This window comes from Serinus canaria, chromosome 27, assembly GCF_022539315.1.
Source record: "Serinus canaria isolate serCan28SL12 chromosome 27, serCan2020, whole genome shotgun sequence".
Classification (NCBI taxonomy): Eukaryota; Metazoa; Chordata; class Aves; order Passeriformes; family Fringillidae; genus Serinus; species Serinus canaria.
In genome coordinates, this window is record NC_066340.1 from 2,008,991 (window position 1) to 3,097,858 (window position 1,088,868).

Genomic DNA, 1,088,868 nt, shown 5'->3' on the forward strand with positions numbered 1-1,088,868 from the left:
ATTGAAATGATGGCTTGAGTTTGTATGGATTTTGCATTAGCTGTGGTCATGTCTCACATTTCATGGGGGAAGGCAGAGCAGTGGTGTGCTCAGATACTCCACAGCTGGGGCTGTGTGTTGGATAGAGCCTGAGGCTGTGGCTGCCGGTTGGCCTCGGACTGACTCAGTGCAAGGGCATTTCTCTGGGCTTGCAGAGCTGTTGTCTTGTTAAAATCAACATCCAAAGCAAGGGTGATGATCCTGGACAGTTCTGCTGCACCAATGTCTGTTTTCCCTTGGTACTTGTCGCTTTTAGGGTAAATGTTCTATTTTGAGAATTTCTCATTTTGACAGGGAAAGACTAAGCTGAAGGTGAAATGACAGGAGGAATTGCAGACTCACCACCTCTCCCTCGTTTTGCTGTTAGTGACAGCTCTGTTGCAAAGTCTCTCCACCCATGGGACACTGGCCAGCAGCCTTTGCTGCTGAAACAGGAGGAGACTTCTGGGTTTCCCCCTCGACTTCTCTGCAGTGTAGCAGGTCTTGCTCTGCCAGGAGTTCAGACTAGAGAAAATGTCCAAAACCATTTCAAGCTCCACCAAGCCGTGCCTGGAGCTGAGCTCACGGGGAGAAGGTGGTGGTTGTCTCTGTCTCCATGGCGAAGGAGCTCCTCTTGTTGTCCCGGCAGGAGGTGAGCTGCCAGAGGCGCTCCTGGCTCAGGCAGCCCAGCTCCTTCAGCAGCTTGAAGAGGTCGGTGCGGAATTTGACGCCGATGAAGGCGTAGAGGAATGGGTTGAGGCAGCATCGGAAGCAGGCCAGGGTGTAGGTCACATCATCTGCCACGTCCAGCTTCTTGCTCTCCTCACAGGAGCTGGTCTGGTTGAAGGCTGAGATGGTCTTGGCCAGCATGACGCCGTTGTAGGGCAGCTGGAAGACGACAAAGACGATGACCACGGCGATGATGACCTTGATGGCTTTGTTCTTCTCAAAGTTACGGGCCTGGAGTAAGGTTTTGATGATGATGAGGTAGCAGAAAGACATGACCAGGAGGGGAATTAAGAAGCCAAACACCATTTGGGACACTTTGATGCCAGTGTTGAAGGTCTGCAAGTCATCAGCAATGATGGAGCAACGGGGGCTGCTCTCTGAGTTGTTCACACCACTGTGAACCAGCTCAGGGATGGAGAGGATGAAGGCCAGGACCCAGATGAGGACGCAGGTCACCTTGCTGATGAAGATCATCCGGGGACGCAGGCGATGGGCTGAGGCTGCCTGGACGATGGCGAAGTACCTGTCGATGCTGATGGACAGGAGGAGCAGCATCCCACTGAAGAAACTCATTTTGCAGATGCAGTAGACAGCTTTGCAGGCAACACTCCCAAAAAGCCAATGTGTGGCCGCACTCGCCGCCCAGAAGGGAAGGGTCAGCAGGAAGAGGATGTCTGCCACAGCCAGGTTCAGCAAGTAGATGTCTGTCATGGTCTTCAGCCTCTTGAAGTAGATGTAGGTGAGCATGACCAGCCCGTTGCCCAGCAGCCCCATGAAGCAGATGAGGCTGTACATGGCCGGGAGGAAGGCAGCACGGAAGTTTCGGACCTCCTCCTTCTCACACAGGGACTCAAACATGCTGTAGTCAATGGTGCTGTTGGAGTCGTAGTAATCAGTGACATTGTCCCCAGCACAGAACTAGAACAGGAAAAAGAAGAAGAGTGTGTTGGGACAAGGGCTGTGCTGCCTATGTGGCCATGCAAGGAAAGGAGCCTGGAGAGAAGTCCCAGGGAGTTCCCGAGTGCTGTCTCATGCCAAAATCACAAACAGAGCTGACACAACCTCGTGGCTGAAAGTGTTTCCTATAAACGTGTGAGGTTTGGGGCTTTTTGGGGGGCTCCAAGTGGGAATTCCACCAGAAATGTTTTGTGCTCGGCCAAAGCAACATCTGCAAGCTCTCAGATGTGTGGCAGCTTTCCAGAGTGTTCCAGGACCCACCTCCAGCTGTGTGTGCACAGCTGGCTGTCAGATAAAATGTGAGAAATAAAAAACCATCCTTCAGCTAAATAAAAAACCAGCGAAGGTGCCTGTGAGAGCGTGAGGAAGTGCAGTGAGTGGAGCAGGAAGCTGCTTCCGTGTTGGGCCAGCATCTCATTCAGGGCCCCGATTTCAGTTCTGATTATTCTTGTTTCATCTTCCTACACTGCCACAACCTGTGGGGCAGACAGAGCCTGCGGTACCTGTGCCCTGCTTTTTGTGACTTATTAGTCTCCAGAACCTTCTCCCCATCTCACAGACATGAAAGGTTTCCTCTGGATACCCCCACCCTTTCTCGGAGAGCATCTCAATGCTCTCCATCTCAGCAGGTTTGGCTTTCACCACATCCTGCCAGGCTGCCAGCAGTGAAAGGGAAAAGCAGGGGCTGCTTGGCTGTGCCCCAGGCAGCCCCATGGGCTGGGGGGTGGCCACTGCAGCTGAGGGACCTCGGGCACCAGGACCAGGCCCTGGGTTTGGGAGCAGGTCATAGCACAGCTCTGTTTGTGGTCCACCTTGCTGGGCCAGGTCACTCTGAGCACCAGGCAGGGGAAGATGCTGAGCTCTTCCTCCTTGGGTGCATCCCTCTCCTGCTCTGGGCTTGGTTAGAGCTCAGCACCTTGACCAGGAATCTGTAGGGAGCAGGAACTGTCTGCTCCCAGCAATCAATGTGGTGCACTGGGAATGCTCATTTTGGGGCTAAGAGTGGACTCACACAGCCCAGACCATCTGCAAATCACTGCGTTTGCCACCATTTTTCTCTGCTTGGTTTTGTTTCTCTTGTTTGTTTTTCTGTAGCTGGGCTCTGCTCTCACCTCCCACCTCCCACAGCTGGATCCTGTGGTGAGCAGCTGTGTCCCCACACATTTCTGGGACTGTGGGTGGCTGCTCTGAGTTTTTGAGATCTCCCTTTACCCACAACACAAACCAGCTGGATTTCAACAATGTTGTTGAAAACATCTTACCTGAAAAACGATCGGCAGGCTGAAAACAAGGCTGACCTTTAGCTGCTTGCCTAGGGAAGAAGGAGATGCTGTGTTAGTGGCTGACTGGGGGTTTCCACGTGGTTCTTACTTTCAAATAGTGGGTAATGCTGTCCATGGCACTGTGAACCCTGCAGAACCTTCACCACTGAGGAAACCAGAACCTGGGGAAGATGCCAGCAAGATAACCCAGGGTCATGAGCGTTGCTGTCAGAGCCCTGGTGGAGCCTCAGGAGTCTGGCCCCCCTGGCTTCACAGATTCATGGAACAGTTTGGGTTGGAAGGGGTCTCTAGAGGTCATTCAGTCCAACCCTCTGCAGTGAGCAGGGATGTCTTCACCTAGACCAGGCTGCACAGGACCCCATGCAGTGAAGGCTGGAGCTGAGGACTCTAAACTCAGGCACAGTGCACCCATTTTGATTTTATCCATTATTTTCCCCTGCAGGCAGCCACCCTTGTTCCCTTGTGTCTGAGCAGTGAGGGTGCAGCTTAATCCATGTGAAAACACCCAGCTGTGAGGGCCATAAATCTGGCCCAGCTGTGCCCGTGTGGTGCCTGGGCTGTGCAGAGGAGAGCTCAGCTCCCCTGGGACAGATAGAACTGGAACTGGCTGAAATTTATTGCTTGTCTCTAAATGTCAAGAGTTGGCTTCTGCTGCCTTGGGATGTGAAAATATAGGATGCTGACAGCTGGGAGGAAAAACTGAATTTAGAGCCAGGTATGGTGGTGGTGAGAGCAATCTCAGCCGAGCAGCTCTTCCTGCTGTGGTTAGCAGGGCAGGGGCCAGGGAAAGCTTTCTCCTCACTGGTTTTACAGCTCCTACCAGCATCTATCTCAGGCAGCTGCCACTGAAAGTTGCTCAGCTGGAAGGTGGCAGTGAGACAGCCCTGAGCTCCACTCTGTGTGAGGAGAAGATGTGTCCCTCCCTGAGGGGTGCCTTGGCCCAGGATGTCCCTCCAGGCACTGGCTGGTCCCTGCAGCCCCTCATTCCCTGTGGGTTTTCTGCTCTGGGGGTGCTCAGCAAGGAGATACCTTTGGCTTTCAGCTGCCTGTTCCTCCTAGAACTCTGCCTTGCTCCTCATGGCCTGGTTGTTCATGAGTGTGATTGATTCCTGTGCTCAGTGTCTGCTGGACTCAGCTCTGCTTGGTTTCAGTTTTGTGCCAGGCTCCTGCCCGTGTTGCACTGCACCAGGATGATGAACTTCCACTACAGGCAACTGCACCAAGTCCCTGTGTTAAATCACATGCAACAGCTTCACTAATATCAGATAGATTTACCTGTGAGTGGGGATGTTTTTAATACCTGAGGGTGATGTGTGGGTCAGAGAGATCCTCAGCCACATGGGAAAACTCGTGGCTCATCCCCAAGCCTGTGTGAGCACCTCCCCTGAGGCCTCCTAGAAGCTCTGTCTCACCTTCCCCCCTTATTTTCATCTTTATGCTCATGCAGCTGTGTGCTCAGTTGTGTTCATCCTCCCCTCACCTTCTCCAAACCCTCCTGGGGGTATCTGAGGGGTTCCCACGGGAACCCAGGAGGAACCTGAGGGGACTCAGGAGTGGAGGAGTGCAAGGCAGGGACTGAGGGTGAAGAGAAGCTTCTGGCTGCTCTGTCCAGCCAGTGGCTTTCCCTCTGATCAGTCCCAGACTGCAGGAAGAGGTTTGGTGTCTGCTGTGGTTGTCACCCCTTCTATCTGCTGCCCTGCCTTTTGCATATGATACAGGAAATACACTAAAAGCCCCAAGGACTGAGACCCTTAAACTAGGTGGGTTTAATCAAGCTGTAACTGCCCTTCCTGCCTGGAACAGAGTCCCTGACTCTGCAAACACCACAGCAGCCTTTAGCTTCTGCTGCACCTTCTAAATAGCCTGGCTTCCCTGGGATCCTGGCTACCTGTGGATGGGTGATGAGTTCCTGTGCTGGTAGCTCAGCCCACCAGGAAATTACCCCTGGGGCTGCTGGATAAGAGGCAGAGAAGAACCACCCTCATTCCATGGAGGAAAAGCACCCATGCAAAGCAGACTCCAGCAGCTCTCTGTGCCTTGGTTTGCAAACTCCAGGTCCTGCCCTGACTTCACCTGACCAGCCCCAGCCCCAGCCCTGGTGAGAGCTCCTTTGCTCTGCTCTGTTTTCTTATCACCCTGTGAAGGTCTAGAAAAACAGGACTGAGAACGTGACTCAACCAACTCCTGAAACAGTTCAGCTGATATCATTCCTTTGAAGATCATCATAGGTTTCTTTTTTCTCCCCTTTCTCAGTTGCTGTTTTAACTGTCTTAAATGTCAAATGACTTTTCAATATGAAGAAAGCCCCGTGCTGTTTCTGCCCCTCTCCTGTGCCCCCACCTCGGATTACACATTAGCAAAAGCACAACCAGAGAGGCCCTGCTGCCTCCTGCTCCCTCTGTGCCAGTTTGAGCACGTTTGTGTCACTGGTTTCAGTCAGACTGGACAGGACTTGCATCTGCCCAACTTGTCTTGTGGTCTGGGGCAGTGGGCAGAAGCAATTATCATGACAGGAGTCTTGCTCTGAGGTTTATCAGGCACTTTAGGTACAATTTCTTTACTTTTTCTTTCCTTTTTACACCTCCTGGCAGTTGGCTGCTGTGGGTATTTTCTTAAAGTTTTTTTAAAGTTTTGTTCCTCAAAATATTGAGGGAAAAAAAAACCCTCTCAAAAGTCCCTGCAGCCAGTTGAACTTGAAACCTCAATTTTAAAAATACACCAGAACCCCACCACAGCCAGTGAGTCAGCCTGGCCCTAGAGCCCCGTGGCAGCCCCTGTGTCCCAGCTGCTTTGAGGCCATTCTTGTCCTGAAGGACCTGGAAATGGATGGAAAGGGGAATTGCTCCATGGGAGTGAAGGAAAGAAGGGATCTGTTCATGACAGGGGATGGGAACCCCTCAGTTTTACAATTTTCCTCCACAGACTAAGCCTGGTGGGGGGATTCCTCCTTTGAGAGCTGCTGAGCTGTTCAGGCTCCCTCAATAGCAAAGGTGTTTTTAATCCCCAGTTCAGGTGCCTGGGGTGGGCACCTGGGGCACAGCTCAGGCTGTGCTGTGGCAGAAGGGGGGTGAATTTGGACAGGCAGATCCCTCCCAGCTTATCTGGATCTCCCTCAGCAGCAGTTCCTAAACATCAGCAAGGGAAGAGCAGCTGCAGGAGCAGTGAATCCCACCAGGTGCACCCAGAAAGGCCTCTGGCAGTGGAAGTATTTGATGTCAGAACATCTGCCTGGAAGAGGAGAGAGACACAGCCCTGAGGGAGATTAATCAGATCACACAAATGACCAGGGCAGCTCGTGAGGCTCTGGCTGCTGCTACAGCTGAGGGATGCAGGGGAGCAAAGCAGGAGCTGGGAAAGCTTTAGGGGTCAGATGCAGGAGAGCAAAGCAGGAGCTGGGAAAGCTTTAGGGGTCAGATACAAGAGAGCAAAGCAGGAGCTGGGAAAGCTTTAGGGGTCAGATACAAGAGAGCAAAGCAGGAGCTGGGAAAGCTTTAGGGGTCAGATGCAGGAGAGCAAAGCAGGAGCTGGGAAAGCTTTAGGTGTCAGATGCAGGAGAGCAAAGCAGGAGCTGGGAAAGCTTTAGGTGTCAGATACAGGAGAGCAAAGCAGGAGCTGGGAAAGCTTTAGGGGTCAGATGCAGGAGAGCAAAGCAGGAGCTGGGAAAGCTTTAGGGGTCAGATGCAGGAGAGCAAAGCAGGAGCTAGGAATGCTTTAGGGGTCAGATGCAGGAGAGCAAAGCAGGAGCTAGGAATGCTTTAGGGGTCAGATGCAGGAGAGCAAAGCAGGAGCTGGGAATGCTTTAGGGGTCAGATGCAGGAGAGCAAAGCAGGAGCTGGGAATGCTTTAGCAAACCTGCTCTGGCCAAACCCTCGTGGTGAACGAAGGCTTTTTTGGCCACCTGGAATTGCAAAGCACAAGTTCTGGCTTCAGCACACGTGCAGGCAGTGATTAACCTGCTCTGTGTGTGTTTTACATGTACCAGCTTCTGGTGCCCCTTCTCCAGCAGTTCAGGAGGCTTTTGGGGGAGAACCAGATATTTCTGAGAAAAGTTAATCATACCTAAGTGATCTAATGACTACTGGCAGTTAGCAGGCTGTTCTCCCCCTTCCCCTCCTCACAACTGGCAGAGGAAAGACACTGTCATCTCAGGAGTGAGAGGAGCCAGTGAAACCCAGTCATGCTCTTATTTCATGTGTTCACTGCTCTATCACAGAAGAAAGTTAATAATTATCGACCTCCACTCCTTTCAGGAAACTGTGAATCAAAAGAGAAGATAAGCAGAGAGAAGCAAGTCAAAAATTTCCTGCAGAAGTGAGCCAGGTGTGTTTTAAAGAAAGCACCACGGTGGTGCATCTTCCAGGAAAATGAAATATTCACCTGAAATACAATAGTAGAACAAAACACCCAAAGCAGGAACATGATCATAATCTGGTCAGGTTCTCATTAACTCTTTCTTTTCCTGTCCTCATTAACCTTTCCCAGGAGCTGCCCCCAGATACTGGACCCCTTGGAACGAGCAGCCCACAAAGCACCCACAGGATGATGCAGAGGCCAAAAGTAGAAACAAGAAGAATGATGTGTGGTGGGCAGGTCCAGTTTGGTGTTTGTTTGGATGCAGGCATTCCAAAATTCAGGAATTTCCTAAGCCATTGATTGCCAGAGGCTCTGAGGAGAAAGAAAACTCCCTTGACTCATTCCCTGCTCCTGCCTGGAGGGTCCTGTGGGACCTGCCTCCTCTTTTCCCTGCATCCCCCAGGGCTTCCTGCATCCCTGGACCATCCCCAGAGCTTCCTTTATTCCCCAGAACTTCTTGCATCCATCTCCCTGACCATCTGCATCTCCAATGCATCCTGCTTCCCCCAGTGCTCCTGCAGATATTTTAAAATAGAAATAACTTGCAAAGGACTGGATGGACTTAGAGAACGATCTCAGCTCTTCTTCTCCTAATTCCTCGATTGATTCACTGAATTAAAACGTTGCCAGGGAGAGTGTTCTCTCTCTCTCTCTCTCTATTTTTTTTTTTAATTAAGAACACAGAAGAAAAGGTGTGAATTATGCAAGATTCCGTTTGCTTCGGAACAAAAAGGCCCCTTAAAATTGCCTCCTAACCTCTTTTTTGTGTTTGTTTCTGAAGTGATTTGAGGTTTCTGTGCTTCTAAAACAGAACCATGCTTTTTTTTTTTTTTTTTTTCTAACAGTAAAAATGAGGAAGATGAAAGTCTTTGATACTGTTTAAATACTCTAATAGAAGTCCTCCACTCCTGTGTCACAGGACAGGGACTGGGCATCATTAATAAAGCTGAAGACACAGCCCAGGGCTGCAGCCCAGGTACTCACCCCCATCCATGGTGTGGTTCCAGCAGGATCCAGTCACAGAGGTAACGAGAGCATCACCCACTCCAGCACTGCCTCCCCAGCTCCTGCCAGGGACCCTCCTCGGGGAACTCTGCTTTTATACTTCCTGCACCCCTGTGAGGATCTCACAGGCACCCTGATGTCACTGGCATTCAGTAGACCCTCCTCCTCCTCCTCCTTCTCATGTGTTCAGAGCTGAGCTGAGCTCTTGGGTGCTCAGGTGCTGCCTCGGAGTGCTCTGCACACCCAGAGCTGTCACTGACACTTGGGGAAGTGAAGAGGGCTCTGCTTTTGGACTGACACATGAGGAATGGTCTGTGGTGAAGCAAACAGGGGAAGGAGGCTCTTTCTTACCTCCCCACTCCAGCAAATCCTGCTTCATCTGTGGAGCCCTCAGTGCTGGAGGAAACAGGGGATCCCATCCCATCCCATCCCATCCCATCCCATCCCATCCCATCCCATCCCATCCCATCCCATCCCATCCCATCCCATCCCATCCCATCCCATCCCATCCCATCCCATCCCATCCCATCCCATCCCATCCCATCCCATCCCATCCCATCCCATCCCATCCCATCCCATCCCATCCCATCCCATCCCATCCCATCCCATCCCATCCCATCCCACCTACCAGACCTGTTTTGGGAAGGCTGTTCAGGATGGAAATCTCACTGCACAGAACTGCCCATGACCAATAACCCATTGTCCTTCTCCTTCCCTACACTGTCAGCAGCTCAGTGACTTCCCCCCTTCTCTTTCTGGGTATTTTTGTCTTCCCCAAAAGGCTCTGCTCTTTGTCAGTGTCATGCCTTCCCCCAAGGCAGAGCAGTGGATTTTGTTTGGCGTTTGCTTTTTGTTTGGATCTACCTGTCCAACCCACTTTTGTTTGGCTGGATGTCAAAGAGGGCTCTGCTCTTGGAACAGACCCCTCAGATGGAGGGGTTGTCTCTCAGACAGAAATGTCTCCAGCTCCTCACAAACTTGCTTTTCTCCTGAGCCAGGTTCCTCTAGAAGTGATGCCTTTGGCATTTGTCCTCTCTGACTTATGCTATGTCAGTGCTGGTACTGCAGCCAGGTGGAAAAATAGGGCACCACAGGATGGAATCCCAGCCCAAACTAAGCATAGCTGAAGCTGAAGGTAGTTTTGAGGGTTCTGTGGGTTGTCTTAGGTCCTTTTTGAAGACTCAGGTCCAGTTTCAGACCCTCCATCGATATGGTCCCAGCCCAACTCCAAATCCTTCCCAGTGCTGCTGTGGTTCTGAGCCCCTTCTGGGGTGCTGAGGGAACAGGCTGCTGGGGTACCCAGGGTCGGGATTTGGGGTTTTTCAGGGGCAGGGTGCTGGGGCAGGAGAGCTGTGACAGTTTTCCTCTGCTCACACAAGTTGACCCTCCCTCTCCTCAGCACTCTCTGAGTGCGTGGCACCGACTCCTCCGCACCTCGCCCGGAACTTATCTCAGGCAGCAGGCGCTGCTCTCATCTCTGCAGCTATTTATTGCTCTGTGTGCCTTCGCTCACCAGGTATCCAGGCAGGTACCCTGCCTCGAGAGCTTTATCTCATAACCACTTCCTCCAAGGAGGACCTGAGATGAAAGACTTCCCTTGGGTACCAGCAGAATACCCGGAATCAAGCGGTGTAACAGAGGCTTCACACGAGGTCACAGCTCTGCCTGGGAGGTGCAGGGTGGGGGCATGGGCCCCTCGGGGGGGCTCTGTGCTCACCCTGCTCCAGGGAGAGGCAGCAGGCAGAGTTCTGGTGGATCCATCCCCATGTCCATGCTGGCTGAAGCCAAAGTGAGAGAGGCAGGTGGTTTGCAGCTTGGTTTCTGCACATTTTGGTACATGCCAAATTCTGTGGTATTAGAGCCCATTCAAGCAAACTGTTTTTTCTTTAAAAGAATGAGAATATTTAAAATAGGAATATTTAAATGGGAATACTCAAGATGGGATTATTTAAAATAAACTGTTTGTCTGTGTATGACACCGAACTTCTTGTACAGTCACATTTTATACCCAGGGAGTTCTCAGAACATTTAATAAATCTTTGCTTAATTTGATTGGGTATGTTTGCAGCCTATTGCCTGAGTGATTCCATCTCTTTGACACATTGCCTGAACTTGAGCTGCTTCTCACAAAACTGTGATCCCCTGTGAGCAGACAGACTGAACTCAGACAGTGCCCATGGAAGCCATTGCACTGTGCTATTAGAACCTGTTTGTTATTCCAGAGTTAATTAACTGAATAAAAAGAATCAAATTACCAGGTATTCCAGTCTCTGGGTGCCTCTGCTCCCCTCCAGCACCCAGGAGAGTGATGTCAGTGATTTAAACCTGCTGCCCAGGCTGCAGCAGGAGCTGGGTGGCAGCTTTCATCCATAAACTCAAAGAAAATGCAGCTCCTGAGAAATTCCACAGGAAGTTGCTCAGAAAGATTTTGGTTCAGTTCTCATTGGTTCCACTTGAACTGAAATATTGAGTTGAACTGAACTGAACTGTGTAATCCTGAATTGCCCTCACATTAAATTGCAACTCACTCAGCAATGGAACATCACAAGGAAGTTAGCTCTGAGTTTCCCATCCCTGTGTGTAAAACTGGAACTCCTGAGGGATGTCCAGGAATTCAACACAGTCTCACAGAAATCTTGAGGTCGGAAACACCCCAGAGCTCCAGGAAAGGGTTTCCAGGCACCACATGCAGTCTGGGGGACCTTGGAAATCAGAACTCAGGGCTTTGCCTAAGGAGAAGGAATTTGGTCTGAGAGAAGGATTCAAAACATTTTCATATTTTCCACCAGTCTTGCTTTAACTGATTTGAGATGGGAACACCAGCTCTGTCCCCCTGTTCCACCTTTTGGCTGACATGAGCCAGGGGAAGGTTTGTCCCCGTGGCTGGGGGAAGCCAGGGGTGCCCAGACAGAAGCGTTGGTGAGTTCAGGGTGGCCCTTTCCCAGCTGTACTTCCCAGTCACATCCTTGCAGTGACCTCAGGAAGGGACCCTGACGTCTGTCCTGCTGCTCCCTCTGCCTGGCAATGCCAACCCGAGGTGCCTGGGATCTCCCAGCTCTGGCCTTGCCCCTCCTCTGACGTCCTGGGGACATCCAGGGGGGTTTGTGGTGGAAGTCAGCAGGGTCGTTCCAGGGGGCTGCTGACGTTGTTGTTCCTCAGGCAAATATAAAATAGCAGAAGTGAAATCATGAGTAAATTCCTGACCTTAAGAGTGGCACCAAGCTGGGATTCTTCACCCAGCAGAGTTCTTTGAGCAGGTGTAGGGGGTGCCCTGAGAAACGTCTCATGATTGTGATCTCACCACCAGGTTATTAACAGATCCTTATCTCCCAGAGGGAGGAAGCAATCTGTGCAGCACCAGGCTCTGATTGGGATGCACAGCTGCCCATGGTGTCAGCCACAGCAGAGAAAGGCACACCCAATGTCACTAGGAATTCACCTGCCTTGTGCCCACATCATGTCCTAGGTGATGGCCTGGCTCTCCAGTTCTGTTTTTGAGGAAAAATAAAAGATTTACCAAATTGGCACCTGCCCTGCACTAAACAGTTGGACATAGGGAGAATTTCTTCATGGGTTTGGGTGGTCAGGCTTGGAAGGAGCTGCCCAGGGAGGTGCTGGAATTCCCATCCCTGGAAATGTTCAGGGAATGACTGGATGTGGCATTCAGTGCTCTGGTCTGGTTGGTAAGGTGGGAATGGGTCACAGGTTGGACTTGGTGGCCTTGGAGGTCTTTTCCAACCTAAATAACTCTATGATTCTCTTCCATGAGAGCAGCTCCCTCATCCTGGAGCTCAGGAATTGAGGTGTGAGGACGGAAACACACCTGGAGACACCAGTGGGGAGGGGTCAGGCTGGCAGGGACAGTGACACTCCCCTTTCCAACCCCAGGGAGGGGTGATCAGCCACTGACCATGTGCACTGCTGGTCCCTGTGTCCCTCAGGGCAGGGCTGGGCAGCTTCCCATGGCATCTGCTCCCTCTTGTCTGCCCACATTGCCCTGTGTGCAGAGGGACTGTGATGAACAAACAGATCCTTTCTGGCCTGAACATGAAGGAAAAACAGTGGTCATCTCAAAATGATGGGTGGAAAAAGAGAGGTGATTGAAAATGGGAAGAAAAGCTCCTGGAATGTTACAGAAACTATGTCGGGGGGCATATGAGCACCAGCTGTGTCTAGAGAGGGTTTGTGCAAACTGCTGGGTAATTCCCACAGGATATCAAACACTAGTGAGCAGTGAATCATTTAGAGACATAACAAGATATGGTTTAGGGAGATACAGGGATATTGATTAAAGAGATAAAGCATAATGACCCTTAAAAATAATTGAGAGTTGAAGTGTCCCTGACCATCCAGCAAGTATCACTCCTATGAGGCGTGTTTCCTTGTTCAAAAGGTAGAAGGTTTAACACCAATCTGCTGCTGCCTTTGGATGAAAACTGGATCCAGAAATTGGAAATAATCCCATCAGTGTTTGCTCCAAGAAGAGCTCATCCAACCCTCTCTGTTACAGATCTGGAATTTCTTATCCCTGGGGTTAAAAAGACTGTAATAAATCCATGATAATGTGATTTTTTTTCACTTGGTTTCTGCTGTTGTTCCTGTCATTCTTTCTGGTTTGGCTTTCCCCACCCTGAAACTGGTGCCAGAACTAAAATGGCTTTTTCTTGACTTTTTAACAGAATTGGGTGATAAAAGCAAATTTAAAGTGGTTGTTGACAGAAATTACTGACTTCTGGAGTCACAAGTGAAGCTTTACGTGATGACTTACAACAAAATAGGACACCAGCCTGAAAAGCGCGAAACCACTTCAAAAAAACCCCTCGAAGATTGTGGAAAAAAACGTCAAAGTGAAAGAAGGGAACTGAGAGCACAAACAGCAAGACAGACCTGAAGCAGGATCTGGGCTTTCAGATTCAAGTGCCTGATCCCACTTGGTGATCAGGTCCTGCTGGGAGAGGTTTGCCAGTCACTGTCAGTAACACTCTGCATGCACAGGGGATTTCAAACCCAGAGATCCAAGCCCTGCTTTCAAACTCTTGAGCAGGTGCTGCAACTCCTTGGAGGCACAAATAATCTTGGCTGTAACAGTCCAGGATGAAACTGGAACTTGCTGGGTGCCTGCCTGGGAGAACATGTGGAATTCCAGCTTCTCTGAGTACCTGGCACGATTGAACCCCCACTTCTGCAATGCAGCACCTGCAGTTCATATCCAGGACCCTCAAAGCTGCAGGTGAGTGACCTGTGAGCATCTCACCCTGATTTGCCACATTGCTACAAATGCCTCACACTGTGAGTTGGCACAACTGCATCTCACTCTGAGCTGGTACAAGCAGCAGCTCTCAGGGTGAGGGGAGTTAAACCCTCTTATTTTGTTGTAAATCATCATGTAAAGCTTCACTCCAGAAGCCAGTAATTTCTGTCAAGCCCTGAGCATGAGCTGCCACAGCTGCTGCTGCTGGCTGGCACTGATGATCCTGTACAAGAAAAGCACCGCTCACCTTTACAGCCAAGGCTAGGGCTGTGTGTCCTTCGGGCAGGTTGATGGGGACTCCTGGTGGCAGTGCCTGCTGCAGCTCACACACCTCTGCCAGCACTTAACCTGCCCCAATTCCATCTCCCCTTGGCCATGAGGGGTGTTTTCCCCCAGTATTCCAGCACTTGGGACTGGTGGGAACACTTGTCAGTTAAGGGGATGAAGGGAGGTCACACAGGAGCAAGGACACCACATCACCATTTTGATGGTGGGGGGATTTGGGTTGGTGTCTGATCAAACATGCTTTGAGTAGCTTTTGATAAATTGAGGAAAAAAATCCAAAATAGCTTTTTAAAAAAGACTGAACAGCAAAGCCTGCCTGGCTGGAGGTTCAGGGCAAAACCTGGGACAAGACAAGGAGAAATAAACCATCTCTGGCTCCTTGGGACAGGGCAAGTACAGAGGCTGCACTTGGAGCTGGTGGGAAATGGAAAAGCACAACCTGGGATAGAGACCCCGGCAAAGGCCTGAGCAGAGCAAGGGTCTGACCCTGTTCCCTGTGTGCTGCCCTCTCACACCCCCCTTTCTCAGGACCCTCCTCACCCCCAGTTTATCACCACAGGTGTGGATGAGAGCTTCCCCAGCAGGGGCTCTGGACCTGCTCCGCCCGAGCCTCCCGAGGTCAGGGGTCAGGGTCTCTGCTCCTGCCCTGAGCTGCTGAGCACAAGGCTCTGAACAGGCTCTGCTTCCCTGACACACACGAGCTGCCCCAGCCACCCCTTTGTGCCAGGGCTTGGATTTGCTTTGATATTTTATTCCTGTAAAGCTCCTTTAATCTGTTTTATTTCTTTCTGTCACCAGCATAATCCTCTCTTGTGAGCAGTGTCTGCAGCTCGTTTGGCTCCAGGCAGAGCAACTTGGCAAGACTTGTCCAGGTTATACACAGGTGATTTCTTAAAATTTTTTTTTAAAAAAACCCCAATCTTGTTTATTTCTCTGTCAGTCTTTTTTTCCTTCTCTGAAAGTTCAGCTACTGCACAAACATGAGGCTTCTTTCTTTCTGGGAAGCCAAGCTCAGTCCTGGGTGTAGGTGAGGGGTTTGGAAGGGATTTGGGCACATGAAGATCTCGGAGGCCTGGGCTCTGGGCTCACTTTACCTGGTGAATCATTTATGAACAACCTCACAAGGTGCCTGGTTCATATTTTAACATCTAAATCCCTTTCAAAACTTACCCTTTGGGCCTGCTTTTTGCTATGTACCCGTTACTGTGTACCAGCTTTGTAGGTTAGAAGGTTTTTGAGGTGATAAAATCTAATAATTACATAAATGCAAAAAAAAAAACCCAAAAAAACCCAAAACCCAACAAACCCCCAAACCAACAAGAAAACTTTGAGATCAGTTCTTTTTTTAACCCAGGCTTCTAAATAACTTTTACTGAGTGTGTTTTTGTGGTGAGATAAAAGCATATTTTTGACAACAACCCAACACAGATGAGAACCTTTGCCTGCAGAGCAAACCAGAAGCAGCACGATGATGATGTCAGAGGTCACAATGCCTGAGTCAGACTTGAAAACCCCTGGTTTTTCTTGAAGAGAAAAACAAACCAAAAACAACTCCCTCGCATGATACAAGGCTTGGATTTGCCTTTTTGCTTCGGTCCCCTGGGGGTGTGAGGGACTCACCAGCTCTCAGCACCCCATGGGGGATGGCTGCACCTCAGACCCCCAGCCTGCACCCACCTCCTGCCAGACAGGGCACCCAGGAAACAGAGCAGCTCCAGCAGCAAAGCATGAGGGCTCTTCCTCATGGGAGGAAGGATTCCTGGCCCTGCTGGGGACCTGCAGGCCGCCACAGGGTCTGTCAAGAATATCCCACTGAGGACCTGTAGAACACAGAGCTCACCAGGAGCTCCAGGTTGCTCTGAGGAAGGGCTGCTGCAGGAGCCAGGTTTCTCCCAAGGCCCGTCCCTCTCCTTTGCTGGGTCCCTGATGCTCCTGTCCCTTGTAGGAATCTCTGCCAGGCCCCATGGGGCTGGTCAGTGCTCCAACGCTGCCCATGGGCATTCCTTCACGTTTGCATGTGCTTGGACAAGTTATTTCACTCGTGAAGACAACACCCACTCCTTCACATACACACCCTGAGCTGCACACACCCGTCTTTGCCAATAATTAGTTATTTACATACACCTTGAGAATTTAGAGCAGATGAAAAGCATCCCCGGTCTACAGAAGCCAGGGCTGCTGCAGATAAAAGCTGTTGCACAACAAGGGTTTGCAGCAGCTCAGGTGTGGAACCCCACCTGGGCCCCACAGGGCTGGGGGAGGGAGGGGGGCTCCAGTCCAGCCAGCAGCTGGTACCTTGTAACAAACAAAAGCCTGTGTGCTTATTTATCTCTGGCTTGAGATGGAGAACAGCTGATGAAAGATGTGAACCAAACACTGGAACTACTTTAAAAGACAAGAACAGACCACTGTGAGTTTAAAAAAAAACCAAACATGTTGGATTTTATTATTTTTAGACCATTTAAAAAAAAAGGATTTAAAAAACACCATCTGATAGACCCACTGCTCTGCAAATACACATCAGTTCATTGAAACATTATGTGTTCCCTCAGTTGTTAAGTCAAGAAGTGGCCCATGGCTGTTGCCACAATTCAATGTATTTATTTGTGGGGTTTTGCTTATATAGGGCAAATTATGGCCTTTTCAGTACATTTGTAGAGTCTCCAGAGGTTCTGAAAGCTCATGACAAGCAAAACTACTATTTTTTACCATTTGTGCCATATCAGTGACTGTCTGCTCAGAGAACATGTGCGTGTCTAAATGCTCTCCTGCTCTGTTCTGTGCCAGGGTTCTGGCTGAGGCCACACCGGGGTCTCTTGGTAGCAAATAAAGGAGTTAATTGGGAAAGAAAAGCAAAGGCTTGTTGAAAAGAATCCTGCACCACAGAAAAAAAAATCCCTCATGATGTGTCATTTCCTGCAAGACTACACTGAGCCCTTTGGAACTGGATCTCCTGACATGCCACACACAGACCATGAGCAAGTTTCCACCACAGCAGAGCAGCTACTCTAGAAAAACAAGTTACACCAAAAACCCCCAAAACCCCAGACTTTCAGACTCACTCTGGAGCTGTTCCTGAGGACTGAGAGCTTTCTTTAAAAGTATGGACTGCAGCAGAAATTGCCCTTGTTGACATGCAGCAGAGTAGCTGTGGGACACAGGGGACTTTGGAGCTGTTAGATAAGGAGAGGCTCCAGGGAACACCCTGGGCAGGCATCAGGTCTTTGCTCCATAGTAAGAAGAGGTCTGAATGCTTCAGCCACATTCCAGCCTCTCCAGAAAGCCAGTGCCCCTGCCAGAAGCAGGTCCCTTGTGCTGTCAGGCCAGGACTGCAGCACAGGTGAGACACCTGTGCCACAAAGGTGTTAGGAAGGGCCTTTGGGGAAAAGTGCCAGTGTGTCCATGGCACCAGAAGAAAGGGAGAAGGCCTGATTTCTCATACAGAAACCAAAATCAGTGGTTTCTAGTCTTTCTAGGTAAGAAATACAAGTGATATAAGCACCTCTCCAGACTGTAACAGCTGTGTTTAGACACATGAGGTTCCTTTTCTGCCTGCTGCAGGACACCCTGTACCTCTACAGGCCCCTTCACCTTGCTACGCTGATAACCTGGCGTGTCACTAAGCCCTGGCATCCTTTGGAGACAAGTGACAGAGGCAGGGAAGGTACAACAGCCGCAGAGCACGTTCTGAAATCAAACAGTACTTCATTACAGAGACACAGGAACTGAGCCACTGGTTATTCTTTCTTCTCGCCCTCCTCGGCAATGGGGTCTGCGGGCGGCTCCTCCACGGTGGCGCTGTTGCTCTCCGAGCCGGTGTTGCTGTCGCTGGTTCCCTCCTCAGCTGTGCTGTCCACCCCTTCCTGCCCACTCTCCTTGTCCTCTGGGGTGGAGGTTCCTTCTTCACCGTTCTGCTGGTTGTCTGTGCTCTCTTCCGGGTGAGGCTCTTCTGCAAAAATGTATTTCTAAGTGTCATTTACATGCCAATATTTATTTAGATTGTGCAATTAGGATTAAGGAAGAAACAGAAGCTATAATAAATCCGAGTATTCCATAGCAGTCACTTAGAACATGCAGGGACAGGCAGAACTCGGGGATCTTTCAGTGCTGAGGACATATATGGTCCTGCCACAGCATCCTGATGTCAGCCACAGCTCCCTGACCTCAGAATTCCAGCTGTAAGAAAGCCATGCTCCTTGTTAAAGCAGAAGCACTGGAATTCAAACTCCTTGGTCCCTCTTTCCTTATGCTCCTGCTGTTGCAGCAGTGACTCATTGATGCACTACTCACTGGACTCCTGAATCCAGCAGCATTTCTTATTGCAGCTGTCCAGAGCACAAAACAGCTGGAAAATTTGCCTGAATGCTGCATAGGAAGCATCGCTGTTGCATCATCCTGGCTGGACAGCAACACTGGGACAAGGAAACACTCCCAGTTGCTCCCAGTTAACCGAAGTTTAACTTCAGGTTTACTATTTTTTTCCCCTGGGTACATCACACACAAAGCAGGACATGGGGCTCTGTGGGATCTTATCTTCTCCTCTTTTAAAAATGAGTAATTTAATGAGAAGCAAGCAAATGCCTGTGTTCACCAAGACACAGCGAACTGCTCTCCTCAGAGACCCTTTAATGCTGATCCTTGGAGGATTCTGCAGATCTTCAGATGCAGTTACCTGTCTCCATTGGAGTGCTCTCCTCTTCCTTCTTCTCCTCCCCCTTGTTGGCTGCCTGCTCCTCCTCAGCTGCCAGGCTGTTCTGACTGCGCTCGGCTTGCTCAGCTGCTTCCTTTTCCCTTTCCTCCTGTCTCTTGCGAGCCTGTTCCTCAGCTTGAGCAATTTCAGCTGCAATTTTTTCCATATCCACTTCCACCTTCAAACTGCATAACTAGCAATTAAAACCAAAACAAAACAAAGGAAAACTTTAGCTCTTTTACTACCTCAGTTACCCTGAGAAAAAAATAATCAGTAAACCCCAATGATGACTTCATTATTTCTACACAGAGCACAGTCCTTTTAATTCTACAAAGTTTATATTCAAAGTAACTAGGGAGGGAGATACAGGCATATTAAGAAAAAAAAGGGGAGGGAATAAATAAACAACCTAAAACTTGTTATTTGAGTGCAGCCAAGGAGAGCAGTGTGCCCTCCACAGTGGCTTCAGGCCACCTTCCTCCAGCTGCTCTGAGTGAATTCACCCAGCCCAGCCTGGAGGCACTTCTAAACTGTACTGGCCCAATGTGCCCCTAAAGGTCACTGAAGGAGCAGGAAATAATTTACTGTGCTTTTTACCACCCACGCCAGGGCACTGCCCCAGCAGCTGGGCAATTGCTCAGAACTGTACAGAGAACTGAAGCCCTTGTAGCACTGTGGAACCAGCAGCTTCCTCAGAGTAAGTGAGAAAAATGAGCTGTACCCTTTTAAGCTCGTTGTTGAAAGATTCTGTGCTTTCCAAAAACTTCCTCTTCTTTTCCTGGTGACGCTCCTCAATTTGCAGCAGCTCAGCTTCGAGCTTACGCTGGAAGTGAAACAAACAGCAAGAACCTCACTGTGCAGTCACCTAAAAACTGGGCAAAGGTACAGCTAAGCATACAAATTTTCATATGGGTTTATTTTTAAATATAGGTCTAATATGTAAACATCCTTCTGCCTGCCTCTGATACCCATTAGCTCAGAAGTTCAGAGTGAAAAGTAGGAACAGTATGTGGGTCTGTGCAGCAGTTCAAGTATATTGTAAATGAAGCACTGTCTATCTGAGGTGAAGCTTCCAGCATCAAATCTGCACATTTTCTTTCCTATTTGCACCCCCAGGTCTGTGTATACATATCCCACAGGTCTGTATATACACAGCTCACAGGTATAGACATACTCTCCACATCAATTACAGTCTCTAACATGGAAAGACCACAATTCACAGGAATTGTGAATTCCACCACCCCCTCCACACTCTAAATCTTCTGTAATTAAAAAAAAAAAAAACCAGCAAATCTCTATCTAATTCTGGTCTCGCTTCACCCCTACACACACTGACCATGCTGAAATGGTTCTTTTGGTAACATGAGTGTTTGGAAAACACAAGCATGTGCTCAAAGCTGGGTGAAACATGAAAGTATGACTTCACCATGTATTTTGTATAAATTTAACTGTCAGTGAAAAAACGTCAGAATAGGGACAATTTACTTCAAAAGAAGAATCATTACAAACAAGATGAGCTGTCGGATACCTGAAATCACAACACTACCAGTACTTATTAACCAGCAGACTTATAAACTGCATACAGGGGGTTATGTGTAATAATGAAGAACTATGGAACTAACACTTAGGACAAAACACAAAGAACAAAACAGCACAGAAGGTGAAGTCTCATGTTCTTTAGCTCCCAAGAAATCCCAGGGATTAGCTCCTGGAGCACACAGAACATTGACACCCAGCAAGAACGGTCATGCTGGCGATCGAATGATCCAAAGACTTGGGAGTCCAGCCCAACCCCACCATGTTTTAGCTGCATCTGCATCCTTTCTTTTTACCTGATGAACCATCAAGGACTGAACCTGGCGTTTCAGGACTTGCATTCTGGCTGTGGTGACCACGGAGCGGACGTCGGGCACCACGCTCTCGCTCAGGATCTCGCTGATGAGCCGGTGGTTCCTCTGGAACCGCGCCGTGGCCGTGTGCTTCATGGAGAACCCATCGTCGTAATCTGCAACAGGAGTTGGAGGGGTAACTGCTTTGATCCCACAAAATGAGAGCTGAGTCCAATGATTCTGTACCCACATTACCACTCACAAAAAACCAAATATGAGCCCTAACAGCAGTAGTTGTCATGTCACAAAGTTCACAGTAACACACACAGAGTATCAGGGAATTTCAAAATGAGACCAAGTGTGGCCAGGGCAGCGTTTACCTGGCACAGCTCTAACAGCTGTTTTCACATGCATTTCCCACAGCTGAAATTGGGACTGACCTAGTTATTCACTCGGTTGCTTTCCACACTTCCACAGTAAGAGGGACTATTAATACACCAAATAAAAGACCCATTCCTGATTAATCATGTTTCCAGAAAATGCCACCAGGATAGTGACTCCTCTATAAATACCTTTGTAGCACAGATAAAAACCACTTATTTTTTTAAAACGCTGAGGACTGAAAGCATGAAGCAGTGAGACACATTTACTCATCACAGAAAATACAGTCATGTATTAGGAGAATTTGATTATTTATTAGTAAGTGCATTTCTCTAAAGGGAAACCAGTTAAACAACAAGTATGAATTATTTCCCAGAACAATGCCACGTAGAAAAGTCCAGAGGTCTAATTTTGTCTTACATTAAGCATTCCTACTGGAGATGACTATCCCAGCTATTCACAGAAATCTTAAGAAGCTGAAGACCATGCCAGGAGATACTACCAAAGAAGAGAACTAGTAAAATGAAAGTTTATTTCCAAGTGTTATATTGTATCTCATTTAGGTATCTGATTAAACAAAGCAAAAAAAGAGGTAATGGCTGGTTCTGTCCAAGTCTACTTTGTACAGGTAGCACAGAACAGAATCTCAAGTCCCCAGGTTCCAGTTATTCCAGCATGAAATGTATTTACATAAATGTTGCAATTACCTCACACGGGGGAAAGTGCTGTTTGCTATGAGATTTATCTCAGGGGCGTGCTTTCACAAGGGGGAAAGAAAAAAAAGGGTGTAACTGAGCACATTTTTCACCCTCAGGTTTCAACAAGTATTTGGTGATGCATTTAAAAGCAGCCATGAGGTGTGTGAGGCTGACTTTTCCCACTGGGTGGGGTGCATTTCCTTGCAGTCAAATAAACTTTCAGAATTTTCTCATCAACTTGTCAGCAGCAAGGGCACCTCACTCGCCAAACAATCTCAAATGACAGTTGTTGAACACATTCAAAGTTCAGGTGCTCTTAATCACACCAGAACTCTGCCTGTCAGATTTATGTGCTTCTGGTAATAAAGCACAACATTCCATCCAAGCTGGATTAAATCAGGCATCTAAGCCTTTTCTAAAGCATGTGCTAAAGCCATTATGGAGCAGTAAGCAGACTGATTTGGTTTGAACTATTGAGCATTACTTCACACTTAATTAAGAAGGGCTGGAATAACTTTTGCCACAGGTGCCACCTTACTTTTGGGAACAAAGTCAGCTGTATGGTAATGAAAATTGGCACGAAAGCACCAAAGCAGAAATGAAGCCACGTGAAGCGCTGCAGAAGGTGCACACGGGTGGTTTTCTGTATCTCCACGGCCTGTCCTGCCATGAGTGTCCCACTGGGAGTGCACACAAGCTCCTTACCATCGGGATCCTCTGCGGGCTGGATGCTCATGTAGGGCTCCCCCTTCTCCATGCGTGACTGCCGCTGCCGGCTCTCCTCTTCCAGTGCCGCCTCAGCGCGGCTCTTGGCGTTGATGTAGGCCAGGTAGGCAGGGGAGTTGTGGTAGGCCTTCATGGACTCGTTGTACTCGATCTGCAAGGTGACCAACACGGTTTGATTGCACCACTGGGTGATTCCCACCTGGCCTCAACTGCGCTCTGTGTAACGCACAGTGCGGTTACACAGACAAAGCTGAATCTGCATCGTCTGGCTGAGATACAAATGATCAGATTATCTCAGTCTTTCTTTTTTACAAATTAGAACTTCTGTAGTCATTTGTGTTTTAAAAACACAGCTGGTTCTTAGGTCCTTTTAATATTATGATAGCTTTGTTTTCTGAGATTTCAAATTCAAATACCTCAGAACATTTAAGACCAAGTTCTGGTGAGATGAAGTTAACAAACACAAAATATTCTCAGTAATTCTCTGGAGTTCTAACTAAATCTGTGATTCTGACTTCTTCTCTTTCCTTATGCCAGTATGTCATGAACCACTTTCCAAAATCATTTAAGATTTGTCCATCCTTTGACCCATCCCTGCTCTGGGATGGCACAGAAAGCTGCAGCCAGACTCCTGTCTCCTCCTGGCAGCCGGACAGCAGCATTATTTTCACTTTCCTTGAAATACCTTTTCTCTTTGAATTGCCTTCTTTAATCTAATTTTTAAGATTTTGTACAGTGGTTTGAGATATTTCCAATGAGAAAATGGATATTATCTATGATATTGTTAAAGGTACCTAAAACGCTTGTTTATGATCAGGACCAGAATCCTTCTGCCTTGGCACAACAGAAACCAGCTGGCCCCTGCCCCAAGGAGCTTACAATCTAAACATCATTACCAAGGTAAAAATAGAATTCCTGGATTTTTTTTCTCAGCTAAGAGCACTGAGTTTTGCAGTAGTTCTCTACTGCCTTGGAATAAAACCAGCTGAGATTTGACCAGGTAGCCAGAGCCTCAGGTGCCTGCCAGGTGTAAGCACAACACATCAGCTGGACAATTCTCCCTTTGTGCCTCAGAATGACAAGAACAGTCTTGTACAGGTGCTCAACACTTACCAACCTAGACACGAGGCAGCTGTCATCTCTTGTCATTAAGATCAATAAAACCAAAACAAAAGCACAAGAAAACCCTACAAGTGGTAGCATTTTCTATTAAGAAACAAAACATTAATGCCACAGCGTGGAGTTCCACCAGGAAAACCAAACCCCACATGACTAGAAGTCTCTTAGGAACATGTTCATGACAACAGCAGTAGTTGCAGAGCACCAGTTTTGAAAGAGGATTTTGGTGTTGAGACAATCTTTTCAATACTGATGTTGTACAATCAAATCCATTCATTACACAGTTAAAATTGACACTCAATTATAAATACTTCATTTTGAATTAGGTCTAAAAACTGACCAGTCACAGTTGATGCACAGTTATTTAAAAAAATCTAAGAGACGTGTCAGGACAAACTTCCATTTAAGTTACATACAGGGCTCTCGTGAATGCCTCAAACACCCCTGCATGGGGAAGATGAATTTTTCTTCTCAGACCAGTTCCTAGAAGAATCAGCTGTAATAAACATCCCAGATTTCTTCCATTTACCTTTTCAGCTTCATATTCATTCAAATACTCTTGCTTCTCTTCATCAGTGAGATCTCGCCACATTCCTCCAATAATCTTGCCAATTTCCCATAACTTCAAATCAGGATTGGACGCCTTCACTTGGTCCCAGACCTTAACAGAAACAGCTGGAGCTTTACTAATGATATCTAAATACTTCCAAATTAAACATTTTATATTGTCATCTCAGTGTTCTTTCTGGAATCACCATGAAAAACAGGATAAAGTTAAGAATGAGTCTGGCTAAACTATCTGGATTATTTTCTGGGGCAGGAAGTCAGTAGGAAGCCAGCTACTGAACCAGGCAATTGCTGAGTGGCTTTGGTCTCATGGGAATATTGCCTTTAACCCTCTCAATTCTCTTCTTAAATGAACATCGCTGCATCTCGGGGAAAAAAATGCTATTGAGTAAACACATCCAGCAGTAGATTATGACAAAGAGACTGAGCTTTTCAGATCAGAATGTAACATTTCACAATATTTCAGTCTTGCTGATCAATCTGAGTTCCAACAAGTTCTGACTCCACCAAAAAGGTTTCTAACTTTATAGGGAAAAAAAAAGGAGAGCTGCCAGTGTAATTTCTTGCTGCGCCACTTGACTTTTTTTTTTTTTTTTTTTTTTTTTTTGTGTGTGTGTTGATGTTTTTTGGCCTAAGACAGACATGCTGGTAAAGATACTTTACCAGAAGTGGAAGAAATTCCTTCTGGCTCACCTGCTTCAGCCAGGCTGCCATGCCCTCCCCATTCCCCATCAGATTCCAGACTCCACAAGAGTCTCTCTCCTACTTTCTGTCAAACAGTTCACAGAATAGCGAAGCAAACGTTGCCACGGGCTAGGGTGGTGAAGGAGAACATGCAAAGTCCACTCATTGCTACTCTTCAGTCCAGCTACAGCACTGCACCAAGCCCAGAAAACGCAAGGAATACTTCCTTTATATAAAAAAGTTCTGTCAGTAAGTCACAGGAACTTCTGAATGTGGCGGGGTGGATCCTTGTCAGCAGACAGTGGTAGGATTTAGCATTTTAGCAATTTTCCCCCCAGAAATTGGCAACTGTGTGACCAGACTACTGCTGCCTTTGTTCTGCAGGGCAGACTCTGTACTTTACATCCCCTTAAGAGAGCGCAGGCTGTTAGGAGTCAACGTTTAGAAGCTGAAACTAAGATCATAGCAATTAATTGTTAGCACAAACGAACACTGACTTTATTACTGATGGACACTGTAATACCCACCTTCCGGCTGTACCTCATGTAGGGCATCAGGGGCTTGTCTGGGGGTTTGGGGGGCTTTGGAATGGTAATACCAGAGGAAGCCTATAAAAGAACCGGATAAATCCATTCGTTAATGGGATCGCTGAACAGTTTCTACACGCACTAGTTTTGGAAAACACTTGTGCATTCACACACCCCCACCAAGAGAAGCAAGCAACATCACCAGAAAAATTACCCAGTCTGTAAGTGAACAAGCACTAGCTAGAGCTGGTCCTCACAGGAGTAATTTCCAATGTAAGTTTGTTCTTTTCTCTGAAAGTTTACAGAGCAGTAAATAGATAAATCCTCAAAAGGGCTCCATGTTCTTAAAAATGAACTACATAGCTTAGGAACTGACATGGAAACACTAATCCCAGTAGGATGGTTTTTCTCACTTCTGATGATTAATTTATCTGTTTTGACAAATTTAATGTGGCTATTATACAAGTTTAAGAAAATATGAAGAACGTTTAAAAACATTAAGTTAGAGACATTATCCAATAATTTTAGTAATTATTTTTCTGTAAAATTTGTCAGTGGTAATTTGGAGGCAATTAACAGACTCCTTATGAAAAGAAAACAACTCTAAGCAGCTAAAAGGTAAATATCTGCTCTACTTGTAGCCAAGCTCCAATGAATTGTCCCAACTAGCCTGGAACATGCTCCTGTGCTCTGTCTTCCTTTGGCTTTACACTGCCAGACACAGTGCTGGCACCACTGAAAAGGTCACTGAGCTTTAATGCTGCTGCTGGAAAGCTGCTGGCTCTCCTTGCATCCCTTCAACCCACAGAACATCTGACAGGGCTTGCTCCTAAAGCAGTGCAATGACATCACAGCCCCTGTCAACTGTAGGGTCTGAAACCCTCCACTCTTCCAGCACTTCCACATGCCAGGAGTTCTATTAGGTGGGAGTATTTACATGAAAATATAAAGCAGGTTCAAGATCTTTCAGAGCGGTGGCCTGTAGATCAATATTTGGGTGTAGCCCAGAAGGCTCACATTCAATACTGTTTTCCTCCTGATAGTTTTTTTTTTTGTTTGTTTGCTGAATTTATGGAGCTCTATGAACAATGCATACAGAACTGTGTATAAATAATGTGCATGAGGTATATGCATTACCAAAATGTATACATAGATACACATACAGATGGGTTGGAAAAACATTAACGGAAACTGTTTAATGCTTTTAAATTAAGAGGGGTTTAAAGACACCATCCATATACTGGGATATGCATGGCAGAGCAGGCTGTGTATGCTTGTGACATACAGAAACAATGGAAGTTCTCAGACAAAACCTGATTTAAGTCTTGTATAAGGAAAGTATCCATTTGAACAGTCAATTCCAGCTTGCAGGGGAAGGTCCTTTCTGTAAATGCTTCAAAAAATTGGATGAACTTCATATATTAAGTTTGAAAGAAGGTTTATATGAGAGGCATAAAAAAGACTACAGTCTTTAAAAAGCACCATGGTATTTGGTCCTTGAGAAATCTTTGTATCACCTTCCAAACTGATCAGAAGTTTTGAGGTACAAAGTTCTACATGGAAAAACCTTAAAGTTGTGAGATATTGAAGAAAATATCAGGGATTCAGTCTGTTTCTGCTGTGTTATCAAAGTGTTTTATTTCCACCGTCTATTTTTGTTTCCTAACTGCATACAATGCTAGGACTTGATTCATGTTTGAAAGAAGCTGTCACCTCCCTCATCACTTGTCTCCATCTCACTTTGTTTACTCCATGAAAAATGAATGTTACATCCATTTCCCACACATTGACACATATATGATCTGAAAGGATTCTATTTTATTATCAACATCACACTTTTGTTGAAAAAATAATGACTGAACTTGGGACTGTGCAGTTATTACCAGACTAAGACTACAAAGAAAAATAAAGGGCTGTACCTCTTGCATGGCTCAACAGGATGACGCAACGACTATCAACGATCTCCAGCTTGCAAAATGTTCTTCCTTATTTTTGTACCAATGAACCTCAGCAAAAAGAGCAGTTCCCTCCCTCCAAAAATTCATACCCAGCTACAGAAGCTTTTCCTATGCATGCAGTGGTCACTGAAGACCAAAGTCTGTCTTTTTGAATGTCTGCACCATATACAATTACCAGTTTTCCCTGTTGAGTAAAAACCCATTTTCCTGCAAAAGGTTTCAGAGAGAAGGGGAAGGGGGGAAAGGTGAGGAATAAGAATCAGAAGTTGGTTTTGGTTTTTTTATAAAGAAGTGGCAGCAGCCAAGACTCTGAAGAACCTAACCCTAAAGCCATTTCTGGTCAGCTCCTGGTGTTTGCTGGAGGATGTAATAGTTGATTCTCCTACCGTGACCCGGCTGTTGGTGCCCGGGTTCCCTCCCAGCCTGTAGTTGTTGTAGGCCAGATGGCTGTATGGATTGTATCCCACAAACCCTGGGGTGCTGGGCATTTGCTGATGGAAACAAATGAGACAAAAACACGAATGAGAAATGAGCTCAAACGAGGAGAACACAGAAATGAAAATGAACTGCAATATGGCATGCAAAAGCAACCAGAATTCAAACAAGCAATGAGGTGTAGCAGTTGGTGTCTTCCCAACACACACAACTTACTCCAGTATAAACCTAGTAAGGAAACAGGACTTTTAAGCAAATGTGTCTCTACAAATTTCTGTCTGAAAATTGGTGATTTCTATTAACTGTGTAACTCATTTAAACAAGTACTCTGTAAATTCAGGTCATGGCTAATAAGAGTTTTCCAACATCAGCCAACAAAGAATTCAGAAGACTCTTGTCTCCCAAGGGTGAAAGTTGGGCAACACAGCACCCGGTGATGGGGCAGAAATCCCCAGTACACACATTTATTACACCAATGAAAATCCCTGCCTGCTTTTCTTCCCAGAATTCTGCCTTCCCAACAAATAGAGCAGGGGAAGAAATCTCTCAAAGCACCATTTGTGCTCCACTGCCAGTGGCTGAAGACAATTCCCAGAGACATCCCTCTGTCACAAGGCAGGCTGTAGACTGACAGAGCTGAGGAACTCTAAATCTGCAGTAAGACCTGTAATTAAAAACTTTAAGCTAGTCTGAACAGATCACCAAATCCAAGATAATTCAGAAGTTAATCAAAACACCTTCATTAATTCATGTAAGTGGATTGATTTGTTCTCACCTCAGTCACACAGAAAAAAAAATCTTGTTTCTTTGCATTCCCTTCTCAAGGGAACACTCAAGTTTCATCAGGTTACCTGTATTCCCCTCCTCAAATAAATTTATTTTTTCCATTATCCCCCCCTCTCCCAGTCAGATTTTGTTGGAAAAAAAAAAAGATCAACTATTTAATGGTAATTGTGATAAAGTCCTGACTGCGGTGGTTCTATGATTCCATGAGGATTCACAATGCCTGGAATATTTCTGGACATTTAAATATCATTCCCACAGTGTCCCACTCTCCAGCAGCCCTAATAAAACATTCCAAGAAGTCTTTCACAGGGACTTGATGACTGGACCTGTTCCAGATTACAGTTATAAAAATTTGACAGGTAGGTTCAGGACTCTAAGAATCAAAGTATGACACGTACAAACACTGAACAGAAGTGTTTTAGAAGCTGACTAAAGTAACTAGGAAGGTTTCAAGTCAATGCAGACACACTGCAAGAGTTTATTTCTAAACACACAAGTGCAGAGGAAAATTATCCTTTAACAGTCAGTCTTCAACAGAGATTTTATTGCCAAGCTTTTTAACTCAGTCACAGCAGCTGATGTGCTCATCTGTATGCCTGGGCTCATGACATACACATTCACTACTTCATAAGGCACTGCTTTAGTACAGTTTTTTATATTACCATAACAACAGGCTTTGAATATGTTGAACTACACTTCTTCAATAAAACCAGGTGACAATTGTAATTTCCATCTGCTTAATTCTTTATTTCTGCAAGACAGGATTTAAATGTTACCAGGAACTACCTTGCATCACATGGAGAATTTTTATTTCAGGTACAGTACTGCAGTTTTGAGAACTACTGGGATTTTGTTGACTGCAGCACCTGGAACTGGCTGTGGAAGAACAAGCAAGGTTATTTGGCTACTTTGTGACTTGCATTAACAGAGCACAGACCATCACGTGAAGGACTGTATAAAATATAATACAAAATAAAAGATGCTTGTAAAACAGGCAATGCATGCCACTGGTTGCAGTCCTGGCATGTGCTTCATGTATCCTTCTGAAGGACTGTACCACATCAACATGAACCATTAAACATCTGTATCCATGCTATATCCCAAAGGAATCACATGTGTATGCACAGCTCTCGATGCAGGAATCCAGTGGTCAGAGTGGATCCATCATGTTCCTTCTAACAGATCTATTTTGCTGTGTGCAAAATGAAAACTCTGAGCAAACTATGAAATTCAAGTTTTATTTATGTAAACTTATAAAAACATAACTTGTATTTATGTATTATATAATTTTCAATGCTCTTCCTGTAAAAAAAAAATTTGAAGGATCACATTCCTTCTAACTCCCATCCTGCAGAGATCAAGGACACACTACTGGGTAAATTTTCCAATTCACTTTGGTAAAAAAAATTCACTTTAGAAGCTTTTCTCAATCCTGTACAAAGGATTTGTCCTAAAATCCAAACTATCCACAAATGTGACCAAAGATGTGCATTTACTTTCAAACAGTTCCTGCCCACAGCACACTGGTAGTGCAGCACCTTTGTACATCCAGGAATGTCACAGGGCAGGATTCAAAGCTCCTGTTCATGTTTTCCTCAGTGTCAGGGCATGTCACTTTCCTAGAAAGTAAAATATTTCCTAAGCCCTAGATTCCAAAATACCAGTGATTTCAAGGAATGCAAGACTGGCATCAGGAGCATTTCATTATTCTGACCCAATATAACAGGATGTTTCATAATCCTACATTCCACTCAAATGCAAAAGAAAAAAGCAGCTCAGTACAACTGAAACGTGGAAAAATGCCCCATGATTTGGGCACAGGCTGAGCAGGACATTTTACAATCAAATATATCAGTTAATTTTTAACTATTCCAGTACTGCTGCAACCCACTGTGAGTCATTTGAGACAAGTGACTGCTCACAGAAAATTCAGTGTCTGCGAGATGAAGCCTTAAAGGCAAAATAAGTTTCCTCAGCTTCTCTTTCCCAAACTTCCCAAAAAAGAATTATATTAATTTTAACAATTCATATGACATTAATATTGTGTTTCCCATATAGGAAGGTGATGCAACTCCGTAATTATTGTCTGGAAAGTTACTAAAGGCTCTGTGTTAATGAGAAAAATCACTATACTTACGGTTGCAGGAGCTGGGGTGGGAGGTGGGGCATAGGATGGCCTTTCTGTTAAGACAGAAATGTAAGCACATTTTTTTTTTCCTTGAAAATATGAATGAATTCTTAAGGCATCTGCTATGGCAAATATTTTTAAATGATTTTACAAAACCAAGAAAATTCTACTCTTAAAGACTTTGCGTTTTGCCCCTGAATGGCAAAAAGCAACACTAGAAAAAGAAAAGAAAGAAAAATTGAAATCCCCCCATTACTCTTGTCCCAGGCTTTTACTCAAGCACAAGACTGAAGAAAATGAAATTCATTTATATGAACACCAATTACATGGAGGGAAAGCAAAAATGCAGTCCAACAGGATTCAGAAGCTGTGATATGTGGATTTCCTACAAAAACAATATGCCAGGAATCAGCCACAGCAGGATTTAAGGCCAAGAGTTTAGTCACTACACTTGCTAATTTCTTTTAATGCCAGGAATAATGGCATCATCTCACAGATTCTGTGGAACCAGATCTGTAAAACACCAAAGTTAAAGAAAGAAAAATCTTTAAAAAAAACTTACTTGACATTTTGACAGTCAAATTTTCAGCCACCTGACATTATATTTGTACTTCTGCAAGACAAAAGAAGATCACGCTAGTAAGTGTTGTGCCTTTCCCCCCACCAGGTATTTGAACCTTCGATTGTTATGGATACCAGCGATTATCAAAGTTTGTCAATTTTGGAATACAGACAAAAGCATTTTCAGAAACCAAGGTGTTATCTCTTTGAAAAATTAATGGATTTTCCAAGGAATCTGGCCTTAAATAGCTGTGCAAGAGCACACAGGTTTAGGTCACGTTCATATGAAAGGGTCTAAATATATTTTGTGCTGTAAGGAATAAAAAGAACATACCCCATTATTTTACACTCATTGTTTCAGAAATCTGATATTAATACAGAAACGATCAAATGATATATTTCCTTTACAAGGTACATAAAACGACCACCGAGCCTCATAGCTGCGGTCTGACAGGAAATGCTTAACCTTTTAGCGCCGAGCTCGGGAGCGCGACACACAGCGCTCTAACAAAGTGGTTTTTCGGCGTTTCTCTTCAAATCACGCCACGGCAGCTGCGAGCTCCTTCAGAATCCCTACTAACGACGTGCTCCGGGCTCGCACACGGGGCTGGCTCGGGGAGATCAAGCAGAGCCTGAGCGGGCCCAAGGCGGCCACCGGGGGGGGTCCCTCGGCCCCACCGCTCCCTCCCCGGGCCCGAGGGCCCTCCCGAGCCCCACAGTGCTGCCGGAGAGGGGCCGGGGCCACCCTGAGCCCCCCGGTCAGCGTCGCCGGGCCCCCCAGACTTACCCGCTCGGCGCGGCCGCGCTCCCTTTGTTCCCACGGGCCGGGGCGGCGGCTACGGCGCCTGCGCACTCCGCTCCGCACTTTCGATACACCGGCTTCGGCCCGCCGGTGAGTCCCTACTCACTATGGAGGGGCCTGTTCGGCTGCCCCGCGCCCCACCGAGGGGCCAGGGGCGTCCCCGCACCCTCCGGGACGGCGGAGATTCCAGGGGACGTGGCGAATCTGCGGGATACATCCCGTGCGCCGCGCGAGGGGCGGCCCCGCCCGCCATTAGCGGCAGGGAAGCGCTGCCTCGCGGGGTGTCCCAGGGACTCCCGAGGCTCCCCAGACCCGCAGTGCTCAACACTACGCTCGTCCCCTTCCCCCGCGCCGGCAGCTCCTGTCACGGTGCCCCGAATGCTGGCTGCCGGTGGCGAATCTGCGGCGCAGAGCGGGCGCCCACGGAGGGCCTGCGGACGCTTCGTGCCCGCTGTGCTTTAGCGCCTTTCCCCCTCACGGGCTGCGCGCGGCCCCTCAGGGAGTTTGGCGCCTTTTTCCCCTCACGGGCTGCGCGCGGCCCCTGAGGGACGTTTGGCGCCTTTTTCCCCTCACGGGCAGTGGGCGGTCCCTAAAGCGCCCCGGTCCCCGGGCTGCTGTGAGGCCACGGAAAACGCTGCGGGGTCATGTCCGAGCCCGAATAATATCCCATAAAAAGCAGCGATGGAGTTAGGTGAACCGTCCGTCAGTGCTGCGGGGTCCTGGTCTGTGCAGAGTGTGGTGCCGAAAGGGCTGTTTGGAATGGTAGCGCTTCCAGAGGCGGTTGAGTGGAGCAGGATGAGCTCTGAGGGCAGCGGGAAGGTGCCGGTGTGTGGAAGAATGTCAGAGGAAGGGGATGGCGTTAGAGATGGCTGTGAAGGCAGCGAGCTGGACCCCGGGTAATAAATATGATAATATATGATAATTGTTAATTAAATCAGCCTGACCAACTCAAAACACCCTGCTGCTGAAACAGACAGGATTATAAATTACAGAGTAGTCTGGGAGCAGTAGAATTGTCCACAGTTCCTGGCAGAAATCAGCAAAGTTATCACACATGGGTAAAACCCTCAGAAACACCAAACAAGGTGAAGGGTATGGCTCTGAGGGTGTGAGGAGGATGGAGAGTTCTAGACCTCAGCATTCAGCTTTAAGACCTTTTTACACTGCAAATTATCAAAGTGACTGAATTAAATATGAAAACTTTGGCAGTGAAACTTGAAATTGAAAGGTTGATGTTGAATGACGTTGAAATAGAATGTTTGGCATTGAAATGCTCTCCCATGGCCAATAAGACGTGTTTCTAGACATTCATGAGGGAGAATTTGGGTGGATCTGAAGGAAAGCCAAGGGGGATGGTACCTGCCTAACCCAAAAGGATGGTAGAAGGTGAAAAGAAGAAAAATTAACTGAACATGCGTTGCTGCAAGTTGGGTCCATTTTTCTTAATGCCTGCAGTTCCACTGGCTCAGTTTGTTTTCATGCTTAAATACACTTATTTTTATGAACAAATAAAGAGACAAGAGCTCTGCCCTCATCTGCTTAGATTATGCTGACTGTACCCACAATGGACATTTGTTGCCATGCAGCAGAATAATCTGTGTCTTCAATTTGATATTAAAGCAAGAGTTGAAGAGATTCCTCAGCAGCAAAAGACATCATACTAATTCGCCAGCTTCACTGGGGCAGGAAAAGGTAAAGAAATGGTGAGAAAATACTTGAAAGAGGTGAAAAGTAACCTGTTTTCTCCCCTGCTTTTGACTAGGCTCCCCTTAGTTTCATACATTCACTTCTAGTTTAATAATAACATGGTTTTGTTGATAGTGTTAATTGCATTTAATGTTAAATTGAAAATTGAAATACTGAAGTATTTATTAATTATTTTTAAATTTAACTTTAATTTTAAAATTTGAATTATTTCAAAGGTATTTATTTTTAAAACTGAATTGTTTATTGTGGTGTTCAAGTACATTTATGGAAACTCACATTCCATACTAATAGTTCTAAATCATTTTAAGTTTTCAAAGCCATCAGTGTATTTCCTACTTTGTTTTGTTCCCTTTTTTTTTCTTACTATGCTTTTTGCCTCAATTCCCTCTTGTGATAGTGAAAGGTTTTGCCAGTGTACACTTTTTAATATCCTGTACAATATATAAGTAGTTTTACTGATTTAACGGAATTGTTTATACTGCACCGTGCTCACCAGGGGGGATATAAAAACTAATTCTTACCCAACTGTTTTAATTACCAGCAGTTTCATAAGCTCTGGAATGAGGACAGACATTCACTGGGAAGTAGATTGAGACAATAAAACTCGTTTTTACATCAGCCATTTGCAGGTGCTGGTTGGCAGAGGCTCAGCTGGTCTGGGTTTAATTAGAACCACAGAAATGAAGCATTCTCTGCCATAGTAGTAAGCTTCAGTGTTAATTTTTTTATAATTCAGCTTTAAAGTGACCTAAGAATGAGGGTGAGATGTTATTAGTTTGATGCCCATGTGGAGTTCACACTGATACTGTGGAATTTCACAATTACGTGAACAAAAGAAAGTTCTTTACATTTTGAGAGATGGAATTTGTGAATAATGCTAAAATAGATATTTACTGAAAGAGGTGAAAATCTTAGTTAAAACCAGAATGCCCACTTGAACCAGGCCTAGAGTAACAGAAGCTACTGAAGTCACTATCAGGAAGTCACATGTGAACAAAATAGCCAGGGTGACTGGATTTACCAGGAAAAAAAAGAGTAAGTTTTGTAGCAGAAAGACATTCACATGTTATGGTAAAGATTCTGAGGGAATTTGTGTCTTTCTAATTGCAGAGAGGATCTTAGAAAACACTTGTTACAGTGCTACAGATTTTCCTATCTGCAACTTGTATTTTGCATTTCTTTTACTCCTTTCTACTTAAGAAGACATTGACACACACAAAATATGCATGGACAAACTCCATTTTAATACTCTTTTTATTGTAGTACTATCATTTACTTTGGTAAATTTGTATCCCTGTTTAAAGTGCCTTAAAGCAATTAAAACTTAGTTTAAATTCAAGTATTGTAAAATGTACAGAGTCTAAGCACAAAAAAAAAGCTGCATAGTGAAAATACTGGAGCAGGCCGATACATTCAGGATGCCAAGTACTCAAGTGGTAACAACATCAGCTCATGATTCAGGTTAAGGATAATTAGCGAGTTTGATACAGTACAGACAGGACAGGGCAATATCAATGCATTGTTCTTACCATGAACAAAGGATGGAAGCATAAATTAACTCTGAAAGAATCTGCAGTATCACTTCTGTACACGTGCCATAAGTAATAAGGCAGATACTGACACTGAAATAAATCCTTTACATGCTGCTGTAATCCAGCAAATCCTGTGTGTGGATTCTGAGCCCCAGCAATTCCAGTGGAACTGTGACATCCATCCTCTTCAGAATCCTCAGAAACAATCATTCCTGTTTTCATACAACCTTGTTTGAGTCTTTGTTTGAAATTTGTCCTGTAAGGTTTTAGAGAAGGATGGCTGTTCCTCTGTGTACGGTGCAGGGTTTCAGTTGGGGTTTGTATTTGCCCACAGCTACTTTGGGTAGGAGTGGGGGGTACTAAAGGGGCCTGGTTGAATTGTATGTTGAATTTGTAGCCCTTATATTGCCCGGTCAATTTGAAGTAGTAACAGTTGTACCCTGGTGTAACAGTGACTTGTCACATGGACTAGATCAACAGCATCACTTACCTGTAGTGTTTGTCAGAAGAGGAATTTGTTGAAGATATTTTAATGCACATTGTTATTATAAACAAAATTAATGGAATGCCAGCATTCACATGGTTGTTTGACTCCTCCCATTTGAATAATTAGAGAGTAATTTCATTTGCCTTGGCTAAGAGACTTGTAGTACAAGGGTGTGTGTGGACACATAAGAAAATTATTGATTTTTCAGGGGAAATTACTGCTTCAAAATCAGTTGAACAATATGGCTAAAATGTTACTGCATTGTAACAACACTTTTAAAATGGATGTATAAGGATGTAAAGACATTTTTGCTCAGTTGTTGCCTGAAAAAAAGAATTTAAATACTAGCCACTTTTAAAAGAAAACTCTTTGTTAATAGTTTATGTATTTTAAGAGTATTTTTGTATGTAATTTTTGCTGTTAGAAAGTATTATTTTAAAATATATTTCTAGAAGTATGACAGCTGTGATATAAATTATTGCAAGGATTCACCAGTCATTATATGAATGAAATACTGAATAATTAAGAGAAGCAAATAGGCATTTCTCATTTTTGGAAAGAGAAAACAAGTTCTCTTTTACAAAGGCAGAATATGTCGAACTATAAAGTTCTAGTTTAATTTTTGTAATATTTGGTGAAATTCTACAAAACAACAACAATGAGAATATGAAAGGGCTGCACCCAGAGTATAAAACCAGTAGAAGTTGGGTTTCTTGGAATTGGAACCCCCTTTCTTTTCAAGGACTTAAATGGTTTTATTGTATTGATCCAAGTGCTTGGTAAGATGTTGTGGTTGTAGCAGACAGCAGCCGTGGGAGTCCATCTACTGCTTATTTCCGGAGCCTGGTGTGGATGCACTTTGAGGGAATTGGCTGAGGTTAAGGTTTGATGGATGGGATGCTGCAGGATCTCCTCATCACCAGCCTGACTTCAATGTCGGGGAGGGTTTTCTTTTTTGTGTGCAAACACCCTTCCTCTGTCGCTGCCAGGTGGAGATCAAAACGCAAGGAGACAGACTTTTTCCTTAAGCGAGGGTTGTCCTTAAAGAAAGAACCTTCCCATTCCTTAATAACTTCATCCACTTTTTCTGTCCTGAAACAATAAAGAAAATATATTTATGATTTTTTAGGCTATATTAGTTACCTATCTTCAGAACTGCTTTTGAAGCAGAGAGAGAAATGGCATCATAAAGAGTCGAGTTGTTTTATATGGCACTGAGATAGCAGTGGTGTCTTTTTTTCCAGGTTCATTCTCCAGAGAAGCTAAATAAAGGGTGAGGGTTCGTTATGTTCTTGTTTTTGTACTTCTAGGTAGACATGGCTACAAAACCACTGCTCCAAATACTTTAGGCAGTTTGTTTCCAAGGAGAAAGTTTGGAATCCAAGCTCAAAAATTTTGCAAGAAACCTCAGTACTGTAGTGGGCAGGACAGAATTCCTGCATCTGAAAACCTTCAGAATAGGGAGGAGAAAATCTAGTTTAGACTCAGACCTCAGAATGTGGAGCTATATCACGTTAAAGAGAAAAAAAGACAGAAGTAAAATAGGATGATCCAGGAATATTGAGGCACCCAAATCCTTTCGATTCAATTCTCTGTGTGTGTGTCAGAATTCAGATCTGAAAGTCAGAATCTGGGGCCTCACCCAGCTGAGTACACTGCACCCAGCAGAGTAGCTCTGTGCAGATCTGAGTGTGTGATGAACAAAGCTCCTGCACAAAAATAAACATCACCTGTGGGGTGGGGCTGGTGGACCTTATGATGACGTTATTTTTGTTCAGCAGCTGATTATGGTTCAGTGCTGGGAATGGCCCACTACAGTGTGTTTAAATGTAACATTAAATTAGTCTACAAAAAAGCTTAAAGAGCAGGAGGGAAAAAAAAATTGATGCAATCCAATACTATTAAAGTAATTTCAGGTGAATAACACATCCTTACAGACTTTCACATGCCTGCTTAGGAGCCAGGCTCTCCCTCCCCTGTTTGGGGAAATGTAGGAGTTTCCAAGGAGCAAGTTGGAGCAGCTGAGCCTGAATTTATGTGCATAAATATGCCCCAGAGGGACTTCCCAAATGTGGTCTGGGCTCTTTGCTTTCAGCCTTAGTGAGATGAATTATTCATGGTTTCATTCTTAACAGAAATAGAAATTACAAATCAGAAGCACCAGCATGGTATTGTTTGCTTATGAAGCCAATGCTAATAAAAAGAACTTTTAAATGTGATGTATTGTTAAACACTGCCATTCAGTGCACCTTCAGGAGCTCTCACTGTGCTTCTGAATCTCCTGGGCTATGTGAGCACAATATAACAGATACCAAATAATGGAAAATTCAAAGCTGCTGAAACGTAATCTCCACCCTTTCCTTCCAATTGTTATTTTGTGAAATTCCTGTTTATCTTACTGTACAGTGCCATGAGCTTCAGCACTTTCCTTCATGATATTTCCATCTAGGATTGCTTGTTTTGTCATCAGTTCCACCTTCTTTGGTTTGTGCTTCTTTACACCCTCTGTAAAAGAATATGCAGATATACAGTGAGCATGCAGAAGGGCAAGGGCAGTACAAAGGACCTGGAGGTATTTCCCATGCATTGGAAAAGGTCCTTTTTTAATATTCAGGAGTTTGTCAGTAATTGTAAACAGTTAGGGCCAAAATCTCTTAAGGAGAAGGTGCCTGAAACTCACCTGAAGGCAGCATAAAGGTGATCTTGCTAGTGCTGGGTTTTTTGTCATCCTTCTGGGCAGGTATTGAGCAACGGAACCTACCAAAATAAAAAGATTACAGGCATCTAGTAGTATTGGATTACTTAAATTCCTAACTTCATATGAACAGCTGTGAGAAATTTAAAAGTGTGAGAATTATGAGAAGTTCTGTTTGATATGGTAGCTATTTGTTGGGATTTCTCAATCTGAGCCCAGAACTGGCAGAAGTTTCTGACAATATCTGTGCAGTTTCCTGCAGGGGTCTGTCCTGGTCTGAGACATGGACTCCCTTCCCAGCCCTTCACGTGTGTGGACTGGCCCCATGTGCTGTGACACCTGGGGGACACGGGGCCCTAGTGACCCAGAGTGCCTCAAGTGAGGCTGCAGTGACTGAGCTGCTCTCTGCCATGTGTATGAGACACTGAGCACCAGACACTCCTCACTCAGTGAAGCTACCTTATAATGAAACCTTTTTTAAGATTTTATACTGAAATTTTTTAATGTTTAGTTCATGTATTTACAATTCCAATTATTTGAGACCTTCAGAAATGGAAGACAAATATGAGATCTTTTTCTCTAAGCAGCGAGTACCTGCTCTCTTCTTGCTCCAACAGACTGCGATATGTCGCTATCTCCTCCTCCAGCTTCATCCTCGTGTTCAGGAGAATTTCATGCTCTCGAAGCTGTTTCTCAATTCCTCTTCTCACTTCCAACAACTCTTTCTCCAAGCATTCAATCTCACCTTCCAAATTTTGTAGCTGCATGTGGTACTGCTGCTCCGTGGCCCGCAGTGAACGTTCCAAACCCTTTTCCTGTGAAATTTAAGTCATGTTTTAAGATTTGGAAAGTTTCTGTGCAAAGATGTTACAGACATACATGGTTTCATTAACAAACTGTAATTTTACATCAGTTCTTGTAATATTCTTTAAGAACAGGAGTAAAAGTATTTCAAGGTAATACTTTGGCTGAGAAATTTTCTAGTAAAATCTGTGGTAATTTAAAATCAGATGAAAGTGTAGCCATGTCTTGCACAGCAATCCACTACTTTGAGTTTACAGATCTCTGATTTTACAGTTAAATAATGTCCAGCTCAGTGCTGTATGAAGTGTCTGTGTGCTCTTGGAGCTTTTCTGTGCTGCTGAATTGAGCAAAACGCTGCCATTTTATCACAAATGAATTGATAAATCTGGTCCACACATTAAAGAAAGGTCATAAACATGCTGTGAATTGGTAAGGCAGAATGACCAGGAGCTTGGTGGAAGACTATCATGCAAAAATGTGCTTGGGAGGTGTGAAAACAGGACACCATGTGTGTCTGGAGTGGCAGATCCTGCTCCAGAACATGTGCTGGGTCAGTGTGTGTGAGCGAGGGCCCTGTGAGGAGCTGGAGCCCCCCAAATGAGTGTTCCTGTGATGGATTTCTGCAGTATGGTGGCTGTGACTGTCACAGAAATTGACTGTGGGATAGTTTACATCAAGGACAAAACTTCTCTTTATGTGAGATTTCAAGTTTCATTTCTGACTCTTACCACAGCGTGGAGAGACTCGATTTCCACCTGCATGTGGTGCCACTGCCGCCGGGCCTCGCACAGTTCTGCTCTGGCTGCCTTTAGTGCTTCTGCATCTTTGTCCATTCTTTTACTTGTACCTTCTTCTAACTACAGGGGACATACAAAAGATAACAATATGAAACATATTCAAATAGCAATAATAAATTGGCACATAAAAATGGTTGGAATTCTTGTTACAGTTGTATAAATGTGCGAAAGAGCACAGTGAGGAGTTAGTATTTTCTGTACTGTGTAGAGGGAAAGACCTTATCCCACTGTGTTTGGTAGGAAGTGGTTGGCCACATCTCTGTCCCTGGCACCTTTGTCCTAGAGGAATTCTCATACAAATGATCCAATTGTATTGAGACCTTACTCACCTCTGGAGTAAAGGGGCTTAGAAGAAGTGCAGATGGTTCAAGCTTCCAAGTTTGAATAAGGTGCTTTGATTTTAATGCATTTTTGATTTCAGGGTTTTTTTCCTTTCATCCTTTTATAGGTAGTTTTTAAAACAACTCCTGATCATGTGTGGGGTCATTTTAGATTTAGACTTATCTTTGATTTTGATAGTATGTTCCTGCATTTACCTTCCAGAGTGTTTATTTGGCTTACAGAAGTCATTTTCGTTTTTGATTCTGAGTTTCCCTGCAAGTGGTGAAGATGACCTAAGCCCTTGAAACAGCACTTATTCTTTTGCATATTTTACTGCTTTATGCAGGTTCTTATGATAACATTGACTCTTAAGAAAATAATCTCTTTAATTCAAGTCTTATGAACTAAGGAAGATAAGGGTTTTGTTCCCCCGTACATACTGATCTATTGCAACTTTACCAGATGATAATTTTTTTGAAAAATCTAGATTTGTCTCATCTACAAGTGATCCCCCAATGTTCTTTGCTTCCCCTTTCATGACTGGGGACTGCAGAATTTATGTGACAGGAAGAAACCAATGTGCATTGGCTGCTTTATGCCAACACAAAGATAAACTTGGCTTCCCTGTCGGGTGTGCAGCTGCCGTGTGTCTGGCACTGCTGGTGGATCAGCCAGGCTGCAGCAGCGTCTGGCCTGTCCTTAAAACAAACCTCTGGGATTCCTGCAATACATGACTACAAGGTGACAGAATACCTGATTCTCCCCTATTTTCTTTACATTTGGTGGCTCAAAATTGTTTTGCCATTTGATTTCAGCTGGGTTTAGAGCTGTTTATATGTAAATCCCTAACAGTAGCATTGTGTGTTGGTAACATTTAATCAAGCTGTATGAGAGAACTGATATTTGCTGAAGAGCAAAACATAGTTTTTACTGTGAGCAATAGAAAATAGTTCCTGCAAAGGTACAGTGTACTTTACTAAAGGGCTAAAAATGGCAAAGATTGCTGTATATGAAAGGATTCTCTTCAGGATTCTTTTTTCCTCTGAGATAACTACATGGAGCTAGAGGTTACCCTGTTACAGCCTATGTCATCATCCCTTAAATCCCAGCAATAGCCCGGCTGCAGGGACAGAAAGCATCCTTATGAATTACACAGCATTCGTTCAGCGTGAATCCATACCCTTGACAAAATCTATTTCCGATTTTTCTAGTTCACATCTTACTGCGGTAAAATCCACGTCCCTTCCCCGAAAATCTGCTGCATTGAAAGGAATTACTGTACCTCATAGAGGCTGCGGGAGGAACTGTACGGCCAGGGAATGGTTCCGTACTCTGCAAGGTGTGTGGCTGTGAGGAGGCATTACCTGCGTCCTTGCTGAGCTGACGGTCTTTATCTGATTTCGGGTGATGAGCGATTCATACTTTGCCCTGATCTCTCGGCGGAGCCGAGCCGGCTCCATCCTCCTCCTCCTTCTCCTCCCATCCTCCCCGGCTCCCGGCTCCGCTGCCGGCGGCGCGGGGCTGCGGCCGCGGGGCCGTTAAAGCGGCAGCGGCCCATTTCGGGGAGCGCGGGGGGCTCGGAGCCTGTCAGCCCGTGCTGGCAGCAGGTTAATGCAGCAAAGGATAGCACTAAAATAACTATCCCTTAGTCATGCGCAGAAATGAATATATCAATGTTTTAATGGTTTTGTTACGCTGTAACTGTGGGGTTTTGTAACCTCAGAAATGGGAGGGTAGCAGAGAGAAAGCAAAGGATAAAGTTGCAGCTGCCCGGCACGAAGTGCTCTGGCAAGAGGACATGGAAAGACAGAGCTTTCCAGCAGCATGGCTGGGTTGCTGGCAGTGTCTCAATGTCACTGGCAGGTGCCTCCACCATTGTTAGGGATGTGGCAGAATTTCCATTCCTGAAGGTATTTGAGACTCAGTGAGATGGAGCCTCGGGTGTCTGACCTGACCCACTGTTGAGGACTGTCCCGTTTCAGAAACTGGGCTCCTGGGCATCCTCTTTTATGGGCAGAAACACAACAAGGAGTGAGAGGAACCAGCACTACTGGTGGTGAATAGTGCTGGCGCAACTTGTGGTAAGGGCTTTGGCTCCTCTTCCTCAGAGGGCAAATTCTGGTGAATGTACCCTTCAGACACATCACTGCTGTCAGGAAAAGGGTCTGGGTTGTCTCTGATGGTGTTTCAGAACCTGTGCCAGGTGTTGGTGTGCTCAACACACACAACACACAATGTATGTGGGGTTCTTCCCTCTTTCCTGACAGCTCCCAGGCAGGTCCAGCACAGGTTGTCTGGTGTGCTGTGCTTCTTCTTTTCCTGCTCACTGGAGCACTGAGTGATCCCAGTGATCTTGTCTGCTAAGAGTGGCTCTTACCTATTTCCTTTTACCTCTTGTTTATTTATTTTTTTTTCAGTAGGGCACAATACCAGATATGCAGTAAAAAAAAATTCCAATTTCAATAGAAATTTAAAATTTAGCAAAGAGAGAAATACATTTTTGGCTCTAAATGAGAATATACGATAAAACAGGCAGTAAATTTTCACAAGACACACATCTTTTTAGAAGTCAAAGTATTGTACCACTTAAAAGTCTCCTGATGTAAAAAGGCTTCCCTGTTTTTGGCTGTGTCTGTTGGCACATGTGAAAGGATCCTGTGTTTGGATTTTCTTCTCCTTAGCTGTCTGTCTTCCAGTTGTTGTCCACTCTCTTTTCTACAAGTGTCTTAGTTGTCCTTGTTCTGTGTAGTTCTAAACCCGAAATATTGTCAGTGTTTGTCGCTGATGGGATGAGAACAGTTACATAAGAAAACAGTTAGGAATCCATCAGACAAACAAAGGTATTGCACTTGGGATGGTATAATCTAATGCTTTCTTTTTCTATCTTTTTTTTTTTTCAGGTGTAAAGGGAACACCTGGCTATGAGATTTCTGAAGGCTGAAGGTAGGTAGGTGTAAGCAGTTGCATCTTTCCTAGGACTTATGGAACTTTGAATTCTAGCTGCTTTCAATGTTCATATTTTATTGCTGGCTCACCACACAGCTGGAGGGGGTCGTGGAGAAAAAAGGGACACTAATACATTAAAGCTTGTGGAGTCCTTTTTATTAGGGATGAAAACTGGAAAATGAGATTAGAACAGCAAAATTATTTTATTTGTAGGTTACTAAAGATTATAAAAAGGCAAATCTGCTTACATGTTTGCTTCATATTTCTGGTTATTGAACAGAGGTTTGATGATATTTTTAAAGAACACCATGGAAATCATACAGGTAAGGCTGATAGAGTGAAGCAGGAAATGTATTTATGTCTGCAAGGAATGAAACTGCCAACTTTGTCTTATCTAAAAGATTCTGAGTACAAAGCCAAATGTTTTATCACTTCATACGAAAGAATAAAGTTATTTTGGCTTGGAGCAAATGGATCTTTTGCCACATCAGATTGTGCCTCATATCTTCTCTTCAACTTCCTTAACGTGGGATGCAACAACTTTTCCATCTACCACTTCTTCGACAATTGTCTTGATCTTTCTAGTTTTGGTTGGATCTAAACATCATGAACAAAACAAAGAATATTTATCAATGTGTTAAAAATTATAAACCAAAGCTGCACATGACCAGATACCCCCTTTTCCTTTCCAATTGGCTTCTGATTTTAATGAACTCTCTGTTCTAGTTTAACAGGATAACGTGTATTATTTGATTTGTAAGAATGACTTTAGAAACAAAATTTTATTCAAGTTCTACCTACCTTGAGAAGAGTCCAGTGATTGTGTTTGAGATTTGGACCCTGTCAGGGATGAGCTTTCAAGTGTAACTGCCTGTCCAGCACCCCTAAAAGGGAATCAGAGACATGCACTATTGCAGGATGTGTGATAGGATCAGGATAAATTCCCTTTTCATGGCGACATTGATAGGTTATTTAAATAGTGAGCAGAATGGCTCACTCTCCTCAGTCACAGTGATATTTCAGATCACTGTATGTGCCTTACTGTCACTTGGAGTATGTTCCACTTATTTCACCTCTTTTTTTCCTGGCAAGGATTTTGCTACAGAAAATAAACCCAAGGAGATATTTTGTGTCAACCAGTTCCTTACACAAACTCTCCATCCAGCAGGCGCCGGTAGGTTTCAATCTCCATTTCCAGACGAGTCTTGATGTCCAGGAGCTGTTGGTACTCCGCGTTCTGGCGCTCCATGTCAGCCCTGACCTGGAAAAGCTGGGACTCCAGGTTCCCAATCTGCATTTGGATCTGTGACAGCTGAGCGCAGTAACCACCTTCTGTTTCTGCTAAAGTGTCTTCCAGGGATTTTTTCTGTGTAAGGATATTAAATAAACTCTGGTTAAGGAAAAAAAAATCTCTTAACAAAACCAACTGAAGTAGTTTTAAGGGAGTGGGCACAGCTGCGTTACTCAGAAGGTTTTATTTTCTTTTTGAAAACACTGGTTTGAAAACTGTCACTTGTCACTTCCCTAAAGGTGATGTAAAAACTCATCTCCTTTGTGACATGCTCTATGCAATCCAGTTAGATATATTACTGCTATTTAGGAATATAAAAGAAAATAGGATTTAATCAGAAAGAAATGCAAATCCTCAATTGTATGGAATAGGATTAGGTCTAAAAAGACTTTTGAAGTTGCCGAATTGGCTCTGAGCAGTCAGCAGCTTCCCAGAACGTACCATGGCAAGCTGAGACTGCAGCTCTATTTCCAAGCTCTGGAGAGTCCTTTTTAAATCTGTGATCTCGCTCTTTCCTGACTGGAGCTGCTCAGTATGGGTAGAGATTTCCCTTTTCAGCTCTCCGCTCTGAAATGACAAGGAAGAATGGGGTGTAATTTTACTGTTCCAAGTATTGAACTAATTTTCTCATGCAGTTTGCTGAGTTTGCTCTCTCTGGTTGTTACCTTTTCATTGAACCACGCCTCGGCCTCTTTACGGTTTTGCTCGGCAATAACTTCGTACTGTCCCCTCATATCATTCAGAAGCTTGGTCAGATCAGTCCCTGGAGCAGCGTCCATTTCCACACTGACTTGGCCATATTCACTGCTTTGGATGCCCTGAAGCTCCTGGAGACGTTGAAAATAAAGAGAAAATTCTCTTAGACAAAATAGTTATACCAAAATATATGTTAAAAAAAAGATGTGATATAAATTCTGTTTCAACAAGGATCTGTAGATTGTTTGTCATACTCTTTCAGCAAACTCAAAAAATAACAGCAAACAGAACCTATAATGAAACCCAGGAACTCCTGCTGGCTTAAATAAGGGAGTAATTTGATGTTTCACAATTTCATGTATCTTGTTATGAATTCACAAAAGAAAAAAAATTACCTCTTCATGATTCTTCTTGAGATAAGCCAGTTCTTCATTCAGGCTTTCAATCTGCATCTCCAGATCTGCCCTGGTCATGGTCAGCTCATCCAGGACTCTGCGCAGACCATTGATGTCAGCCTCCACACTCTGCCGAAGAGCCACTTCATTCTCATATCTATGCATAAAGGCATTAAATATTATTTTTTACATGGCCAGTGGGATCCAATGCAAACTATTAATGTGGTTTTTTTAGTATTAATTTGAAAACTTAATACACGTAATTATCGAAATACTGTTTAACAATTATACTACAAGTATTCTATGAGGAAAGAGATTTTTAGTACAACAGAATTTTTTCCTTAAGGAGTTTTTATAACATTAAGATATCCTTACTTCAGTCTGAAGTCATCAGCAGCCAGTCTGGCATTATCAACCTGCAGAATGATCCTCGCATTGTCGATGGTTGCATTGATGATCTAGAGTACAAACAGTGTTCAGAGAATGGTGCTACAGCCCAAAGGCTTCATGGCTTTGTAATGGCTTTAAACTTTATGTTCTACAAGGGTTTGTAGAACTGCATTCCATCACTGCCTTCTCCTTTATTCACATTAGACAAATCACTGTGTGACACAGCTACAGAATTGCTTTAATGTACAGGAATAATTCACCACATGTCACCAGTGCAAAGTGACAGAGGTCACTTTAAATGTCAGTACCAAAGGATAAATGTGCTCTTGGTTTCCAAAAGAAATTTGTTGTTTTCACTAATACCATAAAGTGAGTTACAATTATAAAGATACATTAAATACAGATTAAATACATTGCTTTGCTACCTTGTTTCGAAGATCTTCAATGAGGGGGTAGAATTTACTGTAGTCATTCCCAGATCCAGGGGTGCCAGTGCCAGGGCCGTTTTTCTCATACCATTCACGGATTTTGCGCTCCAGCTCGGTGTTGCCATCCTCCAGAGATCTCACTTTGTCCAGATACGCAGCCAGACGGTCATTGAGGTTTTGCATAGTCTCTTTTTTTGAGCCAGAAAGAAGGCCACCATCCCCAGGACCAGCAGGGCCAAACCCACCTCCAAAACCAGTCCCTAAGCCACCACCAAAGCCACTACCAAAAGCAGCACCTGAACTGCTGCCAAAACCACTTCCCAAACCTCCCCCAAACCCACTGCCTAAGCCACTTCCATAGCTACCACCCAAACCACCTCCAAAGCTTCCACCAAAGCCACTGCTTAAGCTGCTCCCAAGTCCTGCACCTGAGCTGCCCCCAAAGCCCCCACCAAAGCCAGAGCTTGAACCCAACAGAGAAGCTGCACCAAACCCTCCACCAGACCCTCCACCAAAACCAAGCCCACTGCCACCAAAGCCTCCTCCACCACTGGAACTGGACATCCTCAGAGATCCCCCTCCAAATCCGCTCCGAGAGGAGAATTGCCGGGACCCGCCGCTTGTGCGCACAGAAAGGGCCATGGTGCTCAAGGTGCCTGGATCTGCCCCGTGGAGGATACAACAGAGAGCAGGGCAGAGCAGGAGCAGGGGCAGCTTTATAGGGACAGCAGTGGGTGTTTCAGGAGGAGTCCCCACCTCCTGGTGAGAGCTTTCACTCTCTTTCTCCCTCCTGTTTGGAGGGGATGTCAGTTTAGTGTGTTCTGACCAACCGAAATGATATGTGCCAACCAAAATTGCCAATGGGAGTGGAAATCTGTTGCCCTCCAGGTATTTGTATCAGGGGAAATGGGTGGAGTGGAGCTGAGACATCACGATTGTGTTCTGCCATGTGCAACAAAGCATAAAGAATTCTTTTCGCATTTAAATCCCTCCTAAATAATTGTTTTGTCATTGCAAATTCAGTACTTCCTGCATTTGGGGCTGTTCTTACAGGAGTTTGCTAAGTCAGCAGAGTGATCCCTTTGATCCCTGCTTCTCAGCCTGTGTGACAGGAATGTCTTTTCATAATGCTCTTCAGCCAGGAGCCTTTGCTGGATTAGTGCTCCTGGATGCTTAAGAATTAAGAAAAGTGACCATCAGGTGTCCAAGGGCACATGGATATTCAGTGAACTGCAGGGTGATCATTAATATGAAAATATAAATATACTTATACCAAATAGGATTTGGAATTGGGTTTATGCCCTAAGCCTTTCATCACTGAAATACCTCAGAGTGAAATGCTTATAGTCTATAGCATATAACCTACAGCATTTGAGAGTTTGTACTTGGGAGCTGGGAACTGACCATTCTGTCTGCTAAATAGTTTGGTGTTATCTCAAAATAAGAAATCTGATTTCTGTATTTGGTGCTTTCTATAATACAAATCTGAAGATCAAACGTAGCGCTTCTGGGTGCAGGTTTGGGCATGGGAACCCTCCCAAGCCAGTATATTTTTCTTTTGAAGTCATTTTCATAAATGAAAAATAATTTTTCCTTTGTCCTGGCTTAATTATATCATTGGATTTGTCAACTGAAATGTGTTAATTTTTGATTTATCCGCACTCAGGAGCATGGGGTGCTTTTGGGGCAGAAAAGAGCGGAAGATCAAAGCTGTAAGTAAAGCATTTGTGTGGAAATGAGCTGATAGCCTGGTCTCAGTGACTCGGGGCAGTGAAAGCAGAGGATTAGTTCTTTGGCAGCTGTTTATGTACACTACATAGCTCTGGACAGGTGAGGTTTCATAGGGAAGAGCTTTGTGTGTTTATGTTCTCAAGAGGAAAATGTAAACTCCTGGGACTGAGAATCCAGGTGTGGCACAGGGGCCTCCCTATGGGACCCCGAACATTATTGGCACAGAAGGGTTTGAGAGAGAGGGAGATAATTTCAATTATATTTTTATCCATAAAATATCTTGGCTTGCCACAGTCTCTGGTGACATAATCATTCACAGAATGTGAAAAACATCAAATAGGCTTCTTCAGTTTTTTTTATGTTGATATATTATGAAAACCAAATTGACACTTCTTATGTATTTGAAAATCATGTTTTAATGAAGTGAAGCTGCTTTGTGTTTGAGTGGGAGTTCATATTCAGAAAAGGCATGCTGAACTGATGCTTTAATGCATTTTAAAAACCTAATGCTTCCATTTTTATCTGTGTTGGAAGCAATTATACATTCATACCAGGCTGATTTGATTTTTTTCCATCAAGGTACTAGTCACTGTATAAGTAAACCTAAAGTCTTTTATGTTGTGACTTACAGATTTTTATTAATGCTCCCCCACAAAAACAACAACAACAACAGATTTGAGATTTTGGCATTTTTTAATCCTTGTGGGGTTTAGAGTAAATTAGATCAGATTCTTTTTAAACCTTTTCATTTTGGCATCAGCTCCAGGGAACTCAGAGGCATCTTTTGTGCTGGTGACATTTACATCTTCTCTTCAACCTCTCTGACCTCAGAGGAGACAATCTTGCCATCAACCACCTCCTCAACTATTGTCTTGATCTTCTTAAACTTACTTGATTCTGTTAAGGAAATTGAAAAGAGAAGTAATTTAATGCAATGTACACTGACAGAGTCATATTGCTGCTACATGAGGAAATATCAAAAAGCATCTTCAATCCACAGGTTCTTGAGGTAAACTTTTGCAGTGTGTGGGGTGTGGCTTCTCTTTTGGATATTGAGTATGTTGCCCATAGACTGGAGTGCATACTGGATTCAATAACTCTCTAGCACTCTTGATAGTTTTGCTTCAGTTTAGCACAGACTTGTAGACCTAAAACCTTGGAATAGACTTACACCAAACTGGAAATTTTTGCTATGAAACTGGATATGTTGCTTGGAAGTTTCAGTGCAGCTAGCAGGGAAAAGCAGATGCTTCTGCAGTTCTCCAGAGGTGAATTCAGTAACTCTCTGTTGTTCTCTTGGGTCTCTGAGGACTCACAGAATCACAGAATGGGTAAGGTGAGTCTGTGATTTTATACTGGGTACCTGAATTGTATATATAAACCCAGGTTTGTATAGTCCTCATAGGGTAACCAAACAGTTGATAGCTTTCTTGATGTGAGATTCCACTGCTGATTATTTGCTCTGAAGCTGTTGTTTTATATCAGGCTGTTTCATTCCATAGCATTTCAACAGGTCACCATCAAAACAGAAAGAAGTTGGTGGGACATACCTTTTTCAGGCACTTCTGCTATTGGCATTTCTTCTAAATACCTGTTCAAATTGTAAATTAGAAAATGTAAATATATGCCAGCTCATGTATTGAACATCCTTGTGCATTTCCTACGTGTTTGATCAGGACAGCTAATCCCCTTTCATCAAGACATTGAATCAGAAGATAACTCAGTAAAACGAGTTCTCTCAGTTGAAGTGAAACTTGCTAAGCATAAGCTGTAGGTACAGTTAATCTGCAGACTGATTTCTGCAATGCCAGGACTTCAGATCACGCAGGTACACCCAATCTAGTTCCTGAGCCAGAACAGCTGAACAGGTAGAATCCAGGGGGAATTTCCACTTTCTGCTTAACCCACAAAGACAAGCTGATCAAAAACTGCATTACAGGTGTTCCTGGCATGTGAACATCTACCCAACCACCCAGCTCACAGACTGACAGTCTGTAGGCTGGGAGAGCCACCTCAAAATTCCACAGCAGCTTCAGTAGCCCAGCCTGAATGGCTACCTGCTCTGAGAACTCTGAGAGTTCTCTGTGGCTGAGAACTGGACAATGGGCTTCCCCACCCCAAAGCAGTTGGAGAGAGGCAGACTTGACACAAAACCCAAACCAACACACAAAGCCATGTGTGTGCTCACCCGGTTTCTCCCTCCAGCAGCCGGCGGTACGTGGCGATCTCCATCTCCAAGCGAGTCTTGACATCCAGCAGGATGCTGTACTCATTGTTCTGAGCCTCCATGTCAGCTCGGAGCTGCCTCAGCTGAGCCTCCAGACTGGAAATTGCTCCCTGTATCTGGTCTAGCTGGTGACTGTACCGTGCTTCTGTTTCAGCCAGAGAGCCTTCCAGGGCCTGTTTCTATAGTGCATGGGAAGAACAGTGACATATTATTCAGATGATAATTTTTCTGTAAAAATAACCTTTTGATTGTAAAGCCCCTCATTCCTCTTTTTATCTTTTTATCCTCTATTTATTACACCTGTGAGTAACTCTCTGCTATCCACAGTCCTTATTTTGCTTTTTGTTATTTACCATGGTCAACAGGGACTGTAATTCCAGCTCCAGGTTCTGGAAGACCTGTCTCCGTTCTGTGATCTCTTTCCTTTGGACCTCCAGCCGCTCAACATTGAGGGCAACTTCCTGGTTCAGTTCTGCTGTCTGGAATGGAGAATGGAGGGACTGTGAACTGCAGCCAGGCATGACTGACATTCTTGCTGGTGTTTAAAGTAGTTGACTTTACCCTCTTTTCAAAATTTTCTTTGGCTTCTTGGCGGTTCTTCTCTGCCATTTCTTCGTATTGCTTTCTCATGTTTTCCATGACTGCCGCGAGATCAACGCCGGGAGCAGCATCCAGTGCCACGTTCACAGAGCCGCCTGCCTCTTTGCGCAGCCTGTCACAGTCCTGCAGCAACGGGGACTCTGTTAGCACCAGCTGCAGGGAGCTGTCACTCCTGGGCAGGGGACACAAACTCAACAGCTACACACACTTGACTAATCCTCAATAGTACCTTGGGGCAAGACAACTTAATCACCTTATAAATACTGTTTAGTGCACTTCATCTTAGAACAGTTCACCTACTTGATAGCAATAAATGTTAAATCATAGATAAATGTATCATAAAAATTATTTCCTCAGAACTGGATCTGTGGAATGAGGGCAGAAGTCATGACTCCCATTTGTGTACTTTTTGGGATAGCAATTCCTGAACCATAAATTTATCTTAGAGAAAACCTTTACTCCTTCATTCCTGGAATGGAGGAGTGTTCAGCCTTTGATCCCTGACAGCTTGAATGTCCCTTAGGGTCACACATGGTTATGCTGCTTCCAGGAAAGATAGAAGTCCTTCCTAGTGAGGTTGTTTGCCACTCAAAACCCCCCTCCCTGGCAGTGGTCAGCTGTTCTCACCTCCTCGTGGTTCTTCCTAAGGAAAACAAGTTCCTCAGTTATATTCTCAATCTGGGACTCCAGGTCAGCTTTGGTCAGGGTGAGGTCGTCACGGACACGGAGCAGTCCGGTGATGTCGCTCTCCACACTCTGCCTGAGCAGGTGTTCATTCTCAAACCTGGAAAATACAGTGCCTTTTGTCATCATTGGAATGCAACAGTTTGGAGTAAATGTTAGAATCAGTAACTACCACAGTAATTGTGAAATTTTCATTAAACTTACAGTCGGAAAATGTTCACTTGGCACTGATTCCAGTAAGTGGAAGCTTTCCTAAATAAGAGGAGCATGAAAGAATTGATATAAAATCATGGAACTTACTTCAGCCTAAAGTCATCAGCAGCCAGCTTGGCATTGTCGATCTGCAGGACAAGTCTGGAATTTTCCATCTGGGCAGCAGAAATCTAAAGGGAATGGTGGACAAGCAATGAAACTTTGCACAGAAATTCACACTTGATTCTTTCCTGGGAATGAGTACTCTAAGTGGGCTTCATCCTCCTTCACTTCAGATGTCTGTTGGTCAGCTGGCTTTAACCTAAGTTCCATCTGAAGTGCATGAAAGGAATTAGGGATGTCCAAAAGACAAGTTGTCCTGCCATAAAATAACTGTGTCGAATACTTGGGATGAACTGTTCTCTGAAGGGATCTGCTCTTAAATGTTGGGAAGTAGAACTGATAAAAAATAAAAGGGAAAAGACTGAAGGAAGTTCTGGAAACATGATTTGACAAACCTGTCAGTTGATTGTTGGAAATATTTCATTGTTTCCAGTGGTAATTTACTATCTTAAGCAGTGGTCTTTAATTTTTTCTGAGTGCTTGCGTTTCTTTTCTAATAAACCACTTTGAAATACTGTTGCTAAACTGTATTTAAATATGTAGATTATCATTAGTACTTTCTCTAATTAAAGTGACCTAAGGCAAATATAGAACTAGCTAATTTTGAGTCACAGAATTTTCAGGTATGAGATTACTCCCAACTGCAGGCATATATCTGGTATTACAAATGATCTGAAATTTGTCACTAGTAGCTGATCAAAAATGAAGTTTTTCTTCCCAGCTAGGCCAATTACAATTTGGAAAAGTTCATTTTCTACAACAGCTTATTCTCCATCTCACTTATAATTGCAACTCCTATATTTATGGAGGGCTCTATGATCTCTTACCTTATTTCGGAGTTCATCAATTGTTTTGAAGTAGGAGCTGTAGTCCTGCCCTACACTTACGGTGTTCTTTTCATACCATTCCCTGATCTGCTTCTCAATCAGGGAGTTTGACTTCTCCAGTGAGCGCACCCTCTCCAGGTAGGCAGCCAAGCGATCGTTCAGGTTCTGCATCGTTGATTTTTCGTTGCCAGCGAGCAGCACATCGCTCCCAGTGATGCTGAGCTGGAGGCTCCCTCCGAGGCCTTGGCCAGAGCTGGTGCTGGTGGATATGCGGGTGCCATAGCCCCCAGCCCCTCCATAGACACTGGGTGCCTGGATCTTCTGGATGGACATTTTCCTGGAGGTCAGACTACTGACACTGGGTGCAGAGGGCTGGACATGGCTGCTCGTACTCCACTGGGTGCTGCGGGTGGAGAATGCCATTTCTGCTCTTTGTCTTCTGGGCTGAAGCAGATAAATCAGCACAGATAGAGACGCCAGTGAGGAGCTGAGTGTGCACTGTGCACCTTTATACCTTTATACAGGTCCAAGAGGAAGCACAGTGGCTGGAAACCCCACCTATATTGACGCAGAGTGTCGCTGGTATCAGCACAAAGAGCACACAGGATATTGCCCCCCCCCCCCATAATTTGAAGGGGTTCTCATCTGTTTGTCTGTGTTTGAGGAACACTCCCTGGGTAGTTTGCTTGCTTTGTTATTTTGTATAACAGATAAACAAAAAATGATCTGTTGAATCATTTATAACCATGTACCTGCAGCCAACCCTCTCCATAGCCTTTTAGAACAAATGAGCAGGTTCTTAGCCCCCTGTGCAGCTCATGAATTTAAAATGAGAGTTGCCTTTATGTGACAAGAGACTTAAAATATTTATATTTCTGTTGAGTAAGCAATAACTTGGGCCTCAGGACAGTCTAGAACAGTGTATAAATTATTAGAAAGGAGGCAGCTGTACTACCCTGTGAATTCATTTCATAGTAAGCACAAACCAACATCTGTACTGCCAGTGAGGAGGCTGTTGCCATCAGCTTGGATTGAATATGCATTCATCTGGTATTAGAAAATCCTTGCAAGTGGAATTTGAGCTTTCAGTACATCTGAGATTGAGTGGAAAGGGTATTTCTTTGTCTTTAAGTAAGGCAGGAGGAGTGAGAATATTGGAAACCTTCACAGCCCTCTGTGTTTCACATGTGAGATGCTGAGGTCCATAGAGTGGCAGGAAGTGTTGAGTTCCAGCTTCCAGCAGAATGAGCCTCCAGCCCTCCAGTGTGGCTGAAGTTGAAGCAAAACAAGTTTCCCTCCTGCCTCATCAGAGTCCATCAGCTAACAAGTGCCATACTGGGGAGGTCTGTCCCCAGCCCAGGGGCTGTGCTCATTAACAGGAAACCAGCTGCCTTTCCATGGCATGAAGAGACTCAACCATCCTACTGCTGATCGTGTAGAGGAGGCTCCTGGGCTGACTGTGCTTTTCACTTGATACAGAAAGTGCATGGAGAATTTGTAAAGCAAGGGAAGAACCTGATTGCTGAGGGGTTGTTAGTGCTGCAGGAGGTGGGGTGGCAGGTGTGTATTGGGACAGTGTGGAGGTGCAGCTCCTGGGGCATTGCACTGGCACTGCTTCTGTGTGTTATTGATGTTGTCAGGTAAAACAATGAGCACACATGGCTTGTGTTAGTGAGAGCAGCTGCTGTATGTACTCATCTCCCAGCTTGGGGCAAGTAAATTGGTGAGACATGGAGCTTTGGAGGCACTGAACTATGTATTGGAAGCACCTTCAGCTTTCTGAGAGCACCCAACTCAGAATAGCTGGGTACTAGGGAATACCCAATGTATTAGGGAATCAGTACTTCCAAGTCTTTGGGTTACTGTGCTAGGGATTAGTCTAACTGGTTTTGGCTCAAGGCAGAGAGTTAAACTCTTGTACTTGGCTGTTCTGGAAACACAGCTTCCAAACCAAAGCAATCAGTGTGCAGGGCAGGATTTTTCTTTCTAAGAGGATGCTGTGGAGTGTCTTTGGACCTTGAACTTCCTTGGGTGTAACTTGTAATAAAAAAGCCTTTATGAGATGTGAAACCAAAGTACACTGGCGCCATGACATTTAGTGTGTCTCTGCAGAGATTCAGGGTGGGTTGTCTTTTGTCCATTGAAATTATTAAGGCTGAGTAAGAATTGCTCATTTTAGTAGAACAGAGTTACACCTTTAGACTTTAGGAGGAGTAAAGAAGAGATCATGCTGGTCTTACATCCCTTGGCTCTGTTTCTCACTGCCTCGATCTCTGCAGGATTGTGTGGCAGTCTATTTAAGAGCAAACATTCTGCTTTGTCTTCTCTGTATTAAAATTAGTTTCCATATTACCTGGGTGATATTTTTTCTAAACATCATTTGGAGGTTCTATTCTTTTTTTATTTAGTGAACAAATGAAAAAAGAAGTCAGTGATCTGAATTAAGGTGAGCATCAGGCTTAGGTCAGATTTTTGCCTTGTGTTATGGCTCTGCTGCTTTTGTTCAGGCTGAACCTCCAGCAATTATTTTCCTCTAGACTATTCAGCTGAAGCATCCAAGATGTATGCAAGAGGAAGCAAGGAGCAATGGCATCATGCAAACATGACATTAAAAGATACAAGGCTGAATTTTCTTAGTGTTCTTTTTATTCTCCTCCCTCATTTGTTTACTGACAATTTCTCTGGTCTTATCGTTTTATATATACTTCTGTCCTCCCCAAAAGCTAGAGTACTTGCTAGGATCAAGATGGATTCATATCAGAGGTGGGGTTTGCTCCTGGTTCAAGACACTTTTTTCCATGTAACATATCTTGACTGGTTGTATCAATCAGTGGAAACTGCCAGAGGGAGCCCTGAAACTGCAGCCATGGCAGTGAGGGGAGGGTGAGGCCCCAGCCGGGCTGGAGAGCCAGGGGCTCCTCAAGGCACCAGCTGGGAGTGGCCTCAGCGTTCTCCACCCCTGGACTATGCCCAGGAATTATCTGCAAGGACATGGGCTGTCTCATTATTTATTTATTTATTTTTTTATTGCTTGTAAGAGTAAGTTACCTAAATAGATGTTAGGCAGCCTAAAAATCCATTGTTCAGTACTGCAGTTCTGGTCAGCATTGAGGAAGTGCTGTAACAGTTTGCTGGTGCTTAGCTCAGCAGAGCAGTTCCAGCTCCAGACTCAGTTGTGGGAGCTGTAGAGGACAGTCTGTGGGTTTACAGGTAGCACTTCCCTTCAGTGACATGCTTGGTCAGAGTGGATTGCCTTTAGACACAATAAAACATTTATAGCAACACTAATGATTTGTTTGATTTCACAAAGAAATGTCACCTGTGTGACAGAAGTTTAATGTGCATTAGAGGGCCATGGAGATAAGTTCTGCAGGGGTCTGATAATGTGGATGCCATTCCATCTGACTCACCTGTGCTAACCAGCCATGGGCAACCAGTCTGGAGAGTTCAAGGAAAAAAGACACACCCAGCTGTGGGTCTGAGTTTTTGCTGCCTTTAGGTGGAACAGATGCTTTTCTTTTGGCTGACATAGAGACTGAAATAAAGCAAAGTCTTCTAGTTCAATCTGTAGAGATGATCCATTCTAGGAGTGAAATCCAACACCCTTTTGTTGGTCCCTGTTGATCCCTGTGTTTGGGTTTAGTATCATAAGAGTTTGATTCTGAGAGATCTATACTACAGTCCTGAAAGGACATTGCTGTGCAAAGTGCATTCAAGAGAGAGGCATTTTCTTTTCAGTGTTCCAGCCTTATTTCAGTATTCAATATTTCTGGGTCTGAAATATTCCCCTCCTTCTTTTCTCAATTACCTTTGCATCTCCTGTTAATGCCAATGCCTGTGAAGCCTGCTCTCTCCAAAGAGCAAAGCAAGGTATTTTGTGCTTTGCTGAATGGGATCAGAGGAGAGAAAGTTCTGGATGATGTCACCAACTCAGCTGGATTCACCTAAGCCCTGAACATTTGCAGCTCGAGATCTTACACTGTCTGCCTCACGTATTTTTTCCCCCTCATTTCCCTCTCCTTTTTATCTTTTGTCCAATGAAAATATCTCAATCATCAAACCACTGCATCTTATTTCTTTCTGCTTGGAGCTTTGACCAGAGGGGTGAGTTAAAACATTACATATTTATGGTACTTAGAGAGGTGTTCCAGCTCCTGGAGTGGTGCGTGAGGCAGTGTGTGGGTTCCATTCCTCCCCAGCCACAGGTGGAAAATGAAAGTTAGGAGCTGCCTTTCCTGTCTCAGCTGCTCTCCTCGAACAGAATCAGATCTCAGTGCCAACAAAAACAGCTCCAGGCCACACAAACGAACCTTCTCTTTTTTCTTCCCCAAAAGTGCCATTAAGATCATCTCCAACACAGGACTGCTGGCAGATCTCTCTCCCTTGGAAAAACCCAGTGCAACTGAACTGTCAAGGGAATGAGAAAACCAGTGAACTGGAGAGAATTTCAGCCTACTGACTCTCTCAGTTCCCTAATGCTGGAGTAGTTCAGTACCCATGAAAAATGTTGCATATTTCTGTGATTCAGGAGGCAAATACGATTTTCATGTCCCTGTGCAAATATAGGTGTACACTGAATGTACACTGCAAAATATACATACAAACACACTATATTGCATATCTGTGTAGACATTTTTGCTAACTTTAAAAAAACTTCCTATGGTTCTGGGGATCTCTTTTGTGTCACACCTGGAGCCCCCAATTCAGAAGAAAACCCCTCAATTTTCCCCCAGGGTAAAATTGCACTCATAATGCCAGGAGGTGCCTGGGCAGAGGCACAGCTGCAGCTTCTTGTTTGGGGGCTGCTCTGGAATATCCTTTCATTGCATCCCAGAGATCCCACGGCATCCCCACTCCCGGGGTTTGTACAACCAGGAGCAATCTGTGGGCTGCTTGGAACCCAAATACCCTCCCAGCATCAACATCCGTGTCAGGAAAGCAGATATCAAAAATGCAAAATAAAGGAAACAGGCCGAAAATCCGTCTCCATACTCTCCTGGAGGAAGTCTGGCACTGTTAGTAATGTTCATTGCACAAATATTGCAGCAGAAATTTCCAGGTAGTTGTTCCCCAGCCGCAGGAGCCCCGGAGGAGCGGCAGGAGCAGGGACAGGCACCGGGCTCCGTGCGGATCTACCTGGTTGTCACTAGAGGCCACCACCGGCCTTCGGAACGGAGCCGCCTCCAGCCCTCCCCGTGCTGAGCACCGCGGGAGAATCCGTGCGGGACTTGAACGAGAGAATAAAACTTACGGATTACAAAAGAAAATTTCTCGTATTATCCACGTTCCTGGCTCTATACCACAGGAAATTTAGTTGCATCGCTCTTATGGCCAAACGTTTAGAGGAATATTTTTCTTCAGAGCCATCATAATTACGGAGTTCAGTACTGTGTATGGAGTGGGTTTGGAAGCAGTGGCAAGAAGAACGGACTATCTTTCTAAATTCTGACATGTGAGTCTTGGAGGACAGGGAGTGTTCATTATCCCTTTTATATGACTGATGCTTGAGTATCTCAATTTTTAAGCAGTGATAGGCTGTAGGCATTAAAGAAAAGGTTTCTTTGCATGTGTTTTTAAGGTTTTTATTCTCTACAGTAACAGAGGATACAGTCTCAGAATGTCTTGAAACTGTCTCTTGTGAGATTAACCTGGAAGCAGAGCCTGGGTGCTGGAATGGCTTAAAAAAATTACTCATTTTTCTCATTAATAGTACATAAGAATGTGTTCTCTTTCCTGCACAGGTAACTTTACAATCACAATTTCTGTCTGCTTGCAGCAACATTACAGATTTCCTGCTTTGAAATTGTTCTGGCAAGAGTCACTCCCAGTTTTTTTGTTTGATGCATTTGATCTTTTATTTTCTCATACATTGTTTTAGGGGTGCAGAGCTGAGCCAAAGCTGGTACTTCTCTAAAGGCAGCACACCTTTAACTTCTGTTCTAAGGAAGAACTGCAGTTTGTAGCTACTTCATAATGTTTGTTTCTCCATTTCCCTGCCTGCTCCAGCTAATTATGCCTCTTAATTGAAACACATTTTTCCAAATTATATTCCTCATTTTTTGTTGCTTTCTATAGAGCCTAATTACAGCCTGTGACATCGACTCTTTTGGACTTGTCCTTAGGACATTGGAAAGCCAAAAAATTTACCCCCGAAGTCTATATAGTTATTGAAAGTGTCTTTACCACAGCTGGTGTTATGATTTTATGCCTTTAAGCTTCTGATGCATATTCAGACATTCAAAAAGCAAATTAACATGTCCAGAAGAAGCAGCCCTGCACCTGCCTCATCATTAGGTCATGTCTCACACTGAGAACTCCTGCCATAGGGACACTCCAAACTGTCCAACATTGGCACTTCTGTGCCATGGAATATTTCTGCAGACAATTGGTTTGTGGTAGTCCTAGGCCAGGGGCTCAAGTAGGTCATTTCCACATAGTCACACAATTAAGGATATCATAAAAGTACAGCTTGAAAAGAATAAAAATTTTTACAGAGGGAGGAATGGTGAGGAAACAACAGATGGTAAAACTTAAGTTGGGATTTCACCAAGTCAAACGTTAAGCTAGAGTCAATAATTAACATGCTTTTGTGGTATAATGCAGGACATGGGGGGACAGGGGGTGCAGCCTCTCCAGCATTATTCTTTCCTTACTTCCCTGTTGATAGATTCGTCCTTTTTCGAAATGATTCATACACAGGAGCAGGCATCTCCTAGCAAAACTTTAGAAACCTTTATAGGTCAGGGTGTGGACATTGTGAAATGTTTTACCGGCTCTTCTACCTATTCTCTCTGCTTCAATAATCCATAGAACCCGTGGGTTTAGCTGTGCTACAAAGGCGAGATTTCTTTTCTTCTCTTTCTGGAATGACTTTGTTAATTTTGCATCCGCATTAACCAGGAAGGCAGAAAGCAAAAATTTTCATTGTACAGATGTGGCTGTTGATAAATAAGGCTGAACCCCAGCAGTGTGGGGCCAGCTCCCCAGAAGAATGTGTGATTAATAGCACAAACCATGACTGCATTACCTCATCGCACACTTCTTCCAGGGGATCAACACTTCACTTACCAAAGCTGCCTATTGTAATACACCTTAATAAGTTTTAACATTTCTACAAGTGAAATGAGCTGTGACTCATGCCCAGGCTGGAGTGCAGTCAAGGCTCTTGGAAATCATGCTGAGGATTATTCTGTGCAGGACTGCCTTAAATGGCAGGTGAAACTGCAAGGAGCCAGCTGTGAACGCTGATGGTTTCAGCCTCCTTTTATAGGCTGAGTTCCTGTATCTTGTTGGTTTGCAGAAGTACTGTTGCATCATTCACTTAGACTGAGAAATGCTGTTCTCTCCTGCTCATGTTTCTTTGCTGTCCTTTTCCATTTATGGGAAATAGAATTTATTCACTTGGAGGGTGGTTTTTTTAATAATACTTCATATTTTTCAAATTGCACTTTCTTTGTGCCTGGGTCTGTCACTTTCTTGGTGTAGAAATGGCACTTCTTTGTGTAAGGAATACTGAAGGAGAACAAATATGAGCTGCCAGAGTTCAAGCAGTTTCAATACAATGAATTAACAAAGTCATTTTTCAAGCCATCCATCATCACAGTCCTGAATATTTCCTTCCCTTCAAGCCACTGCTCTGAAATCAGAAGCAGCACTACCAGTGCTCCTAAAGTCTCCCAAATACTACAAAGCTGCCAGAGCTGCCAGCACAGGGTTCTCTACAGGACTCATTTCAGTCAGGCTGTTGGCACAGGTGCAGTGAAGAACATCATCAGAGTATGTGCAGGGTCCTGACCAGCCATAAACACTTGGAATGAATGAAGGGCCTTATCTCTTCTGAGCCATCAGACACTGACAGGATTGCTGTGAGTGGGGAATGGCTCTTCAGGAAGTTGTATTATCTAATGGCTGGGCTAAGTAGAAGCTGTGAAGTGATGGATTCTAATTTAGTGGCTCTCAGTGACTTTCTTTGCAGCCTTGAGCGAGTTGTGTCATCTCTTTTTCCAATTTCTCAGGCAATAAAATGGGAATGATAATGCTGCCCCCATTCATTATCTCCCTGACTTCATCTCTCAGCGTGGTGTGAGAATGTGATGTTAACAGTGCATGCAAGTGGTAAATATTAGCATCATTATTTATTATTTAGGGTGCAGACCCACCCTAAATACATTTAGGAATGCATAGCTTATCTACCAGAGCACAAATTCAGAGGTAATGAGTAACCACCAGATACAGGGCACATGTCTGGTGACACTGTGTCACAAGCTGTTCACTAGAAAAGAGATCTGCAGTTCTACAGAGCATTCTGAAGCTGTGAAAAATTCTCCAGAAATCAGCAATTTTTTTCAGAAACAAACAGAATGTGGTGTAACATCTATTTGTATGTTTAAAGACTAATAGATTTACTCCACTTAGTAAAAGTCTTGGAGCCATCCGTGCATGATGGTGTCAATAACAGAGTGAGCTGTGAGGATGGTGCTGTGAGCTGTACTGCTCTGACCTGTGCAGAGTGCAGCAGCACAGGTGTAAGAGAAGGTTAAAATCATCAGAGTGGTGGAGTGGTGTGGGAATTCTGCTGCCTCTCAGCAGAGGAGAACAGGAATTCTGCTGCCTCTTAGCAGGAATTCTGCTGCCTCATAGCAGGAATTCTGCTGCCTCTTCTCCAGCACTGCTTGGACCACAGCTGAGTGTGACACAGGACATGGGGAGCACATCTCACCTCTGCATGAGGGGACACCAGGGCAGAGTAAAGCCAGAGCATTGCTCAGGAATGTGAAATAAAAGACAGGCGTGTTCCACAAGGCACTTCAATTATTGGCTTTTCCTTCTTCTTTCTTTCTTTCTTGTAGTTCAGCACAATAACCCAGCACAAAGCACATACTTTCCTTTGATGTAGAAATAAGGGGCTACTTAGAAGTTTTTATAATTATTTGTGTCACAGCGATGTGGCCCTGCTATGTAAATCTGATAAATGAACATATCTTTAAATAACACAGAAAATTGTTCAAGAAGACCTGGGCACATTTTGTCCAGATGCTGCAAACACCAGGTCTGGCTTGTTAGATCTGGTAAGCCATAAGGAAGGACACTCTTAATTAGCCAGGAGTTACTAATCCTGTATTACAAGTTTTACCCAGTTTAAAGAAACCATTAGGTAATCCATCCAATGCTGTGGGGATCTCTTTGTGCAACAAGGGTGGAGAGCTGGGGTGCGGGGGGCAAAGGGGGATCAGGATCTGGTTGGAACATGCCAGAAGCAGAACATCATACCACAGAAGTGGACTTTGTTCAGATTAATTTGCATTTCCTTTGAGATTTCCCCTTTCCTTAGTGAGCTTTCAAAGCAAGACAGGGAACAGGAGCCCTTTTGTGACAGTCCATGACGGGATATGATGACAATGTCACTGATGAATGCGAGACTGCCCTGGACATGCAGACTTTGGAATGCAAATCCCTGACACACTCATTATGTTCCATTTGGTCTCTCTTCCTTCTGCCTTACGCTCTTCCTCATCTAAACATCCTAATGGTATTTCTCTTTTCCTTGCCCAGATTTTATCTTTGCCTAGCTCTGTTGCTGTCAGGGTCTGCTGCTGACTCGGGCATTGGGCTGAGCTGAGAAAGGGAGGAAGCCTGAGTTTGGCTAAGGCCAGCAGCTCTCCCTGATGTTAACATGCACTGTAAACACCAGTCTGGCCTGACTGTGGAACCCTTGGACAGAGACAGTGAACATTAATTTGAGACCAAATAACTGAAATGATTTTTTAAATTACCTGGGCCATCAAGAAAGAATGAGTGTCTGGAAAAGTAGTTACAGTCTCTGAGGGAAAGTGTCTAAAGACAGTGCTAGAAAATTTCTCTCAAACTGAAGAATAAAGAAATGTTTCTGGGGGACTATTTTTAGTGAAGTTTGCAACACTCCTACTCAAAATGCTGTTTCAAATGGTGACATTGATAAGTTGTGTATAGGGAAGCTGAGTAGCTTTGCTCATGTAAATGTCACCTGTAACTTGTGTCTCCTCTTTTCTTTTTTGTGTTCTTCCCATATTGTCCCACCTGAAACAATGAGGCTTTGGCCATCCTGAGCCATGTCAGTGACACTGCCACAGTGGACTGGGCATATGTAAAGGAAAGCAAAATGAGATATTCCAAGGTTCAGAACAAATAATGCATAAAAATTTATTGGCTGCAGTGAGGTATATGATGAGAGGCATAAGACCAGGAAAAAGTTGAGAGATTATTCCCCTTAAATTATAGCTAATTTGCAGAGCGATAACTGAATCCCAGATGGATATTCCTGCCCTGGGGAGATGTGCACAATACATCTGCCACTAGCTCAGCCAGTCACTTTAATTCAACAGCTTTTTTCCAGCATTTTGGTGACTAAAAGCTCCTTAAACTACCAAAGTCAGCTTTACCCAGCTCTGTGTGGCACTTTGCAGTGTTAGGCTGCAGATCATTTGAGAAGCACGTTCACTACAGGCTCCCTGTTTGACACAGGGGATCCAGCCCACAGCACACTGTTCCAGAGGGGGCATGGGATCTGCTGCTGGGAAAGCTGCTGGTTGGCAGAGCTTTCCTTCAGGCTTGTGGGGGGAGCTCGTTGATGGTGGAGGACACCACCTCCCCGTTCACGCTGTCGTGGACAATCGCTTTGAGCTTTCGGTTGCTCAGCCCAGAGTGTTCTGAAAGAAAGGAAAGTTTAATTAGCCAAGGAGCAATGCTGAGACAAGGTGATGCAGGGAAAGCCTCATTTACAGTCATTTGCCTGCTGCCTTCTCAACGAAATTTTCTCTACATGTTTTCCTTAAAGTCAATATTTGTTACTGCTCTGTGTGAAATGTGCTGCCAGAAAGTCACCCTGGGTCTGGTCCAGGTCAGAGCAAATGAATAACACAGGGAGAGCCCAGCCAATGCAAATCCAGCAGATTATCCTGGATGTCTGCAGGTCATGCCCATGCCAGAATACGAGTTTCCAGACATGCAGATTTTCGGTTTGCTCTCAAGCCCTAACGCTGTTTTAGTCACCCAGTGGAGTCTCCTTGCCTCCTCATATCCCAGGAAAGCTTTAGTCTGGAGCCTGAGCTGTGGCCACTGTGTGACTGACAGGGCTGGGGCTCAGGCAGCCCATGGGCAGGCACAGCCCAGTAGGCTCTGCAGTGAGCCCTTCACAGCAGCCAGGAACTGCTGAAATGCTTCTCAAAAGCCTGTGTGAGCCTGCTATGCACACCTTCCACACTTCACTCAGGTGAGGTTAAAATTGCCCTGAATAAAATTTGATTGGAAATGACAGTAATCAAGAGTCACTACAGAGAACAAAGTAAGGAACTTTTACCTTTAGTTTCAGATTTTCTTGCTGTCCTGTGAAGATAATGAAATAGAAAAAAATGTTACACTAATTTCAAGAAGTTATTTGTCTCCTTCTCACTAAGGAGACAAAGGAGACCTCATCCCACTATGAGATAAAATTTTTAAAAAAGGTGGAAAAAGAATGATGCTTTTATACCATGTGAGCTTTCCCTTTGGTAAATACTCTCACTGGAAACATCCCCAGGCACATTCACTACTGCTCCCAGGGACAAGTGCATTGGTTCTTGTGTATTTGGAGTTGCTCAGCTTAATCCCACTTTGGTTTCTGACAAATACCCTCACACTTGGGGCCCCTCTGTCCTGCCTGTCTGAGAGTTGCAGTTCTAAAGGCTGCTGATCTTCCTTTTTTGACTTCATACAAATCAGATGAGAGAAGAAAAATGAGGCCAGCATTCTCCTATGCTGAGATGGCCATGCTGCGGGAGTGGAGAATTTTATTCTTTTTTTAATGAAAAGTTATATTAATTTAGGTAATCCAAATTACATGGGTACCAGTGTCTCTGTACTCTAAGTAGCTCTGGCTTTTTATTACGATCCGTCACATTAAAATACCAACCCTTGATGTAGTATGGGACTCACAAGCTTTGATTAAGCATAAACAAACAAACAAATAAATAATCCAAATATACTCTTCATCTGTTCCAGTCGGGGCAGCTCTGCCTTACCCGTCAGCATTCCCTTCCAGCAGCAGGCGGTATGTGGAAATTTCCTTTTCCAGGCGTGTTTTGATCCCAAGAAGAACTTTATATTGGTTATTTTGCTGCTTCATGTCGTGACGAACCTGGCTCAGCTCCTCCTCACACCTGGAGATGATCTGCTGCATGTTTTGAAGTGCAGCAGCGTAATAATTCCGAGTGTCAGCCAAGGTGTCTTCCAGCATGTGTTTCTGATGGGGCAGATAATACCAAGACCATGATTATTATTTATGTGGTAGATACAACACAGAAATACCAGCAAATTTGGTCTCTAGCTAGAAGATTGCAAAATTAAGGCTGTGGTAATTTAAACACTTATGCATTTGCATAACTATTCTTATGAAGGCAGCAGAACCACAAAGCTGTGCCGTGTGTGCACGAAAGGCAAAACTGAGTCATTTATCCCTGCCATATCCGTTCTGCTCAAAGCTCTGCTCCTGACACTGCTGTCTGTCCTGTCCATTCTGCATGAGCTGTCCAGAATTTCTCCAAAGTCTCCAGGTCTCTGGGATGTGAGCTTTAACCTGTGTAAGGCTATGTAATATTTGTGGAAGCTCCCCACCAATATTTTTCACACTTTGTGTAATTCATGCCTGATAACAGGGCTTGTAAATATGAACTTTGCATTCTTTGTGTTACTGTCTGTCTTCTGAATGCATTTTATTTCTAGACCTGGAGTCAGTTATCCCTTCTTCTTGAGAAGGGATTCATTTTGTTGTGAGAAGAGACATACATTTTTCACTTCCTGGTGATGGTTGCTGAATCTATTTTGCATATTTTGGAAAAGTCAAGCATGATCTGAATTCCACTTTCTCTCATACTTTAACAGCTGCACCAAAGTTATGCTAGGCTAAGGATTTAAATGGAGAATTGGTCCATGACAACTTCTGAGATTACATGGAGTGAGTGAGCAGCCCAAGATGTCTGCAGCAGATACCTTACTAATCTGTGCCTGCAGCTCGATGTCCAGGGATTGCAAAGTTCTCCTTAGCTCCTTGATCTCGTTCTCATTGCGCTGGATCTGCTCGGGATTAGGGGTTGCTGCCAGGGACGTTGCTGCACTCTGTGGAGCAGAAGCAAGAGAAAAGCTCATACTCTGGTCAGTCAGGTCCAGCCACAGGGGGCTTGGAAGTGAGCAGGGACTAGCTGTTACCTGTTCTTTGTACCAGTTGTCCAGGCTTTGGCGATTCTTTTCAATTATGGCCTCATAATCTTCTCTTATTTCTGCCAGAATCTTGCCTAAGTCTGCAGGAGGGGCTGCGTTTACTTTTACATTGACTTTGAAGTTTTGTGAGGAGCGATTGGCTTCCATATCCTGGTCATGTGTCAGAAGGAGCAAGCAAACTCGTTAATGGAGGTAGAAAGTTTTCAGAGAGCCACTGAATCCCAGAGAGGTTTGGGGGTTAATTACTATATATACATTAACTTAACATTATTTGAAAAATTTATATATTGATAGTACTGTGATGTGACTTAAACCAATGGCATAGATGCTTCTGTGGCAGACTCAATAAAAAACATGAAAGAAGATCTTTTCATAGAACGTTTCTGGAAAAAATGGACTCAGTGAAGAAGCACTGCCATTTTTTATTTATTTATCTATTAGAAACCTAAAACCTTGATGAAAATCTAACAGTAATTTCATCTTTCTTACCCTTTATGTTAATATTTATGGAACTATAACTAAGTTTACAGGAGAGTAATGTAAAAGTTCTATGTAATTGTTAAAGGAATAATTGGATTAAAGCATATAATTACTGTGTAAACAACATAATTACGGGACCAGTCGGGCAGGTAGGGTAACATTCCTTTCGGTGTAGCACAACCTTCTGTGCCTGGTACCATTTTCAAAGCGCCCAGGCAAAGGAGCCTTTCGGGGTATGACATCATGGAATGCAGATCAGCTGGACACAGGGATGGCTCTGCTGGTCCCCTGTGTCCAAGAACTCTCCTGGGCTGGAAGGGGGTCAGCCAAAGGCAGCTGCACCTACCACTGTGCACCTACCCTGTGTTTTATTCTCTGCTTTAAAAACCCACAGACACTGAGCAGGATGTTTGGTCCGGTGTTGGGTAATAACTGCAAACAACACCAGATCAAGCGAAACCGGCATGTTTCAAGCAGTGGAATTATAAATGTGGGAATAACAGAGAGCACTGAGTATAGCTTTGGAGAATTCAGAGTAGTGTGGCTTTTGAGAATTATCTAATTACTGTGTTTAGGATTATGCAAGAATGAGTAATTTTACCTGACTTCACCAACCATTATTTTTAATTTTGATCCTTTAAGAATTTGAGCTGTATTCTGCTCAGGTCAGCCTGTTCTGGGTTACCCTGCTTCACTTTAGGGAAGTGGACAAGGAGCCCTGAAGAGATCCCTTCCAACCCTCAACCCCTCCATGCTTCTGTGAATATGGGAAATGATATATTCAGAACTGAGGAAAAAGTCTGTGATGACTAAAACCCGGCAGCACTCTGTGTATTTATATCTAAGTCTTTCTGAGAACATTTCTGTCCAATATGTCAGTTATTATTAGCTGTGTATGACAGATGGGTGGGATAGACTCCAGCAATCTGTTCTCTCTGAAACCCTAGTGTAATTGGTAAAGCAGACACAGGCTTTTTGCTTCACCTGACTCTCATTGGTGCCTCAGAAACAGGATTAGGTCCTGAATCATCAATCCCACTTACAGATTGTGGGTCTTACTCAGTTAATTACATGGTAGTAAAGATTTGTGCAATAAGATTTTACCAAGTGGAACTTTTTCTACCTCCTCATGGTCTTTCCTCCTGAGGATGTGCTCTTCTCTCAAGCCTTCAATTTCCATTTCCAGATCTGTGGTAATAATGGTCATGCCGTCGAGCTCCTTCCGCAGGTTCTCCACATCCAGCTGCACCCCCTGCCTGCGACACTTCTCGGCTTCGTATCTTTGTGAGGAAAGAGAAGACACAACGTGCATGTTGAGAACTGCCCAGTTCAGGCTCTTGTATAAGGAGAAGTAGACTTGCTCAGTCTTTGTAGGGAACTAGAGAGGACAAACAACCAAAGAAACCAATTCTGTTTCTAGCATATGTTATTTAAATATTTTGAATAGTCTTAACAATAAAATGAGTGTTATTATTTGGCATTTTATTTCCTCTCTCTCTCTTAACTTCTCCTCTATGGTAGGAAATAAAATTTCTTTTTTTCACATCCGTTTTTGCATGTTAACATTCACCCAGTTGTGGGAGCTTTGAGAATACAATTCTCTGAAAATACTATCAGCAAGCAGCGATTGCTTTAGTTTTCCAAAACTGTAACCTCTGAGTCCTTCAGAAAAACAAGAAAAATGTGATGGAAGCCAGTTACTAACATTCCTCTCTAACCTCTTGCAGTGTCTGTAGTGAGCCAAAGGAAGGGAGATGCTGCTGTGTCTTCCCTTGGGCATGGGAAGCAATTTCACACCTCAGCATCTCTTCCTTTACTCTGTGTTTTGTGGGCTCTATTGGGGTTTCTCCATTCACCCAAAGAACTCAGTCTGAGTTCCATCCCTCAAAGTAGTTCCACTGGTTCCTTTTGTGACACCACTGACTGATAATGAAAGGCTGGCAGTGCTCAGGGTATCTGAGTTTGTCACAATATTACCAAAAGCTGAGAAATTTTTTATAGCTAACCACCAACTGCTCAAAATAAGGCAAATCTTCCTGGTTCCTAAGTCTTACTTACAGAAGTGTCAAATCCTTTCCTTTGGAAAGACCTGCCTGAAAGTGTTCTGTACAAACTTGTTGTCTTTTTAGATGATCTGAGAACTCTCTTTCAATGTACTGAAAATCAGACTGTGCTGGGAGCCAGTGATGCACCAGCTCAGTCACTGTACTCAACTCACGGGACTCCAAAGCAGAAGCCACACGAGGACAGGTGTTCCCTGCAGAGCTGGACAGAAGAGGTGATAAGTCCAGGAAATAGATTTGGGCTGGACGGGGAAGTGCAGTGCTTAGAGGGGATAATTTGTAATCCTAGATGACAGTTTTAAGTGCCTTTTGTCACAAGTATCAAGTGCCTGCTGTCAAACCTGCTCGTCAGGACCTGGACTAAGTATCATAAACAGGGTGACTCAAGGTTCTTCAGCAATCATTTGTGGGTTTTACATGCTTTTGGGGTTTTTTCCCCTGTTCTATGTTGTTTTTATTCATCCAGTATCAACAGAAAACTCAGTAAAATTGCTTCCCTGTTGGATTAGCAAGAAGAAGTAATGTTTAGTTTAATCCTCTTTCAAATCTAATGAGGAAACCAAAGAAGAGCTTACTTGAGCCTGAAGTCTTCAGTTGCCATGTTAGCGTTATCAATTTGTAAAAGGATGCTGGCATTGGTGATCTTGCTATCCTCAATCTGGAAAACAGAGAATCCAACAGGAGAGTTGGTGTTGCCATGGGATGACAGTAAATAATCTGTGCTGGTTTAGCCTCTTTGCTGCTCAAAGGAAGCATCTAAATAGTGGAATTCCCATGCTAAGGAGACCATAGCATTTCAGTTTCCTTATTCACCTAGGTGTTTTGCAATTTTCCTCTGTAGTCTTACTTTACCCTTTTTCTTACTTTTTTTTGAGGGAATGAACTAGGAGGTATCATTTTATTCCTGATCAGGTAGAGGAAATGAATTTCATTACACAGACTTCATGGTCTATTACAGAGTAACAGTCACTGCCTTCCTCTGGTTTTGAGACTGGATTCTGATCCTGTTCAGCATTGCTGAGAAAGCTGCCTTGGGCATCTTTAGGGCAAATTTCAGTAAGAACCATAAAGCTGTGTCTGAGTACAATCAAAATACTGGAGTTAATGTTATGCTGAAAAGTAGCCTGTGCATGAACACCCTGCTGAGCTGGTGATGGTGGCACCCCCTCACTGGCAGGACCTTCAGCTCACCACAGGCTTCAGCCTGGAGTTGCATGCACAATACCACTGGCATCTGGTTGTTGTGATCCATTCAGTTATGCACCTACAGCTGCTCTGAATCGACCAGCAGCATGCAGTGATTGATTCAAGTGTCTAATTTAGCTTTGGGATTTGAAAATTGCCCGAAAAGGTGCAGGATGAAGCACGATCTCATTCCTTTGGTGCACTCAGCACTCACTGGAAAGGCTCATGTGTCCCTGATAACATGGAATAGCTTTTAACTACAGATCTGAATGCGAAAAGTTCAGTATTCCATGCCAAATCTTTGAAAAAACTCCAGCAGGAACTCATACATAATTATCAGGAAGTCATAAATGCAGGGTATCGTGTCCTTTTCTAACACAGAAGAAAGAGAAGCATGGTGGCCATCCCACGAGCTACCTTCCCTCAGCATCCGCAGAGCAAACCAAGGGGCACTGTGGCCATACAGAAGTCATTTACAGAGCTCTCAACACCTTGGAGTAAATTTCCCACACTTCAATGAATCACAAAGAAACAAGGAAACGACAAAATTCTCCTCAAGTGTCAAAGGTTCACCTCTGTAGTGAAGAAGAAGGTGCTGTGGAATGTTTAACTAATCTGCTAACAGACTGTGCATTCCTGTGCAATTATCCACACCTCGCATACTGCCCTGGGACACCATCAAGGCCAGCTCAAGAACTATAACAATACCCTGAATGCATGGCTGCCTGGAATTTGGTGACAAAGAAGAGGCAATTCTTGAATCCAGCCTTGAAAACAACGTGAGTTCCTTAGCTTTGTGCTGTGTACAGAATTGCTGTGTGACTCTGTGCAATCCGAGCACTGGTCAGTGCTTTGCCCACTGCCGTGTGGCCCCCGTGGCTCTGCAGCCAGCAGGGGATCTCACATGTGCCAGATATCTCTTAACAGTCACATGGAATTCCTTGCAGCATCCATCAGGAACGTGGCTATGTCTCTAGTACCAGTCTGCAAACTGTCAGCTTCACTAAGAACTCACAGATTATTGTATAGAAAATATGCTCCAATTCCTTCTCAAAACAGGGATTTCCCAAGAAGGCTTCCTGCACTGACTTTACCTCTCATGTCTCCTGTCCTTTGTCCCATCTCCTGGAATGCTCTGTCGATCACTTTGCTTATTTAGCAGCACTAGGTGTTTGAATGAGACAGTTACTTGAAGAACAGGTGCTATTTCATCAAGTATCTGGTCTAGGATGGAGTCAGGCTGGAGCAAGGCTTTTCCCAAAACTTTTTGCTCCATCAGGCATTAATCCTGAATTCAGGTATCCAGGAGAGTGTGGTTAAAAATGTAGAACCCAAATGATTATATGCCTCCAAGTTCAGACAGGCAGCATATCACAGACATTCGGGATTATTGGATATAGGACCCTAAATTTAGTCTACATTTTATTTTAGGTGCTAAACTAGTTTCACCATTTAAATTAGCATTTAATTAATTTAATTATGGTTAATAATTAGATGCTATATTTTCACTCATTTTACTGGCAGACTTGCTGCTAATTGCAATATTTTATAGAGAAAGTAAAAATTCTGGATTCAATCACTGAATTGTCACCTGTAAATAATCCTTTCCTGGCGTTTCATTCCACATCCAGGACAGCCACCAGCCTCCAGGTGTCTGTGGCCAGGGACAGCTGTTTAAGGGGTGAGTGTTGAAAATAAGTGGTTTGGGTACAACCTACTCAAAAGTGAGAGCTTCACCCCAGTCAACACCATGGTTTTATTCTTACTGTCTTCCTAAATCTTTCTGATTTACTAATTCCAAATCAACCTGAACACATGTTCTTGATGAACATATTTTTATTTCTCTTTCTGTTAAAAAGAAAAGTGCCCAAGTGCCAGCTCTGGGGTTGGTGACCTTTCTTTATCCTTAAAACAGAAATGGGTGATGACAGTTCTGGCTCTCCATACACAGGCTGTGGTCCGAGCACCTCACCTACTGCCTGGAGGCAACACTTTTAGCTGTGAGCATGGAGTTTGATTAAGTCCTTGGCCCCAGTTAGCAAAGATGTGAATTAATACAATTTCCAAGCCTTTTAAAAAGAATTTCTCAGGATCTTGAGAATGCCAAGTAATTGTTTTATAAAAAGTGGAGAGCAAGTGACAACATTGCTTTTGGAAGAGCTTTGGGTTTTGCCCCATATGGGTATGTAAAGTTAATTACACTGATTAGTCACACAGATGGTTACAGTGCTAAGGATGTTCATTATGAATACAGATTAATATTATGCTCAAATTTGAAGACACGTGAGTTTGGGAGATTGAAAGAGTTACTGTTGAACATTAATATTAACTACTGGCAGGAACCAGAAATTCTCCTTTTAATTATAGTGAAAACATCCACAAGGAATTTGTCACTGCTATTTTCTTAATTACAATGAAGTATTTTTCCATCTGATTACATAAGCTCATTGGTCCCAAAACTCCTGTAGTTTCATTGTCTGCTACCGCAGGAATCAAAGAGCTGGAATGCCCCAGTCTGTCTGGAGACAGCGGCAGGAGAGGGGCAGGCTCTGCACTCCTCCTGCTTTGTAATTTGCTCAAGATCTGTGCAGTCAAAAAGACCAAGTTCTGCCAGCAGCAGTTACTCAAACCCCAGTTTCAGTACAGAAAGGAACACTTGGCAGCACATGGATCCCTTTATTCTGCCAGTCTCTGCAGAAACCCCCTTGCCCCCTTCGAGCCTTTCTTGTGCCCAGTCTCTTCCTTGTGCACACAAAGAATGTTTATGCCCAGGTCCTGGAACTACCTTCCTGAGGATTTCTAACATTTCAAAGGTTTTATTTAACTTCTTTAAAGGAAAGCCATCAGCATAAAGGAGAACCCCAGTTCCTTAGAAGAGCACAGAATGACACAGTCCCAGCTCTGACTTACCTGTCTTTGCATGTCAGTGACGTTTTGCTCGTACTGGTTGAAGTCATGCCTCTTTCCATGAGACTTTGTCCTGTGCCACTCTAGGATGCAGCTCTCCAGCTGAGCGTTGGCTGCTTCTAAGGCACGGACCTTGTCCAGGTAGGCAGCCAAGCGCTCATTCAGGTTCTGCATAGTCTGTTTCTCATTCCCACCCAGGAAGATGCTTTCCCCATAGTGCTCGCCGAAGCCTCCCCAGGGTGCCCCTCCTGCAGCCAGCCAGAAGGGTCTGGCAGAGAAGGAGGGATGTGTGCTGCTGGCACCACCATCTGCACTGGATGCTCTGTAAGAAGTTCCTTGCTGGGCCAAACCACACCCTGTACTACCCCTGAGGGACCCAGAAAAAAACTGGAAATGGCCTTGGCTGGTGCTCATGCTTAGCTCTGTGTGAATCGAACCCCAGGTTTGGCTGCCTAGCACTGAGCAGCCTCTTCGCCTTCCCTGAGCAGCTTTATGCCTTTTCCTGTGGGAGTTTCCCTTCGATGAATGACTACAGCAACAAGATTGTGTCATCACGAAACGTGCTTCCTCTTGGTCAATTCTGAAGCATTTATGAGCCTGCACGCTGTTGTTGTTTGGAATCAGCTACATCCCGGGTTGCTTTCCTTTCGCTTGTTTGGGTTTTTTTTTCTTTTTCTTTTCATATGATAATAGTGAGGTGTGGCCAAAATCCGTAGGTGTGGAACAGGATCAGCTCTGCCTCAGACTTCTCTCTAACCCTGTAGTTAGTATGTTATGTTTTCCTGCTCATGAAGGGAATAAATGGGAAGCCAGGGCAGGGATGGGGCTATGTAGATACTTTCTGTGGTAATTCTCAGGCTGTAGAATTACAGCAGCCCATGGATCCTCAAACCTGTGGATTCTCAAGTGCAGTGTATCCTATCAGCTGTCAAAGAGCTTAGTGACCAAACAGCTTCAGCCTGTGGGAGATGTGAGGCTTTCATGAAGTTATCCAGCTTCTAAATAAAAAAAAAAACCTGCAGTCCAGAGTCAGTAATGCCCAGCTGTTCCCTTCAGCTGCTCATTTCCAGGGGAAATTCATGAGAATTAGATACTTTTATACTGATTTTCTCATGATTTGAGGTGCGGTCCTATTTCAGTGGTCTTGTCTCAATAGGCAGCAGCGCAAAGATTTCTTGCTGTTCCCAGCATCAATACTATTAAGATATTTATCTTAGCTTTAGAACATATTTACACTATGAGTTTGTAACAACACTCAAAAAATTCAAACGATTATATAAAGCTACCAGCCCTAAAAATTGACCTGGCAATCATGCAGGGATAGTCTTTCCAAAAGTCTCAGTAACCTTCTGCCAAAATGTATCATCCAACAGGGAGAGGTGCAGTGTGGCTGTTGCAGATTGTCCTATTCCTCGTGCTGGTAAGGGGTGTAGATGTGGTCCCGTGGCAACTGCTGGGGGTAGTGGGTTTGCTTTGTCTTGTTCTAGTCCATGACTGAGGGATGAGATAGTGGAGGAAGATTTGGGAAGAGGCATGAAGCTGAGTGGGCACAGGCTCTCCCAGAAATGCTGCAGCTGTTTTCCTTACTTAGGTGAAGGCTAAACCCCTTCCCCAGGGTCTGCCCTGGCTCTGCTGCTCATCCTGACTGCTGAGGTCAGGGAGACTGCATGGAGCAGAGTTAAACTGTCCTGGGAGAAACAGGAGGGGATGTGTTTTTCCCTATTTGTTTCATTTGGAAGGCTGCAGCAATAAGGAAATGTTGCACTCCAGCTTCCCTGGTACCTCCCGGCCTCATTCCTGTCGGAGCAGGATTCGGGCTCCTCCTTGTGGCTCGGGCTGGGCTCTGCTCAGCACCTGCTCCTTTCGTTTTCCCCAGCTCTCAGTGCATTGAGCACACACTCCTCTTCCATCCTCAGACACTTCCTTCTGTAGAAATCCTGTCATTTCTAACTATTTGGGGAAAGAAATCACTGAAAATCGGGTTTTACAGTGAGCACTAGATTTGGCTCTCCCCAAATATTCTGATTACAGCCCCTATCTATAGCTGCAATCTGGGGTCAGCCCTGCTGCTGGGGAGGGGGATGAACTTAAAGCATCAGACAAAAACTGAGGCCCCAACTTGAAAAAATCCCAAAATTTTAATAGCGCTGATGGCATCCTGGAGCTCTCACCAGAGATCAATTTCAGATTGAATTTTCAGTTTAGCAAGCTGGTGTCTGTGAACTATCACACCTATATGGAATTACACAGGGATGTACAGAATAGAATGTGAAATAAAATGAATCCTCTGTTTCACCTGAAATTACTCCATGTCATTCCCACCCTGCCTGGCAGTGGGGCTGGCAATGTGGGAGGCCACAGAGCTTCAGTCCTGAAAATATAATGGAATTAACACATCATGAAAACCAGAATTGTATTTTCTCTTGCAATTAATCCAAAGTACAGGTGATCTGGGACATGGGAAGTGCTTCCCCTGAGGCACAGCCTTTCCAAACTGGAAAAGATGCCACACAGTTTTGATCCACACATGCTGAGGATTGATGAAAAAGACCAAACAACTTACTTCAAAATCTGACATGACTCTTTGTCAGGCTGCTGTGCTGAATTTGGGTTTAGTCACCTCTTTAATCCAGAACAGAGAATGGAAGTGACACCCGGAGTAAGGAAATCAACTGTTGTCAGCAGGTGGCACCCTTGCATGGGGACTGCTCTGCTGCCTGGGAGATGGGTGCTGCTCTGCAGTCCCAGCTTGCTTCCTCTGGGAATTGTGGGTGTTTTGCTGAATTGGAACATGGGAAGAAAACTGAGCTGAATTTCGAGGTTGCAGTTTAAATACAGGCAGAATAGTTTGACAACTACATTGTACAGGTCAATGTCCTGCAATAATCACTGATTATTCAACTCCTCCATCTGGAATACAAATAGATGGAGAGCTGCCTGTGGCTGTAGGAATTCCCTTTCTTGCTGTTTGAGTGATACAATCAATAGTTACCTAGGTTTTGGATCAGGAAAAAAATACCATTTATACAATTCAGTTTTCCTCTCTAGTGGACTGTCAGGTCACTTTGCTGCAGTTTGCCAGAACCTCTTCTGAGCTCCTTCCAGTGGGAATGCAAAGGGGATGTGCATTTCTTACCAGCAGCACCCATGATCTCATGGCCAAACTGGTGATGCCAGCAGTGTATATTTCTTTTTCTTAAATGTCAGAAAATAGAAGACATAAAAATAGTGTCTCTAAGGAGCTTGGAAGGAAAATAAAATATATAATTTTAGAAATTATATCATTTTTCCAGGTACTATAATGTGGATTGAATGTCCAGTGATGGGGCTAAGGATGCCTTTTTCAAACATATTTATGTGAGCAAAGTACAGTGCTTAGGTAACTGCTTTGTGTGCTTCTGGGATTCACCAGGCTCTTAAAGTTCTATCAGCATCTCTTCAGTTCCACTGGTGGGGGATTTGGAGCTGGGAGAAGGTGGTGTAGCTAAAACCACAGGCACAGCAGTGACATGGGCTGGGGATGTTCTTCTTGATGGATGAAAACCAAAACAGTTGCAGCAAACTCTGAGCAATTTGTTTCATCATTCCCTCAGCTTCCATAGGAGCTGAGGGAATTTGCCTTGGTGCTGCAGGCAGTGCAGGAACACAAATATATGCAGTTTTTTCAGAGATGCATTTTATTTGTGCATTTTATTTGTGCATTGTAGCTCTGTTGTGCCCTTGGAATTGAGAACAAAGATCCTATGGATTTTTTAATGCTATCTGCTCTGTTTTTAACTCATACCAGCTCCAGATGGCTGGCAGAATCTAATGACACTTTATCTGTCAATTCATCACCATCTTTATTATTATTTTTAAGGTTATTATTGTTATTGCTGTTGTTATTCCCAGAGTATCCCCTGGTCAGCTTCCAGCAGCCCATGCTGGGAGGGCCTGTGGGCTGTGTGTGGCACAATGGCTTCAAAAAACACCATTAGACTGGATTCACTTGCAGAAGCAGAACAGAAACTTTATTGTTAGGACACAATAGAACACCAGCAGAAAACAGGGCTTTGGCATCTCTGACCCAGCGAGCCAATGCTCATGTACAAAGGCAGAGCAAATCTAAGGAAAGACATTCTTGGATACATTCTTGTGCTTTGGGGAAGTGAAAGGCTCTTTATCTCAGCATTAGCCAGTGTGAGGCTGCACTGGGTCCACGTGGAGATTTGGTATTTCTTTACTAGAATCTCCTGTCACGGGTGGAAACAGGTTTTCCATCATCATCTGTGCCAGAGCGACGTCCTGCACTGCTCCCAAATGCTGTTGTAGGGGGAATAAAATAATTAAATAGGGAACAAAAAAACCACTAAGGCACTGCCAAGACCCTGAGGAGCTGAACCATGAGGTTGTGTTTGTTTGTTTCCTCACAAGATCTTTCACATATCAAAGGCAGAACTGCCTTTACATCTTATCTACTTTCCCTCCTGGTCCTCATCCAGAAAACCTTAGGAGTGCACATCAGATATGGATTTGGAAGCATCTTGAATGTTACGTGAATCAGCAGAGGAATGAATCTTTGGGAGATCTGGGTATTTTAGAATCCCATGAGCAGTTCATGCAATCATTTTGGAAATCTACTGGTTTCAAAAATGCACATAAGATAAAGTATTATATTTTTGTCTCTACATGATACAGAACATGCTCATTGTGGGGAGAATGGAATCTGTGGTAGTAGGAAGAAATCCAAGGCTAAAAGGTTTATTTAATCCTATTTTGCCTGTCCATTTCAGCCCCTCATTAAATGAAAATGTTTCTTACCATCCTTGGGGTTCAGTCCTGACAACCTGTAGAAAAGAAATATTTGATTAATTACCATTCCTGACCTTGTTCCCCTCAAACCATTGAACCATTTAGGAATTTGTGTGGATAGCCAGGATTTCACACAGCTGCTCTTAATGGCTGGTTCTGAGGTGTGTTGTTACTAGAGGTGGTGTTAAGGTGCTTTCTTCAGCTTTGAAATCCACCCCTATGTACTTGAAAGGGAATGGGAGCAGTGGTCAGACCAGTTCCTTGTCCTGAGGTGTCTCCTTATACTGCTCCTCTCCTCAAAATGCCTCTTCTGGAAACTATGTAAGGAGCTGATTCCTCCTCAGAAATCAAAAGTAGTTCCATGTGTACATCAGATATGAGAAGTGAACATGAAAATGCAGATTTTACTGAAGTAAGCTGGAGCCTGTTCCAGGCTCTTTTCTTACTGGGGATACTGGTGTGTGAGGATGAGTATTTCACCTCTGTACACAAATGGAGAAAACCAGGAGCTAAAGAAATACTGGGAGCAGGTTTTTATAGGTTGCCTCAGGCTGAAGGCTCTAATTCCAGTGCAGCCAGAGGATTGAGACATATATATGGGGCCTGATGCCTTTTGTAATTCATTATGGTCAAAGTGGTGGCATTTATATTTTCAAATCCTCCACAACACCGATGTGCAGATTTATGGCAGTAGCCGTAAATCTTGAGTTATGGCAGTACCACGGACTCTGCCAGGCACCTGCCTGCCAGTGCTCCAAAGGCTGCGTGTGCAGGGAGCGTGACTGAGCACTCCAGAGTCAGCCTGGCAGCCCCAGCTCCCTCTGCACAGTGTTGTTACCCTTATCTGCTCATCAGGACCGGGACAGAGTGACATACTGTGCGTCCTGGCCCTCCAGCAGACGGCGGTACGTGGCGATCTCCTGCTCCAGGCGACTCTTGATGTCCATGAGCATTTTGTACTCTTGGTTCTGGCGCTCCATGTCGCAGCGCAGCTCGCTCAGCTGCTCCTCCACGCTGGTGATGAGGGCCTGGATCTGAGCCAGCTGTGCGCAGTATCGGCCTTCCGTGTCCCGCAGGTTGGCCTCCAGCCCGGCTTTCTAAAGTGCAGCAATGTCAGAACAGGTTAGAAGGAAGTTTGTCCCACGGAGGGGGAGTTGAGGAGAGGTGAGAGAGAGAGGGAGGAAGGGGACAGTGTGAGGCAGTGCCTCGTGGTGTGCTCGGGGCAGCTCTGTACCATGCTGAGCTGAGACTGGAGGTCGATCTCCAGGCTCTGCAGGGTGCGGCGCAGTTCTGTGATCTCTGACTTGCTGGTCTGTATCTGCTGGGTGTGGGTGGCAACTTCACGGTTCAGCTCCTCAGTCTGAAAGGAAAAATAATGTAAAATCACATACAAATATATAAAAATCAATCATTTTGAGAAAGGGTGGTAGGGACCTGCCAGGCGGTAATGCTGAGGCAGTGCACTGCTGTGCTGTTTATTGGTGTGACCGTACCTGAGTGAAGAACCAGGCCTCAGCATCCTTACGGTTCTTCTCAGCCAGAGCTTCATACTGCTCCCTCATCTCAGCGAGGACTCTGGTCAGGTCAATGCCAGGAGCTGCATCCATTTCCACATTGACTGTTCCACTCAGCTGGTTCGAGTACTCTTTCATTTCCTGCATGGGCAGCAGACAGAGGACACAAAAAGATCAGGCTCTCTCCTCTCGCACTGCTCCTGCCCCCAGCAATCCCTGCTGTGGTACATAGTACCTGTGCTATCAAGTATCACAGATGGAACACACATAAAACATTTATCACATTTTCTTTCTCATTGCAACAGCTTCTCTATCTCTGTGAACTCACACAAAGACACATGTTATCTACATGTAATTTATGTGTATGTTTCATTTACAAGAGATAAATTCCAAAGGGGAGTGATCTCCCTGCACTGCCAGGACTCTCACCTCTTCATGATTCTTCTTCAGATAAGCCAGCTCCTCCTTCAGGTTCTCAATCTGCATCTCCAGGTCGGCTCTGGACAGGGTCAGCTCATCCAGGACCCGGCGCAGGCCGTTGATGTCGGACTCCACGCTCTGGCGCAGGTACAGCTCGTTCTCATACCTGCAGTTCAAAAAAGAAACAGGCACTGGAACATATCCCAGTTTGTATTCAGCAGAGCTATAAAATGATCACATATGGGTGGAACAGTGGATTGTAAATGAAAACATACAGATTTAGAGGCGTAAAAGCAATAAAGCTGCTTTTTCCCAATATCCAGCATAAGGAAGCACCAACAATGCTGTATGATTTTGTTCCTCAGGAGAATATGACATTTCACCTTGCAGAACCTAATACTGATTGTCAATAGAAACATTGTCACACAGGACAGAAATTTTGCAGAGTCCTCCCAGATTTGTGTAGGAAAGCACTGGTGGGCCAGGACTGCCTGAGATACAGGATAGAAAACGGAAACCTGCAGGTACATTGCTGCAGGGAAGGCAGCTGCATATGGACCTTTGTCACCTGATGTACTGCTGAGCCTGGGAGCTGGAAAAGCCGCACCTTACTTTAAATTCAGACTCCAGCAGAGAAATGCTGAAGCTCCACAGCAATCTTTTCCTGCCACTAAGTTCCTTCTAAGTGAAAATCTCACCTATTCCTGCCTTCTTTCCCCTGTGATTCAGGCTAGTAAAAATATTTGAGTGTCACAAAAAAATGAAGACATGGGCTATAACTGATCATGCAAACAATCCAGTGATCTGAATGCTGTGTTCTGTCAGGCTTATACTCTGAATTGGTCCTTCATCAATGGATTCTGCTTGCCAGGATGTTTTGTATCTGAAGTTACTAAAGAAAAAACTGCTCTGAGAGAGTGAAGACAAGTAGAGTAAAGACAAATGAGCTCCAGGTGAACTTACTTCAGTCTGAAGTCATCAGCAGCCAGCCTGGCGTTGTCAATCTCCAGAATGACCCGGGAATTGTCAATGGTAGCAGCAAGGATCTGCAATTAGGAAACATGGAGAAAAGTTCCTGTGAATAAGGGTAAAATATCTGATCCACATTCCATGAGCAAACCAGAGGGCTGTGATACTCTGTGCAACATGGATTAGAACCATAGTAGGGAAATGTGTTTGTACAACACCTGATCTTATCTGTAGCCAGGTGAATTATCTTTCCAGCCTTTGAGGCCTACCTGTCCTATTCTTTACTATTTGATTCCTGAAAAAATATACTGATAATTCTAAACACATTCTGCTAACTTCTACTGCAATCATTTTAATTTCAACAAACATCACATTGTCAGGATAAAATATTTGGTGTTTAAATTGAGAAGAGGCTACTCTTTTCTGCTAGAATGCTCAGGACCTCAATGTATTTGGAATGAGGAATTCACTACTTCTTTTGCAGTTATTTTAAAGACATGGAACATGCAGTTCCATAATTCTCTTACCTTCTGATAACTCATCTATATATGAATGTCATACCTTGTCTCGGAGATCTTCAATTATCTTGTAATAATTGCTGTAGTCACGAGCAGGGCTGGTGGGAGCTTGTTTCTGGTACCAGTCTCGGATTTTCACTTCTAAGTCAGAATTGGCCTCTTCCAGGGCTCGTACTTTGTCCAGGTACGAAGCCAGCCGGTCATTCAGGTTCTGCATGGTTATCTTCTCATTGCCAGAGAGGAGGCCATCGCCGCCACCAAAGCCACCACCAAAGTCAAATCCTCCACCAAAGCCAGCGCCTCCTCCAAAGCCAGCACCCCCTCCAAAGCCAGAGCCCCCTCCAAAGCCGCAGGCTGCTCCCCCTCCAAAGCCTCCTCCATAGCCCCCCCCAAAGCCATAGCCTCCTCCTGAAGAGGAAGCATACCTGGCTGAGGAGATGCAGACGCCGCGGCCGCCGGAGCCACCGTGGATGCTCGGGGCCCGGCAGGCGCCTCCACCACGCACTGAGGACACGCGGCAGCTGCTGCCCCCGGCGCCCCCAAAGCCACCCCCGTAGGTGGAGGAAGAGCTCATGTAGGAAGTGGCCATGGCTGAAGCAAGAGAAGGAGCAAAGGTCAGTTATGCAGCCTTGCAAGAGAAGACAGCTTGTGCCTTCACTGCCCTGGTGCGTCTTTTATATCCTCAAGATTGGGTGTTGGGAGACAAACCCCACTGCAGCCCTCCCTCCAAAATTCCTCCTCCCTAGAGGTGAGGCCAACTGTGATGACATTCCTGACAAGCAGTGCTGGCAGCACATCGCAGGGGCTTGGGCTTGGGGTTTCTTTTTTTAATTAAACAAAAGGGATGAATCAGATGATGTTTTTTCTTCAGGCTATAGTTCTGAAACTTGGAGTTTACTTCTCTGACATTTAAGAATGGAAAAACAAAGTGAGTTCAGCCCCACCCACTTGCCTATTTACAATGCTCACCATGGCTACCTTAAGAAAATCAACTTTTTCTAAAAATAAGGCTTAAGTAAAATTCTCCTTTCGTTGAAAAATGTACAATCGTCTCTTCATCTCACCGTTATTCCTTCTTCTCTATCTGGATTTTTTTCCTTTTAACATTTTGGAATTTAATTTGAGATGTTCTTATTCTTCATTTTTTCTTGGAACTAATATTTGGATTTTGGAGTCTGAATTTTTATTACAAAAAGCATTTATTCATGGCGCTGTGTGAGGAACAATCAGCATCCATTGGTGTGCAAGGGAGAGTGGAAACAGTAAATTTATTAATCATTGTGAGATTGTCCAGAAAGGGAACACAGATTGAAACAACTCAGTTTAAAGAGTAAATGTGGGAGGACTAAGATCCTGTTACTTTGGAAAATGTAAAGAGAATGGGTTGAAGATAACACAATTCTGATAGCAATACATGTATTTAATGCCAAGGTGCACGAGGAAATGGAGTAGTATTTGAAAATAAGGCTTGAGAAACACTCAGAAGAGGCACCTTAATCCTTCATTTAAAACAGGAGTCTGAAACAGAAATACATAACTGAGCTCATAAATTGCCAGTGAAATGCAGGAATTCAGTCATGCAGCCCTGCTCGCCCTCCAGGGAAGGCAGATTTGGGCAGTGTGTGAGGAAGCAGGAGCTGCCCGTGTGCCCTGCTGGGGACGGGCTGTGGGCAGTGTGGAGTTTGCAGAGCACCCCATCCTCTGCACAACACAGGGACCTCAAATAAAGCTTAAAGAAGAAAACTGATATGTTTGCTAAAAATATCATAAGAAGAGCATTGTTTTTAGCAGTCTTTGGCAGTACAGAAACTGAGCTTAGAACTCAGGATGGGGATTTCAGATAAGCCAAGGCTCACAGGAGTTGTTGGAATAAACAAGGGGGTTTCTGACATTTCCAGCTGAGATGTTAATGCAGGCACAGGGAATACACAGCATTTTCACTTGGAGATGAGCACTTAGGAGGGATAGAAATGGCAGAGTCCAGCTGTGATGAGACCCTGCAGGCTGGCTCTGGGCACGGCCACTCGCTGCAGGCTGAGCAGAGCACACGGGTGGGTGTTCACTGCTCTGGAAACGTGTTTCAAACTGAACCTGGCCCTTTGCCACAGCCCTTCAGTTTTGCTGCTGGGCAGATTAATGGTGTGTGTACCTTGCCAGATCCCTGTGTCTCCAAGGGTTGGTGGCTCATGAAACAAGTTCAGACAAGCCCACCTGAAGATAAAAAATTGTCTTAAAGATTCCTGTAATCAATGCCCTGAAGTGTGTGCACTGCCAGGGGCTGTTCAACCGAGAGAGCCCACAATAAGCAAATCATATTCCATTAAAAAAACCCAAGCAACAAAACACCACAAAATTTAGTAGGAAAGTTTGGGGAGTTTTCATTGAGTCTTCTTTCACTCAGGTGTGATAACTCCTTTGGAAAGTCAATGGTGAAACACACTCTGCTGCTTTTTAGTATGCCCCAGGCATCATGCTGGATCAGTATCAGATGAACGCTTACAAAAACCACGTAGAAGATAAAAGCTGTTCCTTTCTGTTAAATATTTACCATTGGGAAACAAAATAAATCAATGGCCCATAACATAATTGAGACAATAATTTCTACAGCATTTTCTCCTCACAGGCCGTACAGGGAAATAGAAGCCAATCACTTGCTGTAAATAAAAAAATTAAAAAAAAAAAAATAAAGGCTCTTCCAAGCTTATGCCTTTATTTTGGTTTCACTACATTTGCTCAGAGATCCCTTATCCAATGTCTTGACATGAGGACTCATCCTTTGCACAGTCTCAGAATTGTACCTGTGGTACCTCAACTCCTTGGTTTGTCATCTTCCACAGGGATTTCCTGGAAGACATTCTCTGACATGTCTGTGCTGCACAAACTCTTTTGTTACCTCTGCTGTGGGATTAATGGGGCTGACACACTCCAGCCCCTCCTCTCAGGACAGCAAGTTCCAGTCAAGCAGCAGCTTGTTTGTCATCTCAGTGATCACTCTGTGAGTGATAAAACCATCACTCAGAGGAGACATGACATGCCTTTAGAAAACACTTTTTTTCCCCTCAACCAGACACTAAAATTGTAGTGCCTGAGTGATTTATATCAAGCATTTTACCAGAAATCCTTCACTGCCTTACAGATACAGGAAAAAAAATTATAAAATAAAATTAGAACTAAGCTGTAAAGACAAGAATTCAGGATTCAGGATTTTTATAGCTTGCATTCTTGGAGCATGAGAATTTCTTGTCAGACTTGCACATTTGCAGCTGGACAATACCAGAAATCTGCAACAGTGAGCTCCCTCCCTGACTGGTTTTGTCACAAGAAATTTCTCTCAGGGAATGGGATTTGTTAAGATTAAAAAACAAACCTGGAGCTGTTTATTCTTTCATGTAGGGAGGTTTCCAGGTCTTGGTGTTGTAGGGAATAAGTTTGGTACAAAGCATGTGTTAATGTGTCTGCACTCAGCAACTGCCTGTACTGAATGCACAAGATCTTCTCCTGGCTCTTCCAGAAGTGACCCCACAGAAATGAGTGAGCTCCTGATGGATCCCCTGCACCCTGTGTGCCTCTCAGACCACTGTTCCCTTTGATTCTGCCCATCTTTCCCCCCATTCTCCCCATCTTGTCCCTTTCTCTGGGTCTTTTTGACTGTTCTTCTCTCCTGTCACCGTTTTCCCTTGTCAAAGTGAAGCCACTGCTTAATGCCAACATACTTAATTCCAGAGGCTGAGCTGGGATTGTCAGTGTCAGTGACAGCTGATGTTGACAGGTCACCTGAGTCACTGCTCAACCAAACCCAAGCACCAGCACCTTTGTATTGAGGAGGATTGCCCCACCTTGAGAGAGGAGGTCCAGAGCTTGGGTGCTCTGAGCCATGGGTACACTCCATTAATCTGCTGTGAACAAGGGATCATGGACGTTCCCCAGGGCCAAGGAGAGAAGTGCTGAAGGATTTTATGATGTCTCCCTGAATCACAGACTGCAAACTGATCCACTCTGGGGGAGAGCAGTGTTGGGATACTTTCAGTCTGGGAATATCCCTGTTTTCAATCCCCCCCAGCTGCAGAGCAAACTGTGCCTCTGGTAACAGCAGGAGCTTGGAAGGGGCTGGTTGGGCTGGAGCCGTGGTTTGCTTTTAGCACAATCCCTGAAGTTTCCTTGGCTGTCAGTTCAGTAGCAAATAAAATCAGTGATTTCTGGGTGTTGGAACTAAAAGTGATTCCACTTGGAATTTCAGCTAGGATAATATCCTTGCAATGGCATGGGAGGTATGTGGGCTGAAATTGGTTCTAATGGTTTGTAAGCTCTGTGTGAAAGGGCAATGGAAGCAAATTCTCCCAACTGCAGCTCACCCCTGTGTGCTCCTGCAGGAATTATCTACGAGCCAGTATTTTACTTTGTATTTTACTCTATGAAACATGTCCCAGCTCTTGCTGCTCTCCAGAAGCACTTCCCATCCCACTGCCCCTGCTCTGCAGAGTGCACAGCATTGTAGTGAGAAACCCAGGTGACTCTTGTGTCCCCCTCTGAGGAGCTGGGGATGCCACTGCCTCTCTATTCCAAGCTGCTGCCAGCAAGAGGAGCCAGCAGAATCAGGATGGAGCCCAAGCTCCCCACACTGTGAGCACTCTTGAGGCTGTCTGGTTAATTCCTGCCTGAGTAAAGCCAGTCTTCAGTGAAATATCACAGTAACTCCAAAGAAGCAAAAATTGCAAGAATATCATTTTTATTTGAGTAGATGCAGCAATTCAATACGTGCAAAACCTAGAAATAATTGCAAAGCTGACCCAATTTGCATCTCAATCATCACTAAGTGAAGGAATCTGGCTAAACGTTCTGTGGCCAAGAACCTTCCGTGCTTCAAGACTCATTTTCAGCAGTTCAGAGTGACTTCTCCATCTCAATCCACAGGTGTTGTCTGCTTTTGCTCAGTTTGCAGATGACCTTTGAAGGACCTTCATTGCTTGTCTCTTTTGCCTGCAGTAACATGGAGAGAAAGAACAGCAATAATTTAAGCCCAGCTCACACAGACCACTCTGTGATGGGCGCTGAGCTTGGCTGGGGCCTCATCTCTCATTCCCTTCTCCCAGAACTTTTCCTCTCCATCACCTGGATTTGACTCATCCCTTTTATGACACTGCTGACCTTTAACAGCTCAATGCAGGTTTTACTGGCATGTTCCTGCAATTCCCCCAAGCTGGCCAAGCTTCAATTCCTGTGTCCTTTCAGCTGGGGAAATGATTGTGTTTTGTGCTTTACTTTATCAGAGTCTGAGATGTTTTTCTGATATCTGACATACTTTAATTGCTGAAATTTGTTCCATTCTAACCAAAGACATCTTTTTTATTTTCTGTGACAAATTATGCAGACCCCAGTCTCTAGAACAGACACAACTACCAGTTATGTATTTTTAGAAAATAAAACTTCTCCTGAAAGAGAAAGGATTCTTACCAGCAGTTCCTGAAAGGGAGCCAAACATCCTGTGGAACAAAGAGAACAATTGAAAGGAGAGTTAATACATCAAATGCTGCATGAGATGAGGATTGATGAAAGCAAATTGGCTATCAATCAGGTACACTGTGTGCAGTCAGGGAAGAGATGCCCATCTCCCTGTGCTCCTTCTCAGCAAAGAACAGGGAGTTGTGGTAGGAAATACATTTTTAAACTGAATTAGGAAAAAACATTATGGAAAAGAAGTAACAGAGCAAATCAAAACCCTTCAACCTCATTTTTTTCCTCCTTTTTCCTCCTTTTCCTGTGTGAGATGAGATTGAGCTGTGCTGCCATGTTGGAGTCACTCAGTGACTGCCTTCATTTCTCTTCCCAGTATTTCCTCCCACACTGATTCCCTTTGGGTAAAAGTTCTCTACCTGGTAACAGGGAGTTTATGGGAATTTGGTATTAATTTTTATATACTGTAAAACATTATTAACTGCACTTTGCTGACTGTGATACAGCTGAACAACTGTTAGCTGCAATTAATCTACTGTGCTGCATGTCAGTTCCCCTTCCTGTAGGGGAAGAGAGGCCTTTGAGGTCTCACTTCATGTAAACAGCAACTGTAACATTTCTAGCTCCAGAAAATTTGGTTTGTTAAAAACTTAAGAACTTCAGGAGTACTGTGTTAACCAAGGTGCTGTGGCAAACATGCACCATGATGTGGTCAGACTCATGAGGCTGAGCAAAAGGTTCTTACTGGGACTCCTGGCCTTCCAGGAGCTGTCGGTACGTAGAGATCTCTTGCTCCAGCCGAGTCTTGATGTCCATGAGGATCTTGTACTCGGTGTTCTGGCGCTCCATGTCAGCCCGGAGCTCAGCCAGCTGTGCCTCGATGCTGCCAACCAGCCCCTGGATCTGTGCCAGCTGTGCCCCATAACGCGCTTCTGTGTCAGCCAAGGTGCCCTCCAGCGCCGCTTTCTGTCAGGGCAAACCACAGGCACGAGAGGTTACTGCCAGTGCAGGACTTTGTGTGGGGAGGGAAATGTGGGCCCTTTTCAGTGGGGGGTTGTCAGGCAGTGCCAATTCTGACGTACCATGCTGAGCTGGGACTGCAGCTCGATCTCCAGCCCTTGCAGGGTGCGTCTGAGGTCAGTGACCTCGGACTTGCTGCTCTGCAGTTGTTCGGTGTTAACAGCGACCTCACGGTTCAGCTCTTCAGTCTGAGACAGGGAAAACACATGTGAGAAATGTGGGGGGCATAAGGCTGTCACAGCATTTTTCTGTGGGTTTTAATAGTTGTTTCTTTCGTGGATTTTTTTTGTTAGTGTTTGTACACTATGGAGGTGTTTTACCTTGCTGTGGAACCAGGCCTCAGCATCCTTCCTGTTCTTCTCAGCCATCTGTTCATACTGGTCCCTCATATCTGCCAGGATCTTGGACAGGTCAATGCCTGGAGCAGAGTCCAGCTCAACACTGACTTGACCAGCTACTTGCCCTCTCAGGGCACTCAGCTCCTGTGGGGAAAGGCAGAGGAGACAAAAGAGGGTACAATTGTAAACTGAAAACGTTATGAACCTTCTGTCCTTTCTTCAAGGGCTAAGGCTGACTGACTCCCCTGAGATACTGGCAGGAGGGATCCCAGTCTACACAGGAATCTTTCCCTCACTGTTGGAGAGCCCAAGGCAATCCTGTGGGACTTCACATCTCCACAGGCTGTTTTTCTAGTGCCACTTTCAAACGTGTTTCTTGGGGTTTACCTCTTCATGGTTTTTCTTTAGGTAGGCCAGTTCCTCCTTTAATCCCTCAATCTGCAGCTCCAGGTCAGCTCTGGACAGGGTCAGCTCATCCAGGACCCGGCGCAGGCCGTTGATGTCGGCCTCCACGCCCATGCGCAGACCTTGCTCAGTCTCAAACCTTAAAAATGCAAACCAAACCCATTCAGGTTCAGTGATCACCAGCCCACAAGAAGCATAGTGTGAATGTATCTGGGTTTGGAGGATTTATGGTGTAGCAAATGTCATCAAGCATTAAACCTTTCTCCACATATCCCATATTATGAAAAATTTTTAGTGGTGCTTTTAGCAAAGACCTGAAGGGTTGAACTGCATGCACAGGATCAAACAAATATTCATACAGGGGTTTTAGGGGCATTCCATTCCTGTTTCACTGCCCTTTGGCTCAACAAGGATTTTTGCCTATTCATGAGATCTTTTCCCTCTCAGAAATTACTCACTTGGTTTTGAAGTCATCAGCAGCCAGCCTGGCATTGTCAATCTGCAGCACAATCCTGGCGTTATCAATGGTGGCATCAAGGATCTGCAAACAATGAGAGCTCATTACTGAGGCTGAAACAACTGTTATCAGCTTCCCTGCTGTGCAGATAAGAGTGAAGAGTCTATTTCACCTGTAGCTACAGCAAATAGAGGTGGAAGGAAGGATCAATGATCTACAGTAACAGATGTCACACAGATTTATCACATACTTCTGCCAGGATTCTGTTTTGGACACATCCTCGTGTCCAGTGTATGAAGTGAAAGCCAATTTAGGTAGAAGCTCCACAGTAAGACAAAACTACGTGCTGGCTGAGAGGGAGATGATTTTGAGAGACCATCTTTGATCACATTTTTATTTCCTAGAATACCCAGGATAGTGTTTATTGATTATTTTAATGCATCATTAAAGCCTCTGAAGGAAATTTTGTTTAAAGAAATCTCTGTTCAGTTTTACCTGGAAAGCATGTCTTCTACGCCTGGCACTTCTAAAACTCAAAAGGTCATCCACAGACCAGCTGTATGGTTTTCCACCCCTAACTAAGGGGAGCAAAAGAAAGGAGGGAAAATAATACTAAGAGGAGGAAATCCCATTGCCAGTTCTGCCATCAGCAGAGCTCAGATTCTAAATCAGGAGCGAATGTGGATGGGTTGCAGCAAGGAGAAGCAACCTGCGTGGGAGCGGTCATGAACTCCAGGCTGAACTCAGAAAACTAAACCTCAAGTTTTCTTTCTTTTATTTACATAGTTAATCAGCTACTCCCTGTGTTATGCAGGGTGTGTATCACCTCAGCAATCTGTTATCAGGTACCCATGGGCTCTTGGGGCAAATCCTGCATTTATATATAGGATTGATTACTTCATGTCTGCTGTTGCCTTTCTTCCTACGCCAAATGTTTCAGTTCACTTAATTCCAAGGTTAAGTATGGGAAATGTGAAAAAGAAATTACTCTAAACCTGTTTTTATTTTCATTGTTAAAGCAGTGTGTCTGGGTTTCTGAGGGTGTTCAAGCTCTGTGGCAGGTGAGAGATTGCAGAGACAGGCGGGTTGCTGTCACAGCTTGGCTTTCATTACGTCTCAGTTTATATATGGTCATACATACATTAACTGGACATATGTGTGTGCATAACCAGCATGTGTAAAAAACATATGCTTTGTTAAAAGCAAACATCAAACTTCAGTACTTGGGCATCCCCCACTGACTGGTTTGTACCTCCTTTTGGCTAGCATTAAAAAAAGTAGATAATTCCATATTGACATTTAATTTAACTGCCCCACCCATTCCTTGCATTTACATCTCATCTCCCTCTTCCTCCCATGACCTTTAATGCTTTCTAGGGGTTCCCTAAGGATATTTTTGGGTTTTCATGCTTCCTTTGTAAGTAAGACTTTTGATAAATATTAACACCTACCTTGTCTCGAAGGTCTTCAATAGTCTTGAAATAAGGACTGTAGTCCCGAGCTGGGCTTGGTCCTTGTTTTTGGTACCAGTTTCGGATTTTGGTTTCGAGGTCAGAGTTTGCCTCTTCGAGCGCTCGCACTTTCTCCAGGTAGGAGGCCAGGCGGTCGTTCAGGCTTTGCATGGTCGCCTTTTCATTTCCCGAGAGGAGCCCATCACCCCCCAGGCCACCCCCATAGCTAAAGCTGCTGCTGAAGCTGCCTCCGCCATAGCCCCCCCCCAGGCCGCTTCCCAGGCCAGAGGAGACAAACCTGGCAGAGGACACGGACACACCTCTGCCACCAGATCCCCCGTGGATGCTGGGGGCCCTGAAGCTGCCACCGAAGCGGAGGGAGGAGGCGCCGGGTCCCCCCACCACGGAGGAGCTGGTTTGCCTGAAGCTGTAACTGGCCATGGGGAGGAAGAGCAAGGACCCAACCTAAGCTGCACCTCAGCGATTCGTGATCCCGAGGCAGGAGAGTGCCAGGCTCCCCCACCGCACCGCTTTTATGCCGGTGACAATGGGAGTTGTCTCCAGAATGTGTTATCTGAGACCCATGGAATTTATCAGCCCTAAGCCTTCTGCCAACACGGCAGTTCCCCTTATTGGTCAGTGGCTGTGGAGTGGGCTGTTTCCTCCCCAGTACCTCCACTCGCGGGAGGCGATCCCCTCCCCCGGACCTCTGCCGCTTGAAGCAAAAGGTGGGATTTGGAGGAGGCGTCTCCCTTCCGAGGGGAGCGTTCCTAAACCTGGTTTGAGTTTACCTACGTGGAAACAAAGGGGTTAGGAGCGCACCCACTGCGGCCAACGCCGCGGTCAGAGCGGAGTCACACAAAGCCTTGTTTTAACAGTGATTCAGCCTGATAACAGAGCTTGTAAGGAGCTCAAATGGTGAACAATGTGTGTGGACCTTCACGTTTCCACCCCTCTGTTTTCCTCATTCCCCTTGAGAAAATGTCTTCTTTCAGAAAGGAAGTTTTCACTTTTTTTGTCTTTACTCTTGGTTCGTTTTGGGCTAACAGAAAACGTACTGTGTCTGAGAGTCTGGTTTTCTACAGACACAAGAATCCTCCTGAAGCTGCCATGGCTGTACCTGTTGCAGAGAAAAGCAGTGACATCCCTGAGTACCTGGGGAGTGAGCAGAAACAAGTGTCTGATTACACACTGAGTCCTTTGATTGCTACTGAAAGAGAGAAGCAAAGAGAAGAAAGACAATCACTTAGTCTTCTGGTCTTTGAGAGTCATGAAAATGTTATTTCTAAAATTTTCAGGTCCTCTATTATCCAAGACGGATTTTCAGAAACTTTTGTTACTTCCTTCCTCCAAAACACTTCTGAGGAGTTCCACAGAATTTGGAGGGAATGAGAAATAAAGAGAATGGAAGGAAAGCTCTGGCCTGGCAGCACTTGCAGCTCTTGGGAGCAGCCAGGCCTTTCTACACCCATAAAAAATGCTCCAGGTGTTCCAGGCTGCACAATGAGCTGCACTCCCTGTGTACAGAAGTGTCAAACTGCGGGGCAAATTCAGGGAGGGAAAGAGCAAACAGCAAATGGGAGGCCAGCCAAGGCACCTGTATCACCAGGTAATGAGGAGGCCGTATCAGGAGGAATTCTGCAGTGACTCAGGTCTGGAATATATCACTGGATATACACATGTACCACACTTCAGCCCCAGGACACCACAGCAGGGCTCTTTCCTCTCTGCACAGACTTTGCCTCCCACAGCTCTCCATCCTGCACTGCAGTGCTGTGCAGCCTTTCCTCACAGGCCCAGGGATGCTCCTGCTGCCAGAGACACACCAGTTCCTTCTGGAGACCTGAATGTCCTGTTCAGCCCTGGGTGGGACAAACCTGCCCAGCCAGTAACTGCTCCAAGGGCTGGGAACAGATGAAATAGTGGTGTCAGGAGGTGACTGAGAGAAAACAACTGGGGAACAGTTATTTTTTTGTTAAATATTAAAGCCCATAGTTAGGGCTTAAAGAGCACCAGTGCATGTGCTTTTCTTCACTGAACAGAAAAGCAAGAAGCTGAATGGGGAATAAATACCAGCATGTTCTTTTTGAGATCTATCACCTGGTGCAAGGAGAGATGAACATCTGTCCCTCCAGGTGTTCCTTCAGCATTCCCTGGACTCCCATATCAGCACCTCAATGCAGTGTATTTTTGGGTTTTGCAAAATGAAAAGCTCATCTGTGATGCTGCATAATATTTTATGATCCAGCTCATGAAAATTGGCATCTGGATTGCTTCTGGAATATCTTGAGTAAAAGCAGCAATCCCCATATATTGCACTGTCAGAATATTGATCTGCAGGCAGGTTGGGTTTGCATGAGCTTATAGGGGAGAATCTCCCAAAGAATGAACTGCAATTCTTAGTGGCAGTTTGGAATTACAGCTGGAAGTGTCAGGAGAAGAAAGGATTGGGGGACACAGTCAAAGGATTAATCTGATTTATAACACCAAACACAGCATAAGCCTTTAGTACTAAATCAGTCCCTCACACAGCATTTTTGCTAAAACTTAATTCTAAATCTTTTGACTTTCAATTTCTGTTTCACCTTAATGGTTGCATGTGTTTGTTTTGGTAAGGCTCCCTTAAGGTGAGAATGTGTATTTAAATGCTTGGAAAAGCCTTCAGTATAGCAAGCTGAAGAAGTTGCTGTTATCATCCAGTGTAAGTCTCCTTTTCTGCCAGTACTATAAACCTAATTTATGGTAGGGTCAGCTTTTTCCCAATAAGGAATGGTCAGCACAGGGAATTTCCCTTATCTGCACCTTATCACAGGGGAAGGGAGACACATTTTTTTCAAGCAGAGTCATCCAGACACACCCAAGCTCCTAGCTAAGACCTGGTTCTGCTTTACTTTTATCTTCTCTGCTTTGCAGTCACTGCTGCTTTATACAACTATTCCTGTTGTTTCAGGGTAGTTTTATTAATTGTCCTGTAAACCCTTTTTTTCTTGCCCTTGAGGACACTGGTATATCCTTCTCTCTTTTCACATCCTGCTGAATTTGCTTCCAGGGATAGATAATGCAATTACACTTTAATGAACTTACTGAACATTTTAATCAACTTTGTTGGTGCCTGCAGTTCCATGGATGAATCTATGAATGAATGAGCAAAGCCAATTTATTATTCTGGATTTATCTTTTCAATTTTTAACTGTTTGTCCCTTCTGGTAATTTTTCATTTCTGCCTTTGCTTCCATCAATGAAAATATGCTGCTTTTTCATGTGCACATTTCGAGTCTCCATCTCTTCTCTTGCTCATATGAGCTTTTTCCACCCTCCCCACTGATCATGTCACAGGCCCTCTTAAGATCACAGCTTGGGATGTTTTTCTTCCCTTTTGAAGATCAGAGGCATGAAGTATTTGCAGCTTTTTAATTCAAGCACAAAATTTTCTATTTTTTCTTTTAAACTTCCTTGTGGGAAGAACCAGTGACAACAAGCTCTGATCTGCAGCTGGTACCAAGGTAACTGTATTTATGGCTTGCCCAAGATACAATTCTCAGCTGTCTGGCTTTTACAGCCCATCATAAATCTTTTTTTTTTTTTTTTTTTTTTGATCCTCAAAACCTGGCATTGCCATATATTCCCTGAATATGCCAATAGAGTGTGAGACAAGAATGCTGCTGTGCTGAAGAGGCAGGTCCCAGCACATGCACCACCACAGCTGTGAGTGGCTGGAGAAGAGGGATGGGAAGAGCAGAGCAACTCTGGGAATTTGCTCAAAATGATTATTTTTGTGAAGCAGAGGGATTGTGGTGAAGGGAGTGCATAATTTCTGCACTGAAAGAGGTGAGAAACAAAGCTGTGTAAGGGTTCTGTGTTAACAGAAATTAAGAGAGTAAGACACAGGACAAGACATTTCTGTCCAGGGCTCTGGTTTGTTCATGGCAGGACAGAAATGATGGATCAATGATTTGAGCTGACCTGGAATGATTCCAGCCCAAGCTGCTGCAGTGCTATCAGGGCACAGAATTTAATTTCTCAATGATTGCCATTTATAGAACATTTAAACAGATTGGTGTGGGGAAAATAAATAGAAGATCTTCCTGAAGAGCTCAAGCACTTCAACTGTGAGCAGTGTAAATATTTCACAAATTCTTGAAACAGGCTGTGGTGTGGAAATGCTTCATTATTGTCCCTGTTTCCCTAGAAACATAACTAACTTTAAACTCCTGACTCCTCCATCATTCCAGAACTCTAATGATAAAGCAAATCACAGAGTAAAGTACCTGAGACAGGAAAATAAATCAAATTTTCTTATCATGTGATTAAAGATTGTGTGGGAAGGAAGGCTCAGTTGGGGCACCAAGCCCTGGGGAGTGCAAGTCAACTCACTGGATGTACTTTCACACTTCCTTTAACCTGTTATCTGGCTGGTAAATCTCAGCAAGGTATGATTGGGCTGGAAACTATTATTTGAGAGTCAAACATCCAACTGACAGGAGGATGTGTTCCAAAAGTCAGGTTTCTGCAGGCAGCAGCAAAGGCAGTGCAGGGGCCTCTGCCAAAGCCCAGGGGACTGAAGCTGTCCCAGGCTGGGGAGCTGTGGCTGTTGGACTCTTGCCATGGCCTCTGCATGCTGCACTGAGGGAGGAGCCCTGGGGCTATCCACAGGGATCTTCCCATACACCACATGGAAAATTCCTGCTCAAAAATAAATCCTAGACTTGGGAGGGACACAGAGTAGATGAGGCTCATAGCCCAGAGCTGAGCTGTTTTATTCTGTTCCCATCAGGAAAGCATTTGTGTGACTATTATTTATATCTACGTGCTCATATATATTTACATGCATATACTTGTATTTATAGACTTGTATGTTATTATTTCTCTTGTTAATTTTGTAAGAATTTTGTATTCTGATCATGGGGGTAAGCCACAGCTTCCAGTAAGGGCAGAGATTTGACGGTGCAAGCCTTAAATATTAGTTTAAACATTAGTTCTGGATCTAATTAGAAAACATGGACCTCTCTTAGTACCCTCCTGGTAGATCCTTGTATTTGAGCTTTCCTGATCCTACTGGTGGTTTTATACTGAGTTTTTCTTGACAGGAATTCTCAGAGTCTGAAGATCTCTGGTTGGGTTCAGTGAGAAAATCCAACTGTTGCTTTCTGAGGGCAAATCCTGCAGCCTCTGGTTTGTGGAGCTGCTGCCAGGGAGGTGCTTTTAACACTTGGTCCTCATAGCAACTCTCAGCCCATGGAAACCCCTTTGGAGCACTGCTCCTGCCTGCCCTGGCCACTCACACAACTTTAAGGGAACAAAAGGGGATTTCTCACTACTTTTGACAGTTTATGCCACTTTCATAAAGGACTGTGTTACTCAGGTCTGTGTGTACCAGGAAAATCCCCTCCTGGGCAGTCCTGGCTGTTACCTTAACTAAGAGCCATGGTTTTCCATCAGACTCTGACACCCATATTCAGCTTTAAATCTTCCTTTAATTAAAAACTGAGGTTTGTGCCAACTGTCTGTGTTTTGGGCAACCCACCGCCAGCAAAACAAGTGACTGAAGTGCTTTCAGAGTGCTTTTTCATGCTTTCCTAATGGATTCAGCTTTAATAACTGATAAAAATCTGGTGACATGATTTCTATCAGCATTTTCCACAGAAAGGAGTTGTTGGAATTTATTTTAAATTTTTGTGTGTGTGTAAGTGCTGTGAACTTTTAGGTACAGCTGTGATTTTCAATAGTCTGACATCAGGCTGTGGGAAAGAACTGAACTTAGATTGGGAATGTTGTCAGAAAATGTTGATTGCTGAGGCTGTGGTAGCTTTGATGCCAGCCCTGCATGGGTTGGGAATGCAGGTGTGTGCAGGGAAAGGTGTTCCCTGGAGCCAGGCTTGGCAGAGCCACGGGAGCGTGGGCTCCCAACTGCTCCATTAGGAATAATTGCAGTGTGCAGAAACCTCTCTTAAGGCACTGCTAAAAGAGCTCTGAGAGTCAGCTCTGGTGGTATTTTTGGGGCTCCCCATGGCAGGAAGGAAATGATAAATCTGACTCCATGTTCTTAGAAGGCTAGTTTATTATTTTATTATATTATATTACATAAAAGAATGCTATACTAAAATTATACTAAAGAGCAGAGAAAGGATACTTACAGAAGGCTGAACAAGAATGGTAATGAAAACCTGTGACTCCTTCCAGAGTCCCAACACAGCTGGACAGTGATTGGTCATTAAGTCAAAACAATTAACATGTTGGATAAACAATCTCCAACTCCAACACAGGAGAAGCAAATCAGATAATTATTTTCTTTTTTCTCTGAGGCTTCTCAGCTTCCCAGGAGAAGAATCTTGGGCAAAGAGTATTTTTCAGAAAATATGACAGTGACAAGCTCCGATATGCCTGGGACTACGTGTTTGCTGTCACTTGTCCTTTATCATGGGATCATGGAATGCTTTGGGTGGGAAGGGACCTCAGAGCTCATCCAGTCCCACCCTCTGCCACAGGCAGGGACACCTTCCACTAGAACAGGTTGATCCAGGCCATGAACACCTCCAGGGATACAGCAGCTACAATGTGGAAACACTTAAAGAAATTCCAAGGTTTGTTGGGATCAGCAATCCACAGTGTTTTATATGATGTGAAACCTAACAGAAATTGTTACAGAGAGAAAGGGTTTTCCTGCATGAATTCTCATACTTACTTAACTTGGCTGCTGCTATTTTTCATGGTTATGGTGGGCTGCTAAATGTCAGAAATATCACAGGAGTAGCTTCCTTTCCTCTTGCTTTGTTGTTACTGGCACAGTGAGTCAGAGTTTCTTTTCTCATTCCTTGAGTCGGTGGTGGGCCGAGAGGGAAATCTGTCTTGTCACCTCTGTGGTTCCATTTCCTTGTAGCCAGGAGTGCCAGAGCCTGGCAGGACTGTGCACAAAGTCACCAGGAGTAGTAGTGGGCTGCTGTCCCTGTCCATACCTGACAGCTGCCCTTGCAATCAGAAGCATTGCTGTGGGTCTAAATTCACAGGTGTGTCAGAATCCTGATCCAGAATGAAGCCCCTTGGAAGAACCCAGTCCACTCAGTTCTGGTTCTTTTCTTGAATTTCTGCCCATACAGCCATGTCACTCTCATATCTTCTGAAACCTCCTGAAAATGTAGGATTATCCATCTGGAGATGAATAATTCCCAGAACTGAGTCACCAGCCGTGGGATCTGGGGCCTTGGGAAGCGGGAGCAGCACAGAGCGCCCCCTGCAGGCCCGGCTGTTAAGCACAGCCACCGAATCCAAGGCATGAAATAAAAATAAAAACGTGCCGATGTTCGTATTAATGAATCTGTTCTTTCCTTGTACGAACCATGTCCCAGCCCTGAGGCTTTAATTTAATTTTAAGAGTGTTTCGAGCAGTTTGTGTCACAAAACCTACTTGTTGTTTCATTAACTGCCATCAGAGGATGCCAGGGAGCCGACCCGAATGGATGGACACACTGTCTGTCACTCACAGATAAATCCTCACCCTGGTACGGTGCTGTGGGACATGCCACTGGGGCAGGATAAGGCTCAACCACAGCATTCCCTCGTGCTGCCGCTGCAAACGTGTCCCACCTAAAAGAGAGCAGAAGGGAAGCAGGAGATTCGGGAATGTTCCCAACAGGGGGCCTAGAGCACAAGTAGCTTCTTTCTGGGATTACAGACATTCTTGCTAGTTAAACTGTGCCTAAAGAAGGTACTTGATCCCAAAGTCCATTACAGCTAGCTAGTGCTGAGGGGTTTTGGGATAGTCAGCACTGCTTGATAAGAGAGAGGAGTAAAAGGGATCATAAGAATCTCTGTTACTTGCACAGAGCAGGAGAGTCCTGCTGTGACTCCAAGGAGTGGCAGACTTGCTTTGACTTTACAAACCTTTGTTTCCCATGGAAATAGTTTCTCTGACTCATCCCTTTCCTGTTGTGCTGAGAATTCAGCCTGGATTGTAACATGGAACAGTTTGATGTATTTTAAAATAATACCTTGTTATCCAAAATGATGATGTTTTACCTGTCCTGACTCTTTGCAAACCAAAGTGTAAGTGTAAAGCTGCATGACAGGATAAGAAATGTCGGTGATTTAGGAGCTGTTCAGGGAACAATGAAGCCTCTGAGACCCACCCAGGGTCTGGGGCAGGGCAGCAGTGGAGTCACTCCCCTGCTATGTGGCTGACCCTGTTCAGCAGCTTCCTTAGCCCTGCAAGCCAAACACAGAATTGCAGATTTCTCCGTTTGAAATGACTGAGATATTTCATCCGTTTTATTCCTCTGTTGAGCCCAAATAAGCTGAGTGTGGTTCCCAAAGTGGGGCAGGTTTAGTAACAAAGCTTGAACCTTGCCTGCACCATGCCACTCTCCACCCAGAGTTCCACACAGCATGGATCTGGGAATGACCCTATGGAATATAGGAACACACTCCTTCATGTGGAACTTCCAAGTAAAACACCTGAGCTCAGATTTTTCAACATGCCAGGAGGAATAATCCTAACAACTGAATGTTGGGTTAGTAGAACTTTCGTACTGCTCACTCATTTCCTATCTAACCCTTTCTTAATTGAACAAGATTAGACAGAGCTCTCACCCAGAGCTGGGAAAGGGCTGCCTGAATAGGACTGATTTCTTGTTCAGTGACTAAGGAAAAGTGGGTTTGATTTGACAAAATTTTAATGAAATTTTGGGGTTAATTAATCCTGATTTTTCACTTCAGCTGCTGAATTGGCAAATCAGCTACTTGCATACCCCTTGCAACATATGCTATGAAAAAGGGGTTCCCCCACCCCTTTCTGTTCCCCGTAGGTGTCACCCTTGAGTTTAATGTGGATGTGTTTATTCATCTCCAGGATTTTACCCAGTCATCATATGATTTAGAATTCACATATTTCTTTGGAGCCATATTACATAATTCACACAACACTAATTTCTTTGCATACCTGACTTGTTCCACCTAAATGTAAATAGAATATTAATATACCAAATAGACTGCTGGACACAGAGTTTTCTTTGCATTGCAGAAAGATAAAGCTTTATTCGAGGAATTGTTGTTCAGTTCAGAACCAAGGGCACTGGGGAGACCTGTGTGTGAGCACACTGATCACAGTGCTGGACAGGATCAAAAGGGAGGGGTAGATAGTTTTAGGAAAAGCCTAGTAATTATTAATTTTGATTTCATTTGGAGAGCATTTGGAGAGCAGTCTGTGCATGGGGTAGGTCACACCATGCTGAGGGCTGGCTGCTCCCACGGCACTGACTGGATCAGGGAAGCCCAACACATCACTGGTATCTTAACACACTCTTGACTGCCCTGTGGAAAGAAAGAAGAATTCATTGCTCTGATAGGGAAACCAAGAGTCTCTAAGCAGCACTGACATTTCAGACCCATCCACTATTTAAATATCCATTTGTTAGCAAAAGCATGGGAAAGGAGCTTAGCCTGTCTCTGGAATTGGAGCCAAACCACTTTGAAATTAAGAGCTTTGATTGTGAATGGTTTAATCCCTGCTGCAATTGCAGATGTGGAAACCATAGTACAAGGCTGGTATTAACAGGAAAAGGGGTGAAACACAAAATGTGAAAGCCATAAGTTTGGATGCTCTTTGAAAGATGTTTCTTACCTGCCTTATCACTAGATTGACCATGACAGTAAGAACTAGAAGAGTAAGAGTGAGAGGACATACCTCCTCCTTGGAGAGCTCCTTGACACGATCTGTAAAAGGAAAGGAGTTTTATTAAGGGAGCAACAAATACATACTGACATCATGTACAGTGCATGAGACAACTCAGCTTTTCCTGGATCTTGCAAACATTTTTTTTTTTTTTTTTTTTATTTCATTCCATTCAGCTGTATTTTCCTGGAAAATTGTAAAAGCAGATACAGCAAGAGACCATTGCAGTAAAACTTTTGTACTCTCACAGTTCAGCTGTGCTTGTTTGTCTGCTGACAGAAGGAACTTCATTACAATTTGGTTTGGCACGGTGATTCCTTTCATGGAATTCACTCTGTGCAAACAGGTCAAGAGGAACTGATTAACTCAAAACCTGGCAGTAATAATCTGCTCTGTGTTTCCCTTGATGTTTGATCTGCTTATGAGGTTTTTGATAGACACATTTCAATGCAGATGCCATGAATAAAAGTTGCTGAACTTAGATTTCAGCTAGAGACAAGTAAAATATTCTGTTCTATCTTCTGTGAATGCCAAGAGAGAAAAGCTTGTGATAAAATTTGTGCCCTTATTTGCAATCAGAGAACATACACAAGATCCTGCTGCCCCTCCTGCAGCAGCGACCGGTACTGCTGGATCTCCTGCTCCAGGCGCATCTTGATGCCCAGGAGCATCTTGTACTCCTGGCTCTGAGCCTCCATCTCACAGCGGATGCTGCCCAGCTCCTCCTCCACGGAGTTGATCTGCATCTGGATTTGTTGGAGCATGCGGCCATAGCGAGACTCGGTTTCTGCCACGGAGTTTTCCAGAGAGCTTTTCTGGAAAGGCAAACAGAGGAGTTGAGGAGCAGAGTTCTAGAGCTGCCTGCCCATGCCAAGGAGGGAAGGGCCCGTAGCTGCTGCCCACGTACCGTGCTGAGCTGTGCCTGCAGTTCGATCTCCAGGTTCTGCATCTCACGCCTCAGCTCGGTCAGCTGGTGGCTGCTGGTCTGGATGTCCTGGCTGCTGGAAGTGACCTGCTGATTGACTTCTTGGATCTGCAGAGTCAAACCCCAGAGACACTTTCTGAGCTACAAGGGAGCAGATTTGCTGAATGACAGCTCACATCTCCAGGCAGCCTCTCTGTTTCAGCCAGTCCCAGTATCAGGGTGTCTGGGCTGTGCCACCAAAGGAGACTCCACTCTGGGCATTGCTACATACCTTGACTTCATACCACTGCTCCACCTCCCTGCGGTTCTTCTCAATGATTTGCTCATATTCATCTCTCAGTTCATTCAGGATCTTTGTCAGGTCTTGTCCAGGGGCAGCATTGACCTCCACGCTCACGTCGCCACCAGTTTGAGACTGGAGCTGCCTCATTTCCTGCAGGGGGTGCAGAGAGAGAGACAAGAGCACACACAGGTCATTTGTTGTGCTGGGGCAAAGCACTGCCAAGGTACAAAGGAATGACAATGCCATGGCATAAGGGGAAATGGACTTGATATGTGATGGTGGGAGCCATGAAGAATCAATGGATTGTGTCTTTGGCTGTGCTATTTATCACTGGATCATACCTCCTCATGGTTTCTCTTGAGAGCAATCAACTCATCCTTCAAGGACTCCAGCTCAGATTCCAGTGAAGACCGAGTGGTAGTGAGACCATCCAGCATGTTTCTCAGGCCATTGATGTCAGCCTCCACGGTCTGACGGATGACCAGCTCATTCTCATACCTGTACCAAAGGAAAGCAAAGCATTGCACGCTCATTTCATTACGATGTGTAGGCTTGATCACACCACTTTAGACAGGACTTCATCCACCTCCATTCATGAGTCTCATAAAATTTGTGACATAAAAGAGGCAAGGTTCACAGGGAGCTACTCACTTCATTCTGAAGTCATCAGCAGTCATCTTGCTGTTGTCAATATCCAGAATCATCCTGTTGTTGTCCACAGTGGCAGAAATAATCTGCAGAAGGGGAAGGAGGACAGGTATCTTTCTGTGTTCCAGATTTCCAGAATCTAGAACAGGTAGAACACTCTACCAAAGAACACCTTGGTAGAAGCAAAGTGAAAAGAAGAAAAAAGACACAAAGCTCTGGTAGAGTGTTATTGCTTGTTTTATGGAGTAGTGCAGGGGTCACAGAAGGTTCCTGAATTGCCATAGCACAGGGACTGGTGTGTGCAAGGTTTTGGCTTTCCAGAGGTTTTGATGAAAGAGTATATTGATGGGGGAAAGAACAGAAGAACATTTATTTTGGGAAATGGCCAAGCCCCATGGGGTTCTGCACTCTGGGTGTAGGAGGCAGTGTGGGCTTTGCCCGATGCTGAAGTCATCTCATTATGAAAAAAGTTGATTGCGATGGAAGACCTCAGTCCTCCCACCTGGTCCCTGTAGGAGTGTGAAGGGACAAAGGGAGCTCAGATCCTGCCATCCAGGTGATTTGGCTTTGCACTCCATCCAGCTGATCTGGCTGGGAGAAAAGGTAAGCACTGCAAACAACACATGGCTGGTTGGAGCCACCTGCACAAGGTGGGATGTTCATGGCGTGAGCCAGCGTGTCTGTGGCTGGGGGAGCTGCTGGTGCCTCGGGCTGTGCCCTGCTGCCTGTGGGCTGCTCTGAGGGTTTGCTCAGCCAGGGGATGGGAGGTGCAGCTCAGCAGGTTTGTGCCTGCGGTACCACCAGCACGGCCATCCCACTAGTGGTAGAACCCAGTGCTGGGGATGGAGGGAGGAGGAAGAAGCAAAGAAGAAGGAGGAAGGCCTTAGAGGAGAGAGGAGCATGTAGGAGATGGAGCCACGTGTGCCGGGATGATCTTACCTGACTCTGGAGTTGTTCAATGGTCTGGTAGTAGGAGCTGTAGTCCTTGGAAACGCTGGGAGCTTGTTTCCTGTACCACTCTCGGATGTGGTGCTCAAGCTGAGCGTTCTCTTCCTCCAGCATCCGCACCTTGTCCAGGTAAGAGGCCAGGCGGTCGTTGAGGTTCTGCATGGTGACCTTCTCATTGCCGCTGAGCAGCAGATCCCCGCCGGGGCCGCAGCTCCCCGCGAAGCCCCCGCCAAAGCCCCCGGCGAGGCTGCCCATGCTCAGGCCGCCGCCGTAGCCCCCGCAGGCTGCCCCGCCGTAGCTGCCCCCGCCGATGACGGAGGAGGCGTAGCGCCGGCAGGACACGGAGGAGCTGCGGCCGCTGCTGCCTCCGCAGGCACCGCCACCTCCCCCTCCGCTCCTGTACGAGGTGCTGGACGTTCTCTTGATGCTGCAGCTCATGGTGAAGGGATCAGCTGGTGAGCCCCAAAGGTGCAAAGCTGTGCACAGCGAGATTCAGGAAAGCAAAGTGCAGCGGGCTGTCCTTGCTGGTGGCTATTTATACCTGCCCAGGTGGGTGTCACCTGCCAGGCAGTCCAGCTTCCCATGGGATTTGCCAGCCATAGTGCTCATGCAGAAAGTGATGTGCTAAGGGGAATTTCTTTTGGGGCTTGGGACAGCCCTCCCCCCAGGTACTGGGTTTGCATGCTGATTCACACCAAGCCTCCACTGCAATTTCGGGTGGGTGGCTGTGAGTTAGATTTTGTTGGAGATAGTTCGTTGCTGGCTACTTAGTGAGTGAGACTCATTTTAATAGTTGTTCTTTGTTCTTTGGAGTAATTTTCTTTTGTCCTGAAAACAGGTGGTGAAAGCACCACCTAATCACTCTGCTTTAATTTCAGATTTGGAGAAATATGAACTCAAGCACCCTTCGTGTGAGGCTGGTTCAAATTCGCCTCGGAACTGCCACTTCTGGAAACAGAATCTCTTAAGAATTTAGGTTTTATGACAGAATCTAGAGTTCAGGTTTAGAATTTCTTTTCCCTAGAAAAGAAAGCTCACTGTGGGCAGTGTCTCTCAGAGTACTTAGTGGTAAATCACCATTACCAGCAGCTGTGTTTTCTGTTCTCACCAAACTCTGGTGGTATCAGTTACAAGAAATCCTCCTGTCTTATGCTCTGGTATGCATGCAGTAATGCCATTTCAAAGTTGTGAGTTTTTAAACATTTTTTTGCATATTTCCAATCACTCAGAGGTTATCTTAAACTGAAATATGTATGTGAAATCTATATGGCTGCATTGGCTGTACCCTGGGAGAGGAAAGAGGATTTGGCTTGGCCAGATAGAGGCTGAGATTGTTATCAGCTGGTTCTTGAGGAAGGGTGTACCAGGGCTGTTTGAAATACAGAACAATTCTGTTGTCCATCTAGGAAAGGGCACAGTCTGGTTTTGAGTGTGTTTGGGCTGGAAACTAAGGGGAAGTTTTTAACTATGGGAGGCAGAAGGGTCTTGAAGAGTTTCTATTGCAGGAGCTGTGGATGGAAGTGAGAGTTTCAAATCTGATCTCAGTCAATTGATGTTGGGGATTTTATCCTTGTATAACAGTCAGCTGTGGTGACCCTCTAGATCCCCCTTACCTTCAGTCTTTTGTCCCTTGGTGCTGCACCACTGCACCATGTTGGTAAGGGGGCAGATTGTGATAAGCCCTTCTTTGGAAAGGAAATTTTCCCTTTAAGTAATTTTTGGAAAATGTGAATTTTAAATCTGAAAGACAAGTGGTCTCATTATGTGAGGTTTGAACTTTGATGGAAATCCATCTCTACTTGGAAGTTCTAATTTACTCTTTTTTTTTGGTGGTTTCTCCATTTATGCTGTTACTTACACAAACCCTGCAGTTGTGGCTCAAGCAGGAATTTTTTTCTTAGCCATAGTGATTATGAGATCCATAAAGTTACTAATGTGTGTTATGGCTGACTGAAGGATCATGGAAAACCATTCACCCTGTTTCTTGACACACCACCACCCCCATATCACAGATCCTTTGATCTACATAATTGTGATTGTTGTTTTATTGGTAGCTCTCTAATTATCCACACGTCAGAACCAGGTGCTTTGCATATGTTATTGAGACTGAGTCATCTTTATTAAAAAATAAAAATTATTTTCTCACAGGGTGTGATTCCTTAGTCATATTTTCCTCATTAGATTGTTGAAATGCACTTTTATTCTCCCCTATGAGAAGTTTATTGCTAGTGCCAGAGGTGTTGATTTTATATCTCCTTCTCAGCATGGTTGCATCACAACACCCGGCCCAACAATTTCTGACATTTCCCAATGCTGTAATTTCATACTGTCACCAGGTGCCTTTTCTCTGTCTCTCTGTTCCTCTCTTCTTTTTTGAATAGGTGATCTAACCATCCTTACTGCCATAACTGTATCCCAAACATTTCATCTCTGGACTGTTCTGTAACTTGGGGGTAGTTCCTTGTCTCCATGTGCATTTCTGGCCACTGTCCTGTGGACATGGCTCTTGGGCCGAGTTGGCTGCTGTGAGTGAGTTTGGACCTGCTGATTTACTTCACAAGCCAGAAGAGCCAGGGCTGTTCACAGCCATCATCTTTCACAATGACAGAAGCAGGTCAGACATGTTCTGCTGTAGAAGATGTTGAGGCTCCTCAGCCATTCAAGGTGCTGTAAGAGCTTTGAAATCACATTCTCCCCTGGCAGACCTTTTGCTCCAGTGAGCACCAGGGACCTCTGCAAGTCAGAAGTTTTTTGAAGTAGGAGTGCTGTGAATCCTTTCCAGTGCTGTTTACTCATTGGTGAAGTTGGATGCTCCAAATTGGCAGAAGAACCAAAAGCAGCCTGTGGTTTCCACAGAGGCTGTGATGCCATTACAGATGTATGATGTATGTCTTCAGTCACACTAGAGGGAGAGGACAATCCTAGATACAATTACTGGTAATTAATTGTTTTACAGTAAATGAGTCAAATGTGGTCTTGGTAAGAAGAGTGCTACTCCCAAGAGTTTCGTCAGGAGCTCCATTTGTGCATTCCTTATCCATTGTCCTGCAGCATCACTCAACCTTTGCATTTGTTCAGTTCATTCAGAGCTGTAGGATTTCCACAACCCCTCATTCTGGGCTCATCCTCTTAATGTTACTCCATGGGGTGGGCTCATAAACTTGCATTATGTATAGACCTACAGAAAATCCTATTAAGTGTGAGCTATTTTAATTCCACAGCTCATCTAAATCATTACTCATAGTCCTTCCTACCACTGAAAAAGGACAAATTTAGAGATGTTCCCCAAGGGAAATTAAGCTCTTCCAGCAGAGGGATCCTTTCCTGTTTCTCCTTCTCTTTACCTGCTTCCATGTGCTCCTGTTATCGATGATGGCAACTAATTGAATTCTAAATTCCTCCCTGCCAAAGCCTTTTTTTACCTATCCTGTAGATATTTTCAGAACACTAAGCAAGTGTTAAGAACACGGATGAGTGAAGTGAGCACCCGCAGCAGGCAGTGGTGTCAGGATACCTGATCACAGAAATAGCACAAGGTTTCTGGAGCGCCTGCCAGCCCTAGATGGAGGCTGTGGGTCTTGCTGTGTCTTTGGCACACCTGTGGTGTGTGTTGTCCCCAGGACAGGCCTCAGCCCATCCCTGGGTGGGGGTTAATGCCCTGTGGACCAGCAGGAATGTGTGGAGGGTTGTGCTGTCAGCAGCAGGACTCCACTGTGAGCTGATCCTGCTGTAGAGACTCCTGAGGACTCTTCCCAGTGCAACTCACTGCACCAAGACCTCACACTCCTAAATCAGCTCAGAAATGGGGACAGACACTGCAGCTCTGGAGTTCCCAGGAGTTGTCTGGGTGAGGACTGCATTTTTGATCATTCTGATGCTTTTCTGTGCCTCTGGAACATCAGAAAGAAGCAAAATAACCTTTCAGTTCTTTAGTTAAAGACAGTCTCTGTAGTTTAAGGTTACAGAATCTGGATTTAAAAGATGTCTACTTCAGCTGCTTTGGCTACAGTAAATACAGCTGAGACCTGAGCGAGCTCTGGCAGCCTCTAGAGACAAAAGTCATGTTTGCATTTGTTTTACATCACTTTCTATACAGTTAAAACCTGAAACGAACTTTTTATTCATTGCAGACAGGCTTTTATTCACACAAATTCCTGGTGCTGGACTTATAAAAGTCAGTTTTTCAGCAGGAGTAGAAAGTGTATTCTTTGTATACACACTGCAGGCTGCAGTCAGGTTGCTGTGCTGGCACAGCCAAGGCTTGTGGTCACTGAGAGAAGACCTAAACAAAATCAAACTCTTCTAAGTTGGTTGTGATGAGAAAATGTTTAATTGCATTACCCTAACAGATCAATCCTTCAGTGTGAAATGAAATGGGAATTACTAGAAACCAGGTTTAATCAGTGGGGAAGGGACAAACAGGCACCTGTAAGGGATATATGGCTGATTTAGTGTATCTGGTGCACAACAGGCAGAGACTGAAAAGGGGCTTCACTGTGATCTTCAGCAAGCAACATATATATAAAGGAGCTGCCCTAATTAATTAATGCTGTTTCATCTCTAATTTTGTTGCATATTTTATGTTCTTAAGCTGTAAAATATAGAAAATACCCTCAGTGAAAGGAATGTGTCTCTCATTTCTCTTAAGGCAGAGTATCAGCCAGCTCTGTGTACTAACAGAATTTGGGTTCTTGGTGTTATATCAGTATTTAAATTGAAATTTCTATCATCAAACACTGGAATGTTTTTGGTCCATGACACTGAAGGGAACAGATCCATTTTCTTGCTGTCTGTTTCTCCCAACAGAAGTCAGCAATACGTCATTGTCTGTGCAATAGAAGGTGTAGAAATACTTGCAAGGAAGCCCCTTCATACTGGAACAACCTCTCCTGAGTCACACCTTCCTTCCCACAGTACTCTGGCTGTGATGAGATTAATGGACTCAGATAACTCACAGTAGTACCATTGGGCACAGTTTAGTAAATTAGCAGGTAATCTCCTGATAGTTACCTATCATTTGTATTTTCTTTGTCCTTTCACTCACATAATTCATTCTCTTTAGTACAAGTGGCAAGACAAGGGGCCAGAAAGCAATCCCTTAGTGACCATTAAGAAACAAAATGGTAAAGGGTTTTTAACATCTCAGGGAGGAGAAAAATTGTGTCAAGAACTGACAACAAGATTTTTATTTTCAACCTTATACCTCTTGCTTGTGAAGAGAGAATTCTACCAGCCTCACCTGGCAGTTCCCCTAGGCAGAGGCTGGCTGTGTCTCACCCCACACAGCCATGGTCACAATTCCTGATATTTCCTTTCACTCAGTGGTTGTATCCCAGCACTGTGTCCATTTTCCTAGTGCAGAATGGACTGTCCTGAGATCATGTACCCCATACAAGTCCACAGTCTGTATTTACTGGATGATTTGGATAAGTACCCGCATGAGGTTGGTTCAATTTATTTTCTCAGACATGTTGTGATTTGAATTGCAGACATAAAGATTTATTAGAGCAGAGTTACCAGCAGAGTGTGAACCCTTTAACAAAGAATGAGTTGCCAAAGACAAGTTGAGTAAGCCAAGCATTGCAGGGAGGAGGAGGGGGTGCTGGGGCAGGTGACCAGGCTCTTCCAACCCCTTCCCTCGGCCGTGCTGCAGAAACTCTCGGGTGTCTCTTGCTGCCCACGGTTGGTGCATTGCAGCTGGACGGTGCCAGGGTCTCTCCTGCTGCTCTAGCACACTCTTGACTGCCCTGTGTGAGCACAGAGCAAATCACTGCCTTGAGGGGAAGTCTGAGCATTCCTGCTGAGTGGAATTCTTACACCTGACAATGTTAGGAGCAGAGGCTCCATTCCCAGAAGCACTGGGCGCTTTCTCAGAACTGTATTTTTTAATTATTCCAGTAAGCAAAGAAGTATTTCCCATGCCATAAAGTTTAAAACTGTATTTTATATTTAGGCAGAGGGAAGAGCAGCACTTGCTGTATTTTAACCCTTGATTCTGCTGCCACAGAGTAATGAGGTTTCTCACTCTTGGGCTAATGGACCTCGGAATCTTTCCCAGCCCAAACTACAAACCTTTTTCTGACCAAATATACTGTAGCCATTGGGGCAGATGTAACCCACTAATAATAATATGCTTACAAAGTATTGACTTACCTGACATTTCTCCACACTGGGAATGAGAGTAGGAAGCAGAATATGACTGGGAGGATTTTCCACCTCCTTGGAAAGCTCCTTGGGAGGCTCTGTAAAAAAAAAGAACAACAGAGAATTAATCAAAACCCACTAAAACTGGATATTCAGTTGAAAGATATGTTGATGTAGCTTCAGGGGCAAAAAGTCTCTATTGGCAAATAAACACATGAGGATTTCTTTTTACTCCCTTGCTATAATATGAAATACATACACAAGATCCTGCTGCCCCTCCTGCAGCAGTGCCCGGTACTGCTGGATCTCCTGCTCCAGACGGGTTTTTATCCCCAGGAGCATCTTGTACTCTTGGCTCTGAGCCTCCATCTCACAGCGGATGCTGCTCAGCTCCTCCTCCACGGAGTTGACCTGCACTTGGATTTGCTGCAGCAGGAAGCTGTAGCGAGAATCAGTTTCTGCCAGGGAGTTTTCCAGAGAGCTTTTCTGGAAAGGCAAACAGAGGAGTTGAGGAGCAGAGTTCTAGAGCTGCCTGCCCATGCCAAGGAGGGAAGGGCCCGCAGCTGCTGCCCACGTACCGTGCTGAGCTGTGCCTGCAGTTCGATCTCCAGGTTCTGCATCTCACGCCTCAGCTCGGTCAGCTGGTGGCTGCTGGTCTGGATGTCCTGGCTGCTGGAAGTGACCTGCTGATTGACTTCTTGGATCTGCAGAGTCAAACCCCAGAGACACGTTCTGAGCCACAAGGAAGCAGATTTGCTGAATGACAGCTCACATCTCCAGGCAGCCTCTCTGTTTCAGCCAGTCCCAGTATCAGGGTGTCTGGGCTGTGCCACCAAAGGAGACTCCACTCTGGGCATTGCTACATACCTTGACTTCATACCACTGCTCCACCTCCCTGCGGTTCTTCTCAATGATCTGCTCATATTCATCTCTCAGTTCATTCAGGATCTTTGTCAGGTCTTGTCCAGGGGCAGCATTGACCTCCACGCTCACGTCACCACCAGTTTGAGACTGGAGCTGCCTCATTTCCTGCAGGGGGTGCAGAGAGAGAGACAAGAGCACACACAGGTCATTTGTTGTGCTGGGGCAAAGCACTGCCAAGGTACAAAGGAATGACAATGCCATGGCATAAGGGGAAATGGACTTGATATGTGATGGTGGGAGCCATGAAGAATCAATGGATTGTGTCTTTGGCTGTGCTATTTATCATTGGATCATACCTCCTCATGGTTTCTCTTGAGAGCAATCAACTCATCCTTCAAGGACTCCAGCTCAGATTCCAGTGAAGATCTAACCAGAGTCAGGTCATCCATGAGATTTCTCAGGCCATTGATGTCGGCCTCCACGGTCTGACGGATGACCAGCTCATTCTCATACCTGTGTCACACACAGAGACAAAGAAATGGGGAAATGAGATGCTACAGTCAATAGCATACATCCTTCTAAGATCAATATTCCAATAAAACAGGATGACTCAGTAATACCACTCAGGGCAGTCCTCCCTTGTCTTCTTGGATGATGATGAGAGGGATTTGACAGACATGCAAGGTTCATGGGGAGCTACTCACTTCATTCTGAAGTCTTCAGCAGTCATCTTGCTGTTATCAATGTCCAAAAGCATTTTGTTGTTGTCCACAGTGGCAGAAATAATCTGTAAAAGGAGAAGGTGGACAGGAGTCTTTCTATGTTCTCTATTTCCAGGACAAGCAGAAAGAAGGCTCTAAGCTTTGGTAGGGTGTTACTGAGGGTCTTAGAATTATTTCTTGCAGCAGTGGAAGGGTCATATGGAAGGGTAAGGATCCAGATTTACTTTTCAGGGAAGCTTGTGCTATCACAGACCATCCTGTCAAGTCCATGCTCTTCCTTTTCTCAAGGTAGGGACAGCTCTCATGAGTCCCAAAGAGTGTTTGCAGCCCTTTTTATATAAAAGTGCTTCTTCATGGTGGCTGTTTAATCTGGTTTTTTAGTATCGTGTGACCTGATTTTAATGGAAGACCTTAGGCCTCTCTGCAAGAGTGTGAAGAGACAAAGAAAGCCCTGATCTACTTTGGCTTTGCACTCCATCCAGCTGATCTGGCTGGGGGAAAAGGTAAGCACTGCAAAGAACACGTGGCTGGTTGGAGCCACCTGCACAAGGTGGGATGTTCATGGCGTGAGCCAGCGTGTCTGTGGCTGGGGGAGCTGCTGGTGCCTCGGGCTGTGCCCTGCTGCCTGTGGGCTGCTCTGAGGGTTTGCTCAGCCAGGGGATGGGAGGTGCAGCTCAGCAGGTTTGTGCCTGCGGTACCACCAGCACGGCCATCCCACTAGTGGTAGAACCCAGTGCTGGGGATGGAGGGAGGAGGAAGAAGCAAAGAAGAAGGAGGAAGGCCTTAGAGGAGAGAGGAGCATGTAGGAGATGGAGCCACGTGTGCCGGGATGATCTTACCTGACTCTGGAGTTGTTCAATGGTCTGGTAGTAGGAGCTGTAGTCCTTGGAAACGCTGGGAGCTTGTTTCCTGTACCACTCTCGGATGTGGTGCTCAAGCTGAGCGTTCTCTTCCTCCAGCATCCGCACCTTGTCCAGGTAAGAGGCCAGGCGGTCGTTGAGGTTCTGCATGGTGACCTTCTCATTGCCGCTGAGCAGCAGATCCCCGCCGGGGCCGCAGCTCCCCGCGAAGCCCCCGCCAAAGCCCCCGGCGAGGCTGCCCATGCTCAGGCCGCCGCCGTAGCCCCCGCAGGCTGCCCCGCCGTAGCTGCCCCCGCCGATGACGGAGGAGGCGTAGCGCCGGCAGGACACGGAGGAGCTGCGGCCGCTGCTGCCTCCGCAGGCACCGCCACCTCCCCCTCCGCTCCTGTACGAGGTGCTGGACGTTCTCTTGATGCTGCAGCTCATGGTGAAGGGATCAGCTGGTGAGCCCCAAAGGTGCAAAGCTGTGCACAGCGAGATTCAGGAAAGCAAAGTGCAGCGGGCTGTCCTTGCTGGTGGCTATTTATACCTGCCCAGGTGGGTGTCACCTGCCAGGCAGTCCAGCTTCCCATGGGATTTGCCAGCCATAGTGCTCATGCCAAAAATGATGTGCTAAGAGGATTTTTGTCTGAGGTAAGTAAAAGGCATTACCATTCAGTGCAAATATGTCTTAGTTGATTCACACCTAGCTGCACTGTAATTTAATGTGGGTGGCTCCTTGTTGGATACTTTGTTGAACAATGTCCTATGTCTCAGTTTCTGTTAATCTGGCAATATCCTGCTGCTAACGGCAGCTAATGAAGCTTCTGCTTCATTGTCTCTGGCCATCATTTTTTATGCTTTGAAACTCAGTAACTCAGCTTAGTCTTCCACCTGTGATGGCAGACATGATTAGTAACATCAGCAGCCTCCAAGGGACTCTTCATTCATTGATTTGTTTCAAATTACATCAGCTTTATAGAAATCTACTTCAATGCACTGAAATTAAAATTTTGAAGACTGCATTCCCATGTCTGTTACAGAAGAAGACTTGATTCCAAATTTTTCACTTTGTGTTGAATAAGGTCCTGCTGGCATTCAGCTTTCTCTGAACATGCAACATGTGGATCACAGTCTTTTTTCTTTTTGAAAAAAACTCTGTGTAACAGCCGCAAAAGTTACACTGTGCAAGGGAAAAGATATTAAATCTTTTCCTATCAAAGAGCTCCTAATTTTATTGTAATGGTTTTAAATGTACTCAGAGGAAATTGAGAGGACAAATATTTTATTTTGCACATTTTCATCACTCTATTTAAATAGTAATTTTTCAGAATACATCCTTGAATTATATAACACAATGAAAAAATAAGTTTGATTAAACCAGCCAAAGATTAGATCTGAAAAAATATCATCATTACCTGAGCTCATTACAGTGACGAGTGTTTTGCAACCACGACAGAACACCTTGCACCACCCAACAGAGTCAGAAATCCTTGTCTACTTTTTTCCACTTCCCATGCAATAGGGAATGGCAGTGAGCTGCTTTTTCCATCTTTACTAATCAAGCTCCTGTGAAACTGAGAAAAGACTTGAACAGAAACATATTTTTGTGTTTCCAACTGTGCATTGAATATCAGCATTGCAGCTCCTACAGAAGACTCACTAGGCTGTGTGGAGGAAGCACAAGGAGCTGGTGGGACCTGCTGTGAATTCCCACATCAAAATCAGCTTATCCACAGAGAGGGAGGATGGATTCAACCAGGAAAAGGTTTCAAGAAGAGCTTCCATATTACAGAAGAAGAAATAAGCCCACTCCTCTCTCTGGCTGCAGTTGTACAGGTTTGTTCACCCTTGGTAGCTCTGTTACCCTGAGGTGCTGCCTCCATTGCTGAGGGGCCCTGCCCTGGCTGGCACTGGGGCTGTCCTGGGCTGTCTGGGGCTGTGCTGGGCTGGCACTGCCTCCCATCAGACACAGGGGAAGCTTCTGGCAGATTCTCACCAGATTTCTTCTCAGAAATCCCCCTATATTCCCTGCTACCCAAACCTTGCCACACAAACCCAATACTGTGCCTTATGGATGTAGAATGATCTTGGAAATCCTTCCTTCCCTCCACCTGGGTCTCTCAGTAGCTGCTGCCTGCATTCTGTTTTAACTCCTTCTGGACTTCACTGTATGGTGTGTAGCACTTAGTGCCTGTTGGGCAGCAAAGTAATGAGGAGTCAGGGAAATAAATACTCTTCCTGCATGGACTGACATCATGGACTGACATCAGTGGAGGTCCCTGTCCCTCTCCCTGCACCTGTAGGAGGTGACAATGCAATTCCCTCTCTTAGAGGGCTCTGGAATTCACACAATTCTTATAATCCTCAGACCATCTATCGTGAACACCATGGCTCTTTCTGGATGGTGTATGTAGTCCAAGTTTCTAAACCAAAGAAAGAGAAATGAACATTACTGTTCCTGCTGCGTGTCCTTGGCAGCATTTATGCAGCACAAACTCTGTTTAACAAGCCTGCAAAGGCTCATTCATGCCAGCACACTTTGGCTTGGTGTAAGTCAAGTGTTTCTGTTTCCCTGAATGCTTTCCAAGTGCTGAGATGGCAGTGTGACGTGCATCTCTGGAAATCAATTTTGTATCTGTTCTCTCAAGCCATACTTATGTGCATCTGTTGTGTTACTCAGCAGTGCTGCTCCTCTTCTGTGGAACTCACATTTTGTTTCACTCTCAACTCAGCCCCAGAGGCCTCTCCCTTGTGTTCAGCCCTGCACCTGCAGCTCAGCCTGCAAGGCTGTGTGGGGTGAGATGTACCCTCCCCTTGGGCAGCCTCACTGGAATTTTGGCCCCTCAGTTGCTGGGATACACTGGTAGCTATGACAGAAGTGAACATTCCAGGCCCTTTTACATGTACTAAATTGCTCAGAGGTCAAAGGCAATTGCTGTCAATATTAACATTTTATGGAAATGAACTTTGTAAAGTTCCCATAAATTATATTTCCCTTTCGCTTATCACTTCAAAGCAAGATCCCTAATCTGTGCATTTCCAGGTTAAACCAAGGAGTACCCATCAAGGTTTTGTGAATTGAAACATTGGTTTCATTTTACAACCACAGCTCTGTAATCATTAGTGTTCCTTTGTGGACACTCACGTGCTGCCAGAACCATTAGAGTCATTGAGCACTGAGGTTCTGCAGTCCCTTTAAGGTTAATATTCATCTGTTGTGTCTCAGAGCTCAGCTCCCAAGAATATCTGACACATTATTTAAAAAAAGGCACGGCCCAAGAAGATTCTGATCTACCCCTACTGCTCAGAAATTGTGTTTTAACTCTAAATTTTATCAACTACTGAAATGTATAATTAACTTCTCTACCTGGAGGTGTGTCTTGGCATGACTTTGTGTTTTCCAAGTGTTTACACCTACAGAAGGAAAGAAAAACCCCATACAGGATTCTGGTTGCATCAGACAGAAATGAAATTTTATTAGAGACATTTTCCTGATTCAGAGCAACCTGAGTCAAAACAGGCTGGATCTGTAAAGCAGCAGTTTGAGTGCTAAGGACCAAAGCTGCAGAGCTTTGTGGGCAGAAGCAGCACAGAGCATGCAGGGCAGGGGGAGAGGTGGCATCTGCATCTCCCAGGAACTGTTCAGAGCATCATCTTTCCTTGGGAGTGTGGGGGATGCAGTGGATTTGGGCCGGTTTCTTTTTGAATGGTATTGTGCTGGAGGATCCTTGATGTAAATTCTTAGTCAAAAGATTTTCTTCCATAACCTGTTTAGAGACAAAACAAGCATAAACTTCATCAGTCCTGGTACTAAATATCCAAGATACCAAGTATCCCCCAGACATTAGGATTATGTGGGAGAGGCCAAAAGCATTCCAAAGCAAAAAGGAAAACTCCAGCATGGCACAAAGTCTGCAGGATTTATGAGATTCTGCAAAGAATGAGTCAGATGGGAAAAGCCAGCTGAGGTTAAACTACAAGATCAGCTGGTATCACCTACAGAATGGAATAGAATGGACTGTGTGCTCTGGAAGTGGAGTTGACCCTTTGCACACAAAGAGGAAAGAATTGTTAGTAATGGTAAATCTAATACTTCCCAGAAATTTTAGTTTATCCTTAGTACTGTTTGCCTCTGGAAGAGTATGTTGGTATAAATTAGTGCATAAATTAGTCAGGATGTGACTGAGAGAGCACTGTGCCCATACCAGAGTTCTCACCTTGGCTTTCACCTCCACTCCTGCAGGACTGGGACTGGGAAGAAGAAGAGTAGGAGTGGGAGCTGCTGATGCCTCCTGAGGTTCTTCCTCCTCCTCCTCCAATGCATCCGCCACCGCTTCCCCCTCCCATTCCTCCACTTCCTCCTCCCATTCCTCCACCACCACTTCCTCCTCCCATTCCTCCTCCACAACTTCCTCCTCCCATTCCTCCTCCCATTCCGCTGCCACCACCTCCATATCCACCACTCATGCCACCACCACCACCTCCTCTTCCTCCTCCAGAATAACCACCACCGCCAATTCTACCACCTCCCATGCCTCCTCCCATTCCTCCTGCTGGGATTCTGCAAAGAGAGAAAAAGAAGGGGAAAAAAAAAGTTAATCAACAGCACTTTGCCATCCAAAAGCCATTCAGCTACAGCTGCTGCCCAGGAGCCAGCACCTCCCTGGGCTGTACTGCTGGTTAGAACCCAGCACTGCACAGCAAAACAACTGAGGCAGTGCCAAAAATTATCCCCTCTTTCAACTACAACTTGAATGCAAGAGCTTTTGCTTTTCCCACATTCTGCCTAGGGATTCCTTGCAATATTTAGCACATACATCACTGTATGGCTCAAAATCAGAAGGAAGAAACTTCAGCTGCTGTTTCAGGCGCCATTTCCAAGAACAAGCTGGCACACTGCATAAGTGAGGCTGAAGTAACTTGAACTTTCAGAAACTTTTATAAAGGTTTGGAAAACTTTGTTTTTTTTTTTTTTTTTTTTTTCTTCTTACAGACTTTTCCTGCCTTTCTACTTCCTGAATTTCCTGGAACCATGTAGGAAAGACATTTTTGTGCTATTCATGTGAACCAGTGAAGGCTTCCTGAAGATCAGGAAAGCCCTGTATCTCTCTCAAGGAAGGTACCAAGCCTGTCACCATGACAATGTGAAGAAAGAGAGAAAGTTAAAAGATATGAACTTTAGTTGGCTCACAGAGTGACATGGCTCCTTTTCACCTATTGAGAGTTTTGTTTGTTTTTCATGACCAATGGGCAGTGTATGTGTCTGTTAAGCAAATGTAAATATTCTGTAAAACTATAAAGGTAACATGTTGCCTTTATAGTTTTACGGAATATTTACATTTGCTTAACAAACAGAACCAGGCTCTCTCACATGAGTTTCCTTGTCCAGTGCCAAACTGGTAGTTCAGAATTAATGTCACAGACATATTTTATGAAGAATCCTTTTGCTAGGATCTTTTTCTCCTGAGAAGCTGAGAGGCCTCAGAAACAAAATGTAAACAATAATTATCTGCTGCTGTGGAATGCAACAGGAGCATCTTTGATTGGTCTCATGTGGGTGTTTTTAATTAATGGCCAATCCCAGTCCAGCTGTCTTGGACTCACTGGTCAGTCACAAGATTTTATTATCATCTCATTTCCTTTCTGTTCCTTGCTAGCCTTCTGATGAAATCCTTTCTTCTATTCTTTCAGTATAGTTTTAGTATATAATTTTCTTTTAATATAATATATATCATAAAATAATAAATCAGCCTTCTGAAACGTGGAGTCAACATTCTCATCTCTTCCCTTGTTGGGGTTGCCTGCAAATTCAATGAATTTCTGCATTAATTTTTCTTCACTTGAGTTACATTCTGAACAGAATGAACTATCTCACACCTGGGAGGCCATTGGCCAAGACAGCTGCATCAGCCTCATTTCAGCACAAAATCTCTTTTGTAAATCCCCACTGTTACATTTCCTGCTGGTGACTGACCAGCAGTTGGGTGTCACACAGTGCTGTGCCCTGTCACTACGTACACAAGGTCCTGCTGCCCCTCCTCCAGGAGTGCCCTGTACTGCTGGATCTCCTGCTCCAGGCGGGTCTTGATGCCCAGGAGCATCTTGTACTCCTCGTTCTGGCTCTCCATCTCACAGCGGATGCTGGCCAGCTCCTCCTCCAGGGGCCCAATCATGCCCTGGATCTGCTGCAGCTGCATGTTGTAACGACGTTCTGTGTCATCCAGGTTGGACTGCAGAGAGTCTATCTGCAAAGGGAAAACAAAGTGCAGGGGTTATGGGAATGTGGTGGTTTCAATTTATTTTTGTGGGAAAACCAGGAGATCTTCACGAATCCTCAGAAAAAAGTGTATCATTGAAGGTAAGTAATGCAATATCCCATTCTCCTTGGATGGATTATTTGCTGGCTGTAGCTCTTCTTCTCACTGTGTCATGGGTGAAGCAAATGCCTTTCCTTACCATGCTGATCTGTGACTGCAGCTCAATTTCCAGACTCTGATATTCACGCCTCAGCTCAGAGATCTGCTGGTTGCTTGATTGTATCTCCTGGCCACTGGTGTGGACTTGTTGATTAACTTCTTCCATCTGAAAAATAACATCCAAAATTGAGGCATTTTTTATGATTAGAAAGCATTGTGGGGTTATCATAAAAATATCAGGAAATTGATTAATAATAATAAAGATTCCATGCAAACTGTTTATTTCTCTCAAACCACTCTGCCAACATCCTGGCTGCTGGAACACAGAGGCTCTACTTGTTTTACCACATAACTGATACTCCAGGACCGACCTGTTGTCAGAAATGGCTTAAAGTAATTGAAAGTTATTGTTTAAATAACACATGATAAGTTGCCTTTCACCAGCTGTAAATAGGTCCAGTACTTTGTCAAGGGTTTAATTAGCAAAGCCTGCCTGTGCTTTACCTTGGTTTCATACCAGCTCTCCACCTCCTTCCGGTTGTTCTCAATGAGCCTCTCGTACTCGCTGCGCATTTCATTCAATTTTTCCATTAAGTTAATGCCAGGAGTAGCATTGACCTCCACATTGACATCTCCACCAGACTGGCCTTGCAGTCCTCTCATTTCCTGAAAAAAAAAAAAATCACAAAAACCTCATGAGGTTCTCAAAGGGTGAAGGTAAGGAGGAATGGCATCAGTTCAAATAAAGGGAAGGAAAAGGATATGTATCCTCACACAGCTCCTGACATCAGCAAAGGGGCCTTCCCTGCCCTGGCCATGGAACAATTCTGGTATTCCCAAGGCTCCAGTGCTCACAGCCAGGCACTGTATGCACTGTGACCCTGGCACTGCCTCCACACGGTTGTAAGGAATTCTATGCAGTGTATACTTTGTGGGAATCTTTTCTTCTCAGTGAGAAATCTCATTGGAGAGACTAAAAATGCTTTCTTTTGACTCCTCCATATAGTCTATCCAATTTTCCTTCCATGAGTTCAGCAAGCAAACTGTAGTTCGTGCTGAAAGCCATTCATCCCTCTGATTTCATGTGTTGACCTGGTGTCTCATGACACCAGCTGTGAGCAGCTATAGCCTCTGCACATCCTCAACATCAAAGCTGGCTTGTGTCAAGTTGGGTGATCAAAACCAGTGGCCAAAACCTGGTTGCTGCTGGTGGAAAAAGTGAGGGGAAATTCATTGAGTTGCCTTTAATCATTGAAGTGTGAAGAAACTTACCTCTTCATGGTTCTTCTTCAGGAAGATCAATTCCTCTTTCAGGGACTCAAACTGTGTCTCCAAGTCAGATCTGGACAGAGTCAGTTGATCCAAAAGTGGACGTAATCCATTGATATCACTTGCCACGCTCTGGTGGAGGGTGTATTCAGTCTCATACCTGAATGACAGACAAGAAAGAGAGTAAAAGTGCTGCCAGACCTCTTTGTTTGGTATCTCAGTTATGGACAGTTCCCATCTTAAATCTCTGGTCAATTCTTGGAAGAAAGAACCCCATTCTCTTTCTGTCTCCAATAGCTGTTTTTGATTTCAATCCAGTTTCTCTCTGTGAGATTTATACCATGATGATTAGGCTTATAAATCTACATGCAAGGATGGAGAAACTTAGAATGGAGTCCCTTAAATGTGTTTCTTTAAGAACTTGTCTGGAGAAAAATAATAATGAAACCCAAAGCAATCCTTCTCAGAATGCTTTTCCCAACAATTCTCTATTCTGTGATTGTAGCCAAAAGTCTCCAGTTTCTACAAAGATTAATTGACAATGGAAACTCATGGGGATAAAGGGAGGCAAAGTGGATGGAACCAGGAAGAGAGTGACTCACTTCAGTCTGAAGTCATCCACAGTCATCCTGGTGTTGTCCATGTCAAGAAGCATCCTGTTAAGATCCACATTGGCACCAACGATCTGAAAGGGAGAGGGCAGGTGTTATTCAGTCAGTTGTCTTTTCAGTCTGATAACAGAGACAAGAAACACCTGTGCGCAAACACCTTGCAGAAGGGATTTATGGCAATGTCAAGCCTTCAAGCCTGACCAGAGCTGCAGGAGCTATTGAGAGAGATGAGTTTATTGCTTCAAGATAAAAGGAAGTGCCTTTACTGTTAAATATCCATTAAAAATACCTTGTTGGAAGGAATAACTAAATTAACTCCTCATGTTCAATACAGAAAAACAAACAAACAACCTCAACCCAACCAACAAAAAACAGTGGGAAAGCAGAATTTCCATTACTTTTGAGAACAGCCATGTTCACACAAGAGATACATGATTGTAAAATGGCTGAGGGCTGGAATGAGACTAACTGCACGTGCTGGCTCATCCTGTATATTCACAAAAACATCCAAGTCATTTGAAATAATAGCATGACACAAGCAAGGATGGAGTCTGCTGTTCAAGAGTGAAAAACGAGCGAGCAGCAGCCCAGCATTGAAGGGAGCATGGCACAGGCCATGTGATGGGGCACTGGTGCTGGTCTGCCAGTGCCCCCAGCAATGCCTCCTGCACCAAATACACATGTGGCAGAGCACACCAACAGCAGCTGGTCCCCATACCACTCTGCTTCTGGCTAAAGCCCAGGAAGGGCGATATCACCCTAAACAGGGGCCTTGTGCTGCATGAGGAAAGCACCATTCCAATAAGAACCTAAGTACATCATACCTGGTTTTGCAGCTCTTCAATTGTCCTGTAATATTGGCTGTAATCCTTGCTCTGAGAGGGAGCTTGGCTTTTGTACCACTCCCTGATCAGCTGCTCAAGTTGAGAATTTTCTTCCTCCAAGCGTCGCACTTTATCCATGTAGGATGCCAGGCGATCGTTGAGATTCTGCATGGTCAGCTTCTCGTTTGTAGAGAGCAAGCCAGAATCCTCCCCAAAGCCCATGCCACCAAAACTGCCTCCTCCATAGCTGCCACCACCACCAAAGCCACCACTACCCCCAAAACCACTAAATCCACCTCCACTGTATCCACCACCTCCATAACCACCTCCCATTCCCCCAAATCCACCCCCTCCTGATCCAAGTCCTCCTCCCATACTTCCACAGCTCATTCCTCCTCCATAACTACCACCACTCATTCTCCCCCCATAGCTACTGCGGCTGATCCTGCCACAGCTGCCGCTGCTAAAGCCCCCCCCATAGCTGCTCCTGGAGCCTCCTCCACCAAAGCTTCTCCCAGAAAAGCCCCCGCTGCCTCCAGAAGAGGTGTATTTTCTTGAGGACACTGAGGAGTATCCACCAGACCTACCCCCTCCACCACCTCCACCACTGCATCTTCCACCACCACCACCACCTCCTCCCCCTCCACTGGTAATTCTGGTGGTGCTGGTCGAAGATTTGGCGCCACAGCTCATGGTGACAGCAGGCAAGAGTCAAACCGCAACCCCAAATTTAGCTGCAGAGCCTGATAAGCTTCAGGACTGCAAGTGTTCATCCCCAGCTCTCTGTATTTATGCATTTGACGCTGGGTGTCACCATCAGGGTGTTTCCTCCTCCCAGGGCATTTACCAAACTTCTTGTTTGTGCCAAGAATAATTTGCTGAACAGTATTTTTGTGCAGCTATCTCAGGCAATCCAGCCCACAGCTGGTCTTCTGAAGCTTGGTTAAGGTTGAACATCTCACTTCTTCTGGGTGACATATTCTTTTCATTTAGTGGTTTCTGGAATAGGTAATTCCTCTGCTAAGGTTTTGTAGCTGCTATTGCTAAAGATTGTTGTTTGTTCTCTTTTGTTCTTTTCAACTTTGTGAATTTCAGATTTTCTACACAGCTTATGTTCCTTTTCTCCCATATGTGGTAGTGCAAGAGTTTTATTAATAGGATTGTGTGACTTGTCTCTGAAGATTGGACTCTTGTATCCCTGCCATCACTTAGAGAACATCTTATTTAATATGAACAGACTATTTCAAACAATGCAGAGAGATTCTTTTTTAAAAATCAAAATCCCTCCTTTGTGAAGAAAGTGCTAGGGCAGCTCACAACCAGCCAAGTCCTAGAATTCAAAAAGAAAAATAATACTGAACTCTTTTCATCAAAGCACTGTTGATCTAAAATGAATGAAGATCAAGGAGGTGTTAATTGTATTATAAAGTCAATTGTGTCCCAATTATAAGTTGTTTTATTTCAGACAATGATTTAAAAACTAGTGTGTGGGAAGACTTTTTATCATTTAATATAAAGCAGCTCGCTCTCTCTATTGTTAATGTGTCATATATTGTAGGTGATAAAGTAATTATATCTACTGTTCTTAAAGCAAAGATCCTTGAGATTAAAATAGCATCCTGAGAGAAAAGCTGAAAGACTTTTTACACAAATTAGTAGAAATCAGACAGTTGAGACCACAAAAGAAATGACCCCACACTTTGGTGTTGCCCAAAGCTGACCCTGGATGGAAGGGTTTCCATCCTGACTAGGTGGGTTGGATGCCAAAGCCGAGTGTCTGAAGGCAGATGTGCAAACAGCACAACACCAGCATTTGTGTCTTGCTATAGATGGACCCAAACTGTCCCCAGTTTGCCCAGGAGAACGTGCACAATTTCCCAGTGACAGTTCTGTTTTGTCTGAAATGTCTTCATTGCCTGCCCTCCTCTCTGTGGGGTTATGGAGCCTTTAATGACTGTAGGCAGTTATGAAATGCAGCAATCTCCCCAAACCTCAGGTGCAGGAGCACAGGGCTCACCCAAGGAACTGCCATTTGTGCTCTGTTGTCCTTCTCCCAGCCAAGACCTCTTGGAGATGACAATGCAGCACAGTCCTTGCTTTCCAAAGGCTGCCTTGGTGGGGTGTTGATTGTAAATTCAGGATTGTTTAACATTTCCTGACCACAACCTTTGTCCTGCCATGTCTGTGCCAGCATTGCTCTATTGCTGCTTATGCAATTGCTTTCAAAACCTCCCGATTTTATCTTGCTATTTGATCTCTCAATGGCTGAAAGATGATGAAAGATTCCGAGCACTTTGGTGATGGAATAATTTCTCCTGATTCTCAGCTGTAGGCTGGTAGTGACACCTCAGCAGCATAAACAGTTTCTGGGCTTTAGCACAGTCTGTTATTGGTGCAGAAAGAGGGAGTTTACTACAGGCAAAATGGTTTTTCTTTTTTTGTGCTGTTTTGCCTCTGGGTCTGGGTAATGCTGCTTTGCTCAGTGGGACCCTTTGTCACAAACTCTGCTCTGGTGAGTAAAATTGATTATTGTGTTCAAATTCCCATCAGTGATTCCAGGGATATTCCTTAGACATGCTTTTCACAGTCAAGACAGAAGATCTGTGGGTTTGTTAGTGACAGCAAATGGAAAATTCCCCAGAATTATTAAAGAAAGAGTAAAAAAAGAGCAAAAAAAATTGCCAAAATCATATCTTAATCTGTTCATTTATCTTCTGACAACCACATTATTTCCTATTTTATTTACTGATGTCTTTTTCCATATGTAACTATTCATAGCAGGGATTTATCCATATGGAAGAGTTCTTCTGATAAGGGCAAGTTTTATTTCTTGGAAAATACTTTAAGGCTTGGAAAATACTTTAAAAAATAACAACAGTGAATGGAAAGAAATATTCAAACCACTAAGGGTGGAGAACTTTCACTCACCTTGATATTTCATTTTAGCTTTTTATTGTTACCACTCTTTGTATGTAAAGGAGGATCATAAATCACAGATTTTGCCTATAGATCTAAGGTAACTTTTAAGTCACAAGCTCAAAGGATTTTTGTCTTTAGCATTGTTGCTATTTCATTTTTGTTAGTACACCTTGGTTTATAGGAACCCTGCTGGCCATGAGGCTGGGCCATATTCCTGTGTATTCCTGGAGCTGAGAACTGCCCTTGGCATGTTTGGTTTCTGTCACAGTCAGGTGAACTATGAATCCTTCATCCTCCTCTAAATTTCCACACACTGAATTCCCTCCTGGCTGATTTTTAAACACTTTTTGATTATTAAATATTTGGCTGTGCAAATACTTGTAAACCAGAGAAGATCTGTTCTGTGGACAGAATGAATTAGAAGAGCCTTTAAAGATTTTTGTTCCCTGATGCTTTTCTCTAATATATTATATGGATGATGTACATGTATGGATTACCCAAAAAGGAACCATCAGGTTTAGGACCATCTCTGATCTCTTTCCCATATGTGATGGACACATTCCACAGCACAGTGGAATGTTCTGAATGCACAGCCTCTGCTCAGGCTCAGCCCAGCCATGTTCCTTCACTCTTACTCTCTTATTGTTCTCCTTTTAATCAGGCCTCTCTGATCCATATCAAAGAACTGACTTCCAATCACCAGAGTGATGACAAACCCTGGGAGCAGCCCATGCTGCAGAGCTGGGACACTTTTCCAACAGGCTGGAGCTGCTGCATTCCAAACAGACCTGGAGAAAATGTGTTCTCTCTTTTGTACCTGTGTGCTGAAAAATGGAAACATTTCCCCTTAATTCAATGTCATTCTGCTGCCTCAGGCAACTACCAGAGTTTCTTTTCATCTATTTCATGACCTCTTCCTATCATTCTTCACAGAAATTTTTAGAAGAAGAGAGGTGCTGTTTTCACCTCAGAGATGGTGCTCGCTCCTCCTTCCTGCTTCAGCTCAGAATGTTCTAGTGAAATCACTGTTGTTTCTGAAGAAATTTAGATTAGACCAAGTAAAGCAAACAAGAACCCCTGAGGCAGCAGTGGGTTTGCCTGTGAAGTTTAAAACTTCCAGCACTCTCTCAGCACAACCTTTTGTGCAGGATAACCTGGACCCTCCATGCAAGGAGGCTGATGGGAAGAACAGCTGTTCCTCAGATCCTAAAAATGCACACGTGGGCTTTGCCATGTAGCTGTGAGAGCTGTGGGTCAGGGTGTGTGTGCCCCACACCTTGGGACACTTTGCAGACTGCTAATTCCCTCCTGGCAGCTGTCAGTGTTTCTAGCAGTTTCTGAGCCACAATCAGAGTGGTCCCACTGTCATTTCCCCAGTCTCCTACAGGGTGAAGGCAGTTAGATTGGAATAATTCCTTTTGTTGGTAGCAAAACAGAACAGCTGGAGGGCATGGTCAGAATACCAAGGTTCCTGCCTCTCTCTGAGGTTCAGATCTCTCAGTCCATTTGAGCTGTGCAGCCTCAGAGCTGTGGGCACCCACACCTGGCTGGCTCTACTCAGTGCAGGGTCCTGTGAGATGGCACACGGAGAGTGGCACTGCTGTGGCACTTTCTGCTCATATGGGGTGGGGAAGGAGGACATCCATGGCATCAGCTCTCCTTGCAGCATAGCAAGGGAGGAAGGCCCTGCTGGGCTGAGCTCTGCAGAGGATTTACACACTCAGGGAGAGCCCAGGTGGGCTCTGCCTTCCCCCACAGCACAGTGACATGAGGTACCTGCTGTACTCATTCTGCAGCCCATGAAGATGACCTGGGTAGCATTTGGCAATTAGCAGGGCTGGCAATGAATGCTCAACAAAAGAGACATCAGGCAATTTGGAAATGACATCTGTGCTTTCAAATGGACACATGGATTGCTTGGGAGCTCTGAAGCCAAACACAGGAGTGTGTGCACATTGCTTTTTGCCTAAGGTTGCTCTGAAGGTCTTGTCCCAACAGGTACCACAATTATCTTCTCAGAGCACTAATAGGAGCACCAGATAAGTATCCGAATTGCAACACTTTGTGCTCATAAAATTAAAGCCTATTATGCTGATTAATGACTAATGAGATGCATGCAAATAAAAAGAGCCAAGTTCTCTTCACTCCTCAGTATTGCTGCTGCCCCACTTTGAGCCTGCCTGAAGCTTTGACACCTGACACTACAATGTTTGTATTTTTTACTCCTGCTTTGCAGTGGTTTGAGTTTTCCAGCTCTGTTCCTCCATGTAAGCTTGTTTTCTCAGTAAGCAAGTGGCAGTGATAACCCAGATGCAGATTTTGTAATCCAGAATATAAAAAGGAAAGAGTCCTTAAAACTGGCTTTTTCTTCTGGGGTCTGGTAGGAAACCATCTCATTTTAGTCTGCTTTTTGTCTGTAATGAGTGCTAATGCCATGATTAAGTAGGGATTTTTGAGAGTTTCTTGGTGGTTTGTATTTATTTTGTCACATACCATAGCATGCAATAAACCATATTAGGAAGCTGATTTACATTGTAGAAGATGCAAATTCATTAAATGTATAAACATTATAAAAACATATTGTTAAGAAAGCCACAGATTTTAGATAAGGAAAAGACAGTTCAATCAATGCTGAGTAGCAAAAGCAGTAGTAGTAGTATATTATTTATCCCTGTGGCTCAGAAATTGTTACTGATTGTAACATAGCAAAATAAGCATTTAAATCAGCAGCAGAAGTGCACTGAGTATTGCAACATGCTGCACCCTGGTACGTGTCTGTGCTCAGCACTGGGTTCTCAGCCCCTGAGCTGCCTCACTGCCCTTCCCACACTCCAAATTCCAGTTTCTGCTTTGCTCCTCCAGGGGTCAGTTCAGGAGAATTTCTTCTGCAGGGTTAAATTCAGAGATGCCTGATAAACAGCAGTAAAATACTAAAAGTAAGTTATATTTTTGGAAAGAAGGACAGGAGCAAGAGTTGTCAGTGGTACCACAGTGGCAGAGAGCAGTGAAGTCCAGCATGGACAGGCTGCTCCTCTGAGTAAATCATGTCCAACCACCCCAACAGCCTCCTGGGTGTGAGGCCAGAGGCCAGGGGATGGCCTGTAAATCACCATGGGACAGCCAGCGAGCAGGCACTGAGCAGCAACGTTTTTGAGGTTAACCTGGCAGGCTCTTAGGGGAGGTATGAGAAGCAGGGCTCCTGGATTGGGAGAATTCCTTAATTTGGGCTGCAAATTGAGTACCCTGAACAGACAGGTCTGAGAAATAGCTGTCACCACCTGCCAGAGGTGGAAAACGAGCAGAGCAAGTGGAGAAAGTAGGCTCAGGGGACAGGTAGCAAAACAGGGACAAGTGTGATGTGATGCTGCAAGGGGTTAAAAATGATGAAGGTGATTTTAGGGTGGGAGTTGGGGGTATCCTGGCAAACAATCCCCACCATTGCTGTGGTGTCAGGCCAGGTGCATCAGCACGTGCTTGTGTGTGCAGGAGTCCTTCATGCAGGTGAGCTGGTTCCTCCAGTCCCCAGAGGGACACTGGTCAGGAAAAAAATTCAGATTTTTTTTTGTTTTCCAATAATAATTCATGGCTGAGAGCCCAGCACAAGGCAACACTGTGAATCACTGGCACAGATCTGCCTGGAACTCAGGAGTTTAGGATTCCTGTTCCCACGGTCTCCCACTCAATCTGGGTTTCCCAACATTCTCCCGTGAGTGTTGCCTTCCTCAGAGGGAAAAAAACAAACCTCTTGGTTGTAAAACTGAGAGAGAAGGACTCTTAGAGTGATTGTTCTGTTTGGGCTGAAGCAGGGGAGGGGAGAAGTGCACAAGGGAAAGGATGTATCTGTGAGCAGGTGTTGTGTAAAATACAACATAATATACAAATATACCTAATATACAAATAACCCTCTGAGATATTTTCAAGTGAAATTCCCAACAGAGCTCATATTTTAAAGAGGTTTTATAGAGAATAGTCAGTTCCTTAAACCCACCCTCTTGTCCCTGATAGAAGTCAATAGCAGAAGGGTTTTTACTGATTTTTCCCTCAACAGAGCATTGTTCCTGGCAGTGCAGACTGCAAAGTTTTGCCCGGTGAGTCTTAAGTGGTGAATATGTTCCTGAAGACTTTGGGTCTTATGGGTAACCTGATACATCATTGTGTATTCCACAGGTAGGTCCTGATATTTATAACTGATTCAAACAAAAATCTCTGCTAGAGGAACTTGGACTAGACACAGCTTTCTGGTTGCATCAGAGAGAAACAAAGATTTATTAGCATTTATTCCACAGGAGCACCAATCACAGTAGAGATTGACTCAGGTAACAGTGATTTGGGGCAGAAACACAGATGGAAGAAGCAGACAGGACATGCAGAGAGCTCTGAAGAGCCCCTGGAGTGAGCAGAGTTGAGTTAGTTGGACAAGTGTTCACTCCTGCTTGTGGCAGGGGATGTATCAGCCTTGCTCAGTAGAGTCTTGCTTGGTCCAAAGGCCTCACTGGGAGGTTGTGCAGTGGAAGATGCTGGTCTTGCTCATCACTCCTCAACCTTTCTAAAACTCCCTGTTGAAAGATGGAGGAAAGCAAGATTTTTTTTTAAAGAATTCAGCATTTTTAACCTTATGTTGCTTCCTAAGTATCACCTGTGCAGTTCTCAATGCACCAGGGTTGTTCCCAGACTTCTGGAAAGGTCTAGACAGTGCCAGACCTGAGTTTGTACAGTGTGTGTGCAGATTTAGCAATTAACTACCTGGATCTGCTTCTGTTCTCAGCCATGGCAGTGCAAATCACTTTAATTTAGTGTGGCTGCAGCACTACAAACCAAATACAGGTGAACTTAGAACCTGCATTTGTGTGTGTACAGATATTTACAGCAGATTTGTATAAGTTAAAGAGAGATGGCACATAATATGCTTTAATCTTGCCTACCAAATATTAATATATGTTGAAGTGTTGCAGGGGCAGAAGGGATGTTTGATCAGAGGAATAAATTTTTGCAGAGGAGTTTGCAAAGCCTGTATAGGAATTTTTTAAAAACTACAGCTCATCTACACCAAATCTTACCAAATAATCTAATCTTACCAAATAATCTTCCTCATGACACAATTCCTTTTGTCCTGAATTCAGGACAAAATCCTCCTGAATTCACTGCCTTGTTTTCAGCATCAGAAGTGTCTGTGCAGTGTTCCTACTGCCTGCACTGATGGCTTCAGGCCCTTTGGGTGAGAGCCAGCTCTCATGTCATGACTGTCAGTCTGCAATGGAAACTGTTTTGGGACAGAGCCTGACTGAACCTGGTCATTATAAGGAGTAAATGCAAACCTCAAAGTAGGACTATTTTCCATCGTTTCATAGAAAATCAAAAGTAGAATTGAATCTTTCTAAAAATTTCATCTTCCTGCTCATTTTCACTGCTTTCAGGCTTTTGCCTGAGGTGCTGCCTGGACCTGGACCCTTACCCCGTCTCATGTGTTTTATGGCTTCCGACACTTCCTCCATGGTTGCTCCTCTCTCCAAAGTTTTATTTCCTTCCAGGCAGAGCTTCATGTTTTCAACACTTCCTGGAACCAGAGCCAGGAAGTCAGATATGGATCAGACCCTTTGGTCACTCTCCATCTTTTGCTGCTTCAGTATTTTGCAGCCAATGCCCCTTGTATTTTAAATGTCTTGAGTGTTCCAATTATTCTACCCTGATTTAAATAACCCCTGCTTAATGCCAGTCACATTTCTAACTTCTGACTTTCCTAATTCCCTGCATACTTTGGATTTGGCACCATTGTCCCTTTTCCCCCTCCATTTCCTCTTTTCACCCATCCTCTGACACAACTCTTCGTGCCATCCTTCATGTGCTCATGTTGATTTGTCGCTGTCTAAGAACCAATGTCAGAGTGGCCTTAAAACAAGACTGGGAAAAAATAGCAAAAATATTTCCAGGAAGGAAACTGTTAAATCCTTTCCTGCTATTCAGAGAGAATTGTGGATTGCAGGATGTATTTTTTAATTCCATTTTTACCTGGGCTTTCACAAGAGTCGCCAGGCTGGGACTGGGAAGATGAAGAGCGGGAGAGGCAGGATTTACCCCCTCCTCCTCCTCCACTGCCACTTCCTCCACCTGAAGTTTTACCACAGGTTCCTCCTCCTGTTCTTCCTCCACTCCCTCCTCCTCCACTTTCAGAAGAGGAAGATCTTCCATAGGATCCTCCGGTTTTTCCTCCACCTGAGGACCAACAGCTTCCTCCTCCACTACTTCCTCCATGACCTCCTCCTCCTGAAGATCCACTACTTCCTCCATGACCTCCTCCTCCTGAAGATCCACCACCAGCTCCTCCCTGTGAAGTGCTGTAAGGAGGAAGGGGTGTGTTATTTCTTTCTTACCTTTCATTTTCCCAAATAATGGCACTTCCTGATGTGCCATCACTTCCTGATGGTACTTAGGGGAAGAAATGGCAAATTACAATTCTAAACACTTTTGTACAAGTACAGCTTTGCATGCTGCCAGCCAAGATTTAGATTCCATATGAATTCTTGTGCTTCTAGATATGTTGATGATTAATCCCTTGCACCAGTTCCTAATACAAATATTACTGATTCCTCTTTCCCTGATGGCATTGACAGAAAGGTAATTAATTGATGTCTGTACCTAATGCCCTGCTGCCCCTCCTGCAGCAGTGCCCTGTACTGCTGGATCTCCTGCTCCAGGCGGGTCTTGATGCCCAGGAGCATCTTGTACTCCTCGTTCTGGCTCTCCATCTCACAGCGGATGCTGGCCAGCTCCTCCTCCAGGGGCCCGATCATGCCCTGGATCTGCTGCAGCTGCATGTTGTAACGACGTTCTGTGTCATCCAGGCTGGACTGCAGAGAGTCTATCTGCAAAGGGAAAACAAAGTGCAGGGGTTATGGGAATGGGGCAGGATTAGATCATTCTCATGCCCAACATGAGAGAAGTCCCACATGGTGTCATATAGAATTTGCAGGCAAGCCCGAAGAGGGGAGAGAAATGATGCATCTGACTCCATCTTATCAGAAGACTAACTTTTATATTTATTATATTATTCCACACTATATTTTATAACATAGCATAGAATAATATAATAAATAAAACAATATAACATAATTCTATAATATATTTTATAATATAATATTTATCATATTATTCTCTACTATATTACATTATATTACATTACATCTAAACTGAACCTGCCAAGCACTCAACTCTGCACACGCTGCACAGAATCTCATGACTATCAGTGACAGTCCTGACACACACACACGCACACCTGGCCCTGATAGGCAAAGGAAACAAAATTCTATCATTTTGGGTAAACAAAAATGCATATTGCATATTGCATGGATGCATATTGCATCCATATTGCATCTACTTTTGCACAAACACAGGCACTGCAAATGATAAGAATTGTTCTTCCTTTCTCTGAGGTTCAGGGAAAGTGAAACCCAGAAATACTCTTGGGAAGAATTGTGCCTTGCTTTTCTCTGTGAAGAGAAATGTGGCCACAGTGTCAGATGTGCCAAGGATCCTCACTGGCTCTCACAGCTGCCATCCTGGCATTCCAGCAGCTCCTGGGTTCTTTGCATGTCAGGGGATGAGGAGCAGTTGTTACCTACCGTGCTGATCTGTGACTGCAGCTCAATTTCCAGGCTCTGAAATTCACGTCTCAGCACAGAGATCTGTTGGTTGCTTGATTCTATTTCCTGGCCACTTGAGTGGACTTGTTGACTCACTTCTTCCATCTGAAAAATGAATGTAGGGAATTGCAGTTTCTGAGTTTTCCTTACAGTGCTGACATGGCAGTTTATAATGGGACCATCTGGAACACTACAATTTGCAGAAGGGCCACTGGTAGAATGGGGCTGTTAAACTTGCTTGTGTGGCTCTGCCAGAGCAATCCAAGCCCACTTGTGATTTACTTCATTTTGACCAAAGGGACTCTACTGTTATTTTGTAAAATCAATGGATGTTGTGTTATTCCTTTACAGGAAGTTCTTACCAAGAGCTGTCAGCATTTACCTTGCTTTCGTACCACTTCTCAACCTCTGCACGGTTTTTCTGAATAATAGCTTCGTATTCTTGCCTCATCTCATTCAGTTTTTTCAGCAGATCCTCTCCTGGAGCAGTGTTTATCTGCACATTCACATCCCCATTGGACTGGGATTGCAGCTGTTTCATTTCCTGCAGAGAAAACCCAGGCCCAAGGACAATGAACACAAATGGAGCCTTTCAACAACATATATATATATTTATAGATATATGACAGTAATTCCTACCCAACAATTCATAATTGTTCACTCTGTAGTGAGGGTAGAATGTGTTTGGAATCTTTTGTCCCCCCCCAACACAGCTGTGGGTGCAGCAGTTCCATCCAGAACTCCCATATATATATTTATATTTGTATGTATACATATTTTTTTAATATGTATATATTTGGAAGGTTTGTGTTGCAGTTATTTAGCCTTGACTTTCCAGTCATTGCTTGTTGAGGGGGCTGAGCTCAGGGGCACCCTGGAGCAGCCTGGCCGTGCCCCTTGGTCAGTGCTGGATGTCAGCATCCCCCATCTCCAGTGTGCATTTCAAGGAGATGGCTCTTACCTCCTCGTGGTTCTTCTTGAGGTCGATGATCTCCTCCTTCAGAGACTCAAACTGCATTTCCAGGTCTGTCTTGGCCAGGGTCAGGTTGTCCAGCAGGGGTCTCAGGCTGTTGAGGTCTCCCTCCACGTTCTGCCGGAGCCCGGTCTCCATCTCGTACCTGTGCCAGGGGCAGGCAGAGAGGTCAGCCCTGCTCCTGGCACCCCAGCCCTGCTCCTCACTGACATTGTTTATGGAAAATTCACCTAGTCCAGAGTCAGTGGCTGCTTTCTGCGTCTGTGCTTTGGAGCTTGCAGCATCTCTCAGCCATCAGAATTAGGAGATCATCAGCCAATACTTAATAATATTACTTAATAACATAAAATTATTATTCTTTATACTAAATAAATACAAAGTTTAATATTACTATCAAACTTTAGTATTAAAATGTGTTCTGTGGTCTCTTTCATCCTCTCTTCTTAGTACAACTCTGTGCAGATTTCATCTCTCTGGTTAACCTGACCTTCAGTGACAGAAAATCCCAATTTTTATTTTCTTTAAAATAAAACTTTTTGTACACTCTGGCTCTGCAGCCATAGGCAGCATTCCCATCAAAGATCATTCTAGGAATACTGAAAAATTTGAAGTTTCACAAATTATTTCAGTTGTGCTGCCATGGAAACAGGAGAAAGCCAAGTCCCTGTGGATTGATATTTGTTTATGGAATGAATCTGTGAAACTAAGTTCAGGAAAGCAGGAGGAAGGAAGTCAGTGCCTGTAAAAGAGCAATATATATTTACTTTATTCTAAAGTCTTCTGCAGTCATCTTTGTATTATCCAGGTCCAAAAGTACCTTGTGGGTTTCCACAGCTGCAGCCACAATCTAGAAGAGACACAAAATGTTAGGAAAACATTTCCTGTGAATCTCTCAGTCTGTCAGTGCTTCAACTTCTCCTGCAAAGAACATCCTACCTGCTTCTGAAGATCTTCAATTTGTCCATAATAGTGGCTGTAGTCCTTTGGGCCAATGGGACCTTGCTTCTGGTACCACTCCCTAATTAACTGTTCAAGGTGAGCATTTTCCTTTTCCAAATTCCTGACTGTGTCCATGTAGGAAGCCAGGCGTTCATTAAGGCTCTGCATGGTCAGCTTCTCATCGTAGGAGAGAATTCCCACATTCCCTCCAGGAAAGCCACCACTGCCAAAGCTGCCACCACTGAAAGCAGCCCCACCTCCCCCAAAGCCCCCAAAGCCACTCCCAGACCTGAAGCCCGTTCCCATGCTGCTGTGGCCCATTCCCCCTCCATAACATGCACCCCCCAGTCTCCCTCCACAGCTGCTGCTGCTCATTCCTCCTCCATAGCTACTGCGCCTGCCATAACCACTTCCTCCACCACAGCTGCTCCTGGAGCTTCCTCCACCACAACTGCTGCCAGAAAACCTGCCACCACCACTGGTCCTGGAGGTGACTGTCCTCGAGGAGGCCAAGGAATGAGAGCTGCCCCCTCCACCCCCTCCACCGCTGCTCCCCCGCAGGCAGCTCTTCAGGGGCTGCTTGGAGCCACAGCTCATAGTGGCAGCAGCAAATAACTCAGGTGAAAAGTCAAAGCTGGTCCTACAGTTGTTCTGGAATCATAGCTCCAAGTTCCAGCCAGCCTCCTCTGCATTTATACCTGAGACAGTGGGTGTCACCGTGGAAGGGAGTACCCGCTTTCCATGTGTGGTTGCAAGCTCTAATTTGCCAAAGGAGATGCTTGGCAGTGGCAGGAAGCTTAACCCTTCCTCTAAGTGTTTGTGACCATTTGTTTATTAGCACAAAACATGTAATTTCTGTTGGGTGGCTCTGAATTAAGGAGATCTCTGTTGAGATTTAGTGCACTGGCTGACAGTCATCCCAAACAAACTCATCCCACTCACCTCGTCCTGGTCACAGCCCTCTCAGCACAACACCACACTGCCACAGTCCACTACAGCAGTGGATGCTCCCATCTCTCTTCCAATGCTCAGATATTTGTCAAGCAATTCTGTCAGATTTTTTTATAACTAGCTGAGATTTTCATAGCTTTATCATTATCCTATGCTGTATACTCCTAATTTGCAATCCTTTATTACCTTTGGAAAGCCCACTGCAGGATGCATGTTGTAGGTACACAGAACCACTCTGGCTTATTTGTAATACCTCATAAAAACTCAGTGAATAATGGCAAATATCACATGGCAGCAATTATTTCAATCATACCTCTATAATTGGGTTTTATAAATAACAAATTAATTATGAAAAATGGTATCACACCAACTGCAGAACTGCTCTGTGTCAGGCTGAGGGAAGGAAATGTGGCAAGTTGTTGCAGGGAAAAACCCTTGCTTGGACCAAGTGCAGGTACAGGATGGTTGAGAGACCTGGGAAAGCTTTGAGGTTTTGGGCTGGTCTCTCCTGACGTGGCTGGGAGTGTCATTGGTCATGTTCCTGAAGGGGATTCAGAATTTTATCAGGATGTTTTCCCTATGCAGCATAAATACGATACTTGGAGGAGAAAGGTGAAATTCCTGGTTTGGGGATTAAGTCAATAAACTACATCAAAGCAGCATTTTTCCTTCAGATTTGGTTTCCATTCACAGACACAGCATGACCAAATGTAGGAAATATTTGCTATCTTCAATTTTCTTCTTTTAAGATTGTATCTTTGCCCAATGCAGTGGATAGTTCAGCTGTACATCTGCCCTGTGAGCTCTTACAGCACCCTGAGCCTCAGACTGTGACATTTTTCCCCTGGGTACCTCTCACCCCTCTCCTCCTGCCCAGGTACCTCATCCTTGGCAAATCCCAGTCTGTTACCTTGTAGGTGGAACTGTGATACCCAATTTCCTGTATTGATTTGGGATATTACTGTTTTCTCACTCAGCCTTTGTGGTGGTGCTTGTTGCTGATTAAGTTTTGTTTGTTACAGCAACTGTTTATGGAAACAGCTTTTGGTAGAGGCCCCTCCCAGCACACCCTGGCCCACGCAGAGGACATGCCTCACGTTCCACCTGCTGCTCCACTTCATCTCTGAAACATCTGAGGGAGCAAAGCCTCCCCTGCATTGTAGAAATTTAAATGGCTCACCTCAATACTCAGTGGAGTCTGGGGGATCATTTTCTGCAGTGAGAAATCCTTTTCTCCCAAAGGGAATGAAATTCTCTTGTATACTTGCAGCTACTTTGGCTCAAGAAGCACTTGGATTATGTCCCATTTAACTGATGGAGAGACATGGGAACAAATCCATGTTGTTCTGTATAATCCTGCAGAAAGGGTTTGGTTTGTTTTTTAAACCTGGAAGGATGTTTATTCCATCTTCTGTATCAGTAGTTCCTTTTAGGAAAACCAACCTTCCTGTCTTCCCTTAACAAAATAACATTTTTGGATGGTTTGAAAATCAGAGAGGATGCTTGTGTGCAATTTCATAGCTTCATTTTTAACACATGAAAGGAAGATTTCTTGCCATTTTCCCCCTAGAACTTGTGCTGGCAATGTACTCCAAGAGTGAAACTTAGCTCCTTAAAACTGAAGAAGCCTGACAGTTCCATCATGTCTGGAAATCCTGGCCAGGATCAGAGATAGAAGTTACAGAACAAATGGTTCCTGAAAGGAATGTTTTATTTCAGAGCTGCTATAAGGTGGAAGCTGGTTTATGAGGTGGTAATTTTCTCTGCAGTTCTGTCTCAGAGTATTGTCTAGGCCCTTGCAACACACTGAGCTTCCTGGGTGATCTTAGATAATGTTTCCAGCAAAATCCAGAGATGCTGCTGAAGTGCATCTGGAGGGCTGGGAAACCTTCACATAAAAGTGATTGCAATAAACTTCAGGAACTGGAAGGATCCCTGGCAGTACCTGTGAAATGGGACAGTGAAATGTTACAGAATCTGTGGGGCTGGTGCTGCTCACTGCAGCAGAGCCAAAAACTGGGATGGAGAGATGGGGGTTTGGGGGATGTGGAGGAGGAGAAGGAGGTGGAGGCAGGTGGCTCCACAGTTGTTTGCAATGAGGCCTCTCCCTTTTCCTGTGATGAAACAGTTATGAGCTCTGCCCAAAGAGGAGGATGGACTATTTAAGCCTGAGCTCCTGGCAAAGGGGAGGATGGACTATTTAAGCCTGAGCAGCTCACCCAGTGCCGGCAGGAATCCTCCTGGGATGGGCAGGAATTCACTCAGCATTTCAATGGCTGCATTCCCCTGTGCTCTGCAGATTGGCTGAAGCAGAGACTGAATTTTTTCCTTTGGGAGTGTGGCAGCAGGAAGGGGCTGGGGCTGTGGGTGAGCACACACCAGCTCCTTTCAGCCCCCAGGACGACCTTCCCCAGCTCCACACTCTCCCCACACTGTTGTGTTTGGGAGAAACCACCAAGGCTGCTGAGCACAGTTGTGGGATCACAGCTGGACTGTTGTCCCCCTTTCTGGTGCTTCACTGGTGTCCTTTTCCATCCTTCCTGCTTCTGGTCAGGTCTTGTTAGAAAATTCAATTTTTATATGCTGCTACACAGAGAAAACCTATGAAATATTTACCTGGGGAATATGACTCATTCTCATAATTATATGTTATAAAATAACTCCCTTTATATGATCATCAGGCAGTTTTATTATCACCAGGTAATCCCATAGGATTTCTCCAGAGTAGAAAAGAAAGCCAGGCTGTGCAGTGTGACTGTGTTGAAGGATGAACATCATTCTTATTTGTACTCAGCTCTTCATTCCAGTGAGCTTCAGCTGCCTGACACTTAGCATTAAGCTGTACTCTTCCCCATTAAAATTTAAATGATGAGGATCTTTTTCTTATCCAATAAAAAACTAGATGTTTGAAAATGGAAAAATCTGATTTAGATCAGTTGTAATGCATTAGAGCTCATTCACGTTTGTTTCATTAGTGGATTAACTGAGACTTCTAAGCAAAAAGTAATTCCTCCCCAAAAATTCATAATTGTTCACTCTGTAGTGAGGGTACAATGTGTTTGGAATCTTTTGTCCCCCCACTAACACAGCTGTGGGTGCCTGGCAGCAGTTCCCTCCTAAAATATTTGAGGTTGAAAATGCTCAGTTCCAACAATTTCCCACAAAAAGTGTGATTTTCTAGAAATGTGATTTTGTAATTAGAAATAATTCTGTCAAAAGATGGTGCCTCATCATTCTCCAGGCGTGGGGTTCCTAACCACTGTGCTTGGGTTTGTTCCCACAACCCAAAACACACAGCATTGTTTTAGATCTCAATGATATTCTGTGAAAATCATCTGCAAGTGGTGGCCTTGGCAGGGCTGGACTCGAGGATCTTAGAGGGATTTTCCAACCTTAATGATTCTGTGAATTCCTTATGCCAAAAACTATTTAGGCTCTTTTTAAGCAAAGGGGTTTAAAATATCTGTTTTGAAGTGATAAAGTCCCCACCTCTCCTGAACTATTCTGCAAGACAGGGTGTAATCTTGGTGTCCACCCACACCCCAAGGTGTGTGGTCACAGGGAATATCCCTGGAATCTGTCCTGGTGTGTCCAATGGGCCTAATGCAGCACGTCCAGCCACTGGCCAGTTAAAGCTGGACTTGGCATGGACAGGTGACCTGCTGCCCTCTGGGAAGGGCAGTCAGGAGAGTCCAGTCGTGCAAAAATCCCTCCTTTAGCAAAAGCATAATTCCTGCCTACATTCTACCTGATCTGTTACTCATTCACTATTGCAGAGCCGAGCAGTGATGAAACATTAAAGAGCACCTTCAAAAGCTCCACCACCCAACAGAGCGATGGTGGTTGTGATAAGAGCAGTAATTAGGTGAGTCAGAGCTGTAAGAGACTTTCAGAGCACAAACCCTTTGGTTTGGAGCTGCTTCATTGTGGGTCTAAACTGCCCCCGGCCCAGCTCTCTCTCTGGGGTCTCAGCTGCTGCTCCGTAGGCAAGACCCTCATTAGCAAAGGGTCATTACAGCACATTTACAACCCCTGAGGAGACCCTGACTTTCACTGTGCTCCCACCTAACGACACAATGCAAAATACTGCGGTGCTGTTTGGAAAACAAACAGCTATTAACAAACTGGTGAGCGAGTTTCAGTCTGGCGCCCATCCCACGCACCCGACACGGGAGAACACCTGGGATGTGCGGGAGGCAGGGGGACCTGCAGCATCCCTGCAGTCACCTGCAAAACCGGGTCACAGCAGCCTCACTGAGAGTGTGACCACTAAATTCCGGCGGAGCTGGAGCAGGATGCCAGGGCTGGCAGCGCGTTCCGTGGTCTGGGCACTGGGGTGTCCCCAGCACATCCCGCAGTCACCGCTTCACACGCCTGGAAGGGTCCGAGCCGAGCCCCCGGCGCTGCCTCTGCCGCGGGCAGCTCGGTGGGAGCCGAGTGCCCTCTAGAGAGCACCTGCAGCACAGGGCCGGCATCATTCACCTGCATCTCCAAAAATCTCCAAATATCCCGTGTGCTGACACGTACAATGTCGGGATCCCTCGGCATGGTGCGCTCGGTGGCACAGAGGGAGCGCTGCCCACCCGGGGGGCTGGACAGGGCTGAAATTGCTGCAGATCGTGGATCAATGCGGTTTTATATAATTTTAATTACATATTATTGTACTTCTGTTGGATAGGCTAACAGCAACTACTTCTATTTAGCCACAGTCGGGATTAGCTCTCCATTGATAAGCGTCTCTGGCCCCCTCAGGAAAATGTAAGCTCGGTTTTAAGCAGTCTCAGACCTTGCTCTCAGGTTACACCGTGTTTACACACCTGGGGCAGAGCAGGGACGGACAGGCTGGGGACAGGGCAGGGCTCGGCACCAGGACACTGACAAGTCAGTGTTTCCTTGGGATCTGCCAGCTGGGAACAGCTGACACCTGATGGGGAGAGCTGGGAAGTGCCAGGATTTCCCAGGCACTTTCTCCATTTCCTTGTTTTTCAGCACAAGAAGCATTTGCAGTCAGTCAGGATTACTAATTATTCCAGCTTCTCTTAAATTTTAAGTGATTTTAAATACAGAAATACAGTGTTAACGGCAAACCTCTGCTTCCAAAAACTGGACAGTTTTTGGATTGGCCAATTTGCCCTGTATTCTCAGGCATGCTCAATGTCTCTGGGGAAAACAAATAAAATAAAATCAACCCAATCTAGGTATTTTAAATTTCTCTTTCCTCTGGGAAAAACAACCAAACCCAACCCAGTGTAAATATTTTCACAGGTTCTTCAGGTTGGTATTTCATCCTGTGGTACAAGAGGGGCAGTGCCGATGGAGCAGAAGGTGAAAAGTCAGATGCCAAATTCCCAGGATTTTAGTTTCGATGAGCATCTGCCTCTCGCTCACGGAGGATCTGATTCACGCTGTTCTGCTGGGAGGAACGAGCAGCAGCTCCGGGGCGTTGTTCAAGGGTTTGGGCAGCTGCAGGGAGAAATTCCAGTTTGGGAAGAGCAGGGGGAGACCCTGACCCTGGCCCGGCCCCACGGAGGTGCAGCGCTGCCGGCAGGAACCCCGGTTCCTCCCCTGTCGAGATGAGCATCTGAGCATCTCCGGTCGGGAGCGCCCGTCCCCGCCGCCTCCCGGCCGCCAGGGATCACTCTTGTCCCTTCTCCGCTTCCTCACAGCCAAAATTTCCTCCCTCCCTTTGCCGCTTCTCTGCTCCCGGCTTGTTGCAGCGCAGGAACCGGCCAGAGCAGACGCTGAAATGCTCCTTTGCACGCGTGTGGCACCGTCAGGAGCGGGACTTTGGGAAATATATTTGCCTTTATGTTTCAAATGTTTTTTAATTTCTAAACAAAGGAGTCCTAAATATTCCATAGGTGTTTAGGTGTGAGAAATCTTTGTACTATGTCACATAAGGTACAAAACCGGCTTCCAGGCCATCACCTCTTTCCGTCCTGTGGGTGTCTCTGCACAGCTGTGGATGTCCAACCACCCCTTGGCTGTCTGAAGAGCAGAGGAGCTGAGAACGTCTCCCATCTCAGCACCCTGCTGACAGGGGCACTGTCCCCACAGGGTCCCCTCCCCGGGCCGTGGTTTGACACAGAGGTGGCGCTGCTCTGCCGAGGGACAGCCCCCTACTCGGACATCCTCACACTGCACAAGTCCGGGAGACAGGCGGGGCCAGGAGACACCTGCTGAGATGTGTGTGACAGACATCAGGCTCCCCAGCACCAGCACATCTCCCAGTTGGACACCTGACACATCTGGAGAGCAGCTGGAGGTGTGCACCAGAGATGGCTGCTCAGGTGGTACCTGTGTGTGGATACACATCTGCCTGAGCCTTGGAAATTTCTGTCACTGTTCTGTCACTGATGAGCTTCAGCTCTGCTGGCCTGTCTGACTCCTCCTGTGCCACACAGGAATGAACAACATCTGCCTCAGGCTGTGATAGTAGGGAGGAGCTGGTCAGCACCAGCCACTCAGGTCAGCAAGGCCACTCTCTCCTGCTGGCAAAGCAGCTTTGTTCCCAGTTCAGGATGATCCTGACCAGTTTAGGTGCCCCTTGCTCATGGATCAGCACCTGGTGTTTAAAAGGAACTCAGTTTCAGACACAGATTCTTGATTGCATTAGGCAGAAGCAAAGTTTTATTAGAAACATTTTTCACCAGCAGATACATAAGTGACCTGACTAACTCAGGTAACTTCTAGAGGTTATAGCATTGCAGAACAGAAGAGCAGAACAGAGGAGGTGGCTCCTGACACCCCCTTTTGCTACGTGGCCAAGCATCGTTGAGTTACTTCTACTTTCCCTGCACAGAGGGTGCAGTGAACAGGGACTGTTCTTGGGTTGTCTCTGGGTTCCCCTGTCACCTTCCAGTCCGTTTCTCCTTAATCACAAATTCTCCTGCAGGTCACTGGAGAGAAAACACAGCAGTGTTATTTGGAACACGGGTAAAATCCTTCACAAAACAGATATCAGATCCTGGTGGTGCCCTTGTTTCTGGAATGTACTGCTAAGCTGGTGCAGCTGGCAGCAACCCACAGAAATTCCCTAAATAATTGGCTTTAATGGGAATTTTCACTTGTAAAGTTATAGGTTTACTCTTCTTTTCACTCTTTCCAGACTCTTTTGCTAAGCTTTGGCTGTTGTCTTCTTCTTCCAAATCTTCCCATCATGCTTCATTTCCCTGGCCTTCTCCTCTGCATTCTACTGCTCCTTTTGGTCTCCCCTTTGCCTCCTCTACCCCTTGTTCAGTCCAAGCTCTCTAAACCCATTTCTCAGTGACACCACCACTGTATCAGCTCCCCCCTGTAGCACAGTGACTCTGAGTGGATGCCTATGACACATCCAGGAATGTGCTGTCTCTTGGCCTCAGTACACCAGGAAATGAACAAAGCCAGTTTTCCTTTTGTGAAAATGAAGCCCTTACCTTGTATGTCTCCAGTCTTGCAGGGTGGGACCTGGGCCTGGCAGTGGGCAGCTGAAGTTGTTGTGTAGCTGTGGCTCGTCCTGATGACCCCTCCACCAGTTCCAATTCCTCCTCCGTGACTAGTGGGATAAATTTGGTGAGAGAAGTAGGGAATTTTAGAACTTTACAAGCCACTGCTGACTGACTACATGACACAAAGTCTCAAACTATGGCCTTTATAGGCATTACAGTATTTTACATTACATTTTCATTCACTTTCAGAGTTGCTTTACATTTGTGCTTCCCCTTGGCATGGACAGTTCTCACCCATCTCACTATAAAAATGGCACTGTCACAAATGCTGATATAATGCCAGGAGTGACAGTGTTGTCACCAGCAGTTAACAGATTTGGAGCTCTACTTTGCAGATCCCAAGGACTGACATTTAGTTCTGATCGGAATGTTCATCACAAGGAAGTTATTCATGAGGCAACTTTTTCATCTCAGAGAAAGCCTTAAGGACTGAAGATCAGGTTGGATAGATACCCAATCTGTAATGCAGATCCCTGACATTTTCAGTTATTCTCTAGTGGATCTGGAGAGGTACTTACATGAGGTCCTGCTGTCCTCCTTCCAACAAGCACCGGTAGGTCTGGATCTCCTGCTCCAGGCGGCACTTGACGTCCAGTAAGGTCTTGTACTCTTGGTTCTGGCACTCTATTTCTGCTCTTATTTCAGCCAACTGCTGCTCCACACACGTGATCTGGTTCTGTAGCTCACTGAGGAGAGAGTTGTACTGGCACTCAGTTTCAGCCAGAGATGATTCCAAGTTGTTTCTCTGATAAGATAAGCAAAAAACAACAAATCATTTTAGCGTCACCCTCCAGCCCAAAAATGAACGAGCCATTCACCACCATTGTGCTGGTTAGAGGGTCTGGCTGTTCATGCTGAGAAACCCAGCAGTGACCAGTTGGAGCTGAGTCAGCTCATCACCCACCTGACTGAGCTGAGCTTGGAGATCGATTTCCAGGGTCTGCAATTGGCGTCTCAGTTCAGTCACTTGGTTGTTGCACGTCTCCACCTCCTGACCACTTGTAATAACCTCCCGATTCACCTCTTCAATCTGAAATCACCAATCCAGGATAAAGAGCTTTAGGCATATCTGGGTATGCTGGATTTGCTTTGACAGGAGCAGAACACTGAGTGAGTGTTCAGCAAAAGGCAACAGGGAGCAGGGCAGGGTCTCTGTGCACAGGGTGTTCCCTACCAGCTCCACTTCTTGTTCTTTTTACAAATCCTATTAACCTTGTGGATATTAAATCAATTTAATCCAAATGTGGAATATCTCTGTTCCAACAACACACCACAAGGCCTTGTGGCAAATGCTGCTGTTCCAGATGGGACATAACAAACTGGTCAGACAGGCCTGTGGCTCCTGTGGAACACAGGGAATAATGAGTGCTGCTCTCGGGCTTCACTGGGAAGGAAGAGCTGCTTATTGTCTCCATGTCTGGTCTCTGAAAGGCTCCTGGGCCCGGGGCTGTGTGTGTCAGTCTGGTTTGCAGCACAGGTTTGGTTTGTTGCTTACCTTGCACTCGTACCAATCCTCGACTTCCTTGCGGTTGCGCGCTATCAGTGTTTCATACTGGCATCTCAAATCCTCCAAGATTTGCCTGAGATCTGGTCCCGGGCAGGCATTGACCTCCACACTCACATCTCCAGTTGATTGTTTCCTCAGGCAACTCATCTCCTGGAAATAAACCCCAGATCAGATCATACTGGTTTTTGGAAGGCAGCACAGAAGAGCAAAGCTCAGTGGCCAAGAACTGCCCTCCCTGCAAGACCTTCCTCCCTTCTGTGGCTGTGAAAAGCACAGGAGAATGGTGCAAATGTTTTCCCAAGGGTTCTGCTGGCTAATTTGTTTCTTCATCCACTGGAGTCAGCAGCAGCTTTGCCCCCTCTGGCACTCCCAGTGTGAGCACAAGCCCCAGGAGCAGCACTGCCCATGCCAGAGCTCCCTTCCCTTCTGAGGCAGAGTGCTCTGAGCCCCGGAAAGTTTGGTGGGAAAGCTGTGGCTTGAAAGTGGATCATTTAAATCCCAAGCACAGTGGCAAAGCTTTCTACCAGGGCTATGATGCAGGGCTGGACAGGACCTACCTCCTCATGATTCTTCTTCAGGCAGCAGAGCTCCTCCCGCAGCGACTCCAGCTGTGCCTCCAGGTCAGACCTGCACAGCGTCAGCTGGTCCAGCACCTGGCGCAGCCCGTTGATGTCTGCCTCCACGCTCTGGCGCAGGGCCAGCTCCGTCTCGTACCTGGGTTGAGTCAGAAAGCACAGATTCAGCATGGGGACGTCCCACATGGCTTCTGTTTGTGCCGGGATCTCCTTCCCCAGCTCCATGCTTTGACCTGCAAAAATCCATTTTACTGGATTTCTGTATGCCTTGGATTTCTGCACCACTTCGTGTCTGTTACATGAAAGCTTCTCTTCCTCATGTTTTTTTTCCCTGCTCTTGCTCACTGTATATTTGGTGTCACTTACTCAGCTGCATTTCTGCTTTGTTGATCCCATCTGTGCTGGTCTATGGTGAAAATGAGCCACTCCCTGAGTTGCCTGTCCCCAGCCTCACCACAAACGCCGTTGCTAAATGTTTTACCCAAGAACACTAATTAAGGGAGGGCTAGTGACCAGGAGCAAAATGCCTTTCATCATCCTGCCCTACCAAAGTGGCGTGGGGAGACGTGTCTGGAGCCTCTGTAATTAGTGCTCTGAGCCTCCCAGGGAGGTGAAAAGGAGCAGGGGGGAGGCAGCAGGTTCATGGTGGGGCACTCACTTCACACGGAAGTCATCAGCAGCCATCCTGCTGTTATCAATGTCCAGGATGATCTTGTTGTTATCAATGGTTGCGCAGACAATCTGGAAAACAGCAAACCATGAGAGATGTCTCCTCCCTCCTGTTCTGCTCTCTAGGTTTTCCTGCCTTGCAATTAGGTAGGAACTCTTCACATTTCCCTTTTTCTGTTACCCTCTTACATAAGTAACCTTATCCCTTAAGCAGAGAAGTTGAAGGAGGTGGCTTTGCCTCCTTTACTCAAAGAAGAAAGGAGATCAACCACATAGAATTAAAGACTTGTGGGATGGGACTTCCCAGTTTCAAGATCTGAAGGCAAGTTCCAAAGATGCTTCAGAAAATAAACCTAAAGAACCTTCCTTATGATAGTAAATCTCAACTGACATTCAAGCTGGCATGTTCTGGGCTTCAGACTTAAGGACCTTCAGGGAACATGGAGGGAAGGTGTCTGTAAGTCTTAGGATCAGCCATAACTTTCATTGTGGACTTATTAATATCAGGTTGTTTGTGTCACTGTAACAATCAGTTTCAATTCTCAGCTTTTCTCACCTAGAGATTTATAATGTTTCATTTGATAAAGCATCCAAAGTGTATGTTTTTGATTGTCCCATAGTTTGCTTTGCTCTCCCTGTAGGGCTGACACCACTACATTTCCTCAGAGTACATTGGTAATACTACATTTACAATTGTTTAGTCAAATACAATGTACCAAAGCATCCTTTTCCTCTTTCAGAGCATTCTCCCACCCATACCACCTTGCAGCACCCACACACAGCAATGTCATTCGGGAATTTGCAAAAATTTCTGTTTGCAGAGACATCCACAAGCACCAGAGCTCCCTCCAACAACTGCAGTAAGTTCTAAACAAAAACTCAGGAATAAGCTTTCAAAAGGGGAGGAACAACCCGAGGGGGGATTACCTGGTTCTGAAGATCTTCAATCTCTTTGTAGTAGCAGCTGTAGTCACGGGGCTCGCAGGAGAGGCCCTGTGTTGCATACCACTCTCTGATCCTGCACTCCAGCTCAGCATTCTCCTTCTCCAAGCACTTCACCTTGTCCAGGTAGGAAGCCAGGCGGTCATTGAGGTTTTGCATGGTGACCTTCTCATCGCAGGATGAAAGCAAGCAGTCTCCAAGACCCCCAACAACCACACCACCTCCGAGGCCAAACCCGAGGCCATTGCCATAGCAGTTGCCACCTCCATAGCTCCCACCAGCCAAGCTACCAACACTCAGTCCCCCTCCATAATTCATTCCACCGCAGTAACTCCTTCCAGAAAAACCTCTGCCACTGCCTATGCCAAAGGAAGAAATCCGTGCTCCACCACCACCACCACCAATGATGCAGCTGCCACCGCTGCTCCTGCCTTTGCTAGACACAGTAATAGTCTCCTTAATGTTGCAACTCATGGCGACAGCGGTGGGAAATGCAAGCAGAAGCCCAAAGCAAGATGCACAGCTTGATACGGAATCAGACTGCGAGCTGGCCCTGGCCGCCCATCCCTATTTATACCTTCCACAGTGGGTGTCACCTCTGCTTCTTCTTCCCATAAGGCTGGCTACTCCAGCCATTGGTGCCAAGAATAATTTCTCAAAGGGAAGTTTCCTTTCAAGAAGCCTGGTAGACAAGGAAGATACTTTACATGTCTCTTGCTAATTTCAAAAATACATTAGCAATAATGTTTTATGAATCATCAGCTTTTTGTTTATGATGCAAACTTACAGCATTAAGCCAGGAAAAACACTGTCCTAAATTATATACCAGGAAGAAATCATTAAAGGTTATTGCATCAAAGAGGTCTTTATCTCTCATTAATTTATTTTCATTTTATTTTGAATTGAATAAGCAGTTTTCATGCAAGGTGCTGAGGTTGGAATATGTAAGATGAAAAAGAAGAAACACTAAGTTTGCTTTTTGAGTGATGTACGAAGAATGATGTAAGAACTCTGGAAAGATCAGAGACACAGAGATTAATCTTTAAATCTCTCCACTGACAAAATGACAAATCTGAAACACTCTGCTGTGAGACAAGTGAGACCAAGGAGGGATCTTGTAATGGGCACGGATGAAAGGCTCTTCATACATGATTGTGGCTCTCCAGTAATCCACAAAGGATTTGTTTCATTATGTGGAGAGTGTAAAGGTAAAAGTGCTTTAAGTATTTCCTGTTGTTCAGTGAAAGATAATTTCTGCACTTCTCCTCATTATGGATTGTAATTGTTGCTGGGAAAGGGTGGGTTTGGAGCACTGGATGGGGGTGGAAACATCCTATGGCCAATTTCTCTGTCAATACATGCTGCATTTTAATCAGAGCTTTGGGATTGCTGTGCTGGGACATATAAAGACAGAGCTGCTGATAGAGCTGCAGAGCAGTCACTGCCCTGTGCAGTTCTACTTGGGCTGGAGAAGCTGGATTTGGTACAAACTAGAGGGACTCTATCAGTAATGTTTCCAACTCTTAATTAAGCAAAGAAAATAAAAAGTAAGAATCCTTTCACAGTCTTGTAATCAAAATTGAGGCTAAGCTTCTTTTCATGAGATGTTTTGCTGAGGCTCCAGAGGACTGGCCTTCTCTCTAGGGACCCCCTTTCCAGTGGCCATGGAGCAAGGGGCAGGCATTCCATGGCTTTCTGAACCCAACTCTTCCTTGTAAGAAATTCTCCATATCTCCTTCACCAGGAAAAAATTCAAATTCTTGCTGAAATCCTCACTCAGTCAGGATTGTGCATTGGAATAGCTATTGTTTTGGCAGGTAAATTATCCCTTTACCTAAGGGCTGACTTACCCCAATATTCATGGATTTACCCATCATTTTATTGCTCTTATTTCTGTTGAAAAGATGTCTCCCCTTTTCTTTGCCTCCTTGGATGTTCCTTATCCATGCCGTGAAAGGCAGAAGCATTCCAGTGATCAGGCTGGAGACAGGTGAGGAGAGGAGAGGCTTCCCAAAGTGATTTACTCCAAGCTGGCCGAGCTGCAGCTGGACCCAGACACAGTGCCTGCATGTCAGCCTGCCCTGCCTTACACACTGGGCCTCCCTCTGGCCCAAACCACACAGAAATAAAGCTCAGAATAGGTAAAAGCTCAAATAAAGTTATTGTGTATAGTAAGGAATCACTGGATTTCATTCCTAGGACTGGAGAACATAATTGGGAGTCAGGGTGTGGTGGCAGGAGCAAACCGAAACTGCTGTAAGCTGCGTCGCTGGAAGCTTCGCCTGCTCTGCAGATGATTCCTCAGGAATTTCCCAACAGCTGCGTGCAGCCAGCATCTCCTGAGTGAGCACACATTCCTTCCCCAGCCCCGCAGTTATCACCCGGGCACATCAGTGTAGCGCAGGCAGAAACACGGGATGACTTGTGCTCTGTGGGAGTGGAGGGTGTCTGCAGGCTGGGGACGCTCCTGCTCCTCCCAGACACCTCGGTCCCCTCTGCCCCTCGCAGCTCTGGGTGCCTGCAGCAACCCCCTCTGCCCAGAGCTTCTCCTGCACACCCTTCCCTATCCTTCCCTATGTCTTGTTATCTTTCCTGTTTGTCTCCAGGAAATGAGGGCACTAGGTAAACTAAGACAAAACTAAGTAATTGTTCCTAGACCTTAAAAAATTAAATTAAGCTTTCCCTCATGTTTTCATTCAGTTATTTGAACTCATGAGCTTCCTGGGTCTGTCTCATCAGCACAAAGAAATAGGGAAATCTTATGGAAATGTAGCTTCCAACGTTTGCAGCTCCATAATTTTCAGCTCTTTAATAAATGAAGTGTTTCCAGGGTGTTTTCTACTGGGGAACTGTTAATCACAACCTGCCTATCCTGAGCTGCCTTCCAGACTCAACCCAACTTGTAGGTCCACAAACAACATCACAGCGTCCCTGGAGCTGAGGCTGTATCCCCCAGGGGCTTTCCAGAGGCATATTCATAATTTCTGGATTATTAGAGTCTCTTTCTGGCTGTGTCATTAGTTCTCTTTCACCTCTCAGGAATTCAGGACAGCTCCTTTATGAAAGTTCATGCTTTGGACCTGCTGGATGTGGTGGAAAGGGTGGGAAGGTCTTTGATATGAGCCCAGGGAATCTGGAGGAGCAGCTAGATGTCAGTAGCAGTTCGCAAGAGGAGGAACCAGCCCACAGCTGGTGGGAATCAGCTGGGGCTGCCAGGAGAGACTGGGAAGCTTTTACATACCATAGGTAGCCAAGAGTTTCCAGAAGGCTGGAAACTGGAAGGGTCTCAATGCAGTGTCTTTGTATTTCTAGAAACAAGAGTGTGAGGACTCAGATTGGGAAGGATTGAGGCCAAAAAGTGCAGCAGTGGGTTATCTCGCTGTCTGTCTTTGCACTGAACAAGGCAGGAGGAGACAATGGGAATGGAAAGGGAAAGATTTGCTTTTCAACTTGGCAGCCAGAGCTCTGAGAACAACAGGGATACCCACTGGAGTCCAACATCAGGAAATTTGCCATTATAGCCACAATTTGTATCTCTTTTGATCTCTTGTGAAGCACTGGTCATACATGTCAATTGAAAGAATTCTGCATAAAGTCTGGGACTTCATGCAGGGCTGGAACTGAACTTTAAATAAAGTTTAATTTAGTCTTAGTTTAAAAACTTCTACCTTTGGCCACTCCTCTGAGTCATTGCAGATGTTCCAGTGCTGTATTATCTTGTCTTGCCCATGGATACTATTAGTGTCTGGTAGATTAAATAAAGAAATATCACTGAGACATCTTCTCTCTGTGGCCTCTCACAAGGAGAAGGGCACCTTTCACCTGCTCCCTGAGACATTAGTGGTTGAACTTCTTCAGGCACTTGCTCCCATGTTAAGTCTATTTCTGTTTCATCAGAGAAGTTGGTGTCTTTATAAAAGAACTGGCAATACAAAAGTGTTCCAGACTATACTGTATGTCCAGTCCTGAAGTGGTTTTGTCTTTGTACCTGCTCTCCTCGTGTCCTGAGTCTGGCTGTTCCATAACTCCAGCCTTTGATGGAAAAAGAATAACCAGGAGTTTTGCTTAACTGGGTCATCTCACAGGTGAATGTGACTCTGTAACAGCCACACCACTACCAAAACCAACCACTGCTTGGCTTTCTGGATCAACAATTTAATCCTCAAAACACCCTCAAAATACTTTGAACTGCCAGTTCTCCAAACTCAGAGTGACTCTGCCAGCTCACCGTGGCCCACGGCTGCTCTGGCAGGTCAGGGCCAGGACAAAACCAGCTCAGCACCAGCTACTGGTCAAGGCCAGGGAAAACTGACCTGCCTGGTCTGGGTGTCCAAAGGCCTTACCTGGCTTTTTTCTCAATTCTATTCTCTGATTAGCTGCACTTTTTCAGTTCCCACCCTGCCCTCTGCAGCTTTCCAAACAAGGTGTGCTTAACGCAAAGATGATCTTTCAAACATTCTTGATGTTCAGGTTGAAACTCTTGGCAATCAGAGGATGACCAGTAAATGACTCAGTCACTGTGTGAAAAGAGAGGAGATAAACCTTTTGCCCGCAGTCTTTTCCCAGTGTGAAGATTCCCATAGAATGAAAGGGATAGGTTTGAAAAAAAGCCATGTCAGCAGAAATTGAATCAGTTGTGGAGACCAAGATTTCATCCTCAACAGTCCCTGGCTGGGAGATGGAGCATGAGAGTGCTCAGCCCAGATCTGTCAGCACTAGACTGGGACCAAGGCAAACTGTCTCTGGATGTTCCATCACTGACTTTCAAAATCTTTCTAAAAACTGTGTTTCAGCCCAATGCTGTGTGGGAAGGACACAGGCCTCTGCCTGACCTGCCTGTCCATGGGGGTCAGGGCAGGTGTCACACAGGAATGGGCAACATCTGTCTCAAGCTGTGACAACAGGAGGAGCTGGACAAGACCTGCCAGGTCAGCAAGGCCACTCTCTCCTGCTGGCAAAGCAGCTTTGTCCCCAGTGCAGGATGATCCTGACCAGTTTAGGTGCCCCTTGCTCATGGATCAGCACCTGGTGTTTAAAAGGAACTCAGTTTCAGACACAGGTTCTTGATTGCATTAGGCAGAAGCAAAGTTTTATTAGAGACATTTTTCACCAGCAGATACATAAGTGATCATAGCCCTGGCTGACTACAGCAATAATTTTGGTGCTGGGCCACACACAGCAACACAGACTGAAAAGCAAATAGCAAAATAAAGCAGAATGTGGCTCAATGCTCTGCTCATTCCTCTGACACATTGCTTAGCATGGCTGAGCAACAGACGAGCACGCTCTGTGCTCGCTGCAGACATATGCACTAAATATTCTCTCTCTTCATCTGTAGCTCTGCTTCAGGCTTCTCTTGTTGGATATTCTCGTTTCTCTGCTTAATCACAAATCCTTCGGCAAGGCACTGGAGAGATCAAAGGAAACATTACTGTGTTTATAGCAAAAATAGATTCTTTCCCACACTGTCATTCTCTACACGTGATTGTTTCACAAGCCAATTCAATTAGAATTTCAGATAAATACTGCCCCTTCCTGGGAAGATCTTATGGCTCCTGCCAGCCTGGCAGATGGATCTGTCACTGGCTGCAGCACTGGCTGCATCAAAATGCCAAAAGGTGGAAGCTGCAGACACTTCTCCAGCAGTGATCTGGATGAGGGAATGGCATTGGGGTCCATGCTAGATCAACGCCCCTGCTCACATCATTCTCCTGACCCAACTGTCACTATACTTCATTCTTTCCTTTTCAGTTTGGCTGGAAGTTTTGCTTTGAATTAGGGCTAGTAGTTACCTGCCAGTATTCCCATGATTCCTGCCCATTTTTTTGCCCACCTGATTTCTGAGTACCTTTCTTTCTCCTCCTCTTTCCTTTATCCCACATTTCACGTCAGTCCTTTCTCCATGTTCTCCATGGCTTGCCTGCCTGCTGGCTCTGTCCTTCTCCCTTCTATCCCTCTTCCCTCTGGCAATTCTCATGCATCCTGACAGAGTCCCAGCTCCCAAAAGCTCTCCTCTCAGCCACTCCTCTGTGGCTCCTGTCCTGTATTTCCCAGGGGCCCCACAATAAAACTTTCAAGTAGCACCTGTAAGCTACGTGGGAAGGATCTGTCTTCCAGCCCATCAGTGTTGCATTAGAGCAGAGAAGACTGGAAATGTTTAGAGTGGAACAGTTCTTACCTTGGATCTCCGCAGCTGCACAGGATGGGATCTGGGCAGACGAAGTGTAAGTGTGGCTTGTCCTAATGATGCCTCCTCCTCCTATCCCACTGCTTCTTGCAACTCCTCCTCCTAGACTTGAAGACTGACCAATTCCTCCTTGCTGACTGAGGAGACAGGAGAATAACATTTTAGTGATGGAAATGACAGATAAGCTGGAGTTACAGATTGTCAGCATCCCTGCTGCTCTCAGTCTCCTTCAATTTTCAGCAGAAAAATGTTGCAATTCTCTTTGTGGCACCAATAGCACAGGAGAGGAAGATCACCACCCTGACACCAGGCAGGCTAAATAGGTCAGTAAGGGAGAATGAGCTCAGCAGGTCCTTCACTTTGCTCTTATGTTGAAATAACCATTACACAGGTATTTTATTGTATTTTTTTGGTGTGTCTCAAGCCCACTTACATAAGGTCCTGCTGGCCGCCCTCCAGCAGGCAGCGGTATGTGTGGATCTCCTGCTCTAGGCGGCACTTGACGTCCAGCAGGATCTTGTACTCTTGGTTCTGGCACTCCATCTCTGCCCGCAGGTCAGCCAGCTGCTGCTCCACGCAAGTGATCTGGCTCTGCAGCTCACCAAGGTGGTTGTTGTAGCGACACTCTGTCTCCGCCAGTGAGGACTCCAGATTGTCCCTCTGAGGAGTGACATGGGACATAAGACAAATACAGGCAGGAGAAACACTGCATTTTAGCTATGAGTTCTGTGAGATGGATTAGGTTTGCACCAGCTCATCACCCACCTGGCTGAGCTGAGCTTGGAGATCGATTTCCAGGGCTTGCAATTGGCGTCTCAGTTCAGTCACTTGGTTGTTGCACGTCTCTACCTCCTGACCACTTGTAATAACCTCCCGATTCACCTCCTCAATCTGAAATCACCAATCCAGGATAAAGAGCTTTAGGGAATGTGCAGTATAAGTTGGATCAAGAATTAAGGAAAGAGCAAAGAAGTTAGCAAAGACATGAAATGAGAAAGGTTTGGGTGAAAACTCTCATGCTAATGGTAGTGTAAACCTGGCTGGTCATTCCTCTTGTTCTTCTAATAGTGCTGCTTCCAGTTCTTCTCACCACTTACTGCTTTGTAGAGAATTCATACCTCAAGTCCCACCAACATGCAGCACTTCCTTCAGCCCATGACAAGGACACAGGGGGGCAGTGTCCCTCCCTTATGTCACTTGGTCAGTGTCAACAAATGCTAAATGTTCTTACAGTCTTTTGTGTGGTTTTTACATGAAACAAATCCCTGTGGGATGATTGCTTGGGAGTTAGCCAGGGAAAGTCAGAGCTGTGGGAATTATTTACTCACCTTGCACTCGTACCAATCCTCAACTTCTTTGCGGTTGCGTTCAATCAGCGTCTCATACTGGCACCTCATCTCCTCCAGGATCTTCCTCAGGTCTGGGCCAGGGCAGGCATTGACCTCCACGCTCACATCTCCAGTCGATTGCTTCCTCAGACAGCACATTTCCTGCAAACACCATCCAGATCAGGTCAGGTTTAAAACAAAAGAAAGAACTGAGGGAGCCAAGTTCAGAGTCCCTCTCTGATGGACCTTCACAGCTCCTGGGTCACACAATGGTCTCCATCAACCACTGACCTCTGCAGCAGCACCCCAGGGTGATGGATCCCACAGGGATGAGTGCTTTGTACAGGAGAGGGCAGGGCCTACCTCCTCATGATTCTTCTTCAGGCAGCAGAGCTCCTCCCGCAGCGACTCCAGCTGTGCCTCCAGGTCAGACCTGCACAGCGTCAGCTGGTCCAGCACCTGGCGCAGCCCGTTGATGTCGGCCTCCACGCTCTGGCGCAGGGCCAGCTCCGTCTCGTACCTGCCAGGGAGGAAGCAAGCAAGAAAGAGCACTCAGTGTCTGACACCACCAGCACTTCTGAGCTCTGACAGGAAAAACCAAAACTTTCCCCTCTGAAAGATGGTATGTGCTGGAACAGCAGCGTGGCTGAACCCTCACTGCTCCCAGTCTTCAGATTCCTTCTGCTTCCTTTAATCTCTAAACCAGCTTGGCATCCCAAACTCCCCCTCCTGGAACTGCCCCTAATTAGACAATGAATGAGAGAATTCTTCTGAACAGCCTCCAGCCTGTCCTGGGTGACAGGAGAGCAGCTGAGAGCCCTGAGGGTGGTGACAGGAGGGGACAGCCCCAGGTACTCACTTCACTCGGAAGTCATCAGCTGTCATCCTGCTGTTATCGATGTTCAGAATGATCTTGTTGTTGTCTATGGTTGCACAGACAATCTGGAAAAAGAACATTTGTTCCTGGTCTCTGCTCCATGTCCCTGGGCTCAAGGCACCCATTGCCTGGTGCAACCACACCCTCTTTCTCCCCCTGTGTTTTTTTAAATCCTGGGTATTAGGGATGGGGACTTGAGGGGTGCAGCACTCACAGGGATGTTCAGGGAAGGGCAGTGAAATCATTAAAATGGTAAAATTAATGGTTCAGGTGCAGAGAGTCCAGGAGGTGTAGTTACTGTCCAGCACCTGCTACAATCCACCTCAGCCTCTTAAATCTAAATCTTATGAGATTTAAAGTTTTTATTTCAAGAATTAATGATGAGCCTTTCTTATTCAGTCTCTTTCCTGGATTCTTTTAATTTTTTGTGCATTGACATCTTAAATCTTTGACAAACACTTTGCAAAGGTTTTGAATTTTAAATTGCCCATTCTAAATGTGTTATGGCAATGTTCTCTTTTTTCTTAGTTTTAATTAGATGTCGTATATTTCCCACTTCTACAGGAACGAGTGAATTAATAAGGAAAAGGAAATAAAGTTTAACTGAAATTCTGCAAGACTGATGACAATAACATAAATTCAGGCAAACTAATGTGATCCATTATTTATTTATCTTTTAGTTCTTTTCTTGCCATCAATCTATTTGACCACCTTGGCACAAACTAAATTCAAAAAGACTACTGAGCCCATCCAGATGCATTCCATGAAGTAACATTTTCCCTTTCAATGATGAATGGGAATGGTCTGATGAATAACAGCAACAGAGATAGCCCAAACTCTCCAGTTTTATCTCTGAGCTCTGGACTTGTAATAGCTGTTTGCAAAAGGCATTTTGCAACAATGATTTGTTACTCCTGATAATGGAGTGAGTTATGAACCAGCACCAGAGAGAGCCTTGCAAGGGAGAAAGCTGGGAGAGGTGTTACCTGGTTCTGAAGATCTTCTATCTCTTTGTAATAGCAGCTGTAGTCCCGTGGCTCACAAAAAGGGCCCTGCTTGGCATACCACTCCCTGATCCTGCACTCCAGGTCAGCATTCTCTTGTTCCAGGCACCTCACCTTGTCCAGGTAAGAAGCCAGGCGGTCATTCAGATTTTGCATGGTGACCTTCTCGTCACCAGAAAGAAGAATGCCATCACCAGCAAAACCACCTCCACCAAGACCCATCCCCATGCCACCTCCCATGCCACCGCCAAAGCGAGCACTGCCACCACTGAACCCCATGCCTGGACATCCTCCGAGGACAGTGGCTCCTAAGCCACCTCCATAATTTCCACCGACCAAGCTGCCGGTGCTCAGTCCTCCTCCATAATTCACACCACCACAGTAGCTTCTCCCAGAAAAGCCTCGGCTCCCGCCTATCCCGCAGGTCGTGTATCTTCCAGAGGAGACCGAGGAGATCCGCGCTGTGCCACCACCGCCACCACCGATCACACAGCTGCCACCGCTGGTCCTGCCCCTGAGAGAGCCAGTTGTCTGCTTAACACTACAGCTCATGGCGAGGCCCAGCTGCAGCACCAACCCACAGCCCAAAGCAAGATGCAGAGCGTGATACTGAGTCTGACTGCAGGCTGGCGGCTGCTGCAGGTCTCCATTTATACCTTCCAAAGGGGGTGTCACCTGTGGGGTGTTTCTTCTTCCCACGGGGCTGGCTAGTCTGGCTGTTTATGCCAAGATTAAATAGCCCATAGGCAGTTTCCCTCTAGAAATCCCAGTTCACAAGGAAGATACTTTACATGTCAGCAGCTTATTCCAAAAAGTAAAATAGTGTTTTATGAGTCATCAGCTTTTTGTATGATGCAAACTTTGCAACAAGTCAAGAAAAAAAGTTGCCCTAGATTATGTACAAAGAAGAGCCATTGGTATTTATAACATCAAAGTGCCTTTTATCTTTTATTAATTTGTATTTATTCTTAGTCCAATAAGCATTTTTATATCACATGCTATGGTAGAGCTTGTGAAACAAAAAATGGAAAAATAATAGAATTTCTCACTTCTGAAAAGTGTGAACGGTTGTGACTGTAGTAGAGAACAGACCAGGGACACTGTGGTGTGGCTATTGGTCACCTGGCACAGCTCTAATACCTGCTCTATTGAGAGATTTCCAAAATCACTGAGGTAAATCCCCCATGGATTTAGTTCCCTGTTTATGGCTTAAATGTCTTTAGTTATTTGAACACAAGAAGTCAAGTTGCTCACACTGCAAAGCTCAGGCCTGCTCAGTGTCCCCTGTGCATGAGTGACACAAGGGTTGATGTCAACTGCATGAAGGACCTTGCTGAAGTTATTTTTCAATTGCTTTAATTGCTGTCCATGCTTTCTCAGTTTGTGGTGATGGTAGATAAAGACAGAGATGACAGGAAAGGGAGGATCCACAGGGGATATAACCAGATCCCTGGATACGAAGATTGCCATTACAGAGATTGTGCTGCACACCAAATAAGAAGGAGAAAAGCTTTCTGCATTTCTTATGGAGGTTTTCCAAGCAGTAGCAGGCATCAGCACAGCTTGGCTGGTCAGAGGAGCACAACCTCCCAACCAGGCAAGGAACAGCCAAGGGAGAATTCAGAGAACTGGCTCCACCAGTGCCAGTGTCCTTCTCCAGCCATCTCTGTAATGAGAGGATATTCCGCTCTCCAGGGGACGACAGCTTCTGTTCCCTTCAGCATGGAATTTCCACTCAGCTCTTACTCACAAAGCAGCCTTTGACTGGAGGATGCCCATATGTACAGGAGCAGTTGTGATAGATCCCTGTTGGCAGTGAGGGTGACACTGAAGGAGCTCTGAGAGCAGCGTCACCTCTGGGAGGAAGAGCAGAGAAAACCAACGCTCGCACCCTCAGCCACTTTTACTGGTGGGAAGTTGGTGATTGCTGTTACCATGGTAGGAGAGTGTCCCCGAGCGCATTTAGATAGGATCGTCTTCACACCAGCATGAGTTAAAGCCTTCCACTCTCCAGTGGGATAATTTATTTCTTTACTTAGATCAAAAATGATAAAAAGCCGCCTACCCAAGGCTGGCGGCATCCAGGAATATTCATTATTCATATGGTGCAGGGAAATAACTTGCTTAAGGACAGAGCTGAAGTCTGTCGGAGCTTGGATTCCTCGCTGAGACTGCAGTGCCTGAAATACAAGTCCATCCTCCCCCAAGACACAGCCCCTGTGCTCCCCACACAGCCTAGACTCACAGTCGGGAAAATCATGAACAAAAAGGAGGAGAGGGAGCAAATCTGGCTTTCATCCGTCATTTTGAGGAATATAATTGAAGACAGGGTGTGGCTGTTGGAGCCAAGAGAAATTAATATAATGCTTGCTTGGAGCTTCGCTTCTGCTGGGGAGGTTTTCAGGAGTTAACCAAGAGCAACCTGCAGAGATGGGGCTGGGGGTGCCTTTCTTACCCTTGCAGAGTGTTGGGTTCAGGAGGAGACACTGCAGATGGTGGGCATTTCTCTACAGATGGGCATGGAGCACCCACCGCTGCTTCCTTCAGCAGTTCTCTGATGGGAGGAAGGAACAGGTCTTGCTCCACAAAACAAGCAGCAGCAGCACTGTACAACCTTTCACTCATGTCTTGGTGGAATGGTCCACAGACTCTCAAATCCCAATTTACCAGTGAAGATTAGACATGACCATACAATTCTTCTCAAGAATGCAATTGCATTCTTTGGAGTTTTTCTGGGCTCCTGCCAATTTCACTGGGGCATGGAACATGTGTTTGATACAGCAAATGCACCCAGAAGCTGATCCCAGGCTAACCTGGTTGTATCTTAAAAACAAACTGTGGTGTTGTCTCTGTCCTCATGACTGTGTCAGGGCTCCAGGGCTCAGCACCAAGACAGGCACAGGCTGTGTTCCCTCAGTGCTGGCTTTTCCCCCCACTAAACTGATTTCTTTACCTCCACTTTTGTTATTACTGTATTCCTGTAGCCTTGGGACACAGCCTTGGGGCAGAACACAGGGAAGGGACTGTGTGTGTCTAAGACATAAACGTGTCCCTAAAGGATTTACCAGCTCAGTGTAGGACTGGAGGGAACAATTGGTTTCAGGTGCAGGAAGCCACAAGAGGCCCTCGGCCAGGACAATCAGCAGTGGTCGCACACAACATCAGTGCCAGTGCTGCTGAGTCTTGTTTGCTTGATGGATGAGAAGTGAAAGAGGGGATAAGGGTGAATATTGGTGCCCAGGCATGGAGGAGGCAGAAGGATGCCACATTCCCAAGGGGTGCTGTGGGCAGGACAGTCTGGTCCTGTGGGAGCTGTGGCTGTCGCTGTGCCCAGCCCGGCTCCACACGCTCACCTCGCTTTGCTTATCAAAACTGATAATGTTTTCTTGTGTCAACTACAAGAAAGGTGTGTCTGGTTCAACAGAACTTTGCTTTCATAAGCATTGCCTCAGTGATGTTTGTGCAACCACACTGGAATATGATTTTATCTTGTCACTTGTAATTACCATTAATAATTTGCATAATGGCCATTAGGCATCACTTATTAAACTCTTTGATGTGATACTGAGCCGGCTCCAGGCCCCATACTCCCATCTTTCAAATGCAGACCACGACTTTTTCCTGGCTAGTGACTCATTGGTTTATACCACCATGTTTAGCCAAATCCTGTAAGGCAACTGAAATAATTACCACAGTGTGTTTGGTAACAGCACGGGCTTAAATACACCTTGGAGACCGACTGTTTCAGCTTCTTTCTTGCTGAGTGTTCACATCTGCAGACTCTGAGCATTTGCAGTGCTGAAGGAAAAGTTCTGCAGGACATGGAGATGGACACAACCAGGTTTCTTCCTACCAAAGTTCAGTCTCTCCTGATTCACTTGATGAAGACTATTAGACCCTTCCAGAACCTGCCAGGTGCTGACAGTGCAGTCAGGACTCCAGCAGATGCATCTCTGGTGGCACTGTAGGTTATCACAGCAGAGGAGAGGCTGGAGAATTTCTTAGGATATATGGGAATAGTGATGGGTGATGAAACTGCAGCAATTCCACTCTTCATGGAGAACTGAGCATAGTGCAGGACAGGAGGGAAACCAAGGCTTCAGCCTGTTGTCTCTGCTGCAGAGCCACAGGATCAGGTCATAGCCTGACAACCTGGAGTGTCCAGGTGCTTCCTGCACTCAGAACTTGTCCAGAGGTGCAACAGAGCCAGACAGGCAAAGGTGAAGGGCAGCCAGAACTCCCCAGACTGTCTTCTTTTATCTTCAGATCATACTTGTGCTAAAAACTCTATTAATTTCAATACACTTTCAATATGTGGCTCATAGTGGCAGTTTAGATTATATTATTCAGTGTACTGAACTGAGAAATCTCCTGTTGGGTTACAGTAGCAGTTTGCTCATCTCTTGTAATTCTTTACAAATGTTACATAGCCAATAGACAAAAATCTAAACCCCACAAATAGTTACTGTGGGTGTTACTCTGTACCTGTCTGCATACTGTATGAAACAGACTTTTGTAGAGAAATTACAGTTTATGCATCACACCAGAATATGGCCTGCTTTTCCAAGTGCACTGTGCCTGTAATCAGAGATAATTGTCTGTGCCACGCAGTCTGGAACTCGTGGCTGATTTCCAGCATTAGCAATTTACAAAACTATTTGTTTTCTTCCCATTTCTTCACTGATCCCTTAAAACTCTGGTGTGTTAATTCCTCAGGGGTTTTTCCTGATGGTGGTGTAATTCCCATGTTCCTGCTCTCTTACAACACAGACACATCTGCTGGAGCTGACACAGTGCATTTCACTGTCTGCTCACCAGCCTGAGTGCTGCTATCACCCCTGCCTCTCTCAGGGGCATCCACCCTTGCTCTTTGTATCCTTGGGTTCCTCTCTCTGCCCTGTACCTTCAGCCCAAGCCTCTCTGTCTTGGAGTTACTCATTTGTTCTTGCTTTGCAAGATTTGCATGTTACAAGAGGACAGAACGAGCTGCTATGAGCTGCAGAACCCGTGAGCTGCTGTGCAGTGCAGGTCCCAGGTCACTCCTGTTCTGCTGTTCCATGCACTGTGTCCTCCCCATTTCATTTATTTTCCCTTCCCTGTCTCTTCCTGTGCTGTTTCCACAGCTGTCACCATTTCCCATGGCTGTCCAGGTTATAAACACTGGGCAGGGAAGGCAGAGTTGTATTTCTGCACAGATGCAATGCAGTGACCTCAGAGGTGCTGTGTCAGCAGTGAGGTGGGTTAAATCACCCCAAAATGCTCAGCGTAATTAGTGCTGCAGGAATGGGAGATGCAGAACTGAGCAGGGAAAGTAACACAGAGCTTGTCCAGGAGCTCATTAACACAATTACTCCACAGGGCTAACAAATGTCCTGGACAGAGCCCAGGAAGAGCCCATTCCAGAGCTGGCTGAGCTGTTTCTCTCTTTAGAAACACAGGCACCAATTCAGACTCATTCTATCCCCCAAAGCCTTCTTGTTAGAAACCTTCATGTCAGGCCCCTGTCTAAGGTCACTCATCAAACCCCATCCAACATTTCATGAGAGGAAGGCTGCCAGAGCCTCACAGAGAGGAGCAAGGGTTGTGCCACCACTCCCAGCCCATCCAACACATGGCTGGGACGCTGCTGCCAGCAAGGAGGGACAGGCTGGATCCTGAGCCTTGGCTTGCACACACAGCAAAATGCAGTCATGTTCCTAAATGTGTTTGCCATTCCTTTCTCTGGGCTAATAAAATGCCAGCAGCTTTTTTTTTTTCTGTCTGTTTATTGTGTCTCACTTTTAAAAAAATTCTCTCCCACATATTAATTTGTCTCACCCTTTTATCTTCCTACATGTTGCCAGCTGGTTCTTCCTGTTTGCCTTTTTTACAAATCCATTTAGAGGTTCTTTATTTAGTGTTTTCTCTGGGAATTATTTTTCTCCTTCAGAATGGTGTGGAGAGTCCAGCAGAGCCTGGCTTTCAAAGTTCCTGCTTTGGTTTTATTTGAGAAAACTTGTTGTTCCTGATTTTATCCTGTTAGTGTGCATCTGTAATAACTCAAAGGTGTTGTGTATAACATTATACTATGTGATATTCTGTATTATGTTACATTATATTATAATAGCATATGCCTGCTTAAGTGAAGACTCCCTTTTCTTTGAGAGGTCTCTCTCAGTAGCAGACTGTCAGTCAGACAGCCCTGAGATTACCTCCCTGCCCTCTGCCCAGCCTCCCTGGGTGTTTCTTTCCTTACCACCTTCTGCTTCATGTCTTGGCTCCTGCTTCCTCCTCTGGTAGCAAATATCCCTTTCCACAACATTGTCTGGTCTTTCTCCTCCACCCTCCATCCCCATCCTCAGCCTCTGAGTTCAGCTGGAGCACTTATGGCTTGTTTTCCTTTTTTCCTGTAGTGATTGCTCTGTGGTTGGAGACTGAATGTGGATTCATAATATATTATTTTAAAATACTTGTATATTGATTTCCTTGTAGAAATTATTTCTCAGGTTCAAGGCTGTATCATCAGGAGCAAAATTTTATTGGAGACAAGCCTTGGTCTGTGTTAGAGAATGGCCACAACCCAGGGGAGCCTGAGTGAGGGGCAGTGGTGGGATCAGAGTGGGGTAGCCTGGAGGTGCTGTCCTGCAGAGTCCTTTGACTGCTGCTGGAGCACACCTGAGAACTCCCAGGTTATTTTTGCCTTGTTTTTCCAAAAGACTTTTTCTTCACAGAGCTCCTCAGGGGATGTGCAGTGGGGCTGGCAGGGACTCTCTGGTCTGCAGTGACCTGAAGGAGAGTGGGAAGAATAATTTTTTCAGCATCCTGTGCCTTTCTCTTACACCCCTTTGCCTTTGTACTGACTTTTCTCTTTCCCTCTACTCCCAGCTTTGCTAAATTTTTCCTTCTTGAAAGACTTGTGACCGATTCCCCTGCCAGTTCCTCCTTCCCATGTTGTGCTGAAAGCCTTGTTTAAACACACATTTACTGCTGGGCACCCCCACAGTGTCAAACACAATTTCTGTGCAGAGGTTTATAAATAAATATCCCATAGCTGCATCCCTTATCACGGCTTCCCAGCACAGCCCAGTTAATCCCAGTGCCCTACCACCAACAGTCACAGCTGTGATCCTGAGTGTCTGACTCCAGCCCAGTTTCTCTCCAGGGAAAAGCCCCTCCAGGCTCTCTTCATCACCCAGAAAAGCCTGGAGGCCTCTCATCCTCCTGTTCTGCAGGTACCCAGCACTAAAGAAGTTGTTCATGGTCCCATTTCCCTGGAGGCCCCCTCACCTGACAGACCCTGGGCCACGCAGGGCTCAGGGCAGGCAGGGCTGGCACAGGCTGGCTTTCAGCCCCGTGCTTCTTCCAGCTGCTGTGGCACCAACTCCTCTTCCTGCCGACCCTCTGTGGAAAAAGACAGCTCTGGACACCCAGACCCCAGCACTGCCACCCTGGAGATCTCTCCCTGCCCTCCTCACTGCTTTAGCTCTGTCTCTTCAGTCACAGCTGCAGTTCTCCCCCCACCACCCAGCCCCGAAGTCAGCTGCAGCCACCTCTGTCCCCCCTGTCTTCTGGCAGATGATGCTTTTCCATCTGGCACTCAGGATTACCCTGGGCAAGCACTGACATTGCCACTTCAGCTCTTGCATTAGGCATTTTGGAACAAAAACTGACTTTTCTTGTAAATAATTTAGGACTGGAGAGTCCAGAGGAGCCCACATCAGGACACCACCATTCCAAAGGCTCCTCTCCCAACAAAACAAAAGGAGTAGGTGGGTGCTCAGGGCAGTTTGTGTGCAGCCATGTCTGGAATTAACAGCCTGGCTGTTTCAAAACCTCAGTCAATGGAAGGCAGGGCAGAGCCAACTACTTTGCATACAAATTAAACTTCCAAAACTTTAATTAAACTTGTTGTGCGAAACTGAAAATGTTTAGATAATTCATCGTTTCAGTTAATTTAGCTGCTAGTCCCTAATCCTGTCTCATTCTGGCAAGCCAATAAAACTCAGTTACATGACTGTCTGTCCAGCTGCTGGTGAAGCTGCCCTTAAAGAGCTGCTCAACTGTGCCAGGGGCTTGGACAGCTCTGGGGGCTCTCCCAGCCCATTCCCTGGCCCAAGAATGGTCTTTGGTGTGCTCCCTGGACATTTATCAGAGCCAAATCCTCAGATGCCTCATGGTTTTCTAATCAGCCCTGTATGGAAACAGGTCAGCACTGGTTCCTCACCACAGCATTGCTTTTCCTACCAGGATCACAAATTTTCATATCCCTGTGAGGCAAAGCACAGAGATTTTAGGGTGCCCAGCTCTGTTTGCATACATGATGTCGTGTTGGCCACCCTCCAGCAGGCAGTGGTAGGTCTGGATCTCCTGCTCCAAGCGACACTTGACATCCAGAAGGGTCTTGTACTCCTGGTTCTGGCACTCCATTTCTGCTCGAATCTCAGCCAGCCGCTGCTCCACGCAGGAGATCTGGTTCTGCAGCTCAGCCAGGTATTTGTTGTAGCGACATTCGGTCTCCGTCAAAGAGGATTCCAGGTTTTCTTTCTGAGAATAGAACAAACACACAGGTACCAGGGTTTGACACAGGAACAGCTCTGCTCGTGAGAGATGGAGCTGTGAATCCTTGTGGCATCACCTACCATAGTGAGCTGGGCTTGTACATTGATTTCCAGGGCCTGCAGCTGACGTCTCAGCTCAGTGACCTGCTTGTTGCTCGACTCGATCTCCTGGCTGCTTGTGACAACCTCCAGATTCACCTCCTCCACCTGCAAGGTCAGAAAAAAACAACCCTTTCCTCACCTCCCCACTGCATCTCCTGGTGTCCAGGACCTCCCCACATGCCTCAGTGCCCTGAGCACATCCAAGGCTGACACTGTGTTTATTCCATTCTGACCCAGTGACACCATGTGGTGGCCCTTTTGCCATGGATGGAACACAGAAATCGGGCAGTACAGCTAGATCTGAGCACATCTGTGACACTTGCTGTTATTAGGACACCTCCTAATCCCTCATTTCTCCCTCTCCCCCTTGGGGCAGAGCTGGCTGCAGCTCTGAGGACACGAGGTACCTTGCAGGCGTACCACTGCTCTGTCTCTTTGCGGTTGCGCTCCATCAGCGTCTCGTACTGGCACCGCAGATCCTCCAGGATCTTCCTCAGGTCTGGGCCAGGGCAGGCATTGACCTCCACACTCACATCCCCAGTTGCCTGTTTCCTCAGACAGCTCATTTCCTGCAGGAAATACATGGCTGTATCAGTAATATCCATTCACCCTTGGGGAGACTTTCCTTCTTCTCAGTTCCCTGAGAGAGCTGACCTCCTCGTGGTTGGTCTTTAGGCAGCACATCTCCTCTGTCAGAGCCTCACACTGCAGCTGCAGGTCGGTCTTGCAGCTGGCCAGCTGGTCCAGGACGGGCCGGAGGTTGCAAATGTCGGCATCCACGTTCTGCCGGAGACCACACTCGGTCTCGTACCTTAAACCACAGGCAGCAAACAAAGGTCAGCATGGCAGCAAAGCAGGGCAAGGCTTTCAGCTGAGGTTGGGGGAAAAAAATAAGGATCAAGTTCTTTCCCTTCAGACATGCAGTGCTATGAACATTGCCAGTGGTATCAGAGATCTGTTTTACTATGCAGTGTGACAGGCAGAGGGTTGGGATCTCTCCATCACCACCCTTCACCTGCCCTTCCATGGGCCAGCAGGGGACTGTACTCACTTCACTCTGAAGTCATCAGCAGTCATCCTGTTGTTATCAATGTTCAGAAGGATTTTGTTAGTCTCCATGGCTGCACACAGGATCTGGAAAAGAAATAGTAAGAGGAATTAGGGGGCTTGCAACTTCCTTTGCCTCCAGAAGATGCTGGAGGAAACACCTACCTGGAATATTTCATAGTGATTCCATATATTTGGGTTATTAATCAGGTTTGTGGCATCACAGCAGGGAAACCCATGTGCCAGCTGGGTGGTCCCAGCCTTGCTGAACCATCAATGCTCAGTAAGTGCAGAATCCCCCTCCCACAGACCATCATTTCATATAAACCATTGCTTCAGCTGCCTCTCCAGAGCCATCGCCTCTGCCCTTTGACAGGGCTCTGTGCACATATGAAAGCAAAGCCCAAAGAAATAGCAGGATTTTCTTGACAAACAAGGGTTTACCTGGTTCTGAAGGTCTTCAATTTCTTTGTGGTAGCAGCTGTAGTCCCGTGGCTCACAGATGGGCCCCACCTTGGCATACCACTCCCTGATCTTGCACTCCAGGTCGGCGTTGTCCCCCTCCAGGAGCCGCACCTTGTCCAGGTACGAGGCCAAGCGGTCGTTGAGGTTCTGCATGGTCGCCTTCTCGTTGTTAGCAAAGAGGATCCCATCCCCACAGCCAGCCCCAGCCCTGGGGAAGCCACCTCGAGTGCAGACGCCTCCTGTGCTGAATCCCAGGGCAGAACAAGCCCTCTGGGTGGCTCCGAAGCTCCCACCAGCCGCGCTGCCGGCGCTCAGCTGCTTCCCGAGCAATCCCTCGCTCACGCTGCCACCGGAGAAGCTGCCAACCACAGCACCCAAGTCATAGGCAGCGTGTCTCCCCGAGGAGGCAGAGGAGACCCTCCTGGCAGTGCCAGCTGCGTTGCTGCCTGTGCTGCCCCTGCCCTGGGTGCAGGTGGTGACGACCTGCCTGACAGTGCAGCTCATGGTGTGGGTGTGGAGCCAACAGAGCCCAAGGCAAGTGCTCAGGTGGCTGCAGGATCCAACTGTGATACCTCTGTCCCCTGGTCCTCTATTTATACCAGTCCCTGTGGATCGTGCCGCTGCAGAAGGGCTGTTTATTCTTCCTCCTTGTGACCTGGCTAGGAGGTGTTTTCTTTTTTTTTTCAGCCGGAAATAATTCCCCAAAGGCGTTTGTCTCCAGAAATCCCACAACAGAAAGATGCTTTGGTTAACAGAAGCGTGTTTCAAAACTACATCAAAAATGTTACTTCCTGAATCATCAGGTCTGACTTGTGATGACAACTCAACAAGAGTGACACAAAAACCCGACGATACCCAAGAGTGCCCGGGGAATGAAGCACCACAGCAATTATCCATCCCCAGCGTGGGCGAGTCTACCCAGAAAGTGAAAGCTGTGGGAAAGGCATCCTATCTGACAGAGCCTGTTGACCCCTTTGTGACCAGAAACGAGGGTGTCCCCTCACTCAGCTGGCCTCAGTCCCTGGGACAGGGCCAGGAGACCACCCTGGGCCTGCAGCGAGGGTCTGTTCCATTCCACGTCACTGTTGGTGGAGTCTTGGTCTGGGTCTTTAGACCTCAAGTGCTCCAGGAGAGCACAGAGGAATATTGCACTGGAATGTACCAGGGCTGGTTTATCCCTTCTCTTTATTCTACATCCATCAAAACATCCCCTTGAAGAGGTCTGGGTTGCTTTGCTGCTTTTAAGGGTAGACAAAATAGTCAAGTATTTATCTAAAATATGAAAGGATATTTCCTGGACACCAAACATGCAGTCCACTGAATATTCACCACCACACAGGATGTTTCATAAGATTTCTGAAACAGTAATGTGGAGAATTTCAGGAAATGCATGACTCTACAGAAGTCTCATCCAGTTCCAACCTGCACCATGAAAACTCTCTAATACAATCTAGGTGTTAAATTTAGAAAGGGCAATAGAAAAGATCTTTAAAAAAGTTTATTAAACTAATATTTTAGTTCTGGAATGGTAAATTGAGGAAGGAGGGAAATAATTAAAATGTTTTGTCATCTGAATCTTTCATTTTATTAATAACATTAATATAGCAATGCTAATATTGGCTGGCTCTCACCCACGTGTGGTTCAGCTTTGGGTTTGGCATCCAGGTCACCTGGACACGTGGCATAAAGAATGTGTCAGGTGCAGCCTGGCTCACAAAGTTTGCTTCTGCCATTTGGGCAAGTTCATTAAGCTCAATTTTATCTTGACACAGCAAATGCAGCACTCCTGAACTCTGGGGTGGTTCTGTGGGTGCCCCTCCTTTGTTAGAGCCATCATCAGGAAGTGAAGCCAGGGTGCTCTGGTGCCACAGTGATGGCCAGACCCTGCCTGGAGCCAGGAATCAGGGTCAGCCAGGGCTGCCTGGAGCCCACCTGCAGCCTGGTCATGACTGGTCTTTTTTCTGCCAAAAAATTATAAAATGAATGCTGAGTAAACACTTAATTTCATTTAATCGAGATTTATCTGGTCCTTCATTTTTCAAGGCCAGGTTGGATGGGGCTTGGAGCAACCTGGTCCAGAGGGAGGTGGTAAGGGGTAGATTGAGATGGTCTTTAAGGTCCCTCCCAGCCCAAACCATCCTGTGGCTGTGTGATTTCTTCAAGAGGAAAACACCCACAATGAGTAGAGGGTTTTTTTACAATTACTACAAACTAATCAGAGATGTCTGCATTCTTTTCTTTTTTCTTCTTCTTTCTTTTCTTTCTTTCTTCTTTCTTCTTCTTTCTTTCTTTCTTTCTTTCTTTCTTTTCTTTCTTTCTTTTCTTTCTTTCTTTCTTTCTTTCTTTCTTCTTTCTTTCTTTCTTTCTTTCTTTTTCTCTTTCTCTCTTTCGTCTCCTCTCTCTTTAATTCTCTAATTCTCTCTTTCCTTCAGGCTTTACTAAAGGTGATTAGAATTCCTACAGCTTTTGTAAAGGAGAACAGTAATTTATTATTATTTTCTTGGAATTGTGCATTCTTCATGGCAGCTTTATTCCTTTCCAAAATTCAAAATTTTCTTTAAAACCAGCTCTTGCTTTTACATGAGAACAAACCCCAAGCCCTGCCAGCAGTCACAGCCCTCATTTTATTAAAGCCATTTTCACTTTGTGATGAGGAGATCTGCTAATGATGGCATCTCCATGCCTAATGGAAGGCTCCTTCCAGAATTAGCTTTGATTGACTTCCTGGCTGGAGTCTGCAGACGGAAATTTGCTCCCCACATCCCTGCAGGCAGCCAGGGGCAATGCTCTGATGAGCTGTCCTTGGCTGACTTGGGAGCCCCTTGCAGGCAGTGCTGCACCCCAGGGGAGGAAGAGGAGCAGAGGAATGACAGGGGAGCAGAGGAATGACAGGGAAGCAGAGGAATGACAGGGGAGCAGAGGAATGATGGCTCATGAGGATCCCCTGTGGGCATTTCAGGAACAGCAGCACAGGTCTGACCAGGAAAAATTACTACTTCAAGTAACAAATGAGCAGAAGAGCCTCCCCCAGGCAAAGGTGCTGCTCCCACGTAATGAGCTTTGTAAAAAACAAAAAGGAAGGGATTAGATTTCAGGTTTCCATTGGCGTCCTGGGCTGTGTGACAAAGAGTGGGGTGGTGGCAGAGGATGGACAGGCTGGAGTTATTCCCAAGAGTCCCTTACAGCAGAATTATCAGACTCAACAGGCAATGGAAATGGGAAAGATTCCCCCCTGGAGGGAAATGCTTTGGGAGTCTCAGGATATCTTTTAAGGCTTAAGACTGTTTCTTAGGCTAATGCAGATGAAGTTTAATGTGCCCCCAAGAAGGAGATCCAGCATTTCATGTTACTACAAATACTCCCTGAATCACCAGGTGTTTTCCCATCCAAGAGGACTTCCTTGGGGACTCAATGACTCAGACACAGCCCCAAACCCCAAGTCCCTGCTGGTGCCCAGGCACAGGAGGGCCAGGAGAGGAGCTGGAGCCAGGCATTGCCAGCACTCGCCAGCCCAGCCAGGGAGAGGCTCACCCAGAGGCACCCTGAGTTCCTCTCTGCTCACTTTTAGCTGAATTTCCATGTTAACCTATGGAAAATGCTGGTGTTCTCAATTTACAAAGTATTTACAAAGTATTTGCTTATCTGGCTGGTGATCTACCTGTCATGCCACTTTCTGTCGGCCTGTTATTGGCTCTACTGAGGCTGATCTCCATCTTGCTGGTGACACCAGCTGCTCCAGGGTCTGATCCCAGCTTTGCAAGTCACTCCAGGCAAATCATTCAGCTCCTCCAAGTCTCAATTTCAGGCTTTGTAGGATGGAAACAACAACAACAACTATCCTCCTCCTTGAGGGCATTGTAAAAACAACTGTCTGAGGAGCACATGGGGCTTTAGAGATTGGAAAGATGACATTTAATTCAGTATTATTCATTGTCAGTGTTCTTGCTATTTTATATTACTCTTGACACAGGCACATCCCATCGATTTCTCCCTATGTCTCCATAATGAAATACCTTTAAAGGATGTTTCCATTTCTTTTCCATTTTAAAGCTTCCATGTTTTGTTTTGTTGCCCATAAAGTTTCACCATCATTCACTGAGATCTGTAATTCCCAACTGAATCCTAAAAAGACTTTTCTTCTTGTACTTGGAACTTGCAGCAAATCTGTAAAATGCTCTCCAAAACCAATGTTTGTCCATCTCTTGGACAATTTGTCCCTGTTTCACAGACAAAAATGTGTGTAGCAAAGAGTAAATGACAAGCAATAAGTTACCTTATAGGTCTGTGGTACTTTCCTGCTTCAGAGCACTATAATGTCACACAGAGATCATTTGTGCTGAGCTTGGACTTTGCTCTTGCCTGTGATAACAAGGTTACACTGAGCTGCATGCAGAATTAAAGCCTTTTTCATTGATGCAAATATATGTTGATGAATATCCCCTGATAAGGTCCTCCCAGGGGAACTGAATCCACTGATTACAAACCAGGCTCTTCCATCAGCTCTCCCAGCTGTTTCTCCCAGCTCTCCTCAGGATTTCATCTCTAGCTGCTGCTGCTGACTGATGTAAATATTCAGCACAGGCTGACAGATCCCAGAGATGACTGAGTGTTCTGCTGGATCAATCTCTCCCCTGTGCCCTTTTGGCTGCAGAAGGGGCCACATCTCTCTGTGCTGCCAGCACAGAAATTACTCTTGGACTGACGTCTTCTTTTAGCCTCCTACTTTTATTTATTCAGTTATATTTGTGGTTTGCAGAAAGCTTTTTTGTGTTCATACACTTGGGGCATTCTGCAGATGGTTCAAAACTTAAAAAGCCATTTACAGCTAAAAGATAACAACTCTCTTCTGATGCCAAAAAAAAAAAAAAAAAAAAAAATAGCAGCAAACATTCAGTTTGCTCAGAATTTCCAGCCTGCAGCTTTGCCCGCTGCCAGAGAGTCTGAGACAGCTTGAGGCTCAGGTAGATTTTTCCTTGATCTGGTTTTCATTTTTGAGATAGCTCTGGTTTGCTTGGTCTGGAAGACTTTCCCCAAGGAAGCTCTGTCATTCCAGCTAAGGGAGAAGCACAATACAGTCCATGAACTCTGCACTCTGCTGCGTCTCGTTTCCTGCCCTTTGCTGTAATTGCTGAATGATGATACAGAATGATAAAATCTCACACTCCCTTCTCTGGAAAGACCTGGCAGGCTCCCCACTTCTTCGATCTCCTTTGCCTGTCCTGTCATGCCCAGCGTGACATCATCAGCTCTTTCCAAACCTGCTGGGGCCAGGGAGCACCCTGGGGACTGTAATGCTGTGGGGAGACTCAGGGAGGATGAATGAACCACTGATCACCCAAGGGATGAGCAAGCTGAGCCTCAGCTGCAGGAGCTTCTTGTCCATTGTTATAAGGGAAGCTGATTTCATGCAAACTGTTCCCTCTCACTTTGGTCTGAGCCCAGATCTGTATCCTTGAGGTGTGGGATGGACATAAACTGGTGCTCAGGGCTCCCAGCTACCACAGACTAGAGAGCATGAAGTTGGATCAAAGTGATTCTATCAGACTTTTGGCTCTAAAACAATTTCCTCTCCTCTCTGGCCCTCCCTTGGTCGCTCTCCAGCAGGCGAGTGGGCACAGGCACAGCCAGAACCTGCTGCTGCCCAGCTGAGTCACTAATCCTGAGCAGCAGCTCAGCCTCAGGCATCATTTCTACCTCTCAGGTAGTTTCAGGAAGGGTTTTAGCAGTGATCTGTTACACACGACAGTGATAGAAATTATTGCTACTCATCCCTGTGCAGATTAAGCAATGGTTACTTTAGTTCCTCAAGTGCAGCCCTGGGGCAGCATGAATTGCCCTGTAAAAGTTTTTGTGCCTGACAGTGTGATTTAAAGACAGTCAAAAGAGACAGCAGGCCTGTAGGGATGAGGTTTGCCAACCAGCTGGATGCTGGGCTCATGTCTCAGAGAGAACACCTGACAGCAGCAGTCTTGCTGAAGCCATCTAAGTTCTGCTCACAGGAGAAAGTGACTTTTTATGATCCTAAGAGTTTGAGAATTGAGCTTTATTTTGTTGGTTATAATTATCAGCCTGGCACACTGACCTCAAACCTCATTGTTCCATAACTGACATCATTTTGTATCACTTCCACAGTTTATGTCTTAGCCAGTCCCATGTATTTACAAGCACTGAATTCATTAGAAAACAGCTGTCCCAGGCAGAGGCCCTGTCCCTCTAGGTGGAAGCCATGTCCCTACATTCCCCTCCTCTCACTGGCTTCTTGTGGTTTCTTAGGACTTTCCCTGGCATGAACACAGAACCCAGAGGCTTTGAGGGATCACGTGTCGGCGATCAGACAAGTTTACAGTTGCACGAGCGAGAAGAAAAAGCTTTATTAAGTGTGTCCAGAGACACCTGCATGGAATGAGGGCAACACATGAGGAAGAGCAGGTGAAGGGTGCACACAACCAGGCCACGCATGGCCTCAGGCACTTCTTGGCTCAGTCTGATGCTCTCCTGAGCCAGGGGCTGTCCTAGCGAGTGGTGAGTGCCACCTGCTCCCGGGAGGAGACCACCTTCCCATCCTGCACCTCCTCCACGATCGTGCGCACCTGGCGGGACGATGTCATGACTGCAAAGGAAAGGGTGCAATTATTCACAGCAGGGAGGAGAGAAATTTCTTAAAACATTATTAGACTGTGCACATTCTTCAAGAGCTGGTGGAAATTCAACAAGGGAGTGGAAAATGCTGCTTTAAACAGCCCTGCTTTGACTAAGAAGGGGAAAGAACCAGGTTGAGTAGAAAGCTGGGTTCTTACCATCTCTGCCAGAGTGTGAGGACATGGCCGAGGAGTACTGGGAGGAGATGCTACAAGAGAAGCAGAAAACCAAAGAGATGTTAGGAACAAATATTGGTTGTTGCTGCTACACAGGCTCTGTGTTCAGGCACAAGAAAAACAGAGAAGGCTCATGGAGATAAAAGTGTTTCTCCACTTGGCCTCTCCTGTGGGACAAAGGAACTGCAGCAACATCCCACTGCAGCCAAAGACCAGGGACAGAGCACTGGGCATCCACAGCTGGTGTGAACAGAGAAACCAGCCCTGAAAGCTATGACTGGCCTGACACCCTGGGCACTTTGTGTCTATGACCCATCTCCTCCCAGCCGCCCTCCCAGCAGAGCCCCTCACGCACTGGGCGTCCTCTCCCTCCAGGAGCCGGCGGTACGTGGCGATCTCCTGCTCCAGGCGGCACTTGACGTCCAGCAGGACCCTGTACTCGTGGTTCTGGCGCTCCATGTCGCAGCGCAGCTCGGCCAGCTGCTCCTCCACGCCCGTGATCAGCATCTGCAGCTGGCCCAGCTGGGTGCCGTAGCGCGCCTCGGTGTCGGCCAGGGTGCCCTCCAGTGCCGCTTTCTGCGGGACGGGCACGGGGATGGGCTCAGGGGGGCGGCCAGGGTGGGCACAGCCCTGCATCCCCCTCCCTCAATGCCCGGCCCCGGTACCGTGCTGAGCTGCGACTGCAGGTCGATCTCCAGGCTCTGGATCGTGCGCCGCAGCTCCGTGATCTCCGTCTTGCCGCTCTGCAGCTGCTCCGTGTTGATGGCCACCTCCCGGTTCAGCTCTTCTGTCTGCAGCGAGGCAAAGCCGTGCCCTCAGAGCCCTGGCAGCAGCCCCAGCCCCAGCCCCAGCCCCAGCCCCGTGTTCAGCACCAGCTCCTCACCTTGCTGAAGAACCACTGCTCGGCGTCCCTGCGGTTCTTCTCCGCCAGGCTCTCGTACTGCTCCCGCATCTCCGCCAGGATCTTGGTGAGGTCGATGCCAGGAGCAGCGTCCATCTCCACGCTGATCTCCCCACCCACCTGCCCACGCAGGGCAGTCATTTCCTGACACAAAAAGACATGGCACATGTCAGAGTGATATGGCATCTTCCCATGGTGAGAAATTTCTTTTTTGCACCCAGCACAGGAACCCCACAGACTTCCTAGAGGTCCTGCCTGAAGGGATTATTTCTCTGCCCTTTCCCGCTCAAGTGTCTCCTGACAGCCCTAATTCCAGAGACTCCCGTGTGTTTGGCCTGACTGCTTCCCTGGTGCACAAGGAAGGTTTGTAGGTCCCAATCTGAGCCCAACTCTGTGCTCACCTCCTCGTGGTTCTTCTTCAGATAAGCCAGCTCCTCCTTCAGGTTCTCAATCTGCATCTCCAGGTCGGCTCTGGACAGGGTCAGCTCATCCAGGACCCGGCGCAGGCCGTTGATGTCGGCCTCCACGCTCATGCGCAGAGCCTGCTCCGACTCAAACCTGGGGACAACACACAGCTGCATACACCACCTGACAAAGCGTTTTTATTGTCTTTTCCTTCCCCACCTCAGTGTATTTTTGCCAAGAATCTTTAATTCAATGTGTGTGTGCAGCTCTCACAGTGAAGAAATAGCAGTGCTGTGCCCAAAAGGAGATGAACTATTCCCAAATGTCCCACTCTAGTAGAGCAACCCTGGGTGCAAGTAAAAAGCACCTTGAACAGCCAGGCTTTCCCCCCTTTTTTACAAAAGCTCTTGGAGGTGTTGGACTCACTTGGTTCGGAAGTCGTCTGCTGCCAGCCTGGCATTGTCGATTTGCAGGACGATGTTGGCATTTTCAACAGTTGCAGAAAGAATCTGATGTGGGATAAGTGAAAGAGTTAAAAAGTCATTTCAAACACTGAGTGATCCCATCCAGAGAAGGACTGCAGCAGCGCTGGGCCATGGGGCTGGACTTCCATGGGGGCTCTGAAAAGAGGGAGATGGGTGCTTGTTTCCATCTCCCATCAGCACAGGCTTGGTCCCCTGGGAACACTGCCATGGGCATGTCACCCTGCCCAGGTGGCACCTCCAGATGCTCACACCATGCTGAGCCCTGGCAGCACTCCAGGCTTTGGGAATGGGAGCAGCCCAGCTAAGAAGGAAAAAAGGGTTGAGGAAGGAAGGAGTGCCTTGTGCCTACCTCATTTGGCTTTCATAATTACACCTGAGGTGCAAGTATTTGCTCTGACATTATGAAAATGATTGGCCATTTAGTGAGCAGGAATTTCTGTAGCCACAAGCTAATGAAGAGTTGTAAATTCTCCTGCTTCAGGGGATATCCAAGGAATAATCCAGGAATATTGATGTGGTCATTTCCCAGCTGAGGGAGCAGAGGGAGGCAAGGATCTGCCTTCCCTTGGATCAGGAGCAGAAAGTTTTTGTGAGACCCAGCATTTCATCACTCAAATCCAGAGACAGCTCCTGCCTCCAGATGTTTCTGTGCTTCATCAGAGTACACTGACATGCTGGAATGTGCAGAGGAGCTTCCTGCATCAAGGCAAGCCCTTTCCCCCAGGGTGAAGCCCAAGAAATTTTAGGAATGTGAGTTCCCCCCAGGGGCTGACCCTGCCCCCTTTCCCAGGAATTTATTCTTACAGACCAGGTATGACATTGCCCAACCGCCCACACCTCATTCCCTCAGTGAGCCTGAGCTCACTCAGGATGAGTGATAAGGGCTGAGGGGGGCAAGCAATGGCAGGCCAGGAGGGATGGGCAGATCCTGGTGTTTTGGCCGAAGGACTTTTGTTTAAAATCAGCCAGGGAGCTGCTAAGAATAAAGAAATCACCTTGGCTACAACTTCATCTGCTGCATTTTACAGCAGGGCACACACCTGGTTTCAGCACCTACCACAGCCCAGTGTGTTCCAACCAGGGCTTGGACTCTGTGTCTGCAACTCCCAAAGAACAACCATCCCATAGGACAGTTTCTTTCTATTTTAACCTCTTTCTTTACCCTCCTCAAAGGATAGGGGGAAAAGATTCTGAAATGTAGGATATTGGTGAGAATGACTATTCATCTGCATCTGCATATCACTCAGCAGTGAACAGGGCCAGGAGATAACAAATCCCTGCCTGCTGAGAGCTCCATCAGGAGCCTAACAGGGAGCAACTATGGGGCACAAGTTGTTAGTAAAAAGGAAGGCAGGAGGTGACAGTGTGGCAGCAAGTATCATCAGGTAACCTGAATCTATCTGACTCCCTTCCTGCCCCATCCTTCTCCCTACCCCAGCACAGTCAACAGAAAGCCCATTCTGGAGCCTGGTGATCTGCTGTTGATAGTGACTGTTATTCCAAAGCTCTGCTTTTCATTTCACAATAATTACCTGCTACTTGATAAGCCTCTCCCCTCCAGCTGTTACGAACAAGGTCATCTCTTCACAAGTGACTCTGATGAAGATGTCACTTTAATCCCGGCATCCTACCTTGTTCCTGAGCTCCTCGATAGTCCTGTAGTAGGGGCTGTAGTCACGGTCAGGACCAGGTGCCTGCTTCTTGTACCACTCCCTGATCTTCACCTCCAGGTCGGTGTTGGCCTCCTCCAGGGCTCGCACCTTGTCCAGGTAGTTGGCCAGGCGGTCGTTGAGGTTCTGCATGGTCTCCTTCTCCCCCGCCGGCAGGATGCCATCGCCGCCTCCAAAGCCTCCAAAGCCGGCCCCAAAGCCGGCCCCATAGCTGCCCCCAAAGCCCCCGCCCAGGGCCCCTCCTGCGCTGCTGCAGTAGCTGCCCCCAAAGCCGCTGCCGAGCCCCGAGACCACGCGGGAAGAGACGGAGTAGCTGCCGGAGCCGCCGTGCACGCTGGGGGCCCGGTACCCTCCTCCCCCAACACGCACGGACGAGAGCCTGCTGGAGCCTCCCCCCAGGCTCCCGAAGCCCTTGAGCGAGGTGGACGAGGAGTATTGCCTGACAGTGGTGCTCATGCTGGAGGCTGGAGGGGCACAGAGAGGCGGCTCGGCAGCGCAGCAGCAGCAGCAGCAGCGAGTGCTCGCTCCCCTGCCTCGGGGCCCTTTATAGCCCGGCCAGGAGGCGTTGCCACACTTTTTTTCTTCTTTTTTTTTTCCTTCTTTTTTTTTTTTTTTTTTGTTGCATTCCCGACGATTTTCATCACTCATAAAACCTGAGCCAACTTCCAGAATCGTCATTTTTGCCTTTGTTCTAGTTATGCTTCTTGTCATATTCCACTTGAAGCTTTTTCTCTTACAAAGGGCATCTTTATGCTTCTTCCGTTTCCAAGTAAATTGTCAGGTGCGATTAAAAGGAGGAGGCTCCTTGCTCAGGGCTATGATTTAATTCCCTCTGCACTGTAAGCTTTGAAACAGAGCGGTGCAGGCAGCATTTGATGGAATAGCTCAGCATCTCCTTTACTGTGGCTTTTTGTCCCAGTACATTTTCCTGTCCCTGCTTGGGCTGCACACACACATCTGCAGGGACAGCAGCCGTGTTGTGAGACCCTGAATGCACCTCCAAAGCCCCCTGAGTTCAATGGTGCTGGAAGGAACTTGGCTCCCAATCCTGGAAATACAAGTCCTCTCTTTTATCCACAGGGAGAGGGATGAGCAGTCGTGAAAAAGCAATGAAAAGGGAATTTGTGCTCCAGGGCTCACTGGAGTCTTTACTTCAGAGACCACCCAAGAGTGGGGGACTGTGGAAAGGTGATAGGATGGTTTGTTCTCTTTGTAAAGGAGCACTAACAAACCATCCCAAAAGGACAGGGTATGGTGGCTAGCTAGAAACTATGAGATCTCCAGGAAAAATGTGGGATAGCAGAAAGCAGATGAAGGACATAAGGAAAAAGCTTGTGGTGAGTAAGCCCTGTGAGCAGGGGCACAAAGGTGACAGGATCACAGCTCAGCAGCTGATGCCAGCAGTGTTTGCTGTGATGTTTTTCTGTCAGTTGTGAGCAGGCAGGGCAGCTTCACTGTGAGTTTGGAGTTTACAGCTCCCACCTAAACAGAGCTTCAGGAGAGACAGAGATCATCTCTGGCAAGCAAAAAGGCTCCAGAACTGAGCTCAGTGGTGTAGCCAGGCCCTGCTGACCCACAGCACAGGCAGAACCCACCAATCCCAGTGTGCCTGGCTCATCCTGCAGGGTGTGGAGGGGAAGGGATTGCTCATGTGTGCACACGGTGGATTGCTGGGCTGTCTCTGCAGACAGGCCCCAACAGCCCCTTCCCAACAGCCAAGTTCTTCCTTAGATCATTTGCCAAAGGAGGGGAGAAAGGGGATGGAAGGAAGAACAAAGGTACGTTGCTGAGGAGCTCAAAGGGCACAACTCCCTCCCCTCCATCTGCAGAAAGCTGGAGACAGTACAGGAGTGGGATGTGTCCTTGGAATATCAGGAGTTGGCTGCTATGGAGAAGTGGTTCCCTATCTTCACTGGCGGATGGAGACAAGTCCGTGCAGCTCGGAGAGCTGGAGGATGGGAGTCGCTGGAGGATCGGAGTCTCCCCGTGCTGGCTCTGGCCCCCGGAGTCAGCGTGTTCCTGTCGTGTGAGCGCCGGGCACAGCGCCAGGGGCCGCCCACTCGCTGCTCGTCCTGCCCAGGTGCGGATGGAAAAGGTGCAGCAGCGCGGGGGCGGCCGGGCCGAGGCGCTGCCAGGAATGTGCTTCGTCCCCATCTTCACTTCCTCACCTCTGCCCGGGCAATGCCGTGGTTTGTCCTCTCTGATTGCAGCGGTGATGTGGGGAAAGGGGAATGGCAGAGACAAAACCGGTACAGAGCCCCTGTGCGAGTCCAAATGCTCAGCCTTGCCCTGAGCAAAGCCCCTCAGAGTGGCACAGTGTCACACTGTCACGCAGTCACCTGTGTGTCACACAGGTGATTCACGGTTCTTCCTCTATGGGGAATTGCCTTTTCTTTCATCTTTTGTTTGCCATTGATCTGCTATGTCATAAAAGCACACATTGCCCAGAATATCTGTGATACCCTGGTAATGCCACAGGGCAGCAATTAAAATCATGAGCATTAATTAAGAGTTAAAACTACATTAACCACTCAAGAACGTTATTTCCATGACCTCCCATTGAATACAACCACAAGGACTGCATGTTGTTTCTATCACACCCTTTGAAGCAAAAGGCTGAGTATGAAAGCAGGTCCTGCATCTCTTCTCGAGCACGTGCACACTGTGAGCCCATTTTTAATGTTATTCAAAATCAGAATTCCAGTCCCATGGCATAACAGCCACTCCATGGTAGCACAATGGTGTTCAAACATACAATTGATCTTACTATGGGGGAAAATGGAGGTGAAGTTCTGGCTCCAAAATTACATATCAGTAGATGCAGGTACTACCTGGATAAAACCACTTACTCTCTTTTTATATGTTTATAAAGTTTGCCCTGGAATCAAATTATCATGAAAAAGTTCCTTAAAATGAGCTGGAAACCACACATAAATGTCTGTTTCTAAAGTGGTCCTTTCTGTTAGAGGAATTCAGTATTGCCTGAGAAGTCAAACCATCTTTCTGGACTAAATTCCCACTTTCAGAGACCTGCCTCAAGCTGCTGCTGCCTGTCAGCATGAGCCACCCCTGCAGCTCCCTCCACTGTGGGGTTTCCTAAGGTAAGAACTAATTATTAATGCTCAAGGCAGGAGAAAATTGACATCTGTTTTCCACACCTCCCTCACACTGTGCAGGAGTAATTAAAGCAGGGGATTTCATTAGCAAAGTGTTATTTGTTGTTTCTACAGGAACACAGGTGTGCCAAGACTTTTACAGGAGGAAAATATAAAGCAAGGGTGAATTCCAGAGAGGCAGCTCAGCATCCCTGCACTGGGTGTTGCAACAGCCAGGGGGGCACAGGCATGGCAGGGGACTCAGAGGGGCTGCAAGATGTGTTGGTGCTCCCTGCACCACCCGTGGGGACAACAGGGTCCCTAAGAGGTGTGGCAAGCTGTGACCCTTCTCAGCTATCTGATCTTGAGTGATTCAACCCGATCTTTACCCAGCTCTGGGACATGAATCCCCCCAGGGAGAGTTCCTGGCCTGCTCTGGGCTCCCTCCTCAAGGCTGTGGGAGTGGAGGGGGCAGGACTGTGGAGGTGCTGGGGCTGGAAGTGCTTCGGATTGGGAGGGTTGGGAACTGTGCTGCTGCTGACCTTTGGATCGTCCATGACACTCCACAAGGACAGCAGCAGCCTTTATCCCAACCCCACTGATGAGCTCACTGATATCAGCATTAAACTTCAAATCAAAACTGTGTCTCCTCTGGCCACTGGATGCTGGGGATGCTCAGGGCAGCCAATGCCCCATGAGGGTCACAGGGGTCTGCTCCAAGGGGACAGAATCCCAGAATCCCAGAATCCCAGAATCATGAGGTTGGAAGAGACCTCTAAGATCATCGAGTCCAACCTATGCCCTAACACCTCAACTACACTATAGCACCAAGTGCTATGTCCAGTATTTTTTTAAACACATCCAGAGATGGTGATTCTACCACCTCCCTGGGAAGAGAATTCCCGTAATTTATTATTCTTTTGGTGAAAAACTTTTTCATAGTATCCAACCTAAACCTTCCCTGATGTAGCTTGAGACAGGGGGGACACAGCCCAGGCACTGGGCAGAGCTGCAGGGCAGGGGGTTGGGGGCCTCAAAACCATGGAGCCCTGACAGTCTGGCTGTGGGGCAGACGATGAACTGCAGGCATCATTCCAATGTTTGGGGAAAAATAAAGAATTCTCTCTTATCTCTTCCTACATTCCAGGCAGATTTCTGGAGAAGCATTATAAGACTGTGTGGCCAGCTCTGCTCTCACTCTCATTTAGTCGCTCTGCTCTGATTCATTTCATTGAGTTAGAAGTTGGATTTACAAAGTAATAAATGTGTCAGAATGCAGCCAAGAATGTGTCTGAACTGGCTTTCCAGGAACGCTGGCCCGGCTGACTGCAGTGGGAACTGCTGTGTCAGAAGCAGCCACTGGCAGCCGGGGAGTGCCACAAGAACTCCCAGAAGAATTTTAATCCTTTTTCTTGCACAGATCATACCCTCCTCTTCCCATCACTGTTTTCCTCACCCTTCAGTGGAGCCCTTGGAGCAAGAACCAAACTGAGCTGAGTTTGCCTGTCTGGAGGGACAGAAGCTGGTGGATCCCTGTTCTGCCTGCAGCTTCAGACCATTTCACCCCAAAGTTTGGGATCCAGAATGGGGAGCAGCTGCTGGGGCAGAGCTGGGGTGTGGCATTTGCAGGGTCCTGTCTGCATCACTTGGGCTTTGTTCACTTGCTTGGCCTCCCTGGGTTAAAGCTGCAGCACTGCTGTTGCTGGGCATTGCAGCGGGGGAGCAGCACTTTGTCCAGTCTGTGGAGCACAGGGATTCTCACAGGCTTCACCTCCCAGCACCTGTGGGATCAGCTCCTTTCCAGACTTCCCCCAGACCCTCTCCCCTGAAGCTGCCAGGTCTCAGGAGTTCCAGAGGTGTGGGTGTGCAGGCCCCACCATCAGAGTACCAAGGATGGACAATGTTGGTCCTTCCAGCTCTGTCCCACAGCTGCAGGGGTGGGACAGCCCAAGAGCATCAAAACCAGACCTTGGTTTGCAGGACTGCAAAGAGAAGCTTTATTTGATTTCTGTGTGTGGCATGGAGCTGAGAGAAGGGTGAGAGAGAGTAAGGAGTTGGGTGATAGTGGGAGAAGGTGCTTTTGATGATCCATGTGGCAAGAACACATCAGCTGGGATCTGCTTTGCTGTGCTGGGCGAGGTTTGCAGCGAAACAGGCAGTGCCTCAGTGGGCAGCCTGGGTGATCTGCTCCCGGGAGGAGATCACCTTCCCATCCTGGACCTCCTCGAAGATGGTGCGGATCTGGCGGGTGGTCACTGGTCCTGCAGTGGGGAAAGAAGGAACTGTTACTGCCAGGGCAGCAAGGAGGAAGTGCCTTAAAGATCTTAGAGATTTGTTACTACAATCATCACATCAGAAACCCAATTTAGCACCACATTCCCACTGCTAAATTGTACAGATTCAGTCTGTTCAGATAATTTCTGACACATGTTTTGGTTTCCTAATATTTGTTATATAATAAATTTGTTGTATCATAAAATTTTGTATATAAGTTCAAATTTGGAAATATAATCAGATAGTAACTTTAGTGGAAAAGTAAAAGGAGTCTGTGCTAAGAAGGTGGGTGAGGGTATGAGAGCTGTGTGTGATCAGAGCTTCAGCCAAGACCTGTCCTTACCTTCTTTCACAGGCTGCGAGGCGTAGTGGGAAGACATGCTATGGGAGGAGAACAAGGAAAAGGAGGTGAGAAACAGGAAAAAAGTGAGTAATGTCCAAGATGAGGTCATTATTTAAACCCTGCCTTTATATTATGTACCAACACATGATTCAAATGCTTCTGGAAACCACCAGTGTCCCAACTGAAGGAAGAAACTGTTAAGGATGGGTGTGTGACACAGGAATTCAGACACCAGTGCAGCCCCTGCTACCTGCCTGGGATCACACAGACATGGAAGGATGGCAAGTGGAATCCAGGGGTGCTGCAGGGCTGTTACAGCCACTGGGCTGTTGTGGACTGGTAGGACTAAAAAGAGAGACCCTGTTGCGTGCAATGGACCAGGTAATGGGCTGAGAGAACCCTCCAGGGGATGCAGGTCGTTCATTTTTTATTTCCTTTACTATGACCCATCTCCGCCCAGCTGCCCTCCGTCACTGTCATATTTTCTGAAAAATCCCTTCACCAGGATTTCTTCTCCTGAGAAGCTGAGAAGCCTCAGAAAAGAAATCCTGGCGATGGAATTTTTCAGAAAATACACCAGTGACAGCCCTCCCAGTGGAGGCCCTCACGCACTGGGCGTCCTCTCCCTCCAGGAGCCGGCGGTACGTGGCGATCTCCTGCTCCAGGCGGCACTTGACGTCCAGCAGGACCCTGTACTCGTGGTTCTGGCGCTCCATGTCGCAGCGCAGCTCGGCCAGCTGCTCCTCCACGCCCGTGATCAGCATCTGCAGCTGGCCCAGCTGGGTGCCGTAGCGCGCCTCGGTGTCGGCCAGGGTGCCCTCCAGCGCCGCTTTCTGTGGGACGGGCACGGGGATGGGCTCAGGGGGGCGGCCAGGGTGGGCACAGCCCTGCATCCCCCTCCCTGCATGCCCGGCCCCGGTACCGTGCTGAGCTGCGACTGCAGGTCGATCTCCAGGCTCTGGATCGTGCGCCGCAGCTCCGTGATCTCCGTCTTGCCGCTCTGCAGCTGCTCCGTGTTGATGGCCACCTCCCGGTTCAGCTCTTCTGTCTGCAGCGAGGCAAAGCCGTGCCCTCAGAGCCCTGGCAGCAGCCCCAGCCCCAGCCCCCGCCCCGTGTTCAGCACCAGCTCCTCACCTTGCTGAAGAACCACTGCTCGGCGTCCCTGCGGTTCTTCTCCGCCAGGCTCTCGTACTGCTCCCGCATCTCCGCCAGGATCTTGGTGAGGTCGATGCCAGGAGCAGCGTCCATCTCCACGCTGATCTCCCCACCCACCTGCCCACGCAGGGCAGTCATTTCCTGACACAAAAAAGAGAAACTCATCATCATGCAATCCAAGAACCAGCATACAAAATGTTCCCCTTGAGAGAGGGTTCTTCAGGAAAGCGAGCATTTGGGGGCTGATCAAAAGGGAGCAAATTGGGGTGTTTGCTCCATGACCACAAATCAAATAATTCAAATTCTTGTGAAATCCCCACTAGAGTTAATTCTCCAGAGAATAAAGCAGTGCCTGTAGCTGGTTCATTTCTCAGGGAACAGACCTTCCCAGCCAGAAGCTGCAAGGGTTGTTAATAAACCTCTAAGAGCCACAGTGGGTATTACTGATGTGGCCAGTGGTGAATGGGATTTCCACGGGCTCCAGGGAGGATGTCCTGCTGTCCAGAGTGTATCCCCTCTGCTGCCTCACCAGCACTTCTGACCTCCTGCCCAGCAGTTTAGAACTCAGCATGGCCTTAAAGGCTGGACCAGAACTCAAATTTCAGTGCCTGGGGTGGCCTTTTTAGAGCCCAACTCTGTGCTCACCTCCTCATGATTCTTCTTCAGATAAGCCAGCTCCTCCTTCAGGTTCTCAATCTGCATCTCCAGGTCGGCTCTGGACAGGGTCAGCTCGTCCAGGACCCGACGCAGGCCGTTGATGTCGGACTCCACGCTCATGCGCAGAGCCTGCTCCGACTCAAACCTGGGGACACAAACACACTCAGCAAAGCTGCACCAGCCCTGCCAGCTGGGCACACAGCCCCTGTCTGTGCCTCCACACTGCTGTCGGCATCATGGCAGTACTACATGGCCCCATTGATAATTTTCCTAGGGGAAGTTCTGAGCAAAGTGGGGGAAATCTGATAAAAAAGTGTCCACCTGAGTCTACAACACCACCCTGCTCCTGGCAGCACCAGGCCTTGGTACTGGCCCTGGGCTCTGTGGAGTTGCCCTCACACATTAAGGGCACAGTGAGGCACAGGGCAAGGTCTCTGCACCAGAGATAAACCAGCAACAGGAATAAAATAGTCGGTTGGGAAGGAATGAACATAATCCCTGTGTGCCTGTAAGACTGAGAGAACCATCAGTCTTACACTTGGAAATTGCACCCTCTTTTTGAAGGCTTTGCTTCCACATTGCCTTTCTGAGGTTTGGGTGGGATTTTCTCCTCATTTCATGAAACTTCCCTGTGTACTTTGCTCCATTTTGTCCAGAAAATGTGTCTTACTTAGTCCTGAAGTCATCTGCTGTCAGCCTGGCATTGTCAATCTGCAGCAGGAGGTTGGAATTGTCCACTGTGGCCACCAACACCTGGGCAGTGAAAGACAAAAGAGTGTCAGGAATTCCTCCTGGCTGGATGTTGGGACAGGAACAACACGTTTGGGGAATTTTGGCATTTCCTTAGCAGAAGTCTGGAATCAGGACAAGTGAGATGCAGCTGAGACTGACTGCTGGCTACTCCATGACTTCCCTTTCCAAAAATCCATCAGTAAGTGTTTCAAAAGGCAGAGTGAGGCCACATAAGATGTGTGAGATCTGGTGGTGGACTTTGTTCCTATCCTCCAGGGCATGTGCTGTTTGTGGAAAGGTCAGAGGGACCAGTGGGGTGTCTGTGCTTGTTACACCTTATTCTGAGATGGATTTAATTGGTTGGCAGCAGAAATGGAGCAAAAGGCAGTGAGCAGGTGCCTACAGATTCTGATTTTCATATTACCAAAGCAGGAGCAAATAACCCACACTGGGAGGAGAACTCTGTTGAGGAGAGGGTGGGGGAAAATGAGCTCCCTGCACTTTTTGCCAGCACTCCTGCAGCTCCAGCTGTCCACAGCTTCTGGAATCCCTGGGGGCAATTCATACATGGGAACTAACAGAGAACAATGGTAAACTCCAAAATGGTATGCTGGGACTCAAATCAAGCAGAGAGGAATCCCCCTGGGCTGCCTGGGCTGGGTACTTTGTACCAATTTCAGCCCTGGGGCAGCAATTGCCAGAAGAAGCAAAAAACTCGTTATTGGTCAGTTCCATCTTTTTATCATCTAAATCTCCTCCACAGGAGGAGCTGAAACAAGTTTGCAAATTCTTTGCCTGAATGTTTCCAAATATGACATCAGTGTTTCACAGTTTGCCCACAGCTGCAAATTTCCCTGCGCCTTAATTTTAAACTCCCAAGAACTCACATGATCAGTGCAGACTTGTCTGTTTTCTTCATTTTTGTCTTACATCCTCTTAGATCTGTTCCTGCCAGTGAAAGCTGCCACTTAATCCACTCAGGAGGATGTAACCAAAAGCTGCCATTGAGACATCTCTAATTTCCAGCCTGGCACTCCACACATGCCACTGGGACACTTTTTACGACATAATTACTGCTGACTAATTACAGAGGTAACAGTCATTGTCTCTGCTTCCTCTCTGACACATGACATCCCACTGTGATATTCCCAGCATCCTACCTTGTTCCTGAGTTCCTCCACAGTCCTGTAGTAAAAAGGAAGGCAGGGGGTGACAGTGTGGCAGCAAGTATCATCAGGTAACCTGAATCTATCTGACTCCTTTCCTGCCCCATCCATCTCCCTACCCCAGAACAGTCAACAGAAAGCCCATTCTGGAGCCTGGTGATCTGCTGTTGATAGTGACTGTTATTCCAAAGCTCTGCTTTTCATTTCACAATAATTACCTGCTACTTGATAAGCCTCTCCCCTCCAGCTGTTACGAACAAGGTCATTTCTTCACAAGTGACTCTGATGAAGATGTCACTTTAATCCCAGCATCCTACCTTGTTCCTGAGCTCCTCGATAGTCCTGTAGTAGGGGCTGTAGTCACGGTCAGGACCAGGTGCCTGCTTCTTGTACCACTCCCTGATCTTCACCTCCAGGTCGGTGTTGGCCTCCTCCAGGGCTCGCACCTTGTCCAGGTAGTTGGCCAGGCGGTCGTTGAGGTTCTGCATGGTCTCCTTCTCCCCCGCCGGCAGGATGCCATCGCCGCCTCCAAAGCCTCCAAAGCCGGCCCCAAAGCCGGCCCCATAGCTGCCCCCAAAGCCCCCGCCCAGGGCCCCTCCTGCGCTGCTGCAGTAGCTGCCCCCAAAGCCGCTGCCGAGCCCCGAGACCACGCGGGAAGAGACGGAGTAGCTGCCGGAGCCGCCGTGCACGCTGGGGGCCCGGTACCCTCCTCCCCCAACACGCACGGACGAGAGCCTGCTGGAGCCTCCCCCCAGGCTCCCGAAGCCCTTGAGCGAGGTGGACGAGGAGTATTGCCTGACAGTGGTGCTCATGCTGGAGGCTGGAGGGGCACAGAGAGGCGGCTCGGCAGCGCAGCAGCAGCAGCAGCAGCGAGTGCTCGCTCCCCTGCCTCGGGGCCCTTTATAGCCCGGCCAGGAGGCGTTGCCGGCGCCTTTCGACACCCCTGACAGCCAAAGCCAAATTCCAGAATCATCATTTTCCTCTTCTTGATTTCACATCTTTTGTCACATCCACCAGGTAACACTATGGGACCTTTTTCCTCTTTGATTCCCAGCACCTGGCGTGATCCAGGTCCCTGCTCGGGGCTATGTTTTGGCAGTCCCTGTGTCCATTCCTGCTCCACCCGCTGCTCCCTCATGAAGTAACACAAGTGAATCTTTGTTATCCGCCATGTCACCTGCAGGTATCATTGCAAAAATCCACAAATCTGTTTATTTGTTTTATAAAGAGTCTAAAGCCAAGGAAAGCTGCTGCTTAAGAGCTCTGTGCATCCATAATCTTTACATGGGCCAAGCCAAAGCTGGATGGAAACTTTCCTGTCAGGACCTTTACTGCAGGACAAGCACAGACCTGGCAGGATTTGTGTACTGATACAGGATTTGGCAGAAATCTTCGAGCTCAAAAGAGAATAAACTCCATTAATTTCTGCTTATGTACCAGCCTGGGCTGAATCTTCCTACAGAGACTGGAAAGTCCCTACAGTGGTGGGGTTTCAGTTTAAAGAGTGGATGAGTAATGTTTCCCAGTGGTACCTGCTTTGCTCCACCACCTTTCCCAAATCCCACAGAAACTGCCTGCTACTTCTAAAAAATGTTTAGAAGCTAAAAAATCCTGTGCCACAATTTCTGCTCTCTCAACACTGAGGCAGGGTTTAAATCTTAAACATTCTAAATCAGAGGAGAGGGACTGAAACTCTACCAGACACCCACAGCCAGGGCAGGTTCCTTGCAATTCCTGATGGGAAGAGAAGGATCAATCCTTATCAATGGGAAGAGTAGGATAAATCCTTATCAGTAGGAAGAGTATGATCAATCCTTATCACTCTTTGTGCCCTAGGCTTTTTCCTACAGGTTTGCAGCTGAAGACAGCAATGCCAATGGTAGCAGGAGCAGCATCACCCCTATCAAAAGTTGAGGTTGATGGGCAAAGCTCAACACACCCCAACCCTGCAAACACCAAGGGTTTGATCATGCCAGCACAGAGAGGAGGGACAGGGCTGGCCACACCTGCCCCAGGCTACTGAAGGACTGGGCAGAATGATTACAGGAACATAGCTGGACAGGGATTGGCATGAAAAAAGCAGCATAGAAGCAGGAAATGTGGGACTGCTCTGTTTTATTCTTTCTTGGGGAAAAAGCCCTTTGCTGATGTGATGCCAGCTCTTGTTGTGTGCCGTGGAAAATCGCACACCCAGCCCGGCCTGCCTGGCTCCAGCCATGGCATTCTCAATAAAAGAAGTTATTTTAGCTTTTCTCAGAGGTGCCTGTGAGGTAGTGAAGGAGTTATAGGGATTAGGAACCCTTTTGTGCTCTCACTCATGTTGTGATCTCCTTCCTTCCCAGCCCCCTCCGGCTGTTTTCACATTATAATGCACTAACTGTTTTTGGAGGTGCTCAGATGTTCCCAGAGCCTCACCCTCGATAATTCATGGTGCCTCCTTTCTTTCATGTTCCCCGAAGGACACAGTAACAACAAGGCTTTATCTGCCTCCTGTTAGATCTCAGGACTTCACAGCACTCACGCTCCCTTTAGCAGCTCCAGGGGTGTGGGGTGACTTTTTCTGGGCAGCCACCAAGCCACAGCTTAACAAGAGAGAGACCCTGGATCCTCTCACTCAGGCTCTGTTCTCTGGGCAGCACTGCCTCACACCCATGGGCTTCAGATTTGGAATTTGGACTCCACAAGCTGCAAAAACTGAGAGGTTGGAATGCCCATGTTCCCCATCCCTCAGAGAGCTGGGGAAGGAGGGGGACCTGGGCACAACCCAGCACTGGCAAAAAGCAGAGTGAGCAGAGGACAGTGCTCAGCTTCCAGCACCATCCTGGTGCAAGCTGGCAGGGCCAAGATCAGCTGTTCCTGGCCCCTTTCCCTCTGTACTGGGGGGTACAGCATTACCCAAGAGTCATCGTGTGAGAGCTGTGCTCCAGAGCCATCCTGGGCCACCCCTGCTCCCAGCTCTTCCAAATGTGCTCACTTTGCTCATGTTTGCTCCAGCAAACACCTTCCTGCTCCAGGCAATTCCCTCGGTGGCCCTGAGCCTCCCACATGGGTTAAACCTGTGCTGTGAGGTCTGACCCCCCTCAGGTCACCCTCACATTTTAGGCCAAGTTCCAAGTCAGCCTGAAGGTGACAACTGCCCTGACACGAGGCAAAGCCCTTCCACAGCCCACAGGAAGGGGACACTTGGCTATTTTACAGCTTTTCTTGTATATTATCACAACCTCAGCCCAGGTTTCAGTTCTTTTACCAGGTGTGGCAGATATCACATAGATCATCTGGAAATTGTCCTGCAATTTCAGCCTTTCCCTGGTCTTTTCTGACCAGTGCTCTTGCTGACTGAGCTCCTGAACAACAATCCTACACCTGGAACAACAATCCCACACCAGCCCACATCAGGAACCCTCAGCACAGAGCTCCCCTGTGCTGGCTGTGGATGGGACATCAGGACACAGAGGAGCAGTTCTGCCTCAGCTATTTCCTGCTACCAGAAGAATTCAATCTCCCAGGCTTTCCTGACTCACTCACCCACAACAAATTCCCTTGAGATAAAAGAGAAAAAGAACATCATAATGCTCAGGAGATGGTATCAGAGTCTGTTCCAGCAAGAAGAACTCTGGAGATGCTATCTGTGCCTCGTGTGCTGCAGCAGGAAGGAAAGGACTGGACTCCTTGGTTTGCATTGGAGGGGAGGTGACATTTCCTGCTGGGGTGACCACGCTGCACACGCAGTGCCCAGAGTGGGGAGAGCTGCTGTGAAACCTCCACGGTCAGTGTGCTGCATTTACCTCAAACAATAACAGCTAATTGTGCTTTTAATGTCATGAATAACAGCTAATTAGGAGTCATTGAATTTCCCCTGTGGGCCAGCTTCTACGGAGTGCCTTCCACAGCAATTCCCAGCTCAGAGGGAACTCACTGAGGGTTGCAGATCTGGGAAAGGAGCACTCCTGAGTGTGAGAAATGGCAGGCACAGGCTCTACCCTTGCTGACGGGTTTGCTCCTTAAGTCTCGACAACACAAAATAGGTAACAAATATATCAAGGTGTGGAGTGACACATGATGTCTTTGTTTCTATCTCAGCTGTCGATTCTTTACCATCTGCCAGGACGTGTCCTGACGGCCCCCCCCACATTATCTGGAAAAAGCCATCCCAGCTCCTATTACCATGAAAGGAAACTGCGGTTGTGTGTGCAATGGAAACTCCCTCTGGGCTGCCCGGGGCACTTTACCATCAGCCAGCCTGCCCAGCCTCGGCTGCCCGAGCTGCAGGGTGGGGGTGATGCCACCCCCTTTAATCCCCTCCTTCCTGCACCAGGAGACTGAGATGGACAGCACAGCCCGGCCGGGCCGCTGCAGAGGGGAAGAGGAGGCAAAGGAGGCAGCGGGGCAAGGGAAGGACAAGGAGTGACTCAGAATTGTCCCTCTCCAGGCTCCAGACTGGAGCAGTGAAGTCAGATATTGCTGTGCCACTGGGACCCTCCAGCTGCCCCACTGGCGGCCCCGTATCAGGGCCACTCTGGGCTACTGATGAGCTCCTCTCTCCTCTCCTCTCCTCTCCTCTCCTCTCCTCTCCTCTCCTCTCCTCTCCTATCCTCTCCTCTCCTCTCTCCTCTCCTCTCCTCTCCTCTCCTCCTCTCTCCTCTCCTTCCTCTCCTCTCCTCTCCTCTCCTCTCCTCTCTCCTCTCCTCTCCTCTCCTCCTCCTCTTCCTCTGCCTCTCCTCTCCTCTCCTCTCCTCTCCTCTCCTCTCCTCTCCGCTCCTCTCCTCTCCTCCTCTCTCCTCCCTCTCCTCTCCTCTCCTCTCCTCTCCTCTCCTCTCCTTCTCCTCTCCTCTCCTCATTCCTCTCCTCTCCTCTCCTCTCCTCTCCTCTCCTCTCCTCTCCTCTCCTCTCCTCGTCCTGAGTGGTTTGCAGAGCATCAGGTGAGGTCCCAGCCCTGTGTCACTGATGCTTCATGAGCCACCTCCCACAGTGAGGGCCATGCCGGGGCACAGAGCTGCTCCCCAGCAGAGCCCCACTCTGTTCTGGCACAGGGTGTGCCAGGGAGATCCCTCACAGAGTGATTCCCAGGGAATCAGCACTGCTGACACAGCCAGTCCTTATCTCTGCTGCTCATCCAAGGGGCCCAGCAGCGTGGGGTTCTCTCTGCTGCATTCAGGGATCGTGGGCCCATCTGCCATGAGATGGTCTTTCCACAGTTGCTGAAGCTCTTCCCCTCAGTCCCACTGCAGTTGTTCCTCCTCATGGCCACCCAGGCACTGTGACAGCCCCACTGTGACACTGTGGCACTGTGACAGCCCCAGGCACTGCCAGCCCACCCCAGGCTGAGCACAGCCTCTCTGCTGGCACATCTCAGCCAGGAGGATGCTGAACCAGTTGTGACCACCAGTCCAGTCTCCAAGGGCTGGCTCAGCCCTCCTGTCTCTGTCTGGGGATGAGGAGCTCACTCCAAGCTCAGTGCTGAGCACTTTGGCTCCCTGCAGGCTGCCTCTGGTGCCATCCTCACCCACACAGTGACAGTGTGCAGAGCCAAGACCTGACCTGGGGATTCCCTTGTCCAGAGCCCAAGGGACAAGCTGCTCTGATGCTGTGTGGGACCAAGGTTCTTCTGTGGCTCTCCCCAAGCTGCAGAGGTGTAACCAGAGGAAGAAGGACACATGGACACACCTCAGGGCTTGTTTTACTCAGAAGAATACTTTTATGTCTGAGCAGAGCCAAAGTCTCCAACCTCCAGGAATTGCTTGAGCTCCATCTCCATGACAAACTCCAACTTTTGGAGTTTCCCACGTTAGCTTTTCAGCATCTGTCTTCCAGGTAGCAGCAGTTCTTGCATTTTCTCATGTCTCATTCTTCGGTGTGGCAATACAATCACACCCTGTCTGCTCATTCTTCCCCCCTCACCGAGCATGGCAGGGAGCCACAAGAACATTCTGCTGACTGTGGGCAACAAACAGTAGCTCCCACACTCCTCCTGCACCCACACCACCCCCAGGGCAAGGTCTTCAGCCAGATGGGAATCCCAGCTTGGGACACCTGTGACGTTGGTGGTGGGGAGAGGCAGGAACCAGCACTGGCCTGGGGACACTTGTGCTCACAGAAGGGAATCGTGATTTAAACCCCACTCTGGGGTGAGGCCAGTCACACCAAAGGACCCCAGGGGGATGTGACAAACCTGCTGGTGTTGACAGGGACTCCACCAGCCCTGTGACTCCTCCACAGGAGCCTCCACTGGCATTAAGTGTCCTCCTGCATCCAGGCCTTGTCCTGGCCCCATGCAGACCCTTCCCAGCAGCACAGCCCTGATGACCAGGAAGATGAGCAGGAGCAATGGGAACAGCCCCCACAGACTGGGATTTCCAGCCCCCACATACTGGGATTTCCAGCCCCCACAGACTCTGATTTCCAGCCCCCACAGACTCTGATTTCCAGCTGCCCCCAGGGGAGCCCCTCTCCTCCCTGGGACCCCAGCTCTGGTCTCAGTCCCCTCTGGCAGAGGGCTGTGGCCTAGCCCCTCAGGTTGGACGTGCTGTGTGTTCAGGATCCCTCCTGCCCTCCCTCTCCCTTGCTCCTCGAGGGCTGATGGCTGTGGCAGGTGTTGCCTGTGAGGCTGCACCATGGCCTTGGTGCAGCAGGGCCTTGTCACCTTGTGCACTTGAGGGGACAATGGGGCCATGTTCCCAGAGGCCACCAGAGCTGCTGGGAGGGGAAGGGGCTGCCCAGCGCTTGTGCTCAGAGGATGTACCCCAGAGCAGTCCGTGTAACTGGGCTGCGCTGTCACTTCCCACATGATGGTAATGACTTGGATGCTCATTAATCTGTACTTGGCAGGGAGTTTTATGAGGTCATTAACAAGACTGAAACAGTCAGTGCCTACCAGAGGCCCCTGGCAATAAACCTGCCCCATCCCTCCCTGGCTCCCCCCAAGGACCTGAGCCCCCACCCACAGCCCTGCTAAAGCCCCTGTCAGGACCCCATCCCCACTGCCACTCCCTCGCCATGCCCACGGCACTCCTGGCCAAGGAACTCTGCTCCACCCTGGAGCTCTAATGACACTAATGATTTTCTGAACACGAGTTGGGAGTGCAGAGCCAAGGCCCATGGCTGGCAGGAGGTGCTGGCTTGCCTGGGCCTGGCACACGCTGGCCCCGCTCTCGCCCGGAGCGTGGCGGATTCTCTGATACGTAACAGTAATTAATGCTGCAACTCCTTAAGAGATTCACCTCTGTTATTATTCTGTTAATCCTGGCTCAGCCCAGTGCTGTGGGACCAGCGGGTGCTTGGGATAAACTCTGTACCCTGCTCAGTGCACGGACGTGGTTCTGCACCTCCAGGGCTGGGCTGAGACTCTCAGGCAGAACCAGATGCTGGGAGCTCTGATGGTGCCAATGGTCTCCTGCTAGTCCTTGTGCCCCACTGATCCCAGCGGTCCCAATGGTTCCAGAAGTTCCCATGCCCCAGTGTCCTGACGGTTCTGGTCGTATCTATGACCCAATGGTTTCCATGCCCTGGGAAGTAGTCCCGGTGTCCTGGTGGTGCTGGCAGTCCCAATGTCCCAGTGATCGGGAGCCCCGGGTATGATCAGACTGCAGCTGGGGACCTGCCCTGGGGAACGGTGCTGGGATCCCGCTCTGGGCTGTGGGCCGGGGCAGAGGGACCCGGTGGGACCCCAGGAGAGCAGAGGGATCCGAGGGGACCCGGTGAGACCGGGGGACCGGTGGGGCCGGGAGGATCCGAGGGTCCCAGAGGTACCCAGTGGGACAAGGCTGGGATCGGGGGTACCCCGTGGGGCCGTGAGGATCCCGGGGTCCCGGTGGGAGCGGGCGGGACAGCCACAAAGAGCGCCCGGTAGCGCCGGGCCGTGCCCGGGGGCGCGATCGCTGCGCACGGGCGCCCCCTGCTGGCAACGGCGGGGACGGGCACGGGGCGGAGCGCGGCGGGGGCGGGAACGGGGACGGGGACGGGGAAGGGAACGGAGCGGTTCTAGGGTGCTCAGGGAGTACCAATGTGTGCAGGGGTGTGCGGGGGGTACTGGGGTGTGCAGGGGTGTGCACAGGTGCCCTGTGGGCAGCCGGTCCCTGCCTGCTCCTGCCCGCGCTGCCCGCTCGCCCCAGCCGTTCCTCGCCCCCCCCTCTGCCCCCGGTGCCGCAGAGCCGGGGCCGGTGCTGAGCCAGCATCTGAGTCCGGCCGGGCAGAGCCGGGCAGAGAGGGGAGGAGAAGAGCGTGAGCAGGTGTGTAAGGTGTCTAAGGTGAGTACGCTCGTGCAGTTCTGACGCGCACCCGAGGCTGCTCGGCACACACAGGCTACGGAGGGAGCCCCTCTGGCACCGGGCACTGCCGGGGAACACGGGCCTTGGCAGTGTGGACTCTGCTCTGCCCCAGCCCCGTGCCTGTGACCAGCCCCCAGGAGCACAGCACAAGGCTGAGAGCCCGGCCGTGGCATCAGGGAACTGTGCAGGGCTCCTTCCCGAGTGATTCCCCTGGGGATGCTCCCAGCAGGCCCACCCCGAGCCCCTGGCCCCGAGATGCCACTGAGCACTGCTCCATGTCCATCTCCTGCTCCATCTCCTGCTGCACAGGCTCCCCTGAGATGGGTCAGACCCTGTCAGTCCTGTGCAATGGCCCTCAGTTTGGATAGCCCCATGAGCCAAGACCCTTCAGAATCTACTGGCCCACAGCTGCCAGGAATATGTGCACTAGCCCGGTGGCAATACACAGGGATGATGCCAGTGGAGTTCAGGGTGAGAGACACTGAGGGCACAGACCAGACCACAGCACCCTGCGTGCTCAGACCCCTCACAGAGCCAGGGAGGCACCTTTGCTCTGGCTCTGCTGAGACACTGGGACACTGCTGGGATGAAGGCAAGGCTGTGTCCCCAGGGGGAGAGCAGTGTCTGGCCGTTCAGTCACCCCATGGCATGTCCAGGCTGGAGAACACGGGGTCCCACACTTGCATGAGCACCCACCCAGTGCCTCGCTGCCCCCGCAGTCCCCGTGAGTCACGGGATGCATTCCTGGGGCAGGAGGGGACATGTGAGCTGCAGGGACAGGCCGGCTGCGTCATCCCCTCGCTCCCATGCCCGGGGCCGGGGCGGCCCAGCTCCAAGCTGAAACTTGTCTGACAGTAATTACAGGGGAGATGAGGACTTCAGAGGATTTACATTCCTTTTGGGCCACACCTGGGAAAGAACTTTCACCATCAGCCAGTTCCTGAGAAATAACTTTCCACCTGCGTGGCCCAGCCACAGCCCTGCCCAGGGAGCCCAGTGGGACTGGGGGGCTCCTGCCAGCCCCATTTTGGTTTTGTCTCTCTGCAGAGAGCCCCAAACCCCCTTCTGCTGTCCCCAGAGCTCCTGCAGGCCAGCGTGCTGGTGCCTTCTTTCCCTGTGTGGGATCAGTGCAGCTCAGTACCCAGCATGGCTGGGATCTGACCACCCTTCCCTGGGGGTCAGTGTGGGTGGTTGTGGTGACTGGAACCTGGGGATGAGGGGATTGCACCAGTGTCCCCAAGAGATTGAAGCTACATGGATGGCCAGTCAGGCCCTTCAATTGGTGCCTTGTCACCCTTCACCTTTGCTTTGGCTAAGAACAGCTCCCCAGTGTCTGCTGGATTCTAGGGCTTTGTGAGGAATTGGGGGACTCAGAGACACATGAGACTCACTGGGTGAGGGGCCATATCTGCTCAGGGCATTTCTGTCACCCCCAGCCAACACACAGCCTTCCCAAATTACAGACAGGGCTGAACCCACTGAGCCCCTAGGACACATTCTGTTCATCCCAGATGCTTAACCAGTTAGGAAAGACCTGAGATCTCCCCATTCCTGAGCGTCTCCCTGTTGCCCATGAACATGGAGAGACACAGGCAGCCAGTTCCTGAAGCAGCTTTGCCAGAGCCTCCTCCTCCAGCCACTGCTGTTTCCCACCCTGTGCCAGTGACCCCCTGTGGGATCCCGGGGAGGCTGGAACTGCTCTCCTGCCCCAGGCCCTGGCCCAGCTGTGCTGCAGCAGCTGTGGCAGGGCTGTGACCACTGCAGCTCTGTGCCCGGTGCCGTGGCTCACTGGCAGCACCAGGGACATGGGTCAGCCCAGCGAGGCCAGTGTGGCACAGGGCACAGTGTGGCACTGCCATGCTTCATGTCCTGGGCCTGGGAGTTGAGCTCCATGGGCAGGGTGAGTCCCATGGCCAGGGCTGCCCCACGTTCACACTCTGGGTCCCTGCCCGTGTCCCTTCTCCATGTCCCATGGTGTGGCACTGCCACACCAGCGCTGCGGGGGTTCAGAGCATTGTCTTTGCAGGGTCCCGGGGCTCTCAGCTGCAGCCCAGCAAGGGAAGAGGGGCCATTTCAGCCTCCAGCACATCCCAGGAGCTGCCGGGAACTGGCGGCGTCAGCACCGCTCCGAGTCCAAAGGTGTTTTGCAAGCAGAAGGGCGCGGGTGGTTTCCTTATTTGGCACACCTGGCTGGGGCACACCTGGCTGGGGCACACCTGGCTGCGGGCACCGCCTGGCAGCGCCAGCGAGGGCGGCGGCGCTGACGCGGGGATGGGAACGCGGGCAGGACCCGCCTCGCTAATCACAGCCCAGCGCTGGGCGTGGGGACAAGCCGCGGCAGGGACGCGGCCCCGGCAGCCAAAACAACGCCGGTGACACGCCTGGAGCTCAGCCAGCACCGCCAGCCTGGGGGTCTCCTGCCCTGGGCCAGCTGGGCAGCCCCTGTTCCCTGTCCGTGTTTGTTTCCAGCGAGGCTGGCCGGCTCAGGAAGAGCCCCTGAGCAGGGGAGGCTGAGGTGGGGAGTTTATTCCTGCTGCTGGTTCAGGAGTGAAGGAAAAAAGAGAAATGCAACCAGAGTCTGCCCTGAAGCAGGGGGACAGCTGGGGAGCCAGGCAGTGCCCACTTCTGATCTCAACCCTACAGGGTTTGAGCGCCTGGCCCAGCCTGGCAAGAACCCACTGTAGGGTTGGGAGGTTCAGGGCCAATATTAGCCACACAGCTTCAGGGCAAATATTAGCCTTGGCACCCCAATCCTGGCCTTCCCTGGGCCCCCAAAATCCACTTGATCTGCCAGCCCTTCCTGCCCCACGCCGGTCCAGCCACTGTGGCTCTGCCTCTGGCAAGTGCAGGACTGAGCTGTGGCACAAGCACAGCAGAATCTGGAGCAGACTGAAAGGCTCCATCTTGACCTGGTTTTCCCAGGAAGCTCCATGCCAGGGGCTGAGTGCAGTGGCCACAAACACAGCAGCTGAGCAGTGCTGGTCCATGGAAATGCCTCTGCCTGGGGGTCCCTCATCTCAGAACCAAAAGAAGGGGCTGTCACTGAGTGGTTTTACAGCCCCAAGCAGTGCCTGCTGTGGTTTCCCTGTCCCCCTGCCAGGCTGGCACTTGCTGCTTACAGAGATAAGGGTGACCAGGCAGTTCTGGGATAAACACACTGCTCCTGCACCTTCGGGGTGCCAGGGGAGCCCCAGGAGTGTGCACAGGCACAGGGGGCCAGGCAGCTGCACAGCACAGCAGCAAACACGAGCTGGGTTTGCTGAGCACCTCAGGGGCTGATGTACTCTTGAGTGTCCCAGCCACTGCAACCTGTGCCCTTCCCGGGCCAGCCTGTCCCAGTGCCTGTCTGGGCTTTGGGAATGAGGCCACTGGGACCCCAGAGAGTGGCCATCCCACCGCCCCTGCTCCCGACCTGGCAAGGGAGTGCCATGGCCGGGTGTTTTGTAAGAGGCAAATCCCTGCAGTGCCAGCATCGTGCCGGGACGGGCAGCAGGGCTGGGCTGGGGCTGGGCTGGGGCTGGCAGCGTGGCTAGGAGCGCTGGCCCGCGGCCAGTGTTTGGCCCTCGGGGGGTTGGTGTAGGCGGGGATGGGATGAGTGTGCCCGGCCGCGGGGCAGGGAAGGGGCCGGGCTGCGGCTGGAGCTGCGTGGGGATGGATGTGCTCACACCCCGCACAGGTTTTGCCTCGTAAGTGAAATACGAACTGGAGTGAGGCAGGTGCTGACCAAGGTGTTTGGCCTGACCTGCCCCTCTCTCTGCTGGAGTCAGCAGAGTGGGGACAGCTCTGCCCTGTGCTCATCATTCCTGCTGCTGTTACCCAAAAACCTTCTGGCCAGAGCTGGATTCAGCCTGGTTCATCCCCTGTCCCACCAGGGCAGGATCAAACACCTGAGCTGTTTGGCAGCCAGGCTGGTTCCTCCCTTAAGGGGCACAGGGGCAGTGAAAGGTGGGCACTGGTTCTCCAGACAGGGCAGGGGTTGCTCCTCTCATGGGCCTCGCAGCCCCCAGACATGGAGAGCTGCTCAGATCAGAAAGGTTTGTTCCCTCTGCCCTTGCTGTGCCAGCACAGAGGACTCTGCAGTGATCCCCACTGTGCCAGGCAGCATTGGCAGCACGAGGTGGGTGGCAGGGTACATGGGAAGAGGGTCTCCAGTGCTTCCCAGTGCATGCAGGTTGTTCCCATTGCTGGGCACCCACCATGGCAGGAAAGGGCACAGTGCACCCATCCTGTGTCCAAAGAAGTTGCCATTGCTGGTGCTGGTGATGAGCTGGCACACACCAGGAGCCCAGCTCAGGAGGGCTCGCCTGGCACACAAGATTCCAACAAAGGTTCATCTCAGGGTTTCTTCATGGCCCAAATTCTCTCCCTGGCATGGAACAGGGAATTCCCTCCAGACTGGAGGGGACCTGCCTAGCTCAGGCAGAGTGGAAGGGCAAGAGGAAAGCAGGGGGCAGCAGGGCAAGACAGCTGCATTGCCCTGCCCTGATGGATCATGGAATCATGGAATCCCAGAAGGGTTTTGGTTGGAAGGGAAGCTCATCCAGTTCCACCCCTTGCCATGGGCAGGGACATCTTCCACTAGGTGAGGTTGCTCTAAGGGCCCATTCAATGTGGCCTTGAACACTTCCAGGGATGGGGCATTGAGGATGGGCGGAGCAGGGCTGGAGCCCTGCAGGGCAGCACTGGGAGAAGAGTTCTGTCTCCAGCTGGACCCCGTGTCCCAGTCTGCTCCTTGGCTGTGCTGGCCAGCAAGGAGCTGTGGGAGCTGAGCCTGGTACCTTTGCCCCTTTCTGTGGCACTGGAGCAGTTCTGTGTCCCATGGCCCAGGTGTGACAAACTACAGCAAAGCAGGAGGTGCCTGGCAAGTGCAAACAGGCTGTGTGGGGCTGCCAGCAGAGCTGCTGTGCAGGGATGATCCCTGCTCCCAGCACAGCCCCATGCCGAGGCTCTGAGTCAGCCCTGGCTGTGCCTGGTGCCTGACAGCTCCTGAATCCATCAGGAGAGGGAATGAAAATCCTAACATGGCTGTGCCTGGTGCCGACAGCTCCTCAATCCATCAGGAGAGGGAATGAAAATCCTAACATGGCTGTGCATGTCCCTCTCCCAGCTGCTCAAGCTGCTGTCAGTGCCCTTCCACTGCAGAAAACCCTCTGGACCTGCTGCCTGGCACTAGGCAGGGGCCAGTGCTTCCCAGGCTCTGAGGGTGTCTGATGGAGAGCAGAGCCACTGCCCTGAGCTGCTCCCACCTTTCCTGGTCTTTTTGATCCCTGTTCCCATTTCAGGTTTGCTCCAGGCTGATGCCAAGGCCTCAGCTGAGAACTGGGGCTTTCAGACCCCAGTGACCCCCAAAGGTGGATGTTCCTTTGATACATTCCTGGGATGCGAGCACGGAGTGATGTCTGCACAGGGCATCGACCCTGGCCAGGGGAATCCCCATGGGTGGAGGAGAGAGCCCATGGGCATGACCCAGGAACTGGCCAGGGCTGCAGCAGGGGGAACCCATGGCATCTCCAAGATCCTGGAGAACCTCCCTGAGAGAATTCCCCAGCACCGGCCTGGAGGGACAGAGCTGAGCCGGCAGGAGCGGCTGCGTGGGCTGAGCCGGTCCCTGCCCCAGGTGTGCTCCTGCTCACCTGCCCCAGCAGCACGGGAGGCTCAGCCTATGCTTGGAGCTCTCCTGGCACCTCGCGGAGAGCAGCGGTGTCACAGGAGGGAGGGACGGGGCCCTGCCAGGGGAAGCAGGAGCTGAGCAGTGCGAGGGAGGGTGAATAAATACCCTTTAACGCAGGGGTTGTAACACACCCGGGGCCACGTCGGTGCCTGGACTGGGTTGACAGGAATCAGGATGTGCCCGCGGCCGGCCCTTGCTGTCCCTCTGAATGTGTCACACCACATCCAGTGTCTCCATCCCGAGCGTCGCACAGCGAGCATCCCACAGGTCCTGACTGTGGGTGGGCAGCAGCCAGTTCAGCACCCCGGGGGCTGCAAATCTGGGCTGGGAATGCCAGGAATAGTTGTGTAGGACTTGATCAGGGAATCCCTGCACTGCCTCTGGCCCCGTGACAGCCGGGCTCACCCTGCTGCTCTTTCCAGGAGCAGCTTAATCACCGGGGCTGACGCTGCCCGCACTGATTAATGGGATCAAATATCCGTCAAACATCCAGCTCATCCCGAATCCCCGTCCTGCAGTCACACAGAGGCTGCAGGAAGGATGTTGGAGGAGAAAAGCTGGTTTCTAGGAATGTCCCAACCCGGAGGGCATTGCTGAGCTGCGGGAGAAGCAGTAAAGCGATTCCTTCCATTCTGCTGCACTCCCCAGCTGGGCTGGGGGTGGCACCAAGACCCCCCCACCTCAGGGCACGGGGTGAAAAGGGCCTGAAGGACCCCACAAGGAGAGAGACCTGCAGTAAGCACAGGCTGGTCACACACCAAGAGCCTCAGGAGCTCCAGGGCTGCTGCTGCAGGACCCCCACACAGTCCTGAGCTGCATCTCCCTGGGTCTGCACACACACAGGGGCACCAGGGAACTTGAGATCCCCGGGACTGGCAGGGCCACCCCTGCTGGCTAGACCCTGCCTATAGGAATGTGCCCCCTGTTGATGGAGTGATAAAACTATTGAGTGATAAAACTCCTTTGTCCCCTTAAAAAGGGAATAAGTCCAGAAGTTTCTGCCCTCAATGAGGTGAAAAGGCACCTCATAGGACCTGGGGGACTTCACCTCAAACTTAAGGATAGCTAATTGGATAGGAGCCAAAAAGTCTTGCCTGAGCAAATGACTAGAAAAATAAGAGAACAAAGAAACCAATGGCATTTGTGAGGTGTTTTACCAGGGGCAAGAACCTCTTGCACCTAGATTGGTTTTTATCTGTAAAGAGTTTGTTATTTTGCCTTTTATTAAAACCTTTTTGTTTCCAACACTACCACAGAAGCCATCCTGCTGATTTTATGCCTTCTAAGGTAGCTTGGGTGTGAAATAAATCTCCAAGAGCTTATAGACCTGGCTGGAAGAGACCCCTATTTCAGCTGCCCTCACCACCAGGACGTTTCCTTGCTGTCAACGAGCACAATGGTCTCCAGGAGCACCCTCAGATGCCTTCAGTGAGCAGTGACAGCACAGGTGTCACAGGACACGTGTCACAGGACACAGGTGGCTCTGGGCTCCCTCTGCTCCTCCTGCTGCCCCTGAACAGCCTCTGGCAGCTCCCCTGGCACGGCCCCGGCCCCAGCACCGGGGTTGGGGTGCACGGAGCCCCCGCAGGGCCCAGGGGGGACAGGCTGGGCTGTCTGCCAGCGCTGGGTACCAAGAGACGGCAGCTGCCCGGAGCTCCTGGCGAGCTGCTCCTGCAGGAGAGCGGCATTGCCACCTCGTGGGGAGCCGGGAGCGGCACCTCCACGGGCAGGACAGGTCGGGAACAGCGCAGAAAGATGGACAGGAGAGTGCAGAGGCTCAGCCCAAGCCATTCACGACTGCAGGTGCCAGCTCTGAATCCTGCTCACAGCAAAAATCAGATGTTGGCGCTTCCCTGACCTCACCAGTGATGGGTCTGACACACACTCGCCTCTTCTGGTGTTGGACCAAAGGCTCTGGGGGCCCTGAGGTGAGGACACAATCAGGATGTGTCGTGTGGACTGTGCAAATCAGAAGTGACACCAATAAATCGACTCTCTGGGGTATCCTGGCTCAGCAGCAGGGCCAGTCTGCCCAGAGCTGACATCAGACTGAAGGTACTGATGGCTCTGCTGGAGTGTTTGGTGTTAAAAATGAAGAGCAGTTCCTTGGACTTGGAAATGCCTCCAGCAGAAAGATGGGAGCACAAGCCTCTAATTGCTTCTCCTGTCTGGCTACTCCACCGTGTGGCTGCTAGAGACAGCTCCTTCTCTGGGAGAGGAGGAAAATCTGATCAGAAAGAGAGGAGAGAGAAGAACCATCTGCTTGTTCATGGTGGTCATGGAGCAAATTCTTATTCTTAGGAAAATTTCAGCCAGCTGTCCAGCTGATCTGTCCCACACAGAAGAGACAGATGCTTCAGGAACACCAGAGAGACACAAAAACAGCAACGCAAACAATTCCCTCTGCCCGGTGCAAGAGAAATCATTGGCCTTTATCTCAAATAAAACCCCCAAGGATGATGCAACACCCGACCCACGTGGAGTGTGCCAGAGCTGCAGATGGCAGCACACCCAGCTGCCAATAACCTGTCAAAGCACAGAGATGGCTCCCAAGCAGGGCAGGAACACCCACAGAGGGAGCTGGGGCTGCAGGGGATCCAGAGGGAGCTGGGGCTGCAGGGGATCCAGAGGGAGCTCCAGACATGGATCCTCAGCCCAGCAGGCCCAGGCCTCCCCAGGGTGATGCTCCCTCTCCCAGAGGAAAGCTCAGGCTCTGCCTGGATTTAAGTGCCTTTTGACTCCATCAGTTGTCAGAGATTTGCTGTTCCTCATTTCTGGAGTCTCGGGGGATATTTTTAGTGCCTGGATTTAGGATGTGATGTTCCTGTGGCAGCAGCCCCTGTGCTGGCTGAGCCATGGCAGTGACACACGCTCCAGTTTGGGGTTTATGGGAAAGCCATGGAAGGGCCGTGTTTAGCAGCTCAGTGCCAGCCTGCAGGCCCTAAAATCAGGAGTCAGGAACAGGATTAAAGCTGAGATCAGCAGCTCCCCCTGACCCTGGTTTGGGCCCCTTTGGGCTCACTGCCCTCCTGAGCTGACTCCCAAGAGCACAGGGACTGCCCCTTCACAAGCACCATGACTGGGTTTACTGGGATGTGCTGACCCAGCCAGGCCTTGGGGACCCCCCAGGAAACAGGGTGGGATGAGCCAGTGCTCAGGTCAGGCAGCACAAGGAGCTGAGCTCAGCCTGCCCAGGCTGAGCTTTGCCAAGGCCTGCCAGGCTGAGCTGGGGTGCACTAAGTGCCAGGGGACTGATTTCACTCATTTAAAGAGAAAAACCTTCTTTGCCTGCTCCAGAGCTGGGTGAGCATCTCCCTGGCAGCAGGCTGGGAGCCTGACCCTCCTCTCTTCAGCCTCTCCCTTTGTGCTGCTGTGCCAGCGGGGGACAGCTGGTGACACACCCCAGGAACAAACCCATGTGGGGTCCCAGTCGCCAGTGTTCAGTTTCTCTGGGTCTGGATTGAAGGCACTGAGACAGTAATTCGTGTTCAGACTCAGGTGTTTATTATTTCTTATCAGTAAAACAGGCTCACTACTGTGAGTTTGGCAGCTTTTCATTAGAAGACCCAAAATGGCCAACAATCTCTTGGTACAAGGGCTTTTAAGACCAAACTATCCAATTAAGAACTGACACCTGGATTATTTTCTCTTTTAACCGAATAACAGATCCTATTGTGGATTTTTCCACCCAATTACAAAATGCCACCCAAACCCATGGAGAAGAAGAACCACGAAGAAACCCAGGACAAACCCTGTGCCTCCATCTTGCTTCCATCCACAACACACTAAAAATCCCAAACCCTCAATTTCTCACCCAGTGACACACCTGCACTGCTCTCTATAATCTATTTCACACTTTTGTGGGTTCCAGTCTATCTTGAAGTCTGGGAAACTTTCTCCATGAATGAGGGTCAAAGTCAGGGCACCCCTGGGGGTCAGGGCGCCCCAGAGCAGACAGAGAAATATTCCCTGTGCCCTGGGTTTGCTCAAACCCACAGCCACAGGTGAGCTCTTCTGCTTCTTCTTCGCCTTCCCAGGCTGCAGCTCCAGCACGAGGGGACCCCAAATCAGAGCTCAGGGTGGTGACCAAGCTGTGCCAGGCTCAGCAAGGCCAAGCCAAGCCAAGAGGGCCACCCTAGTCTGGGCACAGCCGTGTCACACCAGGCTGGAGCAGGGGATCGCTGTGTGGAAAACACCAATCACTTGTTTTTAAAATTTTAGAAGTTTAATAGTAATAAAATGGTTATAAAAATAGGAATATAATTAGAGTAATAAAAACTAGGACAATTAGGATTTAGGACAATATGAGACAATAGAAACAAAGAGTTACAGACAGTCCAGGTACCTTTTCTGGGCAAAGTAAGCCCGAAAAAGGCCCCACGTTAACAGAGGATTAACCCTTAAAAGTAACAGCCTGTTGCATATTCATACACCTCATCCATGGTGCAGAAATTCCATTCAAACACAGGATTCTGGCTTGGCAGTGTCAGCTTCTTCCTCTTCAAGGCTGAGTGAGGTGGGAAGAAATTTGTTTCTTCTGATAATGGAGCATTAATTTCTTTTTCTTGGAAAGATTTAGGTGTACTGTGGCTGCTATCTCGGTGGGAGTACCTCATTCCTCTCTTTAATAAAAGTATCTTACATGGCATAGTTTCTATTTTACCATTATGTTATCACCTAAAACTGTGTTTAACAGGCTACGTAAGAAAACTAATACAGCAAAAATTTTTAATAAAACACATCTAGTATTCATTTTAATATTTGTGAAAAGCCGATCATAAAATACGCATTTTTCACACGGGGAAGTTCGGGGGTCCCAGAGAGCTTTTGGGGGGGCATAACAGGGGTGTTTTGCAGAGGGTTGGACGGTCCCAAGAAAATTTGTGAGGGCTGGAGGGGATCTGGGACCCCCGTGAGGGTTTCGGGCCGTACCGCGTCCTTTGGAGGGGAGGCCTAAGGGGATCTGGGGGTGTTTGAGCGGTCCCAGGGAGTATTCTGTGGTTCAGGGGGGTATTTTGTGGGTCTCGGGGAGGAGGGTGCGTGCCCCTGAGAGATTTCGGGGGTGCCGGGAGGATTTCGGGGCCCGCGAGGGTCTCGGGCCCGGCGGAGCGGGCCCTGAGGGGGCTCGGGGGGTCCCGGGGGTCCCGGCCCGGCCTGGGCCCCGCACTGCGCACGCGCCGCCCCGCGCGCTGCCGGGCCCTCCTCCCGCGCATGCGCCCCGCGGCCCCCGCGCCAGCCAGGGGGCGGCCGCGTACGCCCGATGCGTCCTGACGCCCCCGCTCTGCGGCCAATCACCGGCCTCGTTCGCCGTGCGTGATGACGTCACGGAGGGGCGGTATATAAGCCGTCGGCGGCAGTCCCGCCCCCCTGACACTGCCTCGAGCCGCCGCCGCGAGAGCATCCTCCGCCCAGAGCCGCTCCCGCCGCCAGAGCCGCCCCCGTCGCCGCCGCCGCCGCCTCCGCCGAGGGAAGGGAAGCGTATCGTATGTCCGCTATCCAGAACCTCCAGCCCTTCGGTGAGGCCCTTTGTGCGGTGGGGCCGGGGGAGCGCGCGGGCCCCGCCCCGGCCCCGCCCCGTGGCGCAGTTGCTATTCCGGGCCTGGTTGCGTCAGCCGCGGGGGGGGTGGGGGCGGTGCCCAAAGCTGACGGGCGGGCGCGGCATCCAATGGGGTGCGGGTGTGGGCGGCAACGACGCGTGACTGGCAGGCGCGCAGGGGAGGGATCGCGTTGTGACGGGCGGGCGTGGTGGCCAATAGGGCGGGATCTGCGCGTGATGGGCGGACGAGGCGACCAATGGGGCTGCAGCGGGGCGGGGCCTGACGGTGCTCCCCGCAGACCCCTTTGCGGATGCAAGTAAGGGTGATGACCTGCTCCCGGCCGGCACTGAGGACTACATCCATATAAGGATCCAGCAGCGAAACGGCAGGAAGACCCTCACCACAGTCCAGGGCATCGCGGATGACTACGATAAAAAGAAACTGGTGAAGGCCTTCAAGAAGGTGGGGCTTAGGGGCTCGGGGGGGGGGGGGGGGCAGCGGCCACGCCCAGCGGGGACGTTTGTGATGCTGATGAGGTTTTTGTGTCTTTGCTGCAGAAATTTGCCTGCAATGGTACTGTAATTGAGCACCCCGAGTATGGAGAAGTGATTCAGTTGCAGGGTGACCAGCGCAAGAACATCTGCCAGTTCCTTGTGGAGGTAGGACACCTTCTGTAGGAATGTGCCCCCTGTTGATGGAGTGATAAAACCATCCTTTGTCCCCTTAAAAAGGAAATAAGCCCAGGAGTTTCTGTCCTCAATGAGGTGAAAAGGCACTTCATAGGACCTGGGGGACTTCACCTCAAACTTTATGATAGCTAATTGGACAGGAGCTAAAAAGTCCTGCCAGAACAATTTACTAGAAAAAGAAGAGAACAAAGAAACTAAAAAAACAATGGTTTTTGTGAGGTGTTTTACCAGGAGCAAGAACCTCTTGCACTTAGATTTACTTTCCTCTGTAAAGAGTTTTGTTATTTTGCCTTTTAATAAAACCTTTTTGTTTCCAACACTACCACAGAAGCCATCCTGCTGATTTTATGCCTTCTAAGGTAGATTGGGTGTGAAATAGATCTCCAAGAGCTTATGAGACCTATGTTTCAGTACCTTCAGCCTCACTGAAATCAGCAGGAGTTTGTTAAATGCACACAGATCCCTGGGTGTGGGCAGTGTTTGGATGCACAGAGGCAGCACCCCAAGCTGTGAATTTGTTTTCTGTCTTGCAGATTGGACTGGCTAAAGACGACCAGCTGAAAGTCCATGGGTTTTAAGTGCCTGTGGGCCACTGGAGCTTTATGCAAGAAGATATCCTTACCATGAAATTCCCACCTGTCCCTTGTCATAAGTTTAAAACCAGCCGGTTTGTGTAATGTAACGATCTTGGGTCCACTGTTGAGTCTGGACTGTTGTAATTGGTGATGTAATAAACTGACACGAGCCCATGCTATCTCGTCTGGCTGTCCCTCATTTCCCAGAGCTATCCCGAGTGCTGGCACCATCCAGCCTGAAGCCACAAGTTCCAGCTGTCCCCAGCTAAGCCCAGGGACTCGGCCTGTCCTGATGGCTCCTCAGTCCAGCTGTGCTTCCATCCTGCCAGAGGGGACTCGTGGCCTGCCTGGTGCCACCTGCTCCCTCTGGGCAGTGCTGGTTCCTGGAGGCAGAGGAGTGACACCAGAGTGACCTGGAAGCACCATGGCAGCAGCTCAGGTGCTGGTACCTGCGAGCCCTGAGGTGCCAGGTACTGTCCCATGGGTTAAACTCGTGACAAGGACTAACATCAGGAGCGTCCCTGCAGCTGGAGCTGCAGAGCTCACACCCTGTGCAGTAACATGGCTTTGGTTTCATTTCTAATGTTTTATTGTAATGTATTTAAAGTTATTTAAATAAAACTGGTTTTCAGAAGCCTGTGTGTGGTGGGTTCCATCGCTCCCAGGGGCCAAAGCACCTTCTCCTCTTGCCAGCAGGGGTGCTCAGGGCCTGGTGGGGTTCCCTGCCCTGGGGGTTCCTTGGGGGCCTGGGGGTTGCCCCCCACTCTAGGGAGACGAAGTTCCCTTGGTGCTGTTTGTGCTGCTCCTGCCGGGAGCTGAGGGAAAGCCAAGGGGTGGGTGGGTGGGTGGCTGCTGAGTCATTCCCTCCTTGTGTTCCTGTCAGTCCCGTGGGCAGGGTCACTTCTGCTTCCCAGAAACTGCTCTCAGGAGGAGGAGGAGGAGGTGCTGCCACCCAGGTCAGGCTGTGCCACAGCTCAGGGCTGAGTGCTCTCTTTATTTCCTGAGCTCAGGCTCATCAAGCAAGAATGAAATCTCAGGCACTGGCTGAGGGCAGTGATGGTTCTGGGGGCTGGCAGGTGCCTCTGGCACTGTGAAGGGCTCTGAAATGCTGAATTTCAAACCTGGCTTTCTGTCCCATTGCCCCCAGCCCCTCTGTCCTGCAACAGGGAGGGCTGGGGTGTCCTAGGGTGTCCTCCCACCCTGGTCACCTGCTGATGCTCCTGGCACCCCCCCCAGAGCAGATCCTGGCTCTTCATCCACTGCCACAATGCCCCCATCTCTGTGTGCTCAGAGCACTGAGGTCACTGCTGCTTTCCTGGGAGACTTTGTTCTTGGAAACAGAATTGCTGCAATTATGTAAAGCAGCTGTGAGTGCACCGAGGGTGACCTCCAGCCCTGCCCATCCCTTGGTGCCCTCCAGCCCTGCCCATGCCTCAGGTGAGAGAGCTGACCAGCCCTGCACATCAAGAGCACTGCTGACAGCACCAAGGCCAGCATCCACACCAGGGTGTGCATTTGTGCCCACAACTTGACCCAGCCCAATCTCTGCTCTGCTGCTGCTGTGCCAAGAATTCCCGTGCCCCTCATGTGTCTGGGCATGTCCAGCTTGGATCTCTCCCCACTGGACTTGCAGGCTGCCAGCAGATTTGGCCACTGCCAGGACAGCTGGCCCCAGGGTGAGGGGAGCTTGGTCCATCCTCAGCTCAGCCTTGGAGAAGGTTCCAGCCATGATGCCCACAGGTGACAAACCTGCGTCAGGGTGATGGCCCTGAAGGGAGCAGCCACTGTGTCCCCATCACCCTGACAGCTCATTTGGTCCAGATTGAGCCATTAAAAGGCAGAAATTGGAAAACAATTTGTTTGTTCCTTGTGCAGGGTGCTCGTTGGAGTGAGCGATCGATGGCTGAGGGTGCTGGGTGCTGCTGCCTCCCTCCATCCAAAGCCCATTTGTTTTGGGGTGTTTGACGAGCTGACACAGCTCCTTGGGGACAGGGGACAGTGACGTGGCCCAACCCAGGATGTCACAGGGTTTATTGAAGGAGGGAGACAAATGCTCTCTGCAAATACACTGAGGGGGGTCAATAGAGGCAGCAGGAACAATCAATATCCAATGGGGGCTGGGTGCAAACAGACAGGATCTTCAGGGGGCTCTGACAGTGAGTGGGGCCCCAACACCCCAAAGCTTCTCAGGGTGCAGGGAGAGATCCAGAGCTGCAGAATGGGCTGTTCTGGGGTCTGTGTCCTGCTGAGGGGCCTCACAGACAGAGCCCCCCAAGCCCAGGGCACAGAGCCCTTGGCAGCCCGGGCACATCAGGTTATAAACACCTGGGTGTGAGGGTGTGGGCACATTCGTGTGTGTGTACAGACACACAGACACACAGACACACAGACACACATGTGAGAATACACATATGTGCACACACATACTTCTGAATACACATACATACATGTGCATGTGTGTTTATACAGATATATGCACATATATTGCTATTTATAAACACATATGTATGTATGTGCATGTATGTATAAATGTGTACACATTTAGATATATGCATGCAAATATTAATATATATTCAAATATATACATTTTATATATATACACACATACACACACAGATATATATATATATATACAAATATATAAAAAATATATTCTCTCTATATTTAAATATATATATATATATATTATCTATATGTATATATATATTTGCCTGTGTGGCTGTCTGTCTGTATGTCTGGGTCTGTCTGTGTGTCAGGGTCTGTCTGTGTGTCTGTCTCTGTGTCTATGTGGGTCTGCCTGTGTGTCTGTCTGTCTGTCTGTGTGTCTGTGTGTCTGTGAGCACACACAGATGCCCGAGGGCCCCCCCGGGGGTGGGTGGATGTGAGTGGAGCCGCCCTGGGGTGTGGCAGCCCCCGGCAGTGCCTTTAAAAGCAGGACTGAGCTGGGGTGATCCTGTAGAGAGATCCCACTGAGACCCACCTGGACACGCACAGGACACCCTGCTGAGCCTCAGAACCCACAGGTGAGTCTCACAGGGCTCTGCACTGACTGCAGGTGACTTGGGGAGAGAGAGATGGAGAAAACCTGAGGAGCAAATGGGAGGGACAAAGTAACTCTGAGACCCACTGAGAGGAACAGAGGCAATCTGGGGCCTGGCCATGCCCTGGGGAGGAGAAGCTCCCCAGCTGTTTGAGTTCAAGGAGGAGCTGGATGATGCTCTAAGCCATGTGCTTTAGTTTCAGCATCCTTGCAAGGAGCCAGGAGTGGTTTGATCCTTATGGATCCCTCTGCCTTCACTCTGATTCTAGGGGAATTGGGGACCAGCCAGGAGAGAGGGATGGAAAAGACCTGGGGAGAAACTGAAAGGGATGGAGGGCACTTGGGGACCCAAAGGGAGGGACAGAGGAGACTGAACTGTCCATGGGCTGGGGCTGAGCATGTCCCAGTTGGGGGGCTGCAGCTGCCTCACTCCCTGCCCTGTTCAGTGTCCCCACAGCCATGAAGGTGACCCTGTGCCTCGGGCTAGTCCTCGCCCTCGCAGTGGCCCCCAGCCTGTGCCGGCCCCCAGCTGCCATGGGGGACCCCCAGGAGCCCCCCCAAAGCCTGACCCGCCGGGACTGGCCCCAGTACCTGTCCCAGGAGCAGCAGCGCCTCCTGTCCCAGTTCCTGCCTCACGTCCTCACAGGTACTGGGGAGCTCAGGGGGGGTGGGCACAGCCTGGCCCCTGTGGGGGGCAAAATTCCAGCAATTTCCAGCTCTAACTGCTGCTTTGCCCTGGCAGAGCTGAACAAGCACAAGGCCTTTGTGCATGAGGACGAGGGGATGGAGGCTCTGCACGACCACTTCTACCCCGACTGGATGGACTTTGGCCGCCGCAGCGCCGAGGATGAGGCTGGTGCTGTGTAGCTGCTGGGCTGGGCTGGCTGGGCAGGGCACTGCCACACTCACTGAATGCCCTTTCCCTCAATAAAACTCTGGCACCATGGCCTCTGCACTCCTGGCTGTGCTGGGGAGAGACTGGCAGGGTGGGCAGAAGGAATTTACCCCCATTCCCAGAGGGCAGAAGGGATTTACCCCCAGTCCCAGAGGGCAGAAGGGATTTGACCCCAGTCCCAGAGGGCAGAAGGGATTTGCCCCCAGTCCCAGAGGGCAGAAGGGATTTACCCCCAGTCCCAGAGGGCAGAAGGGATTTGCCCCCATTCCCAGAGAGCAGAAGGGATTTACCCCCAGTCCCAGAGGGCAGAAGGGATTTACCCCCATTCCCAGAGAGCAGAAGGGATTTGCCCCCAGCCCAGAGGGCAGAAGGGATTTACCCCCATTCCCAGAGAGCAGAAGGGATTTGCCCCCAGCCCCAGAGGGCAGAAGGGATTTACCCCCAGCCCCAGAAGGCAGAAGGGATTTGACCCCAGTCCCAGAGGGCAGAAGGGATTTGTCCCCAGCCCAGAGGGGATTTGCCCCCAGCCCCAGAGGGATGCACAGGGCAGAGACTGAGCTGTGCACAGCAGCACACACAGAACATGGCAGCACACACAGCACACAGCAGCTGCTCTGTGAATTCACATTTATTTGCCAGGGGATGGGGCACAGCTTGGAGGGAGGGACATGACTTAGGGGAGCAACAGAAGCACCCCCAGAAACATCCCAAGCTGTGGGTGCTGCTACTATTGCTATTCAGTGAGCAGGAAAGAGCTAAACCACCATTCCCTAGAAAAGCCAGTCCAGCCCAGGTGCTGGCCAGGGGCCCAGCCCAGGGTGCAGGGGTCTCCCCCTGGCCCCAGGGGTTGCCCCAGGACACACCCAAGCCCAGACTGAGCGTTCCTCATCTCTGCAGCATCTGGACAGCCCCAAATGGGCCGAGCTGCCCCTCGCTCTGCAGACAGGCTCAGCAGAAGCAGGAACAGTTTTTATTGCCAGGAACTGGCTCCAGTGAAGGGTCCACACTCCCCCAGTAGGGACAGGCTCAGCCAGCACCCCCTGTACCCCCATACATGGGGAGCAGTGCCAGGTTCTGTCCTTGCAGCCAGGGCAAAGGCCCCTGTGCTGGTGCCAGGAGCACTGATGGATGTGGGGCAGCCCCAGGAGCTGAGGCTGCAGCTTGTCCTGTCTCCATTTCCCCATGCATGGGTGAGGAAGTGGATGTGTCTCACCCTGCAGCAGTGTCACTTCAGGGTGCCCCAGGCCTGTCTGGGCCTTGGCTGGGCACAGGATGTCTCCCCTCTGGCCACCACCTTGTCCAGCCCCAGGTGCTGCAACTTCTCCACCAGGTTCCAGCTGAAGGTGCTGCTCCTGCCTGGGGGTCCTTCCTGCCCCCTGGACACGGGGGGCTCCCAGTGCTGAGGGTCCTGGCAGTGCAGTGAGGGGGCCCACCATGATCCAGTCCCTGGTGCCAGGCGGGAATCTCGCCCCAGCAGGAGCCTGAAGAGTCCCCTGGGGGTGCTGGGGGGTCCAGGGCCCAGCGCCAGCGTGGGGGGAGTCAGTTCTGGTGAGGGGCTGCTGAGGCTCAGCCCCTCAAAGGGCCCACAAGAAGGCACGACGGCATGATAGAGACTGGAGGGGAAGAGAGAGCAGAAGGGGGGATCAGGTGGGGGGGCTGTGCTGGGGGATGGTGCTGAGGGGGCTAGGCAGGACCCCCTTCTTCACCTAAAGAGCCCTGGGCTGTAGGAGACCCCAATGCTGCACCCTAAAGCTCACAGGGGGTGCTGGGTGCTGCTCCTCAGCAGTCAGGAGAGACTGGGACACAGGCACTGCTCCAGGAGCAATGTCCAGACACCAGGGTTTTGTCTAGCAGTGAACTCCAGCTCACACCAACCCCCAACGAGCCTTAGCGGGGCTCATTAGGGCTAATCACCGGTGCTCATTAATGAAGGGACAGCCCAGCAGCTGGCTGCGAAAAGTTCCTGGCTGCTGCCCAAGTGTGGAGGGAGGAAAAAAGCTGTGTCGGTTCCCCAGAGTGCCAGGAGCACTCGCTGCTTCCCTGGGCCAGCCCACCCGAGGAGGGCTCTCCATCCATCCATCCATCCATCCATGCATGCATCCATGCATCCATCCATCCAGGTGCTGCATGCAGAGGAGGAGAGCTGGCCCCAGACACCCCAGCAGCCAGATTTGGGGAGATTTCTACTGCTGGCACCTCTCAGAGCATCAGGTGGCCCCCGGACTGCCACTTCCTCGAGCTGCAGGGAGCCAGGCACGGGGGAGAAGGAGGAGGAGGAGGAGGAGGGCGCTCGGGGGGCACGGCGGGGCCGGTGCAGGCAGCGCAGGCGGTGGGGGCCACGCGCCTTACCTGGGAGTCACCGTGGTGATCGCAGTGGTGGGGTGGAAGATGTGGCAGGTGGTGATGGTGAAGGTAGACGGGGTCTGGGGGAGGTTGTTAACAGAGAGGAACACTGGAAGGGACAGGAGACAAGGGGTCAGGTGGAGGGCATGGCGGAGGGCAGGCAGGGCAGCCAAAGCTGGGCTGGAAGCTCCTTGCACAGGGCACAAATTCAGCAGCAACTGCGTCTGGTGCCTGCTCAGAGGGGGCAGCCAGCGCAGGTGGGCCAGGAGATGCCGTCTGTCCCAGACCGGCCCCTTCCAGGCAGCCAGGGAGCAGCAGGGGCTCGCCAGGGCGATGGCGATGGCTCATCCCGCCGGGGCAGCTGCCCAAGAACGGCCCTTGCACAGCTGCAGGCGGAGCATCCCCGTGGGGACAGATGGGTGGCAGGGACAGGCTGCTGCAAGAGGGGAGAGCGCGGGGGGAGGCGACGGCCAGCCGAGACAGGAGGGCAGGGCCACCCCGGGGGCTGCGTCCCCTCTGTCCCCTCACCCCCCGCTCACCCCTGGGGTGCTCCTTGGCTTTGGCAGGTGTTGAGGTAGGGAGCAGCTGGAAGGAACTGGCATCCACATCATCCTCCTCCAGGTCATTGAGGCTGTAGACCTCCTCCAGGTCAATGTCCAGCTGCCTGAAGTCTTTGGTGAGCACCCCAGGACGGGGCACCAGGATCCCACCCAGGTTGGGCTGTGCCAGCTGCTGCCAGTGGTGGAGTGTCACAGAGCCTGGGGGGGACACAGCCGGGGGGAACTCAGGTGGGGCTGTTGGACCCTCAGAGCACCTGCAGCTCTGCATCCCCTCTGCCCCTCACCTTCCAGTGGCTTCACAATCTGCAGTTTGTCAGGTAGGTAGCTGAGGGAGCCCAGGGAGAAGCCGGAGCCAGCTGTGAACTCTGAGCCCCCCGAGTAGTTGGTCCCGGTGGAGACGACGCTGCCCTCGGGGGTGAGGAAGCCGCTGGAGCTCGCCCCATCCCTCAGCCTCCAGAGCTTGCGCTCCCGCTCGGCCTCGAAGAAGGAGCGCTCCTCGGAGCCGTGGCTCTGCTGCCGCACCGAGAGCCGCTGCACCGCCGCCTCCAGGTCCTGCCGGCCCGGGGCTGCCCGGGGCTCCTCGCTGGCCCCCTCGGCCCTGCTGGGGGGCACAGCGTTAGGGCTGCAGTCCTGCCCTGCACCTCAGGCTGTGCTGGGGCCACCCCAGACCCTGCCCTCCCTGCCCCAGGCTGCTTCCAGCAGCTCACCAGCATCCCAGCTCCTGTGCAGGTGCAGCCGCTGTCCCACTCGGCCCCGTTCCCCCCCACCCCAGCACTCACTGGGCATCCTCCGAGCCGGAGCAGTTGGTGTGGGGGGTGCTGGCCCCTCCAGAGTGGGTTGTGGACAACTGCTTGGAGCCTGGAACATGGTGGGGGGACTCAGAGCAGGACTTGGCTTTGGCTGCCTGGTTCACGGCCTTCACCGTCTCAAAGACGCGCTGGTAGCTCCTGTGGGCAGGAAGGAGCTCAGGGTGAGCCGGACCCCGTCCCAAGGCACGGCACCAGCCACCAGGGACAGCACTCACTTGTAGTCTGAGGAGGAGCTGTCTGTCCTCTTCCTCATCATCCCCTTGATCTCAGCCGCCAGCGAGTCCTGGGGACGGGGGTGAGCGGTGTCAGTGCTGGGGGGACAGCAGGGACCCCCTCCGCTGCCGCCCGGCCCCCGCGCTCACCACGGGCAGGAGACTGGCGGTGCTGTAGCGGCTGACGGTGCTGTTGGGCAGGCTGCGGCTCCGCAGGCTCTTCACCTCCTCCCGCGCCTCCTGCAGCATCCCGCCACACTCCGCGTACTTCTCCTGCAGATCCCGCAGCTGCTAGGACACAGGCACAGCTGGAGTACGGCCCCGGAGCAGCGGGGCAGGAGCCCCGGCCAGGCAGGGGGGTACCCACGGCTTGCCCCGGGCTCACCTCCAGCCGGAGCTGCTGCTGCACCTCCTTGGCCGCGGTCAGGTGCTGCTGGAGCTCCTCCACCTCGGAGCCGTACTGCGGGCAACAGCGGCCGGGTTAGGGCGCTGTCCTTGCCCCACCCCGTCCCCCCAGCACGGGCAGGGGACCCTCACCGTGCGACACTTCTGCTGCAGGTCCGCGACCTGCGCCAGCAGCTGGGTGATCTCCTCCTGCTGCCGTGCAGCGTCCTCCGCCCTGTGCGCCAGCTCCTCCGACAGGTGAACGACCTGCTGGCTCGCTTCGGCTGCGGGAGGGCCCGGCTCCGTCACCGCCGGGCACCACCCGCAGCCCCAGCCCACCACCTGGGCAGTGCCTGCAGACCCCCGAGCCCTACTTACAAAACTGCTCCACGCAGTCGATCATCAGCTGCTGCTCCTGGTCCTCGTACTGACAGGTCTCAGTGGCGATGTTGGTGGCCTGGGGGAGAGGGTTGGAGGGGCTGAGCGTGACAGGCAGGACCTCCTGTCTCCCTGAGAGGGCAGCTCAGATCTCCCCAGAGAGAGCAGGGCATAGGTGGGCACTGAGGGGCATCCACCAGCTGGCTCTGCTCACCTCCATGCGGAGCTTCTGGTTCTCCTCCTCCAGGCACCTGAGTTTCTGCTGCAGGGCGTCGTACTGGAAGTACTGCTGCAAGGACAGCGAGGACTCGTGCCTGCGCAGCCTGGGGACAGCAGGGATGGCCTGAGCAGTGCAGGCAGGCTGGGGCTGCCCAATCTGAGCCCTGCCCGCTCCCTCAGCTCCCAGACATCTGCAGCGACCGAGCTCTGCGGGGTTGGACCCACAGCCACCGAGGGAGGGCAGGGATGTGGCCAGTGCTACCGCAGGGATGGTGATGGCTCCTGCCCAACCCACAGGAGCAGCTCTGCCCCAGGGGACTGGCAAGACAGGGACTCCCACTCACGGTGTGGAGGTGGTGGTGGTGGGCTCGCTCTCCTCCGTGGTGGTGGTGTAGAAGTGGAGGAGGTCATCCCGCATGGACACCTCGTGGCGCAGCTGTGCAATCTGGAGAGACAAAGTGCTTCAGGACACGGCCAAGGGGACCACAGCAACCCCCAGGCGGGCACACAGGGGGCCCAGACCTGTGCCCAGGAGCTGTTACCTCCTCTTTGGCCAATTCCAGCTGCTCCTCCAGGAGCTCATTGCGCTCAGTCAGGCTCCGGTTCTGCTTCAACAGTGACTGCCCAATGCGTGCTGCTAACTCCAGGTCCCGCTCTTTCTGCAAGGGGCAGGTCTGCCTCAGCTGGGACTCATCCCTTCCCCACTCCTCACCTACCCCTGTGTCCCCAGGGTGCCTCCAGCCCTCACACAGGTGGGATCTCCAATGTACCTCATCCAGCAGGTTGGTGACAGCGTCAATATCGTGGTAGGTCTTCGTGATCCTGGCCACCCGCTCAGCACACAGGACTGGGGGGAGAGGGCCACAAGGTGAACCCCCACACTGTGGGAGCACTGACCCAGGGGCTCAGCACTGTCCCCCCAAGGCTGCCCCAGGCTAGTCTCCAAAAAGGGCCTGAGTGGCAGCTCACACAGTGCCAGGCAGGGATCCCCACAGCTGGGACAGCATCATGGGAAACAGGGGGCTCACACCTCACCCCCAACCCTGCCCGCACCTTGGGGTGGCAAGAAAAATGCTGGGTCCCCTTGCTGACCCCATGACCTCAGCACAGCACAGTGCCAGCCCCACTGCAGGACTCACGGACAGAAAGGGGGAACGGGGAAGGGCAGCAGCAGAGACAGGATCGGAGGTGACATCTCCAGCAGAAAGCAGGCTGGGGCTCCAGTATAAATAGCTGGGGGTGGCACCGTGCCGAGCAGGGCTCACAGGCGGCATCCCCTCCAATCTGTCCCCAGCCCCCTCCCCCGGATCCCCCCCTGCCCTAGTTTCTCTCTGGGGGAGGGGATGCTGCAGCCCGCACCCACCCGATGCCCCTGCAGCTGCACAGCACAACCCGCACGGCACTGGAGGCAGCTGCAGGAACGGGCAGCTGCCCACCGCGTCAGGCCGGGCCCCGCCACAGCTCTGCCTCCCCCCGCTGCTCCCTGGGTCTCTGGCGGGGAGAGGAGGCGCAAGCACGGAGCCGTCGGTCCCCCCGCTGCGGATCCTGCCAACCGCGGCCGCAGGCGCTGCCAGGCAGAGCCGGGCACGCACCCAGGCGGCGGCGCTGGAGCCGTGCGGCCGGAGGGAGCCGGGAGCAAAGCCCCGAGCCCTGCCCGCAGCCCAGACCCTGCTCACAGCCCGGGAGCTGCCTGTACCCCACACCCTGCCCACGGCACGCAGCACTCCAGATGCCCTTTCTGATGCTCTGCTGCCCCGAGGGTGTGTGCCTCAGTTTCCCCTGGCAGAGCAGCGCTGGTTGCGCTCAGGGCCCCCACCCGCGTCCCCAGTCAGAGCCAGCCCCCAGTGGTGCAGACGAAGTGGGTTAACGGGGAAGCTCAGCCGCACAAATCCCATTAGGCCTCCCCAGCTGGGGTTGTGTAATGGCGAGTGTGTTGTCATGGCAATGCCCCCACTCGCCACCCCGGTCCCGTCCAGCCTCACTGCCCCGGGCACTGCCCCACGCACCAGAGGGCACGTACCCCAAACACGGCCATGAGGAGAAGGGCCAGCCGCATCCCCAGCCCCACCCCCCCTCTCTGCACCCCGACAGGACCCGCTCCCCGCGGGGGTCCCCAGCTGCACCTCGTCAGGCCCCTGAGCCATTAATTGGAAGTAATTAGAGCATGAGCATCGTTACGGTTGGAGCGAGCGGCTGGCCTTGGGAGACGGGGGCTGCAGCGCTGGCAAGATGTAAACATCCATCCCTGGGCCCGATCCGGGGGGTGCGGGGGACAGCACTCCGTTCCCACGGCAGGAGGGGCGCCCTTCCCCACGGGCACACCTGGCAGATCTGGCAGGGCCCCTCTCCCCTCCCCTCCCGGCGTGGGGATAGGTCTCCCTGGGGTCGGGGTGACCCTGAGTGTCCCCAAGGGACCGGGCGGCGGCAACCCCGGGCCAGAGGGCGGCGAGGGAGACCGGGATTGAGGGAACGCATAGGTGGGGAGCACACGGCACCTCCCGAGGGAAGACCCCGGCCCTGGCCGCCCCGGACCAGCCCCGGCCCCGGGGAGACCCCGGCCCCCGCCGCTCCAGACCAACCCTGGGGGGAGCCCAGCCCTGCTGCAGCCCCATCCCCATCCCCATCCTCATCCTGATCCCCATCCCCGGGGCGGGACCACCCGCGCGGCCCTCACCTTCCTCCAGCTCCCGGGCGATGGGGTCTGCGCCGCCACCGCGCTCCGCGTTCCCGTTCAACTCATCGTAGGCGGCGGGGCTGCTCCAGATCTCCATCGCGCCGAGCCCACCGCTGTGCCGAGCCCGCCGTGCCCACCCAGCCTTGCCTTGCCTTGCCTTGCCTTGCCCAGCCCAGCCCAGCCCAGCCCAGCCCAGCCCCGCCCCACCACGCCGAGCGGAGCCGCTGCGGCCGCTCCCGCCCCTATTTATAGGATCGCCCGGTCCCCGCGCACCTGCCCGGCGCATCCCCCGGCGGCGGGGCCAGGGCTGGGGCCGGGACGGGGGCGGGGCCGGACGGGAGCAGAACGGGGGCGATGCGGGGGTGCTCATTCCCCCCGTTTTCCCAGGCCACCCCAGGGACACGATCCCCACCAGGCACCCTAGGACTGGGGTCCTTGTGGGGGAGCCCACCAGGTTAACCCTACTCAGCCCTATGGGCTGGTGGAGGTGTCCCACCTCTTGTCCCAACTCATAGCCCGGGGAGCCCGGGCACATAACACCCCCACGGGTGGTGATGCCTGCTGAGGGACGCTGGGGGTCCCTGAGCAGCAGCTCTGCAGTGTTGATGCTGTGGGTCATGCACAGACAGCAGCTTCTGCCCCTTGGGAAGGACAGGGAGAGATTTTGAGCCCTTCACACAAAGCCATGGGGTCCCCATGAGGGTCAGGGTACATTTTTCTGGCCAGCCCTGCTCTGTCACCCCAGGGCTGGACCCCCCCCCCATCATCACACCACAAACCCAGCACCTGCAGTGCCCACTGCAGTGCTGGGACCTGCCAGGTCCCTGATCAGGAAAGGGGCTTTTCCATCCCATTCCAGCCTCCCCATTCACCACCCCTGGCTCCAAGCATGGGCTGTGCCCCACTCAGGATGCCCCACACTCCCTGGCTGGCGCCCTCTCATCCTCACAACCACACTGGTGCAGAAGCAGCACAGAAGCAGGAAAAGTGAATAAATCATGGTGTGCTGAATTATGGAGGAGCTGGCAGGCACGTAGCACAGGCTGTGGGTGTGATGCTGGTAATGCCAATGTGCTCTGTCCTCATCACCTGCCCCAGTGCCCACCCTTGTCAGCACCCAAATAATCAGTGAAGGGATGCAGCTGAAGCTGCCCCTCACCATCACACACCTTTGCCTGCTTGACTCCTACCCACTGGGATTCTGACCCCAACTTCATCCTCCCATAACCGACAGTCCCCTCTGGGGTGAGGTTGGAGCAGATGTCCTCAGTCCCAGCCTCTCTGTCCTCCTGGAGTTGGAGTTTCCTTTGGTAAGGTCTGGGATGACACAACCATCAACTGGGCACCCACCCTCCAGGGACCCCAAGGACTCAAGCACACGTCTCAGCATGGACAGGCAGGAGCTGCTTCTTCCTAATCCTCTGCCCCAGGATTTGCTGCTCTGGGCAGGTTCCCTGTGCCTGCACAAGCAGATTACAGGGGGCTATTTCTGATGGCAGCTTAAAGGTTTGAGTGAAGGAATGACGCCATGGGCCCCCTCCAGCACATGCCAGCAGCACTGGAGGCCTGGCTGTCTGTGACCTGCAGGAGTCTGGGACTGGGAGCCACTGGCCCTGTGGAGCAGGGCTGGGGTGCTGGGGTCCTGTGGTGCTGCATGCTCCCTACCCCATGGCACAGAGACAGGATTTGGGTCTCAGTCCCTTGTACTGCCACTGCAGGGGGCTGTGCTGATGGCCAGCTGCTGAACAGAGAGGGGAGCAGCCACAAGGGGAAGGCTGCAAGCACAGGCAAGGCATGGTGAGGATGATGCTCAGCCTGGCGTGAGCAGGTGGGTGGAGGCCTCGGCCCCATCTGTCTCCCACTGCCCCACATCCATCCCCCAGCCCCTTGCTCTAATCCTGTCCCAGCCACACGCAGGCCAGAGGCACAAACAGAGCAGAGATAATCTGTCTGTGCCCCCCGCTGAACCCCGACCTCACACCAGGGATGGGCCACGTCACAGTGCCATGGGCACTGCCCCTGCCTGGCCATGGGGGCTGCAGAGATCTCCCCCTGGGATCCCCACAGCTCTGGGGGCTCTGCTGGCAGCCCTGAGCTCTGCTCCAGGCTGGCATGTCTGGGGGAGTGCAGCCCTGGGATTCCCTGGCACACCTTGCCAAGCCCACCAGTGTCCCAGCCCTGCGAGCCACGGCTCAGCACAGGGGAGCAGGGACGTGCAGGGGGTCCCGGGAAATGCTGGGGGCTCTCTCCCAGTATCCGGCTTGGCTCAGCAGAAGCTGCTCCCAGAATTAGCCCGGGATGTTCTGGGTGAGGAAATCCAGCCCGTCAATCCCATTAGCAGTGATTAGCCCTGTCCTGGCCGTGCCGACCCCGCCCGTGCCCACCGCCCTCACCAGCCCCGCTGCCCACGGGCACTCACGGAAATACTGCAGGGTCTCCTCGATCTGCTGGGGGGTCAGGGGGGCTACGGGCTGCGGGGGGGCGCTGGGGGCTCGCAGCCAGTCGCCGTGGTCGTAGCCGAACACGGTGTCAGCCCGCAGCGTGTAGCGGGGCAGCTGCTCGCCCAGCAGGCTGACGATCTCCACCTCGGGGACATCCTGGCTGCACAGCTCTGGGGACAGAGGGACACGGCGTCAGCCCAGGGTGGGGGGCATATGTGGGGAGTGGGCTGTGCAGGGGGGTACATCCTGCACCCCTCAGCCCACCCTGTCCCCTGGGGGTTTGGGGCTGGTGCCACCAGCTGGGTCTGTCCTCAGAGCTGCTAGTGTAGGGACTGGGGGGGAGCAGGACCCTTCCCCAGCTCTGTCCTGCTCCCCCCCCATCGCCCCGCTGCCTGCGGGCAGGGACCTGCTGCCATCTCCTGGCCACTCTCTGCGGCCGAGCGGCGCTGGGGTCAGCGGGCCTGGGATGCGGCATGGGGTGAAGGATGCCGGGACAATGGTCCATCTCCGCCACAGAACGGGACAGGATGAACGGGGACAGCTTAAGGAGACCCAGCTCCCCATCCCCCTCACGCCTGTTCCCCCGGGGGCCCGCTGGCACCTTCAACTCTACCCACCGGTGATGGTCGCTGCATCGCGGCGTGTGCCCGTGTCCAGCTGCTGGGGCACTGGGCCGGTGAGGGGACAGGCGGTGACAACTGAGTCCGGGCTGGGCTGGACGGGTGTGCTCTGGCTGGGGAGGGTCTCTCGTGGGACCGGGGTGTCCAGTTTGGCCGGTGTTACGTGGGGGCCTGGCTGCCATGGGGAGAGGCACCTTCCGCCCGGGCTCCCTGGAGCGGCGCTGGCGGGCAGCAGAGTCCCTTCTCCGGCCCCTGCCTGGGGGGAAGGAGCTGTTCAGGTGATGCTCGAGGGTTCCAGGGACCCCCATATCGCCCGTAGGACAAACAGCTTCCTGGAGGCAGCATCTGCCAGCCCGGGCGGCATTGCCAGGGCTCAGGTGTCCAGGCACAGGAGAGCTGTGGGAAAGGAATCCAGCTCGGCTCCACCCCTGAATATGAGGCAGGTTTGGCAGAGGCAAGGGGTCAGCGTACCTGCTCTGCGGTGGCTGCTACGTGACGCGGGGGGCTCAGCACCAAAGCAGCACCAGGACCGGGCAGGACCGGGCAGGACAGGACCGGGCAGGACAGGAGCCTGTCCCCCACAGGGTCCCTGCTGGATCGCTGCCTGTGGAGCGAGCAGGGAGGAGCTGTCGAGTTGCCCGGCAGTGGGCAGACACGGCAGTGGTGCCAGGGAGAGCCCTGGGGAGCTCCACCTCGAGGAGCAAAGTCCACCTATGAACCTCCACCCTGTCGGCACCAGGATGCAGAGCAGGGAGCTGCTGTGCCGTGCAGGGCAGGGCTGGGCAGCATCTGCAGCTGCCTCATCCCAACCATAAACACATCATGAGATGGGCCATAAATCCAGCATGCATATCCCTGCTCTCTGGCCACCCCCAATGGCTCTGGCTCGGGCTGCAGCCACTGCTGGCTCTGCTGGCCCTCTGCCCTGCAGGGCAGGAGCTCCTGCTGCATCTCCAGACCTGCTCCCACCACCACCATTGTGGGGCCGTGGCACAAGCAGCCCCTCATTTCCAGCTCGTGCCAGGGCATGGCTGCCCTCTCTCCTGGCAGGTTCTCGGGGTCGCTGCCAGATGCACAGCACCCAGACCAGGCCACCCTGCTCCCCTTGGCAGAGAGACAGCACAAGGCAACACACAGACCCCGAAGCACACACGCAGCCTTCCCCAGTCCTGTGCCCCCCAGCACTGGGACCACCAGACCTCGGGGCCCAACCCTGCACCGTGCAGCCCACAAAGCAGCTCCCCAGCCCCGAGCCCTCAGACCCTGCTGTCCCCAGGGAAGGACCGGGACCCACCGTGCGGAGGTGCCGCGCTGCCGCTGGCTCCGGGGAGGGAGCGCGGCCGGTGAGTCAGCTCAGCCGGGACTGCCAGAGCCCTGCGTCTGCTTTTGGCCCAGCTCCTGCACGTACATTTACTCTCCCCGGGGGAGCCTTGTTCAGACACGTGCAGAGCAGCTCCCATGGCCCGCTGCTCCCAGAGCCCCCCGCTCCCACTGACCCCGGACCCCACTGTCCCCCCTCCACCAGCGTTTGATGAGCCGGGACCTGCCCCGGGAGCTGGGCGAGGGCAGGACGGGGGTTCCGGGCAGCGATGGGACACGAGCCAGGAGGAGCAAGGTCCTGGTTGAGGCCGGCCCAAGTACCTGTGCAGACTCGCGCCTGCTGCTCCCTGCCCTGCCCGATGCCGTCCGGCGCCTCCTGCCCGGGCACCTCCCGAGGAGCGCCGTGAGAAGGGGAGAGACGGAGACAAATTCTCCCGGGGCTGCGGCAGCCGTCCTCAAATTCTCCGGGGAACGGAGGGGACCGTCTGGGCACGGCCCGGGGCTCGCCTGCAGGAGCTGCCCGGGGATTTGGGGTGCCCGAAGGCAGCCTGGGGCACGCGGGACACCGTGAGAACCTGAGGCAGAGCGTACCCGGTGACAGCGGAGGTGGAGCGGGACACCGCGGGAGCCCAGGGCTCGGTGCACCGGGAGTGCGGGAGATGCCGGGTTTGGGTGCAGGGATTCCGAGGAGGGAGATCCGCACACGCTGGGCGCTGCTCCCGGCGCGGCCGTGGCTGCGGAGCCATCGGACGTCGCTCCCGGACCCGCCGACAATGAAAGCCGCTCCCCGGCAGGTGTGGAGAGCAGCCGAGGATGCCGGGACCCGTAATCCGTCCCGCCGCTCCCTGGGGACCCCGCAAGCACCTCCAGTTGCTCCGATCCAGGTGTCCTCTGGCTCCACTTCCCCCCCAAAATCCCACACGTGCCCCTGGCAGCGCTGTGCAGAGGGACTGGGGATCTCGGCATGTGCAATTCCTGCCCATGGCTCCAGGATGGCTGCAGGACCCAGCCCCTCCTAGGGCAGATGTTCTGGGGCATCTCCAGACCCGCTGGCACTTTGGGGACAGCCAGCTCTGACAGCAGGAACATCCCTGTGACCCGCAGCAGGGCTGACTGGCAGCCACGAGGTGGGGTCCAGGCTCAGCACAGCCAAACCCCCATCCCAGGCACACAGGGCTGGAGCCAAGGCCTGTCACCGATTGTCTCCTGCTCTGGCAGCAGCTGCAGCAGGCCAGGGGCTGTCTGGCCCCCATCCCACGAGCCACCCCAGCCCCATTGCCCTCGGGAAGTGCACTGGGTTCTGCCGGGACTGCCCGGAAAGCAGCTGTTGTTTTGCTCACTGCAGCTCCTGGCACGGGCTGTGGCAGGAAGCAGATCCATTTCCCTGAGCACTGGGGTTGGCTGTGGCCACAGCACCGAGCTCAGGCAGGATGTTCCCCCCAGTCCCACTTCCCAGGCCAGCTCCTGCTGCTTTGTCCCCGCTTGCTCCTGTCCCGAGCACAGCACATGAACCTCGGTGTCCTGCCGTGCTCTGTGGCAGCCTAGGCCCACATCCAGGCAAAGCAGGTGCCAAGCATGGGAATAAGTTCCCCAGGATCACTCTGGCCCACGGAGGGACTCACCAGAGGGTGAGGGCTGTGCCTTCCCCTGGTTTCCCCCGGGGACTGTCCCCAGTCGACAGAAGAACAGGCTCAGGGCAGCACGGGGCTGCAGGGGTTATTTTATTCTTTGCTTTGGTCTATACAAAAACAACTTACAGAAATAATAAAATCTTCCATTCCTGACCCACACTCCAGTAGCTGTCCATCCCTTTCCAGCTGGAGTGTTAAACCACCATCAGATCTAAAGCCTCTTTTAAAAAATGCGTTAGATAAGGGAGGAGGGGACAGAAACACACCACTCACCAAAGAGAAGGGAAACGGGTTAAAATGTGCAACAAAGATCAGTACAAGGACACAGTTCCTAATGCTGGAGTCACTCCTCTATGGGGACTGGCAGGACAGGGACACAAAGTCAGCTCCCAGCGGCTGATGGGAAAGAATTAAACCTCAGACACCCCGAAGGTCCTGGGACACGGACCCTTTGCTTTCAGCAAACTGGATTGGCCTGATTCAGTTGGAGTTCGCAGGAAGCAAAGGGTTTGTCCATGTCAGATTTCCTCTCCTAGAACACTAACACACAGAACAAATCGGGGGGAAGTTAGAAAGCACGAACTTAAAGACGGCAAAAGCCGTTGGCACCATATTAAAAATAAAAAGAAATATATATTCATAGAAAAGACTATTTTGCCAATGAAAGATCACTAACGGTGCAAGGTTTGTGTTTTAAAGCTTCAGAAACAGTATCTTGGATGCTGGATGTGGCAGTAGGTGCTCGAAGCAGTCCCAGGAGGAAGGACCTTCTCCACAGGCCCACAGCGAAGAAAACAAATCGAAAAATAAAACCTCTCGTGGGAATGGAAAAGTTTTGTCTTCTCAGGCACTTCTGTCTCCCAAGTCCTTCTCGCAAATGCTCAGCTCTGGGGTCACCCTCTTCTGCATGGAGAGAACACCTGCAGTGGCAGAGAACTCTCGTCACCCACCAAGGGGGGATTTGGGAGGACACCAGAGCGCGGGACCCCCTGGGCCCACAGGTGATGGGGACATTGATCCATGGCAGCGCCAGGGACCCCGTGGTGGCACCAGGGACTCCCCAGCACGGCAGGTGCCAGCAGCCAGCCCTGCCACAGGGCTGAGCCCACGTGCCAGGTGTGCTGACAGGTACCTGGTGTGGGGCTGCAGGCGGCTTAGGCGAGCATGTGGTCAGCGAAGGGCGCCCGGACGCCGTCGCTGTAGGCATCCATGGGGTAGTCCCCGTCCATGTCCATGTGCATGTCCATGGGGTCCAGGGGGATGTCACCCGAGTACATGGGGCGGTAACCAGGGTCCAGCTCTGCAGGGAAAGAATGTGGCAACTTCAGCTCCCATCAGATCTCAGCCACCTCCTTGTCCTCCCCACGCAGCGGTATAAGTGTCCCACCATCCTCTAGCCCAAGGGCACGAGCTGTGTGTGCTCCCTCTATGGGGACTGGCAGGACAGGGACACAAAGTCAGCTCCCAGCAGCTGATGGGAAAGAATTAAACTTCAGACACCCCAAAGGTCCTGGGACACGGACCCTTTGCTTTCAGCAAACTGGATTGGCCTGATTCAGTTGGAGTTTGCAGGAAGCAAAGGGTTTTTCCATGTCAGATTCCTCTCCTAGAACACTAACACACAGAACAAATCGAGGGGAAGTTAGAAAGCACAAACTTTCTAAGCTGAGCATCCCACTCAATCCCCAGCAGACTGGGCTGGCACTTGACTGACAGCCACATGCAAAAGGTTTTAAAACCAGCCTGGCTTAGTGACACAAGGCAGATGCCCCCCCAGAACCCAGCCCACGGGGACCATGCAAGGAGGGCTGGTGCCATACTCACCATCTGAGTAGGGCTCGTTGATGGGGATCATGCTCTGAGCCTACGGAAGAAGATGGCACAATTGAAGGGATTGATGTTCATGATGCTCAGGGGCCATGTGGTGGCAAGCCCTGCCCCAGGTGGTGCCATCACCCAGGAGCTGAGGCCACAGCTCATCTGCCTCCCACCTCCCACTGTCTGACAGTCCCTCCTGTCTGAGCTCTGGTTGGAGGTGCTGCCAACAGCTTTTGGAAGCAGCACAGGGCCATCCCCTGACACCCTGGTTTCCCCAGGGAAAAGATCTGGTTGGGATGCTCACCGCTTCCCAGGCTGCTGGGTCATGCTTGAAGAGGGAGTTGGTGAGCTCCACGGAGACACGTTTCCTGTAGTCAGGATTCTTGTCCTCCGAGATGCGGAAGAGCACAGCGGCCGCGTAGGTGGCTGTAGGGATGGCCAGAGCCTCAGCTCCTGCTGCCACACAGCAGCAGAGCCCCACCTGGGACAGCCCCCAGCACAGCCCCCGGTGTGGCAGCACTCACACTCACCTGTCCCCTCATTCCTGGAGTGCAGCAGCTCCATCAGGGGAGCGGAGGCGCCCTCGGCATCGATGGCATCTGCCGCCTCCTTGTCCTGGGCCAGCTCGCAGAGCACGCCGGCTGCCACGCGCTGGATGTTCTCCACTGGCGAGTACAGGAGCTGTCAGGAGAGATCAGCACCTGTGTTAGGCAGCCTGCAAGGAGCCCCTGTGCTCTGGGGCCACCAGCCCAGGGTGCAGCTCCCCGTGCAGGCTGGGCAGGAGGTGGCCCTGTGTCCCCAGAGCCCTGACCTGCACGAAGAGAGGGATGGTGTTGAGGCGGAAGATCTCCATGCGGTTCATGGGGTCCCGGGCCAGGATGTGCAGTGCCCCTGTGCAACCCTCCACAATCTCTTCCATCTTCACTCCATCCTGACAGGGAACAAGAGCTCAGCCAGAGCCCCCACACACTGGGGCATGGCCACCTGAAGTGTGGCAGAGGGTGCCCCCAGGGACAGGCTGGGTTTTGGGGTACCAGGCTGTACTGGGAGCAGGGCAAAGGGGTGGGCACTCACTGTGTAGGGCTGTTGTGTGCCAGCAGCTGCGTGTCTCTGGGCGTCCTGGTGAGCCTTGACCAGCAGCTGGACCAGGCGGGGGATGACAGCAGCCTCCTGCAGCGGGGCGTGGTTGGCCGGACACAGGGCCAGGTTGCGGATCAGGCCTATGGTAGCCTGGAGGAGAGGAGGAGGAGGAAGGAGCCATTTGTCTCAACTGTGGATCAGAAAAGCGTGTGCTCCCCAAGAGACCCACTGGCTGCACCCCTCCCCATCTGTTCCACCCCATCCTCTCTGTGGTGTGGGCTGACTCAGCTTCCCCCTGCCCTGGATCCATTCTCTCCCCAAGCTGAGCTCCAATTCCAATGAGCAGCAGGCACAAGCACTTCCTCCATCAGCTGCTGTCCAGGACATGACCCACCAGGAGCAAGGCTGTGGCAGCAGCAGCCACCATCATCACTCTGTGCACAGCACCAGCTGCTGCCCCCCTCAGCATCCCATCCCACCACAGAACAGCCACCAGGGGCCCTCTCCAGCCCGGGCAACGGCCTCCTCCTGCCCCCAACACCCCTCTGGCCCCTTACCTTAACCAGTGGCCACTGGTTGGGCTGGTTGAGGAGCTTGACAATGGCGGGGATGCCATAGTTGAGGCGCACTGAGTTCTGGGCCATCTCAGCCTCGGGGTGCCGGCTGGTGAGGTGCCGCAGGGCGCACACGGCCGGCTCGGTGATGTCCTCCTTGTCACCTGCCCGCAGGATGGTGTGGATCAGGGCCTCCACCCCGTTCGACTGCGTCACCAGGGTCTTGTTCTTGCTGTTGTTGCAGGTCAGGTTGGAGAGGGTGCCGGTGGCACAGGTCAGCACGTTCACATCATCAGAGCTCAGCTGGTTCACCAGGATCTTGAGGACACCATCCAGGCCCTCCTGCAGGGGTGGGGATGGGAGGTGGGAGCAGCACACACAGCCAGACCCAAGTTCCAGCACCACATCCAACCCCACAGCAGGTAGTGATGGGGGGGCCACAGTGTTCCTGACTCCCACACAGCTCCTTTTCCATCCCCCACAGATGGAGCTGCTCCTCCCCAGAGCCCCAGCCACTCTAACATGTGCAGTTTCACTCAGAATTTAATGTCTCCTGCTGGAAATACACTTCCAATGCCCCTGCCAGCATTCTCCACATGGTGATGGAGTGACCCCAGTCCTGGCTGTGCTGGCCAGCAGCCAGCAGCAGGTCAGGAAAGAGTTAAAGAGCCATGACCACATCCTCCTTCTACCCTTCAGTCATCAGAGCCAGGGATGGTTCCATGACAGCCAAAATATTTTCCAGGCTGCATCAGAGCTAATCCACATGGAGCGGCCCCAGCAGATGGGAAAATTCATCAGGAGGCAGCAAAGGGCTGGGAGAGCAGGCCCAGAGCAGGGCTGGGGTCACCTCTGCACAGCCTGCAGGCACACCAGCCTTGGCAGCAGCTCTGCCAGCAGCTCCCCCAGGAGCTGGGCAGGCAGCCAGCCCAGGACAGGCTGACAGGGCTCCAAGCCAGAGCAAACTCTGGTGGCACCCGCTGAGTGACCACAGTGGCCTTGGCCCAATGCTGGGGACACGCAGGAGTGCTGGCAGCCAGCTGGCATGGGCAAGGCCACAGGGAGTGAGCAGTGCCCTGGGATGCAGAGCAAGCCCTGCTGCTGGGTAACTTGGGCACAGCAGGGCATCCCCTCACCCTGCCAGGCACAAGGAAGAGGGAACACAAGGCTTTGGACTCAGCCTGGCATGAGCCACCCAGCACTTGGCAGGGACACGGCTCCAAAACGTGGCACCGAAGCACAGCCAGGGGTCCTGCAGCCTCACCTGCTTGGTTGCCACGTCAGAAAGGTTCCTCAGGGTCCACAGGCAGTTCTGGACCAGCCTGGGGCTGGAGCTGGTCAGGTGCTTGCCCAGTGCCTGCATGCCACCTGCAGGGAAGGGGACAGTCCTGTGAGCAGCCCTGGCCATTGCAGCAGGAGGAGGAGCAGCAGGGCTGGGTGGGCTGGGCATCAGCCGATGCTCCTGCACACAGAGCAGCCTCGTGGCTCAGCAGAGAGGCCAAATGTGGTGTGTGAAGAGCTCCTGGACAGCCAGGATGGATCCTGCCCACCCACAGTGCCAGGAACATGCCTAAGTAGCCTTCAGAGCAGGAATCCAGGCCAGCAGAGGCTTCACTTGGCTGTGCAGACCTCTGCCCATCCCAGAGACATGCAGGAGGACACGTCCTCAGCCACATCACCCTGCCACCACCATTCACCCTCCTCCTGTGGCTGCAGCCCAGCCTCTCTTACCAGCCTCAACGATGGCAGGTTTGTTGCTGGGACACACCGACAGCACCTTGAGCACACGGCTCGTGGTCCAGAGCAGCTTCTCGTAGTTGTAGCTGCGCATGATCTGCACCAGGGCCTGGGGTCCTCCGTTGGCCAAAATAATCAGCTGCAAGACAGAATCCCAGAATGGTTTGGGTTGGAAGGGACCTTGAAGACCACCCGGTTCCACTCTCCACCACAGGCAGCAGCACATTCTGCTAGACAAGGTGGCTGCAAGCCCTGCCCAACCTGATCCTTAACACTTCCAGGGATGGGGCATCAACAATGCAGGGTTAGGGTGTGGCAGCCTAGGGCTGCTGGGACTCCCTCTCCAGATTCCCCAGCTCATGCCAGGACACAAGCCAGGCAGGAACTCCAGCCCCTTGGCTTGCAGGAATGCTCTGGTCACATCACCAGGGACACATGAGATGGTGGGGTCTCCACTGCTGCCTCCTGCACTCTTGGAGGTGCAAAGTTGGGCAACCTCCCCCCTACAGCCTTCCCCACATCTCTGGGATCCCCAGCCCACCTTGCTCTCCTGGTTCCCATAGGCCAGAAGCTGGAGGCAGTCAGTGGTGATGGCCAGGAACTTGGGGTTGTTCTTGTTCAGCAGAGGAACCATCTTCTGCAGCCCATCAGCCAAACGCACAGCCATCTTGGCCCCCTCCTGGTACAGCAGCAGGTTGTGCAGGGTGGTGATGGCGTAGAAGAGAACAGACTCCACGGGTGAGCTGCGGGTGGCCAGCACACTCCACGTCAGGGCAGGAACTGCACCACACTCACACCAGGCTGCAGTAGAGTCCCCAGCGCTGCCCTGATCCCAGCACCCACCAGCACCCTTCAGCATGGCCCCAGGACACCTCAGAGCCTGAGCCCCATCTCTGTGGCCAGGGCAGTGTGGGTGAGGTAGCCACTCCCTTCCTCCTGCCCCCATGCAGGCTCCATACACAGCAAACCCCAGGGGTTTTCACAGGCTCACACTGTGAAACTCTCCTGTTGTTTTAGTGAGCAGAATGACCCACACTGAGGACAGCATGAGCCCTCCCTTCCTCTGCCCCCATCCCAGGAGGGGCTGCCAGGCTCTGCCATCCCCCCTGGCATCCCCACTACCATAGCAGACACAGGGCCTACAAGGGCCCCCTGGCATGCAGAAACGTAAGATAGGAAATGAGGTGGGCATGCCAGGGGGATGCCCATGTGAATGGGCATGGTGAATGGGCTAGAAAGCCCCTCTTCCACCTTTTAGAACCCCTGCTTCTCTCTCTGTAACCCTATAGGTCACTTTCCTTTACCCCTTGCCACTGGACAATTTCTAATCCCCCTGTACCCTATACAAAGGGCTGTTTTACTCCAGTTCTGGCAGAAGAGCTGTCACTGGAACTCTTCACAGAAGAATCAATAAAGACATTGCTGTGGAACCCCACACAGCCTTCTCCTCTCTCTCCCTGCATCTGCCTGCCGAGGCACCTAGCAAGCTGAGAGCTGCAATCACAACGAGCTGATAATCACCAAAGAGCTGATCTCACTTAAGCTTGCTAAGGTTGCCTGCAGCTAAGAACTGCTTGGGAGCTTGGGCAGTCTGTCCTGAACACGACTGAGCTATCTGGGGACCCTGCAGCCAGCTGGGGACACCCCGAACCCCACCAAAAGGCTTTACACCACCGTGTACCTCAGCATCCTGACGAGGGCTGGGATGCCACCGGACTTGAAGATGGAGAGCAGGCCCTCGCGGTGGTGCGAGAGGTTGTGCAGGATGCTGGTGGTGCAGCGGGCGGTGTCCAGGTCGCTGGTGCTCTGCATGGTGCGCACCACGGCCGCCACGATCTGCGGCGACTGCATCAGCGCGCGGCGCGACGCCTCCTTCTTGGAGAGCTGGTTGACAATCATGGCTGCCTTGCTGACAACCACCTGGAGGGAGAGCGTTGCGGTGTGATGTCGTGGTTTGCCTCAGATACCCCAGATTTTTCCCTGAAGATTCCTTCCCCAGGTGTGCCAGTCACCTGTCCTTTCAACACCTGACCCCTGCTGAGCGCTGTCTGTCAATCCTGGCATTCCAGAAGGGCACCAAGTGATTGGCAGAATTCAAAAGATGCCCCCTACCCCTGGGGGGGCATTGAGCCACCCCTTGAGACTTCCTCCCCCTGCCCGGTTGGTGGTCCCCTGTGTTCCTTCCCTCCCCCTCTCCCCAGGGTTAAAAGGAGCAGCAACCATGTGGTTCAGGAGTTCTATTGGAGCTGTTGCTGGATTCAGAGGCCTGTGGGCCAGAATAAAGCTCTGGATGGAAACCCTCCATCAGAACCGACTCCTTTTCCTTCACCATCACCTTAAAGCTTCTCCACCAAGGTAAACCTGAGCTCCTGCAAACCTGGGCTTGTCTCCATGCGCCCAGCTGCAGCATCCAACCAGCCAAAGGTGTCTCTGAGGTGAAATCACGACAGCTGCTGCCTTTTGGTCAAGCACCAAGGGCCAGACAAGCTCAGGCACATGCTGTCTGGCTATATTGGTAGTTATTCCAATAAGAGAGCAACCAGCGTGTGGGGAGGGGTCCCACAGCAAGGACAGGATGTGAGACGACCTGGCTGGGCAGGGTGGGCTCAGTCCTGGTGCAGGGCAGAGGCAAGCAGGAGTTTGGCCAAGAGGAAGGAGACAGACATGGCCACAGAGCCCCACAGAGACAGGAGCCTATCAGTGTCACAGACATATTTTATGAAAAATCCTTTTGCCAGGATCTTTTCTCCTGAGAAGATGAGAAGCTTCAGCTTCTCCATGTTTTGCTGCTTTGGAATGTGATTTGGAGAATTGTTTACCCAGCATGTGAAATTGTTTTTACTTGATGACCAATAACAGCCACCTGTGTTGAGGCTGTCAGCAGTCACAAGATTTTATTATTCATTCCTTTCCTTTCCTTGCTAGCTTTCTGATTAAATCCTTTCTTCTATTCTTTTAGTATAGTTTTAATATATCATTTTCTTTTAATGTAATATATATCATAAAGTAATAAATCAGCCATGAAACATGGAGTCAAGATTCTCATCTCTTCCCTCATCCTGGGACCCCTGAGAACTCCACCACACATCAGTGCAGCAGCTGAAGAGACAAACACAGCAAACAGAGCTCCTTACCGGGTCCTCATCGTTGAGCAGCTTGGTGAGCTCTGGGATGGCACGTGTGGCCAGCTCGGCGTCATCCTGGTAGTTGATAAGGTGCACGATGGCTGACTTCAGCATCTGGGAGGGCTCTGCCAGGCGCTGCACGTTGGTCTGCTGCCCCTCCAGCTGGGTGGTGATGAGAAGCGAGCGGTCCTCCACCGTCTCGGGGTACATGGCAGCCCGGACACGCTGGGCACGGGTCATGGCCAGCTGAGCCTCCATGTCCGCTACAGGGGGGTACAGGGAGGCAGCGTGAGGCTCTCTCCAAGGAGCACTCCCAGCCCTGCTTCCCAAACCCAACGAGATGAGCAAGAGCTTAGCGCAGAGACACCGGCCACGTCAGCAGTCCCTGCACGCTCTGCACAGAGCTGGAGCTTCAAAGCGTAAACAGATCCGGCAGCACAGAGATAAGACAACACTCAATTAGGCAGCATGATGGGGCAGTCGTCACACAAGGCCCATTAATTAAAAAATTAAGGATATTTGCAACTTGGAACTAGCTGGCACTGGAAAAAAGGAGAACATTGAGGCCTTGCCCATCAAGGATGCTGAGGTGTGATACTGCAGTAGCCACCCATGGTCCCCACCTCTGCACCACAAGGACTGTACAGGGTCCCGTAGAGAGTTCTGATCCCCATGGGAGCTGTCAATAAACTTACAGCTGAGAGGGAACTGCAGAGGCAAGCAGAGCAAACCAGCCCCCTTTGAGGGGATAAAGCTGGGGGAAGCATCTCCTTCGCCCCAGGCTGCGGCTCCGCATCGTCCTCGCCCCAGCCGGAGAAGCCGGGGCACTGGCACGGTGCTATGGCACACGCACTAGCAGCTCTGGCAGCCACACTGGGACAGGTTTCCCAGCAGGCAGACAGGCAGTAGAGCAGGTGGCAGATCCGTGGGATGGGATCAGCTGTTTCCATCTCGAGCCAACCCCGCTGGCGCGCTCGGATGTGCGCACAGCTCAGCTCCAGCACGGGCTGACCGCGCCGCCCCCGCACCAGAGCCTCTCGGCGCTGGGGAGGAGGACAGGAGGAAGCTTATTTTAGGCAGCAACGACTCCCGGGGTGTGGAAGCCAGCATGGAGGAGTACCCAGAAGCAGCATGGCTGCGGGGGAGGAAGAGGAAGGCAGGAGCTGAGCAGCTGAGCCTGCGGATGTGCTAGGCCTCACAGCCCCTTACCTTGTGCTTGGCTCTGGCTCTGGCTCCCTCCCTGGCAGTAACTTGTGGTGGTTGTCTTCTTGATGGTGTACTGCTTCCCATACACCTCGTCATCATCCCCCAGGCACTTGCTGCTGACGGAGGGCACCTGCGTGTTGACGCCGGAGTGGATTCCGGAGTCGTAGGTGTAGGTCTGCTGCCACTCCGTCACCTTGATCGGCTGCTCCATCATGTTCATCACCTCCATGGCTGCTCTGCGGGGCAGGCAGGGCAGACGTTACACCTCCAGGTAGCCTCAGGACCCTCCTGCCCCTCTCCTGCCCCCGAAAGGCACGGCAGGCCCCATGCAGCAGCCGGCCCCAGGAGCAGATGGAGCCGATCCCTATCTGCCCTCCTCCCCCACTGGAGATGAAAGGCGGCACCGCGATGACGAACCCAAAGCTCAGCACTTTGTTGCTCGTGTTCAGACATGAACGGCAGCTGCGTCTCACAGAGCTGTGTTTCACCACTGCCACGGCCAAGGTGTGGGCAGGCTCTGCCCAGCACAGTGGGACACCACAAGCTTCAGGGTCCCATGAGCTTTTTTAAGACCCTTTCCAGAGATAAAACCTGCACAGAGCTGGGGACATGCCAGGAGCTCCAAGCTCCATATGGCTGGAGCTCCAAGTATAAATTGAACCTTTTTAGAAGCTTCCTGGGACACTCCTAAAGCACCTAAAAATAAGCAGGCAAAGCCACTGGCTCGGCTCTCCCATGGGTGCTCAGCACCACAGGCGCCCACGGCGTGGTCCAGGGCTGGGCACTCCCCACTCAGTGCCAGGACAGGGCAGCCCGGCACATCCCAACACTCAGGACAAACCAGCTAAGGTTGCTGGGAGCAGGGCTGGGATTTCCTTGTCTTTAATTTGGAGATACAAGAGGATGGCTCATGGATAATGCCTGAGCTCACTCAGGGCTGTGAGTCACCAGCCCTGCATCCAGGCCTCCGGCACGACCAGGAGGGATAGAGGCAGGCGAGGAGGGAGGGTTGAAGGCAGGCAGGGAAGGAGGGATGGAGACAGCACCCGCCCAGCCCTCCGCTGACCCATCACCCAGCATTCCTATCCCTTCCCGGCCGCACAGGAGTGGAATGAGTCAGAGTTTCAGAGGCGATAAGCAGCGAAGGGCGCAGCAGCACCCATTCCAAACACCCTAATTAGCGCCTGCATCGGCCCCGATTCCTACGCCGGGCTGGACCGGGCCGGCCGCGCACCCCTGGCTCTGCTCCAGCCGCCAGCACCGCGCGGGACCCGCAGGGACCGGCCGGGCTGGGGCGGCAGCCTCAGGCCCCAGCACCGTCCTGGGGGAGCGAGAACACGGAGCTGAAGCTGAGCCCCCCGCCAGGCCGGCGGCTGAGTCAGGGCGTCGGGTGGTGGCCGAGGACGCGGCTCCGCGGGGCGGCCCGGCGGGGCACGGCGCGCTCGGGCTTGGCGCGGCTCGTCCCAGCGCTGCCGGCTGTTCCCAAGGAGCGGCCGAGCTCCCGCCAGCTGCACAGGGAGGAATCCCAAGCTCTCATTCGCGGGAACGGCGGCCAGATAGGAAACAGAGCCCCCCACGCTTGTCCCCCCGGGTAGGGGCATCCCGCAGCGCCCAGCCCCGGCCCCAGCCGCCTGCCCGGAGCCGCGGCAGGGCGCTGCTCCTGCCAATCCGATATTTTTTGAGCTGTCAAGCAGCACTGGCAGACTCAGAGCAGCTATGATGGGCTGTGCATCACGCACGGTGGTCAGGAAACGGAGGAGCCGCTGATGGAGGGCGGTAGAGGCAGGGCCGGGGAGGAGCTGGGGTGTCTGAGCAGTGGGGCAGGACAGCGTGTGACACATGGTGCCAGGGGCCAGAGGAGCGACAGCTCTGCTCCCCACCCCGCGTCGCAGCAGGGATGGGCCGTGAGAGCCCGGAGCGGAGCTGGGAGTGCCGCGGAGCTGCACACCCGCACCTGCGTTGGTATTTGGGAGGGCAGGTCCTTCAGCTGGGTCATCCTGGCCACGGTGACAGTCTCTAAATTGTGTTGGGAAACTCAAGAGGAGCAATAGTCGTGCCTTACAAAGTGTGGAAGTGGTAGGCAGGAGAGGGCTCTGTGGCACTGGCAGAGCACGTCACCGTGGTGCTGGGTGACCTGGCACCCCTCCCACCTGCACAGAAGGCCACAACATCCCAGGCCAACACTGGAAAGCTGCCCTGGACAAGGTGGGCAGGGGGAGAGCAGAGCTGAGGGCAGTACAGACCACACAACCAGGGCAGGGACCCCAGGCAGCAGCTGACAGACCTGGCAGGGGCTGATGCTGCTGCACCACTGTTGAACAGTAACATCCACTCCACAATTTAGAGGCATCAGACAGGCACTTAATTTTCCAAACCTCCAGGAGCTGGGCTCAGACACCGTACAGAGCCGTGCATTATGCATGAGCCACCCCTTCTGTCTGCACCACAGCACCCAGGGACATCAAAAGCCAGCACAGCTCCTGGAGCTCAGACGCGAGCTCTGGTGATTGGCCCCAGACGAGCTCCAAGTGGGAGAGCAGGACCAGGAGCCCCACAAAAGAGACACAGGCACCTGTCCTTCCCCTGAGCATCCCCCTAACAGCATTTGCTCATGGCCACAGGGGCCAGCAAGGCCAACAGCACCCGAGATGACAGGGCCAGTGGAGCAAATGCCAGATGCTCCTGCAGTGAGCAGTGACATTTTCTGAACCCTGAGCCAAGCGTGCCCTGCTCATCACTCCATGAGGGGCAGACACTGACACAAGCCTCTCCCCCGTCTCCACAGCCTGGCTCTGTCCTCAGGTGTCCTCTCTCCTCCTCAGCAGGATCAGCAGGAGAGGAGCACCAAGGTGCAGGTTACCCCTGGGTTCAGAAGCCATTTCCTGGCAGTGTTTCTAGGGAAGTGCTCGAGCAGGAAAGGACCCTCGTGCAGGAGGGAGACACAGGGTGTTATTTGGGGCACATGTGAAAATATCCACACTGAAGGGTCAGCCACGAGCAAGGGCCATGTCTGGGTGGGCTCCAGCCCTCCCACATCCAGCCTGTGGGCAGCCCTTACCTCGCCCACCAAGCTGGTGGAGTGGGAAGGGTAGAACAGTGAGGGCAGAACAGTGCCACCAACCCCACTCCACACAAACCTAGACCCCAGGGAAACAGGATTTGCTCCTGGGAACAGTGAGAAACCCCCCAGGAAGCAGTGAGGCAGCTGTGGGGGACTGCTCAGAGGGGCCAGCAGGTTTGGGGAGAACCCCCAACCTGCTCCTGCACCACAACGGGGAAGGGGCCAAGACACCCGAGGGGCTTCAGCCATGGGATGCAGGACAGGCAGGGTCTTCAGTCAATCAAGCAAGGCACTGCCAGGAAGAGGTTAATCCCTCTCCCACCACTTCCCTCAGCCAGGAAGGCAGAGGAAGCTCCCGCAGGCTGTCGGGCACCGGCCAGCAGCGGCTCATCCGCCCCCGGAGCCATTTGATCATCGTCCAAGCAGCACAGCCCCCCGGGACACCGTCTGCAGAGGAAGTCTCTGGCAAACATGCAGCCCCAGGCATGACCAGCCCTTCTCACCAGCTGCTGTGAAGCCTTCAGCCTCACCAGGCAGGACACAGCCGGCAGACAGGGCTGAGCTGCCCAGAACAGCAGCAGGAAAGCAGTGAGTGCTGCTTCATGCAGAAATATCCACTGCTCGGGGGCTTCCCGGGGAGCAGCAGTCCCTGGGGTGAGCAGCTGTGATCCCCAGTGTGGGGTCACCCCAAAAGGGAGCATGGGGTGGGCACAGGGCACCCTCACAAGCTCCAGGCACTGGGTCTCAGGGTCAGTGGGTGCAAGGGGCAGCCTGAGCTCATCACATGCAGGTCCAGCCTGCCCTCAGCCCAGCACGGAGCAGTGTGGGTGCCAGCACGGGGATCCCAGAGCCCCCCAGAGCCCCACCCTTGCTCAGCAGTGCTGGGGGGGCCCCTCATGCAGCCCCAGCATGTGAGGGGCTGAGCTTGGTGGTGGGAGCGTGCGAGTGGCTGCAATTACAGTGGCCAAGGCTTTTAAGGAAAGGGAAGAGGCAGTTAAGGCAAGTCAATAAATGCAGCACAAGAAAAGACTATTTTAGAAGCACTTACACTACACACAAGCCATCTCCGGTCCCCCCCTCCCTGGAGCAGCCAGGGATTAGCAACTGCCCGCTCAGACAGCCCTGCCCAGCCACAGCCCAGAGTCTTCCCACAGACAAGGGCACCCAGAGCCCTGTGAGAGCTGCACCTTGAAGTCCCCCATTACCCAGAGCCCCTGCCCCAAGGTGCTCTGAAGTGACACCAAGGGCTGATGAAGCTGGGGCAGTCGCTAACGAAGCCCTGCAGACACAGCACAAAAGCTTCAGTGGTTTTGAAGAGGATCCTCAGGAACACACAGCGGGAGCAGGCAGAGAAAGGAGCTTGTCAAGACCTCACCAGCATCAATGGGAAGCGTTTGAGTCAGATCCCAGCACCAGGAGCCCTTTCAATGGGGCTTTACAGGGAAGATGAGTGGAAGAATTCAAAGGGGAACGAGAGCAGCTTGAAGTTTAATGAGGAGGAGACAGCGGCGGGGGATCAGCCTCTCGTTAGAGCAGGCAAAACCACTGGCCTGGCCTTGCACACAAAGGAGCCCATGGCCTTTGTGCATGGATGTACCCTGGTCCAGAATGGCTCCTGGCTGCCCCACCAGCTCTGGGCACTCAGGGCACTCAGTGGGGTGTGGGAGCTTCAGATCCAGGCTCCTTCACTGGAGAGGGCTCCAAACCTTTTTTATATTTCAGCTACCATGATTTTGTTACATTTGAGCTGCTGAATGCCTCATGCAAAGCCCCAGCTCCTCTTGCTGGGGGTGCTGCATCCCCCTGAGCACCAGACCAGGCTCTGGAAGCAGAGCAGCCCCAGAGCAGCCCCACGACCTGCAGCGCTCAGCTGATGCTCTCCATCAACCCAGACCGTGTCCCCGAAATGCCTCGCCTGCACCTGAATTAACAGCTCCTGACAGCTCCAGCACATGCCAGGCCCAGGCTGTGATGTTTTGGCACTTCACATCACAAACCAACACAGTATTATCCATCAAGTGCTCTCCTGCTGCAAGCGCACGCACAGCCCTGAGCATGACACCCATCCCCTGCTCCTGTGAGGGGGCAGGGCCCACAGCAGGACCTTCAGCCCAGGGAAGGCTTTCCCAGGGACATCCATCTGCCAAAAACCCACTGTGGGGTCTCTGGCAGCACATCCCCCTCCCCACATCACTAGTTGTTGGCACAGACACCTCCACCTGCAGGATCAGGAGGACCCACATGGGCTCATCTCCTCAGAGTTTGCTGATCTCATTAGAATCATGTCTGGGAAAGATGGGAATTTGCCACTTGTCCATGGAAAGGAAAACTGGCATGGTGAGATTAATCACAATTACTCCATCTGGATAAAAAAACCAAAAAAACCATTATTTTGTTTCAATAAGCACAAAGAACAAGTTGTTCTTTAAGAACACTATAATTGCAGGCTCTGCACCTTGCTGGCTGTTCCCAGCTCCAGCCACGGTGCCCAGGACACAGGGTTTGCCACCTGGCCCAGCTAGAGGAGCTGGGGCAGTGAGGAGGGGCACAGAGGTGCTGAGCCCCGGTTTAATTTCTCCATCCAGTTGCATTACAGCTGCAAAGTTCAGACGCTTCACAAGAAATTATCACCCACAGCCGTCAGCACCCGGCCTGTCGGAGCAAGTTAATGATTTGTCACCAGGGCTCTGCCCGCGCGTCACCGCGATTACGGCAGCTCTGCCAGCAGCCAAAGGTCTCCCCCCACACACAGAGGAACGCTTTTCATCCAGCCCCCTACCCCAAAAAGCCACACGGCGCCCCAGAGCACCCACCCCACGGGGTCTGTGCCCCAGCAGCAGGGCAGCCCCCCGGAGGGCACTGCCACTGTCACCCCCTCGCAGGTCTGCTCGGCCGAGCATGGGATATTGGGAAAACACCGAGCATTCCGCCTCCACCCCGCCAGAAGCTCCGGCTCTGGGAAGGAGGCCCGAGGACTGGCTGGGAACAGACAGCGCAGATGTCGCGGGCTGCCCGACAAGCCCCGGCAGCCGCGGTACGAGGCTCCTGCCCCGTTTCCAAAGCGATTCCGGAGCTGAGAGACCAAGGCGTGCCAGGATGCCTCCAGGCCCGCCAGCCGCCGCAGAACCCATCGGGGATGGCGGATTTAGAAGGGTATTTCAAACCTCTGCTTAAATAGAAACATCTTCGCCGCCCCCCACCCCCAGCCCGCGCAGCCATCGACAAACCGGGTGTGGCTGCAGAGCCAGCCCTGTTTAAGCACAGACATGGTGCTGAGGTCAAGTTTTAAGCTTTTCTGGAGCGGGAGTACCTGCACCTTCCCACGCCCTTGTCCACCACTTTGTTAAGTCTGTCCGTGAGCAAAGAGGGGTAAAATCAACCCTCCCAGAGCAGAGAATGCAATTCAAGACACCGACGCAGGGCCGGTGTCCTCCAGAGCAGCCAGCCCCAGCCGTGTCCATTCACACAGACCCACCTGGGACACCCCACGGGGCTGAGACTGACCCTGGGTGATGCTGGGTGCCCACACACCCTGTCTAGGTGGGGAAGCACCAACTGAACCCGGAGCTAGGCTCGTACTGCTGTAATAGACACGACATTTCTTTTTAACTTCTGTTAATTAGAAGCCAGTCTAATTTAAACCCTCAAAACCAGCACAAGCGTCGGTACAGATGCTGCAATTAAAGTTCTGCAAGTTCTCTGTGCAGAGGCTCTGCTCCTCCAGCCTGCGGAGCGGGGCCAAGGGCAGCTTCGCTCCCAGGCTCTGCCATCTGCGAGCGGCAGCGCGCCCGGCAAAAGCGCCGTCTTAAATCCCGGAGATCTGGAAGTGTGATAAAAAGCCAAATCCCATCAAGCGCTCCCACACCAAACCACAGTCTTGAAGGGAAGCCGTCCTCCCAGGAACGAGCTGAGCTGCAGGAGCCGTGCAGCTGTACCGCAGTGCCTGCCCGGCTGCGAGGGCTGAGTAAGGCTTTCAGGTGGGGGAAACAAAGGGGTGAGTTAATAGGATTAGGGCAGCGCAGAATGATACACTGAAATGCGGCACCAGGACCAGAGGGGACGTCCCCCAAGACCCCCGGCTGCAGCCCGGCCACGATTCACCCGCGCTACCCCAGGCACGGAGCACAAACTACTCGCACACCCAGCCCCAGGAGACCCCTCCCAGCAGCCCGGCTCGTCCCCCCCACCCCCTCCCGGGGATGAACGCGCTTCCTGGAGCCGGCAAGGACACGGCACATCGCCCAGACAATAGACTGTAACGCCATTGTCTGAGGGACGGCCCCGCACGGCCGCCCCACCTTTCCCCAGCGCCCTGAGCCCTGGGGAGCCACGTCTGTCCCTGCTCCAGCACAGCAGCCACGGTGCAAGGAGGGAGAACAATCCTCAGCCACCGCTGCCAGGAGCTCTGCGCGTCCCCGTCCCGATGGCCAACTTGTTTAAGGCAAATTAGCAGTAAAAATGGGTTTTTCATGACACTTCATGGAAATCCTCCAAAACAATGAGCGATAGCAGGCTTCAGATGTGCAAACGCAGTTCCAGTGGGTGCCCTGCACCCTTCCAGCCAGCTCCGACACCGACAAGGACACAGAAATGGACCCCTATAATTTTCTCAACCCTGTTTCCGGCTGGACCGGACACTCCGAGAGCAGAGCCCGGAGCAGCCCCCGCAGACACTGCACCTGCCCTGGATGCGGCTGACAGCCCGGAGCAAACGCCCCCGGCACTGCTCCAGCCCCATCCCCGCGGCAGCTGGCAGGGACACGCTGCGCCCCCGGCTCCCCACCAGCCGATGGCAGACGGACACCAGAGCCGCGAGCTGCTCCGGGCTGGCACCAGCGCCAAAACCAGCACGACGTGGGCCGGAGCAGGAGGTGAAGCCACTGGGGGGGCTGTGTCACGGTGCTGTGTCCCCAGCCCCCACCACCCTTCTGGTATGGAGAAGCTGACAAGGGAACATGAAACCAGGCATGGGACTCACCCAGGCAGCCCAACAGCGTCAGGGGGAAGCCGGGGGTGCAGGGACTTCCAGCCTGGCCGGAGAGGGTGCAGGCTGGTGTTCCCACACCCGGGCAGGCACAACGGTGGCGCAGGTCACCCTGTCCCGTCCCCTCCTGAGCGTTCACGCTCCTCTCCCAGCACACGTTGCTCGTATGACAGCCCACGTTTGCCTTCTCCGGGCAACTCCCAGCAACATTTCAGCATTATCCTTTCATCTGTGCTGTAAACCTGATTAATTAAGCTAATCACTCAGCTAACGCAATTAGAGCGCTCTCTCCTCTCCAAACACCAGACAAACAGCCAAGTTTCGCTTCCCCCCGCCGTTTCCCGGTGCGGATGTCCGCTGTCCAGGGCTCAGCTGGGACCCTCCGTTCGCACTGTGCCCAGCACCCCTCACCCGCGGGGGGCTGCCGGGTGATGCCAGGTCACCCGTGTCCCGCGTCCCCCTGGACCCTCTCAGCCCCCAGACCCCACATGCCCGGCGTTGGGCGAACGGTAGCCCTGGCCCAAGGGGTAGGGACGGCGATGTCGAGGCGATCCGAGGCGGCCTCGAGACCAGCACGCGGTGTCCCCAGGTGTGGCTGTGGACACGGAGCAGCCCAGTTTGCGTAAGAACCCCACAGCACCGGGCGAGCGCAGTGCCAGGGCCTCGCCCGCCCAGCGAGCGGCAGCTCCGGGCGGGGCAGGGGACAGAGTCACCGCCTCGCACCGGAGCGCCGAGTGGCACCGGGAAGGGGCATGGACAGCCCGGCTGTCCATGGGAGAAGCCCCGGGGACCCGCCAAGCTGGTACCGCGCAGGACCAGCCGAGCTCCCGGGCAGCACACGGGGAGCCCTGTCCCAGACGGCGGCAGCGGGGCCGAGCCGGGACGCCCGGTGCTGCCCGGCCCGGACACCCGGGTCCTCCCCGCCCCGAGCGCGGCCGCTCCCCAGCGCCGCACGGCGGAGTACGCACGGCTACGGTGCAGCCCAGCCCGGAACGACGGACGGCCACGGCCCTGGCTCCGTCCCCGTCCCGGCCGCCCCAACTCTGCTCACCGGACCACTCCCCGCCGCGAGCTCCGCCAGCCCGGTCCTCCGGACCCTCCCCGCTCGCCAGAGCGATCCCTGTCCGGTTCCGCCGGCCTATTGCCGCTCACCGCCGGTCCCCCATGCCCGATGCTCGCTGATCCGGCTCCACTCACCGTTGCTCCCGGTGCCCCGCCCCGCTCACCGTCGCTCCCCGTGCCCGGTGCGCCAGTCCCGTTCACTGCCGCCACCCGTTCCCGGTGCCCCGGCCCCGCTCACCGTCCCTCCCCGCTCGTTCCCGGTGCTTCGGCTCCACTCACCGTCCCTCCCCGCCCGTTCCCGGTATCCCGGCCCCGCTCACCGTCGCTCTCCACCGCCCGCCCGCTCCTGCCCGAACAAAAGGCGAGCAGCGCCCCGCGCCCCGCCCCGCCCACCATAGGCTCCGCCCCCGGACCACCCTGTCGCTATTGGCTGCCTCGCACGCCCATCAACTACTGTTGCCGCCGGGCCCCGCCCCCGCCGGACGTGTTTATCCGCTCTCCATTGGCGGGGGCGCGGCCGCCCCGCCCCCTGCCCGCAGGTGATTGGACAGCGGGGCGGGGTGGGCGGGGCGCGGCGGCGGCAGAGCAAGGGCGCGACCACGAGGGGACCACCTGGGTGACGTCAGTGGGCGCGGCCAGGTGGGGCCGGGACCCGTCCCTGGGCAGGGCCGGGGGCGCGGGGAGACCCCCGGGCCGTGCGGGGACCCCCGGGCCGTGCGGGACCCCCCGAGGCAGGAGCGCGGGGGCGGCTGGAAGCGGCGTTCGGGAAGGGCTCTGGGCTGATGGCGCTGCGTCAACCCCGTCCCCGCCGGACCGGTCCAGCCGGGTGCTGCCGCCGCGTCCCGGGCGAAGCCGCCGTCACCCAGTGCCCGAGTCATCCACTGGGTACGTCCCAGCCCACCTCAGGACCCCCCAGGTGTGGGGAGCAGGAGGATTCTGCCCCGGCGAGGATGAGGAGGGAGCATCCTGCACCCCCGCTGCCTGTACGGTTCCCGGGTACGTCTGGCGGCGAGCGCTGCCAGGCGGGGATTCTCAGCTCCGAAGGGAGGTGAGAGACAGCGCTTCCACCGCCCCTGCAAGAAAAAGGGAATTCATGGCTGTGCGCTGATCCGGAGCGCAGCCAGAGAGCTCTCGGCACAAGGAAATGGGCGCACGGCAGGGCACGGCAGGGCAGGGCACAGCGCAGCTGAGGCATCAGCCAGAAATCTCATTCGCGCTCCCCTCTTGGTCAAGGTCGAGGGTGTCAGGGAAGCGGCACGGTATAACCCAGCTTCCTGCAGCCTTGCTCCTGCATCCCCTGCATGCCACCTCCCTGTCCCCAATCAGTCACTCTGCATCCCATCTCTGCACCCCTGGCGCTGCCCCGCAGCTCGACTCTCCGCATCCTGGGGACAGGACCGTGGCCATGCTCAGGTCACAGCCACTGCCGGGTCACATCGCCGCTCCCAGAGCTGCTGCTCCCGCCTGGCACTCCCAGGAGTGATGGATGCACATCCAGCGGCCGCAGGTGGGAGCAGGACAGGGACCCCGGGCACCCCACGGCTGCGACGGGCCCTGCTGGTGCCCGTAGATCAGCGGGAGCGAGGAGCCCTCTTCTCCTCGAGAGTGTGGGGCTGGGGAGGGGACACGGTACCCAGGAGTGTGTCAGAGCAGGGCGGAGGCCCCGTGGGCCCAGTGCCACCCTCGCCCAGCTGTTGGGAAGATCCGCAGGTCTTTGTCCCCTGGGCTGCGGTGCCAGCGCTGGGCTGTGCTCCGCGCTCATCCGCTCGCGAGTGCCGCCGGCCACACCCCACCGAGCTGGCACTCCCCTCCCGAGGTGGCTGTGACCCATCGGTGACAAACCCAGCTCCTCCCAAGTGACAGGACAGCCCTGTCCCGGTGCGGGGGTGCAGTGGGTGCCCCCTCCCAGCACTGCCTCCCCAGCCCTGAGCTTTGCCCACGGGTCTGGGGGCTCAGCCCATGCTCGGTGCCCTGCGGAGCTGGAAAAGGCCTGGTGAGCAGGGGTTCCAGGTAGGACAGGGTGGGGTGCTGGCAGCCTCTTGCCACCCTCTTCCTTCCATTCCCATCCCTTCCCTCCCCCGGGGCCAACGCTGTGATTCAGCCTCTCAGTTTCAGTCCTCGTAGCCAATTTCCATGCGGAGCGAGCGGGAGGGAACACGGCAGGGAGGAGTGAGCAGCCACACGCTGCCCGGTGCCTCGTGCCTAGGACTGGCACAGGTTTGTGGGCACCAAGAGGGGCCCGCTGAGGGTCTGATGAAGGCAGGAGGAGGTCACCCCACCCTGCCACCCCCACCTCCATCGGGGGATGCAGGCTGCACCCTCCTATCAAGGAGCATCCCCAAGGAGCAGTGTCACAGTGTTGCACCCCAAAACAACCATCAGCTCGTGGATATAACACCCCAAAAACCCATATGGGGTTAGGACATGCTGCCCTCCAGCCCCCTGCAGCTCCCCTACTACCTCACCTGACAGCCTCAATGGGGGGGTCATGGACCCCTTTTGGGGTCCCCCTCGGGTAACCCAGGGTCTCACAGGAGCCTGGCTGCTGTCATGGTCTCCATGGTTCCCCCAGGTCATCTCTGGGGACATCCAGGCCTGATCTCATCCCTTCCTCTCCCACAGCAGGGCCTCTCCTACCCTGAGCTCTGGATCCCACAGTGGCAGCACATGGAAGGTGAAGGCAGCCTTGAAAAGACCAGTCTGGATTTTATTAAAAGTTCAGCACCAGTAAATATATAAAAAGAGCAACTTGTGCAAGAGGGGAAATCTTAAATTAATGGAGCTTAAGGCTAGAGAGGGTTGGTGTGGCAAAATTTCAAGGCAGGGGCAGGGCATGGGCACCACAGCCTCGCCAGGCTGCAGCCTCGTAGTGACACAGGGAGGTGACACACCAGGAGCCCCCTGTAGCACCAGGCTGGGGAGTCCAAGGGGAGCTGGCAGATTGCCTGGGAGGCTGGAGGAACAGGAGCAGGAGCCTCAGGGAGCCTCAGGAAGGGGCAGGAGCAGCTTCAGCAGAATTGTGCATTGCTCCCTAAGTAGGGGTAGCCTCCCCAAGCCCCTCAAGACAACACAGGGGTCAATTCTGGTGCATCATCCACAGATCCTGGGGAGCAGCTGAGGGACACAGAAATCTCCAGTGCTGTGGGGCATCACTGCTGGTCAGGGCTCCTGGGGCACTGGGGACAGGGGTGGCCCAGGCTCCTGGGCAGGCAGGGCTGCTGGTGTTCCACCGATGGGAATTGGGCTTTGTCAGCAGACATCCAGGTGGCAAAGGCAGCCCTGCTGCAGGATGCTAGGCAGGACTGGCCCCTCCCCATGAGTCTGAGTTTCTGCCGGTGGCTGGGAGGAGCCCGAAGCCCGATGTCCCCAAGATGGCATCACAGAGCCACCACCATCCAGCTCAGTTGGTGCTGGCTCCCCCTTCACCTGGCTCATCATAGGATCTCTGCAAACAAGGAGAGTTTGGTGGCACCAGGGGTGTGGGCAGCAGACCCCCCACCCTACAGCACAGTCCCCAGCCCTGGTATCAGGAACCTTGGTCGTCTTTGTCTCCTTTGGTCTTGGGTTCCTGCCACCACTCTGCGAAGAAGCCTTCCTCGTAGTCACCTTCACCCTCGAACTCGCCATCAGAGGGCAGGTCCAGCACCTCACCACCATCCACCTCCATCTGCAGCACAGGAAGAGGCAGAGGGGCTTGGCAGCCTCACCTGCAGTCTGCTCCGGGGGGGGGTCAGACCCCCACACACACCACCCAGCACCCCTAAAAGCACCACCTGCACCCCACATCAGGTACCTCATCATCATCATCCTGCAGGTACTGCCGTGCAAACTCCAGCATCTTCTTCTGAGCCGCTGTCTGGTTGTGGTACCTCACGGCTTCCTGAGCACAGCAGGGGAGAGGGGCTGGGTCAGACCCTCCCTGGGCAGTGCAGGGCCACAGGATGGGGGGCTGGGGGGGTCCTCACCGGCCGTGGCTCGAAGTCCTCCTCGCGCAGGCGCCAGCGCTCGCGGTGGAAGCGGTAATAGACCAGGTTCTGCTGCATCACCGTGTCACCCGGGTCGAAGAGCATGTAGCTGGAGACGCTGCGCACCGCGTCCTGCACGTCGTTCACTGCAGGGGGAGCACCAGCTGACACAGGGTGACACCCCTCACAGGGCCCACAGCACCCCAAGGTGTCCCAGGGCACGCACAGCCCCCTGCTCCCGCCGGCACTCACGCTTGTAGTAAGCGAACTGCAGGTAGTGGTACATGGTGGCCACGAATTTCTCCACGAAGTAGCCGCCCACGTTGGGGGTGAGCTCGGTCTCGCAGTCCACCTTGCATTGCAGCACGCTCACAAAGTGGTCTGGGGGAGAGATGTCGGGTGTTGCAGCCCTGATCACCTCCCCAAGTCTGCTGTCCCCCAGCCCGCCACTACCTGCGATGGCAGGGTAGAAGTCCTTGAACTCCTGGAGCTCGTAGGCGCCCTCACAGCCGGCCAGACAATCCTCGTAGGCCTTGTAGTACTCGGCCAGTGCCTGCTCCATGTCAGCTGCACTGCTCCGGAAATCCCCACCGTTGTACAGCTTCACTGCCCGCACGAATATCGGCTGCCAGGAGCACTGCTCAGTGAGGGAGAGCTGCTTCCCTCGGGGTTTGGCAGTACCAGGTGGGCTTTGAGCCCTGGGGAGCCCCTCTCCTGCCCCAGCCCCATCCCCTCCTCACCTCATAGGGCTGAGCTTCCAGGTCAACCAGGTATTCATCCACATCCAGCATCGTCCTGTAGTAGTTCAGGTACCTCAAGGTCATCTCATGCTTAGGGTTTTTCTGCAGGAAGGTGTGGGCAGCAGACACGGCTTTCTCGATCTTATTTGACTGTGGAGAGAGGGGGAGCCGGTGCAGATCCCTGCTGCAGGGGCAGCCTGAACCCACACTGCAGCCAAGGGGGCCTCAGCACCCAGCCAGACCCCTGGGCTGCAGGAGTGAGGGGTGATCCTTGTGGGGAACAGCCCTGAACCCACGCTGCACAAATCATCTACTGGCAGTGATGAACAGACAGGATCTGGGAACACGGACACTGCAGGTAACTCCAGCCACACCAACCTCCTGGCTGTGGCCATGGTGGGTACAGGGACAGCTCAGCCTCTCATGGGCCCCTGCATGCAGCCAGGAGTGATCCACGTGGTGTGAGGAGGATCCACGTGGTGTGGGTTTGACCCACACATCCGCTCCTCTCCAGCACTGCCATCAGACCTGGCTGCTGCCCCTGCTGCTTTATGGGCTCTCGGGTTGCAGCTTCAGGGGAGCGAGCAGAGAGGGAGGGTGGTTTGAAAGACCCATCCATGAAATGGGTTTGGGCCAGAGCAGCAAGAGGAAAAGGCATTAAGGATGAAGCCAGGCAGTCCCTCACCACTGCCAGGTGAGTGGGGCTGCAGTGCTGAGTGCTAAAACAGCACCAGCAGTGGAAGATGCCAGGGACCAGACCCTGACCAGAGCCACTCTGTCCCCTGCCAGAGCCACTCTGGCCAACACATGGCCACCCGAGGGGGATGCCTTATGAAACCTCCCTCCACAAAACCTCCCTCTGCAAAACCTCGCTCCACATCTGCACTGTGAAGCTGAGCAAGTCCTTCTTTCTTATGGAGCATCCAGACACGTGTCCCATCCCAATCACAGAGGCACTGGTGCCTCCAGCTCAGGCCCCTCAAGTTGGGGCAGCCCCTGTGTGCTCTCTGCCTGCCCAGGGAGACCTTGGGCCACCAGGGCAACACAAGGTGGGGTAGAGGGACACAACCACAGGGGCCCCCAGTCGTCCTGCCTGATGTGTCCCAGATGATGCTGACGTGCCATGGCTCAGGGGCAGTATGGAGGAGCTGGTGGGGGATGCCAGATGGGGAGGGAAGGAAAGGGGAAGCACCTGACAGCAGGGTGCAGGATGGAGGGGAGCAGGGTTCAGGGGCTGCAGAGATAGACAGGAGTGGTGTTCAGGGTGGGCAGATCAGAGGGTGCAGCCTAACAGTGTAGGAGGGGGGCACAGGATGGGGATGCAGAATGGGGGTGTCCAAGAGGAGATAGAGGACCCAGGAAGGGGTGTGCCCAATCAGGGGGCAGAGTGGAGGGGTGCAGAGGGGAGGGGAAAGATCAGTGGTGCAGGATGGAGGAGCAGGACCCCACCCCACCCCTGCCCGCTGCCATTTGCACCGCCTCACCTTGAAAAGCGCGTAGTGCAGGTACTGGTAGGGCTGGCGGCGCTGGAAGTCGCGCAGGGTCTGCGCCGGCGGGTAGCGCAGCTGGAACACGGGCAGCTCCCGCTTGCAGGCGCGCAGGCAGCCGGCGCGGAGCAGCAGCCGCCCGAAGAGCCACAGCTCCCGCTCCCACTCCCACGCGGGGTCCCGCTCCCCGCGGGGCTCCCCGGCGGGATCCTCCGCCGCGGGAGGGGGCTCCCCGGCGCAGCGGCGGTGGCAATGCGCCTCGCTGTCCCGCAGCAGCCTGTGGAGCCGCAGGCTGGCCTCCAGCCCCTGGGCGCTCTCCGCCCATTGCGCGTCCGCGTACTGCTCCAGCGCCCGCTCGTAGGCGCTCTGCAGCGGCTCCAGCGCGGCCGCGGGGAAGCCGCGCACGCTGTACTGCTCGTACTGCGCCGCGCACAGCCCCGCCGCCAGCACCGCCAGCAGCAACGCCGGCAGCGCCCTCGCTACCGGTACCGGTACCGGCACCGCGCCGCCCATCGCCGCTGCCGCGCACTGCCCGCGCACCGCCCCGCGCAGCGCTCCACGCCGGGCCCCGCGCAGGGGGCGGGGATGGGCGGTGCGTGGCGGGCGCGCAGGGTCTTAGTGCGGCTCCGCCGGCCCCGCGGGGGCTGCGCGGGGGCTGCGCGGGGGCTGCGCGGGGGCTGCGCGGGGGATGCGCGGCGTTGAGCAGAGCCAGACGCCTCAGCAGCACCATGCGCGGGCGGGCTCTCCAGGCCGGCGGTGCCCGGAGGTGCTGGCCGGTGCCAAGCCCGAGGCCACACGCCCTGTGCCGTGCCAGATCCCGGCCCCAGAGCTGTCCCGTGCCAGGCCTCGGCATGGCCGCAGTGGCCGCGGCCCAAACCCAATGCTTTGTCGCTGGCTGGACGGTGGCACTGAGGGATGTCACAGCGCGGGGCAGGAGCCAGGACAATGCTGAGAGCTCTCCCTGCGGAGCAGAGGCTGCTGCTGTGGTGCCACCACCCCTGTCAGCACTCACTGGGGACAGTGAGGCCGTGTCCCCGCGCCATCGGGAGAGCCATGTGTCCCCCCAGGCTGCTCCGAGCAGTGCTGGAGGTGCTGGCCCCGGTGTGATGTGTGCTGGGGGGCTTCACAGCACCCCGGGCTGGGCTGGGGGAGCTGATGGTGGAGCTGCTGCTGTCACTGGTAGCACTGAGCCTCAGAGGAGCTGGGCTGGGATTGGGTTTGGGTTCACAGCCTGTTGCACTTCCCACCTGGATTTCACCATGGGTTCTTGCCACGGGACCTGTTTCTTGCCGATGGATTTGGGGCAGCAGGGATGCGTGGGCAACGCCTCTGTGAGGGTTTGTGGCTGTGTTTGTCTGGGAAGGAGTGCTGGGAGAGTTCCACATTTTTAAGTAAAGGCTCTGCCAGCAGCAGACTCGTTATTAAAACACCTAATTCCTTTTATTTACTCTCCCGAGCTGCTGGGACTGAGCAGCAGCTTCTTGGGCCGGCTGCAATGAGCTGGCAGCGGCAGAAGGAAGAAGAGGAGGAGGAGGCACAGCAGCGCTAGGAGCTGGGGCCGGGCAGGGCAGGGCCGGGCTGGGCAGGGCCGGGCTGGGCCCGCAGCCGCACAGCCGCTTGTCAGCTTTTCCTTCGGAGGAGGGATTGCCCAAGAGTAAAAAAAAAAAAAAAGAAAAAAGAGAGAGAGTAAATAATGAGAGAGGGGAGGGGAAACAAAGAGGAAAGTAAAAAAGGAGGAAAAGGGGGAAGAGGAGAAATAAATAAAGAAGGGGGAAAAAACGAAGAGGAAAAACAAAAGAGGGAAAAAGAATAACCCCTCCTGCCGTGGATCGCTCTCTGCCTTGGTGTCAGCTCCCGGCGTGGCGGGGGGAGCGCGGCGGGGCCCGGACACGTCTACAGAAATTCCAGGAGGGCCGGGCTGGGCGGGCGGAGGGGAAGGCACGGGAAAGCGAAGGCAAGGGGCGTCCCGGGCAGGAAAGGGGCGTCCTGAACCCCCCGCCCTCCTCCTTCTCCCAGCCGGGCCCTTCCGCCGCCTCAGCCCCAGCGCCATGGCCATGGCCCCGGGCAGCCGCTGCTGCCTCCTCCTCCTCCTCCTCCTCCTCCTGGGCGTCTTGGGGGCCCCGGCGCTGGGCGACCCCGGCCCCTTGGAAGACGTGGTGATAGACAGATACTATATTCCCAAAATCTGCCTGCGGGAGGCGCAGATGGGGGATTTCATTCGCTACCACTACAATGGGACCTTTAAAGATGGCAAAAAGTTTGACTCCAGGTATCGCCCGCGGCTCCGTGCCGGCTGCATGCGGGGGGCAGCTGCGGCGGGACCCTGCATGCCTCCCCCAGCCCCCAGCCCGCATGCCGGGGCAGGCAGGCAGCTGCGGGGACCCCGCATGCCTTCCCCAGCCCCGGGGCAGCCAGACCAGAGACAACGCCCAGTCCCCCGGCTTTGAACCGAGGAGGGGTTTTGGTGGGTGCTGGGGTCACTCAGGAGCCTGCAGACGTGTCGGCCTGAAGCGAACCCCAGCCCAGGCTGCAGCCCCCCAGCATGGTCCCACAGGAGCTCCCAGCCCTTTGGGGAGGCTGTGCCCCCCCCTCAGTTCCACAGAGCTGTGGGATAGCCTGTCCAGGGCACAGGCAGGATTTGGCCCTAATTGGCACGCTCTGCACGCAGGAACACGTATGTGCATGTGCTGCACAGGCAGGGAAATGCTTGAAGCACTTTGAGACGTGGCAGCAGCAAAACCCTTCATTATACCAGAGGCTTTGCTCTGCTGGCCTCAGAGCTCCTTGCATTGTCCCTGCTCTGCTCATGCTGGCTGGAAATCGGGGTTGGGGCAGCCCCTGGTTTACAGCTCCATGTGCAGGAAGGAGCACTGGGGACACAGGAATAACTGGAGCCACATAGCAATCAAAATTTCCCAGGCAGGTGTTGTTCTGGAGCTCTGGAAAGCAAAGGGGTTCACAGTTTGATGTGTTTTATCTTGTGAGCATCAGTGGGGGAACAATTAACTGCAGTGGGAGCCTGGGGACAGACACTGCTAAAAAAATTCTCTGTCAGGAGGACATCTGCTGCCCCAGTAGTTCCTTGGAGTATTTTAAGGTTTAAAAATAAAAGCAGATTTGCAGTTAAGAATGAGGCTGGGTCATCATCTTTCCTCATCACTGTGTAAAGCTCCGGTGTGCTGTATACAAAATGATTTGGAAGCAGCAGAGCTGCCAGCCTCCAGCCCAGCTCAGTGGGTGAGATCTGGGGAGGGTCTGGATGGCTTCTGGGGCTGAAATCCTGACCAGTGCCCCAGGGGCCAGCTGCCCTCCAGCAGTATGGAACTGAGCCCACTAGCATCCACATTTTTGATCTGTGGGCTCTGCCTGCCATACAGGGACTCACAGGCTGTGGTGTGATACCTGCACTGGCAGCTTTGGGAGCTTCATCCCTTTTCTCAGCTCTGATGGCTCTGTCCCTTTGCCCCAGCTATGACAGAGGGGCCACGGTGGCCGGTGTGGTGGGCGTTGGGCGGCTGATCACGGGCATGGACCGGGGGCTGCAGGGCATGTGCGTCAACGAGCGGCGTCACCTCATCGTGCCACCCCACCTGGGCTACGGCAGCATCGGCGTGGGTAAGGGGCCCTGGCACGGGGGGCTCAGGGAGAAAAGCCCACAGGGGCAGGGACAGGGCTCCAGTGGCCCCTGGAAGATGTAACCTAAGGGTGGCTCCATGGCCAGGGCGAGGGGTGCTGAAGTGGGGCTTCCCTGGTGTGGTGTTTTTGGGGTGTCTCATGGAAGGAAGGAAATGGTGGACCTGACTCCATGTTCTTAGAAGGCAAATTTATTATGATATGAGAATGATATGATATGATATGATATGATATGATATGATATGATATGATATGATATGATATGATATGATATGATACTATATATATTTTATATATATATTGTATTATATGATACTATAGCTATACTATTATATATAGTATTATATAATACTATGTTAAACTAAACTAAAGAATAGAGAATGGATGCAGGCAGAAGGCTTAACAAGATATTAATTAAAAACTCAGAAATCTCTCCAGAGCCCCGACACAGCTTGACTGTGGTTGGTCATTAAGTCAAAACAATTCACAGGTTGGATAAACAATCTCCAACCACATTCCAAAGCAGCAATACACAGGAGAAGCAATCAGATAATGATTGTTTTCATTTTTCTCTGAGGCTTCTCAGCTTCCCAGGAGAAGAAATCCTGGGCAAAGAGGATTTTTCCAGAAAATATGACGGTGACACCCTGGGAATGAGGGGTCCTGCCCCCACTGGGCTGTGCTGGGTCTCCAGCAGTGGCTTCAGGGGAGGCTTCAGGGGGCAGAACCCATGGCTGGCCTGGGCTCAGTGTTGGCCCCACTCAAAGTGCTCTGTCCTTGCTGCTGCCCCTTTAGCGGGGCTGATCCCCCCAGATGCCACCCTGTACTTCGATGTGGTCATGCTGGACATCTGGAACAAGAATGACAAGCTGCAGATCACCACCCTGTCCAAACCCGAGCGCTGCAACCGCACGGTGGAGAACTCGGACTTTGTGCGGTACCACTACAACGGCACTCTGCTGGATGGGACCCCCTTCGACTCCAGGTATGGCCACTGGGATGCAGCCTGGCCTCAGGGCACCTGGGATGCACCCTCTGCCTCCACACTGGGCCACTAGGGGTGGCTGGGACCCAGGGACACCAGCCTGGGCACACAGTGGGAGCAGCCTCACCCTGTACTCCCTCCCTGCTCCCCAGCAGTGCTGGTGCAGCTCCATGACCAGCCTCTGGCACAGCACTGCTCTGGCTGGGGCTGCTGCTGTGGCCCCAGAGCCATCCCACCCTCATTCTCCACCACCAGCTACAGCAAGGGCAGCACCTATGACACCTACGTGGGCACGGGGTGGCTGATCAAGGGCATGGACCAGGGGCTGCTGGGGATGTGCGCTGGGGAGAAGAGGAGCATCATCATCCCCCCGTTCCTGGCCTATGGGGAGAAGGGCTACGGTGAGCCAGGCACCACCCCATCCTGCCAGCCCTTCCCTGCCAGCTCCGAGCAGAGCCCCCTGGTGCAGCATCCTCCTTCAGGCTGACCTGTTTCCTCTCCCAGGGACGGTGATCCCACCACAGGCGTCGCTGGTGTTCAGCGTGCTGCTGGTGGATTTCCACAATCCCAAGGATGGTGTCTTCCTGGAGCACCTGGAGGTGCCAGAAACCTGCAAGCGCCGGGCTGTGACCGGGGACTTTGTCCGCTACCACTACAACGGGACACTCATGGATGGGACCCTCTTTGACTCCAGGTGTGGGAGGGGACACTCATGGATGGGACCCTCTTTGACTCCAGGTGTGGGAGGGGACCCTCATGGATGGGACACTCTTTGACTCCAGGTGTGGGAGGGGACATTCATGGATGGGACCCTCTTTGACTCCAGGTGTGGGAGGAAGTGGCCCTGTAGGGAGAGCCCCTGATGTCCTCTCCTGGCTGCAAGGAAAGGCTGGAGAGGGGATGTTGGAACCCAAGAAATCCCTCTGGCTGTCCTGGAGGACTCGAGGCCCTGCCCAGGGGACTCTGAGACCTTGGCTCAGAGCCCCCCCTTGCCTTTGATTTAGCCCTTAGAAAAAAAATTTTCCAACCTTATATGAGGATTTTCAAGCCACGAAAGTTTAAGTAGAATGATAGTGAATTTATCACAGGGTGAAAAATAGATTTTTGAGGTCTTTAGAGTAGGGGTTCAGGGGGCAAGATGGAGAAATCTGGGTGTGTCCAGCCTTTCTCCTTCTTCTTCTTGGCCTCCATCTTCTGCTGTGATGGTGGCACTTTTGGATTGGTTTAGAGTAGAAGCTCACTGTCTAACATGGTGATAGGTATTGGGAAGTAATTGTAAATATTGTACACACAGTTTTTAGTATAAAAAGATAACACTGCCCCGGGGCAGGCAGAGTGCATCTGTCTGTCTTGCTGAGCAGACCTCAGCAAGGGGACAATGGGCATGAAATAGGCTAAAAAACCCAGTATCTGTTTGTTGCATCTCTTGGAGCAAGGTTTGATTCCTGGGGCAAGCAGAAGAGGCTGGAGAAGGGGTTTGGGTTTGGGGTGCAGGGGCTGGAGGGACTGATGGTGCTGAGGATTCTCTTGCTGCAGTTACTCCCGCAATGAGACCTACAACACCTACATTGGGAAGGGCTACATCATCCCTGGCATGGATCAGGGGCTGCAGGGGGTCTGCGTGGGAGAGCACCGGCGAGTGGTCATCCCCCCACACCTGGCTTACGGGGAGAACGGGGCAGGTAAACGAGCAGAGGGCTCTGAGGGACAGGTGTGGGCTCTGATGTGCTCTGAGGGCTCATCAAGGGGTGTGGTGGTGTTCACAGGGGTTCCAGGATGAGGGAAGAGGTGAGAATCTTGACTCCATGTTTCATGGCTGATTTATTATTTTATGATATATATTATATTAAAAGAAAATTATATATTAAAACTATACTAAAAGAATAGAAGAAGGGATTTCATCAGAAGGCTAGCAAGGAATAGAAAGAGAATGGGATGATAATAAAATCTTGTGACTGACCAGAGAGTCCGGGACAGCTGGACTGGGATTGGCCATTAATTAAAAACAACCACATGAGACCAATCAAAGATGCTCCTGTTGCATTCCACGGCAGCAGATAATTATTGTTTACATTTCGTTTCTGAGGCTTCTCAGCTTCTCAGGAGAAAAAATCTTAGCAAAAGAATTTTTTATAAAATATGTCTGTGACAAAGGGGTGTGGGAAGAGGCAGGGAAAGGCTTCACCAACCTTGCAGCTCTCCAGCAACTCTCCTCATTTTCCTCTTCCAGGAGATAAAATTCCCGGCTCAGCCGTGCTCATCTTCGATGTTCACGTCATCGATTTCCACAACCCCGCGGACCCGGTGGAGATCGAGACCGTGTTCCGGCCCGAGGGCTGCAATGTCACCACCCGCCACCGCGATTTCGTGCGCTACCACTACAACTGCTCCCTGCTGGATGGCACCCGGCTCTTCTCCTCGTGCGTGCCCCCCGAGCATCCCCGTCCTTGCTGGGGCCAGACCCTGGCTGGCACCGGGCTGGGGGTGGGCAAGCACCGGGCAGCACCGGGACCTGCGACAGGCAGTGCTGGAGATCGGCCACAGGGCAGCGGGAGGGTTCAGGGGACACAGGGGATGGACAGCAGGAGGGTTCAGGGGACACAGGGGATGGACAGCAGGAGGGTTCAGGGGACACAGGGGATGGACAGCAGGAGGGTTCAGGGGACACAGGGGATGGACAGCAGGAGGGTTCAGGGGACACAGGGGATGGACAGCAGGAGGGTTCAGGGGACACAGGGGTATGGACAGCAGGAGGGTTCAGGGGACACAGGGGGATGGACAGCAGGAGGGTTCAGGGGACACAGGGGATGGACAGCAGGAGGGTTCAGGGGACACAGGGGATGGACAGCAGGAGGGTTCAGGGGACACAGGGGATGGACAGCAGGAGGGTTCAGGGACACAGGGGATGGACAGCAGGAGGGTTCAGGGGACACAGGGGATGGACAGCAGGAGGGTTCAGGGGACACAGGGGATGGACAGCAGGAGGGTTCAAGGGACACAGAGGGATGGACATGGCTGTGGCATGGAGGGGGTGGAACTTCATGGCATACCAGGATGGAGGATGTGGGGTTCTGGGCCGTGGTGGGATGGAAGGGCTGGGATTTCAGGGCTGCTCACTGGATCCAAGAGACTTTTCTCACCTGTTTCCTCTGTGCCTCCTGCAGCCATGACTATGAGAAGCCCCAGGAGGTGACTCTGGGGGCCAACAAGGTGATTGAGGGGCTCAACAGTGGCCTGCTGGACATGTGTGCAGGGGAGAGGCGAGTGCTCATCGTGCCCCCACACCTGGGCCACGGGGAGAGCGGAGGTAGGGGAGCAGTGGCCAACGTGTGCAAAGCAAATGGGGTGGTCCAACCTCGCTGGGCCCCTGCTGGGCTCCATCACCCCTCACCCTGCCAGGGCTGTGGGGCTCAGGGCTTTGCCTTGTTCCCCGTGGTGCTGGAGCCTCTGCTGTGTTTCCAGCCCGGGGGGTGCCTGGCAGCGCCGTGCTGCGCTTCGAGGTGGAGCTGATCTCCATGGAGGAGGGGGTTCCTGAGGGCTACCTCTTCATCTGGCATGGAGAGCCACCAGCTAACCTGTACGAGCAGATGGACCTCAACAAGGATGGGGGGATCCCTGCTGAAGAGGTGAGTTGGGTGCAGGAGGAAATGGGGGGCACAGGGGATCCCACCCTGGGCAGGGCAGCAGCACTTGGAGGGCACTGCTGGCCCTGGGCACTTGGGAGCCTGCAGAGCTCCCTGTGCAGGAAGAACACCCCAGTAGAAAGCATTGCTGCTGGGTGTGGGCAGTGTCCCTGAGGGCAGCCTCTGCTCCTCTCCCTGCCTGTCCTTGGCATGGGCTGGGGTCTCCCTGCCCTGCCTGGTGCTGGCTGTGCAGAGCCAAGCAGCATCTGTTCCCTCTCCCCTCTGCAGTTCTCCAACTTCATCAAGACCCAGGTGGCAGAGGGGAAAGGCCGCCTCATGCCCAGCTCTGACCCGGAGAAAGTCATTGCTGACATGTTCCAGAACCAGGACCGCAACCAGGACGGGAAGATCACACCCGAGGAGCTGAAGCTCAAGTCGGATGAGGACCAGGAGAAGATTCATGAGGAGCTCTGAGGGGCAGTCCCTGCTGTTCTGGAGACAGGACTCATCCTTGCCATGGCATGGCCACTCTCCCACCCCGGGATCTGCCCCTGCCCCTCCCCAGACCTGCAGGGGGTTGGGTTTTGATTTTCACCTCTTATTAACTGAGGGTATTTTGATGTGTTCTCCTGTGCAGGAAAACTCAGCCCCCAGCTAAAAAATCCAGACAAGAAGATGTCCCCTCCCTAAGCCCCTTCCTCCTCCACCAGTGACTGCAGGTCCAGCTCCAGCCCCCTCACCTGTCTGAGCTGCAGGCAGGATGTAGGGGAGGATCCCCCTCACCTCCACCAGTTTTTTGTAGTTTAGGGTTGGGGATTGGGTTTTTTATGTATACACTTAAAATTCTTTAGAGAGAAGAAAGAGAAGGCTTTTGTCCCAGTCCCTGCTCTGCCCCTGCTGCCATCCTCCCTGGGACAGGAGGCTGAAGAAGGCTCAGGTTCCCAGGGTGAACTCTGCAGGCATCTGCCATTCCAAAAACCTGGGCCCCTGGAACTGTGGGACCTGGCAAACCCCTCATCAGCTGGGAGAAGGGAAACAGACCCTCATTCCCCAGCCCTCAGGGAGCAGCACTGTCCCCCTTCACACCCTCCCCACCACCCAGCCCCAGTGACTGAGACAATTCAGACCTGTTTAATTTCAATGCCTAAATGCAGGTCACAGCCTTGGAGTGCTCAGGTCCTCCTGCTGGGACCAGCACAGCTCCCAAAACCTCTGCAGTCTGTCCTGGACAGGGACAGAAGGAATGCAGGAGCACAGCAGTGCAGAGTGAACCCCTCAAACAGAGACTCTGCCTTTGCACCAAATAAATCATTCTCCAGGTTTCCAAGGAGTTTGACTGTGTTTGGTTTCTTTGCCATGAAACATTCCCATGTGCTGGGGCAGAGGCACGGGCCAGCTTCACCAGTGCCCAGGGGGATTCCAGGCTCCAGCATCCACTGCCTCTGGCAGGAGAAACCAAAATTCCCACCTGGGATCCTCCACCAAAGCCAAGAGGGCTTTAGTTCCAGCACCCAGTGAGGGCTGGGGGGCTCTGGTGGGAGAGGGAACTGGGGAGCAGAGGCAGCTGCCAGTGCCAGCCAAGGGAACAGAGCAGCTCCAGCCCCTTGTACAAACCAGCCGTGACCCAGCTTTAGCCAAATGTGGTTTTATTCCAAACAGAACAAATCTGCTCTTCCCAAAGTCCCATGTAACCAGAGGTTACACAGTAATAAAATAGCATTTTCCTATTGCTGCTCTGAGAGCCCAGGATCAGCCCAGAAATTTATTACACAAACATGGTCAGATAAAACATTTGTTTAAAACTCAAAATTCTGCCACTGGCCTCTCCCCCTCCCCATTCCCACCCCTCCTCCTCTGATCCCTGGCAGACAAACTTACTTCTGGCTCTGGGCAGCAGCAGCAGAGCTCTGGGGCCTTCAGGGATGGCTGGAAAAAGGTATTTTTTTCCACAGAAAGAGCTGTACTGCTGCAAGAAGGACGGGAGAGCTGAGACATGAAGCCAGAGAGCTGCTGGTGTACATGGGGAATGGAGCTGGGTGATGGGATGGCCAGCAGGGCCACACCAGCCCAGCTGCTACCAGAGTCAGCCCCAGAGCTTTGAAGCCCACAGAAAACAGGACAAAGAGAGACTTGTTTTCTTAGCCAGGAACACAGTGACACATCTGAACTGGGTCTGTCCTCAGCCCATGGTAAACTATCTCCATTCCACCCTCAGCTGCTGAAGCCAGTGCAGAACATCTCTGTCTAAAACACGGAATGGTTTGTTGTGGCCTCAGGAGGTGGCAGGGGTGAATTCCCAGGGGGATGAAGTCTGAGCAGGATAGAGTCAGTCTGGGTGGGAAACTGCAGAGCCAGGCAGAGTTGGGGTAAAGGGAAAGGAGAAGCCTCCTCCACCTCACCTCTCCTGCTCCAGGGCTGGCTGAGGGCATTAGTGAGGTCGGGATGGAGCCCAGCCAGCACCAGCAGCCCCCTCCAGCAGTGTCCTGGGAAGGACATTCTCTGCCCAGTGCCTGCTGTGTGCCTGCAGCTGGGACAGGGTCCCCAGCTCATGTCTCAGCCAGGATGTACCGCAGGATCCCGTTCACCACCTCCAGGGTCTCATCACTCTCCAGCACAATGTCATAGGAATCCAGGTACTTCCTCCTCCTCTCTTCCACCTGTAGGACCGTGAACAACCAACAGCTGAGGGTCAGGATCACCAAAAAGGGCGTCAATAACTACCCTGACCATTGCCCAGACACAGCAGGAGCTCAGCAGACACCCCCAGGTCCCTCTGCACACCCACAGGACCTTGTGCAGATCTCTTACATACCCAAATCACTGGGGCAGGCCCCTGCCCCTCCCTGCTGGCACCTGGAGAAGGCTGCTAGGGAAGCACTAAAGTGCTCCTCTCACCCACCTTGTCATTGAGGAAGCCAATCTTGAGGATGTTCTCCACTCTGGGAACACCGTCTGCCATGGTCAGGTCACCCATGGAGTCCCCCAGCAGGATGATGCTCGTCCTCGTGCTCAGCTGCTGGAAGTACCCTGTGCCCTGCAGCACGGTGTTGTTCTTGTTGTAGGTGTGGATGAGAGGTCCCTTGAAGTGTGTGAGGACTCCCTGAGTGCAGGGGACAGACAGGCAGACAGCTCTTAGCCTGGGGGTGTCACTGTTAATCATGTCCCAGTCCTCAGCCCCAGCCCCACACTGTCACTGTCATATTTTCTGAAAAATCCCTTTGCCAAGATTCTTCTCCTGGGAAGCTGAGAAGCCTCAGAGAAAAAGGAAAACAACATTATCTCATCTGCTTCTCCTGTGTTTTGCTGCTTTGGAATGTGGTTGGAGATTGTTTATCCAACATCTGAATTATTTTGACTTAATTACCAATCACAGTCAGGCTGTGTTGGACTCTGAAAAGAGAGTCATGAGTTTTTAATTAATATCTTGTTAAGCCTTCTGTCTCTATCCTTCCTCTATTCTTTAGTATAGTTTAATATAGTATAATATAGTATAGTATAATATAATATGGTATGGTATAATATAATATGGTATATGATATGGTATGAATAGAATAGAATAGAATAGAATAGAATAGAATAGAATAGAATAGAATAGAATAGAATAGAATAGAATAGAATAGAATAGAATAGAATAGAATAGAATAGAATAGAATAGAAAAATTAGCTTTCTAAGAACATGGAGTCAGATTCACCATTTCCTCCTCCAACAGGGGACCCAGAAAATACCACACCACACCACTCTCCTCCCACACTCACCACACAGATGCAAGGCAAGAACTCACATCATCACTGAAGCCCATGTAGTTGGACACCACGTTGACATTGGAGTAGAAGACGTTGGCCTGACGGATGATCTCCTCCAGGATATCACCAACCCCAGCAGAGAAGATGAACAGGGGCACGTTGTTCTTATGCAGCTGATCAAAGAACTCCTTGAAGCCATCCCTAGAGCAGCAGTGTGCATTGCACAGGGCTGTTTCCAGCTCCCAGCGTGGTGCCCTGTGCTGGCAGCAGGCTCAGCCCAGCTCCTCTTCCTGCCCACCACTTCCCAAACAGAAACACACAGGGAAGCTCTGCAAACAGCACGAGCTCTCTGTGGCACCAGCACCCCCGTGGCCTTCCCTGTGCAGAGCCCCAGAGCTCTGGGTGCTGCAGCTGGGTGGGTGCTTGTGGGAGCTTGGAGCACTCCAGCCTTTTTCCTGGCATCTCCTGAGCACATCAGCTGCTCAGCAGGGACACAGGGCACAGCCTGCCCACCCACACCCATGTGAGTGGGAGATGTGCAACTGGTCAGACTGGTTGGGAGGATGATGAGAACAACCTGTGTCTCTCCCCAGTCTGCCAGGATACAATTCCATCCAACAGTGGAACTTGGGCTCATGAAAAGCCATCTTCTCCCTGAGCCTGGCAGCAACCTGGCAGAGCCCAGCTCCCCGAGCCAGCCTTAGGGCCACAGCTGCCAGATCAGCTTTAGCAGTGAGTTCTAGCACAACATTTTTGTGTTGTGGGTGAAATCTGCTGCTGAGCCAAGGGCCTGCATAAGGCTTGGCAGTTCCAGTGCAAAGAACACAGTTCTGCTGGAAGCAGGGAGCTGCAGGCTGGCCCTGCACCCTGCCCTGAAAATGGGGAGCTGTGCCCAGCACCAGCCCCTCAGCTGCTCCTTGCCAAGGCCCAAGAGAGGGGCAGTGGTTTCAGAGCAGGAAGGGAGCAGCCTGCAGCCAAGGAGTGAGCTCAGGCTGTGCCTCGTGTTCTGACTTTGTTAGAACTCAGCCTCAGGGAGCGAGCAAGGGAGGCTGGCACCGGTCACATGGCTGGAGAGCAGTGGGCAAAGCACTGGCTACATGGGCAGGAGAGAAGGGCTGTGGGCAGACAAGGCATCCAAGATGCCCACATGCCCCAGCCCAAACCTCAGCATCACATCCCAGTACCCAAACCTCAGCATCACATCCCCCAGCCCAAACCTCAGCATCACATCCCCGTGCCCAAACCTCAGCATCACATCCCCCAGCCCAAACCTCAGCATCACATCCCCCAGCCCAAACCTCAGCATCACATCCCTGTACCCAAAACTCAGCATCACATCCCTGTACCGAAACCTCAGCATCACATCCCTGTACCCAAACCTCAGCATCACATCCCTGTACCCAAACCTCAGCATCACATCCCTGTACCCAAAACTCAGCATCACATCCCTGTGCCCAAACCTCATCATCACATCCCTGTGCCCAAACCTCAGCATCACATCCCCCAGCCCAAACCTCAGCATCACATCCCTGTACCGAAACCTCAGCATCACATCCCTGTACCCAAACCTCAGCATCACATCCCTGTGCCCAAACCTCAGCATCACATCCCCCAGCCCAAACCTCAGCATCACATCCCTGTACCCTCAGCATCACATCCCCCAGCCCAAACCTCAGCATCACATCCCCGTGCCCAAACCTCAGCATCACATCCCCCAGCCCAAACCTCAGCATCACATCCCCCAGCCCAAACCTCAGCATCACATCCCTGTACCCAAACCTCAGCATCACATCCCCCAGCCCAAACCTCAGCATCACATCCCTGTGCCCAAACCTCAGCATCACATCCCTGTACCCAAAACTCAGCATCACATCCCTGTGCCCAAACCTCAGCATCACATCCCTGTGCCCAAACCTCAGCATCACATCCCTGTACCCTCAGCATCACAACCCCAGCCCAAACCTCAGCATCACATCCCCGTGCCCAAACCTCAGCATCACATCCTTGTACCCAAACCTCAGCATCACATCCCCCAGCCCAAACCTCAGCATCACATCCCTGTGCCCAAACCTCAGCATCACATCCTCATACCCAAACCTCAGGATCACACCCCCCAGCCTGTACCTGAGCATTGCTTCTGACTCTCTGACAATCTGGGCTATGTCACTTTTGTGGATCTTCTGCTGCACCAGCAGCTCATGGGCCTTGGTCCACCTGTATGTGACGTGGGAAAGGCAGCAGTGACAGAGCTGCCAGGCAGAGGCAGTCACAAACAACAATTAAACCTTGTAGCATCACTGCCAAGGCCAGGGATGATTCAAGCCCCGTGTCCTGTAGTCCTCAGGGACAAGAGGTTGTCAGGACAAGGTCAAGATCACCACAAACAGCACTCACCACTCCACCATGAGGGGACGTTTCTCTTCCAGGGTCCGGTTGGGATCGATTTCAATGGGGTAGTAATAGTGGAGCAGATCCTTCAGCTGGAGTGTCACACAGAGGGAAAAGGAACAAAGTCAGGTCTAAAGGGATTGAACAAAACTAGCAGTTCTGAAGTTTTCCAAAGCATGGCTCTTCCTAAACACAACCAAAACCTTGTCATGTCACTGAGCAGCTTCCCTCTGAGCATACCTGGAACTCTCAGCAGCCTGGCTGGCCCTCAGCTCACTCCAAATGCTGCAGGTACAAATAACCCTCCCCTTCTTCCTCTTATCAAACTGAAACACCCACAGCTGCACATGCAAATTCGAGTTCCCTTTTTAACTTCTCTGTCACAGTTGGCTGAAATGCAGCCTGGTCACTTTCTCACTCCATCCTGGCAGTCACCAGAGCCGGGAGAGCTGCCAGAGCAGCCAATGTGACCTCCCAATGACAGGTAACAGGTACAACAGCCACCAAGCCTTACACACAGCACCCACCTTCTTCTTGCCATCCTCACTGATAACACGGCTGGTATCAAGGATATCTGCAAAGAAAACAAAATGATGCAGAACAGAATGATAAATAGAATTTCTCCAGCACCTCCCCTGCGTCTCAGTGCTGACTCTTCCCCATACAAGCTGTGGTGACACCGTGACCTGAGCACAGGCTTGCTGTGAGGTGCCAAGGCACTCTGAGCCCCTGGGATGGCCAGGCAGCAGCCTCGGTGCCCGTGGGCAGTGGGATGAAGGCAGCCAGCCCAGGAGCTGGCTCCTGGCTCCTGCAGTGGGCAGCTGGCACCAGGCAGTGAGGCCCAGACCCGCGTGGGGGAGGACAGGATGGAGTGGCCAGGCTTGGCACAGGAGGGCACAGGGGATGACAGGAACCACATCAAATACAAACATAGAAACCAAACAGAGCCAGCAACAGTGAAAACAACGGCTTCCACTCACTGTGAGACGTGGGGCAGCGCCTGCCATTGCAACCAAACCTGCTCAGCGTCATGTCAAAGTCAGAGATGACCTGGAAGAGGGGAGAAAAACAAATCCCTGCGTGCCCCAGTGCGTTCTGCACTGGTCAGAGAGAACCCAAGGTGCTGGCCCCTGTGAGAACGTGCACCCAGCACCACCAATCTCCCGTCGCCACTCCTACCAGCCACAGATGATGTCCTCACCCTCCCACCCCGGAGCTCTTATCGGCACCGAAGAGCACCTTCACCCCGCCTGGGCGGAGCAGGGGTCTGGGCACTGGCGCACAGCTCACGTTCCACCACCGGGAGCCAAAAGCTCCGTCCGGAGGGAGCCACCAGCCCCGAGCTCCCTCCCTCTCCTCCGGGGCTTCTCCAGCCGCAGGCGCTTCCCCGCGGGGCTGGGAGAAGCCGGGCCGGGCCGGGGGACGAGGAAGGGTTCGGCTGAGCAAAGGACAGCGCACGGGCGGTGCCCCGCGGGGCCGGTACCGGTACCTGCAGTTTGGCCACTCCTTGCTCCCGGAGAGCCTGGATGATCTCCCGCACACGCTCGGGCTGCCGGATCCGGACCGTGGCTTTCGCCAGCTCGGGCACCTGCAGGCAGAGACCCCGCTCGGTGCCGCCCCGGGTTCCCCCTGCTCCGGGGGGACCGAGACCCTCCGGGCCCCTCTGTCCCGGCTCGCAGCCCCGCTCTCACCATCTCCGCTCCGCTCTGGTCGCTCCGGGCCGCGCAGCCGCGGGGCGGGACCGGAACGGGGCCCGGGGGCGCCGGGCGGGGCTCCGGGAGCGTTCCGTGGTTGCTGCGGCCGGAGAATCGGAGAATCCTCCCGTGCTCCGCCCCGCTGCGGCTCCGAGAGGCGGTTGCGTTTCCCCCGCGACGAGCCGGGAAGGCGAGATATATTAAAATAAAAATAGTTTTTAAATTAAAAAAAAAAAAAAAAAAAAAAAAAAAAAGAAAGGTCGCCGGCCGGGCCGGTCGTACCCGCAGCGCTCCGCACGCTGGAACACCGAGAGCGCTGAGTCACAGAACGCTGGAGGGGAAAAGCCCTCAAAGAGCCATCCCCCAGCATTGCCAAGGCCACCAGTAACCGATGTCCCAAAGTGCCACATCCACAAGGCTTTTAAACCCCTCCAGGGATGAGGATTCACCACTACTGCCCTCAGCAGCTTGTGACAGGGCTAAACAGGCCATTGGGAAAAAAAATTCCCAACATTTCCAATACACAACCTAAACCTCCCCTGGCACAGTGTCAGTGACAAAGCAGCAGGGACAGTGTGTGTGACAGCACTGACATGAGCTGGACCGTACCTCAGTTTCCTCCTGGGTGAGGTGGCAGAAGACCTTTCAGCAGTGGTTGATGCCCACATCTGGGGGCAGAGAAATATTCCTGAAGGGCTGCCGGGGGATTGAGCACATGGCTGGTTCTGCTCCATCAAGGCAGTGCAGGTCCAGGAGCCAAAATAACCCGGGCTGTAGGGAGCAAGGGCTGGGGGCAACCACAGAATGCTGGGCCTGGGTCACCCCTGCATCTGTGATGTCATTATGGGGCACAGTCCAGAACCAGCAAGGGGGTTCAGTGCTGGATGTTTGGGGACAACACCAGAGTGCTCCACACACCTCAGCAAGGTCCACTGCCTCTGGCTCCAACGTGCGGGATAGCTTGGCACCTACCAAATATTCACCCTCCACCATGGAGAGGAAGATGAGCGATAGGAGTTGCAGCATCTCCAATGAACTCCGCCTGGAAGGGAGATTCTGTGATGTGATCATCAGTGTAGATGGGGTGGAATTCAAGGCTCACAAGCTCATCCTCTCTTGCTGCAGTATCTACTTCAGGTCAGTCCTTGAGACACAAGGCAATGAGGACAAACAGTATGCCCCAATTGAGGGCACCCCACCTCAGCACTTCTCCAGGACTTCCACCTGCCCTGAACCTCTCACCAAGTGATTTCCCATAGTCCTCATACCTCCCTGAACACCAGGATTAATTCATGTACCAGTGGCTCTTGGCAGTGGTGTTGGAGGAGCCCCAGACACAGTGCAGGGCTGGAGCTTGGCCAGCCTGGCCCTGCTGCCATGGGGCAGCTTTGCCTTCCCCACACCCTGTGACTCTCTGGGGTTCAAGACCAAGTGTTGGTGCTGCCCCTGCGTTGGGGAAACCCCACCCCAGTATCAGTCAGGGCTGGGGGATGAATGGATTGAGAGCAGCCCTGGGGAGAAGGACTTGGGGTGCTGGTGGGTGAGAGGCTGAACACACCCTGGCTCCCACAAACCCCCCGTTGTCCTGGGCTCATCCCCACAGCGTGGGCAGCAGGCACTTGGGGGATTCTGCCCCTCTGCTCCTCTCAGGCAAAACCCCCTGCCCTGCTGCCTCCAGCTCTGGCATGCTCCAGAGGCCGTGTCTCCTTTTTCAAACTACCAGCAAGTAAAACATTAATCAATAAACCATGGGGCCTCCCAGAATGGCTCCTGCCAGTGCCAAAACTGGTGCCCTGGGGGCAGGGGGAGCACAGGGGATTCTGGGGCAGGGTTTAACACAGCAACACCATGTTTTCAGGACTCTGTTTACCAACTGGGACAGCGCAGGCAAGATGGTCTATCAAATCCCTGGCATTTCAGCTGAAATGATGGGTCTCATCATCAATTACGCCTACACCGGGACAGTACCGATCACAGAGGACAACGTTGAGAGTTTGCTGGCTGCAGCAGATCAGTTCAATGTCATGGGCATCGTCAGCCTGTGCTGTGAGTTCCTCAGTTCCAGGCTGTGCTTTGAGAATTGCATTGGCATTTGCAGACTCACTGACTATTACCACTGCCCCGACCTGCGCGCAGCTGCCTGCGTGTACATCCTGCATCACTTCGAGGAGGTGTCCCAGGTGTCTGAGGAGTTCCTAGACCTCTCTGCCGAGGAGCTGGCACACATCATTGAGAAGGATGAGCTGAACGTGCGGCGAGAAGAAGCCGTGTTTGAGGCTGTGCTGAGGTGGATCGCTCATGACCCGCAGAACAGGAGGCAGCACATCGCCTGCTTGCTCAGCAAGGTGGGTGCAGTGCAGCTTTGGAGCTCTCCCCAAAGGCTACCAAGGGGGAAACCATCAGTATCTATTGGAATATTTACCAGCATAGCCAGATGGGATGTGCCTGAGCTTGTCTGGCCCTTGCTGCTGAACCAAATAGTGGCACTGTGGTGTTTCACCCCAGAGACACTTTTGGCTAGCTGGATGCTGCAGCTGGGCACGTGGAGACAAGTCCAGGCATGCAGGAGCTCTGGTGGCTGTGGGATGGAGCCTCCTCCCTTAAGAGGGTCTGCTCCTTGGGTTTACCTCTGTCGAAGAAGCTTTAAGGTGATGGTAAAGGAAAGGAGTTGGTTCTGATGGAGAGTTTGGATCCAGAGCTTTATTCTGGCCCACAGGCCTCTAAACCCAGCAACAGCTCCAACAGAACTCCCCAAACCATGTGGTTTTGCTCACCCTTTTACCGGGGGGAGAGGGGGAGGGAAGGAATATGGGGACCACCAGCCAGGTACAGGAGAGGTGGTCCCAAGGGACAAATGACACCTGGATGGCCTAATGTACCCCAAGGGGTAGGGGGCATCTTTTGAATTATTCCAATCACTTGACGCCCTTCTGGAATGCCAGGATTGACAGACAGTGCTCTGCAGGGGTCAGCGTATGGAAAGGAGAGGTGATTGACACACCTGGGGAAGGAATCTTCGGGGAGAAACCTGGGGTATCTGAGGCAAACCATGACATCACACCACAAGTATCAGTACTCCAACCTCCTCCTTGCCTGTTTCAGGTTCGACTGGCACTCCTACAATCCGACTACTTCATGAACAACGTCAAAGCTCACGAGTACGTGAAAGACAACGCCAACTGCAAAGATCTCATCATCAGTGCCCTGTCCGAAATCTACGACCTGAACTCCTACGGCCAGAGTTCCTCAGTCAACGCCAACCCCCTCACCCGGCCGCGCCTGCCCTACGCCATCCTCTTTGCCATCGGGGGCTGGAGCGGGGGCGGCGCCACCAGCGCCATCGAGACCTACGACGGCCGCACTGACAAGTGGCTGAACATCCCCTGGGAGCAGGAGAGCCCTGTTGCCTATCATGGCTCAGCTTATTTGAAAGGCCACGTTTATGTTATCGGTGGATTCGATGGCACAGATTATTTCAACATCGTCAAACGGTTCGATCCGCTCCAGAAGACATGGCAGCAGGTAGCGCCCATGCACTCACGGCGCTGCTACGTCAGCGTCACCGTTGTGGACAACTTCATCTATGCCATGGGAGGGTTTGATGGCTACATGAGGCTCAACACAGCGGAGCGGTATGACCCAGACACCAACCAGTGGACCCTGATCACCCCCATGCACGAGCAGAGGAGCGACGCCAGTGCAACCACGCTGAATGGAAAGGTAAACTAACCCCAGCTAAGAGAAGTTGGGGTTGCAGCATGAGGAAAGTTCACATAAACCTTCACTAAATTCGTAACACCTAAATTCATAACAATTCATGAAATCCTGGAGCTGCAGATATAAAGCAGCCTGCCTGGTGTGGCAGAGATGCGACCAGGAGTACAAAAACTTCCAGAGCTGCTGCCAACCTGGTGCCCAACAGTCCTTTTCCTGGCCATAGGTGCAATACCAGGCCTGCTTCATGCAGCCTGGAAAGTCAAGAGTAGAAATCTTGCTGGCATCAACTCTTTGCACTGCTTCTACTTTGAACCCAGGATGACAAGATCATTCCCACTCCAAAACAACACACCCCAAAATTCCTGCAACACCATTCATTTTCTCTTCAACATCACCAAGGGTCTAACCACCCCATTCACACTTTCCCACCTCTCCTGTCCCCAGGTGTACATCTGTGGTGGGTTTGATGGTGATCAGTGCCTCAGCTCAGCTGAAGTGTTCAACCCCACCACAAACCAGTGGTCCCTGATCGCCCCAATGAGCAGCAGGAGAAGTGGAGTTGGGGTGATGGCGTATGGGAACCAGGTGTACGCGGTAAGGGCCAACACCACCCAGCACTGCAGTCCTTTGGGTGGCTGCAGCTCCCAGACCTCCAGGGTGACCATGTGTTTTTGTGAGGTTTAGGGAAGTCAGAGCCAGAATGGTTGATGCATTTCCTGAGAATGTTATCACCCATTGCACGCTTTTGGTGTTTGGCAATGTTTAAGCAGCTGCAGCAAAGAACATAATTTCTGCTGCTGCCACAGCATCAGCAGCACAGAGGAGGGACTTGGGCCTGCTTATCCATTGTTTATCCTCTCCATGGACTGCATCCAACCTCTGGAGCAATGTCAAAATTGACAGTTGCATAAAGTGCTTTGGAAAGCTCCTTGGAGAGCAGGGAGCAATAAGCAAGAGCCATGTTTGGAGAGCTGGTGCTCTCTGCCATGCTCGGACTGCAGCCAGGGAGGCAGCAGCAGTTCCCATCTCACTGTGCCTGCCAGGACCTGCCTGAGCAAAGGCCCCTCTCAAGCTCTGTCCCTTTGGCATTCACAGGTCGGAGGGTTTGATGGGAACAGCCGGCTGCAGAGCGTGGAAGCGTACAACCCTATCGCCAACGCCTGGCACGCCGTGCCCTCCATGCTAAACCCACGCAGCAACTTTGGCATTGAGGTGATGGACGGCCTCTTGTTCGTGGTTGGGGGCTTCAATGGGTTCAGCACCACCGTTGCCACCGAGTGCTACGAGGAGGACACCAACGAGTGGTATGATGCTCACAGCATGGGCATCACCCGCAGCGCCGTCAGCTGCTGCGTGGTGCCAGGACTCTCCAATGTCATGGAATACATCGCCAGGCAACATTACTACCAGCACAGCTCCTCCATGGACATCTTGTTCACCAGCTCAACTCGGAGCTCGCCGTTGTAAATAGTTCCCCTTAGCTAGGAGTGTTGTGATCAGCCATCACTGGATGCTTGTGTAAATAGTTCTGCGTATCTAATAAAGTCTTCTGAGCATCCCATCACTGGATGCCTGGGTAAATAGTTCTCTTCAGGTAATAAAGTCCCCATGGTAGCAAGGGAGAATGTTCTCTTGTTCTAAAATAGAAACAATTGTAACAGGCCAAAAGGATCATTAGGAGCTCAAATTTTCACTCACCAGCACCACCCAATGTATCAGACACACCCTATACATCAACTGAAAAAAATCAAAAGCACAACAGAATGCTAGAGAAATAAAAGGTTTATTTTCATTAATTCACCTCTTACAATAAAATTTAGTACAGTGTATTTAAGGTCAAGAACAGGACAGCAGGATCTGTTTCAAAGGGCCTATGACACACACAACTTTACCTCACAGGTAAGGACAGGAGTGCTGCTTCCCAGGAAACTGCTGTCCCTCTGTTAATATGCCAGGAGGGCAGAGCTGCTGCAACCCACAGTGACATGGACCCACGAGGAGAATCTGACTATTAATGGTCGTCAAACAACTCGTTAGTTCCACACTCTACATTCATATTAGCAACAGGGTTAGATCCTCAAGAGCACCTGTTTATCAGATTCCACCCAGGACTGTCAAATGGGAGATGGCTTGTACCCCAACCTAAGGTGGACAGACCTGAAAATAAATCCAAGCCACAGACCATTTTCTTTACACTTGCTTTTCAAAGCCCAATGGATGTTACAACATCCTGTTACAAGGCTGTAATAACATAAAAAGTTCTAATTCCTTGGGACTGGGTTTGTTTTCAGCCACCGGAGTACTCCACAACACACAAGATGAGCCAAGAGTTTGGATTTTAATATTTAATGTAATGGAGAAAAATGTCATTGCAATAGTCAAGCAGAATGCTGGGTTACAGTTGTTCACAGCAAATGTAACATTGGGCTGTTTGCTTCATCTCTATTCCAGAGATGAAGCAAACAGCTATCCCACTGTGTGCAAGGGAGTCATTAAGAACAACCCCTGGCTACTAATGGAGTATCCAGGTAGTTATAAAGTATTATGTACGCATATGGCCCTTGGGAGTTACTAAAAGTGACCACTACCATCTGGCAGGGGCCACTGGTACTTTGAGCAGAAAGCCAGGACGTGTCACGTGTCTGGTGGCATGTATCAGCACAGGTGTAGAGGTGTGATTGTCCTAAGGAGAAGGAAAACTCCCCCCAGTGTCCTTTTCCCTCAGTGAGGCAGCAGTCAGCCTTCTCACCCTTACTGAACACACAATGGGAACCTGCTGACAGCTGACCAGCCTCCAGAAACACACGTGAGGAACTCCCAGGCTTGTGTTTATGGGACCATTTGATAAACACCCAGCAAGCTATGGTGGCCAAGGGCACAAGGAAATTGTTATGGATTCACAGGCTTGTGGGCTAAACTGCAGCCAGAGCCATGAATGCAATTCTCCCAACACCTCATGGGATGTAATGGATTATCTGACCTATCTATCAGTCACAAACGACATCAGTGCCACAGATCCCCTGGGATTCAAGGCTAAAAAATCCCAACTGCTTAAAACTATCCCAGACCTGGCAGAGCAAACATTGAGAGCAGCCTGTGCTGCTGCCAGCCCCCACCCCAAGCACATGGAGGGACAGCAAGGCACACACAGCATGCAGCTGGCACACACAGGTTACCTGTCCAGGGATGGGGCTGGGCTCACACTGGCTCTCAGGGGAGTGCTTTGAGTAAATGCCACAGCTTGTCCATCAGCCCAAAGTCCTCCTGAGAAGTGCAATATCAATTTTGCTTAGAAAAAGCAAGACTGCAAGGTTTGTTTTTGCCTCTTTGTTGCACAGTGCCATGCATTAAATATTCAGCCCCTATTCCAACTGAAAGAATCATCTTGGTGTTTCTCCCTAGAGATTGTCTGTATTTGATGATAGATTACAAGAGAGCTTGGAAAGAGCTGTGGTGGTGACCTACCACTCTCCAACTGCCTGCTAAATCCCCCCAGCTGGTTCAGCAGGGTGGAGAACATGAACTCCTCTCCATTGCTTTGGTTCAAAGTCTGGGAAAGCATCTTAAAATCAGCTCCCACAAATTGCTGTTACATCGATGGATTCAGCACCAGAGGCATTTGCACTTTATCACAAACTGCTGCAGAAGCAGCAATTCTGCCCCTACTCCAGCCAGACCTGCAAGACTCCATGGATCAACCCCCATCTTACAAGCCTGCAGCAGTTGCTTGGGAACAGTCACCTGCAAACATCACCTTAAACTCACCTATTTCCTCTTGCATGAAGCCAGTAGCACAGACTTCACCTGCCCCAACAACCAAACAGGCAAAGAAAATAAAACACGGTTACCACAGAGGAGTAAACCAAGACAAACTGTTCAGAATTTCAAGTCTGGTAGTTTTTGTTAACTAAGCCTGGAGACTCTCTCACAAAAAGACAAGTTGCTGATATCCAAGTGGCCCACGAACCACAAAGTGGAGCATTAAGGGACATACACATCAGAGAAACCTTTACACACTGAGTGGTGGAAAGACTTACCCCAAGTTTCAGATATGATCTGGGCTGCCTGTTGAACTGGAAAAGGAGAATGAGCAGCTCAGAAAGCAAAACAATTAAGACCAAAACAAACCCCAAATTGGTTAAAAGTTCTTTGCAAAGAACTCACCCACAGCAAAACCACCAGCAAATCAGCAACGAACCAAGAACAGTAACAGATTTTCCAGAAGGGTTTGTCTACACAAATTTTGTAATACCCAGGTTACTCCTCCCATTCCCTTCCTTAAGATCCTGAGTTAAGACTGCATGGAAAAACCTGGAACATTCAAAGAAAGGAAGGATGGGGAGAAAAGGAGGTAGGAAGTATGCACTGAAACTGTTGGTAAATGAAAGGGTCCTGGAGCTTTTTGGACTGGAGAGGAGGAGTGTTCAGTAGGACAGAGAGACAGGGACATTCCAAAGGGAAAATCCCACATTCTGTTCCCTGGGAGTGCAGCAGGAAGCAATCCAGAGCCAACCAGGGCACTTACATGTACAGCCACCTCAAAATGCCAAAAGGTGTTTAAATGAGCTTAAATCTCACCCCACAGCAAGTGGGGAAATTCAGATACCTGGGGACTCTGAAAGCCCAGCTCTCCCCCCTGCAGGAGCACACGGCCAGCTTGGTGCAGAGCTGCAGCACAGCTGCTGGGAGTCACTTGGGACAGCACAGGAGGGCAAAGGCTTCTTTCTGATTGTCAGAGAGAGGCTGGGAACTGCAGGGGTTCTTTCATCACTTTTCACTAGAATTAAAACGTGCAACATTTGAAAAAAGACCTAAGAGTAGGTCAGGTTCCACTATATCCCATTAAATAACCCCACTCTCACTAATCCACTCTGACAGAACTTAACAACCAGTGTGGGTGGGTGGCTCATGGCTGGGTGTCACTCCTTTGCTCAGGCTGTTGACCCAAATTCTTAAGTTTGAGTCAGAGACAGACTCAAACCTGCAAATACACCTGAAAAAAAAATCCACTGCCTCAAGCTCTCTTTTAGCAAGTGTCTTGTGTCCAACCAATCATCCATTTATAAACAAACTCTGCAGCCTCTCTACAACACACAAATACAAAATATTTAATACACATAGAAACATCCTGAAGAAATTTCATAAAGAAAGATTGTGCTTTTGTTTCATACAGAGCTATTGCACTTGCCTCCAGCTTGGGAAAGCCAAGTACACCAACACCAATCCTGTGAAGTTTAGTCACTGAGGAGAGAATCAAAGGAATGTCAAGAGATAAGTGCAAATGAAACAGGTGCTTTCAAGCACACACAAATGTAACCACTAAATTATTAAGAGAGAGATCTTTGATTTTCCAAGTAGAACTGTTAGAGACTAACTCTACAGAAATCCTTGGAACCAAAGATCTGAGGAAAGAAGTAATAGGCTTAATGCTGCCAGAGACATTTCACAGCCCGATACAGGCTACAGCTTTTCCCTGGGCATCATTAAGGAATACTGTTGGATTCACGGAGTGTCTCAATTTCCACCCACCCTCAACTTCTGAGCTTCAGAACTTTCAGTACACAACAGATGCTGGTTTTATGCATCAAATCAAATCCACACCCTCATGTCTTATAAAGACACATCAAGCCTAACAAATGGGTTTATTTCCTAGGCTCATCAGGAGTGATACTGCAGACACTAGCACTCGATCTGGGAGCGCGGCATCCTCCGTAAGCTCAGGGAGTATCGGTGGATCTCCTGCATCTGCCTTTCCTGCATCTGCCTTATTCTATCTTTTTGCCACATGAGATTTTGTGGCATGGGGTACCTCTGTGTTCCCTGCAGGCACCTGAAGGGGATTCTCACATGGCAGGCAGTGGCTCTGCAGCGGGGCTGTGGCATTGGGGGCAGGAGCATCCAGCGCTTCCGCTCGGCACAGTAGCGATAGGCCTCCTTCCTGTACTGCTTGTCAATGTCATCGCTGTTCTTCCACCCCCCAATGATAAACACGTCATCTTTGTAGTAACAAATAGCTGCTCCTTCAATGCTCAGGACCTCGGGGGGCAAAGATTCCAGGATTTCATCCGAGGCCCTGCTGGAGATCTTTCCCTTGGCCTCCTCGTTGTCTATGGGGTAACTCTTGGGGCAGCACGATGCCGTGTGGTAGAAGTTGGTGCTGGCAACAGACATCTGGAAGGAGCAGTAGTTGTCGATGAGGGGCAGGGACTCCACGTCCTGCCACTGCCTGGTTTCAGCATCATATCTGATGATAACAGCCCTGAGCCCGTCCTCGCTGTCACTGTCAACCGGGGTGCGGGCGGCCACGTACACGTACCGGTCCTCCACGGAGACAGCTTTGACATCCCGCAGGATCTTTGGCGCCGACTCCAGGTTCAGCCACTTGTCCTGCTCAGGATTATAAATGGCCACATCTTTAAAGCCTGGACTGAAATTGCCGTGTCCACCAATACTGTACAAGTTGCCTTTCACTTCAGTAAGGCCAAAGGAATGCTTCCGGGTGATGAGGTTTGAAACCTGCTCCCAAATATTTCTGTTTGGATTGTACCTTTCCACAGTCTTGGCAAAGCCCGGTTCCATGGAGCCAGCCACATACACGTAGGACTCTGTCACGGCCACAGCATGCCCATCCAGGTGGTTGTGGATGTGAGGCAGGTTGACCCACCTGTCCTCGTCGATGAAGTAGCCCACGCACTCGCTCAGGTAGTCGCCACCCTCGGACACGCCGCCGATGACCATGATGACGTCCATGTTCTGGCCAAAGCGCGGCAGCAGCGCGGCGGGGCAGGCGGAGTGCTGCAGGTTCCCGGACTGCAGGTTCTCAGAGCGCAGGGCGTGGCTCTCCACGGCCTCGGACACCAGCTTCACACAGGCCTCGCTGCTTGACACCAGCCGCTCGGATTTCACGTGGCGAGTCAGGTACGTGGGCTTCATCTGAGACAACCTCAGCAGCTTAAAGAGATCTTCAAAGTACCTCTCTCTTTCCTCAGGGTTTTTCTGAACCCACTTCAAAACAGTCTCAAAGAGGATTTCTTCAGAGTCCACCGTGATCTCCGAGTCTGAGAGCCAGTCCCGGACAAGGTGAAACGGCAAAGTGTAGAACTCCTCATCTTGGATGACTTTGTGGAAGTTTCTCCTGATCATATCCTGCGCTTTGAGGGCCAGCTGATTCAGGGAATACATGTGGGCCAAGCTGTGAACCGCCACACAGTTGGAAAGGTTCAGCTTCTTCTTCAGAAACTCTCCACAGAAGTCCTTCAACCGGGTCAGCAGAAACCTGCAGGACAAACAAGGGAGTTATACATCCCTGGAGGTGTTCCAGGCCAGGTTGGATGGGGCTTGGAGCAACCTGGGATAGTGAAACGTGTCCCTGTCCATGGCAGGGGGTGAAACGAGATGAACTTTTAAGTTCTTATCCAACCCAAACCAGTCTGTGATCCTTTGCTGCTGTGACCCGGTCCCTGCCAGGGCCGCTCTTACCTGTCCGCCATCTCCAGCACCTCATGGACGTTGCCGGGGCTCACGCGGATGGTACCGGTGTACATGAAACCGATAACGGCCTCCACCGTGTCGGGGTCGGGGCCGCCCTCCGAACTCCACTTCTCCAGTTCCACGCGACCCGAGCGCGACTCCGCGAACCCCCCTGACAGCAGTGGCGTGAAGTATTCGGTGGCGGCGGCCAGGACGGACCGGTGCGCCCGGTACTCGCGGGCCATGCCCGCGCCGCCGAAAGCCAGCGTGATGTCGCAGTACAGGCCGTGGCGGCGCTGCTCGTTCTGCCGCCAGGCCAGGTCGGAGCAGTGCGCCGGGCACCCGAACTCCTCCGCCTCAGCCTCCCCGTCCGCCGCGCTGCCGCGCGGGGCTCCGCGCTCCGCCTCGGCCGCCGGCGGGCCAGGACCGGGACCAGGACCGGGGCCAGGGCCGGGGCTGGGACCGGGCTGGGGCTGCGGACAGGCCGCGGCCGCCGCCATCTTATCCGACATGGCGGGCGGGGCGCGGCGCCGCCCCCTGGCGGGGAGAGCGCGCCGCTGCCAGGCAATGGCGGCGGCTCCGTGACGGGAGCGACGGTCAGCGTAGCGCCCGGGGCCCGCCGAGACCCCGCGGCCCCTCGGCGCGGCACCCAAGGAGAGTCCGCCTCCCCTTCACTCGGGACTCCGTACATCCCCATCCCTTCAGCCCGGGACCCCGCATCCCCTCACCCCGGACCCCTGGGGACTTTGTCGTAGTCCCCGTCCCCTCAGGCCGAGACACCCCGGTTCTCCATCCCCTCAGCCCGGAGCCCCCGGGACCCTCTCGGATCTCCATCCCCTCAGGCCGGGCCACCCCGGGACCCTGCGTCCCCTCACCCCGGGCCCCTCTGGCCTTTTCCGCATCCCCCATCCCCTAAGGCCGGGACCCCCACCCTGCTCTCCATCCCCTCAGCTCGGAGTTCCCCCCGGCTCCCCGTCCCCCCAGCTCGGAGTTCCCCCCGGCTCTACGTCCCCCCAGCTCGGAGTTCCCCCGGCTCCCCGTCCCCCCAGCTCGGAGCTCCCCCCGGCTCCCCGTCCCCCCAGCCCGGAGCTGCCCCCGGCTCCCCGTCCCCCCAGCTCGGAGCCCCCGGGACCCCGACTCCCCATCATGGCGGGCCCCGGTTGAGGCACCCGGCCTTTCCACTCGGAGCCTCAGGCAATCCTCATCCTTTTCTTCTTCCCCGTGCCCTCCCTGCACCTGAGCAATTAGGAATTCTCTCATTCCACGGTACATTGGGTTTTTAATTACAACGCAGTGAGATGTATAGGGGGTTATTTCATGTTTGCTATACACACAGTGCAGTTCCCTAAATCTTGTGTAATGCTATCATAACTAGCTTGTCCTTCTGTTTATTCTCTACTTAACTAAAGTTTTATCTTTTTGACCTTGAAGTCTGTATGCAGTTTGATTTTTATTTCTCCTCTTTTAAATCACGCAAAACAGACCCTGAGGAATAATTGTTTTGAAGGTTATTTTTTTAAATGACAACTTGTCACACATCCTCTTAGACACTGTTTAGGGATAACTCACAGAAGTCACACATGGAAAAAGAATAAATTAGTAATGTGTATTTATTTGTGTTTGGTTACAGTACACAGACAAGGAGGACACTGAAATTATTACTGAGATATTTTTGCAGCTGCAGATTACATGAGTGACAGTGCACAGAGCAGCAGTCAGAAGAAAGGAGAGGTTGTTTGCATAAATACAGACACTGGAGTACAGGGATTTCACAGTTTTCACAGCAGTATGTTACAACTTTACACTTTAAATTACTACACCAGCTTGAGTAACATTGGTTATACTTTAGCAGTGGTCCCAGGATTCAGGTACAGTCAGACCAAGGATAAGAACATGGTAAACAAATTGAAAAACAAGAGACAACAACAAAAAAAGAAATCCAAAGTGATGGCTTATGGGAATGACAGGCACGTTCCCCTCATGGGAAAGGTACAGCTTGTTACCAGAGTTCAGTAAGGCAAACCTATGAGCCAAACTCTACCCCCCAAACCCTAAATCACTTCTGGAAACAAAATGAAATGAGAATAGAAAAAAATAGAAGTGTGAGAGACGGTATTAAATACAGCAGGTAACAGAGGGAATAGCACAAGTTTTGGTTTTATTAGAGTAAGTTTCTATCCTTATAAAACAGTCGCTTTGCACAGTTTGACCAGGCAGCTCGACATCTCTGTCCCAATAATCTTCTTTACACATCACAGTCCCACTGTGGCTGTCCCCTGGCCAGGCTTGTGTCCTGGTGCACTCCAAGGCACCAGCAGCTTCTCACATGGTCATGTGCTCCGGTAGGACGTAGGATATGTCATCCCAGGGGTGACGGTACAGACCCTGCTTCAATCTCTTCTGGTCCAGGTAGTGTCCTGAAAGGAGAGGGCTTAATGTTAGAAAATTCCCATCCCTCCTCTTAGTCTTTGCCTTCAGCTGGATTTCTGAATCCCCCTGGGTTTCAGGTTTGTCTGGTGCTCCTGAGGCAGGGCAGCTCCAGGAGGAGGGAAGGGGCAGGGAGGATGTGGTCAACTCACCAATGAATCCCATACTCCTGCCCAGTACAAAGATGCCATTGAGAGCTCCTATATCAATATATTCATCTGCTTCTTCCCTGGAAAACAAAGGAAAACAAATGGCTCCTGGTATTCCTCTATTTAAGGAATCAATCTCAGATGGGCTGCCACCTGCTCTAGTGCCAGAAGACACAAATTCCCCTGACAGCTTTCTGCCCCCAAAAGCCAGGGCAGGCTGTTTCCTTCCCATGCCATGGAATTCTGCCCCTCAGGAGCTGGCAGTGCAGCTTCATAGGACCATGATGCAAGAACAGCTTTCCCTCACTCACCGTGTGAAAGAGCCACAATTCCTGAGCACGTCAACAAAGGCCACTCCAATGAAGCCATCTACATTCAGGATAAGGTTTGGTTTCTGCAGGAAACAAAACACACCCCAACAGAGATGTCAACAGTGCAAATGGTGTTCACCTGGCACCTTCCACTGGTGATTTGAGGGCTGCCTGGAGCCCAGAAGCCTGAGCAAGAGCTACACTTAATGGAAATGCTGGAAAATTAACCCAAAACAAGGGGCCCCTATTTTCAGCCCCCAGTGGTTCCCTGCCATGTGCCAGCAGCCTGGGATTTACACCCAGCAGTGCCACTGTGGACAGTGGCCACACAGATGATGGTTTGGCTTGTTCAGCATTTTCCTGGTAGCCAAATGCCTTCAGCCTTCCCAAACTGCAGCTGTACTTGGCTTCAACTCCACCCCAGACACAATCCCCAGCAACAATTTATGAAGCACTGTGCTGAAAATACAGCAGAGGCCCAGTCCCTTTCCCTCCCAAGAGAACCAGTGCCCAGAGCAGTTCAGAGCTGGTGCCCTTCACCTTGGAAGTTGTGATTTTTTCTACTTCGAGCGCGTAGTCCAGCAGCGGAGTGGCTGGGAAGTGCTGCTTCACATAATCCTTGAGAATCTGAACTCTCATGTCAGGGTTGTTTATCTGCAAGTTCAGAGCACATTACAATCAGTGATGTTGCCTCTCACTGATACTCTCTGTAGATTTGGGAAAATTTGGTAAATAGCTGCCTCTGAAACTCACTGATTTTCTTTCCTTTGTTTTTGTTCCCCCCCCCCCCCATCCCTAAAAATCCCTCCAGTTTGTCCTAATGCAGTTTTCTTACTGATTTCACTCTGTGTCCAATGCCCATGATCAGCTTCCCTTCTTTCTTCATCTTATTCACAAACTCCATGGGGATGATCCCACTGTCAAAAGCTTTGCTGAACATTTTGGCTGCAGCATCAAGTGCTCCCCCAAACCGGTCACCCTGGGTGCAGAACAAAGGCAATTACATCAAAGGACTCCACAATTAAGATAAAAACCCAAGATTATCTCCCCCATCCACCCTCCTGGTCTCTGGCATTCATGACATTAGAGTTGGGCAGGCACCTGAGAGAAAGCATTTGCTTATCTCAAATGAATGCAGATTCGGAGCCAGTGCATCTCTGCTAGAGACCAGTGTCTGTTATAGCGACTCTTGTCAGAGTTCAGGCACCAGAGTCAACACTGACAGCAATTTGGCTGCTACAAACTATTTCTAGACACAAAAGAGACAAACTAGTCTGACTTACTGGAAAAATGGACCAGATTTGAAACCAAAACCAAACTATTAGAGTTGAAATTCAAAGTTTGAGTGGACAGACACCACCACTCTGTGACTCTGCAGCTAATCCAAAAATTAGTAGTAACAAAACCTGGAGGAGTAATGAGTAACAAAGATAAACCTCCTGAATATCAGGTACTCACAATAGTAAGAAGGCCTGAAGTGAGGCTTGAAACCAGATCTTTGCCAGCCCTGGCACAGACAATGGTGTTGTGGGCTCCAGACACGGCTGGCCCGTGGTCTGCTGTCACCATCAGGCACATCTCAATGAACTGGCAGGCATACCTGGGTAACCTGGGCACAGACACCACATCAGTCAGGGACACAACACAAATGCAAATGTTTGTAAAGTCTCCAGCCTCGCCAGAGCTGAGGTGACACAAGTAGTCACAGAGTGTGAATCAGGCCCAGAATACAGAAGTTTCCTCAATGCACCACAAGACTCATAGAAAACTATCCTGAGATTAAAACACACTGTATGCAACCCAAAATGCTAATATGGTGTCATGGAGGAAATACAGAGATGGCATTCCAGTGAATCTACCTTCACAAAGGAATCCTGGAATTATTTTTTTTTAGCTTAAAAGTCCATTAATAAACAAGAAAAACTCCAAAGAATCTGCAAGCTTTCAGAAAAACCACCTCACCTCCTCTGAAACCAGAGCAGGCCTAGAACTCCTCCAATGCCCATCTCTTCTTTGAAGACCTCAGTGATGGGCATCCCAGCATAGATCAGCTCCTGCCCTCGCTCGTCACAGATGCTGGTCATGAAGGAAGCTGGTTTGCGGATCAGCCCCAGCTCCTGGAATTGCAGGATAAAGACACGATATCAAACACCCCAGCCCAGCAGAGAGAGGCAGCACAAGGCAGAGAGGGCAAACAGCAACACCTCAGAGCAGCTTCCACAGCTCAGAATCAGCACAGCTCATAAGTAACACTACAAAGCACAAGGTATAACCCCAGCATGGCATCCGGAATCACAGCCAATGCCCTGGCTGTTCCAAGAAACCCTAAAGCAGCTAAACCAGCACAGCTCACCCTTGCCCAGGAGTAATCCATTGGCACAGTTGGAGGAGGCACTTCCTCAGCTGGTTCAATCACTCTTTTGGCCACAAGATCCTGGTACACAGACCTAGGGAGAGAATCCATTCAGTAATTTTGGTCCTTCTAAGAGATCCAAGAGAGGTTAAAACCCCTTAGACCTTAAAACCCCACAATAAGTAGAATCTGCTTTCCTTAAGCAGAAATATATTCCCTATCAGGCCAGAATCAGTGTCCTGACAGCTTTTGTCCACTGCTGAAGGTGCCCTGTTAATGTGACTTACTGAATGACTTCTCCCAGCTCATCAAAACTCCGGGGAACAAACACTCCAGCTTCCTTTAAGGCTTTGTTCTTTGCTACAGCAGTTTCAGAGGCCTGGTTGGCACAAGCTCCTGCATGGCCAAACTGCACCTATAAACAGGAAAAGAGAGCACTAAGGAATAGAGATTGTTACTTGCAGAGAGTGCAACAGAACAGAATCCTGACTGGGAACACCAGTGGCTGCACATCTGTCTCCTCTGGGCTACCAAAACTCCCGGTTGCAGTCAGAGCCAACAGGGCAATCACAAAGATGTTCTGACCTGGAATCCCTCCAGGCTCATTCACTTTCTGCCTCCCTAAACTGCCCCCCTTCAGAGCTGCTTAACATAGATCTTCGCCATCCAGAAACAGGCAGCTACTGGAATTGTTGCTTTCCCTGGTATCTTTGGGCTCCCTTCACAAGTAAGCAGAATCCCCAGGAAATTTCCTGTGACAGAACTATAGAAGCACAAGACATCTTTATCATTTGTATTTATGAACTTTTGCACGTTAAAGTTACAACTGCCAGTTCTGGAAGGTTTAGGTACAATGACTGAAGTTGTGATTTATTTCCTCTTGTGGATATATTCCTATTTTATGCATTTGCCCCCATTTTTACACATACCTCTGAGGAGAACATGGTGGCACAGGTACCAATGCACCAGCACACCACTGGCTTGGTGATCCGGCCCTCTTTAACACCCCTGCAGATCTTGTACTCTTCTGTGCCTCCAATCTGCAGGGAGAGAAATGGTTCCAAGCTGCACTTTTGACAAAACCAGCTCCAAAACACACAAAGAAGCATTGCTGAAAGTTTTTCTCCTTTTTCACAGAATAATGGCTGAAGTGTCAGAACAAAACCTCCTGATTTTTCTTTTTCTTTTATTTACTTTAAATGTGAAGACTATGCTTGCCTTTGGAATACATTCAATTTATTTTGATGAAAGCAGCAAGAAATAAAATTTGGAATATTCAAGAACAGTAGAAGCTGCTATTTAGCATCCTTGCAACCAGGTCAGATGCTCCCAAAACAAAAACCACACACAGGTATTTCTCAGGGAGTTAAGTGGTCTCACTCACCTCCCCCAGTACTACAATCATCTTTACTCCTGGAGTATCCTGATAACGCAAGACATGATCCATAAAAGTCGAACCAGGATATCTGTGTGCAATCAGGAGAAATGATAGAAATTTATTTCATATCCTTTCTGAAAAAAAAAAAAAACCCAGAAACTAACACCCAACCTGCTCTTCTGTTGCAGCCTGAACTGCGAACAGCAACACTCTTCCTTCTCCAAATTACCAACAATTCTATTGACCAACTTGAAAACCAGTGCCTGCTGAAGGTGCCAACTCATACCTGTCTCCTCCAATGGCCACCCCCTCGTAGACCCCATCAGTGGTGCGGGAGATGATGTTGTTGAGCTCGTTGGACATCCCTCCAGAGCGGGACACGTAGGCCACGCTGCCAGGGCGGTACAGCTTCGATGCCAAGATGTTATCCAGCATGCCTCCTGTGTTGCCTATTTTAAAGCAACCTGGCTTGATCCCACCAACCTATAAGAGAAAGGTGTAAAGCCCTTTAAAATGGTGAAACTGAGGAACATTTGCGTACAGCAGCATTTCTATAGAGAAGGGAGGATGGCAAAGACTTTAAGGTGAGAGACTAGCACACACTTCCTGTGAGTAAAGACAAAGTACATTGTAGGATATGCTTAATCCATTGCAGAAAGCTGATCTGAAGGTTAAGAAAGACAGAAGGTGCCCATCAGTACTTACAGTTGCAGGCCCAATGATGGTGACTCCCTTTTTATCAGCTGTCTTGATCAGTTTGCGTGTCAGGGCCTCCGGAATGCCCTCGGCAATAATGGCAATGGTGCGGATCTGCCAATGGTGAGAGAAAGAAAATCATTGCTACCCCACAGAGCTGCCCCTTGTCAGGGCCCTGGGAGGTCACTCTGTGCACTCTCATCCAGGAAGGTCCAATGCATGAATCTGCAGGCTGCCATGATCTTCACAATAGGCTCAATGCTCTGGTCAGGGAATTTTCTCCCCCTTGCATATCAGAGCAGCACTGTATTATATTCAGCCTGAAGTAGTTACTGCTAACCCAGAAGCACCAAAATCCTCTTAAACAAACTGCAAGTCTAGCATAAGGATTTGCCAGGGACCCCCAGCATCCTCCTTGCATTCTGGAAAGGGTTAGAATTGGGGGTTATCTGCTAACTCAGAAAACCAAGAGAATTTCCTAATGCCACCATGGTTTAAGAAACACCAGTACCCTGCTGAAAGGGTCTTCTTTCTTCATTTGGGCTTCTTCTGGATCCTGCACTCACCTGAGGGTAATTCATGGTTTCAACAGTGCTGTCATAGGCAGAGCGCAGGGATGCAAAGTTGATGAGAACATCCACCTCTGGGTGCTTCCTCATGGCATCTGACATGTTCTTGTAGACTGGGATCAGGATTTCCTTGTGGCCCCAGTAGAACTTCTGCCTGTGGTCACCACTGTGGAAGAGAAGATGGGAAAGCCCTGACCTGAAGGCTGCTGGAAAGGCAAAGGGACACAGTGCATGCAGACAGAGGAGTTTACAAACCCCATCTTCTCAGTCCCTGAGACTGACTGAGACACTCACGAGCACGTGAGCATATCTGGGGAGGGACCATATGACAGCAGAAGGTTCTTCAGAGAATAGGACAGAGCAGCATATGGAAGGAGACGGGCTAATGGGGACAGAGGCATCCAGCAAGATGAATAAGCTCTCCCACAGTGAAGTTACCAGAGCCTTAACTCTACTCCAAGCTGGAAGACAGAATGAGGCACAGAAAGAGTAATGAATGAGAGGCGTGCAAAGCTGTGTCACTGGGCTGGGGCTAACACTGGACTGAGGGAACAGCAAACCAGTATCTGCAGTGAACAGCCAGGACAGCCATGGGAGGGCCAGTCAGCTTCCCAATCCTGCTACAGGGGGATCCTGCCCATCCCACAGGCACTGGAGGGGAAGCACCTGGGAAGGTTTCACTGCTGGTATTTATACACAGTAGCTGCTCTGACTGGAAATGCAGTGAAGTCTGACTGAGCAGTTATTTGAGTGTGTGGATACTGGCTGTGCTCCCATACCAGTACCTTCGTGACAGAACATTCCAGGTTTTGCCAGCCTGGCTCCCTCCAAAAGGTCAAGCAGATTCAGATAATTACAGGTAGCCTTTAACTTCAATCCCTATTGCTTTTTCCTCCTTAATCAAGTGCAGCACTGCCAGAGGCTGCCACTCACATATGGACATGGGTGTGCCTGCACTCAGCACCCCGAGGTTTGCACTTGCTGAGAAGTTATTACAGAGCTGCAATTACCATCAGAGCTGCAGAATAACAGTACAAGGTCTTAATTGTCAAGAGGAGAAATTCTCTGCAGGACAGAGGCTGATTAGACATCAGCTCTCCAGGATGTCTGTAAATACCACAGGAATGAACCAAAGCTCCTGCCTGGCTCTGGGCTCCCACCTCACTGCACTGGAAGCAACAGCTGCTGTTTCCCTTCTTCCTGCTTGCCTTGTCCCACAGGGAGAGCCCCACACTGAGGAGGTGCAGTAAAACAGCTCATGCACACCCAACAGCCCTTCTCATCCCTGTAGGGATGGGTAAAAGAGGGTAAACACCACAAGGGAACTCTCTATCCTACCAAAGGATCCACAGGCTTCCTGCCTGCTAAGAAATCCCTGCTGCTATTAGAAAGAATATGAACAAGACTTTATTTTTTAAAAATTTTGCTTGGCTTTGGTTTGTCAGCAGAGCTGCTATGATTCTGGATATTTGGAGGGGTAATTCCTGCTGCTGCAGGCACAAATCAAGATGTCTTAGACAAGCAAACAGCCAACAGCAGGTGAGTGGAAGAAGCCTTACACAGCCTGCCTGCCTTTGCTGAGCCAGGGTGCTGGAAAGAAAGCCCAGGTAGCCAAACCTGCCTTCCTCACTGAGTGAAGAACAGAATTTGGACATCTGTCACTGTCATATTTTCTGAAAAATCCCTTCGCCAGAATTTCTTCTCCTGGGAAGATGAGAAGCCTCAGAGAAAAAAACACTATTATGTCATTTGCTTCTCCCTGTTTTGCTGCTTTGGAATGTGGCTGGAGATTGTTTACCAACAGGTGCATGTTTGATTGGTGTCATGTGAATTGTTTTTATTTAATGACCAATCACCATCAGCTGTGTCAGACTCTGAGGAGTCAGTCACAAGTTTTTCATTATCATTCTTGTTAAGCCTTCTGGCTGTATCCTCTCTCTATTCTTTAGTACAATTTTAGTATAGCATAAAATAATAAATCAGCCTTCTAAGAACATGGAGTCAGATTCACTCATCTCTCAGCTCATCCTGGGGACCCCTGCAAATACCACAGACATCTTTTAAAAAGTCTAAGTTTAGTTCTGTGGTGAACACTAAGCTGTTTCAACAGTGCAGCCCAAACCAATGGTTGAAGAAAGCATCCTACAAAGCCAACCCAGGTGTGGAAGGGAGCAGAAGAGAAGGTGTTCCAGCAGGGATGAAGACCAGGGCAGAGCCCCACTAAAGAACCACAGAGACTGAGAGAGGAGAAAGGTCACAGAAGAGCTGGAGGGAAATGAAAATGTGACACAGTCACAGGTACTTACGTGAAGGGATAAACCATGGCAGCCACTGAGGGCTCATCCCTGGAGCAAATATAATCAAAGTCCAGCATTCCTTGGACAGCCCTGGTCTGCATCCCCCACACAATGGCCTTGGTGTGACGGCTGAACAGGGTTGTGGCTTTACCTGCTCAGAAAAAAGGGGAAAAAACCCAAATCTGTTACCACCATATTTTCTGAAAAATCTCTTTGCTTAAGATTTTCTCCTGGGAATTTGAGAAGCCTCAGAGAAAAATGAAAGTAATAATTATCTGATTTGTTTCTCCTGTGTTTTGCTGCTTTGAAATGTGGTTTGAAGATTGTTTATCCAACAGGTAATTTCATGTGAATTGTTTTTACTTAATAACCAATCATGGTCAAGCTGAGTCAGACTCTGAAGAGAGAATCACAAGTTTTTCATTAGTATCTTTTAGCCTTCTGTCTATATCCTCTCTCTATTCTTTAGTATAGTATTCTTTAATATAATATAAATCATAAAATAATAAATTAGCCTTCTAAGAACATAAGAGTCAAATTCATCTTTCCTCCCTTCGATGGGGGTCTTTGAAAACACCACACCAATCCAACTCCAAACCTGAGCAAGACACAAACTGCAACTTTGCCAAATGCCTGCTAAAAGGTTCCTGGATGAGTATTCCCCCACCTCCAAACTGAACCAGTTCAGGAGATGAACTGCAGTTTGCAGGATGGAGTAGCCACACTGTGCAAATTAAGAAACTGTAGATGAATTAGCAATCCTTTCCTTGGATTCTGAACACCACAGCCAGGTTTTGGGATTCACAAAATGGGCAAATGAATCACAGGAGGGAGCTGGTATAGGAGAGAAGTAAAAACTGCCTCTTCTCTCATGAGCCTTTCATATTTCCCCCAGTTTTCTTACACAAAGCTGAAGAGAACTTTGAATTTCATGTATTTATTTGCATGTAGCCCAGTCTGGGCAAACCATGGGAGGCTGATCAGGGCACCATAGTAGAATGACAGAAAACTTAAAAAAAAGAAAGGGCAAATTAAGAAACTGTAATGGGGGGGACAAAGATAATAAAGGAGCTCAACACACTTGGTTTTCTTTCTGGTGTTTTTTTTTTTTTTTTTTTTTTTGTTTTGTTTTGTTTTTTTTACAATCAGAGTACAACACAAACTTAATGGCTCCAAGAATTTATATATGGCCCAAAACTTGGCTTCAGGGCACAGAGTCACAAGAAAAGCAACAGTTCAGCCAGTGAGGATGGACTGTTTGCTTAAAGTCTATTTACACCCTTGTCACAGCACAACAATGAGTCTCTCCTTCTGACTCCAGGCAGAATTAATTTTAAAACTTGGAAAAACTCAGAGCTGATCCACTTGCTGATGCCAACTTGGGCTACTGCTGAGTTCTTCCTGGATTTGGATCAAAGACAAACAGCATTAGGGATTAAAGAGGACACTGCTCCTCTGGCTTCAACAAAAAATCATTCCTTGAATTCTTGGATTGTTGCTCTCCAGCCCTACACAGTCAGAGTTCAGATTCACTGCAACATGACTTGTTATTAGGGAACTGAAAATTCTGTTTATCTTGCAGGTGCCTGCAAGGGGGTACCATGAGTGCTCCCAGGAACACCAAAATGCAGACCCAGAGAGGCAATGATGTTTATCTGAGAGCAACAACCCAAGAATTCCCCTTCTACTGTCCCTCCTTATGATAAGAGAGGTAACTTGAAGCTCTACTTTGCCTCCAGTTCAGCAGTTTATTCTCACACAGCACAGAGCCCAAGAGAGTTTTAAAGTCCCTGTAAAATAACTTCACAGAGCACAAGCTTTAATGCTTTGCTGGACTGTTAAGGTAACATTTAGTTAATTTGTGACTTTTCTGTGCTTTCCAAACCTGATAACCAGCACCCCCTGCACTACTTTGTTTTCCTTTGAAATAAGATAGCAGTTATTGGTCACTCCTCCTTTTGGAAAGCAAAGAGAGCACAGCTTTTCACTAAGTGCCTCAGGCTGTTCTTCTCTGTGATGGTTGTGTGGGGGAAGGGAAGAAAAAACGAAGTTTGTTTGAGACCTGGCCCTCTCTCCCCCAGAAACAGGAAATATTTGTGCAGAGGCATATGTTATCTGCACTTGAAAAAACAGATGAGAAGTCCCCATGGTGACAGCTAAATATGCTGGGCAGGAGGAAAGGACCAGACAACACAGCAAACTTTTGGAGAGATAAAACAGCAACAAAACTAAGAACTAAAAAAAGTCAGCTGCCAGCCAGGCCAGGCACATTCAGCAGGTCACACAGGTCCTACCTGAACCAGGTCTCGAGGCTGGGATTGAATCTGTTGAAGAGAGAATCACTCATGCAATGGTATGACAGAGCTGACTACTGCAGGTGCTGCAGCAGCCCCTCCTCTCCTCTCTACAGCACTCAGGGCATTTGGGCTTGCTCTTGTTAAAAAACAAGAGACTGGAGCCCTCTCACTGTACTTCCTCTCCTTGTGCTGTTCCTGAACATCCCAGATCAGGGCCCATCTGACTTGCTGGGTGTAAGAGCTCATGGCACAAGTGAGCTGCTAAACCACTGAACTACACCCAGGACAAAGATAGGCAGGTGCCACAAAACTGCTTCCCTTTACATCCAGGAACAAAAGCATTTGTCTCATGCCCATCCTGCCTTTGGGAACAGCAGAGCACTGCCAGCAGCACTCCCAGGGCTGAACTTACCAAGAGGGGCTGTTGGTTTTGCCTTCTTAGCTGGAGCAATGCCATCTGGTTTGGACTCAGAGAAGGAGGCAGTTCTGCTAGGTGCTGGAGTCTGAAAGATTCAGAAGCCAAGTCAGTGAGGGACAGTGCTCCAGGTATGGCCTGGAACACAGAGGAGGAGGGGGCCTTGCTTTGGCTACACTGCTCTATTACAAATAAAACCAAAGAAAATGAGTTTTCAGTCAAGCAACAGAAAACTGAATGATCCAGCCGTTACTGTGATAAGTTATGAAAAATCCCTTTGCCAGGATTTTTCTCCTGAGAAGCCTTAGAAGAGAAATGTAAATAATACTTATTTAATTGCTTTGAAATGTAGTTTAGAAGTTATTTACTAACAAGTGCATCTTGGATTAGTTCCATGTGAATTGTGTTGACTCAATAACCAATCCCAGTCCAGGACTCTGGTCAGTCATGGGTTTTTATTATCATTCTTGTCTAGCCTTCTGATGTCTCCTTTCTCTTTCTTTAGTGTAGCTTTAGTATATAATTTTCTTTTAATATAATATAATAAAATAATAAATCAGCCTTCTGAAAACTTGGGAGTCAAATTCTCATCTCTCACCTTGTCCTAGAAACCCCCACAATGCCCAGCAGGTTCAACAGTCACAGTGCCAGCTTTGAGAGGCCACATTGACATGGGCATTGGGGTGGCCTCTCCTGATAAACCACACCAGCAGAGCCATGTCTGTTTTCCTAAAGCTTCCTACAAACACACTAGTGCCCAAAATGCCTTTCCAGCCTGCCTTTGGGAGGCTCCTGACCCTGTCCCCTGTCCCCATGGGGAGGAGCTCACCGAGGGGCTGCCGCTGGCATTGAGCAGGAAGTTGGCAGTGTGGGCTGCAGCTGGTGGCTGGTTGGGGATGGGCCGGTGGCCCAGGGCCATGCCCACGATGGCTGTCATGTGGGTCTCCGTGCCAAACACGTGGATGGGGATCCCCGTGGTCTTCCCTGTGGAAGTACACAAGAGCAGTCAGCATCCTCAGGGGAAAGCTCTTGCTCCTTGAGGAAGTGCTGAGAGTTTTTTTGCAGGACAACATGTGCAACATACGCTCAGTCCAGCCTTCATAGAAGCTGAGTAAGGTCACCAAGCCCTTGAAGGACATGAAAGGAGAAGAACATGCTCAGAAGCAGACAGGTCAGGATGCAAAGGCAGACAAGAAAACCACAGTGAGACACATGAAGAAGAACAAGTAATTAAAATTAACTGAAAGATTAAAATGCTTTTGTAGAAGGATTTAACCAATCATGTGTTAGCTTGAGGTGTGAACAATAGAAAACAGTATAAATATAGTTTGCTTTTTGCAATAAATTGGGTTCACTTGATCATATTGATCATGGTGTGATGTCCTGTTACTGATCCTCTGAAAGAAAGCTCTGGAAACCCAGGGCACCCAGGGAATATTTCTCTGTCTGTTCTGGGGTGCCTGACCCCCAGGGGAACACTGACTTTGACCCTCATTCATGGAGAAAGTTTCCCAGACTTCAAGATAGACTGGAATCCACAAAAGTGTGAAATAGATTATAGAGAGCAGTGCAGGTGTGTCACTGGGTGAGAAATTGAGGTTTTGGGATTTTTAGTATGTTGTGGATGGAAGCAAGATGGAGGCACAGGGCTTGTCCTGGGTTTCTTCTTCATGCTTCTTCTTCTTCCTTCTTCATGGGTTTGGGTGGCATTTTGTAATTGGGCAGAAAAGTCCACATTGGGATCAGTTATTGGGTTAAAAGGGAAAATAATCCAGGTGTCAGTTCTTAATTGGATAGTTTAGTCTTAAAAGCCCTTGTACCAAGAGATTGTTGGCCATTTTGGGCCTTCTACTGAAAAGCTGCCAAACTCACAGCAGTGAGACTGTTTTACTGATAAGAAATAATAAACACTTGAGTCTGAACATGAACTGCTGTCTCAGTGCCTTCAATCCAGACCCAGAGAAACTGAACTGAAACCCCCACAGAAAGCCAGTGGAAGAAACAAGATGCAAGAATAAAACTTAAGGACAAGCTTGGTCCTTACCAACTTCTCCCATGACACGCAGCCCTTCCTGGTAGTTGGGGCCTCCTCTTCGTACAAAGATCCTCACCTCATGCTCCTTCAGAGGGCCTTGGTAATCCTTAATTGCTCTCACAATGCCCTAAAAGAAACACACAGGACAGGTGACCCAGGCAGCCAGGCATTTACCCTGTCCCATCATCTCCAACTCCTGGAAGAGATGGACTGTGAGCCTCAGCCAAAGATGGAATTGGGAAGAAGGGCTGGAGGATGACAACTGTGTGTTTGCTGGTGTTTGAGGCTGGGCACTTACTTTAAAGGTGGCTGCTACATTGGTGAAGTTTGCAATGCTGCCTCCAATAATCAGGATCTTCCCTGAGGGAAGAAGCACACATAAGTAAAGCCATCTCAAGAGCAGAGTACTCCTAGATCAGGCAGCAGTTAAGGACATCAAGTAAAACAAAGTTGCAGAGTAACCAGCTGTATTTAGTAGAAAAAAAAAAAAAACCTAAAACAGTTGAGTTTAGTAGAGCCTGGAAGATAAGAGCTTTATACCAAGAAAGAATGTTTGATAAGGATCTCTGAGGCCCCATGAAAAACCACAAGTCCTCTCTTTGAAGCAAGAGCTGACAGAAACCCAACCCTGATTTGTTCAGAAGGCAGAAGTACACTGAAAGCTCTGCCAGGGAAGGCTAAGCATAGTAACAGCCCAGATTTATCAAGGTTTTTCTGCCAGACAGGTTCACAGCTTTGGAACTGCAGCATCTCCCTTACCTTCTGGGTGCTTCTCTCGGGTCATGAGGGAGAGGATGGTTTTAGCATAGTCATAGGTCTGCTGCTCACTCGGGGCTCCTGAGTACTCCCCATAGTTTGCCAGCTCATTCACACCCCCCAGGTCACAAATGGTGTCACTAACAATAAAAAAAAGCAGTTATTTAAGAGATTAATTATAATTTGAGTCACTGTAAAGTTCCTGAAGTATTCCTAATCCCTGGGGAAGTGGGACTCTTACAGAGGGACAGTGCTGTCTGCTGAACACAAAGGTGCTCTCATCTTGGTGCCAGCCATGATTAATCTTCTCAAGCTCCCCAGATGCAAACTCAGCGACCACTACAGCAATAATATCACTCTCAACATCCTCCAGCCAGCTTGTTTCTTTGTCAGTCAGAAAGGAACTGTATCTCTGTAAGAAACTGTATCTAACCCTAACCCTTGCAAAAATAAATTCCACGGCTGACACCATGTTCCATAGCCTGGTGAAAAATCTGCACAGCATCTTCATTCTGAACAGATCCCAAACGTCACAGTTCAGGAAAAATTACTTTAGGAGACTCTACTTTCCTGAGTCTGCATTAATTATGTTCTCCCAGCACTTGAGATCCTCTCCCTCTGGAAATCTTGCTTTCTTTACCTGTACACCACTGAGGCACCACCACCAGCCACCATGGTCCAGATCCTGCCTTTGGGGTTCAGGATTGTAAGCTTCAGGCTGGCCCCACTCTTGGAATCCAGGTCAGCAATGTAGGCTTCCTGCAGAGAGAGCAGCACAAGCTCAGCTTCCTCCTGCACCTCCCTTCTCCATCCCAAGGGTTCACAGTGCTGGGTGCATTTGGACACACAGAGCAATCACACCTCAGGGACAGCAGAGCTACAAACTCAGCATTTGTCAGGGACAGAGGCCCAGCTCCATCCCTCCATCACACAACAGGCACAAAATCTGCACAGAACTGTAAAGTCTGCTCTGGCCTCATCCAAGACTGTGACATGAGGAAATCTAAAATTCATCTCACCCATGGTGACCACTCTGGCTGTGCTGGAGCCAGGAACATAATCACTGAGAGCTGTAATTTGGCTCAACGTGGAGCCCCTGCAGCCCAGTGTGCCAGGCTGCTGAGCAGCACTTCATCAGAGTTCATTAACATTCCCAGCAAAGACTCTGCCGTAACAACCTTCCCAGGCACTCAGAGAGGGATGATTCAGAGACAAAAACTGAACTAATCCTTTTAAGAGCAAACTGAGTTGAGTGCTGGCATCCAGCAAGCTACATGGAAAGGAACAGCTAAATGGATTTCCTGGCCACAGTACAAAAACCTTCCAACTGAAGCATAATTATAATCATTAAAATGAAAAAGTCAGGACAGAAATCTTTTTGGAGAGAGAAGAACAGACCCCTGAAATAAGGAACAGAATAATTAAGGAGAGAGATCTACTTCCAACAGCCTCTGAAGCTGCTGGGACCTGTCTGGAGCAGTTCTTCTGCATCCAGCAGTACAGACCCAGGGAATTTGGAGAGGGAACAGGCACTGCTAGCTATACAATAAAGTGCTCATTGTAAATTGTCCTCACTTTTTGGAAAAATAGGTGTATTAACATCTTCTTACTTATAAATTCCAGAAATGGGGATTATTTTCTCTGGATTCACCCTTGGATGCAGCCTGTGCACACAGCTGCTGCTCTGCTCTCAGAACTGTCACTGACACACTGAGGGAATGTCAGCTCCCACAGGGCTCCCAGTAACCACAGCTCCAAGAAAAAAATAGTGATGCCGAGGGGAGCAACATGGGCAGGAAGCACAAAAGGAAGCTCTGCACAGGCACAGAGCTCTGGCACACAGCTGATGGAAGTTAATTATCAGCCTCCATTAAAAATGTCAATTCTGAATTAAAGAACTGACCAAACAGAGCTGGGAAGCAACTGCAGTTCAGAGTGTCATTCTGAGCAGTCCTAGGACTGCAGCTACCCATGCACAGGTTATCATGGACTGCACTGCCAGGGGCTTGAGACACAGCAGCAAGCTGGAAACAGCAACGCCATGGAGGTGGTAATCACATATCCTCTGAACAGAGAGAGACACAGCTCCCTCCCAAGATTTTCCTGGGAAGCTGTGAGAAAGCTCAGAGAAAGAATTAAAACAATTATTATCTCAATCTCTGCACCTGGCTGGCAATCTCTGTTTGTCAGAGATGTTTACAAGGAGGAGTTGTCCCTTCTTGACCAATAGGTGAGAGAAGATTCCTAAAGGCCAATCAGGTCTTATGCCCACCATTGTTTGTACAAGAACTGTGAATTTCTAATAATAAAGTGCCTTTTCATGATGGAGTCTCTGTATCACCTTTGTCTGTCCCTGATACCCCTTTGGTGATACATGGGCATACAAGCAATGATAAATTCAGGGCACAGGGAAGGAATTCAGCTGTCACTTGCCTCAGGATAAGCTTCCCTGCCAAAAGGAGGGGGGAACTCCACATCCCCCCACTTCACTTTGCAGATGTAGTCAGCCGTGGCGTCAATCTTCGCAGCCAGATCAAGGATGTAAACACCATCCTTGGTGACCACTGCAGGGAGAAACATCACAGTTAGCTCTGGGTTGTACAGAGCCACATTACAGATCTACTCCAACAGCTGGTACCACACAGGCATCATTGCAAAATCGGGTGGCTGCTGTTTTCCCTGGCACTGGGCAGTACTGACCAGCCCCAGCAAGTTCCCTGAGGAATTAACCAGTAACTGCGGCCATAGTCCAGGCTCTGTCTCAGGGGATATTTTGTTCTACAGCGCAATTTTTATTTTCTTCAGTTCTGCCTTAACATTCTCTTCAATGGAATTTTTCATTTCCTCATTTTTAATTCACTGAATGGACAGCTCAAAGACAGATCACTGCCACTTCTGTACTTCTGCACATGGCACCTGCTGCTGTTGTGAATTACAGAACCAAAGGAAGGATCAAGAACACATTTCAGTAGTTCAGAACACAAAGTTCTGCTTCCAAAAATATTCATTACCTAATGGATTGATCTCGAGGTACGTAAAATACAGATCTTCATAAAGGTTGAACAGGCCACAGATGAAGCTGGCCAAGATGCTGAAAAAAAAAAAAAAGGGAAAAAAAATTAACACAAGTAAATGAAAGCAGCCAAATCTAAGTACAGCCTGCTCTATTCATTGGTATGAGTGGCAATCTGCAAATCTACTTGGCATCAATGTCTTTCCTTCTCATTCATCTTCTCTGGATGGAGCCTGGGTGATGGATGACTCAAGGGAAGGAAGACCTTGATGACTCATCTTAATTACCCTCCACCAAACTCTGCTGAGGACACAGTTGCTCACAACTGTCAGAGCTGTGCAGTCTGATTTATCTCCCTACAAGACAGAAGCACATCTTTGCCTCTCTGCTGATACCCATCTTTGTCAGATCTGAGCTTCCTCAGCTGTGATGGGGAGGAGGCTGCAGTGAACTGGTGGAGTGACAGGCTCCTTCACCCTTCAGTCCTGCACGATGTCAGCAAGGATCAAGCTTTGTTTGGTGAAATCATGACTCATATTAGGCTAACTAGGTATGGGTATCTAATTGAGGGAGATGCAGAAGCCTTGAGATCTGCAGATAAGCCTGCAGAAGGAAGAACAGGAGAATAACTTTGGAGATCAGGCCAGAGCAAGGGAGAGGGAAGTTCTGAATTAGCATTCAGAGCCACATCTCATCACCAGCTCACTAAAACAAAAGAAACTTCTATGCTGGCACAAAGGATCAGAATTCAGCACATGTCTCCAGTCTCAGGCTGAGACCCAAGCAGGCTGACAAGAGCTGCTGCCAAGCAAAGGCTCAGCACTTGGAAACCTTATTTTTGGGTTTTACAGGCAGCTGAGATAAGGTCAGAGAGCTTGGATTCAGGATGCATGGCATATTTTGGAGACCAGCAAGAAGGGCAGGAGAGTGAGCTTCAGGGTTAAGAAAATAGAGGGATGTGGCACTGAGATAAAAGAGAGCAGCTGCTGCATGGCTGCTCCTACCCAGAGCTGCATCTCTACTTACTCCTTCTTGTCAGCTGGTGCATGCTGCAGGAGATGCTTCTTCACATCTGATTCACTGAGCTTCTCATCCACTGCCACGAGCAGCTTCTGAGCCTTGGCATCCACATCTCCCACATCCACACCCCCTTCATGGTGGAAGAGCACATAGTCCCCCTCACGGGCAGCATAAATGCACACATAGAACTCTTCCTCCTGTGCCACACAGCAGGGACAAGCATTTAGCAGTGACATCCAGAGGCTTTTGTGCCAGTGCTGGGATTGGGGCAGCTGAGCCCAAAGCTTCCCAAGTGTAGCCCCACATTTCTCTTCACAGAGCAAAGCTAGGCACAATTCTTCTCAAGAATATTTCTGGGTTTCACATTCTCTGAACATCAGAGAAAGAAAACACAATTCTTATCTCATTTGCTGTGCCTGTGTTTGTGCCAAAGTAGATGCAATATGGAGATTGTTTCCCCACAGTGATGGTGTTTTGTTTCCTTGGCCTGTCAGGGCCAGGTGTGTGTGTGTGTGTCAGGACTGTCACTGACAGCCACGAGATTTTGTGCAGTGTGTGCAGAGTTGAGTGCTTGGCAGATTCACTTTAGATGTAATGTAATACAGTATAATAAAGTAATTAATTAGCCTTCTACTATCAGTGGAGTCCTCCTCATCATTCCTCCTTCGTCAGGGCCTCTCAGAGCAGCTACACCCAAGGAGCAGCAGTGCTGGAGTGGCCCTGACACTGAGAACGACTTGCCAGTCATTTTTATTTAGATGAAGAGAAGGAAACAGTGATACTATCTCAGCAAAGATCATAATAAACAAAAAGATCAGTGTGCAGAAGTGTCTGGCAGATCCTTCTTCTGTTATAATTGCAGTTTTATTTGTTTTATAGTGGCCTTGCTATGATGTACTTTCTTAGGAGTTTCACTGCATTGGCAAACTCATTAAAAATTATAAGGAATATGAAGATGTATGAATTTATTTTCTACTTAAAGTTTCAGTATGGAAATACAGAAGATGTTTTTGCCCAGGGTGTGCAGCAGCATTGTCAGCTCAACAGCACATTTCCAAACTTCTGCTTTCACCACTGTACCAATCCAGCTAAGCATGCAAGCTCAAAGAGATTTAAAAGCCTCCTGTAATGGTGTACTAACCTGCTTGTGAGGGACAAAAGGTTCAATCAGAAAGTTCTTCAGGATTCCCTTGGCATTACCAATCTGGGGACAGAAAACAAGATAAACACTCATAAATACTTGTCCAGCACATCTGTGACAGCATAAGGGAAGGTTTGAGAATTAATCAGCACTGCTCTAAAATTGCTCCCTCAATTTTGTGCCTGCTGGGGAACCACTCCTCTCTCCGCAGCACAGCATTCAGGATATCTGGTTACAGGAGACAGTCACCTTTCCCATTCCTAACAGGATAGAGGGGTATCAGAATTACACCAGGACAGCTGCTCTCCTCTCCTGTCCCAGAGACAGCTCTGTCATTGGGCCCTGCTCAGCACAGTGAGGTACAAGGGCTTGAGAGGCTCTTGGAGTAGTGGAAAATTCAGAAGAGAGGAATTCCTGAGCTAGTGGCAGGAGAAGAGGCCTCAGAGTAGGGTTCACCCTGAAATGGTATCAGGGAGCACAGAAGAGCAAGAGAATCCTTTAGGCTCTTTTTATGTGTCCAGGAACTGTTCTGTGCAGGCACTTTCCTGTTCTCCAAATCCATGTTTCCAGGCTCAAGAGACACTGGGGGACACTCCCTGCTTCTGAGGACACCAGTGGTCCTGAATCTGTGGCCCAGACCTTGCTTTTGATATGGTTGTTGTTGTGCTAAAGGAGTAATTTCCACACCCATGGTTTTCCCAACAGGGAGCACTCACAGTGCTCCTCCTGCTGTTTCCCAATTCCTGCTGCACCAGCTCAGAGCCAGAGCCAAATCAATCCCAGCAGGGCCAAAGGCATCAATTCCTTCAGGCAGCACAACTCCATCAGCTCCCAACACACAGCAGCAGGCATGGCAGGCACTTCATTATCATTAGCACTGCACTGTCATTCCCAGGAAAATAAATATTACATGGCAGCACTGAGTTAAAATAAGGGCCTGAAGTAACACTCAATCATCAGCCAAAACACAGGGGCTGGCTGCAGGAGAGGATTTTAGAGCTTTTTTCCTGTCCTGGGAACAAAAGTGAAGCCACTTTTGTGGCTCACTCACCGTGGTTTCCTGGCCCAGACGCTGCTTGAGCCAAGCCTTGACCTGATCCAGGGTGAGGTTAATCCCAACCAGTCCCAGCTTCCCACGTCTCTTGATGAGCTGATCTGGCTTCACCACCAAACGCTGCAGAGGTTGGGCAAGAGTTAAAGGAATAAGCATTAGAAAGTGATTTTGGTCAAGTGGTTCTCTGCAAATAGTGAAGTAAAAACTTAAATCAGTTCTGCACAGCACCCATCCTTGCAAAATTCCTTTAATCTTGGCAAATCCAGCTTCTGGTACACTATGCCTGCAAGTTTGGGTTTTCTTCTGCTGTACTTTGAGAAAAGCTGCCTTGTTTCTACTCAGCTGTAAGCAGACATCAGAGGCTGAGGTGACAGCTTGTTCTTTTTTTTTGATGAAAAACCCAAAAAAAGTCATGACAGACACAAACAGCTGCTCACAAAAATAATAATAAAAAAAACTTCCTGCTGTCACTACACTTTTCTTTTGAGACTGGCCAGGGTCAGGGTCATGGACATTTCAGCCAGCTGACTATGGCTCTTTATAAGATACCCATGGATAGCTGCTCCTGGTTTACACACATCTCCAGCTTGCAAATATCCTTTTAAAGAACCAAACTAGAACTGGGTGTCATTCTCCTGTACCACTGAGATGTCCTGGAACTTCAGCAACTTAACAGTCAGAGCACCCTGTGCAGAAAAGGACACTGAGCATGGTCTTGCTATTGGACCTGAAGCCCTTTCCAGCCTTACAGAACGTGCATTAAAGAAGATCCAAAAACAACCTTGCTCCCTTCTGGCTTCCTGCAAGGCTTTCAGAAGCACTGCTGATCTCCTCCTGCAGTTCATTCAGGCACTTGAGCATGGAACATCTAATTAGTGCAGGGCTTTTATCAGTCAGTCAGTCAAGGACTATGAGACACTCATGCTCTCCAGCCAATGACTTAATATAATTAACCACAGGAAAGGAGCCAGCTTAGACAGCTAATAAAAAAGAGCTCTGGGTATGTTTTCTCAACAGAAAGTGTGAGGATATGAGATACAGAGATAAATGACTTTGCACTGAAAAATTTTAAAAAATGAAGTTTTCCCTGACATTTTGCTCGGATTCAAGAAAATTAAGCAGTGTCCTAACTTGACATGGGGAAAGTACTCCCTCATTTCAGAGGGCAAAGCTCTGAGAATAGAGACTGACATCTCTGAATCAACCTCCTTTACCTTCTGTGCAGCTATGAGCAACTGCTTCACAGCTATCACTGCTCCTGTATTTCAGTCTTAAAGGAATAATCAGCCCCCCATGAGGTGATAGCAAGCCTTGAAGCAAGACTTGTTTCTTCATCAGGGTTGGGAGTGACTGCAGCAGAGCAGCAGCAGTGTCTGGTTATAGGAATGTGCTCTTGGTTGATGGAGTGACAAAACTATTCTTTATTCCCTTAAAAAGGAAATAAGCCCAGAAGTTTCTCTCTTCAATGAGGTGAAAAGGCATTTTATAGGACTTGGGGGACTTCACTTCAAACTTAAGGACAGCCAGTTGGACAGGAGCCAAAAAGTCCTGTCCTGCTTGGGCAATTTACTAGAAAAAGAAGAGAACAAAGAAACTAATTGCTTTTGTGAGGTGTTTTACCTGGAGCAAGAACCTCTTGCACCTAGATTGGTTTTTATCTGTAAAGAGTTTGTTATTTTGCCTTTTTAATAAAATCTTTTTGCTTCCAACACTACCACAGAAGCCATCCTGCTGATTTTATGCCTTCTAAGGTAGCTGAGCTATCTTGGGTGCAAAATATATCTCCAAAAGCTTATGAGACCTAACTCAAAGAAAATCATATTTCAAGTGGTCCTTCAGGAAGGGTCTGGAGCAGTGCTCAGGTGCTGCAGGAGGGCAGATCCTGCTGTCCCTGCCCTTACCTCGCTCAGGAGCCAGGGGTGGTCCTGGGTGAGCCGTGCCCAGTCCGTGGCTGGCGTGACCCGGGCATACTTGAAGCGGTTCTGGATGGCAGAGGACGTGCAGATGTACTTGTACAAGAACTCCTTCCCTGTCTGCTCAGAGATGGCTTTGGCTGACATGGCTACTTAGTCTGGATGGGGAAAAAAAAAACAAAAATTCATCAGGAACAGAGCCCTGTTCTGGCCAAGAACTCTGCATCACTCAGCTCAACAGAAACCCAAAGCAAACCAATTACATGTAAGATCATAAAACTCCCCTGATAAACAAGAACTACTCACATTGCTTAAAACTTCTACCCTGTTCCCCTGCCATGCACACTGTTTTCATCCAGCCCTGTCTGCAGGGAAAGGCAGAATCCCTGCAGCTTGTCCCAGCCACCACCAGGCCTTTCTTTCCCAAAGCCACAGCTTGGAGCATCCTCTCATATCCAGGGCAGTGCCCAGCTCTCCCCAATGTCACAGCAGCCCAGGATTGCTCCTGGTGTAACCCCCCTACCCTTTCTTCTGGTGCCTTTCCTGGGATCTCCTCCCTCCTACTCACTTCTCTAAGGCATCCCCTATTCCCAGCCAAGCCTGACTGTGGGCATGTCAGCAATCCCCATCCCTTTTCTAAAGGGAAAAGAAAACACTGCCAGGATTACCAAAACTAGACTAGGTTTACATCACTGCTTTTTATTTCAAAACCAGGTTTCTTGGAAAGAACTATACATCTGACAGAATAAGATGCTCAAGACAACAACAAATATTAAGTTTAGACAGTTTGTTTTGGTTATGGGTTTGGTTTTTTTTAAGGAAAATTCCAAATTCTGTCCCTTTCATGTGGATGGTTTTCTTCTCTTTTCGAGCATGTTCCAAACTGATGCAAATGATTTCTCTTTTCGAGCATGTTCCAACTGAAGCAAATGATTTCTGGCCTCAAGAGTGTAACTATTCTTTTTGATAAGGTGTCAAAGATCCATTTATTTTTAGCTGCCACAAGCACTTATTTAAAAGAATACTTCATCCCAGTGGCCCTGTCTGCATGTGTCACATATCAGAACTGAGTGCTGTGACCAGCCAGCAGGTTTGGTATGTCTGGGGGGTCAGACTGCTGACAGGGAGCTCAAGCAGCAGCTCCTCCTGCATTCTGAGTGACTGGGGTCATGTCACTGTTCCCCAAGCATTGCCAGTGTGGCAAGAAGCAAAAGCACCTTTGGGATGGATTCTGGGAGAGCTGCAAAGCAGAGGGGCACCAACACAAAAAAAAGGAGTTCAGATTCCATCTAAACACCTGGACAGCCAAGTACTAGAACTGCTCAGTAAGACTACCTGCCCTCATAAAACCCTCCTGCAGACCCACAGAGAGAAACAGTTAATCAATTTCAGTTATTTCTTGTGCTGCCCTCTGGGTAACAACCATTAGTAATCAGCTGGGCTATTCATCCTAAAAGCAAACACAGAATAGGCAGTGATTAACTAGCCTTAATTAGAAATAAAGAACTTTTCTCCCTAGAGCAGAAAGGAGGAGGTGGGTCCATCCCAACTCCTACTCCATATAGGAGGAGGCAGGCTGAGCTACCCAAACCAAACAGCTCAGGCTGAGTAAGCGCTATTACTGAAAGCTGATAACTGGGCTTAAGGACCAGCAGCCAACTTTGCCACTGCCATCTTTTCAAATGCAGTTCCAGGGTTAAAAATCAGAAAGGCAAAAGACAAAGAACTGCAGGCCCACTTTCAAAGAGTTCTGTTGTAAAACCTGAACAGGATTGCAGCACAGCTTCCAATTTAATCCCATTTCAAAACAGGATCGGGCAATGTTCCTGCAGCACCCCATCTTTCATCAGACTCAACCCCCACTCCTGCCACTAGAAAACCTGCCCCAACTGCCTACTGAAACAGCCCCTGTTAGTTTATTAGCCCCAAGGTGGCCTGACAAGAGAGGAGCTCTTGTGAGCAGCCAGAGGACACCAAACCCCAAACCAACCCCCCAGCCTGACCCTGCAGGCACACACAGACACGTTCCCACAGGCACCACAGCACTGCCCAGCCTCACAGCTGCACACACACACCTCATCTGTACTGCAGAGCCCAAAACTTTCCACTGGAATTTGTACTTTAAGCAGAGCTATTTCTGAGAGCAAACCTGCTCCCATAATACCTGCAGCCACCATTTGTTCTGCCTGAGAGAGAGCTCCAATATTCCTGCTTCAAATCCCATCAAAATCCATCAATTCCACAATTTGCTCAGGGCCTGTCCCAGAGAAACAGCATCACATCTCACTGCAGCAGAAGCAGATGGGTAAAAGAAAATGGCAAACATATTTCTTTAAGAAACCTAAGTATTTGTCATTTCTCCAGGGTGTCACAGAGCCTCTGAACAGCACTGCAGAACTTCAGTCCACAATTACAAATGAAACCACTCAGGCTGATGCTGGTTTTGCCAATGAATACCCTGCAAGTGCAGGACACTGGAGCCAGGCTGTCCCTCAGGTCTTATTAAGAATAGTCCTGTTAAAAAACCTCAGTGGGAACAAGTGACATGCAAGGGATTCCTTAAACTTGAGCCATTCCCCTCCCAGAACCATTTCTGGTCTTTTTTATGTTGCTCCATTCTGCTGCTCCCCTGCTTTCCCTCACGACTTCATCACCTCATTTTTGCAGTAACACTGCTGGGGTAAAGAAAGGAAACTACAGAATTCTTACAATAGCAGTAGATGAAAAATAACATCCTTGTGTCATGGCAACAGGACAGCAGGAATGAGGCTGTTTCGACCTTATCTGCCCGAGTTTCACATTTCCTAAACATTAGCAAGTCTTTAATCACACCCCTCACTCAGTTTTTCCACTGTTCTAACCCTGCCTTTCTGGACAGAGAACACAAAGCAATTGCTTCAGTCTGCTGAACTGTTAGCTAAGAGAGATCAGCAGGAAAATAATCCATAGGGCATCAGCAATTCCTGGCTGTGTGTGCTCGGGCAGGTTGATCAGAGCAGGTTCATTAACTCACTGCATCTGTTCTGCTAACACCAAGCAGAACAGGGCACAGGCTGATCTCACTACAGAGGAACTGAATCTCCCCAGTTCCCCAGGAATGAGACAGGTTCAAACTCTCACCTGGCAGAATTAATCTTATTTTCAGTCATGTTTAGCACCTGCAGTGCCGGGGAGAGCAGAGGCTGCACCTCTGAAGGTGAACTCAGGAAAAATGTCTTTTTCTCTGTGCAAAACACAAGCTGTGGGATAACAATGTTCTCTTCCACTGCTCTGTTCAGCATTCATTAGCCAAGACTGATCTGCAATTTTCTCAGCATTTCAAGCCCCAGACCTTGCACCCACCACCCACAAGGGCAGATTCATGTCAGCAGGACAAGTGCCACAAATTTCCACAAATGATTGTGTTCATTCAGTGAGGCTCCAACACCAACAGCTCCCCTGCAACACCGTGGAGACCTTGCTCTCATCACCCATACCAATTCAAAAAGAGCTGAATTCCAGCCTTTGCTAGCAAGTAAGAGACATGGATTAGATCCTGTTTCCAGGAGCTCAGCAGCACTTATTCCCTCAAAACATCACCTGCCAAATATAAACAAATACGTTGAGGCTTGGGGAAAGTTTCCTGAGTGTATTGACAGAGAAAAATCAGCAGGATGGTGGCAAGGCAGGCAAGAGTCCACCAGCTGGATGCTGTGTTTGCTGTGACACAACTGCTATATCTGCCCCAATATATCAGCAACCAGCTGAAGGGTGCACCCAAAAAATCCAGAGGAAACACAGATGGAGAAACAGGGAGGCATTCCTGACACAGGACTCAGGTGGAGTCTCCCAGGAGATCAGTGATGTGGCACTGCTCAGTGTGACATGGTCTGCTCTGCGAGGGGAGAAAAAGTATTACAGACATGGATTTAGTTTGTTTTTCTCCTAACCAGAAGAAGAGGTGTAACTCAGCTTCACCAATCTGTGTTCACACAGAATGTGGTGCTCACACATGGAGTTCTCTGAGATCGGGATTGTACTGTGCTCCAGTTGTACCAGGACAACACTTCAGGCCAGGAGGAAAGCACTCCCTCTCCAGTGAAGGCTTGACGCCCACTCTCCCAAGAACTGTGTCAACAAACCCACACCATAAAGCAGCCTCTCCCCTCCATTCTGGGTAATTTATTAACACAGTTCAAGCCAAGCCAGTATTTTCAGCCCATGGCAGCATGAAAAGTTACATCAGCTCCCACCTGGCAGAACCATGTGTTTCATCAGAGTACGGTGAGGGCTCAGAGCTGCAGCCAACGTGAGGTCATGGTCCCCCATCTGTGGTTGGGAAATGCTGTGTGGGGTGATGCAAACAGGTGCTGCGTGCCCAGCTCTGGGGGAGGCTCCCTGCATACAGAATCTCAGAGAAAAACACAGCAGCCAGGGAGGAGCACAGACCATGGACTGGTGTGGCTATCAGAGACCTGGTGGGCACCCAGTGCCACAGGGGAGGAATTTGGGAATCCTGTCATTAAAGAGCATCTTATTCTGCAGCCTTAGGGCTCCTTAACAAGCTTATTCCTTAAATCACATGCACAGTGTACAGCAGTAAAGGGCTCCCTGGCCACCATGGCTGGGCAGGACTTCCAACTGCGGCTATCCTTGTTTGGGAACCACTTCAGGCAGCGCTGGAAGAGCCCTGATACCTGGAGAGAGCTGCAGAGTCCCACATGCAGGACACCCAACGGGGTTTGGGTACCACTGGAAACCCTGTCAGAGGGGGCAGGTGGGGATTTCATCAAACAAGACCTGTGATTAGTGCACTCTGAAGCATGGAATTGATACACCCAGCTGTGACCAGCTACCCAGCAGGGAATTTGGGGGCTCTGCAGCCCCAGCATTTCCAGAGCTGATACTCTGAGCTCCAAAACCACTTAGGGATCAGAAAGTACAAACACCTACAAACCGGATAGCCAGGGTACAGCTCAGTTTTCAGCCTGCAGACAACAAACTGTTCGAGAGAGAGAGAGAGAGAAGGGAGAGTCTGCAGAGCAGGATGAGAATTTCGAAAGCAGCAAGACAAACAGGAGGTGTTTGCATGCAGCAAACAGGACAGCTGGAACACAGCCGACTGTCCTGGCGAGGGAGCGACACACGGGCTGCGCACACGCTGCCGCTCGTACGGGAACAGAGCGATCCCGACGCGGGGCTGCTCCTCCCGGATGGCCACGAAAGGATTTTCCTCATGGCAGGGGAGAAAAGCGCTTTGGCCAAGGCCCCCTAAGAGCAGGAGGGAAAATGTATAAAGCCGGACCCTTTCCCAGCCCCTTTCCCCGGACAATCTCCGCGCTGTCACCACCGCACACCGTCCCTGCCCCGGAGCCGCCCCGGCCACCGCGCCCCGAGCGGGGCACCAGCACCGCTAACGGAGCCCTCGCAAGGTCAGGGCCGGCCCCGCCGGCGGCAGCGAGGGGCTCCCTCCGGACCGAACCGGACACCTGCCACTCGAGCGAGCCCGCGGCGCTCCCGCAGGCTGCGAGCCGCTCCCGGGGCTCGCCCGCCCGTACCGCCAGCCGTGGGGGCCGCGGCCGGCCACAGCCAGCGCGGTTCCCGCCTCCTCAGACGCGTGGGCGCCGCCGGCGGAGGGGCGCGCCACGTGCCAGGCGGAGCCCGGTGCTGCAGCCGCCCCAGCACTCACCTGGGCCCCGCTTGGCCGCTCCCGCCCCGCTCCGCTGCCGCTCCGGCCCCGCTCGCGCCGCCGCCGCCGCCTTTTGTTCGCGGAGCGCGGCCTCCCCGGCCCATCGGGCTACGGCCGCCGCCGCCGCCCATTGGCCGCCGCCGCTACCACGTGCGCGTTGCCTGAGTGCCCGCCGCTCACCCATTGGTCGCCGCCGGTGGGGTGCGGCCGCGCGGCCTTGTGGGAGTCGTAGTTCCGGCGGCCTCGCCCCTCCCACGGAGGCGCCCGCGGCCGTGACCCCCCCACGCCGAACCCGCCGCCTCTGACGTAACCGGCGGTGATGGCGTCAACAGGCCCACCGCCCAACGGTACCGGCGGCGGGAACGGGGCTCCGCCAGCGCCGGGACTGTGGCTGCGGGGGCGGGCGGTGCCCTGTGGTACCCACGGGGGAGTGGCGGCATTGCTAAGGCCGGGTCACCGGTGCCTCCCGAAGCACCGGGAGCGCTGCTCCGTTTCCTCGCAGCGTCTGAGGGCCGCCGCCACGGCTCTCTCACTTCCTGGGAACACCCACCCCAAATCGCTTTTTCCCGGGTGCCCGGCCCGTGACTGAGGAATGGCGCTGAGGGGGAGCTGAGGGAGCACCGGGCGCGGCGAACGGGCGGCCTTGTCCGGTGTGGTGGCAATATCACCGGGCTGAGCACAGACCTGCCACAGCCCCTCACGAACACACTGTTGCTGCTCCCCCCGCTGGGGACGGCTTTTTACACCCAGTGGCGGAAAATCTCCCGGTAAAACAGCTATGGAGCGCTTAATATGCCTGAAATCGCCTGCCCGGTTCCCCGGGGACGGGGTGTGTCAGCCCGCCGCCCACTCCGGAGCTCGGCAGTGCGTGTCTCCCCACCCTGGCGTGACCCCCACCCCGCCTCCCGCCCCGGCGGCGGCCGGCCAGCGGCGCTGAGCCGGAGCCAAGCCCCGGGCAGCGCCGAGCGGGTGCGGAGCCGGGCAGTGCCTCGTGGTGCCATTAAATGTCAGCGGTGCCGAGCGGGACAGATGCCCTCCTCCTCCCCGCGCCCTCACTCTGAGTCACTTGGCAGGAACAAAGTGTTTCAAGCACAGATCTTGGCGGAGAGTCTGAACCGGCGCCAAAATTAAGTCAGGACCGGAGTGCTGATGGGAGTGAACGAGCAGCGTCTGCCGTTCGTCATTTATTTGGCTAGGATTACACCCCTCAGCGGCGAAACCGGTACCGAATAACCGGCTCTAGGGAGGTGGTGGCTGCCCTCGCATTCACATGGAGTCAAGACTCTCATCTCTTCTCCTGCGGAACACAAGGGCCATTGCCCCAGGGCAGAAGAACCGGCTCTGCCCGGTGTTCCGCAGCAGCCGCGGCACCGGAGCTGTACGGAGCGGCCGCGCAGGGCTCCGGGAACGCTCCGGGTGAAAGAACAGAACCCTACGGGCACGGAGCTGGGCCGGGTCACAGGCACAGCGAGCGAGCGCCGGGATCGGAGCGGCACCGGGGCCGCCCCGGACATCGGCACCGCACGTGGGCACCAGGCGGGCACGTTCGTCACTACCGGGGCGGGACAAATAACCGGAAGTGGTCGTTACCCGGTAAGCGTTGCTTGGCAACGGTGGCGCAGCGCAGCCATGGCGGACGACGACCTCTTGCCCGTCGTTTCCTTCGGGAACCTCATGAGCGAGGGGATAGCCCTGAGCCGGCGCGGCCAGCACGACAAGGCTCTGGGCTGCTTCAATGACGTGAGGGCGCCGCGGGCCGAGGGCACCGAGATGCCCACGGCGGGAGGGGCCTCGGGGGGGAGCCGCCCTGGCGGGTTCGGTTCGGTTCAGGCAGGGGAAGAGGCAGCGGGGCAAGAGGGAGAGACACGGAGGGACGTGTCCCCAGGAGGTGGTGACCCAGATGGGGCAGTTCAGGGACAGGGCAGCGGCTGCAGCAGCTGTGAAAAACAAGAGAAGACTTTTCAGTAAAATCCTTGTAGTTTTATCTGTCGCTATAGGACACGCAGCTTTTTGATGGTAAAAAGAGAACTTTTAATTTCTGACTCCAAAAGTGACAGTGGATTGGAGGGTGACAGTGCCACCTCTCCAATGCCACTGGACAAACCAACAGTCCATCAAATTTCTCTTTTTCTATAAAAGAATGCAAAACAATAAGTTATTTACATAAAGTTTGTTGGAAAGTTCCTTACAAGAATGTAAGTATCAGAAGTCTTAGAAAAACTTAAAAAATCAGGGCAACATTTCTCCTCATCCATCATCAAGATCCACGTAGGTACTGTGGCATCAAACACCTGCATTTGTGTATTTGTGGTGTTGAGCCAGCACAGGTGACATGTCCAGCACTGGTGACATGTCCCTGTCTGTGGTTGCAGGCACTGAAGCTGAGAGCAGGAGACAAGCACTGCCTCATCACCCGCTCCAAGTGTTTTCTGAGACTTGGGGACACAGAAAACTCCTTGAAAGATGCTGAAGCCTCTCTCCAAATTGACAATACATTCTATGAGGTAACCAGCTGAAGGGGTAGGAGAGGGTGCTGGCCAAGGATCTGTGAGACCCTGCAGGGTCTGAGGCAGAGCTGTGAGGAAACTCCAAACCCTCCTGAGATTTCTGCTGCTCTCGGAGCTGTTGAGGTGCTCAGGCACCTCCAGGTGTGGGGTTTAATGTGTGCAAGCTGTGGCAGTGTTCCTCACTCGTGGCTCACCAAATATCAAATTTGCAGGCAACCCCAGCAAGGGAAGAGATGAGAATCTTGACTCCATGTTTCAGAAGGCTGATTTATTATTTTATGATATATATTATATTAAAAGAAAATGATATATTAAGACTATACTAAAAGAATCGAAGAAAGGATTTCATCAGAATGCTAGCAAGGAAAAGGAATGGAATGATAATAAAATCTTGGGACTGACCAGAGAGTCTGAGACAGCTGGACTTGGATTGGCCATTAATTAAAAACACCCACATGAGACCAATCAAAGATGCACCTGTTGCATTCCACAGCAGCAGATAATTCTTGTTTACATTTCATTTCTGAGGCCTCTCAGCTTCTCAGAGGAAAAATCCTAGTAAATATGGATGTAAAATACATCCATAACAGCAAGCTGTTACAGCCCTGGGCTCTCACACTGGAGTTACTTGAGATCCATCAAAATTTTCCCTCATTTTATGTATTTTTTTCCCCCAAATGTCATTTTAGGGGCTTTACCAGAAAGCAGAGACCCTGTATGCCATGGGGGACTTTGAGTTTGCTCTGGTGTTTTACCACCGAGGCCGAAGGCTCCGCCCTGACCTGCACAAGTTCCAGCTGGGCATCCACAAGGCTGAGGAGGCCATTATCAACTGCATTGGGAGTAAGGAGTGTCACTTTCTGGCCCCCATGAGCCTGGACAACGCTGTTCAGGGCACAGCTGGTGGCACATCAGCTCTGCAAGTGACCCAAGAGCCCCAGAGCAGAGCTTCTCTGCTTCTGGGTTCTTGTTCTTTGTGGCACATAAATCCAGAAGCACCAGGAAGCACCACAAAGAGCCAACCCTGCTCTTTTTTCCTTTTGTTGTTTCTTTCTCCTCTGAATGTTGTTCATACACACAGTGCCTGATCCCTTCAGTTCTGTAGGTAAATCCTGATGCTCCAGTTTCCAAAATCTTCATGGAAACTTTCCAGAGGATACAGCATAGAGCAGCTCATCTAATCCATGACCTGCTCATGGCCTCCCAGTACATGAGGGGAGCTGACAAGAAAGGTGGAAACACCCTGCAGTGCCAGGGCAAGGGTGAATGGCTTCCCACTGCCTGAGGGCAGGGTTGGATGGGATACTGGGGAGAAATCAGGGGTGGGGAGGCCCTGGCACAGGGTGCCCACAGAAGCTGTGGCTGCCCCACCCCTGGAAGTGTCCAAGGCCAGGTTGGATGGGGCTTGGAGCACCCTGGGGTAGTGGAAGGTGTCCCTGCCCATGGGAGGGCAATTCCAGGGGTTGGAGCTGCATGAACTCTAAAGTTCCTTCTGATCTAAACCATTCTGGGATTTCATTATTCTATGAACAACCTGCAGAATCAGTTTTGAGACTTTTATCCCTGTATTCAAAGCTTGGAATGCAATGTGCCATGCTACCTCAGACTGGCCTCTTGAAATCCTGACCCTCCTCCAATTTTCATTGCAAAAGAGCAGTGCAACTGTTGACTCTTGTAACGAGCTCTGCTTTCACCATTCCTGGCTCAGATCACTGAGCAGCTCCTGGAGAGACAGGAAAGGCCAAGGACCTCGTGGGCTTTAAAACAAACAGAAAACTCATCCCTTTTCTCTTAGTTTTTCTCTCAGCCCTGCCAGCAGGCATGGACAGGACGTGTCCCAGTGTGGGGCAGACACACCTCACCTGGGGCTGCCACCTCTGCCATGTGAGTGCAACACGTGTGCAGGGCTCCTCTGGGGCTGCCAAACCTGTGGGGTGGCTTGGAGCCTGTCCCTGCCCAGCTCCTGGCACACCCCACTCAAACCCCACACACATTCCCAGGTAGGCCAGGGCCTCCCTCTCCCAAAATTACAAAACTTCAGCCCCTCCCCCTGTTAAACCCAGTGGCACCAGAGCCTGCAGCACTTTCAGATGGGATAGTTACTAAAAAAAAAAACAAACAGGGAAGGTTTCCAGATCTGGCTTGCTTTCCTCCGTTCCTGCTGCTTCCTGAGCTTAGCACAATGCTCAGGTATCATCACAGCTCCAGCTGAAATCTTCCCAGCTCAATATCCTGAGCCAAGAGCTCTAACCACCTTTGGACCCCCTGGGCTGCAGGCACAAAAATGAATTTAAAAAATAGGAAAACTGATTTTTAACTAAACATAACTAAACTAATACAACTGATCTATAACTAAAAATATTTTAAATCAGTCAATAAATGCGAGATGCATGGAAACACGTGGATGTTTGAACAGTTGGGAAATGCACACACATTAACAGGGCACATCCTCAAGCTGCTTCCCTGGCTCTGCTTCACTGAGTGGGTGGGAACACCTGCCCCTGTGACCACCCTGTGTTTGTGCTGCTGGTCTGGGCCCTGGGGCTGCTGAAGGGAATTCTGACCTTCCCTCAGACCAAATAAAGAGCTCTTCCTTCCCAGGGTGCAGACAGATGGTGGTAAACACAATGGGCCTTTTGCCCTAATCACTGCACAAACCTTTAAAATACCTTTCCTTCCATTTCATGCTCCAGCTGTGATGCCCCAGAAGCAGCTGCATCCTTCTCCTTCAGTTTCCATGCAGGATGTACCCTGTCTGTAGGAATATTGCAACAGGAGCCCCTGGTGCTGTGTGAAATAAAATCCCAAGAGGAGCTGGTGGCATTCCCTGCTCCCAGAACACACCAACACCCCCTATCCCATGGGAAAGGATGAGAAAAGTGGTTGAAACTGAACATTTTGGGCTTGGCACCTTTATGGGCATTTTACTCACAACTCACAAATTTACTCAACTCAATTTTTTAGTATTTATCTCACAAATATTTGGTGAGAATTTTTACTTGGTAAATTTCTCATCAAGGGATTCACCTACACTGCTCTCTATAATCTATTTCACACTTTTGTGGATTCTAGTCAATCTTGAAGTCTAGGAAACTTTCTCCATGAATGAGGGTCAAAGTCAGTGCTCCCCTGGGGGTCAGGACAGAGCAGACAGAGCAGCAGACCCTGCATGGCCGTGTGCAGCACTAACTCAGACCCCTCTGTGTTTGCAGATCCATCCTCAGTGAAGCTGGAGAGCAAGGAGGAGCTGTGCTTTGTGAGCAGGCAGGCAGAGGTACAGCACAGGGCTCTTGCTGGAGAAGCTTCTGGAGCTGTTGTGATGCTGAAATGGGCACCAGAGGAGTGACAGTCCCTGCAGGGACGTGGCTGTGGGAGCAGTGGGCCTGCTGAAGGACCTCTTGAGCATTAAAACACACTGGCCTGTCATGGGAGTGTTTATCACCTGCTTCTAATGCAGGCTTGGCTCACCAGAATTTAAAGAGGAAGGCAGGAAGAGCCACCATGCAGGAACAAAACCTGGAATTTCTCTTCCTGCCCATGTCTGGGGGTGTTGCCAGCCACCCATCTAATGAGTAACATCCCAGACGTCAAAGAGGGCACAGTGAGCTCCAATATTGACTTTGGGTTTACCTGATGTTTAAGGGTCACAGTTTTGATAATGGACACTTTCTTTATTGCTTCACTTTTGGGTGCTCCATCACAGTAGTGTCTTGTTCCTCTGAAAAGCCAGAACTAGCTCTTACCCTTTCTGTAACACCCTTGTGGTCCCCAGGGAGCACAATTGGCTGCAGAATTTCAGTTGCTCATGGCCAAAGCATCTGGTGAGACACTGACTTTTTGCTTTTATTAAAAAAAAAGTTGTCTTATATGCAGTATAAACAGAATTCTGCTCATTCCAGTGTTCCCCACTGATGTCCCTCAACTCCTTTTGTTTTTCTCTAGCTGCAGAGGAAAAAAGACAGCCAGAAACAGCAAAACAAACCAAAGGACCAAAAGGATCAAAAGCAGACCAAGAAGCAGAGTCCAAAAACAGAGCAACAGCTTCTGGGACGGCTTTATGCTGACAAGGCATACATGGAGAAGTTGCTCAAGGATGAAGGTGTTTCTCCTTCTCAGCAGATTCTATTTTTCTTTCATCCCTTTTTTATTCTTCTTTATTTCTTTTCTTCTTTTAAATCCCTGTGACTCTTAGTTAACTATTCCAGAGCTCACAGTGGTGGGGACACAGGCAGGTGTCTGCTCATGGGGCTGTGGCTCCTCTCTGGGTTTGTTAAAAATGCAGTTAAGGTCAAGATGCAGGAATTGGAGAAATATCTTATTTTAGAAAAAGGCACAAAGATGATGCTCCTATAGTCATATTATTAGGGAACTTTTCACCCAGAAATAGAGAAGTGATTAAGATTTGGTTTGCTCACAGGTTTTACAGTGTTGCCACTAATTACCCATGTGGGCAGTCTGGTTTGCAGGCAGGTAAAAGCCCTCTCACTTTCCATCTGCCAACCTGATCCACAGCACTGTTCAAAGTGCCCTGGCAATACAGATGTGCCATACAGATGTTCTGTCCCAGAGCACAGTGCTCAGCACAGCTGGCCCCACTCACTGGGCCCCTTCTTGGCTCTGATCAGCAGAGAAGGCAGCAGACACGAGGCTGGAACACCAGCTCAGCTCACTGAACCACATGGGTAGCAGAATTTTATTGTATTTGCAGGGTGCCCCAATGAAGGAAGGAATGATGAATCTGACTCTATGTTCTCAGAAGGATTATATTATATTATATATTATAGTATATTATATTATATTATATATTACATATATTATATTACTATTATATTATATTATATTATATTATATTATATATATTATTATATTATATTATATTATATTATATTATTATTATATTATATTATGCTACACTATTCTATACTAAAGAATCAGAAAGGATAGTTACAAGAGGTTAAAAAGATAGTAATGAAAACTCGTGACTCTTTCCAGAGTCTCAACACAGCTTGGCCCTGATTGGCCAATGAGTGAAAACACTCACACCAGAAACCATGAAACAATCACCTGTGGGTAAACAATCTCCAAACACATTACAAAGGAGCAAAACACAGTAGAATTAAATGAGATAATATTGTTTTCCTTTTTCTTTGAGGCTTCTTAGCTTCCCAGGAGAAAAATCCTGGGCGAAGGGATTTTTCAGAAAATGTGAATGCCACAGAGTTTATTGTTAGCTCCCCCATCACCTCAACTCTGAGGAGCACAGGGCACTTTCACGTCCAGGACTGTCTGTGTCAGAACAGAAAAACATTCCCAGTCCATTCCCCACTGAGCTGCAGCTCAGGTCTGTGGATTCTCACCTGGGTTCTACCTTATCTTATTCCCAGACTTGATGCAGAGCAGCACAAGGCAGGGGGTCAAAGTCATGGACCTGGTTTTGGATGGCATCTCCTACCTGAACCAGCGGCGGGACTTCTGGCAGCAGCAGAAGCCGATTTACGCGCGGGTGTACGAGCGCAAGGTCCTGCGGCAGGTCCGGGCGCAGGACAAGAAACAGAAACCATCCGACATCGCCAGATCCATCGCAAAGGAGATGGAGGATATTGAGCTGAGTAGGTTCCTGGCTGTGGGGAGCTCTGTTCCTGAGCTTTGTCTGAGGGTTAGCCACTTCTCCAGGTCTCGATTCCCGAGTATCATGGAATCCCAGCATGGTTTGGGTTGGAAGGGACCTTGAAGTTAATCCTGTTCCACCCCCCCCCTACCATGGGCAGGGACACCTTCCACTATTCCAGGTGGCTCCAAGCCCCATCCAGCCTGGTCTGGAACACCTCCAGGGATGGGGAATTCACAAGGCAGGGGGTCAAAGTCATGGCCGTGGTTTTGGGTGGCATCTCCTACCCGAACCAGTGCCGGGACTTCTGGCAGCAGCAGAAGCTGATTTATGCACGGTGTACGAGCGCATGTCAAGAAACAGAAACCATCCAACTTTGCCAGATCCATTGCAAAGGAGATGGAAGATGTCGAGCTGAGTAGCTTCCTGACTGGAGGCTGAGTGCCTCCCACTGCTGTGGGGAGCTCTATCCCTGAGCTTTGTCTGAGGGTTAGCCACTTCACCAGGTCTTAATTCCCAAGTATCACAGAATCCTAAGATGGCTTGGGTTGGAAGGGTGTGGTATTTTCTGGGGTCCCCTGTGGCAGGAAGGAATGAATCTGACTCCATGTTCTTACAAGGATATATTATATTATATTATATTATATTATATTATATTATATTATATTATATTATATTATATTATATTATATTATATTATATTATATTATATTATATTATATTATATTATATTATATTATTACTAAAGAATCAAGAAAGGATACTTACAGAAGGCTACAAAGAATGATAATGAATCTCGAAACTCTTTCTCCAGAATCTGACACAGCTTAACCATGATTGGTCATTAAGTTAAAACAATTCACATGAAACTAATCAAACAACCACCTGTTGGATAAACAATCTCCAAACCACATTCCAAAGCAGCAAAACACAGGAGAAGTAAATGAGATAATATAGTTTTCCTTTTTCTCTGAGGCCTCTCAGCTTCCCAGGAGAAGAATCCTGGGCAAAGAGGATTTTTTAGAAAATATGGTGACAGAAGGGACATTGAAGTTCATCCCACTCCACCCCCCTACCATGGGCAGGGACACCTTCCACTATCCCAGGTTTCTCCATCCATCCTGGTCTGGAACACCTCCAGGGATGGGGAATTCACAGCTTCTCAATGTCTCAGTGTCCCACCCCAGTGTTCAACTCTGCTCCCTGTCCCCAGTGCTGGCCAGAGGTTCTGCTGAGCAAAGCTGCAGGAAAGCTGAACGTCTGCTGAAAAAGATACAAGCCTGGTCAGAGAATGAAGTTCCCAACAAGCATGAACTGATTGGGAACCTCTACAGCTGCATTGGGAATGCCCAGCTGGCAATGGGACAGATGGAGGCAGCTTTGCACAGCCATAAGATGGATCTGGAATGTGCCAGGGAGCAGTAAGTTCTGGGAAGTTCAGGTGGGTGGAGAAAGGGGAAAATACCTCTGTGGGGGTGTAAAATCTCACCTGGGGGGTTTAACAGACTTACACATTCAGCTCTGCACAAGTATTAGAGTCTGTGGTGACTTTTTATCTTCACTATTTCAAAATAAGAAACCTGAAGCAGATTTTTAAGGACCCACAGCACAGGGCACATCAAAACCTCTTCTGTAGCAAAGCAAAAGAACTCAAGTCCCAGTTTCAGCACTTTATTCTTGAGTAGGTACTGTCTTCTCAGGAAGAGCAGGTTGAAATTGCTCCAGTTCTCTGCTACATTTTGTCTTAAACTTCTTTTCATAGAGACCATTAAGCATGGCTTGAAATAAAGGTCTCTTCCAAGTACACTTAATCTGTCTGCACCAGACACATCCCACAGCTCTTCCAGCTGAACCACAGTGGAGCAAAATGTAGTCTTAGATGTAGCAAGAGTTTGCAAAACATAGCAGAAATCATGGAACAGTGCCTTGAAGTGACATTTGGGACATTTTTGGCAGTAGTGCACTGAACTTTTCAAATGCCACTGAGTGGTTGTTTCTAATTTTCAAAAATCCTTTTGGAAATGAATGTTGGTTTAGGAGAAGGCTGCCTTTCTCCTGGTGGTGGCAGTCCCGGAGCAGGCCAGGTAAAGGCAGGAATTATCAGGAGAGAGGGGAGGAGATGCTGAGTTTGGGACCTCGCTGAACCCGAGGTGCGGGGAAGGACCGGCAGTGACGGGCGGGCTGCTCCCTCTGGCGGCTGCAGCTGGAGACGCCGCTAATGACTCGTTAATTACTCGCGTTAATCACCCCGTGACGGGGGTTTGAGTCCTTACGGTCCCTTCCCACCCAAACCGCTCTGTGATTCCGTGACTCTCATTGCATTTATCTGCTCCTCGCACAGGCTTTTCCATCTCTAAGCTAAGGGTAGGCAAAGAAGCATCTCACTGCTTCTGAAGATGAGAATGAAGGTAATTAAGAAAAAAACTAAAGCCTACAGGGCTTTATTACTGAAGGAGCTGCCTGTAGCATGGAGCAAAACTTGGTCCAAGCACAGGATCAGGGCTGGTGTCAGGAGCCCTGCAGACACACTGCACACACCTTTTTGTGTCTTTGCTTTGAAAAACAGAAATCATCCATGAGTTGTTCCCACAAAGGGAAAGAGAGGCAATGAAAAGTGGAAAGACTTTCCCAAGGGCTGTCAGATTTCCACAAAAATTAATAATAATAATCAAAGGCACAGCTAAACCATTTCCCCTATGTCTCATAGGGTCAGCTGCCAGAGCTGTGGATAAAATCAAAAATCAGCCTTGATTTCATGACTTTCAGCCTGACCTGGGCCCTTTACTTCCTAACAATTCTCTAAGGGCATGGGGAGCACCAAGGGGACTCTGAAGAAAGGCAGAGTGAGTGAGGAGCAGGAGGATGTCAGTGCCACAATCCCTTTGTCTCCCTGTCTCAGCACTCTGACGGATGCCATATCCCGGGCCCTGGACAACATCGGCCACGTCTACGCCCGAATTGGCAAGTTCCAGCAGGCCATCAACACGTATGTACAGCCCAGCAGCAAAGGCATCACGACCTGGACTGACCCAGGTCGTGGTTTTTCAGCTGTGTGTTCTCACTGCAGCCATGCCTGGGGAAGTTTTCACACCCAAACCCTTTGCTATCAAATCAGTGTTTGAGTTGTAACTGTACCCAGTGAGTGTTGGTAAAGGTTTGTTTGTCTTACTCTGCTTGAAGCTGGGAGGAGAAGATTCCACTGGCCCAATCCAGCCTGGAGAAGGCCTGGCTGTTCCATGAAATTGGGCGGTGCTACCTCGAGCTGGATAAAGCTGAAGTAGCCCAAGATTATGGCGAGCAGTCCCTGCAGTCAGCAGATGAGGAGGGAGATGTGGAGTGGCAGCTCCATGCCACTGTGCTGGTGGCACAGGCACAAGGTAAAGATGGGGGCACAGGTTGTTCTCAGGGTGGAGAAGCTGGTTTGAAAACATCTCTAGGATTTAACAGCCAAAGCAGCTGCTCACATCAAGGCTGGCTTGATTACTTCTTGCTGTTCTCTTGCTCCTGGGCTAAACCAGCTGATATCCTTGTCTGTTCCAGTGAAATTGAAAGATTACCAGTCTGCAATCCTGAATTTTGAAAAGGCTCTGGAGAAGGCAAGACTTGTGCCCAGTGAAGCTGCTCAAAATGGCATCATTGCGGTAAGAGGGCTGCTGAGAGGAGGAGGAGGAGCTCTGGGCAGCCTCTGGGAGAAGCTGTTATCCCAGCTGGGATTCCCCAGCCAGTAATGCCACAGAAATGCAGTTTTACAGTAGGAAAGGATTTGGTAATGATACTAGACAGCAAAAGAAAACAGGAAAATGTTGGTATGTAGCTGCATTTCTGGGGCTTTTATTAAGAACTTCATCCCTTTCAGGCCTTGGATAATGTGAGCAAAAGCTTCATTGCAGAGCTGAACAAAGGCAAAAAAGATGGGACGATTCCCTCACATGAAGGTACTTGTCATTCACACCTCTGCACCCAGAAATGGGAAAAAAAACCCCACTCTCCTGTTCTGCACATCAGCAGCACCTCAGAATTCCCACAGCACCCATTTCCTTGCAAGTATTGCATTAAAATCTTGGTGGAAGTCCAGGATTGCTTCAGCTGCGCTCCCAGGTGCGGCCGTGCCCAGCTCCCTTAATGTCCCCTGCAGGCTGGCCCGGTGTCACTGACATCCCAGCCCTGCCAAGCCCCTCCTGGGGTTCGGGGAAGGTCCTGGCAGGGCACTGTGCCCGCAGCCCCCGGGGCTGCTCCCCTCAGGCCGTGCAGCCCAGCACCTGCCGTGACAGGACCTAGAGGGCAGTGAGAGATTCCTGGTGAGGGTAAGGGAGCCCGGGGGCCTTTCTTGTGCCCAACTGCTGAGTTCTAAGACTTGGCTTAAGTTTCCTTTTCCCTTCCCAGATCGCCTTTTTAGCAGTGAAAGCATAAAAACCACCGCTGAGAATGTGGAAGAGGATGAGAAAGAGGAGGAGAAAGGGAATTAAGATGAAGAGCCATAAGAGGGAGCCAGAAACGATACGTAAGCAGAAGAAAAGGTTAAAGGGGGGAAACGGACAAGGACAGCATTGGGGAAAAGTAGAGTCTAGGCAGGAAGTTGAAATAAATATTGAGCAAGCCTCGTACCCAGCACTGCAGTGGTGTGTCCCTAGCAGGGAAGGAGCTGGTCCGAGCCGCCGCCGTTCTCGGAGCGCTGCCGCCCCCTGCCCCGTACCCTCCTCTCGCAGCCCCGGCCCCTCCGCGGCACAGCACCGTCCCGGCAGCATCCTCAGGACCGGGCGGGGCGGGGTGCTGAGCCCCGGGCCCCCCCGCCGCCCCGGGGAGGGTTCGGCCCGGCCCTCGGGGGCGGGCGAGCCCCAGGGCTATGAAAGGAGCCGCGGCCGCGCCCGCCCCAGAGCCGCTTCCCCGCCGCGCCGCTCCGCACCGGCGGCCGCCCCGGAGCCGCTGCCCTCACCATGGTAAGCGGGACCAGCGGGATGGGGACAAGGATCAGGACTAGGACCGGGGTTAGCATCGGGATCGGGGCTGCCGCTGCAGCTCCGCCCGGCAAAGGTTCCGATTCCCAGGAGGGCGGAAGAGCCGGCGGCGTTGCCGACACGTGGGTGCTGGGCCGGGGGGACCCGGAGGCAGCCGGGCCCCGAGAACGGCCCCGGGGGTCCGTGGCTGCGGTTCGGGGGTCCCGGGACACTCTGGGGGCTGCCGGGGCTCGGGCAGCCCGGGACCGGGAGCGATGGCTCCCTCCATCGTGGGGAGCAGGAGACAAGCGGGAGCTTTGTGGGGGCGGCGGGGGGGGCGAGCCCGGCTCAATGGGAGATTGTCCGGCGGGACCCCGCTCCCCCGGGCTCTGCGGAGCCTTTGTCCGCCCGGCCCGGCCCGTGAAGGCGCCCGTTGTCCCCGAGCCGGCGGCGAACAATGGCCCGGGGGGGCCGCGATTGTTCCTTTGTTCACGGGGCTGAAAAGCGCCTCAGTCCCTTCGGCAGCTGCCACGGCAGAACAGCGGCCCCGGTCCCCGCCCGCGGGACAGCCCAGTGCGGGGACAGCCCGGCCCGGGGCTGTCCGGCCGTGCGACCTCCTGGCAAGAGGCGCACCTGTGCTGCCCTCCAGGTAACTCACCGGCTTCCTCCTGTGTGAGCACTTTGAGCCCCGAGTGTGCGGGGAAAGCAGCACTGGGGTCTCCGGGCAGCCCGCAGGTCCCGGCTGCTCTCGGGGGCTCGTTTGTCCCTCAGGTTGCAGCTGAGCCCAGGGCAGGCAGTGTCCGTGGGAAATGTGGGGTCCTGCCTCTGCTCCCAGGGCATTTGGAACCAAAACCCATCTGCACCTTCTGGAATAAAGAGATGGGAAAATCAACATCTGAAAAGTGTTTTTGAAAAACTGCGAACTGGAAACACATTTTTCTGGCCTAGGCAGAGCGGTTATGTTTTATGTAAAACTTTTCAATTTTTGCATCAAAGGCAAAATTCACTTCTTGGTCATCACTCCCACGGTCCAGTGGATCCCTGGCTGGCAAGCAGCTGCGGGGGGGGGTGGAAAATTCATATATTGACCCAACAAGCAATGTCTGCCTCGGTGATGCTATTGAGGACTTGCACAGCTGAAGAAATCCTACGTTTCCTTTCAGTCCCGTGTTTTCCCAGGCTGTACTGGGAATTAATCTGGGATTCTGCTAATCGGAGCTGCTGGCAGGAGGGGAGGGAGAGCCGTGCCAGCTCCCTCCCGCTCACTGCTGCCAACCACGAGTGTTTAGCTTCTTCCAGCACTCGAGGTTTCACTTTCGAGTTCTGCCTTGCAGCTGCTCGGAGGGGTTTGGCTTTCCTGGAAGCCGTCTCAGTTGCTTTTCCCAAGAGGAGCCCAAATTCCCTCCTGTGAGGCACTCAGCTGCTGATCCTCAGTGCAGCTCAGAGAGAGACAGCACCATCCTTGTGGGCTGCTCTAAGCAACAGCCTGGGAATAGAGTTTGTGATTCAGGTGAAGGGACAGGAGTGTGGCAGCTCTCAACCTGCTGGGACTTTCGGTTCCCCTTGGGCTCCTCCGTGGGTGACTGCCCTCACATCCGGCAGCCACAGGTGTTTGTTCAAGTGCTCAGACTGAATGTGCCACACGAGGAGCTCTGCCTGGGCTGGGGCTTTGTGGTGCCTGAGGAACACCTTCCCAGTGGGGCAGGACTGCAGCTGCTGAGGCCAGAGTGGGGAGCAGGGCTGAACCTTCAGCCCTTGGGTGGGATGCAGTGGATCCCTGCTGTACAACCAGCCAGAGCGGCTGTGGGAGGTGTCATTGAGCAGGGCACCCAAGTGAGGCAGTGTGGGGGAGATGCTTCCTGTGCCTGTCCTTTTCACTAAAGGTCCCAGCAGGGCCACACTGTCTCTGGGGTTCCTGCCCTGCAAAGTGTTTTCTCCTTCCATTTCAGAACAGAGGCTTCTCTAAGAAGAGTCACCCTTTCCTACCTAAAATATTTAGAAAAATGTCTACTCAGTCAGCAAAAGAGAGACCTGAGAGTTTGCATTTCCCCTTCCTGGATGATGAAGACACCATCTCCACACTGAAAGAATCCAAAACCTTTTTCATCCTCCGGGGCCTGCCTGGCAGCGGGAAGTCCACCCTGGCCCAGGCCATCCACGATCGCTACAAAGACGCCTGCAAGGTCATCTCTGTTGATCACTATAAAATTACACCATTAATAAGAAGCTCCATTCCTGAAGAGTACTCCAAGGTGGATGAGGATCTAGTTGACTATTGCAAACGGGAGATCAGCGTCATTGTTTTGGATGACACTCACCACGAGCGGGAGCGGCTGGAGCAGCTCTTTGACATTGCTGACAAGTACCGCTACAAAGTCATCTTCGCCGAGCCCAAAACCCCGTGGCGCTTGGATTGTCCCCAGCTAAAGGACAAGAATCAGTGGAAACTATCTGTGGAAGAGCTGAAGAAGATGAAGCCAAGCTTAGAGAAGGAATTCCTCCCCATGTATTTTGGGTGGTTTTTGAGCAAAAGAAGTTCGGAGATCCTGAGGAAGGCTGGCCAGGCATTCTTGGATGAGCTTGGGAGTCTCAAAGCCTTCAAAAAGGAGAGTAAATACTGTATGTATTGATGCTCTCTTACCACATTCTTACCTGTTGATGTTAATGAGTCTGATTAGCTTCTAAAGTCAATTTCTAATGTTGCCAACAAGAAAAGCTTTTTAAAGCTACTAACCTGGTCTTCATAGTTGACAAAGTTGCTTTTATAAGTAAAACTAAATTAAAGAGCTTTTCCCAAGTCCGTTTAGGTCTGGCCCCACAGGGCACTGAGCTCAGGTGGCAGCAGCAGGACATGGCTGTCCCCTGGTTCCAAGGGGTTGGGTGGGAAAAAGGCAAAGAGAGAGAAATGGGAAAGGCTGAACAAACCACCACCAGGTTTAAGATGAGCCACGATGCTGCACAGGAGCTTCTGTTCTCTGGCTCCATCTGCAGTGAGCCTGGGAGGAGGGAGGGGTTTGGTTTCCCATTCAGCAGTCAGAGAGATGAGATGTGAAGGCTGAGGTAGGGAAGGGAGAGATGGGCTCAGGACTCGTGGGTTGACACTGAGGGCATCACTTTGTGACAGTGACTTTGTTTACCTATATGTGCAGTTCCTTCTGCTATTGAAGATCCCAAAATAAAAATAGATCTCACCAGCTACTTTGTGAAGAGGCCACCCGGGGTCCTGCACTGCACCACGAAATACACTGAGTTTGGAAAAGCAGCTGGAGCTGAGGAATATGCACAGCAGGAAGTGAGTTTTGGGGTCCCACCTCCCCCCCACGCCCCCACATCCCCTCCCTCCCCTTTGGGGTGTCTATGAGCCGGGGAGAGGTTTGGGGATGGGCTTTGCTCTGACCCAAGAGGCCAAATATAGGGACAGGAACTACGTCCATGCGGCCTGTGCAGAGAAAACTCCCAACTGTGGACATGGTGATTTTGTTTCCTATTTCCAAACAAATTACTCCCACTTTCCCCAATCATACATGAATTCCAGCATCATCTCTGACAGCTTGAGCTGAATAATGATGAGTTGAAGTATTTAAATCCCCAGATGGATTATTTCAGAGCACATAACCCCAGGTTAAATATTGGAAAGATGTTACCAGCTCCAGATCCACAGAGCTGGGACATCAGGCACTGACCTTCTCCTTGCTGTGGTTATTTTGACCGTGTCACAGCAAGAGCTGCCATGAGCAGCCACAGTGAATCCCCACCCAGAGGCAGTAACCCTGTCCTGTGTGCGTGTCCCTCTCCTCCAGGCTGTGAAGGCTTCCTACGGCAAAGGCTTCACCCTCTCCATCTCTGCACTGTTCATCACCACAAAGACTGTCGGGGCTCGCATCGAGCTGAGCGAGCAGCAGCTGCTGCTGTGGCCAGGGGATGCTGACAAGATCCTGCCCACGGACAACCTGCCACGGGGCAGCCGTGCCCACATCACCCTCGGCTGCGCCAACGGCGTCGAAGCCGTCCAGACGGGGCTCGACCTGCTGGAGTTTGTCAAGCTGGAAAAGGCAGGGAACAAAGGGGAGCAAGTGGGGGAAATTGGAGGAGGGAAGCTGCTGTATTTTGATAATGGGATGTGGATGCTTGTGCTGTCGAAAAAGATTGATGTGAGGGCGATATTCTCGGGGTACTATGGGAAAGGAAAACTGGTGCCAACGCAGAGCACCAACAAACGGGGCGCTGCCTTTAGCTCCTGCACCATCATCTAGGAGCACAGGCAGGGCAGCTCCTTGGTTTGTTTTTAAAAGGCAAGTAACTCCTGTAACCTTAAAAGTGTAAAGAGAAATAATTCTACCTTTACTAAAGTCAACCCTCCTGCCCACCCCAGCGTGAAGCCTCTGGGGAGTTATCGGCCTCAGAAAAGGAAGAAAACAAGCAACTCCTGACTGAAACTGTCACAGATTTTAATGTGAGTTTTGGAGGGAACCTGCTGGGGTGTCCTGCTTGTTTTCTTCCTCGGAGAAAGATCAACTCTGGGGCTTTTATTGCTTCCCTCTGAACCACAATCGTTCGATCTTTACCTGTTGGCACTGACCAAAGCCTGTCAGTCGCTGGTCTGAAGCCAAGGGAACTGCAGGATGTCCCTCCCCTCCCACACCCAGGACTGACATTGGCCATTCTGGCAGCTGATTACAGGGTCAGAACTAGTGAGACCCAGGCGTGGGTCACTCCTGTCAGGAGTCCTGTCCTTACCAAGGGTTTGGCCCCTAAGGACAGACCTTGCTGAGGGCAGCAGCTCCTGGCAGCCCTAATTGCAGCTGCCCAGTGGGCTCCATCCCAGCTGCTGTCCCTCACAGCAGAGATGCTCTGGGGACAGCCAGGAGGAGGGCACTGTGCCAGAGGATGCCTTAAAGACACCAACTTTGGGGAAATCAAGTGAAACACCAGGACAGGGAGCCAATTCCTGCAAAGTGCCTCCAGCCCCTTCCCTCCACCTGGGCTGGACCAAGCACCATCCCGTGTCCTGTAGGGAACAATCCTGCCTTGGCAGGGAGTGGAAGAGATGAACTAACATCTTTTCCATCTTATTTGATAGAAACTAAAATCATGTCTGAAGTACACAACTGGACTTCATGCAAGATTTTACTCCCTTCCTCTAATGCACTTGAATGTTAAGAGTTAGGCTGGAGTAACCCTGTAGTGTAGGAAGTGGAGGCACTGTAACCTTGTAACTCACACCTGCTCAAACCTAAACCCCAGCTGGAAGTTACTGACCCAGCACTTGTGTCATTAAATCTGTGTTACGGAAGCTTGGGTTTGTGCTCTGCCAGGCCCTGGCCCAGCAGGGCAGTGGCTCCTGGGCATTGTTTAACAAAGCTCCACTAACAGCCCCAGGTAAGGCCCAGCTCGACCTCCTGCTCTGGCTCAGGCTCTGGGGAGCAGCAGAGTGACATTAACCCAACTAACACTGTAAATACTGACTGTGTTTGAGGCGTGGGCTGGGCTGGGGCTGGGCACAGCTCACCCTGAGTCCAATGTTGCTGGGGCAAGGAGCATTTCTTCTCTGTTGAGGCCAAAAGCAGGGAGAGCTTTGGTGCTTTTCTGGTATCGCTCTGCCGTGAAACCAAAATACTTCCTGCTGATCAGAAGCCAAGGATAAGAATAAATTCTCATTATACCATAAAACAGTGAGCTATAAACCCTCCCCAGAGCACCTGTGACCCTTCATGGAGAAATCCCTCCAACCTTCCATACTGGCAGCAGCCGAGTGCCCAATGCTCAGCTGGGGCCTCTCCTGACAGAACCTCAAGGGTTTGTTCCACCAAAGCTCTGCAAGGGATTTGCCAGCACCTGCTCAGGGGCTGGCTGAGCCCAAACCCCCAGTGCCCAGATCACTCCAGCACCAGAATCCACAGCTGGAATATCTCCCTCATCTGCCTGTTCAAGAACAACAGTGACATTGTCGTCGTTTGAGTTTTTATTAGTTTGTACATCATATACAGTTTATAATAAAGTAAAACCGATTGCATATGGGTCTGCTCAGGCTGATTTCCCATACAAACACGGCATCAGGAGTTCTGCTAAGGAAGTAAACAACAAATATTCACATTTTTACCATTCACATCCTAGAAAGGTCCAAGAGGGACAGCTGGTACCGATGCGGAGCCCGGCTGGGAGAGGATGAGGAGTTTGGCAAAGCAATGAGACAGCAATTGCTCCATGCAATTCCCCTTTCCTCCCAGGGAAAGGTTGAGCTATGTACACTGAGGTAAACATTCCCAATTCCAGTTCAGATAAATACGGCAGCACAGGGACAAGCTCCTCTCCGAGTGGCTTCGCATCGGTGCCTGGATTTGTCCTGACTGTTCCATAGCTGTGACCCACGTGCACTGTGGGGCTCTGGGTGCTCCCCCCCGGCCCCTGGGATGCTGCCTCACACCACACTCTGTTCACATGAGCCATTAGGGGACACTGGGGACAGGGCTGGGCAGGCAGACAGGCTGGGATGGCAGCAGGGCTGCTCGTCCCGCTGGGCTCCTGCCCTCCAGCTCCCAGCAACAGAGCAGAGCTGTCCCTCCAAGCTCAGATCTGGGTGAGGGAAAATGCCCAGCACTGCTCCAAGAAGGGATAACCCCATCCATGACAGTGGGAGTGGGGAGAGCCAGGCCTGGCCAGGAAGGCCAGAGTTTCACATCAGCTCCCACAGACATGCAGGGAACCAGAATGGCCCCAGAGAGCCAAGGGCAGGGACAGCCACCAGCTATTGCCACCTAGCCCTGCCACAGCTGCCCAGGGACCAGCACTGCTCCAGGGACATGGGTGGGTGCAGCACACAGTTGTCCTGTTCCCTAGGGAAGAGGAGGGGAAAGGACAAGGCACGAATTTAAACAGGATGAAAACCATCCATTAGAAATCAGAGAATATCTGGAGTTATTACTGAAACTGAGGAGGTCATTTGGAAATGGCAAAGCAGCACATGGCCCAACCCTGTGGCTGTTTGATGGCTGCAGGTCCAGGGCCAGTGTGGCTGGACAGGGACTGGCACCATCTCAGACACACCACAGCAGCATCCACTCTGTGTCTCAGCAGATACTGAGAGTGGAGGAGCCTGCTACTCCATGGATAATTCTCTTGTACCTGAACAATTTGTCTTTCTCCCATTTTCCAACTTGCATTTCTGCAATTAAAACAGCCAGCAGCACTGGGGATCCTGCTCAGTGAACACTCCCAGGATCAGAACCAAATCAGGTACATTTCTGTGCAGCCAAAGCAATGAGGAACCTTAAGAGGGTGGCCAGAACCTCCTGAATGGACTTCACAACTTTCCAACCCAAACTATTCCATGATTCTCTGAGCATGGCCAGACAAAACCACACCCAAGGCAAAGCCTAACAGCCATACAATTCCTGATTTCCCTGCCCAAGCTGCAGTCCTACAGCAGAGCCCTCACATGCCAGCTCTGCCCACAGCCACACTCCTCACACACTTCTCTTCACAACTTTCCCAGAGAAGCTCTCGAGCTGTTCAGAGCATCTTCTCCCAACTCAGCCGGTGGGAGACACCCCCTGACACACCAGCCTGGTCTGGCTCTCAGCCACAGCAGCTCTGCTCTTTCCAAGCCCTTCTGGAGAGCAGCAGCTCTCACAGCACCAGCCATTCCCCCCCTTGGAGACCCCTGGCAGGAGTTGCCAGGCTGAGAGTCACACCAAAGAGTGTCCACACCACCTCCTGCACCTCTGTGTGCTCTCTGTCCTTCTGGGAACAGCACAGGCACAGCATCACTTGAAGATGCTCATTGTGGCAAATCCCTGCAGCTGGTGGCATCCCTGGGGCTGGTGGCCCTAGGATATGTGGGAGGGCTGCAGGTAGCTGGAGCACTGGCACTCAGTGTAGCTACACCCAACCACAACCCATAAACAATGTCCTGGAACCACCATGTGTGGAGGCAACACTCCAAGCAATGCACAGCTGAGTCCATTTTTTGGAAAATGCAGAGTTTTGTCCCCCCAAGTTGTGCTGGGACATGGTGGAGGTCACAGTGCCACTGGACACTGCTGCTGCCCTGAGGTGCCAGGTGCCACCAAGCCCTGCTCTGTGCCAGGGGGAACAGGGACTGCACAGGGCCTGGGGCACTCTGGGCTGGTGGAAGGTGTCCTTGCCCATGGCAGGGGGTTGGACTTGACAGCCTTTAAAGGCCTCCCAGCCCAACCCATTCCATGGTTCTGTGCATTTGCCTTCACCTTGATTCACGTAACAACGTGCTGTAGAAAGTCTTGGCACTCACCATATGAATATTTAACTACATTAAATCATGCATTCATGTACAGGTTATAAATAGCTGCTGTATACATTTTCTCTCCCAGGAGCAGAGCCATTCCACTCCTGTGCTCCAGGGAATGGGCTCAGTCAGCTTGGAGAGAAGGAAGGGAGGAAGGAAGCTGGTCCCACTTCCCTGGGGCAGGGGAAAATGAGAATAAACTCACTGACAGACACAGAACATGGCTCTGCTCAGCAATGAGAGACTGAGAACAGCCCAAACTGTACAGTGACATCAACACACACACACACAGGACCAGATGTCATGGAACCAAAATGCCACTAAACTCCTGTAAACTCAGATTACAGTGCCAGGAAAGCTGGGGAAGGAAGCATCAGTGTGCATAGACCAGTATTTCAGTTCCCCACGTATTCACCATTTCAGAGCCTGAAAAGTACCAGGACCCAGCTGCTCTTGGTGCACCTGGGTGGGTCCATCCCTCACATGGGTGTGAAGGATGTTGGAAAAAACGTGGGAGAGTCAGGTTTTGAAAGTATTAGCACTGGTTCACTTAGAAAGCTGAGCTTCAAACGAGTTGTAAAATATTCTGTTCTGCAGTGCTAAAATTTAAGCCCTTAAATTTTCCCTCTATTTAAGCAGATTGTCAAGAATCCTGACCAAACATCACAGCAGGACCAGGACCCCGATGGAACTCACAGTCCCTGTCCTGCTGGAGGGCACACCCAGCCCTCGGGAGGGAGGAAGACAAAGAGGTGCCATTCCCAGCGATCACCTGGTGCAATGAGCTCCCTGCAGTGTTTGTTCTGCCGAGGGAAGGCAAAGCAGCTGCCACACAGTCACCGGGAGGTTCTCTCAGCACAGCCCAGCCCAGCCCAGCATGCGTGCACAAACACCCATTCTCTGAGCCAACTCCAGCCTCCAACAGCCCCACACTGCCAGGGTCAGCCCAGGACCCCCAGGCACAGCCCTTGTGCCCCTCTCTGAACAGCCCAGGACCCCCAGCCACAGCCCCACTGCTCCCCTCACATCCCAGGCTGAGCACAACCTCCTGGGACTGGGTCTGACAGCACCAGGCTCCAGAACCCACCAGACAGGAGCTCACAAGGGCACCTGCACAAAAAGGTGCTGTCCAGAAAAGGGGGGGAATTCCAGAAGCAGAGCTCTCTCCCAGCTGAGTCTCTGCTGTAACACCTTTTCACCTTTTAGGTGAAAAATCAAACTGCTAACAGGCAGTGCCCCACACCAAACCCATCAGGACACAAGCTCATCCATCCCTCCAGCTCCTGTCCTGACACTGCACAAGAGAAAGTACAGACTGCCAGCTCAGAGCTGGACTTTGCATTTTCTTGCTGCTTTGGGGGAGTAAATCATTGCCAGAGGAAAACCACTCAACCAGGTTAACTGAACACACAGCTGCTGCACATCCCAAAGCACCCACCATCCCTGCCTGGAATTCACCTGGCATTGAAAGACTCACCCATGTCATGGATCAGTAACAGGAAATCACACATCAAGCTCAACAAAAATCAAGTTTAGCACAAATATAAAATATTCAAGTGGATTAATGTAAAAAAGTACAGTGAAGGAATTCAGCCCAGAGCAAATTCAATATTCCCTTAAACAGGACAATCTTGGGAACACAAAGCCCTTAATTCCAGCTGCATCACAGGGAATTCTCACATAAGCTGCTCTTTGAACTCAAAGCAGCATTTCTCTGATACAGAATTGTAAGCTCACATGTTATCACAGAAGTTTAATGCCCAAGTGGGCCTTGCTGGGAGAACCATGGAAAAAAAAAAAAAAAAGAAATAAAAAGAGCCAAGAAGCCAGGCTTGCAGGTGAAATGGGATTGTACAAAACAGGATTGAGCCTTGGCAGTATTTCCAAAAGATTAAAATAACTTATAAGTTACTCCAAACCCTGGACATGCTGCTTTGGAAGCAACCAGAACAAACCAGGAATTCTTTCTCCCTCACACATGTGGAGATTCTGGGAAGATTCCAGGAAATCCTCTGTGTTGAGGGGCAGAAGCAGCTGAAAGCACGGGCCAGCATGGAGGGACCAAAAGATTCAAAGCTTTATTTTTTTTCAGATTTTTTTTTTTAATAAAGTTAACAGTAAAACAAAATTCACAAGCCTTCCCCTCCCGAGCTGGTTTCCTCTTCACACACACAACACACAAACAGAGGCTCCAACCCAGAAATGAAACTGCTCTAAGGACAACGAGACGTGATGGAGGAGGAGTCTGGGGCTGTCCGTACTCGAGGTTAAAAGAAGCAGATCAGGTATGTGTGGTTTGATTTGTGTTTGTTTGCTTCTTAGCCAAACTGGAAAAAGAAATTTCCAGGCCCAGAAGCTGAAAAAGAAAATGGAAGATAATCAGGATTTTTCAAATCCAAATTGGTTTAGTGCAATGCTAAGCAGCATGTGGATGGCCAAGCCCACACACAGCTCCAGAATGAGGAGGCCCCAAGTTTGTGGCTTTGGAACCCAGAAGCACCAGAACCAGCTGACACTGTGCAGGCAGAACTTGGAAAGAGATTTGTGCAAGAGCCAAATGCTCTCCTCAAGCAGCACATCCACTGGGAGCCCCAGCTGCCCTGCCAGGGGCTCTGTGTACTCACAATTCCACGGCTGGGAGGAGAACATCTCACCTACCTTCGAAGCTGAAGCCCCCTGGCCCGCTGAAGAAGGCCTTGAAGATGTTATTTGGATCAAATTCTACAGGAAAGAGAAGGAATTCATGAGCTGCAGCCAAACAACCACCACATGCCCACAGTTCAGGAGCTGTCAGCTCACTCCAGAGATGTCTCAGAAGGGGACACAGGGCTGGCCCCCAGGACCATGCAGTGACCACAAACAGGTAAAGCAGAGAGAACCTGCCACAGGACAGCCCAAGGATCTGGAGAAGCAGCATTTAGGGACTCACAATGACACTATTTACCACATCCTGTGACAGATTTCTGCCCAATGGCAGCTGCTGCCCACCAGCTGAGCCAGCACCCACCAGTGTCCCAGGCTGCTCCCAGCCAGAACCATTCAGTTCATCCCAGTGCTGTCAGGGCTCATGGAACTATTCCCAACAGCAGGCTTGCTTTAGGGGTAAGGCAGACTCTAAAGGGTTAAAGGCTGCCATGGCAAGGTGCTGTAAAGAACACTGACCTCCCATGTTTAATCCATCCTCCTCCAAGTCCTGCCCACTGTCATAGCGAGCCTTCTTCTTGGGATCTGACAGGATGGTAAAGGCTTCACCAACCTCCTTAAATTTCTTCTCTTCTTCCTTCTGTACTTCTGCACTTGCTCCACTGTGTCTGTCTGTGGATACAAACATGCAGGAAAAAAACTTTTAATTTTCAGTGCAAATGGATAATGTTAAACACTCCCAAGCTCCTGCTCCAGATCTGTGGGGTCAGAGCTGCTATTTCCCAAGAAATTCCCTCTTCCACACACATTTCTGCCTCAGTGCTGGCTGCACAGGGCACACAGAGACTGCTGGGGGTTACCTGGATGGTGCATTAGTGCTCTTTTCCTGTAAGCTTTCTTGATCTCATCTTCAGAGGCGTTTTTGTTCACCCCCAGGATTTTGTAGTAGTCTTTCCGTTTGCTCTTTTTCAGTTCCACCTGTGCATTCTTTAGGAGCTGCTTGTGTTCTGGAAAGGAGCACAACACCAGTGGGGAAGAGTTACTCCAGCCCTTCCACTTCAGGCCACTCAGAAAGCAAGGGGACAGTCAAGACAAGAAGTAAACCCAGCCATTCTGAACCTGCCTCAGACACAAGGGGAATTATCACCTCAGCCTTCAGAGCTGGGAGAGAAACCAGACCAGAGACTTCCAGAGCTTCTGAGGGCTTCTCCAAAATGTCCTGTTGGGGTATTAGGCTGCAAATCACAGCATATTGTGGAGGAAAAAAGGAACAACAAAAATGCCAGTTCAGGGAAATCTGTGCACACACACAGAGAGTGCTTTTGTGCTCACCTTTTGTTTTCTCTGTCTGATAAACCTTCTCATAGTCTCTTACAGCATCTTCATATTGCTCTGTGTCCATGTAACTGTGGAAAGAAACACAGGTGGCCAAGGTGTCCTTCACAGGAACATCAGAAGGGGTTCAGGGCTGTCTGGGTGGAATTGGATTAGGAGAAGTGCTCTGGACTGCAGCAGATCAGACCTCAGAGGAGCCCTGACACTTGTGGGAAAGCCTGTCACATGAACCTGCACTCTGGGCTCCAAGGGGACACTGTAACCTCCTTTGGCAGCACAAGTTCTGCTTTAAAGACCTGATAATTCCAATATGCACCTGCAGGAACTGATCCCAGCCAGCCTGAGCTCCAGGAAGCTGGTGCAGGGTCAGAGCTGGCACAGAGCTTCACAGTGGCAGTGCTGCTCAGGAGTGACAATCCTGGCACCTCTGAGGGACACAAGTCTGTCTGTCACCCCTCAGCCTTACTCACACATTACCTACTCACTGTAACATAGCAATTACAGAGATGGGAGGTTGGAAAAGATTGATCTTGGAGGTCTTTTTCAATCTCTTTTCCAACCACTGTAAATTTGCAATAGCAGACATGGAGAGAGAGGGGCTCTGTGGGACAGAACACCTAGAAACACACTCAGTGTCTATAAACACAGCAAGCTGAGTCAAGCCTTAGAACAAATCCTCCCTAAATCCTGCTCAGATCAGACATGAGGAGGAATTTCTTCACTGAAAGAATGGTCAGGATTGAAACTGGCTGCCCAGAGGGGTGGTGGAGTCACCATTCCAGGAGGTGCACAACTGGATGTGGTACTCAGTGCTCTGGTCTATTTGACAAGACTGTAATTGGTCAAAGGTTGGTGCTTTTGCAGCAGGCAATGATGAGGGAGGGAGAAGGGATTGATCCAGCAGAACCAAACTATGTATTGAGTTTAAAAAAACTCCAGATCCTGGTGATTTTACAGCCCCATCTCCACCACTTACCCTACAGGCAAGACAATGATTTTGGAGGTCGTTTCTAACCCAAATGATGCCATAAATGCACCCTCAAGAGGCAGTGCCAGACCCAGGCAGGCAGGAGAGGCCACAGAGAGCTAATCTCCTCAGCCATAAGGAAGAGGAATAAATTCAGGGCCTCACTCCTTCTATTCAGTCAAGCTCCAGATTTGTGACCCTGTCCCTCAGAGCTGCCAGGAGGACACTGCTGCCCCCAGAGGTGCCCAGGGCCAAGGTGCACTCACCACTGTGCCCTCCTCAGGTAGGCTTTGACGTAGGTGTCGTCCAGCTTCACCGCGTTCGTGCAGTCGTCGATTGCTTCTTCGAGTTTCCTAAGCTACAACATCAGACACAAGAGAGTGAACCCCACACAGAGAACAAACTCTGCACCATGGCTTCAGGCTAAGGAAAGGTGGGAAGAATCTGGGAAAATCTCACTGCTTTCTGTGTCTCCATCTAGGGTTTTGTTTTGGTTTTTTTTTTTTTTTTCAATTTCTCACAAACACAGAGCTTTTGTTCACTGGGGAAAAAAAAAAATCAGTGACATGACAGAGCTATGTGGTGTTTGTGTGTCAGAAATGCACTCAAAACTAAGGGCCTTCCTGATAACAATCCCAATTCTGTGTCCAAACTAATTCCTGGGCAGGAAGATAAACCTAAAAATATTTGAAAGAAGTCTTTTAGAAAAAGTGTTGTTTGTTTTCAGACACAAACATGTAAGACATCCATTATGTGGCCTCCAGCTCATCCCACTTCCCAGGTTTTGGGAACAGCCTGTGTCTCTTGACCAAGTGGGGATGTCTGGGGAAGCAGCATCAACACTGGGACAGCTGAGGAAGAAAAATGTCCAGAGGGCACAGGGTGGGAATTGGGAGCACTGTCACATGACTGGCTGCTTCTCTGGACAGTGCAGGACTGAAATTCAACAGCAAACTGAAGAAGTGTCATGGGGCTTTAAATTAGATCTTTTTGGTTTGTTTTTTTTTTTTTTTTTTTTTTTTTTAACATAAAAACACAAAGCAAGCCATGATTTACAAAAAGAATAAGAAAATAAATCTGTTCATTCCTGGGAAGGAAACAAACAGAGACAAGGGTGCTTTTTGCTGACTAAGATAAGGCTGAAGCATGTCCCTCCTCTCCCTCCCACTCCATGCAGCCCAAGTATTTGAGTTTTGTTTCTGCAGGAGTCAACTGCTGGCTGTTGGGAATTGATCCAAGTGTTGTGCAAGCACAAAGCCCTGAAACACTGCCCATGGCCTCAGAGATGCAGCTGCCCAGCAGCCAGGGGAGCTGTGCTTTCCAGAATAACTCATCTGTGGTTTATCACTGCCATGCTGAGGGATTTGACAACAGACACCTGCCAGGTGAACGTCCCTTACCTTTGAATTAACCGTCCCTCTGTTGCAGTAGAGTTTGGCATTTGTTTTGATATTGTTTGGGTCTATTCCTAGTGCCTCTGTGTACAGTTCATATGCTAGCTTGTAGTTGCCTTTCTTGAATGCTTTATTCCCATCTTCCTTCTTCGCTTTAAGTGCTTTGGCATTCTGAAAGGAAACACAGCTGGGTAAGGAAACAAGGTCAGGGGGCCAAGCATCTTGTTCTGCCAAACAAGGGTCCTCAGACACAACAGTTGCAGGATACAAATCACAGCCTTGCTCCAGCAGCTGAAATGATCTCACTTTGCCTTTCCCCCAAGAGAAGCACTAAGGAACAGCCAGTGCCAGTTCCAGGCATCCTCCATAGGAAAAAGGCTGCCTAATTTTTAAGAAGAGACCATGACAGTGCAGTAAATTTAGGGATTAAAATAAAAGGACCAGGAGTTCACTTTCTGAGAGCATATGAACAGATTTAAAGTCAAAGAACTACATCAGGGAAGGAGCAACACAGAGGAACAGTGTTAAATGAAAGTCAGAGTATTGGCCTGGATATTGGACCTGAAAGCCAGGAGTTCCTTTAAAACCAAGGTATGAGGTTTTATTGCTCCTCTGTCTGACCAGGGAACAAAGAGTGAAGGGGAGGCTGCTTCAAAATATCACAATCTGCTAAAAAACAGTTTCTAGGAGCTTGGCTTTATGTAAGGCAGCAGCTGGTTATCTTTGGGAAGGGTTGGACACACTGCCTGCTCCTGGAGATCAGAGATCTCCAAAAATCAAGTTTCTTTTCTGGGAAAGCCAATTGTGATATTTGCTGGGTCCCCAGGATGAAGGAAGAATCTGACTCTATGTTCTTAGAAGGCTAATTTATCATTTTATGATATTAAATTACATTAAAGAATGCTATACTAAACTATACTAGAGAAAGGATGCAGACAGAAGGCTCACAACATGATACTAATAAAAAACCCATGACTGCTTCCAGAGTCCTGACACAGCTGGACTGAGATTGCTCATTAAAACAATACACAAGAAACCAATCAAACATGCACCTGTTGGATAAACAATCTCCAAACCACATTCCAAAGCAGCAAAACACAGGAGAAGCAATCAGATAATAATTGTTTTCATTTTTCTCTGAGGCTTCTCAGCTTCCCAGGAGAAGAAATCGTGACAAGGGGATTTTCCCAGAAAATATGACATTGACAGCCAATGATGAGGGAGGGAGAAGGGATTGATCCAGCAGAACCAAACTAGGTGTTGAGTTTAAAAAACCCCAAATTCTGGTCATTTTACAGCCCCATTTTCACCACTTACCCTGCAGGCAAGACAGGCCTTCTTGTGGATGATGGAGGGGGAAGGGATTGATCCAGCAGAACCAAACTACATGTTGGGTTTAAAAATCCCAAATCCTGGTGGGTTTTACAGCCCCATTTTCACCACTTACCCTGCAGGCAAGACAGGCCTTCTCATGGTCAGGGGCCATCCTGAGGGCCTGCACAAAGAACTGCACGGCCTTCTCGATGCAGTCCTCGTAGTACAGGCAGAGCCCGCGCACGTACAGCGCGTCGGCGTTGGTGGAGTCCATCCTCAGGATATCACTGCAATGAAGGACAGCAGCAATAAGGGACATCCTCCCTGCTCCTGCTGCCTCCTGACCCCCACAAGCACCTCTCTCCACTGAGAAAATAACTCCCTGTGGTATCTTCTGGGTCCCCCATCGGAGGAGGAATGGAGGAATCTGACTCCATGTTCTTAGAAGGCTAATTTATTATTTTATGATACTATATTATATTAAAGAATGCTATACTAAACTATACTAGAGAAAGAATACACACAGAAGGCTTAACAAGATACTAATGAACAACCTGTGACTCTCTGTCCAGAGCCCCAACACAGCTGGACTGTGATTGGTCACTAACTAAAAACAATTCACATGTTGGATAAACAATCTCCAACCACATTCCAAAGCAGCAAAACACAGGAGAAGCAAATGAGATAATACTGTTTTCCTTTTTCTCTGAGGCTTCTCAGCTTCCCAGGAGAAGAATCCTGGGCAAAGAGGATTCTTCAGAAAATATGACAGTGACAGCAGCCAGTTATTTTAACAAGTCTGTGGTACAGGTAAGGTAAAAGGACAGAAGCCTCCTTGAGCAGGATGGCTGGTTGTGAATGGGGTCTGGATGCAGCTTCCTAGGAAGATTTATGGGGATAAATTCACACATTCCCTCCTCATCACAATGTTTGTTGGACAATACCCTTTTCCTGACTCAGAGATGGGGCAACTGAGAGGCATTTAAAAATTTTTATTTTATTTACTTTATTTTCAGTCTCATGTGAAGGGTGAGACAACACAGATGTTATAATTCACACCACCACAATCAGAATCCAACTATTTCCTAATTACAATACACTCTAAGTATTTCTTGGCCTATCAGCTTTTGTCACCCCATGCTGTAAATGCCTTAAAGCAAATAATCTAAAATTACCCCTCGTGGCTCCTACTACAATGCATCTTTCATAGTTCTATTTCTCCAAAGTATCTAGTCTTACTTGCAAGGCCATCTTTTGAAACATTCTTCTGGCTCCATTTTTCTCTCATCAATATCTCAAAGTTTTGACAGCTCCTCAGCATCTCTTGTCTCAAAGTTTCCATGTAAATGCACACTGTGGGGCCTTTCTGTCAAGCCCTAAAACCAATCCATTTCCCAAAACGTGCACTAAGTGTCACAGACATATTTTATGAAAGATCCTTTCCACAGGATTTTTCTCCTGAGAAGCCTCAGAGGAAAAGAAAAACAATAATTATCTGCTGCTGTGGGATGCAACAGGAGCATCTTTGATTGGTCTCCTGTGGTTGTTTTTAATTAATGGCCAATCCCACTCCAGCTGTCTTGGACTCTCTGGTCAGTCACAAGATTTTATTATTAGCCCATTCCATTCCTTGCTAGCCTTCTGATGAAATCCTTTCCTCTATTCTTTTAGTATAGTTTTAATATATAATTTTCTTTTAATATAATATATATCATAAAATAATAAATCAGCCATGAAACATGGAGTCAAGATTCTCATCTCTTCCCTCGTCCCTGCGAACACCATCACACACTAAGGAATATTTGTATTTTCTATTCCCTCACTTATTGCAGGTGTGGAGCACATGGAGCCAGGACTGCCCAGCAGGTGCCCCTCATCCCCAGCCCTCAGACACTCACCTGGCCACAGACTGTGCCTCGGGGTACCGGCCCAGCAGTGCCAAGCACTCGGCCTTGAGGATTTTGAAGCGGTGACAGGCGGGAGCGAACTCCAAAGCACGATCCATGCAAAACACAACCTGGGGTGGGAGAAACCACAGCCCTGAGCACAGCAAAGAGCCAAGGGCCTGGGCTGAACTGCTGGCCCATGCTTGAGGTGTGTGCTTGATCAGGAAGGTGAGCGTGCAGACACCCACCTCCACTGCTTCTTCAAGCTCCCTAAGCTACACAGACACAAGAGAGTGAGCCCCGCACAGAGAACAAATTCTGCACCACGCCTTCAGGTGTGAAGAATCTGGGAAAACCTCACTGTTTTCTCTGTTTCCATCTAGGATTTTTTTTCCAATTTCCAATGCTGCAGACACATTGCATTGGAAAATTTTTCTGATAGGCTTTTCCAAGTGCAGACCTTTCTCAAAGGTTGTGCTATTTTCCTGAAATGTTTTTCAAAGTACATATCTTTTTGAAAGGTTTTGCTATTTTTCTGATATGTTTTTCAAAGTACATTATCTTTTTCAAAGCTTGTGCTTTGTGTGCCAAAGTCTGAGGCACCTGCTGTGTTACTGTGACAGAGCACTACACAAAACTCAGGGACACCTGTAGGAGGTTCATCCCTTTAACCCTTCTAAACTGCAAGCCCCAAAGAAAGGGCCAAGAAGGACAATCCTGCCCCTGTTTCCTGCAGTATAAAGCCATGTGGGAGGGACAGAAATTCAATAGACTGAGACAGTTTGGACTGGACAAAACACAAAAAAGTACAGTGCAAGGACTGATCTTCCACTGGCCTGACAGCCATGGGCAGGGTGAGCTAATGAGTCTTTTCCATCCCTCCACTCTGGTGGGGACATCTGTGCAAGAACAGGGCATTGTTCCCCAAGGTTCATCTGCTCCTCAGCCCGTGACATCACGGCCCTGCTGTGGGAAGCACTGTGCTCCAGAGCCAAGGGCTCCTGGGTGAGGCAGGAGCAGCTCTCCAGAAACAAAGATCAAGTTTCATGCCAGCCTCCCCAGTGAAGTGGGACTGGGGAAGTGAGGGACAGATGCAGATGCCCAGGCAGGGCAATTCCTACACAGGAAATTCAGATTGATCACACATCCCATTTGCTCCTCAGAAACAGGTGATACAAAGCTGGGATTTACCCTTCCAAAATCTTGAGCTTAGCCTAAGAGTGACCTGAACAATGAGCTCAATGTACCAGACAATCTCTTTTCTGGGATAAATCTGAGCCTTACATGCATCCACTGCACAGAAACAGTTGCATGAGAAGTGCTCGGTGCCTTTCAGATTTCATGCTGTCATTTCTTGTTCTATCAGGTCAGTACCAGCTGCATCCTGTTACAATCCTTGGGAAGAAAGATTTGGAAGCTGTAAGGAGAATGGCCCATGCAGACCTGCATTCCTCCTGGTATGACCCTCACTGGCACACAGCATGCCTTTTTTTAATTTTTTTTTTTCTTTCAAAGAGTTGAGAAAGAAGAATCCTGGATATGCATTTCAAGAGCAAAGTGTGATCAAATGCTGCTGCTGACAAAATCTGTCTCAAACAGCTCAATCATGACTCCACTCACCCTGCAAAGCAAACAGTGACAGAGGGTTGGCCTGACCCAGCCACCTCCTCACTTGTCATTTGGTCAGTGCTCAAGGGAGCACGAGCTCTGCCACTTCCAGAGCTGACACAACTTACCAGCCAGCCCTGCTCCAACAGATGTGGCACAGCACCTCCCACATACCCAGCCAGGAAACCAGCCACACACCTGCCTGGGCCATGTCAAACACACCAGTTCTTATATAAGAGCACAGCAAACAAATTAATCTCACCTTCCTGAAATCCCGTTTCTCAAAATCCACTTCAGCTATTTTTTCATACTCAAGCACAGTCGTGGCATTCTTCAGCTGAAAGACAGAACACATGAGTGCTGCAGGACAATCTCTGCTCTGAAATGCCACCAAGCAGCATTTCAACAGTCAATCCCTGAATGCCAGAGCCAAAACTACTGCAGACCATGGACCAATAATGCAGATGCCATGAATACTTTTGCCAGCATTAAAATCAGTTTGAAATAAAGTGACTGAACTGAGAGTCCAGGAAAATGTACCCTGTGAAAGATACACAAGGGCAGCTGCCTTATACCACTCTCCATTTCTCCTTTGGCCAGCTCAGCCTCCTGAGCATCCCCTGGGGACAATTCCATCTGAAGATCCTCTTACCTCCTGCTGTGCCTGGGTATTTTTATGATCCAGTTCTAAAACTCGTTGAAAGCAGCGGCTGGCAGCCATGGCATTCCCTAGGGAAAGGTGGCACTTCCCTTCCCGGAGATGGCCCTGGGAACACAGGGAAAAGGGATCTGCAAGAGCTGTAACAGGTGCAGAGAAGGGAGTGAAAGAGGTGCTTGAAGCTCTCCACGTACCCGTACAAAGCTGTCGTCCAACCTGACTGACTGCTGAGCATCCTCCAGTGCTTCTCGGAACCTCCCCAGCATCATGAGCGTGGCAGCCCTGTTCCCATAATAACTGGCATTATTGGGACACGTATCTGGAGAAAATGCAAGACTCATTATCGGTGTAATGCAGCAGCTGCACAATTTGTGGCACTTAAGAACATTGGCCCTGACTGGCATTATCGATCTGGTGACATTTCCCAAGGTAATTAAAGCAGGCAAGAGGTTTTCATTCAGCATGTGCTGTCAGAACCCCACTGGTGTGTTTGAAATCAGCAACCAGCTCCAGTTTTAGACATGGTGTTCAGTAAAGATTGATATTATCAGCTGTTCTCACCTATGGCTTTTGTGTAGTAGTTGAACGCTTCGTTGTAATCTTTCTTGGCATAGTATGCATTTCCCTGCTCCTTGAATGCTTCTGCTTCTCTGGAAGGAAGCAAAACACCACATTTTCAGAAGAACTGAGACAGATTGTGATCATGACATGCACCTGACCCCCAAGCAGTATAACTGTTTAATGCTCCAAATTTAAGCTGGTTCTCGTGAGATCTCCTCAGCACACCCCATTTCCTACTGGCTCACAGCTACTCCAGGGCTTTACCTGGGATATTCAGTGATATTTCCAGGCCAAATTTTACTGGGATGCAACAGAAACCTAAAGCCACCTTTGAGCCCCCTCAGTGTCCAGCAGAACACCCTGGTTTGGAGTTCATCCAACAGCCCCCTCCTGCAAGGTGCTGCACCTCAGAACAAAAGAGAGAGTGCTGGCTCTTTCAGGAGTCCCACATACTTATACACCAGAGCCAAGAACAATTTCCACATTCAAAAGACAGCTAAATCAAAGAGAAATATGGGTATAAGCCTGCAAGAGAAGCCTGGCACTGCCTTGGCAACAGGTCTAGAAATAGTCCTCACACTCAAGAGCAAGCATTTGCAGAGACAGTTTGGGACATTTAAAAACACACAACATATGGTTTGAAGCAGCTTCCCTTAAACTCTCGAAAGCAAAGCTTCCCCTGAGGGAAACCAAGGCCCTTCTCTTCCCTCATCTCCCTTCAGCCTTTCACCTGCACAGGGCAAGAGGGAGAGCACATCACAGTGATGGAACAGCAAATATGAGCAGTGCTCAGCAGGATGACCTGGGAGAGAACAAAGGGAGCTGTGTTGGAACAAGTTCCCAGTTTTCAGCCCTGCTCAGGCTGCCATTGGCCATTCCCACACAACCACCTCATGCAGGGGTTGTTTTCACTGAGCCATCACAGATTTCCCAGCTGGCACAACAGTGGACACTGGGAGCTGGGAAGTGTGCTCTTCACTTTCAGTTTTAAGTTTTGCTGCGTGCTACACCCCAGCTGAGCCCAGCCACAGCCCTGCAAGAGTTAAACCCTAGGAGGAGATGAGATGGGTAAAAACTGTGGCAGAGCAAGGGGTAGCACACACCCACTGCCCCCCAAGGGCCTTGTCCTGGCTCCTGGGTCAGCTCCTCCCACCCCTGCTCCAGAAAATGATGAAGAGATGGGAAACTGCCATCCCTCCTCTGCCACAGCCCTCCCAGCATCACACCTGAGGCAGGTGGCTGCAGCCTGGCTTTTCCTCAGGAGCCAGGACCCAGCAGAGTCCCAGGAGCTCTGCACTCTCCCAGCTACACTGATGTGCAGCAAGGATATGCCTGTGGGATGGATCCATATCACAAGCATCAGGATGCAAACTCTGCCTCATTAAAATGTTTCCAAACACAACCACCTTTTTTGAATATTACAGATCAAATATCTAAATACAGTGGAAAAACTACTCAGCATTTCTGCACTTTTAGAACCCGAGCAGTAAAGAGTTTCACTGTTCTCTTGTTTCTGTAATCACAAATAGAAAAGAAAATCACAGATCCTATAAAAGCTCCTTCCCTCAGGTCTTTGTGTACAATCTAAAGAAATGGGTGAATAGTCTTAATGGCAGAACTCACCTGAGTCACCACCACAACCTGTCCAGTACAGTGGGCTGAATCACAATCTTTTAGCCATTTTACCTGTCCTGTCATGAGGAATTACCACCTAATAGACACAGCTAAAGGCTGGCTGCCAGAGCATCCCATCTGCCACAAACTGCTGGGAAGAGCTAGGAAAACAGGAGGAAGAAAACATAACCCTGGCAAAACCAATTTTCAGAAAGCACCAGCACTTTGACATGCCAGAGAAACACTCCCACACAAAGATTACTGTTTTCTACTCTTTTTTTTATTGGTCTGTTTTCCTTTTAAGCATTTTAATACAGATCAATGTATCAACAAGTCACACTGCCTGGGGTGACACTGGCAGAAAGGAGAGCACAGGTATTTCTGCTGCTCACATGGCCTGAGGCTTAACCATGAAGATTGTGAAAGCAAATCACCTCCAGTGAAGATTGTGAAAGCAAATCACCTCCACAGCAAGAAGGCAAAGGACCTGCTGGAGCTGTCAGGCTGGGCTTGAGCTCCAGCATCAGGACAGAAGCAGCTCTGCCCTGCTGTGCCCTGAGCACACAGCCCTTGTTTACCATGGCTCTGGCTCCAACAAGGAGAACTGCAGCCCCTGATCTCACTGGGGATTGTTTCAGCCCAACAGATGCTGTGGCCTGAATGAGCTCATTCTGCCTCCTGTGCTGCTGGGGCCTGCACTCCCCACTTGCTACTTTTGACACTGAAGAAGAATCGTGCTTTGCTGAAACACACCCCCAGCTGAATGGGTGTCTTTGTGACAGGGTTGGTGTCTTCACTGGGCTGCTCCATGCTGGACACAGAAACAGAGAAGAGCTGCACCAAGGAGCTGGGTAAGAAGCTTGTCTTTCATCACTCACATGCACCACAGGCACAGGAGGGGCTGGTGGGAGTGACTCTTCTTGCAAGCAAGGCAATTACTTTTTTCCTCTTTAATGGTATTTCTCAGCATCTCTAATACTTGAAGTACTTTGGTCCCAGTCACCCCAGAGAACCTGCCACCATGGAATCATCTGGGTTGGAAAAACCTCCGGGATCTTAGACACCGATCACCACCTTGTCAACCAGACCAGAGAGCACTGAGTGTGCTGTCCACTCACTCTCTGAACATCTCCAGGGATGGGAACTCCAACTGCACCCTGGACAATGTCTGACAACCCTTTTTGTGAAGAAATTCCACCTGATGTCCAAGCTGAACCTCTTCAGGCAGTGCTGGAGACCAAGGAAGACAAGCAGCAGCTGCATGCGCTGACGCTCCCTCGCACACTCAAGCTCTGAGGATGGAGCTCACTGCCTGTCTGGGGAGAGGAAGCAGCACAAGGCTCCTTCTCCTCCCTGTGCCCTGTGAAAGCTCAGTCCCTGCTCGTTCCCAGCACAGCAGCTCTTGGAAAAGCCATCCTGCACACAGTGACACAATCCCACGCTTGCCTAACAACTCCTGCCTCCTCCTCAGAGCTTCCACACGCTGCCCCCGCTCGAGTGCCGATCGTGGCTTCCACCTCCCACTCCAGCTCCCAGTGAGACTCCTGCAGACACCTGATTTTCTGTCATGGGAACCTTCAGGGATCTGTAAGCCAGCAGCTCTTGATCCAGGTGTGCTGGCACAGCCCCTGGGCAGGGATGTGCCAAGGCAATACCACCAGTGACAGAAATCCAACACGTAAGCAGGTGGTGGAGTCACTATCTCCCAGCTCCCCTGACCCTCACTCCCACTTCACTGCCTGCCTCCATTATGAAACGGTGGCAAAACCCTAAAATAGCCAGGATTTAAGGAAGAAAATCCTGTCCTGACCAAGTAATCTTTCCTGTAATGCTCTGGCAATTTTGTGCAGTTCTTGCAGAAGCATTTCCATCAATAGGATATGGTGCTTTTATCAGGCATTTTTGGGGGTGAAATCCCACCCAGATTCTCAGCTGTCAGATGTGACTCAGCCACTGGGGTAAAATAAGTTGGGTGATCTCAATTCAGTTTACAGCAGGCAGATGTCTAGAGCTTAAAATTAGCCATCATGTTTGCCTCTGGACATACAATACTCTCCCCTCCCTTCTTTCTGGACTTGGAAGAGCAACAAAACACCCCCTGTGCCAGAAAGATACACAGGGTACACTTTAGAGACCTGTCCTCAGGTGGGGTTTGACACTGAGCGAGGATTTAGGCATATATAGGAATAAAGGAACATATATTTACATATACAGGAATATATTACATATACTAATATAGGAATATATTATTATAAAGGAATATATATTTACAGCTTCCTCATGAGGGGCTGCAGAGGGGCAAGCACTGAGTTTTTCTCTCTGCTGACCCCAGGGAATGGCTGGAGCTGGGTGAGGGAGGGTTGGATTTTAGGAAAAGATGCTTCCCCCAGAGGGTGTGTGGGCACTGGGACAGGGCAGTGGTCACACACACTGGTGTGTGACAGGCTGCTGTGCCCTGCTGGGCAGAGCAGAGCTGATTCCTGGCACATCAGCTCCCCCCAACGCACAGACACCGTGGCAGAGGCTCAAAGCAGACCCTCAGCCTGGGAAATCTGAGTCTGGACACACAAATATCTACATGGATGGGCCAAGGACTCACCCATGGAAACATAACAAAGGGCTGCCTTGAGCTTCCCCAGGAGCAAAGCTGAACCTGAACACACAAGGTGCTCAAACCCTCAGAGCATTCCTCATAATTGAGGGCAAACTCAGAAGGCCAAGAGCCACAAGAACCAAAATACGCCCCAAGAAATCCAACAATTGACCCAAACCTTCCCCTGCAGCCACGAGTGAGAAGAGCAGCCCAGCCCCACCTTTAATTGTGCTGTTATGTAATTCCCAGAGCTCAGAATTAACCTAATTCCCAGCTATGGCCCCATCCTGCCTGGCAGGGCCACAGCACAACTTCTGTGAAAATCCATGGAAGGGTCTAGAATCAGCTTGAGACTGCTTTTTTTTTTGAAGGGAGCAATTCCTTTTGAATGAAGGAAGATAACCAGTTTAAGAATTCCATGGGACAACAACTGCATGTATATTATGATTCACCTCAAAAAAGCACATTTCATGTTAAGGAAATAGGTTGAAACTGTAGGTATGGATCACCTTTTCCTAGTGGATAAAGCAACTGCCTAAGTTAGATATTCAAATACTCTGCAGATACACGGGGAAGCAAACAACTACTTGAGTACCTTCTGCTGCTTCTGGTATGAGCAGGAGATCATAAAATAATTCCAGATGAGTAAAATGGGCTGGTTTATCACCTGGAAAGCCCAAGTGTCCACTTACAGGCAGAACAGGAATAGGAAAGCCATTTCCAGGTTGCCCCTCAGATGATTCACCCCCTCCTGCCAGTGCTGCCCCAAAACTGGCCAGAAATTACATCTGTTCTGGAGGAGCCCCTCTGAGATGCACTGGGAAAGCCTCTTGGTGCTCACCAACACCTGACAAGCTCCAGGTAACACCTGCAGACCTGGCCAGGCCCAGAACCTCCAGGACTCTGTGGGTCACTCCATGCTCATCACTTTGCTGTGGGAAATGTCAATGCCCCCACAGAGGCCCCAACACATCCCAGGGGCTCTGCAATTTCCTAGCAGTATTTTCCTGACAGCTGGAGGTTTTTTAAGAAAACAAAGCTTCCATATGCTCCAGTGCTGAAGAAGGAGGAAAAAGATTCAGCCTGGAGCATTCACAGGAGCCAGAACCCAGAGGTGCCAGGAAGATGACAAGGAAATTCTCCCTGGCAAAGCTCCAGGGGACTAAGCTCACAAAGCAGCTGGGAGCAGGGAAAAACTGTTACCATGGGTGAGAAACCTTTAAATTAATGAAGAAACACGGGAGTTTTTAGGGGTGGCCCAGTCCTGCTCATCAGCTGCTCTGCACTGGTGCACCAAGGGATAAAATTAACACAATTACATCAACACTTTCTGCCAGGACCCCAACAATCCCTGAGGCAGCAGCAGACAATAATTATCCTGTGACCACACTCCATTCCTGTGCCCTGGACACCCTGGGAGCCCTCTGGCATGTCTGCAGCTGCTTCAGGGCTTTAGTTACATCCATTCTGAAATGCAGATCTCCCCTTTTGGTCGTTTTACTAAGCCGTGGAGAACAGAATAGCGCATTTGGACAAAAGTGAGTACTTAAGCAAAGTATCCATATTCTGCTCTACTGTTACTCCTAGATGGAAATAACAGAACATGAAACGCTCCTTGCTGACTTATCATAAGGATTCTGAAAAGGCTTTTCCTTATTTTTGTTGATTTTTATGGAAGTGAGCGCAGATACACCCCCAAAGGCTGCACCAAATCAGTGTGTCCCATGAGGAACTCACCCAGCTCTTACCTGGCCTGGGATGTTTCACAAACACCTGACACCTCCTGAGACTCCAACTCCACTCCCCAATACAACAGTTATTGCTCTGATTTCCACCAGAGCAACTGAGCTACCACAGTGAAACATGAAGGGCTGGGATAGGGAAGAGGTTAAAGCACAGAACTGCAAAAAATCAGGGTGTGCAGGGCTGGTTCCTCCAGAGCAACACCAAGGAATCAGCTCCTTGGATCCATTCGCATCCATTTTAGCAAGGGAAAGGTGCAACATTCCCAAAAGAACACGAAAAGGAAACATTGCGATAGCACCTAATGAAAGCAGCACACGGCAGGGCCTCGGGAAGGAAGAAAGGAGCTGGAGGTCACTACCTGCAGACACCTGTGCCTTCAGCTGGGGTTTTACCTCTGGGAATTTCCACCATTTCAAGCACCACATTTCTTTTGCCTGGGGGCAGGAGTGCTGTGCCCACACAGGCCCGTCCCAGCCCCACAGGCTGGGCGCTGCCGGTGCTCTGCCAGCCCCAAGTGCCTCCTCAGCAGCTCCCCCTTTCCTGCTCAGCAGGATCTCCCCAGGGAGCTGCTCCTCAGGCCTCAATTCCACAGAATCCCTTGAGCCATCAATGGGAGCCTGAAACCACCACTCCTCAGAGGCCACTTTTGGTTTTGTTTCCTCTTCTTCGTTCCACTGAATCATCTTCCAGATCAAACGCCTCAGCTCCTTCAGGAACAGCTCCTTCCTTCCAGGGGTATGAACCCAGCATCTGCCACTCTGGAAAACCAGGGGAGTTTCCAGGACAGGGACCTTCCCACAGCTCACCCACTCCTGGGGGGAAAACGTGCAGGAAAGGTGGGGATCCCACCTCTCCCTGGGGATCCCACCTCACCCTGTCTCAGGTGACACTGGCAGCTCCCCCAGGCACGGACAAACCGGCAGCTCCGGGATGATGGAGCACTCCCGGAGCAGCGCTCTGCATCTTTCCCGTTATCCGCAGCAAGGCAGGACGGAGTGGGACCCACAGATTTCAAACGGACCAGAACCGGGGGAATGCGGGGATGAAGCAGCAAAGGGCTCAGGAGTTTGGAGCCGCCTCTTCCCACGAGTTTAATCCTTCCCTCCCCAGCGAGGGGGAGGACGCGCTCCCCGACACCGGTGCGGGTGTGTGGCCTCGGGACACGGGGTGTGAACTGCATTGCTGGGACAGCCCGGTAACGGGTGGATGTCCTAATCCCGCTGCACACGGCGGCGGCGGGAGCCCACCGGGACACACCGGCACCGCGCCGCAAAGCCGGCGGCTCCCGGGCCCGCCGCGTGCGGCCCGCGGCTGTCACCGCCCGCCGGGCCCCGCTGCGGAGCCCCGGGGCGCCGCCGCTCTCGGCCGGCATGCACACAGGACTTTGCCCGCGGGGTCCGCCCGGGCCAGGACCGACCGCAGTCCCCGGGCGCGCTCCCGGCCCTGCCGAGCACCGCGGCCCCGGGCCCTGCGGCACTCCAGCCTGGCCGGGCCGCGGCCCGCCCACCGGCAGGGACAGGGCCGCCCTTTCCCCGCCCGGGCCGCCGCTCTACCTGCGCGCCTCCTCGTCGCTGTCGGTCTCGCCGGGCCCGTCGGGCGCCGCCATGACCACATCGCACTCGGCCTCAGCCGCCGCCGCCGCCGCCATCTTACCGCGCGGGGCTGGGCCGGACCGGGGCGGGGCGGGGCGGGGCGAGGGCCGGAACGGGCGGGATCTCCGCCGGTAGGGCGGGGCGGGGCCCGACCGCCAGGGGGCGTCCGCGGAGGAGCGCGGCGGCGGCATCGGGAGGGGCCGGTACCGGGAGGGAGGCGGAACTCGACCGGGAGGTGGGCGGGGCTTATTCAGACCACGCCCTTCCCATCGCAGGGCAGCGCCGTCTCTGGCGGTCCGCCCGCCCACAGGGGGGCGCTGTGGTGCCGCCGCGTCGCTCCCGCCGCCGCCGGTGAGGCTCGGCCGGGCCCGCCGCGGTGAGGCGGGATGGGCAAGAGCTGCAAGGTGGTGGTGTGCGGGCAGGCCTCGGTGGGGAAAACCTCCATCCTGGAGCAGCTGCTCTACGGGAACCATGTGGTCGGTGAGTGTGGCGGCTCCCCCGGGTGTAGTGGGCAGGTCGGGCCCTGGGCAGTGCTGGCTCAGGGGATCCCCGTGGGCTGTCCCTGGTTCCCCCCACACACACCGGCCGTGCTGTGCCAGGGCGCCGGCAGCGTTCTCACGTGTCCCTTGCCCACCCCCGGCAGGTTCGGAGATGATCGAGACCCAGGAGGACATTTATGTGGGCTCCATCGAGACCGACCGCGGCGTGAGGGAGCAGGTGCGCTTCTACGACACGCGGGGGCTGCGGGACGGGCTGGAGCTGCCCAAGCACTGCTTCTCCTGCACTGACGGCTACGTGCTGGTCTACAGCACCGACAGCAAGGAGTCCTTCAAGCGTGTCGAGCTGCTCAAGAAGGAGATCGACAAGTCCAAGGACAAGAAGGAGGTGAGTCCCCCGGGAGAGTGGGATCTGCTTCCCTGGGGCAGGTTGTCACCTTTGGTTTCTCCAGCCTGTCACAAGATACTGATGGGTCTGTGATCTGGGAGACTCCCAGCAGTAAAAGGCTGTCTGCTGGGATGCTCTCTGAGCATACAGGTGCTCAAAGGCTCCTTCTACTTTGGGGCTGGCTTGGGACACACAGACCCCAGCAGGAGGGGAAGTGAGCACTGAGATCACTGGGTTTCAAAAGACTTGGATATAGGTGGGGAATCAGTGGCAGGGCCAGGCCCAGCACTGAGGGTCTCATGGCAGAGTCAACCCTGCAGCTCTGTGCTTGGTCGTCAGGGGCCCTTCTCACCCTTTTGGAACAGGTCACCATTGTGGTTTTGGGCAACAAGTGTGACCTGCAGGAGCAGCGGCGGGTGGACCACGATGCAGCCCAGCACTGGGCCAAGGGAGAGAAGGTGAAGCTGTGGGAGGTGTCCGTGGCTGACCGGCGCACGCTGATCGAGCCCTTCATCTACCTGGCCAGCAAGATGACACAGCCACAGAGCAAGTCTGCCTTTCCCCTGAGCCGCAAGAACAAGGGCAGTGGGTCCATGGATGGATGAGTCTGCTTCCCCTTCCCTTCCATTGCCACCTCCTCTTCCTCACCTTCCTGCTTTCCTTGCACACCTCCTGCTGAGTCCTGTCTGGTGTCACAGAGCCTGTGGGAAGCAGGTGGCCAGGAGGAACAGTCATCCCAGGCCTCGGATGGTCCTGGTGGGTGAGAGAGGCAGTGGGACAGGAGCCACTCCTCTCCCGGCCCAGCCCCTGCAGCTGTCAGAGGTGCTACAGGAAGGTCAGGATTCACTCAGTGACCCCCTCTGCTCCCAGGTGCAGGCTGGGAGAGTGGAACAGAGGCACAGCACAGGCTGGCTGGAACGTGGGCATCAGCTCCACATCTGGAGGGAGCAACTCCCTCTTTTTCTATTTCCTGACAACATGTGGGCAGGGCCTGTTTGCTGGCCCTGCCTCCAGCCAAGCAGCTCTCATTGCCCTGCCCCAGCTGGCTCTGTGCTGCTCCCTGGCAGCTTGTCCCTTTCCCTGGCAGTGTCCACTGCTCCTTTATGCACTGGAATATCCAGACATGCTGCACCAGGGAATGCCTAGAGCAGGGTAGGTGCTATTCCTGAGGGCAGGGTGCCCAAATGCACCATTCCAGCCCTCCTCTTTTTGAGTGCAGACTCAGCCATGATCTTGGAGGAGACAGGGTTGTGCTTCACCTGCATACCTAGATCCTTGGAGGAGCTGGGACTGTACTTACCCTGCACAGCCCAGATGCTTTGGGCTACGGCAGCTCTCACTGCCCACTGTCACAATGCTGCCTCTTCTCAGAACCACCTTAAGACAAGGCACAGGTGTCTCAGCCCTACCCAGCAACACTTGTTCCCTTCAGGTAGTCTGGATGTAGGAAAAGAACTGATGAAAAGCCCCAGTGTGTTTATACTTGTTCCTTTTATTTACCGAGTAACACAATAAAGCGATGAGATTCGGTTATCAAAATATTTTCCTTTTTTTTCCCCAACAGTTATAGTACATCAAAAAAATATACAATGAACATTACAGGAGGGTACTGGCCAAGTCCCTAGAGTCTGGATATTCCATTTTGGGTTTGGTTTGGTTTTTTTTTTCTGGTGTTTTGAATCAAATTTCACGTCACTCCAAGGTTATTTACAGAGGGGCACACGTTACCGAGCGCTATGGACTATCCCTACTCCTAGTACAGCATGTGCTAAGTCAAAGGCAGTAAATGCTTTGGAGAGCAGGAGGGGATTTGGGGGGATGCCATAACGGGGGTTTCTTATGCAGCTCGTTGCAGTATTATTGTCACTAGAAGGAATGGCTTTCACAGGGTTAAAGTGCCAAGAACAGGAGTGCATCAGGACTCCACTGGTGAGGGGCAAGGAGCAGCCATGGCTCCAGCACAGGCTTTTTGGAACAATGGAGGGGATCAGGCCCACTGGTGCCACACGGCTCTGAAAGCTGCAGCCCAGCTGCTCCAGGCTCCCCAAGCTTCTGAGGGGCTAGGCACAGCACCAGGGGCTCATGGCACAGGAGGGGACCCACTGTCCTGCTGTGGTGGCTGGACTGGGGGTGACCCCAAGGGCCTGGGAAGGGCACAGTGAGACGGGCAGGGGTGGCTGGGGATGTGCCAGCCATGGGCTGCTTGGCACTGGCAACAGGGACAGTGTCTCTCCTGTCCCCTGGAGCCCTACCAGCACAGGCTCCTGTCCCCTGGGATGTGGGGTCCCTCTGTGTCCCCTGGGCTGTGGAACCATCTCCCTATCCCTGGCAAAGCCATTTCTGCTGGGAGCCTTGCATCCCTCAGCTGTGCTCCAAGCCATGGATCCCACACTGCTGCAAGGCCTTTCCATTGTTTCCATGCACAGCTGCTCACTCTTCTCCTGGTGCCCTCACCCCACTCTCCTCCTTCCCTGGGGAAGGGATGCCCTGAGCAGGTGAACTCATACCCAGGGGCTCCCTCACTCTCCTGTCTCCGTGGCAGGAGCGCAGTGGTGGCTCCACGGTTGGTGCTGCCCACAGACCCTTCAGGGGTGTGCTCCTTCCTGCAGCTTTCCTGTCCTTGCCAAGGCTCCATCCCTGGGAAGCAGATATGTTTCAGCCATCTGAGTCACCCATTGGCACTTCCTGTTCACCTCCCCGTGCCAAGACCCATCCTGAGCATTGGTGGAGCACGCTGGGCAAAATCCTTCTGAAATCCAGGCACTGCTTATGGCCAAGACGTCAGATATGTGTGCTTGTGCGTGTGGATTCCCAGGTGCACACACCAACCTGCCTCTTCCCGAGGGCTGGGAGGGAATGGGAGTCACAGCAGAGGTCTGAACCAGCACCCTGGGCCAGGGACAGAGCTCAGTGTCATGTTGGTTCTTCTGCTGCCACCACTGCTCCGGCTGCAGCACCAAAGGGAATCGCAGGCAGCCAATGCGGCGGGTGAGCTGCCCCCTGGATTGCATAGATCAGGGTGGGGTGTTCCTCCAGAGAAAGGTCCATTTGGGATGCAACTCTCTCTATGTACAGCAGCGTGCTGGGAACCCAGAGCGCCACGGTGACAGTCCCAGACAGGTCATGCTTGGGCTGTCTGAGCACAGTGAAATGCAGAGCTATGGCCTCGGGGCCCTCCAGAGCCTGGCACTCCGCAGGCTATGGGTGCACCTGCCACCTGATTGTCCAGGCTGCTGAGGACACCTTTGATTTTGGGAATCATCAGTAACTTCCTGGAAGCTCCTAACTGGGATGGGATCGGAGGGCTGTGCATGGCAGGTGAGCAGCAGCGTTGCCTTTCACTGGAGAACTGAAAGTGCTTTAGGGACATTCACTCAGCCTCACAGCATCTCCCGGGAGGTAGGGGCAGAGACAAGGACATGAGCCAAGCACAGGGTCACCTCCTTGGGGAGCCAGCACTGGCACTCCTGGCCTTGCTGGGCATGAGGGGGGCCCAGTTTAGCCACATGCCCATCGTGTGCTTCTGGGGCCAGGGCAGGGCCCGTGTGCTTTGGAGGGAAGAGGCACCAGCCCTGGGGTCAGCTATTGCTCTCGGAGTGAGGATATGGTCAGTGTGGCCGGTGCCTGCCACCACGGGGGCTCTTTGGCTGGTGGGACATAGGGCGTTTTGGGGACGGGGGGCTGGTGGGTGGCACAGAAACCCCCTGCCAGCACAGGCAGGTGCAGGGCTGGCAAGGGCACAGCCAGCCCAGGCTGAGAGAGAAACTGCCAACTTCCCACTTGTGCTGGGGTTGTTTCTCCCAGTAAGAGCTGGGCTGAGATTCTCCTCGCAGTTCCCTTCCCACTGGGCTGGCAGGGACCAGAGGGATGCTCCTTCTCCCAGGGACCAGCCAGCTCCTCTCCTTCCAGTCTGGTAACTGGGAGGGCGATGAAGAAGCAGCCAGCAGGCCAAGAACAGGCAGGCTCTGGCCATGAGATGGTCCTGCTGATTTGGACACTGTCCTCTTCCATGCACTGCCTGGGCTCATCTGCTGAGCAGGGGGCCAGCACAGGCTGGGGCAGCGTTGGGGATGCGTGGCTGGGCTGGCCAGGCTCTCTCGGGGCACCTCTCTGCAGTGGGAGCCCTCTCCAAGCAAAGGAGAAGCCGGGGTTGATGTCTACAACTACGTTTCCCCACCAGCTAGGAGAGCAGGTACCAGGAGCGCTGCCCCCAGCGCGCAGCCCAGCCCAGCCCAGCCGCAGCGCACAGACCCTCGCTGGGTCAGCAGCTCTAGTAGGGTGCGAAGACGATGGGACCCGGCGTGGGGCGGACGTGAGCCGGCGGCGTTCGGAAAAGGGCTGGTCCGAGGATCGGGGCTTGGAACAGGGTGGTGGCAGCTGCTGGTCGCAAGGCGAGGGGTCCGGGCATGGCGCACACGGCAGCTGCGGTGAGCGGGCTCGGCAGGAAACGGGTTGCCAGGGTTTTGGTGAGGTGCTTCTGCAAAGCCAGCTTGGACTGCAGGGAGGGAGGAGGAGACACCGTGAGATGGCAGAAGAGGTGGAGGAATCACAAGCGCTGCCATTGTGAGTGCTGCCGCCAAAGCGCTCCCAAGTTATCCTCGTGCTGGCCTTCCCAGGAATAGACTCAAAACCCACCACCACAGCTCACCCTCCTTGAGGGGAGAAGCTGAGCTGTGGTGATGGAAACCAAGGTTTAAGAGAAGCAGCTCCCATAACTCACTGAAAGGATGGCTGATGGTGAGCGAGGCTCTGTGAGCAAACTGAGCAAGTGCTGTGCAGGGAGACAGGTACCTTGAGAATACTCACTGCGAGGGCAGCATTCTTCTGCAGCTTGTTGTAGGGGCTGTACTTGGGCTTGGGGGGCTTCCCTGCCAGCCTGTCTTTGTGCCTCCGGCTGCTCATGTGCTAGGGAGGAAAACAGCAGGATCACTGGGAGCCAGGGCAGCATGTCTCAGGTCTGTGGGGACACCCATCACCCTGCAGGGACCATCAGGTACCCACACCCTGAGTCCCTCCACGCCCACACCTGGTGCCAAGGCACTCCCAAGGCATTGTCACCTGCTTGAGCTGGGTCTCAGAGTTGACGTAGATCTCGCAGACTTGGCAGTGAAAGGCCTTGTTCTGGATGTTGATGCTGCCCTTGTTCCCGATCCGCTTGGACTTGTGCCCTGCCCGGGAGAGCAGCTTGCCCCGGCCTCGCCGCAGCTGGGTGCCGTGACCTTCCAGCATTGACTTGTGCTTGGCTCCTGGCGAGAGGGGACACTCAGCAAACCCAGCCCCGTGCCAGTGCCAAAGCAGCAGGAGCAGTGCCCTCCAACAGCACCAACCCCTGCCCAGCAGCACTTGCACGCAGAGAGGACAGGGAGCTGCCTGGGAGCCCGAACTTTTGCCATTGCTGCACAACCCACTCCCAAACCCTGCCGAATTGCACGTTGCAGGCAGAGCAGAGATGCCCATGCTCCCAGAGACCCCCCCTCTCTCCGTGTGCCAGCTTTGGAGGAGCTGCTATTTCCAGCGTGTGCTGGAGCCTGTCGCCTGTCCCCGGGCGTTAGCACAGCCTGTGTCGCCCGCCGTGCTGCAGCATCTGAGCCGTGCCCAAGGTCACAGCAGAGACAGGAATAGCTCAGCAGGGTCACAGCAGGTGGGGAAGGAGGAACCCAAGATCCCTACACACCTGGGGACAGGGCGCTCCGTCCTGTCCCTGCCAGCGCCGGGATGGCGAGGGTGCATGAGGAGCAAGTAATTTAAGCCCCTGCTAATTCATTCTATTTTTTAAGGCGTGAAGCAAGGAGCTGTGTGACAGCCACAGAGCAGCGCCAGCCTGCAAACGTTTTTGTTTGTTTGTTCTTTTTCCCCCAAATCAGCTCCTGAATTTGTAACTGGAGCTGACAAAAGCAAAAGGACACGTCTGCAGCTAAGCCACAGCAGTGTCCTGAGCCAACCCTGCCCACGGCAGCTGCTGCTGCCCCAGCAGGCAGTGGGTGGGAGGAATTGCTTCCCAGTACTCGAAGGACCTTCCAATAAAAGTTGGGGTGCCCAACTTAAGCATCCTCTAGAGAAAGGGGCGAGCCAGGAGCTGGAACTGCAGGGCCCACAGACCCCACTGGGGACCCCTGCACCATGGCTGCCACCCCCTGCAACCACCCTGGGGGACCCTCAGCAGCTCCCACAGCTGCCCCACACAGCCCAGGAGTCATTTTGGGCTATGTGCTCCACAGCTTGCTGCATTCCCAGAGGTCTTCTCCACAGGACCACAAGCCCAAACCACTGAGATGCTTTGGGAAGTATTATTCCAGGTTTGGAAGACACCCTGGCTATCAGCTTCAAGCTAAATGGAAAATAAAGTAGCCTCAATCACTTGATTAAATGTCCTTAATTGAGACATGAACAAGAAGAGTGTATGACTTGGTGAAAATTCACCCTAGAAACTTCAGCCCGGGTAACCCTCATGACTTATCTATGCAGGTCATTTTAATGAACGTTTTTTAATTACAGCAACACTCATTAATGCTCACTACTTCACTGCAAGGCTGCTTGGTTACGGGGCATGGCTGGGCTTTGCTCAGAGCCCCGATGAAGTGGCTCCTCCCAACCCAAATGCCCTTACCAGTGTTGTGAGCCTCCAGCTGGGACAGGGAGTTGACGGTCACTTTGCAGGTGGGACAATACAGGTGCTGTTTGCTCTTCTTCCCCTCTTTCTCACTCTCAGGGGCCGAGCTGACGCTGCTGCCTGACTCAGCTGTCTGTGCCTCAGCTGCCTGGGCAGACGAGGAGGCCACGCTGGTGGCATCTGAGGTGCCCTCGGACAGCTCAGAGGCTGGTGGGGAGCCCAGAGGGGCAACACTGCCTGGCAGCTCCACAGGTGATTCCTCAGCGCTGGGCACCAGCCCCAGGCTGCTGCCCTCACCCTCCAACTCCTGTGGGCTACTGGCATCAGCTGGCGGGAGGAGAAGGAAAGGGAGAAAGAGGAAAAGAGAAAGAAATAGGCAGAAAGAGAAAGTTCTTTGTGCCTGAACAGGTTTTTCTGGATTTCAGGGAGCACCCCCATCTTCCCCGAGACCACCCCAGAGGTCTGCATGCATCCCCAGATCTCATTACAGCTGTTACCTCCACTGCATGCAAGCTGGGCTCAGCACCAAACCCTGGCGCTGCCACAGCTTCCACCACCCCATCCCTGCATGTGGCAGAGCCCTGGGGATGTGTGGGACAGGGCTCTCTCCCAGAGACACCAATCACAGGGAAAACACTCCCTGTTCCCCTGCAGGAGCTCAGGTGGCACCTCTGCCACCCCAACCACAGCCTCCCCAGCCCCACAGTCCCTCCTGTACCTGTGCTGCCCAGCTCTCCACTGCCCACGGGGCTGGGGGCCAGCTCGGCCGTGCTGTCCTGGCCAGGGGTCCCCACTGCAGCCCCCACCACCTTCTGCTTGTTCTTCATGGCCTCGATGGCCTTCAGCCTCCGTGCGTGCTTGTGGCCCTTGTAGTGGGCTTCAGCCTGGTTCTGGGGGACAGAGGGGGATGGCCAAGTCACTGCTGTGACAGACAGACAGACACATGGACATGGGCAGGGCAGGGGATGGGCTCACCCCCAGGACTGGCCACTCAGGCAGGTTTCTAGTGCAGCCACCTTACCTGGGGTCACCCACCTTCAGGGCACGACCACTGCAAAGGGGTGTTGGCACTGGGGTGTAGCACAGTGGGGTGGGGTGTGACACAGAGGGGTGTTAGGAATGAGGTGTAGTGGAGAGGGGGTGTTGGCACTGGGGTGTAGCACCGAGGGGTGTTGGGAGTGGGGTGTGACACAGAGTGGTGTTAGGAATGAGGTGTGGCACAGAGGGGGTGTTGGGAGTGAGGTGTAGTGGAGAGGGGGTGTTGGCAGTGGGGTGTAGCACACAGGGATTTTGGGAGTGGGGTGTCGCACAGAGGAGGTGTTGGGACTGAGGTGTAGCACAGAGGGGTTTTGGCACTGGGGTGTAGCACAGAGGGGTGTTAGTAATGAGGTGTAGCACAGAGGAGGTGCTGGGACTGGGGTGTAGCACAGAGGGGGTTTTGGCAGTGGGGTGTAGCACAGAGGGGTTTTGGGAGAGGGGTGTAGCAGGGAGGAGGTGCTGGGAGTGGAGTGTAGCACAGAGGGGTTTTGGCACTGGGGTGTAGCACAGGGTTTTGGTTTTTTTTTTGGCACTGGGGTGCAGCACAGAGGGGTTTTTGGCACTGGGGTGTAGCACAGAGGGGTTTTGGCAGTGGGGTGTAGCACAGAGGGGTTTTGGCACTGGGGTCTAGCACAGAGTCCTTTCCCTCCTCTCCCCAGCCTGCTCTGACACCAACATATTGAGGCCAAGGTATCAGTCTCTAAGGCATCAGCACATTGCTTGCTTGGCGAGATAAGGACCCTGCTCTGATTAAATGCATCAAGTCACTCCTAAAAGCAGCTTTCTGGCAAAATTTATGACTCCAGAAACATAGAATGAATTGTTGCTGTAAAAATGAAATAAAGAGGTTTTTTGGTGGGGGGGACACATCACCCACTGTATCCTAAGGGGCGTCCAACACATGGTTCATGTCCCCAGCTCCTCTCTCTCAGTGAACACTGGATAATGAAGCGTGACTCTGATGGATTTGTGTCTGCACCAAACTGATAAAAATGGCCACAGAAATAATTCCCCTGAACACTGGTGTCCTCCCAACAGGGACAATGCTGCATTGTCCCCCAAAACAACCCGGGTTTGGCGATTTATGGAGTGGAACCCCAGGATGAATTAGACACTGTACCCCTGAGTAGGACAGATTAATTTGCACAGCATTCCTGGGGGCCAGCTGAGGATTCCCGAGCTCAGCAGGGGGAAGCATCCTACCCCATCCCTCCCCTTCCCTCCCCCTGTGGCTTTCCAAGGGCTGGGAACAGGGACTGGGGATGGGGCTGGTACGTGGGAAAGCAAAGGGCAAGTCCAAGCGTGGTGCCTCATTAGCAAAGACAATAAACTCCCCCTGGAAAACAGGGCTGGAACAGGGCTGGGTGCAGCCAAAGTAGGTCACAGCCTCCATGCTGGAACACCCACGGGCTGTGAGGGTCTGGGCCAGCCAGGAGGACCTGGAAGGACATGGGCAGAGTAGGAATGGGAGCATGGGGTGCTCATGGGGGCACTGGGAGCACATTGTGGGACTGACCCTCCTGGCACATCACCCCTAGCTGGGAAGCAGCCTGAAACAGGAAAGCAATGTGCAACGAAGGAAGCAATGCTTTTCCTGAGCTGCTTGGCCATGGAGTGAAATCATGAAGCCAGAACCAGGGATTTTTGCTGGCAGAGCAGCAGCAGCAGCCCCAGGCACTGCAGATCCAGCATGGCCAGGCTGGGATGGCTCCTCTGCAGGCAGGAGCAGCTCCAGTAACCCAGAGCCCCTGTGCTGCTGCACAGCAAGCACTGGCAGCTCCAGTGGATGAGACTGACCCAGGGGATGGATGAGACTGACCCAGAGGACAGATGAGACTGACCCAGGGGATGGATGAGACAGACCCAGGGGATGGATGAGACTGGCATTGGGGACAGATGAGACTGACCCAGGGGATGGATGAGACTGACCCGAGGACGTGAGACTGACCCAGGGGATGGATGAGACAGACCCAGGGGATGGATGAGACTGGCATTGGGGACAGATGAGACTGACCCAGGGGATGGATGAGGCTGACCCAGGGGATGGATGAGACAGACCCAGGGGATGGATGAGACTGACCCAGGGGACAGATGAGACTGACCCAGGGGATGGATGAGACTGACCCAGGGGATGGATGAGACTGGCATTGGGGACAGATGAGACTGACCCAGGGGATGGATGAGACTGGCATTGGGGATTTCACTGACAGGGCCCCATGCCCCTCCTCACTCCCAGCCCCACGAGGCCCCACTCACAGCAGAGTTGAAGCGCAGGTGGCAGATGTTGCAGGAGATGAACTGCTTCTTCTTGAGAGGGGTGGGCATGCCGAAGGTGTGGCTGATCACTGCCTTCTGCACAGGGTCCATCTGCAAGGGGAGGGAGGGAGGGAAGGCTGGCTGCTGTGTCCTTGTAGGAACCCAGGAAATTCCTCTGGCTGCCCTGGAGGACTTGAGACCCTGCCCAGGGGGCTCAGAGATCTTGGCACAGAGCCCAAGACCCCTGTGCCTTTGATTGTGACCCATGGAAAAACAATGACCAACCTTTATATGAAGAATTACAAGTCAAAAGAGTTTAAGTAGAATGATAGTGAATTTATCACAGGGTGAAAAACAGATATTTTGGGGTTTTTAGAATGGGGGTTCAGGAAGAAAGATGGAGGAATCTGCGTGTGTCCAGCCTTTCTCCTTCTGCTTCTTGGCCTCCATCTTCTGCTGTGATGCTGGCACTTTTGGATCGGTTTAGAGTAGAAGCTCACTGTCTAACATAGGTGACAGGTACTGGGAAGTTATTGTAAATAATGTACAGGTAGTTCTTAGTACAAAAAGATAACTTCACCCTGAGGGTGGTCAGCATGCCTCTGTCTGACCTGCTGAACGGACCTCAGCGTATCAGAGAAAGATTTTTACATCTAAGAAACAATAAACAACCTTGATACTGAGAACTGAAGAGTTCTGACTCCTTCTTCAACAGCCAGGCTGGGAAAAGAGACTTTCTAACCCATCTGGGGGTCACTCTGAGCAGCAGAGATTCTGAGGTGTCCTGATGGCTGCCCCAGTGTGGCACCATGACCTGGTGACCCCCATGCCTGTCACACTCCCACGGAGCCACTGCCAATGCCACAGAGCTCACAGGGGGTGGCTGCAAGGAGCAAGGGGCTGCATGATGGAGCCAGGGAGGCTCCTCTGCACAGGGCAATGTGCTGTGTCAACACTGGCTCCTGTCCTGCTTAAACCATGCCTGAATCCATCAAATCCACCAGGTCTGAATGTTGGCTGGGGTCTGGCAGAAGGGATGAGAGCCCATCTGCACCAGTGTGTGCCCAAGTCCCCTCTCCCCCCACAAAGACATTTGTGTCACAGGTGGCAAATTACCAGTTTCTGTTTGAACCTCAGTGGCTCCCCTTGACCTCAACAGGAGCAGAAATCACCAAAATGAGGGACAGAGGTGGCCAAAACAAGCACCTGGCTATTCATTCTCCATGAGAGTTGGAAAGTCCCCATGCAATGCCAAAGGCATGAGCAGGGCCATGTGTGCCAGCCCACAGGACACTGACAGCCCTCATGGGTGCCAGGGCAGGAGGGACACCCAAGATACAGTGCCCACAAAAGCCCTTCTGGCTGCCCCACTGCTGCCCAGATGTGCTTTTCAGCCTCTCAAACCCAACAATGACAACTGGGTCACCAGGCTGGGCACACACAGAACCCCTTCAGTGTCCTGCCAGGAGCCGTGTCTGTCCTCCAGCCTGCCCAGGGCTGTGGTGGGGCCAAGCATGTGGCCAGTGCCAGCCCCCAGCCCTTCTGTCTCGCCTCAGGGCTCGGCCTCATTCCACAGCCCAAGCACCAAACTGCTTCCAAAAGCCATAATTGTTTTTAACAAAATGCATTTATTAAGGAGGAAAACATAAGAATAACCTCTTTGTCTGAGCAGGGCTCCAATCTATAATGCAAGTATTGTTCCCTAGACTGTGGCACAGGGAGATTATCTTATCTGAGTCCTGCTGTCAGGAGAGCCTGGGGTTTTCAGTGATCATATTTCTCTGCAAAGCTATTTCACTGCCCAGACAGGTGCATCAGTCTTCGAGGCACATGCCTGGACAACAGCACCATTATCAAGACCCCAAATTCCTTTCCAGGAGTGAGCAGAATGGTAAAAGCAGGTGATTAATGAAGTGCCTGTTTGCTATGAGGTTTTACTCACTTATCTGGCATATAAATGAAGAGGCATTTGGGGTTCAGCAGAGACCTGGAGGAAGCTACAGATGGCCAAGATGCTGCTCCATGCCTGACAACAAACATTGCAACGTGCTGCTGGCAGCACCCCCATGCTGCTGGGCTGCTGGGCCAGTTCTTGTTTTCCACAGAAACACCCACCTTTCCATTCAGAAAAGAAAAATGGCTCCAACCTTCCCAGCAGTGTCAGCCACCAGGCTCCAGCTGGTTGCACCCACCGAGCACTGCCAGCTCCCATGGGCTCATCCACACCCTCAGCAGGGTGGGGATCAGAGGAGGATGCAGAGGAAAGGGAGGTGCTGGCTCAAGGACACAAATGAGGCCAGGGAACATCACAGCAGAAGATGGAGGCCAAGAAGAAGGAAGAGAAAGACTGGACATGCCCAGATTCCTCCATCTTGCCTCCTGAACCCCCATTCTAAAAATCCCAAAAATCTATTTTTTCACCCTGTGATAAATTCACTATCATTCTGCTTAAACTCTTTTGACTTGTAATTCTTCATGTAAAGAAGAAGCCAGTGGCAGCAGGGCCACATCTAAGCCTCAACTACATGGTGGTGGTGCTTAACATCCCCAGCACAGTCTCCTCATCCTCCTGGGGTTATGCCAGGGTGATGGCACCAACCTGGATATTTCCACCCCCTGTGCTTGTGCCAAGCCCAGCCTGCTCCACCCTGTGGCACAGCAAGCCGTTGTGTCCACCAGAGAACCTGTAAGTGCTCTGGGCAGGCACAGACTCAGGGGCTCCCAGGGGCTGGGCTGGGAGCACACTCAGACCTGCTCCTCACCCCAGCCCCAAGGCATTGGTGGTGGCCATTGCTGCTCCTGCTGTCCCAAAGTGAACACAAGCACTGTCTCAAGCTGCACACATGGTCCCAGGGGCTTTGCCAGAAGCCCAGCCCAGCTCCAGCCCACATCAAGAACATCTGAAGGCTGCTGCCATCTGAGTGCCCTTGTGCTTCTCCCCAAAACCAAACACAAACATCCCTCTATCCCTCCCTGCTGCATGCCCTCACAGCTCTCACAGACATGGAAAAGCCTCCCCAGCTTCTGTGGGGCTACCTACCAGTGTCTGCAGCCAGGGATTGAGGCTCTTCCTGGCAGTTTCCAAAAGAATGGAGCCAGCAGCAGAGGTGGCTTTGGGCACCGCAGTCTTGGGGAATAAAGATCCCAGCTTTATAGTCAATTCCTATTGACTCACATTACTTTATTTATCCCTGGATGTTCCTGCTGATATAAATAGCCATCCCTGTGCTGAGCTCCCTGTGGCCACTGAGGTCAGGGCAGGAATTCACAGGGATGCAGCATCCCCTCAGATCCTGTCTGCTGACTGAGTTTTACGAGGCGCTGCTGGGTCCTGGGGATTTGCAACATCCCAAGCTAAGGGAAGGGCCTTTGGAGCAAGGAATGTGCCTCCAGTGCTGTTAAGGGTTTTTCCCCCCTGGTTGTTGCTCTAAGTGACAGGAGGCAGCTTGGAAGGGTTTTGTTGGCTCTGGAGTAAAACATCTGCTGGGTTCATGGGAGCCCTGTGACCTGCTTGGAGTGTTCTGCTGGGCAGTGCAAACAGCTCCTGCTCTGCAGGGCATCTCTGAGCCCTCACAGCACCACCAGCAATGCAGGGCATGAAAGGAGAACGCCCAGATCCTGCTGCAGAGCAGCTCCAAAGTGGCAGCAACCTCAGCAAGGGGCAGACCCTGGCAGCTCCATCCCTCTCCCCACACTGAGGCTCAAGTGGAGACTGACCAGCCTGGTTCAGAATGCAGGGATGTCCCAACCCTACATCCTGAGGGATGGAACCTTTGCTCTGCCTCCTCCAGAGCTGCCAGAGCAGCTCAGGCTGCAGGGATGCTCCAGCCCTTCATCCTGTGGGAGGGAAGCTCTGTTCTGGCTCCTCCAGAGCCACCAGCCTGGCACGCCCTGCACCTCACCCAGCCTCCTTTGGCAACATCTCCAGCACAGACACACCCCAAAGGGCAGCTCCTGCCCCTGGACCAGCAGCCAGCAGCACACACCGGGCTCAGGTCTGAGCTCAGAGTGGCTCCAGGTCCTCACATGGCTGGGACAGCCTTCCCTGGAATCTCTGCCTGTGCCTGACCCATCCTCTGCAGCAGGAGCCCACATGGAGCACAGCAGCCATGTGACACTGCAGGGCTCCAGCAAGTACCAGATTCATTTTCCAAATTAGTGATTTTTTTAAAGCAACAACCGTGGGTGAGCAGGCGCTGAGGCAGCGGCAGGTGGGAGCCAAGAGGGGAGGACAACAGGCGTTGGGTCAAGTTCACTCCTGACTCCAGAGACTAAAAAAAGAGTCCAGACAAAAAGCAGGAACTATAATGGCATTAAAACCCCTCCTGTCCTGTGTTCCAGCTCATTAGCCCCGGGAGAGGCTGGGCTGGGGCTTCAAAAGAGCTTAAAGGACTCAGAGCCTGAATCCCATTCAACAGCAACAGGAATCCTGTGCCTAATTTCTGAACTGTCTTTGAGGATCTTGGAGCTAATTTGCACCTTCCAAGCACGTTTAAGCTCAAAGCCACTCACAAAAGGCCAGTGAGCAGGGAGGGGGCTCAGGAAAGTCCCATTTCCAGGTTCATGAGAGAAAACCATGGGCATTGACTGAACCCCAAAACAGCAGCATGCAGTGCCTCTGGGGCAGAGATGGGAAGCAGCCCCTGGGCTCTGCCCCTCCCAGAGCAGAACCTGCTCCACAACAATTCTAGGCAGCACCCAGGGGTTACAGAGACCCCCATGGGGCTGGGAGCAGCCTGAGGGAGGGATGCAGCACGGGGAAAAAAACCATTCCACACCCAACAATGCTGGTGTGTCCTTGGCCACATCCGTGGCAGTTTAACTGTCTAATGGAACATCTCTAAAGATGTGTGTCATTGCCCACCCCAGAATCCTGGGTTGGTGGTCCAAGGTCAGGACTTGGAGCCCAAGCAGGTGGTGGGAGCAGGCCCCCATCATCCACAGCACCAGCCACATTCCTCATATCTGTAGTACATTCTCTTTCTTTTCTTTTCCTTATTTAATTTTCAACTAATGAACTGCTCTCCAGAGCGACTTTATTACTATTGATTCCAGGAGCAAAATGCAATTGATCTTGGTTAAAATGAACCGTGTTTTTAATTCTGGTACTGACAGGCTCTGGTTGGGCAGGAACCTCTATGAGCTGAGGGCAAAGTGGGCATGTTGAACTGCTGTCCAGCAGCCAGAGACCCCAGGAATTAAACCAGAAATTGCCTGGTAGGGTTCAAGAAGAGGAGCCATGCAGAGGATGGACTGCTGCAGGGGAGGAGGGATCCAGCAGGGATCCTCCCTGGGGACTCACCGTGTTGAAGTTGGGGAAGAGGTTGAGAGGTGATGTCCCGTTGAGCCTGAAGGTCAGGAAGTGCTTGATGTCCAAGGGAGGATGAAGAGGCCGGCCAGGGATGGGCAAGGACGCTAAGAGGGGGCTGCTGTGTCCGGAGGGACCTGGGCAGGCAGAGGGAGAGAGCAGCGTTAGCACCGGTGATCCCCGCTGGCAGCAGGAGGACAGAGCACACCAGCCAGGGCACACAGGTCCATCTGCCATGGACCAGGGAGAGGCCCCAGCCCAGGGTGGCCCTGGGCACCCCTTTTTTCCAGGCTCCAAACCAGCACCCCAGTTCAAAGCTGAATGCTGCTGCCTCCACATCCCAGCGTGGACACACGCAGGAGTCCAAAGCCTCAAAAGGTGTCCAAACCTCCCCCAGGGAAGCAGCTCCTCCCCTGGGCTCCCCCACAGCACCAACCAGGGCTCCTCACCACGGCTGGTGAGGTTTTGGCTGCCAGCAGCAGCCACAGGGCTGGGGGCAGAGGCAGAGCTGCCCCCACTCCTGCGGCACAGCCGCCACTCCCCGTCCCCCGCAAATGAACCACACGCTCCAGCGTGGGATTTAAAAATAGCCTGGAGTTATTAATAATGTTCTGTTTCAACAGAAAACACCCGTGGGACAGAGGGAAGGAGGGAAGGGAGGCCAAGCAGAGGTCTGTCTCCAGCCTGCTCCCCATCCCAACATCACAGATGATGAGCACAGGGGAGCATCCTCCAAGTGGCAGAGGGAGTCCCTGCCCAGCTCTGGGAGCAAGGAGGGGGAAGAGATAAAAAAACATTAACTAATCAAACACAATAAATAAGAAATGGTTTCAGAGTGCTGTGAGCCAGAAGAGCCCATTCACATCCCACATGGCTTCACACCCCCTCCAACCCACCCACAGCCCCGTCCCTTTTCCTGCAGCAAGGACAAGGTCAATGTTCCCTGTTCCTTTGGATTTTTTTGAGGTTTGGGTTCTTTTCCACCTCAAGGGCACCATGGATCCCTTGACCCAGCACAGCACAACTCCATCCCACCACCCCCCTGGACCTGAGAATACCCTTGTGGGAGGCTGACTGGCCAGCACCCACTCCCACAGCAGAAGCACTCTCCACCAGCACAGCCTGAGCCCCCTCCAGCCCCCAGACCCCAATTCCAGCTAGGCAGAATGAGGCCAGCGCTGCTCCTCACTCTGCTCCTCACCCTCCCCACGCCAATCCCGGATGGTGCAGGATCTGAGACGCATCAGAAATTCAAAGTTTGAGAGGTTCCCTGGATTTGAGCAGCCAGAGCTCGTCGCCAGCCCCACGGGCACCAACGACCTCTTTCTGGGCGAGCGCACGCGGAGGCTCTGCCACGGCTCTGCCGGAGCCATCCCCGAGCCAGGCCTGGCTCCGGGGAGGAATTATGGTTTGCTTCATCAGGCGTGCACTGATCGAGTTAATTCCAGAGTCGCCCAGGAGGGAAATCTGCGAAACCGCTTAAAAATAAATAAATAACATCACAGCAGCAGCGAGCAGGGCTGGGTGAGGGGTGCATAATTAACCTCGTGAGGCGTGAAACGGCGTTTCTACATCAAATCATTTGAGATGGATGGGCTGGCGCCAGAGGAGCTGCCCTGGGACCCCCAGCACACACAGCCAGGGCCCCACGAGAGAGCAGCAAAGGCATTTGGGGCTGGATCGTGAGGGGTGAAACTCATCACAGCCAGGGTGATTTGAACTGGCCTTAAAAACATAAAATATAGATACACACACACACACACACACAAAAATAAAAATTAAAATAAAAATATAAATATAATATAAACACACACACACACATATATACATGTATATATATATCATATACATATCTATATATAGATATATATATCTATAATAGATACACACACATAAATAAAAATAAAATATAAATATGAATATATAAATAATTACATTTTATTATAATTATTAATAATGTAGATAGCATTATATAAAATAATAAGAAATAAAAATAATAGTATTTATAATTGTATATAAACTAGTTATATAAAAATTATATATAATTTTATAAAATTATTTTAAAATAATATTATAAATGACATAAATATAAATATACACATTTTTATCTTTTTCTATTTTATATATATTCCTATATATAGCTATAATATATATATTAAAATATACATATATATTATACATGTATATAATATACAATATATATATACAAACATACATATATACACATATAAAAATATACATATACATATTTATATGTATATGTATATACATATTTATATGTATGTGTATATATAGAGAGACATATAAAAATATACATATACACATTTATATGTGTATATATATATATAATATTATATATAATATATATATATATATATACATACATATTTATATGTATGTATGTGTGTATATATATATATGGGAGGAACCAGAGGTGGGTGATCACCTTATCCCCAAAATCAGTGACTACAAGAAGGGATGCTGCAGCTCAGCCAATGCTTGGGCCGAAGGTTTCACTGCCCGGGGAGCAGCTCCTGCACTGGGCAGGCACAGGACGAGTGCTGAGGGGACACAGACTCCCAGGATTGGCCACCACCTGCAGCAGCTGCTGCCCACCAATGGTACTGAGAAGACATGTCAACCTCTTTGGCACGTCCTTGAGCTCAAATTTGTGGATTAAACACATTTCTGGATAAACCAGGCAGTTAGAGAGAGCTCAGAAACCCCTGTGAGACCCTGCAGATGGGCAGGTCGTTTCTCCCTTGGCTTTGTCCCTGAAGCAGACAAGACCCTAAGGAGCAGGAAGAGGGCTGAGGTCACCCCAGTGGAGCTCCCCAGCATGTCACAACACCCTGCTGGGGCACCTGCAGGATGCTCTTGGGGTGCCTTTCCAAGGTTACAGGGCTATGGCATTGTGGGTCCTGCCTTACCTTTGCTGCAGGGCAGATTCCAGCAGCAGCTGAGGGCAGTATTTTTAGGTATTAATTAGACACTCAATTAAGGAGATTTGCTTTTGGGCGAGTGGCAGGGTCCCAGGTCTGTATAGAATGACACGACCTTAGGCAAGGTGACAGGCACAGCCAGCAGCAGGTGGGTGAACAGGCCCCAGTGGTTCAGCTTTTTGTCACAGCCCCTGCTCTGCCTCCCCCTGGCAGAGGAGCCCCCACCTCCACTGCTGCTCTGGCACTGAGGTCCTCCTGGGACAGAGCATTCCAAGGGGCTGCTGCAAGGAGAGGAGCACAGGAACCACGTGTTCCTGCCATGAGCACCTGCTGCAGTTTGGGGGGGGCTGTCTCTGTGCCCCCCCAGTCCCACAGGTGCAGTCCAGGTCTGACCAAGAGGTGTCAAAGCCACGGTGTCCCTGATGTGGCGCTGCGTGTCCCCTGCTCTGGGCTCAGCCAGAGACACTGGAGCCTGCACATTCTCTACCTGGAGCTCAGCCCAGTTCCTGTCCCACAGATAAATTAATTTTGGAGGGATCCCTCAGAATTGTAAGGAATTTTCAGCCCTACATTTAACCAAACTCACCCAAACTGGGTTCTGGCTGTCCTCTCCAGCCTGTCCCCCACCCCTTCACCCTACACAGCCACCAAACACACACCTGCAGCAGGCTTTTCTCCTGTTCCCTGTGAGGCAGAGCAGAGCAACTGTTGTGCTCTGTCACCTGCCTGTGTGAAGCTCCCAGAGCTGCCTGTGAAGGTGGCAGGGCCAGGGCTGCAGGTTCTCATACCAACAGGAGTCTGCCAAGGACCCATCCCCGCAGACGCCGCTGCCTCAGCGAGCATCTGGCACAGAGTCTGCCCAGGCCAGATGGAGATGGAGCTGTTTATTCACACAGAGGCTCCCTCCTGCTTGGGAGATGTTCTCAGCAAATTCTGATAGTGTCTCTAAATCCTTAACCAGGGCTTTAAAGGTTTTGTCTCTGGCCAAGCATGTTTCCAGAAGGCTCTTCAATGCCAAAGGCTGATGGACAAAGACCAGCAGCCCCCAGTCACAACGCTGGACCACGATGGCAGCACCAGTGCAACCCCAGCACCTCTGGGATCTGGACCAGTAACAAACAGATTGCACTGCACTGGACTCCCAGAGCAACCAGACCTGGGCTGTGGGGCAGCAGATCTGCTACATCCTCCTGTTTCCAGCTTTTGGCAGCCCCAGCAGTGGACCTGGCACTCAGGATTCAACTGAGATAATGCTTCATGCTGCTGCACTGGGTTTATTGCTGATTAGAATCAGTCTGAAGTGAAGGAAACAGCCCTCCAAGTGAAAACCAGCAAAGCCCAGTCACACTGGAACACAGCAGCAGCACCCCAGCCATGTGGGCAGAGGGGTCTGAGCTCCAGGCTGCTGCAGGCACCAGCAGCTCTGCTCACCTCAGGACAGAGAGTAACACTTCAGAGCAGAAATATGAGCTGAACACCTCCAGTTGGCCCCAAAAGCAAGTGTTGAAGGACTTTCTCCCAGACTGGAGGTTGCAAAGAGCTCAGGGTGCAAAGGGAACTCAGGGAGGTGAGGACATTTTGGAAAGAACAAGAATTAGCTATTGATTGTTTTTGGACCCTGCTCATAATTTATTCTGTCCTTGTAAAAAAAAAAAAAAAAAGGCCTTTTAGACATCTTTAAACTTTAGGAAAATTAAGATAGACCTTTTTAATATAGATATTTATATATGTATATTTATATATATATACACACATACACATATGTACACAATGATGCATTTAAAGTTAATATTTCCTCAGCCAGTACAATATCATTCCCTAAATCTCGTGTTCTTGAAATGATCATGATTTGATGCCACTGCTAAAAATACTCTGTGCTGTGTGCAAGGAGCACCAACACGACACCGCCAGGCATGTTGGGGTCGGCGCAGAGCTCGGAGGATGCGCTGCCTTTTCTGCATTCACTCTCCAGCCTACAGAATAACAAAAATCCCATATTTTTGCTGAGCATTAAGCAAAAGCTGCTGGGTATCTTTGTGTGAAGGCAACGTGACATTTGAGCTCAAGAGCTTTACCTTCCTCTCCCCAAAACAAAATGATGACAAGCCCTTGGAAAAAACTCATCGCAGTTTGGGATCTCGGGTGGCCCTAGGATTCTGAATTCTGGGTGATTCAAACAGAGGTTTGGGGCATGAGGGAGGGCATGGCATTGCAAAGGATCCTGTTTTCTCTTCCCAGCACAGGTCACCATCCACTGCAGCTGCCCAGCTCCAGCAGTGACCACTGACGTGGAAAGGCGGCGTTGAGCTGGCCCTGGGGTCTCCAAACCAGCCACACTCACTTCACCTGTGCCATGATGAACCCAGACTCCCTCATGCTCTCATAGTACTCGATGGCCAAGGCAAAGTTGAACTCGCTGGTGGCTGGCCCGTCGATGGCAATCTTCATGAGGTCAGAGAGCCCCTCATCCTCGGCGAGGCGCGAGCGGCCGCGCTTCAGCAGCTCCCGGCCCCGGCGGATCTTCTCGGCAAGCACCGAGCCCAGCGGCAAGGCCAGGGCAATAGCTGCCAGGACAGCGAAGTCTGGGAAGAGTTCATGCATCTCAGAGCTGCTGTAGACCAGCTTGACACAGAGGTCCTTGAAGGAGAGCTGGCTGAGGCTGAAGACGATGCGCTTGAAGAGGGGAAAGTCGCTCAGGGCCCTCTCGCTCACCACCACCCGCGAGTACACCCGCAGCAGGAAATTCAGCTCGCTGACCCCATAGCTGCCAATGTCCTCCAGAGACTGCGGGTAGCACTTGGGGTTGAAGATGGCAGAGAAGGAGCTGATGGCCTCCAGGACACTGCTGGGGAACCTGTCCAGCAGGTTGCCCCGCACCTTCTCCAGGTAGCTGTCCTTCAGGTGCTCAAAGTGTTTCAGGTGCACCTGGGAGCAGTTGGCCAGCTCAACACCCTTGTAGTAGAGGCGGCTCTCGCCCTCCCGGCCGTCCTGTGGGTGCTTGTTCATCTCTCTGAGGAACTCCTGGAGGTTCTGGCCACTGGTGCTCTGCTGGGCCTGCAGAGTGGTGGCTGTGGCTGAGATTATGGGCTTCAAGATAGAGAGGTCAAAATCCTCGATCTGAAGAAGCGACTGAGATTCTGGAAGATGGGGAGGACATCCAGGAGGATCTTGGTGAAGGCCACAAACTGGAACTTCTTGAGCTCTTCGCAGAGGCCACGGGCCACGGGTGAGCACTCTGCCTGGTTCTCCAGCAGCAGCACCAGTGTGGGCCACGAGGAGTCAATGGCTTCTACAGCTGGGAAGATAGAAGTCCAGTGGATGGCTTTGGGGCTCCCGAGGTCTATCTCACAGAGGTCCAGGACTCTCCTCAGCTCCTGCAGGCTATCCCCTTCCCCCTGGAAGCTGGAGTAGAGCCTATACACAGCATCCACAGTGGTCTCATATTTCTGGAGGTACTCAATGGTGCTGATGCTCTCGGCCAGCAGCAGGGAGGTGCCGTGGGACAGGCAGTGCACCTCAGTGAGGAGCGGGCAGAGCGAGCTCAGCGCCGTCCCCACCCCACTGAGCCGCTCAGCCACCAGTGAGGCACTGTCAGCACTGAGCCAGGTGAGCTTCATGGTGGGGATGCCAAAGGAGCGCATCACCTCACCCACCTTGCCTGCCACTGTGGAGGCCTCCCCTGCAGGCAGCTCGAAGCTGCCCAGGAAGGTGGTGGAGGTCTGCCCGTTGTAGGGGGAGACAGTGGTGGTGAACACAGCGAGGCTGCGGTGCTCCAGGATGTCCACTGTCTCATCCACCACCAGCCCAATGAACGGCGAGGCTTTGATCCTGTGCCTGTCCTCGTTGTGGAGGACTTTGGCAATGGCTGCCTGGGCCAGTTGAAGGAGGGGTGCAGGGAGGGAGAGAGAAACACAAATGAGATTCAGAGACAGTGGGAGATGAGCAGCCCTTGGCACAGTGTGAGCGGGTGGGCTCCCACCCACAGGCTCCTGCAGCACAAGAGCCCCGAGCCAGGGAAAAGCCCTTACACACAGAGGCTGGAAATCACTTTCTTTTTCCCTGATAAGCTTTCTTCTCCTGCTTGTGTTTGGCAGCTCAAGCACCATGGGAAGCTGCTGAGAGCTTGGGGGTTCCTGTCCTGAGCTTGGGGTCAGAGCCCCACAGATGCAGTAGGACACAGCATCACTGACCCCTCAAGCCCCCAACATCCCATTCCCAAGCCCCCACCTATGCTGGCAGTGACCCCAGGAACCCACCTGCCCCATTCAACTCCAGCAGTTCCACTTCACTGGCCCAGCAGGGGCAGGAGCAGCAGCAAAATAGCAACATTTTTTGCATCTTTACTCATTTACTCACACTTCCCCCATTTCAGGCAAACTCCCCAGTTCGGAGAGAAAACTTCCTCTGCATGTGCGAGTGCTGCAAGGATCACCACAGGCTGGGAAACCTAATTAGTGGGTTTAGTCTATCAGTAGCAAAATAAGGCTCCGCAGAGAGCTGAAAAGCCTGGCAAACAGCCAAGACTCACTAAAAATTTAATTTGATTTTAGCAGGCATGAAACGTTCGTAAAATCCAGAAATCCCTCTTAAACTCTCCAGCTACTTGATCTTTCTGATCACTCAGTTTAGGGCAAAAAAAGGCAAAACCCACAGCGCTCGTGTGCTAATTGAACTCCTGAGACAATTAGCATTCATCCTTCAAAGCAGCTTGGGGAGCTCGGTGGGGACAGGCACCATCCCTGCCCTGCCAGGTGCAGTGTCCTGGTTTGAGAGGAAGTGAGTTTTTTGGGATGCTGGGTCCCCCCAGCTGCCAACCCCCAAACCTCCCTTACACACCTGCATCTCCCTGACGCTGCCAGGGTGGTAGAACTCGCTGTGCTCCGACGCCAGCAGCGCCTGGCACAGGTTGAACTTCTGCAAGCTCAGCAGGGACGAGCACTTCTCCTCCGGGATCTCCTCCTTGGCCATCCAGTAGACGGTGGTGAGGACGGCCACCTTGGCCGGGTTCACCTCCACCTTGATGAGCGAGCGCAGCTCGGGGTGGCCGTGGATGCGGCTCTCGAAGGCCACCTGCTCGCGGTTGACGGCCAGCGCCTGGCGGTGGGCGCCGGAGGTGACGTGCCGCAGCAGCGCGTGCCGCTGGAAGTTGTCGGTGCCCACGGTGAAAGCGTTCTCCGCTTTACCGTGCTTGTTCTTCACCAGAGCCTGCCGGCACTCCACGCAAAACATCAGCTTCCTCTCATAGTCAAACTCCAGCCAGGTGAATTCTTCCTTCCAGTGCTCGTTGAAATAGCGTTTGCACTTTTTATTGGAATTGGAAGTTTCCCCAGCTGGCTTTTTCCCTGGAGGCACCATGCTGCTGCGGCTGGGAAATCAGCTAGGGTTGAAGAGCACGGTGCCTCGAGGAGCAGCGTGCACATTTAATTTAGTAAGAAGGTCTATTACCACTCTCCTGGTCCGACTGGAGATGAAAGACACAAGGGAAATGGGATTAGGGCCCTGCAAACCTCAGCCAGGGCTGGGCTGTGGTGGCACACGCGACAGTGGCACGGTGACAGCAGTGCTGAGGGCAGGTCAGCTGTGCAGCAGCCCCAGCACAGCACGAGGGGATCCCATCAAGCACCTCATCAGCACCATCAGAAGCTCTTGGTGTCACTGGTGGGACTGGCACACACACAAATGGTCCCATCAGCACAGGAACATCCACACTCTCCCCCTCAGAGCAGCCTTCCTCACTGTGCTGGCACTGGGAAGTTGAGGAAGGCTCAGCGGGGGCTGAAACACCCAAAAAAGAGCGTTCAGCCCTCAAGGAGCAGCACCCACGGCTGGCAGTGAGTGCCAGGGCCCAGGAGCACAGCAAGCAGGACTGGGAGCTAGCTCAGACACACGTGCTGGTGTGCACACGTGTCTCTCAGTCCTGCCTGCCTTGTCCCTCTTCCAGGGAATGGCCAAAGCCATGGCAGGTCCCATGGCAGCACAGCCACGCTCTGCACACTCAGTGGCATCCCAGTGTCCCTCCCAGCGGGTGACACACCAGATCCACTCCAGGCCAAGCTCCCAAATATCTACTGAGCTAGAGGCTGCAAAGCACTTAGACATGTAACCAAACCAGGATCTGAAGGGTTTAAGCATTCACTTGACCTCCTCCCTACACTTCTGGCCTGCTCAGCCCAAACTCACATTTCTCCATGAACTGGACTGAAAATCCAAACTGAACCTTGATAAAGGTGTTGGTGAGAGGAGGGGGAAGAACACAGCCCTCCATGGTGAAGGGGGAGAACCAAAATGCAGGGGGAAAAAGAAAGAACATGGACACTAAGCAGCAAGAAAACTGGGGAATACCATCAGTCCATGTGACTTGCTGAGACACCGATGAGGAACTTGGGGTTTTTCTGAAGAACAAACCCCCAAACCAGAGCCACTGCCACAGTGCTGTGGGAGCAGGAGAGAGGAACCCTCACAATTCAGGAGTTAGAACAACACCACAACTCCGGGAGCTGCAAACACCCATCCCCCCTGAGCCAGTGCTCCCCACAGGGTGCCCTGGACAACGCTGGCAGGTGGCCCTGGAGTGACCTGCACCGCAGCCTGGCACAGCGACCCCATCCATCCATCCCTGCATGGCCCCAGGGGGAGCATTCCTGTGCTCTTTCCCTGTCACTGACCCCATTAGCTCCCAAGCCATCTCCACAGCCCACCCCCCAGCACTTGCTCCAGCAGAAGCTGCTGCCTTGGAAAGAAAAGAAAAAAGAGCAGCAATTAGCGTGTGGGATGCAGGAGGCCGGGGCGGGGGTTGGGATGGAGCAGAGCTCCGTGGCACCTCTTCCCACAGCACCCATTCCCGCAGCTCTGGCACCAGCCCAGCACCCCTCGCTGCTGCTGCTGCTGCTGCCCACGGGCAAGAGCAGCACTGCGCATCCCGGGGGACTCGGCAGCAGCTCGGCATGGGGGTCACACTCCGGTCCCCCCAGCAGCCTGCTTCTCCCCCCGGCGGGAAGTTTGGGCAGGATGAGGGTTTAGTTGTGAGAGGACAAGCCGCTGTCCCTGGAGCATCAGCCTGGGAGGGTGAGCGGAGCAGCCCCGGCGCCCTGCCCAGCCCTGCGTGCCCACCCCGCTCACCCGCCCCTCCATACGTACCATGGAAAAGCTGCCATAAGCTTTGGGGTGGGGGGCTTGCAAACTTCCCAGATTTTAAATAGGAAAAAAAAATTTAAAACCATCTAATTAAAAAAAAAAAACACAACCACAAAACACACAAAAACAAAACAACGAACCAAAAAACCCAAACCCAGCCAAGCAACGCAAAAAGCCAAAAATAAAACGAAACAAAACCAAAAAAAAGCAGCGGGGCGTTTGGGAGGCGGCCCCGCAGCCCCCGCGGTCCCGAGCGCGGCGGCTGCGGGAACAAAGCCTGCGGCGGCCGCCCGCGCTCACCGGAGCACGGGAGCAGCCATCTTGCAGCGAGGACCGTCTGCCTCACGGATGCTCCCGGCAACTCACGGCGGCAGTGGCCACTAGCGGTGACCGGGATGGGGAAGGCCCCGCGGCCGTGGCCGGGCCACGGGGACAGCGGCGGCGCCGGCCCCTGGGGACGGGGAGCCCGCGGAGCCGCGCCCCGTGCTCACCTGCCGGGAGCGCTTCCCTCCAGGTGTAGGGAGCGATGGGCATCAGGTGCCCATCGGGTCTCTCTTAGCTGAGAGCTGGGCACATACAGCAGGGTGAGCTGCAGGAGGGTTTGCAGCCAGCCAGGATGGGTGGGTTTGGGGTTTGGAAGTGTTCTGCAAGTTGTGGGCAGAGCAACACCCAGCCGTGGACAGGGAGGTTCGGCGGGATGCCAGTCCAAGCTCTTTAGGGAATGCCACAAGGTGTTCCTGCTTAGCTTCACCCCTGGTCCACAGCTGCAGGGCTGGGGCAGAAACCCAGCCCCTTCCTTGCCCTAGGACTCCCTAACGAGCAGAGAGGTTCCCTACATCCCAAAAGCTTTCTTTTAGTAATAAATGGTGAAATTTAGAGCCTCTCGACTACTTCCAGAAAGAGGATTTTGTGCCACCTTTGCACACCTTGGATCAGCAGGATGCAAGTCCAAGCCCTTTAGGGAATGCCACATGGTGTTCCTGCTTTCCTGAACTCCTTATCCAAAAGCTGCAGGGCTGGGGCTCAAACACAGCCCCTGCCCCAGGGCTCCCTAACAAGCAGAGGGGTTCCTCACATCCCAAAAAACCTTTCTTTTAGCAATAAATGGTGAAATTTAGAGCCTCTCGACTACTTCCAGAAAGAGGATTTTGTGCCACCTTTGCTCTCGCCAAACAAGGCTCCTGAGAACACTGAAATCCCAAGGGGCACCAGTGTCCCGAGGGACCCCTGATGAGAACCTGACTCCTTGTTTCCCAGCTCACACCCTGTGCCTGGGAGCTGAAGGATGCCCCCACCCAGACTCGTCCCTCTCTCGATGTGGAATTGGGCCATGAGGAGGGATGTGGAATTTGCCTGGATTAGGAGCTGCATTGTACCTGGCTCCGGCTGGCTCTGCACCAGGGGGGTCTGGTGGCCCCCGGTTAATTCCTCTCTTGAGGCTCCTCCACATATCCCGGGGCAAGAGGCTCTTCCTGCGCTGGGGACATTCTTGCCGAAGTGTCAGCCCAGGGTTAATGAGAGCAGGAGGTGGTGAAACCAGAGCCGGCTCCTGGGGTGAAAACACACCCGATTTATTCTTGTGCTAATGCCGCGAGAAAAGAGGATTGAGCCTTTTTAATGAGTTTTTAGGCAGGAGCCTGCAGCATCCCCTGGTCCTATTCCCTGGTTCCCAGCACCCAGAGCAGGACAGCAAAGGTCAGCGACCCCAACTCCAGCTCCTATGGGGACCCCTCCACGGAGCACCTGCAGTAAAATCCACGGCTCCAGAGGAGAACACGCTTGTTCTGCCTGCCCCGTGCAAGAGGCAAGGCTCAAACCCCTGGCCCCTTCTCCCCTGCAAACCCATTCCTGCTGGAAGCCTCAATTTAACACGAATTTTGGGCAGCATTTGCAGGATGTCCCTGACCCTGCCGAGCCCTCACATAGCTGCCGGATGTCAGACGTCCTTCCTAAAGGAACTGGAGTGGAGATACTCCTGTTAACTCCACAGAGCAGCAGCAGCAGCCTTGGCTGGAGCCAATTGTTGCTGTTTTTCCCGAGCTGGGTGGGCAGGTGCCCGGAGCACCAGCATATCCATCATCCCCACGGCTCGAGGGTGGCAGCAGCCATGAGCCACAGTTTCCATCTGAGTCCCAGTTTCCACTGGCATCCCACACCTCGGGCAGCCAGAGCAGCTCCCACTAGGATGTTCCAGACACCCCTTCCTGCCCTCCAGCCCCACATCCATGGACGAGGTTTTCTTATTCCATCTAAAAGAAGCTGAACAGAAGAGACCAAACCCAGCCATATTACCCCCCCAAAAAATGTTTAAATCCCCGAGTCTAAAGATATTTATGAGATTTTGTTTCCATCCCTGCTCTAAGCCAGTCAGGCTCGGGGAAATGACGCACGCTGTTCCCGCAGGGAAGCGGAGGTGCTGGTGTTCCCAGAGCTGCTGACCCCAGGGAGCCCATCCCTGCTCAGCCCCCATCACAGGGCACGGGCTAGGAAAAACCCAGCACCATGCTCACCCTCTGCACCCAAACCCCAGCTGTGCCAGCCCCCAAAAATGAACGGGGAGCGTGCAGGGGAGGGAGGACTCACGGAGCTGCCCGGCTGCATCCCTCGCACCCCTCCCGCAGGTGGTGACAGCTCGGTTCAGTCCCTGCCGTGAGTGCTGGAGGGGGAAGGCTGCGAGGAGCCGCTGTCTCATGTGGGAGAGAGCACCCGGCACGGTGTCAGCTCAGCCAAATTAAAAATACTCCTGCAGCCCCCGGGCTGGTGCCTGGACGGGCGGATCTGGCAGGGACATGGACAGCAGGATGTGCAGGCGCTGGAAGGGACGTGGGGAGGAGATGTTCCCATGCAGAGAAGGGGATGGGACACACACTGGGGGACCCCGGCGTTTCCCAGCTCTCCTGCACAGCTCAGGGTACCCAGGGGGCTGCTCCTCCTCTGCTGGGGCTGCCCTTCCAGCACTGCTGTGGGCACAAAGACTGGCTCCAGCACGCTCAGGTCCTTGTGCAGGGGCTTGGATGGGCAGTGGGCATGGGTAGGGAACCACGGGGTGTTACTGGAGAAGAAGCCCCCCAGTTTGGTGACATGGGACCCCCACACACACACCCCATAGGCACTGCCAGCTTGCAGGATGTAGCCTCGTGCCTCCTTCCTCTGCACAGCTTTGTCACAACCTTCAGCTGTGTGACTGCAGCTGGCAGGGAACAAGCCTTGAAATAAACTCAGATGACATTCCTGCAAACTCTGGACATGGCCACAACAGGATTACTGAGCTGGGCAGGGGAAGGGGGGTGAACATGCTCATCTCTCCCCGCTGGCGACCCCAGCTCTGGGCTGAGGCTCCTCTGAGCAGCAGCTGAGAAGGGCAAAGCCCTTTTGTCAAGGAGCAGAAGCAGGGACAGGGTGATCTCGCTCCCTGGGCTTCCTCCAGTCCATGCACCTGGTCCTTGGCAGGCAGCTAGGCTGCATCTTTCTCCCCAGGAGCTACAGGGAACCTCATCCCACAGCACTGATATCAAAACCAGCTGCTGAAGAGCAAAACTGGATCTCAGTCCTGCTCTGTCGAGCATCTTTTCCTCCCTTGCCCACAAACATTGAGCCCAACTCGCTTTGGATTTTAATTCCCAGTGCTCCCCAGTCGCCAGGTAATGATCTGAAAAAGCAGCATTTAGGGATGCCTCCCCCAGCAGAGACCCCAGTCAGCTCAGTGTCCCCTGTGTCACAGCCAGCCGTGCTGCCAGGCCATGGCAGCCCAGCCAAGACCCCACCAACCTCTGCCACAGGGGCTCAGGAGGGATTTGGGCTCATCCTGACTGGAGGCAGCAGAAGGGAGGTGGCAAACACTGAACCCTGATCTGGGCTCCCCTGCCCACCCCTCTCTGGGTGGTGGGGGGGAGGCCAGGGTTCTCCTGAGAGAGGGAGAGCTCAGGAGTGCACCAGAGCCCCCCATCAGTTCAGCTTTTATTCTGGACACTGTTTAAATTGTAAAAATTGCAGCCAAGTCCAATTCATTACAGCTGAGGAACGGCTGACAGAAATGAAAAGGGAGAAAAGCTCCTCAGATTGATGCTTTCTCACCATTCCAGTGAAATAACCAATTTGGAACAAATTAGGGGCTCCCGTCTCCACCAGCCTTTTGAATTGCCTCCAAGCCAACGCACATTTTTCATAGTGCAGCGTTTCTTCCATTAGCAGTGAAAATTAATGATTTCTATTATTGAAGCACCTGAAGGCAGGTGCCTCCCTCACACAGCTGGAGCTGGGCTGGCACCAAGCCCCCAGAGAGCCAAGACCCAAGAGAAGACAGCCAGGTTCAGAGAGGGTAAGGGACACGGCCAGGAAGGTCAGTGGCAGAGCCAGGCTCCAGCCCATGGCCATCCCTGCTGGGCTGTTCCCTCCTAGCAGTGCCATCCCAGGCATGCCAGAGCACACAGACCACTGTGGTGACACTCAAAGCACTGCATGTGACAGTGTCACAGCTGTCCCCAAAACCCCCCTAAGCAGTGAAACCACGTGAGCTTCATCCAGTCCCAGCTTTGCTTGGGTAGGGGGAAAAGGGGAATTGCCCCAAGGGTGAAACTCAGACTTCAGAAGGGCAAGCCCTGGGGCACCAAGAGGGTTTTCAAACCCCAATCCACTCACATATTTCCCCTCCCAAGTTTTAGAGAGACCAAAGCCCTTTGCCTCCCCTCTGCCTTCAGCATTATTCCCTGAGCACAGCTTCCCAGCAGCTGAAGCACACAACCACGGCTGCCCCATGGCCAGGATGGTCCTGCCTAGGGTTTGGGACACACGTCAGTCCTTATTTTTTACTTAGATTTTTATTTCCTACCTCTAGTATTTCATTGTAATTTCCGCCACTCCTACCCAGGCCATGCTAATAGAATCACTCTGGAGCAGAGTGGGAGCAGCCAGCCCACTCCTTCCAACATCCCGCTCAGGAAAGGCAAAAAAAAAAAAGCAATCTGCTAAATCCCCAGCCCCTGCAGTCATGACAAGCTCAGGGACATCAGGTGGGTGCTGAAACAAACCATCAAAGCCTCAGTGCCACCAGCACCTGCCAGGAGCATCGGCACTGAGAAACTTCAAAAAAAAAAGTTCACATTTGCTCAAAATACTTGTTAGCAGTTCATGGCTGCAGCAAGGTGAGGCATAATTAAAAATGGACTGAAGAGATTTGTGAATTCTATCTCGGCTGGAGATGCAGTGATATTTTTTAGCCCACATCATCCTGGAGGTCAAGATTAGATGACAGCTTGTTCTAAAAATACTCTGAAGGGGAAGCTGAGGCTGTTGGAGGAGGTCAGAGCCCCCCGTGCCCCCCTGCCAGTGTTGCTCAGGGTTGAAACCAAGGGACAGATGTGTCCCCCCAAGACATTGCTTGGAGCAAGCCCCAGTAATAAAAACAACTGCTGCATTTACAGGGAAATCTACCCAAAACAAGCACAGGGAAAGCTCAATCCCACCATCTGCCAAAGGAGCCCCAAAGCCAAACCCAGTAGCTCAGTGGGGCCAGGCTCCCCACACTGTCACCCCCAGAGGTCCTGAGAGGGCTGGAATCACCATGAAAGCACAATGTTCTTCCCCCTGGGGCAACGTGGTCCTGGCACGGGCAACATCAGTGAGCCCAAGACACTGCAGGGTCAAAATTGAAGCTTTAGTGGGCATTTAATATTTCCTCCATATCTGAGGCCACAGAGTGAAAAGCAAGCTCTGGAGTTGGACTTCAGTTTGTCTTTTAAGCCTGCTTTGCCTGACAAGTACTCCAGATAAATATCCCGAGTAGTGTTACACGTTCCAGAGAGACAGGGAAAGACATTTCAGAGAGAAGATTGTGTTTCAAACTATTAGAAAAATTAAATTGATCCACGGGACTCAGCTGGGGCCAGCTTGATCCATGGGAGACAGGCACCCCAACACGAGCACCTGATTGATGTGCCAGGCTAACAACATCCATGTTCCTGGCTTGGTTGCCCTTGGGCAAGCACAAGGAAATGTTGCCAGAGGAAAGAGTGCAGGGCAGCCTGCAGACGTGCCCGTGCCGACACAGATGTGCACAGCACACACACACAGATGTGGCACTGCTGCCCACGGGGACGTGCCAGCCCCATCCCTGCCAGCAGCCAGGGGCCACGCTCCCTCGCCAGCCCCTTCTGCAGAGTTAACACTGACAACAACAAAACCACTAAAATTACCAGCCCCGAAACCACAGGAACCAAGAACAGCATCACGTTCTGCTCGCTGCCGCTGCTCCAAGCCTGGCCACGGAGCTCCACCTGCCCCTGGCCACCCTCACAAGGACACTGCTGGTCACTCTCCCCCAGCCTCACATCACACAAACAGCATCGAACAAACGTTTGTGTCGCAGGTGCAGCAGAAACACAAGTTGAAGCTGACACCCAGACAAAGAGCAAGGGCAAAATCCAGCCCCGTCAGCACACAACCTTTTCCCTCCTCTTTTTGCAGCCCTGGGAAAAATCAATAAGATGCAGTGAGTCAAACTCAGCTTGAAGCCCGTAAGTAATTAGGATTAGCAGGCTGGGAGCCGAGGGAACAGGCTGCCTGTGTGCTGGGCGGGGAGGGACCATTTTGTGGGTGTAGGGTACAGCCTCAGCTGATGCAAATCACACGAGCAGCGCTTTAACGGGGTTTTCAGGCAGAACGGCAATAAGGAACGGGAACGACATCGTTTGCTTAGAAACAAAATAAAAATCTCATGAGGATAATTTGGGGTGCAAAGCCGTACTAAGAACAGGATGGGGACCCCACAGGTGAATCAGTAGTTGAGTTTGATGCCGAGCCCATTCCCAGCCCCTCACTCTGAGCCTGGACTCGAGTACCGCTTATTCCCCGGGTTCCTTCCCACAGTAAATAACCCACCTCAATCTTTCACTATTTAGAGTTAAGATAGTGGCCAAAATCGCAAAGTAGAGAAGAAATCCCCCCCCCACACACACAGTCTCCGCCGAGCTACCAGCAGAGAATAAGACCCAATTCGGTGTTTTTCTGTCCATGAAGAACAGCTCGGACGCCGAAAAGTGCCCTTTCCTCCAGCCCAAGGAACACGGCAGAAGACGGGAGCGCTCAAATCGGGGCTGTTCAGGGAGCGGCAACCCCGGGACAGCGGCGAGGCGACCCCCGGCCCCCTCCCCTCGAACCCCACTGACCCCCCGAGCTCCGCGGCTGCCCCGGTCCCGCTGCACCCCCGAGCAGCGACAGGCAGATGAAGGAGCGATGGAGAGGAGAGAGATGGAGGGCGACGGGGAGAGAGAGAGAGAGAGATGAGGCTGCGGGAAAGTTGCGTTTCACCCACCTAGAAGCATTTTGGATGCGGCTGCGTCGCCTCCGCGCTGCTGGTGCCTCCCGCTCGCCGGGCAGAGCTGCGGGCAGGGCCGGGCGGGCGCAGCCCCGCTCCCGCCGCCCCTCGCCCCGCGTCCGGCCCCGCCTCGGCCCCGCGGGGGGAGAGGCTGCCGGAGGTGCCGGGTATCAGCGTGGAAATGGGCGGGGGGACCGAGCGCTCCCCCTCCCCGCACAGCCGCCCCCGCGCCGGGGCTGCCCGAACCCCGAAACTTGGGGCGAGGGGAGGGAACGGCTCCGCGGCACCCCCGGGGCTCTCGGAGAGTCCTCTCAGGTGACTGCTTTGGGGTGAAATGTCCTTGTGGGGTCGGGGAGGGGACACTCAGCGGCAGTCACCCACCACGACCCCCGGAGAGGCTCGCTGGCAGCAGGGACCGTGTCCCTGCCTGGTGACAGCGGCCGCGGGTCCCTGCTCGTTCAGTCCCAGCCTGAGTGCTGGAAGGGTCAGACCCAACCCTTGAGGGGGGTGACACGAGTGGACACGGGCAGCCTGGCCCGGGTGGGGTGCTCATCTCAGCCCCCCGTGACTGAGGTGCTCAGCCCCCCATGATTGAGGTGCTCATCTCAGCCCCCCATGATTGAGGTGCTCATCTGACTCTCCCATGACTGGGGTGTTCATCTCAGCCCCCCATTATTGAGGGGCTCATCTCAGCCCCCCATGATTGAGGTGCTCATCTGACTCTCCCATGACTGGGGTGTTCATCTCAGCCCCCGGTGATTGGGGTTTTCCTGCCGGCTGCCCTCCCCATCAGTTCCTCAGCAAGGACTGTTGCTGTTTTGCTCCTCATGGCAGCACCTGCTCTGCGCTGATTTTTGGCTTCTTCTCGGGAGGTGAGGCTCATGACTTGCTTACATTGCTGCCCTTTAAACAGAGAAATGAAAAACCTGCTTGTGAAAAGGGGAAACAACACCTCCCCTGCCTCTCTGGATGGGAGACAAGAACAAGGAAGGAATTAAATATTTTTCTCAAGTCAAACAATACAAGGAGTTGGGCAGAAACCACTGGGCCATACACAGAGGGAAAATGAACCTTTTAAACCATGAGATGCCCGAGTCCCTTCCCATGTGCCACAGCCAGACTGGGCACTTTTGGGGTAAATTACTGAATTTTGGTGCACTGAAAAGCACTAAAGCCATCAGGACCCCTCTGAGTGCTGCTGCAGGGCCAGGGCACACCATGGTTCTCTCTCCCAGACTTCTCCCTGGCTCGGCTGGCACCGGGGCAGCACTGGCAGCGCCCCGGGCAGGGTGTTGCTGTCAGGGTCGTTAACAGCAGCAGTAAGTTTAGCCGGGGCACTCGCTAATCCGGGATTGACAGCTGGCCCCGCACGCCTGGCCCGGCCCCCCGCAGGCTATTTAAACCCCATATTAATTTGTTTAATGTCATCAGGGGTTTGGTGTTACTGCGAGCAGTGTCGAGGAGAGGGAGCTGGAAATGTAAAGACTGGGAGGAGCAGGGGGCTCCTCCATCCCAGAACGATGCTGTTCTCCTTTCGCAGGGATAACCACAAGCCATGGGCAAGTTTGGCATCTCCTGACCTCCAGCCCCTCTGGACTGATGTACAGCCCTGATCCCTGCTCCATCCTCCATTTGCCCTGACCATCTCCTTCAGTTCTGCCCAGCAATTCCCCCAATAAATCCTCTCCCAGCTGTGGTTCATGCTGCATTATCCCAGCCAGGCCAGCAGGTCCTGGCCGGCATCGCCACGGCTCAAAGGGCTGGAGCTGGAGTGACACGGAGGGCTGGAACGGGGTGTGGGATGCTGCGCTTTGTGGCCGAGCCTTTGAGGCCAGCTGGAGCTGAGGCTAATTGCAGGTGCTGATTACAGCCCTGGCCATTAACGCCTCCGGCTCTCCCAGCCCAGCCCAGCCCAGCGCAGCACTGGAATTTCCCAGCTCGGCACTGTGGGTCCCTCCGGTGCATAACTTGCTATATTTGTCCATATTTGTCCATAAGTTGCTATATTTGTACCCCAGCGCTGCTGTAGGGCAGCAGCACAAACCCTCCCCCAGGGTCCAGACCCACATCCCCCTCCCAGTGGTGCTGCCAGCTGCCCCCCATCCCAAGGAGCAAAGCCCGAGGCTGCAGCTCCCCACAACCTCCTCTGTGGGAGGAAGCTGCTGGAGAATCTACCCCGGAGTGGCTGAGAAGAGGGCCCAGGGGTTGTGTCAAAAAGTTCCTGTGGGAGGCCCTAAAAAAACCCCAGAGCCAGCACGGGTCAGGTGCCACAGCCCCTGGTGGTCACCACTTTCCAGCACAGGTTGATGTCCACGTGTGGGACACTGGTGGCTGAGCACCCCAAGAGTGTGGGGATGGAACCAGAGGGTTTCTTGTGAAACGGCCCCAGGCTCAGCCCTCAGCCTGCAGCTCATCACACCCACCCCGGGAGAGGCAAATCCCAAACATGCATTAAGCCGGGCTTGCTTGGGCAGGTCTGCTCAAATCCTGCCTGTGGCTTAAAGCACGAGGGAGGGCAGGGAGAAGGGGAGGCTGCTCGGGCTCAGCTGTGCCACCAATGTCACCAATTCACAGGGTTCTTTGTGACAACAGACTCCAGCAACCACAACAGAGGGATTACTCTGAACCCTACAAAGGGCAGAGTTAAATTCTTTGCTGGCTGAGGGGTGCCCAGGGCGGGCTCTTCCCAACCTTAGACTGCAGAGGCAGCCTGGCAAATAGTGACCAGAACTGGGCAATGAACACATCAATTAAAGGATCAGGGAGACAAGGATAAAAGCCCAGCCAGAACTGCTCCCCTGCCCAATCTGCTGAGCCTTCCAGAGCCTTTCTGGCTTTGTTCACCAAGGGTTTAGGGTATAATTTGGGGGTGAAAGACGCCAGATAGGATCAGGAGTGATACACCTGGAGGATGTGTATCAGTTTTCTTCTGCTCTGTAACCTGAGCCCCCTCAGAAGCAGAAGGCTCAGGCTGAAGCAGCCGCTGGCGGTTCATCCCTGCCGGCCCAGGAAGGCAGGCTGACCTTTCAGTTTGCTCAGGATTAAAGTAACATTTTTTAAGGGCTGAATCCTCCTCCCCCCGAGGGGCTTCCCACACAAAGAGAATGGGGTTTGTGGCTCACAGCCCCCCTGATAAACAGAGACTTGCCAAACTGCTGAGTTCATTGTGCCCACCCAGATAATGTTTTTTATTAATCCCCAGTTTTTTAATGAATTCTTCCTGCAGATTTCTGCTTTTATGAAGAGCAAACCTGGGAGCTTTGTGTCAGTGGAGTCTGGCAGCCCTGGGGGACACACACCCCCAGCTCTGACCCCCAAGGATGAGCCAAGGTGGGCAGGGCTTTGGTGGTGGAATGATGCCTCCCACCTTCATCATCTTTCCCAGGGAGATAGCTAATTACAAAGGCATCCAGGACACGTCTGTGAGTAGGGTGGAGAAACTGGATGACCTAGAAATATTTAATTATCAAGAAAAGGGGTGGAAATTTCACCTGGAAATAGTTTCAGAGAGAGAGAGAGAGAGTAAGATTTTCCATCTAACTCAGGAGGGCCCTCCTGGAAGGGACAGGGCAGAGGGCTCCACCTTGCCACCACCCTTTGGTTCCCCCCCAGCCCAATGCAGATTTCCTGGGGGGCCACAGGGCTCATATGGAGTTTGGCATGGAACCAACTACCCAAAATCTTCTGGGTGCTTAATTAGCCGGGGGTGATGCTGTCTCTGGCCTTGCCCAGCAGGTTCCTGCTTAGCTTTGGCCCCTCAGGAGCTGCTGGTGCCCAGGGAGCTCATCTGGGCAAACACTCTGGTGCCACAGCTCAGACCACATTGAGACACTCTGGCTGGCACAGCAACAGCCAGATAAATAAAACTGTTCCTTGTAAATCTGTGGCTGCAGAAAATACCAAAGGTGAGCTGGAGCAGTGTTGTGGGCAAGCTGTCCAAAAGCAGTGATAACTCAGGGGCATGAAAAGGGAAGGGAACTGAATCTGAGGTGAGCAGGCAGTGCCTGCAGGCTGAGACAGCTCTGCTCCAACAGCTCTGACAACTCCAACAGCTCCACTTCACATGCTCCAACAGCAGAGCTGGGGGCAGCCCAGGGAGGCTGCAGGGAAAGACCACAGTCCTTGTGCTGGAAGGACACACAGCTACCAACACCAGTCCCTCACAGCCAGCTCATCCAGAGCTCTGCAGCACTCTGCTCCCAGCATCACCAGGAGCAGAGAGCAGGGCCCTGGATCCCCTGGATCCCCAATCCCAAGTTGTGGACATGGCTCCAAAAGCCAGAATCCCATTTTCTCCCTGTGCACTGACACCACGGGGTTATGGAGAGGAGAGCTCACTCTGGGGAAGAGGCAGAAGCACGACGAGGGGAGATCATCTCTTCAGAGAGAATTTTATATTGCTTACGACTTACTGTCTGGGAACATAAAACAGTCTAAGCAGCCGACCCTAAATCACAGTGACAGCTCTACACTACCCACAACCCCCTGCCTGCCCTCCCCTCCCTTCCCCTCCCCATTCTCCCGGTTCCCAACCCTCGCTCCTCCCGTGTCCCCGGGCGAGCAGCACACGCGTGTGCCCACACACACACACACACACAGACAGAGACACAGCGGGCACGGAGAGGAGCCCGAGGCTGGATGCCGGAGGGGGATGAGCTGCATTTCCATCACTGAGAAGTCCCTTCAGCCCTCCGCAGCCCCCCCCGTTCAGTCCCGGTGCTCTTTGGGACGGCGCCGGGGCACGGGGCGGCCGCGCTGCTCTCGCACGCACAGCCCGGGCACGACCCGCTCCATCCCGCACCTCTAATCCCCAGTGACAGCCGGGGAGGCAGCGGGATGCACTGCGGGATGCAGTAGGATGCTCACACTCTCCTGCTTCCTTTTAATCCTCCCTTCCACTGCTCCAAGTTCCCATTCCCATCTCTGGGCTCATGCTGCCCAAAAAACCTGTTTGTGGCTTTCTCCTCCTGCGTGGTGTGTTGTGCCTTCTCCCTGTGCTGTCAGTGAGGAGCCCTGCCCCACATCTCCTTCATCCCCCTCTTCCTTTGCATCCTGGTCTTTACACATCAAAGACCTGGCTTTATTTCATTCCAAAAGTCCAAATTATTCCCAGAGGCACCACAGTCCTTTTAAAAATAATCAGAATAAATAGATCATGAACAGGAACAAATCTTTTCAAAGTGCTCCCTTCACTCCTGGTAGACCTCGCAGCTCTCTCCTTTCTCTGCTCATGGGTCTGTCTCTGGAGAGAGGACAAAGCCATGACATCTTTGCTGTGCTAACAGCTCCACGTTTGTGGGTGTTCCTTGCATGGGTAAGTCAGGACTTCTTCCCCAGGCTTGCAGATCTGTATCACAACTGGGGTACACGAGAGAGCATCCACTTCTCACTCCACAATGCTCCTCCTCCATTATTTCTTTCTCTATGAAATCAGCAACTTCTCTCCTTGGATCTCCTCTCTCCCCTGTGTCAGAGCAGGACAGAGCTGCCTCCCCCCGAGAACAGCAGAGCCCCCCGGGGGTGCTGGGGTCCCCATGGGGATGTTTAGATAAAGCCCCTTGCATCTGTGATCAGCTAAATAATCATTTAATCCCAAAGATGAGAGAGCATGGTGACAATTTACAGCAGCCCAGTGGCCCCCAAGTGCTCGGGGGCAAAGCCAAGCCCTCTAAAGTGGATCCAGTACCTGGGGTGGCCACAAGAGCCTGACCCTAGAGCATCCCCAGCACCAGGGGACCTCACCCCATCCCAGAGACCTCACCCCTGCTCAGAGCTGCTGATGGAGCTCTGGAGAAGGCTCCTTCAGGCTCAGAGCTCTCTCAGGACAGGGACCAGCAGGTCCAAGTTGGGACACGCTCACAGTTTAGCTGCTGCTTTGACCATTTCTTTCCCCTGCTTAAAACAAATGCCAGGTTTCCTCTTCCAAATCTGCTGAGCTGATGCTACATGGGAAATTGTGAAATATTCCATGGCTATGTGTTCCTCGTTGCTCTTAATCCACTTCTAATTAATGTCACGCGTGTGGCAGCCCTGAGCTGAGTGGCCCTGAAACACTCACTGAGGCAACTTGACAGCAAACCCACTGGAAGCAAGTGACAGCAAAATCCACGATGAAAGAGGAATGGCTCACAACTGCAGGGCTTAAAAATAACACGAGGCAACTTCCTACTGATTTTTTGGGGGGGAAAATCTCCAGTGCCAGCAGCACAGCACAGCCTCTGCCAGCACCACACCCCCACGGCCCAGGCAGCCCCCACCAGCCCACAGAAAGATGATATTTGATTTATATTATCTGATCTTGGTATATTTTGGCTCTATATTTCTCTGTATTTCTTAAGCTGGAGCATCCACCTGAGCACCCAAGCCCCTGCCATGGGAGGCCCCCACCTCCTTCATGCCCCAGCAGCACAAGAAAAGCCCTGCAGCTTCTCTGTAAGAGTTTAAATTTAAAAGATCTTTTTAGAATAAGTGTGTCAGGGTAAAATATCCCTGAAGCTGTGACCAGAGCTGGGGTGCAGAGCCAGAGGTCAGAGTCCTGGTGGGGAAGGCTCCACACCACAAAAACCTTCAAGGCAAAGCTGACCACCAATCAATTCATTTCCTATTTGAAGTTACTGGCTCAATAAAATCAGAGATTAATTATGCTACAGTTATTAATCCACAGAAAGCTGAATAGCTGGGCTTTTCAGAGGGACAGCAAGCTAATGGGGTATTTTCTGAGGATTTAGAAAGGGAGCAGTTTGCTCTGGATCCATGTGCAGGGTCTGGGCTCATGTGCCACCTCTCACATGGCACCCACAGGAGCTGGGGGATTTTTTTGGTAAAAAAAGAGCATTTTATGAAATAGGGCTTTTCTGCCAGCTCCCAGTGGCAGGGGTGAATCCCTCCCCTTCTCAGCCCTCCCAGCTCTGCCCCAGGAGCCTCAGGGGACATCCCTGCACCCCAATGGGAAGGGAGAAGCCTGGAAGTGAGCAGAGGGAAGGAAAATGTACAATTACCCAACTGAGCTTCTTCAAATTATCCCTGATCCCAGCCAGCATCTTTAAGACATGAAAAAGCCATTCTATTTCTCCCACTGAGATTCCAGGTTATTCAAATCTGATCTGAAAAGCTATTTTTGCTCATCTTTGCTCACAGCTGAAGGGAGCAGCCGAGGCCAATGGAGCAGGAGGACTCCGTCTGTTTGTCCTTCATAAATTCACAGAAGCTTCAAATCTGAACCCTGGTGCTGCTTGGGCACGAGGTATTGATCAGCACCTGGCAGATGCAGGGTTTGTCCCAGCCAAATGTTAAATCCCCTTTATGGATCTGCCATTGGGAAGTCTGGGAGAGCCTGATGTGCTGCCAGGGTACCTGGTGATGGACACTGAAGTGGCTCCCATGCCTGCCTGTTCTGCCAAACTTGTCCCAAAAGCAGGAGAACAGCAAATTCATGCAGGAGGAAGCAAGAAAAAACATTTCCTCTGGCATTGCTGGAGCAGATCCTGGCAGCACCAAGGCTGGGAGCTCCATCAAGGGCAGATGTGAGAATGTCCCAGCCCCAGCCTAGCAGTGACATGACTGCTGCACCCCGATTAGTCCCAATTAGACCCTAATCCCACATGTTTGCAAACAATTTAAATCAATACCTCGGGATTATTGCAGACAAAGCCCAGCTGAACATGGCTGAAAGGGACTGGCACTGTTTGCTGGGTAATGAACAGCTGACAGGCTGCCACAGCAGAGAGCAGAGGGGGAAGGAGGAGGGAAAGCAGCTGAGAATTAAGTGCCGGAGCACACAGAGCTGGGTCATGGAAAAGGAACATGGCCCAGGATCAGGGAGCAGCAGCCTGGAGTGGGCTCACACACCCACCAGTGCCATGGTCAGACCCACCAGCTCCCCTCCCTCTGCTGCTCTCCACCCCACGTGCTGCTCTGGGTGGTTTTCAGGAGCTGTTTCTCAGCAGGGCTCTCCCAGAGCAGCCAAGAGCACAACCACAGGCTCCTTGGTCAGTGCAGCAGGTGACAGCCCAGCCTCAGTGCCTCAGGCACTGCCCCCCAGCTCTGCAGGAGCCATTCCAGGGCAGTGGTTCCCTGCCAGCTGCCAAAATCAGGGAGCTGAGACCCCCTGTGAAACCCAAGATAATCCCACCAGCAGCTGCCAGCCCCCTCTGAGTCCCAGAGCAGCCCAGGCTCCCCTGGGGTCCCCATGTCCCTTGCCAGGGGCCCTGCTCAGTGATGCTGAAGCTGTCACAGCGATTTCTCTGCTCATCTCTGCTCCCAAGCACGCATGGACAGACATTTCAGTGCATAACTGGGAAAAGCAGGACCTTTCCCTTTGCAAGGAGCTGTTGTTCCAGGGCTGTGCTGCCGAGGGGGGGGACAGCCCCAGTGTGAGGCAGGGTGACAGCACTGGGCAGGCAGGGAGAGGGTCAGGGTACATAACTCCATGGATTCTGGAGAGGAGGAAGAGCTTGTGATAAAAATCAGCCCCAGGGCACAGCTGCCTCCGGGTGCTTTGGCCCTGCCTTGGCATTTGGGTTGGGGGAGCAGCTCAGCAGCCTCCAAAGCCAAGAGAAGTGGTTTGAGCTGGGGCTTGTGTGAAGCCTCCTGGGCACAGGAGATGCCTGAACAGTGTGTCCTTCCCACAGAGCCTGGCCAAAGGGGTATGAGCTGCTGTCAGCTCAGATTTGCCAGGCAATCCAGAGCCTGGTGCTCCAAAGGAGTGTTCCCACTGCCCGTCAGGGAGGTGGGGGCTGGCAGAGCCCAGAGACAACACCCTGGCAGCAGCATGCACGAGCTGTTCTGTACATCCCATGACTTTTTCAAGACACTGGTGGAAAGGACTTTTGGGGAGAGCAATGGATCAGGGTGTAAGTTTGGAAATGCTCCAGCTCAGCCTGTCCTGTGATGGCAGCCCCAGAGATGATCCAGGATGAGGGGAAGCAGCAGCCCCTTGTCCATGCCCCTGCAGCCCATTTTGGGGTGGCTCAGCTCTTCCTGCTCATTCAGCACCACGCTGTGGTTTGGTTCTCGAGGACTCGGAGAGCAAACTGAGATCACTTGGGCTCCCTGGGAAATCACAGGCAGTAATTAAATCACTCGTGACCCAGTTGGATTAGAACTGGCATCTGCGGCACGAAAACGTCTTTCATCTGTGACCACCCTGTATCTAATCAGCACCCTCACCACGATTCCACACAGGACAGCAAGGATCTGGGGTTTGCCTTGCAAAACTAAAAGCCTAATAAGCAATAATTTGTTTTTCAGTTGGGGGCTTCCTGCCACAGAACTAATTAATTGCAATGACACAATTAGCATGTTTGCCAGCGCTGCTCCTCTGCAGCTTTGCTACACGAGACACCAGCGATCACAGCCTGGGCAGGGAGAACAGATCCCAGGAGCCAGAGGGGAGCAGGGAGACTGAGAGGTGGCTGGGAAGCTGCCTTTGATGTAGCTGTAGGTGTCAGCATGAGGCAGAGACTCCAGCCCAGAGGAACAGCCCATCTTTGTTGATCTCAATTACTGCATTTAATCCACTGTCTTTAACTTCCCAAGCCCCCCCCCAGTGCTGACACGCCTCTGGGGACCTGTGGTTACCATTCCTGTCTGTGTGCTGTGCCAGGCTCAGCCCAGCTGGCCAGGAAGGGGTGACAGCTCCCAGGACTGCAGGCAGATGCATTTTCTCAGCACCCTAAGGTGCAGATCTGGGAAAGGAAGGAGTGTGATGAGGCAGGGCAGGGTTTCCTCAGCACCCCATTGCCCTGCCAGCCCAGGCAGGAGTTTGTCCTGCACTTGTCCTAAGACAGGGCTGGTCCCCTTTGCATTTTGGGGGCTCACATGTGGCATCAAGTGGCACAGGAGTCACATCAGTCAGCTCCCAGCCACCTCAGGAGGCTGGGAAAGGCTCACAGTGACAATGCTGGAAGTGACATTTTTAACCAAAAGTGCAGGGAAAGGTCAGCTCCAGTGGGAACGGGAGGGACAGGGAGGCACAGGGAGCAGCTGCTGCCTGCAGTTTCTCCACACAAGCAGATCAGAGCCCTGCACACACAAGAATGACTGTGCCATGCCTGGCAGAGCAGAGATTGTGGGGCCAGCAGCACGGGGCCCCAGGGGTGCCACACTGGCAGAGGTCAGGGACGGTGCAGAAGCACAAAGAGCAGACTGGCATGCCCCAAGATTCTTTGGCTCAGTAGGAAATGCATCCCTGGACAGCCTCCCATCAGGCCACAACCAGATTGAGGGGAGAAGCTGGAAGCTGCAGGATGGAATTTATGAGGCCCATCCCCATTAAAATAGCTGGCAATATTTCCATCTGTCAGTAATGCTGATGAAGAGACCTGCTCCTTTGCATGTCCCAGGCCTTACCCAAAGAACACCAGCACCAGCCAGGGCAGGATTTGGCACACAGATGACTATTGCCATGCTAGGAATCTATGGCTCAGTCTCTAGTGAGAGCAGGAGCAGGGAACCACTGAATCTTTTAGGTCCCTTCCATCCCAAGGCATTGTGTGATTTCTGTGCAATTCCCTTGGTTTGCTGCTAATGACAATCCCTCAGCCAAAGGCTCAGGCAGAGCAGGTCAGCCACGGTGACAGGGTGACATTTCTGGGCACATTTCCCTGCTTTTGTGCATAAAATCTGCAGCAGCCAGCTGGGCCCAGCCAGGTGAATGCTGGCAGATGGCACAGAGGGCAAGTGAGTCCTTGCCCTTGCAGAAGCTCCTGCCCAGCAGCACGGCACCTGCACGTGGCAGCATCCCTGCACAGCCAACAGGTGAAGGGGCCTCAGCACCGACATCTCAGCAGCATTTTGGATCAAACTCAGCACAGATACAGGAGGAGTGCACAGCAGGAGCCTGGAGGGACACGGGCAGGCTGCAAAGCAGCATCCTGTATTCCAACACCTGACAGCCTTGGGCACGCATGTCCCTGCCGCACAAACCATCTACAGAGCTCAAGGAGACACCCACAAAGACAGAGCAGCAACAGCCACGCTGTTGCAGATGGACAGACCCACATCTGTCCATCCCTCTGCTGGGCAGTTTGGCCTCTTGGGCCCCAAAACCTCTTGAGCACGGAAAGCCCTGCACTTCCAGCAAGTGACAAAACCAAGCGCCTCCAAAGTTTCCACGAGCCCAACGGAGCAGCTGTGCCAGAGCAAGGGCAGCCTTTGGGCAACCTTGACCTGCTGGGTGGGCTCCTACCTTGGGCTGCTGGTATCTTCCCCTTGTTTAGCTGCTTGAGGCGCTTCTGGTGGGACTTGCCGTTGTAGTGGATCTGCGCCTGGGCAGCTGAGTTGAGCTGGATATTGCAGACCTCGCAAAGAGTGAACGACTGCTGCTTCTTCTCCCTCTTCATGCGCTGCTCGGGCTGGCTGGGGGGGCAGCTGGCCTCCTCCACCAGCTGCACTGCGCCCTCGGGGCTGTGGGATGGGCTCAGGGGGCGCTTCATGCCTGCGGGAGGAAGGACAGACCCACTGTGAGGACAGAGGGACAGGAACGGCTGCCAGCAAGTGGCGCCGTGTGGGGCACAAGTGGTTCATACTGGGAGCAGCTGGGAGCACACTGGGGTCATCTCTGGATCATACTGGGAGGGACTGGATTAGCACTGGGGGTGTCTGAGAGTGGCTGGAAACACACCATGCACATCATCCCCCGTACTGGGGGGACTGGGAGCAACTGGGAGCACATGGCATCATACTGGGACTGACTGGCTTGATCTAGCTGGAGGCAACTGGGACCATACTGGCAGAGATTGGAAGTAACTGGGATTACACTGGGACCACACTGGGAGTGCTGGCATGTGACAAGGATCATACTGGAGCTTACTGGGCTCATATTGGGGTTGAAAGGGAGCAACTGGGACATCACTTTGGGCTACTGAGAGAAACTGGGATCATGCTGCAAACAAACTGGAAGAACCAGGGATGACTGGATGCATGCTGGAGGTAACTGGGATATACTGGGTGTGACTGACATCATACTGGGATGCCAGGTGAGGCAGGAGAGCCCAACACAGGTCCCACACCTGTGGCTGTCTGAATCTGGGGGATCCCTGAGCAAGTGCAACAGCATTTGGGCAAGAAGATGTGAGCAGCAGTGTGGAGTTGATGGGATCTCCAGGACGAGGTGAGAGATGAGAATTTGACTCTAAGTTCTCAGAAGGCTGATTTATATATATTATATTATATTATATATTATAGTATATTATATATAGTGATATTATATTATATTATATTATATTATATTATATTATATTATATTATATTATATTATATTATATTATATTATCTATATACATTATATTATATTAGATTTATCATATTATATCCACTATATTATATCCACTATACTATATTATAAGAAATTATATACTAAAACTATACTAAAGAAAGGGAAAGGAGACCTCAGAAGTCTAGACAAGGATGATAATAAAAAAATCCATGACTGACCATTCCAGACACAGCTGGACTGGGATTGGTCATTAATTAAAATAATTCACATGGAACCAATCAAAGATGCACCTGTTGGTAAGCAACCTCCAGACCACAATCCAAGCAATCAGAGAATTATTGTTCACATTTCTTCACATTTCTTTTCTGAGGCTTCTCAGGAGAAAAATCCTGGCCAAGGGATTTTTCAGAAAGTATCCTGGTGACCCAGCAGCATTGCCAGGAGGTGAGAATTCCCTGGAGCAGAGAATAACCCACTTCTTCCAAGTTTCCAGCTCCAGACGACACTCCTTGTGTCAGGCCAAGTCTCTGTTCACTCGTGGGTTGGCCCAAGGCAGAGCTAGGATGGAACCATCTCTCTGCAGGCAGCAGATTCAGCTGGCAGGACTTGAGGGTGTCCCAGAGCCTGTCCCCAGCATGGCAGGAGAACAGCTGGCACTGGCACTGGCACCAGCAGTGGGTGAACATGGGGTGTCGCTCTGATTTTTTAAGATTTTCTAAGCCTTCTGAGGTTTACATTCTTGCAGCAAACTTTCTCACCCACTTCCTGTAAATAACTCATTGTTTTGCATTCTCTTATAGAAGAAGAGAAATTTGATAGCCTGTTGGTTTGTCCAGTGTCATTGGAGAGGTGGCACTGTCACTTTTGGAAAACTTCCCTTTTCTTCACCTTGAGAGCAGCAGTGTGTGCTCGTGTTGTTTCGTGTCCTACAGTGACACACGGGGCTCTGTGGGACCAACTTGCACCATGAGCTGGAGCCCTGACAGAATTCAGGACATCCCTCTGGCTTTCCTGGATTGCCATAACCCCTGCCAGGGGGCTCAGAGACCCTGGCACAGAGCCCAAGACACCTGTGACTTTGATTATGACCCATGGAAAAAATTACCAACCTTAAATGAGGATCTGCAAGCCACGAAAGTTTAGGTAGAATGGCAGTGAATTTATCATGGGGTGAAAAATAGATTTTTAGGGTTTTTAGAATGGGGGTTCAGGGGGCAAGATGGAGGAATCTGGGCATATCCAGCCTTTCTGCTTCTTGGCCTCCATCTTCTGCTGTGATGTTGGAACTTTTAGATTGGTTTAGAGTAGAAGCTCACTGTCTAACATAGGTGACAGGTATTGGGAAGTTATGGTAAATATTGTACATGTAGGTTTTAGTATAAAAAGATAACACTGCCCCAGGGCAGGCAGAATGCCCCTGACTGTCTTGCTGAGCGACCTCGGCAGGTCAGGAGAAAAAATTTTATAGCTAAGAAACAATAAACAACCTTGAGACTGAGAACTGAAGAGTTCTGACTCCTTCTTCAATGGCCAGGCTGGGAAAAGAGACTTTCTAACACACCTCGGGGTCACTCTGAGCAGCAGAGACCCTGAGAGAGCCCCAGCGACACCACAGAGCAGAGCTGCCCATGGAGAGCCCGGGGTCAGCTGGGGACAGCCCTCCAGCAGCCTTTGCCTTGCAGGGACACCGTTCCTGCCGCCCGACCCCGAGCTGGGATGGCTGAGAGGGCTGGGACATCCAGAGCAGCCTCGGAGGCGCGAAGGTCACCCGAGCCCTGTGATCCAGTTACCGGCTCGGAGCTGCCAGCTGCGGCTTACAAACACCCGCAGGCACGGCAAGGGGCCAAGGCAGGGGCCGCGGCGTCTGTGGGTGGCCGGGCAGCACCCAAGGGTGCCCTGCAGGATGTGCCTGGCATCCTGGGCACGGCTGCACGGAGCCCGTGCGGGACTCGGGGCAGCAGGGACCGCACAGGGGACTCCGGCTCGGGCTGTCCAAACCGCGCTGGTGGTGCTGGTTCCGACACAGCACCCCGCGGGATAGGAGGGTTCGGTTCTCGGGCTCACCGGGCAGCCGGGGCGGGCTCGGTTCGCTGCAGCCCCGGCCGCAGCCCCGCGGTGGCGCCGCCGCTCCGCGCCCGTCCCGGAGCCGCCACCGGGGACTACGGGGACAACGGGGACCGGGGACAACGGGGACAGAAGGCAGTGCCACTGCCACTCACCCCCCCACGGGGTAAGCCCCCCTCTCCTCAGCGGGTCTCAGCCCCATCCTACACCTTCCTGCAGCCTGGAGTGTTCCCATCCATCGTCCAGCCCAAAGGAGAGGGAGGTGCTCCCAGCGGCTCTAACAGAGCCTTTCCCAGGATAACCATTAACAGAGCAACCGGAAAGCAGATCTGGGAGACGATCAGCAGCAGGAATGTGAGCCGGGGCCTCAGGGACACGCGGCACGCTGGTGGGGACACGCCAGCCCAGGCAGGTCGCCGGGTGCCCTTGGCATCCTCCCCCTCCCCGGGTATTTTTAATGCAATTACATCCCAGGACGCAGAGCTAAAATTGGAACATTATGTGGACAAAGTATCCCCAAAGTCTCCCTCGTCTTTAAAACGGGCACTGCTGTTGCTCTGATTAGGCAGCAGCTCCTGTCCCGGCCCCCGGGGCAGCTTTTGAAGGTCTGCCCTAATTGCACACACACTTGTTGTCTCATTCACTTAATTTCTTCTGTGCCTGTTCTGCTTCTCAGGTGTCAGGGCCACAAACGGGTGGCTGGTGGCTGGGACAGGTCACAGGGACAGGCTGTGGCACGTGTGCAGGCTGGCAATGCCCTGAGGGACGCCTGCTTTGGGGCAGATTTCACCTTTTCAGCAAAGCATTGAGGAACTTTTGACTGAGGGGTGGGGGGGCTGTTACCTTTCAGAGGAGGGAAACTAAGGCAAGGTGAAGGCTGTGACACTCAGGGGCTCTGAGCCAAACCCAGCTCAGGACACAAGGCCACCACACCCCAGCTCCACCAGCCATCCCACCCCGGGACTGATGAGGTTTTGTCTCCTCCATGCAGGAGGATCAGAAACAGTTGCAAAGTTTGGGGTAGCCTTCCAAGGGTTCTCCTGGACGGGGCAGAGCTGCCACTCCCCCATCACTGCCAGATTTGACCTGGCTGAGCAGCACCAATGGCACTTTCCAGGACCCCATGACACCCTGCCACCTGCACCTCTTGCTGCCCTTCCCTCAGAGCCAAGGCCTCACAGGGGATGTCCCTTTGGCTGCTGATTTTTGGAAAGAGACCCATCCTTTACTCAGCTCCTGAATGCAAAGCAAACTCCAGAAACCACAAACAACAGCACAGGCTGCAGTCACTGCAAGTGACTCCATGCCCACACACTGTGCTGAAGCAGCATCCCACAGCATCCCACAGCATCCCACAGCATCCCACAGCATCCCACAGCACCCCACAGCATCCCACAGCACCCCACAGCATCCCACAGCACCCCACAGTACCCCACAGCATCCCACAGCACCCCACAGCATCCCACAGCATCCCAGAAAAGCCTCTGGCTGGGCATGAGATACTTCAGCAGGGCAGTGGGGCTCTGGCCAAGCTACAAAATCCTGATGAGGGAGCAGGTTTGATGCAGGTCAGGTCCTTTCCCATTATTCCCAATATTATTCCCATTATTTATGTGTAATTTCCTGTATTCTGAATAACCTGGGGCAGACCAATAAAGGCCATCCTGAGCACAGGGAGTGCTGTTATCCCAGCCTGGATAGAATTTCCCATGCACATCTGTGCAGGGATATTCTCTGAGTGTCCCACCCCAGCAGGGACCCTCGTGCTCCCTCCTGCCATCACCAACTTGTGTCCCATGGGATTTTTATTTGAACTGAACTCAAGAGAGCCAATGCACATGACCAGAACCTTCCTCCCCCCAGAGCTGAGGGGACCTGACAAGAGCTAACTCTCCATTCAGCAATCAGGGAAAACACCACCTGAACAGAAAGTGCATGAACTTGGTGAGAGACCAAGAAATCTGGGGGGAAAAAAATCTTTTTTGCGTTCACGAGGTTACATTCTACTGAATCCACCTTCCTTGCCTCCCACTGAGTACACACAAGAGTAAATAAAAAGAGAAGTAAAAGAAAGTGTTGGCATGAAAGCAGCCACCAAGAGCTGTCACAAAATTGTCTCAAACCCCCTGAGTAAGGACCAGTTTCATGGTCCCTGCCCACGCCTGCAAGGATCCCCAGAGCTGCCACAACACCTCAAGCCCAACTCAAACCACTGCACCCCATCACCTGAGGCTTTGCAGCTCTGCCATCCTGCCACTGCCATGCACTGCCACACCTGGCTGTGTCCCCCTCCAGAGCCACCAGGGACCCCTAGACCCCCTGGAGCAGAATCCCCACCACCCTCACAGACCCCTCACCACCGGCACAGGCGATTTCCAGCCCTCCCACCCATCTGGGCTCAGCATCAACCCCTCTTCAAGGCAGCACCCGGCGCCCCAGCCTGGCACAGGAGGCTCCTACCTGGTGCTGGTGACGAGCCCTGCCCTTGGCACCGCCGAGCCCAGCCGGCTCCTGCCCTTGTGCCACCTCAGGGCACCGCACCCTGTGCCTGGAGAGCTGCAGGCGCCTGGCTCGGGTTTCACGGAGCGCTTCCAATGCGGTTCGATCGCCACTAAATCAGCGCTCATCAGCAGCCTCCGGACGAGAGCCCGGCACGTCCCGGTGCCCGTGGCTCAGCAGGGTCCCAAAGAGCCCCGAGCGTCACGCGGGGCAGCGGGGTGGCATGCCAGCTGGCAGGGGGTGGCACTGGAGGAGCCACCTTGAGCCAAGAGCAGGCGGATGCACCTGACAGCAGCTCTCAGTGACAGGGAGATGGGGGAATGGGGCAGCTTTCCGAGCTGGGCACGGAGAATCCCCTGTGTAACTTCCTGAAGGGGCACTGGGTGCTGTCACCTGACAGCAGCTCTCAGGGACAGGGGACATGGGGGAACAGGGCTGTCTCGGGCTGGGGGCAGTAAATTCCCTGTGTAACTTCCTGAAGAGGCACTGGGTGCTGGGGGAGGGATGGGAAGGGCACAGGGGGCTCTGCTCTGGGCATGGAGGTGGCCCAGGGGTCCTGCTGTGGCATCAGGAGATGCTCCAGTGTGCTGGCCTGAGCAGACCCAGGCAGATTGCAGGTTTTGGAGGGCCTGGCCGTGGCTTCCAGCATTTCATAACACTGCATAAACCAGCTGCCCCCAAACCCTGCCATATGCTCTGCTAATGCCACTGCGAGGCACATTTTAGGATCAGTCCATAAACCATCAGAGCAAGGATTAGTGTGAGCTGTCTCTCCTCAAGGGCTCTGGACTGCAGGCTGGCTCCTGGCACACACAGGGCTCAGACCACCCACAACCCTCAGTTCTGACCCCCCAGATGCCCAGCTCTTACCCTCAGATGCTCTTAGGGCTCCCCTCAGCCCCGCTGGCACAGGCTGAAGGGCAGTGGGACATCTTGCAGCCTCCAGGGAGGGCAGGGAGCATCCCCCGGTGCCACTGCGCCTGTCCTCTCCTTTGCACATCAAGATCATTAACACCGCATTCAGGGCTGCCTGTCCCCTGAATCAGCAGATCCCAGCCCCGCTCCCGGGCAGCGAGGACAGCTGAAACCCAGCTGAAGGAGACACCATGGAGGGAGGAAGCAGCGCTGCTTCTCTGCCTGTCTGCTCTGGGAAGCAAAACCTGGGCAGTGCCACCTGCTCTCAGCCCAGCAGGGAAAGCAGCAGAGCGGGGAATGAGACATTCCAGCCGTGGGTTTGGCTCTAGGTGTGAGCACAGAGCAGGGAGCAGTGGGAGAGGAAGGACTGAGCCTCCATGGTTCACCCCCTCACTGGCTGTGCATCCCCAGGATCTCTGCTGGATGAGGAGAACCTGCCAAGATCACAGCATCCTTCAGGATTCCTGTGGTCAGCACAAAGGTTAGGGCAGAGCCAGGTCCCACAGGACCACTGTGTGATATAATAAATAAATAAATCAATAAATAAAGCACAGAGAACCTGGTGATGCCCAGGGAGACTCTGAGCCCTGGCAGCACCTCGTGCTCCCCTCGCTGTTGGCTGAAGCTGCCACAGGGAAATCCCCAGAAAAGATGATTTTCCACAAGCGCAGGATCCAGAATGAGACCCAGGCCAGCTCCTGGGGACCTCCACCCCCACTGCAGGCCTGGAGAGCAAGGTCAGCAGCGGTGCCACTGGAGGCACAACACCACAAGCATGGGCACAAACACCGTGGGATGGCACTGCCAATCCCCTTTCCCCACCCACGAGTTCCCCTGGCAGAGGTGAGGACCCACCATGAGCACTTACAGTGATGAGCAGGGTTCCAGCAGGTCCCACAGCAGAGGTGGGCACAGTCCTCCCTCCCAGCTCCCCTCACTCCCACATCTGGGTCAGGAGCTTTTCAGGGCAGAAATTGGCTTTTAAGTGAATTTGTGGAGAGCTGCTGGCTAACAGGAGACCTCCAGCTTAAGCTGGAGCTCTCAAAGGCTCCTCTATTACAAGGCAAATTAAATATTTGATAGTGCTAAGCAAGTGACATTTGCAGTCTGGTCACGCCAGGGGTATCAGATAGAGACATTTGCAATGGGATCTGTTTAAATCCATGTAGTGCTTTGGATGTGTCCATCAAAACAAGCCCAGAGCTTTATTAAAATCAATGTTATCAAACACCCTGCTGGGGGAGGCTCTGGAGCCCACGTGGTGGGGCTGGGGGGCAGCTGAGCCCTGCTGAGCTGTGAGCCTGCAGTACAGTGCAGCTTTGGAAGAGATTTTTTCTTAAATATTAAAGAGTAGCAAGAGACTTATCCTTACCTGCAGCTGTGGGAGGGAGATTTGCTGCAGCAGAAAAAAGGGAAAGCATTGACCCAGCCCCATCTGGAACCTGCTTTCAATCAGATCTCTTACATATGAGAGATTTCTGATACCTGACACCAGATCAGATGTGCTCCCATCCCAGATCCATCAGACACACATTCCAGAAACTTCCATGAAGTTGTTCAGTGTGACAATGCCTGATTCCCCTCCCCACCTCAGCAGGGGCTGCACAGAAACACACTTTGTCCAAGTGCAACAACACTACTTCCATGACCTTCCCTAAAAAAAAGGGCTTGGAAACATAAAAGGCTGCAAGGGACTTTCTGCATCTGTCACAGGAGATGTGACAAAGTGACACAGTGTCCAGGCCACTTGTTGACAGTGGACAGTGCCCTTCACGGGCAGATTTGGGGAAGATTTCCTTACCAGCACATGGCTCAGTCCCATCAGCTGTGGTGGCAGGGGAGGCTCCTGAGCACCAGGACTGCTCTGGGTCTGCCCTTGGGGACCCCCAGGGGTCCAGGGACAGCAGGACACCCCGATGTGGCTGAGGGGCCACCCCAGTGCCAGCCCCTCTGCCCCAGATCCATGGCACTTGGCACTTGGCTGAAGCTCCCAAACCTCCCAGCTGCTGGGAAAAGTTTGCAGGAGCATCTCAAGCTGAAAGGCAAATGACAAGTAAAAAGAACCCCCAATTTATTGTTTTCTCAGAATTTAGAGTGGGAGGAAGGAAAATGGGACGACCCATGATTTTTTAATGCCTGCAGTTGGCAGCTCCATATTTAATGTGACAGCATCCCTTTAAGAAAAATATGTTCATACACAAGAAAGAAAATAAATTGGCAAAGCAATTTGCTTCCAAGCTAGGCTGACAATTCCCCACTCCAACGTTTTGCTGCAGCCTTAGGTGAGCTGCATGGCCAGCACTCCATGCAGGGCAGGGATCATCTCAGAGGTTAGGGATGCTCCACTGGGTGACGAGCCCATCTGGGAGCAGTAATTTACCCCAGAGATGGAGCAAAGAAAGAGTGGAAGGAGTAATTCATTGTGTGTGAGGTGACAAGGAGACTGTGCTGTCATGTTAGCACAGTGACAGCTCCCCAGCACAAACAGAGATGCTTGTTACCCACACGATCAAAGGGGCTTCTGCATTTGGGGTAGGAAGGGAGAAAAAAAAGACAGGGAGGATGGAAAAGAAGAGCTAAATCAAAGCCTTGTTACCGTTTCTTATGAAAGAAACTTGTGAGAAATGCTTTCTGCAGAGCAATTAGTCACCAGGATCTGAGGCAAGAGCCCAGCAGGACCCACTGCTGCTGCCCTGGGGCTGGGCAGAGGAGCCTGGGGGGACAGCAGGAAGGACCTGTCTGACAGGGGACAGCACGGTGGCACCAGAGCCATCATTAAGAGGGGCATCAGAACCCAATTAAAACCATCCCTGACTTCTGCATTCCCCTGACTGAGGGTTGGGGGTCCCCAGGATGCTGCACACCCAGCACATGAGGTCCCTGCTGACAGTCAAGCCCCTAAAGCCTTGAGTTTGGTGATGATGATGCCACACCCAGGGGTGCCACGAAACCCCTGAGGCCCCCCATGTGGTGCTGGGGGTCCCCAAGAGTGATGAGGGTGCAAGAACTGTGCTGCAGGAGCCTTGGCCTTCAGCCTCAGTTCACACCTTGAAACCCTGACTTGTGTGTGAACAGCAGGATGCCAGAGCTGACAGGCAGGGAAATGAAATGGGACAGATGATAATGAATTGCCCACATCCCTCAGCATCTCCTGGATGTGCAGGAATGAAGTTATACACTGCTCACTGGCTAGAGGACAGAAGAAGAGTTTCAGAGCTCGGGTTTAATCAGTTCAGTGACAAGCATGGCCAGGATTCATTCCCTCCTCTCACCACGCTTTGGTTTCTCCTGGCTGCCCCAGGAGTCACAGCCCTGCTCCTGCAGCACTGGGATGAAGCTGCAGGAGCCCAGCTGCTGCAGTGTGAGAATCCTGTGCTGTGCTGGAGGCCACTGGAGTCAGCAGAGAAGCACGTGTGTCCAATTAGACTGGGAAACCTCTGCTCCCAGAAGGGCAGAGGGCAGCCAGCCCTGGCTGGCAGTGCAGGTGGCAGCTGCAGGGTTTATTTGGGCAGCACCACCAAGGTTATTTAATGAACTCAGGTGGGTCAGAGCTCCTGTTTGAAAGGAACTCCAAAATGGACTCATGATGTTGGGAAGGATGAAAGTTTGACAAGGAAAATCTCACAGATGTGTGTGCTTGGCAGAAAGATTTTGGAATGTAGAGTTTGATGAAGGAATAGAGATGGAAGCAAGTTTTGATACAGAAGAAAAAAATTGCTAAGCCAGTCTGGATAAAAAAGGAGCAAAGGGTGTGTTAGTTAGAAGGGTTTTTATGTCTTAGAGCAAAGGATAAACCCACCCCAAACCAGAAGATGTTTTTACCAAGCAGAAAGAGAGCACAGGCAAACAAGCCTGCTGATGTTGCAAGTAGAAAAAAGGTCTCAGAATTTTCTACTGCAAGAAAACTGAAAAACAACTTCTACCTTAAACTGTAATGTACTGACTGTGAGTGATTGGAGAACAGTGACATGAATGTGGTAATTACAATAGTTATGATAGGCTATAGATAATAGTTAAGGTATAGATTGGTTCTACTATATTAAGATGCTCAGCAAAGTAAAGTGTATAATGCATTGTAACCTAAACTCAGGGTCTGCAGGCCTGCCTGCAGCTGGAGCTGACAGCTGTGGGCACAGCTCTGTCACCCACCACCCTGGACTGCTGCAACACCTTGGATGGAATAAACTGCATTTTGGAGAGCCACCTGGAGTCCCACATCTCTCATTTTGGCTCTTACACATGAAAAGTTGCTTACTTCCCTGCCAGGACACAGCTCCACCCCTGCTCACTCCCAGATCTCTCCCTGCTCCCTCTGTGCTCACCTGCCTCCCATGGGCTGGGCATGGCTCACACCTCTTGTGGTGGTATGAGGGTCCCCAGGACAAGGTGAGAGATGAGAATCTGACTCCAAGTCTTCAGAAGGCTGATTTATTATTTTATGATATAGTAAAAGAAAATTATCTACTAAACTATACTAAAGAAAGAGAAAGGAGACATCAGAAGGCTGGACAAGAATGAATAATAAAAACTCGTGACTGAGCAGAGTCCTGACAGCTGGACTGGGATTGGTCATTAATTTAAAACAATTCACATGCTGGGTGAACAATTCTCCAAATCACAAAACGTGGAGAAGCTGAGGCTTCTCATCTTGCCAGGAGAAGAAATCCTGGTGAAGGGATTTTTCATAAACTTCACAGTGACAATATAAGCTGCACCAGTGAGCCATGGCTGGGGCAGAGGCTGCTCCTTCCTCAGGGCATTCCCAGGGTGGAAACCTGGGAGCTGCTGCTCGAATTCCAGTGAGAGGAATAGCAGATTGGTCTTTCCAAACAAGCTGTGGGGTCTGCTGGTAGATAAAACCAGCACTGGGAAATAAAAGAAACAGTGGGAAGGATTCCACTGATTGATGAATGGAAAAAGATATTTAGGTTTGCTGAGAAATGAAATTAGACATTGAAAGATGAAAGAAATAATGGGGAAGAAAAACCCCTAAATTGAGTAAGAATTAAAAATTAAAAGGAAAGGTTTATACATTAGAGAGAAGTCTTTGGTATCAGGTGTTCTGGGAAGTCTGAACCTCTCAAGTACCTCAGCCAAAGGGGAAAGAGAGAGGGAAATGTGGGAAATTGGGATAAAAAGGGAGGCTGCATCCTCCAAAAATTGGAGAGACCCCAGGGGAATGTCCCATGGCCTTTCCTTTTATCCAAATAAAGTCAAAGGACTCCTCTGTCTCCTTTTTGGACACAAACCTCTGATGTTTGTGGTTGATTTTCCTACCCCAGGCAATGGGGAGGCGGTGGCGAGGCAGCCCGGGCAGAGGGGCCGCTGACAGCTCCGTCTGCAGCCCGGCCGTGCCAGGGCCCGAGCGCGCCCCTGCCGGGCACAGCGCCAGCCCGCTGCCAGCACGGGACAGGCGGCCAAGGCACGGCCCTGGAGCTGCCTCGGGGCTGCACCGGGATGCCAAGGGGAAGCTCCGCAGCCTCCAGCCCCTTGCCAGGGCTCCCGGTTCCCCGGGGCGTGCGGGGGACAGCGGAGGGAGGCTGAGCGCCGCCGGAGCCGGCGAGAGGCGGAGGCGTTGCTGTTATGAAAACATGCGAGGGCTGTGTCTGAAAACATTGTGAGGAGCCAGCTCCATAAATAGGCCCTTTATGGCTCTTCCCTGAGCTCAGACAGGCTCTTTCACACACGCTTGGCTCCGGCACGGCGGGTTAAAACAGCGCCGTGTTGGGTGGGGGACACTGGGGAGCAGCGGCAGTCGGGAAACTGAGGCACAGAGCCCCCCTGGGGGGGCTAAGCAGGGAGTGCCACCCTCGGTGTGCCCGTGGGAGGACAGACGCCAGGACAGTGACCCGACACTGCAGCTGTCCCCTGCCACCACCTCCGCACGCAGCACGTCCCGGCAGCACACGGCCGCGATTAATCAGCGCATTCATCAGGGAGTTGTCATTAATTGAGCAGCTCCTGTGGCCGCGGATGGTCCGTGTGGTGTCAGAAGCTGTGAGTGCAGCAGGAGCTCCCCGCTGCTCTCGGCCACATCCACTGAACGCGGTGACAGCTCGGTTTGTGCCCCCTCAGCGAGCGTCCCCCGGTGTGGGAGCGCTGGTGACTAAAGCAGCGGGTGAACGATTTGTGACTCAGAGCATCATTTTGCTCATTTCGTGCCTTTTTTTAGCGCGGGGCGGACAGAGCTCACCCAGCAAACTCTCGCCAGGCACCGCCACCGCTCCCTCACCGCGTCCCAGCTCCAGGCACCCACCTGGGGCTGGGCACCTTCTTGCAGGCAAGGTTTGATGTGGTTCTGCCACGGAAAACAGGGAGGAGAAGCTGGAAAACACTGCCACGGGCTTTGGCTTGCTCTTCATTCTCCTTTCTAGTGTTTCCTTTCTGACCTGGGAGAAGGCAAGGGGAGCGCTGCAGCCGCGGGGAGCTGGGGAGCCCCGGTGGCCCCGGTAGCTCCGGGAGGCCCGGGAGCCTCGGCAGCCCCGGCAGCCCCGGCTGAGCAGCTCACACCGCCCTGGCACTGGCCTGGCAGCTGCCTTGATCAAGAGCAAAGCACTGAGCTCTCTTTTGGCGGTAACCGATGTCTGCAAACACCAGGTGCCGGCTGGAATTGAGGAGCTCTTTGAGCTGGAATTGTGCTGAGCACCCGGTGCTGCCAGAGGAAACTCTGCCCGGACCACCTGCATCATTGAGGACCAATGGCAGCATCCTGCAGGCTGGGGACAGCGATAGGGACGTGCCAGCAGTTTCCTCTCATCCTTACAGACAGGGCAGCCACAGCACAGCAGGCGTATGAGAGCAGCAACCCGGCTTGTGAGAGCAGTTCCAGCCCTGTGTCGGCACCTCCAGGTGATCCGTGCAGGAGTGCAGAACGAGGTCAATGTCCTTGGCACTGCCACCACACCTGGATGCATCCCCTCCATCCAGGGGAGCCACTCACAGGTGCCCCCATGCCATCCCTTGAGCAGGGATCTGGGCAATCTCACCACCAGTGTGACCAACGCCACCAGCGCCAGCCACTCCCATCTCCCACGGGCTCCTTCAAAATGTCACCCAGCGCCACCAAACTCTCTCGTGGGGGCAGAGCGACACCGCCCCAAAGCAGCTTCAGGGGTGGCAGCCCCAGCCACCGCGGAGGACAGAATTGTCACCTCCTTAAAGCAGCTTTGTCTTTGCTTTCTCTTTAATGATTTCCCAGCTGCTTCCCCATTTCAGCCGATAATGGGACTTCACTCCCTATCTGGGTCTGAGAGGCGCTTGCCTTATTCAGGCGGGAGAAAATCAATTCCCCTCTCACTCAAGTCTTTGCAAGACAGATGAACTGGAGCTCGTGCCTGCCTGAGCAAAATATTTATTCAGTCTGGGAACAGATTTACTTTTGAACCTTCTATAAATACAGCTGAGGGCCCCCATTTAATCCCTTACCAGAAGACCTGATTTTATTTGTTTTATGTTTTAAAGAATTCTCCCTTTTCCAACGCCTTGTCAGCAGGTGAAGAGAGGCAGGATTTTTGGCACCCAGCTTGGCAGTGGGCAGTGCTGGGCAGCCAGTGCCTGACCCCACTGCGGGAGGGGGTTTGGGGGTGACAGGGTGAGAGGGTCAGCAGTGCAGGGTCTGGGTTCTGCAGGATTTCCTGCTCTCTGTTACTGATTTACACCCATCAAAGCCCTGCTGGAGCCAGGGCAGGCAGGGAGAGGCCAAATCCTCCACAGAGGCTCTTTGTGACCCTGCCTGCCCTGCCCACATGAGGATCCCTGTGCTGGGGGCAGAGTCTCTGTCTCAGCAGGGCCATCCACAACCCTCTGCAGCCCCTCAAGACCTGAGACCACCTTCCACCAGACCCAGTAGGGATCCTGCCTGGCACCACAGCATCACACCACCCTGACCCCCAAAGATCCTGCATCATCTGTCACTCCACAGCCAGCAATCCCTCAGCTGGGAATGGGTTCCCACCCCTGGCAGGAGAAGGAAAAGCTCCTTGGGGTGGGTGGCCAGTGAGGAGCTGCTCCCAGGGCACTCAGGGGCATCCTGCCACCTGCCAGCATCTCTGCCACACAGCACTGTGCTATTGCCAGAGGGTTTGCCCAAGTCCTCAGGAGGAGAAATGCCCCCAAGGACAAACTGAAAAGTTTTCCCAGCAGATGCCAAGAGCCAGCAGGTGCTGGAGCTGATTTTCTGCCACCAGAAGCCACCTTGGCACTTCCCTGGGAGGAAGTCCAGAGCCCCATGCCCGTGGGAGCAGCAGTGGCACTGCAGCAGTGCTGGCAGCAGAGCAGCACTGGAGGTGCAGGTGGCTGCCAGGGGTCTCTAAACCCCTTTGCCTCATCCCTGCATTGCTCAGTGCCCATCCTGCCCCAAGACTCTGGCACTGATTTTGCCTTCCAGTGGCAATGGAGCACACAAGTCACCATCTCCTCCACTCCTGACCAGGAAGGTGAGACTCTGGCACAGCTGTGAGCCCTGCAGTGCCAGTCCCAGGTCCCTCCCCAAGCTCTGCAGCAGCTCCAGTCCAGGACTGAGCTCCTGCACAGCCCCAGGATGGACAGACCCCAGCCTGGACAAGGGAATTGCTGTTTTCCCATCTGGCATATCCCCAGCCCTTGGAATACTCCTCCAAATGCACAGTGTGCTCTACACCACAACTGGCTCACTTCTTTGACACACTTATTAAATTGTTATTACACCTGTTGGCTAATTAGCTCCTCTGGAAACCAGAGGGAACAGAAATTTGACATTGACCTGCGCAAACCTGCAGCCCTGCAGATGCTGGCTGGGTCTGGGGGGCTTGGGAGACGTGGGGGACAGGGAACTTGGCTCTGTAGGAGTGTCCCCCACTGCCCCACAGCCCAGCTGCCCCATCTCCCAGCTAGATGGGGAGTGGGGAGCCCAGGATTGATGGTGAACCCCCTGCATCCCACGCCTGGGGTGCCAGCACTGCCCTTGCTGAGCACAGATTAATCTGGGAGAGCTTTAATCCTCTAAAACCCTTTCGTAACAGCCCTCAAAAATAAGCCTGGAGAGTTCCTAATACTTCTTGAAAATTTGGAGTTGGGATATTTATAGGCTCTGGCTTTGCATGAGAGGAAGCACAGCCAGCTCTGGGTGGGAGGGCTCTGAGGTGGAGGAACCTGCCCCGGGGGCAGCCACTGCCCCACCCCAGCAGCCGCTCTGTGCCACTCCCAGTCTCCTGCTGGCACCATAACAAGCTCCCCTTGTTTGGGAATTTTATGATTTTTTTTTTTTTTCCTACAAGTGTTTCAGGCTCCTCAGAAGAGCACAGACCGGCTCTGTGCCTTCAGCCCTTCAAACGAGCAGAGCAGCAGCACTTCCGACCAAGACAAACAGCACTGACGCCCCCTGGGCACCTGGCTGAGGAAGCCAAGGGCAGCAAACCACACAAAGTTTAGAAAAAAAAACCCCAAGCCTCTAAAAATGTGCCAGAAGTTACCCACACCCACCAAAGCCAGGAGGCTGGGGTGCTGCCCTGCTGGTTTCCAGTCAGCACCAGTGGTGGCCATTGGCATCTCTGCCACGCTGGTCCTGGTCCTGGTCCTGGTCCTGGCAGGGACACCCAGGGCAGCAGCACAGTGGCACCTGCAAGAGCCAAGTGGCAGCTGGCAAGAGGCAAATCATTGGTTCCATGCAGTCACTCCTGCTTCAACAGATAAAGAGAAGAATATCCTCCAAAAAAAGCTCTTAGCCCTTTGCCCCGTGGTTTCACAAAGATGTCACCGAAGATGTCCCCAGGGCAGAATTCTCCCAGCTCCAAGGCAGCAGAGCTCTCAGAACTGGGGGTGAGAGGAAGATGAGAACCCCCTATGATCCTACACAGGCCAAACCCACCCCACATCCAACAGCTCCTTCACCCCCCTGATGCACAGCGAGAGCCAGTGGCCAGATGCCCCAGAAATACCCAAACTGGAGACAGAGTGGCATCAGCCTGATTCCCAAGAGAGCCCCCAGCTCATCCCCTGGCTGGGCACAAGGCGGAGGAGTGAGCAGAGCTGGCACAGAGCTGCCAGGATCACACCAGAGGAACCCAGAACCTCACCAAAGGAAGCAGCAGGGATGCCCAGCTCCCTCAGCACCCCGAGCCCAGCCCCTGCTGCCTGGGCAAGGTCCAGCAGCTGGAGCAGCTCCTGACTGCAGGCAGACCCAGGCACAGATTAGGGCTTCACCTCAAAATGTTTCCTTTGCAATTTCCCAGTGATCTTTCTTATCAACTAATTAAAAAAAATTCCATAATTAGGCCAGAGAAAATCACGACTCGAACGTTCCCATTTCAAAGCAGCACAGATCTGCTCTGTATCAAGGGCTCAGAGCCCTCTCCAGAGACAGGTTCCCCCAGAAGCCTCCCCCATGACCAGGACTCCTGCTGAGCCCACCCCTGCAGGGCCCCAAGCCCACCAGCAGCCCCTCTGCCTGGCACCCTGCCGGGAATTCATCCTGGAGAAAGGGCTGTTTACATTGCAGGGGCAAAAGTGGTGGGGATTGTAAAAAACCAACCATAAACCCTCTGACAGCGAGGGATTCTCTGTGTCTTCAGCCCCTGTGAATTCAGGAATGCTTGGGGAACACCCCACAGACACGCAGAGCAAAGTTCCCCCTGTGCCCACAGCCTGGTGTGCCTGTGCCAGCCCTGCTGCCATGGCCAGGGCATCCTGAAATGCCAACACCTGCACCAGGAAAGCTCCCACAGGAGCTGGGGCACCCCCTGCTCACAGAGCAGCTCATGGCTCCTAAATCTGCAGGTTCCCTTTGGCATGTAAATTGTATTTCTAAGAGAAATGGAGCAGTTGTTACAGCTGGGGCATCCCCTGCTCACAGAGCAGCTCATGGCTCCTCAATCTGCAGGTTCCCCTAGATGACTGGCAAGGAAATTGTTGTATTTCTAAGAGAAATGGAGCAGTTGTTAGGGTGCAGCTGCAGCCTGGGTTTCCTTGAGAGCACAGACATAATTCCTGACAGGGGCTTTCTGACACAGAAATTATGGAGCTATTTTGGAGGCAATCTCAGAACATCATACTAAGAAACAGCCTTAGTACATCACAATATCGTTGCTAAATTGACAAATAGACCCTCATGGGCTTCATTATTCTGCTCTGGGAGCACATTTTTGCATTTTTATCATCCCTAGAAATGATTAAAGAGCTGCAGAGCTGAGGGCTCTGGCTTTGGAACACTCAAACTCCAGTCCTGATTGAGCTGAGGAGAAGCAGTTGGAAGGGCTGCAGGGCTTGGAAAGGGAATTTTTGCCCTTTTAATATGTAAGTCTGGCACGTTTTGGAGACTCTCTGGTGCTTCCACAGCAGGTTTGCTTTTAGCCCTGGGAATTCATCAGTAAAACAATGTGACTGACATACCCAGTGCTGGGTGGGGAACATCCCTGCAAAGGTTCAGTCAATACCAAACTTGTGTTGTGCACTCGTAGAAATGCATTGATCTCCCCAGAAACATTAGATAAAAGCCAAACAAGAGGAAGATCCCCAGAAATACAACAAGTAAGAGCCCAAAGACCAGGGTTCCTTTAGGAGCTGATGTCTGAGGATGCTCAGGCAATGCTCAAGGAGTGGTTTTGGAATTTTGGAATTGCTGTAGATGGCGACAGCCAGGTGGGCCACAGCATCACTCCAGGCTCTGCACATTCCTGCCAGCCCAGGGGGATGAACAGCAGGTGGGTGCAGGCAGAATGAGCTCTGTCCATATCCCTGTCCCTGTCCCCACAGGCACTTTGTCCTGGGACAGCTGGGAATGCTGGGCAGAACATGAACCCCAGAAACAGTGTAGAGAACATCAGGCAGGCAGGTGGGGAGGGATGGGATGGGATGGGATGGGATGGGATGGGATGGGATGGGATGGCATGGCATGGCATGGCATGGCATGGCATGGCATGGCATGGCATGGCATGGCATGGCATGGCTGCTCTGAGCCCACTCCAGCAGGATGAGCAGCCTGAGCAGCCAGACCCCAACCCTCACCCAGCATGGCCAGGACATGCAGCCCTCCACAGTCCAGCACTGGGGTCCAAGCCCTGAGGCCAGTGAGCCACCAGCTCCCAAAAATGTCTATAGCTTCTGGAACTATTAAACAGCCTCCCAATTTCTCCATGGAGAGGCTGCTGCTCTGTCAGAGTTGAGCAGTGAGAGAGAGCAGCCACTCTGGAGCCTCAGTCAAGCACGATGGGAGCTCAGGGATGGGAGCTCAGGGGTTCGAGCTCAGGGATGCTCAACAATGGGAATTCAGGGATGTGAGCTCAGGGATGGGAGCTCATGGATAGGAGCTCAGGAACTGGAGCTCAGGGATGCTCAGGGATGGGAGCTCAGGAAGGGGAGCTCAGGGATAGGAGCTCAGGGATGCTCAGGAATGCTCAGGAATGCCAGGTCAGGGATGCCAGCTCAGGAATGGGATCTTGGGGATGCCAGCTAAGGGTGGGAGCTCAGGGATGCCAGCTCAAGGGTGGGAGCTCATGGATGCCAGCTCAGGGATGGGAGCCCAGCAATGCCAGCTCTGGGATGCCAGCTCAGGGGTGGGAATTCAGGGGTGAGAGCTCAGGGATGCTCAGGAATGGGAGCTCAGGGATGCTTGTGTACAAGGCTCACAGCGGGAAGGCACAGCCTGGCATGACGTCACAGCCCTGCTAACGCAGATCCTGCTCTGTGCATTCACAGACAGAGCCACATCCAGGCTCACAGCAGCCTTTTTTCCAATGCACGTGGCAGATTACAGAGCAAGCACAAAATCCACAGCACACGGTATCATCACCCTGCCCTGAACTCTGCATTTGGCTGGAGAGTTTCTGGCCAAGCAGAATCACACTGGCAGCTACCAAGGGACCAACACAGCTCCTCCATCCCCACGGAGCCCTTCCACACAAGTGACAAACATTCAGCAAAGCCACTGGGCTGGATGCTCCACTGGAAAACACCTGCAGTCACTTCAAAAAAAGTCAATGGTGATTTATTTGGATGGCAGTGGCTGAAGAAACTCCCAGCCAGGCTGGCAGCTGGGACAGAGCCTCATTTATCTGCAGGCTCTCACACAGACTGCCCTTTGGTGCTATTTTCAGGCAGACACAAACATCTCCACTCCCCACTCAGACATCCCAGGTAAGCAGGGGGTGAAGCCAATGTGTGCACAGTGCAGAGCAGGGCAGGGCAGCTCCTGCCTCACATTTTCACCCAAAATTGCTCCCTGTGGGGCAGAGGTGCTGCCATACCTCGTGGGGACCCACAGACACATCCAGCCCTCTCAGGAGCAGCTCCAGCAGCAAGGTGCCAGTGCACACTGGTGGATCAACCTGGCAATGCCAGGCTCTAGATCCCTCATCCTCCACACAGAATCATCTCCTCTGTTTAAGCAGCACTTTCAAATTTTGCTCTGCAAACAAATCGCAGCCTGTTGTGCCAAGATGTTGTTTTCCCACCCGCCCATCCAGCAGGACCGGCGCTCACCGCCCTGCCAAGGGCAGGCACGGGCACGTCCCTGTGCCGGGATCCGCGGGGTTTGCTCTGGGGCAGAGCAAGCCCCGGCCCTGCCCACCCCATACAAACTCCTTAAAAGCTTCCACCGTAACTCGCTGGTGCTCCAAGTTAACAGCAAAGTCTGTTGGAAATGGCCGGGGGAGAGCGGTCAATCCGCTTCTGCCTCCACATTCCTGGACCAGGGGACCGGGCTGCTCCCACCCGGAGACTGAGCCAACAGAAAGAGCTTTTGTGCAGCTCTCTGAAGGTCCTTTCCGTAAGAGCCAAGAGTCCCCGTGGAGGCAGCCAGAACCTCGGCTCCATTCCCAGCGCAGCTCTCCAAGTCCCGGTCCCAGCAGGGACCCGTGCAGCTCCGAGGTGTGCTGTGCACGGTGACAGCACAGCCGGGCCCGGAGGGGCCCAAGCACAGCTCCTCCGCCCCCTGCCCCTCTTGGGCAGCAACCCCGACATCTCCTGGGCCAACGCCGCCCACGGCCGGGTGCTGCCGCAGAGCCCGGTCCCGCACACGCCCGTGGGGGTCCCACGCCGCCCACCCCGGGGGTTACGGGACGAGCCGGGGTTACCGGGACCCGCTCGGTGTGGGAGCCTCAGCCCCGTGCCGGACAGGGGGGCCTCGCTAAGGTTCCGCTCGAGAAGTTTCCCTCCTGACCCGTCCGGTGGTCAGCGGGGCCGGGGTTCCGCCGCCCCCGCCGCCCCCGCCCCGTGTCCCGTTGCGGCCGGGATGGAGCGCGGGGAGTGGGGCGAACATCTGGCCCCGATACCGAATTCCGGGGCCTTTCCAGCGCATCCCCACCACCACCCACAACTTTCCGAAGCCTGAAACTCCCCGTGCCCACAGCCCAGCCCCGCGGCCGCCGGTACCGGCAGCCCGCCCGTCCTACCTGCCCAGCCGCCCGGCTCCGCCGCCGTCTGCAGCATCCTCCCGCCGGCTTCTCGCTCCCGGCCGTGGGAGCGCGCTCTCGGAGGAGGAGGAGAAGGAGGAAGAGGAGGAGGAGGAGGAAGGGGGGGGGATGAAGGCAGCGCGCGCGCCGCCGCGGTCCAACCCCCCCTCGGCGCTGCGCGCCCTCACGGAGTGGGAGGGGGAACGGCGGCGGCGCATCCCGGTGCTGCATCCCTGTGCTGCATCCCGCAGCTGCATCCCGGTGCTGCATTCCGGGGCTGCATCTCGCAGCTGCATCGCGGGGCTGCATCCCGCAGCTGCATCCCGCAGCGGTGCTGGAGGCTCGGGGGCATCCTCCCGTCGCGCACCCCTCGGTCACGGCTGCCCCGGGCTGGGACGGTCGGGACAGAGGAGCTTCCCAGGCTCTTTCCGGGGGGTTTGGGGGGTCGCTGAGGTGTGTGGCTAGGGGCGCAAAGGAGGGTGACACCGCGGGGCTGTGGGGAGGACACCTGAATTTCTCAGGGTACTGGGATGCCGTGCGCCACCAGCGCCCCGGAGAACAGCGGGTCAGGTCTCAGACCCCCACCCTGAGTGGCACAGACCGCCCGGCTCCCCAGGGAGGTGACATCCCCAGGGCTGCAGTTCTTTGCCCATGGCAGAGCCCCTGGTCCGACCCAGGGCCAGCAGCGAGGGACAGAACCTCGGCCATGCCCGGCTGCTCCAGGAGGGTGAAGCCGAGCCAAGGGCGGGATGGAGGGAGGGGATGGCAGGGAGACGCTCCTTGCTCCTCAGTCATCGCAGCTGGAGCACGAGGTGCCGCCAGGCAAAGGCGCCTCTGCTGCCGTGCTTGGTGCTTAGCCTTGTGCTAAGATCAACAATTTTAAGTGCAAAAGTCTGAGCTGGGCTGTCGCTGTCATCGTTGTTAATATTTTAGCAGCTCCCAGAACCTTTCAGCGGGGCCACACAGTGCTGACACAGGAGAGGAGATAGAAAAGCCTCCTGCTGCCCGCCCCGAGGAATTCTCTGTCTAGACACGTTATATAATCACATTTTGCCTTTGCAGAGGTTCTCAAAGCACTTCCCAAAACTGCTAATTGAGCTTTGGAGCCCAGCTGGGAGGGAACTGCTCTGGCCAAGAGCCCTCTGCTCTGGAGCGGGTACCCAGGGGCTCCTGCCTCCCAGAGCAGCTCCTGCTCGCTGCTTTGCCTCCACTCAAACACGGAATTGGTGCCAAGAAGCAGAGGTGGGGCTGGCCCCGTGCTGCCCCTGGCAGAGGCTGGAGGATGCAGAAGTGGGGGCACAGCACGCTTCCATGCCTGCAGGAGGCTCCAGGGCCACCAGCTGCCAGGGAGGGGGAAGCCAGGAGCAGAGAGTCCCAGTCTGAGCTACTTCTGGGATTAGAGATCCTGGAACACGAGCAGGTGGCCCAGGAGCAGCAGATCCCTCCTGTCCACACCAGGAGTCCCTTTCCCTGCTGCTGTCAGAGCCAGGTCCCCAGGAGCAGCTCTGTGGCACCGCTGAGCCTCAGCCTGGCTCACCATAAATCACTTTGGGTTTTCAGAGCCCTTTTGCCAAAGCTCAGTGCATTTGTTTGCTGTGCCATCTGATTTTCACGATGTAGGTTGGGTTTTTTTCCTCCCTATAAATAATTACAGGCTCTCTAATGGATCTCGAACTTTGCTGTACCTTGGCTGTCAGGAGCCTGATGATGATGGTGTAGCCTTCTTCTCCAAGGAGCTGAGGCAGGGCTGGAGCTTCTCCACACTTTTTTTCATTTGCTTTAACCCTTTCAGCCTCATCCTGATGTAGGAATGTACCCCCTGTTGATGGAGTGACTAAATTATCTTTTGTCTCGTTTTTATTTGAACTACAAATTAGAAAGTCAAGATGTAAAATTTGACAAGAAACATCTTAATACTCCCCTTCCAGGCATGGGGATCAGGAAGTGCAGGGATGAGGCTCTCAGCTGACCCACAGCTCCCAAAATTTCAGCACTGGGGATGCATTTCTTCCTCTCCATGTGAACTCTGGCTTCCCCCTCCCAAGGGCAGCCCTTCATCCCTGAGACACTGATTGTGCCAAGACCATGGTCACCCTCAAACATTTTGGTTTGTTGCAGATATCTCCAAAGCTAAAGACAAAACTCTAAATAAAGAGAAGGTCATCTCCAGCTGCAGCACCCTGAAGTGCCATGGGACAGAGCAGCAGAGGGCACAGCACATCCAACCCCTCCATCACACTGGAGCTGCTCACAAAATTTCTCCCAACCCCATTCTCAGTTCTGTCCAGCAATTTTGTGCACTTGAAGAAGCAGAAATGAGCCTCTGGGGAGATAGGATTGGGTGCTGCCAGGAGGGAGGAACTGTGAGGGAATGGGCACTGCCAGGAAGGAGTGGGCAATGCCAGGAAGGAATGGGCACTGTCAGGGCAATGCTTCCTCTCTCTTCATGTTTCTGGAGCTCAGCAGCTCTGCTTTCAGTAAACAGGGAGTTTTACAATTGGACCAATGTCCTTCATCCTTTGGCAGCTCTGACATGCCCCCACACAGGGAGGTGCTGGCACTGCCCAGGGACACTGTGGTGGCACCTCTCCAGTGAGACAGGTGATGGGTGGGGGTGACAAGCTGTCCCAGACATGATGCTATTGAGACATTGCCAATCCCAAAGGGGGAACCACAGGAGCCCAGGGAAGGAGGATCCCTCCTGCAGCACCCACTGGGGTTCTGTCAGAACCCAGGACGTTCTTCTGGCTGTCCTGGGTAACTCCAGACCTTGGCAGGGGGCTCAGAGACCTTGGCACGGAGTCAAAGACACCTTTTGTGCCTTTGATTTTAGCCATGGAAACAATTACCAACTTTGTGTGAGGATGTACAAGCCACGAGAGTTTGAGTAGAATGATAGTGAATTTGTCACAGGGTGAAAAATAGATTTTTTGGGGTTTTTAGAATGGGGGTTCAAGATGGAGGAATCTGGGTGTGTCCTCCTCCTCCTCCTCCTCCTTCTTCCTCTTCACCTTCTTCTTGTCCTTCTTCTCCTTCTTCTTCTCCTTCTTCTTCTCCTTCTTCTCCTTCTTCTCCTTCTTCTCCTTCTCCTTCTTGTCCTCCATCCTCTGCTGTGATGTTGGCACTTTTGGATTGGTTTAGAGTAGAGACAGACTGTCTAACATAGGGGTTAGGTATTGGAAAATTATTGTAAACAAAGCTAACACCAGCCCAAGGGCAGTGAGTGTGCCTTGAACTGACCTGCCAGACAGATCTCAGCTGGTCAGAGAAGAATGTCATAGATAAGAAAAAATAAACAACCTTGAGAACCAGAGCTGAGGAATCTCCACTTCCTTGGTTATGGGGCTGGGAAAAAAGAGACTTTCTAACACCTTGGGAGCCATTTCAACCCAGGAACCTGAGAGGGCTGGCTGCAGTGCCCAGCCCTCCAGGTGCAGGTAGAGCTATCCCCTTCCTTGGCACTGCTTGGCAGAACTCAGATTCCTGGGTACAGCAGGCCATGGGAGACAGGTGGGCAGAGGAAGGGCCATGCTCAGGGGCCAGGCCAGCCAAGGAAGGTCTGTGTGGGGTGATCAGGCCCAGCAGCACTTTCCAGGAAGCCTCTCTGGCTCCTCAGCCACCGTGCCAAGCTGCTCCAGCAGCTGCCGTGGCCATTCAGCAGCTGTTGAGCTGTAATTGCTCATTGAGTCATAATTTATTTTTTTTTTCCCACTGAAAGCAGCACTGTCAGGGAATTAAAATCTTTTCAAAAGCCCATAAAGATTTCATAAACGTTTCAGAGCCGGATCAGGGGGGGGTTTAGCACCTTCACAGCCAGGATGCAGGGGAGGCAATGAGGAGAGCAGCAGTGGAACACTTGGCAGCTGTAACTGGTTAAAGGAACAACAGCACTGGGCAGCAGCAGCCCATGGGGAGCTGAGCGAGCCCAGGTGGGCTCCAGGTGGTTCCATTCTCCTTGATTGCCATGACATGCTGCTGACATGGCTCGTGGGATGCTGGGATGTGACACCACAGCAGCTCCAGGCTCCAGGAGAGCAAAAAGCTGACATGGGGGGAGAGCAGCTGCACCAGCCCCAGACCCTTGGCTCTCAGCTCAATTGCAGTGACCCAGCTCTGGCCAGCTGGGAAGTTCAACCCCACACCAGTGTGGGTGAGGGGTGCTGACCCCACAGACACCCATGATTGAATTCAGACGAGCCTAAGGTGTCCTCAAAAGCAAAGGTTTGCACTCTGGAGCTGTTGTAAACACGGAATAAGGTTTCCCACTGCTGCAGCACTTCCCACATGAGCAGGTGTTTGCAGGTGACAGAAGAGCTGTGTTCCCAAAGCAGCCCCTGCACCAGCCTGGGCACCTGCTATTTTTAGTGTGAGCTGCCTTTGATGGTCTCCATGAGCTCTGTAAAATATCTGGGCCAGGCACAGGCAGCTCCCACAGCCCCACTCTGCCACAACATGCATCTCAGGGAAGGAATTGCAGATGCTGGAGGAACCCAGACAGGACCCAGGTGCCTTGAGGGATTTAATGGGGGGAAAGATGTGCCCTGAGAGCCTGACAAGGCTGGACTGGGGTTTGCACCTCAGGATGTGCACAGCCACATCAGCAGGGCAATGTTAACACTAAACCTAATCATAATCCAAATCCTAAACCTAAACATAAATATGACACTAAACATAACACTAACACCAATGCAAGCTCCAAAACCTAACACTAATCTTTACTCTAAACTTAAACCTAACCCTCACACTCACCCTAATACTTACCCTAACCCTAAACCCAAACCCTAAACCCTAACCTTTAAATTGACACTAAACATAACACTAACATCAATGCTAACACCAAAAGCTAACACTAACCTTAACTCTAAATTTAAACCTAACCCTTACACTCACCCTTATCCTTACCCTAACCCCTATCCCTAACCCTATACCTAACTCATACCTAACCTTTACCAACCCTAAATCTAACCCCAATGCTGCCTCCCAAACCTAACCCTAATCCTAACTCTAAATTTAACCCTAACCCTCACCCTAATCCTTACCCAAACCCCAAACCTCACCCTAACCTTAAACCTAACCCTGATCTTAACCCTAATCCTAAGAGGGAGCCTAACCATAACCCTAACCCCAATGCTGCCTCCAAAACCTAACCCTAAACCTCCCCAAACCCTCAACTTCACCCTAACCCTAATCCTAGCCCTGGGCCCTCCCCATGGGCACCACAGGCAGGGCACCCCCAGTCTCTAACTGGGGTGCAGAAACAAGAGCCCAAAGGGGTCCGAGCTGAGCTGAGCCCCCATTTGGGCACCCATGGGTGCAGGAACTCCCCCACAGCTGCAGGGGTGAAAGAGGGACCCCCAGCCCTGGGCATCACTTCGAGAGGCACCTGAGTGACAGAGGCACCAATAATTCACTGGCAGGGGAGAGGCTGCTGTTATTTTATGGGCATTGTTATTTCCTTCCTGTTGTAACTTTTAATTAAAATCTACAGAAGGCCGATAACTGCTCCCTCTGCATAATTGCAGGGAGTAAATTTTATTATATAGGAAAGTGGTTTTAATTTTTCATGGATTTATTTTTAAGGAAGAGCAACACTTTGGAAGGATCTGTGAGCCCCAGTAACGTTATCAAAGAGGAACAAAGATGGGTTTATTACCTGTTCCCCATAAAACTGTTATTTTAGAGGAGTTTTGTGCTTCCTCCTAATGAGAGATGAATTGCACCAGCTTCATTTGCTGTAGGAGGAAAATTAAAATGAAACTGATAAGAGCCCAGCCTCTAGCTCCTGACTTACCTCCCAATTATAAATGAAAGCTCACAGGCATTCCAGAGATGGGGCTTGATGTCTACATTAATTATAAATAAATTATCTACACTTAATGTTTAAATGAAATTTCAGATAAAGCTTTATATTTAGAAAAGTGTTGCATCAGTGCATAAATATTTATGCAAGGAGTCTGGGTGAACTGCTGCTGCTTCAGCATGACGTTGGAGCAGAGCTGGAGCAGGGAGCCTTGCCTGGCTGTTGGGAGGAGGTGGCACTGAGCCCACCAGGGGGGTAACAGTCCTGGGACAGTTTAGGACAGTCCTAAACCCGAGCCTCCACTGGGGTTTGGAGAGGGGAGGTGGTGGGACACTCTGGGCACGTGTCAGCCTGATGTTCTCAGAGCAGCAGCTCACAGCCAGTGACAGTGACAGTGACAGTGACAATCCTCCATGCTCTCATCTTTCTCTGCCTCAAGACCTTGTCCCACATGACCCCTGAGGCACGAGGTGCCAGGGCTGGGGTAAGCCTTTAATGCAGCAGGAGTGGAGGAGGAGAAATCTGACAGGCCCCAGCTGGAAGGTGTGTGGGAAAACAGTTAAGGAGGAGAAATAAAATGGATTGAAATTGTTCAGCCCCAGCCACTTGTGAAGGAGCCCAGAGGAGGTTCAGACAGCTTCCAGCATCCTGAGGTGGGATATCATCCCTGGGGACACAGAGAGCTGCCTGTGCCCACACTCCTGGCCAGCCCTGGGATCTGCTTCATGCCATCAAAATCTGGGATGCAGCAGCTTTCCAGGGCCAGGAATGCATTTGTCTGATTTCTTTCTGATGCCTGAGACAGAGCACCCCTGTCAGGAAGAACATCCCTGTCAGAGAGAACATCCTGGCCAGGGCAGAGCATCCCAGCCAAGGAGAACATCTCAGGGGAGATGTTCCATTTGCCAAGGAGAACATCCCAGGCAGGGAGAACATCCCAGGCAGGGAGAACATCCCAGCCAGGTGCACACGTGAGCCACCAGCGAGGGCTGAGCAGGCAGAGCCGGGCGCAGTTGGGCCAGGAATTTTAGCAGGGTCACCTTTGGTATCGCAGCACTGCACAGCCCTTGCTCTGCAATGGGAGCAGTATCTCATTTCTTCCTCAATTAGCTCCTGATTATCAGTGTCCCAGGGCCCCTTTCCAGTCTCTGTTTAATGCACCATTAATAATTCATTTCTCAGATAGCAGGAACGCAGCGCGAGGTTGGGGCTTTGTGACTAATAAGTACCAGAGCCACTCTCATCTCCAAGGGACAAATGAAGGCAACAAAAATAAAGTGGAAGAATCAAAGATAATAAGTTTTGTGGCCTTTAATCAAACACTGCATAAAGGGTTTGATTACTCAGGTGAAGAACACACGTGCACGCTGGGCTCCCACTCCTCCCCAGCATCATCCCCATCCCACTGCCTTCCCTGGCACAGAGGGAGATTGAGGCACCTCGAGTTAAAACCAGGGCTGCCCTGCTCCTAGGGTTAGAGGTTTAGGTACAAACGAGACCTTTCCTGAAGCTGGAAGATGCCAGGAGCAGATTTCCCGTTGCCCAGCAGAGGCAGCGCGGTCGCTGAGGAGCTGCACGCACGCTGGCAGCTGCACATTAAGTGTGACGGGTTCCTGACAGATCCAATTATAAAGCCAAGCCTCAGCAGAATTGCAGCCCTAAGATTTAGTGCATGAAATTTTGGTTGGGGAATTTTTCGGATATTGCAGCTCGTGCCAGGGGTCCCTGCAGGCTCCAGACTGTGCCAGCACCTGCCAGCTGTGCCTGGGTCTCACCCCACCGTGCTGTGCCCCCTCCCTGCCACGTCCTGCTAATGCCCAGCCCAAATAGTCACCTAAAAACGGCAAGGAGCAGAGTGGCCACCCCAAGCAGTGCTGAGGAAGGGGGGATCTGCAGCCCCCCTGCCCCACAGAGACGTGCCCTGGCCCAGGGACTGTCCCGGCCTCTGCAGGGGTCACACACGGGCTACGAGCTGTAAATCATCTGATTCCCAGGAGCTGAGGATCTGCCCAGGCCTTTCCACACAGCCCCAGGATGGTATTTTTAGCCCTTTCCTAGAAAAACAAGGTGGGCATGTGGGATGGTCTTGTTCTCAGCTGACCAGGGACTTGGCTGCCCTGGGAATGTTCCTTAGAGGAAAGCAGCCAAGAAACCTCCAGGCACCAAAGGATCTGGGCCAGTGAGGACATGGGGATGTGAGTCCAGCTGCTGCCACAGTGCTTTGGTCCAAAGAGAAGTCAAGTCTCTTTGCCAGCCATGGGGCTATTGTGCTCCAGCCACTGCTGCACGAGCAGTTCCATCAAAATCCCAGGATTAGGGGTTTGTTTTCCTTTTTCTAAGTGGCTGAGAGCACAGGGTTGTGTCCTGGTGCTGACAGGGGGCCCTGGGATCACAGGTGGGCACGAAGGTTGGGATGAAAGCTGGCAGCCTGCAGCACTGCTGCTATCAGATCAGAGCAGCATCACCATTCCCTGGCTCGGGAACCCAGGAACTGTTGGGGAAACAGATTTGCCTTTACATCTGCGAGGCTGTTCCATCCTCTGCCATCCACAGCTGAGCCCAGGCTGGCAGGAGCAGCCAGAAGAACAGTGCCAGGGGGCTCAGTGACTGTGGGGGGCTGGAGACTGCCCAGTCCTGGCTTTGGTACCCTCCTGGGGACACCCAGGGAAGGGCTGCAGCCCCTTCCCCAAGCTGGGATGGTTCCTTTGCACTGGCACCTCCTGGCTGGGCTGGTGGGATCCCCACTGGGCACAGGATTCAGTGGGTACCAGAGGGCCAAGCAGCAGGGGCACCTCCCTGATTCCCCTGGGAGGAGCAGCCCCTGGTCTGGCCATCCCCATCCCGGTGCTCCCTCAGTGCCCTGGGCACACCCGCCCTGTGCCACTGGCTCAGCTGGCATCACACACCACGTGCCAGGGAGCTGTTTGAACCCAAGCACAATAAACCTGCACTGATTGTATTTCCTGCCTCCTGCTCCGGGCACGAGGGAAATTGTTCGATGCTAATCCCCTTGTTTAATCCAGCAGCATCCTGACATGCCCACAGGCAGGATTAACTCCTGCTGCAGCAGGACAGGGATGCTCCCATGCAGACACAAAATGGGGAGAGGGCTTCTGGGGTGAGTTGTGATTTCAGGGTTTACCTCAGAACCTCGGCTCCCTCCCCTGATAATTCCCTGCCAGGTGTGTCAGTCACCTCTCATTTCCTCTCCCAGCACTGTCTGTCAATCCTGGTATTGCAGAAGGGCATTGAGTGATTGGCAGATTCAAAGGATGCTCTCTACCCCTGGGGGCATTGGGCCATCCAGGTGTCCTTTGTCCCTTGAGACCTCCCCTCCTGTACCTGGTTGGTGGCTTCCTACTCCTTCCCTCCCCTCTCCCCATGGTTAAAAGGAAGAGCAACCACACAGTCAGGAAGTTGTATTGGAGCTGTTGCTGGATTCAGAGGCCTGTGGGCCAGAATAAAGCTCTGGATCCAAACCCTCCCTCAGAACAGACTCCTTTCCTTCACCATCACCTTAAAGCTTCTCTGCCAGAGGTAAACCTAAGGAGCAGACCCTCTTAAGGGAGGAGGCTCCATCCCACAGCCACCAGAGCTCCTGCATGCCTGGACTTGTCTCCACGTGCCCAGCTGCAGCATCCAGCCAGCCAAAAGTGTCTCTGGGGTGAAAATACCACAGTGCTGCTGTTTGGTTCAGCAGCAAGGGCCAGACAAGCTTAGGCAAATCCCATCCAGCTATATTGGTAATTATTCCAATATTTCTGGTTTTTGGGATCAAATTCCTCCACCACAAGCACTTTTCTGTGTCACCATCATATTTTCTGAAAAATCCCTTCACCAGGATTTCATCTCCTGGGAAGCTGAGAAGCCTCAAGAAAAGAAAACAATAATTATCTCATTTGCTTCTCCTGAGTTTTGCTGCTTTGGAATGTGGTTTGGAGATGGTTTATCCAACAGGTGGTTGTTTAATTGGTTTCATGTGAATTGTTTTGACTTAATGACCAATCAGGGTCAGGCTGTGTCAGGGCTCTGGAGAGACTCAGGAGTTTTCATCATCATTCTTTGTAACCTTCCATCTGCATCCTTTCTCTATTCTTTAGTACAGTTTAGTATAGCATTCTTTAATATAATATTATAAAATAATAAATTAGCCTTCTGAGAACATGGAGTCAGATTCTCAATTCCTCCTCCATCTGGGGACCCTGAAAATACCACATTTTTGGAGACTGGAATTTCCCCTGGTACAGAGAGGGGAAACTCCAGCTGTCCCAGGAAAGGCCATCTCAGGATCTGCTGTGCTCCCAGGCTCTGGAAGAGGTATTGTGCAATAGCCAGACTTTCAGATGTGCCTGGGAAGCAAAATTCAGTCCCCATCCCCCTCACCCAGGATGCCACCAGACTTCTTCTGCTCATCTTGCTGCTTCCTGAGCCAGGAACACGAAACAGGATGGAACCACCAGCAGGGCAGGACCCCCACCTTCATTCATCTCTTTGATAAAGGTGCCTGGGGTCCTGCTGGAGCTGCTCTGTGCCCTCCTTGCTGCAGACCTGCCCCAGATTTCATATTTCAATTTGCCTGAATTTATCTGTCAGCTCCAGTTCTCATCATGCCTCTGTGTGCCAAATTTAAGAGCCCTTTAATACCCAGCAGTTTTCTCCCCAGGAAGACACTTGCATGCTGGAATCAAGTCACATCTCAGGCTCCTTCCTGATAAATCCAACTGGCTGAGCACTAAGTCCCACTGAACTCCACCCTGGGGAAAGGGCTGACCTGAGGCACTGCCAGGTGGAGGAGCCAGAGGTTTCCCAGCTGGTGCCTTGAGAGGGGAATCAGAGCTTCCTGACGCACTGATGACAAATGAAATGAGCTGTGAAAAATAAATTGCTGCCTTGCCTTGACTCTGTGAGCACACTCAGCTGCTGGGGGCACAGGGGGGTGCTGGGGCAGGAGGCCACAGGAGCTCCTGGGGCTGTGCCCATCCTGGCAGCCTGTGGGCAAGGGGCAAAGCCCTTCAGGGAGCTTCTGCCAGCAGAATTTGCTGCAGCAGCTGTTAGCTGAAGGGCTAATGGTGCCCATCTCTGCTTACAGGCAGCGAGTCGTGATGGCTGGGACAGAAGTGGAGCTGAGATAAGCAAAGGTGCTTCGAGCCACAGACTTCTCCCAGCCCGGGGATTGGGCCACGGGCTCTGAAGGATGCCAGTCCTGAAGGATGCTGGCTCAGGAGGATGCTGGCTCAGGAGGATGCCAGCCCTGAAGGACACCGAGCAAGGTCACAGCAGCGATCACTGCAGCTCGGCTGCTCCCTGCTGCCAGGCCCAAGGTGACCGAGCCCCTGGGAAGGAGGAATCAGATGCAGCTGATGTAAAAGCAGGGACACAGAGAGAAGAAAAAGCAGAGGATGGATACAAACCCACCTCCAAAACCACAGTGCTGTCCTGGCCCCTTATCCCATAAGGTCAGCTGCACTCCCTCAAAAAGGGGCAAGTTTTGTTACAGAAATTCTGGTTTGGGGCTGTCCCAAAAGGACAGACAGATCTGCCAGGGTTGGTGAGATGTTGCACCACCCAGTGCTGTGGGCACCCACTGGGCTAACTCACAACCTGAATTCTCCAAGCACAAATCAGGGCAATTTGAGCTGAGCAAAATGCTCTGGGGTCCCTGCGGGAGGGATCCTGCCTAGGGAGCGGGAGGAGAGGCCATCCCAGCCCACAAGGAGCTACAAATAACTCAAATGGCCTCATTACCCAGTTTCTGATGCACAGGAGTTTGGTTTCCCCGGGGCCATGTCCACCTGAGAGCGGGCTATGTGTGCCTGGCACCGCGGCAGCCTCTGCTCCCCTGCTCACGTCCTTGTCCTTCTGCAGCTCCCCCGTGACCTGCCGAGCATCCACAGGGGGGTCCCCGGGCCAGCACCAACACGTGTGGCAGGGTCCCGCGAGGAAGGGACACTCGTGGAGCCGCAGGTGCGAGCACTGTAACCCCCTGTACTCGCTGGAGCATCCCCCGGCCCCCGCCGGATCATCCCCCAATTCCCCGAACATCCCTCGGTTACCCGGGTATCCCCCGGTACTCTCTGGATCATCTCCCGGTTCCCGAACATCCCCCGGTTCCCCGGGCATCCCCCGGTACTCGCCGGATCATCTCCCGGTTCCCTGGGCATCCCTTGGTCCCCCCGGATCTTTTCCCGGTTCCCCGAACATCCCCCGGTTACCCGAACAACCCCCGGTTCCCCGTGCATCTCTCGGATCATTTCCCGGTTCCCCAAACATCCCTCGGTTCCCCGAACAACCCCCTGTTCCCCGAGCATCCCCCAGTCCCCCCGGATCGTTCCCCGGTTCCCCGAGCATCCCCCGGTCCCCCCGGATCGTTCCCCGGTTCCCCGGGCATTCCCCAGCCCGGCCCGGGGCTCCCTCTAGCGGCCGGCGGCGGGGCAGCACGGCCGGTCCCGGGCTGCGCACCTCGGTACCGAATGAATCCATCGGAACCGAATCCCCCGGCACCGAATGAATCCATCGGAACCGAATCCCTTGGTACCAAATCCCTCGGTACAGAATGAATCCCCCGGTACCAAATTAATAATCCCTCACTACCGAATGAATCCCCCGGTACCGAATCCCTCGGTACCGAATCCCCCGCCCCACAGCCGGCTCGTTCCTGTGCCCGAGCCCGGTCCCGGCTCCTGCCGCAAGCCCCGCGGCTCCCACCAGCTCGGACGCTTCTCAGGGCGCTCCCAGGTGAGACCGAGGGGACGCCCGGAGCCCCGCAGGGACCCCTGGGGCTGCCCCAGAGGAGTTCAAGGCTCGTTCTGCACCTCGGGAAGGGCCGGCCTCGGGTGGGTGGGTGAAAGAGGTCGCTCAGGGCATTGTCTGTGGGTGGGGTAGGGCCGGGGCAGCCTCACAGACTCCACTGTCCCCTAGAGAGCCCTGTTCTGCTGGCACAGGGTACAGTGGGTTCTGGCTCTGGGGCAGTGTCCCCCCTCAAAGCCTCCTGTACCCACCCAGCTCTTGCCACGAGTGATAAAGTCACACTGCTCCTTCAGTATAAAATGTGTGTTTTAATGGAGACCCGTCAAGTTCGTAAATCAGAGTGTCCTGGACCCACAGCAATGATGGTTCTCCTGGCAGGGTTGTGGAGGAGAAGGCAGCAGCAAGGGGAGCAAGGAAGGGTTTGGGTGGTTTTCAATCCTAGAGTCTCATCCTTTCTACATGGGTGCAGCAAAGTTCCTTCAGCAGCCATGGGCTCCAGCTGGGGCCCAGATCAGCAAGGAAGAGAGAAGTGAGCCGTGGCTCTCTGTCCAAGGGTTGAGGAAGCCTCCCCTTTTCAGGTAGCACCTTGAAAATACCCTGTGAATGATCCTCTTCTGAACAGAGCTCCTGCTAGAAGGACAGGCCGTAGGTGCCAGAGCAGTACTCCACGTAGTCAAACGCCTCAATGGGAAATGTCACAGCCCCCCACTTCTTGTACCTCCTCTTCTCTGCTGGTGTCTCCACCACAAAGTTTTTGATGCAGAGGACAGGCAGCTTCACCTGGCGGTACAGCATCTCCATCCCCCAGTCCTGTGTGGGCAGGGAGGGGACAGTCACCCAAGGCACACACAGCGTCCCCAGGCTGCAGGGCCATCGGGCAGGGACAGCTCCTTGCTCCCAGGGCACGTCCCCCCTTTGGAGACAGCCTGTGTCCGTGTCCCACAGCACACACATGACACAGCTCACAGCTGAGAGCTGGGGCACAAGGCACAGCCCTTCCTGTCCCTCCAGCTCTGACTGGGCTGCAGACACAGGGGAATTGTGGTGCTCACCTGGCTGCAGTCTTTGCAGGAAATACGGCAGCCGGGCTCCCAGTCCTTGAAAGTCCTCTGGAACTGTATTTTCCCAGAGGAAACTCTGTAATACGACCTGGAAGGAAGGGGCCACCAGACAGTAAGGATGATGGTGCAGGGGACACAGGTGCTCCCACAGTCAAACAAAGCTCCTGCAATCTCCCCGTACCAAGGTCCCTGAGAAAGAGCTGGCAGCAGGCTGGTGCTACCCTGTGGTGTTACATTTTAGTTAAATGTCTCTGTCTCACCCCTCCAAAATGTACAGTTTATTCCAAGCCTGTGATCCTCCCCTGAAATATCATGGATCTGCAGCCCTATTGGCCCAAATCTTATTCTGCATCCACCTTGAATCTCCCTGTTAAACTGTGCCAGGGAGACCAGAGATTCTCTCTTGGCCCTTTTCTCCCTAGGCTCTCCCTCTCTCCCTCTCTCTCCCTCTTCCCCCTTCTCCCCCAGAAACCATGCTGCTCCCAAGGGTGGGACCCCCAATAAACCCTCATCTAATTAGCACCCTCAGAAGCCATGTGGGATCTCCTTGCCTGCCTGCTGCTACCAGCAAACACACAGCTTAGAGAGCCCCCAGGGGAATCCCTGGGGACCCCCAAACGAAGGGCAACACTACCTGTTGCCTTGTGATTTCAGGGTTTACCTCAGAACCTCGGCTCCCTCCCCTGATAATTCCCTGCCAGGTGTGTCAGTCATCTCTCATTTCCCCTCCCAGCACTGTCGGTCAGTCCTGGCATTCCAGAAAGGCATCGAGTGAATGGGCAGAAGTCAAAAGATGCCCTCTACCCCTGGAGGGACATTGGGCCATCCAGGTGTCCTTTGTCCCTTGAGACCTCCCCTCCTGTACCTGGTTGGTGGTTTCCTACCCCTTCCCTCCTCTCTTCCCTGGGGTTAAAAGGAAGAGTAACCACGCAGTCAGGAAGTTGTATTGGAGCTGTTGCTGGATTCAGAGGCCTGTGGGCCAGAATAAAGCTCTGGATCCAAACCCTCCATCAGAACAGACTCCTTTCCTTCACCATCACCTTAAAACTTCTCTGCCAGAGGTAAACCCAAGGAGCAGACCCTGTTATGGGGGGAAGTTCCATCCCACCACCACCAAAGCTCCTGCATGCCTACACGTGCCCAGCTGCAGCATCCAGCCAGCCAAAAGTGTCTCTGGGGTGAAACACCACAGTGCCACTGTTTGGTTCAGCAGCAAGGGCCAGATAAGCTCAGGTACGTCCCATCCGGCTATACTGGTAAATATTCCAATAACTCCCCTTACCCCTCTGCCTTCCCATGAGCCTCCTACCCGAATTTGGGGTTGACGTTGACGTGGTGCATGCCCTCCACGGTGCGGATGTCGCTGCCGCGGCACACGGCCCTGCTGCAGTTGATGCAGTACAGGCGGACGGCGGCCGCCTCGTGCAGCTGCCGCCGCTCGCTGATCCTGGCCTCCTTCATCAGCCAGCTGGCCACGGCCACCCGCTGCAGCTCCTGGATCTGGGGACACAGGGGGGGCACAGGGGTCAGCACAGGACAGATGGCAGACACAGCAAGATCCGTGGCTACCGAGGGAGGCATCATCAGCACAGAGCAGGAGGGCGGGGCAGGACGGGCACACGCTGGTCCAGGCCCCTCACACAAGCCCATCCCAGGATCTGGGGATCTGGATCTCTGCTTCTCTGAGACAGAGCAGGCAGCAAGAGCTGCCTGGCCCTGCCAGTGCCCACCTTTTGGAAGTATTCCTGCTCAGGCATGGCTTGCACTGCCTGAATCGCCTTCTTCATGAGCTCCACCAGGTCCTCATTGAGCAGCTCTCGGGTCACCTCTCTGGTGTTGGCTTTGGCAAGGACAGAGTAGACACTGTTCTCAGCACGGGCACGGCCCCGGGCCTGCAGGGCAAGGTCCAAATGTTGCACTCAATAGATAAGGGACACAGCCAACCCTTCTGTGCTACCCTGTGAGGATGGAGCCACTTCCACCCTCCCCTGTGCCTTGCCAAGATGATGTTCTGCCAAGGGCTGGGCTCATCCCCAAGGAGCTGCCTGCAGGGAATGCAAGAGCCCCCATGTCCCACCCCTGCAGCTTTGGGGGATCCTGGCAGAGCCAGAGGGAGCCCAGGCAGCACCTGCATCATGGCAATCTCATTGGTCATCAGCCCATAGCGGACCACGATGTTGCACTCGGGGATGTCCAGGCCCTCCTCGGCCACACTGGTGGAGAAGAGCAGGTTGAGGGCTCCCTGACGGAACTGCTTGATCACATCCTGCTGCTCATTCTGGGTAGACAGGGGGGTGATGCCTCAGCAGCTGTGTAGGGCTCTGAGACCCCCAAAATGTTCAAAGTGAGGTTGGTGCAGCTCCTGCCCACCCTCCACTCACCTGTGTCATGTGCCTGGTCTGGTTGCTGTAGCCAGCACCAGTGAGGACGGCAGCCCTGATGTGCTGCCCACAGAGCGTGGCTGTGCTCTGCAGCCAGCTGAGCAGGCTGTGGGCACTCTGCCTTGTCTTGGTGAAGACAATGCCACGAGAAGTGCCCAGGGGCTGAAAGTGCTCACGCAGGATCCCCTCCAGCTTGGCCAGCCTGGGGTTCTCATAGCGGTGATCCCCAGCAAGTGCCTGCAGGCTCGCCCTGTTCTCTGCACAGGTGAGCGGGGTGTCAGGGACACTCCCTGCACCCCAAATGCAGCCAGCATCCCCCCCCCTCCAGACCACCCTGTTACCCTCAAACGTGGCGGTGAGGAACTGTTCAGTAGGGTCCTTCTTATCCCTCTCAGAGCTGTAGAACTGCTGGAGGCACTGGAAGGCGTCCACCATCCTCACGGTGTCGTTGATCAGCAAAGCGTCGTTGTACTTGCGCAGGTGCAGGGCGCACACCCGCGTCTTGCGACAAAACATCTCTGCAGCTGGCAGGGCAGGGGACACCGCGGTCACAGCCTGTCCCCGCGGCTCAGCCCTGCCACACCCTCCCTGCCACACCCTCACCTCTCTTCTCCAGCTCCACAATGCGCTGCTCATAAATCTGCGTGCCAAAGTCCCGCGAGAAATACGGCTTCTCCATGAACTGCTGGATCTGCACCATCATCTTCTTCAGCTGCTCACCAAAGGGGTCCTGGGAGCAGAGAGGGGCTCAGGACCTGGGAATTGTGGCTGCTTGCATGTCCCAGACAGTTGCACTATCCCCCAGCACCAAAGTTCTAGGTCAACTGATTTTTCACACTGGCCTGAGTGAAGTAAATGAAGGCCTCTCACTCAGCAGGGCTTGGGGGTCTCATCTTTACCCAGTGAGCAGCTCCATGGCTCTGAGCAGCCATCCCTCACCTGTGATCTCTCCTGGCACAGGTCATACTGCTTCTTGGGTAGGGGAACGTGGCTCTGCAGGTGCTGCGACTCGTTCTGCCCCGATGTGATCTTCTCAGTGTCCAGGTTGGCACAGATCTGAGAGGGGAAGACCCTGCTTCCATCCTGAGCCCAGCTGCCCAGGACAATGCAGCACATGGTGCTCACCTGGTGAGTTTGGAGATGACATCTCCAAGCTGCCCAGCACCCACACATCTGAGCACCAACCCCCATGCCAAGGAACACCCTGCTGAACCCCAGGGGAAGCCATGCTGAAACAGCACAGGGGGCACAGGACGCACCTGCAGGATGTGCTCTACGGCCCCCTCAAAGGATGTTGCCCCTCCAGTGCCAGGGGATGCCGTCAGCCCCAGGACCTGTGGCAGGTCCTGCTCCCCACTGAGCTTGCGCTGGAGGTATCTCAGCATGATCTTGTTGTAGACGGCGTCCTTGTGTGTGTGGTGGCACTCGTCTATCACCAGCATCGAGAAATCTGCTCCGGGCCAGGGGAGGGTGAGATGGTTGCTCAGCTGAGGGCTCAGCCACGGCTGTGGGGCCAGCAGTAGATGTAGCCTGGTGCCCACCTGTCAGCTCCACGTGCACGTCCTCCTCCGTGCTCACCAGGGCGTTCTGCAGAATCTGGGCTGTGCAGATGACAACGTCGCTCTTCTTCACCAGGTCGGCAAAAAAGGTTTTGTGGCTGGTGTCCCCACTGATGGATGACACCTTGAAGGTGTCCTGCAGCGCGTGGAACTCCTTCTCGGTGTGCTGGTCCACCAGGTGCACCTGCGCCCACAGGACCACACTCAGCACCGGCCAGGACCACCACCGGTGGCTGCCGCGGTCCCGGGGCAGGGCAGCACCTTGTTGACAAGCACGGCCACCTTGCCGCCCCTGCGGCTCTCCAGGTGCTGCCGGCAGACGTGGACGGCCACGCGGGTCTTGCCGGCGCCCGTGGGCAGCCACACGATGCTGTTGCGGCCGCGCAGGGCCGGGGCCGCCGCCTCCCGCTGGTACTCCCGGAGCTCCATTCCCCACCGCTCCGCGTCCCGGAGCCGCCGCAGCCGCCGGGAAACGAAACTGGAGGCGGTGCCGAGACCGGCGGGCGGGGCATGGGGAAGGAACAGCAAGGGGGGGGCACGCTGGCCGCGCTGGGGAAAACAGAGCCGAGCCGAGCCGAGCCAAACCGCCCGGCTCGGGGATCCCCCGGGAGCCCCGGCTCAGAACTAGAACCGAAACCAAAACCAAGTGGAGCTCCCACAGAACCTCCCCGCACCCAGATCGCCCCTGTGCCCCCCAAACCCTAAACAAACTTTGCACCCCAATTCTGCCCAGTGCACCCCAGCCCGTCCATGGGGATCTTCACACTCTCCCCATCCCGAGCTGGGCCTCTTCCCCTCCCCAACACCCTCCAGAACATCCCAGGTTGTCCCCCCTGCCCGCCACGCTGGGGTGAGCTCCAAGGATGAATCTGGGGCTCCACAAGGACATTTATTAAAAAAACAAACAAACAAACAAACAAACGAAAACACCAGTCAAGTGGAATGGGGGAGTGAGGGGCAGCGAAAGGGGTAGGGAGCAAGGAAGGGACAAGCAGAGGTGGCTGCCAGCCAGAGCAGAGCAGGGAGCAGAGGCCAGCACAGCACCGGACAGCTACCCTCCCTGGCACTCAGAGGGGCAGGACTGGGGCTGGCAGCCCTGCACTCCCCAGCTGGCAGCAGGGGCAGGCAGGGAGGAGGGACAGGCAGGGAAGGCAGATCTGCCCCGGGGTGGGGAAGAGCTGACAGAGGCAGCAGGAGCTGGGTGTGGAGGGCAGAGCCCCCTGCCCAGCAGGACCCTGGCCCAGGAGCAGCACCGCTGCGGGCAGCACAGGGCTGAGCCCGCCTACATTCAGTGTGAGGGGCAGGGGCTGCCTGCCTGTGGACGGAGCAGAAACCAAAGCACTTGTGTGCCCCTGCCCTGTCACAGGGAGTCAGGGCAGAAGGCACGATCCCAGGGAAGGGGGGCTGCACAGGGGTCAGGGGCTCCCCCTCCCCAAGCAGAGGCAGGAGCTCAGTGCTGTCCCTGCCCTGGGCAGATCCCGATGAGGCAGCTCCAGCTCCACCCCCATCCTTAGGAGAGGCAGCCAGAGCACCTTAGGGATAAAAGCACCAGCCCCCCAAGCCCCTGTGGCTCCCCAAGGAGGAAAGCCCAGCTCCCCAGGCTGCTCAGCAGCACCAATCCCTCCAGCAGCTCCTACCAACACAAAGAGTGGGGCTGAATCCCACAGGAGCCCTGCCCCTCACACAGGAGGGCCGGTGGCCACAGCAGATCCAGGCCAGCCCCCTCTACTTGTCGATGAGCCCCCCCTCCTTGAGCTTGAAGTAGAAGAACTTCTCGAGGGTGTTGGCACACTTGCAGTAGTCGCTGTCGGGTGGGTTGTACTCGCGGCAGTTGGTGATGATGCGCTGCAGGTCAGCGATGAAGAGCTTCTTGGTGACATAGTAGCGGTTCTTCAGCCGCTCCGTCATGGTCTTCAAGTCTGCACGTGGCACAGGTCAAGACCCCTCTCCAGGCTTCTACACCCCCCCACAGCCACTGAGCTGGACATCAGCCATGGGTTTCAACTCATCCCTCTCATTCTGGACTATCCTGAGGCTCCCACCGCCCCAAACGTGAGTCCCCAGCACAGACCCCATGATTAATGTGGGGTTCTCAGCCCCCTCTGCTGATTGATTATTGTGGGGTTCTCAGCTCCCTCTTCTGCAATCCTGCCCTGGGGTCCTGGACACACCAACCTACCAATGGGAAAGCGGATGATCTCATAGTAGTCCGGTGCTTCTGACTTCTTCACCGGCTCCATGAAGGGCCACGCACTGGGGTGGGTCTGGGGAGAAGTGGGAGGCAGTTGGAGCAATGAACACATAACCCTTGTCTGTTCCAGCACCCAGGGGTCCTGCTTCTCCCACACCTGGGCCACCCCAGCAGTCCCCAAGGGCAAAGCCCTGTTCAGCCCATCCCAAGGGAGGCAGCTCTGACGGCTGTCAGATGAAGAGGCACCCCAGAGTGAGAGCCCTTTCCTGCCCACACCTTGATCTGGGCCAGGAGGTTCTTCAGCATGTTGTACAGCTGGTCTGGGTCCTTCAGCTCCTTCCTGCAGGACAAAGCCACTGCCCATCAGCCTCTCTCCACTCCAGGGCCAGGAAAATACCAAGACTGAGGCACAGCCTGAGCTGAGCCCCCAGCCCTGGAGGGGGGTGCTCCACGCAGCACTCACCCCTTCTCCTTCCCCAGTGGTTTCCATCCTGTTTCTCCTGGAAGACAAGTGTCAGTGTCACATGTCTGAGCTGCAGCCATGGGGAGGAAGGACAGAGGCCTCCTGCCAGACCCCCTGAAAAGACTCACGGATGCCAGGGACGCTCTCGATGGGGATCTGTCGCACACCCTCCTTGAAGCAGGTCAGGCCTGGGTAGACCTTGCGGATCTGTGCCTGTTTCCTCTCGATCAGCTTCTTAATGATCTGCAGGGAATGGGGGTTGGAAGGGAGGAGGTGAGTGGGGGCTACAGGATGCTCCAAGGATCCCACAAACTCACTGTGCAGGGCCAGCGATAACCCCAGCCAGTGTCAATGCCACCCTTGCCCCCTTGCTGCCCTGCAAGTCTGCTCTCAGGGCCAGCACAGCCCCACACCTCTCCTCTGCCTTCAGGGGGTGGCTGGCAGTCACCTACCCTTGTACCCACCCCTGGGCCATACCTCCTTCTGCTTCTTGATGATGTGTGAAAGCTCGGTGTAGGGGATGCGGGGGTTCAGCTCACACTCCATCAAGGTCGCCCCCTCATAGTCCTTGATGTATCCCAGGTAGCGGCTCTTGGGGACCTTGATGTCCTTGGAAAAGCCCTAAGAGAGAGGGGCAGGTGGGAGAGGGTAGGTGGGAGAGGGTAGGTGTGCAGCAGAGCTGGGAGCAGCTCCCAGGGAAAGGAGCCCACCTGCTTTTTGAAGTAGCCAATGGCGTACTCGTCTGCATAGGTGAGGAAGTAGAGGATGTTGTGCTTGATGTGGTACTCCTTCAGGTGGTTCATCAGGTGTGTCCCATAGCCCTTGGGGAAGTACCATGAGACAAGGACCCCCCAGGCAGCCCCAGCTGGGATAAACAACCCCCTCCCACCCATGGAAATGGCAGCTGGAAGATGACCTGTGGAGCAACTACCACAGCTTAGGGCTGGCCAGTGCTGAGCAGGCTTGGCTGCTACAGAGAGACCATCCTGCCCATGCCAGGCTTTGGGGGGGCACACGTGTGTGCCCACCTCCCTGCTCTCACCTTCACTTGCTCATTGGAGGTGACAGCACAGAAGACAATCTCCGTGAAGCCTTGGGTAGGGAACATACGGAAGCAGATTCCCCCAATCACTCGTCCATCCTTGATCAGTGCCAGGGTCTTGTGCTTCCTGCGGGCAGCACAGCCGAGGGTGAGGGGAGCCCCCCACACCGGCCCCCATGCACCCCCCAGCCACGCACGGGTCAAAGACGAGGCGAGTGATGTACTCCTTGGGCATGCGGGGCAGCTGGTGAGAGAAGACATTCTGCAGCCCCACCAGCCACATCAGGATCTTCTTGTTGGATTTCTGGGAGAGCGAGTTGCCGATGACGTGGAACTCGATGATGCCGCGGCGCTCCTCCAGCCGTGCCGTCTCGTCCCGCGCCGCGTTGGCCGACAGCAGGCTGGTCTGGGGGCACAGGGGGGGTCACTGCACACCCTCTTTGGGGGAGCCCACTCCACCCTGGCATGCTGGGGAAGCAGCTCTGTGGGCCCTGGAGGCACCCAAGCAGCCCCAGGCCATACCTCGGGGCCCAGCATGGCAGCAGGGTCCGTGATGGTCAGCATGACCTCGTTCACCAGCTCCATGGGGATGTCTCCCATGACACGGATCCGCTTGGCATCCTCCAGGGTCAGGCTCTCAGGGAGCTTCCTCTTCTCTCCTGGCATGGGAGTAGAGAGGCACATGCAGTGCTGGGAGGGACCACGGACAGTTCCAGCTTTCTGGAGTGGGCTCAGGTGACCTTACCTGGCAGGGGTTCTGGGGTGCTGGTGTCCAGGCTGGTGGCTGAGCTGCTGCTGCTGAGCTTCTTGCTGAAGAGAGGAGTGGTGGGCACAGCAACGGTGCTGACCGCAGCTGCAACAGACCCATGGTGTCCATGACTGAAAATGCCTCATCACGCCATGGCAGCCCAGCCATTGCTACTGCTCAGCCACACCTTGACCCTTTATCCTACAGTTCCCAAACAGGGTGAGAGGAAATCCTGAATTATCCTGAAATACCTGGGCGAGACACCAGCTGGGCACCCTCTGCAGCTGGCACTGTGAAATCAGCCTCCCAGATCGGAGAGTTCTCACCGTAGATCTCCTCCTCCAGCATGGAAAGGAACCTGGAAGGGAGTGCCACATCAGCATGCAAGCATCCTAAAAGAGGAGTGCCCTCAGTGCTTCAGCAGCCAGCTCCACAGTGGGCACCTACTTGGGGAAGTGGGTGAGGATCAGTGTCCGCTTCTCTGGCACCAGCTTGTCCTTCTCCACACGGAACTTCTCCAGCAGCTGCCGGCGAGTCACCGTGAAGATGGACTTGAGGAGGCTGCGCCCAAACACGTGGGTGGTCTCATAGCGGGGTAGGCTGTCACAGCTCTGGGGCACATGGCAGTAGCACAGCCACCTGTGGGACAGGAAGGGGCTCTGGAGACAGGGCTAGAACCATGATGGAACCCAGGAAATTTCTCTGGCTGCCCTGGAGGACTTGAGTCCCTGCCCAGGGGGCTCAGAGACCCTGGCACAGAGCCCAAGACCCCTGTGACTTTGATTTAGCCCTTGGAAAAAACAATTTCCAACCTTATATGAGGATTTACAAGCCACGAGAGTTTAAGTAGAATGACAGTGAATTTATCACAGGGTGAAAAATAGATTTTTTGGGGTTTTTAGAATGGGGGTTCAGGGGGAAAGATGGAGGAATCTGCGTGTGTCCAGCCTTTCTCCTTTTTCTTCTTGGCCTCCATCTTCTGCTGTGATGGTGGCACTTTTGGATTGGTTTAGAGTAGAAGCTCACTGTCTAACCTAAGGCAATAGGTATTGGGAAGTTATTGTAAATATTGTACACGTAGTTTTTAGTATAAAAAGATAACACTGCCCTGGGGCAGGCAGAGTGCATCTGTCTGTCTTGCTCAACGGACCTCAGCAGGTCAGGAGAAACAATTTTATAGTTAAAAAAAATAAAACAACCTTGAGACCAAAAACTGATGAGTTCTGACTCCTTCTTTGACTGCCGGGCTGCGAAAAGAGACTTTCTAACACATCTCGGGGTCACTGTGACCAGCTAGAGTCTCAAGAGAACCACAGACCCCAGAGCAACCATATCCCTCCTGGGACAACGGTGATGGGAGCAGGCTGCACAAGGGCATGGCTGACATTTAGAAGCATTGGCCCCACTGAGTGCCTGCTCTCCTAGTCTGGGAGACCCTAGGGTGGCAGGCTCAGTGGGCCCCTGCCCTCCTCACCTGGTGTAGTTGACCTTGTAGGTGGCCACATCATCATTCTGGGAGCGCTGACGGAACTGGGACGGTGTCTCCAGCTTCCAGTAGTTGAGGCACAGCAGGAACATCTTGGAGAGCTCATACATGGTCTGGCGCTCCTTGGGTGGCAAGTGGCTGAACTTGTACTGCACAAAATTCAGGACTCCCTGGGGAGAGGATGGCACAGTGGGAGGGTGCTGCTCTGGGCTCTTCCATGCTGCCTCCCAGAGAGTGAGGGGACCATGCAAGAGCAGCAGAACACAGGACAAGCCATCAGGGCAGTGCAGCAGCCTGACAGCAGCCTCACCTGCTCAATGTTTGGTTTCTCAAAGGGAGGGCTCCCCAGGGACCCCTCAACCACAGGCTGGCTCATCTGCAGGATGCACTTCCGCAGCAGCTGCAAAGACACCAAGAGACACGGTCAGAAGAGTCCCAGGAACCAGATGCTCCAGGAATAGTGGAGGTGGCTGAATGCTGCCATGGGGCTGCTCCAACTTCCACAGCCAGGAAGGCACTGGTGCTGCCCTTGGAGCACACCCACTCATCCCCTAGAACTGTCCCCCTAGGAAAAAGTCACTGCTTTCCCCCTAGGACGGGAAAGCAGTGACTCCAGAAGAGGGTCAGGGTTCCATGTCTCTGGGCTGTGGGATGGTTCACAGCTTCAGCACCAGCTCCAACAGAGCACAAACAGCAGGACAGCAACCACCACAATGACCAGAAACTCTGCACAAGTCCCCCCATGAGAGGGGCAGTGAGACCTGCACAGCCCCAGACGCACCTTGAACAGGTAGAAATAAACCTGCTTGGTGTCTGTGTCCTCCTCCTTGTGCACTGACATGAAGAGGTTCTCCACATCCACCACCATGCCCAGCAGACGGTTGATCTCCTCCTCTGAGACATTCTCCAGGTGGGACACGTGGTCAGCTGTGCCAGAGAGAAAGCCAAGGGATCATCACCACAAGGAGAGAGCCAAGGGATCATCACCACAGAGAGAGAGCCAAGGGATCATCACCACAAGGAGAGAGCCAAGGGATCATCACCACAAGGAGAGAGCCAAGGGATCATCACCACAAGGAGAGAGCCAAGGGATCATCACCACAGAGAGAGAGCCAAGGGATCATCACCACAAGGAGAGAGCCAAGGGATCATCACCACAAGGAGAGAGCCAAGGGATCATCACCACAAGGAGAGAGCCAAGGGATCATCACCACAAAGAGAGAGCCAAGGGATCATCACCACAAGGAGAGAGCCAAGGGATCATCACCACAAAGAGAGAGCCAAGGGATCATCACCACAGAGAGAGAGCCAAGGGATCATCAGCACAGTGAGACTGAGGGATCAGCCAGCACCACAGTGAGATCAGGGGATCAGCACCACAGTACAGGAACGTGTTTCTTGTTGATGGAATGACCAAACTATCTTTTGTCCTCTTAAAAAGGAATTAAGCTTACAAGTTTTTCTCTTCCATTAAGTGAAAAGACACCTTATAGGATTTGGGGGACTTCACTTTAAACTTAAGGATAGCTAATTGGACAGGAGCCAAAAAGGTTTGCTTGGGCAGTTTACTAGGAAAAAAAGAGAACAAAGAAACTAATGGCTTCTGTGAGATGTTTTACTAAGGGCAGGAGAGCTTTTTGCACTTGTATTAGTTTTTCTCTATAAAGGGTTTTGTTATTTTGCCTTTTATTAAAACCTTTTTGTTTCCAACACTGCAACAGAAGCCATCCTGCTGATTTTATGCCTTCTAAGGTAGCTGAGCTATATTGGGTGTGAAATAGACCTCCAAAAGCTTATGAGACCTGGCTCAAAGAAGCTCCTATTTCACCACAGTGAGAACAAGAGATCAGCACCACAGAGAGCTGAGGGATCAACACCACAGTGAGAACAAGGGATCAGCACAGCAGAGAGCTGAGGGATCAGCAGCCCGGGCCCTGCCCAGGGTGTGCCACAGGAGTTACCCAGAGCATGGCCACAGCTCCGGCAGGGTTCGCTCAGGTTGGTCACTGGCTGCTGCAGGTCCATTCGAGGGGCTGTGGGGGGGTTGGGGTTCTTCCAGCCATTGCACTTGCAGGCGTCGTTGGCCTGGGAAGAGGGACGGCAGTGGTCATTGCAGTGGCTGCCACCTTCTGTGGCTAAAGGATTTCCCTGGCTCCCACCTACCCCTTTTCACCCAGCCCAGCTTTTCTCAGCCCCCACCACCCCAACACTGCCCCTTGCAGCCCCAGGACTGGGCAGCTCCTGTCCAGTGACATCCCTGCACCTCCCCTGGGTAACTCAGCACCCTCATCCTGCAGCCCCTGCCCAGCACCCCCATCCTGCACGCCATGTACATCCCAATCCCGCATCCTTTGTCCATTTATTCCTTCCACCCCCCCCCCACATCCCTAAATTCCCCTCCCAAGCCCATAAACGTCCTTGCAACCCCCTCCTGCATCCCCACTCAGGTCAGCATCCTCGTCCTTCATCCCCCACCCATGCACAGCACCGAACCCCCACTCCCGCATCCCCTGCACCTCCCCCCCCATGCCCGTCCTTGCATCCCCCACTCATGCACAGCCTCGAACCCTCCCTCCTGCCCTCCGTGCCCTCCCGGTCCCGCCGTCCCCCACCTTGCAAGCCGAGAAGACCCCCAGCTTCTCCAGCTTCTTCCCGCGGGGGAACCCCCGCACCTGCGCCTTGCGCTGGCTCGCCCGCTGCTGCTGGCTCAGCCCGGGCCGTGCCGGGTCGCTGGATCCCGCTCCTCCAGTCGTCCCCCCGCTCGCCCCTGCCGTGGCCGGCGTTGCCGTGGCCGGGCCCGGCGGGGGCCGCCCGGGCTGCGCGGCCTCCGGCTCCGCCATGCCGGGCCCGGCGTGCGCCCCGCGCTCACTGCGCCTGCGCGCCGGGAATGCCGGGAGCTGTAGTCCGCTGCGGCGGCGGGAGAGGCGGGGCCGCTGCTCCCGGGACGGCGCTCCCGGAGCCGGCTCACGCCACCCGCTGTCCCAAACGGGAGCAGAGCTCCCACTCGGGACTGCGGGTGGCGTGTACCGTCTAGAGAAGATCGAGATCCCGTCATGACGACCCACCGCGACAGCCCCTCACGGGGCGATGCCGAGCCGTCGGTGCCCGGCGGAGCGCTCGCACCCCTCCGGTAACCGGTAGCTCTCCGCGCTCCGCTGACTCCCGCAAATATGGAGCATGGCCATGCCCTCCTCCCCAAATGCGGTGTGTGACCCGCCCTCCGCCTGCTCGTGGCCGCGCCTCCCGGCCGGTACGAGCGAACCGGCTCCGCCCGCATGGGCGTTGATGAGAGACCGCGCCCCTCTCACCGCGGAGGACGCGGATTAGCGCCGGGCTGGTGCGCGGAGCTGCGGGCACCGCCTGGAAAGTGCCAGCACTGGCGGGGAGGGGCAGGCACGGGAGTGTTCCAGCACCATCCCGAAGATGGGAGTCACTTGTCCGAAAGCTGCCCAGGGGGATGCTCAGGACCTGCCGCGGATTCTCAGTGCTGCTCATCCCCTGGAGCCCCTCGCGCAACCTCCTCTGCCAGGGCAGAGCTGGGGAGAGGTGCCAGGGCCATGCCCGGTGCCAGCACAGCCCCGTTCCCCACCCTGCCATCGCGCTGCGTGGGCACGGGCAGGAGCATTGCAAAGCCAGACCAGAAACACCGAAACTACACAAATAAAAGTTAGGAATATTTATTACATATCAAAAAAAGCCGCATGTTTTGGGCAGACACCACGCCCCGGGCCATGGCGCAGTCCCGCTCAGCGGCCAGCAGCTGCCCCCGTCGCCAGGCTCAGCCTGGTCCCCGTCGCTCCTCTTCACGCCTTGGCCCGCTCGGCTCCCTCCTCAGTGCTGCCAGCTTGCTGTGCCACCGCCGGCCCCATCTGGATGGGCACATTCCTCTCGGGAGCAGCTGGCAGTGCCAGCTTGGGGGCCTCGATGCGGAGCTGCCCGTCCTTGGACAGGGAGCAGGTCAGCGCCTCGGCGTCCACCTCCTCGGGCACGTCCCACTCCCGCTTCAGCACCTCGTACTTGTAGGAGAAGGAGCCCTTCTCGTCTGTGCTCTGCGTCTCCTTCTGCCCCACCAGCACCACCTTCCTGCCCACCACCTTCACCGACAGCTGCTCGGGGGCAAAGTCCTTCACGTCCTGGCAGACAGAGAAGCCGTCCCCAGAGCTCTGGGGCAGCGCTGCGCTGGTGCTGGAGGCGATGCCGAGCCGACCGGGGCTGCTCCCGCTGCTCAGGTACTGCTCCACGCTGCTCATGAACTCCCGAGCCCTCTCCATCTCCAGACGCATCTCCCGCTCCAGCTCGGCGAAAAGGGTGCCTGGATGTGGCCAGAGGGTGCGGACGGGTCCCAGCCACGGGAACAGCGAGCTGGACATGGGCGGCATAAAGTGCAGGCGGCAAAGCATCTCTGCTCCGAGGAGTGCTCCTGGCTGTGCTGCTCTGTGCAGTGGCTGGAGCCGTGCTGGGCTGGGGAAGGGGAGCAGCGGATTTTATTCTCCCCTGCTCAGGGGTGTGTCCCTTCCAGAATGCTCTCTCCCCCCACGCAGCCTCCTGGAGCCATCGCCTATTTTTGAGAGGCTGATTATCCACCAGCCAAAATAGCAGCGCCTGTTTCTGGGGACAGGTCACATGCCACAAATAGGGAGCCGCAGTCACTGCCGGGAGCTCAGGTTTCTGCAGAGCCATGGTGATGCAGCAGGGCCCATGGGGCCATGGCCGGGGGGCTACAGAGCCCTTCCCTGGCCCCTCCACCAGGGGCTCGGTGGAGGAAGGCTCCACTGTGCCAGGAGCTCATCACTCCTGCCAGTACAGGAACTAGTCCCACCCCTAAAGTACATGTCCCATGGCATCTGCTGCCAGGCACTTCTTTCACTTTCTGGGACCCCTCTCCCTGTTGGCCACCCCCATCCTGTCCTGACCTCTCAGCACCCACTGTGCACCCCACCTGGGCATGGGACCACGGGCTGACTTCTGGTCTCACCCGAGGTCTCTACCTGGGCATAGATGGGGGGAAATGGAACACAGGGGAGGGTGGGGAGGAGACGAGCCCAGACTCACTCCATGCCTGGGAAATGGAAAGGGCACAGATTTTTGGCAAGGGTGGCTCAGGCATCCCGCTCGGAGGCTGAGGTGATGCTGCTAATTATAAGCTAGGAGAGCAAAGCTGTAAGAGTCAGGGCGAAGGTATGCCGGGCACGACGTCAGCGGTGCCTCTTCTCACGGGTGAGTAACAAGAATGAGCTGGAACGGGCTGGAAAGAGCTGAGCTTTTCTCCCGAGGCTGACGTAATGTGCGGGACAATGCCACGCCTCCAGGGAATCGGGTATAAAAGCCTCGGGCGGCAGCAGCGGGGCAGAGCGCTTCCAGCCCACTGGAAAGGGGATAGAAGCAGCAGCAGCAGCAGCAGCAGCCACAGCCACAGCCACAGCCACAGCCGCAGCAGAGATGCTTTGCCGGATGCACCTCGCACCATTCGCCTCCAGCTCCCTGGCCAGCCGGCTGGGCACAGTGAGGACCCTCTGGCCACACGCAGAGACCATCTTCACCGAGCTGCAGCAGGAGATGGAGAAAGCTCGGGAGTTCATGAGCAGCTTCGAGCAGCTCCTGAGCAACCACGGAGCCATGGCCATGGAGCACAGCCCCAGCACCAGCATGAGCCTGCCCCAGAGCTCTGGGGACGGCTTCTCTGTCTGCCAGGACGTGAAGAACTTCGCTCCCGAGGAGCTGTCGGTGAAGGTGGTGGGCAGGAAGGTGGTGCTGGTGGGGCAGAAGGAGACACAGAACGTGGATGAGAAGGGCTCCTTCTCCTACAAGTACGAGGTGCTGAAGCGGGAGTGGGACGTGCCCGAGGAGGTGGACGCCGAAGCGCTGACCTGCTCCCTGTCCAAGGATGGGCAGCTCCACATTGAGGCCCCCAAGCTGGCACTGCCAGCTGCTCCTGAGAGGAGTGTGCCCATCCAGGTCAGCCCTGCTGCCCCACAAACCGGACCAACTTCTGAGAATGGAGCCAACAAAGCCCAGGTGTGAGAAGATGGGACCCGATGGCCACGGCAGGACCGGAGCAGACAGGAGCAAGTCTCAGGTTGAAGCCCAGACAAGCTCCATCAGCAATGATGTCATTTTTTTTCACTAAACTGGAATGGTTTTGTATCCAATAAAAATACTTTTGCATTGAATCTTCTTTTGTGTTCTCTGGGTGTTGACTGATGGGGAGGCTGCACCCTGCTCTTGGTGCCAGAGGAATGGGAGCACAGAGAGGGAAGAATCTCTCTTGCTTCTCAGGGCAGCACAAAATGGGGTCAGACGGCAGACCCAGAGGGTTCTGTGAGGGAGGGGAGAGGATCTGGGAGGAAGGGCAGTCCCACACACCTGTACAGGAGGTGCAGAGGAGCCCTCACCCCTTCCTCACACTGCGCCAGCATCATCTCCAGCTCCACAACCTCAGCCAATACCCATCCCCACAGAACAGGGAGGGAACCACATCGGGCTGCCTGGCAGGGTGTGGTGTCAGACTGTTGTAGCCACACTTTCCCCTTCCCAGCTTGGCAAGGGGCTGTTGGAGTCCACCCCGAGCTCCCAGCAGCAGGGAGGGAGAAGCCCAACCCGGGGCGCGGTGCGTAACCACCACAAACACCCTGCTCAGGCCCGGGCAGGCAGCAGCTGTGTGGGCAGGCTGCAGGTATGCAGGCAGGAACGCCTGTTTGTGCTAAAGCCACCCTGAGATCAGACACACCAGGAACACCAGCAGGTCCCCAGCCTTGTTACTGAGCCCCTGAGGAGCTGTTGCAAGCAGCAACACCCTCCTTAGGGTATCACAGATGCCTTCATGTCACCCTGATTTTTAAAGATTTTCTAAGCCTTCTGATGTTGACATTTTTGTAGCGAACTTTCTCACACATTTTCTGTAAATAACTCATTATTTTGCGTTCTTTTGTAGAGGAGGAGAAATTTGATGGACTGTTGGTTTGTCCAGTCTCATTGGAGAGGTGGCACTGTCACCCTCCTATCCACTGTCACTTTTGGAAATCTATAAATGTTGGAGTCAGAAAGGAAACTTCCCTTTTTCTCTTCACCTTGAGAACTGCGGTGTGTGCTTGTGTTTTTTTGTGTCCTATAGTGACACCTTCACAGACTCCAAGTCTAGGAAGAAACCAGGCACCCAGGGAGAGGAGCCAGCAGATGGCAACAGCACTGCACACAGTGTCCACTGAATTGTTCTGAGTGGCATCAGGGAAGCTGTTCTCCAAACTGGTCCATCTCTGCTGTCTGGGGAAACCAGCAGCATCAGTCCACCCCACACTGTAAGCACTGGATGGCCCCACAGAGATCCTGAGCACTCCAGCAGCAAAGCAGTGCAGGGACAAACAGCACCACACAAAGGAGGTGCAGTGGAGCCCACACCCCACAGGCAGCCCAGGCTCCAGCATGACCCCAGGCACTCCATCACCAAATCATTCCAAATCTTTCATGCTTCCAGGATTTTAAGGAAATCCAGCATGAGGAAGAGGCACTGAGACCTTGGGTAGCAGATGAAGGGCACACAAGCCAAGGCTGTTCATACAACTCTACTCACAGGCTCTGTGACCCAGCCCCTCAGCTGAGGGGGGCAATGGGTTCCAAATGCAGCACATCTCCATCCTCAGCCTCTCCTGAGCACAAAGGGTGCTGCTGGCAGCACGGGTGGGAGGGATGGAGCTGCAAGGGGCTGCTCCTTCTTCCACACTGACTCCAGGTCCCAGGGTGTTGGGGTCTCACAGTCCTTGCAGCAGTGACAGGAGAGCAGCATCTTCCAAGTCCATCGTGCTCCAGGGACAGAGGCATTGTGTTCATAAATTCTGGAGCATCATACCAAGCCTGTCCCACTGCAGAGCAGAGCTCCTCCACACACTGTTCCCCCACCTTTTCCCATCTTGCATTGTAGAGTTTCCCCAGAAGTATCAAGCACGAAATAATTCCCACAATTATTCCCTCAAGCTCCCTTCAGCACACTGGAAGCAAGTGAACACCAGCAGCATCACCATGGGGAGAGCCCAAGCTCAGGAGCCCCATTTCTCCCTCCTCAGGAAGGAAGGAAGGGCTCCATTTCCCTACCAAGGTGTGGGACATACCAGGAGAAGCCCAGCACAGCTCAGCTTTCACCAAGAACTATTGTGCTCAGGTCCAGTCCCTGCTGCATCAAGAAACATGAACATTGTTGTTATGATAGGTTTATAAAAATTTTGTTTTAATCACACAAAACTTAAGTTTGTGATGAAGACTAAGTCAACAGTTCCTCTTAAATACCAGGATGCATAAGACACTGCATTAGGCACTAGGCAGCAGCCAACATCAGTTAGAGTCTGGCAACAGAAGCCATTTAATACCTCCCTTCATTCTTTTTGGAATTACAGGCTTTTGCAATACATGTCATTCCCACCAACAGGTTACCCAAGGTTTCCCCCACCCCACCTCTGTACATCAGTAAACCTTGTGTATTCCCACCAGAGCAGGGTTAACAATATTAGTGGCATCACAACCATCAAGAAAAGAACAAATTTCTATACAAGATTTTTTGCAAAAGTTGCAACAGGATTAGTGCATTACGACAGAACCAAGAGAAAAGAAGAGTTGGCATGCTGGAGTCCAACACAAAGAAAGACAACAGGCAGCTCGTTGGATGTACTATATTGACAAGATACTGATTGGTTACATGGAGAAACATACAATACAAAATACAGAAGAAACCAGTTTTGCTTCCCTCTGCCCCACCCCAAATACTCATCGTTGATTTGGTCAATAAGTGGCCCAAGAGCCGGAGTTTGTCTCTAATGCTACAGTTTAGTGGTTGTTCTGGGCACATCATACGGGATCAGCCTCAGCTCTTACAGACAGGGAACTTTAACACGTGTCCCAATATCCCTTTGTTTCCCATAGTGAACTACAGTGCTGTGGGACCTGGCTGCTGCTGGCCTCACCTGCGGGACGGCCACGCTGGCTGGGCAGACACCAGCTCCTGCATCCACCACCACCAGGAAGAGGGAAGAGCAGAAGTTCATATATTAAAAAAGTGACTTAAGACTTAGAATTGAATTAGTATTTGTACAGAAAGGTGCAGGTGGAAGAACTCCCTCCAGCCTATGATCAGAAAGGGATGGAGAATCACAGCGGCGCCGGCAGCAGCCGCCCTACGGTAAGTGCGATCGTTAGCGTGGGTTCCAGTCACTCCTCCAAGGGCTCGTGGGCTGCAGCAGCTGCTCAGTTGCTGCAGCACTGGCTTCTGCTGGGCTGGCTGCTCTCCTGAAGGTCCACCACCCGATTCCTGCCCGGGCCACCAGGAGCGTTCTGGGGTTCGTTTTTTGGCAGTTTCTTGGCTAGGAAGAAACGGGATGTTAGCAGGGTTCTCCAGAGACGGCAGCCTCCTCACACTGCGTGCCCCAGGCTGGGTGCAGCCTGCTCCAGCCTGAGCCCTCACTGCCAACAGAGTTTGGGACAGGACAAACATGCAGTTTGCCTCCCGTTCCTTGGCTCTGGCTGGCATCACACCTGCTCCCATCTCCAACACCACCCCAGACACAGGGAACCTCTGCAAGGCTCCACAAACTCAAGGAATGACCAAGCACACCAGTGTGGCAAGCTGCCCCAGTAAGAGCCACCAGCCCTGGCTGACACAGGACCCTCCTGGGCTGCAGTGCTGGCACTCAGAGCTGCCCCAGCCCTACACACAGGCCGTACCTATTGCCATGAAGATTTCATTCACATTCATTGCTGTCTTCGCTGACGTCTCCATGAACAGCAAGCTGTTGTCATCTGCATATGTCTGTGCATCCTACAAACAATCACATCAGACTGCTAAAGGCAGCCTGGCAGGAGGCCTGAGCAGACTTTATGCACTTCACTTGTCAACACACCAACTGCTGGAGAAACACTATGTCCCACCCTGGGCCAGACATTCCTTCCCCTGTTCCTGCTCCCACCTGGCCTGAACAACCTCCACCAGTAGCCCTGCACAGCCAGTGTCCCACAGCTGGGCTGGGGCACAGCCTGACTGAGCCACACAGTGCCTGGGAGTTGGGTCAGCTGGGAGTGTGTCACCCATTGCAAGGGCACCACAAGCAATCCTGTGTGAGGGCTGGGTAAGAACCTCTCCTGAGAGCTTGCCTCAGATGAGGTAAGAGCTGTGAAAAGCAGAGAACAAGCTAGGAATGATTCCTCATGTGTCTCGTACCCACAAGATGCTGTTTCACACCCTGCAGACATCCCCACATGAGTAAGGCAGCAAGGGAGGCTGAGGACAGAAGATTGTGCTCTGTGGGCCTCCTTCCCCTCCTCCACATTCACAAGGACTTTCACCAGCCAGGGCCACATGTGTTGTTACAGAAGCAAGGGCACAGACCCTGCTCAGTGGCATCCTGCAGTCCTCAGCACAAAATTTCACTTTCATTCGCCCTCAAACCACATTTTACATAGCTGCCATCTCCTTCACTTAAGAAAAAAGATGCTTTCCTGACCTGCTAGGGTAACAACTTCTCTGGATTCTCACTCACCTGGAAGTCCACAGCTCTCTTGTTAGCAAGGTCTGCCTTGTTTCCTGCTAGTGCAATTACAATATTGGGGCTAGCCTGCCTCTGCAACTCTTTCACCCAGTTCTTGGCTCGTACAAATGTGTCCTGGAAGCAAACAGGAGGCAGCAGTCAGGAAGGGCAGCCATGTAGGAATCCAGAGGGCAGATATGATTAGAACAAGGCTTTCCTGTGAGAAGTGTCCTGCCTCTACAGCACTTGGCAGCAGGATTCTTTATCAGCTCCCAGCCTTGGCCGGAGCTGAGGAAGAGGCCGTGAGCAGTTTTGAAGAACTTGGCAGCCCCAGCCAGGTACCTGCAGGGCTCTGAGCAGGACACAGTCCCAGGGAGCCCCCTGGCAGCCCCTCAGCCCTGCCCACACTCACTGTGTTGGTGATGTCGTAGACCACGATGGCAGCCTGAGCCCCCCGGTAGTACATGGGGGCCAGGCTGTGGTATCGCTCCTGCCCCGCCGTGTCCCAGATCTCAAACTTCACCGTTGTGTCATCCAGACACACTGTCTGTGTTAGGAAGGCAGCTGCAAGAGAAGAGGGCTTGCCTCAGCTCCAGCAGGGCCCAGAGCCAGCACAGGAGCTCAGAGCAGCTTTGCTGCCACATGGGAGCGAGCTGAGCCCTGGAGAGGCCAGTGCCACTCGTTGTGGCAGCTGCAGCTCTGCTGTGTCACAACCCAGAACCACCACACAGTGACAGGAAGGTGGCCTGGAGGGCCCAGGCAGCAGCTCAGCCCCTGGAGCATCCACAGTGTCAGACCCTTCCAGCAATCAAAGTCCAGACATGGCACAATCAAGATCAGACCTGGGGAGCACCAACAACAGCACCAAACTCAGCCCACAGCCCAGTTTAGTAACTGGTTGTTGTCCCAGTGAGTCTAACACCATGTGTGACACCCAGCACAAAGGCACAGGTCTCAGACATAGACTGAGGCAGAGCACAGCCCTCCACAGAGGGGCATTAGGTCCTGCTTGCCAGTAAACCATGGTTTCAGCTGTGCTTGCTCCCTGCACAGGTGACAGAGGGATAACTCAAGCCTTTTCTCAGGACATCCCGCAGTACTGCTGCTCAGAGACCCACGTGCCAACCAGCCTTTGGTTAATTGGTGACACCTTGCTAATGATTTCAAGCTAATAAACTACTACACCTGAAAGCACCATGAAAGTAGTTAACAGAATCAGGCTAGAAACAGCCCCAAAATCCCAGGACATGGTCTGAAAAGATAATTAAGGGCTATAAACCAAGCTGAAGGCCTCAGTTCCAATTAAAAGCTGGAGCTGAAGCACTGGAAACAAAGCCTCAGAGGCAAAGTGTGGGGTTGCCATAGCGTCATTCTCTGCTGTGCTGATCATTACACCAACAAATTGTGAACCAAGAGTTAAAGCATTAACTGTTTGGCTCTATTTATAGCAAAAAATCCCAGACCAGACTGAAATAGCCAGTCTTGCTTCTGACACCCCAGCAAGGTCAGCACCTCCTGGCCACAGGAGCTGGCACTCACCTCCAATTGTGCTCTCCTGGTACTCGTGGAACTGCCCCTTGACGAAGCGCAGGACCAGGCTGGACTTCCCCACTGCTGACTCGCCCAGGAGAACAAGTTTGAACTGGCAGATTTTATTCCCAGCAGCTGGTCCATTCGGTCGGGCAGCTCCACCTCGACCTGCCATTGTGGTGGTCTAAGTGCAGGAGTGCCTAGAGTTAAGGATGCTGCAGGTTCTCCACCTGTAGGCAGGTTGCAACTGGAAGAGGAGGTCAGAGTTAGTGACACGCTCAAGGGACCAGCTGTACCAGTTCTAGAGGGTGGTTTGATCTGCAGCCACCATCAGCACGGACTGGTGGTGGTTCCTTCACTCAGTGTGAGCACCACAGAGCAGTTCCTGCCACGCAGCAGCCCCTGCAGCAGGATCTCAGTCTGCAGAGCCTCCCTGGAAAAGAGGAATGGTGATACAAGCTCTCCTCCCCACCAGTGGGCCCTCCAGCACTTCCATCCTGTGTGGATGTTGCACACGCCTTGCCAGGGTGAGGCAGGTGAGGAGCACCCAGCACACAGTGGGTGTTACTCTAGAGCTTTGTCTACTCAAAAGAGCAATTACTCAGTTCATAGAGGTAACTGAGGTTGACCTTTAGCTCCCTCCTCCTTTCCTGAGTTCACAAGGAAGCAACTTCAGACTCTCAATGCTGTACAGAGCCATCCCAGTGCCACAGTGGCAGGAGGCAGCTCTGCAGGTCATGAGGCACTTGGACAAAAGGACTTTCTAGAGCTGTCTGTTTGTCCTGAGGCACTTACACCACAACATTTTGTACCTCTCAGAGGGCCCACAGATGGCCCTGGAGCCAGGCAGGTGGTCTGCTACAGGGGGGGCACCTGAGGAGTTACCCACTTGAGAAAGGCACCTGACAGCAGCTGCTCTCTGGGCACAGGCTGTCCCCTCAGGGGCTGACAGCAGCTCCCCCTCCCACTCCTGCTGCACACCAGGAATCACCACCCAACCTGACCCAAAGAGAGGCAGCACCTCATGCTTCCCACACCCACCCCGCTGCCTCAGCACCCTTATCCCACAGCATTCCAGATCACCAGGCTACTGTTCCTCACGTGGACTGTTCAAAGCCAGCATGAACAGACAGCATCCCCTGGGATCAGCACTGCCAACCACTCCCCAGCACCAAACTCCTGAGTGGTGCAGAAGCACAAAACCATGGCAGGAACAGCAGGACAAGCTGATCTGCATCCAGAGTTTCCCACAAGTGAATCCCAAGGCCTCCCTAAGCATTAAGCTCTGCTGCCTGCAGAGAACAGGAATGCTTTCCAAGTACACAGTTACAGATTTAGGCACATTTCCTGTAGCCTTCACAACTCCCACTTCCCTGTGGATGATAAATGCTACAGCTGACTGCATCTGCTGTAGATCACCACTTTCCCTTCCACTCTCCTAAAGCAGGCTGTTCGTTGAAAGAAAATGCCCCAAAAGCCAATTTCTCCTCATCCTGAGAGTACCCCCAAAGAAACTCTGTGTACATCCTGTATGTTCCCAGCAATTAAATACCCATGAATAAGAAGTTTAAAACAGGTCAAACTGGAGCAGAGTGTCCTGTGAACAAAGCTCAAGCCCACTCAGTACAGAGAAGAGTTTCAAACAGCTGCTTTTCCAGGGCAAGGCCTGTCCAGCTGTGACTGCTTGAGGTTACTTTAACTATGCCTCAAGTTTAAACAACCCCACAGTTTGACAGGGAACCTCCAGCCATCTCAGAGCTACTGGAGCCTGTGAGTGCCAGCAGCTGGAGAACCCAGCAGCTTACACAACACAAAGCACTGAGCATACACTGACCTAGAGACATCTCACCTCAAATTGCTCTGAGCAGGAGGCAGTCAGACACCAGCTGTTAAGTCACCAGAGCTGGCAGGTAGGACAGAAACAGAGGAGTAAAACTTCTGAGTGCTGTGGGACATTTTAGGAACCAGAGCTGTGGAGTCATTGCTCTGAGTCCCAGTTTTGGGTCAAGCCGTGAAGATATTGTAATTCAGAGCTGGGTCCTTGCAAGTAGCACAGTCAGGACTCTTCTCCCTCTACTGAGGAAGGGCAAACACTGTTTGCCAGGATGAGAAAGCTTGATATGAAACAGACCAACAACTGCCTTTGATGGACAGTGAGGGTGCAGCATTGCTTGCTCTGGCCAGGAGCAGCTTGGTCACCACCAGCTTCAAGAGGCTCAGCAGCAGCTCTGCATCTCTACCAGCCTGAAGAGGCTTCCACCTTTTAGAGTTTCCCCTCTAAAGAGAGCTTGCAAGGGAACAGCTTTGCTTTAACCTTGTATTTATAACTCCCTGGGCAGCCTATCAGCTCCACTGCTGCTCCAGACCAACATTCTGCACAAACACTGTGAAATCACAATGTGCCTGAGTTATGGCCTCCTGAAATCTGATAGCGGTCATTCCCAGAGCAAAACAAGGAAATGAGCTTGTTGACATCCTCAAGTCTTAGCCTGACCTATATTTCACAGATCTTGATGCATTTTGCCATCTGCTTGTGCTACAGGAGCTCCAAGAGAATTAGGTGAGCACATCTATGTTGAGCTCACTGTGGACAGCCACTGGTCAGTGCAGGCAGGGCAGCAGAGCTGCTCCAATTATGGAGAACCTCATTTAAGATCATCATCTTAGATGATCATCATCTAAGGGTGGTTTGATGCTTGGATACAGGATTATATGGCTTCATGTTCACATGAGAAGTTGTCATATCTTTCAGATGTTTGAAGTGGAATTTAGAGACCCTAACTGGTCACTGGTGGCCTTGGGCTAAGGACACAGACAAGACCTGGATGAGTAGCTGATGGTCGCAGGAGGAAGCAAATAACCAAAGGAAGTGCCCAGCAATGCTGCCGACAGCAAGCACACTCCCTGGCAGGACAGGCACTTTCTGCCAATGCCAAGATGTTTGAGGATTCCAGTCAGGCAGAACTCAGCTCTGCAGAAGCACCAGGCAGCTGAACTACACAGCCTGAAGCTGTGCTGGATCAGCCCACACCCACCAGCGGACACTGACCTGAGCAACAGGGACTGCTCCTGCTGTGTGAAGCCATCTCTGGTGCTTGGGGAGCTGCTCATCCTCCCACCTCTTCCAGCAGAGGACTGGGCATTCACCCCTCCCTGCTCCCCACAGATCCCCAGCACTGACACTCGAGCCACGGGTCAGGCAGACCAAAATAACCACAGCAGCACCACACAGACAAGGGAAAGCAGCTGAAGTTCCAGCTTGCCATGCTAATTCAAGCTGTCAAGGCCATGAAAAGGAAGGGCATGGTGGGGTACTCATGTAATCAAGATTAACAGGCATTAATTTTCCTACTCATTTCTTTTAACTAGTGAAACCCAGCAGTTGGGAGATCACAAGAGCCATGAAAAGGCTAATGCTGGTTTGTTTACCTGCCCTACCCACCTCCTGCTCACTGAAACACAGGAGCTCTGCATCCCACAGAAAAAGCACTGATTTTTTTATTGTGAACTCTCAGCATTGTTTCTTGTTTGCTTAGAGATCAAAGCCAAGTACCAATTCCTGATGCTGTCCCGCAAGTGAGAGCTCCAGGTCTGTCACTTCTGCAGTTTGTGCTCCTCCAAGCCCTCCTCTGCCTGCCAGGGTTTGCTGGAGGGGGCTGTACACAGCCAGGAATATTAAATTCAGGAATCTGAGTGCCCTAAATGAGAAAGCACATGCCACGGCTGCACTCCCTGCCTGCCCAAGTGCAAGACCATTCTCCAGAGCTCTCAGGATGCTGGGGAATAGCACCAGAGCCCATTTCAAACAAACCTACCCAGAACAAGAACACAAATCTCCACATGGGAATTATTATCAGATCCTCATGTTAACCCCTGAAGGAGACCTCACCACAGGGAAGCTGCTCATTTAAGGTGCCAGAAGTTTGAGAATCTGATATTTTTGCCCTGTGTTCACCCAGTAGCAAAAACTACTCTGAAAGCTGAGGATATTTAGAAACCAAATCCTGAAGACTCTGGTTACCCAAACGACTGCTGCTGCTCTCAGCTATGCAAGGAGTTGCTTCACTGGGGATTTGTTGGCTCAGACCCAAAATACTCAAGACAAAAGCCCCAGTGAAGTATTTATCTCGTTAAATAGCTGACAGCGTTACATGAATTCCTTGGCAAAGGAAGCCCTGAAGTTACCCAGTGGTTTTGCTTCACCTCACACTGCACAGGCAGCTGGCCCAGGGCTACAGATCAGCTTCAGGACATGGAGTCAGGAGCTTCTTCCATGAGCAGGACCAGCAGAAAGTGTGGGTCCCACCAGAGCCACACACGGACCACACTAGCCCAGGCTAGCACAGCATGGAACATCGAGCTAATACTCCAACTCATCAATATGATTAATCAGAACAAACTTCCTGGGCCTGACTGCAGGAGGGTCCAGGCTGCAGAGAAAGGAGGAACAGACTCAACTGCTACAGAGGAGAACCACCAGGAAACACTCAACCTACAGAGCTCAGTCCCATCAGTCCCAGATCCAACCAGGCTCATGCTTTACCTGCTGGCCTCACTCCAAGAGTGCATGAGTTTCAATACTCTGCCTTTCCACAGACAATACTCTCTGCCTTTCCACCTTCTCCCTCCCCAGAAAATGAGCCCTCAGAGCCCTGATCAGCAAGGACACAGTCTGGAGCTCAGGAACTGCTCTGAACTGGGACACTGTCCACTTCAGCTGGCAGGAGCTGCACTACAGCCCTGAAGTGCAGATTCACAGACCCAAATCAGCTCAGCCAGCACTTTCAGCAGCACTCCCATGGCTGTGACTAACTTATGACAGTGTAACAACTTCTCTGTGCAGTCCCACGTCCCAGACTCACAAAGATTTGGACATGCTCACTTTAATTTAGAGGTAAATAGGATTTCCATTCCAAAGTTGAGCTATTCATTCAGCTACAGACCTGAACTAGTATCATCTCCCTCTCATGCTGTTGATACACACATCTGTTTCCTGACTTTTGCACATCCATGGCCTCTGGAGCAGCCCCAGCAGCCAGCTGTTTTCCAAAGCAGCTTTTCCAAAACAACTCTATCCCCAGAGATTTCAAGGCCACCACCCTGCTGTGACAACCCCTCCAGCACAGACTTCTGTGGAAGAGTTTTACATCCCCTCCATCTCCCATCAGCTGCTCACTGGCTCCCTGTCCCACAGTGGCTCCTTCGCCCACTTCCAGTTATCCTCAGCACAGCAAGGATGGAGGATCAACTCATGGATGCAGGCTGGAGTGACTCAAATGAAACAAAAGCATCAAGGTTTTAATTCTTCAGCAAAAGTTGTTTAAGTCCTGTTCAGATGCCCTCAACAGACACAGCTTCACTTTGACCAGACACTCAGCATGCCTTGGATAGCACCCACTATTCAGTCAGCAAGAAGGCAACATCAGCAATGCAAAGCAGCAAACTGCCACCTGCACTGCAAAGAATCTGTGACCTTCAGAATATCTTTCCCAGACTGCACAAAGATCTCCTGCCTGGAGCAGCTCCTTATTTGGAGTGCTACCAAACCAAAGCAAACATGAAAACCAGTGTTTTCTTATCTGTTTATGCAGAGTTGCTCCAGCAGCTCATTCCTGTGCTCCAGGGGAGGACAGCACTCCCCCCAGACTTCAGATGAATTTTGTACCTCCCCAATATTGTCACATCCAGGAAGGTTTCCTGTTTCTGGCCACTGTCTAAGTGTTTTCAGTGTTATTCTGACAACTTCTCAGGACTTGCATAAGAGGCTGCAAACTTCATACCCCAAGGGAAGAAAACAGCTGACTCCAACATTTCTACATTCTATCCTCTTTTAAGTCTGCTGACAGGAATACTCTGGGCTACACCCACTTCATTAGAAGCGTTCCCATTTCATTTCCTGTGTCTGAAAGCACTTGGCATTCCTTCCCCCTCCCTCCTCAGGGAGATGCCATGACCACCATCCAGAACTGTGCAGCAGCTGAAGAAGTTTGGATGCAGAGCTGATGACTGGCAGGGCCCAGAGCAACCCTGGAGCTGATCCCTGTTGAGATGCAGAAGGGCTTTGCTGTGATGGAGATAATCCCACATCTCAGCACAACAATTTGGCCAAGCACACACACACACATCACCAGACAGTTCCTTTAAACACTGCCCAACTGCCCAGTTGGCTGGGAAATCTAAAAATTGGTGAAATCTCAACCTGGCAAACCAAAACCACTACACCAACACTTCACTGGTTTCACAGGAAAGCAAAGTGTACTCTAGTAATGCAACACTATAAATGCTTTATCTCACTATATTTATATCCACATGCCAAGCCAGCCTTTCCCTCCTGCTCTCCAGTAACTCAAACCCTTCCAGGAGTCCATCTCACTTTGCCTGGGTTGTTCTATCACCTGAAGAGGCATCAGCACCCCTTAAAGGGCATAGAGTCCCCTCACTGCCTGCACAACCTGCAATCAAATGTCAGCTAATTCAGCCAGAGCATCTTAGCAGAGAAGGTCAGCCCAGAAGCAGATTTTTGGTCTGAAGGTATTGACTGTTCCAGCAAACTGTTGTGACTCATGAGGGGTCTGAGGTGATTTCAACACTGAGACCCAGCTTTGACGCCAAACATTCCTGTCCTTGACCTCCCAGATCCAGCCAGGCTCATCTTTACCTGTTTGCCTCACTCCAGGAATGCATCAACATCATCCAGCAGCTGCCTACAGCTACTACCCTGAATTCTTAGCCCTTTTCAGACACAGTTCTTTCACCTTATTACCCAGGTGAGCTGAAAAGAAATGTAAAATATTTTCAGAGTCAAGGCAGTAGTGGACATCAGTGGGTATTTGCAGGAAGATCCCTCACACTGCATGGCAAGTCAAGACAATGGACTGAGCTGCTTTTTTGGCCCCAGCCAAGGCTCAGAGGTGGCTCAGGAGTCCCAGCAGAGCACAGGCCCATCGTGAGGTGGTGAACAGGGCAGCTCGAGTGAGCTGACCCTCCACACAAAAAGCTAAGAATAGCAGATGCAAGTTGTTCCACACCAGACTTAAAATAGTCCCTCGACATGTTCTCCTCCCCAGCTTCCCTGCAGGATTGAAAACAGCCAAGGTCAGAGCTCCAGCAGCCACATCCCAGGGCAGCAGCAGCTAAAGGTCAGCTGGGCTGGGGTCAGAACTGGGCTGGGCTCCCTGCAGCTCCCAGCACCACTCCCAGCTCCTGCCAAGCCCCAGGAGCTCTGTCAGCACCCTGAGCATCACCAGCAATAAGGTCTGAGCAGTTTCCCCAGGATTTAGCAAGGCAAACCTGTTGCTCACGCTCCCAGCTGCACTCCTGGTGCAATCCCACCAGGATCCACCCCCAGCTCACACACCAGGGTCTGTCCTGCTGTGACAGAGCTCCAAGGACAGCCTTGCTGGAGATTCCCTTACAGACAAGCCACAAAATGTCCTTGCAGCCCCTGGGCCTTCAGGACCCTCCAGCCCCATGGGCTTCTCTTCACAGGAGCCCTGGAGGGGCACAGGGCTGGGCTTGGCACCAGCAGTGACCTAGGACAGGCTCCCTGGAGCCCATTTGCACAAACCAAGTCACCTCCCTCACCTCAGCAGCTCCAAAATGTCCTTGCAGCCCCTGGGCCCTTCAGGACCCTCCAGCTCCATGGGTTTCCCTTCACAAGAGCCCTGGAAGGGCACAAGGCCGGGCTTGGCATCAGCAGTGACCCAGGACAGGCTCCCTGGAGCATTTGCACAAACCAAGTCACCTCCCTCACCTCCGTGCCCTGGAACCCAGCTGGGCCTCCCAGCTGCTGGAGCTTCCATTCCCCCCTCAGAGGCTGAGCAGCTACAAAACACAATCCCACCATGAAAACCCCGTCTGGCTCGGCACCACACCTTCCCCAGCCCCATTCAACTCCCACTCAGCCACGGCTGTGACAGACGGGAACCGGGGCACAACCCCACGGTACCGGCTGCCAGTGCTCGGTCCCGCTGTGCCGGGAGCCGCTCCTGCTCACGGGTGGAGCCCGACCCGAGCACCCACAGCTCCGCCGGGACGCCTGCCCTGAGCCAGGCACCATCCCCCGGGCTCCTCTCCCGTTACGGCTCAGCACACACCGGTACCGCCAGGCCGGAGCCGCCGCTGCCCCGCCTCGCACGACACGCAGGGCCCCGCTAGGCCGGCGCACGGCGAGGGTTCCCGGCCGCCCTGAGCCCCCGCCCCGCCGGCGGCGCCGCCCGTCCGCCCTAGCCCCGGCATCGCCCCGCCCGGCACAGCGGCGCCACCGAGCCCCCGCTCCGCTCCCGCCACGGGGCCCCCCAAGCGGCGGGGCGCGGCTGCCGCCTTCGGCCGGGCGAGATCCCGGGGAACGCGTCCGCACCCTCGGGCCGGGCTCTGCCACCTCGGGGCGAAAGGCGCGGGCGCGGCCGCACTCACCGCCCGCAGCGCCGCTCCCGCCGGTGCGTCTCGCAGGCCCCGGCCCTCACTTCCGCCTTTGCCCGTTCCGCTTCCGGGCCCGACCACCCCTTCCGCCCCCCGCTCGCCGGCCACAGGCAGGCGCAGCTGCCAATCACTCCCTTCCGCCCCGCCTCCGCCCCGCCCCTTGGGTGAGCCATGAGTGACGTCATTGCGCCCCCGCGGAGATCGCTGGGAGTTGTAGTCCGGGGGTGTCCCGGTGAGACCGGCCCCGTGGGGGATTCGGGGGGAGCCGGGCAGGGCGGGGCGGCGGCGGACGGAGACTGAGCGGAGCCGGGGCTGGAAAAATAGAGCCTTTATTTCTCGGTGTTGCGGGGAGCGTGGGAGAGGCGGGGCGGAACAACACGAACTACAGCCGCGGAGGGGCGGCAGCGGCCGCGACCCCCGGGCAAACCGGAGACCCCACCGGAGATCTGTACACTGCCCCGCCACGTCCCACGGCCCCGAGAGACCCGAGCGGGGCTGCAGAAAAGGCCCCGAGGGCCAAGAGTATAAAACCGTATCAAAATCCCTGCGCGTGTCCGGAGCGCGGCGTCCCGGTGACTCCCGGGGACACGGACACCCTGGCAGGGTCACCCGGAGCGGAGAGCCCGGGGACACGGACACCCTGGCAGGGTCACCCGGAGCGGGGAGCCCCGGGGGCACGGACCCCCTGGCAGGGTCACCCGGAGCGGAGAGCCCCGGGTAGGCTCCCGCCGGTGCCCGCGGGGTCAGTGCGAGCTGGTGGAGCCCGATCGCGGCTGCGGGCGGGCGCGACACCAAGCGCCGGCCGAGCAGCCGGGGAAGGACCGGGCGGAGCGCGGCGGCAGCGGCGGCGGCGGCTGCGAGTCCGAGCCCCGGCGAGGGTCGGGGCCGGGGGTGTCCCCCCGCGGCGGGCGCGGCCCCTCGGCGCCCAGCCCGGGGTACAGGGCGGCGGCGTGGGCAGAGCGGCTGCGGACCGGGCAGCGCTTGGCCCGGGGGCTGGCGGTGGGCGAGCTGAGCGAGCTGGGGGGCACCGGGGGCGAGGCGGGCACCGGGGCAGAGGGCGGCGGGACGGTGGCAGGCAGACGGCAGGGACAGGCCGGGGGGTGCGGGGTGCCCAGGTGAGCCTTGAGCAGCTCCATCATGCTCTGCAGCTCCCGGCTGAGGTGGGAAACCTCCTGGCTGAGGTGGTTGATCTGCAAGAGGACAGACAGCAGTGAGCACCGGCCGATGGCCGCAGGGTTTTCGGGGACATGCACCCACCTGTGGTCCCCAGCACACCTCCTGGTTGAGCCTGCTGATGTTCTGCTTTATCTGCTCTGCCTCCACCACCAGGGCTGTGCCGCCGGGGTCAGTCCCTGCTGGGAAGGACGCAGACTCGGTGGGATGCCGTGCCAACCACCAGGGCCACCGCTGTGGCTTTGCCCGGCAGCTCCTGGCAGTACCTGAGCTGGGGGAATCCCTTGCCGCACTCGGCTCCGTGCTGAAGCAGAAGGTTTGTGACTCTGAAGCGCCTCCGTTGTCTTCAATCCCATCCACAACTCTAGAGCAGGAGGGGGTGAGGGTTGCCCCGCATCACCCCCTGTCCTCTGTGCCACCGTCTGAGCAGCCCCCTGACAGCCTGGCTGGCACGGACAAGCCACCCGCACATCCCCGCCTACCTGGGGCTGAGGTCGGGCGGGCCGTACGAGTGCAGCGAGGGGATGAGCAGCTTGGCCGGCCTCCTGCCCACGCCCCCGCCCCGCTCCAGGAGCCGGCTGTCCCTCCGGCACTGCGGAGAGGGGCTGCGGCTGCCGCGGGCTGGGGAGGGGCAGCTGTGCCGCAGGGCTGAGACCTGGCACAGCTCATCGCCCAAGAGGCTGCTCAGCGAGCCGCGGCGCACGGAGCTGCTCAGAGCGGGCAGCAGCAGCTTGCGGCGGGAGCTGCTGGCAGGGGACTGCTGGAAAACCTCGTCGGGCTCCTCCTCATCCTCCACAATGGAGGGAAGGGGCTTCTCCGGGGCAGCGCCGCTCTCCGGACGAGGCTGCAGGGGGGAAGGAGTTCAGGACTTGTTGCGTTGTGATTTCAGTGTTTACCCCAGAACCCGGTCCCTCCTCTGAAGATTCCCTCAGTCAGTCACCTCTCCTTTCCCTTCCCTGACCCCTGCCGAGCACTGTCTGTCAGTCCTGGCATTGCAGAAGGGCATTGAGTAATTGGCAGATTCAAAGGATGCCCTCTACCCCTGGGGGGGCATTGGACCATCCAGGTGTCATCTGTCCCTTGAGACCTCCCCTCCTGTACCTGGCTGGTGGCTCCCTACCCCTTCCCTCCCCCTCTCCCCATGGTTAAAAGGAAGAGCAACCACACAGTCAGGAAGTTCTGTTGGAGCTGTTGCTGGATTCAGAGGCCTGTGGACCAGAATAAAGCTCTGGATCCAAACCTTCCATCAGAACAGACTCCTTTCCTTCCCCATTGCCTTAAAGCTTCTCTGCCAGAGGTAAACCTGAGGAGCAGACCCTGTTATGGGGGGATGCTCCATCCCACAGCCACCAGAGCTCCTGCATGCCTGGACTTGTCTCCATGTGCCCAGCTGCAGCATCCAGCTAGCCAAAAGTGTCTCTGGGGTGAAAATACCACAGTGCCACTGTTTGGTTCAGCAGCAAGGGCCAGACAAGCCTGTCCAGCTATACTGGTGATATTCCAATAAGGACTGGTCCCAGCCACAGCCACCCCTCCCCCATCCTCCCCCATGGCCTCAGTGAGGGACGAACCTGTGGCACCTGCGGCGGCCTCGGGGACCGGGAGTAGCGGCAGAGCCCCTGCGGGGAGAGCAGACGGTGCCGGCTCAGCGGCAGGAGGGAGCCCCTGCACAGCTCCACGGGGAGCAGCCACGGGCCCGCAGCCCCCCCAGCCTCTCAGTGTCCCCCAGGGCAACCAAGCCTTCCCCAGCCTCAGCTCCAGCCTCCACAGCCCCTCACCCACTCTCCTTCCTCTGCTGCAGCTGCTGTGTCAGTGGTGAGCTGCTCAGCCTCGGCCTGAGTGTCCTGAGGCTGAGCCGAGGCTGCACCCCAAATCCCAGCCCCGGCTCAGCCATCAGAGCACCAGCTCTGTCTGGAGCATGCAGCCAGCGTGGGAGGGTGATGCAGGTGCACAGCCTGGTGCACACTCCTGGCATTCTCCTCTCTTGGTTTGTTTACACCCCTCCTGTGTTATGGACATGGTGGGTCTTGTTAGGGCTGTTTGGGACCTCCCACACCACCTCCACCAGGTTCAGGGGGAAACTGGCTACCAGGGAGATGCTCCAGAGGAGCTCCAAGCCTCTCTCAGCAGAGCTGGGGGAGGTAAAGTGCAGCAGAGCCATTTCTGCAGCAGAACCTCCTCCCCTGGAGCCATCAGCATGATTAACTCACAGCCCCCAGCTGTGTGCTGTGCTCCAGGGGGCTTTGCCCTGGCTGTCTGTCCTGCAGCCTGCACTGCAAATGCTCTCTCTGCCAATTCCCTGGGCTGCACAGAGCCAGGACAGGACATACCTGCGTGCCAGGGTGGCAGAGCTGCAGCCCCTTCCCCAATCTTGGAACCTCAGTGCACAGACTCCCCTTCCACGGCCGTGCCCAGCCCCAGCCCCAGGGCCGTGAGCACAGGAAGGGGCTGAGCAGGACACGCACCCACCTCCATCTCGCTGCCCTCCCGCAGGTTGAAGGTCAGGTCCTGGTGGATGTCAGCTGTGAACTTGCTGGCATACTCAGGATAGAGCTGCAGCACCTCACAGAGCCCCCGCAGGCCGATATGCTGAAGGTCGCAGTAGGTCAGAGCCTTCACGTCCGCGTTAGTCTTGATCACCTGGTCTGTTCTGCACAGGTCGGCTCCAATCAAATCCCCTTTGCCTGCAGGAGGGGCTGGGCTGGTGACACGAGCCCCTCACCCTGCCGGGCAGCAGGAAGGGCTGGCACAGAGCCCACACCCCCTGCCCTCACCCAGGATGGCCAGCACCACGTTGTCCTTCAGCACCTCCAGGGAGCCGGAGCAGACGAAGTAGTTGGCCTGCAAGGCGTCGCCCTGGCGCAGCAGATACTCCCCCGGGGCACAGAACGAGGTCTTGATGTGCAGCGAGAGGGAGCGGAGGCAGCCCCGGCTGGCCGTCTCGAAGATGGGCAGCTGCAGGATGTCCTTGTTGAGGTGCATGGCCACGTCTGCACGCAGCTCGTCGGGGAAGTCGTGGAGCAGCTGGGGACAGAGGAGCCGGGACTCTGGGCACAAGGGGCAGGGAGCAGCTTTCCTGCAGCCCCAGGGGACAGGTCACCATCCGGAGTGGGGAATCTCACTGCTGAGCTGCCCCAGTGTCGCAGCAGTACTGACAGGCAGAGGTGGGCACTGTGGTAATCAGCTGTTTCTGCTCCATACGCCTGTCCCGCTCCCCGTGCTGGCAGCAATTTGCCCCAGAGCCAGCCCTGCCAGCACCACTCTGAGCTGGCCCTGCCAACTCCATTGCTCCCGGGAAAAGTGCAGGTCGGGGCTGGAGGGGGCCGGCCGAGCCCCACCAACACCTCCTACCTCATTAGCATCAATGCCGTTGTTCACCGACCAGGTGGTCTGGAAGTACTCCAGCATCCTCTGCTTGAGCTGCTGGGGCAGGTGGTGGACGCGGATGAAGTCCTTGAGGTCCTTCATGCGGGTGTGGTAGAGCGAGCGGCGGGAGTACATGCGCTGGATGATGGCCGTGACATTGCCGAAGACCACGGCGTGCATCAGCGCTGCGGGCGGGAGGGCAGCGTCAGACCCGGCCCGGGGCTGCCGCCACATTTCTCCTCACAGAGAAAAGCAAGGCACAAAATTCTTCCCAAGGAATATTTTCTGGGTTTCACATTCTCTGAACCTCAGAGAAAGGGAAAACCATTCTTATTGTTTGGTGTGTTGCTTGTGTTTGTGCCAAACTAGAATGCAATGTGGAGATTGTTTACCCACAGTGATGGTGTTTTGTTTCCTTGGCCTGTCAGGGCCAAGTGTGTAGCCCCACATTGCTCTTCACAGAGAAAAGCAAGGCACAATTCTTCCCAAGAATATTCTTATCTCATATTCTGTGCCTGTGTTTGTGCCAAATTAGAATGCAATGTGGAGATTGTTTACCCACAGTGATGGTGTTTTGTTTCCTTGGCCTGTCAGGGCCAGGTGTGTGTGTGTGTGTGTGTTGGGACTGTTGGCTGACAGACATGAGCTTTCTGTGCAGCGTGTGCAGAGTTGAGTGCTTGGCAGGTTCAGTTTAGATGTAATGTAACAGAGGGTAATATAGTATAGAATAATATAGTATAATAGAGTAATTAACTAGCCTTCTGATATCCATGGAGTCAGATGCATCATTCCCTCCCCTCGTCAGGAGGAGGGAATATAGTGTAATATAGTAATAATGTAGTGTAACATAGTGTAATATAGTAATAATAAAGCGCAATATAGTATAATATAGTGCAATATAGTATAATATAGTGCAATATAGTGCAATATAGTAACAATATAGAGTAACAAAGGGTAATATAGTATAGAATAATCCCAGAATCCCAGAATAATGAGGTTGGAAGAGACCTCTAAGATCATCGAGTCCAACCTATGCCCTAACACTCAACTCCACTATAGCACCAAGTGCCATGTCCAGTATTTTTTAAACACATCCAGAGATGGGGATTCTACCACCTCCCTGGGAAGATCATTCCAGTACTTTATTATTCTTTTGGTGAAAATTTTTTCCTAATATCCAACCTATAATATAATAAAGTAAATAATTAGCCTTCTGAGAAGATGGAGTCAGATGCATCGTTCCCTCCCCTTGTTGGGGGGAGAGAATATAATGTAATGTAGTAACAATATAGTGCAATATAGTATAATATAATATAGTAATATAGTATAGAATAATATAGTATAATAAAGTAATGAATTAGCCTTCTGATAAGATGGAGTCAGATGCATCATTTCTCTCCCCTCGTTGAGGGTGCCTGCAAAGCTATACAGGGCAGGTGGGGGCACAACATGGGGGGACTACTCCCCAAAACCAGCCCTGGGCTCTCTCACAGAGCTCTCTCTCACAGGGCTCTCTCTCTCACAGGTCTCCCTCACAGGGCTGTCTCACAGGGCTGTCTCACAGGGCTCTCTCACAGGGCTCTCTCACAATCCCATCACTTCCCCCAGCGCCCTGCCAGGGACACAAAGCTCTGGCAGCCCCAGGTGAGTGCCCTGCCCGGCCCTGCTGCTCTCCTCACCCCCGATGAGCATGGTGCAGATGGAGAAGATCTTCTCGGTGTCGGTGTTGGCACAGACATTTCCAAAGCCCACGCTGGTCAGGCTGCTGAGGGTGAAGTAGAGGGAGGCGATGTAGGCGCTGCGGATGGAGGGGCCCCCCACTGAATTGTTGATGTAGGGAGCCTCCAGCCTCTTGCCCAGCTCGTGCAGCCAGCCTGCCAAGCACAGCCTGGGGTTAGCCAGCTGAGAGGGCTGCACCCCTGGCTTTGCTGCCCCACAGCACAGGGGGGAACCCAGTGCCCCGAGCTGCCCCCACCCCTCACTCACCGATGTCCCAGGTGCGGGGGTCGTTGCTCTCCAGCTCCTTGCGGCCAATGACGTACCAGATGCAGGCCATCCAGTGGGCCAGCAGGGCAAACATGGACATGAGCAGCGTGAGCACCATGGCGCTGTACTGCGAGTAGCGGTCCAGCTTCTGCAGCAGCCGCAGCAGCCGCAGCAGCCGCACCGTCTTCAGCAGGTGAACCAGCGAGGTCTGGGGGGCAGACAGGGAGGTGAACCTGGGGTAGCTGCAGGCAGGGACAACAAGGGACCCCAACACCGCCCCCGGGGCAGGAATCCTTTGTTACCCCACAGCTGCCAAGAGGGTCATGGGTTACAGGGCAAGGCAGAGGCAGCTCATCCCCAATCAGCCTCACACCCCTGTGCCCAGCACCCAGCAGGCAGACTGGATCGTGTGTTGCAGTGTGATGTCATGGTTTGCCTCAGATACCCCGGGTTTCTCCCTGAACATTTCTCCCCCAGGTGTGTCATTCGCCTCTCCCTCCCCTTCCCTTGCCCCCTGCTGAGTGCTGTCTGTCAGTCCTGGCATTCCAGAAGGGTGTAGAGTAATTGGCAGAATTAAAAAGATGACCCCTACCCCTGGGAAGACATTGGACCATCCAGGTGTCATTTGTCCCTTAAGACTCCCCCCCTACCTGGTTGGTAGCCCCCTGTTTCCCCTTCCCTCCCCCTCTCCCGAGGGTTAAAAGGAAGAGCAACCACATGGTTCAGGAGTTCTATTGGAGCTGTTGCTGGATTCAGAGGCCTGTGAGCCAGAATAAAGCTCTGGATAGAAACCCTCCATCAGAACCGACTCCTTTTCCTTCACCATCACCTTAAAGCTTCTCTGTCAGAGGTAAACCTGAGCTCCTGCATGTCTGGACTTGTCTCCATGCGCCCAGCTGCAGCACCCAGCCAGCCAAAGGTGTCTCTGAGGTGAAATCACCACAGTTGCCGCCTTTTGGTCAAGCACCAAGGGCCAGACAAGCCCAGGCACATCCCGTCCGGCTATATTGGTAGTTATTCCAATAGTCGTGGCTTGTCAGGGCACCGAGTATGTCCAGGAGATGTGGGTGTTGGAGAGGGGCAGGGAGCAGGGAGGTGGGCAGCAGCTTTGCTGTCAAGGGTGTGTTTGTGACAGCAGCACTCACCACAGTCACATTGAAGATGTAGAGCAGATCGAAGGGCAGAGCAGCAATCAGATCCACAAAGAACCAGGTGGCCACGTAGTGGATGCAGATGGAGCGAGGGTCGTACACAACCTGGCCCGACTGGCTCACGTATGTTGTCCGGAAGTTCAGGATGATATCTACCCCAGGAGAGCAGGACCAGCCCTCACCACCCCTTCTGTGGCTGGCAGAGCCGAGCCAGCATCCACAGCCAGCATTGGTGTCACTTCTGGTGTGCCCAAGACCAACAGCAGGGGCACAGCCATCCCATCTTCCCTCTTGCTCCAGATTGCAAGGCAAGATGTGTTCTATCACCATCTGTACGGCAGGTATCTTTTGTCAGGTGGGCAGTTTGCCTTATCTCTCTCTGAGTGATCACAATCACTCTTCCCTCCAAGGAGACACCTGCTGATAACAGCCATTGAATGTCACTGCATGGCTGATAAGAACTACAGCATCCCACTGGGAGATGTGAGCCCAGAGGGAGGAGCCAAGCATTCCTGCTCAGATAGAATCTGGAGATTCTGGAACACCAGCACAGCTTCTCCACTGGATTCCCAGAGGAACAGCAGCTGCCTCTTCCACTGGATCTTCAGAGGAAGACTGCACCTTCCTACAGGATCCCTGCTCCAGCAGAACCACCCCTGGCACTGCAGGAGGGCTGCAGCCACAATTCCAATGGGACTGCTGCCAACACCCACAGGGTGTCAGGTTGTATTCTGACTCTGTCAGTGTTGTTTTAGTTTACTGCATTGTTTATTTTATCCTTTTGTTTTCTTCCCTATTAAAGAACTGCTATTTCCTGCTCCCATAATTTTTGTTGCCTGAGAGCCCCTTAATTAAAAATTTATAGCAATTCAGAGGGTGGGGAGGGTTCATTCTCCATTTCAGAGGAGGCTTCTGCCTTCCTTAGCAGGCACTTGTCTTTCCAAACCAAGACACCTCTCCATCACCCCTGATCCCTGCCCCATGTGTCCTGTACCCTGGATCAGTGCTCAGCCCCGGACCTACCCAGGATGAAGAGCATCTCCACAGCGATGTCGCTGACAATGGTGCTGCGGGCAGCTGACAGGCTGTCCTCTGTGCCCGTGAAGCAGACGTTGTAGGGAACAGTGATAGCCACGTAGAAGGTGGCCAGCAGGATCAACCAGTCCCAGAGAGCCTTGAAGATGCTGTAGTGGAGCAGGATGAAGCGGGACTTCTGCACCGAGGCCACCTTGTACTCGGGGATGGACGGCTTGTTCTCAAACACGTTCTGCAGGGGCAAATGTGGGGTGGGACAGGGGTCATCCCACATGAGGGGTGAAGGCCACCACAGCCACCCCCTCCTCCTGGGTCCTGCCAGCCAGCTGGCACCCCCTGATGCCAGGGTGGTGACACTTTTTTCCTGCATTGCGGTCACCCTCAGGGATGGGCACAGAACCCCTGATTACAGCACATCAATTAATGCAATGTCATTGCTATTAACAGTAATCCCCTGGCAATGCCAACTGCTGCCTGGAACCATCTCAGGTGCCAATTCACATGCTGTGGCAGAGGAGGGGAGAGGTGAGGGCAGAGCCAGGGCCATCCCTCTCAATTCCCCAAAATTCAAGACTGGTACACTGCTATCCTTTGCCTGCTCATCAGCTCTGGGACCCAGAAGCTCTCAGACCCTCCTTCTGGCCCCACAACTGCAGGTGGTGCCCTGTACTGGGCACAGCAGCTGTGCAAAGGGGCTGGCACAGGACTGTGCCCCATCTGGCAGCTCCACAGCTCTGGCACCCTGGTGACAGCCCTCCCCAGAGCCAGCATGGCTGTGCTCAGAGCCAGCACTGGGGTTTCCTGACAGTGAGTGTATGAGGAGAGGCACAGCTCTGCCAGAGCTGCCAGGTCTGCTGTCTCAACAACAAGCTCTGGGCACCCACTGGGTTCTCCTGCTGCCAACCAAACACAAGTGCAGCCTGGGTACAGCGTGGCTGCCAGAGCTGGGGGCATTTCAATACTTGGCAAGCCAGGGAGAGACGTGCATGGGAACAGCATCCCAGTGAGCCTGGGCTCTGCTCTCAGGAGAGCTGCTGCACTGCCAGCCCACCACAGCCCAGCATGGGAGGCACTGGGCAAAACTGGGGGCCTCTGGGTCCTTACACGGTTGATTTTCATCTCGCCACGGTCCCTCCGGACAAACTGGCTGCTGAGCTGGTGCAGCATGGTCCGGCCCTGCCTCCGTGCAGCCCTCAGGTGAGAGTTCCCAGGCTTCTTGCTCCTCTGCTTCTCACTCCTCTGCTTCTCTGCAGTGGACAAGGCATGCTGAGTCAGTGAGAGTGTTGCTCCCTACCAGGGAACAGGGAGCCCCTTTGCCATGTGCCCACTGCACACTCTGCTCTCTGAATTCCATCCCCATTCTACAGCCATGGCTCACCCTCCTTCTTGTCACCAGGGTAGCTCCTGCCTCGGCTCTCTGTGATGTCCTTGAAGGAGAAGAGGAAAAGCACCACTTCCCCCTTTTCATTCTTGATGGGCATGATGTCCAGCAGGCACCAGAAGGCAGCTCCTGGGTGGAAGAAAAGGCTGGTGAAGGCAGGGCAGCTCCCTCACTGCTCAGCAGCTTCCCCCAGGCCATGTGCTCCAGATTGCAAGGCAAGATGTGTTCTATCACCATCTGTATGGCAGGTGTCTTTTGTCAGGTGGGCAGTTTGCCTTATCTCTCTCTGAGTGATCACAATCACTCTTCCCTCCAAGGAGACACCTGCTGATAACAGCCATTGAATGTCACTGCATGGCTGATAAGAACTACAGCATCCCACTGGGAGATGTGAGCCCAGAGGGAGGAGCCAAGCATTCCTGCTCAGATAGAATCTGGAGATTCTGGAACACCAGCACAGCTTCTCCACTGGATTCCCAGAGGAACAGCAGCTGCCTCTTCCACTGGATCTTCAGAGGAAGACTGCACCTTCCTACAGGATCCCTGCTCCAGCAGAACCACCCCTGACACTGCAGGAGGGCTGCAGCCACAGTTCCAATGGGACTGCTGCCAACACCCTGACCCACAGGGTGTCAGGCTGAGTTCTGACTCTGTCAGGGTTGTTTTAGTTTACTGCATTGTTTATTTTATCCTTTTATTCTCTTCCCTATTGAAGAACTGCTATTTCCTGCTCCCAAAATTTTTGCCTGAGAGCCCCTTAATTTAAAATTTATAGCAATTCAGAGGGGTGGGGAGGCTCCATTTCAGGGGAGCCTCCTGCCTTCCTTGGCATACTCCTGTCTTTCCAAACCAAGACACCATGAGACCATGACGGGGCCAAATCCCAGCTGGAGCTGTGGCCAGTACCCAGCCCCACAGGCTACTCACCACCCTTCTTGTAGAAGCAGACCTCAGTCTGATACTCCTGCCTGCTGTCCAGGGCCTTCTCAATGCCCTGCAGGGTGGGCTCGCTGGTGTCAGCCCCACAGAGGAAGCGGCAGCTGCAGTTCTTCTGCATGACCTCGGTGCGGGCGAAGCCGGTGAGGTCACAGAAGCCATCGGAGCAGTACACGATGGGGAAGCCACAGCGGCCCTGAGCATTTGCCAGGATGAAGTTGCTGTCTGAAAGGAGATACAGTTGCCCCCGAGGCCTTGGGGCCACCTCATGGGGCACAAACAGCAGCTCACCCCCCTCAGCCCCCCCACGTGTCCCTCTGGGAGGTCAAGCCAGATCTCCATGTGGCTGCTGGTTGTCCCTAGCTGCTGCCAGAGCTTGTTCACCCCCTGTCCAGCCCAGGCAGGACCCCAGCCCCGTGCAGTGGAAGGGGAAGGAGCCTGGATCTGTCTCCTGGCCCCCATCACCCACGCGAGGCAGCTCACGCCTCCCCCTCGCCATCTGCCACTCTGCCAGGGCTCAGGGAGCTTAGTGGGAGCAGCAGCTCCCAGCTGGGCGTGCCCAGCCCAGGGGTGCCCAGCTGTGGTGCTGAGATCCCCAGAGGTGTGTGGTGCTGAGAAACCAGCTGAGAGGGTGGGAGAAAAACCATCAAGGGCCAGCACCCAGGTGCCATGAGCCAGGGATGAAGTGCAGCATCATCATCCTCTCAGCAGCACAGAGCCTCCCTAGCATCACCCAGCCCTGGTGGTGGCAGGTGGCACCAGCTGCAGCAAAGTTCTTGTCTGCCCTGTGCCCTGCCCAGTCACAGAAGAGCTGTTCTGCCCCCCAGCCCTGCCCCACAGTGCCAGCAGGACAGTGAGGCTCATGTTAGCAGGGTGCCAAGGGAGTGGGTATGCAGCTGGCATGGATTGTGGTGGAACCAGGGACAGAGCAGAGTATTCCGAACCCCAAAACAGTCTGTGGTGCTGGGTGCCCAGCACAGAACCCTTGGACCACACAGCCAGGATCAGGTGGATGTGCTCTGCCCCCTGTCACAGAAGAGAGGAGCCCACGGTGATGCCAGCACCTGCACACCATGGGCAGAGTGGTGCCAGGTGGGTGTGCTCTGCCCCCTGTCACAGAAGAGAGGAGCCCACAGTGATGCCAGCACCTGCACACCATGGGCAGAGTGGTGCCAGGGCCAGGCAAAGGCAGCAAGAGGCTGTGGGAGGGAGGGGAGGCAACCACAGACAGCCCTGGCTGATGGAGGTGCCGTGGGGCCACCACAGCACAGCTCAGCCCAGGATTAGCTCGGAGAAGCAAAAATAGCCTGAAGCTGTGACTAAGGCCAGATTTTGGCTCTGGGAAGCCGGGATTATGGTGATATCCAGGATGTGTTATTAGAACAGAAAACAAGGGTTTGCATTTGGGAGTGGCTCAGTGAGCTGGAGGATGTGGCCCTGGCAGGCTGGCAGACCCCAGCCACGGTAGGCAGCGTGCCTGGTTGGGTGCCCCAGGGCCCAGAGCTGCAGCTGCCTGGGAGAGGCAGGGTTAACTCCCCACAGAGTATCACTGCCCTAAACCCCTCTCCATGGCAGATAAAGCCGATAAGAGGCACATCAAACCCGCAAAGCCCCGCACTGTTTAAAAGTGCCCGGCAGAGGTGGTTGGGCAGCTTTGGACAGGGACTGCCAGGTCACTGCAGGCAATGCCAGGCTCTCCGGGGCAAATTCCCAAGGTTTTGATCCTGGTGTTGCAGGCAGCTTCTCTGGGGACTCTTCCCTTGGAGAGCCTGATCCAGGAGCTCTGCCCCTCTGGAGGGACAGTGGGATCACCATCATGAGGCACATGTGGCTCTGCCCTGTCACCTCCAGGCACAGCTCAGTCAAAGTCGGGAAGAGAGATTTCTCACACATTGCAGCCCCAAGGGTAACATCCCAAATTTCAGCTTCCCTGGGCATGTGACCCTCTGTGCCACCAGGGCTGGCCCGTGTCGCTCCAGGCTCGGAGGCACCTCGGCATGGCAGCAAACACATGCTCAGAGTGCTCCAAGTGCCTCGATAGTGCCCTGGGAGGTGGCTGCAGGCTCCCAGTGCCATCTCCATGCCAGTCAAGCCCAGCAAGGGGGGAGATGCTTAGCCATGCAGGCAGCTGGCCTGGGACACACCTGCGGCAGGTGTTTTTGAGGGGAAGCTGAGGTCAGTCATGAGCACGGCCCATCCCAGGGTGGCTTCATGGTGCCAGCAGTGCTGGAGCTGGCATGTGGCACCTGGTATCACCCATCCCAGCCTCAATCCATCCCGGCCTCAATCCACCCCGGCTTCAATCCATCCCGGCCCGGCACATGGACACAGAGAGCAACTCAGCGCCCGGGGACACCGGCACCACTCGGACACGGGATGGGGGCCTGGGGATCCCGGGTCAGCCCGGGCCTGTTGAGACCGACCGTGCCCTCTCCGGACCTCCCGCAGACACCGGGATCTGTCCCTGGTGCTGAGCGCGGCTGCGGCGACACCGAGCGGCACCGGCAGCGGGGCCGGCCTGGGACACGGGCCGAGTACCGGAGCACCGAGCCCACATACGGGACGGTCCCGTACAGAGCGTGGGTGGCCGAGGCACCGGGTCTGGGAGCCGGGCGAGCTCTGTCCCCTTCGCCGCCTCCTGCCGGGCACTGGCCTCCCCCACCCGGTTTTCCCCCACGCCGCCGCCGCCACAGCCCCTCCCCGACCCCGTCCCAGCCCTACGTGTGCCATCGAAGCGGGTGGCGATGGTGTCCAGGAAGGTGTTCTGCGGCGCCAGCAGCCCCTTCATCACCGGCATCGTCCCGCCCCACCGGCGGGGCTGCCTCCGCCGCCCCCGGCCCCTCCGCAGCACCGCGGGCTGATCCCGGCCCGCCCGGGGCTCCCGCCCCGCCCCCGCCCCGCCCCGGCACCGGGAGGGGCCTCGGCACCCTCGAGCACCGTCCCCCGCCCGCGGGCACGGCGAGCTGGCCCGGCGGGGCTCGGGGCTTGTGGCGCCGGGAGCCGCCGTACCGGGAGGCACCGGGACCCGCCTGGCCACGGCCGCGCTCACCCCCGGTCCTCTCGGGCTCACGAGGGCTGCAGAAGGAGCGGGACGCGCCGCACCTCGGTTAAACTCTGTGCCGGTTCTGCACACAGGCACACACCAGGGCAGCGCCGCGGGTGAGCCCAGTCCCAGCCCCGCGGAGGAAGAAACTTGCCCCCGCACCGAGCTGTCCCCGCCCGTCCCCTCCCCAGAGATACAACAGAGCCGGCTGACATCAGGCTACCATTTATTGTAAAAGGCCGCGGTGCCCGCGGTGCCCTGAGCAGGCTGGGCCAGGGCCAGGGCAGGTAGGAGGTATCTAAAAGTGCTATTTACACCGAGCTCCGGCTGTGTGTCCCCGCAGTCCATCCTGCCAGGGATCCCCTCTGTGTCCCACTGCCCCCATCCCGTTCAGTAAAAGCTCCTCGCAGCTCCCTGGGCCTTGCTGCTGCTCAGCTCCTTCCCTGATTGTCCCTGGCACTCCCTGGGGCCATCAGGGCTGGTGGCAGCACCCCGCGGCACCGCTGTCGGCTGGGCGACCGTGCCCGCAGGGCAGCCCAGCACGTCGCGGCAGACGGAGCCCGAGTGCTGCCCGCGCTTGCCCATGGTGAGGATGCCCGCAGCGTGGTTGCCGGAGCCGTGGAGCAGGCGGTAGAGCCGGCTCTGGAAAGCCAGGGGGACGCTCTTCCTCTTGCCCAGTGTGAGGATGCCGGCGGCGTGGTTGCCCATGCCGTGCAGGAGGTCGTAGACACGGCAGGAGCAGGTCTTCTGCCGGCAGCAGTGGGGCAGGCTCTGCCGGGCAGCGGCCAGGGAGCAGAGGAGGAGCAGGAGCAGGAGGCAGGCAGCTCGCCGGGGCTGCCGGAGCAACGGGCAGCGTTAGGGCAGAGAGAGGGGACTGCTCAGCTCAGGACTGTCCCCTCCCTGTGGTGTTCGACTCCCCCCTGCCCTCCTGGCTCAGCCCCACACCCAAGGTGCACCTGGAGCCTCAACCTTCTCTGCCCTGCACCTCACCTGTGTCCCAGCCAGCAGCCAGATGTGGGTGTCCTCACTGCACCCCTGACCTGCTCCAGCACACAAACTCCCTCCTCTCGCTGTCCAGTGCTACGGCAAGCAGTGAAAGCACCCATGCTGCAGGAATTGCATGCCCAGCTCCCTCCCAAACAGTCCCCTCATCAGTCAGGGATTTCCAGGGATTTGCTGCAGACTTGGAGCTTCCCAAGAAACCAACCAGGCCCTCCCACACCCCCAGCCCAACATTCTGACCTCCCACCCATCACTGATCTCTCATCCCCAGGTGCTGCAGCACCCCAGCCCCACCTTGGTGTTGGGCACCTCCATCCTTCCTGGGGTCTTCATGTGGCCGAGCAGCTCTGGGGCATGTCCCATCAGGCAGCTGACAGCACAGCACCCTGCACTGTCACTGCCACTTTATAGGGCCCAGTACAATAGGGCTGCCAAAAATACCTGGGCCAGGGGGAGCAGCTGGTGTCTGGGAGACGTGGGAGCGCTGTGGCCGGTAGCCCGGAGACCATCCAGGCCTTTCCCCTCATTTGCAGCTCCCCATTGTGAGGGTGTTCACTGCAAGGGGTGCCTGGCACTAATGAGGCCATAATTGCCCACAGCCGAGCTGCTGGGCTGGCAAAAAGGGGCTGAAGGTCAGTGCTGGCCGCTGCTCAGAGCCCCATTAGGCTAATTAACCCCCCAAACAAAGGGGTGTCAGCAGCTGCACAGCTCCCTCACTGACGTGGGGGAGCCGTCATCCTGTGCTTGGCTGGTGCCAGGGAGGGATGGTGCCACCAGGGTCTTGTACCCGGTGCCAGGGAGGGATAGTGCCACCAGGATCCAGTGCCAGGGACGGATAGTGCCACCAGGGTCCTGTAGCCGGTGCTACCCTCCACCCCCTTTGGTGACACCGTCCCATCCCGGTGCTGTGCCTGGAACAGAGGGAGCCACAGGGCACCAGGGAAGCTCTTGCACTCTTTATAACACTCCACAGCCCCAGCCTGACCCCAGAGCACCTCCAGCTCCAGCCTTTGCTTGTGCTGAGCTCTCTCACCCTGGGGTTGAACACAAACATTTCCCTGATGCCAGAAGCATCTGCTGCACCAGAGAGCCTCCCAGCCCCTCTGCATAGTGGGGACCCCAGGGATGCTGTGGAGGTGACAGGAGCAGCCAGGATCCTTCTGCCAGCCAGGTTTTCCCCAAGGCTGGTGGAGGCCAAATCTGCAGCCCTGGTGAGGGTGGGCAGGAGCCCAGACCTGGGGCTGCTTTTCCAAGTGGCATCTGGCACAGTGGGCTGGGGGTACATGCACACGGGCACTGGGGTACCAGCATCCCCACTGGCCCCCCAGCAGAGAACTGGCTCCTGGAGCAGATGGAGGGGACGGATGAGTCCTCTAGGAGCTTGGCAGGGCAAGAGGGAGCAGGGACATCTCTCCCCAGGCTCTCTACTGAATTCTGGTGCAAGCCCCTCAACAAGGCAGAGCACAGGCACCCAGCCTCATAGACCTTCCCCAGGCAGGCTGGGGCACCCTGCCCGCGGCCCCTGTGGCCAGGGCTGCTCAGTCCGGGCCCCGAGCCCCAGACCGGGGTCAGCAGGACGCTGTGTCGCCACCTCCGTCTGTCTCAGGGATAGGCTCCAGCGGGGCTTGCAGCCGAGAGGGCTCGGGCGAGGCTGATCCGTTCCTGCCGATGCCGCAGGACTGTCCCGCATTGTGGATCTGCCACAGGTTGTCCAGCGCCTCCGCCTTGGCGTGCTTGAGGAGGTCAGCCTGGCCCTGGGGGAGGAGATATCGGGAGTGTGTTAGGGTGGAGGCAGGAGGGTGACAGGCAGGGCAGGGCAGGGCAGGGCAGGGCAGGTGTGTCCGCGCAGCCCTCGTCCCTCACCTTGAGGACAGTGATGTTCCAGGCGAAGCTCTCCAGCGCCTTCTGCAGCTTGCGGCCCCGCAGCCCTTCCTTGGTCTCGATGCGGTGCAGCTCCTTGTGGAAATCCATCCCTGATTGACGGGAGAGGTGCTCAGGGTGTGCAGGGATGTTGGCACGGGGACAGCCACGACCCACAGCCAACAGGGACTAAGCCAGTGGGATGCCCTTTGCCCACCATGGGATTGCAGGCTGGGTGGGCTCCCCACTGCCCCAGCAGCCTCAAGAATCCTCCATGCCTCAAATGATGGGCCAATGGATCCCCCAACATCCCAGCACCACTGTCAGCTGCACCCTGTGGCCGTTCTGGACCCAGACACCACAAGATCTGGAAGGGCAGTGAAGACCCTGGGCAAAAGCACAACTCTTGCACTCCATGGCTCATCTGGGGGGGATTCAGCGCAGGGCCAGCAGACCCCCCCATGGCTGTGCCCCACGTGCCACCCCCGTGAGTGGGTGCTATATTTACCCCTGGTGACGCAGCAGCGGCTCGGGGCCCACGCGAGGGCTCCCACTCAGCTCCCTCACCCTGGCGCTGCCAATCAGCCCGCCCACAGCCCGCTGCTCCCCGGGGCCCAGCTCCTGCCAGCCGGGTACCAGCACCACAGCAGCTCGTCCACAGCATGGCCAGGATGAAAGCAGGGACCAGCAGGGCACAGGGGTGGGGGCTGCAGCTGCCAAATTGCTGCCTGCCACCAGCCCGAGGGGCTGCACACCCCAGAATCCCTCTGCTCCTGCAATGCAGGAGGGCACAGCACCAATCTGTGCCCTGCAACTTGTGCCCCACTGCTCCACTCCCCCAGGGCTGGCAGCAGTGGCAGAGCTGAGCCAAGAGTTTGGGGAGATTTCCGTCTGCCGCGTGGGCAGGGAACAAACACGGCTGCTGGCAGCAAGGCTGGCATGGCAGGGACAGCAGAGCAGGGCCCCCTCTTTCTTCCCAAGCCTCTCCAGCTCCTGACACTCTCCAAGCCCCAAAGGGAGCCCTCTGGAGCTGGGGGGGCTATCCCTGTGTGGTCCCAGCCAACAGAGGGGCCTGGAGTGGGGCCAGAGGTCCCGGGCAGCTGCCAGCGTGGGGGCACCTGCAGAGAGGACCAGGGCAGGCAGCAGCAGCACCTGCCTGTGTGGGTTCTGCCATGTGTTTGGGAAGTCTTAACACTCAGTTGCCATTTCTGCTGTCAGCCCCGGCTTGTTATTTCTGGCACTAATTATGTTCTGGCGTTTGACAGCTAATGACTCTTCCCCGCTTCCTCATCAGCCTCCCCCACTCTGCTTGCTCCCTACCATACAGCTCTGCAGCCCACCCACCCACACCCTGCCCCAGTGCAGGAAGCCCTGAGCCCCCCAGGACGTGCCTGGGTCCACAGCCAGAGCTGTGGTGGAGCTGGGGCTGCCCTCCAGGACCCACCTGCCTGCTGTGCCTGGATGAGCTTCCCATACACGGCGTCAGCAGACTCGATCAACGTCCGGCTGGTCTGGATCATCTAGGGAGAGGGGCAATGTGAGCAGCTGGGCAGCCCTGGCCCTGGGCCCCCTGGCCAAGTGGATGGGGGTACAGGGTTCAGCAGGGGCTGCCCCCTGCACCAGCACAGTGCCTGGGGTCTGTCTGGCCCTTCCCACCTCAGAACACACGGCCGTGTATGGTGTGACCAGCATGTGACCAATGGCCAGGTTCCCTTCAACACAAAAGAAGGAAGCAGCTCTGGCTGGGGCTAATAATGGGATTTCTCCCACCTGGTGGGACCAGGGCAAGGCACAGGCAGTGCAGGCACAGGGTAGGAGCTGCAGTGTCCGAGGGTCGGACTTGATCAGGGCAAGCCTGTGCCTTGGCAAGACCCCTCCCTGGGCATCCCTCATGCAGCCTCCTGCCCCAGGAAGGGTACAATGAGTTCAGGGTTCCCCATCCTTGGACCTTCTGATCCATCCCACAAAACCTGCCTGGGTTCATTCCACAAAACTCAGGTTCACGCCACAAAACCTGCCCAGGTTCACCCCACAAAACCTCCACCGCAGTGGGTGCTGGTCCCAGTGCCACTGATCCCAGGGAGCCTCTCCAAGAGGTCAGGCCCTGGCAGGGTGGCACTTACCGTCTCGTAGGCAGTGAGGACCTTGCGCAGCAGGTCAGGGATGGGGCCCTGGGCCTCCATGGGGGGGTACTGCTCTGCCAGGTTGAGGGTGACGCTGGGTGCGCTGTCACTGTGCAGCAGCCATGTGGACACCGTCAGGATGCACTGCTTCATATTGGCAGCGGGTGTCAGCCCACACAGCTCCTTGAAGGACACCAAGGCATTCTGCAGAGACCAGTGTCTAGTGTCAGGAGCTCAGCTGGGAGGACCCCCAGTAGCCCCTCCAACACAGGAATACCCCCATTTCCCACAGCTCTCTGTTCCAGGTAAGGCTCCTCACTCACATCCCCCAGGAAAAGGGGGACAGCCTGGCTCCCCACCACTCTCAGCCCAGCCCCATCCTCCCCTAAAGAAACCAATCCTCTGGTGCCTCGGCAGGGTCCTACCTGCACATTCTCCCGCAGGTCAGTGGCCTCCCGCAGGGGCTGGGTGGCTGTCCGGAAGACTTCATCGATGGCTTTGATGCCGGTGGCCTTGGTGGAGGTGTACTCCCTCACTCGGCGGCCCCGGCGCCCCGCCAGCCCCCGGCGGTGCCCCTTGCCCCCGCCACGGCGGTCGGTGATGGCCACGTGCACAAAGAGGGTGGCGTGGGGCAGGGGCTCCCCGGCCAGCGACTGGAGGGGGACGTGGCGGTAGCCAGGCTGCAGGCACTCGAAGGGGATGGTGTACTGGGCAATGAACTCGTCCCCGATGTAGTCATCGTCCAGCACGACGAAGCGCAGGACGGCCAGCTCCGGCAGGTTGATCTGGAACTCCAGGCTCTCGTCGAAGATGGGATTGTCCCCGCTCTGCAGGGCTGTCTTGGTGCGGTGCTCGGCACAGTCGGCCGGGATGCCGTGGATTTCAGCACACACATAGGGCTCCACCACCTCGCCCTTGGCCCCCGAGCCCTTGGGCTTGGGGAGATTCTGCCCGCTGATGACCTTGAGGTGCAGGAGCTGGGCAGGCACGCCGGGCAGGGAGTCCTTGGCGTTGGCACTGAAGTAGGAGACCTCCTCCCGCATGATGGCCGGGCGCAGGACGTAGCCACAGGCCCCATTCTGCCGGAACCAGCCCGCATTCAGGTCCATCATGAGCCCTGGGGTCTGGTAGTTCATGGCCACCATCTGGCAGCCGCACTTCCAGAAGTCCTGGGGGTTCATGTTGCTGGCGTCGATGCGCATGGGGCTGGGGTAGACACGGGACAGGAACCGCTTGTTGTAGCTGACCAGCTCAGCCGGACACTCGTTGGCGAAGCGTCCCGCCTCCACCTCGCTGAAGGAGCACATCTCCCAGTAGCGCTGCCCACGTCTCGAGCTCTCAAAGTCCTGGAAGGGCACTGCCTGGCAGAGGCTCACCAGCTCCGAGAGCTCACGGCTGAGGCGCACCCGCCGCAGGCCGCCTCCCTCCGGTGCCTCCCGGTCCTCCTGGCCCAATCGCCGCGCCAGCTCCCAGCCTTCCTCCTCATCCGACACCTCCCCCTCGCTGTCCTCACAGGTGGGCGGCAGCTTCTTGCCCTTGATGAGGATGCGGCCCTTGAGCTCCTCCGGGGAGGGCAGGTAGGAGGCCACAGGGTTGGGGGGCTCCAGGTACAGCTTCTCCCCCAGCGTCTTGCGCAGGCACTGGGCAGCAAGCCGCTGCTGGGGGGCCGAGCAGCGCACCACCAGGCAGAGGATGAGGGGGTAGGCAGAGGCAGTGAAGGCGTGCTGGTCGATCAGCCCCACCACGGCACGGAAGGGCACACAGGAGGCAGCCGAGGGGCTGGTGTAGACCACGGGCTCACCCTCGGGGCCATCCCACAGCACCAGCTCGATGCTGCGGCAGCCCAGGCCCAGGGCACTGATGTAGCCACTGATGTCTGAGCGGCCCCAGAAGTTGTCCTCCAGCAGGCAGGCACTGTGGGCAGAGCTAATGTAGTAGTGGGAGAGGGGCTGAGCCATGTCCTGGCAGACCTTACGGTGCTGGGGGTCAAAGATAGAGCAGTCAGCAGAGAGCAGGTAACGTGTGAAGCCATCGATGGCCAGGTAGCCCTTCTCCCTGCCCTCCTTGGAGGGCTCATACTTGCTGACGATCTCCAAACACTTCTCCTCTGTCACCCCCTCCATGCCCTGCTCCACCTCCAGGAACATCAGCAGGTCCTTCACACCCAGGTATTCCTTGTTGCTGGAGAACTGGACCAGCAGGAAAAAGATTTCAGGGCGGGTGCAGAGCTCACAGTATGCCTCCACAAAGAGGTCACAGGCCACCTCCATGCCAGGACGCTCGCTGGCCTTCTGCAGCTCCTTGAACTTCAGCTCGATGGTGGAGGTCTTCATGCCAGGGTTGAGTGCTTTGATCAGCTGCACAGCACGGGATACGGGGATGCGGCCAGACTTCTCCAGGTCAGCCAGGTCGAAGACAGAGGAGATCCAGGATGTCCGGAGGCTGGGGTGGCCAGTCCCGGGGGCCTCAGGGCTGTGCTTTCCATAGGACACCAGGTAGCGCAGCCCCATCACCCAGGCACTCACCACATCTGCCGAGCTGGCCACCAGGTCCAGGGACTCGTAGTTGTCCCCATAGATGATGGAGAAGGCGCACTCATCGGGGAACTGGTCGGAGAGGCCATTGCTGCGCAGGACTGGCGTCTTCTTGCCCACCCTCACCTCTTTGACAGATTTGATCTCAATCTTGGCCTTTTCTGAGTCCTTCTTGGAGGGCTCCCAGCGCACGGAGCGCATGTCGGCGTCCAGCACGAAGAAGCGGCTGTACATGCGGGAGTTGGAGCGCACCTTCTTCAGCTCGCAGCCCTCCAGCATCAGGGAGATGCAGGCAGCTGTGCTGTTGATCTTGCGGTCATTGGGCATGGAGCTGAAGGACACTGTCTTCTTCTTGTGTGGGGGCCGCTGCCGAGAGCCGTCCTGCCAGGGTGGGAAAGGAGCAGAGCCGTCAGGGACAGCCAGGCAGCACACGCCCCACCAGCTCCTGGCATCCTCCTGCCCCATGGTCCCCCCACCCCAGCACTGCCCCAGGGTGCCCCAGCACCACACTAAGCCCCGTGCACTCCAGTCCGCCCCTCTTCTGGGGGCTGGGAGCCAGCTCCAGCCCTGGCTTCCCTCACAGCTCATTGCCTGGCTTATTTTAACTCTGCTTTCCTTCCTTCCTTCCTGCTCCTGGCCCTGAGCTGGATCCTTCCTCGCTGCTTGCTCACCCTCACAGGCACAGCCGTGCGCCAGCAGCCCAGCACAGCCCCTGTCTCCTTGGCCTGGGGAGCAGAGGAAAACAGACACCCAGCTTGTGATGCACGAGCAGAGCTGCTCCTAGGGAACCCAGGAGAGATCCCCCACTCTTCTGTGAGGAGTGGGGCAGGACAGCCCCTGCCAGTGCCACATGCTGGGGACAACCATGGCTGTGTCCCACAGAGCGCAGGGTCACGATGGCACGGGCTGTTTGCTGCCAGCACCTCGTGCCCACACTCTGCCCTGCCTCCCCACAGGGAGGGGGGACCCAGCTGCCACGGGGCTGGCAGGGGATAAGGGGGAACAGCAGGGCCAGGAGTGTATTATGGGATGGATTTCATTAAGTAGCACAGTAGGAGGAGGTTTAATCCACTTCTTCAAGATTATGGTGAGTCACCTCTAATCTGGTGGTGTCTCTGTCAGAGGCAGGTCCTGCTCAGATGCCCAGGTTGGAGGTGAGGGGTTCCTCCCCTCCAGTTCCCCGAGAGCTTCCACAGCTCCAACACCTGGGCAAGCACATCCCGTGCCCGGTCCTGGAGGATCGGGATCTGCCCCACAGTGTCAGGCAGCCACAGCCAAGGGCATTTGGATAAGTCACACAAAAGGTTGTACAGTTTCCCCAGGGAATGGGGAATCCTCCAAGGATGCCCGGGACGCAAAGGCCCAGGGAAGGAGGAACCTGCACCAGCCCTCAGCCCCTTGCTAGAGCCAGGCACGTCCTCCTATCCTGGAGCTCGGATGTGGTGGCTGATCGCATCCTCTCGCTGCCAGATTGCTCCAGGGAGCTGGCCCAGCTCCAGGACTCTGCTTCGGTGCCAGCCATCCCGGGTCGGCAGGAGCTCAGCGGCAGGTCACGCCACCGGCCAGCCCTGCGGGGAAGGACTCGAAGCCGGATGCTTCCTGCATGCTGCAATCTGAGCGCCCCAGTGAGAGGCAGCCCCAGCCCCCTCCGATGGGCACCGAGGGCCGCCCCTCGTGGACCCCCGCCTCTCCGCGGACCCGCTCCCGGCCCGGCGCACCCACCCCGCGGCTCCGCACCGGGCCCCACAGCTGAAAACAGGAAATCCATCCGGAAAGGAAACACGGGCGGGGGGCCTGCGTGCACCCAGCGCCACGGACCTGCTTCCAGCTGTGCCCGCTGCAGGCAGCTAGACACACCCCACCGGCACCAGCCCCGCCGGTCCTCCACCACCCAAACTGCCCAAACGCGCTCCCTGCAGACCCCCACCTTGCCAGGCTCAAACAGGGGCCGTGGTGCCCGCTGCAGCACTTTGGGGTGCAGATGTGTGGCACAGACCCAAGAGCACCCTGCAGGTTCTGCTTCTCCCCCTGCACGGGCAAGCAGCGAGCAGGGGATGCGAGGAGTTTCCCGTCTGCAGCTGCCCTGTGCTCCTCATTGCAGCCTGAGGACCAGCAGGGAAGTGCCTCTGCTCCCTGGCAGCCCCTTCCAGGCTGTTGCAGGTGATCTTCAAGCCGGGGCACAGCCCACGAAGTGCTGGGAGAGGCTCAGCAGGAGCAGCGCAGGCAGGTGATGAGTAAGGCAGCAGCAGAGCAGGGAGGACACGGCACCCATGGCCATGACAGCACAGAACACCCCCAGACGGAGGGCAGAGCTCCAGCCAGAGCAGGGATCCTGCTCACTGTGCCACCGAGCTGGCAGGGAGTAGGCAGGGCTCCACAGAGCAAAGCACAGATCACGACAACGATGCCCAACACGATGCCAGCGGTGAGCGTGGGCTCGCACGGAGGTCACGTTCCAGCACAGCTGCCTGTCCTGCTCAGCTCTGCAGCATGTGTTAAGCACCTCTTCTGCCAATTATCTCCTGCATTAGTGCCCTGGTGAGTGCTGATGCCCTAATCTCAGCCTCCACGTGACAGCCACGGCTACCGGCCGCACAACCCGCTCTCAAAGCACGGGATGGAGAAGGGTCCATCAGTTGTCTCTCCCACCCAATTATCCCCCGGTCTCGCCGTGAAGTGATTCATCTGCAGCTGAATTCCCCAGGTCCCGGGTGTCCCCACTACCCCTATCCCAGTCTGGACAGCGTGGGCAGGGGTGCAGGCAGGCAGGCAGCAGCCCCGGAGCTGAGGCAGTGGGAGACCAGGCACAGTCAGGGCTTTTCTACCATCGTTTGTTCCCTGCCAAGAAGAGAGCGACTGACACATCCACTCCCCGCGGCACCAGCTGCCACTCCCCGGCGAGGGGCCATGGAGTCAGATCCCAGCAGAGGCACCACACAGCTCCTGGGGCTGGCACACGATGGGAAGGGGGCTCAGGGGACAGAACAGCAGAATGCTGGGGAAGAGACACTTCCTGCAGCAGGGAAGAACAGATCCAATACCCTCTCCAGCATCCTCCCAGCCCACAGGACCACCAGCTCCCTCTGCTTTCAGGCTGCAAAGAAAGAAGGGAGCAGGTCCTCTAGCCAGGGCACAGGGATGCTGCAGGGGACAGCTCTGAGCCCTGCTGCCCCAGGCCCCCCTGTCTCCAGACAGCCAGTGAGTCGCACTTTCAGATTCACTCCTCCAGCGTTTTCTGGAAATCCCAAAAAATAACAGAGCCGGCAGCTCTTTCCACATGTGCCTCCACTGCTTCTCAGGCCCCGGATGGACTCGGAGATGCACAAGGGATCACCACCAGCTGGGGACACTGCTCGGGTCTGACCTCCCCCCGGGGCAGCGCTGGCCCTGGGCCACCCGACCTTCACGTGAGGCCAAATCCCGCGGGGACGCAGGTGGTGACAGCGATGTGCCTGGCCCGGCGGCAAGCGAGAGGTTCACCACCCCCAGCCCGCCGTGCCCACGGATGGTCCCTGGGCAAGGAAGGATGCTGCTCCGTCCCGGGAGGAGTAGGCGACGCTGGCAAGGTCCCCAAAGAAAGCGGGGACAGACGGAGCACCGGCAGCCGCCTCTGGCTGCACGGGAGCACCGGCAGGGCTCCGTGCCGGCCCCGCGTGGGCACAGCCCGGCCACCCCCGCAACAGTTTGCAGCGAGAGCCCAGGCAGAACTCGGGGTCCTGACATTGCTGCCCAGAAAACTGGATCCCGAGGACGGAACAGTGGGGCTGGGGCACCACGGAAACAGCCCCCTCACGGGGTATTAATAGCACCGGAGCAATCCCAGCTTAAAATAGGCTGCCGGGAGCGGGGAGGCGAGTCCCGGGCGGACGTGACCTATTGTGTCAGCGAGTACCGCTGGCATCAGCACAATCAGGGGCGTTCATTTAGGAAAGCGCACGTGTGATCCTCTGCCCACCCAGGTGGGAGACCCCCGAGACCCTCCCTGGACCCCGGCCCCACCACGGCCCGGCAGCACCAACACCGGGTGTTGGGAGCAGACTGCAAGCTGGTCAGGCCAGGCCCGAGGCTCAGTGTTTGTCAGGAGAGCCCGGGAGAGCAGAAGCTGCTCGAGGGGCGGGAGCGGGCATCTTCTCACGGGAACCCAGGGGTGTCCTGAGTGGGAGCGGGTGATACTGCAGCATGGCCGTGGCACTTGACAGCGCGACCCATGGACACTCCACAGAGCCGGGCCGGGCCAGACTGTGCCCTTGGGGACCCTGAGTCCGGGCAGGGCGCGGGGACGCTGTGTCAGTCCCGGTGTGACCAGCACCGCGGGCAGGTGGCGACCCTCGGTCGCCCGGGGATGCGGCTGCTCTGCAGCTCCTCAGAGCCGCTGCACGGGCACAGGGGGAGCGAGGAGCGGCGGACAGAACGGGTGCGGGGGGACGCGGGGCTCGGCGCGGGGACACGGCTCGGCACCCCAGCGCTGCGCAGGTGCCGGGCCCGGGGCGCGGGGGGGCCGGCCCGGTGCGCTGCCGGTGCGGGGCTCTCACCTTCATGATGCTGGCCCGGGGCGCGGCGGGCGCGGGGCTCCGCTCCGCCGAGTCCTCGCGGCTGCTGCTGCCTGAGCCCGAGCCGGGGCTGCCGCCGCCGCCGCCGCGGGGCCCGTTGGGCAGCGGCGCGGCGGGGCGGGGCGAGCCCGGCGGCGGAGCGCCCCGGGGCCCCTCCGCCATCCCCCGCGGCCTCAGGGCAGCGGCCGCCGCGGGGCCCCGGGGCGCCCGGAGCCTGCGCCCGCCGCCGCCGCCGCTGCGGGCTCAGTGGCGGAGCGGGCGGGAGGCGGCGCGGCCGGGAGGAGGGGACGGGCCGGGCCGGGGGCGGGGACGCGGCGGGGATGGGGACGGGGACTACGCGGCCCCCTCGCCCTGGGATGCGGCGGCGGGGCGCGCGGACGGGCATCGGGCACCGGGCACGGCACCTTCCACCGCCGGGGCATCCCCGGCCTCCGCCCAGCACCGCAGCGCCCGGGCCCGGCAGCCGCCCCATCCCTGTGGGACCCCGGCCGAGCCCGCACCCTGCGGCCGGGCACGCAAACCCAGCCTGGCAGTCTTCAGCCGGGCAGCCACACCCTCTAGCCTTGGTACCAGCAGCACAAATGAGCCTGCCCCCAAAACAAGCTGCTCCCTGCGGCCGGGCACTGAAATCGACCTTGCACCCTGCAGGATGGCATCCAAAGCCAGCCGGGCACCCAGCAGCCTGGCCCTGCCCAGCGGGTTCCACCCCAGCAACCTCCCCTCCCACCGGGGTGGTACCCAGGCATGGCAGTGCAAGCAGAGCCGCCCAGCGCAGCCCCGGCCCCGCACGGCTCTGCCACGCAGGGAGCTCGAGGCTTTTGTTTTGGGGTGCTCCCAGCCCAAGGCAAAGCTTCTCCCTGATCTGGAGCAGAAATTTTGCTCCAGGTTTTTCCAGCAGGGATGGGAGCGCAGGCCTCAGCCAGGTTCATCCTTGGAGGGGGATGCTTTGCTTTGTGCGAGCCTTGCTCAAGACATCATCTCCTGCCCACCAGCAGCAGCTGCGGCACAGCAGGTGCCCCACACGCCCTCACCAGCCCTGGAAATAACCCTTAATGAGCAGAAGGGGAAATGACCAGTCCCTCCCAATGCTACACATGTGCCTCAAAGGCACAAAGAGCCTGGTGCCCCCAGAGTGCTCAGCTGGTTAAATATTCATGGCTGCCCCTTCCCCAGGACCCCTGAGAACAGCAGCAACTCCTCAGCCCCCAGAGCAGTCAGATTGCTTGAGCAATCTCTTTAATGAAGATTAAAAATAATAGTCTAAAAAAAATAAATCCCAGAGTGCGGTCCTTTATTTATTTCAAAAAGATAATCCTCCTTTATTTTGCATTTGGTTTTTAAAACATTAAAAGCTTATTCTTAAACCAGTGGACATGCACCGACACACCTGCCACCAGCAGCCACCTGAGCCCTGCCTGCAGTGTCCCTGCCAGGAGACAAAATGCCACAGGGCCCCAGTGCTCAGTGATGAAGCACGGTTCTTCTGCTCCTCCTGCTCCTGCAGGTTTCCATTGAGCCCTCTGCCTCAGCCATGGGCTGTGGTGCACATTGGTCCCTTGGGAAAGGCACACACTCCACTGTGGCTGCAGGTGCTGCCAAAGCACTGAGTGAGGGGGTCCTGCAACTGCCCTGTGAGGCTCCCAAGCTCCTGCTCTACCTCCACAGCAGCACTGAGTGGTGCCTACTGGTGCCTGCTGCTGCCACGGATCACAGTCAAGCTCACTGTCTCCATTTACTCCACTCAGCCAAACCCTTGGGGATGGGCACCTTTGTCCCCACGTCCTCCCACCCTAGGGACACGGCCCCTCCTCAGAGGGTGCATGCCAAGCGAACCCCAGGGTGGAAGGGATGTGGGGTCCCAAGGCTGCCCTAGGAGATGACTGCTCCCTGGATGAGCTGCAGCAGCTGCTCTTCGTGCAGGACCCTGGGCATGGGCACGGGGGAGCCCAGTGCTTCCCGCAGCTGGGTGAAGCTCCTGGGCCTCACCAGGTGCAGGCGCAGGGGCCCAATGCTGCCCTTGAAGCGGAAGGATTTGTAGATGGGGAAATCCTCCTGGAGACACTGGTCCAGCTGCAAGGAGAGGGCAGCTGATTGTGCTGGTCCCTCATTGCCATACCAGCTGTGTCCTTCAGCTCCAGAGCAGAGCCCATGTCCTGCTCACCTTGTAGCGCTGCACCTCCGACAGGTCCCGCAGGCCCTGCAGCTCCATGAAGACCTCGTAGTGGGGGGCACAGGGTCCTGAAGAGTCACCTGGAGCAGAACCAGGAGTAGGTTAAAGCTGCCAGCTTCCTTTGCTGCAGCACAGGAGGGCTGCAGACTCCCATGCAGTGCCAGCTACACTTCTAGGAGGACTTGGACAGCTCAGGGGAACTCACCCAGCAGACTGCTCTCCACACAGACGTAGTCAATCAGGTGAGCACCCGGCCACAGGCTCAGGGTGCGGCACAGGCTCTGGCAGAACTGCTCCTCAGGGATGCTCTCACCTCGCACGCTCAGTGTCTGGCTCTCCCTACGGTGCAGGGACACAGGGTGGGTCTTTGGCACCCTCCTGTTAAGACCCTGCCTGTAACCCAGCTCCCTGAGGTGAGGGACAGGCATTGGGGTGTCCTCACCTGCGCACAGGTTCCACCACAGGACACTGCTTGTGGAAGCCAATCACCTTCAGCACCTCCCCAGTACGGCACCTGCAGGGCAGGGGGAGTGTGAGGGGGAGATGGGTGCACGGGGCTGGGGCAGGCAGCCCCCCAGGACTACAGCAGGGAGGAGGCACCTGTACTCTCCTGGCTGGGCTGTCACAACCAGCCCGTACTCACGGCCCTCCCAGAGTTCATCCAGCAGCACCGTCCGTGGCTCCTTGCTGGCCAGGCAGGGCAGGAACTCGCAGAAAGCCCAGTCAGGGCACAGCACGAATCGGGGCGCTGGCTCCGCTGGCCACAGGTTTACACCAAGCAGGGCTGGGCAGAGGCAGCATGTGGCAATGTGAGCTCCCCCCCCCATCCTTGCCCACAAAAGCCTCACCCCTCTCCAAGGGGCAGAATTTTGCTGGTGCCAGGACTGAACTGTTTTCAGGTTGCAGGAAGGGAATGCAGCACAGAGATGCACCAGCATCTGCTGGGGCAGGGAGACTCTGTGCTGCCATGTGGCAGCAGTTACCTGTGGGCACCCTGGGGACACGACAGCGTGGGGGACACTCACCTCCTGCTGCCTGGTAGAAGGGGCAGTAGAAGGGCAGCCCTTGGCAGTCAGCCTGGCGGAGGGAATCGCAGTAGAGACGCTCTGTGCCATACATCATCCTCACCACCACCACCTCCAGCTGCGGCCACAGACGCAACACGATGCCCTCGAAGCCACGGGCACACTCAGCACGGAGCTCGGCTGCCCGGGCTGCAGCAGGACTCAGCAGTGCCTGCAGCTGCTCCCGCAGCTCCTCGGGCAGCCCAGGCTGGGGGCTCAGCCTGCCCAGCTCCAGCTCCTGGGCCAGCCGTGGCCATTCAGTGCGCAGGGTCACCAGCGCGTCGTGCAGCTCGGCTGCCAGCCCGGCCTCCAGCACATGCAGGGCACGCTGCCGCAGAGCAAAGAGCAGCTGCAGCCGCAGCGCAGCGGCCCGCGAGGACGGCACAGCCGCCGCGGCCGGGGTGCAGTACAGGGTGGGCAGCGGCCACCCCGCCGGGGCGCGGGGACAGCCCGGGCTCCAGTGCAGCAGCGCCGTGCCCCGGCGGGCCAGCGCCCGCGGAAAAGCGGCGCCGAGGGCATCCAGGTAGAGCAGGGAGCCCTGCGCGGGAGGGTCGGGTCAGGAGGGCAGACCCTGCGGGGATCCGCGCTCACCCCGCCCGCCGCTCCCCGTACCTGCAGCCGGGGGTCGGTGTCCCAGCAGCCGGGTAGCAAAGCCCAGAGACGTAGCGGGGGAAGCGGAATCCTCGGCGCTTCGTCCAGACAGGGCTGCCCCAGGGGATGCCGCTCCTGGAACTCCTCCCAGCCTGCCGGGAGAGGCACAAGCTGAGAAGAGCGACCACGGGACCGACCCCTTCCCTCCCCGCTTCCCGCAGCCCCGCGCTCACCGCCGGCCGTGCCGGTGCCCAGCAGGCGCCGCAGCCGCCGCTCCTGGCTCAGCCGCACGTCGCTGTCCAGAGCCTCCAGCCGCCGCCGGTACCGGCCCCCGGCGCGGCGCAGCGCGGAACGGACTAGGCGGTGCCGTAGCGCAGGGACAGCCATGGCCACGGCCACGGCCACAGCCACGGCCACCACCGCCACCAGCATCGCGGAATGCGGACACCGCCCCGGGCAGGGACCCGGCCCCGGAGCCCCTCACCCACGCGGCTATTCCGCCTCCGGCAGAAATGACGGAGATTGATCGCGCCCGGCACCGCCCCCGTGTCCCGCTTCAGTTTTATTTTCATTTTCACCTTTGCACAGCACACCCCGGACACCCCGCTCGGCGGAGAATTCAGCCGCAATTGAATCCCCAGTACCAGCGCCCTCTACCCCTCAATCAAGAGCAAGCTCCTTCTTTGGAAAAACAGAGCAATTGATCCGGTTTATTTTGCTTTTTGCCCCAACCCCAGCCCAGCCCCTGCTCCTCAGGGCAGCCCTCCCACCCGGAAAGAGCCCCCCAGATCCGCCCAGCTTCTGCCAAGCAAGGCCCGACGACCCTGCCCTCGGGGATACGATCCCCAAACACCGGGTCCAGCCCCAGCATTCATCTGGGGCACCCGAGATGAGGAGCTCCCCAGAGGGACCCGCCTCTGTCCCAAGACACACGTGGCACCCAGAGCTTTTGTGTTACAAAAATATTCCGTGCTTTATTTACTCTGTGATAGAAAAATAACATGGCCAGGACCCCAGAGTTTCCCGCCCAGGCGAGGGGAGAAGCAGCGGGCAGAGGGCTCCACTCCCCCAAACCCCCTGCCCACCCGACTGCCCTCGCTGGGTGCCCTCGCACCCTGCCACCCTCCTGCTGCACCGGCTCCAGAGGGGATACCGAGGCCGGGAGCCGGAGGGGCTCCTGCATCCTTGGAGGCAGAGGAGAGGATGAAATGCAGGGACCCTGCCACCGTGGAGCAGAGCACCAGCACGGGCTGGGGGAGCCCTGGCAGAACCCCTCCTCTGCCCTCTGCCCTCACGCAGCCCTGGGAATGGAGCCGCGGGGGAGAACAAGAAGGCGACGTACATTCTTAGTGACGACTGCAAAAGCGAACCTGAGGCCGGGCTGGGGGCCCCAGCAGCCCCATGGGGGGGTCAGGGGCTGCAGGGCCAGTGCTGGCAGAAGCGGAAAGCCGAAGCTGGGCCTCTTAAAAGGAACATACAGGAAAACCATGCGACAAATCCGCTGCCGTTTATACAAGGGCATAAACACCAAAGAGCTGGACGCCAGCCTGTGTTTCGGGGCAGCACAGAGCAAATCCTGGGGGCAGGGCCCACCCGCTGTCCCCTGGCACAGAGACACGAACACAGCACAGTCCCCGCAGCGCCGGGGCCAGGGGCAAGGGACCAGGCGCCTGCCTGTCACGACTGGGCGTGGGGGATCCACTGACTGTCCACAGGGCGCCGCAGCAGCTCCTCTACGTGCCTCGCCACATCCATCGTGTCTTCCAGGTCAAAATCACCCTCGGGGTCCAGCACGGGGTCGGGGCTGTGGAAGGCAGGCGGTGAGGAAAGGACCAGCTGCAGCAGTACAGGGATAGGGGTGTGATACTCACTTCTGGGTGTACATGTTGTAATGAGGCTGGGAGCAGACAGCAGGCGAGGGGGCCTGGTCCATGTAGGTGGCCCCTCCAGGGGCAGAATCTCCTGATGCATTGACAAACCTGTGGGGATGGGTCTCATGAGCACTGAGTGCCCCGTGGGTGAAGTCACCAAGATGTCTCACAAGGCTCAGCACCAATGTGGCCATTGGTGGTGGACCTGAGCTTCCCAGTGCCCTGGGCTGCCGCCCAACCCAGCCAATTCAATGCTGGGAACCCAGGGCAACCGCTGTCCACAATCTCCCTTCGGGGTGACACTTACTCTGGCACCACTTGCTTGATCTGTGGCTTCACATATCCATCCACAGCTTTAGCTAGAGAGAAGGAGGCAGCACTGAGGGCCCAAACTCCAGCACATGCCACGACCCCGGGCAGTGCTGGGGGCTCACACGTGGCCAGATGCAGAACCCCTGTGGGGCCAGTGTGGCCCCAGGGCAGGGGGAGGCTGAGAACACCAGCTCCATCCTGGCTGGATGAACAAAAGAGGAGAGACAGGTGGGGTGAAGGGACAGCGCTACCTGGCGTGGACTCACAGAGAACCGGCGTGTAGTACTTGGAGAACACCTCGTCCTTGGGCCGGTCAGGGAACACGTAGATGAGGTAACTGAGATCCCCGAGGCGGTCAGCCAAGGAGCGGATAGAGAAGTCCCTGGTGGTGAAAGGCATCAGGTTCCAGAACATCCTCTCAGCTGCAAGACAAGCGTGAGGATCATGGTGAATCCCGGAGTTTGCAGCAGCTCTTGGCTGTGCTCTGGACATGGGCTGCAAGGTCACATCAAGCAGCAAACAGCATGTCCCACACTGCATCCCTCCCCCAGCAACAGTCGAGGATAAAGCACAGGTCGCTGGAAAATGGGATAAGATGGGAAACATGGCAAAGCCAAGGCAGGTCTGGCCTCATCCTGACACATTCCCCAACCATGGGGCTCTCTGGTGCTTCTCAGTTATGTGGCCCTCCAAAGGACACTCTTGTGAACAGCAACAGACTCCTGCATGGGGTTAGGCCACCCCTGACGACCCCTGCACTGGGGAGCACCACTGAGTAACTGCATTTTGTACAGTCCACATCATTCCCCAGGGAGGGGTTGGAGGGTTCAGCCTGGTCCCTCCTCCCCGCTGCTGCCAGCATTCAGGCCTGACACAGCCACGGTTGCAGTGAGCGAGGGCAGCGCCGCTCCCCATGGCACAGCCAAGGCATTCTGGGGGCTTGCCTCTTTCCTGAGGATAACTCCAGCCTGCCTGCCGTGGCAGTGCCAGTACCCCAAGGGCATGAGGTGGTCTGGCTGGGGCCACTCGATCCAGGGATGCCAGTGCCTGGCACACACTCACAGGAGTCAAACTTCCAGGCAATGGTGATGCCACCGATCTCTGAGTCGCTGAAGCGCAGGAGGAAGGTCCCGTCGGGCTTGTTGATGAGCAGGTCGTGCGCCTGCTGCTTGTTGACGAAGCCCAGGATGGCCCTAGGCAGAGTAGGGCGTCAGGGCTTGGGGCTCGGGCCAGGCTGCACAGGGCAGGGCGGCTCTTACCCGTCATTCCAGTGCGGCTTCAAATGCTTCTTCAGTACCTCCATGACCCCGTCAAACCACTGCCAGAAGGTGTAATTCCTCCCAGGCAGGTTTTCCTGTTGAAATCTCCAGATAATGAACACTCCTGTCACCAGCCTCTGAGCCTCTGTTACACAGCACAGACATTGCAGCAGCAGAGACTCAGGGACTCCCAGGTGGGTACCCCATCCAGCCCCACAAGCACAAGCACTGGCAGAGCCCAAGCTACTTACCCGGTTGAACTGGGACCAGGACACTGTGGTGCTGCTGTAGTCCTCCAGGTGGGAGCTGGTGCTGTTGAAGAGCTTTTGTGCCAGGAACACCAGGTTCTCCTTGGTCAGCCCACGGCTGCTCTGCACCTCTGCCTTGAACTTCATGTTGAGTGCCTCGCAGAGCTGTGGCCACTGCACCTTGTCGGGCACAGCGAAGGGCACGCGGCCCTGGGGGCAGAGAGCATGGTCAGCACCAGCTCTGCCTGATGTCCCACCAGGAGGTTGAGCCCTACTCCCACACCGGGCAGATGGGACCTATCCTGCCCCCACGGCACTGGTACTCACGGGCTCAGCAAAGGCGTTGTCCCAAAGCACGGTGGCCGTGGCATTATTGTCCTGGCTCCCATGGACAATCACCACCACAGGCAGCGACAGCGTCTGCCAAGAGGAAGAAGACCGGAATGGGCTGTGGGGCACCAAGGGAGCATCACCCACAGGCACCCATGCGGCCCCAGCCCAGCCCCACTCCTGTGGGCACAGTGCCCATGGCTTGCCTAGGGCCTGCAGAAGGGTCACAGTGGCTTTACCTTCACCTGGAAGACCAGCTCGTTCCCACCGACACTGAACTGCGACTCGAAGAGGATGGTGAATTTCTCCTCTGTCACTGACTCAGCCCCACGGCGATCCGAGCGCTTGATTCGCTTCAGGGACTGCAGGGACACCAGGGGTGAGCATGGAGGAACAGATGGGCACAGCAGGGTGAACACAGAGGGACACAACGAGCAGGACGGGAAACAAGGGCACTCACCATGTTGCGGAAGTGGGCGCTGAGTGTCCCAGTGGCCTGGTGATACTCCATCACACAGCAGTTGTTGAGGATCTCCCCACTGCTCTCGCTGTCACAGGAATACACACAGAGTCAGGGCACACCAGGACTGAGAGCTGTGCAAAGTGCAGCCCTTCCCCCTGCCCCACATCCTGCTCCCCACTGCCTTGGCAGCCCCAGCCACACACCCCCAGCCTATGGCATTACTTGCGGGTGCTCTCATTCTTCAGCAGGGCCTTGGCTTGCTGCTCACTGATGATGGTGGCCTTCACTTGGGGGGGGTTCATGTGCACATTCAGCTTCCCACCCACCAGGAGCCTCACAGTGGCTGCAAACTTGGTCTGTGTCTTCAGCACTTGGGGGGGCTGCTTCTCGATGATGAAGGTGCTGGGGGGACAGGGGAATCAGGGGGGCTGGGAAGGGGGACAGAGCCAACCTGGCCCCCCACCCAACTGGGCCCAACCTGTACCTGGTGACCAGGGCAGAGATGATGTCAGTGATGGTTCCGTTCAGCTCTGACAGCATCTCCTCCACTGGGCCTGGGATTGGCAGCTGCTGGCACAGGTGCTCGGCACGGCGGATCTGCTGCCGATTCTGCCAGATGATCTCTGCCAGCTTCTCACACCTGGGGGGAGCAGGGCTCAGCACCCACTGGGCTCAGCACCCCATCCCACCCCACCAGGCACTCACCAGGTCTGCAGCACATCCAAGGTGCCTTCGGGTGGGCCCCCATTCCCTGCCAGCTGCTGCCGACGTTTCCATTGGATCAGCTCATCATCCAGGATGGTTGTTTGCTGTTTGCGCAGCAGCTGCAGCGTCTTCTGGTGCTTCTCAGCCAGGTCCTGTGAGGTGGGACAACATCAGGGGTGGAGGGACAGTGTCACAGGGCATCATTGGGACAGCATCATGGGGAACCAGGTGGCATCACTCACCACACGGTACTGCTGTAGTGTCTGGGCCTCACGGTGCAGCCAGGCCTCCAACGATGCCTTCTTCTGCTGCAGCGTCGTCTCCCGTGACATGCGCTCCTGGGGGCCCAGCTGGGAGAGCTGGGAGAACTGGGCTGGGGGACAGGGCATGGTGTTAGAGCTGCCCCTGCCAGCATCCCAAGCCCATGCCCCTCGGCCCCCCACCCACCTTGGAGTCGCATATTCTCCTGGTACTGGATGATGAAGTATTCCTGTGTCTGCTGCAGCTTTTTGAGCTCATTCTCCGAGTCCTGAGTGATGAGCCGCAGCTCCTCAAAGGTCTGGTTGATCTGCAGGTGCTTCTGGGACATGGCGTCCACCAGGGAGCCAGATGGGGAAGGGCTCTGCACAGGGCACAGGGTGCACTCAGCACAGTGAGGGGACACTCCCCATTCCCTGCCTCAGGGCTGCTCCCATCATCACGGAGAAGAGCCCCTGAGTATTCCCCCAGCATCTCCCTCTCCTCACCCCTCCCAGCCCGCACTCACATTGTTTGCCTCCCGCACCAGCCGCTGCTCGTGGTAGAGGATATGCCGGATGCAGCGCACCAACTCCATGGGGCATCGGTCATACGTGTTCTGTGGGGAGAGCACTGCCTAAGCCAGGCACAGGGCAGGGACCCCCCCTAGCCTTGCACCCCTGCCCACAGCCCCCCACTCGCCTGCAGCTGCGTGGCGTAGTGCCCCAGCTTGATCTTCAGCAGAAAGCCGTCCTCACCCACTTGGTGGTCTGCCTTCTTCTGCAGCTCCTGGATCAGCCCCTCCAGAAGCTGGGTTGCCTTCACATTCTCCTGGGGGTTGTCAAGGTCAATGGAGTCCCTGCGTGCGGATCAGAGCAGTGTCAGGGCACCAGTAACCCGGGGCAGCCACAGCACCCCCTGGGAAGGGCACACCCTGACCTACCATGCCTGGCTCTCGATCCACTGTGACAGGTAATGCCGCACCTCGATGGGGAAGTGCTGCCCATACAGTGCCTGCATCTGCCGCAGGGCTTCACCCTGGAGCTGCTGGGCCTGGATCCACACTGCCATGGTTCAGCACCTGTGGGGAGACACACTGTCAGGGCACCAGCAGGAGACAGACAGGCACTGTGCTGCAAGGGGTCTGGCCCTGGCTGTCCCCAGTCCCTCTGCAGGAGTGCCTGGAGTCCCTGGTGCTGCCAGGGCTGTCTCCAGCTGCTGAAAGAAAGGGCATGTGGGGGCAGTGGACCCTGGCTCTGAGTCACCCCCTCTTTTCTAGGAACAGCCCTGGGGGTGCCCAGGGCCAGGGACATGCCTCTGCATGGCCTCTCCACATGGTTCTCATTTCCCCTCACTGCACCACGGGATCGCAGCCATCGCTGGCCACGCGAATGAGGAAACAGGCCAGGGGGAGGAAGGGCTGCCCAGAAATCCAGGGTGACGCAGAGCAGAGGCCCCCCCCTGCATCCACCCCGCTCCTGCCCACACCCTGGCAGCGCCAGCAGGCAGGAGCAGCCCCAGCCCCATTAGCCCACGTGGCACCACAGTCCCTGACAAGTCCCCAGTGCCAGGGCTGCTGTGTGCCCCATGTCCTGGAGGAGACACACAGACCTTCCCAAAGCAGTTTTGGGGCAGCTCTGGCTCCATGCAGGGATTCCACCCACTACACAGCCTTAGCTCCCTCAAGGACAGGCAGGGATAAGGTGGTGCTGACAGCACCTCTACTGAAATCCAGCATGTCCCCTGGGTCACCTGTGGCTAGAGGGATCTGGAGGAACAGCCTGCAGCTGACTGTGTGAGAGTGATATGACACAGGAGGTCTGGGGGGCTCAAGGTCCCCCCGAGTGAGGAAGCAGCAGTACAGTAAAATAGCAATTAGATACACTCACACTCTATCCACCTGGGATTTGGCACCACACAGAGGGGCCAGGCAGGGGTGCAAGGCCTTGGACATGTCCCAAGGCCGGGTGACCAGGCCAGAACCTGATCATTGCACTGGCTGGTGACAAGCAGAGGGGCTGAGCCAGTGGGGGACTGTGCTTCCCCCTCTCCCCAAAGCATTTTATTCGGCCTCAGAAATACCCAGTGGCCCACAGGGCTCGAAAAGAGCTGGTGCTGTCATACAGTCAGGGGCACATGCTGGGGGACAGTGGCAGAAGGTCCGAGTGGAGCAGCCACAGCCAGAGCCCCCGAGCCATGCACACCCGCCCCTGAACAGGAAGAGGAACAATAACCCAGAGCTGGCTAAAAATGAATTTTTCCTCTATAAAAAGGGAGGAACGTTTCCACATTCACAGAAATCACCAAGCTGGAAATGCTGCTGGCAAGGAGGGGCCTGGGGAGGCAGAAGAACACTGGCAAGGAGGAAAGGGAAGGTGGGATGGCTGACAGCAGGACATGCTGCTGTTGGAAATTGTGGACGTTTGATAAGGGGCAGAGCCAAGAACAGCCATGCTAGTGCCACTGCACCACAAAGTGACCGAAGTCCCCAGTACTGTGGGGACATCTGCACGGACACAGAGCAAACACACACTGCCCTGCCTGTTGATAAAATGGTGATCTCTTCCCATCTCACAGTGACAAAACACTTCCTACTCCACTCTAGCATGTTGTTAAGCAACGAGTCTCTGGCTGCTCTGTGGTGAGCAGGCAGGCACCGCATTTGGCCAGTGCCAGCCTGGGAGCAGGAGCCCCAGCACCACATCTGCCTCTACAAGGGGCTGTGCAGGGGCTGACAGTGGCAGAGCACACCTGGTGTGTGCCCCAAAACACCCTTTGCACCAGGCTTGAGCACAACCTCCACAGACACTGTCAATGCAGCAGGACATGCAATTTCTCCTGGGGGAAATTTGTCTCATTTTTGTCTCTGTGTCCCATCTAGTGATAAACCAAACCTCCCCATGGGCTGCAGGCACCCTGATCACCCCGGCACAAGCAACCAGTGCCTCCTGCCATGGGCAGACTTTTGGCCCTGAGATTTAGCACGGCTGTGGCAGCAACTCTCTTCCAGCATAAGCTGCAGCACGTGGTCCCATCGTGGTCCCTTTCCAGGCAACCCTGCCTCCTGCACCTGACTGCCACTGCTGGCAGCCACTGGACCATGCCTAACATCACTTTCCAGCATCACACTCCTCGGTGGCACCACCAGCTGCCCAGGGACAGATCCACCCCCATGTCCAGGGACATTCACCCACCCCAGTGCCACCTCCAGCCCCAGCAGGGCCACTGCAGCCTCAAGCACTGCCATGGGTCAGCCACGCACGGCAGCCACCGGCCCCATGCGCACTCCAACAACTGCAAGAGGCAGATAATTGTAGTGGTTTAGGCTACTTTGCATTTACTCGCTGGCAGCGAGCTGGAACCCACCCGTCACTGCAGCTCGGTTAACCAGCAGCACTCGACAAGCCACAGCGACGTGCTCACCAGACTTATTGCCTGTGAAGGGGCACAGGTCCTTCCTGGGGTAGGACCACTGCTGAGGAGAGACCCCAGAGCTGTGGGGAGGGACCCCAGCAACACAGAGAGAGGGACATGCCAGCAGACACCATTTCTGCCTCTTACAGCCTCACTGCCCACTGCTGATGGGGAAGCACTGCGAAACCCAATGCAAAACAGGAGAAACCCACTCAAAAAGGGCACTCAGAAGGCCAAAGGCAGCAGCAAGGAGAGGGGAAGATGGGGAAGGTGGCAGCTCTGCTGGGGCTGGGTGCAACCAGGGGACTGACATGATCACACTGGGAAAGGGTCGCAGGCACAGTGGCAGTAGGAACCAGCAAGTCCCAAGCTGCAGGAGAACCAGAGCATATCCGTGGGCAGACAAAAGGAGGGAAATGCCTCACAGGATGAGGACGGCAGCAGCAGCTTCCCACGTGCCATGGGCACGGCAAAAGCCAAACACAAGCAGCAGCTACCCCGGAGCACGCTTTGCACGGGATGCTCACTGCAATCTGCCGCGGGACGCTCCCGCACAGAGCCAGCCCAAGACCTCCTCATGAGCAGGACAGTCCTGCCCTGGCGCTGGCACAGCCCCCGACAGCAGCTTCTTGCCCAGACCCACGCCCTGAAGGGCTAGGCAGGGGCCAAGAGCTAGGCAAAGGCCTGGGGGGACGACTGGGCTCTGGCTGTACCCCCCACCGCCCCACTCCCTCGACCCACGCAGTCCCTCGGCTCCCGCACTGCCCTTGGCCCGGTGCTCCGGCAGCCCGGGGGTCTCCGGAGCGGTGTCTTCCCGGGGCGGGGGCGCGGCGCTGGGCTCCGGCGGCAGCGGCCCTGCGCCCGCTGCGCCTCCCGCCGCAGTAAACACGGACACGTGGTTTCTCGGCACCTCCGGGAACCCGCGATCGCTTCCAGGTCAGAGCCGGCCCCGCTTGTGGCCGCAGGGCCGGACCCTGCACCCTACGCTGGTGCGGCCGAGGAGCTCCGGTGCTGCCGCAGCCAGCGCTGCCGCTGCCCCCGGGAGGCCCAGCAGGAAGCTGTCCCGCAGCCCTCCAAGGTGGGCGGCTCCGAGCAAGACCCCTCCAGGACAAGATCCGGCCCCCCCAGACGGGCCCCGGGCACGGTGGAGGTGACAGCCGGGAGTGGCCGCTCGGCACAGCGGAGGGCTCCGGTTACCCACACACACACAGCCAGCCCTCCGCCCTCAGCGGCCCCCTGTCCGCACCAGCTCCCCGCAGGGCCCCGCTAGAGCCGGGTGTGGAGTGTTCGCTCCTGCAGCCGCACTCACCGCCCTCAGACCCCACTAGAGCCGGGTGTGGAGTGTTCGCTCCTGCAGCCGCACTCACCGCCCTCAGACCCCTCTAGAGCCGGGTGTGGAGTGCCCGCTCCTGCAGCCGCACTCCCCGCGCTCAGGCCCCGCTCTGTCCCCGCGCCGCTCTGGCGTCCGGCCCCAGGACAGCCCGGCTACCGCTCGGGGCGGGCACAGCCGGGCTCCCGGGCGGCCGTTTCGCTGGCTGCGCACTACAGGAAGGAGCAGAGAGCAGCTATTTCCTTCCAAAATGTCAGGTGCCTGCGCGGGACAGCCTGCCCCCGAGTGCTGGCAGCCACCTCTGCAGCGGCTGCCTGCGGGCCGGCACACTCGGCCCCTCACACCGCCCGGGGCCAGAGCAGGCACTGCCTCTGTCCTCGGCAGGCACGGAGCCCCCGTGGCTGGCCGAGAGCCAGGGATGGGACCCCAGGGAGTCATGCAGGAGTTCGGCAAGGGGGGAGATGGGACCCCCTCACCTGCACCCTGCAGCTTCGCTCACATCCCCCAGCCCACGGCCCTGCAGCAGAGACTGCAGCGGGGGCACCCGGGTGATGCTGAGCAGCCCCCAGCCCTGCTCCGAGCTGTGGCACCGACACACTGTGGAGCCGGCACATGGGGCCAAGGGCTGCTCGCATGTTTTCCACCGGCCTGTGGTTTCCAGCTCTGGCTGGGAGGTGGGAAAAGCTCCGTGCTTTAATGGGGTTTGTTTGTCTCCCACAGAAAGTGGCAGCAACTGATGGCTTCGCCCTGGTGGCATTGGGGAGGAGGCTGCCGAACCATTCAGCCCACACTGGAAACATCTGTACCATGACACTCATGAAAGAGGCATGGCTGGCTCTGGTAATCCAACGTGCCCCCCAAGAGCAGAGGCGACAGGCCCCACAGCAGCAGAGTAGGTCAGCAGAGGTGGAACTAGTAGCAGCAGGACTCTGGAGCTACTCTGCCCCCAGCAACTCTGGGAGCCAAAAGCAGAGAATCCACACCATGAATTGCACCACATGCATGACCTGATGCTGCCCAGAGGGGACACCAGCCCCACACAGGCAGAAATGCCCCAGCTGGGGACTGGTGCCAGGGGCATCAGTGCTGGAGGCTGCCGACAGCTCATCTCATGCCACGGGCCAGGCTCTCTGCCTGCCAGCACTTGCCACCCTTGAGAAAGGTTTTCCTCCTCACTTCAGATTTCTTCCAATCAGAGAGGCCCAGAAACCTGCGTCAAACCAAAACCACCAAAATACCCAGCAAAATCCCTTGAATCCAACGTCTGGAACCTCAAGAAAACCTCAGTGCACCAAGAGCCACCCTGGGGCAGCCACAGCCAGACACAGGCACTGCCTGGGCACTAGTGGGATTCCTTCAGACACAGCATGCAGCAGGACACACGGTGCAGCCACATCAGCAGAGGCCAATGCCCAACCAGCCCCATGGGCACAAGTCCAGTGTGGCTCCTGCAGGACATCCATCATGGGAAGCCCAGTCCCTGCCAGCACTGGTGCTGCCCCCACCATAAACCCCCAGACAGGATTAGAGAGGCTGGGCAGATCTGTAATTACTCCTGGCTCCCTGGGGCCAAGCAGCTGAATTAACTAGCTTTGGGGCTGGCACAGCAGGGAGCTGCCAGCTCAGAGTTCTGGAGCTTCCTCTGGCTTGGTGGGGGAATCCCAGGGTAGGCACAAAGCCACTGACCACCTGCAGCATCCCAGACTCTGGCCTTGCCCAGGCAGGGATGTGCAGCTGCCCCATGCCAGGACACTCAAGGAAGGGATTTTCCCTCCACGCCAATAATGACCAACCCTAAATCCCTGTAATGCCACGCTGAGGGCACCGCAGAGTCCCTGCCCTGGGGTCCCGCAGGCTCTGTGGCAGCCTCCTGCACCGAGGCCAAATCCATCCCAGCCCCTGGCGCGGTGCTAATCCCTGCTCAGACCTGCGCCAGCCCAGGAGGGACAGGCCGGGCGAAGGACCTGAGGATTAAGCTCATTTCAGCATCGAATTAGTCCCGATTGGGGTCTGGAGACACAATTTCATTTTCTCTGCCATGCTCCAGCGAGCACACACAATGGCACTAATCCACCCACAGCCAGACTGGATTTGCTGGGCAGGACCCAGGTGGGCTGGGGGTGATGTGGGCAGCACAGGCACCAACAGCACTGCTCTGGCTGCATCCATCCCCTCAGGTTGATGCCATGCTCCAGCTCTCCTTGAGGCTGAGGACATGATTCAGGAGCCTCATCACCCCTGGCATGGCTGTCCTGCAGGGCCAGCCCAGCTGGAACAGCACAGGCTTTAGGATGTCTGGTGAGCAGGGAGAACAAGAGGGACACCAGAGCAGCTCCTGTATCCCCCCACTGCACTCCCAGAGTTCATCCCCAGCAGCTGCAGCAGCTCTGCACAAAGAGATGCTCTTGCACCAAGTCAGCAGAGCAGGATGTAGAGGAGTAAAGCCTTGCCTTTGGAAGAGGGGATACACAGACATCCACGGATGCTGGCAGGAGAGGGGGGACTAGTCAGACAGAGAATAAAACAACCAACACCAGTGGTTTGTGAAACAAAGTCCTCAGTCAAATCGAGAGAGGGCTGAAGCACAGCGCGCATCCACACACACACAAATATGTCCAGGTGGGTTTTGGCTTTCCTGGCCCTGGGATGGGCTTTTCCAGACCCTGAAGCAGCAGCAGAGCCCCTGCCCCTGAGCTGCACCATAAGCCTCACCACAGCATCTCCACAAGCAGAGCCAGAGAAGCTGCACCCCTGGGCCCACAGCCCAACAGCACCAGGGTCGGATATTCACACCAGAGAGGACAAAGATCATTTTACAGCATTTCCAGCTGGTGCAGGAACTCAGAACTGCCAGCAAGAGCAGCCTCTTCCTCTGCTAAAGGCTTTGCAGGGCCATTGAGTGATAGGGACAAGAGGCCGGACAGAATGAGCACCCAGCACATGGTGGGCAGGGCTGGGCCACTGCTCTGGCTCTTTGAGGGAGTGCTCTCCAGCACCAGCCTTTTCCCCAGTTCCCTCCCAGCAGAGCTGTGCTATAAACCAGCTCATAACACAAAGTTACACTGAAAGTGGAGATTGCAAAACTCACCAGTAACTGTTTGAACCGGGAATGGGTTGTGACTGTGCTGTGGTTCAGCTATGCTGCTGTGGCTTTCCCAGCTCGGCGGCACATCATTCCTGATACAGTGGGAAGCAGGACCCAGCACTCAGGGAAGCACTGAGTGCCTGCAAGCAGCCCGTGCTCCTGGCCCCTCTGGTGCAGCCAGATGGGTGGATTCTGCTTTATCAGCAAGTCAGCTCAGCCCTATCGGCCAGGAAGCCGTGTTCACAGTGTGCCTCCCCCTCGACGTTTCCCAACGCGGCGGGAGCGGCGGCGTGCAGCAGCCTACCTTTTATCAGCCAGCAGATGTTGCTAGAACTGTTGCTGCATGTGAAATTCAGGCATGCCCAGCACCACTTGGATCCCTGCACCAGCCATGCGGTGCCAGGGTAAACACCCCCGCCCCCTTCCTCCCGGGATCAAAACACTTGGGGGTTGCAAAATAGACACCCCATGAAAGGAAAGGCATGCCACAGAAACATTACAGCTGTCGAGGCTACTTCTCCCGGAGCGTGCCGGAGCCCCGGAGCCAGCACAGCCTCCCAGGCTGGAGCTGCCTGCATGGCTGAGTCCTGACCCGTGTTGGCAAGGTGGGGACTCTGATCCTAACCCTAACCCTAACCCTAGCCATGCCCTGGCTTCCCTGCAGTGGCTGCTCTGAGGGCAGCACTCACAGTACTGGGGACACTGGGAGTCACCGCAGCCTGGCAGGCAGAGGGATGCTGCCACCAGTGCAGGTACCCAGGGGATGCTGATGGCAGGGAGGTCCAATTCACCCTGCCTGCCATCCCACTGGCATCCCAGGGATGCTGTGAAGCCTGTTGAGTGTGACCCACCTTACAGTCATTCCTTGCAAACTAGAAAGTAATTTCCCAGCCAACGGGGCTGCTTCACTGTACTCAGCCCAAAGCAGTCGCCACTCACCGCCCACGACATCACAGAGTGCAGGGAGCAGGGATTTTTTGCAAGCAGGGTATCTGAGTTTTGCTATCACTCGAGAGAGAGCTGGGAAACCCCATGGCAAAGCCTTCACCGTCACTTTGGAGTCAGCACTTCCCCTTCAGCAAGAGGGGAACGTCCCTCCAGAGGCTCTGTGTGCCCTGTGCTGAGCATCCCCAACTGCAGCTCCCTGTGTGGTGAGAGCATCCCTAACCCTGCCCCAAAGCATTGGCCTTGACCCAGGGCAGGTGCAGCAGACCCAGTGAGGTGGCTCTAGTAACAACTGTAGGGACCCAACAACCCCAAAGCAGGGCACTGTCAAAGTGCCACAAAACACAGAGTGGTGACAGCCACCCATCACGCCCTGCTCCCAGCCCAGCTCTCCCATGTCCCTGCACACAAGATGTTGGTACCTCTCAGCCCACACCAGAGCTCCTCCTCCTCATGATGCACCCACAGCACAGGAGGGCACAGCACAGCCCTCTATAGCCCCAGAGATGAGCAGCTCCTCAGGAACAGTTCTAAAACCCAGGGAGACAGTCTCCATCTTCACATTCAGCACCTCGGAACCACACAGGTCAGACTACAATCCTGATGGCTTCAGGAGCACAAGGACCTGGGCCAAGAGTCGGGACCTGGAAGGGAGAGCTCCCACCGTGGAGGGCTGGATCCTGGTGCCCATGGCAGTGGTGAGGCTCTGCATTGTGCCTGCACTAAGTGCTCCCTCGCATGCCACTGCTGGGGCTCACACTGCTCTGAGCACAGGCACGAGCACTGCAGGGACCCGGGCTGGCCGCGGGCAGCCAGCACAGTGAGCCAGCCCACAACCAGGAATGTCCTGCTCTAACCAAGGGCCCCGCACCAGAGGGACATCGTGTGCCATGCCCCTGCTATGGGCAAACCACGCCGAGCTACCCTTTGCCCAGCCCTGTCTCCCCTCCGCAAGGCGCCCCAGGCACTGTCACCGGCCCGGTGTCACGGGGTGCCCAGCACGGCCCACGGAGAATTGAACGAGCCAACAGCCCCGGCCCATCGGCGGTGCCAGCGCAGCTCGGGGCGCGCTCATCAGCGCCGGTACGAGCCGAGCACTGGAGCCCCGGAGCCGCCCGGCAGGAGCTGCCCGGGGCCGGCCTGGCACGGGCTCGGGGCTGGCCGGGCACGGAGCCCTGACAGCTCCGTAACCCGCTGGACAGGTGGCCGCGGCTCCCGCGGGCTCCCAGGCACCGGCCGCGCCTGAGTTGGGTGAAAGGCCACCGGGCGCTGCGGTCCCCGCGGTGTCGCCGCTCCCGCTGGAGAACGATCCCACCCGCCCCGCGGCGAGGAGCCGCGTGTGCCACCGATAGCAACGGGGCTCGCACTCCCGCCATCCCGGTTCGGTGTGCTGCCTGCGGCGGGACGCCCCCGGCACCGCACGGGACGCCTCGCGCTGTCCTCGGCCCGGGACCGGGACTCGGAGCCGCCCTCCGCGGCCGCCGCTCAGGCGGGGCCCGCGTGCGAAAACCGGCCCCGCTCGGGCGGGCGAGGAGCGCCCCCGCCCCGGGATGCGCCGCGGCACCAGGACGGGCCCGGGACGTACCCGCCGCCCCCTGGGAGCGGCCCCACCGTCGCCTCCGCCCGCCCAGGGGCCCGCGGGCCCAGCCGGGCCCCCGCCGATCCCCGCGCCCGGCCCAGCTGCGCCCGCCCGGGGTTACGAAACACCCACAGTGCGGACCGGACCGGACCGGAACGCTCCGAGCCCGAGCCCGGCCCCGCCGCACCCCGCTCGGCCCTGCTGCGGAAGGCGGACGGCGTCCGGACCCGCTCGGCTCGGTCCGGTTCGGTTCGGTCCGGTCCAGTGCGGTCCCGGCGGCGATGACGGCTCCGCGCTCCCGTCCGCGCCCACCTGCGGCCGCGGCGGCGGCTGCGGCTCCGCTGCTCCCGCGGCTCCCGCGGCTCCGGGCGCTCGGCTCCGCCGCCGCTCTGCCCCCGCCGCGCCCCGGCCCGGCCCGCGCGGCCCCGCCCCCCCACGGCCCCGCCCCCGCCTGCCCCCGCCAGCACCGGGAACGGCACCGGGTAACGGAGCGGTACCAGGCACTGGGCAACAGCACCAGGTAATAATGGCACTGAGTGACGGCACTGGGCATCGGGCACCGGGTAACAGTGCCGGTACCGGGCACGGGATAATGGCATCAGGCAGTGGCACTGGGTGACGGTACCGGGCACCAGCACAGGTTAATGCCACCAGTACCAGCACGAGGTAATGGCACAGGGTGTCATAAGTGAGTAGTGGCACTAGCAACAAGTACAGGCAGAATCCAAAACAGCTTCAAGCTTCAACACCAGCAGCTCTGGCAGGACACAAACCAGCACCAGAATTTGGCAGTAAGTACCAGGGAAGCCCAAAGTAGCCCCTGGTTCTGGAAGCAGGAATGACTAAATCAGTAGCAGGTGGCCGCAGACGTGGCTGCAGGGCTGCCTTGTGCTGACATTGGGCCCTCTGCATGAAGCAGACCTGGCTGCACAGTGCTCGTTCCCACCACAGGCCTGGGCTGACACTCTGCAGCCACATGCATGGCCAAGATCCCCAGTGCTGCCACAGCCTCAGGCACCTGCTGGAACAGGACGCTGCATCCCGTTCTTCCAAGTTACCGCATCCCCTGCAAGCTGTGAGGAGATCCAAGGCACTGCCAGCACCGCTGCCGTTGCTCAAGCAGGGAAAGTAAACAGCGGCCATAAGAAAAGCATCCTGAGGAGCTCTTGCGCAGCTGGCACGCACAGCAGACTCCTCCTGGCAGCACTGGCACCCCAGGGCAGAGGGGTACCCCGGTGACGGACAGCCCGGGTGCGGCTGCCGTGCGGTGATGGGCAGAGGCGGCGGCAGGAAGCAATACTGGGTGTGCTCGTTCTGTCCCAGCGCTTGCACCCACCGCATGGGATCTCCTGGGCTTTCACTTTCGCTACCAGCTCGTCTTCTGTGGCCTGAAAAAACTCCGGAGGGAAATTCAGCAAACGCAGGTCCCTCTCCTGCTCTGGGCTGGTAGGAGCAGGGGTGACCCTTCCCCGGTGGGAATCCAGGGAGGAGGGGCTCGTCTCTCCTCGTGCCAGCGCTGGAACGGGATCTCTCTCAGACAGCTGGTGCACCAGCAACTGCAAATCACTTGGCCACTGTGTCAGAGCACAGCCCCAGGTTCCCACCTCTCTACTGCTTTTATCTATTGCTCTTGTACTAAAGTCCTCCAGCTCCAGCTCGGGCTCCTCGCTGCCTCATCCAGCTCCACACTTCCAAGAGATAAATACCTGTGGGCTGGGCAGGCACCAGCCCAGCACCTGCTCCATGCAAACACCAGCCACAAAACGGTGCTTTCCAACTTGCCCCACTCGGTGCCTGGAGCAGCCTTGGTGAATGACTGAATGAGTGACTCCAGCCCAAACAGCCCCCAGCTCCCACTAAATGTTTTGCTGCCTGCGCTCACCAGCTTGGGAGAATCTCACGCACAAAGGCTGACACATCACTGCTGAGCTGCTGCCAGCAGAGCCCCGGCTGCACTTCTCAGTGCTCCTCTCACTCCAGACCTCACAGAGAGGTGAGCTGGGACCCTGGCAAGCAGGGACAGGCAGCCAACGTGAAGCCAGCAGCTCCCAGATTGTCTGTATTCAATGAGACAGAAGAAAAGCAGCAGAGAAGGCGTGCAGGGCCCTGGTGCCTGCCCACCCTGCTTGGCTGGGACGCTCTTGCTCTGGTGAGTTGCATCATGGACACGCGGCTTTCACAATCCCTGGCCCACATAACCCATTGGAGCAGGCAGCCAGGCGGGCACTGGCTGCTCAGGCCAGAGAATCAAGGTCACACACAATGTCTGTGGCTGCTGGGGCTCTGTCTGGGCACCACAGATCCAGAAGTATCTGGAGGATCCCAGGGACACAGCGCTCCCTGTGCCAGAGACCTGCACAGCTCCACATGCTTGGGAGAGCTGGGAGATGAACACAAAACACCCTCCTTTCTCCCTCCCCTTTCTGCTATGAAGGGGGAAAAAAGGAAAAATAAATTAGTGTTGGGAGAGAAAGTGGAGAGCGCTGCATGCTGAGAGGCCAAATGGAATCCAATAAAATCCAATCCAATCCAATCACAATTTGTTTTCGCCAGGTCCCAAGGAAAACTCCGAGTTGGCTGGTGAGGATGTTACCAGGAGAAATTCTTCCTTTCCAGAGGAAAAAAACAGAAGAACAGTGACTGCAGCAGTGACTGATGGAGAGGCTGCCCCTGGATCTGCCCTGGAACTGCCCCAGCTCCACCCCAGCGATGCCTTGAAGCGATCTTAGCTCTGCCCTGGCTCTCTTTGTGCCTCAGAAAGTCTCAGAAGCCTCTGGGAAGGTGAGCATTATCCAAGCTGAGCAGCAGCCGGACGCATGGCCACCTCACATGAGCTCAGCAGGATGCCGAATGACGCCGCGCATTCCGGGGACAGAGGGAGTCTGGAGCTTCCTAATGGATTTCCGAGAAAATTGCCTCTGTGTTTGGAGCAGGAGAGCAAAGAGTGCAGGCGGAACGGCCTTTCTCTCTAAGTGGCATCTCAAGGGTCTTAATTATTTCTCAGGAGTGGAAACATTTATTTAGGCGGCTCTGGAGAGGTCCTGACGCTTTTGGCTACTGCTCTCCGGGCACATCCTGTATGCGAGGCTCCTCTGCAATGCTCCCTGCTGCTGCCGGGATGTGCTGAGTGCTTGGGCAAAGCACAAACACCCAACCACGTCACCTGCGGGCAGGACATGGCCTCAGCTCCATCCTCTCCTTCTTACCGGGAAGCAGGATCTCATGGGGGAGCCCAGCCCCATCCCATCCCTGCTCTGCATCCCTCACACTCCCAGGTCTCAAAACCCCGTCGTGATAATCCAGCCCAGTTAATGTGAAACAGATGAATCCCCACATTAGTCACAGATTCTCATGTTCCCACAAAGGTCCCACTGGAGAGCCAGTGTGGACGGGCCCTGCGGGGTTCCAGCCCTGCTGCTTCTGCAAGAGGCAGCCTGGGAAGAGTGAGGGGGACAGGGCAGCACTACAAACCCTGCCAGAACCCGGCCACCCATGGGCAGCACACAACTTGGAGCTGTGGGCAGGGCAAAGTGGGGGCACCAGAGATGTTTGTCATTGGCACAGGCTCAGCCTGGTTGTGCCTAGTGCCAGGAGGAGGGGATGATCTGCTCCAGCAAAAAAATGGAAATGACATTTTGTCCAAGGGGGAATTTCCACAGGAAACCTCTGCTTTCAGCCACTCGGATATGGCTGGGAACAACCCAGCAAACACTTGGCCTCAGCAGCCAAGCAGTGCCATTGCTTGGGCAAAGACTCCATAGTTCCTCCAGCTAGGAAAGAACATCCAGTTTCTGCTGCTGAAACAACCAGGAGAGTGAGAGCCCTACTGGGTCTGCAGAGGTCACCAGAACCCCCCATCAGCTCAGTGAGTATCTCTGCACCTGAGGGGACCCTGCAGCACCCACAGCCCAGCTGAGAACAAGGGCACAATCATCTCATGCCTACCCCAGTGCCAGGGCTGGCTGGGGGCATCAGGAGCACATGCACCAGGGCTGCACTTGGCCCCCACCCCATGCTGGTGCATCCCAACATCCCTGCACATCCCCATGCATCCCTGCCCTCTCCCTGCATCCCTGCTCTCCCTTACAGAGCTCAGGTTGCCACAGTAACCACTCAGTCCCAGCTGCTCCAGCCACCAACGTGCTGCCACAGGTCAGCCCAGTCCAGCAGCTGCACCAGGGACAGGGCCCTTCACCCCATGTCAGGATGAGCAGAGCCCTTGGTGCTGGTGCCACCACAGCCAGATGCTACATTGTGAGCCAGGATGGGACACCTATAGGGAAACAGGCAGGTTGTGTCCTCCTGGAATGGCTGGGAGGTGGTGTTTTTGGAGATCACACTGGGCTGGAGCTCTGGGTCTGACCTCTGCCACATGTGGCAGTGGAAGCCACCACTGCTTGGCTCTTCTCTGCTGTATATTTATCTGAGTGTGATGCAATATTTATTTGACTGTTGTGTTCTGAGCACTGGAAGCAGGGATTGGGATGGCTCTTGGCTTGGCCAGCAGTGGCATGTGCTCTGCAGCTCAGCATGTGTTGCTCTGGGAAGATCCTACCCAGAACCTGGGAGGGCAGAGGAGACCCTCAGGCCAGGTGGCAGCTGAGTCCTGGGGAATCTCTGCCTCCCACCCCTCACTGCAGCCCTGTTAATTCAGCTGCTTGGCCCTGGAGCTGCAGATAAACTGTGTCCTCTCTAATCCCTGTCTGCTGCCTTATTCCCAAGGACTGTCAATATTGCACAGCTCAGACACCCCAGGTACCAGTGGGACCCTGCACGAGCCCCTGCTCAGGACTGCCCCTGGTCCAGGGCTGCCCTGGCAGGTGGCTGCCCATCCCCACAGGGCTGCCCTGTGCCTGTCACGCATCCCAAGAGGATTATCTGCATTTGGAAACCCCTAATCCGTTTGCACGCTTGGCTCAGACACCGTCCCCACTCCTCCCCACTGTGCTGTGGCCCTGGGCAAGGAGCAAAGCCTGTGACCTCCTTTTGGAGCCACAAACAACCTCCTGCCCCAGCACAGGCAGAAAGCAAGGGCTGCAGGGCTGACTGGGGCAGAAGGAGGGAGACAGGATGTTGGCAAGCATCCCTTGCCCCAGTTGCTGCTGATGCTGCAGGGGTTTCTCCAGCCCAGCACAGGGACCTACCCTGGGCACTTTCTCCTGCTGCCCATCAGGCTCCAGGAGCTCTCAGCCTGCTGGTCCCCAGAGCATTGACAGCAGGAGCTCCAAGGTGGAAGCAGTGGCCCCTTGACCCCATCACTCAGGGCTGGGGCAGGTGCCAACAGGGGCACAGTGGGCCCAGGGAGGTAAGGAACCCCTGATCTGCAGGAATAGGGCATCAAACACCATGTTCCTGACACCACATGGTTGTGGCAACGCCAAGGGTTTCAGATGTGTAAAAAAATTCCTTAGTCCTGGGTTCTAAACCCCATCCTGCAGCAGTCAGAGGGGAGCTGGTTCTCCCGGGCAGGAGAAGGAGGTCCCTGCTGATGGGCTGGGCCTCATTCCTTTGTGAGCTGCCCTCCACCTGCAGCACCCTGGGCTGCACCACTGAGACAGGCTGTGATCCAACACAGCTGCCTTGAAAGCAGGAATGAGTTTGTGGGGCCTGGGCAGAGCCCTGGTTTGGTTTGACAGTGAAATGCAGGGGAGCAGGTTCCCGAAGCAGGGACATGGTCAGCTCAGCCCGGAGCAGGATGCTGCCAGGCACACAGAGGGCAGAGAAGGCTCCAGTGCACCTCCAGCGCCTCAAATGATGCAGCACAGCCAGTTCCACATGACCTGCATGAACAATCCTCTTAATCCTGCTCTGACAGAGAAATAATCTCTCCCTCTTGCCCTCATCAGAGCACAAACCCTGGAATGATCCTGTTCATGGTTCCTCTCATCACATCCACGTGGTATTGCAGATGGCTAGGATGCAAGTGCTGGGATGGGATCCACCAGGGCTGCGTGTGCAAAGCGTGTCACTGTCACCAGCCAGCGCTCCCAGCCTCACACACCGATCCAGCCGTGCCCTGCACTACCTGGCACCCACTGCCCCCAGCCCCAGCTTCAGCCCATCGCCCCCCAGGGCAGAAGCACTGGCAGGGGCCCCTCTGCAGCCCCAGCCAGCCCGGGCTGAGAGCAGCCAGAGCGGGGCCCCAGCGCAGCCATGTCCTCCCACGCTGGCACCGGCATTTCCTTTACACAACTGGAGGAGACCCGGGCACGTCTCTGGGGCAGAGAAAGCAGCCACGGGCTGGGGCAGGGCCACTGCCCCCTGCCTGCCCTGGGAAGGGCCCCGCAGCCCCGGGAAGGGGCAGCTGCCCACGCCTGCCGGGCAGGCGCCGGGGCCGCTCGCGCCGAGCAAACCGCAGCGGCGGCACCGGGGCCGAATTGCGCTGAAGGAGGCCCCAGTTCCCGGAGCAGGGTCAGGTGGGTGCCGCAGGCAGAGCCAAGCTCACACCCCAGAGCACGTCGCTTCAGGGCCTTTATTTTGGAGAAAGTTAAAGCCTGTAGATACAGCAATAAAATATACAAAAAAATAAAATTTTTTTACAGTATTGAATGTTGCCAGGGACTGCGGCCGGAGGCAGTGAGCGAGCAGAGGGGCCAAGGGCCCTCATCGCCCCTGGGCATCCCCAGGGCCAGCCACGGACCCCCTACTGCTCCCACACAACTTGGAGGGGCTTTCCCAGACCCCACAGCCACGAGGATCCTCCCCCTTGCCCTCTGGTTCCCTGCCCAGCAGCTGTGATGCAACTCAGAGGGAGCAGCTCTCCCACTGCCTCCCCCACCCCTCCACTGCTCATCCGTGTCTGTTTGCCCACTGCATGGAAAGGGCAGGAGGGTTCTCCCAATTCTGTTAAATGCAGGACCACAACCACCAACCCCCCCAAAAGTCAGGACATCTGCCCTTCACAACACCCCTGACACTGTCCTGCACTGCCCCACAACAGGTTCCTCTCCTCACATCCACCTGCTCCCTTCAACTCTTGACCCTTCCCACCTTAACTTTGAGGGCCAACCTCCAACAGAAATGCCACATGAAGCTGCAGACCCCATGTCTGGCCCCTCACAACCCAGAGAGAAAGGGACAGGCCAGGTGCCCCACTGTCAGCCATGCTGGCTCCCCCAATTCCCCAGGGTCCAACTGGTCTAACTCAGCACAGTGCTGAAATGAAGACCGTGCTCCCAGCACCAGCCTGGCCACAGCAAAGCCAGGACAGCCCCATGGCTTCACTCAGCTCCCAAAATGGGCCACAGCTGCAAATGCTGTTCACACACAGGTGCCATTACTGGGTAGCAGCACTGCCCTACCCCAGGGACACCAGCCATCCCAAATGGAGCCCAGGCTGCTGGCATTGACAAGACCACTGTGCCCAAAGCAGGAAGCTAGGGACAAGCACAAGCAGCTCCTGAACCTCTGGGCTCCCAGCAAACCCAGGCTGAGTCCAGCAGGGGCAGTGCCTGCTGAGTCAAGGGTGGGAGCACCTGGATACATCCACCTGCAGCTCCAAGCCCTGTCCTGGTCATCCTGGCCAAAACCGGGGCCAGGTGGGTGCAGAGAGGGGACTCATCCCAGCACCCAGCAAGCTCTAGGAGGTGCTGGGAGCAGCAGGGCAGACCCTGCCACAGGGCCAATCCCCTCTTCAATTCCAGATTTGTAGGTTTGGGTGGGGGCAGTCAGGGCAGCAGCTTCCAGCAGGAAGGGGGACCTTCCAGCCCCCCAGGGACCGGGGCTGTGGAAGCGTTTGTAGGAACTGTGGCTGCAATCGGAGGCAAATAGGCACTTGAATGAGCAAAAATAATAGAAAACTGTTATGGAAGGAAATAGAAAAAGGTTCATCCCCCTCCCCCAGAGATGAGCTGCACCACCCCAGAGAGGGGCTGCGCTGTTGGGTTAGGTGAGGACCTGACCCATGCAGGGACCCTGGCCCCCAGCAGTTCCCGAGGGCGGGCCTGGAGCAGCTGCAGCCGAGTGGGACAAATCCAGGGGAGCGCTCTGGAGGTGGGAAGGCAGAGCCGAGCCCAGGGCGGGCCCCGCGCGCCGGTGCAGCCCCTCACATGGGCGAGGACGCACACTCTGGGGTCAGCTCCATATCGAAGGTCAGCGACTCTGCGGGCAGACACAGCCAGGGTTACGGGGCCCTGGGTGTGGGGTGGCAGCCAGGGCCCCCTGGAGCCCCCCCCGACTCACCAAACTGCCCGCCCGCGTTGCTCTCCGCGCCCTCGCTGCTGTTGCCGAACTGCATGAGCGAGTCCAGGGTGCGCGGGGACATGGGCAGGTCGATGGTGTTGCTGAAGGAGGTGCTGTCCGAGGGAGAAGCACAGAAAGCTCCGCAGTCAGAGCCTGGTCAGAGCTCTCTAACACCCCCTCTACCCGCTGAGGGGCCCCCCGGCGGCCCCCAGAGCTCTCCAGAGGAAAGGGGCCCCGGAGGGGAAGAAAAGGGCTGTGGTTTGGGCAGCAGCCGGAGCCTGGCTCAGCCCCCACCGTCACCCCACGCTGGGAACCCCACAGTAACCAAGCAAAGCTCTGATAGAGGTGGAAAGAAAGGAAGGAAACCTCTCTGTCAAGCATGGCTGAGCACACAAACACCCCCCCAAGCAGTGACTGAAACTCCCAGGAACACTCACGGGGTGACACAGATGAACTTGGTCTTCAGGTACGGAGCAGCACCTGCAAGGGAGAAGTTTCGTTATCAGCCACCCAAGGACAAATCCTTCTCTCTGCCCCACAGAACAGGCAGTGCCCACCCTCTGCCCCATGGCTGGTCCCACACTGTGACTGTGCCCTCCAGGAGTGGCACAGGGTCCTGGTTGGTGACAGCCAGTGCTGTCCCTGTGACAAAGGAGCCACAGAAAGTCAACGACTACCTGAGTCCGTGGCTTCCGAGTGTTCCTGGCTCTCGGAGCGGCAGTACTTCCCAAATGCCTCCTCCTTGGGGATGTCTGGGTATAGGTACACCAGAGGGGACACCAGGATGTTGGTGGCATCCATGATCTTGTAGCCCATGATGATCTCAGCAAAGGACATGTTGTTCAGCTGCTGCTTGGTGTAAGGCTCCACCGACTGGATCTGTGTCTTCCCTGTGCAAGGAAGGAGAATTTTGGCACAGAACAAAGGCAGGGCTACCTTCAGACACCCCCAGAGCAGTAGGGACAAGATGGGCCTGGGGCACACAGCAGACCCCAGGGCAGGACTGGGACCTGACTGTGTTCAGTGCCATAGAAAACTGCCCTATCGGCAGCATGTGGGCACAAACACCCAGAAGGCAAAGACCAGCTAAGGACAGACATGCTCCAGGTTAACCCACACAGACAGCTTGTTGGGACAAGGACAAAGGACAAGTGCTTATCAGGGCATCCAAGACCCCTCTGGAACCTGGAATGCCAAGCCAGGCACTCGGGGTAGAGCTCATACCACTGATGTCCTTCTCCACCCAGGTGAAGGTGATGCCACCTTCCTTGCTGCTCTCACTGAAGCGCAGCAGAAAGGTCCCTGGGGGCTTGGTGCTCAGGATGGCTCGCTCCCGCTCCTTGCTGATGAACCCCATGATGTACCTGGGCAGGAGGAAGCAGGAACAACAAATGGGGGTCAGGGCACAGGAGCAGCTCCTCCAGGATGTAAGTCCTGCCAGCTCTGCTCAAGAAGAGAACTCAGCCTGGCCACTGACATTTTATGGATTCCCAGGTGAGTTTTCTTGCTGAACCAGCAAAAAGTATCCCAGGACAGCATACCTGGCACATGGACAAGCACCCCAGGCCATCAGGGTGGAACCTGTGGGACCCCTTCCAAGGCCCAGCCTAACCTCAGGCTCTGGGCTGGCACTCACCCTTCGTTCCACAGTGCCAGGATGTACTTCTTCACCAAGTCAATGATGTTGTCCAGCCAGACCCAGAAAGAGAAGCCTTTGCCAGCCATGTTCTCCTGAGGAAAAGGCAGAGAGGCTGCTAGCACAGCTTGAAAGAAGGGAACAGCCAATGGAACGTGCTCAGGGAAGAGAGGAAATTCTACCTTGCAGAACTTGGCCCAGGTGATCTGACAGCCAGAGTAATTCACACCTGGTCCTGGAAGAGAAAAAAAAGAACACAACCATTTAAATAGAGTTATCCTTCCAAAGACACAGTTTCCAGGGTTTGTGCCATTTGGGAGAAAACCAAGCACCTGAAAATTACTCAGGCCAAAAGCTCTCAGGCCAAACACAGGACACCACTCTTGGATGACATGTACAGGTGGGCAATCACGCCAGGGGACAACAGGGATGGGCAGGACACCCTGCCACGTCAGCCCACTCTTACCCAGCAGTTTCTCTGCCAGCGTGGTCAGCTGCTCAATGCTGAGCCCGCGCTTCGTGGTGGAGGAGAACTGCCAGCTCAGCACCTCTGCCACCTGGTCCCAGGTCCCAATGGGGGGCTTGGTGAAGAAGTTCACGTTCTGCACGAGGGAACACACAGCCCTGAGTGGGACATGGGACAGGAGCAGGGCCAGGTACTGCCTCAGCCTCAGTTTCCCTCTCTCACTGCGACACCCCCATCCTGACACCTGCCCTGCTGCCCTCCCACACCAGCCCTACCTTGGGGTTGTTGGTCAGCATGTTGTACCACAGGATGGATGCCCAGGCATTGGGCATCTGGCAGATGTTGGAGATGACCACCACAGGCAGCGAGTGGGTCTGCAAAGGGAGGATGTCACCATGGGTTGGGACAACTGCCAGGGCTCCACCCACATCTGTGGTAGTGAAAGGCAGTGACCCATGCCTCACCTCTAGGTCAATCTTCAGCCCCTGGTGATACACCTCTGTCTCAAAAGTGATGAGATGCAGCTCCTCAGTGACTATCAGCGAGGCCTGGGGCAGAAGGGGATACCATGAGCACCACAAGACTCCCACCCCCACCCCAACACACAACCACCAGGCCCAGCACAGCTGCTGGGGCTGGCCTGGCAAGCTGCCCATGTGCCAGTTGGTGCTGGTGGACCCCCTGCATTCCCTCCCAGCTCAGCTGCCCCTGTCAATGGCCAGGCACCCTCCCAGGGCCCCTGACACTCACATCACAGTTGGCTCGGCCTCCATTCCCACAGCGCTGCTCCCGTAGGGTCTGCAGAGAGAGGGACAGGCTGCAGCAGCACCACAATGACGCCTGGCTGCACAGGAGCAGCTCAGGAGCTCATGGTACCCACCAGGTGTTTGAACTCTGCTGAGAGGCTGCCATTGTTTGACTCCTCCATGTTCATGACCTTGGTGTTGGTCCCCAGGATGTTAAACTTCCGGGACCTGGGAAGAGGAAAGAGTGAGGCTTTCAGGGCAGTCTTGGAGTGAATGTCTGGTAGGATGTTTGCCAGGAATATAAAAGCAGAAACAAGGACAAAGCAAACAGAGCACTTACCCCCGAAGTGCAGCAACATCCCCAGAGTCCCTAGAAAAGGGGGAAAAGACACCAGGTCATGGCAGTGGCCCTTCCCACTCTGATGCAGACAAGCTGGTGTGTGGTGCCAGCTGCATCCCAGCACAAGTCCCATGAGCCCCACAGGCCTTCCCCAACATGGGGTGAACCCTCAGAACTCAGCAACACCCTGCACCCTCTTCTTCAACTGGGACCCACACTGGCCCTCGTTGTGGAGACTGAGGCCAATCCAGGGGCAGCAGCAATCAGTCCCATCCCAGTTACCCCACCCAGGGCCACTGGAAGGGAAGAACAGAACTCACTTGTCAATGCAGACTTTGATTTTCAGCTGATAGTTCAGCTCTGGAAACTTGACCAACAACCTGCAAGAGTCAGCAGACACAGAGCATGAACATGCTGTGCACAGAAACTGCTCCTGTTCCACAGGGCACCTGGCACAGCCAGCAGCATGGACCAGCTCCTCTGGCATCCCTGGGCACACCTTCACATGGGCCTGGGACATGTTAGCCCTGGCAACTGTCCCCAGAAGCAGGGAGGTGCTGGTACTCCCCTGAGCATCCTGAGGAGCTCGTTTGGGCTGCTGACGGCCCACACCAGGCTCTGAACAAACACCATCCACACTACCCTGGGACTGCCATGGAGGCACAGCTGGGAAAGGGCAAGGAAGCTCCAGGCAGAGCCTGGTGTCAGAGCATGGCAGGGAACACGGCCCAGGCTGAGCAGCAGCTGGCCAGAGATATGCTGATGCTTCCCACCCCCACAACAGGATTTACCAGAACCCAGCTGCCTCCAGGAACATGGCAGATCCCCAGCCAGCCCTGCACTGAGTCATGTGGGCAACACTCCAGCCCACTGGGATCATCCCTCTGGGATCTATCCTGCTGATATCCATCCCTTCCCAGCACCAGTGCTCCCCACATAACGTGGGGGCTGCATCTGCAGCAGCATCTTCAGAGAGTGACCCCAGGCTGCCCTCCCTGCTCAGCTCCCCTCCCTCACCTGTAGGGAGGTACCCACCTGACTTTGGTGGTGAACTGCACACCCGTCTTGATGACCAGGGGCCGGTCAGGGTGCATGGGCATGCAGGGCTGCCTCTCCACCACAAAAGCACTGCAGGAACAGCACAGAGACCACAGTCAGACCTCACTGCCCACCCTCAGCCATGCAGCTCCTGCCTGCCTTCAGCACCTTTTCATCAGGTTCCTGAACAGCTCCACAATGCGCTCCTCCAGCATGGGCCGGTGCTGGACGATTGGGTCGCCCTTATAGGACACTTTTTGCTGCAGTTCCTCCAACTTCTTGATCTGCTGCCGGGTCTGTAGCTGTGATTCAGCGAGAGAGGTTATCCTAGGGGAGCAGGGAGAACCAGCATTAGCTCTGGCTGCCAAGCCCACACTGTCCAGCCTGCAGAGCCCTCCTCTTTCCATGCAAGAACACACTCCCCATGCCAAGCCAGTCAAGAACTGAGTGTGTCTGTGGCTCCAAGCCCAGAGCATTTTTCTAGGCCATGCATTACAAACAAAACCTGCATGTGCCCAGGTGACTCCAGGGCCAGAAACTTTTCAGCAGCCTCAGAATCCCCCAGGCATGGAGCTGGGGACAACTTTCCAGCACCATGCCTACCATCATGGCTCACTCTAAGCTGCAGGCTACATTCACACATGCAACCATTTTGCAAAGACATTTCCAGAGAGCAAGAGCTCATTTCCACAGCAGGTGTCTGAGTGCCACTGCTCTGGGCACTGACACAGTCCCAGGCAGCTCTCACCAGTTCTCAAGCCTGTCCAGGCAGATATTGGGTGGGCCACCAATGCAGGCAATCTGCTGTCTCCTCTTCCAGTCTGCCAGTTCCTCATCTGCCAGCATCTTCTGCACATACTCCATGGCTGACAGCAGCCCAGCCAGCTCACTCACTATGCCCTGCCAAGAGAGAAAGCAGAACCTTCAGCACACTGTGACTTCCTCCACAGACCCACAAGTTTCACATTCATAGGCAAGGAAGAAGTCACTCAGGGCTGTGCTTGCTGCACTGCTCCTGGTTCTGGCCATGCAGGAGCTACCAAACTCCAACCCTGAAGAAGAGGGATCTGCACCCAGGAGAATCTGGAGGGCCAGCTGCCCCACTTACCCTGCGCATCTGGTCCAGTGCTGTCAGCATTTGCTCCAGCTGCTGCATCTTCTGCCGGGTCACTGACTGGTTGTTCCCATTCAGGTCCTGCATGTCTGTGCAGGGGTGAGAAGCTTCAGCCACACACAGGGGCTCTTCGCACCTTCTTAAGTGCCACAACAACACAACACTTGCACAGCGAAGTGCAGGCACCTTACAGCCAAGCAGGAATCTGGCACAGCCTCCAAGCAACTCTGAGCACCTACGTGGCTCTCCTGCACCCACAGAAGCCAATCCCTCCCCACCCCACTGCTGTGCTTACAGCAAGCTCAATTCACCTTCCCCAAGGGCAGCATCCTTGGCAGAAACAGAAGACCAGGTTTATCCAATTGCCATGCAAATGCCCTGAGAATGAGCACATTCCCTCTGGGAGTGGAGGTTGGAACACCTCTCCAACAAGTTCCCTTGCAGGAGCACACTGTGGTTTGCAGATGCTAATGAGCTGTCATTACCTCCTTGGCTTTTCAAAGTCTTGTAGTTAAAATCAAAGTCATCTTGGAGATTCTCCACCACTTTCATCTTCTGCTCCAGATCCTGGAAGGCAAGAAATGTGATTTCACTCACAGCACTAGAGAATTGTGGTGGAGAGAGCTGAAGGTGCCCAGGCAGACACATACCTGCACCCTCTTCCTGACATCCTGCAGGTGCTGCTCCAGCATCTGCTGCTTCTCTGTCACCACAGCTGCTGTTGGATGTGTTGCCTGTCCCCCTTGCTGCAGAGGGGACAAGAAGGGCATAAGGACAAGGCTGTAACCTGGGGATGCTCCCTTCCAGCCTGAGGAGGTTCTGTGGGGTCCTCAACCCATCCTTAACACACACTGGCAGCTGGCTGCTCACTTCAGCATCAGCTCCAGGGCAGCACAGGGTCAAGGAAAGGAGAGATGGAGACACCCAGCTCACCACACCCAGCCAGAACTGTGGGTATGTCCTGGCTGTCAGGAATCAGGATGGCCAGGACCAGGAGGCCCTGGGATAGCTGGCCACTGACCTGGGCTGCAGTAGCAGCTGTCTGGAGGAGTCGGGATTCTTCCCAGAGGCAGCGAGCCACGATGCGGGCGATTTCCATTGGCTTCTCCAAGTATCTGCTCTGTAAAGAGTCAAACACCCCAGGGTCAGCAGCACAAGGCAACCCCTAGGATCTCCACATCAGGGCTGTGGCTGGTGAGCTGTGCCAAGAAATAGCTCAGACCCTCACCAGCTCCTCCACTGTCAGAATTCAGGACATCCCTCTGGCTCTCCTGGATTGCCCAAGCCCCTGCCAGGGGGCTCAGAGACCCTGGCACAGAGCCCAAGACCCCTGTGACTTTGATTATGACCCATGGAAAAAATCACCAACCTTATATGAGGATCTGCAAGCCACAAAAGTCTAAGTAGAATAATAGTTAGTTTGTCATGGGGTGAAAAATAGATTTTTTTGGGGTTTTTAGAATGGGGGTTCAGGGGGCAAGATGGAGGAATCTGGGCGTGTCCAGCCTTTCTCCTTTTTCTTCTTCTTGGCTTCCATCTTCTGCTGTGATGCTGGCACTTTTGGATTGGTTTAGAGTAGAAGCTCACTGTCTAACACAGGCAATAGGTATTGGGAAGCTATGGTAAATAATGTACACGTAGTTTTTAGTATAAAAAGGTAACACCAGAGTGCCTCTGTCAGACCTGCTGAATGGACCTCGGCAGGCCAGAGAAAGAATTTTATAGCTAAGAAACAATAAGCAACCTTGAGAACAAGAACTGAAGAGTTCTAACTCCTTCTTTGACTGCCAGGCTGCGAAGAGACTTTCTAACCCATCTCGGGGTCACTCTGAGCAGCAGAAGTTCTGAGACCTCACCATGCTGGCAGCTCCCAGCTCACCTGCAGGAACTGCTTGATGCGACGCAGGTTGTGCTGGTAGAGGACGTTGGACTCCTGCAGGAAGCGGCTGTACTGCTGGTCAATCTCCCCCAGCAGGTTGTGGAACACCAGCGTGGCGTGTGACTCCTTGCTGGCAGCATACGCCCTGTTATAGGGGAGGGAGAGCCCTGAGGGCCTGGCAGGGGGCAAGGGGTAAAGCAGGGGGGCTCTGCTCACACCCAGCATCCCCTGTGCAACTTACAGAATCACTGAATCATTTAGGAAGGAAAAGAACTCTAAGATGGAGTCCAGCTGGTGACTAATCACCATCTGGTCAAGTAGACCAGACAGATGGTGCACACCAGCACCTGATGTCTGTGAGCACATCCCACATGCTCAAGGACAGGATCCAGCCACCAGTGCTCTGTGTCAGCCCCCTTTACAACAGAGGTCAGTGTTAGCCAGCCCTATGGGGACATCCCCCTGCTTCTCCTGGCCCAGGGTCTAACACAGTGCACAAAGTCCCACTCCGTTCCCTTGATGCCACATGAGCCCCAGAGAGAGAGACCAGTCCCATCACCAGGGGCCAGGGGAAAGCAACAGAGTTCCTCCAGCCCGCTTGAGCTCCTGCAGGTGGGTGTTATGAGTAAAGTCCCCTCAGTGGCATTTGAAAAGGCCTTACCAGTCCTGGCTTTCAATCCAGGGGGCCAGGAACTGCCGGAGCTCCATGGGGAAGCTGTCGCTGTAGAGCTGGTGGAGCTGCTCCAGGTAGCGCGTGTCGAGCTGCTGCAGCTGGTTCCACTGCGCCATCCTGGCCAGCTCGGGAGACCTGAGGGATGGAAACACAGCTGGCTCAGAGCTGGCTCCTGCCTCCCTCCTGCCAGGACCCAGCTGTGACTGCTGCAATGCCCTGAAAAGGGTTCTTCTCTCTGGCCAGAACTAGAGACAGCCAGGGCACGAGACCAGGGTACGGTGCTCCAGGACAGGTGGCACAGGCAGGCTGGCACTGGCAACAGGTAGGAATGAGGATTTAATTTGGTCTCAAAGGCACCCCTGGTTGGCCCTGCTGGGAGGCAGGGAAGTGGCTGTGGAGCTTACAGTAAGTGTGGAAGGCGGAGACTGCCAGGAAGCTACAGAAACAGGGAAGGAGCAATTTTCAAGTTCACGACTTGTATCAATGGAAATCAAGCTGACACTAACAAGGGGACTCCAGCTGTGCTGGCAAATGAAGGCACAGCTCTGCGTGACACCAGCAGTCACTTCCCTGCAGAAAGTGGTTTGCTTTTCCCAAAGGTTCCTGCACTCAGTGATGCAGCATCACTACGTGGCCTCCTCCCCCGAGGGACTCTTTCCCCATTTGTCTGGGTGTGACAAAAAGAAAGTGGAAAGATCCTCTGTGGGCTGAGACACCAGGAGGGGACAGACATTGACACTGACATGAGAGTTAAGAGAGGTTTTTAGTACTTTACAGAACTGAACAGCCCCAAAGGCAGGAGCAGGACATTAACCTTGAACTAGAACCTGCTGGTGCAATCCTCAGAGAAGTCCACATGAACCAAACCTGCTTTGAATGGAGCAACAAGTGAACAAGAAAGGAGAGAGCCAGTGGCCATGCAAAGTCCTGCAGAAAAGAGATTCCTACAGCCCTGGAGTCAGACCTGCCTGTTGTGACAGAGCCTCTGTGATGCTGCAGCCCAAGGGCTGGGCTGTGAGCTGTGGTCCAGCACAGCAGAGCCCCCATTCCACAGGGGGTTCAGCCCTCTGTGGCCAGTCCTCAGCTGCAGCAGCCCAGGGAATGCTCCCTCTGCCCCATGCAGCTGCGGGGGCCACTCCTGCTGGATGAGTGATACTGCTGCTTGGGGGGAAACCCACCAAAAGCACAAGCCAGGCCAGAGTGAAAGCCCACCAGTCCCGCAGGGATTGCCCCGCCTGGACAGTGAGCTCAGCACCTGCTTCCTATTGCACCATGCACCCGGGGCGGGGGGGCTGCACCAGCCCCTCCGGAAACAGCAGCAGTTGCTGCTGCCCCAGCCCAGCTCCTGCCAGAGCTGCATTTCCAGCCCTGAGGAGGACAGTGCTGCAGCAGCATGGCACAGGAGGCACCTGGGCAGCACCCGGTGCCAAGCGGTTCACAGGCAGACCTGCTGCAGAAACAGAACCAGATGCCACATCCACACCCATGGTCCAAGATGTTCCACCTGAAAGCACAATCTCAGCATTTCAGAGCAGTGCTAGAGCCCCAGTCTGAGAGCACCAAAGCTCCCAGGCTGCCACACAGCAGCAGCACTTAGATGGGACACAGCCAGTTCCCACTGCCACAAACAGCTGCAGGGCGAGCCAGCTTGCAGCACTAAACTCCTGCTCCTCCTGGCATCCACCCAAGGCACTCTGACATTCCTGGAGGAAAAGGTCCCTGAGACAAGCAGCCACCACTGTCATGGAAGAAGCTCTGATCCTGGCAGCCCTGGGACCCCACGCAGGAGTCTCTGCCTGGTCAGCCCCACCAAAAGGGAAGCCATGGTTAAAAATCTGATGGTTGAACCTTTCTGATTCTGCTGGGCTTGCCCATCTCTGTGGTTTGCCTCTCTTCCATCTCTGGAATGGAGCCAGAAAGCAGCCAATATAACCAGGATCAACACAGCATGACGCAAGCTCACAGGTAAACATGCTGTCCAGAGCTCAGAGCAGAGCTGCTAAAAGTAGATCAAGAGCTAAAGTTCATCTTTCTTTATCTTCCTGCAAGGGCAGAACACAAAAGTCAGGCCCAGCTGTACAGTGTCACCCTCTGGGACAGCTCTGCACACTCCAACCACCCCACTTAAAATGGGACTGCCATGGAAGCAACCCTGTAACTGCTTTCTGCCTGCCTTCTCATCCCTGGGACACACCTGGGATTACCCTGCATGTGTGCCCCCACAGCAAGCAATGAGCCCTAGGGTAACATGTATGGGGGAGTCACTAGAAAAAGCCAAGGAAGAAGGACCCCAGGACTCCGTGTCCCTGCAGTGACACAAGTAGGATGAAGCTCAGTCACTGACAGCATTGCACAGGCCACATCATCACAGTGCCATCACAGGGTTATGACAGATGCCATCAACAGCACTTCACAGAGTCCCTGCAGCAGCAGCAGGCACCTCGCTGCCCCCTCTTCCACAGAGCCATCAACAGCCCGATGGAAAACTGCTCGACATGGCAGCCAGTCGCTCTGGCAGCACTTTGGAAAAGCTGCTAGAAGAATTTGGCTCTGCTTCTCTGGAGCAATTTCAAAGCCAGCCTTGGAGGTTGAAAACAGCGATGCAGAGATTTGCAACAGAAGGACGGAGATGGCTCTGGGCAACTTCACAACCACAGCATGAGTTCTGATCACCCCACTGGCCTGCTGTTCCTCATCACAGCTCTCCAAGGTCCATCCCTGAACACCCACTGTGGCAGCTGCAAGTGACACTGTCACCATCCACCCCAGGGCAGGGGACACGCAGCCCACACCCCTCCTGTGCTCCACCACTGCTGCTCCAGCAGCTCAAACAGATGGAGCAGACTGGGGCAGTGACAATGACAGCGATCACCGGCAGGGTGGGAGTAAGGTCTGCTCCCCGATGTGCACCCAGGCAGGGCCGGTCCCTGCAGGTGCACAGGGGGCGGGCCCAGGCCAGCTCACCCTCCCATCCTGCGGCTGTGTCCCTCAGACAGGAACGTGGGGGTGTCTGTCCCACGGCTCGAGGGACAGGACCCACGCAGACACGGGCAGCAGGAGCGGTGGGCAGCACTGCCAGCCCCCGCAGTGCTCCTGGGCCGCTCGTTCTCCCGAGCTGCAGAACCCAACTGCTGTCACACCCGGCACCCACGGGGACTGCCACCGAGGCGAGCCCCGCTCCGGGCAGGAGGCTCCGAGCTGCTGCTGCAGGCGGCATGTGACAGCCCTGAGCTCGCAGCCCCGCAGATCCCGGCCAGCTCCTTCAGCCCCGCTGTGCCCGGGTCCCCTTTCGGCTTCCAGTCCTACCAGCACCGGGACCGGCCGCATCATCCCCGTTCCGCACGGGACCCCCGAGGCCGTGGCAGCCTCGGCCCAGCCCCGGCTGCAACCGGGCGTGCCGCACCTCCCCCGGCCCTGCCGGTCCCGACGCTCTTCGCTCTCCGAGAAGCCGGTTCGGGCTCTGTCCCCGTGCCGGGCCCGGAAGATCCACCCGGGCCGCACAGACCGACCCCGCTCCGCACCGCGGCTCGGCCCTCCAGTGACGGGGAGCCGGGACAGGCCCCCCCGCGTTATCCCGTGATACGCCCCGCTCCCGCCCCGACCCCAAACCGGCCCGGGGACACCAGCTCCCGGCGGAGAGCAGCGCCCCCGCGCCCCCCGCGCTCACCGGCGGTCCCGGCGGGCGGGGCGGCGGCTCCCGGTGACGGTGGCGATCGCGTCCGGCGGCGCCGAGGGACCGGACCTCCTGCGGGCCCGCCCCGCCCTGTCGTGACGTCACCGTTCTAGTGCCAATGGCGGCTCGGCGTTCCCGCGGCCCCGCCCCGGCAGGCCTCCGACAGCCAATCAGCATGGTCGTTGCATGGTGCGTCACGGCGCGCGGATAGGGGGCTGCCCCCCCGGCTATTCCCGGATGACACCGCCTCCCGCCGCAGGGCTTCGCTAGGCAGAGGCGGTGCAGGGGGCGGGGGTGGGCCGACTGCCGGGAACAGCCGTGCGGGAAACCCAGCTGAGTTCCGGGCAGCGCCGTGACGTCACGCGGTCGCCGCCGCCACCACCGCAGTCTCTTAAAGGGGCCGCGCCGCGCCGGGCGGGCCTGTGCGCCGTGCTGGGAGCAGCGCCCTCGCGTGGGGAAAGCGGGATCGGGCCCGTGGGGCTGTGGGGATGGATCCTATGGGACTGTGGGGATCATACTTGCAGGGCTGTGAGGATTGGTCCTGTAGGACTGTGGGGATCGATCCTAGAGGACGGGGGGGGGGATCAGCCTCTAGGACTGTGGGGATCGATCCTGTGGGACTGTGGGGCTCGGTGTCTGTGGGGCTGTGGAGAAGGATCATCCTTCCAGGGCTGTGGGAATGGATTCTATAGAACTGTGGGGATCATCCTTGCAGGGCTGTGGGGATCAATCCCCTCGAAGGTCTGGGGATGGATCCCTGTGAGGCTGTGGGGATTGAACCTATAGGACTGTGGGGATCAATCCTATAGGATTATGGGGATCAGCGCCTAGGGCTATGGGGATTGATCCCATAGGACTGTGGGGATTGATGCTATAGGATTGTGGGGATCATCCCTGTAGGTCAGTGGGGATCAATCCCCTTGAAGCTCTGGGGATGGATCCCTGTGGGGCTCAGAGTGTTAGCCGAACACAGCAGGGCTGTGGGGATCAGTCCCTGTAGGGCTGTGGGGATGGATCCCTGTGAGGCTCGGGATGGATCCCTATGGGGCTCTGGGGACGGACCCCTGTGGGGCTGTGGGGATGGATCCCTGTGGGGCCGGATCCCTGTGGGGCTGTGGGGATGGATCCCTATGTGGCCGGATACCTGTGGGGCTGTGGGGACAGATCCCTATGGGGCCGGATCCCTGTGGGGCTGTGGGGATGAATCCCTGTGGGGCTCTGACTGTCAGCCCCCGCAGTAGGGCTGTGGGGATCAGCCCCTGTGGGGCTCTGGGGACAGATCCTTGTGGGGCTGTGGGGGTGGATCCTGGGGCTCTGTCAGCCCCCGCAGCAGGGCTGTGGGCATCAGCTCCTGTGTGGAAGCCCCTCCCCAGTGCCCGGTGACACGGACAGGCCGCACTCTGGTGGTTTACAAAAGAGACTTTATTGCTGCGCTGCTGCCTGGGCACAGCCAGGGACAGGCGAGGATCAGCCGGGGGCTTTCTGCCGCCCTGGCCCTGCTGTCCCGGCCCTGCAGCTCAGAGAAAACCTGCGTGAAAACTGCCTGTGGGCCCGCAGGAGATTCTGTGAGGGCAGGTGAGCTGCAGGCTCACACAGGGCTGGGAAGCACCAGCAGCCATGAGCTGGTGCCCAGTGCCTCCCCACACCGGGAGCCTCGGGGCCACCGGTGTCTCAGGGCTGCCTGCAGCCGGCACACGGAACCGACCGGTCACACCTTCTGTGGGGAGGGAAGCTGTGGCAGGACCCCGAGGATGGGACAGCACTGTTTGAAGGAAAGTAATTCTTAAAGGTAAAGCAAGTTTACATATTGGGTTATGTGAACAGCAGCAGCCTCGTGCTGTGGGAGGAGGATGGGGAATGCAAGGCTGGGGCTTGCAGCGGGGGCTGAATATGTAAGAGCCAAGCTGGGCTGAGCCAGGCAGAGCCCCCAAGGCACCATGTGCTGCCTTCATGCTGCCTCACTCAGGGCATGGAGTGAAGCTGCAGAAAGCAGGACACAGGGAGGAAAGCTCAGGACTGTGGGCATGGGCGTGAGCTGTGCCAGGACCCCTGCAGAAAGCAGATGCTCAGAAATGCACAAGGTCCAGTGCTGGGCAGGTGTCAAGGCCTTTTTCTGATGGTCTAGAGACTCACATGGCAGCAGTGCATCCCATATCCCTCTGGAAACAAGTCCCTAGCTGAGGCAGCTGCTCCAGCACTGCTGCCTGGGTGTCCTCTTCTCCCAGGGCAGCAAGCGTGGACCCCACTGCCTGCTGCCACCACCTCTGTGGGCGTGGAGGGAGCAGATCCAGCAGCCCACCTCCATGCTGCTCCCTGCCCCTGGAACTCCTCGTGGCTCTCTGGCAGATCCCTGACCCGTGTGGGAACCCTGCAGCTTGTGCTGTTCCTGCCACGGCCCTGGGGCACAGCGGGGAGTAGCAGTGAGCCCCAGCTGTGTGACACCCCTCAGGCCCAGCTGCAGGGTGGCTTCATGCAAAGGTCACCCAGTCCTTGGGAGGGCAGAGAGGAGCAGCCCCACCTGCCCCAGGCCAGCTGAGCTTTGCCATGTGCTACCCAACAACAGGATTTGCTCAGCTCTTCCCTCCTGTGCACCGGCTGCATCCCAGTTCCTCTGGTCCCCCGAAGGAGCAGCCGGTTTGGGTGCTGGGAGTCTTCTTGCCTGTGGAGTGGCTGCATAACCTGGCGTAGGGGGCCAGGTGGTGTGGGCTGGTGGGCTACTTGCAGGAAGCTTTCTTGACACCAGGTTTTTCTTATGGAGGACTCTTGAACTTTCAGCTGTACAGCTTCTTGGGATCAGCACTCTCCAGCTGGGTCAGGGCCCTGTCACTCAAAGCACATCTTCAGGTGTGAGGCAAGAAGGCTGCAGCAGGAATGGTCTCCGAGGGTGATTTAGTAGTGTAAGAAAAACAGTTCCGTGTTCCTAATGTTTATGTGTTAAAACTAAAATATAAAATACACCTTGTACAAGCAGGCAGGGGATCGGCATCAGCTCTGCAGGGTAAGAAGGATGCATTGTGTACACTTCCCTGGGGCTCTAGGGCAGGGAGAGCTCGAAATGTGAGTGATACTGTGTTCAGCTGTCATCCACAACCCTTGTGCTCTGCAGCCCATCCTACTCGCTGTCACTCTTGTCCACCAGTACCGCATCAGTCTCCTCCGTGATCTCCAGCAGGGTGTGCGTGTCGGGGCTCTCTCCACGCATCAGATCTGAATTTTCTCCTTCCTCTCCACCAACCTCTACCAGCTCTGTGGCTTTCACCTCCACCTCACCCTCTCTGATTTTCTTGACATGGAAAGTGAAGGGTGGCACTTTGTAGACGGCTGTCTTGGACCTGGCATAGATGGTGTGGTCAGGGGTGAAAGACTTCCTCAGTTTGTCCCGAGAGCTCTTCATCTTCTCCCTCCTTTCGTTAGTCACAATTTTAGTGCCCAGTTTGTTCATCCTCTTCTCCAGGTTGTGGCGGGTCTTCTCCAAGTTGTGGCGGGTCTTCTCCAGATTTTCCTTGGTCTTTAGCTTAGTCTTTTCCATCTTCTCCTTTGAGAATGCCTTCTTAAAGTCATCCACCCTTTTCATGCCGCTCCTTTTGATGCGTTCTGCCCGTGACTCTTCAATAATCTCCTCAATCTCCACCTCCTCATCCGAGGAGAGCTGGATGTGGTCCTCCTCCGCATGGTCCTCACCCACAGGGACCTCCTCACCCTCACCTTCCTTCTCCAGCTTTTCACCTTCCTTTAGGGACTTGCTGATGCTCAGTTTAGATGGGAGCTTCACTTCATCCTGCAAGACACAGAGCGGAGCCAGTGAGACACACAGACACCAACAACCCCGGAACCAGCCCGTCCTCCCTCCCACGGCACCACAGAGACATCGGCCTCCACCCAGCTAAACACACCCAGGTACCTCAGGCCTGGGCTCATCCTCCCTTACTGCAGCTGATAAGTCGTTGTGAAGAGGATCTGCTTAGGACTCTCCCTTACCAGGACTCAGACACCAGCTCTGCTCACCCTAGGCTGGCTCCAAACTCATCTGTGATGTCAGAAGTACGGAAAAGGCAGCCTAGCACTGAAATTGGAGCCTTTTCCCTTCTTCCTCTGTCTGTGTCACAGTCCTGTGCCTTCCAGTTTCATCTTTATCCTGGACCTGGCCGTCGCAGCTCCTCACTCCAGGGACATGTGGACTACCAGGACAGTGGTCTTCAGGTCTCCAGCCTGGGCAGGTCCAGCTGTGGCCCTGAGCACAGCACAGGACTGCAGAGGCACAGCCAGAGCTGAGAGTCTGGCCACAGCACCAGCGTGCACACTCTGTCCTGGCTGCCCCCAGGCTGCACTCAGACTTTCCCAAGGCCTCAGGATCCAGATGTGGGGCTGGGACATCTCTTGGGATGCAGCAGGCTGCCTTGTTTTCCTATTTCTCCACTGGGGAATAAGTTAGAGAATTTGCCCAAGTCCATATCTGGAGATAGTGGAGACAGTGGTCCAAACTCACACAGTCTGGTCTGCAAGAAGACACAGCTCTACTTGGGACAGGGCTGGATTCATTCAGCTTCTCCACGAGCCTGAGCCAGCCAAGTTCCTGATCCCAGTGGCAGAGGACAAGCATGTGCCTGGGAGAGGGGCACAGGTCTGGAGTGGGATTGGTTTTCATCTGAGCAGCACATAGCATGCGTCCCTGCTGCAGTGATTCACCTCTCTGTTCCCAGGACAGGCTGGAAATAGCCCATCACTGTACAGAGCCTCACAGCTGCAGGGCTGCAGCTCACGCTCAGAAATTTATTGCCCAAGCAGTTTTAATCTACAGAGCTGGGTGGGAGAGATGGGAGCTGCCAGGACCAGCCTGTCAGGAATCCAGCAGCAGCCAAAGGGCAATGTGTGGAACGAGCACTCAGCATGCTGAGCTGCTGGGCTGAGGTTTGGAGAAGAGCCTGGGCAGCAGGACAGCCAGGTGCCATTCTGAGCCCTGGGGCAGGCAGCAGCAGAACAGAGCAAGGATGGGATGCCAGTCCTGTACTGGAAATCAAGGGGCAGCCCCTGGTGTACCCCAAGTGCTTGAAGTACATGGCAAACCCTGGAACACCAGCAGTGATTTGCCTGCCCCTGGCTTGGGGATGTGCCCAGGGTGACTTTGCTGTGGCACCTCCCATGCTCTGCGTGTCACAGCAGCTGCCACTGCTCCGCTGCAGCCGTGCACGAAGGAGCTGCACAGGTGCCAAGAGCCAGGACGGGGGATAGTCATTCCCTCAGGCATGAGGAAGGCTGTTCCTGGTGCTGTTGTGGGACAGAACATCCCGGTCCCTGCTCAGAGCCGGAAGGGATGGCGTGTGTGCACACCCTCACCCTGAGCACTGTCCCACTGCACGCACTGCCCTGCCTCACCAAGGTCACTGCCACTCTGTGGCTCTGGCCTGAGCTCTTGGACAGGGGCTGGAGGAGATGCCCTCCCTGCAGACAGGGGTGCTGTCTCCAGCCCTCTGTGCTGTTCCCAGCCCTGCCTTCCCTTCCACCCCTGGAGAAGTGACACAACTCATTGAATACGTGACTCCAGCTCAGCTTCACCTGCCTGAAATCCGGATGCTCTCAGCTGCTTTCTCATTTTTTCCCCAAGCACAGGTACTGGTCCTTGGGCCAGCTGAAGTTTTGGAAGCACAAGGGCATCTGGAGAAGCTTTTGTGAGCAGTGGAAAGCCAGCTTCATGGAGCACTGGGCTCAGTGGGGATGGCACGGGCTGCGGTGTCTGCGGTGAAAGCACAGTGCCTGCTGGAGCAGAGCTTTCATTCTGGGTTTTCTTCTGAGCAGAGAACTGTGCTGGGTGAAGCTCTTCACCCTCCAGATCACAGGTCAGTTCTCATATACTTTGTGGAGATTAAGGTGAAGTGGCCAACATGTGTTTTCTTCATTTGATGAGCCACTTCAGCAGAAAACAATACATACATTCTCCAGAGGGCCAGGTCAGTTCAGGGCAAACCCACATCAGGGGGAAGGCAGGGATCCTGTTCTCCACAACAACACCTGCCAGAGCAATCCCAGAAAATTCCAGGGACCCTGCCCAGCCAGCAGAACATCAGGAACTCCAGCCACTTCCTTCCCTCTGAGGCAACACAATGAGCCAGAACAAAGGCATCCCCCTCTTGCCTGGCACAGCTGTCCCTGGAAAGGGGCCATATCCTGCAAACCCTGATCCTATCAGCCCCTTGCGAGCTCCAGAATATGTGTTTGCAGAAAGAAACACCACCTCAAATCTCCAAGTCTGTCACATAAACAACAAGCTTTCCTCACCTTTCCTTGTGCTACACCAGTATATCCAGCTCTTGACTGAATTTTCTGATGTGATGGGATGGGCTGTGCCAGCAATGCTCCCATCCAGCCTCAGCAGCATCCTGCAGCTCTTCCCTCACAGCCACAAAGACATGGCCAGCAGCAGCTTTGGATAAATGGCACAGTATCCAAACAACAACCCCTCTTGGGGTGCCTGCAGCTCCCTAATCCTGCACTTCATCCGAAGAGCAGCAGCTGCCCAGCTCTGTGATCCCACGGGCTGCTCTCTCACTGCTCCCACTCTGCCAGCCCTGCTCCGTCCCCACAGCCCAACCCCAGCCTGGCAGTGCTCACAGCCCTGCTGTTGTCTCTGTCAGGAGGCACCTCACGGATCAGACCCAGAGGCACAGAGGGAGCACAGCCCTTCACATACGTGAGGATCCCAGCCTCCCCCCTTGGGACTGCTTCCAAGAGCTTTTCTCCAGCTGTGTTTGACATGAAACCCTTCATGTCCTACTCCTGGTCTCTCTCTCTCTCCCCTAGGCATAATTCCTACATTTCCCACCCTCAGCCCACCTCTTCCTCACTGATTGCTGATCTGACCAGTAGATACCAGCTGGGGGACCACTGGTAGTGTGCTAAGGGACAGTCCCCAGAGTCCAAGCTCGCCTGCATTCAGGGAGCATTCCTGTGGGTTCAGGCACAGCACAGCTGGTGTGAGAACATCCACAGCTCTGGCACATCTTAATGGGGACCAGCACGTTCTGCTGAGCATACCCTGCATGTACCTCCCCCCTGCACCCAGGAACTGTCCAAAAGCCACCAAGAGTCCCCTCCTCCCTGCCCAGGAGGTTTCTCCAGTGGGAAAGGGGAAGGGGAACTGCCTGTTTTGGGCAGGACATGCCTGCAGACACAGGCATGGAGCATAATGGGACGTGACTGAAACAATCAAGAACCATCCCAGGCCCATGGCTGGCTGCTGCACAAATCCTTGCTCCATCTGAGCAAGGCACTATGCTCTCTGCACTTCATTTTACTCATGACTCATCCAGTTGAGCCACATTTTTAACACCAGGCATTCTATTTTTACTTAGAAAACACTGATCCTGAAGTGGGCGAGTCCAAAATCCTGGGTCTTGGCATCCCTGCCTGTTGGGGTGTTCAAAACCTGGCTCCCAATCAGCAGAGGCAAACCAGTTCTGTCCTCTCTGCTTGCATCCAACTGGCACAAGGACAGCGAGTAAACAACATTTTTCAGAAGATTTTGTTACCAGCAGCAGCAAACTCCATGTACAGTGCAGAGCTGCACCCAGCAGCAGGACAGGGACAGGGACAGGCAGCCTGCATTACCCCTGCAGCACAGAGCTCCCAAGATGAGCTGTGCTTTGGGAAGCTCCCTGGCACTGGGCCGGTCCATCTGTGGATTTTGTGGGCACCCAGAGGGGCCCCAGTGCCCACAGCCAGCCCCAAGGGCAGCTGGCTGCCAGCTGCTGTGTCCTCCTACTTCAAAAGCTGTTGGATCCTCAGCAGTCTCCTCAGAGTGGGCTTTTATCTGACATTGTTTTCGAGTTCCCTGGCAGTGAGTCACCCGCAGCCCACGGCCATGGACACCAGCCTGGTTGCTACAACACACGTAAACACTTCCCCTGGCGTATAAAAGGCCAAGGAGACACAGAGCTGAGCTGCATTCCCAGTCAGTGTGTAAGGAACTGAGTCCCAGCACTCCCAGCCACTCTGCTCTCCAGTTGGAAGGTTTAATGGAAGGTTCTCACATGCACATGCAAATCACATCTGCAATTCATTTCACTCCATTATTTTTACACAACTGAAACAGCACAAACAGAGTTTGGTTGATGTTTGCAGCAGTAACATGCAGAAAACGACCAGCTCACATTTCTGGGCTCTACTATGACCAAATCAGGCTGATCCCAACACTCTGTGAGCTGTAGCCTCTCCTGCACCCACCCTGGGCAGCACAGCCTGGCCCTGGCCTCAGGGAGGCTGAGGGAGGATTAGGAGGAGCTTGGGCAGCAAACAGCCCTCCAGGTCAGGTCAAACTGTGCCAGAGAACAAGTTCTGTTCCCGTTTCCATGATAACTGCTCTGCTGTGCCAGGCCTCAGAGGACACTGTTTTGTGCTGACCTTCCAGCAGTGTCATGGGAAGGAGGATTAGCTATTCCTGAGTAATAACAGCATGCCTGAGAAGCACCCTGAACATAGCCGGGCTCAGGAGTGTCCAGATACCCTGCACAGAGGGGGCTGTGCTTTCCTCTCCAGTGCCTTGGTGGAACAGACCTTTTTCTGTGAGACTGAAATTGCTAGTTTGCTAGATTTTTTATTTTACTAGGTCACAAAAAAAGAAGAGGCTTTTCTTACATCTGACATTCTCCTTGAAAAGGAGAAGTTTTCCCTGGCAGCTTTGAGCAGAGACCACAATTTCTAGACTTGGTTCACCCTCACCTGGCTCTTGGAATATTCCTGTCCATTCCCACTGGACAGTGCTGCACACGCTGCTGGGTGACCCCCAAAGGGCAGCTGGAGCTTGGGGTGTTTTATCCAGTAGCTGCACAATGACAGGAAGGCAACAGGCCACTGTGGCCTCTGTGGACTAAATGTTATATGAACATCAGTGTAAGTCACCACTCCAGTGTGTGGAGGACCTGACTCTGAGCAAGCAACGATGGGGCTGTGGCCAGAGAGAAATGGGAGATGCTGCAGGGACTGCCTGAAACATTGGAAGTTTATGTCACAGTTTGTGCTCTCTGCCTGTATTACCTGTTTAAAACAACAACTTCAAACCATATCACAGTCACAAACTAACGCTCACAAGAAGCTGAGGAGGTGGGTGTTCCAGGGCTGCGTTTCACAGAGAGAAATGGCAGCTCAAAGAGCAGGTGGGATTTGCCCAGTCACAGCAGAGCCAAACTGCCCCTGGCTACTTGCCCTTTTTCATGCAAGCCACACAGCAGCTCCTCCTGAGGGAAAATCCCAGCTCCTCACACCCACGCTCATGCAGCAAGCACATTAGTCAGCAGCAGGATCAGCCTTGGAGGTCTGAGAGCCCCAGGCAGCCCCAAGCAGGCGAGAAGCAAAGGCTCAGAATCAGCAGCTCAGAATCAGCAGCTTCAGAAGAGGTTCAGAGATCTTCGGGGAGTGCCGCTGACGAGGCCCTAAACTGCTGCCTCCTTCTGTGTCTTCTGCTGCCCTGGGCCTGTCTCCACGGGCTGGGCTCAGAGGGCAGTCCCTGGCGAAGACTCAAGGCATACCCGTGGCATCTTCTCGGGCTAAGATGAGGAAAACTGCATTTCAATGGCCGGGGAAAGGAAGCACAATGGAAACACTTACCTGTTCCTTCCAGGAATCTGATTGAGAACAACAGTGATCCGGGTTACCATCAGAACAGGCAGAGAGAAAAGGCACAGGGGCATGTTTTAGTCAAGGGAGAAGCCAGGAAGAAGAATTTGACAGAAAACAGTCAGCAAAGATCTGTGAGATGGAAGAGTGTCTGTCTCTGATGCAGAAGGTCCCAGGAGACACAGGATCCCTTCTGTGGGTTCAGGCACTGACACTGCCACAGGGCCAGACTCTGCTCACAATCACAGGGCTTCAGTGTCACCTGTTGGGGACATGTCTCCCTTTGCTGTGGTATAGCTGAACTCAGAGTTTGTTTGTAAGTGTAAGATCATTAAAAAAAAAAGGTGGTGCTTTTAAAGCCCTGTGTTTATTGATTGAAGTGCAGAGGCTGCAGAGATTGAAACAGGCGGGTGCAACTCCAGAACTCTATCCGCTGGTTTTGTCACGTACTGACCTTACCCTAAAGCAGCGCCAGATAATTCCCAGCAGCTCCCAGATCTCTGCACCCAGTGACACAGCAAAGGCAGGCATGGCCTTGACTCTGGGTTCCAAGGGTTGGACCAAGTTTGTGTCCAACAGTGCCAAGAGGTTCATGAAAAGAGAAACCTCAAGCCTTAGAGATGAGACTTCTGAGTCCCGCAGTAAGAAGTCACCAAGGAATACTGCTGAGGTAAAAAAAATCTAAAATATGAGGGGAGAAAGCAAATCAGGTTGGAATTAGGTAAATGTTGAAGGGGTAAATAATTCATTCTCTAGTAGCATCTCCCTGCCTAGCAGAGTCCTCCCAGTCTCTGTAATTCTGGGTGTTGTGCAATCTGCCTGGCACTTCTTTCTATCAGGCACATCCAGTTACCCTGTGTCCTGGAAGCTGTGTCTGAAAAGCTGGAGCGGCCTCATGAGCTGTGAAACAGGCACTTGGGACAGACACCAGAGCTGGTGCAAAGGAAGGGAGGGAGGGTGGGGAGAGGAGGAGGCTGTGCTTGGAAAAATGCTTTTGCCTTTAATGAGTCAGAAGAGAGGGAGAGCTGTAGGAAACAGAGAAGTAAATAGATTGAGAGTGTAAAGGAGCTTTTTTTCCCCTCTGACAGCATTAAAATTTTTTGATACCATTATCAGTCAGTTTGTTCCACTGGCTTTGCTCTCAGGTCTACTCCTCCCGGATAAATCTGTCTGAGCTGATTGATGACTCTGGAGCTGCTTCTGAACAGCAAAGCAGCAAAGATGGGGTTTGTATTACAGATCCTTTGCAGACACTGACATCTGCATCCTCACATAAAGCTGGAGACTAAACATCCTGAGACTTTTTATTCTAAATATTTTATTTTCCTTTACTGATACTGCACATTTTGTTTCTGCTCTTTGTCTATCTCACAGCTGGACCCACAATACTTCAGGTATATTGTAGGAGATCTTGCAGAATCAAGAGGACAATCCCAAATGGGATAAAAGAGGGCTAAGCCAGTTGCTGAATAGTTTATAAGTCATTGCTGTGCCCTCTGGGTTGTGCACATAAGAGGCCTGAGGGAGAAATTTGTGATAGGAGGGATATTACCTTGGGTTTGTTCTCATGAGCCACTACTCATCCAATCTAACCCTATCCCAATAGTTGGGCAGCTTCTGGCCCTTTGCTCTGAGACAATTTGTGGCTGCACTGCTCAGCCTGGAACTATAATGGTGAAAGGATTTTAGCAAAGCAAACAGTTCTGGCACCAACTGCTTATAAATAATAGCTGAGCAATGAAATATTAATGCAGTTGATACTAGACTGCAACAGAGAAATCCATGCTCCAGAGTCTACTGGTAGACTGGTAATCTGCACTAAAAGAAATCCTAAGAGTCAGAGCTATTAACATCCTGACTTTTTTAAAGGCTCAGTCACCTTTGAATTATTATATTGAAACTCTTATAGTTCCATGATATGCAGAGAATATGCAAGATTTTTGTACATCAGGATGTTTATATGGTTCCCCTGCAATGGAGGCAGCACTGATAGGAGCTGCTTTAGACTGGATTTGCAAAGTGAAACCTGCTTTTTATTTTAAAGTATTATCAGAAAATAAATACAGTGACTGCTGCAATGCAAATCCCTGCTGTGACCCACTGGGAAGAGGGATGGATGTTCCAGCACAGAGAGCTCTCAGCCACGTGGAGCCAGCTGGTCTTGCAGAAAAAGCACCCTGTGGGTACCTGGTGCTGTGCCTATCCCAGTGCTGTCCCCCAAATTGCTCTGGAAATTCCTGTTTACTTTTTAATGCTGGCAGCTGGGCAGGCAACACAGAACTGCAGGCACGTCACCCACCCGGGCTGTCCCTCAGGGCTGTGGATCTTCCTGGCTCTTGTCAATGCTCCACTCATCATGAATGAGTTTCTGAATGATTAATTTGAAACAAAACCATAGCTCAGGGCAGCTGCCATTCTGTTTGGGCAACGGAGAAAGGCTGTAGCCTGGGGGCAGTGGGTTTGTATGCCCTGGGGTCCCTGCCCTGTTCTTCTCCTCAGCTCCCTGAGCTCATGTCTTTTTCCACACTCTTTTTGAGGAGCACAGACCCAAAACTGAGGCAGTTCAGGTCTGGCCCCTGAATCTGTCACACCAATGTGTGGATTTGAAATCTTCCCCTCCTTCTCTCCATGTACAGTCTCCCATCCCTATAAGGCCCACACCAGCACAAAGCCAGGCTGGGCTATTTATATTTCCCTGCCCAGCCCTACCCACCCAACACTGCATGGCTGGGATCCAGGTCCCACCCTGCTCTCCCAACAGCACAGCCCTTCCCACGGAAACTCACATCTCACACAGCTCAGAGCAGCCACCAGAGCCCCCTGAAGAGCAGATGAGCCCCAAGGGAGCCTCCCAAGAGGACAGTGTGGGGGGCACACACTCACACCCCTCAGACAAAGCTGCTCTTCCCAACAACAACACTGCACATCCCCAGAGCTCCCCGAGCTCAGCCCACACAAGCCTCAAAATAAAGGACCGGCACACTTTAGAAATTCAATACTGCCTGTGCGTGCCGAGTGCTGCAGGGTTTGTCCAGCTGTAACAAAATCAGCCTCTGGCATTTGCAGAAATAAGTTTAATTGTCAAAAACAGTTTGGAGGAAAATGCCAAGCTTACATAAACTGCCACGTGCTGCTCTCCAGCTCTCACAAAGTCTGGTTTCAGAGCAGTAGCTGCTTGCACAGGACATCCATTATTTAACCATGAACTGCAGTAACCAGCCCCATGTTGAGGATCCTAAAACCAGGAGATTTGGGATGAAGTCACTTTAGTTTGTTTTTATTAGCAACCACTCTCACGGAATTTTTTGGTGTCCTGACTTCTCTGAAAGACAGGAGCCTGGGACAGAGGCACAAAGGAAGCTCTGAGCTCTGCTCCCAGGGGCTGTTGAGCAGTGCAGGCACTCACTGACATCAGACTTTTTAGGAAGGTAAATTCTGCACTGAACATCTATGTACACAGTAGCCTGTTAAAGCTGTCACCTCTGCTTGGCTCAGCAAGTTTTCAAATGAGAAAGGTGGGGCAATTTGGAGGGGTATGGTTGTTTTCGTTTTATTCTAAAGAATTGATCTAATTTCCTATATTAAGTCTACACAAAAACTCTTAACTCAGAGAAATCAGACCAGCTCCTGGCAAAATCAGCTCAAAGAGGGTAAGCAAGTGAGAAAACACAAGCGTGGACGGGACTGAGAGTGATGCCTGTAAATTCTGCTCAGTACCTCCCGTCAGCCAGGACATGGGAGCAATATCCAGCCCTGCACTTTCTCCCCCAGATTTTGAAACTGCTTCAACAAATGTGCTCAGGATAATGCCACAGGTCAGGCTTTCCCTGATAAAAATTTGGTTTTCATCTCCTCCTAATCTACAGCAAGCAAAACACAATTCTCACAGGCAGTCTGACTTCCCTCCGAGCTACAGAAGATCTTATTTGCACTCCTGAAACAATCCCTCCACAAGGGCTGAAACCTCAGGACTCAATGCTGAGAGAATAATCAAAGAATCAAAAACATCAAGAACCAGCAAAGAGCTCATTTATCTTTACCTCTTTTATTTCATCCAACTACAGAACTGTGCAATATTGAATCCTATTAGAGCAGGACTCTTGCTCTGCTCGGATCTCTCACCCAAAACCAGCCATGCTGCTGTAAAAAATTATGGAATTTTTACATCTCTAAGGATGAGTTTATCTCTTGCTCTCCAAAAGAAATGACTAATAAATCTTTGGACTTTTTGCCACAGCAACTGGAAACACACAGGAGTCACCCCTAGCTTCGGAAAGCAGCTTTCCCTGAGTCAGAGAGCAGTGACAATGCACTCGGCACTGCAGAATTAATGACATGACCAGTAACCAACAGACACTTGGGTAGGTGGGGGTCTGAGAAGTGAGAGACCCAATTAGATGGGAGTTATTTTGTAATTATTTGGTTTTAACTGTAGAGGTTAGGGAAGCACAGTGAATTGCTCAGTTACCCCCAGGGTGGATCCCATGCTTTCCTTCCGTGCCAGGTCTGCTCCATTCCCAAGGAAGTGCCAGCATGTCCATGAGGGCACAAACAGATCCATTTCACATGGTGCAAACCCTGGAAAACTCCTTACTTGTGCTTTGTGACATTCAAATCACACTAAATTCCATGCTGGGAAATCATTCCAAATCCCAAATAATTTCTTCCCCTAATAGCTCCATGATTCCTCAAGCCCCTGGCACAGCCCCTGGCCAAAAGACTCTTTCTGAGGCTGCTCTGTCCTCACCACAGCAGCAGGGACAGGCCCCAAGCCTTTAGAAACAGGATTGCTTTTTCATATTAGAAAAGAAACTCTGCTCAATATCAATAAGCCACGGCAAACCAACACAAACTGTTCATGAAACACTAACCTGCAGATGTTTGGGATGCTTCCCAAGGACCTTGAACCCTGCCAACTTCCTACCTATTTCCGTAACTGACATGGAATGTTATGTTTAAACAATTCCCTCCACTCCTCTCATTTTGCAGTGGTCGTTGCTTCTATTTTATTTTTCCATGGATAGATTGATACAAAGAGCTTGTAATAAATCCACACACAATATATCTGGCTATAATTGGTTGTGTTTCCTGTATGATCTGAACAGGCTTTCAGCCTTTCAGTCATGATAAAACAACAAATGCTCAAGCCCTGAACCAAGAAGTCCCACAGGTACGTGTCTGACCCCTGAGCCTGTCATGAGCCACTCGCCCTCAAACCTCACAGAAAGGACCATTCTCCCTTTTATTCTGCTTTTCTTCTCTCTCTTCCCATGATCAGCACTCGAAGCTTCTCCATTTGTTCCTAGCGCTGGCTATTATTAACCCAGAGCATTCAGCTCTAGCATTAACTGTTTCACTCACTTTTCTCCCCCGGCCCAATAGAAGAGTTTGCTGTGATGCAGAAATCTAACTCCAGGCAGGAAACCTGACAGAATCATGTTCCTCTCTCCCTCCTGTTTAATGTTGAGTGAAAACTCCAACTCTTAGTGCAGGGGGTGAACATCAAGCAAACCAAAGCTGTTATTGAGACCAAACAACAAGCAGGTTCAAGGCTTGCAGGATGCAGAAGAAAGAAGATGGGAATTGTACAAACCCTCAGCAAAGGCCAGCCAAGCAATGCCAAACTCAGGGGGCTGGGCTGGATTTTCTCTGACAGCTCTATCTGCCCTGGGTGGACAGATTAACCCTGAGTCTGGGGTTACTATCACTTGTTACCAGATGCATGTCACAAATTTGAAATATTATCGGTCTCCACGTAGCCATACACATGGCATCTCTTGGTAGAAGGCACGTTGGGAATGGATTTCCAATACCCCCTTCTAGATCCCAGAGCACTATTGCTCTTCGTTGAGCTAAGCAGTTAAATCAGGTTATTTTGATACTTTTGGCCCATTGCAGTGAGTTCTCAGGGCCGGGAACACACGATTGATCCCTACCTGCATTAAAATTCCTGTCAAATGGGACAACTCTGTCAAACTTTGTCAAACGCAGAAAATGTTAAACCACAAATGAGAGTGACGGGGAACCCGCCTCAGCTTGGACTGCCCGACAATCTGGGCAGTTTGGGAGAGGGCTGGGCCGAACATGCAGCGTGACAGGACCCTTAGTAAAGAAAACACCCACTAACAGGATGTAGAGACATCATGAAACAGTTCCTTACCTGATAGATCATGACTTTGAAGTTCCTACGTTTCAGGAGCTCCGCTTCGTTGGCCTCCAGCTTCTTGATCTGCCCGGCTTGCTTCTCCAGGTTCTGCCTCACCGTTTTCACGTTGACGCTCACCTTGCGCACCTTCTCCAGCATTTTGTTGACGGTGTTGCTGGTGGTGGTGTGTGCCTTGGTCAGCTTGGTCAGCTCTCCCTGGATGCTGGTCACTGCGCTATCCATCTCCTGCTGTCTCTCCTCCAGCTGTGTTTGGGTCAGCTGGATCTGATCCACGGCTCCGATGATCTTGTCCAGAAGGGTCAGCACCATCACGCCGTTGATCTGGTCTGGTTTGATGGGCTCCTCGGGCGCTTGCTCCTCCGAGGTCTCAGAAACAGTGGGTGGCTCGATGATTTGCAAGGTGGTGTCCTCCATGGTGGCTCGGGAGTCCTGGCTCACCCGGTGAAGCTGTCACTGCAGGGAGAGAGCAGGGAAAACTGAGCCCGAGCCTCGGCTAAACTCCGCGCTGGGAGAGCCGCCAGGAATGGGGAGCGCAGGGAGCGAGCGGCTGTGCTGAAATTCAAATGGCACAGCCCCGCACGGCCGGCCACTGGAACTGCCCTGCAAAATTTTCCAGCCTTGCAGGTCATTGGCTGACTCCACCTCAGCTATAGAAAAGGAGCCGCTGCCAAATGCCTGCTGACCCACCCTTTTGAAATGATTAAAATAGTTGGAGGGGAGGCGATGGCTCTGCATGCAAACACAAGCACGGCTCAGCCAGGAATGCAAAGCTCTGGAACTGCAGCCGCCCCTTCTTTACTCTCAGTCTAAAGGCACTGAAGTAACAGGAGGAAAAAACAAAATCCTTTAGTAAACGGCTCGGGAAGCTGCTGGGAAGAGAGTGGGAAGCAAGCAGCCCCATCTGGGCACAGCTGTGTGCACTGAAGGCTGCTTTAAACAACTGCACATCCTGAAGTTCAGACCTTTTGCCAATATTTAGGTTTGGGGTTTTATCTCCAGGACTATGACAGCCTGAATTTCAGTGTTTTAAAGAAATGCTACAATTTGAATTCAGCTGTTACTGCATGAAAACTGGACTGGAATCTAAGATACAAGTCTGTATCTTAGGAATGCCCCCTCCCAGGTACATGTATGTACAAGAGGCACACATGGTACATGCAGGGTGCAACTCCTCTCCACACAGATTTAACTCAGAGAAGGATAATTCCCTCCTGAAGTGAGGCAGCTGGGCACTCCCCCTAAAGGAGCTCTCCCAGCTCTGCAATCCTCGAGCCTCCTGCTGGTCCTGTCCCCAGACTTTAAATGTGGGACACTGCTTGTAAACAAAGCCCAGATTACTCGTGGATTTAGTGGTAAAAACCCTAAATTATTCAAAACAGGGTGACACATGGGAAATGCCAACACAGACCTTGCAACAACCCAGCTGAACACGCCAGGAATGTGGAGAAGGAAAGTTCAGCTCTGGGGAGTGACCCTGGCCCAGAGCCTTCTCTGCTTCTGGGGCTGTCTCAGCCAGAGGGAACCGAGTGCCCATGGACAGAGTTGCCACTTGGGAAGGCTGTGGGCACACTGGGAGCAGCTTCCCTCATTCCTTGACAAGGGGTATTTGCGCTCAGCACTGCTGCCAGGCCAAGACTGCTCCCAGCCTTTGTCACTGGCTGGCAAACTCCAGGCTCCCCTAAAGGAGCTCTCCCAGCTCTGCAATACTGGAGCTTCCTGCAGGTCCTGTCACCAGACTTTAAATGTGGGACACTGCTTGTAAGCAAAGCCCAAATTACTCATGGATTTAGTAGTAAAAAATCAAAATTATTCAAAACAGGGAGACACACAGAAGGCGCCACCAGACCTTGCAACAACCCAGCTGAACAGGCCAGGAATGTGGAGAAGGAAAGTTCAGCTCTGGGGAGTGACCCTGGTCCAGAGCCTTCTCTGCTTCTGGGGCTGTCTCAGCCAGAGGGAACCGAGTGCCCATGGACAGAGCTGCCACCTGGGAAGGCTGTGGGCACACTGGGAAGGTGGCAGCTTCCCTCATTCCTTAACAAGGGGTATTCACCCTCAGCACTGCTGCCAGGCCAAACCCGGGGCTCCTCCCAGCTCAGCTGCCTCAGGGCAGGCCGGGAGAAATGATCCAACTGGGCAACCCCGACATCCCACGGATGCAGAGGGACATTGCTCATTGACAATGTCACAGCAGTCAGCACTTTCCCTGCTGTGTGCCTGCCCCGTGACTGCTCGCTGTCCCCACTGACCTGGGCCTGGTGGCTCTGGGATCACAGGATTGCACCCTGTGCCCCACAGCAGCTGTGAAAAATGTATCTTATGGTTGGCTTTTGGCAAATATTAAAATGAATATTATATGTGTTGTGTTAGAAGGTTATGCTGTTTTAATTCTCTTAAGTAGTGTGTTAAATATAGTTTTAGGCTATAACAAAATGTTAAAATAGAAAATATGCTATGTAGGATACTTTTTTTTAAGAAAGAACTCGTAGTGAGATAGCAGCCACAGGACACCTGAATTTTTCAGAGGAAGAGAATTTATTGCTCCATTTTTAGAAGAAATGAACTTTTTCCTGCCTTGCTCAGCCCTGAGGACACCTCAGGATTCAGAGGAAGAAGCTGACACTGCCCAGCCAGAATCCTGTGTGTGACTGGAATTGATGCACCATGGATGAGGTGTATGAATATGCAACAGGCTGTTACTTTTAAGGGTTAATCCTCTGTTAACGTGGGGCCTTTTTCGGGCTAATTTTGCCCAGAAAAGGTACCTGGACTGTCTGTAACTCTTTGTTTCTATTGTCTCATATTGTCCTAAATCCTAATTGTCCAAATTTTTATTACTCTAATTATATTGCTATTTTTATAACCATTTTATTACTATTAAACTTTTAAAATTTTAAAAACAAGCGATTGGTGTTTTCCTCACCGTGACGTCACAACGCCGCTCGTGACGTCACCCCGCGGCGCGGTGCCGCCTCTATCATCACTTCCGGGGCGGGGCCGCACGCGGTCGCCAGGAGACGTGCGCGTGACGCGCGGACGGGAGCCGGGTTGGGTCAGGTGGCGGCAGCGGCCGCGGCAGCGACAGCAGCGGCGGCAGGTAATGGCGGGGAACGGGACGGGATGGAACGGGGATGGATATGATGGGAACGGGGTGGGGTCGGGTGGGATGGGGACACCGGGCCGGCCTCCAGGTGCAGCCGGGCTGTGGCGCGGCGGCGGCGGCGGGAAGGCCTCATTCCGTACCCCGGCCCGGTTCTCACGGCTCATCTCCGCAGAGGCCGCGGCGGGAGCGGCGCCGCCATGGGGGAGCTGTTCCGCAGCGAGGAGATGACCCTGGCGCAGCTGTTCCTGCAGTCCGAGGCCGCCTACTGCTGTGTCAGCGAGCTGGGCGAGCTGGGCAAGGTCCAGTTCCGCGACGTGAGTGTCCCCGGGGCGGTGGCGGCACCGGGAGTCCCGCGGGATCGGGCCCGGGGCCGGTGGGGCGGGCGTTTGCTGAGTGCCGTGTCTCTCCCTGCAGCTGAACCCCGACGTGAACGTGTTCCACCGTAAATTCGTCAATGAGGTCCGGAGGTGCGAGGAGATGGACCGAAAGCTCCGTACGTTCCCGTTGGGGTGGATGAGGCTCTGACTCTGCAGCTTTTGGTTAAAAAATAAAATAATAATAATAGGAAAAACCAAACAGTGAAAGGAGGCTGAAGCTGCTGGGCAGAGGGGTGTGAAAAACGCCAATCACTCGTTTTTAAAATTTTAAAAGTTTAATAGTAATAAAATGGTTATAAAAACAGCAATATAATTAGAGTAATAAAAATTCGGACAATTAGGATCTAGGACAATATGAGACAATAGAAACAAAGAGTTACAGACAGTCCAGGTACCTTTTCTCGGCAAAATAAGCCCGAAAAAGGCCCCACATTAACAGAGGATTAACCCTTAAAAGTAACAGCCTGTTGCATATTCATACACCTCATTCATGATGCATCAGTTCCATTCAAACACAGGATTCTGTCTGGGCAGTGTCAGCTTCTTCCTCTGAATCCTGAGGTGTCTTCAGAGCGGAGCAAGGCAGGAAAAAGTTCATAAATTCTTTTTCTTTGAAAGATTTAGGTGTCCTGTGGCTGCTGTCTGGTGCAAATACCTCATTCCTTTTTTTAAAAAAATATCCCACATACATATTTTCTATTTTAACATTTTGTTATAACCTAAAACTATATCTAACACCCTACTTTAAAAAATTAATACAGCATAACCTTCTAACGTAACACATAAAATATTTTAATATTTGCAAAAAGCCAATCATAAAATACACATTTTTCACAGGGGTCAGGGCACAGACAGGGCTCAATGCCTCCAGGGATTCACCTCCCCCCTGGAAAAATAACTCTAGCCAAAACAGACACCTGGGAACAGGAGGTGAAGGAATCAGCTGCTTCTGGGGCCAGATGCAGGTTGAAACTGTTTGACCCTGAAATGTCTGTAATTAACACTTTGAATGCTGTGTCTGCAGGGTTTGTGGAGAAGGAGATTAAAAAGGCAAACATTCCTATCATGGACACTGGTGAAAACCCAGAGGTGCCTTTTCCACGTGACATGATTGACCTGGAGGTAATGATGTGTGAAGAGTTAAACTAGGATTTGATTCTGGATGGAAACAGGGGAAATTGTCTCTGTGGGTTGATACTTGCAGGATTTAGTGGCAGGGGGACATTAGCTCAGTCTCCAGCTGTCCCTGGAAGCAGCTCTACCAGCTCACATTGTCCAAATAGACAAGTGGGAGTCCTCAGTAGGAATTTCACCATTGAAATGAGCCAAAAACTGCTGGAACCACATGGTTTATGGTGGTGGGTCATAAAGTTTGTCACGGTTTTATTGATCTGAAGAAACTCTATCAATCCAGTCCATAAAAGTCTGGCTGAGTGTGAGAAGTCTGCAGTTGCCTGCAGATGTGGATCTGTGCCACAGCAGGCTGGAGATGCACCTGTAAATCCTGTAAAACTCAAATTGGGTGGGGATGTGAAGCATCTCACTTTCCTCTGTGTGCTGACAGACTGAACAGCACTTAATTATGGTATTAAGTCCTTTTTCTTTCTCCTTTTCACATTTTCCAGGCAAACTTTGAGAAGATTGAAAATGAGCTTAAAGAAATCAACACCAACCAGGAGGCTCTGAAGAAAAACTTCTTGGAGCTGACAGAATTAAAGTTTATACTGCGTAAAACTCAGCAGTTTTTTGATGAGGTCAGAATACCGGTGGGGTTTAACACTTGGGGAGCTGGTTCTTCTCATAGAAATGACCATTTTTATTCTCAAATATATTTTAGTTGCTGTTCTGGACAGCAGGGTCATTTATGCTTTGTTTGAGGAAGCTGCACAAGTTGTTTTCCATTTTTCATGCAGTGCACATAGCTACCCATGATTTACCTCCCACAATGCTGATTTGGGCTTGTTCTAGTTAAGCAATGGTTTGTCTAAAATTTGTATAGAATGATTAAGATGTGAATAGTTTTGAAAGCACATCAACAGCCCCAAAATTTGGTGCTACAGTGAGCACTGTCCCCAGTGGGTCAGAGTTTCTTTGGTGCACGTGCAGAGGACTTAAAATGGAGCTGAATTTTCTTCAGCCTTTAAAGTGTTATGTGGAGACTCATCAGGGTCACAATACAAAGTCCACTGAAGCAATAGATAAATAAATTAATTAATAGAGCCTTTGATCACACCCTGAAGCTTTCAGAGGTCATTTGTGGAGCAAAGCTGACATTTAAAGTCTTGGACATTTTGTCAAATACCATCTGGGCCAGGAACTGGCAACTTCCACTGGACCTGAGAGCAGCTTCTCCAGTGTCATTCATGGCACTGACATAAATCCTGCTTGGGAGAAGACATAACCCTTCCTTGTAAAGCTGAAGTATCTCAGGAGTCTTGGCAGTTCTCTCAGAGAGCTCCTGTGTGTTTTTCAGGACATGTTTTTGCTGAGTAGATGTCCTGTTTCCTCTAATCTCAGGATTTGATCAAAGAATTCTTAACGGAAGCGGCTCCTGCTATTTACAAGGGCTATTGTCAAGTGGAGCTGGACTCCTGCACACTCAGGCCATTTATCTAACAGTTTGTTTTTTGTTGTTTTGGCACAAGGTGTTGCCTGTTCAGGCACCAAGGTTGGACCTGTGCCAGTCATAGTCACTGCTGACACAGTAGTGTTGCTGGTGTGAGGGCTGCTGGGCTGTGGGGTTGATTTCAGTACAAAAAAACTCTTTGTCTTCGAGTGTTGGATGTTCACTTACAAGTGTCCCTTGGACAAACAGGATTAACCTGACAATCCATTACTTTGCTGTGTTAAAGTAGCACTGCCTATTCTGTCATGTAAAACCAAGTGCTGAGCACTTCTATATTGAGAATGAATCCCAAACTGGTTTGGGGTGGGAGGGACCTTAAAGCTCATCCCCATGGGCAGGAACACCTTCTACTAGGTTGCTCCAAGCCCCATCCAACATGGCCTTGTTCATTACTGTCCTCTCTGCCCACTATGGTGGGATCAAGCTAAATTTAAAGGTCAAAATCAATTTTCTAAACAGTCCATGGCAGGTCACCCACAGCCTTACACAAACCAGGCATAGAAAGCTTAGATATGTCTTGCTTCTCTTTCTTAACAGTTTTCTGTAGTAGTAAAACAAAACACACCAAATAACATGTGCTGCTCTACATAAAGGCAAACAGAACTGCTCACAGGTGATGTTCAGTAAAATGTAAGTGTGGACAGTTTAAACTTGTCTCAGCTTTCTGTGCTGGGGGAAGCCTGAGCAGCCCAGAGCTGCCTCTGCTCACCATCCCAGAGTGGCCAACTTCCTCCATGCTGCCCTTGCACAGCACTTTCAACACTTGAAGACTACAATAACTTGTAATTAAGACTGTGTTATTCAGAGTAATGAGTTGCACAAGAAATGGCTGACTCACCAATTCCTTCATGCTTGGCTTTTGCTCTCCAGACTTTGAACACGGTGGGAGGGAGGGTGGCAAAATGTCCCCTTGTTCTTCCTGTGACCATTCCAGCCCAAGCAGCCATTTCTTGTTCCAACACACCATGTTGATGATTATGCTCCTTTTCTCAGTCTTCTTGTCCTTGCTTATGAAGAGCCATATGAGCTGGAGAGATTTCTCTGGGAGCTTTGCCTAGAGTGTGAGCGTAAAAGAAGACTGGAAAAGTAACGGTTAATGGCATGCAGTCCCTTCTTCCTCCCTCTGACTCCTCTGCCATCTGCTTTTCTCTGTTTGCTTTGCATCTGTCACTTCTGTCTGGCTCTGGGTTAATAGATGGTGACATGAATCCTTTTTAGTTCTTGTGAACGTTTGATTTTTGTCCTGTTTGTGACCTGGAAGGGGCTTGAATTGTATGGGTTTGCACTGGGCATCCAGAACTGTCACAGGGCAGGACTGCAATCATCAGTGGAGAAAATGAACCTTTTTTGAGATTAGAGGTGCTGATCTGGATGCTGATCAGGGGATCAATAAGCAATTTAAAAATATTTAATTATGAAGGCTCTTGTATTATGCTTCTTGATTACTGCCATGGAAATGCTTGGGAGATTCCAATCCTGAACAACCTCATCTAGTAAAAACTACTCCACAATAACTCTGACATTTCACTCACTGCTGGCAAAAACTCATATTTAAAGTAGATTTCCCAGAATCCTGTTTTCCTGCAGTGAAACTAGATAGTTCTTCCATTTCCACATAGTCTCAGTTTTTTACTTCTATTAAATCCCCCAGTAGTGCTTTAGTTATCCTTCCTGCTGCAGAGCTGCTGTTGCTGTGCCATTTCCTTTCTAGAATCGATGTGCTTATCAAATCAGAGTTGTTGAGAAAGGAATTTAAGAAACATGGAGTTTGTAATGCAAATAATCCTTGCAAAAGAACGTTTTCTTTTAGTTAAACAGTCTAATCCACATTCATTCTAAGTTGTTTTGCTTTGTAATTCCACCCCCTCTAAGCAGGACTTGTCCTGAATAAAGGACACAGAGCCCAAATGGGCCAAGCTAATTTTAAACATACATAACAAATTCTCTCTCAGGTGAGGCAAACCCAAAGGTGTCACATTGTCCTTCCTTTTTCATGAATCATCTGCTAAAATGTGCTGCACATCACAAAAGATTACCCCAAACAGTGTCTTGGTTACTGGAAATACAATACAAGCCTCTAACAATTGTAACTTACTGTTCTTCAACATCCTGAAATGGAGATGTCAAACAGTCGCTGAGATGTTTGGTCTGTGTGTTTCAGGTACCAAACTTTCTTATTTTAGTTGTGTTCTCTATGAACTGATTTTCCATTCAGTTTTTGATGTTGCAACAAGTTGCCTTAAAGTTGAAAGGATCAGGAATTCCTGTGTTGCCTTTCCAAGCAGAGTGAAGGGCTCCCTCCCTCATATAACATTCCAAGCTGCAGCAAGTGTGCGTACAAGCAGCTGAGCTGCTTTTGGTGTCAGCCTTGCAAAAACTCTCTTGTATATGGCAAACACAAGCAGGGAAAGTGTTGGGGAGATTTTCACTCTGACACAACTTGGCCCCAGTCTCTGTATCTGGGGCTAAGTCACTGCGCTTGCCACAGGTTTTGCAAGGCTGTGCTCTGTGTGTGTGTGGATGTGATGTGTCTTTGGGTCAAACTCTGCCTTCCAGTGTGATTTAATGAGTTCCCTTGGTGGTTTTGTGGGAAAGAACTCCTGCATTCCACAGAGGGCAGACTTTGGCCCTCTGGTTGTGCTCAGGAACTGTAATCTTTGGCATTTCATTTTATAAGCTGCAGAGGTAGAACTAAATGTGAGGCGGGGTTGAACAAGTGTGAAGATGGTGCACAACAGGATATGATTTGAGCATCTTTGACCTGAATTTCTGACACTTATAAGGTATATTCCTAAGAATTTTAGCCTGCAAATTGGTTGCAGAGAAGGACAGTGTAAAACTGTCCTGTTTTAGTGCCTTGATGGCCAAGAGATGAGCCATGTTGCCAGTCTGCTCTGAGCAGTGTTTGTGTCAGATGGTGAACCATACAGTGAATAAGGATAAATTAATTTAATATCTGGAGAAATACATGAGTCAAGTGTGTTTCTCTGGTGTGTGCCATTAAAAATGGTTCTTGGGAACATAACTTGTGTTAAAAACTTTAATTTTTTTTTTTTTTAATTCTGCCTTTCTTCAGACTTATATATCTCCCAGCCCCTTTGTTGCAACAATCCTCAAGCCTTTCTTGTATGGAAGCCCTGCTGAGCCATTCCATTTTTCCTCTTGTTTTTCTCCTTCCATGTGTGACTCTTGCTGTCTTTTCTGTCATCTTGTTCCTCTTTTTGCTGTCTTACGTTTGCTCTTCCTTTTCTTTTCTTTCCTTTCCTTTCCTTTCTTCTTTTCTTTCTTTGTCTCCCACAACTATCTCCTGGCTCCTCATTCCCTGCATGCCACTAACTGGTTTCATTAGATATTAATTGATTTGTGAATTCAGGCTGAATTGCATCATCAGCAGATGGCGGATCCAGACCTGTTGGAGGAATCCTCTTCACTGCTGGAGCCGAGTGAGATGGGAAGAGGTGCCCCGCTCCGACTCGGGTAATTGCAGTTCAGGATTGCTGGATTAGGGATTATCAGCCCTTGGAAGCAGCAATGCTTTGAACACAGCTGTGCAAACTTTCCACACCAAGCAGATGAAAGCTGATCTAAAGCTGTCTGGTGCTCTCTCCTTTTTTCCTGCCCATATTCACTTCCCAGTTCATGTTTGTGCTTCACAAGTTTCTCTCTGCAGTTAACAAACTGTTTCTCTCAAGTTTCTCTCTTCACCAAACAGTTAACCCAGTCTGTTCTGTGGAAGCCTATCTGTTTCTTGCCTCAGACATTCTGAGATCTCAGAGCTTTGTTGAAAGTTGTAGCTGCTGTAGGCACATAATGGTCTGAAATAACTGTATAGTTCTACATCCTCTTTATCAGCTGCTTCCAGGCTTCCTTGTGTGTTGTGGAATACTTTATCTGGACATAGGGTTTGGTCCACTGAGGTCTAAGTATGAGCCCAGGACATAGTCACTGCCAGCCATGGCTGCTGTAACTCTTGTAGCCAATGTCCCAGGACTGTAGGGGAATGAAGGCTAGAAACTGTATATCTAAATGCATTTTTTTCTCCTATAAGCAGTGATTTATATATTTTTTAAATATTATTTCATTCTGTTAAAAAACAGAGCCTGTGCTGTAGTGCAGTTGTTTTGCTGTGTGTTACCTCTGTATATTTAGAGGACCTTCCATTTTGCTAAATACACAGAATTAACAGAATCGCTGCGTTGGAAGAGACCTTCAAGATCATGGAGTCCAACCCATTCCCTGATACCTCAGCTAAACCCTGGCACCCAGAGCCACATCCAGGCTTTGTTAAACACATCCAGGGATGGTGACTCCACTGCCCCCCCAGGCAGAACATTCCAGAACTTGATCACTCTTTCTGTAAAAAACTTCTTCCTAATATCTAACCTATATTTCCCTTGTCATAGCTTGAGACTGTGACCTCTCATTCTGGCAGTTGCTGCCTGCAGAAAGAGACCAACCCCCACCTGACTACAACTACCCTTCAGGAAGTTATAGAGAGTGATAAGGTCACCTCTGAGTCTCCTTTTCTCCAGCCTAAACACCCCCAGCTCCCTCAGCTGTTCCTCACAGGGTTTGTGTTCCAAGCCCCTCTCCAGCCTCGTTGCCCTCAACTGTATGTGTGTTGCCTCAGATGAGGGAAAGAATGATGAATGTGACTTCATGTTCTCAGAAGGCTAATTTATTATTTTATGATACTATATTATATTCAAGAATGCTGTACTATACTATACTAAAGGATACAGAAAGGATACTTACAGAAGGCTAACAAGATAATAATGAAAACTCCTGACTCTTTCCAGAGCCTCACACAGCTTGGCCCTGGTTGGCCAAAGAGTCAAAACAATTCACATGAAACCAATGAAACAATCACCTGTGGGTAAACAATCTCCAAACACTCTCCAAAGGAGCAAAACACAGGAGAAGTAAATCAGATAATAGTTTTCTTTTTTCTCTGAGGCTTCTCAGCTTCCCAGGAGAAAAATCCCAGGTGAAGGAATTTTTCAGAAAATATGAATGTGACAGCCCTCCTCAAGAACAAACGTTTAAACAAGATTTTTATAGCTTTCATTGTGGTGCCCCTCAGTTGCCAGCCGTGCTGGCTGTGGGGGGTGTTCAGGTGCAACCCCTCAGGCCATGCTGTCCCCTGCAGGTTCGTGGCTGGCGTGATCAACCGCGAGCGCATCCCCACCTTCGAGCGGATGCTGTGGCGCGTGTGCCGCGGGAACGTCTTCCTGCGCCAGGCCGAGATCGAGAACCCCCTGGAGGACCCCGTCACGGTAAGGGGGCTTGTCCTGGTTTAGGGCAAATTTGGGAGAACACCTCCAAAGGGGGCCCCTCTAGAAAGCAAACCCACATGGCCCCTCCCCCCAACCGGCTAGCTCTTGTGGGTTTGGGCCCCATAGGGCTGCCCTGGAGCACAGACCCAGGAGGTGAAGTAACAGCCTCTCTTTCTCATGTGAGGCTGATGTGTTCCCTTGTCCCACCAACCACTGGTAGCTGACCTGTGGAATCATCAGTCTGCTAGGAGAGACTTTGTTCTTGTTGTGCAGAACTTCCTTAAATTGAGGGTTACACCTAATGTAATTATTCTTGAAACATTATGTTAAAATTTCCTAAGTAAGGTAGAACAATAACTTGTCAACAAATGCAGGAAAGGGGCCCTGGCTGCCCCCACGGACACAGCTGTGCAAGGAATGTGCCTCTGGTCTCCCTGGGAACCACACTGGTTAAAATCCACTTTTTTTAACCTTCATTCACTCTTCTGGCTTGATTCTGTAGGTGAGCTGGCTGCTGATAAAATCTTTGTTACTTCTGGAGATCTTACCAGGTTTTCCTATTTACTGTATTGTATAGAATCAATAATGGATAACCTGGGGCATTTTGCTTCAGTGAACACAGATACAGTGCAAGTATTCTGTACTGAGGGTGAGAAAATTGCTCTCCTTGTGACTGTTCAGTGCTAATCAGGAGCATTTCTTGACCTGCTCTGCAAATCTGAGCTCTGATGGACAGACTCAGTGAAAGGAAAATTAGAATTCTGGTAATTAGCCAATGCTAATCTCTACAATTCTTTCCTTTGTTCTAGGGGGATTACGTGCACAAGTCTGTATTTATCATCTTCTTCCAAGGTGACCAGCTGAAGAACAGAGTCAAGAAGATCTGTGAAGGGTATGAAAGTCTGTAACTGAGAGCTGGGCAGCTCTCAGTTATTTGAAACACACTGCCATGACTTTATATCGATATTTCTCAACTCCCTGTTTCACAGTGGCTGCAGGAGCAGATGTTAAATGTGCCATAAGTAACTGAAACACATTTTACGGTCACACTTGCCACTCCCCAGCCTGTAATGCTCAAAGTGCACAACTGCTGTGCTAGGGAATGCAAAAACCAAGGCAGTGGTGATTTCTTGGGCAGGCCTGATGGACATCAGTGGGATATTCTCACAGTGGAGACAACAGTGACTGCTTCTATCAGCAGTTGCACTGGTGTGGCAGCATCCCCCCTCAGCTGGATGGCTGCCCAGCCTCGTGACAGTGCCTGGAGACACTGGCAGCACAGGGAGCAGAGAATTCTCTCCCACTTCTGTTTTCTTTAGCGCTCAGCTTCTCCTTTGCCCTAAAGCACTTCTGGTTCCCTTTGATGCAGGGGCTGGAGCTCTGCTTGGCAGTCTCTGCTGATCAGAAACTTCTCTCAAGGTGCCTCTGGCTCACCCCTGAGTGATTGATTTTCTTTCCATCTCTGTCACTGAGGTGCTTCCCTGTCTTCCAGGTTCCGAGCCTCCCTCTACCCATGCCCAGAAACACCTCAGGAGAGGAAGGAAATGGCTTCTGGTGTCAACACCAGAATTGATGATCTTCAGATGGTAAAATAACTGGGGCCAATGACCTTTCTTTGTTTGGTTGTTTTTTTTTTTTTTTTTAATAATGTGGTTGAAACTTATATTGAGAAACTTTGGATCCTGTTAAAAACAGGAGGGTTTTTACCCCTATGACATGACCACGTTTTCACCTTCAGGTAGCTTGAGACCAGCAGTGCAAGAGAGGTGTTTGGGGACTGCTCACTTGTTTCTGTGTCAGGATTTGGGATGAGTGGTTTGATTTTTCTGGAGGGCTAAGCAATTTATTATAAACAAATAATTACAGAAAACTCCATACCAGGGAGAAAAGAGGAACTCGTGTAGGGAGATCCCATAGAACATGTTGTGTAACTGCCTGCTTCATCTGCAGCTACTTTGAAAACATTTGAACTTTTTTCAAGCTGAGATGCAACAATGCTAACATTAATTGAGCTCTTCCTTTTTCTGCCTGTCTTTATATTTTCATGTTGTGCTGTCCTGAAGAGCTTCTGCTTTACAACTAATCTCTTGTGCAACACCCTGAGTGTTGGTAAAATGTAATTAGTATCCAGATCTTGTGGGTGCCACCTCTGAAATAGCTGGTGCTTGCTTCAAGGAAGAAAGGCAGTATGCAATAATGTAGAAAGATTTGAAGGGTTTGAGACAAAAATTGAGAAAAGGTTCAGAAACTAAAAGGAAAAGAATTTGACTGACTTATTTGATACAGAAACTGTTTCAAGCAGGGAGTTGTGCAGTGTAGCTCAAAAATATTTTAAAGTAGACAGGAACTCAGAAGCAATGTAACTGTGTTAGCTGCATGTGTCTTCTGTCCTCACTTTCCCTGCAATCTAAGACTTTCCACTCTGGAAATCTGACTTGGCCTGAGTTTGCTATGTTCCAGTTGGAAAACACCCTCAGTAGGAAACACTCTCTCTTTTTCCCTTCAGTAAACAAGTCTCTCAGGGTAATTAGTGTGTTTTTTCAAGGCAGCACACCCTTTACTTGCAGAGCTCTTCTCTGCTCTTTTAACCTGGGTGGAGGTAAAACTGTTCCCTGTGATCTTGGCACAGTTAATTGTTTTAAACAACCACTGGCCTTGGAGCTTGAAGAGGAAAATTATCAGAAAGTGTCCCTGGAAAAAGCCCTTAAGCTTTTCAGCAGAGCTAATTACTGTGGGGGCTAATTACTACATCACAGACTGCAGGCATGAGGTGGGGGAAGCAAGCTGGTCATTCATCCTCTGTGGAAAAGGCTTCTCTTGTTGGTGCACCTTGATCTTTGGTCCATGATTTGGCCTCATCTTTCTCTTGCTTGTCTGAAAGGTGCTGAACCAAACTGAGGATCACCGGCAGAGGGTTTTGCAGGCAGCTGCTAAAAACATCCGGGTGTGGTTCATCAAAGTGAGGAAGATGAAGGCCATTTACCACACCCTGAACCTGTGCAACATCGATGTGACACAGAAGTGCTTGATTGCTGAAGTGTGGTGTCCTGTTGCTGACCTGGACTCCATCCAGTTTGCTCTCAGGAGAGGCACTGTGAGTAGGTGCTGTGGCAGCACCACATGGGTTCATTGTTCATTGCCTTGTCTGGTTTGTGAGCCTCAGAGCACCATCCCCTTGGGCTGCTGGAATCACAGAGGACAGTTTATTTGGCGTGCAGGAATGATGGCTTGGAGATAGAACAACTAACAAATACATTGTGTGAAGCTTAAAGTTCAGGTGAATGCTGGGATGGTGAGGATTGTGCTGTGTGTGAGGCTTAGTTACCCTGGCTGGGCTCTGCAGTCCTGGTGTGTGCATAGAGGAGCTCTCCAGGATGTTGGCAAGCTCACCCTCTGCTCAGATAGTCAAAAGAGTTGAATTTCTTGAAGTTCTTCCACCTGCTTTTTGTTTTCTTGTCTGTCCTACACAGACAGTGTTCACCTTTACTCCTGCTACACAAAGTGGAGAGCAGTGGAATCCTGGCAGCCTTCCTGAGCTGCTGCAGTGTCTCATTGTGCAAGCACACTGCAAACACTCAAGCTTGCAGCTTTCCAAATGCCAGTGGGGACAGCTGTGTTGTACTTCATCCTCCCTAATGCTCTGAGGGTGGGTTTGCTGATCTTCCCTTTGTTTTTCTCTAACAGGAGCACAGCGGATCCACTGTCCCATCTATTTTAAACAGGATGCAAACCAATCAGACCCCACCCACATACAACAAAACTAACAAGTTTACTTCTGGCTTTCAAAACATTGTTGATGCTTATGGCATTGGGACATATCGGGAAATAAATCCAGGTAAATTCAGATGCAAAAAAGTCCAAGACTTCTGTCTCAAATTTTTTAGTTGTGATGTTTGTCTGTACTGCTTGTCCTGTGTGGAAATCTCTAACAGAGAATTCTAGTAGAGACTCATCAGTTTTCAGTAGCAGAGGGGAAGCTGGGGAATGATATTTGCTAAATTGCCTGAACTGCACCATGGTAAATCTGGGCTGGCTAACACACAGTGCCCTGGGAATGTTGTCTTTTCCCTTACAGCACCCTACACCATCATCACCTTCCCATTCCTGTTTGCTGTGATGTTTGGGGACTTTGGCCATGGAATCCTGATGACTCTGATTGCTGTCTGGATGGTGGTGAGAGAAAGCAGGATTCTGTCCCAGAAGAGTGACAATGAGGTAAAGTGGCAGATTGTGCTGAGCTCTGCATTTCAACAAAGAGTTGCAGCTTGGTTTACTCCCATCCTTTTCCCCTTGAGTTGACAATGCCCATTACTCCTCCTTTGGAATTTTTGAAGCACTTGGACAAGCTGGGAAGCCTGATGAGCACATACACACACACACACACACATACACACACATACACACACACACACACACACACACACACACACACACACACACACACACACACACACACACACACACACACACCGTAGTATAATTTCATAAAAGTATGGAGTTCCCTTGATTTTTCCTTTTGTATATTTATAAGAAATTAATAATTTCAGTTGTCTGAAGGAAATTATCAAGTGTAGTAGGTAAGTTGGTGTGAACAAAATCACCCTAAATTTAGCTGGATCGTAGTGGGGTTTAGGCACTGCAAAACTCCCAGTTTCTGTAGTTTATATCCCATCCCTCGTATTTTTCCTATTTGCTGCTCAAGGTTGCTTTTGCTGGCTCAGGGCTGACAGGAGCTGAACCAGAGTTAAGATACACTAGCATGGCTAGAGGAGGCTGGAAGGGTCTGTGCTCCTGGTTCCAAACTCATGCTGCCAGCTGGGAGTTGCATCAGGCAGTGCAGTTTGTCCTCTCCAGCCACTCCTGGGTCCCCTGTGGAGATCCATGCTGCCCCTTTATCCTCCTTATCTGTGCTGCTCTGCTCCCTCTTGCACCCTTAATCCCTGCCAAGGGGAAACAGAGATTTTGGGCTCTTGGTTCATGTGGCCAATGTTTGTCCCACAACAGACTGATTGCCCTGGTTTGGCTTTAGGAGTGACCTTGCCTTGTTGGTTCTCTGCTTGTTTTTTCTACCTCCATCGAGGTCAGGATTGAAGGCACTTGGGACAACAGTTCATGCCCACACTCAGGTGTTTATTGTTTCTTATCAATGTTACAGTCTCACAGCAGTGACTTCTGCAGTCTTTCATTAACAAGGCACAAAATGGGCAACTATCTCTTGTTACAAGGTCTTTTAAGACTAAACTATCTAATTAAGAAATAACACCTAGATTATTTTCCCTTTTAACCCAATAACTGATCCCTCAAAGCCTGCACTGTGGACTCTTCTGTCCAATTACAAAATACCACCCAAACCCATGAAGGAAGAAGAAGGTAAAGAAGAACAACTGGTCTCCACCCTAAAACCTCCATCTTGCTTCATATTTATTAACAATTAAGAAATGACACCTAGATTATTTTCCCTTTTAACCCAATAACTGATCCCTCAAAGCCTGCAATGTGGACTTTCCTGTCTAGCTACAAAATACCACCCAAACCCATGGAGAAGAAGGAAGAAGGTAAAGAAGAACAACCAATCTCCACCCAAAAACCTCCATCTTGCTTCATATTTATTACTATATTCTAAAACCCCAAACACTTTAAGTTTTTCACCCTATGGTATTACACATTTCTAACCAACTCCACACCCATAATCCCAGTGCTGTCAATCAATTTTGGAAGCCTTCTCCACACCCCATGCAAAATGCAGTGTCCTCTTGTGGGTCAGTGCCTTTCAGCACAGAAAATTTTAAATTCTCAGCATTCAGGTTTCCAACATTCCCTGTTCTCATGGACTTTTTGTTCCTTTTTGGGTTTTTACACCAGATGTTCAACATGGTGTTCAGTGGTCGATACATCATCCTGCTGATGGGGCTGTTCTCCACCTACACAGGCCTCATCTACAATGACTGCTTCTCCAAATCCCTCAACATGTTTGGTTCCTCCTGGAGTGTCAGGCCAATGTTCAATAAAGCCAACTGGTCGTGAGTAAACCCTTGGTAACTTTGTAGACAGAGTGTCTTGGTTTGGAAAGCCAGGTGCCTGCTAAGGAAGGCAGGAGCCTCCCCTGAAATGGAGAATGTAAACCCCACCCCTCTGAATTCCTATAAATTTTTAATTAAGGGGCTCTCAGGCAAAAAATAATGGGAGCTGGACTAACAGTTCTTTAATAGGGAAGAGATAAAAGGATAAAATAAACAATGCAGTAAACTAAAACAATACTGACAGAGTCAGAACTCAACCTGACACCCTGTGGGTGCTGGCAGCAGTCCCATTGGAATTGTGGCTCAGCCCTCCTGCAGTGCCAGGGGTGGTTCTGCTGGAGAAGGGATCCTGGAGAAAGGTGCAGTCTTCCTCCAAAGATCCAGTGGAAGAGGCAGCTGCTGTTCCTCTGGGAATCCAGTGGAGAAGCCGTGCTGGTATTCCAGAGTCTCCAGATTATATCTAGATAGGAATGCTTGGCTCCTCCCTCTGGGCTCACATCTCCCAATGGGATGCTACTTTGTTATCAGCCATGTAGGGACATTCAATAGCTGTTATCAGCAGATGTCTCCCTGGAGGGAGGAGTGGGTGTGGAAGAAATAAGGAAAACTGCCCCCTGAACAGAAGCCAACTGCCCTACAGATGGCAAATAGAATCCATCTTACCTTGCAGTCTGGGACACACAGTGAGAAGCAGGTGACTTGTCCTTCCCCATTGTCCTTCCAGCTCAGGAAAGCAAAAATTTCTGACCTCTGTTTCAGGTAGATTTGGAAGAGGGGTGTAAATATCCCAGGATTCAAAACAGTTTTTTTTTTTCCCAAAAAACTTACAAAGATGCAGTTTCTCATCTATTTACCCACAGACATTTCAAGATTCCTGTCCCCTGCACCTGTCTTCCTTGTGACAGAGTAAAAGGTCAAGAAACAGGGTTTTATTCCTTTGGGAAAATCTCTAGAACCATCCAGGTTCTACAACCTTGAAGTTCTCTCAATTTAAGCTATTCCTTCCTCTCACAAGGGAAGGGTGTTGTTAGTTTTTACAGAAGGAGGGTGGCATTGCTGTTGTTAATGTTTGTTTAATCTTGTTCCCAAACAGAGATGCTTTGCTGGAGACCACCCCCCTGCTGCAGCTGGATCCTGCCGTCCCTGGGGTGTTTGGTGGGCCCTACCCCTTTGGCATTGACCCAGTAAGAGCTCATCCTTCCTCTGCAGGCTTTTGGCAAAATCCTCTGTGTCAGCAGAAAGAAAAGTACCTGTTCACTGTTCTGTGAAAGATCCCTCAGCCCAGACATTCCCTTAGCAAGTCCATGCTCCTGAACAATAGAATTCCTACTGAGATGCCAAATTTGGGGTAGAAACCCTTGTTCTGAGGTCCATTAAAGGCTGCTCTGTCACCCTTTCTAACCTGCAGTGCTTTAATCAAATTTGTTTAGTCTTGAAAATCACTTTCTCAATTACTTTCTTACCTTGGAAAAGTTGTTCATCCCTTTTTTCAGTCACCCTTGGAAATCTACATTTCCCAGTAATTCTGTCACTTTGTACCTGCCTGCATCAACACTTCTGCTCTTAACTCTGCTTGTAATATGTGACAACCTTGTGTGAGTTCCACAAAGTGCAGGAAATCAGAGCTGTCTGTAATTGTTCCTTTAAATAATAGTCTCTCTGTTAAGGATACAGCCTCTTTTCTCCTGCACCTCTGAGGTACCATGAAAACAGGTTTGATTCCTGCTCGGTGGTGGGCTCAGTTACTGTCAGTCTGTTCCCAGCTGAAAGCTTGTCTGCTCATTTCCCCAAAAGAAATCCATAGGACAAACACATTTTTAAAAACCTGCTTTTTCAGCCTCACACTTCCTGGCTGGTTCCTGCTGTTTAGTTTAAAGGGAGTCTTTTCCTCCTCCTGTTTTCCTTTCCCTGGTATCTGACTTGGTGTTGTTTTTCACAGATCTGGAATATTGCCAGCAATAAGCTGGCTTTCCTCAATTCCTTTAAGATGAAGATGTCTGTGATTCTTGGCATTTTCCAGATGCTCTTTGGTGTGGCGTTGAGTCTCCTCAACCACATGTAAGTGCTGTGCTCTGGTTTTCTCATGGTGGGGGCAGTGGAATGGCTTTGGGTGTTGTGTGGTGTGGGATACCTGTCAGCCCTCACCTCCTGATGGAAGGTGCAGTGCAGTTGTCTCTGGCTGTGTATGGAATTGTGCCTGGCAGGAAGTTCCTGTGCTCCAGGCCCAGCTGTTGTTTAGCTGCTGAGCCCCTCCACTCTCTTCACACTCTTATTAAAAGCTTTTGCCCTAATTCTAACCAAATCTAATATAAACTTTCTTTTATTTTTCTTCCCTGTAGCTATTTTAAGAAGCCACTGAACATATACCTAGGATTTATCCCAGAAATGATTTTCATGTCCTCCCTCTTTGGATACCTTGTTATTCTCATCTTTTACAAGTGGACAGCCTATGATGCTCACACCTCCAAGGAAGCACCAAGCCTCTTAATACACTTTATCAATATGTTTCTGTTCTCCTATGAGGACACGAGTAATAAGATGCTTTATAGTGGGCAGGTGAGTGCTCTTGCTAGAACAGAATCAGAGATGCTTCGTGATACTGGAGTGTTTCATTGACCTTGTCATGATTGTGAAATCAAGCATGAAACATCCTTCCACTGTGACAGAGCATTTCCGAAGGCTGATACTATGTAATGTTGAAGAAGGAAGGAATAATACTTATACCAGGAAATTTTATTTGTCTGACCATATGTCATCTGTGGCTTCAGGACATGTGGATCCTGATTAATTGTGGAAAGCAATTAGGAGTATTGTCCCATGTCTAAAATGTGATTCCTCTCAGCTTAGCTCAGACACCAACTCTATTTCCCAGCAGTATCAGACATCTGCCAAATTCTCATTTTCTGCAGGATCTTTCAGATTTTTCTCCAGTCTAACCCAGTCTCAGCATTAAATGTTATGCTCAGTCAGAGGTGGCAGCTGCAGGCATTAAGTACTTAATTGCTGTTCCCAGAAGAAAGAGAGGTAGAGGAGCATCCACATGCTGGGAATTCAGCCATTCTTGCTGGGTTCTGTGTGTGTTTGAGTAGGGGCTGCAGCTGAATTACCTGAGACTTGTTTCTTTTGCAGAAAGGGCTCCAGTGCTTCCTCGTGGTGGTGGCCTTGCTGTGTGTGCCATGGATGCTGGTAGCCAAACCCCTGGTCCTTCGCCAGCAGTATCTAAGGAGAAAACACTTGGTGGGTGACTCCCTTTTATATTTTACATATGAAAACTGTTTATGGTTGAAAAGCTGTGTTCTCTATCCTAAGCTTGGATTCATGGGTTCACACTGCATTGAAACCTGTAAAGTGTTTTTGCATATATCTGGGCATACCAGCAGCTGGGTGTTACTGGAGACAGAGTGTTGCCTGCCTGCTTCCCAGATCTGGATCCAGCATCAAACCTGCTTTTAAAAACCCCTTTTGTTGGTAATGATCAGAACAGTGTCTCTGGCTTGGGCTTTGGTAGCTGGTTTAGGAACAGCCTCACTGGCTGCTGGATGCACTTCTGTGGCTGGGCTAGGTTGGCAGTGGGAAACAGAGATGGAATTGGCTGGCAGATTTCTCAGCTACCTTTGTTAAAGCAGTTTGGATGGTTAAAAAAAATACAAAAGAGACTTAGAGACTGATGTGAGAGGTTTTCTGCTGGCTGCTCTGTAGGTTTCCAGCTGCACTGTAGCTGTGTGTGAGATGCAGGAATGTGGCACTGCAGAGAAGTGCGAGCGCTCGCTGCACGCTGCGGGGATGTGCAGCGCGTCAAAGATCAGCTCAGTTACAGACACTCCCTCTCCCTTCTCTGACCACCTTTCATCCTCCCATGTCCCCTCCATTCGTTCCCCTTTCTCTTTTTGTTTTCTTCCTCCTCCCCTCTCTCTTCTTGCATCCACCCCCAGGAAGGGCAGCCCGAGGAGGCCCAGGGCAGCACGAACGCGCAGGCGCTCGAGGCAGCAGCGGCTGCAACAGTGAGTGCACTTCAAACTCGCCTGATGCATTGCAGATGGGAGTTGGCTTTGTGTCTGGTTCTTATCAAGGGAGCATGGAATGTATCTGAATTTCATAAGGGAATGGCAAGTGCACCTTTAGGGTGAAAACACACTTTCTCTTGGAAAGAGCAAAGTTTAGCCAAATTGATACATTCTGGATGAACACCCAGGCTGGAGGATGGTAGTTGTGCGTGCACAGAGACACTTCCTTGCAGGAGTGCTGCTGAATCCAACCTGCAGAGCAGCACAGGATTTCCTGCTGCCACATTCCCCCCTGTTAAATTCCCTTTTTTTCTTCTGCTTGTGCATTTGTTTAAGACAGATTAGGATTCTTCTCAGTGCAGCATTTCTGTTTGCATTACGTGTTCCCAAACACACAGTGATGTGATGGCCTCCAGCAACTCCATGTCAGTAATCATTGGATTTGTGACACATCTGTCCTGTACACACTTTGACCTGAAATTACTATAAAATGTTTGTGCACAAACAAGCTTCTTGCTGGCAGTTGTTTTGACTTACACGTTTTTAAGTTTACAGATGGCTCTTTGCTGCCAAAGCTTTCTGCTGAGGATTGTGGCAGCCCCAGAACTTAGTCCTTTCCCCTATTTCAGCTTCCTTTTAGTTCTGAATCTGCCTGGCTGACTAGGAAGTGTGAATCTCACTGATTGTGTGAAGCACATCATGCTCTCCAGGTGCCAGAGGTGCTGGGAGGGACATGTCAGCTGGTTCTCTCATGACATTGTGGTCTCCTCCCAGAAATGTTAGAAATGAAAATGGATCTTTTGTGCAGGATCCATCCAGCGTATGAAATGCATCTCCATCAGGAAGCTGTGAGGGGAGGCCTTGTGTGAAGGGTGCTTAGAAGGATCGAGTAAACAATTGGAGCTGTTGGAACTGTGTTTAGGTTGGCTGGGTTACAGGGAATGGATATGGGTTGAGTGTGAGGGAAAGGCTGCTCAAGTGCAAGTTCACAGAGGCTAGAAATACATAAACAGAGTATTGACAGCAGTCACCAGTGACTTCTGCTGTTTCAGAGATACTGAAAATCCTAATAAAAGCATTGTCCTAGTTGTTAATATGGGGGGGGGTTAAATTTTATTTCTGTTTTCAGAGCATAAACGCCTACCTAATTTGTTTTTAGAAACCTGGCAAAATCTCTAATTCATATCTGGCATTTTGAGCATATTTATAATTCAGCCTAAAATAAAAGTAGGCTTCTAAGGACAAAGGAGGTAGAAGAACTCAGAGAAGCTGTTCTGCTCTGTGCAGACACCAGGTCATGGGACCTTCAGCCTCTTTCATCTGCATGGGCATCCCTGCACTTCTGCAGTCCAGATGTGGCAAGTCAGGTCACATCCTGTGTCACAGATGACCCAAGACAGTGCTGAAGCTGGGCACAGGGTTTATTTCTGTCCATGATGTCGTGGTTTGCCTTTCTAGGGGTCAGATTCAGGGGTCAGGTGGGAGCTGCTCCCAATTTCAGCATTTCAGCTCAGTCTGTGTGTTGTTCTTTCCCTTTGGAGTCCTGGAGGTGCAGCTGAGGGTCAGATGCTGAATATCAGAACAAATGTCTCTAAAAGGACCTGCTTGCATAGCATAAAGTTTCCAAGCAGGGGAAGATCTGGTTTTCCATGCAGTATTGGTGTGCCTGAGGCTGGTGGGAGCAAGTGTGTGTGTGTTTGTGTTAGTGTGTTCAGCTCCATGACCTGCTCCAGTATCCATGCTGGGCAGGATGTGGGGTAGCAAATGTCCTCTGAGAGGTGTGCCTTTATTGTCCTCATGGTTGCAGTTACACTGTAGAAATGTACCAAGGATTCACTCAGACAGACTTTTTTTTTTTTTTCCCAGCCCCAGCAGGAATCAGCACCTTTCCCATCCAAGCTGGGAAAATAGAATTGTACCTGCCTTAATCTGGGCCTTAATATTTAATATTTTGTTTTCCTCTGTGAGCTGCTGCTGCTGCACATGGAGTCATGAGAAACCTGCACTTTTGCACTAAAACCCAAACAACACTTTGCTCTTTCTTTTCTGCATGTGTCAGGGCACGCACAACTTTGGTGGGATCCGGGTGGGCAATGGCCCAACAGAGGAGGATGCTGAGATCATTCAACATGACCAGTTATCTACCCATTCTGAGGAGGGGGAAGAGGTAAGCACCTGAGCATCCTCGCTCTCAGGGCACTGCAGGCAGCAGGATGAGCTCACTGGGACTGGAGTTATTGTTTCCAGGCTGTTTAAACAGCAACATTCCCAGTGAATGTGTGTTCCTAGCAGTTTTCTCACTGACTGTCTCTCGGTCACTCCCAGGACTCCAGAAAAAAAGCAGCATAATTTGTATATCCTGGGAGATGTGGCTCTGTTTGTCCCCAAAGTGTCACCATCTCAGGGGTGCACAGCACTCCCTGGTGCCACATCTGCTTCTGCCATGCCAGTGGAAATTCAGGGGCTGTATTTCTGCAGCACTGAAATTTTCTTTATATATTCATTTTGACTGCTGGGGGTAACATTAATTACTTCCCTTTCCTCTGGGAGAGGAGAAAAACAGTGGATCTGAGGCAGCTGGGGAGTTTTCTGATGTTTTCTGATGCCTCTGAAGGACTGCAGCAGATCCTGCCTCTGCAGTGCATGGGATGTATTGCTGCTTTCTGTGGCCTGCATAGGAGGGAATTGCTGAATGTGTTCATGATTCATGTGATCAAAACACTGCACTAAATGTAAATTTGTGTTTTCAAGCCTACAGAGGACGAGGTGGTAAGAGCACAGCAGCTTTGCCTTCATGTGTACCTGGGCCATTTCCCATCGGTGTAAAATGTGCTGGATGGAACTTGTTATGTCACAGCATCTTGTTTTCCAAAAGATCTTGCTGTTTTCATGTTACAGGCCATTTTTAATTCATACACACATACATCCACAGACTGTGAATGACTTCATCTCTACAGCTTGTCTGTCTGATCCCGTCTGCAGATTGTTCCCAGTTACCTGGGAAACTGTTCAGCTGGAGGTCCGAAACTGAAAAGTTTTCACTTTTGAGCCTCCAAAGAAACCTCAGCATTTTTATGAGGCTGTTTTATGTTGTGGCTTTCTTAATTCTGTGCTGCAGCAAGCTGTTGAAAGAGATTTCTTCCCACAAACTATCTGCCATGTTAAGGATGATGCTGCTTGACCCAGAGAGCAAATGCAGCACAACCAGTCCAGTTTCATGTAGTTCAAGAAACTGAACTGGCCAGAGAAGCTCTGCTCTGAGAAATTGCTCATTCATAAGCACTTGTAACAAGTATTAAAAAACTGGGGAGTTCATACTGATGCAGAATTGAGTGTAGGTTTCAGCACTATCAGGTAACCAATTTTACTACCAAAAAAAAAATTACAAATGGCATGAAATCAGAACAGCTTGAGCAGGGCACTGCTGCTGAAAATGGTGCTGAGAGTGGTTTGCTCAGAGCTCTGCTGTGCACAGGCCTGTGTGGAAGAGGGGGGAAGGGGAGGGGTTCTGGTGTCTCCCTGAACCTGGGGAAAATGTGTCAGCCCACAAGGACTGTCCCACAGCAATCCCAGTGCTCCCACTCCTGGCTCAGTGGTTGCTCTCCCTGGCACTTGCACTCAGCTTTGAAAGGTCATTGTTTAAACATTTCCCACATTCCTTCCTGCCTCCTGTGTCCAGAGCTGGAACTGTTGGCTGGGGCAGCTTTTAGTGAAGAACTTCACAGCTCACGTTCTGTGGAGAAAGGATTAGGATTTTGACAGCTAATTTAACTGAATTGTTGGAAATATTTATTGCCTTGGATATACTAGGGGAGAATTAAGAATATAAATAGCTTTGTGTGCGTGCCTAGAGCCTTAGTCACTGGATGTATTTAAAACATCATGTTCACTTAAATCTGAGCAGTTTCTGAAGCATGGATTAAATCCAAACTGCAGGGAATGCTTTCCCAAGCTGCAGGATAAGAAACTGCCCTACATGGCAGACTTCCTTGTAAATTCTTTTATTATTGCAGAAAATTACCAGAGCACAGAGGCTTTGCCAGTGAAATGGTACACAGATGTGCCTTCTTCAGGGTAGCTTCATGCATTATTTTTTGCTTTCCAAAAGGGCAGGTTCATGTCTTGTGAAATGCTCCTGTTGCTCCTGTAGCAGAGGCACACAGAGTACAGCTTGGGGCACTGCCTCCTTCCTGCAGCAGCACCTTTGGGTTCCCAGGGAGTGCACACCAGCACCACCTTCTGCTGAACAGTCTTTTCCTGGCTGAGCCTGTGGATGAATTTGGAATATCTGACTCTCACGTGGCAAAATAAGAAAACAATATTCACATCACAGCATTTGTCATTCTGCAAAACCTGTCCAGACAAGTTTCATTTTTCACTTGTGGCCCTGGCATGCTAAACCAGGAGAAGACAGTGTCAGTGTGCAGTGTCACACACAGTGTCCCTGGTGACAGCAGCAGTCCCCCTGCCCCTGTCCCCACCCAGCCCCTGCTCCCAGCTCCCCTCTCCTCTGTTCCTTTGCAGTTTGACTTTGGGGACACCGTGGTGTACCAGGCCATCCACACCATCGAGTACTGCCTGGGCTGCATCTCCAACACAGCCTCCTACCTGCGCCTCTGGGCCCTCAGCCTGGCCCATGCACGTGAGTGTCCCTCGGGGAGCTGGGCTGGGGCTCTGTCTGTCTGTCTGTCTGTCTGCCCTCTCAGCGGGGAGCCAGCAGCACTCCCAAGAGGCCTCCCAGGGCTCTCCTGGCGCAGTGCTGGGTGTGCATTTATTGCTAATCAAAGCTTCTCTGACGTTGGTGAGGGAGAGAGAATGATGATTCCATGGATATCAGAAGGCTAAATAATTACTTTATTATACTATTGTTATTATACTAGATTATATACATTTGTTATACTATATCATATACATTTCTAAACTGAACCTGCCAAGCACTCAACTCTGCACACACTGCACAGAATCTCGTGACTGTCAGTGACAGTCCTGACACACACACACACACACCTGGCCCTGACAGGCCAAGGAAACAAAACACCATCACTGTGGGTAAACAATCTCCATATTGCATTCTACTGTGGCACAAACACAGGCACAGCAAGTGAGATCAGAATTGTGTTTTCCCTCTCTCTGAGGTTCAGAGAATGTGAATCTCAGAAATCCTTGGGAAGAGTTGTGCCTTGCTTTTCTCTGTGAAGAGAAATGTGGCAACATGCATTAACCATGAAGAGTGAGCTCCACACACAAGGATCTGCACCCACAGCTCTGCTGAGTGGGAGGAATGGAGTTAAAATCATAAAATAAAGCAAAGAGCTGCTGAGCAGGACTCTGCCCTGCCCTGTGTGGCAGCTGGAGGCAATGTCCTGCAAAAGCTCTTGTCCCTCTTCAGTTTCCACCTCACTGTAGCTGGGCTTTGCTTGACTTTTGTTTTTCCTTTACCAGTGAACACCTCCTGTCCTGCTGACCTGATCCTTTCCCCTTTCTCTGCAGAGCTCTCAGAGGTGCTCTGGACCATGGTGATCCACATTGGCCTCAGTGTGAGGAGCCTGGGGGGAGGCTTGGGCCTCTTCTTCATCTTTGCAGCTTTTGCCACGCTGACAGTGGCCATCCTGCTGGTCATGGAGGGGCTCTCAGCCTTCCTGCATGCTCTGCGCTTGCACTGGTGAGTTACTGGCACATCCAGACACTTGGGGAGCTCTTCATAACAAGAAAACTGATGTCATCTGTACTGTGCAGCAGTGCCATCTTCTAGAAGGCAGAAAGTCTTGAAAAGGGTCAGAGATTTCAATTGTGTTTGTAGTAAAACACCTCCCCACAGTTGTGGTTTAAAGCTGTGGAGCTCTGCTTAGAAAAAAGCTCTAAAGGATGAAAGCTTTGGGACCAGGGGCTGGGGAGGCTGTGCTGGCTGGAGCAGTGTGCTTTGTGGCTTTCAGCAGAACTTTCTTGTTCCATTTCTTATGTTTTCCCCTGGTTCCTGTGTTTGTTGTTGTTTGTGTGCAATAGCCACTGACTGCAGGTTCCTCCTCGTGCTCCTGTTCATTGCTGTAAAACCTTGCCCTGGACAGGAGTGGCTCTGCCTTCTGCCCTTGGGATAGCTGTGAGGTTTTGCTGGTGTTGCTTTTAGAATTTGCTTTTGCAGGCCCTTTTCTGTCATCATTGAGCTCCTGTGTATGCAGCCAGCAAAGCAGAAGGAATTCCTCTGCTCCCAAGTATGGAAAATATTCAAGAGCTTTCTCTAATCCATGTTTAAGAGCCCTCATTGTTCCACTTCAGATTCCCTCTTAGTGCACTGGTGGGATCAGAGGAGCAACTGGGAGTAGGATTTTCTCAGCCTGAAATGTAGGAGAGTCTGTTCCTCTCTGGGGTTCAGGCTGCTGATTTCCTGGGGCAGGGGGGTTGTGAGAGCAAAGGGAAGTCTCTGAAATCACAAGAAATACTCTTACTCTTGCTTAAATGGGAAGAAAAAGTTGGGAGCACTCTCTGAAAGTAGTTCTGTAAGTGCAAAAGGAAGCAAGTGCCTCTTAAAAAAAAAAAGGCAAGAGAAAATCAGCACTTTTTGTACTTTTCCCCTGCTTGTGGGGAAGGAAAGCTTTGGCATTTTGCCCTCTGCCTTGGCAGCTGGTGAGGTGCAGGCTGGAGGGTCCTGGCTCCTGGGGGTGCAGGCTGGAGGGTCCTGGTCCAGCTGTGTCTCTGTAGCCAAGTGAGCCAAGCTGATCCTGGGGTGAAGCCATCTTGTGCTGAGGGAGCTGGGGGGGCACTCCTGGAAATGGCTGCTGGATGGTGCCTCTGTTTTTCCTGGCATCCAGCCTGAACCCTGCAGAGCAGTCACTCAAGAGCTCCTTGCTGACTGGCCAGAGGTCCCTCGTCCTCTCCCTGCTGTCACTGCAGCAGTGACAGCAGGAGCTCCCCAGACCCTGCTGGGCACTGAGAGCAGTCCAAGAGGAGCAGAGGGCAGCACTTCTGTAACTCCAGATGTGGTGGGTTTGCTCTGCAATTCCTTGAGGATTAGAGGATTTCCAGGGCTGTGGAGCTGCATTGCCCTTTCTAAGCAGCAGCAGGGGAACAGCTCTGAGCAGCTGCTCTAGACAGGCTCCATGGAGCAGAAAACACATTACCAGGGAGGTACCTGTCTTGTGTTAATCACAAACTGCACCTCCTGATACAGCTCAGACACCTGGAACAGGTGTGAGCTGCAGGTAATGGTTCACATTGCCCTAAAGGGCCACTGAAAAACTGTCTGGGTGTGTGTGAGTGAAATGGCAAACAGGCAAACCCAGGGCAGCACAGTGAGAGCAGATATCACTCTGCCTGTGCAGGGCAGCAGTGGGACTGGAGTGCTTGACAAAGTCCTGTTTTCCCTAAACATTTGTTTCAAACCTTCAAGCCTTTCATGCACAGGCTCTGAGAGAAAATCTGTTCAGGCTCAGAGCCCAAAAAGCGAGTTCAAGGTTCTATTTCAGACTGCAAGTGATCTGTGAAATGATTTTGAGGTTGCTGGGTGTTGGTTATCAGAGGGAGGCACCTGCAGTGGTTCCAAAGAGCACACTGTTCACATTCCTTTGTGCTCTTGAACTGAAAACAGGGTGTTCCAATGGCAGGTGCTCCCTTTTTAGGAAGAGGAAGGAAGAGTGGAGGTCAAATACAGCTGTCCTGGGAGGAGCAGATGGGAATTTCTGGCTGTGAGAGAACCGTCACCTATCAGGAATTTGAGGTGTGGGTGGCTCAGCCTTCCTGGAAAGGAGGAGGAATTGAGAATGTGTTTTACTGGTCAGGGAATTCACAGGTTGTTCCACATGCTGTGCCTGGCAGTCCCAAAGGAGGAAGGTTTATTTTGTGTTTTTTCAGTGTGCATTCTTTGAGCAGGTTGGGCTTTTCAGGCCCTTCTGGGGTGGAGGCAGCCCTCTGGATTGCTGCCAGGATTGCAGGGTGTGAATTTGGCCTCCACTGCAGCTCTGTACATGTCTCAGCTGTCATGCTGTCAGCTTCTTTTGCTGTAACTCTTCTGAAATACATCACCCTTCTGAAATATCCAACCTTTCCATTTATTGCTTTTTTCAGTGATGTGGTTCAACATGAACATTCAGATTAAAGCAGTTTCTCCCTTTTTAAGCTAGTCACCTCTTCTAATGTGAGCCAAACCAGACTGTGCCCAAAACAAAAGGTTTGTAACTATTCAGGGTGCTGCTCCTGAGAGGTGTGGGTGTGTTGGAGCTGCATCCCACTCTCCATCCAGTGAGTGGGAGTGGTGGAGTCCAGCTGCTCACCCACCTGCCAGGATTTGATTTCCCTTTGTCAACGCCATGAGCCAGGACTCACCTGCAGTGTGGCTGCAGGAGCCACTGCTCCAAGGGGCAGCCACAGCCTCCTGTCAGGCAGGTTGGAATATCCCAGAGATAGATACGGTACCTCTGCTCTTTTTGGGAAGGAGTAACTGCAGCAGTCTCTGCCACTGCCCTGCACAGGCAGAGTGAGCTGTGCTCTCACTGCTGCTGCCCCTGGGTTTCCTGTTTGCCATTTCACTGGCACATACACAGATGGTTTTTTAATGCCACTAACTTCAAGCCCAGTGGGTTCTGTCTGTTGGGTGTGCCACCCTTGAGGTGTGCCTGGTTTACACCTGACCCCAGGCTCTGGCACCTTCAGGGACACAAACACAGAGTGGGAATTTGAAGTTGTACTGAGTGACAGTTGCCTTTTTTGTCTCCTACTTTTGTCTTTCTAGGAGACTTTTGTCTCCTACTCATGGGACTGTGTGGTGGTGTTCACAGGGGTCCCAGGACGAGGGAAGAGATGAGAATCTTGACTCCATGTTTCAGAAGGCTGATTAATTATTTTATTATGTATATTATATTAAAATAAAATTATATACTGAAACTATACTAAAAGAATAGAAGAAAAAGATTTCATCAGAAGGCTTGAAAGGAATAGAAAAGAATGATAATAAAATCTTGTTACTGACCAGAGAATCCGAGACAGCTGGACTGGGATTGGTCACCAAGTAAAAACAACAACGTGAGACCAATCAAAGATGCATGTGCATCTTTGCATTCCACAGCAGCAGATAATTATTGTTTTTCTTTTCCTCTGAGGTTTCTCAGCTTCTCAGGAGAAAAAAATCCTAATGAAAGGATTTTTCATAAAATATGTCCATGACAGGACTGGGGCTGCCTGGTTTGCCACTCTTGGTACCCTGACTCTGTAGGGTTGGAAAGAACAACAGCCTGACAAACACTGACACAAATTATTAATGCAGAAAGCTGCAGAGAGGGTCTCCTGGAGCACTGCTGCTGCCAGAGGACTCCTGGGCTGTTTGCTGATAATGCCAGTATCTGTAAATTCTCTGCAGGACTTGGACACAAAGAGGGATCAGCAGTAAACTGGGACACGTAACAGGCAGTGAGCCTGGCAACAGCAGTGCTTCCTGCTGGGTTCTGAGTGTTCCTGGAGACACAGAAAACCCCACTGACCATCCACACTGATTATTTGGTTAAATACAATTTTCTGGCTAGTTTTCTAGCCTTAGAGCAGCCTCTCTCCCAGTGTCAGGCCTCCAGTTGTAGTCAGCTGTAATGGAATGTCCAAAGGGAGGGTTTGGATGCTGAGGCCAGCTGGAATTGTGAATCATCAGGGTTAACATGTCAGTCACAGTGAGCTTGGGTGACTCATAGATCTCAACCCTCTGCCTCTCATTTCCCTTTGCTTACAGAACAGTTAGTTAGTCACAGGATACTTATGGAGATTATCAGGGTTCCTGAAAAACTGGAGCATCTTGGCAAGGAGCCCTTCCTCCCACATGGAAAATCCTGCTCATCCTGGGGATCCCTTGGCCTGGGAGGCAGCAGAAGATACAGGCTGAAGCTGGTTTTCCTGAGCATTTCCCTCCTGGGCTCTGTGGGGAAATGCTGAATCCAGCAGCTGTGGAGTTTGCCATGATTCACCATTTGGGGAAAAATAATTCCAGTTTGTCTTTTTTTATCTGAAAAAACCCTTCTCCTGAACTGTGTCAAAGGCTCCCCAGTTTGCTGTCACTTGCTGCCTGCAGGGACTTGATTTTCCAGCAGATTGAGCAGTGGAAAGTGTCTGTGAAGCCTGAGATTGTTTTTGCTGGGAATCAGGGGATTAGTTTTCCCTGTTCCTATTTGGCTGTCACTGAGTATTGGGCAGTTCTCTGGAATAATTCTTTTTTCACTGGAGTTCATTAGGAGCAGCAGCAAATGGGGCTGAGCTAACGCTCGGCTGGAGCTGGCAGGCACGTCCCAGTGCAAATGTGCTGCAGGAATCAACAGAAATGCCTGCTGGGGAGTCTGAGCTCAGTGTCACATGGCTGAGCTTGTGCTAATGAAAAAGGGAACTTCAGCAGCTGGTGTAGAAAATGCTGTCTCTGCTCCCTGTGCTTCCTGGGACACTGCAATCCAGGCCAGCCTCCTACTCCTGTTGCCATTTTTTGTCCCTGAGGGTGGGATTGAAGTCTCTGGGCAGCTCCACACGTAGATGGGGGGCGTTGTGCCAAAAGATACATTATGTTATAATACCTCTTGTTCTCCTTAAAGCTTTTTATCATCAATAATCCTACTTTAAATGGAGTAGGATTACTACTCCCTACTTCTAATTGTTCCTATTGAGAGCTGCCTTTCTAATGAGTAATCACTCTTCTATCTCTTGCAGGATTGAATTCCAGAACAAGTTCTACACTGGCACTGGGTTCAAGTTTCTCCCTTTCTCCTTTGACATCATCCGTGAGGGGAGGTTTGATGACTGAGGCCCCCCACTCCAGCAGTGTTAAATGTTGTGTGTGTGAGACCCCAACACCAAGGGTGTGGCTGTCCCCTCCCCGTGTGTGTGACTCGTGTGTGCAGTGACAATAACTTATTGCAGCACCCTTGAGCGTTACCATGGCATCCCAAAGCCAAAAGCTTTGACGTTCTGGGGTAACAACACTGGATCACAGAAACTTTTGGTTCTTTAAGTTTATTCCCAAAGGTACCAAGTGCATGAGGTGTCTGTTTGGTGTGCAGTCGTGTGCTCCCTGTATTGTGCATTCCTTGGCAGCTGATCAGGGCAGAAAAGAAATGGCAGCTGTGCTGAGGGGACAAAAGAGCTCATGGAGAAAAGGCCCAAGGAGCAGAGAATGAGGGCTGTTCCCCCTCTTATTGCTGGAGGCAGTGGTGAGGAGCCCTCATGCACTGGGACTCAGCTGCCTGACTATGGCCTGGGGCAGGATGGGGAGGGATGAGCCTTGGTACAGACTGGTCACTGCAGGTACTGCCACTGGCAGTGACATTTCTTGGGCTTTCTGGTTTGAAACCAAAGCCCTCGAGGCACATCAGATAGTGCCAGTGTGGGCTTGGCATCGCTGGAGGCAGCTTTTGTTCAGGTGGATGTACCAGTGACTGACATTGTGCTGTGCACTCTCTGGGGAGCCCTTTCAGGGAGAGCAGTGACCCCATCTTGCCAAAACAGCTCCATGGCAGGGGGGTCTCTGTGGTGTGTCCCTGCACTAGCTGTTGCTTTCTTTCCTGTCTGAGCTGTCAGTATGTCCTTGCACTCCTCAACTCGATGTAGCTGTAGCAGCAGTGGGTGTGTCAGTGCTGTGTGTGACTGTCAGTGTTCCATTCTCGCAGTGGAGCTGGGTATTTGTGTAAGAACAGATTAGAGGAACAAGACTCATTAACCTGGAAGCAAGGAGGAAATGCCTTGAGGTGCCAGGCTGGTTAAAATTAGGTGAGAAGGTTATGTGTACCTTGCACACTGCAGTGTGCATGAGGCACAGGGACCTTTTGTGCTGCACCTGGGCAGGCCCTGGGCACTGGAGGATGTGCTGGGCATTCACAGAGGTGTTTGCAGACTGAAGGGTGAAATCAAAGCATGGCTGCAGGTGGAGTTTTGACACCAGTCCTGCTGTGTTCTGCTGCCTGGATCAAACACGTTGCTGACAGTCACTATATAAATTAAATGAACTCCACAACAAACAGTGTTGCCTGTTTTCTGCTGAGGGGGCTCAGGGACAGCCCCTCATCCTTGACCTACCCTGAACACAGCCCCCAGAGCTGCTGGGGACAGCTGGGACTTCAGGCATTTCTGTCCAGGATGCCATCACCTCCAAGGCCAGAATCACGGGGTGGGCAGGGCTGGTTGTACAGCAAGACCAGCGTGACCCTCGGCTGCCTCTGTGCTTATCGAGTGATATCCTGAGCAAAGGTCGGGCTGGGGCCGTTTATCCCAGGGCCTCCTGCCCTCCCTCATAGACCCAATAAAAGTTAAACAAGCTTTTTTGTTTAACCCGGGTGCTGTGGGTACCATGCCACAGGCAGCGGGGTAACCCGCTCTGCGTGCCCGGGGCTGTACCCTGCTCCTGCTTTCCCCGCTCCCCCCGAGGGCCGTGTTTACTCAGGCCCTTCCTGCCGGACAGGGAATTTATTTCCACATGTGCTGGAGCAGCGGAAGGGAGGGTTCTGCAGGGGTTTGGCGGTGGTGTTGCTCATGTCGGTGTGTTTCCCATCTCCTGATCTCTCCGGGAGGGCGAGAAGCCGCACTAAGCTGCGGCTCCAGCCTGCCGCACCTTCTGGACGAGGAACCGGCTTCCCGCCGGTCCGGGGATGCTTTTCCTGCAGCTGGAGGTACTAACGGGCCGGGGAATGTTCTCTGTCCCCTTTCACCATTCTCCCGTGCAATCTGCATTTCTGCCCGTTTCCATGGTTCTGGGATCACAGGCGCAGCCCTGGAGCTGGCAGGACACCCCGGCCCCCCGTGGGCTGCACTGGGGGCGCTCGGGGAGCCCCGAGTTCCCCGTCCCTCCTCCGGGTTCTCTCCTGGAAGTGTCCGCGAATTCCCTCTGCGGCTGGGAGAGACCCGGCCAGCCCGAGCCCGCCCCGGGCCCGTTCCCCGGGCCGGGGCCGCTCCGGGTTCTGCTGGGCTGCCGGGACGCTCCCCAGCCCCGGGGCACCGGCGCTGCCCGGTCTCGCAGCGCCCCCGCCCGGCCGGAGCGGGTCCCGGTCAGTCCCGGGAGCCCCGGGCTGATGGATGGGCGGGGCGGCGGCGGGCGGGACCCTGCCGGGAGAGGCGGGACCGGCGCCGGGGCACGCAGCGGCGATGGCGGGGCGGCGGGAGCCGGAACCGGGACTGGGTCCGGTACCGGGGCTGGCGCTGCCGTTCCTGCTGCTGCTGGCGGCCACGGCGGGGCGAGCGGGGGACGCGCGGCAGGAGGAGGCGGTGCGGGCGCTGGCGCGGCGCCTGCTCGGCCCACGGGCCGCCGCCGTGTCGCTCTCGGTGGACCCGGCGCTGGCGGCTGGCGGGCCTGACATCTACCGGCTGTGGTCGCCTCCCGGCACCGGGGTGGCCGTCGCCGTAACGGGCTCCAGCGGCGTGGCAGCGGCCGCCGGCCTCTATCGCTACCTGCGAGACTTCTGCGGCTGCCACCTGTCGTGGTCCGGGGCGCAGCTCCGCCTGCCAGACCCGCTGCCGCGGCTGCGGGCCGAGATCCGCGCCGCCGCCCCCGGCAGGTAACGGAGACGCGGGGCCGGGCGCCGCTCACGCCTCGTTAGCGCGGGACAAGGCGCTGTTATGTAAGGGGGGCCCGGGGGGCGCGGGGGGCCCGGGCGCAGCCTCCGCCGCTCCCGCAGGTACCGGTACTACCAGAACGTCTGCGCCCAGAGCTACTCCTTCGCCTGGTGGGACTGGACGCGATGGGAGCGGGAGATCGACTGGATGGCGCTGAGCGGCATCAACCTGGCACCGGCTTTCGCGGGGCAGGAGGCGGTCTGGCAGCGGGTGAGAACCGGGGCGAGGGGCGGCGGGGACCGGGAGGGCGTCGGAACCGGAACCGACAGGATGGCTGTGGGGAGCCGTGGGACCGGCTGATCCCCGGTTCCCGGTGCAGGTTTACCGTAACCTGGGGCTCAACCAGTCGGAGATCGACAAGTACTTCACGGGCCCTGCGTTCCTGGCATGGAACAGGATGGGCAACCTCCGCCGCTGGGCCGGGCCGCTGCCGCCCGCCTGGCACTTCAAGCAGCTCTACCTGCAGGTACCGGGGGCGGCCCCGCCCGCCCGGGTCAAACCCCTGTCACCCCCTGGTCCTCCTGGCCGCGGGGAGCCCCCCGCTCTGCCCCGAGCTGCAGCAGCGCCCGGGGTCCCCTGGTGGGAACGTGGGGGCTTCTCTCCTTCTGCTCCCTCTCTCCTTCTCTCTCCCAGTACCGGATCGTGGAGCGGATGCGCTCGCTGGGGATGACCACGGTACTGCCGGCCTTCGCTGGCCACGTGCCGCAGGGGATCCTCCGGTAGGTGCAGCCCCTGCCCCGGGGACTCACCTCCAGCAGCATCTCCCTCTGCAGCTTCCCCGCCAGGCTGCCCTGCCCTCACACCTGCACGGTGATCCTGTCCTGTTCTTCTCCTGATCCCCATCTCTGCCCTCTCCTGCAGGGTCTTCCCCCGTGTGAATGCCACTCGCCTGGGGCACTGGAGCCACTTCGACTGCACCTACTCATGCACCTACCTGCTGGACCCAGAGGACCCCATGTTCCAGGTGATTGGGACCCTCTTCCTGAAGGAGCTGATCAAGGAGTTTGGTACAGACCACGTCTATAGCGCAGACACCTTCAACGAGATGACTCCCCTTTCCTCCGACCCTGCCTATCTCTCCAGAGTCAGCAATGCTGTTTTCAGGTCAATGACAGGAGGTGGGTCCATGTGTGGTGCTGGCCTGGCCACAGGGGTCCAGGTGGGATGGCAGGGGCTGGGGGAGGTGGCTGTGGGCCCCATGCAAGCGCAGAACCCATTGGTGCCAGATCCCCGAAACCCCCTTGAGGGGTGGTTGGTGGCCCCAGGGCCTCATGAGACACCTGTGGGCCCTGCCTGGAGAGGGTCTCACTCATTGCTCTTCTGTCCCCAGCTGACCCCAAGGCACTCTGGCTGATGCAGGGCTGGCTCTTCCAGCACCAGCCTGACTTCTGGCAACCAGCACAGGTGCGGGCCCTGCTGCACGGAGTGCCCCTTGGCAGGATGATTGTTCTCGACCTCTTTGCCGAATCCAAGCCCGTCTACCAGTGGACAGAGTCCTTCTATGGGCAGCCCTTCATCTGGTGCATGTTGCACAACTTCGGAGGCAACCATGGTCTCTTTGGCACCGTGGAGGCCATCAACCACGGCCCCTTCGCAGCTCGGCGCTTCCCCAACTCCACCATGGTGGGCACGGGGCTGGTTCCCGAGGGCATTGAGCAGAACGACATGGTGTACGAGCTGATGAACGAGCTGGGCTGGCGGCAGGAGCCCCTGGACCTGCCCAGCTGGGTCACCCGCTACGCCGAGCGCCGCTACGGCGCCCCAAACGCTGCCGCAGCCGACGCCTGGCACCTGCTCCTCCGCAGCGTCTACAACTGCACCGGCGTCTGCGTCAACCACAACCGCAGCCCCTTGGTGCGCCGGCCCTCGCTGCGCATGGACACGGAGCTCTGGTACAACGCCAGCGATGTCTACGAGGCCTGGCGCCTGCTGCTGAGCGCTGGTGCCGAGCTGGGCTCCAGCTCTGCCTTCCTCTACGACCTGGTGGACGTGACCCGGCAGGCAGCCCAGCAGCTGGTCAGCGATTACTACCTGAGCATCCGCCAGGCCTTCCAGAGCCACGCGCTGCCGGAGCTGCTGACGGCCGGTGGCGTGCTGGTGTACGACCTGCTGCCGGAGCTGGACAGCCTCCTGTCCAGCCACAGCCTCTTCCTGCTCGGCCGCTGGCTGGAGAGCGCCCGTGCCGCGGCCACCAGTGACCGGGAGGCTGAGCAGTATGAGCTGAATGCCCGGAACCAGGTGACGCTCTGGGGACCCAGCGGGAACATTCTGGATTATGCCAACAAGCAGCTGGGGGGGCTGGTGTTGGACTACTACGCCGTGCGCTGGAGCCTCTTTGTCTCTGTGCTGGTGGAGAGCCTCAACTCGGGCCGCCCCTTCCACCAGGACCAGTTCAACCAGGCTGTCTTCCAGGTGGAGAGAGGCTTCATCTACAACAAGAAGCGCTACCCAGCTGTGCCAGCTGGGGACACGATGGAGATCTCCAGGAAGCTGTTCCTCAAATACTACCCCAGCGCCCTGCGGCGCAGCCTGGCTGGGCCTGCCTGACTTTGGGTTCTGCCTCCGGAGCCTCCCCCAGAGAGGGTGGACAGAGCCCCTGCACCCTCCCCTATCTGGGTTCCTGGCTTGATGGCTGTGTCCTGGAAGAGGGGCACAGTGGCCCTGGTGGCCCTCAGCCAGCCTGGATCCACCCTTCCTCTGCATGGGCAGGATGTGCCCCCAGAGGGGCTGGCACACAGACAAGGGGCTGGCTGATGGGTGGGGGGGAGGCTGTACCCCAGGGTCCCATCCCACACCGTGCTCTGTGGTCAGCTCTGCCCCACTGCTTGCAGCTGGAAGCTTGGTGGGACAGGACAAATGTGTCCCTGCTGTGGGACCTTGGCTGGCTAGCACGGGCAGTGATGGGTGAGAAGCAGATAGGGAGATGGCAGTGGGCAGTGGGGCAGAGCAGCGTTGGATCCAGTACCTGTGGGGAACATGGCACTGCATGGCCCTGCCCACATTTGGTGCCTTTTGTATCATAAAAGACTCTGCAGCGTTGTTGCCTGCAGTGTCGCTGGAGCTGCGCTCCCCAGGATGGAGTTTTTGAGGCCTTTTCCACAGCTGGAGCTTGGGCAGAACCCAGCTATGGAGCAAATACAAACTTTTCTCCCATGCGTGTCCAACTCCTTTGCTAGCACAGGACTGTGTGGAACATGGGGGCAGAGGAGCAGCTCAGCCCTGAGCCTGCCCAGCAGGAACACCCTGCCAGATGTGTCCTGGCAGCTGGCATGCCTGGCACAGCAAAGTACAGCTGGGGCAGACCCTTGGGGTTGCGGCTCCCCTCGTGCCCCAAAGCCTCCTCCAGCAGGGAGGTCCTGGCTCAGTGGAGTCTTTATCACAGCACCTGCACGAGGATCAAGGCACAGAGAGCCCCAGGCATGCGCAGGGAGGTGGATGGAGGGGCCTTGAGATAAGGCAGCAGACACAACATGGTGGCGTGGGGCGGGGGGACCCCTTTCCCAGCCCTCTTAAATGGGGTGGCCCCGTAGGGCAGCACTGCCAGGCATGGAGAGAACCACGGTGCTGATCACGGGCTGCTCCTCAGGCATCGGCCTGGGGCTGGCTGCACGCCTGGCAGCCGACCCTGCTCGCCGCTTCAAAGGTAAAGGGGTTGGCACTGCCCCAGGGGTCCGGCAGCCCAAAGTGCTCTCACCAAGGAGAGGCAGAGCCTGGGGTGGGCTGGGGTGGGTGCTGGCCGTGCAGCACTGCTGCCCTTAGCCACGCTCTCTCCCCAGTTTATGCCACCATGCGTGACCTGGCCAAGGGCGAGTGGCTGCTGGAGCGCCTGGGGGGCTGCTGCCCCGACACGCTGGAGCTCCTGCAGCTCGATGTCACTGACCCGTGCTCGCTGGCAGCTGCTGCACAGCGGGTGCAGGGACAGCAGCTGGATGTGCTGGGTATGGCTGGTGTCCCCAGTGTCCCTGGGGTGGCTGAGGGGATCTCTCTGGGGTCACAACCCTGCCCAGGGCACCAGGAGGAGATGCCAAATTATGGGAGGTGCAGGCAGTCGGGGGGCTGGGATGTGTTTAGCAGGACAGAGGTGCAGTAGATGGATTTGGGGGTGCCAAGGGATCATCAGCAGGGAAAGACCCCCCATTTCTGCCTTGGTGGTGTGTGGGGCTGCAGTCACTAGCTGACTGCAGCATGCCTGGCAGTCTGCAATGCAGGGGTGGGACTGATGGGACCGCTGGAGACCTGCTCCGAGCAGGCCATGAAAACTCTCTTCGATGTGAACGTCTTTGGGGCTGTCCGCACCATCCAGGCCTTCCTGCCTGCCATGAAGAGCCGCAGGGCCGGGCGGATCATTGTCTCCAGCAGCATCGGGGGGCTGCAAGGTGGGACCCCCAGCATGCTGTGGCACTCGGAGCTTCCTGTGGGGATGAGCTCTGGTGCTCAGGGTGTGGCTCTGCCCCAGGGCTGCCCTTCAATGCTGTGTACTGTGCCACCAAGTTTGCACTGGAGGGGCTGTGCGAGAGTCTGGCCATCGTCCTGCACCCCTTCAACATACAGTGAGTGCCGGTGATGCCACGAGGGCTGGATCGTGCCCACCGGGATGGGGGGAACGCCAGGGCGGGGGTACAGTGGCAGCTCATGTGCTCCCTCCCGCAGCCTGACGCTGGTGGAGTGCGGGCCGGTTCACACCAGCTTCCTGGACAACTTGCAGCGCCCCGACCCTGAGGGCAGCGAGATGCGGGACCTGGATGCCGAGACACAGGGGCTGTACCGCCGGTACCTGGGGCACTGTCAGAGCATCTTCCGCGACACGGCCCAGGAGGTGGAGGAGGTCCTGCCGGTCAGTCAGCGCGGGGCGGGGGTGGCCATGGGGCCGTGCCAGGGAGGGCTCTGACCCGTCTGCGGTGCCAGCTGTTCCTGGAGGCCATCGGCAGCCCCTGCCCACCCCTTCGCTGCGCCAGCACCCAGCTCCTCGCCCCGCTCTGGCGCCTGCGGCTGAGCAGCCCCGACGGCTCCGCGTACGTCCGCGCCATGCACGACTTCGTGTTCGGCGACAGCGAGGCCGGCGAGGACCAGCCCTGAGAGGAGCCACGCCAACACCGGAACCGCTGCCACGCGAACCCCCAGCCCGGGCCCGGGCCCGTTCGCGTGTTCGGTGCCGCCGTGTCCCCAATAAAGCCCTTTGCAGCCACACTGCTCCGGCTCCGGCTCCCGTCACGATCCCGCGGAGCCCCAGGCTCGTTCTGCCCCGCGGGGCGGGCGGGGCTGCACCGGGGCCGGCCCGGCCGGTCTCCTCCCCCCGCGGGCGGAGCCGGGTGCACCTCCCGCCCGCGGTGGGGCTGCCCGGGAGGCGGAGCTGTTCCGGCGCCGTTGCCGGCTCCGTTCCGGTCGGCGGCGCTTCCGGCGGGGCGATGCCGCCCTTCGCCTCGGGGCTGTTGGTGCTGACGGCGCCGCTGCCCGCGCTGCCCCGGCGGGCGGCGGGGCTGGTGGCGGCGGCGGCGGGGCTGGTGGCGGGGCCGCTATACGTGCATCTGCAGCCGGGGCTGCGGCTGGGCGGCCCCGCCACCGGCCCCGCCGCTCCGCCCGCGGGCCCCGCGCTGCTGCGGGCTCTGGCCGCTCTCTACACGGCGGCGGCGACGCGGCGGGGGCTGGACGTGCGCGTCCTGCTCGGGCCCAGTCGCCGCCTGGCACGGCAGCCCCGCGTCCTGCTGGCGGCCGCCGCCGAGGCGCCGGGGCCGCCGGAGCCGGTGCAGCTCGGGCTGCAGCGCCTGGCCGCGGCTGTGTACGGCTGCCCGCCGAGCCTGCCCGCGCTGCTGCTGGGCGAGGACACCGCGGGCGACCCCGAGGGGGACCCCGAGCAAGATCCTGAGGCGACGCTCCCCGAATTCTTAGACGTGGCTGTTGGCGGCACCTTCGACCGGCTGCACGGTGCCCACCGGCTCCTGCTCAGCGCCTGCTGCCTCCTGGCCCGGCGGCGGCTCCTGGCCGGGGTGGCCGACGGAGAGCTGCTCCGCCGTGAGTCCGGGGCGGCCGTGGCACTGCGCGGGCACGAGGGCTGAGCCCGGTGCTCCCCGGGGCAGGGCAGTGGTCTGGGGGCCCGGTAAGAAGTGAAGTCCTGGTAGGCACCCACCCAAGGTGGTGGCATGCAGGCAGAGCGTCGGTGGGGGTCCATTGGGGACCCCATGTCCTGCGCACAACCAGCAAAGTATAAAGGTGCAGCGAGGGCAAGGGAAGGGGAGGCAGCGTTCAAAGTCCCATCTCTTGGTCTCTTTTCTCCCCTGTCTTGGTCTTGCTTCTCCGTCACTCTTGTGCTTCTCCGCCCTCCTGGCGCCCGGCAGACAAGGTCCTGCCAGAGCTGATCGAGCCGTACGAGCTGCGGGCGGCAAAGCTGCGCGAGTTCTTGGAGGATGTGAAGCCCTCACTGTGCTACGACATTGTGCCTCTGGCCGACCCCTTCGGCCCCTCAGTCACAGACCCCGACCTGCAGTGCCTGGTGGTCAGCGAGGAGACCCACCGGGGAGGGGAGGCTGTGAACAGGAAGAGACTTGAAAACGTAATTCTCGTGCTGGAGCTACCCCTGCCCACCCTCTCGCCCTGCCTGATACTGCCCGGGGGCAAATTTGGTCTTGATTCGCCCCTTCCCTCTGCTGCATTCTCATGGCTGGGGCTCCCTTCTCTCATCAGGGCCTCCCTGAGCTGGCTCTCTATGAAATCCAATTGATGAAGGACCCCGAGCACGGTCAGAATGAGGAGGAGAAGATCAGCTCCTCCAGCCTCCGGCAGAGGCTGCTGGGGACGCTGCTGCAGCCCCCACGGGTGAGGGGGGCCTGCAGAACTGCAAAGGGAGTGCCGGGAGGAGGGGTGGGAGTCTCAGAGTCGAAGAGTTTGGAGAGGCTGTCTGCTGCTCTGCAGGGCCTTTCATGGCCATCTCCAGGCCAGGATTCTTCTCCAGCAAAGCCCAGTTCTCCATCTGCTGCCACGGCTTTCCTCTTTCCCTCAGCGAGACCCAGCCCTGCCGCTGCGCCCGTACGTGATTGGGCTGACTGGGGGAACTGGGAGTGGGAAAACCTCCATGGCCAAACTCCTGGGGCAGCTGGGCGCCTTCATCATCGACGCTGACAAGCTGGGCCATGCTGTCTATGCCCCTGGTGGCCTGGCCTACGAGCCAGTGGTGGCAGCCTTTGGGGCAGGTAGAGTCACTGGAGGCTGCAGGGAGGAGGAAGGGGAGGGAGGGAGGGGTGTCCCAGTGTCCCAGACAGCCCTGGCCTGTGCCCCCCTCCCTCCCTCCCTCCCCTCCATGGGTTTTGGGCTTCCCAAGTGTTGTGTGTCCCATGTCAGAGCTGCTGGTGGGGAATGATGAACCAGGCTGCTGTTTGCCTGGGAAAAGCTCTTCCCTGTCCTTTTCAGGAATCAGGTGAAGAGCTGGTCAGATGTTTCTGAGAGCCCTGTGCCAAAGCCCTTTCCCCAACCCAGGCTTGCCACAGGCATGGGAGTTGTCCCTCCCAAACCTGTTGTGCTTCTGCCTTGCAGAGATCCTGAACAAAGATGGAACCATTAACAGGAAAGTCCTTGGGGCCAAAGTGTTTGGAAACCAGGTAAAAGCAGGTTTATTGTAAATACTTAATGCTGTGAGTGTGGGCTGTTCTCTTGTGACAGGGGTTTTGAGTTTTCAGCCAGCCTTTGAGATGGTGACACCTTCCTGGCTGTATTTTCTGGCAGTGGCATGGGGACAGGGTGGGACAGATTGCATCTCCACAGATGAATCAGCTGGATACACTGCTCTTGCGTTGCAGCTGCTGCTGCCTCCCTGTTCCCATCCCTGTCCCTGCTCCCATCTCTGTTCCCATTGCCATCCCCATCTCCTCTATACTTTGCTTTTCCTTCACCCAGCTCAGAGCAACAGACAAACACAGCCAGGGGTCTCTGCCCCTTGCGCCCAGGAGGCTCAGTGGCACCTGACCTTTACAGGTGCTCAGCCTGTGTTTTGCTGCTTCCCCAGCCAAGGTGGAGGCACATCAAGAGGTTCCCTGGATGGACATGTCTTTTGTGGGACCTGCTGCATGGGGAGCTTGCTGTGCTGTGGAGCAAAGAACCTCTCACAGCACAGAGATCTCTGCTAATAGCAGGGCCCTAATGGCAGAAAATAATAGGAAAAAACACGCTGACCCTGGCAGCAGGAATGTGAAAACTTTCCTTCCTGGTGTTCAGTGACGGGCTGAACCCACCTCCCCAGCTCCAGTGGCTCCTTCCTGGGTGTCCCCTGGCTGCTTACAGCCCCACTCTCCTGGCTGCCTACAGAGGGGTTCTGAGGATGAGGGACTGCATCTCAAATCCTGCTGTGGTCCTTTCTAGGAGCAGCTGAAGAGGCTGACAGACATTGTGTGGCCCAAAATAGCCCAGATGGTGAAGGAGAGGGTCAGGGAGGCTGATGCTCAAGGTAACAGCGGTGGCTCTGTGGCAGTGAAGCGTCAGGAAGGTGGGAGTGAGCCCGGGCACTGAGGAATGCCTTTATTCCCTAGGGAAGGCCGTGTGTGTGCTGGACGCTGCCGTGCTGCTGGAGGCCGGCTGGCAGGACATGGTCCATGAGGTGTGGACAGCCATCATCCCGGAGGAGGAGGTGGGCAATGCCCTGGGCCCCTCACTTGCTGCCCGGGCTGCTCCTCAGCCTCCCCCCAGACACCTGAGTGTCCCCCGTGTCCCTGGCAGGCCGTGAGGCGCATTGTGGCCAGGGATGGGCTGACCGAGGAGGCCGCTCGGCGCCGGCTGCAGAGCCAGATGAGCAACGGGCAGCGGGTGGAGCAGTCCCAGGTGGTGCTCTGCAGCCTCTGGGAGCCCGAAATCACCCGCCAGCAGGTGAGCCGGGGCTGCTGCAGCACCGGGGCTGCTCTGGCGGGATGTGACAGCACCTGCAGGGCTCGGCGTGTGCTCAGGCCGTGCCTGGGTGTGCTGCTCACCATCGAGGCTGCCACAGCGGGTGGATTTGGGATGTGAATTCAGGCGGGAGGGAAGAGGTGGGACTGTGGCGCGGCGCTCCTGCCGCTCGCCTCCCCGCGGGCTCTGAGGTGCCGCCGGCCCGGCCGGTTCTGCTGCAGGTGCACAAGGCCTGGGACCTGCTGCAGCAGCGCCTGAGCCCCGAGCCCGGCCCGTGACAGCCCCGTGACGCTCCGTGTCCAGCCACCACTGCCCACCGTGAGCCGGCGGACGGAGCAGCAGCGTGGGACCGAGACCACCGGCCCCGTCCAGCTCTGCCGAGGGTCCGGGGCGTCCTGCGGTCCCCCGGTGAGGGGGAACCCTGCAGGGCTGAGCCCCGCTGAGTGACAGTAAAGAGGCTGCTCCTGCAGTGCGTGTCCGTGCGCCGGTCCCGAACCCTCCCCGCTCCCGTTCTGGCCCCGGGCCCGCCCGGTGTGGGACTCCCAGTGCCCGGTGGTCACTCCCGGTACGCCGTGGGTCACTGCTGGTGCCCGTTGGGTCATTCCCGGTGCCCCATGGTCACTCCCAGTTCCCGCTGGGTCACTCCCGGTACACCGTGGGTCACTCCCGGTGCCCGCTGGGTCACGGCCATACCGTCCCGGGCGCCCCCTGGCGGCGTGGCACGGCCCACGTTCCCCGGCGGTCACATGACCGGGCGGGCGGAAGATGGCGGAGCCGCCGGGCGCCGCCGCCGAGGACTCGTGGGGGAAGGTGGGGCCGGGATCTGGTCGGGCCGGGCCGCCGGGTGCCGCGGGGGCGCAGGGCGGCGCGCCGGGACGGGGCTCGTGGCGGCCGGGCAGGGTGAGCGCCGGGCTGGGGGTACGGGGGGCAGGGAGGGCGCACGAGTCAGTGCCCGGGCGAGGGGCGGTGGCGAAGGCCCCGGCGGAGCCGCGGCTCGGGGGTGGCGGGTGCTCCTCGGGCTGACCGAGCTCCTGGGGATGGGGGGCCTCCGGGACGTGGGCCGCGGTCGCCGCCCCAGCCCCGCTGACGTGTCTCCTCCGCCCGCCGGCCCCGCGCAGGTGGACGCGGCCTACGGTGACAATGGCCTGGACTCCGGTAGGTGCCCGGCCCGCGCCACCCCCGTCCGTGGGTGGCAGCGGCTGCCCGGGGACGCCCCTCACGACCCTGCGCCCGGTCACACTCCGAGTTGGTCACTGACCCCGGGACAATCTTAATTCCAGCGCTCTTCATGGAAAATGCCCGGAAAGGCAGCATAGTGTCCCGGGCCAACAGCATCGGCTCCACCAGTGCCTCTTCTGTCCCCAACACAGGTGGGGTTTGCTCTCCGTGACAACGCGTTTCTGCTCGCTGGGGAATCTGGCACATGCCGGGCTTCAGGTCTGCCCTGCACCGAGGGGGTGAGCGTGGCTGGGCAGGATTCCTGTCCTGAGGAGAAGGAGGAGGAGGAAGGTGGTGGGAGAAGCATCAGGGTTCTGTGGTTTCCAGCAGGGTTTGCAGTCGAGAATCCCTCTGGTTTTGACACCTTCCCAAGGGAGCTGCCAGCATCTGCCTCCTGCCCAGCTCCCTGAGGAGACTGAAAGTATTGCCAGGGCTCTTTGGAAGGCTCTTCTGCCCAGCCTGCTGTAGTTGAATGGGGCGGGGGCTATGCTGGGCCTGGCTGCAGCTGTAGTGATCCCTTGAGCTGTCTTGTGCCCTTCGTGGTGCCTCTGTGTCCCCACACCCAGCCACACTGTGTCCCCACAGATGATGAGGACAGTGACTGCGCTCAGGAGTCCCCCAAGGACACGTACAAGGACCAGCGCCGCCGGGCACACACCCAGGCCGAGCAGAAGCGCCGAGATGCCATCAAGGTGAGCGAGGCACAAGGCAGCAGGCAGTGCTGGAGGGCTGCTGCAGCACCCTGCCCTTCCAGCACTTCTGTTCTGCTGCTGGAGCTGCCCTCCTTGCTCTGTGTGCTGGGAGCTGCCCTGGCTCTGTGCTGTGGGAGCTGGGTGTGCACCTGGCCTCACAGGATGAACCCACACTCTATTCCTCTGCTTCACTGCAGAAAGGCTACAATGACTTGCAAGCCATCGTTCCCACCTGTGAGCAGCAGGATTTCTCCATCAGCTCACAGAAACTGAGCAAGGCCATTGTGCTGCAGAAAAGTGAGTCCCAAGGGCAGGAGGGAAGGAGGTGCTATCAACCCCCAGAGCTCCACCCTAGAGGTGTGCAGGGCAAAGTTCAGCACCTTAGAACCTTCTGGTGTGATGAGGCTCTGGGGAGCTTGGGTGCTGCTCAGCTGCACCTACCTTCCCCCAGGGAACTGGGTCAGTGGGAGCTGATGGTGCCCTGGCTCAGGCACCTCTTGTGGGGATCTCATGTGTGCTCCCAAACCCTCACTCTGTTTTCGTGCTCAGCTATCGACTACATCCAGTTCCTGCATAAGGAGAAGAAAAAGCAGGAGGAGGAAGTTTCTACCCTCAGGAAAGATGTGATGGCCTTGAAGATCATGAAAGTGTAAGGAAAGAGCTGTTGGGGTCATTCCCTCTATTTCCTGTCATTCTCTCACATCCTTGCAGGGTCTTGCAGTGTTTCTGCATCTGGGGGACAGGCCTGGAGCTGGGAACCAGGAGCAGGAGCTGGATGTGGGAATTCAGAGCTGGGAGCAGGAGCTGGATGTAGGAGCTGGGAGTGGCAGCTTGGAGTCACGTGTGGAGACCTCACTGCTGACCTTGGTGTGCTGTGCTTGTTTCAGGAACTATGAGCAGATTGTGAAAGCTCATCAGGACAACCCGAATGAGGGGAAGAACCAGATCTCTGACGAGTTGAAGTTCAATGTTTTCCAAGGCATCATGGACTCCCTGTTCCAGTCCTTCAATGCCTCAGTCTCTGTAACGAGTTTTCAGGAGCTCTCAGCATGTGTCTTCAGCTGGATTGAGGAGCACTGCAAGCCCCAGGTGAATGCAGAGGGGGCTGGTGGCATGGCTGAGGGGGCAGAGACAGTGGCACAGGGGTGGCTGTCCCTCCACAGACCAACTGACCGTGTCCTCTCTGCCACAGACGCTGCGGGACGTTGTCATCGGGGTCCTGCACAAGGTGAAGAGCCAGCTCTACTGAGCCTCCCGTGCCACTGCTGTGCCCGTGGGGATGGGGCACTTCTGCCAGAGGCCAGGGTGCCAGGCACCACCCTGGGCCCTCTCCCTTGTGGCTGTTATTAAGGTTCTCTGAATTATTTATTATATTCCTTCTGAAGCCCAACGGTGGCTGTGCAAACACTGCTGCTCCACTCGGTGCCACCAAATCTTTATTGGAACTGGGCAGGAGGGGAGAGAAGGATGGGGGGCAGAGTCTCTGGCTCAGGCAGTGCCATGGGGTTGCCTGTGCCACTGACTCTCCTTGCAGAGCTGATCCCAGAGCAGCTGCACTCTGTGCCCTCAGGCCTGTGACAGCCCTGTTATCCCCAGGGTGGGCAAATGTGACAAATGCATACTAAAAACGATGGGTTTCTGGTACAGCTGTAGGAATTGCTTTTCCCTGACCCTCTGGGCTGTGCCCTGTCCCTCTGAAGCAGCTGTTTTGAGTCAACTGTTGCTTTTTGGAGGAGCCTGGCAGTGCTGGCAGCAGCATGAGCTCATCAAGAGCTGGGAGCTGTGGCCCTGGCAGCACATGCTAGGGCCTTGATGAACCCCAAGCATGCTGCAGCCGTGAGTCCCTGGGAAGGAACAGAGGTTCCTGCAAGTGCTGGAACACCTCTCCTTTTCAGAAACTCCGGCTGTACTGCACAGGGAAGTTCTGCAGCTGTAGCACAGCATGGCCACATGCACTTGCTGCTCCTCCTTAGAACTTTTACACACACACATACATGACCAGCCTCGATTGGATTTTTATTATTGTAAACTTTGAAATGGTCCCAGAGTGCTGCCTGTGCCAGCTGTAGAAGCAGCTGCTATCAGGGACATGTTTGACCCTGTTCTATGCCCAGTTTGGGTCACAACTCTGCCTGGGTGAGGGCTGGGCACTGTCCAGAGTGATGGGACCAGGGTGCTGCCAGCAGCAGGGTTTGTTCTCCATAACCATGGTTGTGCTCCTGCTCCAGGGGCACATGCAGGGAATGTTTATTTCAGGCAGTTTTTCCAGCACTGAGGAGGGAGTGCTGCCTCCTGTCTTGGGAAGAAGACGTGGAATTTTACAGACCTCACACATTAAAGTGATGTATTTTTCTATTGTGAAAAGTAATTAAATAAATTTCACTGAATGTTTTAATGATTTTTGTGATGCTGACTTCCTGGAGCTGTGCCCTGGTGGTTTCCAGAAGCCCATTCGAGCCCTTGGCTCCTGTCCTCCCCAACTCCTCAGGGCCTAAACCCTGCCCTGACACCCTCTGAAGAGACAAACACCACAGGGATGTGCAGGTGAACCAAAACCCTGCTGTTTAATGGATCATGTTCTCATGTGACCACTCAGGCACACAGCAGGAAGCAGCCAGAACACAGAGCTTTGCAGCCCAGACAGTCTCTCGCTGCCTTTCCTTACCAGAACACCAGGGACACAGCACCAGTGCCCCCACGTGTGCCCCCTGCCAGGCAGCTCCGTGCACTGGGGGCAGGAAAAAAACAACATTCCACTACAAGGAGAGGGCCAGTGTCAAGCTACTCCTACCCCCCACCCTTCCAACTACAAAACATTTTAAAACAGAACCAAATAAATACACAGGACAAATCCCAGTCCTGCAAAAAGAGAAAAATAACAACCCAACAGCTGAGTTTCAGAGGCAGCTCTGCAGCAGCTTCTCCCCAGAACAAAGGCTCCCCTGGCACCTCACGTGGTCGCTGGCAGCTCCACGCCGTGGTCCTCATCTGTCTCTATCCCAACCTCCTCCTGCACAGCACCGAGCAGATCAGAACAGGCTCAGACTCTGGCTTGCCAGCTGTGGGCACGACCCAGCCTCATTACTTACAAAGAATTGCTTCTTGCTCTTGGGATAGCCCTCCAGGATGGCATCCAGCAGCTCGGTGGCCTGGCGAGACAGAGCAGGTGAGGGCTGTGGGCAGCAGTCCCGGCAGGGCCCTCCCTGCCCACCCGCAGCACAGCCGGTACCATCCTCTTCCTCCGGCGCCACTCCCGGCGGTACAGCTGCTGCTCCCGGCACACCTGCAACAGCCCCGGGTCAGAGCTGCCCTGCAGGGCTCTCAGCAGCCCCGGGCAAGCAATGTCTGTAAGGGAAGTGCTGGATCCTGGATCCACACTGGCCCCGGGTTCAGACACAGCAGCTGTTCACCTTCTCTTTTTCCTCTGGAGTCACATGGTTGGTAGCAGATTTAATCCTCTCCAGTTTCTCCGTGTAACTGGCACAGTCCTTCCTCAGCACCTCGATCTCCCTGGCAATCTCAGGGGTTGTCATGGAGCTGTTCAAGTCCTTCAGCTCTGGGAAGGTGGCACCGATCACCGCCCGGGCTGCCACCCGACACCAGGGCACGGCTGCCCGTGCCTTCGGGGATGCCGCGGTGGCTCGGGGCTGCCCGGCCGGGCACACTCACCCGCCTCCATGTGCCGGCAGCTTTGCTGCAGCGCTTGCAGCTGGCCGGAGCGCGCGGCAATCTCCCCGTCCAGCCCGCGGAGCTCCGCATCGCTGGCGGCCGGGAGCTGCTCCTGCGGGGAGCGGCGGGTCAGGGCTGCGGGGCACCGGGGCCAGCGGGCGGCGGCGGCGCAGCCGGGGCTCACCTGGTCGGCGAAGTAGATCTTCTGCTTCCCGTAAACCTTCTCGCGAACGTGGCCCTGCTGCGCCAGCTGCTCCAGCGCCTTCACCACGGCCTGCGGGACGCGGCGTCAGCGGGGCCCGGGCCCGCCCCGCCCCAGCCCGGCCCGGCCCTGCTCACCGCCTTGCCCAGCCCGTGCTCCCGCTGCAGGTTCCCGAAGGCATCCTGGGCGCTGTACGGGCGGTTCTGCTCCCGCAGGTACCGCAGCAGGACAGCGCTGGCGCCTCCTGCGGAACCAGCCCCGGTCACCGCGGCCTCCAGGAGCCGCAGAGGCCGCTCGGTGCTCCCCCGCCACTCCCGCACTCACCGCCGGCCGCGGCCTCCCGCCCTTTGCTCATCCCGCGGCCCCGCGCCTCCAGCCCCGATCCGTTCCCGGTTGGCGCCGTCCACGCACTTCCGGCGCGCCGCCCGCTCCCCGCCAATCGCGGCGAGGGGGGGGGCACACCGTGATGGGCGGGAGGAACGGCTAGGACACACCGATCGGAACCGGCGCTTCCGCCCCCTCGGCCCGCCCCCCACCTCCGCACCGGACTCGGCCAGCGAAGGGGCTCCAGCCCGTATGGAACAACCCATTACCGACCTCCCCTTCCCGGCTGAGGCAGCCCTCCGCCCCCGACCTCAGCCCCGGCACGGCCGACGCAGTCGGATAAGCAGAATCAGACAAACAGCAGCCAGTAACGGGGTCCCTGACGAGGTACGTTCTTGGCTGCACAAACGTGATCAGAACTGGATCTATATGGCTTAGGAAAAGTAACGGGGGCACTCGGTGGGCAGAAGGGGGTGGCTCTCCCTGGAGTCTGCTGGTTTGTTCACAGGACCGCGGCAGGCACGAGCTCCTCAGTCACTGCTGGTCTGGGCTGCTGTCCCTGTGCGGTTCCCACTGCTGGGCTCTGCCTGCACAAGGCTGGAGGCAGCAAGGGCCCAGGGGACACACCACCGCCCTGTCAGCCCTGCTCCTCCTTCCTCCAGGAAAACGTGCAGCCTCGGCCCTGACCACGGGAACACACTGGAGCAGCAGAGGGGTTTCTAGCGAAGTGTTAGTTGGCTGTTAACAAAGGCTGTTAGTTCAGAAAAGCAACACAAGAGCAGGGGCTACACGTGGATGTTCTTGTCGGTGGTCTGATGGTCACAGCAGGTGTCTTATTGCCATTGAGCTCTTACAAAACAGCATCACGAGGAGCTGGAGCCCAGGGAGCAGCCAGTGGAAGGAAAACATTGTGGCTGCTCAACATCCACAGTGGAGCAAGGGGCTTGGTTCCACCTGGAGTTGGATATTGCTGGCAGAGAAGACTTGGATTTGTGCACATTTGTGCACTGGGGAACAGCTGTCTGAGACAGAACAGCATCAAGGCCCAGACAACACATCTGAGGGGCTCCATCCTGTTCCCCTGGTTACACATCAGTGCCAGAACTCAGTGCACAATTGTTCCTGGCGATGCTGTCAGTCCCACTGGACTTGAGAGCTGCAAACACCAGATTTATGGTCTGAGAGATAAAAGTTTGGAGCAGGCAGCATCATGTCAGACAGTGCAGGGTGATTGTGGAGCTATCCCATCAACGCCTCTTCCCTACAGATTGCCAGTGTCCTTTATTTGAAGATCCAAGCGAGGCTACGGAGTCACAAGTCCCAGTGGTGCACCCAGCCAGGCCTGGCTGTCACATCACCCAGACTCACAGGAGACAATTGAGAAAACTGTGCAAAGCTTTTCCTTCTAGGATTCACTCCATGATGCGCAATAGAAAACCAGAGGGAAGTGACAGGATGGTTTACTGGCCCCGGGAGCCAGTGGGATCCAGCTGGTTCAGCTCGGACTGATCCAGCAGTTCAAAGTCATCCCCTTCAGCATCAGTGTCCAAGTCCAAACTGGCTGCTCTGAGGTGAGTCTTTGCCCCTCTCTGGGGATTGGTGCTGCGTGAGGAGCCAGGCTGAGAGCCTCCTGACAGTGCCAGCTGGATCATGCCCCTGGTGACAAAGCCAGCAATGTTGTTGGTGAGATTCTGCACTGATGGCAGTGTGCCAAATTCCTCCTGCTCGTATGGGAGCTGCAGATCCTCTGTCCCTTGTGAGCGGTACGCCAGGCTCGGGATCCCAATGCTGGTGTCATCCTCATCATCTATGCACGTTGCTTCTGGGTTTATGGAAGGGAAGTCAGGCAGATCCCTGGCAAAAGATTCTTCTGGGTCACTGTGACCATCCAGGTCTGGAAGAGGAGAAAGTGCTTTAATTGCCAGTACTCACCAGCACCCACAGGCCCAGGCAGGAGCTGGGCCAGCACCTCCCCTGGACAGACTGTTGGGAGCTCACAGACCACTCTCTTCAACGTTTCCCTCCCCTCATCCCAAGTGTTCAGATCCCATTGACCTCCCAGCTCACTCACAAGGAACACTGGTGCTGAAGCAGCCACCTGAGAGAGGGGAGCACCAGCACCCACAGCCAGACTGGCAGAGCCAGATCTGCCTGTGCAGAGCTGCTGCCCTCGCTCAAGCACCACAGGAATGAAGGAGGAAGTTCAGTTCTGAACAAAACAGGCACTTGCAGCTCATTTCCTGCAGCAAGGCTGTCATCAAACAGCCAGACTTCAGCGATGGGAGGTAACACATCCTCCCTGTAGCCTATCACACTGGAGCATGCTTGGCATTCCACACCTTCCAGAAGATGCTTCCTCTCACCTTCCGATCCCTCTGTCAGGGGGGTCTGTCCCCTTGAAAGGTTAAACATCCCATTTTCAGTATAGGAAACCTCAGCATCTGAATGCTCAGAGTCGGAGATTGTCAGTTCCTTGGCGACCAGAGAGTCATCCAGCTTAAAAATAGAAGATAAAATTAAAAACATCAGCACTAGAAAGGTTATCCCCATGCCTCAAGACAAAACAGATGATGGAGTGGCCTCCAGCTAAACCTGGACCCCATGTGAGACTGGTACCTGACACTCATTCACATTTACTGCACAGGCTAGGAGACTGCTGCTGGCACAAGCAGCTCTGGACATTCTTTAGTGGAACAGAGTGGGAAAGACCTATCTGAAAGGACAGCATCCTCATCTGCTCTCCTATCACCCTCAGCTGTGCTGCCAGATGTGCTGCTCCCATCTCAGCCAGATGCTGCATGTCCCCCCTGTGAGGTTTGTTCTTTCCAGCTGAGCTCTTCCCTCTCCCAGAGGCTCTGTTACCTTGGGGCAGAATGCAGCCAGCTCCTCTTCGCTGTCACTCCCATCATCCATGGCTTCCTGACCCAGGGCCCTGCCACGCACTGTTAGAAACCACACACAAAGCTGTTACTGCTGCTGGGACAAGGCTCTGTGCAGGACCAGAAAACCCCAAACTGCACATAACAGAGCAGAGCCAGCTCTGTTCCACAGCAGAACCATGATCATTTGCAGGTTTTTTGCTGAAATGAACATGTTCAGAACACCCTCGCACAGAACCTTTCCTCCTTTTTCCAGAATAGAGAACACACAGTTCTGACAACCAAGAACTGGAGCAGCTCAGTGTTGTGAAAAGCCCACAGCAGCTGCTTCCTAGGAGATGGCTGCAGAGGCGGAACTGCCTCTCTCTCTTCCCAAGGCAGTTCCAAGGATTTGCCATGCCAGACATGCAGCCCCTACCACCCACAGAGGCCAGAGCCTCTGTTCACAGCTTGTTCCAAGGATCAAAGATCCAGGTGTGAAACCTTGGGGGCAGAAAGGGCACAGGACTCTATTAGAATATTACCAATACAGCCAGACAGGACGTGCCTGAGCTTGTCTGGCCCTTGCTGCTGAACCAAATAGTGGCTACTGTGGTATTTTCACCCCAGAGACACTTTTGGCTGGCTGGATGCTGCAGCTGGGCACGTGGAGACAAGTCCAGGCATGCAGGAGCTCTGGTGGCTGTGGGATGGAGCATCCCCCCATAACAGGGTCTGCTCCTCGGGTTTACCTCTGGCAGAGAAGCTTTAAGGTGATGGTGAAGGAAAGGAGTCTGTTCTGAGGGAGGGTTTGGATCCAGAGCTTTATTCTGGTCCACAGGCCTCTGAATCCAGCAACAGCTTCAATACAACTTCCTGACTGTGTGGTTGCTCTTCCTTTTAACCATGGGGAGAGGGGAGGGAAGGAGTAGGAAGCCACCAACCAGGTACAGGAGGGGAGGTCTTAAGGGACAAAGGACACCTGGATGGCCCAATGCCCCCAGGGGTAGAGAGCATCCTTTGAATCTGCCAATCACTCAATGCCCTTCTGCAATGCCAGGATTGACAGACAGTGCTGGGAGAGGAAATGAGAGGTGACTGACACACCTGGCAGGGAATTATCAGGGGAGGGAGCCGAGGTTCTGAGGTAAACCCTGAAATCACAAGGCAACAGGACTCACGCTGCCTCTGGCGCTGCCTCGCTGTCACGTATCCCCGGACGCTGAAGTCCAGCCGCTGCAGCACGGGCTCCAGCCTGTGGTACACGCGCTGCCCCAGCCTGTGGTACACGGCCAGGGGCCACAGCAGCACCAAGAGCACTGCAGGAAGCAGGAATGCAGGTTAGCAAATTGCTCAGGATGCTGCTTGGCAAACATCCTGCATGTTTCCTGATGCAGCACAACACACAGAGCACGGCAGATCTGAGCACTGAGGGCAGTGCTGTGGGAGGCTGTTGGAGCAGCTGCCATCAATATAGGAGTGTTTCTTGTTGATGGAGTGACAGAACTATTTTTTGTCCTTTTAAAAAGAAGCCTAGAAGTTTCTCTTCTCTTCTCTCTCCTTTTCACCTAATCGAGGTTTTTTTCACCTCGATTAGGTGAAAAAAGCTACCTTGTAGGTCTAGGGGACTTCACCTCAAACATAAGGATAGCTAATTGGACAGAAGCCAAAAAGTCCTGCCTGGGCAATTTAGTAGAAAAAGAAGTGAACAAAGAAACTGATTGCTTTTGTAAGGTGTTTTACCAGGAGCAGGATTCTGGAACCAGGCTCCGTTTTTCTCTGTTTGTTATTTTGCCTTTTATTAAACCTTTTTGTTTCCAACACTGCAACAGAAGCCATCCTGCTGATTTTTATGCCTCCAAGGGGAGCTGAGCTATCTTGGGTGTGTTACAGCCCTCCAAGAGCTTATTAGACATGGTACAAAGAGGCTACTAAATTACATCACCTCTGCCAATTTAACAAAATTGAGAGGCCAACCTGTTAGTGCTCAGATCTGTAGTTACTAAGCACTCAAACATGTTCTCTCCAGACCAGACTTTGAGTCCTGGTCAAGAAGCACCATGTTCCTGGCAGAATGTATTTTATTGTTTTAAATTTTAAAGCCATTCACACAAGCTTTCCTTTTGAGCCCCATTCCTTGGACATGTGGCACCCACTCATCTCCTTTCACATGTAAGTCTGTGTTGGCACAGAGATTTACTTACACAGCAAGTATGAGAGCAAGAGCCCAGGGATATACTGGCCCAGGACAGCCAGGAAAGTGAACACTCCACACACTAGAAGGCAAAACTGAAGACATGAAAGACAGTGAGTTTCCAGGGTTAAGCAGTAGGTCCACTCACTTCTTGACCATCTCAGCCTCTGCAAATTCTGGGTGAAGTCATTGTTCCAAAGAGGGTGAAGCCTTCACAGTGTCCAGCCCCCTGCTCCAGCATGGGCAGACACAGGGGTATCTGCCCTCAGAGCCACAGGCAGCTGAGGCCTCCTGCCTCAGGGCAAGAGGAGCTTCCCAAAGCAGGGACACCAACAGCAAGGAAGAGGCTAAACTAGAGAGCTCTTCAAGGTGAAGAGGACAAGGACAGTATCACTGTGCTACAGGTTTCTCTTCTCATAAACTCAAAAAAAGAAGAAGGAAAAAGCTTGACACACTTTCTCAAACTGTTAAAACCCAGTGAGGAGACACATTTGACAGACACTTGAAAAGCCAGAAACCTACAGAAGGAGCAGCCACGCTCTCACTTCAGTGGTGCAATCCACACAGTGACATTCACTTTCTCCTCCCTCCTCCACAACCTGATTATTCTGCCTGGGCTTTCCATTCCTCCCCACCACATAAATAGGCACGAAGTTATGGGAGACCTCCCATGACAAACTCCCATCAGAAACGTGTTCAGCCAGTGCTGGATGCCAGCACAGGGGGATCCTCGTGGTCAGCAGAGGCTCCACACCAAACAGGCTATTTCTGAACTCTACATTCTTACCTTGCCAGGACTTTGCCTCTTGAAAACGAAGAGATTACTTAAGAAGTTGGTCCCGGTCACCCATCCTTCAGCCAAATGGTGACAGAGCTCTGGCAACCCCAGCAGCCGAGGGTGGACATATCCCCAGCTGCAGTGAAGGCAGAATTTGGGAAGATATCGCTGCATCAGTGGCAGGGTTGAAAACCCTTGTTACAAATACTTGTCTTCAAGCTTCCTTCTGTTCCCACCCAGCACAGAGCTCTAGAGATGAGGGCCACTTGCCCTCCAAGCAGTGCCCTGCCCAAAGCAGTTCATCTACAGCCCCTCTAGCAGCATCCCAGTGCTCCCACAGCTGATGAGCAGGAATTTCAGTCAACCCCCGTCACATTTCAGTTTCCATGCTGCTGAAGGGAGTGCACAGTGCAGAGGCAAATCAAGTGAATCCATTTACTTTTTCTGTGTTTATCTGGTCAACTGCAGCCTCCAAGTGTTCAGCATGAGGTCTAGAAGCAGCCTTGCACCTTACTTCATGTACTCAGTTACTCTGGAGGCCTTGAACTGGTCAGTTTTGTTAGTGTTGCCTAACAGCTAGTCAGGAGTACCTGAAGGTTAGAAAGAGCAATTCCTTTCGTGCTTGGGCCTCTTAAAAAAAAATAAAAATAAAGACAATTGTCCTTTGGCACCAGCTCAGATGATTTAATCAGGAACTGACATCCAGCACAGCCTGGCAGTGGGGCAGGAAGGTGTGCCCAGAGAGGCAGGTGTGAGCAGTGAGGCAACACCTCAGCATTTCTCAACCCATAATTAATGCTGCAGTCAGATCATAACTATGCAGAAACAACTGCTGGAACAAGCCTGTTAAATATTCCCTATCAAGTCTCAGAAGACTTCATTAATTGCCACAGAAATGCTGTTTTCCTGCTACTGGAGACCCATACAAGAGGAATTGCTCTTAAGGCAGCACTTCTAACTTCATGGGGCAGGGAATCAAGCAAGCATATCTGGAGGCTGGTATGAAGGCAAACTGTAATAAAATGGCCTGGGCAAGTCAAAAACTTCTCATGACCACCTGGCTGCATCTGGGTCTCCACCTGCCCTCTCTTGAGCAGCTCCCAGCTCCCCCCTCCCCCTCCTCCTCACCCAAAGGTGCCAACATCCCAAGCATGTGCAGGTAACAACACAGTATCACAGCAAAGTATCACAGCAGAGCAGTCAATTAGTTTCCTACCTCTCATTGTCTAATTCATCAGGTCTTGCCACTAAAATATTAAGAACAGACACTATATTAGTTGCAAGGAATTTGCCATGGGAATGCTTAGCTCTTGGGATTTAAGTAAAGCTTTAATAAGCTGGGGAACACCTGGAAAAGACATTAACTGTAATTACAGGATGGAGAAGCATCACTCCATAACAAATCCTGAGTGTGTACGTGTGACAGTACAGGACTGCAAGAGTCTCCCTGTTGCTTCTTGGTGTTTGTTGCACTCTAGAGGCTGCCCACCTCCCTCTCCCTCACTCCCTGCACACACCAGCTGGGGAGCAGGAACAGCCTGCAGACTGGAGGCATCAGAGATTTAAGTCCTTTGATACCTTCCCACCCAGGCTGGGACTTGAAAGGGATGTACCAGCCACCCTGAGAGATCAAATCAGAGGGATGAGGGAGCTGGACAGACACTGTCTCCTAAGAAGGAGCCTGAGCCAAGCTTTGAAAGCGAGGAAAGCTTTAATGTCTTCCCAGGAAGTACAGAGAACATGGATTGAAGCAGAAAGCTGGGAGCTGAACTTGCTGGTTAGTCAGGGAACCAGCCCTGGGAACATGCAGACCCTCACACTGCTCCAAACTAACCTGTCCATGCAAAGCCAAGGGACCCTGAGCTGCTTGGAATGGGGGTGTTCATCAGTGTATTAATGTCACAAAAGAGGGATACAACTGCTTTGGTTACTGAGAGCTGAAAACCAACATCATTACAGATGTTCAGATGCCTCTTCTCCCAAAGACATCTCTGATCAACAGCAAGGCTGGGACTTGTCTTCATCCTAAACTGATTATGGATTCTGAAGGGGAATCCAGACGAGTGCCATATGCTTCAATTTCTCACTCTGGTACTGAATGCTCACCAAGTGAATCACTGCCTCAAACCTGCACTAGGTCACGTACATCCTGTGGTTCAGGATTACAAGACAAATACCAGTGTCACAAGCACAAAAAGAACTTGTGTTTACACAGGTTAGAATATTCCAGCTCCAGAAAGAGCATGCCGGCAGTACTCTTGCTGGCTTCTAGACCCTTAAACCAAAAAGTTGAGGTTTTAATAGTGTAACTGCAGGCAGCACAGAGTCTGTACGGCTGGGGCTGGAAACTGGGCTTGATTTGCTGCTATGAGCTCAAAATGCAACTTACCACCAATTTCTGGCCAAATTTTGTGCTTCCACTGGTCTAGACACACTACTACTATGAGGGTTACAGCAATCAGGAACAGCAAACGAAGGGAAGTCAGAGCAAAGAACCTATGGGGAAGAAACCAATGAGTTGGTACTGGCCAGATCTTTGTGAGACAAAAAGGAATAACACAAACCGACCTCAAACCACTCACTCAGGGGGAAAACTCAGCACCTGCTACTCAGTCACACACAGCGTGCCCCGGGGGCAGCTGCCAGGTGACTCTGGTTTGCTCGTGTCACTTCTCCCGGGCCAGCCCTGCTGTACAGCTCCTGTCCCGGGCAAGCTGCCCTCTCTCCCCTGCCACAGAGCAGGATGAGTTTTCCCAGCCAGTTTGATGCTCTCACGTACAAGGAGAGCACGGGGACGGGGCTGCAGCAGACCCAGCGCTCCCAGGTCCGTCCTGCCGGGAACGGGGACGGAGCAAAGCCGCGGTCCCTTACGGACCGCTTCTCCCCGGAGGCAGCTCCCACAAGGCCCCCGACCCCCGCAGCCCTCAGCAGCCCGGTCCCGATCCCGCTCCCGGTCCCAGCCCCGCCGCTCACCAGAACAGGCCGTGCACCGCCACCCAGCACAGCGCGCTGCGGCCCGGCCGCTCCCACACCAGTGCGGCCTGCACAGCGCCCAGCAGTGGCTCGTAGGGCCCGAGGCGGCAGCGCAGCGCCGCGCTCAGCGCCTGCACCCGCCGCTGCCGCTCGCCGGGCCCGGGCCCCGCCGCCGTTGCCGCCGCCGCCATCGCTCCCTCACGGCGTCAACATCCGCCCGCCGGCCGCGCGCGCGCGGCCGCCGCAAGCATGGCGGCCCCCAGCGACCGACTGCGATGCCACACTGCGCGCCGCCATCTTGGCGCATGCGCGGCCTGCACCTCCTGCCGGGACGCACGCGCGTTGCCGGGACGGCGCTGCCCCGGAAGCGAGCAGCGCGCACGCGCACTGCCGTTGGCGCCGGCGGGAGACGCGGCGGTACCGGAGTCGGGCGGGGCGCGGAGCGGAGCAGAGCCTCGGCCGCGATGCCGCGGGAGATCATCACCCTGCAGCTGGGCCAGTGCGGCAACCAGAGTGAGCGCGCCACGGCCGCGGTGGGCCCGGGGCAGAGCGCACCGGGCGGGGTCGGGATGCTGTGGTGGGGGGGGGGGCAGTTAGCGGGGCCTGGCGGGACGGGGCGGGGCCTCACGCCAGTGGGGCGGGGCCTGCGGACCGGGGCGCTCCGGGCCTTTCCCCGGTGCCGGTCCCGCTGCCCAGCCCGCTTGACGGCTCCTCCCTGCAGTCGGGTTCGAGTTCTGGAAGCAGCTCTGCGCCGAGCACGGCATCAGCCCCGAGGGCATCGTGGAGGAGTTCGCCACCGAGGGCACCGACCGCAAGGACGTCTTTTTTTACCAGGTACCGGCGGCTCCGCACCGTGGAGCTTGAGTTGCCCTGGTCCCCGCGGGGCTCCGTGCCCCGGCAGGCTCTGCTCGCTGTCTGTGCCCGTTCCACACCCCCGCGGGCACAGGGAAGCTGGGCGGGCGCTGACCGCGCCGGTGCGAGCGGCTCAGCCCGGGCTCCCGCTCCCAGCCCGCTCCGGGCTCCCGCCTGCGCTCCCGCTCTGTCAGTGGAGCGCTGTGGAGGCGGAGCAGAGGCACGAGGCTGTGGCTGCCATAGATAGTGTCTTATGTAAGCACCGAGTTCCTCCCCCTCGCCGGCTGGGACGGCTCTGGGGCACAGAGACGCTGCACTGAGGACAGGCTGCACAGGGGCGGCCTCTCCCTCCTCCCTCTCGCATGTGGGGCTCACCTGCAGCCAGGGGGTGGCTCATGCTCTGGGAAGGAAGTGGCACTGAGCTGCAGCAGCATGGGGATCCTCTTGCTCCCGTTGTAGGCAGATGATGAGCACTACATCCCCCGAGCCGTGCTGCTGGACCTGGAGCCCCGTGTCATCCACTCCATCCTCAACTCCCCTTACGCCAACCTTTACAACCCAGAAAACATCTACCTGTCTGAGCATGGAGGGGGAGCTGGCAACAACTGGGCCAGTGGCTTCTCACAGGTACCAGCCCTAGTGCTGCTGGGTGAGACTCTTGAGCCCTGGGGCTTTGTCCTGTGCCCCTGAACTGTGTGGCACCCTGGCACAGGACCACACAGCCAGTCTGACTCAGCTTCACACTGAGCTTGAGCAGCTCTTGCCCATGTTCTGTGTGGGAAAGGAGCAAAACCAGTCCTGATCTCTCTTACAGGGAGAAAAGATCCATGAAGATATTTTTGACATAATAGACAGAGAGGCTGATGGGAGTGACAGCTTGGAAGTAAGTAAACAAGGGATTTGGATCTGGTGGCTCTGCCTGGTGTTTTCCCAACTAGGTTGCTCTTTGTAAGGTTGAGCTCAGCACTCTGGTGGGCACAGACTAGCTCAGTGAGCTTCTGAGCACAGAACATGTAGAGAGGAGATCTGAGGACAGGAGGTCTGTCTATCCCCACTCCAGCTGACAGCCTGCCCCAGAAGTTCTCTCGCTGTTTGCTTGTGGACGTTTTTCTCTATGCTGTCCATGTGAACCCATACCCTGTGGGCAGACAGACAGGGCTGCCAGGTGTTCGTGTCAGGCTGTGACATGGCAGCAAGGGAAGGGAAAACATCACTAAAACAAGCTGGCAGGAGATTCAAGTGCCTGTTGTAGGAGCTGAGCATGTGGGAGCTGCCCTGGAGTCAGGCAGTGGGAACTTGGCTTCAGTCATTCTAGAAGGAGGGAGGGATGTGAAGGACCCAGGGAAGAGCTGAGAACATGCAGTTCCATTTCCTGTGACAGACTGGACCCTGGAAGTGACATTGGATCTGCTCCAATGCTGTTCTGGGTGGGAGGAACCTGAGTGCCCTGGAGCAACTGTTGCACTTTGTGGGGTGTGCAGAGATGTGGATCCCACTGTGTGGGCAGCAGTGGCCTGAGGAGCTGCAGCTTCTGCTGGGGTCTGGAGGAGCTGGGGTCAGTCTCTGCTGCATCCATGCTATGAGAAGCTCTGACCCTGTCTGGCAGGTCTCTGCTGGAGGTAGCAGGGCTGACACATTGTCTGCCTGCTCTGGGGCTGAGCTTCACCTTCAGCACTTGCCTGCTGCTTCCTTCCAGGGCTTTGTGCTTTGCCACTCCATTGCTGGTGGAACAGGCTCTGGGCTGGGCTCGTACCTCCTGGAGAGGCTGAATGACAGGTGAGCACAGCCCTGTCCCCTTCCCACACCGCAGTGCCTGGCCCAGCCTGGGCAGCCTGCCTGGAGCTGGAGAGCGCTGACTCAGAGCCTCCACCCCCACCCAAACACTGCCTTGTGCAATCCCTGGCATGCTGCCTGCAGAAGGCTGCCTCCTGATACGCCTGGGGACTTCAGAGGCTCTGAAACTGGACTTGATCTGTCCAAGCTCTGCCTTCCCTCAGCCATTCTTATCAGGCAGCTGCCTGTGGACACCCTGACAGTGCAGGGGAGGGTGGGAGGCTCTGGCTGAAGGCTGTGAGCTGCCATCCTGGCCTGTTGCAGCTTGCATCCTCTTGAAAAGACTTGTGAGCAGCTGCTTAATCAGCCTGTGGATGGCTCAGCCTCCCTGTGCTGGCAGCCAGCTCCTGTGCTGCTGGGGTAGGCATTGCTGGGACACATTCTCTCCCTCCCTGGGAGCCACTCTGGCTGCAGCTTTGGTGACTCACCCTGTCCTGAGCCCTGGAGACTGCTAAGGCAGCTTGTGGGAGGGGAGAGAGCAGCTTGATGGTGTTAACCCTTGAGATGCTGCACTTCTTACTAGGTATCCCAAGAAACTGGTGGAGACCTACTCAGTGTTCCCAAACCAGGATGAGATGAGCGACGTTGTAGTCCAGCCGTACAACTCTCTGCTGACACTGAAGAGGCTGACCCAGAATGCTGACTGTGTGGTAAGAGGCCTGTGGTGCTGCCAGCCCAGGAGACAGCCCTGTCCCCACAGCTCAGAATTGCAGCCCATCCTGGGGCCAGCACCATGTGCCTGTGAGCCCCAGGTGCAGCCACAAGTACGCCCCAAACAGAAAGGCTAAGCAGATGTGGCCCCAGGGACCCTCACTGGAGCTAACCCCTGCAGAGCTGCCTGGCATTTCTGTCTTGGCTCCAGCAGATCTTGCCAAGGCAGGGAGGACTGGCTGTGCTTCCTGTGTGTAGCTGTGCTGCAGCCCCTGCCTGAATGCAGCACCTGTGTCATTTGCAGCACCCACATCATCCCCAGCCAGGCAGCGCCTTCAGCCTGCACCGGGGCCTTCTGTCACATCTGACCACACACTGCTCATCCCTGCAGCTGCTCTCTGCATGTGGCAGTGCAGGAACAGTTGCACTGGAGCTGCTGCAACTGACAGTGCTGGCCCAGGGGCAGAGCTCTTGGGGAGAGCTTGGAGAGCTCAGCCAGGAGGGGGGGAAGAGGTTCCATTGACGGTGTCAGTTACATGCCACACATGAGTCAGCTTGTGGTTTCAAGTGTCTGCCACTTGTGCAGAGGGCTCCTCTCATGGCCTGTGCTGGACCACCAGTGCCGTGGGACACATGGCCAGGACTGCCCTTCCTCAGCTGCCTTAGGGGCCCTTCACAGAGCCAGGTTTCTCTTGCAGGTGGTTCTGGACAACACAGCCTTGAATCGGATCGCGACAGACCGGCTGCACATTCAGAACCCGTCATTCTCACAGATCAACCAGCTGGTGAGAAGGGCTTTTCCCTCAGGAGAAGCAAGCACAGGGTTTTCCTGCTTTGTTCAGTTTAGTCTGAGCCAGCTTCATGGGCTGGGCTCAGGGGTGGGCAGCCTGGAGCTGTGAGTGAGGGTCCAGTGCCCTTCCAGGTGCCCCAGCTTCCCTTGGCAGTGTCAGCATGAGGCAGATTTTGACACGCTCTGTGACCCTCTGCTGAGCCTGTCCTCTCCCCTAGGTGTCCACCATCATGTCTGCCAGCACCACCACGCTCAGGTATCCCGGGTACATGAACAACGACCTCATTGGGCTGATTGCCTCGCTGATCCCCACGCCCCGGCTGCACTTCCTCATGACGGGCTACACGCCGCTCACCACCGACCAGTCGGTAAGGCAGCCCCAGGCTCTCCTCCCCATCCCCAAGGGCACAGAAGCTGCCACACTCACCTTGCAGCATCTGTCAGCTCTGTCTCGCTGTGAGCTGTCACTGCATGTCCCGGATCCCAGGCTCACGTCCCAAATCCCATGCCCACGTGCTCACACCACGTGACTGCCGCATGTGCAATGAATCAGACCTGAGCAGGCAGTTGTGCTTGTGCCAGGCTACCTGCTGCCTGCATCAGGGTCTGGACTGGCAAAAGCCACCCTTAGCAGTGATGAGAGCAAGGCCAGGAGAGTGGCCTTGCCAGTCCTGCCACCCCTGTGGGCCATCAGCTTCAGCAATTTGGGTCCAAACACTAATGCTCAGTCACTGATGGTGGACTACAGGTGTCAGACCCTTCCTGAATCTCAGTCTGTGTCTGAGATTAAATTTGCCACCCCTCTGCACTTCAAGTGCTGCTTCTTGTGTTTGGCTGGTCCCTAACCAGTGCCCCCCAGCCCCCTGGTGCCAGTGGGGCAGTTTTGTTTTGGGAGGTGCTCACCTGCACTGACCCACCATGGCCCGGAAGGAACTAACAGCTGCTCTTCTCCTCTCCCTGCGTGCGTTTCCTCAGGATGTTTCTCAGAGAAGCAAATCTGAAAAACTGCTGGCTCTGAAAAGGGTATCAGTGTGTGATCTGTCCTCCGAGGGAGGAGTGTGGGAAGGGCTCAGCCAATGGCTCAACCAGTGCAGGAGGGGGCTGCCACCTCAGCCAGCTGTCCCTGCTGTGGGCAGTCTGGGTGCTGGCCCTGGCTGTGGCCCCCCTGGCCAGTAGCAGCTGGGCAAAGTCCCAACAGCACTCGGGGAGGGGAGTGGCCAGGCTGCCCATAGCTCAGAGCTGGGCAAGGCAGGGAGGGCATGCAATGGGGAACAACCCCTTTGCTGTTGAGCCCCCACTGCTCCCTGTTTGGAAGTGGGACAGGACCCATGTTTGACAGCAACAACATAAAACAGGTCCCTGTCTCTCTGTCAGCTGAGCTTCACCCCCAGCCCCTGCTGTGCTGCAGAATGTGGGCCAGACAGTCCCCATGCTGGAGCCTCCACTGACACTTTGTTTCTTGGCCTGGCTGTGCCTGTTGTGCAGTGTTGGGATTTCCCTGTCTTGCATGTGGCTTTGCATGTGACTCCATCCCTGGGGTGAGGGCATTTCTGTCCAGCTGCCCCCTGCTCCTGTGTGTGTGTACCAGGCAGCAGGAGGGCAGGGAGCAGCACACCTACTCCCTCTGACCCCTGGCTGGCCTGTGCAGGTGGCCAGTGTGAGGAAAACCACAGTCCTGGACGTGATGAGAAGGTTGCTGCAGCCTAAAAACGTGATGGTGTCCACAGGGCGAGACAGGCAGACCAACCACTGCTACATTGCCATCCTCAACATCATCCAGGGGGAGGTGGATCCTACACAGGTGAGTCCCTGTGCTGTTCAGGTACTGATGGCCATGGTGTGGCATGGTCACTGTGCAGGGATCCTGGGTTGAGGCTAGGCAGTGCCTGAGATTCAGATTGCTGTAGTTTGGGCTTTGGCCTTATGGAAAGGCAGCAGTCATGCTAAAATGACTGAGTGACTGAAATGACTCCCCATGGCTGTGGGGAGCTGCTCCGAGGTCTTCTGCAGCCAAGCTGTTTGTCCCTCACCCTGCTGTCCCTTGCTGTTCTCATCCCACCAGGTTCACAAGAGTCTGCAGCGGATCCGGGAGAGGAAGTTGGCCAACTTCATCCCCTGGGGCCCTGCCAGCATCCAGGTGGCTTTGTCCCGCAAGTCCCCTTACCTGCCATCCGCTCACCGCGTCAGTGGCCTCATGATGGCCAACCACACCAACATCTCCTCAGTGAGTGCCTCCCCTGCCATGCCAGGCCCTGCAACCCCAGGCCTCGTGGTGTCTGGGCATTGTCCATCCTCCTGTCCCTGGGCGTTGTCCAAGCTCCTGTCCCTGGGTGTTGTCCATCTTCTTCTCTTCATTCTGGGCCTGTCACAAAGCCAGAGATGGGTGTGGGTGGCTCCTAGCAGGGCTCAGATCTGGTCCAGTGTCCTCCCAAGTCCTCTCTTGGGAAGGGTCCCTGGGGAGCTGCGGCTGCCCTGACGCGGCGCCGCTCCCCAGCTGTTTGAGCGGACGTGCCGGCAGTATGACAAGCTGCGCAAGCGAGAGGCTTTCCTGGAGCAGTTCCGCAAGGAGGACATCTTCAAGGACAACTTTGACGAGCTGGACAACTCCCGGGAGATCGTGCAGCAGCTGATCGATGAGTATCATGCAGCCACACGCCCCGACTACATCTCCTGGGGCACGCAGGAACAGTGAGTGCCCTGCCAGGAGACAGGAAGGTCCGTGGCCACCCCCACACACGCCGGCAGGGCTCGTCTCTGCCGTGCCCACGTTTGTCACCCCTCAGCGCTGCCTGGCGTGGCAGAGCCCTCGTGCCAGTGCTCCTCTGTGGAAAGCTCTCTGCGGGGAGCTGCAGCTCCTCAGCGGGGCACAGCCCCCGCCCCACCGTGTGCCCTGGCCCAGGACAGGACTGGGGCAGCTGCGCGCTCTGCTGGGAGGGAACCTCTGCCTGTGGGAGCAACACTTGCTGTGAGGAGGAGGAGAGTGACCCTGGGGCTGGGAACAGGCCTGGCCCCTGAGGTTAGGTGCCCACAATCCCCGTGGCCAAAGGCTCCGTGTGGCTGAGCTAGTCCTTGCCCTGGGCGGGAGCCTTGTTCCTCCTTGGCCAGATCAGGCCTGGGGCACGGGCTGTATCTATATTTTTGTAGGTTATTTTGCTTTAATAAAGGCTGTTCCTGCACTGATGCTGCCTGCGTGACTCCAGATTGAACAGCCAGGCAGGGAAGGCAGATGCAGAGACTGGGGTTGGTGCTTGCCTTGTCTGGCTGGCTGGCCAGCCAGCCCCATTGCACAGGAGGACCATGGCCACTGCTCACCAGCATGCCCTGGGGTGTGCAGGGCCAGCTCTGCCCTGGCTGGCAGTGCCATGGGGCCCAGGCAGCACTGGGCAATTGCTGTAGCAGAGCCAGAAATACTGGCAGGACCTGCCAGCACAGCTAACCAGGGCTGGGACTGGCACCGCCCTGCCTGCAGAGCACACGGCACCCACGTGGATCTTGTACAGGAGGTGAGGCCCTGTGCAGGGGTGGGCCATGAGGGGCTGGGGGTGCCCTCACCACTCAGGATCTGAGGCAGGGGACAGCAACACGAGGAAGGACATGGGTGGGAGGAGTAGAGTGTCAGGGGATACACAGCAGCTCTGGTCCTGACCTGTGAGAGCTGGGCTGTGGCCTGGGGACAAGGGGCAGTGCTGGCACCATCCCAAGCCCAGGCAGCCCAAGGTGAAAATTAGCATTTTCCTCTTACCCTCTGGGGCACAGAGCAGGTGACTAAAAATACAGCCATGGTGGCAGCATGGGCTCCCACGCCCTCTTTGGCAGCGGCCCCTGTGGCTGGGGCAGTTCCCCCCGCCGGGGCAGCCAGTGCCAGGGGCTGCCGGGGAGCTGGAGCTGCCTGTGCTCTTGGTGAAATGCCAAAGGTCGCCTGGCAATGACCAGAGGGACAGCAGTCCCTGCCCCCAAGGACACTCTGTGCTGCTCCTCCCCACTGCCTGTTCCAGGCCCTGCTGCCCTTGCTGCCCCAGGGATCCAACTGTCCCAGCCTCCGGCTGTCAACCCACGCTACAGGACAGGAGGCCCAGCCTTTCCTTTGTGCATTTATTTAGAAAAACAACCAACCAACCCCCCCATCCCAAGACAGAACCAACAAACTACAGAGGCAACACTGAGGGGCTGAGCCCCAGCCGTACCAGCTGCCACTCCACCATCCACCCCTGTGACATAAACCTGGCCACAGGGCCACCGCAGAGCCCAGCCACTCATGCAGGAGGAGCCCGTGGGTCCCCAGGGCAGCTTGGCCAAAAGCCGCCCGCAGCTTTCCAGAAGGGGTGGGTCCAGAGGACGGACAGACAGATGATGGCACAGCACTACTGCCTGGTACCCTCTGCTCTGCCCAGGGCACGAGCAGAGTGGGCAGGCAACACAAGTGCTGGAGGCAAAGGCACCAGGGTATAGGGGATGGGGACAGGCCTGGGGGCAGTGTGGGGGACCCCAGCAGGGCGGCCCCGCTGCCCACCAGGGAAAGTGCTGGGAGACGTGGGGCGCACAGGCGTCTCAAAATAAATTAAGGGAATAGCCAGAAAGGCAATGGCAGTGGGGGAGCACGACCCCCTGGCCCCCTGCTTTCCAGAGCAGCTGGGGGCCAGCACAGACCTGCCACTCGCTGCCAGGCTTAGCTGCCCTCCCACGCCGGCCATCGGAGCACCTGCCTGGCCACAGCAGCTGCTGGGCTAGCTGTGGGAGGAACCCACTGGTGGCCGGTGCTGCCAGGGCCCGGGAGCAGGGCAGAGCCCCGAGGGCAGCACAGTGGGCTCCAAAGTGGGGGGACTGGTGTGAGGCTCCTGGGGCCGGGGCAGCCGCTGAGCACCCGCAGAGGCGAGGTACGTCTTGAGGAGCTGGGCGATCTCATCCACCTGCAGGGAGAAGGGGTATAGGGGGTCAGTCTGGGGCACCCTTGGTGAGATGGGAGGGTGGAGGCATGGCAGCCTCTTACCTGGGAGGTCTCAAAAAGCAGGTCTCGATCCTCCACGGAGAGGCGGAAGGTGCTGCTGTCAGAGGCACCAAAGGAGGAGATGCGGCCGTAGCAGAAGCTGTCCAACGGCTCGGGCTCTCCCGGCTTGTAGAGCGAGACGGCCTTGGCCCCGATGCCCAGCCACAGGCGCTGGGGCCCTGGGCCCACTGGGCTCTGCAAGGGAGAGGGCTGTCAGGGTTGCCCACTGCGAAGGGCTGCCCCTGTACCACCCCCAGCCGGGGCCTCACCGCCTGCAGGTCGACATCGAAGAGCGTGGAGCCAAAGCCAGGCCACTCCCGCACCAAGGCCACGTAGGCAGCCATGGCCTCGGGCCGGCCCATGCCCTGCAGCAGCTTCCACTTCTCCACAATGGCAGCCATGGTGCTGGCCCCCTCCTCACGCAGCCGGCCCCGCAGGCGCTGGTCCCGTTCCGCCCGTTGCTTGGCCAGCGCTTGGCCCCAGAGCCCCCCTGCCAGCAGCCCCGCGCGCAGCCGGGCCCCCCGGCACTTGGCGGGGGGCCGGTGGGGCAGGGGCGGCAGGCGGGCGTGCAGCACGTGGGGTGGGAAGAGCTCCTCCAGGCGCGGGAAGGGCGCGTGGGTGGAGAAGTCACTGTTGAGACTCTGCAGGCGCAGGGCCGCCAGCGTCTGCAGCGTCTCCTCTGATGTGGGCACGTAGCCCCGCAGCACCATCTCGTGCGCCTGCAAGAGAGCGGGGTGAGCCACCATGGTCACCACGGCATGGCATGGCACAGCACAGCCACCCCAGCGTGCCACTCACCTGCTCAAAGAGGAGGGCAAACTCCAAGCTGTCCCGTGGGACATTGTCCGTGTCCAGGAAGCCGTAGTGCTTGAAGCAGAGCCGGCATGGTGGGTCCTGCTCCCGGTCCTCTCCAGCCAGGCTGCAGCAGACAGGACCGGCTCCATCAGCTTGTGGATGTGCCCCATACCCATCTGTTCCCTCCCACCCGTGGCCTCCCAGCCCCTCTCCTCCATAGGCAGCAGAACAGGACATTTACTTTTCAAACCTGGTGAGGACATCAGCCAGCAGTGTGGCACTGCCCACTGGCTGCTCCCGTCGCCGGGACTGCTCGTAGAGCGCAAAGAGGTTGGGGCTCTGGGACAGCCCCAGGCGTGACACAAGTTCCTGGGCCACCTGGGCGAGACAAAGGCAACCGATGGTGACCACGTGTTCCTGGCCACGGCACTCAGGGCTGTAAAGGGACACAGATTGGTCATGGTGGGCAAAGGCAGACAGCCCCTGGCCCCCTTCCACCATGGCTCAGCTGGGAGAGACGCTGCTCACCTCCTGTGGCACACTGCCCACCCAACCCTGTGCATCAAAATGTCCCCAGCCCCCTGCCTGGCACAGCCACAACCCCTTACCTCCTCAGCTGTGGTGTGGGAACTGATGGCCACACTGCAGGCAGGTGCCCCAGGGCAGTGCACTGTGCAGATCATCTCCTGCCGCTGCATCAGCACCAGGATCTCCTCCAGAGAGGGCACACACTCCCTCCCCTTCGTCTTTCCCAACGCCTCTCGGATGAAACAGGCGTACTTGGCCATCTCCGAGGCAGGGAAACGGTTCTCTGTCCTGCAAAAAATGCCAGGAGGATCAGGGTGGCACTGATCTGAAGGGTGCCTGGCACCTGGCGAGCTCCCTGGTGGCAGCTAGCACCCCTGGCACTCACCTGTCCAGGTGGAAGTGCAGGAAGCGCAGGACAGGCGGGGAGGGCAGGAAGGTGCAGCTCATGCAGGTGAGGAGCTGCCAGTAGTGCAGGTCGCCCTGCCCGCCCGGCGCCGGCGGCTCCGTAGTCTGCTTCACCAGCTGGCAGTAGATCTCATCCACCAGCGGGGGCAGGTCCAGGCAGGTCTGCAGGACACCCTGCATCAGCGGCACTGGGTCCCGCTCTGACTCCAGCTGCTGCAGCGAGTTGAAGAGCTTCACAGCCTCGTCACGCAGTGTAGTGTAGCTGCGGGGGCCAGGGGCTGTGGGATGGGATAGGGGTTAACAGCCTCGTGGTGTAGCTGTGGGGTCAGGGGCTGTGGGATGGGATAGGGGTTAACAGCCCCATGGTCCTCCCCAGGACCCCCTGCCAGCAGCTGGGCACTGTCCTCACACCCAGTGCCCACCTGCCCTGCACAGCATCCAGTCCAGCCATCACTGCTGCCAGCCCAGAGTGCAGGACCCAGCTCTGTGCCCCCCAGCTGCTGCTCACCACTTTGGTCCAGGCTGCCATAGGGGAAGGGGAGCAGGGGAGCGTAGAGGGGGCCACTGGTGTAGCGCAGGATGGGGTTGCAGCGATAGATCTGCTCCAGAACCTCAGGGCTGTCTCTGTGCTCCTGGAGGGCAAAGCAACAACAGCTGCAGAGGGGTGACCTGGCTGTGTGCCTGGCACAGACCCTCACCAAACACCCACCCCAGTGCTGCCTACGGCTGTGGGCATGGGAAGCCTGGTGCCATGGGCTCACCTCAACATCACGCATGAGCAGCTGGGTGGGTGTTTGGACAGGAGCTTTGCTGTCAATGACCTTCTGCACGGCGCACACCCAGCGCACAGCCTCGTTGAGGTGCTCCGTGTACAAGCGGTAGCAGTGCTTCCTGCCAAACACCGTCACGCTCCAGTAGCCTGCAAGGGACAGACCCACTCACCCACTGCCCACCAGCACCCCAGCCAGGCTGGCTCAGCGCCCCAGGGCTCAGCACAGCCTCTCCTCTGGGCAAAAGAGGCCCTCAGGGCTGGGAGGGTAACACAGGGTACAAGTTGTGCTGGGAAGACGAAGCCCGGCCAAGGGGCATGGGCACCTCACCCGTCTCCTTGTAGAGCTGCTTGTCTGGCCAGAGCACAGAGCAGAGGCTGGTGAGCACCAGGGAGCCCAGGCGCCTGGCCCCCTTCTCGTTGCTGCTGTAGTAGTCCAGGGAGTCAGGTGTCAGCACGAACCAGTACTTCCGAGGGCGGATCCAGGGGGTCTTCATGCAGCCCCGCATCTCCCGCTGCAGCCAGCCTGGGAAGGGGAACCCTCAGCCTCACTGACATCCACCCCACCGGCTTCTCAGCATGGGGAAGGGTCTGCACAGGTCTCACCATCCCTCTGGGATGGCACCAGCCACAGCTGGGGCACAATCCCACCTTTCACGAGAGCGTCAGGGTCGTCCTCCACTGGCCCTGGGCCCTTCTCCACGATGAGGCTGCGCATCTCCTCTGCAACAAGCAGAGACCTGAGGACAACATGGGGCTGAGCTCAGGCACCCAGCTGACCCGTGGGGGTGTCCCAGAGCCCCTGAGCAGGGAGCTGGTCTCGGGGCTGGGATGAGCTGGGTCCCAAGGGGCTCTGGGCACCCCACAGCCCTGCGGTGGGAACAGAGTCATTGGGTGCAAATGACCCCGGCTAAAAATAAGCTGTTTGCAGTCTTGGCCCTGCCAAGGAATTCGGAAAATGAACAACCAGGAAGGAATGTTGGCAGCAGAGTCAGTACTGCGCGTACAGCGAGCGAGCAGGCCCCTGTGCCCCGGCACCCCGTCTTCCTCAGCACCAACCACCCCAGGGCACAGCCTCTGCTGATGGACACAGCCTGGCAGAGCCTCCTGGCACCGGAAGAGTCATGCACAGCCCCATCAGCTAAGCCTGAGGCAGTCAAGATATCCAGCATGGCAGGGGGATGGAGACATGCTTGAGGATGCGCCAGGGATGGGGACAAGCACGGCAGTCCCGGCTCTGCCACTCCCTGCTCTACCTGACAGAGCAGCACAGCCTGGTGCTAGCTCGGTGGGCAGGATGGTTCAGCACACGCCAGCGCCAGGGCAACCTCCCACAACATGCCAGTCCCTCAGCTCCTGCAGCACCACACAAGGGACACAAGGCAGGGGAACACTCACCGCTCCGAGCCACTGCTGCTACGGGTGGGCTGGCTCAGGCTCACCTCCAGGGATCCCTGGGGAGGAAGGAGACATCTCAGCCTCATGGTCATTACCTGGCACCCCATGTAATGAGGGTGAGGCATGACTGTATGCCTCCTCCTCATTAACCCAGCTCTGGGCCCAGAGAGACAGGCTCACACCCTGCTGCCATGGGGCAGAGGAGCCCTGGCACCCACAAGGCCACGGCAGGAACCAGGGCTGCAGCTGGGGCACCCCGGGTGCGGGGGCAGCCGGCGGGCGCGCTGGCCGTGTGTCCTCAGCTGACCCAGCTGGCTGAATACCGTGCAGAATTGCACAAGGTCAGTGCTGAGTAATACGCTTACGGCACAAAGTCCCATTGTAATGGGGCCGCTGACTTCCTGCCCGCGGCGGTGGGACGCAGCACTGGGAAGTCCCTGGCCCTGCAGTGGGACAGGGTCAGTTCCTCCTCACGCAGCACAACTTGACATGGACAGTGCCGCTCACGTGACAAGCCTGGCACACATGCTGGGACACGAGGCAGAGCCCAGGCACAGGCAGGCACCGGGTCGGGCAGGGCGCCCAGCACAGTGGGGTGCGGGGACATGGAAGCACCGGCACTGCTGTCCTGGGAGATGCACGGGAGCTCCTGCCAGCTGCAGCTCAACAGGGCAGCTAGAGGCTCGACAGGCCAGAGCACGCAACGCCAAAAAAAAGAGACAGATGCTAAAAATAGTGACAGGGAGGGGGGAGCCGCTGCAGGTATGGCTGTGCTGTGGGGCAGGGCCAGGCGCCACTGACCTGTGGCATTAAGGGCACCTGTCACACAGTGCTGGTACCCATGCACAGGGCCAGCAGCTCCAGACACTGTCCCACTGGGGAGGGCCTCACACGCTCCTCAGGGCTGCAGGCATGGAGGCAGTGCCTGCTTTCTCGAGGGCAGTCCGGAGGAGGCAGCGGTGGCAGCCGGCTCTTTCTCAGGGATATAAATAAACAGGAGAGGAGCTGTGGCGGCAGGGCCAGGGTAGCTGCTCCCACGCTCCCACGAAGGGGCGGCTGACACTGTGGCTTTCCAAGGACCCCCTGGCCACAGCAAAGGGCTCTCGGGGGAGCTGGCGTCACCAGTCGCCCACGCCAGCCCGGAGCCAGCGCGGCCCATGGGATGTGGGAAGCCCAAAGACGGTTCCTTACGTAGTTGTGCCCTTGGCACTGCAACCAGTCCCCAGAGGGCCCAGCTCCAGCCCTGTCACTTGTCCCCACGGGTTGGCACTGCTGTGAAAGGGGACCTGCAGCTAAGGGACCGACAGAGCCAGGGCCGTGCTACAGCCCCCGCAGCGGGCAGGGGACAGAGGCCACAGCAAGGGGGACCAGGCAGCCACCACCCCCTGCGCCCCGCGAGTCCGGGCTGGGATTCGGCCCCAGGACGCTTGCTGCAGGAGAGCGGCGGGACAGACAGAGAGGAGCCGCGGGAGCTGCCCCCGCACCCCGCGCTATCAGCCGTCACACACGCAGCCCGGCCGGAGGAAGCACCGGTTTCCGCCGCTCCGTTTCCCTCCAGAGAGGAAGCAGCCGGAGAGCGGAGATCCAGGCCCGCTTCCCGCGCTCGGCACGTGCTCCCGGGACAGCCCCGGTCCGCTCCGGCGGGGCAGTCCGGGGCCCCGCCGCGGGTCTGGCACGGTGCCCCGCGGCCCCCGTGCTAAGGAGCGGGAAGCCCGGGCCGAAGCGGGCAGAAGCACCCAGCGGGATGGTCGGTCCTGCCCCGCGGGCCCGGGACCTCCGCGCCCGCCCGGAGCCTCCTCTGGGTTCGGCTCGCCCGCACCCGCCGGAACGACCCACCCTGCACCCAGCGGGACCGCCCCGGCGGCGCGTCCGCGCTCGTCCCGGTGGCCGTCCCAGCGCCGGTGCCGGCCCCACCTGGTCTCCCTGGGCGCGGAGCTCGAAGGACGCCTCCTCCTCGTCTTCGGCCTCGCCGTCCGCCTCCCGCTCCGCCTCGCCGTAGTCCCGCCGCAGCAGCGTGAAGCCCCGCCGACAGCACAGCAACCACCACAGCCCGCCCGGGAACGGCATCGCCCCGCCGACACCAACGGGACGGCACCGGGACGCGACGGGACCGGCCCGCCCCGCGCACCGGCCGCCGGCCCCGCCGCCGCCCCGGGCGGGCCGGGCCGCGCGTCACCGGGCGCCGCCAATCGCCGCGCGCGGCCCGGGGCGGAGCTCCCGCCCGGGGCGGCGGGGCCGCCGGTGCGTCAGCTGCGGGGCGGGGGCAGCGCGGGGCCGGGCTGCGCTAGGGCCGGTGCTCCCGGAGCCACTGCCGGTGGGGTGCACCGGGTACCCTTGGCACCTCACGGGGGCACCGGCACTGAGCGCCGCCTGCACCCGGTGTGGGCACCGGCACCGGGCACGGGCCCCTGCCCTGCCCCGCGGCACCCGCATCGTGCTCTGCCTTGGCTCCTGCGTGCGGCAACGCTGGCGCCTGTCCCAGCATGGCGACTCAGCCCGGTGTGGTGCCAAGTTTGTGCCAGCGGGCAGCACCGTGGGTTCTGTGCTCGGGCAGGAGGGCACCGTGGCCAGGAGGGCACCATGCCCGGGCAGGCCTGTCCTGCAGGCCCTCATAGCGACTTTCCCCCGAGGAGCTGGTGGAAGGCGTTCATGGTGGGGTCACACCTATGGCGGTGCCACAGCTGTGTGGCTCAGCTCAGCCCCGGGTCTGCCCGGCAGAGGGTCTGTGGCACCTTCAAGCCATGGGTGCCATGGCAGCGTCCAGGCTCTGGTCCCACTCCCAAAGCCCCAGGAGTTCCGGCTCTGGCTGTGCTACAGCTGTTGGGTCAGCGCCGTCCCTGGGAGCCCGGCTGCTGGGATGCGCAGGCAGGAAGCTCCGGCTGCCAGCTTCCCTCCCACGCAGCCTGCGCTGGATTGTGCCTGGGGCTGAGCCCCTGGTCTGGGGCCGGCTGTGCAGCCTGGCCAGTCAGAGCATCCAGCAGAGCCCACCAGCTGTGGAGGTATGGGAGGACTGGAATGGGACCACCCCAGACCACAGGCTGAGTGGGCAGCAGGGGCATTGTGCTGTCTGGCCAAGCACTGCCCGAATCTGGCTCTTGATCCCCACCAAGGGCTGTGGGGGACAGAGACCCATCACCCCACCTCTGCGGCTGCTGAGTCAGCAGTAACCTGCTTCTGGCCCAACAGTAGGTGAAGCTTCTGGAATGGCTTCTTCCAGTCGAGCCCTGGGCTAATCGCAAACAGCGCAGGGGATGAACAGGAAGCCGCCTCCAACCCTGGCAGGACCGGGAGGTGCTTCCCTGCATGAAGCAGGCCCCATGAGCAGCTGCACCACAGCCAAGCCCAGTCCTGTTCCCAGCACTGTGGAGCGCTTCCTTAGCCAGGCCTGGTGAGTGGGACATGGCCCCGGCGCTGCTGGTCCATGGCACCATGCGCCAGCCCGTGGGACAAGTGTAGCTCGCCCGTGGTCATGTGTTGGTCGCCACGTGTCCGGCCCGGGCCAGCCCCAGCGAAGCGGCCTGGTGCCGCAGAGCTTCTGGGCCGGGATGTGCCGTGGCACAGGAGCTCGTGGGGGGAGTAAGGAGGGGAAAGAAACCTCCCTCTGCCCCCGCCCTGGGGTGCAGGACCCAAGGAGGGTTTGTCCGGGCGGGGAGGGGGTTCTCTGCTGTCGCTGTCCTCTGTCCGGGTGCTCCGTGTCCCTCCAGCGGCGGGGACGAGCGGAGGGCGACCAGGAAGCGCGAGCTTCTGCTGCCTCCTGCAGGCATCGCCCGCCGGTGCCCGTGCCCAAGGAGCCGCCCCCGGTCCCGCAAAACCCCGCACGGAGACCGCGCTCGCCCACCACGCTGGGGTTTATTGTGAGAGCGGGAGCCAGCTCGTCCGGGGTTTATTGTGAGAGTGAGAACCAGCTGCCTGCCTGGCCCCAGCGTTGCACCCACCAAACCGGCTCACCGGCACCGCCCGGACCCCAGAGCACGCGAAACATCGCACGGCCCGCGGCGCGGTGACATTGCAGGGTCTCTGCAGGGACCGCAGCCCCGCGCGTCGCTGGGCAGGGCAGGCACTCGCAGGGCGTGCAGGCGCTGCGGGGCTGCTCTCCCCTCTGCCCAGGCGTGTGCAGGCGCCGTGCGGGTTGTCTGGTGCTGCCCGTGTCCCGCTGCTCATCGGGGCGGGTCTGCGCAGGGACGGGGCTGTTCCCGGGGAGTCCCCGCGGCACCGGGCTCCTACACCACGTCCAAGTAGGTGGAGAGCGATGTCCGCCGGCGGAGACTGGGGCGGCCGGAGCAGCGCGGGTCGAGGCACCCCGCACAGTCGATGGCGAGCATCCACAGCTCCCCGCGGAAGCGCTGGCCGAGGAAGGCGTAGAGCAGGGGGTTGAGGCAGCAGCGCAGGTACGCCAGCCCGCCGGTGACCAGCAGGGCCAGGTCCTTGCGGCGGCTCTGGGCGCAGCTCATCTCCCAGGGGAGCAGCAGCTCGGCCGCGTCCAGCAGCACCATCAGGCTGTGGGGCAGCTGCAGGGCCACAAACACGAGCACCAGGGCCAGCAGCACCCGCAGAGCCCGGTGGGGCTGGGCACCGCGGGCTGCCAGCAGTGTCCGTGCCACAGCTGCGTAGCAGCTTGTCATCACCAGGCAGGGCACCGCGAAGCCGAGCACCACCTGCAGCAGGTTGGTGGCCCCGCGGGCTGCCCGTGAGACCTCGCGGGGGAAGACCACACGACAGAGGCGGAGGTCCTGGTGCTGCTGTGCCTGGCTGTAGATGAACTGGGGCAGTGCTAGCAGCATGGCCAGCAGCCAGGCCAGCCCCGCCGTGAGCCAGCCGAACCGGCGAGCCCGTGGGCGCAGGCGGCAGGCAGCCGGCACCTGCACGATGGCCACGTAGCGATCCACGCTGATGCACGTGAGGAAGAAGAAGCCGCTGTAGAAGTTGAGGGAGTAGAGACCGTGCAGCGCCTTGCAGGCGGCTGTGCCTGGGGACCAGCCCTGCAGCGTGTCGAGGGCGGCGAAGGGCAGCGTCAGGAGCAGCAGGAGGTCGGACAGAGCGAGGTGCAGGAGGCAGACATCGGTGACACTGCGCGCCTGGCGGTAGCGGGTGTGTGTGAGCAGCACCAGCCCGTTCCCCACTATGCCCAGCAGCGAGAGCAGCAGGTACACGGCAGGCTGGAAGGTGCGGGCGAAGCCCTGTACCTGCTGCTTCTCACAGAGCTCAGGCAACATGCTGGCCTCGCCCGAGTACCCGTCCTCCCAGGGGTAAAAGTCAGTGGTGGCCATCAGCTCTGTGGAGACGGGGCTGGGAGTCACCTGTGCAGAGGGAGGCTGAGTGAGGAGGGCTCGGCAGGGGTGGCCCAGTCAGGAGGTGCAGAACCCAGGGCAGCCATTCTCCACCCAGCCTCACCGCTGGGAGCCCAGGGCACACCCAGGGCAGCCCTTCTCCACCCAGCCTCACCACGGGGAGCCCAGTCCAGGTGTGCCGCAGCACCCCCCACCCTCCCCCGGCCCTACGTGCGGGATTTGTTTCCATCTCACACCCACCCCACAGCAGTGGGAGGTTTGCCGTTCTCAGTCGTTGCAAGAGCGACCACAGGCTTCCTGAACAGCCTCTGCAAAGCAGAGCTGGTGAAGGGACATGACCCCAGCCACGGCATCCCCAGCACAACACCTTGTCCCACAAATTCACCCTGCACGTACCAGGGGAGCTGCTCTGGGGCTCAGCACCCAGCCTATGGCCCCAGCTGCCCTGAGCAGTTGAGTCTTGGGGATCCACACCCGCATCCCCAGGTTCCCAAAGACCCTCCACACCACCCTGGGGACCCCAGTGTGGGCACAGCCTTGCACTGCCTGGTCCTGCTCCCATATAGGGAGCTCCTCCCTCACACAGGGAACACAGTGCTCCCACCTCCCAGCTGCTCACCCCTCTGGGGTAGCAGGACAGTGCTGCAGCCTGGCACTGGTCAGTTGGGACCCCACTGACCTGAAGATCAGGATCTGACACTCTCTGACTCACCGTAGCCTCATATCAGCAATTTTACTCTGCCCCCCCCATCAGTGAGCCCAGGCAGCTGGGCTTGGGCCCCTCAACTGCTCTGGGCCCACAGCTGGGATCAGAACCCAGTGCCAGGGCAGATTGACTTTCCAGCCCAAGGTGCCTGGAGCATCAGGCACCGCCCTGATTCCCCAGGGTTTTGCCTTTCAGTCTAAACCCACAGGACTCACTAAAAACCTAAGAAAAGCCAGTGATGGGGGGGGGGGTCCTGCCTGGCTCCCAGCAAACCCCTCTCCCTGCAGCCCTCTCACCTGCTCCATCATTGCACAGCAGAGCCTGTCCCCTGGCTGCTGGGTCTGATCTGTCAGTGTCTCAGCTCTCTCTAACCAGTGGTTAGAGGCCACGTGCCGCTCCTGATACCGAAAACCGGTGCAGAGCAAAGGCCCAGCCCTGGGGAGAAAAGCAGGTGTGACCCCCCCCCCGTGGAGCTATAATGAATCTTTTATTTGGTGCACCTTTTACATCTGCATGCTGGGGACAGAAATAGCAGCTCTGCTCAGTCTCTGTCACATGGATGTGCAGGCCAAACCTGGGAACACCCAGCAAGGGGAGCAGGGTCTGGCTGAGGGCATCCAGCATATTCAGGAAACCCCAGCCCACCCTAGGGCTGTTGTTGGCATCTGCAGGACCAGAGAGAATGGGGCCAATGAACAGAGTGAGGGCTGCTGTGGGCTGGCACTGAGATGGGCACAGGCAGGGTGCTCTTCAGGCAGAATTGGCAGAGCCCTGTCTGGTCTAGAGTTGTTTTTTTCCTGATGGCAAACCTGGTGGTTCCAGAAGCTGGAGAGGCTGCTGGTGCAGGGCATGGCACTCACCCAGGGCTCCCAGCCTGGTGCTGCATCCCCACCGTGCTGGGCGGGCGTGTTGCTAGTTGTTGACAACAAAATTCCCAGCTCCTCATTAAAAAGCAGATTAGTTCCTGTGGGGCAGAGGCCCCATTTCCTCTCCTCAGGGGGGAGAAGATTGATCCCTAGCTTTGATGGGCTCCTGGCCATAATCCCTCAATCCCCCTTTCTCCCAGATACAGCTGTCTTTGCCATGGCTTATCTCCACTCTGCCCTCGGCCCTCCTGCTGCCTCCAGACGGGTACAGGATCCTGGCTGCTCTCTGTGGGGCTGTGGAGCTGCTGCACTCTGGATGAAGAGAAGCCAGGACAGGTGCTCCCAGCCCCCAGGGGGTCCCCAGGGCTCTTTGCTGGAGCCCCCTCTGCTCTTTCCGCAGTACAGGGATGCTCACTGCAGATCTCTGCCCTGTGCTGGCTCTGGGGATGCCTTTCTGCACCCTGCATCTTGGGGGAAGGGGAGGGAGGAGAGTCCTGAGGCCAGTGCTGGCCCTGGAGCCAGCTATGGGTACAGAGCAGGGATTCTACATGTCCCTGTTGAGGCTGTCACAGATCTGACCCAGCACAGGGTCAGGACGTGGGGCTGAGAGCAGGCAGCCCCCTGGGGTGTCAGGACAAGGCCAGGTCAGCTGTGCCTCTCCTGGGGATGGACCTGTGGGCACTGCCAGGTCTGGGGGACAAGAGGAAGGCTGCCAACATCCCTAGAATACGGTACCAGATTCTGGTAGCAGAACTGCTGATGCACTGCCAGGTGTCCCACATCCCTGCCACACCTGAGGCTTTCTATTCTCTCTCCCTGCCCTGGCAGGGAGGAGGTTTGGCCCCGGCTGCCCCAGCTGATTGCTGTGCTGCCCTGCCCGCGGCAGCCAGCCTGGCACCTGCTGCCAGGTTTGGAGCCACCGGTGCAGAGCTGGGCACAGCCTGGCCGTGCTTGGAGCTCCTGCTTGGAGCCAGCCTGGAGCCAGCAGCTGCTGGGGCATCCCCGTCCCCCGGGACTGCTCCAGGCCCCCGGGACAGCAGGACTCCTGCTCCCGCGGGGCTGTAGGTGTATGTAGGGCACGCAGACGCCAGCCCCCCCAACCCCTCTGTGGGCGTCTGGGGGTGGTTGAGAGCAGATACAAACTAAATCCCTTCTTCTGCACCACTGGAGAGAGCAGCGACCCCGAGACCTGCAGGCCTTAATCCACGGCTTGATTACAAACCCTCCACATCTGCTGCGGGGGGGCTGCGGACACCGCTCCGACCCTCCCTGTGCGGCGGCTGCACAGGGGCAGGGGAGGCTCGGGGTGCGGCGAGGACCGGGCACCGCCTAGGAACCGACCGGGGGTTCCCGGGGAGCTCCTGCACACCGTCCCCGTGCCCCGGCACCGCACCCACAGAGCCGCGTCCCGGTGCAGCCCGGGCCGCTCCCCGTGCTGAGGAGCGGGGAAATCGAGTTCCCGGGCGGAGCATCTCCCGGGGGCGCGGCGGCGGGTGCGGCGGCGGTGGCCGGGACTCTGCGCCGCGCCCGGCCCGGCCCGGTTCCCCCCCGCCCCGTGGGCGGAGCCGCCGGCCCCGCTCCGCCGCGCGGCTGCAGCACCGGGAGCGGCGGCGCCGAGGGCGCTCGGGGCGCGCAGCATGAGCGCCCGCCGCCTCTTCGGGCTCTTGCTCGCCGCCTGCACCGGCTTCCTGCGCCCCGGTCCCGGCTGCCTTGCACGTAAGTGGGGCCGCAGTCCCGGGAGCGGCCGCTCCGCACTGCGGGACCGCGCCCGCCGCCCCGTCCGCGCATCCCCGAGCAGTTCCCGCATCTTCCGTTCTCTCGGGCGTCCCTCCTTCTTCCCCGGGCACCCCCCGGCATCCCTCGGTATCCTCCGCTGCCCCTGTTCGTATCGTTCCCAAGGTCACCGCCGGACACGGCCGTCCGGGCTCTCCCGCCGACCGCGCCCCGCCCGGGGCGGCCCCGCCGCAGCCCCCCCGCCGGCGGCGGCCCCGCGCCCGGCCGCAGCCTCTGGGGACCCGGGACAACCGGGACGCCCCGAGTTTCCGGGATGCCCCGGAATGCCCCGGGATGCCGAGGAGACCGGGGACGCCCTGCGGGACTTGTCGGGCTCTGCCAGGACCTCGGCCAGCGCCGCCGCCCGCCGGGCTGGCCCCGCCGCGGGGCTGCACCGGGCCCGACTCCATACCGGGGCTGGGGGCAGCCGCTCGGGAATGGGAATCGGCGAGGCCCTGGAGCACTGGGCAACTCTCCATGGTCCCCTGAGCCGGCGCCCGGGGCCCCCTTACCCGGGGCCGCGGCGAAGGGGCATCGAGGCGGGGGTCGGTGGTACAGGGGAGGGTAGAGTCGGGGGGAGGTGGACTGGGGGTTGATGCAGCACGGTTCCTACAGTGAGAGCTGGGGATGCTTCTGAGCTCCCCGGACTCCGTCCGACCCGGTAGGGGACCCTGAAAGATGTTCGAGACCCCGGCCCCTTCGAAGGGTCTTTTGCCGGTGCCGCGAGGATTTGCACGGGATCCCCCGGGATCCCACGCGGGATCGTTCCCCGCCGGGGCGGGGCAGAGCGGGGGTCCCGTCGCCCACGTCAGTGCGGAGGCGGCTGGTGCCGGCGCCGGGGCCCGCAGAGGTGTGTCAGCTCCGCTGCAGTGGGAGGGGAGAGCAAAGCGGGCCCGCCGCTCCGCCGGCCCGAGGGAGCCGCGGGGTCCCCAGAGCGCTCAGGGTCCTCAGTGCTGGGGAGCTGCCACAGGGACACTGCCCAGCTCAGTGCTCCGAGGCCGCCCCCAACTCCATTCTCCCCTCAGGACCCTGCTATGATGAGCTCGTTGCTCCCCTTTACTCCTATTCCATCGGTGCCTCCTCCAGATACAACATCTTCTACTCGGCCAGCTTCGCCCGTCTGCACAGTGAGTCCCCCCGCGGAACTGGGATGCAGGCGGGGCAGGGGAGGTGGGCAGGGGGTGTCCCTGGCTGGGTTTTGCCTCTTGCGGGGCTGAGGGGCCCAGTCAGGTGCTGTGGTGGGGCCGAGCAAGCCGCCGCCACTCAGTCGGGAGCTGAGGCTCTGAGCTCTGCTCCTGCCTCCCCGCAGGCACCAGTGGCTGGTCCCCCGACCCCCGGGACAAGCAGCCCTGGCTCCAGATCGACCTGATGCAGAAGCACCGGATCAACGCAGTGGCCACACAGGGAACCTTCAACACCTACGACTGGCTGACACGCTACATTGTGCTCTATGGAGACCACCCCACGAGCTGGAAACCCTTCTTCCAGCAGGGCAGCAACTGGGTAGGGAGGAGCCCGGGGTTCCCTGTGGGAGGGGGCTCTCTGGGGTGGGTAGAGACCCCTGACTTGGAGCAAGGTGTTGACAGTGACCCTTCATCCCCAGACATTCTTTGGGAACGTGAATGAGAGCGGGGTGGTGCGGCATGACCTGCATTACCCCATCCTTGCACGCTACATTCGCATCATTCCTGTGGCCTGGAACCCACGTGGGAAGATTGGGCTGCGCCTGGGCCTCTATGGCTGCCCCTACCGTGAGTACCTGGCCACGGGTTCCAGCAGCTCTGCCTGGCGGGACCCTGGCTCCGGCACACCTGGAAAGCTCTCTCAGAGAGGGTTGTGCCCAAACACTCTGCAGCCACGGCAGCAGAAGGTGTGTTCCCCATGCCAGGGCACCTGCTGCTGCAGGCAGTGACATGGGTGGGACTCTGCTCTCCCCAGGGTCCCATGTGCTCTACTTTGATGGGGACGATGCCATCTCCTACCGTTTCCGAGCCAAGAGGGTCAGCACCTTCGAGGATGACATCTCCTTCAACTTCAAGACACTGGAGCAGGATGGGGTGCTGATGCACGGGGAGGGCTCCCAGGGTGACTACATCACAGTGGAGCTCAAACAGGCCCAGCTCCTCCTGCACATCAGCTTAGGTGAGCCAGGACCAGGGGCTGGGGGCATGGGGCCAGGGGGCCATGGGCTGATGCTGGTCCTCCCCAGGCAGCAGCCCACTGCACGCCAGTGAGGGCCACACGACAGTGGCGGTGGGCAGCCTCCTGGATGACCAGCACTGGCACTCCCTGCACATTGAGCGTCTTGGCCACTACGTCAACCTGACGCTGGATGGGGAGGTCAAGCGCTTCCGCTGCCGTGGCACCTTTGACCAGCTTGACCTCGAAACTGAGGTGGGTGTGCTGGGCAGGGGCTGCCAGGATGTTGATGGTGTCCTCCAGAGAGGGGTTGACACCCTCCCTCTGCCTGCCAGGTATTCTTTGGAGGGGTGATTGACCACGACAAGCAGCACCTCACCTACCGGCAGAACTTCCGGGGCTGTGTGGAGAACATCATGTTCAATGGGGTCAACGTCGCTGACCTGGCCCGGCACCGGCGGCCCAACATTCGCTTTGAGGTCCAGCCTGGGGGGTGGCCCCTTCTCTGGGAGTCCTCTCCCTGCTGTGGGGGGACACATCCTGGGTGTCCTTAGCCCCACTGTGGGGTAACCCCTTCCCTGGGGCAGGGCTCCCTGCCTGCTGTGGGGTGATGCGGGGCCGGGCAGTGGCCATGCTCAGCCAAGCGGTGCCAGATTGACCGTGCAAGGTTGTCCCTGGCCTGGGGCACCCGCCTGGCTCTGCCAGGCATTGGGATCAATTGGGCATGATTGAGGCCAGCACTGCGGGGATGAGAGGGCCTCCCCTCTATGGGAACATTCCCTTCCTCACCCCTCCCATGGTCACTCCCAGGGCAATGTGGGCCACTACTGCCAGGACCAGCTGACCAGCCCCATCACCTTCGCTGGCATCAACAACTACGTGCGGGTGCCGGGGATCCCACGGAGGAACCGCCTGGCCGTCAGCTTCCGCTTCCGCTCCTGGGACACTGTTGGCCTCCTGCTCTACACCGGCTTCTCTGATCGCCTGGGCTCCCTGGAGATGGTGCTGAGTGAGGGCCAGGTCAATGTCTCCATCGCCCAGCCTGGCAAGAAGAAGCTGGAGTTTGCTGCAGGTGGGCTGGGGAGCCGGCATGGGGCTGGGGGGTCAGGCTGGCAGTGGAGCATCCCCATGCACCTTCCTCTCTGCACAGGGCATCGCCTGAATGATGGCTTCTGGCACTCGGTGCACCTGGTGGCACGGGAGGGCTCAGCTGTGGTGACCATTGACGATGATGATGGTGCTGAATTTCGGGTGGCGCACCCCTTCCAGCTACGCACTGGCAGCCAGTACTTCTTTGGAGGTGAGCAGCAGGGCGGGGTCTGGGGCAATGGGTGTCTGAGGGCTGCTCACCCCCATCTGTCTTGCAGGCTGCCCCAAGCCAGCCTCAGTCACTGGCTGCCGGTCAAACCAGACAGCTTTCCACGGCTGCCTGCAGATGCTGAACGTAGACATGCAGCCCGTGGACGTGGAGCTGCTGACACTGCAACGTCTGGCACAGTACCATAACGTGTTCTTCAACGTCTGTGGAATCACAGACAGGTATTGACCGGGATGAGGGTGCTGCCTGGGAGTGGGGGGCACTGGGGGGCTGTGCTGGTGCTGGGACAGGAGCCCTCTGTGCCCTCAGGTGCACCCCCAACCTGTGTGAGCATGACAGCCGCTGTATCCAATCCTGGGATGACTTCATGTGCATCTGCGACCTGACGGGGTACAAGGGGGAGACCTGCCACAAATGTGAGCCTGGAGCCTTGTGGGTCAGGGACAGTAGGGGCACCTGCAGCCCCTACTCCTGCCTGGTGTCTCCCTTGCACTGACCTCACCCCATTCTTCTCTTCCAGCCCTTTACAAGGAAACATGTGATGCTTACCGAGTCAGTGGGAAGACCTCGGGCAACTACACCATCGACCCAGATGGCAGCGGGCCACTGAAACCCTTCACGGTGTACTGTGACATCCGAGGTGGGGGTAGCAGGAGGGCAGAGGGGACCTCTGTCTGATGCCCCTGGGAACCAAGGGCCTGTGTATTGGAGCTGGAACAGGATAGAGGGAGTGGGGCTGTCCTAGGGATCAAGTCCTGAAGCTCCCCTTTCACTGCAGAGGACCGAGCGTGGACCATCATCCGGCACAACCGTCACTACGCCACGCGGGTGACGGGCTCCAGCGTGGACCAGCCCTACCTGGGGGCCGTGGAGTACTGGAACGCCTCCTGGGCCGAGGTCTCAGCCCTGGCCAACGCCTCTGAGTACTGCGAGCAGCGCATTGAGCTCCACTGCTACAACTCCCGCCTGCTCAACACCCCCTGTGAGCGCCGGGAGAAGGGGGCTGTGCTGCATGGCTGCACTGCAGGGCTGTGACAGGGGACAGTGTCCTGACCCTCCTCTGTGCCTGCAGCCGGGCTGCCCTTCAGCTTCTGGATGGGTCGGAACGATGAGCGGCACTACTATTGGGGGGGCTCACGACCGGGCATCCAGCGCTGCGCCTGCGGGCTGGACAAGAACTGTGCTGACCCCCAGTACTTCTGCAACTGTGATGCCGACCATGCAATTTGGTGAGTGGTGGTGGCTGTGGAAGAGGAGCTGTGGGATGGGGACTGCAGTCATGGGGGGCACAGACTCTGGGGCACTCAGATGGGGGTAATGGGGTTGTGGGCTGGCAAAGGGACAGAAACACCTCATGGCCTCTCTGATGCACTCACATTTGCAGGAGGACAGACAAGGGTCTGCTGACCTTTGTGGACCACCTGCCTGTTACCCAGGTGGTGGTTGGAGACACCAACCGCACTGGCTCTGAAGCCCAGTTCGTGCTGGGGCCCCTACGGTGCTATGGAGACCGTAAGTGAGCGGTCCCACAGAACATCCCCTGCCTACAGAGTGCCTACATGGAGGCACCCTGCCCATCTCTCACTGCCCCTCCTGTTCCCCACAGGCAACACCTGGAACACCGTCTCCTTCAACAGGGGCGCAGCTCTGATCTTCCCCACCTTCCAAGCCAACCACAGCCTTGACATCTCCTTCTACTTCAAGACCACTGCCCAGTCTGGAGTCTTCCTGGAGAACCCAGGCTACCGAAACTACATCCGCATTGAGCTCAACAGTATGGGGGGGGCAGAGGGTGCAGGGCTGTTGGGGGTAGAAGGGCTGGGGCCTCTTCTCAGCAGCATGTCCTTGCAGCCACCAGGGACGTGGCATTTATATTTGACATCGGGAATGGGGACGAGAACCTGACGGTGCGGTCGGTGGTACCCTGGAACGACGATGAGTGGCACCAGGTGAAGGCTGAGCTCAATGTCAAGCTGGCACGGCTGCGGGTGGACAAGCTGCCCTGGGTGGTGCGGCCATTCCCCCCACAGAGCTTCGTCCGCCTGGAATTTGACCGGCCCCTCTACGTCGGTGAGAGCCCCTGGCCACGTCCCTGCACCCCCAGGTCCCCATGTGCCACAGGGCACTCAGTCTCTGCCCCGCTGCAGGTGCGGCAGAGCACAAGATGCGCCCGTTCCTGGGGTGCCTGCGGGCTCTGCGGATGAACGGGGTGACGCTCAACCTGGAGGGCAAAGCCAACGAGACGGAGGGCGTGAGGGTCAACTGCACTGGCTACTGCCAGGACCCGCCGGTGCCCTGCCAGAACAGCGGGCTCTGCGTGGAGCGCTACAGCCACTACACCTGCAACTGCAGCATCTCCGCCTTCACCGGGCCCTTCTGCAACCATGGTGAGTGGCAGCGCTCCGCGGGGTGGGAGGGGCCGAGGAGCCGGCGCTCCTCTCACACTGTAGGATCTCGCACAGACATCGGTGGGTACTTCGAGGAGGGCACCTGGGTGCGGTACAACATCCTGCCCATGTCGCTGTACGCCGCCCGCGAGTTCGCCAGCATTGTGAGCAGCCCCTGGCAGCCCCTGCCTGGCTACAACCTCACCAGTGAGGAGGTCAGCTTCAGCTTCAGCACCACCTCAGCACCTGCCGTGCTGCTCTACGTCAGCACCTTCGTCAAGGACTATATGGCCGTGCTCATCAAGGATGATGGTGAGGGCAAGGCCCTGTGCTGCCCTGTGGATGCCACTTTCCAAGCCTATAGATGGGTTGGACGTGCCCACTGAGAGGTCCAGCCCTGCTGACAGCCCTGTGCTGCCCACAGGAAGCCTACAGCTGCGCTACCAGCTGGGCACCAGCCCCTACGTCTTCACTCTCACCAACAAGCCAGTGACGGACGGGCGGCCCCACCGTGTCAATATCACCCGCCTGCACCGCACGCTCTACACCCAGGTTGGGCTGGGGCACCCTCCCAGTGGGGCCTGGGGGGCTTCAGGTCAGGCTGGGAAAGGGCATGGGCAGGGTGGCTCTGTGGGTACTGATGCTGTGCACCTTCCTCCCAGGTGGACTATCTCCCGGTCATGGAGCAGCAGTTTTCCCTGTTTGTGGACAGCAAGCTGGACTCGCCCAAAAACCTGTACCTGGGTCGTGTGATGGGTAAGCTGGGTCCTGCCCATGCTGGGGTCTCCAGGGTCTCCTCTGCACAGCATGGCCCTTGCCCTCTGAGAGGGATGAATAATCTCCTTCTGTGGCCCCACAGAGACTGGAGTGATTGACCCCGAGATCCAGCGCTACAACACACCTGGCTTCTCAGGCTGCCTCTCAGGGGTGAAATTCAACACCCTCGTGCCCCTCAAAGCCATCTTCCACCCCACCAGTCCCCTGCGCCCCTACAGCATCCGGGGGGAACTGGTGGAGTCAAGCTGTGCCTCAATGCTCCCCCTCAGCACCATCCTTATCCCTCCTGAGATGGACCCCTGGTACATGGCCACAGGTGGGTGCTGTGGTGGGACCCTGGTGGGGATGGAGCTCTCGTCAAGCACCAGTTGCAGAAGGGAAGCTCCAGGATGAGACCTTGCTGCAGCCTGCTCTCAACTGCCTGCTCTGTCTCTGCAGAGTTCCCCCACGTGCACGACGACGGCTGGATTGGGATCATCATTGGGTGTAAGTGAAGCTTCTGGCTGGCATTCCCCACTGGCACGGCCCTGTGGCCCCTCCCCAATCCCTCACTGCCGTCTTTTCCCTGCAGTCGTGATCTTCCTGCTCCTGCTGCTGTCAGGGCTGCTGGCACTGCTCTACTTCTACCACCATCGCTACAAGGGCTCTTACCACACCAACGAGCCCAAGGCCATCCAGGATTACGGCGGTGCTGCAAAACCGCCGGCTGCACGCAAGGAACAGAACCTGCCCCAGATCCTGGAGGAGCCGAGAGGGGACTAACGGGGCCGGGGGTGGGACGGGCTCACAGCCCCGGGAGCCACCCGGGAATGAGCGAGCGTCGCGGGACCAAAAGGCCGAGCACACCTGAACTGCCAACACCCGCCTTCAGACTGACCGGACCGGACCGACCGCCACCGACCGCCACCTCCTCCCCACGGCCGCCACCGACCGGCCCCGGAGCGCGGCCACGATCCGCCGAGCCCCAGCCTCGCTCGCCCCGGACACGCCGCCAGCCCCCACGCCGGAGGCAGGCTGCTGCCTTCACAGCTGCCAAACCCTGCCTGGCCTCTGTCGGGGAGCCCCTGGCCCGGTGCCCACCCTCCCTCTGGCCGGGGGCACCCGGCTGCTGCCACCCGCGTAGATGACCCGCTGCTTTGCTCGCTTCGCCAGCGCCACGCAGAGCCACGAGCACCGGCCGCGCTCGGCCGGGCTGCCCAGCAATACTCCACACCGGCGCCGCGCATGCCGCCACCGCACCTTGCTGAGATGCTGCTTTCATAAATCAGGTACAGATCCTTTCTACCATTTTTGTTGCTGGATATTCTACTACACTCTGGTTTTTTTATTCTATCGGTTTGTATAAAAAACCAAACGGAAGCTCCCGCGGGAGTGACGCCCCCGCGTGTCGTGGTACGTGGTCTGTAGTTTGCTACTTCTCTGTACGAAGTGCCAGTCCTGCCGATTACCTCCAGCCCAGGGAAAACTCCTGTTCACTTGCTGTGTTGTGGTAAGACAATGTTACAGATATGCATTTATCTACCCAAAGGCCTGGCTCCACTGGGCACTTTATTTTTAAAAAGTCTGTTCTTTTGAATGAGATGTGAAGATAATCAAATAAAGGCAGAATGATGGCATTTGACACTCCCCAGCCTTCACCTTGGCAGCAGGGGCAGATCCTCTCCTCCCATCCCGGCTCAGCCTCCACCAAGGGAGGCACCACATTGACAAAAGCAATTCCTGGTCCCAGAGTGTAGATGGAGGGTGTAGTGAGCTGGGGCTAAAGGCAGCTCAGCTGCTGCTGCACACACACATCATGTCCTGCTCTCCCCACCACCACCTCTGCCCCCTTCCCACCCTGAGCCAGTGTGATTCAGGCAGCTGGTAGCACTGGGTCACTGTCCCCCCTGGACCCTGGGAGCCGACGGAGCCCAGCAAGCAGGGGACAGTCTGGGGACAGGCTGCTGTCCAGGGTAACAGAGGCCAGCAAGCAGGGGAGGGTCTTTACTACCACTTTATTATGACAAAGGCTACAAGCCATGTTATTTAAAGTGCATTATTATTACCATTATTCACCGTCAACAAACCACAGACACAAGCCTGGCATAGTGCAGATATGGCCAAAGTGGCAGAAGACGCTTAGGCAAGAGCAGGGCTGGCAGGAGCTGGGCAGATGGAGGTGGCAGGGAGCAAGGCTCAGGCAGGTGCTGGGATACAAGCACTGCTCCAGACAGACCTAAATACCTCCATGCTCCAGGGGGCCATCACGGACAATGGGAAGGACAGACAGACAGCCTGGCCTGCCATGGTGGGAGACTGGGAAAGTATGGTGAGGGCTGGGCCAGGGAGGGCTTGGCTCCCAGGCAAACCCAGCACCTCTGTGTGTTCCTGGACTAAACAGCTGGGAGTGGGCTGGGGCCCTGCAGCCAGGTCAGGGCTCAGCCAGGCTCCTCATGTCATCCTGGGAACCCAGCCCTGGACATTGGGAGCACAGCCCAGCACCCAGCACCAGGCCAGGCAGGAGGCTGGTGGCGTATGTGGCCCTCAGGGGACAGCCCCAACCTTCAGGTCACCCCAGGCTCCATCCAGCCTGCCCTGCCCCAGCCCTGAAGCAACATCCCAGCAGAGGTGCTGACAGGTGCAGGACACCTGGGATGTCCACAGTCCCTCCACCCCAAAATACAGGGCCCAGCCAACAGCTGAGGATTAGTTTAAAGTGCTTTTTTCTTTCCTTTTTGCATGGAGTGCAAGGTTAAACCTCACCCTGCCAGAGAATATTTCCCCTTTATTCCCAGGGCCAGGGGGTCACAAAGCCCAAGGAAGGTTTCTGAGAAGCCTCCCCTGGGTCACAACAGGCAGGGATTGTAACATCATCCTGTACCCAGCTCAGTGGCACCCCTACTCAAAGTATCATATTGCATAGTGCTGCTCTCCCATCCCCAGGCATCCTTGGTGCCACTCCAGCCACAGCTGGGCAGTCCCCATTTCCCAGCCAGCTGGGGCAGAGGGGATACCACCCTGGGACAGCCATGGCCCAGGGGCTGCTTACACTCCTGCCCCGAGTCTCTCTGGTGTCTGGATGGAAAGTAGCACTTGTGACACACACAGCAGCAGGAACAGCAGCAGTCATGTCAGCGTGAAGCAAACATGGCATTGCTTACAAGGTGCAGCAGCAAGGTGTGCCAGAACCACCCCGGAGCTTAGATGATGTCCGTCTCCCTCTCTATGCCGACATACTTCAGGGCATCGGCCTGGCTGTACCTACAGGACAGGAAGTCATGGCTGCAGCAATGCTCCCCTCACAAACCTGCACAGAGGGTGGGTTAACCCTGCAGGCCAAGGTTGCTGATGGCCAAGGTACCTGTAGTCAAAGAAGAGCTCCTCTCCTGCTTGGATGGCTCTCTTGGCGAAGATGCCAATGCGGTGGTCTCCGTTCACCATCACAACTGCAACATCAGAGATGCAACATCAGGGATGCGCAGCCCCACCTTGGGCTGGAGCTCTCACAGCACCATGTCCTGCCTGGCCTGGCTGAGCAGGGGGACCTCACCTTTCGCATAGCAGTTGGGGTTCACCGAGTGGTTGGCAAAGCGGATTTTATTTCCTTTGCGAGTAGCGTCAACAACAAAATCTATTTTAAAAAAAAAAGAGAAGGTAACCATGGTGTAAGGCCAGGCCTGTCACCCAGGCAAGAGGTGGGCTGAGCCTGCCCACCTGGCCTCTCCACCCCTGGAAACCTCAGGAAGTTACCATTGTTGAGGTTGAAGAGGAAGCTGGACATGTACTTGTCGTAGACCTTTCCTCGCCTGTCAGCCTCATCCTGTGAAATGAGCTGTAGAGGGAGATCACCTTGAGAGACTCAGCAGTTGAGGGCTGAGCCAGGTTCCAGGGCTGCCTCCTGGAAACACCCTCCTGCTCTCCCTCCCACCTCAGGAGCTTGCCAGGGCTCCAAGGGATGGGGCAGGGTCAGAGCAGGGCTCTCAGGCAGCAGCACACACACAGCACACTCCTCCACAGTGGAAGGCCAGAGGTACTGAGATGTGTCCCCAGATAGCACAGGGCTCTATCTCCAGACCTAGTCAGAGCCCATGGGCACAGCTGAGCCAGGGAAGGCAGCTGAGCCCACAGCCAAAGGAAGCTCTCCCACCACACACAGCCCCCGTGTGCCTGGCCAGCAGCACAGGCCCAGCACTGACCTCCCCGCAGTACTCGGAGATGAACTCGTTCTTCTGCACTGCCTCCTTGATGAAAGTCCCCCAGCCAGCCACATCTGAGGGGGCCAGCAACAAATGCTGGAACCAAAATGAAAGGAAATGGGGAGAGTTGGCAGGTACAGCATCTCACAGCACACAGGTCATGGGGACAGCAGGGAGCCAGTGTCCATCCAGCATCCCCTTTTTAAGGTGACACAGCTCCCTACAGACTTACACCATTACATGGAGCTGCACAGGACCTGACACACTAATTTGCAACTTCCTCTGAATTTCCCTTTTTTTTAATGCTCAATTCCTTGCTCTAAACAGCAGAATTCAAGACTGATTTTTTTCTAGAATCACTTTATACATTCTCTTGCTCTCACCATTCCTCATGTAACTCCCACCTCCTGATTTTGACATCCACAATCCCTCCTGATTTTCATATCTACAATCCCTACTCCAGAGTAAGCGCTACAGAGGCCCAGAGCAGAGCAGCTTCTTTTCCAGACTCTGGCACTCTGGCAGCTCCAGGGATGCTGCTCCCCCCCACCCTCCACAGCAGCAGCAGCTGTGTGTCAGCTCTGCCCCGAGGCAGCCCCTGCCACACTGCTGTCAATACCTTTTTGAGGCCTCGCTGGATGCTGCAGTTCTTGCAGGAGACCACCTTGCAGTCCCAGTGCTCTGAAGCACCACAGGTGAGGCAGAGGTCAGGGTCACACTCCCTCACAGCCAGGTAGCAGGGGCACTGCTTGGTGTTGCACTGGGTCTTGCAGCGGCAGCCTGGGAAGCGGTTCTGACCTGCAGCAACACACACAGTGGGTTTGCACTGTGAGGTTCGGCAGAGAAGAGGGGCCATGCAGGGTCTCTGCCCCAGCTGCTCCTCCCCAGCCAGATCTTGAGCAGGGACAGAATGAAGTCTGGCTGTTTTCTTCACTGCAGAGCTGGGAATGGAAGCCCAGACAGGAAAAACAAACATGGCAGAGCAGTGACCCAATGCCCAGCCTAACTGCTGGAGGCACATCCTGCTCACAGGGGACCAGCAGCAGCACCCACAGGATTCAGACACAGGGATGAGCACTAGCAGAAGTATCTCAGCTGCCAACAGCTGCATGGCAGCACAGAACCATCTCCTTTTGGACTTTTAACAGGCTGCTACCAGCACTGCTGTAGATGGACAGAGCAGCAAGTGCAGGAATAAAGTAGGCCCCCAGCAAGCCCCAGCTCTGCACCCTCCCTGTGCTCTGTGCCAGGAGAGCTGGCTGCTTTCCTGCCCAATAGTCCTTGACCTCTTCTTACAGTCAGGGTTGCACTGGCAGAACTTCTCACAGAAATTCTGAGTCATGATGCAGGGGCAAGAGCTGTCACAGGGATGCTCAGGGTGGTCACAGGGCTGGTAGTTGTACACCTGGGTTGGTGAATTATCTAGAACAAGAAGAGAAATGCCAAGATTGGAAGCTGCATGTTGCAGGAACCTTTTCAAAGCAGCAAGTGCAGGGCACTGGAACCAAGAAGGTGCAAGCTGCCCATCTGCCTGCACTGGGCAGAGAGCCTGGCACCACCCAGCTCCCACAGACACACACATGGCTATGCTCACTGACCACAGAAGGGCTGCACACTGCCCTCAGCCTCCCCTGGCTGCAGCAAACCCTGCTGCACATGCAGCCTCAGTGGGCACTGCGAAGGCCATGATGCCCCTGGCACCCCAAGGAGCTTGGCCAGGGGCAATCACTCCCCTCAGCAGTGCTGGACCTGCCAGGCTGATGAGCAGGACATGGCCACCCCACTGGAAAACTCAACCCTTGCAAACCTCCCATGACACAGCCTCAGCCAACTCTACCTTTCTTCAGCTGGATCTTCCTGCAGTGTGCAGCCCACAGCCTGCAAAAGGAGCAGAGAACGTTGAGGGGATGTGTAAGCCATCAGGGACAGCAAGCCAGCACTGCTCAGCACCAGCAGCTAGCACAGCAGAGATGGGCCTGGCAGATTCATGCATTAATGATCAGCAGCCACCATAAAGTGGAGAGAGATGAGAGTGATGCAGCTGCAGCAGAAGCTTTTTATGCCAAACACCAGAGCCAGAATAATACTGGACACATTGAGATCAACACACAAAGTGGGTTACCAGTCAGGGAGCTGAGGCTGCTCTTAGGGAAGTGGCACCAGGACCAGCAGGCAGTGCTGCCCTCTCCTCGAGCTGAGCCTGGGGCTGCAGGGCCACTGAGCCCCCAGGCAGAGCAGCAGCCCTGGAGCTGGGACAAGTCCAGCACCCAGGAGCAGCAGCTGCCCCATGTGACGGCAGGACGTGCGCACAGATGGAAGCCAGATGGGGATTACCAGGAATGCGTTGGCACAAAAAGCAGAGGATCTGCTTGCATTTTAAGAACAAAACAAGCTTGTCCAACACTTGCCTGTGCTTCCTTTTCTTCTTCTGGGATGGATTCATTAACTCATTTGTTGGCAGTTTTGTTATAAGCGATTCCTTCACTGCAAACTGAAAGACCTACCGAAGAACACAAGCAAAAAGAAGAAACAAGTTCAGTGCACTGAAGTTGTTTTATCAAAAGCATAAGGAGAGTGTGAGTAAGCACAGCAAGGCTCCCAGGCCTGGGCCCAGAGAGCAGCAGCTCTGCCCCATTTTCCTGCCTATGGCACACTGCCTCCTCCTGCCTGTACACCTGGCTGTGACACTGCACATGGGAGGGAACCCACAATACCAGCACACAGGGCTCACTCTGCCAACAGCAGCACTGCTGCAGAGTTAACACCCTGAGCTCCAAAAGCGTTGATGTGGCACCTTCCTGTGGGGAGCTTTGTGGCAGAGAAATAAAACCAACTGGCAGTCGCTTTGGACCTGGCTCCTCTCTTGCAGCTGCATCGCATGCTCTGGGCACCCACCTGCTTGCAGGTCTTTGTCCCCAGCAGCCTGGCAATTGAGCAGAAGTTGTTGAAGTAGGTCCCATGGAAGACACGGAAGAGTGACTCCTCAGCCCCTGTCCACTCCACGGGCTCCTGTGGCGTCTCCACCGCAAACAGCTGGGAGGAGGCTGGGCTCAGCTTCTGCTTAGTGGGGGTTTGGCAGCGGGAATTGGCCTCTGGCAGGAAAGGCAGATGGTAAGCAAAACACACCCTGACCATCATGGTTCTGGGGGGCAGTGGTCACCCCCTCGTGCCCTGTAACCCTGCACTGCACTCCCAGCCACACAATCCTGCTTCAGGCCAGACACAGTGCTCAGGAGCCAAGGGCTCGCTCTGGGCTTTGCAGGTCTCAGCAAAGCTCTTGCTTTGCCTGGCAACATTCCTCCTTCCTGGGAGAGGACAGTGAATCCTACAGCAGCAAGGGCAGGGCTGGTGTCCCTCATGTTTGCTGGGAACACTGACTGCTAACTCCAAATTCTCCAGTTGTGCAGGAAGCAGAGGGGAGCCTGGGAGAACTCCAGTTGCGAGGAGCTGCCTGCCCTCACAGAGAGGAGTGGGGTGTCTCAGGACTGGCACCATACCCGAGGAGCTAGAGGCCCACTCGTTGCCTGTGTCGCGGTCGCTGTCGCCCTCCCTGGTCTCAGTGACAGCCGGAGTGCTGGAGCAGGACGCGCCCACCACGTGGTGCCGCCGGCGGCGACGGCCGGAGCACTTGGACCGGGGGTTGTGCAGGGCAGCAAACTCCTTGGCTCCTTCCTGCAAGCAGAGCAGAAGACAAGACAGGTGGCAAATGACCAGGGAATGCAGGAAGGCTTTTCTTCCACAGGCCCTGGGACAAGCCCTGTCCTGCCACCACCAAGAGCAGGTAGAAGAGGCTGTCCACATGTGGTCCCTTCAGCAAGTGCCAAACCAGCAGCTTGTGTTGCACGTTCCCACTTTGTTCACTTTGGCATTGCTGCCCAGTCAGCAGAGGCTCCCTGGCCTGAATCCCCAGCCCATTCCTCTGGATCCTCCTGACTTCTTGCTCTGCTCCTTTTTAGCACGGGCTTACTTTCTCTAACACTGCACTGAGTCCAGAGAAATCATCTGTCACAGAATTTCCCATCTGCCAGCTCTGGAATTAGTCTTTGTTGGAGATCTGCTATAATATGCATCTGGTAAGGTCTGCATTTGCATTCATGCTCCTCTGAATCCAACAAGGACCAGAACTAATTCTGAAAAAATCATCCAAGTTGTGCAAATGATCCACAGAGCTCTGCAGACCAGAGCTGGCCAGGGCACTTCTCTCATGGTTTCTAAGGTGACAGAGAAACATACCAGCCACAGGAAACAGTCTGCGCCGCAAGGATCTGGCTCAATCTTGGTCTCTCTATTCTTTCGTTTGTACACATTAGGAGTAGCATGAAAAGCTGAAAAAGTAACAGTTATCTTTACTATTAGCATTTTCCAAGAGTCTCCCCCCACTCTGCAAGAGACAGGAAGCAGGAGCCTGTGTGGCTGAGGGCTCCCCTGGCAGCAGGGCCTGAGGCAACCAGACCCACAGGATAACCCTGCTCCAACCCACAACGGGCACCAGGCAGCTTGGGAAGGAGAGGCCAAAGGAGAAGGATCAGCTTTCACACTGAAACAAAAAGACCACGTCATATTAATATTATATCTTTTAATAAATAATTCACTGGAAAAAGTCCTGTGACTTCCCAAAGAAGCCCTTAAGACCTGGAGAACAGCAGGTCCAGCAGCTAATCAGTATCCAAAAGGCTTTGGCAGGACCAACCGCAGCAACATGACTAAGACGAAGCTGTAAGTAGTTCCAGGGAGGCAACAAAACACAGGGGGCATGTCCAGACTTTGGCAGTGAAACATTCATGCCTTTCACTGACGAGCTTCTGCAAAGCAAGAGCAAAGTCTGGTGGTGGCAGGACTACTGCACAAACTGCCAGGAGCTCGGAGGCGGCGTGCTGAGCGCGGAGAGGGGACGGCCACACACGTCGGTCTGCCGTCCGTGGGAGCAAAGAGCGGAGCTGTCTGTACAAAAGGCTTCTGGGCACCTCTCAGCTCCTAAGGCCCCACTGCAAACTCATGAGGCACCACCCTCTAGAGACTCCAGCACGGACTAAGCAAGGTGTGCAGAGGAAAACTGAGGAGAAAGGGCTCTAGGGAAGCGTCCGGCTGAGGTGGCACTTACGATGCAGAAAGCAGTCGTACTTGAAGCAGCGGCGGCAGAAGAGGGTGTGGAAGGAGTGCAGGGACTGCTCCCGCTGCACCGACTTGGCACACGGCCCGTCGATGTTGGGAGTGCACTGCGGCGGCAGCACGTTGGGGTCGGACACCTCCGTGAGCTCCCGGTACCTGGTGACAAACACAAACACCCAGGGATGTGCTTTCCCCATTTGGGACAGCTTTACAGCACCATCAGGCTCTGGCCCAGGTAGCTCAAGCCTGCAGGCACTGAGCTTTGTGGCACAGCCAGCCCACAATGCTGGTCTCTGAAATAAAGGTTTCAACTCTTGCTAAGAAAGGGAACAGACAACAGTAAAGGGATTTTCTACCTTTCTTTCATATCCTCTGGGAAGCCATACTCAGGAAACATGGAAGAAATGGCAGTGAATATCATGTCATTGGGGAACCTCTTCTTTGAACACTTCTTGTTACCTGCAAAGAAGAGAAGACGCAATTCTTCAGACAAGCTGATGTGGATGGCTCTTTCCTCCTTGCACAGAGCGATTCCAGAGATGCTCAGGATTGTGTTTTAAGACAGAAATGTAATCCCATGCACAATAGATAACCTTGTGATCAGCAACCAGGCTGAGGTATTCCCAGAAGCAGTGCTAGGCTACTTTCAGAGCAGCATGATGTACTGCTGGAAGTACCAATTTCTCTTAAGTGCTATTACTATTTATTTCTGTCAAGGCAGAACTTGCAGACAATGCTTTTCTATATCTACAGAAGTGTTGGTGTTTGTGCTGCTCACATCACTACAGAACAAAGACAAAGACAAAATTACCCATCAGCATTCAAAAGGTCATCAAGGACACATGAAAATCCCACAAACCAGAGCTTCCTCTAGGCAACAAGAGCTCCAGGTGGCACAGGAGAGGGAAGAGGAACACTAATACATGGAAAGCAGGTCTGGAAGGGATTTGAAAACGTCCATCTCCCAGCCTCCCACAGAAACAGATCCGCCCACACCTCCCTGACAGGTGTTTGCCAGAGCAGCACTTGAAAACATCCCACAGCCTTTCAGATAACACCCAGATCTGCTAATCTCAACAGGAAGTGGGTTTCCAGATGACTCATCTAAATAACCTCTCACCACACTTTCAGATGGTGATTTCTTCTCCTGTCCACAGCGGACAGTGAGAGCAAACCATTTCCCTTCTACTACAGAACTTGTCTGGCTGGAACTGCACTTGGCACATTAAAAACCAGTGATGGCAGGAGAGCAGTGCCCAGTGCTCAGGTGGGGCAGGACAGAAATGTGACCAACATAATCTTCATTTCTCTGGGGGCAAACCCACCTTCCACTGCAATTCGCTTTCTTTTCCTTGTCACTGGCAGCTCCTCTTTTCCATCCTCCTGTTTCACCTCAGAATCATTGTGTCCTTCCTCTTCCTCGTCTGAGTACTGATTCAGAGCATTCACTAGCTCCAGGAACACAGCATCACTGATGAGGACTGACCCTGAGATCATTTCTGAAACACACAGAAGTGGCAGTGCCACCATCTTTCTCATTTCTTGCCATTGCAAACCACAAGCCTACATGCTCTGCTACCCACCAGAGCCCTTCTCTCAGTTTTTTTGGGGTAGGTGGGATTTTAGCACTAAAGTCAGTAGTGGTGTATCATTTTCAGCAATCTGGGGACAGGCTACACCAGTTTTCCCTGTTTTCCTCCCCGCTGGGCAATTTTATAATGGGGCAGGCAGCGCTTTTCATTGATTAAACTCTTGGCTAAGGCAACAAACAGAACAGGGTTGCTGAGCTACTCCCCCTCTAGCACATTTTCAGTATCTCAGAGGATGTCTGTGAATCCCTGTACACAGAACTGGCACCGGAGCACTCCAGGCATTAAAATGGAGTGAGGTACCCAAAGGCAGGAATGTGCCCTTGCAAAGGAGAACGGCAGGCATCATCCTGTTTCCCTGCTCTGAGAGCTCCCACAGAAAAGCTGGTTGCTGCTGCCACCTTTTGACTTCTGAACAACTTGGTTATGTTATTTGCAGGAGACTGAACCACAGGACCATAGGAAGGTTTGGGTTGGAAGGGATCTTAAAGCTCATCTTGTTCCACCCTTGCCACGGACAGGCCACTAGGCCAGGTTGCTCTAAGCCCCATCCAGCCTGGCCTGGCCTGGACAGAGCTGGTTGCTCCCAGGTTACCTTCCTCTCCATGAACTTTGCCATCATAGTTATTAATAAGCTCTTCAATGAAAGTTTCATCTTCTTCCTTCACCTCGTCACCCATGTAAGGGATATTGCACAGAACTGTTTCATCCTCCACCTGAAGAGAGATCAGACACAACTCAGAAAAGCAGTGTTTGCTAACCCAAATGAGACTGTGCTCTGGTCCCTCACACCTGCCAACAGCACAGTGCACAGCAAAGCTTCAGATGTCTCATCACTGACACATCAGTGCTAGCCCACTGTAACCCAGTCACAAACAAAAGGACCTGCCTAAGAAATAAACTTCTTCATATAAAGGGAAATTAAAATCTTAGGAAAAAAAACACGAACAAACAAAACCCGCCAGAAAACCATATTTACTCCTTGAATCCTGTGAAACAATAGTGACTCTGTCAAGAAGCCACATGTAAAGAAGATTATCTGGTGAGATAGTGTGGACACAAGGCTGGCTGGGATTCTACAAAACAAGCAACTAAAGCAACACTTTCCATCATCTCTCAAGCAGATGTTGCCTGAAACAAGTGGGATGAAGAACCACTTCCCAGCTGTGTAACAATCAGATGCTGACCTCACTGAGAACCCATGCTTCCCACATACCATGAAATTCTGCTGAAGAGGGGACCAGGAGTACATGATGGGCACCAGTGCCACTGTGTTCAGGGTCCTCATGTACAGTGTCTGGCTTGAAAATCCTGGGAAAATGCTCTCAACAGTGCACTGGAAGACAAATACAGAGAAGGTCAGCGAGGAACCACTCTGGGAGGCTACCACAGCCTGAGGAAAACTGAATTCAGGACAAACACAGAAGCCCCACATGCACTCTGTGGACTCCATCACAGGAAAAAGCCTTGGGGGTACTTTTTATCCATTTCTGCATTCCAGAAGTATGAGGCATGGACAACACAGACAAAAACTCATCCATATCCCCCAGAGTTCCCTTCAGAGTCCTGGTTCCAGTCCCCACTTGCTGATGCTGCCCCTTTTCCTCTACACACCTGTTTCAGGAACGGGTGCCCACTGACTGGCTTCATCAGCTGCACTGGCTGCACTCGAAGCTTCTTCCAGTCTTCATTAAGGATCTGAGTCTTTTCATGAACCTTCGCAAAGTTGGCCACAAAGAGAGCCTGAAAGGAGAGAGAGGAGCTCTCAAAATTTAAGAAAACCCATTGAAAACTCCCACAGCACTGAAAGGGTTCAGCAAGGAGATCCTGTAAAAACCAATTGGAAATGAGCTCCCCTGCTGCAGTTACACCACTGCTTGTTCAATGACCTCGTGTGTGCAACAGCTGCTGCCCATACAACTCAAGAAAGAGCACAAGGAGAAGTGGCACCTCTTCCCATTGAACCAGCTAGCAAGTCAAGCACAGCTTATCAATTCACCTGGCTGACACCCTCTGGCACCACTCAGTCATTCTGAGCTGAAATGAATTCTTTTTGGGGCATCTCAGCCCAGTCCTTGCTGTGGCTGTACCTTTGCTCCCATGTTTGCCTGGAACCTCTTGAGCTGCCGCAGACGCATGTACTCGGACTTGACTTTCCGTTTCCAGTACATGATACACTTGGACGTCGGAGGAGTGGCAATTTCCATTTTTCTGTAACAGTACAGAAAGAATAAATATTAAATAATGGAGAGCTCAATCCCGAAAAACGTTCCTGTGGATCGGAAAAACACTCTATGCATCACAGACTTAAATCAAGCAACATAACGCCGTCGCTCTGCAGCGCTCCTGACTGCGGAACACCCCTAGCCGAGGCGCACGGACAGGCCCGGGACAGCAGCGAGAGGCGGTGCTGACCAGAACTGCCCGTGCTGTCCCCCCGAGCCCCCGGGGCAGCACGTGAGCCCGGGGCTAGCTGGGGTCCCCGCCCTCCCCCGGGACACGCCGCCGGAGAGCCGCGGCTCCACTCCAGCCGCCCTCCCTGCCGCTCCGGCCGGGCCCCAGCGCGTCCCAGCTCCGCCAACAGAACCGAAGCGAGCCGAGGCTGGCCCGGGGAAGCGGGCCCGAGCCTCGCAACTCCCTGCCCCCGGGGCCCAGCTGGTACCGCGGGGAAGCCGCTACCCCCCGGGAACCCCCGGGACCCCCCGGCCCCGCCCGCACTCACTGCTCGGCCATCGCGACAGGGGGAGGCCGCGCGCCCCCGCCACACTGCGCGCGCGCCGGCCCGCCCCGGCCCCGGCCCCCGCCCCCGGCCCACCCTGGGCCGGCCCAGCCCCCGCCCCGGGCCCGCCTCAGACACCGGAGCCGGCCCCGGATCCCGCCCCGGCCCCGCCTCAGGCCTCCTACCCCGCCTCGGCCCGCCCCGGGCCCCGTCCCTCACACTGCCAAGCCCCGCCCCAGTGCCCTCACATCCCCAGGCCCCGCCCCTCACATCCCTAGGCCCCGCCCCTCACATCCCCAGGCCCCGCCCTGCATCGCCGCCGCCGGTGCCGGTGGGTCGGGGCTCATGGGTTGCCCCGGCAGAGCGGACCCGTTCCAGCCTGGAGGACACCGCTGTCGGCTGCGGGGAATGGGTTAAGCGGCGGCTCGGCGGCGTGCTAGCCCATTCTCGGTGTGCCTGACCCCTCCTGGCCCCTATTGCAGGACCGGCCTGGTCCCGCGGGAAGCACTTGGTGGGACAGCGCCCTTCCCGCCCGGTTCCACCGCCCTCCGGGCCGCGGGACAGCCCTGCCCGGCGTGGCCACGCTCCCCGACGAGCCGTCCCGGTGGTCCCAGGTCCCTCTGGCCCCACCGCCGGGCCTCCCTGTGGCGGCGCCGGGCAGGAAGCGGCTGCCGGCGGCCGCTTTCCTGCCCCGGGGGCCCCGGCGCTGGGGAGCGGACGGAGCTGCCTCTGCCCTGGCGGGGGCCCCGTCCGTGGTGCGGAGTGCCGGCTGCCCCAGGGCCCCCTTTCCCCGCGGCCCCGGCAGGGTGACTGCGGAGTTCGAGCAGTGCCGGCCCGCCCGCATCTGGGAGCTCCGCCGAGGCCGGTGGGGCGGGGGCCCGGCATCCCCCGACCCTGCCGGGCATTGGCTCGGGAGCGGGCGGACAGCGCTGGGACGGGCCGGGGTCCGGGATAGGTGATCAGAGGAGCCCCAGCTCGGCTGCAGGGATCTCGCTGTCGAGAGGATGAGGATGCTCTCCGGGCTGCTGCTGCTCTGCTGCCCGCTCTTGTCTCTGCTCCCGCGGGTGCGGCAGAGGCAGCTCGGGGTGCTGCAGGGCGGCCCCAGTGCCACATGCACACTTGGAGCATCACAGGACTGTGTCCCCTGCCCTGGCCCCATGCTGTCCCCTCCACAGCACCTACAGCGAGCTCTCCAGTGGCACCCAGCTGCTCTCCTGCCCTGACCTGGGGCCATCGGTACCTTCTTCCTGCTGGTCCACGCTGAATTCTTCACCAGCTGCACAGAGGCCAGGCTCCCCAAGCTGGGCAGCTGGCCCTCAGCGTGGCTGTGGCTAAGGGCCTCGTGCCACTTGCAGCTGCCCTCACACTCAGCAGAGCCCAGAAAGGGACTCAAATCCCAGGGAGAAGCTGCCCATCTACGTGCCCCCAGGTCTCTGAGGGGCCAGCGACAGCCTCCTTCCCTCCCAGTCCTGGCAGCTAATGAGTGGGAGGAGAGGACTGAGGGTGAGGGTGACAGGTCAGAGCAGGGATGGGAAGTTTGGGATTCCCTGGGGATGAAGTGGGTCCCATGGCACGAGGGGAGGCTGGGCATGGAGCTCCAGATGCTTGCATCTGCCTGGGGAACACTGGGAGAAGAGTCCCACACAACCGACCCTGCACCCCAGGTGGGGGCTGGCAGGGAACGCCAGGGATGCCAGGCTGGGTGGGGAGCCCAGGCCCTTGGCAGGCAGCCACCGTCCCGTCCCGTCCCTGCCCATCCCCTCCAGACGCCCCAGGAGGGGGGCGGCCGTCCCAGCCCTGGGGCCGCGCTGAGATCATTGGGTGTCTCCCTGGCAGAGGATCCTGCCACCCGGCTGGAGGCTCCGCCGGCTCCACCAGAAAGAGGGACCAGTGGCTCCAGCCCTGCAGCCACTGGAGTGCCGGGGATGACTTCCAGATGTGGCCACTCGCCCGCAGAAGGTGGCTGCTGCCGCCTGGGAAGCATCAGACAGCTCTGCCACGACCTTTGCTGGGGAGCTGAAGCCCGGCGCGACCCGCAGCAGGGAGGGTCCCTCCGAGCTGCCCTGCCCTGCCCTCCGGTCCCTGCTCTACAGGCGGCTGTTAAAGGGGAGGCTTTGGGCTGCGCTCTGCTCTGGCCAAGCGTGAAACGTCCTGTGTAGGAGTGCCACAGACCCGCGGGCTGAAGTCACCCCCAGTGGGGGGGACACGGGCCCCTGGGCGGGAACTGCTCCAGGGAGGGGGCCCTGGCAGAGTCAAGCAGGCGCCAGGCTGGACAGTGCAGGAGGAAGGCACTGGGGCCAAGGACTGCCAGGGTCGGCCAAGTGTCTGCCCTCTCCCCACCTCCTCGGCCTGGTGCCTGGGGGTAGATTGTGTCATCACCCTTCCCTCCTTGGCCACGGGCAGGAGCTGGGGCTGTCCCGGCAGTGCCGCCTGCGGGGCAGGTGCCCGGGTGAACCAGAAACTGCGGGTTTGGGGCCGTGGGTCCCCCTGCCGCCCCCATTCCCGGGCGGCAGCACCCGTCCGGGGACATTGTGCTTTCCCGTCCACTCCCCCCGCTGCTGGGCTGCCTGCCCTCCACGCAGGAGACAAGGGATTTCACAACCCAGCCCAGACAGGATTAAAGAGAAATACACAAGTAAACAAATCTCGGCCTCGTAACGCTGGACGTGCCGTTCAGGGAGTGGATCCTCCAGGCCGGTGGGTGAGGCGCGGGAGTCGTGGGTGCCGGGGTGCGGGAGCGATGCCCGCGGGGGCCGGCACCGCACGGGACAGCGCCGGGTCCCGCCGGGAGAGCCGCTTCGGAGCAGCACTGAGCAATCTCATTTTTCACACGTCTCCCGTAGTCAAACTGCCCCTGTCAGAGGAAAGGAGTTGCTTCCTGTTATTTCCATTGAAATCCTTGTCCCGGTCGTTAGCCGGCAGGCTTTGGCAGGATGGCACCGCGCACGCACATGAGCTCCGGCCGTCTCTCCCAAGGGCTCCTGCTGCTCTGCGGTAAGTGCGCGGGGCGCGGCTCCGGGGGCTCCGCACCCCGAACCACCCCGCAGGTGGCCGCCCTCCCACTCGTGGGGCCCGGGGCCAGGGTCTTGACTCAGCCCGCCCCCATCGCCCCACCCCAAAACGGGACCAGCCTGTCAAGGCTGAGGTTAGCTGGGGCAGCCGTGGCTAGCATGGCCAGGGGGCACAGCGGTGAGCGCCAGGTGCTGTGGGCAGCTCCCACCACGCTCAGCCGCGATCTGGCAGGGCTGGGACAGGAGCTGTAGCACCACATATGCCCAGGCAGGGGGGGCTGGATGGGGCTATCAAGGACAGAGATGGGGACAGGGTGGGCTGCTCTTAGTACAGCCAGTGTACCAGCCCGGGAGCGCCCCGTGGCCAGTGCCCAGCTGCGCCAGAGCTCCCCGCAAGCAGCCCAAGGAGGGAACAGTCCGGCAGTTCAGCGAGGAGCCAGCATCAGTGCCCCACAGCTGAGGGTGGAAGATGGATCGGGCAGTTTCCCTGAGCCATGGGGCTCCCGTGGGCCAGGCCAGACGTGCCCCACGCCCTTGGCAGGCAGTGCTGGGTGTGGAGCTGATGGCAGGCGGAGGGGCACTCCGGCAGTTCTGTGCTAGGACCAGTGCTTCCTCTTCCTGCCCCAGCCCTGTCCGGCTGACATGCAGCACCACGCTGGCTCCCCGTGGGTGGGGGTCCCAGTTTGCCCCCATGCTGTGACAATGGCCCAGGGTTTGTAGTCCCTAAACAGCCCCTCTGAACCTTTGGATAGCTGCCTGCAGCCTGGCTAGCCTCTTCCCATATGGGGGGCTGATGCCCCAGCTCCAGCATGTCCCAGGCTGTGGCTCCCTGTGCCTGACCTGCCAGCTACAGCGCCAAAATGAGTTATTTCCCAAATCCAAAATCAGTTATTTCCTGTAGATTCAGCCTCTGCCAGGGCAGCTCCTGTGCATGCAGCCCTGTCAGCACCCTTACCCCTCCCAGACCCTGTGTCCCCTCTCACCCTGTGTCCCTCCCTCTGCAGTGCTCCTGGGGACTGGCCTTTGTCACACAGACACTGTGACAACAAACTTCAGCCAGGACACTGGGACAAGCCCACCCACAGCCACATCCAGCTGGATAGCCCAGCCCATGGGTGAGTGTTGGGGTTCACTGAGGGCTGGGTAGCACTGTAGGGCAAATGGTGCCCTGGCCAGGGCTGGCCCTGTGCCACAGAGTGACCCCTTCTTTCCCCTAACCATCCCAAAAATAACTGGCCCGTGCCACGAAGCTCTCCCTGCCACTGCCCACAGTGGGGGCAGTCAGCAGCAGCCTGCCCTCCCTCTGTGCCCCTGGCATTGCCCTGGGCTGCTGCAGGCTCCAGGCAGCACCCCAGGGCTGCTGCAGGGTCCATCCCTCACTGTGCTGATGTCTCTGCCACCAGCCTGGGCAGGGCTCCAGATGCCAGGTGCCACCGGGCAGCAGGGCCAGGCAGGGATGCACTGTGGGCAGAGGCATGCTGCCCGTGCTCAGCCCCTTTCCTCACAGAGAGGAATTACACCGCCATCACACAGCACTGCTGGGATTACTTTGTCTCCCTGATGAGGAATGTGCTGACATCGGAGCTGTGCGAGTGGAAAGTCATCAGCAGGTACGGGGCAGCAGGACTGTAAGAGCCTAAATGAGAGATGTGGGACTCCAGGTGGCTCTCCAAAATGCAGTTTATTCCATCCAAGGTGTTGCAGCAGTCCAGGGTGGTGGGTGACAGAGCTGTGCCTACAGCTGTCAGCTCCAGCTGCAGGCAGGCCTGCAGACCCTGAGTTTAGGTTACAATGCATTATAGACTTTACTTTGCTGAGCATCTTAATATAGTAGAACCAATCTATACGTTAACTTTTATCTATGGCCTATCATAACTATTGTAAATAACCACATTCATGTTACTGTTCTCCAATCACTCACAGTCAGTACATTACAGTTTAAGCTAGAAGTTGTTTTTCAGTTTTCTTGCAGTAGAAAATTATGAGACCTTTTTTCTACTTGCAACATCAGCAGGCTTGTTTGCCTGTGCTCTTTCTGCTTGCTTGGTAAAAACATCTTGTTTGGGGTGGGTTTATCCTTTGCTCTCAGTCATAAAAACCCCTTCTAACACACCCTTTACCATCTTAGTTATCCAGTAAGACTGGCTCAGCAATTCTTTTCTTCTATATCAAAACTTGCTTCCATCTCTATTCCTTCATCAGACTCTACATTCAAAAATTTTTCTGATAAGCACACACATCTGTGAGTCTTGTCAAACTTTCATCCTTCCCAACAGAGGACCTTCCCCTCTAGAGCAGGGGGCAGGGGCTGGGCTCTCGACCAGGGTATTGCTGGTGCCCGGGTGTGTGCCCCCGGTGTCCCATTCCCTGCCGGTGTCCCGGTGTCTCTCCTCCAGGCCCTACAGCGAGCTGCAGCTCTGCCTGGAGGAGTGGGCAGAGCGCCTCAACCACAGCTACCCCAACGCCCTGGCCGAGCAGTACATCTTCCAGAGCCACCACCTCTACTTCCACAACTGCACCCTGGAGCACCCGGTGTACTTCGACCCTCCCGAAGATGTGCTCCTGGCCATGATCATCGCACCCATCTGCCTCATCCCCTTCCTTGTCACCCTGGTCATCTGGCGCAGCAAGGACGGCAAGCGCAGGCTTAGAGCTGCCCTCCCGGACCACCGGCTGCGGGACCGCCCGACCGCCCCGGTGGCTCTCGGTGCCACCGACCCGCGCTGCGGAGGCGGCCGGTTCCTCCCGCGCCTTCCCCTCCTCGCGGCCCGGCATTAAACGCTTCTCCCCCCACGCCTGGCGCTGGTTCTTCGGCCGCTCGATCCCTCCAGGGCCCGGCCCGGGCCAGCTCCCGCCGCCAGCGCCCTCCTGCGCGGGTCTGCCGGCAGCTCCTTGCCGTGGGGAACGCTCCCGGCGGGACACCGGCACCAGAACAGAGGCCGCCGGCCGGGAGGGGCGGGGCTTAAGAGGGGCGTGACCGCACATCAGGGCGTGGTCTGGTGTGGCGGGCGTGGTCTCATGGGAGGGCTTGGTCTCGTGGGAGGGCGTGGTCCCGTGCGGTGGGCGTGGCCCGCGGCAGGGCCGGAAGCGGGGCGGGGCGGGGTGGAAAGCGGCGGCGGCGGTTCCGGTAGCGGCGGCGGTGGCGGCGATGAGCTTCGTGTGGCCCTGGCAGTACAGCTTCCCACCCTTCTTCACGTGAGCACGGCCAGGGCCAGGGCTGGGGCTGGGGCCGGGGGAGGCGGGGCGGGGAGCGCGGGAACCGGGAACCGGCGGTGCCGGTGCCCATCCGCCCCCGTGCTGACCGGGCCCCGCAGGCTGCAGCCCAACGGCGAGACGCGGCAGAAGCAGCTGTCGGCCTGGTGCGCGCTGGCGCTCGCCTACAGCCAGGAGCACCGGCTGTCCGCCATGACGGTGCGGGAGGCCCAGGACATCCCGCTCTTCGCCAACCACCGGCTCCAGCGTATCCTTTGTGCCCGGTGCTCCCGGTGACCCCCCCGCCCCTGCCCTCCGCCTCCGCCAACGCCTCCTTAACCCGCAACCAGGGAAGCTGCCGCTGGAATCCATCCAGGTGGTGCTGGAGGAGCTCCGCAAGAACGGTGCGTGCCCCGTCTCCGTCCGTCCGTCCGTCTGTCTGTCCTCTGTGGCCGACCCGCGGGGCAGGGCGGGCAGCAGGCACCGAGCAGCTCCGTCCCGTGGGTGTGGGCTGTGCCGCCGCCTCTCCGAGCCAGCCGTGCCTCAGCAGGCAGGGTTAGCTGTGCAGGGGAGGGAGGGTGGGCAGAGAAATCACAAATGACACACTGAATATTGTTCTGTAAACACAACAGTATTCAGTGTGTGGGGCAGGGCTGGTCTGTGAGGCTGCCTCCGGGTGCAGTCCTGAAATCTGCATGTTTGATCCTTATTTCTGACTTCTCTGCCTCAATCCCTCTTCCCATTGCTTCTAGGGAACCTGGAATGGTTGGATAAGAACAAAACCAGCTTTCTGATCATGTGGAAGAGACCTGAAGAATGGGGAAAGCTCATCTATCAGTGGGTGAGAGCACACCCAGACCAGGCTGTGTCCATGAGGATGGGGGGTCCTGGCAGCCACTTGGGAAGGAGCACTGCTTGCTTCCTCCCTGCTTTTACCTTTCTCCTTGCACTTCTCCCTGTTGCAGAGAGGTGAGGAGCTTTTAGCAGCCTTGCTGTGACCTGCAGTGAGGGTGGTGTTGTCCACCTGTGATGGGGACAGGGCAGCATCACTGCATGGCCCAGCTCCTCACTGTGAAACACACAGGCAGGAGGAGCAGAGCTGTCCTTATTCCCCCAGGCTGCTCCCTCTGCCCCAGGGGAGTGCAGACTCAGTTTTGCACACTCCAGGATGTGTGTGAGAGGTTTGGACAAGGATGTTCAGCCACGTGGATGAAATTTCCTCATTCCCCCAGGCTGCTCCTTTTGTCCCCTCTGCCCCAGAGTGTGACAGTGTTCACAGGGGTCTTAGGATGAGGGAAGAGATGAGAATTTTGACTCCATGTTTCAGAAGGCTGATTTATTATTTTATTATATATATGATATTAAAAACTATACTAAAAGAATAGAAGAAAAGATTTCATCAGAAAGCTTGCTAAGAATAGAAAAGAAATGAATAACAAAGGCTCTTTGCTGACTGAGACAGTTTAGACAATTAGACTGTGATTGGCCAATTATTAGAAAGAGCTTCATGAGACCAATCCCAGATCCACCTGTTGTATTCCACAGCAGCAGATAATCATTGTTTACAGTTTGTTCTTGAGGCTTCTCAGCTTCTCAGGAGGAAAAATCCTAAAGAAAGGATTTTTCATAAAACATGTTGGTGACACCAGGGTTCACATCAAATGCTGTGCACACTCAGTTTTGCACACTCCAGGATGTGTGTGAGAGGTTTGGACAAGGATGTTCAGCCACGTGGATGAAATTTGCTGTTTTCCCTTTGTGTTTCCAGGTGTCAAAGAATGGCCTGACCAACTCTGTGTTCACGCTGTATGAACTGGTCAGTGGAGATGATACAGAGAATGAAGGTAAAGTTGGGGCTCGTGCTCTGGAGCAGATTTTAAGAGCACCCTGGATTGGAGCATGTAAACAGTGGATTGTCAGATTGCAGTTTTGTAGATTAAATATTTTGAAATCTCAGGTGCAAACTCACCCTTTCCCACCATTGGCACGTGCTGCTCCAGCGGCTTTTATCACTTTGCAGGAACATCTCCTCTGTAATTGCATTTTCCCTTCCCCAGTGCCCAGCATTTCCTCTGGTGTGGTGAGGGGTGTTTTGTTTCCAAGCCCAGCCCCAGCTCTGCCTTGCAGGCTGCTGTGTCTCATCCCTGCTGACCTCCAGGCTCTGTTCCCTCAGCAGAGATGATGAGCCTGTCAGTGTATCCATCCCTCTGGATTTATGGTGCTCTGAGAGCCCTCAGCATTGCTGCCCCCAGTCCCCTCACAAGCCTGCTTGTTTCCTGATGTTATTTTTGTTATTTTTATATTTTTGTTTATATTATTGTTATTTTTCCTTCCTGTTGATGGGGATCTTTGTCCTCTAGAGTTTCATGGCTTGGATGAGGCCACGCTGCTCCGTGCCCTTCAGGCCTTGCAGCAGGAGCACAAGGCTGAGATTATCACGCTGGATGATGGCCGAGGAGTCAAGTTCTTCTGACAGGAGCCTCCTCCCCTTCCCTGCTGCAGTCTGGGCTCTCTCTTGCCAATCCTTCCTCTCTGGGCCTGGCCTCAAACTGTGACTGCAAGTAGCTGCATCTGGGGATTTCTCGAGGCAAGATGAGTCTGAGAGCCCTTCCAAAGACTTAGGAATATCCTGAGATCCTCTGTCTGTCTGTCTGTTCTCCCTGTTGATGTGTTCGAGAGGCTAAAGCTGCTCTAGGCAGTTCTGGGAGGGACCACCCAGAAGTGAAACTGGACTTGCTGCTGCTCCCTGTGCCTGTGGTGGCCTCCAAGCAGCCCCAGCTTGGGTCAAGCTTGGCCTCCAAGGGGCTCCCCTGTGTCCCTGCCAGCCACACGTGCCTGGGTCCTGCAGTCCTGCTGCAGTGCCAGGGGATGAGGTAGGAGCAGGGGACTGGCTGTGGAAGCCCTCAGTGGCAGAAGGAAATGCACTTGCTGCCAAGCAGGCTGGGGGAAGCCAGGGAACTAATTTCAGGTGATTAAAATGAGATGTATTTATAGAGCAGCCTGGCTGTTTTCATCTATCTTTATTTTTCCATCAGAGACAGAGCTCTGTACCAGATTTTTGCCCTTCAGTCATATTTCCAGTCTGTCCCAGGGAAATGCAGTGGTTCCAGGGTGGGAAACAGCACAAGAAGAAAGGAGAAGGGGACCCTTGCTGCCCTTCTCAGGACAAGATTTACTTTAAATTTGTGTGTGCAGCCTGCTGGAAGCCCCTGGCTTTGTGCAGAGGTGATGGGGTAAGCTCTGGACCACTGTGGCTGGGAGAGGGCTGACTCAGCTTTAGGTGATGATAAAGTCCCCAACTTGTCAGAAATTGTGGCTCAGTTGCTGACCCTGAGAGCCCTGGGGAAGCAGATGGCTGTGCTGGGGCAGGGTCACCTTTCCCTGATGGTTGTCTGTATGTCACTGGCAGAGGTTGGGGGCAGTGCTGGAGTGACCTCAGGTCAGTCTGGGGGTTCAGCAGAGCAGATGGCACTTGCACCCCACAGGCTGCCCCTGTCTGGCCTTCCCTGCCCTTGGGGACAACCTGGCACTGGCTCACCTGCTCCTGACAGCTGATGGCAGCATTGAGGAATTCTCGGTGGAGGTGAGATGCTGGGGTCTGGGGGCTGTGAAATGTGAAAATTTGTTGTGGAGCAGAAGCCTGTTGAGCTGGACCTGGTGGGATGGTGTGGGCACATTGCTCTGGAACTGTGGCTGGAGCCCAGGCTTCCCCTCCATGCCAGGCTCAGCAGTGCTGTGGAGGAATTCCTGAGTGCCATCACTTGTGTGCTGAACAAAAGCACCAGCAATGCTCACAATGGATTGGTGGGGGTTCTTTCTGAGGACCATCACCCCTAGGAGCTCTGTCATGGTCCTGCCACTGCTGGGGCTGAGCTAACCCAGCAGCACAAGCTGTGCCATGGCATGTGCCATGTCCCCACAGCTGGCACAGGCTCTGCTTGATCAGGGATCATCCCTCTATGCTTGCAGCCACCAAAGTCTCTGTGTAGGATTTGTGTGCTCCCAGTCTGCCCTGGCTTTGTTTCCATGTCCAAGATCTGCCTCTGCTTTCCTCTGTGGGCATTGCCCCTTCCCTCTGTGGTGGCTCTGGCTGCCCTGCTGCTCCTGTAGCCCTGCAGAAAGAAGGGTGCTGTGCCTGCAGGTGTCTGCATTTGATCCCAAACAATTTGATCCCTTCAGCAGCCAGGCTGGAGTGTCTGTTCTCACTGCCTGTGTGCACAATCCCGACCTCCCAGCACTGTGTTCCAGGCTGGGAGTGCTCTATGTAACCTGGCTGTCCTTGAGGGAGTCTGTGTTCTTAATTAAATTTGCTCCCTTCTTAGGAAATGGCTGATGTGACATTAGATAAGCCTAAAACCAGCTTTTCATTCCAAGGCACTCCTGGCAGCAATTCCCTTCTCTTTTTCAGCTTCCTATTTAGTTGCTTACTCAGTGAGGGGAGGGGGGGGGAAGAGGAGGAGGAGGAGGAAGAGTACGTCCCCTCTGCAGAGTGGACATTGTGTAAAATTCCTTTTCCACACCCTTTGGGCTGGTTACCAGAGGCCACACCCAGCAGTGCCTGTGAGGAGCCTGTGGGATCAGCTTCCCTGGGCTGGGCAGTGCTGCTGCACAGAGGTGCCACTGCTGAGGCCATGGGATGAGTCCTGGGAGTGGCAGAGCTGGTGCTGCCACTCTGGAAGGAGCAGATGTCCCTCTGTGCAGGTGCTGTCCAGCCCAGCCACACAGTCCTGCTGGAGGAGGTGGCTCAGGGTGGTTTTGGGGGTGTGGGGGTGGCTGGTACAACCCCCTCCTCCAGCCTGTGGCCCCTCAGAGGCCTTTGCCACATCTGGCTGTGGTGATTAGGACTCTCTGGGCAGGGTGAGGCAGAGCTCAGAGGGGCTGGTGCAAAGATAAGGCACTATCAGGCTGGGAACACTCGGATCCTGCTGGTAAAGGAGGAAAAGATTCTGAGAAAGATTTTCTTTAATGCAGCTGCTTAGGAGCAAGAACTGTTTCAGTTTGATAACTTTATATGTTGGGATAAACGTGCAGGTGGGTCCCATCTGTGCCTCTGGGCTGAGGAAATCCTCTGCAGTGATCTGCCCAGGGTTACAGCCACAGCTGAGGTTTGGGTGCCATCTCCACCTCCCTGAACTCATGGGAGTTAGGGTGAGAGACACAGAAGGTCCCATGGGAATGGGGTGGTGAAGCCAACAGTGGAACAAGCCCTGGGTGTCCCTGGAGCCCTGCTGAGACAGGCACCCTGTGCTGTGCATCCCCAGCTGTGCATCCCCTTCATCCAGACCCTTCCTGGCCCCTCTGTGGTCCTGCCCCAAGCTCTGGGATCAGACAGACAATTCCTGGCAGGGCTTGGTGGAGCCTGGAGCCGAGCAGGGCTTTGATTCCTGATCTAATTCCCCTGTACTCTTTCTGGCAGCCAAGTGCAGGCGAGAAATGGGTTATGTTCCCTGATTGTGGCGGTTCCTCAAAGTGAAGCCTGGCACTGGCACCTGCAGCCCAGAAATGTCACCCTGATAAGGCTGGGGACCTGCAGTGGGCTCCTGATTATGGAACATGAGCCTTCTGGTTTCAGGCCAAGCTGGCTGCAGATTGGTGTTCCTGGCCAGGTCAGGAGAGAAGGACCTGTTCCCCTGCCCAAGCTGCCACCTCCCTACCAAGTTCTGCTGTGGAGTGGCATTTGGAGGGATCATTTAGGGAATTTCTCAGACCACTCACAGAGGAGGTGTGGGAGGGCAGCAGTTGGAGCAAACTTCACCCCCAATTTCCTGTCTGCAGGGGCCTCACTGGACTGGAATACTCCCCTGCTCCTCTGGGATCTTCCAAGGCATCTTGTTTCACGATGGAAACCCTTGATAAGGAGACGTGAGCCTGCCAGGGACCAAGCTGAGATCCCTACCTGGCTCCGTGTCTCTTGTTGGAGAGCTGGGGCTCCCTGCCAGCCTGGGCTATGTTCCTGGGCCTGGAACAGTGCATGGGACCCCTGGCAGGGACCCCTGTGTGGGGGCAGCCACAGAGTCATCCTAGAGGGCTTGGGCACCATGCCCCCCTTTCTGGCCATGCTGAGAAGGTTCTGGCCAAGGCTCACCTGAACAAAGAGCATTGTTTAACAGAGCTGAGTCAAACCATGTTGCATCCTACAACCCAAGAGTGACCCATGGCAGGGCCAGTGCAAGCACTGTGCCTGTGGCCTGTCAGTCCTGGCCTTTTGGCTCAGTGGCCACGGGCACCCGGTGCCCCAGCAGGGGCCACTGCTGGACATGGTGTTCAGCCAGTGCTGCTTGTTCAGCTGGGACCAAGCCCTTCACGTGCTCCAAGGGATGCAAGGCTGAGTGGGGATGTGGTTGCTGCTCCCTGCTCACCAACCAGTTCTGCTCGAGCAGCTCTGGACAGGGAGGCATCGCTCAAACTCCGGGTTGGGAAGGAGGTTCCTGGCTCCTCCGGCAGGAAGAGGTGGGTCAGGTGAAGGTAGCAGAGCAGAGATCAACAGAGACACAGGTCGGCCAGGAACATTGCATTAAATACTTGTCCCTCCCTCTTACCAGCGGGGATTTGTGGGGAGCAGCCGTGCGGGACGTGGCCGCAGCCGAGGTCAGCGGCTCCAGTCACCCGGCATCACCCTGCGGGTGCCAGCTTGGCGTTTAGGAGACCATGACTGCCTTCCCTTGTCGATCCACTCCTTAATGTTTCCGGTATCGTTGAGTAGAAACAATCTGACCTCAGGGTAAAAAATCAGCGGTGGCCTCAATTGCTTTGTGTTTTGTGTAAACAGCCTCACCGGCAGAACAACCTTCTCCTTCAGCCTGGAGAGACAACACGCTCTTGTCCGGCTGCTGGCTCCCGCGGGGCTGACACACACCTTCGACTCTTCCTATTTGCGTGACCCTAATTTCGGGATTTCGGACTGTAGTGACCCCGGGATTCCCTGGGGCAGCGTGGGGGGGAACTCGCGTCCCGGCAGCGGGACTCGGCTGCTCCAGGACATGCTGCCCCGAAGCCAGAGGCAGAAACTCCGAGGAAATGTTTAAACCAGGGCCGTTCCTGCTCCGGCTGCGTTAGTCACAGCAGCCCCCGAGCCCCACGGGGGCGGCGACAGGGAAGGGGACAGCAAGGAGCTCCTGGATCCGGGTGGGAGCCGGGCGGTGTCCCCCGGCTGGGAGGGGACATCCCGGCACCCCGGGGTGACCGGGAGCAGTGCCGGGGCGCTCGCCCCTGCTCGCAGTCCGTGCCTGCAGCTGCACCGGGTCCGCTGCCCGGGGCGGTGTCCGTGCAGGGCCGGTGCGGTGCCTCTGCCCGGTGCCGTGTTGGTGCGGTGTTGTTGCAGTGCCCCTGCCCCGTGCGGTGTCGGTGCGGTGCCCCTGCCCGGTGGCGCAGCGCGGCCGGGGGGCGGCGGTCGCGCGGGGGCGGACCCGGGCGGGGCGGGGGCGGTGCCGCCGGGCCGGGCGGGGCGGCGGCGGTGCCGGGGCCGGTGCCCGGACCGGGTCTCGGCGGTCGCTCCCGGTTGCGGGCTGGCGGAGGCCACGGGTGCTAAGCTGCGCGGGAGCGGCCGCTCCCAGCGGGCTGGAGCCGATGCTGGCGGCCGAGCCCGCGGCTACCGGAGCCATGTCCCATCCCGAGGCGGAGCGGGCGGACGGCGGCTCCGCTCCGCAGCCGGAGCCGGAGCCGGGTCCGGGGCTCACCGGGCGGGCCCCGCACCGTAACCGCAGCCGGCGGCCCTCGGGGCGCGATTCCCGACGGGCTTCCTCCCGCTTCAACCGGCGGAGCTCGGCCGAGCTGGAGCTGCTGGGGTACCCGGCGCCGGACGGAGAGCGCGGGGGATCGCCGCCGCCGCCGCCGCCGGCCGCTGCCGGGCTCCGGGAACCGGAGGAGACGGAGAGCGAGGAGGTCGAGACGCGGGCGGTCGCCACCTCCCCCGACGGCCGCTTCCTCAAGTTCGACATCGAGATCGGCCGCGGCTCCTTCAAGACCGTCTACAAGGGGCTGGACACGGAGACCACCGTGGAGGTGGCCTGGTGCGAGCTGCAGGTACGGCCCCTGCCAGCGCCTCCGCCCCTGCCCGCGCCCACAGACCCCCGCCCCGGGCCAAGGGGCTCCAGAGAGAGGCACTGGGACCCTCTTCCATCCTGTTTCCCTGCTGTGTGCAGCCCTCCCCGGCCCTGACCCTGCCTGGTTGCTGTGTGGGACTAGCGGGGCAGCTCCCCGGGCTGGAGCCCGTACCGGCGAGGGCAGGAACCCTCGAGCCTCCGCTTCTGCCGGTCACTGTGGTGTCACAGCAGCGGGGCAGGGCAGGGTGCGGGCTCCCCTCGCTGCCCTGCACTGTGCCCATCACTGCCAGTGCCTCGTGGGTCTGTTGGCCCGGACCCAGAGTCCTCCTTAGTGCCGCCGCTGCCGGCCCTCCTGCTCATCACGTGCTGTTTTCCATTTGCTTTCTTGCTGCCTGCACTGTGGAGCATGCCAGGGTGCCCATGTTCTTGATGCCAGCCCCTGCTCTGGCACTTTACAGGTGGATCTGGGGCTGAGCATCCCACTGTGTTTCTGATGCTCAGCAGCTCGCAGCTTTCCTTCCAGGAGCACAGCGAGGGCAGCAGTGCCCTCTCTGCTTGCCTGCCTGTGCTTGTGTTGGATCTGCCTCCCAAAGTTTGCTCCCACAGCCCTTGGTGTGCCCTGGGGCACTGCCTGCAGCGAGCTGGGGCTGGCTGTCAGCTGGGAGCAGGGTACAACACGACCTTGCTGCTCTCTGCCTGCTTGACCTTGGCTGAAGTTGTGTCACCTGTAAGTGGCTTCTGTGGTGCTGCCAGGGGCTCTGTGCTGGAAGCAGCTGGACCTGTGCTTCCAGATCTCTGAGGAGCATCCCCATCTCCTCTCTGCTGCCCCATTCCTCCATCTCCCTGGCTGTCCTGCAGCCTGACAGCAGGATGCTGAGAGCAGTGGTGATAGCATTGCCTCCACAATGCCTTTGCCCCCTCAAGTGCTTTTGGTGGGCCTGATCTTGTCCATGGAGGTGCCCAGGGAGATCTGTGCCTTTTCTCCTTGGAGCACCTTTTGGTGAGGTCCAAAGTCTCCCTCAAGCTCCTGACCCTGGGATGGCTGCTGTGGTGGGAAGGTCCAAGTCCTTGTTGACACAGAAAAACGTGTCTTGCGAGTTTGTTGTCTTGTTCCTAAAAGCTCAGTGCACTTGCAGGTAGCTGCCTGGGCTGGGTCCTTGGGGTGGCTGCAGCCCAGCAGAGCAAGAAGAGATCCTGAGAAACTGGTGGGTGGTTTCTAGAGGGCTGACTATGGCCTCTTAGTGAGGATGATGAAGATTTGCCCCTCACCCCCATGGGTTGCACAGTTGTTTCAGTTGTTGAGTTCAGTCAGAGCCAGCTCAGTTGTCCTGCCCACACAAAGCCCCACAGCTCCATCCAAATGCCCCTGAGCTCTCTTGAGTCCCTTCAGGTGGCAACCACTGACTGGAACAGGCTCTCCTTGGCGAGCCCAGGACCTTCCTTCCCTGGATGAGTCAGCTGTCCCCAGCACTTCCCTCTCAGCTGGCTTCTGTCCCTCCCCGTGGGTCTCAGCCCCATGTCACAGCTGTGTCCCTCTGCCTGCCCTGGGGCCTGCAGGGCTGGCAGCAGGTCTTGTTCCTGCTCCTCCCTGCCTGCAGGCCCTGCTGGTGTCTTGGAGGGGCTGGGAGGGGATGAGCCTGAGCCACTCAGGTGGAGGGGAACAGGGAGCTGGGCAGCAAAATGCTCCTGTGTCCCAGTCCAGCAGGAACATGCTGGCCCTGAGAGCCAGCCAGGCAGGAGTGGCAGAACCACTCACTTGTCCCTGAGGGTGGTTGTGTCGAGGGTCCCCTGCCAGGGACCCTCCTGTGAGCATCCCATGGTGCTGGGAGGACCTGACCCCTCTGGGGGTGACAGGAGTGCAGCCAGGACCCTGCCCCTGCCCTCTCCCCTCCCCACCCAGTGCTTGGCTCCATTCCACTGACTGCTCTTTATCCAATGTCTCTTGTACCCAAATCCGTGTCCCATGGGGGGCTGAGAGCACAGACACAGACATTTAGGAGTTTGTTTTTTTTCAGCAGTCGTGCAAAGAATTGGACACTGTGACACAAATACGGGATTTGGAACCACAAATAAAAATGGTTGTGGTTCTGCCATTTTAAAAATAGCTTTGTCCTGTGCACTTCACAGTTCTCCTTCTATTGCCTTTCAATTCCAAATGAGTACTTAACCTCAGGCCTGACCTGTTCTGCACCAGAGAACCTGGTTCAGCTGCTGTGATGGATCCCAGTCCCAAACCCCAGCTCTCCCGACTGTCCTTGCCCTGACCTTCCCTCCTCAGAGCCTGCTGAAGCAGAGGTTGGTTTTGCCTGTCTTCTGTCTCCCTGAGACCCCTCAGGGGACCTGCCCATCCCTGTCCCCTGTCCTGAAGGCAGCGTCTGTCTGTCCACAGCCCCACTGTTTGTGCTTTCCAGCTTTAGCCTGGCACTATTTCTGTCCTAGGTGCTGCGGGTGGTGGGGAAAGAGGAAGCAGGGAGGAAACCAGAGGCCCAGAGTGGGGTCTGGCTGTAAATACCTGACTGTGAGATTTTCCTCTGGAACCCCTTGGGGTTCCCCAAGTGGGCCAGAGCATTCTGGGCAGCAGGCACTGCTGTGCCTGCCCTGCCTCTGGCACCCAGGTAACCTCAGCCAGCAGCCCGGGGGCTGCAGGGCACCTTGTGTGTGTGTGCTCACATGGCTGTGAGCACACAGCAGCTCCTGCTTGGCAGGGCAGACCCACAGGGAGGGCAGTGAGGCGCTGGCACCCACTGCTGACAGAGAGCTGGCTCCTCTGGGGGGCTTGGGAGTCCTTGTGGCTGTGGACATGGCTGGAGGGAGAGTGCTGGGCACCTTCCAGCACTGGCTCTGTGCCCCACCATGGTGTTGCTCTGAATGCCCCTCCAGAGTGCAAGTACCAGTGCAGAGCCAGGGGTGGGAGAGCCCTGTGAGTGCTGCAGAGAGCACTGAGCACTGCCAACCTGGGGACAGCCTCCTGCTGCAGGGACAACAGCCATCCCCACCCTCCCTTCTCCTGCAACTGGCCTCATCTCCTGGTGCTGGCTGTGCTGGGCTCCTCAGCAGCCAGCTCCTGGCTCACAGGAGGGGCTGGACCATTGCCACCCAGCTCCTCATGGTCCCCATGCCACCACCCCCAGCGCCTCCTCCGCCCTGTGTGGGTGCTGTAAGGAGAGGACATGGTGTGCCCATGCTGTGTGCCATGTCTGTGCTGGCAGCCCTGTCTGCCCTGCCCCTCCTGGTGTTCCTCCAGCCCAGGCTGGGCTTTGATGCCCACACTCAGCAGGGAGAGTATCAGCACAGAGCTGGGAGCTGCTGCCACTTGGGTCACATGGAAGGAACAATGCAAAACGAGCCCAGCAGCCCTGGCACAGGCTGGGGGCACAGCCTTGCCCTCCCCCAGACCTTACTCCAGGCACTCTGGGAGAGGTGGCCTTGTGCTGGAACTGGGCATGGCACAATGAGGGCTGTGCTGGCACAGCTGCTCCAGTTGGGGTCCACTCTGGCTGAGCTGGGAGAGCCGTGGCCACCTGTGACTCCCCATTTCACAGCCCATGCCAGCTTCCTCATGCCCTTGCAGGTTTGTGGGGTGCAGTAAAGCCTCTGGACACCTCTCAGTGGGTAGGAGAGGGCCAGAGGGGTGATGGTGGCCGTGGCACTGGGCAGGGAAGCCGGTGTGTGCTGCTGGCCCTGCAGGGGTTCGGGTGCTGTTTTCCTCCTTCCCTATGAAAGGTCCCATTCATTCTGCTGCAGCAGGCTCAGGTTCTCCTCTGGGCTGAGCCTGTCCCTGAGCATGTATTAAATGTGGGGGGATTATGGAGCAGCTCCAGCCAAGCCATGGGGCCGCCTGTGATGCAATGAAAATGTTACGAAAGCCGACGGGATTGATGGTTGGTGGCCACTGGCCAGGGGGGCGAGAGAGCTCTGGCAGATCTGGTGGTGGCAGCTCCAGTTTCCTTGGCCTCTGAGCGTGGGCTGGGCAGAGGTCCCAGCTTGGAGGTCCCCAGGCTGTGCAGCAGCTGAGCTCTGCAGGTCCCCAGGCTGTGGTGGGGTTGTCACTGCTCCTGCTCCTGCCCAGGGCTGAGCTCCCTTGGGGCTGGAGCTGCCTCCTCCAGCTCTGCCCAGCCAGCTCCCCTCTCCCTGCACCCCGGGGCTGTGTCCCTTCAGCATGAGGGGCTGTCCCCTCTGCTGGCCCCTGCCCCAGCTGCAGTCAGCACCCTCGGCTTGTGTTTCCACTTTAATTAACTCGAGCAGGAGGAACATGGAAAAACCTGGGCTGGAGCCTCCCCCGCCTGCTTTCCCCAACAAAGGCCTCATTGAGGCTGGCCCAGCACCCGGCTGCACAGAGCCCAGGGCTGCTGGTGCCCCGCTGGGGGCAGAAGAGCCATGGCCATGGTGTCTGCACAGGGCAGGATGGCAGCAGCTTCTGCAGAGCCCCCCAATGTCCCCTCCAGCTGCAGGCTGGGGTTCCCTGTCCCAAGGCAGCGTGCTGGGCTCCACCTGGGGGCTGAGTGAGGGGAGTGGGGATGGCCCCAGGTTCCTCAGACAGGTTCCTTGGTGCCCTGTCTGTCGTGCACCCCCCCAGAGTGGTGGGATGGTGGGGGGACCACAGTCCAGGGTGGCCCCAGCCACGTGTGTGCCACTGTGCTGCGGGACAGCAGGGCTGTGCTGGGGCCACAGAAGCCTCCTCTGCCTTGCATGGGGACATGAGGGTCTTTTGTGGCCAGGGCACCCCCCTGTGTTCAGCAGGACCCCCCGTGTGCTCTCCTCACACCCCCACTGGCTTCCACAGACACGGAAGCTGTCCAAGACGGAGCGGCAGCGGTTCAGTGAGGAGGTGGAGATGCTGAAGGGGCTGCAGCACCCCAACATCGTCCGCTTCTACGACTCCTGGAAGTCAACCATCAAAGGGCAGATCTGCATCGTGCTGGTCACAGAACTCATGACGTCTGGCACCCTGAAAACGTGATTGGGGCATGCAGGGGAGGGAACGGGGTCCCTGCTCTTTGTTGTGGGGTCATCTGAGTCTGGGTGGCAACGGGAGGAGGGTGGGCTGGAGCCAAGGCTGGGCCATGAGTCTGAGCTCCAGAGGTCTGAGCCCTGTTGGTCCCTGGCAGGTATTTGAAGCCCTGTTGGTCCCTGGCAGGTATTTGAAGCGCTTTAAGGAGATGAAGCTGAAAGTGCTGCAGCGCTGGAGCCGGCAGATCCTTAAGGGTCTGCATTTCCTGCACACTCGCTCGCCCCCCATCATCCACCGTGACCTCAAGTGTGACAACATCTTCATCACGGGCCCCACAGGCTCCGTCAAGATTGGGGACCTGGGCCTGGCCACGCTCAAGCGAGCCTCCTTTGCCAAGAGTGTGATAGGTGGGGCTGGGCTCCTGGGGCTGTGGGGGCTGCAGGGGATGGGCATCCCGGGGGTGCTGAGCTCCCCTGCTGCCCCCAGGCACCCCCGAGTTCATGGCCCCCGAGATGTACGAGGAGAAGTATGACGAGGCAGTGGATGTCTACGCCTTTGGGATGTGCATGCTGGAGATGGCCACCTCGGAGTACCCCTACTCTGAGTGCCAGAACGCCGCCCAGATCTACCGCAAGGTCACCTCGGTGAGACCTGGCCCCAGCTGGGGCTGATGCTGCTGCCTGATCCCACAGCAGGCTGGGGCATGGTCAGCTGCCTGTGCTGGGGGGGACCACAGTCCAGGGTGGCCCCAGCCATGTGTGTGTCACTGTGCTGGGGGACAGCACGGCTGTGCTGGGGACACAGAAGCCTCCTCTGCCTTGGGTCTTTTGTGGCCAGGGCACACCCCTGTGCTCAGCAGGACCTCCCCACAGCCCCACTGGCTCCCAGCTCCCCGCTGGAGTTGTCAATCCTTGCTGCTGACAAAATGTGTCACGGTGTGGGTTGTGTGAGTGGCTAAAGATAGTGGGGGTTTGTTCTGCCAGGCCATGGAGCTGTGGGTGGTGGTGGTGGTGGGGCATGGCTTGGCCAGACCCACATCCCTGGCTCTACACCAGTGTGTTAATGGGGTGGAACGGGAGCAGTCTGCTCAGTCACCCTGGCCTGGGGCACTGCAGCTGGCCTGACTGGTTCTGGCCAGCTTCTGCCAGTTGGGGTGGAAACTCAGAGCCCTGGGGCATCCTGACCACATGCAGGCACACGTGGCTTGGCCACAGGGGCCACTGCAGAGCTTATGTGGCCCTGGGCTGGTTGTCCCCTGGGCCCTGGGTTGGCACAGGAGGTGTTCACTGTCATTCCCCCCAGGGCCTGAAGCCCAGCAGCTTCTACAAGGTGAAGGTGCCCGAGCTGAAGGAGATCATCGAGGGCTGCATCCGCATGGACAAGAACGAGAGGTGGGGGCAGAGCAGGGCCTGGGTGGCAGGGTCCCCCCTGGCCCTGAGCCCATGCTGAGCTGTGCCCTCTGCAGGTACACCATCCAGGACCTGCTGGAGCATTCCTTCTTCCAGGAGGACACAGGGGTGCACGTGGAGCTGGCTGAAGAGGATGATGGAGTCAAGTCTGGGCTGAAGCTCTGGCTGCGCATGGATGACACGAAGAAGCTGCACGGCAAATACAAGGACAACAATGCCATCGAGTTCCTCTTTGAGCTCTACAAGGACGTGGCAGAGGAGGTGGCTCAGGAGATGGTGGGTACAGAGATGGTGGAGCCCTGGGCGCTGTGGGGTCCCTACACAAGTGACAATCTCCCTCCTGTACAGGTGGTCCTGGGCTTTGTCTGTGAGGCCGACTACAAGCTGGTGGCCAAGGCTGTGCGGGACCGTGTGATGGCCATCAAGCGCAAGAGGGAGAAGCTGAAGCGTGCCCAGGGTGCTCCATCCCCCGCAGAGCCGGAGCAGCCGCCAGGTGTCCTGCGCCTCCTGGAGGAGCTCAAATCCCCGCTGCCACCTGGCGGCCCCGCGCCTGCCCTGGCCACCCCTGGCTCTGGGGACTCTGCCTTCAGCAGCACCTTCCCCCTGGAGCCTGAGGAGCCCGAAGCTGACCAGCACCAGCACTTCACCTACAGACACACCAGCTACTCCTCAGCCACCTGTACGTAGGCACCAAGGGGGCAACAGCCGTGTGGGCAGCAGGGGAGCTGGGCTGGGAGGCAGGTGGGGGGGGTCCATCAGCTTCTCCCAGCCCCACAGCCCTTCCCCAGCTGCCCAGCCAGGGAAGGGACTGCCTTTGCTTCATGCCAGCTCTCCTCCACAGCCGACTGTGAGACCGACGGATACCTGAGCTCCTCTGGCTTCCTGGACTCGCCAGACCTGGCCCATCGCAGCTTTGTGGCTGTGGACCCTACCAGCCCACCCCCCAGCCGGCCTGTGCGCTGCTTCCCCACGGTGAGCACGGCCCCACGGGGTCAGGGGGGCTCAGGGCAGCTGTGGCACCAGCTCAGCTCACCCCCTCCTCTCCCTGCAGAGCATCGCTGTGCAGCTGCCCACGGAGCATTTGCCCCCCGCCAGTGGCTTCTCCTCCTCGGTGGACAGGTGAGGCTGGGGGGCTGGGCAGGGAGGGTGCTGCTTGGGAATGGCCATGCTGATGCTCTGGAGCTGGGGCTTCCTGCAGCTACACCTCGGATGTGGCATCGGGCATGAGTGATGGCTACGAGGGGCTGTCAGCCAGCGAGCAGAGCACCAAGCTGCCGCCCAAGAGAGCCTCGGGGAAGCTGCTGCGGCGCCGAGCCCGCTCCAGGCTGCGCATCACCAATGTGAGTGCCACTGGGGCCAGGCAGGGCCAGGCAGGGGCCAGGCGGGTTCTCCTGGGCTGAGCCAGCCTGCCACCCACAGATCTCTGACAAGAACGACCGAGTGGTGGAGTGCCAGCTGCAGACCTACAACAACAAGATGGTGACCTTCAAGTTCGACCTGGATGGGGACAACCCAGAGGAAATTGCAGCCGCCATGGTAAGAGCAGGGGGAGGGTGAAGGTGGGGTCTGCCTGGCTGGGCTGGGTGCTGATTGACCCCTCCACCCTCAGGTCCACAATGAATTCATCCTCAAGTCAGAGCGGGAGAGTTTCATCAGTCGGATCCGGGACATCATCCACCGCGTGGAGACCCTGCTCCGCAAGGACGGCCGCGCTGGCACCGAGCTGCCCAAGGGCCCCGAGGCTGACAGTGCTCTGGGCAGCCCCGTGAGTGCCAGCCTGGCCCTGCCAGCGCTGGGGAAGCTGCTGCTGTTGCTGCTGCTGCTGCTGCTGAGCATGGCTTGGGATGCTGCCTGGCCCCAGGGAGTCCAGGGTGGGGGCTGGGGTGCAGGGTCCTCCTGAGGTCACTTGCCCGTTCCTGTGACAAGTCAAGGTGCTCACCAGCACAGAAGAGACTCCAGCTTCTGTCTCCACAGGTGGTGGGGCCAGGGTGGGAGCCAGCGGGGGCTTGGCACAGCCTGGCTGGGGCCTCTGCCCCAGTGCTGGGCTCAGCTCACCCTTCTCACAGGTGGACCTGCAGCTGCAGGGGCTCTCGCGCTCCATCTCCTCCTCATCCTCACTCAGTGGTATGTGTGTGCCCCTCTGCAGGCCCTTCCTGTCTCCCCAGCCCCATGTAGGGCAGGTGATGGCCTCAGCCAAGCCCTGAGGGTCTCAAAGGACATGTCCTGATGCTAGCTGTCACCCCTGTGCCACAGACCTGAGCTGCACCAGTCCCAGCCTCTCTGTCCAGTCCCCTGTCCTGCCGTTGCTGAGCCACTCCCCATCAGAGACCAACCTGGGCAGTCCTGTGGAGCCTCTGGCAGCCCCGGTGCCACTGGGGTCCCCCACAGGTACCACTGCTGGCAGGGTGGGCATGCTCATTGCCCTGGGGCTGCCAGCTGCTCCCCTGGGCAGGGCCAGGAGGTGGTCCTGAGGGCTGCTCCTGATGATTCTCTCCCTGCAGGCCCAGCACAGACCTGGCCCCTGGCCTCCATGACTTCCTCCTGGCTCACGTCGTCACCAGCACTGACACCAACGCTGACTCCCCAGGGGACCCCAGGGGGGCCTGTCCCCCCAGCCCTGCCCCAAGCCCTCCTGTCCCCCCAGCCTGTCCCCACACCCCCTGTTCCCTGTGAGCCCAGCAGCCCCCTGAGTCCCCCTGTGACCAGCACACCCTTGTCCCCCAGTGCCCCTCTCTTGTCCTTGGCCAATGTTTTCTCCCTGGCAGTGATGACCGTGGCCCACACTGTCTCCTCCATTGCCAGCTCAAGTGGGCACCTCTACCAACCCCTGCTGCCACGGCCACAGAGTCTTGCCCTGGGTGCCCCACGCTTTGTCTACCCTGACCCCACCAGCACAGACAAGCCAGTCCCACCTGGCAGTGACACCCTAGAGTCAGTGGGAGCTGATGTCCCCACTGCTGGGGTGCCCATATCCTCCCTTCCCTTGGCACCAGCCTCAACGAGCCCCCCAGGCAGCGAGGCCGTGGGGAGCCCTCTGCAGCTGCTGAGCACGTCCACACCTGGGAGTGCAGAGGACAGCAGGGTGAGTGTGGGTGTACAAGGGCTGTCCAGGGCTGCTCCACATGGAGCTCAGTGCCAGCAGGGCTGGGTACTTGCTGCAGATGCTGCACTGGAGTGGAATGTAGTCTCGTGGCTTGTGGAGCCACTGGGATGCAGGGAGGGCTGAGTGGGTAGCAGATCCCAGGGCACAGAGGGGAGGACAGGAGATGTGGTGGGACCCGGGGTGGGGCTGCTGATGGAGCTCAGGTGCCCACAGGTGCTGCACGGTGCCCCCAAGCCCAGCCACTCTCTGATCATCTCGGAGGCACCAGCCCCCAGCGTGCCCAAGGCGCAGCTCTCGCCCATCAATGAAGGTAAGGAGGGGCAGGGCTGAGGCTGTACCAGGGCACAGCAATGCCCCGGCCAGCCCCTGTGCCCACCAGCTGCCCCTGTCCCCGCAGAAGCCAAGCCCCAGGTGCTGGGCCGGTTCCAGGTGGTGCCAGCCAAGGACCTGGCTGTGAGCTCCGCGGGGCTGGGCAGCAGCGACGGAGAGCAGCCCGGCACGAAGCCGGCAGCGAGCGCCTCCCCGCCTCCCCCAGTGCCTGACACGAGCCACAGCTCCAGCAGTGACTCGGATGTGGCACCGGAGGCACTCAAAGCAGAGGAGGTGCCGGCCGAGGGGGGCTCTGCGCCTGCTGCGCCAGCGGGGAGCGACCCCGGGGAGGGCCCAGGGGAAGAGAGCACAGAAAATGTGCCGCCGGCCATGCTGAGCCAGGTGTGGCTGAGCTACTCCCGCAGCTTGTCCTACGTGAGCAGCGATGACACCGAGAGCGAGGACGAGGAGATCTGGGAGGAGCTGCAGAACCTGCGTCAGAAGTGAGCCGGGGGTGGGCTGCACCTGGCAGGCCATACGTGTTCCCAGCCAGCCCAGGGGGGAGCTTGCTGTCCCTTCCCCAAGACCCCGCTTCCAGCCCCTGTCCTCTCCCCAGGCACCTGGCGGAGGTGCAGCTGCTGCAGAGCGCGCAGAAGAAGGAGATCGAGGAGCTGTACCTGCGCATGGGGAAGCAGCCGCCGCTGGGCATCGTCTCGCCCGCTGCCATGCTCTCGGGCCGCCAGCGCCGCCTCTCCAAGGGCAGCTTCAACCCCTCCCGCCGCAACAGCCTGCAGCGCCTGGAGCTGGCGCCACCCGCAGGTGCCGGTCCCGTTCCCCACCGGGCAGGGTGGGGCGGCAGGGCAGGGCCCCGGCTGAGTGGCACAGCCCCGTTCCCTACCGGGCAGGGCAGGGCAGGGCAGGGCAGGGCAGGGCAGGGCCCCGGGCTCAGCTGCACAGCCCGTGCCCTCACTCGGAGCTGTCCCCGCAGGCATCATGCGCCGTAACTCGCTGAGCGGCAGCAGCACGGGCTCGCAGGAGCAGCGGCTCAACAAGGGCGTGACCTTCGCCGACGACCTCGGGCGTATGGTAAGGGACAAAGGCGGGTCCCACGGCGCTGCCTTGGCGTTCCTGTGGCACTCGGTTCACGGCTGCTTCTCTCCCCAGTAGCTGGCTGGCCAAGAATGACTCCATGAACTACCTCATCCAAGTGCCTGCTGCCGCGGGCGGGCAGAGCCAGCCCTGCAGAGCCCACGCTCCCTCGGCTGTGCCTGCAGCAGGGGAGTCGCGGGCCCGGTGCAGGCCTGTCCCCAGGGGTCTGCCCGCTGTCCCCAGCCCCTCTGCTGGAGGACACGAGCGAGGTGTCTCTGTGCTTGGTGGCTGGAAGGAGCTGAGCCGCCCTGAGGATCCCCCGGCTTGTCCCAGCCGCGGGCCGACCCCGCCCGCCCCGCGGCCGCCTTCAGCTCCCGGCGTCCCTGCAGGATCTGGGAGCAGTTTGTTATGAACTGGCGTTGGAAAAGCGTTTTCATAAACATGGATTGAATACAAACTGCCTCTGCGTGTGTCTGTCAGAACGCGTGGCTGCTTGCCTCACTGTGTGAGGATAAAGAGCAAAAAGCAGAAACCCCCCCTCAGGGGGTTCAGCCCAAGAGATCCATGACAACGGGCTCTGAGGCGATCTCCAGTGAGAGGATTTATTGTGGGGAGTGTTGGCTCCCGGGCGCCCCTGTCCCTCCCGTGGGCACGGCCCGGGGCGGGCTCTGCCCGGCCTGCGGGAAGGCCCCGGGGCCTTCTCCTGGCCAAAGCAGAGCACGGGGCAGGCTCGAACCCCTCAGGCGCGTGTGCCTCGAGGCCCGTCCTGCCTGGCGCGGGCGGCAGCTCAGTCACGGGCCCGGGCCGGGCCGGGCCGGGCGCTCCCCGCTCAGCTTGCAGCGCCCTCGGCCCGCGACCGGGCCCGAGCCCGTGCCGCCTCCGCCTCCTGCTCCAGCTCATCCAGGAACCGCTCCTGCGACACCGAGTAGAAGGTGTAACCGTCTGCGGGGGGAGTTAAGGAAAAGCACCGTGTGCGGCCCCGGAGCCCCCCGGCCCCACCGTTCCGCGGCCCCGCAGGATACAGATGCCAAATGTCACCGCGCCGATGCCGAGGGCCAGCAGCACGTTGCGGCTGCGGAGCCGGCGCTGCAGGGCGCGCTGGCGCTGGGCATGCTCCACCTGCGCCATGAGGCGGCGCTGCTCGGGGCTGAGCCCTGGCTCCCGGGCCGGGTCGATGCGCCGCGCGAACGCCGCCTCACCCGGCTCCCTCGGCGCCGCCATCTTCCCCCGCCGTCTCCGCGCGGGGACGTGACGCCACATCCGGCGGCAGCGAGCTGGCCAATCGGAGAGCCCGAGGGGCGTGAGGCTTCGAGTGGGCGGTGCCGGTCGCGGCATCACGGCTGCTGATTGGCGGGTGGGGTCACGTAATGGGAAACGCCCGTGGCCTGAACCGGGCCGGAGCCTGAACCGGGCCGGGGCCTGAACCGGGCCGGGGCCTGCCCAAAACCCGGCCCGGTTCGGTGCCGCCTCCGAGCGGCCGGGAGGAGGCGGCGGAGCTCCGTCCCGGTCTCTCCCCGTAAGGCCGGTGCAATCACTGCCGTTACGGCCTCGGCCCTGCCCCGCTCCATGGGGTCTCAGGTGCCCCTGGAAGGCCGGGGCCGTGACTCAGGCCCCCTCTTCAGTGGGGTTGCCCCTGAAATTATCGAGGACACCCTGATCCACTTGGCCACGGAGAACGAGCAGTACCTGAGCGAGCTGCCAGAGCAGGCGGGGTGCTTCAAAGAGACGCGGATAGTGGGTGAGGATCAGCCGCAGCAGCTCCCGGGGCAGCTGACAGCTGTACACCGAGCTTCGGGGCCTGCAATGAGTGCCTGTTGTGCTTTTTGCAGAATTTATATTCCTTTTGTCTGAAAAATGGCACTTGGACCAGTCCACACGGTACCAGGCAGTGGAGTTACTTGAACGGTAATGAGAGTCCCAAACACTCCGCACATTTCCCGTGCCCTGGTGGGGTTTTATTGGCCAGCCCTGTCCCACTCTGTCCCAAAACCACACAGGATTAATGAGCTTTGTGTCCTCTTTCATTTAATCTGAATTATTACTTCTACATATACTCCTATACATATATATACACACATATACATACATACATACATAATATATATCTATATCTATACATACATGTATATATAATATATATTGTGTACATGTATATATACACACGTATATATACGTACACAATATATATTATATATACATGCATGTGTAGATATATGTATTAGGTATATTTACATATCTATATCTATAAAATATGTATACATGTATCTATAGATATATATTATGTATGTATACATCTATATACATAAGTATATAAATATACACACATACATGTGTATGTATCTATAGATATATAGATGTATGTATATATAATGTATGTGTATATATTATACATACACTATATATCATATATACATGTATGTATATATATTTATATATATATATACATGTATGTATATATAGATATATATACACATATATATGTGTGTATATATAAAAAATATGTACATACATACATAATATATATTATATACACAAGTATGTATAGATTTATATTATGTATATACACATTATATCTATACAATATGTATACATGTAGTATAGATATATATATATGTATGTATACATCTATATACATATATAAATGTATATACACATACATTTATATGTATATATAGATATATATGGATGTATGTATAGATATGTATGGGTATATATACATACACAATATATATCACATATACATGTATGTAAATATATTTTAATATGTATGTGTATATATTCATGTATATGTATATATAGATATATATCTATACATATATATATTTATATAGATATATAGATCTATAGATATGTGTATATATAAAAACACATACATACATTATATATATTACATATACATGTATTTATAGATATATATGATGTATGTATACATCTATATACATAAATATATAAATATATATACATACATGTATATGTAAATATAGATATCTATCTGTATATAGATATATATATGTGTGTATATATATATATATATATATGTGTATATGTATATATATGTATATATATATGTATATGTATATATTATATATACACAGAGGTGGACTTGCCTTTGTTCCTTTTTCTGAGCAACCAGAACCATTCTCTGAGCAATTGTGGCTTTTGTAGGTTCCTGATCAAGCAGGTAGAGCAGATGTGTGATGACAGAGGGAGCACTAAAGGGAGCTCTCAAGGCCAGAGGAGCAGCTGGAGCTCTGTCAGGGATCAGATCACCAACACCTTTGTCCTCAGACTCGTGTCCTGTGTTCAGCTTGCCAGCAAACTCTCTCTGCACTACAGTGTAAGCCAGCTCAGCCTGTCCTTGCTTTAGCACTGTGGTTAAATCTGCAGTGTATTAATCTCTCTTAAAAATAGATTTCCTTTTTGGAAGACAGTAGTGATAAGGAGATGCCAAGGACACCACATTCCCTTTAGGGTAGGTGAATTGCTGCTCACCCAGTAACAATTTGCAGGGAAGTGTTTCCAGTTCTGGGGTGGGGGGGAAGTGCAGGAAAATCTCAGCCCTGTGGTGTGTCCAAAGGGGTTCACACCTGCCTGGGGATGGTTTGTTGAGCTGAAACTTGTGGGGAAGGTCAGAGCTGGATTTCCCATGCCAGCTCAAAGGATGCTGCTCAGCAGGAGCAGACAGGTGACAGAGCACTTACTGCCTGGAAGACGTTTTGTCTCTTATTTTTCCTCTTCAGAGAGTGACCAGTGACACAGCTTTAACATTTCTGCAATCCTTAAAATACTCCTACACTAAACAGGAACTGCTGGAGTCAGAGCTCGCTGTTTTAAACACTCTGCACTTCCACATCAATGTGTCAACCCCCTTGGCCTATGTGGAATTGCTCCTGGAGGTTCTAGGTGAGAGTATCAGTCAGGGAGAAGGGGAAGGAGGTTTTTCAGTAGGGTCACAGAGCTGTTGCTGGTCTGAAATGTCTCATATTACAGATTTTTGCATGTGGAACTGTTCAGATTGTCCTGAGCTTCACTTTTTAGATGAGAACTTTGTCCTTTGTAGAATGTTGTTGGACAGCCAGCCGTGAATCAATCACTAAAATATTAAGAGTTTAAAGCTCCAAAATGTGATGCCAGGCCAAATTTTCTACTGTCACTCACCATTTTCTTGGCCCAGTGTGGAAACCCAGGGCATAGGGAGTATTTCTCTGTCTGCTCTGGGGTGCCCTGACCCCCAGGGTTGCCCTGATTGACATGACATGAATGACCCTCATTAATGGAGAAAGTTTCCCAGACTTCAAGATAGACTGGAATCCACAAAAGTGTGAAATAGATTATAGAGAGCAGTGCAGGTGTGTCACTGGGTGAGAAATTGAGGTTTTGGGATTTTTAGTATGTTGTGGATGGAAGCAAGATGGAGGCACAGGGTTTGTCCTGGGTTTCTTCTTCATGCTTCTTCTTCTTCCTTCTTCATGGGTTTGGGTGGCATTTTGTAATTGGGAAGAAAAGTCCCCATTGGGGCTCTGTGGGATCAGTTATTGGGTTAAAAGGGGAAATAATCTAGGTGTCAGTTCTCAATTGGATAGTTTAGTCTTAAAAGCCCTTGTACCAAGAGATTGTTGGCCATTTTGGGTCTTCTAATGAAAAGCTGCCAAACTCACAGTAGTGAGACTGTTTTACTGATAAGAAATAATAAACACCTGAGTCTGAACTGCTGTCTCAGTGCCTTCAATCCAGACCCAGAGAAACCCACAACTGCTACTGCCACAGCCCAGTTCTGATAGCCTGAATTTCAGAGTGAAATTACATTGAGGCTGAGGGATCCTGTGGCATTCAGAGACAGGGCAGTTGTCCTCAGAATTCCCTCTCCCTTATGGTACCTAAGACTCAGTGTAGTGACCCAAAATGTCGCACTGATGGTGTGATCTCTGCCAGGATACAATGGCTGCTTGCTTCCTGCCAAACCCTTACACAAGATGTGTGTGCAGCTGCTGGACCTCTGCTACCTGACCAAAGAGACCATCTATGACACTCTGCTGAAGGTCGCCATCGAAAACTCCACACCAAGCAAACTGCAGATGTAAGACCTGGCAATGACTTAAAATCACCCTTTGAAATGAAAACCCTTGAAAAAACTAATAAATAGCAGCATATGATGCTATTTATGCCATTTTGGGGCATTTCTCATTATGCCATTTAAAAAATAATTTGGTGGGGGGGGGCATTCATCATTTTTTTCTAAATACAGCAGTTCAAAGCAACATGCGTTTCCACAGCTGCTTCAAGGGCAAGGAAAGTGTTTCATTTGGTTAAAATCCAGCCTTGCACTGTCAGTTCCAGTGGCCTGAATAAACCAACATGTCCTGGGCACTGGCAGCTGCAGCAGCAGGTGCTTTTGAACTGTGAAGCAACTTTTACACCTGAACACACTTTTCCTCCTGCAGAGCCAAGTTTTTAACAGTGAAGGAAGATTTCATGCTCCTGGCTGTTGGAGTCATCAGTACAGGTGTGTTCATCCTGAGCCCCGGGCACTGGGAGCAGGTACAGTCACTGCTGAAGGCGTTGGCTCCACGGGAACACAGTGCCCAGGTGGTTCATCTGTGGTGGTTCCAGCACAGCAAGCGGGGCTGCACTGGGAGGGACACCTCTGTCTTTTAGCACAAAGCATGTGGGTTTCTGTCAGAGCTGTGTGCTGGCACTGCTGAGTGTCTGATGTGTTGCTTTTTGAGTTAGGTCTTATGAGCTCTTAGAGAAACTCATTACACTTGAGATAGCTTAGCTACTTTGAATGGTATAAAATTAGTAGAATGATTTTTGAGGTAGTGTTGGAAATAGTGTTGGAAATAGAAAAAGTTTAATAAAAGGCAAAATAACAAAGCTCTTACAGAGAAAAACTGAGTTTGGGGTAAGAGGTTCTTGCCCCTGTAAAACACCCCACAAATGCAATTATTCCCTTTGTTCTCTTCCTTTTCTAGTGAATTACCTAGGCTGGACCACTTGGCCTCTGTCCAGTTGGACAGCCCCAGGTTTGAGGTGAAGTCCCAAAGGTCCTATGAGGTGTGTTTTGTACCAAAGTGGGAGAGAAACTTCTGGGCTTTTTGCCTTTTTAAGCAGACAAAGAAAAATTTAGTCACTCCTTCAATAGGGGGCACATTCCTACAAGTGTCCTCACCTTTAGTGCTTCACAGAACAAAACCCCACAGGCAATGTTTCACTGGCAGGTAGAGCAGTTACTCTTGTCAGTCTGTAAACTCACAGATTTAAGTGATCTTTTCTTTTTTCCAGGCTGTGGAGCATTTAAACTGCATCACTGGCATTACTCCCCAGAGCATCCTGGAGTTCTCCTACGCCGTGGTGAGGCGCATCGTTGGCTGCAGCACACCAGAGCAGCACCGTGGCACCAAATCTCCTCAGAACAGAATTCCTCCTCAGAAATAGAACCATCCTGTCCTTCCAGTCCCTGGCCCAGCAGCAGGAACTGTCACACTGCTGACAACTGTCCCTCCTCTGTGACACTGCCCAGCACAGCTCAGGGTTACCTGAATTCTGTCACGTGTTAATTAGCAAAGCTCGTCCTGCTGGGCATCTCAGTCATGCCCTGAAAGGAGGCCCAACAGCACCCCAGTATTTAGAAATGCCCTAAAAGCTTTATTGTAACAGCTGCACCTTTTAAGTTTTGAATCTAAGCTCCCTTTAATCAGAGACCCCTCACAGTGGTTGTGTTTGAAAGGTGCTGCCATGCCTGGTGGGACCAGCTCTCACAAATGGGGCTGCTCTGTCTCCTCCTGCTGCTTTTATAAAACCCCTGTCCCAGCTGCCTGGGATTGTCCCCTCTGTGCCAGCACTGTGACTGTCACCACAGCAGTGCCCAGGCTGGCTGTCCCTGCCAGTGCCAGGGGTTTGTGCTGGCTGGAAACACCTGGAATAATTTCATTGTTTCCTCAGCACAGCCCTGTGGAGGAACAGCCTGCAGGAGGGATTACAGTGCTGTAATGGTAACAAACCTTGATTAGTGCAGCACCACAAAGAAGTGCTGGTATGACTTAGAAAATACTTTATTTTAAATTCTTTAATGACCAGGCAGAGTTCTGGCAGTTTTCCCACATTATTCCCTGTGTTTGTCATGTCCTGCTTTTCCAACCCTGCATTAGCTGTAACAGAGCAGCATCAAACTGATGCTCATTTGACAATGATTTATGTGAATGGCCATAAACCCCAAAAATAACAGTTTAGAATCCATTTAATAGCTGGGTTTTATTCTGTTCAACTCAATGATACAACTTTGCATATTGCTTTTCTACAAACTACTTGTAATAATGGCATTTTAAATAAAGTGTCTTGTGGATTTTTGGTATTGTAAACATTTTGTACTGGTTAATATAAAGAGACATCTTAATTTGCCTTTCTCCAACACAATGCAGACACTCCATGGCTGCCAGGCCAAGTTCTGATCACAGTTACTTGTTATAGAATTGGGATGAGACCCAGGCCAGGCCCCATTTCAGGTTAGTTAACATGAATTTTAGTGCTTTTGTCCACTGCTCTTCAGAGTTAAATTGTGTTTTAATTGAATAAGAGCCACCACTGCCACCTGTGTCTTCGATCTTTCCTTTCTCCACGTCCATCCTGTATCACACACAAGCTTTAATTAGTGTATTCCTCCTGCAAACATTTGATCTCAGTATGACACCAAGCACTACATTTTAAATCTGAAGTATTCTGTTTTTAAAGGGATCTGAGCAAGCCTTAGGACTCCACCCAAGGGGCTGGCTTTAAGTTTCAATGAAACCATCAAAAACATCATAAAGAATTGCAGATGATTCCTGAAAAATCAGGGCTGAAACAGCAGTGCTAGGAGGAGCATACAGGGCTGAATTTGAGTTTTGTGGCAACACTCACCTGTAAGGCAAACAAAAGCGAGTTTCACCTTTCTCCACTTCCTCTTTGAATTGCTGCACACAGTCCAGGAATGCCACCATGGCGTGATCAAACTTATTGTCCCAGAAGAACCTCAAGCCTCCAGAGCAGTACAGGGGAAGCTCCTGGAAAAGAGATTTGTATCAGAAACACCAACCACTTGTTTTTGATATGGTCACTGCAGCTTTTTAACCTTATGTGAGGCTTAAATTTGTCATGGCAGGCTGAGAAATGGCTTGTGGCACAGGGCAAGTGTGACTTGGTTTTGTGCAAGCGCCTACCATGTGCAGGCATATGTTCCTGACCTCCACCAACCCCAAATCATACCATCTACCTGCCAATCACCCCAAAGCATGCCTCTCTCTCTGGCCAGGTGTGTCATTCAACAGTTCTACTGCTGGCTGGCAGCACCAGTGACTTCATACAGGATGTGAGATGTCACCATATTGGAGGAGCTGGGGCAGCCAGCTTTCCTGGTCTCCAAATCCACAGAGACCAAGTTTTTCCTGCATCCCCAGTGTGACCAGGGCTCTGGCACTCAAGATCAATGTCCCATGGTTTGTATGGGATCCCTTACCTTGGATTTGTCCGTGAGGGACTCCAAATAGGAGTGGTTGCCATAGGGGACAAGGCGGTATCTGAAAAACAGAGACAGAATTCACAGGCACCGGAGTCTGCCTGTCTTCCTCTGGGCCATGAATGACCTGTGGGTGGTATTGCAGGTACCTCTGGAACTTCAGGCCCATTTTGTTGGCCAGGGCATGCAGCAGCAGCACAGTCTGCCCCCAGGCAGCGTTGATCTCGTTCCATTCCACAGGAACGCTGGGGAGGCGGCCAAGCCTGAAGTTATTTATTGTGCCAAACTGCCCACTGTGCCTGTGATAAGAAGAATTATAAATAAATGTGCTAGGCTGGGAAAAGCTCCTGGCCTGATAACCAAATAGGGGCTGTGCCCAAACAGCACACACAGTGCCAGCCAAGCTCAAGGAGGGTTTGGGGCTATTCTTAACAAGAGTATGTAAACACCAAACACTTGCTCTCTCTTTTTATCATAAAAACACACAAAAAAAAACCCTAGCCAGCCTCTCCAAGCTGCCCGCTCTGTGAACCCTAATGCCAGTGTCACTGCTGGCTGGCACAGGGGTTCCCAAAGTGTTTCTGGGACTGGTGAAGGAGCCATTTCCCAGTCCCACAGCCTGGCACACTTTACTCAGCTGCCATGCCTGGGACATGCCATTCACTGCTTTGCTGGGAGGTAACTGTGAGCTGGCTTGCGCCTTTCCTGTCAAATGCAGTGACTTAAAAACCTTCACACTGCAGATTCCAAGAAAATGGATATGATATTCCAGTAAGCACATTACCAGATGTGAAAGGTGGCATTGAACACGTTGGTTTTCTTTAGTTTATCCAACTGCATCTGGGCATAGCGCATTTGGTTGTCCACACTTTTCAGCTCATCATCCAGCTCCAGCTGCTGCCTCTTGAACTCACAGTATTCCTTCTGGTACCTTTGAGCACAAACAAGACAAGAAGTGCTGAGTGCTGGCTTCTACCTCAGCGTGACAGCTTGCAGGACAGTTTGGTCTCACTTTCCTTCTGTACAGAGCGAGCCACTGGCATTTGGGCACATTTACAGGTTTCTCATGCTACCATTTACATGTTTCTTGTTTATTTTTTGCCTCCAAGCCCTGCTACTCACTGAGCCTCCTCCTGCTCCAGCCACTCAGCCTCTTCCTTGACTTTCTCAAAGTCCTCAGCCACAATCTTGCGGTTCTTCTCCACATCCTCCAGCTCCTGAATCAGCCGCTCTTCCTCCAGTGCCAGTTCCTTCAGCTCTGTCTGCAGCTTCTCTTTATCATCCTCGTTCATTTGCTCCAGTATCTCCAGGCATCTCCTAGAGGAGAACAACAGGATTGCCAGAACAGGTATGTTGGGAAGTCCTGCACTGCCAGCCCCCAGCAGCTCTTGTCAATCCTGAAGTCTACATGAGACAAAAACTTTAAGGAATTTAGAGATTTTAGAGGAGCTAAGGTTTTAGTTAGAGATAAGCCTTATTTGAGTTAATTAAAATAAATGGGTAGGCCTTGATGAAGTTAAGATTTAGTACTTAACTAATAATTGATTGCTTGTCAACACAGTGTTTGGTTAGCTGGGTTTATAATGAAGAATACAGAAACCGAGAAATAGCTTTTAGGAACATAAGATAATTGTGGGCCTCCTCTGTTCTGAAACCAACTGAAGACAGGGAATGGGATTTCTACCAAGGGTTCATTTGTCAGATTTGCATAGAAAAGATAGAATGGTCAGAACGAGGAAGACTTCATTTACTTCCTCATTTTGGGACCCCTCCCCATGAAAGGGACCACTGACCCATTTCGAGGAACAAACTACACATGCTTAATAGCTTTTGAACTAATTACCATGGGAAGTACCAAAGTTATGACTATGCATTTGTATTTTGGGTATTCAATATTTGTATAGATAAAAGGACTCTGTAACCACCTGTAAATTGTGGTGTGTTTTTAGGAGTTATCCCACAATAAACATACACTTTCTAGCTTTAAACTGTTGGAGATTTTTTGCCTGTCACAGTTGGATATCAGTACTAGATCAATATCCATATTTTTTAATAAATCATCCACACGGATTGTGCCTCAAGCTACAGCAGCTCTGTCACCTCTGCATCACTCACTTGTAGTTCTGGCACTCGTTCTCAGTGATGTTGAGCTGTGTGTCCAGCTGGTCCAGCAGAGTGTCTGTGCATTCCTCACACAGTGGGTGATCCACGTCTGTCTGCCCAGACATGATGTCAAAGAGGTCGCCAGTGACCTGGAGGAAGGGCTCACATCAGTGCAAGTGAAACCACAGGCAGCTGCCTGCTGCTTTTCAGCAGCTTCAGTTAGCAGGAATCCTCTTTGCAGGCCAAATACTGATTAAAACAATCTATCTCTGCTCAACTACTCGCCAACCAAGCATCTGGAAGGCAAATGCTATGGGAAACTTTGCAGTTTAGTTTTGCAGAGCATCAGGAAAAAATGATGCTCTGTTCCCAAGGATCTGAGTTTGCCAGCTCGTGACCCACTTGCCTTCAGTCTCCTGCTGAGGTTTTCCATGGTGCCACCATCTGAGGCCTCTCCGATCAGCGTGAAACTGTTGGCACTTTCTGTTGACATCATTCTTGGAAAGAACGTTACTGACATGAGTGCTAAGTGCTGAGGGAAGGCAGCTCCAGCGCCAGACCAGAGTCTGGGGCTGGCTCAGGGAAAAGGGAGAGAAGAAGGCTGGGGCAACCCGTGTTTTGGGGGCTCTGTCAGGTCTGCTGACCCACAGTGCCCCCAGGACTGTGCAGTTCTGTGTGAAAAGGAGCCCGAGGTCACGGGGATCCTGCAGAGGAAGCTCTGGGGACTCACACGAGCTATTCAGTGTGACCCAGGGCCGTGAGGGGACATTTCTAAGGCGCTGCTCAAGCTCGGCGGGAGAGGCCGGGCTGCCAGCTGGGCCGGGCCTGGCAGGTCTGGGACTGTACCTGGCAGGCGGGATAAACCTCCTGGACACGCCATCCTGCCGGTTCTCCACGAAAGCTTCCTGGAGGCAAGGAAACATCGTGACCGGCAGGCCCGGGAGAGCTGCTGCCACCGAGCCCCGCCGCGCCCGGCCCCGCCGTACCTCCGTCAGGGCGCTCTCCTCTTCGTGCAGGTCCCCGGGCCTGGCCGGGGCGGCGCTCACCAGCGGGGCTGTGGGAGAGACGGCGTCAGCCGGGCCCAGGCCTAGGCCCGAGCCCCGGCCGCCCACCCAACCCCACGGCGCTCGGTACCGGTGAGCTCCTGGATGGTGAGGCGGTCGAGCACCTTGAAGGAGGTGTCGAGCTTGAGCGGCTGGCAGCAGCGCTGGCACACGAAGCTGACGTGCGCGGTGCCGCCGGTGGTGCCACCGCCGCCGCCCGCCCGGGTTGCCTCCATCGCACCGCCCGCCCGCGCCCCGCCATCGCCGCGCGCCGGACGTGACGCAGGCGGGGCGCGGTCCCGGCGGCGCCGCCCGCGCCATTTTCAGTGTCCCCGCCCCGGGCGGCGCTTGAGCGGCCGGGACTCGGCGGCGCGTGCGCGCGCGCGCGCGGCGGAGGGAACGGAGGGGGGGCGGTCACGCGGGTGGCGGGCGCGCGCGGCATTGGCGGGCGCGCGGCGTGAGGTCATTTCCGGTGTGGGCCCCGGGGAAGCGGAGCGGCCCCGAGACCGGACCCGCCATGGCCTCGCTGCTCAAGGTGGACCCGGAGGTGAAACTCAAGGTGCGCCCGGCCCCGCCGCTTGCCCTGCCCCCCTGGCCTCGCCCGGCTCGGTTCGGCCCCGCTCGGCGGCCGCCTCCGCCTCGCCGGCCCGCGCCGAGCTCTGCTGGCGCCGGCCCGGGGCGGGGCGGGCTTGGGGCCGCCCCACGGTGCCTCCCGGCCGTTCCAGCCCGGCCGCCGAGCGCGACCCGCCCGCCCCGACGAGCCCCCGGTGTCTCCACCCCCGCCCGGCCCTGCAGCGCCGGGGGGCGGGGATGCGGCCGGGGCTGGGCTGCGGCCGCCCCCGAGACGGGCCCCGTGTGCCCCGGGGGGCGGCCCGACGGATCTGAGCATCTTCCCTCCCGGCGGGAGCTCCGCGGTTTCCAGCTCCCCGCAGCGCCCGGGGTCGGGGCCGGGCGGACGGAGCGGCCCCGGGCAGCTCCCGCTCGGTGTTGGCGGGCTCCTCCCGGTCCCCCGGGAGAGCGGGAGCTGTGCTGGGAGGGTCATGCGGGACTCAGCGCAGCCTCCCCGGCTGTTCAGAGCCACCCTGACCTGTCCCTATTTCGTTCTGTAGGTTGACTCCTTCAGGGAGCGGATCACAAGTGAGGTGAGTGCACGGGTCGAGCAGGAATGGGTGTTTTTTGGCCTTATCTTTCTGACACACTCGGTTGTGGGTTGAGCCTGCCCTGGAAGCCTAGCAGCACCCAACTGATGCCCTCATCACTGCAGCGAGGCTCCTGAGCCTCGTGGCTTTCTTCTCACCTGGGCTTTGTTTGGTGTTGGCAGCAGGAAGCACTTGGTTCTCTTTGTTTCCTGCTTGTGCACAGATGATTTCCCCGGTGTTCTTGCCTGCTGGTGGGAGCCACGTGGCCTTCTTCCACATCACTGTTTGTTCTTTCTTTCTTTCTTAGGCTGAAGACCTCGTAGCAAACTTTTTTCCAAAGAAGCTGTTAGAACTTGATGGATTCCTTAAGGTAGGGTGTGCCTTGTGCTCTGGATCCTTTTCCACTTTCAGCTACGTTTTGAAAGTGTTGTGGCAGGTCTCTCCAGGGCTGTTTTCTGTGCATTTCACCTTGCTGCAGGGACACAAGGCAGCAGCTGCAGTGCTGTTGGCTCTGGAGGGGTGCTGCCTTGTGCAGTTTGCTCTGTGTGATCTCTCACATTTATCTTTCTCCCCACTGGGCTGTCCCTGGCAGTGCTGGGGGCGTCCACAGCCTATTGCCAGACCTTTTATCTTCATTCATCCTAATTTTGGACAAGAAGGAGGCCTGAATCTTCTGCCTTGTTGTGTTTGGTGTGGCAGAATTTGTTAGCTCGTGATCAAGTAACAAATCTGCTTTGTTTTGCAGGAACCCATCCTGAATATTCATGACCTTACTCAGATCCATTCGGACATGAACCTCCCAGTGCCTGACCCAATTCTTCTCACCAACAGCCACGATGGACTGGATGGGGTAAGGTTACTCTGCTGGCTGGGATCCCAGCTCCTGTTCAAACTGCATGGTTTGCTCTGTGCTGGGGTAGGAGATTCTTATTTAACAGCAGGCCTTGGCTCAGAGGCTGTTAGAGATTGATCTCTCAAGCCTGGAGGTAGCACTGCTCTGCAGCTCTTCCTGGGATTTAAGGAAGAGTACTCAGAAACCAGGAACATGGCAGGGCTCTAAGTTTTCCTTTTTTTTTCACTTTGCAACATTCCTACAACTTACAACTAGTTTGTGAGTAAAACATTTTGTATATTTTAGCCAAATATGAAAAAGAGGAAGCTGGAAGACCACGAAGAGACCTTTCAGGGTAAGAATCCCCAAGTCACTTGTATTGCTGCCTGCCCCCTGAACTGCTGCACTGAGCCTTGGAGATGCAAATTGTGCAAGCCCCACTTGCCCTGCCCTGACAGCAGCTGCTGCTCACACAGGCTAGAGCCTGACCTATGCATGTTTTGGTGTGGAGGAGTCAGGTTCTAGCTCTTAGGAGCATAATTAGTACTTCTCTGATAGACATAAGTAGTACTTGGCTGGGTCTTGGCCTGCTGACAGAGGCAGCTGATCTCCTGGTGGCTCTGTGCAGTTTCTCTCTTTGTCTGGAAGAACATTCCAGGCTTGGCATTAAGCTGAGACAGAAACTTCCTGTGCACCAGGAAAACCCTTTGTGCTCAGCATCCTTGATCTCTTCAGTCTCATCCTGCTCTGTGTTCTCTCCTTTCCTTCCCTCGTGGTCACTGCTTGTCCCATGTCCCTTTCCCCTTCCCTACAGGTGCCCACAGCCCAGCCTGGCTCAGTCCCTTTCCTGGCCTTGGTGGGAGCTGAGTGAGGCTCAGGTGACCCCTCAGTCTGTCCCTGGTGCAGCTGCTCCTGTGAATCCCTGACACTTGGGGGTTTGTCTCTGTCACAGGTACCAAAGTGTTTGTGATGCCCAATGGGATGCTGAAGAGCAACCAGCAGCTGGTGGACATCATTGAGAAAGTGAAACCAGAGATCAGGCTGCTCATTGAGAAGTGCAATACGGTGGGTGTGAGTGTGAGCCTGGAGCAAGGGGAGGCAGCGGGGTGGTGTCACTCCTGGAGAGGTGGAGCTGTGGGAGGAGCAGATCCCTCTGTGCTGCAGATGAGGAAAAGCAGGGCCTTGTCCTGCCTGACAGCTGAAACCCTTGGGGAGCTCTGTGGTTCCCCTGAAGGAGAAGGATGTCTGTTATTAGGCCTCATGAGGCTTTGCCTTGCCCTTCTTTTGCCCAGGCACAGACTCCTGCCAAGAGCTCCTGTGGCATGGTGAGGAGAGCTTTCCATGGGAAGCTGGGCCTGTGCTGGCTTGCATGGCATCCCAGCCTTGTGGGAGGTGATCTTGGAAGTGTTATAGGTGCATAAGGGACCTGCAGCAGTTGATCATGAGCTGTGTTGCAGAGGCAGGGTCCTGGGAGCTTTTGCTGACATTCCTGAGAGAAGTCTTTGTGCAGATGTTGGCATTGGTCAGTGCTGTGATCTCTCAAATGCAGGTCAAAATGTGGGTGCAGCTTCTCATTCCCAGGATAGAGGATGGGAACAACTTTGGTGTTTCTATTCAGGTAAGGCACTGCTCTGTGCTCCAGGGACTTGGATCTCTGGGGTTCCTCTGAATCTTTCAATTTGTGATATCCAGCAGCTCCAGTCATGGAGTTGGCTTAGATTTTAAAACCCAAACCTGAACTTGATGTGGTGCTGCTGAGACAGTGCTTCCTGAACCCTGAAGGCCAGCTGCAGCTACTGCAGCTAACAGCTTCCTTATCTCCCCTGCAGGAAGAAACAGTTGCTGAGCTTCGGACTGTGGAGAGTGAGGCAGCATCTTACCTGGACCAGATTTCTAGGTAGGCATGCAAGAACAGACTTCTTCTTTGGGATCTCCTTGGAAGAGGAATGTTTTTGGGAAAGGTCCTCCAGCTGTTGTTACAGGGCAGCTTGGACGTGAAAATAATCCTGGTGCTGTTTATCTGAGCTTTAATCTCTCTCTTTCCCTGCCAGATACTATATCACAGGAGCAAAGTTGGTTTCCAAAGTAGCTTTATTGGGATCTTTTCTGGGATCTTCTTGGAAGAAGAATGTTTTTGGGAAAGGTCCTCCAGCTGTTGTTACAAGGCAGCTTGGACCTGAAAATAATCCTGGTTATTTATCTGAGCTTTAATCTCTCTCTTTTCTTGCCAGATACTATATCACAAGAGCAAAGTTGGTTTCCAAAATAGCCAAGTACCCTCATGTGGTAAGTGAGCGGGGACGTGCAGATTTAGGTGTTGATGCTGGGACTCTGAGCTGCTTTGTCACTGTCCTTTCTGAGCTGAGGGTCCTGGGGGAGGAGGGGGGGATCATGTAAGGATTGAGCTGAGGGTGGGGGTGCTCTGTGGGAGGCTGGGCTGAGCTGTGTGTGCCCCTGGCAGGAGGATTATCGCCGCACCGTGACGGAGATCGACGAGAAGGAGTACATTAGTCTGCGCCTCATCATTTCAGAGCTGAGAAATCAATATGTGAGTGAAAACACACAGCTCACACTGTGCTCCTGCTGCTGCTCCTCTCCCCTTTCCCCCTCAGCCTGCCTGCTTCCTACTTTGGCTCCAGTGAAGTGTTTCTCCATGATGCAGATGTTTCCAGCAGTGCTCACAGGTCCACAGAGCAAAATATTCCTGCCCCTCTGTGGGAGTCTGATCCTCAGCTCTTCATACAGTACAAGGCAATCCTAGGGTTTCTGAATGACTGTTTTTGGTATTATATGTACTGGCTTCTGTAAGGTCTGGCTGAAGGAAGGCCTTACCTTAACCAGGTGTGTGGTTGCACACAAGGGTTGAGGGTGGTGCCAAGAAGAGTATGCTGCTGTGGCAACCAGTGCTTATGGTGAAAGCTGGATAGCTGGCTTCTTGTCTAAGTCCTGTTCTTCCTTTTTGCAGGTCACTTTGCATGACATGATTCTTAAAAACATTGAGAAGATCAAGAGGCCTCGGAGCAGCAATGCTGAGACCCTCTATTAAGTGTCAACGTTTGAACTTGAGAACTGTTCAGTCAACTAAAGACCGTCATTGCCTTGGTTTGTTACGTGACTATCGAGATGGGAAACTGGCTGGAAATAGTATTGCATTCTTAGTTAAACTCTAAAGAAATTCTTGCCTAGTTTTGTGATTGGTTTTGTTCAGGTCTCAGGAGCTCTCTCTCTTCCTCTAGTCACTGGTAGTAGAGGCCATGCTGCATTGGACGCCCCAGAGGCTGCTGTAGCCAGGCAGGGACATTCCTTCATGCCTTGCTTCCTACCTGAGTGGGAACAACACTATAGACCAAGCCCTTGTCCTGCTGTCCCATCTCTTGTCTGGTGGCTGCACTGGGGTCTCTGGAACAGGGCAAACAGCCTAGCACAAGGGCAGCCTGGCAGTGCCACAGCAGGGAAGCTCTGTCCCCACTGCTGGCTGTGGCCAGGGACCCTGCCCCTTGGCAGCTGTGCTCTGGTGCCACTGAGCCATCTGCACTCCCTTTCAGCCTGCCCCACAGGTCTCTGCCTCACCACTTCTGTCTGGATCAGTGCAGAGCATGAGGCAAATGCTTGGAACTAGAGCTGGTGCTGTCCTGGCTGTCACGAACTCAGGTGGCTTCTGCCATTTGACTAGAGCCACTTTCTTGGCTAAAACCAATGTTCTTTCACATACATCCCAGTTGCCCCTTCAGCATGGGCTGCTTTTGCCTGGGCTGAGGGAAGGGAGGGGCTGGAGATCTGATGCTAAAGTCCTAAAATATCTCTGCATGTGATCAGGCTGAGTCCCCCTGTCCCTGGCAGTGCTTCCTGGTGCCTGGGCAGAGCAGGCTGGCTGCCACAGCTGGTGCTTGACAGTGAGGGTGGCTGCTACCCACCTGGTACCTTGCAGACTTTCCCCTGCAAAGGGCACACTCCGTGCCTCGTGACTCCTCCAAGCTGCCAGAACATTTCGTGGTCCATTACAAACCCCCTTGGAAATGACTGGTTGTATTGCGTCAGTTTTTGTGTGTGGCAAGTGGGCCCATCACGCTGCAGGCTTCAAAATTTTCTTATTTATAGTATTTCTACTTAAATCCCCTAATCAGGGAACGTTAAATCATTTGTTTCAGGAACCTTGCTGTTTCCCAGGTCTCGCTGTTACACCTGTATATTCTTATTGTGCAGTAGCCTTAAGAGTTGTGTTAATCTCATTGTAACAACAGTGACAAATGGAATGAACTTTCTTCCCTTTTTTTTTTTTTTACTTTGTTTTTAGTTTTTTGTTTGTTTTTTTTTCTTTGCTTCCACATCTAAGAGCCATGTTGTCTCTTGCTGGTTTCCCAGGGATTTGCCCAGAGTGTGGGGGGCTGCTGGCCCTTGCTATAGACTCTTCTGTTGTTGTTTGTAGTAAGTCAACTCTTAGTCTTCCCGCTAATAAATATTCAGTAACAAACCAACTGCGTTGAGCTGCTGTCTGGGAGCAGCACTTCCCCTTGTGTTTCTTTGTATTGATTCCTTTTCATTTGTTCAGCTTTCTTTGCCAGATGAACCTATGTAAACTTTTACCATGTCAAGAAATTAAAATAAGGTACTTGGAATTCTTTCAAGGCAGCCCCTGTGTGTGATGCTGGGCTCTTAGGCTGTGCAGTTTTAGTGTCCAGTTCTGGTTCTGCCTTTCTCACATTCAGTTGCTCCTTCCCTTTATTCTTCTCATTCCTCTTTGTTATAAACTAGTCTGCTGTGCAGGTTGTTTCTGTTCCATCAGCATGCCTCACATTGGGCATGATTTTACCCATGGGCTTGGGTTTGATGGAATCTGTCCTATCTCAGCCCAGTTGGGCTGTCCCAGTTCAAACAGATGTGGTGTTTCTCTGAGCCTGTAGTTGCTCCAGGGTTTCTCTGTCTTCTGGGCAGGTGTCTCTTGGCTGTCCTGGATGCAGCACCCAGTGTCTCTGTGGGGCACACATCTCTTGCTCCTGGCTGCTCCCTGTGTGTGGTACCCAGCAGAGGCAGCTGCCCTGCTGTCCCCAGCCACAGTGCCCTCTGCTCTTCTGGGCATTATCCTGTTCCTGCCTTCCCTGCCTGCTGGGGCACAGAGGCCTCTCGAGGGGCACTCGAGGCTTTCCTGAGTGTCCTGCAGGGCTGCAGCCCTTCTGAGCCAGCAGGGGCTGCAGGGTTTGGTGCCTGTTTGGTGTTGTGCCTGTTGCTGCCCAGCAGAGGCTGTGACTGGCTCTGGGAGCAGCTGCAGACTGGGCTCTGGCTGTGGCACCTCTGGCTGCCCAGGAACAGGAGCAGCCACTTGTGCAGGGAAGTTCCTGCAGTGTGGGAAAGCCCTGCAGGTGCCTGACCCATGCAGGGAGGGGGCACAGAGCTACACACACATCTCAGGGCCAAGGCAGCTGGAGCAGAGCCCAAAGGAAGGACTTGCTGGCAGGACTTGGTGTGGTGCACTGTGAGGGGCTCCTCCTCACCACAGTCAAAAAATCAGCTCCCAGGGAGCCACTGCCATGGGAGGATGGAGCATCCAGGACAATTGTCTTGGCAGGTGCTGGCAGGGAGTGGGGCTCATCTGTGGGAGCAGGGGAGGGTTTGTTTTCTGGGCACAGTTGCAGTGTGCAGTCAGGGCTCTGCTTCACCAGCCCTTGAGACATCCCAGCTTAATGCAGGGAGGAGAATAATGGCTCAGCAGCTGTGTGCAGCCACAGGCACTGCCAGCAGCACAGCTGGAATGGAGGAAGGGTCAGGCAGGTCCCACTGTTGTGCTTTGCATAAGCTGACCCCTGAGGTGAGGCATTGGGAGTGGGAGCTTTCTAAAGTCTGAGCTCTGGTTTGGGGCTTGCTCATGCCTTGCTGGTGTTTAGGAGTGTTGGTAGGGGTTTTCCTCCTGAGCCCTTTCCCTGTCTCAGTTTTCCCAAGCCAAAACCTGTCTGCATCTGGTTTGGGTTTCAGTAAATTTCAGATGCTATTTTTTGCCACCTCTACCTTTCTGTGTGCGTGAAAAACAGCACTCCCATCTCCCTTGCTATGTTTGGGGAACGTGGGCAATTTAGCAAATAGAAGATGGGCAGTGCTTAAAGGCAACCATGTAGCCAAAATAAAACATGGCTAGGATGTGAGTTCTCCATGGGATGTGGGTCAGTGATGGGCTGATCACACTGGGGACTGGCATGTGGGAAGCAGTACGTGCACTGAGCAGGTCATAAACAAGTTACAAGTTACAGAGACGTGCAATTTCTTTAATTCTAGGTTAGCTTTAAGCTGCTGCAGGCTCCTTTTGGAGAGCAATTCCATGGTGTGTGTGGCCCCCAAAGATCCCTCATTGCTTTTCATCAGGCAGCTATTGACACAGTTTCTGGCTCTGCAGACTTAGTTAATTACTCTGCTTCCTCAAATTCCTACTGCAAGATGAAGGTGGATTTAGGGCTGTTTTGTTTATTCGGAAACCGAGCTCTAAACCAGAGCTGGAAAAGTCCAGCAGAAACAGACAGTACTAAAAAGCCTGTTATCAGACAAGGCCTGCATGGCACAGGCTCTGCAGTGGGGCAGAGGCAGTGCAGAAAGCTGCCATCCTTATCCAGCAGCCCTGGGGTGTGTGCTGTGGTTGGTTTGTCATGGGGATGTCAGTACAGATTAGGGTTTCTCTTTCTTTCCAAGCCCCCAACATGCAGAGAACCAGGAGTGTTCCCACAGTCTATTTCTGGATTTCTCTCAGCCCAGCTGCAGGGTTGAGTTGTGATTTGTGGGACAGGAAGGCCTGTGGAGTTTTCCTAAACTACTGCTGTGCTTCTTGGAAAGGTCCCTTCTGTAATTGCAGCCTGAGCCATGGCTTTGAGGAGCTGCAGATGCAAACCCAAGGGGTGAAGTCAAACCCGAACAATCTCTGTGTGTTTCTTGAAGGAAAGATCCACATGAGCTTTGTCCTGCAGCCATGGGGGTTCTGCCACAGTCTCACCTTGGCTGTGCTGGTGTGTGTGGCAGCAGAACACTTGTCCCATTCCTGGGAGGCAGCAGGTATGTCCTGGCTGTGCTCCAGACCTGACCCAGGACAGCAGAGCCCAAGTGAAATGGGCACCATGTTCCAGGCCAAAACCAAAAGGGAATTTTTCTTCCAAGCCTCAACCCAGGTAATCCTTGAAACCTGACTGCCTAGGAAATAAATCAGTGCTGCTTTGCCTTGTTTGGGGTTACTCAGAGGCATTTGATTCTGCTGCTGAGAGCTGCAGGTATTTCTGCCACTGTGGCTGCTGTGTCCCACGCAGCCACAGCTCTGCTCTCTGTGCTGTCCCTGCCCATTGCTGTGTCTGTGCTGCAGTGAGCCCCTTTGCTGGCTCTGTGGCCACATGAAGCCGTGCTGTGGCTCTGAGGCTCTCCTGGCTGGTGAGGCAGAGCCCTGTGTGCTGGCACAGACAGGATGAGTGTGTTCCTGGCCTCCACAGCTGCAGCCTGCTCTGAAGAAGGCTCAGGCTGCCTCAGTGGTGGTGAGGATAATGGAGTGTGTCCCACAGCAACGTGGCTTTCTGCCTCCCAGCTTGGTGGCTGAGCACAGGGGAGCACAGAGGGGCTGAGCCCCAGGCAGGATCTGCTGCAGAGCAACAACCAGGGGCTGGTGGGTGATGTCCCATCAGGAAACTGATGCAAGGAAGAGAAGACAAGGGTGAGGTGAGGTGAGGCTGGCAGCAGGAGTGGAAATATTGGGTTGAATCTCCAGCCTTGGTTCTCTTGGATGCCTTGTCCTACTCAGCACCAGCTCCAGGACTGGAGCCAAGGTGGTGAGTCTTGTCTACCCCGAGCATCTGCTGCGTGGCAGGAGGGAGCACCAAGTGCTTCTGGCTGCCCTGCCCTGCCAGGGCTGTGAGCAGCACTGTGAGGCCAGCAGGGAATGTTCTTGGGGTGGCACAGAGCAGATGTGGCTGCCCAGCCTGGGCACTGTGGCTTGGCAACACTGACAGCAGGCACTGCCCTCGGCTGCTGCCAGGTGCAGGTTCAGGGTCCTTCTCTCCCTGGGGGAACCTCTTGGAAGCTGCCCCTCAGTTTATCTTTGAGTTGGAGGCAGAGACAAAGGCTGGATGATCCTGTGGCAGTGCAGTGCTGGGGATTAATTGGCTCAGAGCTGTTCTGAGGTGTTCTAAGAGCTGGTTGTTCACATTACATTGGTGCCTGATTCTCATCCTGAGCTACATCTCCATGCCTGCTAAAGTTTTTCTACTGCTACACAGGAGGATGTGTTTTCAGCAAAGGCTTCCATGTGGAAGACTGAAAAAAATTAAATAAAAAGTAACTCCAAGCTTGGAATGGTGTTGCCAGGGAGAATGTTTACAAGGAAGCAGCCTGATAAACAAGGAAAATCGGTGACTTGTAAAGAGGTGAAATTGTACAGTGTGGCAACAATTCCCAGCTTGTCAGAGCCTCACAGTGGTCACAGCCACCTCAGGCTGACTGCAGAATCTCCGTTTTTACAGGCAGCCTCAGGAAAGCAGGCTGGACTGAAAAAGTAACGGAATTATGTGGAAGTTGTCTGAGTCACTGACCCTACATCTCCACAAGTTCTTTCAGGGCACTGCCGTGAAGGAGGACCAAAGAGGCTGCAGCTGAGAGGAGATCTGCCCTTTCTGGTCACCAAGGGTTTCAGATCTCCTCCCCTAGCCTCTCCCAGTCTTTTGTACTTTCTGTGCTAATCCATCCAGTGCAGCATACACTGACAGAGGCAGGAGCTGGAAAGCCTGCTCTGAAAGTCTCTGAATGCTGCTGGACCAGCTGCAGGCATGAACTTGAAACCCGTGCTCATCCTCCTCGGTCTGGCCTTAGCCACGATCTTCGCTTTGGTCTGCGTGCTGCTGACCAGAGAAAGGAGCTCCAGAACCTGCCAGCACGTGCCCCAGGAGCAGGAGGAGACGGAGGATGGCCAGAGCCTGGTGTTTGCTGACCTGACAGCCGAGGAGATGTCCCAGGTGGTGCGGTACTTGCAGGGCCACCTCGGGGTGCCGCTGGTGGAGGCGTCCCGTGCCAAGCCCTCGGAGAACTGCATCGCCTGGGTGGATGTGCAGGTGCCCGCCAAGGCAGAGGTGCTGCGGTTCCTGGACTCGGGGGGGGCTCGTCCCCCCCGGGAGGCTCTGGCCGTGCTGTACTTTGGGAAGCAGCCAGAGCCCAACATCACTGAGCTGGTGGTGGGGCCGCTGCCGAGGCCGGCGTACCACCGGGACGTGACGGTGCAGAAGTACGGGGGGAAGGTGCCCTACCACCGCCGACCCACGCTGGCTGTTGAATACAAGCAGATCGGAGCGTTCCTGAAGAGCCAAGTGTTCCCCTCTGCTCCAGCTTTCATGCAGCAAGTAATGGAGTATGATGGAGCCAATCTTGCCACTGTGACAGCTGCTCCTCGTGGGTTCCAGTCTGGGGATCGGGTCACCTGGTTTGTCCTGTTCCAGAACGTCAGTGGGTTCTTTTTGCACCCCATGGGGCTGGAGGTGCTGGTGGACCACAGCAGCCTGGACATCTCGGAGTGGGCAGTGAGCAGGGTGTTCTACAACGGGCAGTACTACAGGGACATGGTGCAGCTGGAGAGTGCCTACGTGCAGGGTCAGATCAGCGTGGAGAAGGTGAGGAAGGCGCCGTGGGACGGGGACTTCTCCTCCATGAAGCCTCGAGCGCCCGCGGCCGCGCTGTTCCCGCTGCAGTTCGAGCCGCAGGGTCCCCGCTACAGCGTCAGCAACAACCAGGTGCTCTTCCAGGGCTGGAGCTTTGCCTTCGGGATGAGCGTGAGCACGGGCCTGCGGCTGTTTGACATCCGACACAAGGGGGAGAGGGTTGCCTATGAGATCAGCGTGCAGGAGGCGATGTCGGTGTACGGCTCCAACTGCCCGGGCGGGATGTCCACGCGCTACATGGACGGCAGCTTTGGCCTGGGGCGCTACACCTCCCCCCTGGTGCCAGGCGTGGACTGCCCCTACCTGGCCACCTACGTGGACACACTGTCTCTGTCTGACAGCCTGAGGCCCCAGAAGAGGAAGGCTTCTCTCTGCATCTTTGAGCAGAATCTGGGCTCCCCTCTGAGGCGCCACTACTCCAACTTGCAGTCGCTCTACTACGGGGGGCTGGTGAACTCTGCCCTGGTGCTTCGCTCCATCACCACCGTGGGCAACTACGACTATGTGTGGGACTTCATCTTCTACCAGAACGGGGCCCTGGAGGGCAAGGTGCAGGCCACGGGGTACCCAAGCTCATCCTTTTTCCATGGGGATGGCCTGAGATATGGCAATAGGCTTTGGGAGCACACCCTGGGTACGATACACACCCATTTTGTCAACTACAAGGTGGACTTGGACGTGGCAGGTAGGTCTGGATCTTCTTTTAATGTCTGCCATTGTTCTGATAAGCCCCAGAGCTTTGAGGTTTGCCTCCTTGTCTATACATTTCCTAATAACTTACATCAGAACTCTTCTTTATTCTCCTAACCTCTTCTTTCATTGCAAAATTATTTTTCGATATACAAAACAGTCTGCTAAGGTCACTGGGTGGAAAGCAGTGGGAATTTCTGGGAGCTCTGTGTTCAGCTCAGGGAAAGTATGAAAGGTAGCAGCTGAAAAATGTTTGTGTTTCCTTGAGGCCTCACGTCTGGCACGGTGTGTGTTGCCATAGGCACGGGCGGGCAGACGGGGAGTTGGCCCTGTCTGAGCACAGACAGAGTGAGCCTGCTTTCACAGAGCCTGCTGCTGCTCCTGCCACTCCTTCTCCCTTGGGAAAATCCTCCTGGTGTCTCACTGCCCCATGTAAAGAAGGGCAGCTGACCTGCTGCTCAGTAGGGCTGAGCTCCTGCAGATCCCTCCTCTTCTTCTCTTGAGGAAACACTCGGGCATTGGGTCCTGAGTTGTAAAGCCACTGCAGCCACCCAGCGAGGTCCCCTGCTCCATGTGCAGTCAGTTCCCTGCTCCATTTTTCTGGCAGTGGATGTCTGCACAGGGTTTTTGAACTCAGGAGCAGCCCCCTGCTCACAGTGAAGTGCTGGAAGTGCAGGGATGCTCAGCCTCAGGTGGTCAACTCTGCTCTGGTGCTTCGCTCCATCACCACCGTGGGCAACTACGACTACGTGTGGGACTTCATCTTCTACCAGAACGGGGCCCTGGAGGGCAAGGTGCAGGCCACGGGGTACCCAAGCTCGTCCTTTCTCCTTGGGGATGGCCTGAGATATGGCAGTAGGCTTTGGGAGCACACCCTGGGTACGATACACACCCATTTTGTCAACTACAAGGTGGACTTGGATGCAGGAGGTAGGTCTGGATCTTGTCTCTCCCTTTGAAAAAGTAATCTCCAAATACTTCTCTAAGAACTTTACTTTTTTGGTGGTTATACAGGTTTTCCTCTCCACTTGTGGGGCAGGGTGGTGTGCTTGCAGTGAGGGGGTGGCAGAACTGTAGGAACAGGGAGAAGGCAGATGAAATCAGATTGTCATTGTTAATACTGCCAGGAGCAGTAGAAATTTTGTTCACATGAGAAAAAGAAAGGAAAAGAGCTCAGCTGTGCATGGATCTTCTTCTGTGGGGCTCAGACCTTCACAGATGGCCACAGGTTCAGCTCTGAAATGGCTTTTATGGAAGATGAGCACTCATGTGTTAAAGGACCAGGACACAGAGGGGCTTCAATGTGGGACAAGGAAGAGGTTCTGAGCAATAACCACTCTGCCAGACCTCACAGGCACTGGCCATCAAATGCTCTCAGCAGCCTTTTTCCACCTCATCCCCAGATCAATTTGCTCCCCTTGCTCCAAACCTTGAGCTTATATCTCTTGTGGCAGGGCCTGAGAGCAGCACAGCACTGATCTTGTCTGTGATGTGCAAATGTGTGCAGCACCCAGGCTGCTCCAGGGGCCTCCACTGTGCAGGATGAGCAGTAACAAAGCTCATGCTCTTGTTAATTAGACTGTGCTTGCATGGGAGGCAAACCTCTTCTTCTGCCCAGGGGTAGAGGAGCATCCCTTGTCCCCTCTTGTCTCTCAGAGCCTCTGCTGCAGAGTGGTGCTGCCCAGCCTGGACAAGTGTCCAGCCATAGATCCACACGTGGGGTGTTGTCCTGGCATGGGGAGCTGCAGAGCAGCAGCTGCTCCTGGGGTGCTCAGAGCCCAGGGTGCAGGGAGAGCAGGCACTGGGATGTCCTTGGGAACCAGGGCACTGTGGGGACTCTCCTCATGACTTTGTTTTGGCTTTGCAGGGGTGAAAAACTCCCTCATGGCCCATGACATGGCATTTGAGATGGCACGGGCTCCCTGGAGCCCAGAGCAGCAGATAGAGCGGCCACGGCTCACCAAGAAAGTCCTGGACACAGAAGACCAGGCTGCCTTCCTGCTCCACTCCAAGATGCCCAGATACATCTACTTTGCTGCCAACAGCAAAAACAAGTGGGGCCACCAGCGTGGCTACAGGATCCAGATCACCAGTTCTGCAGGGGACCACATCCCTGAGGCCAGCTCCATGGAGAGGGCCGTCAGCTGGGCAAGGTCAGGCTGCTCTGGCTGGCATGGCAGGCTCTCAGAGACCCCCTCAGCCCTGCATTGCTGGATGGCCCTTGATGGGAGGCACAGGGAAGCACTCTTCTGGGCTCTGCAGGCTTTCAGGAGTTGATTTAGCTCTGCCCTGCCCTGTGGGGCTGCTCCCCTCTCTTTTCTTGTCCCCAGGTACCAGCTGGCTGTCACCAGGAGGAAGGAGGAGGAGCCCACCAGCACCAGCATCTACAACCAGAACGATCCTTGGACACCCACTGTGGCCTTTGCTGACTTCATCAACAACGAGACCATCACCAATGAGGTGAGCTGGGGTTCCTGGGCTGGAGTGTAGCACCCAGCCAAGGCTCAAAGGGAGCCCCAAGGAGCAGAGAGGCTCCAGCACCACCCCTGGGACAATGGGCCCAGCTTTGAGAGCAGCAGCCCAGAGGAAAGTGGGTTTGGGCATCCCCTTCTCTGTGTGTCTGCTTGGTACTTGGTCAGAGAGCACAGAGAGTGTGTGCAGAGCAGAAGCTTCTTTCTCCCTGCAGAGAAATGCTGACAAAACATCATGAAAATGTTGTGAGGCCATGCAGGTCAAAGCAAGGGTCCGTCCACTGGGTGGATACCTGCAGCCATGGCTGTGGCAGGTTTGGGGAAGGGAGGAGTTCTTTCCCAGGAGAGGGGAGCTGGCTGGTGCCTGCTGGGGTTCCTCTCCTCCTCTTCTGTCACTCCCCAGTGCCCCATATGTATTTTAGTCACTGCTGCTGCAGCTTCTGAAGTAACCCTGGGCTTGTGGCTCTTCCCTGCCTAGGACCTGGTTGCCTGGATAACTGCTGGCTTCCTCCACATTCCACACTCTGAGGATATTCCCAACACTGTGACTGTGGGGAACTCTGTTGGTTTTCTCCTGAGGCCCTACAACTACTATGACCTGGACCCCTCTATATACTCCCAGGATGGTGTGTTTTTCACCAGTGAGCAGGACTTTACAGCATGTGAAATCAACCCTCTTGCCTGCTTGCCCAAAACTGCCTCTTGTTTGCCAAACTTCCCCCCGTTCACTTTTGATGGTTTTCGAAATATGAGCAGGCTTTAATGCTACAGGATGCTGAGGAGATGTGGTCAGAGACACCAGGCTGACTGTTCTGTCTCCAATTTTCAGCTTTTTAGTGAAGTTGTCTCAATTTTCAGTTGTCCAGTGACTTCACATTTTATCATTGCTTTTGAAATAGTGCTCTTGAAAAGGGAAACATGATTTTCCTGGTATGATGTGAGATGGAAGTCTATGTTATCTGTTAATTCCTGAATTTGAGTCCATTGCCAGAGGAAAGTCAGGAGAGAATCCTGTTCCTCTGCTGTAGAAGCAAGTGCTGTGTAGTGCATATCTCAGGTTAAAATAATGAAAATGGTGCTGGTCCAATGCTCTCAAGTGTCTCGTTCTTACAACTTGCAGCAGTGTCTCCTGGGGGTGGTGTTGCTCTCTGCCATGTTTCCTGTGCCCACAAACCAGCCCAGTGTGGGCACAGGGATGTCCAGCTGGAGGCAGGAGGGACAAGCTGGGGTGGAGGTGGGCACTGGCACCAAGCCCTGTGGCTGCTGGGGGGAGGTTGGGTCATGGCCAGGGCTGTGTGGGTTGTGGCTCTCAGGCTCTCAGTGCAGAGCACAAGGGAGGGATCTGGACAGGACCTTGCAGGAAGGTGTCTCATGGCTTTGATGGTTTCACCTTTGATGGCTGCTGGTGATGCAGCAGGGCCAGTGCCACTGCCTGTTTGCCAGGGTGCTGGCTGGGCTCTGGTGCCCCTGCTCCCCTCCTCACAGCCCTGTCTGTGCTAGGCTGTAACTCAGGATCAGTGAGCACCTTTGCAAGGTGACAAAGCTGTCCCCTCCTTCCTGGCTGCAGGACCATGGGGATGATGGCAGGGCTGTGTCAGGATGGGGCAGGGTGCTGTGTTTAGCACTGCTCTGCACAGGGAATGTTTATCTCTACAGCCTGCCCAGCATCTGTGGGGTTAAGAGAAAGGGGAGAAGTGAGAATGTGCTTATTTCCCCTAAAGGACTGCATCCATCCTCTCCAAGCTCTGCAGTGTAGGATCTGGGACCAGAGGGGAAGGACAGATGTACAAACATTGAGTTTACTTAAAATTATGGCCCTCTAGGGAAGCAGAGCATAGTTGCCTTTTATGGTTCTCAGCAAATCCTGGCAATGTGTGAGGACGTCCCCTTGCACCCTCCCTGCGAGTTCCAGGGGCTGTTCCCTGCTGAGGAAACAGAGGAGGAAAATAAACCCGAGCCAACCCAGCCCCTTGTTCTAGTGAGTGGCTGGGAGGATTCCACAGCTGGAAACGTGTCCTGCCAGACTGTGAGAGCACTCAGTGCCTCAGCAGGCATGAGCCTGAAAACCGTGCTCATCCTCCTTGGTCTGGCCTTAGCCACGATCTTCGCTTTGGTCTGCGTGCTGCTGACCAGAGAAAGGAGCCCCAGAACCTGCCAGCACGTGCCCCTGGAGCAGGAGGAGACGGAGGATGGCCAGAGCCTGGTGTTTGCTGACCTGACAGCCGAGGAGATGTCCCAGGTGGTGCGGTACTTGCAGGGCCACCTCGGGGTGCCGCTGGTGGAGGCGTCCCGTGCCAAGCCCTCGGAGAACTGCATCGCCTGGGTGGATGTGCAGGTGCCCGCCAAGGCAGAGGTGCTGCGGTTCCTGGACTCGGGGGGGCTCGTCCCCCCCGGGAGGCTCTGGCCGTGCTGTACTTTGGGAAGCAGCCAGAGCCCAACATCACTGAGCTGGTGGTGGGGCCGCTGCCGAGGCCGGCGTACCACCGGGACGTGACGGTGCAGAAGTACGGGGGGAAGGTGCCCTACCACCGCAGAGCCGCCATGGGCAGGGAGTACGCGGAGATCAACGCCCTCGTTCACCGGGAGCTGAAGAAGGCGCCGCGCTTCCTCGCTGCCTGCTGCGAGTCCGACGGGACCGACCTGGTCACCCTCACCACAGCCCCACGGGGCTTCAAGTCTGGTGACCGTGTGACCTGGTTTGTCCTTTTCCACAATGTGCCTGGCACCGGTTACTACCTGTCCCCCGTGGGGCTGGAGGTGCTGGTGGACCACAGGGACCTCCACGTGTCCCAGTGGCAGCTGCGCAAAGTCTTCTACAACGGCCGGTACTTTGCCAGCATGGGGGATCTGGAGCAGGAGTTTGTGGCTGGTGCACTGGAGGTGGTGAGACTGAAGCAGCCCCAGGCTGATGCAGTGCTGGGCTCAATGAAGCCCCGGCGCCCTCCTGGACCCCCGGGCCCGCTGCAATTTGAGCCTCAGGGTCCCCGCTACAGCGTCAGGAACAACCACGTCACCTTCCAGGGCTGGAGCTTTGCCTTTGGGATGAACCCCAACACTGGCCCTCGCCTCTTCGACATCAGGTACCGTGGGGAGAGGATTGTCTATGAGCTGAGCCTGCAGGAAGCCTTAGCCCTGTACGGCTCCAACTGCCCCGGGGGAATGTCCACCCGCTACCTGGACGGCAGCTTTGGCATCGGCAGGTTTGCCTACGAGCTGGTGCGGGGCCTGGACTGCCCCTACACGGCCACCTACGTGGACCGGCACTACCTGGCAGAGACAGACACTCCCAAAACCAACCAAAACTCCCTCTGCATTTTTGAGCACGACTCTGCCCTCCCTCTGAGGCGCCACTTCTCTGACTCCCAGTCCTTCTACTATGGCGGGCTGCGGAGGAACACGCTGGTGGTGCGCACCATCTCCACTCTCATCAACTACGACTACATCTGGGACTTCCTCTTCCACGCCAACGGGGCCCTGGAGGTCCGGGTGCACGCCACAGGCTACATCAGCTCCTCCTTCCTCCATGGCCGTGGCACTGACTATGGCAACAGGGTTGGGCCCCACACGCTGGGCACGATGCACATCCACCACATCCACTACAAGGTGGACCTGGATGTTGATGGTAGGTCTTGTCACCTTTGTGCATGGCTGTGGATTGTTGTGGCCTGGGGTGCCGAGCTTGAGAGGGTTTTCTCCTCTGCTTCACAGGGCAGCTGAACTCCCTGGAGAGCCAGGATATGGAGTATGAGTTTGTCAAAGATCCCTGGAGCGCACAGAACACCATTGAGCGGCCATACCTCCGCAGGAAGAGGCTGGAGAGGGAAGATGAGGCAGCATTCCCACTCAATGTCCCCCTGCCCCGCTACCTCTCCTTTGTCAGCCCCAATCCCAACAAGTGGGGGCACCCACGCAGCTACAGGGTCCAGGTCATCAGCTTTGCTGGGAAGCACCTTCCCACCAACAGCTCCATGGAACGCTCTGTCAGCTGGGGCAGGTGGGTGCCAGGGGCCAGCTGAGGCCTCAACAGCTTCTGCTCCTGGTGGAGGGAGGCTCTCACCCCTGGCAGGCCTGCAGCAGGCTGCAGGGAAGGGTTAAACAAAGGGTTAAAGCAAACACACATTGCTTTTGGCTCTGAAATTTCCTTGAGATGTTGCTCAATAACATCTGCTTATGTTATGTTATGGTCAGGCAGGAGCCTGACCCCACGTCAGACTATTTAGAGCAGTCCCATGGGTTTTTCCCTTTGAGGGGAAGTAGGCTGCAGAAGGAATTCCTAAGGGAAGCACTGGCATTGCCAGGTTGTGATCTCTTCCCACGAGGACAGAATGCCTTGTGGAAAATGCTTGGGATAAGCACAGAGCAGTCTCAGCGCCAGGGTGAGCTGATGGAGCTCCTGCTGGGGATGTCTGTGTGGGGCAGAAGCAGCTGTGGCTTAGGGGAGTGCACTGGCACGGAGTGGCAGCATTGGCACCTGGATCCATCCATGTCCCAGCCATGCTGGAAAAGCCACAGGCAGCAAGGGATCCTCCACAAAGCTTGGAGATGCTGGGGCTGCTGCCCATTTCTGCCCTCTTGGCCCTTTCCCTCCCCACCCCAGGGCAGACTGGGGATGCCCAGCCCCAGCTTGGCAGTGCCTCCCAGCTGGCAATGCCATGGCTGGCATGGACAAGCCCCTGTGAGCCCTGTGCTGGCAGGTACCAGCTGGCTGTCACCCAGAGGAAGGAGGAGGAGCCCACCAGCACCAGCATCTACAACCAGAACGACCCCTGGACACCCACTGTGGCCTTTGCTGACTTCATCAACAACGAGACCATCACCAACCAGGTGAGCTGGGCTTCGTGGGGTGGAGAGAAGCTGAACCTTGTGGGGACATCCTGGACAGAAGCTGCTGTCTCAGAGCCAGCCTGAGCAGCTGCTGGGCTGGCAGAGTCCTGCTCAGCCTGACAGATGCCTCGTTCCTCTTCTCCCAGGACTTGGTTGCCTGGATCACTGTGGGGTTTCTGCACATCCCTCATGCTGAAGACATCCCCAACACAGTGACAGTGGGGAACAGTGTTGGCTTTTTCCTGAGGCCCTACAACTACTTCAACGAGGACCCCTCAGTGGATTCTCCTGACAGTGTGTACTTCAGCAGTGAGCAGGATGCTGGGGCGTGTGGGGACAATCCCCTTGCCTGCCTGTCCTCTGCTGCCACCTGTGCCCCCCACCTGCCCCCCTTCCACTTTGGGGGCTTCCTCAACCTCAGCCTGGCACCGCCTCTGGGGGGGCTCTGATGGGCCAGGGGCTCCTGGGTGGGCACTCAGAGGGTCTCTGTCCCACACCAGGACCTGCCCTCCCCCTGCCCAGGCTGTCCTGTGCTCAGGGTCAGCTGCTGGGAGAAGCTCAGTTCTTGTTGCAGCAAAGGAGGACCCAAAGCCTCTGAAAAGCAGCCCCTAGGAGTGATTTTTTTTATTTCACCCTGGATGGCACCCTGTGTACTCTGGGGTGCCCACAGCCACTCCCCTCCTCTGGGATGGGGTTTTCATCTTCCTCCCATCACTGGTGCACCCAGGGGACACTGCTGGCCACAGCACAAAGCTGCAGCTGCCCTTGGAGCTGTGCTCCAGCTGAGGTTTTGCCCACAGTGGCAGGAGTGAGTGTGGTGTGGCTGTGGAACTGACACAGGATGCCCCAAACCTCCTCCCCAGCCATTGCAGCATCGGGGCCAGCTCTGCAGAGGGAGGGGCTGCCCTGGGCTCGCTGGGAGGCTGCTGGAGGAGCCCAGGCTGAGCCTCTGGATGGGCACAGCCCAGGCTGGGCACTGCCCCGTGTCTGCCCTTCCCAATAAACGGGCACTCTGTGCTTTTTCTGAACAAACTCCTGGCTGCTGCTCTGTCTCCTGCTGAAGTCCTGTTAGGGATGGCCCTGGCTCAGCTCTGCAGGGCTCCCAGGGCTGTGGGGCTGCCCCAGAGCCTGGCACAGTGCCTGGCATGGCTGTGTGGGTTGTCCTGGCGATGCTCCTGGACCCCGGTGCTGGCAGGAGGCTCTGCCAGGGAATATGGAGCAAACAAGGGAGTTAATGTTTAACACTTGTTCTGAGCTGTGTTAATCAGTTCTGGGCTTGGCTGCTGCCCAGCCTGCTCAGCCCCCCTGTGTGGGGACCCTTGATTCCACACCCCCAGCTGCATGTGCGGCCCACAGAGCACCTCCCCACTGTGCCAGGCTGGCATGGGGACACCAAGAAGCTTGGTGAGGTCAGTGCCAGCCCTGGCACATGGCTGCAGACACTAAACACTCACCAAAAGTGTCCCTGGGGGCACGGTGGGCATCCATCCCCCCTGAGCCCTCGCTGGAATGGATGGCTCTGTGCAGAACATGCTGAGAGGGCCTTGAGCAGCCCTCAAGAACATGCTGAGAGGGGCTTGAGCAGCCCTCCAGGCTGTGGATGTGCCCCTGGGAGCCAGCTCAGCCTGCTGCAGAACACGGGAGAGGGGAGTGGAGCAGAGGGCAGCTCAGCCTATGGCTCACTGTGAGGCTGCAGTGGTCCCTGGGTGCCCTGGGGTGACAGCAGGGGCTGTGTGAGAGGAGGAAGGTCGTGCCCAGCTGGCTCCCTGCCCACCCTGTGCCCACATGTGTGGTGCTGACGCAGTGACCACGCTGCCACAGCCCAGCCTGGACCTTGCAGCTGTCAGGGAACATTCTGGAGCAAACACGGGCACTCCACGTGGCACGTTCAGCCCCCACTGGTGCTGTGCTGGCCAGTGCTGCACCCAGAGCCTTGGGAATCACGAGCACAGCGTGTGCCAGAGCCAGCTGTGCCACTGCAGTCACACAGCTGGGCCTGCTGAGCACAGACCCTGGGCACAAACTGGGTTCCCCAGTCCTTCCCTGGGAAAGCCAGCCCATTTACAGGGCACATCCTGGCATGGATGGGCAAGGGAGGGGTGCAGGGCATGGCAGGTCCCTGAGCAATGGTCAGACCAGCCAGAATGCAAAACCTGCAGTGCCCAGGCAGCTCCTGCTACCCTGCCCTGCCCTGCCCTAGGTCCTCACAGGGACTTTGGGGCTGGGGATTTATCCACGGGGCAGGGCATGGAGCAGGGCTAGGACTGTGTGGACCCTGGCACCTCTGGCACAGTCCTGACCAGTGGCATGTGCACCTGGCACTGCACAAACACACTGGGGTACTGGGCTGAGCCACTCTGTGCTGGGAGTTTTCCTGCAGTGACTTTTTCCTAGGGGACTGGAGTGCTAGCCCCCATCCCCCAGCACCTTTTGCCCCATTTTCCGCTGTGAAATCTCCTGGGAAGGATTTACTGCTGATGGTTTCAAAATATTTTTGGAACAGAAGCCAAGTCTGTTGCATTCCTTCACGCTGGCCAAAGCCACTCTCAGTTGAAGACCCTGGAATGAGCTGTCAGGGAATTTATTTTGCAAGAGTAATTCAGTTTCTGTGCAAACTCCTATTTTGTTGGGATGTTTTGCAGGTCAGGAGCTCAGTCCAGGGTCTGGGACCACCTTCCTTGGGAGCAGCACAGCCAGGCTGCATGGGACATGCCTGTGTCTGTGGCCTTTGCCTGCTTTCCTCCCAGGCCATATCCCAAGGAGAGAGGTTTGCCTGTCAGACCCCATCCCTCCCTGGGCTCTGCATGGGCAGAGGGGCAGGATGGGGCCTGTAACTTCTGCTGTTTGTCAGCAGGACTCAGTACTGGACACAGCTCTCCCAGAGACAAACAACACAGGGCAGGGGTTCAAGGATCCTGACATGAATTTTCTCAGGGGAGATAAGTGATGCATTTCACTGGCTGTTGATCATTAATGCCTTGCTGCCTGCTCAGCTGTGCTGGTGCTGCCTGGGCACCCTGTGCTGCTGCCACAGGGCTATGTCCAGGCACTGGCAGCTGTGGGTGACAAGGCTGCAGTGCCAGCACTGCTGGCAAGACAGCAGAGTGCAGCTGGGGTGGAGGGGATAGCCATGGGCCCTGCAGGATGAGTTCTGTGTTGGGTGCTGGGCTCTGATGGGGCAGGAGGGATGAACCCAGTGCAGCAGTGCTGGGAGGAGAAGTGCAGTCCTTGTTTGCAAAGGTCCTTGAGCCCCCCACTAGAGATCAGAAGAACAGGACTGGCAGCCAAGGAGCATCCCAGGCCTGGCTGCCTGGGACTGCAGGGACCTCCAGGAATGGCTTTGAAAGTTTCTCATTATGCAAAGTTAAATTAGCCTGGCAAATGAGGAGGGGGGTGGGCAGTCTGCCCTCTGCTCCGTGCACCCACTGCATGCTCCTGGGCATCCTCACCATGCTCTGGTGGTGGTTCACTGATGGCAGAGAGACCAGAGCAATTGCCAGCCCTGGCCGTGGCAGCTCTGCAGGACTGTCACGCACAGAGTGGGGGATCCTGGAGCAAGGGCTGTGGGTCAGTCAGAGCTGGAGGAGCCAGGGCTGCAGGATCCCTGAGTGAGGGGATGGTGAGGGGCAGGGGATGGTGCTGGGGTTGGAGCACTGCTCTCCACGTGCCCTCCAAACCTGTTTTCCCCTTTTACGTAAGCTGTTCCAAACATGTTTGTTCCAACCCCCTGGTGATGTACCTTTGGAAAGAGTGGTTTTGGGTCCAAAGATCAGTGCTGGGACAGTGACCTGCCTGCTGCAAACAAGACTCTGCAGAGTATAAAACCCCAGTGGCACAGTGGAGCAGGGGACAGCCAGAGGCACGCCGTGGGCAGCAGAGGAGGATGGAGGCCAACATGAACCTCCTGCATGATGTGGGCATCCAGACCACACACTGGCTGCAGCAGCGCTTCCAGGGCTCCCAGGACTGGTTCCTCTTCATCTCCTATGCTGCTGATCTCAGGAATGCTTTTTTTGTCCTCTTCCCCATCTGGTTCCACTTCAGTGAAGCTGTGGGCATCAGGCTCATCTGGGTGGCTGTAATTGGAGACTGGCTCAACCTCGTCTTCAAGTGGTGAGTGGCCCCCAGCCAACACTCCCACCTGTGCTGGCACACCTGGACTGATGTGGGCCAGATGGGTGCTCTCGGCCCCAGGGCTGGAGGAGAACAGAGTTCAGCCCCAGCTGGGCAGTGACAATGGTCACTCCTTCCCCAGCCTTGCAGGAACAGCCCTCCCCCTCTGCTCCAAGCAGAGATGGAGCCTCCTGCAAACAGAGCCTCCCATCAGCCAGGGCTGTGGTGCTGAGAGGGGGGATCTTCACAGAGCCCCCACCACAGGAGGCAATATTGACTTGCTTCCAGGAAGTTCTTGCTCTTCCCCCTCAGGGCGGGGATGGGACATGGGCAGTGTCAGCTGTCAGAACCAGCAATCAGCTGGGTGCTGTGTGTGTCAGGATGCCCTGCACCACTTGTGGGTCCTTTGCTTCTTCCATCTCTCAGGACAGATCTAAAGCTGCAGTTGTGCCCAAGACCTCCCCAGATCCCTTCTCTTTTCTTTTCAGGATCCTCTTTGGGGAGAGACCATACTGGTGGGTCCTTGACACAGACTATTATGGCAACAGCTCTGCACCAGAGATCCAGCAGTTCCCACTCACCTGTGAGACTGGCCCTGGTAGGGTTCCCTGAGCCATGGGAGAGACTTGCAGCCGGGGCAGGGGGTGCTTGCCCATGGTGACCTGAACAGGCAAAGAGGGGGGTGCTGGCCTGGCCTGCCTGGCAGCCTGCAGGGAGCACACACAGCTCTGGAGAGAGGGCCCTTGCTGCTGTGCTGCTGGGACACTGGCTGTGCCTGCAGGGGAAGGAGGCAGGGCAGCCCCTGCATGGAGCAGATCTTGACCCTTGGTGAAGCCATGGTGGCTCAGCACAAACCCCTGTGGGTGCTGAGCTCTGGCCCATGCAGAGCCTGACCTGGGTCTCTCTTCTTTCCCAGGGAGCCCATCTGGCCATGCCATGGGTGCAGCAGGCGTGTACTACGTCATGGTGACAGCCCTCCTCTCTGCTGCTGGGGGAGAGAAGCAGTCAAGGACACTGGGATACTGGTAAGCTGTGTGCCAAAGGCACCTGTGCCAGGCAGAGGTGGCTCCAGCACTGACAGGCACAGCCAAGCCCATCAAGGTGCAAGGCTGTGGGCTGACAGCTGGGGTCTGCATGGGGACAGGCTCAGCGACAGCCAGGCATTGTTTGGAGTATGTGATGGCAGTGCCATGGGCAGTGCAAGCTGGCCCTGGCACCCACATGGCCACCTGTCCCTCCCAGGGTGCTGTGGACAGTGCTTTGGATTGGGTTCTGGGCAGTTCAGGTCTGTGTCTGCATGTCCCGAGTCTTCATTGCCGCTCACTTCCCCCACCAGGTGATTGCAGGGGTGTTCTCAGGTGAGTGTACCAGACCCCCCTGTCCCTGTCCCTGCAGCACCACTGTGCTGGACTGCAGAACCTGCAGCACTGACCAGTGCTCCCACTTTGTTACTGGCAGGGATGGCTGTGGCCAAGACCTTCCAGCATGTCCGCTGCATCTACCATGCCAGCTTCCATCGGTACCTGGGCATCACCATCTTCCTCTTCAGCTTCACCCTGGGCTTCTACCTGCTGCTGTGGACATTCGGCGTGGACCTGCTCTGGACCCTGGAGAAGGCACAGAAGTGGTGCAGCAACCCTGAGTGGGTCCACATTGACACCACGCCCTTTGCCAGCCTCCTCCGTAACCTGGGCATCCTCTTCGGGCTGGGGCTGGCCCTCAACTGCCACCTGTACCAGGAAAGCTCCCGGTTAAAGCAGGGCCAGCAGCTGCCCTTCCGCCTGGGCTGCATCGCTGCCTCCCTCCTCATCCTCCACATCTTTGATGCCTTCAAGCCTCCCTCCCACACGCAGCTGCTCTTCTACGCCCTCTCCTTCTGCAAGAGCGCGGCTGTGCCGCTGGCCACCGTCGGCCTCATCCCCTACTGCCTGTCCCAGCTCCTGGCCACACAGCACAAAAAGGCTGCCTAAGGCACCCCAGGGGTGACTCAGGGGCAGCTGCCAGGCCCTGGGTGCACCTCAGCCACTGATTCTGCACTGGGAGCAGACCATGGAGGCTGCTGGGTGGTGCTGGACCCACAACACGGACCCACAGTGCCAGTCACACTGGGCTGGGCTGGCTGAGGGCACAGAGAGAGAGCCCTACAAGCCCACGACTCCCCTGCTGTCCCTCCTGCACCCAAAGGCAGGGGTCACCTGCCCAGGACCCAGCAGCAGCAGAGGGAGGTCCTGCACTCCCTTACAGTCTGTGGGGACAGGCCACCTCCATGCTGCAGGGCTGGGGACAGCACCACTGGCAGCAGGGCTGTCACCTCAGCGAGTCTGGGGTCTGCTGAAGAGGCAGCTCTGTGACAGGAATGGACAGACTGTGACATGGAGAGCAAGTGCCAGTGTGGGTGAGGGACCCCAAGCCCTGTGCTCACCTCTGTGATCAGTATGGGGGCACACACGCCCACGTGGGCACATGCAGTGCATGGATCTGTGCACACACTATGTGGGGTGGCTGGGCCTGGGCACAGGAGGTGATTTATTAAAGCTGAAGGTTGTTTGGATGGAGAGTTTGAGTGTCCTGCTGGCCAGCACCATGGCATGGGGAATCAGCTCCTGGATGCAGGGCTGTGCCATGGCCTGCAGATGGTAGAGGAAGGACATTTCTCCTGGGGGCTGAAGACCCTCAACAGCTGCAAGACATGTTCAAGCCACTGGGAAGGGCACTGCCCAGTGCCCTGGGTCTTTACCTCTTGTCCTGAGGTGCAGCTGAACACTGACAGCACAGTGAGGGGCAATGAGCTGCTTTTTGTGCTGTTTATCCAAGGTTTCTGGGTGCTCTTTGTGACAGGAACAGGGACAAACTTGTGACACCTCACTGCTTACAGAAGAAATGAGCTCAGCTTTGGGACCAACTGGCTCAGCTGGGGCAGTGCTGAGCGCCCAGGGTGTTGGGGACAGAACTGGCACTTTGCCATGGTGTGGGGTTGGGGCCATGCCCTTTCCACATCAGTACCCCAGCCCACTGCTCACTCTGGAAGTCCTGTGGGCTCAACCTGCTGCCCTCCAAGCTGTGCAGGCTGCACAGCCCAGCTAAACCTTCTCAGGAAACATCCTTTCTCAGTGTGAGATAGTCCAAAATACACAGGGAGGTGCAGACACTTTCTTCCTGCCAGACTCTGTGTGCATGTATAGGATCACTCCCAAAGCACCACCCCTGCAGCTCTGACCCCACATCCAGTTCCAGGCCTCAGTGGTGCTCCCTCTGCTCTGGTGCCACCCCAGCAGCTCATCCAAGGCTGTGGCCATGCAGTCACAGCAGCCATGGCTGGGAACCCAATCTGCTGGGGCTGTTCCCATTCCCATGTTCATGACAGATAAACTTCCTTAGGATGGAGGGTTCATTTATTCTGTCTCTCTGCTCATTACCAGCATTTGGAGTAAACCTGTCACGCCATTTCTAGCAAGAAAGGTAAGGGTGAATTCTCAAATTACCTGTTGAGCCCCGTTGTGGCTCCACAGCGCCCTTTAGCTCCTCCAGAGGAGACTGCAGCAGCTCCAGGGCCTGCCTGGGCAGGAAGGGTGAGCTGAGGGAACACCGGGGACAGCTCTGCCTAATCCCGAGGGAGTGTACAGCTGCATCAGCCCGAGAAACTACCATGGTCAAAAAACGACTGCTAAGTGCACCCCACCCAAGGAAATGACTTGGTACATGGTGAGGAATTATCTCCTGCTTGTGGGGTACCTGCTCTGCCTTCCAGCTGCTCTCTGCCCTTGCCCAGCCCATGGAGTCTGGGGGGACCAGCTGCCTCTTGCTTGAGCATTCGTACCAAGCAACTTCTCCTCAGCAAGTGGCACAAAGCAAAATGCCCCAAAGCACTGCCAACAGGAGGCCCCTTTTGGGTTTGGGAACCCTACAAAATAGTTAACTAAGAACTAATTTAATCCCTGTACCATTTGTCCTGAGAAATGAGCCCTTGCAGCAAAGCCCTGATGGCAGATCCCCTCCCCATTTCCGTGAGCAGCCCATGCAGAGCATGTGCACACCAGCTGTTGGGTTCAGGTCTTTATTCTCTGGTAGAGAAACTAGCGGAGCCTATGCAAACAAATATAAGACAAACCAAATTCTACTTTGAGAATTGTTTCTTATGCTCCTGGGTTTTGATGGCTAATGAATTCCTGGAGCAGAGCTTGCACTTCTCCTCGCCGGCTCATCTTGGCTGCCTTGCCCTGGAAGCGGCCGCGCTTCCCAGCTCCTTTCCCACCCAGCAGTTCTGCCACCCTGCAGCAGCAACAGCACAGGCTGGAGCCCAGGCTGCTCCAGACAGCACACACAGATCCCTGCCTGGATCACACTGTGCAGCTGCTCATCATGTCTGCAACATCAGAATTCTCAATCGAGTTAAACAATTCACAAAACACATTACCTGGGACCTAAATTTTCAACTGCTTCAACAGGTCCAGCTAGAAGGAAGAGTCCTGCTTCTTTTTCATCTCCCACAGTCAGGAATAGCAGGGTTTCCTGTGGACAGAGATGGGCCTTGCTCCAGATAAATCAGTGCTCTCCTCATCCAAGAAGATGACAGACACTGGCCACAGGACACAAACAGCAAACTGACAATTTCAAAGTCTATGTGCATTACTGAGCCTGAGACTGCTTGGGGTATCCCAAGTTAAAAGGATACAGCTGGCAGCTGAACTAGGTGATTGTGACTGAAACTTGCTGTTCTTTCTATTCTATTCCTACCTAATCCTATCCTAACCTATTTCAGCCAATGAGGCTCTGTACAGCTCTTGGGGGCTCTTCTCCAGTGCTCTGAATTCTCATTGTTGAGGACTGCCCTACAGACTGAGGCTGCTGGGGACAGGTAACCTGAGGTACCTGTCAAGGGAACCAGATCTGCAGATCATGACTGTGGCAGGAACAGCAGCCTGGCCAGCCCCTGGCCATGTAAAACTGAGGTGAAAAAAGAGTGGTGTCAGTTTAGTCTTCATCAGCGACTCACCTCTGTCCCAATCTCATTAGCAATGATGTTCATAAATTCAGAATCACCCTCTTTCCTGTATGGATGGATTAAAAAAAACACTTCAGAAAGAAGCAAAACTCCCCTCTACAGTACAAAATCTCAGTCAGAAACCAAGGCATTAGGGATTTTGGCCTCTTGCTCTTATTTGTCTATATATGTAAATCCTCACTGGGCACTCCTTTAGGAATTATTCCTAATTCCTTTAGGAATTATTTAAGAAATAGAGCTCCCTGGTTTTATTTGAAAATATCCAGTGCAGAGGGAATTAGATGGACACAGCAATTTCTCAGCTACAGCACCAGAAGAATTTAGAGACTGAATTACAAACATATTTCTTTAATTACACAACTTTGCAGCAGGCCAAGGCAGTTTAATATTCTATGTCCTTTTTTTACATTCCTCTTTGAGAAAACAAGCTGCTCTCACAAGGTGTGAGAGATCCAAGTGCCATAAAACCTGTGGGATGCTGTTGGTCCCTCTTCCCTGAGCTCCCCCATACCTGTGCAATACAAACAGCTGCTTTGGAGCAGGTTTGCTCTTGAATTCCCGGGCTATCAAAACAGCAATGTCTCTAAGCAGGTTCAGGTTATTCTGAAAGAAAAGGAAATGAACTGTACTACAGCTGGAGAAGTCAGTGTGAACACAGTTGTGTTCCCAGAGGTTTGAGAACTTTTCATAAAATCCACAAAAATTGAAGCCAATGATTTAACTCCCAGTTATCACAACTAATGGTCTATAGGAAATAGTGACAACCCACTTTTCCCAGCCATTCCTGTACCTTCTGGAGCAGCTTGACAGAGCTCTGCAGTCTCTTCACAGCCTCTACATGCTCACCTGGTCCATTTCTGAAAGAAATGGGAGACTTTGGATCACTACTCTGAAGGACAAAGGAAGCATTTCCTAAAGGAGCAAAGCACCCCCACAACATGCACCCTGAGGCTTATGAGTATCTCTCAGGAGGAGGAGTGAAAATGAAATAACAGAAGTGGAAAGTGCATTACTTGAGCAGGGAGGTTAGAGCCTTCTCAGTACTGTGACTTTGTTCAATTGACTTCAGCACTCTGTTTCCCACCAAGAAAACCAAGTTGGTTTTGTTCTTTTTCCCTTTTTCCACACCAAGGAGTTTAATAACCTTAAAAAGAAAATCAACCTGGTCAGAACAGCATTTGGTAACTCATATAGTTGGTCAGTTCCTGACAGATTATACCCTGTGGTGAATTTTGACTCTCTGCTAGTGAAAATAAATTGATTAAAATCAGCCATAAGGTCAATATACAAAAAAAAAAAAAAAAAAAGGGATGCTGGTACAATGGAATTTATGCAGTCTTCTAGCCAGGGGATGTACTCTACAAGGCATCTGGATGTATCTGCTGGGAAACAGACTCCAACCAATGACTGAGAAAGTACAAGTACTTAAAGGCAGGTCTAGAATTTTATCACCATTTCCTCACACAGATTTCTCATCCATGATGAACACGCAAAAATATCAGAGCTTTAAGCAGAGGGAACATAGCTAACAGCCCTGACAGTGCACAAACGTCACTGCTACACACAGGGCTGAGCTCTGCAACAAGGAAACAAAAGCACCTGTGACACCCAGCCCGTGTGTGACCCTCCTGGGGCCCATCAGCACAGTGTGGAGCAGCCTGTGGATCCCAGGGACTCTGGCTGTACTTCATGTGGAGTGTGGCTCCCAGGGGCAGTCCAGCTACAGCAGCCCACCTGGAGGTCACTCAGGTTGGAGACGTGAGTCCCACAGCACAGGTTGGAGTCGATGCCTTTGATGTCCACCACTCGCACTGGCCCCGCATGGTCATCGGGCAGCCCCCGACTCCTCACCTGGCAGAGGAGAAGGGTGACAAAGCCGGTGACATCTGTGCTCAGTTATTCCATGAATACCATCAGTTCTCTCCCACCACTCACTGTTTCAACTTCAGGGTCATCTGCAGCCAGTTCCCTCACTGTTACAGGGACCCTGTCCCGGATTTTCTCGTTCACGCTCTCCTCCAGGGCCTGGACCTGCTCTGCTGTCACCAAGGGGGTGTCCAGCTCAATGACACTGCGCTGACGGCCCAGCTCCCTGCACCAAGGAGGAACATCTGCTGAGACCAGCTGGGAGCTCCCTTTGTGCAGCACCAGTGTCCCACTGCTGGCAATATGATGACTGAAACAGACTTCCCTCCTCTCCCTGTTATGCTCAAAGCACCAGGTGGAAACCAAACACTTAAGGAGGACAAGACAGCTTGTACAGCTTGTACAGCTTTTCTCCAGGTCAGTCACCTCTCCTGCAATGTCTGAGCTCAAATGAAGCATCCAAATTGCTTTTGGTGCTTCAGTGCTCAGGCTCTGTGCAGGGTACCATAGTGGCACGTGCCAAACAGGTGAAAAGGAACATTTATCCTGCTCACCATGAAGTTGTCTTGAATCCAAACATCTGTTCTGCAACAGCACTGATGAGATGCTGTCCTGGAAGAGATGTGCAAGCACGAGCTCTGAGTGCCACTGGCATTTTCAGTCAGGCCGTGTCTTTGCTGTTGACATTCTCCACAACAGGCGAGTGCGGGGCACTGAAAGGCTCCTGCCAGTGCTCAGGAGCAGCAAGGAGGCAGGTCTGGCCTGATGAGCCTCGGCTCCTGGCCCTGCAGCCCACGCTGGGGCTGCTGAGCAGGCTGAACTTTCTCTTCCAAACCTGTTTTTGGTGCGTTTCTTTACCAGACAAGGAGAGCTCGCAGAGGGACACCTGCTGTCCTCAGTAGTCCCAGGAACAGACCGTGCACACAGAGCTGCCGGATTTCTCCCTACCCTGACCAGGGTGGGGACACGGTGGGCGCTGATCGCCCCCCGCCCCACCAGCACGCCCCGCGGGGTGTTCCCGTGCGCTCCCCGGTACCGGCACGGACCTGAGTGCTGCTGCATGTGGTCGAAGCGGCGCTCCCAGTCCAGCGACAGCAGCACTTCAGCGCCTGGTTCCAGCGCGGCCGGCACGAAATGCACGGCCTCGGGGCCCCGCCGTGTCACGCGTAGCACCGGCACGTCCCCGATGAGGCCGCGATCGTCCGGCTGCGGACACGGGACATCAGCGCCGCCGGTCCCGGCCCGGCCCCCGCCCCGCCCGGCCCGGCCCGTACCTGCCCGCCGCCCTCGGGGAAGAGGATGGTGTCCTCCAGCACCACCTGGAAGCCGCGCACCGGCTCCCCGCCGCCCTCGGGCCGCAGCTCGGCCGCCCGGCACGACACCACCCTGGTGGTGAACTGAGACAGAGACGGCGGCGCCGTGAGGGCCCGCCCGGGCCTGCCCCGCGCCCCGATCCCGGCCCCGGCCCGACGCTACCTGCCGGGCCCAGCTGTCCCGCTGGCACCGGAACACCATCGCGACCGTTCGGCACAAGCAAGCAGGGACTGGCGGAGGGACAGGGACAGAGACTGGCGGTGGCGGCCGCCGTGCGGCGAGCGGGCGGGGCCTGCAGGACGCGCGGGCGCGCTCCCGCCGGCGGCGCGCGCTGCCGGGGCCGGTGCGGGTGAGCGGCCCCCGGTGCGGCGGCGGCCCGAGCGCACGGCACACGGCTGCGGCAGTTCACGTTTATTGCCCCGTGCCCCACAAGGTTAGCCGGCTACGGGAGACCGGACCGCGTCCGCCGCCCAAGGTCGGACGAGCTGAGGCGGCTCCGCTGCCTCGGAGAGTCCTGCCCGCGCTGCTCCCTGGTGCGCGCTACTGGTGCACCGTCTGGCCTCCCGCGGCGTTCCCAGGGGCCTGGGCGTCAGTCATCCTGCGGAAGGGAGGAGCGAGGTGCCAGGAACTGGGCCGAGACCGGGCCAGCCCCGGTGCAGCGGGTGGCACCAGCCGGTTGTCCCGGGGAGCGTTTCTACGGGACCGGCTGCCCGAGGGGTGCAGCGGGAGGTGCTGCCGGTGCCCCGGAGCCGGCAGAAGGCTGAGGCTGGGTTGTGCTCGGCAGGGCATCAGGAAGCAGCTGGCAGGTGGTACTTACATCCAGGTCATCCATGGCTGGCGGGGGGCCTTTTTCCGTCACCTTCTCCAGCATCTGGATGGGAAACAAACGTCTGGATCCCCGAATGCCTGGGTCCCCCCATCCCACACACCCATACAATGTGCCCACCATCCAGCTCACCTCTGCATACTGTTCCACCATGGCCCTCTCCACCTCCTCATCCCCTTCCCAGTCTCGCCAGTTGTCAAAGTCCACGGAGAGCCAGGCTGGCTGTGGGCACAGAGAGCATCCCCTGAGCAGGGGGGAGCAGCACCGCAGGGACCTGCAGCCCAGGGGCACCACCTGCACAGGCAAAGGGCAAGGGCAGGAAGCAGGAGTGTCCCTTTGCCCGCAGACACTGGTCCTGATCCTGAGTGTGTCAAGGAAAAGATGTGCAACATCCTTCCTCGAGGGCAGAAGCCTGTGCGCTAGTGGTGATTATCAGGCAGGGCTTTTTGGGAGCTCTGTCTTGGGAAGCCTCTCTGTCTGTCCTGGGGGCAGGTTGGTTCCTAGGGGGCACGAGGTGCTGAGCGGGTATAGTACATGTGCTGAGCCACCAGGCTTCACACACACCTTGATGTTCTCCTTGGTGATGCGTGGCCAGGCCACTTTCTCCTTCCACTTCCTCATAAAGCAAGTGATGGAGCGGTCAGAGCGCTTCTCCCGTGAGTCCTGCCAAGAGATTGGGGTGCCTCAGGGTCTGCCAGGCTCCTCTCTGCTCAGCCCTGTGCAGGCTGTGGGGTCACAGAATCACAGAGACAGGTTGTTTCTGGCTCAAGGCACCAGTGTGAGTATCAGCCCCAGGGCTGGGGCTCTCAGGATGGGCAGCATTCAGTGTTGAGCAGTGTTGCTCAAGACTGCACAGATTGGCTCTGAGCCTGACAGGCTATCAGAGAACAGTTTGTTGGCGGCAAACCTCACCTTGGAGTTGACTCTGGCGTACAGGTTGATCTCGTTGTAGAACTCCACACCGTCTGCATTTTTGCAACTGCCAAAATATTGTAACAACCAGCCTCTAGGAGAGAGCTGAGTCCACACGTGCTTTCCTCTCAGAGAGTCCTCCCAGTCCCCTGAACCACCCCAGAGCAGAGCCGTGTCGGCCGGCAGGTCAGTGTTAGCTCACCTGAACACCAGCCGGTGGTCCTCGATGACCACCTTCACGTCCGTGCTGTCCTCGACACAGAACTCCAGGTACACGTACCGGGGCCGGTCGTACCACAGAGTCTTTGCGGGTTGCCTTGGGGAAGAGCAGAGCAGCGGGTATCACTATCACCCCCGGGTATCACTAGCGGGCATTTCCCGGTGGCCAGCAGGGTTCGGCAGGGCCCGCGGGCGATGAAAGGGCCCCGGACACGGGCTCTGCCTGGGCCGAGCTCCGGGACGGGCAGAGGGAGCCGGGCGGGTTCCGACCGGGGGTGGGTAGCGGACACCAGCCCCGTGACTCTCCCCGATGCCTTCCCACACGCCCCTGGCCGGGCGGTCGGCGGGGCCCGGCTGGCCTGCGTCCGCTCCCCTCTGTCTGGCCCGCCGCTCCAGGTCGGAGGGTCCGGTCGGGCAGTGCCTCTGCCGGGCACCGGGCACGGGTTCCGTGCGCTGCCTGTCCCGTCTGGCCGTGCTCACCTCGCCATGGCGGTGCCGACCCCACCCCGCGCTATTTCGGGCCGGGGGCGCGGTTGCCGGACCGGGCAGGCCGGGCCTGGCCGGGCCCGGGGCAGCCAACCCGCGGCCCCGTCACCGGTCACCGCCCCCCGCTCCCCCCGGTGCGCGCCCCCGGGGCCGCCGCCTCATCCCGCGCCGCTAGGGGGCGCGCTGGCCCCGCCCGGTCCCGCCCCGCAGCGCCAAGATGGCGGCGGCGTTACGGCGCCGGTAGCGGCGGCTATGGAGGGAGAGAGCGGCTCGCTGGGCCCCGGCGAGCGCTGGGCGCCGGTGGGCGCCGTGTCGGCGGAGGAGGACGAGGATGAGGAGGACGAAGAGGTGACGGCTACCGGGGGAGATTCGCAGGAGTCGGTGCCGCGGCTGCGGGCCGAGCGGCGCCGGCTGCACGGGGCGCTGCTGGCGCTCGCCTCGCACTTCGCTCAGGTGCAGTTCCGGCTGCGGCAGGTGGCCCGGGCCGGCCCGGCCGAGCAGCAGCGCCTGCTCCGCGACCTCGAGGACTTCGCCTTCCGCGGCTGCCCCGCGCCGCTGCCCCACGGTCTCGGCGCCGCTCCGGTGAGTGCCCCAGCCGGGCTGAGGGGAGCCTTTGCTGGGCATAGCTCCGCTGTCGGTGTGTGGGCTTAACCGCGCCTGAAGCGCCTTAGCGGCGGCTGCGCTGCCCGCGGTGCTCGGGTTTGCACGGAGCTCGGCACCAGACGTGCACAGGCTCCTGGGGACTCGGAGCCAGCTCGCAGGGATGTGCCTTAGAGCCCTGAGTGGTGTGTCACCGCTCCACGCCCTGGCACAGCACGGCTGACTCAGAGGATCTGTGATATGTAGTGTTACTTGGCCTCTTTCTTCCTGGATCCTGGCCTTGTGGGACACGACGTGGGTGCAAGAGGTCTGGAGAGGTGCTTTCCCTCCCTTATCAGATGAGGTGATGTAGCTGGTACCTCTGCTTGGTGCTCACATTTCTCTCACACTGGTTTGCAGTGCTGACTAATGAAGTGCATCAGCTGCAGGAGATACTCCTCACATCATAATCCTGTTCTCTGTGCCTTGGGTATGACAATAAGCCTTCAATTTTATTTACTGATAACTTTTTTTCAGGGTGAGCGAGAGAAGCAGGAGCAAATTGAGGTCCAGAAGGAGAAGCAGAGAGAGCTGATCCTGCAGCTCAAGACACAGCTGGATGACCTAGAGACCTTTGCTTACCAAGAGGGCAGCTATGATTCTCTGCCACAGTCTGTGGTTATGGAAAGACAACGGGTAAGGCTCACAAATCCTCCTGCTGTATTTCCTAGCCCTTCTGAGTGTCTTACATACTGCAGGCACTCATCAGTCTGTATTTCTCACCAGCAGCTATAGAGTGTCAGGAGTTTGTCTACACGTGTGAACCTGTCATGTGTCTTTTGCAGTTATTTCTGTGCAGTAAAGGTGTCCTGTTTCTGAGGGAACCTCTGGGAAAGGAGTTATTTTTTCCTGAAGAATTTGAAGTTGTTTTAAAACCAGTGCTCCCCCTCCTTGTTCTGTGCAATTCCTCCAAAGTGCAAGTTTGCTCCAGCCTAGCAGTCTGTGCCTCTATGTTAAACATGAATCATTACCCTGCAGAGGTGGATCAGCTTCTCCCCCCTCGTTGATGTAAAAATTTATTTGATGTAAAAAATTATTTGAGAAAGCTTCCAGGCAGCAGTGTCACGTGGTGAAATTGCATTCCTTGCTTGTGTTTTGCAGATGATTATAAATGAGTTGATAAAGAAGCTGGACATGGACTTGAGTGAAGATTTTGCAAAGCTCTCTCCAGAGGAGCTGCGGCAGAGGGTGGATGCTGCCATAGCACAGATTGTGAATCCAGCCAGGGTGAAGGAGCAGCTGGTGGAGCAGCTGAAGACCCAGATAAGGGACCTGGAAATGTTCATCAACTTCATTCAGGGTCAGTGATGATTTTTTGAATGAGCAGACTGAATTGCTTTGTAATTCCCTGACGTAGTCATGAGGAGGAAAGTCACAGATGTCAGGAGATGCAGGAACAGCTTCTGGGTCACAGGAAAGTACAAATCTCTCTAAACTGATGATGAGAAAATGTATTGATAGAGTGACAAAAGAGGTTTAGAGGGGTCTGAGGAATGTTGACCTTAATACTTGGGATATACAGCTGAAATTCACAAATGTCAAATAATGATGTGAAATCCTTTTTGTAGATGAAGTTGGAAGCTCTGGCAAGGCAGAAGATGGCCACTGTGACTGTGGAGGCTCCTCCAAACCCAGCACCCGGCCTCCTGGGAACAGAGGTGGGCACTGCTGGGCCCAGCACTGTCAGCAAAGCTCCAGCTCCTCCCTGGAGCTTTGATGAGCACGAACCAGTCACTGTCTGCTTTTTCCTGGCAGCTGGTTTCTGTGCTTTGGCACTCCATCTGTTGAAGGCCTGTGTCCTGTTCCTTTACCCTCCTTCCATGAGATCCTCAGAGTAGTCACAGAGCCTGAGCAAGTGGCAGGGAGGGTGGGCTCAGTCCGCAGTAGGGGTCAGGAAGAGACTGCTGATACTTGATGCAAAACATGGTGTAATTTGTGCTCTTCAGGTTGTGAGCTCTGTGAGCAGGTACAGTGAGCTGGGAGGGACTTTAGATTTTGAGACCTCCCTACTTATCCCTTAAACCTGCTGGAAATACAGTAATGTAGCATGAGGCATCTGCTGCTACTCAGAATGCTAACCTGAAGGGATTTTCAGACATTTGCACTCCCTTTGTCTGTATGAGAAGCAGAGTTGTTGACTCCCTAATAAGATTATGTTTTTCTCTTTTCTAACCTGGTCAGTGAACCCAGAAGATGCCAGAAGGACACAAGAAACGGGCCTGCAGCTCATGCGCCGCGTGCTGGCCGTGCTGCAGATCTTTGCTGTCAGCCAGTTTGGCTGTGCCACAGGTCAGATCCCTCGCACCCTCTGGCAGAAGGACCAAGACAACCAGGACTTCTCCCCCTTAATAGAGAAACTGGAGTTGGCAGTGGAGCGGGTGAGGCACCTAGCCCTGAAACACCAGCAGGCAGAGCATGTTATCTGCTCCTCTGAGCTGCAGGACATTCCCCTGGGAGGCAGAGACGAGCTGACCCTGGCTGTGCGCAGGGAGCTGACCCTGGCCCTGCGGGACCTGCTGGCCCACGGGCTCTACGCCTCTTCCCCAGGTATGAGCCTGGTGCTGGCCCCCATCGCCTGCTTAATCCCCGCCTTCACTCCCTCGCCGCAGACCATGCACCCCTGGGAACTCTTTGTCAAGTATTACAATGCCAAGAACGGACGAGCCTTCGTGGAATCCCCGGCTCGCAAGCTGTCCCAGTCCTTCGCCTTGCCGGTGACGGGAGCAGTGGTGGCCACCCCCAAGCAGAGCCTGCTGGCAGCCATCCACACGGTGCTCACGGAGCACGGCCCCTTCAAGCGCAGCGCGGACTCAGAGCTGAAGGCGCTGGTGTGCATGGCGCTCAACGAGCAGCGCCTGGTCTCGTGGATCAACCTCATCTGCAAGTCTGGAGCTCTGGTTCAGTCTCACTACCAGCCCTGGAGCTACATGGCCAACACTGGCTTCGAAAGCGCCCTCACCCTCCTCAGCCGCCTGAGCAACCTGAAGTTCAACCTCCCGGTTGACCTGGCTGTTCGGCAGCTGAAAAACATCAAAGATGCGTTTTGATGTGTTTTTATTGTCATTCATCTGTTTTTCCAATAGTAGGCAGCTGTTGGGCTCAAGCCTGGCTTTTGTAAGACCAAGTTTGTCTCTTTAGTATTTGCTTTTAGGGAAATTTTAGGGTCTCATGATGTTGGCCATGTGTTGTCTGCTGGAGGCCACAGGTTGGGCAGCAGCACCTCACCCTGCCCACTCCCTGCTGCTCTTGTTCCAAACTGCCTTGCCCAGTGGTGGCCATTGACTGTTCAGGGGTAGGAGACAGAGGCCTGGCCACGGGGACTGCCCGTGGGATGTGCAGCTGAGCTTCTTTGTGGTTGTTTCTCACCGTCTCTGCTCTACACCTTGCACACACATGATCCCTCATGGAGGAGGGAGCTGGCAAGGTTTGAGGCACCTTGGGGGCTGCCCGGTCACACGATACTTGACCTCCCCCGGTAGAAGATGAGGGCTGGGGCAGAGGTGCCCGGGGGCTCCTCCAGCGGCTCTGCAGTCTGTGTCCCTTGGGCTGCCAGGGCGCTTTGTCCAACGGACCCAGCTCCTTGTTCCGGGCTTTTGTGTGGGGTCAGCGCAGCCCGCTGTCCCGCGGGGTATATTAAATACCGCTCTACTACCTGTGGGTCGAGCCCAACGCCGTCCCGTGTGCTCTGTCCGTTACTGGGGCTGTGCGCCGTGCCCGGGCGACGGCAGAGAGGGGGGCGGACACCCGCCACCGCCGTGCCCGGGGAGGGCGGAGGGAGGCGGACTCGGCAGCGCCGAGGCGGGGACGACTGAGGCGGACACTGGCAGCGCCGTGCCGGGGAGGATGGGGGAAGCGGACACCGGCACTGTCGGGGCGGGGGCGGCTGAGGGGGACAGCGGCACCGCCGTGCCCGGGGCAGCGGTGTCTGAGGAGGACTCGGCACGGCCGCACGGTGCCGGCAACCGCTGCCGGCGGCGCGGCGGAAGTGACGCAGGCTGTCTGGGTAAAAGCCGGGCGCTGCCTTCTATTTGCCTTCCGGACCAGCGCCATCACAGCGGAGCCTCGGTAAGAGCGGGCGGGCGCGGCATCCGCCGCCATCCGCGGCGGTGGCGGCCGGGGGGAGGGTGTCGGGCACGGTCTGACTGCCGGCTACTGTCTCCGCAGAGATGGGGAAGTTTATGAAGCCGGGGAAGGTGGTGCTGGTGCTGGCCGGCCGCTACTCGGGGCGTAAGGCCGTCATCGTGAAGGTGAGCGTGGGGCCGGGCCGGCGGGGCCGGGGCGAGCGCGAGTCCGCCCTGTCGTGGCAGGGCGAGCGGGAGCCCGGGGGCGGCACGGGCGCGGGTCCTGCCGGGCTCACGGGGCCGCGGCTCCGCGGTGCCACCTCCGCCGCCGCTCCTCGGTGCGATCGCCGCCGCCTGTTTGTTTCAGAACATCGACGATGGCACCTCGGACCGGCCGTACAGCCATGCCTTAGTGGCCGGCATCGACCGCTACCCGCGTAAGGTGACTGCTGCCATGGGCAAAAAAAAGATCGCTAAAAGGTCTAAGATCAAGTCCTTCGTGAAGGTTTACAACTACAACCACTTGATGCCCACCCGGTGAGTGCTTCTGTCGGCTTTCGGGGTTCTTGTGTTCTCTACTGAACACCGGGAATTACCAAGGCTGAATGAATGTGAGGCTTAGGCTCTGCAAAAATGGAGTTGGGGTCTGAAGCTGAGTGGAAATATTAATGAACTTTAGGGATGAGGCAGCTGGCTCTTATTTCAGCTTTCCCTTTGCTCAGGGGATGTCGGCAGGTGAGCAGTTTAAAAGAGTTGTGAGGGTCTGGAGCTGGCAGAGCCATTTCTTACTGTGCCTCAGAGCTCTCAGAGCAGCTCCCAGGCACCACATGGAACAGAGCTGCATATCGCCATTCCCTTTATAGGCTGAACGGAGACTGCTTTGGTAGTTTGGTGATTCCCGAGTTGAGGAGACTTTTCGAGCTGTAACTCCTTGCCTGGACATTAGAATGAGTGGTTGACAGGTCCTGGCTGCGCTTGGTTTCCAGCCCTGTGCCAGGTACCATGCCCCTTTTGAACTATTCTGCTTTCTGCCAGGTATTCTGTGGATATTCCCCTGGACAAAACAGTGGTCAACAAGGACGTGTTCAGGGATCCCGCTCTGAAACGCAAAGCAAGACGTGAAGCCAAGGTGAAATTTGAGGAGAGGTGAGTTGGGAGTTCATCTTCTCAGTGGTGTGGTGCTGTTACTGGTGTGAGGAGTCGGTGTCACTGTGCTGCAGTCTGTGCATTTCCAAGTTGGCACTTCCACCCTGGCTTCTTTGCCAGAATGAGTGTTTGTTGAGTATGTTCTTCTCACCTGTGTGTGCGTGTGCACACGTGTGTGTGCACCATCGTGCCAGCACCTGTGGGGCCTTTCAGGTGCCACAGGATGATCTGACAAGGTGGTGCCAGTTCATCCTCTCTCTTATCACTGAGCTGGGTGGGCCTGCTGATGCTTTGTGTGGGAGTGCTTGGGTTTCTGCTCTTTCTTTATGGTTTTCTGTTCAGAAGCTCCTTCAGAGGAAGGAGCTGTGTGGCCTCAGTGGGACACAGTGTCTCAGGCAGCCCCTGAACTGTTCTCCAAGGACATCTCCCCCTGACACACAAGGTGTCCAGTGGGATGGCCGTGTCCTGTGCTTGTGCCCATTGGGGTGGAAACTGCCACAGTGCAGTCTTTAAATTTAGAACCTGGCACTTGATTCCCTTGGAATTTCCACGTTTAAAGTGGGTTTAGTTGTAGCCCAGACCATAGAGACCAGGTGAATTACCTCTGGGTGAATTAGGTGCTACATCCTCTCTGTCTGGGACAGCTCTGGTGCAGGTATGGTGCTGTTACCTGCTAATACATATCCTTTAACCCGTGTGTTCTCTTTCAGGTACAAGACTGGCAAGAATAAGTGGTTCTTCCAGAAGCTGCGCTTCTAAGGGTGTAACAAGGTTGCATCAATAAATGTTTATTAAAAATCATGCCTTATTTGTTATTTAACAAACAAGCAGTGGCCTCTGTGATATGGTCGTGCTTCCTCTGTGTCTCTAAGAGCTGGGGAAGCCATTGCAGTCCTGGTGTGAGCATCAGTACATTTGTGGAGCCTTGTGCAGGTGTCACCTCTGGGACTGCTTCAGGTGTGACAGGGCTGCACTTCCCTTCTGCAGCTGATGTTCCTGCCACAGGGGAAATCTCTTATTCCCCAAACTGGAGTGATCCCTCTGAAAAAAAAGGGTGAGAGAGAGAAGGCAAATGGGTGATTCTGGGTTCAGCTGAGTGCACCGTGATCTGTGTGGTGTCTGACTTGTGGGTGTTGGATTTTAGCTTCCCTAAGGGGTAGTGCTGGTTGCTGGCCACCCGGGGAGCGGGGGCTGGGTCGGGTTGTAAATCAGGAGTGGGGCAGGAAGAGTTTCTGTATTGAGTAGCTAGTCCGTTCGGAACAGTTTATTCCTATATTTAGTAGCTGGTCCATTCCTGGCAGGGCAGGTGGGTGCTCGGACGGCGAATCAGGCGGGGCGGGGATGGGGGAAGAGGAGGTGAAGGAGGCACCGGACGGGTCTGGGTGGGCCCGGCGTTCCACCGCCCTCGGGCCTCGGTCGGGGCTGGGTTTGGAGGAGCCGGGGCGGGGCGAGTTGGCGAAAACGAAAGCGAAAGGCGAGGACAGACACGGGGTCCCCGGCAGCGGGAGAGGGCTCCCCGCGGGATCGGGGCTGCGGGCTGTGCCGCCGCCAGGGCCGCGGGGATGGATTCGGAGGAGGTGAGGAAGAAGAGCCGAGCCACGGGGAGAGGCGGGCGGGGGGCGGCGCAGCGCGGCTGAGACCCCTCCTGTCTTTAGGAATCCTTCGTCCGGCTGCAGGACGACAGCCTGCAGAGCCCCGAGCAGCTCCGGCAGGAGATCGAGCGGTGCAAGGTGGGTCCGGCCGCTCGGCCCTGGCCAGCAGCTCGAGTGTCTTCTCTAGGAGTCAGAGAGGCAGACAGGAGTAATCCCATGGAGAGGACAGTCTGTTCTAGGGTCCAGGCTCATTCCCACGGGCACAGCCTGTGCCGGGGCTGGGTGGCTGGTGGGGGTGATGCAGTGTCGTCAGGGTCTTGCTGTCTGATAGTGCTTCTCACAGGAGCTTTACAGTGCTCTGGAGAAAGATAATGCAAAGCTACAAACAGCCAAGGAAGCTGCAGAGCAAAGGGCACAAGAGCTGAAGAAAGGAGGGGAACTTCATGAAATTTTAGAACAACAGCTGTCTTTAAATGGAGATGAAGAAAGAATGCACCAGGTCAGTGTTCAGTGGGTGTCTTAGGTTTGGAAGGGTGGCAGGGGCTGCATGATGCAGGTCACTGCTGAGAGATCACTTGCCTGGGATCTGGTGGAGGTTTCATGGGAAACACAAGGCCTGTCCTGAGAAGTGAGGCAGTGCTGCAGTGAGGGGAGGGCTGTCCTCAAAGGAGAGGAACGAGGAGAGAGCTGCAGGCAGTCAAGAGCAGAATGGGCTGGAGCTGTGTGCTCAGAACAGAAGTGTACTGCAGCCCTTTGTGTCCTGGTGTTCCCTACTTCCCACTCTTTACTTCCTTCTTTTCTTCCTGCCTTCCAGATTTTTGCAATAAAGGAGGAGAACAACAGACTGAGGCAGGAGAAGCAGGTTCTGAAAAATAAACTGGAAGAATTAAAGAAGAGGGAACTCTGGAATGATCCTGTGATGGTAACAGAGTGTGTGTGGGCACTTGGGTCTGCTGGCAAGGGCACAAACCTGGCTGGAGAAGCTGCAGGTAAATGCAGCTGGGCACTATGTGATGACTGGAACAGCTCCTCTGCCAAGGCCAGGAGCTCTGGTCATGGCTTTGGGATTCCAGGCACAGCCAGACACTAGGAGAGACTCTGCTGAGGTTCTCCAGCAGTTTATTTTAGCCATGAGTTTATTTCTAGTCCATGGATTGGCAGGGACATGCCCTGTGCAGTGTCCAGCCTCCTCCAGGTGCTGTCTGTACTTGTACCTAGGTACTGTCTGCCCTGCCAGAAAAGAAAATGATCTTTAAGGGACTCACAGCAAACAAGGAGGACATGAACAAGCTGATACTCACCCCACTGATCCACTCCCCTCTGCCAGGGGGCTCAGCTCTCATCACCTTTGAGGAGGCAGAGGGTAAGTGTGACAAGAGCACTGCTCTGGCCAGGTGTCCTCGTTTGTTTTGGGGCCTGCCCTGTGTCCCCTCCCTGTGCCAGAGTTTGGCACTGCCCCTCTCCCTGCCTTGTGTGGGGCTGTGCCCCCTCCCCAGCACCTTTGCTGTGCCGTGTCCTGTCCTGGAAAGCGCTGGGCAGTCACTCCCCTGTGCTGGGGGCTCTCCCTGCCTGCAGTGGCCCAGAGGATCACAGAGATGAGGGAGCACACAGTGGAGCTGAGCTGTGGGCAGCTGGAGGAGCTTGACCAGTGCAGAGTGAGAGTGCAGGCTGTGCCCGTGGACATCCTGCTGCCATCTGCCCTGGAGGTAGGGCCCGTGGGTCCCCATGCCATGGAGCTGCCCTGGGCACGCTGCTTCCCCTGTTTGAGCCTGCCCTGACCAGGGCATTGCTACCAGCCACACCCAGCTCTGCTCCCCTGAGCTCTGGGGCCAGTCCTGCCCTGGCACTGACTGGCCAGTGCCACCCACAGATGAGGCTGACTCAGAGCAGCCGGAGCATCCTTGTGTCTGACTTGCCCAGCCTGGACATCTCCAAGGAGGCACTGCTGGACAAGCTGGAGCTCTTCTTCAGCAAGACAAAGAATGGGGGCAGTGAGGTGGAGAGCAGGGAGTTCCTGGAGGACTCTGACCAGGTGGTGCTGACCTTCACACAGGATGGAGGTGTGTGGAATGTGCTGAGCCTGGGTGGCTGGCAAGGGTGGAGCAGCCTGACCTGCTCTGGGGGGAAATCTCCTGAGAGCAGAGGAAGCTGTGTTTGAGGAACAGGGAAGATACAGTGAGCCTCAGGCTGTCCTGCCTCCCCCAGAACTGTGCTGGTGTGGGTGAGCTGAGCAGTGAGTTGGGTAGTGTCAGCCTTGGTGCCTATGCTAGGGACAGAACCTCTCCTGGAGCTGACCTGGGCAGCTCAGGGCTTTCCTCTCCATATGCAGTGGCAGAGCCGCTAATTGAAAGAGGACATACCCAGGTGCCCATTGGGAAAGGGAAATACAAAGTCAAAATATCACCGTGCATGAATGGAGACATCTCTAACCTGCAGGTAAGGGCTTGAACCCCGTGCAAGCAGCACCTCCCAGCCTGGGTGGAGGCAGCACAGCTGGGGGGGCTCCTGAAGCCCCTCTCCCTGCTCTGCTCTCCACCTCACCCCTTGCTCTGCCCAGCTCCAGCCTTCCCGCTGCCCCAGGACCGTCCTGCTCATGGGCATTCCCGATGTGCTGAGCGTGGAGTCCATGCGGGACGCCCTGGAGATCCACTTCCAGAAGGCCAGCCGCGGCGGCGGCGAGGTGGATGCCCTCGCCTACGTCCCAGCGGGGCAGACAGGGGTGGCCGTGTTCGAGGAGGACACGGGCTAGTCCTGGCCGGCTACGGGCTACGGCCTGGCTCAGCCCGAGGCTGAGGAGCTCCGTGCGTCCGTTGACCCGCGGGCACGGCGGAAATTAAAAGTGTCTGTTGGGAGCACCCACCGTGTCTGTTGTGTTGGGGCCGGGCCGCTGAGGGGCCGGGCGTTGCCTGCAAGGGGCCGGGGGAAGGCTGAACCTTTCCCGGCCGAGCTCTGAGGGGCCGGGGGCAGCCTGAACCCTTCTGGGGCGCGCTCTGAGGGGCCGGGGGAGGCTGAGCCCTTCCCGGCCATGCTCTGAGGGGCCGGGGGAGGCTGAGCCCTTCCCGGCCGCGCTCTGAGGGGCCGGGGGAGGCTGAGCCCTTCCCGGCCGCGCTTTGAGGGGCCGGGCCGCGCCCTCCCGCGGGCCCAGGGCGGAGCGGCCCCGCTTTCGCTTTCGTTTCCTCGCTGCGGCGGGGTCGGGGCCGTGGCCGGAGCGGTGGGAGCGGGCGGCGAGGCCCCGGTGTGGCGGGGCCCGGGCAGCCGCCCCCGCGGGCATGGCGGGCCGCACGGTGCGGGTGCAGGGCTTCCCCGCCGAGCTGCCTCCCGACAGGGCGGCCGACAAGCTGACCATTCACTTCCTGCGCTCCCGCAACGGCGGCGGCGACATTGCCAACGTCCGGGTGCTGCCCGGCTCCCTGCCCTGCGCCCTCATCACCTTCGAGGCGCCGGAAGGTAATGCCCGTGGGACCCTCGGGGGCCTGGCCTGCCCCACCATCCCCAACCCCTCTGAGTCCTGCCTCACCATCCTCAGCACCCCCTCGTCCCTGCCCCACCATCCTCAGCCCCTCTGAGTCCTGCCCCACCATCCCCAGCCCCTCTGAGTCCTGCCCCACCATCCCCAGCCCCTCTGAGTCCTGCCCCACCATCCCCAGCCCCCCTCGTCCCTCTCCCACCATCCCCAGCCCCCTCTGCCCTGCCCCATCATCCCCAGCCCCACTCTGTTCTTCCCACCATCCCTAGCCCCCCTCATCCCTGTCCCACCACCCCCAGCTCCCCTCTGCCCTGTCCTGCTGCCCCCTGTCCCACCATCCCCAGCCCCACCATCCACTATTACCTCTCCTGCTGTCTCCTGTCCCACCATCCCCAACCCTGACATTGCCTCGCCCACCCTCCCCTGTCCCACCATCCTCTGTCCTACCGCCCCTGTCCTGCTGTCCCCAGCCCAACCATCCCCTGTCCCACTGTCCCCCACCCCACTGCTGTCCCTTGGCTGACCTGACACAGGTCTGGGTGGCTTTTTTCACCAGTGGCCCAGAGGATCCTGAAGGTGAAAAACCACGTGCTGGCAATTGGGAAGACACAGTACCCGCTGGAGGTGACACCCCATGCATCAGAGCTGAGCCCCAATGAGGTACTGAGGGGATGTGGCAGCCCCAGCTGCTCCCACACAGACTCTGTGCCTGGCAGACAGCTTGAGAAGGGAGACCTCACTCTCTTCTTTCATCTTAATTACACTTAAATCCATTCTCATTCATATTCAAATGAAGATTTTTTTTTTCTTGTGCTAATAGCACAGGGACCGGCAGGCAGGCTGTGCTCTCAGTCATCTGGCATTTGTGCCTGTCAAATGAAGGGTAGTCAGGCTGGAAGAGAACAGGCACTTTTCCCCAGTCCATCTGGTGCCACACAGGGGATCCTGATAATGCCTCTGCTGTGTCATCAGCTGGATTCACAGTGTATTGTTCCTCTTTCCTTCTCAGGAAAGCTTAGCATACAGACATGCTGGTGTCTAGGGAGTGCTGGAGAGTGCTTGCCTCTTCCTCCAGTCTCAAGAGACCGTGGCAGTAGCCATGTCTCATGTTTGCCTGTCTGAGCCCCAAAAACAAGGGCATGGGAATTAGCCTGGCCTTGCAGACCTTTTTGCAAGCCTGTAGTGCCAAAACTGCTTGAAGATCTGGAGCTGAAGCTCTGCAAAGGCAAGAGAGCAACTGCATTTCAGATGCAGAAGCAATAGTGGATTTCTTGGGTTTGGGCTTTTTGAAGAGCTCCCAGTGTGTAGAAATGTGCCATATCTCTGTGCAATTTCGCCCTCTGATTCCTTGTTTGCAGAAAACTTGTGACAAATGCACGAGGTCAAGGAGTTGCCTAGTCTGGGTCTTTTGGTCCTGTCTGTGTCAGGGACCATCTCTCTTGAAAGTTATGCTGGGGGAGAGAGGTGGAAGAGTGTGTCACAGTAATTCAGGGGCCGCTTGCCTTCTGTGCCTTTGAAAGGGGTTTGTTTTGGTCCTTGCTCTCTCTAACTCCCTTCCTATCTACTTGCAGATCTTCATACACGTGAGCATGACAATTGACTATGGCAAGCTGCCCATGGGCAAAACCCTCCTGAAGGACTTGCACAAAGAGTACAGCAATATACACTTCAGCTTCGACTCAAAGAATATGCAGTGCATAGTCCAGGGCCCATTCACTGAGCTGCAGACCTTCAGCAGAGACCTGCTGGGCAGCCTGAACCTCAAGAACCAAGCCACTGGCCAGATCCTCCTGCCAGCTTCCAGCTGTGGGGACAAAGAGATGGAAATGCCTGATCAGCAGCAAGTGCCTGACTCCACTGAGTCATCACAAGAGACAGCAAAGCTGCCAGATTGTGACCAGGTGCAGGAAATGACAGCTAAAGAACCATCACCTCAGAGCCCAGTGAGTGAGGAAGCTGTGGAGCTTTTGGGGAAGCTCGAGGACTTTTCCCTCGCCATGGACTTGGACATTTACTTGTACATGCAGAGGTTCTGTGCTGCTGAGTACCAGGGTGTGCTGCACCAACATCACGTGGATGTGGTGGATGTCAGTGGCGATGGCATCGCTGTGTTGTACCTCCAGCCATCTGGAGGTGTGTCTAGGGACACAGATGCCTTGAGACAGGCACACCTGGCCCTGCAGCAGCTCTACCAGCAGCTGGAGGTGAGCCTGCGCAAGGAGAAGATTGCTAAGGAAGGGCTGGCAATGGACAGCCAGGCACTCAGGGCTCTGACACGTGAGCTGCAGGAGCTGTATCCACAGCTGCTCTGCCACGAGGATGTGAAGCAGCTTTATCTTGTTGGAAACCTTGTTGATGTGTGCAAGGCCAAGCAGTTCCTTGAGGATTCAGTCACCAGGAGAGGTGCTGCACACACGGTTGACACGCTGAGCAGCTCCGAGCCCTCTGGCACCACAGAGGCTACACTGGTGGCCAAACCTCCTGTGTATCCTTCAGCCACAAGACTTAGCCCAAGCAAGCAGGAGCAGAAAGGTGAGTTCAAGCTAGCTGCCAACTTCAGCAGCCTGAAAGCTGACAGGTCTCAGGCTGGCCAGGACCTCTTGGTGAATCAGGACTCTCCACCAGTGGGACAGGTGCAGCTTTCTGGGAAAGATTCATCAGAGACAGATGCTCCTGGTCAGAGTTACCCAAGGGCACTGACCCAGCAGTCTCAGCCTCCCACCCCTATGACAGATAAAGTTGTGGGGTCAGCACAGCCTCCCACTCCTGTGACAGATAAAGTTGTGGGGTCAGCAACAGAGCCTCAGCAGAACGACCCCACAGAAAGGGGCCATGCGGAAGGAGGTGCCAGACTCACAGGAGAAAAGGTGCTGTTGCCTGTTGCAGGCAAAGAAAACAGCACTTTTCAGCATCCTGAGGACTCTAAAGGCTCAGGTCCCTTTGGGTACCACTCCCTTGCTGGCATCTACAGCAACTGTGATGTGACATGGACTTCTTTTGCTTTAGGCTGCAAACCCTCTGCATCCAGCCCTGTGCTGAGACGGTCCAACAGCTTCTCCCTGTCAAGGCCAAAGGAAAGCAGCAACTCTGGAGACATCAGCAGGGTGAGTGAGGAGATGAGCCTGGACACTCTGCAGTGGTTTTACCTGAAAGATGTCTGCCATGCCACTATTGATGAGCTGTGCAGGGCTGGAGGGGTGCACATCTCAGAGCGTCACGCTGGGGACTGCACAGTGCTGATGCTGCAGGCAGAAGACAGGAGAAGGCTGCTCCAGGCTAAGTGGAAGGTGGAAGATCTTGTGCAGAAGTGCCCTGACTTGGTGTGTCAGAGTGTGAGCTACTCAGATCTTGCTGTCACTGGTCCAGATGACAGTGACCTGAGTGAACTGTGCAGTCTCTTGCGAGGAAAATCCTTCCAGGTTGGACTCAGCAAAGACAAGTACAAGCTTTATCTTGCTTGCCCCAAGGAGATGCTGCCAGGAGTGACTGAGGCCTTCCACATGTTTTCCTCCAGGAGGCTCTGTGCCATGAAGTCTTCATCCCTGTCTCCTGGACCAGAGAGTACAGGGAAATCAAGTGTTATACAGCCAAGCAGAAGCCAGGGCCCAGTGCTGCATTTAGCTGTTCCTGGCACCCTGAATTCCCTGCAGCACCTGAACATCATTGATAAAATAGACTCTCCAGGTGTGCTCAGGGCTTCCTGGCTGCCAGAGGCTGAGGAAAAGGGGTTCTCCAGTCCTTGGAGGTACCAGCAGGTTTGGGGGCAGGAGGAGGCCAGGGGCTATATTGATTCTGGGGCTGGGAGACGTGGAAGCAGCCTTCTGAGCCTTGGTACAGGGGATAAGCTAAGCCCTCCTGGCCTGAGGGAGTTCCAGGAACAGCGGAAGACAAAACTGTCCCTGGGGGAGCCTGACAGCACCCGGCTAAAACAAGTCTTGCCAGACAGATTCCAGTTTGCAAGAGACAAGAGCAGAGGAGGCCACAATGAAGCAGTGGGACAGCAGCACTGTCCAGTCCCTGCAGCTGATGAAACTCCTCACTCTCTGCCCACCTGGCTACCCAGGGCCGTGGCTGCTGAGCCACCACCAGCTGTGGCCCAACAGGCACCTGCAGCAGAGCCCACAGATCAGGGAAGGGCCCAGCTCCCAGGGGGCAGGAGCAATGAGCAGGAGGAGCCTGAGCTCCCATCACAGCAGAGAAGAGACCCCAGCCTTGGACAGGAAAGCAGCACCATCCCTCTGGACCAGTGTGACGCTTGCCAGGGCTCAGGTGTGACCTGCCAGGGCTCCTGTGGTCACACCTCATGCAGGACATGTTTTGCAACAGGCACTATGCAGCCAGCTTGCTGTGAATCCTCAGATATCCCAAACTGCAATATCCTGGGGACACTGAAGATCTCCTCCCTGTCTCAGAGCCTGCCTGGATTCTATGGGGGATCAACACTTCAGCTTGCTTACAACATCCCTGATGGAGTGCAGGGGGTAGGTACCACCACAGAGCTTCCCCATCCCACTGCAGCCCAAACAGGGTGGGGCTGTCAGGGTGGTTGGGAGGGAAAAGAGCAGCCACAGCTCCCTGCCCCACAGGCAAAGCAGCAGAGGTATTAACCTATAAAAGGCAAAAAGCTCCACAGCAGGTTTTGGAGCAGCTTGCTGCTTCTCAAGAGCATGTGTGACCTCTTTAGTTGACAGTGACTATCAGCCCATGGGGACCATGGTCCTGGGTGTAGTTTTTAAGCTAGACAAACCTTAGAAATCCCCTCAGAGGCAAAGCACTGCAGCCATTGTTTAAAATGTCTTATTCCTGTTCTAAGGTTGGGGACCCTCACCCAGGACACCCTTACAAAGGGGGGAATTTTTGTGCCTTCCTGCCTGAAACCCTGGAAGGGGTGAAGATAGCAAAGCTGCTGAAGAAAGCATTTGAATGTGGGCTAACATTCCAGATCAAGTCCTGCAATGGAGAAGAAAGAGTAACATGGGGTCCTATCCCCCACAAAACCTCCTGGGATGGAGGCAAAGCCAGGTATGGCCCAGCTCATCCTAAGCTTCTGGGTATGGTTGTGGGACTTTTAGCAATGAGAGGAAGAGAACCATGGGCTCCAGATCAACAAATCCTGGCAGGGATGGCTCTTCCACCCTCCCACAGTGGCAGAGTTGGTGCTTCCCTTTGCTTCAGCTTGCAGAGCAGCTATGGCATGGCAGACCAGCCCTGGCACTCTCCATCTGGAGCAAAAGCCCTTGCCTGTCCCACATCCATAAGTGGTGTGGAAACCTGTAATTCCCCATGGACAAGAACTGTGGGCCCTGTTCACTTAGAGCCTTTCCCATGCCTGTGCTGGGGACAAGCTGTGCCTGCAGGCAGCAGGACAGCCCAGGGGCAGGACTTCCCCTCTCAGCCCCTCTGAAAGGGTGGGGCAGAAATCAAGGGCTGCTTCCCACTGTGATTGTGGCACAGCAGCAGGATTTACAGTGCTTCCTCTCTGCCCCACAGGAATGGCTACCCGGATGCCCAGTACCTCCATGAAGTTGGCACAGTTCTCAATAAACTGGGCCTTGTGTGATTCTCCACAGCCACAGCCTGTGGCTTCCTTTCACCTTCTTTTCCTGCTGAGAAAACTGCAGCTTAACAGAGACAGCTCAGGAAAAAGCAGGTGTTTGTTCAAAGAGCTCCTGCTTTCCCCAGACGTAGCCAGAACTCTGCACATTAGCAAAGAGCAGCACCTCTGTCCCTGCCCCATGCAGGCCTCAGCATGGATCAGTGCTTCCCAGAAACTGCATGCATGTCCTGAAATCACAGAGCTGATTGCAGCCTGAGCCCTGTTTGGCTTCCAGTAGCAGACACAAACCTGGGCAGGGGTCTGCACCTCATCCAGCCCCAGCTTCTGGAAGTCTTTTCCACCTCCTGCCACTGCAGAGAGGTTCCAGCTCAGCTGCTGCCAGAGCTGGGGTTGGAGATGAGCTGTCCTTAGTGACAGTTCTCAGGCCCCAGCCCCAGCTCTGAGGTCAGCAGGTGACCTGGTGCTCTCTGGGGGAGAACATTACCAGCTTTCAGCACCCACAGCAGCTGCCTCCTCCCAGGGACAGTCTCCATGCTGACAAATAAACAGGATTTATTCTCAGGTTTGGTGGTGGCTGTTCATGCCTTGTCTTACCCTCAGCCCAGGCACCCACTTCAGTCCCATCTGGCTACTGACACACCCAGATACGAAGAGCAGAGCCCAGGTAAAGGCTTCACAAACAAAAATCACCATGGCTGCCCTCCAGCATGAGTGTCAGGAACACTCAAGCCAGCAATTAACAGTTGTCCCTGAGAGCAGAGGCAATCTCCTCCTGCTGGGAGCATTACACTTTTACCGCTGAATGTGCTGTGGGCAGAGGGTTCACAACAGAAACCTGAGCAGCATACTTTGGAAGGTTTTGTTATGCTTTTAATTAACATTTGAAACACATAAGGCATATGGTAACATTTGACAGAGGAGCAGTACACATTGTAGTCATGTAAACAGCAGTGACACAGTTGTCTTCTGTCCAACTTGGTTACACAAAAAAGCGAAATATATTTTTTAAACAAAAGATTTGCTATGTGTCTGTAGGATGAGCAGCACTCATATCACAAATCTGCAAATCAACACAATTCAGACAGTACAGACCAGACCATATGCTGCAAGAGGCTCACTCAGAGTCTAACACATTTCACATCATGCTCATGTACTACTTGCCAATAACACTTTGCCATCACGAGGGCTCAGCACACCAGAGGCTTCAGGCAAGCTGAGTGGTTTAACACCTATGACAGCAGCTGTCAGCAGGCAGGAGCCTGCACCAGCTGAAGCCTCACACACACAGTGCTTCTTACTTCTCCCTGGCCAATCCATTCTAGTTTAATACAGGTGTATGAAACAAAACCTAGAGCTGAACTCCTGCCCAGAGCACTGGGCAGGGGCCACCTCTGCTCCCTTCCCCTCCTGCAGTCAGCTTGCAACAAAAGTGAGCTTCAGAGAGTCAAAAATGTGGCAACTGCTGCCTGGTGATAGCAAAGGAGTTGCATTTTGTCCAAGACCAGCAGCACCAGGCTGGGAGGCCACTACAGCAATGACAGGAGAGGCACTGGCACCGAGCCCCCTGCAGCAGGCAGGGCTGGGGGTGCCTCCTCCACTCATCAGCTCCTTACACTTCCACTTGGACTCCTCATGGCACAACCTTTGGGTCAAGACAATCAGTAAAATAAACATTAAATTGCACTTCTGGAATGGCACACATGATTAAGTACAGGAATCTCCCAGTTCCTCAGTAGCACAACTTTGCCCTTAACAAGGAACATTGAATGGAATGATTTTTATCCTAGGGTTTCGTTTTGGTTTTTTTGCTTTGGTCCTTAGTACACAAACTGGCTGGTTAACTGGATTAAGACACTTGAAGTTGTTTTACACAGGTTCTATACTTAACTGGCCCATAAAAAAGAAAAGTCAAAAACCAAAACACAACCAACCACACCCACCAGGAGCAGAACTTTGAGCAGGGGCAGAGGATTGCAAGGTTACATTTAATCTTGGTCTTCCTGTACAAAACACTGTTGCTACCAAGAGACACAGAATAGTCAGTGCTGACCTAGAACAGGCAGTAACTGCTTGGCATTCCTGACTTGATAAGGGCTTCTGGAATTTCTACATAGAAGACATGTGAGCCCAAAAAGAGCCAGGAGCTAGGATTGTTTTTAAAGAGCCAAGGCTGGAGCAGCTGATAAAGCCTCACCCTGGAGCCAAGCAGCTGCCCTGGGAAAGACAAGGGCTTTACAACAGGTCTTGTGGACTGGGGGGTACAGAAGCACCAGGTCAGCCCCAGAAAGGCTGGAACACCTGGGGAGAGAACAGCTAACTCATGGAAACTCCAACAACATCACCAGTGTTCACAAAACAGAGCTAATAAGAGTCAAAACAGTGTTTTGGCAATACTTTGAAAGGCCAGAATGGAAAAGGCCCCAGTGACTTCCTAGTCATGTAGCAGAAGGCACTGAGATGCTGTTTGCTGTGGCACACAGGAGGCAGCAGGGCAGAGGGGTCTGATGGGAGCTGTGAGAGCCCTGCCACACTGCCTGACCCAAGGCCATCCACATAAGGCACTGAGCACGAGATTGGCTCAGGATAAAGCAGGGAGAGAGAGAATGTTGCCATGAAACACACCATAACAGCTTTCCCTTTTACAATCAGAAGATGTGCAGGGTTGTGTGCCTTTTGAGCATGCTGCCCTGGCATCAAGGTGAAGTCCAGTTTCTCAGAGGAACAAGTCCAACTTTCCATTTCAGCAGTTTAGACAGTCCTTCTGTTTTCACACCTGGTAAAGCAGCATTAGACAGTGTTGGATTCAATCTAAATCAGCACAACAGGGCAGGTTGAAAGGAGCAGCAAGATTTTGGATTCAGAAAGGTAAAAAGTTGTGCTTGAGACTTCTATCAGCCTGTGTTTATGAAATTCAAGAGATGAACTGAGAGGGATCTGTGAGAGGACTCCAGCACTCCTCTGAGAATTCAAGGGAACAGGATTGTTGCAATATTTAAAGTTAGCCAGGGGAAAACCCCTGGAAGCTGTGCCAGTGCATTTCTAAAGAACTCTGGACTGAGCCCAAGCACCTGAACCCCCTGGCAGACAGGAGTCCCACTGAGCAGACTGAGGGAGAATTCAGAGAGGAGCTCCAGCCTTGTGTGGGTGGTGATGGGGCTGTGTGCCCAGCCCTGTGCCCAGTGGGTACCTGCCCTCCTTGAGCCCTTGGCCCTCACTGTGGGCTAGTTAAGCAGGATTCTAATCTCAAGGTTTTGCTTCTGAAGCACAAGTTCTTCCATAATGGGCAGCTCTTCTTAGTGCCCTTGAGTTTACCATCTCAAATCCAAAATGAAGCCCAAAGGCCCACCACACCTACAACCCATGCCAAGTAAGCACTGACAGCACCAGAGTGGCCCAGAGCTGCTATGAGGGTGCAGTGGCAAGGACAGCATCACCCAGGGCTCAAGGTGGGCTGAAGGACAGCATCACCCAGGGCTCAAGGTGGGCTGAAGGACAGCATCACCCAGGGCTTGAGGTGCTCACAGAGCTGGGCTTGGGTCTCTACACAGCTCTGTTTCCAAATGCACACAAAGGAAGAAAAGTAGAAGAGGAAACAGTTCTGGTATAGGGAGGAGCATCCCAGGCAGCTCCTAAACCCTCAGTGCTGGAGCCCCAAGACAGATTGAGGGGGAGAAGAGTCAAGCCCTGCTGCAGCAGATGAGCTAGGAGACAATGGAAAACTGCTCAGAATGTGCAGGCAGAGAGGCACATGGACACACAGCTGGGCTGCTTAGCATCTAACTGCTACCCTGGGAACAGCTTTGCCAACCAGTGTGTCACAGGGAGAGCCAGCTCAGGCTGCTGGGCAGCCAGCCCACAGGAGTGGCTCTTGAAAGTTCCTTCCCAAACTGCAACACCTCCTCAGTGCACAGGGCACTGCACAAAGCATTAATAGGGGATACTTTTGTTTCCACCTCAGTGAAGTCCAATTCAAAACTGCAGCCCTTGGAAATACAAAGACAAGGGTGAAGCCCTAACAATACCAACTTGGAGCCCAACATAATAAAGCACAGAGCCAACATCAATTGTTCCAGTTGTTTGAGACACAGTTGAGTCCTTATGGTCTCTAAGAATCAGACACTGCTCAGATCTCTCTATACAATTTGGAAATAGAAAATGGACAGGATCAGGTTATCTAATTGAAACTTTTTCTTTTCTAGTCAGACATAGCCCAGCCCAGCCTGTCACGGCATTTACAGACTGCACAGAGCAGTGACTGCAAATGGAGTATGATCTGCAATAGACTCCAAATTGCCAGGATGGCCAAGGCAAAACCAACATGAGCTGTTAATATCTGGCTGTGTCAGTGGCCTACAAAAAGCAGAGGGAATAGAGCTGGGTTAGTGTGAACAGAAGAGAAACCCCTGCTTAAATTAAACTAGGCCAGCTGTGGTTTTCCTTTGGCTGTGGAGAAAACATCCTACATTTGGCCAACCCTCTGCTGAACAGGCTTCCCAAAGCTGACAGTGCAAACGCTTCAGCAGGGCTCAGTTTCTGCAGAGACACTTGGCAGTTGTTACAGTACATTGTGCCTTGACTTTACAGTGACAGGCTGTGCAGTTGTTAGTCACCAACTGCTTGGAAGCTGCAGCCTCACTGCCTGAGAAAAAGGAGGTTAGTCTGGAAATTCAGTGGAGAAACAAGTGGTTAGAAAGCAGTATGAAATAAACAGGCTTCAAAAGAGAGAGCAGGAGGCATATCTGGCAAAGGGTCAGTCACAACAAGAGCATGCAAACCTCATCTGAATGATAACCATGATGTTCTTGTACTGGTGAAAGATGGGAGATACTGATCTGTCCATTTCCAGGTCCCAAAGAGATCAGGGAGTTAAACCATGAATTCATAATCTGCATTCATCTCTTCTCCTTAGTTCTCTGCTTTTTTAGATTCTTCCTTGGGTGCCTCAGGAACCAGGATGACTTTTCCAACATTCTTCTTTTCTTGCATCTGCTTCATAGCCTCTGCCACCTGGAAGCAAAGAGTCTGGTAAGACCCCCCAGCCACTGCAGAGAGCATCCATGTCCCTCCTGGGCCCCTCAGCACCCCCAGAGCAGTCTGATAACTGGGAGGCAGCTCTCCTGGAGTTCAGGCCAGTCCCAAGCATTAAGGTGCCTCTGCACAGGTGTGTTTTGGATAGACCTGGCCAAGTACCCCAGCAGGCCTATAGGAAACTATCAAGAATTCACACAGCCCAACCTTAATACACACAAGGAGGCTCTGCTCACACAAATGTGGAAGTGCAGTGTGTGTCACTCTCCAAAGGGAGGAATCCAGCCACCTGCCAGCAGGACAAAGCCTCCACCAGCTACACAAAACAACACATGCACAGAATTGTATCATTTTTATCATTATTTTTAAGCACCTGGGTCAGGCCTGGAATCAAAGCTTTCCTTAAGCCTTTGCATCAGACTAGTTCTCAGGTATGAACACTGACTATCATCACTAAGTTCTTTGCTCCCCTACAGCAGATCCTGCCCCAGCATTCCCAAGGGAAGAGCCTGGCTCTGCCTGGACACATCAATGCAATAAACCTGAGCACAGCAGAGCTGCTGGAAAACCTGCTGCTCCCTTCTAATATCCTCATTCTGCTTCACTGCCTGGGCTCTTTTGCACTCTTGGAAGGGCAGCAACAACCTTCCCATCTGTCTGCTTAATTACAGGCTACAGAGCACTCAGGGCATGCTGCAGTCTGATGTACAGCCCAGCCCCCTCCTGGCTGCTGCTGCCCATGGAGCACAGCTGAGCACCTGCCCTGCTCCACAGGGACTGTCTGGCACTGCCCAGCCCCCTGCACTGGAGCACAACAGCCCAGCCACTTCACTCAGCCTTAATATTTTAAAAGGAATAAAACTCAGACTCAGAATGTCTGAGAACAGATGGGTATTAGATATTTTCAACAGTTCAGGCCCCATGGACAAGGTGCTCACTCTGTACCAGTATGCCAGCTCAGACTCACCTGATCAAAGGGCCACACAGAGTCTATTTTGGGCTTGATTTTGCCTTGGCTGTACAGGTTAACCAGCTTGGCTACAACACTCCTGAGAAGCTCAACTTCTTCATCCATATATCCAAGATGGTAGCCACACACAGCCTTGTTCTGGTGCAGGAGCTGCAAGGCAGTGATGCTGAACTGGTTCCACCAGGTTTTAGCCATAGCCATGAGGTTCTTCTTCTGCCCAGTGAGCAGGTTTGCTACACCTGAAAAGAAAGCAAGCCACAGGTGAGCTGGAACACAACACAAGAGGCAATGGGCATCCCATGGAACAGCTCAGACCAGGCACAGTGAGGGACAGAGCTGAGAACTGACCACAGCAGAACCTGCCCAGTCGACCCTCAATGGAAACAGGCACCTGTCTCAGCCTCAAGATAAGCAGAATTTGGATTATCAGCACTCATGTGGCAAAAATGCACATGAGAAATGCAGAACAACTACTCTCTTTGGCCCTCCTAAGGCAGCAGCAGTGCAGCTAGGAGGGCTGGCAGAGGTAAGAAAGGGTTACAAGTGACATCCAGCCAGGCTGGCAGGACAACTTTCCCCTTCTCCTCCAGCCCTGCTTCTCCAGGGGAATCACAAGCTGCAGTGGCTGGGACAACCAAAGCAGCACACTGCTGCAAGTGTCTGGAATCCCACTGGGGGTTGTGTGAGGGCTTTGTCCGTGGGACAAAATCACAGTGTTCCAGGGCTGGGGAATGGAGAGATAAGTATTCAGTAGCCTCAAACCTCATCTCCCACACATCCTCCAAAAGAAAAGCAAGGCTGTGCATTAACTCAGCCTAGACAAAGCAGCTATGCCAGTATTCCTCCCTGAGGACATTCCAGCTTCCCCTGCAGGCACTAGCTTTACTCCAAGAGAGATTTCACCACGGAGGGAAGAGCCTTGAAGGCTGTGAACACAGCTCTGGGGACAAGGCACAAATCTCACTCCCCATCAGTGCCTCACCAAGCCAAAGCATCCTGAAGAGCCTCATGAAATAAAAGAACTACAACACAGTGAGGAATAGTGTCCCTGACAGCCACGGAGCATTTCTGTGTGGATCCCATTCCACCAGCACACAGTCCCTGGGATCTTCGGACACTTTGCCCACACTCACCATAAGTGATGAGTTTGCCCATCGGCTTCAAGAGGTTAAAAGCTTTGGACGTATCAGATCCTCCCAGAGGGTCCAGGACAATGTCAACACCTAGAGAGGGAATTGGAAGTAAATAGAAGTTTCTTTGCAATTGAAAGAAATGCAAGAGAGCTGCACAAGTCCTCCAACACATCTTACCTTTAGGAGAGATCTTCCGGACCTCCTCTGCATAATCCATGGTTCTGTAGTCAATGGGGTGAGCAACTCCACTCTCCTTGAGGGACTCATGCTTGGAGGCAGATGCTGTGCCAAAAATGGTGACATTTTCTACAGTCTTGCACAGCTGGATGGCAGCAGTTCCCACACCACCTGAAAATCAGCAGTATGAAAGATTTAGAAGCAAACCCAGCAGTCAGAAAAACCTCTGAGTAGGTAAATAATCCCTGCCTGTACCAAATCACACAGCACAGCAGCCTGGGGAATGGAGGCTCTGCCTGGTGAGGTTGGTGCCTGGGACACACTGGGAGAGACTGACCCAGCTGCTGGGAAATGGGGTCAGCACAAAGCCTGCATCTGTCCCAGGTGACATTTTGTCAGTCCAGCCCCCTTCTGATAATTTCCTCACCCATCTCATTTATTCAGAAGCTGCATGGTGAAACCAAGAGTCTCAGCATGGTCTGGCAAGAATTACTTACCTGCAGCCATGTGGATGAGGACACTCTGGTTGGGTCTCAGGTTTCCAAAGTCAAACAGAATCATGTAGGCAGTGATGTAGTTAACAAGAAGACCAGCAGCTTCCTCGAAGCTCATCCCCTCAGGCATTGGGAAGGTGTGACTGACCGGAACATTCACCACTTCTTGCCAGAGCCCTGACCTGGCCAGGACCATTACCTTATCACCAACCTAAAATCAGAGAAGGAGGTGGTCTGAAACAAGCCCCCAAGGCTAACAGAAGCCATCAGACCCTTGCCCTTGGTATGCCAGAGCTAGTGCATCCACAGCATTCTCTGTGCAGAGGTCTGCAGGGACTGCAGCACCCCCGGACTCAGGCAGGAGAGCACGGCTGCTTTAACTCCCTCCTCCTCGGGAGGCTGCAGCACAGAACCTCTCACCACAGACCCGGGCACACACCAGGAACCCCAGAGACCACAGGCACCACAGGCTCTGGCTTTGTAGTGGCACCCAAACCCAAACTGTGGTTGCCCACACCAACCACTGGATTCATGCCGGATCCCCCACAACACAAGAGGGATGAGGATCATGTCCTGCCCTCCTTGACCAAGCTAAACACCAAAAAATATTACTGCTGCTCCTTGCCATCATCCTGCCCAGAGGCAGGACCCTTCGGGAATCGCTTAGTAGCATCAATCATGGAAAATGCATCTCCAAACTTAGGAAAACCTCCCGAATCTGAGGCGCACGGCCTCCCCGGCTCCTCCCGCGGCTCCGGCCCCTCAGCCCGGCCCGGGGATGCCCGCCCGCCCTGCCCCTTTGTCCCTGGCCTTTGTCCGCCGCCGAATCCTCGGCGAGTGGGATTGGCTCGGGTCCCTGAGCGGGCTCAGCTCTGCCGGGGCCCACCGGAACTCTCGGGGCCGCACCCCGGGCGGTTCGGGGCCGGCGGGCCGGGCCGCCCTCACCTGTCGGTCGCGGACGCCGTCGCCGAGGGCGCGGACGGTGCCGGCGCACTCCATGCCGGGGCAGACGGGCGGCTGCGGCAGGCGATCGTACAGGCCCTGCCGCGCCATCAGGTCGGCGAAGTTGAGCCCGCAGGCGCGGACGCTGACCGAGACCTCCCCGGGCCGCGGCTCCGCGCCGCGCCGCGCCTGTACCTTCACCTTGTCGTAGCCGCCGAACCCCGTCAGCACCAGCGCCCGGTGCTCCGCCGCCGCCTCCCCGCCGCCCGCCGGCGGCTCGGGGCCGGGGACCGGCTCGGGGGCGGCGGGGGCCGGGGCCGGCTCGGCGGACATGGCGGTGCGGAGCGGCGAGAGCGGCTGCGGGCGCGGCGGCGGCGGCGGCGGCGGCGGCGGGGAAGGGCCGGGGCGCGGCGGGGGCGGAGCGGCTCGGGCGGGGCAGCGCGGAGCGGCGGCGGCGGCGGGCGTGGCGGTGAGCCCGGCCAGCCCCCGGGCCCGCTCCCCCTGCCGTACCACCACGGAGCATCTTCTCCTCCGCACCGCCTTTTTTTGTCTTTATATTCTTTCTATTCTTTTTTTTTTTTTTTTTTTCCCTAAATGATTCCTTTCGAGCCAACACTGCTGCTGGCGTCCTTCCTGGGAGCATGGTAGAAATGGCAGTTTTGCTGGAGCATCATTTCCCTGAGTTATTTTACAATTTATAGTGCGGAAATCCTGACACTTCACTTGCGGGGAGCTCAGCGGCTCTGCGGCAGGGAGGAGGCTCGGGCTCCTCAGAGGTCGGAGGGAGGAACTGAGTTCTAATCCTGCAGCTAAAGACAAATCAGGCAGCGTGTGCGGACAGATCGCTGGATCCAGCCTCTCATTCTGCCAGCAGACATCAGCCTCCTCCCTGAGCTCATGCTCGGTCCCTGATATCACAGTGGGAATGTGTGAACACTCCCATTTCCATCGGGAATGCCCATTCGGTGCCATTTTGTGTGTGCAGAGCTCAACAGAATCCACGCCTCGCTTATCTGATCTTGATGAGCCCATCCCTAACAACCCGCAGTCACTGCAGGGTGACAGCTCCAGCGAACAAATCAGAGAGGCCCCGAAACAGAAAAATATCCAAGCCCAAAAAGAAAACACAAACCACCGCGAGGATAATCAGTGTGCTGGGAAATTTCTGTGTCATTCCCAAGCCAAGCAAAATCCTGCACAGGGCACTGCCAGCACTGTGACAGCTCTGGCTGGCCCACGGATCAGCAAAATGTGTGAAAAATGTGAATTTTATGATTGGCTTTTCGCAAATATTAAAATGAATATTATATGTATTGTGCTAGAAAGTGATGCTGTATTAAGTCTCTTAAGTAGTGTGTTAAATATATTTTTAGGTTATAACAAAATGTTAAAATAGAAACTATGCTATGTAAGATAGTTTTCTAAAGAAAGGACTCGCAGTGAGATAGCAGCCACAGGACACCTAAATCTTTCAGAGAAAGAGAATTTATTGCTCTTTTATCAGAAGTAATAAACTTCTTCCTGCCTCGCTCAGCCCTGAGGATGCCACCAGGATTCAGAGGGAGAAGCTGACACTGCCCAGCCAGAATCCTGTGTGTGAATGGAATTGATGCATCATGGATGAGGTGTATGAATATGCAACAGGCTGTTGCTTTTAAGGGTTAATCCTCTGTGAACGTGGGTCCTTTTTTTGGCTTATTTTGCTCAGAAAGAGGTACTCAGACTGTCTGTAACTCTCTGTTCTTATTGCCTCATATTGTCCTAAATCCTAATTGTCCAAATTTTTATTACTCTAACTATATTCCTATTTTTATAACCATTTTATTATTATTAAACTTCTAAAATGTTAAAAACAAGTGACTGGGGCTTTTCACACTGGCATCTCCAGGGCCTTTGCTGGCTGCAGGAGGCCCAGTGTGAGCTGCTGAGCTGAGCTGCAGGAGCTCTGTGTGGCTGTGTCCTGCAGGATGCTCCAGGCTGGGCTGCAGGAGCTCTGTGTGGCTGTGTCCTGCAGGATGCTCCAGGCTGGGCTGCAGGAGCTCTGTGTGGCTGTGTCCTGCAGGATGCTCCAGGCTGGGCTGCAGGAGCTCTGCGTGGCTGTGTCCTGCAGGATGCTCCAGGCTGGGCTGCAGGAGCTCTGTGTGGCTGTGTCCTGCAGGATGCTCCAGGCTGGGCTGCAGGAGCTCTGTGTGGCTGTGTCCTGCAGGATGCTCCAGGCTGGGCTGCAGGAGCTCTGTGTGGCTGTGTCCTGCAGGATGCTCCAGGCTGGGCTGCCCTGACCCTGGCAGCGCCTGGGACTGCTCAGGAAGAGTAGCACAAAGACAGGAAAGGATGCAGGAGGACAGAGCCTGGGGCAGGCTGCTCATGGTGTGTGGCAGATTTATGGGTGTTGGGGTGGCTGCAGTGGGAACAAGGAGGAAATCATGTCCAGTTGCACGGAAGGATCACAGTACAGCTTCACCCTTTGTTTGCTGTTGGTCAGCTCTGAGAAATACAGATGTGCCTTCCTGATTTGTGGGCATGTCCCACAGCCCAGATTAGAAAGAAGCAGTCAAAACAATCCTCTATCTTCTACTGGTTCTGAAAGCCAGGTGCCTGCTAAAGAAGGCAGGAGCCTCCCCTGAAATGGAGAATTCAAACCCTCCCCACCCTCTGAATTGCTATGAATTTTAAATTAAGGGGCTCTCAGGAAAAAATATGGAGCAGGAAATAACAGTTCTTTAACAGGGAAGGGGGAAAAAAAGGATAAAATAAAACAATGCAATGCACTAGAGCAACACTGACAGAGTCAGAACTCAGTCTGACACCGCGTGGGTCAGGGTGTTGGCAGCAGTCCCATTGGAATTGTGGCTGCAGCCCTCCTGCAGTGTCAGGGGTGGTTCTGTTGGAGCAGGGATCCTGGAGAAAAGGGTGGTGTCTTCCTCCAAAGATCCAATGGAAGAGGCAGCTGCTGTTCCTCTGGGAATCCAGTGGAGAAGCCGTGCTGGTGTTCCAGAATCTCCAGATTCTATCTGAGCAGGAATGCTTGGCTCCTCCCTCTGGGCTCACATCTCCCAGTGGGATGCTACTTTCTTATCAGCCATGCAGTGACATTCAATGGCTGTTATCAGCAGGTATCCCCTGTTGAGGGAGGAGTGATTGTGATCGCTCAGAGGGAGAGAGAGAGGAAGAATTGCCCACCTGACACAAGACACCTGCCATACAGATGGGAATAGAATACATCTGCCTTGCAATCTGGGACATCCTGCTCTTCCTAGGAGCTTTCCTAGCCTCACTTCTTTCAGTGATTTATATTCATAGCTGTCAGGGCTCTTGTGGTGGATGAAACCAAAGGTGGATGCTGGCCCAAAGGGAGCCTCTATCCACCCCAGAGCTCATGGATGATCCCCAGAGACTGAGTGGTCAGTGAAGGCAGTGGATTTGGGAAGTCAGATCCCTCTTCTGAGGGACTGCTCCAGCTGTGTGAAGCTCTGGAGCAGATTGGACAGGACAGGGACATTTCTGTACAGCAGCAGGCCCCTGTGGAAGGGCAGGACTCTCTTTCTGCCCTGGTCTCTTTCCTGTTTCTGAGTCAGTTTTTTCTTATCAGCTCAGTCAGTAACATTGTCCCTGTAAACCCTTCCCCACGTCACTTTGTGTCCTGCTCGGGTGGTTTTCTCACTGTGTTGGAGCAGCAGGGTTAAGGTCAGTCCTGGCCTGCTGCTGCTGCTCTGAAGTTGGTGTGAGTGAGGATGTTTTGGGGAGCAGTCTGGGAGCTGCTGGTGTGCAGGGCATGGGCTGGGCATGTGCAGCTGGCACACCCTGAGCTGGGACCCCCAGCACATCAGGGGGGGCATCAGCTGCTGGGAATGGGGTCAGCATGAAGCCTGCATCTCTGCATCTCTGGGACATCAGCTGCTGGGACCCCCAGCACATCAGGGCACTGCCCACTGCAGGACAGGACACTGGCAGCATTAGCTAGACAAAACTATCTCTCCCAGTGGAATTGCTGCTCACTGCCCTAGCCCAGCAAGCTCCCCAAATGTGAGCTTTTGCTGCCATTCTGAATGGTGCTGACTTGTGATTTACAGCCAGAGGTGGGCACAGGACACCAAGGTAGCTGTTCTCATTCTCCCTCTGCCAGGCACTCAGCTTTCCAGCAGCCCTGCACCTCTCTGTAAGCTGCTGTCTAGCTTTTTCCTGCTGTCCTGCTTTTCCCAGCCTCCTGCAGTCCCCCCTGATCCCCTGAAAGGGGCTGAGGAGGATGTGCCACAGTAGGAGCAGTGCCAGCTCCCCTGCCTGGCCCTTTGTTCCTTGTTCTTTTATTTCTACCAAGGGCTCTAGCACTCCCTCTCCTCTGCTCTCAAGGACATTTGAACAATGATCAGGCAGAAGATAAAAAAACCCAACTGGCAGCAGTTTTCTTGTCAGCAAGCAGCTGCCTGTGCCAGCTCCCAGGGCTGTCTCAGGACACAACCCCAGAGGATCAGGCCCACAAAGTCCTTACCTTGCAGGGCAGGGCTCCCTGAGACCCCACTGTGGCCAGGGGCTGGCTGCTGCACAAGGGGTGGCTCCACCCCACAGGTGTGGTTTCCTCAGTCCAGCTCTGGCCCTGACCTGGCGCCACCGTCCCCCTCTCCTGCTCTGCTGGAGCTGCCCATGCTCCTTTCATCCTGCCCAAGCTGCAGGCCAGGGCAGGGGCTGGACTTGGGAAGCAGCTCTGGGGCTGCAGTCAGCCCCCATGGGGTGCTGGGACCCTTTCAGGGCTCTGCAGTTTGGTATCCTGGCTCTACAGCAAGTGTTGACCTCCATCCATCTACCTGGACTTGTTGGGAACCCCAGAGAAAGATTCCTCCTGCCTCTGCTCTGCCTTTTCTTCCCCCGTTGCATGCAGCGTGTTAGGATGCACAGAGAGGGACACACAGACAAGATCCCACCTGCATCACACATACCAGGAGTGCTGGGCCTCCTGGTGACACTTTCTGTGCCTGTATCACAGTAAATGACATTTAGATTTGACAGCTAGAGCAGCAGGTGGAAGAGATCTGACAGAACCCCTCAGACACAGCTGCCACTCACAGCTGCAGCTCCCTGCGCTGCTGTTTTGATCACAGACAAATTGAGGCACTTGTCAAGTGCTAGCTGAAGCTCAGTGGATGGCAGCTCACTGAAGAAATCCTCCCAGCACAGAGCAGCATTCCCACAAAGGCAGTGGGAATTCTCCAGCCCCTTCCCCTGCACAGCCCCAGCAGCAGAGGCTGTGGATGGCATGGGGCCAGATTCCAGATTCTGTGTGCACAGAGCAGCATCCTCCTCTGGAAGGAGGCACTTTCTCCACTGCAGTCCTTGGAGAAATCGTGTGAAATGAGAATCAGTCTCCTTAACTTCAGCCTTGTGCCACAGCATCAATAATTTGCTGACAATTATAGTCCCAAAATCACAGCTTAGCACATCCACATGCTGTGCATCCACGAGAACCCCATTATCTGCTCAGTGGGTTTTACCACACTGAGAATGCACAGACTTGCCTCTGTGTGCTGAGGCTTTCTGGGGTACAGCAGGCAGGACTGGGCAGTGTGGCTGAGCCTTGGATCAAGACCTGGTGTGAGAAATGTGTATTTTATGATTGGCTTTTTGCAAATATTAAAATTTATATTATATGTGTTATGTTAGAAAGTGATGCTGTATTAATTTTTTTTTAGTAGTGTGTTAAATATAGTTTTAAGTTATAACATAATGTTAAAATAGAAACTATGCTATGTAAGATACTTTTTTTCTAAAGAAAGGACTCACACTGAGATAGCAGCCACAGGACACCTGAATCTTTCAGAGGAAGAGAATTTATTGCTTTTTTATCAGAAGAAACAAACTTCTTCCTGCCTCGTTCAGCCCTGCAGACACCTCAGGATTCAGAAGAAGAAGCTGACACTGCCCAGCCAGAATCCTGTGTTTGAATGGAATTGATGCATCATGGATGAGGTGTATGAATATGCAACAGGCTGTTGCTTTTAAGGGTTAATCCTCTGTTAATGTGGGTCCTTTTTCGTGCTAATTTTGCCCAGAAAGAGGTACCTGGACTGTCTGTAGCTCTTTGTTTCTATTGTCTCACATTTTCCTAAATCCTAATTGTCCAAATTTTTATAACTCTAACTACATTTCTATTTTTATAACAATTTTATTATCATTAAACTTCTTATCTATTTTATTATCATTAAAATCTTTAAAAAAGAGTGATTGGCGTTTTCCACACCTGGGTTTCTCTGCAGCACTACCACCTCTGCTGCTGTCCAAGGGCCCTTTTTTTAAGATTCCCAATCATAAAATACACATTTTTCACACCTCCAGAGGAGTGCTTCAGAGGCTCAGATCCCTGTCTGCACACAGAAATTTGCAGCAGTAACTGAGGCATTGTGCTTCCTCAGCCTCCTGCACACATGCTCTGACTGCAGCCTTTCCAGCAGAAGCCTTGGCACTTGAATGCCTCCTTGCTTTAATCCCTGAGGTTGCTGAAGGATGCTGCTTTCATCTGATAGCATTTATGGACTGTTATAATGAGCTTTGGCTTGCTGAGATAAATTAAATTGCTCATCCAGAGGTGCAAACTTCATTAATGCCAGCAGTGAGTCAGATCAGCATTATTCTAGCCCAGAATGTAAACAGGCTGGACACATGAAAGGGGATTTGGCTGGGATTTTTTTTTCTCTTTCTTTTTTTAACCTTCCTAATTGCTGCTGACTTGTATTCTTTTGCTGCATCTCTATTATTGGAATAAATCAGCCCAGAGTCAATTTTCTTCATGCAGAAAGCTAATTCTTTATTCACCAAGCTCATATTTGCAGGAAATATCAGAAGGCACTGTGTTAAACCTAATTGGTCAGTAATACAGTGAAACTCAGTTCATTCATATTTTATATTTCTACCAAATTTTCTCTCTCTAGATACATTTATATTGTTCCTTTGTGGGTTCTCATGGGACAAATTTCATTGTTTACACAGGTGCATTTGTTTTTCACCACCAGAATAGATTGTTGTGCTAAATAAACTTCTCATTTGCATGAAGAAACATCAAGGCAAAAACAATACATATAGTGAACAAGAAACTGACAGCAATCAGCAATAAGTCAGGTACAACAATTAAGAATATTTCAGATAATACACATAATTAGTAATTCATGTGAAATTAGGTAACAGGAATCTCTGAAATACTGTACCATCATCCCAGAGTCTGCAAACAGCCCTCAATTTTGTGAGGGCTTGGATAATTATTTCCAGGTAATAATTCCCAAGCTTACTCTAAAAATAGGTTCAGCTATCATATATGAAGGGTCAAATTGTCAAGTCAAAGTGACCTGAATCTAGTTTTGATGCAGAAAACATTTGGGTTGGTTGGCAAATTCTCCATCCAAGTAGAGCCAACACCTGGCCACTGCTCAGGCTCCATCTGGGAGGGAATTGCCTAAACACATTTTAAAACAAGGCTCTTGAGAATAGCAGATATGAGTAAAGGCCTTGGGGTTAAAGACTAATCACACCATCCAGTAGTTGGATCCCTCTGAAGTCTCCTTCAGGATTGAGATGCTTCAAACACAGCAAACTGCTGGAGTGCTTCTGTAATAATAACTGGGGAAAACCACCAGACTATCAGATTGGAGAAGGGCTTCAACAAGGCTCAGGTTTCTTTTCTTGGAACTCTGAAAAATACTTAAAATTATGAGGCTGCATTGGGTCAAACCACAGAGCCAGTGCAGGGACTAACCAGAGAGCTCAGCTGGTCTAAGAGATGCATAAGTGGCTAGAGAAGAAAAAAGAATCCTGAAATGACATGTATAGATAATTTTAGATAATTACACAAAAAGATGTTAAAGCATATAAGAAGCTGGTTATAAATACAGTAACAGCATTTTATGAATGATGCCTATTATAAAATCAGTAAATTCACATCATGTAATCAATACACCACGTAACCATCTTAGGAAGTTGAGATAACACCTTTCTAAACAGTCATGTACCTATGTCAGCAAAATGAAACAGAGGAAAACCCTGAAACAGCTCAGTCAATAACAGCCATAAAGTAGAATCATCACTGACTGTTCTGTGTCATCCATGGAAGATAAAACAGCTGAGATTGTAACAAGCAGTAAAATCTTTGATAAAATCAAGGGTGAACAAGCTGTATCTTTATCCACAAACAGGTGTTTGGCAGTGTTTCATCACAGCTGCTTTAGTCAGAGTCATCTCTTCAAAAAAAAACCAACTATATATCTTACAGTGCAGAAGAGTGATATTTAACTGTCTGTGATTGCAATGTAAGATGTAACCAGGAGTATGTATTCTGTCACCAGCTGTTAAAAACAGCTGGGGCAGTGTTCTTTATCTCTTCCAGGACCCATCCCTCATAACTCTGGGGGGATATCCTCTGATAATGGGCCAGCTGTTAAAACCAGGTGTGGCAGTGCTCTTTATCTCTTCCAGGACCCAATCCTCCCTCCAGGAGATATATTTTGTTAATGGGCCATCAATTACTAATTATCTTCCTGTTAATGGGCCATTGAGTGTCACTGCAGGGCTGATAAAATTCCGTCATCCCACTGGGAGATGCTCTGCCCAGGGGGAGGAGCCAAGCATTCCTACCTGGATATAATCTGAGGGTTGGATCACCACAGCAGCCATTTCCACTGGATTTCCAGAGGAAGACCAGACCCTTCTAGGCCTCCACCCGACCTTCAGAGGAAAACTCCGCCTTTCTGCAGGATCCTGCTCCACCAGAACCACAGCTGGCACTGCAGGAGGGCTGAGTTTTGTAAACATGTGTGTACGTGTACAAATACAGCCACATATATATATAACATGTATGCATAAAATACATACACCTACTCTGTAAATTCTTGAAGGAGATCGGACTGAAATCCTACATTTATTTGGCCAACTAATATGTATATATATGATATATATATATATATATATATATATATATTTGACCAACTAATGCATGAAGTTGTGATACAGAAAAACTGACTAGTCAGAAGAAATGGTCACCAGGTGTCAATATACAACAAAAATAGTTGACAAAAATTGACACAACTACTACTGGATTAAGACACTCTTGTGCAGCATGTGTTAGAAACTCCACACCAGACACTTTGGAGACACTGTGTCTGTAGACACCTCTAGTTGCAGTTGTGTGAGTTGGTAAAAGGGTATTTCTGTAATTTCTTTTCCTTGTTTTAAATTCTAGGAGGAGGTAGAGAGGACTTAAAGCGTACTGTTTAAATGTACCACAGGCACCATTAAATGTACTCTGAATTGTTTCACTTTTTATATACTTAAATCAGGAGCTGTCACGTTGTTGTGTTTCCCCTACACCTTTAATAAATAGTGTTTTGATTGAAATAAAAAAAAAAAAAAAAGAGCAGAGGTGCAGAGGCCAAGCCATATCTACAACAGAGGAATTAAATAAACTAAATATGGATGAGCTGTTCCCAATTGATGGGCAGGTGCAGCCCCAGAAAGGGAAGGGAAAACTCCGCGGCTCCGTCCTGTGCTGCTGCACCTCTTCTCTTCCCCATAAAACACTTGCGGTTGAAAAAGAGGAGGGGAAAAGGCAATAAAAAACAAACCCTAAAATCCGCACGCCGTAAGGGGGAAAATACAAAAAAAAAAAACAAAAAAACAACAAAACAACAAAAAAAACCCGAGAAAACGCTGTGAAGGCACCAAGCGCCCGCGGCTCGGCTGTTCCGGAGCCTGAGCGTTCCGCGGGGAGCGCTGACAGAGGGGCCAGCCCCGGGGCAGCCGCTGGCTCCGCAATGAAGTTTTGCTACAAAAACACCGTCCGGAACTGCTGGTCCTGCAGGTTACGAGCTCTGCTGGAGGACCAGACCCGCTCACACGGTCGCCACGCCTGTCCTCGCAGTCGCCACGGCTCCTCATGGAGCGGCCGCCGGCCCGCGCCGTCGGGGCGGGGGAGAAACTTCACCGTGCCGGAGGGAATTGTGCAAGGGCACCCAACTGAGTTCTGGTTCCGAGCTCGTGGGTGTTTGTTTCTCCATGTGGTTTGAGTCTGGCCGGCCCTGGGATAGAAGGGAAAATGAGCGACACGGGGCCGAGCGCTGCCGAGCATCCGCAGCAGGGACACGCACAGACGGACACACAGACACACACAGACACACAGAGGCACTGTCCCAGAACAGGAGTGTCGGTTCAGGCTCCACTAAATACATTTGCCGAATCAGAGACCGGGCCCTGGAGTACACAACACAGTAACAAAGGTATCAGCACATAGTTATCGTATTTTCGCCCTCCTTTTTCCAACAATATTTTGTCTTCTCTAACTTACAGTTGGGTTTTCTTTCCATGACTTGTACGTTTCCACATCACATTTCTATCCTGACATTTGTTTCCCACACCTTGGCAGCTGTGAAAAGTTCTATGGCTCTATGCAGATATTTACTGTATGTATTATGTTGTATTGATTAGTGGTGCTGTATTAACATTTTAATAGCATTGTAAATGTAGTTTTGTAGTTAAAATGTAACTTTTGTAGTTAAAATAGAAACTGTGTATGTGGGATATTTTTTTAAAGAAAGGAATGAGGTATTTGCACCGAGATAGCAGCCACAGGACACCTGAATCTTTCAGAGGAAGAGAATTTATTGCTCCCTTAGTAGAAGAAACAAACTTCTTCCTGCCTCGCTCAGCCCTGAAGACGCCGTCAGGATTCAGAGGAAGAAGCTGACACCGCCCAGCCAGAATCCTGTGTTTGAATGGAATTTTGCATCATGGATGAGGTGTGTGAATGTGCAACAGGCTGTTGCTTTTAAGGGTTAATCCTCTGTTAACGTGGATCCTTTTTTTGGCTTATTTTGCCCAGAAAAGGTACCCAGACTGTCTATAACTCTTTGGTTTTTATTGTCCCATATTGTCCTAATCTCAATTGTTCAAATTTTTATCACTCTAATTATATTACTATTTTTATAACCATTTTATGGCTATTAAACTTTAAAAAATTTTACAAACAAGTGATTGGCGTTTTTCACAGCAGCTGAGCGTTCACTCACCGCTGTTCTTGTCACTGCTGTCCCCAGGACTCGTTATGCGCTCCTCTCCCCGGCACCTCCTGGGCTGCCTCCCCTTCGGCGGCTCCTTGGCTGCGCATCCTCCGCGGTCCAGCACCGCGCATCTCCCGCGGTCCAGGACGGCCTTGGCAGCTCGCAGTTCTGTTCTCACCGGCTGCTCGCTTTCTCCCAGGTGTTGTGTTCGTTCCTGTGCGTTCCACGCTGTCTGCAGCCCCGGGCACCCCCTGCCCGGCTCTGCTTTACTGCCTGGCTGCACACTGATCCCGCGGCTGCAGCAGCCGTAACCTTTTGCTGCCTTGCATATTCCTTTTGCTGCCTTGCATATTCCTTTTGCTGCTTTGCATATCCGCTGCTTGGATTTCTATCCGTGCTGATCCTGCGACCAGCGCTGCGTTCGTGCGCTGTGCCCGCTCTCGCTGCAATCCTCCTTTCACATTTTTGTGTATTCCGTCTCTAAATCCCATCCCGCGGTCGGCTTGGCTCGTTTCACCTCCTCCTTTTGTGACAGGCTGCTCGTCTCGCGTCCATCACGTCTTCGGGGACACCTTGTGTTGGAATAAATCAGCCCAGAGTCCATTTCCTTCGTGCAGAAAGCCAATTCTTTATTCACCAAGCTCATATTTGTAGGAAATATCAGAAGGCACTGTGTTGAACCTAATTGGTCAGCATACAGTGAAACTCAATTCATTGGATGGTAAGGGCTAGTCTATGTGTCTATCAAATTTTCTCTCTCTAGATATGTTTACATTTTTCCTTCGTGGGCTCTCATGGGACAAATTTCATTGTTTACACAGGTGCATTTGTTTTTCACCCTCAGAATAGATTGTTGTGTTAAATGAACTTCTCATTTGCAGACTATATTCAACAACCTGGGAATATATGTTCATAGGAACTTGCAAATTTCTTGTTAGCTGCACTTAGAAGAAATGACTGGGCAGCTTTGGCAATTTTAGCAGAGCAAAGCTTGTTTTCATAAGGTCTTTATTTTATATTTCTTCTACCTGTCTACAACACTCAACTGCTTTTCTACCTCTTTATCTTCTAGGGGAAAGCATCAAATGACACCTCTGGGTTGAACTAAGTAACTCCAAGTGTTCATAGTTAGCAAAACTCTGCAGCTTGGCCTGGGTGGTTTCTAGCGCTTTTCCACATTTGAAAAGTCCAAAAAAGATATTTAAAACTAGATCTGGTGAGACACTAAAGTGTGCCCCTTATTTCTGTCCCAGGCTGGGAAATAAGACATTGCACACTGAAACAAATGCCAAAGAGAAGAGGGGTAAAGAGTGAACAATCATCCTAAAACTGTCACTGCATGGACAGTGACATGATGAGCAGGAGCTCTGTCCCTGATCCCAGGGTGACACCAGGGCACCTCTCACCAGGTGTGTCTGAGCTTCTTGCAGGGACCATGGCTGTGTGACAGACCACAGGACACTGCTCACTCAGTAATTCACTTGCTCACCACGTCTGAAGTTCAGTCCAAGGCCTGGGATTGGCTGTACAGGACCAAACTTCGGGGTTCTGCAGACCAGAATAAGATGTCACAGGTTCCAGCTTTCAGGTTGTGGGTCCTTCAGTGAAAATTGGCTTCTCACAGTGTATTTTCCCAGTGCAGAATGTCTTTAGATTTCTTTGTACAGAAAATGGCATCAAAATAACCCAATAAATTTAATTCATAATAGCAATTAAGACCCCAAGAGGGTGGATCAGCAGGGGAGGATCCAGCCACTGAGGGAGCACTTCCAGGAGCAAATGTGTGAGAGCCATCTGTTGCCTCTCCTCACACAGTGACAGCCACAGCAAGGCTCTGCAGCCTACTCAGAAAATTCACATCATGATGAAGGCTTGTTGAATACATTCTGCAACAGAATATATCCACCAGGGGTGAATTCTGCTCTGCACTGAAGGGGAGGTGAGGCTCAGCCATGGTTCTCAGCAGCTCTGAGCAGGAGGGGCAGCTGGCTGCCTCTCCCTCTCCTGAAGGAAAATGTGGCTGCTGGGTTTGCAGAGCTCTGAGTACTCCCTGCAGAGAGCGTCCTGCCTCCACTGGAGCAGGCTTTCAACAATCTGATGGTGGGGAGCAAAACCCAAATTCCTACTGGGAAACATGGTGAAGTGCTGCCAGAAAGGGGAAAAGCCTGCTCCAGGTGACACTGATGAATACCCTGCACTCCTTTACCTGCAGTCACAAGATAATGAACTTCCCTTTCCATTCTTCTGCATAAAAGTGGAGTGACATGCACACATATAAGAAGGCAAAAAATCACTACAGGCCTTATAAAACCTGTCAGTGCTGCACAGGCTCCTTTCCCCAGGGAGAGTTGGAGGAAACAAGCCTGAGACAGTCACTCATCATTCTGCTTAAGACAAGGCTGGGAGGCCCAGGGATGCTGCAGCAAAACCCACAGCAAAGCTGCAGAACAAAGAACTGACTGAGCCAGCTCCTGGCCCACAAAATGCAGGAATCAGATCAGCTGAGGACAGGAGCTGCAGGGATCCCAGGATTACCTTGTCTCCTTGGACCACATCATCCCTCCAGCTTTCAGGTCTTCTCTGCTATGTGATGATGAGGTGGGACTGAATTTTCATCAGGCCAGCTGAATGTGCTTCAGACACACCTTGAGCCCTGCTTGCACCTGGCTCCTGTCCTAGGGGTGCACCCTGAGAGTGAGACCTGTGTGGTTTGTGACCACATGAAGGCATCCAGCTCCAAAGTGCTGACTGAGGCTGGTGTGTCCCCGGGGGCATGGCTGGCAGGGGTGTCAGAAGGCCAAGAAGCACCTGGAACCACTGGGTACCTGCAAGGCAACCCCCCTGCCTTGCTCTCTGTCTTTGCTCTTTACTTGTCCCAACAACGTGCACAGCACCAATATTTATGTACAAAATATGACTGTGATTTCAGCAAAAACAATCTGCCCCCTCAGTCCATTAATAATCTTGTTTCGCTGCCAAAACATTTTCATTTCCTTTTCTCCAGGCCTTCTTTGTCTTCCTTGTGTCTATTTTTACTGCATTTTGTGACAGGCAGCCTGTCAGTTTGCCATTTAGGTGAATCTTTCTGCAGTGTGGCCAGCAAAATACTAGCAGCAGAGAAGCCTGCTAATTAAAATCACTGCCTGTAATTTACAGAGGGATGCTCAAGGAGGGATGGAGAGCAGAAATCACTGCCCTCTCTGCAGAGGGCTGTGAGGCCAGCCTGGGGTCATGCAGCTGCTGCAGAGTTCCCTGTCCCTGCTGATGTCACTTGGCCACAGACATTGGGGACATGGGGCTCTTTGAGCACAGAATGCCATCTGTCCTCATTTATAGTGGATATTTTTGCTCCTGACGAGGGGAAAGAATGACGAGGAGGACTCCATTGATATCAAAAGGCTAATTAATTACTTTATTATACTGTGTTATTCTATACATCTAAAACTGAACCTGCCAAGCACTCAGCTCTGCACACACTGCACAGAATCTTGTGGCTGTCAGTGACAGTCCTGACACACACACACACACCTGGCACTGACAGGCCAAGGAAACAAAACACCAACACTGTGGGGAAACAATCTCCATATTGCATTCTACTTTGGCACAAACACAGGCACAGCAAATTATAAGAATTTTTTTTCCTTTCTCTGAGGCTCAGAGAATGTGAATCCCAGAAACATTCTCAGGAGATGTGCCTTGCTTTTTCTCTGTGAAGAGAAATGTGGGGCTACACCCGCTTCTGCCGAATTCCTCAGGGAGCAGCTCCCGTTCCCTGGGCAGCCCCGGTGAAAAGGGCATCCCCGGGCAGGGAAAGCAGCACGGGGCCGGGGTGAGGGCCCATGCCGGGGCTGTGAGGCCATCCCGGGGATGTGGGCACAGCCCGTGGGTGAGGGTCCATGCCGGGGGTGAGGATCCATGCCGGGGATGTGGGTCCGTCCCGGGGATGAGAGCCCGTCCCGGGGATGTGAGCCCGTCGCGTGGGTAAGGATCCATCCCGGGCACCCCAGATCCTCCACCCGCCGTGTCCCGGGGCTGGCGGGAAGCGGCAGCAGCACCGAGGGGACGCCCCGAGGGGCGGCGGGGCCGGCGGGGGGCGGCTCCCGGGGCCGCGGCCGTGGCGGCTCGGCCCTGCCCAGCGCCGGCTCCGCTCCGCGCCTGGTTGGTGCCGTCGGGGCCGGGGGCGCGGCCAGGCCGGGGCCGGCCCGGTAAAGCGGCGGCGGAGCGGGCGCGGCGGCCCCGCACCATGGAGGGGCACCTGGCGCGCTGCAAGATCGTGGTGGTGGGGGACACGCAGTGCGGCAAGACGGCGCTGCTGCACGTCTTCGCCAAGGACTGCTACCCCGAGGTGCGGGAGGGCTGCGGGAGGGCGGGCCGGGCTCCCCTCCGCTCCCCTCGGCTCACCTGTGCTCTCCCCTCCGTCCCCCAGAGCTACGTGCCCACCGTCTTCGAGAACTACACGGCCAGCTTCGAGATCGACAAGCAGCGCACCGAGCTCAACATGTGGGACACCTCAGGTGGGCCGGGGATGCGCGGGGGTGGCGGGGCCGGACTCGTCCTTCCCGCCGATGGGCTCCGCGTTCCCGGAGCCGCCGGGCCGGGCTGGGGCAGGGGTAGCGGCTCCGAGCCCTGCGAGCCTCCCGGGGCACCGGGCAGCGCCGGGCGGGCGGGCGCTCCCTTGTCCCTGCAGCGGGGACAGCGAACAGAAGCGGCTGCGGCTGCAACCCTGAGGCCGGGGGGAGCGGGGAGGAGGGAGAATGCTGCTGGAGGAGGGAGCCCGCACCTCACGAGGGATGCCCTGGTGCTGCCATACAGCCTCCGGGGCTCTCTGGCGTCTTTTTGGCTTGGTTTGGTTTTGCCTCTTTGTGTCCTCTGTCGTGGTTCTGCTCAAAGCGCCGGGCACAGCTGTCCCAGCCCGCCGAGACCCGTCCCAAACTTTGTGCCTGCTCCTTCCTCAGGGGAGGCGTGAGTTGCAAGAGGAGTGCGTGATGCAGAGCTAATAGAAACGTTGGCATCCCACAAAGTTCACATGCACTTTCTAATTTGTCTTTGGATCCTTTTGTACGGGCAGTGCAGCTGAATGCTGTGCTCTGCTGATGAATATACATCATGTGCTTGCTGGTGCTGTTTCCCCTAGTCTCTTAATTTTTGGAATCCTGATGATAAATGAAGTGCTCTCAGTGTCCAAGAGCAGTAGTAAGTGAAAACATGACCTAGGACTTTCTTTTCCTGTTGTTCATTTAGATTCCCTGCTGTAATTTGGCATTCATTAAATGACAGCTATAGGATTAGCATAGCTCTACCTAGAGTAGTGGCTTTACTGAGTCTTGGACTAGCCCAAACATGTAAAATATGTTTGAGTCTTCTTCTGGAGCTTCCTGACCCAGGACACCTTGCTTTCCTGATTTTTATTCCCTGAGACAAAAAGGGAATTGGATTCAGCTTTGCTGGCAAGCTGTGTGCTGTGATGTGAGCTATGAGGACACTGGCTCCTGAGAATGAAGTGTTGGCTCTCGGGGCTTGACCAGGAGCTGTGCTTGAAGCACAGAGTGGTGGTTACATGGAAGCCCTTGCAGGGTGGCTGCTGCTGGGCTGGGGTGTGTTTGGAGTCTCTCAGATGTGGCCACAGTGAAACCATCCTGGCTGGTCTGGGGCTGCAGAGGGCTTCTTGAAGCTGCTCGGGATGCTCCAGGGCTCAGGGGTGCTCACTGGGGTGCACAAGAGTGTTCACCCACAGCTTGTTCCCCTCCATGGCTGGGGGAGTTCAAAACTTGGGCTTCTGCAGCCTTGGGAGGGGATGTGGTGGGTTATCTTTGCTCTTGAGGATCTGTGTTTGATATAAAAAAGCTTCCTCTTTGCAGGGTGTAGAAGCATGTTTGAAGCATTGTTTGCTTTTTAGGAATCCTCCAGAATGATGTGCTTTGGCCTTACAAATGTTTAAAGGAAAGGACATGATAAAAAGTCCTTAAAGGATATATCTGGCACCTGCATCTGATGCTGTCACACGTTCATTTTTCCCCCTGTGACAAAAGATGTTTTTTCCAATATTTGTCTCTGCAGCCAAAAACAAATGGACTTTGATTCTTTCTCTTTTCTCCTGTGAAAAATGTCAGACCTTTTTAACAGCTTTGCTGTAGATAGAGTTCATCAGGTAGTTTTCCAGATAGATTCCCTTTGATTTGAAATACACAGGAGCTAGTTCTTAATAAACAATCCTGCAAAGCACTAGACAGCAGTTTTCCCTGGTAATCAAACTGAAATTTTTAGCTGTAGACTGCAAACTGCTTTTGAGTTTTCACAAGCCTTCAGAGGCCCTTATAAATGGGAGCTTTGGTAAAAGAAGTTTTGCACAATAGTGAGTTGAACCAGCTGAGCTGAAGGGATCAGGAGTAGCTCATTGCCCACCCCCAGGAGAATGACAGGCATTGGTGGGCACTTCCCCTTCTCTCTGGGCTACCTACTCTTTCTTTTAAGCTGCTTTTCGTATTATTCATGATAAATTCCATCCCAGCAAGAGTGAAAAAGGGTGATCTTGACATGAGGAGGGGAACACTTTCTATTTTAAATGCTCTCCTTCTCTTAGATAAGTGATTGGAACTGAAATTCCCTGAGAAATCAACAGAGACCTGGAGAGAGGAGGTGGATATTGTGGTGGTTTTTTTTTTTTTTTTTTTTTTTTTTTTTTTACTTTTTACTTAATTTCCCTTGCCCCATACTTAGTTGAGGAAGCAGTTAGAGACTCTGGAAGCTGCACAGGGTAAGCTGAGCATCTCTCAGCAGTGGGTGGTGGGGAAAGTGCAGTCTGGCCTGGAAAACTCCCTTCATGATGCTTGAGTGTGCCTGCAGTCTGCCTGGTCACTCAGCCATCCCACTGGTAAGCCCTGTACAGCCCAGGGTGTTGCCTGCTCCCTGTATCCTGTCATCCTGTTGGAAAATGCAGCCTTTTGAGCAGAATTGACCCCTTCTAAGTGGCAAACACAGGCTGTGACATTGGCAGCTGGCAGGCAGGAGCTCCCATTAGAGGAATATTGACACAGAGTGGATGGGAGTGATGGAGAACTGCATGGCTCCCAAATTGTATTGGGAGCTCTGATTTTCTTTAGATGTCTTTTCACTCTCTATCCATTGTTTTCTGGGGCTGGTGGGTGACTCTGGAGAGTTTCCAGCACTGAGAATCCTTTGCAGGTGAAACCTGTGGTGCTCTGATGGGGCAGATGCTGGGACTCAAATGGGATTTAGATGGGACTGCACCAGGGAGAAAATCCCCTTGTCCAACCTCTGCTGCTGCATGTTGGTTTCAATCTGTCCCAGTTTGGGACAAACCATGGGAGTAAAATTGCTTCAGGTGCCATGTCACAGCATGTCAGGAATGTCCCATGCCTGCTGTCCTCAAGTGCTACATGCTGTTTGCTAGAGAAAAATTGAAAAACAGTCTGACATCCTTGTCTGTAAGGGAAGGGGTGCAGAGCCTGCATGGGGCAGGCATGGCTGCAGCTCCAGGGAGTGGCAGAGCCTGCATGGGGCAGGCATGGCTGCAGCTCCAGGGAGTGGCAGAGCCTGCATGGGGCAGGCATGGCTGCAGCTCCAGGGAGTGGCAGAGCTGCATGGGGCAGGCATGGCTGCAGCTCCAGGGAGTGGCAGAGCCTGCATGGGGCAGGCATGGCTGCAGCTCCAGGGAGTGGCAGAGCTGCATGGGGCAGGCATGGCTGCAGCTCCAGGGAGTGGCAGAGCTGCATGGGGCAGGCATGGCTGCAGCTCCAGGGAGTGGCAGAGCTGCATGGGGCAGGCATGGCTGCAGCTCCAGGGAGTGGCAGAGCTGCATGGGGCAGGCATGGCTGCAGCTCCAGGGAGTGGCAGAGCTGCATGGGGCAGGCATGGCTGCAGCTCCAGGGAGTGGCCATGCCCTGGCACCTCTGCTCGTGAGCCTCATGGAGGGCACGGTGCTTTGCTGCTCTTCTTGTTCCCCTTCTGGCAAATTCTTTTGTTGGCTGAACATGCTCAGCACAGAAACAACTCCTCTGCACAGGGCTGGGATCCTGTGGTGGGAGAAACTCCTGTTCAGTGGGATGTCTGATGGCTTGGGAGTGCTGTTCCCAAAGGGCTGGGTGCCTCCCAGACCCGGACCCGGCAGGAAGAGCTTTGTTCCTGGGGCAGGTGGAGGAGGGTGCATGGCTGGTGATCATTAGCGATGCTCTGCAAGGAGTGGGCGAGTTTCGAGTTTCGTTTGAGTGCGTCAGGTCTGGGAGGGAGCACTTTTACCCCCAGGGCGTGCAGGGGCAGGGAGCTTCTGCTCAGCAAGGTAATTCTTCTTTCCCCGTGGGATCAGGGAGTGTCCCCAGGTCTGGAAGTGGAACCATTGAGGTGCTAAGCAGGTCTCTGGCAGAGAGAGCCTTCAGTGAGCAGGCTGCCCTGCTGCCCAGGGACCTGTGCTTGGGGTGTTTCCCACCATGAGCTGGCATTGCCAGTGCACCCACTGCCCACTGGTGCACTGGCAATGCCAGCTCATGGTGGGAATGACCAATGCCCAACAGACTGGCACAATGTCCTGCCTGTTCTGCAGAGCTTCCCTGGCACTGGGTGCAAGCAAGGGGAGAGAGGAGCTCAAGCCATGCTGCTGCCCAGTGCCTTGGCAAGGCCTGGGTTGGCAGCACTGATGCTGGCAGCTCTGAGGCTTAGCCCTGTATCTAGGTGGATTTTTTGTTCTGTTTTCAGTAATAATGGTGAAGAACTTACACTGTGCCCTGCAGCCTGGGCTGAGTTCTTTGCTTTTGGCTCATCCCCCCATGCTGGCAGGCTCTGCCTGCTGTGCCTGTGGCCTCACAGTGCAGGCAGGCAGAGCAAGGAGTGATCTGAGGCCATTGAGCTGCCTGATGCATCTTTTGCTGATGCAGACTCAGCTGCAGAGTAGAGCTGCCTGCTTCTGGTAGGGACATCTTTGCCAGTGCTTAGTGGGAGAGCCAGCCTGGCATTGTGCCTTGCACAAGGTCACTGCTGCCTTGGAAAGCTGCTGGAGGGGACTGTCCTTTATGGACCATCAGAGTGGCAGTGCCTGCTGCAGCCTGCAGTGTTGCAAAGGTCAGTGCTCACAGGTTCAGCAGTGCCCTGCTCAGCTCAGAGCAGAGCTGTGTGCCTGCCAGCTCTCCACAGCCACTGTCTCTTCAGCAGATGTGCTTTCAAGACAAGAATAACACTGTGAATTGCAAATCCCCCTCCGCCTTCCTCTTTGCCTGTGCTCAGCAAACAGTCTGCCTTGGAATGGCCTGTGTGGGAACCCACAGGCTGTGATAACAGATCCTTCTTTTAAGGGAACTACTGAGGAATGTTGATGAGATTAGAGAGCTGAAAGGGGCTGAGTTTAGCAATGGCATCTCCATGGATGCTGGGGCTGTGTGTGCCTGGATTCCCAGTGTGCAGCTCCAGGATTGCCATGGCTGCCTCTTCCCAAGTGTAAGAACAAGTTCTGAATCAGAAAGACTTCACTCTCAGGCAGACAGAAAATGTGGAGCTGCCCTTTCCATACCAAAAGAGCTCCTCCCCTGCTTCCTGTTCAGACTGAGAGCCTAAAACCAGCATGCTTGTGTCGTGCCTCAGCACAAATATGTAGTTAATCCTAAAAATACAGCTGGGTCACATTCTCACGCAGGTCAGCAACCAGTCAGACAGAACTTTAAAGGGTTGCAGCAGAAGTGCTGATACTGAAGTGGGTGGAGGATGGACCTTGAGGAGACATGACAGGGCAGGGCAGTGCCCAGGAGCATCACCTCTCTGGGCTGGGCACAGTGTGGGCCATGCTGCAGTGCTCTGTGGCTCAGGGATGGAGGCTGGTTCTGCTCTGATGGTCCCTGTGGCATCATCCATTCTTTGTCCCCTCCAGATCTGAGAGGCTCAAGCCTCTGTGGGGCCATGAGATGTCCTGGGAGTTGTGGGGGTGCTGAGGAACATTGCCTTTAGTGACAGCTGGCTGACCCTGCTGGCTGCTGTGACCTTGTGGAGAAGGGAGGATGTTCTGTGGGGTGTGTTTGTTCCCAGCTCAGGTGCAGACCCCTTTCCCACAGCCCAGAGGTGATTTGCTCTCTCCTGTGTTCTGCTCTCCATGCTCCTCTTGCCCCAGATTCTGAAGATAAAATCTCCACTCCATTAAACTTTGCAAGTGTACAGGCCCAGCCTTCCCTGTGGGAAGAAACCTTATCTGGCAGCCAAATGCTTGGGGAGGGCTCTACTGCCTGTGAACAGTAACCCTGCAGTGTGCAGCACTGCTCCATGAGAATTGTGTCCATCCAGCCCTCAGCCCTGTTCCCTGAGGGCAGAGTGTGCTGCCTGTGCTGCAGGAAGCTCTTGCCCCTCTAGGTCCTTGTTGTACCCTGCAGAAAGGATGACAGGCAGGTTGTGGCAATGCCAGCTGCCCTTGTGACATGGCAGGAGTGCCAGGAAGGGGCTTGTGACCCCCATTTGTCTCCCTGCTCAGCTGCTGCAGGCATGAAAAGGCTGGGAGGGCTCCTCAGCTGCATCTGCTGAGGAGTCCTGCCATGCCAGACACCCTGTGATGTGTCACTGACATATTTCATGGAAATCCTTTTGCTAGGATTTGCTCCTGAGAAGCCTCAGAAAAGAAATATAACCAATAATTCTCGATGGCTGTGGAATGTGGTCTGGAGATGGTTTACCAACAGGTGCATCTTTGGTTGGTCTCATGTGAATTGTTTTTACCTGATGACCAATCACAGGTCCAGCTGTGTCGAGGTTGTGAGCAGTCACAAGATTTTATTATCACTCTTTTCCAGCCTTCTGATGTCTCCTTTCTCTTTCTGTAGTGTAGTTTTAGTATATAATTTTCTTTTAATATAATATAGATCATAAAATAATAAATCAGCCTTCTGAAACATGGAGTCAAGATTCTCATCTCTCACCTCATCCTGGGGACTCTCAAACACCACCACAGTGATGCTCCCCCAGGAGCTTTCAGGAGCTCCTCACAGTTGCTGGAGGGAGGTTTGCAGCTGAGCAAGCTTCTCTGGCCACAGGTGAGGCAGGACACAGGACTGGGATGAGGCAGAAGAGCTCAGTTCCTGCCTGAGCTCGGGATTCCTCCACTGGTAAATCCAGCAGAACAGCCTCCTCCTGAGGGGCAGGCTTCCAGTAATAAGATCTGGAGAAGGGCCCAGAAATGCCACCTCAGCCTATGCAAATACCATTGCCTTCCTCCTGAAGGTGTGCCAGCTGGGCTCTTTAGTAATTCACTCATTTTTGTACATGCATTGTACGAATTAGGAGCACAGGTTAATTGTCCAAACTGATGAGCTGGTTTTTTTTCAGTTGTGCACTTCCCAGAGGAGTGTTTATTCTATCTCACAGTGCAGTTTCCTCCTGTCCTACACTTCAGGGGTTTGCAGTGATGTTGCACAAGCAAGACAAATGTCAAAGTTCGGCCAGGACAGAAGGTTCTGGAAGTCCTGGGGCTGTTGACTTGCTCCTGCTTTGGCAGCTTTGTCCTCTTACCCAGAGCTGGGGTGGGATCTTGTGACAGTGTTCACAGGGGTCCAAGGATGAGGGAGGAGATGAGAATCTTGACTCCATGTTTCAGAAGGCTGATTTATTATTTTATTAGATATATTATATTAAATCTATACTAAAAGAACAGAAGAAAGGATTTCTGCAGAAGGCTTAGCTAAGAATAGAAAAGGAATGAATAACAAAGGTTTGTCTCTGACTGAGGCAGTCTGGACAGCTGGGCTGGGATTGGCCATTGATTAGAAACAACCAGATGAGACCAATCCCAGATCCACCTGCTGCATTCCACAGCAGCAGATAATCATTGTTTACGGTTTGTTCTTGAGGCCTCTCAGCTTCTCAGGAGGAAAAATCCTAAGGAAAGGATTTTTCATAAAACATGTTGGTGACAGGATCTGTCTGGCAGAGTGGACATCCTCTGTCATCTCTAAGGGCTGCTGCTCCTCTGGCACCTCTGTGTGGGGAGGTGACCCAAAACTCTTTGTGTTGTCAGTGTAGCCCTGCAGAAAGCTGGGATGAATTTGTGTTTCATTCCACAAGGGCTGCTCTTGGCAGTGCCTCAGCATTGCTGCCTCTTTGGGGAGGGCTTACAGTGAGCCCCCCAAGTGTGCTGCTGAGAAATTGAGGTCTTGGCAGTGCTCATCTCTGTTTTAGCCAGAGCTGGAAGCCCCTTGGAGAGCAGATCATGGCTCTGCATGGCTTTCCCTATTGTTGGAGGGAGGGTGCCTGTGTGAGGAGGCTCATCATCTCTAAAACAGCTAACAAGGAACAAATGAAGATTAGCACCATGTTGGTAGAGATGAAACAGCATATTTCAGTCCCCTGCCCCAGCATCTCTGAGCTGCAGTGCCAGGCCCTCCAGGATCTACTAGGCAAGGCCAAAGAGGAGCTACTCATGCTTGTATTGTAGACAACAATGTGAATTTTATTTTTAAGCTGGTTGTAGGCTTGCTCCACTTTTCTCTTTAATCATGAGCAGATGCACTTAGGTCCTGTTTCTTGCAGACCTGGTGCCAAGTGGGAGAATGACTCATGCAGTAAAGGAAGGCTGAATCTGCAGACACACCAGCCTTGGGCTCCTTGTGTGTGTTTGGAATTGCCAGACTGTGATCTCTGGAGTGTCTTGCTGGAGGATCTGTAAGGTGTCAAGTGCTCATAATCCATAAAACTGAAGAGCAAGAGTTGAAGGCTCTGGCTTTTTTTGGGTTGTTTTGGGGGGGTGTTTTTATTGGTTTGGGTTTTTTTAGTTGTCATATGCAATGAAAAAGTAATAGATGCAGAACAGAATTTCCTGGTTCAGTAGAGATGTCCTCAGAGCAAGCTGGGGATCACCCTGGCTGGGAGCAGTGCAGCTCCTCTGCCCCACAGGGCAGCACTGAGGTGGGCAGAGGTTGCTGCTGGCTGGGAGCTGAATGCCAGCCGAGGTGCCAGGGTGTAAAATAACACCGGGGGTGACTCCTGCTCTTTGGAGGTAATGAATGTGAAGCAAATTTTGATCTCATTAAAAAAGATCAGGTTTTTTACCTCGTGCTTCCCTTCCCTGAGCACGGGGGTCTCTCTTGTGGTCCCAGGTGATGAGAGCAGGGTTCCTGGCAGGATTCCTGGCACTGGGGTGAGCCTGTGGGGGTCCTGTGGGATGCTGGGGGGCTGCAGCAGCCTGTGGGCTCTCTGCTGAGGGGCTGGCTGGCTGCTGAGGAGCAGCAGGTTGCTATGATACAGTTTGCTGTGGCAATGTCTGTGCTGAATGAGCCAAAGCTGCCCCTACAAAAGGAGCATTCCTTGGCTGGGAGGGGGTAGATTTATCTGAAGTGTTTATGTAAAACTGAGAAGCTGCAGGGAGAGGATGTGCGTGGGAACGTTTCCTCCAGCACCAGGGCCCCTGTCTGGAGGCAGACAGCTCTGTGTGCATGGGGGAGAGAGCAGGGCTCAGATAAAGGGCTGGGCTAATTCAGGCATGCAGATCAGCCCTGGATCTCCTGTCCTGTGCTTTCAGCCCGTGGCAAAGATGAGACTGAAGAGTCTGTTCAAAGGGGAGCACAGCACTGCTGTGCTTGGTGCTGCCTGTGAAAGCAGGGCTGGCTCATGTGGCTGTGCCATGAGGAGTGCTGTGGCTCTGCCAGGTGTGGCTGTGCCCGGTGTGAGCCTGAGGTGAGGTCACAAACCTCTGCCCAGGACCCTGGGTCACCCTGGCTCACCCTGCCTGCCTGTCTGGCATCCCTGTCCCAAGAGATGACCAAGATGCCACAGGGACTGGCTCCTTTCCATTAGGGAGCTTGACTTTCCCTCTAGGAAGAGGCCTGGGCTCTGCAGAGGTCAGGGTTTGTTTCTTCTGTGCTGTTCCCAACCCCTTCCCTTCCCAGTGACTTTGCAGGGACAGAGCCCCATCTCTCCCCAGGAGGAGCAGGGGCTGCAGGTGCCTTTGCTCCTCTGGGCTGGCTGTAAGAGCTGGAGACACCTGGAGCCAATCTTTCTGGAAATCCAGTTGCACTTCAAATCCAGAGCACCTTCCCCTGGCTGTGTGGAGTGGCAGGGGCTGGGTGGTCCCAGCCCTGGAGCTCTGCTGTTGTTGGTGCCATGGTCTGAGCTGGATGGCCAGTCCCTGGCACTGGGCAAGGCTCCACAAAGCCCTCAGCCTGACCCGTGTGGGCTCTGGGCAGAGAGAGGAGTGTCAGGCTCTGCTCCTCAGGTGTTTGCAGAGCTCCTGCTGTGCTGGGGCACTGAGCCCCTGTGCACACAGGACCTGCAGAGAATCAGCCCATTCTCCTCTGGTGCCCAGCCCAGGCAGATTTCCATCCTTCCAGAAACATAAGCCACCATCATCCATAATTCATCAGGTGCTGAACTTCACTGAGGAGCCACCTGACACCTGGGCTGCACCTTTCTCCTGGATGGGAAAGTGCCAGGTCCTGACATCCCAAGGAGCTGCAGCAGGAAGCAGGTCTGGCTCCCTCAGCCTAGGGTGGCAATCCTGCTTTTGGAGGAGGCAGATTCAACAAGGACTCTGCTGTCTCTGTTTCCTCTTCCCATAAATAAAATCTGCTTCTCATCCCTCCAGGAAATTTAAGTTATTTGTCTTTGCAGTATAAAACCAAAGCAGAGTTTTTAAGTAGCAGTGAGGCTGATTGCTCCGTGACTGTTTGCTGAAGTGTCTGCACTCACCAACAGAGTGCAGTGCAAATAAAAATGCTGTGGCACAGTGACTTTACTGCCTGAAATTTGCATTGAAGGTGTGTGTGTGTGTGTGTGCACATGTCTGTGGTAGAAGCTGTGCAGGATTCAGGCTGGGCTCTTTGCCTGCTCACAGAGTTCCTGTGGAATGCAGAATCATCCCCTTCCATTTATAGCTCATTCACCAAATCCTGTCACTTCTATATACCAAAAAGAATCTGTCTTTTTCCAGCACAAATCCAGAAAGAAGGCAATCCATTTTTACCTATCACAAATTCTCACAACCTCTGTGAACAAGCTCTCCTGTACAAAGATAGCAAGGGAAGATACAAACCAGCAGCAGCATTTGCTGGCTTCTCTCAGCCACACCTTTCTGCTGTTAGGGGTGCAGCACTGGCATGACAAGTGATGGAATCCAGGCGTGAGTGGAGAGCCAGGCTGAGCCTTCCTGTGTGAGCAGCATCCCCAGCAGCACTTGCCAGATGCTCAGTAGGGAGAAAGAGGGATGCAAAACTTGCCTCTTCACTCTGTCAAGGGGTAAATATATGAAAACAAGGACAAACCTTATGGCTTCCATGCCTAAGCAAAGGAACTAAAATCCTCTGCCAATCCAGCTCTGGTGAACCTTATGGTGTGTGGTCACTGGTTGCTCTGGTTTGAAAGCAAAACCAGTGAGAGACTCCAAGTCAGAAATACAATTTCTTAGGAAAAGAAAAAAGCATGCAATAATACAAAAGAAAAAACACTGACAGAGTCAGAACTCAACCTGACACCCTTTGTGTCAGGGTGCTGGTAGCAGTCCAGTTGGAATGGTGGCTGCAGCCCTCCTGGAGTGTCAGGTGTGGTTCTGTTGGAGCAGTGATCCTGGAGAAAGGTGTGGTCTTCCTCTGAAGATCCCATGGGAAAGGCAGCTGTTCCTCTAGGAATCCAGTGGAAAGGCTGTGCTGGTGTCCCAAAAATCTCAGATTATATCTGGGTAAGAATGCTTGGCTCCTCCCTCTGGGCAGAGCATCTTACAATGGGATGATGGAATTTTATCAGTCATTCAGTGACTGCCCATTAACAGCAGATGTCTCCCCATGGAGAGGATTGGTTGTGGAAGAGATAAAGAAAACTGCCCAATTAACAGAAGATAACTGCCACCCCTCTAAGAGATGGCAAATAAAACACACATTGCCTTGCAGTATGGGACACTGGTCAAAAGCTCAGGTTAACATCCTTTGTCTTCAACAGAGCAGTCTGCATCTTGAGGCAGTGTCTCCAGTGGTTACTGGAATTAAAGATCTGTTCCTGGTGGAGAGGGCTGAGGGTGCCAGGCTGCCCCTTGGCCCAGCAGCAGTGGCATGGGACCTGATGAAATGAAATTAAAGGAGGCTGATGACTTTAAAAAGGAGAAGTGTCTGTTTATTAAAATTTAGAACATGTTCTAGTTCCACCCCAGGGCCTGTGCTGCAGCCTTTTGTTTCTGTGCCAAACCTCCACTGGTAGCTGGGATTCTGCAGAGCTCAAAAGGGGGGCTCTGTCGTGGCCCCTGTTATCATCTAGCAGGGACTGAGTGCACACCATGACAGATCTGTGACAGATGGTGCCCAATGTGGGGCTTGAAAACATCGAGGGCATCTGCAAGCTCCACCTGTGTTGGGGGAGATGAAACAGGAAAGCCTTATAAATATGATTGCCTGGCAAAAGATTTTGAGAATATAGAAACTCTAAGAGATTGAATGGAAAGCAAGCTTTGAGATACCTTGGTTACTGGACAACTGGAAAACAATGGCATGGCTGGCTGAAGGTAATCTCCTTGTGATGAAACAACACCCTCTGCTTGCAGACAGGTCCAGAGCAGACCTTGCTAGCTTGGCAGAAGGGGCCCAAAGAGGAGTTTTTAGGGTTTAAAATGTAATACAGTATGGTAATGTAATGATTCTTATAGGCTGTATGTAAATGCTATAGGATTTGTATATTGTACTAGATTGGTTAGTGAGAAATAGAATATTCAACACAGAAGAAGATTTATTGTATTGTACTGGGAACCTCACTCTCTCATCCTCTTTACCCCTCTCTTCTCTCGGGCCTGCTCTGAGCAGTGGCTGGCAGCTCCCAGCAGGGCCCTGCACCCAGGCCCTTTGCAATAAACCACAAGTTCCACCACCTGGCTTCAGAGACCTCTCATTTCTGTCCATCCTGATCATCCTGCCCCCCTGCCTCTCCTACATACCTGCAACTCTTGAGAGGAGCTGGACCCGCCTACGAAAGCCAACTTTGTTCATAGCACTGACCCCGCTCCCCTCCACAGGCTCGGCCTACTACGACAACGTGCGGCCCTTGGCCTACCCCGACTCGGACGCCGTGCTCATCTGCTTTGACATCAGCCGCCCCGAGACCCTGGACAGTGTGCTCAAAAAGGTGAGTGCCAGCAGCCACAGGGGTGCTCTGCCTCACCATGCCCTCAGACCCTGCACAGTGTGCCCAAGGTGAGTGCCAGCAGCCACAGGGGTGCTCTGCCCCACCATGCCCTCAGACCCTGCACAGTGTGCTCAAGGTGAGTGCCAGCAGCCACAGGGGTGCTCTGCCCCAGCACACCCTCAGACCCTGGGCAGTGTGCCCAAGGTGAGTGCCAGCAGCCACAGGGGTGCTCTGCCCCACCATGCCCTCAGACCCTGCACAGTGTGCTCAAAAAGGTGAGTGCCAGCAGCCACAGGGGTGCTCTGCCCCATCACACCCTCAGACCTGCTCAGGGAGTGCCAGAGCCAGGGTGTGCCTCAGACCCAGACAGGGAGTGCCAGCAGCCACAGGGGTGCTCTGCCCCACCATGCCCTCAGACACTGCACAGTGTGCTCAAGGTGAGTGCCAGCAGCCACAGGGGTGCTCTGCCCCAGCACACCCTCAGACCCTGGGCAGTGTGCTCAAGGGGAGTGCCAGCAGCCACAGGGGTGCTCTGCCCCACCATGGTGTCCCTGTGCCCTGAGGCTCTCATCAGGGCTCAGAGCTCTGGCCCCTGAGGTCATAAAGATATGAAAAGTTCTAATCCTGTCCTTTGAAACAGTGTCTTAAAAAGTTGACGGTGATATTGTTCTTTTAAAAGACTGCATTTTCAGACAACAATAATAACAATAACAATAATATGTGGTGGTGGTCACAGGGGTCCCAGAACGAGGGAAGAGACAAGAATCTTGACTCCATGTTTCATGGCTGATTTATTATTTTATGATATATATTATATTAAAAGAAAATGAATACTAAAACTATACTAAAATAATAGAAGAAAGGATTTCATCAGAAGGCTGGCAAAGGAAAAAGAAAGGAATGATAATAAAATCTTGTGACTGACCAGAGAGTCTAAGACAGCTGGACTGTGATTGGCCATTAATTAAAAACAACCACATGAGACCAATCAAAGATGCACCTGTTGCATTCCACAGCAGCAGATAATTCTTGTTTACATTTCGTTTCTGAGGCTTCTCAGCTTCTCAGGAGAAAAGACCCTAACGAAAGAATTTTTCATAAAATATGTCCATGACAATAATAATATAATTTCTTAGTAGGTTTTGACATCAAAAATAGAAAAAAATATAAAAACTAATACTGTGAAAGAAATTGTAGACTTTAAAATTAAACACTTGACAACATATTTTTAGGATTTGTGTTTCACAGCTGGGACCTGATCCTGCAAAAAAGCCAATTTATGTTATGCAAGTGCACTTCTAAATTGCAAGCCTAGGCTGTAAAATTAAAATTGTGCTATCTATTTTGCAAGGGTTTGGCCTCAAATTGTAGAACCTTGTCAGAGATTTCTTCTTTAGACAGATTTATGAGAATGTCTGGCCCCATGGCCTTGCCTGGAGTTCCTGTGCTCAGAGGAGGATGGTCAGGTGCTCTGCTTGGTCTGTGCAGAATGCAAGATATTTCCATTTGGAAGGAACCTGGGGGGTGGTGGCAGCTTGCAGCAGGTGTGTGGGGCCTGTGTTCACCCCTACAAATGTGGGGGCAGGGGGAAATGTTGGCATTTGCTCTGTTTTCCATCAAAACCTTGCAAGGTCTCTCTCAGTAGAACCACCAGTGGATCTCTGCCAGCAGAACCACCAGTGGATCTCTGTCAGCAGAACCACCAGTGGATCTCTGTCAGCAGAACCACCAATGGATCTCTGCCAGCAGAACCACCAGTGGAGCTCTGCCAGCAGAACCACCAGTGGATCTCTGTCAGCAGAACCACCAGTGGATCTCTGCCAGCAGAACCACCAGTGGATCTCTGCCAGCAGAACCACCAGTGGATCTCTGCCAGCAGAACCACCAATGGAGCTCTGCCAGCAGAACCACCAGTGGATCTCTGCCAGCAGAACCACCAGTGGGTCTCTGTCAGCAGAACCACCAGTGGAGCTCTGCCAGCAGAACCACCAGTGGATCTCTGTCAGCAGAACCACCAGTGGGTCTCTGCCAGCAGAACCACCAGTGGATCTCTGTCAGCAGAACCACCAATGGAGCTCTGCCAGCAGAACCACCAGTGGATCTCTGCCAGCAGAACCACCAGTGGATCTCTGCCAGCAGAACCACCAGTGGATCTCTGTCAGCAGAACCACCAGTGGAGCTCTGCCAGCAGAACCACCAGTGGATCTCTGCCAGCAGAACCACCAATGGATCTCTGTCAGCAGAACCACCAGTGGATCTCTCTCAGTAGAACCACCAGTGGCTGTGGATGGCCTGCAGCAGCTGGGATGTAGCCCCTGTGCCTGTTTCCAAGCAGAGTGCTCAGTTTTTTGGCTCTCCCCTCAGTTCAGCATCTGCATAGTGAAGAAGACAGCAATCAGTTCTCTATAGCTCGTCAACAGAAATGATGAGCTGTGGTGCTGAATTTGAAGTGAATTAGTGAGATGAGATGGCACAATGCCACTGGCCTGGAGAGCAGGCAGGGCCTTAGCCTGGCACAGCTGAGTGCCTGTGCTCTGTGGGAGCAGCTGAGAGTTTTCTACCTGCACCTCAGTGCCTTTCAGAGAGCTGGTATTCCAGCTGGCAGGTCCCAGAGAGCCTCACAGGGCTGGGGATCTGCAGTGCAGCACCCCTGGCTGGTCTCCAGTGGGTCCCTTCTGGGAGAAGGTCCCACACAAGGCTTTCCTCTGAGGTGAAGTCCAGCAGCCCCAAATGCTGCTCAGAGGAGGGAGGGTAAGTGGTTTCCTGGCTGCATCCCTTGGTTCCCATGCATGCAGGGAGCTGTGGTTCTGCTGTGCAGGACTGCATCCTGTCCTGGGGGGCTGGCATCTCGATTGTGACACTCTCTGAGACACCAAGGCATGAAAAGCACCACAGAGCAGCAGCTCCCATGGCTGTTCTCCTCAGAGAGCCCCAGGGCTGGAATGGCCAAAGCCTGAACATGTCACATTGTGCTGCCTGGCCTCTTGGCCTCTCCACATTTTGCCAAATGTTGAGCTGAAGCAAGTGCCTCTTACTCAGCTGCTGGGAGGGCTGAGAAGTGGGTCTTTGTCTCAGGAGTGTCCTGGTGAGGGGACAAAGACCCTTCAGATAAATTGGTCAATGGCTCAGTGTTGGCTTCCAGAGCAGGTCCTGGGTACCAAGCAGGCTGGGTGGAGGGAGGGTGTTTCATGTGGACTCAAAGAATTCCCTGCTCAGCTTGGGAGTCAGCAGAATAATAATGCAAGTGAATCACTTGTGCCTTAATGAAATACAAACCTCTCAGTAATTAGGTGGGGCTGGGAGTTATTTGTCTCTCTGCACACTCTTTATGTGAGTCCACCCTGCTCAGTGCGTGGCTTTCCCTGTGCAGCCTCACAGATGTTTTGAGTGCTGCTAGGCAATGTTTTTTTGATATGGTAACTTAAAATAAACCCTAAATCCCAGGGGATTTCTTAAGTGCCTCTGAGTAGATGCCTTGTTTCCTTTGGTGAGGCTCACAGCCTTACAGCAGTGAGGAAAATTCCTAAGACACCATGAAGCTGAAATGGGTTTTAGCTTGTGATATCAGGCAAATAAGGAAAATAACATTTCCTGTTTGAGCCTCAGGCAAAAATGCAGCAGAGGAAATCTTTATTAATGCCTCCCCTCTGATGCCTGGGCTGCTGTACAGCATGTACAGTTGAAGGGGCAGAGGCATCTGAGGGAGTGCAAGCAAGCAGCTCTGCCTTTCATGCAAAACAAGATTTCATGGAGTGGTGCTTTGGTTCTGACAAGGCTTGATAGCACAACAGGTTTCAGTCATGCAGGAGGAGGTCACAGCTCGCTCCATAGAATAGGGAGCCCTGTTTCACTGCAGGGACCTCTGCCAGGTGTGAACAGACCTTGTAGCTCAAATCCTTCACATAAATTAGAGTGAAAGCTCCAAAAGAAGTGGATCTGTTCATTGTGAGGTTGTGTAGGTCTGTGGCTGCAGCACCATGACCTCCAGCACCCTTCCCAGGGGCTGGGGGTGCCTGAGTCCTGGGGCAGATACCTGGAGATACCTAGGACAATCTCCTGACAGAAAATAAGATTTTTCATATTTTGCAGTTGCTTTGGTCTGATACTGGTTGAATGACATTTGGGTGGTTTTTAGCCCTCCCTTCCCCACGAGGTTGTGGACACTGGGCTTGATGGCTTGGTTTTCTTTCTGCTTCTAATTGCCCAGGGTATACTTTAACCCTGAGTTATTGTAGCAGGAAATTGCTAATTCCAAGTGACACTTCAGCTGGGGGTAATCTCTATTTATTATCTGCTTTCTACTTCAGCACCACTAGATAAGTAACTGGGGCATTGACATGCTGATGGAGCTGTGCAGGTCTCCCCCGGGGGAGGTCACAGGTGATGGATTTATTTACTGCTGCAGACACAGCTGACATCAGGCATTCACTTTGGGAGCTTTGAAAGGAGTAATTTATATCAAGGACATGGATGTTTGCCCTGGCCTTCTCTTTCCATTGCTTCAATTCTTAATTTCCCAGGCTATAGCTGTGCTCTGAACATCATCATGTCTTTAACAGGTGGTTCCCAGTAATGAATAGTGTGTGAGTGTGCAAAGAGCTCTCCCTGAGAGGCCCTGTTGACCCTTGGGGCCCCAGATCTGAGCACCAGACTGTGTGGCTGTTGTTTTGCACAGCCAGGACTGGCCTGCTGTGGCCTTGCACAGGGGAGCACCACTCGGATGGGGCAGGTTTGCAGGGCATGATCTGGAACAGGCGAGCATGAAGGGTGCTCTGGCCATTCCCATCCTTGCCCTTGGCAGTCATTAATGATATGCTAATCAGTGTTTGACCAGTTGTGACCCCCTGTTTGGTGTGCCACACCCACCAGAGCCTGTCCTTTCCTCCACAGTGGCAAGGGGAGACGCAGGAGTTCTGCCCCAACGCCAAGATAGTGCTGGTGGGCTGCAAGCTGGACATGAGGACAGACCTCAACACCCTGAGGGAGCTCTCCAAGCAGCGCCTCATCCCTGTGACACACGAGCAGGTGGGTGTGGGCAGTGCCCAGGGAGGGGACAGCTGTGCCCTGTCACCCACTGCACCCAGGCCCTGGGCTGCAGCTGCTTTGGTCGTGGCTCAGAGCTGCTCGTGCTACCACCACTCTTGTCCCCAGCTCTGAAGACCCAATTCCTGGTGCTCAGCTGAGCAACCAGCCAGTTAGCAGGCAGAAAAGTCATTCCTTAAAGCAGATGGATTTGACAAGTTGGGCTGGCTAAAGGGGAGTGTTGTCCTTCTGCATCTCCCTTTTGGTGCAGCTCTTGCTGCTCCCACTGACTCCTGCTTGGGTTCTGTGTTGGGGCAAAACTGCAGGGGGGAAGAAACCACAGCTGGGGGCTGAGGGGCTGCTGCCAGTGGCCTCCAGAGTGAGCAGGTGGGTTTAGGCAGTGCCCAGGACAGCTTTGGAGGTTGGACAGCTGTGCCCTGTCACCCACTGCACCCAGGCAGCTGCTTTGGTCGTGGCTTGGAGCTGTTCTTGTTTCCACCACTCTTGTCCCCAGCTCTGGAAGACCCTCACCTATTCCTGGTGCTCTGCTGAGCAGCCAAAAAAGTCATTCCTCAAAGCAGGTGGAAGTGCCTGATTTGACAGGTTGGGCTGGCTAAAGGGGAGTGTTCTTCTGCATCTCCTAGTTTGGTGCAGCTCTTTCTGCTCCCAGTGACTTTAGGTTTGCTGATAAATGAAATTAGACATTGAAAGAGGAAAGAAACAGTGGGCAAGAAAAACCCCTAAATTCCATAAGAATTAAAAATTAAAAGGGAGGGTTATACATTAGAGGGGAATCTCTGGTATCAAGTGTTCTGGGAAGTCTGAACCTCTCAAGTGCCTCAGCTAATGGGGAGAGAGGGAAGGGAAATGTGGGAAATTGGGATAAAAAGGAAGGCTGAGTCCTGTGGTGGTGTTTGAGGGTCCTCAGGATGAGGGAAGAGATGAGAATCTTGACTCCAAGTTCTCAGAAGGCTGATTTATTATGATATGATATATGATATTATAGAAAATGATATAGTAAAACTATACTAAAGGGAAATGATACATAAAGAAGGCTGGAAAAGAATTATAATAAAAACCTGTGACTGACCAGAGTCCCAACACAGCTGGACTGGGATTGGTCATTAATTAAAAACAACTCACATGGAACCAATCTAAGATGCACCTGTTGGTAAGCAGCCTCCAGACCACATTCCAAGCAATCAGAGAATTATTGTTCACATTTCTTTTCTGAGGCTTCTCAGCTTCTCAGGAGAAAATTCTGGTGAAGGGATTTTTCATAAAATATCACAGTGATAAATGTTTGCAAAAAGCCAATAATGAAATACTCATTTTGTGGATTAATTTCCCTAATGATATTCATTTTAATGAGCATTTTAATGTGAAAAGACAATCATAAAATCTTGTTTTTTTACACATCCTCCTTGGCCAGCATGTTGTCCTAACCCTGTTGCCCTCCCTGCTGCTGTCTCTGGCTGCAGGGCCAGAGATAAAAGTTAAGATAGATAAAAGTTAAGGGGTAGATTGGTTCTACTGTATGAAGATGCTCAGCAAAGAAAAGTATAGAATGCATTGTAACCTAAACTCAGGGTCTACAGGCCTGTCTGCAGCTGGAGCTGACAGCTGTAGGCACAGCTCTGTCACCCACCACCCTGGACTGCTGGAATCTTGGATGGAATAAACTGCATTTTGGAGAGCCACCTGGAGTCCTGCATCTCTCATTTAGGCTCTTACACCTGTGTCCTCCAAAAATTGGAGAGATCCCAGGGCAATGCCCCATGGCCTCCCCCTTTATTTGAATAAAGTCAAAGGACTCCTCTGCCTCATTTTTGGACATAAACCTCTGGTGTTTTTCCCAACAATATTCATTTTAACATTTACGAAAAGCCAATCATAAAATACTCATTTTGTGGATTAATTTTCCCAACAATATTAATTTTAATGAATATTTTAACCCGAAAAGCCAATCATAAAATACTCATTTTGTGGATTAATTTTCCTAACGATATTCATTTCAATGACCATTTTAATGCGAAAAGCCAATGACAAAATGCACATTTCCCACCTGTGCACGGTGTCTAACCCTGTTCCCCTCCCTGCTGCTCTCTCTGGCTGCAGGGCAGCGCGCTGGCGAGGCAGATTGGGGCAGTGGCCTACGCCGAGTGCTCCTCCAAGGTGTCGGAGAACAGCGTGAGGGACGTGTTCCACCTGACCACGCTGGCCTCGGTCAACAGGGTGCACAAGAACCTGAAACGCAGCAACTCCAAGCGGGGACTGAAGCGGGCGTCACAGATGCCTGGCAGGACAGACTTCCTGAGTGACACAGAGATCAGGAAAGACCGAGCCAAGAGCTGCTCCATCATGTGAGGAAGGGGCTGTAAATAACGCGTGTGTGTTGTCCATTTGTACAGTGACTGGCTGAGACAAGGGCCTGGTGCTGGCTGCAGGAGCTAGCCTGCCTTTCCAAAGCCTTTTTCTCAGTCTCTAGAGCTGAGCAAAGGTGCCAGCTGCAAGCAGGGCTGCACGAGTTGCCCTGCACTGTGGAGACTTCTGCTGCTGTGCAGATTGCTTGGGATGAAGGAACCACTTGGCAGAGGAGTATTCGGGTGCTGGAAGGTCTGTGGCTGGGTGAAACACAGTCAGAGGGAGCCATGCTGTGTGTGTGTGTGTGTGTGTGCCACCCTCCTGGCCCCACAGCCCAGGCCCTGCCCCTGTGCAGCTGTACAGCACACACAGTGTGGGCTGGGGGCTCTGTGGGACCTGGGCTGGAGGGAGGAGGGGGATTGGGAGCAGCAGAGTGTGGTCAGGAGAAGGTATTCTTCCAATCTCCCTTCAGAAGGGAAATGATGTTTGAGGTGATGCTGTTGGACAGCAAGTGCCATGGAAGGTGCAGGTCTGGGCCAGAGCTGGGAGGGAGGGCTGGGAAGGAACCTTAACCCGATGAGACAGCACAGCAGCCCACCTCCTGCAAAGGAAACAGACAGATGTCTCTTCCCACAGCATTTCAGAGACTCAAACTGCATCTGAAATGCAGCCAAGTGGATCTGGCTCTAGGGGAGAGGTGTGTCCCAGCAGATGCATCCTGAGAATCGTGGTTCCCTCCCACAAGCAAATGCCCCTGGGGAGCTTTGCTGACACCTGGGCACTCCCTGGGCCCTCCCCCTGTCCTGCACACACGGCTCCCAACAAGAACTGCAATAACAATCCATGTCCTGCTCCCCACCCACTTCCAGCTGCAGGTTGTGTTGCATGGTGCTGTGTTTGTCTGGTATTGATGAGAAAAATGCCTTTATGCCTATCTGCACCCTGTCTCTGCTGTGGCAGGGGGAGAGGAGGTGCTCCCTGCCCTTGTGCCTTGCTGTCTGGCCTCCTCCCAGCCTCTCCCATTGCTTCTGCTGCTGCCCCCTCTGAATGCCTTTGATGACAGTATTAGCCTGGGCTTCATGTCACATGGACACTTTATGGAAAAATAGAATCTGCTCTGTTGCCAGATCCAGCTGTGTCTGTGGGCTACAGGAAAAATAAACATGATTGGAAAATCTGTGGTGCTTGGCTGTGTTTATTTTTAACTCAAATCACACATCCTCTCAAAAGCTCTTTTTGCCCAACTTACCTTTGTGTCCTGATGTCTCTCTCCAGCTCTTGAAATACACTTGTGCACCCCCTTCAGTGAAAAACCCAGAGGATTTGTCTGCATGTATTCATTTTGGAGCTGAAGCAGCTGCCTTGAGCAGCCTCTCCCTCTGTCCTGACTCCTGCAATGTTGTGCAGCATTTGCAGGTTGTCTGTGCCTGATTCAGCAGCCTGAGCTGCCAGGAGCTGTCTCTGTCCTCACTGCAGCAACAGCTTTTGACTCAATATTTTGTGTCTGCTCTCACAGCCAGGTCTGAGGCTGCAGCTGCACACTGAAGGCATTTTGGGGGATTGGAGCTGCAGATTTACCAGCACCAGAAAAGCTCCATCAGTGACTGGACACTGAGCAGGCTGCAAGAGCATGAAAACCCCACCTGCAGTCAGGGAGGAGGAAGAACTGAGCAGTGCTCAGTGTGTGGAGAGCAACCCTCAGCATCTTGATGCTTTTCTTGCACTCTCTGGGTTCCCCAGAGCTTTGCAAACCTTGTTGGGCAGAACCAGATCCCAAATCTTGGATTGTAGCAGTTAGAGGCACACAGGAGTCACTGCCCACTCCTCAGAACCTGCTTGCAGGTGATCTCACCATCCCTATGTCCCATAGCACTGGGACGTCCTTCTTTCCTCATCACACAGCAAGTGCAGTCCCTTTCACTGTGCTCTAGCAACTCTCAGGCTCCTGAATTTAATGTGGCAGTCCCTAAAAAGCAGTTTGAACTTAATGTGCCAGTCCCTACAGAAGCAGTTTGAATTTATTGTGCCAGTCCCTAAAAAGCAGTTCCTGGGTCACTGATCAGTTTAAACTTGTGCTGGCTCTACCTTCACTTGTTAGCTCACCCTGTAAGCAGATCTTAATTCCAGGATCCATCCTGAAGGGCTGGGCAGGGCAGCACCCCCTCCCTGAGGGCTGTCACCACCACTGCAGAGCTGGCACAGCAGTCAGGCTCAGCTTTCCAAGGCTCAGCTTCCCAAGGCCCAGCTCAGGGAGCACCAGTTCCAGGGCAGGGAGCTGTTCCTGCCTGCAGGGGAGGCTCAGGGGGGAAAGCAGGACAGAGGAGAGTTCATGGAGAGCTGCAGCTCTTGAACAAGGTTGGGGGAATCCACAGTGCCACAAGATGCTCCCCAGGAAGGGAAGCAGGACTGAAATTGCTCCATGAAGAGGCAGCTGTACTCTCCATGGTCTTCCCTCTGCTTTCCACAGCCACATCACCTCTCCCCTGCACAGCCAGGTGAAGCTGCAGTGCCAGAAAAGCAGCTCCTGTTTGGGGTTGCACAAAAAGGATGGACTCTTCCTTCAAAACTTCTTGTTCTGGTTTTGTTAATTTATTTTCTGTGCTGGAGGGAAGTGTCATTTGTGCTCACCTCACACCCCCCTCAGCACAGCTTTAGCTGGCCTGTGGTATGAAAATAATGATATTGGAGTGAAAGTAATTTGTGCCCAGCTGCTTCTAGAACAGCCCAAAAAATATAAAAAAAAAAAAAAAAAAAAAAAAAATTGTATCAGCCAAAAATTCCTATTCTGCCAGAGTGAGCAGGACCAGACTCAGCTGCAGACATGTCCAGAGGAGGTTTGGCCCCAGAAATGTGCAGCTCATGAGAAGCTAATGAAAGCCAAAATGCAAATGCTGCCACAGCTGAGCTGAACCCAAAGCATTCATCTGCCAGCCTTGAATAGAACCCAGACATGAACTGCTGGAAGCCTTCTTTGGAGGCTTGGCCTTGTGGCTTCAGAGTGGGAATGAATTCTGGGCACATGAGAGTCCCTGTCCCCTTCTCTGCCCCTCCTCAGAGGACTCCAAGGCTGCTCTCTGCAGCCACAATTCAGCAAGCAGCTTAATATTCTGGCACTTGCTTCTCCACCAGCTTTCTTGTCTAATAAAGAGAGTTTGGACTCCCACAGTAGCTCATTTAACCAGACTTTTCAAAGGAGCTCCTCTCCCTCGCTCTCCTTCTCTACAGAGGAATAAACAAGACAAAACAGGAAGCAAAATCAAAAGAATAGAAAAGGCAAAAAAATAAATTAAAAAAAAGTCTGAAGGAGAAAAGGAAAGCCACAGGACAGACCAAATGAACCCATTGCTGGGTCCCCTCTCCCCCAGACCAAGCCAGAGCCTCTTGGGAGAAGTTTGGGAGTCTTTCATGTGTGTGTATACATATTTTATATCTCTATCTCTATCTATATATCTATATCTATCTATATCTATATCTATATCTATATCTATATATCTATATATCTATATAGATTAGATATATAGATATATAGATGTAGATCTCTATAGATATATAGATGTAGATATATAGATATATATAGTGTGCATATATATATATACATAATATATATATATATTGTGTCTGTGTATTTATATAGATATATAGACAGATATATATATATATATATATATGTCTATGTATATGAAAAAATCTATAAATAGGAGTAGATAGAAAAGTAGTAAATGGAAGTTTTGGGATTGTCAGCATGGGAACAGCTCCAAAGCACCTGCTGGAGTTAGTGGCAGGTAATTCAGGATAAAAAAAGCAGCAGTAGATGTGTGAGGGATGAGGCCATGGTCCTCACTCCCCAGCATCACAAGTAACCCAAAAATGGGGGCAAGCCTTGGACCCACAAAGAGGGCATGGAGGAGCCACACAGGCTCAGGCTGCACCAAGGGAAATTTAAGTTGGATTTTAGGATGAAGTTTTTTACAGAAAGGGGATAAAGTTCTGGAATGCTCTGCCCGGGGGGGTGGTGGAGTCCCCATCCCTGGAGGTGTTGAACAAAGCCTGGATGTGGCTCTGGGTGCCAGGGTTGGGGTGAGCTGTTGGGGCTGGGCTGGACTCCATGGTCTTGGAGGCCTCTTCCAACCTTGTGGTATTTTTGGGGTCCCCAGGATGAAGGAGGAAATTATGAATGTGACTCCATGTTCTTAGAAGGCTGATTTATTCTTTTATGATATTTTATTATATTATAGAATGCTACACTAAACTATACTAAAGAATAGAGAAAGGAAACAGAAGGTTACAAAGAATGATAATGAAAACTCCTGACTGACTCCTCAGAGTCTGACACAGCTGGCTGTGATTGGTCATGACTTAAAAACAATTCACAGGTTGGATAAACAATCTCTAACCACATTCCAAAGCAGCAAAACAGGGAGAAGTGATCAGATAATATTATTATTCTTTTTTCTCTGAGGCTTCTCAGCTTCCCAGGAGAAGAAATCCTAGCAAAGGGATTTTTCAGAAAACATGACAGTGACACAGCCTGGTCATTCTGTTCTGTTCTTTGTGCTCACACCATTCCCACAAGGTCATTTCTTCTGGAGTGCTCCCCAGGACAAGAGGACACAGCCTCCAGCTGGGCCAGGGGAGTTTAGGCTGGGCAACAGGAAAAAATCCTTCACAGGAAGAGGGACTGGGCACTGGAATGTGCTGCCAGGGAGGGGGGCACAGCCCTGGAGGTGTTTAAACAAGGCTGGACTGGCTCTGGGTGCCAGGGCTGAGTTGAGGTGTTGGGGCTGGGTTGGACTCGATGATTTTAAAAGTCTTTTCCAACCCAGTGATTCTGTAATTCTGTAATTCTGTGATTCTGGGCTGCTGCAGATCTCCCCAGAGGCACAGCCAAGGAGCTGCCTGGCTGGGGCAGATGAGTCAGCACAGGAAAGAGAGAAACAAAACCAAGCAGATGGAAGAAGTGGAACTGACATATGAAACACACAGCAAGCGAGGAGGACTTGAGGCCCCTAATTAGTGCCTGCAGGAAAATTAATGAGCAGCACTGCCAGCGCAGGTGTCCTGCCAAAATAGCATTCCCCATCCATGGGAGCAGAGCAGGGACAGGCAGCTGGAGGGATGTGTCCCTGTTGATGGAGTGACAAAATTATCCCTTGTGTCCTTAAAAAGGAAAAAAGCCCAGAAGTTTCTCTCCTCAATTAGCAAAAAAGACAGCTCATAGGAATTAAGGGATTCACCTCACAGGACCTGGGGGACTTCACCTCAAACTTAAGGATAGCCAATTGGACAGGAGCCAAAAAGTCCCACCTGAGCAATTCACTAGAAAAAGAAGAGAACAAAGAAACTAAAAAACCAATGGCTTTTGTGAGGTGTTTTACCAGGAGCAAGAACCTCTTGCACTTGGCTCAGTTTTTCTCTGTAAAGAGTTTTGTTATTTTGCATTTTATTAAAACTTTTTTGTTTCCAACACTACCACAGAAGCCATCCTGCTGATTTTATGCCTCCAAAGGTAGCTGAACTATCTTGGATGTGAAAAAGATCTCCAAGAGCTTTGTGAGACCTGGCTGGAGGAGACCCCTATTTCAGGCAGCCCCTTTGGCCTGGGTCACAGCAGAAATTGTTCTGCTCCCAAGAGTGGTGACCTGGGAGTCCTCTGGCAGGGCTCTGCTGCAGCCCTGTGTGAAAAACCCCAATCACTTGATTTTAAAAGTTTAAAAGTTTAATAGTAATAAAATGGTTATAAAAATAGAAATATAATTAGAGTAATAAAAATTAGGACAATTAGGATTTAGGACAAAATGAGACAATAGAAACAAAGAGTTATGGATAGTCTGGTACTTTTTCTGGGCAAAGTAAGCCTGAAAAAGGACCCACATTAACAGAGGATTAACCCTTAAAAGGAACAGCCTGTTGCATATTCATACACCTCATCCATGGTGCATCAATTCCAGTCACACACAGGATTCTGGCTGGGCAGTGTCAGCTTCTTCCTCTGAATCCTGAGGTGTCCTCAGGGCTGAGCAAGGCAGGAAAAAGTTCATTCTTGTGATAATGGAGCAATAAATTCTCTTTCTCTGAAAGATTCAGGTGTCCTGTGGCTGCTATCTGGTGTGAGTCTTTTCTTTAAAAAGTATCCTACATGGCAGAGTTTCTATTTTATCATTATGTGATAACCTAAAACTATATTTAACACACTACTTAAGAAAATTAATACAGCATCACTTTCAAACATAACACATCTAATATTCATTTTAATATTTGCCAAAAGCCAGTCATAAAATACACATTTTTCACAGCTGGCAGGGCAGCAGGGGCTGAGGGTGAGGGCAGCAGTCTGAGCACCAGCGGGGATGGAGGGAGGGAATGTCCTGGGAAAGGCAGAGCTGAGTGCTGGGAGCGGCAGCAGGGCTCAGGGAAGGGCTCTAAGGCCACGGCCCGGGGTCACCAGTCCTCACCAGCCCTTTCAGGAGGCTGCTAATGACAGATAATCACTGTCATTGTCACTGCTAGGAAGGAAGGGATGGGACCATTCCAGCCCAGAATGATTTCTGGCTCAGACAAACATCAGTCTCAGGGCTGGGAGGTTTCAGAGGAGCAGGCATTCAGCCACAGCCCAAAGCAGCCACAAGTTCTTGGTTACAAGGCAGTGCAGAACTCTCTAACCCAATGGGCAGCTGGCACAGGGTTTATTTTGCTTTTCTAACCCATCACCTTTAGTCACTTTTACCCAAACAGCCTCTGACTCACAGGCCCACATTGGCTTCTGTGAGAACTTCTCAACTCTCAGCTTATTTGATCCAGCCACACCCTTTTATTTTATATAACCCTGCACCATCTTATCAGCCCAGTTCCTCACTTACCTAAGGCATATTCTCACCTTATTATATTCTCACTATTATTATATTATAGACATATAAGTTTGTGATTTTTCTGCTTAATTTCTGTGTATTGTATTTTTACATCAATCCAAGCTCCTTCCAAGGCTGCAGATCAAACCCCTCAGTGTCTGTGGAGATTTCTGTTTTTCTGAGTCCCACAAATGACAATATGTGAGATGGCAAGAGAAAAACCCTTCTGACTCCAGCTTGGGCTTTAAGTGTTAATGACTGGACACCTTCCAGCCAGGATAACATTACAGTGACAATTCCCTGTCAGCAATCCCATCTGTACTGACTGATCTGCTGGTTAATGGAACAGCTTTGACCATAATGAGTTTAAATTATTGAAAAGAAATCTATAAAGCCTTTGTTAATAATTAACAATGTCTTCCTGGTGTGTTATTTTAATAAAGCTCCATGACCTGTGAGATTAACAACCAGGGGACCCAAGGGAAAAGGAAGGAGGATGGGTGATCAAACAGAAAAAAATCAAAAGCAGATAAGAGTTCATTTCTTCTGCAACTGCAGCAACAGGAGTTGGAACTGAATGTTTGATAAATAAAAATAAAAGTAAAATAAAAATAAAAACAAAAGTAAAAATAAAAATATATTGATAGTATATAAATAAAATATATTAAAAATAAGGTTATATATTAATATATTATATTACATATAATATAAATATACATAATGAATAATATTATAAATATGTAATATATTAAAATATAAATAAAAATATATTGATAGTATATAAATAAAATATATTAAATAAAGCATATATTAATATACATTATATTGCATATAATATAAAGATATAAAATATATAATATTATAAATATATAATAAAATAAAGCATATAAATAAAAATATATTGATCTATTAGTAGAATACACTGATAGTTACTCATGTGACCAAATCTAAGCCATCCCCCTGACATCCCCCATGTAGTTCTTTACTGCAGATGTGACATTTTTAGGCATGCTGTGTCTCCAGTATTAGAATGCCTCTTTCTTCAGTGTATTTTGTAATGTTTATATCCACTTCCAGACTGTTTAGACTTCTACTCTTCCAGGAATGAAATGAGATCACTTGCTCCAAAACCATCAGCCTCACAATTTTTGTTCTGATTTGACCTTGCAGTTTCCAAACTCTATTATTTAATTCTTATTTAATTGTTTTTTAGTAATGGCAGGTGCCCCTGTACCTCTGGATTCAGGGATAAAATGACAGAATCACAGAGCTGGGTGACATCACTGAGTCTGTGACCCTGAGATGTGTCACAAAGTCTCTTTTCCCAGCTCGGCAGTCAAAGAAGGAGTTAGAACTCTTCAGTTCTTGTTCTCAAGGTTGCTTATTGTTTCTTAGCTATAAAATTCTTTCTCTGGCCTGCTGAGGTCCGTTCAGCAGGTCTGACAGAGGCACTCTGGTGTTACCTTTTTGTACTAAGAACTACCTGTACATTATTTACCATAGCTTCCCAATACCTATTGCCTGTGTTAGACAGTGAGCTTCTACTCTAAACCAATCCAAAAGTGCCAGCATCACAGCAGAAGATGGAAGCCAAGAAGAAGAAGGAGAAAGGCTGGACACACCCAGATTCCTCCATCTTTCCCCTTGAACCCCCATTCTAAAAACCCCAAAAAAATCTATTTTTCACCCTGTGATAAATTCACTGCCATTCTACTTAAACTCTCATGGCTTGTAAATCCTCATATAAGGTTGGAAATTGTTTTTCCATGGGTCACAATCAAAGGCACAGGGGTCTTGGGCTCTGTGCCAAGGTCTCTGAGCCCCCTGGGCAGGGGCTGGAGCCCTCCAGGACAGCCAGAGGGATTTCCTGGGTTCCCACAGCTGCCAAGATCCTTTTCAAGCACTTCCCAGGCAGGGCTTGACCAAGGGCAGCTGCTCCAAAGGGAGTGCAGTGGAGCAGGGCAGATATTTATACTCCTGCAGGGATGCTGGGTCAGCCTTTTCCCATGAGCTCTTCATTCCTTTGTTCACCCTCCCCTCTTCATCAGGAACTTTCCCAGGAGCTGTGTGCAGCCTTTCCCTCCCTGCTTGCACTCTCACATCCTTCTCACTCCTGCCTTGAAAGGCTTTGATTTCCTGAGGTTTATTTCAGCTTAAAAAATCTCTTGCAGCAAAACCATCAGTGCTGCTGAGAGAAACACCTCAGACCAGCTCAGGACTAGACAAACACAGATCCAAATTCCTACTTGAGAGGAAGAGGAAGCCTGACCAGGAGCCAAGTGCTGCCAGGCTGTCATCATGGCTGGAACCAGGTGTGGGTGAGGAGAACATCCAGTAATTCTCTATAATCTGTGTAACATCAAGTAATTCTCTATAGTCTGTGTAACCTCCAATAATTCTCTGTAATCTCTGTAACATCCAATAATTATCTACAATCTCTGTAACCTCCAATAATTCTCTGTAATCTCTGTAACCTCCAATAATTCTCTGTAATCTGTGTCTCACCTGTGGTTGTGGTTTTTGGTCAGGGCAGGGACCCAGAGCCTGTCCTTGGGCTGGGGCTGGGACAGGATTGCAGGGGCTCATGGAAAAGCTGCATTCCTTGGGGAATTGAGTTTCTAGCTCATGCCCCCAATCCCATTGCCCATTCAGGTACCCTTTTTCCTTGCCAGGCTTTTTCTCTAGATTAGCAAATTAAAAAAATCTATTTTCCCTTGTCCTGGGGAGAAAACTCAGTGCCATTCCCCATAAGGGGTGCAGGCTGTTCACTGCATCCTGTACCCATTCCTTCAGAACAGCCAAGAACAGAAATAGTAATTCTATTTATTAATTTATTGATTTAAATCTTTTAATTAATTCTAAATTTTTATTTATATAATTAATATTTTTTATTTATTACTTTTATTTGTTTGAATTTCTTTTCTATTTTAAATTATAAATTAAAGTTTCTATGTGGTCACTGAATTTGAGAACAGCCAAGCACAGAAATATCAATTTTTATTTATTAATTTGTTTTTATTTTACAATTATTCTAAATTTTTGTTTTTATAATTAATATTTATTTATTTATTTTTACTTTTGAAATATAAATTAAAGTTTCTATGTGGACAGTGAATTTGAGAATGGCCAAGCAAATTTTGTTTATTGATTAGTTTATTTTTATCCTCTAATTTTAATGTTTAAAATATTTTTAAGTGTTAAATTATAAATTAAAGTTTCTATGTGGTCAGTGAATTTAAGAGAGATCTGAGTGAGTCTTGCAGCCAATATTTCTCTTGAGAGCTGCAGAGAAGGGGGAAAGGAGAGTGAATTTCCTGCCAAGCCCAGAAGTGCCTCTGTGCCAGGGTGTGCTGCCCATGCCAATGCAGCCCAGCTGGCAGAGCTCGGGCTCTGGGAGAGCTCATTCCTCTGCTGCTCCCCTGCAGCTCCTGCAGAGCCTGACCTGTGCACCCTGCTCTGAGAGCACCCAGACCCTGCAGAGCCTGACCTGTGCACCCTGCTCTGAGAGCACCCAGACCCTGCAGAGCCTGACCTGGGCACCCTGCTCTGAGAGCATCACCCAGACCCTGCAGAGCCTGACCTGTGCACCCTGCTCTGAGAGCATCACCCAGACCCTGCAGAGCCTGACCCTGTGCACCCTGCTCTGAGAGCATCACCCAGACCCTGCAGAGCCTGACCTGTGCACCCTGCTCTGAGAGCATCACCCAGACCCTGCAGAGCCTGACCTGTGCACCCTGCTCTGAGAGCATCACCCAGACCCTGCAGAGCCTGACCTGTGCACCCTGCTCTGAGAGCACCCAGACCCTGCAGAGCCTGACCTGTGCACCCTGCTCTGAGAGCAACCAGACCCTGCACAGCCTGACCTGTGCACCCTGCTCTGAGAGCACCCAGACCCTGCAGAGCCTGACCTGTGCACCCTGCTCTGAGAGCATCACCCAGACCCTGCACAGCCTGACCTGGGCACCCTGCTCTGAGAGCACCCAGACCCTGCAGAGCCTGACCTGAGCACCCTGCTCTGAGAGCATCACCCAGACCCTGCAGAGCCTGACCTGTGCACCCTGCTCTGAGAGCATCACCCAGACCCTGCAGAGCCTGACCTGTGCACCCTGCTCTGAGAGCATCACCCAGGCTCTGCAGAGCTGGCCTGGCCCCGCTCCCACTGCAGCCAGAATGATTGCTGCTGCTGGGGGTGGGGAAAGCACACCTGGGTACAGACAGACAGAGCTGGGTACAGACAGACAGAGCTGGGAACAGACAGGGCATTGCTTTAACTCCCCACAATTTTAGAGGATTATAACCAATAATTATTTGCGATGATTATTACTGCTGGGTTGCTCCTCTCAGGCAGGGATCTCTGCTGCAGGGGAGGGGTCACCCCAGAGCTGCAGGGCTGTCACTCCACAGCTGTAGTGGTGTCACCAGGGCTGCAGGGGAGGTGTCACTCAGGAGCTGCACTGGTGTCCAAGGTGCAGGACTGTGGTGGCCAAGAGCTCCAAACCAAGCCCTGCTGAGCTCCCCTGTGAGATTTCCCTGGGGAGGGTCCCAGGCTGAGCTGCAGAGGCTGGGGCTGCTCTGCTGCTCTCCCAGCCCCTGCCCAGAACAGCCACAGGCAGCAGGAGCCTCGGGTCAGGCTGTTACAATTCCAAACCACCACCCTGGGCTTGTTCACAACCTTGATAAGAACCAGCTCAGTCAAAAAGGAGGAGGAAATTTTATCTGTCTTGCACATGGCTGCCTTGCCTAATTATGTCCTTTGTGCCCCCCTCCCACCTTTCTGTGGGGATAAATCAAGGGCCAAGGATCTGTTCATGCAACAGGAGACTCGGGGAGGAGGTTCTGCTCATGGAGCCCCTCCAGGCCAGGGCTGAAGTCATCTGCCAGGAAAAAAAAAAACGTGTTTAATTACCTGCATTAATATTCAGGTCCTGAAGTGTTTAGCATTTGTATTTATTGGCTTAGAGAAATGAAAGAAGCTTTGCAGAGCATGTCTGCTGACAGCCTGCTCCCCTGAGGCTCTGGCTGAGGGAAGCATTTGCCATTTTGCATACACACATCCATTTTCATTGATTACAATGGGTTGATTGATTCAGGGCAATGAGGTGGTTCATTGACAGCTGTAGAAATCAGCTAGGGTCAGAGCAAACACGTGGGGAAGACAGGGGGTTCACTCTCAGATTGATTTCACCTTACAGCAGGGGCTCTTTGTCATTTCCTACACAGGGGCTGGAGCACCTGCTTGGAGCAGAGACTGATGTGACACAGCAAAGAATTTTGTGACAAAGGCCACTGAAAACCAAAGCAGGGCCATTGCCAGGTGCCCCAGGGTCTCCTCTGAGGCTTCTCAGATCCACAGAGAGCTCAGATCTCCTCTGGCCTCAGATCCACACTGTACTGGCAGCTCTGCTGACATTTCCTATTTCTCTTGGCTGTGAAGGTTCATGGTCAGAGCTGGGAGCTGCTCTTGGGGCTTCTGCTGCTCACAGTGACCCCGAGATGTGTCACAAAGTCTCTTTTCCCAGCCCAGCAGTCAAAGAAGGAGTTAGAACTCTTCAGTTCTCATTCTCAAGGTTGTTTATTTTTTCTCATCTATAAAATTCTTTCTCTGGCCTGCCGAGGTCCATTCAGCAGGTCTGACAGAGGCACTCTGGTGTTACCTTTTTATACTAAAAACTACGTGTACATTATTTACCATAGCTTCCCAATACCTATGGCCTGTGTTAGACAGTGAGCTTCTACTCTAAACCAATCCAAAAGTGCCAGCATCACAGCAGAAGATGGAAGCCAAGAAGAAAAAGGAAGAAAGGCTGGACACACCCAGATTCCTCCATCTTTCCCCCTGAACCCCCATTCTAAAAACCCCAAAAAATCTATTTTTCACCCCATGACAAACTAACTATTATTCTACTTAGACTTTTGTGGCTTGCAGATCCTCATATAAGGTTGGTGATTTTTTCCATGGGTCATAATCAAAGTCACAGGGATCCTGGGCTCTGTGCCAGGATCTCTGAGCCCTCTGGCAGGGGCTTGGGCAATCCAGGAGAGCCAGAGGGATGTCCTGAATTCTGACACTCTGCCAGTTCAAGAGAGGCTCATTTGAACTCTGGGATTTCTTCCTTTTCTGCACCTTTGCAGCACGAGGGCTCCTGGAGCTGGTGTGTGTGGGGGTGTTCACAGCGGTCCCAGGATGAGGGAAGAGATGAGAATCTTGGCTCCATGTTTCATGGCTGATTTATTATTATATATATTATATTAAAAGAAAATTATATTCTGAAACTGTACTAAAAGAATAGAAGAAAGGATTGCATCAGAAGGCTTGAAAGGAATAGAAAGGAATGATAATAAAATCTTGTGACTGACCAGAGAGTCTGAGACAGCTGGACTGGGATTGGCCATTAATTAAAAACAACCACATGAGACCAATCAAAGATGCTCCTTTTGCATCCCACAGCAGCAGATAATTATTGTTTACATTTTGTTTCTGAGGCCCCTTATCTTCTTAGGAGAAAAAATCCTAGCAAAAGGATTTTTCATCAAATATGTCAGTGACAGATGTGGCTGGTAGCCCTGGGCCAACCCAGCCCAGCACAGAGCAGCAGAGCTCACAGCAGGCAGGCAGCTGTGCACAGCTGGAGCTGGAATGCTCTGACCTGACTCAGCCCTGTGGCATTCACATTCCCTGAAAAAATCCCTTCACCCAGGATTTTCCTCCTGGGAAGCTGAGATCAGAATGACCCAGACTGGTGCCATTGTCACCAGAGAGTGCTCCAGGGGCTGGGGCTTTATTAGCAAAGCTGGAAATGTGACTGGAGAGGTGCAGATGGGTTCCAGGACAGATCCCTCATCCCCTCAGCTGCTCCTCTGGAAGCATTCCTTGGCTTTGGCTGTTTGGAAATCATTTCCCCTCATTCAAATCTTGCAGCAGGTGGGGATCACAAAGAAAGTTCACAGATAACACTTCAGAGTTTCCACAGACCTGGTCACCCCCAAGGAGGAGCAGCAGCACCTTGGGTGTCATTCCTGTAGGCAATCATCCACCTGGAGCTGGTACCTGACCTGATAGAGAGAATCTTTGCACCAATATCTGGGGACAGTTTCACAAAGCAAAACAGTTTTGCTTGGCCTTTTCCTGGCCTCCAACAGGCAGGATTTAGTCCTTGCCTCCAGCTGTCCTTTGAAATGTGGATGATCAAACAGCCACTGCCAGCACGGGCTGCAGAGATAAGAGTAGAAGCAGCTGAAGGTGAGGCTGTGCTGGGCAGGCTGGGAGCTCTGCCATTGTCACCCAGGAGGGAACAGCAGCTGAGGGTGAGGCTGGGCCGGGCAGGCTGGGAGCTCGGCCATTGTCACCCAGGAGGGAACAGCAGCTGAGGGTGAGGCCGGGCCGGGCAGGCTGGGAGCTCGGCCATTGTCACCAGGAGGGAACAGCAGCTGAGGGTGAGGCTGTGCCGGGCAGGCTGGGAGCTCTGCCATTGTCACCAGGAGGGAACAGCAGCTGAGGGTGAGGCTGTGCTGGGCAGGCTGGGAGCTCGGCCATTGTCACCAGGAGGGAACAGCAGCTGAGGGTGAGGCTGGGCTGGGAGCTCGGCCATTGTCACCCAGGAGGGAACAGCAGCTGAGGGTGAGGCCAGGCTGGGAGCTCGGCCATTGTCACCCAGGAGGGAACAGCAGCTGAGGGTGAGGCTGGGCTGGGAGCTCTGCCATTGTCACCAGGAGGGAACAGCAGCTGAGGGTGAGGCTGTGCCGGGCAGGCTGGGAGCTCTGCCATTGTCACCAGGAGGGAACAGCAGCTGAGGGTGAGGCTGGGCCGGGCAGGCTGGGAGCTCTGCCATTGTCACCCAGGAGGGAACAGCAGCTGAGGGTGAGGCTGGGCCGGGCAGGCTGGGAGCTCGGCCATTGTCACCCAGGAGGGAACAGCAGCTGAGGGTGAGGCCGTGCTGGGCAGGCTGGGAGCTCGGCCATTGTCACCCAGGAGGGAACAGCAGCTGAGGGTGAGGCCGGGCCGGGCAGGCTGGGAGCTCGGCCATTGTCACCCAGGAGGGAACAGCAGCTGAGGGTGAGGCCGGGCCGGGCAGGCTGGGAGCTCGGCCATTGTCACCCAGGAGGGAACAGCAGCTGAGGGTGAGGCCGGGCCGGGCAGGCTGGGAGCTCTGCCATTGTCACCCAGGAGGGAACAGCAGCTGAGGGTGAGGCCGGGCTGGGCAGGCTGGGAGCTCTGCCATTGTCACCAGGAGGGAACAGCAGCTGAGGGTGAGGCTGTGCCGGGCAGGCTGGGAGCTCTGCCATTGTCACCCAGGAGGGAACAGCAGCTGAGGGTGAGGCTGTGCCGGGCAGGCTGGGAGCTCGGCCATTGTCACCAGGAGGGAACAGCAGCTGAGGGTGAGGCTGTGCCGGGCAGGCTGGGAGCTCGGCCATTGTCACCAGGAGGGAACAGCAGCTGAGGGTGAGGCCGGGCCGGGCAGGCTGGGAGCTCGGCCATTGTCACCAGGAGGGAACAGCAGCTGAGGGTGAGGCTGTGCTGGGCAGGCTGGGAGCTCTGCCATTGTCACCAGGAGGGAACAGCAGCTGAGGGTGAGGCCGGGCCGGGCAGGCTGGGAGCTCTGCCATTGTCACCAGGAGGGAACAGCAGCTGACCAAACGCTTCCAGCCCTCCCAGTGCCAGCAGCAATGCTTGAGCAGCCTACCTGCACTTGGCAGCTGCAGGAGAGTTGATAACACTTGCACTTCTCAGGGTGATACAACTGCAGCTCTGATTGCATCTCTGAAATTCTCATTTACATTTTTACTTTCTCTAGTAAGTCTCCACTTCCTTCCCTCTTTCAGGAGGTGGGACTGAGGTGTTTTTTCACATGTGCCTCAATGCAGAGACTGAGGGACTGGTTCACATAAAAGCTAAACAAGTAGGTGAATATTTGCCAAAATAATTTTATTTCTTCTGTGCATTCAAATATTTATAAACATACTTTCTGTAACTTTCCAAGACAGCAGCATCTTATCACAAAACAATTTTATGAACTTAGCTACATATTTTTGTGCTTTTTAAACAAGCAGTTCTGCTCCCAAAGTACAAAATTAGATATGAAATTGAATTGCTTGGCAACAGAAACAAGCAAGACATTTTCTTTCATAAAAAGCCAATTTCTTTGCAGCCTCATTTTACAAGCAGGGACTATTAGAAGCAGATATTTTTGGGCTTATCACGGGTCACCAGGATACTAAAATGCATCTATTCATCATCCTTTCACAGTGCCACACACACTTGTCAGCAATCAGCCTGACAGCACTGGTACTAAATTTTAAGCCTGGTTTTAAGCCTGGTTTTGAGCTTTCCCTTCTGTTTAGACTCAATCATTGCATTTCTGGGGACCACACCTGTGTTTCTGGTTAGGTTTCTGGCACTGTGATGCACAAGAGGAAAGCTGTTTGTAGAGTTTTCAACACAACCACAATCAATCAGTGGCCAAGGCTGGTGCATTAATAATCACAAAAGAGCATTCAGGGTTTGTATTTAAGCAAAATGAAAATATGGAGGTTACTCAGAGTGCAGGTATGTTTTAATTGAAACCCTGAGCCCAATATTCCTCTTTTAAGAATGTCCCCAAGCAAATGACTGTCCCCAGGTATTTAAACAGAAACTGGCTGCAGTGGCAAACAACACCTCACCATTTCTCTGAGGAAGCCATATGTTATATTCCCTAACTTTTAAAATTGGTTTAACATTTATAATCTCACAGTCCTTTAAGCTAATGTAAAGCTTTAAAGAACAGAGGGCAATTCCACCTTCCAGAGGGTAATATTTCAGTAATGTTCTGATTGCTAAGAGCTGCTGCTCACCCTCAGGACACGAGGTAAGCACTGAGCTCCTGGCACTGGTAGCAGGCCACGCTGTCCAGGACCCACTCCCGAGTTACCAGGGCAACGTTGCTCTGCTGCTGGATTGCTGCAAGACAAAGACAGAGAAATAAATGATGCAGCTGTTATCAAGAGGTCCAAACAAGCTTAAGGTGAGGCTACTGATGTCTTTCAGAATAAGCTGTTTGCTTTTTAAAAGGCTTGCTAAAAAGGCAGAGATGTGGCAGTGCCTGCCAGGGCAGGTAAGGCTGGGCTCCAAGAGCAGGGCTGGCCAAGCAGGGAGCAGTGAACACCACAACAGAAACACTGAAAATAAAGAATGCACTTGTTGTCTTTTCATTTAGGACCTCAGTGACAGAGCTTTGGCTCCTGTCTGCCCAGACACACTGAGTGTGTGACAAGCAGTGAGTCTCATTAAGAGAAGCAACAGAAAATTATTGAAGTGTTTTCAGTGTTCTTCCTCATTCCAGGATCTTTTTATTTTCTCCTTTTTCCAGTGCCATGGAAACAGCTGGGTTTTTACACCATCATCCTGCTCCTCTGTTTTGTTGGACTTCAGTGGAGCCTAACTAGCTCCCATTTCTTCCAGAACCCCCCTTGCACTTTCAAAGCCTCGTGGTTTCTCCTGAGCATTTTGCTTAAAAGAAAAAAAAAAGCAAAACTACATCTGTTGAATCTTTTTAACATGACCTTTTCAGACTAAGGGAATCTTGTTCCATCTGTCTCTTAGATCTTATTGGTCCTCCAAGGACACCCTTCCCAACCTTTTAAATACTATTAAATTAGGGAAGTTTCTGTAGAGCTGATGATAAAGAAGAGGCAACAGCTTTCATCTGCCAGAGCAGCTCTTCAAACCATTGCTGGTTCTAGAAACAATATATTTGTCCTTCTAGATTTTTCTTACAAGACATACTTCCATCCCCATGAATAGAATTTTGATTTCTCAACAACCCTCTGGTATTTAGCTATTCAAAGGAGAGGTGTGATAAAGACACTTGATGTGAATCAGAAAGCAGCTCAAAAAATGTTGCTTTACCTCCAATATCCACGTTTTCCTTCCAAGCATCTGGCTGCACAACCACAACTGCAGTAGAATTCTAGGATTTCAAGATAAAAAATAAAAATTGTTGTCTGTTCTTATATAATTCTCATATTTATTTATAGAGAGCATTAACTAGTTTCAGAGTTTCACTTCAGAGGGGAATTTAAGCAGAGGGAGAAAGCCATTAGGTGCCAAGATTCTTCTGTGATTTCTCTCCAGAAATTCTGTGACTACACTCAGTCACTAAAAGGCTTTTGGAGCTGGAAAGGGAAGGCTCAGTGCTAATTTCAAGACAAATTAGTGACCTGGCCAACACCAATCATGTCCCCACTCCAAGGGAGTCTTCCAGTGAAGGCTGGCCAGGCCTAGGGGCACTGCCAGGCTGTGCAGGCAGCTCTGCCAGCTGTGGGAGGGTAAAAACTCCTCAGCACTTACTGCTGTGGGGCTGAACAGGTCAGGCTGCTTCACCACAGAGGCACCACAGAGCTCCACCATCCACTCCAGGTGCTCTGAAGAGATCAGATGAAATCAGTCAGTCACTGTGGAATAGGCAAACAACCCCAGCCAGGGGAGAGATGGATTAATCTGACTCCATGTTCTTAAAAGGCTAAGTTATTATTTTATGATATTATATAAAGAATGTTATCCTAAACTATGCTAAAGAATAGAGAGAGGATACAGACAAGGCTACAAAGAATGATAATGAAAACTCCTGACTCTCTCCAGAGTCCCAGCACAGCTGGTGGTGATTGGTCATTAAATAAAAACAATTCACATGAAACCAATCAAACATGCACCTGTTGGTAAACAATGTCCAACCATATTCCAAAGCAGCAAAACAGGGAGAAACAATCAGATAATTATTGTTTTCCTTTTTATCTGAGGCTTCTCAGCTTCCCAGGGGAAGAAATCCTGGTGAAGGGATTTCTCAGAAAATATGACAGTGACAAGTCACTTCAGTGTTTTCTCTCCCACTGAAGCTGACACAATTCCCTAAGTGTTTGTTCCAATTCACAAAGCACCATCACTTAAAGATGTGAGAAAAAGAGTTCTCTCACTTCCAAACCTGCTAGGGAACATCAACTCCCCCTCCCCTCACCCCCCAGACAGGTCTGCACAAAACCAAACCCTGAAAAAAAATCACAATTTATTTCCTCTTCTCATAAGGATGCAAGAGGTGAAATGGAAATTAAAAATGAGAAGTTTGAGCTGTGATTATTTCTCATTAACAAAAGTAGCCAAAGTAATTAATTTGAACCAATTTGTTGAATGGGTAGTGAAGAAGATGAAGTCTCTCAAGTGTAAGAGCCAAAACTGAGGATCACTGCAGCAGGGGCAAGCACTGCATCCTCTGCAGCAATCACTGTAAATGTCAAGAAACGTGAGTATATTTCACCCAGTCAAAAATAAAGTTATATTGGATAAATCAGAAAGTATCTGCTGAATGAGCCACAAAAATGGGAAGTCAAGTACAAAAATTTGAAGTAGAAAAATAATTAAATTTTTAAAAAACTTGTAACATAGTTTATTAAATTTTAAAATTAAAAAAATCAAGCTATGCTGAACAGCTTTTTCTTTATCTATGAAGTTTTAGCTTTGTTAAAGTGTTTCACTCCTAACATTTGCTCCTATAGACAGGAGGCTGCAATAAGGATGTCAGCTGCAAGGACAGGGTACTCAGGAACTGTGTACTGAGACAGAAATAAAAATGCTCAAATATGAGAGATCAAGAGCATCAATACCAATTACCAGACAGCATGACATGGATGCTTTTCCCAGGTAATTTATCCAGAGATAAACTAGATAAAAGGCTTAGTTTGAAATGCAAAATTGCCAGGGGCTGTCTGAGGACATCCAAATAGAAGAGAACATTTCCACTCCATTTGGAGCTAGAACTGCATAAAATTATTTACCTACACCTTAACTTATGTAGGTACTTTAAAAGTTAAAGAGGAAAAGAGGTAAAAAATTATCTAAGAAGAGGTCAGATGTAAAATTCTGGTGAATGCACAGTGTCCCTCCCAATATTTTTTGTGTTAACCATTCATCCAATTCCACTAAAACCCCTCACCTGTAGTCATGTCAGTGAAGGGTCCACAGCAACAGATCTCAAAGCCTTTAAAGATCTGAAAAGCAAGGAACATGTTAAGAGTTCTTAGGGGGTTTTTCAAGAGCAATGCTTATATGCTGGTTTTTTTATTTGCAGGGCTTGCTATCAAGCTCTGACTATTCCACAAAGCATATCCAAAGCTTTTTGTAACCTACAAACCAAAAGAATGTAAGAATAAAACTAAAAGAATATTAAAGACCACTAACCCAAAGTTATCAAAAGACAGCAGTGACTCCAAGCTCAGTGAGCCCCTACAGAATATCTGCTCTGCTGCCGACAGAGCTCACCCTTCATGGATAAAAAATGATTAATTTGTACAACTCTGTGTGCAGAGAGGCTGGGAGAAGTTCCAGAAGCTCAGCCAGCACAGAGCAGGACAGCATTTGCATCCCTGATGTGCTTGTACCTTTCCAGTCAGGGCCTGTCTGGCCCTCTTGGGACCTTGATGGTTTCTCCCATTGATTACATCTCCTCTGACTTCAAAGCTCTCCTGGAACACAACAAAAGCAAGGAATCAGAAGTTCAGAGACTGAGAACATTTTCCTGTCAGAGTTCTGCTTCAAAACAGGAAGGTGTCAGATTTCAGAACTGAAAATCTATGAATTAAAAGACCTTGCAAGAGAAATGCTGGAGTAACAAAACCCCTGCAGCCTCAGGCAATTTTTAAAGGAACAAATGATACTCAAGCTGTATGGTAATCTAGCAAACTAAATAAAAGACACTCCAAGACTGTAATTGTCTATCAGTAAAGTCTTATTGGATAGAAATTATCTGTATATAACATTATTTCCTTAAGCAAAGGATAGATATTTTGCTTTATCTTATAATCTATTAATATCAGCAGGAACACTTATAAAAATATGTCTGTAACTTGTTAAGAAACAATAGGGACTCCTTATGTCTGCAACACCAAAGAATGCACAGGGCCTAAAGGTGGATTTTGGTCCTAGCCTTTGGGAAAACCAGAACCCAGGGTTTCAGAGCTAAAATTCCATATTGAATGTTTAGAGAATATCTGTCTGTACAATACAAATAAAGTCCCAAGTCCATCATGTAACAGCATTATTTAACCCTTTGACATCTGACTCAAGAGAAAAGACTTACCTCATCCAGTATTCTTCCTGCTTTAAAAGACTGAATTACCCCTAAATAAAAAGATCAGAAGAAGAAAAGTGATTTTATCCAGCAAAATGGTTCTTCTACTACCAGTACTTGACTTCACTGCTCCATTAAATGGAAGGTATTTGTACTAAAGGAATACAGTATAACACTGAAAGTACTTCAAGAATTTTTTAACCATTTATAAATAATACTAATTTTACACTAAGTGATGCCATGCATCGCAAAGATTTAAATTAAGAGGGACAAAAGATTTTTGCCATAGTGAGGAGCAGAAACAGAGTAAGTAATTCATAAGAGTAAGAAGCTTGATATTGCTGCTTGTGTTTCTTAATTTTAATTTCTTCTAAAATATTTAGAAGAAACACTGTGAAACATCAGCTGGCAAAGCATGAAGAGATCCTTTTCATTTACTGCACCAGTGGACCCTGCATTCCTGGCAGGAGGGCAAAGAGCATTGATCTCCAGAAGCAGTGATACCTACACTGATAACTGAGCACCCATCTTCCTCCTGCAATGCCCAGGAAATACTTCAGGGTCCGTTCACACACCAGCTCCTCATCTGCAGGGCAAGTAACAGAAAAAACTCTTTTAGATCTGCCACTAGCTGTGACATTGGTCCCAGGATGAGGGAAGAGAATCTTGACTCCATGTTCAGAAGGCTGATTTATTATTTTATGATATATATTATATTAAAAACTGCACTAAAAGAACAGAAGAAAGGATTTCAGCAGAAGGTTTGCTAAGAATAGCAAAGGAATGAATAACAAAGGTTTGTCTCTGACTGAGACAGTCTGGACAGCTGGGCTGGGATTGGCCATTGATTAGAAACAACCACAGAGACCAATCCCAGATCCACCTGCTGCACCCACAGCAGCAGATAAGAATTGTTTGCATTTTGTTCCTGAGGCCTCTCAGCTTCTCAGGAGGAAAAATCCTAAGGAAAGGATTTTTCATAAAAAATGTCAGTGACACACTAGCAAAAAACCACAGCTCAGGGTAGCAAAGATGTTTGCTTTTACATAGAGATAAGTGCAGCAACAAAACATCACAACTATACAAAGGTTCCAAAAATCCACTGTCATCCTACTAAACTGAAGGAAATGAGCAGAAATTATTCACATGTATTGTGAACCCTTTTAAAATTATTCTATAAAGATAAGAGGCAAGAAAAGCATGATTTCTTCGGGAACTATCTTTGTTTCTTTTTGGTTGGTTCTGAACTACTTCACACTAGTGTGCTGTCAACACCTGAACACTGTGAGCAAAGAGCTGAAGAAACAAACAGCAAGTAACATTAACTTTGAATTACACAAGGGAAAACATGCCCTCACACTTTTCCTCTGAAACACAATGAGAAAACTCACAAGGTTAAACAAAAAACTTGCAGTAGAGAAAACAATCAATACCTTTTCCTCAAACTTATTAAATGTATTACTGAGCTGTCTGCTTGTTGTTTAAACTGAAGGTAAAATTCTGTGTGGTCTGTCAAGAGAGGATTTGGTCCCCCAGCTCCCAACAAACCTGTTCTCATGATGACATGGGTTGTTCCTTCAGTAATCTGATTAGATAAAGTGCTCTGAGTTTTTTTCACAAACTTCTGGACCACCAACTGAAAAGTGGTTAAGAAAATAATAGTTAGCAACAGTTTTAACCCCCACAACAGCCCCAGTTTTTAGGAGCATAATGTAAGAGCATAGTTACTTTAAAGTGCCAGTTTTATGTGCTGGCACACAGAAAATACTTTTAGTTTTGGCACCATTCAACAGACTAAAGTAATGCAGAGCTCTTGGTGTGTGTTTTATCACCTAAAAGCCAAATCCTTCTGGAAACCGAGTGCAAAACCAGGTTTATTAGCAACTCAGAATTCCTACTTGCAAAATGCTCTCTATGGATCAGAAATTGGGTGAGGCAGCATCATCTGAGAACACTGACTGGACCAAACACCCCCAGCCCCTCCTCAGCCCCAAGGCTTTCTACAAGGCTTTGCAATCCTTTATTTCCCTCCCAGACATCAGGGATTGTTTAACAAGTTCAAATCTCACTGAGCCTAACAGAGCCATTACAGGCAGCATCCTCCCAGCTTCAGGAGTGATAAAGTCTGACTGCAATTCCTGCAAGATCAGTTTTATCACACTTAGAGATCTCTCTATTGAGGATTTTAGTGGTAATCGGGAATTATTAACTACTGATCTCCAAATTCTGAAATCCACTTACATGCTCACTGTGATTCAGACCTGAGACCACAATGGACATTTTTTTCCTCTTGGTCCCCACTGGATTTGTAGCTTTTTCTTTCCCAGTTGAATTGTGCAGAAGAGGCACAGGAAAACATTCACTGCTCTTCAATTTGTGTCCTGGGCCACAGCTTTTCTCAGTGTTCTGAGCCATGACAGGCCCAGCTGTGGCTTCAGCAGTTTGAGGGGTAAAAAGCCTCACAGAGGAGGAAGAGTTATCTGGGCTCTGGGTCTCACTTCCAAAAAGATCTGATGAGACAGATGCACTCTTTGGTCTGCTCTCAGGTTTCTGCTCCTCTGCATTTTCTGAAGGAAACAAGAAATTACTCCTTAAGAAAACTGCATTTTTCTTGTAGTCATGGCAGAAGGTTGTTGCTCTTTCTTTTAGGTTTAAATTCTGCAGTTATTTCCTCTCCTTTTGTGTTTATTACTTCATCTTTGCCTCCAACATAACTTTTTCCTGATCTATAGACAAGACACTAGAATACCTGTGGAACTTTGAGCAGCATGTTTGTCAAATTGTCTGAATTTAGAAGTGAGACAGAAAAACTCCTGTTAGTGTCAGAAAGCTGTCACACCCCATTTGATGGGCAGCCACACAGCTGGGCTACCAAAGCAGCAACACCTTTTTCAAATGATCAGGAACATATAAATTCAAATCATGGATTTACAGGAAAAAGTTGTATCTTGCTGATATATAAAACATGAAAAGAACAGGAGAAAAGCACCAGAAATCCAAAAGCACTGGGTTTTTCTCTTCAATGTTACCTGCTTCAGGCTGGCACTGCCTGGGTTCCTGCACTGCCTCCTGCACAGGTTTTGTCTTTTCAGAGGGAGTTTTGTTCTTCAGAGCACTGTAACACTCAGGGCCTTTCTCCAGATCTGATCTCTTCCTTAAAGAGGATTTAGAAGCTGAAAGCAACAATTCTGGAGACCTTGAGAGAGGGAAACTGATTTTAATACCCTTTTCACTCTTTTAAGCATCAGAAAAACATAGCAACAGTGAAATTATTGTAATTTCCCAGAAGCTCAGAGACACTTAAGATTTTTGTTTTTAAATAAAAATTAAGAAATAAACCCCCAAAACTCCAAACAAAACTACTGACCTGTTATTTTCTTCTCTTGTTTGATCCATTTCAGATGCTGCTTCAGTACTGGGATGTGGCAGTTCCTTCTGGACAGGTAAAACCTCACAGCTCTGGCTCCCATTCTGCTTCAGCACTGCTTCAAGTGCAGCCATTTCTTGCTGAAGTTTTTTCAGGCTGTTTTGCATTGCATTCTTTTGCTGCAAAGGAGCACAAGGATGCCAACATAAGCAAACTCAGGATTCATTTCTTTAACAAACACTTGAAAATTACAAATAGCAAAATGGTTTTGAATTAAGCTTTTGCCACACGTTGCAAAGGTGACTGTGGCGCTTTTGCTGTAACAAATAGTGCACACATCCAGAATCAGAAGCAAAACCACCCAAACAATCACACATTCATTTTGCCAGTCATGTTATTTCAGTTTAATCAATCAGAAAACAACACAATTCCTGCACAAATTTATTTGAAAATAATTCTGCCCAAAATCCACTAGTAGCTCAATCCATGATGTTCATTATTAAATTTTAAATTGAATCTTCATTTTCCACAGTTACTAAAAGCCTCAAAGATCATTTAAAGGACTAAAACATTTCATAATATTCTTCCTTATGTTCCTCCTCAAAAATTATATTACATGATCAAAACCATGCCATGGGCAGATCCTCATAAGAACAGCTCAAAGGGTTTCAAAAGCCCTTTTTAAAAACCCAAACCCTTTACATGATGAAGCAGTTTGCACAGAACTGAATATTTCATTTGTAACTCCAGCACTGGCCCCGTGTGGAGCCTCTTTGTACTGACCCCATAAAAGCTCCCAAGCAAACAGAAAACCATCACCACAGCACAAACCCAAATCCCACAGCCCCAGGGCCATTAATCATCCAGCCTGGGCACATCCCAGTATCTCCATCCATGAGGCTACAGGAGGAACAGGGTCCTGCCAGCGGCACATTTCAAGCACAGAAATTAAATTCATTTTTTTTTGGACACACATAAAGCCCATAGGGCTGAAAATGCTGAAGAGAGAGTTGGCATAAGAGTTATCTTAAAGTCACACAGGACAAAGGAAAACCCCAAAACAAAATAAAAAATCCCCAAGCCCCTAACCCTCAGCTGAACCCCCAGCCCAAATCAATAAAGACGCCCATGAAGCACAACAATTAAATTCACATTTTTTTTAGACATACATAAAGCCCACAGGGCTGAAAATGCTGAAGAGAGAGTTGGCATAAGAGTTATCTTAAAGTCACACAGGACAAAGGAAAACCCCAAAACAAAATAAAAAATCCCCAAGCCCCTAACCCTCAGCTGAACCCCCATCCCAAATCACCCAATACACCCATAGAGCACAAATACTAAATTCACTTTTTTTTTTTGGACATACATGAAGCCCACAGGGCTGGTAGTGCTGAAGAAAGAGTTGGCATAAGACCTTCCTTAAAGTCACACAGGACAAAGAAAACCTCAAAGCAAAACAAAAAAAAATCCCAAGCCTCTAACCCTCAGTTTGATTTCTCTACTTCTCTTTATCAGAATCCCCAGCCCAAATCACCCAATACATAAAGTCAGGCCACTGAGCAGCATTCAGAATTTGAACAGCAGACAAAAAATAAACTGCTAGACACACCTTTGATCAGACACTGCCTGCTGGGACTTGCACCTATAGTGCTCTAATATGGAATTATTTGATTTAATCTTTACACAGAGGAGATAAGTCTCTGCTTCTAAAGATCATATTGTAATAAATCTGCTCCTTATCACCAAATTCTTATCTATTCCTATCATTAAAGGTTTTAATATAGGGAGCTGACATTTCCAGCACTGGCCAAGTGTGGAGATGCATTAATTAGCATCTCCCATAATTATAGCACACAATAAGCTGTGGCCATTGCAGTGTAAGGTCACCAGGGGAGGAAAAGATGGACAAATAATGGCAGAGAAGCAGCTCTACAGTTCCTCATTAGTTATTTTTTTTGAAGTAATTTAGTGATAAAGAATTATGATGAAAGGAATTTTCCACTGTATTCACAGCTTGCTTATCTCCTGGAATGCAAGCTGCTTCTGCACTCAGTGCATGAGCTCACTCACCTGTGTGGTGAGGATTTCACCCTGAGAGAAAGCTCCACAGGAATCTTCCACAATACTTATTTCACTGTCAGACCCAGAAGCTTCACCTTGAAGAAGGTGGGAAAAAAAAAACCGTTGGGTTAAAGAAAAAACTCCACCAAACAACAACAAACCAACCAACTAACATTATCCATAATTTCTTAGCATGTGGAAGTTTTAGAGAACTAAAAATTATGGCACTAAAGTGGCAAGTTTTGAAAGTGTTAAAATTAGGACAGATTTCCTTTAAGTGAATATTTCAAAGACTACCATGTCACACACATGACAAAGCAAACAGAATTCAGTGTTTCAACAGAATTCTCTTTCAACAGGGATGAAAGAGTCCTGAACATTTACAAAGGCCATAAAAAAGGCAAAATATTCACTAAAAAATTCTACAGCCAATTTCAACAAACATTTCATCTGGGGAAAAAGCTTGGATGGGCTGGGATTTTGCAGACAATGCAAATATCCCATGGCAGTAAGAGAACCAGCACTTCCCTCAAACATGAATTCCCTCAGAGTCTCTAATGCCCAATCTGTTCACTTGTGCTCTGAACAAAGAACATTGGAAGAATATAATGTTCAGGAAATAAACCACTGAGGGGTTTTTGTTTGATTAGGATTGATACATTCTTTTAGAAGAGCAAGCACCCCTTAAATACAGAACAAAATTTCCATGCACACACCAAAAACTTGCTGTAAGGACATTTTAAACAGCTGCAGAGAGAAATATCTTGGTTTGTACCTAGATTTGCTCCCTTGTCTGGGTCTTCTTGGCTCTCATCCTTGGTTTCCTTCAGCCCTCCACTAGAATTCTGAGAAGTTTCTTTACTGTCATTTACACTGCTCATTTGTTTGTCCACCTGTGCTTGTGGTAAATGTTTGTTCAGCTCTTGTGCTCCATTAAGTGATTCCTCAGACATGTTGGATTGGGAAGAAAATAAGTTGATAGAGCATTCTGACTCCTGGCTTGGTGAAGCACACACAGGACCTAGGGCAGCTTCTGGCACTTTCTGCTCAACATTGCCATCGTGGCTGACACTGAGGGGCAGCCCTCTGGGGCTCCCTGGACACTCTGCCCCTGCAGACTCCACCACAGAAGCCATTTGTTTATCAGTCTGCAAAGGTGTGCTTGCTGATCTGCTGAAGATGAATGCCCTGAAGCATGGCAGCTCCTCATCCTCACAGGACTCTTCATCTGAAGATGGCAGTTTCTGCACTCGCCTGCGAGACCTGGGAGCACCTCGAGGCCTTGCCTTAGAGCTTGCACTTGTGCTCTGCAGCTCTGCACCGTCACTTTTCACAAACACTGCAGATTGCTCTTTCCTATCAGTTTCACATAGGCTGCTGTTCTCAATGTCAGTGTCAGAGCACAGCAAGGCATTGGGGGTTTCAGACAAACCTGTAAGATCACAGTTCTCCCCAAGAGGTTCTTCCAGAGCCTCTGCAGCTGAACACTCAGGCACTGCTGGGCTAACGCTTTGGGCTGCTTCTTCTTCATTCCCCTTTACATGTTTTCTTTCTCTTTTGCTCCTTTTTGTCCTAGTGACTTCACAGCTGAGTTCAGCAGGGCTTTGCTGACAAGTTGCAGAACAAATTGATGTGGATTGGAAATGTAAAATTGATCCTGTGCCATCAACAACTTCAGTCCTTCCTGCCTGATTGCTTTCTGAACTGAAGCTGTTTTCCTGGCCTGTGTTTAAATCATTTTGTCTGGAATCGTGCTCCTCTGTGTTACTCTGATCACTCTGGCTTCCATCACTTTCAATGGGATTCTGTCTCAACTCGTTTTCTGTCCCTATCTCATTTGACACTGGCATTTCATTGCCCTGCTCCTCTTGCAGCAATCCACTGTGCTCAGTCTGAGCAGTTCCTGCTCTTGCTGGTGTCAGAGTCCCTTCCTCTGCAGCCTGTGAAATGCCATCCCTGTGCTCTCCTGTGCTGACAGCAAAGCAAGGCACAGGATCAACTCGTGCACACTCACAGGTTTTAAGCTCCTCTTTCTCAGAAACCCTGCTCAAGTTTTGATCAGCTTTCTCCTCTTGCTGTAATTGCTTGTTAGCCTTATTTTCTACCTGAGCAGCACATGATAGATGGAAGGTTTCAGAAGGAGGATCCTCCACTGCACGAGTCTGAAAAAGGCTGAAGGAGGAGCGCTTGGGATGCCTGAATATATTCCTTAGATATTGTGTGTCCAAGTCACTGTCTTCAGCTTCCTTAGTCAATTCCAAAACATTTTTAGCCACTGGCAACTTCTCAGCTTTGAAGTCCTCTGGAACACCTTCTGAATCATGCTCACATTCTGGGGGAGCAGCAGTAGGTGATTCAGTCACCTCCTCAGTCTGGGGAGAGGCAGTTTGCCCAGCAGACAGTGAAGGAAGCTGTAGGAGGAGAGGGCTACCAAGTATTTCATTGTCTTGAGAACCTGTATCAGGCACAGTGGAACCACAGTTTGAAGGCAAACGTGAAGGACTGAACAGACTCCTTCCACATTCTGCAGTGTCAGATAAATTCTTTTGATTAACCTGCACTTCATTTGCTTGCAGATCACCTCCCTCCAAATTAGTGACTGGCCTGTAACTCAGCTTATCTTGAGGCTCACACAGGTCTCTGCACTCAGCAGAGTGAGCTGCCACATTCCTTTGGTCTCTAGAGACAGACCTTCCATGACCACTGTTATTTCTGGCTCCCTTTACTCCTTTCCTTGTTTCTTTTGCCATTTCCTCAGACAGTAACTGAAGCCTTCTGCTGTGTCTGACTGGGTTTTGCTCAGGATCAGCCTTCCTGGGCTCTCCACTGCTTGGGTAGCTGTCAATCTGTGGCTCAGCTGGATCAGGGAAAACAGAGCCTCTGTCCACCACTAACTGTAGAGCACACATGGTTCTGCTAGAATGCCTGCATCTTTTTGCTGCAGAACTTCTCTTTTTGGTGCTTTTCTGATCACAGTTATACATTTCTGGTTCCCCATCACAGTGCTTGGCAGTGACCTTCTCAGTGGCTTTCTTCCACGTGCACTCTCCTCCTTCCTCAGCTTCTGGTAATGTATTATTTGCTCTATTCTGAGAGAGGTTACTCTCATTAACAGCAGCACTTTCATCACATCTTTTCTTTTCAGCATCTCCAAGTCCCCCATTAACACTTTGAGGGTCCCCATCTGCCTTTTCTGTGTCTTTTTTCTTGATGAAATCCTCAGGCTGCAGGACACAGGCAGTCTTCCTCTTCCTTTTGAGTCTGCTTTTGCTGAAATCCTTCAGGCACTTAGCAGCAGCCACATCTTCCTTTTGTCTAGTAGGCAAAATGTCTCTCAAGGTACAAGGGGGATTTGATTTCCTCCCTCTCTTGTATGTTTTGCCAAATATTTTGTCTTTGATGTTTTCTGCTGTTTGTTTTGACCACCTCTTTCTTCCTTCCACTGTTGCAATTTCCATGGAATCTGCCATAGAGTCAGTCTTTGCTGAAATACAGGACTCTTTATCTGATAAACACAGATCTCCTACACCTGAAACATCAGCTGATGCAGCAGATTCATCCACTGAAGAACTGGAAGACAAAACCTCATTGCTTTTTGAAAACCATTCATTGACTTTCTGAATGCTCTGCTTCAGTCTCTTCTTGGAGACTTTATTCAGGGTGGCAGAGTGAAGTGTCTCTGCCTGAGGTAGCTCCTCCAGAGGAGGTTCCTTGTCCTGGGAAGAGTCATTCTCAGGTTCATACCCCGCTACAGCTTCCATGCTTTGCACATCAGTATCCATTTTCCTGCTTTTATCCAGCCTGCTCTCTGAGCTGTCTTCTAAATCAGACTCTTGGTGTTCACTGTTGTGCCGGCTTTGCTGTTCATCCATTTCTTCTGTGTCCTTTAGGAATGATGTGTCCCCATTCAGGGTGGGGCTGGCAGCCCCTGCTCTGTCACACTGCTCTGGGAGCAGCTCTGCAGCAAGAACATCCAAAGGAGAACTCTGGCATTCAGTCACTTTCACTTGGGCAGGTTTGGCACATTCAGTGATGCTCTGTATGCTTTTCTTGCTCAAACATTCCTTTGAGAAATCACCTTCACCTGTTAGATTTATAGGTGTAATCAATTATTAATCTCTATTTTACACACACAAGCACAAGTACAAGCTTAATGGCTACTTTGTTTAAAAAAACCTGCTCTTGTTTCCCCCCTAACCAGAATATTGCACTGCACAAATCTCCCTCTGGAGAAAGGCAGAAAGATCATATTACATGTTCTTCTTAATTTTGACATGAATTACTAGCCAGTGCTTTTTCATCTGCAATACAACTCACATAGAAGAGATTAAGTTTTGGACTTTTTCTTCCTTTCTGTTCCTGTGTAACAACATCCCCATTTTGTATCTAGGCTACAGAAACAGTCTTGTGTTAGCTGCAGGCATTAACAAAACTTCATGATACAAGACTGGAAGCATGTATTTGTATAAAAGTCATGTGAAATAAAAATGTTGTGGCCTTTTTCAGGCTTAATCACCTCTGTCACCAAAATAACAACACACCTAGGATATCTGGCAGTGTTATTTCTTTGGCCCACAGCTTGTCAGGCTGTGCATTACAAGACTTTTCATTCTCTTTCTCAGCACTCTCAAGTTCTTCCAGTCTTCCTTGAGAAGAAATCTGAGCTGCTCCTTTGTCCTCAAACCTGTTGGGAAAGGAAATCTACTCTCATTACAGATAAAACCATTAGAGACAGAATAGAAGATGATAATTATTTTTCCCTTTTTGCTCTCTGAAATAGTTTCTGGAGAAGTCCAACTGCACAATTGACACCACAACCTGATCTCTTCAGAGTAGCAGGCCATTTCTTTAAAAGATTCTCTTGTGCAATCCTAAATTTAACATTTACTTTCTAAAGCACAGTGCCTAGTTTTCTATAGAAGATCTAAGTCCACAAGAAAACATTTAGAAAAAAGCTTTAAAGCATGAAATATGGCAAGCTGTTGGAATTCAGCTCCCCATTCTACCCTCATGCCCTCAAAGGTGAAAAACATTTGTCTGCTTAAGAATGGTATCAGTCCTGTGCTAAGAAACTAGAACACAGGCAATGAGAATATTGAGCTAGTGTCTGTAGAAAATATGAATTCCTTAATCACCTTTACTTACCCAGTTTTGCTTGCCTGTTTAAAAAACTCTTCAGATGATTCAGAGCCTGAAAACAAATAATCTGTTACTCTGCTTGGAATGATTCAGGAAAAGGTGACTTGCCAGATTCACTGGTTATCTGAATATCTCACACACATGCCTACTCCTTTCTAGAGCTAGATGCTTTCACTTTTAGGCAGATAAAATACTTCACAATTGAACTTGGTTTTATCTGATTAGAATGATTTCCATGTACAACATCTATATGGCTCCAGCATCAAACTGTATTTAAACACAGTGACTGGTAACTAAGAGTTAATCACCTAAAAGTTACTTTCTAATTTCTAAATTTGTACAAAAACCAGCTACCAGTATTTAGAATTTTGAGCTGGAAGTCAGAGAAATATATTCAAATATCTCTCACAGAGCCTTTGATCCTGGCAGATGCAATAATGGAAAAAGTGAGGAAACAAACTCAATTCCTTCCTTGAAGGAACAGCATAAAAAATAAGTTATACATGGCATTTGTCTTTTTTCTCATAGCAGTCAGCACCTGATGAAATAAAATTCTGAAAAGCTAGGATAGATAGCAAAAAAATATTAATATCTCAAATAGATTTCATCCTCATCTCAAGCACTGGTGACAAGGTTTAGTACTCTTCAGAAAGCAGTGGTACCTTTAGCTGTAATTTTCTGCACATCTGTAAATACCTTCTCTGGATTGTGTACACCAAGGCTCAAAGGTTCACTACAGCAGCATTATTTGCCATTATATAATTATGTAAAAAACCCTTTTAATTAACCAACTTGGAATTGTCCATAATTTGTCTCTTTGTTGTAATTTTGTTAAGTAGAAATTAGTGTTTGTAAAGACTTTGAACATAATCACCTTTCATTACTTTGCAAGCATTGTACATAGGATCAGTTTGTGTGGATTTAGAACAGATCTTACCAAACTCTACAAAAGTACCCTTGTGAGAACCAGATTTCTGGGGTTTGTTTCTTGAGTGACACATTTTGGCATCTGGAAGCTGAATATTCACACTAGCTTCCTGCTGACAGGAAAACAGAAAGGAAGAGTTATTTACAACAGTGGGACATTAAAAAAAAATCATAGCTATTTAAATTTTAACAGGGTGCTGATATAAATACTTAGCAATGTGCATTGGGAGCTTCTATGCACAAGAGAAGTGATTTATCATATTGACAGCAGTGATGAAATGTGTCAACAGAAACAATGCATCATGCACTGAACAGATCAAATCATGAACAGCTTGATCTTACATTCTGTATTGTCCAACATTCTACTCAGCATTAAGCAGATGAAAACAGAAACACCATGCCATGGACAGTCACACACAGCAAACAGCCCAAGCTGGGCAATGCCTTGTGAATCCTAAGACAGAGCTGTGATCCTGCCCCTAAAAAGGTAAAAACCCTTTTGTTGCTCTGATTTTTAAAGTTTTTCTAAGCCTTCTGATGTTGACTTTTTTGTAGCAAACTTTCTCACACACTTTCTGTGAATAACTCATTGTTTTGCATTCTTTTATAGAGGAGGAGAATGACGGACTGTTGGTTTGTCCAGTCTCATTGGAGAAGTGGCACTGTCACCCTCCTATCCATTGTCACTTTTGGAAAACTGTAAATGTTGGAGTCAGAAAATAAACTTCCCTTTTTCTCTTCACCTTGAGAACGGCAGTGTGTGCCTGTGTTCTTTCGTGTCCTATAGTGACACCCTTTTACCAAAAAGGTAAAAACCCTAGACAGCCTCATGGAACAAGCAGGTGGAACAAGTTTTCAATCCTATTTCAGTAACAGACTGTGTTACGGCAATATTATGTATAAGTTCAGGTCATTTTATGTAAACATCCTTCTCAAGTAGGTCAGGAAGACAAAAATATACAAATATTATTGTCCAAATTACTCAGATCAAACAACAATCTGAGATCAGCTCCAAATCTCCTACTTCGTTCTTTTATGTGTATGCACTTATATACATTCCAAATGCATTTTTAAACAATCCACAAAAATAAAATGGGAAAAAGCAGTTACCAAGGTGAACTTTTCTTGTCCATTTCCTTTAGCACTTTTCCTCCTGTTTCTGAAGCCCTTACTCTGGATGACAGAACTTTCTTTACACAGGGACTCAGCAGCAGTGGCATCCGTGGATGTTTTAGGAAAGTGATGACTCTTTAAAACTAAAACATGTTATTAGGTAAAAAGAAAAAAATATTTTTACACTGAGAATGACTCAAGTATTATATATTAATGAAATAGACTCTGTGCACTTAGTGTATATACAGCTAAAATATGTTTATTCAAGAAAGAAATTTTGATGAATTATTTAGTCTGATTATTCTTTCTGAGCACTCTTCAAGTATAATTAAGATCTTGATCCTCCCAACTAATTTTCTCAACCAATTTTGGTTATATAGATAATCTACCAAGATCTAATTCAAGTTATTTTAGAATGGGATGCCTTTTAATAATCATGATATGTCAAAACATTATTTAAAAAAAACCAAACCAACTGGGGACATACATTCACAACACTTACACTTCACTCCAGTGTCAAGCTCAAAAGCATGGATAGTTTCCAACAGTCCTTCAATTAGTTGCTTAAATCTGGAATTTTCTTTCAGACTTCTGAAATAACACCAGCACTTCAGTTATTTTAAGACAAAAGAACGGGCTAACTATAAATATTTCTAGAATTTTGGCTGAACCAGATAAGGGGTAAAACTCCAAAGTGGAAGATGAGACAGGAAGAAATTGTTGCCATGGAAAATCAAATTCCCCCAAAGAACCATTACTGTGGGAATTGAAATTATCACAAAAGTGAGCACATCATTTTCTCATACAGGTTTAGCAGAGAGAAATCAGCTGCAAGGGTTAAACACCAATGTAGCACAGACACTTGTTGAGAGAGGTGCGTTCACCTGGAAAAAACTCACAAAGAGGCAAGATACTACATTTACTCCTTTAGAAATAGACAGCTTATTAAAAAACCCATTTTCTTTTGTATTCCTGAAGAAAAATAAATAAATAAAAATAAATAAAAATATTAAAAAAATAAATCTATTGTGCTAACATATTTTAAGCCTATTGTTAATCTTTCCTCAGAGCTCAACATCTCACCCTCCAGCCCTGTCACAAAGATGATTTCCTCACCTCTTGGTAACTTCAGACTTACACAGAGGACACTCCACCACACCTTTTTTCTTTTTGTTGATGAGTTTGAACATGCAGAATCTAGAAAGAAAAAACACTTGTGATGGTAACAGGAGAAGGGTAAAATTTCCCTAAAAGTCACTGTGCACATTCACCACTTAGTGAATCAAGGGTGCATTCCTGTTCTGGGGTTACAGTGAGTTAATTGATCCCCTTTGATGCATTTGAAAGTTGCAGTTCTCTCTTCTACAGAATTGAGTTTTCTCCTCAAGTAGCTACAGATAAAGTTACCAAAACACAGCATAAATACATGATTAGCACTGAAGAAACATATATGGCAACAAAAACCACTGTAAATGGAATGAAAAATTATATGGCAATAAAACCACTGCAATTGGAATGAGAAATTATATGGCAATAAAAACCACTGTAAATGGAATAAAAATTATAAACCTAAAACCATTCTATATGGAAATTAAAAATTTCTTTCTAGAAAGAAAAAACACTTGTGATGGTAACAAGAGAAAGATATTTTCCCTAAAAGTGACTATGCACATTCACCACTAAGTGAATCAAGGGTGCATTCCTGTTCTGGGGTTACAGTGAGTTAATTGATCCCCTTTGATGCATTTGAAAGTTGCAGTTCTCTCTTCTACAGAATTGAGTTTTTCCCCTCAAGTAGCTACACATAAACTTATCAAAACACAGCATAAACACATGATTAGTACTGAAGAAATATATATGGCAATAAAAAACAGTATAAATGGAATGAAAAATTATAAACCCAAAACCATTATATATGGAAATTAAAAATTTCTTTCTGGAAGGAAAGAACACTTGTGATGGTAACAAGAGAAGGATATTTTCCCTAAAAGTGACTATGCACATTCACCACTTAGTGAATCAAGAATGCTTTCCTGTTATGGTGTTAATTGATCAACTTTAACACCTTTTAAAGTTGCAGTTCTCTCTTCCACAGAATTGGTATTTTCACCTCAAGTAGCTGCACACGAAGTTACCAAAACACAGTATAAACACAGGATTAGCACTGAAGAAACATAATTAAAACTGGTATATATGGAATTAAAAATTATAAACCCCAAGCCATTATATATGGAAATTAAAAACTGCATTGCACTTGCAAGTTTTCAAACCTACCTGCAGAATATGTGATCACATTTTGTTGAAACAGGCTCTTGCACCACATCCAGGCTACAAAGAGGGAAACAAAAACAAGAGCACAGAGGTTTTAACAGAACCTTTGCTATTTCAGCATCTGTTTGCATTAAAGAAATGCGAGATATTAAATGAACATTAAATGCAACATTAAAGAATTACAGACCCCCTTTACCTTTCAGAGACAAGGGACAAAAGCCACACAGCTTTAGAAACAATCCCCTAATCCAATCAGATGTATTTTTTCCTCTCATTGAATAGAGGACTGACACATTCAGGGTTTATTAGAAAAGGAAAATATAGAACATAAGATCAAAATGTAAGTTTTTTCTTGCAGTTTCCCACTTGAGCCTTACAACACATCAATATATTTAGTTCTAAGCACAAATCTCTTTGTTTTCTGGTAAGCCATAGAACTGACAAAGCATTTTCAAAGAAATGAGAATAAAAAACCACACCTCCAAAAAATTAACCATACTAATATTGTTCTCGAACATACCATATCGGGCACTCCAAGTTCTTCTGCATAGCAGAGAGCACATTTTGTACTTGTCCAATAGTAATCACTGAGAAGTCCATCCTTCACATCCAAAAATAGTCTACAGAAAAAAAACCCCACAAACATTATCAGCTTTGTTTCTGCAAGAAATTCTGTTGTCTCCCACGACTATGCTCCCTCTCCCACGGCTCCGCTCCAAGTGCAGCATGGTATCAAATTAACATTTTACAGTACAGAGGGGTTCTTACTCTGAACGTTTGCAGTTAAAATCCCTCGAATTTTGTACCCAAAGGAGTGCCCAGAAAGGGTTTATTCAGATGAAACTCAGCAAGAGCACAAAGCAGCGAAAGCGAGGGGTTTGCTGGCTGGGAAAGGGGCAGAGCCGAGGGCAGACAGGTCATGCCAAGGAGCCAGGGCGGACCCACACGAGCCCGAGAGCCCACAGCGAACCCTGAAAACAAAGAGAAACCGGCTGGGACCGGCCCTGCAGCGAGGCCTGTCCTCAGGCTGAGGAGAAGCGTACCGGGACCGGGGAGGGAGAGCGGGCAGCGCCGGGGCCGGGGCGGGCAGTGCCAGGGCAGGGCTCGTGCCGCTGCGATCGGTGCCAGGCCGGTGCCGGTGCCAGGGCGGTCAGGGCAGGCGCGGTCAGTGCCAGGCCGGTGCCGGTGCCAGGGCGGTCAGGGCAGGGCTGGCGCGGTCAATGCCAGGGCAGCACCGGTGTCGGTGCGGTCAGCGCCCGGGCAGTGCCGGTGAGGTCCGGGCCGGTGCGGTCAGTGCCGAGCTGAGGCGGGTGCCGGTGTCGGTGCGGTCAGGGTCAGGCCGGTGCGGTCAGCACCAGGGCAGCGCCGGTGTCGGTGTGGTCAGTGCCAAGTCAGGGCCAGGCCAGGCCGGTGCCGGTGCCAGGGCGGTCAGGTCAGGGCCAGGCCATTGCGGCGCCGTGCCCGTCTCCCCTCAGCGCTCCCCGCGCCGCCTTTCGCGCCCTTCCCGCCCCGCCGCGCGCAGCCAATCCGGGGCCGCGGGGACGACGCGCGCCCCTGCAGCGCCCCCTGACGGGCTCCTTCCCCCCGGAGGGGCGGGGCCGAGCCGGCCTGCTGGGCTCTGATTGGCTCTGGTTGGCTCTGGTTGGCAGCTGATTGGCCGTCGTGACCACGTGATCCAGGCGTGCGCAGGCGCCGCCGCGGCGCAGTTGCCGGACGTGCGTGGCCGCGGTGCGCGCGCGCGCGCCCGGCTGTGTTTATTGTTGTTGTTCCGTGACCGCTCTGGCTCCGCCCCCTCCAATCATAGCAGAGGACTGGATGAGTGACAGGCGCCTCCGCCAATAGCCGACTGCAGCGGGCGCGGGGCGGGCCGCCCTCGGGCCGCCATGTTGTGCCTGTCGGGAGGGCTGGCGCCGCCGGCCCCGGCCCCGCGGGAGCGCGCCATGGAGCCGCGGGTCACCCTGCGCGTCACCTGCCGCGGTGACACCCGCTCCTTCATCGTGTCCGACCCGGCGCACACGACGTGGGCCGATGTGGAGGCCATGGTGAGCGCGGGCTGGCCGTGGGAGGCGGGGCGGGGGGGCCGCAGCCGCCGGGAGCCGGCCCGGTGAGGCGCCGGCCGGACCAGCGAGACTTTGAGGGTCCAGAGTCTCTGACCGCGCTTTCCGAAGCAGTGTCCTCCATTCCACAGGCTGTTAGAACTGCTGGTTCATAGGGCTGCCGTTTTGTTTTGTATTTTTGCCTAAATAGCGTAGTTCACTTTTGCTGTGTGCTTAGATCGGCGTGAACGGCCTGGTTTGCAAAAGCATTCTCAAGGACTCATTTTTCTGTGTGAGCAGCTGGTCCTAGCTGTGCTCTCTGCCCTTTTCCTCAGGTTTAGCTCTGTATCCCTCTGTAAAGTATTCTGTTCTATTATTTCCTGTTCTTATTGAAGTAGCTCTAGTGAAGTAACACCCGTCTGTTCTTTTCTAAAGGTTCGTCTGTGCTCTTTGGGACACTGAGTCACGAATAGACTTTGGTTTGGTCCCTTGATTGCCAGAGCTTTGTGTGTGCCAGTTTGGGTAGAGCAGGCTCTGACTGGGCCGTGCCTGCGTGGGCAGGTCTGTGTATCCTGCTCTTGGTATAGCTCAGAGTTTGTTTGGGTGCTTGTTTTCAGGGCTGTTTAGTGAGAATTCCTGGATTGGTTTAGGGTGAAATTGTTGGGAGAATTCCTCCCTTGGCTATGATGAAACTAACGTTGTTATTATTATTATTGTTATTGTTATTATTATTATTATTTAGGTCTGTATCAGGTGTGTCATAGTTGAGAAGGAGACAACACAAAGCAACACACTCAGAAGGCTTTAAATTGTTTTTATTACAGCCTGCATGCTTTTTGTACAATCTTACAAAGTTCATAAGTTTACGCTTTACTCATTGGTCACCAGAGACAAACAAAGTGCTCATTGGAATTTGCAGTTCAGGTTTCTTTTATGTCTCCTTCTTTCTTTCTTGTTTTCTATGTCAACGACCTTGGTAGGAAATTCTTTCAAGGGTAATTATGGATCCTCTTCTCAAACTTCTCTCTGGCTCACAGAAGTTGCTGTAAAACCTCTTCCACACAACTGTTCTGGTTTTTTTAGCTACATCTGAAGAGATCTTGTTGCTGTGTTGTTTTCTGTCTTTCAGCTCTTTTTCTGGCAGTACATGTGCAGGAGGGTTTTGCTTTATGAATTGCTTAAAAGTTTAAACTGCATCACCTTCCCTTGCTGTACTTCAGTCCTCTGAAGGAGGCACTGAAAGGTTCAATCTTCAAATCCTTAGTGCAAGTAGAGCTGCAGGAATGTCTGAGCTGGTCAGAGCCCTGCTTGCATCAAAGCTGGAAGCAGATTACTGTGTAAGCACTGTGCTGCCCTTAATCTGAGGTATTCTGAGAGCAGGGTGTGTTTGTTCAAGGTGTGGTGTTCTATTACAGTGTTTCCCTGAGGTACAGCCAGGGGTTGTCTCTGTTGTGGGAATTACTATTTCAAGGCAGTTAAACTTGTGTCTTTGTTATATTTTGATCTTTTATTCCATGTGTTTGGTGTTTATAAGGGATAAGGTGAGCTCTTGTTCTGCCCTGAGTTTAGGGGAGCAGTCTGTGGTTCCAGACCATGGAAGTACAGAGCACATCTTCTTCCAGCAAAACAAGTTGGTTCTGTCACTGCACTCACAGAATCTGGGATGGGCTGCTGGAAGAGCTGCCTGGAGCAGAATGTGTCTGTGTGTCCCAGTGGGGCTGTGTCTGTGTGTCCATGTGTCTGTGTGTCCCTGTGCCCCCGTGGGGCTGTGTCTGTGTGTCCCTGTGCCCCGGTGGGGCTGTGTCTGTGTGTCCATGTGTCTGTGTGTCCCTGTGCCCCAGTGGGGCTGTGTCTGTGTGTCCATGTGTCTGTGTGTCCCTGTGCCCCGGTGGGGCTGTGTCTGTGTGTCCCTGTGCCCCAGTGGGGCTGTGTCTGTGTGTCCATGTGTCTGTGTGTCCCTGTGCCCCCGTGGGGCTGTGTCTGTATGTCCCTGTGCCCCCGTGGGGCTGTGTCTGTGTGTCCATGTGCCTTGGTGGAGCTGTGTCCCTGTGCCCCGGTGGGGCTGTGTCTGTATGTCCCTGTGTCTGTGTGTCCATGTGCCTTGGTGGAGCTGTGTCCCTGTGCCCCAGTGGGGCTGTGTCTGTGTGTCCATGTGTCTGTGTGTCCATGTGTCTGTGTGTCCATGTGTCTGTGTGTCCATGTGCCTTGGTGGAGCTGTGTCCCTGTGCCCCAGTGGGGCTGTGTCACTCCCCAGGCAGCCCCTCTCACCTGAGGCTGCTGCTGTTCTATTAGGTCTGGCCTAGCAGGACCTGTGTCAGTTGTTTCAGAGAGTTTCTGTTGGGAAAAATACAGCTTCTGTAGGAACCTGCTACAGAAATGAACTGCTATTCCTATTCCCTTATCTGTGCCTGAGAGCCCCTTAATTAAAAATGATAATAATTCAGAAGGAGGGGGTTTGCATTTTCCATTTCAAGGGAGGCTCCTGCCTTCCTCAGCAGACACCAAGACAGAAAAATACAGTTTTTGTAGGAACCTGGTACAAAAACATACAGGAGCCTCAAAGGCTCAGCATGTGGAGACAACTTCTTTCATTTCATGGTTCATTTTGTGCTGCTCATTCTGCCTTCCTAATGTAAGATGTAAAATATCTGCTCAGCTTTATTCTCTGAATTTTGATAGGCTGAAAAAGGCTGGTCACCTTCGTGAGCTGTCTCCCAGGTGCTTTTTAATGTAAAAGAAAGAGTTTAGGGATTGTTTGCCTTTGCCTTCGTATTCTGCAGTGTTTACAATGACTGAGTTTGTTAACCCTGAGCTTGTCCTCTTAGAATGGGGAGGTTTTTGTTATTTATTTTGGAGTAAACATTAACCTGGCAAGGTGCAAGAGGAAAAAGATGTTTTTATTCTTTTCATTAGGGAAAGTTAGTAAAGCTTGGAGGGAAGGCACTGGGAAGAGTTCAGCTCCAGAGGAATGGATTTGGTAAAACAGTGTTTGCTTCCACTGAGAAACTGAAGGGAGAGATAGAAGGGTTTTCATGTTTTTCCCAATTAATAATCATTATTAACTGAGGTCCTGCCTCACTATGGTTTTGTGTTCTTTTTTCTCATTACAGGTTAAAGTTTCATTTGACCTGGACAACATTCAGATCAAGTACATTGATGAGGATAATGATGAGGTAAAATACCTGCCACCCTACCCTCCCAATAAGCTGAAAAATGGCTGCTGGCAGGAATTATTTTCTGCCTCCTGATGGTTGGTAGTGGGTCCTTCAGGAGAGTCTTTTATGCAGATCAGGGTGGGAGGATGTTTGCCCCTTTAATAAGAAAATAGCTGATAGTTTTGTGATTTTACTCTTAGTGCAGCATACATATTTTAAAATACTTTTTTTAGAAGCTACTGCCTTTCTTTTCCCCACCCTGTTGAAACACCCAGTGGTTCTCTGTGCTCTGAGGGAGAAATGTTTCCATTAGGAACTTTTGTATTTTTAAACTTTATTTATTTTCCAATTTTTTATAAGGTAGTTATGGTGGTGTTCACAGGGGTCCCAGGATGAGGAAAGAGATGAGAATCTTGACTCCATGTTTCAGAAGGCTGAATTATTATTTTATGATATATATTATATTAAAAGAAAATGATACATTAAATCTATACTAAAAGAATAGAAGAAAGGATTTCATCAGAAGGCTTGAAAGGAATGATAATGAAATCTTGTGACTGCTGACAGCCTTGACACAGGTGGCTGTTATTGGTCACCAAGTAAAAACAATTTCACATGCTGGGTAAACAATTCTCCAAATCACATTCCAAAGCAGCAAAACATGGAGAAGCTGAAGCTTCTCAGCTTCTCAGGAGAAAAGATCCTGGCAAAAGGATTTTTCAGAAAATATGTCTGTGACAGGTAGTTGTAACTATTTGTGGTTTTAGCTGTGGTAAAGCCCTGTCTCTTCACTCTAGGCTCCTTCCTCTGGAAAATGTAGGTCCCCTGTCATTAGCACAGGTTTGCCTCAGTGATCTGGTGTGCTCAAATCCTCTGCTTGCTTTATGCAATTGCTGTAATCTCCAAGCAGATTACTGACTCAGAAAACAAATTGGTTACTTCTGGTTGTCCTTGTTGAGTAACTTCCTGCCTGGCACAGTCTCACCCTCTCATATTATTTTTGTTTATCTAGAGATTCAGAGGGGAATGTAACTCTCACACAGAATGACCTTTTGCAAACACAGTGTTCCACTGCTTGGATTATAGCTCTGCTAAATGAGATGGGGGTTCTTGTTCTTACTTCTTTTCCCTAAGGGCAAATGTCTAAAAGATTCCAACAATCTTTCACAGAATGATTCTCCCCTTATTTTCCAGCCTGTATAATATATAAATATTTAAATACATCTATGAAAGCTTTTTCTGAAATACTGAGCAAACATTGTTCAGAATCCTGTGATGCTGTGGGGATAAATAGCTTCTTGTGTTAGTAACTTCTATATGCAGAATTGATAATTAATAGAAGAATGGGTTTCTGAAACACTTAATTGGTCTTTTGAAACACTTAACTGGGCATTTAAAGCAAGTGGGGCCAAGCTCTGGAGCTGTGCAGTGAGCCCAGGGGTACAGGCAGTGACTTTCTGAGGAGAGCAGCTTGTTCTGGCTGCCAGCAGTGCCAGAGCTGCCTCCTGGGCCAGTCCAGTAACAAACATGGGCTGCTGCAAAGCACCACAGCTTTGGGTAATGATTAAACGTGGCAATAACAAACAGCTAAAGGGCTGCTGCTTTAGAAACTGTGAGTAAAAGTATGTTTATTCTGAAGTGGGTTAATTTTAAGAGAGCTGCAAAAACGTGTCTGTGCCTCTTGCTCACTGTTAATTCTCTTTGCAGGTCTCTGTGAACAGCAAAGGTGAGCTGCTGCTTTACTGAGGTGAAATCAAGAATGAGACCCCAACTGTTGCTCGTGGTTTTTGAAGATGCAGTGAAGAATCCTTGCTTTTTGATTTTTGTGTTTTATTTCTGATTTGGCAGCAAATTCTTCCCAAAGGAAAGAATTCTTGATCCATAGGATCAAATTGAAAATTACTAAATTAGTGGAATGCTGTAGCTCTTAGCTGTGAAAATGTGTGCTTGTTGCTGTATGTACAATTTCTTGCACTAATTTAAGAGAATTTTTAGAAGGTAAGGGAGGCCCCTTGTCATGTAAGGGTTTCTAAATATTGTGTGATAAACTTATATCTGTTGTGTGAGATAGGGGCCATTCACACTTCTTTCTATTTTTCTTTAGAGGAATATGAAGAAGCTCTGAAGGTAAATGTGCTCTTTGACTTTTTCCAGTATATTCATCCTTCTCTTATTAAAACTGGTGTAGCTGAGAATAAAAAAAGTGGCATTACCTGGCCCAGGAAATCAGAATAACTGTTTTCTAGCTTTGGGCAGTAGCTTGAATGTCTTATTACATTTGGTTTTCTTCTATCCTGGTTGGTCTTTGTTTTTATAAGTTAGTTGAATAGGAACTGGGATTCAGGACCCTGAGCAGCAGTGGGTTGGTTAAAGGACTGAATTTCTCAAACCCTTCAGCAGCAATCCCATATTTGGAAATATTGGGCTTTAGTGAAACCCTTCAAAAATCTTGCCACATGGACTCTGCTGCAGAGTACATAATTAAAACTTATTAGAGTCAATGCTTAGCTACTTTATAAGCAGTTGGACAAAATAAGCATTGCATTTGTTTGCATTTCTGTTTCACATTATTAAGTCTTTCACAACTTTTTACTCATGGTTTGAATTTCAAATCTGATAATTTCAAAATAAATTCCTGGACAGAATCTATTCATTACTGCCTCCTAGAAATACTTTATTATAAGCTGAAAAATTCCAGCAGGATATTTGCATGATTATCCTTTGCCTTTTAATAAACTTTTCTAATAAGTATATTAATAATTTTCAGAAGTAGAATATCAGCTGACTCTACCTTGCCATCTCTCTCAGTTTTTCTTTTTGTGTCTGTTAGTCTTTCCCCACCCTTTTGCCAAACTCTCCAGTGTAGTGTAATACTGTATTTTTACAGATTCTGTATGCTGATTTTAAGTGGAAAACATGGTGTATGTGTCTTGTGTTTTTTAGATTGCAGTAAAACAAGGGAATCAGCTTCAGATGAATGCCTATGAAAAGAACTCTTCTCGTGCTTTGCAACTGCATGAAAAAAATGTGACAGAAAAGCTTCCTAAAGATGAGAAGAAACCACTTTTGCATCATTCCATGCTAGCTCAGGGATTAGAGGAAGAATTAAAAAATGACAAGGAGCTGACCATTCAGGTAAAAAGCTGAGCTGCATTCAAACAAAGAATAAATGTAATTCCCTTTGTAGACTGATTGTCCTCTTTAGCCATATATAAAAACTGAGTTCAGAAGTTGGTCTCTCTTTCAGTTCCCTGCACCTGTGGAAGCTCACCAAATAGTTTGAATGTTTTCAAGAGCATAATTTGATGCTGTCTTTAGAAATGCCAGTGCTTTCATGTTGACCATTCTGAAGTGTTCTGATAAACAGAGCAGTTTGTGTCCTGAAGCCTTCATTGCTATCTGGGAACTTCTGCCTAACTTGATTTCTTTGGTGTGTAATTACACTCAAATGCTAATGAGGCAGAAATGTTTCAGGAAAATGTCAGTGGCTACTTAAATATTTTTCTATAAAGACACTAAAAGCTTTTCCACCAGTTAACTTGCTGTGTTGAGGTTTGGTTTTTTTTTTAACTTTGCATACTTTTTGTTTGTTTTGTTGTTTGGTTTTTTTTTTCCCAGCAAAAGTTAAATCAGACCAGAGCAGAAACAAATGAAAATCCTCCAGAATGGTTTACTAGCTACTTGGAAACAGTAAGTGTATTGTCTTGCAAGTTTTTATATACCTAAATACTCAAAGGTTTTTTGTTGTTGGAAGGGATCTTTGTGATCTCTCTAGACATCTGAACACTCTTGCCATCAGCACTTGTGAAAGGATCTTAATGAGAACTAGATGTCAAACTTTGTCTGCAAGGGATACCTTAAAAACCCCCAAACCATAAACTTGATCCATGCCACTTGTGGAAAGTGGAATGTTTAGTTTATACATTTGATTTTGTTTCAATGCAGTATTAAGTAGCTCCCATAACAGAATCCTTGTGGCACTGCAGACAGCCACAGGAATTCCAGACCTCTCACTGTGGGAGAGCATGGACAGTGCTGCTCCTGCAGGCTCTTGATTGCCCAGTTTAGCAGGGCAATACTTTTGGTTCCTGTGATGGAAAGCAGAGCATTTGATGACTTCACTTTTCTTTACTGTTCACTTTGAGAAAATGCTTCCAGGAAGCCATTGACAGTAAGCTACAGTTAAGAAAAGCAGTTTGATATCACTGCAAAGAATTAATGAGCTAACAAATTCTTGAAACTATGTGCATTTATCTTTAAGCTTTTTTCTCTAGAGTCTCCTTTCCTTTGCCACCTTTTTATACTAAAAATAGGGGGAGCTCATGGTTATGTTTAAGACATCACTGATGAGCAAATTAGAAGTTAATTGTAGAGAGACCAGAGGGGTTTGGGAGTTGTTATAATTGTTTTGGAGGTGAGTCTCCTTCCCTTCGTGCAAGCTTATGGAAGAAAAACAATATTGTAAGCACAAATATGTGATTTTTAACTTGCCTTCTTAAAAGCTCTGGATTGTTATTTTCTAAAATCAAAGTCCTCTCTGAAGAATGTGGTATTTGTTTATATACTTTATATATTATAATATATATATGTTATATATAATATAAAACATAATATCATGATACTATTATAATAATATAATATATGTATTATATATTGTTATAATTTTATGAAGAGTGTGCTGGGGGTAGGGGAAATGATTCTGAAGTAGTCAATGGCTACTGACAGACTGGGAGACTTGTGACAATGTAACTCAGCATTTCAAAGTTAATAGCTGGTTCTCATTCACAACTGCTTTAATTTCTTTCCAGTTCAGGGAACAAGTAGTTAAGGAGACTGTTGAGAGGCTGGAACAGAAGCTGTATGAGAAGCTTGTTCACTGCAATCAGCCTGCAGATTTTTGTGAGAGCTCATTTGCAGCAGCACCTGCACCTTCAGAGAGCCCCGTGGGCAGCAGCAGCCAGTGTGACTGGCTCATCTCCTGCTGCAGCTGCCAGGCTCGCATCGTTGGGGTCCGCTACCAGTGCAGGTACGGGGAGCTGGCAGGGCAGGGACCAGCCTGGCAGTGAGAGAGAGAGAGACTCTCTTGGGGTTAGATACTGCTAGGTTCCCAGTCTGCAGCCTGCTGGGCATCTCAGTGCTGGGAGCTGGGAGTGTGGGAAGCTGCCAGGCACAGCCTGGGACTGAGTGAGTGAGAGAGAGAGACTCTCTTGGAGTTAGATATTGCTAGGTTCCTAATCTGCAGCCTGCTGGACATCTCGGTGCTGGGAGGGTGGGGAACCTTCCAGGCACAGCCTGCAAGTGAGAGAGAGAGAGAGAGACTGTCTTGGGGCTATATACTGCTAGATTCCCAGTCTGCAGTCTGCTGGACATCTCAGTGCTGGGAGCTGGGAGTGTGGGAAGCTGCCAGGCACAGCCTGGGACTGAGTGAGTGAGAGAGAAACTCTCTTGGGGTGAGATACTTCTAGGTTCCTAATCTGCAGCCTGCTGGATATTTCAGTGCTGGGAATGTGGGGAACCTGCCAGGCACAGCCTGTGAGTGAGAGAGAGAGAAACTGTCTTGGGGTTAGATACTGCTAGGTTCCCGATGTGCAGTCTGATGGACATTTCAGTGCTGGGAGTGTGGGGAACCTGCCAGGCACAGCTTGTGAGTGACAGAAAAACTGTCTTTGGGTTAGGTACTTCTAGGTTCCTGATCTGCAGCCTGCTGGACATTTCAGAATGTCTGTTATGTCTCACCAACGTCTGATGTTCTCTCCTATGGTCACTAGATTTTATCTGCATAAAAGCAAGATGAATACTATTTTGAGAAAAGGTGATTGTTAAAGTGAGAGAACTTTATAACTCTGTTCTCAATGAACACAGTTCAGAGAACTTTATGGCTGTGTTCTCAATGACTCTTTACCTTATCTGCAGAAATAAGATGCAACAATTGTAATGGAAAAGGTTTTGTTTGGTTAACGGAACAAAAAGCAAGACTTAGAACCACTAGTCTGTAATAGTTGTTTGTTTGGTTCTGAGTCAGTGAGACTAAGGCAGGTCATAATTTTTCTTAGTGATTGCACTCTTGTCTGTCTAATAATATGAAATAGATTTTGATGAATGTCTGAAGTAAGGTGTTAAAAGTGAGAGTTTTATTTGAATGAGGCAACTGCTGTAAAGATCAGCACTTTGGGGCTAGGCAGAAGCAGTGGATGAAATGCCAACAGGAGTTTTTCTTTGGTTTTTTTTTTTTTCCCTTGCTGGCAGGAGATGACAGTCTCGTTTTTATCAGCCCTGTTCCTGGAGGAGCAATCTGCTTTGCATCCCTGAATGCTTGTTGACTTAGCCTCTGTATTTTCATAAGTATGGTGCTGTTTCTGGGCCTGGATTTTGATAAAATGTTCTGCCCCTTCATACCAAAAATGTTAATCACTTGTGCTAAAGGAAACATCAAATTTTTTCAATGTGTGTTCAAAGAAGTGGGAACTGTGTTGAGAGATAATCATGTAGGTATTCCACATGGCTCCAAATACTGATCTATAAGTGAGACATCCAGCTGCTGTCACTTGGGATCTGCTTACAGTGAAATTTCTGCAGAAATTCTTTGCCTCTTGATAACTTTGTCTTTTCTGCTTTGCAGCCTTTGTCCAGCCTACAATATCTGTGAGGAGTGTGAGGCAGGAACATATGCACATGATCCAAACCACGTGCTGTTAAAGCTGCGCAGACCCATCCCCTGTGTGGCTGACAATTACAGCCTGGCAGAGCTCTCCCCACGCCTGCCTGCCACTCTGGAGCAAGTCAGGTAAGTGCTGGCACCTGGCAGTGCCTGGCAAGGTTGTTCTGATTGCAAGGAAACACCTGTGATGGGGTTGAGGTTCAGCTTTTATTTTAGAGATAACAAGAAATGGAAATGGTACTCAAATTTTGTCATAGCTAAAAATAGCTACATACTTATAAAGGGCATAAGTAATAAATTTTACAGTGTTTTTAACAACAAAGTAGAAAAGACAGACTTTTTGGGTAGTAAACTTTGAGAACTTGGTTTTTCTTTGAGCATTCTGTGTATGCTTTTTTTTGTTCTTTCAGAGATCATTCAACACAGTTCCGCAAGTAACTGTGAGGATGTTCTTTTAAAATCATTTGGTATCCAGACTAGAAGCATGGGACATTTCTTGAAGGGCTCCCTTGAGACTAAGACTGTGTTGGCTAAAGATCAATTCTGATCAGTTTAATGTAATAAGGTGTGTTAATTGCTTTGCAGGCTCCAGAAACAGATGGACAAAAGATTTCTGAAGGCAGAGAAGCAAAGATTGCGAGCAGAGAAGAAACAGCGAAAAGCAGAGGTCCGAGAGCTCAAAAAGCAGCTGAAATTGCACAGGAAAATTCATCTGTGGAACTCTATCCATGTGTTGGAAACAAATGGCTCACCTGCTCTGAAATCTGAGAGTGTCCAGCCTAATACCTTCCTGTAAGGCTTGTTGTTAACTGAGCAGCTGGTAGTTGTGCTGTCTGACCTTTTGTTAGGAGACCAAGTTAAAGGAACTGGAGGAAGGTGATGGAATTGCTCATTTGAAGGGTGGTTTGTCATTTGACTGGGTGAGAATTTTGTCCAAATGTGATTTGCAAGGTAGAGTGTTTTTAATTGAGAGGAGAGTAGGAGAAAGGTTAAAAAAAAAAAAAAAACAAGTGGCTGATGGTTATTCCCAGAAACTTAGTGATTTATGTAGATTTAGGAGGAAGGGGAGTGCCTGGGATTATACATACACATGCATGCTCATACAGAGTTAATTAACATTTACTGCCACTTTTAAAAAAGTCTGTGTCTTGCTGCTTTATTAGGTGTGTCTGTATAAAGTCAACTACATTCTGTATATTTATATTCACTGCTATTTTTTTTTTTTATGTGCTTTTAGCTGAGGTTCATTAGACAGCAGCCTTTGCAGGCACTGCTCTGCATTTCAACTCCCTTAGAGTTTATGAATGTTCAGTGTAAAGTTGTATAGTTTATTTCTTTAATTCATCCCTTCCATTTAGGGCATTTAAAAGCCAAATTAACATCAATCAGCAGCTGAACTTCAGTTTTGGTGTGGTTTTTTTGTTTGTTTCCTCTCTCCAATCCCAGGAGTCCTAATCAACCCTTCCAAGCAATTGTCCCAACACTTAGTGCAGTGTTTGTGGATGAGAATTTGCCTGATGGTACTCACTTGAAACCAGGAACAAAGTTTGTCAAACACTGGCGGATGAAAAATACTGGCAATGTGGAATGGAGCTCAGACACCAAGGTATCTTGCCTTTGCTCTTCCTTCTACACACTAAAATCATTCTGGGAAATAACATTTGTAGTTGAATTGTCTGTTAGGACCTGTTTAAGATTTCCTTTGGCCTGTTGAATTCAGCTGGGAATTCTGGGGCAGTAAGCTGTGTAGGTACTCTTTACAAGTGTAGGCTATAGGAAGGAAGGGATTCAGAGCACCATCACTGAAGGTGTTTCCCATTAATAATATGTATGTCCCCCATGTTCTAATGGTGCACTTTGACCCTGTTTACAACTGCTCTGTTGCTTTTCTGACCTCCACAGCCCTTTGTTCTGTGAGTGGCTGCCTTTGTGTTGATAGTGATTCATGTGAGGATGTGTCTGTCTTCTCCATGCCTGGTACCTACAAGGCCTTTCAGCCCAGCAGCTCTGCTTCCTTCTGCCCACACCTTGCAGAGAAGCTTGAGGAGTTAACTTTTGGCTTTTTCTGTTGTATGTTTCAGTTGAAACTTATGTGGGGTAATCTGACCTTGGCATCTGCTGAGAAAAAAGATGTGATCGTGCCATCCCTTCCATCTGGACAAGTAGGAACTGTTTCAGTTGAGTTTGTAGCTCCCAACATAGAAGGGACTTACACTTCTCACTGGAGACTGTCACACAGAGGGGAACAGTTTGGGCCAAGGATCTGGTGCAGTATTGTTGTGGATCCCTCTCCAGCTGCTGACTATGTAGAAAGTGATTGGAAGGATTCTGACTCCTGTCAGAAGAGTGGAGCTTCCAGAACCAAACAGGTAAGTCACTCACCTGGTATTTGGGGCAGCACAGAATTGCCTAGGAGAAGGAGCATTGTGTATTATTTGGCATCATATTCCTAACTGACTATTCAAGGGGATTCTTTTAGCTGTTTGCTTTTAAATTTTATTTTTAATAGGAAAGAAGCACAACATAGATTGCATTTCTAAGTTCTAAAGTAGTTGTTCTTTTTGACAGGTAAGACATCAGCTATCAGTCTGTTGCAGCTATTTGTCTCCTTTGAACTGAAACACTGCAGCATTTCTCTTTGTTAGGTCTTGTCCTTTTGGCTCTGTAATGAGTTGATTTAAATTTCTTTCAAATTACTTGTGTGTTTACACAAAACTCAGGCTTTAGATTTCATGTGATGTTTTATTTACTGTGGCTAAGGGGCTTCTGGTTTTTTTGTTTTTGCAGGATGCTTCCCTGGAGACAGAAACAGGTGCTCAACTGATAGGTGAAATTGCAGAGCAGGCTGAAATACCTCTGCCAGCTGTTCCTTTAAAGATCAAAAATCTGCCAAGTGAGAGAGAATTTTATATCCCATCTGTTGATCTCCTCACTGCACAGGTAAAGTGCTAAAATTCAGGTAGATATAAAGCAAACCACCTTGGGTTTGATGTCTAGATAGGCAGACATCTGCAAGGATAAAACTTCTGAGCTCTAAAAATGGCCTCTCTATTTTCAGAAAGACTATATTGCATTTTATATAGCAGAGCTGTTTCCTCAAACTGCTATTAGGCACTGTCACTATGTGGAAGGAATGTGTAGGACAAATTAAGATTCTCAAAAAAGAGTCAGCATTGAGTCTTTCTCTGGCCCTGACAAGAGAATTCTTAGCTTTGTCCCTTGCTGCCCTGATTTGTGCACCATATTCAATGATGTAAATATATGTTGGGGGAAAACTGCCCCTGAGATTGTGTTGAGGAACAAAGTGGGTTGTGCATCAGTGGGATCTGTGCTGCCAAGTGCAGATGGGATTCACTTTCAGAGTTTGCTCATGGAAGCTCTGTGTGTTTTCCCTGTAGGATTTGCTGTCCTTTGAGCTGTTGGACATTAATATTGTGCAGGAATTGGAGCGGGTGCCACACAATACTCCTGTTGGTAAGGCTCCTGTGCTCTGGGTGCTCCCTTGAGCACAGACAGCTATCCTTTGTGTATAGCTTGGCTTCTTTTCACCTTCATGTCCCCAGGAATGTAACATTCCAGATGTTGAGGAATACTGCCATTTTCTTTGCACAGCCAGTGGCAGAGTGATGCAAAGCTAATTGTTTATTCCACCAGATTATCTTTCAAAATAACTAAGTTTCTTTAGTTTTGAAAGAATGTCCCTTAAAAAGAATAACTTTAACAAATGTTACCTATGGAGGCTCCTTCTCCTTTAGTGCCAATTATCTTTGCTCCCTGTGTTTTCCAGACATGACTCCATGCATGTCCCCTTTGCCACGTGACAGCCCCTTGCTGGAGAAACCTGGCTTAGGTCAGATAGAGGAGGAGAACGAGGGGAGTGGATTTAAACTAGTGCCTGGTAAGCAGCAGTCCTCAGGAGCTTGGGGGTGAAGGGAGGATATTGTCACTTCTCTGTAGTCACCAAACCTGATGTCTAAAAGGAATTGTAACTACTGTCTTCCCCTTCTTTGGAAAAAAAAAAAATACAGGTTGTTTGGCTCATCAACTTGGAGTCTGACACTACAATAGTGATTATAGAGGTTGGAGCATAATATATATATATAGATTGGAAATGGAAGTCCTAGAATCACAGAATGGTTTGGGATGCAAGGGACTTTAAAGATGATTCAGTTCCACCCCCCTGCCATGAGCAGGGACAACTTCCCCTGTCCCAGGCTGCTCCAAGCCCTGTCCAGCCTGGCTTTGGACACTTCCAGGGATCCAGGGGCAGCCACAGCTTCTCTGGGCACCCTGTGCCAGGGCCTCACCACCCTCAAAAGGAAGAGTTTCTGCCTAGTATCTAATCTAAATATACCCTCCTCTATGTTGAAGTCATTCCCCGCTGTCCTGTTACTGCATGCCCTTGTATAAAGTCTTTCAATGCTTCTTTTGATTTGTCTGACCACTAGAATTGTTGGGAGAATTATCAATCTACCCTTCATAGATGAGGTTATACTCCAAACACTCCAGGTGTGCTCCCCATAATTCTGAATCACTTTTGTGTTCAACTTGAGCTGAATTCAAAAATCCTTCAATTTTTAGAAAGAACTAACACACAGAATCAATATTAGCTGTGGCTAGTCTAAAAAATTCTTTATAGTTACATATCTTTGTTGCTGGTAACATCTGTTCTGTTTCCCTTTCCAAGGAATGACAGAAGCCTGCCTTTCTGTGGACTCTTCTGTGGTGAAGGTGAAAGCTGAACATGCATTGAACCAGGAGGAAGGGGAAGAAGATATGAGTGGGACTCAGTTTGTCTGTGAAACTGTGATTAGATCTCTGACCCTGGATGCTGCACCTGACCACAAGCCCCCACAAAAAAACCCCAAAATCCTCCAGAGTAAGTTCTGTCATTAGCTGCCTTCTCTGGTTTGACTTGTTTGCAGTCAGACATGAGACACAAATTGCTCAGCTCAGGTGGTTGATACCATTTAATTGTTTTTCCTGATTGGTTTTATTAGATTCTTTACACATACTGCAAGATACCTTCAGCTGCAATACAATAACTGAAGAATCTCCTGTGATAAATAGTAATCCCACTTCCAAAAAGGAAGAGAAGATTCATCAGTCAGAGCCAGTGACAGATAATTCATGTGGTAAGTAAAATGGGCTTGATTGTAAGATAAAGCTGTAAAAAAATCATGTGTAAGAGGATCTGACACTGTTCTAGGAAATTGATCTTCATTAGATGAGAATTGTTAGATTGTCCCAGTTGTGAGAATCATTACATCACAAAATTGGTGTCAGTGCTTTAACAAGGAGCTCCTTTAACAGCTGCCTTTTAAAGAAGTGAAATTGAGACCAGAAGGTTCCAGTTGGGTATTCAAATAAGTGCTGATACGTTATACATGACTGGTGCCTCCATATTTTGTACACACAGCTTGCACTCTTCCTTATGTGTGTAATTTGGAGCTGAAGACCACAGTTTAAGTTCTCCATATAGCTCTTACTCCAGTTTTTATTATGAGCATTAATACCAGCAGCATGTTTGCAAAGGCTTGACATTAAGATCTATTGCTCTTTCACACTACACCCTGCCCACAGCAGGGAAAATTCCACCATGAATGGCAGCAGCTGAGGTTTACAGTTATTTCTCAATACTTGTTTCTTACAGCAGGGACAATTCTCTCTGCTGTTGTCCACACAAATGGACAATGGTTAATATCTCACTTCTTTCCCTCCTAGGGGACCTTCCACTGTCTGATGGGAGCACAAGCCCTCATAGTGGTGCTGGCAATGGTGATGAAGAGGAGGATGATAAGGATGATGTTCAGAGTCAGTGCTCCTCTGCTTCCTCAGAGGACTATATCATCATTCTCCCCGAGTGCTTCGACACCAGCCGGCCCTTGGGTGACTCCATGTATAGTTCAGCTCTTTCTCAGCCTGGTTTGGAAAAGACAGGAGAACCTGAGACAGGAGCAGAGATCCCAGAAGGGGGGAGCCAACCACAGATCCAGAGGGTCACTGATACACTGACAACTTCCCAAACACTGGCTGCAGTACCCCTAACCCCAGCAACTGTGGACAGCCTACCCCAGGCACAAAGGTATGATCTGGGGACAGGAACAAAATGGTGATGCTGGTGTTGCTCTAGAGTCTGCAAGGTCTAGTTCTTCCCAAGCAGGAATTGTTGTAACAAAATCTTTATCATATACTGAGGTAAATGTTCTTAAATCCTGCAACTTTATGGAGCCTCTTTTGGGCCCTGTGTTTTGGGCTCACTGATTTAAATGAGTGCAAGAGAGAGAGAAAGGGAGCATGTGAAGCTTTTTCATTTTTCTGTTGATAGTGACTTATTTGTGTATGTGTAGAATAAAAGTAGTGATGTTTTTGCCTTATGTTTTCAGGGATCTTTCATCTCCTCAGAATTCTATCTTCCAAGAACCAAACACACCAGCTTCAGAGCATATCTCTTCTGCTCCTCATGATCAAATACAGAGAGAAGGTATTGGCATATTTAATGGTGCAGACTATTGCTATCACCTATTCTTATGCCTAGTATTGAATTTGTCTCCTTTCTCTTGAGGAGAACAGAAATCTACCAAGTAAAGATTTTAATTTTTTTGGGGTGTTGAACCTCTGCTATATGGATGTTGCAAATAAAGAAATAATTGGTTTTATGGTAAAGAGTAAAACACAGGAGCAGCAAATGAAATAATTATTGTTTTCCTTTTTCTCTGAGAGAAGAGAGAGAAAGAGAGATTTTTCTCTTTGCTAGGAGAAAATCCTGAGCAAAGAAATTTTTCAGAGAATGTGAATGCCACATTATTATTGTATGAGACACACTTTTTTTCTGTTTAGATATGTGTTGCATTTTTCCAGCTTCACTGTCATTAGCTGGACATGTTGACATTTTGTCTTGCTCTTCCAGAACCCAGTGGTGAAGATAATCATGGGCCAGGATCTTCTGCATTTCTCACCAAGTTCTCAGAATACCCAAGGTAATGAAGCTGAAGTTCTGACTTCACAAACACTATTTTAGACTGGGAACACCTTAATTAGACGCCTAGGAAAAAGCTCTGGCCTATAGATTTCATGTAGTCAATAATTTGGAGAGAGGCCTCCCTTCCTAAAGCAAACATGATAAGTTTTCATAAGACCTTGGTTTCTACTTGAGCATAAATCAAAAGGATGCAGAACTGGCAAACCAAAGTTAATGAAGAGCTCAAGTTGAATGCTTCTAAAATTCTGTGGGGCTTTTTTTTTGGAAAATCTCAGGATTCTTAGAATGGGGATTTTACAAGCTAGCTATAAAGTAGTCTTAAAATACTGAGACTGGAGAGGTAAGTCAAAATGTTGAGTAGAATATTCAGTAACTTAAGTATTCATAGAAAACAAATAGAAGTTACTGTACCCTGAATGGATGTGTCAGTGCACAGCTTTCAAGTAGGTCTGTTCTCTTCTAGATGAGAGCACTGAACTCTTTACAAAGGTCCCTTCATGGAAAGCTTGCACCCACAATTTAATAAAAGGTGGCAGGGAAAAGGAGTGAGCTTCTTGTATAGCTCACTTCCCAAACCCTGCTGATTCCCTTGGATCACAGGCTCTTGTCTCCAGCAGTCCTTGCCTCAACAGGCAGCAACTTGCATTTCCCTGCAACACACCCTTGGCTTTGCTGACCCTAAAGCAGCACCTGCTCTCTTCACAGGTACCCTCAAGGCAGCAGCATTGCAGGAGAGCTCGTGAAAGGAGCTTTGTCAGTTGCTGCTTCTGCCTACAAAGCATTATTTGCTGGACCACCCATTATTGAGCAGGTGAATGTCTTTGTGTGCTGTATGAGTTTCATAGAATGACAAATTTACAGGTGAATGGTTTTTTAAATGTATCAATATTCTATTGGAGTTAATGTCAGAGTAAAATGTTGAGTTTGATGGTGTCCCTTTGAGGTTTGCTGCTGTCAGCAGACTGGGAAATCCATGTCATGTGGATAAAAACATGTCTCTGGTAGCCTCATGTGAAGTAGTAGCTCACCTTTGTAAGTGAGCAGTGAAAGGGATTGTAAATGGGGCCAGAAGAGCCTCTGTGCCTCAGTTTGAGTCCAGCATAATACAGGGCCCCTAGTTCAAATGGCAAAAAATAAATTAGCTTTTTAAATGTATCTTACTGTCTTTTGTTTTCAGCAGCCTGCAGCTCCAGAAGAGCAGACTGCCACTTTGCTCTCCAGTCTGTGTGAGATGGGATTCTGTGACAGGCAGTTAAACTTGAGGCTGCTGAAGAAACACAACAACAACATGATTGAAGTGGTCACTGAATTGCTTCAGATCAGTAACAGAGACTGGTGCAGTAGGTGCTGAACCTGCCTGCTGGAGACAGGAATAGTCTTCATTGAGTAAACTCTAATTAAAGATTGCAAGAGTAGCAGGCTGCTCCTCAGCTGCTCTCTCTTTGGAGGTTTGGCTTAAAACTTCAGCTTCTCTTTGAGCATTTGACTTCTTTTTCTTTTTACCCTCATGGAAATGTCAAACAACTCTTGTGGCATCTCTTGAAATGGATACCAGAATTTCAGTTATTATTTAGACCTTATAGTTAAAATGAGTAGTCTTTAAATCTCTAATTTTAGATCCTTTTACCAGGGAATCATCTAGAACTAAACTTTGTACCCAGGTGAGAAGTTCCCATTTTATTGTGTATATACTTTTTTTTTAGGCAGCTGGAAATTTTTTGTTGGCTTAATTAGCTTTGGAATAGAAACCAGTGTAAAATGCTGCTGTAAAATGTAGTCCTGCTTAATTTACAAGAGATGCCTGAAACTAGGAGTTTCTTTGTTTCTTCTGAGGATTTAGTAATTGGTTTTCCAATGTCTGATAGTAAAGTGACAAATTTAAATCTTATAAATTATTGTAAGAAAAAGAAGTTGCTCATAAAAGAAAGCCATCTTGAATTTAGACTTTTGAGAAGTCTGAAAGTGGAACTGTTCAACTGATGAATACCAGTGAAGTTGGTGTTTGTTGTAGCAGAATGAAGCAGGAAAATTACCACCAGCAATTGAAGCAGTAATGATAGTGCACACCAGGTCTCTAACAGTACAAGTATAACCTACATAAAATATTTTGTTACAAATGGAGAGTAAGGGTAGGAAAGGCTTTTCTAGGAATCTTTACAGGCTCTTTTTAAAACTAGAAAAAATTTGACCATTACCTTTTTTCACATTAAAAAATGCAAGAATGTGTAGGAGCCCAGACCTAAACTGGAGTACAGATTTTGGTAATGTTTGGGAATGGAAAGAATGCTTGAAGCAGGGATCACATAACTTTACATGAGAGTTTGAAAAATGCATTAACTGAAGCACTTTGAAATGTCCAGTCTCCTCTGATGGTTTTAGCTGGTCCTGTGTTTCCATAGCCACATCTGTAGAATTCATTTTTCTCCTAAGACTTTTAGATGCCCATATTTAATTTGGAAATCTAAGAATTCCCTTCTGAATATGCTGAGAGGTTTGATTCTGAAGAATGACACAAATGAGCACCAGCCACTGCTGTGCAGTGGGGTATCCAGAGAACTCCTCAGAGTTCAGTCCCTCAGCAGGTGACAGTGTTGGCTATGTTCTTACTTTCAAATAAACTTTTTTTTCCTTGCTGCAGTAAGAGACCATTGATTCTAAAATATTTCTATTACTCCTGCTTCAAACTAGTATTCTGTTTTGTCACAGCATAGCTGAAGCAGTGTCAGTATTGTGCTGGCCAGGTTAGCAGTAATTTTTTAAAAGACTTTAGTACCCATAGAGATGAAACACCATTAAAATAGTCCAAGAAAACAAATCTATCATACCACTTTCGTTTTAAACCTATTTTTATAGATTGTGGAAGATATACTCTTAAATGTTTATTTTGAAATACAGTAGAAGTATTTTGCAGTGTTTCCCATCTCTCTGTACACCTGTACAACTGTGTGCTGTGGACCAGGTAAAGATCCTTCTGTGACTTTCCACCTTAACTTGGGTGTGTTGTTCTGAATATCTTTTGACTAATGCCAGCTCTAGGACAAGGAGGAGGAAGGACGGGGGTGAAATGCAGAAGCTGATGACACTTTGAAGCATAATGTGGTTTTATGTGCTGGGGTCTGTCAGGCCCAGCAGGACCCATGTTCACCATGTGTACCTTTGTACTTGGAATGTTCATGTGTTCTGTACAAAACTGAAGCATTTGAGGAGGAACACTTCATTGAGGGTTGAAGTGGCAAGTGTGAGATGCTGTTCTCTCTAGGTTACTTTTTACTAGAGTTTAGATGCTGTATGCTCAGGCTTAAGATAGATATATTTCTGTTGGCTTTGTATATTTTGTTAATGGATGCATGATATAATTTATAATATATTCTATAGAGCAGATGTGACCTCTGGATGTTATTTTGGGCGATCTGGGGGGTGGAATGGTGTTGCTATAGGTCCCCACATGGCACAAAGCACCAGGACTCACTCAGAAGGCTGTTTACACTTATTTATTGAAGCAACATCTTGCTTTCATAGTTTTATGAGATGTTTATATTTACTTCAGGGCGCAAGCACCAAGACTCAAATCAGAAGGCTGTAAAGGGGGTGTTTATCAAAGCCACTTGTTGCCTTTACAGTTTTACAGGATATTTACATTTGCTTAACAAACACATACACTGTCCCTTGGTCATGAGAAAGAAACAAAACTCTCAAGAGGTGAAAAGGAGCCACGTCCCGCTGTGAGCCAGCCAAAGTCCTTATCTTTTAACTTTCTTCACATTGTCATGGTGACAGCCTTGGTACCTTTCTTGAGAGAGACACGGGGCTTTCCTGATCTTTAGGAAGCCGTCGCTGGCTCACAAGAACAGCACAAAAATGTCTTTCCTACACACACACACTGCCCATTTGTCATAAAGACGACACAAAACTTTCACTGGGTGAAAGGAGCCACGCCGCTCTCTAAGCCAAGCAAGGGCCAGAGCTTTTTGCTTACACTTCTTTTCTCTTCGTAATGTCACGGCAATAGCCTTGGGAAAGGCTCGGTGCCCAGCAATCCCCTCCTGCTGCCCGCTGCCCCGGCCGGGCCCGCTCTCGTCTCGGTCCCGCCCCGCTGTCCCCGGTCCTGCCCGGTGTCGTTCGGGGCCGTTCCCGGTCCCCTTCCGGGCCCCGCCCCGCCCCTGTGCCTCGGTCCCGCCCTGTCTCGTCCCGGGCCCCACCCCTTTCTTCTGACCCGCCCTGTTTCGTGTCCCCCCCCTTCCCCCCTCTGTCCCCGGTCCCGCCCCTCTGTGTCCCGGTCTCGTCCCGGGCCCGCCCCTCCACTCCGGGCCCCGCCTCGCTGTGCCCCAGCCCCGCCCCTCCACTCCGGGCCCCGCCCCGCTGTGCCCCAGCCCCGCCCCTCCACTCCAGCCCCGCCCCGCTGTGCCCGAGCCCCGCCCCTCCACTCCGGGCCCCGCCCCGCTGTGCCCCAGCCCCGCCCCTCCACTCCAGCCCCGCCCCGCTGTGCCCCAGCCCCGCCCCTCCACTCCGGGCCCCGCCCCGCTGTGCCCAGTCCCACCCCTCCACTCCAGCCCCGCCCCGCTGTGCCCCAGCCCCGCCCCTCCACTCCGGGCCCCGCCTCGCTGTGCCCCAGCCCCGCCCCTCCACTCCGGGCCCCGCCTCGCTGTGCCCCAGCCCCGCCCCTCCACTCCGGGCCCCGCCCCGCTGTGCCCCAGCCCCGCCCCTCCACTCCGGGCCCCGCCCCGCTGTGCCCGAGCCCCGCCCCTCCACTCCGGGCCCGCCCCGCTGTGCCCGAGCCCCGCCCCTCCACTCCGGGCCCCGCCCGCTGTGCCCCAGCCCCGCCCTCCACTCCGGGCCCCGCCCCGCTGTGCCCCAGCCCGCCCCTCCACTCCGGGCCCCGCCCCGCTGTGCCCCAGCCCCGCCCCTCCACTCCGGGCCCCGCCCCGCTGTGCCCCAGCCCCGCCCCTCCACTCCGGGCCCCGCCCCGCGGTGCCCCAGCCCCGCCCCTCTGTTCCTGCCCCTCCCCTCTCCCGTCACGGCGCCGTTTCCGGCGCGCCCCGGACGCGGCCGTGGCGGCCATGGCGGAGCTGGCGGCGGCGGAGGAGCTCGCTAAGCTCGAGTACCTGTCGCTGGTGTCCAAGGTGTGCACCGAGCTCGACAACCACCTGGGCATCAACGACAAGGACCTGGGTAAGCGGGGCGGGCGCGGCCTTCGGGCACCTCCGGGCGCTCCGGTGCCATCGCGTTCCCGGACAGAGGCCAGCTGGCTGAGGGCCGTAGTCGTCCCTTTCCGTGCGGCCGGATGCGTTTTGTGAAGGTGCTTTTCGAATACAGACATTAAAACCCATTATTTTTCTTCAAAAAACCCCAATTTGTGAGCCTGAGGGGACGCTTCAGTGCGGGGGGAGATGAGGAGAAGCTCCCCGGGCCCGCGGCAGCCGCAGGGGCCCGGCTGAGCGGCTCCTGTCCAACGTGCACCCCTTACCCGCTTTGAACTTTATTATTTCAGTTTACTTTATGTTTTTCCCTCGCAGCCGAGTTTGTGATAAGCCTTGCCGAGAAAAATACCACGTTTGACACGTTTAAAGCAATTCTTCTGAAGAATGGTGCTGAGTTCACTGTAAGTGACACCTGAACGTTATTTCTGTATTATTCCTGTTGTGCTAGAGCTTTCTGTTTTAAAGAGAGATCTGTGAAGAGTTATTATTGATTTTCTTCAGTTAGAAAACTACATACTAATTAGCTTCTGACATTCCTGTCTCCCCTGCCTTCCTCTCCCTCATATTTTTTAAAGCTTTTGTAGTCTTTGAAAAGCATCTTCCTGCTTAGTGTTGTGTTGAGCATTTAAAATATGGAAAAAATAACTTTTCACGGAGGCAGATGTTGCCATAAGTGTTCTTATGATGCTTACATACTGTGTTTATTGATTCTCAGGAATAGCTGTAGTTGGATTACATAAGTGATTAAAATGATTAACAGAAAAGTCACTTTGATAATTTTATCATAATTATTTTTGAGTTCTTTTTAGGGCATAGACAAAGCCCAGTGATAGTTTCTAAAAATCAGCCTGCATCTTCAGAATTGAGCATTTTTTTGTTCTGCTAATAAACCCTCACTTGTGCCTCCTAACAATGAAAGTGTTGCAGTCATTCCCTGAAGTTCTTACTGATTTTCTTTCAGGATTCCCTCATCAGTAACCTGCTGCGTCTCATCCAGACAATGCGGCCTCCACCAAAACCATCCACGAGCAAAGGTGAGTTTCTGTTTTCTGCTTTAGTTTTCTAAAGCAAATCCTGTTGCACCCTGCATCCTGCTGTTGTTGTTCTGAGTGTGCTGCTCAGAGTGTTCTGTCTCTCAAATATTCACTAATAATCATAATTTTCTTTGAAGGGAGGCAACACATTGTTCCTTGTATTGAATCTCTGTAAAAGCTGTATCAGCCTTTGCATTCAGATGGAAATTAAATTTTATATTCAATCATAGAAAAATCAAGAGTGAATTGTTGTGGCACTTAAAAATTTTGTGTTTCATTGTGCTTTTTTTTTTTCTTTCTTTATTTTTCTCTCAAAATCAGAGGCAGTTGTCAAACCCAAATCAGAGAAAGAAAAGTTGAGGGAATTGTATCCAGCCCTTTGCAGGCCAGACAATCCCAACATCAGGGTAAGGTTGTCATTTCAGCTTTCTTTTGTTACTGTGTGAAAACTTTTTTTTTTTTTTCCCCATTTAGTTTCAGCCTTTTTTCTCTGTCTAATGCATGGATAAATGATCTTTGAGAAATGAAGTGTGGAAGAGGTAGAAGGCTGGTGTTACTGCACATTGTTGCAAAGAACAGCTGTTAGCAATTGCCATGTTGATACTATTTTGCAGGATATGTGGAAGTTGAGACTCTTGTGACATTAAATTTGTAGCCTCGCCTTCTTCCTTATGTCATATTGAAAGTAACGATGTGTTACAAACTAATTAAATGTGTTGCATATTCAGATGCTATGAGGGCCTTGCATTTTGTATTTCTGTAACAATTTGGGGCACTGAGATGGAACTTTCTATTGTATAAAAGCAGAATTGTCTCAATATTGTAGCCCATTAGGGAGAGTGCTTTTTTTCTTTATCACATATTGAGCCTGATTCTTTCTAAGTAGATACACATATCTATACATATCTACACATACATATCTAAATAGCATGGTGATAATTCTGTAGATTAATTCTTTGTGACAAGCTTTTTATCAGCCCTTTTGCAGAAAGAGGCATCAGTTTTCTGTCCTTGCAGAACATGCTGGATGAAGATGATGTGAAGGTGGCAGCTGATGCCCTGAAGGAGCTCGAAGCTCTGATGCCCAGTGCAGACAAGCAGAGCAAGCAGAGGGGCAGCGACCATAGGTAGGTGCCTGCTGTGTCTGGGCTGGGAAAGGCCTTGGCTGCTCTCGTTGCCTGAGGTGGAAATGCCCTGCAGAGATGGAATTTTGGCTGCTCTCGTTGCCTGAGGTGGAAATGCCCTGCAGAGATGGAATTTTGGTTTGTTAGGGTGAAGAAAAGGAAGAGGAGCCGAAGCCGTAGCAGGGACAGGAAACGGAGGCACAGATCTCGCTCCAGGTCTCGTTCCAGGACTTGGGACAGGAACAGGGGAAAATCCAGATACAGGTCAAGGAGCAGGAGCTGGAGCCCCAGTAAGGAGCGCAAGGATCGGGAGAAATACCTTGAGAAGAGCCATGAGAGGTGGAGAGACAAGCACATAGACCGACCACCAGCTGAGGAGCCTTCCATTGGGGACATCTACAATGGCAAAGTCACCAGCATAATGCAGTTTGGGTGCTTTGTGCAGCTGGAAGGACTGAGGTACCCTTTGATGTTTCCTGGAGATCTGTGGTATTTTCTGGGTTCCCCAGATGGAGGAGGAATTGAGAACCTGACTTCATGTTCTTAGAAGGCTATTTTATTATTTTAAGATCTATATTATATTAAGGAATGCTATACTAAAACTGTACTAAAGAATAGAGAGAGGATACTTACAGAATGTTAAAGAGATAATAATGAAAACTTGTGACTCTTTCCAGAGCCTCTAGGCAGCTGGGCTGTGATTGTTCATTAAGTCAAAACAATTCCCATGAAACCAATAAACCAATGACCAGTTGGTAAACAATGTCCAAACCACATTCCAAAGCAGCAAAACACAGGAGAAGTGAATCAGATAATTATTGTTTTCATTTTTCTCTGAGGCTTCTCAGCTTCCCAGGAGAAGAAATCCTGGTGAAGGGATTTTTCAGAAAATATGACAGTGACAGTGATCTGGTACTGTTTCAGCTCAGTTCTTTTCTGCTGGTACCTCAAAGATGTGAGTAAACTCCCAGCAGCTATTCTGAACTTTGAAGGGATGTTGCAACAAAATAGATTTGACAGCAGAGAATTATAAAATTCTCATGACAAAACCAGTTTGTGGACATACACAATCTGTTGACAGCAACATATTTTAATATAGATTCTGAGTGATCTGGAGGGCTGTCAGAGTAATAATGTGCCCCTCTCATGCCCCTCTCTTTCACTCCCAGGAAACGTTGGGAGGGCTTGGTCCACATCTCAGAGCTGCGAAGAGAAGGACGGGTTGCCAATGTTGCTGATGTTGTGAGCAAAGGACAAAGAGTGAAAGTCAAAGTGTTATCTTTTACTGGGTCCAAAACCAGCCTGAGCATGAAGGTACAGATGTGCTAAAATTCTTAAAATGATGCCACTTGTTGCTGTTTTTCACTCTTTTTGATGGAAACTAATATATAACCATTCAATTGGGAGTTAAAAACTTAAGTTACCATTCTGTATTTAAGTGACCTATTACTTTTTACACGTTTTCTCTAGTTTTGATGTAGTGTTGCTAACAATTTCTTGGCTTGACATGATATCAAAGAGGCAATGCAAACCTCAGGGTGTTGCTGTTTGTCTTCCTCTTTCGGTAGGAGAGAAGCTTTTAATTTTAAACTTAATCACCACTATTGCCAAGACAGAGAGTGTTCCATGCCTGAGGATGTTCTTACCTGCCAGTACCAGCTGAAAAAAACAAAACAGCAGTTTTTGTGGATGGGCTGTTACTGGCAGAGTTAATAGATGAGGAGAAGTGTGGAGCTGATTGATTACCAAGAGCTGATTGATTACCAATCTATCTGATGCAGGATGTTGATCAAGACACTGGGGAAGACCTGAACCCAAACCGTAGGAGGAACCTGGTTGGAGAACCCAACGAGGAAAGCTCCATGAGGAACCCAGACAGACCCAGTCACCTGTCCCTGGTGAGCGCCCCCGAGGTGGAGGACGACAGCCTGGAGCGGAAACGCCTCACCCGCATTTCTGACCCGGAGAAGTGGGAGATAAAACAGGTCTGTGCTGCATTCAGGGGAAGGGGATAAAGGTGCTGAAGTTGTCAGGGAGTTTAATGAGCTAGAATACAGCTCCTGGATTAATTCATTGTGTAACTTGCTCGTTAACTCGGAATTGCTGGCTTCTGCTCTGGGATTGTTTAGTTGGGGCTTGGAGTAACAGAAGGACTGCTTGGTCAGAGGCTGGGTGAGCATACAGGATGCAGGACCATTCCTTTGTTCCTGTTTTAGAACTGACTCAGGCATGAGTTGTGTTCATTCACGGGGTCATATTCATGGTGTGTTCATTCGGTTCCCAGATGATTGCAGCTAATGTGCTTTCCAAGGAAGAGTTTCCTGACTTTGATGAGGAGACTGGGATTCTTCCTAAAGTTGATGATGAAGAAGGTAGTATTTCCCAGCAGCCTTATTGTTGTAAATTCCTTGTCTTTCCGCATGTATTTTGATTCAAAAATATATTGATGATAGAAGTAACTATAAAGCAACACACCACTTGCTGTCATCTTTATATTTGGAACTAGAGTCCCTCTGGCTGTATTATTAGTGGCATTTGGATGTGCCCAGTCTGCCCATTTTTATTTGCAGTGTTTTCACTTTTAAAACTCCTAAGGAGTTTTAAGAATATCTTTAATATTCTAAGGAGTCTTTAATATTTAATCTTTAATGTTCTAAGGCGTTCTTCAATATTATAAGGAGTTTTAAGAATATCTTTAAGAATACATAGGAAGCATTACTTTAAGAGGCACTTTTATGCACCCAAAAGATTTAATTTTTCTGTAACAGTTGTCACTTGTGAATTTTAGATGAGGATCTTGAGATTGAGCTGGTTGAAGAAGAGCCACCATTTCTTCGAGGTCACACTAAACAGAGCATGGATATGAGTCCCATTAAAATAGTAAAGGTAAGAGATTTCCAAGGCTAAAACCAATGTACTTGGATAAATTATATAAATATTTGGGAATTTAAGAACCAGTTTCTCACCTGCTCATTACTTGGAGCCCTGAAAAACATAACCACTGAACTCCTCCAAATAAAGCTGGGTTCTGATTTAGCTGGTGACTGTGAAGTGGAATAATGGAGCTGAAATGCCATTTTACATGGGTGTGTTAGAACAAAATTTCTCTGTTCTGCTTTTCCTATCTTTTGAAAGTAGAAGGAAGTAAAGAAATACTTTTCATTGGTTGTGCCTGTAATCCTTCTGACTGGGCAGTGTAAGCATGCTCCATATTAGTTATGATTATGAAAGTTCATGAGGCCAGCCTGATGGAAATACCCTGGAAATCTAATAAAATTTAACATTTTTAAAGCATCTTTAGAAGATGTTTCTAAATAAAAGATCTATTGAAGGTGAAGGAATGGTAGTGCTTGAGGTCTTTTCTTGCTCTCCAGAATCCAGATGGTTCCCTGTCCCAGGCTGCCATGATGCAAAGTGCTTTAGCTAAGGAGAGGCGAGAGCTTAAACAAGCCCAGAGAGAAGCAGAGATGGATTCCATCCCCATGGGCCTCAACACACACTGGGTGGATCCTCTCCCTGATGGTATGTCTGAGCACAGGTGAACTGTGCCTTTTTTGTGCTACTCCAGCAACCCAGGAGAAATGTCTTGATGCTGTGTTTGTCTGCCACACTTTAAAAGTGAGACAAAGAAGAAATGCTTTTCCACTGAAATGGAAATGGGATTGTCAGGGGAAGTGGACAGGTCTCTCCTGTAATAGTGGGGTGTCCACTCAGAAACTTAAAAACACAGAGTAGAAGGCCTGGATGATAGAGCAGTTGGAGCAGGATCATCAGGCTGTGTGAATCTGGAGGTGTAAATGATGAAATTGTTTCTTTTCTAGTGGATGGAAGACAAATAGCTGCCAACATGCGAGGTATTGGGATGATGCCAAATGATATCCCAGAGTGGAAGAAACATGCATTTGGTGGCAACAAAGCTTCTTATGGTAAGAAGACCCAGCTCTCCATCATTGAACAGAGAGAGAGCCTCCCAATCTTCAGACTGAAGGAGCAGCTGATACAAGTAAGACTCATGAAAAGGCATTCTGGTTTGAGCAAGCAGTAATTTAAAATAAATACTCTTGGTTTAGCTTTTTGCTAGGTGAATAGCCAGCTGATCATTTTAAGTGCAGAACTTTAGCTCACAATATGTATTTTAAAGTATTATATATATCTGTATATTTAATGAGGTTCCAGATATTTATTAATGTAAGTCAAAATTGATACTAAGATCATGTAAGTCAGCTGAGCTCTTAAACAGGTCACTGACTTGATCAGTAGGAATACCTACATGATTTTTGTTCTGGGTCCATTGAAGCAAAAGCAAGAGCTGCTCAATCTAGTCCCAGATAGCCCATGCTGATTTGGTTTGGTTTGTTTTGATTTTTTAAAAACTGTTAACAAGTGTGTGTCTTCTGATCTCTTCTAGGCTGTGCATGACAACCAGATTCTGATTGTTATTGGAGAGACAGGATCTGGGAAAACAACCCAGATTACCCAGTACCTGGCTGAGGCAGGATATACCTCAAGAGGGAAGATTGGATGTACTCAGCCTCGCAGGGTGGCTGCAATGTCTGTTGCAAAGAGGGTGTCAGAGGAATTTGGTTGCTGCTTGGGACAAGAGGTGAATTTCCATGTTGAAGAACATGCCAAAATAAGCATGAAAAGTAGGAAAAATCAGTGTTGGAGCTAGTTATCTTGTGTGTCCATTTGTCTGCTCCCTTGTAGGCTGCAGAGTGAGTTTGTGGAATAATCAAACTGGGGGTTAATGAGGCTGATCATTGTGTAACTTCTATTTCTGTGCAACTCTTCCCTCCAGGTTGGCTACACCATTAGGTTTGAGGACTGCACCAGCCCTGAGACTGTCATCAAATACATGACAGATGGCATGTTACTGAGAGAGTGCCTGATAGACCCAGATCTCACCCAGTATGCCATCATCATGCTGGATGAGGCCCATGAGAGGACCATCCATACAGATGTGCTCTTTGGCCTCCTGAAGAAGGTAATGGAGCCTGGATTTTTACTGCTTTCAGTGTGGGGAGGAAAGTGTGGTATTTTCAGGGTCCCCAGGATGAAGGATCCCCATGTTCTTAGAAGGCTAATATTCTATTCTATTCTATTCTATTCTATTCTATTCTATTCTATTCTATTCTATTCTATTCTATTCTATTCTATTCTAGTCTATTCTATCTATTCTATTCTATTCTATTCTATTCTATTCTATTCTATTCTATTCTATTCTATTCTATTCTATTTTCTTTTATATCATAGAATGCTACACTAAACTATACTTAAGAATAGAGAAAGGATACAGACAGGAGGCCACAAAGAATGATAATGAAAACTCCTGACTGACTCCTCAGAGCATTGACACAGCTTGACCCTGATTGGCCATTAAGTTAAAACAATTCCCATGCTGCATAAACAATCTCCAGCCACATTCTAAAACACAGGAGAAGCTGAGGCTTTTCAGCTTCCCAAGAGAAAATCCTGGGAAAAGGGATTTTTCCAGAAAATAGGACAGTGACAGGAGAGCAGAGGTGAAGTCACACAAGTTAGGTTCATACATGTGCTTCAAGAGCAAATGCTCTTAAGGGTTTATGATCTGAATCTTGGTGAAATGAGTCTCTGTGTGAAGGCAGAGCAAGAAAAATGCAGCAGGAACAATGAGAATTTGCCATCCTGGATGTTCATAATGGTGGATGAACAGGAGAGTGTTCTTGCTTTGCTCATCCTGCTGTGCCAAAAGCTTTCTTGTGATAATGTTGCTGAGGGAGGCTTCAAATGGGACCTCAGTGGTCAATTTTCTGAAATTCTGAATACTGGGATAAGCTACCCCTCTGCTCAGATGTTAAAACACCTTTTATTACTGGTTGTATTTGTCTGATTTCAGTCAAGTGCCATATTTTGATAGTTCCAAAAGCAATAAATGACTTGAGACCTTTGTCCTCCTGCAGACAGTGCAGAAACGGCAGGACATGAAGCTGATAGTGACATCAGCAACTCTGGATGCTGTGAAATTCTCTCAGTATTTCTATGAAGCACCAATCTTCACAATTCCTGGCAGAACATACCCAGTAGAAATTCTGTACACAAAAGAGCCAGAGACAGATTATTTGGATGCCAGTCTGATTACAGTAATGCAGATCCATTTAACAGAGCCACCAGGTGAGTAGAGAATGGGTTTGGGTTTTTGGTGATTTAAAGACTTCTGAACAAGGTCTTTGTGTAAGACATGGGTTATATTAGTAAGGTGTGCAAAATGCTGTCAGAACTATTCTTTCTTTTTTGCAAATACAGTAACTAAAATGCTGAAAAAGTTGGGTGAAAGACTGAAGTCTCTTGCCTTTGGATAAGAGTTGCTAGCAAAAGTTTGGGGATCCTCATCAATGGAAAACATGAGGAATGAAAATATGGTAATGCAGGAGTTGTAATGAACAGAATTGATTCTGTGGTTGTTTTAATTTACTTCCTGTGTAGGTGACATTTTGGTCTTTCTAACTGGCCAGGAAGAGATTGACACTGCCTGTGAGATCCTCTATGAGAGGATGAAATCTCTAGGACCTGATGTTCCAGAGTTAATTATCCTACCAGTGTATTCAGCATTGCCCAGTGAAATGCAGACCAGGATCTTTGACCCAGCCCCACCAGGGAGCAGAAAGGTAATTTCATCTTTGTGCCCTTTCATCTTCTGCTGATATATTTAATGGTGGGGTGTATTACAATGCTTAAAGGATAAACTTTTGGGAAAAGATGATTTACAGCTTGGAGCATATTTTTGGTTGTATACATCTCAAGTTATCTAAGCCTTTCAACACATGTGAAAACATCTGTTGTGGCAAACCTCTCTGTGGAATGTTCTTGGTGTGTTATTTAATGCTGTCTTAAAGGATACTAACTTCAGTTAATCTAAAATTCTAATGTCTAAATGCAGTTCTTGTATGGAGGTAAATTTCCTGCAAAGCAGCTAGTGAATATCTAGAGATACATTCTCAGGAAGATTTTTCTCTGAACACAGGCTGTGTCTGAGTGATAGGTAAAAAATCTCCCTGAAGTCAGTGCAGTCTGCTTACAAGCTTTCTCCTGCTTTGAATTATGGATTTTTTCATGCTCTTTTTCCTTTTTGCCCAAACTTTAAACAAAGGTAGATACTTAAAACCTGTCCATCTTTGTTGTGGGGGTGTCACCAAATGTGGTGTTTGAGGGTCCTCAGGACGAGGGGAGAGATGAGAATCTTGACTCCATGTTTCAGAAGGCTGATTTATTATTTTATGACATGATATTATATTAAAAGAAAATGATGTATTAGAACTATATTAAAGAATAGAGAAAGGAGACGTCAGGAGGCTAGCAAGGAAAAGAAAGGAATGAATTATAAAATCTTGTGACTGCTGACAGCCTCGACACAGGTGCTGTCATTGGTCATCAAGTAAAAACAATTTCACATGCTGGGTAAACAATTCTCCAAATCACATTCCAAAGCAGCAAAACATGGAGAAGCTGAAGCTTCTCAGGAGAAAAGATCCTGGCAGAAGGATTTTTCATGAAATATGTCAGTGGCACTTTGTAGATAACATCTCCTCCTGTGCCCTTTGAGCACATTTCTCCTTTCAACACTGACAGTGTTGCATTTGTAACAAACTGCTCATATTACACCAGAGGATGAAGCTGGGTGGTGGGGTGGGCTTGGCAGCCTGACACAGAGCTGGTGCTGACTCAAACTGTGACTTGCAGGTTGTCATTGCCACCAACATTGCAGAGACATCTTTGACCATTGATGGAATATATTATGTGGTTGATCCTGGCTTTGTGAAGCAGAAAGTTTATAACTCCAAGACTGGAATTGACCAGCTGGTGGTGACACCAATTTCCCAGGTAGATGTTCTGTGTTTGGCTCTACCCATGGGTGTGGTGTGTCTTTGCCAGTGTGGCATCCAAGCACAAGTGAGCAAAATGAGGCAAAGATAAACCCACATTTCTGATAGCTCCTTGAGTCTGTGCCTACAGAATACATACTGCCCTGTGTAGTATTGAAAGTCAACTAAAATTGTGAACAACCATTTTATTTTACTTGTTTTCACCTGGTTTTATTTCACTTGTTTTCAAGCTCAAGTGAGCAAACTGAGACAATGATTTCTGATAGCTCCTAGAGTCTGTGCCTACAGAATACATACTTCATGTTGCATTGAAAGCTTTTTTGTCCATACAAGTAAAATTGTGAATAACCATTTTATTTCACTTGTTTTCACCTGGTTTTATTTCACTTGTTTTCAAGCACAGGTGAGCAAACTGAGACAATGATAAACCCACATTTCTGATAGCCCCTTGAGTCTGTGCCTACAGAATACATACTTCAAGTTGAATTCAAAGCCTCTCTAGCCATACAAGTAAAATTGTGAATAACCATTTTATTTCACTTGTTTTCACCTGGTTTTACTTAACTTGTTTTCAAGCACAGGTGAGCAAAATGAGACAATGATTTCTGATAGCTCCTAGAGTCTGTGCCTACAGCATACATACTACCCTGTGTTGTATTGAAAGCCTTTCTATCCATACAAGTGAAATTGTGAAAAACCATTGTATTTCACTTTTTTCACCTGGTTTTTTGTACCTTGTTCTCTTTAGGCTCAGGCCAAGCAGCGTGCAGGCAGGGCTGGCAGAACAGGCCCAGGAAAATGCTACAGGCTGTACACAGAACGTGCCTACAGAGATGAGATGCTAACCACCAACGTGCCTGAAATCCAGAGGACAAATCTGGCCAGTACAGTGCTCTCCCTGAAGGTGGGTGTTTCACCAGCTTGTAGCTAGCCAGCATGCTCAGTGTGTCAATAAATGAGTCTCAGGAAGTAATTTCAGATCCTTCTAGTGAGCAGAGGTAGTTTGGAAGGGAGACTTCAACAAAAGCAATTCTCAGGCACTAGGCTTGCTTCTGTGTTTTTTACTGAGGGCTGTTCTGTTGGACAGCCAGCTAAATGATGAGTTTAGCTGCACTGAACAGTTGGTTGCAGGAGGCAGGAGAAACAGAAATCTCCAGCAGTAGCATTTCCTGTGTAGGGGACATTTACATTGTTAACAGATGAGATCAATTGTTTTAGAGTGAGTTTAGAGCTGCAGACCTGGGCATATCTAAGTGTGTACCATCCCTCTGGAAGTCTGTGACCTGCATTAACCCAGTCACAGCTGGGAAAGCTGCTGCCATTCCCCTTTCTGGGAGCACATTAAAGTCCTGTGGGGCTGTCAGGCCACACTGCTTTACAAGACACAAGTCCCAAAAGCAGCATTCAGCTGATTTCTCCTCAGCTGAATCATCTTGTTTGAGGGATGTGTGGAGCAGTACCTAAAGAACAGAGCAGAAAGCTGAGTAGTGCAGGAGTGCCATGGCCAGTGCTCCTTATTTCAAGTGCAGGAAGGCAGCTGTGTGTTCATACCTGCAGTCAGGGTAAGGACATGAGGCTGGAGTAGCCTGAAGTTTTGTAGTGCCTCACTGTTTGGTGTTACATCTCTGGCTGGAGTTTGTTGCTTTCCTTCTGAGTGTTTTAACTTAGCTTTTCTCCAATCCCTCCCAGGCTATGGGCATCAATGATTTGCTGTCCTTTGACTTCATGGATGCTCCCCCCATGGAAACTCTCATTACTGCCATGGAGCAGCTCTACACCCTGGGAGCTCTGGATGATGAGGGGCTGCTCACTCGACTTGGGCGTAGGGTAGGCAAAATAAAATCCCTCTTAGCATGGTTGGTTTGCTTTATTGTCACTCTTTTGGGGGTCTTGGTAGCTTTTCATTTACCACAGCTCTGCTGTACCTTATTCTTTTTAAAGTACCTTAAAAAGATACCTTTTAAAGGTGCCTTCTGCTTCTTAAAGGTGCCTTCTGCTTCTTGAAGGTGCCTTCTGCTTCTTAAAGGTGCCTTCTGCTTCTTAAGGAGCAACTAGTGTTTCTCCTTATTCATAAAGTTACATTTATTAATGGCTAAAAATTTCCTGTAAGCATTGGGATATTCTTGTGATAGAGAATACAGACAAATAATTTGCTCTGTGTTGAGTGAAGTCATTCTGGGTCAAGCACACCTCTTTGCACAGTAAATATGTGAGAAAAGGCATTGCTTAGTTTTGTATTGAGAAGACTGAAGATTTCTCCCTGAATGCCTTGGAACATGTGTGTTGCAGATGGCAGAATTCCCCCTGGAGCCCATGCTGTGTAAGATGTTGATCATGTCTGTGCATCTGGGATGCAGTGAGGAGATGCTGACAATTGTGTCCATGCTGTCTGTGCAGAATGTGTTCTACAGGCCAAAGGTGAGGAGCTGAGCCACAGGCAGCAGTGTTACAGTCTGGCTGGGTTTGTGTGAGTGCTGCAGGGGTTAAGAGTGAGCATATTTCCCAAAAGAAACTTATAATTTCCTTTTCTGTAAGGGCCTGTAGCTGTGCTGTTGGGAGTTTCTTTGCAGAAGGGAAGTGAAAGTCTCAGAATTGCTCTTGCATTTCCCAACAAACACATACAGCCTAAACCAAGTCAGTGCCAGCTCTGGAGTTCAGATTGCCTTTGCATTTTCAGACACACAAAGTATTTCTTCATGGCACCTCTACCCTGTGCTGCTTTCTTTGAGCTCAGTAGGTAACAGGCTCTGCTGTGGTGGATCAGGTTTGTCTTGGATCCATTCCTTCTTCAGCTAACTTCAGTTTTAGTCTGTGTAATTGCAGTATTTGGTTAATGTTTTATGTGCAGATGGGAGAGGTGTGGGGATCACCCAGGCTCAAACCTGCTGCTTCAGCCCATTTCTTGATGTATAACTGAAGTAATTTGTAGAGCAGTAAGAAAACCAGTTAGTGCAGTGTGTGCATATGCTTCCTGCAGTATAACTGAGCCATTTACTTTGATGTGTTCTTTCAAAAATAGGGAGTGAAATTAAAAAAACATTCTGTATTGTCTTAATCTGTTACTATTATATTTTCTGAAAAATCCCTTGGCCAGGATTTTTTTTTCCTGGGAAGCTAAGAAGCTTCAGAGAAAAAGAAAAAAAAGATATTTGTTTCTTCTAGTTTTCTTGCTTTGGAATGTAGCTTAGAAATTGTTTATCTAACATGTGAATTGTTTTTACTTAATGACCAATCATGGTCTAGCTATGTCAGGACTGTGGAGAGTCAAGAGTTTTTAATTAAACTTGTTAAACTTTTTGTCTGTATCCTTTCTCTGTTCTTTAGTATAGTTTTAGTATAGCAGAATAGAATAGAATAGAATATTCTAAAAATATGAAGTCAAATTCATTTTTCCTGCCACAGAGGACCCCAAAAATACCACATTAATCTGTATCATTATCATGATAGGTTTAAAATGCCATGATATGAATGACAAGGAGCCTGTGTCATCCTTATTGCCCAGGGATTTTCTCTGTGATATAGATATCTGACTGATGGATGTTTTATGTGTTAGGATAAACAAGCACTTGCTGATCAAAAGAAAGCCAAGTTCCATCAAACAGAAGGTGACCACCTCACTCTGCTGGCTGTGTACAATTCCTGGAAGAACAATAAGTTTTCAAACCCCTGGTGCTATGAAAATTTCATCCAGGCCCGCTCCTTACGCCGGGCCCAGGACATTCGCAAGCAGATGTTGGGCATCATGGACAGGTGAGCACATCAGGGAGGACAAGTGCTGACTCTGTGGTGTGGGGAAGGAGGAAAGGTTGACAGGAAAGTCTCACAGATGTGTGTGCTTAGCAGAAAGATTTTGGAATGTAGAGTTTGATGAAAGAATAAAGATGGAAGCAAGTTTTGATAGAGAAGAAAAGAATTGCTGAGCCAGTCTGACTGGATAACCAAGGAGGCAAAGGGTGTGTGAGTTAGAAGGGGTTTTATGGCTTAGAGCAAAGGATAAACCCACCCCAAACAAGAAGATGTTTTTACCAAGCAGGAAGAGAGCACAGGCAAACAAGCCTGACAATGTGGCAAGGAGAAAAAAGGTCTCAGAATTTTCTACTGCAAGAAAACTGAAAAACAACTTCTACCTTAAACTGTAATGTACTGACTGTGAGTGATTGGAGAACAGTGACATGCATGTGGTAATTACAATAGTTATGATAGGCTATAGATAAAAGTTAAGGTATAGATTGGTTCTGCTGTATGAAGATGCTCAGCAAAATAAAGTGTATAATGCATTGTAACCTAAACTCAGGGTCTGCAGGCCTGCCTGCAGCTGGAGCTGACAGCTGTGGGCACAGCTCTGTCACCCACCACCCTGGACTGCTGCAACACCTTGGATGGAATAAACTGCATTTTGGAGGGTTGCCTGGAGTCCTGCATCCCTCACTTGAGCTCTTACACTGTGTCTTGCTGTTCTTACATTGTAATAGCTCAAGAAAATTTGCTAAAGTCATCTTGGTAGCTGCATCCAAATCTGGAGAGCTCTAATCTTTTTCTCTCTATCTCTTGTCTGGCAGGCATAAGCTGGATGTGGTGTCCTGTGGAAAGGCCACAGTTCGGGTCCAGAAGGCAATTTGCAGTGGCTTCTTCAGGAATGCAGCCAAGAAGGATCCCCAGGAGGGGTACAGGACACTCATTGACCAGCAGGTTGTCTACATCCACCCATCCAGTGCTCTCTTCAACAGGCAGCCTGAGTGGTAAGGAAGGCAATAGCATGGGATTGCCTGTTTCTCCTCAGACTTTGTAACAGAGAAAGTTGTGGTGTGTGCTGCTAGTGGAGTACAGATCTGAGCAGAGGCTGCTGAATCCTTAGCAATGAAAGAGAAGAGTTTCAAGTCTACTTTTGTCTCTTTCTGCTGCTGAGCTTAGTCCCTGTGCAGAGATGAGTCTGACTTTTGGAGCTAATACCAGGCCTGAAGTTGTAATTGTGTTTCTTTATTGTGGGAGGGGTTTTAAAACAGTGAGTGTTGAAGAGGGACAGAGCATTGTTTTCAATGGGATGGAGCAATTCTGTCCTGAAGAGTAGCTGTAAAGTAGGAGGGGAAATAAGTAATTTCACATTATTTATCAGCTGTAATTTCAGATCCTAAACCAGGGAACAGAGGTAGTTTGGAAGGGAGACTTCAGCAAAAGCAATTCTCAAGCACTGGGCTTGCTCAGTCCTTATCCAGAGGGATAACTCTTCTGGATTGTTCTTCTGGAGCTTAAAAGGAGCAAGCTTAGCTCCTCCAGCCCTTGCCTTGTTGCTCCTTGTTTACAAAAACCAGTTTGCAGAACTGCTGTCCCTTTTCCCAGGGTGGTGTATCACGAGCTGGTGTTGACCACCAAGGAGTACATGAGGGAGGTGACGACCATCGATCCTCGCTGGCTGGTGGAGTTTGCCCCAGCTTTCTTCAAGGTCTCTGACCCAACCAAGCTGAGCAAGCAGAAGAAGCAGCAGAGGCTGGAGCCCCTCTACAACCGCTACGAGGAGCCCAACGCCTGGAGGATCTCCCGCGCCTTCCGCCGCCGCTGAGCTCGGAGCCCTCCTGCATCTGTGGGACTGGGACTTGTGCACTGCTGCCACTGTCCTGGCAGACAGACATCCCCATGCAGCTCACCTGTGCAGCGTCAGCTGTGGCAGAGCAGGAGCTCAGGGGGCAGCCCAGATGTGCTGCAGCTGCACGGGCTGCTGCAGCCTCTCACGAGTGGGTCTTGGAGCACTTCAGTGATTCTTCTTTTGAGAGACAAAATCTAAGCCTCAGGAGTCTGGGTACTGAGCTGAAATTTTCAGCTTCTTCTTTTAGAGATTCCCCTTTTGAGAGACCAAATCAAAGACCCAGGAGTCTGGGTGCTGAGCTGAACAACACAAAAAAAATTAGTGATTTAAAACTGGTTATTCACCTTTCAAGAGACAAAATCTAAGCCTCAGGAGTCTGGGTACTGAGCTGAAATTTTCAGCTTCCCCTTTTAGAGATTCCCCTTTTAAGAGACAAAATCTAAGACTCGGCAGTCTGGGTACTGAGCTGAACTACACAAAAAAATGATGATTTAGTGTTCACCGGCCTGACTGGGTTCTGAGTGCCCATTCAAATGGAATCTGGAATAGTTTGTGGTTTTTACCCTGCTAAAAGGGATTTATTTCTGCTTAATGTTCTTGGTCAGTGACTGCTTTTTGGGAGCAGTTCTCTATTTTACCAGGTTCATGCATTTTCCCATGCAGTGTAACTACTTGTATTGTATTTAAGCCATCTATGGTGAGATATTTAGTATCTCTGGCTTTGGGATAAGGCAGGAAAAATTCTTGAAACCCAGCTAGAATATATTTGGGCAATGGCACAGGTCAGGCTGCAAGACTCACCCTTCATCCCCATCAGGGTTTATCAACCAGTAATGCCCCCTGCAGCACAGTTCCATCTGGGAATGTAAGTGGTTACCAATGTTTGGACCTTTTATACGATGTGCCCTGTGCTTTATTTTCACTTACAATGTTTGTTGACATCACAGCTGTTGGGTTTTTGTAATAGAATGAGCTCTTACAGCTAAAATGTCTGTAAATATTGTATAACAGTTCCTTGTTTTAAAAAGAAGTTGACTGCCCAGTGTGTGCTATGTCATGCCCAAACTATCTGTAAAATATTTTTTTTTGTTGCTAACAGATGAAATTTATGACTCCATAGCTGTAGAAACCTTATTTTTTTTCCAAAACTGGGACATTTGCTAAAATTATTGTTGAAATGAAGAGAAGTAGCTTGACTGGTTGTTCTACAGTGAATTGGAAGAATGTTTCACATTGAAAAGTAACTATGTTAGAAATACCTCAGTGTACAAAGGTGAGCAGGGATGTTGTTACATGTCCTGAGCTTTCCCTCATGTTGTATCATCATAAAATTAAAGGGAATTGCAAAGTTTGTAACTTTGGACTCAGAGAATCAAAGCATAAAGGACAGGAATGCAAGTGCCTCCAAACATGCTTAAAGCTAATTTAGGGAAATGGCAACAGGGGCCATACAGCCAAAGTTCAGCAAGAACTGAGGAGGCACAAACTCAGCTAGTGCACTCCCCTGAGGCACCTTCCTCTCTGCTGCTTGGCTTTCTCCCCTGATGTTTCCATGGTTCCCCAGGGGCCAGGAGAGTGGTTATTGACACCCTGGGCAGAGCCTGGCCTGCCCAGTGATGTGATTGTACAGCTGCACTTTCTGAAGCAGGCACACAAAGCCTTCAGGGGTTTCCAGCTCCACCAGAAATGCTGTGGCTCTGTGCTGGGCACTCCTGAGCCACATCTCAAATCCTGCAGCCAGCTCTGGGCCCTTCACTACAAAAAGGATGTTGAGGTGCTGAAGGTGTCCAGAGATGGCCAGAGGAGCTGGGGAGGGTCTTATGGTCCAATTAAGGGTGATCCAATTAGTTAGAGAGGGGCTTCCACCTAAATTAAGATGCAAACTAGGCCACATGCTGAAGCCAATAGTATGGATTTTATTTACTGCAAATATGAGATAGAGAGAGAAATAGGAAAAGGAGAAGTGGGGAGTGAGAGAATGAGAGTGACAGAGACAGATTAGGTAGAAAGCTGTTCACCCTGGGGGTCCAGTGGTGTCCCATTGATTCTCCTCTTCTGGTCTTTGTGGGGGTGCTCAGAGGGGTCCCAGGATGAGAAAAGAGATGAGAATCTTGACTCCATGTTTCATGGCTGATTTATTATTTTATGGTATATATTATATTAAAAGAAAATGATCTATTAAAACTATACTAAAAGAATAGAAGAAAGGATTTCATCAGAAGGCTGGCAAAGAAAAGAATGGAATGATAATAAAATCTTGTGACTGCTGACAGCCTCGACACAGGTGCTGTCATTGGTCATCAAGTGAAAACAATTTCACATTCTGGGTAAACAATTCTCCAAATCACATTCCAAAGCAGCAAAACATGGAGAAGCTGAAGCTTCTCAGCTTCTCAGGAGAAAAGATCCTGGCAAAAGGATTTTTCATAGAGTATGTCTGTGACAGGTCTTGGAGGTGGGGGTTCCCTGAAGCAGAGTTCAGTGGTTAATAAACATGCAGGTAGGGATGGGAGTGCCCACACACCTTCCTGCTGAGGGGCAGTTCTGCTGTGGCTTTTACAACACTTGTTGGTCCTGTGCAGTCTTCAGAAATGAGTCTGGGGCACTTTGGGGGTCTCTGAGGACTGATGGTCCTTTCCAAGGGTGCCTCTCTCATGAATGTGACCTGTGACCTGTGCTGTGTTTTACAGCAGAGCCACTTTGTGTAAGGGAGGGCTCTGCAGGGTCTGCTCCTTACAGGGGCTGGCTGTTCACCCTCTGGACCACCTTTGGAAATCACACCCAAAAACTTCTCCCCCTTTGCCTGGGGGGAAGAATGTGCAAACCTGGCCACAGCAAATGTGTCAGGGCTGTGCACCCCTGCTGAGCCCAGCCCGAGCCCATTTGCAGCACAGCTGCTGAGTTGGGCTTTCTTTGGGATGTATTCTTCTCCCCCAACCTTGTTAACTTCTCCTCAGCCCTGAGATAGTTGGGCAATAGTGCCAGCTTTATCTTATCTCAAATTCCTGCAGGACTCCTGTTCTGGGGGGTGGGGTGGCCTTTGGTGCAGTTCTTTGCACAGTTTGCACAATGGGCAAAGCCCTTGGGTGACTTTAACTGTTTTAACCTCTCTCAGAAGGGTCTGGAGCACAGGTCTGATGAGGAGCAGCTGAGGGGCTCAGGAGGGACCTTCTCACTCTCTACAACTCCCTGAGAACAGGTGGGATTCAGGTGGGTGAATTCACCTGGCAGCCCATCTCTATAGGCCAAAGGGAAATGGCCTCAAGTTGTGCCAGAGGAGGTTTTGACTGGATATTAGGAAAAATTCTTCATTGAAGGGGTTGTCAGGCACAGGCAGCTCAGGGCAGTGCTGGAGTCACCACCCTGGAGGGGATTGAAAAGGCAGGTAGGTGTGGTGCTGAGGAATAAGAACAAGTTCTTCCTTAGTTCTCCTTAGACTTATGGGAGCTTCTGTGGGAGTGTTTTCTGGAGTTGTGTGGGAGCTGTTTCTGTCCCTCCTGGAAGCTCCTGGTCATTTTCAGGAGCAGCAGGAGAACTTCAGGACTCTTGTCAATCATTCCCATCCCAGCTGCCTCCCTCTCCAACTGAACTGGAAATGCTGAGTGGATTTATTGACTCCCAGCTCTCTGATATGGATATTAGGAATCTCTGAGCTTTGGAGGTCACTGTCCCTCAAGGAGGGCAGCCTTACCTTGCTGATTCCTGGAGCTGCTCTGTGGCTGTTCATCATTGAGAAACCTGAATGAAATGTGCAGCTAAAATTGCATTGAAATGTGTGCACTCACTCCCTGAATTCCTGGAGGGAAGGGCAGAGGGGTGGCCCAAAGGATTCTGGATAGATGTCAGGTCCTTGGGAATGCTGCAGGTGGAGGTATCAAAGCTGTGAGCAGGTGCCAAGGGGAGGAGCAAAGCAAGCTCAGAAGGTAAAGGAGGAGCACTCAGTGAGGTTGCACTGGCCAAAGACAGACCAATTTATTAATGATAATATTTTTACATTCATAAATAGTAAAGGCAGCTTATACAAAGGAAGGGTTCCCCTTCACCCTCAGTTCTGGGCCAGCCCAGGAGCTGTGCTGCCCAGGGAGGTGCAGGGCAAGGCAGGAGGGTCAGGAACTGTCAGAACACCAAGGGTGCACAAAGGCAGCAGCAGAGCAGACTGCTCTGGGTGTCTGGCCTCTCCTCAGGCAGGGAGTGCTGCCTTCCCTGGCTCTCAGGGGTGTTGGGAGGGCTGGCATTAGCCATGCAGGGGACAGTCATCAGGGGAAATCAGGCTTTCAGTCAATATACAGAATTTTTTCTACAGGCTACCATGCTGGCAGGATTGGCAATGCTCTGTATTCAGCAGCTGAAACATCAATCTGAAGCAGTGGAAAGAGACTTTTTCTGTGTGGGTACACTGTACTGCTCCTTGTCTAACTGGGAACGTGGTGGAGCTGCTAATTAAAAAATTAAACACCTCCTAATCAGGATGCAGTACCCATTAGAAACATTTACTCTTGAGGAAAACCTGCCAGTTGAGTCAAGTTGCATGTGCTGCACTGGACTGCAGAGAGAGCTGCCTTTTCAGCACATCTGAATTCCCCTCAAACATGCAAATATCTGTGGAGTTTAAGTCTGAATTCCTATAGTAAGATCTATGTGTGGTTTAGGATACTTTGTATAGCATTTTTTAATCACACCTCCACCAGGTTCTTCTCTTGCCTCAGACAGTTCTCTAGCCAAGCCCAGGATGGGCACACTCCAGAGCCTGGCAGCTCTTCAAATATCCTGAGAATGTTTGGTGAAGAGCTTTTTCAGTTTGGAAAAGCCACACCAGCACACTGAGCTGTGTCTCAGGCCTTGCTGCTCCCACAATCCTGGACGAGGCACTGGCTTTCAGCTGTGCCCCAGAGCAGGGCAATCAAGCTCCTCTGTGGTTCCCCTCAATGCCTTTGGGCCATGGGCTGCAGGATCCTGGCCAAGGCCTCCACCTCCCCTGCTCAGAGGGCCTGGGTAGCAGCAACTCCTGGCATGGGCAAGGAGGTGGCAGGGCAGGAGCAGGCAGGTCCAAGACAATGAGTATTCCTCAAGGAAGGCACAAGGTCTGTGACCACTGTCCTGCAGCCATCCTGGCACGGCCTGAGTGGCCTTTCAGAGTGAGCTGCTCTGCTCAGAGCTGGAAGCAGGTCATGCAGAGGTTCAGGATGTGTACAGGAGGGACAGAGGCAGCAGCAGCATGGTAACATTCTCATCATTTCTCTCATTTTTCTTAATGAAAGAAGCCCTGGTGGGACAGCATCCCTCCCTCTGCAATGGGGGGATTGTGACAGGTTTGATACATCTGGAGGCTCCAATCACCTGAGATCTCTGACAGCTGAGCAACTGCCCCATCCTGACACAAGAGGAGTTTTACCACAAGCACACAAGAGCCCTGAGTGCTGCCAGGTGATTTCTGAGCACTCCTCTGACCAGAGCAGGGCTGCAGAGCTCTGTGCTGCCCTGACCAAACACCGACCACCAACCACCCATCCCTGCACTCAGTGCTCCCAGCAGTGCTGGTAGCTGCAGCCTTTGCTGTAGAGCTGTGCAGGGAAGCTGCCAAGCTCTGGCAGGTAGGAGCCATTGTCCCCCAGGTGGGACAGGGGCAGCGTGTCCTCCTCGCCGAGCTCCAGCTCCGCCTTCAGCCGCGGCTGCTCGGGGAAGGCCATGGAGAACAGAGCCTCAGGCTCACACACAAACTTGTACACATATCGCTCCCCAGCCACCTGCAGGGGGGAGAGGAGGCCAGGTGAGTGCTGCAGGCCCAGGGCCAGCACCAGGGGAGGCTTGCACAAACATCTGCCTGCCCTGAGATGTGGCAGAGCTGTTCCTTTCTCCTCGGAGCAAAGGCTGCCAGGAACTCAGAAGGGAGCAAGGGATTTATCTTTCACCTGCTTTGTCCCTGTCCCACTCCCTTTTCTCTCCCTGCACAGTGTGTCTGAGAAAGCCAGCCAGCTCAGGTGCATGGCATGTGAGCAGCCAGAGTGCTGCTGTAACAGGAGTTTGGGGAAGGCTTCCCTGCTCTCCTCCTGCTGCTCTGACCTCCCCTGGAACAGCTCCTGTGGGGGAATGTGTCCCCTCTTGATGGAGTCACCTAATTATCCTTTGTCTCCTTAAAAAGGAAAAAAGCCCAGAAGTTTCTCTCCTCAATTTGGTAAAAAGACACCTCCGAGGTGTCTTTGTCCCCAAATAGGACCTTGGGGACTTCACCTCAGACCTAAGGATACCCAACTGGACAGAGGCCAAAAGGTCCTGCCTGAGCAATTCACTAGAAAAAGAAGAGAACAAAAGAAGTAAGAGCCTCTTGCCCCTGGCTCAGGTTTTCTCTGTAAAGAGCTTTGTGATTTTGCCTGTTGTTAAAATTTTTCTGTTTCCAGCACTACCTCAGAAGCCATCCTGCTGATTTTGTATCATTTGAGGTAGCTGGGCTATCTTGGGTGTGCTATGTTTCTCTAGAGCTCACAAGACCTGGCTTGAGGAGCAAACATGTCCCTCCTGGGAGCTGGGGTGCTGCCAGCTGACACTCTCTGCCCAGGTAACAGCAGCAGCCCCTCTCAGCCTGCTCCCAGCCACACTCCCAATTCTCTCTCCAGGGCCCTGGCTGTGCCACACACCACCCCTACCACACAGCACCAAGTTCCAGGCAGCCTTTCCCTCACCAGAGGAAGGACTGATCCTACCTCCTTGAAGCTGCATAGATTCAAACTCTCCTGACTGCAGAATATACAGAAAAAAGAAAAACCCAAATTCCCCCTTTGTTTTATTTCTCATGCTTTGCCTGCATTCAGCTCCTCCACTGAACTACAGCAGAGAGGCTTTGGGGAGAGCCTGGGATGCTGGGCCAGTTTGTTTGGAGTTTGTTTTCATGGACAGGAGGAACTGCTGGGGGATGTTCCTGGAGCTTTACTGCAGCATCAGCCTCATGACATGGCTGAGACAGTAAGAAGATGGCCAAGCTCATGTACAGCCAGCAGCAGCTGAAGATTTCTTTGTTACAGAGCCTTTTAAAACCTTTCTAGCCAAGATCATATTGCTAAAGCTCACAGACAATTCTAGCCCATCACTAAAAGCACACACACCCTTGTTTCACTCAGTGCTTGCTGCTCTGCTTTCTAACAACACACAACACTCCTTTATTAAGCTTAAAACCTTCTACTATCTTGCTAATCATATTTCCTGCAGTCTAAAGGTCTATCTTGGCCAAGCCAAAAACTCAAGCTATTGTTTAATGTCCTTGCTTGCTCTACCTTAGGAACCTTTTCTACTTTCTGACCTTGCAGGCTCAGCTAGCTCGGAGTTTTCTGTCCTTCCTGTTCCTAAGGCCAGCTTTTACAGCTTTCTAAAAATCTTACCTTTCCTATTTCCCACAGCTAGCTCAAGGACTGTCTGGGGCTTCTTGTCTCAAACAAGAGGAGCAGCACTGCAAGCACCAAGCTCCTCCTGCTTTGCCCACTCACCTTCTGCATGATGCCCTTCTCGTAGTAGTAGCGCAGCGAGCGGCTCAGCTTGTCATAGTTCATGGCTGGACGGTTCTTCTGGATCCCCCAGAGCCTGGCCACCTGCAAACAGCACCAGAGGGCAATGCCTGGGAGCCCAGCTGCCTCAGCTTGCAAGAGTTATTAAATCTACATGAATAGATTTATTCTATTGCCATCTGTCAGAGCTGGGGCAGGTATCTGCTGTGCATTGGGCAGTTTTGTTTATCTCTCCCACAGCCAATCCTCCCTCCAGGAGATCTTTTCCTCCAGGAGCCCTCTTCCTCCAGGAGCCCTCTTCCTCCAGGAGCCCTTTTCTAGGGCTGCTTTTTCCTATGTTACACTTAATTTCCAAGGTTCCATGTTTATCAGGAGAGCAGGCATGAGGGAGCACACTGGAAGAGACCTGTGCCTTCCTACTCCTTCTGGATCCCCCAGAGCCTGGCCAGCTGCAAACAGCACCAGAGGGCAATGCCTGGGAGCCCAGCTGCCTCAGCTTGCAAGAGTTATTAAATCTACATACATAGATGTTACACCTAATTTCCAAGGTTCCCTGTTTATCATGAGACCAAGCATGAGGGAACATTCTGGAAGAGACCTGTGCCTTCCAACTACATGATTTTAAATTTTATCACAAGTCTGTTGTAAGCCAATGTCAACTCATCTCTAAAAGTGCCCATAAATGTTGATTTGTAGCAAGGACCCTGCTAGTGCAGCTCTCAGGGGAACAAGATGTGAACAGATACAATGGACACTTCTCCCAGACACTGTCAAGTATCACTGGAGCTTTTTGGAACATGGCAGCATTTGAAATTACACTCCAGTGCAAATAATTTTGAAATAAAGACAGACTAGGACATATCTTATGAAAACTTCTGCAATCAGTAGGGCTCAAAACTCCAAACCTCAATGTCAGCCTCAAGTATGGAGCATGACAAGAGCACAGGCCACTGCAAGCTGAGAGTGAGGTATGCAGGGAAATGAAGGCTGGGGGTGATTTGACTCACTGCATAGCTGAGGTTATAAACTTACACACTTTTTTGAACCTGATATTTGTGCCACTCAAGTATTTTGACCTCTTCTAAAAACCCTGGTTTGGTGCAGGGTCTAGTGCCACTGGCAGGGCAGAGGAAAAGCCCCTTGGGAATGTGCAGCCCCAGAAAGAAAGGGTGATTCCCCTGAGCCTGTAGAGAACCCCAATGGTTTCACCTCCTCTGGCTCAATGAGCTTGAACTCCATTCCTCTCCCAGTCCAGGCAATGAAGTGGGAATTGGTGGGGTTGTCCAAGAGAGCCACCAGGAACTGCCAGAGCTGCAGCGAGCCCCGTCGCTGGTAGGGGGGTCCTTCCCTGCAGCCTCCACCTTCCTGCTTGATGTCTCCTGCTGAGAAGGACAGACAAGACATCTCTAAGGAGAACAGGAAACAACAGGGAAAAGAGAAGAAAATAGCAGCACATTTCACTGTTTCAAAATGTTTGCCTGGAATATTTCAGTTCACATAAAACAGTGGCAAATTCACAAGCAACTCTTCCAAGAGCAGCTCTGATATAAATCACAATTAAGCTGCTTATGCTTGAAGGCCTGGGTGCTGCTAAGAAAGCTCAAAAAATGAGCAAAATGCCAAAAAGCTGGGTGCAAACACACCTGCAGGAACCAGGGTAATGAACCATGCAGGTACTAGGCAAGGGGCTGGCTAAGGTGATGGGTAACCCTGTCTTACACCAAAACTCCAAGCCTTTCTTTCTCCAACCTTCAAATTTCTCTGGAACAACACAGACATCATCAGTGAAGGCTCTCATCTGCTTGTCATAGCTGCAGCCTGAAAGAGAAAGCAACAGCAGCAGTTGCAGGCAGGCAGGGCAGGAGCAGAGGGGGCAGGAGAAGAGGCAGCTCCTGCATCTCTCACCTGATGCATCCTCTGTGTGTGGGTGGCCTGGGTAACTCTCAGCACTTATGTACATGGAAGGGCAGTCAGGAACATCTGCAGAACAATTCACACATTAACAAAGCCATTTGTTTAAAAAGCAGGGGTGGCAGAATTCTCTTGCTCTGCAAGGGTGGGCAGGTGAGTGCAGCTCCAAGCTCTTGGAGCCCTGCTGAGGGTGAGTGGCAGACTGCTAACTACAGCTTCATTTGTATTATCATTTTAATCATGAATTAGAGCAGTAGGGTTTTGTGGCATCATCCTTCAGAGCAGCCAGAATATCCAGCCAATCACCTCCACATCACTTCTATGCAAAATCATGTATAAATCAATATTCAAAATCAATTTGAACCTCTCTCTCCTCTTAGTTTAAGATAATTACACACTTTGCTGCTGCTTGCCCAGGTAAGAAGGCATTACATTTCTCCAGGGGTGCTGTGATGATGAAAATGGAGAGCAGCAGCATCTGACTGTTTCTACAGAGTGTCACAAATGTCATTTCAGATGTCTCAAGTCCCCCTGGCTTTTTCACATCATGAGGGGGCATTCTCACAAAGAGTTTAGAAAATATAAGAGAAAAATCAGCCTTTGTTAAAAGCAAGCAGGAAGTCTTTTCCTGGTCCTGTGTGTAGTGTAAAGTGCTGTCTGTGCACTGCAATTTGTCTCTTCTGAATCAAATTTATTTACTGTGCCCAGCTGAAACAGAAGCTGGGACTTTGCAAAGGTTTATGTTCCATTTCCCTCTCACACCTGTGTCTGGCCATGGCTGCCAGCAGATATTTTGCTGATGCTGAGGGAAGAGAACTCTGAGCTGACAGCCTGGGTATTATTACAACCATAAACTCTCACAAAAAGCACATTCCCATCCTCTGGGTCTGCACATTTTCTGAACAGACCCAGTGAAATCGTGATACCAATATCACCACAGTGATCCCCTCTTAGGAGCTTTTGATTTTTGGGTTTATTTCTGCTAAAAGAAACCATCCAAGCTGTCCATTAAAACAGCAGAAGTATCACTCCCTCTGGAGAGGGTATTGTGATCTCAGGGTAGTGAGTCCTTTCACAGAAAAATAAGATTTATCCCTTGTGGAAAAGTAAGAGGATCACCTGGAGGAGATATCTGGCATCTGGAGAGCAATTTTTGGCACCACTGACATTTTTCTCTTGTCATCCCCTGAAATCTCTGATCTCTGAGCCTGGTTTCCATGGGAAGCACCAAGCATCAGCCTGGCACTGAGCTGAGCCCACCCAGAGCCCCTTTCCTCTGTGCTCAGGGGGTTCTGCTGCAAGGGTCTGAGACACATTTCCTGTACAAGTTCCAACATATTTGATTCCTTCCTTTCTGCTGCTGTTGGCTGCTTTCAGCATGATTTCTTCAAAGCTGACCTCACTTACTTTCTAAGCTTAAAAACCAAGAACTCCCTGTGAAACTGGGAACAGCCTTTTCCTCATTCCTGGTGGTGTGGTGGCTAACCATGGATTTGGAGTCTCCTCACTCCCTTGGGGTGGGGATGCTGTTATCTAGTTTGAGTGGATTTAACATCACCTCCTGCCTTGCTCAAGCTTTCAGCTCTGCACCAGAAATTCCTTCTCAGCTCAAGGTGAGTGTCCCAGCCTTGTTTTGGATGCAGTGAGCACCAGAGCCCTTTCAGCTGCCAGCACCCAGGGAGCCCACGCTGCTGACAGTGAGCCAGGGCTGCTCCAGACCCAGCTGATGCTCCCCAGGAGCTGCTGACCCCCCTGAAGGTGCCCATGGCCTCAAGAAGGGTCAGCTCTGCCTACCTGGGTCATACAGGTAATCCAGCTGCTCCTGCTTGACCAGCACAGCTGCAGGGAGCTGCTGCCTGCTGCCTGCCTGCTCTGCTGCCTCCAGCTGCGGGTCCTGCTGCTCCTGCTTGAAGCCCTGGAGAGGGAACTGCAGGCAGGGCTTGGGCAGCTGGCACTGGTAGGCAGTGGGGTCCTCCTGGGAGGCTGGGAAGGAGTGGCACATCTCCAGAGGTGGCTGGTAGGCAGAGCTGAGAAGGGAGAAGATGTGAGGCTGCTGCTTTCTGCAGAATTGGCAGCCCCAGAAACAATGGGGGATTCCCCTGAGCCTGCAGAGAAACTGTGGAGGGGCTTGAGAGCTGGCCTGTGAGCAAAGCTGAGATAATAGAAGGAAAAATTGATGATTTTTGAGTGTCTTTATAGCAGGGAAGAAGACAAGGTTGTTAGCATGGAAACAGATTAGAAAAGATATATTATATCTTTTATATATATATATATATATATATATATAAATATCAATTGTATCTATATTATATATATTATATCTATATCTATTATATCAATTCTATCTATATCTGTTATATATATTATATCTATTTATTATATCTATATTATATCTATTATATATGTATTTTATATGTATTAGATATATAATATATATTATAATAATAATATAGAGCAATATATAATATATAAAAATATAGATAATATATATAATAGGTATATATTTTATATATCTATTATATATGTATTATATTCATATTATATATATCTATTTTTTATATATATATCTATTATATATATATATCTAGTATATATATTATATCTATTATATAAATATAGAATTTTTTTAAGCTGGACTACATGCATAAGTAAATGTGATACATGCCTTATAAAATTTCTGTAAAACTTTGGCCAATTATATTGACCCTAATTGCTCTGCACCACTGAATATAATAAGTTATTGTGATGTAGTTAACGACTTAAAATCACACTCTGTTAAGAGTATTTAAGCTGGAGAACATGCAGAATAAAAATTTTTTTACTGGACCCTGATCACGTGGGTGTATGTGACATCTGACCTAATGGTGACAAGAACCCTCTTGTCACCATTAGGTGACAGGTCTCAGCCCTGGTTTCTGATTTCTGTCCCCCCTGGTTTCAGCCCTGATTGATTTCTGTCCCCTCTGGTCTCAGCCCTGATTGATTTCTGGCCCCTCTGGTCTCAGCCCTGATTGATTTCTGTCCCCTCTGGTCTCAGCCCTGATTTCTGATTTCTGCCCCCCCTGGTCTCAGCCCTGATTGATTTCTGTCCCCTCTGGTCTCAGCCCTGATTGATTTCTGTCCCCTCTGGTCTCAGCCCTGATTGATTTCTGGCCCCTCTGGTCTCAGCCCTGATTGATTTCTGGCCCCTCTGGTCTCAGCCCTGATTGATTTCTGGCCCCTCTGGTCTCAGCCCTGATTGATTTCTGGCCCCTCTGGTCTCAGCCCTGATTGATTTCTGCCCCCTCTGGTTTCAGCCCTGGTTTCTGGGGGCTGGATGAGGGGTAGAAGCCCCCTCAGCCCCTTGCTGGAGCTGAAGGAGCTCAGTGTGGCTGGCACAAAGAAGGATGACATCCCAGGGAAGGATGTTTCCCACAGCCCATCAGTGCCAGGTCCTGGCAGGGTTTAGGGTGTGGAGTTCCCACCCCACCAGCAGAGCTGGGTGCCCCAGGAGCTGCAAACAGAGCTCTTCCACCTGGAGGCTGCAGCCCTTCCTCCTGCCCCCACCAAGGAGGGCAATCCCTGCCCCCTCCCCAGCTCTGAGGTCACTCACCTGCTCTCAGGGAGGAAGCCACAGCTGGGTGTGGAGCTGGGGGGCCCTGCAGGGCTCAGGAAGCTCCTGTCCTGCCTGGGGAATTGCTGCAGCGCTGGTGGAATCAGGACTGCAGGGCTGGGGGACTCCCTGGGCTGCTCGTAGGCACTGGAACAGCCAAACAGAAATTGCAGCATTTCAGATCTCCAGGAAGGATCTCCTGGAACATCTCTGTCTTGGGCTGCAGGATTTAGCTGGAGGTGAGTTCTATCCCCATCTGTCAGAGCTGGGGCAGGTATCTGCTGTCCATGGGGCAGTTTTTTCTTTATCTCTCCCACAACCCATCCTCCCTCCAGGAGATCTCTGCTGTTCATGGGCCATTCATTATTAATTATCTTCTGTTAATGGGCCACTGAGTGTCCCTGCATGGCTGATCAAATTCCATCATCCCATGGGGAGATGCTCTGCCCAGGGGGAGGAGCCAAGCATTCCTACCTGGATATAATCTGAGATTTCAAACATTCCTACCTGGATCTACTCTGAGGTTTGGGACACCCCAGCAGCCTTTGCCCACTGGATTCCCAGAGGAACAGCAGCTGCCTCTTCCCCTGGATCTTCAGAGGAAGACTGCACCTTCCTACAGGATCCCTGCTCCAGCAGAACCACCCCTGGCACTGCAGGAGGGCTGAGCCACAATTCCAATGGGACTGCTGCCAGCACCCACAGGGTGTCAGGTTGAGTTCTGACTCTGTCAGTGTTGGTTTGATTTATTGTATTGTTTATTTTATCCTTTTATTCTCTTCCCTATTAAAGAACTGTTAGTCCAGCTCCCACATCTTTGCCTGAGAGTCCCTTAATTTAAAATTTATAACAATTCACAGGGAGGGGAGGGTTACAATTTCCATTTCAGGGGAGGCTCCTGCCTTCCTCAGCACACACCTGTCGTTCCAAACCCAGACCCAGGTTTCAGAGCAGCTGCTGCCCCTCTCTGTGTGAGCCATACCTGGCATAAAGGCACTGCTTGCTGTTGTGCTGGAGTGGCTGCTCATGGCTGCAGGACAGCCCCGAGGGGCTCTGGGGCTCCTTCTTGATCTTAGCAGGAGGGCTGTGAAAAGCTACTGCAGGAGAGAAAGGAAAGATCAAAGTGACACTTCTGTTCTTTGTGGGGAGCTGGGATGGTCAGGCATTTCCATATGCAGGGGTTCCCCTGCTGATCTCTGCTGTGCCAACAGCCCAGGACCCTGAACTCCATGGGGCTGTCAAGAAGTTGGATGTGTTGGGAGCAGCCAATTCTTTCCAGCCCCTAACAGCTGGAACAGGCTCTCCCATCACACCTGACTCACTGATTCACTCAGGGTGAAACTGGCACCATCCCTCTCCTCAGCTCTAGGTCAAAAAGAGAAAGAAATTAAATTTATGGCTCAGAGACCAAGCTCTGAGAGCAACCAGTGAAAGTGTTTAATTTCAGTTTACGAGGGGGAAACTGCCTGGGGCAGGGGGAAAAGGCACCAGAATGTGGATTTGCCCTTCCCCCAGGAGGTGTGAGCACCCCCTTGGTACTTACAGTTTTCTGAATGGAAGTCAGGCACAAATTGCTCATCACTGTCTGGAACCTGAGCTGTCAGAGAGAGAGGGAGGGAGAAAAAGAGGCAGGGAGGAGTTAGCTTGGGCACTTTGCTCAGCATAATTAACAGCAAGGCAGAAATAAATCTCTGCAGGGAAGACCCGAGCTTTCTGCTGGGATGAATTTAGTGACTGAGGAGAGTTTCCCTTGGGGATTAATGAATGCATGTGAGTCCTGGAGAAACCTTACCCATATTTTATAACTTCTAACAATCACTTTTACCTCCCTTTCACTGCAGGGAAGGGAGAGCTGGCAGCAGATTGTTGTTATTTCATAAAGTCTCTCACTGCTGCTGAGAGAAATGCTGCTGCTAACAACAGCCACAGTTTTTGTTATTGCAGAGTGGACAACAGATTGCACTCCCTCTGCTCTGAAACACAGGTGATGAGTCAGAATTAAGGGACATAAAGGATGGAAGGACTAACCTCAGTCTGCCAAAAATAAACCTCAGGGAGTAACACTCTGCTACCAGGGGGAAAATGAGAATGGAACTGGCCAAACCCTTCACTCTGCAATTGCTGCTCCTTCAAATCACCTGGATGACAACAAACTGGAAATGTAAGCAATAAAAAATGGGGAATTTGGGAAAAAAAAAATCTAGAAAATTCATTCTCTGAATCATCTCTTTAATGTTTTCTCCTTTTCTTCTGCATTGTTTAGGGAGGTACTCTTCAGTGCTCTGATGCTTTCACCTCACGAACAAATGCTGGCACACAGGACATTAGTAAAAAATATTTTCACCATTTGGGAAGATATTTTGACATCCTGGTGAATAGGAAAAAAACATAGTTTGCTTCAGAGTGTCATTGTCTTGTTACAAGTCTGGAAATGGGAGAAACCAGTTCCCCAATATGCAGGCTAAAATAATAAAATACATTATTAAAACTCCTACTGAATTTCTCAGGGATTTCACTTGGACTCTGGTTAGATGCTATGAGCTGTGCAAAATGATAATGAAAAGAAATTTTAAAATTGAAATATTCCAAAAACATGGAGTGAGGTTGGCATTATCATTTATTAATCCTGGCTGGAAGCAGAGCACCTCCAGTGCTGTGAGTGACTTCCAAACTCATCCTACAAACACTCTGCTGCTGGCAAATATATTGTGAGAGCTTCCAGGGAAATTCTTTGCATTGGTAAGCTCAAAATATTATCAGACAAGAGAAAATCTTAAATTCAAAGACATGAGAAAATCTAAAATTGAAAGTCTCCCAAAAATCAGTTCTGAGGCAAACTTGTTGGCAGCTGGAGTTCTTCTAAGGTTTAAAAGAAATCAATCTCAGGTCAATTAATGACCAGAATAATTATTTTCCTGCTCTGATGAAAGTTACATGGATGTTTCATTATTGAAATAGGCAGTTCCAGGTAATTCTTGCTTCATCCTTGCAATCCTCACACTCCTGGAATGCTGCCTGATCAACTCATTTCTGCTCACTTTGGAATGAACATAAAACTTTTGATTTTTTCCCTTAATAATCTTACTTAGTCGGCAAATAAATTTCTGAAGGCTTAAAAAAAGAATTGCTGGACCAGATTGTCTCTCACTTGTGGTAAAATTAGGATTAAAATTAAAAACCCTGCTCAAAATGCCATGCATATTTTTACATCATTATTGTTAAATATTTTTAAGTACCTAGATAGAACAAGTACTTCTGTATTTATCAAGAGACTGTACTTGAGGGTGTGTTTTGAATTTTCTACAAAATGGATCATCTGTAGTGCTGCAATTAGAGCAAAATCACCATGTTTAGAACGAGTTTCACTTGGAATTAATGTGACTCCCTGGCATTCGAAATTTTCCTTGAAGTTCAAAGTCAAAACAATTAAAACATCAAACTGAAAATTATGTAAATTCCAGGAAGGTCTCCACAAAGCATTACATTAAAAAATAGAAGAAAAGAAAAAAAAAAGAAAGAATAGAAGCATTTTGTTCCCCAAATTAAAAGATTACTTTGTTGTTTAAGAAAATATCAACGTTCTGGCAACCTACAAAGATAAGTGACAAATTAGCATAAAATCGAAGCAGTTACAAACAGCCCGGAGCGAAAATTGTACCCAGGGAAGCGGGCGAGCAGCCAAGCTGCATTCACAGGCAAATGCCCGCACAATGGTGCCATTCAGCGTCCTCAATCCCACAGGCCAGGGCTTGGCAAGGCTGGAAAAAAACACTTTTGTTTGGAGCCAGGAGCGGGACAAACCCAAAATCAACTCAAACCCTAGCAGGGCTGGGGGAATCACAGAATCACTGGGTTGGAAGAGACCTTCAAAATCATCGAGTCCAACCTGTTCGCTGACACCGCAACCCAACCCTGGCACCCAGAGCCAGTCCAGCCTTGTTTAAACACCTCCAGGGCTGTGCCCCCCTCCCTGGCAGCACATTCCAGTGCCCAGTCCCTCTTCCTGTGAAGGATTTTTTCCTGATGCCCAGCCTGAACTCCCCTGGCCCAGCTGGAGGCTGTGTCCTCTTGTCCTGGGGAGCACTCCAGAGGAAATGACCTTGTGGGAATGGTGTGAGCACAAAGAACAGAACAGAATGACCAGGCTGGAAGAGACCTCCGAGATCATCGAGCCCAACCCCAACATCTTCTCCACTCAGCCCTGGCACCCAGTGCCAATCCAGCTTTGTTCAACACCTCCAGGGATGGCAGCCAGCAGAGTGTTTCCCCAGATGTGTTTCCCCAGCAGAGCTGGGGGAAATCACAGAATCACTGGGTTGGAAGAGACCTCCAAGACCATCGAGTCCAACCCAGCCCCAACACCTCAACTGAACCCTGGCACCCAGTACCAATCCAGCCTGGTTCTAACACCTCCAGGGATGGAGACTCCACCATCTCCCCGGGCAGAACATTCCAGAACTTTAAGAAGAAGGGAAGGAGCCTACCTTCAGTCAGCCAGGTCTCCTGCAGCTGCCGCAGGTCCTGGAAGAGCTCTGCGGGGAGAGGAGCCGATGAACGCGGGATGCTCCGGGCGTGGAGCGGAGCAGGATCCAACCCCGCTCCTGCTCCCGCTCCCGGTCCCTGCCCGGCCACCCCCGGGTTCCCCTCACCTTCCGAGTCCTGCTCCGGTGGCACGGCCGGTTCCCCGGGAATGCTGGCAGCGCCCAGCGCGGCTCGGCCCGCGGGCAGCGCCGGGCCCGGGGGCTGCTCAGAGAGGGAGGAGCGGCTCAGAGCGGAGCCCCGGGGCAGCGCGGCCGGCCCGGAGCCCCTCCCGGCGGAACCGCCACTCACCTGCGGGAAGGTGAACGGCACCTGCTGGTCCAGGTACCCCTTCATCCTCCCGGGGCATCTGGGGGGTACCGGGGCAGGGGAACCGGGCCGGGATCCGCAGCAGCGGCAGGACCGCGACCCGGGAGAGGCGGCGGCCGAAACTTGGAATGCGAGGCGGGACCGAGCCCGGCCGGGACGAGCCCCGGGACAGGAGCCCCGCTCGGGTCGGGTCCCGTCCGGAGCCGTCCCTCAGCACCGGCGGGCCCGGCCCACGCGGAGCCCCCGGCGGAGCCGCCCCGTGCCCGCTCCGAGGCCGCCGTGGGCCCGGGGCCGCTCGCCCATTGGCCTCGCCACGGCCCCGGCTCGCCCACTCCTTTGTTTGATCGAATTTGTGAATGAAGCTCCGAGTCGGGGCACGCCCGCCAATCACCGCTCCCGTCGGCCGTCAGCCACTGAGGAGTGGGCGTGGCTTCCACACTGGCGGACCAATCACATGGCAGAGCTGCGCTTTTCATTCACAACGGAGCACCCATTCATAAAAAAATAGGGATTCTGCCGGAGTTCATTCATGAGCGGCTCCAGGCGGGCCCCGCCGTGTCCGTGTGTCCCACCCGGCGTGGCACAGCCCTGCCCCTCCTCAGCACACCGCGCTCGTTTTTAAAACCTCCTCGAGGTCACTTTCAAACCCTCTGAGGTCATTTTCAAACCCTCTCTGAGGTCACTTTCAAACCCTCTCTGAGGTCACTTTCAAACCCTCCGAGGTCACTTTCAAACCCTCTTCACCTTCATTCAGTTTAGTTCCGTTCTGAGCAAGTTTCAACAAGAGTTGGAAGAAATCTCACCCATCCAACCACAGTGAAAATAACTAAAGTAACTGCCTGTCAAAATCACTTTGACTCATGAAAATGTTAAAGGACTAGAACATTAAAAAAAAAAATCTAGTTTTGGGATTTACACACTTAAAAAAGTGGATTTGCTTTTTCAGGTGCTGTCTCCTGGGCCATGTGCATGCATTCAGTTATTTTTTCCCCAAATTCCTCCTTTAAAATTCCAAGATGCTACTTAATATTTATCAATCCTCTTTATCCTTCAAAAAATATTAGTGATAATAAGATGGAATGTTATGTCCTGGAAAAGAAATAGGTACTCAAGAGAAGATGAAAAGGGGAAAGTTATCCATAAGGTTAAATGGAAATTAAAATTTTTAATATTTTCTTCTATCTCACCCCTCCTAGTCTGCTGCATTGTCCTACTTGCTGTGAAAGAGGTGTTTGGGAAGTTGAATTATCTAATCAATGTGTATTTTGATATTTCTGCTAATAAGTTACAACTCCCCACTCTGACAGAGCCCTGGCACAGCAGGGGGAGCAGAACCTCGAGTGTGAACAGGAAATTCCCAGCTCCACGTTCACTGCCACTTGCACTGACCAGGCAGTAATGCCATTTGAAAATTTATGGGGTTTTTTGTTACTTTTTTTCTCTGCCAGAGATGTTCTGTCAATGCTGTCAAAGGCTTTTTCTATTTCTGTGTCACATTTGTTCTCAAAGGCTGGCTAATCAAATGTGAGCAATTAATGTCCAGAGTGATTAATTGCCTTCGATTTTTTTCCTTGAGGTGTGGACTGTTAGAAGAGTTCAGATGTGACACATAAACCAGAGAGCTGATTCTGATAAAGCAGATTTATTCCACCACTAACCCACACTGCCTGAGGTGTTTCTTCCCTGCACTTACAGTTTATTTTTCTTAGTCACCAACTGAATTCTGTGCCTAATCCCCCTCTCCCTCCTGTGTCCATCCCCAGGATTTAGCTGTTGTGGTTTCAGCAAAGCCAGCCCCGGATTTCAGATGCATCCCCTGCAGCCCCCAGCAGCTGTGGCTGGGTAATGCAAAGCTCTCAGACAGAGATGCTGACACAGACAGGATCCAGTTACAAACGTCTTAGAAAGTGACACAGTGAAAGCTGGAAAAAACCTCTCAGTGCTGCAGAATGGAGCACGGAGAGACCTGCAGTTCTATAAAAATAATAATAAACAGCTGGATGAAGAGCTCAGGTTTCTTAACATCAGGCATGAAATCAGCCCAGCTGCTCCTCAATACCCTGCTGCTCCTTGGACAGGAATATCTGAGTGAGGAGCTGGGGCCAGAATTGCCCATTGTTCCCAGCCAGCCGTGCCTGGGAGTGAGGCAATGCCTGAGGAAACAGAAATCCCAACACTGGGAACTCCTGCCAAGCCCTGAGAGCAGCCCCAGCTCAGCTGAGCAACTCCAGCTCCTGGCAGAGTGCAGAGAGGGGCTGGGAGTTGTGAGTGCAGATCCCTCCTGGAGCTCTGGGTGCTGAGAATTTTAGATTTTCTGTGCTGACAAGCACTGACCCCCAGAGAACACTGCACTGACCTGAGGCTGTGGAGAAGCTTCCAGAATGGAATGACAGAACTGGGATGTGGATGTGGAGTTTGAATAGAAGTCTGTGAGATCACAGGGTGGAAAACTTAGAGTTTGGGGTTTTAGAATATAGTGATACATCTAGAGCAAGATGGAGGGTTTAGGATGGAGGCTGGTTGTTGTTGTTCTTCTTCTTCTTTTTCTTCTTCATCTTCATCTTCTTCTTCGTCTCCTTCTTCTTCATCTCCTCCTTCTCCTCCTCCTTCTTTTCCGTCTTCCTCTTCGTCTTCCTCCTCTTCTTCTACTTCTTCTCCCCTTCTCCTTCTCCTTCTCCTTCTCCTTCTCCTTCTCCTTCTCCTTCCCCTTCTTCTCCTCTTCCTCTCCATGGGTTTGGGTGGTTATTTTGTAACTGGACAGAAAACTCCACACTACAGGCTTTGAGGGATCAGTTATTGTGTTAGAAGTAAAAATAATCCAGGTGTCAATTCTTAATTGGATGGTTTAGCCCTAAAAAACCTCGTAACAAGAGAGATTTGGCCATTTTGTGCCTTGGTAGTGAAATGCTGCAGAACTCTGGCTGTGAGGCTGTAACATGGACAAGAAATAATAAATATTTGAGCCTGAACATGAACTGTCACCTTGAGTGCCTTCAATCCCACCTCCAGAGGAGAAAAAGAAGCCAAAACCCAGCAGATTGCCCTCAGTGGTTTCACTGGGGAAAACCTTGTCTGTGTTCCTGCTGCTTCCCAGCAGCACTCACCACAGTGGCCAAACACCAGCACTGAAGAGATCACAGAAAAGAAGGTAAAATTCTGATGAAGCAGGATCCTCCTTTCAGCCTTCCAGGATCTGAAGTTTTAATATCATGATTATTACAGACAGAAATATCTCAGGTCCTGCAGCTCAGTCACCTTCCAGGGCACGTTCTTTAGAAAAAGTTCTCTCAGTTTGTGATTCCATGGATTTTGCTCCCCACTTTTAACAAGAGCAGAGCTTACACACGTTTTTCTCACAGTCTTCAGTGCACATGAGCTTTCTCCCCCCATCCCTTTCCCACTTACAAGGAATAAAAAAGTCAAAGATAGCAATGAAGATAAAGGTAAAAAGGGCTGAGGGTCCCTGGGGGCAGATTTGCTGCTTTACTTCCAATACTTTTAGGACTGAAAATGTGAAAACACATTTGACTGATACTTCTACTTCTACATGGATATTCTCAGCTTCTTTACTGTGATTTATGTGCAAGGATGAAGTCGCTATTGATTGATCAAGATCTAACTCTGGATAATGAATTTTCCTAAATACCAGACTTATTTTGCATCACTGAATTTCTCTTCATTTTTAGATAATTGTCGTGGGGTGACAGCCTTTATCCCAATATCGTGTGTTGTGTCTGGCCTTTCTTCCCCCCCCCCGGCCGTCTTGCTGCGGCGGGGCGGGGAGGGTGAGTGTGACCGGGCACCTCGGCTTTTGCTTTTGGCTGGCTGCTGCTGCTGCTTAGCTGGCTGGCTTCTTTTGCTTTTGCTTGCTGCTGCTGCTTAACTTGGCTGGCTTGCTTTCTTTTGCGCTCTTCTTTTTTTTTTTTTTTTTTCTTTCCTTTCCCTCTTTCTTACCCTCCCCTGAAGATACCGTACCGGCTCCGGACCTGACCTGGGACGTCCAGGACCCCCCGGAGTCTGCGAGAAGAAGATCAGCACCCTCCACAACACTGCCTGGTTTCTTTTTCTTTTCTTGTGTTGGGGAGTGTTCCTTTGTTACTTGTTATTAAATAGGTTTTATTTTCCACTTTGCTCCTCCGAGGAATTCCTTCCCGAACCCGGTATTGGGGGAGGGGTGGTTGGAGGTTTGTTTTAGGGGACTCCCTTTCGGAGATTTCCCCTAATTTGTCCTAAACCAGGACAGTTAACTTTTTGGTGCGTTGGCCGGGAAACGGAGGCCAAAGACAGTGGAAAAAAAACCCTATAACAATAATATTTTTGGTTCTGGTTGTTTCGTGGGCATATTGGTTATTCATAATGTCATTTGGGGTGAAAGCCTGCCGGTATTTCTGGTCCCTAGGGGTGTTTGAAGTTTTATTACCTTTGTGGTCCCTAGGGTTATTTCCTTACCCAAAAATAGCTCTGGTGTTATCCCTAATAAGTTATTTTTGTAGGCGGGGAGCATTAACCAGAATAGTCATTGGGCTGGCCTTATGTGTGATGATTTGTCGGGGGTTTAAAATGCTGGACTTTGTTTCAGGAATGTATAAATTGTTGACCTGGCTGTGTACTCAGTTTGTTTGGGGAGAAGAAGAGGAAGGGGCTTTTCAGCTTTCGTCTTCCTTCTTCTCCCCTGAATTGTTGACATCTCTATTAGGAAATATTGAATTTCCCCTGAGTTTAAAAGAAACCATCTTTCTGGCATTTAATTTACTAAGCCTTTTCTATACTGTCTGGAGTGTATATAAAATGAAAGCTGAGATTTCGAGAGGGGTTAGAGAGACTCCTGATTTGGGAGTAAAACAAAGCAGGAAAAATCTTGACTGGAGTGGGAAATGGGAGGATATGGGCCAGGCTTTAAAGGAATTTTCTCATCCTATAGACTGGGACTTCCCATCTGATCAAATTCAGAACCCAGTCGAGGTGGCAAAGTATTTGAGGGAGAAGTGCCATGGTAATACTAAGGAGGAAAGGATCACTGCAGTGAGCTGGGCCTTGGCGTTTGTTTACCGTACTCTGTTAGATACTGTGGAGCAGCAGATAGCAGAAAGGGAACAGGGAGATAAGTTGGTTACTATCCCAGTGACCCAGGCTGCAGCTAACATCCCAGGCTCCAGGCTAGCAGCTGAATCAGACAATAGGCCTCAACCCATGGCTGTTGCAGCTAATACAAGAGGTGGGAAGTGTAAAAGCAAGACCGATCGAAAGGTGGAGGATGATGATGATGATGATGCCGGAGAAGGACCCTCACCAAAATCAGAGGCCACATCAAGGGGCACAGGTTCTGGAGCCAATACTGACTCCTTTTCTCTGAAGGACCTCAGAGGCTTAAGAAAGGATTACAGACGGCAACCTGACGAATCTATAATTAGTTGGTTAGTCCGCCTTTGGGATGCTGCAGGGGAGGTTACGATGTTGGATGGTACTGAAGCGAGGCATTTGGGATCCCTGTCACATGATCCTGTCATCGATCAAGGTATGATGAGCAGGGCTAGCCCTCACAGCCTCTGGGAACGGGTCCTGGATAGTGTAGCACAAAGATACTTATGTGCAGATGATCTCTATATACAGCAGACACGTTGGAAGACCATAGAACAGGGAATCCAACGCCTGAGAGAGATGGCGGTGGCAGAGCTCATTTTCTCAGATGATATAACAACTAGGGATCCGGACCTGGTACCATGCACACCTGTAATGTGGAGGAAACTTGTGCGACTTGGGCCACCTGAATACGCTTCTGCCCTAGCAATAATGAAGCGGGATGATACATATGAGACTGTGCTCGATATGTCAAAGAAGCTTCGAGCGTATGCAGATTCTGTGCACGGCCCAACTCATGCCAGAATTGCAGCAGTGGAAACTCGACTGCAGAAACTAGAGGACAAAATAGAGGAGAATCATAAGAAACTCCGGGAAGAGATTAAGGAGGACCTTATTCAAATCTCGGCTGTACAAATTAGAAGCCCTGGTATCCAACGTTGGCGCTCCTTTGATGGGCAGAGAAGGTACGCCCCACGGGCTGAGTTATGGGCCTTTCTGCGCGAGTCTGGAGAAGACATGAGGAGATGGGACAGAAAACCCACCGCTGCTTTGGCACAACGGGTGCGTGATTTGAAGGAAAGAGGAAGTATCAGCAAAAAGAGAGCAGCTCCGGTTGCTCGTAGCCGAGATGTTAAGTATGATGATGACAATGACATGTCCGATCCCCTTGAAGGAACTTCTAAGGCACACGCCCAAGGAAAGAAGGACAATCTGGCTTAGAGGGGCCCTGCCTCTAGCCAGGAAGAGGCACGGGAAAATCGGGTCTTTTGGAAGGTGTGGATCAGATGGCCTGGCACATCAGAGCCACAAGATTATGAAGCGTTGGTTGACACTGGATCACAGTGTACCTTGATGCCATCGGAACACGTGGGGACAGAACCTGTTTCCATTGCTGGAGTGACGGGGGGATCACAACAGTTGACTTTGTTAGAAGCTGAGGTGAGCTTGACTGGGAAGGAGTGGCAGGAACATCCGATTGTGACTGGTCCAGAGGCTCCGTGCATTTTGGGCATAGACTTCCTCCGGAATGGCTATTACAAAGATCCTAAGGGATTCAGGTGGGCTTTTGGAATAGCTGCAGTGGAGATGGAGGGTATTAAACAATTGAATACCTTGTCTGGACTATCAGAGAACCCATCTGCCGTAGGACTCTTGAAGGTAGAGGAGCAACGAGTGCCAATTGCCACCTCAACAGTGCACCGCAGGCAGTACCGGACGAATCGAGATGCCGTGATTCCTATCCACAAAATGATCCGAGAGCTGGAGAGCCAAGGGGTGGTCAGTAAAACCCACTCACCCTTTAACAGCCCTATCTGGCCTGTGCGAAAATCTGATGGAGAATGGAGATTGACTGTGGACTATCGTGCCTTGAATGAAGTGACTCCACCACTGAGTGCGGCTGTACCGGACATACTGGAACTGCAGTACGAGCTGGAGTCCAAGGCAGCAAAGTGGTACGCGACCATCGATATTGCTAACGCGTTTTTCTCCATTCCTCTGGCAGTAGAATGCAGGCCTCAGTTTGCTTTTACATGGAGGGGAGTGCAGTACACCTGGAACCGATTGCCCCAGGGGTGGAAGCACAGTCCTACCATCTGTCATGGACTGATCCAGGCTGCACTAGAAGAGGGTGAGGCTCCAGAACATTTACAATATATTGATGATATCATTGTTTGGGGGAACACGGCAATAGAAGTGTTCAAGAAAGGAGAGAAGATCATTCACATTCTCCTGAAAGCCGGATTTGCCATTAAGAAGAGCAAAGTCAAGGGACCTGCCCGAGAAATCCAGTTCTTGGGGGTGAAGTGGCAAGACGGACGGCGTCAGATTCCTACGGATGTTATTAACAAAATCACTGCTATGTCCCCACCAACTGATAAGAAGGAAACGCAAGCTTTCTTAGGCGCTATAGGTTTCTGGAGGATGCACATCCCTGAGTATAGTCAGATTGTGAGACCCCTTTATCTGGTTACCCGGAAGAAGAACGACTTCCATTGGGGCCCTGAGCAACAGCAAGCCTTCGTCCAGATCAAGCAGGAGATCGCTCATGCTGTAGCCCTTGGCCCAGTCAGGACGGGACCAGATGTGAAGAACGTACTCTACTCTGCAGCCGGGAGCCATGGCCTGTCCTGGAGCCTTTGGCAAAAGCTGCCTGGCGAGACCCGAGGCCGACCATTGGGATTTTGGAGTCGGAGCTACAGGGGGTCTGAAGATAACTATACTCCGACAGAAAAGGAAATCTTGGCTGCCTATGAAGGAGTCCAAGCCGCTTCGGAGGTGGTTGGTACAGAGGCACAACTCCTTCTGGCACCCCGACTACCGGTGCTGGGATGGATGTTCAGAGGAAAGGTTCCCTCTACCCACCATGCCACCAATGCTACTTGGAGTAAGTGGATTGCCCTCATTACGCAGCGCGCTCGAATTGGGAAGTTAAATCGCCCTGGGATCCTGGAAATAATTACAAATTGGCCCGAAGGTGAAAGCTTTAGTGTCGCAGATGAGGAGCAAGAGCCAGTGACCCGGGTTGAGGAAGCCCCGCCATACAATCAGTTGCCAGCAGAAGAAACACGTTACGCTCTATTCACCGATGGTTCTTGTCGCGTCATAGGGATGAAACGGAGGTGGAAGGCAGCTGTATGGAGTCCCACTCGACGGGTCGCAGAGGCTACTGAAGGAGAGGGTGAATCTAGTCAATTCGCCGAAATCAAAGCTATTCAACTGGCCCTAGGTATTGCAGAGAGAGAGAGGTGGCCAAGGCTCTATTTGTATACCGATTCTTGGATGGTAGCCAACGCTCTATGGGGATGGCTGAAGAGATGGAAAGAGGCGAACTGGCAGCGCCGAGGAAAACCAATTTGGGCTGCGGAAGAGTGGAAAGATATCGCTACTCGGTTAGAGAAGTTACCTGTGAAGGTTCGCCATGTAGACGCCCATGTCCCCAGGAGTAGGGCTAATGAAGAGCAGCAAAACAACCAGCAAGTACATCAGGCTGCAAAGATAGGGGAGTTGAAGATAGACCTTGACTGGGAGCATAAGGGAGAGTTATTCTTAGCACGATGGGCCCATGATGCCTCAGGTCACCAGGGTAGAGATGCCACCTATAAGTGGGCACGAGACCGAGGGGTGGATCTAACCATGGACAGTATCTCTCAGGTTATTCGTGACTGTGAGACGTGTGCTGCCATTAAGCAGGCCAAGCGGATGAAGCCCCTCTGGTATGGGGGGCGGTGGTCTAAGTACAAGTACGGGGAGGCCTGGCAGATTGATTACATCACACTGCCTCAAACCCGCCAAGGCAAGCGCTATGTACTAACCATGGTAGAAGCCACCACGGGATGGTTGGAAACCTACCCTGTGTCCCATGCTACAGCCCGTAACACTATCTTGGGCCTTGAAAAGCAGGTCCTTTGGAGGCACGGTACTCCCGAGAGAATTGAGTCGGATAATGGAACTCATTTTAAAAACAATCTTATTAATACTTGGGCTAGGGAACATGGCATCGAGTGGGTGTACCATATCCCCTATCATGCACCAGCTGCAGGGAAAGTGGAAAGGTACAATGGATTGTTAAAAACCACCTTAAAAGCATTGGGTGGGGGGTCTTTAAAAAACTGGGAGCAGCATTTGGCAAAGGCTACCTGGTTAGTTAACACTAGAGGTTCCACCAACCGAGCGGGTCCTGCGCAGTCTGAGCTCCTTAATATAGTAGATGGAGATAAAGCCCCAGTGGCCCATGTCAGAGGTTTGTTGGGAAAGACAGTATGGATCAACCCTGCCTCGAGTACAGACAAACCCATCCGTGGGATTGTCTTTGCTCAAGGACCAGGTTATACATGGTGGATAATGCAGAAAGATGGAACAACACGGTGTGTACCTCAGGGAGACCTGATTGTGGGATGAGACTCGTATATGAATGTCATTGTTTGTTGAATGTGAGACAGAAGGAAACTGTAAGTGTCAAAGGTGTGAGCAAGTAAGATGAGAGGAATGCGTAAGTGTTAAAGGTGTGAGTAAGTGAAATGAAAGTTTTCATTGTATGTTCACGATATGGGATAAGGGGTGGAGTGTCGTGGGGTGACAGCCTTTATCCCAATATCGTGTGTTGTGTCTGGCCTTTCTTCCCCCCCCCCCCGGCCGTCTTGCTGCGGCGGGGCGGGGAGGGTGAGGGTGACCGGGCACCTCGGCTTTTGCTTTAGGCTGGCTGCTGCTGCTGCTTAGCTTGCTGGCTGCTTTTGCTTTTGCTTGCTGCTGCTGCTTAGCTTGGCTGGCTTGCTTTCTTTTGCGCTCTTCTTTTTTTTTTTTTTTTCCTTTCCCTCTTTCTTACCCTCCCCTGAAGATACCGTACCGGCTCCGGACCTGACCTGGGACGTCCAGGACCCCCCGGAGTCTGCGAGAAGAAGATCAGCACCCTCCACAACACTGCCTGGTTTCTTTTTCTTTTCTTGTGTTGGGGAGTGTTCCTTTGTTACTTGTTATTAAATAGGTTTTATTTTCCACTTTGCTCCTCCGAGGAATTCCTTCCCGAACCCGGTATTGGGGGAGGGGTGGTTGGAGGTTTGTTTTAGGGGACTCCCTTTCGGAGATTTCCCCTAATTTGTCCTAAACCAGGACAATAATGAATGGGGATAGCTTAGCATTTGAAAAATAATTACGTAAATAAAGTAATTGAATCAAATTAATCTTAGGTGAACTTTAATGCATAACCTATTCTGAATTTTCTGATTTTTGGGAGGTCTGTGTTAATAGCTTCTTTCAAGAGGGTTTTGTTGTTATTGGATTATGTTCCCAGGACTGCTGGATCCCCATTTTGCTTCTCAGACATTTCAGAAATTGCACTGATATATCAGAAGAAACAAGGCAGAGATTCTGCTTTTTGTCTTCCAGTCTTAGCAATCAATCAATGCTGTCTATGGGCAGGCAACAGAAAGATGATTTTTGGACCAAAAAAGGAATCCTTTGAAAAACAGATTTTTTTTTCCCTCTCAGATTTAGTTGGGTGTGATATTTTGAATTTTCTGAGTGCCAGAAAACCCTTTCCTTCATCAAGCACTCCTGGATCCATCAGATTTATCTCCTGCACTGTCCCAGGCTGAGGATGCCCTGCTAGCTGAGGTTTAAATGCCTTCCTCGGTACAGAAAAGCTGAGTGGTAATTCTGGGCACTCTGTGAATGCACTGCTGGGCAGGGGCAGAGATCAGCTCAAAGCCTGGCAGGGTGAGCCTGTTCCTGGAGTTGGGTTCCCAGAATTGCTGGGTGCTCCAAAATCCTCTCTGAGAACTCCTCAGCTGGGTCTGAACACCTGCCCCATTGCTGGAAAATGATACAAAACTGAATTTTTTGGGGTAACTTTAGTCAGTCTTGTTTGCCTTTTCCTCTGGGAAAGGAATTTTAAGTTTCTTTTCAAAGGACTTTGCTGAAGCACTCCAGGTGATGAGCTTCACATCCCAGCAGACTGGGAGCAGCACAGAAGATACACAAAAGATAATGACCATTAATGAACATCAGCTCCAAACATCAACCCTGGCATGGTCAGAGACACCTGGTCTGGGAAAAGATCAATGAGAGAACCAAGAATGAGAACCAAATAACATCGAAGTTGAATGGATCATTGAAAAACCAACTACCACAAACTGTGGAACTTGGGAGCAATGAGCATGGAACCAATGAATTTCCCTGGGTTTGACTGTGGAAGTACAAGAAAACTCCAGTGAAAACTTTGTGGGATGGAGGGAGTTTCTCTGCACTCCCAGAGGTTCCCTCTGCTGTGAAAATGTAAAAGGTTTAATAAAGGACAATAGCAGACAGAGACAATAAAGCAAAGGTTGCAGCTGGGTGTGTCTTTGCACTCAGCCAAGAGCTCAGCAGTTATTTTGGAAATGTCCTTTATGTCCCATTTCTATGGCATCAGCCCGTACCATACTCATAAATAATTATGAATATTCAACTTTTCCCCACACTGGTTTACACATTCCAAGAATTGTTTAGCATGGCTCCTCCTTGGTATCACCTTTTCAGAGCATGTGGATTCCTGGACTGTGGTTTTAATCTTTTTTCATCCTCACCTTCAGTTTTGGGCCTTGGTTCACTCTGCCTTCAGCCATGAGTGCTGCTGGTTGGCAGATGTGTGCAGGTGTGCTCATCCTGTGTGCACGGGCTGCTCTCCCACCCCAGCAGGCATTTAACACCAGCACACTGATATCAGCTATTTCTAGGTTTTAGTTAACAACAGAAATAAAAACTACATCTTCATAACAAAGTTCCTTTAACACCACACATCCAGAATCCATTTCAATATTTGCAAAAAGCCAATATTATACTATGGATCTATAACACAGGCAATGTGTGGGTGAAATGATTTCTGTTCCCCTCCTGGCCAGAATAAAGTGATGCCTTCATTCTCCAACACTGAATATGTGGCTGGAGGGTTTTTGGGTACCACCATCTCATCCCCCTGCCCAGCCTCAGCACTTCTGGCACGGTGGCAGCTGAAGGGTTAAAAGCCTGCTCTGAGTTTTTTGTGGCTTCTTTCCAAAAGGTTTCAGTTAACACCAAAGGTCCCCTTCTAGCTGGCTCACTTTAATAGATTTTTCCCATTGAGTTCTCTCTTTATAGACTATCATTTCCTTTTCTGCAGGGGAGCCATTTGCTGGGTCACTGATCCAACCAACTTAAAAGGGATTTCATGGATGGCATTTTAATGGTGGTTACTCCAACCATAATGGCCCAACTTGCTGGTACCTGCTGACAGCTGTGGGTCTTGCTTTGGTACCCTGGCTCTGAACACTCCTCACAGAATTCACAGAATTCCCAGAATTCCCAGAATCACTGCGTTGGAAGAGACCTTTAAGATCACCAAGTCCAACCCAGGCCCAACAGCTCAACCCAACCCTGGCACCCAGAGCCAGTCCAGCCTTGTTTAAACACCTCCAGGGCTGTGCCCCCCTCCCTGGCAGCACATTCCAGTGCCCAGTCCCTCTTCCTGTGAAGGATTTTTTCCTGATGCCCAGCCTAAACTCCCCTGGCCCAGCTGGAGGCTGTGTCCTCTTGTCCTGGGGAGCACTCCAGAGGAGATGACCTTGTGGGAATGGTGTGAGCACAAAGAACAGAACAGAATGACCAGGCTGGAAGAGACCTCCGAGATCATCGAGCCCAACCCCAACATCTTCTCCACTCAGCCCTGGCACCCAGTGCCAATCCAGCTTTGTTCAACACCTCCAGGGATGGCAGCCAGCAGAGTGTTTCCCCAGATGTGTTTCCCCAGCAGAGCTGGGGGAAATCACAGAATCACTGGGTTGGAAGAGACCTCCAAGACCATTGAGTCCAACCCAGCCCCAACACCTCAGCTGAACCCTGGCACCCAGTACCAATCCAGCCTTGTTTACTCACCTTCCAGGGCCTGGCTCTGAGCAATGCAGACTCCATGCTCCAAGTTATTTCTCAGCATTGTGCTCCTCATGCTGCTCCAGCTGTGATCCTCTTCCAGCCTTTCCCTGATCCAGAACACTCTGCAGAGTGATGGCCTGTACACCTTCCACTGCCTCTGTTTTAAGGGGTAACTCACAGAACTTGGGGTAACTGACAGAAATTGCTGTGATTTTTGCCATTAGAGCAGTGAAAGTGCCCAACCATCTTGAGAGAGCAATTACTGTGATTGCAACTACTGCAACCTCCATTGCAACAGGATTTAACCCAATACTTTCCCCTCTGTGGGGCACCCTGCAGGCTCTAACTCATTGTGTGTCTCCAGTCAAGTCCTACAAACCACCTTGCCCCTCTGCAGGGGGAAACTGAGACACAGAAGTTGCCAGCTCACCCAGATCCAGGATTGCTGCTGCTCAGTGCCTGCCCCTGTGATGTTTGTGAGGTCCCCAGGATGAGGTGAGAGATGAGGAATTCATGTTCTCAGAAGGCTGATTTATTATTATATAATATATATGATATTATATATATATTATATTATATATATATATATATTATATTATATTATATATATTATATTATATGTATATTATATTATATTATATTATATTATATTATATTATATTATATTATATTATATTATATTATATTATATTATATTATGCTATACTAAAACTATACTAAAGAAAGAGAAAGGACACAGAAGGCTGGGAAAAAACCGAATAATAAAAACTTGTGACTCCTCAGAGCCTTGACACAGCTGGCTGTGATTGGCCATCAATTAAAAACAATTCACATGTTGGATAAACAATCTCCAGCCCACATTCCAGAGCAGCAAACACAGGAGGAGCTGAGGCTTCTCAGCTTCCCAGGAGAAAATCCTGGGCAGAGAGGATTTTTCAGAAGATGTGCCAGTGACATGGCCCATGTCCTGAGGCAGCCCCAGAGAGGGCACTCCTGGTCTCGTCTGCTCTCTGGGACCAGCTGAGTTCTTGGATGTGTTTCTGAGTTTCCTGATGGTGCAGGGAAGGGATAGGATGAGTTCCCATACTGTGGTTTCTATGGCAGTATGAGTTATTTACTTGTGGTTTATTTCCAAGCTGTTCTGGAAGGGCAACAGGACAGGAGATTTCCACCAGCCACAGAACTTTACTCATGAGACTTGTTATGTTTTTCTACTCCAGGTGATTTTCTCCAGGGCAGGTAGCCCCAGGGAGTGTCTGGGTGGGCTCCCTGGACCTTTGTGGCTGTCTGAGACACAAGGCAGACTCCACGGAGAGCAATTTTGTGAATAAAACAGTCCTTTTAAGCATTCATGGCAGCCCCTTTTTATAATGTTCTGAATGAGAGAAGACATTTCAGGCACTCTGTCTACAGGAAGGAAGCAATTATTTTATTAGCACTTTGAGAAATTAAATTATGTGAATTATGGCAGAATAAGTTTAGCAAAATGCTATAATGTAAGAAAACAATTAAAAAGAGTTATAGAAGGTTGGGTGGCTCCTTTATTCTGATAGAGTGTGCAGTTAATTGATTGTCACATGGCCATAATGTACCAGGAGAGGTGTGAGAGCAAATGGAGAGATCTTTGCTCAGGAGAGGTTTGGAACCCTGGACACTGAGAATTTCAGATTTTCTGTGCTGCCAGGCACTGATCCCCAAGAGAACAATGCCTTTGACCTGAGGCTGTGGAGAAGGCCTCCAAAACTGAATGATAAAATTTAGATTATGACTGTGTAGTTTGAATACAAGTGTGTAATATCACATAGTAAAAAAACTTGGTGTTCGAAGTTTTAAAATATAGTAATATCTATAAAACAAAATAGAAGCTTTAAAACAGAAACTAATCCTTCTTCTCTACCTTCTTCTTCACCTTCTTCTTCACAAGTTTAAGCAGTATTGTATAATTAGATTAAAAAATCCACATTACAGAACACAAGTAGTTAGTTAAAGCTAAAAGCAACTTAAGTGTCATTTCTTAATTCAATTAATTAAATTAAAATGAATTAGGATGGGGAAACCTCCAAACTGTGGAAAGGTTCCTGAGGGATGAGCAGCAAGATGAGTGCCCAGAGTGCTGCTGCAGCAGCCAGGGCACCAGCAGCCCTGCCAGAGCAGTCATTGTCCCTCTCAGCACTTGACAGGCCATGCCTGGAACTCAGTTTTGATCCCTGCCATCCAAAAAAAGAGATGTAGACAGGCTGGAAAGGGTCCAGAGAAAGGCCACAAAGATGATCCAAAGCCTGGAAAGCTGCCACATGAGGAAAGGCTGAGAATGTTGTAAGTTTTGAGGGGAAAAAGGCTTAGGGGGGAGTTTCTGGCTGTGTCCCAGTGGGGTGGAGAACAACTCCAGCTCCAGCACGCTCAGGGGTGGGCAGGGAGGAAGGGATTGCAGAGCAGCCTGCACATTCCCCAGGTAAAATTCACATTTTCTGCTCCTGCCCAGCACCCCTCTGCAGTCTGGTGCTTAATACCACCAGAACTTCACTCTCTTTGAGCAGCCTAAATGTTGATTTGGAAAATCCTCATCAGGATTCTGGCCCAAGGCAGACTGGGTGGAAGAACTTCACCCTCATCAGCCCACAGGCTCCAAATGCCATGGCCTGAGCAGGACGAACAGGAGGCTGCTGCAGGGACACTCAATGTCACAATGTCACCAAAAGCTACCCAACAAAAACCCAAATACTCAAAATTGCCTGACTTAGGACCAATGAACTTTGAACCAATTAATTTCTCTGCATTTCCATCGTGTAATAATCTGAAAAATCTAATAAAATTCATGTGTCATGGAAGGATTTTCCCTGCACAGCCCAGGCTATGTGTGGATGAAATTATTTCTGTGGCACATCCTGGCCAGAATAAAGTCATGCCTTGATTCTCTAACACTAAAAATGTTGTTGAAGAGTTTTTTTGGCTTTCCCACAGTTTGGGTGACAGCAAGGCCTTGACCCTCCCTCAGACTTTTCACATCCAAGTGCAGCCACTGTGGTGGGCTGTGGGTAGGGATGGAAAGGAATTGTTTGGACCATTATCCTGTCCCTTTTTCCATTGCCTCTAACGAATTCACAGAATTACCAGGTTGGAAGAGACCTTCAAGATCATCGAGTCCAGCTCAGCCCCAACACCTCAACTAAACCATGGCATGGAGTGCCACATGTTAAACCACTCCAGGGATGGCCACAAAATGTGCCCAGATGGTGCCTGGGCTGTTGGTGGAGATGGAAAGGAATTGTTTGGACCATTATTCTGTCCCTTTTCCCATTGTCTCTAATGAATTCACAGAATTCACAGAATGACCAGGTTGGAAGAGACCTTCAAGATCATCGAGTCCAACTCAGCCCCAACAGCTCAACTAAACCCTGGCACCCAGTGCCACATCCAGGGATGGCCACAAAATGTGCCCAGATGGTGCTTGGGCTGCTGGGAGGGATGGAAAGGAGTTGTTTGGGCCATTATTCAGTCCTTTTTTGCACTGCCTCTTTATGAATATGTAACAGGCTGATGCCACAGAAATGGGATGTAAAGGGTGTTTCCAAAATTGCAGGTGTGCTCCTGGCTGAGTGCAAAGATGCACCCAGCCATAATCTTGGTTTTATTGTCTTTGTCTCCTATTGTCCTTTATTAAACTTTTTATATTTTCACAGCAGAGGGAACCTCTGGGTGTGCAGAGAAAATCCTTCCATCCCACAAAGTTTTCACTGGAGTTTTCTTGTACTTCCACAGTCAAAACCCAGGGAAATTCATTGGTTCCATGCCCATTGCTCCCAAGTTCCACAGTTTGTAGTATTTGGTTTTTTATTGATCTCTTCACCTTCAATGTTATTTTGGTTTTCATTCTTGGTTCTCTCATTGATCTTTCCCCAGACCTGGTGTCTCTGAGCACATCTGTGCTCAGATGGTGCTTGGGCTGTGGGTAGGGATGGGGAGCAGCTCTTTGGGCCATTATTCAGCCCTTTTTTGCATTCCCTTTAACAAATGTGGTCACCCCAGCTCATCTTTCCCTCCTTCCAGAGCAAGGACTTTGTGCTCTAGCAGTGAAGGAGTCTCTTGCAGAATCTCACACACAAAGACAACCCCCCGTGGCTCCTCTTGTTTACTCCAGCAAGGAATGAAGTGATTAAAGAGGCAGAACATACCTTTTCTCCCCAGGATGCAGCAGAGAGGCACAGCTGAATAAATACTCTGTGTTTTTGCAGCATGCTTGCCTGGGAGTTGAACTGCAGGTAGCAAAACCTCTGCCAAATGCAGAGATTGCCACACTCTGCAGCCACTGCCAATCCCACAGGAAGATTGATGGGGGCAAAGGCACATTCCTGTGGGAGAAATGCTGTGAAAATGTAAAAGGTTTAATAAAGGACAATAGCAGACAGAGACAATAAAGCAAAGGTTGCAGCTGGGTGTGTCTTTGCACTCAGCCAAGAGCTCAGCAGTTATTTTGGAAATGTCCTTTATGTCCCATTTCTATGGCATCAGCCCGTGCCATACTCATAAATAATTATGAATATTCAACTTTTCCCCACACTGGTTTACATATTCCAAGAATTGTTTAGCATGGCTCCTCCGCAGTTCCACCTTTTCAGAGCATGTGGATTCCTGGACTGTGGTTTTAATCTTTTTTCATCCTCACCTTCAGTTTTGGGCCTTGGTTCACTCTGCCTTCAGCCATGAGTGCTGCTGGTTGGCAGATGTGTGCAGGTGTGCTCATCCTGTGTGCACGGGCTGCTCTCCCACCCCAGCAGGCATTTAACACCAGCACACTGATATCAGCTATTTCTAGGTTTTAGTTAACAACAGAAATAAAAACTACATCTTCATAACAAAGTTACTTTAACACCATACACAGAAAATCCATTTCAATATTTGCAAAAATCCAATATTATAATATGTACCTTGGATAATCCAATATAATAACAATTATATAATATCCAATATAATAGATAATATCAAATAAAATATTATAATATTAGAATATACAATAATATAATAAAATTGGATAATATCCCAATATTATAATATAATATATTATAATTATATATATTGTATTATATTATAATAACATAATAATATATATAAAATGTATAATATTATATAATACAACATCTGCTATCTTAACCAAGTTGGTATTTTAACACAAGCATACTTACATTAGCTATTTTATTACTATGTTTAAGTTTAGTTAGCAGCAGAAATAAAAATTATATCTTTATAACGAAGTTACTTTAACACCACACATATAAAATCCATTTTAATATTTGCAAAAATCCAGTATTATAATATATATAGGATAGTCCTATATACATATATGTATGATATAAACCCCAATATTATAGTAAGAATAATTAAAATTATATTATAATATATCCAATATTAGATTATAATTATATTTATAATATTGGACTATTATTATAATCCAATATTATATTATAATATAATTGGATCATAATCCAATATCATAAATATAATTATAATTATATATAATAACATAATAACATGTATATAATATGTATAATATAATACAACAGCTGTTAACTAAGTAGGTATTTTAACACAAGCATACTCATATTAGCTACTTTATTACTGTGTTTAAGTCTAGTTAACAACAGAAATAAAAATTACATTTTTATAGCAAAGTTATTTCAGCATTATACACATAGCATTCATTTTAATATTTGTGAAAAGCCAATATTATAATATATAACACTTCTCAAATGGCCCCTCTTTTTCCTAAGCAAAAGGCAATTCCCTGATGTTTTGGGCTCACATTTGTGTGGAATGCAGAGCCACCCCCAGGGAGCAGGAGGGTGAGGGGTGGATGCACTTGCCCTGAGCTGGCAGGTTAAGGTGTGTGAGAGCAAAGCTGCTCAATAGGAAGCACAGGAACCCTGGAGAGGGTTTTTATAACCTCCACTCCAGGCATTGCAGCAATTTTTCTGTTTCTCCTTCACTTTCTCTGCTTATTTTGATAGACATTAGCAGAATTGAGATGATTTTTCTGCTTAAAAAAACCCCAAAACATAGAAAACAAACCCAAAACCAAAAACCAACCCCAAAAACCAACCCCCCCCAAAAAACCTCAAACCCAAAACAAACAAAAAAGAACCCCAAACCCCCCAAAACAAACAAACAAAACAAAAACTCCAAAAGACAAACAAACCAGAAAAACTCCAGTCAGTCATTTCTGTGGGCACAAGAATGGCTGCATCTTGTGTAATCCAAAACAGGACATGAAGCTAAGAAAAATGAAGTCCTAATTGGGGAAGAAAAAGGAACTGTGATTTTGTTCCAAAGAAACCAGTATTGAATAGTTCTATTTTCACCTTTAACTGAACTGCTGAAGTGTGATAAAACGTTCTGAACTTGAAAACAGAGTAACTCTGCTGTAATCCTTTGCTGGACTCCACAAAGAAAGGCAGATATTTGTTTAAGATATCCTGCCAAAGGCAGGGGGAAGCTGCTGAAGGCTCCTGCTGAGTGGGGCCATGGGCTGCACAGCACAGCCACTGCCTGGGGTTGGTATTTGTGTTCCCCCCAGATGAGGGAAGGAATGATGGATCTGACTCCATGTTCTCAGAAGGATAATTAAAATTTATTATTTTATGATACTATATTATTATTTATTATTCCATGATATTACATTATTATTATTATTTTATAATACTATATTATGTTAAAGGATACAATATTAAACTATACTAAAGAATACAGAAAGGATACTTACAGAAGGCTGAAAAGATAAAAATGAAAACTCCTGACTCTCTGCAGAGTCCTGACACAGCTTGGCCCCAATTGGCCAAAGAGTGAAAACAGAATGACAAATAATAAATAACAAAATAACAAATGAGTCACAGCAGAAACCAATGGAACAATCACCTGAGGGTGAACACCAGAAACCAATGGAACAATCACCTGAGGGTGAACACCAGAAACCAATGGAACAATCACCTGAGGGTGAACACCAGAATGCACTGGAACAATCACCTGAGGGTGAACACCAGAAACCAATGGAACAATCACCTGAGGGTGAACACCAGAATGCAATGGAACAACCACCCTGGGTGAACACCAGAATGCAATGGAACAATCACCTGGGTGAACACCAGAATGCAATGGAACAATCACCTGAGAGTGAACACCAGAAACCAATGGAACAATCACCTGAGGGTGAACACCAGAAACCAATGGAACAATCACCTGAGGGTGAACACCAGAATGCACTGGAACAATCACCTGTGGGTGAATTGTGAACAATCTCCAAACACATTCCACATGAGCACAACACAGGAGAAGCAAATGAGATAAGAATTGTTTTCATTTTCTCTGAGGTTTCTCAGCTTCCCAGGAGAAAATCCTGAGTGAAGGGATATTTCAGAGAGTGTGAGTGCCACATCTAGGGACCAAACTCAGGTTCTTGATTGATGGAAGAGCATCCAAAAGCCACTGGTTTCCAATGAGCCTAACTTGCCAACCTGAGCTGCCTGAGTGAACACAGGGACCCTGTGACTGGGACAAATCCCAGCTTCCTCTGAAAGTTTCAAAGGTTTTTTTTTCTTCCTGTCAGATTCCAGACAGATGAAATCTCCTGGCATAGATGGACCTATTCCATCTCTCCTCTGAATCACAATAAATCCCAGCTTGGAGGGTCACTGAGCAAGAGTGTGGGAGGAGAACCTGGCTTTATTTGCAGATGCAGCCTCATCTGCCCAGCAGCTTACCTCCTCCTGCCTCTGCTACTGCTCCTTTTCTGGAAAATCCCAATTCCAATTTGATTCCAAAGCTTGCTGAGTCCAATTGATACTGTTTGGATGATAGTGTAAAGAGTGAGTACATTCCTCAGGTCATAAATCATCTCAAGCTGACCCCAATTAACTGCAGACCCTGGATTTAATTCCTCTCAGCTCCCACCAGCCATAACAAATGAGGTCATTTTGTGTCAGTGAGACACTGGAGCAGACACCTCTGGGAACACCACAGGGATTCTGGCCCAGTTGTGCTGCAGGAGACAGAAAGGATCATATCTTCTTGTTCCTTTCCAGATAGCAGTCATGGCATTCCTGGCAGCATAGGTAAAGATTTTCATGAGGATACAGGAAAACCACAGATCTGGGAGTTTTATTGAAGTCTTGCTCCCATAAGAGGTGATCTCTGACACCTGGGGCTGCCTGCCTTGCACAAAATGATTCACTTGTACCTCGTGCAGAAACTCAGCACCCAGCCAAGCACATCTTGAGCTCAGATGTGCACCTGAACTGCCCTTCCCTCTTGAAGCTCTTCCATTTTCATGGCAAAGACTGCATGGCACCTGCAAAAGAGGCTGTGCCTCTGGTTTTTTATTTGGAAAATGCTCTGCTGATGGTCAACAGATTCCTCAGGTTTGAGGATTGTTCTGAACTGGTTCAGCACCACTAAGAAGGATTCAATGGTCTTTGGAATAAGACCTTTTGGAGCTCAGTGTGATGCTAGAAATCAAAAAGTTGTGGAAAAAGTGCTGAACCCATTGCTCCTGAGCTGAGATTTATGCCTTGGATTGGAACAGGAAAATCCAAATTACTCTTTCCTATAATTCACTGCTTTCACTGGGTTGTTTTCCCAATAATGTTTGTCTTGTTCTTTAATGTTGTCATGAAAGGGCAGTAACAATACAAGAATGGTGAATAATCTAAAACTCCATCCCTAATCAGATCAGTTCACTAATGACAACCAGCATGAGAAATTAATGAACTCTTTTTGTTTCCAATTAAAATTACCTGCCTTTAACCCTGCTTTATACCACTGACTACTTCTCCATTGAGTAATGTAGTTTTTATTTGTGAAACCTCATACTATTAAATGCAATGAGCTCATCCTTTTTCTTGGCATCACCTCATCTGGATTCTGGCAGAGACACAAAGAAATTACAGCAGAGAGAAGACTGTAAAAAAAAAAAAATAAGAGAGATCATTTTTCTCTTAAAAATAGTCAAGCTGGCCCTGGCAACTGTGAAGGAAGCGAAAATTCAAGCCCAGTTTTATATTTGAAGTTATACACAGATTACAAATCCAACCTTGTCACTCTGGCATTGTTCTCCATATGGTGAGTTACATTTTTCCTACACATCCATGTGTCTAAAAGATGGCAAAGCAACAGCAACTGGAAGAGATTTTTTTTCATTTGGAAGCGAACTGGAGCAATCTCTGAGTCCAAACACCTGACTTCAGGGCTGAGCAAAAATTAGAGCATATTACTGAGAATGTCATTGAGTGCACTGAAAGCTCTAGAAAGTTCCAGGCCCAGCTTCCCCTCTCATCTTGGTACTGCCTGAGGAATTCTCCCAGTGCACAAAGAGAAGGAGCTGTGATGTGTTCATTAGGGAGCCAAGGTGACATTTAATCTCTTGAAGAAGATCAATACTGAGCAGCCAAGGGCTCCAGGTGCCTCAGCTCCCTCACCAGTGCTCTCCCTGCACTGGGCATTTCCCCACTTGGGGGAGGAGGGTAAATGCACTCTGACCATTTTGATGATTTCCTTGACACTTGCCTATTTTAAATGACAAAATGTCTCTGAGACAAGGCCTGCTCTGAGCCAAGCACTGTGAGAGTCTGCCCTTAAATAATTTCTCATGGTGCTGCAGAATTCAAGGGGTAAATGGATGGATTTCCACTGGGTTTGTTTCCCTTATGGCTTTCTTGGACTTTTTAAACAGGATAGGAAGCTTTTTTTTTTTTTTTTTTTTCAGAAATGTTGTAAAGACACAGGAAGAATTTCATTATTGCAGTAGAATTTTTTTTCCATGCTTATTTATTTAATGCTCCAATAGTTGAAAATATCCTCTGAGTGTGTGCATTCTCCATTCCTGGCTGGGCTGTGTGCAGGACCCAGAGCATGCAGAGGATATAAACCAGATTCACACTGGAACCCAGCCGTGTAAACAAGGGCTCAGTGCAGACAGAACCCTTAATTCTTGAAATGTGAAACATACTCCAGTGGTGTCTGTGCTTTCTCCTGCAAATAAACCAGTGAGAGATGTGCCTGGAAGCTTTTCCTGACACAGACAGTTTCTCACCTCATTATTTTGTTCTCTTTTTAATGGATTTGTTTTTATTGGGATATTTTATAGAAGTTTATAACTCAATCCAGCTAAATACAGGTGACCTGAAGACAGCAAGTAGCCTGACACAAGCCCATGCTGCCAGGACTTTTATACTTTATATTTTTAAGTATAATCAGAGAATAGAGTGTTGGATTTTTGTGTATCTGAAGGAAGATTGGCTTCTTCAGCTACACTTTTCCCTAGAATCTCCTTTTCAATTAACTTCAGGTAAAAATTGTGGATAATTATTATGGAGAGTTATATTTACAGGAAAATAATTTCCAGTCCAGATTTGTAAGATTCCCTGACAGTGGGACCAGGGGTCTGTCCTCCTCAGCTAAGAAAAGTGGATGGAACAATTAAATTAGATTTGATAGATTTTTTTATTTTTGCTGAATTGGAAACCACACAGATTCTCAACAGTTATATCATATATATATATATATATATATATATATATATAAAATATAATATATATATATGTATTTCTTGATCCTCTCTTATCAAAGAAATAGAGAATGGAAAGTGTTGAAATATAGGTATACAGAAAAGCATAGAAATATAGATGAGAAAAATATGAAATATGATATTTATATTATATAAATATTTTATAATATATTATACAAAATATACCATATAATATTTATATATAATACATATGATACATAATGTATAATATATATTATATATTTTATATAGATAGAAAAATATAATATATAATATATACTATATACTATATACTATATAATATTATATTTTATATATATATGATATATTATATAATATATAATACATAATAAACTATATTTATATCAAATATATAAATATAGAATATACAAGCAGATGGAAGTATAAAATTGTTAGGCTGCTTTTGGTAAGTATTGAAGAGAAGAAACAATCCTTTTTTTGGGTGTCTTTTCAATCATCAACTTACCTGTAGCACTGCTGGGCTGACACTCACCTGGTGACAAATTCCTGGCTGTGGGGAACACTTCACATGTGGCATCTGGTGACAAATTAACCTTGGGGATGAGTGTGGGCCATCATAAACTTTCACTGAACTGAAAATGTCAGGCTGTAAGGAAGCGTGTTAATTCATGGGGCTGTTTCCTGCTCCAAAGTGTGACTGAGGGAGGCTTGAAAAAATGTTTTTTTCTTTAATAAGGAAAGAGAAACACAACTGAAAGCTCCATGGAATGAAGTCACCCTGCTCTCTGTTACTCACTGCCATTATCTCTGCTGCAATCTGCTCCCAGAGGAGCTTCCAGACAACCCTGGGAGCTTATCCCCGTCTAAGAGTTATTGAAGAGAATAAAATAACAATTATGGTCCAGAGGGGGGGAACAGTGGTGTAAGAGTCTGGATGGAAATCCTTCCTGCAGGCAGGAACCAGAACAATGTGCCATTGTGTGTGGGGAGGGTGGGGATGGGGAGCCAACACCTGGAGCCAGAGCTGAGGGGAGCTGCCCCATCATAACTCACAAGTGCAGCTGAAAGGCAAGAGCCTGAGGTTATTTCATGCAGGCAGACAAAGCCCTTCTGCTGTAAGCACTGAAAGAAAGTGGATTTCCTGTCCATCTGCCTGGAGGAGCTGGGTGGATCCAGCAGGCTGAGCCCAGTAACCAATGCAGACATATGTCACTGTGATCCTTTCTGAAAAATCCCTTCGCCAGGATTTCTTCTCCTGGCAAGATGAAAAGCCTCAGCTTCTCCATGTTTTGCTGCTCTGGAATGTGATTTGGAGAATTGTTTACCAAGCATGTGAATTGTTTTTAATTAGTGTCCAATCCCAGCCAGCTGTGTCAGACTCTCTGCGTCTGTCACAAGATTTTAATATTCATTCTTGTCTAACCTTCTGATGTCTCCTTTCTCTTTCTGTAGTATAGTTTGAGTATATAGCTTTAGTTTGGTCTATGGTTTCAGTACATAGTTATAATATGATATGATGTAATATATAATAAATTAATATAATACAGTAATGTAATGTAATATAATATAATATAATATAATAATATACTATAACTATAATAACATATCATATAATATAATTAATCTAATATACTATAATAGAATCTAATTATATAAGAATATATATACATACAATACAATACAATACAATACAATACAATACATACAATACATACAATATATAAATAATATATATACATACAATACAATACAATATATATAATAAATCAGCCTTCTGAGAACTTGGAGTCAATTCTCATCTCTCACCTCGTCCTGGGGACCCAACAGACAAACTTCTTGGAGGGGCTCTGCACTTTCCTCAAGGGAAGGGAATTACCCAAAATATGAGATAGTGGCTGATGAAACTTCATATGAGCTCTGCTAGAGGTGGGGGGAGAAAATGGGGTAATTGAGAAATGGTGTGTTCTGTACAAAGCCCTGATTTGTTGTGTGTGCCTGTTTCCATGCATAGGAAATCCTGCAGGAAGCAGGATTTGTAAGCTTTGCTCATGCAGAATATGTCCCAGTCACATTTTCTGGCTGGGAAATCTTTGCTGAAGGGCTCTCTGGTTTCCCAGACAGTGGGAGCTGCAGGGTTTGCTCCTCATTTTTTTCCTGGGAGGGTGGTGAGGCCCTGGCACAGGTTGCCCAGAGAAGAAGTTGTGAATGCCCCATCCCTGGAGACATTCAATGCAACACTGGACTGGCCTTGGGTTATCTTTGGAGCTTCATGGACTGGAAAAATCCTTGGCTAAAATGGCCTGGAGGAACTGAGGACTAACAACAGAGGATACAGAACCTGTAAAACAAATCAGGGTCTCTGCTCCATTGGCATCTGGCTAGACAGATAAAGAGTCCATAAAGCCTCTGACTCTAAGGAAAGCAGTTCTCTTACTCTATTTGGAAGAGGCAGCAGAGATATCAAGGGCTCCAGCACATATTTTTGTGTTTGTACAGATATCCCTGCTCCCTGTGGGCTGTTTGCACTGGCAAAGTCTCAGTGCCCTGCTTGCCTGTGCTTCCTGGGGAATTCCTGCCAGACTCCTCTGAATCCATGGGGTGTGACAGTGTTCCCAGGGGTCCCAGGATGAGGGAGGAGATGAGAATCTTGACTCCATGTTTCAGAAGGCTGATTTATTATTTTATTATATATATTATATTAAAAATATACTAAAAGAACAGAAGAAAGGATTTCAGCAGAAGGCTTAGCTAAGAATAGCAAAGGAATGAATAACAAAGGTTTGTCTCTGACTGAGACAGTCTGGCCAGCTGGGCTGGGATTGGCCATTAATTAGAAACAACCAGATGAGACCAATCCCAGATCCACCTGCTGCATTCCACAGCAACAGATAATCATTATTTAAATTTTGTTTTTGAGCCTTCTCAGCTTCTCAAGAGAGAAAAATCTTAAGGAAATGATTTTTCATAGAACATGTCGGTGACAATGGGGTGACTGTGTGCTCAGATTATTTATTGAGAATAAGGCAGAGAAAACATTGCCAAATATCCCCAGGTAGCTTCCCTCTCTTCTGTGAGGAGAATGCAGCCTGATGTGTATTTCTGACAAAAATAATTGCAAGTCAAAGACTTTGCTCCCAGACAACAGGACTTCCCTGGGAGACTCTTGGCACCAGAGGTTCAGAGGTCAAATGCTTTGATGTCAGGAGTGAAATGTTCCTTCTCAAAACACTAAAATCTTTAAGTGAGCAGATGGTTTAATGAAGAAACTGCCTCAGCACATGAAGATCTCACAGGTGACTCATAGCTTATTTCTCAAAATTCAGAGCAAGAGCTGTTTAGGAGCTGTAATTAGGGGTAGAGACTGAGATCCCATTGATTAGTTTTAAAGTAAATTAGGATTCATTTTGCTACCATTGACAGCTTCCTAGAAAGGGGAGATTTATTGGCCTCTCATCTGGGTGAGGAGCTGGTTTTGGTTTATGTGAGTAGCCAAGAGCCCAAAAGTTTTCATCTCAAAAGAAGCTGCTCCTGCAGGTTGGAAACTTTCTAACCCCAGTGGGGAGGAGGTGATGTACAGTGGTAAATGTACAGTGATAAATGGCTGAGGAGGTTACAAGGATAAAAGTAAAGAAGAACTCCTGCTCCATGGTGGTTTGTGTCCCAGGAGATCTGAGCACCAGAGCTCTTCACAAAATACAGCTTGCTTCAGTCTCTGCCAAGAGTTTAGTCAGAAATCTAATCAGAAGGCAGCAAGGTTCAAGAAGGAAAGCCAAAGTCATTTTCTGTTCTTAAAGGTACAGAAAACTTCTTCTCATCTGTGCATGGGCAATTTTTTAGCCAACTAGTTTTATGTCAGCTGAACAGTGAGATTATTGACCTGTTTCTATTTGGTAACCAAAAGGATGATGTTCTGCCATTGTCCACCCTTCTCAGTGCTGCAGAAACTGGGCTCTGGCCAGAACTCCCTGTCTGTACCTCCTCCCATTGAAATATCTACCACAAGGAAGATGTTTGAGGGTAATTTTTCCTTATCATAAAGATCTGAAGAGACAGGGGTAGGTCTGGCTCAGAGAGAGAACATGCACACCCCGAACTATTAGACCAGATTATACAGGAGGTATTACAGTCACAGAATTGACATGGGGCCCTGTGTGACACATCCCTGGTGTCTTTTCTCAGTTTGTTGGTTTTTTCCAGGGGCAGAGGACTGCTGGCATTTTGTTTGTGTAACTGTTGTTTTTGGATAAAGTAAATAAGAGCAAGTATGGGAAATAATAAGAATAAATGCAGTATGGGAAACCAGACACCAACTAATTCACTTCCTCAGTGCTGCTCAAACTGCAAAAGTTTCTTTTATTTTAAATAATTTATTTTAAAAAATAACTCTTCTTTTTAAGTGGTTTTGCACAAATATTTACTCTAAACTGTTTTTTTATTTCATCCATCAATCAGAGCTTGGAAATGTTGAGAAGGAATGTAATGTTTGTTTTTTCTTGGTAGATACAGGAAGCAGCTCTTTGAAAAAGAATACAGCATCCCTGTTTTTTTTAAAAAAATGACATTTATCAATTTTGAGGTCTTTTACAAATGGAATTACCCCTAACAGCTTTAGAAACTTATCATCCAGATATACAAATTTGTACCCAGCATATCTACAGTTCACATGCAACCACAACAGCATCAGAGTAAGGTGAAAGGCTGGAGCTGCAAACAAGGGTTATCCTTGAAATATTTAAACCAAACTTTCGGTGTTCTCAAGGGTCATAACGTGGTAAACTAGTGTAAAATTCTGCTTAAAATATGGCATTACTAGATGAAACAAAAAAAAATATAAGAAATGGGAGCAGGCACTATGCTTTTCTAAATCATCATAATTTGATACACTATAAATTTTGGTTAATAGTGGGAATAATTTTAAGTGGGAATGTTCTGAATTGTTCTTAAGACTTCTGGTGGTGCTGTGGGAGTTTATTGAAAAACTTGAAACCAAACTAAGGATATTTTAGCTGTTGTGTTGAGAATTTTCAATCTCTGCTGTGCCTGCTGGGCCATTTGGTAATGACTGCTTTGAAAAAATATCTGAAACTGAGATCTAGCAATTTAATTTCAGGATTTACAGTGAGCTTGGAAGAAATCTCCCTCTGCAAATTACTGCCATCAACAAGGCACTGACCTTCTTGGACTCTCTTCTGAAACTGGTGAGCAGACTTGTGTGTAAATCTATTTTTAGTCTCACATTTTCTTTTGTAATCTTGTTGTCTATTCATACAGGTGTCCAGCTCATTTTGCAAGAAAAATCAGTGACTACCAAAGTATTTATTTCTCTCCAAGTAGGGCACAGGGAAAATGTGCATTGTCAAATCCAAATGCAGACTGAAGAGGTGTGACCAGGGGAAGCCTGGATGAGAACAGAGCTGCAGATGCTGACTAACAATCTGCATTTTCTGGGTGTTTGAGAGTCTCTACAGCATTACTCCTGTTTTATATTCAGTGTTTGCTGTTGTGTTTTTTTCTGTAGACACATCTGTGGTAGTAAGACAGTTTGAGAGACAAAAATCAAAACCATGCTGTCCTTTGGCTTTTCCCCTCCTGTGCTCTTTAATTGCCTCTGTAACCTCAAGCATCATCACCTTTTAAAGACTGTGGTCTCATTGTGTAGCTGATTCTAAGCAGTTGCAAGCACATTCCAATCAATGATTTCTCCCAGCTCCTCTCCTATTGCTGCAGGGATTACTCAGAGCTGGGGGAGGCAGCAGAGTCCACATCCTCTGTGTCATGTTCGTGTGGGGGCACTGCCTGCCCACCTTTAACACGTTTCCACTTCATTCTTCTGTTTTGAAACCATACTTTGACCTGGGTGATAAAGAGAAAATAATTACTTGTTGCCTCAGCCTGAGCTGTATAAAGCAGAGTTAGGCATATGTGTGTAGAGAGATGATTTGTGGCATTCAGGAAGAAAAGGTGAACAGAGTTTGACTAATCCATCTCTCTAACACAGACTGCAACAATTCTTTCTAACATGCTCCACACAGATGTTCCTCTGAAACCCTCAAAGGTAGTACAAGTGCTTTGCCTGGAATCTTCATGTCAAATAGGGCACAGTGCCTCTCATGTATTTTTAACATCTAGGCCATCCAATCTAATGCTTCAGGAATTTTAATTTGCCTCACATAATTACACAATTCTTCTGCTGTCCACTTAGCCTTGATAAAGAAACCTGGACTGAGATGACAATGAGAGAACAGAAATACCTCTCTCCACAAAACTCTTTATGATTGTCTTTCCTTATCCAAACACCACCTGACCCAGGAAGAATGCACATATCAAATATTAATTCCAATAATTCCCTGTTTGTCAAAGTCTAAGGTGATATCCATTTCCATATGTAAACCTTGACATGTCAAAATGCACCAATGAATGGTACTAAACAAGAACTCAGCAGAGACCAGTTATTACCAGGTCTATCTTTAGTTGAGAGAAACACAATTAAATTATTAACTACTCACAGAAACGTGTAACGAAGGTGCCACGGACATATTTTCTGAAAAATCCTTTTGCCAGGATCTTTTCTCCTGAGAAGCTGAGAAGCTTCAGCTTCTCCATGTTTTGCTGCTTTGGAATGTGATTTGGAGAATTGTTTACCCAGCATGTGAAATTGTTTTTACTTGGTGACCAATGACAGCCACCTGTGTCGAGGCTGTCAGCAGTCACAAGATTTTATCATCATTCCTTTCCTTTCAAGCCTTCTGATGAAATCCTTTCTTCTATCCTTTTAGTATACTTCTAATATATAATTTTCTTTTAGTATAATAAATATAATAAAATAATAAATCAGCCTTCTGAAACATGGAGCCAAGATTCTCATCTCTTCCCTTGTCCTGGGACCCCTGGGAACACCCCTACACAAAGGTGTTGGAAAGAATGTGGAGGCTTGGTTTTAAAATACCTCTGTGCCATTGCAAAAGCAGACTCTGCAGTGACATCATCTGGTATTTAGCATCAGGGAGAAGTTGTGGGGGAGGAAGGAGGAGCTGGGGAGGGTTTGGGGTTTGGGAAGTACTTGTCTTTCGGTGAGATCCAGGTTCACAGCTATCTCGTATCTCCTGAGCCTTGTCAAGTAGTTGTGGTGGGCAAATTCAGCTTCCAGCTCCCTCAGCTGCTCCTTGGTGAAAGCTGTCCTTTCCTTCCTTGACTTGCTGCTGCTTTCTGCCTTATTGCTCGAGTTCTGGTTCTCTAAGAGACAAGCACACTGCTGTGATTTGAGGTTATGCTGATGTGGGTGAACGTGCAGCTGCAGAGATCTAAAAGAGTCCTTGCAGTGCTCAGTGGAAGTTTTAAGATGTTTCTTTATGCCCCCTTCTTATGCCTTGGTTTTGGGAGGACAGAGGTGGGACAGCTTGTGGTAATCACATCTCCTCTGAACAGAGAGAGACAATAAACTACAGCCAATGCAAAGGACCTGGGAGCTCCTCACAGCCCTGTGGGAAGGACTCCCTTTCACTCTGGGAATAATTTAAAATGGATAATTGGATAATAGGGTGTGTAGCTTGGAATCTCTCACTCACACTGTGTGCCACAGGGAATTGTCAAGAGAAATAATCCTTATCCATGGCATGAGGTTCTGTGGGATTCCAGAGGGAAATGTGGCCCAGCTGCTGCAGTTTTGACAACATATTGTGAGAAATGACAAATGTGTGAAAGGACAAATCATCTTGGGCAGGTTTTTCCTACTGTACTGCCAGCTGAAAAAGAAGAAAGGAGAGGAAGGGAAGTTCAGGGAGGAAAGGAAAGGAAATAAAGGAAAGGGGGAAAGGGATAAAGGGGGAAAAGGGATAAAGGGGGAATAGGTGGAATAGGAAATGTGTCTCCTTCCAGGATCCCAAGCAGCTTCAATGCTGGGTTGAATTTAGCAGCTGCCTCTCCCCAGGGCTGCAGTGGTCACTGGAAGGTGGAAGCCCAGAGCTCTCAGGGATGTCACTGCTTACAGCTCCCTGAAAGGAAGAGAGCAGGGGACAGCAGCAAGGATGAACAAAAACTGTGAAGAGTGCTAGTAAGGGAGAATAAAGAAACTTTTTTCTTCTATTTAAAACAGGGAGATGAGCTTTGGAATCAGTCTCTTTAAGGATAAAGATATCCCTCTAATGTGAGCAAGCTGAAATCTGCTGTTTACCTATGATGTTTTAATGAAAGTGTTGTTCACCTTTCAAATTAATATTTTATTTAAACTTCTTTGCATTTGGGAAAATTTTGCCTAAACATGCTTTTTCAGTATAAATGAACTTAAATTCTACATGTGTCTGCAGAACCTAGAAATCAATCAATTAATAGCTTTATCCCTGCATTCTCTGCCTGTGAAATGGGGCTGCTGGAAAATAGTCTCCACTTGGTAGCAGGGCTGTGGGGAAAAGCACACTGTAGGTTGTAAGTGAATATTATGGCACTTGAATGCATAGAGGCATCTTAAATTTTAACAGCTTCCTAAGGAAAAACAATTTTATGCATATTTCACTGATTTGGATCTGAGATATCAGCAACTTAGAGTTTGTATAACTCTGAAATTATTGATTTTTACACTGTAGAAAGAATGTGTTTTGCTAGCTAGGATGATACCATGAAAACCAGAAACATTTTCTACCCTGTTGGACATTGTACTGATGGGCAAACTTTAAGAGGTTAAAATATTTAACATTTAGTGACCCCAAACAGAATTTATATTTAAAGGAAGACTTTGCCTCTGGTAGTCCTTACCAAAACTGAGATGTCAAATCCCTAGTGTGACATTCCCTACTGCCACAGGCAGCCCAAGGTGAGGGATCTTTGCTCTCTGCCATTCTCTTTTGCTCAGACAAATGGCAGGTGTGAAGGGATAACTCCACATCCTAGGACTTGCAGTTCTGTGTGTACATGCCATGTGACTCTGCTCAGTTCCAGCAAATGTGCTAAAATGCCTAGCTCAGTACCCAAGATCTGCAGGAGTGAAATACAAAGACCAGAAAAAGAAGAAGACAGTTAGTTACAGTCCTGTTACTGTCTAAAGCTTCCCCAGGAAATATTATGAAATGTTTTGCTCAGCAGCTTTCTTTCTTAAGTCCCAGTCTCACCAGGTGTTCTCATTCCATCTCCTGCACTCTCCCACAACCCTGAATTCACATCACCTACCTGAGCTTTCCTTTTTCCTTCTGGATGGTTTTTTCTCAGAGTCACTTGTAGGATTTGCTGGTGCCTCATCATCTTCATCCACAGCCACACTCACGAGGCTGGGGCTGCTGCCCTCTGACTCTCCAGAAGCCAAGGCCAGCCCTGGATTTGCTCCTCTCGTGGCCTCAGGTGCTGCCAGGTGCCACTCAGGGTGCTGGAAGGAGGGGTGCTGCTCCTGAGGGAAGCTGTGGGGAGCTGGCACCAGGCAGGAGGCTGAGAAATCAGAGCAAGCAGCAAAATCTGCTTTTTGCTGGAAGGAGAATGGTGCTGCTGGGTAGTGGCTGAGCCCTGGAGCTGTGCTCAGGTCGGGGTGGGAGCTCCTGACACAGCCCCAGAGCAGGGGGGGAGGCTGTGGGCTGCTCATGCAGCTGCTGCTGCTGGGATCCATCTGCTTCCAGTCCTGCCCACACCTCAGGGCTCCTGCCTGCTGACAGCTCAGCCTCCAAAAGCACGAGAGATGCAGAGGGAAACTCTTCCAGATGTTAGAGAATAGATCTCCTCCCTAAAGAACAGTTTGCTTGTGATGCTGCTGCAGGTTTGCTGCTTTAGGAACTCTGGTTCTCGAGGTCTTCATTGCCAACCAGATTTAGGCAGGGGGTGCCATGAGCTGCTTCCTTGTGAAGAGCTGGGCACGAGTGAAACACTTTTTAAATGCTGTGCTGGGGAGACAGGGACAAGTTTGTGAAGTGAAATGTGAGCGAGGGGAGGGAGGGGTTAACACACATACCCTCAGCCCCTCCAACCAAAGCAAAGCAGGCAGCTATTAATCATCTGAAACCTTATATGCACATCTAATGGGATTTGCAGATGGAGCCTTTTAAAGAAACAATGTCTGTATTTTTTTTTTTAAGGGAAAGAGCAGCACACAAAAAAAAAGTCTTTAATGTTTCCTTGTAACACTATGAAGTTATTTTTATTGCACTGTTAACAAAATTCTCAGTCTTGGGTTTAGAAAAAGCCCTAAAACAGGACTCAGCAGACACCAAATTTCAAGAACTAAAGTGGGAAATAGAAGTAAGAAAGGACTTCACTAATTATATATAATTTAAGGCCCAATCCTAAGCTTAAAAAAAAATATTAAACCTGGCTTGCACACACATGCAAGGCTTTGAGTGATGTTTGTTTGTTTTGTTAGATTTGTAACACATGTATTTGCTGAGGGCTGGAGTTTGCTGCCAGTGGTAGTTATTCTTTCTGGATTCTACTTTCTAGGGAATTTTCAATACACTGCAAGGAACTCTCCTGATTTTATGCCAATGAAATGCATGTTTTTCACCTTTTGTTGAACATTTTATGGTTTTTCTTAACAGAAAGCAGATTTTTTTTAGAGCCTAGAGCCATCCCAGCTGAAAAGACATTACCAGGGTATCTGTTCTCAAGCCCTTTTTCCCAGAAGTACAGCAGCTGAGCATGCCCCAAACCCAATGCCAGGGTTACTGCAACTCCTCTCCAGCTTATTCTCCATATTTTAATGACAATTTAGGTTTACATGTGTCCCATGTTTCCAGAATCTGCTTGCAAACATTTCAAATACTCCCCCAGGCCTTGCTCCATGCTGTGTGTGCCTCTTTCCCTTCTCCCACCACTGCTGCAGGGTTTTGTGTTGTCTCAGGAGCACAGAGATTTAACAGACATGCAGTCTTCATTTTCCAGAGAGCTGAGGTGATACTGAAGTTATTTTGGTTTTTGTATAGTTCAGAATTGTAAAATTTCATGGAATCTGGATGAGGTGGGCAATGTGTTTATCCTGTTATATCTGTTGGTTTTTAGAACTTGGCCTTTTCCAGGATATCAAATAATTTTAGTTTAAATCCTTCTGAACAAGAACATAAAATTCCTTTCTATCACAGGAATTAAATTTTCATGCAAAAGACTCAATACCTGATAGCTAATTCATTCTCTAGGAAGAACTCAGGTAAACACTTATAACTGTTGCCTTAAATAGTAAACATCTAAAAGCATTTCATACTCACAGGCAGGAGGAAGACCCCCAGACTGCTCTTTTTTGAAAGGTCAGATTATGACGAATTTGTGAATGCTGTAAATGTTTCAGGCATCGGCAGAATCTAAGTCAGAGTCCAGAATGTTCTGCTAATGCAGAGTATTTAATTTATATTCTGTGTGTGTGTGTTCACTTACATGGGTTACTGGGGGTTTGCATGAACTCAGACTAAGTCTGCTTTTCAGTCCTGCCTTCAGTCTACAAAATGATCTAATTAGCACTTACAGAAGTGACTTACACTTCAGTCCTGCCTTCAGAGTACAAAAAGATCTCTCTAATTTGCACTTAGATGGGTTACTTACACATATGTGGGTTACTCACACTTCATTTACGTGGGTTACTCATGGTTTGCATGAGTTCAAACTAAGTCAGTTTTTCAGTCTTGCCTTCAGACTACAAAAGATCTAATTAGCACTTAAATGGATTACTCACACTTCACTTACATGGGTTACTCATGGTTTGTATGAATTCAGACTAAGTCATTTTTTCAGCCCTGCCTTCAGTCTACAAAAGAATCTCTCTAATTAGCATTTACATGGGTTACTTTCACTTAGATGGGTTACTCACACTTAGATGGGTTACTTATACTTACATGGGTTACTCACACTTTACTTACATGGGTTACTCACACTTCACTTGCATGGCTCATGCATGAATTCAGACTGTTTTTCAGTCCTGCCTTCAGTCTACAAAAAGATCTCTCCAATTAGCAAACATTCATCCCTGCAGGGCTAGAAGAAAGGAGAATTCTCCCTTAGTCTCAAGCCCACTTGGGTCAGGATCAGCTTTAGGCCTGGCTGGTTCCCTTAGTCTCAAGCTCACTTGGGTCAGGATCAGCTTTAGGCCTGGCTGGTTCCCTTAGTCTCAAGCCCACTTGGGTCAGGATCAGCTTTAGGCCTGGCTGGTTCCCTTAGTCTCAAGCCCACTTGGGTCAGGATCAGCTTTAGGCCTGGCTGGTTCCCTTAGTCTCAAGCCCACTTGGGTCAGGATCAGCTTTAGGCCTGGCTGGTTCCCTTAGTCTCAGCTCACTTGGGTCAGGATCAGCTTTAGGCCTGGCTGTTCGCTCAGTCTCAAGCTCACTTGGGTCAGGATCAGCTTTAGGCCTGGCTGTTCGCTCAGTCTCAAGCTCACTTGGGTCAGGATCAGCTTTAGGCCTGGCTGTTCGCTCAGTCTCAAGCTCACTTGGGTCAGGATCAGCTTTAGGCCTGGCTGTTCGCTCAGTCTCAAGCCACTTGGGCAGGATCAGCTTTAGGCCTGGCTGGTTCCCTAGTCCAAGCCACTTGGGTCAGGATCAGCTTTAGGCCTGGCTGGTTCCCTTAGTCTCAAGCCCACTTTGGTCAGGATCAGCTTTAGGCCTGGCTGGTTCCCTTAGTCTCAAGCCCACTTGGGTCAGGATCAGCTTTAGGCCTGGCTGGTTCCCTTAGTCTCAAGCCCACTTGGGTCAGGATCAGCTTTAGGCCTGGCTGGTTCCCTTAGTCTCAAGCCCACTTGGGTCAGGATCAGCTTTAGGCCTGGCTGGTTCCCTTAGTCTCAAGCCCACTTGGGTCAGGATCAGCTTTAGGCCTGGCTGGTTCCCTTAGTCTCAAGCCCACTTGGGTCAGGATCAGCTTTAGGCCTGGCTGGTTCCCTTAGTCTCAAGCCTCACTTGGGTCAGGATCAGCTTTAGGCCTGGCTGTTCGCTCAGTCTCAAGCTCACTTGGGTCAGGATCAGCTTTAGGCCTGCTGTTCGCTCAGTCTCAAGCTCACTTGGGTCAGGATCAGCTTTAGCCTGGCTGTTCGCTCAGTCTCAAGCTCACTTGGGTCAGGATCAGCTTTAGGCCTGGCTGTTCGCTCAGTCTCAAGCTCACTTGGGTCAGGATCAGCTTTAGGCCTGGCTGGTTCCCTTAGTCTCAAGCCCACTTGGGTCAGGATCAGCTTTAGGCCTGGCTGGTTCCCTAGTCTCAAGCCCACTTGGGTCAGGATCAGCTTTAGGCCTGGCTGGTTCCCTTAGTCTCAAGCCCACTTGGGTCAGGATCAGCTTTAGGCCTGGCTGGTTCCCTTAGTCTCAAGCCCACTTGGGTCAGGATCAGCTTTAGGCCTGGCTGGTTCCCTTAGTCTCAAGCTCACTTGGGTCAGGATCAGCTTTAGGCCTGGCTGTTCGCCTCAGTCTCAAGCTCACTTGGGTCAGGATCAGCTTTAGGCCTGGCTGTTCGCTCAGTCTCAAGCTCACTTGGGTCAGGATCAGCTTTAGGCCTGGCTGGTTCCCTTAGTCTCAAGCCCACTTGGGTCAGGATCAGCTTTAGGCCTGGCTGGTTCCCTTAGTCTCAAGCCCACTTGGGTCAGGATCAGCTTTAGGCCTGGCTGGTTCCCTTAGTCTCAAGCTCACTTGGGTCAGGATCAGCTTTAGGCCTGGCTGTTCGCTCAGTCTCAAGCTCACTTGGGTCAGGATCAGCTTTAGGCCTGGCTGTTCGCTCAGTCTCAAGCTCACTTGGGTCAGGATCAGCTTTAGGCCTGGCTGGTTCCCTTAGTCTCAAGCCCACTTGGGTCAGGATCAGCTTTAGGCCTGGCTGGTTCCCTTAGTCTCAAGCCCACTTGGGTCAGGATCAGCTTTAGGCCTGGCTGGTTCCCCACACCATCTCCCTTCCCATTTAACCGCTCAGGCCCTGATCTCCTCATGGAGCCCTCGCTGTCATTCCTGCAGCCCCAGATGTTAAAAATAGGTTAGAAACTGTTGTAAAATAGTTGATAATTGTTAAGCATGTACTTTTAGTTTGGTTGTTATATTGTAAAAGGGTTTAAAAGGGTAGTTATAAGAAATTACACCTAAGTAAAGTGCACCACTCCACAGACAAAATGAGCCAGCCTGGACAGAACTGTAATGGGCCAATCAAGCGACTAAAACTGGATTTGCATGAGAGATCCAAAAATAAACCAATCAAAAGGACAAAGAAACAGGATGAAAAGGGACATCTGAGCCAGGGAAGCTGTGCTGCTCCACCTGGAACATCAGGGATGGTGCTGCTGAAGACCTGCAGCATCCTCGATGGGAATGCTCCTGCTTGGCCCATGGGCCCCTTTGCTTTAGGCCTTTCCTTTTATTATAATAAATGCTGAAATCACTTTTAGCACCAGGAGTCTGGTCCCATTTTTAACACCAGTTGTGAGAACAGGAGATGTCTTCTTTCTGGGAAGAAATTCTCCCTCTTGCCCAGCCTAGACCTTCCTGGGTGCAGCTTAAGGCTGTGTCCTGTTCTCCCGGTGCCTGGGAGGAGAGGCTGTTCCCTGAACTGCTGAAATCCCTTCAGTACCAGGAGTCTGGTGTCATTTGAAATCCCTTCAGGACCAGGAGTCTGGTCCCGCTTTTAACACCAGATGTGGGAACAGGAGATGTCTTCTTTTTGGGAGGAAATTCTCCCTCTTGCCTAGGAGGGAGATGTCTTTAGTACCGGGAGTCTGGTCCCATTTTTAACACCAGTGGCTGTGTCCTGTTCTCCTGTCCCTGCTGCCTGGGAGGAGAGGCTGTTCCCTGAACTGCTGAAATCCCTTCAGTACCAGGAGTCTGGTCCCATTTTTTACCACCAGTGGCTGTGTCTCTGGTGCCTGGGAGGAGAAGCTGTTCCCTGAACTGCTGGAATCCCTTCAGTACCAGCAGCCTGGTCCCGTTTTTAACACCAGATGTGGGAACAGGAGCTGTCGCGGCCTCTCCCGGCCTGGGAGGCCGCGGGCCCCGCGGGGCTCCCTCAGGCGGCAGCTGCCGCTGTCACTCGGCGCCTCAGCGGGGGCCGGGGCCGCTGCATCTTCCTGACACTTTTCTCCTGAAAAAACAACAACCAGCCCCTCCTGCCCAGCCCCGTTTGGTGCCCGAGGCAGCCACCTTTAACCTTCTTAAAGTCAACATTTCCGCGGTCAAGCAGTGAGAAATGGATGGGGAAATGGCATGGATGGAGGTGGGTTCTGTGAGGAGCGCTCCCGTAAGGAGGCGGAGATTTAGCCTTGGTTTTGTAAGGAAAATTAATGCACAAACATCAGAGGTTTGTGTCCAAAAAGGAGACAGAGGAGTCCTTTTACTTTATCTGAATAAAGGGAGAGGCCATGGGGCATTGCCCTAGGAGCTCTCCAATTTTTATCCCAATTTCCCACATTTCCCTCTCTCTTTCCCCTCTGGCTGAGGTACTTGAGAGGTGAAAAATTCACAATACACCTGATACTGAAGAGTTCCCTCTAATGTATAACCCTCCCTTTTGTTAGGAAAATTAACCCACAAACACCAGAGGTTTATGTCCAAAAAGGAGGCAGAGGAGTCCTTTGAATTTTTGTGAATAAAGGGAGAGGCCATGGGGCATTCCCTGGGATGTCTCCAATTTTTTGGAGGACTCAGCCTCCTTTTTATCCCAATTTCCCACATTTCCCTCTCTCTTTCCCCTCTGGCTGAGGTACTTGAGAGGTAAAAAATTACCAATACGGCTGACACTGAAGATTTCCCTCTAATGTACAACCCTCCCTTTTAATTTTTCATTCTTACAAAATTTGGGGGGTTTTCTTCCCCATTGTTTCTGTCATCTTTCAATGTTTAATTTCTCAGCAAAACTAAAGTTTATTTGTAAAAGCAAATATCTTTTTCCATTCACCAATCAGTGAAATCTTTCCCACCCTTTCTTTTCTCTCCCAGTGCTAGTTATCTCCCAGCAGACTCACAGCTTGTTTGGAAAGACAAATCCACTATTGCTCTCAATTTTTTTCTCTGTCCATTGTGGGATTTCCCCAGGTAAGGAGCAGAGCCAGGAGCAGACCCTTGCCTTCTGCAGACCCAGCATGAAAAACACATTCACTTTCTTGTAAAAATTAAAAAAGTTTAATAAAGAAAAGTAGGAGAGGGTTATGGAATAAAGGTTGTTATGGCACTCAGCCAAAAGCACACATTTTTGGGGATACACCTTAAATACTTTTTCTATTACGCCTGCTTTTTGCATATTTATAAACAATTATGGACAGTAAAGTTTTCTTTCAACTAGTTTCTATATTCTAAGAACTGTTTAGCATGGCTCTTTGGATTTGCCTTTTTAAGAGCATGTGGATTTTTTTGGTTGTGGTTTTAGTTTATTTTTATTTCCTCCAGCTTTTGGGCTTTGGTCTATACTGTCTTCAGATGGTGAGTGCTGATAGTTGGTATATCTGTAGTTGGTTTCTTTTTCATATGATTATTGGATGTTATCCCATCCAAGCAGGCATTTTAACACAAGGAGACTTAATATCAGCTTAATTAACAACAGAAATAAAAACAATAATTTTATAACAAATTTACTTTTACACTACACATATAAAATCTATTTTAATATTTGCTAAAAGCCAATTTTAGAGAGGAGAAGGGAACTGCAGGAGCTGTGAGAGCTGGGGAGGATATGCCAAGCCCAGAGATGGGCTCTCTGTATCTATAATTTCAGTAATAATTTTAGTAGTTTTCTCAGCCTTTCTGGAAGAATAAAAGAATAGAGAGGAAGTGTAATTTTGGAACTGGTTACTGAGAATTTTAGATTTTCTGTGCTGACAAGCACTGACCCCCAGAAACACTGCATGGACCTGAGGCTGTGGAGAAGCTTCCAGAATGGAATGACAGAACTGGGATTGTGGGTGTGGAGTTGATCAGAAGTGTGTGAGATCACAGGGTGAGAAACTTAGAGTTTAAAGGTTTTAGAATATAGTAATAGATATAAAGCAAGATGGAGGTTTTAGGGCAGAGGCTGGTCCTTCTCCTTCTCCTTCTCCTTCTCCTTCTCCTTCTCCTTCTCCTTCTCCTTCTCCTTCTCCTTCTCCTTCTCCTTCTCCTTCTCCTTCTCCTTCTCCTTCTCCTTCTCCTTCTCCTTCTCCTTCTCCTTCTCCTTCTCCTTCTCCTTCTCCTTCTCCTTCTCCTCCTCCTCCTCCTCCTTCTTCTTCTTCTTCTTCTTCTCCTCCTCCTCCTTCTTCTCCTCCTCCTCCTCCTCCTTCTTCTTCACCTTCTTCTTTTTGTTCATCTTCTTCTTGACTTTCTTCTCCTTGGGTTTGGGTGGTATTGTGTAATTAGATTAAAAAAGCAATTATCTATAAAGCAAGATGAAGGTTTTAGGGTGGAGGCTGGTCCTTCTCCACCTTCTCCTCCATGGGTTTGGGTGGTTTTGTGTAATTAGATGTAAAAATCCACATTGTGGGCCACGGCTGGTTGGTTATTGGGTTAAAAGTAAAGATAATTTAGGTGTCATTTCTTAATAGGACAGTTTATCCTTAAAAGTCTTGCAAAGAGAGATGGAACTCCATTTTTAGTGTGTTAAAGTGCTACAGAACTCAGGGTTTGTGAGGCTGTAACATGGATAAGAACTAACAAACATCTGAGTCAAACAAGAAATACCATCTCACACATTTAATCCCAACCCTGGCAAAAAGAAGTTAAAACTCAGCAGTGCAAAGCTTAGCCTAATAGAGGCAGAATACCTAGAAAGGAAAAATGGTCTCCTACCAACAAAAGTTAAAGAGCCACGGGATTAAAGAATGTTATTAAAAGACATCAGATATTGGACAAAATGTCAGGAAATGTTAACTTGCATATGACATGTTAGTTGAGTTTAAAAGGCCTGTATTTGCAGGAAATCAGTATTAGATTTTTACAATTGGAAGGAGGAGATTTGGAGAGGAAGACTGCATTCCTTCTTAAAAAAATAAATAAAAAGCAGTTATTGTGTAACAGTGATATCACAGTTGTATGATATCGTTATCCCCCTTCTCCTTAAACTTCTAAGAACAAGTTTTCAGTCAATTTGTAGGGAATTCTGAAGCACAAATTATTTGTAATGTCAGAGAAATAGTGTTGGAGAGAAGATGCCAAACAACCAGCTCCATGATTTGCAGTAGTGAAATGAAGATCTGAAATTAAATGAATAAATAATGGTTTTGGCTGCAAAGACTTTTTCCTAAAACGTGCTCCACTTACTGAGAGCAGTGTCTGCCTTGCTCTGGCATCACCACCACAAGCATTTCTAATTTAATGATAATGTTTCCCTTAGCACTGAGTCAATATTTCCGGGATTAATTAAATTTGATGGCTTCACAGTAGTGCAGGGAAAAAAAAATGAAATCCTGCTTCAGGCAGAGGAAATATCAAGAAGTGTAAGAGACACTTTACATGATAATTTATCTCAGGACAGAGAGCTGCAGAAGCAAAAAGCAGAAGAAAGAGGGGGCCAGCTTTAAGTTTGCAGAAATGCTAAAAGGAAAAAAACATCACTAGCTGGAAGGTGCTGTGATATTACACAATGTTTTGTTCCTAAAAAAAAATTGAAATGAAACCCTAAAAAAAAAAAAATAATAAAAGGTGCTGCTGTCATTGAAATGTGGAAATTAGACACAATAAATTCTAGGATGGGTAGATGCATACATGTTTTTCTTGTCCTTAGATCTGTTCCCACTTAATTGGGATTTTTTTTCACAATTTATTTAAAACATTGTCTTTTGGTTCCTCTCTACTATTAAGAAGTGAGTATGAATGCCAATAGGTAAATAATTATAATATTGATTGGAAATTCAGCAGTTACAGGAAGCAAATGCTCCATTTTTTTCACAGCTGTGTGCTAAGGGAGCAAAGATCTTGGCTTGCAAGTCTGGACTCAACTTCTGCCCCCCTTGCTTGTCTCTCCTCTTGTTCTTTTTGTGAATTTGAGGCCCAGCATTATGGAAAGATGAGGAATATCCTTCCCTTGAAAGGCCATAATAGCAAATAGTGTCTCAGCTACAACATTAATCCTTAAAACAGGAAAGACCATTTGCCAAAAACTTTGATAAATCATCTTTTTTTCAGTGACTCCTGTCTTTATTTTGTGCTGGCTATTGCAGCTGTGTCATGGAGGGCTGCATGTCCTGAGCAAGGTCCAAGGCAGCAGAAACTTTCTGTTAAATCAAGAATATTCACTAAGAACAGCAAAGGAACAGTCAAAGAGTTTGACTCATTGGCCAATAGTTTGAAAAATACAAAATTAGCTCAGCTTTTGGCAGATTGCAAAACTCTTCTGTTCTTTTCATCAGGTAACATGAAGGAAACAGGAATCATGGCAAGGAACAGAGAGGAGCAGAACACTCAGCTTTTGAAAACCATCTTTTGTGGATATGGATTAACAAATCTATATTTTGAGGCAGAGCAGAATGCAACATTTTCATTTTGAGTTTCTGTTGTATTAAGAATCCCATCTGTTCCTGGAGATCCTAATAAATACATTTGTAGGATGATCTGACAAGTGATAAACTTCTCAATTTCTTCAGTGCCAAGAGGTCTGCACTACTTCTCTTGAGACCACCCTTTGCCTTTAATACTTCAGTAGAGCTAGTTAAATTAAAGGCAAAATTAAAGTAAAGTAAATTAAAGGTTAAAATAAATGAAAATTTTGTAAAGGATTTTTAGAGGAGCCAGAATTCCTTCCTCTGATGAATGACTGTAATGAAATTTTTTTTTTCCTAAATGATAAAAGCATTAGTTAAGTTGTTATTATTGTGTAATCACAGAATGTTTTGAAGAGATCTGAGTAAATTCCAGTATTCAAGGTGTCCTGTGTGATCCTGTCTGGTAATTAAAGTTCAGCCAGTTGCTTGTTTTTTAGGGCATTCTGCTGAAACCACAGAACACATTGTGTTATATTACACCTTAGAACTAGAACAACACTGACTTGTTTCTGTTCAGTTTAAAATCTCTTTTCCAGGAAGGAAAAAAGGAATTGTGAAGGAATGAATTGTTGTGGTGGAGTATCTCCCTCTATTGGTACATTTTAAAATGTGCTGTAACTGTGGTTCCCATTTCATTGCACTAGTTCCACTGGGTTTGGAACCCCGATTTCATAAAAAAGTGGATTTACACTGTGAAAAGTGGATTTAACTCTGTGAAAAGTGGATTTACACTCAGCAGCCTGTCAGTTGTCCTGGAATAAAGGCCTGAGGGATGCAGGCTGGGCCTGCTGGTGAGAGCTGGGGCTCTGGGCTGGCTCCTGTCACCAAGGGAGAGAGAGGCAGGGACTCAGCGTGGTGGGATTCACCTGGATAAATTCATCCAAATTTATTGTGGAGTACAATTAAATTTGGATGAATTTACTGTGGAGTACAATTCTTATATACTATTTTAGGGAGGCTACCAGTGTCCTACAATTATTGGCTTAACCATCACATCACCAAACTCACACATTTTAAACAACTCTTGCTTGCAGGAGTCTGATGTAATTTGCTTTTTCTGGTAAATCTGATTCGATCTTCTTGCAATCTTGATTTAATTACCAAAGTTCTGTTTGGTCTGGCCAAGGCATTCTGGTATCACATCTCTTGTGCTAACAAGGTCCAAAGTCCATCACCTGTCTATATATAATATATAAATATAATAATAAGATAGAATATATAATATATAAGATATAATAGATAATAGATATATATATATATAGATATAATATATAATAGATAATATATAGATATATAATATATACTATAATATATATAATATACAACATATAATATATACTATAAAATATCTAAAAAATAATATCTAAATAATTAGATATAGTATATCATGTTTATATAATACATAAACAGTAATATAATATATAAATAATAGCGTAATAATTATATATAATTATTATTATAATTATACTATATATTAAATAATAATATATAGATAATAATAGATTATTTATTATAATTACAATATATAATATAGATGTATTTAATACATACTTACATATATATACATACACATACACACACACACACACATATATATATATATATATATATATATGTAATATTAATATATATTTGTATATAAACTCCTTGCTTTCTTTGTAGCCAATAGAACCTTTTTCCTCCCTGAATTTTTGGGTAAGTGTGCTGCTCACCAGCACAGGTGGCTTTGGAAAACAATTTCCAGAAATTGTTTTAGCCTGCTGCCTTTGCATGCAATAGTAATTCAGGATTTGTTTTCACACCACGGGGTGGAGATGTTTTCCTGCAGTTCTGGGTGAAGAAGAAACCTCGACGTTGTGGCTGAGGTTTAAATAAAATGGTGCCTTCCCCTCCCCTCCTTCTACTTCGAAAGAAATAAATAAAATAAATAAATAAACAAATAAACAAAAAGAGGGTAAAAGTATAAAGATTCTTTCTCAGGGACCTCCATTATTCTTTTGGTTTACATAAAGAATAATTTTAAAAACCCCAGAACTGCATCACCTGTTCACTTCTTGGTGAATTTCCATGGATTCTCCAGCTCCTCTTCCACAGGATTTGCTTCCCAGCCCTCGTGGGCAGCTGAGAACTGAGGGTGCTTCCAGAAAGAAAACCAGCCAGGAACCTGGGTGTGAAAGAAGCCACACCTGAGCACAGGGATAAAGAAATAAATTAATAAATAATAAATATATTAATGAATAAATTCCCAGCGGAGCAATTCCTGTAGGAAAGGCCAGAGCTGGAGTGCAGAGCCAACAGCAGGTCAGACACCCCACCTGCAGCTAGGGGCAAAGGAGGAGGCAAATCATGGCTTAGACAGGAGTTAGAAAAAGGATTTTTATACATTTATAACATGTATAAAATAGAAAATTTAAATTTTATAAATGTATTAATTTAAAATGCATATATAAAGACCTAGGTACATATATATATATAAATAAAATGTATAAATTTAAATATATATTTATAAATTTATACACTTATAAAATTAAAAAATTTAAATATAGATATTTATACATTTATGAATCAGGATTTTAGTATATCCTGGGTTTTATTCAAACACAGCATTTATAAAAAGATAATTTTGGAGACTTTTTTTTTCCCTAGAAGAAGGGCAAGCTGAGGAGTGGGGGCACATTCAGAATCCCTGAGCCTGGTGTGGCATTTGGGTGCAGAGACAAGGCTGAATTCATCTTCCCCTCTCCATGGCTCTAGTCCTGCTTTGGTGCTTCTTTCCTTATTTGCTTTTATGTTATGCTTAAAACTTATACTAGAAATATAAATATAAATCTATAGAGAAATAGAAATATCAATATAAATACATTGATAAATATATACATACATATAAACAAACAAACAAACAAACAAACAAATATATTATTACTTCTGTTAATATATATATTATACTCCTGTTAATATATACTCCTGTTAATATATAGATATATATTTTATACTCCAGGTAATATATGGATATTAACTCCTGTTAATATATAGATATATTATACTCTGTTAATATATCGATATATATTTTATATATTATACTCCTGTTAATATATAGATATATATTTTATACTCCAGTAATTGATATATTATTACTCTGTTAAAATATATATATTTTACTTCTGATAATATATCTATTATTACTCCTATTATTATACAGATATATTATTACTCCTATTAATATATATATTATTGCTCCTTTAAATTTTATATATTATACTGCTGTTAATATCTCTGTTATTACTCCTATTATTATATGTATTTAATACCCTTGTTAAAATATATATAGATTATTACTCCTGTTTATTTATATATATTTTTATATATTAATTTATTTATTTTATAGTCTGTATATATATCTCTATATCTATATCTACATCTATCTATATCTATCTAGCTATCTATCTAAAAATAATTACTCCTGTATATTTAAATTACTCCCTCCTGTTCTTTTTTGCTCAAAAACAGTGAGGCAAACTTGACTCAGGGTGCTACAGCTATGGCTGATGGAGAAAAAAATTGATTTTCACATCTTCATGTCCTATTCCTTTTAGTTCCATGCATGCTAAAAAAACCAAAAAAAAGGCAAATAATTTTTTTCTATTGGATATTTTATTTTTTACAGTGCCAAGCAGCTGGTTACCCCAAAAAGCAGCAGTTCCCTCAGCTGGAATGGTCTCTGTGGTTGCCATGACAGTGACTGGCAGGATCAGAACACAAAGGTGAGGAGCCTGTAGGTTGAAGGAGGCCTCATGTAGGGTTTGATTGATAGAAAAAGTGATTTTTAGCTTGGTAAGAAAGGGTGGGAGCAGCTCCTCCACTTGCCCCTTGCTGGGTTCCCAGGGCCTTAAGCCCTCCAGCAAATAAGGAACTATTTGCCCAGAAGCTATGAGAACAGAAGCTGATCTAAAACAACCCAAGGAATTCTGTTTATTTCTGAAAAACTCAGAATTGGGAAAAAAAAAAAAAAAGAAAGAAAAAAAGGGGGAAAAAGGGAAAAAAAGCAAAAAATAAAAGGGTAAATAAAAATAAATGGGTAAAGAGGAGCTGCTGATTCCAAAGTTTGAGTGTAACTGCTGTAGGTAGGAGGATATGGGGCCATGAGAGATTGAAACAGCCTGACATGTGGGGTTTGGCTGGGATTTTTGGGTACTTTGGATATTTGGATATTTGGGTATTTGGATATTTGGATATCTGGGTATTTGGGCACTTGGGTATTTGGGCATCTGGGTATTTGTCTCTTGGCCAGTCAGGCTGTGTGTTCTGTTCCATTGAAATTCTCTCTTCCAGGAAGGAAAAGAGAAGGAATTGTGAAGGAATGAATTGTTGTAGTGGAGTATCTCCCTGTGTTGGTACATTTTTAAATGCAATGTAATGGGGTTCCCATTTCATTGCACCAATAATTGCAATTAACATGACTCTGACTCATTAGACAGAGCCCTACCAGACCAGGGTGATGCCAAAATATTTCCCTTCTGATTCCCACAGTTGCTCCTTAGCAATGTTTTTTAGGGAATCTTTAAGATAAAAAGCTGCTGCATTTATGGTGCTGTAATTAATAAATCTTCAGCTCCCCATTAGTGCTAAAGATCAGGTAAGGTTCACTGGAAATGAAAAAATTTTGAGATTTTATTCCTGTAATGTTCCAGTTCTCTAATCTGCTGCACACATGCATCAACCACAAGTTAGAATGTGTTTGCAGGATTAACATAATATTCCCATTACCAACCAGTGAGTTCTTGGAAAAAAAACAAGGGGAACCATGGAAGAAATAATTTTATGATGCTTTGTTTCTGCTTGAGAGTGTTGTAGGAATATCTCAGTGAAATGTGGGCAGAAGAGTGGGAGATACCCTGTTGGAATTCTGGATGCTGAGAATTTTAAATTTTCTGTGCCTAAAGGCAGAGACCCACAAGAGAACACTGCATTTAACCTACAGCTGTAGAACAAGCTTCCAAAATTAATTAAGAGCACTGAGATGATGAGTGTGTAGTTAGTTAAAAGTGTGTAATATCACAGAGTTGAAAACTTCAAGTTTGAGGCTTTAAAATATAGGAATAAATAAAAAACAAGATAGAAGTTTTAAGGTAGACAAGTTGTTCTTCTTTACCTTCTTCCTTCTTCTTCACGAGTTTAAATGATGTTTTGTAATTAGACAAAAAGTCCTCATTATGAGCTTCAAGAGATCAGTTATTGAGTTAAAAAGGAAAATAATCTAAGTGTCCTTTCTTAATTAATTTAGTTTTAAAAGACGTTGTAACAAAAGATAGTTAACCATTTTCTGCCTTGCTAATAAAAGCTACAAAATTCATAGTTACAAAACTGTTTCACTGATAAGAAATAAGAAACACCTACTTGGCTCTCTCCTTTCAGGCACAATGGGATTTATGCTTGGGATTAAATACAGACTTGATAAACAGCTGGAGCCAAGTGTGGGAAATGAATCTGTAGAGAATTTTTCAAGTTTGATAGAAGGAGAAATAGAACTGTGGAAGATGCACTGCAGTAGGAGCCACAAGGGTTAATTTGAGATGATTGGCTTTAAGGCATTTACAGCATGGGGTGGCAAAATCTGATGGGCCTAAAAACACTTACAGTCTTTTGTAATTAAGAAATAATTGGCTTTTGATTGTGATAATGTGAATTGTAACATCTGTATTGTCTCACCCTTCTCATGAGACTGAAAATGGAATAAAAGTTTTTAAAACACCTCTCAGTTATCCCATCTCTGAGTCAGAAAAGGGATTAATCCAACAGCCATGCTAGCAGTATATTGTAATAATATTTCTTTTTATTTGGCAGCAATCAGAAACTCTGGTTTCCAGCCATGAATGACCCAAATCATCCATAAGATGTTTTTAACCTCTGAATGAGTGTGGTTTCATCAGAAAAGGTGAGAATCAGGGAAAGCTGAAAGGATTTTGCACTCTTTCCACCATACAGGTGTCTGTGTGTTACACCTACAGCTGGAGTGGATATTCAGGAACTCAGCTCTCAGTATCAGTGATAAATTGCATTATTAAGTTGTGTGTTCTGCCACTAGAAACCAACAGCAGGAGAAGACTTTAAGGCCCCAGATGCTCTGCTCAGGTCTGTGCTGGACTGTCAGCCCAGTGCAAGTAGGAAATGGCCAAAATTAAACACAAACTGACATTAAATCCACACTTTTAGAATTCTGTAGACCAGGTCCAATTAGGAATTACCACTTATTTATTATGAACAAGTAGAATTCTAATTAGGCTGATTGGAGCCTCAGCTACTCCCTCAGATGGGATTGGCAATTAAGGTACTTCTTGTGCTAGTAATTATGGTTTACCATGAAATTACTCTCCCTTCTACCCCCACAAAAGCATCGAATTAGCCATGAGTGGAATTATATTTATCACTGTGCAGTAGAGACTTTGCAAATAAATACAAACAATTAGAGAAACCACTCCGAGTGCTGGGCCAGCACAGCAATTAGGGTTTGAAGAGAGGAATTTTGGCTGAAGCCAAACTGGCTGGGCTGTCACTCCAGAGAACAGCCCTGAGGGTGTGTCCCCAGCCCCTGGCTCTCCTGGTCCCCTCCCAGGAGAGACCCAGGAGAACTGAATGTTCTACCAGCATGGTCCTGGAGCAAGGAGCCAGCTTTGGGAATTGGATTAAATCATGGATTAAATCCTAGTGTGTATAGATTTTCAGGGCCACTTCAATTTTTTTTTTTTTTTAACTTTTAAGTGATTATCTTTGTGCAGAAACAGTGAACATTTAATGTTTCAATTTGTTTAGCCCATCCAAACATGAATGAACATACTGAATTTCCTTTAGAACATCTCTGGGATGTCACAGTGACCCCAGGGGTAACTGGAGGTGACCAAGCCAGTGTGGAGAATTCTGTGTGCCACAGAGCTCTGGGCTTTCATTGATGGAATAACCACCCCCTTCATTATCCCATTGGCTTTGGAAGGCCATCTATAAATCAGCTGGGTTTATGTATCACCAGCAGGGATTCATGGATTAAATCCTAGTCTGTATAGATTTTAATATTTTTTTGAGTGAGTCTCTTTGTCCAAAACAGTGAACATTTTATGCTGTAATTTGTTGAGCCATCCAAACATGCATGAGCATATTGAATTTCCTTTAGAACAGTCTGGTGCTCTCTGGGATGTCACAGTGACCCCAGGGGTAACTGGAGCTGACCAAGCCAGACCAGTCCAAGGCTGGTGCAGGGGATTTCAGCAAGAAGTGTCACCAAAAGGACAGCAGTTACAAGCCAAACCTGAATTCTTCCCTTGCCCAGAGAATTGGAAAGCAATTTCTTCTCCCAATATTTGAATTCTAGTCCCTATAGCTGCAGTTGTTGTTTCAGTGACAATTTCAATGTTTTTGTACAGGCTAATGAATAAATCAATTTCTGACCTTTTCTCTCCCTTTCCTTGCAAAAATGCATTTGTGTCTGGCCTTGTAGCCAAAGTGGAGAATTCTGTGTGCCACAGAGCTCTGGGCTTTCATTGATGGAATAACCACCCCCTTCATTATCCCATTGGCTTTGGAAGGCCATCTATAAATCAGCTGGGTTTATGTATAACCAGCAGGGAATCATGGATTAAATCCTAGTTTGTATAGATTTTAATTGTTTTTTTTAAACATTTAAGTGAGTGTTTTTGTGCAGAAACAGTGAACATTTTATGCTGCAATTTGTTGAGCCATCCAAACATGCATGAACATATTGAATTTCCTTTAGAACATGAAAAATTTCCTAATTTAAAGTGTTAAACTTCTTTTAACCACAGAAGAATGATTGATCTTTAACCAAAGAAAGAATGATTGATTTTTAAGTTCTCAAACCTTGACCAACTTTGATCTGAGTTTGCAGGAGCAAGAATTACCTCTCCCCACAGGAGTCAGTCCCAGGCCTTCAGCTAAGTGGGAGATTGGGGTTTTGCCTGAATTCTGACAGGTAAATGTAGATTTTCCCATCTCCTAGGTTTCCAACAGAGTTAATTCTTCACAGGGTCTTTCTCTTATGGAATTTGCTCTCTGCTAATGTTTCTTCTTGGGCAGCTGGCACAGCTGAGGGCTCCAGCTCAGTTTGGAAGGAGGTAATTCTGTGTTTGTCCAGAGCACAGCTATACACACACTCTGGCTTTCACTGCTGGAGGAATATTTCAGAAAGAATCCTCCACAAACTGCCTCTCATGCAATGCCCTCTGTCACAAAAAAATTCCTTTTTTTTCCTTTCTGTGTCATCTGCCACAGAGTTTTGCCTGGAAGCCTCCTTCCATGGGTTATAGCAGCAGGGTGTTCTTATTTGGGAGGCATTTGGTTCCATGGTTTGTGGAGTAAAAATCTATTAGCAAATAAAAAGGGGAGAAAAAACTAAACAAACATGATGCAAACATTCTATAAATGAATACTGATGTGTCACTTCCTTCAAGCTCTTTGGCAATGGATGGAGTCATTAAATTGGAATAAAAACAATGTCAATCCAGACCATAAAAACATTCCAGTGTTTGGAAGTATAAAGAGCAGTAAAGGAGTTAAACCTGCAGGAGTAGGTGGAAGAGAAAAGGCTGAGCAAATCAAGCAATGGCTGTGCATTAGTGTCATGGATTTCATTTTGCATTAGTGCCATGGATTTCATTTTGCATTAGTGCCATGGATTTCATGCCTCCCTGAGACAATTGTACCTGAGACTTTCTGAGATGTGCTTCCCTATACCTGTGCTTCTCACTTGATGCTCTCCCACAGCTGTAGATCATTTTCAGTAGACGGAAAAATAATGTTAAATTTAGTGTTAAATCGATTTTTGCTTATTTCACATGGTAGAAATGTAAGAGCAAAGTACAGTTTTCATCATGGTGTGAAACATAAAAGCTCTTGGGACCTCTAGTTTTATTATTTTACTATTTTATTTATTTTTTAGTTTTATTATTATCATTATTATTTTGCCTGGAAGCCTCCTTCCACAGGTTATACCAGCAGGGTGTTCTTATTTGAGAGGCATTTGGTTCAATGGTTTGTGGAGTAAAAATCTATTACCAAATAAAAAGGGCAGAAAAAACTAAATTAATGGAGTTTTGCAATACAAATATACCTGTAAAAACCACTTGTACTCCCATCTGGGCATGCCTTAGATTTCATCCAAGAAGAATAATTTCCCCTTTTCTAGAAAGTAGAAACAAACAGAAAATTAACTTTTGCTACATCTGTCATGTGCAACCACCATTCAGGGATGAGTTATTAAATACATTGTTAGCTGCTGTTTACAGAGTGAAAAAAAGGAGCTGGGAAATGAATGATATCACATATATTCATTTTATTATTTGCCAAAGATTAGAAATGAATCATTAAGGACTGCTATTGCAGTAACAGGATTGTTTCTCACAGTAATCTGGGGGGGTCTTTTTGTCTTGAGCACATATTTATAAATTTATTGAGGAGTTTTAAACCCTTCACACAAATTGGTCTTTCTGTGCCTTAAAGCATTTAGTTTTCAGAATAAATAATAGGTTTGGAGAAAACACCCAAATCCTCTGTTTGCTGTCTCTAAAATGAACAGGAGAAAGATGGAATACAGGCAAAAGAAAGGTCTGCAGTAGTCACTTTTCTGATTTGTGTCAGGGAAAAAAGGAGAGTTGCAATGATTCTGTTCTTTTAGCTGCTGACACATTCTGAGAACAGCAAAATTTACTGAAATATTCTGGAAAAAGAAATGGATTTCTTTGAAATGGAGGGTGGATTGTTCTCTGTGAAGTAAATGAAGTAATGGATTATTATTTTTTCTTTTTATTTTTTAATAGCATACCTAAGTTCCAATCATGAGTCTAAGGCAACTCTTTTTTTCCATTTCACTTAGATATGATTTTTGAATCATATCTAAGTGAAAGGCCTTAATAATACGGTGAGGAATGCAATTCAGAGCTGGCCTGTGGAAGTGAGTGGATTCTGAATGGCATAATAAATAATTTACAATTATTAATAAAAATACTTGCCATTAAAGGAAAATAGTCAGAGGATGTCCATGAATTCCCTTCACCTGACTTATATCATGTATAATCCAAGATATATTGCCAAAAGAAGGCTGATAATCATTTGCCCACAGCTCTGTAAAATATGCCATGATAATCCTTCCTATTTCAGTAAGAACAATCTGCCATGCAGACAGCACAGAATAGAACATTTGTATCATAGTAACTCAAACTACCAATTTAACTTAGACAAATGAAAAAAAATAGGCTGCAGCCCACACACTGTGGCCTGGCACAGAGCAGCACCCAAAGATGAATGCAGATGATGAGATTAATTTGTTGGGCCCTTACTTATCACCTAGAGGCTGAGGCTTCCTATATTCTGAGGTCATTTCCTGATGCATGCCCAAGGTGCTATTTCAGCTTGGCTCCAGCCAAACAGGGCAATTTAGTGCAGCCAGAAGGGGCCAGAATTACCACATGTCCTGATTAAAATGCACTCACAGCTCAGCTCTGTGACACCTGAGCCTCGGTCTGCCATGGAAAGGTCTCTGTCCTCTGCTCCATCTCATGCCTGCTGCTTTTGGTCCCTGGGACATTTCAGACCAGAGCATCTCACAAGCTCTGCTGCAGGATTTTCTTGTTTGCACTTCTCTGTGTGCTGCTCTTTGAGCATGTCTTCTCTTCAGGAAATTTTGGTGTAGAGTTTGAAAGCAACATATTCCCCAGGGTTGCAGGAGCTCTCCAGCCTAAGGGACAGAGCTGGGACACCTGAGAGGGTCACACTGCCTTGGGGATGCTTTTGCTTCTTTTCTTTTGCTTCTTTTCCTTCTTTTATTTTGGTTCTTTTGCTTCTTTTCTCTGCCAAGATCAGGATTAAATGTGTGAGATGGTATTTCTTGTTTGACTCAGATGTTTGTTAGTTCTTATCCATGTTACAGCCTCACAAACCCTGAGTTCTGCAGCACTTCACTCCAACACACTAAAAATGGAGCCCCATCTCTCTCTGCAAGGCCTTTTAAGGATAAACTGTCCTATTAAGAAATGACACCTAAATTATCTTTACTTTTAACCCAATAACCAACCAGCCGTGGCCCACAATGTGGATTTTTACATCTAATTACACAAAACCACCCAAACCCATGGAGGAGAAGGAGAAGGAGAAGAAGGAGAAGGAGAAGGAGGTGAAGAAGAAAGAGTAGAAGAAGGTGAAGAAGAAGGAGAAGAAAGTGGAGAGAAGGAGCAAAAGGAGAAGAAGAAAGTGAAGAAGGAGAAGAAGAAGAAGGTGAAGAAGAAGGACCAGCCTCCACCCTAAACCCTCCATCTTACTCTATATTTATTACTATATTCTAAACCCTTCAACTCTAAGTTTTCCACCCTGTGATGAGTACATCTAATAAACTTTTTAGTTTTATTTACAAAAAATGCATTGTGTTTGGGAGTCTATCACTCTGCCTCTCTCATTTCAGCTGGAATTTGTTTTTCCTGCAAATTGTCATTAAGAATCAGAGCATTCACAGGAGAAAGTTTTTAGGCCTGACTGTTGGGAACAAAATCTCCTACAGTACCCAGGGTGCTCCTGTGTGCTGCATGTGATCCCAAAGAAAGATGAGCAATTTACTTACATGAACTAATTCGTATTTAGCTTTGTGATATGAAAATCTGATCTTGCCCTGATGACATTTAAAGTCAGTGAAAAAGCTGATTTTGACACCATTATCTGACTGTGGTGATTCCTGCATTTCTTTGCTCATTGAAGAGTCTTTCTTGTAGTACATTTAAAATCTAGTGCTAAATGTTTCCTGGTGAGCTCAATAAATCTAATGGTTTAACATTTAAAATCTAGGGCTATATGTTTTCTGGTGAACTCAATAATCTAATAGTTTTACATTTAAAATCTAATGCTAAATATTTTTGGTGAACTCATAATCTAATGGTTTAACATTTAAAATTAGTGCTAAATGTTTTCTGGTGAACTCAATAATCTAACAACCTAGTGGTTTTACATTTAAAATTGAATGCTTAATGTTTTCTGGTGAACTCATTAATATAATGGTATTATATTTAAAATCTAGTGGTAAATGTTTTTTGGTGAACTCAATAATTTAATAATCTAATAGTTTTACATTTAAAATCTAAATATTTTCTGATGAAGTCAATAATATGATGGCTTTATATTTAAAAATCTAGTGGTAAATGTGTTCTGGTGAACTCAATGAATTTAATGGTTTTACATTTAAAATCTAGTGCTAAATGTTTTCTGGTGAACTCAATAATCTAATAATCTAATGGTTTAACATTTAAAATCCAGTGCTAAATGTGTTCTGGTGAACTCAAGAATTTAATTCTCCCCAGCAATACTGGTTGCTTATCCACAAGGCTTGCATGTATTTTTGTTTTACAGGACATAAATAAGTGCCCAGTCCTGGGAGCAAGAGGAGATGCAATTCTTTGAGCTGCAGGAAGGACAACACAAGTGAGTGACAGCAGCAAACCCGTGAGACTGGGGGAGCAAACTTTAATTTATTTGTCCAGCATGCCCATGGAAGGGTCCTTCCCTCCTGTTTGGGTGATGATAAATGACAAGATGTGACAGTTATTAATTAAACTGCCTGGCATGGCAATGTACATGATGGTAAGAGCTGAGAAATGTGCAGCATTCCTCCTACCCCATCATGAGAATGAGGCCCCTCTGCTGTTCTCTGGCACAGCAGAGATTGGAATAAAGCAGCAATATTCCACTACCAGCTCCTAGTAACTGCCTGAACCCAGGGCCCTAAAAATTGAAATTCTCCCTTGTGTGATGTGCAGTAATTAAACTCCAGCATTCTTTCTGCAGGAAATGTTTCCCCTGTGTTGTTCCCACAGATTGTGCTACAAGAACACTTTTAGCCCCATGAACTGTTAACCAATTATGAAGGGATTTTCTCAGTCTGCTTTAACTGAGGATCAAAGACAAACCCCAATTTTTTTTCTTGCCAGATATTGTAATTCAGGACACAAACCACCAAGCTTTGGCCAGTCCAACAAAATGGACTCAATAACTCAGATCCAGTTAAACTTTTCTGATTTGCCTTAGCATTATTCCAACTGCTTTTCTTCCTTATCAAATATATTGCCACAAAATTCCAATGTATTTATTCTGTTCCACTTCCATTTATTTCTTTCACATCTACATCCTATATAAATATCCTCTATATCTATATATATCTATCTATATCCTCTATATATCTATATATATATATCCTCTATATTCTTTATATATGTGCTTTATATATCTCTCTCTCTATATATATAGATATATATATCTATATATATATCTATATATCTCATTTATGTATGTGCTTCTTGGAGTTAAGGATGTCTGTATACTGCTCAGTAACTGAGAGTGAAATTTTTGAAAATTAACTATTTTTAAATTGCCATCAGCTGCAGATGTGAGGAATCTGTTATTACTGCTAATATGTTAATCTGTTATTACTGCTAAATATGTTTATTCTGGCTGATCAGGATGGCTTTTTTGGCCTTTCATACACAGAAGATCTTTTTTTAAACTGCACAAATGCAATCTGGGTGAATTTTCCTATAAGTACTGTGTTAAGAGCTAGATATCAAAAAGCAGAACAGCTCCACAGAAACCCAGATCAATTGCAGTTATCTCTTGGGCATGACTTTCTTCTTAGTTATGGGGGTTATTTTTGGGGTTGTTTGGGGGTTTTTTGTTCTGTTTTTTGGGTTTTTTGTTTTGATTTTTTTTCTTGGTGCGTGTGTGTTTTTGGTTTGGTTTAGTTTTTAGTTTTTGGGTTTTGTTTTTTTGTTTTTTAAAATTTTCTAGACCAGCCTTTCACCAGACTTGTGTGTGAGGTCCCCCTGAAGAGCCAGGTCTAAATAACTTTTACCATAGCTGTCATTTCCCCAAAGACCACCCATAAAAGACATTTGCATGAACACCCCTTGCCCTGTGCCATTCTATCTGCACTCCACAGATCTATTAAAATTTATATTTCCCCTGTTGTGTTTCTGCAGAGAAACACAAATAAATTCAAGATCTTTCTGCATGTCTATACATAACTCATACTTCAAAATAATTGTGGTGTTTTTCAGTAAGTACAGGCTGATGGCACTGCTGCCCAAACCAGAATTACAGATTTGAGGGCTGAGAGCTTAAAAGGAAATTGGATGTGGGCTGAGTTTATTGCTCACATGCAAACTGCCAGCTCAGCTGTGCTCCAGACCAGTTGCACACATCCAGTCAAATTAGCAGAGGTTGGTTTTAAAAGTGAGAGTTTTCTCCTAAAACTAGGAGACTTTGGCCCCTTTGGGGTTCCAAACCCCCAAAATAATAAAGAATCCCTACAGCTTGGACAGACAGAACTCCAAACAGAAGACAGGGATATGTCTGAGGTGTGATGTTTGGATTCTGAAATGATGCCATTTTCCCACTCAGGATGTCCCATTCACTTTTGAATGTCCCATTCAAATATTCTCCTGTCCACTGACAGGAGAATATTTGAATATGTGCATTTATTAACACTTTTCCATTGAATATTTGCATTTATTGACACTTTTCATTCCACAAAGTGCTGTTGTCCACTGCAAGTGCAAGTTCAATCCTATGACTGATTGTGAGCTCTCAATGCCATATTAGAGATATTACTGAAAAAGAAAAAATAAAATGAGTTCTAGAGAAAAACATATTTTCCAAGGGCCCATTTTTGATTCCTGGGAGGACTCTGACGCCTCTGATTTAAAGATTAATTTATTTGGAAGCCCATACTAATTGGTGATCTGGCTTAAATACATATTTTCTATGTCATTGTTTGTCCTCTTCCTCCCCTGAATAATTTCCTGATAGCACCACTTTTGTTTCTAGACATGCAGAAATTCAACTTGAGTGAGAAGTTTCTGGTTTGGAGCGCTACCCTTAATCTGAAGAACAATTTTAGGAGCAAACTATCACTTTTAAAACTAACTTCTCCTGCTAATTTAACTTGGGGAAAAAAAATAAGGCCCTGCAAATAGCAAAACTCTCCAAATGGGGAAGTAATTACCTTAAATTAAGCCTTATTTCTGGTTATAAAAAACCCCAACAAAACAACAAACCAACAACCACCCAATTGTAAAAGCATGTTGGGCAGGCTGGAAGCATTAGAGTTAAACACTGGCCAGTTTATAGTGAAAGGGAAGGAAAGAGACAGGAGGAAGGAAGGAAGAAGAGATTAGAGAAATTGAGAGATGGAAATAGTCTCAGAGGAGCCACCATGTCCCAAACCCTCTCCTGAGGGAAGTTTGTACACCAAAGAATCTGGAGGTCTGAATGAAGAATGACATCACTTATTTATTTAGCCAGAGCTGAGCTGTTTTCTTAATTAAAATAACCTCATGCTGCAAGCATTAAATTGTTGGGGGAGTGATAATGATGTCTGTTTAATTTAGGGGCTTGATAACCATGAAATAAATACCCTGTTATTGCTTGGTTTGAGAGTATATTTAATTTGCCTGGAAAGCCATGGACTAGAAAGCTTGAGCCTGAGGGTTAATGCTCCAAACACCCTGGGGTGGGAGTTTAGTTAGATGCATGGCTTTGGATTTTTAGCTCACCCAAGGATTTGGGACTCAGGACTCAGTCAGGGACTTGGGGTACTTTGAGATGAAAATGATGGTATCACCCTTTGAGATGAAAATGATGGTATCACCCTTTGAGATGAAAATGATGGTATCACCCTTTGTCCTAGGGTGATGTTATGATGCTGGTATCCCCATTTGTGTGCTCTGTTCATGCTGGATATTATGTTCTGTGCCTTCAAGACTGGCTCTGAAGAGTGAAAGTCTTGCTTTGGTTTCTTATCAGCTGCTCCCCCACAGGTGGCTGGACACACAGACAGGGCAGTACACAGTGCTGCTTTTGCTTTTTGCTTGGTTTTTGCTTTGCTCTCTTGCTTCTTCTTTGCTCCCCCTTTGCTCTTGCTTTTTTGCTTCTGCTCATTAGTTAGTTTAGCTGAGCAGTCCAAATTTCTTCCTGGAGTGTTTCTCCTTTCCTTTTTGGACCTACTGGAACCTGCTCTGGACTGGGACCTGGCAAACACCAAGAGTTTGCACCTTGTGGCTGCAGCAGCTGCCCCAGCACCAGAGGGACTGGTAACAGAGTGACCACCCCAGGAGAGACTTTCTGAATTTGTCATCTTTCTCAGAGCAGTGACAGAGTGGTGTCATCTGGTATTGTTCATTTTGTGTGCTGGGGGTGCTGTGCCTGTTAAATAAACAGGTTCTTTCCACTTCTCTCTGAGGAATCATTCCCAAACCAGTTGGGAGGAGGGTCCGTGTTGGTTTGCTACCTCCCTTGGGAGGTTTTCTCCCAAATTTGCCCTAAACCAGGACACCCCTTGAGATGAAAATGATGGTATCACCCTTCTGGACAGAGCAATGTGTTCTTTCTTTATCAGAAAATTCACAATTTCCAGCTGAAGTTGAGTTCCCAAGTGGCATGACAGGGCCACTGGAATCAGCTGTAATCCAAATGGCCAATATGGGGCAAAAGGAAAAATAAATTATTCACTTCACACACTCACCTGGGGGTCTAAAATGGATGTTTATGGCTTCAGGAGAACTCAGAGCAGACTTCCAACACCTAATGGGGTCTAGAGGAAACATGGACAGGCCTCTGCACCAGGGAGCCTGGGGCATGGTTTGAAACTGGAAAAAGGTCAGATTTAGGAAGCAATTCTTTACTGTGAGGGTGGTGAGGAACTGGGACAGGTTGCCCAGAGGAGCTGTGGCTGCCCCAGCCCTGAAGTGTTCAGTTTATCTGTACACTGTAATGTGGTAAGGGTGAGCTGTTTTAAAAGTTCTCTTTGTGTTTGTTTTGTACTTTTACTTCATCATTAACAGGGCTGATGAGTTTTGCCTCAATTCAGGTTTTACTGATTAGTTTTTTTACCCTCTTTTTACAGTAAGAACTTGTTCTCATAGAAGAACAGTGAAAGCTTTTAGGATTGAAAGAAATAACCAGTTCAGCAGCATCAGAAATGCTTAAGAGAGACAGAAGAATCAGCACTGCTTCCTCCCTTTGGTCTTGAGACACACTGTGTTTGTTCAAATCTACCCAGACTGAAATTCATTTTGCTGAATAACATTAAAAAATACAGCAAAGCCCCATCCATATTCCCAGTGCAATGAAATAGCAACAGGGCATGATGAGCCTTGTCCATGGAGCTCTGCTGCTCCAACATTCAGTGATAAAAACTTCCCACAATTCTGGGAAGAGAAATGGCAATTCCTTGAAAAAACTTGGAGTTGAATTTTCCTTTTGGTGGCTCTGGGGCTGCAGGGAGCAGCTGCAGTTTTGTGCAGCTAAATGACAGTGGCTGCATGGGCTGCAAGTTCTGCAATTTGTGCTGCCTTGATTGTAAATGCTGAGTTCTTTTAGAAGTTATTGTAGAGTTATTTAAAGTGGATTTCCATCACTGGCCTGTCAAGGGGAGTTCCAGTTTGCCAAATTTCAGGTTCACAGCATGTTCAACCCAAACTCCAACTGCACATAAATATGTGTGGTGAGAGTTGAAGGCTGTTGAGGCTGTTTATGATAGAAAAGTTGTTCTCTGTGCCCATATGCTGCACTCATTTGAGTGAAACAAGCTAATTATAAGTTGATGTCATATGGCTAAAAAAAATTACATGTTTATGCTTTGTGTATTTCACAATGCTGACTTTCCCAACCACACCTGCAGAACACACATGGATGTATTTCCTGGGCCTAGGACCTCACTGGGTAAAGTTATGCTCTTTATTGTTTAATTTCTAATTAAAAAGATGAACATTGTGCACAATCTTTGGGGCTTGTGGGTACCAGCAGGATCCTTCTTCTGCTGGTAGGTTTATTTTTCATTTTTTTTATTTTTTCATTTTTTTTATTACAGCAGGATTCTACTTTTGCCAGAAAAAGAATTGAAGTGAGCCAGTGACTGTTTTAAGGCAGTGAGTGCATTGTAGAGAATGGGCCATGGTCTACATAAATTGTTGGAAATAAAAATGAGGTGGAGAAGAAAAGCAGATTTGGAAGAATCATGGATTCTGTCTGAAAAAAGTGATTTGATTTCTTTTCTGAGGACTGCCCTTGCTCAGTTTTGACAGGCAGCTGGGTAAAAGCAGTGACCTGTCACTGCTGATACCTCAGCAGCACCCAAACAATGCACAATTGTGCTTTTTGTTGCCAAAAATGACAGTGAAGACATAAATTCTCATTTGAAGAATTTACAATTCCAAAGAAAAACTATCTGATTTCATAATCTAATCTAATCTGCTTTTGTAGAAGGAGCACACAGCAGATCACTGTCCATTCTTTGAAAGGAACTGAAAATCTATAATTTTGTGTGAACAAGAAACTCAAATTTCCTGCAGACTCTTTCTCAAACCCACAGTGAGGGATGCTTTCTCCTCTGAAATGATGCACACCAATATTAGAGGTTAAAAAATAGAGGGTGATTGTAAAAATAAATAAATGAATAAACAATCCCAAATTCTCTGTCTGAAAAGAACCCCCATGGATGTGGTGGTGGTGGAGAATGTGCCACTCCCCCTCTGAAACAGCCTATATTTTGATTTTTCCAGCTGATAGCCAAACACTATTTCCAGTTCCTCTCCTGATAAGATAAATTGCAGACGTGCTGGTTGGAGGGGACAGTTCCAGGAGAAGGATTACAGAACATCAGTTATTTCTGCAGGAGGTGACTGTTCCTGGAGAAGGGTTACAGAAAATCAGCCATGTCTGCAGAGTGCTCCTCTCACCCACCTTTCCCTGTGAGAACACAGCCTAAAAGGACTCCTCACCCTCTGGGCTTCTTGTGAAAGCTTTTCTGGCTTTCAAAGAAGGAATCCTTACATTGTGAGCCAGGAAAATGCAAACTCTGAGTGGCAGTTTGACAGCAGGAAACACTGACACTCTTGGGAGACAAGAACTCTATGGGACAATGCATTTTTTGGGGTAGGAGGAACCTCTTCTAGGTGAAATATTTGGGACAAAGACAATCCTGGCTCACCTGGAGCAGGCCTGATGCTTCTGAACTGCCTGAAACCCAGGCTGGAGTCTGAGATGAAGTGCAGCAAGTCTCTCTCACTGGCTAATCACAAACAATAGTTAAAAACCAATATTTCATGGACTTTAGATGCTTGACTGTGGAACAGCTTTCCAGGGAACTGAGCTGCTGTCCTCACTTCAGCACTGCTTGCAGTGCTCCAACTGAATTCTGAAATTCAGGCCTCAAGTGTCAAATGCATGAAGGCAGAGGTAAGTTTGGAAAATGTTCTTGCAGTTCTGACAATGGTTTACTTTGGGTTTTTATGTGGTTTTTTTATGGTTTACTTTGGGTTTTTATGCAGGGCCTTATTTTTTTTGCCCTAGTCAAATCAGCAGAAGTTAATTTTAAAATTGATATTTTCTCCTAAAATTGTTCTTTATGCATCAAGTCATGGTAAGGAGAAGACAATTTATGTACTGGTTTGTCTTGAAAAAGCTGCTCATTTTACATCTGCATTGACAGCCCTGCCTGCCATGTGCAGGCCAAGCTCAGATTTCTCTGACTTTATTGGAAAATATTTCTTAAAGACTAAATGAAAACGAGCATAGCTCTACAACACCAAAGTGTAAAAGATTTTAATTGTTGCTTGGCAGCACTCACAGAGGGGATTCCACACTGGTTTTGTTTGGTTTTTTTCAAGGAAGGAAATCTGAAGCAATCAGATTTCAACCACGGACAGTTCACAGATTTATTGTTTTCTTTGGTGTTTTCTTTATCCAGTTGTGAACACAGAATCAGGGAATGTCTGGGGGAAGCAGAAATGAGAATGTAGAAATAATTCTGAGCTGCTCATCTGCCCAGGAAGAATTTTTCCATGAGAAACATCCTGTACCAGAGCAAGGAGTTCCAGGATGGAGTTTCTGTGGGGATGTGTGGGTTGGTAGAATTAAGGATCTCAATTTTAATCTTGACAGCCTGACTGTTCTGTAAATCCCTGGCTTTGCAGGAAATCAGCTTTATACTGTAGCTGGAAATCAAGGAGTCTTTCTAGAGTTAATCATTGTTTCTACTTTATTAACAATGTATTTCAAATTAAAAATAACAGACTAATATTTTTAAAGCAGTATTACTTCTCATTCTCTACAAGTTAAAACATTGCATAAATAATTTTCTGGGGAAAAAAATAAATACATAATTCACTCTCTGAAATGATACCTTTTCTCTCTAGGTTCTGCTCCCACATAAAATAACTGAAAAACCTATCAACATTTCAAATTTCCACAGTTTATACAATTTCAGCATAAATACTACAGGATGTAGACAGCATTTGACAATTCACTTTCTAAGGATCTCCTTTAATTAAAACCACAAACATTAGTCTGAGTGTTGAGAAGCTGAGTAAAGTTGCTGCCAAACTAAAGAAAAAATAAAGCTGCATATCCTAAAGACTTTTTAAAGGAATTCATGACTTTAGCAGAGGCTCACTTTTAATGCAGAACCAGCCCTTCCTCCCAGAGCTTGGTTTGTAAAGGTTTAGTGCTACAGAGTGTGTGGGCAGATAACCCAAACTGTACAGAACAGAAAGTGTAAATGCATGGATCTAAGCTGATATTAATGAGGAATAATCAGGATATTCTATGTTAGCCTATGGGTAATGTCAGCTGTGTACAGGACAAACATCAGGGAAGGGATCTGGGTTGAGAGGAGCATCTTGTTCAGAAATCTGCTCCACCCCAATTCCAGGAGGATTTGTTGAATTGTCCCTAAAACAAATCATTGTCCCTAAATCAATATTATTTTTTAGTTGCCAAATCTCAGTTTTGAATTTGTTGACCCCATAATCTTTTCATTAAAAGTATGAGATGGATTTTCACACTTTTACTTCTGTTTTGAGAACACCAGCGTCACATTTTGGTTCGAGAGGCAACACCTGGTGCACGAGGACATCTGATAACGTGTTCATTTCCAGCAATCTGACTTCATCCACCAGAACCTGAAATCCCTGCTACCCCAAACTCCCTGGGGCTCCTTCAGAGACTCTCCTGGAGCCTCCCTAACTGCAGCCTTGTCTGGGGAAGGGATCTCAAGATTCCCATAAATGAGTGGAATAAAGCAAAGTCTGATTGTCCCCACACCAACTTCCCTCTCCTCTGCCTCCCTGCTCATCCAGGACTCACAAACTGCCATGGAGCTCCTGTCACCCTGGTTTTTCTGGTGAACTCAATAAATATAAATGGTTTAGCATTTCAAATCTAGTGCTAAATGTTTTCTGGTGAACTCAATAATCTAATAATCTAATGGTTTAGCATTTAAAATCTAGTGCTTAATGTGTTCTGGTGAACTCAAGAATTTAATTCTCCCCAGCAATACTGGCTGATTATCCACAAGGCTTGCATGTATTTTTGTTTTACAGGACATAAATAAGTGCCCAGTCCTGGGAGCAAGAGGAGATGCAATTCTTTGAGCTGCAGGAAGGACAACACAAGTGAGTGACAGCAGCAAACCTGTGAGACTGGGGGAGCAAACTTTAATTTACTTGTCCAGCATGCCCATGGAAGGTTCCTTCCCTCCTGAAAACTTATGTTTAAGTTTTTCTAAACCCTCTGATATTTACATTCTTGCAAGGAACTTTCTCACACACTTTCTGTAAGTAACTTATTGTTCTGCATTCTTTTATGGAAGAAGAGAAATTTGATGGACTGTTGGTTTGTCCAGTGTCATTGGAGAGGTGGCACTGTCACCCTCCAACCCACTGTCACTTTGGGAAATCTATAAATGTTGGAGTCAAAAATTAAAAATTCTCCTTTTGCCTTGAGAGAGCTGCATGCCCACGTGGTATTTTGTGTCCTATAGTGACAGGTGCCTCCAGCTGCCCTTACCTCATTCTTTATCACACCCCAAGTGCTACAATCTGACCCCTTTTTGCCTGTGTGAGCCTTTGACCCAGCTTAGCAGAAGGAGCTGGAACCTTCTGCAGCCAGAACATCACGCTGTGACCTCTGAGTGCCTTTTGGTGGTTCAGCCAACATCAGGAGCTGCCAGTCCGTGTCACCCAGTGCCACTGTCACATTTTCTGAAAAATCCCTTCGCCAGGATTTCTTCTCCTGGGAAGGTGAGAAGCCTCAGAGAATAAAACCAATATTATCTCATTTGCTTCTCCCTGTTTTGCTGCTTTGGAATCGTTTACCGACAGGTGCAGGTTTGGTTGGTTTCATGTGAATTGTTTTTATTTAATGACCAATCACCACCAGCTGTGTCAGGCTGAGGAGTCAGTCACGAGTTTTTCATTCTCATTCTTGTTCAGCCTTCTGGCCGTATCCTTTCCCTTAATTTTAGTATAGTATTCTTTTAATGCAATATAATACCATAAAATAATAAATCAGCCTTCTGAGAACGTGGAGCCAGATTCTCATCTCTCACCTCGTCCTGGGCACCTCACAAACTCAACAACCCAGAGCCACCTCCTTCCTAATAGGCATTTTCCAGCTCGTGCTGGTTGGATTTGCCGCTCCTGCCTCTGGCCAGATGCGGCTTCTTGTTCTTCTGGGCCCGGGCGCCGTCCTTGCCGAAGTCCTTGAGCTCGGACTGGTTGTGGTAGCGGGTGTAGCGCTTGCACTTGCAGGACGTGGCCGCTCGGAATTTGTAAGTCCGCGTCTCGTCCTGGGGACAGGCCATGAGGACGCGCTGGGTGCGGCTGTGCGCGGGGATGCAGCGGAAATCCAGCGCGTTCTGCCGCCACCACTTGCCGCGGCCGATGGAGTTGGGCAGGAGGTGCGAGGGCTCGCACTGGCCCGAGCACAGCAGCTCCTTCACCGGCTTCAGGCTGCGGCACGGCCCGTCCGTCAGGAACCGCGTGGTGCGAACCTCCCGGCAGCTGAAGGCGGCATCTGCGAACAGGGAACGCGTTACTGCCCCATCCTCCCTTCAGTCCTGGAATCCTTCAGTCCTGCTCTCCCCTTCAGTCCTGCTCCTTCAGTCCTGGAATCCTTCAGTCCTGCTCCTCCCTTCCTTCAGTCCTGTTCTTTCATTCCTGCTCCCGCCTTCATTCCTGCTCTTCCCTTCAATCCTGTTCCTTCAGTCCTGCTCTCCCTTCAGTCCTGTTCTTTCATTCCTGCTCTTCCCTTCAGTCCTCCTCCTCCCTTCCTTCAGTCCTGTTCTTTCAGCCCTGCTCCTCCCTTCAGTCCTGCTCTCCCCTTCAATCCTGTTCCTTCAGTCCTGGAATCCTTCAGTCCTGCTCCTCCCTTCAGTCCTGCTCTCCCCTTCATTCCTGCTCTTCCCTTCAATCCTGCTCCTCCAGTCCTGCTCTCCCCTTCAGTCCTGCTCCTTCAGTCCTGGAATCCTTCATTTTTGCTCCTCCCTTCATTCCTGTTCTTTCAGTCCTGCTCTTCCCTTCCTGCAATCTTTCAATCCTGCTCTTCCCTTCAATCCTTCTTTCATTCCTCTAATCCTTCAGTCCTATTCCTTCCTTAAATCCTGCTCTTCCTTTCCTGTAATCCTTCAGTCCTGCTCTTCCCTTAAATCTTGTTCTTTCCTTAAATCCTCTTCTTTCATTCCTGCTTTTCCCTTCATCCCTGTTCTTCCATTCCTGTAATCTTTATTCCTGTTCTTTCCTTAAATCCCTCTCTTCCCTTCACTCCTGTTCTTTCATTTCCATGATCTTTCATTCCTGTAATCCTTCATTCCTATTCTTTCCTTCATTCCTGCTCTTTCCTTCATCCTGGGCTCTTTCCTTCATCCTGGGCTCTTTCCCTGTCAGCTTTGAGAAAGAACCCAAACCCAAACTCTATCCCTGACACCCCTGTCAGTGGGAAGGAGCAGTTTGGGGTAATAAAGATGTTTTTAAGGGTTTATTTGACTTCTCATTATCCTCCTCTGGTTTTGGCAGTAATGAAGTCATTTTGTACCTCTAAGCCAAGCCTGTTTTGTACCCACCAAAGCTCCCCACGCCCTCTCTGCCTGAGCTGCCAGTGGGAAGGAGGAACAATTTAGGGAATAAAGGTGTTTTTAAGAGTTTATTTTACTTCTCATTACCCTCATCTGATTCTGTTAATAATAAAGTCATTTTGTACCTCTAAGCCAAGCCTGTTTTGCCCTTGGAGTGTTTTTCTCACAGCCCTTATCTCAGGCCTCCAAACCTCCAGCTCGGTTTCTCTCACTCTCTTATCAAGTGCTACAATCTGTCAGATTTTTGGTGTTGATTTTTCTCTCTGCCCAGCTGTGGCAGGGGAGGGTGAGTGAGTGGTTTTTGTGGGTGCCTGGTGCTGGGCCAGTGTCAAACCACAGCAGTTCCTGCAGCAGATCTCTCTCTGAGCTAGAACTGAGCAGATTTGCAGGAGAAATCTCTCACTCATGCAGCCCCTGACTGTTCAGCTCCTCCAGCTGTAAAACCCTTCAATAACCAGGTACAAACTGGTGAGTAAAATCCACCAGGTACTTTTCATCTCAGTGCTGTGCAGGGGGAAATGGAGCAGCTGGGAATTTTTGGCAATATTCTCCTGGCTCCATTTCCCTCCACTGCTCCAGTTTAACTCTATTTACCTTAACTCTATTTACTCCAGATTTTATTTTTTTTTCCAACAAAATAAGAGTGTTTCTTAAGTGATTTTTTGCTTGCATGATGTGTTCCAGGTTAGAGAAATCCCAGGTAACAACAGCACTAAGGAGTTCCCACTCTTCAGGCAGCAGCTTTTCCAAATTTCCTGTTCTCTGTGGTAATTCCACGTGTCCCACACTGCTCCCCTGAGAGACCTTGAGGCATTTTCCTCCCTTAGGAACCTTACAGATTTTTTCCTCTCCTTTTTCTCAATGGATACCTCAAGGCAAATGAAGCATTAGAAAAGCCAAGATTTCTTAGCATGAAGTATTTAGAAATTTCCCAGTTGTAGGAACATTTTCCCAAAAGTGGCTCTTTCCCCTTGGTTAATTGACTTGTTGGGAAGACACAAAATTTGATTTTTAAGTGTTTACCAAATAACCTCATCTAGAAGTTATTAATTTAGATTAGTTATTCATCTACATGAAGGTTTTTCTCTTAGTCAAAAGGACAAAAAAGACAGATTTAACTCAGGAACACTGTTTGTGGTGAAAGCCTTCAAAGGTCAGCTCAGAGAAGGCTGTGTCTGTTAGGCTCATTCTCCTCACTGTTTACAAGGTTTAGTTCAGCAAAAAAGAATTCTGACCCTGAAATATTTGTGACACAACAGTATTTGTACAGAGATTTTAAGTTTTAGTTTTCCTGTGAAGTACAGAAACAGGATTTTCAGTGCTCAGATTTATATTTGTCAAAGTACAGCTAGCAAGATTTCATCTTTTAAAATTTTGAAGGATTAATGAAATGAAGCAATCCTTGCCAGCTGTGACAAAAATGCTGGCAATTGAACCCCACATGCACTTCAGTCTAACACTCCCACGTTCCCTAAGCAGCTAAGAAAATTATATCTGTAAATTAAAAAATGTGTGGAATGAGGTGATTGTACCTCCACAGTGCACAGGCAGGTAAATATCCAGGCACTTGGATATTTCCTTCACTGTCCTGTGAGTGTGCAGGTGCAAAACCCCTCATGGTCTGCTGTTCCAGAAAGGTCTGGGCACTTTGGATCCTCATTTTGATTCCTCACGTTAAAATAAATTTGCAAGGCCATTGTGTATGTTAAAGAAGTGCCCTCTCTCCTCCAGTCTTTGATTCCTTAGGTTCATGTGCTTTCCACTTTGAGAAATAGGCACAGGTCAGTGGGGCAGGTTCCCAGCTGATGGCAGAGTAGTCAGAGGCTAAAAAATGAAGGTATGGAGATGAGATGAGACAAGAAAACCAACCTGCTCTGCCCTGGGGGCTCCTGGGGCTGCCTGGGAGGAACTCAGGGCTCCCCCTCTTAGGAACATGAGAAACCTTTAAGGCCACACTTTCAAAAGCATTGCTTTTTAATTTTTTTTAAAATATTGTTAACCCTCTGGTGTTAAATGCCTTAAAGACAGCTGCAGCAGAAATTCCCAATTGCCTTCCAGCTGTCTGGCTAAGATCTGCAATGCACAGCAGTGGAAATTCCAAGTTTGATCTGTGCCTGTGCTGCTCTGTGCTGTGTGTCTGGAGGACCAAGCTTGCCCTGTTTTCCACTGGAAAACTTTTTTAAAGCTGCCTTTTTGTGTTTGGGGTTGGCTTTCAATCTCCTGTCTCTCCTCAAAAGGCTGGTGTCTTGCATCACTGCTAAAGTTAGACACTTGGTCAAGTGACAATGGATCCTGAAGCATTTTTGGCTGCTGGAACCTGGCTGAAGATCTGTCACACTTCTCTCATTTAGCTGAACACAACCTCAATGTGCCACTTTTGGTGTGATCTTAGTCACAGCTGGTGGGGATGTTCCTAAATATTACAAATTCCTATTATTGTCACCACTGTCAACCCATTCCCCCATCCTAATATTAAAAGGGGAAAGAGAACTTGTGATATTTCCTCACAAAACACAGAGTTAAGTAATATCTACTACAGGTTTGATGTTTTGGACTTGCAGAGCAGCAATATTCAACAGAGAGCTGATATTTGCATCAATAAACTCCAATATATTCTTCCTAATATTTATATTCATCCTTTATCAGCAGGTGTAAATCCCTGTCACTTAAAGCAGCTGGGCCACACTCAAAGTGCTAATAAAGAAACACAGAGGGTAACAAGTATTCTTTTACAAATTGCAGTGACCCAAACAGAAATAATGATATTTTTCTTACCATTGAGGTCTGGAGTTTGCTGCATGTGCCTTCCTCCATGTTTTGCCTGGTTCATGGTGTTGTTGTTGCTGAAAGTCGGCTCCACTGGTGGTTCTGGGTTTTCAGTGATCTCAGGAATGATTTCTGTAGCATCATTTTTAAACACCTGCCACCCTTGCCCAGAGAGAAGTGTGATTTGTGTCAGGACACAGACAGCACACACAGCCCAAGGGATCTGCATGGTCACAGATCAGCTTTGCAGCCCCTGACAGCCTCAGGTCCTGGGCTAAGGCACATTATTCCCCTTTTTAAAATCCCTTTCAGAACCAAGCCAGCCAATGACTACACAAAGTGGGAAGGGCCAGGCAACTCATTCATCTCAGCTTTTGTCAGGGTGAAATAAAATGGGTGGGTGGGGGTGGCTTAGTGACAATATTTTACAACTGTTATGCAAAAACTTCTCTTATCTACCTCATTTCTGAGCCTGCCAACAAAAGGTGACAGACAAGGCTACAATGAATTGCAACCTGACAAGCCTTGCTGCAGTTTTGCTCTGACAATGGTGTAATTAAAACCTGCTTCTGCCTCCAGCCATATTTGAAACTTTGTCTTTTCCAAAGGGTTTTCAGACTTTTTACATTTTGCTGTTGTTGTTCAGCAAATTCCCTCTTCCCTTTGCTCACTGTATCAAGTGAGTAAATCTAGAAGCTGCAGCTCGGTAATTCTGCTTTGCAGTCTCTGCAGGGAAATTATTTGGGGGTTTTTCCCTCTCCTTTCCATAACAAGGAGCTCTACATTTTGTTTCATGTTCTTCTAAGTATCATTTTCCTTCCTTCCATGTAGTAAATCTATTTTTGGCTCAGAGCTGAGCTGAACAAGTCGTGAAGGACTCCAAGTCCTGAAGGAGCAGGGACTAAAGAAGGATTTTGGTATTATTTTTGTCAGACAGGAATAGCACCATGTGTGGGTACTCTCCAAGTGACATCAGAGCTGGTGGCAGCAGGGAGTTCAGCAGAAAAGCAGAGCTGAGTGCTGGCAGTCCCTGAGTCCTTGCTGCCTCTTTATTCCCCCATTTCAATGCACTCAAAATTGGATATATCCACCAAAGTTCAGCTCCTGGTAATTTTTCATGGGATATTTCCAAAAGCTGTTGTTGTCACTGCAGGCCCACTAGAGACAATCTCATTCAGAGTGATCAACTGTCACAGAAAACATTAAAATCTTCTTGATGTAGCTTCCCCCAAGCACCTAAACAATCTCTATTAACTCTTATATATGAATTGTTATTAATTATTATATTTATCTGTATAACCCACATGGAGAAATAATACCAAAACAATTTCTGAATGAAAAAACCAAAAGTTCTATTTAGCTTTTGGCTGAAAACTTGTCCATAAGAAGGAGGGCAGCCTGAGAGATGCCAGAACAGCCCCAAATCTCAGCCCCTCAGATTCCTCAGCTCCAAAACCATCCTTGCACAGCCTGCAGCTGCTGGCCTGCTCCCAGCCCTTCCTGCAGCAAAGCAGGCAAAGCTCCCTGCTGCTGCCTTCCCCCAAAATTGATTTTGTAGGTTTAATGAAGCACAGGAAAAAACCAAGAGTTATCAGGGAGAGAGTGTTCTCAGAATGGGCCCTCACTCAGGGTGGGACTGACACTGGGGCTGAATTATTATATCTGAATATTATATCTAATATATTATATCTGAATATTGTATATAATATATTGTATCTAACATATTATATCTGAATATTATATCTAATATATTATATCTGAATATTTTATATAATATATTGTATCTAACATATTATATCTGAATATTATATCTAATATATTATATCTGAACACGATATCTACTATATATGAATATTATACATAGTATATTATATATGAATATTGTACATAATCTATTATATCTGAATATTATATATATAATATATTGTATCTGGATATTATATCTATTATATCTGAATATTGTATATAATCTGTTATATCTGAATAGTATATCTAATATATCTGAATATTTTATATATTATATCTGAATATTATATATATTGTATCTGAATATTGTATATGATAAATTATACCTGAATATTGTATATGACACATTATATCTGAATAGTATATCTAATATATCTGAATATTATACACGATATATTATATCTGAATATTATATCTTGTTGTATTGCACTAAATGCAATATCTATTATATCTGAATATTATATATGATATATCATATCTGAATATTGTATATAATCTATTCTATCTGAATATTATTATATATTATATATTATATATTATGTATTCTATATTCTATATTCTATATTCTATATTCTATATTCTATATTCTATATTATATATTATATCTGAATGTTGTATCTAATATCCAGAGCTGAGCAATTCCCTCCCCAGATCCTGCTGTGGTTTGCCCACAGCCAGAGCCAAACCCACCCAGGGAAATGGATTTGTAGGAAATGAACAAAAAGCTCCCCCAGGATACATCTGTTTGTGTGCAAACCTTCAAATCAGAAATGCTAATTTGGAAATAGCATAGAATAAGGCAGGCATTGTTGAGAGAGAGATTGAACTAGAAACAAGTTTCAAAAAACAGCCTTGGAAAATGACTAAATGCTTTTAAAAAACAGAACTATAAAAATACACTGCAGTAAGACCCACAAAAAGTAATTTCAGATGATTAAAGCATTTACAGCACAGTGTAGCTAAAGCTGATCAGCCAAGAAATTATTATAGTGTATAGTAATTAAGAAATAGTTAACTTCTGATTGTGATGGTGTGAATGATAACATCTGTATTGTCTCACCCTTCTCATGAAACTAAAAATAAAATAAAAATTCAAAAGTTATCTATAAAAGTTACCTATCTGTATAATAGAATATTCTAAATATTTAGAATATAGAAATAAATTTTCTATAAACATTTCTATATTTATAGAAAGGAATATTTATTTCCAAGATACAGAAATAATATTTTAATTATTTATAATAATACATTTATTATATAAGTAAATATAAATTATATTATATTAGAAATAAATTGTAATTATTTATAATAATTACTAATAATATAATTAGTAATAAATTGTAGTTATTTATAATAATAAATTTGGTATATTCTAAATAAATATAATAAATTATATTATATTAGAAATAAATATATTATAAATATATTTAGAACATAGAAATAAATATTGAGGTAATTCTTTACCTCGGGCAAGAGGGAGGTTTTAGGGTGGAGACTGGTTGTTCTTCACCCTCTTCTTCCTTCTTCTCCATGGGTTTGGGTGGTATTTTGTAGCTAGACAGGAAAGTCCACATTGCAGGCTTTGAGGGATCAGTTATTGGGTTAAAAGGGAAAATAATCTAGGTGTTATTTCTTAATTGTTAATAAATATGAAGCAAGATGGAGGTTTTAGGGTGGAGACCAGTTGTTCTTCTTTACCTTCTTCTTCCTTCATGGGTTTGGGTGGTATTTTGTAATTGGACAGAAGAGTCCACAGTGCAGGCTTTGAGGGATCAGTTATTGGGTTAAAAGGGAAAATAATCTAGGTGTTATTTCTTAATTAGATAGTTTAGTCTTAAAAGACCTTGTAACAAGAGATAGTTGCCCATTTTGTGCCTTGTTAATGAGAGGCTGCAGAACTCATGGTGGTGAGGCTGTTTCATTGATCAGGAACAATAAACACGGGGGTCTGTACATGAATTATCATCTGAAGTGCCTTCAACCCCAACCTGGAGAAACCAACAGCCCCCAGCCCCTCCCCAGCAGAGAAGGGCTCAGCTGTGCCTGCCCTGCTCAGCAGTAACAAATCCATCTCTGTAGGATCATCCCTGTGCTCAGCACACCCCAAAGGGGGAGGAAAGTGAAGCCCAGCAGAGGCCAGAGCAGAGCTCGGCTCTAGGTAGGAACCAGAGCTACCAGGAGCTGATGGGCATCTTCTGCTCAGCCTGAATCCCCTGCTGCTGCTTTCTGAACTCCTGCACCTCTCCTGAACCACTGCAATGCAGGCAGGCACAGCCAAACCAGCTCCTGGAACTGCCCCAGCCATTGCAGCTCCTGGAACTGCCCCAGCCATTGCAGCTCCTGGAACTGCCCCAGTCACTGCAGCTCCTGGAACTGCCCCAGCCATTGCAGCTCCTGGAACTGCCCCAGCCATTGCAGCTCCTGGAACTGCCCCAGCCATTGCAGTTCCTGGAACTGCCCCAGCCATTGCAGCTCCTGGAACTGCCCCAGTCATTGCAGCTCCTGGAACTGCCCCAGTCATTCCAGCTCCTGGAACTGCCCCAGTCACTGCAGCTCCTGGAACTGCCCCAGCCATTCCAGCTCCTGGAACTGCCCCAGCCATTCCAGCTCCTGGAACTGCCCCAGTCACTGCAGCTCCTGGAACTGCCCCAGCCATTCCAGCTCCTGGAACTGCCCCAGCCACTGCAGCTCCTGGAACTGCCCCAGCCATTGCAGCTCCTGGAACTGCCCCAGCCATTCCAGCTCCTGGAACTGCCCCAGCCATTCCAGCTCCTGGAACTGCCCCAGTCACTGCAGCTCCTGGAACTGCCCCAGCCATTGCAGCTCCTGGAACTGCCCCAGCCACTGCAGCTCCTGGAACTGCCCCAGCCATTGCAGCTCCTGGAACTGCCCCAGCCACTGCAGCTCCTGGAACTGCCCCAGTCACTGCAGCTCCTGGAACTGCCCCAGTCATTCCAGCTCCTGGAACTGCCCCAGCCATTCCAGCTCCTGGAACTGCCCCAGCCATTCCAGCTGCTGCAATTGCCCCAGTCATTCCAGCTCCTGGAACTGCCCCAGCCATTCCAGCTCCTGGAACTGCCCCAGCCATTCCAGCTCCTGGAACTGCCCCAGCCATTGCAGCTCCTGGAACTGCCCCAGTCACTGCAGCTCCTGGAACTGCCCCAGTCATTGCAGCTCCTGGAACTGCCCCAGCCATTCCAGCTCCTGGAACTGCCCCAGCCATTCCAGCTCCTGGAACTGCCCCAGCCATTCCAGCTCCTGGAACTGCCCCAGCCACTGCAGCTCCTGGAACTGCCCCAGCCATTCCAGCTCCTGGAACTGCCTCAGTCATTCCAGCTCCTGGAACTGCCCCAGCCATTGCAGCTCCTGGAACTGCCCCAGCCATTGCAGCTCCTGGAACTGCCCCAGTCATTCCAGCTCCTGGAACTGCCCCAGCCATTGCAGCTCCTAGAACTGCCCCAGTCACTGCAGCTCCTGGAACTGCCCCAGCCATTCCAGCTCCTGGAACTGCCCCAGTCACTGCAGCTCCTGGAACTGCCCCAGTCATTCCAGCTCCTGGAACTGCCCCAGCCATTGCAGCTCCTGGAACTGCCCCAGTCATTGCAGCTCCTGGAACTGCCCCAGCCATTCCAGCTCCAGGTGCTCCCCCTGCCCAGCCCGGGCCATGGGGTTTGTGCTCAGCATCCCAGCCCAAAGCTGTGCAGGTGCAATTCCAGCTTCTCTGTGGGCAATGGCTCAAACCTCACACACTGCCTGGGAATTCCGGTTTTGACATGATCAAAATTCTGAATTTTGACATGATCAGAATTCTGTTTTGACATGAACTTTGCTTCTCAAGCAGTTGTTTGTTGGTTTTTTTCCATGCTGCAGCGTTCCCAATCACCTTTCATCTGCCTCAGAAGAATTCTGCCATGTCACAGAGTGAACACAATCTGATTGCTGTGCTGTCATCTCCTGCAAGAAGCCAAAATAAATGGATTCTTATTATTCTCCACCAGCCACTGCTAAGTCATTCTGGTGGCTTGTCTTTTTCCAGTGGTCAGAATTCCCTGGATTCACCCAGCAGCACAGTTCAGGAGTCAGGGATGGCTCTCCAGGGAAGAAGAACAAGCCTACAGCTCCATCTGGTGAGTCAGCCCGCCAGCAGCAGCAGCCTACAGGAGCTACAACTAAAACACACAACCAACACTTGGTTATTTCCAGAAGAAATTAATGGGACACTAATTCTCTCCAGCAAATCCTTAAAAGACACCTCTCAGGCTTGCTCTATTTCTAGTTTTACTCTTTGGTGAAGCCCAGAAAGTAATTTTAGAAGAAACTTCTGTGCTAAACTAAGATAGTCTCTGTGCTAAAAACATCATAGTAAAGTAGCAGAACTAATATAAAAAATAAAATGAGGTAAAAAGTTCTGCTTCTGGCATCAGAGATTTCATTAGTTCTGGGCAACAGAAAGCAGCTCAATGAAAGTCTCTAAATGATGAAAATAAACATTGCTAATATTCTTTCTGCTGTTCTTTGCTGAGGAGGAGGAGGATGTATTTGACACAAATTTGCTTTTCAACTCAGAAACATGCATTATTATTATCCACAGTGCTTTTCATCTCATCTTTTGTGAAGGTGAGTTCTCACATCACCAATCACAATTACTGTAGAAGAAATGTGTGTCCAACTTTATTAGCACCCAAAAATGGAATTACAATGCAATCTTTTGTGGCTGCTACTTCTGCATTCAGATGCCATTAATAACTTCATGGAATGTTAATAACTGAAATACATAACTAGATAATATAAATATATAATAGCTATATAAAATATAGTTATAACTACATTTGGTATTAAAATATAATTATAATAGCTATATATAAATACATAGTAACTGTTAACAACTGAAATAACTCCATGGAATGTTCACTTTGCAGCAGGGCAGCCTTCTCTCATTCCTGCAGTACCTGTGGTGCAGAGCTGCATGCCAGGTACACCCCCTACCCACACTGCACGACCAAAGGATGAAGGAAGAACTACAAAATATTATTTTTGCTTTCAATCTTTAGTTACAGACTTCTTTCTTGTACTTATTCATCAGCTAAGAAAGATTTAGTCCAGTGTAAGTAGGTGAATTTAGTTTTACATGAATCATCGTTTTGTCCATCTGGATTTTCATCTTTGTTCCTTCCTGTAAAATATGAGTAGCTTCTCAGCTTCTCTTTGCCCCCTCTCTAACTTCACTAACTCTTAAATATAAAAACCCCTAAGCTATTGCATTTTCTCTCATTGGGCTAGACTTGGCATGGCAGAGATCTGTGTTCCATGATAAATTAAATATTTTACAGAGACACCATCCCTTCTCCACAGCCCTGTACACAAAACCCACCACCCTGCTGCTCAGGATGAACACATTAATGTCAATCCTGATTACACTATTTCAGCCGTGGCCAGGAAGAATAAACTCCAAAAGCAGAGTGTTGCTGTTTGCAACAAACAGCTCTTCTCAAATGTACCTCCCTGAATCAGCATTCTTGTAAGGAACATCTCACAGCAAAGGGCAGCTGCTCAGCAATTTCAGAGGAATAAAAACTCTATTTCTTCCAATTCACTCTGAATTTCATATTACAAGGAAAGAAAGCTCTCATTCCCATGCTTTATGCAATCTGTCCTTCTCCAATCAGGAAGAGAAATTCAGAATACAGCATATAACTGTGGGTTAGCCATACAAGACCTGCCTGGCCAGCTAACACGGGCAGAGGAATCTGCAGCATGGCTGGGCTTGGAGAGCAGGCTCAGAGGAAGGGAAGGATCCATTCCTGGAGCAGTGGTCTGACATTTTAACTATTTTTAGCCTGCTCTAAAAGCAGGAATGGTTTTGTTGCTGAGCTGCCTACCAGTAATTTAATATATGATACACTGTCTCACTTTTAAATCATTTTATAACATTGTCTTACTAATGCCCCTCCACCCTCAAATTACAAAACATTTGCTGAATCAGTTTTGCTATGCTGAGACAAGCGGGCCAGAGTTTCCATGAGAGTGACCAGTGTCCCATGAAGTGAAAATTACCTTGACTATAAGAACACATTCCCCTGTTTTGATTTTTAGTATTTCTTGGTACTGACAACTCCAGAAACATCACCATAAGGTAAACAGACTCAATTTTAATGAACCATTGTGCTTTATTAAAGGTCAACAAAGGTCTAATGCCTAATGCTTTCTTAAGCTCTTTAATGGACTGGAATTTTGAATTCCAAGTGACAGGTGAAAGATAAAGTGCATCCAGTGTGAATTTCCCTTTTTCTTCCTTATAGTTTAAATTGGTGGTAAGAATACATGGTGTGAGACAAGAAAAAATATCTATGTTTATAGTAAAAATTTTAAAAGGGCAATTTATAAATTAGACTGCAGTATGAAAGTCAGCACTGTAGAAAGGTAAGGCCAGCATTCTTATTTCTAAAGCCTATTTCACACAACATGAAATTAGTAACTAGGAATTTTGAAGAAGCAATTAATCTACTCCTGATTAAATGGATCAGTCGGAGAAAGCAAACAGGTGTGTAATTAGCTCATGGAATTGATTACTGCTCATTGTTACTGAACCATCCTGGTTCAAAGCAAGCACTGAACACTGACTGACTGGAGATGTGACAGGGAACACCATGCAGAGTGTCCCTCCACTGTCCCCTGAAGGACACAGCACAGAAAAGGCTCCTTGGTGTGGCAGCTCCATCCTGTGGAAGGAAAAACAGGAAGACTGGAGCTCAAGCAGAAAAATCTGCTCTGGAGTTTAACTTCAGAGAGAACTTTACCTTGCTGAACAGAGCCTCCCCTGCCACTGCCACACCTCCAACCACACAGCCCCAAAACCAGCAGGAAAACAATGCAAGGATGGCATTTGTGATCTCTGATTGTAAAACAATGCAAGGATGGCCTTTGTGATCTCTGGTTGCTGAACAATTTCTGATTGTAAAACAAGGCATGCCTGGCCTTTGTGATTTCTGATTGCTGAACTGAGTAGACAGAACTACACCTGGGATCACATTTGTTACTAATAGAGTGTTTCTGTTTAAAATAGTGTTAGGATTTTTCATTCTAGAACTACATTAAAGCACAGGTGAGAATGGAAGAGTCACCCTGGTTTCTGATGGTTGAACCAACAATTCCAGTTTGCAGTGGGAGATCACTGGCATGAATACAGTGCTGTAAATCACAGGCACACATTTTCACACCAGGTCAGGCACAGTGCACACAAAGCTCCCTCTCCCAACACTCATTTCATCTGTAGTAAACAGAATCAAGTCATCATTTATTTGAACAGAATGTAAATATTTCCTATACAGTGTGGCACATTACAATGATCATTTTTATTTCATGATACCATGCAAGCAATCCAAGAAATCAAGAGTGTTCTTGTGCAAACTGCTTTGTAAGCACACCTGTGCTGGAAGGAATCTGCACGTGAGGTCATTCCATTCTGCTCCTGAACAGTGACAGTAAAGTAGAGATAAAGACACTGTAATTCCATACAAGCTCTGAAAGGCATTATATTAGGATACTTAAATTATACATCCACCACAGACACTTCTAAATACTAATATTATTTCTTCCTTGTTCAAGTTCTTACCTCAGCATTTGCTCTTGACATTTCTTCCTAGTATGATTTTGAAATAAAAGAGCATTTAATAACAGACTATTTCATATCCATTGTAACAGAAGAGATAAAAAACTACTCTTGGAAACACAGTGTGCATCAAGCATGGGCTCTGAATGGCTTTACTCTCACGCTGTGTACTGCATAAATCCACACAAAGCACTGCATGCACTTTATTTTCCAAGTGAATGCATCTGTGCATTTGTACATGTGCTTCCCATTCCTTGAAGCTCCTACAGTCAAACTTTAGGCACCTGTGTGCATGAAAAAGAAGTTTTAGAAATTACAGTGCTCCTATTCAGAGTGAGTGAAGGGATGTGGTGGGGCTTTGGGAGCTGGTGCTCTGGTTGACAGTATAGGGATAAAATGTTCCTAAAACCATGGGATATTCAGGGCAGCTGGAAAGAAAGGTTGGGCCCGGGAAAATGTTAGGCTTTAATTGATTATGCAAAACTGCACCTGTATAATCATTTAATGACTGTGACAAAAGATCTGATTGTTATATGATAAATGATATGATTGTTAAATGTGATGATTGTTTGGCAGTTGGACAGAATTATTGTTTAATCCTAACAAGAATCATGAGAAATGATGTTTGGGGGTTTGATGGAAATTACAAAAATCCATGCTTGGATGACATCAATGTATTGGATTTTTGGATTAGGAGTGGAACTGGGAACATTGGGAGTGGCACTGGGAGTGGCACTGGGGACACTGGGACAGTCCCAGTCCAGTGTCCCCAGGGGCTTGTCCTCAGCACCAGCTCCATGCAGGACACTGGGGACTCCACCACCAGCTCCAGTTTGTACAGGGAACAGGGAAACAGGGACACTGGGAACACTGGGAGTGGCACTGGGACAGTCCTAGTCCAGTGTCCCCAAGGGCTTGTCAAATTACAAAAATCCACGCTTGGATGAAATCAATGGATACAACAGAATAATCTAAGTTTAATAATTAATATGTAGTTATATAATAAGGGTATAAAAATGTGCTCATCCTGAACCCGTGGTGGAGTCAGATTTGGGTCTGTGCCCCTGACACCCAGAGCTCTCAATAAAAGCACCTGCATAGAATCCTTCTGTGATCATGTGTTCCTGACCGCAGACATGGTGAGACTAAAGACAAAGCTTAAACAAATCACATTCAATGTCAATGCAAGCCACATCTGCTGTGGAGTCTGCAGGGGCTCTGAAATGTGTGTGAAGACAGCTGAGTTATCCCTCGATGGCAACAGCTCCAAGCAGTGACACCGTTTTGTCCCATCTCGAAAACACCACAGAGTTCCAGAGGGATATTTGCACTAGACAAGCAGGAATTCCAGCCCGGCGGTCGAAATTCGCGTCTCTGAAGCGCCTAACCCATCCTCTAAAGCTCTGAGAAACTGCAGACAAAACCACAGGGCGCAGTTCTCTAGGGCCTGAGCTTGCCCTCCTTGAGCAGGCGCTCGTTGAGCTGGCACAGCTGCCGGAGGAAGCCGTCGTTGGGGCCGATCTCGCGCTGCTGGCGCACGGCGCAGAGCGCGGCGCGCACGTCCAGGCCCTGCCGCAGCATCAGGTAGGCGATGACCAGCGTGGGCGAGCGGCTGTAGCCCTCCCGGCAGTGCACCAGCACCTGGCCTGCAGGGAGACAGGCACAGCTCAGCCTTAGGCTGCACTGGGGGCTGGAAAGCAACAGCAAATGGTAGCAGACACGGGGCCAGCTACAGCCCCGTGGAGAACAGTGGTTTAGAGATAAGGAAATGCCAAGTCATAGGAATTGAACCAGAAGTCTTCACTCCAGTCCTCCAGGCCTGTTCATCTTTCTGTGACCCCACAGGCTAGTTTCCCTAACCCTTACACTTGGTCAGTTTTCAAGCCCCGCTAACCCTGTAAAAGGGGCTCTCTTGGCCCATTTTTCAGAAGAGCTGTACTCAGACCCTTTGCAAACCCCTCAAATAAACCATCGTGGAACACTCTGGCCGGCCTTCTCTCTCTCCTCAGTCTGTTCTTCTGAAAGCCACAGCCAGCCAAAGCCCCTTGGCAAGCTAAGAGCTGAAACCATAAAAGAGCTGATATCACCAAGAGCTGACAATCACTGGGCTTGCTAAGGTGGCCATGGCTGTGCAGCAGTTGGGGCTCAGGCACCCAGCCCCCAGAGGGCTGAGATATCCAGCCCTAACACTGCTTGCCTGGGGTGCTCTGACCCTACAGGGAATCAGCTACCCAGCTAAGGAGTGAGCCCCTGTGGCTTTTTTTACAGGAAATGGAATAGGTGATGGGGGTTGGGAAGGAGGAAAGTTTGACAAGAAAGTCTCACAGATATGGATGCTTAGCAGAAAGATTTTGAAATGTAGAATCTGAAGAAGGAATAGAGATGGAAGCAAGTCTTGATATAGAAGAAAAGAATTGCTGAGCCAGTCTTACTGCATAATTGAGAGGAATAGTGGATTTGTCTTTGCAAACAAGCTGGTAGATAAAACCAGCACTGGGAGATGAAAGAAACAATGGGAAGGATTCCACTGATTGACAAATGGAAAAAGATATTTGCTTTTACAAATAAACTTTAGTTTTGCTGATAAATGAAATTAGACATTGAAAGATGAAAGAAACAATGAGGAAGATGAGGAAGAAAAACCCCTAAATTCTGAAGAATGAAAAATTAAAAGGGAGGGTTGTACATTAGAGGGGAATCTCTGGTATCAGGTGTTCTGGGAAGTCTGAACCTCTCAAGTACCTCAGTCAAAGGGGAAAGAGAGAGGGAAATGTGGGAAACTGGGATAAAAAGGGAGGCTGTGTCCTCCAAAAATTGGAGACATCCCAGGGGAATGTCCCATGCCCTCTCCCTTTATTCGAATAAAGTCAAAGGACTCCTCTGCCTCCTTTTTGGACATAAACCTCTGGGGCTTGTGGATTAATTTTCCTAACAGTATGTTAGTTAGAAGGGGTTTTTATGGCTTAGAGCAAAGGATAAACCCACCCCAAACAATAAGATGTTTTTACCAAGCAGAAAGAGAGCACAGGTAAACAAGCCTGCCAATGTTGCAAGTAGAAAAAAGGTCTCAGAATTTTCCACAGCAAGAAAACTGAAAAACAACTTCTACCTTAAACTGTAATGTACTGACTGTGAGTGATTGGAGAACAGTAACATGAATGTGGTAATTACAGTAGTTATGACAGGCTGTAGATAAAAGTTAAGGTATAGATTGGTTCTGCTGTATGAAGATGCTCAGCAAAGAAAAGTACAGAATGCCAGAGCCAGTTGGATCCAGTGATAGTGGTAGCAACTCTGGAGTAATATATTTAAAAAGGGAAAAAAAAAACCCTGCTGCACAACAGCAGGTGAATGAGAGGAGTGAGAATATGTGAAAAAATCTCTGCAGACACCCAGGTGTCTGTGTGACAGGTGAGTGAAGACAGAAGACAAGAGGGAATTCCAGGCACTGCAGAGAAGATCCCCTGCAGCCTGTGGGGAGGACCATGGTGACCAGGCTGTCCCCCTGCAATCCAGAGCAGAGCAGACACCCCCTGCAGCCCTTGTCAGAGCCAGAGCCAGGGGAAATGCCCAAAGAGGTCATGACCCCATGGGAAGGCTGTGCTGGAGCAGGAGCTGTGGCTCCATGGATAGAGGAATAGGATTCCATGCTGGAATTCCATGCTGGAACCGGATTTCAGCAGGATGAACCTGTGCAAGCCCTGCACTAAAGCAAACTGCTCCTGGAGGGCTGTGACCCGAGGAAGAAGGGATGCAGCCTGGAGCAGGGAAGGCAAAGCTGCAGCCTCTGGGAAGGCCTCACATGGGAGAAGTTCTTGGATGTCTCCTGTGGGTGAGGCTGGAGCAGGGCAAGAGAATGAAGAGGAAGGTACAGCAAAAACATGTGATGAACTGACTTCAATCCCCATTCCCTGTCCCCTTGTGCTGCATGGCATGAGGAGGCAGAGAAATGGGGAATGAAGCTGAACATGGAAAGAAAGGAGGGTAGAGGAAAGGTCTTTTAAGGTTTGGTTTTGTTACTCATTCCCCTGCTCTGATTGATTGGCATTAAGTGAAATTAACTTCCTGAAGCTGAGTCTCTTTTGCCTGTGATGGTAATTGCTGGGTGATCTCCCTGCCCTTATCTTGACTTTTGTTTTATTTTTCTCCCCAGTCCAGCTGAGGCAGGGATGTGCTGGCACAGCTTGGTGGGCACCTGATGTCCAGCCAAGGTGAACCCACCACGTGGGCAAATCCTACAGTGAGGTATCCAAAAATAAGGAGCAGGCTACTCCTCCCTTTGAGAAATCTAACCTGATTTTATTGTTTCTCAGGTTCTTCCTCTTTGACCTGCTCTTCCAGACACAGAATTTTTCTGCTTCCCAAATGCAGTGGGACATGTGGCCCCAGTCTATTCTCCAGAGTAAATTGTTTTTTGAGACAAGAAAACAGCTGAACCATACACACACCTTTATCACATGGATCACACCAACAGAAATCCTGTTACCACATTTGCCTTGAACAGCAAAAGCTTCTCAGCTAAAGGCAAATCATGGTAAAAGAGCTAAAACAATTAATTCTCACCATTTCTGTAGTCATAAATTAGCAAAATTTAGAGATTCTTGATTATATACATGGAAGAGAATGGACTTTCCAGCAAGTGGCAGCAGCAGAAAGGTTTCTAGCCTCTCTCTGTGACAGCAGAGGCTGAAGGGCTGCCTTCCAGACCTGCAGGATACCAGAACTTCAGGCACGGCACACCAGAATGAAATTGAAGGAGAACACTACTAAGTTCCTCTTCACTATCCTCACTCTACACTTCAGTGTCAAACAAAACTACCAATTTGCAGTAGCCAGTTAATCTTAAAACTGACTCCACATCAGCCAGCTCCAAGGTTCCTCTTTGTTTACCACATTAAAAATATCAGTGGTGGGTGTGGTAAACAACTGCTAAGACTGAAAGAATCAGCGAAAGGAACTGCTGCAAATCCAGACTGACTGAATTTACTGACCCTGAAACTACTGAGGTTAAACTGAGCAGGAACAGTCATGGCACAGCAAACCCTTCTCTCCTCTTGCAGCCTGTTTCACTGAGTCACAGTGCTAACTGCAAGAGTTGCATTTCATTTTTAGAATTTTTCATACTCTACCAAACTGAATGTAGAATTTATTTCCATCTGTCAAAACCCACATCACAGCTCCAGAACCCCTTTGCCCATTTCAGAGAAAGAACTTCTAGAACTGTGGGAGTTCTCATTCCTGCTATTCAATGCTCAGTCACGAAGCAAGAAGGAAATTAAGCATGTGCAGAAATAATTGGAATGTGGAAATAGCTAGACAACACAAACGCCATCTGTCCCACTGCACTGTGTCCTAGGATTTCTGCTCTGAGGAAACACACCACAAAGAAATGTGGCAATAAACAACATTGCAAATATAACCTTCAACTTTCCTGCAATCCTAGGAAATAGAAGCAATCAACACATAAAATAATGTAATGACCTGATATAATAAAAGCTGTGGCAGTCTGTATTCTTACTGTACATTTGGAAAACACCCCATGGAACAGGTTATACGACTACTCTTTAGTACTTGTATTACCTGTATGACTTCTGCCTTTAAATTGTGATTTCTAATGTCCTTAAACCACTTTTAGACACTTAACTTATTTTTTAAAGAATATTTTATTAGAAAAGAAGAAGAGAAAAAGTAAAAAACATCTAAGGAAAAGTAAAAACATCTCTTGCCAGAAAGAAACTATAAAAAGATGCAGCAGCTGTTCCCCATTTCAAAGTCACCCCTGCAGAATTCCCTCTGCCATGTACTGGAGACCTGCATGTATGAGCACAAGACTAAGCTGTGCCTTCTTGTGCCTGACTTAGGGCCTTAATCTGATTTTTTCACTTGATTGTTCTGTGGATAAGAAGAGCAAAGAAGCATTTTAAACAGCAAATGACTAAGAAACATATGCAGTGCACAGAAAACATGGTAAAAGGTATTTCAGTTGGCCTTACCATCCTTCTGGGAAAGGGCTTTGTCAATAAAATCAGCTGCCTCCTCAAAGTAGCGACTGAGGTTAAATTCCTGTGTGTCATTGGCTTTAATGCCATGGTATCTGATGCCTGAGCCTTCATAGAACTCTGCATTAGTGTTCACATGCATGAATGATTTCCCCTCTGCTGCATTCAGAACGTGGGTTATCCCCAGGTGCTGCAGCCTCATTATGTTCTTGGCTATGAACCTGCATGACAAAAAGTGTCAAGAAAATGATTAGAATTTGGTGAATCACCTCAGTATTTAGGAATTGAGAACCAAACCCTTGGATTTTTCTGTTAATAGATGCCAAATATGCTGTGCCCAAAAGTGAATTAGCTGCAGGTTATAAATTCACAGAACTATTCAGAGCCATGGTCACTACTTGTGCATGAGAGAATGCTGATTTCTTGGCTGACACTGAGGAGTGCACGCATGAAAGTGAATCTGCATCTGTTAGATCCTACTATGGCATAAAATTCTAACTTTCTGAACACAAAATTCTACTGTGATAACACATTAACTTCTGAGATTAACAGTTATCCACATAAAATAGTTTAAAAACCAGTCATAAAATTCTAACCTTCTGAACATAAAATTCTGACCAACGTAGGAAGATGCTGGAGATGAGAACACATTAACTTCTAAGATTAACCTTTTTCCACATAAAATAATTTTAAAAACAGTTATAAAAAGCCTCTACTGTCAGGTACCAGTGTTGCAGAACTTCATAAGCAGTACTTGCTACTGACATTTTAGGGGGCAATTTTAAACACTGTGACACAACACTGACTTCATATAAGGCCACAGGAAGAAAGTAACAGAGTAAATGTTAATTAAATCTTCAAAAGACTCATCAGAGAGGTGTATCCTATGCCCTGTGCTATTCAACACCTCTGAAGTCATGGAAAGATCTGTCAAGGGTATGCAGAGGCCACCAACATTGAGTCTTTTCATCACATGAGTAATTTTCAGTGTCTTAGCTAAAATCAGTATCTGGATGTGAAAGAATCCAGATGAGTGATGTTTAAGATGCTATAGTGCTTAAGAAAGCACTCAGGGGAATTCTTTTACTTTCTAGTTATTACTTGGCAGAAATATCCTGCTGGAAGTCCTAATACTTTCTAGAGCACAGAGGCTCCAAGCCTGCACAAAATGGGGGCTCAGCCTGTTCTCATTTCTGGAAAGAATGCTTGGAGTACCCACAGGGCAGGACTGGAAATGGAACAGGTGAGGTTTGCTCAGTAATCCTGCTGCTAAACACAACTCAGGAATGAGTATGATGGCATAAACTACAGTGAGTGTGTAGTGAATGCATTTCTGGGAAAGCTAAGCCCTTCCCAACTCCTCAGTTTTCCCAATAATTGTAGCAAAACCACGAGCTTTAGGTGGCTAGAAGTGACCTACCCTATTAGTGAATAATTGAGCTGGATGATAATAATCATGCCCTTCAGGCTTGATGATGACAATTAATCAGATCCAGTAATAATGCCAGGAGCTTTGATAAAAGCTCCAGGATGTAAAATGGCAAACAACCCTGCTCAGCAACACAAGGGACCAAGCACCCACCTCTGCTTGTGCCTGGAATGCAATCCACAGTAAGAGGAGCTAACCATAAATGAATATCAGGAGAGCATTAATTCCTTTTTGCCATAATCCCACTACTTTTCATTCTGACTCTGATTATTTCCACATGACAGCTGCAATATTTGCCTCACTTTCTTGTGAAGGAAAAAAAAACCCCACGGTTTATCTTTCTGTGTGGTCTCCTAGTAAAATCTAAGCCCCACTGGTCAGCATCAGCAGAATGTGAGAGACAGCTTGAGCTGAAGGATAACTCAGCTCCTGCACACTGTGTGAAAAGAGGTAGCCTAGACAGATGGTTTTTAAAAGCAGCTTTCAGCACCTGTCTAACTGGATATGGAAACAAATATTTTAAAAATAAGAACTCCCTACAGCTCAACTCATAAATTGCAAATACAAGAGGGCTTAATGTTAAGCTGAGCTCCAGATAAACATTTGTGCAGTATCATTCTGGACAAGTTTCTATGAGATGGCAAAGCATCCAGGGCTTTCGGCTGGACACTCAGGTCATCTAAAAAAATAAACACCCAAATTAGTCAGTTTACATCTATATGAATCTCTGGGTCCATTCACTCACAAATTTGATGTTCAAGGCCATGAATTCTGGAGAATTTCTTTTTTCCTGATGACTGCACCCCCCTTAAAGTCTAGTGAAAGCAGATGAAGATTTATGCATGACTGAAGCTTCTACATTTTCTGCTGTCTGTGCCAAGCAACTATGGCAATGAACCAAATATTTGTAAGACTTCATTACCCAAACCAATGCTGACAGATTTTCCATCTGGCAGGACATCATCTGTGCCAGGGGAGAAGTTTCAGTGTCTGGAGAATTCTGCTTTCAACACAAAAATCCTACAGAGCAAGGCCAAACCAAAAAGTGTTAATTCAGTGGTGAGCTCCTGTGCTTAGTAGGGTGAGAATATGGTTTAATTAACATTATATAGATCGGCATATATCTGATTGTTCAGCATCAACAGGAACTCCCATCCTGAAATCATGGCTGAATGTGACTGTTATTTTTAAATTATTTACTGCACAAATCAGCATGCAAGCTATGACTTCCTTTTTTCCAGGAAAAAACCTACTAGTACTATTTTCTAAATGCCACAAGTATGAAGAAGATGGTGGTTGTCAGACTGGCTACTGAATGATTTCAGTCCCATCTCTAGATGTGCACGTCCTAGCAGTACAAATATAATTTGGTTTGGTTTAGGAGTAAGTTAGTGACGATCTATGATCTTGACTTGCACTTCCTTAGGAGGTACAAACCTAAAATATGAACAGAGATCCAGTGTATTAAAAAAAAACCTAAAAAAAATTTCCCCAATTTCACAGGGAAGATAGGCACAGAGATGGACCAAAAAGGGTAAGGAGAATCAGCAGTGTGAAAAATGCGTATTTTATGATTGGCTTTTGGCAAATATTCAAATTAATATTATGTGTTGTGTTAGAAAGTTATGCTGTATTAATACTCTTAAGCAGTGTATTAAATATAGTTTTAGGTTATAAAAATGTTAAAATAGAAACTATGCTATGTAAGATACTTTTTTCCTAAATAAAGAACTCGCACTGAGATAGCGAGTTCAAATCTTTCAGAGAATTTATTGCTCCCTTAGCAGAAGAAATGAACTTCTTCCTGCCTTGCTCAGCCCTGAAGACACCTCAGGATTCAGAAGAAGAAGCTGACACTGCCCAGCCAGAATCCTGTGTTTGAATGGAATTGATGCACCATGGATGAGGTGTATGAATATGCAACAGGCTGTTGCTTTTAAGGGTTAATCCTCTGTTAACGTGGGGCCTTTTTCGGGCTAATTTTGCCCAGAGAGGGTACCTGGACTGTCTGTAACTCTTTGTTTCTATTGTCTCATATTGTCCTAATCCAAATTTTCCAACTTATTATTACTCTAATTATATTACTATTTTAATAACCATTTTATGACTAAACTTTTAAAAATTTTAAAAATTAAACTTAAACTTTTAAAAATTTTAAAAACAAGTGATTGGCGTTTTTCACAAGTAGGACAGGACAGGATAACTGAAATGATGATGTGCTGTAAAATATAAACCCCGCTGAGATCCAGCAGATCCCGTGCTGCAGCCCGACTGCCCCCGGCTCAAAGCACCGGGAGCTGCTCGGTGACCGCTCTGCGCCTCACGGCCCGGCCCGGCCCCTCCGCAGCCGGGCACCGCACCCGGCTCGGCTCGGCCTAGTCCCTCCGCCCTCCGGGCACGCACCCGACCCGGCCCCTCCGCACACCGCACACCCCACCCAGCTCAGCCCAGCCCAGCCCAGCCCGGCCCGGCCCGGCCCAGCCCGGCCCGGCCCCTCCGCCCCCCGCGCCCCCCGTGCCGGGCCTGCCCCGCGCCCCCGGCCGGCCCCGCTCCGCCGCACTCACGCGTTCCCCACGTGAATGCGCGGCACCACCTCGTTGCTGTGCGCGCTGGGCAGGCTGTAGCAGCCGCTCCCGTTAGACAGGAGCTCGTTCAGCTCCTCCACCGAGATCTGGTAATCGCCCATGGCCGAGCCCTTGGCGTTACGGCTCCAGCCCGGCCCGCTCCCGCCCCGCCCGGCCCCGGCCGCCGCCTCAGAGGCGGGGCCGCGGCAGCTGCCGGGGCCGCACCGCCGGGAGCCGCGGGCGGCTGGGCCGGAGCGCTGAGGGATGGAGCCCGCAGGCCTCACCCTGAAGCTGGTGCTGGTCGGGGACAGCGGCGTGGGCAAGTCCAGGTGCTGGAGCGGCCCGCGGGGGAGCCCCGAGCGCAGCCCCGGGCTGAGGCCGCTCTGTGTCCGCTCTGTGTCCCCACAGCCTCCTGCGGACGGTCACGGACGGCGCCTTCGAGCCGCGCCTCGCACCCACCGTCGGTGAGCCCGGGTCCGCCCGGGGCTGGGCTCCTTCCTGCTGGGCTTCTGCTGGATTTCTTCTTGCGGGGTTTCTTCTTGCTGGGCTCCTTCCTGCCGGGCTCCTTCTGTGAAATACCAAGCTGTGTTTCGTGCCAGGTACAGGCAACGTGTGTATTTGTGATTGTAATATATGTGGAAACCGACCATGGGGCAGTTATAAAGACGAATTCTAATAATAACTGAGGAAAGTAAAGCATGGAAGAAGGCCTTTAAACCTACCCTTTGTTTGCAATTAACCTTTCTAAGTCTTAACTTAATTTAGCACCACTTCAATTAAAGCTTTAAGGATGGTGCTTTTTGACAGGAACTTTCTTCTTGTAGTTAAGCCTTAATGAGTTTTGCAATAATAACCTTTTGAAGTATTACTTTAGAGTATTTCTTGTGGTAAGGATCTTTGAAACTATAGCTTTGGAATATATAAAAAGGAAACTTGCAGCTTGAGAGAGGAAGATGAACATCAACTCAAGGATTAATAGTTTTGACCAAGGGAAACTGGCCATCACTGTTATGAGATTTATAGTCCTTGTAATTCAAAAGGTGGACCCCACATCTGGAGAGCTGGACCTCACCAGATGAAATACTCCTTCCTTTTGGAAACCAAACCACCACCACCTGGGATACTCCTTTTGGGATGTACATCCTGAGAAGAACTAAATCACAATAGTTTATAGAATTGTGATGTAAGAATTGGGAATAGAAACTGCTGATGAGTAAAAATTGGGATAGAAACTGCTGAGAAAATAATAAATACCTGTAAGCCCACACTATCTGTGTGCAGTTGGAGGGAAACTGCCCCCACTGTACCCAGCGCTGTGTTGCTCATACTTTACCATATTAATTAATAAATTGATTGCTGCTTGAATATTGATCTAGTCAAGCTTCTCATCTATAACACTTCCTGCTGGGCTCCTTCTCTTTGGGCTCGGGGCTGGGGTCGTGCAGATGTGGGGCTGCCTGGGTGGGCATTGGGCAGTTCCTTCTGACGAGCCTCCCTTTCTCCCTTTCTCCCTTTCTCCCTTTCTCCCTTTCTGACCCTCAGGCATTGATTTTAAAGTGAAGAAAATGGTGCTGGAGGGCCGTGCAGTGCAGCTGGCCATTTGGGTAGGTTTTGTACCAGACAGGTACGGGGGTGTGTTGGGTTTGGAGATTTGTCTGAGCTTCAAGAGTTCCTTTTTGTGGTTTCCTCCCTTCCTTCCTGCTCCTCCTCTCTCTTTGTTGAAGTCTTCTTCATGTTGAGATTTCATCAATGTTGTGATGGTACAGCAGGAGCTGCAGACAAACAAAACCACTTCTAAACTCTTCCTTAGTCAAGGTTTGGGACTTCCTTCCACTTCATGTTTTCCTTACTGCTCAGGATTTAAAATTTTAAATTTGCTCATCTTGTTTAGTTTAAAATACCTTTTTTGTTGTTCTAAATGTATTTGATGTTGTGTGTTTGGGGTTTTCCCCCCCTCCCTCTGTAGGATACAGCAGGACAGGAGCGTTTCAGAACAGTGACTCCCAGTTACTACAGAGGAGCTCAAGGGGTTGTTTTAGGTATGAAATAAAAGGAAGAAAAGCATGATTACAGAAATTGTGGGCTTTATTTCTCCTAAATGTGCATGTCCTTGAAAAAGGAGGTTATACAAGGTAATCAGAGGAATAATTATGGCTATTAGAACATTATTGCTCATTAGCTCAAACACTGCAAAACCACAGGCAGGAAACACTGCTGCTTCAATTTATTGCTTAAATTAAAAGACAGAGATGTGATGCTGCAGGCTATTGAATGGATGAATTATGAGCTTTGTAGCTATCTCATGGGTGGTTTTCTGGTAATAAAGCTGATCAGGGGTTGGGCTGTGTTCTTTTCCCCAGGATGTTTTTACTTTTCTTTCCCCCCAGAAACTATTGATGTGATTGTTGTGATTATGGTAAGACTCGAGGTTTGTACACACACAAAGCCCCTTCAGAGTAACAACAGCAGTTAGAAAACAAAGGGGTTCTTCCTTTCAGGATTTGTGAAGGCTAACCTTAACTTTGCTGTACAAAATATTCTTCCTATGATTTTTAAACCTTGGTGATTTATGTAAATGCAGTTAAGTAGCTTTTAACTCCATGTTTTAGCAGCAGCATGTGCATGTACTTATACATGAAATTAGCTGACAAAATACCTATTTCAAAATATTCTGTGTGGCCCAATTCAGCACTATCAACAGGTAGAATATTTCTGGTGGTAAATCTGATTTTCCCTCGCAGAGGTGCTTGTGTTCTGTAATCCTGAGGTGACTTTGGGTGAGCACAGGAGGAGTGTGTGGTTGAAGCCCCTTTTTGTAGCTCCCTAGCACCTTTTGTTTTTTCCAGGCAGTAGTTAGGAAGTGTGGATGGACTGAGTTCTGTCACAATGAAGGAAATGTTGTCCAAGACTCTCTAAAGCTGCTAAGCTCCTTTGCCTCTGTTCTCAGTGTATGATGTTACAAGAAGAGCCACTTTCACAGGACTAGGAAGGTGGCTGAATGAGCTGGAGATGTACACCACCTCCAGCAGCACTGTGAAGATGCTGGTTGGCAATAAAACTGATAAGGTCAGTTTGGGAATGCATCCTTTTCCATTCTTCCCTGGGTTATTTATTCATCAGTGTGTAAATGTGAGGTGAGTGCTGTAAGTAACACAGCTGCTGTGTCAGGAGGTATTTCACTCTGCAGCTCAGCTGGGAAGGCTCCACTCCTATCATTTTAGGAGCAGATATTGCTAAAGATTTGAATGGGACCTTTCCTGGAGAGATGGAATTGATGATGTTCCATTAAGATGGTCCAAGGGTCTGCCCCAAACCTGTCTAACACTGAATTTGCCTGCAGCACAGCTGCTGCTTTCTGCCCAGACTGTGGGACAGGGGTGGGGAAGGGGAGCTCAGCTCTTTGGCTGGCTGTGAGGTGCACTGCTTGCTGGTTCTTTCTGGGCTTTTCTGACACATTTACACACCTGTTGCACAGTGAGGTGCTCTGCTCTTGCCTTGCAAGGAGAGGATTTGAGTGTGGCTCTGCTGAGCTGGGCTCTCTGCCCCTCCCAGTGTGTCACTGACATGTTCTATGAAAAATCCTTTCCTTGGGATTTTTCCTCCTGAGAAGCTGAGAGGCCTCAGGAACAAAATGCAAACAATTCTTATCTGCTGCTGTGGAATGTAGCAGGTGGATCTGGGATTGGTCTCATCTGGTGGTTTCTAATTAATGGCCAATCCCAGTCCAGCTGTCCAGACTGTCTCAGTCAGAGACAAACCTTGTTATTAATTCCTTTTCTATTCTTAGCCAGCCTTCTGCTGAAATATTTTCTTCTGTTTTTTTAGTAAAGTTTTTAATATAATATATATCATAAAATAATAAATCAGCCTTCTGAAACATGGAGTCAAGATTCTCATCTCTTCCTTCATCCTGGGACCCCTGGAAACACTCACACCCAGTGTGCCCAGTTTCAGAACCTTTGATGGACCTTTTGGACTGACTGCTGGGCCTTTCTGCTTCTGCTTGATCCAGAACACAGCAACACATTCAGTTCCTGCTGATTTGGCACATGCTGTGGTTCTGGGGCTGTGCTGGACTCGGGTGATCCTGGTGGGTGCTGTGGTTTGAGGTTGTTCAGTTTGACCCCCTAACAGCCAGCCTGGCAGTGAGCTACAGAATGGGAAAATCCAGTTGATTAATACATATCACAGACATTTTTTTCCTTTCAACAAAACCTCATTTTTGAGGTTTTGCTCTCATTTCAGTGCTGCTTTTCTGGGTACTTTTTGAAAGTGGCAAGTGTAGCTTATTTCAGTCATGTTCTTCATCTGTGTCTGCAGCCTGACCGTGAAGTGGAGAGAAAAGAAGGGCTCCAGCTTGCCAGGAAACACTCACTGCTTTTTATAGGTATGCACCTCTGGGACAAAACCTTCCACATTCAGATGTTTATTTTGGTATTGCCAAGCATGAATGTACACAGGTATTTCAGGTTGATGGGTTGTAAACCTTTTTTAAAAATACCTAATTAATGTTGGTTCCTTTTGCTGTAATTTCTGTGCAGGGATGTAGGCTTCAGCTTCTGCATTGACCAGAAGCAGTTTTCTCTGAAACAGATTTACTGCAGATACTGTACAGCCATGAATTTTATATTCTCTTGAAACTAGCAGGATTTTTTAATTCAGAGCCCAGCAGACTGAAATTTTCTTCCTTACTGGTGTCTGCAAGGACCTTGGCTGATCTTTCATTTCCAAGTTTCTGTTGCAGCTACATAAAAGACAATATTCTTAGAGCAACAATAAAATGTACAGTGTGAAGATATAAAGGTGGGAGTTTCTAAAGAGAAAGCTTCTTGAAAAGATTTCTAGGAGAAATTCAAGCACATGGGGGACAACATGGAATTCCTTCTGTAATCTTTGTTTCTCAGCTTTGTTATGGAATAATTAACTTCTAGATTTACTATCACAACCTGAGAACAATTTCTTTTTCTTCATTATGGAGAAAATGGGCAACTGTGGATTTCTTTTTGGTGGAAAAATGTGGTACTTCAGACTGGGATCTATTCTGTTTATCCTGTTCAACTTAAGTGTACCTTTAAGAGAGAATGGAGAGGAGGTTCACTCATTAAAAAACTCCCATCTTCTCTCTGGTTCCAAAATACATTTTTCTAAGTGGAATATACTCCCAGCAAATATAAAATAATTTTTCCCCCTTCCTCCAGAGACCAGTGCCAAGACACAGGATGGAGTGCACCATGCCTTTGAGGAGCTGGTCCTAAAGATCCTGCAGACTCCAGATCTTTGGGATAAGGGCACAGGGAGGAAGGGAGTCCAGCTCATGGAGTCCTCAGTACAGCAGCATGAAGGGTTCTGTGGTGCCTCCTGTGCACTTGTTTAAATGTACAGCTGCCTCTTCTGCCTGACTGCAGAAAAAAAAAGGGGTGGGGATGGGATTCCAAGCACCAGTCTGTGCAGATCCAAACCACAAACTCTTTAGCAAAATACATTTTTATTCATTAACAAAATACAGTTTTTCCTTCCCTTTTGCACAGCTGCTGTCTGCAGGTAGTTTTTTGGTAGCTCTCAGATTTTTCACTATTAAATCGTAGTGCTGCTTAGAGAACTGTGCTTTTGCTGTATGCCAGTCAACATGGACTTTGGTGGAATTCCTGCCTCAACATAAATTAAGTGGTATTCAATTCTGGAACATTATTGAGAAGATTCTCTTCCCTTGGATGGCACGGGAGGCTTTGAGACACCCAAGGTACCTTCATGCAGTTACTCAGCAGGAGTTTGATCAGTGGGCAGAGTTTCCTGATTTTGGGTGGTTTTAAAAAGTCCAAATTGCTGCATGTCCCCAGAGAGTAAGCTGAGTTACTGGTGGATTTCAGGGCTGTGATGAAGAGGATGTGTATTTTAACACGTCAGGAAAAGTGCAGGACACTGAAGTGATTGCTGTTCTCTCTGCACTGAGCATCAGGGATGAGATGCACTCAGCATTCTGGGCTGTCACACCATGGCTGTGGTTGTGCAGTCACTGAGTCTCTGCAAACTCTTGTCCTCTTCTAGAAACCACAGATAAAAGTGAAAATTTTATCAGAATTGATAAAAATGTTATCAGAAATTGATAAAACTCAATTTCAGAAAATGTGCTGCCTATGGGAGACTTTTCACTAGGGTAAGTCTGTCACCAATCCCAGTACGAAGTTATCTTTTTGTCTTTTACACTTTTAATGGCAATGTTGTATTCAAATAACTGAAAATTCCAGATGTAACTTGTGCCTTGCCTCTGTTAATGCATATTTCTGACTATGTTAGATCATAAAGCAAACTTACAGCTTTATTTACTCCTAGTCATGCAAAATGTTCCAAGATGTTATGATAGCAACCTTCCCTTAAATAAATTCTGACTCTTAGTTTTTTAACTTAAATCTGAATCTTCTAAATATGTTCATGTCTTGCAGACTCTAAAATTCTATTTGTAACCTGAAATACAGACCTAGGGTGAGATCAATCTGGCCATTTATTATTGTCATAAAATGACTTTAGTTTGAAATGCTGTAGCTGAAATAATTTTTAAAACATTTCCCTCAGTTTTTGATAGGATCAAGGTACATCTGTCATGAAGTGCCTCTCTAAGAAGCCAAATCCTGGTGGGGGCTGTGCTGGCACATGGTTGCAGAGCTGACAGCCCACTGCCTGTGGAGGAGTCCTCAGCATTGTTTGAGGTCACCAGGCTGCAGCACTGACAAAGAGCAGGGACCTGCCTGGGAAAAATTCTTGTTTGTGTAGCAGTGGGAACAAAGCCTCAATGGGCAGAACCATCCATGAAAGTTCTCATGTGGAGAGGATGGATGGGGGTGGTTCTTCTACACAACCTTTTGGGCTTGACATAATGTAGATTCAGGGACACTGGTCTGTAAGAAATGTGCTTTTAATATGCAACTTTTAGTTCTGCTAAATGTCATGGAACAAGAAGAACATTATCTGTTAAGATATAAGGTACACCAGAAGGTCTTGTTTAAAGGGCACAATACACAGGAAACACGTGAGAACAGGAACTAGTTACAGCTAACATGCACCTGTACAATGCTCTCCCCTGAATCCCCCAAGGATAAAGCACAGCTACTTCCAGAATCATCTCTGCAGCTTCCTAAGACCCACTCAAAAATACTCTATAGTCAAGGCTCAGATATACACAAGGTCCTCTAAGAGTTTTCTTCTTCAGGCTAAAGAGGTGCTCTGGAAACCTTTACCACATTTGGAACAGAAGAAATCATAAATGCTGGAAGAATGATGATTTTGACCTGTAGCTCCTCCTTTCAGTGCACAAATGCTGGAAGGATGGTGATTTTGACCTGTAGCTCCTCCTTTTAGTGCACAAATGCTGGAAGGATGGTGATTTTGACCTGTAGCTCCTCCTTTCAGTGCACAAATGCTGGAAGGATGGTGATTTTGACCTGTAGCTCCTCCTTTTAGTGCACAAATGCTGGAAGGATGGTGATTTTGACCTGTAGCTCCTCCTTTTAGTTCTCTTTTTGGTGTCAAGGCTGTGTCCAAGCAGGTAGCACAGGCAAAGGTGTTTTGCAGAAACAAAAACTTCTTAACTGTCCTGTTTTAGAACCATATGCAGTTTGCATGTAGACTATAAAAATCTGTGTTTAGGAGCTGGCCAGTCACACAGGGTCAGCATTTGTGACTGGGGAAGTGAGCATAAGCTGTGCATGAGAAGACAACACCTGTGACCTGTGCAAGACAATCTGGAGTACTGGGAAATGTGATGGATATAAAAACCCCTTCTCTAGCTGGCCTAGGTTTTAGTGCCTAATTAAGGATTTCCAATTAATGCTTCTGTGTGAAGGGAAGCATGTTGTGCTGGCCAGCTGAACTTGTTGAACCTCTCTCCAAAGAACACTTCCCACCCAGCTGAAGGAGCTTGTTCCCACGGGGGACTTTATTCTGAGGTTTTAAATCTTGCCCAGAATGTGTGGCCAAAGGACAAACCTTCCATCTTGTCAGTGTCTCAGCACAAAATGCTCTGGAAGTGTGGGAGCCACTGTGAAACACCACTGTAACAAAATGCACAATTTCCAGGCTAAAGCTCAGTAAAAGACTGGACTGGCTTATTTGGTCTGAGTATCAACTTCTAAATGACAGCTGCTATTCAACATTTTGACTCAGAAAGGCAGTGTCAGCTCGTGACTTTGTTTATTCTTTCCTCATACAGACTTTATTTATTGCCTTCTAGGTAAGACCAGCAGTTTTGAAGCAAATTCAATGTACTTCCCTTTTCTAATTCATGTATTTACAGAACATTTTTATACAGTCTTTCCCTCAAACATGGTAAGAAGCTATGACCTAACCCAGCTGACTGGCACCCAGAATGAATCCTTGTTCAGTTTATCTAACACACTTTTCAGCTCATTACATGCACTCTGCAGATCTTCTTTCACCAGTACAGTGTCAATTAAATGGCCATACTGCTCTTCAATGAATGCTGCTGAATTCAGAATTTCCTGCTGTTCTTCATCCTGCTGATCAACACAAGATGTTGGTATGAAATTTACAGCATGTCCTGGTTACTGGCATTTCAAAGTATGTATATATTATTTTTATACATGCTTTATTTTAAAGTATGCATATATTATTATATTTTATTATTTATACATATAATGTATAATATTATAATTTTTAAAGTATTATTATTTATTATATATTGTATATATAATATGTCTATATTTTGTTTATATTATTTATATATTTTTATTTTAATAATATGCTATATTATATAATATAGAATATTATAATATATAATATATAGTAATAAGGTGTATTATATAATATATATTATATATAATATATAATTATATTATATACTATGTATAATAGTATATAATTTTTACAGATATATAAAAGTCTATAGTATTTTAAAGCACAATGAGTCATTACTCTGAGAACATGTAACAAAAGCTGCTCCCATTAGGAAAAGGTATAGCAGATATTAAAACTGAGATCAAGGAGCAGAATGCCAAAGGCAGCTATTCCAAAAAATGCAAAGGGCCTCAAGGAAGGGGGAAAATATGTTACAGGAGGGACAGAAAATGGTGATGCTTCATTTTATGTAGTTTAACCCAAGGTATGGGAACCATAATCCTCAAATCTGAAAAGAAATGCTGCATACCCTGTCCCAGTTCAGTATTTTTGAGGGCTTACACAAAAACTTACCAAGTGAACTAAGTTCTGCAACACATAAATTTAGGTTCAGGTTTACAAACATCACCAAGCTGCAGCTGGTCCAGGTTTGATCCTCAAGCCATCCCCACACTGTTCTGTGTGTGCACCATTAAACACTGGCTGGCACTGGTGTGGGTGGCACTTTGGGGGTATAATAAAATCACCTTTGATGGGCTGCTCATCAGAAATGTAAAATCATTGTTGGTTTGTCTGAGTTCAGCAGCGACCTCCTGTCACTGTGATATTTTCTGGAAAATCCCTCTGCCAGGATCTTTTCTCCTGAGAAGCTGGGAAGCTTCAGCTTCTCCTTGCTTTGCTACTTTAGAATGTGATTTAGAGAATTGTTTACCCAGCACGTGAATTGTTTTAATTAATGACCAATCCCAGTCCAGCTGTGTTGGACTCTGAGTCAGTCACAAGATTTTATTATTCAATCCTTTCTAAGCTTCTGATGTCTCCTTTCTTTTTCTTTAGTGTAGTTTTAGTATATAATTTTCTTTTAATATAATATCTTAGTACAATAAATCAGCCTTCTGAGAACTTGAGTTGATTCTTGTCTCTCACCTGGTCCTGAAACCCACAACAATTAATAACCACAACCTCCCCTGCTGCAGCCTTGATGAAGTGCCCAGATCCATATGGAAGACTGGCACTTGGCTTGGTGTTACTTTAAAACTTTAAAGGAATCAAAAATTCCAATGTGAAGTTCTATCTGAAAGGCTCCAGGACCTACTTAGTGCCCCATTTTAACTCCTGTTATGGGAGAGGAGCTCTTTCATGGAACAGCTCTTTCACTTTGGGGGTAAAACAAAATCCCCTTTTGATGGGCTGCTCCTTTCTCATCAGAAATGTAAAATGATTGTTGGTTTACGTGAGTTCAGCTTCCCCTGCTGCAGCCTTGATGAAGTACCCAGATCCAATGGAAGACTGGCACTTGGCTTTGTGTTACTTTAAAACTTGAGTAATAAGGAATCAAAAATTCCAGTTTCTGAAGTTGCACCTGAAAGGCTCCAGGACCTACTTAGTGCCCCACTTTGACTCCTGTTATGGGAGAGGAGCTCTTTCAGTGCTAGCCCAAATTGTTCTTTCATGTCTAAAAAGAAGAGATCAGAAGTTGGAATACTCACAAGAGGGGATGAGATTTCTTCTGACGTGTGAGATTTTAAGACATGTTTTTTCTTTTCTGAAATGAGAGGCTTCACAAAGATAACATAAGGCTTAAACTCAGGAGTCCTCAAGTGCTTTACTGCCTGTGAACAGATGAGTTTTGTTATCAGACTTCTTTTAGCCACATGTCCACGAGACTCAAACTGGTTTCAGTGGTTTCACTGGTGCTGTGAAGTCCTGTTTCCTACACATCTGACCACAGCAATCTTTTGCTCTTCAAACAAAGGCTCATGCCAGAGTCCTGCCTAGCACACAAGGGTGCATGGAGCATGGCCTGAATAGCACTGGGATTCCAAGGGCCAAGGACATGGCAAAAAATACTGAGGAAAGTATAAAAACCCCTGAGTTCATGGGCAAGTTATGGCTTGCTTCACTAAGCAGCAAATTTAATGAAACAAATTTAATTCTTTGAACAACTGCTGGACAATCACTTGGCAGGCACTAAATCAAGAAATCTGATCTTAGCAGTCAGTTCTGTGAGATACCCTTGAATTTCAGGGCATCCTGAGAAACTGCCTTAGCACAAATTTTAAACTGCAATTTTAAACACTGCAAATTTTAAACACTGCAAATTTTAAACTTGGAATTCATCTGAGCTAGTACCACAAGCCTTCTCCTAGCCCAGTTAGAAAATCTGGATCAAATTTTCAAGTATTAACTCACAGCATGGGGGTATTAAGAGCTGGCACTGCTTACACTGCTCCTGTCCTGGGGTGATTCTGTATTCTGGGGTGTTACTGCATTCTCTATCTGCACCCAGAAATGGGTACTGCATCCTTGAGAGCCTACAAATGACAGCTTGGGGGGTCTGGGTGTGCATGGCCAGCAGTTTTAAAATCAGGACTAGAATGGAAAGAACAGCTTTGTTGTAAGGATTCTCTCTAGCACCTGAGCAGGCTGGGACAGGGATGCACACTGGTCCTACAGCAAGGGAAAAGTCCCACAGTGAGGATCACTAAAGAGACATCCAGGCTGTGCTGGATTAATCCCTTTTCTGACCCAGAGATGGGTAACTGAGAGGTGTTTTAAAAGCTTTTATTCCATTTTCAGTCTCATGTGAAGGGTGAGACAATACAGATGTTATAATTCACACCATCACAATCAGAAGCCAATATTTCCTAATTTCAATAAATTTTAAGTGTTTTTTGGCCTATCAGAGCATGCTGTAAATGCCTTAAAGCCAATCATCTCAAATGACCCCTCGTGGCTCCCACTGCAGTGCATCTTTCACAGTTCTATTTCTCTAATCTTATTTGCAGGGCATGTCCCAGGTGGACTGTAGGAACTGTGAGCACTGCACTGCATTCCCAAGAGTCCCATTCTGCTCAGGCAGCAGGAAATGATTTTTGCATTCTTTAAAAGGTGCAGAACTTACTTCAGGTACCACATCCACCAAACAAACCTTCTTTTTGGCCATCACAGACCGGATTGCCTCCAGACTTGTGCCATACAAATTTTCTTTGTACTCTCCGTGTTCCACAAATCTAAAAAGTCAATGCACTTTTAAATACCATCTACAAAAAAATATTAACAATATTTCACTTAGAACATTTGATAGCTGCTTCCTGAACTCAAAACAGTCAAAGAGGGAGGAAAGAGGCAGAGAACTGGGGGTGGGTGGGGAGGGATTTTATATTTTTTACTTTTTTTTTCCTTCCTTGCTTTGTAGCAATTCTTCATAAATCACTAACGGTTAATCAGCACTGCTGACAAAAAGGGGAAGAATGGATACTTTTCACAGCAAACAGAACAAAGCTGGCAAGGCAATGGGCTGCAATTCTCCCATCTTTTGGGAGCCTAGTAGAGATCTGAATTTGGAGAAAACATGTTCAGGTTCACAATGTCAGGTATAACCACAGGTTCAGTCTAGCACACACTTTCAAGGAGATTTGTGAATAAAACTTACCCATCATATTAAACAGACAGTGAGCAGCCCAACTAAGTGAATCTGTTACTTTCACTAGATTCCATTCTGACCAATCATTATGCAGATTATTTAAATTCTACCTCAGGATCCTCCTCCTGATGTTATTCCTAAATTGCTTCCAGCTAAATGTTGGAGTTTGCTCTAACAGTCCAGACTCTGTAAAGAGCTTTTTACTTAAAGGCTGAATCCTTCTAATACAGCTTGTCCAACCTGTCACCTGATTTTGGTATTCATGTGATGTAAAACAGAGCAAGCAATATTTTTAAATAGTCAGTTATACCAATATCTTAAAATGAACTCACTTGTTTTGCTGCACATCTGTCTCAAATGATTGCTTAGAAACAAAATTGTATTCGACTCCCTCTCTCTCATGACTTTTCCTTGACCTTGTTGTATCTAGAAGAGAAGGGAAGCAAGACATGGAGACACATCAGCCTTTGCAGATGTTTTCTCTGCTTAGTTCCAGTCACATTTTCCCAACTTCAAACAAAAAAAAACTTCAAAAAACTTCAAAACTTCAAAAAATTTACAGAGTGGCAAATTCAAATGAACAAAATATAAATCAGACCACAGAATTTTCTATTAAACTCAGTCTCAAATACTGTATTACCAAAAATGAAGTTGTTTTGCTTCCAGGAGTGCTGTAACTAACAAAAAAAAAAAAATTAGGAAGCATCTCTCTTACAGCTGGTAGATTTATCAGAGTATATCCTACAGAAAACAGTGTCACTTAATTGTTTGGAATTCTGGACTCTCATTTTCTTGGAAAGCTCAAGAATAAAACCAGGAATAGATAAAGTTATACTGAATTTACAGTAAGAATGTTGATGGCTGTTTGCCAAGGTATTGTGTGCATAATTATGTGAGTCCTTTGCTTTTGGTGTAATTTCTGTTTGTAATTGTTATTACTGTAGGAGAAGCTTTGATGATCATTCTACAAATCTGTGCCAGACTATAGAAGTGATGTCTGCTATTTTTTTGGTGTAGTTTAAATTCAAGTAGGAATTACTCACTTGAGTTCTTTTGCTAACTTACTGAAGTCTGCCTGAAAACCTTGTTTTAAAGGTTTTAAATAATATAGAAACATATATCTCAATGTTAGCTTCTTGGATTCAAAAAGTAGCTTGTTGGGGAATAAAAATAAGAATTGATTTTGTGTGTGTGTGTCTGATAATTCCTTTTTTTTTTTAATAAAATAATAACTCTAGCCACAAAGCCATGCTAGAATCACTAATTTCTCTATTACTCTGAACTGCTTGTTTGAATGGCTGAAAATCTTAAACAACACCTTAATGCTTAATCACCAACTTCAAATCTTGCCCAAATTTTGACTTGATTTATTGCTGTCTGCTTTTGTTTTTTAACTGCAGCTGTAATGCTGTTCTCAAGAAAAATCACCCTCTTTTAAACACACAATGTTCTGGCTGACTTTTAAGATACTATTTTATCACACCAGCTCTTTTTGCTAGTCACATTCCATTTTTTTCTTCCTGTATTCAGTTTTTTTTTTTTTAAAGACATTGAGAAAATGCAATCTGCCCACTCAGGAAAACACAAAAAACCCCACTGAGCTGATAGAATTCCAAAATGCAGATGTGCCAAGTTACATAATGATTTATTCACCTATTAAGGGCAAACATAGGATATTACAATGAGAAAAAAAAAAGTACTTCAGGAATATTCATATAATCAATAATCAGAACAGAAATGATCATTAGTGCAGATGGCAGGACATCCATTAGACAGCATTTATGGAATACAGATGTGACAAACACAAATCAGTGAATTTTACTCACGTGGAACTGCAACACCATACTCCTGGGGGTTCTCTGACACAACTTTTTGCTTGAGCTCACTTAACTTGGCCCCCAAACAACCTAATAAAATAAAATAAAACTGTCTGACAGGTTGCTGTGTGAAAGGAAATAATGCAGAAAATAAATCTATCAGTTTCACACAAAGAATATGATTCAGGAGTGTGCTTGAGGAAAGCTCATCATGAGAGAACTCATGACCTGCTCTGCCATACTCTGAAGATCATCAGGAACAAATTTAATTCTTTGAGCTGCTGGACAATCACCTGGCAGGCACTAAAATCTGATCTTAGCAGCCAGTTCTGTGAGAAACCCTTGAATTCTAGGGCATCCTGAGAAAGTGGCTTAGCACAAGGCTGATAAGCTGAAATGAAATTGCACACAAAATCTTGTTGGATAATCCTATCATCTGCCTCTTCATCAACAGTTCTGACAGCCCAAACACTGGAGTAAAAACCAAAGGGAAGTGAGTAAAAAAATGAGAAACAGCCCTCCATCATTATTTTTAGAAGGATTTGGTGAGTTTGATTAATTGTTTTGTTTTTAACTGTAATTTAAAATAAAAGAGAGAGTTGTGACAAGAACCAGAAAAACATTTTAAAAAACCCATGAGAACCACAAAAACCCCAAAATGAAACATGTAAGAAAAGCCTCTGGAAATGCAGGATAAGGGAAGAGGGAAAAATGTGAAAAACTTTTAAAATGTAATTTAAAATAAAAGAGTGACTTCTGACAAAAAACAGAAAAACATTTAAAAAACCCACCAGAACCACAAAAGCCCCAAACCAAACATGCAAGAAAAATCCCTGGAAGTGTAAGGTAAGTGAAGAGGGAAAAATGTGAAAAATTTTGAAAAAGCTGGGTACCTTACCAATCAAAACCACCAGCCTCTGCTGTTCACCAGGCTGTTGCTGATATTTTGTGACCTCTTCATATGTGAGGAACTCTGCTCCATCTGCCTGCTCTGCCTGCTTGCCTTCACTGCCACTGCTCTCCTTCTCCTTTCGACTCAACCTAAAGCTCCTGCGTAAACCAGCTGGGCACAAAAGAGAAAGATAAACCCAGATTTTCAAACTTCTTCAGCCTCAAGTTCTTGTCCTCAAATGGGAGTTATTCCCATATATTTTGTTTATAATCAAATCAGTGCAGATATGCTCAGATTGTAGGAGAAATCGGTAATAAAAGCTGCTCTCATTAGGAAAAGGTGGGGAAGATATTAAAGCTGAGATCAAGGAGCAGAATGTTACTGGCAGCTGTTCCAAAAAATGCAAAGGGCTCCAGGGAAGGGGGAAAATATGGACTGGGATAGAAACCCTAACATGCCATTGCATATGGGATAGAAACTCTAATGTATGGGACAGAAAACCTCCCATCCCATTGCATATGGGAGAGAAAACCTCACATATGGGATAAAAAACCTCACATCCCATTGAATATTGGATACAAAACCTCCCATCCCATTGAATATGGGATAGAAAACCTCACATATGGGATAAAAAACCTCACATCCCATTGAACATGGAGTAGAAAACCTCACATATGGGATAGAGACCCTAATATATGGGACAGAAAACCTCACATCCCATTGCATATGGGATAGAAAACCTCTTATCCCATTGAATATGGGACAGAAAACCTCACATATGGGATAGAAACCCTAATATACGGGGTAGAAAACCCATTGCATATGGGATAGAAACCCTAACATCCCATTGAATATGGGACAGAAAACCCAACACCCAACCTATAACAAAATCCCCCTCTCAAACCTGTAGCTGCCAATATTGGTTATGCCAAAGTCAGACCATGCCTCTTCACAGAGATAATTGAGATTATGAATGTGTGGAAGTTGATTTCAATAGTCCACTTTGATTTTTTTAATGTGGAGGTGGGTTTTTTTGGGGTTTTATTGGGGGTGGGTGTTTTGTTTTCATTTTGGGTCGGTTTTTTTGGGGTGGGTGTGCCAGGGAAGAAGTAAAGGGTTTGGTTACTCACCTATGTAGTGTCCATTGAAATATCCTTCACAGTCACAGTCTTCTGTAAATTCCAAAGCAAGGAAGTGAGGGGAGGGCACAGGGGAAAGGAGAGTGAGAGGGAGGAAGGAAATATCTTAGACAATGTGTGTGATACAAGCCTGGCTCATTGGTAAGGAAAGAAACTTTACATCCTGCATTGTTTGCAGGTACTTTTTAAACATAATCATTGCTAATACTAAAAAAATACTTCCATTGACTAGTGGTTTATATTTGAAAAAATCCTTGACTTTGATATTGAACTAGAGAATTTCATATCTTGGTATTTACAGTTCCCAGAGTTTATGCTTTGCAGCATTCATGACATTTGATGAGTGCTGCTGGTAAAAACATGAGACTCAGACTTCAGTAAAAAAGAAGACTCCACAAACACAGAGCTCTTTTTTTAAATTAAAAACTTTATAAATGAGTATGATTATGGAAGTACATTGCCTCTTCTGATATTTCATTATCATCTGGGCTTGACAAAAGAGCATCAGAAATTACAAGGATGAACTCTAACCCCCTTAATTTGACCAAGTTAAATTATCTTTATTTAAAAAAATTAAAGATTTGATGCTTTGGTCATATGCATGTATGTAAAATACCATGTTCAAAACCCCCAACCTCCTCAAATTACAACCACCTCCAAGGCCCTGAAGTGTGCACAACAAAACCATGACTCTTAGCTACAAAAAAATACTGATATCCTAAAAAAATACTGAGTTCTCAAACTTCCTGAAAGAGGGATGCCTAGTTAACATTTAGACACCTTCTAACATTTACAGAACTCCACTCATTTTGAGGTGGTGGTGTATGGGATAAAGCCAAAATATCCAGCACTGAAACCTTTAACCACAGGTGCCAGTCAAGAGAGGACTTTGGTTTTTAATGAATGATTGGAGTTTAAGAAATGAAGAGAATGTTAAGAAAAAACACAAATTAAGAAAAAACACAAATTAAGAAAAAATAGTAACAGCAATAAGGTCATAGCTAAGGTCAGAGCTGTTTTGTTTGTTTGTTTTCTGCTGTTCAGGCTCTTTCAGACTGTGTTTGACAGCTGCCCATGACTGCTACAATCTAATTACAGAATATGATCTGTACTTCCATCAAAGCTGATGGGATATTTCATACTTGGAATGTGAATATCAACAAGGAACTGTAATATGAAAAAAAACCCCACAGCACATGGAATTGAACAGAAAATACCTGATTTTTGGAAAAGCAGCTGGTACCTGACATATAAACTGCACAAGCCCAACCGAGTTGCTCATAATGAAAACAACACAGAAAACAATGAAGACAAATCAGGATTGACATGGGTGCCCTAAAAGGTTAAACCCCAATATTTCTTTATTTTTTAAATATACCAGATACAAAAACTGCATTTAACTTGCCAGTCTTTAACCTCACTCAGAAACCTCCAGAACACGTAAATACATCTCAGAACACAAATCTTTTCTCTTGAATCAGAAAAGCAAACTTGGAAGTCACCATTACTTAAGTCATCAACCTGAATTAGATTAGTTTAAATAATAATTCACAAAGAAAATGTTCTAGGAACAATATATCTACTGTTCCCTTTGGAATTGGAGAAAATTTTATTGGTTTTATTTTAGACAATACTTTGGTTGTTTATATTCAGACAGAAAGTGAGTTAGGAGAGCACCTACCTTTGTCAGAAGACTGATCATCTATAAGTTAGCATGAAAGGCAGAGTTGGGATGATATTAAAAGATGGACAAATAATTGAGCAAAATTAGAGCAAATGGAAAGGAAGGATCTGGTTTAATTTGCTTAACAGGCAAATTTCTATCTTAAAAAAAGTACTGCAATACAATACCCTCATCAAGTGATTAAAGAACTGTGGGCTGAAATGGAGTTGTTATAACCAGTGATCAGCTGAATTGTCTTGGAAACATCTGAGCTAGAGCTCAGGCAGCACTCCTCACTACATGGCTCCTCATCTGAGTGGAAACTCATTTGGAAAAGCTTCATTTAAACCAGTAATGCTATTTTATAACTTGATTGAGCATCTGCCCTCCTCATAGCATGAGAATATTTGTATCTCATCATGCAGCAAAGGCAGAAATTCACTTCTGGTACTCCAAGGGATTCCAGAATCCTTGCCTACACAAGGAGGGCAGGCCTTGCACAGTCCTGGCTGCACACAGCCACAGGCTTCCCCCCACATCAGCTGTGCTAAAATACCCAGGAGCAACAGAAACACCTTTTGGGGGAATTGTAACTCCTCCTGCTTTCCAGCACTTCCCAGCAATTTCCTCACAAACAGAGTTTTGTGAATAATTCAGTGACAGAGAGTGCAGAGCTGTAAACAACAACCACTCTAAAGTCTCCTTAACACCAACTCTGTGACATTAAGCCTGAAATATAGATTATATTTCCAGCTTCAGTGATTTTTATCCTCCTTAAAGCCACATTTATTTTCACATGAGTTTAGAGTAATTTAATGCACTCATAGATGAATTTCCAGAAGATGCCAATTTACCTAATTTCCAGATTAGGTTATTTTTGCAGCTTTCAAGTTTCAAACCATAGAAAAAGTGTGAGCAAATTTTAAGGCATGTAAATATTTCCTTGAGAGCAGGAAGAGAGGGACAGCAATGATTTTTGAAAACAATAGGCACTAACAACACTGGATAAAGCTCAAACCCAAACCCTCCTCCTCCCTTGTGTCCATGCATATTAAAAATATCAACCAGTGGCAAAATACACTCAAACACATCACTGTTGAAATAACAGACAAAGCTGAGAACTTAGTATCAATTAAAGCATCACTGATAGAACAGAACAGACTCACATAATGGTTTCTTCAGAGTTCTGGTGTTCTGCAGGGTGCCTGTTGTTCTCCTGTAGGTCAGTCGTCTGAATAGAAAAGAATTCTATTTTAGATATGGAAACTCAGAATTATAGAGAATTTATAGCATGGGAAATAAAGAATGATACAGTGCTTTTTCAAAAAAAAAGTTAAAATGTTTCTGATTCAATTATTTAAAAGGTTTTACTTAAAACTATGACAGTCTCAGATTGTTATCCAGATTACTCAGAGTGTTTTCTTTTCATTCCCTCCACTGGTAAGGGAATGAAAAGAAAATGTTAAAACATTTAAAGCTTTCATGTATCAGAGCACAGAAATCAGGAGTTTATCAATCTGGTTTTTTTTCTATTTCCCTTTTGCCCACATGGTATTTTTTGCAACATTAAGAAAACTAGATAACCTTAGTGCAAAGCAGCCATTGAGCTGTGCATAAGTAGAAATTATCCACCTTGTTCCAGATCAGTTTGAAGTTTTCTGTTATTTACTAGTAAACAAACCAAACACTGTGTGAAAATGTAAGAACAGAGCATCAAGCAAAATTTTTCTTAAGTGTTAAAATCACAAACCAGATCACATTTCCTATTTGCTCAACACCTCCCAAACACCAAAAACCCAACACCAAAACCACCCCAATAATCCAGCACAAAAATCCAACCCTCAAGAAATCCCTCTCTGCTGGCAACTGAAACCACAATTTCCTCCCAAATGTTTTTTTTTTCTTTGCAATATTTAAACAGACAAAAATGCTGCTCAGGCATTTCTACAGGAAACAGACACTGAAGGAGCTTCTATATTCTTTTTATTTGTACATCTTTTTACTTGTTTACAATGTTGAAACAATTTAAAAGACTGCAGTGCAGCATTTTATGACACATATGGATGCCCAGGAAGAAGGAAACAGCTGTAGAGGCAAAATTTGCCTCATGTTTCAAAGGAGCTTTCATGTAGTGGAGCCAAGTCCTCAATTATGGAAATGATGCAGGCCAGCAATAGCATCAGACCTGTTCAATTGTTAGATACTCTGTAACACCCACAATCCAAAGAAGACATTTATAATGATTTGCAGCAAGAATCTCAAAGTGAGACCAGTGGATTAAAACAGATTCCTTCTCAAACAGGATTTCTGTACTGCAAAGACAAGAACTGAGGGATATTTTGCTTTAGAAGGTGCAGGTATCTCGCTGTGAAAACAGAGAAACTTCAAGCTCTAGGAGGTAAATCCTCTCTTAGGAGCCAGAAAAAAGATCAGATCATAATATCTGTGCATAAACTCAAAAGAATTACAATAAATCAGTGGAAATACGAGGCTGTGAAATACAGTCACATAACCATAAGCCAAACTGGTTAAGAGACTCATATTGCACATTTCATTTCATCCATGTTTGTTTAGCAAGTGCTTGTGTCCTCATGCTACAAAGCATTAAGACAATAGCAAAATACTCAAAATAAGCTAGGAATTTTATTATATAACTGGAGAAGATGGAGCTTTTTAGCAGTTTCCCCTTAGCTGTATTTACCCTGGCATGACCATGCCTTTCATTTTCTGTGAAAAAAACCTGGCATTGTCACAGACATATTTGATGAAAAATCTTTTTGCTAGGATTTTTCTCCCAAGAAGCTGAGAGGCCTGAGAAAGGAAATGTAAACAATGATTATCTGTGCTGCTGTGGGATGCAACAGGTGCATCTTTGATTGGTCTCATGTGGTTGTTTTTAATTAATGGCCAATCCCAGTCCAGCTGTCTCAGACTCTCTGGTCAGTCACAAGATTTTATTATCATTCCATTCCATTCCTTTCAAGCCTTCTGATGAAATCCTTTCTTCTATTCTTTTAGTATAGTTTTAGTATATAATTTTCTTTTAATATAATATAGATCATAAAATAATAAATCAGCCATGAACCATGGAGTGAAGATTCTCATCTCCTCCCTCGTCCTGGGACCCCTGCAAACACCCCCACAGGCATAAAATCAATTTATCAATAGTGACACTGTATACAAGTGAAAGAAAAACAAATCCTGTAATCTTTGCTGACAAACCTTTCTTGGAACTGTTTTGAGGGGATCAAGCCTGCTCTGAGGTTGGTGTCCCCAACACGTTTGGCTTGCCACCAGGTGGGATCATCCTGGCTCACAACCTCCAGCACGTGGCGTCGTTTGAAGGGCAGCCCGGCCTCCTGGCAAGGAATGGCTCTGTCCTCCTTGGGGTTATAGCAGAAAAGTGCCCTCATAAACACCTGCAAGACAAAGGGAACATGTCATTTCTTCTTGTCCTATCTGGAATTTTAAAGGTCTCCTTTAAAAGGCTTTCCCAAGTGCTAATGCTGCTAATGACATATATTACTTTATTCCTCCTGCAAGCACTCAAAAATACAGACACCTGGCAGCTTATGCAGAAAAATAAATTAACTTTCCAAAATATACCCAGAATTGAGTATGGAACATGAGACCCAAAAGACCAAAGTTCCAAGAAACACAGATCATAATTTACATTAAGTACAAAATGCAATAAAGGAATTATGACTGTGTTCCCAGGGGTCCCAGGATGAGGGAAGAGATGAGAATCTTGACTCCATGTTTCAGAAGGCAGATTCATTATTTTATGATATATATTATATTAAAATATACTAAAAGAACAGCAGAAAGGATTTCTGCAGAAGGCTTAGCTAAGAATAGCAAAGGAATGAATAACAAAGGTTTGTTTCTGACCAAGACAGCCTGCACAGCTGGGCTGGGATTGGCCATTGATTGGAAACAACCAGATGAGACCAATCCCAGATCCACCTGCTGCATTCCACAGCAGCAGATAAGAATTGTTTACCCTTTGTTCCTGAGGCCTCTCAGCTTCTCAGGAGGGAAAAAATCCTAAGGAAAGTTTTTTTTCATAAAACATGTTAGTAACAGGAATGGTTGGAAAAAAAAATTAAGGAGAGGGAGAAAACAGTAAAAATGGATTTTTGGCAAAGTTGCCCAGTTGTAAAGACTGTCCTTAAAATGTTCCTTTAATGCATCAAATCTACTGTTTGACTTTGGATTTGTATCTTAACAGAAGAGCAGAACCACTTCAGAAAGTGATTTGTGGGATTCAAGGAGAAGTTCAGCAACCAAGAGCAGGGAGGCAGAGAGACTGGCAGAGGAATCTTGTGAGGGACCAGATGAGCAATCACTTCTTGCTGATCAGGTAGGGCAGGTGAAATGGGCTGATGGGGTCATGTGGGGAATGCAGCTCTGCTTGTGGAGAGCTCCATTTTCACTCGAGTGAGTGGCAAAATGCCCAGAGATAATGGACAGACTGCAGCTGCCATGGGGAGAGGAGACAGCAGGACACTCAATTTAATTACAGGTACCCAAAAGAAGAGGCAGGATTTCAGAAATGCTATAGAAGAACATGTGCCAAGATGGAGAAGAGAAGAGTCAAGAAGAGAAGGGGACTGCACAAAAAGCCCTCTGCTATCTTTGCAGCTCAATGAGGAGTCTGCAGGAGTGCTGCATTTCCAGAGGGGTGGAGATGTGCCTCAGTGCTGCAGCTGCATACCTTGCTCTCTTTGAGTCGATCCTCTTCTTTGATGGCTGGAATTATCTTCAGCGTTATTGACCCTTGAGACTGAGCCTGAGAAAAACAGAAATGGTTTTTTACTTTGAAAGCAGGACAAGGACACAATGCAGACTATCCAAGCTCCAGTTAATGAGCTAGCAGCTGTCTCCTCCTCAGAACTCTAACAGGCCAAGCTAATCCACTATTTAACTGCATTACAGAGAACATCAGGATGTTCCATAACTCCACAACAGTGGAGACATCCACAGTAAATACTTTGCTAAAACTTATTAGAACCTGCATTAAAATTCCTTTGTTTGCTTTTAGCAATTGCATTAATTTCTGGGCTCCAGTTCAGAGTACATAACATACTTCTGTGACTTGTAGTGCAACGACTTAACTTTTTGCAGACTAATCATTTTAAAGTGCTGCTTTGACAAATACTGCTGTGTTTTCTCCATAACTTGTTAGAATGAAATATAAGCATCTACAAAATAAACACCTACTTTCACTCTAGAAATCTTTGCTAGAAAATGACAATTATTAGTTATAGTAAACTAAAAAGCATGTTTAGGTCCTTCAGAAATCCAGAATGGGTTTATCTCAACTGTTTTAGATGCCTTGTTTGGCATGAGATGAACTGTGTTGTAGGGAAGCCTGCAGTTCTGCACAGATTAAAAAGTAAACACAAACATTTGTACCTTTTTTCCAAAAAATAAACCATGAAAAAGAAAGTGTTACACTTCAGGCATTAACTCACATGGGACATATGTAATTAGAAATTACAGGACAGATAAATAGCATCCCAAGATCCCCATAAATAAAACTTTACACACTATTTCAAAGTGGTTTTGACACCCCCTGCCCCCCAAGTTAAAGGCAGTCATTGGCATTATTTGGGATTATTTGATCTAAATTGAAATCAGGTGATGGAACTGACACATTACTGTGTCCCTAACTCCACTCCACACCAAGACAAGGGGGAACCACAGCACAAAAGGGAAATCAGAGATAAAGAAGCACAAGAGCTACACCACTTTCTACCAAGATTTGTGGGTGTTCATGTTAGAGAAGCTTGAAGCAAGAAATTTCTCATGTCACCAGGAATCTGCTGGTAAAGGACAGACTGACAGCTCCACTGAGCACACAGACAAGACTCTCTTCAGCCTCCCAACACACCAAATTATGGATCATCCCCTAGGAGTGTACTGGTAATTTGCAGCTTGTTTGCCATAAACAAAGCATTAAAGGGAAGTTCTTGACAGAGCAACATGTTAACTTTGTATTTGTATCTTACTTGGTACCAATCCAGTTCGCAGAAGTTTCTGAAGTCAAAAGGAGGAGACTAATCCACTGGGAGAAGAAAAACTCTTAATGCAAAGACAAGCAGGGATTGCATCTTTTAGCTCTATATTTTAAACTCATGGTTAAATTTCATCATCTACTGTAATTACTAGATCACCAAACAGAAAAGATCTTGAAATGAAAATCAGTGCAGACCAAAATCTGACTTATTTCTTCTGGTCGTTTGTGAAGCACAGAAATACCATTGACTTCTCTTAGTTCATCTCCAACATGGACAAGACCTGAAAAGATGGTAAGTAAATTAAAATAGGTCTAGAGACTGGAAAGCACTACTCCTCTGCTGTCCAGCCAAAGTCATCAGCACGTACTCCCTCTCCTCCCTCATCCACACTGATGGATTTAGTACCACAGCCAAGTGCCTTTGCTGGACATGTGCCTCAAAGTCTCCTGCCTTTACTCCTAATGGCACTTTTCTTTTCCATGCAGCACAGCCTCAAAGGAGAGCAGCATGCAGACAGGCAACTTGGGGCAAGGAACTCTGGAAAAACACTATTTGGATCAGTATTGAGTATGCAAAACTGGAATAGTTTCATGAGTGTGTCCAAATCTTATGAAGTCAGGAGACACCCAGGAATATAAAGGCAGGAATGACATGTCAGTCACCTGGCAGATCAATACTTCACACTCACAGAAAGAATGCTACACTGATTTTTTTTTAACAAGCCATGAAGAGACTCTACAACATTTAGTTTGCTTATCCAGTTCAATAAGAAATGTTGCACTTGCCATATATATAGCTACTGTTAACTGACATAAGAGAATTTCTCACTAAAGCAAACAGAAAGCAACACATGATACACTGAATAAACCAAGCTACCAGATTAAAAATTAAAAACATTCTTTGCAGTTTTCTAAAGCTCAAACATACTTCTTCCATCTCTGCTTTCATTTTTTCCTAATAAAAAGCAGATGTGATTAGATGAACAGATTACTGGTGAAACACAGAAATGCTTAGAGCATGCTCAGGAAACTTGAGAGGTTTCCAAATGCAATTCAGAAATGAACTAGTGCAATCATACCACTGCGATCAGCTGCACCACCCCTCATGATCCTTGCTACAATCACAGCTCCTGTGTGTTCATCTCTTCTGATGGTAGCTCCCTGAAATAAAACATACCCCCCACCCAAAAAAGGTAAGATATGTGCCCTGAATTCAGCAACCAGAGAAATAATGTATATGCTATTATGTCTTTTCAACAGGAATTAATTTATTCTGTGGATTTCCTCTTTCTCCTTGATGATTTCCACCATTACTCAAGTTTTGCCCATGCCAATTGATTATGAGAAGGTGCACCCACCTTCCTTTCTGCTGACTTTGATAAGTGCTTACACTTCCTGCATTACTGTGGTCATCAAAGTCACTCAAGTGTGCAAAACAGCTTATTGTAACAAATTCCTTCTCCTTTTCTGACTCTTTATACAATACAGTCTGTCACCCTGATTTTTTAAGATTTTCTAAGCCTACTGATGTTTACATTCTTGTAGCAAACTTTCTCACTTTCTGTAAATAACTTATTGTTCTGCATTCTTTTATGGAAGAGGAGAAATTTGATAGACTTGGTTTGTTCAGTGTCATTGGAGAGGTGGCACTGTCACCCTCCAATCCACTGTCACTTTTGGAAATCTATAAATGTTAGAGTCAGAAAATAAACTTCCCTTTTCTTCACCCTGAGAGCAGCAGTGTGTGCTCGTGTTGTTTTGTGTCCCACAGTGACAACAGTCAGCACTTTTATATGTAAAAACAACAAAAGCCAAGTAATTGGATTTTTTTCCTACCTCTGCTAGCAATGCAAAGCTTTAATCAGAAATTCAGTCACTGCTCCCTTCTGTGACACACAAAAAGCAGATTTCTTTCCCAATACAACTGTTTTTCCTTAGGGAATCAATTCTTCCATTTCCATTTGCATAAAATTAGGACCTTGACAATATAATGCTTATGTAGAGGTATCAAACATACTCTCACTGACTTCATGCAAGTGAACACATGAAGTCATTGCATGTTAGCTACAGTATCAAAAGAATTAATAGATATAATCAGCATAATTGCTTCAAGGTATACAATTCCCACCCTGTGTTTTCTGGCATTATAAACTATGCCCACAAAGCAGCTAAATGCAAAATTGTGAAGGTGCATTTATCATTTACTAAATTGGTTTTTATGTTACTTTATAAGCTTCAGAACACTACAAGTTTTTAAAGGCTGTTTGATGACATCTTCAAGTATCTCCTCCATGCTCCCAATAACACTCTTGCACCATAGAGTTTTATGACTAGAGATGATCTAATATGTACCAAGGGTTCTTTATTTTTCACTAGCCGAACAATTTTCACTGATTCCTCATCAAAATCATCATCAAAATTATCAGGCAGAGGTGGAAGAGCTGGGTCAAAGTTCTTCTGTGCTACAGTGTCATGTACTACAAGCATTGCCTGCATAAAGGAAATAAAAACCAGTCATGTAATGGAGTAATATTACAATTCCTATTCTCATGTTTCCAGTATTAGAGCAAAATGAAACCTCCCCCTCTGAACCCTCACCACAAATCCTCCAAAAAAGATTTAGCAATTACCTTACCCATCATGTAAACTATACACTGGTATGTGTCAATATTTAAAATAAATCCAGGCAACAACAAAAACCAGTATTTTGTGGAAAATGTAAAACAAAGTGGACCATGAAAAGCAAGAAGGTATCCTTCTTTTCTTTTCTTTTCTGGTCCCTCAGAAAACAGTAAGGAAGTAAGAATGGAAGACAGCACGGTGCATTATGCAGGAAAGCTGTCTCTTTTTAATTTCCTTCACATCTTAAAGTCTGTGCAGGAAATCCCAGTGGAAAAGAAGTTTGGAGGAGGCTTCTATGTAACTTTTCTGTTACAAAATGTTCTATTACAATTCTGCAAAGGCATTTCTTTAAGGTTCCCAATGTGGTTTTTACCCTGAGATGCGGTGTTGACAACAGCTGAAGCAGCTCTTTTTCTTCATTATTCACTGGTGCTGTCTGCAATTCTTCTATTACCTTTAAAATAAAAATTTACAACCTCAAAATTACAGGAGTCCACCAGACAAGATAATGTATTTACATTTCTGTTGAGTGTTTGCTAACATCTATCATCCATCAAAGCAGTGTGCACAGATCAGAACTGATCCCAGTCCACAGTGCATGAAACCTGAAAGAAACCAAAGTTTCTTTAGCTATTTTTATTAGATAGTACAGAAAACAGCATTAGGAATCAGAATCATAATCCCTAAACACACATTTTAAGAGTTACTCCATCAACAGAATTTCAGGAGTGAGTTCTGAAATTTTACATTCTATATGGAATACACAAATGATACCTGAAACAACACTTTTATTATTTGATAAAAGAATTTAAACTGTTCTGCAGTCATCTAGTATTACCTGTGTGGAACATGCAACATAAGTTCCCTTGTTCCCCTGCAAAACCTGGACACCAAAATATGCCCTGGACTCTCAGGCACTTTAAATGAAAGATGAGAGAAATAATGGAGGCACTTCTGCACTGGGCTGAGTGGGTGGGAGGAGAGAGAAGGCAGGGGAGGGAGGAGGAAGGGAAAATGGCTTGAGAAAAAAGAGATTTCCTTACCCTGTTAAGGGTTCTAAGCAGGGAAGTCATATAGCTCTATAAAAAACTTCTCTGCTATTCTGAAGATGGAAATTTTGTATGACTTGACAGGCAGCAACAATGAAACTGTTGTGGAGGTGGTTCAGTGTGTGTAGGAACAGGGATGGGGGGGGGGGTGCTGCATGTTAAGGGGGGCACTGGGATCTCCTGACTTTGAGAAGGGAAATATTCCAGCTCCCAAACCTTCCACTGCTCCTCCTATGCTATGGTAGAAAACAGCTGCATGTAAAGAGCCAGCAAATGCAGAATAAATTTCACTTCACAGGCACAGGGCATCGTGTCACACACAAACCTAAGACACAGCTCTGCTCTGTGAACAGACTGGGGCACAAACTGATTGAGAGCAGCCCTTAGGAGAGTGACCTGAGGATCCTGGTAGATGAAACATCAGACACAGGATAGCAATGTGTGCTTGCAGTCCAGAAAGACAACTGTATCCTAGCCTGCATGGAGAGAAGCAGGGCCAGCAGGTCAGGGGAGGTGATCCTGTCCCTCCTCCTGTCCCCACGAGACGTCCTCACCGAGAGGTCAGGGGAGGTGGTCCTGTCTCTTCTCCTGTCCCCATGAGACCCCCTCACCCAGAGGTCAGGGGAGGTGGTCCTGTCTCTTCTCCTGTCCCCATGAGACCCCCTCACCCAGAGGTCAGGGGAGGTGATCCTGTCCCTCCTCCTGTCCCCATGAGACCCCCTCACTCAGAGGTCAGGGGAGGTGGTCCTGTCCCTCCTCCTGTCCCCATGAGACCCCCTCACCCAGAGGTCAGGGGAGGTGGTCCTGTCCCTCCTCCTGTCCCCATGAGACCCCCTCACTCAGAGGTCAGGGGAGGTGGTCCTGTCCCTCCTCCTGTCCCCATGAAACCCCCTCACCCAGAGGTCAGGGGAGGTGATCCTGTCCCTCCTCCTGTCCCCATGAGACCCCCTCACCCAGAGGTCAGGGGAGGTGATCCTGTCCCTTCTCCTGTCCCCATGAGACCCCCTCAGCCAGAGGTCAGGGGAGGTGGTCCTGTCTCTCCTCCTGTCCCCATGAGACCCCTCAGCCAGAGGTCAGGGGAGGTGGTCCTGTCTCTCCTCCTGTCCCCATGAGACCCCCTCAGCCAGAGGTCAGGGGAGGTGATCCTGTCCCTCCTCCTGTCCCCATGAGACCCCCTCAGCCAGAGGTCAGGGGAGGTGGTCCTGTCTCTCCTCCTGTCCCCATGAGACCCCCTCAGCCAGAGCAGTGTCCAGTTCCAGAGTCCCCAGTGCACAGACCTGTTCTAGTGCATCCACAGGAGGATCACCAAAATGCTCACAGGGCTGGAACACCTCTCCTATGAGGAAAGGATGAGAGAGTTGGGATTGCTCAGCTTGGAGAAGAGAGGGCTTGGGGGAGACTTTACTGCTGTCATTCAGTGTGGAAGAGGTTTTACAGCAACTTCTGTGAGCCAGAGAGAAGTTTGATCAGAGGATCCATGTTTACCCCTGAGAGAATTTCCTACCCAGGTTGTTGACAGAGAAACCAAGAAAGAAAGAAGGATAAGAGAAACCTGAACTGCCTGTTCCAATGAGCACTTTGTTTGTCTCTGGTGACCAATGAGTAAAGTGTAAAATGATGGGTTTTATAAGTATGTATAAAAAGCATGCATGCCATAATAAAAACAGTTTAAAGCCTTCTGAAATGGAGTGTGTTGCTTTGTGTTGTCTCTGTCTCAACTACAACAACTCAGCACATAAAGGAGGCTTACAAGAGAGAGAAAAGCTCTTTACCAAGGCCTGTAGGGACAGGACACTGGGCAGCAGCTTTAAATGAAAGAGAGCAGATTGGCTATAAGGAAGAATTAGATTATCCATATTTAGAGTGGCTATAAGGAAGAATTTTTTTTATGATGAAGATGGTGAGATGCTAGAACATCTGCATGGTGAGATGCTGGAAACAAGGCTGCCAAGAGAAGTTTGGGATGCCCCAGCACTGGAAACGTTCAAAATCAGGATAAACAGGGCTGTGAGCAATCTGATCCAGGGAAAGCTGAGCTGCCTGTGGTACCTAGATGAGATCACCTTTCAAGGTCCCTCCAACTCAAACCAACAGCAGTGCCTGCCTGGGTTGTAAGGGTTTTAAGGCTGAATATAAGACTGAATGCTCAGCTGGGATAGTCTATTGTCAGGGCAGGGCCTCTCCCTCTTCCATCCATTCATAATATCCTTTCCTTCCTACCTGAACGTGTCCATCTTCAGATGACATTTAATGACTTGGTATTTTTGAGCTCTCATTTCCTTGATTAATCATGGCCAACAGATTACAAAGACAATTGAGGGAGATGACAAATATGTTCACATATAGCACAATTGCAAAGCTTTGATTTGTTAGAAAAGCAGGCATAAATAATAGGAAAATTAGGAGACAAGAATTTTTACTCACATCTTCAACTAATCCTGCTGCACTATGTAAAACAGGAGTTGGACTCTGTCTTTCATAATGACGGAGCTTCTCATGAATCTGAAAAAAATTATTCAGGGATATTTCTACAGAGAGATACAAAGCTTTCCAAATATACCAACAGTGGAATATTTTTCTATTTAAGGAATATAATTTATCTGAGATGTGTCAGAAAAATCATCTCTCTTAGGGTTATTTTTGTTTTGTTTAGGAGTCTTAGTTTTCTTTTTGCTCATGGTAGTTTCAGTCAAAAAATCTGTAAAGACTTTAGGAGCATAAGGGAAAAATTAAGCCATTTCACATTACTTTTTATCTATGGGGCACTGTATGTTCATTTTAGCAAGAAGAGCAGAAAAATTTATTTCTGAACAAAATATGCTAATTAATGTTTGTTCTTAAACATACATATGCTTTGGTCGGTACAGAATTCTTAAAAAAAAAAGTTTGGCAAAGTAAATGGTTGATAAATCCAGGGAACAGAGGAAAAGTAAACTGTAAGGAGAATGTGCATAAATAAACTTTTACCTTCATCAGGTAGCTGAGACTCCTTTCACTGAAGACATCCCTAAGGAATCCCATTTCCTCTTTATGATTTGAATCAGGTCTTAGCTGAGATGTCAAAAGGGCCAAAGTTTCGTGCAATCCTAAATTCAGATTCAGGACAGAACAAAAACATTGTACACAGGATTTCTCACTGGACCTTCTACTGCAGACTTAAAAGCCACTGCATTTATTTGGCTACCACACTGGTGATGATCAAATTTGCAGAGAGACTCATGTTTATCTTTTGTTTAGCCACCATTCCTTTTGCAGCACTCCCTCTGTAAGTGGCAAACACAGCATCACATTAAGGCAAAAGCTAACAAAGCAATATATATAGATTAAAAAATTATCTTTCACATTTCCCACTTCATGTTTATTATGCTTTGTTTCCAGAACCCTTTGTTTCCCTCTTACAAACTTTGAATTTTGTTACCACAGCAGACCCTCAAAATGACTGAATGACCTCCTTTAGCAGCTCTACTTCCCCAGCAGCTTTGCTCCCAAGTGTTCTCCTGCCCCTTCTACCTCTGAGGCACCTATAAAAGGCCAGGCCTGACCAGAGGAAGAAAGGACAGGAGCAGATTTCCATTGTGGTGGAATCAAAGCTTGTGGCTAGTTCTCTAAAAAGCATTTAAATCACCAATATCCCAATTTTGCAGCACACATGGCCAGACAAACACCAGATTTTCCCTGGTGAACCATGTCTGGGAACACAAGACCAAAACAAAACAGAAAATAAAAAAAGGTGGAGGGGGTTCAAATCTATTACTGTGACTATTCTCTCCATGAACCTTAGAGTGGATTTTGATCCAGGAGACTCAAACTCACTCCTGCTTTAACCCTAAGCATCATTTAATATCTACGACTTCCCCCTGGGCAGCATACTGGAGAAACTAGTAAAGTAGCTTTGAACAAAGTCACTTATTTTAAGTTAAAAGGAAGAATATTAACAAAGTTTACCAACCCCTGTTCATAAAATATTAAGAAATGACACAGCAAGCAGCAGATATACATGGGCTGATCTTTAACAAGCAGGTGTAGAAGGCACTGCTACACTGAGAGGTCCAACTTTGCCTACAGGAGCTTATCAGAATACACTCAGGTCTATCAGAATATATTCAAGTTTATCAGAATATACTCAGGTCTGTCAGAACATACTCAGGTCTGTCAGAAAATATTCAGGTCTGTCAGAATATATTCAGGTCTGTCAGAAGATATTCAGGTGCTCTAGGGTTATTAAGAAACAGTTTCCTGACAAACTTGATTAATTTTCACTTTTTACATTCCACCTTCTTTCTTGCAGATAATTGCTCAGAAACTCCAGTTGAATTCTCTTAATTCTCTTACATTTTACTCCAATTTGAATTCATTTTATGTGTGACACACCTATGGTAAGATTTCAGTCCCTGCTCTGTTGAAAGCATGCAGCTGAGTTACCTGAGTCTTCTGAAAGCACTGGCATGGCTCTGGTCTTACTCTCAGAGACAAATGTTCAACTTCAACCAAGAGGATTGTTTCTCCTTTCTGGACTGTGGTTCAGAGGCAGTCCTGAAATAAGCAAACATAATACCTAAGCTCAAGCATGCAAGAAAAATGTCAGGCATGTAAAAATAGCAATTTTTCGAGTTTTCAGTTTGACCTGGATCAAGCAGAGTTCTGCAGCCATTCTGCTATGCAAGTAACAATGTAAAATACCAGGTTATGTAATGAAATGTAAGTAAAATGAAAAATACTAGGTTATATAATAACCATATTGTGTCTGGCATAAAGCTGAGGCTGAAGAGAGAATCTCTCAAGATAAGTAGTTGAAACAGGTCTAAACTGTCTGAAAAACCAGAAGAGAGGTTTAAAAGCACTGGGAAATATCACCTGCAGAAACAAAGCATGCAGGAAGATGCCACACCACAAGACGTGCTGGGGCTTCCTAAAAGCTCATCTCCAAGAAATGCCCACATCCCTAATTCTGATGGGAACCATGCTACACTTACAGGCAGCTCCCTAAAGCTGGCAGGACTGGCACTCTGCCAACCTTGGTCTCAGGTACTAAGGATGTTATAAAAAATAAAGCTACTTCCACTGCTCAGAAACGGCTTTAGATTCTCTTGCCGATTCTTCTTGTCACTCAGAGCAAATTACTCCAGAGCATTTTTTTCCTTAATTTAAAAAAAAACCCAAACTGAATCTTTGCATATTATGCCAGTCCAAGATGACACATTGTGTTTCAGGGCACTTACAATCTTTTTCATGCCAATAAAATTCACTGGAGTAGTATTTATATAAAAATAAACTCCCATAACAGCACATATACTCCAACTCTTTGCTGAATACAAATAAGGATGCTCCTTGTGTTTCTATTTGTAGAGAAGTCTCTGATATTTTGGTTGCATGAATCAAGTTTGATGGTCTTCCAATTCAAATTTTCTTGACTAGCTGCCTGAAAATACCATAGTACTGCATGGCAAATTAGCATTTCCTTATTTAGAATTTTCTGGATTCCTGAGTTTCTCTACAACATAGTGAGATACTAGGCTCAACAGTCACCTGTGTTTTACACCCTGTATTTTCTACCACTTCCATTAATTAATCCATCTGGGCATCAAAACACAGCTGGAGTTCTCTAAATAAATTAACTGAGTGTTGAAATTTCACTCCAATCCATGGATTGTGCTCCAGTGCATTATACATACACTATACCTTCATTTTTATATACTATACCTTTATTTAAACACTCTTATAACCTATTCCTTAGAAGAAATAAACATTTCACTCACACACTTCATGCCAAAGAAATTTATGGGAAATTCATCCATCTGCTTTGGTTCCTTGACTATGGCATTTCATTTGACACATATTTAAACCCTATCAAATTATTAAGAAAGAACTTTAATTGAATGCTTCACCTTTGCAACAATGTGTGCTTCCTACAGTCAAACCTACTTAGCACCAAACCCCATGAAAAGCCAAGGTATTTTCCAGATTCTTAGTGAAAAAAAGCCCACCCAGGAACCTGAAAACACATTTCAGCATCTTAAAAACCTGACAGCCAACTCAGGAGCATCAGAATTACTTGAGTTAGGCACAGCAATCAAAATGGAGGCTTCCCCTAGAGGCATCTTCCATGCTCTGTAAAAATCCCGTTACACAGAACTGCCTGGAAAGAACACTCCAAAGAATGGAAAGCATTCCACAGCCAAGGCAGGCTCTCAGAGGTATTAAAGGCAGCCCCAGCGTGTGATATTTTGCAAGATAGGTCTCAAAAACATGAATCTGTCCTCTCATCAATAGGCTCAAATAAACTTTTCCTCTTTAAAAATACCTACCTAAACCTTAATTCATTTTTCTTGGCCAGCTGCTCCCAAGACTGAATGCCTGAAGCACCTTTCTTACCTAGAAATGGGGTTGTTAATATTTGGAAAGGGCTAAATAAACTCAACTGATGCTCGCCATGGGGTCAAAGCAGGAGATAAAACAGAACCTGGCATATCCCCATTAGTTTACAGAATAAACCTATTGTGGTTCACAGCCTAACACAACATAAAGCTTCTGTAATCCCGATTGTATCATTCAAAGCAGCAGCTGCTTTGAGAAATCACTTTAAACAGTTTAACATTTTACATGGCCCTAGCGATCAGGTCAGAGGACACATCACCATGCCAAGCGGGCCATAGGTGATAGCTGACAGCCACGCAGGATTTCCACTCCTGTCAAACCTGAGCGAAGCTGCCTCACGGGTACCTCCTCTAGCACGGACAAAGACACCTCTCTGGTGCTGAACGAAGCACAGACAAAACCGCACAACCCTGCTGGGCACCACAGGGCCGGACTTTTCCTCCGAGCCCTCCGGTGAGGGCACCCCCGGCCCGGCCGCGCTGGGCGCTCCGGGCTCAGCCGGGCAACCCCCGGGCGGCGTGGGGGGCCGGTGACACCGCACCGGCAACCCCGGCTAGGGCTGTCCCCCCCCGGAGAGCTTTGTGCGAGCTCCACCGAGCCGGAGGTGATACCTGCGGGCCCAGACCTCCTCACAGCCCCACCGCGTACGGAGCGAGGCTGCGCTCCGCACCGCACCGGAGATGGCCCTGCCTAAGCTGCTTCCCGAGCCCTGAGGCGAGCACGCTCCGGGCCCACATCCACCGGGGTGCCCTAACCCGGACCGAGCCCCCCGGCACACCCAACACACCCGCGGGTTCCCTCACGCCGGGCCGCGCCTCGAAGGCAGCACCGGAGCCCGGTCCGAAGGGCCGCAAAATGGCGCCGCCCCCGCCGCCTCAGCGGCCCCCGCGCCGCGCCCCGGGCCCGGCGCTGCCCCGGGCCGCCGTTACCTGCGGGAGCGGCCCGGGCTGGGCTCCTGCGGCGCTGGAGGCTGCCCCGGCCGGCCGCGGAGCTCCCCGCAGCCTGCTGCGCACCTCGCTCATGCGCCCTCAGAGCCGTTCTACGCACGCCTCCCTCCTTCCCTTCCCTGACTCCCTCCCCCAAGCTGACACGGCCTGAGGTGCGGCGAGCCCCGGAGCAGCTGGATAGCCCCGGAGCGGCTGGATAGCCCCGGAGCAGCGGTTCACAGCGAAATCGGGGCCTCAGCACAGTCAGGGTTGGCGGCTGCCAGCTCCGCTCCGGGGGTTCGCCCCAGAGCTCGCAGCTCCGGACGCGGCTGTCCCCGGGGAGCTCCGGGCGGACCTGGGCGCTGCCTCAGCCCGGCCTCCGGAGTTCCCTTGTTGAAGTCACCCTTGGGGACTGTCAGGAAAGTCCAAAACGCCAGAGATCTATGTCCAAAAAGGAGACATAGGCGTCCTTTAATTTATTCGAATAAAGGAAGAGAGTTCACTGGGCACACGCCCGCGGGGTTTTCTCTCTCGGGGTTTCCGAGGACTCAGCCTCCCTTTTAACTCCTGGCATCACGGTGCCCTGTTCCCTTCCCCATTGCTAAGGTACCATGAGGGTGCAGCCTTCCCGAACCGCCTACCCCATATCCCCCTTGAGCCTGGCATTTTACCCCAAAGTTCAGCTTTGTGCAGACCCGTGTCTATCTCAGGAGCCAGACTCTCCGGGCTGGTAACAAACCTGCTGCCCAAAGTCAGTAGAGACATTAAAACTCATTTCAAAGATGTTAACCCCCCCCCATCTTCATCTATTAAATTACTTGTAAAGACATCAGTAGTTAATTTAGTAGCTGGCACAGGGCTGTGTTTTGCAACCAGTATGAGAATAATGTTGATAACACACCGATGGTTTTGGTTGTCGCTAAGCAGTGCTTATCCTAAGCCAAGGACTGTTTTATGTCTCATTCTCTGCCAGTCAGGAGGTGCACACAAAAGCTGAGTGGGAGAATAGCCAGAACAGGTTATGGACTGCACAAAGGATGTTCCACACCACAGAACATCACACTTATTTATAAATTGCGGGAGTTATTGAAAGGAGCACTGACAGGAGTTCAAGGACAGAGTCTGCTATCAGTTGGCAGGTGGTCTGATTGTATTGGGCATCACTTGGGTCTTTTTTACCTTGGGTTACCTGGGCTCGACCAGACACCTCCGGCGTTGGACCCGCCCCGAACCCCAGCTCTCTCAGCCTCAGCCCAGCCACTGTCTCCACAGCCCAGCACAGCCCAGCACAGTCCAGCCCAGTCCAGCCCAGCACAGCCCGGCTCTCCCCGCCCCATCCCAACCCCTTTCTCCCCGCCCCAGCCCGGCTCTCCCCGCCCCATCCCGGCTCTCCCCGCCCCAGCCCAGCCTGACTCTCCCCGCCGGCGGCACGGTCCTGCTGCCGTCTGCCCTGTCCAGCCGCAGCTGCTCCGGCCCTTCCCCTGCCCCGCTGGAGATCGTGCAGCGCTGGCAGCGCCGCTCCGGTTCCGCGGGCATCCCGCAGCTCCCCGGGGGCTGGCGGCCGCAGAGCGCAGGCAGCGCGGTGCGCTCAGCCTCCCGCCCCGCCGCATCCCCGGCGTGCCCGCGGAGCCCCGGGGCAGCCGGCGGCATGGCAGCCGTGCGCAGGAAGTTTGGGGACGAGTACCAGGCCGTGGGCCTCGCTCGCTGCAGCGCACGCAGGGAGCGGCAGCGCTTCGTGGACAAGAACGGGCGCTGCAACGTGCAGCACGGCAACCTGGGCGGCGAGAGCAGCCGCTACCTCTCCGACTTCTTCACCACGCTGGTGGACCTCAAGTGGCGCTGGAACCTGCTCATCTTCCTGCTGACCTACACGGTGGCTTGGCTGGTGATGGCCTCCATGTGGTGGGGCATCGCCTACCTGCGCGGGGACCTGCAGCAGGCGCACGGTGACACGTACAGCCCGTGTGTGGCCAACGTGTACAACTTCCCCTCCGCCTTCCTCTTCTTCGTAGAGACCGAGGCCACCATCGGCTACGGGCACCGCTACATCACGGAGCGCTGCCCCGAGGGCATCGTGCTGTTCCTCTTCCAGTCGCTGCTGGGCTCCGTGGTGGACGCGTTCCTCATCGGCTGCATGTTCATCAAGATGTCGCAGCCCAAGAAGCGAGCCGAGACCCTCATGTTCAGCCGCGCCGCCGTCATCTCGCAGCGCGATGCCAAGCTCTGCCTCATGTTCCGTGTGGGCAACCTCCGCAACAGCCACATGGTGTCTGCCCAGATCCGCTGCAAGCTCATCAAGGTGAGGTGGCACTGGGTGGCACAGGGCACCTGCGTGGCGGTGGTGGCACGGGCAGGGGGTGGGCACAGTGGGGATTCTCCTGTGTAGCCGCTGCTGCCGGTGCCAGCTGGCAGCTGTGCCCTGCCCGTGCTGTCCCTTGGCAGGCGGGGGAGAGGAGGTGGCAGGGGCGGTGGGAAGGGCTGTGGAAGATTTTTCCTGCTCGCAGCAGGAGCCATGAAAGAGCCAAGCAGGGCTAGGGGAGAACTGTCTCATCAGAGTGCCCCCAGTGGGGTGTGAGGCTGGCAGAAAGCCAGGCTGCTCAGCATGGATGGATGGATGGATGTGTCAGGATGCAGGACAGCTCCAAGGACGGGTACTAAGGCATGCTGCTTAGAGATTATGGCTGGGAATAAGGAATTGATTTGTGGTGGTATTAAACTAGGATAAAGATCAACCTTGACCTCCTCTTCCCCTTGGGGAAACTTGGTGAGCTTTACCTCGCAGCCCCTTGTCCCAGTGTTCCAGCTGGTGACCTCACAGCATTTCAGAGGGATTGTATAGATGCTCCTTTGATTGTCACCAGTATCTGTTTATTAATCACTGACAATGGCCAGGAGAATTCAGAATGCAAGAAAATGGATTCAAAAGATCATAAAACAAAAAACAAAGCAAAACCAAACCAAACCACAAAACCCCAAAAATAATTACCTCAAAACAAACAAACAAACAAACAAACAAAACCCAGAAGGGTTTGGCAGTCACGAAGGTCGAGAAGATAAATTGGGCTGGAGCAGAATGGAAGAAAAACACTGAAATTCTAAACAATGTAGCATCTCACAGCAGCTCTAACTTGTCAGGGGAGCATGCTTGGTGTGGAGCTCTGAATCTCCTCAGCTGTCAGAAGCTGGATCCCAGTGATGAGATTAATTTCAGGATATCATATTTGAGTGTTATAAATGTTCCGTACTTATCTGGTAATTCTCTCTGGCCTATTTAATAATCTGCATGAATAAGCAAAGAAGCAGAAGGTGTTGGGGCAGTGGTAAATCTGAATGGTAAATATGAGTGGTAAATCTGTTCTGTGCTGAATGCTAGACAGAGCTGTTAATTTTTCTTGCTACATAATACCACTTAAAATGGAGAATCTGCTAAGATTTAAAAAGAAGTTGTGTGTATATATATATATATGGGAACAAGCTGTGAGGAGTTACACTGGAGCAATTTTTGTAGGCATTGGAAAGCCAGCTGAGCCATGGTTTTTGTTGCTTTATCCTCCAGAAATCTCCTCTAAAGTATTTAATTCTATCATTCAAAATGGAATGCAGGTCAAAGTGGAATGAAAGTGGGGTCACACTGTATTTTTACAGAGAGGGCAAGTTATTTTCTTTTGAAATAAGACACCACATGTACAGCCTGATGTCCTTTCTGCTGACAGTTCTATTGTTACACAATGCTGGTGTGCAGGTGACTGGGCCAGAAAACTGAAGGACATTTGATGGACCTGCATGACCATTGTGTCTTAGGATAGCTGTTTTGTAGGCCAGACAATGAATCAGTGAGAAATTACTGATTTTATTTTTTTTTGTATGATCATCCATGTTTTCTTCAAGCTGCTTTGTGACCTTTGACAAACACAAGCTATGAACAGGAGAAGATTTAGAACTGAGTGTGCAGTAGCTGCCTCCTCATCCTCATTTCAAGGTGTGCTATTGGTTCCCATGTGTCTCTGTAAATCCTTGTCACTGAACTGGACACACCATTCTGGGAGCCACTGGTGGCTCTTCAGGTCACCCTTGAATCTCCATCAGCTGCTTTAAAGGAACTTTTTGTGTCCTGGAAACTCAGGGTGAAGGTGCCAGAATTTGCTTGCTGTCTTCAGCAAATCCTTTTTGTGGTTTGAGCTGTGCCCTCTGCACTTCCCTGCAGCTGATCTTGCTGCACTCCTGCCCCTGATCAGGTAGCCAGAATTTTCTTTTGTGCCACAGTGAAGGAATCTGCAGAACCACATCCCATTCTTGTACCTGAGCTAGGAGATACATTTAGCAGTGAATGTGGTGTTTTGCTGAGACCAGTGGAGCTCTGAGGATTTACCTTTGTACACTAACCTGAGTTTGTCTGAGCAGCATTTCCTGACAGAGTGATAATGCCCTGATCCATTCAGTGGATTAAAATGGTGCTGCCACACTGGGCTGGCTTTTCTTTGGGTCCAGGGGCTCTGCAGCAGCATGGCAGAGTGATACCATGCAAAAGTCTGAGGCTCTATTTAAACTGAGTTGTGGAGAGCTTGGAAAACAGTTACAAGATTAATTGTGCGTGTTTCAGCAAAGACTTTTCCAGAAATCCAAGTCTTTCTAGTTTACATTGAGTGCTACAGAAGCTGGAAAAGCAAAATCCTAGGGCAGGAAACAGGAAAAAAAAGCCATTTGGAACTAGCAGCTGAAAATGTGCAGTTTCAAGTCCTGGACTTTTTAATGTCACAGTGAACTGTATTTTTCTGCCTTGATTCCTGGACCTTTCTAGTGTGCCTAAAGCAGCAGCCACCAGTATGGCAATCAGTACTGATTTTATAAAACTCAATCACAGCACATATTTGTACCTTCTCTTGATGTGACTACATGTATCACTGATAAACATGAGAGTGTTGGTGTGGAAAGTTGTCTTTGTGGTGTTTCAGCTAGTATAGGACATTTTGGTTCAGAAAGTTGAGGAATGTAAAATCATCATTGCCTGTTTTCAACAAAAGTTTTAAAATGTGCTAACATTAGTTTCATGAGCAACAATAGTTTCAACATGTGCTAACAATAGTTTTAAAAATGCAGTTGTGAAGTATGAGAGCAGTGAGCTTTGGGTTAGAACCAGCAGGCACCTGTTCTTTAGGCTGGATTTACAGCTTTGATAAGCTGAAAGCAAACAAAATTGTACCAGAAACGTTGCAGATGGCAGGTGACAGGCATTGGAAATAAGTAAGAGGACCCTTTATGTTGTGATTTCAATAAGCTGATAAGTAGGGCAGAAAGTGCAAAAAAAAAAAAAAGATTTTTAATATTACAGAATTGCTCAGATTGGAAGGAACTTCAGGAAATTTGTGGTCCAGCCTTCTGCTGAAAGCATGGTGAGCTAGGAGAGCAGCCCAGGTTACTCTGGGCTTTTTCCAATTTAGTTTTGGAAACCTCTGAGGAAAAAAAAAAAAACTGCACAGTGTTGCTGGGCAAGCTTTTCCACAGCTTAACTGTCCTCATGATGGAAATGTTTTTCTTCAATCCAATCCAATCCAATCCAATCCAATCCAATCCAATCCAATCCAATCCAATCCAATCCAAACTTCCCTGGTTTCAGTTTTTACCTGTTGTCTCCCATTCCTGCCAGGCACCTCTGTGAAAAGCCTGGCTCTCTCTTCTTGGTCATGTTCCTCTCCGGTTTTGGGATGTTTGTTAGATCCCCCTCCATGCCTTCTCTGCTCTGGTCTGATCAAGCCCAGCTCACACAGGTCATATTTACAACTAGAATAAAATAAAAACTAGCAGTGATCCTAGGAATTATCTGTGGAGCTCCAGGTGTAGTGTCACAACTGAAAAACTCCACACAAATCTTCCACCATGGTATCAAAGTAACAAGGTCATATTATTCCATTATTCCATATACTTTGTATTCCAGTAATTTAAAATATAATAACACTTCTTGCAAGCTGATAGTCTGAGTGTGGGGAAGGAGCAATGAGCATGTACCAGTTCAGCATTTTCTAGATTTTTTCCTAGATATGTTTCTCTACAATATCAAGCTTGATTGTGCTCCATCTTTTGAGTCCCACTTTTTCTGCTCCAGTACTTAATTAGTCCCCCTGGATATCAAAACATAATTATGTGAGTTCTCTAATGAGTGAACTGACAGGAATAATAATAATAATAATAATAATAATAATAATAATAATAATAATAATAATACCTGCAGCATGTGCAGTTAAAGGGAGATATGCATGTTTATGCATTAAACAAGGTTTAGAAAAGCAAAGAGAAAGAATAAAGGATTGGAGTGAAGATTTGAAGAGCAGGGTGTATTTGTTCAGACACTAAAACAGACCAAGTGGTGATGCAGTGGAAGTCTGCCTTGCAGTAAAAATGGAAACAAAGATCCAGTGGCAGAAAGTTAAAGACACAGGAGTCTTTTTTTTTTTTTTCATTAGCTGTGAAGCAATTAACCTGTAGAAGAATTATTTGAGACCTTTAGATTATCCATCTCTGACCACATTTAAATTGCAAGCTAGGGCATTTCTAATTAATTGTTCCCTTGTTCAACATGTATTAATCTGCAGAATTTACTTGCCTTTGTGTTATGTCAATGGTCAAAATAAAGAGTCACAAGTGTTCCTTCCAGACTTATTCCTGACATTTTATGGCCCTCTGGCCTCTTGTTTTGTGCTCCTTTGAGTGAAGCTGTGGATGTAACACAAAGGTCACTGGCTAGGAGGCTGAACCTGTTGGGGCTGTTAAGCTCTCTTCATTCAGGTTAACCTATTTTTATTCAACAAACAAGCTTAAAAATCCTCCATGCCCTGCATAAATCAATCCTGCACGTAAGGTCCTGAATACCTCAAACACAACCTTCTGCTTTCTCCCAGATCTGTTACCTCTAACCATCCTGGCTGGATTTGTTTGCTATTGAAAGGATTTGATTGAAGACTCTTCCACAAAGAAAAAGGGTGTGTAGATCAAACAGTTCTCAAGTCAGGCAACAGCTTGTGCAAAATGGCACATTTTGGTGTATTTGATGAAGATTTGGGACAATTTAAGATTTAGATGTTGGCTCATACAGGTTTTTTACCTTGGAGCAAAGATCATACCTGGGCAATCAGTTGGTGCACCCACTGCAAGAGCAGCAGCCAGGCAGCAAAAGCAGAGTTGGTCTGCAGGAAAAGAGAAAAGATGTTTTTGCACTAGGCTGATTCTACCTTTGCATATAACAGACTGTCATGACTGCTGTGGAAGTGTTGATCACTTTTATCTCACAGCACTTTTACCTTTCAGATCATAAATAATTGGTGAAAATGCTTTCACATGCAATCAGCTGATGTTTCCTCTGTCTTCAGCAGCAAAGGAGAAACTGAATCTTGGTCTCCTGTGTAGGAACGTGCCCTGGAGTGACTAAGTTATCTTTTGGCTCCTTAAAAATGGATAAAAGTGCAGAAGTTTCTCTCCTCAATTAGGTAAAAAGATACTTCATAGGACCTGGGGACTTCACCTCAAACTTAAGGACAATTGGACAGAGGCCAAAAGGTCCCACCTAAGCAATTCACTAGAAAAAGAAGAGAACAAAGGAATTAATGGCTTTTGTGAGGGGTTTTACCAGGAGCAAGAGCCTCCTGCCCCTGGCTCAGGTTTTCTCTGTAAAGAGTTTTGTTATTTTGCCTTTTACTGCCTCAGAAGCCATCCTGCTGATTTTATGTCACTTGAGGTGGCTGAGCTATCTCAGGTGTGATACAGATCTCCAAGAGCTCCTAGGAGCTGGCTCAAAGAGACCCCTGTGTCACTCCTGTGCACGGGAGAACTTGGTTATTTAGACAGGAAGAATATTTCTTCCTCAGCAGCAAAACAAGCAGGCAGCACCTGGATGAAATCATGGATTGTATTTAATAATGAGCTGTGCCCCAGCTGCTGCCTAGCTGGGTGTGTAATCTCCAGCAAATACCAGGCAGTTATAAAATCAGCATTTTTAAGGTTTATGTGAAGAGGGGAGACAATATGAAGACTATTTGCTTGGGGATTTTCTATAAAGACAGAAACTTTCTTTACAGAACCCTAGTCAGATCTGAGTTGGTGGAAAACTGCTGCCTTTGGCTTGCTCTCAGTGAACAATGTTCCAAAATGCAACACAATTAAAACGATCTATTTATTCTTTTATGATAGTATTGTATTATGTATAATAACATTAATATATAAAATATATATACACATATATAAACACACACATGTATATATGTCACAGTAAATTTTATAGGTGGTGAGATTCACTGACATAATAAGAAAATCAAATTTATCTTGCATAGCAGCCCCACAGTATTTAGCATTATTTCCTCTCCACGAGGAAGCCCCCAGACCTCCCACATGCAGCTGATGGTGCCATGCAAGAGGCAGGTTTAAACTTTACTGCACTGATTTTATGCTTTGCCTCACACAGTGATTGTTAAATCGTCTTTTTCTCTTTAGTCGAGGCAGACCCCGGAGGGGGAGTTTCTGCCCCTGGACCAGTGTGAGCTGGATGTTGGATTTGGAACTGGGGCTGACCAGCTGTTTTTGGTTTCCCCCTTAACCATCTGCCATGAGATTAACTCGGAGAGCCCCTTTTTCTGTCTCTCACAACGGTCCCTGAGGAGTGAGCAGTTTGAAATCGTCGTCATCCTCGAAGGAATCGTCGAGACCACCGGTAAGGCTTGGAATAACCTGCATGCTCTGATTTTTAATCTTTGTTTCCAGTGCTGATATTTTTAGCAAGGCAGCTGTTAGTGCTGGATGCTCCAGCATGTCCTGCCATGTGCTGCAGAGCTCCAGTGGCTCTCACCAGGAGCAGAGACCTCCCTTGCCCACGGGGCTCTGCACTGCCAGTCCCCAAGGGACACAGCCTGCCACCCTGTGTGCAGCAGCTCAGTGCTCTCATCAGCCTTCTGTGCCAAGGACCACCACTCTGAAAGAAAGCTCAACTTTAAAAGTTGCCAGTGCTGCAAAATTCCTTCCAGCCTGGTGTGGGATTTTCTGGGTCCCCAGGATGAAGGAGGAATTGAGAATCTGACTCCATGTTCTTAGAAGGCTAATTTATTATTTTATGATATTATATTCTATATTAAAGAATGCTATACTAAACTATACTAAAGAACAGAGAAAGGAAACAGAAGGTTACAAAGAATGATAAGGAAAACTCCTGACTGACTCCTCAGAGTCTGACACAGCTGGCTGTGATTGATCATTATTGAAAACAATTCACAGGTTGGATAAACAATCTCCAGACCACATTCCAAAGCAGCAAAACAGGGAGAAGCAATCAGATAATTATTGTTTTCATTCTTCTCTGAGGCTTCTCAGCTTCCCAGGAGAAGAAATCCTGGTGAAAGGATTTTTCCAGAAAATATGACAGTGACAGCCTAGCTTGCACTGACTTGAATTCAGAGTAAGAAATCCAGTTTTAAGCACAAATACAGACCTCATAGTCACAGAGACTGTAGGCATATGTGGTTATTGACAAATATCAGAAGAGTTGTGTTTCTTTTTTAAATTTGGGGATGGTGTTGTTCTGATGACAGCTGATTTTGTGGCCTTTTGTTTTGAGGACTCAATTCTTTTATGAATCCCATGAAAATGGGTTCCAGTTATATGAGGAGCTCTTTATCAACAATCCCTGAGTACTGTAAAGTCCAAATCATTCAGTATGGTCATCAGCATTCTGATCTTCTTCTTCCTTCTGAGATTTATTAAACTCTGATTAATCAGAGAGCTTTCTCATCCTTTCCAAAGATTAGCAGCTGCCTCATTCCTGCTTGGAAAAGGGCTGTCCCTTTGCTGCAGCCATCTCTGATTGCTCTCCACACCAACACACAATCCACTGGGGCAGAATGCTCTTTCACATTGAGTGTGGCATCTTTGGATCCCTGCAGAGGCCTCATCTTACCCTGAATCATTTTTTTTTAGATGAGCATGCATTCATAACCTTGTTGAATTGGGATTGTTCAGCCTGGAAAAGGGAAACTTTGGGATGACCTAATTGTTTTCAGTACTAGACACAGTGAAGAAAATTAATTCTGTCCCAGCTGAAACCAGCACACAAGCTGATGCTGTTTTAATTTTACATTTTGCCATGGCTTGGTTGCAAGTCTGTATAAAAATTTAGTCAATTACAGGCACTCCCTTGACTAGACAATCAGAAGGTGATCTAGGAGCAATTGCCCCATTTTATAACCTATAAAATCATTGCCTTGCTGGCTGCAATTGATTTTTGTCTGTCAGCCTCTGGCAAGCAATAGTTCCTTCTCCCAAGAAACAGTATTACTTAATCTGTCAAAGCTAAATTGGGATTGTTCAGCCTGAAAAAGGGAAGCTTTAGGATGACCTAATTGCTTCCAATACTAGACACAGTGAAGAAAATAAATTCTGTCCCAGCTGAAATCAGCACACAAGTTGATGCTGTTTTAATTTTACATTTTGCTAGGCTTGGTTGCAAGTCTGCATAAAAATTTAGTCAGGACTGGACAATCAGAAGATTGTCTAGGAGCAATTGTCCCATTTTCTAACCTATAAAATCATTGCCTTGCTGGCTGAAACTCATTTTTACCTGTCAGCCTCATGTATTTGTGGTTCCATGTGCCAGTCTGCTTGCTCACACTGAATGCTCTTGTCCATTTGCACAGGAATGACATGCCAAGCCAGGACCTCCTACACAGAAGATGAAGTGCTCTGGGGGCACAGGTTCCTGCCAGTCATGTCTCTGGAAGATGGCTTTTTCCGGGTGGATTATTCTCAGTTCCATGCCACCTTTGAAGTCCCCACTCCTCCTTACAGTGTCAAAGAACAAGAAGAAAACCTGTCCCAGTCATCTCTCTTGAGTAGTCCTTTAGAGAAGAAAAGCAGGAGAGAGCAGGTTTGTCCTCTTGACTGTGCTGATGCTGCAGGAGAGAAGAACAAGCTCCCTGCTAAACTCCAGAAGATCAGCTCGAGGAAGGAAGGCCTTCCACCAAGGGCCCTGAGAATGAGTTCCTGTAACACAGAGAAGACTTTCAGTACTGGAGATCTCTTGGAAATTCAAGAAATAAGTCCCATCTCTGATGGTGAAGACAGTGATCACAGGATGCAGCTGAAAGCCTTAAAAGTAAATGCCAAGGCTCTGACTCAGTCCACCAGCAAGCTCGAGTTACAGAAGGATTTTCCAGGTATGGGTGTTCTAGAGTGAAATTGGAAGATAATTTCCCTGCCAAACTTTGAAAAATGAACTTTGATTGCTTCTTTTAAGAGCTGAAGAAACAGAAGTTGTTGTTATAAACTGCATTTGAGACTGCTGCCCTGGAAGAGTTGTTTCACTGTAAAGTCACAGCTTGGCTCTGCTGCTTTCAGGTGGAATGATCCTTTTTGTGTAATTGCTCTGTACAGACCCAATCTAGGTAGCATAACAGGACTGAGTATGGTTTTACCCTGTCATGCCAAAGAGATTCCTGCCCTGATGATGCTTGTCAGCATGCTCATTGCAAATCTACCCCAAAGCAAGGACCCCATCCTTAGCCACAGATGGAAGCAGGAGGGGTGTAACAGCAGCTGGAACCTGGTTTGGTGCAGCTCAGGTCCTGGACTGCTCCTGATGGGCAGAAGAGCAGAACACAAGAGGAATTTGTGGCACTGCTCAGTCCTAGTCTAGCTGTCTCTTTGGAAAGAGGCTTTCCTGGTCCATCCTTCTTTCCCAGTGACTGTGGCACGTTCCCTCTGTGCCCCCAGTGTCTCATCCATGCTCAGGCAGGTGGGGAAGCAGTGTGCAATAACCACTTGGGTCATTTGGCCCACGTGAGGATCTTTATCCTGTCCAAAATTAGACCTCAGCATTTGATTTGGTGGATCACATGCTGAATTTTAATGGCCATATCACCACTCACTGTGAAGGAAACTTGAGATCAGTAGCTCAGCTTCTTGGCATGTTTTCTACTGCTACTAAATGACATTCCAGTTTGGAGACATTGTAAGTAAATAAATAAAAGCAAAGTGCTAAATAATGCTCTGTCATTACACATCTCAGAGTTTTACTAATGAATGGTAGTCTTTGATGTTGCTAATTTTCATTTTGTTGCACTTGCCCTCTTACATATGATTCTCAGTAATTTTGTAGGTTTGATATTTATTGCTGTTCAGCTCAATCCACCTCTGTCTGTGAGAGGGGCTTTTTTGTTCCTGGTTGGTAACTATAAACACACCCTGCTGCTTTGTAAACAGCGTTCAGTAGCTCAGCAGCCAGGGTGCTCTTCACCAGAGCACTCTCCAATAGAAGGATCAATTCTGCTCTTGCTACATGGACAAAATTCAGTCCAATTTAATTAAAAGGGGTGGCAGTGGCCATGTTGTTTGGCAATGCATTCCTTGATGGTAAAATGATGTATCCAAGCTAGGAATAGCTTGGCTTGCAGAACTCACTATTTCTTGCTTTTGATCTGTCTGCAGTGGGAAACTGGAAAATGCTGTTTTATGCAGGGATAAGATGTGCTGCTTGTTGTTGTTTATCTGTTCTCAACATGAATTTCACAGTATGTATGTGCTAAAATCTGTATTTTTATTTATCAACTGTATTTGTATGGAGTACTTAGATGACAGCATGAAGTCTTAACTGATGATGACTCTCCCTGCTCTCCAGAATTGCCAAAATTAGTATAAAATAAAATTACATCCACCTCAGGTCTCAAGTGTTCTTTGCTCCTGTGCCTGTGTGTGTTGGCAGCAGAGCAGATCCAGGAGATGAGGCCCCATCCTTGGGCACAATCCCCCTCTGCTGTGGGGCAGAGTAATAGTGTTAATTAATTGTTAATGAGCAACAATGCAAGTTATCAATGAGTTGTCCAACTTAGGGGCCAATTTTTTTTTTTACACTGCCACTTATAAAAGAGTTAAAGCTCCTCATTTCTATACACACTGACAAATACTAACTTACAGAAAAACTCATTCAAATAATATTAACTTACAGAAAAACTAATTGGACCCCAGAGCACTTCACCATAGGGGAATGGGTGAGTACAGATCTATACAGAACACATAAACATGACCTAAAATGTTGAATTAACACCTTCTAGGCAGGTGCTCTTTACAGTGAAATGTTCATTACAACATCTCCCTACTACCACTGAATGACAAAAAGCAGTACTGCAATAAAAAAAAAAACAAAACCAAAAAAAACCACAAAACCCCAAACCAAAGAGGAAACCACACAGGCACACTGACACTGCACACCCACTGCTGACACCTGGGGATAAAAAGCAGCACTAAAATAAAAGGATTAGGGTTAAGTTAGAGCAAGAGTGGTAAAGTGTAGGGGAACATCAGGCACCTTGCTGAAATATTCCTTGTGTGTTTGACAGATGTGGAGTCAGTCTGAGAGCCAGCAGGGTCTGCAGGGGAGCTGTGGACAGTTCAAATATGACAATAGGGGGGTGGCTCAATGCTCTTCTGTCTGCCCACTGCTCAGCAATCCTTGCTCCTGGCTGTGAGCTCCTCCTCAGGCTGTGTCTGGCCACTCTTCAGCCCTGAGGCTTTCTGGAATGGTGTCTCCTTGTATTTGCTGGGAGTGCCCCAACAAAGGCAGGAATGATGAATCAGGGAATGATTGGATCTGACTCCAAGGCTTTGGAATGCTGAATGCTCTTTTTATTAAAACCATATTATATTACATTGTACTGTACTGTATCTGTACTACAAAGAATCCTGAAGAAAACTCGTGACTGTCTCCTGACAGGACACAGCTTTGACCTGCTGGGCTAATTAACATAAACAATTACTGTATTTACAGGGAATGCCCTAGTGAAGGCAGGAATTATGGATCTGACTCCATGTTCTTAGAAGGCTAATTTATTACTTTATAATGCTATTTTATATTAAAAAATACTATACTGTACTGAAGGATACAGAAAGGATACTTACAGAATGCTAAAAAGATAATAATGAAAACTCCTGACTCTGTCCAGAGTCCTGACACAGCTTGGCCCTGACTGGCCAAAGAGCCAAAACAACTCAGAGCAGAATGCAATGGAACAATCACCTGTGGGTAAACAATCTCCAAACACATTCCAAAGCAGCAAAACACAGGAGAAGCAAATGGAATAAGAATTGTTTTCTTTTTTCTCTGAGGCTTCTCAGCTTCCCAGGAGAAAAATCCTGGGCAAAGGGATTTTTTCAGAGAATGTGAATGCCACATCTCCTGAGTCATGAGAGAGCCCAGTTTCAAGTCCCACACCCAGGGATCCCCCTGATGGGCACCATAAAACACTGTTCCCAGCTGCTGCCCCCAAGAGCTGCAGCCCCTGTGACCTGGGCTCCCTTCTCCCATCACAGCTTTGTTTTGCTGGTGCCTGGCTTGGGACTCCTTGCCTTGCACAGGAGACTGGACTGGACTGCAAACACGTGCTAGCAGTGCCTATAGGCAACTTTATTTCCACAACTAAATCAATTTCAGCATTTGTGTGCATGCAGAGGAGGAAGATGGGCAGGACAGAGGACACCTTTGACCCTGAGGCTGCCTTTGGATCAGCAGGCACTGCCCCAGTGTGAAGTGGTCATGGTCCACTGCAGCCTGCACGGGATCTTGTTCATGCTGCTACTCCTGTCTTGTTCCCCATCAGACTCTGCAGCATCTCGTGCACCTGAGTTAAGAACCGCTGCAGTATCTGGTACGGATGTGGAGAAGGCATGGCAGGTGGTAGTGGCATTAGCTCCTCAGAGGCATTTGAGGTCCAGGCTGGCTCTGGCATGGCTCTTCCAGCTGGGTACTGATGAGTACTGGCTGTACCATTGCAGCTTGCCCCTATTGGTGTTGGCTCTGGCTCCTCAGAGGGGGGTGAGCTGGAGGTTGGCTCTGGTGCTGGAGTCTCTGTTGCAGCTGGCTGTGGACATGGATTGAGAGTGGAGCAGCCTGATTCTGTTGGTGCTGGAGTCTCTGTTGCAGCTAGCTGTGGACATGGATTGAGAGTGGAGCAGCCTGATTCTGTTGGTGCTGGAGTCTCTGTTGTAGATGGTTGTGGACATGGATTGAGAGTGGAGCAGCCTGATTCTGTTGGTGCTGGAGTCTCTGTTGCAGCTGGCTGTGGACATGGATTGAGAGTGGAGCAGCCTGATTCTGTTGGTGCTGGAGTCTCTGTTGCAGCTGGCTGTGGACATGGATTGAGAGTGGAGCAGCCTGATTCTGTTGGTGCTGGAGTCTCTGTTGTAGATGGTTGTGGACATGGATTGAGAGTGGAGCAGCCTGATTCTGTTGGTGCTGGAGTCTCTGTTGTAGATGGTTGTGGACATGGAGAGAGAGTAGAGCAGCCTGATTCTGTTGGTGCTGGAGTCTCTGTTGCAGCTGGCTGTGGACATGGAGAGAGAGTAGAGCAGCCTGATTCTGTTGGTGCTGGAGTCTCTGTTGCAGCTGGCTGTGGACATGGAGTGAGAGTAGAGCAGCCTGATTCTGTTGGTGTTGGCTCTGGCAGCTCGAGAGGGGTTGAGATGCAGTCTGGCTCTGGTGCTGAAGTGGCTGTTACAGGTGGGCACATGCCCATCTGGATCAGGATCCAGTTGTAGAAGTACTGAGTGGAGGTGTAGACTCCCGGCCGTTTGGTTTTGGCACAGCCCTTTCCCCAGCTGGTCACTCCAACCAGCCAGAAGTAGCTGGCACGGTTATCTTTGCACACCAGAGGCCCTCCACTGTCACCCTGCAACAGAGGAAACAGGATTAGGGTGCTGTTGGGTGGCTGCTCTTGTAAGAGCCTGAATGAGAGATGCAGGACTCCAGGTGGCTCTCCAAAATGCAGTTTATTCCATCCAAGGTGTTGCAGCAGTCCAGGGTGGTGGGTGACAGAGCTGTGCCCACAGCTGTCAGCTCCAGCTGCAGGCAGGCCTGCAGACCCTGAGTTTAGGTTACAATGCATTATAGACTTTACTTTGCTGAGCATCTTCATACAGCAGAACCAATCTATCCCTTAACTATTATCTATAGCCTATCATAACTACTGTAATTACCACATTCATGTCACTGTTCTCCAATCACTCACAGTCAGTACATTACAGTTTAAGGTAGAAGTTGCTATTCAATTTTCTTGCAGTGGAAAATTCTGAGACCTTTTTTCTACTTGCAACATCAGCAGGCTTGTTTGCCTGTGCTCTCTTTCTGCTTGGTAAAAACATTTTCTTGTTTGGGGTGGGTTTATCCTTTGCTCTGAGCCATAAAACCCCTTCTAACTCACACACCCTTTGCCTCCTTGGTTATCCAGTCAGACTGGCTCAGCAATTCTTTTCTTCTCTATCAAAACTTGCTTCCATCTCTATTCCTTCTTCAGACTCTACATTCCAAAATCTTTCTGCTAAGCACACACATCTGTGAGACTTTCTTGTTAAACTTTCCTCCTTCCCAACATGCTCTCAGCACTAGAGGCTTGCTTTTCTCTTGCAGCCCCTGCCCAGCTGTGTTCATGGCTCAGGTACTGGAGTCTCCAGAACTCCAGGAGTCTCCAGAACCTCAGCTGGGATCAGGGTGGGTGTCTGTTAAGGCCCCCTCTTGTATCTGCACAGTGATCCTGGATGGGCAGAGCATGGATGATCCAGAATCTGCACCTCTGGGCTGCTGAGAACACTGGATGGGCTTTCTGGGCAGAGGGGCAGGCCTGGGGAACACAGGCAAGGAAACTCCAGCAGTGGAGGAAAAGTGATTTACCAGGCAAAGCCCATGGTGACAGGGTACCTCTACTGCTGGGGCTGGCTCCCAGTGTTAGTGTTCAGGAACACAGAATGATTCTATGCAGGTGCTTTGACTGAGAGCTCTGGGTGTCAGGGGCACAGACCCAAATCTGACTCCACCGTGGGTTTGGGAAGGACATGTTTTATATTCTATCCTTACATAACTTAGATATTAATTATTAAACTGCCATTGTTCTATTGTATCCATTGATTCCATCCAAGCATGGCTTTCCTGTGATCCCCCTCAAACCCTTGAACAAAGATTCTCATGATTAAACAATAATTATATCTAATCACATCTAACAATTATATCACTTATCATATACTGGTTACACAGGTACAGTTTCACATGATCCAGCAAACACAAGGCCTAACATTTCCCAGGCCCTACCTTTAACATTTTCCCAGGGCCTACTAAGCCTAGCTTTCTTCCTATCTCCTTGAATTTTCTATGATTTTAAAATCTTTTACTATCACTGTGAAAAATGCCAATTGCTTGTTTTTAGAATTTTAAAAGTTTAATAGTAATAAAAGTGCTATAAAAATAGTAATAAAAATTTGAACAATTGAGATTAGGACAATATGAGACAAGAGAAACAAAGAGTTACAGACAGTCCAGGTATCTTTTCTGGACAAAATAAACCCAAAAAAGGCCCCACGTTCACAGAGGATTAACCCTTAAAAGCAACAGCCTGTTGCACATTCATACACCTCATCCATGATGCATCAATTCCATTCAAACACAGGATTCTGGCTGGGCAGTGTCAGCTTCTTCCTCTGAATCCTGAGGCATCTTCAGGGCTGAGCAAGGCAGGAAGAAGTTCGTTTCTCCTGATAATGGAGCAATAAATTCCCTTTCTCTGAAAGATTGAGGTGTCCTGTGGCTGCTATCTGGTGTGAGTACCTCACTCCTTTCTTTAAAAATGTATCTTACATAGCATAGTTTCTATTTTAACATTTTCCTATAACCAAAAACTCTATTTAACACCCTACTTGAGAAAATTACCACAGCATCCCTTTCTAACACAACACATCTAACATTCCTTTGAATATTTGCCAAAAGCCAACCATAAAATAGGCATTTTTCACACTCAGAAATGTGCAGTCCTACCTGGCAGGTGTCCATGGCACCCCGTGGGTAGCCAGCACACAGGTTGTGGGTGTGGATGGCCCCCGCGTACCAGCGGCTGCTGTTGACCAGCCGGACGTCCAGGAGACGGACCTTGGCTTCCTGCAGGACATCACTCGGAGCCTGGGCTGGGAGCACAGCAAGGAGTGAGCACCCAGCACCTCCCTGCCTCTTCCACTGCCCTCTCATTCCCCAGGGCTTGGGCTGGGAGCACAGCAAGGAGTGAGCACCCAGCACCTCCCTGCCTCTTCCACTGCCCTCTCATTGCCCAGGGCTTGGGCTGGGAGCACAGCAAGGAGTGAGCACCCAGCACCTCCCTGCCTCTTCCACTGCCCTCTCATTGCTCAGGGCTTGGGCTGGGAGCACAGCAAGGAGTGAGCACCCAGCACCTCCCTGCCTCTTCCACTGCCCTCTCATTGCCCAGGGCCTGGGCTGGGAGCACAGCAAGGAGTGAGCACCCAGCACCTCCCTGCCTCTTCCACTGCTCTCTCATTGCCCAGGGCTTGGGCTGGGAGCACAGCAAGGAGTGAGCACCCAGCACCTCCCTGCCTCTTCCACTGCCCTGTCTGGGGGTGAAGTCATTCCCCAGGGCTGGGCTTGGCCTCTGGAGCAGCTGTTGAAGGGCTGTACCCTGTAGGAATGTGCCCTCTGCTGAAGGAGTGACAAAACTCTCCTTTGTCTGCTTGAAATGGAAATAAGCCCACAAGTTTCTCTCCTCAATTAGGTGAAAAGGTATCTCATAGGACCTGGGGGACTTCACCTCAAACTTTAGGATAGCCATTTGGACAGAAGCAAAAAAGTCCTGCCTGAGCAATTTACTAGAAAAAGAAGAGAACAAAGGAACCAATGGCTTTTGTGAGGTATTTTACCAGGGGCAGGAGGGCCTCTTGCACCTGGTTTGGTTTTTCTCTGTAAAGAGTTTTGTTATCTTGCCTTTTATTAAACCTTTTTGTTTCCAACACTACCACAAAAGCCATCCTGCTGATTTTATGCCTTCCAAGAGCATATGAGACCTGGTGTAGGAAAGGCATTTTGTGCTGTTCTTGTGAGCCAGTAAAAGCCTCCTGAAGGTAAGGAAAGCCCTGTATCTCTCCCGAGGAAGACACCAAGGCTGTCACCATGGAGATGTGATGAAGGAGAGTTAAAAGATATGGACTCTAGCTGGCTCACAGAGTGACGTGGCTCCTTGGTCACCTACTGAGAACTTTGTTTCTTTGTTATGACCAATGGGCAGTGAATGTGCCTGTTAGGGAAATGTAAATGTCTTGAAAAACTATAAAAGCAGCATGTTGGCATGATAAATCCCTCTTGTGCACCTTTCTGATGGAGCCTTGGTGTCACGCTCTATAGCGACAGCCTGGCTGGAGGAGAATCACATTTCACTGCCCTTCCTGCCCTTGGGGAGCAGACCAGGCACACCTCTCCAGAGGCATAAGCCTGATTTTGGTATCTTTCTGTCAGGAAGCCCAGCCAGTTCCTTCCAGGGTGTGCCCAGCTCACCCTCAGGTCCTTTTCTGGGAGCTCACCTTTAGCACTGGCACCACCCCAGCCAGCGATGGAGCAGCTTTTCAGCCTTTGGGGAGCAGACCAGGCACACCTCTCCAGAGGCATAAGCCTGACTTTGGTCTCTGCTGTGTGGAAGCCCAGCCCAAATCCCTCCAGGTGGTGCCCAGCCCACCCTCAGGTCCCTCTTTGGGAGCTCACCTTTAGCACCACCCCAGCCAGCGATGTAGCAGCTTTTCAGCTCCGACACGGTGAGCGAGGCGTTGGGCACGCAGGCGAGCTGCACGTAGTCACTGCACTCCACGGGCTGGTCCAGCTCCAGGAGGGCAATGTCATTCTGCTGGGAGTCAGCTGTGTACTCCTGGTGGGCCAGCAGCCTCTTGACGTGGCGCACCTGAGCCTCGGGGCCCAGGTGGCTCAGCTGGGTGGCCCCGATCAGCACGCGCCACTTGGTGACGTTCCTGCAGGGCAGAGACAGGGCTGAGAGGGGGCAGAGCTGGGTGCTCTTGGGGCCTTGGGATTTTAGCTTTTGTGCTTTTCATCTCTTTGGAATCCTGCATGTAACAGATGATATGTATAAATTCATGCTGAGGCTGCAGTAATCTCACCTGATGAAAATCCTGGCATAACAAAGGAGGGTTTGATGTTAGGAAAATTAACCCACAAACACCAGAGCTTTGTGTCCAAAAAGGAGGCAGAGGAGTCCTTTGGCTTTATTTGAATAAAGGGAGAGGCCATGGGGCATTCCCCTGGGGTCTCGACAATTCTTGGAGGACACAGCCTCCTTTTTATCCCAATTTCCCTTCTCTCTTCCCCATGGCTGAGGTACTTGAGAGGTTCAGACTCCCTGATATGCCTGATACTGAAGATTTCCCACAGATTCCCCTCTAATGTATAACCCTCCCTTTTAATTTTTAATTCTTATTGAATTTGGGGTTTTTCTTCCCCATTAGCTAAGGTACTTGAGAGGTACAGACTTCTTGATACCAGAGATTTCCCTCTGATGGAAAGACTCTGGAAAGAGTCAGGAGTTTTCATTATTATCTTTTAGCCTTCTGTCTGTACTCTTTCTGTATTCTTTAGTATAGTATAGTATAGCATTCTTTAATATCATACAGTATCATACAGTACATGATATAGCTATAGTCTTTAATACAATATAGTATCAGAAAATAATAAATTAGCCTTCTGAGAACATGGAGTCAGATTCATCATTCTTTCCTTCATCAGGGCACCCTGCAAATACAATATTTTAGGCTTTATATTTTTCATCTATTTGTAATCCTGCAGTTTTTTAATGTATAACTAAACTCCATGTACAGTGTGAGCTGCTGCTTTCCCATTCTGGTCAGACAAAATTCCTCTCGAGGCCTGGCAATCAAGGACACCCCACTGCCTCAGGCCTGAGAGATGGGAACAAAAGGGACTTGGGGCAGCAAACTGGGGGTAAATGACTTCATAACCTGAAGCTGTAAGATTAACCCCCAATATGCAAATGGACCAAACTTATAAAAGTGTGAAACCTGTGACCCCATGGTCCATTTTTCAGTGTGACATATGGGGGGGGTAGGCCCTTTGTCTGTCCAAAATGTACTTGAAGGCCCTTAATAAATATAAATAATAATATAAATATAATATAAATATAAATAAGATAAAGAATAAATATAATCCCTTTTTATCCCTTGTCTGGGCTGTTTTTAGGTAGTCCCTAAAGGCATCACTGTGGCAGCTCAGCATTTTCCTGCCTTCTGAGCAGGGAAGGAGTGTGGCTGCCCTAGGCAGGAATGCCACTCTGGAGGCTCCTGGGCAGCAGTGGCACTAGCCCAGCCTTCTGATGGGCTCTGCAGTGCCAAGGCACTGGGCACACTGCAAGGAAAAGGAGGGGAGCAGCGTGTGGTGCTGCAGGCTGGGCAGCTCTTGGTGTGGTGAGGATACCCTCGTGCCTTCCTTGCTCCTTGCTGCCTTGTGATTTCAGGGTTTGCCTCAGATTCCCTGCCAGGTGTGTCAGTCACCTCTCATTTCCTCTCCCAGCACTGTCTGTCAATCCTGGCATTGCAGAAGGGCATTGAGTGATTGGCAGATTCAAAGGATGCTCTCTACCCCTGGGGGCATTGGGCCATCCAGGTGTCCTTTGTCCCTTGAGACCTCCCCTCCTGTACCTGGTTGGTGGCTCCCTATCCCTTCCCTCCCCTCTCCCCATGGTTAAAAGGAAGAGCAACCACACAGTCAGGAAGTTGTATTGGAGCTGTTGCTGGATTCAGAGGCCTGTGGACCAGAATAAAGCTCTGGATCCAAACCCTCCCTCAGAACAGACTCCTTTCCTTCACCATCACCTTAAAGCTTCTCTGCCAGAGGTAAACCCGAGGAGCAGACCCTGTTATGGGGGGATGCTCCATCCCACAGCCACCAGAGCTCCTGCATGCCTGGACTTGTCTCCACGTGCCCAGCTGCAGCATCCAGCCAGCCAAAAGTGTCTCTGGGGTGAAAATACCACAGTAGCCACTATTTGGTTCAGCAGCAAGGGCCAGACAAGCTCAGGCACGTCCTGTCTGGCTGTATTGGTAATATTCCAATAGCTCCTCCTTACCTGGCCTGGAGGAAGCAGTGGGCTGCTGTGAGGACCCACTGTGGGCTGATGAGGGACCCTCCACACGTGTGGCCCGTGCCAATTTTCCTGGGGTCCTGGATGCTGACAATCCAGGGCCAGGCCCCTGGCAGGGCGCCTGTGCCAGCCATGATTCTGTAGTCAGCAGTTATGGAGGTGTAGTCAGAAGCCATGGGCCGCTGCCCACAGGTCCCTCTGGAAGCACAAAGTCATGAGAGTGATCATGTTCTGGAATGTTCTGCCCGGGGGGGTGGTGGAGTCACCATCCCTGGGTGTGTTTAACAAAGCCTGGATGTGGCTCTGGGTGCCAGGGTTCAGTTGAGGTGTTGGGGCTGGGTTGGACTCGATGGTCTTGGAGGTCTCTTCCAACCCAGTGATTCTGTGATTTCCCCCAGCTCTGCTGGGGAAACACATCTGGGGAAACACTCTGCTGGCTGCCATCCCTGGAGGTGTTGAACAAAGCTGGATTGGCACTGGGTGCCAGGGCTGAGTGGAGAAGATGTTGGGGTTGGGCTCGATGATCTCGGAGGTCTCTTCCAGCCTGGTCATTCTGTTCTGTTCTTTGTGCTCACACCATTCCCACAAGGTCATCTCCTCTGGAGTGCTCCCCAGGACAAGAGGACACAGCCTCCAGCTGGGCCAGGGGAGTTTAGGCTGGGCATCAGGAAAAAATCCTTCACAGGAAGAGGGACTGGGCACTGGAATGTGCTGCCAGGGAGGGGGGCACAGCCCTGGAGGTGTTTAAACAAGGCTGGACTGGCACTGGGTGCCAGGGTTGGGTTGAGCTGTTGGGGCTGGGTTGGACTCAATGATCTTGAAGGTCTCTTCCAATGCAGTGATTCTGTGAATTCTGTGAATTCTGTGATTACTGCCCTGCCCAGGAGCTGCTGCTGCTCCTGCTGGCTCCTTCTGCCCCCTCCCACACGGGGTTTGTGCTGTGACAATGGGGGAGAAGCCCCCTCCCAGAGCCTGGGGCCCTACCTGCAGTTGTCCCAGGTGCCATGTGCAGGTGTGTACACAGCCAGCAGGATGAGGAGGTGCAGCAGGCTCATCACTGCCCGCTGAAAGAAACAAAAGCTTGTCTCTTCCAGGGCAGCCTCTGAGCCGAGTGCCTGCAGCAGCTGCATTGCCCCTGGCACCTGCAGCCCTGGGGCTGATGTCACAGAGTGGGTGGTTCCAGGTTCTGGGCACGGTGGCCTCAGAGGGCAGGGAAAGGCCACAGCCTCAGGGAACCACAGAATGGTTTGGGCTGGGAGGGACCTTGAAGGTCATGCAAGGAAAAAGGGGTCCCGTGCCTGCAAAATGACACCACGGGGAGAAAAATCTGGCGCGAAGGGAAAGTCACTCCAAAGGCTCCCCAAAGGGAGCAGAGGGACACCTGGGTTCTCCCGAGGGAGCAGAGGGACACTTGTGTTCCACAATGGAGCAGAGAGACACCCAGGTACCCCCAAGAGAACAGAGGGACACCCAGTTCTCCTGAGGGAGCAGAGGGACACCCAGGTTCCTCAAAGGGAGAAGAAGGACACCCAGGTTCTCCCAAAGGAGCAGAGGGACACCCAGGTTCCTCAAAGGGAGCAGAGGGAGACTTGTGTTCCACAATGGAGCAGAGAGACACCCAGGTACCCCCAAGAGAACAGAGGGACACCCAGGTTCCCCAAAAGGAGCAGAGAGACACCCAGGTTCCCCTAAGAGAGCAGAGGGACACCCAGGTTCCCCAAAAGGAGCAGAGAGACACCCAGGTACCCCCAAGAGAACAGAGGGACACCCAGGTTCCCCAAAAGGAGCAGAGAGACACCCAGGTACCCCCAAGAGAACAGAGGGACACCCAGGTTCCCCAAAAGGAGCAGAGAGACACCCAGGTTCCCCTAAGAGAGCAGAGGGACACCCAGGTTCATCAAAAGGAGCAGAGAGACACCCAGATTCACCAGGGGGAACAGAAGGACACCCAGGTTCCCCCAAGGGAGCAGAGGGACACCCAGGTTCTCCCTTTTTTAAGGAGCAATCAGGATCCAAATTCTGTTTTAAGGCTGTCAGGAGCCCTTTCCCTTTGATTTTTATCTAATCTGCAGTGGTTTGGATGAGGCATGAAAATGAAGTGCAGAAAGCAGACCTTCCTGCCCTGCAGCTGCAGCTTCCCCCAGCTCAGAGGGAGCAGAATAAACCTTGGCTGGAGCAGTTTTGTTACAGAGCCCATCACCTGGACCCTCTGAGCCTGGGGAAACAACCACAATACAGGAGAGTTTTCTGTTATGGTCTTTGTCAATCCCTTCTTTATCTTCTGCTTTCTGCAAAATGTCCTTGAGACCTTCAATTTCTGCAGTCCTTGTGTCCAGTTTCAGCAATGAATCTCTCTCTCTCCTCAGACTTTTTTTGTTGAGGCATCCAAGGTTAGTTCAGCAAAACTTTAGGGTGTCAGTAATTTTTCTAGTAATTTTTCCAAACTTCGTTCCCAAAGTTAAAAGTTAATTAAAATGAATTAAAATTCGTTTTAATTTTTTAAAGAAAAAGCTGTCATGCCCCTCCTATGAGCAGGGGACAGGCAGTGGTCCCAAGTGCCATGATTAATGTGAGAATTAATATGGAGCAGAAAGACACCCAGGTCTTTCAAATTACAAATTTCTTCTTTCTAAGGCATAGCAGCATATGACAAACTTTGCTAAAGGCTGCCTAAAAGTGGTTCAAAACTAACACACTGCTTATGCTTAATATACTGGCTATGATTAATTAAAACAATCATTTAAAATTTAATTAAATTAATTAAAATTAATTTTAAATTTTTAAAGTAAAAGCTGTCATGCCCCCCTATGAGCAGGGGGTCAGAAGTCCTCCAGATCATCCAGGCAGTGATCACAAGTGCCACTATTAATGAGAGAACTACACATTTCTTCTTTCTTAGGCATAGCAGCAAATGACAAACTTGGGAGAACAGAGGACATCTAAACTGCAATAACATAACATCACTAAAGCTTTTTTAATATTCACACAACAGTTATCTTTTAATTGTGAGACTGTGAAAAACACCAATCACTTGTTTTTAGAATTTTTAAAAGTTTAATGATTATAAAATGGTTATAAAAATAGAAATATAATTAGAGTAATAATAATTTGGACAATTTGGATTAGGACAATATGAACAATAAGAATAAAGTTATGGACAGGCTGGGTACCTCTTTCTGGGCAGAATAAGCCCAAAAAGGCCCCACGTTAACAGAGGATTAACCCTTAAAAGCAACAGCCTGTTGCATATTCATACACCTCATCCATGATGCATCAGTTCCATTCAAACACAGGATTCTGGCTGGGCAGTGTCAGCTTCTTCCTCTGAATCCTGAGGTGTCCTCAGGGCTGAGCAAGGTGGGAAGAACTCGATAAAAGAGCAATAAATTCCCTTTCTTTGAAGGATTCAGGTGTCCTGTGGCTGCTATCTCACTGTGAGTCCTTTCTTTAAAAAAGTATCTTACATAGCATAGTTTCTATTTTAACATTTTGTTATAACCTAAAACTCTATTTACCACACTACTTAAGAGAATTAATACAGCATCACTTTCTAACACAACACTTCTAATATTCATTTGAATATTTGCCAAAAGCCAATCATAAAATAGGCATTTTTCACAAGATCCAGTCTTGGATCCTGATCTGAGGCTGCTGTGGGGCTTGCAGGGAAAATGGGCAATTATTGCCTAGGTGGAAGTGAGAAGGAAAACCTAACTGCTAAATTAACAGAAATGCAATGGAGGTTGTGGTGGTGCTGTGGTGGTTCTGGCCCCTCCTGCCTGTGCCTCAGCCTCTCCCCAGCAGGAGGGTGTTTGGTGGGCCCTGATCTCCAAAAACCCATCCTTGCTTTCACAGCCTTGTGACAGAACTTGGTGAAACTTGGTGGCCCAGGCTGGGCAGGGGCCAAAGCAGCCAGTTCAAGTGGGGGTGATGCCTTTTGGGCTACCTAAACACAGAGGCCAGACAAAATTAAGGGAATAAAAAGTGGTTCTATTTATTGAAGGGCCTTCAGGGACACATTGGGCAGATGAAGTTCCCCCAGGTGTTACACCCAAAAATGGACCACGGGTCATGGATTTTTATATTTTTTAAGTTTGGTCCATTTGAATATTGGGGGTTAATCTTACAGTTACAGCTTCAGGTTATGAAGTCATTTACCCCAGTTTGCTGCCCCAAGTCCCTTTTGTTCCCATCTCTGGGGCCTGAGGCAGTGAGGTGTCCTTGATTGCCAGGCCTGGAGAGGAATTGCTGTGTCTGCCCAGAATGGGAAAGCAGCAGCTCACACTGTGTGTGGAGTTTAGAGTTATACAGGAAAGAACTGCAGGATTACAAATAGATGGGAAATATAAAAGCTGAAATCCTAAGGCCTCAGGGGTGAATAGCAGCCAGCTGCCTCCTTGGAGCACGAGGAACCCCAGCTGCTCAGAGGCGGCTCAGAACTCCAGAGCATGGCCCAAAACCACCTGGAAGTGCAGCAGGAACAAAACTGCCTCCAGCTGTCCTGGGTGGGAATCTGGCTAAAGCTGGGTCTGACCAAACCCAGCCTGACCAAGCCTGGAGGAAGGAGTCAATGTGAAGCTGCTGAAAAGCTGCCCAGGAGAGGCCTGGCAGCCAAATTCACCCAGCTCAGGCTCTGCAGGCTCCCTTTGGTGGTGCTGGTCCAGGTCAGCCTGGGGGTGCCTTGAGGGCAGATAAAACTCCCTGGAAATGACCCCGTGAGAGGCTTGGGTGCTTTCCCAGTGGAACAGACATCCCCAGTGACCTGTGTGCCAGGCAGAGCTGTGACCAGGCTTGTGCCAGCTCGGGCAGACCTGTGCTTGTTCAGCTCTGAGGTTTGGGGAAGGAGTGGCAGCTCCTTCCAATGAACCTTCCTCTTCATCAGCAGCACAGGAGAGTCCCAGTGACTTCCCCCATGAGAGGAGCCAGGTGGGTTCCTGTGCCAGGAGCCATGTGGCCTCAAGGGGACACAGCCCTGTGTGGCCCTGTGTCACAGAGGGGCAGAGATGTGGCACCTCTGCAGCGATTGTGACCTCGCCTGCCCAATGCTGGGGATCCTGAAGGCAGGCTAATGGAAGAGCTGGCCTTCAGGATAACTCAGCCTCTTCCTTTGCTACTCATCTGCCTGCCTTTTAAACAAATTTATTGTTTACTGTCCTCCTCAACTTTCATCCTCTCCGAGGTAATTATGATTTGACTCTTGAGATAGATCACAGAGGAAGGAGATGTGGGATGAAAGTCCAGGCTGGTTATTCCCTGCAGGCTGCCCAGATGAGGCCAGGCTAGAGCTCTTATTTGCTGATTCTCTTTCCTATAGCCTAGGATAGGTAAGTAGGGGGTGTCTGTAGTCTGAGGGGCTGGGCTCAGCCCAGAGTGGCACACAGCCCACCCTGGCTGCTGCAGAGGGGGTGAGACAGAAAAAGGAGAGCAGCAAAGGCAGAGTTAAGTTAGTGGCTGAAAGCTGGCCACTCCTGCAGGGGAGGTGGGAAAGCCAGAGCTCTCTGCTGTTGATGCTGTGGCAGAGAAGGGAACAGGCACTGGAGCCCTTCAGAGGGGCCTTTGAACCTCCTGTGAGCTGGGGCTCTGCCACTGACCCCCAGGGTGGGAGCCTGCAGCTCAGCAGATGGCTCTGAGGCACCCCAAGCACCACTGAAACTCTGGATAGCAAATGCTGTTCTATTGGTTGTGTTTATTTGGAGTTTTTATACTTTTGATGAGGTACAGTAGTTTCTTTGCAATCAGGTGATGGGATTGACACAGATCTCTCTATGCTGGAGCATGTCCTGATGTCCTTGGTCATCCAGAGCTTTGCCCTCTGTTCCTGAGAGAGGCAATGGCCACAACAGGGAACGATTTCTGTGAGTAACAGCTCCATGGGCAGGTTTGGACCTTGTGAATCCCCACAGACACCTGACATGACTGGTGGTCAGAGCCCAGAATGATGTGCTCACAACCCAGAGTGAGCTCTGGGATGGTTCCTGAGAGCAGCCAGGTGTTTATGATTAGTCACAAAACACCTTTTGTCTCTCCTTTGTCACTATGTACAAGACTTTGAAACATCATTGCTCACAGGGAGCTCTGACATCCTTGAGTTACCTTTTGTGTTCAGTTTCTTGTTTTCAATAAGTTACAATCAGGCAGATTGACCTGATAATCCAATCTACAACTCTGGTGAGAAAGGAAGGTACCCTGGGGCCCAGAAATCAGAGCTGGGGTTTGTTGGACCCTTGGCAAAGTGAGCAGGGGTGTGGGAACGTTCCTCACTCGGGGTCACCAAATGTGGTGGAGTTTGCAGGGGTCCCAGGACAAGGGAAGAGATGAGAATCCTGACTCCATGTTTCCATGATTTATTATTTTATGATATATATTATATTAAAAGAAAAATATATACTAAAAGAATAAAAGAAATTATTTAATCAGAAGGCTAGCAAGGAATAGAAAAGAATAATAATAAAATCTTGTGACTGCTGACAGCCTCGACACAGGTGGCTGTCATTGGTCAAGTTAAAACAATTTCACATTCTGGGTAAACAATTCTCCAAATCACATTCCAAAGCAGCAAAACATGGAGAAGCTGAAGCTTCCCAGCTTCTCAGGAGAAAAGATCCTGACAAAAGGATTTTTCAGAAAATATATCTGTGACACATGGGAGCAGAGTTTTCCAAAGCAGTAAATTTCAAAGGGAGGGCTAGGCTTCCCCTGATGCTGAGTTGAAGGTTTGAGCTGGTTGTGCTGACTGCTCATGTGGAGAACTCAAGGTTTAAATATGCTTTTGTTCCTCGTCTCATCTCTTTCCAAATGGAATTTCTCTGCAGTCATTGCTGAGGGAATAGCTCCTCCAAAAAGGATCCTCTTTCCACCAGAGAAGATCTGCATGGTCTGGCAGCAGAGGCAGCGTGCTGGGGCTGGGCTCTTCAACGTGGGCAACACCTGCTTCCTCAACTCTGTGCTGCAGTGCTTGACCTACACCCCTCCACTGGCCAACTACCTGCTGTCCCGAGAGCACAGCCGGGCCTGTGAGTGCTTGTGGGAGCACCTCCCTGAAAATCTGTCAGTCAAACCCCAAAGAGTCCCAGAACCTGGAATTAGATGTAGGGAGAATGTGGTGGTACCAGCTGTGGGTTTCTCTGGGTCTGGATTGAAGGCACTGAGACAGCAGTTTGTGTTCAGACTCAAGTTTTTATTATTTCTTATCAGTAAAACAGTCTCACTACTGTGAGTTCAGCAGCTTTTCATTAGAAGGCACAAAATGGCCAACAATCTCTTGGTACAAGGGCTTTTAAGACTAAACTATCCAACTGAGAACTGACACCTGGATTATTTCCCCTTTTAACCCAATAACTGATCCCACAGAGCCCCAGTGGGGACTTTTCTGCCCAATTACAAAATGCCACCCAAACCCATGAAGAAGGAGGAAGAAGAAGCATGAAGAAGAAAACCAGGACAAACCCTGTGCCTTCCATCTTGCTTCCATCCACAACATACTAAAAATCCCAAACCCTCAATTTCTCACCCAGTGACACACCTGCACTGCTCTCTATAATCTATTTCACACTTTTGTGGGTTCCAGTCTATCTTGGGGTCTGGGAAACTTTCTCCATGAATGAGGGTCAAAGTCAGGGCACCCCTGGGGGTCAGGACACCCCAGAGCAGACACAGAAATATCTCCTGGGTGCCCTGGGTTTGCACAGGAGCACAGCAGCCCTTTGTCAGCCCCATGGGTTAATGTTCTTTGAGCACTCAAGCCTAGAAGCCACTTGCCCTACCCAGCTGTCTTACCCTTCATGAAGACACCTCTTTGTAGCTCCAGGTCTTTAATCCTGCAAGTTAAACCCTCTTGGCTTGTTGCACAGAAAACTGTCAGTTTAGCATCCCTTTTAAGAACATTTTCTAAAATGCCCTGGGATCACTGGGATAAAATCCCTCTTCCTAAAATGCCCTGGTGTGGTGTTGTGAGGTCCCCAGGATGAGGTGAGAGATGAGAATTAACTCCAAGTTCTCAGAAGGCTGATTTATTATTTTATGATATTATATTATATTAAAAGAAATGCTCTACTAAAACTATACCATAGAAAGAGAAAGGAGACATCAGAAGGCTTGAAAGGAATGAATCATAAAACCTGTGACTGACCAGAGTCCAACACAGCTGGACTGGAATTGGTCATTAAATTAAAATAATTCACATGTTGGGTAAACAATTCTACAAATCACATACTCAAGCAGCAAAACAAGGAGAAGCTGAAGCTTCCCATCTTCTCAGGAGAAAAGGTCCTGGTGAAGGGATTTTCCATAAAATATCCTGGTGACACCCTGGGATCGCTGGGACAGTGGGAGGAGTGGAGCATTGCACTGGGGAGGGAGTGGAAGAGGAGGAGTATCCCACTGCTGTGGATATTTTGCCAGCCTCAGACCTTCCCTGTGTCCCTCTGCAGGTCACCAGCAAGGTTTCTGCATGATGTGCATCATGGAAGCTCACGTGAACAAGGCCTTGCACTCCCCTGTTGGCGCCATCCTGCCTTTGGCTGTCCTCAAGGTTTTCAGACGTAAGTCAGGCCAGGTGCTTTGGCAGGTTTCCTTCCCTCCTTGTATGAGGGAACCACAAACTCCTTCTTTCTTAGGCATAGGAGAGCATTTTCAGCCTGGCAGGGAGGAGGATGCCCATGATTTCCTGTGCTGTACTGTCAATGCCATGCAGAGAGCTTGTCTGAGTGCAAGCAATGAGTAAGCCCAAGCAAATTTCCCTCACAACATCCCGAGCCCTCTGGGCTGCTTGATGTGCTCCCATCAAGGGAGAACCTCAACCCTGGGCTTTCAGGCCAAGCATAATTCCTGGAGGAGATAATGCTCTGTCTTAACACTTGTTTCCAGCTTGGACCTCTCTTCTCAATCCACTACCATTGTCTATCAGATATTTGGGGGCTTTCTGAGATCCAGAGGTACGTTTCCACAGCTCTTACTCTCTTTGGCATTGTCTGTGCCCTTCTGTTTGCCTGTGCCTGACACTTGGTCCTGGGACTGGTGGGGCAGGTGCAATGTGTAACTGGGCAATGCCAGTCAGCTTCCAACACTTGGAATTTTCCTTCCAGTCACCTGTTTCAGCTGTGAAGCCATTTCTGACTCCTACGAGGCCTTCCTGGATGTTCCCTTGGATATCAAAGTAAGAGGCTTTGCAGTTGTGCTTCAAGACATCCCGAGGCCCCTGCAGCTTTCCAGAGCCAACACATTTGTCTTAAAAATGTACACAAGAGGTCTTGGTGGTGGGTGGGAAGGGGAATGGAGAGGCCATGGCACTGGTCTCTCTGTAGGTGCTGTTTTCAAGCTGGACAAACAGATCATCCTCTCTGCACCCTTGATGTATCCTCATCCTTGTTCCCTTTGCCCTCCCACCACACCTGTCTGCCCCAGGCTGATGGGTTGCATTGTTTGCACCACTGGTGCCCCTGCACAGTGGCCTTGGTTTAAGTGAGCAGTGGTTCAGGGAGGGAGCCCTTGATGGCTCCAGGAGCTGCTGGGACACAGGGAAATGCTCAGCATCACACTCTGTTCCTGCCTCCTTCTGCACAGGGTCATGGTGGGTCTCTTCAGCATCAGCCACAGGGGTTTTCCTGTCAGCTCCTGGGAAATGTTTGGGGTGAGGGCACTTCCTGCAGCTCAGCGTGCTCACTTCTCACTCCTCCAGGCAGCCTCGTCCCTCACTGCAGCTCTGGAGGAATTTGTGACACCTGAGAACCTGGATGGTGATAACTGCTTTAAATGTGACAAGTAAGATGATTTCTGAGAACATTTCAACACAAAATCCTGTCTGAGGGGGCTGCATGTCCTTGAGCAGAAGTCATCTCCTCCTGGGGGTTTGCTGCACACACATGAGGTGCAGCTCTTTTAGAACATGGCAGTGAACAGCAGTAGAATAGCAAAAGCTGTGTGAGACAGGAGAGGTTCCCTGGCCACTGTGGTGTTTGTGAGGTCCCCAGGATGAGGAAAGAGATGAGGAATCTGACTCCATGTTCTCAGAAGGAAGATTTATTATTTTATCATATTATATTATATTAAAAAATGCTATACTAAAACTGTACAAAAGAAATAGAAAGGCTTAACAAGAATGAATAATAAAAACCCATGACTGACTCAGAGTCCAATGCAGCTGAGGGTGATTGGTCATTAATTAAAAACAACTCACATGGAACCAAGCAAAGATGCACCTTGATTGGTGAGCAATCTCCAGCCACATTCCAGAGCAATCAGATAATTATTGTTTACATTTCTCTCTGAGGCTTCTCAGCTTCCCAGGAGAGGAAATGCTGGGCAAAGAGGATTTTTTCAGAAAATACCATGGTGGCATGGCCACTTTGGGGGAGGACTGGGTGCATTTCAGCACCGGGCTCTGTGCTTGGTTTCAAGGTGTAAGAAGAATGTTGCTGCCTCCAAGAGGTTCACAGTGCATCGTGCACCCAAGATCCTCACGGTGTGCCTGAAAAGGTTTGACTGCTTCACCGGTGGGAAGATCAGCAAGGTGTGTACACAGCTGGTGTGCAGCTTTCTCTTCCTGGAGCAGATTTCCTGGAGCTTGGCACAAGCCACTCGTGTTGGGTTAGTCCTGTTCCCCTCTGGGGAGAGTGTTACTGTCAGGTTGGACGTGACACACACACACTCGTGACCAGGGTTTAAGAAGAAAAAAGTTATTATTTTGCTGTTTTCCAGCTTATATACTCTTAATAGAGTGTGAATTTAAGTTAATCTTAAATTAAGATTTAATTCTACCACAATAACTTATATATTTATTGGTGCAAAGCAATTAGCATCAATACAATTGGCAAAAGTTTTACAGAAATTTAATAAAACACGTATACACATCTACTTATACACATAGCCTAACTTAGAAAAATTTTCATGCATCTTTTCTAATCTGTTTCCTTGCTAACAACCTTGTCTTCTTCCTTGCTATAAACACACTCAAAAATCATCAGTTGTTATTTTTTCTATTAACTCAGCTTTGCTTGCAAGCCAGCTGTCAAACCCCTCCATAGGAGAAAAAAATTCCCTTGGGAAGACAGGCAAGCTCTCTTCTCCAAGAGCTGCTTTGGCCAAGAACAATTTCCTGCCACCCAAACCATGTTACTTTATGGAAAACCAGCTGTTCATCAGCCCCAAAGATGTATTCACACACCTGTGGTCCCTGGAAGTGGCAGGCTGTCCTGTGTCACAGGTCAGGGTCACTTCTGAGCCCTGCTGGTGTCCCTGCAGGTGTTGTGGAGCCCCAGAGATGTATTCACTCACCTGTGGCCCCTGGATGTGGCAGGCTGTCCTGTGTCACAGGTCAGGGTCAGTGAGCCCTGCTGGTGTCCCTGCAGGTGTTGTGGAGCCCCAAAGATGTATTCACTCACCTGTGGTCCCTGGAAGTGGCAGGCTGTCCTGTGTCACAGGTCAGGGTCAGTGAGCCCTGCTGGTGTCCCTGCAGGTTGTGGAGTACCCCGAGTACCTGGACCTTCGTCCCTACATGTCCCAGGCAGATGGAGAACCCCTCCCCTACTCCCTGTACGCTGTCCTGGTGCACAGTGGGGTCAGCTGCCATGGAGGACACTATTTCTGCTACACAAAGGTAAGAATTTCCTTCCTTCCCAGTGGGGAAAATGTGTGCTGGGGGAGATAAACTTTCCTGTCAGGTTTTGGGGCAGAAGGTCTCCTTGGGGCTGGGCTGGTATTGAATTTGTGTTGCCCCCAGATGAAGGAAGGAATGATGAATGTGACTCCATGTTCTCAGAAGGCTGATTTATTATTTTATGATACTATATTATATTCAAGAATGCTGTACTATACTATACTAAAGGATACAGAAAGGATACTTACAGAAGGCTAACAAGATAATAATGAAAACTCCTGACTCTTTCCAGAGCCCTGACACAGCTTGGCCCTGGTTGGCCAAAGAGACAAAACAATTCACATGAAACCAATGAAACAATCACCTGTGGGTAAACAATCTCCAAACACACTCCAAAGGAGCAAAACACAGGAGAAGTAATTCAGATAATTATTGTTTTCCTTTTTCTCTGAGGTTTCTCAGTTTCCCAGGAGAAAAATCCTGGGTGAAGGGATTTTTCCAGAAAATGTGAATGCCACAGGCTGGATTTGTTTTGACACACTCTTTGTTTGGGAGTTTTCTGCCTGTATTTTTGGAGAGAAACCATGCAGAGGTCCTTGCCTGTCACCATGATATTTTCTGAAAAATCCCTTCACCAGGATTTCTTCTCCTGGGAAGCTGAGAAGCCTCAGAAAAGAATGAAAACAATAATTATCTGATTGTTTGGGAATGTGGTCTGGACATTGTTTACCAACAGGTGCATGTTTGATTGGTTCCACGGGAATTGTTTTTAATTAGTGACCAATCACAGCCAGCTGTGTCAGACTCTGAGTCAGTCACGAGTTTTTATTATTCATTCTTGTTTTAGCCTTCTGATGTCTCCTTTCTCTTTCTTTAGTACAGTTTTAGTAGATAATATGATATGACATATATAATATAATATAATATAATATAATATAATATAATAATATAATATAATATAATATAATATAATATAATATAATATAATATAATATAATATAATATAATATAATATAATATAATATAATAATCAGCCTTCTGAGAACATGGAGTCAGGTTCTCATCTCTCCCCTCGTCCTGGGCACCTCACAACACCACACTGACTTTTTTTCCTTTTTTTGCCCAGGCCAGCAATGGGCTGTGGTACCAGATGGATGATGAGTCTGTGGAGCTCCGTTGCATTGACACAGCTCTCAGGCAGCAAGCCTACCTGCTGTTCTATGCCAGGTGATTTCCAGGATTCTGATCTGTTCAGGACATGTTTCCTTTTCCCTGCTGATTGTTTTGCTTCTTCTACTCCAGAGTGTTTTCTCTCACTGAATGTAATCACTGCCTGCATCATTCAGTGCTGTGCTACCCCATGTCTGCCAACCTGCTATCTGCCTGCTCTCTGATGCTGGAATCATGTAGAGAAGAGCAAGAGAACTTAAAAGGGCCTGCCAGGAAGGATGGGGAGGGACTCTTTTGTCAGGGAGGGCTGGACAGGAGGAAGGCTGTCAGTTTTCAGCTGACCCAGGGCAGGTTTACATTAAATATTAGAAAGAAATGCTTCAGGGTAAGGGTGGTGAGGCACTGGAAGAGGCTGCCCAAAGCAGCTGTGGGTGCCCCATCCCTGGAGGAGTTCAAGGCCAGGTTGGATGGGGCTTGGAGATACCTGGTCTGCTGTTTAAATGACAGGGGGGTGGAACAGAACAAAATGAGTTTTAAGGTCCCTTCCAACCCAAACAAGTCTGTGAATTTATGAAATGGAGGCTGTAGAAGGTACAAAAAATGAAGTTTTGCTGGGACAGGAGCAGACTAGGTGGGAAGACTCTAGCTGAAATTTCCATTAGTGGCCTTGGTTAAGTCTCTCTGTCATAGAAACCTCTCCAAGAAAACGACTGAACCCCAGAGGAAGCTGCAAGACCAGCCCTAAACTGACATCACTCTTTTTTTCTCCAGATGCTCTGATCTGAAGATTGCAGAAAGGGCTTCTCCTTCCTCTCTGACACCACCACGTGCCCCTTCCTTCCTCAGTCACTGGGCAGGCAGCAGCAAGAAGGTGGCTTCTATTGGCCCCCAGGGTTTGCCTGGCAGGAGGAAGGTAACTCTGGGGAGGAGGGTCAGGGCACAGAGGAGCTGTGGATGTTCTCTAGGATCTCTCTCAGAATCTCTGCTGCTCACAGTGACCCCGAGATGGGTTAGAAAGTCTCTTTTCCCAGCCCAGCAGTCAAAGGAGTCAGAACTCTTCAGTTCTCATTCTCAAGGTTGTTTATTGTTTCCTATCTATAAAATTCTTTCTCCACCCTGCTGAGGATGGTTCAGCAGGTCAGACAGAGGCACTCTGGCCACCCTTGGGGCAGTGTTATCTTTTTATACTAAAAGCTGCATGTACATTTTTTACCATAACTTCCCAATACCTGTCACCTGTGTTAGACAGTGAGCTTCTACTCTAAACCAATCAAAAAATGCCAACATCACCCAGAAGATGAAGTCTAGGATGAAGAAGGAAAAAGGACAAGGCACACCCAGATTCCTCCATCTTGGAACCCCAAGCCCCCATTCTAAAAACCTCAAAAATCTATTTTTCACCCTGTGACAAACTAACTATTATTCTACTTAAACTTTCTTGACTTGTAATTCTTCATATAAAGGTTGGTAATTGTTTTTCCATGGGTCACAATCAAAGGCACAGGGGTCTTGGGCTTTGTGCCAAGGTCTCTGAGGCCCCTGGGCAGGGGCTCGAGCCCTCCAGGGCAGCCAGAGGGATTTCCTGGGTTCTGACAGATTTCAGCGTTTCTGCTTTTTCCCCTCCTGCTGTAGTGTGTTTTTATACTTTGTAATAGTTTGAAGTAGTTTTGGTTTTTGCATGCCCGTAGTTTTCCCAAATAGTTTACCCCAAATTGTACCTCCTTCCCTTCACCTATGTAATTCCTCTCCCTTGATGAGATCATCCCCCAATCCCCAGCCTGGCTCTCTGTCAATCACTCAGCATCCCATCCCCTTCATCTAGAACCTTCGGTTCAAGACATCAAGCAATTAACCAGAGGCCAGGGCTCAGCCCCCTGAGACTTGTTTTATATGCTGTCCGAAATGTCTATCCCCCACTACCCACCCCTTTGGGTCATTTATTGGATGGTAGAATGTTATCTGCTTTTGGTTTCCTCCTCCCTTTAAATGTAACCTTGGCACATCTCTAGGGGCTCTGGCAGGAGGCCCCCTGAGGTGCAGAAGCTCCCCAGAGCTCCTGAATAAAACCTTGGAATAAGCCCTGCTAAGAGTCGGCCCTTTATCTTCCCCGGATGTCTCTGGTGTCTCCTCTGCTGCAAAGGTGCCTGGCCCAGCTGCCCTCAGCTCCCTCGGGGCACGAGAGAGAGTGTCTCCCCTCAGTCGGCCATGTCGGGGTTGCTCCCGCGGTGTCTGCCCCCTTGGGCCAGGCCGGGGGCTCCTGAGAGAGGCTCCCAGAGGGACAGAGACACCCTCCCACCCTGCAGCTTTCTGCACAGCCACAATGCTGCTTCCTCTCAAACATCCCACCTGGATCCATCCCATTGGTGCACCCTTGGCGCCGTGGCCTCGGCAGCCCTCCGGAGGAGCCTTTGGGAGGCTCTGAAATGTCCCCTCCCAGAACTTCTGGGGGTTCCCCACTGACTCTGGCCCTTCCAGGAGAGGAGGGCAAGAACTCCCCACAGCTCTCTTTGCAGGACACGGTGCTGGAGGCGGAGGATGCTGGCAGGGAGCAGGCCTGGAGCAGGTCCCCGCTGTGGGGCAGGGATGGCCACAGCTGCTTTGTGGACACCACGGACTGTGACCCCTCAGCAGGGAGGAGAACAAACCCTCCCAGTAATGGCCATTCTCCCAGGGATGGTGCAGCTTCAGAGCCTTCCAGGAGGAGCCTGCAGAGGGTTGCTCAGGAGCAAACCCTGCTGAGGCACAGAGAGATGAGCAGATCCGTGCGGGGTGGCTACAACCTCCGCAGCCGCTTTGTGCAGCACACGGAGCCCTCACCGAGGAGGAAGAGGAGGAGGAGGCACACAACAAATTCTCCATGTCGTGACCATGTCCACAGAGCAGTCCCAGAGCCCTCCAGCACCAGCTTGAAGCAGGCTGCCACGCTCAGAGAGCAAACCCCACCGAGAGTGGAGGTCCCGCGGTGGACCTCCGCGACCGCTCGGTGCAGCGCACACACCACCCCTCCCTGGGCAAGAGGAGCAGGGGCAGAACGAGTCCTCCACGTCGTGACACAGCCCCAGTGGATGATGCAGCCTCAGGGCCCTCCAACAGCAAGCTGAAGAAAGCTCCCATGCTCAGGGCTGCTCGGGAGCAGTCCAGACCCAGGCTGAGAGAGCAGAGAAGATCCCTGCAACCGGGCTACGATCTCCGCAGCCGCTTTGTGCTCTGCAGCCAGCAGCCCCCAGCGAGGAAGAGGAGGGTTTCCATAGCCCAGAGATGTGTGTCAGACAAGCACTCAGAGCACCCTGGGAGTGCTGCTGTCAGATTATGGCCCTGGCTGAAGCAGAATGGAAGATTAGCGCTGCGGTTTTTAGCAAAGGTGTCCTTGTTTTCTACACACCTTCTCACACAAGAGGGAATGATTCTTTTACATGGATGATGATGCTAATGGCTAGACTAAAAAGGTTTTAATTAGAATTCTTTATTCCACAGTGTAGATAGCTATTGGTACTAATGTAGCTCAGTATTTGGAAGCAATAGTGAAGCAATTATATTAAAGGTAGAATAATAAATGTTAATTAGAGACTGACATTACTCACCCTTGCCAACAGCCCTGGACAAGTCTCTTTTTCTCAGCCTCTAAGTGAAACCTTGCTGGCTGTCCCCACTCAAGGGAGGAATCTCCACTCTCTGAGAAGAGGGGTGTTAAATTGTGTCCTGTTAAAGAGGGGACAGGGCTTTGGCAGTCTGGAGGGCTGGGCTGTCAGCAGGACACTGCCCGAGCAGGGACACAGCAGCTCCAGCTGTTTACACCTTGCCAGGAACTGAGCAAGGAGGGGCTCCTGTTTTTAGTGCTAAAGAACACTGAGAGCAGCTTGACCAAACCATCACACCCACCACTGTCACTGAAAACATCAGGATCAATTAAGCTCTCTAATGCCACTTTTAGTATCAGAAAGCACACATTACTTTATTACAGTGCTTCTCTGAACATGCACAGGCTCTTTCAAAACCTTGCACTATTTATACATTTTAGCAATTAATGTTCATTGGCTATAAATTGCATGATGCTCTTCTTTAATTAGTTTTCTGTCTTCTATTAGTTATTGACTTCTTGCTTTTCATGCTAATCAGTCCATATTTTCAGTCTTTTTATTATCTTTTTCCCAGATAGAGAGAGGAATCGTGTTTTAAACCCAGATGGAAATCAAGCACCACGCAGCTGCTTCCTCAACCACCTCTTCTTCTCCCCCACACTGGTGGAGTGGGGAGGAGATTTGAAGTAAAACTTGTGTGTTGAATTAAGAACAGTATAATATTTGAAAATAAAGTCAAGTACAACAATAGTAGCAATTAATAATGATACTGAAAAGGGACCACATGCAAGTGCAATTGCACACCACCTGCTGACTGATGCCAGAGCAATCCCAGATCAAGATCAGCTGCCCTTCTGGGCAATTCTTCCCAGTTTATACACCAGGCATGATGCTCTAGGGTGTGGATGTCCCTTTGGGCAGTTCAGGTCACCTGTCCCAGCTGTGTTCTCTCCCAGTTTTTTTGGGAACCTCCTTACTGGCAGAGCAGAAGACGAGGAAACAAAAAGTCCTTGACTCAGGATAAACATGAGTTAGCAAAACCTAAAACTTCAGTGTGTTATCAGCACCATTCTCATTCCAAATGCAAAACACAGCAGCTAAAGAAGAAAATAAAGAAGAAATTAACTCCACCCTAGCTGAAACCAGGACAATGGATTACAGTGAATTGTCTTTGTCAGCTCCCTCTTTATCTCAGGGCTCTGCACAATGGCCTCATGGCTCATAAATTCTGCATTCCTTGTGTCCAGCTTCAGCAATAAATCCCTCTTCCAGCTCTGAGACTTCATGCATTGAAGCATGTCAAGGTTGATTACAGTTGTTTTAGCAAAACTTAAATCTTCAGGAATTTTCCCAAGCTGTGTTCCCACTGTAGCAGCTTGTGACAAACCCTTGCTGAACACTGGCTGCAGTGGCAAATGATAGAGTGGAAAATTACACTGGTTACGATTAGTTAAAACAAATAATTAGAAAATTAATTTTAGAAATTTCTTTGGAAAAGGTTTTTGTAGAGTCCTGTCATTTCCAAACAGACGCTCCCTGATCTGAGGGCAGGAGCAGCAGGGATGTCCAGGCCTTCTCAGGGAAGTGAGAGTCACAGCTGTCACACTTCTAACATCTTTTTCAGCAGCAAAGCATATTTTGCTAAATAAACCTGACAAAACAAAATCTAAAATTGTATCAGAGAGGCAGCCAATCCTGTTATGCTGTAGAAGGGCAGTCCCACTTGTGCATGGGGAGAACTTCTAGCTGACCTCCCTAAGGGGGTGAAGATCCCTCCCTTGAGTAGGGAAGACCCTTAAGGTCACTCTCAAGGCTGAGCCAAATAGGTTTGCCCATGGTTGCTGCATGGGTAACATTGATAGTGAAAACATTTACACCTATAGTGAAGTGAAAATGCTGGGAAAATGTTAAAATAGACTCTGAAATGTCAGGCTTTGTGTTGCACCTGCATTTGTAGTATGATAAATGATATAATTGTTAGATGTGATGATTGTTTAGTAATGAAATATAATTATTGTATAATCATAAGAATCATGAGAAGCTATGTTGGAAATCTAAGGGGAGCTATGCTTGGCTGAAATCTATGTATACAATAGAACAATACAAGTTTAATAATTAACATGAAAGTTATATAATGATAGAATATAAAAGCATGTTCATCTCGAACCCATGTCAGAGTCAGATTTGGGTTTGTACCCCTGACACCCAGAGCTCTTAATAAAAGCACCTGCATAGAATCATTTCTCATGATTATGTGTTCCTGAATGCTAACATCAACCTCTCCTAATAATTGTTTTGCTAAATTTAATATAATTGCTTCTTTATTCCTTCAAAACTAGTCCACTATACTGTACTGGTAGTTATGGCTACCTATGCCATGTAACAGATAATTCTGATCAAGTTATTTTGCTTAATCACTGAAATAAATGTAAATAAATACTTCATTTTATTTCTAGAAATATGTTTGCTTTGCCATCTTTAATCCCATGGGACAAAATTGTCTACACACTCAACACACAAGGAGAAGAGAGAGATTTGATGAATATCCCTAAAGCTCAGTTCAATATCTGAGTTCATTCTCTGGATGGGCTTCACTCCAGGAAAGAATTACCTAGTGAACACAGATATTCTCCACAGTACCATGCAAAAAATGTTAAATAATGTAGATTTCACCCCAGGAGATAACATTTCTCCCAGGCATGTTTTAGGTGTACCAGGTTTTTTTTCAAGAATACAAAAATATCTTGGAATTGATTTTCTATTCCATTTTTACTTCATAGGCTGTGAGTCTCCCTGAAAGAGAAGCCCTGCCTGTGTAGGTGCCAGAGGACAACAACATCTGGAATAAGAGACAGAAGAATTAAATAAAATAAAGTTGCTCAGCTGCCAGCAGGAGAAATTTGTGGTTAATGTGTTTTGGAACAGCCCCATCACAAATCTGAAGTATTTCTATCTGTGTTCCCAGAGGAAAAGGGTCTGGTGGGTATTGGCTGCTGCAGTTGTGGGAGTCAGTAATGTTCTTCTCACTGTTTAGGTACAACACAACTCTTTCCCTGCTCTCCTCTCAGAACAAACTGTAAAGAAAGACCTACAGAGCACTTGCACATCTATTTTAATCCATTATGTTTTGGCCTTTCATGATTTTGGGCCTGATCTTGCCTGAATTAAGGGATAAAAATTTGATGTGGAGACAAACTACAAAGAGAAACAGGAAAGTGGCTTTAAAGGATTGGCAGGAGGAAAGAAGATGTGCATAACTCGTGTCTCACTCTGGTTTTCTGATTTTCCAATCAATGGTGCAGGAAAGGCCTGCAGTGGGAGAACACATCCTACCACTGCAGAGAGGCCCTTCAGATTCTCAGAGATTTTCCTCTGTGGATAATAACCTCTGTCTTTATTAAGTTTCTGTTTAATTAAACAAAGCCACTGCACTTTCAAGCTGTCACCATACAGAAGACACATCAGTGAGGTGGTTCTCCCCTAGAAAATCCCTTTCTGCTGCTCCCAGGATATGGCTGTGATGCAGAGGTCACTGCAGTCTCTGACTAAGGATAAAAGTGGGCAAAGACAGCCAGGGGAAAAAGGATCAGACTGGATGAGATGTCTTAACACTGGAAATGTGAGTGTCAGCCAGTAATTCAACTTTTAATCAATCTCTTTGGCCTTGAAAGGGGCACTGTGGTGAGAGAGACAATGTGGGGCTGCTGATGGATGAATAGGAAGCCACATAAAAAACCAAACAACAGCTAAATAAAAAAGATATTTTCATAGGATACAATAAAATAATTAAAATTAAACAATAAAATCATTAAAATTAAACAAAATTAACAATAAAAATTAGGATGGTTAATGAGTGAATCTTTTGTCCCTTATCCCCAGATGAATGTGGACTGCATCTTTGCTTCACCTTCAAATTTTATTGAGAAAGCAGAAGTATTGTAAGCCTGTGTGGCAATTCTGTCATTAATTTGGCTGCTTTATGAAGTCATAATTATTCCTGCAAAGTAAAACCAGATCTTGACATTTCTGTATATATCTGGGTTTATATGGAAATGCTTTCCAAGTGATGTAAAACTAGAGGAGGCTGTGAGTCAACTCAAACAACTGCATCATATTTATCCAACCACTAACAACTCTTGCTTATTGCTCCAGGCAGCACCAGCCAGTCTCAGTGGACTTTATAAATAGATATAAATACAGTGTAAAGAGCTGTGGAAAAGCCTCTCTTCTGCCTCGCTGCACAGTGCTCAGAGTTGAAAGCTTTTCTGGAGACCTCATAATTTAGGGGTTTTTTTCCCTTTCTCTTCTTCCACCACACTCCACAACAGGTAACAGAGAAATTACCTTTGTTATATTCAAATGTTGCTACTGATGATTTTGTCACTTGAACTATTAGTCCATAAAAAGATATTTGCCATAATTTTTTTCTTTTTTTACAGGGTAAAAATGCCAGCTGAGCATTTGAAGACAGTAGTGAATATGCTATGAAAGAAGAATCTATCAAAAATAGAGACAAAAATGAACACATAAGACTGCCTTATTTCCTTTAGAAACTTTTATAATCTGTTTAGAAGATATTTTAACACAAATTCCAGCCACCCTTTTGTCTGTTCAAGCAGGCAGTTGTATTTTGATTGCAGATTTGCCTGGCTGGCTGTTTGCAGCTTCATCCACACCAAAGAAGGATGATCCTTGGGAACCTCAGTGGACTGAGTGAATTCAGACTCCTGGGTTTTTCTGGACTCTCTCATTTGCACCCTTTGCTCTTTGTAGTTTTATTATCTCTTTATGTTCTCACCTTGGTGGCCAACACAGTGATAGCTGTCACAATAAACACTGATGCCACCCTTCACACCCCCATGTATTTCTTCCTCACTCAGCTGTCCTGTTTGGATATCTGCTATTTATCAGCCATGATCCCAACCATTCTGGAGAACCTGATGGTGGGAACAGTGAGCATTTCCAAGACAAGGTGTGCCATTCAAATGTTTTCCTTCCTTTTCTTTGGAGTTGCTGAATGTTTCCTCCTGGCTGCCATGTCCCTCGATCGTTATTCTGCAGTTTGCCACCCCTTGCACTACACAGTTCTCATGAGCAGCAGGGTCTGCAGCAGCCTGGTTGCTGCCAGTTACATTTGTGGGGCTGCTGTGGGCTTGGTTCACACCCTGATCACCTTCAGCTCACCCCTGTGTGGCTCTGCCATCGACCACTTCTTCTGTGAGATTCAGCCCCTGCTGGACCTGCTCTGCGGCAACACCTTCCCCAGAGAGCTCCAGGTCATTCTGGTGGCTGTCTTTGCTATTCTCAGCCCTTTCTTGCTGGTCCTTTATTCTTACATTCATATTATTTCCACAATTCTTCACATGGCATCAGCTGAGAGCCAGCAGAAAGCTTTTTCCACTTGCTCCTCACACCTCTTGGTTGTGACTCTGTTTTATGGCACTGCAGGCTCTGTGTATCTGAGGCCAAAATCCACCTACTGTGCAGCTGTGGATAAATTCCTCTCCCTTTCTTATTCTGTGCTGACTCCTTTGTTGAATCCCATCATTTACAGCTTGAGGAATAAGGAGGTGAAAGGAGCCCTGAAGAAAAAATGGAGAAAAATTCATTTAGTGTGGAAATGAAATGGAATATTTGGGGTGTTTCAGGTGTTTGTACTGGTATTTTTCACTCCAAATTCTTGTTCAGTGAAATGAATTTCCAGATACACCTCAGCTTTTGGAAGGAAAGAGGGAGAAGAATGGAGATTTTCAGCTGGAAGAGGAAGTGTTAGAAGCTATGTTCACATTTTGGAAGGAAACTTTTTCCACATACCTAAGAAATTCTTAATTGAATAAACGTTTTCTTTTTACTTTTCCCCTTTTCCTTTTCCTTTTCCTTTTCCTTTTCCTTTTCCTTTTCCTTTTCCTTTTCCTTTTCCTTTCTTTCTTTTCTTTTCCTTGCTGTTTTTCAGAAACTTTAAAATTCTGTTTTACACTTTTCTGACTTTTTGAACATAAGAGTAATATTCAGGAGCCTGATTTTACTGAAAGAACTGAGAAGAATAAGTTTTCATCCATTTGCATTTATTTCCTGAAAATGTTTAGTAAATTTCTTTGGAAGAGGGCATAATTCAGGCTACAATGTGGAGCCCAGGAAATTAATGAGTACTGATTATTAATTCTGAGATTGTTATTGGGGGAAAAAAAAAGAGATGTGCAAAATTGCATTCCTGCCCCGCTGCCTCAAAGATATTTCTTCAATTTTAGAGAAATTGTTTTAAGCATGTTAGACCAAGTCTAAGCATTTGAAGAACCTGTTAATAAAATTCTTTACATTAAATCCTCAAAACTGGAGTGATATTGGAAAGTTAGGGACATGAATTCCAACAGCAAGGTGGTTTTGGGCAGCTGGGAGATTCCAGACCAGTATTAACCCCAAAATAACCAAGAACCATGGGCCCAGAGAACCTCTCTACAGGAGAATTTGTTTGAGTTATCTGACAAACAACAGAAAAGCTCTTGTGGGGGGAATTCCCTGCTTCCCAACCTCCTGTTGGGATGCTGGGGGACACAAGGCAGATGATGGACTTTGGACCTGCTTAGCACAAGGGATTTGATACCAGGATGCCTTGGCAAGAGCAAACAGAACTTTGAGAATTAAATCAAGATTGCAAGAAGATCAAATCAGATGGATTTACCAGAAAAACAAAATGACATCAGACTTCTGCAAGCCAGAGATGTTTAAAATGTGTAAGTTTATGTGATCTTTACCCAATCACTGTAGTTAAACATTACCAGCTTCCCTAAAATAGTATATGTGTCACCATGATATATTCTGAAAAATCCCTTCACCAGGATTTTTCTCCTGAGAAGCTGAGAAGCCTCAGAAAATAAATATGAACAATAATTCTCTGATTGCTTGGAATGTGGTCTGGAGGTTCCTTACCAACAAGTGCATCTTTGATTGGTTCCATGTGAATTGTTTTTAATTAATGACCAGTCCCAGTCCAGCTGTGTCAGACTCTCTGGTCAGTCACAGATTTTTATTATTCATTCTTTTCCAGCCTTCTGATGTCCCCTTTCTCTTTCTTTAGTATAGTTTTAGTATATAATTTTCTTTTAATATAAAATAATATCATAATACAATAAATCATCCTTCTGAGAACTTGGAGTCAGTTCTCATCTCTCACCTCGTCCTGGGGACCTTCACAACCCCACAACATAAAAGCATTTGTATCCCACAATAAGTCAGGTTCAGCATTTGTATCCCACAATAAGTCAGGTTCAGCATTTGAATCCCACAATAAATCAGACTAAATCATCTTCCCTGTCTCTCCTCATCACTGACAACCTCCCTGTGATCCTTCTACATGGGGATCAGGTCCCCTCTCAGTCTTCTGGAGGCTGACCAGCCCCAGCTGCCTCAGCCTGGCCTCACAAGAGGAATTCTCACCATCTTTGAGAGCCTCCACTGGACAGTGACAGAATTTGTGATCATGTGTGCTACTCCTGTGGAGAAGTTTCTTGAAATTGTTCTGTTTATTGAAAGAGTTCTCTAGGCCTGGAGGAGAAGACCCTGGGGTCAGACCTTGTGGTCTGCTCCCTCCTCCTAAGGGGCAGGTGTCCATCTGTCCATCTGTCCATCTCTTCACCCTCATGGCAGTGAGAGGACTTGAGGAAACAGCAGGAGCTGACTGAGGGCAGGTTTAGGTTGGATATCAACAAAACCTTTTCACCCAGAGGGTGGCTGGGCACTGGAAGAGCCTCCCCAGGGGAGTGGGCTCAGCACCAAGTCCACCTGAGCTCCTGAGGTGCTGGACAATGGTGTCACACATGTGTGGTGACCCTGGGGGTGTCCTGTGCAGGGCCAGGAGCTGGGATGGATGGTCCTGGCAGGTCCCTTCCAGCTCAGGAGCTTCTGTGCTTCTGTGACCTTGCTGAGAGCCCCTGTGTCCCCCAGAGCTGCCCTCTGTCACCAGCCCTGCACAGAGTGGCTGTGAGCCCCAGCTCTCACAGCAAACCTGCTCTGAAACAAGACAATTCCTCCTGTGTTAATGAGCAGATTATTTTGACTTTAAATTGGAACAGATCAGGAACTCACTGCAGCATGTCTGCATCATTGATATTATAAGTGTCTTGAGTTTATTTGGCTTTTAGTTTCTCTAGCTCTTCCCCTGTGCCCTTGCTCACATCCCTGGTGCCTTTTCCCTCCTCTCCATGAAGTTTCTTTCCAAGACTCTGAGTGCAGATGTCCCAAGGCATCAGAGTTTCACCAAGTTTTAACAAGGCCTTTGTGTTTAGCTGGCTCCCTCCCAGGGGAGATTCTGGGCTGTAGAGAATTGGGGAGAGGGCAAATCCCCAGCTAGGAAAGTTCTGAATCTTAGGAGTCAGTCTAATTGCAGAAGTCCTTGTTAGCTCCAGCTAATTGCTCTTAGCTTTTCACCAAACACAAATGTTTCCTTTCCTGAAGGAATGGCAGGCTCACATCAACACAGACCTAGGTGAGGCTGGGAATACTCCTCTCCTTTGGTGCTACACCCTTCTCACATCAGAGCTGGAGAGAGGGAGGAGTTCTAAAACCTTCAGACCAGCCCCAGGGGCTGCCAGGACATTGCATTGTGTTGATGAGGCCATCAGGCACCTGCCTGCTCTGAGGTCTGGTTTAGCTCTGCCCAGAGAGGAACAAATCCCAGGAGCAGGGAGCAAAGGGCAGCAAGGATCCCTTCCCAGCCAGGGACAGGTCAGGGTACTGCTCCTGCCTGGTGAAAGTTCCTTTAACCAAAGCTTTTGCTCACAAGTTCAAACCCACGTGCTCTGGTGTGAAACGAAAATATCTGACATAGAACAAGCAGGGCAGGATGTCCCCTGTGCCTCAGAGGGTGAAATGGAGGGAATTCAGACTCCTGGGTTTTTCTGGGAGCTCTCTTTGCACCCTTTGCTCTTTGTGGTTTTATTATCATTTTATATTCTCACCTGGATACCCAGCACAGTGATAGCAAAACATCACTGAGTGTCCTGCAAACACTCAGAGCAAACCTCCTCTTTCTCACCACCACCAGTACATAAAGAAGGAGATGAAAATATTTCCTCTCCTAACAATATACTGATTCCCATTTTCACCCCAGAATTCCATGTAAACATTAGGGGTTTTCACTGCTGAGCTGTGCTTGCACAGAGCCAAGGCCTTCCCTGCTGGCCAGGAAGGGGCAAGGAAACCTGTCAGGGATGAGGAGAGACAGGAAAGACTGATTTGGTGATCAGAATCCAATTTTATTGTGGGATACAAACACTTATATACTGCTTTAGGAAGGCTAGTAATGTTTAACTACAATGATTGGGTAAAGATCACATAAACAAACTTATACATTTTTAACATCTCTTGATTGCAGAAGTCTGATGTAATTTCCTTCTTCTGGTGAATCTGTCTGATTTGATCCTCTTGATTTAATTCTCAGCTATTCCCAAGGCATCACAGAACCTGAAAAACAGAAAAGCTGAAAGCTGAGGCATCACATCCATAGTGTAACTTCTGTTTAAGCTCTCCTTAGTGCAGAGCACCCCTGAAGATTGTTTCAAGCTGCTGCTGCTGCCTCCCAGGCAGGGAGAGAGAGGCTTGCAATGAACACCACGGGCAGCAGATGGGAGCAGCAGCCTGGATTTGCTGGGTTTGTGCTGCAGGCACCACCTGGAGGCAGGAATGCCTGTGGAATTTACCGGGAACCGCCGCCGAGGGCAGGGAATGATGCATCTGGCTCCATCCCATCAGAAGGCTAATTAATTAATATATGTAATACTATAATATATGACACTGGTACTATATTACACTATATTATACTATATTACACTATATTATTACTATAATTATTACACTATATCATTACTATACTACACTATATTACATTATATTACACACTGTATTACACTATATTATTACTATATTACAATATATTCCCTACCCTGAAGAGGGGAGGGAATGATGCATCTGACTCCATCTCATCAGAAGGCTAAGTAATTACTTTATCATACTATATTGCTATAATATATTACACTATTACCACATTACACTATATTACATTATATTATACTATATTACACTATATTATTACTAAAATTATTACACTATATTAAACTATATTACCCTATATTATTACTATATTACACACTATATTACACTATATTACACACTACATTACACTATATTATTACTATATTACACTATATTACATTATCTTATACAATATTATTACTATATTACAATATATTCCCTCCCCCTGATGATGGCAGGGAATGATGCATCTGAATCCATCTCATCAGAAGGCTAATTAATTACTTATAATATATTATTCTCTACTATATTACTATACTATATAACACTATTAATATATTACACTATATAATACTATATTACACTATATTATTACTATATTACTATATTATATTACTTTTAATTTTTACTTTATTATTATTAATTATTATTTTTATTATTTTTATTATACTTAATACTTTTTATTATTTATTATATTACTATAATATGATATACACTATAGGGAATGATGCATCTGACTCCATGGATATCACAAGGCTAATGAATTACTCTATTATGCTATATAATTCTATATTATATTACACAATGTTACATTACATCTAAACTGAACCTGCCCAGCACTCAGCTCTGCACACACTGCACAGAATCTCATCACTGTCAGTGACAGTCCTGACACACACACACACACCTGGCCCTGACAGGCCAAGGAAACAAAACACCATCACTGTGGGGAAACAATCTCCACCTTGCTTTCTACTTTGGCACAAACACAGGCACAGCAAGTGAGATAAGAATTGTTTTTCCTTTCTCTGAGGTTCAGAGAATGTGAAACCCAGAAATATGCTTGGGGAGAATTGTGCCTTGCTTTTCTCTGAGAAATGTGGTGACAAATGCCAGCTGCTGGAGCTGCTGTGGAAGGAGGAGCAGTGGGAGGCTGTGTGGGGGTGGTTCAGCAGAGCTGCAGAACTGTGTCACAAGCACTGCTGGAGGCATTTCTGGAGATGCCTTTGTGTGCAGCTGCAAAATTCACTGGCAGGGGTGAACAGTGTGGTAAGGCTCACCTCTGTCTCCTTAGTTCTATCCACTTCTGCACCACAACTTGCTCTGGCCTCATATTTTCCCCACTACCCCAATCTAAAGCCTGCTCCCCTGTTCTGGTCCATCCATTTCCACTCATTAGTCAGCCATGTCCATAACAAGTGGTTTAGAAGCCTGGATTTGCTGTGCCCTGGTCCTGTCAAACCTGACCCACAGCATCAATCTCTATTTAGAGACCACAAATATCTACAGGCCATAACTTCCATGCTGAGGCAGATTTGCCATGCTAGAGGTTCTTGGGTTTCTGTGGTTGAAATGGCTCCCAAGGTGTTGGAAAATCTCTTTTTTCCCAGCCCTGTGACCAAAGAAAAAGTCGAGATTCGTCAGTTCTGCTTCTCAAGGTTGTTTATTTTCTCTCATCTATTCCATTCTCTCTCTGCCCTGCTGAGATCTGTCCAGCAGGTTGGGTTGTGGCACAGCCCCTGCCCTTGGGATGGTGTTAATTTTTATACTAAGAACTACCTATACTTTATTTACAATAATTTTCCAATACCTGTCACGGACATATTTTATGAAAAATCCTTTTGTTAGGATCTTTTCTCCTAAGAAGATAAGGGGCCTCAGAAAGGAAATGTAAACAAGAATTATCTGCTGCTGTGGGATGCAACAGGAGCATCTTTGATTGGTCTCATGTGGTTGTTTTTAATTAATGGCCAATCCCAGTCCAGCTGTCTCAGACTCTCTGGTCAGTCACAAGATTTTATTATCATTCCATTCCTTTTCCTTTCCAGCCATCTGATGAAATACTTTTCTTCTATTCTTCTAGTATAGTTTTAGTATATCATTTTCTTATAATATATTTCAGAAAGTAATAAATCAGCCATGAAACATGGAGTCAAGATTCTCATCTCTTCCCTTGTCCTGGGACCCCTGTGAACACCCCCACAAATACCCGTCACCTGTGTTAGACAGTCTGTCTCTACCCTAAACCAATCCAGAAGTGTCACCATCACAGCAGAGATGGAGGCCAAGGAGAAGGCCAGGACATGCCCAGATCCCTCCATCTTGTCTCTTGAGCCCCCATTCTAAATCCTCTAAATTCTGCTTTTTCCCCTGTAACAAATTCACTAACATTCTATTCAAACTCTTGTGGTTTATAAATCCTCACACCAAGTTGGTAATTGTTTCCATGGGCTAAAATCAAAGGCACAAAAGGTGTTTCTGACTCCATGTCAAGGTCTCTGAGCCCCCTGCCAGGGTCTCGAGCCATCCAGGACAGCCAGAGGAATGTCCTGGGTCCCAATAAGAGATTGGGTCATCCCAGACTTCATCCTGATTCATCTCTGACTTCCTGGCCTGCTCTACCTTATCAGCTTGGCACTTGTCCCACCCACAGCCAGTCCTTCTGCATTCACAGCTGCTCTGCTCTGCCCTGGACAGGTTCAGCCACGTGCCTCCTGCTCCTCCAGCTGCCAATGAAACTGCACAGCCCCCTGTTCCCTCGGTGGGAAAACTCATTCTTGGGAATTCCTGTGGATGCATCACTCTGAATTTCCTTCAAACACTGGCATGACAGAGTCTGCCAGGGAGTGAACCTGACTCCTGAAGGCAACAGGCCTTGATTCCTGTTTTCTGTTCCCTGACTACAAATCCACTTCTATTTCACATTCCTGCAAGTATAAAGAAGTTTTTAATGGGTTTGTAAAGGCTCTAAGTAGAGTGTACAACCTTATGTATGAAACAGCACCAATTTGAGTGAACCTGACTTCTGAAGGCAACAGGCCTTAATTCCTGTTTTCTCTTCCCTGACTACAAATCAAATTCTATTTCACATTCCTGCAAATATAAATAAGTTTTTAATTGATTTGTATAGATTTGAGTCAACCTGACTTCTGAAGGCAACAGGCCTTTATTCCAGTTTTCGGTTCCCTGACTACAAACCCAATTCTATTTCACATTCCTGCAAGTATAAAGAAGTTTTAAATGGATTTGTATAGATTTGTAAAGGCTCTAAGTAGACTGTACAACCTTATGTATGAAATAGCAATTTAATGCACCAATTTTAAGATTTATTTTGCCATGAGGAGCAGTTTACATCTTCATTCTCCTTCCAGAAATTCTAAGGCTTCCTGAGCCTTTGTCTTACAGTGCCACACTCTGTTAGTGTCAGTTGTTTAAACCCAAGGGTTTCTGAAGGTGGCATGACTTTTAATAGGGAGACAAACAAGCAGAAAATAAATGATTCCCATGGAGAGCAGGGACCACAACTTTTCCTTATGCCTGGCCCTGGTCCATTCAGTTTAACAAAATGACAAAACTGGAAATCTGGATGCACATTTTTTCCTTTGCAGAGCCCGTGTGGGCAAGCACATGGAGCTGAAAAGGTCCTGGACATTTTTTCTAGCTGGTGTGGCTACTAAGGAACAGGAGGAAATGACCAGTTCCATTTTTCCTCTTCAATTCTCTTTTAAGCTCTGAAAGGCAACCTGGTTCAGCCTTACTCCTGGGTTAGGAGCTGCCAGAAAGGAAGGGATGGGACCATTCCCAGCTCAGAATGATTTCTGGCTCAGACAAACATCAGTCTCAGGGCTGGGAGGTTTCAGAGGAGCAGGCATTCAGCCACAGCCCAAAGCAGCCACAAGTTCTTGGTTACAAGGCAGTGCAGAACTCTCTAACCCAATGGGCAGCTGGCACAGGGTTTATTTTGCTTTTCTAACCCATCACCTTTAGTCACTTTTACCCAAACAGCCTCTGACTCACAGGCCCACATTGGCTTCTGTGAGAACTTCTCAACTCTCAGCTTATTTGATCCAGCCACACCCTTTTATTTTCTATAACCCTGCACCATCTTAGCAGCCCAGTTCCTCACTTACCTAAGGCATATTCTCACCTTATATTCTCACCATTCTTATATCATAGAAATATAAATTTATTATTTTTCTGCTTAATACATGTGTATTGTATTTTTACATCAATCTAAACTTCTTCCAAGGCTGCAGATCAAACCCCTCAGTGTCTGTGGATGTTTTTGTTTTCCTGTTGCCACAAGGAGCCATGGAAACTTTGTGCACTGTTGTAACTTTCTGTTCTGGGGGTTCTTTCTCCCCCATCATCTCAGTGTAACTCAGGGACTGTCACTGATATTTTCTGAAAAATCCTTCACCAGGATTTCTTCTCCTGGGAAGATGAGAAGCCTCAGCTTCTCCATGTTTTGCTCCTCTGGAATATGAATTGGAGAATTGTTTACCCAGAATGTGAATTGTTTTTAATTAATGGCCAATCCCAGCCAGCTGTGTTGGACTCTGATGAGTCAGTCACAAGCTTTTATTATTCATTCTTGTCTGGCCTTCTTGATGTCTCCTTTCTTTTTCTTTAGTGTAGTTTTAGTATATAATTTCTTTTAATATATTATAATAAAATAATAAATCAGCCTTCTGAGAACATGGAGTCAGATTCTCATCTCCCACCTCATCCTGAGGACCTCACAACACCACAAGGGACTGTGGTGCCAGTCAGTGTGATCCCAGCTCACTGCCTGGCCTGGCAGATTGTGCCAGTTCTTTGTTCCTTCCTCTCAAGCAGAACCACTCAGCATCACCTGGACACATCCTCATTCCTGGGTCCTTGTGGCTCTTCCTGGACAAGGGGTAGGAAATGCCACAGCAGTGAGTTACAGCATCCACTGGGGGAGGTGGATTTGTCAGGAATTCTGCAGGCCTGGCAGAAGGCTCACACAGTGAGCAGCTGTGTGCAAACCTGGAGAGGAGAAATGCTGATTGGAAATGCCATGGAACAGCACAGACATTGCTGAGAGAGAAATGGAAACAGAAACAAGTTTCAAAGGATGGTTTATAAATAAGATTGGATACTTTAGAGAAACAAAACTATGAAAGATGCACTGCAGTAGGAGCCACAAGGGGTAATTTGAGATGATTGGCTTTAAGGGATTTACAGCATGGGGTGGCAAAAAGCTGATAGGCCAAGAAATGCTTAAATGTTTCCCTTTTCCAGGCTGAAAAGTCCCAATTCAGCCTTGAGAGAATAAGCAATGCTGTTTCTTGGGAGAAGGAACTATTGCTTGCCAGAGACTGACAGTGTGGGAAATGAACTTAGAGAAAATTCTCCAAACAAGTTCCAAAAGGTGGCCTTACAAAAGAGACTGGATACTTTACAGAAATAGTATTGGATATTTTACTGCATAATTTATGAAATATTTATTGTAGTAGGACCCACAGGGGGTAATTTGAGATGATTGGCTTTAAGGCATTTACAGCATGGGGTGGCAAAAGCTGACAGGCCAATAAACACTTTAGTGTATTGTAATTAGGAAATAATTGGGTTTGATTGTGATGGTGAGAATTATAACATCTGTATTGTCTCAGCCTTCACATGAGACTGAAAATGGAATAAAAGCTTTTAAAACACCTCTCAGTTACCCCATCTCTGGGTCAGAAAAGGGATTAATCCAGCAATCCACAACCCATCCCAGCTCTGATAATGGCAGGCCTTGGCATTGCAGCAGGTTGTGTGTCAGCCTGTGCAGGAGCCTAAACCCTTTGTTAGCCTTCACAGGCTGATTTCTTACCACCAGTGGGACTAGATTTTGGAAGCTGGTAAGGCTAAATCTCACAACACATCTTGATACCCTCTTAAAAATTAAATTGCAACTCAGCACAGACTCTGTTATCCCATCCCTTGCAGCCAGGTGTTTGCATGAATGGAAAGAACAGAAAATGACATTTCCTCTGGCCTAATGTGTCCTGCTGCACAGTGCTGCTGTGGCCCAGGCACAGAACTCTGCTGAAGTCTGTTCCATTCCTGCTGTTCCAGTACATTTTGCCATGCCCCACCCCATTAACCCTCTTTCCTGGCCAGGTCTGACCCCAGCACAAGGCAGGAATTTGCACAGTGCAAGGATCAGCCAGATTTTCTTACCTTGGTAAGATGAGGGCTACTGAGGCAGAGCTTTTGGTGGTCCTTGCTCACAGTCACCAACCCAGCTCCTCTCTGAGCCTTGTGAGCTCTCTCCTGCCTGTGAAGGTGCTGGGAAACCTGGCTGCAGTTTCCAGAGGCATGGGGCAAGGAAGCTCCATGGAGAAGAGAGATCTTCCAGTGCCCAGGGGTTCCAGGGGCTGCAGAGCCTGTGGAGGTCTTTGTCCTGCCCTGGGAAGTGCAGGGGGACCCTGCAGTGCCCTGTCTCCCAAGGGGTCAACTTTCACAGGTTAAACCTGTTCAGCAGTGGCAGAGAGTGGCTGAGAAATCAGATAGCAGCAGAGGATTAAACCTCACAGAGGGGAAATGCTGCAAGAAAGAAGATTAACTTCCCCCCTCACCTAATTCATCTCTCTGATTTCATGGGACCATCATCATCAGTGCTTTCTGAAGTGATTCAAAAGGGCTGGTTCATACCAGAGTTGACTTTCTCTGAGTACTACAACTCAGTCTGTGTCCTGTTCCATTAATCTAAAATTATTTGATTACTTTTGCCTAAGAATGCTAACTCAATTCCCCAGAATGCTTCAGCTGAACTTTCACACTGATCTTTATCTGAAAACTCTTCATATCACACAGATTCCTCTGCTCTGGCCCTTTTTCAGGAATATTTTACTGCCCAGTCTTTGGACAAACCAGGTTTGAGCATGATGTTGTCTTCTTGTTCTGTTTTCAAATCTGTATGCTAAAGGAATAGAATTGCAAAAAAGCAGATAACTAAATTAAAAGGCCAAACAAGATTTATGGAGCAAAGAACAACACTTTCAGAACAGAAACATAATAGATGATCTTAAATTATCATCTTTTTAGCAAATAATATAAACAACATAAGACAAGTAAAATTGCAGACCCTAACCTGTGGGGACCATTTGTAAATTTGCAAACTGACTTAATTCAGATGCCTAAATATTGTCTTTTTGAGCATGTCCTTGTCAGTTTTGCTATGTTCTCAGGATGGCGAGGAGCCTGTGCTTTAAATGTCACAGACATACTCTATGAAAAATCCTTTTGCCAGGATCTTTTCTCCTGAGAAGCTGGGAAGCTTCAGCTTCTCCATGTTTTGCTGCTTTGGAATGTGATTTGGAGAATTGTTTACCCAGCATGTGAAATTGTTTTTACTTGGTGACCAATGACAGCCACCTGTGTCGAGGCTGTCAGCAGTCACAAGATTTTATTATCATTCCTTTCCTTTCAAGCCTTCTGATGAAATCCTTTCTTCTATTCTTTTAGTGTAGTTTTAGTATATAATTTTCTTTTAATATAATATAGATAATAAAATAATAAATCAGCCTTCTGAAACATGGAGTCAAGATTCTCATCTCCTCCCTCCTCCTGGGACCCCTGGGAACACCCCCACATGTAAACACGCAGCAAGGACAGCTGAAAAGCTAAAAGTTGAAATGAAATTTCAATAAAAGTTGCTAACAAAAGAAATTTCTGGGTTTAGCAGTCTCTAGCTAAGGAGAGCCACTTTCTGTGAGAAAATGTGTGCAGTCCTACAGACAGAGGGAAAGGTCCCTTGCCCCTCAGGCTCAGTTTGGTGGGGCTGTGTGCCACCAGCCATCCTTATAAATGGGTTTTGTGATGGGTCATGGGTTGATCTCAGAGTGCAAAAACCAACAGGGCACAGGGATTGCAGTATTAATCAACAACAAATGCACCTTTATTGAAGGACCACAGCAAATGCATTGGGGAGGAAGTGGGGAGAAAGGGAAGAATAAGGAAAAAGAGGGAGGAAGGGAAAGGAAGGTTTAGAGAGACAAAGTCCTTCCATGTGCAGCTGATGGAGTTCAGCAGGTCACATCAGGGGAGAGCTCAGAGGCTGCAGTTCATCCAAACTCTTATTATACTCTTTTTTAGTGGGGGAAGGGGCTGGATCTTGAAATTGAATCAAAGGCAGTCTATTGTATTTTCTGGAGAAAAATGGTATTTGGAGAAGGGTGCACACAGTCCGTGTTCTCAGCAGTGGGTGAGAGCCATTGTCCTCTTGTCACACCCAAAACATCCATCTTGCTCTGGCCAGCTTGCCTCCCCCACACCTCCCAGGTTGGGGGTTTCAGTCCCAGTCCTTGGAAAGAGGGGGGGGGGGGGCCTTTCACAGAGGGGTTTCATGTCTCAGTCCTTGAGGGAGAGGCTTCTCCCATCTCAGTCTGTCTGTCACAGTGGTTGTAAAACAGGTGAGGGGTCTTCTGTGAGGACCACCCAGAACTCAGGAGAAGTCCAGGCAAGCTGAGAGGTGGGGAAATTCCAGGGCTGTCATTGCAAAAGGACCAAGTGCCCCTTTCCTCCTTCCACCAGTGCAGCATCCAGCAAACACAGCTGTGAACAGCAGCCTAGCACTGTGCTCATGCCTCAGGGTCCTTGGCAGCCACCTTTCTCCAACAGGGCCAGAATGTCACACAAGGGTCCTTTTTCTTCAGTGTCCCCAAGCTCTGTCCCTTTCATGATGATCGAGAGTCAGATGAGGGAAACTTCAGAGACTCACACTGTGAAGAAGAGAGGCCTCTCACTCTTTGTTGGAGGAGCTTGCCTCTGGCTGTGCTGGGGCACAGGGCACATCCTCTTCACCTTGATGCTGCTGGAGCTCAGCTCTGTGTCCCAGTAGTACTCTGGGGACAGCAGGCGAGTGGGCCTGTGCTGCAGGAGGTACCTGTTGAGGTGGCTCTCGTGGTGCCAGGGTCCCTCAATGCCATTTTCTCTGTCCTCCCCCAGCCCTGCAGAGCAGGCTCTGCTCAGCTTGTACATCTCAGCCACGCTGCCCCCATAGAAGCTGGCTGTGTAGTAGAAGTCCCCTTGTCCCTCAGGGATGGCAGACTGTGACTCGGGGTGTGTCTCAGAGGCTTTGTCCTGCTGTGGGGTGACCTGCCAGGAGCTGATGGTGGCCACCAGGGCATCGATGATCTCCACGCCGACGTGTGCCAGGAGCTGGACATTGATGTCCACGCAGTACAGATAGTCCACCTCGTGCTGGAACTGCCTCTGGATGTAGGAGCTGAGGATGTCCATGTGGCTCCTGGAGATGCCCTGCCACCTGGGGTCATCCTGGACAGGGATGACAAACAGGTGGTTCTCAGGGGCCATCTGAAGGTGGGGGATCTTCTCGGGACTGTCTGTGAACAGGTAGAAGTTCACGGGGTGCCCAGCAAGGAAGTATTTGTTGGCAGAGCTCATGAACCCTTCTATGAACTGGACATAGCTAAGAAACATGGAAAGGATGAGAATGGAGAGGTTCCTCCTGCTGAGGAATGACAGCTTTTCAAATTCATTTCCTTTGTTTTTTGTCTATCTGTTGCTCCTTAAAATGCTAGTGCTCTTTCTTTAACACAGGTTTTCTCTGTAAGGAGTTTGTTATTTTGCCTTTAATTAAAATGTTTTTGTTTCCAACACTGCAACAGAAGCCATCCTGATGATTTTATGCCTCCAAAGGTAGCTGAGCTATCTTGGGTGTGAAATAGACCTCCAAGAGCTTATGAGACCTGGCCTGAGGAGGCAATGATTACTCTACTGTGAGTTGTTTTCACTTTTTGGCCGACTGGGGCCAAGCTGTGTCAGACTCTGAAGAGTCACAGGTTTTCATTATTATCTTTTTAGCATTCAGTAAGGATCCTTTCTGTATCCTTTAGTATAGTATAGTATATAAATATAATATTTAAATATATCTTTAATATAATATAGTATTGTAAAGCAAGAAATTAGCCTTCTGAGAGCATGGAGTCAGAGTCATCATTCCTGCCCTCATCCCTTGCAGGTACAATCATCTCCACCAGCAGCACTGCAGAGAGATTTAACTATTTCAGAAGAAATAAATGACAAACCAATACTTTTCAAGAGCGAAAGTGACCACTCCAGTGAGCAGGTTCTTCTGCAGATACTGAGCATCCAGGATGTCCCTGCTGAACGTGCCTTCCCAGACAATTGGAGCCAGCCATGGTGTCAGCACCAGCACGTCCCTTCTCCTGCAAGGGGGTGGCAATGAAGGCAGGGTTTAGATGGCCCAGGAAATTCATCAGAACAAACTCAGATTAAACACTGAATTAACCATCCCAGTCTCACTTTGAAACCAAGAAAGTACTGTCAGCAAAATGTGAGATATCAGAATAAATCACACCTGACTCCATTTTCTCCATGGTGGAAAAAACCCATTTTTACTCACATTACTCATTTTTATACTCCTGTGGGACTCCAAGTGGTTAGTAGCTTGTCACTTTATGTAGTAGGTAACTTGCTACTACTAAGCTACTTAGAAGTAACAACTAGTTGTTACTACTAACCTACTTACTACTAAGTTACTTACAAGTAACAAGTAGTAGTTACTACTAAGCTACTTACAAGTAGTTTACTTGTTACTTTATTGTTTATCTAATAAAAGGTATATACTATAATGTTTATGTAATAAAAGGTATTTTACTTGTCAATCAAATCTCTCTACCCTTCAATTGTCTATATATTTTCTTCACTGGTTCTCATGGGATAGATTTAATCTTCCTGCAGGTACTGGTGGGTTTTTTACTCAGGAATAGATTGTCATGTTAACAAACTGCTCACACCAGGATTGCAAAGTGTTATCTTGACAAGGCCAGACACTAATCTAACAGAGCAGGTCAGATTTTTTTATTTCTTTATAATTTTTTTACCTTACTGCAACATCCAGATACCTTATGCTGGAGCAGACACCTGCACTAGGTGTCTGTCCTTGATTTTCACCCCCAGCTCCCAAGCTGTCCCTCAGAGGAGCTTTTGACAATCCATCCATCCATCCATCCATCCATCCATCCATCCATCCATCCATCCATCCATCCATCCATCCATCCATCCATCCATCCATCCATCCCTCCATCCATCCATCCATCCATCCATCCATCCCTCCATCCATCCATCCATCCATCCATCCATCCATCCATCCATCCATCCATCCATCCATCCATCCATCCATCCATCCATCCATCCATCCCTCCACACAGAGCACATCCTCCCAAAGTTCCAGCCTCTCTCTCCTGGAAAGCTCTCAGCCCTCAGCTGCACTTTTCCAGACGTGCAGCTCTCCACCTTGGCAATAATTAATAACTATTAATAATTCTTAACAACAAAGAATTTCTGTTGTGTAAAAATCACCATTTAACAGATAAAGGCAGGAAAAGTTTCCTTCATGTGACCACTCGAGAAACTTGAATTCATCCACTGGATGTATCACATTAGGTGGGCAGATTCCTATTTTCTCTCTGAGAAATATTCCTCTTAGGTAAACTGGCTGAAGGAATTCAGGGATGCTTGCTGTCTGCCATCATAATTCACATTCACATTCAATTCATCAGAGATTTCTGAGTGCAGCACAGATTGCTGATTGCAGCACTGTAAGAGCCTGAATGAGGGATGCAGGACTCCAGGCAACCCTTCAAAATGCAGTTTATTCCATCCAAGGTGTTGCAGCAGTCCAGGGTGGTGGGTGACAGAGCTGTGCCCACAGCTGTCAGCTCCAGCTGCAGGCAGGCCTGCAGACCCTGAGTTTAGGTTACAATGCATTATAGACTTTACTTTGCTGAGCATCTTCATACAGCAGAACCAATCTATCCCTTAACTATTATCTATGGCCTATCATAACTATTGTAATTACCACATTCATGTTACTGTTCTCCAGTCACTCACAGTCAGTACATTACAGTTTAAGGTAGAAGTTGTTTTTCAGTTTTCTTGCAGTGGAAAATTCTGAGCCCTTTTTTCTCCTTGCCACATTTGCTGACTTGTTTGCCTGTGCTCTCTTTCTGCTTGGTAAAAACATTTTCTTGTTTGGGGTGGGTTTATCCTTTGCTCTGAGCCATAAAAACCCCTTCTAACTCACACACCCTTTGCCTCCTTGGTTATCCAGACTGGCTCAGCAATTCTTTTCTTCTCTATCAAGACTTGCTTCCATCTCTATTCCTTCATCAAACTCTACATTCCAAAATCCTACTGCTAAGCACACACATCTGTGAGACTTTCCTGTCAACCTTTCCTCCTTCCCAACACAGCAGAGATTTCTGCTCCTTCCCTGAGTGTGGATGGAGTCTCTCCAGCTGGGTGTTGATCTCTTCCTCCTTTGGAAGAGCAGGAGGAGGAGGTCCCTAATTTGCTCCCTAATTCCTCTGGGATGATGGACAGGTATTTCCCTGATGCTCCCTGGGCTGTTGTTTACTGGTTTATCTCAGAACATCTCCTTCCCACCAAGAATGGAGTTTGCAGCTCTGCTAATAAGGTCAGACATTGCTGCTAGGAAGGAAGGGATGGGACCATTCCCAGCCCAGAATGATTTCTGGCTCAGACAAACATCAGTCTCAGGGCTGGGAGGTTTCAGAGGAGCAGGCATTCAGCCACAGCCCAAAGCAGCCACAAGTTCTTGGTTACAAGGCAGTGCAGAACTCTCTAACCCAATGGGCAGCTGGCACAGGGTTTATTTTGCTTTTCTAACCCATCACCTTTAGTCACTTTTACCCAAACAGCCTCTGACTCACAGGCCCACATTGGCTTCTGTGAGAACTTCTCAACTCTCAGCTTATTTGATCCAGCCACACCCTTTTATTTTCTATAACCCTGCACCATCTTAGCAGCCCAGTTCCTCACTTACCTAAGGCATATTCTCACCTACATCTACAGAAATATAAGTTTATGGTTTTTCTGCCTAATGTCTGTATACTGTATTTTACATATAAATATGTATAACATTTACATATAATATAGATGTGACTATTAAAATATATATTTATATATATTTATATTATATAAATACATATAATGTATAAATATAGATTTATAACTATATATAATTTATAATTATATTTAATTTGAATTCTATACTTTAATCTATAAATTATAATTGATTATAGAAATTAATTATAGACATTAACATAGAAATACACTATAATACATACTTATATAAATTATGATAATTTATAGTTTATACAAATTTAATATAAATATTATATAAATTCTACAAATTATTTGTTCATATTTATACTTATATATATAAATATATATTTTTATAGAAAAATAGAAAACTAGAAAAATGTCTATTATATAAATAGATGTCTATTATATATAATTTACATGCTATGGAATGTAAGCTTCTCTCAAGGCTGCAGATCAAACCCTTCTGTGGAAGTTTCTGTTTTTCTGTTCCCAACTCAGCCAGGGCACTTTCCAGAGCAGATGGGAAATTGCTCTGTGCTGAGCAGTCCCAGCTCTCTCAGCCTCCCCTCACAGCAGAGAAGCTCCAGCCCCTTCATGATCCTTTATCTCCTTACCTCTTTTATTACTTTTTAATTTTGTTTTGGTTTTTTTTCCCCAGTGCAAATGGCTCTATAATAGGCAATCAATATAATTTAAAAATTTAAATTTCTCCCAGTGACCTGAAATGTTCATCCCACAGGCTTTTACACATCGTGTATGATGCTGACTGCCACCACAAAAAATAGGATCAGCCAAGGCCTCTTGGTTTTAGCTTCTGAGTGGTGACAGAGGATGCAAAAAACTGAATTAAGATAAAATTAAACCAAAATATTTTCAACATTCTCGGTTTCCTTTCTGAGATTAACAAGTTAAAGATTCTTCATCTGTGCATTTCTGGAGGAGTTGATTTTCTCCTCGTGCATCCCTTCTGTTCTCTCAGTCCTGCTCCAGCTGGGCTGGCCTGGCAGTGCCAGTCTGGGTTTCTGAGGTCAGTGGGATTCCATGGCCATGATATCCCACTGTACCAGAGCAGGAACACTTACCATGGAAGCATCAGAGATGGTTCATCTAAGTCTATTTTTCTGCAAATGAAAATGAAAAAAAAATTAGAAATAATATATAGGGAGAAATAAAAGATACATTAATGTGTCGTGGCACAGAAGTTCCAGATTTTTCTTTTCTGACAGATGAGCCCCAGCAGAGATCTTTGTGTGGTTCAGTGTCAGAGAGCATCCAGGCAGAGTCCACCACAAACAATATTTTATTATTTATATGAGTTCATATTCAATGCCAACTGCATTGAACAGCCTGGTGTAAGTTGTGCTGAATCCAAATTAATCAGCTTTAAAATTATTTTCATCGTTTCTCTTTCTGTGGTGCATCTTGGGAAAATCCAGTTTTACTTCCACACAGTGAGAGCCTGGCCCAGCAAGGCCAAGTTTGTATTTTTGCACCAAGTTTGTATTTTTCTGGCAGGTTTATGCCCCAGGACAAGGAGCAGAGGCCACTGCTCTCCATTCTCATTGCTTGGGCAGGTCCCTGTGGATGGGTCACTGAGTGGGAGCCCACCAGTCTGCATTCCTGGATTTTCCACCAGGACAAACAGGTTCTGTACAGTGGAAACACTTATAAAAGTAACAGATTAAACAGGCTAATAGAGGGAAATAAAAATAATCACATGTACACAAAACCAGAAAGGTATCTAGCCATGTAAACTTATTTTTTTAGGGTGGTGGTATGAAAATGTTCTCATCCTGCAAGCTTTTAAGTTTCAAATCAATTTCAAAAAGAAAGCATTGTTTTGCTTTATTGGCAATAAAGTTTATTTCTCCCCATGCCATCTATGCTGGACTCCTTAGAGCAGCATTTCTAGAGAATTACACAGCTGTGTGTGTTCTAAAAGAAGTGATGAAGGGGGAAACCAAAGGAATAAAAGCAGTGGGGATAAGAAAGGTGCAATTCATAAGTAAGTATAATTCATAAGTATAATTCATAATAAAAAAAAAAGAAATAGTAAAATATGGTTCAGTGAATTGAAACCCAGGAAGTTTCAGTCAGAGGGAGCAGACAAAAGCCAAAGGGCCACAATTTTTAATGACTACAGAGGAAGCCTGGGTGAGGCCCTGGTGCAGGGACAGCAGCTCCCAGGTGTCCAGATCAGGTGGGATTTATCTCCCTTTTCACTGCCTGGCTTTGGGGAGCTGCATCAATGGATTCCCATTTCCCCACAGGAAGTCTCAGGAACCTGAGCCTGCAGGATGGCTCCCATCAAAATGGAAATTTGCACTTCCAGGGCATGGATCTGGTGCCTCAAAATGAGTTTTTCCAGGTGAGTGCTGTCCTCATGGCCTGGAATGATCCTTTGGTAAACTCTCTCCTGTGGGGGTGTTCACAGGGGTCCCAGGAGGAGGGAGGAGATGAGAATCTTGACTCTATGTTTCAGAAGGCTGATTTATTATTTTATGATATATCTTGTATTAAAAGAAAATGATATATTAAAAGTACACTAAAAGAATAGAAGAAAGGATTTCATCAGAAGGCTGGCAAGGGAAAGGAATGGAATGATAATAAAATCTTGTGACTGACCAGAGAGTACAAAACTGCTGGACTGGGATTGGCCATTAATTAAAAACAACCACATGAGACCAATCAAAGATGCTCCTGTTGCATCCCACAGCAGCAGATAATTATTGTTTACATTTCCTTTCTGTGGCCTCTCAGCTTCTCAGGAGAAAAGATCCTAACAAAAAGATTTTTCATCAAATATGTCTATGACACTCTCCAGTACATCCTTATCTCTTTTATTACTTTTTTATTTTGCAGAATGAACTTACAGGGCTGAATGCTCTCCAGGGGAGGCTTTGTGCTCCTGGGCTCTGGCTGAGGAGAAAGGGTAGTGGTACCTTGGACAGGATAAGAAAGCAATGAGTCAATGATAAAAGCAAGAACCAACCTCTCCTCCACTCCCTTTGTGACTGAAACTATGGAACAAATCTAGCAGAGCACACATTTGTGGGGTCAGTGTGGTGATGAGGATTTGCAAATCTCAGCTGTTTCAAGACAGGATGTGAAAAATGTGAATTTTATGGTTGGCTTTTGGCAAATATTCAAATTAATATTAGATGTGTTATGTTTGAAAGTGATGCTGTATTAATTTTCTTCAGTAGTGTGTTAAATATAGCTTTAGGTTATCACATAATGCTAAAATAGGAACTGTGCCATGTAAGATCCTTTTTAAAGAGAGGACTCACACCAGATAGCAGCCACAGGGCACCTAAATCTTTCAGAGATAGAGAATATATTGCTCTTGTTAGGAAAATTAATCCACAAACACCAGAAGTTTGTGCCCAGAAAGGAGACAGAGGAGTCCTGTAACTTTATTCGAATAAAGGGAGAGGGCATGGGGCATTCCCTGGGATCTCTCCAATTTTTGGAGGATTCAGCCTCCTTTTTATCCCAATTTCCCACATTTCCCTTCTCTCTCTCCCCATTAGCTGAGGCACTTGAGAGGTTCAGACTTCCCAGAACACCTGATACCAGAGATTCCCCTCTAATGTATAACCCTCCCTTTTAATTTTAAATTCTTACAGAATTTAGGGATTTTTCTTCCCCATTGTTTCTGTCATCTTTCAATGTCTAATTTAATTAATCTAATTTATCTAGAGTTTATTTGTAAAAGCAAATATCTTTTCCCATTCATCAATCAGTGGAATCCTTCCCACTGTTTCTCTTATCTCCCAGCAGACCCACAGCTGGTTTGGAAAGACAAATCCCTCATTCCTCTCACTCTCTTATCCAGTTCTTCCACCTCACTCAGCCCTGAGGACACCTCAGGATTCAGAGGCAGAAGCTGACACTGCCCAGCCAGAATCCTGTGTGTGACTGGAATTGATGCACCATGGATGAGGTGTATGAATGTGCAACAGGCTGTTGCTTTTAAGGGTTAATCCTCTGTTCACGTGGGGCCTTTTTGGGCTTATTCTGCCCAGAAAAGGTACCTGGGCTGTCTGTAACTCTTTGTTTCTATTGTCTCATATTGTCCTAAATCCTAACTGTCCAAATTTTTATTATTCTAATTATATTGCTATTTTAATAACCATTTTATAATCATTAAACTTTTAAAATTCTAAAAACAAGTGATTGGGGTTTTTCACACAGGAGTTTAGCCTAAAGTTATCTGAAGATCCATCAACTCAGGACCTGTGAATGATTTAATTTGCCCCAGACTGTTTGCACCAAAGGAGATGTGTGTGCTTTGCAGCAGAGCTTGGTCTCAGCTGATGCCAGCACTGCCTCTGCAGCTGCTCCTGAAGCCAGGTGCTCACAGCACCACTCTGCTCTGGCCAGCCTGAGTGTCATTTTAAACAGAAATGTCTGCATTTGTGCTCACCTTTGAGCATTTGATGCTCTGCTGCAGAGAAAATGTGGCTGAAAATTTGTCCTTATTCCTCCAGCTGGAGCAGATCTCCAGTATTGATTGTTTTAGCCAGCTCTGAATTAACCCCACCTGCTCTGATTTCAGGCTCCAGAGCACTGAATACACACCTGTCCTGGTTTGAAAGGAAGTGAGTTTTTGGGAGTTTGTAGTCAAAACAATCAGTGCTGAGATTTGAATATTGGCATGAAACCAACCACCAGGAAACATCATTTGTAGATTGAAGAATACTTGAAATATTCTTGATATTATATATATTTTATCTCTATATATTATGTATAGCTATATATTCTTGATATTATTCTTGCTAATACTTGAAATACAGGTGAGGGGTTGTTCATACCTTCTGTTCCTTATTTTAGAAGAAGAAAAACTACTTTCAGAACAGTCTAGTGAAACAACTAAAAAATCCTTGCAGCAAACTTAACAACCAAGGGAGACTCAAACCAACCATGGTGCAGATAAATAAAAACAGCTAAATAAACACAGCTAAATCCAGTCCACAGAGTTCCAGCATCCTTGTGCTGGTCTGGAGCACAGAGGTGAGTGATGTAAACATGAAAACACACACTGGGGCTCACAGGAATGCACAGAGAGAATTAATCAGACTTTTAGGATGTCACAGGAGAGGTTAAAAGTGTCCACACCTTGCTTATTTTCATCTTTGGAATGTAAAGGGGGAATTTGAATTTAGCTTTGTGTGAATTCAAAGCTTACATTGTATCTGCATTAGTTAGAAGAAGCCTGTCTCAGTCTGGGCAAGAGAAGGAAATGCTAGTTGAGGATAATTACCAAAGGTGAAACACCCACCAGATTGCACCAGTGATCCCTGCTGTCACTAGAATGGCCAGGCCATGTAATTTTGTCATTCCCATCTCCTTAGTGCTGCAAGAAAAGATTGTGAACTCTGGGTGGACAGCAAAGTGGAAAAAAATGAACAAACACACAACCAAAAAGGCAGCAAATACTGCAGTTATTAAATACTGGGGAAGTCTTTTGTTTTGCACTGCAGGTCTGGACATAATACTGGGAAAAATTTGTTTTTCTAGGCAGAAAGTTTTACATGTAGGTATTTATAACACATACTATATCTTTACACACTGAGCTCTCATTTTACATTTCCTGTAGTACACATTTTACATTTCCTATAGTATAGGAAACCATTTTTAATTGTTCAAACCAATAATTCTCATTTCAGATTTTCTCTGAATCAGGTTTTATTTTTTTTCCCCAGACAGTGCCCTCTCTGTTCTTCTGCTCTTTGTCTTTCTTCTTTCTTCCTTTCCCTCTCTCTCCCACCTTCTCTGTTGTCTTTTTATTTCTTTTTTTTCCCTAGCTCTCCTTTTTGGCCTTGCTTCCTTGGGTTTCCTGCTCTGCCCCTCACTGCTGCAGTTCTCTTTTTTCCAGTTTGAAGGTCACACACTCCTTTTCTCTGGGTCAGCTTCTCCATCCATTCTGGGGCTGTTCACAGCTGGGGTTCTTCCCTTGTGCCAGCCCTCTGAAAAGACTCTGGAGCATTCTGTTTGTCCATATTGACCACCCCCTGCTTTCAGCATCTCCTCCTGCTGTTACCCCTTCCTCAGCCTAATTTCTTATCTATATCCCAGTCTAACAAGCCATGAGTCCTACAGCATTTCACCCACAAGCTACAAAATGGCCCCATCTCTCTCTCTACAAGGTCTTTAGGGAAAAAAAACCCTATCCAATTGAGAAATGACACCTAAATTATTTTTACTTTTAACCCAACAACCAACCACCCATGGCCCACAATGGGGACTTTTTATCCAATTCCACAAAACCACCCAAACCCATGGAGAAGAAGGAGGAAGAGGAGGAGAAGGAGGAGGAGGAAAAGGTGAAGGGGGAGAAGAAAAGAAAGGAGGAGAAGAAGAAAGGAGGAGAAGAAGAAAGGAGGAGAAGAAGAAAGGAGGAGAAGAAGAAAGGAGGAGAAGAAGAAAGGAGGAGAAGAAGAACCAGCTTCCACCCTAAAACCTCCATCTTGCTTTATATCTATTACTATATTCTAAACCCTTAAACTCTAAATTTCCCACTGTGTGATGTTACACATTTCTATCCAAACTCCACACCCACAATCCCAGTTCTGTCATTCCATTCTGGAAGCTTCTCCACAGCCTCAGGTCAGTGCAGTGTTCTCTGGGGGGATCAGTGCCTGGCAGCACAGGAAGCCCAGAATTCTCAGTTTCCAGGGTTCCAGCACTCACCTGTGGTTCTGCCAATGCTCACCCCTCAGCACTGCTGTTCTCTGCTGCTCCCAGCCCTGCTGAACCAGTAGCAGCTCCCAGATCCTTCTGTGTGTGTCAGCCCTGGGCTCGGGGCCAGCAGGAGCCTCCACCCAAACCCTCACCTTTTGTGGGAGTGCTGTCACCTGAGCAATGGGGAAACAACAAGAAACCTGCAGCAGCCACTCATCCCCTGACACTGCAACCTTTGTGGGTTTCCTAAAAGCAGAGGCCAGACCAAATGAAAGAGATAAAAAGTGTTCTATTGATTTAATATGGGTGTGTATTGAACATTTGGGTGTCTTCTCTCTGGGCTGTACCTCACTCTAAGCTGGAGGCACATGCAGGGAGTTGGAATTCCCCTCTCAGTGGTGTCTTTCACACCTAAAATATTATTGCTACTGAATGCTTGGGTATCACTGTCTCTGTGGAACCTCAAGTAATAGTCAAGGCCAGTGCAATAATTATTTAATGTCGTGGTTGAGACAGAGACAGCACAAAGCAACACACTCCATTTTCAGAAGGCTTCAGACAGTTTTTATTATAGCCTGTATGCTTTTTATAAGTTCTTAGAAAGCTCATAAGGTTACACTTTACTCATTGGGCACCAGAGACAAACAAGGTGCTCATTGGAACAGGCAGTTCAGGTTTCTCTTATTTCTCCTTCTTTCTTTCTTGGTTTCTCTGTCAAGGACCTTGGTAGGAAATTCTCTCAGGGGTAAACATGGATCCTCTGCTCAAACTTCTCTCTGGCTCACAGAAGTCACTGTAGAACCTCTTCCACAATTTAATGTATGGAGAAACTGAGGCACTGATAAGACTTTTACTGGTCAGAGCTCCCCACCATGAGCCACCAGCAAGGTACAAATGCCCTGAGTTCTGCCCTAAAGCCTTGTCACACAGACAGCACTGACCTGGGGGAAGGAAGAAAAAAAAGTATGAATAGTGCTACACTAGTTAGCACATAAAAAAATTAACAAGCAAACAACCAACAGCAGCAGAGCAACACCTTCCATGAGGTTTAGAAAAAAGAGGGGAAATTATTCCCTCTAATTCTGTTCCCAGCTCTCTTGGGCTTTGAAGGATAATGTACTGAGAGATATTTTAGCATCCTGGGAAATCTCCTGCTCAGCTGAAGTGACAAAAGCCTGCAGGAACTGTTTGTGCTCACAGCTTTTAACAAAGCAGCCACCAACAAAGCAGCTTCCAGCCACTGGAGAGAAACAGAACAGCACAGGGTAAGGTTTAGCTGAATAGGGGAGAGAAAAGCAGAGATGTGATCTCTTCTTAGACAAAAAGCCTTTAATTTCTTTTTCTTTAGGTTTGTTGGAAGTGTTTCTTCTCATCTGATCTCACCTGAGCTCTGAGAATTCCAACCTAAGTTGTGAGTGCCTTGGAAATGGCATTCCCAGCTTTATCAGGAACTGCAGCAACAGGACAAAGGGGAGCTGAAAGGAATAACTTTAGGTCGGATATTGGAAAGAAATCTTTCCCTGGGAGGGTGAGCAGGCCCTGGCACAGGGTGCCCAGATCAGCTGGGGCTGTCCCTGGATCCCTGGCAGTGCCCAAGGCCAGGCTGGACACTGGGGCTGGGAGCACCCTGGGACAGTGGGAGGGGTCCCTGCCATGGCAGGGGTGGCACTGGATGGGCTTTAAAATTTTTCCAAGCTAAACCCCTCTGGGATTTTGGGATTTTGTGATGCTGTGAGCAGTTTTCAAGAGAAACACGGACGTTTTTCTCAAAGTGTGAGAGAAAAGAGAGAGGGATTGCTTGGAAAGGAAAGCAGAGCTGGATTTAACAGATTAAAAGACTCAAAATATGGAAATTTCTAATTGTACAAATGTGCTTTTAAAGATCTCATGGCCTCTGTTGAGAGTGTAAGTTAAATACAACATTTCCCTCTGTCTCAGTGTTTTCTATGCAATAGCAGTGCTTCTGAGCAGGTTTATGTGGTAAAAAGGCATTTTTATTCCATTTTCAGTGGACTAGAATGTAAGAAACATTCACCATTATTTTTACACTGAAAAAGCTTAATCCTTGAAATATGGAAGTTCTCTTGTTGTGCCACCTGAGAGTGATCTGTTAGTTGAGGGCAGGTACCTGAAATGCTCCAATTAATCAGGTTTTAAAATTAAAGTAGTGCTAGTCAATATTCTAAGGTACTTTAAGGTAGATCTGAAATTTTTAAAGCCTATAATAGAATGGGGAACTGTAAATTTTCTTTTCTCTACTTTGATATCCTTTTGGTTCAGGCACTTTTCAATTCTGGTTTGTATTGTATAGCGTGGCAAATAACTCAAATTGGGATTTTTCCTTGTCCTGCTTGAATCTCTACTGGCTACACTTGGAAATGAATTACCTGCCTTTCCTGACAGAATTTACCACAGCTTAAATCTCATGGAAAGCTGGGAGATGTGAAAGCCATCCTTAAAAATGGAATAATATTTAGTATTCTGTCACTTTATTATTTGGCAGCAATGATGTACTTGTAATAAAATAAGTAAGTTGTGTAATCAGATTGATTCTACACAGATTCTCCATGTGCAAGAGGAAAATCTAATTTGAAATAAATATTTTGAAACTCAAATCATGATATCACAAATATATATTTTTCTTTTTCTTCAGAACATTAATGGATTTTTTTCTCTTAGTGTTTTATATAAAAAAAATATTTTGTGAATAACAAATACTGAACATCATTCTAGAAAGTCAGTTGAGTATTGGATAGGAATGTGAAGGAATATGTAAAAAATGTTGTTTAAAATCTTCCCTAAGAAGTGGAAAAGAAGAAGCATAAACATCAAACTTCAGGTGTTTTGTGAAAAATCAAGATTAATTCTATCAATTAATGCAAAAGAAAAATGATGGATGGCTACTGTAATTATTGTAGTCCAAGAATCAATGTAAAAACTGTAATTTGGGGAACAAGTGGCCTATTTCAGTCAATCCATTGAAAATGAGAGAAATTTTCAGCTGCACAGGTCCTTTCCAATTTTGAAAGCAAACCCAAATGCATCTATCCCTTAACCCTAGCAAACCTATTTAAAGTGCTCTGGGTGAGAGAACAAACACTTATTTTCCTCTGCAAATTTTCAGGAGTAAGGGAGACATAAACCAGCTCAAGTTTGCTGTGCATGGGTGCAGTCACTCAGCAGGGCTGTGCTTCAGTCTGGGGGGCAGCTCAAACTGAGATCAAACACACATTTAATAATGCTGTCTCTTCCCCTCTGACTGTGTTTAAGTGGAGATAAGGTCTGTGAAGAAATCAGTGAAGCCCAAACATTTTCTTGGAGCCAGGATCTGAACCACCAATCCTGCTGTAGGCCACAAAATAATAAAAAAAAAAAAATCAGAAGTGGTTAAATAATAAGGAATAGTTAAATAATAAGGGATGTCAATTAAATAACTGGTGGGGAATCTCTACTTAAACTGTGTATTTGCAAGTCCAGTCTGAAGGAGGTGCTTGGGGGAGATAATACAAAATGTTCCCTTATTTCTTTCCATTTTGCTCCTCATACATTCTATTGCATTTGCAGGGATTTTCATGGCAGGGAGGAATGATGAATCCGACTCCATGTTCTTAGAATGATAATTTATCATTTTGTGATATATATTATATTATATTATATTATATGTATATTATATTATATTATATTATATTATATTATATTATATTATATTATATCATATCATATCATATCATATCATATCATATCATATCATATCATATCATATCATATCATATCATATCATATTATGCTATACTAAAGAATACAGTAAGGATACTAACTGAATGTTAAAAGATAATAATGAAAACTTGTGATTCTTTTTAGGGTCTTGACACAACTTGGCACTGATTGGCCAATGAGTCAAAACAACTCACACCAGAATCCAATGGAACAATCACCTGTGAGTAAACAATTTCCAAACATATTCTAGATGAGCAAAACAGAGGAGAAGCAAATGAAATAATAATTGTTTTCCTTTTTCTCTGAGGCTTCTCAGCTTCTCAGAAGAAAAATGCTGAGCAAAGGGATTTTTCAGAAAATGTAAATACCACGAAATTCCAGGTCTTCAAGGTCATCATGGCCCAAGAAAATGACACCCACATCCATGAGTTCATCCTCCTGGGATTCCCCACCACCAGGGAGCTGCAGGCCGTGCTGTTTGTCATTTTCCTGGCCGTGTATTTGCTGACTGTCACCGAGAACACGGTTATCATCGCTCTGGTCGTCACCCAGCCCCAGCTCCACAAGCCCATGTACTTCTTCCTGGGCCACCTGGCTTTCCTCGAGGCCTGCTACATCTCAGTCACCGTTCCCAAGCTGCTGCTCACCTTGGTGGCGAGGCACAAGAGCATCTCCCTGCCGAGCTGCATGGCCCAGCTGTACTTCTTCATCGCCCTGGTGTGCACCGAGTGCGTCCTGCTGGCCGCCATGGCCTACGACCGCTACGTGGCCATCTGCGCCCCGCTGCGCTACGCCCTCGCCATGGGCCACAGGGCCTGCCTGCAGCTGGCCGCGGCCTCCTGGCTGCTCGGCTTCCTCCTTGCTGTGCTCAAGGTCTCCTTCATCTCCCAGCTCTCCTTCTGCGGGCCCGGGGTCGTCAACCACTTCTTCTGTGACATCAGCCCGCTGCTGAACCTCTCGTGCGCCCAGCGGCGCCTGGCTGAGATGGTGGATTTCATCTCGGCCTTGTTTACTTTGCTGATCCCCCTCTCTGTCATCATCCTTTCTTACACCTGCATAATCAGAACTGTTTTGCTCATCCCCAAGGCCCAGAGCAGGAAGAAAGCCTTCTCCACCTGTGCTTGTCACCTGGCTGTGGTGATCATTTTCTTCTCAGCCACCCTGTTCATGTACGCTCGGCCCAGGAGTGCAGACTCCAGGGATCTCAACAAGCTGGTTTCCATCATTTACACCATTGTCACCCCAATGCTAAACCCATGCATTTACTGCCTCAGGAACCAGGAGGTGAAGGACACTTTACTGAAGGTCTTGTGTGGCAGGACTGCTCTCTCCAGAGTTTCTGCCTCTGACCACCAATGAATGCCTGGGAGATGATCTTCCAACTGAATGTGTCTGAATCCTGTGAAAGTCTAATTAGATTTCTACTTTGACAGAAAGGGTTACTGTGGTTCTCCAGTTACTGATTATTGGAGTCAGTCTGCATGTTCAGCTAAAATCTATGAATCTGTGTGAATGTAAAAGGTTGAATCTCTGTGAATGTAAAAGGTTTTTCTAACTGAACACATCACACATCATTCCCGAGGAGTGGAAAAGGCAATAAGCATAATTGTCTTCTCTTAATGCATGTTTTTGGTGTGCATCAAAGAACAAAATTGCATTTTTACCTTGATTCAACTTAACATGAAACTAGGATTGCATGTTTTTGGTGTGCATCAAAGAACAAAATTGCATTTTTACCTTGATTCAACTTAACATGAAACTAGGATTCAAGAACTTGAGGCACCAAATAAATAATTATGTCAACTTTCTTCGCAGGAGTGAGGATGGGAACTTCAGTAATTCCAATAAAAACAGTCATTTTAGACAGCTGTGATAGGAGACCATGAGCCACCACTGAGAAGTTTCTTCTTCTTTAACTCCAAATATAACTTTGGGAAGTAGCTCAGATTAAGAAAACAAGCCTTTACTTTCAGGGAAGAGAGTTAATTTGCACCATTTAATTTCCATTTTAAATGCTAAATGAGCCTCCTGATTTTTAAATGTTATTTTCCTGTCGTTCTTCTACATTACATGAGGAGATATAAGCACCAAGAGAAGAATCAGTTGTCTAAACACAGATCTTTCCTAAAGGAACATTGAGAGGAGAGGGTCAGGAAGCACTTTAAGGTAATTTAACACACAGACACAAAATCTTGCACCAGATCCTGGGCTCTGTTTGTTACCCAGGACTACATCAGCATTACTGTGTCCAGTTTGGCACCTCCCACCAGAAGAAGGACAGAATGGACATTCCAGCAGAGAGTTTCCAAATGGCAGAAGGGTGGGAGCACACAGCACACACACAAAAAAACCCCAGATGGGAGCAGTTTTTTAAGTTTGGAAAAGAGAATGTTGAGGAGGTTTTTAGCTGCAGTCTGCCAGCACCTGAAGAGGGTTACAGAGGAGACAGGGGCAATTCTTAATTGGGCATGCCTGAAAAGACAAAAGCAACAGGAACTCGTTCCAACAAATGAAATTTAGATAAGATACAGTGATGAAGCACCACAACACAGTCCCAGAAAGGTCATGAATTCTCTGTCCTTTGAGCTTTGCCAAGCTTGACCTGACAAGTCCCTGAAAAACCTGACCACCCTGAAATATGTTTGAGACAGCAGAGAGAGATAAAATATTCTGGAATTAAAGTTCTGTCTTTCCAACCCAAGTTTTTGTAGGATTCTTTGGTGTGGATGTCAAATGGAAAAGTCTGTGGCACCTCAAACTGCAACAGAAATTGCTGTTTAGGGAAGTGAACCTGGCACCCACTGGGTAGATTTCAACATTGAGCAATTTGTTCAATCCTATCCAGGGAATGGATGCTCTGCAGATGATCCATGTCACTCTTCCACTGGGGAGCCAAGAGCTGGGTGCAGTACTCCAGATGTGAATATATTTATATTTTTATAGCATAACTCTGCCCATGTCTCTGTTATATCAGCTGTGCCTTGGTCTAGCTGAGAGCTGAAAGTGTCAGAGGTACTAAAATCTCTCAGGGAAGCTGTTTAAGCACTGCTCTGACCTCACATCCAATGGCCTAAATAGCAGCTACTGAGGTGCAATTCATTATTTCTATCCCTTTTTACAGCTTGTCACTGTTAGACCACAGCACAGCCTCCAAAACCCCATATTGAACAAACCCAGTAATTTATGTTCATGGTTCATGTACCCTGAGTCATGTCTTCACACCTTAGCAGGCTTTGGTAAGCACCTCTCTAGTTTATCCACATTTCCCTTGAATTGCAGGGATCCCAAAATTGGTCCAGGGTAGTTGGACCCTCCCCAGCCTAACAGAAATGAGGTAGGAATTAACACTGCTCTCCCTTCTCCATGCACTGACATTATTTTAAAGTTGTCTTCTTCAGGAGATGCCCTTACATTCCTGAGCATGCACGTGTGGCTTTGGCCAGAAGTTACAATTCAACAGCACCCCATAAGGTATGCCAAATGTCACTAGAGTCTTACATATTTGCAAAATAAATCAAACTATGCCCCAACAGCCAAATAACTTCTGTAATTCCAGCTCTCCTAGATGCTAAATTCCCAATATTCTCACTGTAAGAATGGAGTTTCAGTCATGGTTCTGGCCTAGGGAAGATACCTGATTCTCATGAGACCAGCTGGAGGGAGATTTTACAAACAGCTGACTCAGGGACTGCTCCCCCTGGCAGCATGGAGGGACCACCTCAGGTTTTGTGCTCTTCATGCCACAGAATCCTGCAGCAGCTCCTCAGCTCTGTTTGGGAGGCAGCTGACCTCACCAGGTGACAGATCAATGCTGTCTCTGATCCCCCTTTTGCTCTGAACATATTTGCACTGCATTATAAAATTCAGTGTAATTTTATAATCAGTATAATAGAAAATATATCAATTAATTTTATAATCAATATAATATAAAATGCATGGCTTGGCTATTTGTGGCTCTGAACATAACTCCAGTGTGGGTGAAACCACACTTACCCAAATCACTCACTCCAAATGGGATTACCAGTGAAGGTCACTGATTTAGATTAGGGCACTCAAATATTTTTCTAAATTACCTTTTGGAAAAAGACTGCCATATCCTCTGCCTCAGGGTATGTTTTTACTTTCCTCTGCCCTATAAAAATCAGTAGACACTAGCTGGTATTCTTTCATTGTTCAGTGTCTCAGAAAAAAATCTTCAGAGTTTCTTCTGCTCTGCATGGAATCACAGAGGAAACAATAAAACCCCTCCTCTTTCTGTGATTGCTTCCATTGGGAGGCCAGCTACAATTTCTGAATCAGACCTCAAGAGACACCACAGGTAAATAAAGTGTTGATTTCTCTGTGCAGGTATAAATCACAGCACTGGCACATCAGTCCACATTCAGCTGTACCCTACTGATCACATCCTCCAGGACCAGAGGATTCCCACTGCAGAAGGTTGAGAACAGTTTTGTTTTTAACAGCACAGGCTGAGGAGGATTTTTTATTTTGAAGGATTAATCTGAGTTAGCTGCAAACAAACCAGACCCAGAACTGGAATTTTCTTGCACTTAGGCTGTATCTGAGATCTCTGTGTACCATCTCAATAGATTTGTGTAGATGTAAGTGTGCTCAGAGCCAGATACAGAAACCTCTGGTGGGCTCCTTCAGATGTGTTTGGAGGGGTTTTTTATTTTAAAAATTAATATATCATTGTGGTGCTTCACATTTCTCTTAGAGTTCATGGAATATATATAATATAACTTTAGAAATGTTTAGGTGTAGAAACTAAAGCATTGGAAATGTGAATGTCTGTCTATAAGCTCATAACCTGTCACCTCTTTATACTGGATGGAAAATATATTAGCATCAGTCATTATTTGTCTAAGGTGAGATTTGTAATGTATATTTATCTCCATGAAATGTACATTTGTAATGTATATTTATCTCCATGAAATGTAAATTAAAAAGCATGCTTGAATTTTTAAAATGAAAAAAATCTGAATTGAGCAGATAAATTTCACAAAGTTCATTTCTAAAATCCCAGCCAAAAAAATGTCTGAGCTTTTACAGAGTCTTTAAGTGGTGGTGTAACTTATGGCCATGAATTTAAGCCTGGTAGGTAGGTGTCATTGTATCAATTTATTGCAGGTGGATAAGGTTCATCTTTCTTCTACAGAATGGGTGGGAGGAATGAAACCAAAGTCATGTATTTCATTCTCCTGGGTTTTCCCACCACTGGTGAACTGCAGCTGCTTCTCTTCTCTGCTTTACTTCTGGTTTATTTATTAACTGTGTTGGAAAACTTCCTTACCATTCTCATCATCCGAAGTAACCGCAGCCTGCACAAACCCATGTATTTCTTCCTTGGGAATCTGTCCTTCCTAGAGATCTGGTATGTCTCTGTCGTTGAGCCAAAGATGATCATAGATGTCCTGTCCCATGACAAAAGGATCTCCTTCCAGGGCTGCATGGCACAGCTGCACTTCTTTGTGACCTTTGTTTGCACTGAGTATGTCCTGCTGGCCGTGATGGCCTACGACCGCTTTGTGGCCATTTGCAAACCCCTCAGGTACCCCCTCATCATGAGCCACAAGCTCTGTGCTCAGCTGGTGGCTGCCTGCTGGATGTGTGGTCTGACCACCTCTTCCATCAAGCTGAGCTTCATAGCCAGGCTCTCATTCTGTGAGGTGGACAAAATCAATCATTATTTCTGTGACATCTCCCCCCTCCTGAACCTCTCCTGCAGCGATTCCTCTTTGGCCGAGCTCGTGGACTTCACCTTGGCTCTGCTGGTCATCATGCTGCCTCTGTGCACTGTGGTGGCCTCCTACATCTGCATCCTGCTCACTGTGATGAAGATTCCTTCTTCCCAGGGGAGGCAAAAGGCCTTTTCCACCTGCAGCTCCCACCTGACCGTGGTGATTTTGTTCTACTCCACCACTCTTTTCACCTACGCCCACCCCAAGCTGATGTACACCTATCGTGCCAACAAGCTGGTGTCAGTCCTGTACACGGTGGTGGTGCCACTTCTGAATCCCCTCATTTATTGCCTTAGAAACAAAGAAGTCAGGGTTGCCATGAGGAAGACTTTTACTTGCAGAAGAAACACCAAAGAAATCAACTGAAGAGTCCCAGAGAACTCTTGGATATCCCCTGGCAGCACCAAGGAGATGAATTCAGGAGGTCCAAACCTTAACCCATGCAACGACTTCTCATATTTATTGAACTAGACCTTGATATATCTATGTATATTCTATGGTTTTGGCTTGAGATGTGTGGGTTTGGGGTTTTTTTGCTTGTTTTCCCCCTAAGAATCTATGCTGTCACCCTCTCTTAAAAGTCTCCAGCTGAATGACTGCTGTGTTTTTAAAGATGTTGGGAAATGCTGAAAAATGAACCCCAGATTTGTTTGCTCTAGATGGAATAGATTGTAAAATGCATGTGAAAATCAGCTATGTGTGATTTATTTAGTCCAAGATTTTGTTATTATCCCTTGAGAGAAATAGGGAGCTGAAAGGATGTGAAAATGTAAAATTCTTAGATATCTGCTATAGGATAAAAGAACCATCCTCTGATGAAGAAAATTTTTCTAATATGGCATTAGAGAAGGTATAATGTGAATATTCACATGGTACAGCTGCATTGTAACTTGGCCTCTGTCTCAGCTCCACAACAGGACCAAGGTACCCTAAATAAGCTCACTGCACACCAAATAATGTCTTCTATGAAGAAATTCAGACAAAGGATAAATCACTTCAATATTTCCTTCAGGCTGCAGGAGCCTTGGACCAGCAGTATTTCATCAGGAGGAATGACCTCAGGCAGGAGTCTGCAAGCACAGCTGGTGAATCTGAGCTAAACATGGATTGGCTGGGAGAAAATCTGATTATCAGTCAGAAATAAAATGGTGCTGCTCTGTGTTCAGGCTATCACAGTGCTTCTGGACTTTTAATATTCTGTAATAAACAAACAAATAAATAAATCTGTCAGCAGAGTGCATCTCCATGTGAGCATATTAAATCTGGGTTTGAGTTTATGACTAAGACCATGGTATCTAAAATTCTGTGCTCTGTACTAGCAAAATACTGACTTCTCCAGTTTGGCAGATTCAGATTTCCAGGGAAGAAACCTGCAAGAATCCTGTCTGTGCATACTGTGCCATGCACTGCCAATTGTTTCAAACAAGACCTTCTTGAGGATTTGAGCACATGTAAGGAGAGATGTCAGGAACAGCTTAAAGTTAACCATGGTGGGGAGCTCTCCCCAGAAATGCAGGGTGCTGGCTGTAATCCAGGTATTAGCAGAAAATCTGCTAGGAGAAAATAGATAATTGACACAAAATGAATATACAGTACAATGTGAACCATTGTAAAGGAGCAACAACAAAGAAATCCACTAGCTCTTTATATTTGCATTAAAAATCAAGAGCCACATGTACAGCCAGATATGAATATAGCTATAGAATATAGATATTCATATAGATATTCTTCTAAAAATATCTGAAGTTTAGACATGTCTATTTAGACACCTAAGCAAACTAGCCTCAGCTCCTTTACTACTCATGGATATGGATATTCATCCCATAAATATGTGATTTATCTAGAACATGTGTTTTTATGTTCAGCCATCTCCGAGGAAATGGGGGTCACACCTGTCACTGACATGTTTTATGAAAAATCCTTTCCTTAGGGTTTTCCCTCCTGAGAAGCTGAGAGGCCTCAAGAACAAACCGTAAACAATTCTTATCTGCTGCTGTGGGATGCAGCAGGTGGATCTGGGATTGGTCTCATCTGGTTGTTTCTAATCAATGGCCAATCCCAGCCCAGCTGGCCAGACTGTCTCAGTCAGAGACAAACCTTTGTTATTCATTCCTTTTCTATTCTTAGCCAGCCTTCTGCTGAAATCCTTTCTTCTATTCTTTTAGTATAGATTTAATATAATATATATAATAAAATAATAAATCAGCCTTCTGAAACATGGAGTCAAGATTCTCATCTCCTCCCTCATCCTGGGACCCCTGGGAACACTGTCACAGTCACTCCTAAGGGTTACTTGGGAAGGTTCATCCCTTTCTCCTTTTCCTGCAGTTTTTGTTGCTGAGCATGATGCCAAAGGTCTGGAATGTCTCTCTGGGTGTCACAGCTGGAGTCAGCTGTCCCAGCTGTGTCCCCTCACAGCTCCCTGCTCCCTCCCAGCCTGTGCCAGCACTGCTCAGCAACAACTGAAACATTCCTGAGTCCTCAATATGGTTCTCATCATAAATCCAGAATTTAGTCCCATGCAATCTACAAGGGAGGAATTTAACTCTATCCAAGACAAAATCAGTACAGCATGGGGCTGGCTTCATTCTTACTGCAATATATGAAAGTACTGATACACCAACAATCACCACCTACTTCTTCTCTTATTTCAGTTTTTCATATATAAAGTGCAAACCACAGCAATTCAGTAGTCCTTAGTGAGTTTTTCCTTGAAATTTTGCAAGGTGTGAAGTTCCTTTAATGCAGTGATTTGGCTGCCCACATTGACTGGTTTTAAAGCACTGATCTGAAGTGATTGTTTTGAAATAATGTCAGGAAAATCCTTCAAATACACTCAAATCCTTCAAATACTTCTCATCCAATTATTATGGGGTTTGTGTACACTAATAATAATATTTTTAGATAACTTGAAACTAATCATTTATAATGTATTCAACAGGGGTTCCTTAGGGAAGGAGAGAGCACAGAAAAGTCTTACACAAACACAAACCTTTTGAGAATGCAAGTTCCCTCTTGCATCTAAGCTTGTTTCTGGAAGTTTTCCTAAAAAACACTTTCACAAATTCATGTATTTTTAAAGTACTGTAAATAAGTCACTATCCATAAGTAAAGAAGGTAAAACTAAGTCTAATCACAGCTTTTGAGAAACTTTCCTTCTCTCTTAATCTCTCTCTGCCTGCAGGAGCTGATAAGAATGTATGCAAATCTAAGATAGTCTGGGTTTAGAAGACACTGATTAATTGTCAGTCATAAAATTTGGGAAGCCATTATATCAAGAACAGAAACATCTATTTCATGCAGATTCATTTAAAACCACGTGCCAGAACAAAGAAAATTTAATGTAGTGTACTGTAACTAAATGTGACACTCCTGTGCTGAGAAGAATGCAAGTTTGCTTTATGAAAAACAGCCATGTCCTAGGGGGTGTGAGATATCCAAACAGCAGTTGGGAGATGTTTTTCCCTTCCTGGAGTGGTTGCTGCACCCCAGAGCAGCGTTCCCTTAGAGGCTGGGCCCTCACCTGAACCAGACCTGAGTTTCAGAGGTGAGTGCACTCCTGCAGTCAGAGGAGAGAACACATTCAGTGAAAACTTGCTTTTGTTCAGAGAAGAGAAGCATTAGTGCCTGGGGAGAAGGCAAGGGTGTCTGTTCTGTTTTGATAATCTGGAAGAGGTTTTACAGCAATTTCTGTGAGCCAGAGAGGAGTTTGATAAGAGTATCCATGTTCACCCCTGAGAGAATTTCCTACCATGGTCCTTGACAAAGAAACCAAGAAAGAAAGAAGGAGAAATAAGAGAAACTTGAACAGCCCGTCCCAATGAGCACTTTGTTTGTATTTTGAGACCAATCAATTAAGTGTAAATTATGAGCTTTGTAAGAATGTATAAAAAGCATGCAGGCTACAATAAAAACAGTTTGAAGCCTTCTGAAAATGGAGTGTGTGGCTTTGTGTTGTCTCTGTCTCAACTACAAGAGAAGGAAGCAGATTCTAATGGTTAATGAGATCTTGATTAGGTCCACAGTGCTTTGCTTAGCAGAAAAAAAAATCTATAAAGGGCAGGAAGGGTTCTGCATAAGAAGCAGTGAAAAAAGCAGAGGTAGAAGACACACAGAAACAGCTTTACACTTTATTGCTTGTGTTTGTTATTTTATTTCTTCTTTTACAGGCAAAGAAAAATGGCAAAAGGGAAAAATATCTCATTTGAGATTTCAGATGTTTGCTGTGAAGGTCCAGGACTCTGAAAGGGAATCCCTGGTGGTTTTTATGTACACTTTTTACAGTGTATATAAGCAACATGCTAGGGAGAATGCTCTTAGCAGCAGTCAGAGGAAAAGCAGTGATGTATTGATTACAAGAGACTACTGAAAAATCAGCTGAGTAGAAAAAATATTCACTATTTTTGGCAATATGTTCAAGGAACCTGAATTCCAAAAAACCAAACCTGGCTTTAGTAACTGTGTTACAAGGTATGTGTACTGTGGTGTGGGAAATCTGAGCTTTGCTTTGTTAAATGCAGTGACAGAACAGGACTAGAAGTTTCTGTTTTCTCTTTTTTTCATTATCTAGAACATAGAAATCAGGGTTTATGTATGCACATAGTTCTTCTGGAAATTAAGTACATTATCAGGAAGCCAGTATTTAATGTGTCTGCATTCTAGACTTTTTGTTTGATCAATCAAGGGACAGACAGATCCAGAGACTTCTCAGGTGAATCAAAAATCTTCCCCTCTCTCTGGCTAAAAAAGCATCTGCAGCATCTTCATTCTTAGCTTGAAGTTTTTTTACCCTCCTTAAAAGCCATTTAATTAAGCAGAAGTAACTGTTATTTCAATTTTGGATAGGATGTAGGATATCCTTTCATGGACAACATGTTTGATTTCTATGAAATTATTTAATAAGTTTACATCTACTACACTTAAATCATTGACACTTACACATAAAACCAGAACAAAAATAAGAATTTAAAAATAAAGTCAAATACATAAGCCAAGACCACAGACCTGTCAAATGGCTGACCATAATGACACAGGATTTTGACATTTTCTTTTACATTATTGTGGACAAAAGTATCTCTTTTTTTCTTATTCTCTTCAGTCTGGCTTTATTAATTTCTTATCAAAGACAGTTACTTCTAAGGGTTTGTTTCCTCCCTGTTTTGGACAGGTAGGGTGAGACTGGAAGGATCACACTGTGGATGCATCTGTTTATCTCTTTGGCAATATGGGAAGCTTTAGGAACTGTGGAAACTGCAGACAAGCTTGAAAAGGCTTTGACTGGACACTTGACCTGACTGCCCAAAGCTGAGCTCTCTGCACACAAAAATCCCCAGGAAAACTCACCAAAATATTTGATGGGCAAGGTTGGGCAAAGAGAAATTCTTTCCTCAAATTTATTTCCCTTTCCTAAGGCTCGTGGGTAAATAAGAAAAAAAGATTAACTAGAACAAAAGATTAAATATATTAAATACTTTCTGAGAGTACCTAGAGGTGAGGTCACATTTCAAGGACCTTGGAGGGATAGCTGGAGAAATTGTTAAAAATTATTTCAACGCTTTTAAAATATTAGGTACATGCTGGTTAAGAAAAATTACCTAATGGAAATGCCAGCAAACCAAATAAAATTCCATTTCTGTCACTCAGCTTTTTATATCTACATCCAGCTTTTCACAGACAGCACAGCTGCACTTCCCTTTTCAAGGGAGAAAAGCAGAAAATCTTAAAATATGATTCATATTTTACAGTAGATGAAAATATACTTCCACAGTAAATTTTCTAAAGCTGGAGTGTTTATCTCTGGCCACTGAATTTAAAGGCATCCAAACTATGAGTTCTAATGTAGGCATCAACCCACAGAATATATTCAAGCCTAGGTGAGGGGACAACTAGCTCATGAAAATAAAATTATTAAATAGAATTGAAAGGAATTACTTGAAACATTCTGTCAATCAGTCAGTTTTTAACATTCTATGTGAATTAACATTTGAGTAGAGAAAATTTATTTCAGAAACCTCAGCATCTAAAGGGGTTTTCTTCAAGTGCTTTTAAAAGAAAAATTTATATTTCTGACATGAAAAAAAAATTGGTTTTTTAAAAATAATAGACTTAGAATTTTTTTAAACAATTATCTACATTAATATATTTCTTGGCTCATATATTTTCAATTGTTTGCATCATCTGAAGTAGCATCTTTCCTTGTTCTTTTGTTTAGGGGAAAGCAGTCTTTTGTGGGATAGTTGCAATCTTGGTATGAGATTTTTTTTCTGCCAGTTAAATCTGAAATAGGTCTTCGACTGTAAAATGGAATGTCTGTTTCTAGCTGGTTGTAAAGTTTATTAAATTAAAATAGGCTGGATAAGCTGCATGCAGAATGTTTCTTTATACTGAAGACAATATTACAGGAATATTAGTTTATAAATTACCCTGTAATAGTTGACAATTATCTGCAGATATGATACATCAATACATTTTATACTTTTTTCCATATCTCTATTTAAATTTATTAATTAATAATTATTTTATAATAATATAAATATATTAGAATAAATATGTTATGTTATATATTACATATCATACATTGCATTATATATTAATTATACTGTATTAATAATAATATTTATCTGTATTAATATTTATTAGCCATATTAATACTTATATTAATATATTATATTATTTTAATTAATGCTATCTAATATTATCATTATCATTATAATATTAGATAGCATTAATTAAAATAAGATACAGTGATATAGTTATAATAAGATATAATTATATAGTTATAACTATATAATTAACAATATATATTATACTATATATATTATTATATATAAACTATATAAGTAACAATATATTAACTATAACTATAGATATTGTTTACATTACTATATTTTAAATATTGAAATGGTATTTTATATTGTTTTATGATCATTAATAAATATAGTTCATAACAAAAATTAATTTCATTAATGCATATTTCTTATATTTCATATATGATATTTTATATATATATATATATATCTATTATATATATATATTATAATATATATAATATATATATATATATATAATATCTTTATATAAATATATTGATATAATATATTGTCTTCTTCTTCTACAATTGCTTCTCCAGGCAAACTATCTGCAATCTACTGCATCCTAATTTCCTTTTGGAAAGCAAAGATGGAAAACCACACCAGGATGAGTGAGTTCATTTTGGTGGGGTTCAAATCCCACCCAGGGTCCCAAGTCCTTCTCTCAGTTCTCTTCTCCACAATGTACTTTGTCACTGTGGTGGGCAACATCTGCATGATCCTCGTCATCAGGATGGAGCCCAGCCTGCACACCCCAATGTACTTCTTCCTGGAGAACCTGTCCACCTTGGACATCTGTTATTCCTCTGTCATCGCTCCCAGGGCAGCACTGGCCTTCTTGCTGGGCAGAAGGAGCATCTCCTACACCGGCTGTGCTTCACAGATGTTCTTCTTCTCTCTCTTTGGCACAACAGAAGCTTTTTTCCTGGCTGTGATGGCTTACGACCGCTTCACTGCCATCTGCAACCCACTGCTCTACCAGGTCATTATGAGCAGAAGGCTTTGTGTGCTCATGGTGGTGGGCTCTTATCTGTCAGGCTGCATCAACTGCACCATCCAGACAGGCTTCACCTTCAGTCTGTCCTTCTGTGGGCACAGAGAAATAAACCACTTCTTCTGTGAAGTGGCTGCAGTGATCCACACCTCCTGCTCCAACACCCTGGTCAATGAGCTCGTAATGCTGGCTGTGTGTGGACCAATAATTGTGGGCACTGCCCTGGTGGTTTTTGTCTCCTATGGTTATATCATCATCACAATCATGCAAATGCCTTCAGCTGAAAGCAGGCACAAGGCCTTCTCCACCTGCTCTTCCCACATGGTGACAATCTGCTTGTTCTTTGGGACAGTGTTCTTCATGTATGCTCAGCCTGGAGCTGCATCCTCACCCAGCCAGAGCAACACCCTCTCCATCTTCTACACTGTTGTTATTCCCATGCTGAACCCTTTCATTTACACCCTCCGAAACAGGGAGGTAAAAGGGGCTCTGAAAAAGCAGTTAAAAAGGAAAAGGTTTTTTATGCACCTTTCCTGAAGTCGAGAATGAGCACGGTGTCCAATTTGTAAAATAAAGAACATCAGGACCTGAATGTAAAATAAAGGACAGGTTATAAAATAAAGGACATCAGGACCTGCTTTCAAGAGTCTTTAGTGTTTCTTTTTTCAGTAAAAGCAGGATATATAAACAAATCCATGAGAATCTAGTAACTGTTATTTCAGCTAAACAATTTTTGATAGGATATCCTTCAATGGACAATATGTTTGATTTCTATGAAATTATTTCATAAGTTTGCATCTATTATACTTAAATCATTGATGCTTATACATAAAACCAGAAAAAAAAAAGAATTTAAAAGTTAAGATCAGTTAAGTAAGCCAAGACCACACATCTATTAAAAGGCTGACCACAGTACACACAATTCTGACATCTTTTTTTCCATTATTGTGGACAAAAGTATCTCTTTTTTTCTTATTCTTCTCTGGCTAGCTTTATTCCTTTTCTAGAGCAGATGAAAGTGAGGTTTTAGTTAACCATAATTAGGCATTTACATCTGGTCTGTAATTAAGAGGCCTCTTATAGCCATTCAAATATACCAGCATTTTAAAGCCATAATTAGCACTAAGGGTTGGACAATTTGAAGGGTACCTGAGTGTACTGAGCATGTAAAATAGGACACAAACTCAGATTCTGGCACTTATTTCTGTGCACTGGAACACAGCCAGTTCAGGTGGAGGCATTCTCACTCTGCACATCCACAGCTAAATTAAGTCAGACAAGAGTGAAGTCCAGAAGTGCATCTTCTTCTCCAAATAACTCTAAAATCTCAAATTTGCAAACTGGCTCCTTGTAGAAAACCCATTTTTTCTTTTCTTAACTACAGGACATAGCACTTTCATAGAGCTGGGGGCCAGAGGGATAAGGAGAGCTGTGGTTGCTCAGTGAAGGAATGAAGACACCACTCCTGGAAGTGCCCAAAGAGAGACTGGACACGACACTTGGTGCCATGGCGGGCCTGGATCATGGTGGTGTTTGTCAAACACAACAATCCTGGAGGTCTTTTCCAACCTCAGTGGCTCTGTGACTGAGTGACAGAGGGGCTGGGGGAAGGAGGATGGATGGATGGATGGATGGATGGATGGATGGATGGATGGATGGATGGATGGATGGATGGATGGATGGATGGATGAGGGATGGATGGATGGATGGAGGGATGGATGGATGGATGGATGAGGATGGATGGATGGATGGATGGATGGATGGATGGATGGATGGATGGATGGATGGATGGATGGATGGATGGATGGATGGATGGATGGATGGATGGATGAGGGATGGATGGATGGATGGATATGGATGGATGGATGGATGGATGGATGGATGGATGGATGGATGGGGATGGATGGATGGCTGGATGAGGGATGGATGGATGATGGATGGATAATGGATGGTGGGGGGATGGATGCGGGCTGATGGATGATGGCTGGCTCATGGCTGGCTGGGGATGGCGGATGGATGGATGATGGATGATGGGATGGGAGGCTGGATATGGATGGCGGATGGTGGAGGTATGGATGGATGGATGGAGGCTATGGATGGACGGATTGGATGGATGCTGGATGGAGGTGGTATGGATGGATGGATGATGGGTGATGGCTGGATGGATGATGGTGATGATGGACGGATGGATGGATATGGATGGATGGATATGGATGGATGGACAGACAGGTGGTGCAACAGCTATGGCTGTATGTGCAGACAAGGATAGATGAACAGGTGGATTAAGCTGGACAGGTAGTTAGAAATATCTCTGGCATTGGTTCCTGCTCCAGAAGAGCCACCAGTGTGTGGAGATCCTGCCTACAGGCTGTTGTCACCCTCTGTTCCTCACAGGACACAGGTAAAAGGAGCTGACAACACAGGCAACTCTGCGTGAAGCAAAGGCTGCTCCAGCTGCCTGCAGGTGGGAGGCTGTGTCTCCAATGTGTGTTTCATGGCATCTCAGAAGAGACATTTCAAGCCCAGTGGCAGAATCACATCCTTGAAAGAATTCTTTCCCCATGACCCCATGGAGAGACACAAGCAGGTGTTAGAGGGAAGGGAGGCTGAGTGTCAATGAGAACAGCCCCTGCCTAATTCCCAACTGCACCATTTATTGTTTTTTACCAGCAATATTAAAAACACTTCACAGAATAACAGAATGATACAGTCTTGGGATCTTTTGTGTTGAAATGAGCCCTAAAACTCATCTTGTTCCACCCCTGCCATGGCAGAGACACCTTCCCCTATCCCAGGCTGCTCAAGCCCTGTCCAATTTGGCCTTGGGCACTGCCAGGGACGGAGCAGCCACGGCCTCTCTGGGAATTCACTCCTGTGCTTTTAACGATCAATTGTCCTGACGGACTCCTCGGGCTGCTGTGTCCCGCTGCTGCCCTGCTCAGCGCCGAGCCAGGCACGGCCCTGGGCCCAGGCGGTGCCCGAGTGTCCCCTCAGCCCCAGGCGGTGCCTGAGTGTCCCCTTAGCCCCGGGCCGCTCCCTGAGTGTCCCCTCAGCCCCAGGCGGTGCCCGAGTGTCCCCTTAGCCCCGGGCCGCTCCCTGAGTGTCCCCTCAGCCCCAGGCGGTGCCCGAGTGTCCCCTCAGCCCCAGGCGGTGCCGAGTGTCCCCTTAGCCCCGGGCCACTCCCTGAGTGTCCCCTCAGCCCCAGGCGGTGCCCGAGTGTCCCCTCAGCCCCAGGCGGTGCCTGAGTGTCCCCTTAGCCCCGGGCCGCTCCCTGAGTATCCCCTCAGCCCCGCTCTGCTCCGCTCCCCGAGTGTCCCTTCAGCCCCAGGCGGTCCCCGAGTGTCCCCTCAGCCCCGAGCCGCTGCCCGAGTGTCCCCTCGGCCCCGGGCCGCTCCCCGTGTCCCCAGCTCGGTTCCGGCCCGCTTCCCCGCCCATTGCCGAGCACGGCCCCGGCGCTGGGTTGCGCCGGTTCTTTAAGGGCCTCCACGCCGCTGGGGGGCGCCATGCGCGGCGGGGGGCGCAAGCGCGGTGGGCGCTGCTCGGCGCATGCGCGGCGCGGCGATGCGGGTGGTGGTGGGTGAGTGCGGGCTGGGGTCAGCGGGGCCGTGAGAGAGCGGGGGCAGAGAGAGCGGGGCCGTGAGGGAGCGGCGGCCAGAGAGAGCGGGGCCGTGAGGGAGCGGGGCCTGAGGGAGCGGGGCCGTGAGGGAACGGGAGCCTGAGGGAGCGGGGCCGTGAGGGAACGGGAGCCTGAGGGAGCGGGGGCCCTAAGGGAGCGGGGCCCTGAGACAGCAGCGGTCTCAGGGTGCTGAGGCCGTGAGGGTGCGGCGGTCTGAAGGTGCAGGTCCCGTGAGGGAACGGGAGTGTTGAGCGGGACGGAGTTTTGGAGAAGGGCCAGGCGGGCCTGGATTGCGGGTGCTGCCCGCTGGGTTGGAGCCAGGCCGCCGCTTCTCCCTCCGGGTATGGGGGCTGGCCATGAGCGCCGGCGGTGCTGCTGGGCCTGCGGTGATGCAGCCCCAGGCACGGGCCGCCTCTGCTGCCGGGGAGTGATGGCCCAGGGACACAGCCGTGACAGTCTGTCTGTTTCTCCCCCCAGGTGGTGGGACAGGCTTCGTGGGCAGAGCCCTGACCCAGCTGCTGCGGAGCCGAGGGCACCAAGTGACCCATGTGTCCCGAAGAGGGGGCAAGGATCGGATCAGCTGGGTATGAGATGAGAGCAGTCATAGCAGGGGGAATGTGACAGGGCTGAGAAACTAGGCTGCATGCCCTGGCTTTCCATGGCATGGAGGGGCCCTGCCAAGGGAGGTCTGGCTCCTCTGGATGTCGTTTTGCTGGGTGCTCCATGGGTCACAGTCATTCGAATGGGTACTGCTGTAGATCTAAGAAGCAAAACCTTATCCATTCGTGCTTGTCTCTGCAAATGTCAGGGAGAAACTGGCTGAAGTTCGTGGGAGCCTGCTTTGCTTATTTGCAGTGAAGGCTTGAGCAGAGGGGAGGCCTGATGTGTGATGTTTGTCACTCCTGCCTAGGAGGAGCTGTCCCACTCCGGGCTGCCCCCGTGTGAAGCTGTGGTCAACTTGGCTGGTGAAAATGTCCTCAACCCTTTCCGCAGGTAACTTGATGTTCCATAATGCTCCTGGGACAAGGTGGAGGCAAGACAGGCCTGTGTTGTCAGGGAATGTGGAAAGGGAGGAAACAACATAACAATTTGCACCCTTAATTACCCAGAACATTTCTGTGGGCCTGATAGGTTCTGAGAGATCTTTGGAAGAAAGGTTCCCTCCTACATCTACAGCTGGAGGCCAGAAACATTAGTTCCACATTTCCAAAAGGACATTGGGTGGTGTGCCTACATCCAAAGTTTGATTTCTGGGAGGAACACCAGCTTTGGTGTCTAGATCCTTTGCTGACTTTGTCTGAAGGCACTCCAAACCCCATAATCTTGTAAGGGAAGAGCCCCCATCTCCCAAAGTTCCCCTGCCTTTGTGCTGAAAGATGACATGTCCTCCCTTTGCTCTGGGGTGAGGGGAGTTCTGTGACTTCTCCTTGATGCCCTGTGCAGGCTGCCCTAGCACAGAGACTGGAGAGAGCTAAAGAATACAGCAGGGATTTATTAGGAGGCCTCAATGGATCCACCTTGGGCAGCACCAGGGCCCAGCCAGGGCTGCACCCCAGGTGAACCCAAAATGGTCACAAAATGCCCCACTGGTCACAGGGTCTCTCACTTTTATAAGTTCTGCTCCATTTGCATATTGCAGTTAATTGTCCCATTCCAGCTCCAGCCCATCCAGTCTCATCCTTGTTTTTCTCTCTCCAGCCCACGGGGTTTGTGCTCTTGGGCCTGAGATTTGGAGAATTTGTCCTTGGTGCCCAGCTGGAGCAGGAATTGTTTTGTCTCCCTGCTCTGTGCACAGAGCTCACCATCCCCTCATGTGAAGCCCAGAGCCACTAAAGTAGCACAGACCCTGAAAAATAGAAAAGCTAAAACCTGAGGCATCACCCTGTGCTTGTGAGCTGGTGTTGTCTGGGGCCCCCCTTGGTGGCAGTGTTCCCTGCGGTGTCCTGTGAGCTGTCTAATCCCTGGCTCTCCCTTTCCCAGGTGGAGTGATGCCTTCTGCAGGGAGGTCGTCAGCAGCCGGGTGGAGACCACGAAGACCTTGGCCAAAGCCATTGCTGCTGCTGAGCAGCCTCCCCGTGCCTGGGTCCTCGTCACTGGCGTAGGTATTGGTTGGGCCTGGCCAAGACAGCACTCATGCTGACCTGGAGGGCCCTTACCTGCAGACAGTTCCTCAGGAGCACCTGTGTTGCCTTGAAATGTCAGCTTTATTGCCATCACTGTCACTGTGCTTAGGCAAACCTTGATAAGCTTTTAGTGCTGCTGGAGAGGATTTGGGTCCCTGTGCTTTGTCTAGGGCAGAAGTTCTTCTGTGTTTTCCTGTGAAAGCCTTTAGGCAATCTGTATAATCAATTTGGGTCATAAGGCCTCAGCTGAAGCCTTCTGCATAATCTCCAACTTCCTGCTTGCTGCAGTTTTAAAGCTGAGGTTTATCTTTAAAGCAATGGTTTATCCTCTGTGATGCCAAATACTAAAGCAGGCACCTTCCAGCCAGCTCAGTGTGTTGCTTGCAGGCCTGTTTGGGTTTTGGGGCTGTCTGAGTATTAGTGCATCCTACTGAACTTTAGCTCCAAGGTTGGTAGTTCAAAAACTTGTCAGCATTGCCATCAGACACCCTGTGCTGCTCCTGTGAGGAGTCCCTGGTGGAATGATCAAGCTCAGAATGATCTGGGTTGGAAGGGGCCTTAAAGCCCATCCAGTGCCACGCCTGCCATGGCAGGGACACCTTCCACTATCCCAGGGTGCTCCAAGCCCCATCCAGCCTGGCCTTGGACACTGCCAGGGATCCAAGGGCAACCACAGCTGCTCTGGGCACCCTGTGCCAGGGCCTGCCCACCCTCACAGGGTAGATTTCCTTCCTAAATAGCCAGTCTAAACTGACTCAGTTTGAAGCAATTCCCCCTTGTCCTGGCACTCCAGGCCCTTGTAGTCTCTCTCCAGCTTTCCTGTATGCTCCCTTCAGGTACTGGAAGGTTGCAATTAGGTCTCTTTAACAGACTGAACAATCCCATTCTCTCAGCCCTTCCTCACATGAGTTCTCGGCTCCTGGAGGCAGAGAAGATGGTCTGATGGGGAAGGGGGGCTTGGTGTCATTCAACTCTGACCCCCTTTCTGCTGTCACCCTGCAGGTTTTTACCGCCCCAGCCCCACAGCTGAGTACACTGAAGACAGTCCAGGAGGGGATTTTGACTTCTTCTCACGCCTGGTGAGCTCATGGGAGGCTGCAGCTCTCATCCCTGCAAGCCACACTCGTGGTGTTGTGGTGAGATCAGGTGAGATGGGCATTGTGCTTATTAATGGTGATTGCTTTACTGCTGGGCAGGAGTGGGAAGAGCTGGGTAAAGGGCATCAGTTCTTCTGTCTCTCCTTGTTGGAGTGCTGTTCCAGGCCAGCCCTCTAAGGGTTCTCCTGCTTGTAGGTGTGTGTGTGAGGGGGGTTTTGCCCTTTGTGCAGGGGCATCTGGTGTCACTCTGTTCTCCCCACAGGTGTAGTGCTGGGTCGAGATGGCGGTGCAATCTCTCAGATGCTCTTGCCTTTCCGTCTGGGCCTGGGAGGCCCCATGGGCTCTGGACTGCAGCCCTTCCCATGGATCCACATCCAGGACCTCGCTGGCATTGTGTGTCATGCCCTGGAGAAGGAGTCTGTGCGAGGCATCCTCAACGGCGTTGCCCCCTCCTCTGCTGGCACCTCCAATGGCACCTTTGCCCAGGAGCTGGCGGCAGCCCTGGGCCGGCCGGCGCTGCTGCCGGTGCCCGCCCGGGCTGTGCAGGCTGTCTTTGGGCCAGAGCGGGCAGCCATGCTGCTGGAGGGACAGAGGGTGCTGCCCAAACGCACCCTGGAGAGCGGCTACCGCTTCATCTTCCCTGAGCTGCCTGCAGCTCTGAAGGACATTGTGGCTTAAAGTCTCCCCACTTGGACTGGGCTGGGCCATGTTTGTGTGAGCTCACATGGCTTCCCATCAAAGAGGGGAGTCCTGCCCCTTGACACTTCCCCATCCACATACAGAAGGGGTGAGCAGTCCTTTCCCCCATATCTCACTGTGTGCATCCCCAGTTTAGGAATCATCCCTCTTACTACCACCCAGAGCTTAACATCACCTGCATTTGGGGAAGGGCAGGAGCCCCTCGCAGGACTGTGATTGTGGAATTGCCCATCTTCCCTTTTGCATGGTGTGTGTGTGACCTGCTGGCAAAGCAGCTGGGCGTGTAATGTCTTCTCCCCTGAGAGATGTGGCAGCAGGAAACAGGACCTAATGGTGTTGTAATTCCTCTATGGTACTGGAAGTTGCCCTTCCTGTTTATCCCCATGATGACAGAGCTAAAAAAAGAGCTAAAATCTCTTCTTGGTCTTGGTGGTTGTGGGAGAAGATCCATCTTAGGGTGCTGAATACAGATTGCTTGGAGACCCTGCCGTCTCCTTTCTTGTGGCTGGTACCAAGTTGATGTGTCAGTACCTTCAGCTGAGTCTAAACCGTTCCAGGGTTCCATTCCCCTTGTGCTGTGGCAGGGATGAGGGAGAGCCCTGCTTTGCCAGCCTCTAGAGGAAAGGGTGACAGTCAGACTGGGGCCCCTGGACTGCTTTACCTTGGCTCAGTGCCCCTCTATGCTTGGGCTCAAGAAGGCTGGGTGGTAAATCACTGTGTGGGCTTTAGTCACAGCTTTAGTCCAGAGGAGCATTTCAGCTGTTGTGTTGTGCTTACCTCAGAGCAGGGTGGTTTTCTTTTGTTGATCCCATGAGGTGGTGCTTGTTCAGGTGTTGTGTTCAGGGTGTTGCCCCCTGGCTGGGCACTGAGGATATCCAAGCTGCCTGGTCTGCCTTGGGAAGCAGTGCCTCTTCCCTTGTAAAGCAGATTGCAATTCCATCATCTCACAGTGGCAGAAAATGTATCCATGTGCTTCCCTTGACTCACTTCTGTATCCCACAGTGGGTTACAGGGTGTGAAGTCCGCAGAGCAGTGAAGTTTATTATAGCAGTACTTCTGGAGAAATACTCCTAGTGTGATGTAAGCTGGGGCTAGAAAATTCTATTAAAAGGCACTTCAGGCAGATAAAGACCTGCCCTTTGCTATCCAGAACAACAGCAGTCCATGTATTTCTGGTTAATGCCATGCTGTAGTCAGAGTAGCTGAAGGATCAGTCTTGGTGAAGCCTAGATGCCCCACTCTCCTGTCTCTTGGCTCAGTACATACTGGAGACATCTGTGTGACATCTGTGAGCAGGCTGATCCTGGAGTTTTGGTCTCATTCTGGCAGAGCTGAGTGAGCTGCACTGCTGCCTTGCTTTGGGATTAGCTCTAGGCTGACTGCTAAGTTGCAACACAGTACCAAAGACAGCAAGGCTTAATTCAGAGTTTTCTGTAGCAGTCGTAGTTGTGCACCATTTATATTGTTAATCTGCTTTACACATTCTTTCACTAATTGTAAGACACTGATTTCCCTAATTAAAGTTGGTATTTCCCTTCCTTGTACCCCTTAATTTCCACTGAACCATGGACTTCAGTAAAGCCTTCGACTCAGTTTTCCACAGTGCTCCTCTGGCTGCTCCTGGCTGGATGGGCACACCCTGCCCTGGGTACAAACCAGTCTGGGCAGCTGGGTGCCAGGTGCGGTGGGGAAGGGTTAAACCCAGCAGGTGGCCCCTCACAACTGGTGTTCCCCAGGCTCAGTACTGGGACCAGTCCTTTTAGTCTTTCATCGGTGATCTGGATGGGGGGTGTGGTCACCAGTTGTGGTGGTGTGAGGGTCCCCAGGACGAGGTGAGAGATGAGAATTGACTCCATGCTCTCAGAAGGCTGATTTATTATAATATGATATATTAAAAGAGAATGAAGTACTAAAACTCTACTAAAGAAAGAGAAAGGAGACATAGAAGGCTGGACAAGAATGAATAACAAAAACTCGTGACTGACCAAAGTCCTGACACAGCTGTGCTGGAATTGGTCATGAAGTTAAAACAATTCACATGCTGGATGAACAATTCTCCAAATCACATTCCAGAGGAGCAAAACGTGGAGAAGCTGAGGCTTCTCATCTTGCCAGGAGAAGAAATCCTGGTGAAGGAATTTTTCATAAAGAACCACAGTGACATGGGGTTGAGTGCACTCTTACTAACCTGGCAGACACCAGCCTGGGTGGTGGTTTTGGGAGGGTGGGAAGGCTCTGCAGAGGGCTCTGGCTGGATCCATGGGGCAAGGCCGCTGGTAGGAGGCTCATCAGGGCCAAGTGCTGGGCTCTGCACCTGGGTCGCAACAAGCCCTGGCAGTGCTCCAGGCTTAGGGAAGAGGGCCTGGAAAGAGAAGGACCTGGGCATGCTGGCTGACAGGGGCTCAAAGTGAGCTCAGTGTGCCCAAGCAGGCCAGTGGCACCTGGCACCATGGACACGTGGGCACCCAGACAGGAAATCCTGACTGCCCTGAGCAGGAGCAGGGCATGGCCAGACAGGTGTGATTCCTCCCCTAAACATCTCTAGTAAATCTTGGAACCATCCGAGATGCTTTTCTCCCTCCATTCCATAATGGGTCCTTTATCTCCTGGGCACTAACTCTGCCTCAGGCTGTGAGCTGCCCCTGAAGCTGCTCCCACTGACCCACGGGAACAGCTCCACACCCAGCCAGGGGCTGCTGGATCTCCCACACAGCCCTTGGAAGAGGTGGATCAGTGTCCATTCCTCTGTTAGGTTTCTCTCTGGTTTCTCTACCTGCTGGTGGGCATCTGTGCCCCTTTGTGTGCGTGTAGACCAAGTTTTTATTGTATAACCAGAAAAATTCACTTTGTAAAGGAGCAGAGAAGGGTTTCAATCACTGCCCTGAAGGCTTTACTGATAGAACAATCCTATAGCAATGACTGAACTTTTATTTCAAAGCACAGTTGAACGCAAGCTCCAGGGCAGCAAGTTGTGAGAGTTATAATTTGGGAGTCTGTGGTTGGGAGAGTTATAATTTGCCTTTTTTCATCTTGCAAAGGGGAGGAGTGACTACACTGCCATGAAAATTCCCATTTTAGTTCTGCTCCAATTATCACAAGGTTCCTTCATCTGCACGTGTTCTGATCCACATGACATGAAGCCCTACAAGAACTTTTTAATGAGTCCCACAGTGACAAAATCTAGTTTTGCTAATTATATTATTATTCTTTTTTGAATGAGCAGAAGTGCAAAGGGATTTGGGTTTTTGCTTTCTTCTTGCATCCCATCATTTCCCTTAACAAAGGCATCATGAATCCTATAAGGGATGGTTGTTGGAGTCTTTTGCTGGAGGTAGGTTTGCAATCATCTCCTCTGAGCAGAGCTGTGCTGTTTTATCTTGTACTTTGAGAATGACATCTCGTAGCTTGTGTGAAGTTGGATCACAGAAACAGGAGTTTGCTGAAGGTATTTGCTCTTTTTGCCAAAAATACTGGAAGGATGAATGATTCCACATGCTGCTAGTGGCAATGATTACACTGTGAAAGAGAGAATGACATGAAAATGCTTGTTTATCACTTTTAATATATAATCTTACTTAACAGAGCTTCAGAGACACTCCCCATGTGCTGGGAGAGGTCTGAGGGAAGTCATGAGTCATACCTGCCTCAGCATTTCTGTATTTCAGGTTTTTGCTGGAGCTCAATCTTACTTTTGTCTTAGGGAGATTATTGAGGCAAAAGAGAAAGATTGGATTAGAGTTGAAAGCAAATTGCTTTTTCTCTCCTCCAAGCTTCTGTTAAAATACTATTTTTTTAATGGGAAATGAGAACAAAAAATCCACAGTATTAACTGTGGATTGTTAGAAAGCGTGATTTCCTACCAAAAGTGGCTTTCTTTTTTGGATCTGTGGGGGAAAAAATCTGCAATTTTTAAGCAGAAAATAGGATTAAGTATATAGGGATTTGAAATGGAATTATTCACTGACACTGAGGAGGAAACTGTGATGGGAAAAATTTACAGTATCCCTGCAGAGTATTTACCAGAGGCAATGGAAATGTGCAGAAAGCTCTTATTTCTACAGTTCTCTGAAATTCCACTTTGGGATTAGTTTAACAGTTTATAGGGGAAAATAAAACAGTTGTGGTTTATTCTGCATGTGCCTTTTTCTTGTAAGAAATTAGATTTTTGTTTCAGCAGCCAAGCAGAGGTAATAACTTCCCATCAGGGAAGTGGCTCAGTCATCTTGGGCTGTGGGTGCAGGTGAGCAGCTGCCATCTTCTCTTAGAACTTCCCCACAGTGTCTCCAAATCCACTGAATATTACAACATTATTTTTGTGAAACTTGAGACACTCTGATTTTTAACTCATGCCATTTATCTGACTGAAAAGAAGCTTGAAAAAGGACTGTGATGCAGAGATCTTTATAATAATCTGATGTAAGGGAAGACCAGAACTTGGGAAGAACTTGGGGTTCAGACTGAGCTGTCCATGGAGCCTAAGGAGGAGCAGCCTGGCCACAGTGGTGTTACCTTTAGGGTGAGCCCATTCCCTCTGCAGTCTTGTCTCTGATGGGAGCTGAGACAGCCACCCCCCCACCCTGACTTATTTTTTAGTCACAGATCACCTGGCCTAATGTGGACTTACCTGCCCAGCCAGCCCCAAGGTGGGAGTGGAGGATTAGGGAAAGGAAAGCAGGTCCTGTGTGGGTGAGTTCTGTCTGTATTGACACAGAGCAGCTCCCTGGATAAGGTCCAGCCCAGCCTCACGTGCAAGTCCTTGCTTTAGTGAGGTGCATTCCAGGCAGAGCTGCTGCTCCCCCAGCTGAGGGCTGTGCTTGGTGTTCTAGAGGGAGGGGATGCCACACAGAGGAACCTTGGCAGGACCGAGGTGGGCTGGGGCAAACCTCAGAAAGTTCAACCAGGCCAAGCACAGGGTCCTGCCCGTGGGTGAGGCCAATCCCAGGGCTGGGCAGTGCATGGATTGAGAGTGGCCCTGCAGAGGAGGGCTGGAGGGTGTTTGGTGGATGAAAAACTCAATATGTGCTCTCAATATCCACTCACAGCCCAGAAACCAATCATACATCAAAAGCAGCATGGCCAGCAAGCCCAGGGAGATAATTCTGCCCAAAACCTCCCCTCTCCTGAGCCCCCACCTGCAGAATGGTGCCCAGCTCTGGGCCCCAAGCTAAAGGAGCACATGGACCTGCTGATCCAAGGAGAGCCACAGAAATGGGCAGGAGGCTGGAGCACCTCCCCTGTGAGAACAGGCTGAGAGAACTGGGGTTATTTAATGTATGGAGAGAAGAGAAAGCTTTGGGGAAACCTTTCAGCAGCCTTCCAGTACTATGAAGTGGCCTACAAGAGAAATAGGGACTTTGGACAAACTCATGTGGTGATAGGAGTTGTTGAGGACAGCAAAATGGGGAAAGGAGTCAGTACACTGGATGGCAGGGCTGGTATTTGTAGGGACAGTTTGGAGAAGCAGGTTGGCATGAACGTTATAAGTCTGACATAAATAAATATGTCATCTTACATCTGGGAAAGGACAAGCCTGTGCAATCAGCAGAGGCTAGGGGCCTGGCCAGGAAGCAGCTTTGTAGATAATTGTCATAGTTGAGATGCAGACAGTACAAAGCAACACTCCATTTTCAGAAGGCTTCAAACCCAGTTCTATTATGGCATGCATGCTTTTTATACATTCTTACAAAACTCATCTGTTTACACTTTACTCACTTTACTCAAACAAAGTGCTCATTGGAACAGACAGTTGCAAGGTTTTCTTATTTCTCCTTCTTTCTTTCTTGGTTTCTCTGTCAATGACCTTGGTAGGAAATTCTTTCAGGGGTAAACATGGATCCCCTAATCAAACTTCTCTCTGGCTCAGAGAAGTCACTGTAAAACCTCTTCCACAGATGATGATTTTTGTGTATAACTAGCTGATAAGATGAGGATACATAGAGCCTTCCTGGAGGTGTACAATAAGATGAAAGGCAGTAGGCACTAATTGGAACATCCTAAGTTCTCACTGAATGTAAGGGAATTTGTTTTGATTTTTTGTTTGTTTTGTTTTGCTTTGTTTTGGTTTTTCCCTATAAGACTGGATATATACTTGAACAGTTCATAGAGTTTGTGAGACTTAATGACTTCCAGAAATCCCTCCTGGATTAATCATAAATGGTTCTATGATTTTGTGTTCTAATAATTCTATAGTCCAATACACATTTATAGTCCTCTGTATTGCTCTTGTTTGTGCAGGGATAAAGAATGGAAGCAAAGAACGTCACCACCACAGTGACAGAATTTGTCCTGCTGGGCCTGACACAGAGCCACAAGCTGCAGTATTGTCTCTATGTGATCTTCTTTGTCATCTATGCATTAACCTGGCTGCTGAACTTCACCATCATGGCCACTGTGGCTGTGGACCACCAGCTCCACACCCCCATGTACTTTCTCCTGGCCAACCTCGCTTTCCTTGATGTCAGTGATTCCTCAGTCAACACTCCCAAGCTCCTGTCAGGCCTCCTCAGCCAGCACAAAGTCATCTCCTTCAACCAGTGTTTCCTCCAGATGTTCTTCTTCCATTTCATTGCAGGTGCATTGGCGTTTTTGCTCCTGGTGATGATGGTGGATCGCTACGTGGCCATCTGTGAGCCCCTGCGCTACCGGGCCATCATGAGCTGGAGAACCTGCACAGGGCTGGTGGCAGCTGCATGGCTGGGGGGATTTCTTCATTCTCTTACTCAAACTGGCCTTCTCCTCCAGCTGCCCTTCTGTGGCCCAAATGTACTGGACAATTTCTACTGTGACATCCCTCAAGTCATCAAACTGGCCTGCACTGACACTCGCATGGCCAAGCTACAGATGGTGTTCAACAGTGGAGTGATCCTCATCAGCCTTTTTGTAATCTTGATTCTTTCCTACATTGTCATCTTGCTGAAGATAAGGACGTGCATCACAGAAGGGAAGCGAAAAGCTCTGTCTACCTGTGGAACACAGATAACTGCTGTGAGCTTAATATTCATCCCCTGCATCCTCACCTATGCCCAGCCTTATAAGAAATCCCCTGGGGACAAGGTGGCTTCTGTTGTTTTCACTGTGGTCACTCCAATGTTAAGCCCAATGATCTACACACTCAGAAATACTGAGATGAAAAAGGCCATCAGGAGAACACTGAGGAAAATATTTCTGTCAGCAGGAAAACAGAAACCAGAGTGGACAGTAGATCCAAAGTCATCAAAACCGGTGTTCCCATGACAAAACTGATATTCCTGATAAACTGATACTGTTCATCCCTGATATTCCTGTATAGAAGAATGTAGGGTGCCCCCAACTCTGGGAATGGTTGGTATCTGACTCTATTGATTCAGAATGGTAACAACTGCTTTATTAAACCATTCTATATTACATTAAATAAAGTTTTCTTTGCCTCTTCAGTGTGTTGGTTGTTTCTGGCTCCAGGGGTGATAATTATAGAATTGTGGCATCAGCTGTGGCTCTGGAGTGCTAACTCAGGGGCCTTAGTTAAAGCTCTAAGGTGCATGAATTTATTGGTGAATTAGATATTGTAGTGAGTATTCTTGTAACGGAGAGAAGTATGTACAAGGGGCCTAGAGAAGCCAGGGGCGAGAAGCCGCAAGAGCATAGGAGGAAGGAAGAAAGGCAAGATGAAAAAAGAGGGGCGGAGGGAGGGCGGGAGGGAGGAGGGCGGGAGGGGGAGGGAGGCGGGAGGGGGGAGGGAGGGAGGAGGGCGGCGGGAGGGCGGGCGGGAGGGGGAGGGAGGGAGGGAGGGAGGGAGGGAGGAGGGAGGGGAGGGAGGGAGGGAGGGAGGAGGGAGGGGGAGGGGGAGGGGGAGGGAGGGAGGGAGGGAGGGAGGGAGGGAGGGAGGGAGGGAGGGAGGAGGGAGGGAGGGAGGGAGGAGGGAGGGAGGGAGGGCGGGAGGGAGGGAGGGAGGGAGGGAGGGAGGGGAGGGAGGGAGGGAGGGGAGGGAGGGAGGAGGAGGGAGGGAGGGAGGGAGGGAGGGAGGGAAAGGAGGAAGGAAGGAAGGAAGGAAGAGGAAGGAAGGACGGAAGGAAGTAGAAGGAAGGAAGGAAGGACGGAAGGAAGGAGAAGGAAGGAAGGAAGGAAGTCGCAGTCCGAAGTCTGAAGGAAGGAATGGAATGGAATGCCTTCTTACGTCATTCCTCCGTCCTTCTTACATTCATTCCGTCCTTCCTTCCTTCCTTCATTCCTTCTTCCTCCTTCCTTACCTTTTCCTTCCTTCCATTACAGTAGGAAAAAAGATACAACCCAACAAAAATGAGATTTGATTGGAATTGCACGAATTAACTCTGTACCTAGTACCAACCTGCACAGAGATGTGAGCAGCATCACGCCCTGATGTGGTCAGAGACACCCGGTCTGGGAAAAGACTGAGAACCACAGAATGAGGACCAAATTTACATCAAAGGCAATGGATCAATAACAAAAAGGAGACTGAAGTGAGAGGGGAAATGAAGTTTTTCATTCAATGACTGAATCTTTTAATTTCACAGAATTTGCTTCTTATCCATACCAGATAGGTTAGCAAACAGAGGTTTCATTTCTGTAGCCATCTGATGGCAGGCAAATGCTGGTGAACTCCTGAGCCAATCCCCCTGTGTGGTCAGCAGAGAGGAAAAAAACCACTCTAAGGATGGAATTCATGAGAATTTTCCAGATCTCCCATTAGTTCTGAAATTGTAACTTCCACCAAACAGCTTCCAGGAGGATCCCCAGGACAGGTACTACAGCCCATGGTCTTTTTAGAACACAGGGAAAGGGGCAATGCCAGTGTGCTCTGGAGGATTTATTTGTGGGCTTTCTCTAGATCAAAGACATGGAAAATTGGGACCATCCTGGAGGTTTCACTGGCTCATGGCCAAAGGAGGGTCAGGGAAACAGGGGCTGAGTCCCTTCCAGGCTGTAACACTGAAGCAGAGCTGCCAGGGAGGACTCAGAGAGGCCCCAGGCAGGGCTGCTCCCTTCTCATGGGGACACCCTGAGCCTGGTCCTCACCTGAGCTCCAGCTGTATCTCAGCCAGCCCTGCACCTGTCAATGTCACATTTTCTGGAAAAATCCCTTTTGCCAGGAATTTGCTCCTGGGAAGCTGAGAAGCCTCAGAGAAAAAGGAAAACTATATTATCTCATTTGCTTCCCCTGTGTTTTGCTGCTTTGGAATGTGGTTGGAGATTCTTTATCCAACATGGGAATTGTTTTGACTTAATGACCAATCATGGTCAGACTGTGTCGGGGCACAGGAGACAGTCACGAGTTTTAAATTATTATCTTGTTAAGCCTTCTGTAAGAATCCTTTCTCTATTCTTTAGTAAAGTTTTAGTATAGCATGCCTTAATATAATATAGTAACATTAAATAATAAATTAACCTTCTAAGAATGTGGAGTCAGATTCATCATTTCCTCCCCACGACGGGGGACCCTGAAAATACAACACTGCACCTGCCCAGGTCACCTGCTGGTCTGGACTGGGCTCACAGAGTGACTTCCCAGCTGGATCTCAGATTTCCTCATCACCATGGACTTGTCAGGTCCTCTAGAACACCAGGGCTGAGGACATGAGGCTCCCACTGGCCTCGTCCCTCAGTGACCCTGGCTCCCAGGCTGGTGGTTTCTGATTTCCCAAGGACCTCTCTGATGGCAGTCAGCCCCTCTGATAAAGACCAGGAACTTTGCCTGTCCCTGGCCAGATCTCCCCATTTCTATCAGAGGATGGGGGAGGGGGGGGCAGTACAAAAACCAAAAAATCCAGGTGGAACCATGTAGCAGACAGGGGGCTTGCAAGGGCCCCGTGGAGAACAGAAGCCTAAAGACAAGAAAATGCCAAGTCATAGTGACTAGGCCAGAAGCCCCTCTCTCCCATCTTCCAGACCCTAGTTTATCTTTCTGTGACCCCATAGGTTACTTTTCCCTAACCCCTGCTATTGGAAAATTTCTGATCCCTTCTATTCCTATTTAAGGGGCTACTTTAGCCCATTCTGGCCAGAAGAGCCATCGCTGGAGACCTTCATGGACCTCCCAATAAAGCATCGCTGTGTCCCCCCAGGGCTGCCTTCTCTCCCTCTCTCTCTCTGAGTCTGCTAACCAGCATGCCAAAGCCAGCCAGAGCACCTCAGCAAGCAATAGAGCTGAAGCCATGACAAGAGCTGAGCTGACTAAGAGCTGACAATCACTTGAGCTTGCTAAGGCAGCCTGTGGCTAACAGCAGCTTGGGTAACAGACACTGAGCCTCCAAAAGGCTGAGCTATCTGGCCGTGCTCGCCTGCCTGCTTGGGGCACACCACCCCTGCAGGAAGCCAGCTATCCGGTTTGAGAGGCAGCCCAAATTCAGCATCCCAGGGGCTCTCTGATGGAATATGCCCTCATCAGACACCCCTTTCCTCTCCCTGTGCACGGTAGGTGCTCTGGACCAGCCCAGATCTCACCAGCTTTTTGAGAAGATTGTGACAAAAATGCAGAGAATGTGTCATGAGCCCCTCACCAAGCCACAGTTTGGGGCTGTGAGAACAAAAGCAGTGAATGACACAGTTACAGGCAGGGTGAGGTTTCCTGTGTAAGCCCTACATGACATATATAGAGGTTCTGTACCTGTCTCCTGCCTGGCCACAGCTACTGGCTGGTCTCATCAGGACAGTGGTGGGAGATGCTGCTGCTCCTTCTGCTCACAAATGCTTTTGTCCTTCTGCCCTGGGCTGGGGCTGGTGAGTACACAGAGATGGGGCTTAGACAGGAACATGCAAGGGCACAGATGGACTCTGAGTAGTCAATCTCAGGCAAGGCTGCTGCCTCACCCTCTCTCCTGTCTCTACTCTTCTCCTTTCCTCTCTCCTCTCATCTCCCAGCTCAGCCTGTGCCTGAAACCAGTGAGGCATTAGAGGCACTAGAGCTGTGCCCTTGATGGCATTGGAGTCATCCAGAGCCAGGGGTGGTCAGAGCCCAGACAGTGCTGCTTGTCTTTCTCTCCACTGTGCCCCCCAGGAAGTTGAGTTTTTGGAATCACTGGCAGATGGCATTAGAGGATGGGCCTTTCCTTTCATGCAGCCCCAAACTTGACAGGAAAGAGCAGCATATTAACATTTATATTAAACATTCATATTAACATTTCCCATCTCTCTTCCAGGAAGGATCATTGGTGGAAGGAAAGCTGAGGCTCACTCCAGACCTTACATGGCTTATTTAGAAGTTAAAAGTGGCTCACAAACTAGTAAGTGTGGAGGGTTCCTGATTCGCCCAGACGCAGTGCTCTCAGCAGCTCACTGTGTGGCTATGAAGGGTAAGACTCCATTGTTCTTGCACAGGGGATTTTTTCCAGTCTCACACAGTCCCAGAGGGCCTCAGCCCTGGTCTGGGCTGAAACAGTTCCCCGTGTCTCTTCAGGCAGAGCAGGGATCTCTGGAGCTGAGCTGCCCTCTGTGAGTGCAGGAATTGTCTGCCTGATTGGGGATGAGTGTCCTTGGGGACAGGAATGCTCACAGGGGTCTCCAGGGTCAGGGCTCCTCCCATGGCTTAGAGCTGCTGCTGCTGCTGCTGGAGCAGGGGTCCAGTGTCTCCCTGCGCTGCTTCCCTTTGTGCTCAGGATGGGGCAGCTCCCACCT

General features: G+C 50.5%; 93 protein-coding genes and 4 long non-coding RNA genes across 158 annotated transcripts in view; 45 read left to right on the forward strand and 52 right to left on the reverse strand.

Moving 5' to 3' along the window:
• Window positions 1–417: 417 nt before the first annotated feature.
• On the reverse strand, window positions 418–8,668 carry CCR7 (C-C motif chemokine receptor 7). Its single transcript, XM_009096535.4, has 3 exons — window positions 8,325–8,668; window positions 2,967–3,016; window positions 418–1,665 (listed from the first exon to the last, which is right to left on the reverse strand). The coding sequence occupies exons 1-3, from the start codon at window positions 8,332–8,334 to the stop codon at window positions 601–603; spliced, it is 1,125 nt and encodes a 374-aa protein (XP_009094783.2). The 5' UTR covers window positions 8,335–8,668; the 3' UTR covers window positions 418–600.
• A 7,624-nt stretch (window positions 8,669–16,292) lies between these two features.
• Window positions 16,293–31,856, reverse strand: SMARCE1 (SWI/SNF related, matrix associated, actin dependent regulator of chromatin, subfamily e, member 1). Its single transcript, XM_009096533.4, has 11 exons — window positions 31,758–31,856; window positions 30,972–31,022; window positions 30,419–30,462; window positions 27,447–27,551; window positions 25,103–25,183; window positions 23,854–23,985; window positions 22,185–22,356; window positions 20,404–20,576; window positions 19,293–19,394; window positions 18,554–18,764; window positions 16,293–17,830 (listed from the first exon to the last, which is right to left on the reverse strand). Exons 2-11 carry the CDS (start codon window positions 30,976–30,978, stop codon window positions 17,619–17,621), a joined length of 1,239 nt encoding a protein of 412 aa, XP_009094781.3. The 5' UTR covers window positions 30,979–31,022; window positions 31,758–31,856; the 3' UTR covers window positions 16,293–17,618.
• Window positions 31,857–31,960: 104 nt separating this feature from the next.
• On the forward strand, window positions 31,961–44,356 carry LOC127060878 (uncharacterized). The gene is made up of 3 exons (XR_007780250.1): window positions 31,961–32,668; window positions 43,016–43,058; window positions 44,227–44,356. It is a non-coding gene; the product is annotated as an uncharacterized LOC127060878 (long non-coding RNA).
• On the reverse strand, window positions 34,776–41,606 carry KRT222 (keratin 222). Of its 2 annotated transcripts, none has more exons than XM_009096532.4 (6): window positions 41,480–41,606; window positions 39,726–39,854; window positions 38,788–39,008; window positions 38,179–38,255; window positions 37,898–38,003; window positions 34,776–36,590 (listed from the first exon to the last, which is right to left on the reverse strand). In XM_009096532.4, exons 1-6 carry the CDS (start codon window positions 41,573–41,575, stop codon window positions 36,377–36,379), a joined length of 843 nt encoding a protein of 280 aa, XP_009094780.1. In that variant the 5' UTR covers window positions 41,576–41,606; the 3' UTR covers window positions 34,776–36,376. The 2 variants fall into 2 exon arrangements, with proteins under 2 accessions (XP_009094780.1, XP_018777028.1); XM_018921483.3 differs by having other exon boundaries at window positions 41,398–41,606.
• On the reverse strand, window positions 43,029–47,076 carry LOC103821613 (keratin, type I cytoskeletal 12-like). Its single transcript, XM_009096526.3, has 8 exons — window positions 46,259–47,076; window positions 45,819–45,901; window positions 45,444–45,600; window positions 45,018–45,179; window positions 44,794–44,919; window positions 44,210–44,427; window positions 43,863–43,945; window positions 43,029–43,658 (listed from the first exon to the last, which is right to left on the reverse strand). Exons 1-8 carry the CDS (start codon window positions 46,901–46,903, stop codon window positions 43,561–43,563), a joined length of 1,572 nt encoding a protein of 523 aa, XP_009094774.2. The 5' UTR covers window positions 46,904–47,076; the 3' UTR covers window positions 43,029–43,560.
• Window positions 47,077–48,697: 1,621 nt separating this feature from the next.
• Window positions 48,698–53,068, reverse strand: KRT20 (keratin 20). Its single transcript, XM_050985505.1, has 8 exons — window positions 52,646–53,068; window positions 51,804–51,886; window positions 51,447–51,603; window positions 50,781–50,942; window positions 50,573–50,698; window positions 50,181–50,398; window positions 49,543–49,583; window positions 48,698–48,889 (listed from the first exon to the last, which is right to left on the reverse strand). The coding sequence occupies exons 1-8, from the start codon at window positions 53,066–53,068 to the stop codon at window positions 48,792–48,794; spliced, it is 1,308 nt and encodes a 435-aa protein (XP_050841462.1). The 3' UTR covers window positions 48,698–48,791.
• An 11,602-nt stretch (window positions 53,069–64,670) lies between these two features.
• LOC103821612 (keratin, type I cytoskeletal 23-like) lies at window positions 64,671–73,096 on the reverse strand. The gene is made up of 6 exons (XM_009096525.4): window positions 72,514–73,096; window positions 68,994–69,076; window positions 67,479–67,635; window positions 65,864–66,025; window positions 65,648–65,773; window positions 64,671–64,901 (listed from the first exon to the last, which is right to left on the reverse strand). Exons 1-6 carry the CDS (start codon window positions 73,060–73,062, stop codon window positions 64,677–64,679), a joined length of 1,302 nt encoding a protein of 433 aa, XP_009094773.2. The 5' UTR covers window positions 73,063–73,096; the 3' UTR covers window positions 64,671–64,676.
• A 3,397-nt stretch (window positions 73,097–76,493) lies between these two features.
• Window positions 76,494–81,389, reverse strand: LOC103821610 (keratin, type I cytoskeletal 15-like). The gene is made up of 8 exons (XM_009096522.4): window positions 80,766–81,389; window positions 80,199–80,281; window positions 79,245–79,401; window positions 78,795–78,956; window positions 78,536–78,661; window positions 78,178–78,398; window positions 77,311–77,336; window positions 76,494–76,812 (listed from the first exon to the last, which is right to left on the reverse strand). Exons 1-8 carry the CDS (start codon window positions 81,309–81,311, stop codon window positions 76,733–76,735), a joined length of 1,401 nt encoding a protein of 466 aa, XP_009094770.1. The 5' UTR covers window positions 81,312–81,389; the 3' UTR covers window positions 76,494–76,732.
• A 4,082-nt stretch (window positions 81,390–85,471) lies between these two features.
• Window positions 85,472–90,372, reverse strand: LOC103821609 (keratin, type I cytoskeletal 19). Its single transcript, XM_009096521.4, has 8 exons — window positions 89,845–90,372; window positions 88,395–88,477; window positions 87,919–88,075; window positions 87,514–87,675; window positions 87,256–87,381; window positions 86,919–87,139; window positions 86,174–86,202; window positions 85,472–85,699 (listed from the first exon to the last, which is right to left on the reverse strand). The coding sequence occupies exons 1-8, from the start codon at window positions 90,283–90,285 to the stop codon at window positions 85,680–85,682; spliced, it is 1,239 nt and encodes a 412-aa protein (XP_009094769.1). The 5' UTR covers window positions 90,286–90,372; the 3' UTR covers window positions 85,472–85,679.
• Window positions 90,373–98,840: 8,468 nt separating this feature from the next.
• On the reverse strand, window positions 98,841–111,423 carry LOC103821608 (keratin, type I cytoskeletal 16-like). Of its 4 annotated transcripts, none has more exons than XM_050985801.1 (8): window positions 110,882–111,423; window positions 110,025–110,107; window positions 109,677–109,833; window positions 109,324–109,485; window positions 109,035–109,160; window positions 108,716–108,942; window positions 99,521–99,549; window positions 98,841–99,147 (listed from the first exon to the last, which is right to left on the reverse strand). In XM_050985801.1, the coding sequence occupies exons 1-8, from the start codon at window positions 111,326–111,328 to the stop codon at window positions 99,128–99,130; spliced, it is 1,251 nt and encodes a 416-aa protein (XP_050841758.1). In that variant the 5' UTR covers window positions 111,329–111,423; the 3' UTR covers window positions 98,841–99,127. The 4 variants fall into 4 exon arrangements, with proteins under 4 accessions (XP_050841758.1, XP_050841757.1, XP_030088272.1 ...); XM_050985800.1 differs by lacking the exon at window positions 99,521–99,549 and adding an exon at window positions 108,466–108,554; XM_030232412.2 differs by lacking the exons at window positions 108,716–108,942; window positions 109,035–109,160; window positions 109,324–109,485; ... (1 more) ...; window positions 110,025–110,107; window positions 110,882–111,423 and adding exons at window positions 100,097–100,323; window positions 100,416–100,541; window positions 100,705–100,866; ... (1 more) ...; window positions 101,368–101,450; window positions 102,304–102,841.
• Window positions 111,424–114,329: 2,906 nt separating this feature from the next.
• Window positions 114,330–120,775, reverse strand: LOC103821607 (keratin, type I cytoskeletal 17-like). The gene is made up of 8 exons (XM_009096519.4): window positions 120,005–120,775; window positions 119,172–119,254; window positions 118,573–118,729; window positions 117,805–117,966; window positions 117,341–117,466; window positions 116,903–117,129; window positions 115,102–115,445; window positions 114,330–114,651 (listed from the first exon to the last, which is right to left on the reverse strand). Exons 1-8 carry the CDS (start codon window positions 120,695–120,697, stop codon window positions 114,626–114,628), a joined length of 1,818 nt encoding a protein of 605 aa, XP_009094767.1. The 5' UTR covers window positions 120,698–120,775; the 3' UTR covers window positions 114,330–114,625.
• Window positions 120,776–122,385: 1,610 nt separating this feature from the next.
• On the forward strand, window positions 122,386–139,456 carry LOC127060876 (uncharacterized). Its single transcript, XR_007780248.1, has 3 exons — window positions 122,386–122,516; window positions 137,200–137,288; window positions 138,689–139,456. It is a non-coding gene; the product is annotated as an uncharacterized LOC127060876 (long non-coding RNA).
• On the reverse strand, window positions 127,159–133,153 carry LOC103821742 (keratin, type I cytoskeletal 15-like). The gene is made up of 9 exons (XM_018921468.3): window positions 132,470–133,153; window positions 132,298–132,380; window positions 131,522–131,678; window positions 130,943–131,104; window positions 130,540–130,665; window positions 129,557–129,783; window positions 128,930–129,255; window positions 128,376–128,477; window positions 127,159–127,479 (listed from the first exon to the last, which is right to left on the reverse strand). Exons 1-9 carry the CDS (start codon window positions 133,067–133,069, stop codon window positions 127,454–127,456), a joined length of 1,809 nt encoding a protein of 602 aa, XP_018777013.1. The 5' UTR covers window positions 133,070–133,153; the 3' UTR covers window positions 127,159–127,453.
• Window positions 139,457–140,023: 567 nt separating the features above from the next.
• Window positions 140,024–145,167, reverse strand: LOC103821605 (keratin, type I cytoskeletal 13-like). Its single transcript, XM_009096517.4, is given in 9 exon segments — window positions 140,024–140,322; window positions 140,839–140,957; window positions 141,429–141,448; window positions 141,450–141,655; window positions 141,815–141,940; window positions 142,406–142,567; window positions 142,975–143,131; window positions 143,651–143,733; window positions 144,589–145,167. Coding segments are annotated over 9 exon segments (1,365 nt in total). The 5' UTR covers window positions 145,078–145,167; the 3' UTR covers window positions 140,024–140,319.
• Window positions 145,168–149,663: 4,496 nt separating this feature from the next.
• LOC103821606 (keratin, type I cytoskeletal 19-like) lies at window positions 149,664–154,643 on the reverse strand. Its single transcript, XM_009096518.4, has 8 exons — window positions 153,982–154,643; window positions 152,978–153,060; window positions 152,482–152,638; window positions 152,119–152,280; window positions 151,556–151,681; window positions 151,224–151,450; window positions 150,782–150,927; window positions 149,664–150,010 (listed from the first exon to the last, which is right to left on the reverse strand). Exons 1-8 carry the CDS (start codon window positions 154,549–154,551, stop codon window positions 149,985–149,987), a joined length of 1,497 nt encoding a protein of 498 aa, XP_009094766.1. The 5' UTR covers window positions 154,552–154,643; the 3' UTR covers window positions 149,664–149,984.
• Window positions 154,644–160,495: 5,852 nt separating this feature from the next.
• On the reverse strand, window positions 160,496–164,734 carry LOC103821741 (keratin, type I cytoskeletal 19-like). The gene is made up of 8 exons (XM_009096672.4): window positions 164,130–164,734; window positions 163,690–163,772; window positions 163,293–163,449; window positions 163,046–163,207; window positions 162,618–162,743; window positions 162,296–162,522; window positions 161,266–161,379; window positions 160,496–160,764 (listed from the first exon to the last, which is right to left on the reverse strand). Exons 1-7 carry the CDS (start codon window positions 164,652–164,654, stop codon window positions 161,292–161,294), a joined length of 1,368 nt encoding a protein of 455 aa, XP_009094920.2. The 5' UTR covers window positions 164,655–164,734; the 3' UTR covers window positions 160,496–160,764; window positions 161,266–161,291.
• A 5,762-nt stretch (window positions 164,735–170,496) lies between these two features.
• LOC103821604 (uncharacterized) lies at window positions 170,497–184,745 on the reverse strand. Its single transcript, XM_050985524.1, has 16 exons — window positions 184,166–184,745; window positions 182,621–182,703; window positions 181,939–182,095; window positions 181,273–181,434; window positions 181,061–181,186; window positions 180,751–180,971; window positions 180,139–180,176; window positions 179,688–179,782; window positions 174,388–175,197; window positions 172,698–172,780; window positions 172,268–172,424; window positions 171,849–172,010; window positions 171,631–171,756; window positions 171,321–171,541; window positions 170,948–170,997; window positions 170,497–170,760 (listed from the first exon to the last, which is right to left on the reverse strand). Exons 1-16 carry the CDS (start codon window positions 184,658–184,660, stop codon window positions 170,663–170,665), a joined length of 3,084 nt encoding a protein of 1,027 aa, XP_050841481.1. The 5' UTR covers window positions 184,661–184,745; the 3' UTR covers window positions 170,497–170,662.
• An 18,386-nt stretch (window positions 184,746–203,131) lies between these two features.
• On the forward strand, window positions 203,132–204,763 carry EIF1 (eukaryotic translation initiation factor 1). Its single transcript, XM_050985838.1, has 4 exons — window positions 203,132–203,299; window positions 203,619–203,782; window positions 203,878–203,979; window positions 204,543–204,763. Exons 1-4 carry the CDS (start codon window positions 203,269–203,271, stop codon window positions 204,585–204,587), a joined length of 342 nt encoding a protein of 113 aa, XP_050841795.1. The 5' UTR covers window positions 203,132–203,268; the 3' UTR covers window positions 204,588–204,763.
• Window positions 204,764–207,541: 2,778 nt separating this feature from the next.
• Window positions 207,542–208,491, forward strand: LOC103821740 (gastrin/cholecystokinin-like peptide). The gene is made up of 3 exons (XM_009096671.4): window positions 207,542–207,607; window positions 208,071–208,270; window positions 208,367–208,491. The coding sequence occupies exons 2-3, from the start codon at window positions 208,084–208,086 to the stop codon at window positions 208,489–208,491; spliced, it is 312 nt and encodes a 103-aa protein (XP_009094919.2). The 5' UTR covers window positions 207,542–207,607; window positions 208,071–208,083.
• A 638-nt stretch (window positions 208,492–209,129) lies between these two features.
• On the reverse strand, window positions 209,130–216,282 carry HAP1 (huntingtin associated protein 1). Of its 3 annotated transcripts, none has more exons than XM_050985773.1 (15): window positions 216,099–216,282; window positions 214,195–214,271; window positions 213,967–214,083; window positions 213,769–213,869; window positions 213,420–213,528; window positions 213,206–213,284; window positions 212,981–213,111; window positions 212,829–212,903; window positions 212,594–212,731; window positions 212,447–212,514; window positions 212,202–212,369; window positions 211,707–212,020; window positions 211,402–211,620; window positions 210,869–210,971; window positions 209,130–210,132 (listed from the first exon to the last, which is right to left on the reverse strand). In XM_050985773.1, exons 1-15 carry the CDS (start codon window positions 216,193–216,195, stop codon window positions 209,745–209,747), a joined length of 2,184 nt encoding a protein of 727 aa, XP_050841730.1. In that variant the 5' UTR covers window positions 216,196–216,282; the 3' UTR covers window positions 209,130–209,744. The 3 variants fall into 3 exon arrangements, with proteins under 3 accessions (XP_050841730.1, XP_050841729.1, XP_050841731.1); XM_050985772.1 differs by having other exon boundaries at window positions 211,707–212,023; XM_050985774.1 differs by lacking the exon at window positions 210,869–210,971 and having other exon boundaries at window positions 209,969–210,132; window positions 211,707–212,023.
• Window positions 216,283–222,170: 5,888 nt separating this feature from the next.
• Window positions 222,171–241,183, reverse strand: JUP (junction plakoglobin). Of its 4 annotated transcripts, none has more exons than XM_009096514.4 (15): window positions 241,058–241,183; window positions 231,634–231,866; window positions 230,434–230,687; window positions 228,981–229,219; window positions 227,841–228,042; window positions 227,294–227,438; window positions 226,827–226,930; window positions 225,566–225,904; window positions 225,003–225,158; window positions 224,740–224,859; window positions 224,459–224,609; window positions 224,233–224,354; window positions 223,935–223,974; window positions 223,243–223,410; window positions 222,171–223,030 (listed from the first exon to the last, which is right to left on the reverse strand). In XM_009096514.4, the coding sequence occupies exons 2-14, from the start codon at window positions 231,857–231,859 to the stop codon at window positions 223,265–223,267; spliced, it is 2,244 nt and encodes a 747-aa protein (XP_009094762.1). In that variant the 5' UTR covers window positions 231,860–231,866; window positions 241,058–241,183; the 3' UTR covers window positions 222,171–223,030; window positions 223,243–223,264. The 4 variants fall into 4 exon arrangements, with proteins under 4 accessions (XP_009094762.1, XP_018777010.1, XP_050841549.1 ...); XM_018921465.3 differs by having other exon boundaries at window positions 241,017–241,134; XM_050985592.1 differs by having other exon boundaries at window positions 240,976–241,062.
• Window positions 241,184–243,423: 2,240 nt separating this feature from the next.
• On the reverse strand, window positions 243,424–247,468 carry P3H4 (prolyl 3-hydroxylase family member 4 (inactive)). Its single transcript, XM_009096668.3, has 8 exons — window positions 246,927–247,468; window positions 245,443–245,592; window positions 245,156–245,327; window positions 244,955–245,083; window positions 244,703–244,848; window positions 244,531–244,617; window positions 244,272–244,404; window positions 243,424–244,182 (listed from the first exon to the last, which is right to left on the reverse strand). Exons 1-8 carry the CDS (start codon window positions 247,440–247,442, stop codon window positions 244,172–244,174), a joined length of 1,344 nt encoding a protein of 447 aa, XP_009094916.3. The 5' UTR covers window positions 247,443–247,468; the 3' UTR covers window positions 243,424–244,171.
• Window positions 247,469–248,698: 1,230 nt separating this feature from the next.
• FKBP10 (FKBP prolyl isomerase 10) lies at window positions 248,699–256,500 on the forward strand. Its single transcript, XM_050985712.1, has 10 exons — window positions 248,699–249,198; window positions 250,399–250,544; window positions 251,358–251,547; window positions 251,803–251,948; window positions 252,052–252,241; window positions 253,084–253,229; window positions 253,778–253,967; window positions 254,712–254,854; window positions 255,010–255,173; window positions 255,459–256,500. Exons 1-10 carry the CDS (start codon window positions 248,978–248,980, stop codon window positions 255,642–255,644), a joined length of 1,722 nt encoding a protein of 573 aa, XP_050841669.1. The 5' UTR covers window positions 248,699–248,977; the 3' UTR covers window positions 255,645–256,500.
• Window positions 256,501–256,799: 299 nt separating this feature from the next.
• NT5C3B (5'-nucleotidase, cytosolic IIIB) lies at window positions 256,800–263,193 on the reverse strand (the record flags this gene model as incomplete). The annotated part of the gene is given in 10 exon segments (XM_050985525.1): window positions 256,800–257,827; window positions 258,070–258,270; window positions 258,953–259,115; window positions 261,039–261,128; window positions 261,309–261,394; window positions 261,830–261,876; window positions 262,283–262,352; window positions 262,792–262,890; window positions 262,983–263,150; window positions 263,152–263,193. Coding segments are annotated over 10 exon segments (1,077 nt in total), but the record flags the coding sequence as incomplete, so codon positions are not given.
• Window positions 263,194–264,906: 1,713 nt separating this feature from the next.
• Window positions 264,907–268,444, forward strand: KLHL10 (kelch like family member 10). Its single transcript, XM_050985720.1, has 4 exons — window positions 264,907–265,341; window positions 266,099–266,716; window positions 267,158–267,307; window positions 267,809–268,444. The coding sequence occupies exons 1-4, from the start codon at window positions 264,922–264,924 to the stop codon at window positions 268,178–268,180; spliced, it is 1,560 nt and encodes a 519-aa protein (XP_050841677.1). The 5' UTR covers window positions 264,907–264,921; the 3' UTR covers window positions 268,181–268,444.
• A 33-nt stretch (window positions 268,445–268,477) lies between these two features.
• Window positions 268,478–274,717, reverse strand: KLHL11 (kelch like family member 11). Its single transcript, XM_009096666.4, has 2 exons — window positions 274,193–274,717; window positions 268,478–273,989 (listed from the first exon to the last, which is right to left on the reverse strand). Exons 1-2 carry the CDS (start codon window positions 274,693–274,695, stop codon window positions 272,393–272,395), a joined length of 2,100 nt encoding a protein of 699 aa, XP_009094914.2. The 5' UTR covers window positions 274,696–274,717; the 3' UTR covers window positions 268,478–272,392.
• Window positions 274,718–275,775: 1,058 nt separating this feature from the next.
• ACLY (ATP citrate lyase) lies at window positions 275,776–303,823 on the reverse strand. Of its 2 annotated transcripts, none has more exons than XM_050985593.1 (28): window positions 303,676–303,823; window positions 297,996–298,165; window positions 296,092–296,214; window positions 295,041–295,103; window positions 293,906–294,096; window positions 292,878–292,957; window positions 292,300–292,430; window positions 290,507–290,625; window positions 289,870–290,006; window positions 289,409–289,470; window positions 289,120–289,237; window positions 287,905–288,059; window positions 287,073–287,163; window positions 284,373–284,514; window positions 282,064–282,232; window positions 281,507–281,611; window positions 281,088–281,284; window positions 280,808–280,889; window positions 280,353–280,463; window positions 279,711–279,838; window positions 279,424–279,517; window positions 279,033–279,187; window positions 278,529–278,679; window positions 277,906–278,049; window positions 277,611–277,724; window positions 277,071–277,153; window positions 276,763–276,839; window positions 275,776–276,600 (listed from the first exon to the last, which is right to left on the reverse strand). In XM_050985593.1, the coding sequence occupies exons 2-28, from the start codon at window positions 298,152–298,154 to the stop codon at window positions 276,506–276,508; spliced, it is 3,276 nt and encodes a 1,091-aa protein (XP_050841550.1). In that variant the 5' UTR covers window positions 298,155–298,165; window positions 303,676–303,823; the 3' UTR covers window positions 275,776–276,505. The 2 variants fall into 2 exon arrangements, with proteins under 2 accessions (XP_050841550.1, XP_050841551.1); XM_050985594.1 differs by having other exon boundaries at window positions 290,507–290,621; window positions 292,296–292,430.
• Window positions 303,824–304,910: 1,087 nt separating this feature from the next.
• On the forward strand, window positions 304,911–318,808 carry ODAD4 (outer dynein arm docking complex subunit 4). 4 transcript variants are annotated; one of them, XM_050985600.1, is made up of 13 exons: window positions 305,158–305,415; window positions 306,048–306,179; window positions 306,872–307,025; window positions 309,395–309,456; window positions 310,125–310,281; window positions 311,567–311,791; window positions 313,004–313,211; window positions 314,690–314,776; window positions 314,971–315,167; window positions 315,331–315,431; window positions 315,647–315,725; window positions 316,174–316,291; window positions 318,674–318,808. In XM_050985600.1, the coding sequence occupies exons 1-12, from the start codon at window positions 305,305–305,307 to the stop codon at window positions 316,254–316,256; spliced, it is 1,596 nt and encodes a 531-aa protein (XP_050841557.1). In that variant the 5' UTR covers window positions 305,158–305,304; the 3' UTR covers window positions 316,257–316,291; window positions 318,674–318,808. The 4 variants fall into 4 exon arrangements, with proteins under 4 accessions (XP_018777019.1, XP_050841557.1, XP_050841558.1 ...); XM_018921474.3 differs by lacking the exon at window positions 318,674–318,808 and having other exon boundaries at window positions 304,911–305,415; window positions 316,174–316,543; XM_050985601.1 differs by lacking the exons at window positions 309,395–309,456; window positions 318,674–318,808 and having other exon boundaries at window positions 316,174–316,542.
• Window positions 316,588–322,737, forward strand: CNP (2',3'-cyclic nucleotide 3' phosphodiesterase). The gene is made up of 4 exons (XM_009096509.4): window positions 316,588–316,727; window positions 318,674–319,343; window positions 319,874–320,016; window positions 320,525–322,737. The coding sequence occupies exons 1-4, from the start codon at window positions 316,725–316,727 to the stop codon at window positions 320,975–320,977; spliced, it is 1,269 nt and encodes a 422-aa protein (XP_009094757.1). The 5' UTR covers window positions 316,588–316,724; the 3' UTR covers window positions 320,978–322,737.
• Window positions 322,738–327,040: 4,303 nt separating this feature from the next.
• DNAJC7 (DnaJ heat shock protein family (Hsp40) member C7) lies at window positions 327,041–345,089 on the reverse strand. Its single transcript, XM_050985599.1, has 14 exons — window positions 344,860–345,089; window positions 337,354–337,442; window positions 336,987–337,111; window positions 336,787–336,900; window positions 336,397–336,471; window positions 334,539–334,657; window positions 332,774–332,927; window positions 331,333–331,497; window positions 330,199–330,290; window positions 328,963–329,036; window positions 328,491–328,637; window positions 328,150–328,302; window positions 327,646–327,708; window positions 327,041–327,343 (listed from the first exon to the last, which is right to left on the reverse strand). Exons 1-14 carry the CDS (start codon window positions 345,087–345,089, stop codon window positions 327,306–327,308), a joined length of 1,638 nt encoding a protein of 545 aa, XP_050841556.1. The 3' UTR covers window positions 327,041–327,305.
• A 134-nt stretch (window positions 345,090–345,223) lies between these two features.
• Window positions 345,224–347,322, forward strand: NKIRAS2 (NFKB inhibitor interacting Ras like 2). Of its 2 annotated transcripts, XM_050985608.1 has the most exons (4): window positions 345,224–345,378; window positions 345,542–345,619; window positions 345,717–345,783; window positions 346,149–346,375. In XM_050985608.1, the coding sequence occupies exons 1-4, from the start codon at window positions 345,285–345,287 to the stop codon at window positions 346,243–346,245; spliced, it is 336 nt and encodes a 111-aa protein (XP_050841565.1). In that variant the 5' UTR covers window positions 345,224–345,284; the 3' UTR covers window positions 346,246–346,375. The 2 variants fall into 2 exon arrangements, with proteins under 2 accessions (XP_050841565.1, XP_050841564.1); XM_050985607.1 differs by having other exon boundaries at window positions 345,542–345,783; window positions 346,149–347,322.
• Window positions 347,256–410,587, reverse strand: ZNF385C (zinc finger protein 385C). 4 transcript variants are annotated; one of them, XM_050985604.1, is made up of 9 exons: window positions 410,442–410,587; window positions 389,572–389,820; window positions 360,990–361,132; window positions 355,688–355,798; window positions 353,112–353,283; window positions 352,391–352,720; window positions 350,842–351,029; window positions 350,590–350,688; window positions 347,256–350,278 (listed from the first exon to the last, which is right to left on the reverse strand). In XM_050985604.1, the coding sequence occupies exons 1-9, from the start codon at window positions 410,476–410,478 to the stop codon at window positions 350,054–350,056; spliced, it is 1,554 nt and encodes a 517-aa protein (XP_050841561.1). In that variant the 5' UTR covers window positions 410,479–410,587; the 3' UTR covers window positions 347,256–350,053. The 4 variants fall into 4 exon arrangements, with proteins under 4 accessions (XP_050841561.1, XP_050841560.1, XP_030087070.2 ...); XM_050985603.1 differs by having other exon boundaries at window positions 350,575–350,688; XM_030231210.2 differs by lacking the exon at window positions 389,572–389,820 and having other exon boundaries at window positions 350,575–350,688; window positions 410,442–410,578.
• On the reverse strand, window positions 365,641–371,342 carry C27H17orf113 (chromosome 27 C17orf113 homolog). The gene is given in 4 exon segments (XM_030231207.2): window positions 365,641–367,056; window positions 367,059–367,806; window positions 368,774–369,398; window positions 371,075–371,342. Coding segments are annotated over 3 exon segments (2,049 nt in total). The 5' UTR covers window positions 369,293–369,398; window positions 371,075–371,342; the 3' UTR covers window positions 365,641–366,274.
• Window positions 410,588–423,276: 12,689 nt separating the features above from the next.
• DHX58 (DExH-box helicase 58) lies at window positions 423,277–428,758 on the reverse strand. Of its 3 annotated transcripts, none has more exons than XM_050985598.1 (12): window positions 428,251–428,758; window positions 427,972–428,173; window positions 427,690–427,880; window positions 427,370–427,486; window positions 427,034–427,160; window positions 426,772–426,954; window positions 426,431–426,687; window positions 426,178–426,327; window positions 425,780–425,941; window positions 425,359–425,549; window positions 424,041–424,137; window positions 423,277–423,798 (listed from the first exon to the last, which is right to left on the reverse strand). In XM_050985598.1, exons 1-12 carry the CDS (start codon window positions 428,416–428,418, stop codon window positions 423,619–423,621), a joined length of 2,025 nt encoding a protein of 674 aa, XP_050841555.1. In that variant the 5' UTR covers window positions 428,419–428,758; the 3' UTR covers window positions 423,277–423,618. The 3 variants fall into 3 exon arrangements, 2 of the variants coding, with proteins under 2 accessions (XP_050841555.1, XP_050841554.1); XM_050985597.1 differs by having other exon boundaries at window positions 427,370–427,555; XR_007780225.1 differs by having other exon boundaries at window positions 423,777–423,798; window positions 425,332–425,549; window positions 427,370–427,555.
• Window positions 428,759–428,857: 99 nt separating this feature from the next.
• Window positions 428,858–436,784, reverse strand: KAT2A (lysine acetyltransferase 2A). Its single transcript, XM_050985596.1, has 18 exons — window positions 436,532–436,784; window positions 435,881–436,004; window positions 434,701–434,846; window positions 434,230–434,319; window positions 433,908–434,089; window positions 432,881–433,072; window positions 432,685–432,791; window positions 432,431–432,538; window positions 432,208–432,344; window positions 431,883–432,091; window positions 431,686–431,812; window positions 431,354–431,464; window positions 431,121–431,264; window positions 430,772–430,886; window positions 430,644–430,680; window positions 430,457–430,520; window positions 430,169–430,253; window positions 428,858–429,908 (listed from the first exon to the last, which is right to left on the reverse strand). The coding sequence occupies exons 1-18, from the start codon at window positions 436,757–436,759 to the stop codon at window positions 429,715–429,717; spliced, it is 2,400 nt and encodes a 799-aa protein (XP_050841553.1). The 5' UTR covers window positions 436,760–436,784; the 3' UTR covers window positions 428,858–429,714.
• A 796-nt stretch (window positions 436,785–437,580) lies between these two features.
• On the reverse strand, window positions 437,581–438,406 carry LOC103821590 (heat shock protein 30C-like). Its single transcript, XM_009096501.4, has one exon. The coding sequence runs from the start codon at window positions 438,317–438,319 to the stop codon at window positions 437,723–437,725; it is 597 nt and encodes a 198-aa protein (XP_009094749.1). The 5' UTR covers window positions 438,320–438,406; the 3' UTR covers window positions 437,581–437,722.
• Window positions 438,407–439,240: 834 nt separating this feature from the next.
• On the forward strand, window positions 439,241–440,089 carry LOC108963022 (heat shock protein 30C-like). Its single transcript, XM_018921462.3, has one exon. It carries the CDS (start codon window positions 439,359–439,361, stop codon window positions 439,938–439,940), a length of 582 nt encoding a protein of 193 aa, XP_018777007.1. The 5' UTR covers window positions 439,241–439,358; the 3' UTR covers window positions 439,941–440,089.
• A 2,473-nt stretch (window positions 440,090–442,562) lies between these two features.
• On the reverse strand, window positions 442,563–454,500 carry RAB5C (RAB5C, member RAS oncogene family). The gene is made up of 6 exons (XM_050985606.1): window positions 454,370–454,500; window positions 445,964–446,201; window positions 444,837–444,988; window positions 444,437–444,559; window positions 443,625–443,718; window positions 442,563–443,263 (listed from the first exon to the last, which is right to left on the reverse strand). Exons 2-6 carry the CDS (start codon window positions 446,127–446,129, stop codon window positions 443,148–443,150), a joined length of 651 nt encoding a protein of 216 aa, XP_050841563.1. The 5' UTR covers window positions 446,130–446,201; window positions 454,370–454,500; the 3' UTR covers window positions 442,563–443,147.
• A 618-nt stretch (window positions 454,501–455,118) lies between these two features.
• On the reverse strand, window positions 455,119–468,200 carry KCNH4 (potassium voltage-gated channel subfamily H member 4). Its single transcript, XM_050985595.1, is given in 18 exon segments — window positions 455,119–455,565; window positions 455,651–455,730; window positions 455,815–455,912; window positions 456,031–456,392; window positions 457,120–457,167; window positions 457,879–457,931; window positions 457,934–458,002; window positions 458,005–458,232; window positions 458,323–458,572; window positions 458,900–459,099; window positions 460,594–460,788; window positions 460,901–461,108; window positions 462,046–462,203; window positions 463,075–463,318; window positions 464,191–464,333; window positions 464,465–464,596; window positions 465,395–465,628; window positions 468,125–468,200. Coding segments are annotated over 18 exon segments (3,225 nt in total).
• A 455-nt stretch (window positions 468,201–468,655) lies between these two features.
• HCRT (hypocretin neuropeptide precursor) lies at window positions 468,656–470,242 on the reverse strand. The gene has a single exon (XM_018921460.2). It carries the CDS (start codon window positions 469,152–469,154, stop codon window positions 468,837–468,839), a length of 318 nt encoding a protein of 105 aa, XP_018777005.2. The 5' UTR covers window positions 469,155–470,242; the 3' UTR covers window positions 468,656–468,836.
• Window positions 470,243–470,389: 147 nt separating this feature from the next.
• On the reverse strand, window positions 470,390–480,677 carry LOC103821726 (inactive phospholipase C-like protein 2). Its single transcript, XM_030232600.2, has 6 exons — window positions 480,498–480,677; window positions 473,857–476,346; window positions 473,432–473,635; window positions 472,753–472,828; window positions 471,312–471,421; window positions 470,390–471,202 (listed from the first exon to the last, which is right to left on the reverse strand). Exons 1-6 carry the CDS (start codon window positions 480,675–480,677, stop codon window positions 471,017–471,019), a joined length of 3,246 nt encoding a protein of 1,081 aa, XP_030088460.2. The 3' UTR covers window positions 470,390–471,016.
• A 1,108-nt stretch (window positions 480,678–481,785) lies between these two features.
• GHDC (GH3 domain containing) lies at window positions 481,786–484,882 on the reverse strand. Of its 2 annotated transcripts, none has more exons than XM_018921458.3 (8): window positions 484,574–484,882; window positions 484,362–484,492; window positions 483,711–484,287; window positions 483,286–483,469; window positions 483,128–483,199; window positions 482,891–483,024; window positions 482,677–482,765; window positions 481,786–482,585 (listed from the first exon to the last, which is right to left on the reverse strand). In XM_018921458.3, the coding sequence occupies exons 1-8, from the start codon at window positions 484,770–484,772 to the stop codon at window positions 482,385–482,387; spliced, it is 1,587 nt and encodes a 528-aa protein (XP_018777003.2). In that variant the 5' UTR covers window positions 484,773–484,882; the 3' UTR covers window positions 481,786–482,384. The 2 variants fall into 2 exon arrangements, with proteins under 2 accessions (XP_018777003.2, XP_030089685.1); XM_030233825.2 differs by having other exon boundaries at window positions 483,711–484,077; window positions 484,574–484,881.
• Window positions 484,883–485,831: 949 nt separating this feature from the next.
• Window positions 485,832–500,537, reverse strand: LOC103821589 (signal transducer and activator of transcription 5B). 7 transcript variants are annotated; one of them, XM_030231543.2, is made up of 19 exons: window positions 500,431–500,537; window positions 490,709–490,846; window positions 490,468–490,624; window positions 490,295–490,384; window positions 489,976–490,150; window positions 489,771–489,901; window positions 489,529–489,680; window positions 489,308–489,463; window positions 489,046–489,225; window positions 488,821–488,908; window positions 488,600–488,722; window positions 488,358–488,450; window positions 488,034–488,240; window positions 487,783–487,877; window positions 487,586–487,716; window positions 486,775–486,945; window positions 486,519–486,570; window positions 486,212–486,319; window positions 485,832–486,144 (listed from the first exon to the last, which is right to left on the reverse strand). In XM_030231543.2, exons 2-19 carry the CDS (start codon window positions 490,834–490,836, stop codon window positions 486,018–486,020), a joined length of 2,364 nt encoding a protein of 787 aa, XP_030087403.1. In that variant the 5' UTR covers window positions 490,837–490,846; window positions 500,431–500,537; the 3' UTR covers window positions 485,832–486,017. The 7 variants fall into 7 exon arrangements, with proteins under 7 accessions (XP_030087403.1, XP_050841683.1, XP_018777001.1 ...); XM_050985726.1 differs by lacking the exon at window positions 500,431–500,537 and adding an exon at window positions 497,598–497,748 and having other exon boundaries at window positions 486,790–486,945; XM_018921456.3 differs by lacking the exon at window positions 500,431–500,537 and adding an exon at window positions 497,598–497,748.
• Window positions 500,538–500,571: 34 nt separating this feature from the next.
• LOC127060861 (uncharacterized) lies at window positions 500,572–507,355 on the forward strand. The gene is made up of 2 exons (XR_007780236.1): window positions 500,572–500,638; window positions 502,672–507,355. It is a non-coding gene; the product is annotated as an uncharacterized LOC127060861 (long non-coding RNA).
• On the reverse strand, window positions 506,577–520,007 carry STAT3 (signal transducer and activator of transcription 3). 2 transcript variants are annotated; one of them, XM_009096496.4, is made up of 24 exons: window positions 519,859–520,007; window positions 516,180–516,326; window positions 515,519–515,663; window positions 514,661–514,759; window positions 514,290–514,385; window positions 514,125–514,206; window positions 513,634–513,728; window positions 513,274–513,425; window positions 512,694–512,852; window positions 512,523–512,615; window positions 511,808–511,867; window positions 511,488–511,517; window positions 511,282–511,375; window positions 511,152–511,199; window positions 510,866–510,949; window positions 510,677–510,775; window positions 510,402–510,537; window positions 510,118–510,170; window positions 509,936–510,030; window positions 509,524–509,663; window positions 508,977–509,189; window positions 508,737–508,779; window positions 508,300–508,412; window positions 506,577–508,218 (listed from the first exon to the last, which is right to left on the reverse strand). In XM_009096496.4, exons 2-24 carry the CDS (start codon window positions 516,305–516,307, stop codon window positions 508,163–508,165), a joined length of 2,313 nt encoding a protein of 770 aa, XP_009094744.1. In that variant the 5' UTR covers window positions 516,308–516,326; window positions 519,859–520,007; the 3' UTR covers window positions 506,577–508,162. The 2 variants fall into 2 exon arrangements, with proteins under 2 accessions (XP_009094744.1, XP_018776999.1); XM_018921454.3 differs by having other exon boundaries at window positions 508,974–509,189; window positions 519,859–520,006.
• Window positions 520,008–521,268: 1,261 nt separating this feature from the next.
• Window positions 521,269–536,255, reverse strand: CAVIN1 (caveolae associated protein 1). Its single transcript, XM_009096495.4, has 2 exons — window positions 535,631–536,255; window positions 521,269–523,642 (listed from the first exon to the last, which is right to left on the reverse strand). Exons 1-2 carry the CDS (start codon window positions 536,048–536,050, stop codon window positions 522,977–522,979), a joined length of 1,086 nt encoding a protein of 361 aa, XP_009094743.2. The 5' UTR covers window positions 536,051–536,255; the 3' UTR covers window positions 521,269–522,976.
• A 2,373-nt stretch (window positions 536,256–538,628) lies between these two features.
• Window positions 538,629–569,011, forward strand: ATP6V0A1 (ATPase H+ transporting V0 subunit a1). 2 transcript variants are annotated; one of them, XM_050985545.1, is made up of 21 exons: window positions 538,629–538,733; window positions 538,912–539,053; window positions 539,154–539,232; window positions 540,141–540,238; window positions 540,742–540,870; window positions 545,116–545,219; window positions 546,892–547,018; window positions 547,828–547,910; window positions 548,511–548,604; window positions 549,900–550,112; window positions 550,703–550,853; window positions 551,094–551,233; window positions 552,881–553,038; window positions 554,132–554,222; window positions 554,978–555,096; window positions 555,378–555,594; window positions 556,168–556,275; window positions 559,102–559,209; window positions 561,567–561,684; window positions 562,533–562,704; window positions 567,708–569,011. In XM_050985545.1, the coding sequence occupies exons 2-21, from the start codon at window positions 538,937–538,939 to the stop codon at window positions 567,799–567,801; spliced, it is 2,520 nt and encodes an 839-aa protein (XP_050841502.1). In that variant the 5' UTR covers window positions 538,629–538,733; window positions 538,912–538,936; the 3' UTR covers window positions 567,802–569,011. The 2 variants fall into 2 exon arrangements, with proteins under 2 accessions (XP_050841502.1, XP_050841503.1); XM_050985546.1 differs by having other exon boundaries at window positions 545,137–545,219.
• Window positions 569,012–569,164: 153 nt separating this feature from the next.
• On the forward strand, window positions 569,165–573,752 carry NAGLU (N-acetyl-alpha-glucosaminidase). Of its 2 annotated transcripts, none has more exons than XM_050985547.1 (6): window positions 569,165–569,659; window positions 570,662–570,809; window positions 570,919–571,065; window positions 571,233–571,318; window positions 571,461–571,717; window positions 571,930–573,752. In XM_050985547.1, exons 1-6 carry the CDS (start codon window positions 569,523–569,525, stop codon window positions 573,144–573,146), a joined length of 1,992 nt encoding a protein of 663 aa, XP_050841504.1. In that variant the 5' UTR covers window positions 569,165–569,522; the 3' UTR covers window positions 573,147–573,752. The 2 variants fall into 2 exon arrangements, with proteins under 2 accessions (XP_050841504.1, XP_030086391.2); XM_030230531.2 differs by lacking the exon at window positions 569,165–569,659 and adding an exon at window positions 570,118–570,541.
• Window positions 573,753–573,900: 148 nt separating this feature from the next.
• Window positions 573,901–575,683, forward strand: HSD17B1 (hydroxysteroid 17-beta dehydrogenase 1). Its single transcript, XM_050985548.1, is given in 6 exon segments — window positions 573,901–574,342; window positions 574,344–574,537; window positions 574,796–574,975; window positions 575,056–575,149; window positions 575,250–575,433; window positions 575,505–575,683. Coding segments are annotated over 6 exon segments (1,053 nt in total). The 5' UTR covers window positions 573,901–574,112; the 3' UTR covers window positions 575,676–575,683.
• A 306-nt stretch (window positions 575,684–575,989) lies between these two features.
• COASY (Coenzyme A synthase) lies at window positions 575,990–579,933 on the forward strand. The gene is made up of 9 exons (XM_050985539.1): window positions 575,990–576,608; window positions 576,932–577,146; window positions 577,278–577,409; window positions 577,594–577,783; window positions 578,124–578,188; window positions 578,946–579,030; window positions 579,113–579,210; window positions 579,300–579,446; window positions 579,686–579,933. Exons 1-9 carry the CDS (start codon window positions 576,005–576,007, stop codon window positions 579,740–579,742), a joined length of 1,593 nt encoding a protein of 530 aa, XP_050841496.1. The 5' UTR covers window positions 575,990–576,004; the 3' UTR covers window positions 579,743–579,933.
• A 36-nt stretch (window positions 579,934–579,969) lies between these two features.
• On the forward strand, window positions 579,970–583,769 carry MLX (MAX dimerization protein MLX). 4 transcript variants are annotated; one of them, XM_050985543.1, is made up of 8 exons: window positions 580,166–580,274; window positions 580,583–580,619; window positions 580,745–580,834; window positions 581,268–581,374; window positions 581,572–581,671; window positions 581,924–582,023; window positions 582,262–582,463; window positions 582,567–583,769. In XM_050985543.1, the coding sequence occupies exons 1-8, from the start codon at window positions 580,230–580,232 to the stop codon at window positions 582,621–582,623; spliced, it is 738 nt and encodes a 245-aa protein (XP_050841500.1). In that variant the 5' UTR covers window positions 580,166–580,229; the 3' UTR covers window positions 582,624–583,769. The 4 variants fall into 4 exon arrangements, with proteins under 4 accessions (XP_050841497.1, XP_030089354.1, XP_050841500.1 ...); XM_050985542.1 differs by having other exon boundaries at window positions 580,215–580,364; XM_050985540.1 differs by lacking the exon at window positions 580,583–580,619 and having other exon boundaries at window positions 579,970–580,364.
• A 144-nt stretch (window positions 583,770–583,913) lies between these two features.
• On the reverse strand, window positions 583,914–585,790 carry PSMC3IP (PSMC3 interacting protein). The gene is made up of 8 exons (XM_050985544.1): window positions 585,570–585,790; window positions 585,383–585,489; window positions 585,228–585,317; window positions 585,044–585,155; window positions 584,785–584,930; window positions 584,604–584,657; window positions 584,464–584,523; window positions 583,914–584,384 (listed from the first exon to the last, which is right to left on the reverse strand). Exons 1-8 carry the CDS (start codon window positions 585,598–585,600, stop codon window positions 584,325–584,327), a joined length of 660 nt encoding a protein of 219 aa, XP_050841501.1. The 5' UTR covers window positions 585,601–585,790; the 3' UTR covers window positions 583,914–584,324.
• Window positions 585,791–585,937: 147 nt separating this feature from the next.
• RETREG3 (reticulophagy regulator family member 3) lies at window positions 585,938–594,666 on the reverse strand. The gene is made up of 9 exons (XM_030233493.2): window positions 594,373–594,666; window positions 593,789–593,895; window positions 592,616–592,646; window positions 591,409–591,535; window positions 590,632–590,716; window positions 589,609–589,746; window positions 588,432–588,511; window positions 587,933–588,065; window positions 585,938–587,463 (listed from the first exon to the last, which is right to left on the reverse strand). Exons 1-9 carry the CDS (start codon window positions 594,561–594,563, stop codon window positions 587,030–587,032), a joined length of 1,326 nt encoding a protein of 441 aa, XP_030089353.1. The 5' UTR covers window positions 594,564–594,666; the 3' UTR covers window positions 585,938–587,029.
• A 57-nt stretch (window positions 594,667–594,723) lies between these two features.
• TUBG1 (tubulin gamma 1) lies at window positions 594,724–601,678 on the forward strand. The gene is made up of 11 exons (XM_030233492.2): window positions 594,724–594,885; window positions 595,094–595,206; window positions 595,684–595,851; window positions 596,039–596,107; window positions 596,921–597,000; window positions 597,581–597,707; window positions 598,407–598,493; window positions 598,717–598,866; window positions 600,147–600,299; window positions 600,561–600,722; window positions 600,993–601,678. The coding sequence occupies exons 1-11, from the start codon at window positions 594,837–594,839 to the stop codon at window positions 601,188–601,190; spliced, it is 1,356 nt and encodes a 451-aa protein (XP_030089352.1). The 5' UTR covers window positions 594,724–594,836; the 3' UTR covers window positions 601,191–601,678.
• Window positions 601,679–602,576: 898 nt separating this feature from the next.
• On the reverse strand, window positions 602,577–609,523 carry PLEKHH3 (pleckstrin homology, MyTH4 and FERM domain containing H3). Its single transcript, XM_030230529.2, has 13 exons — window positions 609,292–609,523; window positions 607,378–607,433; window positions 606,631–606,719; window positions 606,311–606,505; window positions 605,972–606,129; window positions 605,719–605,842; window positions 605,191–605,488; window positions 604,886–605,093; window positions 604,519–604,655; window positions 604,281–604,401; window positions 603,752–604,201; window positions 603,486–603,677; window positions 602,577–603,405 (listed from the first exon to the last, which is right to left on the reverse strand). Exons 1-13 carry the CDS (start codon window positions 609,442–609,444, stop codon window positions 603,223–603,225), a joined length of 2,364 nt encoding a protein of 787 aa, XP_030086389.2. The 5' UTR covers window positions 609,445–609,523; the 3' UTR covers window positions 602,577–603,222.
• A 1,656-nt stretch (window positions 609,524–611,179) lies between these two features.
• Window positions 611,180–613,396, reverse strand: CCR10 (C-C motif chemokine receptor 10). Its single transcript, XM_009096643.4, has one exon. The coding sequence runs from the start codon at window positions 612,642–612,644 to the stop codon at window positions 611,598–611,600; it is 1,047 nt and encodes a 348-aa protein (XP_009094891.4). The 5' UTR covers window positions 612,645–613,396; the 3' UTR covers window positions 611,180–611,597.
• A 2,449-nt stretch (window positions 613,397–615,845) lies between these two features.
• Window positions 615,846–624,247, forward strand: CNTNAP1 (contactin associated protein 1). The gene is made up of 24 exons (XM_050985718.1): window positions 615,846–615,953; window positions 617,036–617,137; window positions 617,320–617,513; window positions 617,614–617,761; window positions 617,949–618,152; window positions 618,220–618,404; window positions 618,485–618,628; window positions 618,960–619,221; window positions 619,300–619,449; window positions 619,517–619,688; window positions 619,777–619,883; window positions 619,988–620,107; window positions 620,246–620,449; window positions 620,540–620,696; window positions 620,852–620,979; window positions 621,074–621,241; window positions 621,319–621,537; window positions 621,615–621,854; window positions 621,930–622,166; window positions 622,279–622,406; window positions 622,517–622,610; window positions 622,714–622,947; window positions 623,070–623,117; window positions 623,203–624,247. Exons 1-24 carry the CDS (start codon window positions 615,875–615,877, stop codon window positions 623,391–623,393), a joined length of 3,915 nt encoding a protein of 1,304 aa, XP_050841675.1. The 5' UTR covers window positions 615,846–615,874; the 3' UTR covers window positions 623,394–624,247.
• A 359-nt stretch (window positions 624,248–624,606) lies between these two features.
• Window positions 624,607–636,295, reverse strand: EZH1 (enhancer of zeste 1 polycomb repressive complex 2 subunit). The gene is made up of 20 exons (XM_050985719.1): window positions 636,227–636,295; window positions 635,595–635,715; window positions 635,119–635,247; window positions 634,721–634,840; window positions 634,100–634,220; window positions 633,241–633,414; window positions 632,272–632,374; window positions 631,908–632,071; window positions 631,040–631,131; window positions 630,304–630,478; window positions 629,702–629,898; window positions 629,215–629,306; window positions 628,644–628,684; window positions 628,103–628,228; window positions 627,426–627,604; window positions 626,807–626,902; window positions 626,361–626,442; window positions 626,161–626,241; window positions 625,972–626,056; window positions 624,607–625,871 (listed from the first exon to the last, which is right to left on the reverse strand). The coding sequence occupies exons 1-20, from the start codon at window positions 636,235–636,237 to the stop codon at window positions 625,811–625,813; spliced, it is 2,250 nt and encodes a 749-aa protein (XP_050841676.1). The 5' UTR covers window positions 636,238–636,295; the 3' UTR covers window positions 624,607–625,810.
• A 2,324-nt stretch (window positions 636,296–638,619) lies between these two features.
• RAMP2 (receptor activity modifying protein 2) lies at window positions 638,620–642,027 on the forward strand. Of its 2 annotated transcripts, none has more exons than XM_018921426.3 (5): window positions 638,620–638,924; window positions 639,067–639,217; window positions 640,239–640,349; window positions 640,742–640,844; window positions 641,631–642,027. In XM_018921426.3, the coding sequence occupies exons 2-5, from the start codon at window positions 639,157–639,159 to the stop codon at window positions 642,010–642,012; spliced, it is 657 nt and encodes a 218-aa protein (XP_018776971.2). In that variant the 5' UTR covers window positions 638,620–638,924; window positions 639,067–639,156; the 3' UTR covers window positions 642,013–642,027. The 2 variants fall into 2 exon arrangements, with proteins under 2 accessions (XP_018776971.2, XP_009094727.2); XM_009096479.4 differs by having other exon boundaries at window positions 638,621–638,920.
• Window positions 642,028–642,264: 237 nt separating this feature from the next.
• Window positions 642,265–645,424, forward strand: VPS25 (vacuolar protein sorting 25 homolog). Of its 2 annotated transcripts, none has more exons than XR_007780235.1 (6): window positions 642,265–642,429; window positions 642,549–642,694; window positions 642,777–642,830; window positions 643,179–643,395; window positions 644,195–644,270; window positions 644,787–645,424. XR_007780235.1 is itself a non-coding variant. In XM_050985706.1 (6 exons), exons 1-6 carry the CDS (start codon window positions 642,383–642,385, stop codon window positions 644,897–644,899), a joined length of 525 nt encoding a protein of 174 aa, XP_050841663.1. In that variant the 5' UTR covers window positions 642,265–642,382; the 3' UTR covers window positions 644,900–645,424. The 2 variants fall into 2 exon arrangements, 1 of the variants encoding a protein (XP_050841663.1); XM_050985706.1 differs by having other exon boundaries at window positions 643,179–643,267.
• A 4,422-nt stretch (window positions 645,425–649,846) lies between these two features.
• WNK4 (WNK lysine deficient protein kinase 4) lies at window positions 649,847–661,786 on the forward strand. Of its 3 annotated transcripts, none has more exons than XM_050985669.1 (20): window positions 649,847–650,448; window positions 655,252–655,424; window positions 655,606–655,826; window positions 655,906–656,063; window positions 656,722–656,810; window positions 656,885–657,104; window positions 657,177–657,507; window positions 657,670–657,800; window positions 657,880–657,947; window positions 658,027–658,168; window positions 658,248–658,364; window positions 658,438–658,593; window positions 658,895–658,952; window positions 659,082–659,216; window positions 659,330–659,910; window positions 660,145–660,241; window positions 660,329–660,743; window positions 660,857–661,059; window positions 661,229–661,326; window positions 661,408–661,786. In XM_050985669.1, the coding sequence occupies exons 1-20, from the start codon at window positions 649,993–649,995 to the stop codon at window positions 661,423–661,425; spliced, it is 3,867 nt and encodes a 1,288-aa protein (XP_050841626.1). In that variant the 5' UTR covers window positions 649,847–649,992; the 3' UTR covers window positions 661,426–661,786. The 3 variants fall into 3 exon arrangements, with proteins under 3 accessions (XP_050841626.1, XP_050841627.1, XP_050841628.1); XM_050985670.1 differs by having other exon boundaries at window positions 649,848–650,448; window positions 661,405–661,786; XM_050985671.1 differs by lacking the exon at window positions 649,847–650,448 and adding an exon at window positions 650,504–652,763.
• A 119-nt stretch (window positions 661,787–661,905) lies between these two features.
• On the reverse strand, window positions 661,906–662,692 carry LOC115484459 (cytochrome c oxidase assembly factor 3 homolog, mitochondrial). Of its 2 annotated transcripts, none has more exons than XM_030230946.2 (2): window positions 662,352–662,692; window positions 661,906–662,271 (listed from the first exon to the last, which is right to left on the reverse strand). In XM_030230946.2, exons 1-2 carry the CDS (start codon window positions 662,662–662,664, stop codon window positions 662,159–662,161), a joined length of 426 nt encoding a protein of 141 aa, XP_030086806.2. In that variant the 5' UTR covers window positions 662,665–662,692; the 3' UTR covers window positions 661,906–662,158. The 2 variants fall into 2 exon arrangements, with proteins under 2 accessions (XP_030086806.2, XP_050841664.1); XM_050985707.1 differs by having other exon boundaries at window positions 661,906–662,242; window positions 662,329–662,692.
• Window positions 662,693–662,895: 203 nt separating this feature from the next.
• On the forward strand, window positions 662,896–668,687 carry CNTD1 (cyclin N-terminal domain containing 1). 3 transcript variants are annotated; one of them, XM_050985691.1, is made up of 7 exons: window positions 662,896–663,067; window positions 663,159–663,234; window positions 664,495–664,666; window positions 665,133–665,232; window positions 666,262–666,406; window positions 666,771–666,832; window positions 667,612–668,687. In XM_050985691.1, the coding sequence occupies exons 1-7, from the start codon at window positions 662,896–662,898 to the stop codon at window positions 667,884–667,886; spliced, it is 1,002 nt and encodes a 333-aa protein (XP_050841648.1). In that variant the 3' UTR covers window positions 667,887–668,687. The 3 variants fall into 3 exon arrangements, with proteins under 3 accessions (XP_050841648.1, XP_009094729.1, XP_050841649.1); XM_009096481.4 differs by having other exon boundaries at window positions 665,070–665,232; window positions 666,771–666,867; window positions 667,612–667,914; XM_050985692.1 differs by having other exon boundaries at window positions 665,070–665,232; window positions 666,771–666,994; window positions 667,612–667,755.
• On the reverse strand, window positions 668,562–673,249 carry BECN1 (beclin 1). 2 transcript variants are annotated; one of them, XM_050985686.1, is made up of 11 exons: window positions 673,058–673,247; window positions 672,910–672,977; window positions 672,770–672,828; window positions 672,330–672,420; window positions 671,936–672,072; window positions 670,943–671,137; window positions 670,605–670,751; window positions 669,970–670,119; window positions 669,821–669,881; window positions 669,226–669,368; window positions 668,562–668,952 (listed from the first exon to the last, which is right to left on the reverse strand). In XM_050985686.1, the coding sequence occupies exons 1-11, from the start codon at window positions 673,200–673,202 to the stop codon at window positions 668,784–668,786; spliced, it is 1,365 nt and encodes a 454-aa protein (XP_050841643.1). In that variant the 5' UTR covers window positions 673,203–673,247; the 3' UTR covers window positions 668,562–668,783. The 2 variants fall into 2 exon arrangements, with proteins under 2 accessions (XP_050841643.1, XP_050841642.1); XM_050985685.1 differs by having other exon boundaries at window positions 672,770–672,977; window positions 673,058–673,249.
• A 118-nt stretch (window positions 673,250–673,367) lies between these two features.
• Window positions 673,368–678,122, forward strand: PSME3 (proteasome activator subunit 3). The gene is made up of 11 exons (XM_050985704.1): window positions 673,368–673,525; window positions 674,076–674,108; window positions 674,413–674,475; window positions 674,851–674,955; window positions 675,244–675,292; window positions 675,890–676,002; window positions 676,487–676,555; window positions 676,767–676,834; window positions 677,169–677,223; window positions 677,399–677,485; window positions 677,903–678,122. Exons 1-11 carry the CDS (start codon window positions 673,484–673,486, stop codon window positions 677,981–677,983), a joined length of 765 nt encoding a protein of 254 aa, XP_050841661.1. The 5' UTR covers window positions 673,368–673,483; the 3' UTR covers window positions 677,984–678,122.
• A 147-nt stretch (window positions 678,123–678,269) lies between these two features.
• On the forward strand, window positions 678,270–688,851 carry LOC103821576 (amine oxidase copper containing 3). Of its 3 annotated transcripts, XM_050985678.1 has the most exons (5): window positions 678,270–684,551; window positions 684,684–685,284; window positions 687,157–687,442; window positions 687,620–687,749; window positions 688,239–688,851. In XM_050985678.1, exons 1-5 carry the CDS (start codon window positions 683,718–683,720, stop codon window positions 688,521–688,523), a joined length of 2,136 nt encoding a protein of 711 aa, XP_050841635.1. In that variant the 5' UTR covers window positions 678,270–683,717; the 3' UTR covers window positions 688,524–688,851. The 3 variants fall into 3 exon arrangements, with proteins under 3 accessions (XP_050841635.1, XP_018776979.2, XP_030086790.1); XM_018921434.3 differs by having other exon boundaries at window positions 678,270–685,284; XM_030230930.2 differs by lacking the exons at window positions 678,270–684,551; window positions 684,684–685,284 and adding an exon at window positions 685,412–686,219.
• A 133-nt stretch (window positions 688,852–688,984) lies between these two features.
• Window positions 688,985–693,821, forward strand: LOC127059060 (membrane primary amine oxidase-like). The gene is given in 5 exon segments (XM_030230929.2): window positions 688,985–690,138; window positions 690,141–691,382; window positions 691,469–691,754; window positions 692,455–692,584; window positions 692,731–693,821. Coding segments are annotated over 5 exon segments (2,469 nt in total). The 5' UTR covers window positions 688,985–689,630; the 3' UTR covers window positions 693,034–693,821.
• Window positions 693,822–696,410: 2,589 nt separating this feature from the next.
• Window positions 696,411–699,248, forward strand: G6PC1 (glucose-6-phosphatase catalytic subunit 1). The gene is made up of 5 exons (XM_009096485.4): window positions 696,411–696,697; window positions 697,186–697,295; window positions 697,614–697,722; window positions 697,940–698,055; window positions 698,156–699,248. Exons 1-5 carry the CDS (start codon window positions 696,468–696,470, stop codon window positions 698,665–698,667), a joined length of 1,077 nt encoding a protein of 358 aa, XP_009094733.2. The 5' UTR covers window positions 696,411–696,467; the 3' UTR covers window positions 698,668–699,248.
• Window positions 699,249–700,737: 1,489 nt separating this feature from the next.
• Window positions 700,738–707,438, reverse strand: LOC103821717 (putative protein PTGES3L). Of its 3 annotated transcripts, XM_050985688.1 has the most exons (17): window positions 707,317–707,438; window positions 706,820–706,933; window positions 706,618–706,684; window positions 706,270–706,368; window positions 705,838–705,927; window positions 705,697–705,750; window positions 704,840–704,962; window positions 704,612–704,771; window positions 704,120–704,177; window positions 703,635–703,791; window positions 703,434–703,550; window positions 702,713–702,843; window positions 702,490–702,556; window positions 702,211–702,302; window positions 701,691–701,745; window positions 701,112–701,206; window positions 700,738–700,966 (listed from the first exon to the last, which is right to left on the reverse strand). In XM_050985688.1, exons 1-17 carry the CDS (start codon window positions 707,322–707,324, stop codon window positions 700,831–700,833), a joined length of 1,623 nt encoding a protein of 540 aa, XP_050841645.1. In that variant the 5' UTR covers window positions 707,325–707,438; the 3' UTR covers window positions 700,738–700,830. The 3 variants fall into 3 exon arrangements, with proteins under 3 accessions (XP_050841645.1, XP_030086797.2, XP_030086803.1); XM_030230937.2 differs by lacking the exons at window positions 705,697–705,750; window positions 705,838–705,927; window positions 706,270–706,368; ... (1 more) ...; window positions 706,820–706,933; window positions 707,317–707,438 and adding an exon at window positions 705,042–705,472; XM_030230943.2 differs by lacking the exons at window positions 700,738–700,966; window positions 701,112–701,206; window positions 701,691–701,745; ... (6 more) ...; window positions 704,612–704,771; window positions 704,840–704,962 and adding an exon at window positions 705,276–705,477.
• Window positions 707,439–707,523: 85 nt separating this feature from the next.
• RUNDC1 (RUN domain containing 1) lies at window positions 707,524–711,630 on the forward strand. Its single transcript, XM_030230933.2, has 5 exons — window positions 707,524–707,904; window positions 708,439–708,597; window positions 709,063–709,261; window positions 709,530–709,619; window positions 710,143–711,630. Exons 1-5 carry the CDS (start codon window positions 707,575–707,577, stop codon window positions 711,006–711,008), a joined length of 1,644 nt encoding a protein of 547 aa, XP_030086793.1. The 5' UTR covers window positions 707,524–707,574; the 3' UTR covers window positions 711,009–711,630.
• Window positions 711,631–711,886: 256 nt separating this feature from the next.
• On the forward strand, window positions 711,887–713,969 carry RPL27 (ribosomal protein L27). The gene is made up of 5 exons (XM_030230944.2): window positions 711,887–712,026; window positions 712,126–712,208; window positions 712,390–712,559; window positions 713,058–713,168; window positions 713,879–713,969. The coding sequence occupies exons 2-5, from the start codon at window positions 712,128–712,130 to the stop codon at window positions 713,925–713,927; spliced, it is 411 nt and encodes a 136-aa protein (XP_030086804.1). The 5' UTR covers window positions 711,887–712,026; window positions 712,126–712,127; the 3' UTR covers window positions 713,928–713,969.
• A 617-nt stretch (window positions 713,970–714,586) lies between these two features.
• On the forward strand, window positions 714,587–717,615 carry IFI35 (interferon induced protein 35). 2 transcript variants are annotated; one of them, XM_050985690.1, is made up of 9 exons: window positions 714,587–714,745; window positions 714,824–714,898; window positions 715,092–715,259; window positions 715,575–715,682; window positions 715,979–716,123; window positions 716,336–716,466; window positions 716,631–716,820; window positions 717,090–717,196; window positions 717,318–717,615. In XM_050985690.1, the coding sequence occupies exons 1-9, from the start codon at window positions 714,731–714,733 to the stop codon at window positions 717,507–717,509; spliced, it is 1,131 nt and encodes a 376-aa protein (XP_050841647.1). In that variant the 5' UTR covers window positions 714,587–714,730; the 3' UTR covers window positions 717,510–717,615. The 2 variants fall into 2 exon arrangements, with proteins under 2 accessions (XP_050841647.1, XP_009094735.2); XM_009096487.4 differs by having other exon boundaries at window positions 714,588–714,745; window positions 715,104–715,259.
• A 279-nt stretch (window positions 717,616–717,894) lies between these two features.
• Window positions 717,895–724,344, forward strand: LOC103821580 (uncharacterized). The gene is made up of 5 exons (XM_050985672.1): window positions 717,895–718,207; window positions 718,783–718,886; window positions 719,798–722,707; window positions 723,040–723,248; window positions 723,717–724,344. Exons 1-5 carry the CDS (start codon window positions 718,030–718,032, stop codon window positions 723,784–723,786), a joined length of 3,471 nt encoding a protein of 1,156 aa, XP_050841629.1. The 5' UTR covers window positions 717,895–718,029; the 3' UTR covers window positions 723,787–724,344.
• A 236-nt stretch (window positions 724,345–724,580) lies between these two features.
• VAT1 (vesicle amine transport 1) lies at window positions 724,581–732,875 on the reverse strand. The gene is made up of 6 exons (XM_050985689.1): window positions 732,531–732,875; window positions 731,589–731,796; window positions 731,092–731,262; window positions 730,915–731,004; window positions 729,779–730,020; window positions 724,581–728,790 (listed from the first exon to the last, which is right to left on the reverse strand). The coding sequence occupies exons 1-6, from the start codon at window positions 732,858–732,860 to the stop codon at window positions 728,689–728,691; spliced, it is 1,143 nt and encodes a 380-aa protein (XP_050841646.1). The 5' UTR covers window positions 732,861–732,875; the 3' UTR covers window positions 724,581–728,688.
• Window positions 732,876–747,748: 14,873 nt separating this feature from the next.
• Window positions 747,749–769,193, forward strand: RND2 (Rho family GTPase 2). Its single transcript, XM_050985705.1, has 5 exons — window positions 747,749–747,899; window positions 747,981–748,068; window positions 760,521–760,630; window positions 765,521–765,655; window positions 767,771–769,193. The coding sequence occupies exons 1-5, from the start codon at window positions 747,798–747,800 to the stop codon at window positions 768,017–768,019; spliced, it is 684 nt and encodes a 227-aa protein (XP_050841662.1). The 5' UTR covers window positions 747,749–747,797; the 3' UTR covers window positions 768,020–769,193.
• LOC127060860 (uncharacterized) lies at window positions 760,635–765,514 on the forward strand. Of its 5 annotated transcripts, none has more exons than XM_050985696.1 (3): window positions 760,645–760,698; window positions 760,767–760,905; window positions 761,068–765,514. In XM_050985696.1, the coding sequence occupies exon 3, from the start codon at window positions 762,089–762,091 to the stop codon at window positions 763,037–763,039; it is 951 nt and encodes a 316-aa protein (XP_050841653.1). In that variant the 5' UTR covers window positions 760,645–760,698; window positions 760,767–760,905; window positions 761,068–762,088; the 3' UTR covers window positions 763,040–765,514. The 5 variants fall into 5 exon arrangements, with proteins under 5 accessions (XP_050841654.1, XP_050841651.1, XP_050841652.1 ...); XM_050985698.1 differs by lacking the exon at window positions 760,645–760,698 and adding an exon at window positions 760,734–760,766 and having other exon boundaries at window positions 760,835–760,905; XM_050985697.1 differs by lacking the exon at window positions 760,767–760,905 and having other exon boundaries at window positions 760,635–760,698.
• Window positions 769,194–776,899: 7,706 nt separating the features above from the next.
• Window positions 776,900–801,520, forward strand: LOC108963021 (uncharacterized). Its single transcript, XR_001991748.3, has 4 exons — window positions 776,900–777,179; window positions 792,359–792,400; window positions 800,822–800,938; window positions 801,062–801,520. It is a non-coding gene; the product is annotated as an uncharacterized LOC108963021 (long non-coding RNA).
• BRCA1 (BRCA1 DNA repair associated) lies at window positions 783,764–805,366 on the reverse strand. 3 transcript variants are annotated; one of them, XM_009096489.4, is made up of 22 exons: window positions 804,879–805,366; window positions 804,356–804,455; window positions 803,839–803,892; window positions 802,681–802,761; window positions 802,067–802,155; window positions 801,562–801,707; window positions 800,462–800,564; window positions 799,531–799,576; window positions 798,927–799,069; window positions 795,161–798,469; window positions 794,395–794,480; window positions 792,325–792,503; window positions 791,987–792,153; window positions 791,199–791,524; window positions 790,506–790,593; window positions 789,466–789,543; window positions 788,967–789,007; window positions 788,269–788,352; window positions 787,824–787,878; window positions 786,188–786,261; window positions 785,747–785,807; window positions 783,764–784,798 (listed from the first exon to the last, which is right to left on the reverse strand). In XM_009096489.4, the coding sequence occupies exons 2-22, from the start codon at window positions 804,433–804,435 to the stop codon at window positions 784,695–784,697; spliced, it is 5,394 nt and encodes a 1,797-aa protein (XP_009094737.2). In that variant the 5' UTR covers window positions 804,436–804,455; window positions 804,879–805,366; the 3' UTR covers window positions 783,764–784,694. The 3 variants fall into 3 exon arrangements, with proteins under 3 accessions (XP_009094737.2, XP_030086785.2, XP_030086787.2); XM_030230925.2 differs by lacking the exon at window positions 804,879–805,366 and having other exon boundaries at window positions 800,462–800,561; window positions 804,356–804,444; XM_030230927.2 differs by lacking the exons at window positions 783,764–784,798; window positions 785,747–785,807; window positions 804,879–805,366 and having other exon boundaries at window positions 786,192–786,291; window positions 800,462–800,561; window positions 804,356–804,444.
• A 288-nt stretch (window positions 805,367–805,654) lies between these two features.
• Window positions 805,655–826,047, forward strand: NBR1 (NBR1 autophagy cargo receptor). Of its 5 annotated transcripts, none has more exons than XM_050985674.1 (21): window positions 805,662–805,877; window positions 808,982–809,044; window positions 810,734–810,752; window positions 811,131–811,153; window positions 811,970–812,161; window positions 812,645–812,716; window positions 813,835–814,052; window positions 815,646–815,810; window positions 816,270–816,476; window positions 817,131–817,290; window positions 817,766–818,053; window positions 818,472–818,624; window positions 819,083–819,158; window positions 819,472–819,582; window positions 820,372–820,563; window positions 820,685–820,819; window positions 821,409–821,769; window positions 822,071–822,168; window positions 822,595–822,664; window positions 823,372–823,477; window positions 823,847–826,047. In XM_050985674.1, the coding sequence occupies exons 1-21, from the start codon at window positions 805,719–805,721 to the stop codon at window positions 824,015–824,017; spliced, it is 3,039 nt and encodes a 1,012-aa protein (XP_050841631.1). In that variant the 5' UTR covers window positions 805,662–805,718; the 3' UTR covers window positions 824,018–826,047. The 5 variants fall into 5 exon arrangements, with proteins under 5 accessions (XP_050841632.1, XP_050841631.1, XP_050841630.1 ...); XM_050985673.1 differs by having other exon boundaries at window positions 805,663–805,877; window positions 823,844–826,047; XM_018921443.3 differs by lacking the exon at window positions 805,662–805,877 and adding an exon at window positions 808,750–808,848 and having other exon boundaries at window positions 823,844–826,047.
• A 1,626-nt stretch (window positions 826,048–827,673) lies between these two features.
• DHX8 (DEAH-box helicase 8) lies at window positions 827,674–844,818 on the forward strand. Its single transcript, XM_009096491.4, has 23 exons — window positions 827,674–827,835; window positions 828,180–828,265; window positions 828,826–828,898; window positions 829,220–829,305; window positions 829,916–830,025; window positions 830,170–830,481; window positions 831,192–831,336; window positions 831,804–832,007; window positions 832,307–832,394; window positions 832,811–832,908; window positions 833,397–833,544; window positions 833,844–834,025; window positions 834,431–834,625; window positions 834,821–835,006; window positions 835,962–836,172; window positions 836,485–836,666; window positions 837,739–837,879; window positions 838,630–838,785; window positions 839,571–839,708; window positions 840,171–840,299; window positions 841,435–841,631; window positions 842,441–842,620; window positions 843,219–844,818. The coding sequence occupies exons 1-23, from the start codon at window positions 827,724–827,726 to the stop codon at window positions 843,436–843,438; spliced, it is 3,579 nt and encodes a 1,192-aa protein (XP_009094739.2). The 5' UTR covers window positions 827,674–827,723; the 3' UTR covers window positions 843,439–844,818.
• Window positions 844,819–847,404: 2,586 nt separating this feature from the next.
• ETV4 (ETS variant transcription factor 4) lies at window positions 847,405–861,506 on the reverse strand. 5 transcript variants are annotated; one of them, XM_050985683.1, is made up of 12 exons: window positions 861,289–861,506; window positions 861,108–861,201; window positions 860,943–860,990; window positions 858,002–858,055; window positions 857,441–857,555; window positions 856,459–856,605; window positions 854,661–854,893; window positions 852,861–852,935; window positions 852,675–852,773; window positions 852,165–852,337; window positions 850,938–851,039; window positions 847,405–849,206 (listed from the first exon to the last, which is right to left on the reverse strand). In XM_050985683.1, the coding sequence occupies exons 1-12, from the start codon at window positions 861,331–861,333 to the stop codon at window positions 848,979–848,981; spliced, it is 1,413 nt and encodes a 470-aa protein (XP_050841640.1). In that variant the 5' UTR covers window positions 861,334–861,506; the 3' UTR covers window positions 847,405–848,978. The 5 variants fall into 5 exon arrangements, with proteins under 5 accessions (XP_050841640.1, XP_050841639.1, XP_050841638.1 ...); XM_050985682.1 differs by having other exon boundaries at window positions 852,165–852,334; window positions 852,705–852,773; window positions 861,108–861,506; XM_050985681.1 differs by having other exon boundaries at window positions 852,705–852,773; window positions 861,108–861,506.
• Window positions 861,507–890,304: 28,798 nt separating this feature from the next.
• Window positions 890,305–894,386, reverse strand: MEOX1 (mesenchyme homeobox 1). The gene is made up of 3 exons (XM_009096493.4): window positions 893,960–894,386; window positions 891,861–892,033; window positions 890,305–890,653 (listed from the first exon to the last, which is right to left on the reverse strand). Exons 1-3 carry the CDS (start codon window positions 894,384–894,386, stop codon window positions 890,531–890,533), a joined length of 723 nt encoding a protein of 240 aa, XP_009094741.3. The 3' UTR covers window positions 890,305–890,530.
• Window positions 894,387–926,323: 31,937 nt separating this feature from the next.
• On the reverse strand, window positions 926,324–931,110 carry SOST (sclerostin). Its single transcript, XM_009096494.4, has 2 exons — window positions 930,880–931,110; window positions 926,324–927,047 (listed from the first exon to the last, which is right to left on the reverse strand). The coding sequence occupies exons 1-2, from the start codon at window positions 931,097–931,099 to the stop codon at window positions 926,629–926,631; spliced, it is 639 nt and encodes a 212-aa protein (XP_009094742.1). The 5' UTR covers window positions 931,100–931,110; the 3' UTR covers window positions 926,324–926,628.
• An 8,779-nt stretch (window positions 931,111–939,889) lies between these two features.
• On the reverse strand, window positions 939,890–950,397 carry DUSP3 (dual specificity phosphatase 3). The gene is made up of 3 exons (XM_030230942.2): window positions 950,218–950,397; window positions 946,219–946,445; window positions 939,890–941,871 (listed from the first exon to the last, which is right to left on the reverse strand). Exons 1-3 carry the CDS (start codon window positions 950,337–950,339, stop codon window positions 941,666–941,668), a joined length of 555 nt encoding a protein of 184 aa, XP_030086802.1. The 5' UTR covers window positions 950,340–950,397; the 3' UTR covers window positions 939,890–941,665.
• Window positions 950,398–950,443: 46 nt separating this feature from the next.
• On the forward strand, window positions 950,444–956,960 carry LOC103821705 (ras-related protein Rab-18-B-like). The gene is made up of 7 exons (XM_009096636.4): window positions 950,444–950,546; window positions 950,626–950,681; window positions 951,760–951,821; window positions 952,184–952,256; window positions 953,165–953,283; window positions 954,538–954,604; window positions 955,416–956,960. Exons 1-7 carry the CDS (start codon window positions 950,482–950,484, stop codon window positions 955,589–955,591), a joined length of 618 nt encoding a protein of 205 aa, XP_009094884.3. The 5' UTR covers window positions 950,444–950,481; the 3' UTR covers window positions 955,592–956,960.
• A 151-nt stretch (window positions 956,961–957,111) lies between these two features.
• MPP3 (MAGUK p55 scaffold protein 3) lies at window positions 957,112–985,100 on the reverse strand. The gene is made up of 19 exons (XM_009096471.4): window positions 985,000–985,100; window positions 982,118–982,228; window positions 980,663–980,781; window positions 980,120–980,197; window positions 977,020–977,100; window positions 976,377–976,514; window positions 975,104–975,185; window positions 974,220–974,305; window positions 972,720–972,794; window positions 971,225–971,421; window positions 969,169–969,233; window positions 968,021–968,041; window positions 966,331–966,372; window positions 965,207–965,371; window positions 964,318–964,398; window positions 962,824–962,917; window positions 961,970–962,078; window positions 960,555–960,677; window positions 957,112–958,724 (listed from the first exon to the last, which is right to left on the reverse strand). The coding sequence occupies exons 2-19, from the start codon at window positions 982,140–982,142 to the stop codon at window positions 958,545–958,547; spliced, it is 1,761 nt and encodes a 586-aa protein (XP_009094719.1). The 5' UTR covers window positions 982,143–982,228; window positions 985,000–985,100; the 3' UTR covers window positions 957,112–958,544.
• Window positions 985,101–986,633: 1,533 nt separating this feature from the next.
• LOC103821563 (potassium inwardly rectifying channel subfamily J member 3) lies at window positions 986,634–997,683 on the forward strand. The gene is made up of 3 exons (XM_050985687.1): window positions 986,634–987,295; window positions 993,475–993,691; window positions 995,664–997,683. The coding sequence occupies exons 1-3, from the start codon at window positions 986,645–986,647 to the stop codon at window positions 996,200–996,202; spliced, it is 1,407 nt and encodes a 468-aa protein (XP_050841644.1). The 5' UTR covers window positions 986,634–986,644; the 3' UTR covers window positions 996,203–997,683.
• A 440-nt stretch (window positions 997,684–998,123) lies between these two features.
• LOC103821704 (acrosin-like) lies at window positions 998,124–1,007,995 on the reverse strand. Its single transcript, XM_050985679.1, has 5 exons — window positions 1,007,925–1,007,995; window positions 1,006,926–1,007,138; window positions 1,004,540–1,004,799; window positions 1,002,818–1,002,963; window positions 998,124–1,000,685 (listed from the first exon to the last, which is right to left on the reverse strand). The coding sequence occupies exons 1-5, from the start codon at window positions 1,007,993–1,007,995 to the stop codon at window positions 999,585–999,587; spliced, it is 1,791 nt and encodes a 596-aa protein (XP_050841636.1). The 3' UTR covers window positions 998,124–999,584.
• Window positions 1,007,996–1,012,770: 4,775 nt separating this feature from the next.
• LOC127060840 (ubiquitin carboxyl-terminal hydrolase 42-like) lies at window positions 1,012,771–1,019,764 on the forward strand. Its single transcript, XM_050985526.1, has 10 exons — window positions 1,012,771–1,012,795; window positions 1,013,753–1,013,953; window positions 1,015,370–1,015,480; window positions 1,015,556–1,015,658; window positions 1,015,806–1,015,873; window positions 1,016,024–1,016,094; window positions 1,016,617–1,016,699; window positions 1,017,336–1,017,447; window positions 1,018,393–1,018,533; window positions 1,019,660–1,019,764. Exons 1-10 carry the CDS (start codon window positions 1,012,771–1,012,773, stop codon window positions 1,019,762–1,019,764), a joined length of 1,020 nt encoding a protein of 339 aa, XP_050841483.1.
• Window positions 1,019,765–1,027,966: 8,202 nt separating this feature from the next.
• Window positions 1,027,967–1,030,295, forward strand: LOC103821702 (olfactory receptor 10C1-like; the record flags this gene model as incomplete). Its single annotated transcript, XM_009096633.2, has 2 exons — window positions 1,027,967–1,028,851; window positions 1,030,263–1,030,295. Coding segments are annotated over exons 1-2 (918 nt in total), but the record flags the coding sequence as incomplete, so codon positions are not given.
• A 10,675-nt stretch (window positions 1,030,296–1,040,970) lies between these two features.
• Window positions 1,040,971–1,052,785, reverse strand: LOC103821701 (histo-blood group ABO system transferase 1-like). The gene is made up of 6 exons (XM_050985693.1): window positions 1,052,694–1,052,785; window positions 1,051,282–1,051,356; window positions 1,048,871–1,048,939; window positions 1,047,080–1,047,118; window positions 1,043,159–1,043,293; window positions 1,040,971–1,042,533 (listed from the first exon to the last, which is right to left on the reverse strand). The coding sequence occupies exons 2-6, from the start codon at window positions 1,051,344–1,051,346 to the stop codon at window positions 1,041,819–1,041,821; spliced, it is 1,023 nt and encodes a 340-aa protein (XP_050841650.1). The 5' UTR covers window positions 1,051,347–1,051,356; window positions 1,052,694–1,052,785; the 3' UTR covers window positions 1,040,971–1,041,818.
• Window positions 1,052,786–1,056,797: 4,012 nt separating this feature from the next.
• LOC103821700 (olfactory receptor 6B1-like) lies at window positions 1,056,798–1,057,760 on the forward strand. The gene has a single exon (XM_009096631.3). The coding sequence runs from the start codon at window positions 1,056,798–1,056,800 to the stop codon at window positions 1,057,758–1,057,760; it is 963 nt and encodes a 320-aa protein (XP_009094879.3).
• Window positions 1,057,761–1,061,560: 3,800 nt separating this feature from the next.
• Window positions 1,061,561–1,062,508, forward strand: LOC103821699 (olfactory receptor 6Y1-like). The gene has a single exon (XM_009096629.2). The coding sequence runs from the start codon at window positions 1,061,561–1,061,563 to the stop codon at window positions 1,062,506–1,062,508; it is 948 nt and encodes a 315-aa protein (XP_009094877.1).
• A 6,813-nt stretch (window positions 1,062,509–1,069,321) lies between these two features.
• On the forward strand, window positions 1,069,322–1,070,263 carry LOC103821698 (olfactory receptor 12). Its single transcript, XM_009096628.3, has one exon. It carries the CDS (start codon window positions 1,069,322–1,069,324, stop codon window positions 1,070,261–1,070,263), a length of 942 nt encoding a protein of 313 aa, XP_009094876.1.
• A 2,990-nt stretch (window positions 1,070,264–1,073,253) lies between these two features.
• SDR39U1 (short chain dehydrogenase/reductase family 39U member 1) lies at window positions 1,073,254–1,078,805 on the forward strand. Its single transcript, XM_009096469.4, has 6 exons — window positions 1,073,254–1,073,303; window positions 1,073,820–1,073,926; window positions 1,074,253–1,074,335; window positions 1,075,323–1,075,444; window positions 1,076,468–1,076,611; window positions 1,076,825–1,078,805. Exons 1-6 carry the CDS (start codon window positions 1,073,273–1,073,275, stop codon window positions 1,077,238–1,077,240), a joined length of 903 nt encoding a protein of 300 aa, XP_009094717.2. The 5' UTR covers window positions 1,073,254–1,073,272; the 3' UTR covers window positions 1,077,241–1,078,805.
• Window positions 1,078,806–1,082,392: 3,587 nt separating this feature from the next.
• Window positions 1,082,393–1,084,667, forward strand: LOC103821697 (olfactory receptor 4D9-like). Its single transcript, XM_009096627.4, has one exon. The coding sequence runs from the start codon at window positions 1,083,505–1,083,507 to the stop codon at window positions 1,084,492–1,084,494; it is 990 nt and encodes a 329-aa protein (XP_009094875.2). The 5' UTR covers window positions 1,082,393–1,083,504; the 3' UTR covers window positions 1,084,495–1,084,667.
• A 3,199-nt stretch (window positions 1,084,668–1,087,866) lies between these two features.
• LOC103821694 (cathepsin G-like) overlaps window positions 1,087,867–1,088,868 on the forward strand; it is an 8,110-nt gene continuing 7,108 nt past the window's right edge. The window contains exon 1 of one of the 3 annotated variants that reach the window (XM_050985702.1): window positions 1,087,867–1,087,974. In XM_050985702.1, the coding sequence (XP_050841659.1) occupies window positions 1,087,917–1,087,974 (58 nt within the window). In that variant the 5' untranslated portion in view covers window positions 1,087,867–1,087,916. Of the gene's footprint in view, window positions 1,087,975–1,088,696 lie in introns of those variants that run through there. The other 2 variants (XM_050985700.1, XM_050985699.1) reach the window with 2 other exon arrangements.

Coding starts and splice junctions, on each gene's coding strand:
- CAVIN1 (XM_009096495.4), bottom strand. CDS start 536,050: ATGGAGGACACCACCTTGCAAATCATCGAGCCACCCACTGTTTCTGAG. Junction 523,643..535,630: donor TCAAAGTCATGATCTATCAG/GTAAGGAACTGT, acceptor TGTGTCTTGCAG/GATGAAGTGAAGCTCCCATC.
- BECN1 (XM_050985685.1), bottom strand. CDS start 673,202: ATGGAGGCAACCCGGGCGGGCGGCGGCGGTGGCACCACCGGCGGCACC. Junction 670,752..670,942: donor CTGGAGCAGGAGGAGGCTCA/GTGAGTAGCAGG, acceptor TTGTGCTCAAAG/GTACCAGAAGGAATACTGTG. Junction 669,369..669,820: donor CCCTCACGGACAAATCCAAG/GTAAGGGATCCC, acceptor TCTCTTTTCCAG/GAGCTTCCCCTGTACTGCTC.
- JUP (XM_009096514.4), bottom strand. CDS start 231,859: ATGGAGGTGATGAACATGATGGAGCAGCCGATCAAGGTGACGGAGTGG. Junction 225,159..225,565: donor ACCAGTGGCCACTGGTTAAG/GTAAGGGGCCAG, acceptor CCTCTCCTCCAG/GCTACCATAGGCCTGATCCG. Junction 223,411..223,934: donor CAACGAGCCCTACTCAGATG/GTGAGTATGGCA, acceptor CTTTCCCTGCAG/AGCTGGACCCTGGTTACCGC.
- VPS25 (XM_050985706.1), top strand. CDS start 642,383: ATGAGCTTCGTGTGGCCCTGGCAGTACAGCTTCCCACCCTTCTTCAC. Junction 643,268..644,194: donor GAAAGCTCATCTATCAGTGG/GTGAGAGCACAC, acceptor TTGTGTTTCCAG/GTGTCAAAGAATGGCCTGAC. Junction 644,271..644,786: donor AGATGATACAGAGAATGAAG/GTAAAGTTGGGG, acceptor TTTGTCCTCTAG/AGTTTCATGGCTTGGATGAG.
- ETV4 (XM_050985680.1), bottom strand. CDS start 861,333: ATGAAGGGGTACCTGGACCAGCAGGTGCCGTTCACCTTCCCGCAGGTG. Junction 852,936..854,660: donor GGATTACCTGTATGACCCAG/GTAGGCAGAGCT, acceptor ATTGTTCTGCAG/ATGTTCCTGACTGCCCTTCC. Junction 851,040..852,164: donor AGCTCATTGAGCCAGAGGAG/GTGAAACCATTG, acceptor TGCTGTTTGCAG/GTGGCCAGGCTCTGGGGGAT.
- DHX8 (XM_009096491.4), top strand. CDS start 827,724: ATGGCGGAGCTGGCGGCGGCGGAGGAGCTCGCTAAGCTCGAGTACCTG. Junction 835,007..835,961: donor TCTTTGGCCTCCTGAAGAAG/GTAATGGAGCCT, acceptor GTCCTCCTGCAG/ACAGTGCAGAAACGGCAGGA. Junction 838,786..839,570: donor GTACAGTGCTCTCCCTGAAG/GTGGGTGTTTCA, acceptor AATCCCTCCCAG/GCTATGGGCATCAATGATTT.
- TUBG1 (XM_030233492.2), top strand. CDS start 594,837: ATGCCGCGGGAGATCATCACCCTGCAGCTGGGCCAGTGCGGCAACCAG. Junction 595,207..595,683: donor AGGACGTCTTTTTTTACCAG/GTACCGGCGGCT, acceptor CTCCCGTTGTAG/GCAGATGATGAGCACTACAT. Junction 597,001..597,580: donor CTGGAGAGGCTGAATGACAG/GTGAGCACAGCC, acceptor ACTTCTTACTAG/GTATCCCAAGAAACTGGTGG.
- SOST (XM_009096494.4), bottom strand. CDS start 931,099: ATGCAGATCCCTTGGGCTGTGTGTGCTGTCTGTGTCCTGACACAAATC. Junction 927,048..930,879: donor GCAAACTCCAGACCTCAATG/GTAAGAAAAATA, acceptor CCCTGTTCGCAG/ATGCCGCCTTCAGCTGCCGG.
- LOC103821580 (XM_050985672.1), top strand. CDS start 718,030: ATGGCGGGCCGCACGGTGCGGGTGCAGGGCTTCCCCGCCGAGCTGCCT. Junction 718,887..719,797: donor CAGAGCTGAGCCCCAATGAG/GTACTGAGGGGA, acceptor ATCTACTTGCAG/ATCTTCATACACGTGAGCAT. Junction 723,249..723,716: donor TGGGATGGAGGCAAAGCCAG/GTATGGCCCAGC, acceptor TCTGCCCCACAG/GAATGGCTACCCGGATGCCC.
- LOC103821701 (XM_050985693.1), bottom strand. CDS start 1,051,346: ATGGGAATGACAAAATTACATGGCCTGGCCATTCTAGTGACAGCAGGG. Junction 1,048,940..1,051,281: donor GGGATCACTGGTGCAATCTG/GTGGGTGTTTCA, acceptor ATCCTGTCCAAG/GTACCACTACCCTTTCTCCT. Junction 1,043,294..1,047,079: donor CCATCTCTGATGCTTCCATG/GTAAGTGTTCCT, acceptor ACCCCCTTGCAG/GAGAAGGGACGTGCTGGTGC.
- COASY (XM_050985539.1), top strand. CDS start 576,005: ATGCCGCCCTTCGCCTCGGGGCTGTTGGTGCTGACGGCGCCGCTGCCC. Junction 579,031..579,112: donor CAGGGAGGCTGATGCTCAAG/GTAACAGCGGTG, acceptor TTTATTCCCTAG/GGAAGGCCGTGTGTGTGCTG. Junction 579,447..579,685: donor CCGAAATCACCCGCCAGCAG/GTGAGCCGGGGC, acceptor GTTCTGCTGCAG/GTGCACAAGGCCTGGGACCT.
- LOC127060840 (XM_050985526.1), top strand. CDS start 1,012,771: ATGGCCACAACAGGGAACGATTTCT. Junction 1,013,954..1,015,369: donor CCGAGAGCACAGCCGGGCCT/GTGAGTGCTTGT, acceptor GTCCCTCTGCAG/GTCACCAGCAAGGTTTCTGC. Junction 1,018,534..1,019,659: donor ACTATTTCTGCTACACAAAG/GTAAGAATTTCC, acceptor TTTTTTGCCCAG/GCCAGCAATGGGCTGTGGTA.
- VAT1 (XM_050985689.1), bottom strand. CDS start 732,860: ATGTCCGCCGAGCCGGCCCCGGCCCCCGCCGCCCCCGAGCCGGTCCCC. Junction 731,005..731,091: donor CCGGAAGATCTCTCCTAAAG/GTAAGATGTGTT, acceptor TTCCCTCTCTAG/GTGTTGACATTGTCCTGGAC. Junction 728,791..729,778: donor CTGTGTGGCCCTTTGATCAG/GTGAGTCTGAGC, acceptor CTTTGCTTCCAG/GTGGCAGAGGCTATGAAGCA.
- ZNF385C (XM_050985603.1), bottom strand. CDS start 410,478: ATGCTGCAGACGGCGGCGGAGCCGGGCGGCTGGGCAG. Junction 351,030..352,390: donor GCTGGAGGCTCACAACACTG/GTAAGGGCATTT, acceptor CCCTCTCGCCAG/GAGCCAAGCACAAGTCAATG. Junction 350,689..350,841: donor CTGAGACCCAGCTCAAGCAG/GTGACAATGCCT, acceptor TTTCCTCCCTAG/CACATGAGCAGCCGGAGGCA.
- CNTNAP1 (XM_050985718.1), top strand. CDS start 615,875: ATGAGCGCCCGCCGCCTCTTCGGGCTCTTGCTCGCCGCCTGCACCGGC. Junction 617,138..617,319: donor CAGCTTCGCCCGTCTGCACA/GTGAGTCCCCCC, acceptor GCCTCCCCGCAG/GCACCAGTGGCTGGTCCCCC. Junction 622,611..622,713: donor GTACCTGGGTCGTGTGATGG/GTAAGCTGGGTC, acceptor GTGGCCCCACAG/AGACTGGAGTGATTGACCCC.
- STAT3 (XM_018921454.3), bottom strand. CDS start 516,307: ATGGCGCAGTGGAACCAGCTGCAGCAGCTCGACACGCGCTACCTGGAG. Junction 509,664..509,935: donor CTGGCACTGTGGAACGAAGG/GTGAGTGCCAGC, acceptor CCTCCTGCCCAG/GTACATCATGGGGTTCATCA. Junction 508,780..508,973: donor GGAAGCCACGGACTCAGGTA/GTCGTTGACTTT, acceptor TCTCCCTTGCAG/GTGCTGCTCCGTACCTGAAG.
- LOC103821590 (XM_009096501.4), bottom strand. CDS start 438,319: ATGCTTTGCCGCCTGCACTTTATGCCGCCCATGTCCAGCTCGCTGTTC.
- CCR10 (XM_009096643.4), bottom strand. CDS start 612,644: ATGGCCACCACTGACTTTTACCCCTGGGAGGACGGGTACTCGGGCGAG.
- G6PC1 (XM_009096485.4), top strand. CDS start 696,468: ATGGAGGCCAACATGAACCTCCTGCATGATGTGGGCATCCAGACCACA. Junction 696,698..697,185: donor CTCAACCTCGTCTTCAAGTG/GTGAGTGGCCCC, acceptor TTTTCTTTTCAG/GATCCTCTTTGGGGAGAGAC. Junction 698,056..698,155: donor GATTGCAGGGGTGTTCTCAG/GTGAGTGTACCA, acceptor TGTTACTGGCAG/GGATGGCTGTGGCCAAGACC.
- DHX58 (XM_050985597.1), bottom strand. CDS start 428,418: ATGGAGCTCCGGGAGTACCAGCGGGAGGCGGCGGCCCCGGCCCTGCGC. Junction 427,161..427,369: donor TGTGCCAGGAGAGATCACAG/GTGAGGGATGGC, acceptor CTCTGCTCCCAG/GACCCCTTTGGTGAGCAGCT. Junction 426,328..426,430: donor AGACCAGGCACATGACACAG/GTGAGTGGAGGG, acceptor CTGTCTACCCAG/AATGAGCAGCAGGATGTGAT.
- LOC103821607 (XM_009096519.4), bottom strand. CDS start 120,697: ATGAGCTGTGGCGCCAAATCTTCGACCAGCACCACCAGAATTACCAGT. Junction 118,730..119,171: donor GTGGATGACTTCAGACTGAA/GTGAGTCACTCT, acceptor TCTGTCATTCAG/GTATGAGACTGAATACACCC. Junction 115,446..116,902: donor GAGGGGCAGCAGGACCTTGT/GTACGTAGTGAC, acceptor CTCTCTTTGCAG/AATCCCAGCAGGAGGAATGG.
- LOC103821700 (XM_009096631.3), top strand. CDS start 1,056,798: ATGGCCCAAGAAAATGACACCCACATCCATGAGTTCATCCTCCTGGGA.
- NAGLU (XM_030230531.2), top strand. CDS start 570,132: ATGGCGGGGCGGCGGGAGCCGGAACCGGGACTGGGTCCGGTACCGGGG. Junction 570,542..570,661: donor CGCGCCGCCGCCCCCGGCAG/GTAACGGAGACG, acceptor CCGCTCCCGCAG/GTACCGGTACTACCAGAACG. Junction 570,810..570,918: donor AGGAGGCGGTCTGGCAGCGG/GTGAGAACCGGG, acceptor TTCCCGGTGCAG/GTTTACCGTAACCTGGGGCT.
- RAB5C (XM_050985606.1), bottom strand. CDS start 446,129: ATGGCAGGTCGAGGTGGAGCTGCCCGACCGAATGGACCAGCTGCTGGG. Junction 443,719..444,436: donor AGAGAGCTGTGGACTTCCAG/GTGAGTGAGAAT, acceptor GATTGTTTGTAG/GATGCACAGACATATGCAGA. Junction 443,264..443,624: donor TGAAATCTTCATGGCAATAG/GTACGGCCTGTG, acceptor GTTTCTTCCTAG/CCAAGAAACTGCCAAAAAAC.
- LOC103821613 (XM_009096526.3), bottom strand. CDS start 46,903: ATGGCCCTTTCTGTGCGCACAAGCGGCGGGTCCCGGCAATTCTCCTCT. Junction 45,180..45,443: donor TCAAGAAGAATCATGAAGAG/GTAATTTTTTTT, acceptor CAACGTCTCCAG/GAGCTTCAGGGCATCCAAAG. Junction 44,920..45,017: donor AGGCGTGGTTCAATGAAAAG/GTAACAACCAGA, acceptor TTGTCATTTCAG/AGCGGAGAGCTGAAAAGGGA.
- LOC103821612 (XM_009096525.4), bottom strand. CDS start 73,062: ATGACACAATCTTGTTGCTGTAGTCATTCATCGAAGGGAAACTCCCAC. Junction 66,026..67,478: donor GGAGGAAAGACCATGAGGAG/GTAGAAAAAGTT, acceptor ACACATGACCAG/GATATGGAAGCCAATCGCTC. Junction 65,774..65,863: donor ACAACTGGTACAAAGAACAG/GTAACAGCTAGT, acceptor TCTGCTCCACAG/AGTGCAGCAACGTCCCTGGC.
- DUSP3 (XM_030230942.2), bottom strand. CDS start 950,339: ATGGGCGATTACCAGATCTCGGTGGAGGAGCTGAACGAGCTCCTGTCT. Junction 946,446..950,217: donor CGCATTCACGTGGGGAACGC/GTGAGTGCGGCG, acceptor TTTGTCATGCAG/GTTCATAGCCAAGAACATAA. Junction 941,872..946,218: donor AGCCCTTTCCCAGAAGGATG/GTAAGGCCAACT, acceptor GTCTCCCTGCAG/GCCAGGTGCTGGTGCACTGC.
- LOC103821699 (XM_009096629.2), top strand. CDS start 1,061,561: ATGGGTGGGAGGAATGAAACCAAAGTCATGTATTTCATTCTCCTGGGT.
- P3H4 (XM_009096668.3), bottom strand. CDS start 247,442: ATGGGCGGCGCGGTGCCGGTACCGGTACCGGTAGCGAGGGCGCTGCCG. Junction 245,328..245,442: donor TGGAAGCTCAGCCCTATGAG/GTGAGGAGGGGA, acceptor TGCTCCTGGCAG/CCGATATTCGTGCGGGCAGT. Junction 244,618..244,702: donor AGGACTTCGAGCCACGGCCG/GTGAGGACCCCC, acceptor TGCTGTGCTCAG/GAAGCCGTGAGGTACCACAA.
- LOC127060860 (XM_050985697.1), top strand. CDS start 762,089: ATGGTCAGGTGCTCTGCTTGGTCTGTGCAGAATGCAAGATATTTCCAT.
- MEOX1 (XM_009096493.4), bottom strand. CDS start 894,386: ATGGATCCCAGCAGCAGCAGCTGCATGAGCAGCCCACAGCCTCCCCCC. Junction 892,034..893,959: donor AAGGAAAAAGGAAAGCTCAG/GTAGGTGATGTG, acceptor CTTGTCTCTTAG/AGAACCAGAACTCGAGCAAT. Junction 890,654..891,860: donor TGGATCTCACCGAAAGACAA/GTACTTCCCAAA, acceptor TTTATCACCCAG/GTCAAAGTATGGTTTCAAAA.
- PLEKHH3 (XM_030230529.2), bottom strand. CDS start 609,444: ATGCCGTTCCCGGGCGGGCTGTGGTGGTTGCTGTGCTGTCGGCGGGGC. Junction 606,130..606,310: donor GCAGCTCTACAAGGAGACGG/GTGAGGTGCCCA, acceptor TGTCCCTTGCAG/GCTACTGGAGCGTGACGGTG. Junction 605,489..605,718: donor TGGCAGCCTGGACCAAAGTG/GTGAGCAGCAGC, acceptor CCCATCCCACAG/CCCCTGGCCCCCGCAGCTAC.
- LOC103821609 (XM_009096521.4), bottom strand. CDS start 90,285: ATGGCCAGTTACAGCTTCAGGCAAACCAGCTCCTCCGTGGTGGGGGGA. Junction 88,076..88,394: donor GCTGATGACTTCAAAACCAA/GTGAGTAATTTC, acceptor TGCATTTTTAAG/GTTTGAGACTGAGCAAGGTC. Junction 87,382..87,513: donor AGGCCTGGTTCCACAGCAAG/GTAAAACACCTC, acceptor TCCCTGTCTCAG/ACTGAAGAGCTGAACCGTGA.
- RAMP2 (XM_018921426.3), top strand. CDS start 639,157: ATGGCACCGCGCACGCACATGAGCTCCGGCCGTCTCTCCCAAGGGCTC. Junction 639,218..640,238: donor AGGGCTCCTGCTGCTCTGCG/GTAAGTGCGCGG, acceptor CTCCCTCTGCAG/TGCTCCTGGGGACTGGCCTT. Junction 640,350..640,741: donor CTGGATAGCCCAGCCCATGG/GTGAGTGTTGGG, acceptor CTTTCCTCACAG/AGAGGAATTACACCGCCATC.
- GHDC (XM_018921458.3), bottom strand. CDS start 484,772: ATGCTGGTGGCGGTGGTGGCCGTGGCTGTGGCCGTGGCCGTGGCCATG. Junction 483,025..483,127: donor GTGGTGGAACCTGTGCGCAG/GTGAGGACACCC, acceptor CCTGCACCGTAG/GGAGAGCCAGACACTGAGCG. Junction 482,586..482,676: donor CGGAGGTGCAGCGCTACAAG/GTGAGCAGGACA, acceptor CTCTCCTTGCAG/CTGGACCAGTGTCTCCAGGA.
- DNAJC7 (XM_050985599.1), bottom strand. CDS start 345,089: ATGCCGCCGCCGCGCTCCTCCGCGGACGCCCCCTGGCGGTCGGGCCCC. Junction 330,291..331,332: donor GAGGGACGGTTAATTCAAAG/GTAAGGGACGTT, acceptor CTGATGTTGTAG/CTTAGGAAACTCGAAGAAGC. Junction 328,638..328,962: donor TCAGACAGAGAAAACAAAAG/GTGAGCACAAAA, acceptor GCTCCTTTCCAG/AACACAAGCAGCTCCTAAAG.
- LOC103821698 (XM_009096628.3), top strand. CDS start 1,069,322: ATGGAAAACCACACCAGGATGAGTGAGTTCATTTTGGTGGGGTTCAAA.
- HAP1 (XM_050985772.1), bottom strand. CDS start 216,195: ATGGAGATCTGGAGCAGCCCCGCCGCCTACGATGAGTTGAACGGGAAC. Junction 212,732..212,828: donor AGCAGCAGCTCCGGCTGGAG/GTGAGCCCGGGG, acceptor GTGTCCTAGCAG/CTGCGGGATCTGCAGGAGAA. Junction 212,370..212,446: donor AGCTCCTCCTCAGACTACAA/GTGAGTGCTGTC, acceptor TCCTGCCCACAG/GAGCTACCAGCGCGTCTTTG.
- LOC103821610 (XM_009096522.4), bottom strand. CDS start 81,311: ATGGCCACTTCCTACATGAGCTCTTCCTCCACCTACGGGGGTGGCTTT. Junction 80,282..80,765: donor TTGAAGATCTCCGAGACAAG/GTATGACATTCA, acceptor TCCTAATTGCAG/ATCCTTGCTGCTACCATTGA. Junction 76,813..77,310: donor AGGACTGAACCCCAAGGATG/GTAAGAAACATT, acceptor CCCCTACAACAG/CATTTGGGAGCAGTGCAGGA.
- LOC103821742 (XM_018921468.3), bottom strand. CDS start 133,069: ATGAGCTGTGGCTCCAAGCAGCCCCTGAAGAGCTGCCTGCGGGGGAGC. Junction 131,105..131,521: donor TCAAGAAGAACCACGAGGAG/GTAAGAGCCATC, acceptor TTTTCTCTGCAG/GAAATGAAACAGCTGCAATC. Junction 129,256..129,556: donor GAGGGGCAGCAGGGCATTAG/GTACAGACATCA, acceptor TCCTCCTTACAG/CACTTCACAGGGAGGAGCTG.
- LOC103821705 (XM_009096636.4), top strand. CDS start 950,482: ATGGAGCCCGCAGGCCTCACCCTGAAGCTGGTGCTGGTCGGGGACAGC. Junction 950,547..950,625: donor AGCGGCGTGGGCAAGTCCAG/GTGCTGGAGCGG, acceptor GTGTCCCCACAG/CCTCCTGCGGACGGTCACGG. Junction 951,822..952,183: donor CAGTGCAGCTGGCCATTTGG/GTAGGTTTTGTA, acceptor CTCCCTCTGTAG/GATACAGCAGGACAGGAGCG.
- HCRT (XM_018921460.2), bottom strand. CDS start 469,154: ATGGGCAACCACGCCGCCGGCATCCTCACACTGGGCAAGAGGAAGAGC.
- LOC103821740 (XM_009096671.4), top strand. CDS start 208,084: ATGAAGGTGACCCTGTGCCTCGGGCTAGTCCTCGCCCTCGCAGTGGCC. Junction 208,271..208,366: donor CCTGCCTCACGTCCTCACAG/GTACTGGGGAGC, acceptor TTGCCCTGGCAG/AGCTGAACAAGCACAAGGCC.
- ATP6V0A1 (XM_050985545.1), top strand. CDS start 538,937: ATGGGGGAGCTGTTCCGCAGCGAGGAGATGACCCTGGCGCAGCTGTTC. Junction 540,871..545,115: donor CTCAGCAGTTTTTTGATGAG/GTCAGAATACCG, acceptor TTGTGAATTCAG/GCTGAATTGCATCATCAGCA. Junction 548,605..549,899: donor GAATTGATGATCTTCAGATG/GTAAAATAACTG, acceptor CTTGTCTGAAAG/GTGCTGAACCAAACTGAGGA.
- KLHL11 (XM_009096666.4), bottom strand. CDS start 274,695: ATGTCGGATAAGATGGCGGCGGCCGCGGCCTGTCCGCAGCCCCAGCCC. Junction 273,990..274,192: donor GTGCTGGAGATGGCGGACAG/GTAAGAGCGGCC, acceptor TTTGTCCTGCAG/GTTTCTGCTGACCCGGTTGA.
- CNTD1 (XM_050985691.1), top strand. CDS start 662,896: ATGGGGTCTCAGGTGCCCCTGGAAGGCCGGGGCCGTGACTCAGGCCCC. Junction 664,667..665,132: donor AACTCTCTCTGCACTACAGT/GTAAGCCAGCTC, acceptor TACACTAAACAG/GAACTGCTGGAGTCAGAGCT. Junction 665,233..666,261: donor ATTGCTCCTGGAGGTTCTAG/GTGAGAGTATCA, acceptor GATCTCTGCCAG/GATACAATGGCTGCTTGCTT.
- KAT2A (XM_050985596.1), bottom strand. CDS start 436,759: ATGGCGGAGCCGGAGGCCGCGCAGCCCGGGCGGCCCCCGCCGGGCCCG. Junction 431,265..431,353: donor TTGGCTACTTCAAAAAGCAG/GTGGGCTCCTTT, acceptor CCTCTCTCTTAG/GGCTTTTCCAAGGACATCAA. Junction 430,681..430,771: donor CGAGAGCGTCCCTGGCATCC/GTGAGTCTTTTC, acceptor CTTGTCTTCCAG/GAGAAACAGGATGGAAACCA.
- ODAD4 (XM_018921474.3), top strand. CDS start 305,305: ATGGCGGACGACGACCTCTTGCCCGTCGTTTCCTTCGGGAACCTCATG. Junction 311,792..313,003: donor GATGGAGGATATTGAGCTGA/GTAGGTTCCTGG, acceptor CCCTGTCCCCAG/TGCTGGCCAGAGGTTCTGCT. Junction 315,168..315,330: donor GCTGGTGGCACAGGCACAAG/GTAAAGATGGGG, acceptor TGTCTGTTCCAG/TGAAATTGAAAGATTACCAG.
- KRT20 (XM_050985505.1), bottom strand. CDS start 53,068: ATGGCATTCTCCACCCGCAGCACCCAGTGGAGTACGAGCAGCCATGTC. Junction 51,604..51,803: donor GCTGATGACTTTAGGCTGAA/GTAAGTTCCATG, acceptor TGTATTTTCCAG/GTTTGAGAATGAACACCTGC. Junction 49,584..50,180: donor CTGCTGGAGGGAGAAACCGG/GTGAGCACACAC, acceptor CAATTTGAACAG/GTATTTAGAAGAAATGCCAA.
- RUNDC1 (XM_030230933.2), top strand. CDS start 707,575: ATGGAGGGAGAGAGCGGCTCGCTGGGCCCCGGCGAGCGCTGGGCGCCG. Junction 707,905..708,438: donor ACGGTCTCGGCGCCGCTCCG/GTGAGTGCCCCA, acceptor ACTTTTTTTCAG/GGTGAGCGAGAGAAGCAGGA. Junction 709,262..709,529: donor GTTCATCAACTTCATTCAGG/GTCAGTGATGAT, acceptor TCCTTTTTGTAG/ATGAAGTTGGAAGCTCTGGC.
- LOC103821606 (XM_009096518.4), bottom strand. CDS start 154,551: ATGAGCTGTAGTGTTAAGCAGACAACTGGCTCTCTCAGGGGCAGGACC. Junction 152,639..152,977: donor GCTGATGACTTCCGAGTGAA/GTGAGTACCTGG, acceptor CCTCCCTGGCAG/GTACGAGACGGAGCTGGCCC. Junction 151,682..152,118: donor AGGATTGGTACGAGTGCAAG/GTGAGTAAATAA, acceptor TGGTGATTTCAG/ATTGAGGAGGTGAATCGGGA.
- SDR39U1 (XM_009096469.4), top strand. CDS start 1,073,273: ATGCGCGGCGCGGCGATGCGGGTGGTGGTGG. Junction 1,074,336..1,075,322: donor GTCCTCAACCCTTTCCGCAG/GTAACTTGATGT, acceptor TCCCTTTCCCAG/GTGGAGTGATGCCTTCTGCA. Junction 1,076,612..1,076,824: donor TGGTGTTGTGGTGAGATCAG/GTGAGATGGGCA, acceptor TTCTCCCCACAG/GTGTAGTGCTGGGTCGAGAT.
- NKIRAS2 (XM_050985607.1), top strand. CDS start 345,285: ATGGGCAAGAGCTGCAAGGTGGTGGTGTGCGGGCAGGCCTCGGTGGGG. Junction 345,379..345,541: donor CTACGGGAACCATGTGGTCG/GTGAGTGTGGCG, acceptor CACCCCCGGCAG/GTTCGGAGATGATCGAGACC. Junction 345,784..346,148: donor AGTCCAAGGACAAGAAGGAG/GTGAGTCCCCCG, acceptor CTTTTGGAACAG/GTCACCATTGTGGTTTTGGG.
- EZH1 (XM_050985719.1), bottom strand. Junction 634,841..635,118: donor GGCACCCGTTCCTGAAACAG/GTGTGTAGAGGA, acceptor TTTGTCTTCCAG/TGCACTGTTGAGAGCATTTT. Junction 626,443..626,806: donor TCTCCGAGTACTGCGGGGAG/GTCAGTGCTGGG, acceptor CTCCCTCTACAG/CTCATTTCACAGGATGAGGC.
- CNP (XM_009096509.4), top strand. Junction 319,344..319,873: donor CAAAAAGGAGAGTAAATACT/GTATGTATTGAT, acceptor CTATATGTGCAG/TTCCTTCTGCTATTGAAGAT. Junction 320,017..320,524: donor AGGAATATGCACAGCAGGAA/GTGAGTTTTGGG, acceptor CCTCTCCTCCAG/GCTGTGAAGGCTTCCTACGG.
- RND2 (XM_050985705.1), top strand. CDS start 747,798: ATGGAGGGGCACCTGGCGCGCTGCAAGATCGTGGTGGTGGGGGACACG. Junction 747,900..747,980: donor CCAAGGACTGCTACCCCGAG/GTGCGGGAGGGC, acceptor TCCGTCCCCCAG/AGCTACGTGCCCACCGTCTT. Junction 748,069..760,520: donor CAACATGTGGGACACCTCAG/GTGGGCCGGGGA, acceptor TCCCCTCCACAG/GCTCGGCCTACTACGACAAC.
- LOC103821717 (XM_050985688.1), bottom strand. Junction 705,928..706,269: donor TCACCAAGGAGAACATCAAG/GTGTGTGTGAAG, acceptor CTGTGCCCACAG/CCAGCCTGGCTCTCCGTGGA. Junction 702,303..702,489: donor CTGTCAAGCTGCTCCAGAAG/GTACAGGAATGG, acceptor CTTTTCTTTCAG/AATAACCTGAACCTGCTTAG.
- LOC103821741 (XM_009096672.4), bottom strand. CDS start 164,654: ATGAGCTGCACTGTCAGGCAGGTCGTCACCACCTGCACCCAGGGCAGG. Junction 163,450..163,689: donor GCTGATGACTTCAGAGTGAA/GTGAGTACAGTC, acceptor CTGTGGTTTAAG/GTACGAGACCGAGTGTGGTC. Junction 161,380..162,295: donor GGTGGCCAACACGACATCAT/GTATGCAAACAG, acceptor CTTTTTCCACAG/AGGGTCGGCAGGAAGAGGAG.
- LOC103821704 (XM_050985679.1), bottom strand. CDS start 1,007,995: ATGAGCCTGCTGCACCTCCTCATCCTGCTGGCTGTGTACACACCTGCA. Junction 1,007,139..1,007,924: donor GGCACCTGGGACAACTGCAG/GTAGGGCCCCAG, acceptor TTGTGCTTCCAG/AGGGACCTGTGGGCAGCGGC. Junction 1,000,686..1,002,817: donor GTGCCATGGACACCTGCCAG/GTAGGACTGCAC, acceptor CCTCTGTTGCAG/GGTGACAGTGGAGGGCCTCT.
- NBR1 (XM_050985673.1), top strand. CDS start 805,719: ATGTTGTGCCTGTCGGGAGGGCTGGCGCCGCCGGCCCCGGCCCCGCGG. Junction 812,717..813,834: donor TTACTAGCTACTTGGAAACA/GTAAGTGTATTG, acceptor ATTTCTTTCCAG/TTCAGGGAACAAGTAGTTAA. Junction 820,820..821,408: donor AGTGACAGATAATTCATGTG/GTAAGTAAAATG, acceptor TTTCCCTCCTAG/GGGACCTTCCACTGTCTGAT.
- LOC115484459 (XM_030230946.2), bottom strand. CDS start 662,664: ATGCCGCGACCGGCACCGCCCACTCGAAGCCTCACGCCCCTCGGGCTC. Junction 662,272..662,351: donor CGCGGTGACATTTGGCATCT/GTATCCTGCGGG, acceptor CTCCCCCCGCAG/ACGGTTACACCTTCTACTCG.
- RETREG3 (XM_030233493.2), bottom strand. CDS start 594,563: ATGGCGGCGGCGGCAACGGCGGCGGGGCCCGGGCCCGGCGAGCGGCAG. Junction 588,512..589,608: donor GAGGCAGCGCCAGAGGCAGC/GTGAGTCCTGTT, acceptor GGTTTCTAACAG/TGCGTGGCAGGGCCCTGGGT. Junction 588,066..588,431: donor TGGCTGCATTCTGCCCCAAG/GTAACAGAGCCT, acceptor TCTATTTTTAAG/CTGGATGACTCTCTGGTCGC.
- PSME3 (XM_050985704.1), top strand. CDS start 673,484: ATGGCCTCGCTGCTCAAGGTGGACCCGGAGGTGAAACTCAAG. Junction 673,526..674,075: donor ACCCGGAGGTGAAACTCAAG/GTGCGCCCGGCC, acceptor TTCGTTCTGTAG/GTTGACTCCTTCAGGGAGCG. Junction 677,224..677,398: donor TAGCCAAGTACCCTCATGTG/GTAAGTGAGCGG, acceptor TGCCCCTGGCAG/GAGGATTATCGCCGCACCGT.
- MPP3 (XM_009096471.4), bottom strand. CDS start 982,142: ATGCCAGTGCTTTCAGAAGACTCAG. Junction 968,042..969,168: donor AACTCTGAAGAAACCATTAT/GTGAGTCTGTTC, acceptor GCTAACTTATAG/ATGATCAGTCTTCTGACAAA. Junction 958,725..960,554: donor AAGAAATCTCATCCCCTCTT/GTGAGTATTCCA, acceptor GTTGATCAGCAG/GATGAAGAACAGCAGGAAAT.
- LOC103821589 (XM_030231543.2), bottom strand. CDS start 490,836: ATGGCAGTGTGGATCCAGGCCCAGCAGCTCCAGGGTGAAGCCCTGCGG. Junction 488,451..488,599: donor AGCTGGTCTTCCAGGTGAAG/GTAAAGCCACTG, acceptor TCCTCTTGGCAG/ACGCTGTCGCTGCCTGTGGT. Junction 486,145..486,211: donor TACAACATGTACACCCAGAA/GTGAGTATCACA, acceptor TGCCTTCCACAG/CCCCGACCCCGTGCTGGACC.
- EIF1 (XM_050985838.1), top strand. CDS start 203,269: ATGTCCGCTATCCAGAACCTCCAGCCCTTCG. Junction 203,300..203,618: donor CCAGAACCTCCAGCCCTTCG/GTGAGGCCCTTT, acceptor TGCTCCCCGCAG/ACCCCTTTGCGGATGCAAGT. Junction 203,783..203,877: donor TGGTGAAGGCCTTCAAGAAG/GTGGGGCTTAGG, acceptor TCTTTGCTGCAG/AAATTTGCCTGCAATGGTAC.
- SMARCE1 (XM_009096533.4), bottom strand. Junction 27,552..30,418: donor CCACCCCAGCTCCTGCAACC/GTAAGTATAGTG, acceptor TGTTTCCATCAG/CAAATGCCCAGCACCCCAGG. Junction 23,986..25,102: donor ACATGAGGTACAGCCGGAAG/GTGGGTATTACA, acceptor GTTTCTGTTAAG/GTCTGGGACCAAGTGAAGGC.
- IFI35 (XM_050985690.1), top strand. Junction 716,821..717,089: donor GACCTTCACACAGGATGGAG/GTGTGTGGAATG, acceptor CTCCATATGCAG/TGGCAGAGCCGCTAATTGAA. Junction 717,197..717,317: donor GAGACATCTCTAACCTGCAG/GTAAGGGCTTGA, acceptor TGCTCTGCCCAG/CTCCAGCCTTCCCGCTGCCC.
- RPL27 (XM_030230944.2), top strand. CDS start 712,128: ATGGGGAAGTTTATGAAGCCGGGGAAGGTGGTGCTGGTGCTGGCCGGC. Junction 712,560..713,057: donor AACCACTTGATGCCCACCCG/GTGAGTGCTTCT, acceptor GCTTTCTGCCAG/GTATTCTGTGGATATTCCCC. Junction 713,169..713,878: donor AAGGTGAAATTTGAGGAGAG/GTGAGTTGGGAG, acceptor GTTCTCTTTCAG/GTACAAGACTGGCAAGAATA.
- MLX (XM_050985540.1), top strand. CDS start 580,079: ATGGTCACTCCCAGTTCCCGCTGGGTCACTCCCGGTACACCGTGGGTC. Junction 580,365..580,744: donor GCTCGTGGCGGCCGGGCAGG/GTGAGCGCCGGG, acceptor TCTTAATTCCAG/CGCTCTTCATGGAAAATGCC. Junction 582,464..582,566: donor AGGAGCACTGCAAGCCCCAG/GTGAATGCAGAG, acceptor TCTCTGCCACAG/ACGCTGCGGGACGTTGTCAT.
- BRCA1 (XM_009096489.4), bottom strand. CDS start 804,435: ATGGACTTCTCAGTGATTACTATTGGACAAGTACAAAATGTGCTCTCT. Junction 803,893..804,355: donor AACTTGGAGTGCCCGATATG/GTATGTTCGAGA, acceptor CCCTCTTTGTAG/CCTGGATGTGGTGCAAGAGC. Junction 789,008..789,465: donor ATGGGTGCTCAGTTATCAGT/GTAGGTATCACT, acceptor CTTTTTATTTAG/GGGTAATTCAGTCTTTTAAA.
- ACLY (XM_050985593.1), bottom strand. CDS start 298,154: ATGTCAGCCAAAGCCATCTCTGAGCAGACAGGGAAGGAGTTCTTGTAC. Junction 288,060..289,119: donor GCGTGTCATGGGAGAAGTTG/GTAAGGACCAAG, acceptor GTACTTCCACAG/GGAAGACCACGGGGATCCCC. Junction 276,601..276,762: donor CAGGAGTATGGGATTCATTG/GTGAGTTGACCA, acceptor CTCTCCTTTCAG/GACACTACCTGGACCAGAAG.
- KRT222 (XM_009096532.4), bottom strand. CDS start 41,575: ATGGAGCCGGCTCGGCTCCGCCGAGAGATCAGGGCAAAGTATGAATCG. Junction 39,855..41,479: donor TCAGCTCAGCAAGGACGCAG/GTAATGCCTCCT, acceptor TGTCCCCTGTAG/TTAGAAGAAGGTACAAGTAA. Junction 39,009..39,725: donor TCGAGTCTCTCCACGCTGTG/GTAAGAGTCAGA, acceptor TAAATTTCACAG/GAAAAGGGTTTGGAACGTTC.
- LOC103821563 (XM_050985687.1), top strand. CDS start 986,645: ATGGCAGCCGTGCGCAGGAAGTTTGGGGACGAGTACCAGGCCGTGGGC. Junction 987,296..993,474: donor TCCGCTGCAAGCTCATCAAG/GTGAGGTGGCAC, acceptor TTTTCTCTTTAG/TCGAGGCAGACCCCGGAGGG. Junction 993,692..995,663: donor AGGAATCGTCGAGACCACCG/GTAAGGCTTGGA, acceptor CCATTTGCACAG/GAATGACATGCCAAGCCAGG.
- LOC108963022 (XM_018921462.3), top strand. CDS start 439,359: ATGCTTTGCCGGATGCACCTCGCACCATTCGCCTCCAGCTCCCTGGCC.
- KLHL10 (XM_050985720.1), top strand. CDS start 264,922: ATGATGGGTCTCATCATCAATTACGCCTACACCGGGACAGTACCGATC. Junction 266,717..267,157: donor CAACCACGCTGAATGGAAAG/GTAAACTAACCC, acceptor TCCTGTCCCCAG/GTGTACATCTGTGGTGGGTT. Junction 267,308..267,808: donor ATGGGAACCAGGTGTACGCG/GTAAGGGCCAAC, acceptor TGGCATTCACAG/GTCGGAGGGTTTGATGGGAA.
- LOC103821697 (XM_009096627.4), top strand. CDS start 1,083,505: ATGGAAGCAAAGAACGTCACCACCACAGTGACAGAATTTGTCCTGCTG.
- LOC103821604 (XM_050985524.1), bottom strand. CDS start 184,660: ATGAGCACCACTGTCAGGCAATACTCCTCGTCCACCTCGCTCAAGGGC. Junction 181,187..181,272: donor AGCAGTGGTTCTTCAGCAAG/GTGAGGAGCTGG, acceptor GCCTCGCTGCAG/ACAGAAGAGCTGAACCGGGA. Junction 179,783..180,138: donor CTCGCAGCCTGTGAAAGAAG/GTAAGGACAGGT, acceptor TCCCCACTGCAG/GACCAGTGACCACCCGCCAG.
- LOC103821608 (XM_050985800.1), bottom strand. CDS start 111,328: ATGAGCTGCAGCATCAAGAGAACGTCCAGCACCTCGTACAGGAGCGGA. Junction 110,108..110,881: donor TTGAACAACTCCAGAGTCAG/GTAAGATCATCC, acceptor CTCCTTTTACAG/ATTATTTCTGCCACTGTGGA. Junction 99,148..108,465: donor CCAGTGTGGAGAAATGTCAG/GTAAGTCAATAC, acceptor TTCTTTCCACAG/GGCAGTCAAGAGTGTGTTAA.
- CCR7 (XM_009096535.4), bottom strand. Junction 1,666..2,966: donor GCCTGCCGATCGTTTTTCAG/GTAAGATGTTTT, acceptor TTCCTGTTCTAG/TTCTGTGCTGGGGACAATGT.
- LOC103821576 (XM_018921434.3), top strand. CDS start 683,718: ATGAACTTGAAACCCGTGCTCATCCTCCTCGGTCTGGCCTTAGCCACG. Junction 685,285..687,156: donor GGTGGACTTGGACGTGGCAG/GTAGGTCTGGAT, acceptor TTGGCTTTGCAG/GGGTGAAAAACTCCCTCATG. Junction 687,750..688,238: donor ACGAGACCATCACCAATGAG/GTGAGCTGGGGT, acceptor TTCCCTGCCTAG/GACCTGGTTGCCTGGATAAC.
- LOC103821726 (XM_030232600.2), bottom strand. CDS start 480,677: ATGGCGGAGGGGCCCCGGGGCGCTCCGCCGCCGGGCTCGCCCCGCCCC. Junction 473,636..473,856: donor ACCTGCGGGAGAATGTGCAG/GTAGGACCCTGC, acceptor TGGTCTCTGCAG/AATGCCTTGGTGTCCTTCAA. Junction 472,829..473,431: donor TCCTCACTGCCTACGAGACG/GTAAGTGCCACC, acceptor CCCTCTCCCTAG/ATGATCCAGACCAGCCGGAC.
- WNK4 (XM_050985669.1), top strand. CDS start 649,993: ATGCTGGCGGCCGAGCCCGCGGCTACCGGAGCCATGTCCCATCCCGAG. Junction 656,811..656,884: donor CGCATGGACAAGAACGAGAG/GTGGGGGCAGAG, acceptor TGCCCTCTGCAG/GTACACCATCCAGGACCTGC. Junction 660,744..660,856: donor CTGCAGAACCTGCGTCAGAA/GTGAGCCGGGGG, acceptor TCCTCTCCCCAG/GCACCTGGCGGAGGTGCAGC.
- FKBP10 (XM_050985712.1), top strand. CDS start 248,978: ATGGCCATGGCCCCGGGCAGCCGCTGCTGCCTCCTCCTCCTCCTCCTC. Junction 250,545..251,357: donor CTACGGCAGCATCGGCGTGG/GTAAGGGGCCCT, acceptor CTGCCCCTTTAG/CGGGGCTGATCCCCCCAGAT. Junction 253,230..253,777: donor TTACGGGGAGAACGGGGCAG/GTAAACGAGCAG, acceptor TTCCTCTTCCAG/GAGATAAAATTCCCGGCTCA.
- PSMC3IP (XM_050985544.1), bottom strand. CDS start 585,600: ATGAGCAAAGGGCGGGAGGCCGCGGCCGGCG. Junction 584,524..584,603: donor GGCGCCGGAGGAAGAGGATG/GTACCGGCTGTG, acceptor CTGTCTCGCCAG/GCCACCGAGCTGCTGGATGC. Junction 584,385..584,463: donor AGAGCAAGAAGCAATTCTTT/GTAAGTAATGAG, acceptor GGTGCTGTGCAG/GAGGAGGTTGGGATAGAGAC.